This window comes from Aquila chrysaetos, chromosome 11 (genome assembly GCF_900496995.4).
Source record: "Aquila chrysaetos chrysaetos chromosome 11, bAquChr1.4, whole genome shotgun sequence".
NCBI classification, from domain to species: domain Eukaryota; kingdom Metazoa; phylum Chordata; class Aves; order Accipitriformes; family Accipitridae; genus Aquila; species Aquila chrysaetos.
Window position 1 is genome coordinate 36641427 of NC_044014.1, and position 1153433 is coordinate 37794859.

Below are 1153433 nucleotides of genomic sequence, written 5' to 3' on the forward strand. Positions count from 1 at the left end.
CCCCAAAGACTACCCTCCTGGTTTTACTTTTTTTGGTGGTGAACAGTGTATGTTTGTGTAAGGGGTGTCAGGGGACTGAAATTGTGATACCAACTAGCAATTTGGGTGTGTGGGTGAAAATTAACTGTTGTAGTTGGTTATTTTATGGGCCCAAAATATGGCTGTTAAAAACCCCAACATTCACCATATGAGCTTTCTGTATCCAGACCATAAAATGTCTGGGATACATAGACGGGATCCAAGCCGACTTCCTGCCATGAAATTGTGCTTCACTAATGATCACTCCAGCCTGTTTTCTAAACTTGGAGACCTCTTGTTTTCCCCAGAGGACATTATATTGTTTGTCTTTGGGAAAAAGTGTTTGCGTGCTACAATTATGAAGTTTATAGAACTTAAAAATTCACCTGAAATGGGACTCCTACTTTACACACAGTTCGGCTTCGGTACAAAAAAGAAAAAACTACATTTGAAAGCTGAAAGAAAGTACAAAGGTAAGGGATCATTTAAAAAGCTAGTTGTCTATCAAAAACTATATTTTAACTCAGTGCTGGAAGTTCTTTTCTAGGTGTGGTTTTCTCTCCTCCCTCCACTGCCTCCAACTCTTTTCTCAAGTGCAACATTCCCCTAGCATCCCCAAACACTGCTTTTCTAATCACATTTTTAAATGGAATATATGCTATTTTTTTGTATTAGGACAGGTTTTGATACTGTTCTGAACTGTTCAGTGAGCATCTGTAGAGAGGCTTCTGAAACTGTAACTCCACTGCCTGATGGCTTGCAACATGAAGATCCCAGTTCAGAGTACTCATGCTGTATGTAAAAAGACTTCATACAAAAAAAAGATTAAATTGAGGTGTGATGAAAAGAATGTGCATTTACAAAGTCCACCGAGAAAGGGTTTTTTTATGGTTCATCATCAGCCTGGTTAGGACTAGTTTCTCTGAGCTGCCTTTGAAGAAGAGTGTCATTTTTAGGTGCATATGCCTGGGTGACTGTGGAAGGCTATTAAAGATGGATTTCAAAGAGGACATATTAGCCTCATCATCAGGGAAATACACAGTGATTTAGGTGCTACCTAAAAGATAACCAAGCTTTTAATCCTTTTGATTAATCAGAATATTTTTCTAGAATAAGTAAATATGACTTGTATTTGGATGTCAGCTCAGTGAGAGTTTTGAGGATCAAAGCTGGGATTTGGGGATTTCTTTTGAATGGAAAGGCAGTGTGATTAGTGTCATGCATGCCTGTGACATCCTGAATATTGCAATGCAGAGCAGTAAACTCAGGTGACAGCAGCCACAGTGCATGAACTGCAGAAAGGAAAAACTCTTTTTAATCCTGTTCACATATTTAAATGTCACTATTTGAATTGCATCGGTTCACATGTGAGAGTGCAATTGTCAGCCTCACATATGAGGCTCTGTAAAACACAGTCCTGTTTAAGATTGTTCCCTGCTTCCCAGGGCACATACACCTGAGGAATGAAAATGCAAGATATAATTCAGAGGCAGTTTAGATAGGATTTTTAATTTGGTCACTCCCTCTACTGGAGGCTTTTTGCCTAGGTCTTATTCAGATGGTGATCACATTACCAATTAATTAATCAATCATCATAGCTTTTTTTTTTTTTTTATAATTTCTTTTAAAAAGACAAAGAAAACTGCATTTAACTTTTTTTTTTTTTTTTTTTTTTTTTAGCTTCCAGAGTGCAAGCTGCACAGGGCTGGCAGAGCTGTACGTGCAATGAAAGACACAGCATAATTGCCATGCAGCCTGTCATGACTCTGTCCTAATACTTAGTCACACAGGGAGGCAGTGAAAGATAGTCCATGTGAGTTAAGGGAAGTTTGAAGGCATGCTTTCTCTACAAGTGTCTTTAAAACAGCACCTTATTTTTAGCTTCCCCGTGTCTGCTTTGGGGCTGCACACTGTCAGGGTGCTAATCCAGTTTACTAATGGGATTTTTAAAGCAAACTCACTCCCACATCCTTTTAAGTGTTGAGAAAAGGGCATTGCAGGATATATCCAAACAGGTTTTAGGTTAAGGAGCAGTGGTGATGGGATCACTATGAATTTTAGTAACCTATTCAACTTCCATTGCATAAACCCAGCAGATTAAGAAAGAGTATTGCTTTGAAGGGTTTACAGTGCATGCATAATATTTAGTTTGGAGATGGCTCTGTGTAAATGGTAAAAGGCTAGACAAAGGGTAAACAAATGTAATTCCAGCATATTTTGCTGAGGAAGATTAATAAAATGCAGCAATAACAAAAAGCTCAATGAATGGTCAAGATGTACCTCAGTAAATGTAATTAATTCCTAGCTTCACTAAACATAATCTCAGTAACAGTGAGAGACTGATGCAAGAACTTTTTCCTACCTTAATCTCCTATTAAAATGGAAAGACCGGGGTAATTCATGAGAATTTTTGATGGGAAATTTTTTATTTCCATTAATTCAAATCCTTGTCAATAGCAAAACTACTCAATCAAAACACATTTCTGCTGCTGTTATGTATTTAAATTTTTATTTCTTTGGTGGCTTTCACTACAACACTAACCATGCTCAGAAATTGCACCTCTTGAGCACCACAAGCTTTTCTTAGCTAGGTTTGGTTAAGCAAGGACTGTGTTTAAGCCAGGGGCCAGCCTCTGTTTAACACAGACATGCATTCCAAACTCTCTTGTTCTCAGATTGCCAGTGGAAATTTTCATCTCTCTTGTCTGGGTTTTCTTCTGAACTGCCTGTCACGGTTCTTATAGGATGGAGCAGTTTCCAAGTTGCTGGTGAAAATCTCTTTGTTTTCCCTCTACCTCTCTCCATGTCTTGACTGCTATGCTGCCCATCACTCTTTGATCTGGTGGCTTCATTACCTGGGAGAGCTTTTACCAAAAGCCTGGGTCATCTAATCAGACAGCAACATGCTCAGGCTCTATGTGTGAAGAGACCTTCTCTTGGTGAAGACACCTGGGATCAACCACTCAGCTCAGTCCCTTCTTGAATTTAGCATCATTTTGGAATGCCACCCTCTTGGAGGGATAAAGTCTTACATTAAACCAGCCCTTTATGTGCCAGGATGTTAAATTTAATGCAGATAGTCTGAAGTTTGAAATTAGCAATAATTCAAGTAAAAAAACCTAGGCTTTGCTGTTCAATAACATCAGGGGTCGCTACAGAAACCTGTAATCTGTGAAGTTTACACTCTGTGTGCCTGGGTCAGAGGACACTGCAAATATTAGAGTTTCACAGAAGAAGTAGGGGATTCTCACATTTCTATGTAATGCAGTGTGTAACCTGGTGTGGAAAATCTGGGAATAAAAGGTAAATCTGTGCCTGTCTATGCTCCCACCACCTTTGGCTGAGAAAAATCTCAGAAATTAGGAGTATAGGGTAAGCATTTCTAATCAAGTAAGCAAGAACTATTAGACATCTGAAGTTAAAATGCAAACTCCCAAGCTGAACATTAAGGTGTTCAGAATATCATAAAGAGATAGCTAGGGAAAAGAAATGCTGAAAATGTTGAAAAAATAGGAAACATTAATGTAGCAGTGCTATTTTAAAAGATGTCTAGCAAAAAGGTGATAATATTTTTAAAAGCTGTTGAATTGATATTTTTGATTGTAGCAGTTCTGAAACTTTCTAAGCAAAACTGGAACACACTTAATTCTTCTTGATAGCCACAGGAAACTGCATCCCTGGCATGCTGTCCTTGAAGATGTTTGCTCATATATAGTTAGAAGAGTAGGTGGTTAAAGGTGATTGAACAGCATAAGATTCTCCACTTATACCATGATTATAGCAACATCCCAGCCCAATAACCTTCTGATGAATCAGTGTGAAAAATCACAAGGTCAAGTCCAGGCCTGCTGTGCAGGTGGAGCCCTACTGTGTGCTGACATCAAGCAGGAATTTGGCTGCTTAACAGGCTGGTTTGTTGCGTATTTAGTAGCTGCAAAACATATACAAGTTTTCTGTTATGACACTTGAAAACTCTACCTGTACTACTTCATGCTGTGTACTGTAGCTTTAAAAAAAGCCATGCAAGCTTCAGATGAACAGAAGAAAAGCCCTATGTAAAACATGACACAAGGCATAGTAACACTGGACTGCCTCAAAATGATGTGCTAAGTCAGAAAGACAAATAGCAGAAGGTGATAACCTCATGTAGCTGTCAGTCAAATTGACTAAGGTAATCTTTAGAAGTGTCATTTGAAGTCTCTAAATTTCTCTTGGGAGTCAAAAGTTGATTTCTCTACCAACAAGGGTACAAAATGCTGCACACTGTTTCACTGTCTGGGTTGAAGAACATTGCCTGAGAGCATATGGTGTGTCCAAACATAATTCCCGCTTCCTGAAAATCATGGGGTTCTTACATACAAAGTAAAGCAGCAACCCTTGGGCTCAGCCACATAAACAAAAGGTCAAGAGAAAATTTCCAAGGTTCCCTCAGCTTTTATGGTCTAGCTCTACCTGTTGTTAACAAAAAAATAAAAATATAATGAAAATACAATTTCTTAAGATGTTTCTGCCTCCTGGTTATCCACATCCATGCTACAGCCCCCCAGTCCCCCCAGCATCCAGATCAGACATGGACATAAAGCTCAGCTAATGTATGAGCCAATACTGCCAATCACATGCAGCCTTTCAACTTCCAAAGAGTTACAGAATAAAGACGTTTCGGGGTTGGGTATTTTTGTTTGCCCTTCCCTCCCTGCCCCCCCCCATATTGTTGAGAACCCCAAACTGAAAAAGTAGCAAAGAGGAGTTGTGAACTATCAGGCCTAAGCTTGTCTGTAAATCCTCGTAAAATGAATTATGTAGAATTTTTTTTTTCTCCCAGTGAAATGAACTCTCCAGGCTGCTGTGGATTTTCATATGTACTTCCTCAATTATAAGAGTTTTCAGGCTCCCTCATCTGTTCCCAGCTACATCCTGTAATTTCCAGCACTGGTTGCTGCACTCTAAATCTGGTCAGCACAACTTACATGTACTTATCAGTGACTCATCCACATATTTGAAGATCTTAAGAATGAATCACATCTACATGTTTGCTGAATTCCTTCTGCTGCCTGTGAAGGAAGGCTTACACTGACGGACTGTAGAAAAGAGCTCAAGACAAGAGAGTCTTTGATGTTTAGGGACTTTATATGAGTGCGCACTCTCTGAAGAGAGGATTTAAATCAGTTCATTAAATCATGCTGACTTTGTTGTCAAGCTCAGGCAGCGACACCTTAACAAAACGCATCCTTCAATTTTTCAGGCAGTAACTGAACACAAGGCATAATTAAAATGTTTGGTTTTGAATCTGGCATTTAAAATATGTTGTTGCTGCTGTTAGAATAGCTCTCTGTCAAGCCGGATCAGAGGAGGAAATGTCACTCAGCACAACAGGCCACAGTCTGCGCATATAAATTGTCTCAAATCTTCCCTTTCAAATGTCAGCTGACAAATCAAAATGAGAATAGGCTATGCAGCATAAATACCAGTTATACATTAAAGACTTAACACAGGGCTCCTGTCTACTAACGTCTCAGAGCTCCAAATGCAGAGAAACCACACAGAGTTAATGATAATTGATATCATATGGTCTTTGTCAAAGCTTCCTCAAGAAAAGCAGCTTAAGGGAAAATCCGTAAATATGTGTCTTGACCACAGTCTACCAATCTTCTTCCGCATTGGAGTCTTTAACTAATTTGTTGGTTTAATTACTGAGGAACAGGAAAGTTTGCAAGAGTGATAATTGAGTATTCTTTGATTGCTGATTATTACATCAAGTGGTCTTTATGAATTAAAAATAAACCCCGAGCGTAATAAGTGAACCTGGGAAATCAGTCTGTGCCTAAATCTGGAAGTATAAGCCTACTACTCCTGGCTCACAGCACAAAGTAGAAAAGCAAAGCAGCAGCAAAGTTCCAAAACCCTGAAAGTTCTGTGACAGTTAACTGCAGCCTACAGAAATTTGGGATTCAAAATGGGTCAAGCAAGATCAATGAGACTGCGGGCTCTCATTTGAGGGGGGCTTAGAGGCTTGTTAGGTAACTTCTAATGTGCCACATACTTATATCTTTAATTGGAGGGGGGTAGCGTAACCTACTGCACCATTCTGAACTACCGCCGGAGGAATTACCAGAAGGTCAAACGGAAGAGAGAGGCAGGGGGAGGAGGAAGTGGTAATTGAAGAGACAAGAGATGATTGTGAAAGTACTTGGAGGAGTCTGTGTGTCTGGCAAGATGGAACAGGCCAAGCTACAAACAGGAGGCAAGGCACTTACTGGAACAACCTCTTTCCTCACTTCCCTCCCAGCCTAGAGCAATGCCATCACTAACTGTCCCCAGCAGCTGCTGAAGCAACAAAGCACGGTAATGGCTAATTAACTGCAGTATCTATCCCGGTGTAAAGACAGAAATATTGGCCATATATGTATGTATACACTCACACAGCAATCAAGCATGTAACTACAGATGCCTCTGCTGAAACACCTTTGTTTTCCAGAGATTAACTGAAATGAGAAGATGACAGCAAACATGAAGTCAATAGCTGAATGGCCTTCCTTCTGTTCTGGCTCAGTTTACAGTAGGTCTTCTCTGTCCTTTCTGCTGTTTATAAAATGGAGTACCTTATAAATGTTTGCATCATTCTGCAATAAAACTTGGTCAGAGCTTGCCTATGACACGGGCCAGGCCTTCAGTCAGCAGTGTAGCTTTTCACATCCATGAAAAGCTAAACACAGCTTGAAAGATAAATTCAGAGGAAATGTTCTAAGCAAACTGACACGCTGACCTACCTTTTTTTTTTTTTTTTTTTTTTTTTTTTTTTTTTAAAATATCCTATCAAGAAGGTGGCAAGTGGTCCTGGATGGCACTATGGACGTAATGGAGGAGCTCAGAGTAGTACCTGAAAAGCATATGGGAAAGAGGGGCTGGGAGTGCATGAATCGGGCCTCGTCTCACAGACAACTCAAAGTGCAAAAACCTCAAAGGCTAATTGCACTAGAAAACAGGGGTGAAAGAAGAATTTGGGCAGTAACATTACAGATGGAAATATCTCAAGGCACAGAGGTGGTAATATAGCCCAAGAGACATCGAGAGAGAAAACGGCAGCATCCACAATGACACAAGAAACTGCAATTGAAATAAGATAAATCAAGAATCTGATGATTACAGTTCATCAGGATAAAGAATAATGAATCCAGAGTAGCACAGATCAAGGAAGGGGTTTGAATAAGGAGAAGCCACATGACCGAACACACATGACACATGACTGAATCAGTTACGTGGAGAGACAGAGTGAGTCAGGTACTGATGGTGGCTTATAAAGACACTGTTTTTATTTCAGATGCTGAATATCCAGTCTGCCTGACTGGGAACAAAGTATTTGCCTAAGAGGAAATCTGGCATGTTCTCACCCCACTTTTACAGCAACCCTTATTATACATTTCTTGGGTTTCAAAGGATTCTCTTGCAGATTAAATGGACTCAATATTTTCAGCAGTTCTGCTAACCATTGTTTACTAGTGTTACCTTACACCTGAAAAAGTTTCTTTATAACCCCCCCCCAAGATGTATTTTTAAATTATCACAACCTCCAGACTGCGTAGTTAAAATACTTAATCTACTCTTCAGAATTTCTCCTCAGATCTCCATGCACCACCTTGTTCTTATATGTACAACCCCCGCCCCCCAAAGAGCTATTCTGAGATGCAAAAGCTATATAGGGAGAGAGAATGCAGAGCTCCTTATGCAGCATACCAAAATCTGATTTACAACATTTAGTTATTTGAAAGCTTCAAGAAAACAGCAACAACATTACAGCTCGAACCCCTATACTGTTTAGATTTCCCACCCGCCACCGCTATAGATAAGGAGGATGGAATACATAAACAAAAAAAGGGTTTGTTACTTGAACTTTGATAGGTACTTTAAGAGCAATTTCAGTTTTCAAAAAGAACATACATATATAATTAATATATCATCTGTTTTTAATGAGGATTTTTTTGGTGTAACATGTACCTTCAATACAGCTACAATATATCTTTATAATGCACACCATTTGCCAAGACAGACATTACAATCACAGGGAAAATATCTTAAAGTGTTTGTGTAGTATTTTTAGAGTTGTATTGTACAATGCAAAGCCACAACGGTATATCATTATAATTTAAAGGCAAGAAAATTCAGTATGAAGTACTTTCTTCTGCAACTGCTCTGAGATTGATATTCTGCCGCATAAAATTATAGACAGTATTTCAGCTAATGGGATTTTAAAGTACACACCGAACCTTGAAACACTTGCAGACATACCAGCTTTTTGCTTGTGATCCACTCCACTCTGCAGTGCCATCACTCACAGGCAAAAGACATTGGCAGACTAAGACCAAACTTGGAGATCTTGATCAGAACTTGGAAACCTGGTTACAAAGGGAAAAGGAAAAAAAAAAAAATTATACTGGCATTGAACAGCTGGTCTGAAGTCACCCTCTGCGACACTCCGTATTTCACATAATTCTATCATATACTCCTGAGTGTCTTTCCAGGCTCTTGAGTCCTCCTATTTAGTCATTGCTCATACAGAAGTCACGCCAGACCTCTGACTATCCCATCAACCTTCTCTGGGCTTCTTCCAGTTGCCCACACCCTTTCGGGAATGAGGGGACCAGAACCACATAGACTGCTCTACACCGACCTACAACAGATTCATAGTGTTACAGTCATCTCCACTCCTGACACTTGATTTCCTCCTTTGACTGCTACTCTACTCAGCCAGTGTTTTCATGGCTTTATTATTTATAACCAAGGTGAAAAGAGTCAGCTTAGAGCTGTAAGTGCACTTCCCCCACCCTCTTATGTACCCCCACTTTCACTGCTTTGTACGTCTTGTCACATGAGCCATTTAGTCTCAATGCCTATTTGCAGCCCATCATAGCTGGTCCTCAAGCCTAGTCCCCTGAAAAGCTTGGTATCATCAACAAACTTTGTCACCATATGGTTCTCCCACTCCTTTCTCAGTGTATTCAACGTTGAACAAATCCTCGCACAACCTGCTGGTGATCTCTCTTCTTTCTGAAGACTTGTTACTTACTTACTCCTGCTCAATTTTTCCTGTCTTCTAACTGATTACTCACCATGTAAATAGCTTCCCTCTCATCCCACGGTGCCTTTAATTGCCAAACACTTTTCCAAAATCTGTATTAACTGGGAGTCGGGACACACACAGCAATGGGGGTTCCCTCAAAGAACTCAAAAAATGTGAGACTTAACTTGCCTTCACAGATACTCCACTGCTCCTCCCAGATGTATGATGTTTATCAAAGCATCAGATAAGTCTGGTCTAGGGCACAGTCCCTCCTTATTTGACCAGTTCTTATGTCAGGCTTCCCAGTCTGCGGTTCCCTGTAGTGCTGCTTTCCCTATTCTCAAGACTAGGTGCCCTTACCTAGTCCTGTCTTTGGAGCTGGTAGAAAGACAAAGCTACTTTTAAATGACCATTTTGTAAAAAAAGTAGTTCCCCTTTTGAAACTGAGTGTGACAGCAACAGATCTGAGGACATTTGCTGCATGTACAAGAAAATTTAATTAACCTACATTATACTTGATACTGAGTGGTTTGGTACTCCCCCCATATCATTCAAGGTTTCTAGTACTGGAAAGGCTTCAAAATTTTGTGAACAGTTCCATTCCTCTCCTCACTCTCCTACTCTTCTGCCATTTGTGGGTCTCCAATAGGATGGAGTCTTTTTCTTGCTGGCCCCAGGACTTGTGCAATTATAAAAATGTAAGTATTATCTTTTCCCTTTCCTTCCTTTCTATTTAAAGGCACCATCTTTCTTCTTCCTTTATCCTCCCTCCCCTCCTCCCCGCTGGCAATTTGCTAAAGATCCTGGCTAGACCTTTGTTGTTTTACTGTGGAACAGCCTATCAATACCATCTGTTGATAACAGGACACAGGGGCTGGAAGTATTTTGGTTTGGTATTTTTGATGTTCAAGTTGAGCCTCATCAGCTCCTGGCAAACAAAGAGCTGGATGTTGGTTTCATATCTTGTCTATACACAGCTCAGAAATCAATCGGAGGGAGACGATGTGACTGCTTCTCCCAAATCCATTCGAATCTGTTGAAGAGCAACAGGATCACAGCTGGCGGAGAGATTTCTTAGGGCCTCACAAGTTTCATGCTGGGTCCAAATAACTCTTTCAAATGTAATGGTAGGTAATAATCCAAGTAGTGTTAAGGGAGCCAAACAGTACTTACACCCGATGTAAGAACTATCTCACAAATAGTTTATGTGCAAACTGACTTGCCCTGACTATATTTGAACAGTTAACCTCATTCAACATACTAAAAAAATGATCTGAGCAGAGATATGATAAAGTCTGCTGATGACACTCAGCAATTTAAGATAATAAGGGCTGAGAAGAATTGTTGAAGGACCACACGAGACTGAAAAGCTGGCCAATAAAATGTCAGATCAAGTTCAACATGGATACATGCAAAATGATGCATTAGGGAAAAAAAAAAAATCTAACTGCATACACAGAAATAGTGAGAGCTGAGCTGAACATTACCAAATCTTGATGTTATAGTCAAGAGGTCCACAAAAACATTATGTCAGTGTTCATCAGAGGTCAAAAAGCAACCTGAACATTAAGAACTATTAGGAAGGAAACAGCAAATGAAACTGAGAATATCATTATGCTCCCAAATCCATGGTTTACCCACAACCTGAATACTCTGGTCTCCTCATCTCAAGAAACGTTGTAACAGATAGTGCTGGGTGGTATAAGTCAGAGCAGTCTTATCAAAAACACAGAACAGCTCCTGGACAAGGAAGGACAGTGTAGACTGAGACTCTTCAGTTTGGAAAAGAAACCCTGCCAGTCATCCTGCAAGAGCCCACCGAGAACATTACAACAAGAGGAAGCTGTGTTTGAAACCATCTGGTAGGAAGCAAACTGGAACGCGAGTGTTAATCTAAGCTATAGTAAAACATGCACCATTATGCATTGGTTTAAGCCAGCTAACACTTCCATGTTTGGTTTGGGGTTTCTTTTAATATGCCGCATAGTTGCTTAGTGACTTGGGTCATACTTGTTCTTTTGCAGAAACAGAGGCAGGCTAGCTCATGATCCTCACACAAATGGTTTCTTTCTTTTTAGCTTCTATTTAACATTGTACAAATTCTTCTGCATTGTAATTCTCTGGCAGGACACAGCCAGACTCGGATGCCCCAAACCTTGGCAGAGCAAGAGGCAAGAAATGTGGAGGTAAGATGGGGACCACCTCAGTCTCTCTTAATACAGGTCTCTTACAGTGTGGAGAAGAAAACAGAGAGCAGCTTACATTTTATAGCAGCTCTCAGCTTTTCCTCATTTCTTTGGCTTTAAATAGCTCTACCACCTGCCTGCTCATCTAAGACAGCCCATCTGAGGGGGCAAGCTAGACATCTCAGCCTGCTCTACACAAGGGCCCCCACTGCAGATCACAAGCTCTACTTCTGCCCCTGAATTTCCATAGCCCATAATCTCTGTAGGGGCAGACACACCTCACCATGGACCTGTTGGTTTAGGAGGCAGTACAAACTTCGCTATGAAGATAGCCCTCCACTACTCCTTTAATGCAGAGTTTGATCTCCCTGGCACTGCCAGCATAGCATGGAGAGGGCTTCACAAGAGGCAGAATTTGAGCAGGAGCATTTTCCATGGGTTTCAAGCTTTTTCATCAGTAGCAGGCATCACTCTATGTTCCTCTCCAACCAAAGCACTAGTTATACGCAAAGCATGCATTTGATACTCTGCAGTGGGTGTCCATAAAGAGTTTTGCCTGTATTACCACATCTTGTTTACCTCATCCTTAAATTAATTTGGTTATGTGAGCCTGCTAAGGAGGTCTGAGTCTGAGGACTCTGCATTTGCAACATTCTAAATGAATGTTCTAAGTGGACCCAATTTAAATTGATATTCAATGGAAGTTAATCATTAATGATATCCCTACATCTAAAATCGAACAGAGACTGATAGGCTCCCTATTTCAATAAGCTTATGTCATCACAAGATGGCAAGCAAGGCTGTAAGTGGGTGTAAATGGAAGTTAAAAGAGAAAAAGTAAGTTATATGGTTTAGCTTATGTACCTACTGGGGCAAAACTGAAATGCTTGTCATGCTGTCTAGCCTGCTCTGTGGACATCAACGTCCTCATCCTTCCTATAAAAATACTCTCTTGATACAACATATAATTGGGTCCTTAACACAAAAGAGGATCAGATGAACATGTAGTCCTCCCTCCCCATATTCCTGCAGATGAAGAAACAGACTAAAATCCTGATGACCTACTACTGTAATCAAAGACCAAACATTTTCCCAATATCTCCCACCATTTTCTGCAAGTGACGTGTGCTCTCCGTCACAGATAGGATAAACTTAGTGGTCTGGATGCCAGTGCATGCAGCAAGATAAAGAATTAGCTCAGGCATAGCCAGCACTTGAATCTCCAAAGGTGTTTAAATTGAAACAACATGTAGCAGGAATCAGGTTTTCTTAACAGTTAAAATAAACCAAACAACCAAACCAAAACACCAGTGAATACATGCATGTTTGATTTTTATCTTGATGCCCCTCACAAAACTGCCATAAAAATTTAGTCTTCCCCCCCAAGCCATTTTATATTGAACCAAATAAACCATAAATTAACTCCTGCTTCCTGTTTGTACCCAAATACTGATATGACATTGTTTCTGGAAAGAAACAGTCCCATCCGTCTTTGACATTAAATTGATTAATTGTTTTTCCATTTGTATTCTTTGTGATGTTCCTCCAAACACTCCACAAATTATCTAGCCCTTAGAAAGCCAGAAGTTATTTGGCTCCCCACCCCACTCCCCCGCCCCCTCTAAACTTGAATGCAGCTTGAGAGACATAAGATCTCACATTAGTTTTAACTGCTTCACTGTAGACCTGCTGGCACCATTGACAAAAAGGGAGGGCTCTGACACGCCAGGAAGATGCGTTCATTTCAGTGGCCAACAAAGAGCCAAAGGTGACCCCTATTATTAGTGCTAGTGAGACTAGATTTACCATATTATTAATCATTAAAGTCTGACTCAAAATTCAGACTGGCTTGTACTTACTCTGTGGATCAGGGAGCTTTAGGAGAGCTCATTAACTGCGCTGGGCTACTCATTTACTCGTTCTGCAACAACCTTCTTCCTAATGCATGAGGGGAAAAACTGACATACAGGTGATTTTTCTGTTTGAGGGCTGTTTGCTGCTTGATGTCAACAAATAGAAGCAGCAGAAGTATTTTCCTTGTCAAGAGGACAGTAATTCTTCGAATCCCTCTAAAGAGATAATGAGTGGCAGTGTAATGCTTTTCATCTGTCACAATTATAAAATAAAAGAGAATGGATGCAAAGCTTATGTGCCATGGGAAGGTCACTCACTTGTAAACGTCTAGGATTCCCTCTGTGGCTAATACCAGCATGTCCCGAACGTTGGCTATTTTTAGGCACAATAGTGGGTCCGTTATACATCCTGTCCCTATAAAATGAGTGCCTTACTGGCGATTGTCCTGTAGGGCAGCTAATAAATAGGTAGGAAAATGATGTCTCTGTACTTTTGACTTGCATGCTATTGCAAGGAAGGACAGCAGGAACGTCTGCTCTCTGGCGTCAAACAGTCCCCCTGCAGCATACATGCAATTTAAATTATTACAAGGCAATGTTACAAGTATGAACCCTGGCACAAAATAAAGTAATTACATTTAATTAGGCCGCCAAAAAAGTGATGGCCTGAGACTCACTGCCTTAGATGTAGCCTTTTGTTGACTTAACACAGGACAGGTAATGAATGAAACTTCAAAGTGTAAGCAACTAAATTGCTACTTAATTAGTGGAGCCCTAGTCAAAAACACAGCAAAACAAAAAAAAACAAACCCTCAATTTTCTTTTGTCAAAGGAATTCAGACAAAGATCCCACGTCTCAGAGAGGCCCTGAAATTAAGGATTATTCTATTAAGTACGTGTTTGTGTTCAAAAGCCAGTTTCTGTCTTTGTTAATGCAGAGCTCCTGAAAGGTGCTAGATTGGCAGCCCTGGAGCCTGACATTGCCCAAAAGGGACCTCAATGCAAACAAGTTACTAGCTCACAAATCTCACTTGCCTGCTAAGCATCAAGTACAGATATTTAATCCTTTGAGTGCTCTGATCTGCTGGTACACCTGCACCAAGCAACCTACCACAGCGAGACAGCTTTCAGAAGCCAGAAATGATGGAAGATATAGAAAAAGGAAACTAGGTATCGTAACACTAGATTTTTATGTACAACCTCTCTCAGTTCTGCTATTTCATATGCAGGATGGCATAGTATGCCAGAGCCCTCTCTGGAGGCCTCTTATGCTTCCATGAGCATCCTGCTGCTTTATCATACAATTAAATGTGAAAAACAAAAGTGGGTCTGAATAGCATAATGAGTTACCCTAGTCTGTCATCTCTGGGCCAGCATTTTATTCTAATTTCAGTCATCAGAGACAAAACCAAGCTATTTATTGTTCTCATCCCATTCCTCACATGCTTACATCAGACTGTAAGTCTCCCCTCCTGAGAGGTGCTCAGGACGGATTGGCAGAAGCCTCAGCAGCCGATGGAGCCTTTATTTCATCTGTCTGCCTATAACCATGTATTTACTGGTAAGAACAGCTGGAAAGTAAAATAACATCTATTATAAAGATTTCTACCTGGCTCAGGTTTTCCCTCTCACCCCTCCAGTGCAACAGACCCTTCAGTCCCTGACAATTTTGCCCATTTTTAACTCCACTTCCCATGCCCACTTGCCTGTCTCTCACACCTTTTCCTTTTATTTCTCCCCTCACTCTCATCTTTCCCTCCTGCTTGTTGTCTGTCTCTTTAGAGCCAGTCTTTTCATCACCATCTGATGTGCTGCTTTGCGCTCTCCACTGGAGATTCATGTCTGAGATTAGAAGCAGCACAGGAAAAGGTGGGGGGGGGGGGGGGGGGGGCGGTGATCAAAACTTACAACTACAACTACATCCTCCTAAATCCTTTATTTCAGGAGTTTTAGAGGACTAAATAATCCTACTTTTTTTTTTTTTTTTTTTTTTTGGAGGAGAGGAGCTCTGTTGTCATGTCATGTCCTGTCTGTGCCCCCATCAAACAATAAAAACTACAAACAAACAAAAAAAAGGCAAAGTTTTGCTAGAGGACTTCTCATTACCTGTCCGATTCTACATCTCAAAACTCTGGGAGCTGCTCCTTCTGGAGTAGTAGCTTCATATGCAGGAATTGTTAAACACTAGCTCATCCTAGTTGCATTCCAGAGTTTGTTTTCATTTTGTGGGGCATGAGGAGACTGCTCTGATGTACTAAAACTATTCACTCTTTAAGCTAGGCTTTAAGTGAGCACCTACATTTGCCCCAGTGCAAGCTGTGCTTTCTATGTACAGATTGAAAACACTCAGGAAACCTCAGCACTTGCATTTTTTGCACTGTTTTTCACAATGTTTCATGCAGCTGCATGTGTAACAAAATTCAGGTGGTTCTGATCAATCCCTTCAGTGAACCCAGAGAGGTAGTTTCCACACAGTTGAACTTTGGTAGCGCTTTTTTTTTTTAGGGGGAGTTTTCCTTCTCCTCACCTGTCCCCTGGATGAAACACAGGGGTTTGGTTTTTTCCCTATTTTTCCCCTTTCTTGACATAAGATATGGAAACAACCAGCATATGAGCCCATATTCTTTGCAATTACTTGAGAGCAGCAGTGTGCTGCTCGGCAGAAGACATCACAAAATAAGAGGCCTCATACATTGACATTTTGAGATTTTATCCAGTCAACAAAACTGTTTTCTCAAGAGCCTATATAACTCAGGTGTCTGAATCACATTTTGAAAAGTGACTTAGAGACTCGGGGCAAGAACCAGATCTCTTACTTCAGACCTCAAGTCCCCTTGTCAGCTGGGATTACAGGAGAGCAGTCTGGCAAACACACATGTTCTATGTGTGCACACTGCTGTGCAGAGGCGCTTGTGATAACGCAGGTCAGCCACCGCCCTGGCCATGGCATGCAGCTCACATCGAGATGCTATTGCAGTCCAAAAAAAAGCAGCAGCATCATGACCTGCATCATCTTACCAATATGATTCCTTTGTCACACACTGACAGCTCTCAGGGGAAGACAGGCAGGGCAGCCCCATGCCCTAGAAAGTAGGATCTGACCTTCAATTCCCCGTAGGCGATGGGAGGTACAACAGTAGTTCCTGCTTGCAAATGACAAGAAGGCAAAACTAGGAAGGCAAAAAGTCTTAGAGCCAGAAAACTAGAACTGCTAGTAACTCAAAAGTACATGTCCCATTATGTGCAGAAGTCACCACGGGTGCCCCAAACAATACTCAGTGGCTCCCCGATGACAACAGCCAGAGAGGACTCAAGCCTACAAGTAAATTGAACCTTTACATCTATAATCCCAAGCCTATGCTTTACTAATTAAACTACAGTGTTAAGGGAGTTGCTGCTCAATCCTCTGGCAGCTCTGCTCTGAAACTGGAGAGCTTTGCTTGTTTAGCAGTTGTTATTAGAGAATTGTGGGCTCCAATTCCCGTGATATCCAATGTGCAACCTCAGAACAAGCACCCAAAAGCATCTGGGATGGGGCAGAGCTCAGATCCACCCTGTTTCCCACAGCCAGCTTTAAATGGCTTCCCACATATCACCCTGTGGTGCCCCGCTCTCTCCACTGGCTGTACCAGGAGCCAAGACCTCACACTTCACCACCTAAACCCACCATGCTGAGGCTGGGGGCTTAATTCTGAACATACAGAGCTTTCGACACACCAAGAGTGGGTATTTCATCAATGAGTTTGGGGTCATGCAAACAAAATCCAATTAGAAAGACTTGGACATATATGGAACAGGAGACCTCCTCTACCCCAAATTTAGCTGCTTCATCAAGAAGCACAATGTGCTGGAAGTGAGCTCTGCAAGCTAGGAAGCAATTCCAGGAAAGCTTTACTCCGTTCATTGGTTCAAGTAGGGACACCAAAGGAAAATGCACACTGCAGGACCCCACAGATAGGGAATATGATGCGCTTACAGCAACCCTCGCATTGATTCGGCACAGTTCTCTCGATGGCATGAATCAAACTTAGACATAAGAAATACTTCTAGCTAAGTACAAGGGTTTTGTTCATATTCAACTCTCAGCTGCCCAGCCAACCTCTTTCACTTTATTATTTATGCGAGTTCAGTGATTTGGTAAGTTTTCAGTTATTTGACCAAAATGATCTTACACTATCTCCCTCCCTAATACTAACCACATCAACTGCTTTGGCTTTAGGCTGTGCACAGTGTGCTACTGTCCCCTTCTCCACCGTTTCCTACGCTAATATCCACTGAGACAACAGCATTTTTGTCCAAAACCATATCACACCCACCCCCCCACCAGTTTGCCTTTTTGCTGGAGAGAAAAAAAAAACCAAATAAAAAACAAACAAACCAACTTTTGAAGGAGGCACCTCCTTCCTTCTCCACTCCTCACCAAAACACTGAAAATGGACACTACTTTCTGCAGGCGTGATGTAAAGATCAAAAACACGCACTTGACAGTCACGTGTGGTTTTCAGTAGAAAGCACAGCAGCACTGAATCTGCTCTACAAAGATGTAAAACGTATATCTACAGAAAGCAATTTTGTATTTTCAGTGGCCTTTTTCCCATCATTAGGCACACACTATGGATTACGCTAGACTTACAGCTTTATCTATTAGTATACCCTTTCACCAATAAAAGCAGCAGTTCTGAAATAATTCAAGTGTTTCACTGAAATCAATAGGACTATCTTGTGGTCCTCTGCACTGTTCCTTTTTAGGACAGTGTCAGAAAAAGACCCAAGTGTAAAATAGAAAGAAGGGAACAAAAGAAGAAATTCAACAGAATTTCACCAACTTTTGAAACAGATAAGCAAGCGCCAGAGGGACACTAATAGCAAGCACGGGCCAGCTGAAATTGGATTTAAATTAGATTCCTCATATGTTTCAACAGTACATAGAAATTATTCTTTTAATTATTTAAGATAGATTGTATCTGGAAAACAAAACTTCAAATAGCTCTTCACAATTAAAATCCAAATGGAGGGAGAGCGCATGTACATTTCTGCTGCTACAAATCTGTGTTCACTGAGGAGCACTTTGCTTGCAAAAAGAGATAAGAGGTTGGAGCGGTCCATCCCTTTTTCCCCAGAGTCACTGGGGTAGCAATAGAAATACATCTGTTTGGACAGTGCACATTAATGCACAGGCAGGGTTGCAACACGTTAGAGATGAAGAAAAATTCAGAGAATGCAACAAAGAATAGTTTTCATGACTTGCAGTTTTTACTATCTAGCTAGTATCAAAACCCATACATCTCAAGGAAATCAGTACGTCACCACCTCACTGTCTCTCCAATGGCATGCCAATAGGCTCTTCTCTAAGCTTTTGATTGACTTCATTTACTATCGCTTTTACAAATAATTACAGAGCAGCTGCCTAGTTGGTTGTTTTGTCTAAAAATACACTGAAATATTAATGGTAGCATATCAGAAACCTTTAATGAAAGAAATCATACATGCATAAATCAGAAATTCTCTTTCAAATCCATTAATAATCCTCTCTCAAATCTGTGCATAAAACTATAGATGCGTTTCATGTATCTTATCTCTTCAGGCTACTGTTATGTCAAAGTATTCCTGACTGTGTACCCATTACATTTCTACCACCTTTCTTCATAAAAATCTTGTTTTGCAAGGCAATACTTTCTAGAGCTAAATATATACAAACATCAAGTTCCCAGGCTGGTCTCCTGAAGACGCAAAGTTTGAAGAGGTCCGTAATCTGCCAGAATAGTCACCATATCCGATTAGTGACAGATAAATGTGAAGCCCTTTCAGCAGAACCAGTCCTGAGCTTTCCAACAACATGGGACAAAACTGACTTTTGCTCTTTTGGGGAGGAGGGCTCAGGGACGTGCATCCTGCCCTGTGAAGGGCAACAGTGGCATGGAAATTTGAGAGAGGACTGAAGAGGCAGACACCCTTCACTACAGGACTTCCATGGCCCCAGTGTAGAGCTATTAGATTCCTTTCATATTAACAAATTTTCTCCTCCCTCAGTCAGCCCCTGCAGTTTTGACTTCTCACCTGCTCAGAGGCATCTATTGGATTAAAGGAAATAGAGATGTAATTGCTCCTCGCTGAATAACCTGAAGAACACTAATCCCAAGACAAGACACAACAAACCCACCCCATTCATACTTCCCAGTTTCTGCTTCCTCCTCTCCCCAGGGCATTCATCATGCAGAGGATCCTTACCCCTACAGAAGTCCATCCTTTTCTGTGTAGTTCACAGCTCATTTTCTGAACAGCAATTTTGCAGCTCAGTTTCCCTTTTCCTTAACCTTGCTCAGGCTACTCATCATTTTCCATTTCTTGCCCAAGGCTCTTTGGCATTTGTTTCAACCTTCCATGCAGCTCCCAGTTTGATACCAGCTGTATCAGCCTCATGACCTTCTTCTCCCCTCCCATAGGTGCCACTGCACATTACTTCTTCCCCATCCCCATCAACAAACCTGGCCAGGCTCACTTTCACACATTTCTGTTAGTCCACTGTCTCAAGTGGTTTATTCTTTGACAGCCTCCCACCATCTACCTCTCTTCCTGGTACACACAGAGCATTAAAAAAATGACTACATGTGCACAGAAGTCATTAAAGAAACAGCAATTTTGTGAATAGGACATGGCATAGAGAGATCATTTGCAAGCAGATCCCAAATGCAAATGGGATCATCTCCACATCTTGTCCTATGTATTTTTAAATCAAAGGCTATCTTCCTTTCGTAATACCATGCCTTTGGCTTAAAAGAAGCTATGGTTTGTCAGAAAAATATTCCGACATAACTGAAGTTGTGGTTCCTGAAGGCCATCATAAACACAGTTATTCTAGAGCACAGCAAGATATTTCATTCACTGTCCCATAAATTCCATTATTAAGTTGAGCAATTTTATGTACGTTTTTACAAGCATTCAGCTGAATCATCTATATGCATGCACACTCCCAACAGCCAGGCAGTAAAAGCTCCCACCTTCCTGCTTATAGATATTTTGATGAAAGCTTCTAACTTGTTTTACTTTTTATGCTTTAACAGAGGTAATAATGTTGGTTATTGCAAAGAAACATTAAAAACACATTTGCTCTTAGCTATTTATAAAAGCACTAGAAGATGGGGGAAACTAATACTACTGTTTGAGTGCCACCATTATAAATGGGCATACAGATATAGTGTCTTATTTAATCGCACGCGGCAGAGCTAGAGAAAAAAAACACCTATTTTTGGTGTTTACTGAAAATGTCTGGGGGAAATCCAGTTCAATAGGCTTCTTAGAAGCATGCGGAAAGTGGAAATGGCAGCAGCAGGTGGTTTCTGGACAGTATGTAAGCGTTTCTGGACAGTATGTAAGCATTTCAGGGTAACAACAACAGTAAGGTTTTGGTCATTCATAGTATCCTAGTGCCTCTCTGACACCAAGCCTTGTTGATACAGTTGAAGTGAAACATTTTGCTTGTCAAAGAGCAGAGATATAGCCCTTCTTATTATGCCTTTATGAACATGAACAATATTGTACAACATGGGACGTTATAAGAAAATTGCATTCTTTCAAAAACTTCCATCAGTGTCGCCTTTTGCATCTCCTTCAGGGCAATAACCACCTCCTCAAACCCAGTTTATTAACTGTACCTACCCTTCCGCTAGGAGGGCAGCCAAGATGGCAGCCAAGATGGCAGCCAGGCAAGATTCAAAACCCACTAGCCTTCCTTTGCTTTGCTCGAACCTGATCTGCATGCAGGCTAGAGGAACACCTGGCCCCACAGGAAGGCTTAACTTCCAACACAGCCTGATAATTGTAAACTGAGGAATTACTCAGACTCTAATGTGATAGGAACAATATAAACACCAGGGGGAAAACTCACAACAAGAAGGAATGGAAAAGCAATAGCAGGAGAACTTTGCATAGAAGTAGCGTTTTCCTTGTGTATGATCAATTTTGTGATATGTTAGGGTTAAAAAGAAGGCTCCATTCTGAGAGAGCAAAGCACTGTGATCCTATATGCAGCTTTATATGCAGCTTTAATGAACAGATGTACAATTTAAGTTAGGGGGATTTCAGCTGATCGAAATTCACTGCTCAGCACTTCAGGGTGGCAGTAGGTGAACTGCTTTGCTCACGTTCATTGCAGCATTATAAAGAATGTTTTTGTCTTCTACTACAAAATTTTTTGTGTGGGAAGAAGAGGTTTGCAGCCAGGGAAGATTTCAACTGCATAACAGCAACACCAGTTACAGCCTATGCACAATGTACAAGCAAAAACTAATTTCTTTCAGAACTATCAGCAAGTGTTAAGCCAGCCTTGTGCTTTGGGGAGAAGAAAGGCTTAGATCACATCAAGAACAGGAGTAGAAGCACCTCAAGGAGACATCCTGCCAACAACACAGAGCCATTACAGTGCCTGACTTTCACTTGCCAATACATCCACGCTGCTGAAGGTCGATCAATGCCATCAGGGATAGACCCATGTCTATCAGGAGGAGGAATAAGATTTTATGTGAAGGTGTCTTAAATGAAACTGACAACAACCTGTGTCCCTTCTCTCTCAAATATTTTTTATAACTTCTTAAAAAAAAAAATAAATTAAAAGCAGCCCTTTTAGCTCTTCTCTCCTGAGAAGAGGAGCTTAACTTTTCAGCTAGGAAAGGTTATGTTCTACCACGTACTTTCACGGTGTATCAGGGAGGTCCCTGCCAGAGCACTGTAACCTGTATTGTGCAACACCCTTCCTGGAAGGTAAGAACCAGCTAAAGCAAGTCCAGAGAGTTGCTCCTGTGGCATCCATCTGGAATAACCAGACTCATCCATTCCAGGGTACTTGGAGAAGGGCTAGACAGAGGAGACCCACAATAACCATCTTCAAACTGATAAAAAGCCACTGCAGACCACAAGGAAACAGACCACCCATTCTCTGGATCTGCAGTGGATAGGGTAAGAAGTAACAGGGTAACAGAGGGTTTTTAACTGAGAGGTAAATACAGGGAGAGTGTCCAGGAAGGTTACAAGTCTTCTGCAACTGAGATGATGCAAGAATCTCACAGGAACGGCTTAGCTGCAACCATTCTTGACTTTGGGCAAGGGGCTGGACTTACTGACCACTGGAGGTCCCTCCCAGCTCTCTTTCTTCCATAATACTATATTCCCAGTGTTTAAAATTTCCCAGAACACAGGGAAATACCTACACCCATGCAGAGTCACACCTCAAACAGAGGCTATTATGTGGGACAGTGTCCTTGGCAGACAAGGGAGACTTCAGCACTCAAAGCATCTCAGCCCTAGGGGCAAGGTTCAATTTTGCTCCCACAGCAGCAGAATGTGTCCTGGAGGATGCAGGGCATGCGAGGAGGGGGCACTGGTGTTAAAAGAATGAAGGAGGAGGAAAGCCGCCTTCCCATCACTTGCTGTCATCATCTTCCTTTGAGGACCACACCAGCAAGCCTCCAACAAGTCCCCTACCTACTCCTGCTATGAAGTTTGCACTCAGCTTCCTTCTTGTGGGCTGCAAACGAGAGAGCTGGGCTGCATGTTGTCAGGAGGTATGTAGGGGCAGATACCTTCCACCCCACACTTGCTGACATTTTAGTGGATTCACGCTACTACCACATTTTCAAGACAATTTATAAACTTGATTTGAAAAGATCTGAGAACGAGAAAGACAGATGTACAGGATTACAGGTAACCCTCAGTTATTTTTCCTTCCTGATGCTCCATCACGCAGCTTCATGTGTGTGTGTGAGCAGTCAAGCACACGCAGTAGGAGCTGCCCTGCAGATACTTTGAGTTTGGTTTAGCCCCCACAAGTATTTCTAACATATATAAAAAGTATACAAACTGTCTCGTTGAAGTAGTGAATCCCTTTGTAGGTTAGCAAAGCCAACAGTACATCAGAGATGAGCAGACATTTCCAAAATGTTGGGGCACTTGCCAGGAGACGTGCAGTCGAAGAAGCAGGCAGGTGGGGTGAGCAGCTTCCATAACAGAAGTACTGAGCAGGGCATGCTGTGAAGTTACGCTAAAAATACATCGTCATAGAAAAATGTGTCCCCACTACCACATCCAGCTATGACTCTGGGAAGGTTATTCTTTGATTCTCCAGTCCACCATAACACTGCTTGTGTAACCTTCCTTCTTCCTAATGTAAATTTCTGAATGTGGGACTCACTACAAGGTAGTGTTGCTTGGAAAGCAAGAACATGGGAGCAGATGTTTTCAGTGAATCAGTCCTCATTCAAAGCCAGCCCAAAGGCATCTTAGCATAAGCCTGTACAAGCAGGAGGGAAGGATTAGCAGTTCAGCCTACCCTCAGAGACGCCAGCTCATCTCTTCAACCATAGGCAAATAGTGCAGTTTACCTCCCTACCCTTCTTTCCTAAAGCCAACTCCGAGCCTACTACCAATAGTTATGATTTTCTCTTGCAAAGAATACAAAAGTGTACTTAGGTCTGAAGTGCAGCAAAAGTCTGGTTTGCTAGGAAGAAGAGAAGCATAGAGGTATAGCGAAGTGTGGAGGTAAGAGCGTGCAGATGGGCAGCCTAACATTCCCATGTAATTACTGATTATTTCCTTCTTCCCAAGCAGACTGCAGAGAACACGCAGCAAGGCACCTTTGAGGGATGATTTCAGAGGGTGTTTTCCCAAGCTGTTTGGTTTAATCACACAAGTATCCTTCCAATCACACTTGCTACAATGAAGAGTTTGTTCTGAATCACTGACAGTTTTAACATCTTACAACATTGCACTTTCGGGAAGAAATACACCTCTGCCAGAATTTGACTTGTACTTACAGCTGTGGTAACAGAACCAACGTACTAATAATTCCCTCAGTGATACTTTGCAACATTAGTGCAGGCTATTGCTTCTGTCATTACAATATGGAAAGACAGAATTAAAGTGGTGGTTTTATAAATACTTCCTCACCCAGGAAAAGCAAGGGAAAGAAAACAGGTCTCAGGAAATAAAAAGTATGTAAGACAATTATTTTCAAGTTATTGCAAGGGGAAACAGTCCAAACTGTGCCCTTTTAAAATAGCTTATTGCACCTTTGAAGCACTAAATTAGAGCATTTCTCTAAAAGCAAAAAATAGAAAGCTGCATAAGGTCTCAAAGAAGTACAGGAGAAAAGCAAGCCGTTAAGTGGAAAACCAGACACCACAAACTCTTTTGCATTGCAGACAGGGAATGAGAATCATTTAAATGCAATCCATGATATCAGAAGGAGGTACCAGAGGAGACAAAGATAAAGAGGAGAGGGAGGTTTTTCAAGCTACAAAATCCAGAATAGCTCCTGTTCTCCACCATAAAATTTAGAGAGGGGCATAAAAGTTAGAGAGGCTTTGTAGACTGAAGACAATGAGCTCTTTGCTACAAATCAGGAAGCTCCTTTTTAATTCCATTTAATATTAGAATTAATTAATTGTTTCCTATCAAGCATTTCTGTGGACTATGTGGTTTTGTAGACTTAAAAGAGCAGATTTGTGAAATTCTGAGTATTTCATAGCTGTCATTGCACACTTGGCCTACAGCTGTGACCAAGCGTATTTTGAAGTAATTAGTCTGAAACACACCTGGGACTTGCCAACTGAAATGCAAAATAATTGTTATTGAGAAAGGTTTAGCTATACTTTTCCACTCTTAACCTTGGCTTAAAAACTTAAACACACACATTTGTTCTTTGAAACATGCATAGTTTTATAGCCACTTAATATTCCTGTTAAAAGACAGCTTATCATTGCTACAATAACAATGCAAACACATGAAATGCTGGTGGCATACCACAGAAAAGGGAGCTTGCTTCATATTGACCAGAATTAGCCAAGTGAATAGTCTCCATTGAGATAAGACTTAACCCAGCTGCCACATTTTATCCTACACAATTATAAATCAAACAGAAAAGGTGATCAGTTGTGTCAAAGACCGCTTCTGAGATCTACCAAAACAGCCAGCCTGTCTCAGTTGGTCACGGGGGCATGAAAACCCTTGTAAAAACCAGGGCATGTCAGCTGGCACAGTCTTCTTGGCCACGTGTAACAGTGGAAAGCAATAATAACAAGGAAACCAAACACCTATAACATCTATGCTTTCTTCCCCTATATGGACACTGCTACAAAAACTTCTGAAGCATAGATTTGGCTTTTGCAAGCCAGCATCGTGCCCACACACACTCACATCAAATATTCAATTTGATTTGTCTTACCTGAGTATAAAAAGCCACACTGAGGAAACATTAAGAACCAAAACCCTAAGGTCAAAATTCAACTTCTCCAGACAGTATTTTCATACTGCGAGCCAGCACTCACTGGGCTGCACAGTACTTGGTGCTTACTGCTTCCATCCATTTTAACAGCATCCTTCATACCCAGCAATTTTTACCCAATCCTTTTCTCCTGCTTACCTCATCAGATTAAGGGGTGGCCTTCCAGACTAAATACGGGTGTTTTCACCTGACTCACAGTCATTTGGGCAACCCGGGTGACTAATTACTGCTCATACAAGTCCCCAAAAGCCCCACAGAACAGGGATAGCTGAGTACCAGTAACTAACATCCACAGGCTACTGGTCAGAGTTAGGCTGCCCTTGACAGAGAGATGCTGGAGCTGTCTCCAGCTCTAACAAAAAGGTCTCAGGGGCTGAGATGCAGTACTCTGTGCCCATGGGCGGCATTTCAAGGGCCTGCTCGGACTTACCAGCAGAACCTCAGCAGTAACGCCAGCTTGGAGCAGCTCCCAGGTCCAGGAGTACCAACAGCCCTGGCTCAGGTTCCAAACAGCACCATTGCTGCAGGCAGGGAGTGAGGGGACTATATGATATTTCTTCTTTCACTTACCATCTTACAGGGCACATCAAACTTTTTGCTGCTACAGGGATTTGAACAGGACTGACATTTTCACCCCATGGACATGTCATTGCTACAGTCTCAGCTGGGCTATCCCATCCTCTCTGACCGAAGGTCATGGTTAGAGCAGCCTGCCGCCCTTTCTCATGGAACCTCAGAGCAGCGTCTGCATCCAAGATGTGATCAGTCACATTCTGCGTGCTGCATTGCAGCTTTTGCACTACAAATTGGGTACAGCTCCCACAGAACTAGGGTTCAGTTTAGCTAACATGGCTTTTAGCAGTTTTATACCATAGAGTATGCAGTCCAGTCAGAAGACGTGGCCTCTTCCCCTGCAGATGGGACCACATCAGTGTTTTAGCCATCTTCAGTGAAATGTGGATCAGACTGAGGGCTCTCACTTAGCCTGCACTTTAGGACACAGAACAACAACAGTGTCCTCTCAATGTTTGACTAACATATCTAATTGATACCCACCCAAACCAGAGCTGATGGGGAAAATCCCAGAGGATCTCAGAGCCTTGTTGCTACTGTCATGCACACCCCACAGCAACGGGCAGGCAGTTGTGCGTTCCCACAGAGGATCTGAAAGCTGTGATGGTGCTGCTATTATCATTAGTAACAAGTAATTGTGCAACGCCATTTTCTAGGCACCAACAGAAACAAAACAGCCCTGGCCGACCCAGGCACAGAGCTAGAGACTAGGAACCGCAGGAGTGCATAAGCCATAAAAGGAGCACAGAAATGCAAGTGAGGTGATATTGGTCAGCAAGGTAAATTGCTTTGCAGCAGCTGCCAAACCACTTGTTTTGCTGTTTGCATATTACATCAACAGCGTTCATCACCTCCGCAAGCTTTACAGAAACACCTCAATTTTCTTTTCCCGGACTTCATCTATTTTTCTTCTCTCTCACTTACACACTTTGCCTACCTCATACTCAAAAGACAGGACTAAATTATTATGTGGCATCTTCATGCACATCTTTAGACATCATGGCAGCAGAGACACTATTGACAGTCTTAGTGATGGATGCAGCTAAACTTGAATTAGCTCCTAAACAGAAAAACACACAGAAGTCTTATCTGAGAAGCTGCAGCACCTCTGGAAATAATGAACTGATTCCACACAGCAGAAGTGGGTTAGGTTTCTTGTTTTCCTGGGAGCATAAATATCTAGGCCTTCCTGCCTGAAACATTTGGAAACCCTCATTAAAAGTTGTTGGACAAATCAGGCTCCACAATGTCTGTTTAGAAATCCAACTGTTACAGCAGAGGAAAAAATGGCATGTGGGGCAGAAATGTAAAATCTACTTCAAAAGGAACAAATGAGTTTGTTACCACCACCCCCCTCCCAAACTGAATCAGCAAGCACAGGATGCACCAGGATTTTCTTGCAAAAAACAAGGACCAAGCCATGGCACCAATTAACAGCTCTGAAGAAGCAAGTTTTCATGACAGTGTGGTGCAGCAACTACGAAAGATGTAGCTTCAAGGCCTGCAGTTTAAACAAGGATTGGTGAAAGGATGTGTTATAGATTGCAAGGATTGGTAGAACACCGTAGTAGGTCAGCCCACCTTAATAATGATCCTTATTCAGAGCAGCAAGCATTTTTGGCCTCATCACTGCACCATAACAGCCACAGAGACCCTTTTCAAAGGCTGATGTCTCACTGTGATATATTACTGAGCATTAAAGTGGTGATTTATACTAAACTGGATCATCAAACCACAGAGTTTTTACTATGGCAGCTGTTAAGTATAAACACACACACCTCTGGATCCTATTTCGACTGCAGGATCTTAAGTAGCTATTGAGACCTACAGTTCATCTGACGAATGGGGAGCAGGGAATAGATTGGAAATTTATATATTACACTGGGTCATCAGTACCAGGAAAAGAGCTTCTTTGTCAACAAGAGACCTGTTGCCATCGGTAACTGTTACTTGTATTTCACTCGCTGAAATGGCTGCCTCTTTGGCTCACCACTGCTCTCTATGGAAAGCAAAACACCAGTGTGCATAGTAAAACCTCAAAGATTCTTTTCTTCCCACCACTATCTGGGTCAAGCATATAGCAAACACATTGCTTTTCTCTGAGCTGCTCTCCCTGTGCTATGCAGGAGGCACCCACAGGGATGGCCATACGGGGCCTTCTGAGGTCCACATAGCTCGGTCCCTTGCCTCTGCCCACAAGGCAGAGTGACCACGTAATGAAGAAGAAACAGTGAACCTCTGCACATCAGCAGGGCGGCAGCCACTGGGGTATTATTGTAGTGAAGGAAAGTTCTGCCTCGTGATAAGCACAAGCTGTATAAACACACACGTACTTTGGTCACGCTCCTGTCAGCTCTATCAGCTCTCCTGCATGCCAAGCATTGTCCAAACACTGCTTGAATGAGGACTGATTTCTTACAGGACATGGCTTCCACAAGTTAAGTAAGGTCCGTGGGTGACTGCAGAAAGCACTGAGGTCCATCTCACGTCTCTACAGCAACCAGTCGGTTCTTTCCAATATGGTGTTCTGATAAGTTTCTTCATTTAAAAGATTTTTTGCAATAAAGTAAAACTCAGCTGAAGCAAAGCAATGGGATGCTTTATCTGTCATTTCAGAGATCTCCGTCCTATACAAGGGACTAAGCCTAAGCAAGGAAAGCTTCTCACAAAACCCTAACATGAACATGGCAATGCTTTCCAAACCACCAGCAACTGAGCCCTGGTTCAGGAAAGCGGCATTGCACCCTAAAGCCCCCCCACATTACAAGTTTACAGGTCTTAGATTGTCTGTCTTCAGCATCATGCCCAATGAACTCTGCTTTACCCTCTGCTTTGGGCAACCCTAATTGGAAATCTTCTGAGCAGTATTTCTATTCAGAAGATGCCAGAGAGATCGCAGAACTGGCATACGAATCCCAGCTAATTTCTGGGACCTGGTTTTAGTTTCTTCACAGATTCAGATATCTGAGCTGGTTGCATTTACCTTATGATTTTCAAGGTTGCTTTGGACCAAAGATTTTTTTTCAAAGGAACAAGACAGAAAGAAAACCAACCCTCTGGAGAGCAACACAGATTTGTGAGGCCTGTGAAAAAACCCTGGACTTCTATTTATCCTCCCTGCAGCAGGTCATCTCTATCTTGAGGGACCACTGACACACATAATAATGTCTATAGAAGACTAATTAGGAGGAAATTAAGAAAGTGGATGGCATTTAAATTGGATCCCATTTAAAAATAATTCAGTGGCAAAGCCAGCCATCAACATGTAGGAAGAATTACTTTGCACATAGGTGACATATGCTTTGTGCGGTAGCAACAAGAACGCAGTCCGTATTTTCTATCAGAAAAGTATGGTTCTGTTGCTTTGCTTGGAGTAAATTAATGATAGACTGACTGGGTGTTTGGTTTGGGGTTGGTTTGTTTGTCTGTTTTTGTAAAACAAAGCACCTTATTGCCTAACTTTCCAGCAAGGGTCAAGGGACTTTGCTGAAGACCAGTGAAAATAGTTGTGAAGACCACCAATTCATACAGCCTCACTGCTCCTCTCTTGTAGCTGGTAAGCTAACTGCAGACATCCCATTTGACAAGATGTCAGTATTTTTGCTAGGGCATGGCTGCAAGCACTATGTCAGACAAGTCTCCAACATCCCTTCCTGGAAAAGCCTTGTTGTTAAGAGCTGTAATATCATGTATGATGTTCTAACCACATCCAGCTATTATGATTTTACAAATAATATGCAGTTGGAGACAAATGGACAAAATAAATCTGTGTTGGAAACATGACCTAAAAGAACCTAGGTGTCTCAGCGTTAGACAAAATAGGTAGGTGCTAATGACTGCATTTTATCAAAGTTAGACTGATGATTAAATTATTAACAGTGGTTAATTTTGTATCAAGTATTTACGTGAAGACTGACCACTAGTTATCTACACGTGTTTCCAGAGCCTGACTATTCATCTTGTGTCATAAAACTATTTTTATCAAGTTTATTAAAATTTATATTATTTTTCTTGCCAGCTAAGACAGTTGAAATGTACTGATGGCTTGAATGAAGTTACAATTTTAGCTTCCCATTTTATAAAAGCTGGACTACACCAGTCAAAAAGCCTCATTGCCTTCTTTGAATGGTAGTGCAACAGAGCGCTACAGCAAATTACTTCATCGCAGAACTGACTATCAAGATCAAATTTAACCTCAGGAAGTAAAGTATACAATTCAAGCCAGGCAACATAACAGCCCTGCTTCTTGCGTGTTTACTTTTTTTCCCCTGTGCTCCTTCACTGTTATAATTTCCTCTAAGAAAACGTAGTATTTATTTCTGAAAATATTGTCTTCACAGATAATCTTTTTTGCAGGCTGTTTGCAAGCAGACAATTTTTTTTTAATTAAGATCGATATCCAACTAACACAATTCTAGCCTATAATTCGGTCCTTTATGGGTTCTTAATTTTTACTTGTATGCTTGTTACAAGGGGCTTCCTAAATTTGCCATTCTCCTTGTGCTTCACATATCAAAGACAAGCAACATGAGGGAATATTTTGGAACTTTTAAACAAGACATACGTGGCTAATTCACCAATAAAGCATGAACTTCTGCATATGGTGAAAGTAAGCAACTGGTTGTTCAAGCAACTTTTTAACTAGAAGTAAACACAACAGTGAGCCTAGAATAATCAAACTCAAACATATAACCCTACTTATCAGCTAGAACCCCCACCCCCAAACCCAACTTAAACACTAGTATTGCCAGCTGGGTGACAATCAAATAGCTGAAGCCTTCCTTGTCTCTGTCTGGTCTCTACAGCTGCGTGGTCAGCCAAACCACTGCAGAAGCAGTTCAGAGGTGTGGGCACAATACCAAATAAAATGGGAGGCTAAACTTTGCCTCTCATTTAATTGTAAACCCCAATAACCTCAGCAGTTCTGCAAAGCAGAGCCTCATGGCTGAGAAACTTTACACTGGAGTTCAGAATCACAGAAACTCATTAGGCAGCAATCCTTTAAAGCACACGGGTATTCTGTCCTGATCTGAAGTAAATCAGGAGAAACCATCCAGTGAAAATATAAACACAGTGAAAAGGTAATGTTGCAGATACTGACTCAGACTAGTTTGGAGAGATGACAGACTCCAGCAACAAAGGTTCCTAACCTCTGTATAGAAAAATAAAAAGACACAGTTGATGCTTAGAATCTTGCATCCATGAACATGAGGCCAGCTTGGGCCATATGGTGCTTCTGCTCCTGCAGCTGGCAATTACGTGCCAGTAATAGCCAGAAGCTTGACTTCCAGTGCTGTTCTGCTGTATCTCAGGTTTGCACTCTTTAAGATGGTACTTCTGTATATCCTTGCAATACTTCTCCAACCCTTTCAGCTACATAATACCTGCTCCAAATCATCATGCCACACTTATTTAGCACCCTAGATACCCAACTTACTCAACCTAACCACCTGGCTGTGGTCACAGCTTTTTGATCACTACAAGACTGATTTGTTTCAAAATGCTCCTGAAATTTCCATCCTGCCATTTAACAGGACATGAGGCCATGTGTTAGCTGCACAGCAATTTGGACAGCACGCTCTGCCACCCAAACTACAATTAGCCTTCTTAAAAGCAGGTTTGTGGCTGTCTATAGCCATTGTTTTTGTTACCAAAGCTAGCTTGAGTACCTCTATGGATGCATTATGCAGTCCAGCCACATTCAGTGTATGCACAGGATCCTGGGGAAGAACGGGGGAATTTGTTGCGGGTCAAAGTGGGGATTGAGATCAAGCCATTGCTAACATTTCTCAGCATAAAACAGCTGCTTCAGGGACTTCCATGCACACACGGGTTGCTGTTAACCTCATTGAGACTGTTTGTGTAAGTGGAGTCTCATTAACATCAGGGTAGGCTCCAGCATCTGGCCACAAGAAAATCAATTAGTTGCCTACCAAGTTATCTAGCAGAAAACAAAGGCAGACTTCCAATGTTCAAATGAAATTGGTTTGTAAAAGAAATAGGCTACAAGTTCATGCATTTGGTGCCAAGTCTACTCTATGTTCACCAGGTTTGCTATCAGTTACAAGAAATAGAGGAAATGGAGGTTTGGCTTTCTAACAAAGAAACATCCTTTGGGACCTAAAGAAAGAAAAAACATTTCCTGTCTGCCAGTTAAACTCAGAATACAGAGCTGGTCTTGAGAAATCTATATCCTTTCTCTAGGAAAAAAATGACACTGCTATACTTACTCTTCCTTGAAATATTACATCTTTCTGTATTCAATTTCCATAGTTTCTGATTGTAGACAGCTCTGTTGAAATTACTGTAATTGAAAACAATACAAAAGGAAACACGGAAGAATTACATGAAAGTGGTATTGTCAATCAAAAGCTCTTCAGCAGCTGTGAGTACCTCAGAGATGTTTGCAAGCCTCGTGGAACCCTTGTGAGTTAGATGCATAGAGACTGACTTTTCTTAACAATAGGGGAACTACCCAAGACAAAGAGCAATTGCAGCAAAGAAATGAGCTGAACCTACTCTTATAGCCAGTGAATTCAATGATTTTAGTCATTCCTCTTCACTGTCAGCAGAATGGAAATTCAGCACTGGAAGAATTAAAACCCACGGCCAAAGTCTTGACTCCAGACAAGTTGCTGACACAAAGCCACGAGTTAAACAGGCGCTGATTTCACTGCACGTCGCCCTTCCCTATTGTCCGATTCCTCTCATGCGTACTGGCAGTAGGATTTTTGGTGAAAGTGGAAAGGGATCCCAATGACGGCTTCAGTAGAAACAAGTGTGATTTTTGGCCCTAGCTTCAATGGAAGAGGAATTACTCCCGAACCTTGAGATGCACTAGAAATGTAGCCATAGTGGCTATATAAAACTATTGCTAAGCATATCCTGCATTATCCAGACTCATTGGGACACATCATCTTTTCCAACGGACGTTTTGCCCATATACAGGTTGTGGCCTTGAGACATTCAGCGGACCAAGATGATCAGCAGTGCCCCCAGAGCAGCCCACTGCATGGTTACCCCCACAGCACATGTGCACAATGCATGCCCAGCACTGACCAGCCATACAACATCTGCCACCCACGTGCTGCACAGATGGCCTACGCACGCCGAGCAAACCCGGGGCACTCAGGATGCATCAGCTCTGGGTGCCAACTCCTGCACATGGGAAGACCCAGCTGTGCAGCACATGGGCAGTACAGCCAGCTCATCCCTAGGCACCCTGGAGCCAGTCCTGACCCTGACCAACTGCTGCACAGAGTTTCTGCATGTGTGCATCTCTCTGCCTAGGGGATATCAGACAAACCTTGCAAAACTACCTCTGCTTATGACAAAAAATAACAGCATGTTCTTTAGGCTCTTCCTTGAAAACCCACTACTGGCCATTGCAGAGGATGAGACACTGGGCTGGAAAGACTTTTGCAAAACTTTGTAGCTTTCTACCTTATGAATACCAATGCAGAATCAAACTTGTTTCTGGTGTGTATTTTTATTAATGACTGATATTCTTCTAATTAAATTGAAGGAATTAGATTAGGGTTTTAAATGAACTTGTATCAGCGAAGTTGGGTTTCTGTAAGGTATCTTTGTGTATTTCACATGGAAAATATTAACAGAAAACTATTTTGTATTCCACAGAAAACTGTTTCTAGGCAAAATTATACAGTCAACTGCAATGAAATTTTGCTTAATCATACATAAGCCTGAAGTGATAAAAGTAAGCCAGATCCAGGCTGGCTGGGTAAGCGCTGGCAGAAACGTGCCAAACACTGAGCAGAAGCTTACCCAAGCAAGTCCGCAGGAATTCATTTGGGACTGATTAAAAACCATGGAGACTGAAGTAGGAGAATTAGTAAAAACCAAAGAAAGCAGAAGCCAGTGGTCAGCAGCTCTCTGCCAAAAAGCAGAGACAGGCTCCCTGCGTATACACTGCCTGGAAAGGTAGGACTGGATGTTTTGAGCAAGGAAACAAACTGCAGACTATTTTGAGGGGATCCTGCAACAGCAGCCCCAGTCTCACTGCTGTGGGTAAGATAGTGGACCTGAGGTAATAGGCGTAAGGTCCAAAATCAATAGTAGTGACCTAGCAAACACACTCGCAACAGTCCCATGTTTAAATCAGAATCAGTTCCATCATTCTTCAGCAGTTACAGTTTTTCTACCTCAAAACAACCAATGCATTTGGCTGCTTGGTGGTAACTGCTAGTCACACTGCAGTATATGTGAAAAGGTATTCAGAAACATCATGGGAAAGGGGATAAATACTAACTCACAAAGTCTAGTAATTACGTTATTCCAGTTAGTAAAGAGAAGAGCAGATCATGAAGAACTGCAGGAGGACCTACGGGCTGAGTAACAGAGTGTTAAAATGACAGATCAGCTCCGATGTAAAGTGACATAAGTGGAAAAACAGCCCTAACTTCACAGATACAATGATGGGGAACATCCTGCCTAATTCGATTCAAGAGCAAGATTTTAGCGTTAGGCAGGATATCTAACAAACACATCATCAGCTCAGTGCACAGTCATCAAAACCCAGAAATCATCCAGCATTCTTAGAAAAGCAAACAGAGAACATCACTATGCTGCTGTCTAAATCCAGGTTTTGTCCAGAGCTTGGATAATTTTTGCAGTTCTGGTCCTTCTCAACAAGATTGACCGATACTGGAAAAAGTTCAAGGAGGGACAACAAGGATGGCCAATGGTCTGAAGAGCCAATTCCTTCATACAAAGAATGACTGCACAAACCAGGACTTTCTCATCTAGAAAAGATGATACAGGAGAGCAACAGATATCTGTAAAATCATGAGTGGCAAGGAGAGGCTGAATAGGGGCCAGCTACTGCCTGCCTCTTCCAGCACAAGACCTGGGGGTCAAATGACGCTAGCAGGTGGCAGGTTCAAGAACACACATGAGAACGTATTTTTTTCATACAATACTTAGTTAAACTTAGTGTAATTCCTTGCCACAAGATGTCCTAGGTGTGAACAGTTCACATATAGTCGGGGGCGGGGGAGATGCACACAAACATGGAAGAAAAGTTCACCAAGCTTCTTAGCACTCAGAAACTATATGGGGCTTAGGAGGTTCCTTGAGCTGAAAATGACTGGAAGCTGGGAGAGTACCTTTTTTTTTTCTCAGTATTATCCTTATATTACGTTCTTAAAAAAAAAAGCACAATGAGAACACAAACCTGTATGTGAGAACCAGCATTCATGATGCATAATTGAAGTTATTTCTTTTTAGAGCACTTTATTAGGCACTGCAAGTTCTAAGCCCTTCAACAGGTAACAGCCCCAAAACATGCTTTTAATTAATGCCACAAAATCTTGAAACTCTATATTGGAAACAATATTTTACTTTTGCCCTCCTCAGGGACCATTGAAATTAAACTACTATTTTTGTCCTTTCACCTAGAAAATTATTTTATGTGAAATCACAGCATATTTCCAGCTACTACCTAATTAGTTCAGAATTTAAGACACTGTATCAGAAAAAAATTATGTCTTTTAATAGATTTTAATCCTCTAGCTTGTATTTTGAAGGTGTTGTATGAGCAAAAGACCTCTCAGCATAAATCATGAATTAAGCTACTCCTCTGGAAAATTATACCAAAATAGGAAAGTGGGCCTATTTCAAAGTGCCATTGTTTGGCAAGAGAATGACATTCTAATATAATTTTATATTGCATGAAGGTAATACACTGCTCCAGCAAGTCAAATTTATAAGATTTACTAAAAGAATAATTGAATCACTCTTGGGGCTGGACTGCTTTACCTTGTTTACAAGATCTTAAACTGCTCATGGAACTGGGCCTAGCCGGGTCCCACATATTATTTCACCAGGGTCCCTTTTTGATTATAATGATGGTAAGTAAACTCAGCCTACTTAAAAGTCTTCCATAGCTTCACAGATGATCATGTGTTGCAAAACCCAGCACCAGCAAATCTCCCAAGTCTACCACCAGAAAATACAGCAGCCTTACAGGTTCTGTTACTAACTAGTACACATATATAAAGGGCAACCTAATAACTGCTGTGGGACCAATTTGTTTCATCATCCAGGTTGTTATGAAGATATTGAATGATATCAGCTCCGGAATCGGCCCCTGGGGTACTTTACTCTTAACCAGCTGCTAGCTGGACATCTGGCCCATCATTACTACCCTTCGAGCCTGGCAGCTCAGGCAACTTTCAACCCATCTGGCTGGCTGTTCTTCAGGCCCATACCTTGTACAGCTTCCAAATGAGAATGCTGTGATAGATCCTATCAAAAGCCTTTCGAAACATCAAGGTCGTTTCTGTCTGTTGCTCTCCCCTCAACCATATAACCAGTCATTTCATCAGAGAAGGCAATCCAGCTGGTCAAGCACAATTCGCTCTCGACATCCACAATTATCCTCTTGCTCTTAAAATATCTGGAAATGGAATCCAACAGGACTTGCTTTTCTGGGGACTGATGTAAGGCTGAGCAACCAAACAGCCTGTCTAGGCTGTTGTTACTCCACTACAGGCTGCCCCACCTTCCCAAACACATGGATGTCTACGCTTGTGTGAACTGTATTACTCTTAACAGGGACACAGCTTTTAAATACATCCAGTTCTCATTTTGTTAAAACAGCTAACTCTCTGCTGCATGGAAAGTAACAGGAAACCATTGCTCAGAAAGTTACCAACAGAATCTGTTGGAACTTCACATTTTTATATATATAGTTGCAAGTAGTTTATGGATTATATATTTTCAGCCCCAAGTGCAAAACTAGTTGCTTGTGAAGCAGTTTTACCACTGACTTCTAGCCCATTCCTTGACCCACTTTCTTTTCTGCTGTCCACAGAGAAGCCAACCTACTGTATTAGTATGGGTTCCAATTTTTACCTTAGTGACAGCATATACCAGTGGAAGTGCACATTTCCTCAAATGGGAAGTGATGGCATAGCCCACTGGGACATGAGACTTTTGAGGGAACCTCTGTGTGGATTTGACTGGATGCTTCTTTTAAGTGAGCTTTTTACAGCCTTGCAAGAAACCCTTAAAGTTGAGGGATCTGTGGGTAAAAAGCCTTGCATGTGTTCAGGTTGCATATTTGCATTGCTTTCATGCTCCTGTTTTTCTTCTAGCATGAGGGAGTCATGGTTTCTAAGACCAGCCCACACATATCACACCCTGTATCACGTGATGAGAACATCATGGGCTACAGTTCAGCTTTAACAAAGACAAGTGCCGGCAGAACAGGGTTTCATGAGATATCTATTAGAAGCCTGTCACCCATTTGGCTTTGGGCTGCCCTGGAGATGCACATATAGAAGTGTGTTTTGCAGCTGATAAGCAGTTTTGATTAATGTTAACTAAGGCCATTTACATAGTGGAAAACATGTAACATTTGCTGTCTTCAAGGAAAAAAGAAAGCATTTGCATTCCAACATCTGATTGTAGACCAGACAGCTAGAATATTAGCGTATTATTTACACATTGACGTTTATGTGCCTGTTCCTTGCAGAGTTGTCCGATATATCTAGGTGCTTTATTAATAACAATTTAAGCAGCCCTCATGTCGATCTTGGAAAATGAGCTATTCAGATACACAGAGATTAATTACTACATAATTACATACAGGGGACAGATGCCAAGGACATAGAAGGATATTGCTGTATGTAAGCCAACAAAGATGAGGGGAAATCTGAGACACCTCCTGACGGAATTTGATGATGTAAAAGATGCACCGTTAACAAGCCACTTAACTGGAAGTACCTCAACATGAAAGACTTATGTCAAGGACTGCAGGAGACATTCCACCCAGTGATTCATGTGAATGCTCCATGCAGTATGGACCTCTGTGCCAATAAGCCCACTTGTACTCTGCTCATTCATCCATCTCCATCTTGTCCAACCACTCAGCTGCTTCCACTAATTGTAAGTCTGGCAAGACTTGGGCTAATGGTTTGGGGTTCTTTATCATTTTCATAGAAAGAAGAGGGGAGAGATTTTTTCCTTCTCATTACAAATATCCAGTTCAGTTCCTTTTTCTTAGCTCTCCCTATAAATCATATTGATTTGGGGTAGAAAAGGATGTCCATCCTGATACTGAGGCATTCAATTAGGTGAGACATTTAAGTTGGCAATATCCATTGGCCAACTAAAACTGGAGTTGTATGGTCTTGCCAACAGGCATTTACTATCTTCTCCAGTCTCTGCTAGGACCTAAAATAGTACACCCAAAAGTTTAATTTTGCTGTGGTTATAAAAATCTGGGCTGGCCAGTTTGATTTCTGTTAGAGGCCATGTGGTGGACATACTTAGAGTAGTATTCTGTATTTATCAGGAAAAAAAGAAAGGAAAAATAACAGTAATAGCTTAAAACAAAATCATATAGATAAAAACACAGTCAAGATCTCTGGCAAAAATGGAGCACGGTCTCATCTTTTCAGCTGTAGTTACCTTTCCCCCCCCTTCTCTCTCCCTCTCTCCCTGCCCCCCCCCCCCTTTAGCTTTAATAGACTTTATAGAATTTATACTCCTATAGACTGATCTCTGATCCTGCAGGTAGCATCTGTGGCTTGTAGCAGCTCAAAGACAGGAAGATTTGTGCTGGCACTAACCCTCACATAAAACACCTGGCATAAGGAAAAAACCTAGTATAAAAATACATCAATTTGTAAAGTTGCTGCAACAAATGCTCAAGTAGTTCAATTTATTTTGCTCAAATTTTTCTTTACGGGGTTTTGTCATTAATACTTCTGCCTTTCATATTCAGTTTACTTAAGAAATAGCACAATATACTTTTACTTTATTTCTTGCTTCCCCATTCCCCAAAGCAAGAGAATTCGTAACTCCCCTTTGCTTGACACAGAAGGCAAAAGCGACAGGTTTTTAAGCATTAGGGTTTGGGTTGAATCCTTTTCCTTCAACAGGAAGTGATTGAATAATTGCTTGCTTCTTATTGAAAAAAAAAAGGAAAGAAAGAAAAAAAGAGAGAAAGGGAAGGTTTTGATGGATTCTATTCTACCTCTGATTGATATTTAAGATCTCAGAAGTCTTGAGACCTTGAAGTTTTCTACAATTTAGGATCACATGTCAGATTCAGCAGCTCTGCTCTAGTCCTGAATTTGGTCAGCCAGCTCCCAGAGGATTTTTGCTCCCTGTAAAACACCTCCTCCTAGCCCAACTACTTCACTCTTCAACATAGGCCACAAGATCAAAGTATGAGGAACAAATGGAATAATTTTATTACAACATCAAGGTAAATCTAATTTGCAGTAAAGCTGCATAAAGCAACGAAGAGCTGTACACTTGGTTTCTGCACCAGGCACAGCTCAGGAGATGCAAGGCTACTCTGTCATGTGTGCACAACCACGCAGAGCAATGTGGGGCTGAGATGAGCCGTAAAGTGGCACAGCACCTTCCTACGAAACCTTGTGCCAGATTTCAATACATAAGCTAGACTTCGATACTTGGGCGTTTGCACTTCTGAACAACTTCTGATCTCCAGCCACTAGTGACAGAGTGACACTCAGTATGGAGAAACAGAACATCAAAAGATCCCTAATCTACCTAGTTCCAGGTTTTCACTCAGGGTTGGCCACAGGAGCAGACAGGTCTCAAGCCAGCCCCAATAATGCAGTTCCCGCAATTAGTTCATATATTGACATGTTAAGGAAAGGTGGAAGAAGATTTACCACACCTTTGGGACCTGCTGTTCCTGGAGGAAAACTACTTACAGGTGAGGCTGTGGCTAGCAGGTGTACTAGACATATAGGACCTGGACCATGAGGAAACTGGATAAAGTTGAAAGAAAATGGAAAAAACCCCCACGTACTTAGAAAAATCACTAGACAATGAGAAGGCAGAGTGCATATGACAGGTGCTAGAGGTTGCTTTTCTTCAGCAGCCAATACACGGGTCAGGACACCTGCTCCTGCCCTCACCTCAGTTGCTCACAATACCACTCTAGTTACTTCCTTCTGCCAATACCATACAAACCCCAAACCCAAACTAAATCATTCACATGAACACTGTGGCAGACAATATTCCTGGGCCATTAAAGAAGGGGAAGGGGAACAGCCATCAATAATATACCTCAAGTCTAAGTCCACAATCAGTAAACAACCCCTCATATAGTTCAGGTTTATACAAGGACTGCCAGAGATGGTACATCTTTTCAGCATGATTGAGCCCTTCTATATACACGTGTTCTGATTTATTCTGCATTAAAAAAGCTCTCTTATTACAACACAATCTTTCTGTCAAGGATTTGTGAATAACATCTATATTTTACAGCACTCGGTCTGTGACGAATTAAGGGGAAGACACTTTATACCTACCTGATATTTTACTGACAAAGTACTTTGGACAAAATATGTGTTCAGAATGAGGTACTTTTATTAACAAGCTAATTATGGGGTTTGATACATTTCCACAGAGTCCCCAGGAAATATTTCTCTGCATTAGACACACATATACACAACAGGACTGTCATCCTTTGCATGGAAAAAAAATCACCCTGTTTGGCTATTTTACCGAGAGGGGGTTGTTTTCAGATATCATCTAAATGCTTTCATCTTAACAATGAATATTTGTAATATGCTTTCCAGGACACAACATTTCAGCAATAGCTCTCTTCTGTAAAGGTCCACTTTCATTCCCTAGCTTTACAGGGGATTTTTCAGCACCTTGTACTTGTGGTTTCCTACAGGACATGAGGCCAAAATCCATATGAATTCAATTACCTGGAAAAAAAAATTACACTATGGTTCCAGTAGTGCATTGGTTATTATGTCATTGCTATTATGGAAGGGAAATGTGGAACTAAACACACCACACACCACTTATGGCCATGGTTCTACAAGGGAATATTGACCAAGGTTCAATACGATGTCACTGACAGCAAATCGAAGGTCATTCCTGTCAACAGTTAAGTCATGTCAGAAGGTGACATATTGAATAGCAAATGTGTCTCAGTGAGAAATACCTCAAGTTAAAAAGAAATCTGTTCACATTTCTAATCTGTTCAACAGCACAGTAAACATTAAGAGAACAGTTAAGCACATATTTAATCGATGTTGTATTATGTCCTACTGTTTGCAATACTGGTGTGTGTCAATAGTATATTCAGTCTGTTTACAAGTAACAAGCTAATCCTGTGATACTTCAGTGTCCCGGGCATGCTGGCAGACCAGGCACTGAAATAGTGCAACTGGTAGCTTTTAGAGCGCTTCTTTTAAATGCTTAAAACATATATGGCAAAGATGTCATACATGTAACATTTACAACAACACTGGTTTACTATAGCAGGACTGTTTTTCTGTTCCTAGTATTCATGATACTTTGTCTTATCAACAGCAAACATGCTGACACATTAAGCACAAAAAAACGTTGAAGAAACAGCCCTAAAACATAGGAAAACATATAAGATTTGGTAAAATAAGAAATAACTTCTCACTCAAAGGAATTGCTTGTGTGCGTGTATTATAGTCACATCACGACATATACTACTAACTGGGTTATTTTCACCCATATGGCTCTTGTTCACTGTTGACTCACCTTTCCCACCCCTTCTACATTTACGTCACATTTAAGATTGGGTCATTATTGTGAGAAATCCACCATTTGGTCCTATGTCTGTATACAGGCATGTTGTCACAATTGGTGATTATTTGAAGAGAGAATGAAATTTTTGCCAATATGATAACATACAAAAGGCCACTCCAAAGGCCTTTGAAAAAGCTCATTCTGTTGAATCTAGGACCACAAGCTGCCCAGTGAAGGAACTGAGGTCACTCCATGCTCTGTATATAGTCCATACATTAAACCCCCAAAATAAACATAACCCGAAGTTAACTTCCTCGGGTGCTTTAGGCTTTTTCCCACAGTAGATCTCACCTGGCATCCTCTCAAAATTATCCTCAGCTTCCAGCCTACAGTGGTGGTGCACTGTCTGCCTGAAAAACAATTTCAGCATCCTCCTCCACCCCCAGCAGGAGAAAAATGAAGAAATTCTGTATTTTACTGCAGAAACTAACAAACACCACTGCATGTGTATTTCACGAGCCCCCTCTACTGTCTTTTTCTGGAAATACCACTATGGTTAAAAAAGATCTTTTGAAGAAACACAGCCAGACCCTGTAAACTCATTCCTCTTTCACTAGTCTTTTAAAGAAAACAAGACCATTTTTAAAAGCAAACTGAAATTATTTTCAATGCCTGGCACTATACTGGAAGAGAAAGAATTCCAGACCACCCACCCTACTACCACCACTGTCACGAGTCCATACTTAAAAGCAGGTTTACCAAAAAAGTTCACCAAAACCAGTGAACTAGCATAAAGGCGAAGTCAGTTCCTTCATGGGACCTGCTACCAAACTGCTGTGTAACTTTGCAATTCCACAGGCATTTTGTCTCTTCTACCTCTCCAGGAAATGTACACAGAGTGCTGCAGACAGCACTTGTCTGTTACTTGGTTGGCATAGTGATTATATCCAGCTTTTTGCATGCAAGCAACTGCTGGTGTTTTCCAGCCACCACTTCCCAGGTCAGGTGTTTGTCCCTACAGTATATGAACTAGAATAAGCATTCTCAAAAAAAACCCCAAAACAAACCCAGCTGGGATGATGGGATACCTGCCCCAAAGCTAAACCCACATTTGAAGGGAAGCTGACCTTCGCCCAGCAGCAATCTAAAATACCAGATAGCAGTAGGACCACTAGTCACTAGTCCTGATAAGCCAAATACAAACCTGAACTGTACAAATCACTGTTGGGTAGGTCCTAGATAGGTCTATGCATTTGGTCTTTCCTGTATCCTAGGAGAGAGATTCGCAAAGTGGAAGGTTCACTACTGCCAATTAAGAGAAGCTCAACCTAGATTAAGTTTTACACATCAGCAACTTGATTCTGAATTGCTATTACTTTCTTTTTCTCTAACACATTTTTCCTTGGCCTTTACAAGTCACCTTGTGGGTTTATGTAACTCAGTGATACACTTATCCTGCCCTAATTTCTCACGTAATCCTTAAACTTCTTTTCCTGGGGGAAGGAAGAGTTTGCTCTGAGTAAATCAGCATGAGATTTAGGTGTGAAACTTGAAGATCTGGATTTACTCAGGACAGAAAGCTTTATCCACTAGTCTTCACAGATACGCTAGCTTTATGTTCAGACTCCAAAAATAGTCTTAGCGTGTACAAATTTGGATATAAACCTCAACACAGTCCAAATCACAGTTAATATCACACTGTTTTGGAGAAGAATTTTATTCTATTCTTTCTGCTTAAATTTTTCTCCCGCTTTAAATTTACTAGGCGGTTTTAAGCCTACCAACAACCTCGGGTTTTTTGAAGATGTCAAAATTCCACACAACAGAAACGTATATCAACAAGTGCTAGTGCAAGAAAGGCTCCTAAGGGGTAGTATTTTCACATGAATAAACACCAAAGGTCTAGAAAAGCATCATTTGTTCATATTAAAAAGTTGCTTATACGCAACTTACAGATGTGATACCTGAGACTATGAGTCTAGACGTGATATTCCCAACGACACACCAAGAAATTTAACAGTTGTGTTCAAATCACTGTCAATCCAGTTCTCATGGCAGAATTTATTTTTTCTTAAAAGCTAATATACTGCTTAGGTTATCCTGGCATCCAAGTCTGACTGAACAAAAACCCCAAGATTTCCCAAATACAGTATACAATTACAGTAGAAAGCAGTAGCTGTTATTGTAATAATTCTCATGTTGTGGGTTAACTGACATTTCCAAGGCATGTCCTCTGGGACCCCTGCCTTTTCTGACCTTGCTAATTCCAGTGTAAATTCCTGGGATCCGCTGCTGAATTTGAGTGCTGCTGGACTTGACTCCTGGCCCCAAAGTACAGTCTCCAGGCTTCTACTCTGCAGTAGGAGTTTTGTGTTTATTTTCAAGAGCCAGAAGTTAGCAGCATACCAGCTTGCCTACACAACAGACAAATGTCTTGACACCCACAACATTTGGGCTGTAACAAAGAAATCAAAGAGCTTACAGTAAGCATTTCTAGTGATGTCACTAAAGGCGGCCACATGAACTACATCACACTAATATCTTTTTTGTAGAGGGATATTACACATAAAAAGCAATTCTACACAAAGTGTGTCGTTTTACCTTGTACAGTACGAGTCCATAAAAAATAACAGCATTTAGATTGCTGCTTTATGTTGCATTCAATATATGCAATAACAGGGAACCCTTGAAATACTTGTTTACAGAGAACTGCAACATCTGAAAACATGGCCTTTCCTACCCTTTTGGTTCTGTATAGAATCGAAATTTTGTGACCCCCACAGTTTTAGTTTCACCATATTAAGTCTCAGTACAAAAAGATGCAACATACAGCCTTCTGGACCTTTCAGTAGACTCCAGTTGAAGACTGGAAACAGCTTTTACAAACCATAAGCCACAAGCCAGAAACTATGCTCAGCTCTAACAGTATATGGCAAAGCAAACCTCATGGTTTGATAATGTGTAGTGTTGTCCAATAACAGAAGCACAATGCAAAGTACAATTGCTTAAACCCAACTGCAAGATTCTTACTAAGTACATTCAGCTGATGTGTAGGCTTTCTGCCATGTTTCAGGGGCTGAAAAAGGGTGTCTGATCTTGCATCCTGAGCTCTTTCCGTGCCCGCTTTATAACCTATAGATTCAGCATTGCATTGGAGCCCAATCGGAACTCAGCACTGACGCCAATACCATGCAAACAGTTATCAACCAGTGTTCTACACATTTTTGTCTGTTAACATAACTTTCAAAACATCACCAAGACATCCACTTGTAGCCTGTATCTGATTGCACCCAGATTTAGACAATTTTCCAAACATAACACTTTTACAATAGCCAGAAGTGTCCAGAAGAACTTATACTTAAATCGAGCTTCAGAACAAAACCAACAACAACAAAAAAATCTGCTACTTACATACACACACACACCTTTTCAATAGATACCCTTATACATCAGCATCCAACCACCTGCACATCAATACCCCTACTACCCCCCTTTAGTGCAACTTTTCCCCCTACATCTTCAAATGAGGAGATGAAATTGCAGCACCAACAACTCCAGAAAGAAGACCCCAAGCTATGATGAGCTTCATGAAAGAGGCAAATCAAAATCAATAGTATTTCTGGCTGCTGACTGGTCTCTCTCTAAAGTCCTCCCCACAGTAGATTGTGATTCCCTAAGAGCACTGGGCTGAAGCCTAGGTGCCCCACAGTTAAGTCTGAATCCATTTGAAGTCAACAGTTACACCTTGAACATCACAGGAGATTAACCTCTAGACTGTGTAGGAACATCAGCATATGTCCCCAGCCCTCCTTGCAAACAACAGCATAGTGGCCAAATTCTTGGTACTCTTAAGACACAGGTGGACATAATTTTTATTTGCTTCAAGAATTATTAGTGCAGACTAAGAACTGATATTCACTGGGACCCAGCAATGCCAAAATTCTGTATGTATACGAGAAGCTACACAATACTAAGACAGGTGGGATGGGACAATAAATAAAGCAAGCTTTACTCAGTTATCTTTCAGGTGACTCTTCCCTCCATCTCCCCACAAATCCAAGCATTTCCAGACTTTCCTCAAACAACTGTCCTTCCAAGAAGCTGAAGCTGCAGGAGCATGCATGGAGATTTTCAGCCAACACAAGGCTCCCCTGCCTTGTAAGCAATTTGGAAATCGTGAAGACATCCAAAAGTTTGGCAACTGCAATCAAAATGATCTGTCCTTTTATAACCATATTGACTAGCACTGAAGGTGCATGGAATATACGTCCATGAGCAAACAACATGCCACTTATCTGAGCAACCAACAGCATAAAACTGAGTGTTTTGCAAGCAAATTTCCATAATCCCTCCCCTAACGAAGCCTTTCTAGTGACAGGCTGAACCTGTTACCTTGGTTAAATAACATGGCGGGCCTCAGGATAAGCTGTCTAACCTTAGAAACACAACTCGTCTGCACAGAGGTGGAAGACTCTGCTGATGAGGTGAATTTTACAAATGAACTCACCCTTGAGTACATAGGAACAGAGGCAAAAGCAACCAGCAGTGCCGGTTAAGCATGTCACTCCGTAGACTCCTGTCCAGCCAGACATGACTGCGACGCCCGTTACTCTTTCAACACTTCATCCTTTTAGCTGCGCAGACTGGCACTCTGGGGGAGCAAAAGGGTTTATACCCACGTTAGGTCTCTAAGAAGCAAGGGAACGGATTATCTAGGCATAACAGTGTCACTCTGAAGCCAGGTTATGACCAGTGAATCACGAGGCCTCGCACGCCGCCTGCACAGCTGCCTCAGTGGGCTGAGCTCTCCCCAAACACCGCTGGCCGGTCTTCATGCACCCAGCTCGCCTCGCACAGCCTCCTTACAGGTTGCTGCTGCTCAGCCAGTCCCTTCTCCTCGACGTGCTCCACCGGCACCGGGCCCCACCGCCCTCCTCACACGGTCCCGCGCGCACTAGGCCCAACAGTTGCCCGCTGTTGCCTGGTGTCAGAGATGGGCAGCTTGCTTTTAAGGCTAAATCGATGCTAAATCTCTCAGGCAGCGAAACCCAACGGTTTGTGAGGAAAACATTCAGGAAAAAAAGAGTATTTTCACTCTCAAAATATGCCAGCTCTGGCACCGAAACAGCCCCCAAAAGCACGTCCTTCAGAGAGAAAGGCATGAGGAAAAACTCCCAATACCCATTCAGTTACTCAACACCAGTGCCTTTGCCTAGCCACCTCCCAGGAAATGAGAGGTGAGGTTAAGTGAGAAGAGAGGAAAAGAGGCAACATAATGGGAAGGAAAGGAGGCAGAAGGAACTTCTTAAAAATTATTTTTCTCTTCAAGCCAAGTTTTACAGATTCTCAGAGAGCAGCCCTTCACGATCCCCCCACAGGCTGCACCTCTTAGTTCAAACCATTTTCACCTGCTCTGGCACCAGAAGCAAATTAAATCCCTGCAGAGGTGGGTGAGGGAGGTTTGCTGAAGCCTCTTGTCATTTTTCCAAACGCTTTTCTACTACCCACCTTCACACTGGTATGGTTTTATCCCATGCGAGTTGTTCCTCTGGTTTTTGCTAGTGCTTACAGACCTAAGAAGTGACAGGACTGTGCAAGTTTTCCTCCCACTTATTTAATTTTCACTCTGCCTTTGTAACAGATTTAGTCTAGTTCCCTGACACACAACGTGGAAACAAGCTGTCTACCACTCATGCCAGTTCAACAGCATTTGGGGTACTCAAATATAGGCTATTCTGCAAAAATCTTAATTAGATCTGGTTTCAACAAATCTGGCACAAAATACACTCTTTTTGGACAGACTAAATTTATTCAATAACACTCCTGCAAGCTATCTAGCCCTTGCTAAACCCTTTCTTCACCCACCACTGAAATCACTGTACTTTATAAATTATCAATTCCATTTAAGAGATGGCAAATTTACCTTATTTCTGATTTCAATAACTTCACAGGGGAACTGATGGCGTGACCATCTTCTGGGAAGAAAATGTGGGTTTGGCTTGATTGTGTTAGTTCCTTCAAAATTTATTTATTTTCAATGCTAATTTACTAGTTGGTTTGTATCATTTATACCTGTTATTCCATTTTTATAAATGGTGTAAAGTATAACAGAATCCCTCAATTTATTGTAGGATTAGTTGCAATTTCAATATAACCAAATAATTTGTTATATAAATTAGTACCGAAACTGAGAAGAGCCAGAGAAATAATCACCTGTGAAATACAGCTAGACCATTCAATATCTTTGATGATTCCCTATAAAATTACTTCAAATTCTGCCTCATACTTTCCTTGCAAAGGAAACCAACATACTGCCAACCTGCACATCTGGTGATAAAAGATTAATTCAGGAGAATTATCCTAAAACCAGTTATGAAAACAGTTCAGACACCATTTTGCACCAGATGATAAGCAAGACCACAACGAACAAAATCAAACCCATGGTTTAATACCATAACAGAGACCCTAGAAAGGGGAAAAACCATTTATCTTCTCCTTCATACCAAAGATCTAGGATGATTTCCAGATTGCAACAGCTGCTTTGCAGTGCCTTCTATTATCTGGAGTTAACTCTTTTAAACGACTTTTTAAACAATTCGGATCAGCACCTTTGTGATCAAGCAACATAAAGGGTGTGTTATTGCCAGGTAAATAGGCATAGAGGGGCGTTAGCCCAGGATTAAATAACATTATTGTATCTTAAAGCTGTGAACTTAATTCTAACTGTAGGAGGAGGAAACTACCTCTCTGGGAACCTGTAACTACCCTCAAGAGGCCTAAAACCTCGCACTTGATCAAGGACTGATCACATTTATAACTCTGATAAGAAGCTGCAGTTATCAGCAAGTAGTTCCCACATTTTGCCTAAGATCAAGACTTTTTCTCACTTTTGCGAAGGTCCTGTGAAAAGGATGCCTCTGTATGAATGAGTAACCCTGACACTATTTTCCCAGCGGGACAACCAGTGAATGCTGTCATGCGAGAACACGCTGCACCACCACACGCTGCGAGGTTGAACATTTTCTACAATTCACTGCCCAGACATGTAGCTGACTTCAGTTAACAGTGAGGCAGGTTCTCCTGAGCAAACCTCGACAGTGGGTTTCCTAGTCAGCCCTGCTGACAAGTTAGATCATGCTGTTTATTTATTTCCAGTGCAATCTGACCCATGGGTTAGGACAACTGACTGAAAGCCTCTCCTTACCTGCCCTGGGATTCCTGCACACTCAGAGGGTTTCTGCTCTGCTCCTCATCCACAGTGAAGCTACAAGAGGAGATATCATCTCCTTCATGCATTGCATAGTTTGGATCCTCTGTTTGGTCTCCAGTCCCAGTTTTTCCATATGTATGCTATCCTGAAAACAGCACCAGTATTTCTAACTCTGTAGACTTTTGACCACTAATCGGTATAATTACAGTGCAGTGCAATTATACTGATTAATGTGTACATTCATGGTAAAAAGTATACAGAAAAGTATACTGAGGCTCCGTATTTCATAGACAATGTTTGTTTCAGTGCTGCCAGCCCTCATGATTTTGCTGGGACTAGGGTCAATGAGGTAATAACAATGGTGTTAGATTTTCACTGCTCATTAAAAAACAAAAAGTAAACATCAGCCCTGTGAGCAGAGAGGAAAAAAAGTACACCCCAGTATCACTGCAACCATGAAGCATCCTGAACAGGCTATTGACAGCCTATGATCTACAGTTACTGGGGTTGGTGATGCCTTTTTTTTAATGCGTCTACATGAATATCTAAAGGAGCTTTAAAGGACCTCTGCCCAACTCGCCTCTGAGATTTGAAGGGCAGAACAGACAGTGGCTTACCAAGGCTGGCTGCTGCAGGACTTCACTCACCAACATCAGGGTCTGACTCCTGTTTGAACTGTACTGTTTGCTTTCCTAAGCAGTCTAGTCTCCATTTAATACCACATGATATGCTCTTTCCTATGACTTTAATTAAAAGTACTGCAAATGATTTTGCAGCCCCACTACTGAAAGTTAATTTTATTGATTAAATTTTTGACCCCGTCAGAATAGATTTCATATTTGCTTCACAAGAATTATTTTTCACAAAATGCCCTTGATCGGTGTTAATTACGTTGTCTTAAATCTTTCACTGATTGCATCTGGCCATATCTTTCCAATATCCAGCCTCAGACTCACTGTCAAGCCAACCAGTTTGCCTATATTGACCTATTCACTTTTTTAAATACTAATTTTTCTTTACTCCTCCAAAACTTCTCCAGTATGATAAAATGTAACAGAAACCAGTTCTAGTGATTTAAATTTCCTTTAAATTTGCAGGCAACTTTATAACCTTAGGAGATACAGCTTAAATCTGTCACTTCTTTGAAATATTTTCTCCAAATAATACCAATATCTTCCTCCCCAAAATCTATTTATGGATAAATTTTTCCACATAAAAAATGAATGAATAAATTTAAAGTGTATGAAGATGCTAGGTAAACAGGGAAAACTAAAAATATTTAGCCAGACTAGCTAATAACAGCACCATAGCCAAGAGGCAAGAACAGGTCAGATTATATGGTAAACATTTACATTGTAAACACAATTCTGTTTGTATAGCTCCCAGTTCTATATATAACCTTTTGAATTCCCACATTAAGTGGGAATGCCCTTAAGTAAGAAAATACAGTATAATTCATTGGCAGCAGAGAGTCCATTTGGAAGACTTGGGGCTGGTCTGTAATTCCTTTAAAAGTCAATAGCAAAAGTTCTACTGAATAAACTGAAACATTGTCAAGATCTTGAAAAACCAGCAAGATTTAGAGATAAAGCCTACTTACCTTTTCTGAGACCCTATATTTCCAAAACAAATGTCTAATTTCAAATGAACTTTAAAAACAAAATATTAGATTTGGACAGATAGATAGGCAATGTACGATGTCAGAATTTTGTTTTTTGCCGTGGTGAAAGGACTAGAAAGCTGGCAGCATAACACAGGATGCTCATTTCAGTAAGGAAAAGTCAATTACATTAAAACACGAGGAACTCATTCCTGAAAAGCATACTTTTAAAAAATATGCGGCAGCATTGAGGGCTCCTTGCATGTACTTGCTTACCTTTGCAAAAGGCTCGGCAGCTGTGGGTCCTGGGGGAGAGGCAGCACAGCTGCATGCACTGAAGCCAGAGAAGCAGCTGCACAGTTGCCCTTAATGGGGAAATAAACCCCTGAGCTTGGCACCTAAGTCTTGCAGCCGCCAAGCTTTTCTTGTGAAAGGTCATTGCCGTCTTACACAGCTGCTAGGGAAGAAAGCGTATGGCGCTCAAGAGATGGTCCATTCACCATTGGAAGGCAGACAAGGCAATTAACCGAGAGGTAAATGCGTATTCCGCAGTTTGTACCTACAGCAAACCTTCACATTACGCTGAGGTTACACAGGGTAAACTGTTTGGCTTATAAAAGCTGGGTCTCTGTAGCCCACCAAGACAGAGAACTGGAGAGCAGCGAGCACTCGCATGTGCCAGGAGCCCCTTAGGCAAGTACAAACAGCCCACCTCACATACGGAGCTGCTTTGAGGGCTTTGGCTTTTTAAACCGAGGCCACCTGTAAAAAAGGAAGATTGCCCCATTGGTCTTGTGGGGCCCTGACTCTGTGTGATCCCTTTTCTTGCTTCCAGCACTCTGTAATGGGTTGCAGCAGGAGGGGCCAAGAGGGTCTTTCCCAGTAAGGACCAGCTGATAGCTCCAGCTGTTAAGTGCTCCAAAGCTGATTTGCTGTGAGGGAAGGGAAAGGAGCCAGAAGCTACACACACAGTGCTGGAAAAGCCAAGGGATCACAGGGAGAACGTGCTCAAAAATTTCTCCAGGGTAAAGCTGGAGAGAGGCACGTAAGTCTTCTGCGCTGGGCTGACCTGGGGAGGGGAAAAAATGTTTTTAAGTTTTACCTAAATCCAAACCGTGGGGTAATTATAAACACAGGTGATTATGCACACATCTATAAATAAACATGTATATGTACACTTACAAATAGATACGTGTGCATGTACCTATGTATATGTCTACAAAAACACAAGGGGAGATTAACATTTTGATCCTTTTTCCACCGAAAGCAACACGTTGCAAAGTACACGTTTCCAAGCAAATTTCACTTCTGTGACATTGCTGCCCTTAAAGACTCAGCTATGCAAATAATCTGTAGATTTCTAACAGATAAAAGGCTTCCCCCCGCCTTTCTTTTTCCTAAAATATTAATTTCTGGATTTACAGCTACATGGTTCAATTAAGAAAGAAAATGAAGGATGAAGCAAGACACAAAGCACACATCCAAGACAAGGCTTGAAGGTGAATTACGGCAACAATGTGCTGGAGGGAAATCATATTGTAATTTTGCTCCTCCACTGCAGTATTAGGCATAGGTATTCAGTTTTTAAGGTATGGCTTTCCTTCATTTCTCAGACATCAATAGTGTTCAAAATGTAACCAGCCCTGGAAATAATAGCTGTGCTGTCCTTGTATACACATTTCACCCAGAGACCTTGACAAGTTCTTTTACGTAAATCACTGTCACCTTATTTTTTCAACCTTGATTTCCCTAGCCAATATAATATTCTTTTTTAAATAAGAGGGGGTGAAATCTCTCAAATAACTCAGTTCCTCTGCAGAACTTGATGCTCGAGTCCGTTTTCCTTCTCTGTGGCCATCATTGCCATCTAGTGTAACGATGTTGTGACTGCACTATTTTAGGTACAGAAAAAAGGGTAGGAAAATGGTTATTAGTTACACTGTAAGTCAGTAAAGATGCTGACAGCATAGAATGAAAGTACAGTATTGAAACATGGGACTTAAAATTACAATGAAGCTAAACTGAACTGTGTAGCAGTAGTTATCAGAGAACCAACTCAAAAGCCAGGTGGTTAAAACAGCTGGTTTTGCAATCCAACAGAAGTCAGCTTTTAACCATGTGACTGAGTTACCATACTTTTCACCTGCCGCATTCAGCTTGTAATTCAAAATGTTAACTTCATCCCTTTAGGACTATCTGTGTTCTTACTTTTTTTTAAAAAACACCCCCCCCAAAAAAAAAAAAAAGAAAAAGAAAGAAGACAACAAGCATTTGAAAATAAGCAATGGTTCACTTACTTACAATGAAAAAGGTAAAAGGAAAATGTCCATTCTTCAAAGGCAATTAATCCTGCAGGAAAAAAAATTCAACATGTCACTTTTTTATAAAATATAGACTTTACAATACAAAACTAAATGATTGTTTGCATGAAAAGCTGCATTTTGGTGCATCAACTCTCAAGATTGTTTGTCAAAGTGTCTTGAACAGTACTACAGCATGGGAAGGAAAAACATCTAGAAATTCAGATGTATTCATTCCATTCTCCAGCTTTTGGCTGGGTTTCATTTTGGCTAAATTGTGTATTGGTCAGTGCTATCTACAGATCACAGAGACTCTTTCCTGCCTGCAGTAGGCAGCAGCATCAATCAGGAAGCTCATTAGACACTTTATTTTGCTCTTATTATCCCATCCACACTGCCAAACAAACACATATGTGGTAGGATGGCCACGAATTTCTGGCGAGAGGATACATGGGCACTGAGAGTAGGCAGAGCTAATACATGACTGTCTGCACCTGACCAAGAAGAGAGGTATTCTTCATGGGAACGTGGTAAGGTCAGAGATTTGAGTCTGAAATTTTCCTCTGTTGTCTCATACTAAAGACCTCACTCATCAGGGTATAAAATGAGATGGTAAATACTTTCACCTAATCAGCAGCATATAGAAAAGGGGAAATAATCCCATAATGCCCCAAAGTCGGTCTGTTTATATTCTTGTTGTTAACTAGATAAGGATAAAAATTATTTCTTCAAATTTTTGAGATGCTGCTAGTATTTTCAACACATGAGAGAAGACTGGCTTGATTTCCTATGCACTGGTACGTAGTTAACAGAAGAAAATGGTGCCATAGTGACTCCACCATGATGCATGTGAGCAATTATGGCTGATCAGAAAACTTCAGTTCTGAAGCAGAATCCTTGGCTTTGCAGCCCAGCTGCTTCTTTTAACATGAGGTTTTTCAATTTGGCTTGCCCTCCATGCTGACTTTAAGCAGGGGCATATATTTGGGGGTTTATACTTGAATGAAGCTTTACTTTGCTGCACAAACTTTTCTTTACTGATGTCTCTTATGAAAACATAAGTTAGCTTAGGAAGAATTGTCAGGGATGTATATATTGGGTCAATCTGGAGCTATAGATACCATTGCAGAAAGATTTTATTTGTTAGTATTAGTTATTTTCAGCTGTTATTCACATCCTGGCCTTTTTATTTGCTGAAAGTTGGTACACTGGTTGGCATACAAGCCTGAAGAATTGTGACATCCGTACGGATGAACGTAGGCTGTGTACCCATGAAGTGCCTCTATCAGGAGGTGTATCTCTCTGCCACTTTCTGCCAGAGAGGGCTCCTCTGCTGAGACCGGTGCATTTATTTGCACAACTGCAATATACCCTGAAGACCTGCTACTTGGACAGTGCGAGGGTCCAGGATGCCCCTGACCTTCCCATAAAGGCTGCGCAGAGCCCCAGGCCAGCACAGGGGCTCCTGATGACGTCTGCTTGCAGGGCCGGCTTAGTCATAAATTAGAGCCACCACAGTGAGTTGTTACTTTGGTGGACTCTCAAAACTCAGCTGACAATGCAAGTCACAAAATAGGAAAAGTTATATGTCAAAGGTATGAGTCCCAGATTTGAACACGGGAAGGAAAAAAAATTCCCTCCCTCAGGACCCTCTCCCTGCTGTATTGCTAAGGCTTGCTAGAAAAAAAAAAAAATGCAACTTTGCTATGGCTTAAGAGTAAATAAATAAATAAATAACTTTTAAAAACTGAACCTGAAGAAAGCCTCACAACTTTGTCCATTTACAAAGCATGCGTTATTAAATAACTGTCTCTGCACCTCATGTGCGTGACTCGAAGCCTAGGGGACAAGTAATTTGTTTTGAGCTGTCCTATATTGAGCAGCTCCTCTTGAGATATATTTTTATTCAAAATAGCACCAGTGAAGGGAACACATTTCAGAAATCAGGTTGTGTTACAATGTGACCCAAAGGGCGGTGGTGGCCCAGAGGAATGAGGTGGAGAAACAGGCAGCAGTTGGGAGTTGTAGGAGTCCAACTCATCCAGCATAAAGGCAGATTTCTTTTCTTACAGCTGCAAAGCGGGGATATGCCATGCTGAAGGCAGCCAAGGGACCATAGCATGGATAGCTCTAAATCTTTTCTACCGTAACTGAAGTATTGTGACAGTTTATGTGCAAATTTGAAAAAAGGGGAGTCACAGGCATAGCGTTAGGAACAACATGCAACATACCCCTTTCTTTTAGCACGTAATACAGCATATTGATTTCTTCCTTTACTATGTTTAAAGTCTTCTTGTTCCTGGCAAATAATAAATATAATTCATTGGGAAACGTTGCAGGGATTGGGATCTTCTATAGAAACAAGCGGACGAAGCTGCTTGAAGCTACTATGTATATTCATGGCAATTTTTGCAAGGCTCTGGATAGGATGAGTTTTACACGCTGATCTCCTGGTGAAAGACTGGAGCCTTAAGAGTTAAGTAAGTGCAAGCAGCTAAAATACATTTGAGCATACAGCTGCAGATCTCATAAAGCTTTTGTAGATGCCTGTGTCAATCCCAAGTGGATTGCTTTGACACGTCATGGGTATACTTGTTTGCATCGTTTTTTTCTATGCTGACTTTGTAAAAGAAAAAGTGGCTTTATTTATTTGTACATCATTGTTATGTTTAAAAAACGACCCTTTAGCTTTCTAGCAAAAATGAGAAACGTGTTAAACTTATGGCAGGGAAGAGGAAATGAGAGGAACAGCCCCAGAGCAATGCAAAAACAAGAGCAGGACACTGCTTGTTTTTAATAAACCCACTCATTTGACCATCTGACCACTCCTTTTATGGAGAAAAATTACTTTTTTCCCATGACTGCTTTTGTGACTGTTCAAAAATAGTCTTCAGTTTTGTCTTGTAAGTTGCTTATAAATATCTATTCCAGAATGCAAATCTTGACCAAAAAAAAATCCTCCCTGGAAAAAAGTGTTGCCACTACTACCGCATTTTTGGCTTTTCTCTTACCATAATTGTGTTAATGTTCATCTGATGATGAAAGAAAAAAACACAACAGTTTTCTAAATATAAATCATCCAACCACAGAAACCCTAGAGGGTGCCTGGGCCGGTTATTGCATAGATCTAGCATTCTCCTCTTTGTTTTTAAGAGGACTTGAGGCTCTCGCCTGCTTTCCTGCTGTCCTGTGGCGACATCTTCTGGGCCCGACTCAGACTGCACAAAACCACATCCAGCGACACTGGGGGAGGACGGCTCACAAACCCTCCAATTTCTGGCCATTAAGAGACTTCTAAACCAGACCAAAAAAATCTCACTCTTCTGTTTTCCTGTGGGGATTATGCTCATTAGAGCTTTCCTGGCTGGCCAAAAGCCCACCCAACGAACCCCCACCCTGTCCCCAAGAACTGACTCGCTTTACTGTTTTTATTTTGCACCACTATTGAGCTGTAGCAAAGGACAGCTCAGATGTAGGGTGTGGGGTGTAAGTCACCCTTCAGCTTCCCAATACAACGCATCTTGAACCTTGCTGCTTTGTCCAAAGGCTACTTCAACTTCCAAAACTTCCAAAACTGGCTATATCTCCAAATAAAGCCTTTCTTATTTTATTTTTTTCAGGCAGAACAGCAATGTCCTGGCTATGCAATTTCACTGTGAAGCTGTATATAGGGGCAGCTAAGACCATTACCCCAAGCTTTGGTCTGCACAGCTCTTTCAGGAGGTATGGAGGTCTTCTACTCCCAATGCCTTCACAGCATACTTGCGAGGTTATCTGACCAAGAGCATCATGCCCCCATCTCACCTGACACATTGGTTTGATCCAAGGGTTTGCTTGGTCCTCACATGGACATGTGTTACAGCTGAGTATTGAACAACTGCCCATCAGAAGGAACAAACAGGTTTACCCTGGTGTCCTGGTTTTGGCTGGGATAGAGTTAATTTTCTTTCTAGTAACTGGTATAGTGCTATGTTTTGGGTTCAGCATGAGAAGAATGATGATAACACACTGATGTTTTCAGTTGTTGCTAAGTAGTGTTTAGACTAAGTCAAGGATTTTTTCGGCTTCTTGTGCCCAGCCAGCAAGAAGGCTGGAGGGGCACAAGAAGTTGGGAGGGGACACAGCCAGGGCAGCTGACCCAAACTGGCCAAAGGGGTATTCCATACCATGTGACGTCATGCCCAGTATATAAACTGGGGGGAGCTGGCTGGGAGGGATTGCTGCTCAGGAACTAACTGGGCATCGGTCGGTGAGTGATGAGCAATTGCATTGTGTATCACTTGTTTTGTATATTCTAATCCTTTTATTATTATCATTATTATTTATTTTCTTCCTTTCTGTTCTATTAAACTGTTCTTATCTCAACCCATGAGTTTTACCTTTTTCCCTCCAATTCTCTCTCCCATCCCACTGGGTGGAGGGGAAGTAAGCGAGCAGCTGCATGGTGCTCAGTTGCTGGCTGGGGTTAAACCACGACACCCAGGACATATTAGCACCCTATCTAGGGAGGCAGCTAGACACCAACTCTGCAGATGACCTCAAGGCAGACGTACATGTACCTTGCATCCCCCAACTCCTCCCTGAATGCTTAAACGACTCTAGAAAATTTGCACTTCTCTTCCCTCACCTTGAAAGACACTGGCCTCACAGCGTCACAGACTCCTCGTAGGAGTCTGGGCCCTTCCATTTGTCACGTGTGCTCTGAAACAGCCACCCAATGGGGTCCTGAGCTGCCTTTGGGCTCAGCCTCCAGGCCCGTGCCCCCCAAGAAAACACTTTCTGTCCATACAAAGCAGTGCCTAGGGAACCTTGCCAAAACCCAAGGAAGCTGCTTACAGAGGCTACTGGCCTCCAGGGTGAAGTGGTTTCAGAGTAGGAGGTTTTGCAACATAATTTCAGAGTTAGGCCTCTCATTCTCACTATTTTAATTTACTTGCATCCTTTCGAGAATGGGCCTCTTGGCTTCAGATGAGCCAATTGGTAACTATTCACCCAGCTCTCGTCTGCTGTAGCCTCACGGATAATGAACTGGAACAATGCAAACACAGAAGTGAGGAGTCCAGTGTATTTAACAAGTGAATACACACAACTCTTTCAGCACCTTCTCATTCAATTAAATAAACCTATAACATGGGAAATAGACTTGACGGCACATAGAAAAGTCAATGATAATTTTAAAATTAGTTCTAAGTGCTGCTGGCTCGAGTACAAGTCTTGTCACACAAAAGTGATGTCATGTAACCAAATGCCAAATTAGCTGTTTCCTGGAGAAGGGAGCAATAGCACAGATAATCTGGTATTCAGTCCTGTCTCAGGGCACTAATTTTATCCCTTTTACCCCATATCAAGTCAAATAGCTTGGGCTGGAAGAAAGGCTGTTGGTCATCTGGAGATGGTATCATGTATATCCTTGCACAGTGAAAAGGAGAGACTGAGCTGCTGCTCTGCACTGACCTGCAGTAAGTACGGGGTGGTGGAAACAGGTGGAAAAGGCCCCATCCATTTTGCATCTCAGATCTGGCAGTCGGTCAAGCATATATACACATAAAAAATCATCTCTTCAGTGCAGGCATACTTAAAATTAAGAGCTTTCTATAGCATCACATACAACTGTCCAGTGTCTCATCTCTGTCTCCCTTCTTTTCCTACTTCTAAACCTTTCTGACAATTTTGCATCCAAGAAGATGCAAAATTTTCTGCACCCTGCAGGTAAATGAGCAAAGCCTTTAGTTGGTTTCTGAGTGCAGCCCAGCAAATACTTTTTTGTTTGTTTGGTTGGTTTTTTTGTTTTGTTTTTTTTTTAAATGGGAGGTTGGCAAGATGGAGAAAGCAAGAAACATTAGTTGGGTAGTTCTTATGGTACCCAAATCAGGGAGGCAGGTAGGAAAAAGTTACGGGACCATTACATGCCCAGCCTGAGCTATCCCATGGAAGGACTTTTCCCATAAAGGGGAAAACATTACCTATTATAGACTTCCCTCTTTTAGCTGGTCCAGGCAAGCCATGTCTGATGCCCCCCCCGTTCCCACAAGGAGATTAGGCTGGGCCCTCCAGCACCCCTGGGCATCCCCAGTCCACCAGAAATCATCCAAACTGTGGCTTTCTCCTGGTCACCAGAGCATGTCAGACATGATGTCCTCCCCACCCCATCCCACATGATAAATTGTCCTTGGTCCCAGGTGAAGGGAGGGAACAGGGACCGTTACAGGGGTAAGCGTGAGGGGGAAGCCCCACAACCAACTGTGTGTTTGGCGAGTTGGTAGGATGAACAGTGTATAGCCCTTAAATACTTCCAGAGGGTCTGTGTGGCCAACGCTTGGAGCGGGGTGGTTGACTATCCTTGGTTTTATGGAACGGGCACCCCTTTTAAAGACCACCCTACTTAAAAGTACAGAATTCTTGTATAGTATGGGCCTCATTTTTTGGTTTCTCTCACACTGCAGGAAACAGTTACAGTCAAACCAGGCTTTACCCAGAAATGCTGCTGCATCAAAGTTGCAGGGTGTCAAGCTTCTAAGCTATGAATTTCTCCTTTGCTGTACAGAGATAACAAATGGACACAGGAGCAACAGCTGCTGCGATTGAAAGAAAAAAAAGAAAGAGTATGGTGCAAATCCTCAAAGAAGAAGGAAATTCTTTTCATCAGCAGGTTAGACAGCGTGAACACTAATTTAGCCTTAAAAACGTGCTACAAAAACTACAGTTCCTTCTCTCTACTGTCTGGAGCTAAATGCAATCACACTTGCGCTGGGTACAGAGTGACCTGGCAGAAACAGAACGAGACGTATTGCCAATAAAATCACTGTGCACTCAAGAAAGCCCTCTGCTTTGTGAGGGAGATGGAGCAGCCCACAAAGCGCAACTGCCCTGAACAGCTCATTAGCGGATAAAGTTATTAACACACCCACAGTGGAGGAGTAAAGCAGAAAACACATTATAAGATGAACAACACACAAACGAGAATTCGCAGCTCCATAAACCATCCCATGCAGCACTCAGATTTCTGTACACTTCAGTAAAACCAAATTTGAATACATAGAGAGGAGAAGGAGAGAGGCAGTGGCCAGAAGAAGAGGTGCTACATCTTCTCCCAGAAGACCAAGGGGCAAGTTCAGTGCTGACAGCCACACTGAACAGCTCTCATCTTTCCCAGCACCACTGGGATTTCTGGAAGCACAGACCCAATGCTTTGTTTCCTCTCCCCCACTTCAGCTTTTCAGACTTGAGGAAAATCCTGCAAAAATGCCTTCTTTGCAGCTTTCTCACCCTCTGCACTCACCCCTCCAGTACTACGTTTTGCGGAAGGTGGGATGAAGCCCCAGTTGACAAGCTGTGAATTTAGAGCTGCGATAAGTAGAAGAAAACCAGTCTTAATATCTTCACTTTCTGGTGTTCTGATACCAATTGCAAAACTCCCCAAGAAAAAGTCAGGGCACACTTTGGTTTGTTAATGCTTCTGGTCTACTAGAGAGCTATACATTTAACTTGCAGACCAGAGGGGAAAATCAGACCCGACAAAATCACAGTCCTGCCTGTTGCTTTTATGGCACATACCACGAGGGGGACTCTTTCACAACTTTATAGGGCAAAAATAATTTCAAAGAGAAGGGAAAGGATGAATAAATCAGTTCTGCAGCTGAATGTGCAGAGAGTGTTTTAGGCTTTAACTTTTTAAGCCTGCAGGAGCTGTTAATCTGCAAAGTTCATTAACAGGTATCAGTTTATGTTCATGTCCAACTGCTGTTCTGGCTCCTTTCGGCTCCTGGTTTTATACCACGTGTTGCACATTGCAAATATCCTATAAATTTCTTTTAACAGAGGGGAATTCAAGACACCTCCTTGATCCACTAGATAGAAACTACAAACAAAAAAACCCTGACCACCCATAGAAACCTGTGATTATATTCCAGGGCTGGGAGAACCTGCCAGGCTGCCGAGGCACATCCCCAGCAGTGCACACCACACATGAGAAGACAGATGGTGCCAAGAAGTCATGAGACGGGCAGGGGTGTGGGCAGCAGTTTGTGGTTCGGGGAGCAGAGCAGGAGAAGGGGAATATGACATAGAAGAGTGCTAGGAGGGAGGGAAGAGGCGTGTGGCCAAGTGCTGCTCAACTTGAGCAATCCATAGCGTCACACGTTACAAACTGCCAGAAGAAGAACAAAAGCACAAATTAAGGCTTCTGCTAACATGCACACGTTTAACTGTGGTTTGCTGTACTTCTCACTAACACTCGGCTACCATGAAAACTTGGTATTGCACAGCTGCATATGTCACTTTCTACCTCAGATACAGCACACATCATAAGGTTTATCAGCATTTAGAGTTCACTTAATATGATATACTGAAAACCAAGATTTAAAAACACAGGCTCTGTTCCCTTTAACTTTTAGGAAGTGAATATAACAGGGTCAATAAATTTCACCCTGAATTGTCTGTACGGCGCCTTCCTTTGCTAAAATGCAAAAGAAACCTTGAGTATCTATCTAACTAAAACTCTGTTATTGTGAAACTACATTTAGTGGAGGCTGTGGGTTTATGGTGAAAGTCAGAGAAGATAGTGACTAAAATGAAACTGAGAATTAACTGCCTATTCAAAGAAAGTTGTAGGTGACCTCGCAATTACTTTAAAAGCTTCCCCAAAGAAGAGACATTATCATTCTAATTAGATCTTCATTTTAGTGGGAAAAAAACTTGTATTACACAGCTGCCATAATTCTCATTATAAGTTAGCAAATAATTGTTCATACTCAACATATTAAATTCCTATTATATCTTCCAAACGTTAACTAAAACCCAAAGTCAAAGGTTTTTAAGTCTATGCTGGCGGACAGCGCTTGAAAAGTTCTGCTAGTCAAAGTGCAACAGTGGCGAGTACGTTTGCATCTCATGGCAGAGGCATGTATCAGACAGTGATGACCAGGTCTGTAATGGTTTTTAAGATCTCAGCTGCGTATGACAGCAGGAGAAGAAAATGACTTGCACCATGAGCGAAGAAAGTATTTGGATTTCTCTCCCCCATCCCTCTGCCACCCACGCCAGAGTCTCGGCAGGGGTCCCAAGGCCACCAGGACAGCCCCAGCGGTCATGGAAGCCCTGGGTGCGTCCTGGCTGGCCATCTGCTTGTGGTCAATTGAAGAGGTAATGGCTGAATTCTTGCCTTCCTCTGGGGGCACAGAAGCACTCATTTGCTTCTTGTTTTCGCCTACCCAGCTGTCAGTTTTCCTGAAGCTTGTGGAAACTTAATTAATTTGGAGACTGCTAACCCTCCTTCAAATTTGGATGAAACTGGTCATTTGGTTCAGAAATTATTCAGAGCAGGAGGGACAGGTGGGTGGACACTGCAGTCACCTATGTGTTGTTTCCCTAGGAAATAAAACTGGAAACAAGAGAGTAACAAGAACATTAGAAAAAAAAAGAGGTCCTCGAATCTTAGGAGAGATAATTAGTACCTCACGAATGTTGCAGAGCTAACTGTTGATGGACTAATTTTGACCAGGCATCTGGGAAGTACTGGTTATATATGCACATTGGTGTAGTGACGCTGCAGTGCAGGGGATGAGCGCTTCCCACAAGATACAGGCATGACTACAGATAATAGGGCTCTTTGCCAAATATAAAGAGCACAGTCAAATCTGAAAATAAAACAATCACTTAGAAAAGAAACTGAATTCCTGAAAGTAAGGGCAATCAACAGCAGCTAGTTGAAATACTGGCCAGGCTTCAGATGCCTGTGTCATGCCACAAAACCAAAGGTTTTTAGGGCAGTCTGGCAAGTTTAAGGTCAATGGAGAGTTGATCTGTGATACAGCATAGAAAGAAGGCACCCCAGAACCATGCCTTAGAAGTGATGAAGCAGAAAGTCAGTAGGAACAATATTTCTTAAAACCAAACTCTGAAGGTTTTCATGGGAGGAAATAAGAAGTGGTTTGGGCACTGAAGAGGCAACAGTAGTGATCATGATACAAGAGTGGGTTTTTTTCAGTCTGCCTTTGGAATTTAAAATTAATGAGAAGCACTACTGTAAGAAATCTTTTTGGTTGGTTGGTTTTGAAGATTTTAGTGATCCTATAAGATCAAAACTAACGCTCCATTCTCTGGATTCAGCTAGAAAGATTCTGGAAACATGTTATTAAGCAAGACTGTAAAACTTCTTTCCTATACCTTTTTCAAAAGACAAGTCTGCAACATTTATTATAATGTGGAGTAGGAAAGAGAATGAATCTACTCCATCTGGTCTGCAAATTAATAAATTCACAGGCTAAAACTAGCAAAGTTAACACGATAGTCTGTACAAGTAGGGTCATCAGCAGAATACTTGCTCAGGCTGAACTTTTAACAACAACATGGTGTTTAAAAAGGAAAAAAATACTCAAACTACATTATAGCATATGTATTTTTACAAGAACTTCATTATCCCTCTTAAGCAAAGAAGTCACCTGCAGGAGCACATGAGGCTCTTGCTTCTAATCTCCACAACTTTTGTTGCCTCAGTTTTCCCCGCTTGGTTTGGGGATTATATTTTCCTCTTCAGTTCAGCCACACAGAGCTGTATTCAACTGTAAATAAGATCTCCCTAACACTACCTACCTGACCAGACCTTTTATTTTATCATTTGTTTATAAATATAACCTTTCCTAGAAAGATGAAGAGGGATTAAAGACCAGCTGAACTCACATATTACTGCTAGACTGCTAGGAACATCCCATTCATATTGCACTGTTCAAATACAAATAAATGGTACTGTCACCAGCAACAACACAGAATACCTGTCCACCAAATGCTATTTCACTCCGTATTATGGAATATATTTAAATCCCCCCCAAACTAACAAACCCAAAGCAAACAAAACCAAATAAACCAGTAGTTTTGGATAGTCTAATGCTAAAATTATGCTAAAGCACTCCAGAGAAACCTCACAGAACTGAATGAGTGGGCAAAAAAGGGGAGGTAGGTGACTTTCAGCAGAGATAAATGCGAGGAAATGCCTACAGGGAAAAAATAATCCAAACACTACCTACAAGATGCTGAACTCTGAACCAATACATACAACTACAGGAAGAGCTCCTGGAGTCATCACTGGCAGTTCTCGGAAATCAGGGCACAGCCCAACTTGTATCAGTAACCAAAACCAGTCAAAATAATTGGGCATCGACAGACAGGTCATGGCAGAGATGGCATTTTTCTACTTCATAGCTGCACAAAATGAGAAAGAAGCTACGAAATGCCAAATGCTCCTTCCATGCAAATCCTGCTGCACAAGTTGTTTGCAAAAAAAGACAGAGAAGACTGCCTTGGATGCTGAACTTTCATTGGAAACACACCTTTCACTGAAAAGTCCGCTCGTCTATTTAATGCGTGCTGTAGCCAGGCTGCTTTACTAGCAATAACCAATATTTCTGTGTCCCAGTTCTGGCCTTCAATGCAGATGATCAGCTTTTAAATCCACCTTCATAGAAACAGCACTGAATCAATGTCCATAAACCAACCTGCCAAAAGGGAAATGCAAAACCAGGAGCAGGACCTACAGCACAGCAGGGAATCAAGTCTAAGGAGCTACATCCTTACACTTAAAAGGAATATGGCCTTAAACCCTGAACTCTGCAATACAGAGCTAACATGGCTCAAGCTAGCTATGCATGAAAAAGATCAGTTGTGAATAGCTTCCATAATGAGCTTACTACAAAAAAAAGCACTTCAAACCAAGTCCCATGTTACAGTGTTTCTTGTAGTTATTTCAGTGCATTCACAAAGATAGTCTCCTTTTATAAATTCATGTAGCATTTTGATGCTTGAATAGAAGGAAGGGTCCATATTCCAATAGTTATAAACCTTTTCATTTATTATTAAATCTTCTAAAATATTTATCAGTAATAAGAACCGAGGCCACATTCTCATAGGAAATAGCGTCACAGAAGTCCCCTTTGCCGCAGTGAAGCCAAGACTAAGGCTCAGCAGGCAAATTGTACTTGGGCACTTAGCCTATCTAGATGCACACAAGCTTGGCCCCCAACTACTACCGCATGCTACCAGCACAAAATCCCAGCACATACTAAACATATTCAATGTAAGTTTATGTAATTCTAGGAGAAGGTTTGATTTTAATCAGCAAATGAACCCTCCCTTTTTTTTTTGGCCGAAGCAGGAAGCTTCCTCAAGAAGGACTTAAGGTTGATACTGTCCCTAAGGTTGCCTATCTGCAACATTATGTGACTAACTACCCCAGGCCTTAAGGATCGTGCCCATACTCCCCCCCCCCCCGCCCCTTTTCTTTTTTAATTTTTTACAAGCAGTCTATAGATCAGCAAAAGAAGGTCTAAAATTTGGAAAAGCTACACCCGTCCAGCAGTAGCAGCCACAGTTTTGCACCTGCATGTGCTCAGGGTACTGTCAACAGCAGGGCGGTGTGCTTACGTACTGGCAAAGTCTCTGCTCTTAAGTGGACCTTAGGAGGACAGTAGTTCCAGCTGCTGTCTCGTATGATTTATTAGATATTATTGCCCCAAAATTGTACCAATAGAGTGTATTTTCTATGGAGGCTAAACTAGCAGCACTCAGATGAATGTATATCACGGCCTAGGATTAATTCACTTCTACAACTCCCCCCAAAATTCCTAAGGTGGCAAATCTTGCCCTCACTTGATTTCTCATGCAACGTGCCAGGTGAATGGATGCTGGGAAGGAAGTGCAAGAAATCAAGGTGACACGTCCTGCAGTAGCAGCAGATGAGCTGTTTCATTGTACTTGCAGCCTGTTACCTTGATTTTAAACCTCAGAAGCTTTGCTATCTTTTCTTTTTATACTTTTTTCCTTTAGCGACTACATCTTTATTAGTTTGAGGACGTGGAGGTTATCAGGCAGGCTGGAAAGCTGTGTCATAAACAGAGCAGCTGCTGAAATCAATGTGACTTTTCTGCTTGCCTTTGTAGAGTCTACAGCTGAGCACTTTGCCTCCTGCTAACCCAAACTCATTTGGCACAAGAAGCTATTTGGCTCCGTTACCTTCACAGCGGCAAAAGAAACTTGCACCGGCTTCGACAGGAGCTACACCTCACACCGGCGGGCACAGGGCAGCAGGCAGGCAGCTCCAGGTCTGTGTTTCAGGCACAGCCACGGCATGAATCCAGCAACTGGGACCAGGAGGGAGAGGTGCTGCGTTGCCACAGAGCGCATGCTGCTGCAAAGTCCTCCTGGTGCACACCGCAGCACTGCAGCCACCTGCCCCCACTTCGGGAGCTGCCAGGGACCGGCAGTCCCAGTATTGCGTAGTGATAATGAGTGCTGCATGTTTCATCATTTCTCTCTTTCCCCGTTCTCCTGCCTCCTTTAAGATATATTCAATTTTTTTAATCAGAATTTCTGTCTTTCATCTACGGTAGTCTCTCCTTAGCCATTAGCTTGTTTTAACAGGAAGACCTATTTTATCTAATAGTCTATGTCATAGCTATACATTTATAGATGGAGAAGGATGATGGACAGGTGGGTGCATGTGTGTCTACAGATACACACACGTACGCGCACAAAGAGAGCAAATCCCCTCTGAGCAAACAAGGGCATGGCTATTCCGTAAGTCCAGAAAAAAAAAAAGGGACTGTAATTTGTCATCTTGGCAGGATAATTAGCCGGGCAGCACAACGCCCAGCATGGCTGCACCCTGGCATCCGTGCTAGATGGGTTATCTCTCCACATACTGTGCAGAGTCCTGTCTCTCCTGCCCTTGCTCACCTTTTTTAAGGGAAAGAAGAAGAAGGAGCCAGTGGCTGAGCCAAGTGTGGTTTCTGAACATGAGATCTGGGAGCACCGCTTCTGTTCCCTCCCTTTGCTTCTAATTCACCTGGCCTTAACAATCCTATCCACAACCAGTGTTTCACCACATCAGGAAGGTCTTTCAAGGTCCCTACAGGCCACTTTGTGCCCTGATGTCTACTCAGAATTCGCATCCTCGTACTTCATTTATTTATGCATATTGATAGTTTAACTATGCAGATTTTTCAGTCTGCAAGGGAAAAACATGTATCAGTAAATTAAACTGATGGGAGAGACAAATATTTACTATTCTCACTTGGCTTGATGATGTTATTAAGTTTTGTAGTTTACTGCATTCTTTGTGTTCCTCATTTAAACAGTGGCAATTAATCAGCATTCATCATTTTGTTTACCCCCTCTTCCTAGGACTAGCATGCTGTGGTAGCTTTTTGTAACACTAAATCAGGGCAGACCCTGCTTAACATTTTATATATTTAAAAATTGCACTTTCCTTTTTCACTAAAACAGCCTCTTACCAGCATTTCTGAGATAACAAGTTAGAATAAAATAGCTCTTTGTGAATGTTGTTAGAGAGATGCTGTCTAGGTCTAATTTCTAAAATGTAATACATTAAAAAATAATAATCCTTCTACCTGTAAAAAATTAATCAGATTAAATAATGACCTTAATACAATTTCCCTTGGTGACCTTTTTTGAGGAAATTAGAAATTCTTTTTTAGATACTAAAAATAATCAGGGCAAAGTAAGAGTTTCTCTAAACTCTCCTGTTGGCCTTCAACACAGGCATTAAGAAGAATCTAAAGCGTCACCTTGGTGAGCAGCAGCTAAACCACGGCAGTGCTGAACACCGTGGGTTTGCCACATTTTCTCACAGAACCCACAGAACCCAGTGACCCACTGAGAAATTGCAGCGGGGCAGGGCTGGGAACCACTAATTACATCACAGCTCGTAACTTGCCAGTAGCCCCACAGGAACGGCTCAGTCTGCCCCACAGGAGCACATTAGGCAACGGGGTACCTGTGAGAGGTTGGGCTCGACTCTCGCACGAATGAAATTCCATCAGCTCAGACCCACACGACTGGTGGCAAATTACCGCACTGCCGGGAGCGCATCTACCAGACACCTGGCTGCAGGGTGCCGAACTCTCACGAGACCACTGCCCTCTGAAATGGAAACTTGCCTCATTTCTGTGCCTCAAAAGACAACAGGTAATCTATGGGCAGCCAGAGAAATGATGCATACGCAGCCTGTAAATCTAACTGCTGAGAAGAACCAGGAATGGATTTCACCAGTGAGCCATTAACTATCAATCTCCCCAACACTGACGTACAACACAGCTTTATGGTGTTATGAATATAAAGGCTTATATTCTCCCTAAACTCTTGAAACAAAACTAAATCTCCCTCTACTGTAACACAACATTCAGTTCTGCACCAAAGCTGCCCTTTTCTATAAGCATCCTGTCCCCGGCTCTCCCAAAATCTCCCCAAAACCCTCTGACTGGACTTCTGCAGCACTCACAGGGCTGCCAGAAACACCTCCCCTGGGAACAGGCACTTGCAAAGTTTCTGGTAACTGCTGCAATGACATAAGCCCTGTACCTGCCCTCACATTTGACTTTGCCAGGTACTGTGTCCACAGTCTTCTGGGAGTAGAGAAGGAAGTCTTGAACAGTATGCACTAGAAAGGCTAATTTTACCTTTATTGCCTTAAAAAGGTGGTGATGTTTTCTATTCTTTAAGCATTTCAGCAGAGCTTTGAGGGTGAAGAGAAAGACTTCTAACGCTTTGACACAGGATCTTGTCCTTGCTCTTTCAAGAACCACAAAAGAGCCACTGTACAGGCACCATCCCTTCCCCAAACACGCTTCTGAATACAGCGCAAACAACTTACCAGCTATTACCCACTCCAAGCAAGGTCAGCCTGACCAAAACTAGAGTTTCAATGGGACCTCCTGAAAGCCAAATACTGCTTAAAACCTACAGGCCTATACAAAGCACGGTACCTCCAAGGGTCTCCACATTTCTGCCCAGTGACCTGGTGGATTTGCTGCCTGAGCAGCTCTGTGCAGTTCCTCCAGCTCTCTGTGGAAATTGCTGCTCCTTGCCAGGTGGAGAGCATACAAATGAAGCCTCCTCAGGCTAGAACCACTCACTATTTCCAAGCAGTCCTCTCCACACAACCAGGATTGGGAGCTTGCATCCCCTTCTGCCGGACTCTAGCACGGGCTCCCCATGCCTGCTCGCCCCATGCTGGCTGCTTAGACAGAGCCAAATGGCGGCAATTCCTGAACGCCACGGCCACCCGCATGTTTCTACGGCATTCATATGGGGACAGGCAAACGCTCCTCGGAATGCTGCAACTCATTCTGGGTATCGCAATGCTGCATTGCAGACGGCCATTGCTTAACAACAGTTTGCAGGGTTGCCGTTGCTCATGTTGGGTGGCTCACGAAAGGAACAATATAATTTTATCACATATTGGTAAAGAGCAACAATCAGTGCCAGAAAGATAAACTGCGTTCCAGCCATCCAGGCTGGTGCCACCCTGAAAGCTTCGGTTTTGTTACGCTACAAGTGAATTACCTGATTCTGCTCATGTTGTTGCTACACTATTGATCCAGGTCTGTGCTACAGCTTTTATCATTTGATCAGCTGGGCTTAGTGCTCCTAGTCCAAACAGTTAAATTACTGAAACTCTCTTCTTCCAATAATAAAGAAAAAAGGTAATGTTCCTCAGTACTCATCTAATGGGCTTTTGAGAACCAGCTGCCTTCAAAATTCATGTGATAAACTGCACCGCTCTTTGGGTTTATCCAACCTCGTGGTGTATCAATACTTTGTAATAAATGAAAGTCTTTCTCAGACTATAAATAATGAGACAGTCAATGGTAACTTAAAGTTACCACTTCTGCATGCAACATTTGAAGCCAGCAAGCGTGTGCTGAGCAGGAGAACGCTGCTGCCCTTTTTATTTCTGGCTAGCTGTGTGTCTTTGCACAGCCACAAACTAGGGCTTGATGAGAAAGCAGTCAAATGTATAACCCCCATTTGCAGCTCTATTACAAATCTTACCAGGTAAGAAGCATTCATCACCATCCACCAGCTTTAAAATACACTGAATTGTAAAGTTTTGCCTTACAACTGACATTTGCTAGAGGCAAATAAATGTAAAAAGGAGAAGCCACTTCCCAACCATTGATATCATCACACAGAAGCAACCTGGGGATGACCACCACGAGAAACCAGCACCACCATGGTTGTGATCTATCAGAGACTTTTTAAAATATCAAGCTGTATTCCCTTAGGGGTGTGTGACGCTTTCCAGAAAGCACTTCTGTGGTTGTGACTGGCCCAAAATATCCCACTCCTACTAGGTGTTTTTCCACCATGTAAGCTGAATTTTCTGTCAGAGATTGGTGCTGTTCTCCCACTGCTAAAAATCCAGGGGGGTTTCAATCTCTTTTCCATTTTGCTGACTATGCAAGTTTTCCAGCCACATAACCAGGTTCTGGAAGGATTCACCCCAGGGTGGGTGACTTCACTTTGCCAGCAGAAGGTACCAAGACAGACACACACATCACCCGCCATGACCGCACTGTCCTTTTCCCCACACCAACCCAGGCAAATCCTGGGTGCAAGGACTACTTTCCACTAATGCATAAATATTTTAAGCTTCCTAACAGGTCCCAAATAGATCTGCGGGTCTGTCTTTACAGTCTTGCTCATAGTGGTATATACTTAAACAAAGGAGAAAGAAAAGAAGTTTCTATTTTACTCCTGACATTCCTTGTTCTGCCTCACAGTAGGCATTACACTGCCCTTCTACAGCCACACAGTCAGTCATTTGAATCTTGCTTATACTGAAAATGAAGCAGATGCCATACTAAACCACAAAACTATCAGTGCCTGCTTGGAGGAGTGTACAAATTAAATCCATGTCAGGAACAATGATTATCACCTTGATCAGTCAGCCAGTGAGTAGTTCTGCCACCCAAGGGAAAACGCTCGTGCCTTGCATCAGCTTTACAAATTTCAGTGCCTAAATAGCTGTAAATTATATCCCAAGACCCAGATATGCTATTCTACTTACTGGATCCACCAAAGCCATGCCTAATACTTCACTTCCCAAAGGAAAAATAGAAGTAACCTTTTTTTACTGTATCAGCCTGTACTGTTATCGCTGTTGGTTCCGGCACCCACTGCCTGCTCACAGTCTAAAATCTGTATTCATTTACAGTATGGTATCCCCAGAAAATAAAGACTCAAATTCTGTGTTGATTTACAGTATTACTTCCAGAAAAAAGAAAAAGGAAAAAAGAAAAAGGAAAAAAGGAAAAAATACCTCCCCCAAATCTTCTGCACCTCCGAAAGATTTCACAAAGCCCTCTCTTTGCCAACAGTATTCAAGATTTTGAAAGTCGCTACAAGTTTAGCTAAAATTGAGCTAGATTTAGGTAAACCCCATCCATTGCTGAAAAAGTGAAATTTCTTATGCTCTTTGCATTGTGGGAAAAGTTCCGAGTGCTTGGACAGCACAAAGGAGACAGTGTTGACAGGTTTTGCCTTTGATAAGCATACACAGCACTACTGACCACCAGTGTTAGGCCTGACAATCCTTCACAGAGCTAGAGCTAAAGCTGGTATAGCTGCGAGTCTCTAGAAAATGAAACAATTTTTTTTTTCCCCTCAGAAAACTGAGAGTATCTGGGAGAAAATGTTTCTCTAAAAAGCATATGACTTTATCGAAGTATTTAGTAAGGACTGAACTGACAGATCTTGCAATAAAAATGATGTAGTGAAATAATAACAGTATCTTAAACAGGATTAAAATATAACAATTTACTAGTTATTTCAAAGAATAGATTTTTTTTTTCTTCCATCATTCTTATCTATATGTTCAGACTCTAGCTAAACTCCAAACAGCTATTTTTTGTTCTGTACCAAGTGCAAGTATGCCAAGATAAAAGAGTGAGGAGAAAGAAATACCCGGTCCTTTTTTTTTTTTTTTTTCCTTGCGTGGTAGGCTACATTGCATTTCTCATGCCTAAAAACAAGCACTGTCTCTGAAAATATTTGGTCAGAAACCTCAGCTTGAAAAGGAGGTATTTGACAGAAATGTCACATTTACATCGGCGTAACATGCGAACAGCTTCTAAAGACAAACATTAACAGGAACTTCGTGGAGAACCTGTGCAAGGGGAAAACAAGCACAACCACGGTAGCAGAAGTCCATTTACTGCCAGGGCAGAACCAACAGCCATCGTCATCCAGATCTTGTGGTGAAACTTCAACTATAGCAACAGGGAAAGAATGATGATGCTAATCATTTCCTTACTAATCACATGCATTTATCTGTCAACTCTTCCTATCTTTCAAGAGGTGTCCATATTGTTCTCACAACTAGTTTGACCTTATCCTGGAAAAAAAGTTTGTGTAATACAACAGGACACTTTGCTCATATGAATATGTATCTTCTTTTTTTCCTTCCTATATCACACTGGAGAAAACCACTTTGCTCTGTATTGCTAATGTCTTTTAGGTACTGGGGACTATGAACAGTGGCATTTCTCAGCTCCCTATTCAAGTTGTAACACAACGCACTCACTACTTTGAGGTGCAAATAGAAATTGTAAGCAGGTGCCAAAATTTATCTAGTGTATTTTACAAGTAATGCTTACTTAGAGTTTTTGAAACAATTCTGTGTGTGTGTTCTGTCACCCTTTGCCCTTCACAGATCTGTTTATGCATATTAGCCTCGTAAAATATTCACTTTTTATCCTCTTCACCATGATCCATTTGTCTTTTCAGCAGGTTTATGTTCAACGCTACTGGAGTGGAATGGTGATTGTACCATTTAACCCAACAGCTAGCTGGGCTTGAAAATGTATCCATCCCCTTCCTATTAATTACTCTTTAATGCCTACTTCTATCGCACAGACTCGTGTATCATCCTGGTTTATTTCGGAGGAATATAGCCATAGGATGACAATTATTGATGGAGCATAAAAACCAGAGCTAAAGACCGTATAAAGAAGAAAACAGAACTGATGTGGGAAGAGATGAAAAGATGAAAAATTGACTAGAGAAGAAAATTGGAATGAGCTAATTTACAAAAGAAAATGAACAAACCACGGCCAGGTAACTCTGAATAAGATTAATTGCTATACATTTCCTTCCTCTTTGTAATTTTTATCTTATTTAATCTTCTATTCTACTTTTCTATGTAATGGTGCTACACTCATACAAACTCCAATTCCACTCTTACATAAGTTTGCTAGCTGGGTGTTGAGCGAGATCCTCTGTTTGCATAAACTGGTATATCACTACTGACTTTGGTATTGTTACTCAAATTTAAGCCAGCCGAGGATTTGCTCCATTGACTTTCATGGATTTATTTTTAATTTATTACTCTGAGTTCAGAATCAAGAGCTCTGGATATAAATCTTGAACATAAATAGACAATTTCCAAATCTAAACAGTATAGCCACAAGTACCATACAGAAAAACAAGCTAGGCATGTATAGAACTGTCTGAAAAGTCAACCAAATGTTGCTGTGCATTTATTAGTAGTTTACTGTTTATTAAACAATAAATCAAGATCCAAAAACCCTAATTAATTTAAATGAAGTATTGTTTAGTGAAATGGGAGCCTGTCAAAATAGTTGTTGGGGAGGACAATTAATTGGTACAAATGTGAGTGCAAATTTTGTTTTTAAACTTTAAAGCGTGTTGTTTGTAGTATACAACATATGTGCACAATACAAATTTCATACATTTTCCTCAGTGACAATAAAAAGCGCAGTTTATTATAAACTGAAGTAAAAATTAAAATTAAAAAAAAAAAAAAAATCACAGTTTTGTCATTGGTATGTGAAGGTTGTTCCAAGGGCCCATCCAGAGCTCCTCTTCATCTGACTGTGTGTGTTCACTGTGCGACTCCAAGGGCTCTTTGACATCCTCATTATCAACAACCGATTCGTGCTCTTCTGTGCTTTTCATTTTGGAGCCCCCTGGCTTTGTTACTATATTTTCGGCCCCTATAGTAGAGGAAGCAAAGGAGACACTGCAAGGTCTTGTGTTCATTTTATCACTAGAAGATGGTCCCTTTGACAAGGTGTTCAGTGGGACATTCTCCTCATGTGTCACTGCAAGCTTGTCCAGTTTCTTGAATTGTTTCCCCAGCCTCACTGGAGACGTGACTTTTAAATTATTACCAAGGCAAACACGACGGGTTCTGACAACAGAGCCATTCTGTGCAATGTAGATGTTACCATTGATGTTGTTTTGAATGTTCGGGTTATTAAGACGATTCCTCTGGCTGGAATCAGGAGCACTGTCTTCTCCAGTGGAGCTGGTCTCATACTCTGGGTCGACTATCAACTTGATCCTTTTCTTTCTGGCCCACTGTTTGACAATAAATAGAAATGTCATTAAATCTCAGCACTATTTCTTACATTTTCCTGCCCTTTCCTATCTGTTATTTATCTTGTCTTTTATCTAGACACTCATATGAATTTTTATTAACTTGGTCTTTTGTACCATTCCTCTTTGGTTGTACACAGATATTTCTTACTGTGTGCCCCATCATGTATACCTAATGGCCTGAACACGCAAACAATTCTTTGTACTAAAAAGTCATAAGACAGATAAATTAATTTTAGTTCATGAACTGCATAATACGAGTCAGATATAGTGTAGAAAAACTGTGATGTTTTTCTTCAGGTTTGGAAAGTAGTGAGAAATTTGGGTTCTTGGGTGGGGTTTTTTTGGGTTTTTTTGCTAAAGATGCATTCAGCTGTGCTCCCATTAAGTCGTAGTGCACCTCCTTTAGAGAATCCTGAGAACAGAGCCATTACTTTCTGAAGGTTAAAATCACGATATTGGCAAGCCAGTCATATTTTGACACATTTTTTGCCTCAGTCTGTCTAACAAAGAGGGATGAAAACCAACTAGATTAATAACCCCTTCTAATAGAAACTGGAAGGCACTGATGGTGAAGCCATTGTGTAAGTGATACTTCTAAGAAACTACTGTACTAATGGGTAAATGCTAGGAAGGCCCTTGAAGTTTTCTTCTGGAGTATTACTACATTGTAAATTCAGTGCAGGAATGGCATTGAGCAGGTCTGTTTTACATGCACGACACATCAAGCAGGGAAAGATCTCAGGACCTACACAAGGGAAATTCTCAGGCATGACGTTGGCAAAACTGGCTGGTTAAAAATAGAAAAGCTTGATATAAGGCTTTGTGCCAGTTTCAATCCAGTGGGATCAATGGAGATGCTTTGCTATTAAATGGAAGATGGTGGAGAAATGAGACTTTAGATCTTATATAATTTATTTTTTTTAAAGAGTTAATGCAAACGAATTCCATGTTGCTGTGAATTTGTACTAATAGTGATTACACAAAACCCCTTACTTATTTTAATTTCTAATTGATCTTTTTAAAATAAATGCCTCCTTGCAGTATACTGAAAAGAGCTACTATAATTCTTGAATTAATAATGAAAACACCGATATTTCATTAAGGCAGCAGATACCATCACAGATAACTCCCACTGCAATACATACACATGCACACAAGAAAAGCCAGTTTTTAGAGAAGGAAAATCATGCAGGGTACAAACAGGTGGTGATTACTCTTAAGCTTTTGAGAGGTTACACTTTGTACAAATTACTTGGATGCCTATTCTTTTGTTCCTGATAAAGACATACAATTTTCTTCACACAGATATATTCAGATGGATGAAAAGACTGACTAGTTTAAATGGGATTTACGTTAAAACACTGTGTGCAGCTACAACTTTTTACTACCTGGGAATGCAAAAAAGTAGGTAAGTGATCATAAACCTAGTTCACATTTCAACTGGAATTAAAGACAGTAGTTGAAAAGTTAGCATCGCGCTTTGCAGCTCAACACCAATTGTCCTGCCAAGATAACTCCACAGCAGGCTCAAGTATCTTAAAAATTAGAACATTTTTCTCTCCCCCATCTAACAGAGACTTCCTGGCAGAGCTTTGGTGCATACGCCAGAATTTATACTAGCTAGAGTACTCACTCACTCACAAGACCAATCCAATACTGGCTCAAAGCTTTAATTTTATTTAGGCTTCTTATGGCTTATCTGGATAAATGTAGGGGTTGAGAAACAGCTCTGTGGGTTTTGATACAAGGTAAATAGAGCACAGATTGCTTGTGTGTATACAAAGCTTGCATACTCTGTGTGCCAACAGCACGGATAAGAGCTCCATGAGGAGGTACATCATGCAGAGGTTGCTTCTTATAGGAAAACACAAAGGCCACTTGTGCTGTCAGTAACAGAAGCCCTTCCTACGCAGTCATGCTCATTCTGAGCAGAACTGTGCTAATGCAAGTGTTACAAGATTTCTCTATTGAATGGCATCAGATATCACAGGTTATTGAATTTTAAAAGGCGGATACCAGAATATAGACCATAGGTGATGGTTACCTTCAGCAATACTTTGCTGTTACACATCTCAAACTTTTAAACAGATGTTTTAAAAAAAAAATATAATAAAATCACTGTACTATTAGGTGGGAAGGGTAGAAGTTGGAAAATGTAATCCATTTCCTCTTCTGACCAAGCTCACGTTGTACATCTACCTCTGCATTCCTGTCTTGTACACCACTGGTACCTGAAACCTGAATCCCATGATCCAGAAGTAGTTTAATCCCAGCTCTGCTGGTAATACTCTGCAGTTTTGGGAGTGTTGCTTTGCTGCAATTTGAGTTGTCCTCCCTGCAAATATGGCTAATATTTACAGCAAAGAACTTATCTGAAGATTAGCAAATCCTGTACAGTAGGGGAACATAAGGTGAAACCATGCATGACTTCTAAGTCTTTTCATCCTCATCATCATTCCTGTTCTTCACTGAATTCCATGTTTTGCCCCTTTTTCTTCCTGCAGTGTTCCATTTTGTGACAGACAGCCTGCATGAACATAGGGCTCTTAATAGGTTTGTGCCATCAGGTTCATCAAGCTATCCATCAGAGCTAATGCAAAATGCAGTGTTACTTTGCTTCACAATGTGCATAATGCAAAAAGGATTAACTCTAAGAATCAACACGATGCCTCTTTAACTACATTTCTGAAATTAGCAAAGAAAAAGAAGTACTCTTTCCTGCCATTCCTGCCAAATTGTCTTTCTACATCTACCAAGTATAGCTGAGTAGTCTCTCAGAGGAATTGTATTAGTTTGGTTTTCTACAGTTCTATCCTTAAGACAGCATATAGGGTTCAAACACTGAAGCAATAAGCTTTGACATTTTCTTTTTGGCTGTCTCTAGTCAAGTGTGTATCGCATAGGAAAGACCACACAGAAGGCACAGCAAACAAGATCACTCCTTACTGCAAAACGTCCACCTACTGCTGCTCCATTTTAAAAGGATGTAGAATCACCAGCAGTCTCTGACTCTGTAATGGCAGTATCCAGGGTCTCATCTAACTGAGACTGACTCTTTTCCTGGGACATCTTTTTTCTTATTTTCTTTCTTTTCATGTTGGTGTCAGAACTTTGATTCTCAGTATCAGGGGAAGTAGCAGTTTTACCAGAAGTGGGGCTAGCTGTGCTTTTTGTCCCTTCAGTACCTTTGGAAGTGACACTGATTTCGCTTTCTAGGCAAGAAGATTCATTCTTACTGATAGTTTCCTCCCTGTCACTAACATCTGTATCAACCTCTTCTGTGCTTTCATCCACGCTATCCTCACCATTAACAGCTGATTTTCCTCTCTTGTCTTCTTCAGTAGCAGTAGTTTTTGCAGTGGCAGATGTTTCAGAAACTGCCTTATTTGAGTTATCTGCCATCTCATTGGGGCTTGCACTGACTTGCTCCACATCCGCTTGTTCATCTTCTTCTGACACCTCTTCTATTGTGTCTTCTATTTCAAGGCTGGCGGAGGAGGTTTTGCTCTTATAGCTGGATCCTGAAGTTTTCCTGTAGCTCGTGTCCCTGTCACTACCTGATGCATTAGAGCTAATATTTGATTTCTGGCTGGATCGCCTTGCTCTGCCACGAGAGCTACCTCCCCTACTTTTTATACCGGACCTTTCAGTGCTTCTTATACTGCTGGACTCACTAGTCCCTGATTTGCTGTATGAACTTCGTGTAGATGAGCTCTTTGACAGGCTAACATCTTCATCACTGTCAGAGTCCTCCTCATCATCATCCTCTTCAGATGAGTCCTCCTCCGATTCACTGCTAGAGCTGGATCCAGAGTCGTCATCAGAATCCCCAAAATCGTGCCCAGTTTCTTCGTCTGAGTCCACAGTACTTTCGGTGGCTTCATCTTGGTCCAGAGTTACTTTCAAGTAGTCTTTGCCTTCTGACTCTGAGCCAGAGCTACTACTCTTCACAGATGATTCATCTGAAGTGTATTTTCTTCTCTTCTTCTTCTTCTCATAATCACTATCCTCATGTTCACTCTCTGCTGTGATATTTATTGAAACTCCTGATTTTGCTTCATCTCTTTCATATTCTTCCTCTCCTTTTCCTCTTGCATGCACCGAATCTTCGCCAATGGGCTCTTGAAATTTTCTGGAGACACTAATGCGTTTTAACACATGATTTAGTTTTCTCATCGAAGGTCTGTCATCTGTTGATTTCTGGAAGTAACTTCCCCTGATAATCATGCTTTTCTCACCATCCACTTGGCGAGCTGACATCAACTTGGCATAACTGGAATCTTTCCTACTGCCTTTGACTTTCTGCAGAATCATCGGGAATATCTTTGCTTTCTTCCATGGAGAACGAGCAGACTCAGTTCTTCCTACTGCTTTGTGAGCACTGACTGCTACGCGACTTAAATGCATCACTGCTCTTAGTTTCCTTTTTCCCTGGCTGGTCCTATATGCTCTTCCAGAACCATGTCTTAGATCCATCCCACCACCTAAAGGGCTACCTTCTATTTGAGCCCCTGCTCTCTGGCTTACAACTCTGCTTGAAGGACCTCTGCCTTGACTCATTCCCTGCAAATTATGAAAATGGAACTTGATTACAATTTCAAAGATAGTTATTGTGAAAACTCTTACTCTAAAGTAAGTCAGTAGGAACAAATGCAACATTTTTTCCCAGCATCAAAACTAACTTACCTGTTTTAGAATAGCTTTGTACCAAAGTTATGGGGAAAGTTTTACTTCTAGAATAGGCTGCAAGCGCACAACTACCTTACTCTGCAACAGGGAAAAGTACTGGCTCAGAAATGTTATCTCTTTTAATTAAAACCATGTGATGGATAAAGAGTCTAGCATTTCTGAAAATTAGATTAAAAAACAAAGGAACATTTAAGTCAACTTTCTTCTGGCTGCCACTGACATTTTAAAATTTCTTTACATTCAGTTGTGAACTTTATGATAAATGAGTTTAGGTGTCTGCTTTTCTCAGGGGAAAATCACCAGTTAGAGGCTGAATATTAGTAATACCCTATTTGGTTAACAATATAAAATGGAATTACCTAAGGCTATGTGGACTTTTTCTTTGAATTAGAAATCTACATTGAGGGAAAAATAGATGTGGATATTAAAAGAAACTTTGCAATTCCTTTTTATGTCTAGAAAAAGGGAAAGAGGTGCTGACACAAACTTTACCAGTCATCAGAAGGGCAAACAGTGATTACCATTGGAAGAGCTGCTTATTTGGTCTATACAGAACACAATATTCTAATCAATTACAAAATACATTTGACAAGGTTTAATGGTCCTTCACCTTGCTGCAGAGACAGAATCAACACACAAGAGACACTTACCTCTTCTGCTGCCGATCCATGTGGACTATAGTAGTAGCCACCATCATTCTCCACCACAACTTCCCCATACTCATCATACATCCCCGAAGGAGACAGCAATCGGCGGCGGCTCCCGTACTGAGGCAGTTCATACCTGGCAAAAACACCATCGTCTCTTCGTAACGTGCACCAATGTGTTCACGGGCACCTCCACACACAGCAACAAATGCACACGCTCACATCCCAAAAGGACAAGAATTTCTTTGCTCTCATTTCTCTCTACCTTTGAGAAGATGATTATTCTTTTTTCCTTAGCGGTAACACAATCCAAAACCTCTTGCTATTGCAATTGGTCGCAAGCCCATGACAATCAGAGGGCAACCCGGATTGTGAGGTCTCTGGGATCAGTCAAGAATGCCCCAAGTGCAACGACCTTCTTTCCAGGTACCTGATTTTTGGGGGGATCTTTTTTATAATTAGGGAATGAAAGAGCAGGTTCCCTGGGATCAGTTCTGGAGAATCCCTGTGAGCTTGTAAGAACAGCAATAATCCCTGAAGCGCTCCCAGTCAGAGGGGCGTTATCAGAACAAGGCAGGATGATGTTTTTCTAGGTAAATGTAAAAGCCCAGACGCTGGCTGGGAACTGCGAGCAGAAAGTATCAGTCACTGAAGTCAGGCTGGTGAGCCACAGAAGGGGAGGAGATGATGGAAATTAATTTCCAAGACAGCAGAAATATGCAAATAAAAAAGCAAATATAAAACCCAGTATGATAGATGGGGTATACACTCCACAAGTGTAATAATTAGATTCCTAAAGAAGCAGGGAGTTATACAACGCCCCCTTAACTTTTAAAGAGAGTTTTGTTGTCAGCGCACGCCTTTGTGGACACAAAGATTAAAGTAATCCTGAGGTGAAGTAAAGTCTCCAGATTAGATGCTGTAATAATAAACACCACCAACCTGGAAAAGCAGCATTTTCAGAAATATATAGGAAAAATGAAAACATACCCGTGCTCGTAACTGTAGTAATCTTGCCCATAGTATTCCTGCCCTGGATCAATTCCAGACTCCATACTTAACTCCTGTCAAAAAAGGAACACTGATTGAAGGCAAACAGTTATGCACAGTAATGACTGATGAAAAAGGCACAAAGAACAGTATCTTAAAGTGCAAACAAGCAAAATAAAAAATGATAATAGTTTGAGGAACATTGACAACCGTCAAGAACCATAATGAGAAGCCAACATGAGCTTTAAATGACCCTTTCCCTGGTGTATTCACTGGGAACAACTGTTCTAAGTCAGCTAAATGCAGACACTGTTCTGGTGTGGGACACTGTCTCACCCTGTACAAAAACCTCATTCAGTAAACTGGACTTACAGCAAATACTCTGTCACTTCTTGCGCCTCTCTCAAACGAAAAAACTGCATGGAAAGATTAGGGCTATTTTACTTACACTGTTTGTCAGGTCTCTTTTTTAATGTTTTCTCAACCATCAACAATCATGAGCGGCACTGGACTAAGCGAGGTACTTGTCTGTACCCTACAAAAGCGCTAGCATGTCCTTAAGCTACTTTCACACTCTGTTTGGTATTAGTCTGCTCTGTGGAATAGCTCTGAACTGCAGGATGGACACAGAGCACCAGGGCTTGGGTTCTGGCCAGGGACTGCATGTCATCTCTACCTCACAGCTTCCGAGAGGTTTTTCTTCTGTCTGATGAATTTAACGTTGTGTCAGAGCATCTCGTCATAATTACTGATAACGACTGCAGAAACTATCACCATTCTGTACCACAAAAATACCATCAACAGCAACGTCTCACAAAAGCTACATTTGCTCTATGGCTTATTCTGGAAATGATATTGGGTCTAAAAGATTTGAAACAGAAAGTATATGGTTTATAATCCAGAGCGGCCTTTGCACTTGCACTTCACAGCAGTGTGCTACTGCTTTCATTACCTTGGCAGGTCAACCGCTTAGTTCATCTCTAGGTACAATAATCAATTACCAGTTGACTGACATCTGAAAAAATAGATTGTAGTTGGACAGCGAGGACATTATTCTGTCTGAGAATCTGGACACGAAAGTAGGAAGGCTTTCACTCTGGGTGATGAAGTCTATGGGAGCAACTAAAAGGTGCTCAAGGGGAATATACCAAGATGCAGTAAATTTAAGGTATTTAATTAAAACAAAATAAATGGGGTTACAATGTCAGAACTGTCTTTTCATCTAAAAGAGTCAGGGGGGAAAATACTACTTAAGACAGACAAGTTTTTATTAGGAAATGTCCTGGTTTCAGCTGGGATAGAGTTAATTGTCTTCCTAGTAGCTGGTACAGTGCTATGTTTTGAGTTCAGTATGAGAAGAATGTTGATAACACTGATGTTTTCAGTTGTTGCTCAGTAGCGTTTAGACTAAAGTCAAGGATTTTTCAGCTTCTCAAGCCCAGCCAGCGAGAAAGCTGGAGGGGCACAAGAAGTTGGCACAGGTCACAGCCAGGGCAGCTGACCCAAACTGGCCAATGGGGTATTCCATACCATGGGACGTCTCATCTAGTATATAAACTGGGGGGAATGGGGGCGGGGGTGAATTGCCACTCGGGGACTAACTGGGTGTTGATCGGCAGGTGGTGAGCAATTGCACTGCGCATCATTTGTATATTCCAATCCTTTTATCGTTACTGTTGTCATTTTATTAGTGTTATCATTATCATTATTAGTTTCTTCTTTTCTGTTCTATTAAACCGTTCTTATCTCAACCCATGAGTTTTACTTCTCTTTCCGACTTTCTCCCCCATCCCACTGGGTGGAGGGGGAGTGAGTGAGCAGCTGCATGGTGCTTAGTTGCTGGCTGGGGTTAAACCATGACAGGAAATTATGTAAAAGCCATTTTAAAAGTTATAGAATAATTAAGAAATGAATAATAATGGTACCTCTGGTCTGAGAAGAGAAGGTCTCAGCAACTGCTGTTGCTACAAAAGAAAATGAGAAAGGGGTTAATTAGGCGGCAACAATTAAAGTGCAGGTCATTTGTGTTTGAGTTAAGATTGGAAAGAAATCCCAAGAACACAGGTTCTTCAGAGCCTTTTGTACGGCAGTCGCCTGGATACCTCCATACTCAGTGAGAACACTGCTAAGCACCTAATGTAGTGAAATCCCTTTACAGTCCACTATTTCTTTTGCCTAATAGAAAATCAAATTCCCAGTTTATGTGGTGATTCTCTAAATTATTTAACTCAAGAACTTCTGTCAGAGCCCAGGAGAACTATTGTGTGGTGTATGTTGGAGACAGCAGGGAGACAATGGCAGACAAAAAATTATCCACAACAGGTAGAAAGCAAATCTATGGGAATCGGCAGTAAAGCCTGTAATTCAGCTATTAAAAACCTGAAGTGATTTGATTTCTTACCCAAGCTTCTACTGCAATACCATCACTTTAATTCTCCATCTATATTTATATACTTCTGTGGCTTTCAACTGAGTACCTTGCAACCACAAATATACTTTAATCCACAATACCAATAAGACAGTGAAGGATTATCTCACTTGTTTTCTCTACAGCTTACGTGTGATTTCTTTGTGTATGCAGCATGCAGTGAGAAAAGCATGCTGACGTGACGGAAAAGACCCCGGGAGGCTGCGCGGAGAGGACCGACAGGATGATACGGCTCCTCTCAGGTGTGTCACAGCTAAACATGGGTCGGTTTTGGTAGTCATGCTGTTAATTACTCTGCAGCTCCAGTTTTCTGCAAATGACAGACCGATGCACATCACTTGCTGTTCTGTAAATTAGGATCAGATTTACTCAGGAAAATCAGTACCATTGTCCCCACACTCCTCCCCAAACTCGGTGGCACTATTTCAGCCAAGTTTCCTGGCTAAAACCAAACCCTGAGAGATGGGGAAGGTCTGTATCTGAATTATGAGACACGAATCAGCTCTGCAAAGGGAGGAAAAACCACAGCAGGACAACAGAAAGCTTGCAATTTGTAAAGCACCACTGAATAAGGAGCAGCAGGCTCTAGGCGCACACCTTAAGATTAGTAAAACTGATCCAGCTCTCAGCAGTAAATATCAGCCTTTATGATAGAAATGTATTTCGGAGAATTTTCCAATTATTAAGTAAGTTCATTCAGATTTCTGAAGGAAACTCCCCATGTTATTCATCTCTGGAGAAAAAGATGCTGCAAGAACAAGAGACCACGCTGAGTTGCAGAGAAGGTCTGTGTAGTCCAGTACCAGGCCCATGACAGTGGGCAGCGGCAGATGATTACGCATGCCTTAAGAAAACACAGCAAGCGTGGAGGGAAACGGCTTTTGGCAGTTTGTTGAGCAGCAATCTCCTAGCCTGGAGGTTATGTCTGTGCCATGATGGTTACTAGCCTCCAGTGAATCTATGCCTCATGAACTTTTTGAACCACTTTATATTTCTGGCCTCTAAAACATCCCATAGCAATGAGTATCACAACACAGGCTGTATAGGAAAAGTATGTTGATGTAATTAATATTTTAAATGTAATTGGGGAACAGCCTTACCTCTTGCTGTGCATATCCTCGCCTAGAAGTCAGAAAAAGAAAAAAACGTATTAGTATACTTTTGTGAGACTATGTAAAGATGCATATTGCCATTCTTTCTGGACAGAGGTGAAAAGATAATGTAATTAGAAATATTAGTAGCAAGAAAAGAAGTACATATTGACAATACAAAATATGTTTTTCTTTAGATTTGCTCTGGACATACGAATCATTGCATGAGAAACGCTAGTGAATCTTTGGGATCTTTTCTTGCTTTAGATTGCAAATGAATGAGAAGAAATCCCCAATCCCCACAAGCCAGAGAGCCAGCGCACCCAGTGGAGCTCAGCAAAGGGAAAGTGGGTGAATGCTGTGTTTGGCTTTCCTTGCTCTCCCATAAGAGAGGTCCTGCCCAGCCACCTTCTCTGTTGTCTCAGAGACCATCTACAAAGAGACTCTGTTATTTCATGCAACTGCTTAAGCAGTGAAACAGTTTCTCTTCTACTTCTGGACTTCCTGTATCCACTCGGGACTTGCTAGAAATTGGCCTGGAGCTTCTATTACTAATTTCTTGTAACAACATTATTATTAAAATTACACATTTCCTAACATTTGCTCAGCAGGGGGGAGTTAAATTATTTTTGCTATCTATGATTATTTTGCCACAGGCTTTGTGCTTTTGATCTTATTGGAAATTTTTTGTTGTTGATTTAATTCATTTTCTTGGAGCCATTCATATGCATGACAAATGCACTTATGTCTATCAAGTTCTCCATTTTCATATTTTGTGCCAGAAAATTAAAATGGTTTAGACAAAACCAGGGAACAGCAGTTTGGGTCTTAGCATTATTATTAAGGATAACCCTGGATTTTATTACTTTTTTTTTTTAAGAAGGAGAGGGTAAATGCTCAAAATTATGTTGAGCTTAACCTAGTACACAGACAGCAGTCTAGGGAAAGTCTTTAATTACACTTCAGTAAATAATAAAGAACAGAGTAGAAGTCCTTTTAATTCTTTAATATCACCATCTATAAAGTGTTCTATTAATATTCAGCACATGGAATTGATTATCAGCATTAAATTAATGCTGTTGCCCATGTAATATAAAACTAATGAACAACTGAAATGAAGATTTATCATTAAAAGATCGTCTGTGACTTTTCAAAGCCCACTTGAGGAACACTGTATTTAGTTTCCATATCGCCTACAACAATCTTCAGATAAAGGTCTTGCGTTGCATAGAGGATAAGTAAGCCTATTACTCTTAATTGCTCTCGAGTACTCGCTATATTGCAGATTAAAAGCATAATATAAGTAATTCTAATTAAATTTGGAATTCAACTTTCTTAAAAATAGCACCACGCTGTGTTTTGAGAGATGCTTATACTTCTCTTATAGTTTTGTGTGGCCATGATTAGATGAAAAAAAAGCCCGCAACAGGCAAAAAACACCCGTTCACTCAATACAGCACAAGGATCTATTCTTACAAAAAGGCAAAGGTCAAAACAACATCACTTGTTTCCAGGAAGGAATTAAAGCTCTCCACCGAGGGAGGAATTGCTTCTGGATAAACACTATCAGCCAGACTTCACTGCAGTCAGTCAGAGAGAACTCTTCAATGCAAAATGGGAAGCAAGGACATAGTGCCTATGATGATGTAGGATAATATGACAGCTAGTATACACTGCTGGTACTTAACATGAAAAAGAAAACAAGAATGAATTTACGTGTACAAAATGTGCCAACCTTTCACAGATCTGTATTGCTAACATAGGATAAAGGAACTGTGATTTGCCTAAAGCAACAATTTTCCCAATTACTGGCATCCCAGCAGGCATTTGCTATTTCATACTTTCTATCTGTTTCATATTAAAAGCAAGACCATCATAAACTCCAAATACTACAGATACTGCTCAAAGCAGGCAACTGCTCATCAATTTGCCCTGACTCTTAAAATGGAAGTTTCCTGCAGTTCATAGCTGGAACTGAGCAGAAAGAATCTGGAAGGGAGATGAGTGATGATAGGCTACTGCTCGATTTCAGCTTTGTAAACAGGTTTGCAAAGAAGCGCTTTCCACTGATGCAATCTCTGCTCCTGCTCAGAACTCAGCCCAGTCAAGCTGATGATGAAAACATAAGAGCTATATCCAGGGTCACATCTGACCCTAATTAACCAAATCAGACAACCTGAAGAGGGGTCAGTAAGCTTATATATGCTCAACTTCTTACCAACTACTATACTGTTTATAATACTTTGTAGTACTGCAGAACTGCAGTAGCATCCAGACATCTCAGTGGGACAGAACTTCCCTGGGTTAGGTTAAAAATACATGCTATTGGTACAGTTTCTTTCCCGGTCTAATAAAATGATTACTTTAACAAAGGCTATTCAAAAAAACAGCAGGAGAACAAAGGTTGCATTAATTCCAGACAAAACGAACCTAGGTTTTGTAAACTTCCCAACTTACTAAAGGTTTCCAGAATGAGAAAGTAGGTGTTCCTCATTAGTGAAGAGCTGATTACCGCAACCCCCACAGACTCTTCTGAGACTGATGAAACTAAATATTTAAAAAGGAGCTCCTGTGTGATGTCCACTCTTTCTGCTTAAGGAATAATTGTAGCCAAATAAAACCTTTGGAGTTTATGCTGTGAATTACTAAGCAGCTGCAGCTTTACCGCGTGACACTAGATGCTGCAAAATTAGGTCATATTTGTCTGATATTTCACTAGTGATGTAATGAACTTCACAAAAGCACCTGTTATGGGTCTACCAGCTCTAAAGTGGCATTTGGGTACTTAAATTCACATCTCTGTCTTAGGGTCGATCCACTCTGAACATGCTTAGCACAATAATTTCTTACGCTCATCTCCGCACACTTTCCTCTGTTCCACTGTCTCCATGCCAGGATCATGGCAGACACACAGAAACAAGTAAACATGCAAGCTATCTTCCGATGCTGGCTCTTAAAAGTTTCTCTACCTAATAGCTGCTGAACTTGACTATTTGCTGCTGGTGCTGCAGTTGTGCCACTCTTCGGGAATTTAGCATCATCGGCAGGTATTTTACATGTGTGCATCTCGTAAATTATACAGATTCTGTTACAGCAAAAATGCTATGATCAATAATCATTCCCCTCACACGTTTAGCTACTATACGCGTCTTGGAACTACATTCTAGCCCAAGACTTTTAAGCAAAGAAAAATTCTAATGCATCAGTGAAACTTGTGTGATGGAGTTTATGGAGTTTGACTCTGGGACAAAGAAAGAGAAACTACCTTCAGCAGTTTCTGCCTGAAGCATCCATACATGTCCTAACTGCAGATTTTTAAAAAAAAAAAAAAAAAGGAAAAGAGAAAAAGCCAAGCACCATGGAAATGCTGAGTATCTCTAGACAGTCTGATAAATAATGAATTACCTTTTTGCTCAGAATTACAACATTTGATACTGAACTGGGCTTTTAGTTTTTCTTCATGATGTAACATCTGCCTTCCCCAATATGTTTTTAAAAATCGTCATATTAAACACAAATATTTTGAATTTTGGCAAAAGACTAAAAGGAAACTTGCAACTTGAACCAAACTAACGTACGTTTAAATGCCCAAACTGCTTTTACTTACCATTTTTTTCAAAGGACAAGCTAATTTACTATAATTGACAAATTTAATGTCTGATTTAGATGCCTGTGAGCAAAAAAGCCAGTAAGTAAATCCATGTTATCCACGTTACATGGATTTTTACATGTACTTGAAAAAGCTTCACTTGGTGACACTGATCAGAGTGACTTTATTACAATTTAAGATATGAGATGTTTCAGCTGTAAAGCTCATGGCAGACTAGCAGGAAAGTTAGAGAGACGCCAACAACATGCACATGCAAAATAAAAAACAAACAAATGCTTTGTACATTAAAGAAATTTACAAAATAAAAACTTTCAACATGCAGTTACAATATAAAAAATGCAATGGAAGGCAGAACATAGGTAACAGGAGGGAAGACAGCCAGGTTTACTGACAAATCAAGACAAACCCCTTCTTCTGACTTGAGATGCAAATGTGAGCTGAAAGAAAGCATGCCAGCGTAGCAGAGCGCTGCATCATCTCCCATGGAATACGAAGACACATTACTGCAATAACTCTGGCTTACTATTGCTGAGCCTGCTTACTACCAGTACTTTCTTTCTTTGACATCCAATATTTAACAGTAAGATTCCTCCCAGGTGGTACATTTCATGGGCAAAGCAAGAGATTCCAATTACAGCTGCAGAAAAATCACTCTGCTTACTGATATTACCTACAGTGAAGGCTGCTTAACATAAAGCAGTATCAAGCCCTCTGCTGTCTATGACCGATCGCTGGGTAAAAATGGACAGTTTTCCCCAAGAATTTTTGGTAAACAGACTAACCACCAGCATCACAGAACAGTGAGATGTAGCTCTGAGACAACAACTTGTAGAATTATTATACATTGCAAATTTCTGAGTGAAAAGGAAAGATAATGTCTCTCAATTTGGGATTAGGACTGAATAAGTAGTGATATACAGCAGAGAAAGGGAAAAAGTCTGAATTTCTACAGAGTCTGAGGCAGATACCATGTGCTGCATTAGAGTCATCTCACTCAAAATGTTACATGCAGAAAACATCCAACCATAAATATTACAGTGCTGTCGACTGAGACGGAAAACGTTTCTCAAGCTCCTCCACAACACAGCTCAAGTTGCCATTCTGCTGGTTGTGCTCAGCCACAGCTTCTGGAGTTGGCAGCTCTGGTGTTGCAACCGGTTTGAGCTTAGAAACGTGCTTGGGCAGAATGTGGTTTTTGTCTATTTGGCTGTACATGTTGGCCACAGACTTTTCGATCGCCGCTAAATTCTGAATGTTTTTAAGAATACCTTTCAGCTCCCTACGGGGAGGAGGCTCTGGCACTGTGGCCGGTGGTGGTACAGCTGGCTGTTTGGCAGGGGATTTTGAATGCTTGGCAGGGGAGAGGTGCTGGGTGCTAAGAGGAGATGAAGAAGAAGAAACTGTGGGCAGAGGCGGAGGATGTGGTGGTAACAGAGGAGGGGATGGAGGTGGTTGTGGCAGTGGAGGTGGCAGCAGTGGAGGTGGGGGTGGGGGAATTCTAGGTGGATCTGGAATGCTTTCTATAACTTCTTTGGTCTGAGGAGCTAGAAAACTTTGGCAAACTGATTTCTTTATCCTAAAGGATGGAGGAGTTGGTTTGCGAGTTGGTGGAGGAGAAAGTTCTTCAGGGTAGTCGTGGTGAGTGATGATTACAGAGGGGACCGCAGAGGCCTCCGGTTCAACTACTTCAGCACAAGGTGTTGGAGAGGACAGAGGAGAAGAGTGAAGGCAAGGAGAAGCAACCACACTTTTAGGAGACTGCTCTAGCACATTCTCTCCTTCTTGGAAACAGACGCTGTGTGTTGGCGATCGGATGGATTTCACATCAGGAGATTTCACTTGTTTCATTTCCTGCAAAGCCTGCTGCTCAAACTGTCTTGCCTTCTCTTTTACAGTTAACTTGGGGCCACTTATTTTTTGAAATAGTGGACTGCTAATATCAACACCGCTATGCTGATTTTCAGTTCCTTCATTCTCTGCTTTGAGTCTCTCCTGTTGCCACTGAATGGGGTCGATGATAACTGGCCTACTCGGAGAACCAGGCGTGTGTCTCTTAGTAACGTGAGTTGGTACCGTCCATGCACGGTGACTGCCTCCCAAAGAGGCATCTCTCAAGACTAGTCTTGAAGGAGAAAGAGTATCTAGAGTATCGTTTCTTTTCCGTAGAAACCCAGCAGCAGCAGGACTTTGAGTGACACCTTCCACATATAATGGGTTTTGAGTAGTTAATGGGTTCTCATCAGATAAAAAAGTAATGTTACTTGAAGATTTGGGGAGATTATTGTTCAATGATCCATTGATATTAGATTGCTTGTGAGCCTCAATAGCACGGGAAGCAAAGCTGCTTATAACTCTCTGACGGTCTCCTTCTTCTAAGACTGACTTTTTTCCCCTGCTTTGTTGGAAATGGTAGAGAAGAAAAAGACTTGAAAGAAAAGAAGATAATCACATGTGAGGAAACATGCATGGACACAGATACTTATGAGAGAGAAAAAAAGAACTTATGATATGAATCAGTGCCATTAAGTTACTTCTAGCAAACTACTACTATCCAACAGAAAGATCACATTTACTAGACTACTGGGCAAGACATTTACTTTTACGTCTTCTTTAAGGGAGAAGGACTTGAGGAGGATGAAAACTTAAAACAAGTTTTCAGCTACTCAGCGAGTTCAAAAATAAGTTAACCTCTTCTTAAAAAAACCCCTTGGATTTCAAAAGTATCAGTCAATACCGTACCCTATCTCCCCAGTGACACAAAACGTCAATGCTACGTAGTTTTGCGATACAATTTCTCTGTGACATAACATGGACTCATGGCATGTATACTGTATGTATGTATATATAATTGTGTCTCCATCATTCAAACGGCAGTGGCACTGTGCCATACTGCACACAGCCAACGCAAAATATTCACAGGGATTTTTACGTTAAACCTATTCTGTAATAATCATGCATCAAAACTCCACTATTCTATGAAACACATGTAGGATTAGGCAGTCTTTCAGTGTGCCTGCATTGCCTTTTAAGGACTGGCCACAGGTCACACAAAATTAGAACTGTGGTTCAAGTTGACGGTGAGCCTGAAATGGTGGCCCCAGTAGGAGTCTCAGGTGCACCCAGGCACACCTGAAGCGTAGACCTGTAGGGTCTCTGTGAGGTGGCCAACAGGAGCTGAAGCCAGTCAGCGGAGATGCATGTCAGACTCAGACCGTTCTCCTGACACTGATTCTTAAAGAATTACCAAGCTGGGCATTGTTTCTTGCATTTATGATATACATATTGACGCAGAAGCATCAGTATGTGTATGAGTTTCATCTCTGCGCCACGCTAAACCAAATGAAAAACCCCTGCAGCTGGTTTACATTGAATTTCTACACCAAAAGTAGGAGGTCTCACCATTTTCTGGAATTCATCTAGCACCTCCGAGTGCCTCATTAACCTACCTTCCTCAAAGATTTTTAATACCACAAAATTCTGAGCAGATCTAAAGATAAACAGTATTTTAAAATCAATATCTGCCTGCTAGAAAAGTGTGCCCTTAGAGCCCTATTTTAAATAATGCTCACCTGAGGCTGAAAATAAATTTATTTCCCCCAAAGCCGTGACAAATTTAAGATATTGGCCAATGTCAGATAGAGCTAAAAACAAACCCCTTATCCTTTCAAAAAGAAGATTACCCTTGTCAGCAATGAGATCGAATCAAAACGCATTTCCATTGCTGCTGTATACAAATTTATTGTAACTGAACAGACGTGCTGTCTAGCATGGGGATGCAAAAAAACCAAACCACCCCAAAACAAAAACAAAACCAAAAGTCTTAAAAAGGACACCTACTCTAAAAAGCTCTCTGAAATATTAAATATATCTGTAAGACAGGCTATGGTGAGAATATGATGGCATAAGGGAACATTATGGTAGAAACGGGGTATAAAGACTGAATTCCACTTTTGTACAATTCACTTATAACTTCACTATCTCTGCCTAATGCTGGTACTCCACATTTTGAATGCCATACTTAAAACCATTCTATTTTCTGCAGTTAAGCAACTGCAGCTAAAGTATAGCATAAGTAACAATGACTTCTACACACACACACACAAATCAAAGTATTATATAAAACTATTTTTAGCAACTTAGAGCTGTCCAATATTTTCACAAAACCTTCAGAGTTAAAAATTCTAAGTCTTGTCTCTACCAAAATTTGAGTCATATTCTTTAGAATTTAGATAAAAAAGGACTAGGCTTTATTAACAAAGAAGTAGGGGAAAAACTACATTTTCCATGATTATGTGAATGTTGGAAGATGGAAGTTTTAGACCTCTTGGTCAGATGGATTCCATCTTTTTTTGGTGTTGTTTTTTCATATCTCAGAAAATATTACCAAATTTAAATGAATGGAAATTTAACCTCTAGTGGTTAAATATTCCCTAGCAAAACTGGAAGAGAAATTTAAATAACTAGATACTGGATAGGAGTTAATTAAGAGATATTAAATCTCCTCTAAGTTATTTAATAAGTAAAAGTGCCCCGAAGGCCTGTATTTATTAATGAAACACATTCGCTTCTTAACTTTTGTTTCTTGTTTTGACTGGGAGATCACCCACGCAGAATAACTACAGCTTCCTAATGGTCACAGGGACCTGAGAGGACTGATGAGAAGAATCACTGCACCAGAATTCACAGAGTACGGGGATCACTCTCCCATTTGTGAATAACACCCAGCAAAGCTACGAAGGCTTATACCAGTGAATAAACTCTCCCCAAGCACTGCAGTTCTCCAAAAACCAGTATGCCTAAGACTTGCCTTTGGGCAGAATATAACTGTATGAAAAATAATGGACTTCATGCTAATAATAAACTAATTCTTTATTCTAAAGCAGCACACTTTGAGGTTGGTCAAGCACCCTCAATCTATTTAGAGGTGAGAGAAAGAAATGATGCTGAACTTGAAGGAAACCCTCCAGTAGCAGGCTCATGCAAGATGACAAAACCTTTATGCTACTGGAACAGATTATTTCAAAAGCTTCTCAGTTCCTTCCTCGCATCACATGATGCCTCGCAAGGATGAGGTTATCCTGCAATCTTTTTCTGTTTATCTATAGGTATTTTAATCAATGAGAAACATCAGCTCACCGGTTTGAAGCACATTTCTGTAAACTGAAAGAAGTGTACCTGCCTCAGAAGGAATCGTGAATAGCAGACAAGATTTTGCTTGCATCCAATTGTGAGATCTTAAGTCCATGAACTGAAAGCAAACCTCTGTGCATGTACTCAGTGTTGGTTTTGTTTCTTTTTTTCAAGGTAGTAGGACTATTTGGCTTTAGAAATAATACCATTCAAGTTCAGCAATCATACTTGATCTCTGCTTCCAAGAAAAGGATAAAGAAGCATAGAAGTATTGAAACTTCACAGTAAATGTCTTTCCTGTACTTGATCAATGGACAAATAAAATATGAGTTTCAGATTGCAAGGTTTAATGGGAATTACTGAAAGGAAAATTAACTAGCGTTTCTACTAGCTACAAATATTAAGACAATGAAATGAGCTTACTTACTGATGCCTATGTATCCAAAGACAGAGAAAAATGAAAATTATGAGACAAGGCAGATTTAAAACTAAAGAGCTTAGTTCCATTTCATTTGCTATAAACACCAAATTAAGAAAACAAGACACAAGGCAGCACCGCAAATGAAAGATGACTGTCTTGGGACAAATAAAGACAGGAAATATTGTACTAAAATTCATGAAAAATGTTAATAAAAGGTATTTCCCAAATAATAATTTCCTAAGGCGTACTAGTGCCTTGAAATCAAGTATTTGACAGGAAAAAAAAAGATAATTTGTAATTATTTTTATTGAAGTATGTTATTTTTCTTTAAAATCCTAAGGATTTTCATTTCTTTTGTAAGGATTTCTACTGATTTATGTTTAATCAGTTCTTTAGCATGATGGATATAAGTGTATCTTAGCTGTAGGCAAAGACATCTGAGAGAAAATCCTCCAAATATGGCATCTTTTTTGGTGCAATGAAAACTATTTTTAGTCAAAATGAACATAAATCTAAGCCTCAAAGTCAATACTGCAATTTTGCACCTATATGTTGCAGTAGTAAAACAAACAAACAAAATCTTTGCAGGTAAAAACCCAGCACAACGAGGCTTGTTCTGGGTTTAGCATAAGGTATTCACCAGTACAAAACACCGATTCATCCATTGGGATATCCAATTCCCAGAGATAATCAGCTTTATATCACTGCCAGTACTAGAAGTGAATCATTAATTTCAGCATAAATTTACTTAAATGGAAAAGAAACAGGCATTTTATCCAGCAGGGCACCTCGCTGTATGTGTAAGGGTACAGATGTGATCTCATGTGGTTCACAAGCATAAAGGCTCACATTTAAAGATGTGACTATATGCTACTGTCGAATGTACATTTTTCCTCCCTTCCTGCCCAAGAAGTAGCACTTCACAAAGGCAAAATGCATGGGAGGAAATTCAGCAGTTAGTTAGGAGAAGCTATTTTGCCTTCAAGTATAGCTCCTCTATTTACAGAGAAAAGCTCGAGCTCTGGATTTATTTCAAACGCAGAGACTGCACTCAGATGGCCAAGAGTTAAGGCAGCAGTGATACGCTCTATCATGCCTCCTTAACGTTTTATAAACTCAATCACAGCATCTGGAAAATTTCAACTTTCCGAGCAAAACAAACAATAATTGAAAATAGAGCAGAAGTTGGGCAATCCTCAACACCACCAGCAGCTCTCTCCCTACCTGCCTCCAAACATATTATTCATGCTACGCTCTTCTGCATTACTTGGTTTTAAAATATAAACATAGGTGAGTAAGTGTGGTAAGCTTATCAACAACCCCTCCCCCAGTATGATACAAATACTAATTGGCTATCCTCCGCTGTAATATTTTCATACTGAGAGTTAAATTGTTGTTGGAGTCCATAAACTTCAGATTTACAGAAGCATGAAAAGGTAGGCATCTTTGCAATATTATGATTTTAGGAGCATATAATAGGTAAAAGATATATTGATTGAACTGCCAGTGGTTTCTCTATTTTGATAGTTCCTTTAATTTCAATATTCAAACAGTTTCAAATTTAGAAGAAAAAAACCCACTTTACCCAACAGAATATTTCTTACTGTAGCAAATGGGGACTTTGGGGGAGCAATTTCATTGGATGTGTTTAGTCAACAGCTTTGAAAAACGTGGCCTGCTGGCCTGGATTTGCAAAGGCACTAAAGGAGCCCAGTCCTGGCTTACCCTGGTAGCAATGGCCTGCTGTAGGCTCTTGCTCTAGAAAAAAACATCTGGTTATAGCCTGCTTTTTGCCAACTTAAAACCTGTTAAAGACTCCCCCATGCACTACAAGAAATCCCCATTAGCAGGTTAAACTGTTTTTTCTCTCCTTACAGAGTCATCCTAGTTATTTTCTGGACATTTGAGAACCCCAAGCAGCTGGGGAAAGACGCCTTCATGAAGAAAAGTTTTTTTGACATAGACCGCATGAAGTGATATCCCTGGAACGTGAATCATGGCTTTGGTCACTAACAATTCCCTTGACGTATCACAAGGAATACTTACATGGTGCTGTCGCCAAGCTCTTCGTAGAGGTTATTGGCAGCGGTGCTTGCTGGTTTGCCTGCTGGTAAAGCCATCTGGATTCTCGCAGTCTTTGCGCATTCAGCCTGTCGCCTTTGGTAAGCCAGGCAGGGAAGGAGAAATACTTATTAGAAACACTTTATACCCTAACATAAGCCGAGATGTAAAGTTTTTTATGTTTTTTCCTGCAGTTTTCAAAACATCCCTGCACTTTGTCTTCTTCAAAGGAAAGTAATAACATGATAATCTTCTCCTGGCTTTTTTAGCTCTCTGTTATTCGTTCTCTATCGGTGGAATCCCAGAACTCCATCCGGACAGAAACCTCCTGCCCAGCAGTACGTCACTGACACAGCAGGTATTTCCCAGGAAATAATGTACATGCTAGCTCTGACACTGCTCTCATTAGGAGGTTTAGCTGTTCTGGCTGCCCAAGACTAACAGCGGAGACAGTAAGCTCTTTGGTCAAGTGCTTCATTCAAGTGCCAAGAAACTGTGATTTTAAACGCCAAAAAAGTCTCTGGCAAAGTTTAAGTTATCACTTACAACTCCTTTCTCATTAGAGTTAGCTGCGAAATTTCTGTCTCAATGAACAGTTTTCCTGAAAAAATTACTTTTTTAAATGGGTACATTCACTATGAAGCAAATTTCTGTCTAGAAAACAAAGCCTGTGGTCCCTCCCATGTGTAACTGGGGGAGTGCCACTGAGGTGACATAACTGATCTACCTCCCTTTGGTTTCGAGGGCGGTCAATACCTGATCCTTCCTAGGGAAATCTCTCTATGCACTCTAGCCTGATATTGCTGGCTTGAGGAATACCACACATGTGAAAACAAATGTCCTGAACCACTGGATTTTTAACGTGTGCTAGAATGCAATAATAAAATACACTGAGTAGCCATATAAGTAACTTTTAACCTTGCCATACAAGGTGTTCAGGAGCAAGTTGGAGTATAGGAAGGAACTCTTACTGAACGTCAAGTACCCCCTCTTCTTAAAAATAAAGACTGGTAGGCTGTCAGTATTCCTATACAAGTGGTTAGAAACAAAGCTGAAAATAAGTACTTACTCTTTGAATCTGTTTTGTTATGCAAAAAAAGATAAAGAGATGAAAAGGAAGGTTAAATGAATTCATTTGCAACAATTGTCCCAAACAGTGAACCTAACAGGAGTAATAAACTAGATGCTATTTAATTATTCCACATATAAAATTACAGAATTAATGACATATTTAAAGAATCATAATTTCCAGAGCTGAACAGTGTTGAGCTGCTATTTGTGACACTCTTGAAACAATTTTGCAGTCAGCATAAACATGAATTACAGTGGGAAAAACTACTTTGGGCTTGCAGAAAACAACTCCCTGCCACACACACACACAGAGAAAAGAGTAAGACATGAAAACATGAATACACCTCATGATATTTCTTTAACAGGTGGACTACTAGGGATGCATTTTTATAACTGTTTTCTCATTTTAACATGTTTTAAGAATGCTACAGAAGCCATCTTCAATAGTGAAGGAGTCTTATTTTTGGTTGCTATTTAGAAGATACCGGTCTTCTGTGATCAGTGAATAATATGTAATTTATAGTTACCTTACAGGGTTGTACTGGATAGTGTATTTCAAAGACACTAATAGAAAAGAATAATGATAGTTTCTGGCTTGTTTACAAGTCATAAATGTAGGCACTGAGCTGCACTTTGACAATGATAATTTTATAAATTAAATGAGTTTTCAGTAACTATGACTTTTATAAAATTTTGTAAGCTGATCACTGCTCTGGAAAGCACTGAAAAATGGACCTACTGCACATAAAAAAGTTTTAACAGTGAGAAAATCTTAACATTTCCATTATATGGGCTGTGAGTATGACAGTTACATTTATCCCGCTATAATCTCTATGCTCAGTGGCTGACTGGAGCACCTACTTTGCCAGAATGTTATCAGGAAAAATACTGAAACTCCTTTTGAAAAGGAGAAAAAAGGCTGTAATGTAACAGCAAACTGTAAGGCTCAGGACAGCTTTTGGTGTTGATATTAACACTAAAATTCCTTTGATTTTCTTTGGCACTCTTCAGTGATACATCTTTCATAAAAGTATAATTTATTCACAATGGTCTGCTATAAATCCAACTCCAAGTCATACTTCTAGACAACAAAAATGTGATTTCTTTGATGAAATGAAGTTAGACAGGTTCCTTAAAGCACTTAAAAGAGATTGATAACCTTTTGATAATCTAACAGATGTCAAGGAAAAATAATGCTATTAGATTTCTTAAAGACAGGCAATTTAGATAAAAACAACCACCACCTAATTGTAGCTTGAACTGGTTCAGTAGTGTTTCACTGGAAGCAAATTTTATATACAATTTTGGGAGAAGTAAAGCAGCTTTGAGATGCACCGCCATCCCAATGGCGCAGAAGTTTGCCAAGCTCTTTCAAACTCCCTTAAAAGGACTTTTTCCTTTGACCCAAATCGTTTGGAGAAACTGGGATGTAAATATAATCCAAGCAACATGCAGTAACCATCAAGAAATGGCTATCCTTGGCTGTTTTTCTGGTGTCGCTATGGAAAGTGCTCTCAGGCAGGCTGCTGTTTTGTCATGTAGGATACGCTTTTTAAATGATGACTAACATAGGGCTTTGCTAACTCCTAACTGCAGTGCAGAAAGGAAAAATGCACAGTGTAAACCTTACCTGGTGTATTGTACCACATTACATCTATTGCAGCATTCAGATTGTAATTGCTTTACTGTAATACATGTATATCAGCTCTTCCACGCCCTCTCCTCCCACAGACTGATGCAACACTACAGCAGGAGTCTGCACAGGCACTGACACTTCATTGCCCTCAACACAATGAAGGGAACAGGTGCCAAAGCATTTTTCGTAGAAACAAAACAAAGAAAAAAGAAAAACAAACAAACAAAAAAAATCCAGCAGGGCTCTGGGAACTCCTTCTTACATGGTCCTGTGGAGCAGAGGTTTTCTATGATGAGGGCGTATTAAATTCCAGCTAGTTCACCAATTTTAAAGTGAAGATAGAAAGATTTGGAGGTACAGACCAATATCTACAGAAGTTGAATATAGCCATTTACTGGGGAAGATACACAGAATTATTTATATTTTGATTTTGTAATTCTTTGAATGCTCAGAGGATGCACATGGAATTAGAAATCTTTCATGAGAAGAAATTAAAGAATAAATATACAGCCTTTAAGTCCAAATGCATTGATTTTAAATATGAGTGGACCTGAAAAGGCACAGTTAAGAGGAACTTGTTAGCGATGTTGATCCTTTAATTAGTCTATTAGTCCAATTATTTAAACCTCTTGAGTCTATGATAGACTTGAGTGGAAATATCAAGAAGGTTCTCTCTGGTGTACGCTGCTTTACATAGAACTAAAATGGCACAAAATCAATTCTTCATGAAACATTTGCAATTAAGAAGCATACAGCTAGGGAAAAAATATAACTGTGAGTATTTTAGGATTTAAACAAAAAAAGTTGAGTCCTCTTATTTTGCCTGAGCTACACTATTTGATTTTTGATTCATTTACTGAAACAGCACCTCATTCCTATTTTTTTTTTTTTTTTTGGCAGGGAATTCAGTTCTGAATCTACACTTGCATTTCAAACACCTGGCTTTTGATCTTATGTTTGGGCACGTATTCTAAAACACTTACTGCACCACAACTTTAGAAACTATAGGAAGATGCACTTCCTGTGCATTTTCTCTTTTCATGTACAGCCCACATCAAGCATTGACCAACTCTTGTGGTGAGAGGGAAATTAAAAATATTTCCCTGGATAATAATTTCCTTGCAATGAAGGATAATTTTCAAAGCAGTTCTGCTAAGAAATGTAGCATCCCTACTGCAACGTTGCTACCACAAAAAGGAGGAGAAATACTTACTGTCGGTAGCTGACCATAACTATTAAAATAGCTGGCATACAGCAAAGGATGATTATGACAGCCAGAGCAAGTAACGCGCCTTCCGTGTAGCCTACAGCTTGCGCCTGCTTCTTGACGTTCGCTACCACGTCTGGGGTGCGGATCTCCAGGATGCGTCCCCCCTGCCCCAGGTATGGCTGAAACTCTTTATTGATATCCAGCAGTTTGCCATCCAGGAACCTTCGATGTCACAAAAGAAAACTATTACAGACAAGTTCATTAACTGTGTTTGAATTACTGCATAGTTGGGTTAATAACTGTAGTCTGATAAAGCACATACCTCTTCTTTCTGTGCTTGAGAATATTAGGAATTCCCTGTAATCCCTATGTCGGTGATAACTCCAAAGTACTTAATACCAGAACACAGTTTAAACACTGAAAAGGAGAGATGAGCTGAAGCTTATCCCGATTTCTAGGGGCAAAAAGTTCTCCATGCCATGGAGAGCAGCATGGGAAATGGCTTGCTTTGTGCTTTTTCCTTCAGTGGTCTGTTGCAGAGGATTAACTAACCCTCCTGCACACACTCCTAAAGACCACTCTAGTTTAAAGATCAACTTGATGCTACTCTAAAAGTGGGTAATTTTTAGAGGACTTTCCTCAGCTTCTTAGGGAAATCCTTTGGCTGAAGGAATAGCCTACAGTTTGTTCCCTTTTTACTTCCCTTTCAATATTAAAAAGAACAGGGCTTTGGAAAAAACTACGCTCTTATTAATCCCCACCCCCTTCCCGCAGCTGCATCAATTCTGAACATCATTCTTGCATCTGCTCTGTCTAGTTAGCCTCCATGTGTCTGCTATTTTCTTAGACTGTAGTGCTGGTACTACATATTGAATTATTTGAGTAAGACTTTCCTCTTAAAGCATGACTGTTTGATGGCAAGAAGAAAACCCAGAGGGACAATGATCGGATGAGCTCATCTCTAGTGGGAACGAACATCAGAGCAGCTGAAGGATGTGCACTCTCAACATTTGGCACAGTGCTAAGGGAGTTTATTCACTGGCTTCAGGCTACCTGACAGTATCCTCTCCACTACAGCAATTTTGGGGTGGAATCTGTAGCAACGTTCCTGAGAAATGCAGAATTGTAACAAGGAAAACAGTAGCATTTTTAGAAAATGCTGCATCATCTGCACTCGTTTCCTTGAAGTCAAATTGGAGGTCACAAAAGATGACAGACAGGAGATTACTGTAAACTGCCTCCTCTTCTTTTTTTGAGAAGATGCAGGCCATTTCTTCTGGAGTTTCACACCTCTTCTAAAAGGAAAAAGCACTAAATGCTTATAACAAACTGTAATTTAAGCTTCACAGGTTCCCCAAACACTGCCAGATACCAGAACAATCTTGACTAACATTACCAATTACAGGAACAATAGGCTATCTATACAGCTATCTGGAAAAAACACTGGCTTCAAGTAGGCCTAACAAGGCACGCTGTTAAGACAGAGTTAGGTCCTAGGCAAAACTAGGGTATTAGCTAACCAGGAACAACATGCTGCTGTCATTGCTTGCAGCCTAGAATAATGTCCATCTTCTGTTTGTACATCACCTATGAGAGGAACTTGGAACAACATAGTTACCGAGCAAAGGACTGGAACAGTCTCTGAAAAATCAAATGCATTGGAAGAAGTTCAGTATCTGATCTGATAATTGGCAGTAGCCAAACGTAAATCCTAACCATATGACCTCACGGCCTGTATGACAGAAAATTTTCTATTGGATAAGTATTTGAATGCAAACAGTATGTTTGTTAAAGAAATTTGCTTTAGGAGTTTGAAAAAATATCTTGGCCAAGGCTTTATTTGAAAAAATATATTGGCCAAGGCTTTAACTTCCAAAGGAAAATAAAAATTCTTGGATCGCTTTTGAAGTGAGGGTTGAGTGTCTCACAAGCTGCCAAGCAGGAGGCTCCAGCTGTAAAGATCAAAGTAGGAGGCACCCACTGGGATGGAGGAAGAACCTGCTGGCTCTTAGCTATAGCAGAACCCCAGACCCTTACATGTACAGTGTTTCTCCTGGAGAAAGCCAAGTGAAAAACGCTGAGATTAAAAAAAAAAAACAAAAACAAAACAACAGTTAAAAAATATTCTGAAAGGATTTCTGCATATAAACTCTGAATGTCTAAAGAAAGTCTGAAATAGCTTTTATTTCCCTAGTCTGATCACGAGACAGAAATTACGCTCCTAAAAGACCATTTCTTAAGAGGTGTTAATTTCTTACAATTGATTTCCTCTCAAATTAATTTACTGAGGAACCCACATAGCATTGTTTGTCCCTGGTTTTTTTTTGAACTTTGGGGAAAATGCGCTCTGATCTGTGTGTGTAACGTATTAGCTGGATCTCATAACATACAGAATAAGGCATCCCGAATGATGAAACAGTGCTGGTTTCATGATACTAACTTCAAAGAGCAGCAGTGGCTGCTCACTCACAGACCCACACCCTCACAAAAAGCAACCCAAGGCATTTTGAAGAATAATTTCCCTTTGTATTAGTATGCTCTGCTGATATTCACAACTAATTCCTTGATTTCATCCGCAAAACATTTTCTTGGTATTTGAGCAAAAATCCCTTTGAGCAAAAATCTTTTCACAGCTTAAAGACCTGCAATGATGGTTCACAAAGACATAAACCGAGTATAAATGGAGCTCTAATTTTTTTGTTGTACGCTAGATGTCACTGGTGCATCTTACACGTCCTTTGAGTTGGCAAAAGCATTCAAGTAGGACAGCATAAAATCTCTGGATGATTTTAAGAATCTCTCAGTTAAAATTCTGTTAGCATTTTCTTGACAAACCCTATTTTAACAGGTTCGTAACTCAACCGTGCACATTTACTCCATGATGAAACATGACACATTGTACAAAAGATTCAGACAGGGTAAGCATTTTATTTTTAATGGTGGACATATTCCACTTAATGTATGCAGGAGAAATTTTCTGGATTCAACTGGTTTTTATGCTCCAGTAAATCAAACCTTCTTTCATATAAAAGATAAAAAAGGAGGCTGATCATTTCAGTCTGTAAAATTATCTAAGTGGCCTCAAAGACTTTTTGGATTTTGTGGTAGAGGGAGAAAATAACAAAGCACAGTTACTATTCAGACCCATTTTTTGGTGTAACCAGACAGATTCCTGATTAATAAAAATGTCAGGCAATCAGTCATGACAGTCTTAAGGAAAAGTATGAATCTCTTGTTGCGTATCAGTCTTACAAAGTACAGGATAGGGAAAAATCAGCATGTCTTGAGAGATGCATGGGTTTTCCCCAGCTGGCAGTGATGAACACAGCATGGCTGTTATGTCCATGACTTCTAAATCATGTCTTTTGTTTTCCAGCCAAACATTTTGCTTGAATGCAAATATATGGAATCAGGCTAGTCATTTGGGACTTCTGGCTGTGAGGCCGCCCATTCAAAATAGCCTGGTAGCGAATATGGCACAGTCTGTGCATGCGCTGTCATTGTGCACATCAGCGTTAATCCAGCACATCCAGAGCACATTGCACCTCCTTGTATCTCTTCACTTCGTAAACGACTGTTGGACAGTACCTGACATATCAGAGCAACATTTCCCAGAGGTGATTATGGGAGCCTCAAGTGTTAGCTATGGTTTAGTGGGGCTTACTTCTTGCAGAAATGCAGCTCTGTAGCTGGTCAGGAGTGTGACTTTGCTCAGCTGCTGATGGGCATCTGCTGTCTCCACTACCTTTTCCTCCCAGCTCCAGTGAAAAGCCAAGCACCTTTGGGACCCCAGCACTGCTGTGACTTGTGCTTGGCTGCCAGCACCAACCAGGATGAGTCACCAGTGATATTTGTCTGTATCCCAGCAGCACTCCACCTGCAAAGGCGAACAGGTCGCTTTGCTCCACTCTTTGCTCCTCAACTTACCCCCACATTCCTTAAAAGACCTTCACAGATAATTGTTTTCAAACAGTGACACGTTTAACAAACTCTGTTAAAGTCAGGGCCTCCATTATGTTTTATAAGTGAAACACAGCAGGGTGTTCCCAAAAAGCCCATTTAAGAAAAGCCACAGGTATCTTCCAATACACAGTAATTTTGTAAGTTCTGTTAAAATCACAGCTAGCAGAGTTCATGTGCTAAATCTGTGCTGTTGGTACAGTTCTCTCTTCCATATACATCAGGAAATTTTTCAACACTTGGAAAATACCTTGGCTAAATTTATATTCCTTATTGCAAATTAAGTTTTTTAAAACAGGGGGCTCCATCTCTTTCTGACTTCCTAACCTTTCTCCCATCACATCCAGTTTATTAAATGATCCTTTCTCCTATTGATCTCTCTTCTGCTAGGATCCAGAGCAGATTCCTGGCTGGCAGAAGGATGGTTGTGACTCTTGGCAATCTCTTCCCAATGAGGGGACAACCATTGCTACTGTGTCGTGTGACTGGGGCAGGAAGAACATTGAGCCATCCCTCTAAAGATCAAAACTCCAGGAAAGATGGTCACAGAAGGAATTTCTTTTTAGATTTGGGTAAGCACCCAAGCTGAGCCAAATCTCTTGAGGTTTACCCACCTGCTAGCAAAAACTTGTTGACTTGAGACAGAAAGCTACAAAACCCTCAGTTCAGTTTTCTCCTTACTTTAGTAAGCTGACATTTACTCACCTCTACCCTAAAGCCAGGAAAGCATTCCCCAGGATTTTGCTGATTTAAATATATTTAAAAGCTTTTGAAAAGAGAAAAAAGGAAAAAAAAAGAAAAAAAGAAAAAGAAAAGCTGAGTATGCAGGCACATGTAGCATTTTAATGAGGTTGCTTCTGAGCTGATACCCCATTTGCAGACCAGGCAAATGAATAACCTTCCTTTCACATTTGACAAACTACTTTTTAACCTATTCCACTGGACACCCAAACATCCCTAAAAAGACATTTCTATATTTTCAAAGGGCACCGAAATGAAGAGGGACACATTTTCTGACCATGAAGAGAGTCTGCATCAGAAAAAGATTCTTTTTATGGAGTTGAAACAGCTAACTGCCTCCACGCACTGTTATATACCACTAACAGTAGATTTGCAGAGAGCTTTCCAAAGTGAGGAGTAAAAGGGTGTCAGAATTTTCAACTGTCATCAAAGGTCTGATAAATTTTCTGAACCAGGACAGCACTGAATAATGTCCTCTTGACCTTGAGCATTTTTAATGGGATCCCACTTTGGCCAAACTCAGAACTGGCTACGACTGGAAGAAAACGCAGACCTCAGTGAATTTACAAACTGTAAAAGTGGAAAAGTAATGATAAAGAGGGATCAGTAGATAGTCTGGGTGTAAGGCAGTAAGATACATTTTATTGAGACCAGTTTCGGGAGTGGGTTGAGGTACAACAGTCACTTACAGAAGCACTGCAAGCAGATTTACTGGCACTTTTCCTTAGAGAGAAAGGAAAATGTTTATCTATCACGGATTTCTGCTGGCTTCCTGACAGGTCTCCTTAATTTCCACTTCCACTCTTGAATAAAATTGGGAACAAAATCACAGAGACCCCATTCTGGGAACGATGAGCAGCTCTGGCAGTGGACAAGCAAACACAAACTCCCAGTGCATCACCGAGACCTAAAAAGACTGTATGGCCATGGAGGTACCTACAAATAGAAAATGGCCACTGGAAGGAAGGAGGCTGTTTTGCCACTGCTCTGAAAGCTACTCCTGCTGAACTGCATCTGATTTTTATATTCTTAGTTCAGAAAGTGATGCTGGAAGACTGGAGAGGGTTCAGAGAAAACTGTAAGTGATTAAAAGAATTAAAACTTAGCCGAGAGTGCAGAGGTCAAGGAACTTCTCAAGAAAAAAATTTAAGAGGATGATGTGATCATAAGCCTAGACCTTGGTGGGAACCCAAAATTAAAAGCACCAATTGGATGCTTCAATCTAGCACCCAAAGTTATAATAAAACTCTATGACTGAACCTAGACAAGTTAAAAAAAAGAAAAAAGACTTAATTTTTGACAGTAAAAATAATTACCCTCCAATAACAACACAAAGGTTGTAGCTGATTGGATTTTCTTGAGCAGCTGCTTTGCTGACAGACACGCTCAAAGCAGAATTAATTTTGGGAGTTCCTACGGTCTTTATTATACTAGATCAGAATGATCACAGTGATCTTTTCCAACCTATAAACTCTGAATATATGCAGAGCTTTAGTATGCTATAATTCATCTGTACTAAATTAAGAGCTTGGGAGAACAAGCCCTTTTTCAATCTCAGTCCACTGAGATGGGTCACAGCCATTTGCTTTTTAGGCTGCTGACTGACATGCTGCTTTATAGCATCATGGAACAGTCTGGTCTAGTTTTCACTGAGATAAAAACCAAACACAAAGGTGAAACACGTGCAAAAAAAGTCCAGAAGATAGTGGCTGCTTTAGAAGAAGAGCCTGATTTGCATTTCCGTTGTTTTGAATCATATGCAGAATGTTGAAACACAAAAATAGAGTTTCTAACAAAATGATTCTACAGCCATATTGATACATCAGCAGCTGAATAGGTTGAGATGCTAATTTTGTCTTAGAACCTACTTGCCACTAGTGATGACTCAGAAAAACCATGCAAAGAGGTTCCCTTAATTTCATTTCCTTACCCATGTAATCTCTGGCTTTTCTTCTTGTGCATGGAAGAGACCGGAGTTACCACTGGCCCCCAAAGCAGTAGCGTGCCAGAGTGAAATCCCACTGGAGCTCTGCTAAGGCGCAAAAGCCCAGGCAGAGTGGCACCCTATCAAATCGCTCCGCTGGAGCGACCAGAGCTGGCCCATTCACTGGCAGCATGTTATGAGTATAATCAGTCAATAAAAAGCCATCTCTTACGTTTTATGTGACACTGGAATTTAACTGCTTATTTGGAAGTCAACTGAAACGGCAAAACAACATCAAATTACGAATATAAGTGACCTATCTACTGCTGTTCACCATCTCCTCTAGCAGCTGGTGGCATGGGCCCATACAGATCTGTCTGCTCAGCCCACTGGGCACCTGTGAGCCCTACTGATTTCCTGCATGTAGATGTACACCTGGGTCACGCCCCGATGTCTATGCTTCAGACTAGGTGCACGCCACCTCTCTTCCTTCCCCTTCCCTTTCTTCTGCTTTAGTTTCCACAAGAAGAGAAAGAGACATGCTCCAAATGGAAACTGCAGAAAGCCTGAAGGTCAACGACTGGAGCACCAAGGCCCTTGCTTGGAGATCACAGAGAAGTTTTGGTACACATAAAGTAAATTCCTTCAGAGGAATTTAAACTGGAAGCTCCTCCACAGGGTGGACCAAACGTATTGCAAGCTCTCCTGGCAACAATGCCTAAATCACGCGTATGGGAGCCGTACAGCTCAAGGGAATGGACTGAACCTGGTAAAGCTGTAAACTCCCAAGCTGCACATAGGGCAGATGCAGTGGCATGCACCAACTGCTTCAAAAGATTTTTCTGTTCTTGTTGTGTTGAACCACTTGCTAACAGAGACAGACCAACAGGCTTCAAAACAGTCCATAGAAATATAGGAAGAGCAACAAATAATATACTTACTTAAAAAGTTCATTCCTCATTATAGCTCTGTTTGTTTGTGGGTCAATTGCATAGACCATGAGGTCGGACTTGGTGTAATCCTCTTCAGAGTACCCATCCCCAAACCTCCGTGCACCGATGGATTCCACCACGACCGTTGCACCGGGAATCTGATCTTGGACATAGCGTTCCAAAATCCTAAAGACAAGATGGAGCCAGAAAGCTGCAGTGATTTATTTGTGCTGATCAAGATTGACAACAGCCCAAAAAAGATACTCATAGACAGAAACCACAGGCTTAGAAGGATGGTAACCTTCAGAGCACTTTAAAAAAAATCTCTGCTCCAATATAACCTCTTAAATGCTGAACTCTTGGGAAAAGCTTAGCGGTGTTAGGAGAGGTCATCAGAAATAGTGTCCTTAAGTCTAGCTCTTTGTATTTATGACATCAGTTGAGTTTTAAATGGCTCATGGGAAACACCATCTATATTTCACAAAAAAACCCTGTCATCCTTTTATTGAGCTATAGGATTTCAAACTCTTCAATTCCAGCCTTACACAGGCTGCATACAATAAATTTTCACCCACAGAAACAACTACTTCAACCATTTTCAGTGGGATATTTCATCTGGCCCTCCAATATAGCACAACATATCAGGTGCCAGAAGACCTGCTACTCCAAAAGGCCCGAACGAGTTTTACAGCCATAAGAAAGTCAGAATATTGAGCTGACACGTCTACCACAGGAAAAAAATAAAATAAGCTGCAGAAGTTCTACCAGCAGAAGAAAGATAGGTTGATAGAATTCAGCTGCAGCTATGCCCGAGATAACAAGGGCATAACAACAATAAACCAAAACAAATCTGTTCTTTTTCCAAAGAGAAGGATTCATTACAAGCTGCCAGAGGACATAATGGCACAGTCTGCGGATATGTATATGAATCACAATGAGTCAATACATGAAATAAATGCAATTCTGGGGAATTAAAATTTATTAGAGAAGATGACATTTACTGGTCATTTTATTAATTCTTGTTATGTGACCAATTTTCTTTAACTTTACAACTGAAAATTCCCCCCTCCCCCTTTTTTTTTTTTTTGACAACTGAACGTCCGCAGACATCTTCGTACGTGCTTTTGGAAGCCTTTGTTCTAAATTCAAAATCTCATATTTTTCTACAGTTTTTCATGCAGAACTGTTTATGGGAGAAGTCTTAAAATGTGATGTTATTCCTAAAATATTCAAAAAGGCAAAGGGAGAATGGCTGCTTGCAGAATGCCCCTCCAAACAAATCAACCAAAAATACGCACACCTATGCCAGGTTGAAATGCTTCTAGCATGCCTGCAGAAGCACCAAACCGATGGGGAAAGGACCTCACTGAGCACATGAGAAGTTTCTGCACAGATAGCAAGCACACCTGTACACCTCAGATATGGGGACTTTAAGGAAAGTTACAAGCAAAACTCACTACTGCTCTCACAAGCTGCTTTAGAAAGGACAAGACCTCAATAAAGTTTTAAAAAAAATTTATTCTTTTCCTTCCTCCTTGTCTGGTCTGCTAGTCTAGTGGGGCCCATGAAATTTGCTGAGTTCCTGTAGCAGACTGCTTCTCTGTGTCTGCTGCACTGTGCATCCAATGCAAAAAGGAGGTTTAGAAGTATTACAGCTCAGCTGGATGACCTTCAAATTCTGTATGCAGCAGGGAGAACTGGTACTCCCATCAACACCGTAGCTGGGGCTGGCAGCCAAGATGGTGGGGACCCAGACTCTTGCCAAGAATGGATGGAGCCAGAAGGAACATGGAAAGCTGTTTAGACAGTGCCATCAGAAGAGCTTTAACCACAGCTGTTGGGCAAGGACAGAATACATCTCAGAGAAAACGGGAAAAGTGTCTTTGCACGCAGACTTGCTAATGGCGTGATGAGGTTTCCAAACTGGGACTGAGAAGGGTTCAGTTAAAGTCCACGGAGCATTTTATAAACAAAGGCATAAAAGCAAATATCATCAATACTGGACACAAAGGCAAAGAAGTATGGCGAAATAACCAAGAGAAGCTGGAAGTCTAAACACTCCATCAGAAGTATGAGTTATAGGAAAATACAAGATTTTCTGGGCTAATTTATGTGATCAGAATATCAAATCAAAAAGCAATAGCTGAGTTAGGAGGCAATATCAAAGGAACACACTGCCTGATATATCAAGGCTGCACTTGGGTGCAGAGGAAGACAAATCTCATAAAAAAGGATATCAATGACTTTAAGAAGACACTTGTTGTTTTAAACAAAACCTTTTGCAGTTGCTGAGGTTACATTTTGCTGTTGTTTTTTTCCTGACACAAGATTTCCAAAGGAAAGTAATGCTGTCAAAGCAGTATCACCATCTCATAATTTTTCAAGTCCACTGATTCACATTCATCCATCCAGTTTCTCTGCTCTTTGTTTGAAAGTTTAGCATGCCCTTAAAAAAGAAGCTTTTCTAAAAGATTTTGAAAAATCCAAGTCTGCCAGACCCAGGTCCTAGCCCAGCACTGAATATATACTCTTAGTGCAGAGCCATTTTTGCAGGGAAAATAAAAATATAGATTGCCTGACACATTGCTAGTTGACTAGCGTCCCCTAAACAAGCACTCCTGTTGTTTGCAGATATGGTAAACTCTACTCATCTCTGCTTCTGGCACGCACTTAACTGGTAGCTAGGGTGATAACCTGTCACAGGCTCCTCAGTAACAATAATTCTCCCAGGTAAAACTTGACAGTAAAAATCTGGGATATGCAGATTATTATAAAAAACCTCCAAACATTACATGAATGCAAATGACTAAAAAAAACCATAACCCATCTTTAGAATGGTGTTTAGACCAAATATGTAAAAGTTTTATCTCCCTAATTAGTATATAATCATCTTCTGTTGCTGCAGGGGGGGATGCTTTTGTTTCCTTGCACAGAACTATTATTTCACTCAAGACAGAAATGCCCTCTAAGGCTGGAAGGTTATAAAGTAGGGTCACTTTTAGCAGAATTAGCAGAACAACATTCCCTTTTCTCAGAAATTCCTGGCATGGCTTCTGCTGGAATTCATTGCCTTTGAGAATATCTTTGTCTAAAACATGATTAAAATTGAAGAACAAATAGCATATGACTTTCTGACTACGAGAAATAGGTACATTGCAGCCATTGGCTTCAACTGACATTGCAAGAAACACCACCAAATATAGTGGAATGACAGTAATATTTCATCTGAAACACACAAATTGCATGTTTAGGTTGAAATATGTAATAAAAATGCACTGAAGACTGAAAAGTAGCAATTAAAGAATGCACTTAAAAATAGGGCAGTTCCCCATAGAGTTATTTTAAAAGTCATTCAGCTGAACTTGTGATGCTGAAAAAGCTGTAGTGTTTTAAAACTCTACTGAAAGTGGCCACCTGCTTGTAGTACTACTCACAAGGACCAATTTTAAAAATGCATACTTTAAGTAGCAACAGCATCTGCAGCTCCACTGTATTTATCAGCAGAAGTTAGCTTAAAATTAGTCTGTCACTCGTTAATGCAACAAGGGTAATTACCATTCTCCCAACAGTGGTGTAATGGGCAGTAGAAGCAGCAACTTAACAGGCGACAGGACTTCCCTACTGCTCTAACTCCCTTTAGCTCTGCAGACATAATGTAATGAACAGGAATGCCTCCCAGTGCATATTCATTACCATTGCCTTTCAAATTCCCATCAGCGACATCAGTGAAATGAAATGAAGGACAAGAGGATTTTCACTGTCATTGAGGACATAACGTGGCCCTAAATATCCTGAAAACTCAAGAGATTATTTTTTTCATCTTTGGATGCAAAAGAAATGGAAAGGCAGAAAAATACAGGTACTTGGTTTGTTGAGCTGTCCCTTGGCTGGTGGCATTCTGCTTCACAGAACATTTCTGAAACTCAGCAGACCAAAACCCCAAATCTGGGATAAGGCACCACATTCCTGGGCCACACTCAGCGCTACGTCTATGAGCTGACATGTGTACCTGAGGCATCGTGCTGCATGGCAGGGCTGAGGTTGCTGCACCCCATTACAAGCAGAGAAGACCCTGCTGAACACAGGGATAAATTAAGGCACTGCAGCATCCTGCTGCTTTCTCCCCACAGCTGCATGAATCTGGCATGCCAGATGCGTGCCCCAGCATGGGAGAGATCCTGCTACTGGGAAAGATGCAAAGGACTACTTAGAAGCTTCTTTGGAAATGAATGTGAAAGTTCATACGAGTCAGTTAATTCACCTCAAAATATGAGATACGGAATCAGCCGCACGAGACCCCAGCAGCAATGGCAACTCAACTAGACTAACAGTCATCATGTAAGACTTGGTAAGTCAGCAGAAAAGTTTAATGACCCTCTGTTGTCCCTGGCGGAGAAGATGCGTGACACGGCTGGAAGGAGCACTGCAACGTTCCAGTAGTTTTATACCCTCGAGCTGAATTGCTAAGTTGTATGTATATCCTCTGAATCAGCACACGAACAAAAGAAACAGTTCAATCCGCAGAACATTTTAGATCCTCACCAGTACCTGAATTTAATTACTGCACATTTTTCATAGCAGAAAATTCTGTGGGAGAAAGATGTTTCAGTTCTCTAGTAATTTGATAGCCTGCTGTGTTGCTGGAGCACATAAAAGTATTTTAAGAAATGAAAAAAAGACTTGGAGCTACAAGTGTTGAAGACTAGATATCCTGCATAACTTTTGGCTCCTCCACTGAAAATCTAGCTCCCCAGAATAACTTAGTAACAACAATAAATTCATATTCTAGGTATTTGAAAATGTAAGCAAATTTGGCAACAATGTACAGATGAGAGCATTCAGCTCTGCCAGTACACATCAATACAGACTTTTCAAGTGTTTCATTGAATCCAAGAACACTCTCAGTTTTGCTCAACTTCAGCCAAATTCTGGCTGTGTTGAGTTTTTGCAAGGTTAATAATTGACAACTACACTGCTGGATTTTCAACTGTACTTTCACAAATAAGTAAGGACCAATTCCAGCCCCTCCTGCGCGGTTAGCAAGGGCTTTTCGGGGGTTGATGCACTTTGGGCCCCAGCTCCCAGATGCCTTATTGCAACACACGTACAGCACAGGGAAGGTTATACTACTTCTGTGGCCTCTGGAGAGGCACCAAGCTGCTTTGAGCTGCCAATACAACTCAAGAAACCCTTACTAGTCAGCTAAGTCAGCCTGCTTTGTGCTGTAATGTAGAATAAAAAAGCCAGAACTAGGGCTTATTTCAAGCCTAAGACTATTCCTTCTTTGTAAAACAGGCTTTTGGCCAAGATTATTTCTTTCATGCCCCACGTTGGGCACCAAAAAAACCCACACAAGGCATGTGTCTAGCAGGAAGAAGCACCACGGAGCCAATTTACTCTGCATATAACAACATCTAAATTATTCAGAAAACTACCCAGAGACAATGTCTTTATACCTACTTACCCTAATCCTATAAAAGCATATTGGATTGCTCACCATAAAGGAAATTTGCTTTCTTACATATTGCTGAAGTTTCTTTTCTTTTTGTGCTCATCATGTATAATCCTGTCCTCCAAAAAACCTACAGACACTCCAACTTTTTATTTCAGTATCATTTTTCCCAGTCGCAGAAGGAACATTACACTACACTCACCCGAAGAATAATACACAGAGACATCTTGACTTTGACCCAGAAGACGTATCTTCAGATCTCAGCACAAAAGGGTTTTTACTGCAACAGTAAGCAATTTCAGAATAAAGCAGACGTTTACAGCTTTATCTGAGAAGCCATGCACTGCATTATAGTGCTTCAGAGAAAATACATTAACAGAACAACATTGGGTATTATTGAGAGGAGGCGGGGAGAAGGAGATCGCTGAACCAGTGCTTCCCAGCTGGCAGTGGAAGTAGCAAGTGGAAAAGCTGGAGTTGAATAAGCTTTGGTCTCTATTACCTAACTTAATAAAGGTAGCCTACTCTTATTAATATCATCCTGATTACAGCGGAGAGAGGCTAAGATTAGCTAAGAAATGAAGTGGGCTTTGTTAAACGTGGTACACAGCGAGAACTACAGGACATGCGTTCTCCAAGAAAAGCCAAATGTAGGGTGGATATGAAATATGATGCAGCCAGTTGGTGGCAAACCTGTCTCTAATCTCATTATTTATTTATTTGCTAATTTTGCGATTTAATTTAGAATGAAACAATACAGTGCAAAGAAGTGAAAGGGAAAAAGGCAGAGGGGAGGTGGACCAAAGGACCAGGAGCAAAATGAACCCATATAACAGCATCAATGAGCACTGAGGCAAAGAACAAGGCAGCTATAGCAGTACCTGTAACTAAAGAACTTTTAGTAACGGGGAGGAAAGTCAGTGCTAGCTATGAAGAGTGCTTAATGGCAAATTCACTGCCACCACCCCAATATGCAAAAAGTCCAGTTACCTGTAATTAGGCTTAATTCAGCAATTATGTGGCAAAAATCATAAAGCAAGCAATGGAATGGTACTTCTCCTATGGGAAAACTAACGAGTCTGAGTGATTTATATACTGCAACTATATCCAGCAGGAGAGACGTACTCATTTTCTACCAATTCATGGACTGAGGAGAAGAAAAAACACTGGTGCACTAAGGTTGGATATTTTAATACAGTCAAGAGTGCTTTCAGAGGCACTACATTTCCAAACAAGCACCTCTAAGGCGGCCCATCCAAGGGGTTGTTGTGTCTGGCTTTACTAAAGGTACCAAGAATGCTGGAATCCCAGTGATGCCTCGTAACATCTGATTTCATTATACACAGCTACATCTTGATAAATATGCTACATTTCAGAAGCATTCACTCATCCTCCCAATTACTGAACACACCGACATTCTAACAAAAAAGCAAGAAGGAACAAAGAAATAAAATACCACGTTATACACAGGCGCCACGTAAAGCACTCATGTCAGCTGTCCCTTTTAAATGCCAGCGCCTGGCTTCTGCAACTGAGATTAGAAAACGCCATTTGCTCTATTGTCAACAGCAAAACACAACGGAAGGGAAATCATCCATATTCTGAAACATTTCCCTAAAGAGAGGACTGTGCATTCTAGCTCCTATATATAAAATATATTATCTCATATACTATGATTACACATAAAATTATATATGATGTACAATGTTCACATGGTATATATATTGCTATAGTATATATTATGACATTTCTTTTAAGTGGACCACAGTTTCTATGCAGCAAAGCAGAGCAGACACCCCTTTGAGAAATGACGGCAGTCAACTTTATATATGCAAACTATTAAGTTAGCAGGCTGAAAGCTCATATTCCAAAACACTCACTCAGTATATCTCTGAGGATCAGCACTTGATTTTACATTTGGATTTTCTAGTAAAAAACTTCCTGGTCACTTCTACATTGCATTACAAGTTTGAGTGTGGATTTTCTTTAACTATGGAACTGCCCCATTCTTTTATAAGCATTGAACTATTAAAAGATTGCAGCCTTTAACAGGCCACAATATACATGAAGAAAAGTTTGCTGGAATTATCACATATGCTATTTCCAGTAATTTTGTCATGAAAAGTAGGGACTAACTTCTACTAAGATGCACACGATACACGTGAACATTGAGAAGACAGCTAAAGTTGCTACCCAAGAACATCTGCACTTGAATTCCACTTCCAGAGGCAGGTCTGGCCAGGAGGCCACACGCACCTGAATTCCTCAGCCCAGGAGAGTGAAAAATACTAGAGCGATGCAGCGAGAAGGCAGGCTCAAAAGCCCACAATATGCAACTAGTACAAGTATTTTGGGACCTCTACCTTTGCACCAATACAGGCACTGTGACTTGCCTGTTATGAAGCCAAAATATAAAAAAAGGGAATCAACACCAAGACCACCCTGAAAATACAGGAGACTACAGAAACTTCTTGATAGGGGAAGTTAAATTTTCAGTGTTTAATTATTTATAGTTACTACATAGTTTATTATTAAATAATAAAGCAATTATCTATTTTTGTATCTATGCACATTTATTAGCAGTATGAGGTGATTCCACCAGATCCTCTCTTCCAGTGAAAGATTCCTAGACCACCACTAGGAGATTTTCTTCATATGGATGGAAAAGAAACTCCATTCTTTCCAGGCTCACTTTTCACTACAGGGAGGAAAGAACAACACGGGACACTGCATATGATTTTGGAAGCAAGGAGACAATCCTCATACTGTTCTTTAACAACTCCAGAGCAGTCAAAGTGCAGCTAAATGTGTTTTCTTCAGCCATGTCATCGGCTCAGAAAGCACACACAATGCAAAAAATGTTAACATTAACGTTGAAAATGATGCCCAAATGGTTTTGGCTAGCTCTAGTTCAGGAAAAGAAGTTCCCTAAACAAAATTATCCCCATTTTGCAGGGTTTGTAGGCTGTAGGGCAAACCCAGCTTTTTCAAGAGGAATGTCTATGGAGTATTTCATCAAAGCACTCTTTGTGAGCAACTCCATTATTCCATTTCAGAGAAAATGTTTTGCCATCTATAGAAGTGGGTACAGAGGAATTGAATTCACAAGCCATTTCTACTACCTATAGGATGACAGAAACCCAGGTCTCTCTTGGTAATGTGGCGTATCTGAGTTTAGCTAGAGATTTAAGTTGCAGTCACGTGAAAACCAAAGAACTAAATGCTCTGAACAAGCAGCTGGCTATTTTATTCTAGTTGAAATGCTGTTCGTTGCCCAACAAGTAAGCACTCACAAACACTGCCATATTTAAGAACTCTGTGTTGTCTGCCTTCACTGAGTTTTCTGAAGGAGAGGAACACGACTGAATTTTCCGCTAAGCCTCACTCCATTTTCTCTGTCATCTTCTGTAGCAGACATAAATGGACCTATCTGAACAGACATAATTGAAGTGGGTGAGAGAAATGGCAAATCTGACATTGATGTGCAGTCCAGAGGATATGAAAAGCTTGTTGATGAAATTAAAGCAGTTGGAGGAAAACCGAGGTGCTTACTGAATGACTGCAAAGGATCACGACACTATCAGAAATGTCAGCTGAAGACATACCCATTGTATCCCTCAAAAAAGCCCAAATTCCTAAGCCAAATAGAAAGTGATATTTTAAATCTTTTCTCCTATGGTGTGCTTCCTTTATTTGGACCATTAACCAACATACATCTCAGGGCTATGCTGAGTAAGCCTTTCCAGTGTGGAAGAACTGAATTATGTATTTCTTAATTCCTTGTATCCACTCTCTAGTGAAAATTACAGGCAGCTGGGAAAAATCTGTTATAACTTGTTCTCCAAAGTTGTTTAAATCACTATTTATTTTATTGTGAAAAATCACTATAAGTTCAAAAATGACCTAACTACCCACTTCCCTAACATTCCCCATCACCAAGTATTGCAACCGGTGGTTAAATGTTGTATTTTCAGAGATTAATATTTACTATCACTCCAGTGCCAAAATGAGAGGACAACGAGCTGAATAACCTTTGTAGTGACAAATTTAGTTAATTATATAGTCTTTTTATCTGGAAATGAATTATATAAAGTGTTCTAATTTTATAAATTAGTGCATTATTTGAAATGGCTCAGAAACCTCTTCAGGGAAAAGTACTTTAGCCTGAGGAGGTCTCCAAATTATTTGGTTTCCCTTTGCCTGTGGTTGTATTTTCTGTATAGCGCATGCATGAAAAATCATAAATTCCTATTACTTTATGTCCTGCATGAACTATTAAAGCCTTTATAGAAACAGGGAAAGCACAATCTTTTAAACTTTAAGAAGAAAATCCAAGAAATTTGAAGCTAGCAATGAAATAAATACATTTCTATGTGAAACAGACAAGTAGACATATGCGAAATTCTGAGACTTTTGCGCTCTGCAACTATTTTCAGTAAAGAATGCAACAATTTTAAAACAAGCTATGCAATGTCTTCTGGCAAAGGTTGTCCTTAAAAGCTTATCCTTAGAAGTGAAATTGTTATACTACACTCACTTGCTGGCCTCACGGTGTTTGTGAAGGTAAAGACTCCCAAGCTAATTTTGAGAACTCACGACGTGCCCGTGTTTTTTTATTTTGGTACTCATTCAAAAGCTTCATTCACTGTGAATCATTTACACATCTGTCAGAGACTTCCATGCACAAGGGTGAAACCAGCATGAAACAAGTTTTAAAAGACTCCAACCTGGCAGAAAAGACTTTTTTGGAGCAGGGACAGTAAGGAATGTGGCTCTGGGCTGTTTTCCAAGACTGTGGCAGGATATGCCAGCTATTCCTCCGGGCCCTGGAGCAGAGGAGTGAGGGTATGAAGATGGCACGATTTATTGTTGAGGCACTCAGCAAACACTGCTGAGACCTGCTGGGAGCTGGAAACAAGCTGCTCCAGTGTTTGCAAAAGGAGATTTTTGCAGGGATGCTGAAAGGGCAAGATACTATCTGCTCTTGCTGTTCTTGCCGGGCCACCTGTTGCAGCATTCACGCTCTCAGTCCCACGACACGTGTGTCATGCAGTTGACACTCTTCATTCAAGCCAGCCTTGTTCCACCCTGTTTTCAAACCACCTTCTGTAAGAGCTGTCTGTATTTTGCTGGTGGCTCCTTTGGCTCAAGGACAGTCCAAAAGTGGGAGGATCTCAAACACAGCCTAAGTCCAATTTTGCATGAGATCTATCCTATGTCATGTAGAAACACATGGTACAGAACACGTGTTCAGCTTCAACACTCAAGAAAACAGAAGCCCAGGAAAGCTACAAATTACTGTGTGAAGAAAGAATTTGTAGAGTGCAGCAGCTAAGGTGAACTTGAGGGCTTAGCAAAGCAGAAGCAAACTTCTCCTATTACTGTCACTGAAAGATTCATTGTTCTTCGTCCCTCCAGCCAACACCAACACCTGACACTTTTGGAAAGCTAGATGTCAACTGTTAAGCAAGCAGACTCCTTTATTATTCTTAGCTCTAGGCAATGGAGTCCCTGTGAATACAGACTATTGCCTGAACAACTTCATTAGTGTCTCTGACATTAGAATCTATCAAAGCTAACTTACACCTGGCTCAAAACAGAGAGAGAAAAGGGGAACATGTCCTAAATCTCCAGAAGCAAATCTGTTGATAATTTTTCCTAGCCCCGTGAAGACACGAGCCATTTAGAGACAAAACACTTCTTTTTCAGTGAGTGATTATATCATAAAGCCTAAGGTATTTCAATTTCCATAGAGAAGTAAAGTTATGACAGCAGTCAGGATGGAACAGACCTGCTGAAATCTGAGGAATACCATTTATCACTGATTAATGTTTTTAAACTATTTCCTACAGTATTTTCTCTCCCATATTGTCTAATTCACGGTTATATGCCTAATGACACAAAGTATAGAAAATTGTCCTTGTCTTACAAAAACAAGCTAGAAGTGAAAACCTGACTCCTGGAAGCTGATGATGTTGTGGTGTATGAGTGCTATTAAAACATATTTGACCAAAAGGATTTTAGCTGACTTCCAGCATGATAAAATACTTCTGTTTTATTGCAAAGCATTAATGTTTCCTATTACCTGTCCCCCCATCACAACATTGTATACCTGCTAGGCCTGAATAATGACACCCTGTTACCAATTTTTTGCTATTAAAATTTTATGTAAAGATGTTAGTGGTATTAATTGTACCAGTATAAATTTTCTAAATTCTGCTTTCCCTTACAGCTATGTCACCCAAATAAAATCATAGTGAAGCAATACAGCTCACTGAGACACACTGCCCCAACCTTTTGGAGATGTGCTTTATTTTATGTGCTAGATTTTGACAGATGCAGTTTCTGTGCTCAGAATTTGGAGGCTCCACTATAGTCTGTATTAGGGGCAGCTCTGAACCAAGTTGCAGCCTGCAAAGTGGACAAATGTGCAAGCAAAGAAGTGCTGTACCTCTGCCTTCTCCAGAGGAGGGGCAAAATGTGGATGGGGGGAGGGGCAGTGCTGTCGCTCAGCCAGTTGTGCTCCCCATCAAAATACCTGCTTGCTCATTGCCAAGTCCTTTGGCAAGGAAAGGAGATCATGGCATAAAGGGAGCACTCCTTACTGAATCTAAACACAAAACCAGTGAATTGTCTGATATTTGTAGAGTAAATAAATTTATTACCCTATGAGTTGATCTTTGTTTTGTTCCACAAGGGTGGGAGGAACATTAGAGACGATGACTTGCATATCCAACTGATTGACCACAGAGACCTGGAAACAAAAGAGTGAAATTCAAATGGCACTCCCATGCATAACATCCTCCCCATACAAAAAGAACGGAATAATTACTTTCCTGTCTTCACAGCCATGCCCTGATGTACGGATTTCTCATTTTAATTCCGAATAAGAGAGCTTGGAAATCTTGCTTTGCTTGGCAGCCAAAACCCATAAACACCAGGCAAAGATTTAACTAGAACTGTAATTGCAGGACTGCATCGGAATTACAGATTTTTAAGGTGGGGACTACAAAACCTGTTCTTCATAGTTTAGACTTTACTTACAGAATCACGGATCTCCCATGTGCTACATTCAAAATTACTTATGAGCATTTTGGTATTTTTGACAACTTGACAGGAAGATCCAATCCTGGAGATGTGCAATTTGCACCAACATAAATGCAAATACAAGATTAATTTAACTTAATCAATGATACTTTGTCAGAAATTGATGAAGGAAATTGTTCATTTACTTTGAAGTTATCAGTGAAAGTTTTCATTTCAATCTCCAAGTTCTTTTAGCTTCTCCCTCTATATAGCATAAAACTGTACATAACCATGTGCATTTTACAATTGAACTTTTTTTATTTGAAAGGCCAGAAAAAAATGCCTCTAACAGACTCAAGACTTGTGGGCTTTGTTTTAAATAAATAAATACATAAATAATTCCAGGATTCCACCCAAGAACAAATCTCTCACATTAGCATTTTATACTACAAAAGCAGTGTAACTCTTCTGTTTCTCAACGGCAGGCTGGAGGGTCAGTGTGCACAATGGACTACACATATATCAAATTCAGCAGAGTTGGTAAGCTCTGCTTCACATCTCCTGATCTAGTCTCCTCAAACTATTTTTATCCCAAGAAAAGGCTGCCTTCCAGTAAAATGATTGCATGCTTTTTGTTCCCTTTTAAGTATTTTTTCATTTTGTAATCGCTCTCTTTTCACTAGCACAGCCAACTTCTCCTTAGGTTGTGAAAGGAACAGTTACTTCCCATACTGGTGGAGAAAAAACATTTCTTGAAACTTGGCTCATGTCCATCTAGGCATGACAGCAAACATACTCCAAACCTATACTCCCTATAGAGGATTCTGGAGGTAAATTTGTAAAAGTAGGACAATGTTAAACCTGATAAATTCAAAAATCAGACTTGGCTGATTCAATGCTAAAAGAAAAAAACAACCCCTGATTTTCAAAAGAGAAGCCTGAGCCCTGTAAGCACTTCAGCAGACAAGCCATAATATACTTTCACATCAAACACTGATTCACCAGCTTTGAAGCTTAATTCAACTTTAAATATTTAAATGTTCTTGAAATGTCATCAGATGCACTGATCAGCATGTACAGACTTCTGTGTAAGAAAAACAGAATTATAATGAACTCAAAATAAAATTTAGACTAAGATCATTGGAAGGAACTCTAAAGCAATGAACAGTTTAATAGAATTAACTACATTAGCCAATCCAAGCAAACACTGTGCACCTACGTACCCAGTACTGCATAAATGCAACACTTAAAAAAAGGCAACAGTTCCTTTGATATTCAAGGAATCACAGTTATGACTACTTGTTCATATACAAAAATATGAATAAACACACATTCATGACAAGCTAGAGTAAAGCACGAGTGTTGAACAAAAATCAAGAAAAAGTTAAGGTTTCCATAGCAACATTAACTTGCTTGCTATCCACATTTTTAAAGGCTTTCATTTTTCAATTATTAAAAATAGCATTGAGTTGAGAACTAAGTCCAATTTAACTACATTGTAACAAAAGCTGTAGGAAGAAACTGTTCCCTTCCACTCCAGGACAGACAGAAACATGCTGGGAACAGAAGTGGAAGGTGTGGGAAAGCAAATGCTCTTCCTGAGGCACCACTGTCACCGCTCTCTGGAAGCTTTTTGGGGCACAGTTACCAGGGATCATTCGACCCACCGTTCCTTAGAAAGCTTTTGCTACTTCCAGTCTACTGAGCAAAAATACAGCCAGGTCCTGTGATGCTAAGTAGCAGGCACCAGCCTCAATTGTAGGGCTGGAAGTGAGCATGTTCAGGTGTCTCACGCCTGTAAGTATCTGAAGAATACGTTGCAGAGAACTAGGAAAGTTCCAGGTTAAATTAAATAAGTAGCACAACAAACTGGGAGTTTGCAGGAGAGGCAGGGAAAGCATATAATTGTTGATAACCACTAGCCTGTAAGTGATAGCCCCTTGATCCCATGCTGCATTCACTAGGCACTTTCCAAATTTTAGATCGAGCAAGGCAGAGCCTACAAACAGTCTTGATCATTATACAGCACCAATGGATTCCTGGGAGCAGCTTATGCTGAGAGCTGAATAAGGAAGGGGCCTTGGGCCCCCCCCCAAACCCCAACAAACATTTGAGTAAAGATGATGTCATAGTGAGTATTTACTATCCACACTTACTTAGTGCCTTTACGTGCTTACTTGCAGCAAACTTACTTTAAAATGTAATTTCTTATTTCTTTCTTTTGTCTCACAGAGGCTAAAAAGGGAAATTCCACGACATGGAACCAAACTATAGATCCACAGATGTCTAACTTGAGCCATCCTGCCAGTCCCAGCCAGCAGGAACAGACTGGTATCCTTCACATGGGCCGTCCCCTACAGCGTGAAGACATTTTACCAGTGGATTTGACAGCTTACACTGCTCACAGAGCTGTGCCAGGGCTCTGAGGAAGCATCCTGGCCCCAATTCTAGAGGATACCTTGCTCTACTTGGGTTCTTCCCAGCACTGTCCCTCTGGTGTTGCCCCACCTCTTCTCTCCAGACCTCCTCTCAGTGCAATCCTATCTTCCTCCCCAACATCTTATTCTTTTGCACTGGTGTAATTGAACTCATTTCCCTTATCTATGTGCACTGCTTGAGCTTGTATTGAAAGGAATAACACCTCCCAGTCTGAGCACCTGACACCACAGTGATAGCAGGACAAATTCTGTTCAAATCATGAAGCCCAGGAACAGCTTAGTCTAGTTAGAAAGGATCTTCATGTATGGATCATGCTCAGTGCAAACCCAAACTTTCATGGTGGGATGGTGTCAATCTGTAATTGTATCTACAGCTAGTCTCAGCTTTCATGCCTTGCTCAAAAACGCTGAGTGTACTGCTCATCACTCAGACAACCTAAAGATACCTCTATAAATTAATGAGACATACTTCACTTTCTAATTTTAATGTCGATACCTTCTGGGTATATTTTAATATACTATTACTGCATAAATAGCATGAGAATGCCCTATCATTTTGGGAGGGCAAGCATGAGGACATCATACATTATGTTTATTTGCTGAATTCCTGCATAACTCAATATACCAAGTATTACGGCTATCATCTGTATCATTTGACAGTGTTCCCATGAACCAGATAATGCACTTCTTCCCTACGACATTATGCTAATATTAATCTAATCCATCAAGTTATATAGGCTTTAAAGAAATTTAGCTTGGATGGTTTCTGTGACTGGACTAAGTCAATGTCCTTTACTCAGCGCACCACCACGAGCTCAAGGCCTAAAGCTGGTGCCAGTTTTGAAATGTTGCTTCCCTGAAAACTTAAAGTACAGTCTCAGCCAAAAATTATTCCTTGTGTCTCCCTTCCAGACATGAGCAACTAAGACATGGCAACCTTGGCTTTCCCCAGTAAGTCAACTGACTTCTAGCTTTCAAAGACTGTTTGCTCAGATATTTGTCTGCACTGCAAGATACACCAGATCTAACTCTGACCCAGAAGCTATGTACTCATGTTAACACAGAGTACAGCTCAAGTTAGCAAGCTTTCAGCTTGGCTTATTAACTGGGGTTTAATGCCATGCTTCACAGCTTTGATATGGGAGCTGGCTGCACTTTGCTGGGTTAGAGAATAGGTGGAGACAATCTGTAAATTCTTCATGCAGATGTGACCTGCTTTGTACTTTTAATGCATAAAACCAGCACTTTTTTTTGCTGCCATCTGGGTCCAGAACACCCAGAACATAACTTAGGTCCATGTTTAATGCAAACAATTAGAATCTAAATTGAACCATTAACAATGGCTCATTGAATAAATAAAATACAGAACATCATGTCTAGTCTGATAACTGAGATCAGTATCTCTGCCATGAAACATGAACACATGTTGGCTTGAAAAAAAAAAAAAAAAAAAAAAAGCTTTATTTCAGTGACTTTAAAAGATTAAGTACACACAGTTTATGGCCTTCCTATAGGTCTGCCTGGAATTAAACTTTATGTAGTGTTTGAATTTCCTCAGGAATTATTCCATAAAGATAAAGCCTGGCTCATACTTACAAGTACTTCTGCTTTGCTGCTCAGTCCTTTTCCATAATTGTCAGTTGCAATGACCTGAAACTTGAAATAGGATCTTCTCATATTTTTGAACAGCATAGCAGTTTTTATTAGCCCTGTGTAAGCTTCAATCACAAAACCTTCTTTACCATCCTTGATTGGAGGAATGATGAGTCTGTACTGCATGGCACTGTAATTCCCAGTGTCTTTATCATCAGCCTAATAGGAAAAAGAAAACAAGCAGAGGGAAATAAAGTAAATATGCATGCAAAGAATCATTAACCTTGTCCTTTAAATAAAGTTGCATATTGGTCCAGCAAATTTCTTCTACTCTGACATTTAAAACATTAGATCCCAGAGAGCAGATACTGCTATTACTTTAAATGGTTCATTTAACTTTGCTGCATACAGTTTTGCTTTTCCAGCAATTTCTTTCTCCTGTGTTGGCACTAAACTGCTCCAAAAAAAAGGAAAAAAGAAAAAAGGAAGAAAAATATAAATGGACTTTTCAAGTCTGCAGCAAGCTGAACAGGTAAGAACAGTTTAATTCTGAGAAACCTCCACTGCCAAATTCTTGTTGACAAATATCAAAGAAAAAAACCCCCCAGCAACACACAAACTTACACAACAAGAATGTCCTCCCCTCTTCTTAGAGATATTCTGCATCCTCACTGATTAAGCACATATATTTTTGGAGTGATTTAATCCTTTTTTATTAAAAAAAAAAAAAAAGGATTGAGTGGCATTCCTGCAATGCTGCACAATGGACCTGATGTACTGACCCAGTGTAGAACACAAAGCTGCCCTGGCATTCTCCGGTTGCTGCAGAATTAGGACACAGTCTTGGCACCAATTAGGCAGCCCCGGGAGCTAAGTTATTTCACCTACCCTGTGCCTGACAACCCTGCGTAGCCCCATTCTGGCCTCTCCTGACCTACTCCTTTGCACAAACCATGCTCCTGTTCAAAAGGCAGTACCCATATTCAGAGGGGAGTAGTTTTGAGGACCCTTATAATGCTTTCATGTGCTCCTTCTAGGAAGGGGTCAGCAAGATGGTAGCTAATTACCGCCTGTACATTTGCCCACTCATTAGACTTGGGCACTGCCTCAGCATCTGGGACACTTCAGCAGCTATTAGCAGGCATTTATCAAAATATTGGCATGACTTCTTAAGCCTGTGGCTTAAGCTAATGTTGGAGAAAAACACCCTTAATTTCAAAAAGGTGCAGGTCTTTGTGTAAAATCCATACTTCGCCATGACTTAAAAACAATAATCACCATCTAGTCAGGGCTTACAGCAGAGTGAAGATTTGTTTACCATGATACGCCACTGCCATTTAAAAAAGCATTATCTGTGCAAGGTCATTAAGCCTTCAGTAGATGGCCATTAATCATCATTGTTTCCTCACCATCAGTGAACAAGATCTATAAGGTGGAAACTTTTACTAACTCCTATTTTGTCTTTATTTCCTGATAATTTTCAGGGAATACCAGTAAGGAGATGTAACAAGCGAATCTATGCAGCACAGTGATTGCATCGTGCACCATCAAGAGATACTCATACCAGACGAATGATCCTGGTGCTCAAAGCTGTATGTGCTTTCCATGCTACTCCGACTGCTATCAGGCCAGATGGAATAGATATAACTATACAGCACTTAAGCGATAATATCTGGGCTGGTTTAGCTAGAGGTAGCAAATATGTTTCATATAGCACACCATTGTGCTGCAGAGCTGCCCGGAAGATGAGCTCCCACAATGACACTGGCTGCCACTCATCACAGAGACAGAACTGTTTAAAATGGTCCTTGCATCCTTTGTAAATGTTTTGTTTTCCTCTAAATTGACACAGCTTTATCTGGCTTGGCTACGAAAAGCATAAATACAAAATGTGTTAAAGTGCTTTTGTTCTCTAGTTCTATAGCTGTTTTTAAGGCTTTTAAAATCAAGATTACTACCTCTTGGGTGATCTCAAACCCCTTTATTAGCATTCTTCAGAAAGATGGGGAAGGTTAAAAGCTTTCAGAAATTTACCCTGTTCTGTCAGTCAAAAGGTAAAGACATTGGTGAGCTTTTCCAGAGCATTCCTGCTATCCAACTGGCATGGGTAAATACAACCCCAAAACATCACAGACCCAGCAGACAGGAGCTTGACAGGTGGATTTTCAGGACTAAGCTCATTTTTGGCTTTCCTTTTGACAAGTAAATTGCTGAAGGAACAAATAAACGTGAAAGCATGCTATGTGGCACAAGGAAGCGAGGAAATCAGGTTGATATGCAAGTGCTAGCAGTCATCACTATTTGAGAGCTAAATGTCAGTGCTCAGCACTGAGCACAGGTCAGCCCTTTTAAGAAGTGCATAAATGCCTGAATCACACAACAGGTTGTCTTCATTCCTCCAGCAACTGCAGCAACTTCAGTGACCTTATCGGACTCTTACTCCCTCCACAGTTTTATCTGATGTATTCTCAAATTAGCATGTTGTGGTGGGTTGACCTTGGCCAGCTGCCTGAGGCCCACCCAGCCGCTCTCTCACCCCCGCCTCAAGAGAATGGGGGAGAAATTAAGATGAAATAGTTCATGGGTTGAGATAAGGACAGGGAGCTCACTTATTAATTGCTGTCACAGACAAAATAGCCCCAACTTGAAAAAAATTAATTTAATTTACTGCTATATAAAATATGTTTGGATGGTGAGAAACAAAGGCAAAAATTAAAACACCACCTCAGCTGTGCCTGGCCATGGGGCCGTTGGAAGGGGCTGTGCCCAGTCCAGGGCAGCCCCAGCCTCTCCTCCCAGAGACCCCTCAGCTCCAACCTGGGCGCAGGCACCCCGTACACACATAAAAATCAAATATTTCACTTCAAGTACCTGCTCTTAACCAAATGCAAAGGAAATCTTAAAGTTATAACAAAAAGATTCCACATCATAACAACAGAAATAAAACACCCTTGAAAACATGCAAACTGGAGGATACAGAAGCATTCCAAGTGGCTTCTCTTGGTGCTTTTTGGATCAATTTTGTCAACATGTTGTAGGAGAGCTTTAGATCCTCCATGTACTCAAAAATGAGATCAGGAAGCCTCTGCCTGTAGTAGCAGGGGATACTTGAATATGTAAAAAATAATATTTGGTACAACCCATCTAGAAGACCACCTATGCACTACCCGAGAGACAAGAAAGAAATCTCTTTGGAAAGGATTTCATGGTGATACAGAGCAGCTAACTTCTTAAAATAATCACTTCCTTGCCTCATACCTAACAAATCACTGTGTGCGTGCATCTAAGATCAGGCAAGTACAGCTTGTACAACACAGCTCATTTTAAAGTCATGAACAGTGCAGAAAAGACCAGTCTGGCAAAAACCACTGGCTTATCCACACTCAACTTTGCATATTGTTAATGGAGCTGGGGGGGGGGAAGTAATTCCTGTAACCCCACACGGCATGTGTTTTGGCACATGAGGCACATAGCAGCAGGTATGAGAGCAATATCTGATCCGGCTCCTTTGGGGTCTTCACTGTACCGAGACAGGATTTACAGCGACTACCCAGCTAACAGCCAAAGGCTCTCTGGAGGTGCCCTGTGAGATGAGCATTACACCCTTTCAATAAAAAGCCAATTTCTTTGTTAAAATGGATTTATTAGATTGGTTCAGCTGGGCCATAAGCCTATCATTTTTTTAATATTAGCAAATTCTATCTCAATAGAAAGATACGACTTTTAATAGTCGTTTGTTTCAATAACAACAGAAAGCAATTTCACCTTCAGTATTTCACACTTGTATATGTGTGCAGCTAAGGACAAACAAAATTTGGATCCAAATTAGGATATCAATATTGCAGGCACAGGCTTTAAATATAGTTGGTCTTTCTGAACAAACGTCATGACACTAGTGTGGTTGCTTATAAGCAATGTTATGGTAAGTCTTGCAGCTGAGTTTAATGCCTGAAACTCCAGTGAAAGAGGCATTTTGAAATTTTAAGCATGCAACCTCTAAAATCCTGCAGTTCAGATGCCCAAAGCTGGTAGACAGGCTACGAGTTAATTTTCAGAAGTTCTGACAACTCAGTGGCACTCCAGAGAAGTCAGTGGCCTCAGCATCATTACAGTTCAGGCTATTTCCATCCCAGAAACCATCTACACGCAGATGAGCAAAGACAGGTGCAAAACCGCCTGAGGAACTTGGAAAAATCATCAGATTCCAGTTTCAAGTATTTTAACTTTGTTGTTTCCATTTCATCCCCCCTTTCAGCACTATTTATACTGGGATCAAACCTAACAACACTCAGTGCAATGTTCAGCTTTGCAGGACCACCAGAGAGAGCCTGTGAGCTGCTGACATTAAAGTACCAACTTCTTTAATACAGAGTAAGGATGTTTGCTATTCTTGTAATTTGTCCTGAAGGTAAATATTTTTGACACTTCATTAGGAAGAGATATATGACATCTCAAGAGTTGCATTATGACTGTCAAAGAAGAGAAAGAGCTATACTTAATCTTAATATTATAGCAGTATATCTTCCTTTTGTTATGTGCAAGAAATACAGATGTCTCCTAAATTCTGCTATGATTGAGTACTGATAAATATGTATGATTTTAGGAATTACCAGGCCAAATTTCAACCCTCTTGTAACTAAGCGTAAGTGTGCCCACACAAACGGAGTTTTGTTGGCATCACCGCATGCTACCTCCAGCCCTTACCCATCCTCTCTCACAGAAGAAAAGGTGCAGCTGCTGGGTGCTCCCTAACCCCACCACAAAAGCACATTACACCAGCCAGGTATCAGCTGAAATATGCTACTCTAGGCCTTAACATTGAGGGTATCTACCGCAAAGACATTAACAGTTATTTTTTTTTTATTTCATTGGCAGCTATCTCTCTTGGAACAAAAAGACCAATAAGCCAAGCATTCTTGGTGACTACATCTCCTACACAAGCACTGCCAGCACAACTCGCAGCAAGTCATTAGAAACGTTAAAGCTGCTGGCACTGCAGAGGCAGCAAAGAGACAGACGCTGTCAGTGCTGGGTTCGCCCTCAGATAAGCAATGTCTAATTCAGCCCAGCACTGCAGCAGCAATGGGATGAAGGGTACAGCTGCTTTGCTGCCAACAAAAACTGCTTTTAACACATCAGTTGCCTTAAAACAGAGAGGAAGGGTACTTTCTGTTTAGTTTGGTTTTCAACTTTAGGAGAACTGAGAGGAAAAAAAACCTTAGCTTAAGCATGGAAATATATAGGACTCACTAGAGCTGAGTCAAGCTGCATGCCTGGAAGACTAGAGATGAAAACAGATGAGCCAAAAACTAGGAGTGATAGGCATCCCTTTAGTGGTGTCTCTGTAACCAGTTACAGTTTGTCCTAGTATATATGTTTTTTCTGGTGTAACTGGTGTAACTAATTAACACAAGACTTGGGTTGCCTGCGAGCACCTCAGACAGAGGCTGTCCCTAAAGGCCGTCCAAGTATCTCACAGCTGAGAATTTGGTGGAAAGAGGTCTGTAAAGGAGGTTAAGTCTGAGGAGCAGATGTCAGAACATGCAAAGCTATAAATTTCTGAGGCACTTGGGCAAAACCAAGCTGATGACCATGAGTTCCAAAGTGCTAGAGACAGGTAACAGTGTAAAAGAGCACAGTAATGAAGAAATACAGAAAAAAAAGAGGAAAACTGCAATAGCTACAACAAACTCACTGGCTTAAGTGTCTGTAAATCACAAAGTAAAACCACCTCTAAAACTGTACAATGGCAGATGTGGCTTCAGAACTGAAAATATTCAACAATCTGTAAATTCCTACCAGCAAAAATGGTCTTGTTCTAAAAGCTTTTTATGTGCCAGCAACTGATTGGAAACAGTTGAACCTGCCATCTGCTAGGAAGAAGAAAAAAAACCCAACAGCCCAGTCCCATTCATTTTACATGCCCTGTTAGCATCCTCAGGCTCATGATTAAGGGTGACCCTGCTAGGGAGACTGGAAAACATTTAAAATTAACAATTGCATTTAACTCTAAGCAGCTAGTTTGAATTTAGCTCACGCTGATAATGATAAAAACTGTAATCATCTGATGATTATGCAATAGATTCAGGAGTTACGATTAATGAAGATTTTAATGCTCATCCCAAACAAGCCACTGGCAATTTTGGTGACAATATCAGAGTGTTATTGCCACATGGCATTGCTTTTACAAGTCTCTCTGGGTGAGGGGATAAGTGCTCTACTGTAACACTGTGATTGTGTGGCTACATAGTTATGCCTCACACTGTGATAATCCCTGTGGAAACGTGCAGACTTGAGAAATGTAAAATAATCACCTTTCATGAGGGCTGCATGGAGCCAAACATTAATTAATTTATGCTTTAAATACATCATTTGTTAGGCATACTTACACAGATACTACAACAAAGGGAAAAAGAACGGACTCTGCTAAGCATACTGCCAATCACCGCCCAGCCCACTCCGAGTAAATCCCAGCTCCACAGAAACTTCTGAGAAATACAGGTAGTAAGAAAAAAAAAAAAAAAAAAAAAAAAAAAGAAAAAAGAGCTGTTTTTCGTCCAATGGTGTCAAAAAACCCAAGGTGTGGAAACATGGATCAATTTTGATAGGCTGTCTCACAGGAAAAAATGTTGAATAAGAGGTGTTCCCAAATTTGTATTTTGAAAAAAAAATTAGAAGCATTGGTTTTATAGCACATCCTGCTATGCCAATAGCAGTTAGTGCTCGATACAGTAGGTTTATGTGTATGTGCTGGGAGGGAGTGCGGACCACGCAGCCGATCCTCCATGGGATGGGAATGGTCCAGCATCGTGAACACTCCAGGCATACTCACCCCTTCCAGCCTCTGTAGGAGTACGTTACTCTGGAAGGCACATGCAGGACTAACAGTGTTAAAATGTTGGAAAATAACATAATAATTGAAACAATCTAATATTACACTTGAAAAAATCGCAAAGGGTAGTAGCTTTTCCTGAACACTGCCAAAGGAAAACAATAGTACTGTTTTCTAGAGTAAAAAGTTTAGCAAGTCAACATATTATCTAGAGATATGTTCTTTGAAGGAAATTACCTGTGTGCTTGGAATTACTGTAATAATATTCTTAGCAGGGCAAGCAGCTTCCTGTCAGAGGCCAGATGTTACAGCAGATGCGTGTATTTGAGGCTGTGCTGTTGTCACTGCAAATAGGCTTCAAAGTAGATTTTTACTTCTACCAAGTATGTTTTCTCCCTACAGATTACTCCCTGTGATTCATAAATCATATTTTAACTAATAAAAGATTGTGACTGGCAAAGCAGTTCATTTTTATACAGAAGTTGTTCTCTTGTGTACATGCAAAAGCAAAATTAGAGAAAGGAACACTTTGTCTTTCACAGCAGAAAGCTGTCTCAAGGTGCCCAGGGTTGAATCTCACTTTTACAGAACTTGCCACTCCGAAGATTTACTTGTCATCCCAAGGAAAAAGGAAATAAAAAAACCAACACAAAACCAAAAAAACCTAGAGGTTATAGGCATGAATAGAAAATAACCAGAGATTTAGCATGGGTAAATGCATCTGGGCAAAAAAGTTATCCCACTATTCTGTCTATATGTAACACATATCCATACCCAGGAATTTTAAACATTTATTTTATCAATTGCTTTAGATCAGTATGCAACTGCTAAGATAGATTGCTTTCAAGGATTAGTTAAGTGAAGAGTAATTCCTGTTGCCCTGTGTGTCATTAGTGTAAAAAACTGTAGCATAAAATGGCTTTGTTTTATTTTGCTGTTCTGTACATTAAGATATTCAAACAGTAATAAAGGATGAAGTTACATTACGAAGCCTATCAGAAAGGGGCACAAAATACAGAAAAGGACTGAAATGAAAATTTGATCAACCATATTGTAAAAGAATCAAGTTTCCTTCAGGATGTAACTGCATTTCAGACTCCACTGGCTCCTATTATCATCATCAAACCTCTCTGCTGGCTTCATATTAGAGCCATTTCTATCAAACACAGGTCAGCCACTTCCAGAGACTTTGATTCACTGGCACTTATTTTGGCAAGCTTCCTTTTCTGCAAACATTTTCAGTACAAAAATACCTTTATAAACTGAGGAGTAATTTAGAAAAAAAACCCTCACTTTCTTTACTAGAATTAGGGCCTCCGATATTTCCTCATTTAAATGCACTTCAATAAACAAAACTAGAGACATTCGTACTGTTAAAGATAATGTTCAAAAACAAAGGACTAATAACACACCATTATAGTGAAAAGTCAATTCCTGCTAGTAATTTCCCTAAAGATTGTGTTGATTTTGGTTTTGTTTTTATAGAGCAGATTGAAAATATTGTGTATGTGGCTAAAGGAAGTCTGGGTCTAATTCTGAAGGGAAAACCAGGAGTTATATGAAAATACCAGTGGCAAAGCAAAATAAATAATTCTAATATAATGAAATGCAAAGCAAATCTCAAACCACAAAATTAATAAATTAGTAGTTATGAGTATTACATTTGTTTTTAATTAACATATTCATAACAAAAAGCATGAGAAGGCCTTTCATCATGGAAATGGGCTCCTATATATGTCAAAAATTCTGGGGGAAAAAAAAAGAGAATTGCAGAAAAGGGGAGAGAACATAAAAGGTTATTATAACACCAATCCCCATCAGGACTGTCCAACACCTGAAACCTTTTTCTGAGCACTACTAGAACTGTAATTAAAGCGATTATCCAGACTGCTGTTCCAGCTGTCCCACCACTGCAGGCCCAGCACAATGGTTGTAGAGTGAAAGGGAAATCCAAATAACCCACAACCAAGACATACTGCAGCTGTCCTACCACCACGGCTTCTGACTACCCTTTGGTCTTTCATCAAATCCTCAGCCTGGACTCAAAAGATCTCATCAGTGCATTGTGTATCTTTGATAGGCTTTGGGGGAAATGAGTAGGCTTAAAAAGATGGCTGTGTGAAATTGCCTGTAGATTTGAGACATGATAATCAGCCTCAGCCATCAATTCAAGAGAAATGGTATTTAACCCAGCTCCACATTTCCTGCTGAGCTATTAGCAATATAAACATGGTCTTTAAGATGCAACGACTAAAGCCTTGGTTAAAAAGTGTCATTTGAATAAATATATTCCTTTTACTTTTTTTTTTTTTAGAGACATTAGTACGTATCAGAGGACACCAGCCTTAAAACATTCATATTCATATAGAATAATTCATATGGAATATCATTAACCAAATTAATTCTAATTAAAAGTGACTTTATGATAAAGATTTGTGGCATTCTTCTGAGCTCAAGCTTCCTTTTTATCTACTTACAGTAATCTTTCTAAAAATCTAGAGCAAGACAACGCATTACCCTATTCTAACAGGATTTTATATTCAAACGAACGTATTTAAGAGGGCGTTTGCTGCTGCTGCCAGCAAAATTGCTGTACCTTATAGACCTGGGAGAAGCAATCTATAGTATTTGCCTTAGTCACATATGTAACTGTTTTGATGATGAGAGAAGTGTTTATCCAATATTTTATTGGCCTATTCGTCTCTAAATTCGTGTGTAGGATTGTGTACTCAGTACTAGTTTTCTTCTCTCCCTCCACTTTTTTTGTGTTTGGCCCATGGCAGGCAGATTATTTCTTACTCCCAGTGCTATTCACTAGGCTGTATGGCATAATTAGTGCCAAGACTGGGGTGTTTTACAAAATATTTTTCAAGAGGGGAAGAACTGTGCTCTGACGGGAGGGGTGAAATTTTGTTCAAGCCACAGAGTACAGAATGATTTAAGCAACTGAAGTTAAACATACAAATGTTCAGCAGTATATTTGTGATGAATTTATCTAAACCCCATTTACATAAACTACTATATTAAAAATTAATGACTACAGCAAATCATTAAGTACTGTTAAAGAGGAACTAATTGTGTTGGGGTTTTTTATTTATTTGAAAGCTGTAGTTTTTGCACAGGGCCATAAAGCTTGTCGTCTTATTTTCATATAAATTACACTCATCAAAAATGAGCCATTCTCATGTGCCAGTAACACTGTACAAAGAGAGCTAGTTGAGAATAACTTAATAAATGCTAAAATGAGACAGAACTGGAGATCTGCCTACAGCTTAAGGGGTTGTCAGCAGGACACCGATTACCCAGGGCAAAGCCTGAGCAGAAAGTGCTCTGCACACCCCTCCCGCTTTCCTCTGGGAAAATGAAGGTGCACATCTGGGAAGAGAGCTGCGAGCACCTTAATACATCCCTTGGCCTGGACAATTGCTGGAAGAGGCCATTGCAGATCTTGGTGTGGTAGGGATCACCGGAGGTGAGGATCTGGGCATAAACACATCTGTTAATCCTGCCCTGCAATATGAGCGCCTCTTGGTATTAACACCAATGCTGTTCTGACATTTCAGACTATTTTTCTTTTTTAAACTATTGCAAAACTAGATACATTTTTTAAAAAACTTAAAATAGTTTTTACCTCTTGCTTGATGTAACCCACATACTCTCTAAAATAAAGACACAGTTAATTTCTACCCAGATTATAAAATAACTTTTGAACCTCCTTAGCATCTACACTGGTAACCATCTACAATTTAGTACTTCCTAACTAACTTCTCTCAGCTCATCTTTTCCATCTCCTATTTGATAAAAAGGAAAAATTATATTAGCTTAAACTGCTGCTAAACCATAACTGCTGGCAAGTGCCTGCCACTGTGATTATTATGCTTAACTAATTTAATTACAACAGTGGCAAATAAAAGCAGGCATACCCTGTAAATCACATCTAACTGCAGGAGCCATATCAATATCTAAACACCAGTCATTCTGCTTACTGCAATTAACCCACCCATCCATTGATCTTTTCCCCTGGTTATTCCACCCACAGTGACTGGACAAAGCAAACCTGTTGGCACAGGCCTGCTCCAACCTCTCTTCAGACAAGAAGCACCATGTTAAAACAGCTCCACGATGCCCCAAAAGACCTGCCCACTTGTAAAGCTGTCCCAGAGCTTCAGCAGACTGAGCTCTCGATTGGTGCAGCCATGTTCATACGATCTCCCTCCTGGCTGCTGATGCTTAGCTCAGGAACATGTTGCAAACTTCAGGAAGCTGAAACTGAAGATATCTGAACATAACAAAGAATTGTGTGGTGTTCATTCAAACCCTCTGCTAAAGCCACAAACAGCTTTGACCTTGTGCTTTTAGGAGAAAGGAAAAGTTTCAAGATGAGTCTTGGTTTTCTGTCATGATACTTTCCTCAAAAATGGATGCATGGATTAAAGGTAACGGAAACCAAACCACTATCTCACACTTGGGCTTAACATGAAATTCCAGACTCTGATCTTCAGATGTAAAAGGCTGAAGTAGACATAGGTACCCAGATGATGATTTGTTACCTCAAGTATTATGTACTTAACCCCCCACTTTGCTTTTAATATAAATGAACTAGCAATGACCAGCTTCTTGCAATAAATCTGACCCCTGTTATCAACCAACAATATCTCCTTCTGCCACTCCAGAAAAAGGCGTTTCTCACTAATGGAGCCAGTGCTGGTGTTTCCAAAACTAGGGCTTCCTGAAGCAGCATCCTCCACAAGCCTGCCAGAAGGCCCTTGTAGGGGAATTTTTATTGTACCCATTGAGGCAAATTAAAGACATGTTTGTGCTTAAAATGTAAAAATACAATTAATGAATGTGATTTATTTTCTCTGCAAGTCTGCTATAATATGGTTAACTAGTAAATTATGCTATAAAAGTTGTGCTACACAAAACTTTTTGCTACTATACGAAGGCAATCAAATAGAGTGCCAAATGGTTGCCTGCCCTTAATGCTTCCAACACTTGGGCAAGTAGGTCACCTCAAAAAAGGAGAACTTTGTCATATTTTATCACTTTCACACAAGAAAGTAAATGTAGGTGGTCACAATGTGAATTATCTTCATTCCTGACTTATCCATCCCTTTCCATGATCTATACCATCTTTATGGTATATAACAGTCACACAATTGACGAAAGAGTCATGAGAAATGTATCAGTGTTAACTTGCATTTTTATGATATAAAAGCAGAAGATGGATCCTATCTCACCTCTGATCAAGTGCTTTTTTTAATCTTCTTATTCTCTCTTTGCTGAATTGGCTTCTCCTCATTTCTCTTCTAATATGCCCTACTGTTTTACAGACTTCAGTTTATCCCCTTTCCTGTGCAATTTCTTAAGCATCTCACCTCACTTAGAGAACTAAACTTTGAAAACTGCCTCTACATATTGACAGCACAGTAAATGCCCTGGTATAAAACAATGTTATGACTTATATTAGCCCTGTCCACAGATGCAGGAACTGACATGTCATTAGGAGTATGGATATTCACATGAAGGGATATAAAAATAAGGGCCTTGGAGTTGGTATTAAACATACACACGCACACACAGAGTGACTGACAGAGAAAAGGTAGGCTGGGAATTTTCAAACAACTGACCTGACTATCCAAATCATCCACTACTAATAGAAGTCTTTGACTTTTCAGGTTTTCAAGCAAAATCTGTCACTTATAGATAAAAATCAAGAGAAAAAACAAAGAAGCTAGGAGTTAATCAACAGAGTCCCTGTTGTACCTCTAGAATGCCTAATTTTGTTTAATACAAGTAAAACACTGGCTCAATTCAGAGTCCATTCTTTTTTCGGTAGCAACAATATTACACTTTAATTTAAAATAAACACTGTCTCCTTCCCTCAGGATAATGGAATTTACATAAGAAACGAATTAAAAGGTGAATGTCACTTCTACACATTTAGTACCTATTTATTGCTGGTATCTCCTTGAAGTACAGAGGAAAAAAAGGCAAGTTTAGGTCCCAGTGTGCAGGAAGTGTTGCATACTTTTCTACAATGGTGACTGTATGGCATTGCTGTGACAAATAACATGACACTATTCATAGTTAGAAAACGTTCGTTCACTATGAGTCTCAATAACAATGATTTCAACCATCTACATTATGCAGTTTAATGTCTTCCAGTTGTAAAAAATATTCTGCTAGTCAATACCCCATGGTCAAGGATCATCAAAGTTGTCGTCAGTGACAGGAAGAATGAGAATATGCCGAGAACATCAGTTTCTCTTAAAAATTACTCAGATGTCATTAAAAAATTTAGCAACTATTAATGAATGCAGAAGATGAAATCAAATGCATTTAAACTCCTCCTAAGAACCTAGCTTCCCCATTAGAATCAAAATTTGAATAATTTCTACAGTGCAAGCTATGCATGTACTTTATTAATGTTCTTAAAAATTTCAACTTGGAAAACTACTCATTTAATTCTACTCACCTGAACTCTTCAAGAAAAAACATTACTTGATTAATTCTTAAAACTAATTGGAATGGGTATCGTATTTAACTAACAGAGCAATTACTTTTTTTTCTAAAGGACAGAAAATAGGCTAACTAGCACCGACTGCTGAAAATTCTTGGTGCTAGAACAATAAATTACAGCCTGATTTTCTGCAACAAGCACTTCTTAACTGTTTCTAATTTTACTTTAACTAAGCACACAGTTATGTTTGATGCCATCCACTAGTAACAACTTCTGTCTCATACCTTGTTCTATTTTGCCTGTCAGCAAGCTCAGGGAGATTTCTGTCATACACTTCAACAGAAACAGGTTAGAGACATAAAATTGTAATTTCTTTTGTGTCCTCCTTTGATAGTCCTTTTCTGTCCTCTGATCACCATTTCTGAATCAAATGTTTCTGAAGGGTAAAAGCAGATTCCCCTCTTCACCCCCAGATATCCCTTACCTGTATGCCTGCTCTTTTTCACACAGTTTTTATCCCCTTGACTGACACACATCAATATCTGTGCCTAAGAAATCAGGAATGCCTCTTCAAAAGCCAGGTAGGATATCACAGCCTGTTCACATTTTGTATAATCAACTCAAAATGCAATTTTACATTTGTGTCTAGTGTTTCATTTACTTTCACACAGATAACACTCCTTTATCTAAGTAACTCTGCTATTCAGTATTCTTCATCTACTCCAGTATCTTTGTGTAGTAGTTATCTTCAGCACTTCTAAAGTTCATGGATTTGACACAATTTTCAGTTTCCTATTTTTGAGTATGTTAGAGCTTCAGTTTAAGGTTCATAGCCAGAAGCAATAACCAGCAAAATGTCTGGGAAAAAAAAGATATTAACAAAAATATTACCCCTACCTTCAAAACTCTGCTCAGTCATGGTCTCAGATCACCCTAACAGCAACAATACTACTATTTCTTTAATTTGTGCATCTAGAATTTCCTTTTCATTGAATTGAGCAGATATCTGGTTATATGTCACTATTTTATATAGTATAGAAATTTGGTGTACCTTAAAACTTCAGTACAGAAGATGGAGGAAAAGAAACTGATGAAAGGAAATTCTGCAATTCTTTTTCTGAAAATATTATTTCCAACACACAATGTTGCTTTATTGCTCACTTTACAATTTCTTTAATTGCATAGAAATAAATCCTTACAGTAAACGCAGGCATTGCACATGCTAGATGACTTCTTTGGGCTTCATTTACAAAGCCTGAACTGAGTCTTCATAGTTGATAAAGCAGAGGTAAGTAAACATGCCTTCTGGGCTAATCACTCTTTCCAGTGACCAATGTGTATCTTACATCTCCTCTCATCATAATTCCTCCCTACACCTTCCCTTTTATTCAAGATATCTACTTCTTTTTAACTAGTCAGTGTTCTAATAATGCTATGAGAGAAGTCGCACTGACTTTGACCTGCTAACTGATCTTATCTGATCTGGTTCTTCAAATTATACTGTAGGTTGGGCACAGGTCTTTCCATCAGGCAACGTTTCATGCTGCCCGCTGAACAGCATCCTTTGCTATGCCAGGAACACACTTGGGGCAAAGTGGTATTAAGGCCCCTTCATGTTTTTGCAGTTGGGAGACTAGCAAGCACAAGCTCAGCCTTAGTACCAATCCCGGGGCAGCATGTACCATGGAATTCCTGACCAGCCCCACTTAGTAGGTCTGTCCCTACCTGCTATGGCCTCAAACACAGTCTGCCTCCAGAGAAAGCTGGGAAGAATTGGCATAGGGCAGATTTATACATTATGATGTTCCCTTTCCAAGTTATCTTCAGTAAATTCCCAGCTGTTTACTTGGACTGCTGCATGCATTTCTAGAAAAGACCAATATGGATACTCTAAGGACAAAAATTTGCCTATGATAAGCACTGTATTAAAAAAATAAGAAAAAACAAATACTCTGAACTAGTTCACAAAGTAAACAAATGTCATCTACAGAAGCTTCTATCCAATAGTCAATGCTTAACAATTTCCCACTTTTCTGCCATTTCTGGGCTTACTTTGGGAAGGACTGCCATGAAACAAAAAAGCAATGGACAACTTTAATAAGCTCTGATATTCTCTATTTCATTCCTGGTACTCTAAACACATCATGAGGTCAAAGTAAAACTCTTAGCAGGTCATATTTCTGTGCCCTTTCATGCATAAGCTAGAATCAGCAACTTCAAAGCTATTATACTAACGCTTAAGGTGAAAAAAGATGCAGGAGGCCTGCTGAGGTAACAAAATAAGGGCAGAGGAAACAAGCTGACTTGGAAAGTCCTGGCAACTCAAGCTGTCTCTAGCACAAATGATTGCATCACAAAGCATTTTATAGAAAACAAGTAGCTTTATTCTAAGCTATTTTTATGTCTGGTGTTAATTACATTCTATATATTATCTTTCCTTGAAATTTCTTTCTCTTTTTTTTAAAAAAATCTATGGATAGTCAATTTTACTCACAGTTGTGTCACTGTGCACAAACCTGAAACTGCTTTGCTGACCTGAAATAGAAACTGTTCGTTCCTTTTTTGAAGCATAAACATGCTGCTGCCAAAGAAGTAGTCAGAAAAATTTAAGGTAAAAACTAGTGTTGAACATAAAAGAATCCTCTAAATATTAACATATCTAAAACAATAGCTACAAATCGTCAAATGAAAAACGAGCACATAAAATTCAAGAGAAATAAAACCTGTCTTTTAAGCTCAAAATCAACTTGCATAAGTAACTGCTGGAATACTGGGCCAATGCATGTCAGTCACACACACACAAATGGAAACCATCACACTCATATTCATACTCAAACACTGATTTCATAAGAAGAATTACCCATTCTGTGCTCGCTATACTTGTTTACAAGAAGAAACCAAATGGAAATTACTGCCACTGTCTGAGAAGCTCAAGCAGTTTTAGAAGAAACATATTTCGTAACCTCCCATGAAAAATCTAACCAGTGACTAAATATTTTCCCACTGCAAGTGAATGTTATTTAAAAAATTTCAGTCTTACCTTAACTTTAAGCACAGAAGAAAACATTTTGGCATCTTCAGACACTCCTCCAATGTACATTTTTTTGGTAAAGACAGGCACGTGGTCATTTTCATCCTTCACTTCAATAAATACCTTGGCTGTATTACCTAAAAGAGGGAATGGAAAGTATACATAGAAAGTTTTGCAATAAATCTTTAACACTTACTGGAGTTCATACATTTATAGCTCAAACAGATCATGTAAAATAAGTGTATAGATAATACTGTAAAAATAAATACATTAGAAATAATGGCACATTTGGCATGAAAAGTATGAACCTGAGGGAAGTCAAGAGATTTCATGCATTATTTTTTTTTTTACCTACCTTTATTGTTTCTGCATTTGGCATTTTTTCTGAATGAATCTTGATTTAACTTGGAGCTCAAATTTGTACCTTTATAGAAAATGATTCCTGCTATCTGTACACCTGTACTTTGCTGTTAGGGCTATCTGAATTTGCCTGTAAGCAAAAAGCTGCCATGGCTTTCTTTAGAAAGCAAGGTATTTGGGGAAAATATAAGAAAAGACCTGTAACTAATTTTTCAAATAAATAGAAAAGCACAAGAAAGAATATTGTACTTCAGTTACACAGATTTTGGTCACATTAAATCCTCACAAGTGTTATAAAGAGGTAACTAACAGGTGATGTACATGAGTAGTTACATTGCAAAGAGCAGCTTGCTTTATATATTTTAGTTATTACTAACTCCCACGCAAATAGTTAACGGGTGATTCTGCCACGATGTCTGTAAACTCACAAATGTCATACAATAGCTCTGGCTATGCAGCCTCAACACCTAACAAATTTACTGTGTTAACGGAATGCATGCCTAAGCCTGTCTTCATCACAAACCTGGCCTGGCCCATGGGAACTCAAGAAGTACTACTTCCCCCCTAGAGGTTCAACACATCTTCAAGCAAAATACTGCTGTTAATTTGCATTTTATTAAACAGTTACTGATCCATCCCACTGAACAATAAACATCTCTCTCCTTCTGCAAGAAAAAAACATCTAGCAAAAACTGTGGACCCAGTGCAAAAAGAAGTAATCTATACCAACATCTGTTTCTCTCTTTCAGAATTGTATAATCCAGAAAGATTGCTGGAAATTATGATATCCAGTTCATTAAAACCACATTTTCAAGTGATAAATTGCCTCATTTCAGAGTTGGTTTTCCCAACTTGTTTCAGTGCCAGGGTAATTTAAATGTTGCACAGGTGCCATGCTGATCTGAGTTAGCTTCAAAATGCAGTCTCATTTAGAAAGACCCTAGTATCTCTACCTTTAGGGTACCAAAAAATTAAAACCCAGACTATTTCTTAGACTGCCAAAGTCACCAAAGATATTCTGTCTATCTGATGGTCCAACTGATGGGAAACGAATGAGGACTTCATAAATGTAACTAATCTGAGAAAAACATTTCAAATGCCATCCAATGCATTAGTACAGAGCGAAGGAAAAAAGAGAAAGGAAAGAAAAAAAAGGAAATTACATTTCCTCAGAGGAATAATCAATTATTCACCTTCCACACTGATCCATGCAGATATATTAAACAACTTTTAGGTGCTGTTACTTCACGGGAAAATGATTTCACGACAAGCTCTCTTTTTTCGGACATGAAAAAAAAGCCATAATCCAACATCTGAATGTGTGTAATGTGGACATAATGGTCTATTTGTAATCATCTCTAGTTTGCTTATGTTCATTTTAAAAGAACGTTTCTTACCTTGACTACATTATTTATCACAGCGAAGAAAAATTTCAGTCAAAGAGGTTCTGTGAGGTCCTACGAATAGTCAAATCTCTCTCTTGTTAAACCAGATCCTCAATGTTTCTGGCTGCAATACTAAGTTACAGTTAGAATCTGCAGCCCTGTTGAGAAAAATGAGATTCCCAGGCAGGCTTTCTCACTGCAGCTACACCCTTTAGGGAAGAAGGCAATTGAAGCAGGATTACAGGCAATGTGTGTAAGTGACCTTGCCCTGCTGAGCTAATGAACGGTTATATCAATGGCTGGCACCAGTTTACTGCTGTAGGGAAGATCCTAATTGTACCACGTTCAGTGCTGGTAGGACTAGGCATTTGCTAACCTGCACTGGCTCTCTCTAATGCAAATTAAACATCTTTTGCGTACTCCTCACTATCTTCATCATTTCAAGCCAGTTTTGGTGAGGTGGCTTCGCCTCGTGCAAAGTTTGCTTTGCAATTTGCTCAAAAACATTTGTTTAATTTGCTGGTAGTTCTCTGAGCTGCCAAAATGCTGATTTGTTTAGCGATGGTTGAATGCTTTGAAAATGAGAAATGAAAGTTATTACATTAAGCACAAAGCAAATTAAATATCCTGCATATATACAAACTAACATTAGCATCGTTAACATTAAATTAAACATACACCTTCATTTTATAAGCTGTGTATAAAAATCGGGCAGTAAGATATTTCACTCGTTCTGGCAGATGGAAGGGAACATGGCATCTGTGAACTCCGCACTACCACGTGTTTTTTATCTGATTCCAGCCTACAGCTGGCCGTAGTGAACAACTCCCAGCCAGTTACAGAGGTTGCCTTATTCTCACATCAGAAAAGCCTAGAAGAAGCGCACATTAAAATCCCTGCGGCCATGTGTGTGAAGGTCATGTCAGACCCTTCGCCGTGGGGAACTGCCCACCAGCTCTGCTCGATTCAGTCGGATATCCCCTGCATGCAGGGCTCTGGTGCTCCTATGTCCACCACCCCTGCACCTCCAGCACCCTGCCTGATTGAAAAGGCCACCCAACCTGAGCACATTCTTACAGAGTCTGGTTTCGACTCTGGCATTAGACTCTTCTTTCCTTCATATTCCAAATCTGTTAACACTTGTTTTAAATATCGTTTGTGTGTGACTCTAGCCCTCTTTTCTGATACCTGAATGGAGGCAACAGCATCCACTATATAACGTGCGCTGTTAGTTACTGATACTCTCGCAGGTAGGACAGTGAATGCTAAAGGACACCAACTTTCACACTCACCTTCCAGTGGGGAAATTTTGTATCCCAATGTATGTAAAACCTTGCTGCTTTGGTATTCTAGATCTGGAATCCAGCCCCAGTTACATTCTTTTTCATAAATTCTGGGAGTTGAAACCAGAGGTTACTCCTCCATGGCACTTCTTGGGAGACCTCGTGCAATCAAAGTATAATTCTTATTACTGTGACTGAGCTACCTAAATAGCTGGCCAGGTGAAAGAAGAAAAAGCATCTTTCCCTGGACAAAGCAGAACAGGACTGCCAAGATGGCCAAAAAGAGCAGAGAAAAAACCTGATTGAGTGCTACAACTGCCTGCCTTCAGCTGTAAGGGAAGTGCTTCTCTGCACACAAAGTATGCAGATAATATTTGATAAGCAGTTTCTTTAGTTTTACTGCACATTTTTATTGCTAAGACACATTTATCATCATTGATTTTTCACAGCAATTAGTTCAACAGTCATGAAGGTCAAGTCAGCCTCCCAGGCAATACACCACGCAAAGGAAGTTTCTGCACTGCAATCTCCTGCAAGGTCTCCCGTGTCCCACTTGCCTCCTCTCTTCTAGACCCCCCTGAGATGGGTTGCAGTGCACAGAGTATACAGAACTGCAGCTGCTAATAAGTCATCTTCAGCTTATAATAACCAAACATATTGCATGCACTGCTCCAGCTAAATAATCATTCCTAAGACTAGAAGATGAGGCATTTGGATCTTTCAGCTTCTGTGATTCACTTAAGGAGCGTGAAAACATCCTGAAAGCTGCTCTAAAGGAAACCGGAGGATTCTCTGAAACACATAAAAGTACTGGATCACAGAAGACTAACACAGAAAACAAAAACAACAACAAAAACTCCAGGGAGCTGGTCAGAACTAGTGTGCATTAGCATTTCCAGAAATTTTTCCCAAACGTGCTTGTTGAAAACTCTTATCTGGTATCACTGCTTATCTAAGTAGTGCTAATAATGTGCCTGATTCATGTGAGCCTGTAGTTTCTCACCAGACTGCAGAAATTAAGCTGAACTAAAGCAATGCTTTTTGAACACTGGGACAGTGTCACCTACACTGTGAGTGTTAGCAGATTTGTTTTACATTATGCTTTCACCAATGATACTACACTTGTCTTCTATAATATGCCAAACCAGCCATTGATACAGCTGCTCCTCATCCACTGATAATTTTAACATTAAAAAAACGCATCTAGCTTAAGCAGTAGCTGTTTGTTCTACAGTAGGTAACAGCAGATTTTTCTCTTTTAGTTCATTTTAATCAAACTGGGAATGAGAATTGTAATTTGTCAGGGTTCAATAGCACTTTGCTTTACTACTGTCTTACAAGTCTGTCGAGCAGACTTTGTGCTTTGGCAGGTAAACTAAGCTGAACTGCAGCTGCACTCAATCTCGCCTTACTAAATTTGGCAGAACCAAATAGGAATCAGTACCGAATATTTTTCGGTGGCATTTTGATCTAAATCAGCATGTGCCCATAAAGCCTGAAGAAGCGCATGATATGCTGTAGCTGATCAAGAACAGTGCAAAAAGAAGCTTTGACAAGACGGAAGCAGCAACATGTTTGGAACAGCACTGATCCAAGGTCTGATTTAAATAAATATAAAACATCTTTTTCTACCAAATAATTAATTGAAAGGGAGCTCACATTTTATGCAGTCTCTCTAAAAGACATTGCTTTGTTGCCCAGAGAAATTTGAAGTTTGTCCCAGTGGCTTTTGGGGAAACTACCCCAGAGCTGTGTAGCAGGGGAGGCAGATTCGCAGCTCTTTAGGCTCTGCAGCATATTTTGTCCATCTGTCACGTCTCCTGGATTCAGGGACTGGCATGGCAGCCAACTTATAAAACACCATCAGCACAAACTTTTGCAACATGTTTGAAAGTAAAATGTAGGGCTACTTGAAAAGTCAATAGTACAGGGATACAGAATTCATTTTCATATTTAACTTAGTAAAACTATTGTTCCCAGTTAGTATGGAGCAGTTGCAGAATTTTGGTTGCAAAACCAGTTTTATCCCTTTTCGCTTTATGATTCCCAAAGGTTTATTTTGTGATTAGAAAACAACAAACATTACAGGAGAGACAGATCTGTTCTTTTACCATCCAACACCCACAACAAAGCCCTGCCTCACAGCTGGGATTACAGCAGCAATTTGACAACAGAAATGACCCTCCTCAGGGCAGTGCCTCTGCATATGTCTGGGGAATTGGTATGCACCACTTCTTGCTTAGGGCTGTGCTAAAGGCAAAAAATAGTTCTAACTGAATGAATAAAACATGTAAATAATAAATTGAAAGGTACATTTTTGCTTAAAAATCTTTCGATACCAAAATAAAAACCATCTCTACCAAGATCACATATTCACACCTGGCAGTGAATGTAATATTTAGCATTCCTGATTGAAATGAAAAAACATGGAAGTGCATTCCCCCCTCAGCTGGTCTAACACTTTTGAGATACCTTTCCTCTTGCTTGTTGAATTCTACTTCGAAGTTGATTTTTAATAAAAATTTGTGCTACTCTGAATTCTGCAGCACCCATGAGAGTTTGGAGGGATATCTTGTTTTAGTTCTCACCTGTAGCAGGCTGGATGCAAACACAAAGACGGCACTTGCCATTTCTGAAAAAGAAATCTGCTTATCAAGCCAGTGCAAGCACAACTGTAAAAAATAACAAATTCATTCCTTGCAGTGCTTTTCATTTCTTTTTAATTCCTCTTAAAAGACAGTAAAACCAACCATGTGGTTCTGTCATTATTCTTGCATCTTTAGGAATGTGAAATACACACTTGCTGCTCTTCCTTTCCCTACTCTTTAATTAGACCCAAGGAAGTCAGCAAGAGTGTAAGCAAAAATAAAAAAAGAGGATGCAGGAGACATGACAGTGGGACTACAAGCGATGCCAGAAGTTTCCTAATGAAGATGCAGGTGACAAGATCAGAGATGTAGGGGGGAGTTCCACTGCATTTACAAGTCCTTGACACAAGAAACTCCCCTTTTCACCCCTGCCATGAGAACATGACTTACCTGGGAGGCATAGGCATCTCACAGTCAGTCTCAGACATTCAAAACAAGACAAAATCTACAGTAGAGCAACCTGCGGTCAAAAATACTCCCTCTGGCCTCCCCCTCAGCAACTGATTGATCAGAAGCTGTTAACACGGGTAACTTCTAATGAAGACAAACCTTTCATCGGGCACTGTGCCAACTGGTAACACCTTCGCTTGTAAAGTTTAATTTTTAAACAATCTGTTTGCATCCATGTCCATTTGCAGACAGACACCAAAACAGCCTGGAGGCTACCTTGCTGAGCAGCCACAGAGGACGGGTGAAGCTATGCACAGAAGGCAACGATAAGTCAAGATAAGAGAGCAAATGACAACTGTTATTGGCAGCAGTTCAGTGAGGGACAGTGCGGTAGCAGGCTGAAAGGGTCATATGTACAGAGTTAGGGAATGAAAAGATGCGCTCTTCTCAGGTGCTGGAAACTGAACACTGGAAAACATGAGACTGAATCCTCCACTTCTGTACTGGGAGGAATTTGGAGGTCCCTTTTGTCTGTGGTGTTCAAATGCAAATATATTCTGACTCTCTTGTAAATACACCCTTCTCTCCAGATCAAAGTGGGAAGCCTTGGTGTCTCCCATCCCAGTTTCATCTGTCTGGTACAGGGTCCAGATGCCCACTAATCCTTTGATTCTTAAAACTGGGACCATGTTTACTTTAGTGGTAAAACCCTCTCTTCGCCCCTTCTTGTCTATACCGCTCCACTGCTCGCTCTCGCTGCATTTAGGCAGCACTTTCTCTTTGCTGCTCCCTCTGATTTCCTGTAAACCCATCTGTTTCCTCCTGTCCCTTCCTTCCTTGCCACAACAAGGTTATTGCTCTGACCGCATTTCCCTCGGTATCAGACTGCAGGACAGCGAGATGCAGATGAAAACTTTGTGAACAGCTGACAGTGCTCAAATGAGGTAAAAGATGACATTTCTCCTGGTCTTGTTCAAGAAGTACTTCTGGTTTAGTAAGTGATTAATTGTACTGATACATTCCCTTCAGCTCACTAATTCACAGGTCCTTCTGGGAGGAAGAAGCTGCTCGCTCTGTGATAGATTACAGAGCAGCACCTTCCAATTGCAGAACACATCCTGCCACACACAGTTCTATGATGTTCCCCTTACATATCAGTTTTTCTTTTTTTCATCTTATCCACTGAGAGAGAACTGAAAGCTTCTATCTGGAAGCTCATAATCACAATCCTACAGTATACCACTGGACTACAGTCTATTGAGATAGACAACCTAAGAAGCAAAGAGCAGACAGAAAAAAAAGCCCAGGCTGCTCAATTTAAATGAATTGGAGAATCCATATAATACTGAAGGTCTGTCGAGGCTCAGCATCACCAGTTGCTGATTCCTCAAGCCATAATTCCAACCTTTTAATCCACTATAATCAGAAAACCTAACTCTTCTTCCATTCAAATGAACTAAAAATGCACTGCAATTTCATATTATAAATTTTCAGTTAAAGTAACTCATTTAAGGAGTTCGATTCCACTGAAAGTGACAGTGTGATTTTGCATGATTTAGTATCATATTTTAAAAACCCAGTTTAAGTCACCAATTTTATGTTCTCATACTCCAAAGGACATCTCAATTTACTTTCTCTCCTCATTTATTTATTCGGTTATTACTACGCTATCAGTCAGCACTATCACTGAATGACAAGCTTAGTTACACTTAATGCAGTATCATCCACTTTTCCACTGCACAGATGAAAACTCAAACTCCTACTTCTATGTAATTATCTTCTGTAATACCATACAGTTAAAAAACAATTTGGTACCTAGCTTCTGACCTTTGTAAAATTCAGCACTGTTTTGTGGCTGAGCAGTTCATCAGTGCTGTGTTACCTAGCTCCAGAAGGACTCATCATTGCAGCTCCAGAGTAGGTCATCAATTCACTGCCAACAAATTCTCCAGAACAGTTCACCAATTCAGTGGTATCTAACACCAGAACTGGCAGCAATTTGTTGCCATTGAGTGTCAGAGTGGTGTATTCATTCAACGTCACATAATTGTAGAGAAGGGCATTCAAAGTCACCTATCTCCAAAGTATTTCATCATTTCAATGTCACCAAAGTCCGCAGTGGTGCATTAATTCTGCCTCATCTCCTTCCACTGTAGTTCATCAATTCAGTGCCCTGAAACTCAGAAGTAGTATTTAATCTGATTAAAACTCATCAAGAAAGAAAAAGGTGCTGAGAAAATGGAAAGACATACATCATACAAATGTAGGAATCAAACCTAGAGGTCAAGGGATCTCCATTACAAAGACATGATTTAGTTAGCCAGATACTTATAAAGCATTTTATAAATATACATCTATCAAATTCTTTAGCTATCCATCCAGCACAGTGCATATGCAAAACCTAATACATGCTGTATACTCATGGACATCCAAACACATACAGGAAGCGCACGCCTTCCTTTAAATGGAACCAAATTCAAACTCCAGTCATTATCAAGTATCCCTGAATAAAATAATTCAGCTATCACCTTTTTAAAACTGCTGCCCAGTTGGGAGAACTGCTCTAGTGCAGACTCTGAGTCGGAAGAGGGAATCAGAGGCCAGTGCTTCCCTGACTGGTGAGGTCTGCCCAAAGACCTCTGGTGGAACCTGCTGACTCCCTCGTCTGTTCATCCATGTCAGAGAAAGATATGAAAAGAGCTGTATGCTGCATGGAAGCCTTATCTCCTCACTGCATATGGCCTGGCCGCATTTTGCAGAATATAATCTTAACTGCACCTCTCCCAGACACAAAGAAATGCAGTCAACTGGCACTAGCTCTCTCTTTCTCTCCCTCTCCAGATACATCATCGATGGTGGCTATAACAGCACACAGAATCTTACACTGCTGTTAATACAATTAAAATTCTGACCACTGAATAATCCCTACGCGTTACACCATGCACGCTCTCAATTCTTTCTTAAATAAAAAGAAAAATCCATGATAATACATGCTCAATTTCCAAAAATCTTCTGCTGGTTACGTGGGTAGTATTGGAAAGCCTGATGAATGTATTTTAACTGCCACCCCCTGTACAACGTCTCAGGCTATAGTCTATCGCCCAATTTTATGGCATGTTCCCAAACACTGAAGCCCATTAAGTCTAATATCTTTATGAACTTCACAAACCCGTAAAGCAAATTTTCATGAAGTACCAATTTCAGTATTGCAGGAAGGTTCTGCGGTAGTATGTTAGTACGGAAGAAACAGACTTGCACCCTGTTTAAATTACTATCCTGAAAATCTGAATTTTGATCTCTAATCTATACACTAATTATAGAAAAAGGACAGCAGAATTAGCCCAGTTAGTTAAGGGTGGCCCTTCCTTTGTAACCCTCAGACTATTAATTCTGTGGATTACAACCTGCAGCGTGGGAAAGATTCTGTCTGTCATGGAACAACTTTGTCACCTTTGACAATAATGGGGTGGCACTTTGCCGCTCTGCCTGCCAATATGCCAGCCAAAAAGCTCCAAGTAGCACAAGTAAAAAGCTGACACAGCTCACTTCTCCCCGCAGCAAAGGAAAAAAAGGGATGACACTGTGCTCTGAGTCCTAATTTGCCCAGTGCTCTCTGTGCCTGGACACAGGCACAATGAATTATCTCCTACTCAGGGCAGGTGGAAAGGTGACAGTCTAACATTAGTGGCAGATGAAAGACCGATGGAATTTTTTTTGCCCCTGGCTTGCCATGCAGACCTCCTTGGTAACAGAGATTCAAAACAAAGTCCGTGGCAGCACAAGCCCCACAGCGTCGTACTGCCAGTAATGCCTTAAAAGACACACTCGAACTAAAATAGCTCATTGTATTACTGGAGGCTTCCAAAAATCGTAAGATGGTTTTACTATGTACACACTTTGATAAGTGCCTAAATCTCACTGATGTTTAGGAACAGTCTGGTACTGGCATTTGTTTTATGGTATCTCCCCGCACCCGTCTCCCTGGATTGACAAGTAACTAAATGTTGGTTACCTGCATAAAACTGAAGTCTGAAGTAAATTTAAACTCTATTTGTATTTCATGGTTTCAAAATACCAATGTCCTTTTTTGGTGAATGTCCTTTTTTGAATGAATTATACACACACGTCAATAAACAGCAGGTACCCAAAGCCTGACTTCCTGGGGATTCCTCAGCTCCCACAGGGGCGAATGCAATGAGATGGTACAGCAGCACCTCTTGGACCAACATACATAAATGAAAGAGGCTGAAGTTTTCCCCTCAACCAGTTAGTTCATGGGAGTGTTTTTGGTCAGGATGAGCCTACTTTTTCCAGTGCTAAAGATTTGCTCTATGATTAACACTGGTGGAAGTGCAGAGGAGAAAAAGCTCCAGCCACCTGCAACAGATCTGGCCCACAGCTCATACTGGAATAACTGTGACTGCAGAACAATGACTTGAAATAAACTTACATTCAATTTGAAAGGAAAGGAGGTAATATTTTCATAGCCCTTAAACAAACGTTCAATTCCTCACTGCCCTTTTCTCATTGCAACAGTTCACCATCCTAGGCTTATTTTGATTGCATCCATGATGCTCCTTAGCTAGAGCAGGGAAAATCTAAGGCTCACAGACCAAAAATACAGAATAAAAAAAAAAAATTGAGACAACAAACACAGTCTGTGTAAAAACATGTACCAAAATACTTTTTGGTACAAGGTTTGGGTTTTTTTTTAACTAGGGCCTAACTGTGGCTTAAATAGGAAGTTGTATAGGATGGGATAGGACACTAAGTGAGCCAGATGTTTGAAAGCCAGCCTTTCCAGACTTTTTTTCCTTACAGGGAAGATGATAAAAATCATCAAAAGACCTTTCAAATTACTTTTCTTAGAACAAGAAGACCATTAAAGAGAAAAAGAAAACCCTCACTGTGAGACAGAGCCAAAGCAAAAAAGTTTCTAAACAAACCCCTTCCTGCCTAGAGATCCTGCAAAGAACCTTGTCTTTGTCACAGCAGGTCCTTGCCTCCAGTTTGCTCTCCATCAGGGTTGCAATAAACTCTACGCAGACCCTGAGGGGTGCTGAAGGAGTCTTTTTCTCCCTGTCACCCTTGCTGTGTATCTGTTCCCCATTCCTCTCAGTAGTGTCCAAACATTTGCTGTGATGTTACCAGCCCAGCAGGGAGGAAGTCTGTATTTGGGCTGTATATGGGGTTTATGAAAAAGTAACTGTGACATTCCATCACAAAAAGCCCTAATTACACTGAAAACTTTCAATTTGTGCCATCAACTCTCTCTTTATATATAAACATGACTTTTGTCTGTATCAGTAAGGCTTACAACTGTGTAACATCAGACATGATTTGTGAGGATTTAGCTCAGGACTGATCAGCTCCACATATGGAAGACAAGCATCGAGATCCACAGATGCACTCTCTGCTGCTCAGACACCATCACCACCCTTGTATTTCTGATAACAAAACAAGGTCACTAGCTAGAGTGCAGTTATCAATATCCTCAAAAAATAACAATACGTATGTATATTAAAAAGATATTTAGAAATAAGGATTTTTAAACTTACTTTTGGAAGGGACACGCAGATTGGATCGTACCACTTGTAAGGAGTCTGCTTGAACTCGAAGCTCATAACTTTTCACACTTTCATAATCCAGATACTTTTTAACTGAGATCACGCCTGTTCTGTTATTAATAGCAAAGACATCTGAAATCCAGCAAAAACAGAAGTAACTTTCTAAGACGCAAAACCACTTTTCTTTAGTGCCTAAGTGCTTCAATTTTGGTGATGACACTATTGTCTGACAGTGTCTTCAGAAAGTTGTTCCCATTTCTCCCTCAGGCCTCTAAAAGCCCATGTGACTCCTCTTTGAAGCTGTCTTCAAAGGAGCACAGCACCTGAATCTGACCTGGTACTAGAATGACCAACTTGAGGACATGCTGGCAAGAGCAGACAAGACAAACAGCCCACTCTCACAAAAAGGAGGATGGGATGGGGAATTCTTCCACATCCCTCCAAATAATTTAGTGTAACTTTGCTTAGAGATTTCAAGGTGGATCGCAGAAGATACCCGAGAAGGATGCAAATGCAGGAATGGCGTTTTGTTTAAATATCAGGCTCTAATCTATTACTTGTGGCTACAGCATGGCGAAGTCTATAGTGCCTTAAAACAGATTTCTAAGCAAGAAGTACAACTCATAGAATCATAGAATGGTTTGGGTTGGAAGGGACCTTAAAGATCATCTGGTTCCACCCCTCCCCGCCATGGGCAGGGACACCTTCCACTAGACCAGGTTGCTCAAAGCCCCATCCAACCTGGCCTCGAACACTTCCAGGGATGGGGCATCCACCACCTCTCTGGGCAACCTGTGCCAGTGCCTCACCACCCTCACAGTGAAGAATTTCTTCCTAATACCGAACTAAACAAATCAACTCCATCAAAGCTATTTACAGTCTTATTTCAGTATGTCATGAATTCACACTGTGTGGCACCAATGTGAATTTTTGCATCAGTGAAAATTTGATTGTGTTTTAATTTTTATTGTAATTCTGCTAATTAATCTGATCTTCAGCTGATCTCTCAAGGCTTGATAATGGCAGTCCCTCCTGCTAGTACAGATGAGGCGGGATTTTACCTCAGCAGCTTTACTTCTAATCACTATTTCTTGAAGACTTCTGATGCATGCACTAGGCTCACCATAACCACTAAGACCAAAATATTAGTCCTTACCCTCTTCATTTCCTGAAACAATTGAATATACAATTGTCTGGTTCAAGGCGGCTGCTGTAACAACTGTAACCACAGTTCCTTTTGGTGCACTTTCACTCACTGGCGGGGGTCTGCAAAGTTGAACAAAAGTATTTGTGTTATCTTCCAGATGCCTGAACAGCAGATTATTGAAACTTATTCCTCAGGTTAGCAGTTTCATCCATCTATTAGGCTGCCAAAGTGAGAGGATCTGTTACTACAGAAAGACATATTAAAAAGGCAAAGGTTTAACCTTTGCCTCTGCAAATGCAAAAAACAGTAAGATGTCTAACCGACAAGAGGCGACAATATAAAGATGGTTCTTTGGTGTGAGAAATGGAAAAGCGGGGAATAATGAGTAGAAAATAACAGAAACACAAGAACTACCGCAGACTGATAAACTGCAAGTAAAATTTGGAACTTAACAGCTCTTTTATAATACTCACCTCTACTAAGAAAACTCAGTAATCTATGAGAAATGCATGCAGGAAAACTCATGCATGGGTAAACCTCTATTGTTTGAACAGTAAGCACTTTAAAGCCACTTCCACAGGAATTTCTACTCTTCAGAAAGATCAAAAAATTTTCCTGCCAACCCATTTTGGTACTAAAAACCACGATGCTTTTCAGGAAACCAACTGCAACCCAAGTATACATACACACCTTTTAAGCATTCAGTAAATTGTTTCTGATTCACTGAGCACCATTTCGTGTAAAGAAAGAAAAAGAAAAAAGATTACACTACTAACCCATTGGTATCTCATGTTCTTCATAACCTACACACTGAAAACTGAGCATCTCATATTCAGCATAGTTTCATCATGTATAAATTATGAGTTTCCTCCTGAAATGCAGCAAAGAATTACTTCACTCTTTCTCTTTTGTTGTTCAAATGCTCTCTCCTCAGAAAATGTGATGAGTAACATTTTGAGATGCTGTCTTCTCGAGGAAACTCTAACTACTTCAGAATGTACAAAGAGTCCATGTGAATGTATTTAAAACAGCGATCTAAACAATTTCAACAAGGCGAAGTGAGACTCTGAGCTAATCTCAAATGAAATGTTCAGATTTTCATCACAGCAAGTAAAGGCTGAATTCATGCTTAAAACTATTCATGCTAGTGAACAAATAAATTTGAAAGGAAATTTTTGCACTCATTCATAAATGCAGATGCATCTTTATTAAAACTAGGATTATCCAGATACTTTTCATTTTAAAAAATTACACTCATTCAGTATATAATGAAAAAAAAGACAGATGAGGCTATGTTGAGACAGGTTCCTCAACAGGAACAGACTTTAAGGAGAATTTCTGTTGTGCACTGATCTTTAAAATTCTGGACAGAATCTACACCTGCTTTCATTCCAGAGAGTATTTTATGACTTCCCTCTTTCATCCTCTAGGTATTTTTCAAATACTCCACCCCATGCCACATTTTCCCATTCTAAGGGCAGAAAGCTGGAACCCCAGTGTCCTAGTTTCAGCTGGGATAGAGTTAACTGTCTTCCTAGTAGCTGGTACGGTGCTATGTTTTGAGTTCAGTATGTGAAGAATGTTGATAACACTGATGTTTTCAGTTGCTGCTAGTAGTGTTTAGACTAATGTCAAGGATTTTTCAGCTTCTCATGCCCAGCCAGTGAGAAAGCTGGAGGGGCACAAGAAGTTGGCCCAGGACACAGCCAGGGCACCTGACCCAAACTGGCCAACAGGGTATTCCATACCATGGGACGTCCCATCTAGTATAGGAACTGGGAAGTGGGGGCGGGGTATCGCCGCTCGGGGACTAGCTGGGTGCCGGTCGGCGGGTGGTGAGCAATTGCACTGCGCATCATTTGTACATTCCAATCCTTTCATTATTGCTGTTGTCATTTTATTAGTGTTATCATTATCATTATTCGTTTCTTCTTTTCTGTTCTATTAAACTGTTCTTATCTCAACCCGTGGGTTTTGCTTCTTTTTCCCGATTTTCTCCCCCATCCCACTGGGTGGGGGGGGAGTGAGTGAGCAGCTGCGTGGTGCTTAGTTGCTGGCTGGGATTAAACCACGACACCCAGGTTGCAATCCTAACTATTGAACCCAAACCTTTGCCATCACACACCAGGAGACCAACAATCTGCCCTTGACCTCTGTCTTACAAACATTTTCTTTGGGATGAATATTGCTTCGAACATCCTGGAAAAAGTTCTAGATAATGACGATGAACATATGGAATTAAGTTTAAAAATTTCAGCGGGTAAATTATTCATTATTGTTTAAAAAAAAAAAAAGAACTAGGTAGTTTGGGTGATGATACCTGTTACACGACCTCTTGCCCTGGAAATGATGTACTTGCCTTCATGCTTTGCAGCCTTCTGCAGCAACTGCCTTCTGCCTGCATGAACGTTGGTCAAAAGTTTATCTATACTTCAGCCTCTTCCCTTGGGTTCCTATTCAGACTGCCTTCACCCTGACCCTAGATTCTCTGACTACTTCCTTATTTTGCCATAAGGATTATACTTCTCCTGCTCTTCCCGAGTTCTTGCTCTCAGCTTAATCCAATTATGGCACCATATTGCTGACTTGACCACTCGTGCTCCAGATTACATCACCTGTAAAAAAGATGTCAAAGGCAAACCATATCCATTGGTCCATAGGGCTAAGATGCACTCTTCTGTCCCTTCTTGTAACACCTTCCATTGCTTTATTTACTTGTTTTGTTTTGCTTCCTGTGGAGGACCCAGTCTGTCTTAAATTAAACCACCGTATCTCACTTAGCATGGTGAGGTATCAATCTTCTGAGCAACCCTAGGCCTTCCACTGTACGAAGGAATAATGGGGAGAAAATACTGTTCCAGGCTGAGCCACACTGGATCATGTAATAGTGACTATACTGAAACACTGACTTCCTGATTTTTTCACAGAAAAAGATGATGGTAAGTTCACTTTTACTCAAACACACATGCATAGAGCAGATCACTCTGGTTCCCAACCTTCTGCCTCAAGTGTGCTATCAGCAGTAGAAATAAAATTCATTATTGGTACCTAATTTATTAAGCTGCAAAACTAGTGCTATAAAATGCTTATTAATGTGCATTTTACAAACACAAAGGTTAGAGACAGGAAAAAAAGGCTGTCAAATCTGAAAGTATTTCATGCTGTAGCTCTTTTGATGAGGTCAGAGATGCAGGCCAGCGAGGAAAATAAAGATCCTTTTTATGTTGCATTATATATTATGTTGTTTTCTTTTTCTCCTGAAGACATATATTTGAACAAAAACCCTCATGACTGTGTATACACAAACCCTACATTTCGTCTGAAGCACACTTTCAGTATATTCTTTTAATGGAAATGGCCTTGTATCTTCCCCTCTGAAATAGCTGAATTCAATGAATTGACAAATCAATATCAATTAGTAAGCGGCTTTTGTGTTTGCTATGAGAGGCTATAGAGGGAGTGGGCAGAAAACCACCACAGTAATGGTATTGATTTCATTTCCCTGATTTAACTAAGGTGATCAGGTTCAACGGGAACAATGCATCAGCTGAATTAAAACATGCAGCTGGTCTCTTAAGAACATTTTGCTGAATTGTAGAGAATTGAACCAGCGAAAGACAGTGGTATTCAGCTGACAATATACTCTGCTTTATCCTGTACTACAAGCTCTAATAAGCTTTCTTTGGGGATAAGTTCATTATTTTCCAATTTTTGAGTGACCAAGATGCACAACAGTGCTTTTTTTTTTTTTTTTTTTTTGGTAAGTGGTAGACATACTATTTGAAGCTGTTTTAGGGGACAGGCAAGGGCATTTTTATGCAATAATTTTGCGTTACTGGATGATAAAGGCTGGTTATTTTTGTGAGAAGACATGACACTAGCAAAGCAGTGCAATCCAGTCCAAGCCACCCAGAGAAGGCTTAGAAAATTGACAGCATAGGGAAAGGGAAGGGGTACTGCTGTGACTTCAACACATTATTAGGATTCAGAGCATCTGAAGGATTTTCGTCTGATAATGTTTGCAACACCTTATTGAGCTTCTGAGTGCAACTGCCAATATAGTCATTACCTTGCCAGCCACAGGCTCTGACCATGCCTGACAGTACATTTCTGTCACCGTCACCTGCGTGGGATTGGCACACCATTGCTTTACAGTCCAGTGCTGACTTATTTGAAATACTTCAAATGAAATGGTTACTTTCTAAGCTTCTGAACAAAACATCTTCTCAAATATATGATTTCTAATATCCGCCCCCCCCCCAATAATTATATGCATGGGTATCCACATACATACAGTCACTGAATGTAAGAAGGCCCTGTGCATTAACATGATAATCCACTTGCACCCCATAAATCTTAGGGTGAAATGGGATAAACAGCAATTAACACACACTGTAGCCACCTCAGCTGCAACTCAGTCTACCCATAGTCTTAATCTTTCCTCCTAAACACTTTGCTTTGCACAACCATCTTGGTTTGGTCAAAAAAATCATTTTGACCATGACAAAATAAATATATTTTTATACCAATGTTTCATCATTCACGTTGTATTTTTCTATAACCGTCACAGCAATGTGCAATTTAGGTCGGTTGATCCTCACTTTAATGTTTTCACAGAAATAGTAAATGGTATCTTGTCAGCATCCAGGACAGGATGGATACCAGGAGAGGCCTCCATCACTGTGGTGCAACAAAAACCCTGTAGGATCCCTGCACTCAGCTTGAAGCCACCCAACCTGCCAAACCCTTCCTGACAAGCTGTGGTGGGAAAAGAGGACACGAAGGCAGCAAAGTGTAAAAAAGGAGCAGCCTCAATTGCTTTGTGCCATACTGAGATAAGATTGGTATCTGATGGCCTCGGATTTGGGAAGAACAAATTAGTTTAAAAATGACAAAATAGATGTTCAATAATAAGTCTTCTGTCCCACTCTTCTGATGTAGTTATCCCTGAACAAGTTTAACATTTGCCCATATTTCTTTGAGGCCAATATTGTATTGCTTACTGCTTCAGTATGAAACCATGCCAACAAAATGTGTTTGCCCATCAGAAAAAAAAAAGCAACCCCAAACTAGAATAACAACAGGATTAAAATAAAATCATTATTTATACACAAAAGCATTGAAAAAGGATACAGATTGTAAAAGAATATCTTTTAATTTGCAATGTCTCAATTATCTGTATCTTGATCAGAGGGGGAAATGGAGACTGAACACATATCAAATACATTGCAGGGCATAACTATTTCTAAATGTCCAAAATGAAATTTTAACTTTTCCTCTCTTCTTTTCTGCTTCTTTTTTCCCTTTGCTAAACACATCAGACTCTCATCCATCTTTCAATTTGCCTGATATCCAATATGCTTTAAATTCACCATGAAACTTTGCTATCTCAAAAAGCATGAACATGAGATTTAATCAAAGATTAAATTTAAAACCAGCAAACCCAATAATAAATTGGAAAATTGGTTTAGTACTGAAGTTCAATAGTGTGATGTGTATGTACTCTGTACTAGACACTTCAGCCGACTCTATTTCGTGGATTATATTTTAGTTCATGGAGGTCCGTAAGCATACCTCACAACTTAAATATTTTAAATTTTTTTGCTTAATTACATTGCTAAGATTCTTAGCTCCACTTGATTAAAATGTCATTTGGACCTCTCCTGGTAAAATCATCTCCCTACCTTCTCTCACATTACAGCTTCTTAAAGTGTTTTGGCCTTAGCTACTTCTAACCCTCAAGGGCATTTTACCTGAAGCCTTTTCTGAAACATGTTTCTGAGCAGCGTACCCATTCCTGCACAGACGCTTTTCATCCCGCTCCTCATGGGAAGTGACTTCATTCGGCTTTTTGTCTGTCTGATGCTTTGCATTAAAGAGAAGCTATGTAAGCCATTAAAAACAACTGAATTTGTGTATTTTTCTGGAGAAAAGTCAAGTGTAGGCAGAGCACTAGAGTGTCTAAAACAAGGCGAGCTAACAGTTAAGTTGTATGGAAACTCAAATAGCTAATAAAAGCTCTACAAACAGAAACACTTAAATCGGTCTGGTTACGCAGCTGAGTTTTTTAAATTGTGAAAAAAATGTACAAGTTTCTAACTGGTGCAGCAAAACGGAAAGCAAAGAAACAAAAAAGCAAGAAGTAAATATAATGATGCAGCTCTTTTAACCCTCTCACCAACGCATTTAGACTATCTTGGCTTTCTGTCCTTGCTCAAAAAAAGAAGGACCTAGCCACATTTTAGAGCAATAATTGATCAATTTCTCAAATTTTCAGTTTCCAGTAAGTGCAACCGTATCAATCTGAACAGTTTGTCAGTCAGAGATAGTGATTCTTTTTTTCTGGAAAAGAATATTTTCTTCTTAATTAGATGTATTTTTCAAGCAGTTTATCTTCAAAGTGTCCTGACAAGGATCACATATTCCTTACTGTACGTAATATCCTCACTTTCTGTCTCAATTCTCAGATTGGTTCAAGACATTCTGACCTTTTCATGGTATTTATCTCTAAAACAGATGACAAGGGAGTCTGGACATTGTTACAGTGAACCCCTGTCAAAACCTATTTTTTTTTAAACCAAATGTCAAATTTTGTTCCTGTGAACTCTCATCAGGCATAATGCATTTATGTTATCCCACCAATCTTCCTAAATTAAAGCTAAGGACCTGAAGACATGAAAATTTCTGTCAGGATTACTACAGAGGCAAAAAAAGGAAAAAAAAAAAAAATTCCCATCAAGCATAATGTAGGACACGCTCACATACTTGAATTGGTCAGACAGATGGGTATCGATAGCATCAATTCTAAGACCAAGGATAATGCCGTGGCTTTGTGCTCTCATAATACACTGCCCAAAGCTGACAGGGTTTAATACTACAGTAGTGTATTATTTCTATTCCATATTCACATTCCCAGAGTGACTTAGTTCTACATTTCATTAAACTGCAACGTGGTGTTGAAAGCTCTGACCCTCATCCTTACCAAGCACAGCCAGGCAGATACCCTGCACAGACCTGGACCCTGTGCTTACCCCTTCTGGTATAACCAGGTAACATGCAGCTAGATTAATTTCACCATAATACTTGGTCAGAAAAAAACCCCAAACCCAAACCATAAAATGAGAGTTTCCTTTTCATTTGGTAAAAAGAAGTAGAAGATTTTAATAAAGTGCAATGTAGCACTACTAAAACAAGGAAAACCAGGGGAAAAAAGCATGATCTTTCTACTACACTGTAATCATCTGCTAACTTGCTCACTAATTTTTCAATGGCAAACCATGCTTCAGTATCTGCTGTGGAAATAATTTAATTTCCTAACTTTTATAACCACATGCTAAAGCGTGCTTTCTTATTTTTTTTATTACAAACCAAATAAGTACCAGGAGAACACCACCATAAAACATCAATTCCAAATTCAACATCACATGTATTTTTCTGAAGCCAAGCTGCCACTGACATGAGGCAAATTAAAAATGCATGTTGGAACGTCTGCATCATTCCTCTACCTTCAGTCTGAGTAAAACATTGACTATTTTTCCCCCCACTTCAGAAATGCTACATCAAAAATGTTGCCAGTGGCATTCCACTCTTTTTCACGTCTTTCACAAAATGTAAATGTAAATTCCGTTATGGGAAAGATGGGAGAAGCAGTGGTAAGACTTGGATACCTTGGGAAAAGGATTACCCAAATGGATGCTCTAAATCTACCATCATTAAACAAAAGACTTTTGAGGGACAAAACTAAAACCCTGTGCACTCCTGTTACAAGAAGGAGGAAATGACCCCACTAACTGAGCACTACTTAAACTAGCAGTGAGCTCTAATAGGAAGAAAAAAAAGAAAACTTAAGTAAACAGAGGCTTAAAGAAATACAGCTCACTAGCAGCCTGATGAAAAACCAACTGCATCTAAGGCAGAAGTTTATATCCTGCCACTTCGACACATGGTTTCATTTGGGAAGCATCTTGATTCCCTGAATAATGCCATTTTACTTATAGGAAACAAGTTATGACTTCTCAAATTACTTCTCAAAGCAACACGTCAGAGACAAGTATATCAGTAAGAAAATAGCTTTGGAAATCTCACTGTTGCCTACAACCCAAAAATGTTCCCCTCCAAATCCCTAGTGTATATGGTTTGGGTTTTTTTCCCCCGTTCTGTTCTTGGTTTGAACAAAGGACATTCTCAGCTGCTGTCCTCATTTCTGAACAGAATTTATCACTCCTGATTTTTTAAGACATGTATAGATTAACTTGTTCCTCTCCCTGGAATAACTTATTTCTCTTAATGCTTATATTTTTCTCTCATGCATTGTAAAGAAGGATGACTGAATTGGTAGGATACTCATGATAAGAAAAGCACAGTTGCTTCTACAAGGCCTCAGACATTCACAACATTGTGGATGCCGTTCTGTGCCAAACGGCACCTTTTTGAAGGAAGCACCGAATTAGAGAGATTTCAGACATGAAATGCTACCCATACCCTCAATGCAGCTGTCCAGGATTCCCCATTTCCTATTTCACAGTGAGAATAACCGTTTGACTGAACAGCAGTAAAACAGAGAAATGGGAAAAGCCTCTTTGAGTAACACTTCCAGTTGACTCCTGATATGCCTCCACAATTTTGTTTTGTGAAATCCTATGATACATAGCTATTTGATTCGATAATATCTGCCTACAGTATTGACGGATTTAATTAAGTGGAAAACATTACATCGTGTCTTCTACTGAGTGAGCAAGAGATCCACGTCACAAAATCGCGCTTTTTAACCGGAACACATTTTCACAGTACAGTGTGTTGTTGCTAGTAGAGAAATAAAATGCCACACTACATTTATATCAAGTAACAGCCTCAAATTTGCAACTTCATGTATTTCCTCATAAACTGGAACCAAACTTCAGATTACCATACAACTGGACATATCTTTTCAAACAGGTTGGGGAGCTATAATACAACACTAACAGAAGCTAAAAGTTTCCAGTATTTTCCTTTTTCTGCTATCAAATGGCTGAACACCTGTTTAATGGCCCCACAGGCAATAATTAGGAACCAATGACGCTGCTTTCGGTTAACATTTCATTTCGTGCTACAGCAGCACATTGATATTAGCCATGACCTTCTAGTCGCAGAGGATGTGGTATTTATTAATTAACAAAACAAGAAAAAGATCCCAAGTCCCTTTGAAATTTTACTTTTTTAAAACGAGAAAGTACTCATAAAAAGAACAGGCTTGCTAAAAAAAAAATTAAAAAAATCTCTTTATATTCATCTGAGGTTCACTTCACATCTGGTATTTGCTGTTCCGTAGCACTACTAATTATGATCTGTTAATTAAGAAATTAAAGTGCTGGCATTACTTGTTTGGAAGAAATGGAAACTTCTGGATCAATTAATTGCTGTGGAGTTCAATCAAGAGGTGATCTGGGTGGAGCCATCAGGACAAGAGAAATAATAGCCTGGGACAAAATAGCTGATTTGATTTTCTCAAGCAAGTGATTTATTGCCAGGGGCATGGGTGTTTCACCAGCACTAGGCAGAATGAGATCAAAGTCAGCATTAAAAACCTTAATAAACTGTGCAAACGGCCACAGCCTGTTTTGGGCAGCAATGCAGAAAGTCACATGCCGTGTGGTGGCAACCCATTCTTCATGGCCTTGCTGTGCCCAGCACCTGCAGGCCCTTGCTCTTCAGGCTGTCACTTTGGCTGGAGAGAGGCAGTGGAAGTGGCAGCTCAGGCCTTGTCCGTACACTGTGCCTCCCTCTGCCGTCAGTGCTTTGGAAAACCAGCAAAATCCAACTGACTGCCAACCACCCCGCAGGGAGATGCAGCGAGAAGAGCATCAACAGCAGTGTCCTTCCTGGCAGCAAAAGGTCAAGCGGGCTCAGAGGTGGACTAGCCATCTACAATTAAACGTCTGCATGTTATAGGCCTTTGATTCTTTTTGATTTTTGTATCTTCACACTTTGCGTTTTTGTGGAACAAGCAAACAATGCTTGGTTTGGAAAACACTTTATTTAGCAGGCACTGCTGCTGTCAGCTCTCTCAAAGCCATATTTAATATCCATGACAAGGACAGACAAGGATCCAAGCAGAGAAGAATCCACATTGCTAATACAGTTAAAACTCTGCAGCTTCAGAATGAAGCTCCAGGCTAGGAGCACCGGGATAGCCTGCAGTATCAGCTGAAGTGTGGTGAAGGCACTTAGGCTCACATCTAAGGATGCACTAGAGAGAGATCTGTGGGAGCTGCAGTGTCTCAGTGTCCCCAGAAGATGGTCACAGTCAAGGAGCACTAGGCATGGATCATCTGGCCCTTAACTACGCTAATGGCCTGCAAGCCCCTGGGGTGGCACCTTCACAAGCTGCTGGACCACATCGAGCAGACCTGCTGGCTGACTCTGCTCTGCTTCTAACAGGATGTGAGTGCATGGAGGAGGACTGTCCTAAAGCATGCTGTACCCAGGCTGCTCGGGTGCTTGGCCTTGACTTGCTAGTTCCCACCAGAAGAGTTGACTGGTTGCAGCAGATATCTTTCAGATGCACTTTAGTGGTCATCTATCTCAGTCATTAGGAAAGAACTATATTTTATCACTCACTTATCATAAAGCAACTGCTCGAGGTTGTATTTTATGGTTCTCAGAGCTCTTAGCTTCCCTTTGCTGTTTTATATGTATAGCACAGCAGCATTTAGAAGTCTCCAGTACAATCTACAATCCAAGCAAAAAAGGGGGAGGGGGAGACTAATTAATTTGCCCCAAATTATGCAATAATGCAGGAGAGCCAGTGAATAAAATGCGAATCTCTGACTCTCATCTACTTTACTGCTGCATCCTGTGGAAGTCACTTTAAGACATGGGTAAGAATCAATCAAAGCCTCCCTTAGTATGAACAGGACTCCAAGCATAGACTCTAATGCGCTGGTGTACTTCTAACAGAGCAGAGAGCTGCCAGACCAACAGCTCAAGGCAGAGTTGCACTTTTATCTCCCTATCTGCCTAACACAGCTATGCCTTTTTGATCATGCCATCTGGTCCCCTCTCTCTTGTTTTTTGTATTTATTTCTGATTTGTAATACATGCTGGAACTGCGCACGTAGCTTTACTGTGTAAAACTGTTCAACTGTGACCTTCTTCTAAATATACAGAAATGAAGTTTGTGAAACAGCTAGAAAACAATGCTGGAATCATCCAGATCATGATAATTATGCAAGCAAAGATCAATACTAATCCACTTTAAAGCCACTAATTCTCAATCCTTCAGAAATTCTAGTATCCACATCCAACAGTTTATCATTTTGCAAGCAGCACCATTACTCTGTGCTGACATTTACCCTAAAGATATACTATGTCACCCGAAAAATAAGGTTATACGAAACCTGCCAGTTTCAGCTTGCATCACTGTCAAGAAGCCAAACATGAAGTGCAGTTTGCAGAGTGTTGCAATCCCTGAAAACGTTAGGAATCAAAACTAGTCCTGCTCCAAAATGTTTGAGAGAGTCTCAGAGCTGAATCAGAAAGTTATGGGGTTGTTTTCATTTAATTTCTGACATTGAAGAAAATGAGTAACTGCCTTTGCTGCCCCCAAAAGATTATAAGAGGTTTTTTACGACGGTGTGGATCAAAGAATTTACCAAGAATGGAGTAGCGCTATTTCCTTTGGAAAGAGAAACTAGGCTATTCATCTAATCCTGATGAGTCCGCAAGGAGGAGAAGATAACATGGGTTATTCAGTTGTCATCTAAGTGTATTAGGGGCTATGAGCCACTTTTTACTCTAAGCTTTCTTCACTGCAGTGAAATAAAGTTCCCATCTCCTGGGATAAAACTGGAGCTCAAGGTGGCCTCAGGAAGTGTGACCTTGGTTAATTTTTCAGAAGGCAATGCAAACTCTGCCTGTGCTCCTGAACCTTAAAGTCTCTTCTCACAATCCTGCAAACAAAGACGCTGTGTTGGTTGACGTGAAAACTGCAAGACAACTCTTCTACATCACAGAGGCGGACCACACTGTGCTCCACGTACCCCTGATGCTGGGCTCGTGCTGGATTTGGCCTGAGCGGTCTAGCACTGTGGCTGCATTGTAGCCTTTCCCAAAACACATTGCTTGGGATTACATTTGTCACCAGGTAAGATTCAAGGACAAGCTCCTTAAAGCTGAAGGTCATTCGGAATAAAGTTATAAACAAAAAAGGAAACAAAGTGCAGTACTAAGTATGCCCCTAGCAGTGAGGAGTCTCTTTAGCAGCTCCAGCCCCCTGGCTGGCTCCTGAGGCTAGGTAAATTAGCTTTTGTAATTTACCTAAAATGTGGAGTATCTTGGAAAGGTCTCATAGTATCATATTTTCATGTCCTTCTGGGAAACATAGCTACACTTTTTTTTTTCCTCACAGCTATGCATGTAGGACTTGTTCATTTTTTTCTTGAAAATAGTAACACAGAAGGTTAAGTCTATTACAGAAAGGCTTTAAATATTATTCAGAAACAGCATGCATTGACATGATATCTGAAATTACAGTAACAAATGGAAACATTTTTATTTAAAGGACTGCCTTTTGCTACATTACCTAAACTACACTTCATACATTTGAAGATATCTAATAAAATATAGGGAGGAGCAGCAATAATCTCTCTCAAGAAAACTCCTTCAGCAAAGGATTATCATTTGCACTATCATTAAATGCCAAGTTTATAATTTTGCACTATTCCTTCAGTTTTCATAATTGTTTCCAGGTTAAATACAAAATTAAAAGAGGACTGGCAGTATTTTGCTATTTTTCATTTCTTTAAGGTATTGCTTCAGAACGGTAATACTCTAATCATGAGGGAAAATAGAATGCACACCATGAATTTTTGCCTAAACTCCTTAAAATAGCTGAGCAAGTCCTCTTATTAGGGTCTACTGAAGCCAATAATATTACATTCAATTTCTGTTTTCTGATTTCCTGCAGTACTTTGTTGTGAAAATATGTGTACAAACCCCATTATATTCTGATACTGGTTATGTCGCTACATTGGAATCAAGAGCAAATATTGCAGCAAGGCTGTAACTTCTAGAAATCGGGAGGCTGGTTGCATTGATCCTATAACTTCCTATTACTATACAGATGTCAAACTGTTTGTGAACACGTTCTCTGTAACAAAATTTAACAAACTAATCAGGCTGTGCACGTCTTTTTTTTTTTTTTTTTTTTTTTTTACTTAATTTTAAGAAAATGGGGTTGATTTTATGAAATTGTCAGGGGGTAAACAATCAAATCATGACTCTGTAGTAATAATAACTATCATCTACACTTCTAACGTCAAAGAGGTCAAGTGTGAATTCTCTCATGTCCCTCATGAATGGTGTACAGGATCAAAACACACTCAAACAGACTGGAGGAAACTTAACTTAGAGCCCCGGTGATCCAAGCTACAATGTCAATACACAAAATTTTTTGTTTATCCACATGACTGACATTTTCAACAGTTTCTGAGAGGATAATTTCAAACAAACCTCTCCTCACTGTCATTGTCACCTACAGCCTAGATATTTCCAGTTGGAGACAACCTGTTAAAAAGGTAAAATTGCACCACTAACTGATAAGATTGGGGAATGGCTGGCTGCCAAAAACTTGTGGCTAAGAGAAAGAAGCAAGTCTAAAGTATTTTGCCACCCTCACTTTGTCAAATGAGAGTGCTGCAAAAAAGTCCTGCATGTAATTTCACAGTTGTGCTTCTGGTGGACTTGAGCGCTGACTGCTCTCTCCTCAAAGCAGCATCCAATTTATTTCCTAAAGAAAACTTAACATCAGTAAATATGTTATCAGTTCTAAGTACACAAGGTTTTTGGTGCTTTGGTTCAAACCTTATTTTTGTGTCTTATTCCCTTTCATGAGCCAAAGTGAACAGCAGAAGGTACGAAAGCAGACTAGCATTCAAACAGCAACTTATTTCAACTTAAAAAATAACAGTTGTAATGTGAATGAATAAATGCTTTACCTGTATTCATCCTGCGTAAACCGTGGAATTACTGAAGGCTGCAGTACAGCAATTTCTATGGTAGTGGTATTGAACTTCACAGGATCTCCATCATCATATGCAATAACCACTAGCTATAAACAATACAGCAAATCACTCTTTTAGAATAGGCAAGAGCATTTTTATGTTGACTTGCAACAATACTTGTTGTATTTTCAGGGTCTAACAAGTCAGATGAGATTTTCTTTCACTGCAAATCATACATTGTATAAGAACAAAACATAGAGGAAAAAAAGGTGACAGCCATCAAAAAGTTGAACCATCTGCTAGAAGATTTACAGAAACACAGTAAACTGGAATTCAAATACAGCAGTCTTCTACAATACCTCTCCAAAACACATTGCCAGCTTCAAGTAAATTTTTCAGGGGATTCCCTTCACATCTAATCACAGACTGTCCTTACTCAGAACTCCAGAATCAATTCCAACTTCTTTAACAGTATAAAGTTCAATTCTACATTTATGCAGTGGAATAATCTTTATTGAAAACCCACCTATAACTCCCAATAAAACAGAAAAAGTGCTAGGCAAGAATTCTGTGTTGCTGACATTATTTAAAACTGGGGTCTGATATCAAACCAAAAAAATTAACATTTCCTCCCCTCCAAAAATATCCTCTTAGAAAAGAGATCTTCGGTATGCTAAAACATTGACAAGACCAGAAGACCTTCTCCAAAGGCGGCCTATTATAAATCTTTTGCTTATCTGATCTTTACTGAAGTCTATTTGTTTATTTAATCTGTGCTCCTCTGCTGGGACAAATAGGTTCACCTGTTTTCAGCTTTCATATGAAGGTAAGCTATCTGCTAGCAAAAGGATGAGAGACCAGTACACTGAAGATGGAGTAATGGACAGTTCTCCAGTTTCCTCCCTCTCTAAATTTGTCCTTATCTCTAGAGGTCACTAGATGGAGCAGGTCAGCACCTCATTCTAGTAAAGGGTTTTCAACTCATTTCTGCAAGTCCAAGCTATTCTCAGAATAGGTTGGTGAAGAGACAGCTTAAAACAAAAGAAGGCATTTCTTTCAGGCAATGTATTAGGGAACTCACCAGTGTAAGATATCTTAATTGCAGAAAGTATGATTATGTTAAAAATTGACTGGAAAAATTCACAGAAGATTCAGTGGGCATTCAAAAGCCCAATGGTCTAGATGCAAATACCAACTCAAAGTCTCCACATCACTGATTTCTGGAGTCTTTTCTGTGCTTCTTCCCTAAGCATCCATATTTTCTGACAAGTAATGCTCTGCTAAATATACCACTGGTCTGCCCTAATACAGAGCAGTCTTCATATAGAACTGTAGCTCCATGTCCACGTGCGTATCACCTGCATGTTATGTATCACAGCTTCAGAAAACAGCCACACAAAATAATTACTGAGAAGTAAAAAGTGCAACAGAAAAGTTATACTCTGGTGATGAACCAAGAGATAATTCTCTTCTCCTTTGAGTTTTACTGCATTTGTTAAAAACTTAAAAGAACTCAAATTAGCACTGTCCTAAGTTCCTAAAACAGTGACAGCATTTCAACACTACTCAAGCTCATAGTAGGATTTGATGGGACACTCAGAAGTGGAAAACAGTGGACAGCTTTATTCCTTATAAGGGAAAAGTATGCAAATAAACCTCTCTTTAATCCTCATTTCAAAAATAAATAACAGAAAGAAGAAACAAAACACACCTTAACGACCATACAGAAGGTGGGCAGTTTCCAAGCAGGGAAATTACATATAAATCCCCACATATTATAGATACTTTTTTTTTTTTTTCCTTACTGACACAGTTTAATTTTCATTTTTAACTACCCCCTCCACTCATGGATTTAAGAGGAGAGATCTGTCTCAATGATTTTGATTAAAATCATAACTTACTCTGCACTAACTACACTTGAGACTCTTCAGGAACAATAACAACACAATAGTAATTTAGAATTTAAAGCCAATGTTTTTACATTACAGCACTGGTGAACAGGAAGTGCCAAACTATCCATCTGGGAAAAAACTTTCTTTACAAGGTATTTCACCATTCTTACAAAGTTTTCACAAAAATGCTGACAGCCCTGTTGAAAACAAAGAAATCAGCAAGGTAACTTTCAAAACCTGAGGTTTCCTTCAGCTACCTCCCTGTTTCTTCTGCCCTCCTACCAGTAGCACTCACATCCACTAAAGAAGTTTCTGAAATCAAAAAGGCACGAAACACATGCCAGGAAGAAATTAAGGAAGTAAAGAAGCAACACAGAGAAACATGAAGGTAAAAGGAATTCCATCAAATGCAGGCAGTGTTTACTGACAATATACAGCTATATGAGTTCATACCTTAAACACTGTACTTGGCTCTTCGTTTAGGTTTACTCGGGTTACTACACGTCCTGAGTTTTCATCCACGTCAAAAATGCTGGCACTGTAAGGAAACTGGACAACATCTACTTTGTATCGGACTCGACTTGCTGGTGTGCCCTGTAAGGCAAAACCAAAGCAACTTGCATATATTTTTATTTTTACACATCTTATGAAGTTAGCAAAGGATTAAAATGCAACATTGGTAAACAGACCATCACAAACTAAACTTGCTGTTTGTCTTCCTCATAACTGGGTTTGTTACTGAGGATCCCCACTGCCTCCCCCCAAAACACCTTACGGTGACATCTGAGAGGTCCCATAAGAAAAATGACCAGAGGTTTGGAAAGAAGAGAGCTGAAAAACCCATCCTTATAGACAGACAGAAGCAGCGGTCTGTTTTATAACTACTGAAATTTTCAAATAACAGAAGGCGGGCATGGCTTGAGGTTGGTTAATATACCTTTCAAAACTATTTTAACATATTATAAAAACTCCTTTGAAGTTCAAGAAACTTCTAAAAACTCTAAAAACTCCAACACTTATTCAGCTTCTCCTGAAACTTTCAGTGTCTTGCTGCTGAGGATGGGAAGATGTGTGTTCTATTATTTTCTGAAAAGTCAAGACTATAGTTCTGCACACAGGACAGTCCAGCCTATGTGACATTCACACGTTTCTCTTTTCGAGGAAACAAAATGAAAACAGCACTGGTTGCCTGAGCAAACCCACCATGCAGCCTAAATGGGCTGTTTTACATACAAATCAAACAGCAGCATCTGAAGGTTTTATTTTTCACCAAAGCTGAGTGATGAAGAACTAATATATTTCAAAATCCTCACCTCTAGGAAGTAAACCACAGATATTATAGGGCCTGCAGTGCTTCCAAACATATTCCAACACATGCTCTCTCTGCGGCTGAACTGTACAGCTCTAGCAATTTTAGCACAATCGTCTAAAAGCTCACATCCCCGCCTTCCTGACTGAAGAGGTGACCCTGCCCTGCACTGCAGGGCTGAGATGGTCACAAGTGCTTGTGTGAAGTGACCGGACACCTGTGGCCCTCCCTACCTGTAACAGAGGGCTGAGCGTTACCGATGCCACTTACTATTAGATATCAGAGCTGGCTCTAAGAACAACATCAGAAAACAAAAAGGAGAATACATTTGTCATATCAGCGGTAACAGAAAATGCAGTTTTGCCAACAGATTTTAAGTAGCCCCGTAATGAACCCTCCCCGCTGTTCAAACCCTGTTCCAATTACAAGGAACAAGCGCAGACAGCCCATGCATGTGTCACAAATTGTCTGCATGCATATGCACCCAAAAAATAAAAGAGGAATCAGAAGAGGCATTGCCAGAGGATATAATAGATGAATTTTTCAGATCAGTAATTCAGCACTTTCTAATAGAAGGCTATTTACCCGATTTAACTGTTTTAACACTAACTGCCTAAATAAATAACATTTATTGTGAAGAATGAAGTTTCTTAAAGTATCCATTATATTCCAATGCTCCCATTCCAGCAGTCACCCTCCAGGGACCTTTAGGGGATATGGAGTAAACACCATGCCTGTAAGCACAGCCTAAGAGGCAGCTGCTCCCACATTGGAGAGATGGGAGGGCCCTGGCAGCTCGTGCCAACCTGCGTGATCTATCAAGTCCCAAAAAGCAAAATGGGTGGCAATGCTTGTCCCTGGAATCTCCACACTCCCACTGCTCCCTGGTAGCACCCCAGTCTCTGCTGCAACAGCTGCTTTCCCAGTGCCTGGAGCAGCTTCTCCGGTAGCGGCAAGATGGTTCCTGGCACCCATGTAACTTAAGAGCAGCAGACACTTCTGGCAGGAATCACCCAACCTCTTTTCAGATGAGATGAATTGTACCATCGACTGGTTAAAGAGTATCTCTGGGAGACAATACATTTTAACAGGTTACTTTCATTCTCAGTGACTGCCCCTTCACTAGTATTGATAGTGATCCACTGTTTTCGAAGATTAAAATGTGATGCAGCAGCAGGTTACTAAAGCAGTGAAGCCAGTATGAATATAAACTATGTACTAAAGAACTGTGAGAAAAAGGAGGCTCAAAGAAGGGGTTTAAAAAAAGAAAGGGTTTTTTTTGCACACTGATGTCTGAATAACTATTTTTCAGTAGACCAAAGTCTGTGTTACTGGGATATGTAGACACTTGGGACATGTAACAAAATTCAAACTAGGTTATTTGCTAAATATGTTTAGGAGCAGATTCAGAGAAGCACTTGGAAACTGAGGTCTTATCGTTAGTATGATTTCAGTTTCTTAATGCCTCTGAGTCTAGACCTCAGATTCAGTTTTGACCTTTACACTGTATTTAAAGAGACAAAATATCAGAGCCCACAGTTTCATTAACAGCAAATTGATAATTTACATCTATATTCAGTAATGTCGTAGAAAGCAGCTTTGTTGTTATTGAGAATATATTCAATGTACCATGTCAGCTACCAACTACAAGGAAACAGGGAATTTACTTTTGTAAACAGCAATAGAAACAGCTGCAAAAGTGCTTTACGCTCACTAAATCATATCAACATTTTGTTGATACAACAGAAGTACACTGAAATGCTCAGTCAAAATACATAGTCTAAACTAAAAGCTTTACTGGAATGGATTTAGCACAGGTATTTTACATCACGCTAATGCATGCTACAGAACTGTATAACATGGTGTCAGATTTTGCCACATTAACTTCTGATGAGGACTATTCAATGAATAAACCATACTTCAGTGTGAGAAAAGTGACCCTTCAGTGAAGAATATTTATCTGAACTAAAAATTGTAGGTAGCTTCTAAGAATTTAATTGGTGGTATCAATTTTACAGCCGTTAAATGAACAAGAATACTTAAGCCTAATACTAAAGGAGTAAGATTGACAAGAAGGCAGCCAGGCCACCTCAGCCTTCCTCCCCATAAAGCCCTGCACGCATAACACCTTGCACGGAAAGAGAAGTGAGACAGGGCTGGATGCAACCAAGACATTCACAGAGTTTCTGGGGAGACTTGCACAGCCACTCCTCTGCCTGATTTTAACTGCAGCAGTGATGAGGCCATTGTCTCTTTGAGCCCTCCCAGAAATCCAACCCAGGAAGGGTTTATTAGCAAGTACACCGCTCCAGTGCCGCTGGCAAGTCAGCACCTTTAACCATGCAAGAACTGGGTCTGCCAGATGTGTTTTGGTGTTTAGTGAAGAAATATATGACAGACCATGTTTATAGTTAAAAGTACTTTATGGGACCATGCACACTAAAGAGTGCAAATCCTTGAAAACATGAGAAATTTCAGAGATCACAGCATAACAGAGGTGATTATACAACTTTCCCCCTGGCATTCTCTGATTCAGTCATTTTTCTTCAACATTATAATTAAGAGGAAATTACCTGCTGAAATCCACTCTATTTGGTTTCAGAATGATGGTCCTCACATTTGCTTGGAAGACTAAAAGCTATCATCATCATTAAACCTGCACACACTAGGTAATTTGTTATTAAATAAACAAAAATCTCATCAGGTTATTGTTCCTGATATGACTATCAAGTACACTTTTCTCCTGTCATTTCTGAAAATAACAAAACAGGGATTTATTTTTTATTTACAACATTTTGGCACCAATGTAATTAGAAAAATCTCCAGAGAGATTTCCCAGGGAAATCTATTTAGAAGCAAGTTTTAATTATCTCAAATATTAATCATCTTTTGCCTCTGTTCTAAATTAATTTAAATGCATTCCTATGTCTACAGCAAAACTCGAATATAGCAGATAATATTCTCAAATAAACCATAGAGCAAGGATTGTACTTGGCAGGAATCATGCTCATTCTCTCAAACCAAAGTTTTCCTGAGAGTTCCAGACTAATATGAAACTAGATCTAAAGCTCATCCAGCTTCAATTATTTCTTTCATTGCTGCGTAATTCCTTACGTTTCCATTTGCTCTGGGGAAACAACATTCATTTGTGACACAGCTGACAGGTACAAAAACGTCCCCAACATTTGTTAGATGATCAGGCTGCGCACAGAGGCCCTGGGCAAAGAGGCCGTGGAGGGTGCACATGTGCACTGTCGAGATAACTCTCAACAGGCATAGATAGGTTGCAGAGAAATTGTAATGCAATAAAGCCTGGAAAAATGGTGAGAAGTGTAACACAACAATAACTTCTGTATGTTTTAATGTATATTTCTTCAAGCAATTCAAAAGGAGGCTAGGACTCATTACTTCCACTATTCAAACGGGTAACAGACATACAAAACCAGAATGATCTTGCCCAGGAAAGAGTGGGAAAAAATGCTTTTCACTTTCACTTGGAGTCTACTCGTGAAGATCCCAGATGCACATCTGGTAAATGACCTGGATTTTACCCCTAAGTACTAGTATGGAATAGTGGCATAACAAATACAGACTTATTTACCAAGTCTCTTTGTACTCAATGCCACTTTCTGACTAAAGCCAGAAAACTTCTGAGGGTATTACAGATAAAATGTGAAACTGGTAAGGAGTTTAATAAATTATCTCCATCTGTAGATTTCAACACAAATCTGAATGATGTGCATTGTAAAGAGTTCACAGTTTTGTTAAGGTAATTCTATGAAAAAAATTGGAAAGTGATGCTAAAAAAAAAAAAATTTACAGGTGGCTGCACATGTTCTTTGTAACACACTCAAAGTAAAGTAACCATTAAAGGTGGGGCAGACCACAGAGTAGGCGAACAATTTTGGTGCATCTTATACCAGCTAAGGATTGTGAATGGTGCACTCATGTATATTCACCCTAAATTCATTTATATAAACTCTAAAATTTGAAGGATTTTATTCTTTAGTATGCAGCTCAACAAGAGGGCCTGAAATTCTGAATTACTAAATCTGGAAATTCTGAATTATTAACTATAACAAGATGAACACAAAAAGAACATGAACTTTTAAAGCCATGGCATAAAGTTACTTTAAGAACTCATCAAATTTGCAGCATGTTTCCCATACACAAACCTCCAGCAGACACTATGAAATCCAACAGTAATGGTTTTTAAAAGATTCAGCCCTGGACTACCTGAAAAATGCTTTTATCTCCAATTAAATATCTGTGAAATGTCTAGTTAAATATCTGTTAGCATCTTAGTTTTAGTGGGTGCCTGTAAAACAATAAGGACAATTGCTCTCAATCTGACAAAAGGGCTCCATTGAACAAAAACCTTACAAGTTGTTACAAGATTGGATAAACCATTAAATTGGATGTTCTGGAGCTCTGGAAGCTGGCTGCTCATTAAAATTAGTGTTCTGCATCTGTTTCTATTGACATTTCAAATCAACAAAATCACAATATGCAGGGGAATTGCCCACAGAAGAAATATTCCAGCTTTTACAGTGATAAACCATACAAATAAAGGCATATACAGGAAAAGCAAACACCTCAAGTTATATCAATCCTGGGAATATTCACCTTCTGATAAATAAAGCAAGCAAACTAAGCATCTATCAAATAGCTCACGTTGCTCTCCTTTCAAAATATTTGGAGGGTTAAGAGCTTTGAGAACATAATCATGATCATCTGGCATCTTTCATCACCACGCCACTTCAATGAAGCATAAACTGTTCACAATGAAGAAAACTACTCTTTCTCTCCAAGGATGATCTCGGGTGTCCTTCAATAACTTAGGTATGGGTACAGCCATCTGTACAGGCCTGCTGAATATAACCACACATAGCTCCTTTGCCAAGCAAAAAAACAACTACCATTCAAATCCCTCCACACGTAATTGTCTCATTTAAAATACAGATTTGTAAACTTCGGTACATAACAGGAAATAACCCAGGTTTAAAGCTCTTTTTCGTCACCAAAACCTTCCCAGCCTTGAGACTGATCAAGTTTGACCTCTAAAGTTTCAAAGCAAACCATTGCTCTGCTGTGCATTTGGTTTGATCATTCCACAGAGCTACAAGAGTCCTTTTGCTTTCCTTTCTCTTGCTCCCAAAGTGACTGTCCCTGTCATTTTAATTCAGACTATACATTAGCTTGTGTAGGAAACACATCTTTGCCTTTTTTTTTGTGGCCAGGTACAATATGGGTTAGCATTTATTTTTAGTTTACATCAAATCAAAACCCAAGACAGAGAATGGAAATGCAGCAAGAGAGGGGCAGTCTAAAAGCAATTTCAGCTGTGTCTCCGTACAGCTGCTGAGTGCAGAAGCGGTGACTCACTCCGATGGCCCAAGCAGTATTTAGATACTAGTTCCATGCCTTTTCACTTGCCATTCCTGAAACATTTTAAGAAGCTCTGCTTTTGGGCAGGCCACTTATTCTTTGAGAGCTAAGCTCCCAAACTGAGCACTGAGAGGGGAAATGCTATTAACAGTCCTGAGGAGTTTTTCAGTGGCTGATCGACATTGAATTGAGGGATTTATGCATCTGTACCAACCCTGATACAGGCTTCAGATTTCTTCAGCTACAAAGGATCATATATTTGCCAGAGAATAGATGGCAATAGATGCTGGCTGGGGATGCTAAATACTGTGCTAATAAAACTCAGAAGCGTAGATGAGAAAGTCAGTTGTTGACTTTGTCCAGGCTTTGGGGACTCCAGGTATCTCTCCCTGTAAAGACTTGAAAATACCTCTGAGTGAAACCAAAGCTGCATACATTTGTGTTAGCTAAGGCAAAGTAGCACTTAAAAATAAGTATTTTTCTATAGGATTTTATCGCATCTGCCTTAGTTGCTAGAAGCATTTCTTTGGCACTTCCAGCAGAGATGCAATGTTTCTGTGGTTTCCCAGCCACACAAACCCCTTGCAAAGTTACGTGCCTCACACAGGATACCAGCTGGCACCTTTCACCATTTTTTACTTTGTCTTTTGGTCAGATCACTGTCTTCAACCCGAAAGAGTCAGTGGGGAGATTAAACTCAAATAGGGTCAATGGAGTTCTTCCAGGAAAGAAAGCAAGGAGTTCATAGTGGAAAAAAACCCACTGTCTCTCACTAGTTTTATCATATTTCTGTCTGGGACTACTCAGACACCCGTCTACACTGCATACAGCAAGTCAAACTTGTCTGGGGCTCACTGGAGCCAACTTCGGCAATGCAAATACAGCAAAGCCTGTTTGAGTGACTCCGCACCCTTGGTGCTTGGGAAGTCCAAGTGTGTTTTGGAGGCACAGCTTTACTGCGCGGGGCTCCAGAGTTGCCCTGAATAAGACACTTGACCATGATGTCCAACAACCTAATCTTATCCACTCCTAGATACTAAGAGACCCCAGATAAATAGACAAAGTCCTTAAACTCCAACTGGATAACGCTTCTGGAAAGAAAACTTAAGATAATACGTGAAGGAAACCCTCGACATACAAGTGTGTCTGCTCTTTCCCACTTGCACAGTGCAGCCTCCTAACCTAGTGTTATCACCCTTTTAGCTCCGTTTGCACAGTGGCTGTGATGCCTCACCCATCTGCTTCCTCAAGATTACCCCCCATGCAAACAGTACAGCTTTTCGCAGCTGGTCTAAAAGCTACCTCCCTCACTTCTTTCAGATCTCTACACAACTAAGTATTTTGAATACACGAGTACTTATACCTTAAAAGGATTATTCAAATGCTAAATGGAAAGTGTGCTCAACTGCCTCAACAATTTCAACTGCATTTTTTTTTAAATTGAAGATTTTTATTTTAGTAAGCTTTATCAGTTATCTAGAAAAAAATCCAAGCTCTACTCAAGCTTTCTTTGGCAGCCATATAACCATGGCTCTAGTCTATTACCATAATTCCCTCTGTCTCCCTTGGCCTGTTTTTGTTGCTTTCTGCTTTGTATTTTCTTACCCCTTACATGTAGTTTGTCTGGAATTAGATGTAAGCTCTTCTGGGAAAGACAGGGTGAGCAACTATAGGATGTACTAAGTAATCTGAAAAATGAAATATCGTATAACTATTTTAAAACTGTAGAAAAATATACTGTGGATTGCTCCAGTAAACTAAAGGACAGTATGTTGATTTACCATATTTCATGAAACACATGTAAATCAAAATTTACCAGATTTCAATGACCAGAATGGTATTTCAAATTAGAGTATTTATGACAAATGTAAAAGGAACTTCTGAAACATAACTTATATTCCCAGTCACTGCAAAAAAAGTGAATTCAAAAGGAAAAGAAAGGAAAGGAGAAACTGGTGAGAATTTAAACTGACATTTGCTCAAGACAGCCCTTCAAATCCTGCCCTGGCCTTTAGTGAAAAGCACTGGTTTCTATGTATTAATTGACATTTCACTAAGGACTGAAGGAATAACTATCAGAGATCTCTTATGCCTTCAGGCCAAGATTTTTTGACCACTTTGAAATCCACGGGTCAAAATAAAAACATAACTAAATACCTACTTGGAGACATTTGAATCTAGCACAGATAATTTTTGGCTTAATTTAGTAACTGTTAATAGTAACCAGAAATACATGGTTTTTTGCAACCAATCCAGTCCTTTTATCAACAGTTGCATTCTAATGATGGCTTAATGTTTTAGGCATCAGTTAAATTAAGAAAATTACACATCTTCATCCTGACTCAGACGTTCATCTGTTCACACATCTACACATTCATACATGTAAGATACCCTGAGCTGCAAATAATTTACTGCATGGAGATTTGATGAGGGGAGGTTTTTTTTAAAGAAAAACAAGATAACCTTTAATCTACATCTCCAATAAATTAATCAAACAGTACTTCATTTAAGAGTAAAAGCTCACTCTTATCCCTTCTGACTATTTTTGAAGCGTATCATAGTCACTCATGGCACTTCCACACCTATATGCTATAAGTTTGTAAATCGCTTAGAAAATACACTGCTACTGTAAACCAGAAAACTCTATGTTACAGGTTTCTTTCAACCTCTCATCTTTCACCTACATTACTGTTTGTACCCACGCCACCCTCACTGACCATTTAATGCTTGCATTTGTATTTATGACTTGTCCTTTAAAAGTCAAAAGCCACAGCCAAAGCCATGATCTTTTCTCAAGAACATCACTGAATGAGCACTTCCAGAGTAAAAAGTAACACCGTAGGTAAAATACCTTCATCCTTTCCTACAGATGATGATTTATTAAGGTTGACTTCACTGGCATGAAATTTTTTTCTACCACCTACACGCCTGTCAGTGCTGCTGTCACTTTTGCTGTTGAGGGACTAGTAGGAACAACAGGGCAACACCACAATAGCCCCAGTCCAGCAGCTCAAAGGAGGAACAGGCTGAGGATGGTGCCTCTGGGGTGAAATGGAGGACCAAACTCCACTGACACCATTCAACACCTCCTTCTTGCCCCAAACCAGCTCTTCTGCTGTTGGAAAATTCAAATTTGCCTTATCTGCAGAGAAATCACATGCAGGTGCTGAGCTTTTCCATTTGAATTTTCATACCATCCATATTAATTTGACAATGCAGAGCAATGTTGGGATTTGCTGGAGATAGCAGGCAGTCTCTGAAGAGCTGATTAGGTCTGAAAAGCTTTTATTGCAGATGATGAAAAAAATCTAACTTGTCTTTTGTTCTGGGCTGAGTTTAATGTTGACAGGGGAATAGTCTACATTACTTGTAAAATGACAACAGAAAAATTCAGGCATGGATACTTCAAATTAGTTAGACTCTTATTAGACCTGCCCTGATAATCAGCCATATTTTAAAGCCACAATTATTTTCTTAATAGGTATACATTTCTTTTCCTGAACTGATAAAATAGATGTATTAGTACTGTGCAAATAAGATTCCACCAGGTTAAAAACCCCAAACACACAACTAAAGTATTGATGATGATAACTAAGAATATTCTTTCCCTTAAGGCAAGTTTAGAGGAAGGAACTCTTGCTGAACAGAGAAAAGGTTGTGTGCTTTTTACAACAATTTCTGGTGAATTCATATCAAATACTTTGTGACTCCACTTAATGTCAAAGCCAGCTCCAGATAATACAAATTTGCCATTAGCACAAAACATCTAAACAGGTTGGCTCAGTCAGAAAAAGAAACAAAGCCATTTATGCCTGATGGTTTTCTCTATCTTCTTTTTTTTATTTTAAAAGTAAAAACTATCAGCTACTAGTTTGAAATAAAATACCAACTTTCAAAAACTATTTTTAAAGCTTTCCTCCATAGGAAAGCTATGGCTAACTTTTATGGCTATTGTAGTCACTGAATGCTTAAGGGTAGCTTAATTTCTGTCTTCATAAAAACCAAAGAAATTCAACAGTTGATTTTGAAGAACATTATCTTAACATCACTGTCTTATGCATTTACGCCTGTTATAATGGTAATAAACAAGATTCCACATTCAGTTATTTTGATCTCTCTCTCATGCATGTGCATAGACTTCTCCACAGAAGTAGAAGTGATCCCCACATCTTTCAAACATAAAACACTCAAAACCATATAAAAGAAATCCATATAAATATATGAAGAAATCACAAGAAAGCAATCTGGGAGAAATAAGCACTTTAGTCAGGTTTTTATTCTGCCATTCTCATACCACCCAGAGATGGCTGTCATTACCCACTGTACAAAATAGCACGCAAAATTATCCATGTCCAGTTTCTACATTTATCTGTTCAAGTGACAGTGACAGAAATGTTAGAAAAGGAGAAAGTTCAGGAGGCTTTGGGGTTTTTTAAAAGAAAAAGTGGAACATTTGCATTAGGAAAATATGCAAATAACTGTGCATTAGGAAATGCCAATTCCACACGACTAAGTATTGTTATAAATATATGTTAATTAGTTTCTGAACTATTTTGCTTCCTCCAGTATCTCAGTGATATCTGAGATACATTAAATCCAGAGATTATAAAATGGAGCTTACATCAGAATGGGGAAATACTTTATTGCGACCAGAATATCTTGTTTTAAGGCAACAGATACTATTAAATAAAAGCTGCACAAAAAGCAAGTTAACAAGTGATTCTCTAGCACCAATGAACAATTTTTTTTTTTCTTCTATCTTCGCTAACCCATTTATGTTGAAATTTCCATGGAATAGAAATTCATCTTCTTGCCCAGTTTCATTGATCCTTTTCTGCAGACTTTTCTCAAAGGTCAGTATGATAAACCTGCTAGGACCAAATACGTACTGGTGCAAGGAGCAGAGACAGGTCTGTAGGACTGTGTATTTTAGATTTCTACTGTGGCAATCAAAAAATCACACAGTTTCCAACAGTCATGCACAGGCAGTTTTCCCCACTCTCCACTGGCAGATCACTCTGAAGCAGCTCCACTTGTGATATGGGCAGAGTGTTTCCTTTTGAATTATTTGCTGCTAACTGCTGAGAATGAGTGCTCTTGAAGGGAAATGGTGTTTCCTGCCTCCCTGGTACCCAAGTCATTCTGAGGGAGAGCAACAGAGAATCTTCTCCAGCTAAGCAGCATCTGCTAAACTCCCTGAAATGCTGAATGCAATTCAGACCCATTCACGTGCAGGCCAGTTTTACTAATTTGATGGTAGTACTCCAGCAGTACGAGTGCTTTATTCAGGAAGAAATGCTAGTAAAATGAGCTAATACCTTTGTGCAATATATAGTGTAAACATAAACCTCGCAGTCTTCTAATGCCACCCAGAAACTTTGCCCACTTTGATCTCAATTTCCATTCCGCAATCCCCAGGTTATTGCACCTACCATATGGAAGAATAAGATGTTCATGAAACATGACAGTAAAAGTCATTCACAGAGTAGAATCAAATAGTCTTAAATCAATTTAAAAATCGTTTTCCAGCACATCTGAGCAATGAAGCCTACCTTCCCCTGCAAATCACTGCTTTAAACAGTGACTAAGACGATGGTGGAAGCCTAGGCCTGTTGTGCCCCAGGGAACAGTGAAGGAGGTCAGACAAAAGCACCAGACTTCCACAGGCAGTGGGAGCAAGAGTGTAGGTAGGCCACAAAAATATGAACACCTACAAAGCCCTCTGAAGGGCTGTAGCAGGGAGTTCTACATTTTAAACTTCTACAATGCTACTATAGATATATCCCCTTGCTTAAGCATAATGGTTCAAGTCCAGAAAAGGACCAGGTGCTGTGGGTACAAGTCTGGTTAACCTTGCATGTCCCTGATCTTCACAGGTGCTGCAGCTTGTTACCTTTATAGCAACTTCCTGGCTTGGAAGACTTCCACACACCTGCAGATATACCTCAAGTTTGTCAGAAACTGTGGCCAGCCTCTTTCCTGGTAGTTAAGATATTTTACATGGATACAGAGCTAAAGGTTTGAATCCTTCAGTCAGTGGAGGGAAGGCAGTCTAGGCCTCTAACATCCTATGGAAAGGCTTTTCCTAGCAACGTTAATATAACAAGATACAAAGGGAGGAGAGCAGGCACTACCGCTACTACATCATCTTTCTCCTGCTGCATGCTAAAAGCTATGAGTACACCCAGATGTGTCTTTGAAGGAAAATGTAGGTGCCTGCCATGAAGAGAACAGCCCTAGGCTATGCATTTTTTAAAAGCCTCTCTAAAGCAAGACACTAGAAATTCCCACTTGCCTCTACTGATCAGTCTAATGTATACATGTGCTGACTATTCTGCTTCACAAAGCAAGCAGATTTGTGATTAATATGTTGGCTGGTTGCGACCCTATTCTAATGTGCTTGTGCTCTATGGAAGGAGCTTAACACACACCTCAGGCTCCATTCTGCAAGCCAAGCACTCAAAATCAGGCACCAACATCTCTTATACTCCCCTTCAGATTGTCCAAGACTAGCCATTAAGGAACACTTCTCTCCATTTCTTTTGTTTACTGCTCAAATGATGTCTATGTCCTCTGCTGCCACATTCCTTCAATACTCTGTAGCACTATTAATTGATAACAACTGCTATTCATTACCTACTTGATGATACTACCGTCTTCCATATACTTTAAACAAACAATAGTCCAGATCTTCAGCTGTTATAAACTACCTTAAATGCCTCCAAGTTCAGTCATACCCGACTGATACATATCATCTACAGGGAATTTACTTACCTTTGTGTGTCAGAACCTTTTACAAGGGGATAGCAGGTCTGTCCTTACAGAAACACTACCTTAGCATTTCTGTCCTTGGTGGTAAAAAAATTACTATGTAGCATATTTAGCTAAGCTACAGTTGGTTTGTGTCAAAGCACTGCCATCATTTTAACATGCATGGCACATTCTCTCTGAACTCTTCTCCCTGAGGATTATTCTCCTTAATATGCCAAATACTAACAATTAAAAATTAAACCTGGCTGGCAGAACATCTTTGGCTTTTATTGTCCTCAGTATATCATCTGGTCACCAATGTTCATCAACCTCTGATTACAAAAATTGATATTACCTTTTAGAATAGCTAACAAGTCAAAAATATGTGCCCAGTTCTGTCAATCAAGTGCTTCACCAGGGAACAGCATAAAAGCCAGTGGCAGAAATAAACTTTATCCCCAAAATAGGTGCACTCAGCTCAAATACTGCACATCCAATAGGGCTGGCTGGTGAGCTGTACAGTTCCACATAACCCTGTGATGTCTCAGACTGGAAATGCATAATAACTGCAAAATCAAGAAAGCAACAATCTTACAAAGTTGTGTTCTGTTTCCTCTTTAAGCTACAGAACTGTACCAAAGACAAGAACGGCTTCCCTTCCTGCCTATTCCTCTTATTCATCTACACTGTGAAGTCAGATAAAGAGCTTTCCAAAAATCTTCCTGAAGAAAGGAGCTGTATCATTGATTTGCCAGCTTCAGGAACAATCATTGTGCAGCCTCTGTCCAGAACGACAAAGGACAGGCAGACATAAAAAATGTATGAGTTACTGCTCTGTGAAACTCATAATAATCACCTTTGTTGTTCAGAGAGTTAGGTCACTTGTGAGGGTTAAAGATTTTTCTCTCTTGGGTGCAGAGTATTAATAGAACCTTTTTGCTTACCGGAGGATCTTGATCCTCAGCTGAAACAGTAGTGATAACAGTGCCCTTGACTGCATCAGGAGCAACCATTCCCCTGTAGAGCTTTTTGCTAAATACTGGAGAGTAATCATTCATATCCTGCAAAACATAATTAAGAGTTTAGTTCTGAAGTTCAAACAAAATTATAGACGTGTTCACAATAATTTTTTTCAAACTCTACCCCATCACTCCTTCCTCATGAGGGATCCTATTTGCCATTTAGTCTCTCTCGGCTCTCAATTCCATTTCCACCGCACAAAACTAGCACACAACGGGAAGGTGGCAAAGTTTCAAAAAAAATATTCATGTGAGACAGATAATGGAAGGAAATTCTGCAGAAAAACACACAGTCTCACAAGTAAACAAAGCAGAGATTTCCATGACACCTGCTTCTCAAGCAGTGGGCCACAACAGGGCTTTGCTAATTTTCTAAAATGAATGAGCTGCTGCTGCTTGACAGTGTTTGTTACCTCTAATATGTAATAAATGAATAGAAAATATAACGTCAGATGAGTACCAACACCTCATGAGAGCTTAAGATAGTGTTCTTCAGACTGATGTGTACGTTGTTCAGAAAGAAGCTTCGAAGACTTGCATTAAGCCCAATTTCATTGACGTAGTAGTGTGTGTACGCACATACGTATACTGTCACACCTATATATGTGTGCACAGCTATATATGTATATACACATTCATGGGTACCTCCTTGTGCGAAAGATGTAACATCACCCAAACACCAGCTGTGTGGGATTGTGCGAGCTGGCACTAAGGTAGATGCAGCTCTCAGTGACATGATGCCCCATGCATCAGGAGCTGCGAACATTTAGAAACTCAACCAGCATCACGGGTTATTAAAAAGGCACTCATTCTGACTGTCATAAATTGTCAGAAAATAATTTTTTGTCAAAATTCTCTCAGAGTGTTCCAGAAAATTTATCTGTATATTCCTTTAAAAAAATTAAACATACACGTCTAAATCACAACCTTTATTCTACTAATAAAACCAATTTCTAGATTTTTTTCTGCAGAGCTACCTCCCTAGCTTGAATTCTGTTGAGAACAGATTTATTCATTTTTTGCATACTACTGTTTCCATTGTTTTGCGCATATGGATAACATAATTAAATTTTCTGGGTTTTTTTTTTCAGAACAAATACGAAGCATCATATGCCTTCAGAACACAAGAGTGACTTTACTGATCCACAAATGAAGAGCAGACTTTTTTCCCCTTAAAGCAGAATGTGTGCCTGAGCTCTGGGGGAATACAGGTGCCAAACACTTCTTAGGTAACCCACATAAACACAGGTACTCAAAGTTTATACAATGATGCCTCTACTTGTTGTCACAGCTCTTCATGCTGCAAATGCAATATGCTGATACTGGCTAGCGTGCTATATTACACAATAATTTAAAACATTCATCCACACCTCACCAGAGGAAACAACAGTATAATAAACATCTATTAAAAAAAAAAAAAAAAAAAAGACTGTTACAAGTCTATGTAGTAAATGCCTAAATGATTAACGCATTCTGTTCTGTTGAAAGGTCTGCAATTCAAGTCTTCAAGGCACTGGAAATGCTTTTTCTCTGATTTTCAGATTTTCAAAGAGACAACTGGATCATCAAAAAGTGACTACTAGGCAATTCAAACTAGGAGAGCATTCAAAAGAAAACATTTTGGAAAAACATTCAAGTTGAAACGGATTAGCATTTTGGCATAGAATTACAAGCACTGAATCTTATAATTTCAATTTCTTGACCTGTTTGCAAGAATATAATTTACTTCATCTGAGAATTTAATACCCAGGATTATTTTACATAAATAATCCTGTTTCTTACAACTCTTCAAAGTGACATCGTGCTTGTAAAATAAGCTATCTTTTGTTCCATTTTGCTCCCAGAAACTCCACTCCAGAGCAATATATCTCTGTGGCAAAGAAACCAATATCATACAGCAATCTCACACTGTAAGACTCCATTCACAGCCATTCTACCTCAAAGAAAAGGCAAGGAATTACTTTATTTGAAGCAGACACAAAGTAGCTATAAGTACAGAAAACCTAGGCATGGAATATTAAAAATAATCTCCAGTATGATAGGAGCAATGTGATACAACACTACATGCATAGGTCTTACAACTGTGTAAATCAGTGCCTTTGGAACTGTTTTGGTTCGTAGACCCTGAAAGCTTTCCAGTGAGATACATAACCTTTTAAAAGGTGCACACGCACAGAGAAGACACCTTCTGGCCTTCCATACGAAGTCTCCATCTGGGGTAATGACCCGATACTATGCTTATGATAACTCATTTTTTTGCAGCTTTTGCTTCCCATGATCAGGATGCTTAGGATCACCTCCATGAAGCAGGTGAAGTTTCTGAAATAACCCAGCCTTTCATCTATATTTATTCATTTATTTTGAATCCATCGCTCTCTGTGCACCTGCAAATCCACAGCCCTATCTGGTCTTTTTCCTTTGGCATAGCAGCAAGAGATCACGCTCTGCCGTCTTCTCACTGCGGGGTGGGGAGAATCACCATGTGATGTTTTTGTTATCTTTTGAATACCTTTATGTGACCTTAGCAACTGAAAATCTGTGACTTAAGGTATTGGAAAGAATAATCCTGTTTAAAGATGACACACTACATCCTCTGCTATAGAAAATGACTAATTCATCCTACTTAACGCACCTATTTTTCAAGATACATGGATCAGTACAAAATACACAGGAATACAAAGCAAAGCATAAAGTAGGACACAGAAAGCCTTCTGCCTCTCGAACTTATCTTCCCTCTAAGACAAGCTTTATGCACAATTGTGCCTCATAAACCTTAGCCGAGCCATCCAAATAGGCACCAAATGTTTCAGTCATAACTAGACTGAAACAGCTCCACGTGCTTTTCTTCCTGGCTCATCTCTTCCTGAACCCTAAAGCAGCTACTGTTTTTTTATAGCGGAGTTCAAGCTTAAATATTTCCACTTTTAACAAAACAAAAGTTCCCCATAAGAATCACCACAGGTCTTCTCATTATGCAGTTGCAATAAGTGCACTTCAGAGAGCAAGACTGTCATTACAGACAGGTGATCAAGTCTCATGTACTCATCACAAATGTCTACAATGAATAACTGCTAGAAGCAGAACAGGGATTTTTGCAGGCAGAAGGTTTAACATGCAAAACATGAAGATGAAATTGAAATGGGCTTTTTTTTGGTTGTAATGTTTTCTTTATTCTAGTAAAAGTCACAGTAGGAAGAAACTACTCTTCTGGGCAATTCCCGATAGAGTAAGTAGAGATTTTGTTAGAGACATGTTAGAGAAATTCAAATATTATCTTCTCCTTCACCTAGTATAATTTCTCTTTACATATTATGGGCACTTAAAGGTACCAAAAAGGTCACAGAAAGAAACTATTGATTTTCTGGCAAAAAGCACCACCACCAAGGATGGAATACAGTCTAGATCTGATTTTGTTAGAGCACAGAAAGAAAGCACACTGTATATTCTGTGGATAGCTCAAGAGGTCATGGGCATGATCTGCCCCATCCCAGCCCCAAAACCTGTGCCCCTGTTCCTGCCCTGTTTTCTTCACTGAAGTGGACTTAACAGTGTGTAGTGCTCAGCATTCCCTGACAGATAGAGTGAGTTTTCAGGTTTTCATCACAGAGGGACTTTGGGCAAAAATGTAACATTTAGAGAAAGTACTGGGCTTCTGTCATCACTGGAGACCAAAGACACAGACATGTTTTTGCACAGCTAAATGATTGAAGATTACTCCATACCTGATGGATTGTGCTTAAGACACCACTAAACCTGACTTTGCATAGAAATGGATGCAGCATTATGAGTGCAAACCCTAACCAAAGGTTAGGAATAAGGTAGTAACTTCCCACAAAGTGGTAGTAAGAAGTAGTGTAATCACCTTTTAAATCTGGGGCACAATCCTATGCCTGCTCTTGTGGCCTAACTGCAGCATCTTACAACTGTTCACAGTTCATTGCTTCAGTCACATAAATCCATGTTGCTATTAACTATCAGACACACACAAAAATATTTAAATGGAAAATATAGGTAATGAATTCTCTATAGGTCTCACTTGAAAATACTTGGGCTGTGTATTTTGACAGTAAGGCAATAGCGGCCACATATTTATATATAAATACGAAACAGTTTTTGTGTCACTGCTCATCTAGCTGCAGATTTATTATATTTTTATACACCTTTGTTTACAAACCAGAGACAAAGTCAAAGCATTAAAACCCCAAAGCTTTCTCCATATCATAGATGCTTTTTTTGTTTGGTTTTGTTTCACATTGCTCCGACTGGGCAGCACATTAAAGCAGAACAGGACACATCCTTACATGCTTCCCTTGCACCAAGATTAAGCGTCAAGCATAAAGAAAGCACAATATGGGAGAGATGCTCAAATACTATTGTTCTTGAGAATCCACATTAGTACCTTCAAAAGCAAATGAAGGCATATTAAGAGATTTCTTGATGCCAACTCATTTATTAACTCAGATGTCACCCTTCGGATGTGAATGATCCCACTTCCTGACCAACTGCCTTATCCTCTGAACAAGACACAGTTCATTCACAAGATTTAAAGGGTTGTTATTTACCAAAAGGTTTGTAGGAAACATATATTGACCTGTCTGCAAAGATTATGAAAATGCTGAACAAAAAAGTTGGTGAACTAAGATAGTCATCTAGGAATGCCAATGAGGAGAAACAAAGCATGGGGGAGGAAAGGCATTAAGGAGCAAATCAATATGTAATTTAAAAATCATTAAGACAGTCACTAGCTGTAATGCACTAATACTAAACTAGGTGCACCTAGACAGGTGGTGACTGCCGATGTGGGAGGGCAATACACAACTAGAGCAGAAGAAAAATACCTGCAGTACAGCATTCCCAGCATAAAATTAACTTGTAAACTTAAATGGACTTCAGTGACATTAATATATTTTTGATTTATGGGGACACCAGGAGACCTTTAATGCTCGTACTCCACTAAGTTAAGAATATAAGCATTTCACATCAGGATGAAATAATCCCCTCTTCCTTCTCATTGACTAGCCTGGGAAACACACCCACCAGATTCAAATGTCTGCCTTCTTCCTTGCACCATCACTGCCCCTTAACTTCGTCTGAATTGCATACAGCTCAGGGTGTCCTGTGTGTGCAGCACAGCACGGACAGCACAGATCCACATACGCACAGGCAGTGAGCAGAGGCTACCCTAGCTCAGCCGCCCTGGCAGCTCCTGGATCCTGGAGTCACCAGGATTTACGACAGTCTTTGTCACAAACTGGAGCAGTCCCCATGTTCCTCTCTGACTTCGCAGTGGATCCTGCAGATCCTCCCAAAGGATCAAGATGTGTGTATAAAAAACAAATCCCACCCTTCAAAAACATAACCTGAGCAGCAAAGGCTGGGAAGGTCAACTAGACCAGGAGTTGCTATGGCAGTTCCAGGATATTTGGAGAATCCTGTCCGAAGGAAGAAGCCAGATAGACTGAGATTCCAGCTCCTTCCTGCTGGTTGCTGAGAGCAAGGCAGTTGTGATGAGCTCAGGATACGGCCCCTTCTCACTCCAGTGAACTACAGCTGCAGCTCATGACTGTTACCATGTTTCAATTAACAAAATGCAACATCACAATGAGTGACAGACTTGCTCATTTCAGTATTACCATTAACCTAAAGACTTTCTAAAGAATAATAAATTTTTTTGAAAATGTGTTTTGGTAGAAATCTTGTTTTGTAAGAGAAAAATGAACAGTAAGAACTTAAGTTAATTTTCATCAGCTATCTCCACACAAACAGAAGCAACTCCAGATGACACTCCAATATATTTGATATATATGTAAATATCTATATCTATAGAGATATACATATCTATATCTATCTCAGGCATAATAATTTGTGCAAATGCCCTTTTATGCTACAAAGGGAACCCTGTTACTGTACTGAAAAAATTGCTGCCTTTAGCCTGCAGTGCACTAGAGGGCAGCCCTACCAAATGGGAGTGAAGCCTCTCCTCCCCCAACAACCACAAAAATTAACCTGTTTTACCCTCTCCCAATTTCCTTCTTACAAAAACAGGGTTATACTTTCTCACATCTAGTCATCTAGGTTTGGGGGGGGGGGGGGGGGGGGTGCAGCTTATAAAATCAGTCTGATTTTTTTAATTCCTGGAATTTTTTTAGATTGTGACCTAATTATAATCAAGTATTGATTATTTATTAAAATAGCTGTAATTGTGTAACAGCAAAATCTAATTATTAATCTGCTGAACAGTTCCAGAAGGAAAAAGTCCTGTCAAAGAACACCAAAATCACAGATCCTGTTGATTTATCTAGACCACTAAGAGAATCACACTGTATAGATTATTTTTACCATTATCAACAGAGTACGTGTGTAGAGGTGCCTACCTGGGGAGCCTACATTACAAATACAATTTTGCACACAGTTTCCCTTTTCTTTTGCCTCTCTCCTCAAATGCTAAGCAGAAAGCATCTTGCCATAAAGATTCTAAAAGTCTGAGGAAAAGTTTTACTCTCCTATTTCTGACCTGTTGAAAAAAATCACTCGAGTCTGTTAGCTTCTTAAATATTACGTTTTCTTCATTTGTAAATACTTACATAAAGAGTTTGTAAAAACATCCATGTGCTTTTCCTACTACTTTAGGACCGCACTCTTTGATTACACCTGCTGATACCAAGGTTTCTAGTCAACTATATCTAAGTGGAAATCAACATTCCCTTGCTATAAAAAACAGCGTGACTGAACAGTGTCTGAGCTAATAAGTGCATATTAGGCATTTACAGCTCCTTTTGCAGTTTGCTGGCTTTTGTCACAAGTGTAATAAATGGGAAAAAAATGTGGTTTTAAAGTGATCCTTCCTTCCACTGATGTTAAATGTACATAACACAATCCCACAAAAAGAGAAAGTAAAAAGGTTTACTTCAAAGCATAGCATATGTCACACACTGAAATTTTCAAACCTTCTAAATCGTCTTCTACAACTACAGATATGTATCTGCAATTTTCTGCTGTCATTTTGTTTTGAGCATCTGCCACTTAAGTCTATGTGCACATTACCAGAGCTAGTGACTTCCCATCTGAGCTGCCTCCAAGTGTTTAATAATCCCCTGCTGTTTGGGGACCTCCAAGGGCACATTTTACATTCCTCTACTGTATCTGTGAAACTCTCTTCTACAGAAAGGAAAGGGGTATCACTGTACTTGAAAATAGGTATTCCTCTTATGCATTCTTTAAATACAGAAAGATGTCACTCAACACCTTATTTTAAAAAAATCCAAGGTATTTTATTACTAAAGAAGTAGAATGAAAAAACCCTAAAGGCCACAAGATATCATGGCCCTAAGGGCATCCTAGGCCCCCCAAAACCCTGCCTCTGGCCCCAGAACCCCATTTCAGCTCAGTTGGAGCCCTCAGTCCAGCTCCAGTGATGCCACAGGATACCAGTCTCCAATCCTGCTTCTGGTTCCATCCCCTTTTGCTCCTGGCTGGACTCCCTGGACAGACCCCAGACCGGGTTCATGCCCTCACCATGTCTGGGGCTGTCAATGGAGCCTGTTGGTCTGCCTGCCCGGCTCTGTCCTCACAGGGACTGCACCCAGTCGGGGAGAGCCCTGCCCACACTGGGTCACCCTTGGCTCCTGGCTCATCCCTCTGTGTGGAGCAGCCTCACTCACACTGATCTCTCACAAGAATTTTCAATTTCTTCTGTTAACTACCAGTTCATGAAAAAATCAGGGAAGTGGAAGTGAACCCTTTGGAACAAGCATGCAGTGACCCAGATACCTTTGACCTCTGCCACAAAGCTTTATCTTGCCCTTTAACAGAACATTTTTTGGGCCCAAGTGAGCAAGTGTTTTCATTGAGCAAGTGTTTTAATTTTTATGCCACTATGCTTTGCAATGGATTCCCGAACCTCTGCTTAGCTTTAAAGGAAATGCCAAGTGCAGGTTGTCCCTCGGCAGAAACCTCTCCAGCATGGCACTCATTGATGTTTGCACAGGATGGGATCTTTGCTACCATCATCACATTTCAGCTACAGCATCTACAAGCGCCATGCTTTCTTACCATCCATTCCCATAGTCCATGCTAACTGATAATAGCCATCTAGTGCCCTCAATTCTTTCTGTAATTTCTCAATTTCTGCAAATCCTCATTTGATTGTATTTCTATTATTAAACTCGGTAAGTTTCCAAAGCCTTTCAATATGATGCTAATCAACCTTATTCAGAACAGTACAAATGTACAGTATTAATATTAAATATTAAAATGCAAATTTCATATGCTTTCATGTCATAGTGATCTTAAATTACATGATAGTCTAAAAATAAGTTTTAAAGCTCTTCTGAAACAAGGTCTCTGGGTTTGGAGTCACAGACTCAGCATTGAAACAACTGAAAATTTGAGCTGTCACTTCAGAAAACCATTCTCTCACAGGTGAATTTATTTTTCTGAAAGAAAACCAAAATGTTATTCAACTGTAATCCCTTTACTAGAAGATTATCTTTTCTTTTCCTCTTCCCTTAAATGTCTACCATATCATGTACACAGCTACAGCAAAATACAACCACAGATCTTTACTTTGACCCAAGAGTTGATACATATATATATATTCACGCATGCGTGTAAGCTCTATCTATTCTTTCACTAAGCAAACACTCATGCAAGCTGAGAGGATACAACATTATTCACCAGGCCTTAATAACCCCTAACAATCCCCTAAAGGACTAATGTAGGCAGTTAATATACTATCCAGAACTGGGACAACAACCAGGATCTTAAGATTTCAAGCAAGCTCTCATCCTTCAGCTAAAAGACTGGTATTATTAACTTAAATGAGTGATTTGTTGTAATTTACCCAAATAACTCTGTGGAGCGGTTCACAGCAACAGATTATTACGCACCCAGGTATATCTAGCCTTTCAAATTGATTGCAGAGGGATTAGGAATGAGCATCTCTACAATAGTTTAAAATCACTGAGATAAAATAATCCTTTTCAAGATATTTTCAATTTTGTTTCCTCTGTAATTTGTGCTTTCATTTCATCAGTCATTTTCTGTAATTTATATGAAGAAGGTGAGCACAGGCCAATTTATATTTCCTAATGTATATGATAAAAATAATGGGAAAAAAAATCACTTATCTCACTTATTCTTAGCTTTACAAATGCAATAACAAGTTAACTTTATTATCAATAATCACATATGTGATGGAAAACCTACTGTGATTATTTCCACTTCAAATTACATATGAAAAAAAGTGTCTTCAAAGTTTTGACTCATGAAAAATGCAGCTTTCGGGGGGGTGGGGTGTGAACTCATTACATGGCATAATATAGAAATACCTAATTTCACCAGATACTGGAGTATCAAGAACTTGAAGTCCCTTCTCATTCTTTATGTAATTTGGCCTCTTACAATACACACGTACCACCCTTAAAGGTATTCTCCTTTAAGGTTCATGCATCTCACCAGTACATTCATTCTCCAAGATAGACAACGAAGTTTGCAAGCAAACCTTTCTTTGTGAGCCTACAGTTTGATTTGCCAAGGTGCTGTTTCAATTTTACATTTACATTAAGTCCACTGAAGTAAGCCACTACTTGAAAACTACTCCTAGCTTTGCCACATGTATTTGAAATTTCTTTTAGATTTATGTATCAACCAGTGACTATTTTAGAAGGACTGAGGTTAGAGAATCAAGCAATGTTGAGTAACTTTGAGCAGCAAGTTCAAAATTTTTGTGGTGATGCTGACAAGATATGACAAACTGTATGAAGTGGCACTTTGAATTTTGTCTGTAATAGGGTGCAGTGCTTCTTCACACAGGGTTCTTTGAAGCTATACAAAATAGAGGCTTGTTAACATGGTATAACTGCCTCTTTCATATTTAGTGCTCAGCAAGCCCTAAAGTAGCTCATAATATAAATTAAGGGATAATATTCATAGTGGAATACTCGAGGCAATAAATTACTAGCAGATGATTGAACAGACAAGTTGAGATTGAAAAAAAAACCCAAACAAAAAAAACTGTTTACTGGCACCGAAGTCCAACACCATGCCCGTTATTCCATTAATGCCACTAGAAAAGAGATAAATAAGGAGTTACATTTTGGAGGCAAAACAGCTCATTTTTTTAACCTTCATTTCAGCTATGCACTGCTGCTGTGCTGGACTGCTCTGTTATTCGTTAAATGGGAAATGTTTTTCATGACATGTTAGAAAGGAATGTACTTCATGGATGTAACTTTATTGAAAAAACGTAACTTAAATTTTATTTTAGAAATATTAGAAACTGATGACGTGTTCAACCTTAACTGATTCTCTAATGTCTTTTATCTTCCGTGTATCCTTCACTACCTGTATAGTTTCTGGCAGAAAATCTTCATTATTATTGTAATTAAATCTCACCATAACATGAAATCCCACCATAATGAAGCAATGATATATTACTGCTCATCAGCTCATTAGAAACAAGACTTGAGTGAATTTCTAGTAAATACCTGCAGGAAGAGAAAGCAGTGGCAGCTACACATATGCACGGCTATTTAAACATCTGGTGAAGCCGCATTTTAACCAAAGTGTCCTCCCCTCTCCCTAATGACAACCTGTGGATCCCTCTTCTCCCATTCTCTCCTAGTGATAATTTCAGCATTTTATAGAGACTAAAGCCACTCACTCCCCAGCAGTACAGTAAACGTGCTCTGTGAGAGGAGAGGGTCCTGCTGTAACATTTTATTCCAGCTGTCTCAAATGCTGGGATCCTGCATGTTCTCCAGCGCACCTTTATTTTCTTTTCTTCACTGTTGGCTCCAATTGTTTGGTTTGAGAGGGTGGATGACCCAGAAACATGCAGCTTCTTCTAACCCTCCCACCCTAGAAAAGCAAACAAATTGTATTTCTCCTTGTTCTGATTCAAGGTTTAGGTTGTCAAAGAAACAAAGGAAGCTTTCTTGTGTAAGCAGGTTGGAGCCCTGCACTGCTACGGCATCATTACAACTAAGATCATGCCGTTTGCTTCCAACTTGAATACGAAGAACCGCAAGAACGGTCATGTTGATGAAGGACCATTCAGAGCAATCATGCCAGAGACAGAGATTTAGCTGTTACATATTTCTGCATGGTTGGTTTGTTTCTTTTATGCAAAGTTCCCAAGGAAGGGAAGACTTATCATATTGATTATGAAAGATTCAAATTCACCCCTATAATAAGTACTAATCAATGCATATAATGCATGATCTAAAGCATATGATGACTTCTAACTTCTCAATGGCATACTTCTCTTGAAAAACTAGTTTGACAGTTGCAGTTTGTGTGCTCTCTGATGATAGCAATATGTTTATTGATGTTCATAGGTATAGTCAGTTTTACTAAAACTGGACATTCATTGTGTAATGTTTATAACAGTCCACTGGGATTAAGGCACAGTAGGAATTATATGAAATATTTGGTTGGCAGTCTTGTAATATGGCATTGCTAGAAACATATAGATCTGGTTTTATTTATTCTTTTTGCTTTATCACTGAATCATCAGCCAGAGATAATGGTTTCATTACACTACACACTCTACTTGAAAAACTAAAAAGAAAACCAATCCCAGAACACAGAAGGAGGAGAAAAAGCAATTATAACAAACAAGAAAGAGACATAAAGTAATACAAAAATAATGCTGGTAATAATAATAAGAGGAGGACACAGCATAAAATATGAAAGTACCTTAGAGGCCTCATGATACAGAAATTCTTATAATATGTATTTAGGAACACATTACTCATTTAACAGCAATATAAGCTGGAAAGAGGTTAAGTCCTGTTTCTGTTAAGAAGCTCTATTACCATAGTAATTGTTTCCAAATGCTAAATCCTAATAATAAGCACACCATTTGAACAGTAATGATTTCACTTCTTCCAATACTGGGAAACATTTATACCGTGAGGGGATGCTTGTGCATACTGCAATATGCACTATAGGCACTCTTAGCAAACAATTCAGCCCTCTCAGACACTAAGTGAATACAAATCTCTGTCGTTCTTGTGGTGCGAGAAATTATGCCTCGACAGTGGCAAACCACTGAAAAATAGCACACAAATTGCTTCTTGGAGTTGCTAATGTTTCCATCCCTTAAACTACGTTTTCAAGACTGATAAAATTTGCTATGTCTAACCTGTATAATTACATATACATATTTATATATATATAAAAACCCAGATAAAATAGAAAGTTTTGTGTTCTTGATTACAGATCAGATTACAATCATCAGTTAGTTATTCTGGATGAACACTTGTGCAATATCCCATGCCATCCCAAGAAAAGATGAATCATTACTACTTTCAGGTTAAGGTGAAAAGTTATGAAAGCAGCGAGAGGAATCTGAGAACTGGGGAAAAAAGAAAAATCTCAGTCTGTTTAAGGTGGTTTGCATCTTTCTGGCAGGAAGAAATCAATGCCACTTATACTATTCCTCCTCAGTAATACTAGAAAGGATGCAACAATTCATTAATTTACCTTTGCCTTTCTTCGACAAAAGAGTCATAAGACATCCATACAATGTAAAGGGCCATTTGGCTGCAGCAGAGGCCAATAAAGTATTACAATACTGACACGCAGGTAACGGATTAAGTTATTTTTTCTGCAGTGTGAGTATTCTGCTATGCAATCTGTGTTTTGATCAAGTTCAGGGAAGGTTAATACAAACTATTTGTAACTTGTCATGCCAAAGGCTGAAAGAGAGAGTCTAAAGAAAGTCACTGTGTGTATCTACCCTCCCCCAAGCCACAAAGATCAGTGTGATTACGGGTATACTGCACTGCTGCTCATTCAGTTTTGTATCACATAAATGATGTATGAAACCATCAGATGTTGTCCATAGTTGGTTAACAGAATCCTACTACACAGTAAAAATTATAACACTTTCGGTTAAGAGCTGGACTGTGAAAAAAGACAAATGTTAACAGAGCAGCACAAGCCCAAAAGGACTTGGAGACCTTTGTACAAATAATGCTCTGAGGATTATAGGGACTGAATTCCTAACAGTTACATGCATTCCCTGCTTGGACCCACTATTGTCTAAATGCCTGCTTCTGGTTTTCTCTAGTTCAGTTTTGTGTTATTAAAGACTGCAATCGGCACAACTGTTATGTTAGGGTGTAGGCCTACACTGTAGGTGTATCTGGCACTTTGTTTATTTCCTATTTGGGGGTCACAAACACTGTATTAAAATAATTATTCCAATATCATCTTCTAAATAAAGTAAAAGCACATTTACTACTAAGAAGAATCAGACACATCCAGTTCATGGTCCCAGAGCAGGAGCAAAAGACAGGCTGAATGGGAACAGCTCCTCCAGAGCCATGGCAGAGGGATGTTCATCCCCACGCAGAAGCACCCTGTCCCTGAACACAGGCTCTGATTTGGCAGATGGTCTGGCAGAAATTGTGAGTTTTAGAACCCCTTCAATTCCCTGTGCAGACATCTTAATTGGTCAACAAAAAATTATAAATTACTCCAATTAAACAGTGAACATGCTCATCAGGAGCTATCTGTTTAGCTATGCCCTAAAGCAGCAGCTCAGTCTGTGGTTAAGATTGCAGAGGAATAAAAGCCTGGATTGCAATCAGGCAATACACTGTGCACGAGGCTCTAGACCACTCCATAAGGCATGTCATTTATGCCATCACACATTCAAGACCTAAGGCCTGATTCAGTGCTCTGTAAACATCCTCACTGAGCTGCTGGACAGAAATCAGCTCCCTCTGTCAGCTTACCAGGATGCACTGGTGTCAGCCCTGTACAAGGCGTACACCGCCTCTGTCCTCAAGGGACTTTTAGTGCCTTGCCCTCTCTGCGCTGATCAGAACCTTTCGCCCCCAGAAACGGCAGGTCAGCTCTCCCCCTTCAGAACAAGGGGGAATATGAGTCTTTTCCATTAAGAACAAACTCAAACTGTATTGCAATGCACTGTGTTACTTCTGTATTTCTTTCTACACCAGAGGCCTGCTCTTCTCCTTGTTCTCACTTGGCTTCCAAGACTCTGCACTCCTCTCCTGCTGCTCTGTCTCTTGAATCAACCATTCAAGGTGTCCTCTAGATCCTTCTCATTTCACAGAGGGGGAGCACAAGGCTCTGATTTTGATCTCCACCTCCGCACCCCCGCCCCGCCAGAAATTTTGTATCTGGGAAGTTCATCTATATGCTCAAATGAAACCATTCTATTTTAGACATCTCTTGTGACCAAGGTTCTAGATTTCTACCATCTGACATTAATGACATCTGCCCAACAAAATGAGGTATTAAAAATGTTTTTTCTACAAGCCCTCCCCCGTTCTCTCAACTGCCACTCAAAATACTACTATCTCCCTGTCACTCAAGGCTGGAACCTAAGCATCATCTTAATCTTAACAATATATATAATATTTAATTATGTCCACTGATCTGTTGCAAAAGTCAGCCTGTGACCAAGTATGACAATACTCACTTAACCATTTCTTTTATTTATTTTCTTTCTCATTTAAAATATAAGCTGCTTGTCCTCACTTTCAAGCCCTGTTCTGTCCCCAGCCTGACACATTTTACTGCAGAAATTGCTACTCCTGGCTCCAGCCCAGTATTCCAGCCTCTCACATACTGCCTTTTCAAACAAGTATCATCATGGTCCCCTTTCATTGCTCATGTGTGGGAAGAGTTTCCAAGAAAACAAGAAAGCTATTTTTTGATCCTACTAATCCCCTTCTTAAGTTCCCTATTCCCACATCACCTCCTTTGACAGTGCACAAGCTGCTGTTACTTTAAGGCCACCAAGTTGAACTGTATTGCTCCCCCATACCCTGTCATTAATGAATACAATACAAACGCACAATCATACAGCTGGGTCAGCCCTATGATGCAGGCTACAGCTTTTCTCTGAATACATTCCTATTTGAAAACAAGTACCTTTAAAAAAGCCAACAAAAACACCCAAACACGTAATTCTTTCAAAAATTCACTGTGCTGGGAAAAAGTTTCTTTTAGAAAATAAAAAACAGGTTTGAGCAACTTTCCCCTTAAAGTATAACAGAAAAGGCTCAGGGAATAATGTCAAAAGCTATGGGTTTTTTTTTTTATTGATGTGGAAACTGCCAGGGAAGAGCAGTGAAGCTCTATTAGGAACTATAGGAAACAGACTATTAGGAAGCAGGTGACCTGCATCTCAGTCTGAGAAATCTTGCAGAGACAGAGCGGTATTGTAGAAGCCTTCTTACATTGTCATCAAAGCTAATAATTGGAGACATTACTGTCCCCAAAATAATTCTGAGCTCAGTAGAGACTGACGAACAGAATTACTCAAAATCATGTGACAATTCATAGCATCTGCAGATACACAGTAAGCTGAACCTGAGACTGATTCATATATGCTAAATACTTTCCGCAGACTTACATTTAAACTGAAGTTGTCAGATATGAAGTTCACATTTGTGAGCTATGCTTTTGTTCCTGCTACAATTTTTGCTTCTTAGCTAAAATACAAGCAATTAAACTCTCTTCTCTCCCACAGCTCACAGTTCTTCACTGACAAAGTCAACAAAAATGAAGCAACTGGGCAAAAGGACTCGATTGACTGGCTCCAGAACTGCACCTTTGTAAATGCAAGGAGGCTGATTTAGAGCATCTCAAATATCCTCTCCTCTTGGACATGAGTACATCAACCAAATTAAGATGGGTAAGTGCTAATGTTTCAGCTACAAACGCTTTTCATTTGTGGATTGTTACCAAACAGAATACCATTATGCCCCTATTACTGGTGAGATAACTGAAACCCAGAGATGCTGTAACTCGCTGCATAAAAACGATTCATAGTGTAAGACCACTAAATAAGCCTGTTCATTTGCAGCTCTGTATTTTCAAGCAGCAGAATCTGAAATACTGGATGTGGTGTGCCACATCAGCACTCAATACACCCGAATGGTTCATAAAATTACAATTTATGAGAGCTTTAACTGAAACGTGATGGTGTCATTCTTGCAAACAATTCCATTAGGTACTTATTTCAACTTTTCAGGGATTCTAAAGGACTAAAACGTTTATATATGTCTCACGTATTCTTATACTTCATAAATCTATGATCCAAGATTTAACTACGTAATTGCATATAGCAAAGTAATTATAGCTGTTATAAAGTGTATGTTTAACTGAACAAGTTGCTGTCAGAAAAAGGCAGTAGCTTCATAAAGTGGAAAAGCAGGAAAGCAGACATACTGCTACCATGCTCTGGTGTTTCATCAGGCCACCTGTAATTGTTAATGAAGTATTTTGTAACAAATAGGAGAGGATGCTATCAACCGACAAATTATTCTTCTTACCTTTACCCTTACTGTGACAGTAGCGAGACCAGGAGGCATAGTGCCCTTGCTGTCGAAGGCTTCCACGAGGAAGGTGAAGGTTGCTTCTGTGTCAGAGAATGATTCATAATCCAAGGACTTCAAAAGCGATAACTCGCCTGTATACTTGTTCAGTGCAAAATACTGTAGTGCTTCCTGGGTCCGTATTCGATAGTTAACATCAGAACCAAGATCAACATCCTTCGCCTAGAGCATGCCATAGAGGGAAAAAAAAAATTACTTAAAACCAAACATAATCCATTTTCACAAAAAATCCCTACTAGATTTAAAGAACATAAAAAAAAAGCAAACTACTGCAAACAACTTTAGTTTTGTTATTCTGATAGTATTGGATGTACTTAATACTACTGCACAAACACGAGGAAGACAAACCCACTTAAGGTTATAAAATCCAGAGATACCTGCCACATGAAATGAGCACAAAATTCTGGCCAAAAGTCACTGGAAGATCAGTCTGTTCTTGTTCTCTTCCCCGGGCACCTGCTATCGGCCACTGCCAGCTAGAGGATGCTGGGCTAAGCAGATGTTTGATCTCACCCCCACCCTGTATGGCAGCATGAATGTTTTTATTTCATACCAGTATTTAGACAATCCTTAGGATAAAGAGTATTATGTGATTCCTTTAGCTGTAATTTGACATTAGATTTATCTGCAGTCAGGTTCAGAGAAAACCATTCTTGTTGAAATTGTCTCAGGACAGATTCTTCTCATTAAAGGATGCTGACCAAAACATCAGGAGGATATATAGACTGCTTACAGAAAGTGAATCTCAGCTGTCTTTAGAGATCTAGCTCATCCTTGAACAATTAACTCTCACTTGTCTGAGTAAGTTTTATAGTCAGTGAAGAGAAGACACTTTACTCCAGCTATCTCAGATGATGATCTTGGTATTGGATGAATTGCTTCCGGAAGCAACTATTTATCTCCATTAACTATAACATGAGGTTAGACATCTAGGTTTGACTTAAATGTCTAAATCAGTTGAGATAAAGCTCTCTTCCTACTAATGTAAACAGGTAGAAGCAGTATGATGAGCTTTCAAAAACAAATCAAAAGCACTTTAAATGTGTAAAACAATATTCCAAGAAATGACAATAGTAGTGCAGGTTTTGTGGTTTGTTTGTTTTCTAATAATTCCTCTTATTTCCAAATGAACCTCAGCTTCAGAGTATTTTTATGTACCTGTCTAAAGGTCATGCATTTTTCAGTCTAAGTGTCACAACTTCCCCCACTCCAGTTTGCAATGTTTTACTGCAGTCTCACCGACAAGTTAAATAAGAACATGCTTAGTATTGCAGAACATTTACAAAACATCTCCTTCATTCTATAATGCTTTTTTACCTCTATCTGCAGGAAGACAGTGCCTGGTGGTAGATTTTCTGGCACGCAGACAGTGTAGGAAGCATTAGTAAAAACAGGGCTGTTGTCATCAATGTCCAGCACCTTGATCGCTAAAGTCAGTGTTGAACGGCGTGGGTCCATAGCTCCGTCTGTTGCTTCAACGATAAGTTCGTAATAGTCCCTTACTTCTCTGTTCAGTTTAACTGCTGTATAAATGCTACCATTTGATGTGATTCGGAAAAGATTGTTGAAGTTTGCCAAACTGTAATGAACTTGACCATTAACACCAGCATCTGGGTCTGTAGCCTAAAGAAACAGAAAAAAGAATGATGTTTTAATGCACATTTTAAATACAAGGGACATACCTACATGGGAGTAACAAGGTAAGCTAGGGTAATACTCTACAGAGTACTAATGTTTGTGTGGCTATTCAGCATTTCTTGTTTATAGCAGCTTGCCTCCCTCCAAAGTTTTGCTGAAGATAAAATATCCCACAGAAATTAAACTCTTAATTTGCAGTGATGGAAGGTAGGTTTACTAGATCCCAACCGGACTTCAGGAGAAAATACACATTTAGTTGCTCAGCCTTGGACAACTATGTACATAAGCAGAAGACAAACTAGATGCTTTTAAAGTCAAGCCCTCAGATACTTCTAATGCTGAAGCATCTGCAGCATTAGGTGGTGTCTGAGGGGAATTTTTATTTTACATTGTTTGATGTAGGTGTTTCATTGCTGCTCAAATCATTATGGAGCACATGCTTAGATGAAAGATGGATGCAATCAGCAGATAGCTGGAATGGACACATTAGAAATTTTCATTTCACTTAACGTTTTTGTCACATTTAATGATATTTTAATGGTTGCTCTCTGAAGAGCTACTTAACTTTCTACAGTTTGTTTATCATGTCCTTCAAAACCAAACATTATCACATCTTATCCTTATTCTTCTACACTCAGAAGAGGCAGATGATTGCAACAGAACACTGTTAAGATTTTGTTCAGTTGATATCTTTGTTCTCACATACTGAACTAAGTCTCAAATTTCATTATCAGCCAAATAATTCTTGTTATTACATAACTGCCCTTATAGGGATGGACAAAATTCATATGTTTTCCCTAGAGCTACCAGGCCCTCAACATAGTCTGAATGTTGACCTGTTATTTTTCCTCCTCTTAATTAAATTATGGAATGATGAATAATGTTATGTAAATTAAACAAAGGGCATTCTGTGAGCAAGATGTTTTCATTTATTTGACTTTATAAATGAGGCTACAGACATCTGGGAAGATCATAAGAGATTTTCATGTTTTGTTATCAGAACAATTGTCAAGAAGTTTCCATGAACATTTAATTCCAGTGAAGGTATTCATTGTAAGACTTTGTAATGAAACCATTTATCTTCCTAGAAATCAATTAAAAGTTAATTAAAATTGCTAATAAGAAAAATTTCACTGTGCTTTCTCCCTGCACTACATCAATGCACTAAGCAGTAATGGCTACAACTTCATAATGACCAGTCTACAGATAACACATCCTTTTAATCGACATCTTTCAACATATGGTTGATTTTCTTAGTTTACAATCAATTCTCTTTCTTCCGCAGAAATAACTGGTTTGCGGCAGAAAGACCTCCTAGATTACATACTGGAAAACCACCAGAAAACTAGTCAAGGAGAAAAGCTTGAAGTATACAGTAACAGACACTTAGCCCCACTGAAAGCAAAGCAAAGCAAAGCATAGGAAATGCAGAGTAAGTTGAAGAGCTTCTAGATAAGACACTAACAGCACTATTCACTTTCTTAAGACTTAATCTCCATCACATACATAAGGTCACTCCTCATACTTAGCCTCTAATTTAAACCAAAGCCATATTATAGCAATTAAATTGATACTAAACAGCTGGAGTTAAAAAAAAAACCAAATAAAAACCAACAAAAATCTCCAAAAGTAATCTGAAATACTACTACCATTGGAAACTCTGAGAATAAACCAGGTACCTTTTTTATGTAAGATCAATTTGGAAGTATGTTTTTGCATAGACAAACTGATTTTTTAGGAAAGTAAACTAAAATTACTTTCAAATATATGGCAGGCTTTGCCATTTGGTTCCTATGACTATGTATGTTGTAAACTCATTTGTGTACATCCTTGGGCATAAACATCTTTTCCACATTCTGCGGGACTGATTTGTTTCCACGCAGAGTAGCAGGCAAATCATTGTTATTAAATCCAATTAAACTAATTGTTATAGTACCACCATAACACCAGTGAGAAGTTACCCAAAGACACATGAAGACAAGCATTAGCTCTGTGCATTTTTACATATCTTAGTCCTGTGCTTCCACGGCATGGGGCAAATTCAAATTTCAGAAGGATGCTCTGACTGAACCCTCAAACAGAAGTTGGTTGCACTTCATCCACTAAAATTTCTACCATATGGATTCTCTGATTATCTATTAGATGAAAAAAAAAAATCAGCTTTTCTCCAAGCTTCCTGCTCTATCTGTGGCGTTACACCAGAGACAACTACTGTTTATTTACAAAGCCGCCATCCCATTGCTCGGGCAGCGCTTCATGTTACTCATCTTTGATGAACACCATGCAGAAGCACAGCCACTGAGGAGAAGGGCAAAGCTGAGGAGTTACAACAAGTTGTACAAGTACTGTCCAACCTACTTACAGGTGGCTTTGTGACTCCGAGAGACTTGGAAAAGCCAGAATGTCCTATGTGGTGGCTGCCAAGCCCATGTCAGGGGCTGCCTTCTCCTGCCCAGACTCCCCTATCGCACAGCAGAGCATGATGTAGCAAATATGTTATATCCCATAACAGCCTTTCCCTGTCCCCACACCTTTTCCTGCCCCACCGTGGTCTCCCCACAGGCTGCAGGGGAGTCTGCTCTGGCGCCCCAAGCTCCTCTTCCTCCTCAGTGCTTGCAGGGCTGTTCCTCGCTCCTTAGCACTGTGAGTTTTGCCCCTTCTTAATTCTGTTTCCCAGAGACACCACCAGAGCTGCTGATGGGCTGAGCTGTGTGCCCTGTGGGGCCACTAGATCCAGCTGGAACCAGTTGGAACCAGCTGTGTCTGACCTCTCCCCACAGAGACGCCTCAGCTTCGCTGCCAGCCCTGGGCACGGGCACCCCGTACACGTGTATATGTGTTTAAAATTGAAGTGCATGTTTTAAAGAATCAAAACAGATTTTATTGGGAAAAATGCTTTAAGAAAATGCTATTATTTTACCAAATTAGATCGCTTTTACAGTTTAAGATCTCCATTAATTAACATTTTATCACTATAAACCTGAAAAGAGATAATGTACTCTTTACGGATATGAAAGAAAAAGAGTTTAATCCATTTTCTAAAAGAATCCTATCTCAAGGTTATACAAAATTAACTCTTTCCACATGGAAATCGTTTCACAGAGCCTCTCGGAGCCTGTGGGCAGCAGCTCCATGAAGAAGTCCTCAAAGGACTCGCTGGTGGCATGGTTACTGTCTGTTCCTGTTTGCAGCTATTGCATTGTATCAAAATGGATGACTTCAAGTAATTCCAATTTCATCCCCACGCTCTGTCACCGACAGGTACAAGCTGGCATAACATGTATTACAAGCCTTGACTGGAAGGTAAGGGAGGAGGAGGTCTGCACAATGAGGAGCTGGGCTTTCAGAAAGTCCTGCTTCCAAAATCAGCCCTGCTTGTACTTACCGCTACCCTTAAAACAGAAACCAGCAACATCCCAATAAATTTAATACGATTTGCTCATTACTAATGCTGAGCTGAATTACCTGGGTATACAGTTACCAGACGTGGAGAGAAGCAAGAAAACATTTCATTTCTGTATTGCCTGAGTCCCAGGGAAAGCCCCAAATACAAAGCCAAGGTGACTATGGCAGGACTAAAAAGAGGCGAGAGCACATTCCTACACCCAGTGCGTCATGCAAGGCTTTCAACCACAACTCATCCTCACCGATTTGCACATAAAAAGTATGGTAAGAGTCTTGAAGCTTTAGTCAGTAAAGGGCCACCAGATGACAGCAGATCTTAAAAGGAGCTACAGATCTATTTACTGGCAGAAATCTCTTCACAGCCTTTCAGATATTGCTCATAGAAGAAATGTGGGCTTTGGAGAGGCAGCACAAACAGCAGGTGCGATTGCTGTAGGCAACACAGCTCTCAAAGGCCACAGAGACCATAGGAATTGAGGAAAAAAAACCCCAACGAACAAGAACAGGGAACCAGCAAAAAGAGGGAAATTTCAAAAGTAATGGAAAAGATCCCCAAACGGAATAATAGTGTCATTGTATCTCAAACACTGGAGGCAGTGAGAATTTCATCCAACACCGATAGCCGAGAGGATCCAAGAGACAGAGCTGCACACACTGCTCCTGTCATCTCTACCACACGATAATACGTGGAGGGGAAGACTTGCATATGACCACCCTTTGGATATGAGTAAGGATGAAAAAATATCCAACCACAAGAGCCACATGGAGGTACACCATCTGCATAACCAGATGAGCACTCAAAGGAGGAGAGGTGAGCAGTGTAGGGTGTACATGTCCTCTCACTGCACCCCTTTGTTTTGTTCCCTGGAGGTTATCTGCTCCCCAACTAATCTCTGAGCCATACACCCTCAGCCAGCCAGTCAACCCATGGCAATCCTGGACCAGAGCAAGCCTCAGGCTTGTTTCAGTTCAGACGAAATTTGGTGGTCCTGGGATTGTGACATTCCAGGCTCCGCCTGAGCTTCTACACAGAGACATTGCAGGTATGAATCCAGGCTTCATGGGCAAAACTGGCCACGTCAGCCATTCCAGAAATAGACACAGACTACCTGTTTAAAGGACTAAGCTCCGCAAGCTGAGCCAAAGCACACTATAAATTGAGATCAAGAACCTCTCCCTGATGTTCTGACTCTGCCATCTGCTCCTGACTTTTCTAGTCAGTGCTTTCTCCAATTGCTCCCCAAAATCTGTCTGCTAGGAGGTATGAAAGGATGTCAGTTCTGGGGTCTCTCCAGCAACTAGCTCCCTTATCTGTTTTCAGCTATAACAATGAAATACAAATCACAGATATTATTTTTCTCTGGGGTACACCAACATTCTTAATAATTTCTTCTACTAAGTAAGGTCCATTAGGAGTAAAAAAGATCAAGGCAAACATTGAGCACAAAATTGGCCAGATTTCTTTCTGTTTCTCATAGTGCAGTCTCGGTCTCACCCTAGCTTCAAATTCCTACACATTTAATCTTGCACATTTGTGTGGTATATGTGCAGAATGCATTTTTCCCCTGTACAATAAGCCAAAGCTGTCAAAGTTGAGGGAAGCACAAATGATAATCCACATTTCCAAAGACGATCACTCACTCTTCCCCTGCCACAGCCAGATGTCAAGAACAGACAACTGAAGTAAGAACCTACTCATTTCTGTCTCGTTTTCCTGATAGAAGATTTTTTTGTGGCATTCAGCCCTAACCCAAGTCCTCCTTCCCCTCATCCCTACAGTCATCAAAGGGAAGGAAAGTATCCCTTCAAGTGCCTGTAGAGGCAGAGCTGGCTAACAAGTGAGAGAGTGAAGGAGCCCAAGGTACTCTCAGCCATCACACAAGCACTACTGCAACACCCGAGTTCCCACCCACCATATTAAAAAAGCTGGTTAATATTCAAGGATCACCTCCTCCAAGCTCAGGAGCAATGTATCCCAAAAAAGAAGAGGCAAAAACACCAGGAGACCTGCATGGATGAACAAGGAGCTCCTGGACAAACTCAGACACAAAAAGGAAGCCTACAGAGGGTGGAAGCAAAGACAGGTAGCCTGGGAGGAATACAGAGAAATTGTCCGAGCAGCCAGGGATCAGGTTAGGAAAGCCAAAGCCCTGATAGAATTAAATCTGGCCAGGGACGTCAAGGGCAACATGAAAAGCTTCTATAGGTATGTCGGCGATAAAAGGAAGACTAGGGAAAATGTGGGCCCTCTCCAGAAGGAAACAGGAGACCTGGTTACCCGGGACACGGAGAAGACTGAGGTACTCAATGACATTTTTGCCTCAGTCTTCACCGGCAAGCACACCAGCCACACGGCCCAAGTCGCAGAAGGCAAAGGCAGGGACTGGGAGAATGAAGAACTGCCCACTGTAGGAGAAGATCAGGTTTGAGACCATCTAAGGAACCTGAAGGTGCACAAGTCCATGGGGCCTGATGAGATGCATCCGTGGGTCTTGAGGGAACTGGTGGATGAAGTGGCTAAGCCACTATCCATCATATTTGAGACGTTGTGGTAGTCGGGGGAAGTTCCCACTGACTGGAAAAGGGGAAACATAACCCCCATTTTTAAAAAGGGTAAAAAAGGAAGAGCTGGGGATCTACAGGCCAGTCAGTCTCACCTCTGTGCCTGGCAAGATCACAGAGCAGATCCTCCTGGAAACTGTGCTAAGGCACATTGAAAATAAGGAGGTGATTGGTGATAGCCAGCATGGCTGCACTAAGGGCAAATCATGCCTGACAAATTTGGTGGCCTTCTATGACGGGGTTACAGCATGGGTAGATGACGGAAAAGCAACTCATGTCATCTACCTGGACTTGTGCAAGGACTTTTGTGTCAAGCGTTTGAAACTGTCCCACACGACATCCTTGTCTCTAAGTTGGAGAGACATGGATTTGACGGATGGACCACTCAGTGGATAAGGAATTCGCTGGATGGTCACACTCAAAAAGTTGCAGTCAATGGCTCCACGTTCAGCTGGAGACCAGTGACGAGTGGCATTCCTCAGGGTTTGGTGCTGGGACCAGTGCTGATTAACATCTTTGTCAGCGACATGGACAGTGGGATTGAATGCACCCTCAGCAAGTTTTCCAAGGACACCAAGCTGTGCGTGCTGTTGACATGGTGGAGGGAAGGGATGCCATCCAGAGGGACCTTGACAGGCTTGAGAGGTGGGCCCGTGCAAATAGCATGAAGTACAACAAGACCAAGTGCAAGGTTCTGCACATGGGTCAGGGCAATCCCAAGCACAAATACAGGCTGGGCGATGAGTGGATTGAGAGCAGCCCTGTGGAGAAGGACTTGGGGGTATTAGTGGATGACAAACTGAGCATGAGACAGCAATGTGTATTCTCAGCCCAGAAAGCCAATCACATTCTGGGCTGCACCGAAAGAAGTGTGGCTAGCAGGTCAAAAGAAGCGATTCTGCCCCTCTGCTCCACTCTCATAAAACCCCACTTGGAGTACTGCATTCAGCTCTGGGCATGACAGACATGGACCTGCTCATGTAGGTCTAGAGGAGGGCCACGAAAATGATCAGGGACCTGGAGCACTTCCCCTATGAGGACAGGCTGAGAGAGTTGAGGTTGTTCAGCGTGGAGAAGAGAAGGCTCTGGGGAGACCTTATAGCAGCCTTCCAGTACCTAAAGGGGGCCTACAGGAAAGATGGGGAGGGGCTTTTTACAAGGGCATGTAGTGATGGGACACAGGGTAATGGCTTTAAACTGAAAGGGGGTAGATTTAGATTAGATATTAGGAAGAAATTCTTTATTGTGAGGGTGGTGAGGCACTGGAACAGGTTGCCCAGAGAGGTTGTGGATGCCCCATCCCTGGAAGTGTTCGAGGCCAGGTTGGATGGGGCTTTGAGCAACCTGGTCTAGTGGAAGGTGTCCCTGCCCATGGCAGGGAGGTTGGAACTAGATGATCTTTAAGGTCCCTTCCAACCCAAACCATTCTATGATTCTGTGATTCTATTACCCCCAAGATCTGCCAACACATTCTGGTGTTCGATCACTTGCAATCACATGCAACATGCCTGGTAAATTTGGATAGGAAACTAAGCTGATTTTGCTATTCTGGGTAAAAGAAAAATTCGGAACCATCCCTTTGCATGCTCAGAGGTTTTCCTTTGTTCTTATTAAAACTGGTTCAAGCAGCCTCACAGGCAAATTTACTACACCAGTGTTACACAACTGAAGAGCTCATAAATTCACTTAAGTCAATGCAGCCTAACCAAAGGGGATTTTGTCAGGATAGAGGAGCCTGCTTTACATAGGTCTAAGGTAATTTATTTTCTTTAAACTAAGAGCATCTGCAGGAGTATAAATTAGACTTAAAAAAAAGAAACAAAACAATCCCTTGCTGACTGGCTCCTCTTGGCAACGCTGCAAGAGATGCAGAAAGATGAGATGCACGTTTCTACCTCTCCCATCTCACTATGTTTATTCAGAATTAGGAAAAGCATGTTCCCCTGAAGAGACTCTAGTAACTACTGCTGTTATTCTAGTAACTTCTCAGATCTACCTGACTACTGTCATTTCCGTCTCTCACGGGGCTAACTTATAAAGTACTGCATGATAAAACAAACCTGGAAACCTAGGAACATAAATGAAACATTACTTTATTTCCCGGAAAACACATCCCACATTTACTGGAGATACCATAATCTGCAAGGTGATAGCCTTTATCTGTTGTGGTAAGTTTCAGTTTGCATTACCAACTATGCTTCAACATTACCAAGAAACCCTCATCAATATAAACCAACAGTGTTCCAGAGTAACAAATTATCTTCCTCCATCTCAAGCAGCTTGAAAGCACAATTCTGGGAGATCTGAATTACCAAAATATCTCTTGAAGGATCATTAACTCTGAAATATAATGACAAGTGCTTAAATGTCAACAATATTAATTGTATCATTATCATTCTTTTCAAAAGAAACCTCCTACTAATACCCACAACTCTTGCTAACAGTGGGTAACAGGATTTAAGCAGGTTAATTGAAGATTTATGCTTGGACTGCTGGAGCTGGAAAACAACAAAATAAGGCAGTGTGTTGTTATTCATACTTGTCTATAAAGCAGAGGCAAACATGACAGGTATCCCCCTCTTTAAAGCTGCAAGTTGAAACACTTCTTAGGGACCAATTTGCCACCAACCCAACTTCCTCCAGCTTAAATTTTCCTTCAGGTCATCTTCGGGGACAGGAGTTCCCCATGATCCCTACCCACCCCAACAGAAACTCCTGATCTCCAACAGCCTCTCCAGTATTCCAGCAAACACCACAGCTTGAGGGAGGGATGGAAATTGTGCTGGAGGATACAAAGGATGCCGTTGGTGGGAGTTCAGTTATTGTTTTCATGGATGATAACATGATTTTTTTTATTATTATTAAGGGTTTAATGGGTATATTATTATGGGTTTAATTTTTTATTATTATGGGTTTAAAAGATTCCCAAGCCCTTCAATTGTGTCAAATAGCAAATGAAGTGTGGGTGGGAGTGCTAAATTGGATTTTGTACTTGTTTTTCAGAGAGATTACTGTTTGTGCTCATAGGACAAAATTAACATCTCCCAGATGCCGTAAGAAGCCACAGATATTAGAAAAGTTTCTGACATCTTGGTGTTTATTTAAAAATATTTTAAGGTGGGATAATCAGTCATCCATAAAAGTTTGGAATTTTCCTTCTTCCCTAAATTTCAGAAAGGCTTTTCCTCTCTTTCATTTCTTTTTGCCTGCTTCTACACAGTCTTTCATTTCCCTATTTCATTCATTATATGCTCTAAGCAAAGGAAAAGATTAGAAGGTACCAACAATTTTCAAAGATTTCTGTCAGCTGGACTCAAAATAACATCAAAGGAACTAAAGAACTAAGGAAATACTTTTGTCCTCCCAGTATCGTCAGCAGTTTCTCACACACTTTTCTCATTTCATGCAGTTAGATTAATAAATCATGCTCCTAAACATACATGGCATTGCTGTATGCCCATTACAGATAGTTGCAATACTCCCTTGCAGCCGCAAAACCTGCAAGAGTTCATTACTGCAGAACTTCCTATAAAACTGAAATTTAAATTACATTATTCATATAAAGAAAAAAAAATATTTTACAGACTTGCAGGATTAGAGGACTGCAGGTTTTGTACAAGTTTCAGATAAGAAATGATATAATGCTTTCATTCTGTGTTCATGCTCAACCAAAAGTATACACAAGGCTTTGTAACTTACTTGATTCTACTATATAATTTCTGACGTCACAAAACTTAACGTTACACTGCAAGAAGAGACAGAGGCTTAGTTACAATGTGTGATAAATCTTAAATGTTCTGAATTATTGGCCTGCACAAAATGACTTGATGAAGAAAGATGACAAAGAATATAAAATAGAATTGGACATTGTAATATCAGGGAGAAAATTCAGTGATCTATCACTGGCTGGGGCAGTCCAATTGGGTGTAGCGGGTCTAAAAATATTGGAGAGGCAAAAATGAAACTCAGAGGCAGCACCCTCAAATTTTGGCTATCTTGAAATTTCAAGGCAACTCCTACTTCTTTAAGAGAACAAAATAATGCCTTACACACACATGCTTTTGAAAAACACCACAGGTTTTGTGTATATCCTCCAGGAACTTTTCAAAAGAAAAAGTATCTTATTGAACTACCAAGTCATAACAGCTTATCATTTTTCTCGTAACTATACTTAGAGTAATTTGTTAGGGTAAAGGTAACACATGGTAAATTTTCAAATACCAACATATTTTAGCCATTATACAAGATAGGAAAAACCTCTGATAATTACCTTCATAGTCATTGCTAATTCCAGTGCAATCTGGAGGGTTAGTTCAGAAACCCATTAAATGTGACTCTAAATAAAACTACACAGTAAGAACAGTTAAACGCTACAAGCAAATATAAATTAAAATAAATGAAAATCAGAGAGCTCATGGCTGCAAAAACACGATTTAATGGCCTGGTGAACCTCCTACAAAAGTTAATCTCATTGTAACACTTAAAAATAGACAAGATTTCTTCAGTCTGGCATGCAACCAAATCCTAAATTTAGAGACTTGCACTGCCTGTTTTTACTTGAAAGGTGATTAGAAATTTTGCTTTTATGATGAGTATGTTCTTTGGCAATGATATGATCAAGCAATTCAGAGATTAAACCAATGAATACACATACTAGCAAAAATAAAACTCAAAGCTTTCTAAATCACAGATGAAATGTATTGTTTAAAATCTCCATATTTAGCTGGGCTCCCAAACATTTCTCTAATACATTAATCCATTTTGAAGTTATTTTTGTCATTTCTCTAGACTGTTGGCTCTGCTCATAAGCCTACCTAATTAGGGAATATTAGAATTAGAATCCGAGCTGGAATGTAACAGCCAACATTTGGATTTGAAACTACTTATCGCACCAGTCGGACTCTTAAAACGCTCTCAGTTGCATTCTGTTGTCTTCTCTCGTTCACAGAAGAATACTTAAAGGAAATTAGTTTTCTTATATCAATTACAGATATGAAGGCCACAAGGTCTGAATATTAGAAAAAAGACACCTGACATCTATCACAAGAAAACTCCCCAACTTCTCCTTCTACCAGGCAGTCTTCAAAAAGGAATCACTCATCTAGACAATGGTTCAAATCACAGAACATCTATAATGAGAGACTGCAGTCAAAAGTTAGCAGGCCCAGTATAAACCATTCTAATTTGTAAGCTCAGGAAAACCATAATTTCTTATCCCAGTGACAGAAATCTGAACAACCAAATATAAACAAAGAGAATCAGCCATCAAAATACTAAATGGGCATGTATTAGAGACATGAAACCACTGATTCAGAAGATGTAGTATGGCATCAGGCTGAAATAGATAAAAGGGCTTAAAACCACAGTGGGATGCAACGTGTCAGGCAGACAAAAATAAGAATTCCTTTCATACAAAAATCCCTAGACTCTCAACAATCAACTGCCGTGACTGTGAAAATGGTTGAAATGCTTCTCTGATAACAAGTATCAAAATTTCCACTGCATTAAAGAACAGATGTTATTACTCTGAAGACAAAGATGTACATTAATGCATAAATATAATATCGGAAACAGGAAAGACAAAAGCACAGCTTTTGAAATTCATTTAGTTTAAAAAGTCACCCCATTTACCACACGTTATTGGTGGCGAGGAGCTTTTTAAACCTATTTGATCTGTGTCTGAAGCTCACATAAGTTCAAGGAACCGCTGTAAAGCAGAGGAAGCGTGGCTGCAGCCATGTGCTGTGAAATACCCTCCAGGAATTATACAACCCTTTAGGGCATCAGCTGAAAGAAGCTAATTCTACCTAGCACTGGTGGCCTAAGATGGAAAAAAAAGTGCACAAATCTACAACTGCATCTATTTCTTCTCATGCCACAGGTTTGGACTTGAAACATCTACCTTGTTTTAAGAGGCTGAAGGAATTTGCTTGTTAACAAACAGGTGAAAATTCAACTAGAAGCACATGGGATGATGACATTGACTTCAGCAATGGCTGTCATGTCATTTCATTTCTTCTCACCGTCTAAGCAGAGATGCAGCCTTTAATAATTATTGTGACAGAGAATTATAAAATCTGAGAGACTACAAGGGGTAAGAAAGATAAAATTAAGTTAAAATATATAGTGAAAGCTATTCATAGAAGTTAACATTTTCTGCATCTCATCCTTCTTGCATATGGCCCCTTCCAGGTCGAAAGAAGTTATTCCCCAAGACTTCTCACGTTGAGGAAAGCAAGGAGCGTACCATTTAGCTTAAATCAAAAGCAAATCCCAGCACCTCTCCTGCACACAACTTGAAAAGCAGCATTCAACCAAGCTGACATGAGCCTGCCCTATCATGCACATGCAAAAAATTAAAGGCAGACTCTGTGGATGCCGTGATTCAGAGAAGCTACAATTCTTCCACCCTGATCAGGTACTAGGGGCTGACAAAATTGAGACGGGCTGGGCAAGAAGCAAGAATAAAAGCACTTGCAACAGGACTTGAGCACATTCATGCCCTATTGGAAATACTCTCCCCTCCACACATCTTGTCTGACATGAAACTATGAAAGTCTTTATGTCACCAGCATCTCTATGAGGATCTTAAGGGAGACGGTGCTGAAAGCCTTACTAAAGGTCTCTCTAACCTACCACATAGACAACTTTCTTAATAAGTTTGCAAGGAAATGATACCACAAAGGTCTCTCAAAATGACCTTGTGATGATCCAGAAACTTATAAGAAACTACACAGAAGTTACAGAAATGAGCACAAACAGAAGCCCAAGAATAACAGTTTAAGAGCTATTTTGCACTGGAAAGCCACACATCATTCCTACACACACAGACACAGTGGCAGTCATACCACTAAATGGTAACAGATATATTAGTGATACAGATGCACATATTGCAACCAAACACAAGAGTCTGAATTTTCTCTGGTTGTGGTCAATCTGCCATGTTATGATTCTCCAATTTTAGATTCTGATAAATTTTTTACGGATTCTGACTTTAAAATCCTAGCTGCTTGTATTGTTTTTACATATATTAGATAAATTTGAAATGTGTTGCTAGGTATTGTATTATGCAGTGAGCAATAGTCAGGGACTCCCTCTGGGTATTTGAGATTTACTTCAGAGGCTGTGGTTTCACTCTTCCCCAAAGGCTTAATTCCTCTCCCTTATAAGACGGTCCTCTCCTGCCAATAAATCTCCTCTTTTTCTGGTCTTGTTCTTTTTCCTCCACCTCTAATTTTCCTACAAGCTGTCTAAAGGTAGAGGGGACCTGAGAATTTCATTTCAGAAGCTGGTATTTTTAATACAGGTAAGGTGTAATCTACAGTGTCGGTTGTGGGAAATCATACCCTGTTCTATGAGCCTTCATGCAGAAAACATGACAATGGTGATTTAGGTAAAGCAAGATTCCTTTCTAGACTTTTTACAACAAGATCTTGTAATGTAATACCTCATCAGCATTTGAAGTGGTTTTCCTGTATACGGAAACACAGAATCATGTAGTTGTAAGGGATCTCCAGAGGTCATTTAGTCCAACACAACAAGCCTTACCAACAGCTGTGAAATTTAAACTGGGCTTTAAATCATGAGACTTGCAGGGTTTACCACCGTATGAATTTAAATACAAATAGAAGCTTGTAAGAATTCATTGATATTCACAGACAGAAAGCCCTGTTATGAAATCGGCACCATAATTACATTTCATTAGCATTCAAAAATGACAGTTTGCTTCTTTACACAACACATTTAAAATACTTCTATACCATTAAAAGAAAATGTCTAGAAACAGTAGACTAGTACCATATAGGCTGTCTCTATCTCACTTGTCTTACAGTTTTGCCTTGCTTTGTTCTGTAGTGGACAGATGCTATTGGATATATACCACAGGTATGAATTCACATTTATTATGTAAATAGAGAAACAAAATACTTCCATTGTATAGTACAATCAAAGAAAGTCCTCCAAAGCTCTCTTTTCCAATAGGTAGAACGGCGCCATCCTAAAGAGCAACCTACTTTCTTTAAGCATTTCTTTTCTCATTTATAAAAAGCAGCAGACAGAGGTATTACACACACTGTTTGCAAACCACTTTCATTATTGGAGCTTACTTATACTGTCTCCATTTTAGGGGAGATCTAAGGTCCAGTGATACTTGAGCATCTGATTAGGGGTTGGTTTGTCCACTACCTTGTAATTCTTTATCCATCTTTTCCTTCTCATTTCCTTTCATGTCACTATCTCCCCTTGATACCAACATGTTCATGTTGGAGATTTCAAACAGTGCTGATCAGTGGCACAAAAATATGCCCACAATAAACAAATGATGGATGTGTGTGAAAGAATGTGGGCAAATATAAAACACAGATGAATAAAAACTTCAGTCAAGTGATTTGTTTCCTCTCCTGGGCCCCATCAGGTCAACAGCTTCTTATTTAGCCACAGACTGCATTTTTAAAGTCTGTAACAAACTACTTGGGACAGTCTTACGCTGAACAAGAATGCAAACCTGTTTGCAGATTTTCCAGTTGATATATTGATCCCCACCTAAATTTCATTCCACTTTTTTACCTCCTATGCACCTGGTATTGATAAATAGTACACTGTACAATGCAAATCATTCAGATGCCCTGTCTTCAGCAGGACCTCAGCTGTTATAGACTGCAATAGAGAATAGGGTGCCTGAATTTAATTTTCAAGTTTCCCATTTGAAGCTTTTTGTTTCCTGTTGGTCCTTTGTAGAGAACTTCATGCAGTAATTCTCCTCCTGTCTTGCTGGGCGATCCCCACGATCAGACATGAAAGAGCAGCAGGGAATCTAATACACCTCCGACTGTCCCAATTTAGACAACACTGTGTAAAATAAAAGGGATTTGAAATACATCCGCTACACTTCCAGCCTTATGCTTTCTAGCTTTTGTTCTTTTAATCTTCAGTATGCTCCTCAAATCCCCACAGGCAGCACTCCTTTGCCAGTGCCTTCAGGAACTCCAGCTGGCAGACAAAGAGCCATCAAGAGTGGCGGAGAGTGAGAGCACTTCAGAGTGTGAAAACTGCCTCCCTGCCCGGAATAAGCCCTCCCCTCCTTGACAGAAAATCTTTCATTGCCCTTGTTCTATGTCTCCTTGGGAAACAAATTCCCAAACGTTACCTAAGCCCTTATGGGAATCCCTTTTTAAGTCCAACTTTCCCACTCAAAACAAAGTAGAGCACAGAAATCTCTTGTCTGTGGCAGAAGTTATTCATGGGAGTGTTTGACCCAATTGCTTTATACCCCAAATTGCTTAAAACCTTACCTGTATTAGGGGAGAGGGAACAAAAGGAGGGTATGAATGTGACTCATCACTTGTTTAGAATAGATGAGCAGACAAGAGACATGAAGTTTGCAGTCTCAGGAGATGAAAGAAAGAGAAAGCCCATGTAGAAAGTCAAGAATAGGAAAAACATTTCAGTAGCTGTTCACATGTTATCTGGGCTATTTCTAACACTTTAATATAGGTACTAATAAATTTGTTACAGCTTTACCTTTCTACTTATTGACATCATAGAATATATCCCCAGACTACCAGCATTACTAGCATGTCAACTGGCAATTATAAAAAAAAAAATTAAAACATAAATAACAATAATAGTAGCCGCTGCTAATAATAAAACCATATAATAATTGATGTTGGTGGATCTTGCATGAGTAAAATAATGGATTTCACTATAAAATACATTCAAATAGTAAGCTGGTTAGAAACAAAACAGATTTGATTGGGAGGCACCTCTGGAGGTTGTTTGATCAATCCTTCAGCATCCAGGTCATTACTTGTGTCTTATTTCCTTAAGCAGGCCATAACTTTATCATCTTCTACTGCGAGTAGTGCTTTCCTCCCCCAGACTGGCACTGGGCTCAGGCAGCTGATGATCCTGATGCCAAACCTTACCAGTAAGAAAACCTGCGGCATCAAAGCAGTGGAGTACCTTTTCCATACCCTTCATCACTATGTTCCCTGCGTCAGTGAGCAGCAGGGCCCGTATCTTCTTGGGTCTTAAGACAAAAATCTCTTGCTGTATTTTTTCCCCACACAAAATGAGAAGCCAACATTCAAAAGAGAAAGGGACACCACAAAACCTGTTTGCTTATTTTTTTCAATCACCTATATCACTGCTTACTCTGATGGATTTCAGGTTTCTGTTTGAAATGAATATAGTAAAACACATTCTGAAAAGCAGGCTTGCCAGTCAGTGGCTTAATTCTTGGTAGTGAAAACACATGACATAAGGGCTACCTTCTTTTACCAGGCTATTTTCATCTAAAATAGGCCTGTGTATTTCTACTACATTACAGCTTCTATACAAAAGGTATTCCCATAGAAACCTGTCCCATACGTACTGTGGTTCTAAGGTACTGTGAAGCACAACACCACAAATAAAGCTATTTCAGTTTTTAAAAAAGAACATCCCGAAACAACATAGCTACACCTAAATGTTCATCATTCTTATTTCAATAATCTCACTGGAGACAGAAAATATTCCAGATGCCCAGATCACTCTTTTCTATACTATCTATTTGCATTTGTGAATATGAAACAGTAGAAACTACATCCAGTATTTGTGCTACAAAGAGAAAGCTTTTTCCATCCAGATACTGGGAATTAGGACTGGTGATAAACATGACAATGAATGATATAACCAGTTTCTGTCATTCTACAACTAGGAATGAGCTATCACAAAGCTTCAAAAAATATTTTCATTTCAACACAACTTAGAAATTATACTAATTTATAAGATAGTGAGGCTCTGTTGCAATAACTTGTTTTATTTTATAGTTCCCTCTAAACTAAAAATAGACCCAATCTAGTGTTTGAGAAGATTATTGCACCTTGAGGGCACCCAGCAAAACACAAAATGGATTTTAAAGGTATGTGGTACTGATTTGAAGTATCACGTCTGTACATTTTAGGATGCAAAATGAAAAATGACCACATAAGATGAACACAATGACAAAAACCAAAGCAATAACTTACTGATTCATGGAAACTGATTTAATTGTGGTGATCCTAATTTCTGTATGTCCAAGGCTTCAAAACAACCTTTGACATGCCTGATATTTCAGTCTAGCATAACAAAACTAAGCTTTAGGAAAACTGTAATCTTCATCAATGCTGACAAAAGTTATTTCCCTTGAAGATTACACCTGAGCTTGGACAGCTTCAGAGCAGTACCCACCTTTAATGATATCAGGTTATACAGCAAGCAGAGCATAGACATATGTAGAACCACTTGAGTATAAGTGCAAATGAAACTGTGCTGAAGAAGCCTACAAAACCTAAAATACAACTTGAATGAAATAAAACTCCGTGAATAAGTAACAAAATTGGAAGGAGACACAAACCTAACCCAAAGAAGCATTTTTTCAATTTATAAATACCAGAAAACAACTGAAGTCCACTCAAAAAGAACACAAAATTAACAAGAAAGATGATAGACAAGAAACACTGATGGATGTCTTACTGAATAATATAAATTTGGAAAGAAACATGGTTAGTATGGTTATACACTACCCAGTATGGTTCCCATGCTACCCAAAACGTCCTGTTTCTTCTGAAGGTACTGCTAATACAGTAGGTAAGGAGCTCCCATTTTCTATTGATGCGGTTGCTACCAGGACAAAAGGCAAATTTTTCACCTAAATTCCTGAAAAAAAGGTGCTTCCAAATTAATCTTTTACCTAACAGCCCATATTGCATCCATCCTTTGTGCTAACCCATCACCAAAAAAAATATGAAACATTACATTCAACTACTAGTTGAAAAAAAAATAAAATCATACTTTCTTCTTTCACCTGATGTTAGGAAAAACTGACTTTGCCAAAAAAAGTGATGTATGCTTCAAGTGTCTGAATCTGCATTCGGTAGTCCAGAAGACCCATATATGTTATAAAAATTTACACAGCTTCAAATCACTCAAATTAACAATACCCCAAGCACCATCTATTTTTGTGACAGTTAATCTATTATTTCAGTCATCAGTTTGTTTTTCCCCTTAGTGGCCTTAAAATTTTCTATATGTGTGACAAATTTTATATATATATATATATGTGTGTGTGTGTGTGTCACTTGTTCAGTATGTTAGAAAAATACTTTAAAAGAAATCACTTAGAGTATAAAACCATGGTGACAATGTTGTAACACTGTAAATCTGTTATAAGCAAGCTTTTACAGTGGTGTGTCTTCAAAACCAGTTTTTTTAATGTGCTATTTTTAAATGAAAAAGCCTTTGCAGCTATTAAGCATAGAGAAGAAGGAAATTAATTCTTTGATGACTTTGTTGACATAAATATATCTGACAATAGACAGTTTGCATTTAAACCTAAGACATTTTGATGTGAGTTTGTCTAAGGTACAATTATTTTGTGCTCTTTCCTAATAGCCTGGATAATTTGGGTAATAAAATAAACAATTTAACTCTGCACAGTTAATAACTTACCCTTACTTGACCAACAAAAGCATTGGCTTCCTCTTCCTGTACAGACAGGTTTTTAGGTAGAAACATATCAAAAACTGGTCCGTTGTCATTTACATCCGTCACCACTATATTAACAGTAGCAGTTGAGGTCTACAGAGAAAGATAACATTATGAACAAATTATCTTTATTTTACAATTTCACAGATGACAGCTGATCAGCAACCTTACTGCTATATATTAGACCCATCCAATACAGAATCAGAAGTAAACAGATTATCAATTTTTTTTTTCACATGTTTTTGTGAAACAGGGAGCATTTTTCATTTGAAGAGTTTATTTTTACCTTTCTTTTCTTATAAGACAAAACAGGCTCGAGACTGAATAATATATTACAGGTGCACAAAGGACATCAGATATCTTTTTTCTTATGTGGTATTTTAAGGATCTTCCATTCTGAGTGGGGAAAAAAGCTAGAAATATCAAAATTTGCCAGAACTATAAATTTGGAAAGAAATTACTGATTTTACTGATCAAAATATGCTACTGTGATGATTAGCTTAAATGATTAGTCAGCCTCTTAGCTGGCACAATCATGCTACCACAGCTCCATGGTGAGCTCAGCTGGCCTTAGCTCAGAGATGTCTGTATCATCCTTCACCCACATCATGCTGACGTGCTATTAAGCATTAGCACATCAACTTTAACACAGAGAGGTGCCTAGTGGGAACTGCATAATTAACTACATTTAACGCACATCAATTTTCCACAAAATATGTCTGTGATTCCTACTGAAATTTTCTATCCAAATCAAAGCAATTGGAAAGTGAAATACTTTGTTTGCAGATCTTCACAGCTTGAGTCAAGATCCCTTTTCGCTGGTCCTATATACTGAGTGCTTCAGACACAAAGCACCACGTTATTGTATTTAATACATTATTGTAGTTAATGCATGATTGTATTTTAAATCAATTTCACAAATGCTAACACCTTTGCTATCAGAGATACTTTTATTCCATAAATTCAAATCCAGCACAGCAGCGAGTACCACTGAGAACTGTAGCTTCAGGTTTGTTACAGTTTAAGATCATATTAGAAACATCAGCTAACACTAGTTACTTCATGCAGTTAGTTATTTCAGAATATGCCTAAGCATTGGCATCTCTTCTCTGTTTCTCAAGTTTAACAGTTTCACATTGAGGTGAAATACCTCAATTTGAGCCTCATGAATTTAAACATTGTGGCAAGAGCAACAAAAACATGCCTTTGTTTTATACCCTATAAATATAACTACAGAAGAGCTTAGGCTAATAACGCAAGTTTCTGTGGCCTGTGACACGGGTTGCAAAGAGAAGGAATGAACAGTACTCTTCATCCACCAAAGAGAAGCCCTACTAGGCAAAAACCATGGTAAGGGAAGATTGAAATTATACACGAGGAAAGCCTTTCATCGCAAGAACAGAGAAGCACAGGCACAGATATTGCAGGGAGGCTATAGCATCTTCCCCAGGAGCAAGACGCATTAGTATCTGGCATGACCAACAGCAGGGTAAGCTGATGCTGATGCTGTGGTGGAGCAGTAGATGGGCAGGCTAACCTGGTATTATAACATGGTGTCATTAGTCTATCAATGCTTCCTTCAGTGTTTCATTCAGTTCATATGAAAAGAAAATAAAATTATCTTATTCTATAAATACAGCCTGTTAGACAAGTACACTAAGGGAGATAGATGCTAGAAAGAAAAACGTGTGAAGTTTAACACTGATGTCTTATTGCTGCAGATTGCTAATGCTGGCTGTCCAGACTCTGTTTTGTACTGTTCCCCCAGTGACAGTAGTATTTGTAATGATGTCTATGCTGCAGCCACCAGCATAAAAATCAAACACAGCGTATTAAATCAGCTTTCCTGTGCAGTATCTAGATGTCTTCTGATACTGAACTACTTTGCATCAAGCTGCATTGGGGGAAATCTCTATGACATTACAGTCACAGCAATTACACAGTGCAGATGTAGCCCCTGAAAAAGTCCCTTGCTTTAGGCACAAGACTAACCAACCTGTTAGAAAGTGGCACCTCATAGGTTTCATGAAGAAATCTGTAACCATCCTCTCTTAAAAACCAAAAAAAGTCTGAATATAAACCCGCGTCTTTGTGTGCCTTTTCTGAACCATCTTCTGGTGCAGTACCTCCCATGTAACAAACCTCAAGCAGTTTTACATCCTCATAGGTACCCACAGTAACTGTCCACAATAAATGCAGAATACCGTCTAATTTTTATTAAGGGGCAAGCTCCTATCTGCCACATGGGAAAAGCACTTGCAAAGGACAACTAATGTACTCACTATCTTAATAGCATTTGGTCATGCTTTCATTGCTGCCTCGCCAGTTCAATCTGATAACTTACTCTCTGCAGGAGAGATCCTGTAACAGGTCAATCTCCTTCACCTTCCAAATCCTCAGACTTGGCAGGTGGCCCAGTCACCAGCATTGGAGTCAGCTGCCTCTTTTCACAGCTTTAAATGCAGCTGGTGCATTTGCACAGTGTCCCACGTATTCACTGAGGTGCTACCTGTGCTAGCAGGCTTCCTTAGCAATCCCTCTTGATAGCAGCACAGCAAAGAGCAGATCCCAAACACACACAAGTAGCATAAATAATATCCATGCACAACAGACCTTTTTCAGAGTGAGAGTTTTTCTATAGTTTTTGTATGGAGGCAAATGCAGAAAACAGATCTGTTCAACAATAAGCGCCATACAATTACTACTTAATACTTAAAAAGTAATGAACACAGAATATTTTGAAACAATCAAGAAGATGCTTTCAGGCTGGCTTCTTATATTTGCTTATGCTCAGTTATTCGCTAATTGTTTCTGAAACTGCCATTCCTGCATTCAATTTGTGTAAAGAAAATGTACTTTACAATTTATGCATCATTGTCAACACAAAACACACTCCGGAACGTTTGCTCTGATGATGTGCACTGAATGCAAATCCATCTTCCGAAGCTAACTTGATTCCACAGAATGCAGGGTAATAAAAACTCTTAGATTTAATAAACTGAGAGAAATATAGCATAAAAAACATTGGCTTAAGACAGTGAGTAGTTCTTATTTTGAAAATATTTCTTTTCCATTCAAAAGAATTTTAATGGGATGTGTCTGATAATCTGGGGCTGTTTACTTCTGATGATGCTGAATCAACCCACAGCAGCTCTCAGAACAGCCACCAAAACATACCTTTGCATCTGATAACTTCTGAAGCAAGTGCTGAAAGTAAAATTACTGCTGTGAGTTACTTACAGGTCTAACTTCTGTATGTAAGTGCATGTTAACGGCCGGGCTCACATACTTACTTTAGATAGAGACAGCAACACGTTATGAGGAACTCTTATGAGCACTTCTAAATGACAGTGTTTTTCTAAACCCAAGCAGCTCTCTGCTCTGGAAGCATGCCATTAACAACATGACCCTACAGCAATACTTTTACATCTTGAACAAAAAAGGGAACTTTTCTTCTTTTCAAGCCTTCTTGAAACCCAGTCATTATAATATTATTAGAAATACAGAGCTTACTGAAATACTGGATTAAGTCTACAAGGGGTCATTTGAAGTATCAAAGGAGCCTCAGGTTTCACCTAAGAGGAGACAGTGGAGGCAGCAGTGAAGGCTGAGCTCTGCTTAATATAACGTGGATTTTAAGATGAATTTTAAGATACTTTTCAACATCTTTATTGATAATGTAGAGAAGGTAATGAAGCACACTCTCAGGTTTCCAGGAGACACCAAACTAGAGGTAACAGTCAGTACACTGGAGGGCAGAGCTGCCATTCAGAAGGACCTGGGCCAGCTGAGAAATGGGTCAACAGGAATCCTATGAAATTCAGCAAGGACAAATGCCCAGTCCTGACCCTGGGAAGGACAAGCCCCTTGCAGGGACCTGGGCCAGGGCCTGCCTAGCTAGGAGCAGCTCTCCAGCCAAGGCCTGTGAGTGTCAGCAAACAGGGAGTGGAGCAGGAGCAGCTGCATGCCCTGGCAGCAACACAGGCCAGCAGCTCATGGGCTATATGGACAGGGGACCAGCCTGGAGATCCAAGGAACAGATTATCCCCTCTGCTCAGCACTCAGAAGACCACACCTAGATACTTAGATAGTGTCAGGAGAGAAAAACTTGTGTAAACTGAAACAAGAGAGGTTCAGACTGGACATAAGGAATAGCTTCTCCCCATGAGGACAAAAATGAGAGCATCTCAGCATGACGAAGCAAAAGAGTTTTCTATAGACTGTGCTCACATTATGGACAGGTACTGGGAACCTGCTCTCAGCACTGCCTGGATAAGAACATCTTTATGTTTATCTTTTTGATGCCTTTGTATCATTTGATAGGGGTTACCTGAAAAATGCAACAAATCAACTACCAGCCTGACTTGTGTATGTGAACGGTGAAAGCTTTCTTGAGTTATTCTATAGGTTATTCTGTAACATAGGATAGGACTTGTCACTGGTGCTGAGGGATTCCAGGACAGACTAACCCCTCAGACTAACAAGAATTGGAAACATTGTAGAGTTTTTACTTGGCCTAGTTTTGCAAGAAAAAAAGAAAGTTTGCGGGGATTTTATAAGAAGGGAGAGAGAGAGGTGGAGAAGAGACATTTGGAATTGTTTCCCAACTCTTCCATTATTTGAGAATTTTCAGAATTTTTCAAACTGATGGCAATAATTCTACCCATCTTAAGCATCCTACCTTACCTGCCAGCCAACACAGCCACACAGAATAGTGTTCCAGTTGTTACTGAGTTTCACGTCATACTTAAACTTTCACTTATGAATTAAAAAAGCAATATTTTGGCAAAGGAGTAATATTTTCTTGAGATGCCAAACAGGAAAATTATTTTATAAAATTAAATTTTCTGTTCTTCCTAAACTTCCAAGGGTACTAAAGTAAGATCCTGTGATAAGACCAACATTTCAAATTATCCTCATTTCTTTATTAGTCACAATTTAGCAAACTATCAAAAGCAGATGAATTTAGTGGCAGGATCACCAAGAGGAGCATTGAGAACAAACTGTGTTACTAGCAATGCCCCTGTGTTCTCTTCCTTTAAATCAGGAACAACAAACGCTGAAACTGAGAAAGAATATGGGAATACTCAAAAATCTTGCTATTTCATCTGAATACAGGAAACATTTGTTATCCTACTGATGGAGCAATGCCAACCTTTTACATGAAATGGTAGCCAGTTGGCTACCATTATGTCTTTGAGATGCATAGAGCAGCAGTTCTGCCATTAATGTCAGAAACTGCTATAATCAAAGATTATTTAATAAAATCAACATTTTTATATCCCCATTAGATGGCTCCAAAGATTTGCTTAAGCTCTCTGCAAGCCAAAGCTTAAGACTGACGTGCTATTCTGAAATAGCCTTTATATTAGACAACTAGAATAAATTACAGTGGCTTATTCAGAACTGCAGCATGGAGCAAGCAGTATTGGTAACATCATTATCATCTGTCCTGTGGATAATGTAAAACGTAACCAGCAACACTAAAATCACATTGACTAAATAGTCATTGCCTAGAAGTTATGTCCAGGGCTAGCTATAACCTCTTTTCAGTCTGTCACTGGAACAGAAAATAAGAAAGCAAGTAGACTGTGGGTCATACCCCCTTTCTTACAGCAGCCAAGTAACTATCTGGCATACTAGTCAACAGGCGAGAAGGACCACAGGTAGTGAATGCATGCTTTGGGGATAAAAAGTGCACTGCAGAGAGGATAAAAGTAAACACACTGAGAAAGGATCACTATATTTCATATGAAGCTCAGTTTCTTGTACCGTTAGAGAAGCCTACCATTTCTTATTACCATTTTCAACTGCAGTTAGCAGTTGCTGCCTGAGATTGCTCCCACAGTCACGTAATCCCCACTTCATTTTCTGTGTCACTAGCTTAAATTCTTCCACCAAGGAAACCTCCAGCACACAGAGAGGTAGTAATGCTTTTAACTTTGTCACAACTCATCACATCAAAATTTTTAAGTCAGTAATGAAGAACGTGAAGAGCTGTAAGAGTAATTCTTGTCTTGGACTATCAAAGCAGCAAAAATTATGTTTAAAGACAAGTTCAGACTGGGTGCCCATTTACTTCTGCAAAGCCAGCTTTCTTGTTTTGTTAGTGGGGAAAAAAAAAAGATAGCTGCATTGGACATCTCATGCCTCAAGGTTCAAAAAAAGATTTAATTTCTCTTTATTTACTGGTTCTCATAATTCAAGTGCTGTAACATATATCTGGAACTTATGTCCCAGCTCCCTACAAAATTACTGTCCTCTTTGGCTCTAGTCTTGTACCTCTGCAAGGTGACCTGCATATAGCAGAGTAAAATTACATCAATGCTTAGAATTACCAGCAGCATGAAGCAGATTTTTCCTTGCAAAGCTTGGGGAAAACGAATAGAGAGAAAGATGATGATTGAAGAAAACACTTTTGAAGAAAATCAGTTGCAGCTAGAATCTTTTAATTTCCTCCCTTGATTGTATACATGCTATTTTGTTCATTACATACTTCAGAATGAAAGCAAATAGTTTCACAAATTTCTTAAGGAATTATGAAAAGTTGCAGTGTTTTGCAGAGCATCCTAAAAGAGACAGTAAAACAGCACTCGCTCATGAAACAGAGCTGCTGTTTTGCTAAAGCTCTTGGTATATGTTTAATTACCACTAAAAGTCTTTAAACAAACTTGAGTGGTTCCCCAAAGTAATGAGACACACACCTAATTCACAACTGGTTTTGTATATCAACTGAATGGATACTCCTCATGCAAATACCAAGGTAATACAGTAAGGGTAAGAAACTGCCTTGGCTGTTTTAAAACTAGGCATTTCTACAAAAGATTTGTCAAATATGGTTTGGAAAGGAGTGTTGAAGCTATTACTGGAAATTCACGCAGGGAAAAAAGTAGTAGAGCCTCATATCGGGCATTTCCTATTTATTACTGACACAAACCGTGTTTACTTCTCTTTTATAATAAACGAAAGTCAAACAAAAGATCAACGGCGGCAATTTATAGCTTTCTTAGGGCCACTAAAATAGTTCTTACATATATAATTCTTCCCTAAGCAATAAATGTAACATTTATGTCGCCTCCACAAGTATCTTTTGTGCTAAGTATGCCAGGCCCTGATAAATGTTATGGATGATAAATTTGAAGGAAATTTCACTTATGACTTATTTTATTTGTATCCTGCCATTTAAATTGAAGTTGGGAATTGATGAGAGCATTCTGTGCCTTGGAGAGGAAACACTCCTAGCTCTGATGTCAAGCAAGTTTATTAATTTAGACAAACTCCAAGACAAACGCTATCATCTCTAGATATAACTAGTTTGCAAATAATAAGATCTGAGGCAAAGCCCAAGGTCTTATTTGGTCAAAAAAGAAACTGTAAATAATGCTTCTGATCTACATATCAGGACTTATCTATATTCAATTCAAGAAAACTACACTTAAATTACGATATCCAAAATAATAGCTATTCTTTACCAAACAGGGGAAACAGCTGCTCAGATCTTAAGATACTGGCAGCGATAAGGACCAGGATAAAATATACATAAACTATATAACAGGTAAATTGCCATGCTGTCCAAGTTCAGTGCTCCAGGAGAAAGACAGCCTCAAGAGTGGTGTTGCTAATGGGAATCTAATATTGATTCATAGTGGGGGATGACAATGAAGTGCCAAAGTCAGAAAAAGTGATGGGTAAATATGCACAACGGGTTATGGCCTTGTTCACTAACCTTTTTGAATGCGCAGAAGCTGCATAACCACAACAAACAACGTCCACCGGGCCATGGGGAAGGGGAAGCATGTTATTCTTTTCCGTTCTGTTCCTATCAGCAAGGCTGCAAGCCTCAGGTATTTTCAGACCTTGTTTCCTTCCAGTGTAGGGCATGAGAACTTTAAAAGCAGCATCTACTGACCCTCTACACCTCCCCAAGTTAAAAAGAAGAAATGGCCAGCTGGACTGCAAAGAAATTTAGGAGAGAGAAGAGACTGAGGTTGAAGGGAAAGACAAGGCTGGAGCTTGTCAGTAATTACACTAATGAAAAAAGATCAGAAAAAGCCTGGGGAGGAGACAAAGAGAAAAGCCGTCAAACACATGAAAATAAATCCCCAAAGCAAACCCCCAAAACTAAAACCTCATGCATCCAGAAAGAAAATACAGAAGATGAGAACTTCTGCGGGAAATGAAGAGAAAATCATTACATTCAAGAAATGTCCTTGACAAACACATGGGACTGATGGGATAGGTCTCAACTGTTATGCCAGTCACCGGCCATGTAACAGCCAGGGCTCCAACCATTTGTGGAAGAGAAAGAGTTCTGATCTGCTGTCCAAGGAGATCGTAATATCACAGGAATGAAACATTACTGTTTCTATGGGATGAACCAGCAGTAGTAGCTGGTAGCTTATATCCCAAGGTATATAGCTCAGGCTAAAGCACCCAAATTTAGAGCATACTGTGTGCTACACATCACCTAACATACTTGGAGGCCAACGTCCATAGTAGGCTATGTGTGTCATGCAGCCTGGCAGAGACAAAGCTGTGGAAAAACGGGTCTGCATCTAAACTAAAAGCTCAGGATTCAGTGTCTTATTCACAAATGGATGAAGCTGTGGCATATCTACCAATGTCTTTATATCATAAACCAAACCCGAGAACTTCAAAACAGGTGAGGAACAAGGGCTGCCAGAGCCTTCAGCTGCAATTCTCCTAGCCTTCTTGCACAGGTTATCTATTTACTTAGAACTGGAGACTTCACTGCTGTTATAAAAGAACAGAGGTTCCTGCTAACCTGCTAGATCTGTCTGAAAGGCATGCTCAGCTACAGAGGGGTTCAGGGCAAGGAGCTTTGCGTGTCTGCTCTTGGGCTCTCTAACTTTGCAGGTACAGTGCTGGCTGAAAAACAGTCTGCCCAACTTACGTTTTCCAGTCTAACAAGCATTCATGACCATGGTATTTACTGTCATGACTGTGGTATTACTGAATATACACAATAACATAATGTATAGTCAATCTTACACTATACATTACTGTTATTGTGAACTCTGCTGCAAGATCTATTTTAACATAGTTCTACTTAAGCTTATTTATTACGGGATACAAAACACTTCAATAATCCTTAGTGCAGAACTGTTTCTCACCTTAAAATAATTAAAGTCGTCTTTCAAAACAGAATTACAGTCTGCCCAAAATCTTTGAATGAAAACTGTGATCAATCTATTTCTTTATGAGGATTACTTAAATCACCACTTCCTTGTTAGCATTTGTAATCAAAGACTTTATGGGGAATATTATCCATGCAATGCAAGCAGACAAGTTGCACAAACATGGGAAGTTTGGGAGTCTCCTAAATCTAACCGTAATAAAAGAGCTGCTGCACAGAGAAAAGCCTTCTCTCACAAAAGAGGAAATCAAGCTGGACAATTCTTCTCATGCAAACTGAAATTTACAGATCAGCTGAGATTTTTAAGGCTCTCACACGAAGTACATAACTTGTCAGGAAAATATTAATGGGCAGTGTTTCTCTTTAGTTACAGTTTGCATTGTTGAAAAGAAAGTAACTTGAGTTGCTCTTTAGAGGAGGAGGTATAAAATAATTTATCTGTTTATATTGTTCCTTTTCATATATTTAAGAACTATTCCTTCCCACTGCACCAACAGATCAAAATAAATGTGCTACATTAAGACAGTATTAAAGTTCCACAGCATGAACAGATTCCATTAATTCTATTTTTTTTTTTTTGCAACCTTGTTTTACTGATTACAAAAAGGTCAGTTAAGTAGAAGCCTTTTTCAATACAAGCCTTTTTGTACACAAAATCTCTGTTCAGTGATTACTTACTGAAAGAGGTGTGCATGCTTTATTCTTGATAGATAATGGAACTGATATGGAGCAGATTCAGGTAATACTTACCAGAGTAACAAAAAATTTATTGTAATTAATTAATTCTCTGTATGTTATTCAAGCAGTAAATCTTTGTCTAAATTACCTTGATTTAGTGCTACCTGTTTGCTCTAAGGAAGGTAATTAATTCAAGTGTCATGGGTGATAGATGCTCTACATTATTAATGATCTTCTAAGATGACTGAAATAGCCATGTCTAACTTACATGATGAAACACAATGCACTGAAATAAGGCTACTCATGGTTCACTCAGTGGATTAATACCCTCTTGAAATGTTGGTCTGCTCCAATCAAGAACAAGACAGTAAGGAGGAATATAGCATGGTACCTGTGTCTACACAAAGCACACCAGTATGCCTCAGGGCCCCTGGGACAGAGAGACTATTAGGTTGCCCTGCTCCGACACACCTTTGTCTAGGATCAAGAATACAATGGTATTTATTCTACTTTCATTTACAGCCTGCGGCAATTATTTAACTGGATCATAAGGTGAGCAAACACTAGTTTTCAACTGTTGGTCCTTCTGAGGGCATTGTTGTGGCAGAGAGACTACCGTGACCTTCTACAAGCATACTTCTGCATACTGTAGCCAGGAACATGATTTTCAGAGTTTCTTAATTCTAAGCCCCACTGATTTAAGCTCCTGTACTGAGTACAGTGCAAACCCATGAACATTTTAGCCACGCTTAAAGGTTAAACATTACAGTATCTCCCTTTTATGCATCAGACATCAGAGTGGAATTTGGAATCCGGTGCTGGGTACCCAGAACAACATATAGAAAGCACAAAAAAAAAAAATTACTTTAAATGTCTCCAAAAATGCCAATTCTATCCCTGCATTTGGCACCCAGCTGCTCTGGGCCAGTGCAGACCACCGAGAAAACAGTTCTCTCGGATGTCTTTCTAAGGGTCGCCCGATGGTACGTTGCTTCTGTCTCCTCAGGAAACATGGCCCCCAAACCAGTTTTGGGGTCTGCAGTGCTAGAATTATTCCAATCTTTTCATGAAGTGTTCATTGCAGAAGAAATGGGCACAGTTTGAGATTAACGGGCACGATCTTGGATTCATGGCTTTCAGAGAAACCCTCCCAGAGCTAGGTCGCCTCTAATCTTTCCTATCCAGCGAATCTCAGACTATACCCTGAACTTCAAAACAGCAGATAGACAACAGCTTCTTCTGGACTTCCAAAGTAGTTTAGTGGCCTAGTGGTTGAGTCTTCTAAGACATACAAAAGAATCTGAACCCTGTCAGTATTTTCTGAGTACCTGTCCTGGGTTCAGCTGGGATAGAGTTAATTTTTACAGGAACCTGGGAGGTGGGGGGGCATAGCCGGGGCAGCTGACCTGAACTAGCCAAGGAGCTATTCCATACCATGTGACATCATGCTCAGTATATACATGGGGAGTGGGCCGGGGGGAGGGCTCTCCTGCTCTCGACTTTCGGTGGGGGAAGTGGCGGAGCGTCGGGTCCCGGGTGGTGAGCAGTTGCACTGTGCATCACTCTTTTCTGTAAACTCTTTCATTAGTACCGTCGTTGTTGTTGTAACTTTTTTTGCGTTGTCCCAGTAAACTGCCCTTATCCCAACCCTCGAGGTTCCAGTTTTTTTTTCTTTTCTCTCCTCCGTCTCCCCCCTATCCCACCGGAGGGGGCGGGAGGAGTGAGCGAGCGGCTGCGTGGTCCTTTGTTACCGGCTGGGCTGAAACCACAACAGTACCACAAAGCAACTGTGAGAAGGGACATCAATGTTGTTGCTCTCCTTCAGCCACATTAAAAAGGCAGGCTGTAGCTGCCTGGGAGGGTTGGGAGCACCCCCTGGATGACTGACAATTTTTAAGGAATACCTAATTGCTAACTCACAAATGGCTTTGTAAACTAGGCACTGAGCTGCTCTGTTTTGCCAAGACTTGGGCAGAAACACACTTCTGAAGTGCTGGGTGAATATTTTCAGGACTAGACATTTGTATTTGGACATTTGAATTCTGCTTAAATCACACAATACACACTAAGACAATACAACGGAGCTTCCTGTTTTATCTATATAAATGAACAGACACATACACATTCACACAAGCCAAAAATAAATAGCATAGAAGGCTTTTTCTTTCTTCTAACAAGTCATGCATATTTGTTTCTAACTTCTCCCTCTGAAATGCAAAGATGTGAATTCTTGCCTTGAAATCCCATCCAAATGCACCACAATTTGTGAAAACAATTTGAGCTTGATATATTTTTTCATTTGCGTGTCATTCTTTTGCCCATCTACGACCAAGTCTCTTTACTAGGAAAATAAAAATATTTTCCTGACTACTCAATTAATGCATACTTAATTGTTTGTTGTGTCATACTGTTAACAGTGCTGGGTGGTAGGTCATGTTATTCCAAGATCAGAGAAAAACCACAAGCCTGTTAATGCTCCAGGTTATAACTCAGAGCAACAATAATTTGGAAAGCATAGCTGAGCATTTTAAATAATCAAGAGCATTATAAGGCATGCAAAAGTGATGAAACTGTGTCAGCCAGGCCACACCGCTAAATGAAAAGCTGTATTGCTTGTTGAAGGCATAAGTAGCTCTGTATTAATTTTGATGGAATAAGCAGTCCCCAAAAGTCAAAAGGTGTCAACATGACTATCACCACACAACATTAGGCAGTTAAATAAGCCTTGGGTCTTAGAATACAGAAACCTCAACTACTTAGTGCCACAGTAACACTGTTAAAAGTCTCTTAGATCCTTTATTAATGACACAGAAAAAGGAGCAGGAAAAAAAAAAATACCATTAAAACACCAAAAATTTAAGGTGTGTGGGCCCACAGACATTTCAAATGCAAAAATGTGTTCAATGGACTTCATAGATGATGATGGAGAATAGTTAGTTTTCTCTAGAGAACACTGGGGATCAAAAGGAGGGCCAATACCATATTGTATACTGTGTACTAGTCCAATATCCCATAGGGTTTACAGCAGAGTAGAGCAGGCAGGGCACGCAGTGCTGGCCTGGCTTGGTTGCAGCTACAAGGGCAAGAGTTTCAGTCCCTAGAAGATCAGGAATCCAGTAACTTGTGGGTTTATGATTTGCACCACCATGATTACGGGAAAAGCACCCGGAGGAAACGTTGCTCCCCAAGAGACTGGTGCTGGCACCGGCGCTGCTGTACCCCAAGCAGAAGTGTGATCCCACGTGGGAAGTGTCCTGCTGCCCTATGTGTTGACCTCCAAACTCCTAGAGATACAAGAAGTGGAAAGAAAGATCCATTTTGGCATGTCTCCCTGGGCCAAAGAAGACCCTGTCTGTGCTGGAGATGGCAATCAGTGCGTGAACTGGACCAGTGTTAAAGGTAGGGGAGATGATGAATTTTTTCTGGCCCTGTTTGCTTCGACCCTAGAGACTGCTGATGCGACACTGAAATACAGGCTTCACCCACCTAGCAAGCCTTACTTATCTCTATGGAGAAAAACATTCTTAGTTTTATGAGAACAATGTTGAACAGACAAGAGACATCACCCTGAGACAGACAACTTTTAAAGCAGCATGGGATACATTTCTTTCTGAAAGCTTCAACAATTTCAAAGCATAGCAACATTTCCCATCTGAAGTATTCCATCTAAAATGCAGTATTTTATACACTATTATTTAAAAATAAATAAGCTGAAGTTGTGCCCCTTTGAAACCTATGTTACAATGGCTAAAATTCTTTGTTCACAACAAAATTTAGCTGAAAAATGTTGATATTGAAATGTCTTGAGTACTGTTCACAATTTCTGAAGCAAATTCACTGGCTGAAATTACAAAGACTGAACTTTCTCAGATAAGTTTGAAACATCAATAAATTTTTTTTTCGCTCTGTAAGGGCACTAACATGGCTTTTTATGCTTCTTTATACTTGAAGGCTATGAATCAAATAACCTGCTCCACAGTTAAATTGTCAGTGCAACCATAGCTGACCGTGCTTGAGGAACAGGCTCAACCTACATCACCTCTTGAGATCCCATGCAACCTGAATCATTCTGTGATCCTATGATTATTGTTCATAAACCCCAACTACAAAACATAGAAATGCTAAATTTTCATGTTGTAACTGAAGAGGAAATTTCTAGTTTTCTAAAAAAACTGACAACAAAAAAAAACCCCAAATGCAGTAATAAAGTCTTTTCCCTGTAAATTTCTTTCAAATTTTAAAGAAACAAGGAAATACAGAACAGGCTGTATAGAATACAAAGGCTGACTTTAAGTATATTTGACTCTATTAGCTAGTTTCAAAAAGCCCACTGTTGGATGGGAAGAAATCAGTTTTTAGTATGTTACTAGCTAAAATATGTTAATGTCATTTAAATTAAGTTGCACCTGCCTGTGGAGTTAACTTTGTGATTTTAGGGAAAGTGAAACAAGTTCTTCAATCAGATAACCCGTTTTCTGTAGGCACTAACAGAATTGTTCAAAAAACCAAACCTTGATGACAAGCAGCAGGTGAATTAGTTTGCTGTGCAGTAGTTCTGCAACTGCAGGAATAATTTTTTTTTCCTAAAGAGACACCATTGCTTTCTGATATAAACTAGTTAAAAAGAAAAGGTCCTCCAGGAAATTTCACTGACTTGTTGAAACAAGCAACCATGTCCTTAGAACAGTTTGCCATGTTACCAGCTAGCAACTTTAAATGAGTCCCTGACCCAGGAGGAGCCTGTCAAATAGCAGAGAGTTAAGTCCAAAGAGCTGCAAATCCAATAAATTGTGCAATGGCACAGGGAAGCCTGGCAAATTAGTCAAACCCACTGTTTTCTGGCATGGAAAAGGCATGGAGATTAAATTGGCTGAGCTGCCGTGTTTCATCTATTTGTTTGTAAAGTAAAAGCCAAGAAACTTATACAGCCTCGTTTGTGATACTGGCAGAAGCCCAGACAACTCCTAACCCTTTCGTTTCATGTACTGTCACCAGAAGCTTAGGGTTCAAGAGCAGATGAGTCAGCTTGTGAAGTAAACCATGCTGCTGGACAATTTTAAGAAAGGTGCCCCACCACTGGCAGAAAGTATCATAACAGAAGAAAACAGCTACAGCCAGGTAAGAGACAGTGTTGAAGACCCCAAACCAAGCAGCAGTAAAGAGAACACACACTAGAAAGTGTGACCACATTTCACTCTGAGAATAATTAACACACACACCTGCAGATACGAATCTCCAGGAAAAAAACATATGGTATTGAGGGAGGAAAGCAGATAACGAGATAGCAGGGGAGTGGATTTTTTTTTTTTTAAAGTGTATGTTGTTGTTGTTATAGCAACAACAACATTACACCATCCATCAAAAGCATTCAGTACCAAGGAGTCAAGCAACCTGCTGCTGTTTCGCTTGTCTTTCTGCTTGTCAAGTGACTGCTGTACTAGTAAGAACTGTTATGTTTATTAAGAAATGATGAGTTTTATGCCAGCGCTGGGAAATCACAAATACCTTTCTTTGATGTTACAACAGTTTTTTGGCCTCTAATTATTTGGTTTCCTTCTGGGATACTCTTGATATTTTCTCTAAAAAAAAAAAAAAAAAACACCCCAATAAAAAAATCCTTGAAATTCGCATATCATTCCCATTACTTTTGAGAATGCTACTCTTCTTATTTGTATTACCACAGCTCTAGCCCTGTCTTCACTGGGCTAGGCAATGCATGAAGAATAAAAGGACAGTCCGTTTTCCCAACAACATGGCTGCTACTTGCTCCAGCCTAGCTACTGAACTGCTCACAGACTTAAGTATCAATGACTTCTGCTGCAACAGGTAGTCAAACCTACATCAGCATCATTCAGAGACGATACTAATGAAGTCCTCCACAGTTTATATTTGGTGGTTTTTACACAGTTGAGCTTCAAAAACCATATCTCACCTCACACACAACTATTTTATGTTAAGCAGCATGCCATGATTAACTGGATTTCTATTAAAAAAGCAACTATTCTCTTCTGAGTGTTAAAACGGATCAGATGTCCAGTTAAGTTCCAGGACAAAGAGAATGAAACTCTAGACGAAAGGAAGAGGAAATATCTTTTCAGTAGCCTTTCTATGCCCCAGATAGTATTTCAGCAGCATGGCATAGTCTGAAACAGAAGGCAAGTCTCTTATTAAAATCTCCAGATTTCACAGCTGGAAGTTAGAGATGAAAACAATTGAACTCACAGCTATCAAGAATGGAGAGTAGTTCACAAGTAACAAAATTACAAACATTAAGATGAATTACTAAGGATAACTGTAACCAGATTTTTAATGGAAAAGGTGTGGGCTCTGTTGTAGTTACTCTGTATTACCAGAGAATTGTATAAAGGCTCTAAAACTTTGTCAATACTTTGGGAAAAAAACTTTCTGAGTAAATACTGAGCAGGAAGGCAAACCTTATAAGCTGAAAAAGCTAAAATAGGGAAAAACAAATAATACATAAGATTTTCTTCTGCTGCAGTGAAGACAGAGTGAGCAAGGGTCCAAATCAGAGAGCTTTCATGATCGCTCCTTAGCAAACTGTCCAAGATTTCTCTGTTTCAATCTTTAAGTTGAACACTGCCTCCTAGAATAGCCCAGATAATGTGGATATATTATTGTAGATCTCTCCTTATACACTGTAATTTTAAGGTCAGATACATAGACACCTCTCCTCTGTGGCACAAGTCCACAGCAGAACTGCTGCATTCCTGTGTACCTTGCACAATCCAACTGCGGTAAATCCCCTGTGTTGGGATTGCTGGAAACTTTTAGAAAAACTAATTCCATTGCCTTTGCTTGACAAATAAATACATATCCTTAAATAGCCCTCCATTTTTTAATATGGAGATTAAAAAATCACAATTTTGTTATACTAAACACAAATGTGAGTAGTTTCTTGGTTTGATTGCAGGGTCACTGCGTGCCTAATCAATGCAAACATAGAAGACTTAGAAATACCTCCTAATAAAAAAGTTTTATTTTTTTAAGAGAAGTGTCGTGAACATTTTTCCAGATATTTCCTGAGAGCTTAAAAAATTTGAAGCTAGACAGTGCTTTCATCTGTCAATTCTGAGAAAAGTTCAATGCATTTGACTCAATAAAGTACAAATCGATAATATAGCTGCCCACATAACTGATCTTTAGGAGAAGGTAAGAAGAAAGACTGGTTATTTAATAGCACGGAGAAGAAGGAGTAAGAAGATGCACATATCTGAATAACGCAAAACCTTGACTGCATTGGTTCTTGTTGAAGAATAACAAAAAGGCAGAAGTAGGAGCAAAGTCACTTTGTTTCAAGATCAAAGGACATTACCCCAGTGATACACAGGCTTTATCGACACAAACCTTTTGGGGATAAAGGAAAATTGTTGCAGAATATAGATATATTTGATCAAGACCCGTATAAAAACTACTACAATTAGACTACTTCAAGTGCCTAACTACATACCATAACAGCCCATTTTCTTAAACTTTCACAGGAAACTCACCCCATCTGGTCTGCCATCCGAGGCTGTAACAATCAGAATATAGCGATCAGTGCTTTCTCTGTCCAAGGGCTTTCCTAAGGCTAGCAGTCCAGAACTAGTAATAAAACAAAAACATAAAACGTTATCACAACAGTTTTAAGATATCTACAAGCACTTTTGTTCCACTACTTTGCGTTACACAAATGTTTCCCTTTAAGCAAGTTAATAAGCTTTTAGGCTTTATTACAACTGAAAGCATGTTTTGTGTAGGTAAAGGCTAATAAAAACGATTAGCCAATTTCTAACGCTTTCTGCTTCAATACATGCATAATTTAGGATTAAAATAGCAACCCAGTGATCAATAGGATTATACAAAAGATAGACCTACACTGAACACAGGACCCTCATTTTTTTAGAAAGCTGCACTGCTATAATATATGAGAAGAGAGAATCACAAGCAGTCTATTAATCACAGAGGAGTCCCAATATCCCTGACAGGATTGTGGCAGTGAACTCCGGGAATACAACACACACAGTCTTAAGTATGAGCCGCCTCAAAGCTTTATAGGGAAAGGCTACTAATTTGCATGTTGTGTGACTGCAGTAAAAGTGCTGCAATGAGCTAATGCCCTTTCAGTGCAAGCACAGATACTCCATATTCCCTAATAATAAAATATTAACATAGGCACAACTATTATGGAACCTGATTCAGGATGTTGTGATTATTGATGCCTGTTTAAAAAAAGACAAGGAACGAAGGGCTATTTGGAAGCCACACAGGCAAAAACTAAAACAAAAAATTTTACAGAAATGCTGTTTGAAAGCATTGCAAATTCCTGTAACTGCTAACAAATAAAACAACCTAGATTTTGTCTCTAGGATGATCTAATTTCCTCATGCAGAAGTCTAGAAGCCACCTGGAGGTGTGATGTAGCAACACAGAGACAAGACCCCACTGTGAACTCATTACTTTTGTATTAGGAAGCATGAGAAAAGTACCATTGGGTTGACAATCCTGTCTAAGCAAGCTAAACTCTGCCTAACTGAACTGGCAAAAATGGTACTTTTGTGACCAGCCCTAAAGCTCTGCATTTCATTTACAGTTTTTTTTGTGCCTACTGGAACATAGTCAAGTACGTAGCAAATTGAGATCTCACATGCCACCCAATTCACAGGCTATTTAATAAATATGCACCAGTAAACATGGATCCAGGATGATATTTATCCTTTTGTTGCACGGCTCTTCCCATGAAACTCCTCCAAAAATGTCACAGTCGGCTTCTAACATTTTAAGAAAAGTGTAACAGCACATGATTTTGCAGTGCAAAATCCACAAGGGCTGAGATCTTGGCATGCTGTGACTTTCCATATGTTATTCCATTTCTAATGGGCATATCAGACAAGCATTTGTCAGGCACAAGTATAAACTTTACAGGTTGAGCTTACATTTTACATTCATAACCTAAGAACCTAAACAGCTACTTGCTCAGAAAGAGGTCTTACTAAAACAAACAAAAAAAGCCAAACCCAAACTAAACAAAACTGAAAAGTCCCACCAAACTATAAGGTCTCATTAGCTGTAATTCTTCAGAACACTCCGATGTATATAATCCAAGAGATTATATCCAATCCAATAATAATGATGTTATTTCCCTTTGAGATTATAAATTTCTGCAGAGTTTCTGCTGTAACTTCTCACTCCCAAAGGAGACCTCAACAAACTGGTTCCAGGCCAAGACTTTTTCCAACATTGTTTCCAGCAAATACCAACACTTACTGGCAAGCTGTTACTGTGAGCGGTTTCCTCAAATAAATAATACAGAAATAGGTGGAAACAGCAAGTGGGAGCATAACTCTCGCCTAGGATTGAAAGGTTGGTAGGTAAAATAACATCCAAGATCAGCAATCAAAGAAAAGAATATTTCAGGAGATGCTACATTCGGTCTGCCTCATTGCTACATAACTAAAACATAGACACGTGTCATGTTTTGCTTCCTCAAATAAGGAAAAGCTAGCAACTTCATTGTACCTAAAATACTTCCTGGAGGCTGGTAAAAATCAATGGGACACACAAATATTGTGCGTAGCTTTGTAACTCAGTAAATATGGAGCTGACATGTCTTGTTCCAAGCCACAAGTGTTGTGCCAAGCTACAACAGGGCGTCGGGACCTGTCATGCTTCTTTGCATGGACCTGCCTTGGCCTGCTCAGAGGTCAGTTTTAGCTTTAAACAGCAATTATCTAATGAGCAAGTACCTGATTTCAATGTTGGTTTAACTTTTGCTTACTTTTCTACAATTGTGTAGCGTTTGGCCTATTTTTATATATACATTTGTTGTAACTAATAGATAGCTATAACGTGGTTATTGTGTGGAGAGTGAACTACGTACAGATAGATCAGTAAAGGCATGGCCTCTAGTGCAGTGAAAGTTCGGGCACAGGATGACACCAGAGCCCCTGGGCTACAAACACCTCACCAGTGCCTACTGCTGAGAAAGAAACACAACCTTCGGAGCTGCCCAAAACCAGTTTGGGGTCACAAAGGGAACAATAAACAAGTAGCCACACATGTAAAACACACCACATGCAGTAAGTTCAGATGCAAGATAGACTTGCACACAGATGGGGAAAAAAAAAGGGTGGTATAGAGCATGTTAACAAACAAAAATGACTCAAAATGGATCCTAGAGTGAGGAAAATGAAACAGTCTGCATCATACCCCTCCTCCCAGGGCAGGACTTCAGCTGCTGAAGACTCAGCATAGACCCCTGCTCCAGAGGAAATTATTGCCCTGAAGGCCCCAAACAGCAAGTGAAACGGTAAAACATAACACCAGAGCAAAGGTCAGACCTTAGAAATTTTGTGTATATGTATTTATACACGTTTTTTTATATAGTCATATATATAGTAATGTAAATATATGTAGTGCTATATATAGCTATAAATAAATGTATATAGCTATGTATCATTAAAATACATGTGTATATATACATATATATGATTATACATATATGAAGGTTAAAATTACACATATACAGAAATTACATTATACATATTTTATATTTACATATGTATACATACACACATACTAAAACACGCATATATTTGCAATTTTAGCTATTTGCATTAGTATCATAACTGGACTACTAATAATCAGTCAAATAGACTATAAAGACTTCAATTAGACTAACAGTAAATTCTTAGCTTTACATACATACGTGGCCCACAAGAAGGAAATGAGTGTAAAAGTGGTGGGATTTCCAGCAACCTATCCTGTAATTTGTGTGTGACAAATTAATAACACTGCATATCTCATTTTTGGTTCCAGTCTCATGTACTGTCTTCTGCTAAGGAATAGTCAGCTGAGCTCAATTAATATTATCGTTATATTACTAAAGACCATTTAAATTTTAAACTAAACTTTTTATAATTTATAAGTAGCAGACATTGAAACAGTAGTGATGCTACTGAGAAAGGCATTAACTTCCTTTGAGGGCTGTAGGAAAGTCAGGTATATTATTGACTAACATGAAATAGTAAACCATGCTCTGTATTTTAACAGTTCTCTTATTTCCAGGTGTTTCTGCAAATCACTTAGCTATCATAATAGATCATATATATTTTTCAGCATTTGTTCAAGACACTGCAATAAAATATGAAGAGAAGAATTTTTTAGGAAAGGAACTGTGAATAAAACATAAAACATTTATGTGGTAAAGTATTAATTCTCACACCCCCCAAAAAAAAAGAAAAATCAAAGGAGAGCTAAGAATAAAATATTGACAACAAATACTGCTTTGCTAACACTGACCTTTAGCTGCATGTATCCATTTAAATTTCTCCAATATTTCTGCACTATCATATCGCTTTTTTTATCTCCTCCTTCCGACCATTTGAACAGTTGCAATCTACGGCCTCCATTTCAATAGATGAACATCATGCAAGAGACAGGCTAATTTATAAAAACTCCTGTGTTTTACTCAAGGATTCAGATGTACTCACATTCATTTAATACCCCAGCTTTTAATCATTTCTTTTCCTGGGGAACAGAAGGAGGTACCAAATTACTACAGATCCTGCTCAGGTTGTATTGCCAAAGGAGGAGGCAAAAAAACCATCTCGCAACCCTCAGATTGAGGTTAAAAGAGATCTAGTCAGTAGATGTAAAACTGGTAATATTCAGTACTGATGTTGCCAGTTGGTAATTACACAGGGACTAACTGAAAAGAAAATATGCAAGAAAATAATCCAGATGAGAAAAAGGAAGAGAGAGAATGATGTTCATGGTCTCTGCCTTGGCCTTAAAGTATCTAAAAATGTATTTATGTAACATTGAGATAAATTCCTGTAGCCTTAATATGCCACTCACATTAACTATAGGCTTTGTTTAATATTAAACCTACTTTAATCTCCTATCAAGACATTTCAGCATCTAGAAAAAACGTGCAAACGGCTGAAGAAAACTTTGCACAAACAATTTCCAAGAAAACAGATGCAAGGAAAGTAGGAAGGAGAAAACACTTCAAAGAGCTCTCCTTTTTTCTAAGAGGCATCAGATCAAAGAGACAAACGCACGCCTGAGTTTGTGCTGAAACCCTCGATGTGCTGTGATGCTCAGACACATATCAGGGGGATGTGAGGCTGGGGGGTGTGTGTCAGGGGGGTGTCAGGCTGCCCATGATGGGCCCCAGAGGCCAGGTGGGATGGAGGAGGACTCCCAGCCACCCCTGACAGGCCCTGGGAGGTGACACCTGCAAGTGCTGCAACACTGCCCATGGACACATAGGGGTGTGCTGTGCCTGCAGCCTTCAGAGAGCACACCAGAGATCTCTTGTTTTCAGACTGAATTCACAGCTGTGAATTCACATGCCACCTTTAACAGCTTGACTGCTGGGTATCACCACACTGTTTACATCCAAAGCTGGACAATACAGGAGCTGCCTAGGATCCAACTTCTAGAATACCTTCACACACAGGTTTGGCAGGCCGGAAGTTGGCCTGAATTTGCACACATTTTTTAAGTCTCTCTGGTACAGAGAACTATCAGGATTTTTATGGTGTGATGCGAACAGCGCTGGATAAGCACAAACTATATAAAACAACTACCCACTGAGCAATCCCCCTTCGGAGCATCTCTCATGTAGCCAGGCACACTCCTCATTATTCAAGTTCCAAAGGTCACAGAGTAGGTCAGACCAAGTTCCTCTATGTTAAGGAGAGAATTGCTAGCACTGCTTGTGCAGAAAACCCTACAAATCTGCACTGTGCTGGAGCTATGACTCCTAGTGCTCCCTCTGAGCTGATGAACAAAGCACACTTTCCCTGATTCGCACTGAAAACTCCAGCCGTAAGCAATGAATAAAGCCAGCAGCCCAACATAATTTCCTGCTCTTGCCACCTCAATCAAATAGTCCCCTCTCTCTAAGCTGTCCCTTTCCTTGCCTGACAAGTCTTTATTATTAGAGGGCCCATCAATCTTAGTGGGTAACAGCATCAGCATCTCTTGGGATCTTTAAGGCTTTTTTCACATTGTTTCATAAGTGATTTGATATTCTGTATATGTGAGATTTATCACAGCAAGTAACCTAGAGCTTACTCGGAATGTACAGGCCAGTTTCAGTACAATCTCTCCCTCACACTGAATTATAACAATTTTTTTGCAATTATACCCGCACCATGAACAACTAAGCCTCAGGTTACTCTTGTCCCATCATCTACCATGGGAAGTCAGCTCCCTTCTTCCTGCAAAGAAGGAAGATACTTTGGAGTGTAAATAATAGCTGCTTGGGTAAAATAAAGGTGGTGGTGGGACAGGCACAGACCTAATTGGTGCTTATAAATTTCATAACGTACCCTCTCTTTCTAACTCTATTTAAGTTGGTATTCAATTTAAGGAAAAAGGTTTTAAAACAATGCTCAAAAGACTTTCCACTACAGACTAAAATGCTTGAAGGCAGGAAACTAACGCAAAAATTGTCCCTGTCATTAGTCAAGAGCTGACAAGTATAAGGTTTTTAATTAATCCCTGGTCACTCTTTCAAATAGAACGTTTCCACCTCAGTGAGTTTCACCTACTAAAGTGTTTAAAATAAATAAATAGTCCCCTGTGAAAAACTCCAGAGTATCATTCACAGAGCTCTCATTAACATCTAAGAGCCAATCTAAGGAACAGCTGATTATGTCTGATTACATATCTTTTCTTTTGCTCTCAGCCCACATACTCACTTGACTGAAAAGTTAAAGTCTATTTTCTAAGGGTTTTCCACTTACCTTTGAGAGAGATTAAAAACTTGTTGAGGATCTCCATTCTGAATGAGGTATCTTATAGGGTCACCCTCTCTATCAAAAGCCTTTAGGAAAAAAGAGGATAACATTAAAGTCAGTTACAAAGCTTTCTTTTCTTTCCTTCAATTTATAAACTGGAAAATTAACCCCTGAAGTTTTATTAAAGTTATCTATAGGAATGACACCAATCTTGCTATTTCTAAGGCAACAGCGGTAATTACAGATGGCTACTTAAGATAAAGCTGCAGCACATCAGAATTCTTATGCTACAGAGAAACAACAATTTCCTGAATGCAGACTTTCAAATTACTATTACACATAAACACACAGCATCACAAGTATGAAAATCAGGCTTTATTCAATTACTTCTATTTTTGTGCAGCTACAGACTGATTAGACTGAACTTTTTGTTTCCTTTGTTCCTATTCTTCATTTCCAGTTCTTATCCACATTCTTCTTTCTGTTAGTTTACCAGAATCCCAATCCTTTTGCTGATGCTCCATTGAGCAGTGTAGACATGGCAGCACTCACCCTCCACAATAATTTGCTTTTGGGGGGATGAAGGTCAGGATGAGACCTTTGAGAAGGGCTATTAACAGCACCAAAACAAGTATATTCTACCTACTAGATGACAAAAAAGCTTTTCAGAAGTTGAATAAACTACTTTTGAAGTTAAGCTTTGGCTATGCTATTTCCAAAAATGGCCATAAATTTGCCATGTATTTGTTACTTTTTTGTCAAGTGTACACCCACCTTTTCCCCAAAAAGACTATCAGGTACTTTTCAGGGAAAGTACTGTCTACCGAACTCACAGCTACAACTATTTAGCATTCAAAACCCAAAGTGATTAAGCATGTTATCGCAGGAATAGAGACACTGCTGTGAAAATTCCAACAAGGCCAAGTTCAAAGAAGGGCGGATAGGATTTACTAGGAGACAGGTCAAAATAAAAAACAAGATAAGGAGAGCGCATTTTTCTGTTTCTCATCTTTCAACAACCGTCCTCCTCCTTATCTATTTTCTGTAAGCATTTGCTGCAAACCACAGTCAAGGACTGTGTATCTTTGGGCTGACCATCTAAAAAGCAGTTCTTAAGACAAAAAAAAGAGAAACAAGAAAAAAAAACCAGCCCCACCCCCCAACATTAAGAACAGAAGCAAAAACTATCCCAGTGTGCAAGCAGAACAGGGAATCTAGTAAGAAACCAACTTGCCTTAACCAAAGGCAGCATATAGAAAATAGTGGCTAAGTCAGATGAAGAGGACCAACACAAAGAAAAAGCAAGCACAACTATATGATGACAAAGTCAGAGAAACTCAAGGCGAAACTGTAATAGGAACAGAAAATAATACAAAGGATAACAAAGAAACATTTAGGTTACAGAGGAATCTTAAGGAGCATGGCACCTTGCCACAGTATAAAAGCAGAAAGGATGATGTTGAGGAGGTTAAAGAGCTAACACTTCTTGTGTTTCAGCTGCAATCAAGCAGCAAACAAAATTAACTGTGGCAACAAAGGGGTAAAATCTCAGATGAGAATAGGGAAAGAATAAGGCAGAGTATATGTACATAAACAGAGCATCTTTAAATCATCTGCTGAAATTAAAGCCTGATGAAATTCATCCTAGTGTATAAAAACATGGGCTGAAGCAATCTCAAAGCCATTAGCAGTTTTCTTTGAAAGCTCACAGAGGACAAACGTGCTGAAGGGCAAACACAAGGTATATTTTTCACAGAGGAACGAGCCAGGAAATCACAGACCAGACAGGTAGAGCTCAATTCCCAGAAAACCACAACCAATCAAATTATTTGTAAGTACCTGTGATGACAATATGGAGATAGATAACACAAAGCTAAATTTCTCAAGAACAAAGTATGTCAAAGCAATCTAATCTTCTTTTACAACAGGACAACAGGGCTTGCAAATAGGGAAAAAGCTGTGGATGTAATAATGCATCTTAGCCACAGTAAGGCTTTTCACACTGCCTTATGTGACATTTTCACAAACAAGTTTAGACAACATTGGTCTCCAAATGGAAGATGGGATTAAGCAAGAATAAAAGTGATCATAGAAATTAAGGTCAGACAGCAGTGGATAGCATTTAGTACTGACTAAATTCTGCAAAGATGTGATTATTTCTTCCAATACCAATCAATATTTTCAATAACAACATCAGTGACAGAATAGGAAATCTGTTTATAAAATCCACGGATAGCACTGAGTGACAAGAGGTGCCAGCACGTTAGAGGGTGTGAGCAGAATTCAGATATTCTTATGCTGAGGATATGAACGGTCAAGATCTGATTCAGTAAAGGGAAAAATTGTTAGCCAAGAATATGAAACTATACAAATACTGGACGCAGAAAGTCTGACTAGTTGGCATCTGAGGACTATCACAGATCCTAACTCACCAGAATCATATTGTTGCTTCAATCTTCAGTGGTCCTTTGTACTCTTTTTACCTTACCTGCAGGGGATCCTGTCCTCACTTCACATTTAAGGGTATCTCAGAGGTTTGTTTATAGTCTACATTCATTCATAACAAGTCAGGAGACTTTCAAAAAGACATAAAATAAAAGACTGGTTCTAGTTCATTTCGTTTTCTCCCTATGTCCAAAGAAAAAGTTTATCATCATTTTAAAAAACTTCTGTTTTCTTTAAAACCAGTGAAAAGCAAGTCATTATGTACATAAGAAAAACACTAAGGACTTGCATATGAGAAAAGAGCAATCCATACCTATTGTTTTCCAGATCAATTGTATACAGTGACTTCATAAATTGTACACAATGATTTCATGTTGCTTCCTTGTTCAGCACATAACTGGACCATGATAACGGTCCTATTTGTTTTGCAGAGTCCCAGAAAAATTACCCTATTTGCATATTTTAATTAATAATGGCTGGCAGAACATGAAGCAATAAACACCTCCCAGGCATGTAATAAAGTCTGAGTTTTATTTACAAATTAATACTGTGGAGATCATTTAATATGGCATTACTTAATCTCAAATGTTGTTAATTAAAACACCAGTCACAATCAACTGGGTACATTATAAAATAAATAATAGTATAAGAAAAAAATATAACCCTCCATCTTCTGCATGAAAAATTTTAACAGAAAAGGAGAAAGTAGATTTTATTTTTAGAACATGTATTTTAAAGTCTAATAGGCAAATTTAAAACAACTGCATTTGCATTGTTATTGACGCTGATATTTTGCACATCTTCAGATTTGCTAACTTGGGAATATTTAAAATACGTTGCTTGCTCTCTCCCAGTTTTTGTAATCCTCATACTGTATGCAACACTAACAAAATATTACCAAGAGAGAGTCATAAAAGCATAACCTCTTAACCCTACTGCACCAACCAAAACACACTTTAAGTCCAAAACATTTAATTTATTGCTAAGACTATTCATGGAAGAAAGAGTCAGTGTGAAAATTTACACATGAAAACACTTGTTAAATATATGAGGTCTGGTAACAGTCTGTATTACCTATGGAACACAGGGAATACCTTAAGCTATTGTTAAAATTCCACAAAAAACTCTAGATGACTAACTGGTAACTTTCTGTTTGCCTGGAAAAGACAGCACAAGATTTCATATGCTTAAATACTCAGTTTATGAATGTTTAAAACGTCCTGGCCAATTTTACACAGGGAGTAAAAAAAGATGAAGACAGAAATATACACCACACAATAGAAGTCCTTTAATACAGATGGGCGTATTAATGCAGAATGAGGTAGTTGAACTTGCACTATAAAGACAATGCATCTGCATTTCGGGTCTAGGACCACCAGCCCTACAAGAGAGACAGTCTTTGACTAATCCCCAAGAGATGAAGCCACGCATATTTGTGATTTAACAATTAAGTCTTTTTTACAAACAGAAATTGTCTAGCTGAATTCAAGTCCTGCATAGCATACTACTAATATGAGATAAATCTAAATTTCAGTAACAGTAAGTAGAAGAGAACATTTTCTATGCATTTCCAAAGCTCTTAAAACTAACTGATGCATTTCACTGTTTCCCAAACACAGTAACTCATCATTTCTGGGGATCTTGGGCATGTAGTGAGAGAATACCCACTGCTATATCACCAAAACGCTCACTAGCATCCTGGCTAGGAGGACAGCAGACATGACCATTTTGCATCTCCCCTGCACTGCCAGGCACAGGCTGTCTCTCCCAGATTTACTCAGCATACCTTACCAAGGATCATTTGAAAAGGAAAACAAAATCTAGGTGAAATGTTTGGGGTTTAGTGAAACATTAAAGCAGACAGATTATTCCCACAATGAGGTTCACTTTGTAACCACATTTAAATTACGTAAAAACCTTAAATACTAAAACCTGCTAATAGTTTTTTTGCCTCCAAAGATCACCCAGGCCTTCAGCCATATATTCCAGCACCTGTCAAGTAAACACAAATGTTTTTGTTTCTCAGCATGCTCCTGGCTCCCATTACTCTTTGGGGTTTCGAAAACCAAGCATCTCCCCATGAGTCAGAAGGCGGCTCCTGACAGCACAGCTCTTCAATTCTGAACTCACTGCAGGCATTAAAGACGTGCCAGAAGTTAATTTTCAGCACTGAGCTAAATGAGTCATCCTCCCTCAGTGCAGGTGACTATATCAGCTTAACCATCCATAATAATCTTAATCTTTCATCAGCAAATGATTTTAATAGAGACTTACCCAATCACCTGCATCGGTGACTCAATTAGAGTTCTTTTATTTCACACACTTCAGTTTGGATTACTTTTTTTTTTTCCATGCATTTACTGAATGTGCAAAACACACAGAGCCACACACTTGAGCTGATATGAACTGACCTAATTCCACTGAGTTCAACAGACTTCAATAGAGCTACACTGACTTAAAGCAGATAAGGCTGTTGCTCTCTATGGTTTCTGTTGAGCTCAGGTACTTCCAGTCTTCTTCCTTTGAATGGCTTTATATGAAATCTGAATAATGCTATTAATGTTTACAGGAACCACGCTCAGGACATCATGCTGTACTGAGTTTATTGCTTTGGACTTGAAGCCATAATTATTTAATAATAATAATAAAGTTCCTGTTCCCCTCCCAAAAAAAACATCTAAAGAGTTGTAATTTATCTACCTATTTTGTATAGCTGGCTTTCAAGACGTGGACAGAACATAATGTAGCAAAAGCTTAGGGAACGGTAAATAAGAAAACTAATACATTAACCATGCAGCAGCACACAGAGAAGCAACCTGGGTCTGCAAGCCATGTCAATGCAGCATTATTTACAAGCAATACTGGATTAATGTGGTTTCACTGCTTCCACTTGCAGAGCTATATTGGGTGGTCAGTTAGTACAGGGACCTCTGCTTTTTGTTAGCCTGTTAACAGCAGTTGTTACATACACCAAGGGGAGTAAGTATCTTCATACGTTTTTCAAAACCAACAGGCTAAAGAAGGTTGAGTGCCAAAAATCTTGCAAAAAATTCCATGTGAGTTAGGTGCAGAAGGTCCTAAGCTCCTCTGATTTGCTGGCAAACGTATATATAGAGATTTTAACATAAGAAATTGCAGGCCTTTCAAGTTTTGAGCCATTCATGGCATTTTTTTCTCATACACTTCAGTCCCATATGCAGCCTATAGCACATACTTTTTAGCACATTTAACACAAAAAGAAGTTACAGAAATATCCAAGTAAGCACTTTTCCTATATGGTCCATATAAAAGGGGCTATTTACTAAAATTAAATAATTTTCAATCCCTATAAACTGTCCTTTCCTCCTGTATGCAAGGACTGGGTTCTGCATGGCCTGGGCACAAACAGAAGGGACGTGGTAAAGGCTTACAGGGAAGCATCTGTACCTGCAGGTTTAACAAAACTGCTCCAATTCTCATGGCCTCGCTGACTTCAAGGCTGTACATCAGCTGGGGAAAGCGGGGAGGGCTCTGGTTGTTGGGCGGAAGGACCTCAATGTAAACAGTAGTAATAGAGCTTCTGCAATGCAAGAAGGAAAAAAAAAAGTCAAAGCCAGTCAAAATCAATAAATCAACACACACAAGGCAACCAACAATGTCTATTTTATACACTGTGTGCTCTCTAGCTCTAACAACCTCCCTTTGCTCCTTTAAAAGCTTCAGGACATATTTTTCATTCTGCGCCAAAAATAAAGCAGGCTGCTACATTAACAGAAGAAAAGCTAAAGAATTTCTTTAAAAGTAGCCCAAGTGTTCCTTGAAAAACAAAGCAGTAAGATATCAGTGCACACTCCACATAAACATGACTCATAATCCCCTGGTGATACTGTGTCCTCTAGAAGAGCATGACAAATTCTGAGAAGGCATGTCATGCTCCTGCCATGCACAATATCCACCCCTGGAGCATCCCTGCTGTTGTTCAGTTTGTTACCCTTCTTTGGCAGAGAGGGAACAGAAAATGTAGATGGAGAGAATAATGCTGGGAGAAGACTGATGTACACCACTCTATAAGAGACTGCATCAATATTGTGGTTCACATAAACCCAAGCCCAATTCAGACTAGCGAGCCATGGCAATACAGGAGACTACAAAACCAACCAAGGAAATGTGGCAAACCCTTCAACTGCACTGAATGCAAACCCGAATATAGTGCAAACAGCATTACAGTTTGCAAGCTGAGGGCTCTTCTGGGAACACCGACACTCAGTACAGACCCTGCAAAGAGCATGCTGTAGATACATTTGCTATTCAACTGCTCCGAATTGAGAAAGGGAGCCAAAAGTCTCCCTGAAGTTAAAAGAGAGATTTGTAATCTGGCTTAAAGGGACCTTTCTCTTGCATCTTTGCTCAGTTATCCCATCTGCCTTCTCTCCTGTATGTTAAAACAGCACCTCTGCCCCTGAACAAAATCCTGAGAAGAGCAAGTGTTACACTGCAAGCGCTTATTTCCTCCCCATAAGCCCTTTGACAAAGTTGGTAAATCTCAAGCTTTAGGGCTGCAGGAAAGAAACCGCTTCAGGACAAAGGGATTTGTCCCCAGTTGTGGGTTGGGTGGTTTTTTCTTTTTTTTTTTCTTTTTTTTTTTTTGGGTAGGGGGTGGGTAGAAAAGGAAAACATGAACACACAATAAGCTGCTTCTTGCAGGGCTTGCAAACTCAAGGCATTTTTAGAGACTCCTACCAGAAATTACCAGGTATCTTATAGTTGAAACAGCTTCTGTGTTAACTGATAGAGTTCATTAAACACCAAAATTACACATCACTGATCAATATTATTAATTAGCTGTACACGTTTCTGACCAAGCACAGTCACCACTGTGTTACAGATGCTTCCTGCTGCCCTTCCCCAGCAGGTTTTATAACTCTGCACCACTGATCGGAGCTGTGCAGACCATCGCTGCAACACCATGACAGATAGCTGCATTTTAGGGGCTATGCCACGCAGCACGCAGACCACGCTTCAAGATAACGAACCATCAAAGCCCCTGTCCAGAAAGACGAATACCATCCATAGGTAACTGCCACAGAAGGAGCTCTGTCCCTATGGGCACCTCCACACACGCAGCCCACAGCCCATGAGGAAGGGATTAAACCCTACCCAGTGCGTCCCACCTTTCACAGCTCAGCCACACGTTTTGGCCAGTTTGGAGCACATACTGAGAGCTGCTTTGCTGCTGCCTGCTTCGAACAGGAGACAGACATGCTCGTCAGTTGTGTTGCACAGGGTGCCCGTGCCCAGGGGCAGCAGCTCAGGCTGAGGGGTCTCTGTGAGGAGAGGCCGGGGCTGCCGCAGGGCGGGCACGGCCGGTTTTAGCCGGTTCCAGCAGCCCCGTGGCCAGTCACAGCTGAGCCCCTCAGCCCTGCTGGTGGTGCCTCTGGGGAAACGGATTTAAGAAAGGGGAAAATGCCGGAAAGGAGAGGAATGAGGAAGAAAAGCGTGAGGAACAGCTCTGTGACCACCAAGGCGGGAGGAGGAGTAGGTGCTCCAGGCGCCGAAGCAGAGACTCCCCTGCGGCCTGTGAGGAGACCATGGTGGGGCAAGGAAAGGTGTGGGGAGGAAGGAACGGCAGAGCGGGGCTGTTGTGGACTGACTGTAACCCCCATTCCCCATCCCCTGCACCGCTTAGAGGTAAAGGAGCTGGGAATGAAGGAGTGAAGTTGAGCCTGGGAAAAAAGGGGAATTGGTGGAAGTTGTTGGTTTAGTTTTTGTCTTTATTGCTCACCATCTAAACCCATTTTAATTGGCAATAAGTTAAATTAATTTTCCCCAAGTTGAGTCTGTTTCGCCTGTGATGGTAATGGGTAAGTGACCCCCTGTCTTTAACTCAACCCACGAGCTTTCTCACTTTATTTTCTCCCCGGTCTTGTTGAGGAGGGGGAGTGTGAGAGAGCAGCTGGGAGGGTACCTAGCAGCTGGCCAAGGTCAAGCCACCGCCCATACATTAACAATATATACAAGTTGACTCTAACAAGCCTTAAATGTTCAACTGCTCCACCGCTAGCCATGTCATGACAGCCTAGCAAACATCTATCTGTGCCCCAAAACCCTGGCTACCAGCTAGTCCAGGGCAATCCTGAGCTCCCCACGTACAGCGATGCTGCAGATGTTGCCTTGCCACAGCCATGTCTCTCTGAAGCAAGTGCTGGATTCGCATCCATCTACAAATACAGGAGGCAAGGATCCTACTGCTTCGAACATAATAGCCAGGTCCTTATTTGATTTAATCACACTTTAAACAAGTGCATAACTTGCACTGAAATGCACCAGTGAATGATAGACCTTTCCCATCTATCATATCCTTGGGTATTTAAGAAGCTGAATTTGCAGATTACTGACTCAATGGATATAAACAAACCCCGTGTAATCACAGGGGAAGTTGGACAATTACAACTAAAGTGAACCATTCAGTGTAGATTACCTGCTTATAAACTACAGTCAGTTTCCTGTCTTCTTGTCTATTTTAAAATACTCCCTCATATCCCACTAATCTTTCTGAATTGATGTTCCACACTTACACTGTTGAAGTAAAAAAAAATACCATCACCAAATGCTCAACAACAGACAATGAATTAGCAGACAAATACCACTTGAGCACTGGGACTGCATATTTTCTTGGGATAGCTGCTGTCTGTGTATGATATATACATCCAAACAGTTGCGGTTTAGTGTGCATTTTTCTTCCACTGCTGAGTTTTTAATAAAATATATTGTTCTGTATCATTTTTTTCCTGATCCTGCTACATCTTAATAATACCCAAGCTGATTTATTATCTATCAAGCTCCAAAAAAAGCAACAAAAAAAGTTTCTGTTCACCACAATAGTAAACAAATTTTCTTCAAATCTTTAAGATGAGATCACAAAAGTAAAGCACGAGTAGTCTGCAAAATAAAAGCACTATAATATTCAACAGCTACTTTTTTTCATTTCCAACCCATTTTTGATTAATGCTTTGCAATTTTAACCCATTTGTATGTGTTATATACAGCTCATTTAACTGGCTGGCCAAATCTATTTTGGCATGGGAAAGGAAAGGAGAGAGAACTGAGCCTTCCAACAACTGCAGTTGGTGTTTTAACACTGCAGGGACATTGAATACACTGAGAACAGAACAGAGCTCAGGAACTGAATAGTGCATACAAACTCACACAAGCATGGAAATACAGCTTTTACGCTACTCCAGCTAAATGGTAATGCAAGGAAAGCATGGTCAACAGGCCACTGAGATTATGTCCCTGTCTCTGCTTTAACTATGTGCTTACCACATAAAATGATACTATATAATGTATAATGAACGCATTTATATACATGTGGACCCATATATCTTTGGCCAAACAATCTCTGCATATTCAAGTCAAAGGGAAAGAGTACTTTTCCACTATGTGGAATAATAATCTCATGACCAGGGAATTTCTAGGTTGGACTTGATCTGGCAGACTGCTGTTACCACTGAGTGACATGCTTCCACTGTACAGGAATCTGAGGTCAATGGTGAAAAGGCTAAGGTCTGAAATGAAATTGTTGGGTTTTACAAATGTTGTTCTCATTTTTTTTCAATAATAGAAACTGCTAATCACTATATGCTTAACAATAACTTCAGTTCTAAAAAACTAAACATCATTAAACTTTAATATTTTGTATAAACTTAAAGTACTTAAGTGTACTGAAATATACCTCAATAACTTACATTAATGATGCTTACATTAATGATAGAAAGTTTAATAATACTCAAGAAAAAAAGTTTTATGCACAGTCACCCACCAAGAATTTAGTATGTCATACTACACAAAAAAGCTTCACCACAAAAAAGAATGCTTTTCAATTTAAATTTGTGCTTACAAAGGCTACAGAGCTACAGATCCTGAACCAGGTTTAGTAGTTTGGTCTTGCTTTGTGCATAAGCAAGGGGATAACTGAAAGCCAGACAGTTTACATGACTACAGTTAGCCTGGTATGTCCTGCAGCAGAATCCAGATTTGGGAAAAAATGCTTAATATTTGAAATTACATCAAAATCTGTTATTCATTTATTTTACAGTGCACAGACCTTCCTGCCTGCACAGGTATGTAATGGCTGGCTAGACCTAGCCCATTCCTAGAAGTCTCAAATACAGATTACTGCCTCCAGCAAGGCAACGTGAACCACCTAACACAATGTGACAACTTTGCATTAGAAGGAGCAAGAAGTTCATACAACCGCAACTGCGAGACACTAACTACCTCCCAGCTAGAAGGAAGCAACTAAGGAGATGCAAAAGGACAGTCTTAAAGACCTCGGAGCTGTAGCTTACATGAGCTTTCCCTGGCTTTTCTGTGTGTAAAATGACAAGAGGCTGCTTCAAGCACCACCAGCTCTTTTCTGGTTTTCCAGCCTTCCGGAAAGAACGTCAGGGAGGCAGGGAAATCTCTTTATCCAAATGTCCCTTACCAGACAGTAAGAGCTGTCCCAGTTCGTTCTCCACAGCACCTCGCTGAAGCTCCAGTGACCCCGCCCCCCCCCCCCCCCCCCCCCCCCGATTTTTTCAACCTTCACAGACACAGGAAAAAACAGCTCTGGGCCCCAAATACATGTCAGGTAAAGGCCAGGCTGGCCCTAGGGCCACCCATCCTAGCTTTGGGAATACTGCCTAGATGGAGCGGTTTTTTGAACACACATTAAAAGCTATGAATCAAATTACATGCTGTAATTCCATAAAATGGGAGACAAGCAGAAAGGACAAGAAAGGAGAGCTTTTCCACTTTTGAAGATTACTGCAATAAAGACATTTTCAGAGGAGGAAGTACATGCTCCCAACATACCTCATCAGACGTATATATTTTTAGACAATATAGAGATTTCTCAAACACAAAAGAAGCTGATAGCAATCAAAGCTGTATTGTACAGGCTACTGTTGCTGGGGCCACACCGCTGGATTCTGAAGCTCTCCGAAGCGGCATTATTGATTTTTGTCCTCCACTTTAATACTATGCTAGTACTACACAAAAGTAAGTGCATAATAGTCCACAATCTTCTCCTCAGCACTACTAACAGCCCACTATCAGGTACCCTAAGAGAGGGCTTATCAAGAAAGCAAGCAAGAGGGAAAGGAGAAGAAAATTCAAGCAGAAGACTGTGTTACCAGATATTAGTTTTATGAACAATCTAACAATCTGAATACTTCAGTGATTGGAAAACATAATTATAAAATATGTGCACAACAGTATGAGCTGCTTTCTTGGAAACATCATAGAAGCAGCAAGTCCTGCAGAAAAGCCAATGAGTGAAATTCCACTTTTGTGTTATCTTTCCTTCTTACATTCCCCATTTGAGGAAAAGAGAAAAGGTTGTGGGAGATTTAAATGCTGGAAACTGCTGTTCCTCTCTGTCATCCTCTTTGGACAATGAGGTTGTCACATTATCAATACCAGGCCCAGAACATGAGAGCCACTTTTATGCACCGCCCCACACACACCTTCATGAAATGACATTTGTGCACAATTGGCATATGCAGAACACAAAAGAAGCAGGTAAGTAGGACTCGATACCTTTATGATTTTTTTTTTTTTTTTAACATGAGAGCATCCTAGTCTAACCATACTAAATTTGCAGGCTGCTTTTTATCAGCTGGTGGAAAACAGAAATAATTCTGCCAGTGAGAATTTAGGTCTTAGTGGAGGCAGTGCTCACCATTGGCACAGCTTGTCAAGTATGTCCACAGTACGCCAAGTCTGGACGACCTTGCACACCCTATACCTGAAGAGGTCTCCAGCGCAGCAACCAGACTATTTCTGATCCTTTCTGCATCACAGCAAGCTGTATTCTGAGCAAAAAGCATCTCCCTTCTCACTTGCTTTCTTCCTTACATCCTTTCACTTCAATTTCTCTTAACAAATGGGCATGCACAATGACAGTATGACATGTGAACTTTTACAGGCAAATGAAATAATGAAAACTGCGTACTGTAAGGAACATATAAATAAGGAACAAAAAGTAAAAGACTTCTAACACGACACTTTTCCAAAATGTTTCCTTACACCAAACGGAACACATTGAATTGTATTCCAGTGCAGAGTTATGGACATAAGGGTGTGCCACACTTCTTACATGCTGCTAAGCACTGATTAAAAAATTAGTTTCATTATAAGATTAATTACCTTCTCTGCGCAGGAGGAGCACTATCAGATGCTTTGACAGTGAGAGCATAGGATCGCCCCACTGACAATACAGCTCCTGGAGCAATGGTGATAAGGCCTGTTCGGTCATTGATGATGAAGTCTCCCTGATCCCCAGCCAAAATTTCATATACTATCTGTCCATTGGGTCCCTCGTCCGCATCTACAGCGGTGAGCTGCAATTCAAAACCAGAATGTCAGCACACATGGTTCAGTGTTGTAGTTTAATAGTTTTTTGTAAGGCACCTCAGTAGGGGTAGAGGAAGTAGAGGGGAAATTTGAACACCTGTAACATATGCAGTAATTTCTAATTACTGTACAACAAGGATACAATTTAAATGAAGGATAACAGGCGTAAAAACATCATGAAGCAGAGGAAAAACTGCTTACCTAAGATTGCACACAAATTATTTTAAGATACAAATTAAGAAAACTAATTAAGACCAAGTTTACTCTCTGTGGAATGGAATTTATAACGCTTCCTATAAAGGGGGGAAGGGGGAAGATGATACTTATTGTGTTGCAAAGGTAACAAGAGGCTCGTATTTAATTACTGAAAGTTCCCATCCCTCTCTATACTCTTCAAAATGACAGCCTAGTTACTGCCAGAAATTCTAATATCCAGGTCTTCCATTACATGCCCTCATTGTGTGGAACTGGAGAACAATGTCTGTATTACTCACGTTTGCATGTACCGTAAAGGAAGCCAAGTGGAAGGGAAATGGCAGCTGTTCCCTTATGGATACACACGTAGGAAAGACAACCACACACATCACAGACATGGAAGGCCCATTTCACATGGCAACATGACACCACCTACCTGAAAGGCTGTGCTTGCAGGGGCGATATCAGAGCTTTGTGATAAATGCAACCGAGCACGTACTTCTGTACTTTGTTGCCTCTACTGCCACCATCTACTGGGGCTGTGATTACTCTCGCCTGTAGCGTTTCTTCTCTATAATTGTACAATTTTGATTCTGAGCATGAGAAAAATCTAAGGCCTAAAATTTTAGACCCAAATTATAATGATGAACGTAATGAAATGAGGGGGTTCTTATTGTGCCCCCAGGAACGACAACAGGTTTATCCCACTTCTGTAGCGCGCCATGCTAAATCAAAGTTACACACACAGACCGAAAATACAGCTCGGTAATTGTATTTGTTTGCTTTTAGCCAAGTGTCAAGTACCAATGACACTGTCTGCCATGCCATAAATCAAATAACTAGCAATCTGAGATTTCAAATCAGACCTCTGCTGTAACAGTCAGAAATATGCATCCATGCCTCAGTCATGCCAGCTGACAGCCCCATGTCCTAGCTAAGCCCCTTCACCTCTCCTCTTCCGTTACACATATGTAGAATAACTTGTGTTATTCTATATATGACACATAATGACACAGCAAACTGCTCACAGAACCTATCACTTGACTTGTATTACTACGATTAAAACTTTGCCTCAACTATCACCATGTTCAGAAAACAAAAAGGAGCAGAGTGTTCCGTTACGTTTAGGGTTGAGTCACCAAAGTACCACTAAACTACACCAGTAACTCTGGACTTTCTAAGGTGAATTTCTTCTTCCCATAGGGGTTATTTTTGCTGATACACACACTGGTTTCTCAGCTGGCTTTTAATTTTGTATGACTATGTATTACCTCAAACAGCGCATGAGATGACATAAAGCGGTACAAGCAGTACTTGAACATCTAGGAGGCCGCAGCCGGTGGTGGCAGCGCTGTCTGTGCACCCAGCTGCCTGGTACCAACAGCAGTGGAGTGGAAATGACAGGGAGTGATAGCACAACAGGCTCCTGCTGCTCCCAGCTGCAGCTGAGCAGTTCAAGGTGGGAAATGGCAAGGGGCACCAGCAGGTACAGCAGCAGACTCCCCTGGGATATACAAAGCAATAAGAAATGCCAGCCTCAGAAATTATTCCCTGCAGGGGTCCTAAAGGGAGGATGAAAAATAAAAGAATAGACATGTAGCTTCTTGAAAGGTCTCTCCGGGCTTATCTGCTTTTGCTTTCTTGACACAAACATTCAGGCCAGTGGGCACCATTGCACATAAGATTGCAAGTCCAGGATTTAAGGGTAACACATGATGACACAAAACCTTAGCAATGATTGCGAAGCCAACAGCAGGATCAACAGACATTATCTCAGCCAGAGCCAGCCAACACAGCAGGCTAAATGTCTGCCTGCTGGACACCCTTTTCTCATCCCTGTGATACTCTCAAAGTTGACAGCATTGCAGACAAGTAGAGGAACTCGTTGAAGTCTCTGCTACATTAGGATATAATGTAATCTATTAATCAATACAGCATCACACTCAGCCTTCAGCAGGTCACAGCCTTTCAGAGCACTACCTACAACTTTCAAACCACCTTTGCCCAAGGATAGCTAAAGACCTGGAAGAGCAGAAACCAAACCTTGCAATTAAGAACATGAAGGGACATGAAGAATAAAACGCAAAGCTGTAATATCCAAGTTAATCACATTTGCATACAACATTAAACACCAAGGGGAGTATGTGAAAAACTCGGGGATCTAGCTGCCTTATAGGATAATCTCGATTCCTTATGTGCATAGGCTCAGTGAAATATGAAATTTCATGTAAAAATTCAAAAACTTGCTCAAAACCAAGAACTAAGCCCACAATAGCTTAAACAGAATAAATTATCTGGAATGCTAAAAGATAAGTGATTTAGGCGTATTAACAAAAGTGGGGTTTACCACCTTTGTTAGGAATGCAAGCTATTACTGCTGCTAGGGACTGCGCTACTTTATGGAGGACCAACCATTTTTAACATGGAATAGGTTGCACACAGTATTCATCAGCTGAAAAGCATGTTAGTCTAGTTACTCTTCTCCTGAAGTAATCAGTGTTTTGCTTCTTTCACACAAAGCACGGTGATCCAAGCCAAGTTTCCAACACAAAAGTATTTAATTTACCTAAACTGATTTGATTTGAATTTTTTTGTCATACATGCTTCCCTCCAACAATGCAAACTGATCACTGTTGCACTAGAATGAGCAAATCATCTTATTTCATCCTCCTATAATATTTTGAGGCATACTGTATATTGAACATAGGATAAACATTTGAAATACCTCTACAAATCATGAAACAGAGATCACCTCCTCTTAGAAGTTTAAAAACCAAACTAATATCCATATGTTATTTTCTGAGAACACATCTATCTCATTCTTTATTTTCTTTTGAAATTCTGAAGAAGACTGCACTTTTGGAATGTGCTTTGCATTCCACCCATATGATGTCCTGATATACCAATATATTAACTTGCAGTGGTCAGTCTCAACACACCAAAACTCAGCACATAAAACAGGCTTTGTCCACCTTCCTAGGGTTCAGAGCATAAACTCCTCGCAAACTCTGTTTCTTTAATCATTTGTCCTATAGTTTCTATACACAACTGGATGTGTTCATTAACCTCGCAAAGAGTTAACTATCAAACTAAGTGACATAGCTAAGAAAAGTGCTGTAATAACCTTCTCTACTGAACTTCAAAAGTAATACACACAAAAAGATAAATAAAGGCTTTATGCAAAATACAAGGTCCTAAGTACTTAATGACAGGATTTGGAACACGGCCAGTTTTTACTGTGATGACATGAAAAAGGAAATTAATTGACTACACAAATACATAGATTAATAAGGTTAATTAAACTTACAAATACTGAATGCTTGAAAAGATAAGTGATTTGAATAACGTTTTGGGGGCAAAAACAGGAATCAAAACCCAAATTAAATAGAATTAAGTTTAACAGTTGCCATAATATATGGTTCTATAAATTCCATCTCCAGCTGTCCCAGACCGATAGAGCTTCATAGTTAACAAGATTTGAGAAACACAGTCCAAAATATACAGAAAGAAGTACAAAACAAGATTTATTTTACTTTCCTAAGAAACTTTTTGCATCCAGCAGTATCAGCTTCATTACATTAACGTTTAATGTTTTGAAAGGTTCGCAAAATAGGTGCATATTCTGCTGCAGCAAGAATTGGTTTTCTTGGAAGGAAAAGGAGACTTACAATGACGGCCTTAGAGCTTACAAAGACACATTCTTGGTCACTACATAAGTTCTGTTCAGACTGGCTTTATACTTGCAGGAAACTGAGCTTCAACATTTGACCTGCAACCTTTCCACAGCAACACTTCTAGTGACCTTGCCCTGAACAGATAAAGCAATTACCAGCCTTTCCAGTAGCCCTACATTTTTCAACAGATTACATGTTCACCAAAGGTGGTCTGACTCGTACTGACCTAAAGCAAATCCTGCAGAAACTGTGAGTCATGCCGGTTCACCTCCCAACAGCTGTCCTTGAAATCAGTGTTCCAGTCAAGCGAGTACAAGGCTCCAGAGCCACAATCAGGACACATTCATGTTGTATGACAGCGTCAAGGAGACAGTAGAGTTGCTCTCCCAAGGAGCACACCAGTGAAAAACACTGGGCTGCCAGAACTTAGATGGCAACCCTCCTCATCCTTCTAGGACTCAGCAGTACAACTCAGCCATTAGTTGCACTAGGAAAAGCAGTAATGAGTTTCTATGTGTCAGGGGCAAACAGGACTGTGATGGAGATATTCCTGAACTTGAGCCAACAAAATGTAACGCTATCAGAGTAGGTCAAAATACTTTTTCAATATCTTCTTCAGACATTTCATTAAGTCTCTATCCATTATTTTTACTTGAGTATACAGGTACATTTACTGAGAAATGCAAACATGGAGATGACTTTTACAAAGATTTCCTCTAAATTGTTCTCTGGCTTTATAGCAAGATGCATGTTTAAGAGCTGTAAACCAGGAGCACATGCCAAGCTGCAAATACCCAAACGTGTCTCTAATACACAATTTAGTATGTGTCCATATGCAAGGATGGCTTGAGTCACATGGGCAGGGAATGAAAAGAAACAGTTTAAAAGAGACAAAAAGTGATCCAGCACTGAGAAGCTGCATTTGAGGTAACGGCAAAACAGTCCCAGGGAAGGTATTTATTTAATGGCTCTAAATAAAATTTGTCCCCATGTACAACTGAAAGTACTGTTACTGCTCAAGACTAATTCTACTGTGAGCAAGAGATAAGTGATAGAAACTTTACTGCCTGCAGTTTTACCATGTTTTATATTTTTGCTTTCATTTCTGACCTTCAGCACTATGGCCGTTTATGCCACAATGTATGAAGTTAAGTGCTCTGCATAACCAGGATCTGGGGATCTGGGGCAGGACTTCCAAATTAACTTGCACTGGTGATCTTGGGCAGAATTGTTTCAGCTTGCACAAGATGAACAGGTAATGCACTAATCCACTGCATAGCTCATTTTCCGTTTTCAATCATGGAGTTATTTAATTGTTCTTACAAAAAAGCCCTTGCACGTGGGTCATACCTCTGCAATAGGAAATGAGGTAGAAATTAAGACACACAGATAAATTAAAATAGGTTATTTTGGTTTCATAAATTTAAAGCAGAGTAAGAACAGCATATAACTTATAAAGGCCAGTTCAGGAGTTTTCCTGTAAAGAGAACATACATGAAATTTCTTCATGGGCCAAGGAAATCCTTGACCTTCAGGCAAATTTATGCAAAGATTTGGGTGGAAAATGTTTTTTGTCATCCTCTGTCCCTTCTCAGCTCTCTCTCATTTTCTTGCTCAATATTCTCTGTGTGCTGCATAGTTTATGCTGTATATAGAAATGAGAGATGTCTAAAGAAACAGAGTGGATTTAAATTACTCATGTGAAATATTACTGCATTGCTGCTGAATACTCTAAACATCAATGCATAACTAGTTTAAATACCTGAATCATAGGAAGAAAGTACTAACAGAAAAGTGGAAAACAGGACAGCAACATTATAGTAATATAAAAAAAGATGGAATTAAGTACTTTAACCTGTTTAGTATTAATCAGTCTTTCTAGTGATTATTATTATTTACCACACATTTAAATGTTTTAAATGACAGATTTCTCAATCTGTCTCTCTCAGAGAGCACAATAAAATACCTATAAAAGCAGAAGGAAAAAATCAGATAAGAAATTCTCAAGCTGAAAGGGACAGAATAGACAGACATTTAAACTTTAGTGAGAAAATACTCTCCTCAACCAGGGCCTCAAACAATCTCACAAGTAGTCAGAGTAGACAACCGAAATAAAGACTTCCCAAACCAATTCTGTTTTCAACACCCCGATGGTACTGCTGTAGCTCCTGCACAAGAAGTCAGGGAGCAGAGATTTCATGTTCCACTCTGTATCCTCAGAAAGTAGAGGGAGGTCATTCCTATAAAGGGGGCAAGCTCCTCTAGCACGGTACCCACCAACTTTCTAAAAAATACACGAGCAGCCATGCAAAGCTGCAGCTAACACATACAACTGGAAGGCAAAAGGTAGATAACCCACCACCACCAGGCTCCCGGATGAAACCAATACAACTCGGTAGCACACAGATTTGTTTCCACTGTTTTGCTGACTTCTCTTAAAGGCAACAGGGAAAGAAGGGAAATGCCTTGCTCTAACCACCCAGGGGGAAAAAAAAAAAAAAAATTTTGAATTTAACTTGTAATGGATTTTTTTTTTCCTGCTATTTGTGGTTATTTTCAAGCAGAGCCTAAGGATTTTTTATTCTACTTTTTTTTTTTAAGAGCATCCCAGACAGCAAACACAATCCAAACTGTTAACTAATATGTTTGGGGTTTTTTTCAGGAGTAAAATCAAAATAATTTCCCACAGAATGGGACAACAAGCAGGTACAAACTGGGGTTATTTGTACATTTTCATGCAACTGCATTCAGCAAAAAAAAAAAAAGAAAAAAATCTTAATCCCTTATTACCCTCAGGATAATAAAATCAAAGTGGCAACTACATGAGAGCACTTACATTGCTATGCAGAAATTCGCATTTTTGTAGAAAGGTGACATGCTTTAGAAGAGAAATATTTTCTTGATCTTCTCTGAAAATAAGTCTGAGTAGAGAGTTAAGTGCAAGCCAGTGCTTATGTGTAAATGATTATGAGATTTTACAGATTCACTGAGGTCAGTGCTCTTTCTCTAACCTACTTTCTCTGATTAGAGAAAATGGTTTTTATAGACTAATCATATCTGACCTGGGTCATTTTCCACTGGGAACTATCAAAGCTGATCATCATCTCACAACAGAGAATCTCAAATGATTCTTAAACCAATGATAAGATAGAGTTACAAGATGAGTTTATTCCATATACAGAGAACAAGCTAAGTATATCATCAAAACCACTGTATTAGCAGTGAAAAAAAAAAAAAATCTGTTTTCCATTTGAGAAGGTATTTATAAAGCAGAAGCAAACAGTGATTTGGCAGCACATACCCACCTTCCTGGCCTACAGAAACCCATGGCTATTTGTGGCACCACAGACTCAGTGGCTACTCATGAGTCCACAAGACAAATCCCATTTCTCGCGCTCCTATAACACTGAATGAAAGACTCGGTGCCTGCAGCCTGGGCAAAATAACAAGGCGAGCAACTTCCCAAATACCCTAGCAGCCTGAAATCATTATTAGTGGCATTATCACAGTGTGCAGAAATCTTAAGATGACTTGGCTTTTTTTGTGTCAGTTTGTTTATAAACTCAGATCATCTAGCAATGTAAGGTTAGTCAAAAAACCACTCCTCTCCCAAAACAGCCAGAATTTTCTACCCTCCACCTCTAGGCCACATTATAAGATCACAGTCTGAAAGTAACCACGTGTTGACCTTGCAGACAGAAGTGTGGAAGAGGGGCAAAAACCCTCACTTTCAACCCCCTTTTTTTCCAAAATAATTTTAATTTTTAGCAAAAGCAAGTTTAAGGCCTGACCTCCCCACTGCTCATTTCCAACTTCACAGTGTCAGTCTAGAAAAGGGACCTGCTCCAGATCTACTTCAGGCATTAGCTAAGTTCAAATGCTCTGCACAATATTCACATCTAAACTCTTCTTCTTACTATTTCTGCCCTTACTCTTTTTCATCCTTGCAGTGTTTCTAATCTGGATAATTGCATTGATCTGATCGACGCTCTTCATACAAGCAGTTATGCAACGTCAGTGTGGGAAGGCAAAAGGTAACTGCTGCGATGAGCAGTGGAGGAACAAGAACATAATAGTTTCTCAGACCAAACCTGCTCACGAAGTAGTAACTTGTGTCTCTGCTAAGCTAGCGGTGGCACAGGCTAACACGGATGGCAGAGCTGCCCTCTTGCTTTTTCCCAGAAGGAACAATTTACTAACGAATTTGTACTCCTGCTCTTTGCACGCCTCCGGGTTCTGAAAATATTCGCAGTAGAAACACCAGAAAGTATAACCCTTAGAACAGCATGTTCCCTTTGAACACAGAAGTACTTTAGCATTGCAGCTGTTTTAGAAAAACACAATAGCTGCTCTACTTCATCCCAAGTATCATAAACACAACTCGGGCAGCTCAGAGCATCCTTAAGGCCAACTGTGGGTACTGCAACCATTCTTTTCACACATGCTACAATCTCATTTAGCAACAGCTGCCGCCTCATATTTCCTGGCACATGCACCTTTAATAGGGAAAAAACATACAGATACTCAGATACTTCAAATCCATAGCACACTACTTTGCCTGATGCCCTGCACAACAAAGGCCATGCAACAACCCTAATGATTTCTTTTTGGACTAGAGTGCTTATGCTTTAGGAGAAAAAACTTGATTTAAATTTTTTCAGCACTGTATGTATGTCTGTACCTTAAATATCAAGTGAATATATTGTACTCACAAAATCCACATGTTTATACAGGGAGTTGGGAGTTTACGAGATGTTGCAAATACAGCTCCTGATGTCAAACCCTACGCAGAGCTCCTGAGCTCTACCTGCCTTTTGCTCATTCAGGACAACAATATGTGGTCTCTTTTTATTATTTTTTTTTCCACACAGCCTTGTGCATAGCTTGAAGGAACTTAATTATGTTTAAAACTTTTATCTTTCCCTCAGATCTTGTTGAAAATGTCCCCATGGGTCTCACTGATGCTTTTTAAGCACTTGAGCCCAGACTGATGAAAAGACAAGAATAATATTAACAAAGATAGCAAACGTGGCAAGTCAATACAGCCCAAGTAGAGCATATACCAGAACAGACACTGACCTCTCTCCTAATACTGTTAAATCACTGCTACCTTCAAATGCTTAATTCCTGATTATATTTCAGAAAATGGTATTTTACTACTGAAGTTGGCTGATGAATTTCCCCCCCCCCAATACTCCCACTGCCTTCTACCATCCTTGAATGCCGACCTCTACTAACAGCATCTTGTCTTCTCATCCATCTAGACTGGAAGCACTCAGGAGCATGGCTGAGATCTTAGAAGAATTACCGCACAAAAAAGCCTTTTTTACATTAACTTCAGCGCAACCACAATTCACCTCCAGTCTACACTGAAACGTAAATCAGTGCTTGTAAACTTTAATTAAAACTGCTTCTCTCTCTGGGCCCGTGTTCAACACATTTTTCACTGCTCATTTGCTCTACAAATGAATGACTTAGGGTTCTGTAAAAACCAAAAGGTTTTATGACATGGTAAAACATTTCTGGTTATGTTCTACTGAACTGTTTATCTGTTCTCCCCAAATGTTTTATTTCAATATCCCGCTAATACAGGATAATAATTTTTTCTTTTGAGATTTTTCAGATGAAAAGGTTTTGTAAAACTTCAGATGAAACAGCTGGACTGCAGCTATACATCTAAGACAGGCCTATCATATACTATTAGCAACTGTTTAATAGCAACATAACTAATGAAGTGGATGGAGATACAGAAACTTCATTTGTAGCGGTTTTCAGTGCATTTCCAATTTGTATTAACAAGCCCATCTACTGCTAACAAAAACTGAGTTAACAAAGCTAATAAAAAGACCTGAAATTACCTTTACAACACTTTCCCCAGGCCTCATATCTGTATAAATCTTGACATTGTATGATATATTGGAGAACGCTGGGGAATTATCATTTGCATCAATCACCAGGATATTGACTGTCACTGGGACACTCTCCTGTACACCATCAGAAGCTGTCATCTTCAAGATAAAGAAAAAAAAGCAGAACAGGAACATATTTTAATGGTATGTTCTTAATACAATTCCACCTATGAGAAAATATAGTATGACAACTAAAAATCAGCATTTCAATATTTCATTTTTGTCTGCACTTACAATTACAGGAGGCAGCAGCTGAGCTTGAGCCTGCAGTGTGCAAGATTCAGGGCAAAAGCAAAATGAAACAACACCTTTAAAACATACTGTGTCAGATTAGCAGGAGAAATGAGAGGGGAATAACTGTTTCCCAGGGTTGGGGCTGGGATCTGAGCTGCAGCCCATGGCTGGAAGAGCAGAATCCGTCCCCAGCTGTGCTGAACACCCTCAAAGAGCAGGGCCTGGCCAGAACAGCTCACAACCCTGTCTAACACTGCAAGTCTCACCTGGGCATGGTCATACAAAGGACATGCTATACATATGTTAAACCTCAAAGATAGCATTTTAAGGTGGGACTTAAAAGAGCTAGAGGCCTTCTTACTCCATAGAGAAAATCTGAGCTCTCCTTTCACATACTAAAGGGACAGAAAATGCAGAGGCATTGATTGGGAAACCCTGCAGAAGAACAGTTTCCCTACAGCACATTTGCAAATTGCTTTAGGACTGTTAAGATGTTTACTCACAGACTGGGAAATGCCTGAGGGACTATTAAGTCCATTTAAGCTTTGGGTTTTCTTCCTTTTTTTAAATACTGCTGGCTGTGGTTTATGTTAGCCTACTTTTCCATTTTGTACTAAAATAAAGCAGAAAGGCCACTACAGGTGTCATGTTCCTAGCTCGAGGGCCGAGAAAAGAAAAGGCAAAAGTAGCCTCAAAGGCAATGCTGGGTACAAAAGAAAAGAGTCAGACTGTGTCATGGGAGTGTGGTGAGGAGCAGGATACAAGCCTGAGACCATGGAGATGATGCTGGTAGGGGATCTAAAATGTTGCTGCCAAACCAAACACATACATTTTGGAAGAGCACACTACTCCAATTATCAACTCTCCACCCCTGCTATTGCTGCTGCTCATCCTTCACTGTTTTTCTTCTTCTGTACCATTTTAATAATCTACAATGCTGTTATAGCTAATGATTTTTTCAACACTTGCGCTGAACAAGGCCTGATGTGCCTTCAAGTGCATTTAGCTTACCGAGAAGGTGTAAAGCTGCTGGATTTCTCTGTCAACAGGCTGCAGCAGGGTGAGGTAGCGGGTGATGCCACTCTGAGTCACAGTGAAAAATGTATTGTAATCGTTCAGAAAGAGATGGAGCTGGGGATCCTTGGTCTTTAAACAATATTAAAAAAAAGAGCATTTTATTATAAATTCATATATACCATTAAGTTTCCAATTATTCAATGCAAAAGCTTGTTTTAGTTGAAATCTAAATAAGCAGAAAGTACAAATACTGTGACTAAACGGATCTACAAAACTGTAAAAAAAAAAAAAAACCAACAAACCACCCCATAAAAATAACACTGCTGATGTAAAAATCTAATCCTCTTGATGAATAATGTATTAAAAATACACTTTAACCTATAGAGTAAGTAAACCCAATGATAAACAATTACCTGTACCTGCTAGTTTTAAATGACGCTTTTTTTCATTAAAACAATAATTAAGCCAAATATACCTTACCAATATAAGAAACCAGATTCAAGCATTTGTCTTCAACCATACTAAAACCAAAACTTATCTTGATTAATGGAGCAATAAAACAGTTGGGTTGGTGCAATGAAAAAAGATAATCATGGGTTGAAGCATATCGCTAAATAGATGCTGTTCAGTGATCTTCTTTATGTCTCAAAAAGAATCAAAATATATTGATGCAGAATTATAAATCTCTCATTCATGAGGTGAAAACCATAGTAAAGCAACTGTGGTATAATGTTCAATAGAAAGTAATATTTTAAGGTGAAGAGGGAAAACAACAAAAAAGGCAAATCAAGGCGTAAATTTGTTACTCATGACTTCCCTAGGTAGCCTGCTGGGAAAATGGATTTCGGGTCCGGATGGCTCCATGTACAACTGGGCAAGCACGAAGAGCGGTGCTGCAGTTTTAATGCTGCGTGCAAAACCATGCGACCACATAAAGAGAGGGCAATGCCTCATGAGATACCCTGAGCAGCCACTCAGGAACTCATCCTTCAGTTTCCATCCTCTCTCCTAACATGGTTGGCAGATTATAAGAATAGGGGGAAGAAAAATGAAATGTTCCCTGGGGAGAAAGACTGAAATTAATTTGGAGGCAAATGGAATCTCAGCTAGCAGAAAGGGGGAGGAATGTTTCTGCCACAGACAGAATCAGAAGTTATTACTGTATTGCACAGGGAATAGAGCAGATTAATTGAAGTCCAGAACCTCAAGCCAGTTCCTTCCAGTGTGAACTTACCAGATGGATACAAATCTGCAAAATGGACTTCCTATCCTTAGTTCTTACCCTGCAGTCTGCTGGATGCCAGCACAGAGCCGGCAAAAAAGGTGTTGAAACTCTGTATGTCCTGGTGGTTCTGAAAAGCCCCATAAATTAAGGCACATTTCTGGGATGTCTGTGTTGTTGAAATGACAGAAGCATGAATTGTGACCATGATGAAATACCTCAACATCTTCACCCATCTCTTTAAAGATGCTATTGAGTTATTAAACTGATTAGACTCCAAGGGTCACTCTACATTACAGTTATATTTTAAAATAAACTACATTACCTTTTACCGCCTACAGGATTCCAACAAACATTTCTGTGTCCTTGTATGTAATCTGGTTCATTTAACCTGACTTAATGTGCTACTCTCGGTCATCAGTTATTTAGTTTATTTCTGTAGTATGAAGCAAGGTTACAAAAGAGTAATGCAAATGTGACCAGGCAAAACACAAAAGGCTAGGAGACAAGTCCTATAAAAACTGTTTTGAACTGCCCCAAGTAACGTGGACATGAGGAATCAGAGGAATGGTACCATGAATAAAACATAACAGAAAATCCAGTGGCCACGCAAGGCATAACTTTCAAAGTATTTTTACCAGCTACTTTCCAACATAATTCTACAGAACCCACCCCATACAGAGCAGGACACACAAAGCAGTCAGAAATAGCTGAATTCAACAAATATCCAAAAAGTAGCATTATATTCTTTCTCTGAACATTTTCTCAACCTGAATCCAAAATGCTAACTCCTACCCTGTCATTACTGTCATTCCTACATAATTAAAAAAAGAAAACAGACCACTGGCAAGTTCACCAATCCCTACAGTATAGCAGGCATAAACACTTGAGCTAACTCTAACATGCACTAAGTGTCATCATGAACAACTACGAGGACAGATTAGTACAACAGAAGGAGAAAGAGAAACTTATTTTAGCAATCCACAATACTCTAAAGCACACGTTTTGGAAGGCTAAGATTATACTATTTAAATGAGAAACTATTTCAGTTTCTGAAAGCTATGTGAAAGAAATATCAAAGTGTTCCAAATGAGTGGTTTCCTATTGCCTAAAGCTTTGCTGCAACTATGCCAACTTTCACTAAAATTAAAATTCATTTCACAGCTAGCAATGCAAATGGCAATCTCTTTTTTTCCATGAAAAATTACAGAAGGTAATTGCCAATAATTGTTCACTTTGTAGACACTACAAAGTCAGTCAAAAATTTGATTTACAAAAACCCTGATTAGTTGTTACAGTTCTTGCTTGTCATGCCATTTTGAACACTAATAAACAGTATTTTTTTCCTAATTTGTTCTTGAGAAAAACCAATGATGGAGATCCCATACACTCCTGAAGTAATCTATCCTATTCCTTAGCTATTCTTGTATTAGAAATTTTATCCTAATGTGTAAATTAAATTGCCTTTACTGCAATCAATGCCTATTTCTACTACCTTCCATGCATGTCAGACCTACAAAGCAATTCATTGCTTAATCTTGGCATTGTTAGGCTTTTACATTTTTATCACATTTTATGCTGAAAGAAAGTCTGCTTGACATAACTGTGAACATTTTATGTGACAGAATCTGTGACAGAATACAATTGTGGGAAACAATCCATCTATATTGCCAACACTATTTCCAATACTTTAATTTTTTAAGCTATTATTTTATTTTGGGGCCTGGACTTAAGCATTGTGATTTCTGACTACATTACTGGGTTATGTAGACTAGCTTGTCTCTCATAAATTGTTTAGCACATAATTTTAAGTAGAAAACTATCAGAATCCACACAAAAGAGTATACGTGCAACCTGCAAGGACCATTTCAAGCACACAGTTCAAACCTAATATGGTTTACATACTTCAAACTGACTAGTAGGTACTTCTTAAATTAAAAAAATACTTTCTGTAATACTTAAGATTTCTATAAAGACATATAATTATTTAATGAACATAAAGCAATCACAACGTAATCACAGCACAACTTTATGCCCTAAATGAATTTGGTCTAATGTGTTTAAAGGGCTCTTTGCAGGCTTCATAAAACAAGTGACAGTCCCAGTCTCAAACACCAACAGGACAGAGAAAAAGAAGGAGGACAGGGAGAAATAAACAAACAAATCAGGCAATTAAAACAAAAAGTAGTTTTACAAACACTATACCCAATACCTACAGGAATGGCACCTGGTGCAAGCTACAAAGAAAAACACATGATATAAAATGAGTACAAGTAAAGAAGCACAAACCTGATACTGATGGACATCATAAAAGCAGTACATTTGGGGGAAAAAATGGTTACAGACAAAAATACAGTAAAATGAGACACAGAAAGTGCTCCAATGCACTCTTAATAAACAAAACCTGGGTTTGATTTTGTTCTGCTTGAAAATCTCTGCAGAAGTTCCTGAAAGTTTGAAAGCCTGTGCGGATGTTCATGTTACATTTCTGCTGCTCCTTTCTTCCCGCAAGGGCTTACAAGCTCTTCCTAAAGCAAACGGTTTTCTACAATTTACTAAGATTAAACCAAAATTACAGAATACTGTCAAGAATGAGCAGACAATGACATGTATTCTGTATGCGTTTCAACATCCCCAAGGACTTTTTAGAGGGAATATATTTGGCTGTTAAATTTTCCAGGGTAGCCAGAACAAGCTCCAAGAGTATCAGGACTGCTTAGGCTTCCTGATTACTAGCACAGGCTTGTGTCCAAAAAGCTGTAGTGATAACAAAGATAATTTAATGATGTATCTTGGTTTTCCAACATTCTTCACGGGGAGGATGATCAGCGCTGAAATGCCCATGGAAGAGAGTTGTTTTGTTGGAGACATGTTTCCAGCATTTGCCCTCCTCACTGCCAGGTGAAAGTAGAAAATCTTTTCCACTCATGTCTTTCACTGGAAAAATCTGAGATTCACAGTCTTGCAGAGGCGAAGCAAGTGAGATTCTCAGTCCCACTGACAAGGCGTTAGCAATCAGACTGTGTTGGCACTGATCTCGGTGCTTTTCTCTAACTTGTGCGAGATGAGTTCTGCAGGGCCTGATGACATGGTCCTCCAAGTTCACAATAGCTTGGATGGAATAGACAAGGAAGACACAGCACCTGGAGTGAATTTCCTGCATCTTTACCATTAGATATCAGAAAAATAACCTGAAGCACAGCCTCCTGAGAAGTCTTCATGATGACTTTAGTCACAAAACCCTTTAGATCAACAGATCCCAAGGAGAAGAACAAATCAAGCCTAAATTCTGAGCAACTGAAAACTTGACGGAGGTAAACCAGTCTGAGACAACTTTGCCCAGGACACCCTACAAATAATTTTTTTTCCTTAAACTCTTCTTTCTTTAAAGTGAGTTCATTCAAATAATATCTAATTGTACGATTTAAAATAATAATTTAAAAGCTCTTCACCATTTATGTCATCTCTGCTTTGGAGGAAAAGATGTCAAAAGACTAATAAGAGAACCAGGATGGATGCCGAGCAGTGCTTTAATTCTGATTTCTCTCAATCACCACCAAAAGCTCTCCAGTCCCTGCACAAAGCAAGGGCTTAGGCACAAGCATGACTATAAAGTCAGACACTAAAAAGTGCTACAACACTTTTTAGAATTTTTCAAGTTGAGGTGCAAAGGGCCATGCCCCTCCCTGAATGAAAAGTCAACAGAGAAGTTTTGAAAAAAATCTTCTGTTCCTCATACAAATGAGGCACTCCTGGGAGAGGGCAAGAAACAAATGTCAGCATCTTCAGCACTTCCGCTAATTAGTAATAGCATTTGTTTAAAACAGGGAAGATAAAAAAAAAATTCCTTGAGGACTCCAAAGAACTCAAAGAGAGACAGAATAGCTTCAGAAAGCAGAAAACATTAGATATTCATCCTACACAAATAAAGGAAGAAATACAATGCCACGGTAGTGATTCAATATTATGATTTTTATTTTTCCTTCTTAAGCAGAAAGATTCAGAAAAGAAAAAACCTATCTTTGTAAATCCTAAAGAAAGAGGAGCAGTCTTTTTGCTTTGTCTTTCCCTTTTGTTTGTTTCAATAATGATATTAATCAGCTGTTACATTTGGGAAGAGTATTTCCTGAATTATTATTTTGTAATATGACTATTAGAATGTCACAGAAATGTTATACAGGGATAGCAGTATTATGAGAACTCTCCTCTTGAGAGAATACTGGCTGCGAAACAAGTTCAAACAATAACAGTGAAAGATATAAGCAATCGGGCAAATATTAGGAAAAAACGCTTCAGTACTTAAAATGCTTCAGTACTCCTGGATAAAAAAAAAATCCATTATTTTTCCTTATCTGGATATATCATTGAAAATCCATAACCTACATTTGTAGTTACATTTAAAAGTTATTTTATCCATTATTTGCTCTGTCCTCTCGGGTTGCTACTGAGATGCCTTCATGTAAAATAATAACTCTTTAAAATTTCCCACTAGTTCTCTGGAAACATAGATGTTGACCAACCATCTACTTAGTTTGACTTCAACTTCATAGACAATGGAAGCATAAAACAAGAAACTGGTCTGGTAGAAAAGGATCTGGAGAGGAACCTGTGGTAATAACTGACCTGCGTCATACTCTGCTGCCCAGGAATGCTGCACTGGGCTGTAGGCATCTGCAGAAGCATCAGGCTTACTGCACAGGTGCTTTTCTGAATGCGTGCTAGGACACATTAAATGCTTTTGAACACACGCTGGCACACCTTATAAACACAACATCAATTTTGTGTTCTTATAAACAATGCACAAATTACCTTACACCCCGAGTTTATTCATCAAGACACTGCATGTGGTATTGGTAACTGCCTTGGTAGTCAAGTAGTATGTAATGGATATGAATGCTGATTAGCTTCTTTCAGCTTGGTAGCTGCTCTCTTTTTTTAAGAGACATTCAACAAGATTTGGCATACAAGGCAGTAAGGCAGTTACTGTGTAGCTTTTTCACCAACCCTAGCCACCGGAGTAGAAGAAATTGGAACTCTCCCATGGAAGCAAAAGAGCAAGGAAGCAAGTGGCTTGGGAAGCCTTATGTAAACAGCTATCAGACCATACTGTTTAAATTCCTCATCTCGGCTTTGGTTTACTCGGGTCTTAAGGTACTCATGTGGCTTAATTTAATTTATGCCATTTAAACAGACCACTTAATTATATCAGCACTTGGCAGTGCTGCTCTAGTTAAAGGTCTGTTTGCAATGTCACATCTATAAATTAATTTTTGGAAGGTTTATAGCAGGACTCTATTAGAATTCCTACAGGGTTTAAATTTAGAATGTGTTTTGGTTTTCTCTTAAGATACACAGTTATGATGACCACTTTCTTCACGCATTTATCTGAGGACAGGGAGTTATTTTAGTATGAAATATAATCTCAAGTGATTTGTCGATTAAAAGACTGAATACATTGTGTTTAGCCAGTGTCACTATTGGAAACTAACATGCACAAGCATGTAGAGGATACGTCAACTTCTCATCAGCAATCCCTACTTACTAAATACATTAATTTACTAAGATAAAATGAAGCCATCAGAACATTAAGAGCTGCAGACATTAATAAGCATTACCTGTGCTTACTAACCCACCCTGAGCTACCAGTCTAGACCCAGCAAGAAGGTACCTGTCACTTTAGTTTGTTCGGCTATTTTACGTATGAGATATATGCAATTGCTGCACTCCAAGTCTTACTCTGCTGGAAGTCTCATGCCGGGAACAGGTTATAAGCACTACATGAATCACTGACATATGTAGTAACACACAACACAAGCAGTTACGTCTGATTCTCTACTCCCTCAGATCCATGTTACACCTGCATCATTTCATAGAATTGGAAAGAGCTGTGCTAGCATGAGCCAGATGATGCCAAAGGAATAGGAAATTGCACAGAGCACTTCCACCCCAGGACAAGGCTGATCATCATCTCTGCAGCTGCAGGCAGATCCCTATGCCCTGAGATAAGTCTACAGCATTCTGGAAGGAGAGAGGAGGCACCACCTCTGGCAGATCTGATGGATCAGATCTGGCTGGTCTTAAGCATCAGCAAAACATGCAAGAGAGAAGACTGATACAGTCACCGAATCTGACACCAGGTTCCCCGAGTAGTTCAGGTTGCTGAGACAGAGCAACCCTTCCCTCCCCCTGTATTTCCCAGGCTTCATAATGAGCACTTATGGCCGCGCCGCTGGCCCTTATCGCCCCATACCTAAGGGAAGTAGCCTTGCAGGTACAGAGCCATCCTAGCAGCAAGAAGGACAGAAGATGAGGGCCACTGGTCAGGTTCCACCACAGCCCATCTCCCCAGGCACATGGCATTCATTACATCCCAGCAGGGCCAGAGATCTTTGTTGTTTTTTCCTCACTTTGGAGGGATGGGGTGGGGTGTCAAAATTAAGTCTTTATGCCACATCATTTCCCAGTCTAGAAATCCTTGGCAGTTATTCATCATGCAACACTGAAATATTACACTTTTTCAACAATAAACAAAAATAATTCACTGGAAAACCTTTGGCTCTGTCTCATTTTGTGTCATGTGACTGAACTAGATTTTCACTAACTTAACCAAACTCCTGTTATTCATTATTCAATGAAAATAAAAACATGATGTAAAACAACCAAGTGTTAAGTTCACTAGGAAATACTTCTGGGCCCTTGAATGGTCATTTCCTGTGGATATGAAATTTCAGGTCTATTTGTACTGAGACACAGAAATATTTAACAGCTCCTGGTCATCTGCCTAAAGCAGCTTGTGTTCAAGAATGATAAATTTGTTTTTCATCATCTTTGGATGCAGATTATTTAAGGTATGGTAGTGCTCCCAGTTGAAATATCTGCTGCAGATTGGACAGATCTTTTTTATTATTAGTGATGCAATTAAAACTACAAATATTTAGGCACACCTATGTTAAAATTTCTAGTGCAGGCAAACACAAGTATATTAATGAACCGCACTATTCAATATCCAAATATTGAGATGACTTCATGGGAACATGCTGATGTACTACAGAGAAGGCACAACAATAAAATGTGGAACCCTATGGTCAAACTGCTTGTGATGAATTTCAGAGCACCCCTCAAAACTTGAAGTATTGAACTTGTATTGACAAAATCAGTAACAGAAAGCACTTTCAGTGGGGAACACAAATACCAGGAATACGTTACAAAACCCCATGAAGTAGTTTATATTAAATAAACAAATAACTCTTCCATGCAGAATTTTTTGATACTAAATATTTGCAGCTTGAGAGTATACAAATACCACGTGCTATACTAACTACCTGGTAGTTACATGATTCATTCAAAGAGCCCAAATTCAGGATTCAACAGTTCAAAGTAATCTTAATTTTCAGCCTTGTATATGATCTAATATATAGTTACATCAAAGAACCTTGTATTATCAAATCTGCCTTTGACATCTTGCGGGTAGAGTTGTGCAACTGCCAGGGAAGGGTTAATCAGAGCACTATTAACTACAACCTGAAAAACCTCTGGAGGTTAATGAAGTCTAAAGTCTTTCTGTCATTCCTTTAGTGTAACAGTATCGCCTACTAGGAAATAGGAGAGAGTCCCAAAAAACCACCGGCATGGAAAACTGCCACATAAATTTAAGTGCCTGAACTAGGACACTGAATTCTCTTTAATTAAAACAGTTGTTCCAAATTATTTCAAGCACAACGAATTCAGACCCTCCCTCACCAGCCATGCTCCATGACTTCTTTTACCACTGTGGACTTTGTATGCACAGTAGTATTTTCCCAGTTCATTGCAGCTACAAGGCCTTGAGGGCAAATATCTCAGTCCCTGGAACATTGGTGGACTTGCAGATAGAGAAACACCAGCAGTGCATTATGGATTAACAGTGAGATTTTTGTACTATTTTCAGCTGTCCATTGCCCAAACTGGCAGTGCAGCAACCCAGGCAGAAACGGTTCACAACAAGCTCTCCAGCTTGCCAAAAACCATATTCTGAGTTTCAGACCGTACCTATCTAACATGCAAGTCTATCAGTCTCACAGGCAGACTTGCTCCATTTCAGTCTTCCACTCTTCGGGTGACTAATAGCCTCTCTTTCCATTTTTGTGAAGTTAATATGCAGTCACGTGTTATAAAGTGGGCATAAATAGTACCCTAAAAATCCAGACTTCTGTAACAAGCAGATATGCACCAAGACATATTTGAACCAAAGGGGTTTACTATTTTTTCATGTAGTATTTTCATGAAGGTGTGGATAAAACAAAATAGACAGCAATTTGCTTAGGCTAAAAACATCTACAAATATCCTCATATTTTTTTGTTTAATACACATAATGATCTCAGAACTAAAAAAGCCTTTCCAAGAAAATCTCTCAACTTAGGAGCTTAAAAAGGACTTAGAACTATGGACACTAACTCATACAATTTGATTTCTGTTGTGTTCAGGCACACATTACATAAATAGATTTTATACAACAAAACCAGACAATGTATTGTAAATATAAACACATACCTGATACCTGCACACCTTTCTTATTCCTATATTGAGCAACCTACAAGATCCCATTAATTTGATCAAACAAGAAAACTGCTTTGCTTTTAGCAAAAGCAATGCTGAACAAGAGTATTTCACAAGTAATACAAAATCAGCAGCAATGCCTACTGATGACTGCCAGATGCACTTATTCCATACCTTTTATCCAGCCCACTGATGACTGCCAGATGCACTTATTCCATACCTTTTATCCAGCCCACTGATGACTGCCAGATGCACTTATTCCATACCTTTTATCCAGACCCTAAGAAAGCCAGATCCAACAGCCATTTCCACTTGCCTTCCAACTGACTTTTATGAATGCCCATAAATAGACTGAGATATTTTCATAGGTAGGAAGGAGATATTCTACATGAGTTTGGGCTTTAAAATAGCTTCTTAGGACAGTAAATCACTCTAACGCAGACAGTGATGCAGAAAGCATCTTTCAGTGACAATTGCCTCTTGTGTTTCTCAAAAATAATGAATTTGCCTATCTCAAAAGTAAAACTTTCTGAAACAGAAGATTGTTTTCAGTCTTTAGGTTAAGAAGTTTATTAAAGAGTATTGGCATATGCTATAAATATTACTACAAAACCTATGCCTAAAACTTAGCTTTCCTTACATATCTGAAGATAACAAGAGAACAGAAGAACAGAAACAAAAAAGAACCAAAGGGACAACTGGAGAGACAACAGTAATTACAGGAAAAAGTAATGTTATCAAAACCCCACATTTATAGCAACAGCCTTGGTGACAACAGAAGAAACATTAGCCCTAGAGGTGAGGTATTGTTATTACTTGGTTACTATTCTTTTGAAGATGCCCAATTTTTACTATGAGTAATGTTAGCATCAAAATCCAGGCAGAGCAAAGAATGGATTGAACTTTTAGCCTCCTGCCCTCCTAGTCCTCCTCTTCCTGGTTTGTTCGAACAACTACTTCCTTCCACTTGGAGCTTCTCTCCCTCATTTCGCCATGCTGTGTGGCAGACTAATCCTTCTCACAAAATGCTTTGTTTTTTTCCTCTCTGCACTAAGCGTTCATCATCTCTAACAGAACACAGTCTTAAGGAGAGCTGAGTAACATACAGATTAGTTTTTCAGTTCAGACACACTTTCAAATCTATTTGAACTCAGAACAAAACCAAAAAAGGAACCGTAACAATGATATTAAGATTTTTTTATTTATTGATCAAACCAGTTTTGTCTCAATTAAAAAAAAAAAAAAAAAAACAACAAAAAAACTCTGAAAATGATAAAAAATGTAAACATCAGTATGACACTATAAAAGAATGAAACATACCTCCTCCACGTCATTGTCCAACACTATGATTTGTAGCGGAGAAGTCAGATTCTGGTTGTCAGAGATGGTCGTTCCCACTGGGGAGGATTCAAGGATGAAGCCCTCATACGTAGATCTTGTGAAGTAAGGCTTCTGATTGTTCTCATCAAGGACTTCAATATGCAGATTGGCAAAGGCAGGAAGAGGATGACCGTTGTCTTGTTCAGCCTAAAAAAGCACCTCATTTGTCAAAGGCTCTCAGCCAAGTAAAACTATGAACAGTTACTAACTGGTGTTGGCTTACATTTAAGAATTACAATCCAGTTATAACATCATACAGATCACCCTATTATGGAAACTTAGCATCATGAAAGAAAGAAATACCAAACAAAAATCGGATAGAGGAACAGAAAGACTGCCACCACAATAGCCTTTTAAATAGTCACAATGAACCTCAAAGCTATACAGCACACATGCAAACATAGTTCCTTAAACTATCAGTATTGAGACTTTTGGAAAATCTTCAAAGGATGAAAGAAAACTGTAAACTGCTGATTGTACAACAGAACCTAAACTCACACCACCAGCAAGAGAGTTAAAACCAAATGATGACGACAGTACAGGTGGACATATGGTACTTGCTACACATTACGGGAAGAGCATATTGCCCTCAATATGCCTCTTCTCTCCCTCTCCCCCCATATCCATCTTTTTAGTGTTAGATGAATGGGATTTTAATTTTGGTTTTGTCTATTTTTGAATGTCAGGCTAAATTCTTTACTTCAATTAATAACCCCCACTTTTCAATGGCAATGCCCCACCTAGCAAGATTTACTCACTGATACAATTTCACCTGATTTATTCTTATTTTCAAACTTCCTAAACATAAAACCACTAACTGCCCATTCCAGTGTGCTAATCCAATATAAATGTATGATGTTGCTTGCTTTTTTTTTTTTACTTTACTACCTATGACTAATTAAAGTAAATAAACAAGGGAAGAAAAGACAAGAAGTCATTTGTTCTTTAATTTATAAAGAGAAAATCAGCTTTAATTATAGTCCTGCACGTGTCCCTGTAGTAAGGCAATAGTAGGGTACTGTAAGACAGTCTCCTGTTCCTATGGCTTCACTGCCAAAATCTGTAAGCGCACAGACCCTGCGACTGTGACTATAGTGCACTATTACCTTTCTGCAGACGTGGAAAGTGTGTTGTGCAATAAACTTCTCAGGTGTAAAAATATTTCAGAAGAGAGAGAAGAGTACCTAAATTACTGTTGTTAACAGTACTGCTCATTTGCAGAGATTTTATTTTCATTCTGGTATTTCCCCCACTTCAAACCAGGTAATTTCTCATTTTTCAAATCCAGCATCCGAGGAGCCTTCTTCTGGAAACATGCCATTTTGATTTCATCGACTAGTTATTTTTAACTTCTTCTTTAGACGCTTTTTTTTTGTCTGCAAAATGTTAACTCTGTATAAAGCTTTACTTTGTTTACCAAGCAACAATAGTATGCTGTTGATGATAAAAACTTCCATTTCAAGTAAAAAGAAGTATAAACATCAAAAATTGTTATTTTGTTCAAAGTAGGTGATGACACCTTTAGTAATTCGTAAGAAACTAATTCAAAACACTCAGTTCTTAGGAAAAAATGTATTTTCCTCTTTAAAATACATCAGGATTACTCTTGACCAAGAGATGGGCAACAGTGATACTGGCGCAGATTTAAAAGCAACCACCAACCTATCTGCTTGTACATGACTATTTTCTGACTCATGAGGATAAGGTCAGATCTGGCAAGTGGATTTATGTAAGCAGGCACTAGTATCTGAAATTAATAAGGCTCTTCCTAGGAGGTTAGTTTCTGCTAATGACACAAAACTCTCCTGAAGAAATTGGGAGTTCTGCTAGTTAATTCACTGGTATATCAAGATTTCAGTAGCCAGGGTGCAGGAGGCAACATATTTATCTACTGCTGTTCTTACATGCATCTAGGATACAGGATACTAGCAGTGATCAAACCCATAATTGCCTCAAATAATTACTACCATATTAGGTATGAATATGTTTTTTTCAGCCAGCTTCAATTATTCATATTCAAATAAAACATGTAACAGGAAAATAGGACACCAGTCCACCCAAGGAGACTGATGCTTCTGGAAGATCCCAACCAAATTTTAGAGAGATTTGCATTAGCTGAGAAAGTCTGCCTTCACACCGGTCATTGCAAGAGAACCACATATATTGGTTGTATTAGCATTTAGTTAGAAACCTTCCAATTGCACTGAATTTCATTCAACAGAGCAGCACTCAAACATCCCTGGGGAAATCCCGGTCCTGCGGAAGTTAACAGCAAGGTATTTCAAAACCGATATAGTAGTAGCTGGCAATAGCATTGGAGACTGGGTAAGTGACTCCCAAATGCTGAACATAATTTACAGAAGTGAGATTTATTTGGCAGTTGATGCTCCACTGAATTAAAATAAACTTCATGTGTAAAGACTAACATCACCAAAATTACTTGGAAGTACTCTGGCTACTGACCCAGTAAGATGAAACTTCAAAAACATCCTGATATAGAGAGTTTCTGCCTAAGTTAATATACTGAAATTATGGGGAAAAAAAACCTCAGAAAAAAGTTCACTCTATGAGCAACAAATACATACCGATCCGATTCTATTTTATAAGCAGATCTATGGCTGAGCATCATTAAATACTCTGTTCCATTTAAAGAAAAATAGGCCTCTTCACAGTAAAAAGTTTACACATAACTGCTGCAAGTTTCTTTGTAACAAACCTTGATGTTCCTTGCAACTGCTATAAAGAGATTCAAAAAAAAGGAAAATGCAAAGAACAGAGAGTCCCAATCTTCTTAACAGCTTGAGCTGCTGCAATAATGGCCTTGCTTTAAAGCATGAGTGAGCACAGACCCCATCCTGGGTTAAAAGAGGAAATGTTCATCTATGCAGGGTGTTTACTACATCATCACCACAGTACTGCAGTGTCTTTCTGAAGGAAAAGACAGTACTCTAAATTACATACAGTCAAATACAAAGGAAGATGTGTGCTCCTGAGATTGGACTTAAAATTTTAGGCCCTGGAGATGAAAATTGCAATGAAAAGGATTCCTTCCTCAGCAGGCACTTCAACTCTGCGGCACTTCAGCTTTGCAGGTGTTTTCCTTTTTGTTCACTAGGTTGGGTACACTCATCAAAATAATTAACTTTGGCCTCCCCATTTGAGAATTGGACAGAATTAGGCAGCTTATCCTTCAGAAAGTCACAGTCACTTCCCAACTGCTTGTCGCCAGCAACAAGCGTTTCTTGCAGCAGCAGGACACAACTCGACTTCACTCTTTCACTTCCTTAGCAAGTGCTCAACCACAAGGCTCCCATGTCAAAACCACCACATCCAGCTCACCTCTTTTGCCATTTAATTAAGTTTTGCTTCCAAAGACATCTATATAAGCAAGGTTTGGAAACTACCAAGGAAAGCAACTCCTTTCCAGAACCAATCCAGAAATTGATATATCAGGGTAGGACTGGAAATTCCCACAGCATCAGAGCTTAGCTCTCAGGGTTCGGTGCTCAGGCACAGGAGGTGAGACAGGTACAAATGCACTCGCTCTGCTGCCGTACCCACCTAACTCTTCACCAGCACCAAATAGCAAACCCCAGTGCCAACCTCGAGACCCGAAATTCCTCTTCAAGGGCCAGGCAGAATTAGGTACAGCAGTGTCTAAGCCCTTTGCATCTGTCTTTGTTTCCTACTGGAAAAGAATCTCCTTTTACAACAGCAGAAGTAAAGCAAAGCAAAACATTTCTGGTAAGAGAGACGAAAGTGCTTTAAAAAAAAAAAAAAGTGCTGAAATTCTAACCAACTCTCAGCATACCTTCCTTTAATGCTTTTTTAGTAGATTTGCAAAATTTCTGCTTTTCTAATCCAATCTATGTACTTGTGGGACTGTCATTAAAACTCACTTTTAATCAGTTTTACAGACTAGTGCTATCACTTTACGTTGAAACAGGTATGACCAATACAAAGGGTAAAACACAACTGCTGTAGAGAAAAGTATCTATTTTCTGATCTTTAAAGTACACAGTTACATATTAAAAAAAAAACAGCTCTGAAACTCGTAAGAGCAGAAAGACATAAGCTCTTCCTCTCTTTGAAAAGATTAGCTGAAAGCTGGAAGGGAGAACAAATTGTTCATTTCCTTAGAATGCCTCTTCCAGAGTTGTTCTGTTTTAAGCCACTGGAAAATACAAATAACTATTCTTTTTCCTTTTGGCCTTTACACGTGGTAATGGGTCCAACAAAGCAAATGAAGAACTAAAGAAGAAATTATCAAGATGGTAGTTACAAATACTCACTTTCAAACAATTTTTAGGAAATCATTTTCTCTAACAGCCACTTCTTTTTTCTTCTGTTTGATACAAAGAATTTAATATAAAATTTGAGAAATTGATTTGTTTTCATTTGTTACATAAACATATTCCCAGAAACAATGCTTGGCTAAAAGCAGTTCTTGTACCTTTGATGCATACTCTTCATAATTCTCCAAAAATATACAATACCTGTAATATTGCCAATTTTTGCTGCATTCCCCTACTCCTTAACTTTTTCTTGGGTTTGAGGGTTTTTTTGGGTGGTGGGGTTTTTTTGCTTGGTTTTGGGGTGGGTTTTTTCTCTGGGTTTTGTTTGTTTGTTTGGGGTTTTTTTTTTAAGATATATTATATATAACATAAATTGTTCCAGACATTCAGTGCTGTTAGTGAAAAGAGTTTTTTCCTCATACTAGCCTGCTAAATGCTTCCTTGGGCCTGCTGGCCACAGGTTGAGCAACTCTGCTTCCTAACACATATTTTGGAACACAAAGAATAGACAATTCACATTTCTTTCAGAAAGCAAGCCACTGGTACTTAAGACACAAAGCATTCCGTTTCTAGTCCCCAAAGGAACACGCTTTGTTGTCAAAACAATGAATAATCTTTCAAATAAACCTAAGGGTATTATATGAACTTAAACATTGACTCCATGATTCTTCAGTGCAGTGAAGCTGGCTAGATGGTTTAGATTGAAGATATACAATCATAAGGAGGCACTAATAGAGTGAAAAAGAACAAGCATGCAATGAAGCCTTCATCACAGGAACACGCATGGCTATGAAGACTTTAGACTTTCACATTGCTACAAATACTACCTATGAGAGAACAGCAGGTACCTTCACACTACCCCCAAGATACACAAAAAAGCAGCACAGAATTACACTCTGGCAACTACTGCTTTAGTTAGGTAGTTAAGAGCACCTAAGGAAAACAAAGGACAAAATAACGTGAAATGTGTTAATTTTTCAAATCAAAGATGTTTAGCTACACTTATTATGTAATTTGCTGCTTGAGCAGTTTAAGTGCAGTGTTGAACATTTACATGCAGTTTGCAGAATGCTTATATTTGTAGTGGCCAACATATGTTTATCCTTGTGGAAGATAACTAGAGATTACATGAAATCAGTTTCACCAGAGATACCATACAAGGAGTGAAGAGCAACTGACTAGGTTAGCAACTTGAAGAAATGTTCTATACAGAAAAACATGAAGTTCACTTATTCAAAGCACTAGACAAAACAGTTCCACAAAAGAAAGGAGAAATGAAAGCAATGCAATAGACTCCCTGAATCTTCAGGAAAATGAACAGAAGTATGGAATTTTCTTTCCTGTAGAGCTAGCAGGGATATGTTTGGTGAGATAAACCAGCCTTTGACAACAAAACACCCTCCAGATGGACACTGATGCATAGGCAAGACTCTCTGGTGCTCCTGTTGCACCATCTCTGCTCCCTGTGCTCATCACCACTGGAGGATGGCAAAGCACAGGAGAGCTGGACAGACCCATGATGGGGATGCCTGGACAGTCTCAGGGGGTACAGCTGCTGAGGAATGCTGTGGGAAAAGACGACTTAGCAGGCTATCAGCATTTTTCAGAGCTGGAAGCACCCGTCTTCTTCATCCCACACACCCCATCTTCACAATGTCATCTCCCACCACGCAGTCTTGTCTCAGAGAAACATCTAATAGAGCGCAAAATACAGTCACCTTTGCTTAAACTCAGGGCTCCTATTTCTCCATGGATTCACAGAATGCAACTTTTGCACTGTGCCCTTGTAAAACACCTCAGGAATACTTAGTCCAGAAAATCTGTCATAAGATGCAAGAAAACCAAACAATTTGCAGTTTATCTAAGACACTTCCGGGTTGCTGCTTCTCCACAGGACCTCAGAGTTGATCTCCCCAGTGAATTTTAATTGGCCAATTAAAAATTAAAAGAAAAAACAAACCAAACAACCAACCAACCAAAAAACCAACAAAACCTCCAACTACTCCTAACAGCCCTGGTGGTTAGGGCTCAAGCATTCAGCAGAGCAGACAGACACACTGCACAGCTTTATCTAACCTGCCATACAGAACATATATTTTCTCTTTCCAGCTTTGATTCTGTTTTACTTCACCAGCCCCTCGCTTCTACACCTGCACCCTCTTCAGCCACTGGCCTAAAGCAATGCAGTGGGTCCCTGCCTCTCCATTTCAGCTGTTACTTCTGAGCAGTGTTAATTCACAGCTTTGACCTCCTGGGAAGATGGCTGCCACCTCTTCCAACCCAGCTAAAACTTATCTCAGCACCATCCCTTCTACCATGCATTCAAAACCTACCTACAAAGACAGACGTAATATCATGTAAATACTATCCTGTCTCTTCCCAAGCTCTACCCGTTACACTTTAAAGGTCTTTCTCAGCATCCAGTGAAGGTAATGGGGGCGTCTGTCAAATTCAGATTATCTTAATTCAAAACATTCAGCTCAAGATTCTTTAAACTGGATTTCTGTCAGACTTTGCCAACTACGACTACCATAATGCTAGGGTCAACAAGTATCTGACATCCGATCACTGTTGCTATTAGGGAACTGTTGCCTATAGTGCAATAACAGACTTGGCTGCATGAACAGATCCTCAAAAAACCTGGTTGCTACATGGAAGGGAAGGCAGCACAAATTTACTTTCACATCCTTAAGGTTACAATAAGATACTATTACATCTGCTTTCTGTTGGTCCTACAATGATATAGCCTGGCTTTTTTTTCTGTTCTTTGTGACTTCAGTATTCATACAGGCATCTTAACTCCACGTAGCTGGTAAAGAGGAAAGGCTATGAGACAGATGCACGAGAGTAACTTTGGAGTACAAAGCTCAGTGTAGGTGAAATACAGGGGCCTAAAGCCAAAGCTCTAGCTCTCAGTCTCCCTGCTCAGCCACTGCATAGCACTGATAGAGTCTTTGGGTGACAGGCTACATATACACGCAGCATGGAAGAATAGAAGTGAGACCTGCAAACGGATCTACAAGAAGGTCTCAGAGACTTAAGGAAAGCAAAGGTAGGGGCATGTTTCCTTGAGAGGCAGCAGATCCACAGGCTTGGAGAAGAGCATGGTGCTGATGAATGGTGCAGCAGGTGCCTGCCCAGTATGAACCGCCCCTGGTAAACGCCCAGAGGAGTCTGAACGAAGGGGCTCACACTGGAAACATTTCTTTGTTAGCTATTTAACAGCATCATTTCACATAGTCTGCAACTGTAGCGGCGACTAACCTGAGAAGAAACTGCAGAGACCTTTTAAGCATTTCAACAGCGCCCATGATGAAGATGAGTTATTTGCTCACCCCTCCTGCAAAACATCTCATCTGGTCAATATGACAAGATAACATTTGCCCATCACCTAGCACTTGGACAGAACTGACGTTGCTCAGAAGGGACGAGATTTCTGTAGAGTGGAGGGGAAAAGAGAATGAATTTTACAAGAAATCCTGTTGGAATGAAATTTTGGATAGGTTACCTTGAAATATCTCCCCTAAAGACCATTATACAGCAGATTGACTTATAAAGGCTTGCATTTCATTTATCTTCTGGCTGAAGCAATGTCTATATTAAATAGCTATTTAAGAAAATATAGAAACACTCCTAGGAGCAGCCTGCGATCTCATCTTTGCTGCTTTAGATATTTCCTCACAAGGATCATTCAGTCCTTCCTTGGTGTAAAAGTCAAGCTTCAAGAAACTCAGGTTCAGAAATTTTTCTTCTTCCTTTTGCACACAACCTTTATCAGGCCAGAAAGTCTCTAAAATTACCTCTGGAAAAAGCCCACTCTAGCACGTGTACACACAGGCCATCTTTAGATCTGGCAACAAAACCACCACACTGGCAAAAGGGAATACAAGCATACTCTCAGCAGCAGCACTAAGTATTCCCATATTCCTCTGTTGTTCTGTGTTTTTCTTGATTTGCTGGTACATCTGGCACACGCAACCACCCACATAACAGTGTGTTTCTGACAATTTTTAAAATTCATGTATTGCCTTTCTCAGCCAGTTAAAATAGACATGCTCTGTTTACTACAATGATGAAAAGACTGGAAATAGTGTCTAAAATAACAATACAACTTACCACGGACCTGTTGACCCAAAAAAATGAAGGTAGATTATCACCATCTAATAAATAACTGGGCCAATAACGTCCGAAATCTAAAAAATAAGCACAAAACTAGAAGAATAAATACTACTGGTGAAAATAGACTAGTTTACACCAATATCAGCCCTAAGCATTTTTCTTGGAACCCATGCAACAAATCAATCCATTAAAATGAACTTTTTCAGGCACTACTTGAACAAAACATTTGCTGAAATTAGTGCCACCAGTCTTTTCTTCTTCACAACACACGTTTTTCAAATTGCAGTTAGGTCCGAAAGTAATTTTCTCTGTGCTATAACAATCCTCTTAATTCCCCGAGCAACTTAATACTTTTATTCAACAAAACGAATTTTAGACATTGTACTCCTTGTGCTTCTGTAGCCTAAGCCTGTTATACCTATACCAATCAGGTTAGCTTCTGGATATTTTTTCTTTAAAAATGTGATCAAATCGTTGTTCTTTACCTGCAGGACACAGTATGTGAAATGCATTAAGTCACAACAACGTAGTTGAACTTGCTTTTGTTATCACTCATGAAATATATAGATGAAAAATTTCTTTGATGGATAAATATAACTTTGAATTTTTATTCTATCGCTTGACTGATTTTTTTGTAACATTCAAAAATCATGGCTTGCTTAGAAATAATTGCATGGAATAGTACTATATCTTTTATTTCCTCCAATGCAATGATACTGATACCTATATCCCAACACACAACTGTTCAGCTTGAGACTGAGACAAAGCTTGCAAAATATCTGCACCATCATTCATACAATCATATACAAAAAAAATTGCCACTGCATCCTAGATACTTAAATGTTCGTGTTAAGCAAACAAAAAAATAGAATGCTATTTGAAGAAGATTCACAATATATCTAAAAATTGACCTTTGACTTTTCTGAAAGGTAAATGAGCATGTTCTTCTGCCATTGGAAGTTAATGTTGGGTTTAGATTTGATGCATCCATTTAAGCATGCTGTAAAAAGAATAACACTAAACTTTACCGCCAGAAAATACCATCCTAAATGAGACAGAGCGAGCCCCTAGCAGGCTAATAGACACTCTCTCATAGATACCAAAGAAAAAGCCACTGCCTAGTTGACAACCATCTTTGTGCATCCTGTAAGTCACACCATTTTTTCAGTCCAGTTACCTTTTCACAAGCATTCCTGCAAGAACCATAAATCTCAAATTCCGTTGCCGTAATTGTTTCTAGTCTTGCACTCACCTCCTTTCCAAAGACCACCAAAATCCTCTGTGCTTCCCCTGCCATTGATTATACCCTAGCATTTCAAGAGATACAGTAAAAGAAGTAAGGAAAAGCCTCTGGCAAACACATTTGATAGCTCACTGAAGGAGATGTAGTACTGGAGAACTGCAGGCAGGTCACTTCTGATTTTCTATTTAATACAAGAACAAGGAAAGAACTGGGGAACTTCAGACGCTCAAACTTAAACTTGACTTCAAGCTGCGAAGAAGATGGAAACATTAGATAGTATTTAAACCAATGTAATTAAAAAAAGGAGCAGTCAGCAGAGATACAGAGAAGGAAAGTCAGGTCTGACAAAGTTGCTTCTTTTAAAGGCAAAACTGAACTGGGAGATAAAGGTGAAACTAGGGACATAATTTATCTAGATTTAGGGTAAGCTTTAGGATTCTATATCACACACTGGATTAATTTACAAGGTCAGAAAGTACAGCACAAGGAAAGAACTACTGAAATGGATTAAAAATTGGCTTAAGGACAAGAAGCACAGCGTATCTTTAGAACATAGAAGAAATGTGACTTTACCGTCAGTGAAGCTTGTGATGTGGCAGTGAAATGAAATTGGCACATAATGTGTCTAGACACTATGCTTAAAAAAAAAACCAAACACAACACACATTTCTTCTTCATGTATTAAGGGTGACTGCAGTATCAGTAAGGCTTATGATGCTGCAGTGCAATGAACAGTAATACTTACAGCTGCCCACCTTTCCAAATAATGAAACTCTTTCTTCTTCCCTTTGGTTAAAGAAAATGCCAACTATGAAGTCATTATGCCAAGTTTTAAGTGATGGATGTTTAAGTCTTAAATGAAAAAAATGTCTGTTTACTGCAGAAAGGAAGTACAACTATTTCTGTAAATAAAAGACATTACAGAACTTACCATTTATGGATTTTAATATTTTCATTGCCCTGTGAGTGATGACACACAATGTAGGGTCAATCTTAACTCACAATCACTGGTCTTTCTATGTGTATCTGTGACAATGCTCTAAAGGCAAGGAAAAACATTCACCATGCCAAGATGCTGCTAAACACAGGAAAAACTTGCTATTTTCAATTTCTATGTCATAACTTTGGAGACAGACTGATATGAAGAAACATTTTATTCACGTATAGAAAAGGGTTCGGTTTTCCTGCACCCTTTTTTTTCTCTCCTTATTCACAAACACAAAATCCATGTCTGCACTCAGATTTTCAATTCTACATCCTCTCATCACTGTATTACACACAAGACAGAAAAAAAGGCTGCCTCAAAGAGAACAGAAATTTCCAGACTATTTGGACTAGCTTTTGTGACAGTGATAAGCCAAGAGAAGTAATTGAATACTGAGTTCACATAAGGGATGAACATTTGAAAAGCCAATTTAAAAAACAGTTATTGCACTTAATACCTACAGGAGATGCACAGCAGTTCAACCGAACTACCAATTTTGAAGATTTCATCATTGTCAGGAAGTGGACTGAGCAACTATTTAATGAAAATACATTTCTTCCATTCTTTTTTTAGTCTGTCACCATGAGTACAAAAACACTCTCATTTGTTCAGTTCATATTCTATTTTGAGGCAGAGCAATCACCCTGTTTCCCATTATAGCTGATACATCTCTACTGTTGTGCAAGAACATCAGAGGATACTATCTTCAGTTACATTTCAAAAGAGAGAGACAAAAACAAAACAATTCCAGAACAAGGGCAAAATATTTTTGGAAAATAATACTTGTCATGGGGGCTACATTTTATGTTCCACTTTGTACTCCGAGAAATTTGAGAGAAAACACCAATATTTAGGAAGATGAGCTTTTTAACATGTAGGTTACTTTCTAGAGACCTATTCAACAGCAATCATCGTGAAGTTTTCTGAGTTCTCAACTGCTGCAGCCCAGACATACTTCAAACTAATGAGTCTATATCATGTTGACTAAACTAAATAAATAGGGCATTACTCTTCGTGCTGAAATCTCTACTTGTACCACTGTGAAATTTAGAAGAGCAAAGAATAAGCACAAATCCTCCTAAATGCAAGAAAATATGTTCTTTAAGATACACTGGACATGGGGAAAATTAGAGCTACCCTGAATAAAGATAACAAATAAAGGTCAACAGACGCACAGACCCAAGAGATCAAAACAGGATGAGAAGAGTTGGAGGCTGACATTATTACAAAAACCTACTGAACATTGCAAACATGAAGTTTCTGAAGTGGTGAAAAAAGTTAGATAATTCAGGACTTTTTAAATCTCAAAAAACATGGACCTTGGGCCATTTCTCTAACAGCAGTCCAGGAATTTCCAGTCTAGTGAGCCTCAACTGATACACATCTTCTCATTGCCTGCTAGCATTATGTTTTTCTGAAACTCGTAATAAAAGAACATCATAAGAAGAATTGTACTAGATGAGACCAATAATCCGTCCAGTGCAAAATCATGGTTGCAGCTGCAGCCAAAGACAGAAGCCTAGAGAGGAACGTGAGCAGCTCAGATTTCCCTGGATTTCTCTTTATTTCAAAAGATTTTTCTTCCACAGGCCAGCCCTGCCTCCCTTTGAGCCCATGTCAACTTTCAGACCCACATCGCTGCCTGTCAAAGCAGACAAACTATATTAGATGAAGAACAAGCTTATTTTGTCTGTTTTAAACTTGCCACCTGCTTGTTTCATTTGATAACTTCAAGCTCTTACATCGCAGGAGACAGTGAACTATTGATTCCTCTTCATTCTCAGAATTGTGACACTATATTTTACAGGTGTCTATCATATCTTCTTCCTTCCTCACCTTATATGAAACTGCTTCAGTTCTGCTCTGTTGTTTTTGTGATAGAGACCAGAGTTGTGCACTGTGGCCAAGACACGTATACAGCCTAGATCTGTACAGTACCACAGTGACTTTTTCTCTGTTCTGTTCTCTTTTTCCTAATGATTTCTAATGTTCAATTTGCCTTTTTTTTCTTTTTTTTGACATCCACAGATCACTGAGCCAACCTTCACACTCAGTTATCAGTTACAATGCCAAGATCTCATTCCCAAGTCAAGCCAGAACCCATCATTTTGTGTGTAAGGCTAGGATAATCTTTTCTGACTTGTTTCACTTTATTTTTAAGCTATGCCTAATTTTATCACTGACTGATTTGGTCTTGCAAAGTCCTTCTGCAATTCTACAGTCAGTCCTCACCCTTACTACCAGAATAGTAGGGGTGGGGCAACAGCACCTATGTCAACCAGCTAATGAACCTGGCAAGGAGATGACAACCAACAACCAAGTGAGGAAGTGGTGGACCCAGGCTGGCCACCAAAGTCTGCAGGGTGATATGAGGAAGAGGGACCCCATAACCATTAAAGCAGGGCTGAAGGGGGACCACCTTCATACACACATAAATAAGGGAATGCCAACAGGACTGCATTACAGCTAAAGCCCTCATTAGAGTTTCTGGGAAGTCAGCATGACCATATGCCCGCCCTGAAGGGACTGTACACTAATGCACACATCATAGGAGCAGACTTTGGCCTAACTCAGGGATCTGCTTGGCAAGATCCCATTGGATATGGCCTTGGAGAGAAGCAGGGTGCAGGAGAACTGGTTGACTTTCAAAAATCACCTTTGCCAAGTCCAAAAATGGTCCATCCTGACAAACAGGAAATCACGGAAAGTTGGCCTGCATAGATAGGCAAGGAGCTCCTGAGAAAACTCAAACAAAGAAAGGAAGCCTGCAAGAATTGGAACCAGGGACAGGTGACGCAGGAGGACTATTGAAACACTGTCTGAGCATGCAGGTTAGTGTTAACGTGCAGGTTTGGCAAAGCCAAAGTCCACATGGAACTGAATGGCAACAGGAAAGGCTTCTACAGGTTCATCAGCAGCATAAGGAAGACTAGGGAAAATATAGGCCTGCTGTTGAGTGGGACAGGGTGACAGGGGACATGAAAAAGGTTGCCATATTCAATGTCATCATCCTCTCAGTCTCTACAGGTAAGACTTGCCTTCAGTAATCTCCATCCCTGAGACCCACGGAAAAGTCTGGAGCAAGGTAGACAGAGGAGGATCAGGTTAGGGATATATTTAAACAAACTGGTCATACACTAATCCAGGGGACCTGATGGGATGCACTCACACATGCTAAAGGAGCTGGCTGATGTCACTGCAAGACCCCTCTCTACCACATTTGTAAGGTTCATGGCAATTAAGAGAGATTCCTGAGGTCTAGAAGAAAACAAATGTCACTTCTGTATCTTCAAGAAAGGCAAGAAGCAAGATCCAGGGAACTACAGACCAGTCAACCTCACCCCAATGCTAGGGAAGGTCATGGCGGAGCAAATAATTCTAGGAACCATTTCCAAACATATGAAGGACAAGGAGGAGGTTGGGAGTCATCAGTGTGGGTTTACGCAGGGCAACTCATGCTCAATCACCCTGATAGGCCTCTACAATTAGAAGAATGGCTTGGTGGGTATGGGGAGAGCAGTGGATATCATTATCTTGATGTGAATAATGCTTTTGACAGTCTTCATACGATCTCATAAACCAACTGGTGAAGTATTGACTAGATAGACGGATAATGAAGTGGATTGAAAACTGGCTGAATTGCTGAGTACACAGTGTTCCGATCTCACAGCACGAAGCCCAGCTGGAGGCCAGGTAACAGAGGTGTATCCAGGGGTTGATAGTGGTGCCACCACATTTTAACATCTTTATTAATGACACGGTTGATGGGACCAAGTGCACCCTTAGCAAGTTTGCAGGTGATACAAAACTGGGAGAAGGGGCTGATTTGCCAGATGGGTGTGCTGCCATTCAGAGAGACCTTGACAGGATGCAGAAATACACAGATGGGAGTCTCATGAAGTTCAAAAAAAGGAAAATGTCGAGTCCTGCACCTGGGAAGAGAGAACCTCAGGCACCAGTAGATGTTAGGGGCCAACCAACTTGAAAGAAGCTTTGCAGAGCAGGACATGGGGGTCCTGGTGGATGAATTGAGCAAAATGCCCTTGCAGCAAACCTGTGTTGCATTAGGAAAAGTGCTGCCAGTGGGTTGAGTGCTACTTAGCACTGGTGAGGCACATCTGGAGTACTGGGACCAGTTCCGGGCAAAAAAAAACCAAAATACAAGTTACTGCATTTAAACGTAAGAAGAAACTCTTTTAATCTGAGAGTAGTCAAACACCAGACCAGGTTGCCCAGAGAGGCTGTAGAGTTTCCAGCACTCAACACCCTCCCCACCCCCAACCCGAGCAAGGGGGTTGGACTGGACAATCTCCAGAGATGCCCGCCAATCTTGGCAATTTTATGATTCTGTAATAGCTCAGGATCATAAGCAGCTTTTTTATTTCAGTATTTTAACCATTGAGATCATTCCCAAGTTTCTTAAAAAGAAAAGGGCTCCAGCCTAGTGTTGTACTCGATGACCTATCTGCTTTCTAAAACTGATCATTTAGCCTTGCCCTCTGCACCTGCTAGTGGCTGGCAAAGCATCCTCACTGAGTCTACCTGTACTTCCACTCTGAACAGAAAACAGTCTTTGTTCAATTAATAGATCATACAAAACATGGCATATATACACTTTACTTTCTGCCTTCAAAGTGCATATTTGTCCACAGTTTGATCCTCAGACTGTTGCTGAAGCTATGCCTTCTTTTCATGTAACGCAGTAAGTTTTCAACAGCCTTGAGAGCAATGGACAGGAGAGATCAATGAACTTCCCAACAGAACAGAGAAACCAATTAACCTCCAGCACGAGTAGTAGGAGCACATCACTGCTGAGATCCCCATCAGGGTAAATCGTGCACACTGCAAAGGGCTTAACTATACTGGAACACTGATACACACACTGGGAGCATCTCTCTGATCCAAACCACCTCCACCAGAAAGGAAAACTGGCCTTTTCAGCTCATAGGCGGTTTCTTTGGATGGGCAGGAGAACAGGCACACAAATTCATGCCATGCCAGTACCACAACAGTATTCATGTAATCAAATGCATGCGCCAGTGGATGTTACCTTACATTTGTAGCCAAGCTTCACAAACAATCTTCCTTCATTAACACGGAATTTGGTCTGGCTTATACTCAGGCTCAGTTTCTACATGCATGCTCAAAGCAAGTACAACTGACTTACTCAAACCTCCTGTGCCTAGTCACAGCCTATATAAATGCCACAGCCAATTCAGCAGGGGAAGGCCGCCTAAAAATGGGAAATCACACTCCATGCAAAGATTCAAGCCTGAAGAGTAAACAGAATAGATATTACTGCTGGAAAGTTCAACACAACTTCTTGCAGAATGGGACCCCAAACTAATTTTCTTGTAACACTGGAATTTGAAACAGTCTGTTCACCTCTGACGTGGCATTGACCTTCTGTTACCACCTAAACAACAAGGAAACGCAATCCCACTACAGAATTGTTTCTATGGTATTATGTGTCACGAGGTTAATGCTGGTCTGACTGAAATACCACCTGGGGATAAGAGATTTTTGAGACAGGTACATAAGATAAGGAAAACACTCTGTAAGGATATTCTTCAAAAGATTCTGCACAGCTGCGGCACAATGTTGAAGTACACTTCTGTTACTAACACTGTTGGGAAGGCACCAAAAAACCCAAGCAACTGTGACACAAACCAATTCTTTTTTTAAGAGTCTATTCCCCAAGAGCTGTAAAACTCTCAGATCCAAGGAAAAGTCTTATTAAAAAGTCAGGCTACAAATGCTATTTGAAGCTGGGAAACTCATTCCCCCCGCCTTTTTTTTTTTTTTTTTTTTTTTGAAATCTAATTGGAGTTTTTATTGAGATGTCAATTTACATGAATCCTTCCCAATTTCCCAACGGCACAAATACAATCAAATACAACAGTCAGTGGTTTAAGAATTAACCATACAGGTTGTATGAAAACCTACTCTAAACTACATTATAAATTTAATATCCCCAGTACACAGGTGTCCACATGAGATTAACAAAACACTCCTCTATTTTTCTACCTCATGTTATAATATTCAAAGTATTTTTAGTCATTAATACAAGTATCCCAGTGCCATCAAAAATGGAAAAATCAATTCTTGCAAGAGAAATAAAATTCCTATCCCGATTTTGAGTCTGACATGCATGCATTTTCTTTACACTGGAGAAAATTTGAGGTATTGATTGTTCTAGGTAAATAACGTAGACTAGAGAGATACAACCATAAAGTGAAAAGGTATGCTTATACTTCATTAGCCTTGAAATACTTCCAAGTCTTTTTTTCTGTTGCAACTCCTACAGGTTTTATAGCAATTCAGAATAAACAAAATTCTTTATTCTTCCTTACGTACTAGATACCAACCCACTGCAATACTGATGTGTTGGAGAACCAAAGCCAACTTCTGGCATATATTATCACCTGGTTATGCAGCAGTTGCTAAGAAAACACTTTCCCTATCTCCTTTACACTGTATTACCACTCATATTTTCAGTAGGACCTCCCTGGGTCTTAACAGAGTTCACAAAATTTCTTTAATCATATTAAAAAACATGTCTATTTGTTCATTTGGAGGAGGATCACTTTTTGCTTTACAAGACACTGAAATAATCTAAGAGGTCATGATGTTTTTAAGCATTTTATAACGCAAAAACTCTTTATGACTTGCTAGTGACAATTTCTCCCCCAAATCTCCACATACGCATTCTTTGGGCTGGACTGACAATAGCCCTTGTGGTAGTGTAGCTCCTCATCCTCAGCCTACTCCGAAAGCCACACAAAGTCCCTATGAACTAAATTACCACTCAGCATAAGTAATTTTATCAAAATCTGGTCTCTTACAGGTGTGGTAAATTCCTTTGTAGTGTAGCATTTCCATTCATTAGTATTTCATTGACTGCGTAAGCACATCTAGCCTTCAGTAGTCCATCCACTTTGCAAATTGATTTTAATAGAACTGTCAGGTTAGATTTTGTCTGATTGATAAAGAACCTATGTTCAAACAGGAAAGGATCAAAATGCATCAATTTGATTAATTTTAATTCTCCTATTTGTTTCATGATATACGTACTTAAAAAAAAAAAAAAAAAAAAAGACTCACTGACACTTTTTAGAGCTAGTAACAAGAACTTAGTCTCATGTCTACAGTGCAGTGGTCATGTTTTTTCCAGAAAGGTGATCAAAGCTATTGCCATTTTCTTCAAGCAGCTATATCGCCTTCCACAAGCAAAGAGGTATCAGAGGTGAAGTTAACTCTGTTGAGGACTAAACAGATTACATGCCTTCCTGTTACAAATCGCCGTCCTCCAGGTGGAAGGTAGCTACCGTGGCAACAATGCTAAGGAAATGTAGTTTTAATAGGTTTATTATTTTATTGAGAATCTCAGGAGATGTTTCACAGCAAGGCTGCTGATCGAAGATGTAATTATTTCTTAGCCTTTGAGGTTGCTGAAAGTGTGCTTCCTCTCACTGTAGCTTTGGTTTGATTTCTCTAGCAACTACCTTCTCTAAAGCAGGACTGTCTGCTGCAGAAGAGACTGTTCTCTCTCCAAATTGTGTGCTCGCCAGAGACATGCAAGTCTCTGCCTTTATGGACATAAACCTCCAAACGACACACGCGTATTTATAAATAAAAGTTACTCCAAAAGTAGTAATTTATTTCAAAAAAGGAATTAGTATTATGGGGTCTGGTTTTGCATCTCAGGAACAGTCTTTTATAACAGAAGCAACAGTATGTAAAGGGAAAGAACACTTATGATTCATAATGTTCACAGCCTTACATATTTTGGGTCTGACAAAGACTGTATGTCCTAGTTTCAGCTGGGATAGAGTTAACTGTCTTCCTAATAGCTGGTACAGTGCTATGTTTTGAGTTCAGCATGAGAAGAATGTTGGTAACACTGATGTTTTCAGTTGTTGCTATGTAATGTTTAGTCTAAAGTCAAGGATTTTTCAGCTTCTGATGCCCAGCCAGCAAGAAAGCTGGAGGGGCACAAGAAGTTGGCACAGGTCACAGCCAGGGCACCTGACCCAAACTGGCCAACAGGGTATTCCATACCATGTGACACCACATCTAGTGTATAAACTGGGGGGAGTGGGGGCGGGGGATTGCGGCTCGGGGACTAGCCGGGTGTCGATCGGCGGGTGGTGAGCAATTGCACTGCACATCATTTCTACATTCCAATCCTTTTATTATTGCTGTTGTCATTTTATTAGTGTTATCATTATCATTATTAGTTTCTTCTTTTCTGTTCTATTAAACCGTTCTTATCTCAACCCACGAGTTTTACTTCTTTTCCCAATTTTCTCCACCATCCCACTGGGTGGAGGGGGAGTGAGTGAGCAGCTGCGTGGTGCTTAGTTGCTGGCTGGGGTTAAACCATGACACTGTATTTTTAGTTACAGTATTATTAACACTGGAAAGCCCTTTCAGTTTAAAGCCTCTAAATCCACATGCTTATTGTCACAGCCTTGCAGTTGCCACGTGGAAATTTCAATGGGACACACACAAAAAAAAATACATGTTATTTTGTAAAAGCCTCTGTTGCTTTGCAGGGAATGGAAGTGACAGGAGCTTCCCTATGAGGGCCAACTAGTTTGCCTCCTTGCTTATCATCAAATATCTTCTGGAGATAGCAGGGAAGCTGAAAACCAGCATTTCTTATTAAGAAGTTTAGCTTTTTCCATTCTCTACCTATCTGAGAATTCAACATTTATCAGCGATGCAGTTTTTATACCACAGATGAGCGCACCAATTTCCTGTCGGCCTTATTTCACGCATTCTAATATTCATGTATTGACTTAACCACCTTTTCCATTTCACTGTTTTCCATAATATTTTGGCAGAAAAAAAAATTGATCCCCTGATATCAGAGGGAATATTTTAAAGATTAAATTTAGTGAGTCCTGCAAAAATAGCATATTTTCTGTTTAAAGGGAAACATCACACATTGCACCCCTCCAGATAAAATAGAATCAGATTCAACAATTTCAACACTGCAAGAAATGCAAACTTGAGAATGTGCAACACAAGAATCTGAAGATTTGATTCAGTACAAGCCTGAGACATTATACCAGTTCAAAAGGTCCCTGAACAACACAGCATTAAAACTTTTATTATTCTAGCAGGTGGCATGTTATCATTCTTACAGACTAATAATTTTCCTTATTATCCCCTTGGCTGCACATATAACACAGCAATGTGAACCTAATAATACCTATAAACATTTCCATTAACAACAGAGCTTGCTATTTAGGCACACATAAGGTGGTACCAGACCAGTGTAATTGATTTTTTTTAACTGATGTATTATGCTACTGTATATGGCTGCTGAATTTTGACAGCAACAAAACCAAACAAAGTGCTACAGGGCTTTAACCTGTAACTTCTTAGCATATTTATTTAGATATTAACCCACCTAAGTTTCTTCATCTGTCCTAGTGACAGCAGAACTCCACAACAGGAGGTAAGCTCAGAAGTAGATTATTATAAAAGCATCCAATCACAAATTATTTCACTCTAAGCATATACAAGTTTTGCACTTTGATGCACACACAGTCAGCTGAGGTAGGAAATTAACACAAGTATTTAAAAAGGTGCCGAGCTATTCAAAATTCCTATAAGCTGCAATTTTGTTTCATCTTCTATCATACTATACTCACAGTTACATTCCTCAGAAGGTACAGAAAGGACCTGTATATTAATAAATTTATTAACATCTTCCCAAAGAAATTGCTGCCCTCTCTGAGATGTACAGAGGGAGCCTGCAAATCTGTCCCTAACTCTCCTGTACTTAATAAATGCTCAGAGTTAGCATAAAAAAGAATTCCTACAAGTTACACAGGCACTAGCTTCAGTCAGCTTTTGCATGGCCATGCACAGGCACAGACACAGTTGGGGACCCAGGTCACTCTGTCACACCATATTTGTATATGTTCCTTCATCCCTCCTTATTTCAAGAGCAGAAATGCGTGTCATTGCTCCCCCCACTCCCAAATGTTTGAAAGATTGAGTTTTGCTTCTGCTCTGAAAGAAAAAAAGAACAAAATCCTACTCAGATTTTCCCTGAGGAATAGCAAGCATTTTGGTCTGACTGCATGACAGGACAAAAGCATCGAGGCTGCGAGCTAGCAAAACTATGGCACATGATTTCGAAGAGGTTCATAGGCCGGTACAGAAGGAGCTGCTCTTGCCAAGAGGACTGCCTGCTGCCAGTGCCACCATTAATACCCCACAAAAATTAGGGGGGCTAACAGAGGCAAATAAATAATTCTTACCATATGAGTGCAACCCTTGTATTTAGAAATAGATTAAATAATGCTAACAAACAGCAAGAGCTTTATGACATCCCTGCGTTAAAACACGCTGCAGTTTGGAAAGCCCACTCTTCATTCTGCATGAAATACACTGATAAATACACAAGTTATCTACTACTTTAAAATAGACTACTATGATTCCTTTCTCTTTTATTTTCTCCTCTTTTTACCAATAAATACAGCAAATCCTATACAATTTTCTGTGTCATTAGACAACAGCTTTAGGGACAACTCCAGACTGTCTCCAAAAGAACCAAATATAACTCTGCTCTATTCTCATTTGAGACTGTCATCTTTACTGAACTGACTTTTGCAGTCCATTGACACAAATTTCACCTGCAGCAAACCTTACGGTTTTGTACAATTTTGCTGAAAGTAAAATTAATAGCTTACTACATTTAACAAGTTTAGCAACTAAACATTGATATCACCACCTCCTTTTCTCTTAATCCTCAAATTGGCAAAGAAAGGAACAATTACTGAAAATATTCTATACTTGCAAAACTGGGACTCAGTAACCAGATGAAGATACATTTAGAGATTTTCTGTAAAAGACACATTCTTCACAACTAACTGATATGTGCTTTGATCACTTGGCTCAGTTAAGAAAAACTGCAGACTGTTACCAAGTCAGATTAAAATTAAGGACAAAGCAGTATGTACAAAAGAGGAAGGAAGCCAACTCCCCTTATCAATGGTAGGATTTGAAAAGACCAACCCCACAGAAGTGGTTTATGCCTTTTCCCAGCAATAGCAGCTGAATGTGATCAGCACTAGCTATGTTTCAGAAGCTTTCTTTTTATTCAGTAGCAGCGCTCTGGAGTGAGCTTCCTTTTTTTTAACCATCCCTGAACAAAAAAACCAAAAAAACCCCAACCAACCAAAAAAACCCCTATGCAAAAAGTGCTACAAGATCTGGAGATGATTTTTTGTTCTCCTTGCTCACAATATTCAGTACTCAGACAATTCTTTGAATCTATATGATTCTCTAGCATGGGTTGTGAATTGGAGAAAACATGAAATATAAAACAAATGCATTCTCAGGACAACTGAGTTGATAAAAAACAAATGTACAAGTGGTACTTAGTTTGTTTATACAATATCAATATAACATGAAATGTTAGAACTCTGCCACGATTCATTCCCTTTTAAAAAATACTTCAGATCCTTCTTCCCTGTGACAGTGCTAAATGATGCCTGACAGGCTAAAAAATAAAAAAGAAAAATGCAGGGAAGACAAGCAAGCCCACCCCACATTTTCTCTAGAGCTTTTTGTTACTACGCAGTTTTCAAAAGCATATGGGAATATGAATTCAGTCAAAATTACCTTAATAACCAAGTCAAACTTCTGGTGTAAATCCCTATTTATTGGCTTTAGGAGTGTCAGTACAGCTGTTGTAAGATTCATATGGAAATACTGTGGATAATCCTCAGGAGTACCTGTGGGGAAAAAAAAAAAAAAAAAAAAAAAAAAGACATTGAGGTTTGAACAAATGCTGTTTCTGAAAGATGTAGTTAAACAATATATTTATTTTACTCTTTAGTCATCAAACGAACAAAAACTAATCCTGCTATTATAAGGATAAAATATTGCATTATGTGTACATGGAGAATAAGGATACAACTAACATTATGCGTTTAATATTATCATTATTTCCTTGCTCTCCCTAACCACGAAGATTCTTCTCAACTGGGAATCCCTAAGTACTTGATACCAACAGGAGCTACTTCTCAGTTTCCAGGAGTTACGTATAAATCTAATCAGATAAGCGGACATACAGAGAGATGAGCTTTCACTGCAATTCATCTTCCACTTCTATCCACCTCATTCCTGAAACAACTTGCTGAACACACACCACTGAGATTTTCTCTCTCCAGCTTTGAAGTATGCTTCCCCTGAGGTATTGCTGGACATACGCTGACATTAGTCACAAAGCAAAGAACACTATGAACCATTTTTTGAGTGCCACACTTAAACAAAGAAAACCCACAATGGGGTGATGTGACAAAGATGTTACCACTAAGTTCAAGATAGCCATGTTATTGCTCACAGATGATGCCCTGACATTTGCAATTTAAAATGCACATCTTAAATACCTTAGCTCTTGTAGCCCTCTGTTGCACCTATGGGCAAGCTCTTTAATGCATTATTAATAACATATACATAAGTAATAACAACAGATACATTATTTTAGAAATCCTTCTAAGAAAAGAAGTTTCTTATCAGGGAGGAAGCACCAGACGAAACCTCATCTAACAGCTTCCATTTATTGTCAGCAGTAAGTAGCATCTTCATGGCTGTGAGTTTCCAGGTTACCCTCCAACCCAGTTAAAACAGAAGCAGTCACAGCCTGAACAGATTTGCAAACTCATGGAGATACAGCAAGGGCTATGCAAAGGATGGAGATAGCCATGACCTTGCTGTGCCTGGCCCCTAGGCTAGCCAGCAAGGCAGCTGCAGCCCAAAACCATTCCCATGGTACTGTGCTCAAGCCAAAAGGCTCTGGCAGCATAGCCTGACACAGAGGAGGTAAGAATTAAGCTACCATAGTTTCAAGCCACAGGATTCTCAAAGAAAGTATACAAAAAAGCAGCAATGGTGGAGCATTAATTGCCAGGGCAGGAAGAAGCAATAAGCATATGGGATACTGTTCAGCAAGTCTCTCTCCTATCAGGGAACAGAGGCTGTATCTTTTTTTAAAGACAAAGGGACGTTCTCTCCTCAATTGCACGGCAGAAAGCTGTATCCACCTTCTCCAGTCTCTGTGTCTCATCCTAGTTTGTTTTGCTTTAACTATCTGACTTTCTCTGAGCCAGGCTGACTCTCAGCTGGGGAGATGTGAGAGCACAAATCTGAACAGAGTAGGGGCTCAGAAAGCCAAAGCGTTTAGAAACAGCACGAACTCGGGCATCTCACAGCTTATCAGTATTATTAAAAGTATCCAAAGAAACCAAAATACTGATTACAAGTCTAAGATCTTGAGTCATTTTAGGTCTAGGAATAGTCCTGTGTAGCAGCTGAGAGGCAGAAAGCACTCCTGGCTGATGATATAAACGCCCCAGTAAGTCCTCTGAGCCCATGAGTTACGGTATCTTAAAGCAGCCATGAGAGCGGGACAAATATTGCTGTGCCAAATCCTCGATCCAGTCTAACAGGGCATAAGATTCAACACAAAAAAAGACCACTTTTCTGATAAATGATGGTATTATTTGCTCACCTTTCAAGGGGAATGATTAGAAACTGCTTTTAGAAAGCCAGTAGCTATCCCAGGAGATAGATTACTGTCCGAACTCATGTGCAATAATTTGATTTGCAACTCATCAAACGACAACCATTTGCTAGATATATATATATTGTGTGTGTGTATACACACACACACACACACACACACACAGTACATACTCTGTGACTATCTCTGTATACATGTATGCCACAGACCCAGAGAGTAGTAACAGGAAGAACCACTATGGATTATTTTTTCCTATTACACCACCTATATAAATGCAGAGTTTCTAGCTCCAACTCCTGTGTCCCCCTGCCCCACCTTTTAATTTCAGCTCTTAATTAATTGATTCAATTTTTTAAGAGCACTAGGCATCCAGCAGGTGCTCCAAGCTTTTGGCAGATAACAGATTGCTGTAGTCTTAGGAGGCTGCACATCACAAGGGCTGACACTGCAGCTAAGAAAAAACAAGAGATTAAGGACTAAATGCAAAAGCACCGAGAAAGTAGAAAACAAGAGGTTCCCTGAAAGAGAACAAATAAATAGGGGAGAATAGAGACAGCTGTAAGAGGCACAAAGCCACCTACAGCAGGGCAGATGAAGCTAATAGTATGTAAGGATGCCAGAAAAGAATCCGGGGGGGACACATCCCAAAAAAACAAACAGGTAAAAGAGGAAAAGACAGCAAGGAGGACAATCGGGAAAGTAGAAAATTAGAGTATAACAGAGCTGGATTGCCTGAATCCTAAGTGATGATGCCTGCTCAACTGCTGCCTACCACAAGAAGGGTCCAGGATACCTTAAAATCTGAATGTAAAGTTTTCCAGGAACAGAGAAATCTGCTTCTGCACACACAGAAACATTTGTATTTTGACAGAGCAGAGCAACCCTCAGTCCACAGAGTTGCCTGATCTGCTTCCAGAAAGGAGGAGTTTCCTACTGCAACTGTAACGACGTGTCTTCAAAATGTGTCGCCTGCACCTTACAGATAAGCACTACTGGCTGGAGAACTGCTCACGCCACCCCAACACTGCCAGTCCCTCACAAGTCCAACCTGCAAGAAGATTAATCCAGGAAAAGCAGAGAGGTCTAAAAGCTCTATGGATGAGCTCTGAGGATCCTTCCCCCAGAAATGAAGCTGGTCTGTGTGTTTGGAGAGGCCTAGGGTATCAAAAGGTGGTGGGCCAGCATGCACCAGTAGGTCTGTAAGGACCCTTGAGAAAGGAGGACAGCACATGAAGGGTGGCACGTGCTTTCTTTTCCGTAGATGAGATTGCACCATCCACACCAAAAATGAGCTTTAAGTCCTCAACAGACCTCTGATTACACTCTTTTGGCCCAGGCAAGAGAAGCAGCGAGCTGACAGCCCAGGAGGGAACACGATCTCTTCTACTATGATGATCTTTTTACAGGTGAAGAGCACAAGGTAAAGAGCACTCTTAGGTTTGCTTTTCTTGAAGCAAGAGGAGGGCTTTTGTGGGGCATGTTGCCTGCCAGGCAAATGCATCAGGGAGCTCACAGCACTGGAGAGAAACCCCCAAAAATGTTGTTGTGTTTTTTTGGCTCTTCATTTAAATAGCAAATAGAACACTTGATTGTCCAAAATCGACAGCAGAAATCAGAGACAGTTCCAAGGTCAAAACCAGAAGAATGATATAAAGGAAAAATTGACTTTTCCCAAGGACCAGCCCCAGAGAAAAGAAACCCTTAAAACTACTAGTAAAAATAACTAAGGGGAAACCTTTAAACAGGGCTGAACAGTAAATATAAGAGTAGCACAGGGCTGTGATGCAGTCAGCACTAAGGAAAAAAATGGGGTGAGATTGCTGATGAGAGAAGGTGGGCTGGCTTCTAACCCCTTTTTATTGCACACACACTACATACAAAGGGAGGGGGCCTGCTTACACACTTGTGTACACCAGACACTGTGGTTCTATTGCAATGACCCAAATATATTAACATTCCTGAAAGTCAAGGATTGGAGAAATTAGTGCTTTAAAAAAAATTTCCAAACATCACGTTTCCAAATGTAAAGATACCGGGCATTGTATAAGAAATGAAATATTACAGTATGGCCCCAGTTCAAGCCTCTTCTCTGAAGTACTTCACTGTACTTTGGTAGGTAGTTCTTTCATCATGTACTTTAGCCAGTACTTTAAATAGAAGACAACAATCCCAGTAGTACTATGCTGTAAGTAGTTCTCTAATCTTAGGATGACTGTCAAGAATATTTAAGACCTTATCTTCTATTGTTTTACCAGTACCAGTCCATAACTACTTGAACAAGTATATTCACACATCTTGATATATCCTTCGAGAGGACTGCATTCAGAGGTCAGAATGATAAGGAAAGCAGAAAATAATGGGCTAGTAATAAACTTGGGCTATTTCTTTATTTCTCAAGTGCCTTACCCTCAAGTTACTTTTATCTTCAGCAGTGAATGCATTCACGTGAGTGAATGCTCACGTGAATGCATAACAAGACTTCCACAAGTATTTATCATCACCTCATTCAGTGAGTTTAACTCCTTTTCAATGAACTGCAGGGGAACCTGTTGTTGTTGGAACTGGTGAGGTTCACTCATGCCCTCCTCACGGGAAAGATCGCTAGATTTGGTGAAAGCAGCACTGAGGCATTTACCTGAACTCTTGAAAGGCTAGTTAGCTTGAAAGCATGACAGGCAGAGATCTTTATGGGCACTTAAGGATGAGGTTAGTAAGCCAGATCAAGTAGAAGTGAGTTATCGCTGCAGTGATGCTGAGCTTTGTTAAAAGAAACGTGTCTTTACAGTAGATCCTAAAGACACTGAGAAAGATGCGCAGGTTTCATATATAACATCCATAGTGCCCGAAGCACCCGCCAGGACTTGACTTATACAGGTGTGCAGTGAGAGGAGGAAAGCAGGGTAAAAGAACCACCAAATTAGAACTCAGTCAAATCAAAATTCAAAATCACTCCCATATTCAGTAAGTAGCTTGTTCTCTCATTCTATGGGCATAGTTCAGACCTTCCAGTGTTTAAAAAAAGACCTATCCAAAAATATAAAGAAGAACTACATTTAGATCTAAAGCAAGGGAAAAATCCACATAAGGAGAAGTACCTGCAAGGCCTATTTACCTGTGAAACTACTATTTTTTGAGGTAAAGGCTAAAATATAAATAGCACTACATACTGGCAAAGATGAAGACAGACTTAAAATCCAAAAAGAAATCCCTTTGAAGACCTTGGCAAAAAGAAGGGGGGGAAAAAAAAAAAAAGATAGCCTTTCCGTTGAAAAATCCCCCAAACCCAAACCAAATCGCTATAATACATCTTTCTGAATTATTTCTTCTAGGTCAAAAGAGTTATTCAAATATTAAAAAAATCACAAGTTAGTGAAACGCAATTTTTAATAAGTTCACACCTGAAGAACTTTGCAAGTTATGCAAGGAGCTTTGAAAAAAATTGACTAGATGTCGCACTAGGGCTTAACTGTCAATAGCAGAATTTATAAATAAACCAAGTCAATTTTCAAACATAAAACCAGGTAGTATATTTACACTACAAATATTTACAAATGTCTTTACAGAACAGTTGTGCTGGAGGAAGACTAGTTGACAGCAGTGGGTCCCTTAGTCTGCCAGATTTGGATCCAGTTACAGCCTGAAGGAATCTAGCTTGCTTCATGACTATCCAAACAAAACCTGATTTCATTTCTTAGAGGACGCTGAAGTCTGCCATGCTGAGGCTGACCTGCCATGGCCACGTCCCTTGCCATAGACCTGGGAGCAGAGCCCCCTGGGAGCAGAGCCCTGGAAATGCCTCAACACCGGTCTCTTGGCACTGAGTGGGTTCAGGCTTCTTTATTTTGCACATGGAGCTCAGGACTTGCACATTCAGTACAATGGTACCTCTAAGGTAGTGATTCATTTGTACCCTCTTAAGATAGCTCTTAAAATGACAGACATATCAAACCATCGAACCTAACATTTTTCCCCTTTCACAACAAAACTATAAGATACGAAAGCATCCTCTTTTTTTTTTTTTTTTTAATGACAAGCAAAACTATGCAATCTGCTCATTAAAATCTTTACTTCCACCTCTCCATGGGTGAGAAATCCATGTAGCTGCAGTTTAACACAGCAAGTGTGAAAAAGATGCGATTCCACAAAACACACAACTTTCAATTGCCACACTGGTCACAAGGCACAGAAATTACTACAACTTCAGTCTCTGTACTTTGGGAAGAGCAGGACAGGTAGAAGACTGCAACTGCAAACCACTGCCTTAGGCCTTTCCATCATCAAATCACACAAGCTAAGCAATTGGAAACAAATGCCAAACATGGGAAAGTAGCAGGAAAAAGTAATATGCAGCAGAATACAAGATATGCCCGAGCAAAGTGGCTATTCTCTGAACTCTTTCTAGAACTGCATTCCTCTCTGGCCAGAAAACAGCATAGTCAACTAAACAAACATTAAATTACAAGGGAAAGCATGCAAGCTCACAGGCAGCAAAACTAAGGGTGGATGCAGTAAAACCCTTTAAGTTGCTCTGTGCCAGAAGAGTTTTGGAATGAAACCTGCTCTAATTGCCTTTCTTTAGCAACTTTTACGGTGCCTTTGCACCTGTGAATGAAAAAATGCATTGCAGCATAGCTATGAGCACAGACAAGTCTCTCTCCTTTTCCTTGCCGTGTTGCTCCATTTGCTAAACCAGACAATTCTGAATCTAATCTGAATAAATAATAACAATGCAACCATCTGAAATAAGCTTCTAAATTGAAATTAAACATAAATAGGTAGAACAACGATTTCAAACATCCCACTAACCACAATATAAATTTTTATTAGGTTTCCACTCTCCCGGTCAATCTTTTTCTGGCTGGTCATAATAAAGTGACTGATTATGAGTGATAGCAAAAGTAGCAGACACCAACCAACTAGGATGGAATAGAGGATGCCCGGTCGATCAGAAGGAGGCTGGATGTTTCGGTCCTGATCTATGGCTTGTATGGGTGGAGTGACACTGATGGGATTCACGTGTGCCTGAAATGAAAAATCAGACAGATTTGAAACAGAAAAATTAGAAAGCCAGTAGGCAGATCTTTAGATTTAACAGAAAAACATCCCACTGAAAAGAATATTTGCTGAAATTGTAGGAGAAAAAGTACTCATATTTAAGAATAGTTACAGCACATGTCCCTTTTGAAATCAAAATTAAGTAGGCAACATACATATTTCCACAGCAATCTCCTTTCTTTTAGATACATTTTATACTATAATAGTATCTTCAAGGAAAGGAAGCTCACAAATGTTCAAGCAAATGCTTGACTATGCTTCTATAAATAGTCCCTTGAATCAGACATTTCAGATATCATCATAGCAGTGAAATACAGCAAAATGCTTTAAAAAAGGAAATAAAAACAAATTGAATTTGAGAATCATTAGGAGCTAGAGTGGCTGTGATACATGAATACATACAGCAAAAGAAATTCAAGCCAAGGTACAGACATTTCAAGGATAGGTACATTTGAGAAGTTTGGATGGACGTTGCAATAATTCATACCACCATTCAGAAGTAGAATGATCTCACATGCCAAACATAGAAGCAGAAAACCAGAAAAGCATTTGCAGGCTTTCATCTTGTTCAGTATTTGTATGCCCATTTCTTTACCTACCAACTTAATAGCATTCCTGTACGTACTAATAGCACTTAGCCCTTGCTGTTGCTTTGAACGTTTTCTGAAGTTTTCCTATGCCAAGAGAGTCTCCAGTGGTAATACCAGAGCCGCCATTCCCAACTCTAAACAAACAGTTTCAGTAACCTTGGCTGCTTAATCAACTAGAAATGTAGCTACTCCATGAATGTATGTGCACCAGTCTTTTCCATCCCCTTCTTAGAACTTCTACTTGCATGGCAGAAATGTTTAATAACCTCTATGGAAAACCAGATGCCTTTTTTCCACATACAACTAATCCTGGCAGCCTTTGCTTTGGAAACCTCTAACGCTCCATGTTCTGCAAGAGGGAACTTGAAAGTTAGTGTAGGAATAGGAATGAGACAAGTCCACACTTGGCCAGGTTTTGGCACAGCCCTTAGAAATCCTCCTGCTGAGATTTGGAAGAAATCTGCAAGAGCTTTAGTGATGCCTGTCAACAAACATAGAGGGAAAAGAGGTGAGCCAGGAGGAAGAGACCAGGACAGGAATGAATGCAAGGCAGTTTGCAAGAGAGGAGAGTTAATGGCCTCTCTGGTAATTTTGGATACGTAGCCACAGGGTCATCTGCAATAACACAAGCTATTCTGCCCACTGTTTGTCCACCCAGAAGTCACTTCTTAAAGGTTACTGAGGTCCAGTGAGGCTTTTCCAGGCTCATGAGCCAGGGCTTACAGCCACACATGGTTACACAGCTCTCGGCTTTGAGTACAGAGCATCTGCCTACCAACACGGGACTGGTACCTCCTCATTTTGCCTCTCTGCTCATGGCTTTTTCCACAGTTCCCAATGAGCAGGCAAGGTCCTTTGTCACACGCCTGTTTCCTCTTTTGACTCTTTAAAAAATTAAACTCTTAAAAGTGTAATGAGGAAGACGAGCTCAAAATAGGCATAAAGACAGAGAGAAGAAGATATATTTGACATATGTTTGAATTTTTAAAATGCCTTAGGACTGCATAAAAGTTACATGCTGAGAGATAAGATTATGCATAAAACTGTCCAAGACTAAAATGCTATTTTAAAATTTACAGATCAGTTGAAGCACTCTCAGACCGATCTACATCATAGTTAAAAACATCCCCACAACAACAACAGTCTCATTTGCTAAGGCTAGCTAGGCTTTAAACTCACCATTACAATATTGCAGGCCAAGCTGAAAGATCCGAGTCTATGCTAGAGTAACAGCGATGGATCTAGCCTTGTCAATAATGAGCTGTCAGCTGTACCCAACTGCTGAAACTAGACTAAAATAATAATTGTTGGATATATAACTCAGATAGCAAGGACACGTGCTTTACTTTCCAATTTAAGGAGAAGCTTGAGAGCAGCATTTAGGAAAACTGCATTTGAAATTAAACGGATGCTACTTGTACAATAGATATTTTATCCCACACTGCCACCATTACACTGACTCCTCAGAACCAAAGCAATCAATTTAACAGAAGCAAGTTGTATAAGAAAATGAAGAAGTATTAGTAAACCAAGAATGAAATGTGAAATCCATTTAAATTTTTATTCCATATAAGTTGCCTTTCTAAGTACCGTACACACCCTGAAATGGGCTGCTCAGCAACTAGAAAATATCATGCAACAAGATCAGCCGCAATCCACTGAAATGTTTAGGGATAATTTAAAGCTGTTTTGAGCTAAATAGGCCAATGTGCCTTGAAGCAAAGCTAAAGGTACTTTCATATTGTTTTAATGATACATCAAAAATGCAAGTATCTTTTTCATTTAAACTTAAATTAGAACTATGAAAACATAACTGCACAAAGAAACAGCCATTAAGTATGTTAACAAATTTGTAAAAGCATGTATAGCGTCATTTCAGAAGGTGTACATATACTTTTTATGAAAAATAATGATTTGATCAATAGCAGTAATAACTATGATTATTACATAGGGATAGTTCTTTCTTTCCTGAGCACTTTAAAATGTAACAGACACAAACAGGTGCTCACACCATCCCCCAGGTCCCGCTGACACGGTGCTGCTCAGCAGCAAAGCTGTCGGGGCTCATGGGGCGCAAGGCAGCTCCCTGGAGCCCATCTCGCTGAGACGGGGCCCCAGTCCTGCTCCCCAAACTGTTCTGCATATCACGGTTAGAAGTTATTGCCAGAGACCAGCAGACCACAACGATACGATACCCACCACCGTCCTGACAAGGAGGTTCAGAGAACAGATGAGGCTTTGCTCAGCCCTTTGAGAGAGAGGACACAGTCACGTACAGATAAAAGGTGGCTCCTGACTTAAGCAGAGGAGATAGTGCCTCCTCACAGCTCTGCAGAGTGGGCAAACGTTACAAAATAGGGTCTGCGACAGCCATCATTGCGTACTAGATCCAACATCCTTGCAAAAGACCAAAAAAATCCCCTATCACTGTTGCTCTCGGCCTGAAAGGAAAGCTTCATAAAAAGATGGAAGCTAATTAAAAGAAAGGGAAAACGTATTACTGAGAGAGTGAAATGTTTGCAGCGCCCATGACTGCTTAAGGACACTCTGTTGGAGGCAAAGAAAAAGCACATGGGGTTCTTATTGAGACAGGCTTGAGAAAGGGCAAGGCAAGTCAGCACAGCTATGCAGCAGTGCAGGGAAGGTTACTTAGAATAAATAGATGGCCTTCAAAAACCAGCCACTTCCAAATGAAGAACATAAAAGGGTTCACAAGCTCTGGCAGAAGCAAGTGATTAAAAAACAAACAAACAAGGAGATCCCATCAGTTCTAGGCTAAAATATCCAGTAATTTATTTACTTTTCTCCATTAGGGAAGAGATCTCAGTTATTGGTTTTGGTATTAATAGACTTCAAGTGCTTCAATATAGCAGAATACACCATCAGGCATGCCAAAAAAAAAAGAACCCAAACACCAACTTGCAAACGTTATCACAAGTATTAATAAATCTAAAAAAATAAATCCTTCAAACAGAACTGTGACAGGAAGCTTGCCAGGGAGTCTGCAGGGCCAAGAGATGATCAAGGGGAAAAAAAAAAAAAGAAAAAAAAACTTTAAAAAAAGCTCAGAGAGAATAAGGTAGTAGCACAAAACCTAATTTTTTTTCCTTCTTTTGTGTTCACCATGAAAGGACTCAGATGGGTCCCCATGCCAGCACCCTCTCCATGCAGGACGCCTTGCAGGTTCCACCAGAAATCATAGTTCAGAGGCATTAGGGACTGTTTGAACAAGCTAAATGAAGAGTAACACGAGGCCAAGAACAGATGGGTGTCTATAGGAAGGCAAAAGTGAGTCATATGAACTTGCTGTGCTAGGTAACCTCCTGCTTAGAAGTGCTTCAGTACCTGAGGAACAGCAGGTGGCAAACATAACACCAAAATTAGAAGGGTCCCAGGGCGACCCAGGGGAATACCACCATAAATTCTGAGGCTTGTACCAGCAAAAATTAGCAGATGATATAATAACAGTCTGAGCAAACACATAAATAAATACAATACACCAGGGAAAGTCTGGTTTTCTGCAAAGGGAAATGCAGCCCCTCAAACCTACTGTGGTTCCCTGCAGGAAATCACCAGCACATGGATACCACAATACCATCTGATATAGCATGCGTAGACTTCCAGCCAACTTTGACAAGCTCCGTTACAAAATACTCTTAAGGAAATTTGGCCTCAACAGAAAACAAGTGAAGACCTGTGTATCCAGAAACCGTTAGGTTAAGAGACATGAGGCAGAGCAGGAGTAAGCTTTCAGTTCCCATAGGGAGAGAGGGGAGATCCACAGGGATCTGTGCTAGTACTGGAGCTGCTCAGCTCACTCCTACATGACCTCAGAAACACAGGGGAGAGCACAGTTAAGAATAATTACAGATTATACTCAATTATTCAGAGAGGATGAGGGTCACCTGCAAAAGACTGCAGTTTTAAGCACTGAAGGCTGCATGCGTAATGAAGTGCCTTGAGTTTTTTCACATTTTCCTTGTATATATTCATTCCTCCTGTGAAAAACCACGAACCAAAACTCTCAGTACTCTTACACAGAGAAATCTTCTCAGCTATGTTTGGGAGGGCAAAGAGTCAAAATGACCCTCCTTTTCAATGAAATCAAACAAGACTTGACTGCTTAGGAGCTGTGAGGACAGAGCAGTAGGAATCTTTCCCTCAGCTCTTTTCAGTAGAAAGTTCTCTCATAATTCATTATGAAATGATCAGTGAATAATAAAATGTTTATTCACAAATGTCACAAAACAGTGCCATTCGCCTACCCCAGTCACCAAAAGATACACACTTCAAAAAGCAGCATCATTGAGTTTCTGTCATGGGAAAGATGGGAAAGAAGACTGGAAATTATCTGAAGTTACTGTTATAAAATCCAGAGGGCTAGAAAAGAAGAAAAAAAAAAAACCCAAACAAACCACAACAGCAAATATTCATTCAAATGCTTTGCCTTAATGCATTTAGTGTAGCTAGGAAACGCTTACGTTAATTTGCAACGCTCTTTTTATGTCTTGTTCTTTGACCCATGTGGTTAGCCAAAATTTGGCTGCAAATTGTTTCTGTTTAGAAGAGAAACCAGTAACGGAACCAGGTCTGTTTTAAACAATCCCGTTTATTCAGTGGAAAGGCAAAAGCCACGTTTCCCTGGAGAGGAGAGAAACTGACCCTCCAGACACCAGTACTCCTGCTTACATCTTTGAACATACTTCAACCACAAAAAATCTTCTTGCTTTTATTCAGGACCTGACTACCACCACCATACCTGAGCCTGTCTCTGATGTTTCCTTCTCCGCCTGCTTTTCTGTTTCGGCATACACACGTTTATAACGCAGTGAAACTCTTTTCAGTTGATATCTCTATTGCAAATGGTGACACGTGGCTAGAATGCAGATGTCCAAGTAGGATAATAACATGATAATAAATAAGACAGTACGAAAGTAATAATGACAGGCAGAAATTTCCCTATCTTTCCTTACCTGAAAAATATATTAAAAAATCTAAAGCAAAAGATCTCTACACTGCAAATCATTGACTGGTCCCAAAACTTGCAAAAGAAGCCATAAACCTCTGCATGCATTCATGCAAGAGTGTTTTAAGCTCCTACTAAGGATAGTGAGGAAAAAGAACAACTGATGATTTCTTTATTAACATGGAGCTTAATAAATTTAGGATTGCAGTTGCATTCAATAATCCAAACAGTATCTCTAGGCATCTGTGTAAAAACTTGTATTTTTTTCACTATCACATGGTGACTGAAATACAGTATGGAACAATTAAAAGGAAATTTACAACTGAGATGCAGAATATGCATTTTGTGCTTTCAAGCATAATAAAACAAAAGTGACTATTTTTAAAGTTATATTTTTTCCAAAGATTTTGCATGTACATTATTTTCTGTAAAACATTTTAAGATGTCCATGACTGCCAGACTTTCAAGAGAAAGATATGTAAAATGTCATAAGTGTTAAGTGTAATAACTCAATTATTTGATTAAAAACTGAAACTGGGGGGTTTTGTCTTCTTATACTGACACTTTTGATTGATTGTTCAAATGACTGCCATCTGCTTCCTCCTTCTTCCTTAGTTACAACTGTCCTCACCATCCTCCTCCCCTGAGATTTTTCTCATCCACTTTTTGAGGGTAAAACATTGCTTCTCAGCACTGCACAAAGGCTTTGGAAGATACCAGCTTGGACCTTGCATCTCTGGAAAAACACTGCTAATGGTTTAAAACCAGCATGTTGCCAAAAAACCCACAGAGGGTCATTTTCGCTAAATGATGATTAATGAGCAAGAAAAGCAAGAGATGATCAGCTTCAGGGAACTCATTTACCTGAATGAAGTATGTTTCTTTCTTTATATGATCACCTGGAGCTCATCTTCCTGATTTTTAAAGCCATGCAGGTCAGAAATACTCTACTTGAAGTTAATGAAATAAAAACCAGTTCAATCTCTTAGAAGTGAGAGCTGAACTTAATGCTGCATATCTACAGTTTTACCCAGATACCTCCCCAGAATACACGGACTTCATGCATTATTGAACAGTACCTTTCAAGTGACTTAAAACTTCTCAGGTCAATAACTCGGTTCTCCCTTTATCTAACACTGTTCTCTCAGTATTGTCTGTTTGTTACGAAATAATTACATTAGAGTCATGAAATACCAGAACCTAACTGCAAGACTGAACAACAATTTAGGATTTCAAATTAGTTACCCATGCTGTATCACATACAGCGCTATTCTGAATTCAAGTTAGCATGGACTTGTACAAGGCACTAATTCTATCAAGAGCTAAGTATTAAATGAGAAAGAAAGGGGGAAAAAAAAGCACTGATTGGTGTTTGCTATGACTTAAAAGTTGAGATTTTTTTTTTTTTTTTTTCCCAAGACAGGGGACCATAATAATTGCTGTGCAGGTGATACCAAGGACAGTTCTGCTTTAAAAAAAAACAAATTTTCTACCTTTTCCATGGTCTACCTGAGATACAAAGCCAAATTTGCCAACCGTAGCTATTCATGAAGGACTTCTTCCTCTACTGAAGATAAGAAGGAAAAGGGAGGAAATGACACATTTTTAGAGTTAGAATAACAACATTATTCTCTGGACAGAGCTTTTCTTTTTTTTCTTATTACCACAAAAATGATTGTGTTCTAGGAAAATGAAACACAGTTAACCTTACTGAACTAGGACACTGCCTGGTTTTGAGCAGGTAATTTATTAGTAAGAACTGCCTTTTACATGATTGAAGACAACAGACCATGAACCAACCACAGGTTCACAAACTGGGGTGATGCTGCTTTGATGATTCACAATCACTTCAGCTCCCTGCTGCCTGCCCTGAGATGCTCCTGGAGTCAGTGGTCAGGGCCACTACACAGGCAGAAGTAAACATTACCAACTGCTATAAAAGATAAAACCATATGAAAAGGAAGATTTCCTAAACTTTTTTTTGGACTCAGCAAGGTGAGCTTCCCACCCATAGCACTGCTCTGTCCATTAGCCTGCACGAAATCCACTAACAGAAGGGACTACATCTTTAGAATTTATTATTGTATTCAAACACAGCGAGACATTTTCTATCCACTAATTCACATAGAAGACTAAATTAAGACATACACAAATCTTGCTAAAAAACTTTAAAAAGGGAGGAACATCATGAAAATATGCATTACTCCAGGTTGACCAAAATAAGATACATCACAGTGCCTCGAGCAACAATCCACCAAAAAAAAAAGGAACATTCACTTGCATTAATATTTCAATCTGCCAGTTCGTGGTGGCATTTCTTAGGCAGACACACAGTTAACTGACCTTTACCCAATATATGCTTTACTAACATAGCTGTGAAAATCTGTCCTAAATCACAGTCTTGCCAAATAAATTGATAAACTCCTAAAATCATTTCCTAACTTATAGTAAACCCTATTCAATGGTCCTAGGAGCACTAAGGCCCTCATATACACATATACAATATGTTCCACGGAGGTATGCAGGACATTTATAAGATGATTAATGTTGAACATTTAAGCATTTTCTGTAAGGAGTTCAATTGTCTAATATGGAACAATCTGAAACGTCAGGTATTCTTCTCTGAGAACATAAGAGCACATATTCAATTGGGAAAAGAGCATACCTAATTCCTGAATACTAGCTTATTCTAATTTATTTAGATTCAGCAGATTATAATGTTCATTAATTTGGGGGGGGGGGGGTTAAGATACTTTTTCATATCACGGCAATTAAGTATGTTGATCTGCATCAGCTCAACTGACAGCGCTGCAACAGGGATTGCTTCCGACACTAGAAGGCTGATGGCATTCTGTCACTCCATTGGCAACAGATTACAAAAAGTCATCTTTTTCCCTACATTTCCAAGTACTTCTCCCTTTCTCTTCTTCTGTCTTCACATTTACTAAATGTCACAGTGGTGACCATTTCCCACCTCCCTACCCCATACCCCCATCTGCACCCCCACTGCCCCCATCAATAACTGCAAGCAGACCCAATTGCCCTGCCCTCCCATTTTCCCAGCTGTCAGCAATCCCTGCTTCCCTACTGCCACTTCCAGGTGATCAATCACTCCATGAGGCCTTGTGCTGCCTTCGTGTCAGGTGGCACACACTGACACCCCCAAGGAACACCAGTATTTTTATTGACTGGTAGCACCAAGTGCAGTGCGACTATAAAAATCGAGGCCGGGGACTTTTATGCTCAAGAACTCCCCTCTTTTCCCAAACTGTGGGCATGAATCCATACAATATCCACATTTCTAGCCAAGGACACAAGGAACTGAATTCTGCTCCGATTAAGTGGGTCAATGATTTTCAAGGAAGTAAGAGCAGAGTTCTGGGCCTCTCTGTTGTCAGGTTAAAATATATAAAAAGAGTTTGGCAAACCAGATTACGTCACTGAAACACACAGGCTATTTCTTGTGTTTGACAATTTATAGTCTCTACTGCTTTGAACAAAACTAAGGAAGATGCACATAACGCTTTGCAACGTCGAAACTGTATGAACATACAGATGCAGCATTCTTTTCCCACGTGTTTCTGTGTGTATCATGTTATTTTCTAGGAAGTGCTGAGAATTGTACAGTATTTTAGAATAATGACTTCTACTGACAACACAAAATATTCCAAAAGAAAACAAAGCATTGCATTTAACCATCAGTTTTTCTTGGGTTTCTCTCACAGCATAAAGCAATACAGATACATGTTTTTTTATCAGAACAGGGTGGTCAATATTAGCAAAATTAGTTAACACAAGACATTTCATGCTAGCATTTTAAACCCAGAGAAGTATTACTTTTTCAGCTTTCACAGTTAGGAACCTGTAACTGTGCCCAATGGACTTCAAATAAAACCTGGAGGCCTTCAATGCACATCACTCTCATAGCTTAGCTGATGAATTTACCGATCAAGACAGCAGAACTCTCATCTCTGTACAAACAAGGGTGAGAAGCTTTTTGCTGGATAGAAAATACTAGTAAAGCAACATACATTACTCCATGCTGACATCCAGAACCCCTTCAAAGGGAGCCCTATAATATTAAACCAACAGAGTTTTTGATGAATTGATTAATCATTATGGTTACACTCATTCTCCTTTTGCTTTCTTGAGAAACGTGTGAGGTTAGAATACAAGCTGTAAATCGGAAATTAGCTAAGTTACATCCATGCTGTGCAGAAATGTACTGTTGCCAACACACAGTACTAAAACAGCAGGAAAAATTGCAAAACTATTCCAACATCGTTTCTTGCTGCTGCTTCAGATGCTTTGCCAGTACAACAAGGGCTGTGACAAAACACTAATGAGCACAAATCCATCATCAAGTACTTGCATGTCAGTAAAATGCAGAAAATATTTCAACGGAGTTATCCAACCACAAGTAAAATAAATCCAAAAAGCAAGAAACACCCTAGAAAAGTATATTCAGCTGAAGATACTACCAAACCCTAGTCATTAGTCAAATTGAGTACGTCATGTCAAATCTCCCATTTGCAGGATCTCACCTATCTCCCTCTCTTCTTGCCTTCCTATTGATAGCTACAAGTGCCTACAGATGCTCCCTTTGATCAGTGAGCAAACACAGGGAGAGGGAGAGAGTCTGAAGAACTTCCCACTCTTTGAGGGCTAATGAGATAGAAAGACATACAGGAGTACAGGGCAAATAGGCTTCTAACCCTCCTCTTTGGCACAATACAGAACACCAAACTTTTGGGCTAAGATCTCAACTGAAAGCCAATACAAAGAGAGAGGACAAAACCCCCAAGCATAGATTTAAAACACGCTGTGAAGCTGAAGGAGAACAGAGAGTAAATCCTCTACAGAAAATTGTTGTGATCAAATTGTCACAGGAGCTAAACAGGTTTATACAGCAAAAATTCCATGCCTCAAAACTGCTCCCCAAGAAAAGGCAAACCTACACGAGGAAACCACCTCCTTCAAAATCTGCATTGCTCAACCCTAGAGATTTGCAGCCAATTCACCTAATCGATACTTCTTGTTTACAACACTGTACATAGATCCGAAGGTTCATGCGCTGTCAAAATAATAGTTCTTACCACCAGATCATGTTGCAGAGTCTAACCAGACTGTGCAAAATGTCCACACTTGATATGAAAATGAAATATGAGCAGCATTCCTGGAGATTAGCTTTGCTATGTAGCACTTGGGTGAAAGGGCGTTTTTATCAATACCACTGGTAAAACAGGAACTGTGTTTTAACAGTCCGCCCAGGGGAATCTAACTATTAAGAGCAGATAGTAAAAACTGGTATTATGAAATCACTGTTAAAAATTGTTCTGTTCAAACAAACGTATATGCAGAAAGTAATAATAATAATGGCAGTTGATCCGCAAGTTTAAAATAAATCTAACTTACCTGTTTATTTATAAGTTCACCTTCATTTCTAAAAGCCACTGATAAAAAGCAATAGCAAACAATTTATGCAGTTGACACATGTGAACTAACTGCTCGTGTCTTCTCTGGGGGAACAAAAAGTGTTTTACTACCTGATGGGAAAAACTAAGACACAAGATTGATTATTAAAAAGGAACCTACTTTCTAAATTCAGCACCATAATTGTCATTCAGCACCATAAGCTTTTAGCACCGTATTTGATTGTTCAATATAATGCATAGTTGCTGTGTTCTTAGTTTTCTGTTGTGTCCAATGTTTATGCAGTTTACTAAAATGAAAACTGTAAAATTCAAATAACCTGACAGATCACGTTGTTAACAGACTAAGCTGTCAAAAACCACAATTCCTTTCATTTATTTGTAAAAACAAGCCATCTTTGAGGGGGGAAAAATATTTTGAAAGAGCAGCAAGATAGCATAATGAATCACAGCAAACAGAAAAATAGAGACTATTTTTATCAATGATGTCGTCCAACAACAGCAGGTCCAAAATAGAATTGAATTTCATCAGGATCTGATCACAGTGCTTACTAAATTGCTTTTTCTGTATCTGACATGCTTTATAAGAAATGTCTCCAACAGAGTATCTGTGGTGTAGACTAAATGAAATGCATTATGCAATGGGCCTCCTGCCTTGGCACCCAGGTATAATCTCCGGTGCAATTCAGACAAAAGCAAGAATTCAATCTGGAGGTTCTACTTGTTCCAATGTGATGACTGTGATTAAAGAACAATAAACATTTCATTTTTGACTTTTCACTTTTTTCCATAAAAACGATGAAGTCTATTTCCTTGATTATCTTTAAAATTCTTGATGGTAGGTTTCTTATTATCATGATTTCTGTTCAGGATTCAGAATGAGGCAGGAGAACAGCTGCAGGAAAGCAAGTTGTAAAACCCAAACACACCTACTTCTGCTTGACACAGATTCACAAAAAAGAAAATATTTGAAGATGAGTGCAACACTACTGTAATGACTCAAAGGTTTGGGTTTTTTTTTTTTTTTCATTTCTGAGAGTAATATCATTACAATACAAAAGTCTGTGAAATATTAACGCCATTTTGTTTTCTTTTAAATGCATATTTCAGGGGAGAAAAAGGAATACAGTTGTCAGCTGCGTCAAGAGTTGCTAATTTCAGCTGAGTTTTCAAAACACTTAATCTTACTTGCTGCTATTAAGGAGAACAGGCTGATAGCTTCTCTATGCCTTTAGAAAAATTAGCCACAACATAATATAATATACTAGAAAAGACATGAGAAGTTATGATCAAAGGTATGACCAAAAGCAGGGCATAGCCTGAATACATACAGACTCTGGCTTAGCAAGTACCTTTCAGCCTGGGGGGATGGGGGAGGGGAAGGAAGGTCTGTAAAACCGTGTGTTACAGAGAGTGGGCATAGGATCAACTGCTCACTGCCTCTTGGAAACAAGCAGCTTGGGAATGTCTAACAACACACAAATTACCTGTTGGCAGGCTAAAAATGCGCAGAATAAGAAAGATCTTCACCCAAATACAGTCATGCTATGGTGCTCCTTGCTACAGGTACCATAGGTGCTAAAAGTTTACCTTGGCTCAAAAATCAGGCAGGTTCACAGAACAAAAATATCATCTCTACTATCAATTTTTAAGGCAGCACTTCTAATTGCAACGAGAACTCTTTGGGGAAGTATAACCAGTACCACTGGTGGGACCTTTCTTATATTAATTTGTATGAAACTAGACAAAAAAAGCCATAACAAAACAGTAATTCATTTAAAATTAAAAAAAAAAAAAAAAAGAAAAAGAAAAAGGTAAACATAGAAATGAATAGGTTAGTATTCCACTCAGATCCTTTGTCTCTTGACTGATTCATTCTATATACAGATTTTATTACGATAATGATATTGGTTTGGTTTTTTATTTACACATTTAATATCTTCCTTCAGTGAACTTTGCTTTGGTAGAGCCATCTCCTCACCTGGAGGAACAAGCAAGGTCAAAAGTCTCAAAGCACAGCAAATTTCAGAAGTATTGAACCTGTAGTCAAGCAGTGTTCCCACTGGTCAGGCTGAAACAGTTTAACTTTTGGGGTTAGCAAAACATCACTATGGACCACCACTCAGTTTCGAGAGAAACATTTACATTTTCTTTACTGATTTTCTGTTTGCTTTTTTTTAATATACTTGCAACTAAATGGGCACTTTTCTAGTTCAGACATGGGAACGTCAGCTGCAACTACATAACACCTGACTTTATTCAAACTGTATCCACCACTGTCCTATTCTCATTAAAGTTTGTCACCCTCTCAAGAGATAATTTTACATAGAGATTTTGTGCCCAGAGCCAGCTACAAATTTTATATCACCATTATTATAACCACTTTATTACACTGCTTTAATGGTAACATTAACAGTGGTATTAATGCCATTTTTAGATTGAAGGTTATAGGAAAAAAATGGTTTTCCTAGGTGTACTTTGGATGCTTTAATTTTCAACAAATTTGTGCAGTTGTGCAGATGTATCGTATGTGTGCATGTACACACACAACCTGCAATGCTCACATACTTCATCTTTCTATGGTATAGTGAAATTTTGCATTTAAATGCTTTTATTCTCAAATCCCAATACTCTTCCAGAACAAAAAGCAGGAATTATTTACACAGCAAACTTCTACCTATCTAGCCATATGAGCTGCTTTAAACTTGAGCACTGCTGTACTGCTGGCAGTATTGATGCAGAGCCAAATGCAGACTAGTCAGGTTTTCTTGTTTCAGAAGAGGGTGTTCCAGCTCACCATGAATTTCCTCACGCTCTAGAGGAAAGACTGCTAAGATTTAAGCAAGATTTTCTACAGAAACATTATCATAGCAGAGCAGAGGCAAACATAATTGTACTGGTAAGGGTGATGATGGGCTGCCCCTATGCTGCATCATGCAGCCCACGGTGGAGGCAGGGAAACGCTCTTTGGTGTGGCACAAACCATTCTCTCCAGCTTCTTCACATTTTAGCAGGGGGTCAGGGCACTGGGGAAAAAAAAAAAATGAGCTGCTGGGCTGGGATAGCAAGGCTTCTTTGATTGCTCCCTCCCTGGTGCGATCCCAGCGTAGATGGCACAGCTGGGAAGGCTGCTGGCCCCTCAAGGGCAAACACTGCCTTGGGAACACGACAACAACACAAAGTAGAAAGAGGGCACACATCTGTACCGCAGACTGCAATGGACCAAGGAGACTCCCAAGTTAGCCTTACAAGACCAGGGACAACAACAAAAAAAACCCAGTTAGAGCAGCCCAGGGTGAGCTCTGAGCTGCCATGCCTACATGCCTAGAGAGACGTACTGTGAACAGCCAAGCCTGGCGAGGAAGTTTGCACCCAAGGACACACTCTTGGGTGCGGAATGCCACACAATTGCCGATGAGAAGGTGACAGCAAATCCTGCTGCCCTGTTTCGGGGGGAGGGGGCACAAGACTTTGTGGTGATCAAAAGGGAAGCAACGCTCAGAGTGCCTCCCCCAGCCTCTGAGGGTTAACACTTCCACCCCAGAAAGGAAGCTCCTCTTATACTTTATCTCCCATTACCTGCAAGTGTACTTGCACATATCTGCAAAACCTTAATTGATGAATCATTATGTGATTAACTGAAGAACTAATATAATCTGAACCCTCTGCATTGTGACAACAAGCTGAAAACAGGAATCTTTATTCCTCACCCTTAATGAACAGCTAGTTTATAGTTTAATGGGATAGACTAGCTATTGAAATGATAATTATCTCTACAAGGATCGGTGTTATGACATAGACGAGAATTTTTCTGAAGTGAAGTTCACTGATAAAGCATCACTGCAAAAGTATTAAATGTCAACATTTAAAACCTTTAAATGTTTCTAAATGACATTTAAGGATCAAATAAGTTAATACATATGCTTCCTCTTTGACAATAGCTCCACTTCACGCCGTAACAAACACGGTTTTATGAAATAGAAAACAGAAGTGGATATTGTGAAAGTGGCTTTTTTATCATGGCAAAGTTCCAAGACAGCAATTAAATCACACAAATAGTTGATTGTATATTCAAGATACAGACAGGAGCTCAGAACGAGACAGGGATGGTACTTTCTCAGGCACTGTTTCCTCTACTGAAGCTCTAGCTTTTGAGGAGAGCTTTTTCGATCACTTCTGAAATCCCTTAATGGCATCACAGAAAGACAGTTTCAAATCCCAGCTTGTGGGATATCTCACAAAAGCGAAGAACCGCAGTTTTCTACTGTCCTCATGTAACTATTTTTGTAATGTGTGTAATCTCACACATTATGCTAAAGTCTTCTTTGTTATGAGGCAGGTAGGGGTTTTTTCTTCTTCTTCTAACAAACGTTAAAACGAAAACTGGAAAATGAACAAAGAATACAATAGCATTAAACAGCAAGATCTTTTCAGCTAAGACTAGGGTGTTTGGCACTTTTTGTACTTCATTCGTTCAACAGATTTTTGGCATTAGTTCTGCCACACAAGAAGGTGGTTTACACTAGTGAACCTGTACTACTGCACACATCAAACCCACGCAGGCACCCTGGCAATCTCTCTCAAACATTTTATGTATTTGACTTATGTGGCTGATGTGCCATTTGAATCAAAGTAGATGATCTTCATTTCTGAAAGAACACCGCTTCTAATTACAGCTCCACATTTACTTCTTCCAAGCAAAATGAAGACCCTTTTTCTTCTTAGCTTCTGACAAAGCTATTGAAAAAGAATTCAAGAACTGAATATTTTCCCATTAGTGTTCCCAGTAAGTTACTAACCATGATGATAAATATCAGGCAATTAATGGAACATTTCCATATTTGGAAAAAAGAAGAAAATTATGTATATGATAAAATCAGTCATTTTTTACCAGTTTATTCCCCCCTTACTCTTGATAATTAAAGGAATCAGATTTGAGATTAACTCTCTTAAAACTTCACTTTACAGCTTGATAAATACCCAGAAAATGTGCCTGTTTTCACCATCAGCCAAATATCCAGCCCAGACTGGGTCTCTGGTGAGCTACCAGAGTTCCTGCTCCGCCTGCGCTAGTGAGGGAGCCCCATAGCTACTGTGTGTTACAGGTCACTCGATAACCCAGTCCTAGCAATAAACAAAATGAGTTTCTCTCACCCAAAACACAACTACAAAGATGATCTGCAATGATATTTTTCTTTTCCTATTTCATTTTTGAGTATATATTTTCCAAAACGTCTTAGTTTTTAGTCAAGCTTGATCTTTTTTCTCTTAAAACCTCCACTTGCGTATTTTAAGAAAGATTAGTATTAATGAAAACCTAAAGCATGTAAATCATGCTCAACCTGTTCTCTTTTCACATTATAAAAAAATTCCATGTGTCCTCCAAAATTCACTATTCTCCCTCCCTTTTCTGGTATGCGTCAAACATACAAGGCAAGATCTCCACCATAGTAAACTCACATTTAAAGCAAGTTTCCTGTACTCAGAGCGAGCCGTGACATACCACTTTATTCCTCCCCATAGACATCAACTCTATTTCTGAAATGCATCTTGGTTAAAATAACCATCAGAAAAGTATGTCTCAGTTTATATTCACTTAATCTGCAGCCTTGCTGTGACCTTCTTAACCAGAAACAGTGTTTTCAATAACTGAAACATCCGGTTTCTTTAAACATTCATTACATTTTAGAAGTTAAAAACATGGTTTTGTTTGTTCTTGAAGTGAAGAGCAGCCAAGTTAACTTCTCTATCTGAAATACATCTATACTTAAATTGTAACTTAATCTTAGATACAGAACAGTGACTGTCCTGCCTGATCAATATATCAAGCCAGTGAAGTGCTTGCCTGCCTGCCTGCCTGCCAAGAGAGATTATAGAAAACAATTCTCAGGTTCATGTATTCACATATTAAAGTTACTGAAAATTTTACTGACAATTCTTTGTAATTAACCATGCTGTCTTGGTATACTCCCAATTACATAAAAATTAATTACCTGTAACATCACATCTTCGTAATTTTAACCTTTTCATGCTTCACTACTTTTCAGTGACATTTCCTTTAAAAAAAAAGGCTCTACTTATCAAGAGATTGCATATGGGAGACAGACAATCAATCACAAAAAAGGAAAAGATAGGGAAAATCATAACAGAAGACTTAAAGCACCTTTTATTACTCCTTATCATGCACTAGTAGATAATCAATAGCTTATCAAAGTTGTCCATTTTGACTTTGCTAAAAGAGTCATTTCCATAGAGTTAATTCAAAATCACCAATATCAAGTCATAAAAAAGGCTATGCTAATAAATATACTGTGAACGCTACTACTTCTTTAACATTGTTCATTACCTTGAACTTAATATCAATCTGGTGACCTCTGTATGGCTGCAATTAGAGTGAAAAGAGTGAAAAAAATGCAAATTAAAAGTTTATCCGTAAACTTTAAAGGGGAAACTGTACCCAAGAGAGGATTTTATCATTGCTTTTGAATTGCTTTCCAACTTCCAAAGCAATTCAAGATTGCCTATCACGCATCTATGCTTAAATTTAATTAGAAAAATTGCTATCTGCTGCTCAACTATACTGCAAATAACTTGGCCATAACAATTTGCCTTTTTTCAATAAAAAAAAAAATACACTGACAACTGCATACATGTCATGGAAATCAATCTTCATTTTCCCTTTCCTAATCTGAGTTTCAGGTTTTACCTAAATTGCTAATGAAAAATTAATACCTGAAAAATGGGTCAATTTGGACACCTGTCAGCCAGTGGCAAAGGGACTATTCAAAGCCTCAGACATGAGAGACATTCTTTTCTAATTTACTGAATAAGCAAAAACCCAAGAACATATAGACACAGCCCTGATTTTTAAAGCATTTCCCTCGTTAGTTCTTGTAGCGTGGCTGAAGTGAGACCGTTGCCCTGTCTAGCAAATAATTTTTGGCTAGTAAAATACACAGTAAATACATTTCTCTTACAGCCCAACAGTTGACAGCACATGCTATCTTTCACCAAAGATTTTAGTCTAATTAACACCAATTGCCAAGCTTTTCTAAATAAATATTTTAATATATAATATACAGATAAGAAAGTACATAAACCTTTTAGTCGCAAATAACGATTTGCCAGTCTGTTTTGTCTAACCTACAGTAGTATTTGTGAAGAAAAGGCAAAATAATTATGGCATTAAATATGAGAGTGAGTTCATACAGAAAGCTGGACAACGCATACAGTAAAACCAAAAAGTTTACAGCCTAGACTATAATGTACGAAAGCCCTGATTATATATGCTCTGGAGCTAGTACATTACATTCATGAGAGGATGGCTGCACAAATTTTAAACAAAATATAAGATTTTACCCTTAATCATTTGTTGTATAGACTGTACAGAAATTCTGAAATAACAGCTGTTAAAAGTTGATCTTCTCAACTGAACATTTATTTAAAACCAAAGCACACTTATGCTTATTTCTCTTTCCTATCAAGCCCTGAAACCATGAGATGCTAAGAATGCATGGGTTCATTATTGGTAAATGTAAGATGGATCCTCAGGCAACATGAATGTAGTTAAAGTCAAAGATGAACACAGCACAGTTAATAAGGAACTTGCTGCATTCCCCTGTAGTGATTACTGAGAAACTTACATCTGAATTCAAAGCTAAGATCAGTTTCTAACACAGGAGGGGATAAAGAAACAGATGGAGGGGAAAAAAAAAAACCAAAAAACCAAAAAACTTCTACACAAGAGAGACGGAGCACATCTACTGGGCTAGGTAGCAAGACGTGTCTCTATAAACAGCCAACCTACTTTCCCAGAGCACCCCGGCATACCTCCAATTTCAGCGTAAGTCTCAATGCCAGGTACCACTCCAGAGTTGGATGTTGCCTATTCAAAATGCAAAGTCACTTTTTTCCTTACCAAAAACATTTGTATAAAGAGAAACATGCAGTTCTCCTAATGACGAAAGCTCTATTTTCTCTGGAAGCCACAAACCCAAGCCACACTTTAAACATTCAATTATGCCAGCAGACATAATTGTGCTCAATCATGGTCTAATTCCAGGATGAAGTGTAAATACCATCCCCTACAAGAGCATTTAGCATCAGTCCCCAAAATTGGACAGCATCTATTTTGCTGAGAAAGGACTAATTAGAAACAAATTAAATCTCAAATAATTTCCTGATGCTTGATGCAACTAAATCGCAAGCACAGCTCATAGGACTATACAGACAGAGTAAGCCAAAGGCTGGCAAATCTCTTTTACCATGTTTCACTAAAAGATGCCAAATCTTAGTAAAAATAAGGCAAAGGAAAAAAAGGCGTATTGAGATACAACTTCTTCAGAAACTAACAACTTCCTAAATTAGCCGTGAACATTTGCGGTTTTAAATGTACCACGTCTAACCAAGAAAAAATGATTTGGCAAGAAAAACTGGCAATCTAACCAGCAATCTAACCTGATTTTTTAGTTTTATACGGTTTGACTGTCAGTGGGGATAAATTCACCCCCATGCACATTTGACTTTAAGCAGTCATACTTACAAGAAAAAGCAAGAAAGAAACCACTTTCATCAGGGGTAAGCATTCCTGCTTTTCTATGAGATTTTTACCCTTCACACAGGTAGAAGAGACAGCTTCCTTATACATTGAAAAGTTTTACTGAAGTTGATTTAATGACACATATTCACTTGAACTCAGACTAAATTTTTAATTTCCCAAATTATGAAGACTGTGTGTTTCAGTGCCACAAAAATCTTACTTAGCATCTGTATAGAAGCTGAGGCTGAACTAGCAAGTTTCTCTCAAACCTCAGGGAAGATTACTTCGTTAGTTTGCATGGTAGATACCTGGATAAAATGTCTTCTGTAAGTAGGTATTTCCCACAGGGAAAAAAAAGAACCAAAAAAATATCCACTAGATATAGATATAGAAAAAACCCTAGAACTTTTTGATGAATTTTATTCTTTGACTAATACCTGCCGTTTTAACTAAGATAGGGAAATGGTGTTTCTAGAAATTTCAGACATTACTCATTTTGCAGCAAGTTTGGTATTAATCTATGTCTATGAGAAAATTTCCAGGAGGTTTTCTGTTTGCAAGGAATTGGGATTTGTACAGTCAGATAGCAAGGAACTGCAATGAGATTACATTAGAAAGAATTGTTAAGTGGTTGTCATCCTCAGGCCCAGAGGCACCGAAAAACCATCACATCCTCTGCAATGTTAATCAGTTGTCAATAATAAGCATATAACTGATTTGTATAGAGCTGTTTAAGCCTTGTTACTCACCAAGTGTCCTGTGTTCCCAACACCAGCCCCACCCACTGATCAAATTACTTCAGTCCTCCGCCAAACTCCTTTTTTCTTCTCCACCACAATAAAACTAGCCTTTCCTGTATTGCTGTAACCTCGGTTCCCTCCTACAGCATTTCCATTTCTCATACTCAGAGAATAACCCATTTCCTCCACATCCCACAGTCTCCCTACGGCAATAGGTGATGGTGCCCAGAACGTACCATAAAGTGTAAGTCCCCAATTCCAAAAACAATAAATGCAAATAACTCCTAAACAGCAATACCCCAGGTAAAGTGGTATGAAAGTTATTTTACTGCAGCTGCTACAGTACGTTACCCTATGATGCTGGGCTAGAATGATGCAGGGGAATGGGAAATGGTTTCGAGAAAAAACTATTGTGATTGCCCTTAGAGTTTCAGCAAGAAATTAAAAGATAAAATGTGAGTTTTAAAAAGCACCTGTCATTTTTGACATAACTATCAGTCTGATGCAAACCACATTTTTCACTGCTAACTGGGAACTCCTCAAGCGATTCTGGATTCCAAATAAGATGTACTTTTTGTCAAGATACATTGAGGATTGTGTATAGCCACAACTCTTAATATTATGATGGTTTATTAGGCTTTGCATATATGCAAGTCAATGAACTTTTTTGTCCCTTGCATGAAATATTCAAAACCTTTCTCCCTGTAAAAAAAAAATAAATTTTTTTGAAGTTATCGGAAAAAACTCTGCTCAGTCTTAAATATAGAGTATATAATGACCTAAACTTTCCAATAAAAAAAAATATTGTGCAAAACTGTTCATTTCACCTTACCATCAAAAGCCTGCAGTTTCCACAGTTTCAAAACTGTGTTACAGGACGCGCACAGTGCTCTTCAGGGACGACTCGCTCCCTGACTGATCAAGCAAGGCTTTTACCCAGCAGGATTACAATACCACCTCTTACAAGTTCAGTTTTCTTACCCCTGAATCCAAACTAATCTAATGAGGTCCTTCTTGCTCATAAAAGCTTGAGGGCTTCTAAGGGCACTTCCTGCTCTTCAATGTCTTTTTTTACCCCCCTCAACCACACTGTTCTTTGGAGAATTTTTTTTTTTTTAGCCTTTCATCTAGCAGTCCTCTGCTCAGACCCATCTCCTTGAGTCTCTGCTCAACAGGGCAGCTGAGCCCACAGACTTTGTAAGGTCCCTACTGACACAACTTCTAAGGATACTGAGGATAATTAGTACAAAAATAAATACTTTCCATGTAGAAAGATTCATCAGTGCTGCATTAATAAGTAATGTCTCATAATGCAGCTAGGTATTTAAAGTGTTGAATTGTGAATTAGTACAAAGAAAGCCTCATAGGTGTCATGGAGTATATTAGTGTTCGTGTGGACTGATAACTACCCTATGGAACCTGATAACAAATCCGTTTATTGCAAAACTAGTCCAGCAACTGATTAAATAAACCTAATCTATATTTTACAGCTAATTGGCTTTTCTTCTTTGCATGATGATGGAAAAAATTGAGTATAGAAACGGACAAAACCTTCACAAAGTGAGCATAACAGGAACAGACTGAAGGGGAAAGAGGGAGGAAAAATTATCTTTCCAATAAGACATTCATGAGGTTATATTTTAACTCCATTTGATGACTTGCACATCCCGATAATAAATGCTAATTTATTGAAGTCTTCCTGAAACAATGGGGGGAAAAAAATTACTTGGCAGATTTGATCAGACATAGAAACACTAAGGCAAATATAAAACTATGCAAACGACAACAACAAAAAAAACCCCGACCAACAAACAACACAGGTTTTCTTGGAAACTGAAATTTAGCTAACAACAGTAAATTCATTGCCGGAGAGAAAGTAGGATGGCGACAATTAGGAAACACACACGGAAGTATGTGGACCAATTAGCAGACACGGGAGGTTCGTACATGCATCTTTTCATCTAGCAAAGACACTACTTTTCCTTTTATTATAAGGCAATATATCTGGCTTATGGAACTTGAATTTGGAAGGTTTATGCTAGTTCATTGTAAGACGTCACTGAAGCTGTACTTTGCGTTCGCCTAAAGGAAATAAAGTCAAAGGATTTGCACATGTATTATGAGACAGAACTTCAAACAATGACTTTGAATGCTGTCTTATAGTGGGCTTTGGGTGTCTTTTTTGCAAGATAATTTTTGCAATGATTATTAGAAGACTCAAAACTCAATAGATTTATTTCTTTTCCCTCCTGGTGTGGGAACTTGTAAAGCAGCTTACTCCATCACTGTCACGGGCACTGAATCAAACTCAACAGGTAGCACTTCACAAGCAAATTACTGCCCAGGGAAGCAATACATAATCTAAGGCGTGGATTACAGGCTGTTAACTTAGCTTTGTCTGGGCTTCAACAGTGGCAAGGCAGTTTAGCTCTCACAACTCACCTACAGGAAGATTCAGAAGAACTAATGTGCTATAAAAACATCCAAAATTTGTTTACTCTGAACTATCAGTTTCTGCCTCCTCTACAAAGTTGCAAGAGCACCTCACAAGCATTTGATATCAGAGACACGGATGTTTATATGACCTTAGCTGTGATCCTAGACCTAAGGTGGCCATCATAGCAATTAATTGCAGTAGCTCATTGGTGGCACTGCAAAAGTGACACTGACAAAACCAGGCAAATGCCAATGAAGAACGTTGTATCTTGTGGTAAAGCTCAGTCGGTTACAGGCAGCACCCAGCTGACCGAGAAGGTACTATCACAACATTTCATTCTATATGCCTACCCAGAAAGGACCATCAGGAAATCTTTGCCTCTGCTTGGAAGATCGGCAGCTTTAGGGGAATTTACACTGGCTGTGCAAATGGCAGAAATGCAAAACAGGTTTTTACAAGTGTATAAACTGTAATTATACAGCACTCTGCCCAACCTAGAGCAAATTTAGTAATATTATTAATATTGCCATGAGTCAGACCAACTCTCAGAAGGCATAGCATAAACCTTGATATTGTTCTTCGGGAAAATAAATTGCTTCTCTGGTAACAAAGAGATCCATTAATTTTGCTGGCCTCTTCCATCTCTGCCTGCCAAAGACCATAAACAAAGCACACGCTGTATGGATTCTTTATTGCCAATATATCCAACTGCTTTAGAGCGTCTAAGGGAAAGAAGCTTGGAAAGGAAACATGATTTTTACCTCAGTAAATTCATGGATAGATGCCAACTAAAGATAAGTAATTGTGCAATATTATTCTTACCAGTTACATTAAATGCTTTACTTTAGGGGTCAGCTGAGTAGACATCTTGCCCTGGAAAGCAGGGCTTCTTTTTCAAGCTACTGCTTCTGATTAATTCATACTTCAACTTTGTTCTAGATTCATTAATGTTCCTTCTCATGTTCATTGAAAAATTAAAAAGCAAATTAAAAAAAAAAATATTTTGTTGGACTAAAAATAGTCCTTCAGCCTACAGAGTTGCTGCCATTAAAAAAACCCCAGCAAACAGCATTCTGTTCTATTTGCTACACACACTGGAGGTTCAACACCTACAGTGTAGTAAATTTTGATATTTTAGAAGAAACAAGTAACTTCAGATAAATTGTTCTGAGGAGTGTATTGGTTACTATCAGCTTCTATATAACCTAACATCGTAGTTAGTCTTACAGCATTACAGACTCAGATGGGTCTTGTCTACGTGGTGCAACGCAACAGTTTCACATCATGCAGAAATCTCCAAGCTATCTCTGAACGAGGTCCTCTGCCCAGGCTGCTTTGCCAGATCAGAGCATCGCATGAGTCTACTGCCAGCCCTCAGCTAGTCCAGACAGCTCAGGCTTCTCTGCACTTTATCACACTGCTGTTTGCAGGACAGATGTAATACGTATGTTTACCAGCTGAATCTTTTTAAGTACCATCCATATCTTCTACAGGAATTATTATTTAGAAGTCAAGTAAATATTTGAGGTACCAAGGTAAAACTCTTGAGTTCAAACATCCTTCTTCCACTTAGGTTTATCAAAACTGCTACGGTACTACAAGTAGATAAACAGCAACTAGCTGGTAGTTTATCAACAGAACTGGTTTCTCATTTCATAGATTGGATTTCTGAAGGTGCAGTTTGATGCAAAAAAGCCAAAAAGCAAACAAAAAAAGCTGACACCCGAACAGATTATAGCTTATGACATTAAATGAATACATTTTGCTACTCAGCACCCAAATCACTAGTCAGATTTTTCCTAGCCTAGACACCCTCCTTGGCAGACACTGCTTTGTCTTCCAGCGCAGCGTATGCACCTGACCAAGGGCAGGAATGGAGACAGAGCTGGATTCCTTTCATCTGTGAGAGCTGTATCAGGAAAATTGTATGATTTGCATTATACCTTAAGATAACCAGATAAAAACCAAGGTAAAGCCCAAACACCGGTTATTAGTAATTTCTGCCTCACCTGCCTCTGTATGGGGAACTCTATCATATCTGTGCAGATAAAATAGGGTCATACCCTCTCATCCTGCATAGTTAGGATGCTCTAGTAACCCTGATGAAGCCGCATACTCAGCTACAGAGTAACTTGTGGTTGCCTTAAAATGACACCAAACCAAATTAATGCAAAATTTAAAGTAAAAGCATTTATTCACCACGTCCAAAACAGACAACACAGTTACAAAGGGTTATCAAACACCAAGGTGTAGAAGTGGGGAAAGAAAGGAAAAAAAAAGAAGAAAAGAAGGAAAAAGAGAGAGATGTGTAAATCAATATAACAAGGTTAAATATGGAACGTCTCTCCCCTTTCCTTTCACAATTGATTTGCTGCTGTTACAAGCTGAATATCAAGGCTCCAGTCTTGCTATGCCTTACAAATCAGGCTGCAGTTGTCAGAAAGAGATTCTCCAGCAGAGAGAAATCACCTCCTTTGGAGGTGCACGTGCTCTTTAAGACCCAGTCTTCTCCCAGAAGTTTGCCAAGGGGTCCAGACAGGATTATACCACCTCCCTGAAACTTGTTCTAGCCCTCCCTTATTCAGAAGGCACACTAATCACACATCTTGATTACAGTAAGCCCTGCCTTACTTCCTTTAGGTTGCAATGATTATTAAACCACAGCCTGTACTGTTAACCTGTGCAGAAGCAATTGATCAACTGCTGTATATTAGACACAATTTCAGCTGGTGCTAAAATGGATCAAACAACTGTGAGAAACTTTGAAACTTGCTAAGAGTATTATCTGAATCAACCAAGCAGGGTTGCGGCAGTGCTTGGTAACCAGCTCAAGCATATTTGCAGCAGGACCCTGAGACCAGATAAAGCAGGAGACTGTAACGTGGGTTGGCAAAAGACGTACAAGGCACAGGATGGCAAGACAAACAAGGCAGAGAATAGCAAGAACCTCCACACTTACAGCCTCAGCCTCCCCCATCTCCTGGTCGGAGGAAGCAGGACAGAGAGCATGTCCTGCAATGAACAAGGGAAGTCATGATCCTAATGTCAATACTCAACATTATCTTAATGTCATCTTAATGTCAGTGTCAATGGGGTGGGGTAATACCCAGTGATTCAATTGGTTCTTCCTTTTTATATTCTTAAATACACAAGTCAAAGGTCATATATCAATATCAATTAAGAAATTCATTTTTCTGTTTCACCCACCACAGAGATGTACATGTCCATTGTACTCAGCAGTATTTCTCCTGTAAGGAAGGGGATTTGGCACCATCTTTCATCAAGAACGGATAAAGCTCTCAGCTCCCCCTTTTTGTGATTCATTGTGCACATTCCAGTGCGAAATGAGCCTTACGCTGACCTTTATCCCTATCCTAACTGATGTATTAACCGATATACTTAGTACAAGCATTTATATGAGAAAAAACACATGTTATTCTTTAGTGCCTCTTGATTGAAACCAGATAATAGCAACACACAATCTTTTCAGGGACTAGTGACTAATGCTTCCTCTTCCAAAAATCTTTCTCCTAAGGTCTGTAACAATCCTGAATGGAGTAACACGTCAAGTCCCTTCTCAAAAGTGCTTCCTCAGGATATTTCAAGAGCAAAACATGCACAGATCAGGAAAAGCAATTCCATAACTTGCCAAATTTCAGTGAGACTCAGCTGATGTAGTCAACGAGCAGTTTGTGACTGTATTAAAGCTAGAATTTCACCATCTATTCCTACATATATCTTACTTTTGGTATTCTTTTGTTTAGCACATAAAACATGGCATAAAGCATACACGACCTGTCTAGTTACAGTTCTCAATTGCGTCCACAGAAAAAGATGACAGTTGCTTGCAAAACAAACGTATGAAAGTCGCAAAAAATCAAGAGGACTTACAGGATCAGTCAGTTCTGGCAAGCTCGCTTGGTAGGTGAGAGGCCTACAGTCGCGAGTATTATTCACCAAGACACAAGGAAGAAACATTGGTCCCAAATCGTCCCCATCAAGCACATCTACTGTCAGGGTGGTTGTACTTGTCCTTCGCTCATTAAGATTTTGGGCTCGGTCCTGTGGAGCAAATGAGTTACATTTGGTGAGACTTTCTGAATGCAGAATCTACAAAAATTTTAAAGTTAAAGCTAAGGGCAAAACATATAAGCACTATAATTATCCGGGTTCCAGGAAATAGCTAATTACAGAAACTTCAGCCTCAGAGCTACAGCCTTTAATTTCATAAAGGCTCAGAAATACACTTAAGAGGTAAAAGTTTACCTCTTGAATTAAAAAATACTGAGAGACATCTATCACTCAAAAATAATACAGTTTTGAGAAATTAATTCTCAGGAAATGTGTTAAATGAAGATACACGTCTTGTTAAATCTATAAAAATGCAGCATATTTGTTTAAGATAAAAAGTCCCTCATGCCTTACTTATAATCTGAAATACACTCTTATGCTGCTTTGTGTAGCTCCACCAAATCCTTTCCATAAGTAAAGTAAAAGGACTTTCACTTACAGAAATGGAAAGCATAAGCAGTAACTACTTCTTTTCTAATTGGCAGTGGAAAGGCCCTGGACTGTAATGCTCAATCCACCTCTGCACGCCACAATTTAAGAAAGATTTAGCACTTCCTCCTCCCTCTCCACCCCCCCGAAAAAACCCAGCCAGAGGACAGCGATTGATCTAAGATCTCCAAACTGTACTCCATGTGGAAAGCTGGTATGTCTCGAATAAGTTATACTGCTCATGTTTTAAAAGGTTGAAGGACATTTCTGTCCACAATAAAGCAGCTACAATGCTGCATCCCAAAAAAGTCTCCATGCTGCATGACAGGTTCTTGTCAATGTATCATATCATGGTTTGGCTTTTTTTTTTTTTTTTTTTTTTTAAATCTTTGGGTACACAAGACGCCATTGAGTATTGCAACTTCTTTATTGTCTCCTTTTTTTCTTTTGAGATGGTACAGAATAAAAGCTACACTTTCCTGAATTGTCAGAACCACCTGGATTACTTTTATACACTGAACGATGTACACACTAGCAACAGTTCACCTTTTCCTTCTTCTTTTGTTACCACAGTGAAGAAACAGCATGACTATCCAATATTTTTTTAAAAATGGTCAGAAATATTTCCACTTTCATGGAAGAACTGTTATGATAGCTTTTCTTTACAAAAATAAAATCTTGCAGAGGGAATATGGGCCATCGATTAAGTCTTGCCCTCCTACCCTAGGATAACATTGGCAGAAAAGAAAAAAGCTTTTTCTCTTAGTATTTATGCTGTTTAATATCATCATCTGTGTAAGAAGAACAGGTCATTGCTTTAAATCAGATTGGATGCATTTTTTTCCTATTTTTCAGTCCACTCAGTTTTTCAAACTGCTTTACATTTACAGTTACTGAATATGGGAATTTCTGAATTAAGCTGTCTTCATGGTCAATGATGAAAAACAATACCAGCTACAAGGAGCAGCCTTCATTATCAGTGAAACTTTCTTACATTCCTCCAGTATGTGCCTTTGAGTAATACTGGATCAAAGCAGATACAAAGTAATTAATTTCATGTATAATCTTCAGGATGCAAGAACAATAAATGATCACTGCAAATGTAACCAATGGAATAGAAGTATGATTGTATAGTACATACAACAGTGAGAATTAAGCACAGCCTGCAATATTTTGTAAAAGAAAAAAAAAAAAAAAAAAAAAAAAAAAAAAAAAGATGTGTAAAGCAAACTTCTAAAAAGCTGAGCTATAGAGCTTAATTAGAGCCTTTCTTTGAGATCTAGCTACTTTCTCATCTGTGAGCACTCCAAATTTTAATGAGCTCAGTTCCCATTTGGGTATGAGAAAACACATGGCCTCACAAGACTTTTCAATCACGCAAGCTGCCCCATTGTCTATAAACATGACACAGAAGCTATCAGCACAGCTCTAGTCCCAAACCCAGTACCACAAAGGTGACAATTTACTGTGTAAGGACGTATATTGAAAGGAATGAACAAATTAATATGAGATTGCTTTGTAGTACTGCCACCGTGCATCCCAAGCTGTGCCTTCACCAGTTGCTCCTGCAACATGACAGGCTTCCCTCCTCAGGTGAGCTGTTTGCACCACTGCACACCATGCCTTTCTCTTGAAAAACATGACCTGCTCAACTACCCCAGTTATTTTTCTACGAGCGCAGTGTCTCATGAAACTCACAGCTCTGACATCAAAGGGAAAGAGCTGTGAATAAGCAGTGGTGATCTGCAGAATAAATTATTGATAAAACCACAAGGCAAATCAGTTCTCAACCTTCCCATATTCCTGTTCAAGAGATCAGCAAGTTACGTTACCCAGGTAAAACAACTTGTTCTAACAGCCAGGAAGCATGTTTAGATATATCTAAGTGCAAAAAGCACTGAGACACACCCCCAGAGCCTATCTTCTGTTGGGGGAACACTGCAATGCCACAAAACATGTAGCGAAGTAGATTGTAAAATGCATCTACAATTCTGTATCACAAAGATGATGGTAATATAAATGCGTGAATTCAGGAGCAAGCTATCTGAAGTTGCTTCAGAGCATTCTCATTTTCCCACAAATGAAGTAGTATCACAACAGAGGTAAACAACAGAGGAAAAGTTTTCATTTCAGCTATTATCAGAAGGACAAAAAGGGAAAAAAGCTTTCACAGTCCTCAAGGGCACCAAAAAACTTCTCTGATGACAGATATAGTTTAATCATCACTTTTCTTCTCAGTATGCCTTATCCACTGCCAGCCACTCTGTAAAAACCTCTATATATGGTTGCAATATGACTTGAAAGAAAAATCACCTCTTTATAGAAAAACGCATTTCGAACCTGAAGGATACAACTAAATTGTATCCATTAAACTCATCTGAGCTCAAATTAGCATTGCTAGATTTGTTAGAAAGTGAACACTTAGTGACACTAGAATGCACTTTTCTGCATGGGCTGTACTTCAGATTTGCAACTTGTTCCTTGTGCCAAAAAGGTTATCTTGTTACACACACTGGGCAAGCTTTTTTAACCAGTAATAATATGTCTAAGCTTTCAATGACCTAGATAAATCAAGATCTTCAGGAGAACAGTATTATCAGACCTGGTATTTCAGCAAGACTTTTCCTTTCCTTGGAAAAATCTAAATCTGCAAACTAAAGCCCCACCTAAATCAGTGGCATAAATGACCATTAAGAGATCTATACTTACATTTGCTTGAACAATGACAAAATAACGAGTCTTTTCTTCATAATTTAGTCTTTCCCGTAGAACTACTGCTCCAGACAAAGTGAGAGGAATATCAAAGGTCCTGTTGGAAGTCTGCAAAAGTTAAAACACTACGATAAAACTGAACATGCTTCGAAGTTAAAACATGTTCCATATAGGTGACAACGAGATGATTGATTGGATGGCACATCAAAATTACACATGCTTTCCAGGTTAGAGGTTTTAAAGTTTTCTGTCCTTTCTCCCCACCCAATTTTCTCCATAAAAACCCCACAATAAATAATCTATATGTAACAGAATCCTCTCTGATTCTTTGCACATACATTATTACTTCCAACCGCAAACTGAAGCCTAACTATCCTGCTTCTTGCAGATTTGCCATGCTGAATTTGCCCTGGTGTGTTCAGAAAAGCTTTCCCTACTTGTCAGCTAAGAGTTCAGGTCTTCAGTTTCTACAGTTTGGCTTGCCTTCATCTGTTTTTTCTCATTATTGCAGAAAGTATCAAGTATTAGAGATTAAGAAATCCACATCACTGTATTTATCTTCTCTTTATTTTAGCTTTCATGAGGGCAATGAAGTAGTAAACACATGGAGAACATCAACGCTACACACTTCGGTGCCAGTTCACAGTGGCAATTATACACATGTTCATACACCAGTAAATTCAGATTTCAGGGTAGAGTCAGGATGGGTAAATCGGGTGAAATTCAATTTGTCCTGCATATTTGCTTAAACAGATTCAGATTACAAAGCTATGGCACTGAATGGCAGGAGGGTACTGCTGGGGTGCACACACCTTCAAAGGATTCACTTTAACTAATGACCCATTTGGGAGGATTACAAGCACAGACACTGATGTGAGATCCAGTTCTATTATCAAATTAATCACATCAAAATATCTTTCCCTGCTTCAATCTACCAATACAGAATATAGTTAACATTTAAGTACATTGAACAGGTAAGAGCAATACAATATTCCAAAATCCCTCCACAGAAAACACTGCAGAAGTACAGAGTACTATTCTTTCCTTAGATAACATAAGGCCTTTTACCTCTAAAACTTGAAACATCTGCTAAAATTGCAGTTTGTTTTTCAGCAAATAAATGATAATGATTGTTAAATCCACCATGTTGCAGATATTTCTGGTGTGCAGGAAAACAGGATTGGAAAGTACATCACAGACTCTGCTAAATAACTGTTTGCTTATGTCTGAGTTTGGCACTCATCTTTCTGGATAAAAAAATAGTTCCCACTGGAAAAAAAAATCAATTACAATATTTATACTGAGGCAAAACAGGAAACTAGAACAGACTAGTGTTGGAATAAGGAAGAACCAAGCACAGTTCACTGCTTTTGCCGCCCCCCCCCCCCCCAATCTTTTAATGGTATTTGCACATAAGCAAGCAGGTTGTGAACCATGCAAATAATGGGTAATAACTTTGACGGCTGTACAAGATGATGCCATGTGTGCACGCATTCACACACATACATATATGTGCCACTCCTAATTCATAAGGAAAATTCTCCTGACTGCTTTAGCCCATTTGTCTCTGGTTTAAAAGGCCAGAACCAGCTGGAAAAGACTCTGCAGCTGAGGATCAGCCAAGGCACTCTCAAAATAACTGCCTTTTCCTTGGCAGATCTTGGCGTGAGGATGCGCTTAAGTAGAACTGTACAATCTGAACTGCTAGGAAGGATCAGCACAATTTCAGCAAAAAAACCTTTGACCTCTTCCCAAAATGCCTGTATCTGGAGTCCCCTCTTGCTCCAACACAGCAGAGAAATGCAATCGTTCAGTGGTGATTTAAAGGTTAATTTCCAGACCTAAGTTTGTGCCACAGCTCCTGAAGGTACCACATCAGGTCAACACTGTAATCCCTCTGCAAACTCCATTTATTTCTGCTGCAACTCAAACGGCAATGAAGCTCCAAGGCAATTAAAAGATGCACACACCACCATCACATCTCAGTTGCATTTCCATCCTATGCTGAAATGAGCCAGTGCATGCTAGAAGTCGGGAATATCAAGACATTGCTTTGTCAACTGCTTACTCCAAGAGAACAAAACTGGTTCTCCTCTTACTTCAAAATAGAGACAACAAAATGCTTTTGTACAGTAGTCTTCATAACTTAGAGCATTTGTTGGCCCATAGTTTGAATATGGGCCCGCAAATTTAAAATGGGGAAGGTCACCAGGATAACAATTCAATTTAGTCCCCAGAGAGCTGGTATGTGAAAAATCAGTTTAGCAAAAGCATTATGCATATTCCCTAACTCCAGATAAACTCAAAATGTTTAATTTTGAATCTTCACCAAACACATCACAATGAATCTCAGTAAAATTAGCTAGTAAGGAGGGAGTCCAGAACTTGTTTTGAGGATGCATTTGTCTTAATAACCTTCAGGTATAGAGCCCTCGGAGACCTAACAATTCACTCTGCTTTAGGAGACAGAATCTTTTTGGCATAGTAATTGACCTGATCCTTAGCTTTTAACAGCTACAAAAAGTTTTATGGCATTCCTTTATATGATGGCTAGAGCCCAGCCTTACGTCAAGTATGTTTTGCGTTCATTTTTCTACTTGGCTTTTATGTATCTTTCCAATTAAACAACAAAATAATTAAGTTAAATTGAATTTCTAGAATAACACCTCCTGTTTTTACAGTTGTTTGGTGGTTTGTTTTTTTTTTTTTCAAATGCCTAATTAGTCTCCAATTAAACTTATGATATATATAAATTTCTGTATTGGGTTTGTATGGCAAGGTTTTGGTAGCTTCTGTGAGAAGCTGCTAGAAGCTTCCCCTATGTCTGACAGAGCCAGTGCCAGCTGGCTCCAAGACAGATCTGCTGCTGGCCAAGGCTGAGCCCATCAGTAACAGCGGTAGCACCTCTGTGATAACATATTTAAGGAGGAGGAAAAAGTTGCTGCGCAAAAGAAAACGCAGCCGGAGAGAGGAGTGAAAACATGTGAGCGAAAAAGCTCTGCAGACCCCAAGGTCAGTGAAGAAGGAGGGAGAGAAGGTGCCCCAGGTGCTGAAGCAGACATTCCCCTGCAGCCCGTGGTGAAGACCATGGTGAGGCAGGCTGTCCCTCTGCAGCCCATGGAGGTCCACGGTGGAGCAGATATCCACCTGCAGCCTGGGGAGGACCCCATGCCAGAACAGGGGGATGCCCAAAGGAGGCTGTGGCCTGGTGGGAAGCTCACACTGGAACAGGCTCCTGGCAGGACTTGTGACCCCGTGGGGGACCCATGCTGGAGCAGTCTGTGCCTGAAGGACTGCAGCCCATGGAAGGGACCCACGCTGGACCAGTTCGTGAAGAACTGCAGCCCATGGGAAGGACTCATGTTGGAGAAGTTCGTGGAGGACTGTCTCCCGTGGGAGGGACCCCATGCTGAAGCAGGGGAAGAGTGTGAGGAGTCCTCCCCCTGAAGAGGAAGGAGCAGCAGAAACGACGTGTGAACTGACCGCAGCCCCCATTCCCCATCCCTCTATGCTGCTGCGGGGCGGGGGGGGGGGAGAGGGGGAGGGAGGTAGAGAATTCAGGAGTGAAGTTGTACCCAGGAATAAGGGGAAGGTGTTTTAAGATTCAATTTATTTCTCATTACCCTACTCTGTTTTGATTGGTAATAAATTAAATTGATTTTCCCCAAGTCGAGTCTGTTTTGCTTGTGACAGTAACTGGCGAGTGATCTCTCCCCTTATCTCAACCCACAAGCCTTTCATTGTATTTTCTCTCCCCTGTCCAGCTGAGGGGGGAGTGATAGAATGGCTTGGTGGGCACCTGACATCCAGCCACGGTCAACCCACCACAATTTCTAAGGCAGAAGACTGTGTCATTGGTGTCAAACAACGCTGTGGGCATCTTCATCACACAATATAGGGAGATCCCAAAAGTAGAAAAGTAGGGATTTCTCACTAAGCTGTACACATCATTTTTGAGGCTGGTATGATTTTTTCCCAGGTTAAGGAAGAAAATCCACTTGTGGCAGATATTATGCAGTAACTTCCTGGCAAGTTGACAACTGAGATGAAGCAGCTTACAATGATGAGAAGTCATCTCTGTCAAGCACACGCACAAAACACATCAGTAGGTAAAGCCATGTTATGCACATAAAGGCTATCTACAGATGAAAGAATCAGATTTATTTAATCTGAAATACAAAAATAGTAAAGTAAAGATGCAATAAAGCAACTAGCTACTCCAAAGTAGTTGTTCCAGCCAGGGAAATCCCTCACTGTTCTTCACAGTCACTGGGAGAACAAGAACAAGCAAGTTTCACTGAGTAAGAGAGGAAAAGAAAAGTTTTGGGAAATGCTTTTTAACTCTTCCTGTGGCAAAACACCACATCAAAACACTTAGGCATGCTATAATGTCCTTCCATTAGTGGTTAGACAAACCTCTCTGCTGAACTTGAGGCTAATGTGGTTGTGTGAGATGCTTTTAGAATGATTTCTCAGGACGCCTTTGAGCAATATGATGCTATGACTTAATACTAAATTAAATACGAAGCAACTCCTATATTTTGCCATGGTGCAATATGTTTTAACGGAAAAAAATTTTTAAGGGGTTTGGATTTTTTAATTTGTTTTCAGTATACCAACATATTCAATGTATGCTAAAATGTTTAATTTTTTAAAAATACTTTCAATTTTCTAAAGTTATCTAGAAGAAGTATTTTCTGGAAGAGGTATTTTCTCAGTGCCAACATTTTTCATAGTCTTTATTGAAACAGAAGGAATTATTTGACCTCTTTTTGTTAAGCACTAAGTTAACGGTAAGAAAAAAGAACGGAGAGAAAAATTCAAAGCTTGGGTGTTTTTGGGTGGGTTGGTTTTTTGGGGTTTTTTTTTGTTTGTTTGTTTTTTGGGTTTTGGGTTTTTTTTCCCCAAATTTGAAACTGCTTGTCCCTTCCTTTCACTCCTTCGTGCATTCTGTTTACTTTTCAAATATTTGTGGTAGCGGAATAACATTTATTCCTAACACTTCTGTCATGCAAACACAGTTAAAAGATGATGTTAGCATAACATTTTATACTGTTTCCATAGAAAACCCTTGCCTTGACAAAGTTTAGGAGAAAAACTCTTCAGTCATACATACCACCAGTACAAAGAACAGCTGAGAACATAACATGATGAACTCACACATCGTGCACTAGTAATTTTACCCATTTAAATAGTCTCACTGAAGTAAGTGTCATAACTCAGGAGACTGCTCAAGTCTGTGCAATCAATTTAATCTCTAAGAAACGACTGCAAACATTTAAAATATGGAATCAGTCCAAATATACACAACACAAAGTCAGAAAATTCCCTATCTCCCAAAAACCTAACATCACAATTCCATTTTTGTCAAAAAGACGTTGCCTCTTTGCAAAACAATGTTCCCCAGGAAAGACTGTGGTGTAAGGTGCTGCAAAGATTTTCAAGAAACCATCTCTGTCCTCAGAATATGTGGATATAGTAAGTAAAAATTATGCCTCGGCATGCAGCTATGCAAAAATAAACAATTACCCCAGTGAAAAGTAAAAAAGTAGGGTCTTATATCATTAGTTCACATTGAATTATTCCTTGATAACGTCACTATTTACAAAATTCTACCTCCTAAGAAGTATAAGCACTAACTGTAATTAGTCATAGATATTTAAACTCTCGTTGACTTCAATGAAAATAGGACTGAAGCCTTTATGAGGTGTACAGCTTCAACGGTGCAAATTGAATCAGAACTTCTGTGCCTACTCTTCTAATTAAACAGAAAATCAGATAGCTGTTTTCCCACAAAACCATTTCTGGTCAAATTCCCCTCATGTAAAAGCAGGGAATTTCAATGAGAGGTTACTAAGTTTATATAGTATATTTTGCGTGTGCACAGCCCCCACCCCCCCGCTAACATCTGTATCATCTTTGGGATGAATACAAAATCAGGGTGGCCTGCTTAACAAATTATCACACCAGCTCACCAGCTGATCCACAGTAACTGTGTTCTTAGCCCATGGCAAAAGATAGCCGAGTTTGCAAAAAAGGATTGCTAAAATTACTTCGAATTTGCTACAGAAATGCATATGGACACTTCACACAAATCACCCATGTGCAAAACCTTGTTATAACAGAGAAATTCACACATCTGACCCTAAAGAGAATTTTTTTAATACTTTTAGCTTTTTGTCTCTAAAAGTATGTGTTTGCAAATATAATAGGTAGGGATCACTAGTGTTTTATTTTAACAATATATAACCCTGTTTTTTTAAAACAGTGATCTTTAAATATAAATGACTCCATGAGAAAAATCAGAATGTCTCTTTTCAGAGTAACTTAGCCATGCCTATCTATGAACATTTCTTAGCTGTGAATCTATTAGACATAAAAGTGTAGGAGTAAATACAACTACCTATCACGGACTGAAAAGGCATGCCAAAAAAAAGATGAAGTGTGTGAACAACACTGGAGAAGACAGGGGATTATTAATGATTGATACTGAAGTAATCTAGCTGCTAAGAGCATGATAATGAAAGGGAAGGTAAATTCAGCTGTGTTTACAGGGCAAGCAAGACTCATGGGCAGAGAAGATATTGTGTATCACGAAGGAAAGCATTTCTTTATGAAGTCCAACGGCAGTCTTTTGTTCATTAGCTCCTTCAAGGTGTGCGTGTGTGTATATATATACACACATACCTGAACAAAAAAAAAAGCTAAATGTGTTTACCTTGTCGTTAGGATTGTACTGGATGACATATTCTATCTGGCCGTTTGGACCATCATCGATGTCAGTAGCACCGCTGTTTCCAGAAAAACCTGTAAAGATGGTTGTTCCGACTGGAGTTAACTGCAAGAACAGAGAGAGACAGACATCCATTAAAACCTTAAGGTATACAAGAAACAATTAAAAAACTGTTTGCAATCCCCTACCCTACCATAGCTCTCATCTATAATGCAAGGTTGACATTCTCTCATCCCCTTTGTTTGGCCCGGAACCTCATTTATGAGCAACTATTTAGACACAATGTACTCAGACACTACTTTAACTGATGCCAAGCGTCACATAGAGAGTGAAACCAATTTCCATTTTTATTCCACAGATTGTCTGCATCAGGACAGAACCCCAATTGTTTTAAAAGAGATGAACATGAAAAAAAAGTCTTAAAACCAAAAGAATTCATGAAATAAATATAAATAGATTAAAAAAAATAAAAGCTATTTTTTCAGACTCAGGAAAGAAAATAAAGATGAGCTGCAAAAGTAAACAGAACTTATTTAGCAGTGTCTTCATGACAATGTGAATAGCGCCAGATAAATATTATTACATGCAAACACAGACACCCAGAGAGCTTTATGGCTTTAAACAAACACAAGAACGATGCTGTTTCTCCAATAGTTTGTTGGCAGCGATTGAATACCCATGAAATTATATTTTGAAAATGAATCAATTTATAATTATCCTAGCGTAGATAAATAGCATGAAATCAAGACCCATTGAGATCAAGGACAGAAGTCCAATGGACTTCTTGGGAGTCATCATTTCTGAATTTTAGTGTTCAGAAAACTTTGCGAGTAATCAACCCAAGAGAGAAAAAACAAATGAACAAACAGTTCTGGATTCAACATAGACACTGCTCCTACCCACGCTTCCTCTTGCTGCTCTCATCACACCCAAATTTTTGGCCCTTGAATTAATAGAGACCTGCTGACCCTTCTTTTTTCCTCCAAATTTTACATTAAGTTGTTGCACATCTTTAAACCTACAGGGTCTAAAAAGGTTTGAAATGCTGTAAAAAGAGAAGGTGGTAAAGGACAAAGTCATTCAAACATTTGCTGCAAATGTGGATGCTATTTCACTTCCACATTTTGTAGTTCGCACCCGTCCTGGTTTTGGCTGGGTTAGAGTTAATTTTCTTTCTAGTAGCTGGTATAGTGTTAGTTTTGGGTTCAGTATGAGAAGAATGTTGATAACACACTGATGTTTTCACCTGTTGCTAAGTAGTGTTTAGACTAAGTCAAGGATTTTTCAGCTTCTGATGCCCAGCCAGCAAGAAGGCTGGAGGGGTACAAGAAGTTGGGAGGGGACACAGCCAGGGCAGGACTGACCCAAAGTGGCCAGAGGGATATTCCATACCATGTGACGTCATGCCCAGTATATAAACTGGGGGGAGGGAGAGCTGCTCGGGAACTAACTGGGCATCGGTCTGCGAGTGGCGAGCAATTGCATTGTGCGTCACTTGTTTTGTATATTCCAATCCTTTTATTATTATTATTGTTGTCATATTATTATTATCAGTATTAGTTTCTTCCTTTCTGTTCTATTAAACTGTTCTTATCTCAGCCCACGAGTTTTACTTCCTCCCTCCCCCTCCCCCCCGATTCTCTCCCACATCCCACTGGGTGGGGGGGAGTGAGTGAGCGGCTGCGTGGTGCTTAGTTGCTGGCTGGGATTAAACCATGACAACACTATAAAGCAAATAATTAACAGCCCATTTCCTCCTCTAGTCATAGTTCCTGGTCTTGTTTTATTTATAAAGCTAATTACTTTAAGAGTTTAATGGCTGACAAAGTTCTCTGAGAAATATTTTCAGGGCTGACCATACTGAATCTTTGAAATAAAAAACACCAATTCAAAGCCTTTTTTATGATAAAACAGGTGGGGCTTAATTTACAATACTTATTTACATTACCTACACTTATGCCACAATAATTATGTACGTTCACATTTTGCTACAAACTTGACTTGCTTACTATTGGTACAGATAGTAGAACTGTCACATGCGGGTGTAGAAAGTTGACTGTTCCCTCGTGCCTACTAATTGCAAGATAATTGCCTCCCAGAGAGTCTCTGCCTCGTACCTCTGGTACAGCAGCAGCCTTTCAAGAATTCAGGGGAGCAATCATCTTGGAAACATGAGCCTTGTCTGACAGTATAAAACTAGAGGCAACTGTCATAAACCAAGGAGGAAACTTACTGGCTAATGACAAACTGCATGTGTAGGGGAAAAGGGGCTGTCTCATGTTTCTGTGAGGGGAAAGAAGACCAAAGCAACCTGAAAACTGATTTGGAAAATTTACAGGAAGGTCTGTAGGTTTTTTTCCCCCACTAGTGGTGGGCTTCCCTTGGCCAGCCACCAGACACTCACCCAGGTGCCCTCTCACCCCCCTCCTCAACAGCACAGGGAAGGAAAGTCAGATGAACACACTTGAGGGTCAAGACAGAGAGATCACTTACCCATTACCCTCACAGGCAGAACAGACTCAACTTGGGGAAAAATAATTTAATATACTGCCGATTAAAAATACATTTGTATGGTGACAAACGAAGACAAAACAGCATCGTCCCCATCCCACCCCTTCTCCCAAGGCTCGGATTCGCTCCTTCACTCCCAACTCCTCTCCTCCTCACAATTTTTTCCTCACTGCCACATGGCATTTTCCCCTTTGTTAAATCCATTTCCCTGAGGCACCACCGGCCTGGCTGAGGGGCTGGGCTGGGCTGTGCCCAGTGCTGGGGCCCTTGGAACGGGCCATGCCTGGCTCAGGGCAGCCCCAGCCTCTCCTCACGGAGACCCTTCAGCCCCCTCCTGGGCACAGACACCCAGTACAACACTAAATAAACCAGTTTAAACAATTCATCATTGGTTAAATGATACAGTCTCATTAGTGGAAAGAGACGGGCACTGCACTGGCTTAACAGGGGTTGGCACATGATGGAAATCTCCCATGCTTCTGCTGTCAGAACAGAAAAAAGCCTCCGTGCTCCCAGACGAAGCAGAGGAGCAGCTTTGAAGACATCACATGTGTAGCAGGCTGGAAAGCGGGGCAGGGAACACACTGCTGTCAAACACCACGCTCATTAACTACGCTGCTCCGTTAGGCTGCCTACATGTTTTCTCAGCACTCACTGCAAAGGAGCGCTCCCTGCTCAACACCTGCAGGCAGCTCTAACAACACCAGCATGCTCTCAGGAGAGGGAGAAGTTACCACTGGAAATCAAACAACAGATCTCTATTAAAAAAAACCTCCTGCCGCATCAGAACTGCCCAAGAGCTGACAGACACCCGCGAAGGTGTTTGCACTGCTCCCGCTAGCTGGACGCTGTAACGCCATGTCCTGCAAAGGGAGAGGGCAGAGCTCCAGCACAACGTCCCAGATGATGAGACCACCCTAACCGGGTACTGCCATAGCTGCCAAGGGGATAAGGAAGGGCTGGACCTGCACAAGTCCTCATAGCTGAAGGATGCCCAGAGCTGTGTTGCTTTTCAGAAGCACGTGAATGCTTGGTTCCCATTGAATTCAGCCAGCAGCTCTGCTCGGCAATAGTTATTTGCTCTGTTTCATTGAGAGCAGCTGTATCGGGGCCCTGACAGGGTGCAGATAAATGATGACTAACATAAAAAGGCCCCAGCACTGTAAAGCACATCATTAAGTGATAACAAAGGAGGCAGTTGTAAAAACAAAATAGCAGTAAACACCAGAATTACAATTGCATGCGCTTACAGTAAAAGTCAAAAGCTCAAGTCTTGGATTTAGTGTATTACATCCAAAATAACTGACTGCAGATATGCAGACCTTCATGAACCTAATACGCAGGTTTCTATTTTATCTACGTTTTCTTTTATGCAATACATAGAAAGGGCACCGAAAAAAATCCCCTGCCACTCCCTCTTTCTGAAAGTTAGGAAAAAATTAACTCATTTCACTCAACTTTCCAGCCTGCCCAAGATCTCACATTAGAGATTACTGCAGCCTTTGGAAAAATTCAGATGAGCTCTTAACTAAACGTCTCAAACTCCACTTCTAAACATCTCAGAGAGGCAACTCAGCATTTAAAGCTACACAATATTTTTACACTAAGATTTCAATATTGCGATGATTTACTGTTAGCTAGGCAATATCACTTTTACCCACAATTTGTGAGGGCTTTCTGACAGACTGCTGTCACCATTCACTTTATTGCTGGAACAGTAAGGACGAACTCAGTCCACCTTATAAAATGTGACACTATATATATATATATATAGTGTGTGTGTATATATATAACACTGTTCTTTATCAACATGAATAATCCCACTGTTCTTGTTTAAATAAGGATTACTTACTATGTGAACAGCTCGTAAGGAACTGCATTCCTAGGAAGAAACAGAGGTAATGTGGCACACGAAAGGCATGTTTTTCTAGCAAATATTCTGGAGGTATCTAAAACACATATGCAAAAGCTAAAAGAGCGGGCTGAAAGACTGGGTTTGATCTCACACAAACATAAAATGGGCATGCCATTTGAATACATGTGTGTGCAAGCAGAACAAACTGGCTAATCAGATTTTTGATATTGGCGAAGAGCAGAACATTGAGATGGATTTGTGCTATATACTATATTATAGTCAGAATTTCTCAAACCAGTGATCAGATTCATTCTTTAGTAGATGCACACGCTTTCTAAACAGTAAAGACTTACCTAGAGCTCAAACCACCCCTCACCATTGCTATGTCAACCTGTAGCAGAGATATTCTGCACAGCACCCATTTTCCCACAGTTTCCAACTCAGTTCATTCTCTGAAAAATCTTCCACCACCAAGTCTGGGAGATGGGGGAGCTGGAAATATGTCTACAGAGTGGTTCCCAGCTCCTTTGCTTTGCTACCTTTCAGAAGGACCCAAAAGTGACTCCACAAATTGTTGCTTGAACTATCTCTACACCCCACTTGTCTCCTTCCCATTAGACACGCCTACTTCAGAGAATACCTTGGAGAGGAATTTTGTTTCTCCATATTAAACTTTGGTATCTCAAACAGACAGGGACTGAAGTTATGTAGTAAACTCTTTGACCACGCCAAGTTTCTTTCAATATGCAAGCTAAAATGTTAGGAATTGTAAAAAAAAAAAAAAAAAAAAAATTATATGCGTGTTAGTGACAGTGTGAGGATAATAATCTCTGTGGGAATTCAATGTGGTGAAAAAAGACCACAGTGACAAGAAACAAGTAAGATTTCAAAAGAATACAATTAAACAAATAGAGAGGAAATGCACACAATAAATCTTATTCTTCCACAGTCAACAGCTGCAGTTGCCTTCAACATGATTTATGGCTATTAGAAGTCTAGATGCAGACAGGAACGTTCAACACTTCCATAAAACATTTTGAAAATAAATTTTCCTATTATTGCCTATTTACAAAGTTAAAAATGAATAATTTTTCACAGTGGCCCCGAACAGCAAAATAAGATTTACAGTTAATCATTCTGAGCTAATATTCTTTTGATGATGTCTACCTGCAGAGATTAATTATTTCAATACCACAAGGAAAAAGATATGAATAATTACACCAGAAGAAATGAAAATTCAGCACAAGTTATAATTCTCAGCAGCCCAAAGCCAAAGTTTTAACATGACTGAAGTTCAAGAAACATGCTCATTTTGAAAAGGATTCCCATCTCTGCCAACTTAAGGGGGGAAAAAACAACCCAAAACCCAAACCAACTCTAAAATTTTGGTTTACGAGCAGCTGTAAGGTCATGTATGTTTAAAGTAGTAATACTGACTTCAAACAGTATTCTAGTAACTCCACTATCATTTCAAAACAAAACCCGTTATTAAATGCTCCTGAGCTTACCAACACCTCTGTAAGACTCCAGTAAGGCTCTTGTGAAAAACTAAAACGAAAAAAAGTCAGCCTTATAAAACCCAGGCAGTGCAGAATTAGAGTTGTATTCAGCTGAGATAAAATTTGTGAAGATAAGTTGTGTTTAACACAAAACACAGACAACCACAATTGTGCCTCAGCAGTACAAGATTTTAGTTTCTAGTCCCTGTATTAGGTACATGTATTTAAAACCCTTGCGGCAATACTATAGATTTGCTTGTAGAGCACTGAGTTGCCTAATTCTTCTGAATTTCAACCTAACTATAGAGCTTTGTTTTAATATACTGCAATAATTCATATCTTTCAGTCACTAATATGCATGGTCAAATTTAGCCACAGGATAATGTCATTCTGTCAGGATTTTTTCCTACATAAACGATGATGTGACATTTTCATATAAATAAAAACATATAACACACAAAACAAAGGAAATAACCCTGAAGAGTATTTCTAATTATCATAAAAGTGTTAACATCAACCTTAACTCATTTTTACTTTTACAAGGAGATTTCATAATGCTGTGGATAGCAGTTGGATTTGCTTTAGGCTGAGACACTCACATTCTTTGTCTTGAAAAAGCATTAAAAAGGGAAAAGGGAAAATTTCTCCTAAATGGTAGCACCCCTGTAAAGGGCTTCCGTGCTTGTTCTCTAAGTTCTCAGTGATGCCGGAGCCTGCTATGGACTAAGACAGAGGTCCCAGCCTCACAAGCATGGATGCCCAAGCAGCAAGAGAGAAGAAGAAAAAAAAAAAAAAATTTAAAAGAAAAAAAGATGACTAAAATAGAGAAAAAAAAACCCAAACCCCACACTCTTTACAGGGCAGTTGCACTGGGCCAGTCATAACATGAAGGAAAAAAAGCCCATTCCTGCCCTAGTGCTTGCACAGACTCTGTGGCATGCTACACGTAGCAGCAGCAGTCCAAGAGTGATGATCAGCTTAGTTACTTCAGATGTCAGAACAGCACTACTTAGGAGTTGACTGAATTATGTCCCAAATCTGTTTCATTACCCAGACAATTATAAAAAGTCAATAGTTTAATTACAACCTTACTTTCTTGACTACGGCTTATACACAAAATGCCAGCTAATTTTAAGGAGATGGCTATTTTGTGTCTGCATTAGCCCCCTGCTAGACTATTGAGGACCAGAGTGAATGGAGACTATTTATACATAGAATCATAGAATGGTTTGGGTTGGAAGGGACCTTAAAGATACTCTAGTTCCAACCCCTCTGCCATGGGCAGGGACACCTTCCACTATGTATATGTGCATACATATATATGAACAGACACATTTAGGGTGGTTCCTTTGCTCCCCCTCCACCCCCCCCCCAAAAAAAGCAGGGTGGGTATTTTCCTATTAACTAACTCTAATTAGCTAATTCACTTGTAAATGCTTAGATAATAAGACTTTACTTAAAAAGCACATAGATATTTTAGGGAAACAGACATTCTATTTTATACTTTAAACTAAGATGTTAAACTTTAAAACCAATTTTAACTGTAACTGAATATGAATACCAGCATTGCCACTCAAAGCCAAGCCACCAAATCAAACAAACATTACTGGCTCCATCAACGTTAACAAGTATGAGAACAATCATACTGCAGCTACATGAGAAGCGCATACTTCTAATAGAATAATTAAGACCCTTCTGAAAAAAAGCATTTCCTCAATAAGCATCTAATGATAATCTTTATACTTAGATGCAAAAGACACATTTTCAAACCACACATATGCTGGAGGGGAACATTAATTTTCTCTGCACATTTTACTTTTGGATCACCTTACCCAGGTGTCTTCTATACATACAAGTGTGAATGACAGAAGAAAACCTTAAATCCCTAAGGAACATTCGACAATATGCAGAATAGATCCAAATTTCTACAGAGACTATCTGTGTATAGAGATTTCTCAGGATTTTTAGGATCCAGATATTTGAAGCAGTAGAGTGAGAAATTATGGTATTTCTCATCTCAATGCCTGAGACTAAACATGACATGATGAAAAAAGGCTATACAACACCTTAAGTAAGAAAGGAAAGACGGGACCATGGCTTTTTCGTGAGCGAGACCACAAAGCTACCAGATTAATAAGTACATGTATTTTGAAGGATTTGGGAAGTTTGTCTTAAGGCATAGAATTTGCTTTCTTCATGCTCATGCACTTGAGGAAGAGCTTAGAGGTAGGAGAAGGGAGACCAAAGGGAGTATTACCACTCAGAAATACTGAGGCATCAGCAAATAGGTGTTAATGATAAAATTCTCTACTCCTGAAACTGAAGGATGGCTTTGAAAATCAAGTAAATGCTTCCATGGTATTTCTGAACTTACACCCATGCAACTTCTGATGCTGTGACAGATGCCTGTGAGAACATGGAAAAGTTTGATACAGATTAGTCAGTATTTCTTGTAATAAGAATTTTAATATATACATGTTCACAAGCAACTGCAAAAGAGAAAAATTGGTCAAGAACTGTTACTACACTGCCTTTGATCTAACATATTTTACACCTACAAGTGACTGAAACTTGGGTGAGCTCATTAGGAAAGCACAGCTTCATGTTTCCCAATCCTTAGGCTCTTCCTCGAGCATCTGCAAAGGCCACTGACAGAGAAAATACACTGGATTAGGGGAGCTTTTAGTCTAGCTCAGTACAGGCATCCTCCTTTTCTAACCAATCAAGTATAAAAATTGAGCTACCTTTTGGTATAAACCAAAACAGAAACTACCCTACCAAATCCATCTCATTCTAAGCCTTCTGCAAAAACATGGGCTTAATTTTAAACCATGTCTTTTTATGTGCAAATGGAAAAGACACATGTGAAACTAGGATTTATGATGGTATTACAATTACCCTCAGGTTCTTTTATAAATTAATTTTAGTATGTTGTAGACAGCTCAAATATGAAGAGTATTTGACATAAACCCCGTTCTATTTCTCGAAATATAATTTTGCCCCTTGACATTTCTGAAACTGAAAAACTACCAAATAAAGTAAGATCTAGCTACAGTTATTTGTCTCATATTACAGGTGCCAATAGTAATATAATAGTTTTGACTACTTTGGAAAATCTTAGCCCTAGACTTTTCTCCCGAAAAAACATTTTGGGGTAATGGCAAGGCTGAGAGACATTTGCCCAGGATTTCCTTACAGTAGGCGTATACAGGAAGCATGATGCTTTGGGGAGATACTACACCTACAAAGCACACACACTGTCAAGCTGGTTAGCACAGGAGCTATAAATCCAACACTTACTGTGTATGTGCAGATGGATTAAACAGTGCATGTGGAAAGTCCACCTAATGTTTTGAACAAGCACCAGTGACTGTAGTATGGTTATAAAGCCACAGTGCATGTGTTCTTCATTAGGACAGCCAGATCTTTATCATAGCAGCTGATAGGAGAAACTGCCAAGTACAACCCTGTAAAGCACCTGAACAAGTCAGTCCTCAAATTGACACAGATGAAATTTCCTGGCTAGAAAAAATAGGAGATATTTGCGATGCTCACACATATGGTAGCTGTAAATAATAAAATCCACTTGTCCTTTGATTTGCTTTATGTTACTTATATAAGAGAAATTTCTGCACTTTTTATTTCACAATCAAACTAAAAGCAGAAGACCAGAAGCAATCAAAAAATAACCACAAAACCCTCATTCCAGTGCATTCCTAGAGTTAAATTCACCAGAGGCAGTGCCAATTAGTAACAGAATAAAGTATCATTAAAAAATGTATTCACTCACTAAAACCTTTGAAAAAGTCTGAGGTGTTTTGTGAGCATTTTTTTTTTGGTTAATTAATGACAGCATTAACCCACCGGGTACTGCTGAAGGGCACAGTGGTGCCATGTCAGAAACTATAAGCGTAACAGTGATAAAATGAAACAAAGAAGCTAATTAAATCAGGACTGCAACTGGTGGAAAGAGCAACATTGCATTTTGTCCAATAACGATGCAAACACATGATTGCACATACTTGGAACACTGCTAAATTTCTGAATATAAACAGTTTTAAATGGTGCATTTTTCACTGTGTGTTTTGGACTTCTTTCTAATTATGGAAAATCCTTGCTTCCTTAGTATTACAGCACTGACACACTATCTGCCTTCAGTTTTACTGAAAAAATTACGCAGGCCTTGGAAGCAATCTGGGACCTGCATCAGAGCCCATACAGGCATATCAGACTTATATTTATGTTGCCTTTACTCAAGACCAAAAGCACTTCTGCAACAGGTCTGCAAAAACATAGAAATTAAAATTACCATTGTAAAGGCCAACTTGAAAACAATTTAAATCATAAGGACAACTTTACTGGTAACCCATACAGATGGTATTTTGTGACCTCCAAATTCTGGTGGTAAGAAACACTGGCAGATGGATTGCCGAAAATTTGTCTGAAAGGAAACAATCTCAATTTAAAAGGTGTCACCAGTCAGGAGACCAGTAAGTTTGAAAAACCTGTATATCCTTATCTCAACTTCAGGTCTCTACTCAAAAATAATGTGTGGGTTTTGGTGTTTTTCCTCCATACTTTTGGCTTAATTAGGCCTAAACTCATCAACCAACTCTTCCACTCCTTCCCTGGGGCCTGTAAGATGTCCTGCACATCACTACATCTTGGTCACTTAGAGCAATGTAGTGATTGTAACAATACACAGACACATTGAAAAGCTGAATCTCCCAAACACACAAAACTATTAAAGTTTTTTTTTAAACAGCAAATCAACTCTACTAAAATCAAACAACATGAAAGCAGTCACGTTCTTTCACAGAAAAACCCCACCCAAACCCAAATCCCAATAGGGACACAATGCACACTGCGTATTTAAACAGTCTTATTTTCTTAAATGCAACTGTAATTCTTTCAATCTTTACCTGCAGAGGATTGACCCATCTTTCCATTCTCCTCTTAGTTTCAGTCTGGACATTTCCACTTCTGCATGTAAGTTCCCACTTCCACTTGCTATTACTAAAGCCCCAGGATACTAACTTACTGAAAGCACAGATCCTTTGCACTGGTTATTAGCAGATTATTCAATCCCTAACAGAATAAAAAAACCCTCAACTGTAAAGTGAAATGAAGTTGTACCAGCTCAAGAAAGAAATAAATTTTTTCCTTTAAATAACACGGAGAAGTCTATCCACAGCTCTCTATTCCATAAAAAAATAAAGCAAAATAATTCCATTCACAGATGCCATTTCATAAAGAGAAACCACAATAAACCAAAACTGCACTTTGCCAGGCTTCAATATTGTTAATAAAACCTTTCAAACTATTGGCTTTACATTTGTTTTTCATAAATAAATTTGTTTTACTTCCAGGTTTGTTGATACAACTGCATAATGCAGTAAAACATCATGTAAATTTAACAGAAATCAATGCTTCACTCATTGAGCTTCAGACTCTAGTGTCTTCTGTAATATTACAAGCATCCTGATGAAAAGCTCACATGCTAAAAACTGAAATAAATTGTCTGTGCTGTGTTTTTCTAAAGTGACACAAATGTAAGGGATTTTAAAACAACTGATTTTACTGGGTTTTCAAATGAGGAGTGAAAGAACTGAAAGCCGACATTTAGCAATAACACCACACAAGAGAAAGAGAAAAAAAGGTAAGCAGTTCTGACCTCATTTACTGCCACATAGTATTGCTGCTGCTGGAACCGAGGAGAGTTATCGTTCCTGTCTCTCACCACAATCCGCACTTCATGGTTGATAATGGTACCAACCTTTTTGTTAACACACTGGACTTGCACCACAATGGACTGAATGGACATTGGCGGCTGTAAGTGAAAGTACATTTTTATAATATGTAGCCAAAATATGAATTAACTGATGTTAATATTGCTCAGGTTCACTTAAAGCCCATCAGCCTGCCTGTGTTATGTTTAATGCTCTATGCCTGGATTAAACAGCTTCTCTGAGTGTCCTGACTACAGCTCATGCTGGCAATATTTTAAGTAGCCCGTATTTTGCAGGCCCAGCTTTGCCAGCTGTATGTGCTAACACAGAAATAAAAATCCCCAGCACGATGAGCCCTTCACAATTCCCTTGAGAACAAAAAAAAAAAGCACATCTTTTGAACATCTTCCGATTACTAAAGATACCTAGAAAATGTCACACATTTTAACCTTTGGTTTATTAATATTGGAATTGAAAGGTCAGGTCAGAAATAAATTCAATATGCTACCACTTACATTTACCAAGTAATTTAGAAATAACTTGGTCACCTTTAAGTGTAGACAATCCAGAGTCCTGTTGTTTTTACTCCAGTGAACATCATAATATTCAAAGAAAAATAACTCCCAAACTTGATAAATGGGTAAAGAAATTTAAGCTGGAAAGGCTACTACTACCTACCTGAGTTAATAAAACAATTCTAAGAAGAATAAAGGAAAAGGCATCTTTGGTTGAAATGGAAGTTCAGAGAGACTGCTATGGAAATACAGAATTCCAGCACGACTTCTATTCACAATGTTCCCACTGTGGCAAGTGCCAATTTACGTATTTGAAGCAACAGTCTGGCATGTAAAATATTGACAGCAAGTCCGTTTTGATTTTCTGTCTAACACTCAGCAGAGAGTGAGAAAGCATGGGAAGGGACAAATTGAAGAAATTCTATATTTATTAACCTCAAATTCTTCAAGAAAATAAACAACTCAAAAATGTAATTTAAAGATGCCTATACTATACTGTTCTGTACAGTGAACGCTAACAGGTTTTTTACTGAGATTCCAAGACCTACAATTTAATCATAATTATATATCTAAATAATTATGCTTTCACTCGTTCTAAATGCTACAATTTCTTTGATCAATTGATTTTTTCCAGTTTTGCTATGATGGATTTTGGAACCACATGGCATTCTTTACCTTTCAGACTTTGGCACTAATCAGTTTTTTAAGAGTCAGCAGACTTAGGAAAAGAAGAGGCCTTTGTAGTGGTGTTGAGATCTTAAGTGAAATATGTATTCTTCCCTACACACTCATCCTCAACTTTCTCTGAGATGAAGTACAGCATGACCTTAAGTCAATTCTCTTTGCTGTAAAAATCTGCAGCCAGCTATGACGTGGTTCTGCTTTTATCAGAACTTGTAACACAGGTAGGAACATACCAAATATCATCTGTAACTTAAATTAAGCCTCTAACATTATAATCTCAATTTATTTTTCGAGCTGGCATTCTTTGCAAAAGATCCAAGAATTTTTAGGCTACCTTTAATACACTTCAAACATTACTGAGTTTATCCAGATTTATTACCAATGCCCAAGAAAAACATAATTAGCTGTAACGATAGATATGTAAATACATGATGTTCTGGATTTGGTCTTTTTCACAAGAACATGGAAAAAAATATTTTGTTGTCTTTGGTTAAATATGACAGTACAGGACCAACATTACTTTCACATTCGTACAATTTCTGCTGGGTCAGTGCTTAGATTTAAAATCAGGTCTTTAAACAAACACTCATCAACCTAGACATTTATAGACAATAAATGTAAATACATAATGGAAAAATGTAACAAATTTTTATGATACTGGGGGCCAATTAACCCAACACCTTTCAGCAGTTCCTTTCACTGATGAAGCAGTTCTGCTTCATCACTATTTGTCCTTCCTAATTACTTGAAGTTTTGGAAGAAAAGTCTGGAATTTTCTTTTTATCTGATTTTGTTTGGAAAACATACTGTCATTCTTAGTAAAATCAATCAATGGAATCTAATAAGATTTTCTTTCAAGAAAAGTAATAAAAAAGAACAGGATCAGGCTAACTGAATCAGCAGGGAGTTGACAAGTGGGCACATCAGAGAGAAAAATGGGAAGAGTATCCAAATATATTGAATGCAATTGTATATGCAGCGTTTGTGAATCAGAGACTACAACCTTTGCTCTGCAATAAAAAAATTGAATTTTAAGGTTCAACTTAATAAAACCCCAAGTTTTATTGGTACTACTAAGTTTCACATGGTTTTAACTTGAAAGATGAGAAAAATAGTTTACCTTTTTTGTTTACCCAAAAAAAAAAAAAAAAAAAAAAAAAAGGAACCACACACACTCTTGAATGATTTTGCATTTTAGGGGTTAGTATAGCTCTGATTCTGAAGGCTGGAAACAGGCTTTAGATAAGAGCCATATTAATCAAGTTCATGACAGAAATTTCACATTTTTACTCAATCAGTGGGGTTTTTGTGGGTTGCTTTCATTTTCTTTGGCTTGTGAATTACAGCAATTCATTGAGACCACAGTAGACAGCTACAGTGGGGCTCACAGCCAAAATCTCAATTACCTTAAATCTCAGACTTTCTTTTCATATCCAGTAAACCTTAATAAACACAAATGAGTAATTTTACCCAGCACTACAGAAGTGTAACAGTTCATAGTAAAAAATGAGGAAATAATCCCTTAAATACCAATGTTAAAACACCAATATTGCCTATATATAACTAAGAAAATATACACCCTCCACTTGTTTCCCTGTGACTTGAGTCTACTTCTTGCAAAGAACATCACTGCAAAGTGTCTGTACGTATTCATAATAATGTGAAGTATTTGTGAGTTTAGCTAGACTATTACTAGTATCAGAAATCAAATACTTTGGCAAGGTTGTTTTGGTAAAGCAGCTCAGATGAGCGAACCTGTAGAGAGAGAAGTATCACTAAAAAGGGCACTGAAAAAAGAACTAGCACTGATCTAACAGGAATTAATTTCATTTCCTAATGCCATATGGATATGCAGACTTGCGTGGGCTGATGAAGAATTGACCTTACATTTCTTAGAGTGGCTCTTAAGCCTCACCTCCCATTAAGGGCTCTCGCTTTTTGCTCTGACTTAAAAATAAAACCGAGAAGCCAAACATGTTCCAGCACCTGCCTGTCTCCTCAAAGGCAGTCGGCCATTTGGCACTTGAGAAAACACCGACTCTTTGTCAATGCACCAGGAAGTCTTTTGCCACAATGTCCACTGTGCCATGCTTTGTGCTGCATACCTTTGCTTCACGTATGAAAACAGTTTGTGAATTAAAACTAAGCTAAGAACAGCTGAATTCAATTAGCTCTTTTAAACTAAAAATGGAAATAAAGAAAAATTCAAATGTTTCTGGTACTTATGAACGTATCTCAAAACACACGGAGAAGACAAATTAATCAATCAAGCTAATATAAAACAAACTTTCATGCACTCCAAGGAGAACTCCTGATCTTTAAAGCACTCTTTCCATGTTGATTACAGTCACTTCTGAGTCAATTTTCCTTTCAGGTTCTGATGAACTGCACCAATGCTGTAACACTGTAAGAAAATATCTCTATTTTTAAAGTGTTTCTCTTCAATGAAATTAGCATAGATGAGAACACTCCTATTTGTTTTGTGCTTTTAGTCTTTCTTTTTATAAAAATCAAACTTAGCCTGACAATATTTCTTTAATGCTATCAGGAATGAGCATACCACACAAATTTTATGCTGCCTTAAAAACAGAATCTAAACTAGCATATCCTCAATTGAATATGTCAAGCTTTATAAGTGAATTGTAACATTCACAATTCCTTTGCTCTCTCTCGCATCCCTTAAGTTGATGAGGGAAAGGCTGTGGATGTTGCCTACCTGCACTTCAGTAAGACCTTTGACACTGTCTCTCATGGCGTACTCCTTGAGAAACTGGTGGCTTATAGCTTAGACAAGTGTACTCTTTGCTGAGTAAAAAACTGGCTGGTTGGACAAGCCCAGAGGGCTGTGGGTGAATGGAGTTAAATTCAGTTGGTGGCAGGTCACAAGCAGTGTCCCCCAGGGCTTAGTATTGGGGCCAGTTCTGTTTAATATCTTTATTAATGATCTGGACGAGGGGATTGAGCGCACCCTCGGTAAGTTTGCAGATGACACCAATTTCGGAGGCAGGGTCGATCTGCTTGAGGGCAGGAAGGCTCTACAGAGGGATCTGGACAGGCTGGATCAATGGGCCGAGGCCAATTGTATGAGGTTCAACAAGGCCAAGTGCTGGGTCCTGCACTTGGGTCACAGCAACCCCATGCAGTGCTAGAGGCTTGGGGAAGAGTGGCTGGAAAGCTGCCCGGCAGAGAAAGACCTGGGGGTGCTGGTTGACAGCCGGCTGAATATGAGCCAGCAGTGTGCCCAGGTGGCCAAGAAGGCCAACAGCATCCTGGCCTGTATCAGAAATAGTGTGGCCAGCAGGAGCAGGGAAGTAATTGTTCCCCTGTATTCGGCACTGCTGAGGCCGCACCTCAAGTACTGTGTTCAGTTTTGGGGCCCCCACTTCAGGAAAGAAACTGAGGTGCTGCAGCGTGTCCAGAGAAGGGCAACCAAGTTGGTGAGGGGCCTGGAGCACAAGTCTTATGAGGAGCGGCTGAGGGAACTGGGGCTGTTCAGTCTAGAAGAGAGGAGGCTGAGGGGAGACCTTATCACTCTCTACAACTACCTGAAGGGGGGTTGTAGTGAGGTGGGTGCTGGTCTCTTCTGTCAGGTGGCTGCTGATAGGACAAGAGGAAATGGCCTCAAGTTGCAGCAGGGAAGGTTTGGATTGGATATTAAGAAAAATTTCTTTACTGAAGGTATTGTCAGGCATTGGAACAAGCTGCCCAGGGAAGTGGTCGAGTCACCATCCCTGGAGGTATTCAAAAAGCTTGTAGACAAGGCACTTCAGAACATGGTTTAGTGGGCATGGTTGACAGCTGGACTCAATGATCTTAAAGGTCTTTTCCAACCTAAATGATTCTATGATTCTAAGTCAATGTACACAGCTAGAGTAGGCTTTTACTAAGTGTCACGGGACACAAGGTGAGCAGCACTTCTTCCAGACAAAAGAAGCAAACAAGAATAAAAATGTTTTTAATTCAGTAAACAAGTCAAGTTTGGTTCGATATATATTTCTGCCAACCCACACATCTATTTCTTTGGTCTTTATTATTGTGTTTGTCCACATATAATAATTGTGTGCATGATCAAGTTTCTGCATGCTTCCAGTAAGTCCTAATAAAGAATCAAATTAGCCCTGTTCACATCCATCTGGGAACAAAAGATGGATGCAGCTATTATATTCTAGCAGGTCTTGTGTTTACAGTCTTTCTATGAGCATACACAGATTTAGAAATTGATGTCTATGGGGAGAAAAGAAAACAAACAGCAAACCCCAAACTTACATCTCTGTCCAGAATTCGGCCAGTGCTATTTAGGTATAACATCTGGCTGATAGGATCAAGGATCACCCAGTAATCTACGTTGTCCTTTAAGGAGAGTTCAATGGTGGGGTCCGGCCCTCCTGCTGTCCCTTTGATCAGCATATTATCAACCAGTATAGTGCCTGCAAAAACAATAAACACACGAGGGAGACATTTTTACAGGCATCTACATTTTTATGTATTTTCATAACAACTACAACACTAAAAACACTGTTTTCTAACTAGGTTTTCTGGTATTTTATGTTTTGAGTGAGGTTTAAAAAGTCTGAAGCTTATTATCTGTAATGAAAACCTGCCTCTGACACTGCAGCTATTTCAGACAATACCAGAAGAAGCACTTGCAATGCACAATAATTTAAGTTGACAATGAGACCCATCATATACAGCTATCTATTTAAAATTATGAGGGTTTTTTCCTCCATTGAGCAATCATCACCCAATCTCACCTCAAACAAATGAAAGCACTGAAATAACAACCAGAACTGGAATAAATTTTCTGCAGCAACAGTGACACAATGGGGGGGGGGGGGGGGTGAGACAAAGAAAACAAAACCAAACCGTTACATGAAGCTTTCCAGGAAAAAAAAGGTTTTATACCTTGAGTTGCTCTGCAACAAAAAACTAAGCTGCAATATAAAGACATGAAAACTAGGTCTACCAAGACAAAGGTAGTACTTAATTAGGACCAGCTATCTATTTGACATATATACCATGCTTTCTTTCTTTTCTTGTCCCATTCTGTCAGTTAAAAGTCATGCCTAACAGCTCTATTAGTCAGTTCACAGTACCCACGATGTACATAATTTCCTGTGTAAAACACTCAACTTACTTTCCAAATGTCAAGCCTTACTAACTACCCTAAACGTTGCACTCCGGTGCCTCAGCTTTGCATGCACAGTATTTATAAACTCTTCTCTAAGACTTTGTTTTTCTGAAAAATTAACACTACCCAGTTTTCTTCACACTGAAATATTAAATGAAATTATCTTTATTGTAGTTCATCAACAGTTATGAAGAATATCTGTCAGCATCACCAGCTGCAGAACACCTAAATTAGCTAAAAATATTTATCACATGACTGCCTTTATTAAGGGCCCAAATAGTTTATTTCAAAATGCAGAGTAAAGTTTCCTTACACCTTCACTTTATAACAACAGCAACTCTGTATAAATATATTCATCTGAGGGGAGTGGCTCTGAGTTGGGCCTATACTTTTTCCGGATAAAACAGTAAAACTAATTACTGCTCTTAACCTCAGCAAACTGGTTTACAGTCCTATTGAGGAAAACACCACAGTAACATTTTTTCGATTGTTTATTTTGAAGCTACTTTTTATAACACAATAGAGATGACAGGAGGAAATACTGCCAAACATCCATAACTTTGCACCAAAGACTGGTTTCAAGTTAGATGAGCAATACCCTTTTAGCCACGAGAAACACAGTTACTACCGACGCGTTTTATGGCTATCAGCACCATTTCTTGTGCAATACCATCTGTACAATTATACTCTGACCCAGCAGCTTGAACTGGCATACAGCTTTTGAAAGATCACCACTAGTTTTAATAAAAAGAGGATTGCACCAGGAAAAACAAGCTGATTACCAAACCTGTGAGAGTTCAAAGTGTTTATGTCTAGTCACCAACTTCTCTAAAATCTATAAACTCCACTAGCTTCTGTATATTGCCCTCATTATTGTGCCTCAATGATGATGCAAAGGAAGGTCAGCAATGCAAATTTGAGGTCATCTGAACAAAAGGTGCCCCAAGAAAAGGCTCCCTGAAAAAAACACCAAGATAACAAACACCACAATCGCCCTAACACCTTCAGTTGTTTTGATTTTTTTCCAGTCTTCTTGTTCAGACCCGAAGGCAAAGTTGAAGTTCTGGCTACCTTTTCACCAGCGCTAATCCCAACAGAAGGCTCTATGCCTCCATTCAAATGGCTCTCAAGGAAAATAAAAATCTGCAATTTCTGCCTGTAAACAACACAGCATTGAGCATTTCAACAAGGGCCATCTGCACATAGCAAATCTATAAGGTAGTGTTCATAGAAAATATTACGCATACAAATTCTTGGTGGGAAAAGGAGGAGCTTAAGGGATGGAAGAATTGGGGCAAGTGAAGTAACCAAATGACACAGAAAAGGGATTAGGAGAGAGTTGTGACAGCAGTGGAAAAATATACTGCAAGGGATAATTAGGAAATAGGGGAGGGGAAAAGCATCAACAGCTTCTGTCTTCTCTCCCATGTTGAAGACTAATAAATCCATGAGGAGCAAAAGGGACATCACAGCACAAGTTACAAGGGCACAGAGCTACCACAGCTGCCTGCCAATACAACGCTTTCAGCTGCATAAGCAATCACAACACATAAAAGAGGGTTTATTTCTCTCCTCTGAAAATTGTTTAAAACAATAAAAAATAAAGATTGTCCTATAATGAAAACTGGCCCCTGGTTTCTACAAAACTCAAGATTATTAATATAATCTAACATCAGTAGGTCTTGATTGAAATGACAGTAGCAAAGGGAAATTACTTTCGGACTTCCCAGTCGCACTGCCTGTAGAGAAATCCAGCATATGCAACGCTAAAGGAATTAGACTGATAATCATGGCAGAGCTCTGAATGCTAATAGAATAGTCTGCGGGGCCATGCCCCTGTGAAGGTAGTGATTACCCTCCCATGAACTGCATACAAGTGATCAGAGAAAAAAAATACGTATCTCAAAGGCACATATAAATTCCTCATGGCACAGTGTGCATTTGGAAGCGGCAAGATACAAGGGCCTTGATACCAGAGCCCTTTCGCATGTTAAGGATTGCAAAAAAAGAAGTATATATGTAGATGTCGCAGTCTAAAATAAGAGGAAAGTGCTGCAAAACAAGGCAACAGTGGTTTTAACAGTGTCCTTAGTGACATACACCAGATATTTTACTACCTGGCGTTTGCAGGTAGCTTTGGTTCGGTATAGACTACGTACACCATGGTTTGTTGCTCTTTGTCCAAGGAGGCTTCATCTTCCCTTGCCTAGTTTCTAGAAGATTGACCTGCCAAACTGAGGCTTCTACAAGGGCTAAAGAGCTCAAACAACTTTAATTTTTAATGAACATGAGAATGATTGCAATTACATACTTAAAAAAAAAAATATTTAATCAACTTAAAATCTTGATGTGATAACGAATTTTGTACAGTCTCTAGTAAAACACTGCTACTACTTAACTGACCTCACTGCTTTGAATTCTGCATCTCATTTGACTTCCGTCTATTGCACTCTCTAACAGCTATCTGCTTGATTTAACAAAGCACTTCTATTTGGTTTGTTTTGATACAGTGATTCTTTTGTTCTTAAAAATGGACTGGTTTTTCTTCAGATATTCATGAGGCACTTGTACTTTCTCTTCAAGAGACAGCAGTTCGCAAATAAGCCTTTTAATAGCTATCCTTAAAGTATTATTCTTCTATTTTACAAATAATCTGACATTGTGGGTCTTCCCCCCTCCCCATTTAGATATCTATCATTTTGTTCCTTACATCCTGCCTCTGTCCTTGGCCTAAAATGCCAGGGAGGTAACCTACTAACAATAAATCTGAATACGTGCAGTTCAATGTGACTGCATCAAAAGTTTGTTCATTAACTCTCCACACACGCAAGCACAAAAGCAAACTCATCCCTTGATATTTGCAACACGCTAATACAGTAAGTTTAGACAATCTGCTTTTGTAATTTTTACACAAACAAGCTCAAACATTGCTCTAGTTGTTATAAAAGTTACATTCCTTCTTCTGTAATTATATTGGAAGTTCAATTTTACAGTATGGGGGGGATGAGGAGTTGGTCAAAGTCTGCTGAGGGCACCGGAACAGGATGCTGCCACTCACTGAGAGGAGAGAGGTGGTCCACGTAGATGCATGCTTCTCGTACCAAACTCCTGGGAAGTTACCCAAATGCCCAAATGTTCAATAGTATTTCAGCACTGTTCCCTGCGCTTCTTGTCATGTGTGCACAAGCCATTGAAAAGGACACCAGGGACTATAATTAGTGATATTCTTCCTGGCTAATTAAAAAAAGACTGATGTGAAAGTTAGATTGCACACCAACACAAGTAGATTCTAAGAACAGCTTTTCATCTTGTGTGGAGGCCACAATTTGGCTGCTTTTCGACCTTCACTGAAGCCTGATTGATGACCGAGATGTCTTGTGGGAAGACAATACAGATTTTCCAAGGGATTAGTACAGAATAAGCCTCAAAGAATCAAAGTCAAGCAAGCTGTTGGCTAAGAAACAACAAAAAAGGCAGAAACCAACAGACTGTACAAGAGAGGAAAGATCTATTTTTTTCAGGTGTAATGCATTTTTCTGAAAGTAATGACATTAACTCAGAAATGTTATCTGAGCTTGTTGGGAATTATTGAACAAGTAGCTACAAAACAAGACAACAAAAATAAAAATTATCGAGTGCTGTTAATATTATAACAACAGTTCTACACTAGACTATTCCTTTGAGAGGAATCCAGAAGCTGAAAATCTTCATTAGACTGAAATAATAGGGAAAGGTTTGTTTTTACAGATCAGTCTCCACAGAAGGTGATCTTTCTATGGGAAGGGCATTACGAGGGACTCAGGTGCAAAAGCCATGAAATACAGAATTTGCAGTTTATGCTCTACTAAAGACAGCAGACGCACAGTGTTCAGTGAAGACTTACTTATTAAATGATTTAGACACATCTTGGGATCATTTTTGTTGAATGTTTTGGCAGAGCCCTTTTTTAAAGAGTGAGTGAATTACGACTGGTCTGGGAACCACCCTTATGCTGGCACATGAATCAGAAAACAGGATTCCAGTAGAATGATACCTGCAGTACTTTACTTCTAAGAATTAAAAGGCATTTGCAGTTTCTCTTTCTGCAGTCGCTGAGCTGAAGGCATGTGGAGCACGTCCCACCTCCCCAGTGACACTAGTACTAAAGAAGTCTACCAGGCAAAGGCTCAACTTCGAGCCCAATAGTGGGTCCAAGGACTTCACACATCGTGGATGGTCAGTCCGAGTGACATCGAAGAGACATATCTAACTGCAGCTGATTAAGCAAGCAGACATGCAAAATACAAATCAGACAGACCGTCCCCTCACAAGGCTCTTGTACACAACAACAGCATGTAGCCTTCCACATGCTCAGTACTTACTAGATGGGCTGTGTTCAGCTTCAACTTGTTCAGTGCAGAAAATTGTGAGATCCCAGAAGCACCTGAGCACTCACAAGCTGCAGGGATGAAGCCTGAAATGAAGCATGTCTGAAGCCAAGGCAGAAGTATAATATCAAAATTTTTATCATCCAAATGTATTTATCCTTCCTTTAAAAACAGTCTAAAACTTGTTATTCTTATTTTCCAAGTTGATGAAAGGATAAAACCACCTGCAACAGCATGATTAACCTCCGATATTGCTGAATTACATTAGCAGCTACTTCAGCTGTATGATGTACAAAAGGCTAAATATAATTAAAAAATCACATTCTGCTGTTCACACAGAACATACTTTTCAATTCAGCATATTAATCAAGTCTCTATAACAAGTCCAAATACCATGTCAGGGAATTTACATTAAGCATTCATGGCGTTTTCTAGCCTGGAACACCAACTAGGAATTTTTCGGCCAGTAGAATTCAGTCTAAGGGAATTATGCATGGTACCCACCTGGAAGAAGTGACTTTAGGAAAGAATCAGGTATCCGATGTGCTGTACCCAGAGAGGCATGGTACATTACATGAGCGATGTGACATATTACTTATTCACTTAAGTGAAAGGAGGTAAATTTCCAAAAGACAAGTGAAAAGAAAAACTGGTCCTTAAAAGGCATATATACACACACACACACAGACCAACTCTTTCTGCTGCAGTAAGGGCAAATACCAATAGTTGTCAATAGATGGAAGGAAACTCATCACTTCTGAATTCTAAAGCAGTCATGGTTTTTCACACCTAGTGTATTAAAAAATGAAGACCAACCAAGCAAGGATAGCAAGAGTAGGGAGCCTAAAGTAATGAGAAACTCCTGCTCTGTAAAGAGCCATTAAAGTTATCACCTCTGGACAGCAGCAGTCTGACAAGCTCAGACTTGGTGGTGGTGACAATGAGCAGCAGCTGGGCCGACATCCAGGTAGGCATCTTCACTGGAGCTGGGAAACCCAATGTCAGACAGACCAAGTGGTTGTAAACCTTCTGCCAAAGGCTGAACAGCCTTCCCATTGGTGCCTCTGCGCTTGCATCTTCTGCTGGTCAAGTTGAAGAAACCAAAGCAGGCAGAGGGATGTCAGAGATTCAAGGAAGGTCTCCATGTGCTAGTCCCACCTGTGTCTGCTCAGGACCTTTAAGAATGTGTGGCAGAACCCGAGTTCCACCTGCACACACCCGATAGCTGCTCCAGAGTCACCGAGTAGAGGAGAAATGTTTACACAGTGTGCAATACACCAGGTTTCTTTTAGACAGAGCAAACGTACATTAAAAAACCACCTGTATCTCTGTACTGCTTTCCTCTGCCTGCCACTGATTGTAAAGCAAAAATAGGGATTATTTTCTTATAGAAAGGCATTAGATGGATCAGTTGAAATGGTAGTTGCTTTTTTTGATATTCTACAGAGTTTTCATAGTTAAACCTGGATCACAAACTTATTTTTCTACATTTGAAGGTGTATTTCTGTAGAATAGGATAGATTAAATAGCAATAAATTAGAAGTCAATGGAAAATGAAAACCTTATTGCAGAAGTAAATTCTCAACATTATCATGAACTTACTTAGACCCACGCTTCAGGTTCATACACAAAAATAGGATAATTCTACAAAGCCACCTCCTGAATTACATATTTTCTATTCCCCATCCTCCCATCGTCAGTAGGGATTTCTGAGAAGTTTCCAAGGTTGTTTCAAGGTTGTTTTGCTGCCGTCCTGGCCCATCTTTTCCCACCCTGCTCCACGTGCAGCCACAGCCTCCAAGCAATTACAGAGGATAGCTAAAACCAGCCCACTATTTTAGCCAAATTAGCAGTTTGACAAGTTCAGGTCTAAGGCTTCTATTCCTAGTCCTCCCACATGGACCTTAGAACTTCCCACCTTGAGCCACTGTAAGAATTGTGTACTGTGGGGGGGGGGAAAGGTCTGTCCTTAAGGCATTGTACAGTACCAGTTCGGGTCCGTTGTAAGTGAAGGTGACCCATTTTCTTGTTTTAGTGCTTCCCAGACAGCATGAAGACAGAGACCTAGCACTAACAACTCCTGCCCCATGCTGAAATGACACAGCAAGATGATGGAAGACATTTTAGAGACAGTTCCCCATTGGGGAAAGGCAGCAGCACTGCAATCACTGTCAGTTCAGACCATATGTATGCCTGTCTTGCAGGACATTAAGAATCATGGTCCTTCCTCCCCGCTTACCCTCCACATTCACAAACAATAGGACCAGAGTCCCATAAAGCCATAGGAGAAGCACCTCAGTACTTCCCATACACGACTCATACATGACTTTGAAAAATCTGACCCCCAGCATTTACACTCTACATCAAAACATAACAAATAAGCATGAAAAGAAACCAGAAGAGGAAACCATGATGGTCAAATGCTAACTACTAAATTCAAGAAATATTCAGTACTTGCCTTCCTAGGTATATAAACCTAGATTAATTTTTTTATTAATCCCACCCCCGCTTTTTAAAAGGATAAGCAAGAGGTGAACAGATAAAGGGTGACTGTGGAAAGGCAGAGATGGATGCCCAGGAGAAAGCAGAGGGCAACGAGGGAGCAGTGAAGCAGAGAGTTTGGGTCATGGAGCAGCACTGAGAGGAGCAGAAATTTTAAGAAGTTAGAAGACAGAGCAGGGATAGAGGAAAAAAGAATTCCGGCTGTAGAGACTATACTGTCTTAACACAAATACTGCTACGGACTGGGGAGGCCAGAGGTCTGGCTGGGGACAAAGTTTACAAGTTGCAAGTTTACTCTAAGTCCCAGGGCATACATTATTCTGCGCAAAGTCCCATCCTGTAAAATTATGACAGCAAAGGAGCATCTCAGACAAAACCAAGCACCCCATCCTTCCTCGCATACTTAAGAGAAAAAACTGAAAACAATGAATTCTAAAGGCTTAAAACAAGAAAACATGAAAACAGTTTTTCAGAAATACTTTTTCAAAAACAACTTTTTTTTTTTTTTTTTTTTTTTTAATGCTCAGGGTTGCAGCAGCAGGATAATTGCTTGGTTCACAGAAACGTCCTCTTGTTCCTCCTTTAATATTTCACTGGGCAAGGTCACCACCAGGCCCCATACTGACGCCATTGACATTGCTTTTGTATTCCCTTTCTGCAAGTGTTTGACAGAAAGCCTCTTAGTGCTGTGAAACTTAAATCAAGTAGGTAAAGCATGCCAGTGACCAAGGACTGACTCAAGTTTGTTGATTTTTAACATATCATTATGTTATTTCTCCACACCTCAACAGAACCCAGTAATTCTACCGAAAGATTAACTATAATTGTTGGATCTCAACAGACTACATTTCTCCACCATACTACGACAGACTACCCAAAGCAAAATCCAGAGTCCTACTCCCAATTATAGCAGCAATCTAAGGTAAATTGGAAAGAGGCGTACCTCCCTCCCCAGAGTACCCGAGCCATGGCTACACTGGCTGCTTCCTACCCCCTTCCTCCAGTGGCCACATTTATGAGGTGTTAAACCAAAAAGGGAGGTAGCAGAAGGACCCTTTGCATGAGGCCTTTCCAACATTTCATTTCTCTTTCTGTACCCAGCTCATGAGATGCACTTTGCTGTGCCTGCCCACCCACATCACTGACAGCGGCACACCTCCATCACCCCCCTACCCTCCCAAACTTTCTGCTTCTCACATTTTGCCCTCCCTTTAACTCATCACTGGGCTCAGGAGCCAACATCATTGAACAGAGCTGCTAAACACCAAAGTGGGCTTTTCTCTACATTGAGCAGTATTTTTGCAACATGGGACAGGAATGTCTTTATGGGATCGGACTGTGGTCTGCAAAGTCCTTTACTAGCTGTCCGACAATACTCTGCACTGCAAGTGGCAAAGCAAAACAAGTCTGCACAAACACATGAGAACTGAATGTCTTTCCCTTCAGGGGATCATTTTTTTCTAATTCAGTCTTCAAAAACTTCTCCTTCTAGAAAAAATTTTTTTCTTTAACATTTGCTAACACTTTTGAACCCGTTCTAACTCTGAGTTGTACAGAAGGCAAACACAATTGCTCTGTTCAAAATGTATCTGAAGGTTTACACTGAATTGCTACTAAAAATTCAACCCCTATAAAACATAACTTACAAAGGATTATTTTTTAAGATGAAAAAATTTCAGTCACGCTTCATCAGAATTTTTTTTTGTTAAATGTATAATTGCATATGCAAATACCTGTACAAGAGCAGACTAAAGACCCATCTAGCCTGGTATCCTGGTTGCAGCAAAGGCCAACAGGCAATACTCAGGACACATCTAGATCTCAAAGTGACTTATAGCTCCCTCCTCCACATGCTCCTTGGCTCCAGATCTCCCTTGTCTGTGGACTTACTGGCTTTACAGGTAAAAAGACATTTGAGGCATTTACAAAACACACAGGCTTTTATTCAAAGGCTTTTAAAAGCTTCCGACTGCATACATTGCGACGGTATCAATCATATTTTGCTCAAGGAACTATTTCTAAATAGCTAGCTACGCATACATTCAAAATATATCGACCTGCTAACTAAAGAAAAACTAATAATCTGACCTCTCTCCAAGTCAGGAGACATGGATACGCAGAGTAGCAGCAGTTCTCCAAATGGCTGGAAAGGAGGTCAGGGTTGCTGGCTGCAGGGCAGCCAGGAGGACAGCCCACTCCCCACCCCCCCCCCCCCCGAGTACAGGGGCTTTTAGGAGCCTCCCCGGCCCCCCCAGACCGCTTGCTCGTCTGTCAAGTAGGCTTTTGAGTCTCTGGCAACCCCACAAGGGTAGAATGTCTACTGAAATAAAATTTTGAAAGACCTTGAATTGTGAGATTCCTCTTTTATTTTTTATTTTAGCAAATGGAACCAGAAACGGATTGCTAAGGTTGACAAAAAGTTCTCCGTTATCTATAAAAAAAGCTGCCAATTTTGGAAAAAAGTATTCCCAGATGGGTGCTCTCATACCAGGCAACACGTACAGACAAAGAAAATTACCATTAACAAAAATGTTACCTTATAAAGTACCCACACATACAATGGAAAGGCTATCAAGACAAAAAATACACAGGCTAAAATTTCTGGGAACATTTAAAAAAGAAAACATTCTTCTTCCTACCAGACAGGACAGAAATAATAAAAATGCACATACTACAGTCAGCAGCGAGATAAAAAGTCTTTGGGCTATTCCAGCAAACACTTTTTCTTGTCTCATTTCCCAGAAGACCTTGGCAACAGCAATTCTTGAAGGTGATTTAGATTTTAAGACACAGCACACAACAACAACAAGGATATGCATAAATAGGCAGAATGCAACGACTTTGAGTTAGGCTTTTCGGCAATGAAGCTAGCTGGAATCAGGGAAGCTTAATCCAGTTACATGTCCTTTGATAAAGGAAACCCACTAGTACCGTTAAGTTTCCCATAAGTTTTACTGTACTTCAACAAACTCTTTTGTGAGAAATAAAAAACAGCAGAGGAATTATCCCTGAATTTCCTTAGGATCAGATGATGAGGGAAAACGCTTTTGAAATTACTAAAGGTGATGTAAAGAGGGACAACAATGTTGTACAAAAGAAACAAGAGCAAACACAATGTCCTCGTCTAAAAGCAAAGCAAATGAACTCAAGAACTAGTCAGAGATTAGAAAGACAAGTCAGACAGTGAAAATGGAGGGCTGATAGTCCATAGCCCTGGATTCAGGAACTGGAATAAGAGCCAGACATATAAATCCAGGAAAGATTATGAGGCTTCTAAGAAAAGGAGACCTTCAGCACTGGATGTCTTAGGAAGACATCAGACAAACTTTCATCAGAAAATTAAAAAAAAAAAACCCTACACTTAGAGCCAGAGGAATGGACTGACAGTTCTTTACTCTATGATCCTGTTATTTTGAGAGACAGAACAGAAACATCAGCAAGTTTTACTTCCATTCACATATTGGACCTCTTCCTGAATTTGGCCCAGTTTATGAAAGTCACAATTGGAAAGTTATTCTTTGCCTTCCTAAACACTCAGATATGAGGGAGAACGAGTACAGGGAAACCTTGAAGCACAAGAGGGCATGGGAACATGAAACTTCACACAATTCCAGGTTCTGGAATGGCTATGTTCTGCCACGATTGGCAAGACAGAAATTACCCCAAAGTAATGGACATTTCTTGCCACAGTACCTAACTCCACAAACTAGCTTTTGCACTGAAAGTGATCACTTCTGAGAGTAAGCCTGTCACACCTTGCCATGTTGAAAACTCCTAGTTTTATTTTGGTACTTTGGGGAAAGAATATACATATTAACAAAGTTTGTGTATATTCCCAGCCAGAACTGAGCTCCTGGGAACACAAATTCTCTGATTATGTGCATAGATTATTAAGTTAGGTACCTGCAAACAAAATAATTTGCATTTAAAAGGAGTCATGTTCCCAGGGATATGCAGGCCTTCCCATTCAAATATATTATCACAAAACCAATCTCATTTCTGTTTCAGACCTGGTTTATTGAGACCATATTAATAAACATTAATAAATGTTGTATTCACTCTTCATCTGCCAAGTAGGTACCAAGTCAGGACAAAGCAAAACCAATTTTAGCTGTGTGACTACAGAGACATCAGTGGAAGCCCAGGACACACATACCAGCTATTTCCTAGCATAACACATTTCAGATTTAATTTACTACATCTGTGCAATATGGTCAAGCTCCTCGTAATTAAGACAGACCCACACATCCCAGACACAGCAAAGTCACTGTGCACACAACTGAGTCCCAGTTTTATGCCATGCTCCGGGGAAGTCCCAGCATCTAGGAGTCCAGTCACAGTTTCTACAAAACATTCCTGGGAGGAAACGAGTTTCATACAGCAAACGGGATCAGTAGCACCCACGGTCAGCAGAAAGACACGATATTTACTCATGACCGTTGCACAGGACTGCAAAGATGACCTGCAAAACTCTCCTCTCTGGTACCTTCCTTCTCCAAACCTATGAACAGACATCCTCACCTGCAAGCACACTGCAGTTTCCATCGCCCAGTTTTTTGTTCATCTAACCCAAATCTGTGACGTTGCATTCAACCCAAAAGTCCAAGCACTTTCCTTTAAATTTATGTTCACCTTCTTTAACTTCGGGCTTTCTCCTCCCAAACCCCTCTTTAATTACCAGGTTCTGCCTCTTTCTTTGAATGCACTCAAACTGCATCTGCAACCTGTCATACTGAGTGCAAATGTGCCACATTTTAAAACCAGAAACTGAAATGACCAGCACTAACATAGTTTACCCTGAACAGTCCTTAAACGAGACAGAAATTAGCATGCATAAGTTGAAAGAAATGCAACTTCAAAAATTATTTCTGCTAAGAAGTGTTCCTGAATTAACCTAGGGCCGACTGCAACAACTTTTTTTCTGAGGCAGCCACAGACCATGTGTGATAACGTTCGTATTTGCAGTCCTTCCGTTTCCTCTCCAGATCCCCGACTGATAATTTTCTGATAACACTATTTTTAAGTTCCTGGAAATACTCTCTGTCAGGTTTGACAAATGCTGCAGCAACACAAACAGGTTTTCATCAGAGATCTGCCTCGTTTTTTACCTTCTTGGTGGCTGGGAATACAAGACCAGGCTTTTGGTGCCTACATGCACCAAGAACACAGAGAAGCCTGAGTTGACACCTGTGGTGTCAACCTTGGACAAGCTCAAATGCCAAACTTGATGCAAAAATCCCCTCAAGAACATGGGGATCTCCAGGTTGAGCCTGTGGCTCCTGAGCTCCGGGGCAGGGTGACCAGCAAGAAGGGCTACAGGCCAGGGCTCTTCAGGCTTTTAGGTTCCTCCTGCCAAACGGGAGAAAATGCAAGTCCCAAAAACTCAACGTAGGAGGAAACTGCCAAGTTGGAACAATTAGGGTTTCCTGGCTCTTTCCCTACAGATAAGCCTCAGGATCTTGGAAGATGCATGCATGTGAAGCAAAGGTCCTCTGGTTCCTCCTCCTTGACTGATACTTGCTACCTGGGCATCAGCTCCTTTATGCACAAGATGCATGTGAATTGGAGAGACTGGTTTTTCTGTTTCATTTTATTTTGCTGAGAAAATACTGCATTTTTATTTCCATTTACAGAAAATTGAAAAATATCTAATTTTCATTCTGATTCTAGAAAGATTACTTATTTGGAAATACAGATTTTTGTCACTCGGGAAACGCCAAGCTTTGGCTAGGTTTACCTCTCAAAACAGAAACCCATATTTCTAAATTAACCTAAAATAGATCTCTGGGATTGTGCAAATAGGGTGGGACTTGAGCTCTCAATACAGGCAAGCAAGATTGATAATACGGAGGCAGGCATATGCATGGGGGAGTGCCTTTGACCAGTGAAATGCTAATACAAACTATTTTATGAAAATGAGTGTTTCAGCATGCACCCACAGAGATGGAGTGCAGGGCAGCTATCCATTCATCGCATTTCCTCTGGAAGACTGCATATTCAGGCAATCTGTTTTAGAGTTCTTGGGCAGATTTCAGAGTCTGTCAGATCACAAATACATATTAAAAACTGGTTTTGTAAATCTTGTTTGCTTTCCAATTCCTTTGGCCATTACTCAAGCAAATCAACATTGGGGTTTATTGGTTCTCTTTTTAGAAAAGTCTAATTTACACTTTAAACACTCAAGGACTTATAAATAATGAAACAGATCAAGCATTTATTCAGGAACACCGTGATTGGGCAATGGCCATTGAAGGTGTGAATTACATGCCTTGAATGTTTTCACCTTAATTTGGAGCCATCCTAGGGCCTGTTTGCATACCATTCTGAGAGGAACAGCAGGAGCCTATAACACTCTGCTCTAAAGTTGAATTATTAAAATTATAAAAGACCTACCTAAACATTGCTTATAGCTATCTGCATAATTTTTTTTAATATTTCCTAACCATCTACTGTGCACTGTAACAACCATGCATATCTGTTTTCTCCTTATAAAGGCGGCAAAAAAGGACAACTTACTGATGCCTATCCATCCTCTCTATTTGCTTGTGCTACTTTCTGGAGGGAAGTATCCTAGGGAAAAAAAAAAAAAAAAAAGAGCATTGCCAGCAAACCTGGATTTTCTTGGTGCACTCCATTCAATAACAAAGGCAGAGCGATAAAACCCATGTTTTCCAAAATCTTGCCACAAAGTAACTGCTAAGTCTGGGTTTGGCTTTAGTTTCCCAGCTGCAGGTGTTGGAAAGCCACAGATGTTGCAACCTGAGCCTCCAGAAAGGGGAATAAAAAGGCAAGTGTGGGAAATGCAGGGAAGAGACACCATTGAACATCATCTAGGTAGAAAAGATTATCACAGACATAAATTTGTATCTTTAACTAGATTTGGATACAAGTCTTGTTAAACAATAATTCAATCTTACTGTACTCTTGCTACAACATCTGTCCTATTTTCAGAGGTAAAAAGAATCCCTGAGGTATGGAGCACTACAGATCAACTGCACACTGACAGAGGAAAATCTACAGTTTCTTGGAAAACTCCTTGTCTGTTCAGAAAAGTGGGAGATGTAATTTTTCAGAGAATAAAGGAATTTCTTGTGATGCCTCAGCAGTGGCAAGTAAAGGAGGAATTACGCCAAATGACAAATGCCAGGAAAGCCCAATAGCAGGACAGAGGAAAAGGAGCTTCTGCCTTTGAAATTCATTCTTTACTGATCAGTAATAGCCTGCTTTTGGAGGAAGGGTGCACTTTTGGGGGTTTTTTTGTTTTGTTTTGTTTTTTAAATCACCTAAGCTTTCTATGCATTATTACCTAGCATTCGCCTTCTATGAGGGCAGGGAAAGCATTCTCCTTTGTGGGAAGAGAGAAATCCTTTCTTTTCCTGTGAATTGCTTTATTACAGAAATAAAAGGACTTTTTATTCTTCACAGAAATCTACAAGACCATTTGTAACCTACAACTGTGCATAAACCTCCATGAATTGGGTGGATATCAAGGAATCGATTCAAAAAAACTGACAAGAGAGTGGTTAAGAAAAAGTGTCACACCACCAGTTTTGGAGTAGAATACAGAATCAGGCAATTTCGATAGCAAGTAGAAAGAGTGACAGATTACAATGGACAGACTGATACAAATATCAGTCTAACAACCTTCCATACTCTTTTATTCTCATTGCACTAAACCACACAACACCTAGCTGATTTATTGTCACTGGTACCAACTCATGCTTGTATTTGCAGACATATCAATAGAAAACTAAGAAAACCAGAAATACTTGGCACTACGTCTTGCCTAGAAGCATGTTTTTTTCCTTTTTAAGGACATTCAAAAGCAAGTTCTAAGCAGTTCTGTTGCCTTCACAATCAAGCACTGGCTTCTTCATAACTCAAATCCCAAGTCCTTAATACCACTAAAATGTTACATTCAAAAAACAATTTTAAGCAGCAGCATTGCAGTTATCGGCGGGGGGGGGGGGGGGGGGGGGACAGGGACGGGGGGTGGACGGCGAGCCAAACCTGCTAAAGCCACACTATTCCCCAGAGGCAGTCAATTATTTCAGACTTCTCTGACTTGCATGTCAGGGAAGCAGCAAGGACATATATCCAGCTTACAAGTGTAACATAAGGATCAGGTTTTAACCTTTTCATCACTTACCTTGCAAATGATGACAGACCTTTTTTCCCTTCAGATAGACCTGCTCCTTTTCCAAAGGGAAATCACACTGACTAAAAGGCTGCCTGAACAGGTCTTAGCATCAAGAAAAAGTCATTGAGTGAACTGAAAACAAACAGTTGGAGGAGGCTGCTAGAGAGCTCACAGCATTTGATTTTTGCTTATAATCTGAAAGCTCTCTTAAAAAAGAAAAGCCAAATTAAAATAAACTATTAGACTTGCGATTAACTAAGTTTTTGCTGTTCTATCATATGCCCTACAGAAATGAAAACTTTAGGCATTTGCTTTATCGAGCAGTTGCAGCGAATCCTAAAAGGAAAAAGCCTCAGCATGTAACAAAGTAAAATAATCACCGAAACGATAAAACCTATTAATGATTATACGTGTGCACAATTGGTACCACCTGACTTGAGCATCAGCCAAGCTTCTTGCTATAATACCGCTGAGAACCTCGCAATGTTAACCATCTAAGCTCACTTAATAAAACAAGGTTGTTGTCTTAAGACAGTATTTTTTAACGACAAAAAAAGCTGAAAATAAGCCTCTTGCTCCTTTTAAAGATTCTTGCACCTTTTAATAGTTCTAGATTGTCTTTTTCAGAGCAGGAATTTGAAATGAAGCAAAGTGTTGAATCCCATCAGGGATATGCCTTTTGCCACCCTGTGAAAATTTGCCCACGTGCAAGCTGCTGAATAAAATAATTCACAGATGTTCAGAACAGGACTTAGGAATTCAGCAACTATAGTATTAGAGAACGCCATCATCTCTGAACGCACCAGTACCTCATCCCCTTCCCCACGGCAGCTTGCTCACACACCAGCCCCTAACATGACAGCATTTCAACCACTTCCCCACGTTGCCTGCTCAGGATCACAGCTGGAAGTCTCCAGGGTCAAAACTGGGATTATAAAATGACCATAAGAATGGAACTTCTCTGGGAACAAAAACCAGACAGAACCAGGACACGGTTACATAGATCAAGTCCAGGAGGGGAGTGAGAAGAAAAGTCTGAACCTGTTAGCGTACAAAATCCTTCTACTAGAAGGCTAAGGGCAGGATTCCCACATCTCACCATTTCTCTGCTGTCAGGATGCTCCTGTGAAACGCACCCACAAAATACTCACCTTGTCCCTCCAGTACCACCGGCCCACACCGAGGCAGCATCAGTCATGCAATTGCTGGCTCCTGCAGAGCGGATCTATACGTTCCACCCGGATGACAAGAAATCACACTGTGTAACCGTTACCTTGTGATGCAATGTCTGGTATCTTTTCCAGTATAAAAAAAATTTCCTTATGAAACAGTCACACCTGATAATATTTTTTTTTCCCCCCATAAATTTTTTGACAATCCATGTCTAAGGCATTCATGTGCTCTACTCATGGATTCAGCTAACAAAGACAGCTAAAGCAATTGACTTCACTCAACTTAACTGGGACCAGTTAACAAACAACTGCTTAGGGTCACGGTGTTAATCAAGTTTCAGTGGTAGCTTAAATGTGTGTGATGGAAGTTAAAAATTGAATTTTCAGAATGTTGATTTATTTTTAAAATAAAAACAAGCACAATATGATTCACATTTTTCCCATCAAAACTTTTAGTACATAATTTCTGTTTTAATTCTATACTAACCTGGAGGCTACTACAGCCAGCAAACGCTTGGGATGCGTGGGATTTTAACTGCTTCTTTGCAGTAGTTTAAAACACAGAGAAAAGAATTACAAAAGTTTGAACTGTGTAATTTTACTCCATATTTCTACTATTAAAAGTTTCAATGGAGAATACCTTAAAGTAGCTCTGACAGTCTTTTCAACTTATTTACATATTTTTTCACTTATTGAACCACAAGCTTATGAGGTAAAATCACCACCTGAATGCATCTAATTTCCAGGAGATGCTGTCAGTCTGCTTTTCAGCCACCAAGACGATGCAAGCTGCTCTTTCTACAGCAGTGAATTAAGAGGCAACAGAAGAGTGAAACAGCATCAGTACTCACTCCCAAACGCTGATCATTCATAATTATTCAAAACCTTCAGTGTTTTCTTACTGCCTTTCTTCACGTAATTTTTTTGTCCATGTCTAAAGCCACGGTGGAATAGAGTTTTTGGACTATCTCGTCTGGGAACTTCCCGGAATCGTTCCTTTTACAAAACGCAGGCATTTAATATAGACGAAAGAAACTTTATTGGTGGTTTTGCATGCAGTTAGTGGCTGCATTAACCAGAGGAGCAATCTGTGCCTTCGGATGGGAAGGCAACTGAGCCCTGTGATGGTGAATAAACACGACTTTCTAAAAGGCAAACTTTTTAGAAGTAACCAACACATCTCCTTAAGAGCCACAGTACTATGTAAAAGCCCATTACAAAATGATGTATTTTAGACTTATTTAAAAAGAAGCAACAGGACTGTAAAACTACCAAAAAGCTATTTTAACAATTCCAGAGAGAAGGTAAGTTTCCACAACCAGAAACATTTCCCATTGCTTCTGCAAACAAAATTTACAAACCAGAGGGGTTATTTCTCATTAACACATAAGAGGCCACACACCATGGCAGCCAAGGAAGGCAAAGCTCCCTCAATGAGAGGCCAAAAAAGCAGCTAAACCAAGCACATGATTACAAGTAATCAACTTAATGCAGTTGAAAACCAAAATATCTGCCCTAAGCAAGGTGCATTACCTTCTGCATTGGAAAGCACTGGTTCCTGCCTTGCAGCTGAGGGACAGTAATCACCAGATGGGGACGGCTAACTTCCTAAAATGAGTTATCTTGACGGCTTGCCAGCCTACATGCATACTTTAATCCTGCATAGGGCCTGTGTGACTTGGAGGTTTGGGCACTGACGTAATTTTTTTTTAAATCGCACCTCAGGGCAGGCAGAGAGGAGGAAAAGCCCTCTGTGTGCCCTAAACTCTCCAAGTATCCATTTTCTTAAAAGTTCACATGGGCTTCATAATCCAGGATTATGTGCACATTACAATTAAATGTACAGTAACTGCCACGCATGCCCACACAGATATAGGCTAGTTTCTATTGCAAAACCCTTATAGCGAGAAACTAATTCCTCTGACATTACTTTTTGTGCACCTCTAAGACTGCTTTTGAAACAGTCTTATGGTTACTGCAATTATCTTCCCAGGTGAGAAGCAAAAAGCTCTCTAGCCTCCCCACTTTGCCCTCAATAACATGTAACTGCAAAGCTAATTTACTATCTCTTTCAGAGCCTTTCACCACTTTGCCAGCTCTAAACTACAGCTCTCTGGGGGCTCATATTCACGAGAAATCCTTTATTGAAAACATCACCGGTATATTAACAATCAGTAGCAAAACAGTCATCTTACAGCAAAGTTTAAGAGAATTTCCAATTACATGGATACTGAAAAAATAATTGGTTTTGAATACTAAACAAATATGCAAGTAAAACAGTTGATAGCCTTCAGGAAGCTGTGCACCGTTAAATTTCAATACCACGTTCTCCATCTTCAGCAAGTTGCCTAAAAAGGCACCTAATGATAAAGTTACTCACAAGCAAGTTTGCTGGGAAGAGAGAGGCTACTGAGCTGCAGCTGTGAAACCACAACTCTAACTGCAAGAAACCTACAGCATAATTATTGCCCACCACAAACTTGTGCTTGCAAAAATAGGTGTATGAGTACAATAGGGAGAATACACCTTCACACACCTGACTGCTGTAACAAAACATTTGTAATAGTTCCACTCGCACATCCCTGGCATCCCTGTACAGGTGCTGTGCGAACGTACTAAAACAAAGCATAGAAAGAAAAAGCCCAGAAAGCAAATCGAGTCTGCAGGAAAACTAAAGTTAGTGGGTTTGGATGATCTACTTAGACCTGTACACAAGTGGTTTCAACACTCTCATCCCCAGCTGCTTCTGTTTCACTTGAGTCATATCTGCCTAATTTGGAAGAACAAAGAATGTCAAGAAACCTCTTCAAGATGAAGCCTTTTCATTATGCCTCAAGAGGCACGGTGGAGAAATACCTGTAACTGAATACTAGAAGATCCCTGCTTCTGGGTGGAAGATACACCAATACACCAATCAAAGGCTCTCTTGTAACATAAACATAAAAAATTACTCTAAATTTTCTTTTTCAAATAAAAAGCAGTTTTCAGAGTTATCATGTGCCCAGCATTGGAAAGCATATTTTAATCACTAACTCTGCATTGAACAACCTGTCTGGTTTGTTTGGTCAGTGAAGGGGGGAAAAAAACGTTGAAATCCATGGGTAAAAGAGAAATACAAATGCACTTTTAAAAAACTGGAAACAATGCATTGCTTTAGTCTGCATAGGTAATGGCTAATAGTATGTGTTATTACCACTAAATAAATGGCTAGCTTCTCTTTAAACTTTGTAAAGTATTTGATTAGAGTGACATACATAATAAATAGCTTCATATAACTTAACTGTATTACTAGAAAATAATTATATTGGCACCTCACACTTAGCAAATGTGTCAAAGAATGTCCCTTTCAGAGGGCGGAGTTCTGAGCATGACAATGAATATGAAATTTCTACACAAAAAGATAATCATGTGTATATTTTTCAGGATAAATAAATACATCAAAAGAATAATTCTATATTGGTTTGACTTTTACAGCCCAGAAGTCTCACAGGAGAAGGCTGTCACATATCAGGACTTCACACTGAGACGGTATCTTGATTTCAAATTCTTTTCAGGCAAATAAGCTGCAGAACACCAAAAAAATGCTCAGTTGCTGGAAGGCCTGGCAGGGGAGGAAGCCAGCCTGATGCTTTGATGCTCTGTCATCCCAACAGAGAGATTCAACACAGAGTTCCCAGCACTCCACTTCTTTCCTCGTATTGCAAAGTTTTCTATATTTTAAGAGTCCAGAACAAGGAGTATTTCTACAGATTTGTTGATTCTTGTATCAGAAATAGTGTGGCCAGCAGGACTAGGGAAGTGATCATCCCCCTGTACTCAGCACTGCTGAGGTGGCACCTCAAATACTGTGTTCAGTTTTGGGCCCCTCACTACAAGAAAGACATTGAGGTGGTGGAGCGTGTCCAGAGAAGGGCAATGAAGCTAGTGAAGGGTCTAGAGCACAAGTCTTATGAGGAGCGGCTGAGGGAACTGGAGTTGTTTAGCCTGGAGAAAAGGAGGCTGAGGGGAGACCTTATCGCTCTCTACAACTACCTGAAAGGAGGTTGTAGCGAGGTGGGGGTCACTCTCTTCTCCCAAGTAACAAGTGATAGGATGAGAGGAAACAGCCTCAGGTTCAGATTGGATCTTGGAAAAATTTCTTCACCAGAAGGGTTGTCAGACATTGGCACAGGCTGCCCAGGGAAGTGGTGGAGTCACCATCCCCGGAGGTATTTAAAAGACATGTAGATGTGGCACTTAGGGACATGGTTTAGTGGTGGAGTCTATGTCCAGTGCTAGGTAAATGGTTGGACTCTATGATCTTAAAGGTCTTTTCCAACCTAAATGATTCTATGACTGTATTATTTTTTTTTCTAAGATTTATACAGTTACTACGCACATTTCAAGGAAAATCATGTGAATCTTCGTGAGCATAATTTCACTCATTATTTCAACATGAACAAGTTTATTGCTGTCAACAATACATGTCTGAGACACTAACAAATAATACTAAAAAAAGTTTAATTCTACTTCTGAGAGATCAATACTGTAGGAGTGTAATCATATTTACATACAGAGTAGAGCCACAGCAGTATTCTGTCCAAACAACTGGAAGTGAACAATTTACTTAGTGTCCCTGCTCAGTATTTTCCTAGCCGTGACTACTTTATGTCCTTGCCCAGGTCCCCCCTCAGACACAGTTGTTTCCTATAGAATAAACACAGCAAGAGAGAAATAGGAAAAAGAAAAAATCCCTTCCTGTTCTGTAAACCACCAAACTTCTCTTTACACTAACCCCCAGCTTGGTTTTTGGTCAGCTCTTAAATGGAAATTGGTCACATGAAATCAATGTGCATCCACTCTCAGATTCCCCCATAATAATTTCTAAACCCCTTGGTGTCCCTTTCAACCAAATGCAAAACTTGATTGGAAATCTCAAGTATTGTTCCCAGGGGTACTGTGAGAAATGAGGGATTTGGGTTGAGGAGACCATCTCCTCCGCAGAGGCAAAGCCTGGCTACGGCAAATGGAGCACACAGCTTGGGAGCCTGTCTCACATGTTGCCTTCCTATGGCAGGGGACAAGAGAAGATAAAGTTAATGATGAAGGGCAAATAAGTACAGAACAACCTGTGCTTGTGGCAGACGTCATGCCAGAAAATAACCTGTCAACCGAAGATATATTCCTACTAAGGCCCAAATACTTTGGGACAAATGGGTAACATGTTTAATATGACTCCTGGCAGAAAACCTACAAATGAAGAGACAGTGGGTGCAGAATCAACACTTCCTGAAAGTAGAACCAGCCTAAGCATGGAAGCATACACACAGGCCATCAAGCTTGCAGAATACTAACAGTAATTGGCAACTGCTACAGCTCTTATATGATTATTGTTTTGCATCCAATCTGGTCATGATCTTGCACAGTTTATTGTCAGTGTTTGCTGATAAAGGTTGGTTTAGCAGCCCTTAAAATCTGCTAATACTTCAAGCCTGAGGAAGTCGGACTTTCAGCAAAATCTCCTTCACACTCATTTTCTTCGTGTTCTCAACAGTATTTGTTCTGATCCATGAAAACAAAAGCATCTACATTTTCGGACTTCTTTTTTTGAACAAAAATAACACAAGCCAAAATAAGAGCTTCCAATGGAAGAAAAAGAAAAAATATCAGAAACCTAATGATATTTTCTGATGCCTTCTCAAACACAGCATATTTTTATCTTTACACCAAGCAATTCCAGCAACACACTGTAGGAGCAAATTATTTGCACAGTCGAGTGTTTCCTTCAGCAGTATTTCCTGGTTTGCGTCTTTCCTGAACACATGCTGCAATCTCTTCCTTTCTTTTGACAGAAATACTAAACAGCAGAGTATGTAAGCAGGTTTCAAAACTAATTGAAAATAGGAACATGGAGCGTAACAATACTAAATCAAAAAACCTGTCAAGTTTCAGAACAGATCATTTGCATCTCCTTCATTTTGTTGTACAAGTTCTTTGTTCTCATCGAAAAAAACAAAATAGATGTCAACTTGTTTTGTAAATGGCTGGTATCCAATAAGGATGAAAATGACTATCTCAAATGCTAAGGAAGCATTTTCAGCAATGTTTATTTGCCAAGCAAATTACTGAAAAGCAAGTCACTCTGACACTAGCAAGAGGGAAGAAAGGCAGTAACAACTGACCCACTTTCCAACCTTCCCACACAAGCTTAGTTTTTTTTTTTTTTGTTTTTTTGTTTACTATATTAAACAGTGCCACAGCACAGACCTGAGCACTAGAGACCGATAGTCAGTGCTGGTAAATGGTTGCTACAGTCTCCAGGACATTTTTGGCTCTGGCCATCTAGTCCTTGCCCAAACAACAGCCAGGCACATCTTGGGAGGTGCCACTACCCAGACTTGGATGCAGGTACTGGCTTTAGAGGCCAAGGGAACATAATTGTGTAGACATGGTCAAACCATGCCAGTTGGCTTCAGGGTCACAGAAGAGGCCCTCATGCTGCTTACCTTACCAGCATAGACATGCCCGCAGAGGCTCAAAACTAGTAACACTCAAAGCGTAAGCAACTAATTAAAACTTTGGCTTCGTCACTCAAATTGCTTCCAGGTCTCATCACTCGGCTACTGATGACCAAAGTGAATACCTAGCATCATGTGCTGGAACCATTGTCTATATAATTCTCCTCCCCATTTTCTCTAGCTTTCAAAGGCAAGGCTTGAAGCAGTATAGGAGAAGAGTTTAAGGTTTTAAATGAAGTTTAGGCTTGACTTTATTCTCAGAGCTGGATCCAGCTGTTACTGCTTTAGTATAGAAATTTCCAACCCACAGGAGATGCAGAGATCATAACTGGACACAAAATAGGACAGCTCTGTCTCAGGCATCTTCTACGAGCAGCACTTTCATTGTCCAAATAAATCCAGCAATTCACTAACTAGTGCAGAAACTGCTTCAAAATCAGTTCTTCCTCTAAGAGGGAGGTGCAGTTGCACTGTATGAGGAGCTACAAACAGCACCGCAGAATCAGTCCCCTGCTTGCCTACATGTTTACCTCCAATTGCAACTGCACTTCATCCTGAAGTCTTCTGGTCAAACCCTTTCATAATTGCTGATAATTTATGCATGACATGGACAAAGTTGCTTCTTCTGGCATTTTGAATTTCTAGCTCAAAGAAGCAAAGAGGGCAATTTAAGAAACTTTAATGCTTGCCAACAGTTGAATTTTACTTTGGACAGCTATGCCTAGTTAATCACAGTTTTACCTTTTAATAGGGGCAGAAGAGTCATTATCCAACTAATATTTGGTTTCTGTTCTGCTCCCGACGTGGTGCAATCATGTGGACAGGGTTGTGTCTGTTTAAAGAGGCCAAGCAAAATGAAGTCCTTCCAGTTTTTCAAAGCTAACTCAAGCAAAAGTTATAAACAAGAAGGTGAACTTATCAGTCTCCTCAGAAATTTTAGGCATTATTTTGAATTCCCTTCAACCTTGTAACAACATTTTAAAACAAAATTATTAATAAGCTTTTACAAAGAAAACAGCTCACGTGGTATTAAATGCACTTCCTTACAAGAAAATATTTCTAATCTAAAAATATACCTCTGCTCATCTACAAATGTAAAACATCTGGACCTATTAAATATCCAGCCTATTAAGCCACACATATTCAATAACACATTTTCATTGCTTTCTCATATGTGGTGAAGAACTGTTAATAAATTAAAGAGGTGTTTTTAAAAAGTAACTTCTCTAAGCAGCTACAAACTAATGTATGGAATCCTTAGTTACTCCAAATCTTAAGCTTGCAGATTTTTCACAGGAAGCAGACCCAAAGCATTCAAAGGCTGCTTGATACAAATGGAAAGTAGATAAAACACAGGAGATGCAGTCCCTAGTTACAAAATGAGATACTCCAAGTGCATTGCTTCTGAAAAACATTTACAAATCATTGTGGACAAGCTACTCTGCGTGCCCTCTCAAATAGTAAATCAAAACTGTGCGATCCTTAGACTCGTTACCAAGAGAAAAGACAGAAGAAACAGAGGTGCCAGTTTAACTCTACATACCACTGCTTAGCCTCAAACTGCAAAAGCAACTGTAGTTCTCATGTCTGCTCATTAAGAAACTGATAAATGGGAAAAGATCCAGTGAAGAAAAAAGATAATGTTAGTGCATAAGTAATACTACACAAAAATGCACTGAAAGATCTGAATCACTCTGACTATGAGAAAGAAGAACAAGAATTTATCTGATCCCTCTGTATGAGCATTGCCAGTAGGTGGAAGTATCAGTTATGAAAGGTAGAGTTAGAGGAGAACAGTACGAGAACCATCTCCAAATGCTAAAAACATATCATTTAAGGAACCAAAAAAGAGAGAGGGCAACTAAACATTGCAATTAATCACGAAGGTTAACCAAATATAAGTGTAATTTAATAAGTGTAATGGCATTAAATGCAATGTAGTAAATAGGTATTATCCCTTTAAAGTTTTTTTTTAATTATCTAATTATTACCATACTATAGCATTACCCCTGCAATAGAGGTAAATGTTAATTTAATAGTCTACAGTATGTAGGTCACGAGAGATATTTATAAGGTCCATTTTTAGTCTGAACTCCATGAACTTACATGAAAAAACATACAGCTTACTACCTAAACACGTGACAGTGTTGGCAGAAAGATCCCTTCTCTCATTACATCCATTAAAGCGTCTCCATTATTCACTTATTGAAACAAGTCACAGAATACCAGAAGACTTTTTTGCTACTACATTTTCTTATAAGTTACCAAGACATTCAACAACTACGGCTGTCTGCTACTTAGGTAAATCCAGAAATAATAGATCAGATGTTACAGCAAAGAATTCTGAAAAACATTGTGCTGGGGTCAAAGGCATTGTTCCAAATGAACGTTCCTACATCCAAATGATGGGAAAGTTTACCTCATTTACCTGCTGGTTTTTTAGCTTTAGGGGTTTTTTATGTTTAAATGAAGTAAAGCCATTTCACATAGCTAACAACATACTGAAGCAGACAATTCACGCAGTAATATAAAACAATCTTTATAGGCTGTTTAGATTTGATCACCCTGAAAACTTCTGAGCAATTTCATTCAAACCATAATTTGGTAACAGCACTAGAAACAGGAGCTAGAGAGCTACAGGACAGCATTCACAGGAGTGAACGGTCAGGGGAAACTGAGGGCCAGCATATTTCCCATTTATAGCTTAACCTCCCTCAAACTGCTAACCAGAAACAAACGTAGAGCGCTGTGTGGAGTAATGAGATACCTGATACAGCATCATTATTACTATATTCTGCTTTCCAAAATTCATTTTTTAAACCAAGCACACGTCTACTAGCTTTAACATAAACTAAAACCTAGATTTTTATTTTTTTTTATATTGGAGTCAGCAAGTTATGTATAGCTATCCAATGTAAGAAAAAAAGAACTCCTCTCCACTGTCCTTTCTTATCAGAATAACTTCTTACAGCTACTTGCAAGTTACATCACTTGAGTTATTCTAGCCTGACTCCAAACAAACAAAAATGACAAATAAAGTTGAACAACAGCACTCACAGTGTCACCAGCTTGCTCTGTTTGACAGCCACACACAACTGCCAGGGAGACACACATCAGGCATTCAAGGGAGCATATCTTGAGCCAATACACAAATTCCTTCCCCTGAACTGCAAAGAAATTATTTGTCCTTTTGGGGCACAGGGGGAGTTTTTCCAAGGCACTAGAAGACCAAAGCAGAGCTTGGGGCAGTGACATCCTGACAGCAACATTACCCCAAGCCCAGCCCTGGGAAGCACAGGAAGCCTGGGAAATCTGCTCAAAAAAAAACTCTGGGGAAGGAGCTGGTGGCAACCCAGACTAGTTTCTCAGCTAGAAATGATACGCTGATCGAGCACTGCGTTGATGACATTTACTACAGTAACAGTATCACAGATCTATAATCCTTTCTCTCAATAAACTATACTGTTGCACAGTATATTAAACTATCTCTTAATAAACTGTATTACTTCCCCTCTTGCCTCCCAAGCACATAAAATAAACATCTATGAATTGAAATAATTTATAAAATGAAGTGCATTATTTTTTTCTGAGAGGAAGATAACAATGTACTCAGCCATAAATTTTGTTCTTACAAGACTGCCCCCTTCCCCCCAATTTTGCTTTTCTGCAGCATCATTAGCATGTCATCTAAATGAATTTGCCCACCCCGAGCAGTTGACATTGAATATTCAGTGCTAGTTTCCATTTTGACAAGTTGTTACAAAAGATACTCTGTTTAATTTTTTTTCTCGGTTTGCATAAGACTATCCTTGAAGAGGTCAGAGTATCCCAAGGGAAAGCCAGTGTCATTTGAGAAGCACAATAATAGCTGATTACATAGGCAAATAAACAAAGTTAGAAGTAATTCTTCATGGACATTCAAACCCTTTAGCTTTTTTTTTTTCTCCTTTTTATTATAAAGAGTATTGTCATTTCCAGTACATTCTTGCAATAAAATAGAGAGGCTTAAAAACTAACCGGTATTTTATTCAGATGAATATGACTGTAGAAAAAAACAGTCCATTACAGGACATTAAGAACTGACCTCAGGGACTAGGCAGAGCTGCACTCAATATGAAGGGCTAACTTTGTTCCAACCCTTCTTGTTTAGCTTTTGAAACAAACTACATTTTGAAATCTTGCATTGACTCCAAAAGTATTTCTACTTAGTGGTCCACAATTCAGTTAGAGTAAAATCTGACTAGTACAACCAATCCTACCATTTTTCTTCTTTGGTGTGTGGTTCTCTGCGGTGTTTATTTGCCACACACATTTCTCTTCATGTATCTTTGATGGTCAGCATCCACACTGTTTTGTTTCTGTTTGACTTTAGCTTCTAGTCCAGGCACTGCAGAGATGTTCTGCACATATGGAGACAGGAAGGGGCTGCTTTCTTGCAGCATCAGTCAGGCTGGACAACCCATTTACTGCTGCATCAGCTGCAGTATTGGGACCTGACAGCAGCTTGGAGGACGACTTTGGAGAAGAAATCTCTTCCTCTATATGCACACATTCAGCAAAACGAGCTAGGAACAGAAAATTTTCGTAGGCTAATAGTTTTGCCTCTTCTATCTCTATGCTGAAGGTACAAAGACTATTTGGTTGTATTGCTCCTAGCTTTGCTGCTGTTCACCCTAATGCCAGTACTTAGAATTTCCTTCTTTACATTCACTTACATAGACATTATGGAGCACTCTTGTCTTAATTTTAAGCTATCGTCTTCACCGTTCCTGGTTATGGCCAAACCAGTGGGATTTGGGGGTTAGACACACACTGGATTTGAGGGAGTGGCAAGCAGGAGGGAGTCTCCACAGAGAACAGCACTTACCTGCCAACGGAGGTGCACAAGTCCCTGGCTGGGATTTACAGGTATCCAGCAGCTCCCTGGATTGCTCCTGCCCTCTTCATGGGCTCCCACCATGGCTGTCAGCTGTGGACCTCTTGGTCAAAACTACTGCTAATGTTCTGCTGCTCTCCACCTCATCGTCTCACATCACTGGCTATTCTGATTAATTACAGTGTTCACAATCCACACTTAGCTATCAATCTCTGCATTTTTAGTGCAAATTTAATGCTGAAAACTGTTTTAATGGAAGCGCAAATGAAACCAAACCACAATATTCAAACCGAGCATTTAACTTCCTCCCAAACAATTCAGCTGTGACCCTTTAATGAAGACTTTAATGACAGCAGTTCTGGCTCAGATCACAAGCGAACAACTGAATAGTAGTAGCTACAAGTAAAAAACCAAACAAACAAACAAACAAAATATAGTTTTTCAGTTTAAACATTCATAAAGTCCTGTTGCTGGTGACAGATACGTGTCATGTTCCAAATGGGGCTAGCAACAAATTTTATTCCGCATAAGATAAATCAACATCTTCACTCCCAAATATTTCAGTAGTAACGGAAGGCAATCATGCCTCCAGCTTGGGAAGACATGTATAAAGACATTTAGAACAACAGAGTCAACTTGATTTTCAGAAAAGAGAGTGATGGGGTGTGATAAAATATTGCCAAAAACACCCAAGCAGACTTTTCAGTGCACTGGGTGCAATACTTCAAAAAAATTCAAATAAATATTGAATAATGAAAACATCTTGGTAGTTGAGTAGTACTTGTAACGTGCCATGAAAAGCTATTTACCTAATGGACATTTGGCCAGAAAACTGATCCCACAGTCAGAAGTCTGGCAGAAAAGCTCTTGATCAGCAAAGCTGAAATAACTTGCTTGACTTTGAACTGACCTGAAAAGCACGTTGAGGAATGAGATGAGAATAATGGACATTTGCACAAATAAATTTACATCACCTGATTTGACTGAATAGCATACAGAGGAAGTAATAACATAGTTTATTACTCATAATTGTGTTATCTGAGAACTCAGAGTAAACTGAAGGAAGTAGTATGCCTGAATATGTTAATTTAGATGATGAACAGAATCACTGAGAGGATGTTATCTCATGGGGGCACATACCATAAAAACTGCACACATGCAATTAAGACTGAAGGAGACCCACTCAAATGACTCCCGGGCCATTTATTAGAAAGAATGAAAAGAAAGATACCATAAAGGAAGGAAGGAGATTTGGTGGTGGTAGCACTCTAAAGCCTGTTGGAGTGCCCAACTCTTGTATGGGGGAATGCCACTGGGCTTGGTGCGAGATGGTATCTCTAAAGTGGCAATTTGCTTTTTGCAATCATTAAAAGAAAATGAAAAGTGAGAAATGTTAATGAGACACTTTGTCAGCTGTTTACATAGATCCAGAGGCATCAACTGCTATTGTCCAGAATAGACAAAGCAAAGTATTATTTCCTGTTTGTATGGAAAAAGTCAGAATTTTTAACCTCCATACAGGAGCACAACAAATTGATTCAAATTCTAACCTTGATGACACGCAAATCAACCAAAAGCACTGATACCAAGTCATTCTGCAAGCCAAGAAACAGCTCAATTCAAACTCTCATCACATGTTTTTACTAACTGTAAAGGGGTGTTTTCCAGTCACTCCCATGTATCAGAGGTGCATGAACAGTTTCAGTGTTAAACTATACAGGCAGAATTAAAACTGTGGAGTGAGTTTGTTTTGTTGGGGTTTTATTTGCTTGGTTTTGTTTTAATTGTAGTGGCAGCCAAACAAAAAAAACCCCCAGCCTCCACAGTAATTCCGGTCAGTCTAAAAGCAGTATGTTTAAACTGTGGGAGGGAAAGGAGGGGAGCTTGCTTTGGAATCTCAAAATAAGAACATTACATTCTGACTGTTGAAAGTTTGCTTTGGTTCCTGGTTTCTTTGTTTTTCTTTTCTTCAGTGCAAGGGCAAAAGAAAGACACAGAAGTTAGTTTCAGATTTCACATCACTTTCAATTAGAAGTTGGAAAAGTCTTTCGCTGTTATATGAAAATTTAAGTTGGGGTGTTTTTTTCTACTCATGCATATTAAAAAATACTATTCACAGGAAAATCATGTAATTCTCCCCATCACTCTTAATCTCACTATGTCTGTGATAGCAGCACTTGCAAAGAGATCTTTGCTACTGCCTACCACAGACTCCCCAGGGAAACTTCCCCCCAAATGCTTTATGCAGCTCTGGGTCTTTTGCTTAGGTAAAAATATTTACAATAATCTCCAACAGGAATAATTTATCCCGCCTTTTTTGAAATCTTCTGTCTTATTTGCTGTGGAATTAACTGGCCTGTTTAATTGAAGCTGCTAAATCAGACAGAAACAATCCAAGGGTTGAAGAATTTCCCATGTCAGCAATTGCTGTAGTACCCACCAAAACACTCCACAATAAATTGGAGAAGATTTGGCTCCATTCTCAGCTGTATGGAGAGCAAAAAGAAAACGCAATAGCAGAGAGCAGCTTTTTCAGTGAAGACTTGCTCCAACTCAGAACAAGCAATTCCACCAGCAATTGAACAAATTAAGTCTGCTTTCTCTGCAGATGGCTTTCTTTTGAGTCACTTTAATCAAGTCATACCAAAAATTCAATAGCAAACTTACAAAGATGCTCTTTTAGCTCTTTTTCCATGAAGTCCTTTGGCAACAGCAGGCTGGCATGCAGATGTAGTTATCCATGCTCCTGGTACACAGGATGAAGCAATCTTACTATGGGAATTACCTGAGCACAACCAAGACATACCATGGCTTTTCAAGCCAGTATTATAAGCAACGGCAGCTGTGATCTTAAGTTTGTAGATGAGCAATATGCCAGCCAGCTGCTCTTCTATCCTAATTGAGACTTCTTCATTAAGGAAAAAAAAAAAAGTATCTTCCTCACTCATGCCTCTCTGCCCAGCTTGCCAAATGCCCTTTGCTCATTGTGAACTGCTTTCACAAGTGTCCAGATAAAATCTTTTAGAAGTCTGCCACTCTTTCCACCACATTTTTAGTACAAAATCAACAGTTCCAGAAAGATAACTTACTTGATGCCCTTTTAATATTGTCTTTTTACAGTATTTCCTCAGAGCACATGGTTCTTCTAAACAGGTTAATTAGTTCTTGCTGACAAATTTCCTTTTTTCCTGTAGCCTGCTCTCCCTGTCCCCAAGTATACTTACCTAAAATTTCCCACTTTGTCTTGTGATACAGAACAAGAAAAAAAAAAAAACCACTTTTTTTTTCAAACATAACAGAGACACTGCACATGTATTTCTTTTTCTGCCCCTACCCGTTCTTCACAAACCGTAAAAGCTCAGCAGCATCTTTCTCATCCATCAGATACACATCTCAAACAGAAGTTATGAAAGTGAAGATAGGTAACGTCCTTCTATATGCACAGAAAAGCAAAAAAGGAAGAGCTAACACATTTCAAATTCACAAAGCATATTACAAGACGATGACCCTTTTGCATGGGCCATCAGTTGGCACACGCCATGCCACATCCATGGCAAGTTAAACCTTTTGCACATTTGTCCGAAAGCATGGAGCAAGGGGGCCACAGCCAGGCAGGCCTATTGCCTCTCCTTACAGACCTGAGTTCACCCTCCTAGCTCAATTAAAAAAAAAAAATCCAATATGGAGGAGTTCTCTCAGATGAGTCATCTCAGATGAGTTGCTCCTTGCTTAGACACCTTCAATGTGTTTATTATGAATTAAAGCTTAAATGTGATAATACTGTGCCACAGATTAACTTGGACACATGAAACAGGTCCATAATAAGGAGTGAAAAATCCATACTTAGAGCTATTAAGCAATGCACTATTTTCACCACCTTATTTTTGCTCAAGTGCACAGGTACTCATCTTGTAAAAGGCAAAATATACACTGATAGGAATTACCTCAGGACTTGTATAGTACTAGAACAACATCGTCAGAGCTTACTGCATGTAAATGCCTGGAAATAAGAAGCTGCAAGGTGTACAGAGCACCTTTCTGTCCTATTAGTCAATGCACCAATGCCCAATAAATGCAGTTATTTTAACCACTGTAAAACTCCTAGACAGTAAACAATATGAAAACTTCACCTAAATTACGTTGTTTCACCAGAGCAGTTAAGCTAATGATTTCAACTACACACTCTTTGTGAAGTTAAAAGATATTGTATATACTTACATATTTTATACATTTAACAAGCAACTAACAGCCAATTGCTCATTATCTAGTCAGAGCTTAAAATTAAGTGCCCAGCTGTGGCAGTTAACTGGATTTTCCATTAAGATAGAAGGGTGGTTGTTTTTATTGAAACAGTTCATTTTTGTTGCAAGTAGAAGGGAAAAAGGAAGTTTGCCAGAAGCATGAATTTTACCATAGTGTAAAGCGACTAACAAGTCGTTCTGGGGCACAATCATACTACATTTATACATTTACCTTGGAGTAATCCCAAGCCCTGGTTATGGCAGCTGCGATTATTTGGGTTCATCTTGTTATTGCTAGAAACTTTCTGCAACATACCCATTCATTTCTACCAGAAAGTTACCATACGTACTTTGATGTACTACAACTGTTCCTACTTACTGTTTTAGTTTAGTACATTTTCATCCTCTGAGAGTTTGCGTTTATGTTTCCTCTTGAAAATATAAAAAAAAATCCATCCCAGCATTGTCAAGCTTAAAGGGGTTTTTAATTTTTTTTTTTTTTTTTAAGCTGAGTAGAGTTTGCATTCTATTTCTTCCTGCTTTCTTCCTTCTTCAACTCTTTCTAAAGAGGCTGCAGAGTTTTTTGTTGGTCCATTCAACAGATATAACTGAGCAGTCACCTCCTACTTACCTCAAAGCTTCCCCTCTTTACAGCAAGGTCCCAGGGCAAGGTCAGACACACATACCCCACCAGCTCCTGAGGCTCCTTTGCACAGTCAGGTTACACCCAGGTCAAACATATCTGTCCCAACAGCCCTTACTCAACAGCAATTGGTAGCAAATATTAGGAGAATATCTGACTTGTTTACTAGGTGCAGAGGGAAACTCTTTGCTGTACTTTCAAGGTTCCTATAATCATCAGTTTACAAAAAAATCCAGAGACAGCAAGTGTAGCTGGGCCATCATACTACAGGGATCTTAAAAAGGGCATAGATATACATTTTTCCGTGACTGCAATTCCTTTTTGGAGCTTGCTCACCTTTCTAACACTTTGGGGCAGCGGGTGTCACAGCTTGATGAGGCACTGCAAGAACGTTTTGCTTGCTTGATCATGCAACCTAGTAATTGCATACAATAGCTCCTAGTTCTCCTGCTAGAAAAAACAGTTAAAGCTCTTCCTACCATTTATTACCCTACAGACCTAAATAACTATTTACTTCTATAAAGACACCATTAAAGAGTTCGTTAAAGTTGCTATTAAAATGTGGCATATTGACAATTACCACCAGAATCGGGCACCATGCCTTGCTCAGGAGGCCACTGGGCTGGCTTCTCCACCTTGCTGCTGCAGGACACATGCTCTCCCAGCGCCCACCGCTTCGCTCGACGCATTGCACTGCGCTGCCATTTACTGGCTCTGCATGGCCTGGCCGTGGCCTGCCCTCACTTATTGCATCTTCTGTCTTCTCAGCCTCCCAGGTTGCCCAGCTGGCAGGTAAGGCACAAATATTCAGCTTTCCCTTTCCAGGCATGACACTGCAGCCTACAGAGATGCTATTGCATTTGTTGCCTTATTTTCCTTTTATAAATCTGTGCTTTCTTTAGCGCTTCACTGGAAACAACCCACCTTGTTACTAACATCTCATTTGCTCCTGCTGTTAAGAAGCCCATCAATTCTCTACCTTCCAAGAAGTTTCTGATGCATCTGTTACAACAGTAATTTCAGATGTCCAAAGCGCACAGATTTCAGTATGCTGCTACAGTTTTTAAGACTTCAAGCATTAGTATTAAAAAATCTGCGTATTTGGTCTTGGTCTGGTTGCTTGGCTGGTCTAATTGGAATAAAATCTTACTTCCCAAGGCACTTCTTCATTGTTTTCTACCTGAAATTAATCAAATTCTACCCTATCCCTGTGTAAGGAAGCTGAGTTTCAACAATTTCCTCCACAGAAGATGAATTCCCTCAAACTGCTCATTTGTCAAAACCATTCATTCCTCAAGTCCCTACAGACTTCTAACTTTAAATGGCATTTTGGCTTAAATTAAATCCTTCCTAAACGGCAACTATTAAAAGTCATGAAGCCATGAAACTTTATTTACCATAACATAAGTCATAAGCATGTTATTTACCTCCTGGTTACTTACCTTGTTTTATTTATGAAAACAGACTTCAATGAAAACATACCATGTTTAGTCTTTATGTAATATCAACTCACCATGTAATACATACTGGCCAATGAATGTACATAGCAATTCTACATGGCTGAGAAAAAAGAGGCAGTTTTACCCTACACTCCGGAAGCTTAAAGTATCTGTAATGCAGGACTACCAGCCCGCTCAATTTTATCACCTCTTTTTCAGACATTTTTCACTAGAGCAAAGAGATGCAGAGCCTGGAGATGTTCCTGCTATTTCAGGCCCCTCATCCCCTTTTATTAGGGTTGTACTTGGATCAAGGAGCTCAGACAGGGTGCACAAAGGAGCATTACCCACAGCTTTTCCTTTCTTTTCTAATTCCATTATCTTTTACTATGCCACAAAGTCCAAGTCTTAGCACCAAATATACCTTGGCAATGCGACTCTTCCCACAGCAGCCTCCCCTCTGATATTTTGAGAGTTCATTTTGACAGCAATTTTGAAGATCACGCAGGTAATGGCTCATTCTGGCGTGCTCTGCACCCGACGATAATAACACACCTCTCAATTTGCTGGAAGAATATTTACCAGACAAATCTTGGACAATGCATCATGACTTCAAAGAAAGTAATTCCTAGTTCTCACTCTGCCGGTAATGATGGGTAGGTCACACAAGGGTAGCGCTCTTAGACTTGAACCTAAATCCTCTGTGCCGCAACCAGCCCGCTCCATTTTCTCTAACAACAGGGGGTCAGCAAAGAAGCTTGTAAATCAAAAAGTAATCATGAAATGGAGCCAGCTTTTAGAACAACATTAAATGGCAGGCATTCTTCCACACTGCATGAGGACTGAGCTCCGAATGCCCTTTCACCTTGCTATCCTATAATACTGCTGGCTGAGTACTGGCACTTATGGAAGAAGTCTGGTCACTGCCCTAACCAGTACAGACAGCAACTCCAAAGTTATTATTCTCCCAACCACAACATAAATGCTATTTAAATTCTGGTACAGACAACATTCTCTATCTTCTCTCCTTTTAACACTCCCATGCTCCTACCAGGAAAAAAATATTTCATGCTGGATGCAATTAAGATGCAATCAATTTTAACTGGATGTGTTCTGAGTAGACATAAATATCTTTTATAAAGGAAGTTAGTAAATTTGATTGATATAGGTTAATACAGAGAAAGTGAATTATATTACAAACAGCTGGAAATTAACTTTGTCCTTGCAAGCACAAGATAATACCAAAGGTCTCTTGGCCTTCAAGTACATACAAATCAAAGAGGAAGAGGGGTTTTTCAAACAGGGCAGAGAAATCCACTTAGCACAGCAGGAATTTAAACACTGGTATGCTAACAGCTTGCTACATTTCTGTGATAATGACCTGTCAACCTCGAGTTTCAAAATACAGCTCTTGATTTAAGTTGGAAAATGTCCTATTCTCTATTCATGCCTTTGCTTCACATTTAAAGTCCAAGTTCTCTTTCTTGTTTGTTTCCCATTATTATTGCTGTTTTTATTTAACATCAGTTGTGCTATATACACTTTTTCCTTTACTAGTATTGGTGCCCCCATACTGCTTATGAACTTCTCTTTCTATTCTGGCTGTTCAGTTATTGCTCATTCAGCCAAAGAGTGAGACCACAATCAAAAGTTTGCTAACCCAAATCAGGAGTTTTTTAATTTTCTCAAGCTGGAAATTAACTGAATGAACATCACGGGAGACAGACCAGTTTCTTGCGGTCAACCAGTCTACTTCAGTACATGTTGACCCCATACACCAAGTACGCTTGTCCCTTCCCTGTTGACTGGGGAGTTCTCCCTTAAATACCCACAGATGATGCACCCTCAAACCTCATCCCTCCTTCAGCACAGGGTGGCATACCACACAGTGGAAGGAAGATTACATCATCTGTCCAAAGCAGTAGTAATGACCTACTGAGGCTTTGAGAAAGGCACAAGACTTGATAAAGGGATGAGTCAACATCTACTCCACAAATGCTTGGAAAGGAGCACTGCCCCACACTGCTACCAGAGTCAGGTGGGCTCCAGCAATCACCAGGGTTCACTTTGCTGTTTCCCAACAGGTTTTAGCACAGCTGGAAATCCACCTACACTGGAAATAAACTGTATGGAAGACTTCTAAAGAGGCTGATTAACATCAGGATCACAAAGACATTAAAGCACTAGAAAATGAGGCATTTGGAAGACTCCTCTCCTTGGTGAGATGAAAACCTACCCCCACCTTCAAAAGAAACCTAAATCTCTGTCACTCTGGCTGTCACAGTACCAATAAGGAATGTCACTTCCAAAGTAACAGAAGAAAAGGGTTACGAGTCTTCTGTAGGGTATGTAGTCAGCACACACAAATATAGGTACACACATACCGGGGTGGGGAACTCTAAATACAAATACACTGGACTCCAAGCAAGCCATTTACACTCAGGCATCAGACCTTGGAATTGCAATCAGATTCTACAAAAGCACCAGTCCAGCATTTAACAGGGGTCAAAAAAATCCCCCAAAACAGTAGATTAGGAAACAAAAAAAACCCCACCTCAAACATTTTGCCATTATATACTCTTCAGCAGCCCTTTATCTGCAACACTGTTTGTAGTTCTACCCGTTGCACAGCGACAGAAACCCAGTTCTGCCCGGTCCTGGAGACAGGATACCCTGGCAGATGGCCCCAGCATCAGACACTGTGGCTGTTTGGTTCTCTCTCCTTCCCATCAACCATAACATTGCTGTAGATTACTAGTTGCAATTAGTAGATTATGTTGATAAACGAGATGAAGCAAGGTCTCACCATAAGGGAATGATGACAATCCCAGCTACGTTTTCATCCTACTGACTGGACAGCCTTAACTACCCCTGCCACTGAGATACATCTGCACTGAAAAGTGAGAGGAGATGCATCTCACTTTCATTTATTTGGGCAGGAACAATCTAGGTATGTGCACAGGAGCAGGCTGCCCTAGGCTGCCTCTGCAGTCAGTGGAGACCTCATTCATATGGACAGTGGTGTCCATGGCACACTACATCTATTTATTTACCTTTCCCATACCTTTGGCATTTCATCTTCCCTCTGTACTTCAAAAATCTGAAGATTTTTAATATACGCTGCTGTTGATTTTTTTCCCACGCTTCTAACAATCTCCATTAATAATTTCTAATTCAGCTGTATCTTTCACTGACAAGGGATGACCAGAAAGAGGACAGGGCTGTCACACTTGGTTAGCTGCCTTTGTTTTCTTTGGCTTTGCATCCCTTTTGGTGTCAGACTTATGTTTCCACCTCGCTCGAGAAGACAGCACAACTCTTTAAACCGTTTGTCAAACTGCTGCTAAGGTTTTCCTATCTTAGCCATGATGCTGTTCACAAAAAAATGTTGTAAGGGCATATTTAAGTTACTTAAAAAAATAGATAGGTGTAAGACAGTTTACATTGACTGGCACAAAATTCTAATGCCAAACATCTCTATATGACCATAACCTTAAAATTTACATCACCTTACCCTTTAAATAGAAATGTAGTGACGGGGGGAAGTACCTGCCCTAGCAAAAGCCACTAATCACACGTCTCAGCTATTGCCCAGTAAGGGAGTGACCGGAAATTTGAAGAAACTTGTCCCTTTTTAGCAATATGTGGGCCTCGGCATACCACCACGCTTTTGCTGGTGAGGTTGAACACATTGATCTAAGTTAACTTTGACATATGAACTTGTGCCAACACGCAACATCAGCAAGCCTTTAACAACTTCTAGTAGCAAAGCAAGGACAGTCTTCCCTTGGGTATCTGTAATCAACAGTAGAATAACAGACACCTCTCATCAAAACAGTAAGATGTATTTTCTACTTAAAATTAAGAGGTTACACAGGCATGTAGCTCAATACCCTCAATGTAGCAATCAGGGAAAAAAAAAACAAAAACAAAACCAAAAACCCAAAACAAAAAAACCCCAAACAAACCCAAACCAACTTGATCAGCACAGACAAAGCAAAGAAAAACACTCCAGCAAATGGAAGCCATTGAATGCTAATGGAGACAAAGAAATTAATGGGAGACAGAGGGAACACTTCACAACACCCACCAGAGAAACAAAAGACCCCAGGAAAAATCTGTGACTAAGTTAAGCCCTTGAAAACAGCTTTGAGATCTTTCTTTGTTATGTTTTATAGAAGGCAAAAAATCTGAACCCTGGTGTTGCTTAACATCTCTGTCCACAGGACAGAAAAGTCAGAAGCACTTATTAAATATATGTCCATTTTTTAGCAGAAAAAAGTGATTTGGTCCCAAGATGCTGACGAAACACTTATTATTGACATTGTAACAGAGGACAATGTCAAACAAGTGTTGACATTTTTGTGCCTCTGGTCCCAGCATGCGGACACAGAGGTGTTTCAGAAGAGCTAGCTGAGCGCTCATGTCACTTGGCAATAGTCCTGAAACACAGGGAAAGCAAAGCATTCTTGTGCTATTCTTTAAACCCAGTAAACATACACATCAGTTGAATGTTGATCCCAGGAAAAACAATGCTAGCACACATACAAGACTCAATGCATGCTACAGAAATAAAATATAATTATGCCTATTAACATGGGGTTATGGAAAAACACTAATAACCAACTTCATACTATTTTTTAACCAAATCACAAGCCTGGATGACAAAGGGTGTGCAACTTACTAAGTTTAAATTTCCACAGCCTCATACCACGCAAGCGAATTACAAAACTATGAAAATAAACTGGATGAAAGTTAAACGGATTGAGAGCTAGTTACCTGCGAAGTCTCAAAATACAACCAGGATGAAATCACTGCATTAGCTACATATAAACACACAGGTCCAGGTCCAGAAACATTTTGGAAATGCACAGTGTCATGACCAGGAAGGGTCTGGCCACCACCAAGATGCTGCAGAGCCCCTCAGCTACTCTTTCCTTTTGAAATGAAAACGGTTGCAGACTTGGAGCGTACTCAGGACAAATACCACATAGTCTCATTCCCTGCCCATTTTTTCTGCAGCATCTGCCTGCACCCACTGTTGGAGACAGGACATTGTCCACAAGGGCTGATGCAGTCCATTGTAACCAAGAGAAAAAGGAGGATGCCAGCAGGGTTCTGTTACCACTGTATTTGTTATTAGCACAGCCAAGCGGGAATACTAGGTCTATAGTCCTGTGGTCCGTAACTCACAAAATGAAATTAATTCAAGTCCTTAAAGAGGGCTCAGAGAAAAGACCAGACCAGCAACCAAACTGTAGAACATCTGGTATCATAAGAAATGCATTGAAACTCCTACTTTCAACTTCATCGAGCAGAGATTGAGGAATCACCTGATCAGGCTTGCGCTGCCTTAAGGCACCAAGCCAGAAACAGCTTTCACTGTGGAGAACAACAGTCCAGCAAGACTGGATTCTCACCACAGGAACAAGGAAGATGTATTTTCTTGTAGAATTGGAATGTTTAACTTTTTGAGTAGTTTATCAACAATGTGAATTGATTGTTCATCAACAGAAATGTCATTAAAGGCTGTATGGAAAAATAAAACCTGTGCTGTGTGAGGATATTCACATACCCTGAGAGACAAGAAAGTTACAGCAACTTTGTAATCTACTCAGCCAACTATAGCACTTTTTGGTTTTCCAGCTCTCAGTCTCACCCTTGCACTCATCTAACAGTAAGGTTTATATTTTGACTTGAGCTGGAAGAGCGTTCTCCTTTGCTAATACCCTGATGTCTTTGAAGGGATGAAGCAGGAAAGGGCAAGAGGCTTATCTCAACTCATAGCTTTTTCTTTCTTCTACATTTCTGCGGGTTTAACCTAACAGATAGCAGTCACGTACAAAAAATTGGACCGACATCTAGAACTCATAAAATACACAGAGCTATTCCACAGTTGTCACATTGCTTATCCTGCTTAAATGCTTAGTAGAGCTAAAAGAAATTGTACAAAAAGTTTCAGGGCTATGCCCAGCTGCTGAATGAGAAGGACAGTGAAAATCAGTACTGAAGTGAGAGTAAATATGCATTTTCAATGTATTTTAATGTTTACCAATCCAGCATACACAAGATACAAGATATTTAACAAGGTAGAAGACAAAAGCAGAACTAGCAGGCAAAAGGAAGATATGAAATAACAGCCTGGACTGCTCTGACTTCTGCTTAAACTGGCTGCAGAGACAGTATTCTTTACCAGGGGATGAACAGATCTTTTGAACACTATTTGTAGGCCACAGAAAGAGCACTCATTTCTATCTTTTGTTGGATAAACAGATAATTATTCCATAAATACACACACACACAAAAAATGTAGCCCTTGGTTTTATGAATTAAGTCATAAACTACATTTGACCCAGAACAAGCAGGTTCCCCACTTTTGTTTTACACATTTCTCCACAATCCCAGGAACCAAACTCTTCCCAGCTCAGCCCAAGCCTGGGGCGGAACTTCCATCGGCAAGTCAGGGGAAGCACAGCCACTACTGGCCATGAGCTCAAGGGAAGATCAGCTTGATCCTCAGGTTTATAATGATCCTTTTCAGGCTGTTTCACTGTTCTGACCTATAACTGGCACCCACACATTACCTTTTAGTTTGAGATACTTACATCTGACACCTGCCAGGCATCTTTTCAGTTATACAACTATCCAAACTGAAAACTAACATAAATCTTGCCACAGATTATAAAGAAATAAAACAAAAACAAGCAGCACATTTTTCAAATTAAGGTATCTCTTTTTGGTTTTGGTTTGGTTTTGGTTGTTTTTTTTTTTAATATGCTACACCATATTTCAATAGTAAAAAACCTAACTTTCAATGTACTGCCAGTTGGGCAAAATTGCCCTTGAAAGAAAGCAACTACCATTTCCCATCTGTCTACAGAATAAAGGATTAATGAAAGGAAACCTCTTATTCAATTTAAAAATAATGAGGCATCAATATGTAGCTGCTTCAGCTCTATGAAACTGAATTAACAGTTCATGGGTATGAAGTTACTTTTTTACTCAGTCTCCTCCAGCATTCATCTTTTTTTCATAAAATTGATACTAAAAATCAAACCACCTACAACCTCATAATCACCCAATCCCTTGTCTGTTTACAGCTACAGTTTAGTAACTTCAGTTGTACTTAACCTTACTAAACTGATAGTACAACTTAACAGCTACATTTTTTGAAGTCTCAACTCCAAACAGGTATTGACCGCGCCCAAATACAAGGAGGACTTGGACTCTTTGGAGCAGAAGCCTGGCATAAGCAAAGGCAGTGCCAAGAACCATAATTCAGCAGCTCACACACCAACCAGCGCTGCAAATTGGGCAGTAATAGGTGCTTTTCATGTTCAGGTCTGTACAGTCACCTGTGAGCTCAAGTCTCTCTGGTGGCAGCACTGCTCCTCTTGACCATAATGGATTCAGCTGGTTAACATGAGGTAATTCTAATTGTACCTAATGTTAAAACTATTTAAAATCCCCAGGTGATACAAAGGAAGTGTTGCATAAAGATCCTGGATTTCAAGGAAGCACAGCAGTCACACTGAACAAGCTGTAAAACCCACTGAGGGTATCTTTAATCTTATTATCTCACACTGAAAGGGATACAGTTTACATAGTTTGAACGAGTACTGTAAAACACAAGCAGGAAAAACCTCATGCAATGCTATTAACATATGGTTTTATCATCTATTTCCTCTCTACCCCTCCATGTTGACTCAGTGAGGCCCAATAAAGTATATATATTTTGAATTAACTATGAAAAACATGTCCTGATAATACACCTCCCATGTTGGCATTTACTGGTGCTCAGGAACTGTTTGTAATCTTGTATTCTAAACACTATCAATTATCATAAAAAGGTTGAAGTCTTCAGCTACTGTTTGATAAATAATGCATGAGAGAGCTTTCAACAACAGGCAAGAAATACCATTTCCAGATCTTTAACACATAATGTATAACAAGCAGTAGTCTGTAGGGACCTGAACAAAGCGTGTTCCCCAACTGCAGTCTGGTCAAAGAAAGGTGCTCTTTAAGTGCCTTTTACAGAGCTTGCCATTAACCTAAAGGCAGCTGAAAACCTATGGTTTACCATGAAATGCTGTTAATAAAAAACTGAAATAGCAGAAAGTAGTTAGAATTAGTATCATATGATATTCCAATGGGGGGAAAAAAAATAATCGACATCACAATAAACTAAAAGCTCTGTAAAGATAGTTACCGTATGCATTGTTTAAACATGCGTTCTTCTTATGGAAATACATTTTGCAGTCCACTGTTACAAGGTGGGGTTTTTTGTTGTGTTTTCTTTTTTTTTTTTTTTTTTTTTAAATAACCATAGCAGTATCCCTCAGGCCCACCTTCCAGCTACACTACAAAAGAAGAGGAGCACATCCTTCTCTTTCAGCTCCTCTCAGCCACAGATGCTTAAAAGCAGGGGCACTCTGCGGGAGAGGTAGGGGTAGCAAACACACATATTAACAACACATCTAAAAATAAATAGTTGCTCAACCCTGAGATTAATTAAGTGCCTAGAGAGGAGTCTCAGAGCCCCTGTTGACTGAGGGACTACACTTCCAAAAGCAATGCTGCTTTGTGATGCTTCAATAGGAGCATTAATGCCTAATAAAAGCAAGAAACAAACTCCATATGGTAGCTTTGCAAATTTAACGTGGTAATACGTTACGAGTTGATGATACTGATGTTGCTTGAGCTGTACTTGAAAGGGTTTTAATAACCCAGGGCAATCGTCCCTAAGCAGCTCGTGCCAAACAGGCAGGCAGCGCTGAAGCAGGCAATCCCTTCCAGCAGCCTGCAGCAGGCACAGGAGTATGAGGAGTCCTGCTAAAATACACAGCCTGTGGCTACTGAGCAAATAAATGCACCCAAGATCTGACAGCTTTTGCTGCATACGCAGGTTAAAGAAAAATGCAGATGCCTTTGCATTCATAGTCTAACAAAAACCCAAAGTAATATTAGCTAAATGTTGTGGAAAAGACATTAAGACTTTCTTCTTTCAAGGCCCTTGCAGAAGGGCCTTGCTTCTACAAGAGAAGTGGGAGAAATTAACTGTGAAGTGCATTCCTTCATGGACAAAGGCAAGGACAAGAGGCTAATGGTTTCATCAAAGCCTCTTCCCTTCAGATATATGAACACTAACATCCTATTGAGGCTGTAAGGTCCTAATGAGAAACAGCCTTTAAATTGTGAAAGCAGTCTTAATGTATGCTCTAAATAGGACAAGGAACAAAAAAACCCCAGAAAACTCCTTTATTGGAGCATGCAAAGCCAAAACTGCTGACAAATGGACTTTTACTTATCTGATTTAGAAAACAAAAGAAAAACCCAAAAGTCTTTTTCTATTCCCACAGAAAAAAAGGGCAAGTGGGAACACATGAGTGTGTAGAAGATCACATCATAAACATCAACCATCTGGTTGTGTTTTTTTCTTCCTTCAGTGGGCAACTTCTTACTATCAGATAAGATACAGTTAGCAAAAACCTCGCTGAATTCTAACCCCAAAAGACAAATACTTCAAATTTTGCCTCAAATGAATTGCTAAAACATCTGGAAACAGAGTTGGGGTTCTTGTTGTCAATACACAGCTGCAGGAGGTCTGACACCTGTACTTTATGGCTTACCTAGCAAAGCCCAATCCTGTTTTACTTGGAAGACCTCTTCAGCCAAAACCAAAGATGGAGAAAATGCATACATCAGTGCATACACCACACCGAATAGTCCAAACTGTTCAATAGCCGTGCCGGAGAAGGACAAGCTGTGGAGTAAAAGATTTTGTATTTCTTGCAGACCACTCAATTAATTACAGTTTATCCCCAGTCCTCAAGTACATTGCTAAGATTATCTTATTCCACTCGACCTAGAAAAATTGTGTGAATCATCTAACAAAGTTTAAGAATCTTGCAGAGTGCACCGCCAGAAAACAAACCCGTTCTCTTTCATTGCTTCTCTGTGCAGATAAAACTTTACATCTATTTGCTTATTGCTGTAAAGTGTGCCTGTCATCACCCAAAGAAGTTGTCACACAATACAGAGAAGAAATACATAAAAAGCATTAACTGACTGTCCTTGGTAAAAATATACTGACACAGTGACCAGATGCTTCCGGAGATAAGCAAGCTTCGGTTTTCAAACCTCAGAGCAGAAAAAACGATTTGGAATTAAGTAAAGTCATGTTGCAAAAACCTGAAACAGGCTCCATAGCGACACCATTCAGATCCCAGCCATGGACAATGGTCTGAACAGAGTCTGAAACCTATACAACATAATTCACACAGGTAAGGAGGATAAATCCCACAGAGCTAAGTCTTCCTCCTCTTGTTTAGCATAACATGACACCATGTGGACAAGCAGATCCAAGTCGTTACTGTCACAGTAAGCTCCAGGGAAAGGTTCACCGTGCTCCATATTCACCTACTGCACAGAAACGCTTCAACTGTGGTGATACAAAATCACTCCTATAGACTCCAGAAATTGCACAGGAATCAGAGGAGACTTCCTTCATTGTCATTAGCAAAAAGGAATACACTCACTAAAGGAGTTCATACCCACTCAAGATAAAAGGCTGATCTCTTCTGCAAAGCAGCCTTGAAGACGGCGACGCAGTATGAGTTATAGTGGCCTGATTGGGAGGATCAAGGTTTGCCTAAATGCTCTTGCAGCCAGATAACTTCCAGCCACCAGGGACAGAATTAGAATTTTATATTAAAAGACCAAAGAAGGATAAGTTCTGACACTTATGAATATATCTTTACTAATAAAGCTGTTTGATATCCTAAGTTGCAAAGTAGCAGAAGAGCGAACTGGCATCTGCGAAGTTCCCCCATGCATAGGTGGTGTAAACTAGATGCTCTTTCAACCAATAATTTCAGGTTTCTTACAGAAAACACCAGCTGAAATTGTCTCTCGCACTAAGCAGGTGAACAGACTAGATGTGTGGGGTTTTACTGCCATGGATGGCATCACGAAAAATGACTGGCCCCAAACCAGATCTCTGATGAATTGCTCTGTCTGATCCTTCTCCCTTAAACAGCACTGGTGGCTGTTGATTCTGCAACAATTTTCTCGCTCATCTACAATTGTGCACATAACCTGACTTCTTTAAACTATAATTTCTGTTCCAGAAAGTCATAGACTGATGTCACATCTGGTATGGAGCAGTATATTCATTTTCCTAGATTGTATTTACTGTCATACTTTTGCTTTTTCTCACGTACTATTGAAATCAGGTCCTGAATAATTTCTGTTCCTTAAAATAGTATGTTCTATTTGCTATTCTTCGGCCAATACATATGCCAATATATTTTCTAATCATATATTATTGCCAAGCTTGAAAGATTTATTAAAATCCTCATCATCTCATCTGTGATTTCATGCATCAGCTCTTTCGCTATTGTGGAATGAAAATTATCTGCTTTCCTACCTGCTGCTCCTGTTTTGAGGACAGACAGCTGATTTTCATTCCACCTAAATGCAGTCACTTCCATTGCTTCCATACCTTTTCATCAGCTGTCCTGCCCCTGCCCTCAATTTCAGCATGGTCCTCCTTAACTACAACCCAGACAAAGTGTGCATTTATATTTGAGGCAATATCTAAGACCATCTTCAATCTTGATTCTCTCCCTAAAGCACAGCCATCCCGCTTCATTTATACTTTCTCTTCTCTTTGCTGAAAAATATTTTTCTTTTTAATACATATTTTGATGTCAGTCAACTAGATTTTGATAGCTCTCACTTTCTGATGTCTTCATCAAAGACTTTTCTTGATTGACCCCTTTCTCTGTTTCCCATCTAGAGCCCAACTGTTTTTCCAGAATCTCATTTATCTAGCTCATTCATTTTTAGCATCTAAAGTTAAAAAAAAAAAAAAAAAATTATTTCCTAATATAGCATTATTTAAACTGGGGGGAAAAAAAAAAAAAAATCACAGTGACTAAATACTGACCTATGAATATATAAATTCACTTCAAGAGCTACACTGATATTCATAACCCTGAATCCTTTCATATACCAGCTCTCCTCCACTGTGATAAAGAACATCCCAGACACTGGACTCCGCTTGTCCCATCCCTTTTGATATTGTAGTTTATCATCCAGTTCAAATAAAACAAAACATCCTGAATTTATAACGATTTTTGCCTGGAGGCTGCTGATTCTCAGATACCTACAGCACATATCATTCTGAATCTCATACGAACGTCCAGCATTAATATAGCAACATCCCAAATATTTAGAAAAATATGCATATAGAGGGCTCAGGTTCTTGACTAATTCCCTAAAGCTCTTCTGAGCAGCATCAAATGAATAAATAAGAACATGAAAAAAACATCATAAAAAATGGTTTTGAGTTAGGACTAAAAGAGAGTGCCATCTTGCCTCTGGAAACCACCATTTGCAACAGCAAGGCTTCCAGTCGATCAGAATTGCCTTTAATGAAGAACCATCATCAACTATGCTTTAAATGAGGAAAGAGTATTTATGTTCAAAGTGATTTAAGAATAACTGCACTTGGTAATTTTTTGGATTACCTAGAAAACTCATCATCCAACAAGGTGGTTGTTACTGAAATTCCTTCATATTTCTATGGGAGCGCCGGCAGGCCTCTTTCGGCAATGTTTGCTCCTATTTTCTTTTCTAAAGCCATAATTCTTGTCTAGCTAAGAATAATGAGCTGTAAATCAGAAGTTGAGAGAGTTATACAAATCAAACTAGCAGTAGCTAATCTGATGCAAGATGCTATGTAAAGTCAACTGCACCTTTTTTATTTCAACCCAAGTGTCAAACTGACAGTCCAATAGGCCATCACATAAACCCTCTGCGACCCCCAAGCAAGCGCTTAATCTCATGCACAAAAAACCTCCCCCCTCCCCTGGCGGGGGGGAGCTGCACACAGTGTCATCACAGAAGGTCCTAGAACTGCAATGATCTTTAATGTGAATTATTTCAGTGGTAATTAACTTGCTCTTTTTTGTTTTGATTCAGTACTTCAACCCTCATCTACCTCGGGAGTAAAAAATGATTCGCTCTGATTTGTAACGAAGGGCAAAGATGGACTGTTTCCAGTTGTCCTCTACAATCCAGAGTATAAATTTCTCTAGATGTGCCCAAAATGTTACCAGCCACAAGGTGTGTATGTAATATCCAAAGCTACTGCATAGAACATCCAAAAGTTCCCCTGGGAAACCCCTGGTCATTTAACATATCAGAAGCTTGTCTCTCTAAATAAGGTCTCGATCCAGAGATTTTCAAGAAAGCTTAGATAAAACAGGAGCTACTGTATTCAGAGACATTTACAGAAACTAAAATTTAATATATCTCAATATTATACCAATTTCATTCTTAATGAATTAGGAACAATGAGGAGGAAAAAATGAATACAACTTCCTCAGAGCTGTTGGTAAAAGAGAAAAGTAAATAGCAATGAGACAATGAGCACACCATCTCATTTATTTTTCTTTTCCTTAATGATCCACATCGGAGACTGTAGAACATTATGCCCTCAAAAGATGCAAACAATTCAAATAAATTTGCATTACAAACAAACCATCCTGCTTGCTAATAAGGCAGTTTTTAGTGTATGCCCAGAATCATAGAATAAGTAAGTTTTGAAAGGATTGCCAGAGGCCATGTAGTCCAAGCCCCTGTTTAAAACAGGGCCAACTTCAGAAAGCAGGAGTAACCTTAATTTCAGCTTCAGCAATTCATAGCTTTTCCCAGTACTTTCTGTTAGACTGAAAGCTAAAGGAATAACTTACCCGTGGGTTATAGCGGGGGGGGGGGGGATCTGCTCCAGAAAGCTAATTCCTAGCAGCACGTACACATGGTTCACATCCTATCAAGAGCCAATATTACCAAACAAGTTTCCAAATCCCATACTCAAGAAAATGTCCAATGATAAAAGGATAATAAATATTCTCCACAAGGCCAAGTGCAAGAAAAACGTTAATCGCTTAAAACACTGTACCCACTGAATTCCCCTGGAATAGGGACAAACACCTTTTTGGATGTTTACTCTCCCACAGATGAGCCTTTCTAGAAAAAGGAAGTGTGTCTCCACAATCTATACAATCTTGAAATAGTAAATACAATTCAATTACACATTCACATCATCATACACCTGCAAATATTTTGGCTCTATAAATCAAGACATTTCTCAGAAAACCTACACAGCTGGTGAACAGCCTTGGTTTGTACCAGCTAGAGACTTGTTACCAATATTTTTCAAAGACCAAAGGCAAGTTTATACATAAACTGACAACTGCCTATCCAGCTTATGTGTCTAACACTCTTGAACAGCTAATGAAACCCAGGTACCACCACAGTCCGTAAGGCATGGCTGGTGTGAGTTCAGCAGCTCGTCTTTCATGCTTTCAGTCTCATGACTGTTTTACTAAGAAATAAAAGGGAGTTGTGGCATAAATATGGCACTGCACTTAAGCTGCACTGAAGAACAAATCCATACAGAAAAAAATTTTAAAAGTAGTGGAATGCAAAGAGAAACCAGAGTACTAGTACCTGTTCGGTTTCTTTTTTCTTACCTGTATTTTAAAAGGAATAAACTATATCTTTTTGTAGAAATCTGCATAGGTATTTAGGAAAGAACAGCAATCTTGAGCTTCAAAAGAATTGCCACCTATATGACACTCAACTGTACCCAATCTACCAATGCATTTCATCAACACATGACTTCAGCTGTACTTCTCCAAATTTCTCCTGTTTTAACACATCCAAGTAGCACCTGTGAAGCTGAGTGCAAAATTGTAAGGAAGAGCATAGCGATATAAAAACACTAGTTTACTCACAACATTTTGGGAAAAGAAAAAAAGGAAACAAAGCTGAATAAATGCATTAGAAGTAACAGCTCAGAAAAAGGAAAATAAAGTTGACGGGGAAGATAAAAGGAAAACAGATCTCCATTGATTTAAGGTTTGCTTGATTATTTTTTTTTAAACCGATTCTTTGCCACATCTTTAAGTCAGGTGAAACCCACTAAACATTTCCTTAAGAAAGGCAAATTTCATCTTTGAATTTCTTCTTGGAAATTTCTATCACTTTGAAGCAATAGAACTAAACCACAGAATAATGGGGGGGGGAGAAGAGAGGGGGAAAAAAAAAAAAAACAAAACAACCCTGGGAGCTACATCAACACAAGGCAAAAAAGGAATCAAAGAAATGGATGAATAACGATGTCTGGTAAACTGAATAAAGAAAGAAGAGATTAAGGCGCAAAGCCAGAACTGAATTCTCCAGGGGTCTCTGGTCTGTGGGGTAAGCAGAGTTAATTCTGGAAACTGAAATTGATAAAAAGTGACCTTTGACAGACAGAGAAACCTACAGGCTCCAAGACTTGGAAGGAGATTAGGACATTTGACAGTTAATTGCAGAGAGAAAGCATAATTCACAAAAGGATCCCCGAAGGGACCTAATAAGATTTGTGCTTGCAAAAGGGAAGAGACACAAGAGGTGTTAACAAGAGTGAGCAAACAAGTGAAAGTGCAAGGAGGTAAGAGGAACCGAAGCAGTGAGGATTACCTACCAGAAACAACCGGAGAGGGGAAGGACCAGCACATGACCTATGTCTTAGGCTGCCGTGTTTGCCAGAGCTGCACCTTCTCACCCCACCCCTTTGTACACTGGGTGGAACAATGGAAAGTCTTGAATGCATGAAACAGAGTGGGGAGCTGCATGTGAAGAGTAATAAACACCAGTAATCAAAAAAAAACCAAAAAAAAAAAAAAAAAACACCACAAAAAACCAAAGAACTATCAAAACGTACAGACACGCTTGAGAAGTTAGGTGGCGCTCTCAGCTACCGGTTTCCTCAGGGATGCCCTTTTCAAAAACTATTAATTCCTTTTGTGAAAGATAATTTATCACAGAATCGCTTTTTTAAACTTCACCTTGTTGTGACAGTGACAAAATAATAGGCCCAACACAAATGCTCAGTAGTGCATTTCAGAAGCAATATTTGCCAGATTTTTCATTGGTCTCATAAACCATCCTGAAAAATAAAACTTAATGCCTGGCAGCAGCCATGTGTAATTATTCCTCTGTAAAAAAACTAATATACATTTGGGCTGATTTAGAACTTGGCATAAAATAATTACACAAGGAAAAAAAAAAAATTATGCCCTACAAGCCTCACACTCTGTAGAAGTTTGGCGTCATTTTTATTCTGAACACATTCAGTACTGTAGCCACGGCCCCTCCACTACAGTACCACAAACAACAATAAAACACCTGGTTTATACACAAAAGACCTCTGTCCTGAGGGGCAGTGAATCAAGCTGGGTCTTAAAACAGCGCGGACTCATGACGAAAAACAGCATAAAAGCATTTCAGAGTTCACAGCTGACAGTACCCTTCCTCCCTCAGCAAATACTTCATCAAAAAAAACCTTGCCCCTACAGTTGACCACTCCTCCTCAAAACAGCTACAGAAGAAAGGATGGGCTTATCAGAGAAATAAAATTGTCACTAGGAATGTGCTAATGGTATAAATTAGAGATGGATACCCAGAAGGTCAAGACTTGATGATTTATTTTAATCAGGCTGTATTTTCCTAAACAGTTGTGTCAGTAGGATAAAATGTAGAGTAGCATAGGAATGGTGAAAAATGGTAAGCAAATAAACGAAGAAAAAAAATAACATCAAAGCTGTGGAAGATAACATTTGGCTTGATTAACACGACTTTGAAAATTTAAAAGGATACAAGGAGCTTTCACATGAGACTATGTAACAAGATAAACCAACAAATATAATTCATGTTTGAGCCAAGCAAAGCTTTAAAATCCATCATTTATTGAATTATTTTACTGTTACAAGCACTCTGCTGTTCAAAACAAGCAATAACTTAAGTGTTATTCTTATTAGCGTTTCAAAGTTGGAATAAAGCTAAAATTACTGATGTTTTCATAGCAACCTGCTTAAAAACACAGGGAATGAGGGAGAACAAATATACCCTGGGTTGCTGTACAGTTATCTGTCTTTTCAAGATCAAAGCAAAGTAAACGTAATTAAAGGAAGCTGGGGCACAATCATTTATTTACAAGGTGCTTTTTTGGTGTTTTGGTTTTGTTGTTTGGTTGTTTTTGGTTTTTTTTTTTTTTTTTTTTAAGGTAATAATGCTTTTGAAAGCATTGAGAACAGCTCATTACTCACCTGGTCTGGTTTCATGCTACCAGTAGCCCTTTCAGGCACTTATTGAAGAATGAGATGGAAAGCCACACCTTCTCATTCAGGTGTGAAAAAGTATTAGGGTTTCATCATCATTTTAAATGAAAATTTAGTTGAGGTTTCCTTAAAAGCAGGTAAATTTTCAAAAGCATGCCTTGCTTACAGAAAGCCTCTCAGAAAAGTAATGGGAATTTCATTCCGGGGTACAAAGTTTCAAAGGTCCTCAGGCACCTCCTGAAGGAGGCACAATGGCAATTTCTCATTTACTGGATTTTCTACAGATTCTATATATTCTGTTGTACTAAAGAGTGAAGCAGGGAGGGTACCTCTACCTGGACACCATCCTCTACATCATGCCGAGTTGTTTGGGTAGCAAGCGGAGAGGACTATGTCTAACTTGCTAAGAGCAACTGAACATGCCGAGCTTTCCACAGGGTGGGTGGCAAGAAGAAACCATGTAAACTGGAGCTCCTCAGGAGAAGCAAGAGGAGCAGGCCTGCAACCACTCTAACTTTAAGCACTACAGATAACTAAAAGATTTTCTGATCAGTCAAGAAGGGCCTGGGCACATTTATTTGTTTTTCCCCTAAATCTAGGACGCCAGCCAAAAACGAACACTGTTGGAAAGGACATATGCTGTGGTTACTGCAATGGGATGTGTTTGCAAACCTTTCTTCTTCCCTATTTCAGTAGCTCCAAGGTCCTTTTGCTTAGTGAGCTGTCATTTTTAGTTTTTTGCATTTTAATAAAACACTTCATTTTCCAACAAGGTAAGGTGGGAAATTCCTTTGACGCAGGAAAGAAGGAAAGGAGATCAGTTTGGGATCCCATCACACTGTTAAACATGTCACCTGGTATTAACTGGACTTTGAAAAGAACTGAAGTGGCTCAGACCTTCTGACCATCACCAAAACCAGGTAGGCTTACAAACCTAACATGCTTAATCTTCCAAAAAAGCTTTTTAGATACCTATCCACAAACGTAGGTTCCACTAAATGATATCACTCTCCATATTCCAGGATGCATCCAAATCATCTATGGCAAAGAGACTCCCAAGCTAAGGTTAAACTGAACATACCATAAATCCACCTGCCAGCTTACAGTGCTGTGCAGATACACTGCTTCAGTCCAAGCAAGTGCAGCCAGCTTTGTCTGCAGGCCTCCTTACAGGCTTGCAGCAGCAGCTTGCCAGTCTGAACAGTGTTTCACGAGTGGGAATGTTGCTTCCAAACCTATGCCACAGACAGTATTTCCTGGTATTGGGCTCCATAATAACACATGTATAAAACCAGAGAAAAACTCACTGTACTCTTTGGAGGCATATCATAAGGAGTCCTAAAAATAAGAGATGGTAAAATAGCTTTAAAAGGCACAAAATATCTTACCTATCTTTACTACCATGGAAACAAGATTTCAAACCAACTTTTCAAATTAATATTTTAAGAAACTCATCATATGAAACAAAAATATGTATTTTCACAGATTATAGATAATTTTTACTACAGCTCTGTATCAGCCAGATCATTTTCTCATTCAAATAAGTTACCTGGGGTAAGTGGGGAAGTGAGCTTAGAATAAAATTACATTTAAAAAATTATGAACACTAATTAAACTATGACAGCTATTAAAAAAAAAAAAAACCACACACAAACCCTCAGCTACAAAAGAGTTGCATGCAGAAAACAAAAAGTAAAAATCAGTAAAACAGACATTTTACTAAATTACTGTCTTTCCACAACCTTTCCGACACAAATGCTGTCTCTATAGCTATAAATAATACTCACAATTGGCTATCTAACAATCTTTAAGACTGAAGTCCTCTACACACAAAAATGTTACAGCACCAACATGTGATGTAAACTTTTTACAGCCTGACAGGAACTTACTAGGACTTAATCGTAGCACTAATTTCTTTCTATCAACCCATTTAAGAAAAGATGACGACTTCAGCATTTTCATGATATAAATGAGTGCAATACTGAATTACATCCTCCAACTAATAGTCATTTCAATTTGAAGTATTACAGATTATTTACCATTTGTACAATGGTACGGCATGTCCTACCACAGATTCATGCCCTATGTTTCTATGCCAGAAGTGTACTCATCTCCAGCCCCATCCTCTGCTGTTCCAGACTGGACTCGTCACATGGACCTGGACCTGTTCCATCACCTCGCTATGCCTGCAGCTGTTAATTGATCCTGTTACCACCATCCCTGCTCTACCCATGCTACTCAGGTCCTGTGGCACCGCATCCTGCTCAGTGGCGACACTGCCCCACCAGTGTTGGGGTCACTCCAGCTCAGCCCCACCACACAGCTCACTGATACAAACGCTAAAAAAAGCTAACTTTTACTACACCTAACAAGCTACTTAATGGGATGTAGTAAAATAGGAGCGTGAAACAGAACAGAGGATCCCATTGATGAGCAAACCCCTACCTTGAGAACAGACCTCACTCTCAAGGGCTTCCTCTGGTCATCATCTCTTCAGTACGTGCAATCAATAGCATGCCCCAAGCCACCACCAGAATTTGAGCACATGGATCATTCCAACTCAATCAAGTAAACACTTCCAGCTGAGTAAAAATATTTCTTAACAGTATTAGCAAAAAGATTACATAATAGCTGCAGCGTCTGACAAGTCCAAATTCATCTTCGTTCACATGGATAGAAAAAAAAAATCAACTTATGCTTTACATTGGATTAGTTGTAAATATTGCAATTCAAAAGTATACAGAAAGGAGTAACATGCGATTACCATACACAAGACTGAGTTGAACAAGAGGTGAATTTTGTGTGAACTGAGTCAGTTCAGCTCAATAGAGCCCAAGGGGCTAAGAACAGATGATTCTGGGATCGAGAGTAGCTCAAATGCACAGGAACCAGCAGAGCCAGGGCTTTTAGGAGCAAGAGCACCTGCCCAATATAGAGCTCAAAAGAGCTAAGTGAAGAAGTAAGAATGGATTCTGAGCTACAGGGCAGGAACCCTATTGTTTGACACAGAACACACATAAAAGGCCATTCCCCAAAAGGCAAAAGAAGATCCATTCACTCTGACATCAGTGGCAGATCTTTGCCAGTGGCATAAGAGGAGACCTGAGCTCTCAACACTGCGAGATCACCACAGTAGTCACTATATTCACATTACCTAGAGCAGGGCCAGCTAGGATATTCAGAACTGACCCAGGTTTCATCTGTCCTAGAAGGTGACTGAAGCAGGCTCACCCATACCTATGAACCTTATATTCCTGCTTTGGACACTGTTTCTTACTTTTGTGAAACTCAGCAAAAATATTTCTCCCCCCGCCCCTTGCTACCAGATGCTTAAATCTATTCCTGGCTCTGCCACTCATTTGTCTTGGCATTCACATAAATGCCACCAATTCCCACATCAGGGTAAAAGAGTTGCTTATAGGAACAGGCAGCAGAGAATATAAAACAAGAACAGCTGACTTGTTGGTGGGTAGTGTAACAGTAATAGATATCCATTACAATGACAGTGACATGCTCCGGGGAAGAGATTTTCTTCCAGATGAGCAGCGTGCCAAATGTTAATCATGTTTCCACAAGAGGAAAGGTTTCACAAAAGGAGAACTTGGCAAGAATTAAGTCATGCCCGTAAAAGCAGTATTACTTAGATGATGCATTTAGATATTTATCTGCCTTATTTTCACTATCTTATAGGGCTGACCCATACATGTTACTTCTGCTTCTAAAAGGATTTTCACAGTACCCACTTTTAGCCATGACAAAAGGAAGTGAGTGAAAACGGTATTCTGTATTCAAAACCATACCATGGAAAGAAGTTCCACTTATGGTTTGAACGCACTGGGAACAAAGGTTTCAAAACAAGTTTCTTTCAAAGTTTACCGGTGCCCCCTCTTTGCTTACAAGGAATAGAAAAATTGAGCTCCCTCTTAATGCATGTCAATTAATAAAGAGTGACTCCAAAAATAAAGCAATACCAAAACATTTAACACAAAGCACGACATACTGTTCTGGCAATTACTACCGGAGGACTGATCACAACAGTCACCTCCCACTCCCCAGAGGAAAACTGATTTTAAGCAGGCTTAAAACATATTAAATACTCCTATTCTTGCACTGCTTTACTGGAACTGTAAAGGAGACGACAGTCAAAGAATATTACTAGTAAAATAATATTCAATGTGTCAAAATTATATGAAAGAAATAAGTTGTTGAAATATGCTGTTCTTCATTTGCAAAGGTAAACTGACAGCCTGGGAATATGAATAGATTGAGTATCATAATTTGAATTATTCCAAATACTCAAATTGTCAAAGATGAGCCGTTCAAAAAATTTTATATCACTCTGAGGAGAATTTCCATTAAAAAAAGTGAATCTCAAATACATTTTGGAAAGGCCTCAGCATTACAGAGCATAACCGTTATTCACAAAAATTATACCTACCACAAAATGGAGTGAAATTCCCAATTTTTGTCATTTTAAACATCAGTACTAGGGAAGACCTGCGGTCTTGCCTGATCTGCTAATTACTCCTACAGTTATTCAATATTTAGTGAACAAAACTCAATAGTTTGCAGTTGAATTAGTGCCTGTGGGTATACTGGGACAGTTGCAAGTTGTCAGCGCAAGAAAGATTTCAGCAGATACAACTTGAGCCAAGATACGACCCCTGAATGTGTGCACAGACAATGCAACGAAAAACAAAATAGCTTTGATGACTACAGACAAGTCCTAAGAACCTACAGAGGTAGATGAGACAGTTAATGATGAAAACAAGGGGAAAAAAACCCTCTCACCCCTGAAGGTAATTTAAGGACATCTATTTCACCTTCCCCCAAGAGCACCAATACCAGGTTAGGATATTTTTCTAGACAGCTGACAGCACAAAACTATTTTAAATAATTCCAACTCTATCACTTACTGTATTTTCTACCCTTAAGAATAAATTAATCAGTTTCTAAAAGGACAACTTCTTTTCTCCCCTACTTCCGCCCCAAATTATCTCCTGCTTTTTGCACTTTGATTTTTTCTTAAAAGGACATAATTAAAAAAACATTACTGAAAAAGGAGAATTGTAGAGATCTAACAAAAGCTCTGCTTAAATACTGGCCACTGCTGATGTCTGTGCTCATGAATAGAAGTGGAATAGTAAGCTTATCCACTTTACAGCTTCTTCAGTCTTTACACATTTGTCCTCCATGAAAACACGAGTGTGAATTTAAATCTGTGGTATTAAAAATAGCCAAATTTATAGCCAAATAGACACCAAATTGATTCATGACTTTTCAATGAAGTTGTTAATACCAAAATCCTAAGAATGTATAATTTCAGAATGAAAATGAACAGGCTTGAATGAAACAAAAATAATTTCCATAAAATTAGGCCTCTTCTCCCATCTCATGTATTCATAAACTAAATCAAATTGTCAGCTAAGAAGTGATACTTTCTTGCACTAGTTTACATTTTGATTTGAACAACTTAAGACAGTGAGTTGAGCACCAACATGTATGAGCCAGCTGCTAACACAAAGAACAGGAGGAATACCACAAATATAAGTTACAAAAAAAAAAAAAAAAAAAAAAAAAAAAAAATTCCATCTTGTTGAAGACATTTGTTAGTGGAGTATAAGAGAATTTTCTAACTTCTAGTTATTACACTTACCCATCATCTGCTCAACTCTAAGCCTTCTTACCTGACAAGAACAGCAGCTATATTCTTCCAGGCAATTTACCTTTGCTTGAAATATAAATTTGTTATGCTCTGATAATATTCGTGTTGTTGCATTTAATAATGATTCTTGGGACAGCTGATTAAGACCAAATAAGCCTTAGTCTTAATTGACTGTATCTCTGAATACAACAGAAGGAAATTCTATCTCTGGCTATCAAGTATTGAAGTCACGACAGAAAAAGAGGAACAGTCTAAAAGTACATTATTAAGCTGTGGCATACTAGCCAATTTTCCTCCATTATGGGAGAGATTTGAGCACAATACTTCAACCAGAGTATTCAGAAAATCCTCGAATGTGAAGTTCTGCCAGAGGAATAAACCAAGTCAGCTACAATTGGGTCTCTCTTGATACTCTTGCACCCATCCTGCTGCATGCTTCCCATCTCAAAGTCAAGGAGCACAGCAGTAGTCAGTAAGTCCCTTTCTCATGCTATTGCTGAAAACTTTCCTGGATTGTACAATGTCCCCAGTGGATTTCTATGGCCCAAACTAACTCCTTTCTCACAGTCTAACCAACACAGTCCTTAATGGCACAGGAATGCCCTGAATGATCCAGAACTAGAGCCAGTACTTGCCAGGGCTGTGAACACCAAGCTGTGGGCTTTCTTTTCAGGTGGCCTCAAGATCTGACTGTATCTTCAGAGCCACGTCTAGACTCAACCTAAAACAGCCCATGCAACAGCTGTTCATCTGGATGACTTAGAGAAGTGTCATCAGGAAACATCCGGGCTCCCAAATCAGTCCGGGTATGGGAAGACAGGGTTGAACTATACAGCACTCTGCAATGCAGTAAATTCAGGCTTCAGCTAGTAGCAGCCCTAGCTCGGTGCAGCCATGCAGCATACGCAAATCAATACAAATCAACCCCTCTTGTGAAAATTTGTCCAAAACATTCCAAAAGGGTAACTTCTGATAGAAGTTACTTAATCTGGCAGATATTAGATCTAATGTATCACCTTTTTTCCTATATAAAAACATAAAGCCAGAATAAACTCCATATTGCATGCCCTAACTCGACAAAACATTATTATGTGCCGGGGCCTGATCCAGATCAGATTTGTATTGCTGGCTAACCTCGTGCTGCACAGACCAGGTATTAATGATCACAGAATAGCATTAGCACACACAAATTCAGAAAAGAATACTGATGCTTAATGCTACAATCATATTAGCCACCTAGATTGCATCGGCAGCTAACTGATATCACTAGACTGAACCGCAATTCTCAGCCGACAAGTATCTAGACTTATTTAAGCATTCTCAGATGTACACATGGGACCTGAGAAAGTGGCAGTATCTGTACAACATGAGCAATTAGTTTTACAATAGAAGCAAAGTTGGTGGTTTGGTTTAGAAGCAAAGTTGGTGGTTTGGTTTAGAAGCAGAGTTGATTGCACTCCTCTTTCCCTTGTACAGCAAGATAATATTTAATTCAAAGATCTATTTACAGGCCACAGTACCTTAACTTACACTTTGTCGTATATATATGCAACATACCACATCTCCATTGCTACAGAAACCAGATTCCAGATTGGTGAAGATATATTTGAAAAGGAATACTTTCCACGACTGGTGAAAAACATTCACAAATACTTTAAGAAGCTGTAAGATTGTCTAAAGACGTGAGAAAAGTCTATGTGTGGATACATAGGCATACAGACAATTGCATAACTTAGATTAGAAATCAGCTGAAGCAGTTTCTCCCCAGAAACGTTTCACAGGAATGGTAACAACATACAAGCTAATGATTTGATTTTTTTTTCCATTATAGAAATGCAATTGTTAACTGCTACAAAAGAAATAGTGCACCAAGAGAAAGTTAAATGCAAAGAGTCCTCAAACTGCACTTAGGGGAAACCAAGAAAAAACAATACAGAATTACAGTACATTATAGTATGGTCTGTCTTCCATTTCCACATCCACACAAACATACCAGATTTGAAAGATGTTTTTCTCAGAATCACTTGAAATAGTAAAACTAAGATTCCTTTTATTTCATAGTGCTACATAAAGCTGATTTTTGAACAATAGGAAGTAATAGGTGAAAATAAGTTATTTTAAAATATCAAAGATTGAGAGGCTCATAAAGACAGTAAACTATAACTTACAAGAATATATAACTTCATAAATTCTAACACCTCTGTGCAACATGCTAGCACCTGTACAGCTTAAAAGAAAAATCAAGTCCTCCCTCCTGCAGCAAGAAACCCAGAGCTAAGGCTGAAAGCTCTGCTCTATTTTAGTACTGTTAATCCCCATGGAACAGCTTTAAGTCTTGTTGAGGTGCTGAGTACACAAGGCTGTCTTCAGCTCATCTTATTTGTAACTTCCACCCCCCACCTCCCATTTGAGTGTCAACTGACTCATTTCCAGTAAACAGAGAGCTACTGCAGACAGTGCAACAAGTCAAAGGAGTGAGCCTTATGCATGATATAAAGATTTACTAGGCCTACAGACACATGAACATGCATGCTCCATGTGGAAACCTTCTATGGAAACAGCTATTTCGCCAGGCTTCATCATCCTCCCACCGGTGATGTCTCTGGGACAGTGTGCTACGCTACCATGAGATGGATCTGTTACCTCCCTTCCTTCCCCCACTGCTTCTTTCCCTAAGGAAAAAGGTAAAGCAGGAGCTTGAGACACACTGTTTTACTTGTCAGTATAGAAACTAAATGTGAGCTTTTAATTAGATCTACATGACCTCGCAAAATTTTACGGAACAGTCTTCTAACTTATCTTGGTTTGTACGTTTGCCATACACATGTAAAGAGAGTTACGGGAACATACAGGACACTAGCAAGTTGAAACTCCTTTACACGTTTGACACATCTCATCTCAGCCTGCTCTCCCTGCTAAGGCTTTAGAGGGCCAAATGCTAAGATTAATTGCTGCAGATTTTAGTTTCACTACTTAGAACTCAGCAGCTCTTAGAATGTAAAATAACACAACACTTCTCACAATTAAATCTGAGTATTTGTTGAAAAAAACCACACTGGGTTTCAGTAACATAAACACCTTGAGTGGACCTGAAGTGGACTTCTGAATGTTTAAAGAAAAACTTTACATGGTATTTTAAACCAATTATATAACCTTGGTGGCATGTTCAAAATTCAACTGTAAAACCAAAAAAGTCTCAAAGAATTTCAAAACAGCAATAATATCAGAGACATCATTTCTGTAGAAAAGATGTATTTGAAGAAATCAAGACACTGAAGCACCTTCTCATCCTTCAAGTCATTAATTCAACCATTTTCTGAAACAGAAGGGAAAAGTAGGAAAAGACCATAGAGCTGCAACACTTAAGAAATACTATTCTCAATACACCTGTGTTCAACCACAGCAGCTTTCCAAATCAGAAAATGGTATTTTGCTAAACCAGTTCTTCCCCTTAGCCGAAATGTCTTTAAGGCAGCCAGACTGGAATCAGCATACAATCCAGAGAAGAGATGGATAGCAGGACCCTTAATCTTTAAGGCTCATTAGTTCAATTCCAGCCCACGCCAGTAGTCACTGAAAATTTTATTAAGTAACGGCTGTTTGGAAGCCATGACACACAGTCCATAGGAAACATATTAGACACTTAAGCCCATCTCAGAAGAGAAGCTACAGATTTTGTGCCTCTAGAGACATTTTCGTCAATTCCTGCCAATTGCCCCTGGAAAACAAATTAAAATAGTTTGGTACAGCACGGAAATTTGCAGTGACATTGTCAATGTGCCTTAGTAATCAGGTCCATTCTTCCAGCATTACATACAATTAAACTGAAAATAAACTGGTCCAATAGTACTGGGGAAAAAAAACTCACAGCCTGTTTTCCTGCATATTTGTGCCCTATTTCCCATGTAATCCCTCATCGCAGGGAATTATTGATGGGGATTTGTAGAGTGATCACACATCCTCTGCCTCCCCAGGAAGTCAGGCTGACAAAAGATTGTTGCCAAGATCGTAGGAAGATGAAAAGATATAAAAATAATACCAAACCCAGGTACAGCCATGAAAGCTCATCCTGGCACTTACCTGTGTTTGCCTAAATACCACATATCCCCAATGAGCATTAGGATTTATGTATGGAGAGGAGAGAGAGATCATGTAATTTGTGGACATCGTCCAACTATTCATTAGCACTCTATACCATCATAAGAGCGGGGGGGAACAGAAAAAAACAATATAAAATCAAAAGTAGAACATTTACTGATTTACCTAGGATAGGCGAGAACACAAACAAAATATTCATAACTACAGAGTTTTTCTTATGAATGCATTACCAAGACACCAGTTCATATTCTTCTTCACATTAGGGTAGATCTTTTCAGTTACACTAATCTCTATATTGGCACCTGGCTAGCATACTAGCTATTAGGTAAGTATATATATAACTTATACCTCAAACAAGTCATCTGTTAAAATTTGAATAGTACTTGCTCGTATTCTATTAAGTTTGTACCTATCCCGAAATAAAACGCGTAAAGGCAAATATCAAGCAGCAGGTATCAGAGGTACAGTTATTCTGTCTGTGCACCCTTGTTTTACACAAGGTCACCCAACATCCTGCCAAGAAGCCTGCACAACAATGCAGCCTGCTTGCTCCCTCACCCCAACCTCTACATTTTGTTCCAAATTCTATTTTAAACAGTTATATCTAGCAAATCTCAATTTTGCCTCTTTTAGAAGTCATTTTCCAATAGTCTACTTTCCATTAAAAACCCTTTTAAAGATTCAAAGCATTTTGGTATGCTCATCTTAAGGAAAAAAAGCACAGGCAGCTCTACATGAAGGCCCCCAAAAACCTGGGGTGCACTTGCAATGAAAAAGTCTGAAGTATGCAGAAGTCTCATTTGTTCAGTCTTTAAAACAAGTTAAAATCAAGTCTCAAACTCGGTAATGAAAAAAAAAAAAAAGGGGGGGGGTGAAAATAACTCTCTGCCTGTAAAAAAACACCTGTACATCTAGAAGAGTTAAATTCTGCCGCTAATATGATCTCAAGTACTATCACCCAGTCAGTTAAACAAAGGAGAAATGAAAAAATAATTCATCTTAAGGTACTCATGTACCTTAAGAAACGTAAAGTTCACCCCTTCCAGGATTCTTCACAGGAACACAACTATAATCTAACATACTATCGTATCTAAATTACTTGATATAAAGATATATTAATCCAGTGGTGGGAAACTGTCAAATCCTAAATCTATACTGATCTCGCAAGGAGATCTTTAAAGGTCAGACATGGTAACTGTGTATCTGACTATGAAAACAAGGAATAGTTATTTTCATAAAATATTTTTATTCCCTGAGATTTGCTGGTCTCCAGACTTTTTGTGAATTAGAAATTATGGAACTCAGTATGCTGGGAAGCAACATTCAACACAGTGGAACTAAAGATATACTTCTAAAGAGCAGGATCTTCTGTTTATTCAGTTGCCAGAACTTGATGAATATGTACACTGGATGAAATGTCACACACAGGTGTTAACTCAGCTATTGTTTTGAGATCTTCATTCTAAAACCTTAGCAGAGACAGTCCAACATCAATAACAGACCTTTGAAAGCTGCAGTGCAGTGCAAGGAATTAAAATAACCTGATTAGATTTCATACTTTAAGTTATCTAGACACATATTTGTACATATTACAACAAAAATAGGTGGATTGTTTCTCTGCATCTATCGGCAATTCCAATACAAAGTTTGTTTGGTCATTGGAAATGTTGTATAACATAAATCTCCATATCAACCAAAATGACTATTGCTAAAGCTTTGTTATTATTTTTAACAACTATATAATCATAGAATCATAGAATCATTTAGGTTGGAAAAGACCTTCAAGATCATCGAGTCCAACCATTAACCATGTCCACTAAACCATGTCCCTAAGTACCCTGTCCACTGGCTTTTTGAATATCTCCAGGGATGGTGACTCAACCACTTCCCTGGGTAGCCCATTCCAATGTTTAACAACCCTCTCAGTAAAGAAATTTTTCCTAATATCTAACCTAAATCTCCCTTGCCTCAACTTGAGGCCATTTCCTCTCGTCCTATCTCCAGCCACCTGACAGAAGAGACCAACACCCACCTCACTGCAACCCCCCTTCAGGTAGTTGTAGAGAGTGATAAGGTCTCCCCTCAGCCTCCTCTCTTCTACACTGAACAGCCCCAGTTCCCTCAGCCACTCCTCATAAGACTTGTGCTCCAGACCCCTCACCAACTTGGTTGCCCTCATCTGAACACGCTCCAGCAACTCAATGTCCTTCCTGGAGTGAGGGGCCCAAAACTGAACACAGTACTTGAGGTGCGGCCTCACCAGTGCCGAGTACAGGGGGACAATCACTTCCCTGCTCCTGCTGGCCACACTATTTCTGATACAGGCCAGGATGCGATTGGCCTTCTTGGCCACCTGGGCACACTGCTGGCTCATGTTCAGCCGGCTGTCAACCAGCACCCCCAGGTCTTTCTCTGCCGGGCAGCTTTCCAGCCACTCTTCCCCAAGCCTGTAGTGCTACATGGGGTTGCCGTGACCGAAGTGCAGGACCCAGCACTTGGCCTTGTTGAACTTCATACAGTTAGCCTCAGCCCATCGATCCAGCCTGTCCAGATCTCTTTGTAGAGCCTCCCTACCCTCAAGCAGATCGACCCTTTCCCCCAACTTGGTGTCGTCTGCAAACTTACTGAGGGTGCACTCAATCCCCTCATCCAAATCATCGATAAAGATATTAAACAGAACAGGGCCAAACACCAAGTCCTGGGGAACACCACTTGTGACCCGCCGCCAACTGGATTTCACCCCATTCACCACAACCCCCTGGGCTCGGTCATCCAGCCAGTTTTTCACCCAGTGAAGAGTGCACTTATCCAGGCCACAAGACGCCAGTTTCTCAAGGAGTATGCCATGAGAGACAGTGTCAAACACCTTGCTGAAGTCAAGGAAAATAACATCCACAGCCTTTCCCTCATCCACTACGCGGGTCACATGGTCATAGAAGGAGATCAGGTTGGTCAAGCAGGACCTGCCTTTCGTAAACCCATGCTGACTGGGCCTGATCCCCTTCTTATCCTGGACTTGCCATGTGAGTGCTCTCAAGACAAGCCATTCCATAATCTTCCCCGGTACTGAGGTCAGGCTGACAGGCCTGTAGTTCCCCGGATCCTCCCTCTGACCCTTCTTATAAATGGGAGTCACATTGGCAAAAGGTCCTCCGGGACCTCCCCTGTTGACCAGGATCGCTGATAGATGATAGAGACTGGCTTGGCAAAGACCTCTGCCAGTTCCCTCAGTACTCTTGGATGGATCCATCAGGTCCCATAGATTTCTGAGTGTCCAGATGGCGAAGTAGGTCCCTAACTAATTCCTCCTGGATTAAGGGGGGTATGTTGTGCTCTTCATCCTTACCTTCCAGCTCAGGGGACAGAGTACCCTGAGGATGACTGGACTCACTATTAAAGACTGAGGCAAAGAAAGCATTAAGTACCTTGGCCTTTTCCTCATCACTGGTTGCTATGTTCCCTTCTGTATCCATTAAAGGAAAGATATTCTCCTTGGGATTCTTTTTACTGTTAACATATTTGTGAAAACATTTTTTGTTGTCCCTTACAATAGTGGCCAGATTTAGTTCTAGCTGAGCTTTTGCCTTTCTAATTTTCTCTCTGTATGATCTAACAAGATCTCTGTACTCCTCCCAAGTTGCCCGCCCTTTCCTCCAGAGATGATAAACTCTCCTTTTTTTCTTGAGTCCTAGCAAAAGCTCCCCATTCAGCCAGGCCGGTCGTTTTCCTTGGCGGTTTGACTTGCGGCACATGGGAATAGCCTGGTCCTGAGCCATTAAGATTTCCTTCTTAAAGAATGTCCATCCCTCCTGGACCCCTTTGCCCTTCAGGACCGTCTCCCAAGGGACTCTCTCAACCAGTGCCTTGAAGAGGCCAAAGTTAGCCCTCCGGAAGTCCATAGCGGTGGTTTTGCTGACCACCTTCTTTGCCTCACCAAGAATTGAAAATTCTATCATTTCATGGTCGCTAAGCCCAAGACGGCCTCCGACCATCACACCTCCCACCAGTCCTTCCCTGTTCGTAAACAGTAGGTCTAGCAAGGCTCCTCCCCTGGTTGGCTCAACCACCAGCTGTGTCAAGAAGTTATCTTCCACACACTCCAGGAACCTCCTAGATCGTTTACTCACTGCTGTGTTGTATTTCCAGCAGATGTCTGGAAAGTTAAAGTCCCCCACAAGGACAAGGGCACAGGCACACAATTCTGAGACTACTGCCAGCCGCTTGTAGAACAATTCAATAATGCCAATTTTGAGACTGAATGGCAAATTATTTGAAATAATTTTTCATAAAATATTCTACTGAATTCACACACACAGTAAATACATACACTCACCCCACTGATCCTGGCATCAATATCCATGATTTTTACTTTCAGGCTGCATGCTCTATAACAGCAGCAACATCCAATCCTCGTTCCAAAGCTCCCAACATATCAAAAACTGGTAATAAAACATTTTCTTATCACAACACATTGCTTCAGCTGACCTTCCTTATTACCCTTTAAATCCTCTGTTTGTTCCCTTCTCAAGATTTTTACAAAGGTTTTTTGGTGGCAAAGCTGTTTTGACTTATTTATAACCCCTTACCATTATATGGGTTCATCATCTAATGCATAGGAAGGGTGAAAGGCTACAAAAGATGAGCTCTGGTAGCCAAACCATTTCTATTGACTGTAGCAGGGGTCATTCTGTAAATCTAACCGAGGCCCTATTGGTGATGAATCACCTCTCAGTCTGCTTCTTTCACTAGTCATTTCAAGCTGTAGCTTAAAATATGTAAGGAAATTGGCCAAGGGCAGTGCTGTGGACACACTGTAGCCAAAACAAAGTGTCACACAAATGGAATGGTACTCATCAGGATACAATAGTGGCTTGCATAGAACCAAACCAGCACATTAAAAGAGCGTAACTAACAATAGCGTATTAATATTTCAGAACACTGATGGCATAGCCAGACACTACTTATAAACATCTCATGTAAGCATGTGATCATGACCACAGAGAGGCAAAAAAAAAAAAAAGGGGGGGGGGGGGGGGGCAGTTGCATGCAGAAAGCATCCAAGTAACAAAGTATTACCTGATCAGTTAGTCTTCTAATTCCCCAATATATATATAAGTGTGCACGCATGTCTGCGCACGGATGTGTAGTCATACACATTCAGTTGCAACAATACCTGTTATTCGGCACAGATCCAAATTTGACTCTAGCAAACTAAAGCATTTGCCCTGAACCTGAAGACATCTGGATGGGTGTACACACAGAGGTGGAAAACAAAATCTGCTGGTAGCTGCTCTGCGTCCTTTGCTGTGACTATTTTTCTATTTTAAAATATCTACATTCAGTTTAAGCTAGACTCATGGAAAACCAATTAATATGAAGTACACAAGCAGTAGCATTGACTCAACCGCTGAGCCTCCATGCTGTACTGAGATTTCACCTTCATTAATTTCAGTCATGCATGGTTGTGAGGAGGATACAACTTACCACTTCAACAAAGACAGCGAAAGGTTTAAGGACATTTCAACTCAAGAGCTGGCTTCCCAAGAGATCCATTTACTTAATACATATTGTCACTTACAGATGAGGTGTATCGCTTCCATTAACTACAATGCAAATTGAAGTTTCTACTTCCGATTTGACTTCTTTAATGGGGAGTTAATGGTTCATAAGAATTCATAGCAAAAGAGATTAATTAATCATTGCAGAAACACACAAAACTTTTAGGAAATTCACACCTCTCCCCACCATACTCAATTTAACCATCTTTCTTGCAGGACCAGTTACATTTGAACAGAAATTTTAACTTTCTAGTTTTTAGCAAACACCGAATCAAGCATTAAGAAGCTGAGGAATAAAGTTTATTATGCCATTCAACTAGAGAGCTGCAAGCTTCTTGTTTCTCTAAATTTTTGTTTATATTTCAGATTACTCTATGGTCAGCATCTAGCCTTAGTTTCAGCTGTTGTTCCCACGACATTCTCCAGATAAGTAACTCACGTGCTGTAAGCATGTAAGAATAAAGTGCTATAAAACATGCCAGTAGTACCTATGTATACTCAAGAATACTGGATGATTTCCCAACAAGGTGATACAGGTACAATTATTTCATAAGCATCAAATCCCAAGACTTCTTCTACAGTATAGTCATTGAAAAAAGATAAAGAAAAAACCCACAGTATTGATTCCAGACCCTTCAACTATTTAGGTATCATATATACCAAACTATTTTAACGACAGTTGACTAATATTGCAGCACAAATTACACAGAGAAGTTCTGCTATTAAAGAGTAAGACCTATCGTGGATGTTGTAATCTCATACCGTTTAAACACTCTGAAAGAAAAGACTTCTTTTTTTTTTTTCACTTGATATAAGCATGATATAAACATGATAGAGTTTTCTACTAAAATTAACATTGCACTGTATAAGTTACTTTATGGCACTCAGGCCGCATTACAAAAAACAAAGTAAACAGGAGAGAAAAAAAAAAAAAAAAAAAAAAAAAAAAAAAGAGAGTCCTGCTCAGCATGTGGACACAAATACGAGGGGAATTTCATTTTGCTGAGACCAATCATCATTTTTTTAGCAGACATGATTGCAAGAAAAATCAGCACAGGAGGAAGAAAACAGCCTGTTTTTAAAAGCCACTCCAGTACCAATTAACAGAGTTCTTCAGCACATAGGCATATTAACAATTGGGTTTTTTGGTTCTCTCACCAGTAAAACCTGCATATACTTAACCGTCTGACCTTGGGTAACTCCAACAGCAAGCAGTTCCCCCAAGGACAACAGCAGAGAGGTTCTACCAGCATGACCTGGACTTTGTTCACCATTTCAAGCACCCACATATGATAAATCATAACCACATGCAGCACACAACTGCGCCTAGCTTATGAGGTTAAAAAAAAATAAAAGTCACAAAGGAAAAATCAGGGAAAAGTAGTAACTTTGTATCAGGAGTAACAGCCATCTGTAAAAAGCACTGACTCTAACAGCGTAAAGCACTTCATCACATTACAGCATGCTGCATAAATGCAATATTAAGACTACAGATCGACAGTTTGAGAACTGTATGATTTGACAGGAAAATTAAAAAATGAGATTAATTTTCTTTTGAAGTTTCCATGACAAATTGCAAGCAAGTTCTGCCATTTCAAAGGTAACCATAAACTCATGTATTAAACTTAGAGCAAACCAACAAGGAACCTCCTAAACGCTGCATGTGAATCCCAGAAGACAGCAACATTAACACTCCTACAAAGCTTCAGAGAAAGGTTTCAGCTTTCCCTAAACACAACAAAAACAAAGACTTACCAGAACTTTGTCCTCCAGTAATATCATACTGACACAAGAAGTCAGACAGTAAAAAATAAGCTGGTGTATCAGCAACAAGGGAGCTAAACTACTGTTGTATTACAAATAATTGTGGTCTAAATACTTGTTTAAAACTAAATGCATATTCACAAGAGCTATCTGCAGTCAAAGACCAAAGTCATCAAAATGTGTAATTTTCAGGAAGAAATGACACCTCTCAGCATTTTGGGTCACTGTCACCTTTCCACCCGCAATGCCCGTTAACAGGTTTTCAGAGACCAGCCCTCACTGCCGAGCCGGACACGGACATGCCACTAATCCATGTGTGCTTCTACACCCTGATCAGCTAACACAGAGGAACCAAAGGGGTGTCGCGGAAAACCGAGGTGCACTCACCATTCCGACTTTCTTCATCAATAGGCACTATTGTGGCTGGAGGACCTGTTCTGGCCAATTTGCAATCTATAAAGATGAAAAAAGAAGTTATTTCTAATTCCAGAAGAAGGATCTTGGGGGTTTTGTTGCTGTTTTTTAAAACAAGTCAGCATATTTGCTGTACTGAAGACAAGTATTCATTAAATATTACGTATGTATAGACTACAATTGTTAGCTAAGCTACACTCACAGAAGATCAAAATCTGAGCTGTTTGCTTATCCCTTACTCAGATACTTTATAAAGCAAAGAAAAATCTGATAGCAAAGGATTTAACATCGCAGATGCTGATCCATATTTAAAATAAATACTTAAGAGCAAAAACTTAATATGGTTTGTTCTGTTATCTCTTATGTGAGCCTTCCTTTCCACGTCATGAACACACACACCCCCGGATCGTTGTCACATACCACCACAATACAGTTTGATGGCTACACTATAAAACTGTTCATGTCTTGCTCTAAATACCACCAGTGATCTCAGTGAAGCAGACGACCTTCAGGACAGAGATCATACAATGGTAATTTAACCCAAAGAAGTAACACAGGAATGATTAAAAGGTATAAATCGTAATTAAAGCTTCACAACAGAAACAAACATAATTTGAATTTAATTGCAACAAAAGGATCTAATTAAAGAGAGTGAACAGAATTTTAATAATGTTCTAAGGAAAATAAAAATTAAAAACAGACGAGCAATGTTCAGGAAGTTACATTTTGCCATCTTACCCTCATATTGCCAGTCTGGAGTCAAAAGTTTAGAGTCATCAATGGAAGCAGAGCAGAATAACGAAAGAAAATAAGTAAGATTTGGTTGGTTTACTCAAAAGATAGGTTCAAAGACATAAAGCAGTACATGCAGAGCTAGCAAATGCATAGGTGTAGTCTTAAAATATATAAAAGCATGTATACTACATGTGATGACTATATTTAGTGTAGAAAACCAAATTTCTCACAAAATAGATGAAAAATATTACCTCTTTAAAGCACGCAGAAATAAACATTAATTAAGCAGCGCTTTTCATTTTCAAAGAGCCTCACAGTACCACTGAAACAGTGTGATAAGAGAGAACCATTCTCCCCCCCGTTTCACCATGGAGAACTGTATATGAGATTACGGTCCACATTTTTAAAGGCATTTAGACTCTCCTCTGATCCTCCCAACACGGCCCCGGCCACATGGACGGCTACACCCCATTTGTAAGAAATGACAGCTTCTAATTGGTTTCTAGCCAAGGAAAGAAATGCTGGAGTATCACTGTTTGTTTGGGGTTTTTTTGAGAGACAGGTCTAAATACTTTACACAAAAGTCCCAACAGAAAATCATCTGTAAATTAAACACAAGAGCAAGCAGAGGTAAGATGCTATTTCCCAACTTACAGTAAAAATTACACATTCATTGACTTCAAAAGAATTGCGCTGCAGCTAATTACAGGCTATAATTACCCCAGCACAGACAAGACCTATGAAGGAAGATCAAAACAGTGAAGCTTTTTTTCAGATCTCCGTTTAGGTGAAGCCTCTAAAGGCCATCTGCATGGCACAGTGATTTCCTCCAGCAACAGCTTTGCTATTCAGCTGATGATTTCAACTGCAAGACCAAACTTTTAAACACCAGAGTAAGGATTGATAGAACAGCATTCCTTGAGGCTGTTAATATTTATGAACAGCCTGAAAAACACCTGAATTAATACTAATGATAATACAGTCACAGTGAACTGTAATTACTTTTTTTTTTTTTTTTTTTGGAAAGACAAACAGGCAAACTTTGCTCTGAAGGTAAAATACAGAGAGCTTGTGTGGGTATCCACTCAACTCGCCTTCCTTACAGTAGTGACGCTGCTTGTAGAGTTTCACAAACCCACTTCATCTGCTACCTTAAGCAGTCTAAACAAAGTTGTTAAAATGAACAAATTCTCAGTATTTATTCCTTTTATTCTTACATGCTCTAGTTTGAGCATAAATTGAATATTTTCTGTTCATAATTTTAAAGCTTTTTGTTTTGAAGGCATTACCAGAGCAAACAGATCATCTGAAAAACTATGTCTGTCATTTCATTGTAGTTTCGTATGAGCATATTGTGTGGGAAGATAAGCAATGTTTGCATATCTACATGAAATAAGGATTTTTTTTTTCCTGCTCTTTTTTTTTCCACTGGATGCTATAAAAACAACAGGACCATAACTGACACAACTAACCTCTTCCAGAGACATGTTATAATTTTCTGCAAGTTCAGGATTTGGCTAACTGAACAACAAACTGAACTTCAACAAACTCTTTGTTAGGGCAACGAAGCTCACCCACACAAAACTTTTACTGAGACTTTGTTTTTATGAATGGTCCCTGCTATTCACCATTGAACAGTGATCACTGCACACACAAACAAAAAGAAATCCGAAGCAGGGACGATTCTAAAAATTGCATATGCCTTACCAAAAGAATAAACACGATTTTTTTGAAAACTGAATAAGCCTTTTCCCCATCATCTATGTTTCCATGATGATGTTTTCTCCTTGCTGGGTGTCTCAATGAAAAGTTCACCCAAATCAGGCCAAACTCTAGTTCTATTCTTCAATAAGCAAATTATCAAAATTACAAGTCAAACACATGTTAGCAGCCTTTTCACAGGACTGGTTTTCCATCAAACACATCAGGATTTCCAGAATTATAATCAAAGCAGTTATACGGTATGTTTAAAATGAATGTTCAGCATTGAAATCTGGATATAGAGAGTCTCAGAGAAAAGGCAGACTATACAGTTAAGTTCAGCAACTTGCAGAAGATTTATTGCAAGTGTGAGCAGGTGAAGCAATAAAATTTATCATGAGATAACTTTCAATGAAAAGAAGAGATTAGAGCAAGAACCAAAACTATTTCTGTAGCTAGGGGAGAAAAAAAATAAACAGGATGTGTAGTAGAAATCTTGCTGTAGATTACCCTCATGGCAGCAATAAAAAATTTCTGAAGAAACATGTAGTTTTATTGCATAGATAAGATCTTACAGATTATTTCATATAATTTCAACCATGTCAACTAGCCAAATATCAGATTGCTTTTTAAGATGCCTGTCACCCCTCCCTCCCCTTCTCAAAGACTGAACCTAATAATGCCACAGCCTTATTTAGTTTCACATTCATCACCATACACTGAACGGATAAATTTTAAAATTGTAGTCTTACACAAATTTCCAATTCAAATGGAGACAATAAGTTTAATTAAAAAACTTAAAGACAAGTTACATGTTGTAAATACACGGGTGGTACCTTTTCCCCCTTGCAAAATACAGTCAATAAGCAGCAGCAGCAAGAAGACCTCAATAAGCAATAAGCTCAAGCACTGTGTTGTATCACCAGGCACCACAGCCAGAGCTGGTGGGAAATACTGGATACGTGAAAAAGAACATCTTTAGACTGAGCCAGCTGCACAGAAAGGTTATTCCCATCATCAGGAGAATGGAGAGTCCACCCTATAAAGATGACAGAGGCTTGAATTATTTAGTCTAGGAAAATGAAAGCTCTCTAGAAATACACTTGGGTAAATATCAAGGAGGAAAAATAAGTTACTTAAACTAAAGAGCAATACCAGTGCAAAGAACACAAGTGCAAAGGAGAAATGGCTGCATGCTGCCCACAAATTTTAAAAGTATGTTTCCAGCCTGAACTTTTTTTTTTTTTAATTGCCAGAGAAGGTAGATCTTGAACACTATTCCACAGCAGGAACAGCACAGAAATGCAGTTTCAGCATTTCTGAAACATACCTTTGTTTGCTTATGAAAGAGATTATATGAAATGCTCCTCAGCCATCTTATGACACAGGGCTCAGTTTTTCCTCAAGTTTTATTTAAATGTTCCTCAACAGAAATTATTTCAGTGGTAACAGATTGCTTTATTCAACATAAACAAGCACAGATAATTGCAGCACCAAAGGTGACTTATGAAGGAAGTTATTTACACAAGCCTTTACTTTCCTGTTCTTTTGTTTTAAAGTGCCCTATGTCTGACTGTGGGCCCAGGTATAAAACTATTAGGTATTTTAACTATTCCAATTTCACCCTCCAGATCATTTCCAGAATACTGACATGTACCTAACTAGCAATTCACATTTTTAATAAAACAGCTGCAATTGCTAAGACAGGATGGTTTCTTTCCATCACAGTTTCTCTGAAAAGAGGCCCTATGCCCCATCAAACAGCAGCCAGCGAGCAGTAGCAGGGAACCCCACACAGACACAGGCTGCCTGACTTATCTTACTGACAGAAGGAACCTCTGCTCTGCTGGAAGCTCAGGGAGAAGCGACACACTGAACCGTGGTCTATTTGTTCTACATTTCTTTGTTGTAACTTTCTCAACAAAAAGCAAGTTATCCTTGAAATTCCTGGGCATAATGGAGCAGTCATGGAAGTCAAATCATCCTAAATTGAGCACACTAAGAAAGGCAGAAAAGGCACTACATAAATGAGCTTCCCTATCTACAGTTTTCACGATGTGTTTTATGTTTAAGCAGCAGCACTGGTAAATGTAATCATGATGTAGCAGTGCTCTCCCCCCAGGCACCTTACAGAAAAGGCAGTAGACATCAGGCAAATAAAACTTAGTAAATAAAACAACAAGCTATGAAGACTTTCCTAAAAGCTTCCAGAAAAGCATTTTTGTTCCTGTCATTAACTTCACTGTTTCATCTAACTAGTGCGTTTGCTTTACAATTATATGATCGAGGCAAAGGCAGATAAATAAAGGGCCTGTCTCCTTGGGAGCAAAGTGAAAATCTATTTAACGAACTCTTCATGGAACAGTTATACAGCTCAGATCCATTTGGTTTCTGATGGCCAATTTTCATTATTTTAATTTCTAATTATTTTTAATGAGATGGCTCAGAGAAAACCCTCAATCATTGTTCCAGGTAAGATGCTCAGCAAGGTCAAACAGCCTGAGCCAAAACAAACATAACAACTTGAACAATCGTATTACTCTGCCAATGAAGAGCTGCCTGATCATCTTCCTTTCACCTCGTCCCTGCCCTCTCAAAGCCACTTCCCATCCAACTGTTACATTACTTGGAGAACTTCTATTTCAACTTCACAGCTAAAGTAAACAGAAACATCTATAAAAATGTAAACAAATGTTATTGAATTAGCTAATAGAAAACTTCAAGCATTGGGAACTGACATGCAACACAAAGAGCTCTAAAGACACCTGAGTGGAGACAGTTGTGTGACGAGCCAGGTGTTAGAGTGCCTGACAGCCAAAGGCCCCTTCCAAGCACGGCTCCCCTAAAAGCATGGGGCCTTCAATTAAGAGCAGCACACTTTCCCCTCCCAAAATCTCTCTCTTCATTCCCACCATCCTGAAGGCCCCTGCATCTGAGGGGGAACTGCAGGGAACTGCATCCTCACAGCCCCTCTCTGCCAGGGGACTCCTCCTGCCATCTCCCAAGAGACCAGTTCCTCCACAAAAGTGTTTCAAAGGACCTTACAAACCAGTCTCCTGCTCTGAATCACTTGAGGGATGCACCTCTTCGCCACTAGCTGTAGACAGAGCTTACAAGACCACAGTAGCTTTTACAAATATCTCCTTAACAACATTTCCGATAAGCCCCATATTCATACACTTGCAAAGACAGCTATAGCCTCACACACATTCGGAAGCTGTCTGACAATGAAGACGCAAAGTTAGAGGTAGTCACAGTGATCAAGAATTGCCTATAATATCCCCCTACTAAATGTGATTACTTGGAAACCCAAAATAACCATTCATATACTTCATATATCCCTAAATTCCAGCTAAATAAAACACCTGAATTAGTTGGGAGCAATGTCTGAAGCTGGCTGTTCTGATCATTAAATCATATGACTGCAGGGCATACAATCACATCAGCTGTTTGAAAGTTTGATAATGAAAATGGCTTGCCCCACAAAGCCTTATAAATTTAAGTGACTATAACCGAAAAAAGGTCTCCCATGACACTTGAGAGGGAATTTGTGTTCCTAGTAACAGCACACCTTTTCTTAAAGTTCAATAACTTAGTCCTACCACATCCAAGACAGAAAGACTTTTACCCCAACAACAACAACAACAACAACAACAAAGTGAGCTGCCCTGCACAGAGTACAGCACGCTCATCTGGAAAACAAACAGCCAACCTGAACATTTCTGGGGACATTATTCTGTGAAATAACTGTCACCTCCTCCTAAGAGCTCCTGAAAATAAAACTGAAAAAAATCCACTTCAATATGCTAATCACCAACTCTTCTTCCAGTTGCTTCAGAAACACCCTATTATTACTCCAAGTTATTTCACATTTTAGTTTATATTCAGTTTTGCTTTTATATATTCAGAGAAGTAGTTTTGTTTGGTTTTATTTAAACAAAGTCATAAGGAGCACAACAGGCAATCTCAAAAAACTGACTCAGTTCCTAGCAGATACGCAGACTTTTTATTTAACAAAATTCTAGTCACTAACTAATGAAGGAAATGATTTTACTTGTTGGCAGAATAAGATTTCATTCTTTAATTTGTCACTGGAACAAAGATCACACTCTAAACAAGGCTCTATTACTCTTCAGCATCAGTTCCTTACTTACCTAGGGCTTCTACCCGAGTCAGAAAAATCACACCATGCAACTACTCCGCATTTATGTTTCAGCCACTTTTGTTGTATTAATGAAGTTCAGAATGTTAAACTTAACAATTACTCAGTATTTGCCTGTACACTTAAATCCAAGCTACAAACATTTTGAAAGGTGACATGCGTCACACTGACAACAGATTTCTTGTAAAGCTGTGAACTCGGAGGACAGCATTAAGGCCTGACAACTAAATAAACCCTATTTGTTCAACAGGAAAAACTCCAGCCTACCTTCAAGTATAGCCTACAAAAGCAATATTCCAAGAATACAGTATTAACTCTTAATTATTTTTTTCTTGTTAACTTGTCCAAACTCTTTCTTAATCCATGAAAGTCTATAGCCTCTACAACATCTTAGAGCAAGCTTATTTTGAACCTAGGTGCTGCTTGTTCACATGGTACCACTTCATCATGGTGCAGGAAGAAACAGTATCCAACCACTCCCTACTGACTCTCCACAACTTCAATAAACCATTTTATTACCCTTAAATATTGCAGCAAACAATAATTTAAAGTGAGTCCAGGATTCTGATCCACTTCAATGACTGTGTGCTATGAATAATAAAAATGGTAATATGGAAAATTTAATATTAAAATTGGTTGCCATCTTTAAACAAAGTCTTTGCAACTCTGGAGCCTCTAGGCAAAGAGCCCTGCTGATGCCTCAGAATCACATCAATTGCACTGAGATAATTTTTAAGCCATATGTGCAAATATAACAATAAGGCACGTTAACAACATAACAGACAAGTAAGCTTAACCTTTCTTTAAAACTAATGTAGATGAACACAAGGAATAGTTCTCAGGCTAACATTACATACACCATACAGTATCAGAAATACCGTGGCAGTTTAAGGTGTCACTGTCTCCTGGCTGACCCTACTGCTGATCCCTACTGCTGACCTGGCAAAGCAGAGCATGTCGACATTTGAATTAAGCCAGCTCATTTTGTCCTGATGTCCACAAGGTGACCGTGTGCAGTCTTTTAATTTGGCTCAACTGTTTGAATAATAGCAGCTGATGACAAAGTGGTAACAAATGACTGGCAAGTGAGATGGGAGGCTTTGACACCTGGATCCACCCCCACAGTTTCTGAAGCAACCGTCCAACCACAGCTTAACGCACAAATGATTTCTCTGAATATTGGAATTACAGGCCCAGCTGTCCACCTGTGCTCCGCACCAAAGGAGACACTAAAGCCACTTTGCTATACATGCGATTATAGAAAAAACCTTGGATAGTTCAACACCAAATGCTGGGAAGTCAACCTCTGTAAGAATGAAACACTAACAAGTCATTTGGTACTACAAAAAGCCTGACACAGCAAGCAAGCCAAAACTATTTTCCAGAGCCAGAAGAGTGGGAGCAGAGTTCTAGAAGAGCCTAAATGAACAGAAGGGAGTTTTCTAGTACCCAAAGTGGAGCTAAAAGTCTAGACTTTTTAAGTTTTATTTCTTCCCTTCTGCATTTATATGCATTTTAATTTTGCTCTAGTGAGACTAAAACAAAGCAAACACTCAACATTCAGCAGCACTCCTTAGTTCAGTGAGAGCAGTAAGCATTAAGCTGCAGTCTTAATTTCAAGCATGCTCTTTTTTTCAACTCTGACTCTTTCCATCTATGTTGAGAGAGAAAGAAAAAAGAGCTTGTGAAAGAAGGTTTAGGAAGTCAAAAGTATTTAAAGCCTTTTCTCCCCCATTTCTTCTGCACTGTTAAGCTCATAAAACACTCACATAAAAGTCTTAGAGATATACAGCGAGAATCACTAAAGTCTAGTCCTCAAGCCCGAGTCACTGATAATACTGTGGCCATTTTAAATAAGAAATTAATGAGAAGTCATTACTAAAAAAATAGACACATGATTTCTGCCTGATCACTGACTGGAAATTAAAGAGTTTGTGCATGTGCCACTGTGGTGGGTTGACCCTGGCTGGATGCCAGGTGCCCACCAAAGCGCCCACCAAAGCCGTTCTATCACTCCCCCCTCCTCAGCTGGACAAGGGAGAGAAAATATAACAAAGGGCTTGTGCATCGAGATAAGGACAGGGAGAGATCACTTACCAATTACCATCATGGGCAAAACAGACTCAGCTTGGGGAAAATTAACTCAATCTATTACCAATCAACCAGAGTAGGGTAATGAGAAATAAAACCAAATCTCAGAACACCTTCCCTCCACCCCTCCCTTCTTCCCAGGCACAACTTCACTCCCAGATTCTCTACCACCCCCACCCCCCCCGCCCAGCGGCGCAAGGGGACGGGGAATGGGGTTTATGGTCAGTTCATCACACGTTATCTCTGCCGCTTCATCCTCCTCAGGGGCAGGACTCATCACACTCTTCCCCTGCTCCAGCATGGAGTCCCTCCCATGGGAGGCAGTCCTCCACGAACTTCTCCAATGTGGGCCCTTCCCACGGGCTGCAGTTCTTCACGAACTGCTCCAGCATGGGTCCTTTCCACAGCGTGCAGTCCTTCAGGAGCACACTGCTCCAGCGTGGGTCCCCCACGGGGTCACAAGTCCTGCCAGAAAACCTGCTCCAGCGTGGGTTCCTCTCTCCACAGATCCACAGGTCCTGCCAGGATTCTGCTCCAGCGCAGGCTTCCCACGGGGTCACAGCCTCCTTTGGGAACCCACCTGCTCCAGCATGGGCTCCTCCCCAGGCTGCAGGTGGATATCTGCTCCACTGTGGACCTCCATGGGCTGCAGGGGGACAACCTGCCTCACCATGGTCTTCACCATCTCCTCCCCCTCCTTCTTCACTGACCTGGGGGTCTGCAGGGTTGTTTCTCCTACATGTTCTCACTCCTCTCTCCGGCTGCCATTTTCTGTCCCAGCAACTTTTTTCCTTCTTAAAAATGTTATCACGGAGGCACTACCACTATCGCTGATTGGCTTGGCCTTGGCTGGCGGCAGGTCCGTCTTAGAGCCGGCTGGTATTGGTTCTGTCGGACACAGGGGAAGCTTCCAGCAGCTTCTTACAGAAGCCACCCCTGTAACCCCCCCCCCCCCCCACCAAAACCTTGCCACATAAAGCCAATACAGCCACACAAAAGACATCCAATGGAACAAAGCCAAAACACCTGCACTAATTGATTTATTAAAACATTGCCAGAACAGAAAGTGCCACCAGGGTAGATTCTGAATTGCTGGGCTGGTTAGAGAGGGTACAGGCTACTGAGAAAGCCTGTTTCAAGAGAACCAAGTGGTTCACAAGGCAGAGTATCAATGAATACAGTAAAACCTCAAGCCCACAGGTTTTATAGATTGAAATTCCCAAAGCTCTTGGGAGTCTGTGACATGCAGGGAAAGTGGTAGTGTGCTCTCTGCTTTATTTAAACTGGAGATGCAAGAACTGAAATTCTAACACACTGTGGCATTGGCCAAGGGTTAAAGCACCTCACATTTAAATCGGCTGGAAAATATATTTCTGTTTTCAGATGCACTTTATTCTCAGAAATGCCCCAATTGCTCATTAAGGAAACAGTGCTTTCAAAGACCTTATACTTACCTCCACATTTTGTACTTCCACTGCTCATTCAGTGGGGAACACTCACAGAAAAACCCATGAAAGAGTCTCTCTAAACATCTTGATTTACAGAACAAGGTTCCTAATAAAGAGCTACATAGAACCATACATTTAAATTGAGTAACTAAGCAACGCAATTTAAGGGGAAAATGTCCTGTCTTGTTTCCTGTGTGACCGAATTCAGAACTACAGCTGTGCAATTTAGGATAAGCTTGGCATAACCTTTACATTAGCAGACTTGTACTACAATTGCTCTGTATTGAAAATAGCATAAGAAGGGCTTTCACAGACTATTTTCGGCTCTTCCTGACAGACATCTCTAATTGTAGAAACTGGGAAGGAACAACAGCAAACTTGAGTTCGATTCAAACACATTTGTGATGCTTCTTAAACCTACACTGAACTTCTGTGCTTTGATTCAGAGTGGCTCAGTTAAGCACTACTCTAAAATTCATAGCTCAGAAATTAAAAGACTCAAGTGAAAGATGATCTAAATGTTAAAATCTGACTGGAGCTGAATTTGGGTTTTGTTTTATTTTTAACTGGACAAAAAGCGAGGCTGATGGATAATCAAGTACAAAAAGGACATAAACCAAATAGAGAGTATTATTGTAAGCTCTTGTTCCCACAGCCTCAGAAAACCTGCTTTTATACAGAATATGCAACCTGAGCAGCCAATTTATTTTGTAGCTTTATTTTTCCATTCTTCCAACTCTTTTTTTACAGATATAATATCTATAAAGCGTTTGGTATGTGAAAATTGCCCTGCAAGTGCTGTGGATTGCTATTTTACTTTTACAGCTTTAGAAAAATGCAGTACCATCCATCTTTTGGGCAATATTCTTTTAGATTGAAATAACTTTCCATTTTACAAGCAGTTTTGGAGTTGACAGTGTCTTTAGAAATCATACTTATGCCTGAAAACACTGTAAAACACATAAAAATATGATACTATGCCAAGTAGCACCTAAAATTGCTATTACCAAATGTAATTTTTAAGACCATTAAAATGCAATGGATGACTCCTGAAGATATTACAGCTATTCTCAAGTGCTTAAACTTCAAAAGTTGACTAAACCTGCTTTTAACCATTACTATGCACTGAGCATTAAAATGTCAGGCTGTTTTCAATATTTTTGAAATTGCATTTTCCCTGTTACCCATGTCATGCATGAGACAAAAGTTTCATACAGGAGGATGAAAAAACATTTAATATTTGGAATTAAACTGAATCCAGGTACTATAAGCAAATTTTAAAGTCACAGCTATTTTAACTGCTGTATAAAAGCAGACATTTAACTACTAGTACAAGCAACTCAGAAAAAGCAGTTGGAGATACTTGTAGCCTTTCATATTGTTGAACCTTCTTTACGTGCAAATAAAAAGGGATTAGCATTTATTAACTGAAACATAGGAGAGGAGACAGCTAAACGGCCTATAGATGAGCTAATAATATTTAGCCTTCCCCTGTTCCTAAAGGGTAAAATTGTGACTTTCAGACTTCAGGCTCAACATTAATGTTCATTGCCACTGAAATCACAGTTAATGATCATGCTTCTCGACTTCCCCTGAGTAGTTTCTCCCATTTCAGCCCAGGATTCTTTTTGTACAGAACAGACAGAGAAAACATAAGTTTGTCTCCCAGAGAACTGATTGAGATTAGCTGAGAGAAAAGAAAGAAGCATTAAAAGGAAGTTTAAGATTAAATTTAGGGGGAAAAAAACAACCCACCCTTCATGAAATTTTGCTATATACACAAGAGTATTTTCATTTTTAAAGCAGATGTAAAATTTTAGAATATTACATTACTGTACGTGAGTGCCATTGAACCATATTCTTGAGACTATTGTTTCGGCGGCTTTCTTGAAAAAGCAGTGCTTTATAAAGTAGACTAGAAAAAAGTTATATTGACGTGAAACCTCAAACTCCCTTTAGCTTTTTAAGATTATAACAGACCCCCCCCATCCTAAACATCAGCAACATTCACATGTTATTAAGCAAAAAAACAAGAGTCAAGTTGTCAGAAGCCTTCAGTGGTAGAACAAGGAGAAGCTGTTTTGCTCCTCTGAAGTCACCTCTCCCACACTGAGCACTAGGTGCTGTAAATATTTAAATAGTTCAAGAAAATTCCACTTGGTACCAGATGTGCCAAATCTACAGCAGGTAACCCACACCCACCTCCACCAAAAACAGGCTGTGCTAATTAACCTGCCAGTTCTAGGATTGTTTATGTTTCAGGTAATTAACTAGCAATTCTGTGAACATTTACATATTGTGCCTATAAATATCTTTCTCATGACATCTCTAATGAAGTCAATGTTGATCAACAACTTCCTGTAATTTAATCAAGACATCAAGCAGCAGCGACAGAAGGTGAGAAAGTTGCTTTGCTGCTTGGTAAAGCAATACCCTGCTGCGCCCTTCACGGAAATAAGCAAGACAACTCTTTACCTTAAAAGACACCCTACTCTTCCAGCTCCTCAAGTACTCAACTCAAAAGCTGCTAAAATTAGCCAGTCAAAATAGACTTCCACAACTACATCTTAATTACAGCAGCACAGTACAAATTTTCTCCATGGCAAATGCAACCCTGTTCTGGGAGGACAAGCTGCCACATCCTATGGCCACAGGATTCCACTGGATTATCTTAACACACACGCCAGAGTATCTGCTACTCCATCCCTGCAGAAACAGCCATCTGCGTGACTGAGGACTGACCTGGAGGTTTTTACATTTAAAATACGGATGCTAATAATGCTTCTTAACTAAATCATGATTAATTACCATTGAACACAGTCTTGAAGACAGACAGACACTGTGCTTTGGTTTTGAAAGCAGAAAGGTTTAGACATTTCAAGTAAAAGACATTGTAGCCAACATTAGTGACCAAAAAAACCCCAAAAGTCCATAAAAAGAACCAAAATCCATTTTTTAAGCATATTTCCAGGAAGACGTGTGGTAGCAGAATCCAGGAAATAGCACGTCATGAACTTACTCCTTACAATCAAGTTCCTGTGGCTTCATAAGGTTAACTTATTTTGCACAGGGGATGTTGACACATATTCACAGATGTAAAAATTAATTAGCCAAGGATCTGGAAAATGCTGCCCCCACAGCCTAGGTGAAAACGTACAGAGCTGTGAGCGGAAAGCAGGCTCCAAAGTCGCAGACAGAAGGTCCTTTCCCAAAAAGAAGGTTAAGGCATCTAAGATACTGTGCAGCTCCTACATGCCACCTGAGTCACATCCATTTGCATGTTCCTCATCCATGAAAAATGCAAAGTAATAAGACTTCACAGAAAGTGTCATCCTTTGAAGTATCTGTTTAATAAATTATGGTCCAATGGATTCAATAATTGAAGTCTGAACTGCTTTCTGCCCATCATAGATCTACACTGTGTCTAAACAGTCTGAACCTGAGTTAATTATAAAAGCAATAAGGTCTTTAATGTTGAATAGCTACAAAGAGTTATTTGTTTTTCTTCTGGTTAGATGCACACTTTTCATACCTATTTCATTGAGCAAAAAATGATACAATCTTAATTTTATAATTAAAATTCTTCCCATCTACAGTGATAATCATACCTGTTCTTATACAAGTTGTACTTTGGCTTCCTGGTCCCAGGGTTTATTATTCACATTTTCAGGTAAATTCACAAAACATCTTCCAGTTCCAAACACAATTTGTCTGAAAAAACGTGGAGGGGGGCTTTGCACAAAACTTATGTGCGTTCTTCAAAATGTATTTTAGAAAAAACCTTTTGGTGAAAAGCAAGAAGGTGTAACTTAAGCCTCTTTTTTGAAGCATCTGTTTAATAAGCAAACTACAATCAGAGATGAAAACATATCTATGGCATCATCTGTTACTCCTGCTAGGATTTGCTTATACTCGTGTTTGGAAAGCTTGGGCCCTATTAACTCAAAAATGGTCTGGTAAATGCAAAATATTTACAGCCTTTGTTTGTCTTTGAACCAATTTAAGCTTTATTTTATTAAATAGGTTTTTAGGTATCTCCTCGGTAAAGCAACTATGCAAGGAAAGAAGTATAGGATGAGACAAAGGACTATTTGACTCAGCACCCTTCAGCAGGTGGTGGTCACTAGCACCCATCTGGATAGGAGGCCCAAAACATGCCAAGCATCCCTAAAACACATTGTTAAAGCCAAGCAAAATGTCTGATGCTAGTGCTGGGCTCTCCAAGCTGTATACACTACAAGACTTCTTCCAGAAACTTACATACTTTAGGATGATTTTTTTGTGGTTTTTTTTAATAGCACCAGCAAAAATGAAGTCCAAGCACAGTACATCTGCTGTCTGAAACCTTTATCATCAAACAACAGATAAATTGCAAGAAGAGAGTCGATACATTTCGGCTACATTGAAAAAGACATTTCATATCCCTTGCAGTATGACTCCAAATCCTCAAAATATTTACTTCTCAATTTTTACCTACTTAGAAAACCATTTGAAAAATAAACACCTTATAGGACATACCGTTTACCATCAAAATCTCTATCACTAATCTCTTGCAAAGTGAAAGACATAGAAAAAATATCTTTTCCTGAAACAGACACAGTGATGGTACCTTTGTGCTTCCCAAGAAGCCAAATAGCAAAGAAATATCATAAAAACAGTTAACAAATCTATTGCTCCTGGTGCTAATAATGAGAATAGGTAAATTAACATAAAATGCAAGTTCAGCTTCTTATTGCAAAGGCTATCAAAATTAAAAAAAAAAAAAAAAAAGGTATTTGATGGCAGAAATTAAGATTGATCAACTGTTCTTGTAAAGATACAGCTCTCCTCAGTATTTCAGCTCCTATGAAAAACTAAAAGTACTGAAGGAATATCAGCTTCTGCCCATCAATGATCCTTCTTTCCCCTCCAAATACATATGTACACACAAACACTTCTCAAAACTGCATTTGACTAGAAAGGACAAGTATTAGTAGGTGTACTTAAGTCAGTCCAATCCAAGTGCATATTCATGGAAGTTTTACATCAGCAAGGATGGGCTGCAAAGAGAATACGCTTTTTTCTTAAATTACAAAAATATAGCAATAATTTGGACCCACAGGCTACACAGAGGCCATCAGCAGGACAGAAGTGATGCCTCCAAGCTGGACTCAGTTTAATCTCTATAGCTGGAAATACAAGGATATAGGGGAACTTTCAAATTCTTCCTAAAAGGTTTCTACCTATGAGATAGCATTGAAAATAACCCTGCAGATGAGACAGCAATCGCCCAGATATTTCTGTAGGTTTTAAATGCATTCTTAGCATTCAGCAGTGCCAAAACCTATTCCCCTCCTAATCCCATTCAACCCTATTTTTTGATTTTATCTAGCACACAGGCACTGATAAAGTAGTACACCTGACACAAAAGTATTCAGCTTCTACTCTGTATCCAGGCTAACTGTAATGGAGAGGTTGATTAATTTTGTATTAGCCAGACGCACAACTGAAAATAAATCCCAAGCCATTGATTGCACTGGAAGAACAAGAAGATAAGGCATTTTCTTTTCATACCTCTAATACTTAATTGTCCAAAGGTTCTACCTACAAGGACTGTAAGAAAACAGCTGAGCACAGCTATGGGACTTTTTAATTATTATTTTCTATGTATGATTATTTATGTTCTTTAAGTATAAAGTGAATTTTTATAATTTTTTTTTAAGATTCTGGTTCATTACAGGTTTATTTCTGTATAATGAAGACAACAGTCATTTATCTGAAGCCATTCACTCAGTTTCACTTTCTGTGTCAGTATGTTCATAACTATTTTAATTATCAGACAAAAACAGGTTCACTGATTATATGGAGCCGTATGAAGACCATGCTTGTAAATGTCTGGCTTTATCTGCAGTTTTTGTACTGAGCAACTCAAATACATTTAAAAATACAGTAGTCTCCATCACGTTTCTTTGAGCACCCAGAACGTTATTAGCCAAGCAGAGACTCTCATCACCTGTTAATCACTACCTCCTTAGCAGAATAAAAAGTCTAAGGCTTGAAGACAAAACAAACCAAAACCGCTAAGCCCCTGGAGCTGTAAAACCACTAGCCCGTGCTGCTATACCCATTGGTGTTATTAACTAAACAGATAAAATCGTAGATATGAGGAGCAATTGACTTGAGCAGCATCCCAGAGGCAAGCTTCTGTGTCTTCCTGATTAGCTTCATTCAATTATGTCTTCTTAATTGCTCATGTGCTAAAGCTCATTAAATGAAAAATAATATTGCTTTCCTGCAGGTTGTGCACTTGAGATTTGAAAAATGGACACCACTGGTGTACCTTTGAGATACTGCCAGAGAGATTTCAAAGAGCAGTTACAGCCTATCGAAAGCAAAGTAGACTGTTATTTTTTGTGGCCATAGGATCCTTAATCTCATTGTGAGCTCAGTGACAGGGTATTTCTCATTTTCTTCTAAACTACTGGTAAATTTTCATTTTAAAATAATTCAACTTCCGCCCCCCTCCCCCTCCCCCCCCCAGATAACCAAAATTTTAGAGTTAACCTTAACACAGCAGCTCATAATTTTAACAGCACCAGAAAACAAAACAAATCTTCGGGCTAGTCTTCAGCTTTATAGTGTTAAACTGTAAACTAATGCAGCCCAGAAAGATGAAATACCATAACTACACAGGCTACACTTTACAACTTCTTCAGTTCTCTTTGGTGAATTGAAGTTTCTCCTTCATTATCTGTTCACCCAGATATTATTCCAGAGCATTTCTGAACAAAAACTCTCTAATGTTCCCAAACCACATTGCACATGTAAAAACAGCATGATTTTTGCAGAAAATACTATGTTATTACACAGACCAGCAAAGAAGAGGCAAGGTTTTGGTGGTTTGGTTTGGGTTTTGGTGGTTGGTTTTTTTTTCCATAGAAAACAAAAGTTAATGCTCCTAACCCTACTTCTATCAAATGAAAGCATCTTCTTCACATACTGTAACATTATGCTTAACAGGACTTGCAGATGCCCCATTTAATTGAACTGGAATAGATTTCCTATTAAGACAAACATACTTTGTGAGCATCTTGTAAGAAACATATCCTATAGAACATGGCATTTTAGTGAGGAAGAAACTGTAAACAAAATCTCTTATCACCAAAGACCATAAAATAACATCTTTGATTGATGTCTGCTACTGAAATAAATACAAGGGTATGAAAATCTGCTACAGTTGCATATGTTATAAAATATCAGATGTATGGCACGTTTGAGTACAAATGATATACAAACGCATTCCACCTCCCCCCCCTCAAAAAAAACCAACCCAAAAACAACTAGTAATGGGTCAATGCAACAGATGCTCACAAAATGTACCTACACACATGAAAAACTTCAAACTTCCTTCTCTCATTTACAAAACAGTACTTAACAAATGAGATGGCATTTACAATACTAAAAAAAAAAAAAAAACCAAAACACAAAAACCATAACTTTTTTTCCTCTTTAGCAACTCCTATACTGTAGCCAAGCAGTAAAAAGGGTTCAAATAACCATTAAAATGCTTCTCAGAAGGGAAACATCACAAATATCTCTTTAGAGCCTCTTACCAGAAAATTCCCTATCTGCATCAATAAATCTTCTCTTTTATATTTGGCATGAAATACTTTATAAAAAACTTCAAATTGTTAGAAAGCTAATGAAGAACAGTGCCCAGATTTTTTCAATCAATTTTGCAATAAAAAGCAATAGAGGAAAACTTGGAAGAAAAAAAAAAAAAAGCACTGAAGAAAGGGAAAGAGCTGAAGTTTGACTTGTGTAGCTGAAACTTTGCATACTAAACAAAATGGTCTATACCACTGCCTCAAAAAGCCATTTAGCACTTCTTACTATAATTTCAAAGCTGAACTTCAGAGAAAATCATGACACAAGCTTGAAGATACTGTTTTTCATCTATACATCTAAAGACCTTGAGATAAAATACCAGATACCATGGAATTACAGGTAATAATAGTGACACAAATCTTGTTCCAAATTCTAAAGTAGTCAACCTAATGAACCTCAGCTACTGAACTGCTCCCGCATCTTCTGAGAAGCGGGACTCATTTCATTTTAGAGGGGATTAATTTCTCGGCACTGACTACTGACCACATGGGGGCATGAACCACACTCACATCACACAACTGCTGATGCTGCATGAGCCTGTTCACAGAACAGACCAACATTGCAAGTGAGATTTATTTGGAGCTCCCCAATTTACAGTCGGGCATCTTATTGTTCATCAGTATTATTACCAAATAAACAGAGAAATTATTTACGGAAATTTTTGAAAGGTGTCATTTACTACAACTTCGTCTAATTCTATCCATTATCACAGAATCACATTAAGTTTCATAATTATTCATGTGACAGAATCCCAACCATTTTATGGAAAAAAAAGTCTGGTGAGTCAAGAAATATTTGCAAAGATGAGTAACCGCTAATGTTTCTATGTAAGAAAATGGGAGAAAATAATATAATCACCATAAACTCATAACAATAACACACATCAACTGCTCTATCATCCAGTATCATTATCAACTATACTATGTGGAAGAAAAATAGTCCACTCTGTTTTCCTTTGATGTTTTTTCTGAAATCTTTCAAAACTTACTATGTTTTTGTGCTGTTATCTATTTGAAACCAAAAAAAAAGCCCAGATATTTCTCAAAAAACATGATCAGCCTGCATCAGCCAACTAGTCACAAAGAAAGCAACACAACTAGCATCTCCAACAACATCAATGCAACATCAGGCATCAACAGATGCCTCATTTTAAGCTTGGACCATCAGGAGATTGGGATGAAACTTTTAAATGAGGGAAGCTCCTACCTGCTTACAACCATGTGTTCCTCCTTAAGACCCAACAAATACGTCTGTCTGAACAACTCTGTTTAGAAATAAGCCATGAAATGAGTCTCATGCAAGACTTGCACAGCAGGTCAAATAATTAACTCCTGTCCCATTACATATCCTTAAAGTCAGGGAACCACTTGACAGTAACAGAATTATATGTAGCTGCTCAAACTAATGATGTTCCAAAACAAGATGATACTACTAACAGAAAACCTTTCTTGTTAGTATAATTGAGTAAATACAAACAGCTCATTCTAGCAAACAAAGAGGAAAAATAATTATTTTGGTGATAACTTGTTTTTCTCAACAGATAGTAACACAGAGCAGGATTTGACCTATTTTAAGGGACAAGTAAATCAAGTATTTAATGTTGCAGCAATATTGCAGGCAAAATAATCAGTAGTTTAAAAATCAGTCACTAAAACTATGATACTATGGTACAGGATCAAGTAAAGAAAACAGTTTAAGTAAACTATTTACTGCTCTGCAGGAATATGTTTTAAAATGCTTAACAGTTTGCTATACCTTGAATAGAAACCCCTTTTAGATGTTTCTAAAAAGAGAAGCTGTAATGTTTATCACTACTGAATTCAAAAAAGAAAACTGAAATGGCATTGTAGGTAAACACACTCAAAATCATACCACAACATCCGTCCTTCTGTGAAAGTCAGCTTTCTAGTATAATTCAGACTAGATCTGTTCAGCCTTCAATTGCAGAGAAATCCCATTTATCTATAAACCCAATTTGAGAACACAATTTCTCTCCCTTGCTTCCTTTTTCATCTCCTCAGCCCTTCACTTTGCAGTCAGGCTTAACTAGGTGCATGATGATAATTTGACATTATTTAAATATTTGATTTCTGCTTTTTGTAGCCTACATGTATAAACTATTCATCTCTGCACCAACTTAAGGTTTACCATGCCTCAATACGCTAATAAATACTGCAGTAAAGGACAGACTTTTTCTTACTATTTTTTAAACCTAGCTCAATAAGACCCTTGGACTTTTTTTTTTTTTTTTAATCAATCTATAGCTTTCTTCTGTTTACCCAAATGTTTTCCCTTCACCATCAAAAAAAAATTTCTTATCTTTCAACAGAGACTCCCTAGAAGAGATGAGAGAGAAGGTATTTGCCTGGGAGGAAACCCAGTGATCACATCTGTGCATAAGGACAAGAGTCTTCACAACAAAAATCTTTCCAAGTATGTTCTATTTGCTCTATTAAGTTCACATTAAATATTAACCTCATAGTCTTCCCTCTTGCAAAAGCCAAAGGCATTTATTCACCCAACATTATAGGCCAACAGAGTTACAAAATGCAGTTACTTCAAAAACTGGAGCAATAGCTGTGGAAAAGACAGGTGGGGTGGGTGTTTGGTTTGGGGTTTTTTTGGTGATTGTTTTTGGTTTTATGTTCAAAACCCCAGACATTTCCTCACCACAAGCATTCCATATAAATCCCTAGCAACTGCCTGAGTTTACATGAGCTTTAGTCAAGAAAAACACTGTCTACATTTAATGAAAGACAACAGCTGAACAGTAATGATCCCCTAATCTGAAAATGATTACTGTAAAATGAATGCATTAAAATGATCTGTGAGAGCTCATCCTTTACAATTATTGCCCAAACACATGAGACTGCTCCCACTATACATACTACAGCAGAGATACTGTTGTCTAGGGCATGAACTCAGACCCTGCAGAAGTTCAGACCTGGAAGTGCTGAAAAACCTGGACCGCTAATTAAAGCCTTCCGAAGTAAGGAGTCCGTACTTACCAAGTAACCAACAAAGTAAGTCAAGATATCCTCTAAAAAAAGATTTCACACTTCGTTTTTTTAAGAACAATTTAGTTACAGTACTACTGATCTTTTTCTATACCAATTACTTAAAACTTCATATTTATTGCTATTGTAGTTGGAGGTTTCCTTGTAATAACCTACTGTTCAATCACGCCTTTGCCACACAATAAAACAGAAAACTTATGCTCGTTATTGATGCAGTTAAGAATGCCACTCCTGATATATAAATTAATTGAACTGAAGCAAAACTAGGCATTTAAAATGATTCAAAACCAGATCTGTAATTTGTCATGCACAGAACCTGTGCCCTAAAGGACACAGCTATGAGTCAGTTCTTGTTATGTGAAAACCAAATCATAATAAGATCAAGTTTTGATGAAGTTCCTGTGCCTTGTTTTAAACAGATACTTCTCATAAAAAATGGATTACATTGAAGCATAGTAGCAACAGGGAGGTAGTTTCTATCACAGTTTATTTGTCAACATATGGCAGTCTGATATAAGCATTCAGAAAATAATTCTTACTGCTGGACTGAGACAAGGAAAAATGAGAGTTTGGAAAGTAGTATGATGAGGAGGGACAGTGATGCATAGGAGCAGAAGGAATATGCAGCTTGCCAAGCTAGCAATAAAGTTCAGTGGCAGAAGAGGGAACCCGAAAAATAAGGGAGAGGTTGTTATAATGCACAAAAATGGGTATTTACAGAAGACTGAGCACAAAAAAGAATGCGCACCAGCACTCCTAGTCAGCAGGAAGAAGGGAAAATCTGGAGAAAGAGGAAGGAACAAATGAGTGTTTCTCCCCACTCCCTGGCTTTAAAGAGGCTTTAAAAGGGTAAATTCATGGGTTCTGGAAACTTACGTTTCTGCTCCGAAAATATCTCTGTGTTTCAACTCATACTTCATCCCATTCCTCACATGTCCTGTGGCTGCAATGAAGTCTACAATAGAGAACCCTGCGACTTTGGGGTTTCCCAACAGCTCTGACTCCTTTCCCCAGACCTATTGCTTCATCTTAAGAAAACACTCTTAGAAAGAATTAGTCTGAAAATGAGCTTTCACTGAAGAAAAAAAATACTTCTGCTACGAACTCTGTATTTCTAAGCCATAATTTAGGTACATAACCCAATTAATCACAGAGTAGAAAGCTTACTGGAACCCACCTATGTTTGCAGGCTACCTATAACCAACCTCAACTCCGAGTAGCTCAAAGCTTCTGTGTTGACACAAATAGTCTGCTGCAGTCATACTTTTTACTGTAAAAAAAGATTACTAGCCTCCCACATCACCATGACACACACAGGAATTTTCAGCTTCCAAACTACTGCTACATATACAATAAATATGTGAATACAAACAACTCAAAAATGGTGGACCATGGTATGAGTAATAAAGCATTAAGGGACATAGGCAGATTTTAAATGCCATCATTTGTAGCATATCTCTGCTAGTTTTTTGAGAGTCAGACTAGTCTAGTTATTGCTCTTCAAAAACAATTTCAAAGTCTGATTTCCTCCAAAGTTATTTTGATAAATATCCAAGTTAAAATATTTACATCTGTTCTTATTAAGGACCTCCTAGTAAAGAAACATGGTCAATTAGTATGAGCTATCTTACTACTAGATCAAGCGGACTACTGATCTGTAAATATGTTTATGCTTAAGAGAAAACTGGAATAAAATGAAACAAGCAGGTTCTGGTGATCCAGCTGGAAGTATTGCAGCAATTCAGCAGGTAATCAAGAGACAGACTTACCGGATTAGTACAGATGGAGTTTATCTTCTAGGGAACAACGTCAGAACACATAGAACTACGCAAAAAACCCACAAAACAAAGGATTGCTTGGAATAGTATTTTGAAGAATTAAACAGAAGCAGCTTCTGTTTAGATTGAAATTAAGAATGTACATGTATGCAGAAGGGGGGACCTTGGCAGTTAATTCAAGCCCAGAGGGAAAGACATCAGTAGAGCTAAACCAAGCTCTGTGTAGGAAAGGTTGTTGCCTTCAACATATTTATGCTACTTAAAACAGAGATGCAAAATGCACATGTGTATACACACTTTACATTAACACATGCATGTTCACAATTAAATTCAGAATATTAATGACTGAATAGCTTCAATTCATAATAAGCAGAGCGGTTACAGTATAATCCTCTGTACCCAGCAATACACACAAATCCTACCTCATCCCCGCCAAATTAAGGGAGAAATCTACCACATCTGAGAAAGCACTGTCCTATTCACACTATGTCAGTGCACCATCTCTCTAGGCTGAAAGGAATTAATTTCAATGGAAGTGGTTAATTTGTTCTGTGAAATCTGGACATGAGATGGAGATCACAGATACAGCATTCTTGAAAACCTGACTTCCTTACTCTAATTCTGTTTGACAATTTACTCAGTGTTTTGATATAAAGTTACACAAATACATCTTTCCACTCAAGACTCTTTCAAACATTACTATCAAAAAACAAGAATGACCAGTAGAAGGGTTAGCTCTGCTCAACACACATGCTCTATGGCTATAAACCAACATATGAACAGACACAACTGTTGCTGATTTTTAGGAGCTCAGCCTAGTATCATTGGAGTTATAGTTTACTGTATGAAAGTCCCACATTCCAAGCTACTCTTACAGAGGGGATACAAATTGTGCCAGTGCACTTTCAGAAGGGTTTCTTCTTTCCCTGCACCAGGCCCTCCCTTCCCAGACATGAATCTCACCTTCAGTAAGGGCACATGGACCTTGGAGGAAAAGCACCAGCTCAGTATTCACAGCTTTCCCACACCAAGGGATGGCTCAGGTCAGTCAAGTCCTAGGTGACCCAAAGAACATAAATGCTCACAACCATATAATCCAGGCAATCCAACACACAACACCTTGTGTGCCAAAGAATAAGGCTGAGCAGAAAGAACTTGGTAGGCCAGTGCCTAGAAGTTCATTCCTAGCTAGATCCCACAGTCATGTTGCAAGGATGTTAGAGTCTGGAAGTTGTTGCTTCTCAACAAGTGGCTTCCTGCCTCATCCATCCCAGCACCATCACAGGGAGCACACAGGCACTTCTACCAGGAGACTGAGGGCTGAAATTTGCACATTAACCAAGATGAACCTTGTTTCTGATGCCCATGTTTCATGAATTTTACTCGCCCCTTGCCTAAGGGAAATTGATCTTCTGCAGAGTCAAAGCATTGCTACTGGCACTTCAAGACATCCCATCAGTTACACGTTGAAGAACTAAACCCTTCAGAAGAACTAATGGCTGAACTACAATTCAAAGACATCAAGAACAACAGCTCTTTTCCCTTTAGGATCACTGCAGAGCCAAGTGCCAGAGCTCCCAACCAAAAGCAGCAAGTTTCCATAAAACAAACAAATTACTTCTGTTCTGAAGAACTGAGGCTTTCCCAGGCAGCCCTTGGGCAAGCACCTGTTTGCATTTCTCTTCTTTCACTGGATATGTACAGTATAGGGCTCAGGGAACGATAAATGAGCTACACGTATTCAAATATGCATTTTCCTGAGTTAATTTCCTGCCCAACAGTAATATATCAAGATCTGAAACTATTTTATTTTTAAAGTAGCCTCTTAAAGTGATTTGTAAGGCCCTTTATTCAATTTTTGTAGCATTAGACTCTGTTAGACTGAATAAATGACAGTAACTGATACAGGGAGGCCCCATGCAGCAGAAAAACAGCTGAAGGAGCTTATGCCTGAACAATCCTTGGCAAGAGTGAATTGCACAGTTGTGTTTTCCACAGGAAAACCGTTATTTAAAAAGCAATCTCCCACTCAGGGTAAAGTTAAAGACCATTTAAATGGCTATTCCTTACATCCTGATTAAAAAAAAAAAAAGTCTTCTTAGCCCTTATGAAGTGCAATACATATTTGGATAAGTAAACCTTCTGATTAGCCTCAATTTTATTTCATTACAGATGCCAGCACTAACTATTGATGGACTTAACCTAAGTGTTGAAGTTGGCAAGAGATGTGTTTCTTCCTGCCTGGCCCACATACCTTGCAAAGTCTGAGTTTCGTTTTAAGAATCCAGGGAGGATACAGTCTTACATTATGCCTAACCTGGAAGCTGCTATTGAGCCCTTCGAGACTTGATATCGCCCTCCCCTGCTGCAGATCTAGCAGTCACGCAGCCATAGGGTGAGTCAGTTCAGCTTATTGAGCCAATGGAAAATAAACCCAGTGAGCTCTAGTTGCCCACGTAGTAGTTTTAGTTTTGGTTGGGTTTTTTTTAACATGCAAAAGAAGTCAGGAATAAGAGTTTCTGTTCTTTCAATACAAAGGCCAAAAACCTTAATGTTGATGGAAACAAGGCCTGCCTTTAGTCTACTTTTAAACCAGCCATCCCGCCACACCCTTCTCTCAGTGGTAGGAGGAGATTATTCTCAAGCAGCTCCTTCAGCACAGCCAGGCAGACAGTCAGGCTCACCTGGCAATCTGTTACCTTGGGCAGCTTCCCACGCAGCCAGCTTTACAGCCAAGGTAAAAACAAAAAACCAAACAAACAAACAAAAAAAAGTAGGTGTTTCTTGTTTTACAGCTAAAAATCTTCAAGTGAAACTTAAGGGACTTCTCAAACCTTTTATTCATTTGTGTATAAAAAAAAGGCAAAACAAGTCAGCTTCAGGTTAAAAGCAGCCCCAACAAATGACTATCTTCAAAAATCCTTCCAAGATGCCATTATATTAAACAGATTGCCACAATTCACAATCCCATTAAACACTTCTGAAAATCCTAGTGACGGAATCATTGCAACTTTTGTTGGTGGACCATCAGGTTTGCTTTTGGTTTTCTTTGGTTTTTAAACAGTGATCAGAATTATTTTGGTCTGTCTTTCATCTTTTAAGAGTAAAGAATAAATTACTAGTACCACCAAGTTCGCAGTTATATCCTTCATGATGGGTATCTACTTAGTCTAAATGCTGAAGACTATTAAATCTGTTAATCGTCAAATGATCATTTCTGCTTGATCAGTTTGGTGTGGCATGAAAGTGCACACAGGCAGCTTATAAATTCAGCAGCCTTCTCTACTGACCAAAAGTTTGCTGCTGAAGTGTTTCTTCTAGTCACATAGGTTGGATTTAAGGAAAAAAAAAAAAAAAAAAAAAGAAAGAAAGGAATTGGATCCTGGGTTTCCACCTTTCTCCTCACGGCTGCTTTTAGCTTGAGAGTTTGCCTCTGAATTTAATAGAGTAGCACTGAAAATAAGAGATTGTAGCTGACCTAATTTCACATATTGCAAGGCTATAACTGACATTTCTACTTTTACTTAAGCTAAAATATTACTAAAAAAAAAAAATAATCTTTGCAGTCTTTCTCCTGCCTGGAAAAAGAGAGAACTACAGGCAGCAGAAATCATAAAACCAGATTTATTTCTTAAAACAAAAAAAAAAAAAACCCAAACAAAAAAACCTCAACAAAACAAAACAACAAAACAAACACCAACAAACAAACAAACCACCACCACCACTTGTTACCTATCAACCCACAGTCTTACATTTATTCTGGCATACCATAAGATTGAGCAAAAGAATAATACAAAGACATCATTGGAAAAAAAACACTGAATGGGTTTATCAACAGTAGATTGAGACTAATGTGATAACTCTAACAAAATAATTGGCTTTTTAATAATTTTGGCGTGTGTGTGGTTTTTTTAATACTAAGGGACTACAGTAGATACAAAGTATTTGCATTTCATCAATAGATTTTACATACTCCCCGCAGGAAACGGTTAAGCTGGAAAGGCTGGATTAGCATGAAAATTTTAAGTACCACCTGAAGAGAGATGGCTCAAATGAGACCACAAGCAGACTTAGTTCAAATGGTTACTTTGTCCTGAAAGGTGATAGAGTTCTCTACAAATGAGTAGTAACACAACTGAAATTTCAGCTCACTGAAATCTTGGAATAAGAAATGCAGGACACAAATTTATTAGTGGCAGAAACGGAAAACAAACTTGAGCACAGATTTGACATTGCTGTGCATGTCACTTAGACACCACTGACAAAAACACTGCTGTGAAAAAAAACGCCTAAAGGCCTAGCAGTTATAGATGACAATAGAAAAAGACAGAGTTTTATTACATTACAGCACAACCACCAGCCATCAGTGCACAAAATACTTTACTGAGTGAAGTAACTCCAACACAGAAAAGCACAGCTGGCATCGTGAAGAACTGTCAGGATGTCACCTGGACACAAAATACAAATGCCAGCAAGCATGTTCAAGAGAGCAATGTAGCTGAAAAGACGGACATAGCAGGACTACCGGGATCACAAGGGGAAGGAGAATCTACTTTGCAAGGGCAGCCTACGGAAACGTGTTTGTTTAGTTTAGCAAGCAAAAACCAAAAGGGGGAATTACTGCTCTCCAAATGTTTCTTTGGCTGGAGAGCAGAAACACCAGTGATGGAAATACATTACCTGAACTGAAAGATTGCACAGGCATTATGAGCTAGCCATGAATAAATTGTCTCACTTCTAGGAGACAATAGCATCGAGCCAAACGAACAAATGAGATTCTGGGGAAGCTTTCTATTAAGTATAGGAAGAAAGCCTAACTATTTCCAAGGCAGTCCTTGATAAAGTTTTTAAGGCTACTTTGTAACATCATTGATTGCTGTGGCTGGGGAAGATTTGATGACTCAGGAGGTCAAGCAAAAACATCCGAAATAGAGAAAGTACGAGCTAATGGAGCAAAATACAGTGAGGCATACAACTAACTAAATATGCACAGCTACAACCACGAATACAGATCATTTGCATGCTAGATGCAAAGAAAGAGGTTATAATTTCTGCCATAATTGATTTTTCCCGTTTGAATTCATGATTGTTCTGCTGTTAAAATAACTACACTGTTTTTAAATTGCAATTGCTAAAAGAATGCATCTTTTATACGTTCTATGTTAGATTACAAATTTTGCTATGGCAAAGCAGAACAACTCTACCAGTCCCAGGCATGCCAAAGTACTTCTCTGCAATGATCTAAGTACAGAACATAGTTTTCTATTTGGCTGCAAGAAACATATTTCAAAGTAACTGTTTTTATAAGCATTGCCTCATTAGCTAGGTGGCATTTGTTGAGTAACCAGTACCCCACCCTGGCTTAAATTAATTTCCATAAAATTTTTTTCTCTATTATAGCATTACGGTATTTATATGAAGTACCTTGAAGATATTAGAAGTACTTTTCACTAAATTTACCCTTTCCTGAACATGGTGGGGGAAAAAAAATCAGTTCATTCTTGAGTTTGTATCAGGGTGCTACATGTTCTTCAAGCAATAGCATTTCTTTTCTCCCCGTAAAGTACCAATATTCTTGGCTACATGCATCAAATTTATATTCACTGAAAAGCAAAGCCCCCTCTGTTCAGACTACATAAAAGAACATTATCATTAAGGATAAAACCAAGTTTGGGTTCTGTGCTAAAAAAATGGCATGAGCCAGGACAAAAAACAAAACAAAAAAACCCAAACACCACACAAAAACAACCCCAACCCCAAACAAACCACACACCAACCAAAAAAACCCGCACACAAAAACAAAAAAACACATTCAAAAAACCCAGAAGGAATATCATGATGTGGCCACGCCAGCAGGGATACTTGTAAACTCATCTGAAACTGGCTTAGACAGAAAACACGAAATTTCAAGCATCTAAGTTAATGCACTGAAAGGAAGTCTGTAAAACCCCGATACTGTCTGAATACTGCCCCCAAAGTGGTGGATATTTGGAGTAGATATATTGCTAAGCTGTCCACAAGATTTAGACCTTTATAAAATATTTGTATTTTCAGGTCTTCTCCATGTCCTAGTGACATAGTGAAATTTTTATTAGCAAGTTTTCATAGCACTATTGCAAGCATTCAATATAAGCAGCAAATAAAAAGTCAAACTGGTGCAAGGCAATTTAAAAACCGAAAAGAAATCTAATTAGCTGCATTTCTGCTGCCATTGCTATCTGTCAGTGATGCAATTTTCACCTCCTCACAGTAACTGACAGAGTTGCACAGATTCTCTTGTACCACATGACCCCATCAGGCAACAAACAGTTATATGAACAACAGATCACTAACTGCAACTACATGTTTACAGCCTTCTAAAGTAGGGAAGTTGTTATACGTTTTCAGTCACACTATCATTAATGAATGACAGCTTTACATATAACTGCGGACAAGTATCTTTCCCTTCCTTTAAATCACCTGTAACAAAAAAGTACAATCTGCATACTTTTTGAGATAGGGACATTAATGAACATGGACATTTGTCATACAAGAAGTAGAAAGGACAAAAATTGAAACCTGAGGCATCTGTTTTCCTATTCTGAAATACCAACCTGTCTACCACTATACTTTCTGGGGCATCTGTGCCATGTGTTTTGCACCCTTCAGCATCATTCAAGTGTAACTAGAAATTGGTATTCAACTGAAACTCATAATGTTACTTTGATCAAAGATGTCTTTTTGGATTAATATTACAATGTTGCCTACGTGAGTGCAAACAAGATCACAGTAAAAAGTATTGCTTCATATTTTCAGCCTACCATGAGCGCTCTCTTTTCATGACCCCAGAAGGGGTATAGCTCAGTGCAGTCCTATCATCCTGCTTTCGTCCCCTCCCCTCAACTTATTCCCATTGCTCTCCAGCATCCACTTCATCCCATGCTCCTGACCATGCCAGGGGACATCCCACTGCCATGCGGCCTCTCCTCCCTCAAGTCTAGCATTTTGGTGCTCAAAGACCACTTCACAACCATCACCAAGTCCAACGCTGCAAAGCATAATGGCCCCACTCCTCCACTATAACAAATGATTAGAAAGCAAGCTAATTGTATCCAAGCATAGATCAAGTATCTGAAATATGAGCAGCTCATTCACTTCAGTCTCGAGAATGACAGCTCTAATGACAGTGTATAAAAGTGGATAAAATTAAATTAGTTTTCTTGTCTATTACGGATGTCAAATATAATGTAGAGTCAGGCTAGGGGACAGAAGGGAATAAAAGGACATTTGGAAAACAAGTAATAGAGCAAGAAAAATATACTTTCTACTTGATACCAAAAAACCTAAACAAAATTCAAGTAGAATTGAAGACTTCTCACAAAAAAAAAAAAAAAAAAAAAAAAATCAAAACTACGATACTTCATAACTGCCAAAACAGTTTTCTAAAAAGATAATCCAGCTGCAAGAATAAGTCATAAATACGCACTATTACAGCTTACCTACATGGAAGGCACAAGTGCCACTTACAATGAGCAACTTCATTACAGACATTCTGATATCGTACTCAGTTTTCACTTATCCCCTCATTATTCTTAAGGGTACTTAAGAACAAGTCTGTCAAACTCAGCTCTTCAACTTTTTTAAATTATTCAAAAGAATAAATCATAAGCAGTTATCTAGGTCTAATTTTTTATTACTATAGATAATTGGCAGAACACATTTCTGGTATATCTTAATTAAATTCAAAAAAATGCTGTGAGGATGAACATGAGCTACTGGTGCCACATTCCAGGATTTCTGAAGTATTGTTTCTCTAGAAGACCCTCATTGTGGATCTCTTCTCAAGTTTTTGGTCAGGTATGTATACAGCCCGTAAACAATTCTCTTTCAAACTCCTGTTCCAAGTGCTGTAACTGTTGATTTACAAATAAAGCAAGGTAAAGTATTAGTTCAATGAATAAGAGGAAACAAATTTTAATGCTAGAGTCCAATACCGAATAATCATAACTTAATATTTTTATCTTGCCTGGTAAATCAACAGCTTTGTAAAATACAATCATTGGCAGATGCTTGAAGTCATGAAACATACCCAGATCTTTCTTTATTGTAACCTCTCTTTCCTACTAAATATCAAACTACCTTTTCAATTAATAACGGGGGGGGGGGGGGGGGGGGGGGCAGAATTAAAATGCAATCACAAAATCATCCCAGCCCTCCCACAGCTATGCCCCCACAGCAAAAAACCTTACCTTCATCATTCTGGGCCAAACAAACTGCTAAGATAGTAGCAACTGCAATCCCTACAGCTAACCATTTCCAGAGACAAAACCGCTGTAACATTTTTTGTCAAACGTCACTCAAGGCAGATCTGAAAAAGAAAGATTTGATACACACGTTAGTCAAGCAACCTACACAAAGGTGAGTGATTACAAACTATTTCACAGCAAACTATGGAACTATATATGGGATATATAGTCTATAACAGTGCAACATTGTTTCTGTTAAATCAAGCTAGTTTAATTCCATTAGCATCAATACATACATATGTACTCATTAACTCAATAATCACGTACACAAAGGCCTCCAAGTAAAGAAAATGCAAGTTTCTTGCTTAAATCAGGTCTAATTTCCATAAAATAGAGTATTTATGTTATTCTTCCTGCTTTACCCTAATGCTTTAAAGCACTTTGGAAAAGTGACCATATCAGAGAAATTCCATTTATTGAAAGTAGCGTTCAACTGCAAAAGTCAGCAGGGACCCAGTTTCAAGGACACTGCCCAGCAGAACCTCTCCCAGGAAAAACATGAGCAACCCCATAGATGGCCTTCTCTAATGAGACAGACTGTTGGGTCATGCCCAGCAAAGGAGGAAAAACAAACAAAAACTCCCACATGTACAAAAAAAAAAAAAAAAACCACCCCACACAAAACAAAAAAAAACACCAAAGCCGCCAAACACCAAAAACAGGAGAATGAACTGGCTAAGACAGATCTGGATAAACTCCAGAGCATATTTAGAGTGAGTAACATTAGAAAGTTATCTAAAGCTCTGGTTTATGGCTTCAGTAAAGAGAATTAGCACATTTCTGTAGCCCAGAACTGAATTATTTAAAAATATTCTTTCACATTTAAAAACATTGTGACAAATACAATGGACTTCCTAGCAACAGAAGCATGAAATGAAGAGAGACTTACAGCAGTATAAAAACAAGCTATTGTGTAAAAAGGGTTTAAGTGCTGTCAATTTTCCCAAGCAAAGCACTTGACTCAGATTTCATTGCCACTTTCTGCTTATAACTTTCTATCATGGTTACAAACCACTGTATTTCATTCCCAGTCAAACAAACACACTATTACCCCCCACTTAACAGCCTCAGCATTAACACCATCTGATCCTCTGTCAGCAAGACATTATTGAAGATGTGCTATCATTTTCCTTCCACAAATGGAGCTTATAGAAAACACAAACGTATGGACAACATCTAATTCACACACACAAAAAATCTACTTAAGGCATAAAAAAATTCCTTTTAGATCACTCTCAAGATTTATCCGAGCCACAAGGAAGCAGGGTTTCCACTAGCAGAAATAGGCAACAATTTCATTAAGTACTGGACAAGCCAAGAATTTCTCTAAGATCTGAATTTATTCAAAACCATATAATCTTGCAAAACATTTGGGTTAATATGAAAGAAACAGTGCTACAATATAAACTGTTCCTCTTTAAAAAAAGAGACCAAAACAAGTATGTGTCAAGAGTTTTGGAGGAAAAACTGGGTTTTTTTTCAAATGGATAAGGAAAGCAAGAAGTGAAATTTAAAACAAACAGATTGAGTGGCCCATATTTACTTAAACATGTAAAGTTCCTAGGTGGTTGACACTGTCTATGTTTAGCCTGCTTCCAGGGCAATTCACATGGGTGGGATCTATTAGGCTCCCTCACACAGCAAGCAGAGCTCTTTTTCTTTGCAAAGACATGGATGACGGTTGACTTCTTGCCTTCTGGTGGATTTTAATACCAACATTCACCATTCCAAACAATGCTGTAAAAAGGGGAGCAGCAAAGCCGTTAAAAGTCCTACACCACACACACTGCTCCACTTCTCATTCAGAGATTAAAGATGAAGAGGCTTTTCCAATCTCCATCTTCATTCAGGTAGGACTCTTCCCAACCTGTTCAGCAGCAGTAGGTCACTGCAGGCAGTTAGTTGCAATAGGCAGCCAATTTCAGGAAGAGCTCAAATATTATACATCAAACAAGGAGGCAGCCTATGTCTAATTGAGGCAGCAGTGCAGATGTCATGGGACTGTTCATTTTCATTTCAGCCAAACATCAGTCTTGACAAAACAGCTCAAGGTGTATTGGTTTTGCTGGCAAGGTTTTGGTAGCGGCGGGGGTTACAGGGGTGGCTTCTGTAAGAAGTTGCTGGAAGTTTCCCCTGTGTTCAAGAGAGAGCCAATACCAGCCGGCTCTAAGATGGACCTGCCGCCGGCCAAGGCCGAGCCAATCAGCGATAGCGGTAACGCCTCTGTGATAACATTTTTAAGAAGGAAAAAAAAGTTGGGACAGGCAGATTCGGCAGCCGGAGAGAGGAGTGAGAACATGTAAGAGAAACAACCCTGCGGACACCAAGGCCAGTGAAGAAGGAGGGGGAGGAGATGCTCCAGGCGCCGGAGCAGAGATTCCCCTGCGGCCCGTGGTGAAGACCATGGTGAGGCAGGCTGTCCCCCTGCAGTCCATGGAGGTCCACGGTGGAGCAGATATCCACCTGTAGCCCGTGGAAGACTCCACGCCGGAGCAGGTGGGTTTCCCGAAGGAGGCTGTGACCCCGTGGGAACCCTGCGCTGGAGCAGGTTCCTGGCAGGACCTGCGGATCTGTGGAGAGAGGAGCCCACGGAGCAGGTTTTCTGGCAGGACTTGTGACCCCGTGGGGGACCCACGCTGGAGCAGTCTGTGCTCCTGAAGGACTGCACACCGTGGAAAGGACCCATGCTGGAGCAGTTCGTGAAGAACTGCAGCCCGTGGGAAGGGCCCACGTTGGAGAAGTTTGTGGAGGACTGTCTCCCGTGGGTGGGACCCCACGTTGGAGCAGGGAAGAGTGTGATGAGTCCTGCCCCTGAGGAGGATGAAGCGGCAGAAAACAACGTGTGATGAACTGACCGTAAACCCCATTCCCCGTCCCCCTGTGCCACTGGGGGGGGTTGGTAGAGAAGCCGGGAGTGAAGTTGTGCCCGGGAAGAAGGGAGGGGTGGAGGGAAGGTGTTCTGAGATTTGGTTTTATTTCTCATTACCCTACTCTGGTTGATTTGTAATAAAGTGAGTTAATTTCCCCAAGTTGAGTCTGTTTTGCCCGTGACGGTAAGTGATGAGTGATATCTCTCCTGTCCTTATCTCGACCCACAAGCTCTTTGTTATATTTTCTCTCCCCTGTCCAGCTGAGGAGGGGGAGTGATAGAACGGCTTTGGTGGGCACCTGGCAACCAGCCAGGGTCAACCCATCACACAAGGTTACAGGAATTAATGAATTCAAGCCATGCAATAGTATCTATGAAACATACAAAAGCACCCACCTTCTCCTCCCTCCTCCTTCCTTTCCACTGGCACTTCTACAACAGTTTCTACCCCTAACTCCAGCAGTGACAGCTCAAATGAGACTTTCAGACCCTTCCTAAAGGGCTCATTATTCCTATACATGTGAGGAGACCAGAACTGTTAGCAAAGATCCCACTATCCATAAAAAAAAAAACCAACCAAACTATTTAAAAGCTTGCTATACACAGCTATGAAAAGCAAGCTTCAAGCTCATCAAGTATGTTACCAATAACTTGACAAGTATGTTACCCATAAAGAAAAGGAGCAGCTAAGTTCTTTCTTGAGGGAAAAAAAAAAAAGAAAAAAAAAAATCCCTTCCTTGAGGAACCCACCGGTTTTTGCCAGTGTTGCTCAAAGTGGCTTCTTCCTCCCTTCTACTTACCAAAATTCTCATATGATTACTGTCACCTAAATTTCCACTTAGCCAATTCAAAAGTCATTCTGGATTTTGCAATGACATCTTCAAAGAACTGAAATTACTTCCACCATAATATATTCCAGTTGACTACTTTTAAATAAAGGCTGAGTGTCTCCACATCGCCCAAGCAGATTCAAATGAATCCAATGTCATCATTAGACTTTGTTAGACTTCCTGAGAACTTTTGAGGATACGAACTCAGTATTTCAGCATTTTTTCCTCCCACATTAGGAGGGGATCCTAAAAGAACTGGGCTCTGTCGCTTTTTCAGTTTAAGCAGACAGTATTATTACATTAGGTGGCATTTGCTGTCAAGTGCTTCCAACCTTCTACACCTCAAAACCAGAAACTAGTAGTTCAGGAGACTATCTTAGTTTCTTCAGGTCAGTATAAGAAAGATCATATCCATATGCGGATTACACGTGTTATAAGACCTAGAAAGAAATGCACCTACACACTTCTGAGGCCTCTGATATTTCTTGTTACAACCCTGGGGGGGGGCGGAAATCCAGATTTCCAATCACGATGTTCTATTTTAGAAAGTTATTCAGATCTCAGCTGACACACTGGAGTTGAGTCTACTCTGGTGAGATTCTAGGACAGAATCTTGGCAGATTTATTTTTGATTTTGACAAAATGTCAAGTAAACCACGAGGATAGCAACACTGCTGCTCTAAGAATAAGCATCTCTATATGCAATTGTAATACAACAGAATAAAAATTGTCTCCCCTTTTTCCTCCAATTTGTACCAGAAAAAACTGGTATGAAGTGTAGAAAGGAAGAAAATTCTTAAGTTAAACAGATTCTGCTAACCCAGAAAGAGCTCACAACAAACCACAAGTTACTACAAAGTCCCCAAAGGTAGACAATCTTTAAGAAATAAAGTGTTGAACTCTAGATGCACACTCTGACAGGGCAAAGGACAATTATGAATTGATGATAGAAGGAAGATCTGTTAAGTAAGAACATACAGTATGTCTACAAGACTCATTATTTTCCTGGAAAATATTCTAACATTGCTACAGCAGAATGTTAAAGTTTGATGTTACCATGGGCAACAAGAAGTTATACACTCAAGCACAAGAAACTTTAAATGAAATGTAAAAATATAATTAAAGTTTAGGGGAATTTCACTTACTGGCATATCTGCATTTTAAAAAGAAAAAAGTTTCAATAGTGTTCTCTCCGGAGCGTTCCCTGTTCGACTATACAGCTGTACTGAGAAACAAAAATATGCACAGATTTTCCCAGAGCAGCAGCGGCAGCGGCCGATCACTGGAGACGTTTACAGTTCAACTGCGGCAAACTGGTGTAATCACACTCCAAGGAGCAATCATGTCTCCTCATCTCGCTTCTGGTCTTTTTTTTTTTTTCCTTCCCCTCTCACCAGTGTAGCTACTGAATCACCCAAAACGCCAACTAGTCATCAAGACATCTATATAAGAGGTACTTCAACAAATTTTAAGAGGGGATAAAAGTGAATTAAAAAAACCCCAAAATATCAAATACGAGTTATCACATCCAAGCACCTTGAATATATTTAAGGCCCAATGATATTACAGTAACCTTAAATGTTTGCTTACTTTAAGATCAGGTGTTACTACAGTACTTAAAACAATGCATTCCTTTGATGCTGAGGGGGGAAACATGGACTCAGTCAAAACAAATAGCCATACACGGTTGGGGTTAAAAATATTTTTAAATACCCATCAGAATTGTTCTTGGTATGGAAATAAAAACTGAAGTTATAAGAAGTTTTTTGAAATCAGGTACATGCTAACACAGTCTAATGCCATGTGTTGAATGGAACTGATTCTTTATAAAAGTTAACCTCTCGGAGAAAGATAGGCAAGGGAGAAAAAAAAAAAAAAAAAAGGGTAAGGGAGGAAAAAAAAAAAAAAAAAAAAAAGAGTCATTGACATGGTTAGGAGATGATTGCAGAGAACAAAAAACTAGTATACAAATACCCAAACCCTTGCACATATTGGTCTCTGATAAACTCCTAAGCCAAAACTAGAGCTTAAATTTCAGCAGAACATGGTGTTTCACTAAACACTTGAAACAACTCAATTTGAATCAGGGTGGGGGAACCTAAATTTTGGACTGAGTTCGCAGCAAGCCAGATACCATTGGCTTTTTCAGAACAGAACTATACACACCTGCTTTTGTACAAAACATGGAATACAGTAGTGCCACACAACAAACAGTCATGTAGCAACAACTTCAAGTGTTTTCTTACCATTAGCAGCAGATTTGAAAACAACTTTGAGGCAAACACTCTATCAGGACTTCAAACCCATTGTAAGAGCAGAAAGTGCATACTTGAAATCATTAAGTACACATTAATTCAGTAGACATGTAAACAAATATTTGCCATTTAATATGTACATCAAAAACAATACCTCCTATGAAACTGCCATGGCTGGATGAATAATACAGCATTTCAAAAAAAATTATTAAATACCCATTTATATGTATGCTATTCATTTACACAACCAGCCAGAACTCCTTCAAGCATCAGAAGTTATACATTTTGCTTAGTGGTGTTGCTCTTTGTATATTACAATTGTGATAAATCTTTAAAAGTATACATATCTTTAGAAGTATATGTAACTGAATTGTTTAAACACACGAAAAATTATAGTAGACAGTTTTATTATAAGGCTCATCTATATTATTACTGATCAGATGAATTCTTTTAAAGATTGTAGACACAAAACCAGGGAGTCTCTGAAGTGCAGATGCTTACTCTAGAGAACTGGTGCCGTAATAAATCAGAAACGTCAGCGGAAACAGGAAAAAAGTCTCTTAGAGAAGCCAAAAAGGAGATGAATTTACTTTACAGTCTGACAGTGTTCCTGGCTTGGTTAAAGCTACGGTCCATTAAACTATACGTTCCAAATGTTTTATTTTTGTTGCTGAAACAATTATGTTGAACTGTCAACATAAGAAAAAAAAAAACAAACTTCTAAAATATTATTTAAACACAAGAACAGACAAAAAAACCCACCTCTGGTTTGTCTCAACACCTTTCTTAACTAATATCACTTCATATGGTAGGCAGCTACAATCTGCCTTAACATATGTCCTAATCCAGTTAGGCACAGCAGAGCGCCTACCCGTTTACAGTTTTAGCTGTTCCTGGTGCCACACTTACCAAACACAGCACGGCACTGCGGCACCTACACCAGCAAGCAGATGGGACACGTACAGCAGAAGTTGGTGCTGGGACCTGACATCCACACTAAGTATCTTGGGGGGGGGGGTGGGGGGGGGGGTGGGGGGGGTGGTACTTCTGATTAGCTGGGTCCTGAGCCCAAATCACTGGTGGAGCACATCAGCTGGAAAGCTACAGTGCTGGAAAACACCCTCACTTGAAGCTTAACAAGAGGCAAAATTGGGGGGGGGGGGGGAGGGGGGGGGGGGGAGAGAGAGAGAGGGAGGGAGGGAGGGAGGGAGGGAGAGGGAGAGGGAGAGAGAATTCCAGCTCATGAGCTCAGGGACCACTCCAGCTAGTTCAGGGCATCATGGAAAGCTAAATGTCAGCCCACAAACTCCCATGCCCAACTGCTGCACTTCCCGGGGGGCTGCTGAGCCCATCTCATAGCACCTACTTATGGCCAACAGAAGACCCAGTGAGGGAAGACTTTACCATTGAATTAAAGTTATGTAAGCTATTTATGGCTCTAATTCATCTGCAAGTGTGAATAACTGTTTACTGAAGTCAAATATCTGTTTAAATGCTTTCCTGAAGAAGAATTCAAGCATAAGCAAATATTTGGCTGAACTGGGGTTATAGTGAATAATTTACAGTGCAAATACAATTCTTCCTCCAATTTTGGATGTTCCCAGAACACTACTACAGTTTTTCTTTCACTAACACTGCTTGAGCACTTCATATGTAAATATTTCAGGCTATGGACTCTTGGATTTACTCAACCCCTATTATATTAGCTATAGTGCTTTCATGCTACAGAATTAACACAATTCGTATGGATTTTGTTGCTCTCCTCTCTTTGAATAATATCTTTCAGTAATATGAAGATTTTTAAGATCAAGTTTCAAGATGAAACATGCTCACAACCCCATTCCCTTTTCACAGCTGCTGGATCCATTCTTATGGATCAATTCCACATAAACAAATGTATTAAAAATAGAGTAGCATTGATGCTGCTTTTGTGGCTCTTCTCCTGTTCTGTGCTTACCAAGGTCTTGAGTTTTTAGCCTTACTTGGAAAGAGCATTTTTAGAAAGCAAATACACAAGAACTTAAGAAAAATCTGATGGCAATTTATATGAAGTTCCAAAAATGTTTTCATCTGCAAGTTAAAATTTCTTAGCATATTCTCTGTAACTATGCTCAAGTAATTCATACATTCCTCCTTGCCCATATCCTTTTAAGGACTACTAGTTTTAATTATTTCCTTGCCCCACTCTTTAGATGTACTCTTTTCCATGCCTTTCTTACAGAAAGGACCACTTTTCACGTGAGATGCATAGCCACTGCCTCAGCAAGGTATTTCAAAGCCAAAATAGAGCATCAGTAACAGCAAGTTACTTGCCTCTGCATTAGCTCAAAAGTAATTTAAAACTTCAGTGACAGCACTTCATCTAGGTACCGCTGACCCTGTATCTAGATGTGAAAGGTGCAATTTAAAAGTTAACAGAGTCATTTGTAATTCAATGCAGAAATTCCTAAGTTTATTTCAATACTTTGTACCCCCAAACAAAGTAACTGGTATTTTCCTACACTCCATCAATAATAAAGTTCTTTATTTTCCATCTCTATATAGCAATGGTCCCAACATGCATATGGCCTGATTCACCATAGGTGACACCTTGAGAGCACTTTTCTAATCCCCCTGCCAGCAGAATGTACTAAAAATGCACTGTATTAATACTTGATGTAGCATGCTGCTAATTTTCACAGAAGAGAGAGAAGATTGCTAAGTACATGTAGGTTTGCGCAGAGGAATGTCAACTATACTACAAAAATAGAAAAAAGCTTTTATAGAATAATTCAGGTAGGGATGGAGAAGGACTTTTGTTTCCTGCTTCCATAACTAGTTGCGACTGCTTGATTTATTTTCTGTATTTTTAAAAATTAATCCAGCTATTAGATGTATTAATAATATTATAACCTCTTAATCATGGGTGGGTAAACGGGGCAGCCAATTCATTTCTGTCTGCAAATCCAATTTTTTAATGCATTTTATAGGTACGCAGTTTCCCAGTCCCTCTACATGGACTTAACCTGTAAAACATTGTTCTCACAGAAGGCTTCAAGTGCTTAATCAAAAGAAGTTTGTAAGTTTGGGCTGCTTTACACTGTACATGCGAAACTCCTACTTTGCAGATAGTGGCTCTAGAAAGAGGAGACGAGAAAAATATCCTAAAACCCCTTACATCAGTGCCAGAAGACTTCATTTAAAAAGTAACATTAACTGCTTAACATAAAAACATTAAAAGAAATATCATCAATATTAGTCAGAAGTAGTTCAGTTAGTTCTTCAATAACCTTTGTTTTTACAAAATATGCACACAACACTTAAATTATACATTAAAGTGCAGGCTATTTTGCTGGTTAATAATGAAAATATATTTTGATATAAAAGTACAAAGGAAAAGATCGGTTTCATTGCTTTTACTGCAAGACAAGTATTGGATGATATCCCAGAAACCTCTCACTTTCTCCCTTGCCAGAGCCATTTCTCTCCAAGGATCATTCACTGGGCTTACTTAATACAGGGGAGCAAATCAGAGGTTTTCTTAAAGCGAAAACTAAGGAAGATCTTTGGATCATTGCAGTGGAAAAGAATGCTGGATTTTTGAAATCTCAAATACTTTGAAAGTTCAGGTTTTTCCCAGCTCCCACCCAAGTTCAACAAGCTAAGTGATTCCCATAGGAGCAAAACACATGAGTTACAAGGAAGAATTAAAAGCACGCTCAGACACACAACTCTTAGGTTGTGCTGCTGGAAAGCTAAATGTACGTTACTGCCCTCAAGTTAAGGAATTGGGCTCTGGCCAGGAGAGAGCTGCTGTCACGAATGGCAGCAAATAGCAAAAATAGCTAAAAGCAGTGAGGTTGGAAGGCAGCCAGCTCGCCGCTCTGCCACCGGCCGGGGGCGCAGGAGGGACACGCTGCTGCCCAGCTCCAAAAAGGACCTTCACTCTCCAGCTGCAGCTACTGTCACACAACATACCGAGCCCTCGTCAGGAGCGTACAAGTAGTTGTACTATGCAGTACCCTTAATAAAAATGACCCACTTAAAACAGTTCACTGAGCACCATTAGAAGAATTGAATTTCTGGGTCCAGATATCTGTTCATCTTTCCCAAGATGACTGATTCTTTAAAGATGATCCTACCTTTAAATACTCGTGTTAAAGTCAAAACATTCAAATCTACCCAGCTCCATCCTTAACTTTCCTATCCCTGCTTCCTGTTAAACCAGGCAGACACCACCATAGGTATGAGTCTCCTTCTGATACCAGGAACTATTCTGTCAAGAGTCCCTCTAAGTGCTCCTTGTAGGAAAACAGTAACTGCCTCAACATCCTAAGGCTTAAAAACTGACTTGCATTATGGCAATGGAACTGTGCAAAACTATATTAAGTGAATTTGTTTTATTGAAGAAAGTTACATTTTCTCAAGTAGAGAGATAGCAGCTTCTCTGAGAGAATTTTTATTTAAATTTTGTGAAATAATACAAACTTGTCAAAGCAAAGTCTACTTTTCTAGAAAATTAGTGTTTCTACTTGCCTGTTAGTCATCACACATCAAAAGTAGTGTTAAATACATCCTGGATTAATTACAGGGGGTTTTTTATTAGGTCTGTTAAAATAGTTCAATGCAATGACATTTCAGAATTAACATGCACACACATAAATATACACCCATGTGCACGTACACACTTAGCAGACATTATATTCAGCTACTTCCATGTCAAGGTGAAGACTGTGTTATTACACATTACTGGGCCAGAAGCTTTAAAAATAGCCCTCGCTTTTGAAGTCACGACAGCTTACAAATAGTAAGGCTGATTAAGACAAATAGTTGGAGTTGTTGTATGTCTTCACTCCAAGTTACAGACTAAGGAAAAGTAAAGGAAGTTTAGAAGGTTTAGAGGCGTCTTCTGTTCTAATTTCTCTGGAAATAAAATTTTCCACCTAACACTCTAAAGAAGTTTGTTCTTAAACTACCTGTAATTACTATTTATAACAAATCTTGATAAAGAAACCCACCAAGAAGAGTCCCTGAGGGTTATCTCCAGTCCCATTTCTAATGTTACTCCCAACAATCACATTCCTAGACAGATCCCTGTGGAGACAGCACAGCTCAAGAGGCTGTCTCATACTAGAAGTTTTGTTTAACCCACAATCACAGACAGTAACACCAAAGTCCTCTACCGCTGCTCCTTGTCAGAGTAACTCCATCCCCTTTCATATTGCTGAGCAGGGCACTCAGCTACACACTCTCCTGCCTGAAACATCTATAAGCAGTTGCTGTTAGCAGTGGGAGAACAGCATTACAAAGTCCTCCAAAAGCTAATGCGGATTGCATTATTGTACAGATGAAGGATTCAGTTTAGCCTGCCCTTGGGATAGTCTGTACCTGCCTCTCCTCATTTCTCAATAAGTCTCAGACACCTCTTCTCCCACCAGTGCCTACCTGCTATTAACCTCCAATAAACCGCTGACACTCCAAGTATGGCTTTTACCCTCCAGGCACAGCTGACTACAGGAGAGAGTCCCTTTCTAAACTCTCCAGAGGCCAGACTCTTCAGCATAGCTCATCATAAATTAAGCTATTTAACAAAGAATTGAGGTTTCTTTTCTAGAAAAGTGCAGTAAATAGCAAATTTCATGTTTATCAGTTCCTTGTTCACTAGCTCACTCAATGCATTTTCAGTTACCATAATATTCTGCTACTCGCTTTTCAGCACTTAATGAATTATTTAACCCATAAGCCAAGTACACAAGGAGGCCTCAAAACATTAAACAACCTCATATATTCAATCACACAACTGTTACATTTAGGCCTCTTTCATACATCACCACAGTTTTGTTGGGAAGCCTCATCAGTCTGGACAGCTGGATTTGAGTCTGCTAATCAAGTCACATGCAAGATCTCCATTTTTTTAACCACATACCTGCTGTTAATTACCCATCCTGTATTTCAAGCCCTGCATAGAATTACTTTTGCCTGTGCTCACTAGGCCTGCCCTTCAGTTTCCTTCTGCTCCCATCTAGCAGCAATCCAAAGCCAAAGGAGTCATGTCTTGTCTTCCTCCACCTCCTTCATTCTGTCAGGTGCCAGTTCTGCACATCAAACTTGCTTTTCATCACCACTCCTATATAGCCTCTTCCAAAACACCAGTTCTGCTCCATGTTGTCTCATACACCCCTCTACTCTCTAAGCTTTTCCATATCTGACATCATGTCTATCAACCCTCAAGTACTCTTTCACTCCTCCACTCCATGACTGTCCTTCCCAGTGTTTTGGAAGGATCTTACCTTTAAAAATCCCTCTTATCACTTCTTAATAGGCAGTAAGACCATAATTAGATGCAATTAATTGTTTTGTTTATACTTCGATTGCTTTCTGAGCGTGTTGGCCATGGGGGAAAGGAGACAGTTAAGTATTTGCTCGTTTTCAGATATTTATTCTTTCCCTTTTAAAAGTCTTCACAGAAGCTGCAATCACTTCCCCTCTCTATATTTGCCCATCTCTATTTAACCATACCACCTTCTAAACCTCCTTATCATTCCAATCGCCTTTTATCCCTTTGGCAAGCATGTATATCCATCTCCAGAACCTCTATTTCTCCAGATAACCGTACACTTCAGTACTGCATCATCAAGCCCCAACACTCAGCATTTTACTTTCTAGATTTCCTGGATTTTGCATATTCCTGCTTTCCTTAAACCAAAGAACAGATAGCTCTCTCACACACCGAGGTTTCTTTGGCTATTCTGAAACAGTCTCCACATCTTTCAAGCGAATGCTTCTCTTCAAACCTTCAAGAATTTGAAAAGAGCTTATGCACACTAATGAATAGAGGAATTGATCTTGCATTTATCAGCTTCTTTGTTCAACTGCATCTGTCGGTGATTCACATGTCGCAGGGCTGGGGGGTTTGTGCCGATGTATTGTGACATTTTGGTGTGCACAGGGCACTCATTCAGGGACAGCTGGCGATAGAGAGCCTACCAAAGCTGCTGTGTGCCTTCAGTGGGGAAAGAGGAAAGATTCTTGCATTTCTTTAAGAAACAGTGTCATCCATGGAAGAGCATTGCACCTCACCACAAAGTTGCATAATAGAGACAACAACACACCATCACAAGAAAACTCTTGAGGTGGACAGAACAACACAGACACATGGGAAGTGATGCAAAACAAGGACCTCGCTGCAACATATAAAATGACTCCAGCAAATTTCTTCAGTGTAAATGCAGCACATAACTTGGAAGAGGTTAAGCAGTTTTGTTGAACACAAGACATCTAATAGTTTATTTAGATATTTAACTCACAGGTAGTGTATTAGGGATTATTTCCAGAAGACAAAAGTAGTTCAGCCAAAACAGGTTTACAAATATTTATCTTTAACCAACTATCGAAATATTCAAGTAAGATACTTAAAAGAAATCCAAGAGCACTACATACTACTAAAAAAAAAGAGCTTTCACAGCTCCTGTTTTAACAACACAGCAATAATGCGTCAGAGTAATATTTTAAAACAGGGCTATGTTATTCTCAAAATTCAAAAGATGTCAAAGTAAGATTGTTGAAACAATTTCCTATAACATCTCGTAAAGGAAAAGACAACCTTGTTGTTTGACAGTCTTTAAACTAACAGTAACCTTACACCCACATAAGGTCATCTAGCCCCGCCATTTTGTCTCTTACTGAGGCCAGCCGCAGCAGAACAGGTGAAAGTAAACAAGTAAATGCATTCTGAGATGCAGACTGCATTCAAGATGTGGACAGCCCATACATGTCAACAGGCACCTGATGACATTGTCTCCCTCTCCTACTCACTTCCAGCATCCTACTTGATATTTTCATTGTTATTGAGCTGATGTTTCCATGAACTCCATGAAAAATGGCATTTAGAAGTCATTAAGCTGAGCTGGTAAAGTTGAATAGAGTCTGGAAACAGCCAGCACAACTTTGACACTCACTGACCTCCACAAAGCTTATGTAGGAGTCAACACATACCTACTAGGATATCATCACAAATACAGTCGTGAGACAATAAACCAAGCTTTAGAAACTAAGGGTGAAGATATCTCTTTTACCTGGAGTAATATAACTTGACCTAAGGTTCAACCACAGTGGCCCCAATATAAAAACTTGTTGACCCTCACAAGCAGACAAGGACATGCGAGCAAGACTAGTGCCCAAGTCACTCAGGTGGAAGAAAATACATATCCAAGTTCACAACGGACAGCTAGGCAATGGCTTGCCTTATCCAAGGAAAAGTAAGTAACACCAATCCATCTTAGAAGCTGCTCTGATCACAACACTTCAAGAAGTATTTTTACTACCTAGAAATCTGACAACAGTGAACCCGAAAGATGCCAATGCAACTGTTAACATTTCCAAACAGCAAATGGCTCAGAATAGGTAACGCACAAAGCACAGAGTCCTGCTTCACTGCTGAAGTCAGATGACAAGGAAAGGGGAATGGACTCAAGCGTCGTGACTTTTCGAATAGGTGAGAGTGGGGTTCTGGACATGGTCCTGAGACAGTCTGAAGCAAGAGGAAGATGCATTCATATAATTTGCATCAAAAAGATGACCTGTACAGGAATTACAGCTAAATAGTGCCAAATGAAGTGATATGGCCACTCCTTGTGCCTTTTTTCCCCCTTGCACAGGTATCCTGAGGCTGTCAGGGTGATGAGGTGCAAAAAAGGCCCCAGCAGCAAGAACATAAACACAGAATTACAGAAACCATTCATCCTAAAGATCAAATTAGAGGACAGTCTTCATTTAGCATCAGAAGAGAGATACATTTCAACGCAGGCAGGTATTTGATGGGATCAGTAGCACTCGTGGGATTAAGGGATACTTTCATGCTCCTCCCTCAGTTGTTCAATTTTTAAATTTTTTTTTTAGGACGGTCTTGTATCAAAGTGTGTAAAGAGACATGGCTCTGGGATGCTTTATAAGGGAAAGCAGCCATAACGTACGAGATCAGCTGCCCAAGACGAAAGGCTGACCTGTAGGAAACAAAATTTTGATCAAATTTAGTCATAAACACAATAGAAAACTAAGAGATAACAGACCAGATGAGCTGGCCCGCATGGTTTACTACTGTTGGATGAAGGCGGTGTAGGTGTCAGTACTGGAGTCAGCGAAGCAGCACGGAATAAAGCAGCACCAACTACGAAAGTCTGCCGACTCCACAGAGTTCAGCTATGGTTATTAACAACCGCAGAGGATTGTGATCAGCTCTGTGAGGATTTAAATGCATTTAGTACCTGAGCAATAGCTTGGGAAATGAATTTCCATTTGGATAAAAATACACATTGGGACAAATAAGATATTCATGTATGCAAATAGGGATTCTGAATTTGTCAGCTTTTTAGCTATTTTCCCCTCAGAGGAGGCAGTATAGATAGCTGCTCTAGTGTAATGGGTACTGAGCTAAAGTAAACAAAATGCTTGGGAGCATTAGAAGAGATAGAAATAGGACCTAAATTATAATGACATTATAAAGGACAATAGAAAACCCCTAGAGCATTAAACACTGCTTTTGCTGCCATAATTTCAGAAAGAGACACCAGAGAAAGAAAAGGTCTCAGGAAGGACAGCTCAGCTGTCTCAAAGACACTGTGGGACCTAACCCTTCTTTCTCAAACTGTACAAGAAACCCCCCAAACTAACCTCCACCTCTGAGAAAGAAGCCCTAGGATCACTTAATCACGAGACATTACAGATATAGGCTGAAATACTGGTTACCAAAACTGCTGTAGTAACAAATTTTTCACTTGACACTGAAACGTTTCTATACTACAGGAATACAGACAGAAATAAAAGCAAGAATAAATACAAAGAAATCTTTTTCACACGAACTACACATTTGGGCTTGGGACAGAGCAAGCAACTGATTCTACTCCCAGTTAAGTTACCTTTCCAAACAACAATATTTTTAACTATGCAGGTTAAGGCAAGGATATCCTATGCTTCAGGGCTTTTGCAAACTGCCTGCAGGAGCCAAGAGAGAATACCCATGTAGTGCTATATAGCTCACTTCAGGTACATGGTTCAGGGGCACTTTTTAATTTCTCGAAAACATGCAATAACAGGCAGAGGAATATATGCTGAACATAGCAGATTAATGGCTTCATTCAGTTGCTAATTCGTATGTTTGAACTTTTTTCCCCAGCTGTGTGTTATAAATTTAGTAACACACATAAAACCCATAAATGAAGTGTAAGTTTCCTTGCACTTCTTGACACCTGTTCCAAGCTTAAGAAACTGCCTGGAGTAAGGCATTTTCTTCACCTTACCTCTTTTGTTTTGCTTGCATCACTTTGTCCCTCAGCACACAACAGAGAAGAGAGAAAGTACCATACCTCAGCATAAAGCAGCCAGCTTTTTGAGAAACTTGGGCTTAAATCCAGCTGTTTCAACACTATCGTGATTCAGACCAGCTGTAGTTGGTAACATGACTACAACTGATAATACATCCCATAGAGGCTCTCCGATACTTCCTTATCCCTCACAGAGTCTTTCAAAGTAAGGTGGTCTCAAAACACATTTTTTTATTTTACAAAACAAATATTTAATGAAATTATACGACCTAACCAATCTCTTCTGTTTCCATTCAAGGGAAAAAATACAGTTTTCATATTTGAATCTCTTACTGTAGTGTGATGCTGCAAAGCTGGAGGAGAAAAGGGTTTCCAGTCTAAGAGAGGAAGAGTTAAAATCCACTAAACGAAATACAACAGAACAAGCAAAAAGAAATAATCCACACTTTCACTTAGTTTTCAACAAGTGAAGGCAACACTCTGAGCAGCAAGACTACTTTCTCCTTTGAAACGCATAATTCAATCTTAGGCAGTTTCCCAGTGGCAAATTATACGTGTTTTTTGCAGTCCACACTGACGACATAAACCCAATACCTCAAGATGCCAAAATCAGGGCTTATGTCATGTTCCTGCAGAAGGCTGCACCTACTGAAGCCCATGAACTTGCACATTTCCATTATCACACAATAATGAGAAATGAGAGAGACGGAAGGTCCCAGGTAGCAGTACTGCCTTGTAGGCACAAACCATCCCAACACTGACGTATACCTGCTCCCCAGGCAGCATTTCTGACTTTGTGGAGTAGATGGCTCCAACTCCACAGAGACCACATTGTCATTTCCTCCCCAAAGACAGGTATTGGAGTAAGACAACAATGGTTTTGTCTGCTCTCCTTCTCCAGAGTATATTTCCTGTTTTTGCTACTGTATGGTGTTTTTTCAAAAGGGGATTCCCCAGCAGTGCCAAGCAGCACGACTCTTTTCACGGTAGATTTCTGAAGGTCAGAGCATCGCTATCTGCCTCAAGAGCAGAGCATGCCTGGAGGGCAGGACTATTACCACTGCAAATTCTCCTCTAGCCTCCAGTGCCAAGCCTAACCACATCCACCAAAGCAGGCCTCACAATATTAATAGCAATGCTTCTGAAGTTGGAACTATTAAATTTTTTTTCCTCATATATCTCTCTCTCTATATATGTATCTCTATATAGATATATATAGATATGTCATGTCAAGATCAACTCCAAGTCAACAGGTGCTAGACTACCATTTATAGCATACAGTCCAGCACCTCTCCTTGACACACAATTTAAAGACAGACTTGAAAGTAACTGTGAAGGCCTTTTCTTGGCTACTAGGTAGCTACACAGATTAGCCACACCATCAGATCCCCAAAGACCCAGACTGCCTTCCCACAAGACAGAGATTCTTGCTTTAGTGCCAGGGCTCATCTGATTAGGAAGCTGTGCATTTTGCTCTCAACACACAAATATATTGCTACAGTGACATGAACTTTTTCCTGGAGCTAGCTCCTAATTTGCACAACTGCGATGTGAGGTATTCCCCCCCCCCAAGAGAGAAAATTGGAAAAATCTCCTTCAAGACAAAATAACATTATAACAATAAGGAGTTTTGTCTTAGAGGCAAGCCATCAAAATCAAGGCAAAATCTATATGGATGTAGTACCAACAGAGATCTTTGAGAAATTATACAAAATAGGATCCATGACAGAAGCACTGTAACTTGTCCTGAGGATACAGTCAACCTTAGGTGACACAACTAAGTAGAGGACATCACAGTAATGACATGAATGCTGCTGTACAGCTTTACCCCATTTTTGAAGTTTAAATTATAAGCGCGCTCTCATAAATTGCATCTTGAAGGCGTTAGAAGGTTTTAAACTTGCTGAGATCAGATTTTTTTTTAAAGAAACAGCTTCAATAACGTAATTGGATTGATGGTGTTAAATAACTATGCCACTATATGCCAGGATTTCTTTTTTTTTTTGCCATCCCCCTTTGAAAGGCAGAAGGGAAAAGAAAGAAATCAAAATAAAAATGAAAGCAATAACGCTTTGAGAGCTTAACACTGAAAAAAGACCATGAAGACCCAGCTTTAGCTAAACTTCCTCACAGGCCACTTACATGGGAAACCTACTCGGATCTGAAGGCAGCAACTCTTCAAAATACCCACCGATAAACAGTCTTATCCTATAACAACATACATCTACAGTTCACTTGCGTAGCTATAAATCACTTTAGAGCTGGCAATCTCAATCATGACTCTAAAACATATTATCCTTTTATTGAAATTAATATTGAGATATCTTTATAGAAAGCCTTCTACGCTCTTACAGTTTTCAAGTGTTTTCAAAGCTCTGTTGACTTTCTCCTCAAATCTTTTATGCATGCACCATTTACCCAATGCTTTAATCATCATTTATACCTTTCTCAGAACAAATGTAGAGAGGCAAAAATGTGGAAAAAAAAATATATAGATACATATTTAGGTATCACTTAGTATGCAATCATAAATACTGCACATATCTGAAAACACATCTGATGCAGGCAGATAGCAAAATCTGGTTCAGCAGATGTCTCATCAGGAAAACCTTAGGGGACTGAAAAGTTATGCGAGTGTATGTTGATTTTCTGTGCTATAGTCCTCTTGCAGGATCTTTTAAGAAATAAAATCCTATTGTTTCTGTTTCGTGCCCTTCAACATAAAGCTCTTTTAAGCAAACTCTCACAGGGAAAGGTCTTTCCCCAACTGAAAGACAATCTAGTGTTACAATTTTTACTACATTTGAATATGAAGTGAACTACTATTCACAAGACATCCTAGTCTTCTACTATTATATACAGGTGGTATTAGAGAAACACCCATTCCAAACCACTCAGTTTCATAATGGAAAGATATAGGAAATTCATCTATGCAACACAGATGCTCTTTGGAACTGTGGTCTCGTTTCAGCATCATTATAATTGCTTAGAAAAATAATTTGTGATCAAACTGATTTTTAAAATACACATTTAAAAACTTGTCTCTTTTGAGCTGGTTCCCCCAAAACATAAGTATACCTCAAAGTCTGTTGAACAACAGACTGTTCAGTATGAAAAGTATTAGCAAAAAATATTAACCTATTTGAAAAAAAGGTTTTCAGAAGTACTCTGTTCATGAAATTTTACCAGCTTTGATCCAAATTTGAAGTTTAATGAGATACATAATTATCAAATTCATTAGGAACACAAAATGACCCAACAGTAGACTACTCTATTTCTTAATGCCTGGTCTGTATTTTTCTTTTCAAATCTAATTAATAATTATACTTCTAAACTCTTTAAAGGGGGGAAGGGGACTCAGTGTTCAAAGACTAATCACTGTATTTTGGGGCAGATATCTTGCATTCTTTATAGGGAAACCAGGCTTTCAATTATGTGCAATTCAGAATTAGGCTCAGGTAAGGAACTACCAGCATCATTCTACAAGAATATTTAGAGTAAAAAATTTAGAGAATTAACCTGTTTAATATAGCTGAAGGAGTTCAAGAGTACAAAACGTTTCCCAACACTGTTTGCTGAACTCATCACATCTTAGCTCCTCATTTTTCACCAAAAATTGAAATCCTGGTCCCATCTGTTTCTACTGTAATCAATTAATATTCATTTCTCCCTTTCCTTTCTGTTCCCTCAAGCTGAATTTCATAGAAATGGATCTTTATTAAAAGATTATTTTTCCTCTTTCAGGATCACTAACACAAAAGGTCTCTGATAACAATCCAATTACCAAAAGTTAGAGAGCTGCCACTGTGCTAACCAGATGGGTCTGAGTGAGGTCACTCTATCGTTCAGAAAAATAGAAACTAGAGCACAGAAAACCATTTTTAAGGTAAAGGAAATCGCAGCTCAGACAAGCTCAGGAAGCTGGGCTTGTCACTGGAGTAAATTTGCAAGAGATTAAAGGGGACAAGCTACACTCCAATCAAACAATCAGTTGACAACATATTTAGGATATAAACAGAAAAGGTCTTCTCTAAATAGATCAGGTCTTTAATGCTTTGGAAGGCATTGTTTGCAGGCTCTGCCACGCAATAAATTGATTTAGCAAAATGTCAAGTTGGAGGGAGGAGGCAAGAAACAGGAGTTGAATTCCTCCCAGAAGAACATAAACTATATAACTGTACTGAAAAAGGCAGCTGAAGGATTTACTGATCTGCTGGAGTATTTAATGAAATTATTCTCATGAGCATAGTCTTTACGAGCTGGATCATTACTATCTCTCCCCCAATAACTCGCTCCCTTCTCATTATGCAAGAAAACGTCACATAAATACCTTCACACTCATCATTTCAATCACTTGGACGACTGGAAGCCTGCTGTTTAAAAATCATGTTATACTTCCACTTAGGCTGCATAATCCAGTTTACAATCTCTAAAATCCAAATCTGAGCATCCCAAAACACAAACAGAGAATAATTTTGTTTTGTAGCATGACATCAAGTCCACTCTTACTACACAAGACAGTTTTCTATAATCTTTAAAGTTAATTACATGTCCAATCTGGCCATAACTTTTGTATTGGATACAAATTCAGTTCACCATTAACAATCATACCTACAACAGCTGAACTGTAAAGCACACAATAAAAAGGTGGGATCTCCAGAAAATAATTCAAACTGAATTCTTATTTCAGAGAAGGTAAGGAAAAAAATACATATTTTGGCATCAACTGGCTACTGCAAGTTTTCTTCTACAGATAAAAGCCTCTTACATTTTAAAAAAGTTTATAATAAAGAAAAAATGTTGGCTTTACTTTTGAAAATTGCTGGTTTTACCTATGTTTGAATCTTCATTTCAACATACCCCAAAACATGAGCTTGTAAAGATCACTGCAGATTTTTGTCTTGGCTATCTGCAAGTTCACCAAGGCCAGAAGACGCTGGAACAAGCAGTTAGCAGGGGACAGGCTTGATTAAACAACTCCTGAGCTTTACCATTCACCACCCAGTGCACACTGGTGATGAAATCTCAAAATACACATAAGAGGTTTGGGGTTGTTTTGTTTTGTTTCAAAGAAACTTTGAAACAGCAGGTATCTCACAACACAGATGCACTACACATACTCAAAATTCAGGAGGAAGGAGAGGCAGTGTCTATCTGGAAGGGAACAGCAAGTCATACATGACAGCTTTTTGCGTTGCTGAAGTGGTACACTTCCCACGTCTGACCTACTGGGTACAGACTCAGGTCTGGCACCTCCTTACGGCACACCATTTCACCACTTGCCTTTAAGTCTCCATGGCCCTTCTGAAAATAGGATTTTGAAGTAACTGAAAGGAATTTGTTCTCTAAAGTGTTCCTTTGATACAAGCTGAATAAAAGCCACCAGCGTGGCCAGGTAGACGGACACTGTATGTCAATGTCTATGGATGCTCTTTTACCCAGAATCTGACACCCACCACTGCACTACACTTGTCAAATATCCAGCAAGAGCTACTGTCCCTGTTTCACCCCTGATTTTTGGCCATAACTGTCTCTCAGTACCATTAATGCAATACATGAAAGGAAACGGCAAGCAGCAAGTAAACGCACGGAAGATTTACCCACTGTGCCAAGGAAGCAGAGGCTGCATGAACCTCTGCTAGCTCACTCGTCAGCAGGTACAGAACCAACACTGAGTCAACAGGGGCTTCACGGACACAACATTTTAAAAAGGCTCAAGTAAAATAAGTGCCATACCGTTATCGTAGCAAGTATCCTTTCCCTGCTTCCACTGAAAAAGACAACGTAAAAAGCACACTTGCTTAATACAGCAAATCCTCTTAGTATGAGTATGGAACTACTAGAAATGGTTCAGGGATTACAAACAGAAGAGTCAAAGGATTCATAAGATTATACATGGGAAGAAAGCTAGGCTTTAATCCAGTATTTGACAAAAAGCAGACTGCACTGAAGAAAACTTACTGTTCCTCTTAAAACGCAATCCCCGTTATCATCTTTCCTTTTCCTGCTTTTTTCTTTTCCCAGTTATCTCAAAAGATACTACCTATACTTCTATTCCTCTAATGCATATAAAATATAATAAAAATATTCAAGAGCATGAAGAATACTTCAGCATGCATTACTTTTTAAATTTCGGCATTAAAAACACCTGAAAAAAACAGTTGTTCAGCACACCACCAAGAAAACCCTACAGATTTCAACAGTCCAATGTTACTTATTGCAAAAATCTGTGAAATTATGTCTTGTGACAGAGTACACTTTTACAGTATTTTGCCAATGGGAACGTTTTGTATTGCTGGAAATATAATGCCAGGTTTAGTTTACAATAGAAAATGGCTACATCTTAAAAGGCATTACAGGTGGAGACCCTAGAACATAAACAGGTTTTGTGCAAACACAGAAAAAAAATGTGCCAATGCACTGATATAAGCAATTTTGGCCTCAATTACAAGGGAATTAAGTTTGAAGTCAACAGACAGTCCTCCTTGAGTAAAGGTTTCAAAACATAACCTTTCCACTAAAGGAGCTGACAAATGCATAAATACAACCTGAGAATCCTGATTTTTGGAGGAAGGAACAGGTAAGGTCCCTGGAAAAAAACAAACTATTTCAGCTACAGTGAGGAATTTACTTCACTTATAGGTCTTCATGTTATCATTCTGTTAGTATTAAAATACTTCTTAACATCTAAAAACAACAAACTCTGCAAATCAGCTTTCTTAGGCAATCTCAAAAGCCAAAGATACAGATCAAAAGGAATTTCACCTGGGAAGCAATGGGCCTACAGCAGCCTTCTCAAGAATCTGGGAACCTCAAGATCCCTCAGGCTGACAGCTGGAGAAATACTTACTGATGAGGCAACAAGAAAAGGTCTCAACACTTAATTTGGTAGTTTGGGGAAAGTATTTTTCTTGTTTTGAGAACAAAATCCTTCATTGTATTCACAACACAGGCAAAGTATTGCTACAGAAGAGAAGATGAAGGAAAGGTATCCATTTGTACATTTGGCCAAAACTGCTACACTTCAAAATGGATTTAACAAGTTCCTGTAGATTTCTTCACTATTTTTGAAGTATTTTCTTTGTACAAGAATTAGATAAGCCCTGATCAAGCATGAATACTTTGAGCACATGATTAAGAAGCACCTTGCAGTTCACTGCATACCTCTACTGAAAATGTGGGAGGGTAGACCCAGGTGTTTCGAGGTCTTTATGCATTGACATGTTTGTCTTTATAGAAGGCAGTTCCCCAGATTAAACGCAGGGTCTTGGAATTGAACAGCATTAGTAGATAAAAGTTTACCAATGTTAATTTTTCAGAAAATAAAATCAGAACAAAATCCACCCTGCACCTCTCCCTTCTGTGTTCTACCTCCTCCCCCCAAATACACTTAGGGGGTAAATACTAAACAGAGCACTGAAATGGAACACAGTAAAGAAAGAGGTAGACAACTATCAATTTTTAGAGTAGCTAATGCACACCACTATCAATCCTACAATAGGATAGGCAGCAATAACTTCTTAAGAAAGTAAGAAAAAGGGTTTCATACTGGCTATGTAAACATTAACAAAAAAAGAAACCACCTTTGAAGAATTAAAGTACCCATCAAATTTTTTTTTTCACCCTTACGAAGATAAGAGGTTATCAGTCTAGACAAAGCTATGGCTGATCAGGCATAGCAGCTTTATCACCAAAGAAAAATATCAATGGCAAGATCATCAGGATGACAAAGTAAAAAAAAGAATTGACAAAAAAAACCTGTAGCAACTACTTTCATGTGATGATGCCCCTTCAGTCATGATTACACGCCTCCATCACATCCTTGTTCTGTTATTCCTCTTCCAGGCTGAGAGTCCTAGCTAACTTAGTTATTCTTCACAGAGAAATTATTTATATGTCTGAAATTAGATCTCTGCTGAATTTGGCCTGGATTTCATGAAATCTTAACAAAAGGGGGGGGAAAATGGGGAACTAATTCCAAGGGAAAATGAACAAAACTGGTTTTCTACCTGCTATGTTTCAGTGGAGAAACTGAAAAGTCTTTTTATAAAGCCCAAACACGCAGGAAAAAGAAACTGTCAATACATCACCATCACTGCTTAAGCACGAGGGAAAAAGGCAAATCCCAGCCACCATGTGAACTATGGGGCACCACAGTTGTAGGTCAGAACCAGGATTAGACTTATATTTTACACCTCTGTGAACACTGTGCCTCTGAGGAGAGAGAGTAAAAAAACAAACAAAAAAAATCCCAAACCACAAAACAATTTCCATTAGTTGTTTGCTATTAGTTGAACAGTCACAGTTTAATCAGCTCTATAGTCTTTGCTGCTACACTGATGCATCAAATGGTCATCAGGAAAGAAACAATGCATCACATCCTAAAAACGTCTACCCAGCTATGGAAAACGCACCAGTATTTTTTGCTAGTTGTAGCTTTTCTGTGATCATATGAATGTGACCTTAACTGAGGTCAGGAGTCAGTTACTACATTCTTGTCTGCTCCATGACCCAGCCCTGTTCAAACACCAGCTCATTTCTCTTGCCTGCACCCTTTCATCTCTTCCATTAACTCACCTCTCTAACCTTTCCCTGATAAATCATTCCTCCATTTACTCTAACGTTCAAGTAGCACAGACAGTACCCTAGCTTTCAGTGACAGAGATGGGACAAGACACTCATCTTTTCCCTACCCACCAGAAAAGGTCATTAACAGCAATGGAAATGCAGAGGAAAAAATAACTACAATGTACTATGTCCATATCTAATAGTTTCAAATAGCTGTTGAGCCAAATCTCTCTATCAGACTTAACATATCACTGGAATGCAACGATGGGAAAAGTTTTTGTGTAGAAAGAAGACTTGTAAGTCACCTTATAACAGTGAAACACCATTAGGATATTCCTCAAAGGATACCAATCATTTGTCTCTCTACAGCAGTCTCGTTTTAACACCCATGCTCCCAAACAAGAGCCAGAATCCCTCGATATCCTGCTTACAGGAAGCACGTAGTCAGGGTTGCATGCAAATGCAATTGAGACTAGCTTTTGCAGAACAAACACTAAAACACAAGCAGAGAGCATAAAAAAGGAGAAACAAAACACTGTGTCAGATTTGTACATGGATCTGCAGAAGCAGCTGCTGATTATAACTTATTCGTATGCCAACCTGAAGGCAGGCAATCAAGACACCTTCAAACCCATGAAGTTAAGCTGTTGCCATTACCATTACTCCTCAGGTCCGATTTCTGAAAAAAACTTGGCCTTAGGGAACAATATACAAAAATAGAGTGACCATGCTCTTTTACCATATCTCTCCTCCTCTTCAAAAATAATTTGCTTTAACAAGAGATGATGAATGCAAAAGCCATGCAGAATGTTAGGTAAGAGAGCAATACTCATGGGAGGCAAATAAATGTATTTATACACACTGGTGAGGAAAAAAAGCTACTTTTAAAATGAACATTTAATAAAAGCAGAACAACTGCATTTCACAAACCAAATCCAAAGTTGTGCTGCACAGACATATGGCACGTTATAAAATGGAAATTGGTCAGATCTGCTGAAATACCATAGCATAAATGAAATTATTTTCTAACAGAATAGTTAGCTACTGGGAACATTTCCTGCCTTTGTATACCAATTACTGCTTAATTACTGTCAGGACACCACACTTCCCAAAGTAACACCAGAAGGTAATTTATAACACCAGTAAATGAAACGTCTGTTACGTCAATACTAAGATGCATAACTGTTTGTTAGAAACTTGTTTTTAATTCAATAGGTAACAGCCAGGAAAACAGCATGATTGATACTGTTAGTTACTAAATTAATCATCTAGCATAATCTAATAATATTTAATAACAGAAAGATTATTTAATTCTTATGGATGAGCAAAGTACTGGAAGACCGATTCTTCTCCTTGATTACAGAGCTCTAGAAAGGCAATGTATTAAAGCATTAGTAGCTGCTTCATCATCTATTTGCAGCTGGGCACATAAACAGTGAACTGAGAGGGGCAGAGATCTGCTAGATTTAAGAGTACCAGCCTCCCAAGTATCTTGGAGGCAATCACACAAACATACAAAAGAAACAGAATGAGTGTTTCTACAAGCCAGTGGTTTCCAATGGTTTGAATCCTTCTCCCTGATAGTCTGAAGTCCCCTAAATAAATCAGGTTTCCCATAAATTTCTGCCTCAATAATTTTACAATACAAAAGTAGTTTATTCCGTAGGGACAATGAAAGCTAGCAAAACTTCAGAATTCCAACATTTATGTGAGCAAACTCACTTTTGGAAAAAAACCACAGTATTTAGAATCCTTGAGTAGCTTAAAGAATTGATCCTCAAATGCTTTTCAGAACTATTTTCTCTGGTTCCACTACTCTTCCACCTCATAGTAGGATACACCCCATTTCCTATCTGAAGTGAAAGAAAATGAAGGTTTGCTGAAAGCTAGAGCAGAACCAGAGAAAAATTCCTCATCCATTTCTACTCAGAGCTGTCTACTGCAAAGCCCCAGGCTTCAAGGACAGTCTAGCATTTAAGGAAAAATGTCTTAATGTTGTTTGTCAGACAATTTTAAGCACATGTGATAAATCTGGAGAACAGCTTGCCAACTATATATTCCAAGAAGAAAGAAAATCATGGCATAAGAGGAACAAACTTCAGTAAACAGATTAATTATCTTCAAATTAAGGATTCTGAAACAAGAGCCAGAAGGGTCCTCCTCCCTACAGACTGAATCATTGCAAACTGGGTCCTATGATCCAGAAAGCCCATTGTTGTAAAAATGACCTGTCATGAAGCTTTAGATCCATTATTATTTTACCTAAAGTCTTCAATGAGATAGAGTAAGTCCCAAAATAAATAATAATAAAGCACAAGTCTGCAACTGTCAGCAAAACACATTCAACATAGTTCTGGCCACATATGCACTGCCCTTTTTTTTTTAATATACATATATACACACACACAAGTCCCCAGAAAAATATGCATCATCAGCATATGCAGTAGAATCCCTCAATGCTCATTTTCAAGATCACGCAGAATCTTGAAAACTGTTTAATAGTCTCTCTTCATGGTCTGATCTATATGATTTGCAATTTTAAAATTAGGACATCCAAACTCATAACAGAATGGATAACAGCCAAGAACAACTCTGAACAGGACATTTGATCTAGGCAGCAAGAAAGACAACAAAGTATTATAACAATTCGGGAATTATGATTCTCTAAAAGCAAGTACAAGCATTTCCAAAACAGCTTTCTCTGTATAATTTTACTGGTTCTGATGACTGGTTAAGTCATCAGAAATCCTTCAAATTCTTCATTCAGGATGCTGCTTTCCTTTATAAAATAACTTTCATGGTAGTGCAAAACAGAAGATATTTATCATAACCAGTGTCTCTTGTAATTCTAATCGACCAGTACCTAAACTTCACTATTTAATTCTCATTGTTCATGTACTAGCGTGTTCAGTTGAAAGAGTTTAAGCCTTGCCGTTTCAGCTGATCATACGGGAAAGCACTGAAGTATCAAAAATGGAAGGTGTTATAGGCAATTTAGCTTTTAATTAATCTAAACTTGGAACTAAAATTATGATATGCAATTTAATTTTATGTTTTAATCAGTCTCTTAATATAGCATTTTAATCTCCACAAGCACGCATTCACATTTGGAAGGGTGCAATATAAGGCTCATCTAAGCTCTTCACATCACTTGCAAACAGGCCCTGAATTTTAATTAACCCAAGAACAACAGGTCAAACTAAGCTCTGCACTAGTGAGAATTGAAGGAAAATCCCCAAACTTTGCCTCACTTAAAGAAACTTAATTTTCCCCAAAATCATATGAAACAACATTAGAAATTAAAACTCACAGACAGCACTTATCAATGCTAAGCAAAAAAAAAAAAAAAGGGGGGGGGGGGAGGAGTGTTGCAACATCACAACCTTCTTGGACACCATTTTCACTGGGAAGGTCTATGTCAGACATTCCATGGGGGGGGAACATGCCCTGACAAACTATTCTGCCAGAGGTCAGCATGCAATCTAAACAGAAAAGTTAGCTGAAAACACGTGTACGGACATAGACAGTATAAATAATGAAAAGTGAAAAGTGTAATACTCTGGCCTTGATATTGGGCTACATCTGTTACCTGCCCTTCTCAAACGAGCTGTCTGCTGCTGAGATTTCTTTTAAATGATCATATTTGCTCCACTATGGTGACTGGACAGTCATCATTAACACACCAAGAGCAAGAAGATAGGTTAGTGGTCAAACCACTGGAGAACTCTCAGAATTGGAGAAAGGCAGAAATTTATCTACTTGCATCTCCACCCGTCCCCAACAAGAATCAGCTTCCTCTGCACCACAAGTACTTTCTTGTGTCTCTCATTTAAGCACATAGTTGCACACTATTGAAACTTTGCTGCACAGTATCAAGTAAACATCTCCATCCTGGGAGAAATCTTAGATGTACAAAACAAATCAAGAAATCCTTCCACAAAGTTTTATACACAGTTCAACAATATCTACCAGTATAAACAAGAAACAAAAGCTCAGACATCTGGAATTCCAAGTGTGTCCAATATGCAACAAGTTTTTCTACTGAAATGACTACCAGAAAATAAAAAACTCTTAAGTTTTTAATCATCAAGATGATTAAAAAGGTTTTATTTCAGAGGCAACTTGCTGAGGTTTGCAACTGATGGACACCAAGCAACACAAACAGAACCAGTAACACGTTACAGCCCACAATGTGCGAAAGCTCCTCTCCCTAGAAAACTCAAGGTAAGTTCAGATCTACAGTGCTTGTTACTAACCAGCTTTCAGGGGGACAGGGACACCAGCAACATCATCTAGTTTAAGTAAATAAAAAAGCAAATGACCCATCCATACACACTTTTATACAAAGCACATGTGAACTAGGTGCTGCCTTCAGGCTCTTGACAGGATGCCAAAGTGGTCCATGGTGGCAGACCTTTTGGGCACACAGTAAATAAAACTGTCAGAGCAAGAAAAATGAATAGTTGGGAGTGTGGAAAAAAAAAAAAAATAATTGAACTTGATCTGTACATCAGTTTAGCCTCTGGGGCAAACTAAAATTACTTGGCTCTTACTACCTAGAAACATCCAAATCACTGCCCAGTGTGATTCACGTTTCAGGCTGAATCATCTGAACCAATGAAGAAAGTGTAACTCGCTGACTTTGTTCTAAACCACCACCACCCCAGCCCACTTGATACAGTGACACTACTTTGAATCTCTGTGGACACAATGAGCAAGGACAAGAGAAATGTTCAATCTGCTCAAAAAATTAGTAGCTCTTTCCTTGACTCACAAAAACCATGGAGATAAAGGATCTGACATTGCTCTCTGATACCACATGCTGACAAAATACTGCAAGTTTGCAACAGTAGAATCACCTTGTTCAATGAAGAGAGGGTAAATAGAAGAAAGGATTTACTGGATTCTGCAATCTATGCTTATGAAAATAATCCAGAGTAGCAACAATAAACAATTCAGAGTAATATTACTCATTCTGAGATGGAAACACACATTTCTACATTTTCAAAGTGCTATGAATTTAAGAGGTGACTTTCAGTCTCAAGTAACAACACCAGAAGTACCATTCAGGCATTCCCTAAGCAACATGTACAGCTAGAAGGTGAACACACCACTCATTTTCTTTACTTGCAAATCTCAGAGGTAAGTAGACACTGAATGACAGACCTGAAAGAAACTAAAACAAATTTCCCTACTCCACATTCACAGTTATTTCCCACTAGATGTTTACAAATAATTTCTCCAAACTAGTCATAGGCAATAAGGATTCACAGCTCCCATTAGTCACCAGCAATTGATCTTAATCGCTCTATCAATAGCCAATAGTTTTTAAAGAACTATCTTGCCCTTATATAAGTTATAGTTTTAATCCAGTTTTTCCTCAAGATCAGATTCCCTTTACCTTCCCCATACAATGCTTATTCCATAGCTACAGTCAGCACTTCACCTTTCTAAGTATATTTAATTTTGCCCTTTTTCTTCCTCTCTTCCTATTTACCCCGCACCAGCAACTGCAGAACCAAGTACACTGAAACACTTATCTTTGATACAGTAAAATTCATTTGTCTTCCTATCTAGCTCATGGATAGCACACTAAAAATTCAGAATTAAAAAAAAATTTAAAATCAAGTTTTCGCACTGCAAGGCAGGAACCTAATGTTGATTTGACTCATAACAAATACAGTCTTATGGGACGGCCACAAAAATATTTATAAAATCTTAACCAGTGACAACCTTTGAGAGAGGCAGAGAGACTAGACATACAGATTTCCTTTGAGCAGCCATTGAATATTATATTGTCCAATGCAGAAAGATTCATTAACGAATATCATGAGAAAGACTCTACATTTAGAACAGGTTTCACTGATCAGCAAGTAGTGAAAACATGAGAGGTTTTCCTCTCACAGTGGTACACAAGTGTGTGAAAGAACCGCACTGAGATGATCCTTTAAACATCTGACACCCAAGAAGCAACAGTTAGGTCCAATTACATGGTAGAGGTTGCTTACATCTTCCCAAGGAGCAACCTACTGGCCAAAGGCCAGCAAGCCATCTGAAGTAATATCACTCCCCCCCCAAAATGATTCGCAAAACTAAATACCCTGCTTCTAACCATTTTGCTTTGAATTCTGGCCATGACTCATTCTAAGAGCAGTAGAAAAGTCAACAACTTAGACACATCTCTATCTAGCATCAAAGATAAGGGAATAAAGATGACAACTGTCACACTTCAAGATGATTATCTGTGAAAGTTAGATCTCTACAAAATTTTTATTGCTCTTTTGAAAAGTTGATGATTCAGAAAGAACTGGCAGGAAAGACTGGACAGTCAGCAAATGTGGCTTTGCTCATTTTCATCATAAAGATTGGTGGTAATCATATTTGTAATAGTGTGATCAGCTCCTTTCCCAGGAATGGATCCTATCACCCTTCCTGGGCATGCTCTCTAATATTCAATATACATTCAAATGTCCAGTGGCAAGAACTGCAGAACAGCGTGTTACAAGGCAGCCAAATCCATCCATCTTCCTTGCCATTCTGGAAATACTTCATGCGCAAGCACGCAATGGAAAACAGCCAAGTAAAACTCTAACAAAAATAAAGCGTGGGCAGAGGAGAAAAATTGAGTAGCTTCATTTGAGACATCTGCCCTCTGCGGTCTCTTTTCAGTTGGAGAGAACTGTCCTCTGCCTGCCAGCAGCAGTGACCACAGGGACACAACCTCCAGCCAGTTAACCCAGTCCCATCTAGGTCTGATCAAGGTGATCTGCACAGCCTCTACACTCGATTTCTGTGGCAAACTGCAGTTGTGAATTAAGATGAAGACCATGAAGCCCAACAAGCCTCAGGTGAGTACTGGTACTTGTAAATACATTATTCAGCTGCTCTGTGCAGGAGAACAACTACTTCATTCTGTGTTCACTTTCAGTTAATCATCTCAAACTACAACCACCAGAACAGGCTGCACGCAGTCTTTCCCTCAGACTGCCAGAAAACAGCAATACAAGTATCTAAACTAAAAGAGGCTGCAGCAGAGCCACTGGATTTGGCTTGCTTGTAAGGTTTTATGTGTGGAATGTTGATTCCGTGGAAAAAAGGATTTAATACTTATAGCCATTAGCAGAAAAACACAGGTCTCCTCTCTGTCCTGTACCAGAATTCACTAACAATGCACAACCTCAAACTTTTCCTTACACGGAATTAGCTCTAGGCCAAATGACTCTTTTACTATCCCCCTACAAAAAGCTTATTCCATAGGTTCTGCTGCAGTTCAGAGTGAGATGCACAGAGCTGAGTGCTTGTAGCGTGACACGCAACAGGCCAAAATCTTTTCTTCCAGTTTGTTAATATTGTAAAGAGGCTTCTATTTTAACTTTTTATATTCGTTGGTAACCTCCCAAGTACTAAGGAAGTTCCCATTAAAAATGTCATGATTTGTAACTAATGGCTACCTGCAGACGTCAAAGAACGTTATTGTGGTTTTGTATTAGAACATTATCATAGCGAGGCTGGTGTCACACTGGGCTTTCCAACACTTTTCAGAAGTGGAAGTACATTAACATAAATTCCACATGGAAAACAACATTCTGCATTGGGTTTTCTCCCCATAAGCTTTCAAGTTGTGACTTAGTTATACAAAACAGTCCAATTCTTCTACTGAAGATTCAGATGAATTCTACAATATTTTTTTTTAAATAAGCCAACATATAAGAGGAACAATCCACTGTAGTTGATGACTATGACTTTTAGATAGATATTTGTAATAATGTGTCTCAAGAGTATGACAAATAGCTTTCAGTAATTTAGTCAACAAAATTCTTCCATTTGATATACCTTCTGAGAAATTATGAAACAAATACTAAACTGATGTTGGCAAGCTGTTCATAATCTACTCCTAAATATGTATGCAACATAATTTTTAAAAAATGCTTAACTAATCAACATTTAAAAGTAAAAACACTGTTTGTGACCTGTATTATCATCCAAACAGTGTGTTATTTTTCCCTTCTATATCAAGAGTGTTGGCAATTCAATACGGTGTTCAATTTATCACTTCCCTAGTGTCCTATGTAAAGAACAGAAGCAAGCCAACCCAGACTACACAAATAACCTTTTCCAAAACAAGCCACCTTTTAAAACTCTTCTTACATAACACCGTACTCTGCCATCACAGAGAAAGAAAACCCCTCCTGAAAAGAAAGCACGAGGAGAACTTGTTTGCAAGCATGCCTAAGAATGCAGTTACACTTCTCCTGAAGAGGAACTGTTGAGAGCAGCTAAGCCGTGGTCATATGGAAACACTGTAGCCATCAGAAGCAAATCCTTTTACAAGTCACTAGGTAAAAACAGCAGCAGAATTTGACATTTGTAGAGGCAGAAACATGATTCTATCCCCATACTTCTAGAAGTGCATCCTCACACATTTCTGTCAGGGCCTAGAGGGCGCTAATCGGCCTCACTGTTCCCGATCAGGCTCATCCGGGCTTCCCCACTTCCCCCTGGCCCTCAGCCCTGCCCCCGCAACGCTGCAGGATGCCAGTCTCCAGCCCTGTCATAGGCGCCGGGCCCCAGCTGACCCGGGACGTGCCCCATCCCCACAGAGGGGCCGGGTGACCAGGCCTCAGGGCTGCCCCGCTCCCGGCCGGCGCGCCGGGGCAGACCCCCGGCCGGCGCGGCCCGGCTCCGCAAGCCCTGTTTACACCCCTGCCTCCCCAGCCCCCAGCCGGCTGCTGGCTCTCACAGCACCCTGACAATTTAGTTTCTCGTCTAAATCTTTTTTCAACTCATAAAAATATACCTCACCCCTAACACGCAAAAAAAATAGAATTTAAAAAAAAAAAATCAAATCTAAAACCTACTGCTACTAGGATTAAACCTCTAAACATAATGCACATGCCATTAAATCAACTTCCTTAGCCCATACTTCCAGGTACAGCAACGCAAGCAGTCCTGACTGCATGGCCAGAAGCACCATCCTGAAGGCACCAAAAGCCGATAAGCAAATATTGATTTATTTTTCACTGGGCCCACTCCCATGACTCTCACATTTTAATACCACACAGAACATCTCGCTCCCATCACACACAACATAGACGATTTTATTTAACTAAGCAACACCCACAGTAATTCCAACTAGCTGTGGCTCAAGCATGAGATGTTTTAAGAAGATTTCTAGTTAGGAATACTTTCAAAGTGACAGGAAATTTATAACATCCCTTGCTAATTTATTTCAATGGTTGAGTACCTTCAGTAAAATATTTACAGCTTGTTTACAGTTTGAACTTTAACAATTTTGACTTCCAGCTTTTTTTTTTTTTAAACACATTAGACTGCAAGAATAAAGGCCCTCTAGCACTAAAAAAATGTTTCCAAATAAAAATAATTAATTTTTAATAGATCTGTCTCTATTTGAAGTATTAACATCAGAAGAGAATTTACTGGAGTCTAAGAAATACAGTTGCCTTTTTTGTTTTGGTATTCTTGTTCACAGCCTGCAACAGAAGCTGGCTCTGGTTTTCCCCCTCACAGCTTGCACGCTGCTACACAGGGATGGCCAATGTAGCTTCATTACGTAAAAGCTGCCTGAGCCAAAACCCAATCACACAAGGCAGTAGGTACAGAGGCGCTTGGGAGAGCCAGCAGCTGAGCTGAGCTCTACCCGGGGTGGCAAGGAGGGACACAAATCAGCCTGGATCAAAAATGTTACCCTGCAAATCATTAATTCCCTCTTTTTTCTTATTATTTTTCTTTCTGCTTGTGTGAAGTGCATTGGTGTTCCACAGCACTTATTTTTAAAGCTTTGGTATTAAAATAAAATTTTATCTCAGTTTTAAACTTCAGAGACACTGAATAAGAGCTACAATACTGTAAAAGTCATGGGTATACACAGGGAGCTTCCAATATGCAATTTGCCCACTCCATCTGGTTCTTTACCCTTTTCATATGCACAAACAATCCAATTTAGATGGCCCAATTTCCAGTTTCTCCTCATCTCAACAGACTGATGATGAGTTTGGCAAACAAGGGTTGCAGCAAAACCACTCAATCTTCCTAATTATTTGAATTTTACAATATACTTCACCTGGAGGACATTTAACAAATCCTGAAATAGTTCAGACATTGCCACCAGCGCTGCTTGAAACTGGCCCGAGCAGGTAAATTACAGGCAATCAGTGATCATAACCAGGCACTCTGCCCTTCCAGTAATAAAAGCCAGGTTCCCCCAATTTCCATTAGAGGTTACCAAGAGAAACTATAACAGCCACCAGAATTCAACTCTTCAGTAATTACAGTCCAGGAATTAACAGAAATAACATGGTTAAGGTTAATTTGTGGGAGGATTAAGGGGTAAAAAAACAATGCCTAGTTTTCAGCAGTACCTGTCTTTCAGTAATACAAACTAAAAATAAATGGCTGGCTCTGTTATACACTAATACAGGGACCCGCAGTGAAGCTGTAGAAAGATGTTACTATCTCCCCTGGCATCAAAGCTACCAATCTTTAGATCACCAAAATGAACTATTAGTTTATTTGTCTCCCTCCAGCGCTCTGAAGGAACACAAAAGATGCCTCTCCATTCGGAAATGCAGAACTTGTGTTCTAACCAGCTAAAGTAAAATGGAGCAAAGAGCAATGCACAGAACAGGGGGGACCCACAGGCTACTCCGTTGATTTGGGGGCACCAGATGAAGAACCAAAATTTCATCCAGCCTCTACCTTGCCCCACAAGAGCCACAAAGGTGCAGCTGAAGACAAAAGGTGCTGCAGAGAGAGCTGCCCAATGCAGAAAGTATTGTGAACACTGCAGGAAGGCAGGAATGCTAGCAGGGGGAACCCAAAAACCAAGAAGCAAACAAAAAAATCAAACAAACCTTTGACACAGATAAAGAGAAGAGGGAACTGTCCTCTCAGCAGCTGTAATACACTGCTCAAGACTCCTAGTTTTCCTTACTCTATATATTCTGTGTAATGTGCTGTTACTGTGTATTTAGTAAACATTGACATGCACAAGTTATTTGCTTCATAAACACACATCAGGCTACAGGTACAAATATTTCATCACAAAACATTCGTGTCCAGGAGCATTTTCATTGGAACTGGTTCAGCCTATGTCATTAGATTAGTCATATGAACTGTAGATGTCGGCTACTATGATCCAGTTTTGCCCAAATATACACAGAATAGCAAAGCACTTCCAAAGAAGCTCCCAAGAGAGTGAGAACATCCCATGTGTTTTACTTCTGCATCTCGAAGCACAACACTAAAGGAAAAAAACGGAAAGAAAACTGAACACACTCAGCCATATTCAGTATAAATCCAAAAGCTGGATGCTTGAAGGAGGGAAGAACCAAAAAGCTTTCATTTCAGAAAAAGGGAACAATTCTGAGTATCCAGGAGCCTGTAGTGAAAGCGAGCTATTTTCTGGGTTTCCACAGACAAAACATGACACTAAGAAAGCCAAAGTGATAGGTACAAGACAACAGCGATGAAGGTCAGGCATATCATAAGGTTATGTTTTCTCAATTTGTTTTTTTGTAGCTTTGCAGTCAATCACATAACTCCTCACCTTGAGGAGTAAACAGAATTTTCCCTGTTAAACCTTTTAGTCAAGTGGATGAACCTGAGTTCCCTTGCCCTGAAGGTACCGAAATCAAACAAACTGCTGCAGAAGTATCCTGCAATCTGGATTCTGACTATAGGGGTATACTCTCCCCAAGACATCTTGAGGAAGAGAAGGAGTATCAGGAAAAGGGAAGACAAGCCTCCTGGTGAGCATTAACTAGCAAGGACAGCAAGGAGATAGGTCACAACTTGAGAGAAACCACCACCATCACACAATGCTCAGGGACTTCAAGATAATTTAGGCTGTCTGAATGCGTTTCCAGTTAAGCAGCCTATGAATATAGACAACAAAACACTGTCACAAACACACCAAATCAAACCCAAAGGCTGCAAGAAGAGTAAAACCACTGAAATTAATAAACGTATTTGTTGCCAGGAATCTGTCTCTCCCTCACAAAAAGTTACATGTATATATTAATTGTAAACAGTATATTTTGCACTTCAAAGATGTGACAATGACACTATTTTTCAGGTCATAGATGTTCTTGTATCTTCAGTGGGGTAAACACTCATTAGGGCGGCTACATAGAAATACTCCCCCCTGCCCCAAGTTGTCAACTGCAATGCAAGAAAGCGTACACATGCATAATAACAAGAACAAGACCCCCGCCCCCCACAAACCCTGTAAAAGGATAACCCCTTCCATTTAGTCCCCAGTTTCAACCACTTCCGCCTTACCATGCATCTTCTATATTTCTCCATTTTGCTATCACGAGAATCATTGAGAGATGAGACTAGTCATGTGGCATTTTTGACCAGCAACATTCAAAGAAAGAAAAAAAAAAAAAAAAAAAGCTTTCTCCAAGCTTTCTCTTGGCAGCAAATGTCTGTGGATTTTAGATGGTTAGATGATAGTCTGTAGTTGAACTCTTAACTAAACAATCATAGCTCTAAAACTTTTTGTGTTTAAGTTAGCTGAGTTTTCCCCATCTGCAAAAAGAGCTTCAAAAGCATGAGTTCTTCCCCGCTTTATTTGTGAGTACCTCTACACATAATATATCACAACACATTAACTGAAAACATGATATATAAAGCAGCTGATGTTTTGTGTTTCCTAACTGAATGCAAAATACACACTCGTATCTGCTCTGTACACTCACAATCCAAGAACAGAGATATAAAAGAGGAACAGATCTTATCCCCTTCCACAAGCAACAATCCATTTCATATGCAAACTATTGTCCTTCTGGAAGAGGTATGCTTTTGCTCAACAGAAAACGGGATCAGTTCCTGGCCAAGGTCTCCTACACTGCAATGAGCGTATTATGTACTTGCTCACTGCAAGCATTATGACTGGTTAATTCGTGTATTGTCTACAGAAACAGCAAACAAGAAGCCCTCAGAACCATCTCTCTTAGGAGTATGGGTTATACATTTTCTTTTATAAAAATGAATAAAATTTTGGACTTCTCCATCTGTCTCTGCTCTTTCCTTTGTGCAGTGAACAAAATCAGACATGCTCAAAAATACAGCTGTTCCTCTTGTGACATATACATAACATGGTAAATGAATGTGGATTAAATCTGAGGTTAATGCACATACTTCTGCATTGGTAGCCAGCTGCTTTTTCAAGGGATGTTATGTTCCTAAAAATAATCCCCATACATTTTCTTCTCCTCCTCTTTTTTACCTTTTCTCAAAAATCACCTTACTGGGAAAGTTCACAGGAGCCAGAAGCCTTAAAGCAAGACAGCCTTAAGCTTTTTGGATCAGGGAAGACAGATCTGCGTTACCAAGGACAGTAACAGGATGAAACCTTTAAAACATCTTCAGCCCAAGATCTGAAGCAGGAAGCATCCATGTGGCTGCAAGCTCACGGAAGTGCAAGAACCTTGCTAAAAGGTAAGTGAAGCAACACAAATGCGTACTTAGGCAGATAGTCTTCACAAGGAAACTGGGACTAGAATTCAAGCAGGGGTGCAACTCCAGGAAAAGAAGCAGCATTTATAGTAAAATTAAGATAGTGGGAAAAAATACTGCAAGAGAACAGCAGCTGGGTATGACATAATTACAAAAAAAAAAAAAAAAAAAAAAAAAAAAAAAACCAACCTGAGCAACTGTATTGAAAATAAAGATCAATGCCATAGAAGCAGCACAACAAAAATCCTGAAAAGCAGCCAAATGAATCTATGATAAGGAGGAAGCATTAACATCCATTCCTACAGGTAGGAGGACTATCCACTTCAAAGGTTTGCCTATTACTAGAGACTCTAGGAAATAAAATGGTCTGTAGCTTCACATAACGCTTCCTAAATACCCCTGACTAAACATGGACCTACTTAAAACCAGATAAGCAGAGACACTAGTTTCCAGCTTTCTTGTACTTCATATTGCAGCTACAAGGTGATATTTGAAATGGTACGTTATTAAAACTGTTAGTTCTGCCTTTTTTAGAGCAGTACCTTATTGTCACAGGAAAGATCCAAACAACAAATCCTAGCTGGCAGTGCTATACAGTTTGCAGTATGACTATTATTACTTCAACTTAGTTGCATGATATTTAAATTAACAGATCTAATTAGGTTTGTGCAAAATAAAATCAAAGACAACTACCATATGGGTATTTCCTTTTCACAATGTGTTATTCTCAGTACAACCAAAAAACCCAACCCTCTGATTAAAGTAACAGAGTAACTAAAGATTTTTTTTTTTTTCCCCCCCCAAGGCAAATCATGTTACTTGTCAAAGATACTAATTACGTTTTTGTGAGAATGCGGGAGGGGGAAGGGTGAATCCATACACATGTCCAAGCTATACACTTCTGGTTTTCACATTTCGTTTACAGCCTCATACAAGTCCCCATTTATTTCATTAGAGAACAGTACTTCAATGCACATTTTTTGTCACAAACCAAAGCAGACATATTTGACACTCCATTTCCAAATCAGCAGCAAGCATTTGGTGGGGAAGACAGAGAAATCATAAGCTGCAGAGATACCCAAGAAAGTAACAAATATTAAAAGCAAACCAAAAGGCATAAACCAACTTGTCTGAAGCATTAGTGACTGAACCTGTGTTGCTGCAGATACACTAGCACTGAAGTAGACAGCTCGGAAAATTCTGGCATGGGTATGAACACACAGGCCACAGCCACAGCTCTAAGGAACAGTTCAGTGCACCCAAACTAGGAAGCAAATCCCAACAGCAAAGTGTGTCACATCATATACAACAAAGGAAGGTGCTTGCAAATCTTCCCCTTCTTGCCAGGAGTAGTACCATGTAAACAGCCATCACCCCTCGCTTTCCTGCTCTTGCTCTTTATTACTGATCTTGCCAAAACAATGATGGATGTGCACGGTAGTATTCCTGTGTTTGTCCAGCAGCCTTTAAGCTCCCAAATTTCAACATTTCAGACCAACCTGTACAGCCTACAGACTCCACCTGAAAAGAGCAAGGACTGGCAAAGCCTCCAAAACATCCTGCAAAAATTGTGCCTGAAAGTAGCGTCTGTAAGGCCCTAAGATGCGTCTTGACTTCGGAGAAATTTGACAGAAGAACAGTAGCATGAAAACTCAATCTACTTAAAGGAAGACTCTTACACACAGCAGAGTCCTGAGCATGCCCAAGGAACACCACGTATTTAAAAGTACAACAACTTCCAGGCTGCCCAGCCCCCAACACAGCTCAGTACATGATGTTCCATATGCAGGAAGCAGAAGCAACATGCTTTAGAGCTGCCTGCTCTCCCTTTGGCCCCTTTGGAGAAGCAGCCATCTGGGCTGCAATCAAAGAAGCATAATGACCAGAGCCAACAGTGTTGTCTTTTCCATAAAAGAGAGAAAAATAAAACAAATCCTGAGCTGAGCAGCTCTCTACCTTTATCACTCTGCCCTGTTTGCCTGAAGTTGATGTGATGAGACCTAAGCTCTTGCTTTCTCACTCTTGTTTCAACACAGGTCTGGCCCAGCCAGTTACCAGCTCTTCAGCAGCTGCAGTGCCCTGCAGGTCTGAAGCCACTGCCTGGAGGCAATGAAGCAATTAAAAGTGGAGGAAAAAACACAGACACCTGGGGAAATATTAGGCAATGAGAAGGATCACTGAAGAAACACTAGAGCCAAGTGCACACGCATGTTGAGGCAATGATCAGAACAGCAGCTCTTCAGCTACAGGTGCTTCCTTACCTCTATGAAAAGGCAGCACTTGAACTCCAGTGAGCTCTGCAGCCAAACACTGCCTTGTCTCCAGAATGGGATGAAAGACAACCTTTTGAGATCATCTAACAGTATGTTATTATTAATATCACTCAACCCAGCTACTACATTGCAATAAGCGATTAAAAAAATTCTCAGAAGGAAAGGACCCTCAAGGGGTTCAGTTTTTTATCTTTAAAGAACAGTACACAAGGAAGCTAACACAGTGAAAACCCCAACTACTTGAAGCCAAGGGTTAAATACATCAAGCTGCCCATCTCCTGACTTTGACAATATTGATGCTAATGCAAAAATATTAAGTAAAAGGCAAATGAATAAAAATACCCAGTAACTAGAAGATAATACCTTAAAATACAATCTAAAAGAACAGGACAAAGAAATCGGTTCAACAAATTTCATGTCCTTTTCAAAACTGTTTTCTTAATCATATGACTAATAAAGTTTGGCTACAGCAAAGCAATAATTTGTGTATGAAAAATGGAAAGTATAAACAGTTATTGTTTGAATAAGGGCAAACATACACACACTTAAGAAGCCCACAAGAGCAAAATAAAGCTGTGTTCACAACAAGAATATTAATTCTGAATTAACTTATTGTATTTTTTTTTAATATACACAGCAGCTCTAGGCTAACATTTATGATATCTGAAGATAAAATCAGGTGTATCAGCTATTCAAGACTGTGTATTGAGAGTCTGCTTACAACACAAGTTAACCCTTTGGTAAATGATGATAAACCAGCAGGCAGTACAACGTAAAAGCAGTCAAGTATTTTTTCACTTTTAAAGCAAAGTAGTCATGCACAAACCCAGCCCAACTTCAGCTGTCCATGACCTTCCCACACAAGTTACTTCCAGGGCTCTCAGACCGACCTGGGAACAAACACTGCCATCATCCACTCTGCTTACAGGCATAGTCCTGTGCTTCTACCTCAACATTGTGGTACGTTTATAAACATACATATGCACATGCTATAGCGAACAGATTGCACTTCCTTCAGAACATAATACAGTATTTTAGACAAACAAAGAATATATATACAGATTTTTCTGCTATTACCTTGTCATCTCTTGCTAGTCATGCTGATAGTTGCAGGTTTGAAAACTACTTAGAGGAAACATTTTGATGTGAGCTCATGTATATATTATCTATATTATATATCACCTACACAAGTTCTTGCAACTCTGTCCTTTAACAAATCCATGTTTCTAACAGTCTCCTATGGTGTTCTTTGAGAAAAACTTCAGAACTATACTGCTGAATTACATTGCCATACTTTCAGGTAATTTATACATGCGCAGGTTGCACAGAGGTGTATGTGCTACTATTTCATTTCTGAAGCCTTGGCATTTCTAAGACTTAAATCACATTCACTTAACACTACCACAGATGTAAAAATTAAAAGCCTTACTAAGAAGGATTTAATACAGAAACTAGTAACTTACCACATTTCATACTGGTATCAGGTCTAGTTAAGACGACAAATTATAAACTACTAGCCAATGCCTCTCCAGCTTGTCTGTCTTCATACATCTCCCCCCCGCCGCCCCCAGCAGGACGGGACGAAACGTAAAGAATAAGAGCGAGAGAACTCGTGGCTTGAGATAAAGATGTTTTATGAGGTGAAGGGAGGAGAACGAAAGGAACAAACCAAACCCCACCGAGCGAAGCACGGGAACCCGCCAGACGCCCCCACAGCCGGCAGCAGCTCCCTCCCGCCCTTTTTAACAGCTGGGCGTGAGCTCCCGGGGAGCGGAGCGCGCCATTGGCCGGCTGGGGCCGGCTGCCCCGCCTAACGGCCGCTCAGGTGTAAGGGTCCGTGAGGGGCCGGGGCCTCACCCGCGCAAGCGGAGCTAACTCCGGCCCGGGCAGAGCCGGCTCACCAACCTCGCCGACGGAGCGGTGGACGCGCTCGCTCAGGCTGCCGGGGCACCTACAAACCGTAAGCAGCGTTTTCTCACAAGCAAAAGGCTTGGGCACTGGATATCGGCAGGTACGTCTGAGAAACACCCAAACGTAAAATGGCCATTTTAAATGCACCTCTTTCTCGCCCCTCCTCCTTACCCCGCGTCAGGCTCTGTGTCAGTTGTTCAAAACAGCGAAGACTGTTGAGGCTGTCAAGGATGAAGAAGAACAGGATGGAGGTACCGTCGGCTGAAGTGAGTCTTCCTGCATGTGACACCCACCATCTCGGTGTTCTCATCACATTTAATTAAAGTTGCTCTTCCTCTTCGAGGAACTGAAGTAACCATGTTGCCACGGTAACACCTGAAGCCTTCACTCCTGAAAACCTCAGAAAGCAGCTAGTTGCATAGCTGACAACACTGTGAGGTCAAAGGAGTTTACACACGTACAATTAGACTGCTGGTGACACAAGCAATGCCTAGCCCCACGTGTACACACCTGTGTGTTTAATATATATATATATGTGCATGTGCACCCTGATAATCTCTGGACTTCCCTTCACCTACATATTTGTAGAAATGCCCATAAAACTTGCATACACACAGATGTTTTCAGCAAGGCCAATCTCCACAGTAGTCACCTACACAGAAGTGAAGCCTGAGGACCAGAGGCTTCTCCAGCCCCTGACACAACACTGGGACAGGAAAGTTTCACAAATCCCAAATACACAAGTTCTAGCCATTATCATTATAAGAACCACCAAAGCTGCAACTTTCTCCCTCAGGTATAGGGAAAAAAAACCCCTAAATTAAATACCAATTAAGACTGGAGAAAATACTTTTCACAGGATGCAGCGATTTGGCTTTAAACCATTTTTTTTTTATTAATTAAACTGCAAGCAGAAAAAGCAGTAGTCAGAGACCCACTCTAATTTCTTTCTTATTTTTTCTGCATTGTTTGTACAAGAGGTCTGTGAAGTAACATCCCCAAACCCACTCCCATACCCAAATTTTATAATAGCTACACGAGATAGGCACATCAAGAACTGAAGAAAAGGTATCATTTAATTGCTACTGCAGTTCTCCAATTAAAAAGAAATTAAAACATGGCTGCAATTGAAGTAAAAAAACAGTTTGGAAACAATCTTATTTTGCTCATTAAAAGTTGAATTCATACTGCTTTGAAGTCTGTGCTATACTATATCAGGTTAGGAGGGGAAAGACTGAAAGAAGTTTGCTGTTTTTTTTTTTTAAATCAGTTTCTTAAGCAACTTTTATAAATTCTAACTGCAAATTAAGCTCAGCTGTTATATCATCTTTACATTTCTATACAAAAGTCTGACTACTAAATGCTAGAATAACAAATAATACAGCAGATCTTAAGAGCTCAAGAAAGAAAATGAACAATGTGTACCTACATTCCAAGTAGTCTGCAGCCAGAAATCTTAACTATTCCCTTAACAAAAAATCTGAGGAATGCCAACTCAAGTAAACATAATAGTGTATAAAATTTCACTTAAAAAAAGTTTTTGAAAAAAACTACATTTCCCAATTTTCTCATACAATCAAAAGCCAACATCTCTTTTTGAAGGCTACCACTTCTTTCTCCTCTTCTGCCCATTACAGTCACTAGCAAACCCCACACTTCACCAGAAACCAAACCTTCCCAAGTTTAAAAAAAATTTTTACATTGCCTCATAGCAGCAGGAATTCAGGTTTCCCAGTTTCTGACTCTAGCTTCGAGAAGCTTTCTTGCAATGCTGATGTCATTAGACTTTCTCCTCCCTTCTTCAATGCTAAACAGGCAGCCCTATCAAGCCTTACACGCCACACATCAGGGGATTTGGGGTTTTTTTGGGGGGGGGGGGGGGGGGGGGAGTGTAGCTGCCACAGATGCTTATCATTCCCCCACTTCAGGTATTTAGACCACACTCAATCGCAGGTGCAGGTATCTTCTCACATGGCTCAGCAGGTTCAATTCCAAGGGATACAAACCTGCACTTCAAGTTTGCTTATTTTATTCACTGGTCAGCCCCTTCCTAAGAGTAGTTTGAGATTCAGTACCGCATTTGCTACAAGTTGATTACAAAATTTCTGCACATATTCAAATGGCTCTAGATTTAATGTCACTGAGAAGCAACTATGCTTGCAGTATGAAATATGGAATTTATTTTTTAAAAAAAACTATGTGAGTTTTAAAAAAAATTCAAACTGACCAAAAAAGTTTGCTTAGGAACCAGAAAAATCAACTACCAGCAGACAAAACCACACAGACAAATCATCTGTCCAAAAAATGGAGCGATGTCTGTGAAAGAGAAAAGTTTAATGCTGCTTTGGCAGCGTTAAAAGACATGGAGGGTAACTCTACCTTTAAATTCACCCTCTGGCTTGTCCCCGAAGTCTTTTAAACCATCTTGTTGGTTTTATATCAAGAAGACAAGATAATCGCTATGACAAATGGCAACACTTAAATTTGCAAGATTAATTCACTCATAAGCACATCACCTGTCTGCCACTTCGCTCCCACATGAGGTCTGAGACCTTAAAGTGCTTGAATTTAAGTGAAGCCTTGTTACACCTTTGTATATGGCTCCTATTTCACTCTCAAACACACTGTGGCAAAAGGCCGAGGGAGCAATTTTCACCTTCTCCCTCAGCCACATTTACTATATAAAAAAAACCCAAGTATTCCCTGTTTGGCTCTGTTGTGTATTTCTGGCTTAATCCATGCTGCAAAACATTGCCAGAGTTCAACAGATGAATTCTTCTGCCAGTAAAGCTCATACATTTATTCCAGTGGAAAGTGTGTACAAAGCAATTTTATCTGGATTTCCCAAATACACCTACATAATACCCATGCAGCAGTTTCTAATTTTCTTAGCTAACTGCTGCTGAGGTTTTCATGGAAATCAGGCCCATTCTCTAAAAGCAAAGAGTTCTGGAACTTCTAGACTTTCATGAAAATGCTGGTATTTGCTGTATTGGTGTTTCTGAGTAACCAAGTATTAGAAATGCTTAGAAGCAGCTGGTGGACCTGAAGAGCTCAGAAACCAGAGAAGACCACCAAAAGAGTCCTTACCAGAACGCCTGAGCAATTTGGGGTTTATTTTGAAATTGTCAGTGCATGACTTAGAATTGTTGAGTTTCCCAGAGGTTAAAAATTCTGCCAAAAATACAAGAATACAAAGCAGGATTTGCAGACTGTAAATGCCAAAACTATAAATCTTGAAAACCTGTAATTTGTTTCTTTCTAGCCTTTGAGAATTAATGGGATTAGTAAATTAAATATATCAAGAATGGGGAAAGTTTAAGCCTTCATTAATTTATGGAACAACTGATTAAGCAATATTGCCTGTGTCACTCTACAGACTAAAACTGCCTATGCAGTCTTCCTAGAAAGAGTCATAAATTGAGGTTGCTGTCATTCACACAGCATAGCTAGGTTTTAAGACATGTTTTCCACATCAGTGCCTGAGACCAAGACAATAGCAGCCTGTTAAACGACTGTAGTTTAAAAAACCCGTCCAAAATGGGGAAGTTTTAAAAACTGATGATTAACCTAGCATACTTGTAAAGAATCCAAAGCTAAATGCAACTGTATCACCACCTACTGGGCAATGATCAACAGGGGCTTAGGGCTGGATCAGTCAAGAAAAATTGAAGGTGACATTTTGTGATGAAGACTCTGACAGTCTCTAAGACGATGGATTATGATGTGCAATTTATATCAGCATCAACCAGTCATGATATGAGAATGCAGTCAAAAAACGCCAGTATTTTGAAAAGGCAATATCAGGGGTGAAATTAATGGCACTACAATGATTTGGCTCACTTACAGCTCCAAAGCACTTTGCAGCAACAACTCCAATAATCAAACTGGAAACAGCTGAGCAGCAGCACTGCACCATCAGACTGCATCTGATAGGTCTGGTGAAGCTTCAAGACTTGCCTATCTTCAGGAACCACCCCATGCCTTTGCAAATTTGTTTTCACGGAGAATATACAGAATTACAAACCAAAATAGCCTCAGGCAAAGAAAACAGTGAGTACCTCACGGAGGCATCCCCAGGGCACTGCAGTTGGTGTCACTCTCAGGAGCTAGAAATGACTGAAATAGGGAGGGAGCAAATCTCCCTCATCCAGTTTTTCAAGTCTTGTACTAATGACAGGCTAACAAAGGGACCCTGTGGACAAGAGAACTCAAGAATTTACAAATCACCTACTGTAAACACTCCAGGGAACGTGCAGCCATGCCTTACAGTATGTTCATCCCTCATGAAAAGAGATCTTCGAATATCCAGTCCAAAATTAGTAAGTAGTTAACTGACTAGTGGTCTCAGAAACCCCAAAATAAACACATGCTTCCATGCCCCTAGATCTTCAACAAAATTTACTGACAAAACATGATTTACTGAAATACCTGTTTCATATGTGGCATCAACACCTGACCCAAAAAAACCCAACAACCTCCCCCCCAAAACAAAACAAAACCCCAAACCAAACCAGTAACAGAACACATAAAAGCCTTCCATTTGTTACCAATAGGTTGGGTAAAAGATCCAAAAGATGCGCAAGCTTTCTCATTTCAAAAAGAAAACACTCCAGCAACAGCAAGCATTCACGTTTTGTTGGGTTTTTTTCTTTTTTTTTTCCCTACTTTTAAATGCAATCCCCACTGTCTGAGAAATATTCAAGAAGTGAGCTTGCTTTTGTGACCCGAGTGTGCAGAGCAGGGGGAACGATGGCTTCTTGCAGTACTATTTGAATACTAATCACAATTAGGGGGAAGATGAGTGCATCTTTACCCAGTGGGAGGATTCACAACTGCAGGCATGGTATGTGATTAGCAACTGTGATATACTGCACTTAAGGCAGCGCCCATTTTTAGAAATAAAAATTTTTTTAAAAAATAATTGTGTTAAATGTAAATTTGAATTAAAGTAACCAAAAGAAGGAGCCTCTGTGATGGCATTTAAACATCACCTTACTATGAATGTAGCCAACTCACACGTAGAAACCCAGAAAGCTATGACTGTAGCTAACCAACCACCGAAAGCAGATTCTAGAGAGGCAGAATGGGGAACACAGGTAGATGGTATAGGAGATCTGTAGTGCTTAATTGGAAGTGCAATTTGCACTCAAAGCAAGCCGTGAAAAATAGCTTTGCTATAAATAGGAGTCTAGTGTATATTGCATGAACTGCACACAGCACTGAAATCCTGAAAGGCAGCAATAGCTGTTTGAGCTTAAAACCATCTCAGGGAGAGCACTTGGGCTGTGCAGAGCAAAGGGAAGAGAGAGGACAGCAAGGTAAAGAGGTAGGTAGCATCAGTGTTGCCGTCCTTGTGGTACCCTTCTCACTCTCATCTTGGGGGAGAGGCAGATGAAGTTCACCAAAATAATTTTCATGCAAAAGCAGAAACCACATGGAACAGGAAACAATAAAAGAGAGCATTAAAGAACAGAAGCATTTCCAAATGAGCTTCTCACAGATTGCTGTATAAACCTAACCGGTATATAACAAGGATTTAACAACCTACTTCTTCCACTGAAAGTCACAAAGCCACTTGGCAACATCCGTATAGAAGATTTACTCAGTAACTTCATGTATATACAGAACATAGTGCTTTGAACAACACATACTGCCTTAAAAATATATATCAAAGTTTCCTAGAAGCTACAGGGCATGAAATTGCAGTGGGAATATCTGAAAGCAGGACGTGACACTACAGAACACCTCATTTTTCTAGACAGGAAAACAAAACTCTATTTGAAAGGAATCATCAAGCTGTAAGACAAAATGATTTCTGATCTAATTTAAAGGATTACCTAAAAACCTAATAATCTCCGATTGTAATTAGATAAATGGCATACTCAGATTGATTAAGCTTGTCATTTACAGCAAGAGTACACATTCCTCTTCTCTATAAAGAGAGAGAAACAAGAATGCTCAACTGGAACATTCTTCCATTGAGAAACACCAGTTAGTCAAAGCTAAACAGCCTATGGGGAGGTGCATTTTTAACGCATAGGTACCATTAAGTATTTTAATCTGGCTTGAAAAGGTGTTTTTGCAAAGCACTGATTTATCTTCCTTACATTTAAAAAACCTCTTCCAAGCCACATTTCTAACTAGCGCTGTTTTACCATCCCAGACTTACAGACAGGCTGAAAGCATGACTTGCTGCTACAGGTTATTGCTTCAAGAAGATATTGCCATGCTGCATCTCATTCATCAGCATGTCTTGCTAATTTTAATAAGGAGCAAGCAAGCAACTGTGGGAACAACAACAAATGAAGACCATCAACTTAGCTGTCACCTTGACCGATTCCAGTTTCCACTCGACTCTTACCACCTCAAATATTCTGATCTTCCCCAAACGCTTCCTCAGAAATACAAATGCCAGATCCTCCCCTGAGAGGCCTGCGGGAGTGTTCCTATCCTCTGCAGCTTTGGAGAAGAAAAGCAGCAAAAGAAGAAAAAAGCACCAGCCATGGACGGCATTTTGTGTACATATTCTACTAAAGCCATCATGAGAATATGCGTTATTTTCATTAAAATTCTGAAAATAACAAAAAAATATGCAAAAAACCGCTTTCAAGTCTGTACAGTTTATGAACTTAGTGCTGCTACCACCCCCTATAAATATCCATACATGTGACTCCAGGCTATTTCTTTAATAATCAGGGAAAGCTCTCTGATGAAATCACCACCCAAACATTGCAGATGTGTACAAAACATCATCCTTCCAGTTGAAACTTCATACACATAACTCAAACTCCAGAAACAATAAGCAAGGAAGCATTCCCATTCCTCTGAAAGATGGAGTATTTAGTTTCATTTAAAAAACCTTAAGAATCCAAAAAGAAAAAGAAGTAAAAAATAAAAAATGCTGAGATGCAAGGGAAAGAATTATACCTTGAGTTACATTAGCACTCCTCAGAGCCTGGATGAGACAAGACAGTATGCTAGGACACAGAAGCCATTAACATACGCCTAATGCCATTAAAGACTGAGAAAACATGTGTTTTCAAAGTGAAGGATTGCTATTTCTATTGAAAGGCCAGAGGGTCTACGAAACTTTAGGACCAGCAACCTCTACTTACTTGCTTCTTGGCAAGTTTTTAATTTATTGACATTGAAAACAATTGCACAGGACTCCTTAAAAAATAAGACACATCCAGTCACATCTGCCCTGGGTGAGTGTGATTCTTCAGTTTGTTTGTCTGTGTTAGACAAAATGTCAATAGCTGCAATAATAAAAAGTTACTTTGGGAGCAATGCATTATCTCTCAAGTACAGTAAGTGGAATGATTCACAGTAGTGTAACGGCTTTGAAACACACCTGGGGCCAGTCACTTATCCTAGACCTATCCTTTAAACAACAACAACAGAAACCCCCAACCTCTTCCGCCTCCCCAAAACCCTAAAAAACCTTAAGCATAATATATGCAGTAACGGGCTTGCAAGACTTAGAGTACTTATGACAGAAGCAACTACATTTCAAGGTACATATTATAAGACATAGTTTTAAATCAATAATATTGAAGTATGTTAATAACTTATGTTAATGTAAAACATCTGAGCAAAAAACTCTGCATCCCTTTTCTACAATTACTTACAAAATACTACTATTATTGTTAGGAGAAGAAAGCTGGGGGTTTGTTCTTAAATTTAGTTGGCCTCTCAAACACTTGCTAAAGCACCAGCTTTTCTACATTTATTTTATAAAATATCGATCACTGAATATGACTAATTAACTCTAATCCAGAAATTTATATCAAGTGTGTGGCACGTAAGAAAAAACGGCAATTTTATTGTTTTTTCCTTTCCCATAAGCTCATACTTATTCCTATATATTCTCAAACCCCCAATATCACTAAAAATCATTGTGTTGTATTTCAAGGAATTTATGTCTATTTAATGATATTTCAATGTTAGTAATTGAGCAAAAGGGGAATAATTTTTTTAAGAAATAGCAGTAATTGCTCCAAAATCATCTTCTGGAGAGCAACAGATGTTATGCTACTTCCTGTAGCCCACATTTTGCAAAAAATACAGTTTTGCTGGGATTTTGTAGGGCTTATTAGTACCAGCATGCAGAATGCAACCCTCCTTTTTCCCAAACTCCTGTTAGAAAATAGGACCAATTTCTTGCTTGCAATTGTGACATAAAACCAATAGTGGTAATAAAGTTCTCCTTCCACCAAACACAAAGAACACTCCAGTTCCCAAATTCTTCTTGAGAGAGAGTAGGGCAAGAGGTCCAAGCAGCAGATGAAGAACGACCGAGTAAGAAGCAGTGATCACGTGGCACTACACAGTCAAAAAAAGCAGTGGGTATATCACACTTTTCAAGAGAGAGACAGGTACAACAATGAATGGTTTTATACTTTTTCTAATTCCCTGGAGAAGCTATTCTCTGTTTAAGGCATGAGCGAACCCAAATGTTTTATGTAGGTTCTTTCGTATTTCAGCCAGGTTGTATATAAGGGAAAATGAATTTATATACATATAAATACCATATTTTACAAAACATTTGCTATTTCTGAAAAGATATATATCCAATATTTTAACTCTAATACTTAGAAATCACTAGGGTACTTAAAGTCAGCTGATTTGGGTCAATAGCATAGATGTATTTCAAAACTGTTTAAGCATAAAAAAAAAAACCCTTTTCAGTTACCCACAGACAAGAGTAAATAGATATGCATGTATTATACGTATTAGACATTAAACACTGAATTTCCTTTCCACTTCTCATATTAACACAGTCAATACATTCAAAGAAATTGTATTAAAAGGATAATGTTTTGCTCCATAACATAGTGTGAACTCTATGGCTTTCCTATCATTTTCAAAACAGATTATGAAACAGAATCATTCCAATTAAGGGCAGTTCCCATCTAGCTTCCAGCAGCCACACAGAGCCAAGTGCTGTGCAGCTCTCCTCACAACACTTTTGTGGAGGAATAAAATGCATTCATCTGGCCCAGCCTGCTTTTGTGTCTATTCACAGGTTTTACTTCTCTTTCTCCCCCTCATGGTCCTCTATATCCTCATCCTCATCCAGCATCACTTATCTGTGCATATTCTTCCCATTCCTTTCACATCTATTGCCCTTCCTTTCATGTTCTGCTTTTGTTCAGTCCACATCCTTGTACAACTCTCTTCAAGCAAATATGAAGAAAAAAAAAATTCCAGATCCTTTTCTCAAGATGCAGCTTCCTGACATAAAGGATTTGAGGTCAAAACTAATAGAAACTAAGGACCTTCTGAAAAACAAGCACACCAAGACCATGGAAAATGCAGTATGTATACCCCGTACTTGCAATGTCACCTACAGACCAAAGTGATCTTCATCAATCCACTGTTTCATATCCAGTCTGATCAAAATTATGAAAAACCACTGGACTGCATTAAAATGTCATATTGCCTAACGAACCGAGTCCGAGATACCGAGGAGCTGATCCAGACTCTGCACAGAACAGTTCCAGAAGCTCTGGCTTTTTTAAAGAAATAGCACTAATTGCTCCAAAATCCTCTTGTGGACAGCAACAGATGTTATGCTACTTCCTGTAACCCACATTTTGCCAGAGACAGGCACAGAGGAGATCTCTATGTTCATACTGCTGGAGGTCTCATCATTTTTTGATACATTGTATTTCAAGATACTGTTAATTCCCTCCAGTTATTCAGGGAGAAATGGTGCAGCAGTGCAGTAATTCTACCCGGTCTTTCCTGAAAGATGCAATGAATGGGGATACTGATCCCCCAGAGTTTGCCTTAGGAGAGAGGGATCTGCCGTCTTTTAGTCCCCTTGGCCATTGTAGAAGAGCACAGTGAAAAATCACAGGCAGAGATGCCAACATGATGATGCAACTCCCTATACACCTCTGCTGTACATCTAACACAAAAATATCAGTGCGTCTCCCTGCTCCTGGAGCTCTCTAAAGCACAACGTAGACAAAGCAATGCTGGCAAAATGGGGGGAAAAAATGCTTTTAAAGATCATTTGAAGTGCCATCCCCTCCTCCTGTTGAAAATGCACAGTATCCTGTTCAGCTAACAGACGCAATATCTCAGATGATCTCACTCTTCACGCAGTTCATGTGAATAACTAGCACCACTCATGACAATCTCCTTGCTTCTAGCACCAGGAAGAGGCTTCGGCCATATTCTCACCTTTAGACTGGAAGAGCGTAATTCTGAAGAACAATCATAGGACAGCCCTAAAGGTTCATCTATTACAAGATACAACTTGCATTTGAACTGTGAGGCCATTGACTCCAGTCTTCCCACTAGCTGTAACTACTTTCAGTAGGTTCTTGGCTCCAATCATCAGAAAAACTAATGAATCGCACTTGAGCTGCAGTGAAGATCACTTCCAGATCAGTTATAGCAAGCATTAAATGCTAAAGAACTGCAGACAAAGCCCCCCAACAATCCAACTAGCCTGGCTGAAGAAAATATTTTCAGAGAATACCACACAAAACAAGTTCTTTCCTCTTCCACCACTGGAAAGAACAAACCTGTTCCACAGTGATATTCTGTGTATCCAAGTGCCTTTTAATGCTCCAAAAACATTTATTCAATCCTTAGAAATAAAGAGATACACATGTATCCCAGGCAGTCCAGTAGTATGACAATGCATTTGGGGAATATTCTGGTAAGTAACAGTGACTGCCTTATTACGCAGAGTCAAGAAAGTCTGCTGTGGTTTTGGCAGAGCAGTATTGAACGTGCAAGTCTTAACTAGCTGGTTACAACCTATAGTTCAGAAACTCCTCCTTCTACACAAACTAATACTTTCCAAAAATGTTACTGGAGTTGGTATTATAGTGCTTTGAAAAAATGTTCACTGGCTTTCTCCAGAAAAAAATACAAAAACCTGTTAGTAAAGATACTTTTTTCAACTGCCAGCATCTTAAAGGACATACCCTTAGCCAGCTTTGAATATAAGGGTATTCTGAATAACTCAGAAATCTGACCGTGAAGTATAGGGTATTGAATAAACCCCTTCCAAATATTAAAATAAAAGGAAGCCTTTCTCAGACTAATAATCCATATGGATTCAGTGATCCAGAATCAGAGAAATGTCACTCGGCCACCTCTCTAAAATAACAGGGAAAGCATTCATTAGCTGGACTTACTATTACCATGATGCAGTTCATTAAGTATGCTGCTTTCTTCGTTCATACAGGAAACTGTTTATAATTCTGCTGGACGTGCTCAAGCTTCCTTTTCACTAGGGTTGGAAATGAAAGAAACTTCCAGATAATGAAAGCCAAACATCTGGCACATTCAGAAAACACTTGCATCCTAATGATGGTGGGAGAAGTAATATCTCTCATCAGTTCATTTCATAACAATCATGTAGGTTGTGTGGTGAGATAGTAAGTAGAGAAACCTTTCTTTACCACCCCACCCCCCGTTCAGGCACTCAGATTTGTCTCATTTTCTGTGCATATCTACTGACACCCCGGATGTTTGCGAACTAGAAACCAAAGACTACATCAGCACTGCTACTTACTGATTTTGCATTCCTGCAAGTCTGCTGAAGTTAAGTCACATTTTTCAGGGGTTATATGTAAATGTTTGCCCTAAGAAAGAAGCCAAGAGTCTCACTTCCGATCCAAGAGCCACTTCAAATCGTGCAAAGCCAAGAGCTAGACATTTGCTTGTGCTACCAATGAGGCTCAAGCTTCAAACACACATGCACAAGCCACAGAAGAGGCTCTGGCACTACGTCCCCCTGAGAAAGCACTCGGTGCTCTCCAAACTATGTCTGGTAATGTGGCAAAACCTCTTCAAGTGCCAGTACCTGGTGTCTGGGAGAGGCATGACAGCACCTAGGGCAGGAACAAGGGCAGGAGCTGCCCCAGGGGATATTGAAGGCAGTCCCAAGGGGATACTGATGGCAACCTGCAGAAAACACTATAAAACCTGCACCCACACAATGTGGTTCAGGTGCCAGCAAGCTGAAGGCACAGAATTTCCCCTTTGGCTCTGCTACAGGCAGTATGGCCAAGCCAGGGCTCACAACTCACTGTGACCTCGCAACTCACAGTGATCCCACATGAATATCACGGAGCCACTGCACTCAACCCAGAGGAGTAAAGCCAGTCCCCCTCAGCAAGGCTATTAAAACACAGACCAAGATCTCAACGAGATAGTGTTGCTGCTGAAGAGAGGTGCAGGCAGAGGTTGACGACATGCCTGGGATGCAATGCCCACGAAGACAAAGAGCAATACCACTCTGAAGAGGGTGACAACCCCTACCAGGGAGAATAGCTGTTTGAATTGGGGTGGGGGGAGGCCTTGATGGGAAGAACAAGGAGCTCCAAGTGTCCCTCAGTATAAGCAGTACTAGCAGACACTGCTGATACCCACACTCACAGCAAACATGGTGCTAGTCTGGGTTCATTGAGAGGGAGGCATCTTCATAAGCCTTCCAAGAAAAGACCATGGGGAAAAAGGAATGCGAGGGCTTTCTCCCACTTTTAGGCTAGCAGACAGGAAGAAGAGCAATAGGGACAGGAACTGGAAGGATTCACCTGAGAGCAAGCAAGCACCCATCTCTAGGGCCTCATTACTGCCTTCTTACATCATTTAGATATGTGCAATGCCTGGAAATTGCCACAGCTGACCCAGCTCCTACTCCGGTACCAGACAACCACTTTGAAGGCTGCTAACACTTCTTGTGGCATGGCACAGAGGCTATCCTGGGGGACAATGCAGGTGTAACACAGTGGCTGTGGCAACCATTCAAGGTACAGGCTGGAGAACAAAACATCCATTTGCAGGGAGTCTCACAGACCCCACTGTGCAAATCTCAACTGAGAGTGGTCTTACAACAGCAAAAATACCAGGCAGACAGCATTCCAGTTAATGCGACACTACTCTGTCTGGCTTTATTTAACAATGGGTCTAAAAACCATTTGCAAATGAACAGAGCGGTTTCATGTAATACAGAGGGGGCAAAACAGCTTTTAACTGGGGTAAAGCTATCTGAACAGAGATATCTCCAAGGTATACTACATGGAAGTGTTTTGCATTGAGCTAAGTCAATGTGTGTAGGGCAAAAGAAAGAAGCTATACCAAAAGGTAAGCAACAGGTCCACCCATAGGATGATGGTTTGTGTTGCATTCGCAGGTCTCTGATGTTGATCCAAGGCCAAAACAGTGCTAGGCCTTGGATCAATCAATCATCTTTCCTCTGGAGAGCTCTGTAAGCACTAGCAGCAGCCTTAAGCTATGTCTACTGTGCAACTCATCAGCTGAAACAAGTGTAGTAATAACCATGGTCTACCACGGCTCATAAATTCCAATGTGGACTCCACTTCCCAGCTGATGCTGGGAAATCTGGGAGATTCTAAGCTATTAAATTTTAAGTTACAGGGCCATAATTTCTTATCGTGCTCCCTACCTTTAAGGAAAGCATTGCCTGTGGTATATTCAACATTCAACTAAGTCAGAACCATCTAGGAACAAAGAACAGGAGTCAAGGTTAACAGAGAAGCACATCTTCTCTACTTGTTTAAAGGTACGCTTGGGATGAGCAAATATACTAGACTTTTGGCTGCATTTCAAGCAGTATGTGTAGCGTAAAGATTCACTTGCAGAAGCAACACCAAGGCCCACCTTAGCTATTTAGAAAACAAATTGGACACTGCATGGGACTGAAGGGTCACAACAGTACAAATTAAACAAGGCTCTAATGGTCCAGCAGAAGCAGACTAGGGCATTCACATCTCACTTCCACCACGCACAGCAGGGCACTTTGTATCAAGCTAGCACAAACTCCACTAGATCTGAAAAAGAGAGGGTTGTCAACGCAAACAACCACATCACTTCATCGGCATACCATCTTTCTCACACCCCCTCACGTGTCAGTTTGCTGTGAACTACGTTATACAGAGCATATCACCTGTCAAGGCCTCACAACATTCACCATTTGGGCAAGTAGCAGCTCTTACGTTTTGCTCAGGACAGGTGTATCTTCTGCATCCATGCACAGATGCCCCAGCAAAGATGAATCAATTCAACATTGTATGAGATGTCTAGTAGCTGTATTCCAGGCCACCGTAGAAAGAGTTAACTCCACCACAAATAACACCTTGGTGGCCACTTCACTACATACATATTTGGTTCAGAAGTACAGAAACAGAGAGAGGATTTTGTCTAGCCTATTTCCTATGAGGTTCATTACTTCAGAGGTAGGCCAGGTATACTGTAATTCGTCTATTTTTGTGACTGCACACCAGGAATGGTAAGCTATCCAACATGCTGTCTACTCAGCAAGAAGAGCCCTGAACAGTTTTTTAACCAATTAACAAAGAATCTGGGCCAGCATGGTGTAGTGAGCTTATCTGATTAACAGTGATTTCAAAGGTGCAGCACTACACTCTCTGGTCAGGATGCACCAAAGCATGCAGAAAACTGAACTTGAGACAGAGAGGTGGTGGTGAATATAGAGTTATTCTCAATACACAGTATTTCTAAAGCAAATACTCAGTAGGTTGAGCAGGGAACTTCTAAAATAGAGTCCCCGAAGCATCAAGTGTGCTGGAAACTCATTACAAAACTGTTAAAGGAAGGATACAGTGTGAAAGTACATCGCCAACTTAAAATTAAATGTCAGTTATTTATGAACCAAGGACGTAAATTTATGGACCAAGAACAGCTCTGTATCCCATCATCAGCTTCTGACCTGTTGTGTCAAACAGCAGCTGTTTTATTTGGCTGTTCCCTGGTCTGTGAGAGCTGTGATTATGACTGTACTCAGGGTGGGAGTGCAGCAACTTCTCAAATTTTTACCGTCTGCTGACTTGTAATCAAAGTCCGCTTTCCCAGGACCAGCAGCGTAGCAGGTCTGGCATGCACTTTCACAGCTCAAAACCATGGAAGCACCTTGCAATGACACTAGAAGAGTAGTAAAAACAGTAAATCCCCCTCCCTAAACTTGCCCCTCTGCCAAGCTCTTCTACCAGAAGACAGAAATCCTGTGGCTGGGATTCAGTGAATGTGCACAACCTAAAGACTGTGGCTAGATCAGGAACTGTCGCTGGAGGAACCTAAATTCTTCTGCAACCTAGAAGCATCCTGGCCTCAGTACATTCAGAAGCAAACTGTAACAAACCATTTTTGTCCCAGTGAACCCTCAGAAATTACATCTCCAAATCCTCATGTATGATTTGATCATCACAATCCTGCTCTACTCTCTCCTCACTCATTTGATCTAAAGTTGTGTAAGTGCTTAACAATAATAAGAACATTTATCTGATTTATAACTTAATGTGTGCTGGTATGTTGGGAAGGAAAAGAGTACTACCGAGCAACTGTAATTTTTTGAAAATGCAAAAGGTGTTGTAGCATCTCAAATGTCACATAGAAAGTAGATTCAGCTTACACAGCTTCAAAGCCAAAGCACCAGTGATACTCAGAAGATTGAACAATTTCAGTAGAAAAAGTCATAGCAGAATTTCACTTTACAAAAAGTGTGTGATATAAAAAAACCGCTATAAAATTTCAAGAGACATTCCGTGCTTTAATAGAGCTTATAATTATTTCTGTATATTGTGATACAAAGGTTTTCTTCTTAAAAGCCTAGATTTTAGACTGGATTTTTGCACTGAAACCTTGCAGATATTTCTCCGTCAAATCAACAGTTAATATCTGTCTGTGCGTGAACTTGCTGGCAATTTCTCTGATGGCTACTGCTCAGTGAAAGAGAAGGTCTACTCAGCAAAGTGGAACTTACATTAAAACGAACGGGGCACCAACCAAAACAAGGACTGGAGCAAAGACACACCAACTGCTGCTGAAGCACATACGCTGCATACCTGAAGCCTGGACAGTAGTTACTATATACATATGTACACACATTACATACATGTCTGGGCATACATATATATAGAGAGAGAAAGCACGCACTTAATTAATTACAAGCACAACAGCAGCGTGGACATAAAACCATGCCACCTGGAAGCACTAAAGCAAAGATTTGAACCTTGGAAATATTGTCTTCAATGGACTTCAGATCAGGTTCTAAATTATTGCAAAGGACAAGCTTCAGGTTTGATTGTGTCTGCTAGCTTTCTGGCATCACCTTGTCCTAACTGTAAAACAGTATGATATATATCCGGTTTATGATCACCCTATGTTGGAGAAAAGAAAATCTTAAGTATCTTTTCTACAGATGGAACAGAAAACAGCACTGGCAGCGTTTGAAGGAATGCCTTATGAGGAATGCTTCTGCTCTGTCAGGACAAAGCTAACAACTTCCGCATGCATTGTGGTCTCTAGATGAAATAACCACTCTGATTATTCAGCTTATTGCAACAAAGCGCAGTAGCCACAGTTAATGACAGGGTTGAAACGCTGGTGCTGTTACCATGACTGGCCTAATTTTGGGCAGAGTTCTTCCATTAACTGTGTTTGGTTCTCTTGGGGTGCAAAGAGCTCTGCTAGTAGAAAATAACTGTTTGCGTATTAATGACAGGAACCTGGCTAACAAAACACTGGTGCAACCAGCTAACTTGATCTTATTATTTCTCCAGACATGAGCAGAGAAGATATTCTCCAAAGGATTTTCTATTTGAGACAGAGATATAAAGCCAGAAGAGCACCATATGTTAAACTTCAATATTGGTTTTGATCAAAATCACTCTGGGAAGAGCTGATCCAGTCAAATTGCATTTGACTGCAGTAATGCCATAAACCTTGAAGCAACACGTAGATTGCTGTAGTGTTCTTAAGTGAAGTAAGAACTATACAGAAGCTGTGCTACTATTGGAGAATTTAACTTTCCAGATACAAAGTGCAAAGAGTACTAATAGCAGTGTAATTTGTATAGTCTCATACATGATTGATTCAGTGGATAACCTTTGTATCTATAGGAAGTAAGGTTAATTCATACTCGATTTTGAGAGAGTTCACTCACAGAAAATAAACTGGATTTGAATGGCAATAAGCTGATTAAACAAAATGAAAGAACAAAAGAAAACAGATTTGTAATTAAGGGTTATCAGCATTTGTTTTGAAAAAGGAAATTAAGGGAACTAACTAGAAAAATCAACTGAATTGAGGAGCTCAGCTATCTAAATATGAAGGAGGCCTAGAAATCTTCAAATCCCAAGTATCAAACCTTTAAGTATACCAAGGAAGAGGGAGAGAAAGACTTTGGAGAAGAAAGACTCTCCATTTTATTCTGTATGAATGCACACCTAACAGTTAACTACCTCTAATATTAGAAGGCTTTCAATGAAAACATATAGATTTTTAAAAAGCCTAAAACCAGACACAATGAAGAGGTCACGAAAAGAAAAAATAGTGCAAATTGGTATAATGGAATCTTGGGAAGATCTCAAAGTCCAAATGCAGTACTTTCCTGGTTTTGATAGCTTTATAACAATTGTTGGGTGCTCTAAGTATGAAAGGATCAGGAAAAGAACAACTTGGGTTCCCATGCAGCAAGAAGGGTATTTTGGAAAGGATAATCTAAGTACCAAAGGAAATTTTTTACCTTATTTTCATTAAGGGCATTAATGTTTACTGTAGTATGAGAGGAAGGGGGTGAATGGTGAAGAGAAAAAAAAGCAAGATACACAAGGGTACAAAAGAGGAAATCATCATAAAGTGAAATAAAAACTTAAGGGGCCATTAAACAGTCAAATCCAGAGTTTTGAAATAAACAGCACACAAAACTGAACATCACTAAGACATTTCTTTTAAGTAGGATACTGCATACAATTAAAGAGTATGAAATAAACTATCCATGGTTAAAGAGAAGAATTTTCTAAAAGCCTATTAAAACTTACTTCAGTGGCACAGAGACCAAGTACGCTTCCCTTCAAATTTCCTTCTAAAGACATGAAAGCACTGAAAAATGTGACCAAATTTATTATGGGTTTAACACAAGGTAGCTTGTGACAGACTAACGTAAGAGATTACTTCATCAGGTAACATTCTCCCAATTCTGTAGATCTCATTAATCTGGATTTTAGCAGAGTACTCAGCAGCGTCACATGGGAAACTGTTAGTTAAGCTGCAACTAGCAGGGGAATTTAGAGGCAGGGGAGCAGCTGGTTCAAGGGGAAACAACAGCAGAAGTCCTGAAAACTTAAGTGATTATTAGAGGGTCTTAAAAATCAGTCTTGGAACTGATCTTATTAAACATTTCAACCAATAACTCTGTCACTAGTATTAGGAACAAGTTGATAACACATAATGCAGCAGAGGTACAGATATCGGAAGAGAGGACATAGATTATTACACAGGAATAATCTTCAGATGCTCTGAAGAACTGAAGTAATAGAAACAGGACAAAATTCAATAAGGCACAACTCAAGATCATGTACTCAGGGAGTACAAGAAGTTTCCTGGTACGTTGTGCACTTCTTGGTGAAAACTGCAAAGGAGGAGGACCAGGGAGTTTGAGTTAATTACAACATAATTATAAACCATGAACATGTTCCAAGTGCAAAAAGGCAAATGTGATACTTGGATCCAGAACAGACATATTTCCAACAGGCATGAGAAAGCAGGGGTATCACTGAACAAAACACTGGTAATGTGTAAAAATGAATGCCACATACAATTTTGATCACCACATTAAAAGATGAATGTCAGATGAAAGAGGTACTCAAAAAAGACAGCAAAGACACTGGAAAAAAAAAGACTGTATTTACTCTGGAAATCAGGAGAAGGGTCTGAGTGTCAGGAGCTCCAGATTTCCAAGAGAGCACCATTGACAGAAGAACAAAAAACCCCAGCCATACCCTTGTTTTCAGATGGGGCTCAGCAAGTACGCCAGCCATGGTACGGTATTAAGGCTGCAGTAGCAAGAACCACAGTTGGAGATATAGATGGTCTTTTCCAGTCTGAAGCTCCTAATACACATTTAAAATTATGAACTTAGAGCACATGGTGCCAAAACTGGCTACAAATGTCAGTGTTACCACATCTCAGCCCTGAAAGTTCAATATCAACACCAAACTACAAAAATGCCCTTCACAAGTTCACTCTTCATGAAAATTTGCTTTTTTCTTTTTTTTTTTAAAGATAGTGCTTGTGGATAATGGACATTCATAGACAAAAAGTTATTAACACACACAATTTTAAAAGGAGAAATGAAATTTAAAATTGGACATCTCAAACCAAAGCCTGCACCACACAAGAAATCAATTCTTACCGTATACCTTTAACCCTTACAACAATTTAGCTGTATAGCAAGTAAAGACCAGAATCCGGCATGGCCACTTAATTTTATTTTTAAGCTTAAGAGCTTAAATTTCATCCATACTGTTATTTGAAAGTATTTGTGAGCAAACGTTTCTTCAGCATAAAGACCCATCTACTGTTCACAACAAAAATGTTATAGTCAGAGAATCTCATACACCATTAAATCAGTAAGCTTATACAAAAAAAAAAAAAAAAAAAAAAAAGGAAAAAAGTAAAAGAAAAAAGAAAGTGTTGGATTAAAAAAAAAAAAAAAAGCCTTTAACAACCCTCCCCTCCTTTCCAAAAAACATTAAAAACTTTGCACCACAATTTTACAGGCGACTGCCTTTCTGGCAAAGCTATTACACCTGAGCAAATATGACACAAGGTGACAATACAATTATTCCAACCAGTGATTTAGCACAAGTAGAAAACCATAAAGAAGATATCGAGCCCCAAACTTCTTTACAGTCTGCATATTCACTCTCCAAGGGTAAGGGTAAGGTGTGAAAAACAGCGACTGGGGCTAACTTCCTTGCTTCAGCAGCTCAGTATGACAGCTGAGAGAGGAGCACTTCATCGTTAAGCGCAGCAGTCCTCTCATTAAATTGCACTCTTATTTCATAGGGTTGTAACTGCAAAGCCATGTGGATTATGTTCCTGAAACCAGAGTACTAACACCGATAGATAAAATGCATCAAATAACCCCTGGCTAACCATTCTTCAGCCTCCCCTGGAAAGGAAAACCCAAAGCAATAGTTACATTCAGATAAGAGTAACTGAGAATTCCCACACGAAGTCTCAAAGTCTCTAAAGCAAGACTCAGTCCTGTAAAAGTCCACAATACATTAATATTAATATCATTAATTATTTACTGTATCTCCTATACTATTAGCTTACCAGCTCCACCAATCAGCTGACTTTATAAGAAGTAATGAAATGTGGACCTAGAGTTAACCTGACACGGGAACCTGTTATCCTCTTGTAACAATATAGCACTTCAAATACAGGCTTCCTTCTTGTGTATAAATATACACACGCACACACACACAACCATTCTGTCTTCAAATGATATGTAAAGTATAATAAACTTGTTTATAGCTCTCCATATTTACCACTAAAATTCACTAATTTGCTTTACCTAAAGCAGTGTCTTTACATTGATAGTAGCATTGCAGTGAACACTGGGCAAGGAACATGCAGTAATCCAAGAACAGTAATTACTAAAATAATACCAAGCAGCCAAAGTAACATGCAAGGCATCAACAAAAAAAAAAAAAAAGCTACGCAGTAAGAAGAGTTACATATGAAGGATATTCAAGGTATGACCAAAAAAAAGTTGACTTTTTTTAAAATTAACTATGGTATGAGAAAAAGGGGATGAAGGAGAGAGAGGCTAGCAGAAAGTACTAACAGAACAGTTACTACTGCACCGACTTTAGAGGCATATCAACAAATTAGCCATGTACAAGCCCATAAATTTACTAAGCCTCAACTCTAAAAACTGCAAAAATTAGCCAAAATGATGCTTGGTATGTTAGCCTGTTAGGAGCGCTTCTAGGCAAATAAATTCCTCTGAGGAAGAGGAGAACAGTTGTGGAAGCTACTCTTTGCAACAAACAACTTCCAGTACAAATAATGAAAAGCAAGTGTTAAGATCTTTTCTGTTTCACTGCAGGGAAACCTCCCTGATATGAAAGACACAGACTTCAGTTTCACAAAGGACATTCTGTCTGAATAATAATAAAAAAACCTTATTATTTTTAGTGGCTTCCCCCACTCTAAATCTAATGGAACGAGGGGTTCACGGTGACAGATTTTTCCAAACAGATGAATAAACTATCGGTTCTGGGGGCAATTTTACCGTCACTTAATTCCAAGGGAAAGAACAAACCAGGAAGAAAACCCAGCTTGACTTAGTAGTTCAAAGTTTGCGGCCCTGGGTTATGCAGCAAGTTCCCCCCACCCCAGTCCATACACAGAGTAACAACTGCTCACCACTCTCTACTTCCAAAATCCACCCGATAAACCACGGAGCAATAGCGATTCCTACGCAACGCACGCATCTGCCATAGAAATAAGCACAGGAATAGCAACGGCGAGAAAAATACCTTCGCGTATCAGCCCGAGACGCCCCCGAGCATCCTCCGCCTTCCGCTCTGCATCCCAACCGCTGGAGCTGCCGGAGGCGGCCGGGCCGGGCCCGGCCGGGTCGGGCCGTGCCTGCCCTCCGCCCGCAGCCCGGCACACCGGCTGCCCGCCGCCGGAGCGGAGCGAGGGAGCGGAGGGAGGGAGGGAGGGAAGGAGAGAGGGAGGGAAGGAGGGACTGCCCGCCCGGGCTCCGCCGAGCGCCTCCAGCCGGTTCGCGGCGGGTGCGGGACCCCCCCAGGCGGAGCCGGTTCCCAGGGACGATCAGTGCGAGGTGCTTTCCTGCTCCGTGTCCCATCAGCCTTCCCAGCTGCTTTGTAGCGGCTCTTCCTGCCTTCTCAGTGGCGAGGAACGCGGCAGCTTACGCTTCTTTATGAGATCATTTGACAGGACAGGAGTAATCTCCTTAAAGCCCTTCTCAACGCAGCAATGCCGCTAGTTAAGTCTACGTTACCCGAAATAAAGGTGCCCGATGCGACTGGCTAAAACATAAGGCAGGACCATGTTTTGAAAAATATTTCAGTCCCTTATTTATCTTCGTTAAATTTAAACGGCGTTCACTGAAACTCCCATTTGCAAAAAAGGCAGCACAGACTCACAGCGCAACTCATGTGAGACAGCACAGGCATCTAATCAAGTTTATTAAAAGTTGAATGATTAATAAGAACAGGTAGGATTTCACACTGAGCATCGACCCTCTCCAGAGCCTACATCTGTGAGGAGTCAAGTGAGCCTGTCTGAATTTGGGCTTAGCCTTAAACAGTAACATCCATGGCTGCAAACTCCAGCATGAGTGAGAGAAGTGTAATTACAGAACTTGCTGTGAAATGGAGAAAATGCTACGACACTGTTTCAGACCTTCTCGGCAAGGGATGGGCACCAGTTAAATGGGCCTAGTCTGGAAATAAAAGCTGGTGGTTATCTTCTAAAGGGCTTTCGTGGCCAAAGCAAAATAACTTAAGAGGTTCTGGGCCCATTTCCTACTGTATTGTTGTCCCTATTACAAAAAAGTGCCATTTTTTCAAAATAAGACTCTTTTTTTTGTCAGGGTACAGGGTGAGACTAAATAGGAACTCACAACAAAAGATTTACATGGTGAAGCAACCCCTACAAAATAATACCATAGCACATCAGTTACTTGAAAACCTGTGGCTGGGACTAAAATTGTTCATCAGCTCTTTTAAAAAAATATACAGAATTATTGCTAAACTGTCTAACACTAGTGGTTCTCATACACAAGCCCTACTTACCAATAAGACTTCAAATCTTAATTTCTTTCAAAGGGAACTCATGAAACTATAATTGAGACTAATCAGAATGAGCATTTTCTTTGTCCTACGAGACCAAGAATATTATTGATTCCTGAACACTGAAAATGTAAATAAAAAAACCTCCCAAATTTAAAAAAAAAAAAGACATATATAGTAAAACCCAGGGTAATTACTTTTTCCCAGTGTAGGTGTGTGCATTTAGTTTGTTCTACTATCTATTAATAAGCTTTATCTTTCCTGTGAAAGACACCTGTCCGTAGCATAAGCCACAAACATATACTTCCATAACAGTACTCAGTGCTCACATCTTCTCAAAACGCCAAGTCCAGCTCCCATTAAATCAACAGTTCAGGATCCTTGAGCCAGAATTTTGCTTTCCCCAACAACAAAATAATTCCTACAGGCAGAAAGGACTATCCAAGAGAAAATGCTGCAGAATCAGGGAAAACACTTCTTGCTTCAGCGCAGACATGTATATTAAATATTTTATATGCTACAAGAATGTTATTGTTGTTAGTTTCAAATTTTGTCAGAACATTATCAAAAGGAACTAATTCACCTTATGGTCTACAATACTTGAGTGCTTCACATAAGGAAGTTATTTTGGAAGCGTGAAAATCTGACAAAAATAACAATCATTGACTTGAAAGGTGCTCATTAATTTCTTTACCTTCTGTGAGAATCCTGTATCTCACCAATGAGTATGTCCAAAACATATCCAGGGTCATCATTTCGCAGAGGATTTTCCCTGCAATCAATTGATGAACATGCTGAAGTCTTCTTGAAATGTATTTACACAGTTATAGTGCAGCACGGAGAAGATAAAAACACAATATTGCCAGACTCAGAGGTGTATTTTTCTGCACTCAGGGATAAGGTGTCTGGGAAATAAATTCTGCTTTAGTAAAAAGCAGGCACCAAGGTCCCATCAGAGCCTTGTTTGTTCTCCACTGACCTTATCCCCACCTACCATTTCCAGGAGGGTGTACCTGTCCTAGGAATGCAAGTTCAACCCACCACTGTCCAAGACAGACAGATCTTTTCACTCACGGCAAAGCTGTTGCGTGGCTCTGATTCTGCTCGCAGTTATATGTGGATACAACTGGTTCTTCAGTTTAGCCTTTTAAAACACACACTTGTATAAAGTTACTTCCCATCTTCCAGCTATTTTAAACACCTTATATGGCATGAAGATCATTAGAAATTATGGAGCTTGTCCTCCCTATTTCTGGGCGTACGAAGGAGAAGAAGGTGATTGGAATCAGTCAGCCTGGATTTACCAAAGCTAAATCATTCCTAACCAACCTGACTGTGATAAAATGACAGAAATAATTAAATGATAGAAAGCGGGTGAGGGGACAGCAGCTGTCGTTTCCCTTGACTTACTTTCTCAAGACTTTCAGCACTGCCTTCCACAATGTTTTTGTATCCAAGTGAGGATGGCACAGTCTAAATGGGTGAACAATTTAAAAATGGGTGAACTAAAAAAGTAGTTGAATGATGGGGCTCGGATTTGTCAGGAGGAGAGACAACAGGCAGAAGCTGAAACAATAATATAAGGAATAGCTTTCCCCCAAAAGCAAAGGCAAGCGGTGCAGCAGGTTGCCAGTGAGGCTGTGCAGTCTCCGTCCTCGGAGGTTTTCAGGACCTGACTGGACAAAGCCCTGAAGAGCCTGGTCTAACCCCAGAGCAGGAGGGTAGACCACAGATCTCCCAAGGTCCCTTCCAACGTAAATTTTCTGTCATTCCTAGTCTTGCCTCTAAGTAAATTACATACTCACCTAAGCAGGCAGCAATTTCTTTCATTATTGAGTAGTTGCTAAATGTAGTTGAGAAATAGTAGCTACTACTTAGGAAACAAATGTCAGATGAAGCCTTAAAGTCACGAACATACGTATTTCCAGTTGAAAGCAAGACCATAACTGTACAAAACCGGTAAAAATACTCATGATTTTAAGATTTTGTGTAGTTCAGTTGCAGTAAATGAAACTACTTGCAGCTTTCCACTGTATAGATGTCTGTATGTTTTGCAATGTAAGGAGCAATGTAAGCAGCATGAGGAGGCTGTTGGAATTACACTAGACAAAATACAGAATCATTTTACCTACGACCTGATGCAACATTTTTACTATCTTCCCAAAAGGCAGAGAGTTTCCTGCTATAGAAGGCACAAAATGCAGATGGCAACTCAGTAACTGTGATCAAACTGATTTCAGGGAGGGAGGAGAATTAAAAACTGCTCCTGGCTTCGTTCTTGTATTTTCAATTTGGTTGGTTTCAACCTAGAGTAAAAGATTTGGCTGTGCTATAATTCCCTGAAAAAAAGAGTTTATTTTAAAGTGCTGACCACCTCTTAACTACAGTAATACTAGTAGGCCCGTTACAATGTGCCACCAGGCATTCCAAAAAGACCATCCTTCTCCCACATGAAGAGATTTGAAATACTAGGTGGTAAAAAAACTAAACACAATTTGCACAGAGACATATCGCAGACACCTTAACTGATTCTGCTCATGCCTTTTTCAGTATTTTTGTCACCAAGAGGAAAGGTGTAAAGAAACACGATCACAGCTGACAGTGGAATGAATTGGGAAGGCTGGAACGTGCTTTGCAGAGACCTGCAATCTGCCCATCTGTTCACAGGGAGGGATTACATCAAATCCCATTGAGCTTTCATATTCACAAATCCAGGAGGAGCAGTAATTGGTTTACTGAAGTTTGTTAGATTCATAATTTTATCACAAATTCCTCTCAAGGCAAGTTCATTCACAGTATTAATTTTTCTCCCTTTTCAACGGCTCATTTGTTCTGTAGCACTATAAATATTATGTGAATGAAAATCACAGGAAATGGCTATTCTGTGCTCCAGTGCTTTATTAAAAGATATCTGTTTCCAAAAAAAAAATCATAAAGCTAATTATATCTGCGTTTACACAGCTCCTTTCAGAAAGATTATCTAAGACTCTTTATAGAGCATCAAATTACAAACCCACAGTACTGACTATATGCAAACAATCAGATATATTCCATATGCAGCTGTGAAGACTGCCATAAACATTTATATTCATGCCGGTTCATCTGTGCTAGGATTAACGGAGTGAGAAAAGCTGGCCAAGGACACCTATTTAAAGAACCAGGAGGTTTAAGTAGATGGAACCAGCACAGTAACTTCTCATCTAAAGTACAGCACAGCTAATGACTATGTAACCTGTAACTCTTACTGCAGAAGGCAACATTTTGGGCACAATCCCACCTTGTCCTGCCAAGTAAATTGTGCTTGATGTGTCAGGAGCCCTTTTGGTGCAGGTTCTCAGAATACCTGCACGAAACTATCAGGAAAAGGACTCTGCGAAAACACATGGGGTCTTTGCACAGACCAGGATTCAGCCAACATACACGTGCTCACAGCCTGGTATGGATGAGACCCTGTTTCTTAACGGCTGCGAGGCTCACTGAGGCAGAGCAGAAGAAAGAGCCCCCAGTGCAACACCGCAGAACGTGGCCAGGCTGGCAGTCCTGAAGCGAAATAAGATTTCAGGGTAATATGTGGAATTTTTAATGCCTAAATCAAAACTGCAGACTTGAAATGCTCCTCTTTCACATAGTAACTGTGCTGCTGGAAGACCACAGGTGGTACTGCATTTTGACCTTCACATTTCCCAGCTGTCTCAAGCTCCATCTCCCTGCAGACTCAGAACTGTCTTAGTCCCACCAAGGCTGAGAGGCGCAACATTTTCCACCTTAAGCCAAGTGAAATCCAGGGCCTAAGGGCCCAGATGTACAGGCTTCCTTACACATCACCTCCCATGACCTCACTCCCACATCGCACACCCTTCACAAAATTACTACTACAGGTTTCTATAAAAACTCAGGCAGAGAAGAGATGGAGATGCCTATCATCCTCCACACAGGACATGAAATGAAACTCAAGCCCTTCAAGACCAGAAGAAAACAAGAAGATACCACTTCAGTTTTGCAGGAAAATGCTCTAAGCACCAGGATAGTAACAATTCTGGCAGAGACACTCCTCACCTCTGCTGCTGAATCCCTGCCAGCAAAGCAGGTTTTACTGGGCTGCAAAACCAGATTAGCAGATAACTCCTCCGTAGCCTGGTGATCAGGCTGTTTAATGTAAAATGCAGAGAAAGTCCCGGGACAGAATCCCCTTCTGCTGGCATGTTTTAAACAGAAAATGTAAGCTCTGCTTAACCCTTGGAAGAAAGAGGATAAACAATCTATCCCCATAGCAGCAACCCAGTGGGTGGGCACAAAGCTCTCCTTTCATCAGCCCTGACGGAGAGGATGCCGCCCCAGTATGCTCCTCCTATCCAGGGTCACTGTGTTGTGGCATCTGGTGTCATGTTTACAGTGGGGAGCATAGCAGAGCAAAGAAACTCCAGAGCTGAGCAGGCGCCCAGGGCAGCGTGGCAGGGTGCTAACTGCAGCTGCCTGGGTGCAAGGTTTATAAAATCAGGCATGGTGCCACCCTAGTGCAGCTACGCATTCTTAGAGCCAGCACGTCCTAGCAAGCCTCACTATCTCACGAAGGATTCGGGTTAGGATCCTGGGACCCCAGAAGATGCAGATGGGTTGTTAAAATTCACTTAATATTTGAAAGGAGCAGAGGAATGTAGCAAATACAGCAAATATGTATCTATACACATATATGTATATAAATACCAATATAAAAAATGTGCACAGAGATATATACACAAACACACATGTACTAAAAAGTGCCTAGTAAATGTGTACATTTTACTTGGTGGTATAAGAGTTTAGCAGCTCTCGAAGCTTGGAAGCACACCTTTTGATCATTTTAAGCCTACCCAAGTTTGGAACACCAAGCGATCCAAGCACTTCAAACACGTGACAGTGCCAAAATACTGAAGTCGCAGTCAAACAATAAATAGGAATCATAATTCTCTCTCTTCTTTCTCTCTCTGAATGTAATAGCTGAGAGAGGTGTGTCTGAAGAGCTCTCCTTGGTAACACAGTAGTGACAACGCACTGTAACATCCAAATGCCGTGGTCTTGTCCTGGGAACATCTCTGCAGTTCAGATGCCTATGCCCTTCAGTTACTGTCAACAAGCAGGCAAAAAAATATCAGCTTTGAAAACAGTTTTTTGCCATGAACAACTGTTCACCAAAGCATGAAACCAACAGCTTCACAACCACACAACGATGGCCTGGCTTCCACTCACTACCACAGCAATGAGGATGTAAGCAGCTGAGCTACAGATAAAGACCATTTTATTCCTGTTCCACTTGAACCCAATTTGTTGGGTGTTGAATTCTGCTTCCTTCTCACTAGGTGAGCTGACAGTAGGCAGCAGGGCAAACAAACAAAGAACATTTAAATGATTTGCTCATCCTTCAGCAATAAAAGGACAGAGAAATGCATCACACAAAATGAAATGCCCTTTGTAGGAAAGGGGTATTTTATATCCAAATATTAGTTCTTATGAGAGATCTGACATGTCCACAACTAGCAATTTTTGAAAAGCTGTAATCCTGTCTGGGAGATTTCCCTAATTGCTCCAGCAATAAACCAAAAACTGCAGTAGGACTTTCTGGCATATTTGTTTCTCTCTCTGGTACCTTCTCCCACACTCTGCTCACTGTTTCCAACTGTCACACTCAATGCATTTAATTGATTATCTGCTTTTCACTACCTGAAAAGCTTTTCTTCAAATAGTTATTCTTTAATGGTTTATCACTCATAACTAAATTTTTTGAAAGGTAAAAGGCTCTCTTTGGAGACACTGCTTTAAAGCCCTGCTTGAACATCAGAAAGCACTACAACATAGCATATTGTACATACAGTATTATACAGTACAATATACAGTGAATTTAGTTTTAGTGAACTACTACACAATAGTTTATATTATTCTTGTTTTCACAGTTCACCACACAGCCCTGATAAGTAGTTACTACATACTGAAGATTTACAAAAAAAACCAAAACCAAAACCAAACCACTTTTTGCTATCCAACCTGCATTGATTTTCCCGCAGGACACAATGGCAACCTCCGTTCCGGCATTGACACTTCTGGTTGGATCCTCGTATGAATTCCACTTCAAACGAGAACTGCTTTACTCCCGTAGTTCTACATACCATATACCTGCAAGTTAACTGAGGACTGTATATCAACTGCATGCTAGTTCCTTGTCAGTCAGGCTAATTCCCACAGATTAGAGAAGGAAATCCTTAGAGTCCCCCAGGTCCTAAACCCTACCGTTAGTGTACTGCATTTCATCTCTTCCTAAATCATCTTTTTAGGGAAAAAAAAAAAAAAAAAAAAAAAAGAATTGACCATTCATTATTACTATCTGCACCAAAAGTATCAGAGGAGATGAACCAAGACCACCAATCTCTGACTGTGAATGAGTTCCCAGAACACCCACTATCAACACCATGCACGTTTACTCTGATTCACTCGATGATCATGCGGTTACTTGTTGTCAATAACAACAGTATGTTGTCAATAACAGCAACTACAAATCCCTCCCCTCTGCTTTTCTGGTGTCCTTATGCAACTGCTCTCCAAGGAACACTGACCACTGTTACTCGGAATAGGGGGTTTTGAAACTACATGAAAAATGGTCAGAGACAGAAAATCTAGATCATTCTCTTGTTCTTCACCACAAAATGAAGATTTTCCCTGAATTCAGAGGAGTATTTGCCCTCCTGATTCCTTGATGCCTCTAGATGAAGGCTTGTTCCCAAAGTCCGTGGGCATCACTTGGCAGGGGTATGCATTCTCTTACTTGAACAGAAGCCTGAGCTCTCCCTTTTATACTTTGTCCACACCTTTTCTCCACTTCTTCACCTACTTCAGTTCTTCCCCTTCTCCCAGTCTGTTTCTCCCTCAGAAGACAGAGAAGACTTAAATTATCACAGAGCTTCCAAGAAAAAGATGATGCCAAAGAAGTGCTCCTTTGCCCACCTCAAATACAGACACACCCGAATGGCAAACAGCCCATCAAACACACCCGCCAGAGAACTGGCAGGAGCAAAGAGTTACCCACTTCACTCCAAACCCTCTTTTTCTCAGTTCTGGTTAAAGGGTGAGTTTCAATGCACCTTTATCAGCCTTTCAAAAAAGCACCAACTGGCATGACTGAGGCTGCTTTTTTGGTTCCACCTTTGGATCATAGTGTTTTGATTTACTTTTTCTTCTTGAGTAAGTGTGAATATTTAAGATGAGAGTCTTAAAATATAACCAGGAGTTCACAGTTCTGCAAATTCCAAGTCTCTACTAGTATTAGACCCTTGAGGATTAAAGGAGACTTTGCCATCAGTTCAACACAACAGCAGCATTGCCATTTTTTATGACACTGGGGCACATACAGTAAGTGAGCAGGGAGCAAATAATTGCCTTTCTAGTGCCAATGAGCTTATTGTGCACGTGGCTGGAGCAGATTGACTTGAGCTAAGAGGAGCAGAAAGGATGCAGGCATTCTGGCTTCTCCACAGCGCCCACAGCAAACCACAGAGCACTGAATTTCCAGGTTTTCTGAAGTTGGCAGTATTTGCTTCTTAAAATGGTCTGCATAGCTAGTATTTATTTCCTGTTGAAAATTCTTGATTGTTTGGATATGTATCACGCAGTAGAAAAAACATACGTGTATATAAAATATTTTTCTTCACATTTCTTATCCAGTTGAGGAAGGAAGATTGTAACCACTCAATGCCTTCAACTTCACCTCTTAGAATCATTTCTATGTTAATGTGTTATTATGTGATAGACTTTGAGCAAGGGTCAAGTAGCTCTTAAAAGTAGGAACATTGTGCCATATTGTGAAAGTTAATGGAAACATATTTAAAGTATATTGAAAAGAACAAAGTTGGATTAAGAATACCTTTAAGTATTCCCCAAATTCATTTTTATGTTGATTCAGGTCTTACAGGAAAAAAGATAAAATATTTCAGATGGACCTGAGGGGGGTTTTTTAAGTATTATACAGAAAAGACCAATATGATTAACATTCTAGTTTAAAATCTTTTGCAGATAACCCCCTTATCCCTTTTGCATCTTCATGTGTTGCTCTCCACCCCATTCCTAATTTTTATGCTTAAGTATTCAAGAGCTGGATGAAACACCTCCAGAGAAAACACAGCAGTAAGCACCATTGGTGTTTGAATCAAATGACTGTTAGGAACAACCACTTCCACAGTTAAGAAAAATTTGTCTCCAGGTATATGCTAGGCCTAGCAAAGGAATAAGAGGAAGGCAGGTTGTCCTTATGCTTTCGTGATTTTCTGACTGAAACCTCAGTATCTGCAACTGTTACATAGGTTGTGCTAACAGAGAATAACTGTTTAGAAACATCCTTGTTAGGCCCTCTTAGATGAGGTGACAAAAGGAAGGAAGAAACCTGCGCCAATGCTCTACCAGCAGTGCTAGTTTTCATCATCCATTTGCCCTTATTTTTGCTTTCTCTCATGTCACCATATGTATGAAGCCACTTCTACAAATTTACTTGCAGAACGACTACGCTGTCCTCTTTCAAACCTCTCCTTCACTCTCCTGCTATAATTGCCAAATACAAGTGGATAAATAGAGAACACAGTTTTGTAATATAATTTTTTTACTCATATTTCTGTTTTATCAGGAAAATATAATTCAAAACATGGTCCAGATCTTGACAATGCCTTTTCTCTCTCCCTTCTAAATGCTAATTATGCTCATATAATTTGTCTTGATCAAAATAGCTCCCTTGCTTTAAGCTTAATCCTTTCTTATCCCTATTGTCTCCTTTCTTTCCAGCTCTCCTGGTACTTTCTCTTCTTGTTAACTCTTCTTTCTCCATTCTCTGTATATCTGCACCAACTCTTCAACTAGTTCCACGTCTCAGTGATGCATCTCTGTTCCTCCTTCCTTGCCATTCCCCAACTTTCCAGTTCCTGACTTTATTACCTCTGTGCCTAGCCCCGCCAGTTGCCACCCCTCGCTCTTTTCCTCCTCCTCCTGTCTCTGGAGCACCTCTTCTCTCTTGGAACCTCTTCCTTCTCTGCTGTGCTATTTCCTTCTCACTCACTTGGATGATCTGCTTCTCTTTCTCCTCCCATCCTCCTCTCTTTGTCATCCTCTTGGCTGTCAGTATCTCCTTTCTCGTGCATTCTTTCCTTCATTAACTCTTTTGAGGGGGTCTTGGAGGACTTTTCAGCTCTCAGGTCTCAGCGGTCACATCCTGAATTCAGTGGAATCCACTTCTACTCTGCTGTCATTTCTCTCCTTATCTCTCCACCAGTACTCTACTTCCCAAACACTATCATGCAATCATCACCTTTTTCAAAACTTACAGAATTTCCAAGTTTGTCTGTCAGCTTTTCTACATCCATGTTTTTCCACAGACAAATACACACTATCCTTCAGAGCATGCTGCTCACATATATTTCATTCCTGGTGCACTTCCAGCTCTTGTGATTCATATCCACTGTGGGCGGAAGTATCTATGGAGACTAAACTCCTATCATGACAAGCATGATGGCCAGCACCTGGAAGCAGGCTCATATCTGACTGAAGGAGGTCAGGGATCCCACATCCCTTTTTTCAGCACAGATTCCAGGTGTTTTGACACTTTGGGGAAACAGAGAGCTCATCCTGAAAAGCTGTGACTGCTTGATAGGTGACTCAGATTTACTCCTAGAATCAACATCACACTTCATTCCCTTCTGCTGCCTCAGACTGGATCAGATGGGAACTCAATATGAAGGAAGTAATGCCCACAGTCTAGCTTGGTGAAAATGTTCCGTCTGAAAATGGACTTCACGGCAATGCTCTAGGAGCACATGAAGTCATTACTAGGCATCTGCTTTGCAGCTCTCAGACATGGAAACAGTTCAGTAAGAAACCAGAGGGACTGCGGAGCTCTGACTAACCTCTGCCCTGTCCTCAGTGTTCACCACTAGCTACCTGCTAACAGCAGCAGAATACTTGAGAAGACCATTTTCAACCATGTGTTGAAAAACATCTGGAAAAAAAAAAAAGAAGAAAAATAAAAAATAGTAACAACCCAGCTGTGAACGATCCTAGGAATATTGCTTACTACTTGGTGGTGTTCGGGCGTTTCACTGCCCGAGATCTGATCTCGTTACTTAAGCAACACAAAAAAAGATGCACTTGGTGTTGGTTGCCAGGTTCAAGTGTGCAGCTGATTCGGGATGCCTCCTGTCCCACTTCCTTTCTCTCCAAATAAAAAAATTAACGGGGACAGTAAGGAATAACCCATGAGCAGGCCATGTTCTGAGCACAAGGTGAATCAAGGCTGAAAACAGTGCTCTTGCAGAAATCAGGAATTGTATTTCCTAAGGGATATGTACAGGGAGACAAGGGTGCTGGGTCCCCAGCACCTCCCGCTCAACCAGCCTGAGCATATGCCCCAGGTAAATCTAATAATCATCTTGGAATGGAGTTAGCCCAGGGCACAATGATAATCATTCTAATGCCCTCAATATGCAGTTCAAAACAGAGGAATTTATCTAAATAATGTACTTGCTAGACTTGGTTGTATCTATAATGGCCATGACATTAGCAGGTCAACATCAAACACAGAATAGTAAAGCCAGCTCAGGTACAAAAGAATATAGATGAACCTGAAAATTTCTCTGCTGCTCTGCTCATCTATTACACGTTGTGTCTGATAGCAGATTAAGAATAATGACAAATCATATTCAATAAACTCAAAATGTGAAACACTGGAACTATTCTGCATTCTTGCTGATAATTATAACTGATCTCAAATATCAGATTGTTACCAATCTTCATATAATGAGACAGCAGCTCATTAATGAAGAAAAATTGAGATTTTGTTTGCATTGTACTGAATTATAATTACCCGGAAATAAATATTCTATTGTTATACATTCAGAAGCAAACATAATTGTGATGCAAAGTTGACACCCTAAACCCCATTTCTTACCTCACACCCTTTTAGCTAAAATGTCACATCTACCTTTTTGAATCAGAGGTACATTTAATTGTCAAATAGAAGCATTAGCATCCAAGTGAGTTTCATCATCTGAGATCATTCTGTGATCCGTACCTAATTATTATTTTCAAGAGAACACTTCATTTTATGATTTACACAAGTTGGATATCCAACATTTACATTCAGTGCAACTAAACTTTATTAATTTTAAATCAGAATAATATTAGGAAGTGAAGATCCTGCTGAGTTTAACTTGATACAAATAGGATATAATGCTTATATAAAGGAAGTATGAACATAGATCCATTCATGATAGAAGCCCTCATTTCTAAATATCCACACGCTTTTTGTAAGGGAGAGGGAAGAAATATTTTCATTTCTTTAAAATCAACAAAAAACTCCCACTATATGAAGTGATATACAAGCCTTTTCTTTGCAAAGCAACATGTTAGAGTTCAGCTGGTTTTGCCTAGGGACATTTATTTATACTGGGGAAATAAACTATTTTGGTAATTCAGAAAAAAGAATGTAACAACCTCTCCACCCAAATTCACTTTTAGGTTAAGATGAGTAATGAAAAATTTCAATCAGGAAGTGGATTTTCAGGATGATAAGCACTGTAATAGTATACTTCAACAAAGATCTACATGTAATTTTGACTATAGCAGAACTTACATTGTGTCATGTGTTATTTTAAGCTGTTAAACTTGATTATGACAATCTGATTTTTTTTTCTATGAAGTGCCACATTCCCATTCTAGAATATGACATGACAAAGGCAGGTTTTTCCTCCTGTCCCCTTCCCCCTGGGAATCACCTTTGTCATAGTGGCACCCATGAGCACACTTTAAACAGAGAGCTTCTTTCTTACACACCCGGGTAAGTACCTCTGCGACAGTTGCTGTCATTACAGGTAGCTAACTTTTATTCAGCGTAAAAAAAGGAAAGAAGCCTTTTCTTTCCCTTGCAAGAGCAATCAACCTTGCCCAGTGATGATATGCTGCCTTACTGGCTCCACCAAAAACTTTGGCTGTTTTGACTGCATGATTTATATTACCTATTGCCAGTTAACTTGCTCATAGCTTTGCTGTTCATTACCTGGAACCCATCAAATTTTCTTCCACAGTGCTGTTTTATGGACCACTCGGTTTCACAAATCAAAGACAGTCATAGCGAAGAATGAAAGTTGACTTTTTCCCCCCCTAGAGAATAACAAGTTCTCTTTGGGAGGATTCAAAACTTCTGTCTTCGCAACATAAGATACTGGTGATCAAAACAGACAGAAACAGTATCCAGCAAAGTAAAATGAGATCAAAACCAGGACACAAATAGCTTATCAATCATGGCCGGAAAAGAGTAAGTCATTGTGAGCCTGGGGGGATGGATAGGTACATGTATGTATCCCCTGAGACCTGACCAAGACTCACACGTTGACTCCTCCGCTTTGTTTAAGGACCAGCTGAAAGTCTGCAAAGTTGACCCCCCTCCCTTCTTTTGCCAGTGTCTGTCTGTCTGTACTATTTTTTAGGTCCTAACATGCAACGGGAATTGGTTTATGAAATCTGAATGTGCAAACAACTTGGCACTCTCCCCATTCCTCACTGCCATCCCCTCCAAAAGAAAAGAAAAGAAAACAAACCCCTAAGAAAACCTTTGTGTTTGCAAAGAAATGCAGTATCCCTGTGCAGGGATCTTGAAACAATCCTTTCACGACCATTAACTTTCAATCTACATCTTTTTATTTGGTCCAAAAATAACAGTTGTGAATCTAAGACACAGCGTAAAAACTGTCATAGCAATACTACCACTAATAATAATGAGGACGGAGGTCTTTTTAAGCCGCGAACAAATGTTGATTACCCTCTAAAATTAACTTTTGAAGAATGAGAGCATTTTGTTCATTGTTAACTTCCTCTATTCAGCTTTCTGGATGCTATTTATGAGAGGCAAGAATGCGTCACTATCTTGTCTTGGGATAAGCCCTCGGGTATAGTTATATGTAATCATATAAGCTGGCACAGATAGGAACTTGGGGGCAGGTGGTTTTCGGGATACAATGACAGCAACATCCACCGAGTAACAATGAAATTTGTCTTCTGGGATTCCATATAACATGAGAAAGAAATATGCTTAAGAACAGGAAAGACAGAGACAGTCCTGATAAGACAGTGCCCCTCCAAGAGGAAGGCACCCTGATAACCCTCTCTCTCAGACTTGAGAAAGGACCACGAGTGGCTCTGTGGCTGCTGAAGATTTGCTAAGACAGCATTTTAACTCGGAAATTTTTATTTCCCTACAGCCACTAAATGCTCACTCTTTTGAGAAAAGCTATATGGCCTAGAGAAAATTAATGCCTCTTGCTGAAAATTTCCCATAGATTGTCTCTGTTTCAGAGCTCATTTAGCTTTGCCTCCCAGGAGGCCATGAGATAAGCAAGTGTGCCTCAGCTTTTAGGACCACCTTCAGCATCAAATAAGCCTGGGGCCTTAGGGCAGGGATAAGCAGTGGCCAGGACGGGCTGGGTGGGGGTTTTCAGGAAGGCTTAAAACAAGGCTAGATCATGGGGAAAATCTCATTTGTACAAACGCCTGACAAATCAGTGTCACAAACGTTAATGCAGAGTCCAGATTCCAAGATACATTCTACCCTGAAATATTAATAGAAACAGATGGTTTTCTGATTTATAATTATTGCTGCTTTCTTGAAAAGTTGCAGCTTTCAAGACCTTGCAAACACTGGCGCAGATAAAAAGGAGACATAAACTATGTAGCTATTTATGCCACCTATTTCCTTACAAAACTAATAAATTCTGTGTACCTTGAGCAAAGAGCCAAAAAAGCACACAGACTCTTCTGCGTGCAGAAACCCTGAATACACTGCCTTTTTCTTCACCTCTCTGGCCAAAACCCAACTCTGCCACAGGTGGCCCCATCACTTTTGACCTTTACTTTTTAGGGCAGCACCCTTTGTACCAGTCCTACCTCTCAGTCTAGAATTTCACAGCTCTTCTAATACCCTGCACCAGCCCAGTGCAGACCCAACCACCACCTGATGCAATCTTAGGGCCTGTTACAATTAACAACAGCTCCAAAGGAGATGCTCCTAATTCTTTAGTTACTTAGCACAAAGATAACACCTATTTTTCTTAAATCTGAATAGTGTTTTAGAAGAATTTGGAGGTATATAGTACCCTGTGGTTTTGGAGGCCAGTTAATAAGGATCAGCAGACTGATTCAGCAGGCTGGAAGGGAAGTGCAGAATTTAAAGTTAATTTTCCTCAATTCTCTTCCTATACAGACCAGCAAGCATTAATATCCCACACAGACTCAGGGATTACAGACACTAGCAGGGCAGATTTCTTCACTTGCTTTTATGTTCAATATAAAAGGCTTTAGAAGCTTCAGCACTGATTCTAAAACATGCTGAAAAACACCCATGTACATGGTACAGATTACTGAAGAGTTTCTTGTACAAAGAAGTTTTATCTGCATTTTACAGTATGTTTCCTTTGCACAATACAATCCTGAAATTGCTGCAGGACGTCACACCCGTAAAAACATTTTACATGGACCTTAGGCACCACCTCATTTGCTAATGCCTCCTGTTAACTGATCTAAGCCTGGCCTCAATCTTCTTTTAATGAAAGAGAAGGAAGAGGATACTTTAAGAGCTATTATTAGCTCTTAGTACCTGTCTGCAGAAAACAAAACCAGAGCCTTTAATTCCCCAGGCTTTCTTACAGGCCCAATGAGACACTTTTCAAGAAAATTAGCATATATTTTAAAAGTCATAATGTATGAAAAACAATGTGGTGACAGTGATTCCTTCACTTCAGTATCTGCATTGGGGAAGAACCTCAGATGAACACACACACACACACACACACACACACACACACACAAATGAGCAATTATTTAACATTTATGCTTAGAAAACAAAACTTTAACTCCTGTAACTTCATCTGAGGCTTTGGGACAGCTGCCTGGTTTTTGCTACTTCAGGTTTTTTGCACCAGTTTAAAAATCTATATGCACCACGAGCACCTTTTTGTTGTTGTCCATAATCTCCCCATGATGCAATTAATGCTCTTATCTTACTACAGGCTAAAAAGTTGCATTTCCTTCCAGAGTTAAGAGTTTCACAGCCATCAATTCCTGCAGGGCGGACGAGATGTAAATTCTGTTGGCTGACACACTGTTGTACCCAGCACAGTATTGGTTCTGGAGCACAGGATAGGTTTCAGGCAGTTTATCACAGATAAGTAAAGAAGCCAATGGCAGGGAGGGGACCAAGGACCTTTACTCGTCCTGCAGCAGAAACCACCAGCAGAATGAATGCTGCAGATGCTCAGAAATTAAGAAAATCTGCTTCCGTTTCTGAAAATGAACACTTATTTCCTTATGTCTGTATTTTTGTAAATATGCAAGGAATCCAATTTTTTTAGTAATTAGTGAAAATAAGCTTTTAGGTCTAATACTTGCTAAAAGATGGCCTAAAATATTTGATGACTGTGAAAAGCGGTAACATATGTGATTGCTTCCCTAACTGGATAACTTGATAATTAACTATTACAAGGTAATTGATATATACGTAACTGGATTATGCGCTTAAAGTTCAGACTGTGTTGGTCAGATAAACTAGTTACATGCACTTCAGGTACAGCACAGACTGTGATTTCAGCTTGATTTTACTCTCATATTCATTATGCAACCTGAATAATTTAGAGAAAGAGTGATTCACAGCTAAATTCACAAAGAATTTGAAATATGTAGGAATGCATGTATTTTAAGATTTAAAGAGATCTAGAGAGAAGAAAAAACCTGCAACATTTTTGTGCAATGTTAATTTAGGTTTACTTTTCCTGACTTCATTCGCACTAAGTTACTAAACCCCTACTTTTATAATTGCTTAATTAAATAAAGACAAATGAGAAAATAAGAATTTTTCCACAAGCAATCCTTTAGTCTCAAAAGAGGGCATTATTTTTAAATAAAAATAATTTTTTCTTGGCAGAAAAAAAAGTTTTCTGAACATATTAATACCTACTGCTTGTAGTTTACACTATGAATTATAAACAGCAACAATTTTCACCTAGCTGTCTCTTAGTAAAACACTAATTAAAACCAGAATCTGGAACAGGGCTAGCTGTATCTTACTGTCTCAGAGTTTTCAATGTCTTTTACATTACTGAAAGCTGCTGAGGGGGAAAGATTGCTACTGTTTTCCCCAAAATCATTTCTAAATCAACCCCCCATACCTCCCAAAAAGGAAGGTTTATGTAAGAACAAATATAAAAACCTTACTTTATCCAAGTTGTCTAAACTTTTCTCATTTCCCTCTCAAATTCATATAGGCAGCAATACAAAGATATGTCCTATGATTTTTGTGTCATATTTGTTTTCTACACTCCCTTCCTGACATAGCCCTGTATACGCATTCATGCATGTTTCTCAACACAGTTTAAATGCTAAGGGTTAATTGTTATCTATAATAAACTACAAATGTATTTATAATACAAGAAACTTTTTTCTCACTTTTTACTAAAACAATTACAGTCCTTTTTGCTGTAGTGCTTTTAGTAATATTAACTCAATATTTTCATTAGTAAACTTGTTTACCTATGATTGTTAGAAGTACCACAACCTGCATGGTAGGTAAATTGATTTAATTGCCTTGGATATTTAATAGCATTTGTTTATGTTCATTGGTACTGAAAGTATTTTTGTAGCTGAAGTTGCTTTACAAATAATTAAAAATGCAAAAACTTGGAACAATACAAGAAAAACTACAAAAATGTGTTTGGTTCACACATTTCTCTCGGTGACAGATAAAGTTGTCTTTTAAAGCAAGTCTCCATCTACCCACTGATTTGCAAAGAACTTTTCCCTCTGATATGTGGGAAAAATAATAAATTTCTTAGCGTGGCAACAAAATTGCCACATCAGGTTTAGTTTGTGGAAGAAAAACTTCCATGATTTAAGAAATATGGCAAAATACCATTTCTGCAGCCCTTCCCGTTTAAGGTAAATAAACTTTTACTTGATTATCTCAATGAATTGCCAGAAAAAGTAGTCCTCTTTGTTATATTTCTCTAATCCACTTATCTCATTTTAAGGAAAGGCAGCTTTGAAATTCACCCAGAAAGCACCAAGCCACCACAGAAAATGAGAGTGCCAGCATCCAGCTCCAAACATCAAACTCCCTTTCACAATGTGAAGGATTAGTTCTGTATCTAAGCAAACTCAGTCCAAAGTGGGTCTCTAATAAAATATGCTGCAGCATACTGGTGTTGAGCTGATGCAGGTGAGGTCTCTGGAAAGGCAGGTTTGAAACACAACTAAACAAACAAACAAGGGGAGAAAAGAGAAATCCCTGCAGAGCATAGCCAAACTTCCAGGCAGACAACTGTCCACATTCCCTTACCAGAAAGCTGCCTTATAAATATTAACATTTCCTCACTTCTGGAGGAAGTTCTTCAAGCTCTGTGGTTCTTCAACAGCAGCAAAGAAAATCTGAACACCTACTAGGATGTCTTCATTCACACTACATGCTTAGTGCAGGTGTTGGAAGGTTTTTAACATGGACTGTTCTATGTGAACTCACCTGCACTTTAGTTTCTCAGTTTTACACTTCTAGACACTGAAAAGAATTTCTACTTCTATGCTACCTTTAATATCAACATTCACTGCCAATAATTTTCTCCTTTTTTCACAATCCAAAAAAGGTAGGAGATTGAAATACTGTATGCTGGGATGAAAATACCGAAAGAGCATTTTATTAATTCCTGCTTCTACCTCCCTATCAAGCTTGCTGAGACAGTACCAGTTGCATGTTCAGTCCTTGAGAAAAAAAAGATGAAAAAAAGCTTTTCTTTTTTTTTCTTTTTATTTTACTATATTGGAGAGTAAACACTAAAGATCAATTTACTGCACCCTATGTGTTATTTTTCCCTGAACAAAGGTAACAAAAGCAAGTCTGCAACTAACACGATGAGGCTTGCCGCAATAGTAGCTAATGCAAAGAAACTTACTGCTCAGAGAAAGAGTAATTCTTCTGGTCAGCAAAACAGAATACCATAATGCACAGTGTGCCTAATATGTTCTCCCTCCCACTCCTTTCTGCCACGGAGGCCTTTCAGGGACCTCAGAAGTCTCTAGTCCAAAGCCTTTGCTCAAGGTAGGGTCTTCATCCATGCCAGGAGCCCAGGCTCCCCTCCAAGCAATCCTAAAAATCTTCCAAGGATGGACACCCAGTGCCTAACTGTCCTCATGATGAACTGAGTGGGTTCGTTTTTCTCCTCAGATCCAGTAGGATCCTCCTTGTTTCCATTTATGACCATAAAGACTCTTAATGGAGGCTCTTGCAAATCTGTATGCTAACAAATAGCTGCCATCATTTGTTAACGTCTAGTGTATGTTACTTATGGTAATGGTTAGATTTCTATTAAGCAAACCTTGACATTATCTATGTTTTATCCTACAAATAACATCCACACCCACGGTCTCAGAACACAAGACAAAAGTTAATACTATTCCACTGAGACAGAAACATGTATCATCCCTGTTTTTCAATAGTGAAAATGAAACTCACTGTAATTAAGTGGGTGGGAGAGAATTATCTTTGGCAATCACCTAGGAAATTCAGAACAGACATGAGAACTACGAGATGTCTGTGCATTAGCCAGGTGTGCTGTTGTAGCCTATAACTGAAATGAGAAGTTAATGCTAACGTGCAAGCATGAAGATGACTGCACTCTTTGTAAACCAAGTTGCTTCCAGACCCTTTTACCCAACCACCACCAGCTACCTTAAAATGGCAAACATTAGAGCATTTCCTAAATGCATTTACAGATATTTATAAAAGGAAATATAATTGGAGGTTCACGTGGCACACAACCACATACTGGTCATAAAAGAAGACTGAGCTTTTGTAATGGACTGAGTTAAAAATAGAAAATTTCTATGACTCATATTGGTTATTTCTGGAAGACAATGTCTGCTGCCAGTGGGTTAAATCCAAACTGTTTGTAATATGCATTTTTTGCTACTTGCAAAACTGAAGAGTTGACAAGGAACAGCTGTAAGAGAGAAAATGGGAGAAAGCAAATACAGAAAGCAAACGTTGTGAAATTAGGCAACACAAGAAACCCAAGATAACATACAACAAATTGACTTGAACACTTGCTTATTCCATCCCAAGTCAGGCTTTGTTTCGCCTGTTTAAATATGTAGTATCTACAGTACCCTTCCCCCAAGAGTCATTTTCATACGGGAACACCTAAAACAATCATTCTAAATAAAACATGTCCTGCCTTGTTTGTGCATCATTTAGTTTCATATACTTCAGGGAAAATTGCAAAAGTAGAGTCACCCTGCCAGGTGACAGCTTGCCAGTGAAAATAATTGGCATCGTGCTTTGAGGTACACGGAGTGTGAGGCACACGGTACTCCATCATGTGTTAATAGGTAAGGCTAACAATCAAGTCAGTCTAATGCTGTCAGACCTCCAGGTCAAAATATTACCATTCCTACTGAAACAGAAGATCTGGAGTTGAATGCTAAGTAATACATTTATTATGATAAAATGTGTTTATTGTGATTTATGGTATGCATGAAGAACGGCTGACTCTAGATGCTAGCTTTCACGCTTAACACTATTTTGTCCTAGAGCTGACAAATGTTTTCAAGCCACACAGAGAGCTTAAGGATGGGGTAAAGAGATCTAACCGTCTTTGCACATATGTGCATATAAAAACTATGCAGGAGTTAGTGTTAAGTGTAACTTAATTAAAAAAAAAATCCCCCAGATTTTACCAATGGTTTAAGAATATAAGCTGTGTTGCACATTAAGGCATTACTGCCTATCATTCTGGTTTTCAAAACACTTCTCAGTAACATATCCTAAAGCAAATACTACAGTGTAAGTAAACAAAAAGTTCTGCATTTTTTCCATCCATGCAGCAGTTCACACACAATTTTTTTGACATTTTGCAGTAAGTATTTAAGAATCAACAGTGGCAGCGTAATAATAAGAGCAATTAGCAAGCAGGTTGCCTGGTGCCAGATTATTAACATATTCATGTGCAGTAAAAAATACCAAATACTTCTGAATTTCCTAACAGCTTGCAGGCAACCTATTGCTAAGTATGCAAACACAAAGGAGGAGAGAGAATTCAGAAACAACATTATCTAGAAAGCAAAATAAGCATGATTCAGCTAAAAGGCAGTTTGAAGGTGAAAATTGGCTAACTATGGTGCTTAGCAGTTCTCCCAAGAAGAGCTACCAACAGGTACTTAGACAAGGAGATTAAAGCTGATTTTCCAGAATGTATTTGAGAAAGACAACAGCTGCCAAATTCCTATCATTTATCCATCATTTATCAGTGTAAAGACCTTCCCTTTTATTTCATAGCAGCTCAGTTTCTCTTGGAGCCTTTGGTTAGGAACCACGCCCAATGCTTTATGAAGTTCAGCCACATTTCTTTGTCCACACACTTGATGACAGCTCCAAGGAACTGCAATATGGTTGCAAGGAAGGACTCCCCATTGAAAAACCAGTTTGGCAATCCACTCAAACTTCTCCATAGTGATACAGATGCAAAATATTCAGTCCAGTTTCTTATTCTGGCCTTATTTCCTCTGACTATTCCTTTTATGTCTCTATTGCTCAGCTTACAAGCTCTGTGGCCAGCTTTTTCCACCTGGCGTGCTTGCAGAAGAATTTATTAGTTCTCATGCCTTCTTCAAATTGTTCTTCCAGTTCTTTCTTGGCATGCCTTACTGTTTAATCTGCCAGGTATTGACCTTTTCTATTTTCCTTGCTTGGACACATCCTCAGCTTTCTGAAGACCTCTTGTATTTCTAGCAACTATCCCTTCCCTGCTTCTAGCCAGGGAAGATTCCTTTTGGATTTTCTCATATGTCTTTTGATAGCATGTTCAGAACATCCCATATGAGGCCTTCAAACTGTATCCATGCCATCTGCAAGAATTTAAATTGAGGGTTGTTTCTAACAACATTCCATGTAAAGTTGTGCCCTTTTATTAAATTAAGTACAACAGTAGCATATATACATACACGTATATATTTGTCTCTAGTTATTGCTGTAAGCAGCTTTTCTGGTTTCAGCTATGGAGGCACCCTTGCATTTTTCTGTATCTGTTTTTACACATATTTAGTGGAGTTCTTGTTTCTCTTCAGAAATAGGGAGTGATAGCATATTTCCATACATTCTGTATGGGATGTCTAAATATTTTGATGGTTTTAATATTTTGTACCAGCCGTGGAAACTGGTTTGCTGCTAGGTGACTGTAAAAGTGAGATTTGGTAAATAATTATTAGAACTCTTATACTAACACTATGATTGAAACAATAGACAAAAGTATAGCCAAGCAATTAACTAGTAGAGGTAGTTACTCATAAGTTTTGCAGTTCTTTGCTCTTATGACTAGATGTTCCTGTACGCTAGATAAGAACAATGTTGAAACTGACCACATGTGATTGAAGCTGCATTAAGCTTCAAGATTAAAGAACAAGGACAAGAATAAAGACTTCAAGGACAGCCAACAAGAACTTCAAATGGGTCAGTGGTCGCAAAAGCAGCCCTTCGACTCAAATGGATCCTTCATTGCGCATGATCGGATGTAGGCAGTACTGAGATAATCAGTTGCAATTATTTTTATGTATATGTATACTAATCTGATTAATATGCAACTAGTTATTCTATATAACCTGTTAGTGCTAAAGCTGTGGTAGGCACGGTAGGTGGAACTATCCCCCGTGCATCCAGCACTGCAATAAAGAATGCCTGCTTTCTAAAACTCCAAAACGAGTCTTAGAGAGTTTCTTCAACTGGCTTTTCAGTATGAGGAGCTTAGCTTTTATTTCTTCTGAGTATCTGATAGAAACAATAGTTATCACTGACACCACTAAATTTCTACTAAAATAGAAGGATTAGTTCTTAGAACATATGCAGTCAGTAGATGTACAATACAGGGCAGAAAACCTGGAAACCTGCATTCAGATTATATACAATGTTTTTAGTGGACTAATACTAGCACTATTGAAAAACCTTTGAAAGTCCAGACTCTTCAGTCTAGCATTTGCATTCAAGTATATTACAGAGATAGTAAAAATAATGCATTCAGGCCAGTAGCTGAGTAAATTAAAGAGCATAAGAAACCTTTGTGCATTTGCAGGATGTTTCTTCTTAGTAACGCATTCATGTTTTTTGACGGACAACGTATGAACACAAATAAGAAATAAATATGGATTAAAAGCTTCTTTTCAACCTGCTGTCAGTAGCTGAGGTTTACATAACCAAATTTAAGTGACAAAGATTAAAATCTCAACCAATGGGCGCGTTTAATAGAAAAGATCCTTTCATTCTTGGGATCTCCCACTTCTAATTTAGTCGAGGCTCACAATGTGTTTCCATTCCTATTTATCCACAGTTCTGCTTATGCGCATAGAAATCGGATAAGAGCAATGGCATGCCATTTCAAAAGTTGCATCAAATACCACATTATGCGGTTCAACACGTCTATGTCAACCCATGGTAGACTAGAACACACTGCAGTCGTCGATGAGTACAAATTCATGGAGTAAAGGTAAGTTCTGCTGTCTCACCCAGACACAATCATTCATTTCCATCATTTTCCAGACCAATCATTTGGATCTGTAGGTAACCAGTGATACCTTGAAGTGCAGAGGAGCCAATGAACTCTATACCTAAGTGAGAAAGGTAGGCTCCCTTGTGCTCATCACTGTGTGAACACAGCAAAAGGTATTTCACGGCTCTGTCTTACAGTATAAAACCCAAGACTTAATGGAAGCAGGTGCTAGAGGGCAACTCGCTAAGATTTGAAATTTCCAATCCCAATTTGCCATGTCCTCTCAAGGTGTCAATTTAGTCCAACTCAAAGAGAGTTTGCTCTCCATGTCTGTTTAATTCTTGGCCTCCCGGCTGTTCCTGTCAGCATGATGATTGCCAACTGTGGTGCTGGCAGAAGCCCAGTTAGGAACAAGGTAACAACAATTATATCTCATTTTTCATAATTATCCAAAATGCCATACAAGGATAACAAGTTCTCACCATTATAAAGATCTCAGTGACTGAAAGCAGTAACTTAGAAACTTCACATTTAATTATTTGCTTTTCATAAAGTAAAATTAACATTAGAAAACTAGATACAGAGGTTTTATAATTTTTTTTAAATGAAAGTTTAAAATTAAAGTCAAATTACAATACAAAGGCAATTAAGGGAAATAACTAAAATTATATCAGATCTTCACTAACTGAAAATTTATATGAAGTATTTGTCAAAGACAATATTGAAAAATAGAACTATCTTGTACCTTATTCAAAATGATCAGCACCATCCACAAGAGCCAAATCTTAGAATCATTAAAAAATTCTTTAGAAATTAAAATATTTGAAATGTGCAAAGGCAAAGAATTCTGCCTCTACAATATCACTGAACTTACGAGAAGTCCAGGGCCAAGTAATAAGAAACAGTTTTGTAGCTATTGACACAGACATTTCTCCAGAAAATCATTCTGCTTTTACTGGTAGAGAATAGCTGTTCTGCACGTTACTGACCCAGCCCATGAATAGAGCCATTCTCCACCCCAAATCTTTTTTTTTTACTTTTCTTTTTCAATCTGTCAAGTAATGCCTTATTCTCTATAAATCCTATTTAACAGTTCTGCCAAGAATATAGCTATTATTTCAATCAGCTGAAATTTAAATTTTGCCAGGCAGCTCATCCACAGCAAGTTGCCAGAGCAATGGAAGATGTGGAAAGCCCTGGCCAGAGGAGTGAGAAGATCAGTACTGTGCAAGCAGCCTATATTTAAACATTCATAGCAGTGGTATCCAAAATTTAAACCTGGATTACACAACTTTTTCTGTAAGCAAATCTAACATTTAGTTTCATCTTTGGTTTACATAAAAAGGATATATTTTCCTACTATTCAGAAAGCTTTTTTCTTTGTGCTTATATATTAAGGTCACTTTAAAAACTAGATAGTTATGTTGTAAAAATAAAAGTTCAGATTATTCAAAGAAAATGAGGAATACTCATGTGCTATTGATTATTTTAGGAAAATAATATCTTGCTGTTCTTTCCTGCAAGAGCTTATGAAAACAGACTAACCCGTTTCTTTTTTGGATTTGCAGAACCCTTATCCTGTTTTTAAGTGGCTAGGCTTAATTAAATGCAGAGCTGCTTAAGTGGTGGAGTATTTCAATGCATAGATTTGTCATGTTCTCTGCCATTAGTCCAGTACTAGACTAGTTGTATTTAGTCTCTAGCCAAGTATCCCAATAAGGTAGCTCTCAGACTATACATTAGTTGACAAAAAGTGAATGTGCCTGGCTAAACGACTCATCATACGCTCATCGATCTCCCCCAGAGCAACCATAGGTATTTCTTAATCACAGAAAGTGCTGAAAGGGCCAAAGATCAGATGTGCGATACAGGCACGTTAGAAATGAAAAGCACAGAAAACTTCATAAAGTCAGTAAAGACGCGTCCTTAAACAGTCATGTAGTACCAATCACCTACCACACAGCACCTTAATCCCCATTTTCTACTACAGTTTTCAGTTTCATGCGTGAAGATTTTTCAATAATACGGTTTCGCCTCCCCTCCCAAGGTGATTATATGCATTTCTTTCATTCTCTGACTCCAGCTCATCTCCTCACCCTCACTGCTAATTGGTTTTCAAACTCAAAACACATAGGAAGAGTTTCTTCTCCTCAATTTATCCCAGTACTTGTCATCTCCACATGACTTTCTCTAAGTAGCGAGGCAACTAATTCTCATCAATCCACTTCTCGCTTTTCAGCAGCTTCTTTTCTGTTTGACCCCACTGCAAGGTCCTTTAAAAAGATTTCAGACAGTTGTGGCTGGGTTTTTTCATAGTCAGTATTCCCCAAAACTTGAATCAAGGTGTTTGTACTTTGCTTTACCACTGTAATATGGCAATGCCATTCTGAAACCCACAGGCCAAATCTGTAGGAGTCCAAGCAGGACTGCCAGGATAATATTCCATCATTTATTGCCTTATCTCGCAGTATACAGCTCAAAGGTATTGTTTGTTTTACCCCTGCTAGAAGAAAGAGCACTGTGCAGATAGCTTCAGCTGTGTTTTTCAGTTATTACCCCAAGTAGACTTTTTTTTTTTTTTAAATCTGCGGCATTCTCCTTTTGTATTCCTGGATTTGTGATGATTAAATCTTTCTACCCAGACCATCAGAAACTTGGCCCAAAAGCTCAGATTATCCAAATAACTTTAAACATGCTCTGTTACCTTCTATTTGTACCTCTGTCAATTAAGTATCAACAGAAAATTTATGTTAGTTTGAAACTAGGCATGATACCAAGACATTCAAACAGAGAAGCAGCCACAGGCATCCCTGGTGAGATGGTGTTCTACCACCGCTAAATATGTCCCAGTTTAATCAAAAGAAGACCTTCATCATTTCTTTACAATACTTTTTATCTTGCACTACTTCACAATGTTCAGTCCTTGATACTTTCCCAAACGAATTTCTAATCACTGTAACAGCTTTCCCACCTATCAGACTGTATAGGCGTCAAGCTTTGAGTTACTGCATTGAAATTGTTCCTTGCTTTAATCCCAATCTTAAACCAAACAAATCCTCTCATTTTTCAAATTATGATCAAGTTATAGATTCTACTGCTAACAACATGTTCATTGACCTACAACACAAAAGATAAATTTAAGCTATAGCCTGAAGATGCTTGGTAAAGATTCAGAACTTGTATATACTATATTTATTTGCATCAATTGCTCTATTAAAACATAAATGTAGGAACAGCCACAGCAGCTCAGAGGAGAGCTCTGCTTAGCCACGCTGTGTCTTCGCTGGGTACCTACAGCACAAGCCCAAGGAAGAGAGTAAAACCAGGAAAGAACATAGTGGTTCCTGCTAGGAATAATCTCCAGCAATTTGCTAATAAAACTTCCAGAAGCTGAGGTTATATTCTCACGGTTACTGGCCCGTGATAGATTTTCCCTTCATGACACCATCCAGGCACTTTCTGAAGTCCAACCTGGATAGCACCTTTCAAGGTAAGGAGCTCTGCAAAGTAACTACCACGTGGAAGGAATGACTTTCTCTTGTTTATTTTGACCCTGGCATCTTATCTTCTAGGTTCACTATATGCTCCTTAACTCTTGTATTCAGTATTTGATGCTTCCCTGTCATACAGCATTCAGTTTTGACTTTTCCAGACTCAGGGGTGTCAGCCTTTGCTGTCATTCCTTGTAAGCCCTTCCACACTTTTGATCATCTTTGTTGCCATTGCTCTCTACCTTTAACACGTCTTCAATAACTCCCTTTGAGCTGAGTGACCAAAACTGCACCACATACACATCTGACTACTGTTTTGTTTTCTGTTCTTTTTCCAGTAAGTTCACCATTTAATTTTATTTTCTTGACTGTCAAAGGACACTTAGCCATAATTTTTAGCTAAAACAAAAATACCCATCTTAATCCTCACGTTATTTCGGGGCAGCAGCAGTTCACTGTTTTATCTGCACTGAATACCATGACATTCACTGTTTCCTCACATAGATTCCCAGGACCAAAAATTTTTTCTGCAATCACTATCCTAAAAGATTTAGCACTGACAACAAACTTCATAGGAGCATAAGATCCTGTGGGACTCCACAGGCAACCATCCCCTGCACTGAAAGCTATTATTCCTGCCCTCCATTTCTGTCTTTTAAAAGCCACTTTGTGTCCTTGAGACACAAAGTGCAGCCCATAGCAGCATGCCACACCTCTGGAATTTCCAAATTCTGGTCTCCTTTCTCCACTGGTTGTGGCCATTGCTTCCAGAGACTCTTGTCTTCACACTTGTCATGGTTTAACCCCAGCCAGCAACCAAGCACTATGCAGCTGCTCACTCACTTCCCCCCCCCACCCAGTGGGATGGGGGAGAGAGCTGGGAAAAAAAGTAAAACTCACGGGTTGAGATAAGAACAGTTCAACAGAACAGGAAGGAAGAAAATAATAATGATAATAATAACAATAATAAAATGACAGTAATAATAAAAAAATTGGAATATAGAAAACAAGTGATACACAATGCAATTGCTCACCACTCGCCAACCGTTGCCCAGTTAGTTCCTGAGCAGTGCTCCCCCCCAGGCCAAATCCCCCCAGTTTACATAGTGGGCATGACGTCACATGGTATGGAATACCCCTTTGGCCAGTTTGGGTCAGCTGTCCTGGCTGTGTCCCCTCCCAACTTCTTGTGCCCCTCCAGCCTTCTTGCTGGCTAGGCATGAGAAGCTGAAAAATCCTTGACTTAGTCTAAACACTACTTAGCAACAACTGAGAACATCAGTGTGTTATCAACATTATTCTCATACTGAACCCAAAACATAACACTATACCAGCTACTAGAAGAAAAATTAACCCTACCCCAGCCAAAACCAGGACAACACTGCAAACAATTTCGGTTATACTTAGTGTCTAACTTTTGTTCTTTCTTATTAATTAGAGTATATATACAGATAAAAGGCAACTACATTCCAATACTACAGTTTGACCACTTGTGTGCTATCATGTATCACTGCCCGGTTGCATTCCCCATTATGCCTTGAACATTTGTCTGTTCTTGGTGAAATACTTCAATCGCCTTTCAACATACTATGCTTTCCCTTCAGAACACAAAAATGTTTTTCATGTAAAATCCTGTTTTATCTCCTTTACTCTGCTTTCTCAGTTTCACTATAACTGAGAAATGCAGGGAGGGCCTGACACTTCTTTGGTGCCAAGGGCCAAAGCTGTTGTTTGGAGATCAGCAGGGCTCAGCTCTTTGAATGAGTATTAATAGGTTGGGACTCCTCTGCTGACCATCATGATCCATTGCCCTTTAGTGCCTTCTAGCTAGATTTTAATTAACTACTTCAAAATGTATTTTCTTCTTACACTGTTCCCTGTTTTCTTTGCTAAACTTTTCCCATTTGTAGGGACATCTGTCTGCACCTCATTCATCTTTTTGTCTTCCTTCAAAATCAATATTCATAAATCAGAAATCAAACCTGTAATAACTCATTTCCATTACAATGATTACAGTCCTTTTATATTTGTCTTTCTCATCCACATGCCTGTATTTCTTACTTGCTCTTTTCTTTGTGTACTTGATTTCGTCCCTTGAAATGTAGTTTTAAAAATTCCTTGGAGCGCTGTCCGCTCTTTCGTAAGTTTTGTGATTTCTGATGTAAGCCATCTTATTGTCGCACAAGTGTCATCTCCAAATCCAGCCCTCCAACAAAGTCAAGCCCTCTCCCATCACACACAACCTTTTGTATGTCCATTAAGGTCGGCAGCCTGTTTTGCTCCTCTCCCCAGTCCCTTGCAGGTGCTCTCCTGGCAACACTTCACCTCCTCCTGCTCTCAAATTGCTGGCAGTGAAAACCCCTCCGGCAACCTTAAGCTAGTGTGCACACTGAGAGCACCAAGAAGCCAAACAATGCTAAAAATCAGCTCATTTTGATAACATGACTCAGACTTTTCATTACATCTAATGGCAAGCTCTAGTTTCTATTTTTTCACCATGTATTGCTGTCTGCATGAAACCTCACCACTATGTGGAAACCGGGGTTTTTTTTTCACTTTCCAGTGAAGATGGAAATGATGTCTCCCATTTAGGAGACTAGAATAAAACAAAAAACTAACTGTGTAGCCCTCTATAAATCTAGTGGAAAACTATAGGCACTGGGCAAATAAATAAAATATCATATGAATAAGATGAAATAAAGTGCTTTAAAAATTGCTAATATTTCCCTTAAAATAGAAACTATCATCCTAACAGCCACAGAACATATATAACCCTGGCCATTACTTCAGTGCTCAATATTTGTCACATTCTTATCGAAACACCCACTCCCAAGGAAAAAGCCTCCTCTGCAGCTTCAAAGAGGGAACAAATACATTTGAAAACCAAAATCAAGGATCATAAGCTGTCTAGAATAGTCCCCCTAGTATATGCATCCTTCCACTTTCTACCAAGGTATAAGCTGTGCAAGGACTATTTGCCTTTCTAGCTACCAGCATACTACTAATAGCATGACTAAAATGAAAGCGTGTATAGCTCTAATGGGCCTATCACCAGCATGATATAATGGACTTTAAAAGCCTTCCCACAGTTGGGTTTGGGTTTTTTTTTTGGTCAAACAGTGGAAATTCAGCACAGGATAAATTAGATGTTCTACTTACAAAATAAAAATTAGGCCCTCTTTATACATCAACAGGGTAACATTTTGTCATTAAACATCTTCCTATAATCAGAGGACAAAAGTATACCCTAGTCTGAACATAATTGTGGCACTGCTATAAAATCATGATTTGCTGAAGTGATGCTTTTTCTTAAAATTAAAACAGAATTACATAAATGAACTCTTCCATCTGATATCCCAAACGATTTAATCATCTAAAAAAAGAAACCTGAATAGTATAATTATTTGCTTTTGGGGAGTCAGAAGTCCAAAAATGGATGTGGAAGCTATGCAAAACCTGTGAGAGAAGAACTGTGAGATTTAAAGCTGCATTTGCCAGGGTTCATTATCCCCAGCAGAGCATTACAAATCCAGGGCAGAGGCAGCGGTACACTCCGTAGTCAAGGGGAGGTAGACATGACACTTTGGGAGGTAGTAGATGAGCACGTTGTGAGGTACTCCTGATTAACTTGGCCTGCCTGAGTGATACAGTGCTCTGCTGCTATAAATAAACTTACTGTTTGCCACAATAAACTTATACAAATTTGTACATACTTCTACCAGTTGCCACAGGGCTGTCTAGGACACACGTGACATCCACAGGTTGTCAATGACAGTACTCACGACTTTCCTTCAACTCCTCTGAAGCTCGAGGTTGAGCCTTCTTCAGGTCTGCTCTCAGACACAAGGAGGAAGATGGAAAGTGGGAGGTGTAGGAAATCTGCATTCTCCACAGTGCAGCTCCCAGCATGTAACCTGTTTCTGAAAGGGAAGCCCAAGCGATTTTTTCAAATCTCTGTTTTTTGAAAGAAATAGCAGAAGTGGTGATGTTGACTCTTAATCCTAGGAAAGGCAAAATATAGCTGTAACAGGCCAAAAAGTACTTGTAATGCTATAAGCAAGCCTGCAGCTGTATTTTATTTTGATTCAAACAACTAGTAACCACACTCAGGCTAAAAGAAGGGGAGGACTAGAGAATTTGAGGCAAAAATTGCAGCATAAAAACCACCACGGCACTAAGTAATGTAAAACCCACAAAGACAATAAAGCAACAGAAGCCAGTGCAATCTCAGGGCTAACAGCTAACGGGAAAAAAGAAAAAAGGCCAGAGTTTGTATTTTTATTTACATCTGGAGAGTTTGGGATTAAATACAATTAAGACAAAATTTTGGGATGCCAGCCAGTAAATACTCATCTATCTTTCAAAATTTAGAAGAATATGCAGAAATGTCACAATATCTTGGCATTTTTAAACACTCATTAATAATGTTCAAGTCTGCAAAAGTGTATCTGTTTCCAATTCTGTTTGTTTGTCCAGAACTGGTGAAAGCATTGTTATCCACCAGCAAAACTGCTGCTTTCAACAGTGAGTTAAAGCCAAAATCTACTAAAGAAATGCAATCATCACTTAAAAATACATATTTCAACATATTTATCAACGCTACGTTCTTATTTTAACTCCAAAATAAAAGCAGTGTTTTCTTTACATATGGATGTTTTCTAAGGACTGTGCTTCACCCAATACTTTCACAAGAGAATACAGACAGTGGAAAGCTGCTTTCCCTAACGTTCCCATAGGAAACCATTACTCGAGAATTTTTACGAAGTGAGCACAAAACTGCCAGTCACCAAAAAGCAAAGTAAGATTTTCCTGATGCATCCTGTTCTTTAGTGCCCAAAGGAAAGCTTCTAGGTTGATCAAGCACTTCTCAACATATTTTTAGAAGTCTTAGGTTCTATTATTTACATTAGTTTTTTTCTTTTGTGTGTTAGAATGGATCCTACCTTTACTCAATCTACTTGAATTTCCTTTGCAATGTAAACAAATCCATTAGCCGAAGACCCTGGCTCACTGGAGTGAATAAAACTGGCTTACATCAGATGAAAATCACAAGAAAAGGAAACGCAAGTATTTAAAAAAAAAATGTATCTGTCAACACCAAAACTCTGATTTTACTTTCATGCAGGATACCTGTTTTTCCTATTTCTCAAATCAGTTGCAGACTCTCTTGCTTTGATTCCAGCTTCAAAGAGAAATTTGGCATTTATTCTCTGAGGAAGGAAAACTCTGTATCATGCCTCTTTGATGTCTTGTTACATAACTAAAGCCCCCAACTTTATGGGGGTAAAATTAAATACTATCATCAACAGCAACCTAGCTACCAGAAGAAAAGAGTTTATTAGCAGTAAGCAACGTTTGAGCTGAAAGTGGGTAAGCCTTGGTTTATATGTAAAATTAAAATATCAACGAATGCACTTAGGATTTTTCTTAGAGAAAGAGTTTGGTAGATACGACTTTCTCACCATTTCTTTCATCAATATTGAGCTCCATAATCTGAACGTTACTTAGCGCAGGCCCAAACGTCTGTCTCAGTAGGAACCAGGCGTACGTAAAATAGAGCAATGATGTGTTGTTTTAGTGCGGTGGAATATAAAATAAAGCACCAAATAATGAGCTCTTCTGATGTGTTGCCTACATTTTGCAGTTAATGACCACAGCTTATGCCTACTCACGTATTTTACAAACATAGCAAGTGAGGTCAATAGAGGAGGGAAAAAAAAAAGGCAGCGAAAGGTCTGCTCACTTTGTAAAATAAAGCTCATGAGTGAAAATCTCGGACTGAAATCTTGGCTTTCACTGAACTGCAACAGGAAGGAGTCTCCAAGAAACAACCTCCTAACTCTAACCTTTGCCTGAGCAGATCATTTGCTGCACGGTCTCTCTGGGGTATGAAAGGTCCCTGGCACCAATATACAATTTCAAAACTGCAAACAAAGATTAGGAATAAAAGCCCTACACTTATACCTAAAAAGAAGAAACATAAATGGTATTTTAAAAGATACAAAGTTTAACCCAGTTCATTAAAGGTTCTCCTGCCTGCCTAATTTCCACCAGTTTGATTCAAATAGGCAAGCTTGTACTCTAGGGACCTCAGGGAGGGGTGTGGGGGAATAGGTTGTTTAGTATGTTAGTTAAGCCATAGTGAGAATTAAATTTTGAAAAAGCCTAACCTACCATCAGGAAATAATTTCCTTTTTTAAAATAGCGAAAGATATAAGAGAAAACCTCCAGATAAATGTTGCTTTCATAATCAGTGTTGGACCAGGAAGATAAGCATGTTAAATACATCATGGTTATCACTTCTATATTAGGCCTCTAATATATCCCTGGGAGGAAGTTTGCTTTTAGAAAGACAGCACAGGTTAATGGACCAGACCTAGTAACGGCCAAGGCCTCCAGCTACAATAATCCTGGTACATTTTGTTCTTTAGGTTGCTATCGAACATGAGGTTGCTCTGCCTCCACCTGCCTCCCCAAGCTGCCGTGGCTGCATGACTCCAGTCATAACTGGAGTTGGCACCCTGATTCCTTTGGTTTTTTAATCCCCCATACCAACATGTGCACAGATTAATTACCCCACACTAGAAAAAGCAATACATTATTTACAAAAAGGCAAACCCCTGCCTTTCTCCTTGGTTTGTCTTTTAAACATGGCAGCCATCCCATCTGTCACTTGATTTTCCCCAAAACGCTAAATGTGAAAGTTTGCACAGATTCAGCCAGAATGAAAGGCAAACTTCAAGAGAGCCAACACAGAACACCGCTGTAATTTAATCCTTATTCCAATATGTTCTCAGGTGTTCAACCTAAAAAATGAAAATAAAATACTCACTAACAATAATAAATTAGAGAACTTAACATTAGCCTACAGGAAATTGTTCCTCGTAATTTCTAGCGAAGAATTACTAAGCACACTAAATGTCAACATCAAGAAACAATTTTCTTAATTTACTGAAACTATCAGGTTGGCTACATGTAGTTCAAGAAGGGGTTTTTTTTGCCTTTTTCCTTCCTTCCTTAACCTACAGAGAGTAATTGTCATTAGTAGGACTTCATGGATTTTACTAGTGAATAGTGGGTCTGAAATAGTTTATTAATTAAAAGTCAGCTTTCTCTTTGAGGCTTTAAATCTTCATTGCATCTTGGAAAAGCTAGATAGATTGACACGCAATGAATTTAGAAAACACTGAGGCAAAAGAATACAGTCAGTGAGAGGGGAGCAATTGGAACAGGAGAGAAGAGGAGCCGATATAATCCAATCCTCTTCTTGCATGAACAAACCTGGGGACTAAGTTAAATATTTATCTGCAGTACAGGTGTATAAAGAGCAAAATTACACTGTCCCATCTTTAGCTGCAGAGAAAGAAAAAAAAAAATCATTTTTGTGCTCATTTATATACTGGCCTTACTGCTAAGACTTACAATACAGGTACTATTTGTAATGGGAATATATGATAAGCAGAGCAGCCTTCACCTACACACCGTTAAGAGCTTAAAACATCTGGGTCACAGTAAACTGCCAAAATATAATAAATAGCCATTTGTATTGCTCTGAATGTTGCAATTATGATTAGCGATGCTTTGTTTTTAAATAGTGTTTTACAAACAAGAGCAATGTAATTTCTGACATTGCAGGAACTGCAAAAACTGAGGTCCAGAGAAATGCCGTGATGGGCGGAGTCCCCACAGTGGGCCAGTGCTGGCAGAGCTGGCAACTGAAACCACTCCAAAGCTCTGTCTAGTTGCTCATACTGCCCCATCCATTAATAATCACCTGAAATAATTCATCCTGCTGGCACTTTTTAAAGCTTCTTGGTCTGAAAAACCATGGCTATGTAATTCAAGATGCAGCATGATAAGAAGCAGGTTTTTGCCAACTCGCAAAATAAATATTCTACTTCAAGAAAGATTTATTTTAAACAATACAGTTCCTGAACTACATTTTATTGTACACAGAAAGGCATGTGGTACGAGAAAAACATTTGAAAAAAGTATATCACAGGCACAAAATACTTTGTTAATGTCTCATAACTGTTTGTGCTGCATTCAGCTTTTTTTTTTAAAGTAACTGAAACAATGCAAAAGGAAACTAAAAATAAAAAAAATAAAAATGAAACTTGCCCTCTAAAAACTACACGCCCTTGTTGACTGCCTCATAATAATTACTGAAAGAAATGTTCTGCTGTGGAAAAATACAGAGGTTCTTTCATATCCATCACAAAAAACATACTTTGTGGTTCACAGGTGCAAAAATGAATAGACTGAATACATATTAAATTCTAATGCCGCTGAATTGTGCAGTACAGAATTACAGTCACAGTTTTTTGAGTTCTTTATTAAATTGAGTGAGTCAGAAGTTTCACTCCAAGGACTATACTGAATGTATTTGTCATTTGTTAGTAGAACTACAAGCTCTTTTCCATTCTTTCTCTCTCTGCCTTTTTTTGGGGGGGGGCGGGGCAAGTCACTAATGTTCATGCACAGAATAAGCTATTTAACTTGTTTAACTATTTTAATTTATTTAAAATCATTACTCAAACAGCTGGGATCACCTTGGGGTTAAATGACAGGTTTCTTGGTTTATTACCATGATACATAGCTGTGTAACTGAGGCAGAAAAAGCAATGGGACAGAGGTGTTAATGGCCCAAACAAAATGCTCCAGCAAACCAACCAAACCAGGAGGATGGGCTGGGCTGAAATAACATCACCACCTAAACAGTCAGAGATAAGCAGATTTGCTGACACCTCCTACACCTATTCCAAGCAGATTTTCTTCAAATGGTGAATAGACTATTTGTGATGTCTCTGCCTCATTACATTAAAAGATCTGACAAAGACTATTCCTTAATCAACATCTAAGGATGCTATCATTATCCCATGACTTTGTTTATACTGGTAATTAAACAAGCTAAATACACTCAACAGCCAAAACCCAGTAATAAGCATGGAACCAATATACAAACTCTCCTACTCATATTTTTCCCTTTTACCTCCCCTCACAGGCCTCCTGCCTTCCAGCATTGGCTTTTCCATCTTCATTCAAAGAAAACGTTCAAGACTTTGATCTGATGAAGTTCAGAAGACAAAGCTGATGAAACTTTAGCTTCTTTCAGATAGTTCTGCCTGCAAAATCTGAATGCTTAAGACTTCTCAGATTGTCCCCCAAGTATGAATATTTACGTTTAATTTTTTATTTTTTTTTTTACTTTGCTCAAGAAATCTAAATTGACATAGTCATAACACTGTATGCCAGGCCACCAAAGTAGATGTGTAAAACAAGAGGTGGCAAAAGGTATAGAAAAAAAGCAAGCTAGTTCAGCGTATGCATTTTAATACCTAATACCATTCTTCCTTGGGTCATACACTTGTAGTGTCTCTCCTGTTCATATATATATATACACACACACTGAGAAGGAACTCTGAATAGCATAACGAAATAAAATGGAAAGGACTATAATCTCCACAATGCTCTGAATCTGGCCCATTCTTTTTTAAAGCCTCTCCTTAAAAAAACAATTTTTGCTATTTCTCTGCTTAAACTTGAGATTCCAAAATTCAGAGGAAAAAAAAAGAAAAAAACCTAAAGAAATTAAAAAAAAAGGGGGGGGGTGTCAGTAAAGGAGTATTTTGTACCTCAACTGCCAAAGCACACAGCAAAGGACCTTGAAAACACGTATCAAATCTCAGTACTTGTCTCTCCCGTCCCTATCACTTGATTTGGGACAGTCTGCAGAAAACATTGCTTTGTGCATTTGAGCACTACTCATCTCTGGTGGCATGTTTAGACAAACTCATATACAGTATAAACCTCTTACTAGTCTAAATCTCTGAACACATTATCTTCCCAGGCTTCCCAGTAACACCAAGACAATTCTGCACTCATCCTTCCAGGCTTTGAAGGAAATGCAAAGACACTGTAGGGGGGATAGAAGAAAAGTCTTGATATTCATTAACTGTAGCAGGAGAGTAAAACAGGCTGCCCCAGAGGCTTCTGTAGAAAGATTTTGGGGTGACAGCAGCCCTCAGACCCTTCTGGCAGTGCGCTGGGGTCTTGGGTGGGGAGATGAGCATAAGGATCTCACTTGCAGAGAAGCCACAGGCAGGAACAGCTGATGAAGATCTTGGATGAACTCATCCTCCAACTGCTCCGTTTGCCAGTCCTCATTCCTGTAACTGCCAGCAGAGCCAAGAGTATTCGATCACCATTCAGTCACGCGCTCTGATTTATCTGGATATGAGGCTGCTGTAAGGGTTGTATGAGCACTGCTCTGTGCATCATGTGCAAATAACAGAGAAACCCTGGTGGCTCTGCATTAGTGCATTGCGCTGGACTTCGTACACACCCCAACCCATCTGCTCCTGCAAAACAGTGCAGCCAGACCACATCGCTGTTTCTCATTACATAAATGCACTCCTCTGATTTCCACTCAAACGTAGGTTTAATTCTGTTTTACTGTTCTTCTGTTCCCAACAATCTGTCCTCATATCTTCCCTGTCCTCAGCTGCGTGAATCTTCAGTACCTAACTAGCAATGTTACCAAAAAGCTCGGAATGAAGAACTTATCAACACCAATTTAGTGTAGATAAGCAGACACTTCTTTATTGACGGCCGGGTGCGCGGGCGAGTCCTCTCACGAACCACGCACACCTGTCTTCAAAACAATACACCTTATATTAAGACTTATCGATACATATTCATTAGATTTCCAAGAAAAGTTATACATATTCATTAGATTTTTGGGAAATCATTAGCATATGTGAATATCTTTTACGCAGGCGTAGTGAAGGTCTCTCCGAGGCGTGGTAAGTCTTGGAGGCGGGTAGCTTTTGACCAGGAGGTGTGTTTTGGTATTATAATGAAGCAAAGTTCGTCTAGAGTTTATGATTTCTTCATCGATGTTATGGCAACAGGTGCAATCCATCCTTTTTGACAGTAGCTATGCAGTTATCTCTAACGGCTCTAGCCAGGGACCTTCCAGGAGCTTTGTACTGCACATTCTATCTTTGGGGATCGGCCGCTGCGTTCCAAACAGGCCGTTGTCAGGTAACGTACTGACAACTCTTACACCACCCCGTTGTCAGGTATTTCTTTATCTTGTTATTTAAGTTCTAAATGTTCCTACTAGATGATTTTAGTCAATTTCTCCGGCCTTGATACGGGGCTATACAGGGGATTTTACAGCAGACACTGGTTGGTGGTTAAATATATAAAATACAACATACATATGATTTTGCTAAAATATTAAAACTAAATATGATTAATTCTAACTAATAACAAATTAATGACAAATCAGTAACATTTCCCCCCTTTGAAAGTGTTGAAAATTATTTCAATACTTTCACATCATCTATCTAATATTTATTTATTATTATTCTGAGAGTCAATATTTGTTTCGGCATATACTGGTGGTGGACTGTATTCTGGTGAAACAATTGGAACCTTTCTCATGATCATGCAATTTACTGTAATTCTATTGGTAAATTGTTTCTTCAGACATTTTTTTCAGGAATGCTAATCAATTGGTTTGTTTCTACTTGTCTTTTTGTTCCTGATTATCAAATCAGTCCAGGTTTCTATTATCATTATCTGTTAAACTAATATAAAAAAAACAAACACAAACAGATATGAAAAATTAGACATGTTTCAGAGTCAGTTTTAAAGTTTTTGGATCCCGGCTAATTTTTCATGGAGTAGGTGTTTTCTTCACTTGAATGTAGTATATCCAAACATCTGATTTTGTAATTCTAATAGCTGTAAAGGTGGTTAACAGTATCTGGAAGGGTCTTTTTCAATGTTCCTGCAGGGTTCGGAAGTCCACGTTTTCACATAGACATAGTCTCCTGGTTGTAAGTTATGCACCGGAACTTCCAGGGATAATGGTCTATTCTACACCACTGCTCTCCGAATTGCAGTCAAAGTTTTTCCTAAGGAAAGCAAATAGTTATACACATCTTGTTTTCCTTTTACCTGCATGTTCGGGTTTGGTTCTGGAGATTCATAAGGTTTCCCATACAATAATTCATAAGGACTGACTGAGGTTCCACTCTTTGGCTGTATTCTGATTCGTAATAATGTCAATGGAAGTGTTTGAGGTCATTTTAAATTAGTCTCTTGACAAATTTTGCTTATTTGTCTTTTAAAGGTTTGATTCATTCTTTCTACTTTTCCACTGGATTGTGGCCTCCATGGGGTATGTAAATCCCATGTGATACCCAGAATTTTGTTAACATTTTGGACCACTTCTGCAACAAAGTGTGGACCTCTGTCAGAAGAAATTCTAATAGGAACTTTAAACCTTGGAATTATTTTTCGTAGTAACCATTTTACTACTTCTTTTGTTCGTGTGGAACGACAGGGAAAAGCTTCTGGCCATCCTGTAAAAGTATCAACCCCCACCAGGATGTACCGATACCCATTCTGTCTAGGTAGTTCTAAAAAATCTACTTGCCAATAATCTCCAGGCTCTGTACTAGATTTTATTCGACCTCTTTGAACCTTTTTCCTGATTATTGGATTATTTTTCAAACATACTTCACATTTTGCAGTTATTTTTTTTTAGCTATTCTTAACATTCTGAGTGATACCACTTGTTTTTTGTAAGGAAGTTATTAAGGCTTCTGTTTCCAGTGACACTCCTGATGCTTTGTTTGAATTATTTCTCTCATCAAAAAGGGTGGAACTACTACTTGTCCTTTAGGTGTTACCCACCATCTGGCTAGGTTTTTCTTAGCATTTAATAATTGACCTAGCTTATCATCTTCCTCTGAGTATTTTCGTTTTTCCCTAGGGAGAGTTACTGTTTTGGAGGGAATTAATGCTATTTGCAATGTTCGTTCTTTTGTTATCTTTCTTGTTGTTTGGTCGGCTAAATTATTTCCAGTGATTTCCTTTGTGTTTCTAATTTGATGTGTTTTACAGTGTATGATTGTTACCTGATCTGGTTTCTGAACTGTTTGTAATAATTGTAAAATTTCATCTTGGTGTTTAATATTTGATCCCTGGGAGGACAATAATTTTCTTTCTTTCCACAGTGCTGCATGGACATGTACCACTTCAAAAGCATACTTTGAATTTGTCCAAATATTTACTTTCTTCTCTTCGCTTAGTTCTAAAGCTCGAATCAAAGTAATAAGTTCTGCTTTCTGAGCTGAGGTGGTACTTGGCAATGCTTCTGCTTCTATAACTGTGGTGTCTGTTGTTACCGCATATCCAGTGTATCGAACTCCTTGTTCTATAAAGCTGTTACCATCTGTATACAGGTCCCAGTCCGGTCACTCCAATGGTACATCCTTTAAATCTTCACGACTGGAATAAACATACTCAATAGCAGCCAGGCAATCATGTTCCAATTGTCCTTCTTCCTGTATGGAACTTAAAAACACAGCTGGATTTGCCAGGTTAGTTGCTTTTAAAATTACATCATCTTGTTAATATTACTTGGTACTTCATCATTCTGCTCGGAGATAGCTAGTGTCCCCCCTTTTGTTCTAGAACAGTTTTCACCATGTGTGGGATATAGACTGTTATTGTTTTTCCCAAAGTCAATTTCCGAGGTTCTTGTATAATCATCACTGTTGCAGCCACTGTTCTAAGACAATTTGGCCACCCTTTACTCACTGTGTCCAGTTGTTTGGAGAAGTAGCCAACTGGTCATTTCCAGCTCCCCATTTTCTGGGTTAACACACCAAGTGCCAGGTGTTGTCTTTCATGAACGAACAGCTGAAAACCTTTAGTTAAATCAGGGAGGCCTAAAGCAGGTGTAGACATTAAAGCGTGTTTTAACTCTGTAAAGGCCCTTTGCTGTTTTGGACCCCACACAAAGGAAGAGTTCTTTTGGGCCTCATATAACGGTTTAGCTATTAGACCGTAGTTCATGATCTAAAGACGACACCACCCTGCCATTCCCAAGAACGCTCTAAGTTCATGGATATTTTTCGGCTCAGGTATACTACAGATGGTTTCTTTGCGATCTTTTCCCAATTGTCTCTGCCCTTTCGAAATCTCAAAGCCCAGATATATCACAGTCTGACATGCTATTTGAGCTTTTTCCTGGATATCTTGTACCTATTTAGTCCCAGAAAATTCAAGACATCAATGGTTACCTGTATGCAGGTAGATCTTTCTTCTGTAGCAATCAATATGTCATCCACATATTGTAGAAGGAAATGTTCAGGCCTTGGTTTGTCCTGTTTCCAGATTTCAAGCTCTTTTGCCAGCTGGTTTCCAAAAATTGTCAGGCTATTTTTAAATTCTTGGGTTAGTCTTGTCCATGTCAGCTACATCTTTTGCCCAGTTTCTGGATTTTCCCATTCGAAAGCAAACAACTTTCTGCTTTCCTTCTCCAAGGGTATGCAAAAGAAAGCATTTTTTTTAGATCAAGCACTGTAAACCACTGATGAGTCTCCTTTAACGCTGTTAACAATGTATAAGGATTTGTAACCACAGGATATATGTCTTTGGCTATTTGATTCACTGCTCTCAAATCTTGCACTAACCTGTATTCTCCCGAGGGTTTTCTAACTGGTAAAATAGGAGTATTATATTCAGATTCACATTCCTCCAAAATTTTATACTTCAAAAATTTGTCAATCAATTTCTTTAACTCTTGTTTAACTTCTGGTTTAATTGGGTATTGTTTAATTTTTACTGTTCTTGTATCTTTTTTTTTTTTTTAGATCTCTTTTTTTACAGGTGCTGTTAATTTTGATTTACCAGGAATATCTGTTTCTCACACTGTAGGGATCACTGCAAAATCTACCTCTGGTGGAATTTCCTGCTCCTCCACTTTTTCTTGTATCATTAGGATTTCTTCTGTTTTTGACTCAGGTATCTTCAAAAGAGTTTTCCTTTCTTAAAAACAATTTGTGCATTTAATTTAGATAACAAATCCCTTCCTAACAAGGGTATCGGGCATTCTGGTACATACAAAAATTCATGTGTAATTATTTTATTTCCAAATTTCATATCCAGAGGTTGCAGGAATGGTCTGTTTTCTTCTTTCCCTGTTGCTCCTACTATGTTTGTTGTTTTTGTTCTAATTTTTCCTTTACAAGTATTTAATACCGAAAATGTCGTTCCTGTATCTATTAAGAATTTAATTTCTTTTTTCCCAGCTTAATTATAACCAGAGGCTCAGCTGGGTTCCCCTCTGGTCCTTTTCATTCATCCAAAACCGTCATTCTGGTTACTTCCTTTTGAATATTTCCTCCTGAGCACTGCACATTTTTAGGACAATCTTTTCTTCAATGTCCTTCCTCCCGACACAAAACACACTGATTCACTCCTAAGGGGGTGTTAAAATTCCAATTGCTAAAATTCATAAATCCTCTCCGTCCACTGCCACCTCGTCTTCTTCTTTTACCTCGTCTTCTGTCTGCTGTTCCTGTCATTACGGCCAGTAATCTATTTTCTCTGATTTTCCTTTCTTCTTTTCCCTGTTATTATATACTTTCCATGTTGTCTCCAACATTTTATTCAAACTCCTTGAATCCTCTCTCTCCAGCTTCTGAAGTTTCTTTCTTATGTCTGGTGCCGACTGCCCCATAAAAATCAAAGCCAACTGTATCTGAGCCGCCTCTGTTTCTATTCTTAAATCAGTATATTTTCTGGCAGCTTCCTTCAATCTTTCCAGAAACGCTGAGGGAGATTCATTCTTATCTTGTCTCACCTCATATAATTTAGACCAATTCAAAGATAGCATGTTTAACTTCATATAAAATCTATTTCTGATACCGACTCAGCCTTTCTCTATGTTCCACGTTATTTGGATCCCACTGCGGATCCCCAGACAGAAAATTCTGTTCTAATGTTCCACCTATTGTCCCACTCAATACTGCTACTTCTGTCTGTGCTTTGCCAGTTTTTAGTACCATCTGCTTTTCTGTATCATCCAACAAATTATCCAAGATCACCTGTAAATCACTCCAGTCTGGATTCTGCGTTCTAATTATAGTATCCACTACTCTGCCAACTCTCTCAAGATCTTCTCTATATACTCCAGCTGCCTGCTTCCAAGCCATCAAGTCCACAACCAAAAAGGGCACTTTTACATACACTGGTCCATTGTTACTAACTCCCTGCCTCAAGGGAGCTATTGTTTGTGCCTGCTGTCAGGTTCTTCGAGAAATGGGGGTATGAATCACAACTTCAGACGGTCCTTCCCCTGTATCCTCTATTCCACTGCTTTCTGTTTCTTCCATCTGTTCCCTATGCTCTCACCCCCAATTCCTTCCTCTCCTGGGAGGGGATATATCCAACTCTGGCCCTTCATCCTCTTTGGGGGCAATATCACATGCCAGACAACATTTCTTCTCTTTCTTATTATCAAAAGTTATAGCCATTACCAAATTGTCCCTACTAACTAGCTTGCACTCATTCTGTCAATCTTGTCTCTGCCTTAAGTAAAAAAAATAAATCCACATAAGGTACTTCACTCCATTTCCCCTCTCTTCTACAAAACAACATTAACTGCAGAATGGTGTTATAATTCAGTGTCCCATTCACGGGCTACCTTTCCTGATCCTCTAATGTATACAGAGGCCACCAATGATTACAATATTCAATCATTTGATTTTTACGTAAATCATCATATAATTCACCCTAATGTGCCAACAAACATCCCAACGGAGATGTTTTCGGTATCTTTCCATCAGTGGACAAATTTCCCATACTCTTACTCTTAAATAATTTGGCAAATGCCATTATGTTTATACCCAATACTAAATATCTATTAAATATATAACAAATATCAAAAATCAATAATCAATTGTCAGATGTTAAATACCAAACCAAATACCAAATGCCAAATATCAAATACAAAGTTTCAAATACCAAATACATATATCAAACACCAAATATTAAATAAATACAAATAACAATTGTTGCCAGGTAATGGAGTCCACCTACTTGCCTAGGGCACGGACAAAGCCGACTTCCCTAAGCAAGAGTCATAACCAATATCCCCTGGCAAAATTATTAACCAGCAAATATATTCACACTTTATAACTTCCAACTTCAATAAGAGACACTACAATCGTTGCCAAGACTCACTTCATGCTCAATTGCACATCCCACACTTACAACACTCACGATACTTCCAAGTACACAATATATCTCACTTTTTTTTTTCCTTTTTTTTTCCTTTTTTTTTCCTTTTTTTCCTTTTTTTTTTCTTTTTTTTTTCTTTTTTTCTTTCTTTCTTTTTGGTTTTTTTTTTTGTTTGTTTGTTTGTTTGTTTTTTCTTTCTTTAGAATTTGGGACTCAAACCCAAAATTTCCAAAATGCTTTTGAAGCTGGGACTCTAACCCAGAATCCTCAAAAGTTGTGGGACTCTAACCCACTCCCAAATTGTCCAACCCAGCAATAGCTTTCGCTTATGTCTTACGGGCAGACGCCTAGGCTTCTACTTCCTTCAGGATCCTTTTGTCCAACCTTGCGCAGCTTTCGCCGCGTCTGACAGGCAGACGATACTGGTGGGACTCTAACCCACTCAGGGGGACTCTAACCCCAAACAATACCGGTGGGACTCTAACCCACTCGGGGGGACTCTAACCCCAAACAATACCGGTGGGACTCTAACCCACTCGGGGGGACTCTAACCCCAAACAATACCGGTGGGACTCTAACCCACTATCCTTAATATTTAAAAGAAGTGTCTTACCAAAATCCAGGGGACGTCGCAAAGAGCCTTATGGATCGGGGATCGATGGGTATCCCCGAGAAATCCTCGGTGCCGGCAGGAACCGATCGGTCCCCGACTCCTCCGGTCTCTCTCAGCGAGGTCCCATCTGGGTCGCCAAAACTTACCAAAAAGCTCGGAATGAAGAACTTATCAACACCAATTTAGTGTAGATAAGCAGACACTTCTTTATTGACGGCCGGGTGCGCGGGCGAGTCCTCTCACGAACCACGCACACCTGTCTTCAAAACAATACACCTTATATTAAGACTTATCGATACATATTCATTAGATTTCCAAGAAAAGTTATACATATTCATTAGATTTTTGGGAAATCATTAGCATATGTGAATATCTTTACGCAGGCGTAGTGAAGGTCTCTCCGAGGCGTGGTAAGTCTTGGAGGCGGGTAGCTTTGACCAGGAGGTGTGTTTTGGTATTATAATGAAGCAAAGTTCGTCTAGAGTTTATGATTTCTTCATCGATGTTATGGCAACAGGTGCAATCCATCCTTTTTGACAGTAGCTATGCAGTTATCTCTAACGGCTCTAGCCAGGGACCTTCCAGGAGCTTTGTACTGCACATTCTATCTTTGGGGATCGGCCGCTGCGTTCCAAACAGGCCGTTGTCAGGTAACGTACTGACAACTCTTACACCACCCCGTTGTCAGGTATTTCTTTATCTTGTTATTTAAGTTCTAAATGTTCCTACTAGATGATTTTAGTCAATTTCTCCGGCCTTGATACGGGGCTATACAGGGGATTTTACAGCAGACACTGGTTGGTGGTTAAATATATAAAATACAACATACATATGATTTTGCTAAAATATTAAAACTAAATATGATTAATTCTAACTAATAACAAATTAATGACAAATCAGTAACAGCAATAGAACAGTATTTGAGAAACACCTTGCCCTCTCATCCCAGTCCTCTTTGCTATACCAAGACTTAAACTGTATTTGTATATTACCACCACTAAGAGTGTGCCACTGAGCTTCAGTGAAGAAACAACAACATCTTTCCCTTTCAATTTAATACCAAATGCTTTTAAGTAATGGTTGTTCAGCATTGCATATATTTTTCATGTCATGTAAGTAAATGATTATATATCTGATTTATACCTTGAAACGATATGCTTTCTTAAATTTCTGAATACTCCATGCTGTTTCTATAACTTTTTTTTACAAATAGTTATTAATGGAGAACACCTGAATGGACCAGTTTCTGCCACATTGTACTTCCAAATTTATGTTGCCACCTGTGGATGGCCTGGTGTTACTACTGTGGACCACAGGTAATTTTCTTGGTGTGGGAGACCCTAACACTTCTAAGACAATGGACAGAAATACAGCAGCAGATGGCTGTAACCCTTTCTAAGCTACTTGCTTCACCTAAGCCATTTAGCACGAGTAATAACTTTGAAGAGTTATGAAAATATCCAGCCCCAAAATAAAACGCCAAGCATCTCCAGCTTAGCACAGCCTGGGATTTCTGCACACTTTCACATTTGAGGCTGGCCTGAACATTTGCAGGTAGCAGCACCTGAAAGAAAGGTTGCAGAATGAATTGCCCAAGTAAATTATGGATCTGGAAACATCTGTGACATTTTCATCCTAGAGATATTAGTAAGGCTGTTTTATAATCTAAAGTGACCTCAAAGGTTTCACCCAGCTGTCCCTCATTTCCTGCTAAGCCTGCTGCACTGCACAGCCCCTTCAGAGCTGCTGCTGTTGAGACCGCACAGGACCAAGTGATGGATGCCACAAGGCCCGACTCTCCAAAACCGTACAGTCCCTAAGTTGGCCCAAAATCCAGCAGAATTAGTTTCTGAGCTCAACAGGAGCTAGAACCTCTCACCCTGCTGCTTTGCTGCTAATCAGTATCGTGCCTTTCTGGAGAGAGCGACTCTGATCTTCAGTTACCGACAGCAAGAGAGCCACTGTCATGCAGCGAGGCGGGCTGGGCTCTCTGCTATGTGCAACGGTGTCCAACAGCTCTTGGGGGCTCTGGGGACAACTGCTCCGAGGGCAGGTAGCACACAGACAGGGTGCTGCTGGCAAACAGCCTCCTGGGCTCTGCAAAACTTCCCCTCTGGGAACTTCTGTCTCTGGCAGCTTAAGCTGAGGCTGCTCCACCATGCCTGCACAAACCCTGGGAGCATGGGGATTCCTGCTAAATTCCTACAGCATTAAAAATGAAAGCCTTTTCCTTAAAAAAAAAACCCAAGAACCACCTCCCCCCCACCCCGCAAAACCCCAAACATTTGCACAGCATCACGTGAAAGCCATCAGGAATGATGCACTGTGCTATTCAAATGCTGGACTTTCTTATCAAAACTCTGCCAAATGCACCTTAAGCACTTTGAGCTGCTGCTGGGGGTACTGAGAGCAGGGAAAGCATGCATCCAGGTATGTTGCTCCAGAGTAGGGACCATTTACAGATTCCCAAATTGCAGGAAATACCCAATTCCAGTTTGGTAATCTCCACTGAACTGTTAATGAGTATGAAAGTTACCAGTGTTGCAAGTACTAAGTGACAATTTCATCAATCACAGCCAAGGGTCGGAACACGGGAACAGCAACCAGGGAGAGAAATCAGTGAGTGCTGCGTTCATTGGAGCCACACACAAAGTAGGGACTAAATCAAGGAGCAAAAAAAGCTGACTTGTGAGAAAATCAACCTTGCTGGAATTCTGCTCCCGTTTAGGTAAAAAACAAAACTCTCTCTGATTCTAGACAAATCAATTCAGCCAATAATCAGCTCTGAGAAATTGCTCCAAATACTTGAGTCATTCAAGTAGTCTAAGGAGTATCTTGGTCTCCATTCAAGGTAAACAATCCAGTAGCATTTTTAAATACCAATCAAACAGAACTGATAGAAAAGCAGACGTTTAAAATGGTAATGACAGAGAAAGAGCTTATTCAGATATAATCCCATTATATTTCAGCACCAGTACTGGGAGGTTTTTCATTTCTGACTATATAACTGCTGAGAACAAATGAGAGCCCAAACAAATGTCCCGATACCTGCTGTCACTCTGTACCCACATAGCTGATTTACCAGCTAATCAAGGCTTCTGGTCACACCTGCCGGGCTGTTATTTCTGGCTATCATAGGGACACCACCCCTTCCCTTGCCTACAGACTCTCTGCTATGAATCCTGAATAACCTCAATTGAGATGTGGCAAATTGCATATTTATGTATAAATTAGAGCCTTAAGCATCAATTACAAAACAAAACAGAAAAAGCATCAATGGCCAAGTGAGCTAGGCACTAATGGAGCTATTTAGCACTCCATTTTCATATTAAGCAAAGACTGGGTAAGGAATTACAGTTCCAAGAGGTTAGGAATTTAGGAGAACTGTATTTTCTTAATGCATTTTGTTTCAATGCATAAATACATACATACAGGAAATTATGACACTTTCTTTTGTAAATCCTATATGAGCGTATGTCAAGAAACTGATAAATGAAGACATAGATACTATGTGTCATTCCAAGGCATCTATTATATTCTGTCAAGGTTCACAGATATGTCCTTTTCTCTATTACAGGCACTTGCGTAGTCAGTATCTATGCGAGGGTACATGTACACGTGTAACATACAAATAGGCAGTGTTGGGACATCACTGACAAGGTATCAGCTTGTTGCAACTACAGCGATGACTTTGTAATGGTCCTACTTACAGAAAACAGGCCACGGACAGCCAGTTGTTACTTTGCAGCTGCGTGGTGAAGCTCTTCATGAGCTGAGTGATCAGCAAAGGGTAACTGCTTTTAATCTACCTCTGTTGTATCTTTTAATGAAAACATCAGGATTTATACTACCCTGTCGTTACATATAGGCATGCAGAGAGGGAGTTGTATAGGAAAGCCATCTGCAGGTATAATTAATGTTAAGAGCAAGGTATTTGTGGGAAAGGTACCTCAACCGAGACAATCACCTGGGGAAAATGAGAACAAAATTAGACCTTCCTCTGTTACGTGCAAAAATAAGTTCTGATCTAAAAAATCAAATAGACTGCAGTTAACAGATACTAGCTGTTTCATCCTGCTCTGGCTTAAAGTTGATGTGTTGTTGGTAGACCCTTTCAGGCAAATGCAAACACATAACAAAATTATCCACCTCTCAACATTTACCATCACAAAACTTGCCTACATTTGTGCAGCAATAAAAAAACTAAGACATTTCTCGCCAAATATTGGGATGGCCATCATTTGGATGAAGGCAGCATGTTCCTAACTGACAATGGAAAGCCCAGGCATGCAAATGGGGCTTCAAGGAGGCAACATAAAGCAGTACCAGAATTTGGGAGCTGATCTTCCCTGGTACTGTCAGTGCACGGGGTCAGGCAGAGGAGCAACCAAGAAGCTGAGAGAACAGGATACCCATCGAGCATCTTCCAACAGCAGCTGCAAAGGAAAAGACCTGGCATATAGGAAGACACTGAAGAAAGGAAGGAAAATTCTTTCCCCATTCTCCCAAAGGATCTACAACTCATGAGCACAGACCTCTCTCCTGTATCTGCCTGTATCTGCCTGCATCCTAAATGTACCCATCTGACCTTTGTATCTTTTCATACTATTATTACCTATAGCTAATTGGAGTAATTCCTCCTAGGTATTTTACACTTTCCTTACACTAATTTCTGTGACCATAAGCTCCTGTAAGGTGGCAAATGCTTCAGCTCTCCTTCCTGTATAAATCTCACAAATCTCATCAATAATAAAACATTTTTCTGTAAGTGACAATTTGCAATGGCTTATTTGCGCTTCAAGACTTTGATACCAAGACAGACAAATTCCGTGATACACCAAATCCCCAATCAACTGGAAAATTAAGAAGAATGCAAACCTGCAGATCTATGTAAATTATTTTTCTGTATCCAACATCAACAGCTAAGTTTCAAAAACTGCTAACTAATTCTGGGTGCCCACTTAGGCAGCAAGCACTGGTGAACAGAGCCAGCTCTAGTTATCTCTGTGGCTTTACTTGTGCCACTATACAACTGTGATGGCTGACAAGATTTCTCTCCTTTAGCGGGTATAATTTAGGAACAAATTCACTTTAGGGAGCAATGGCCCAGTGCTGAGATACAATTCACCTAAAGCTCGGATTGCAGAGTCTATAAAACTATCTATAACTGTATCTTGAACAGGTAAAATAAATTTATGGATGTACACAGGAGAGACAAATCATGGAGATAAATATATATAAATCTATAGAGGCTACATAATTACTGCATCAGAGATCCATGATTAATCTTATTCTTCTGTTGAAGATAGACATACTGATACATCAAGGGTGTCTTTGTAAGAATGCTACAGTTCAGGTCAGACGTGCACTTCTGAAGTGATGGTTCTCATCGTCCCCAATTTACGGCACACTGGTGCGCATTCCAGAGTGGTCTGGGAGCACAAAAACTGGATTCCTGGAGGATAAAACTATGAAATTCAGGAATGACATGGCTGTTCCAACTGCTGAGGGCCAGCCACTTCAGGGGACCAGGCTAGAGCCAGTCTGCACGAAATGTCTTGTACATGCTGGGTAGATGTCAGGTCCCCAGCACTAACCGTTTCAACCTACAACATGCTTCAGTCCATGCAAAAAAACACAGTAGCAGCCCCTGTGCCAGGGCAGGGCCCTGCCAAAGACTGCTCTCCCCTGGGGCTGGCCTTCCTTGGGCAGGGGAGGACACTGAGGTTGCTCCAACCAACTTTAATTTGCTTCACTTCAAAAATCAAACACAATGTCTTAAAAAACATCTCACAAAAGCACACTTGGAGAAGTACAGAATAGAGTTTTCCTCAATAAAACACAAAGCCCAGAAGTGCTGTCATTTCCTTAAATGGCTAAGCAATGGGATTGCAGGCGTCTCTGCAGAGTGATACACATGACAACTGTCAGTGAATAAAGGGTGAAAGAGCTAAATGTGATTTTATATTGATTTCTCAGATTGATACCAAGCACCAGTGGGAGCAGCAAAGCTTGAACTGAAGTCTTGCCATATTTTAAAGACAACATTTCTATTTTCAGCTGGGTTTCTCCAAGAAGCAAGGTTCACATAATCATACCATTCTTGGTATCATCGTATTGCCTTTTTGTCTTTCTCCCAAATATCTTTGATAGCAGTATCAAAGCTATTAAGATGGAAATCACTTCATGAAAGCAGGCAGCCATAGAAGAGAGTGATTCCTGAACATCCCTACAAGGGGACATGCTGCAGGTTACACTTCATGCTCATTAAACATAAGGAAAGTCCATCGAAGAGACAGTCGTTCTGACTCTCCAGGAGAGGGAAATGCCTCGCAAGGGCACCCAGAGCCCAACTGGGAGACACAAAGCCATAAGGACGCTGGGCCTCACCCGTTCTGTTAACAAGAGCAAGACTTTTAGGTTCAGAAGCATTTCTGCAGTTCATCTATAAAGATGATCTCTCCCTGAAAATGTTTTTAACAAGAACATATTAAAAAGGGATAAATGGACAAACACTTGATGCACTGGTAACTTTATGCCATAAGTCTTACCACCTGTAATAAGGCAGGTAGGCTTTTATAGAGGAATGTCATATAGATGCTTTTGTACTCATAAAAGCTGGCACTGCTAGTCACTATATTAAAACCTGAACTTCTCCTACCATAAGTACTTTTTCCCTTCCTAGCAAGTGTGAAAAACAGCATTTAGCTCCGGGAGCATCTATGCAGTTATTTTAAAACATTGTACAAGCCAGTGCATAGCGGCACCAGCAAGAGACAGTCATTGCTGCAACCTTATTTTCCCTTAGTCTAATTTCATTTGTAAGACCTCTAGAGGGCAGTGAATAAAAGAAAATAAAGTATCAGAAATAGCCATAAACATTAAACACAAATTTAAAAATTGGGATCTCATCTAATTACTTCCTTGTATTGAAAAACTTCCAGGTAATTCTAATTCTGTGGATTAATGGATTACTGCAATGGGATTTTTCCAAGAACAAACCCCGTGCTCTCTGGCAGATTGCATTGACAGACTTGACAGCAGTGCGCTTCCCGTGTGATTTACTTTTTTCAAACAGAAATCACTTACTTGCACCTAAGCTAAAATATGCAGCAGGCCATCTGACTTCCATGGTGCTCATGGGCAAATAAGATTTTTTTTTTCCCCTCCTACAGAAAGTCACATTAAGCCAAGGAAAAGGGAAAATACAGTTGAGTAAAGCTGACTAGTTACCCAATATACAACAGTGTAACATTAAGGTTCAAGTTAATATCAAAACAGCCAGGACCTACAGCAGAAAGTAGCCTCTTCGGTAACTCCTCTTTGGTTTTCATGCACGTATGGGATGCAGAATCAGGCATACTGCTAATAACTTCATTATACATTTGACCGTTGCATATACAATTAACTCATTACTGATGGAATATGCAAAATCTAGGATAAAACTTAAATTAGGCACAGCAGACAAAAGCATTACAGGAGATACAGTATACCTTGTCTTATCTTGCACGTAAGAGTATCAACCAATACAGCACCAGCCCATATGATCATATAATTTCAGCTATGCTTGAGCAACTTCTTACAGCTTTGTAAACCTTGTGCAATTCTGAAGCTGGCTATGCAATTACCACAGGCAGAGCTGTCCATACCTTAAGATAATGCTGTGTTTATTTCTGGAATGCAGAATAGATCTGCAAATGCATCTAAAAAAAACAGAACTGAGAGTGCAACAAAATAATGCTTGAAAATTTGTGTGCTAAAACGTGATGCCAGGACTCTAAGGGTACTAATTACACTGTGCTGGTTTTGGCTGGGGCAGAGATTTTCTTCACAGGAGCTAGTATGAGGCTACATTTTGGATTTGTGCTGAAAACAGTGTTGATAACCCAGGGATTTTTTCCTTACTGCTGAGCAGCGCTTACACAGAGCCAAGGCCTTTTCTGCTGCTCACCCTACCAGCGAGCAGGCTGGGGGGGGCACAAGGACTTGGGAGGGGACACAGCTGGGACAGCTGACCCCAACTGACCCAAGGCATATCCCAGACCATAGGACGTCATGGTCAGCATATAAAGCTGGGGGAAGAAAGAAGGAAGCGAGGGGACATCTGGAGTGATGGCATTGGTCTTCCCAAGTCACTGTTAGGCGTGCTGGAGCCCTGCTTTCCTGGAGATGGCTGAACACCTGCCTGCCCATGGGAAGTAGTGAATGAATTCCTTGTTTTGCTTTGCTTGCGTGTGTGGCTTTTTCTCTCCCTATTGACAATTCTCTCCCCCATTCCACCGGCAGAGAGAAGTGAGCGAGCAGCTGTGTGGTGCTTAATTGCCAGCTGGAGTTAAACCACAACACATGCTCAAAGGCCCCATGGCCTGCAGCTACTGAGGTGGGGAACAGTGAGCTGCCCAGTGCACCACTGGTCCTTGCTGAATGCAAACCCCCTCCAAAAACCCAGAGAAACCACAAACAGCAAGTCAGCAATGCATTATCGTTTTTTCTAGACTCCTGGGTCATTCACTGCTGTTATAAATTGTCACTGCTCCCAAGAACTCAGACACTGACAATTTACTCTTACCTGCTGCATTTTTTTAACCTTGTTAGTGAAGTTTTACCTTTTTCCTGCCCCTGCAATCTTCTCATCCCTTTTCCATCAGTGTTTCCTGTTATATCAATTCCCTCATATTTAAAAGGGCTAGAGAGCTAATGGTTGCTTTTGCAATTCACATTTGTGAAGATTCACACTTACATGAACTTCTGAGCCTTCTTCATGCTCCAGCAGAGTTTGCTGCATTGTCACAGAGCGATAGCCTATAGGAATGAAAAATTGGGAAAACGTTATTCATGCTTTTTTAACAGAATGCAACTCAATAATTTTACTATCATCCATTATACAGGCATCTATATGTCAGAGTAAGGTGGGGACAGTAGCACATTGTACTATTGATCAGGCCTGGAGGAACCTCTTTTCTCCCGGAAGAAATCCACTTTTGGTGATGGTGCTCTACCTGTGTACTTCTCCCTTCTGTAGACGGAAATGGTAAGGCAGAGCAAGAAAGTGCGAAGTCAAAAATGAAAATAAAAGATAGGTGCAAACAAGAGAGTACAGTAAGAATATATGGTGATTCAAAAACTGAGCTCAAAAAGGAGCAAGAAGAAGAAACAGATGCGTGGTAAGGCCTTGGAGTAGTAGCTTTGGATGGAAATGGCCCCTGGCAGATCATAAATATTGTTCCATCTTCATCAGTTGGTAAAGATGCCTACAGCTGCATCCACCCACAGAATGACAGTGCACATGGTTAAGGAGTATACTCTGTGTTTTTTGAGGATGAAAGCACTGCCAGTTCAGGATCTTTCAGAAGTGATATTTTTATTCTTTTAAGCTAAAATAGGTTACATTGCACTCTTCACACTAACTGGATTGTACGTCCATTTGGCAGGAGGCTGCTCCTCTTTTACTATGCAGCCTTTATACTGATTTCTCAGCTGCAATGCTCTTCAGCAGCACTCAGTTGAAGTGCTCTTCAAAAGGATTAAATTGAAGTCCATCTTTCAAACAGCTTGAGAAATTCCTACCTCCCAACCACAAAAAATAAGAAATGGATGACAGGTTGAATACCCTGTTTGAGCAGGAAGGCCAGCGTAGTCCTAATGAATCCCCATAGACCTTCTCATTACAGACATAGCATCTCTCAGATGTAATCTATATCACATATAGGTTGCATTCTTAGAACAAGTGCAGCACTGTTACTGAGGTGAAAGAGCACATCTAAATCTGAAAATCATGAAGAGGTGCAGGAGTAGCACCCTGCCCTTCCCTGCAGTGAAGACGCACCATTATTGCAAACTGGAAGAGGAGGGAGTGTATTAGAGGCATAGTGAAGAATGCCTCTGCTGGTGTATAATCTCAATTACATGCTTGCACACAAAAATCTTTTGCTCAGGAGTGAGCCAGTAACTCCCTACCCTAGGCAGACAGGCTTCAACAGAACAAACCAACCACCTAGGTAGAATTAAAGCGCCCTCTACAAGCAGATTAAGGAAAGCAGCCAGACAAGCAGCAGAGATAACTGTAACTTTTCCATCTCTCCCCCTGGAAAATAACCATGTAATTGAATATGAGCCAAGAGAAGCTGGCTTCTTTAAAGAAACGATTTGGTTATGGCTTGCTCCTTTGGAAGTAATCCAAACGCTGTGCTGAAATGCATTCCAGCATTCATGCAACAGAGGTTTTCATTTTAACCAAAGAAGTACATATAAAAGGATACATCCCAAACAAAGACACAATTTTGTGCAAAACCACAAACCTAGATGCAGTTATGGCTTGTTACAAAACATTATCAGTATAGGTGCTTGCAGCTGAAGGTACTGTGACCTCACAGGCTTAGCATCATCTGCCTCGCCCCTTCCAGACGCTCATACTATATATGTTACCTTGTGAATGCACTATCTGGGAAAGAAAGAAGGGCAAGTCTCTGCTAGCAAGAGTGAGTATGTGCCGATTTATGATTTCTACCTGTTAAAATAATTATTTACAATTATGCAAGATCAGGATGACAACTCTGAAGAACTGAAAATAGGCGAACAAAATAATTGAAAAAACTAAGTTCAGTACAGAAGTGAGGACCTCCGTGGTGCCAGCTAGAAAGCCAACAGACACATGCTACAGCCCATGAGCCCTCCCACTGCAACGTGCATAGCCATATTTCTTCCTCCCCAAAGTTAGCACTTCCAGTCCACGCTGGTGCTCAGCATCCCAAGGAATAAACCCCATCCTGATCTTTATCTTCTTCAGCACGGGTCAGTATTTCTGGCAGCTGTTATTGCTGTTTGCAACGTGCTTTCTGCTCTAAGTCATTTCCTTAGAGAGCTGCAGGAAGACAGTTTGATGGCCAAGTCACAAGTGCCTTCCTTCTCCCCAACCCTTCCCAGGCTTATTCACCTGGGAGGAGTCCCTGCAACAAAGCTCCTCTTACAGAGCAAAAGTAGCAGCTGGCAAAACTCAGAGGTATTTGCTGCATTTCATGGTCTTTCACCTCAAATTTCTTGCACATCTGGTTATGCAGAAAATTTGGTAAAAAAAACCCACTACAACTATAAAATTGCATAGCAGCAGAAAACAATTTGGCTACTTAGGCCACTGGCAAATTAGACAGGCTTTTGTGAATCTACTGTTAGTATACAGAGAGTGAGGTAAGTCACTTGAAAATAGAAACATTTAATCCAAAGTTTTCTAAAAAAATCCCAAATCTATTTCCTTTCTCTCATTAGCAAGTACATTTTGAAGCTCCTGGTAAGCATAGCCATTATGCTCATTAAAAATAGAAATAAAAAACTGGAAAATACAAGTTAACTTAATGGGAACAGGGGAAGGCTTCACTCCCTCCCCACCATCAGCGCTACCGTCCTAAAACTTTAATTGGAGCAAAATGAGCTTCTGTCTTCGTACACTATGGTTTACAGTTGAAAGCAAAGCCCCTGCACATTTGTATTCAAAATTGTATGGGTACCTGTGTGTACTACTGAGTAACCTGGTGATGTCCTCTGCAGGGATAAAGCATAAAGCAAAGTTCAGCTTATTCAAACACTGGACTGTTAGTGTCCCTTTTTCTGCCCACTTCCCACTACAACTGTTCTTTTTGGCAGTGTCAGCTTTTTTTTCTTCGCAGCCACACAGATACTCTTTTCCCCTCTATGCTCACTGCTGGTTTGGGTATGTTAAGTCAAAAGCAGGGTCAAGGCTTCTCTTTTAATGATCTTAGAGCAATCACCAGGTTGCTTAGAACTTCAACAGGTCATCAAGTCCATTTCCTGCTCCAAGACACGATCAGATCTGTCTTTCATTCCTGATCCACTTTTAAGTCTTTGGAGAGACATTTAACTTTGGCATATCCACCATTTGCAATATTCTACATTGGTCTTGGGCAACTTATTCACTACTTGAACTGTTAATGCCCCTCGTTTCCCCAAATGTCTAATATGAACCTTCCTTACTGCAATTTAGACCCATTAATTTTATGCCATCCATTATGGATAAAAAGAATTAAATATCTTCTTCTTTGAAGTAGCCTTTCATTTAGTGGAAGACTATTTCAAATTTCCCTTCTTTTGTATTCATACTAAATAATATCAAGTTATCACTGCAGGGCGTATTTTCTAGACCTCTGGTTGATTTAGTGCTCTCTTCTGACTCTCCCCAGCTGGCCCACAGCTTTCTTGAAAAGCACTGCCAGATCAGGACACAGACCCCACCTAGGCTGCTACCGGCTCTACATAAAGCAGCACAATTACTTTGTCCTTGTTGCAGGTTATGCTCCATACGTACATCAGGACTATGTTTGCCTTTATTTTTTTCCCCATCACAATGGCACTTTTGATTCATATTCAGCTTTTTTCACCATCCTTTTCCCCTCCCTTCTCTTCCAACATAATCCTTAGCTGTTCCTCACTTTTTATTTGCTTTAAGAGTGGGATTTTTACTGAACAATATCCTTATTTTTTTTCCTTTTCTTTTTTTCCCCAAGACCATTTCTGTAATTAGCATACATTGCTTTGAAAAAGCACCTGCTTATCACAAGTGCTATGAATGTAGCGCACAGGCACTGTTATCATCAGTCCTACTTTGTTCTTTGAAAGACTTCCTCATATTCACCTCAGAAGAAAAGCAAGGTAATTTGATCACTGCCTGACTCTGGACTCACCCCAGCTGATTTTACCCTGGTTTCGGACAGAAATGGAATTTCCCATCTCTCTTCAACTGGCACCTGGACTGGCCCAATGTCTTTAAGAAGCTGCCTGTACTGTGAAGTGGCTCTTAAGAGCTTTAACAGTGCTGAGGTATATTTAAATCAATTCTGCCTAAGGAGATTTATTTATTTATTTATTTATTTTAGTGAGTGCTCATTCTTAGTCTATTTTTCTTCAATTAGAAAATGGAGGATAATTGTGAGAAAACATTGCCATAAATCAACAGAAATAAAGAGAACAAACCTGGCACCCAAATTAAGGCATTTCACAATTTAGAACTACAAGAATTTAACTCAGTTGCATTCGGATCTCTGTTCTGATTTTGTCGTAATATGTTAGATATTTTCCTGAACCAGAAACCATGTGGGAGACCCTGTGCACCAGACGGCAAGTGAAGAAGGACAAGTATAACGTACTGCATGTAAGAAGTAGTCAAATGTGAAGGTACAGTCTGGGGATGGACTTGTGCAGCACTGAACAGAAAGACTAGGGAGACTACAGAGGATCACAACCAAACGCCGCAATGTAATCCTGAAACCTGGCTGGAATACTGTCTGTGAGGAATGGGAAGAAATTCTGGCTCTGTTCTGGACTGGTGTTTCCCAGTGACATAATTTGTCCAGTTTTGGACACTGTGCTTACATATGCAGGCAGAGGGGAGAATATTCAAGAACAACAGGAATAGTAAGAGATTTCTAAAATACAAGCTATGAGCAAAGACTGCAAGAATAACAAAGATCTAATAACAATCATCGCATTCACTAAAGTGTGTTATAAATAGGAATTCTTTGCAAAGGAAAGTCATTGGGAATAGAAAACCAAAACAGATTGGCAACCTGAATACAGCAGAGCCTGCAAAAGAGAAACAAGCCAACTGCGATGGCCTTACCTAGCAGAATTAGCAGGAAACCCCAGTCTGCCCACAGTGTGCTATAAAACTGCAATACCACTTCATATTAAATTTGCAATATTTCTAACAAAGTAAGTAAACAGAAAAACCTTCTTGTTTTGTCCAAGCTGGGATTAGTTACACATACCTTGATTTTAGCTCCTGGTTATACGCTGGTTTTGCTTCATTTCTTAAATTGGCACACAAAGCGCAGTTGCTGTTTCCCCTGCCTCCACAAGAGCAAGCAGCTCCTACTGACCTTCCCAGGCATGGGAGATACAGCCTAACCACACAGCTGGCTTTCAGACCTTCCCAAAGAAGCAGGACATTCACTTGAAACATCCTGGCTAAAGGCGAGAAAGCCCAACCCTGCTGTTGCAGTTTTCTAAATAAAACAGTGACACTGACCAAAATTTACACCTGCATTTGAAAAAGGGAACAAGAAATACAAATTGCGCTCATGCTGCAATTATGATTAACTCAATTCTGCTATGCTGGTTTTACTCAATACATACAATACCTCTTGATTTAGGTGAAACTGAGAAAATGTAAGTATACAACAGTAAATTAGTTTATTTTAAACTCTTAAGAGAGCTAATTTACTCTCCTTTTCAATGTCTCCCCCTTTCAACCGTCATCATCTAAAGTATCTAGCCTTACTTAGGTCTTCTCAGAGCTCCTGCTGAAGCTGATGGCAGGGAAGTAAGGGATGATCAGGAAGATGGCAAAGAGGCAAGAAGCGAGTAGAAGGGTTAAGATGATGACAGCAGCATTGCTGGCTCCAAAAAAAGTTAGGAACCAGCAATCTATATCCCAGAGAGGTTGACCACTTTTATGCCTATGAGGTTTTATCCTGTTCAACTGAGTAGTGATCCTGCCCTTACCCCAAGTGTGTAAGAAAAAACTATAATTGGTGCAGATCAGTTATATCTGTTCAGATAAAATTATGGTTTATCCTAAACCCAGTGCTATATATCACAGCAGAGCCTTCCAATAGGGCTAGCAGAAGCATGGAAAATAAGATTTTCCAATTGCTCTTTGTCACCTTCAACAGCAATGATATCTTTACCTATTGTATTTTTTAAAATGTTTTCTGTCCATGTTTTGTTTTGGCCTAGTTCACCTTTGAACATTTCAAAAGCTCCTGAGAAATCTGAAAGGAAAAAGGACAGAGGGACATGTTGAATGAGATGTTCAATTAAGGACATGCCTATTCAATTTGTCTTTGTGTTGGAATGGTTGCTATTATGTGCTTCTTCAGGGAAAAAAAAAATGAAGATAAGAGATTGGAGATTTTTCTTCTAGCATAATTTTTTTTTGATAACTTATTTCTCTTTAAAACTAATCGCCTAGCTGAATCCTGGCTCCAATCCTAGAGGAAGGCATGCAATGCAGTTCTAAGAAGCTGCTTACAACAGCAAGCAGTTACACATTTTAAGCAGGTGGCTTAAGTTCTTTCACATCAATGTTTCCCATTGACAATCACAATTTACACTGTGAAAATATTCTTACAATGATTAGGTGCAGATGGCTTAGGAGGTGCTCTGAAATCATGAAAGCATAGCTCATGGACAACTAGATCAATTGCTTTCACAGCTTGAGCAGTTTTTGACTTCTGAAGCTGAGCTTGTAGAGTGGAGTTACTCCATGGGTTTATATTCAGGGGACATTATATGATCCTTAGAAACCCCAAGGTCTTTTAGATTAACTTCATATGACTAGTACTTGATATCTGATGTGTCTGTAACCTCGTAACACAGCTGCAATCTAATGTAAAGTGAGGAAACGTTCTGATTCACAATCATTACAGAGCAGGACCTGACTTCTCTCATCGCAAGGACCTACCTCTCACCACTTGGTCGGTACACACCCTTCTATCTCATGTTCTTCACAAACGAACTTCCTAGTAAGTCATTCACCCTTAACATCCATTCCTCATTTTTCTCCTGAATATTCAGCAACCTCTGCCTCCTTGCAGCCAGAGCACAGAGCAGTCCAGCCGACACTCACAAGCCTGAGAGGCCAAGGGAAGAGCAGAAGGAACTCCCTCCCCCTGAGCTGCTCTCAGCTGCAGACATTTATAGCCCCACTTCTGCTCAACCAGGTCTCTCAGGCTCTTGGCTCGAGGCTGACAGCGATGCCCTTTGCTGCAAGGTTGTCAGCAAACCTCCCCTTCTACTACACTATTAACATGCAAAGTGAAAGATTTTGAGGAATTTCCATATGGATGGAAGATGAATTAATATAGTTTCATTTTACTTATAAAGCTACAAATATGGAAATTAACTAACCCTACTTCAGCACGTTATGTCTTTGTCTCGTGTTCAATCTGTTATCCTTAAAGCAGTTTCAGTGTTACCTTTCACCATTTAGTTGTGTTTGTTTATTTACTTATTCAAAGGCAGAAGATAATTTTTTTTTCTCACTGCATAGACTCACTGTCAGTAGACTTCAGTGCCCTTTGAGAAATCTTCCATTGATCCTGATAGTACCAAACTACCAAAGTACAAAACTACCAAAAAGAAAAGTGGAAATTTTAACTTCATGAAATAAATGGCTAACTCTTGGCACATGTTTGGACGTCAAACTCTTTAGCTACATGATAGTGAAATTTAATTTAAAAACTAATAAGCTAATATTTTAAAGACAGTATCACCCATTATAACATGGATTGTACATTTAAGCAAAAATATGCTGGTGTTAAAAAAAAATATCTTGTTTTCAAATTTTACTTAGAGTAAAAAAAAGAGTGTACATGGAAATTATCACCAGGAGAACAAGCAAATTCCTGAACATAATGCCTCTCACACATTTGCAGCTCTATGATTGCTGTACCCTCTGATTCACCTCTGAAGGCTGTTTGGACCATACTAAAGATGCACCTTTGAAAGTGCTCTAATTGGGAAGCCTGATGTCACAACCTGATCATTAAAGGCTGTGCTGTGTTTAAAATTCAAAGGCAACGTAGTGCCAGATACACTAGTTTCTGCTTGCAAAGTAATACATTGGTGTAGTAAAAATGACTTGTTCATAGAAAATAAGGAAGCAGCAACTTCAGGGGCTTTGATATAGTTTGCACAGCAAAAGCACAGTTAAGATATATTTTATTTCAGCCCACCAAAGTTTAGTGGCTGAAGCAAGTGTTTGTAGTCATCTTCCTGTAATCTCAATGTAATTGTCTGAGCTCTGCTTGCTTTTAAAGGCTGTGTGTTTGTCCATCCTCCATGCAGCACAGGAAGAGAAGATACTCTCTCACTCCATAGCACTGTTTTCTGCACAAAGGATGAAGGAGGTGTCACCGAATTGCTGCACACTAGAAGGATGAAGCTTTTAACTCAAGTTCAAAAAGCTTAGCATGAGGAGAAGGCAGGCATGCACTGTCCCCATACATCAGGGTGGACTAGGAAGTGAGTCTCTTCATGCTTTAAGGCTATTAATTACTGCATATACTAAAGACGACCTAACTCAAAGTGGAGGAAAAGTGTTTAGGGCAGCAACTCTTAAAACCACAGTGAAGTAATTAAGGTACATTAACTTGCTTCAAGGCTATTTTTTCCACAAACAGTAGTGATAAAATCACTGTTTTAAAATCAGCTTTCTCTTTACTTTCTTGATGAGATGCCTTCATAGCAACTACACATCTACTGTCTTTCTGGGGATAACATAGATATGGACTCTCATTTATTCCCCAGTTCCTAAGCCATATTGCTCAAGACTCTGGAAAATGAAACAGAGTGGTGGAGGGGAGGGGGGGGGGGTGTCAGACACTGCCAACATTACCCTAAAAAACTAGTGACCTCCAAGGAGGTACCTCTTATTTTAAGATGGACCTCACTGGAGGGGTCACAAGTTTCTCTGGAGGACGGGAATGACACATTCAGTGTATTACTCAGTCAAGAACAGAATTACTGCTCTCCCAAGCTTGGCATTTGACTTGGCTGTCAAGTGCATAACATCTAATAAAAGGCAGTGGGCTGTTTCACTCTGCTGACTTGCAGGTCTCAGAGACTGAAGGAGATGGTGTTGGCTTTGCCTTGATATTTAGGATGGAGTCTTGCCAGTAATTTTAAAGCAGATGAATATACATGTACTCTGCAAGGCTCTTTTTCTAGAAATTTAATAAAAAGTTCCAGGGTTGAGGTGGGGACAGGGGACAGACTGGATAAATAAAAGTGTGGGAATGTCCCAGGAGGGCTGACATGGCTTCTTTTCTGTCATTAATAGCAGTTTCAAGACAAGGGCTAGTAAATAATGGATCAGTCCTGGTAAAAGTTCAGGGCTACCTTTGGAATTCATTTAGGGTATGATCTCCTCAATAAATGTCCTTATACAAGGTGGCCTTGCCAGAGCCTGGCATCAGTCACTTTGTGAAGGGACAAAGCCCAGAACACACACCGTCATGCTGCAGCAAATAACATGAAAGCAGTCCAAAAGGACGCTCAGAAAGGGTCTGAAGAGGGAGCTGAGTCTGAAGGCTTCATCCATGAAAAGTTTGTGTTGCAGGCCAGCCCATTACTGCTAACTCCTGCAGATGTACAGGCAGCAAAGTCACCAAGGGCAATGTTCTCACATATATAATCCATAAGCAGAGCATGGGGAAAGGGTTATCAATCATAATGTCAAATCTGCTGCCTTGTTCAAGCAACACTCTGCATTGCCACGAAAGATGAAAGGCTAGCACTCCTATCTTTCAGTATATACAATTCCGGAAATAGCATGTTCAAAATCTTCTGGGATGCAAGAAAAACAGTATGGTCTGTCTCAGCTCCAGCTTGATTAGCAACAACTTCCAGTACAGACCAGTCTGTATGTGCTTAACAACATGTAGTAACGGTACCACGAATGTGTTTTCTGAGCCCTATCCATATAAGCATTAAAAGTTTGTTGAACAGATCAATGAAGGCAAACTGTGGTTGCAAAAGCAGGGTTTGCAGTGACCATGAAGAATTCAGCAGCAGTAGCTCTTTCACAGCCAGTATGATTTTATAAACAGTCACGTTTAATGAAACACTCACTCTGAATTAGTCACTGGTCCTTGAGTATCAGAAGCATAGAATAAGCTGGGAAGCTTCTAAATCAACAGTTTTATCTGCCCAGAACAGCAATGGTGGGCATAACAACCTGCCCATATCTCCAAAAAGAAGACCTACTAATGGCAAGATGGAGAATAATACAGTACAAGGTTGTTCAGTAGGGCCACATTGCCATAACACATCAGCCTCGTGAACTGAACCAGTCAGATTTGTGATTCTCCTAATGGCACTGGAAGTCTCGGTGCTGAAGGCTCTTTCAGTGACTGTGAAGTCTTACGCTTTGGTATTTTCAGTAGCGAAGCCTAAGCCAGTGCTGTTGAGTGTCTTGATACAAACGACGCACCTGTTCCAATCTCAGGGAACCAACAGTGTCAGGAAGGTTGGGATCTTGTGTTCCTCTCCTCATGTCAACGTCATACAAGACTTTGCCGTTTTCCTCTAGGGGTTGTGCTGTGCGCATGTGCAAAAGCTCCTTGCAAAGTTCTCTGGATCCTCAGCCGCCCTGCTCCTAGGTTAAAACTACCGTTAAATTGAAGCCATGATAGGTGTGTACCAGTGATCCTGGTTATGCCAAGAATAAATTTCTAAGGATTTGTGGAAGACTTGAAAGAAGCTTAGGCTAAACTAAGAACAAGGAGTGCAGGCAGTTTGCTTGTTGCTGTGGCTGGTCAGAGCAAACTGCTGATCTTTCTGGCTATCAGAAAAGCGTATGAAAAGATGCGGGCTCTTCAAAGGGCAGTGGTAATAATAATAATAAAAAAAACCACCTTAATTTTTCTCAATTTTCTATATCAGATATAAGCACATCTTGATTAGAATTCATGATGACTCATATTCAAAGGCCTGGTTCTAATCCCTAAAATACTGACTATCAACACAGTTGGTTGCAAAGATGCTTTAAGGCATAGTTGGCAAATTCCCCGATAGACATTTTTTTCTCTTTACTAAATGTAGCAGATTTTTCAATATTTTAACTCTCTTTCCCTTTCTAGACCTCCACACTGATACATAACAGTAGCCATCTTTTAAATTATTGATGGTGAATTTCTGTGATATATTATCCATTATGTTATATTAAACAGAGAAAAAGTGGACTCTGCTATCATAACTATTGAGATGGTTTTTCCTTCCATGTTGATTTACATCCAAATAACCAACTTATCAACCTTGCAAATGTCAATCTGCACTGAGGCAAAAAGCTGTAAAGTTCTTAACCAGACACTCTCCTTGGGACTGAAAGGTCAGTGTTTGTGTTATTTATTCTTACTGTGGAAATATTTCACTCCTATGTTAGGGAGGACTTTCTCACTATCCACAGAAATAATCATTGAAGATTTCAACCAAGAAAAGTCAGTGCCTCAGACTAAATTAAATAAAAACATTCAAAAGAATTAATTTTGTTAAAGTGCAGACAGAAATATATACAGAGAATAAACTCAGTAATGTAATAGCATCATACTCAAAGGAGGAGTGCCCATTTATTCAAGCAGCCAGCATCTCAGGCAGCGAGCCCAGATTTGGCTGCCAACTCTTCTTGGAGAAGTCAAAACTGCAAAATCCACTAAGATGGTCTCTGACTTCCATGTAAGAATTTCTCTTTCTGGCACCTATTTTCCACCAATTTTAAATGCCCTTAAAAACATACTTTGCTTAATACTTCTCTGTCTCACTTCTCTTCTTGGAAACCCTAATAAATACTTCCCCAAGGGATGTTTTATAATTATGGCAAAGGCAACCAGAAAATGGAGGCTGGGGCTACCTGTCTGTAAAACTACACAGCACAAGTAGCAGGAAAGATACTGGTTATCAGAGGAACCTTATATTAGTTCAGATTCTGAACAGAACCTGAACATTACTGATGAAAGGCTAATGAAAGTGTGAGGATTCCAGTTTGACTATTCAAATTAGACCTGCCGTTGCTTAACTGATAATATCTGGAACCTGCAGTAGCTCCAAATAATGATCCTATTTATGTGCGAAAGCATGTGTTTGTAGCATAACTATTGGTGTACATGAATGAGTGTGAAATGCATAAACAAGATATGTGGCCTATTAGAAAACTCATAATATCATGTATAAGAATATAAACTGTTTAAGAAGAGACGTCTAATAAACTTTTAACTGCTGGTGCTGCTGGCTGGCTGGCTCCCACTGTGATGCTATTCGATCAACAATGTAACCAATGTTTTGTTCCTTATGGCATTGTTTTAGTACAGAAAATGTAGAAGATCACTGTGAAAATAAGCTAAATTTGTGGCTGGAGAAGTCAAGCTCCATGGTTAGTTGGAAAGACAGATGCAAGTGGATTGGTCAACAGTAAGATGACAGCACTGCACTAACACAACATTTTTGATATGCAAGAACCACCACTTGAGTAAAGAAACAGTAGCAGTGCAGCCACTGCTGCAAAATTAAGAAAAATATTCTTAGCTTCTGAAGAATAAAGCCATTATTGTTGTAACAAAGGACAGTCTTGCCCCTAAGCTGTCTTGAACATACCAGTCTGGCTACTAATGTAATTGGTGGGCAGCACAAAGGAAGGCCTCGACCTCCTGCTCCACTCACATAAGGAAGCTTAAGTATAGCAAGGTTTGCCATAAAGAATGCTGAAATCTTGTGGTGGTAGGTATTGTGTTAAAAACAAAACAAAACAAAAACTGGACAGTTACGTGGTACTCCTATTCTGTAATTTGCTAAAGCATTCCTTATGAAAGAGAGCAAGAATGTGCTTGAGAGCACCTAGTAGCATAGGACATGGTGGCAAAACTGATTCCCAGACCAGCCAAATTGCCAGGAACTAGAAAACAAAAAGGCATAGCCTTTTTTAAAATCAAGTTAGTTCAATTATGCATGGTAATTTTTTTCATGGTAATAAGGAAACCTTTTTTTAAAAAGCCAAATTCACTAGATAGGAGGTTTCACAAATGAGCTGCATGCTGTTTAAAATAATTTCTTTTCATTTTGCACTGTTTTTTAGCACATGGAAATGCAAAGTCTGGTCCCTTCTCTGTTAATGAATGTGAATTCTTTGGTTTATGACATACTTTTGCCAGCAACGTCACTCTTGCATCTAAACCCTATCAGAAGGTTTATCAGTAAATGTTTATTTAATAACATGGATTTCTAAATCAGTTTCTCCAATTTCAGTACTTTACCCCTGGAATAATATGTGAGAGCTGAAAATTAACGTATATAGATTTTTTGTGGTAATGTATAACTGCACAGCTGTGATGCAAAAAAGCAAGCAAGGTATTAAAAGAATGGAAAATAGTAGAGAAATACCATAATGCTATTATGCAAATGACTTTTATGCCTTCCGATAAATATACTGTTTATAAAAAAGGGAAAGATTATAATCAGGGAAGGAATCTCCTATGAAGGTAGCCTACCTGACCACATATAGGAAGAGAGGTGAAAGAAGTCACCAAGTTAAATTGTGGTTGGAGTTGGAAGCACCATTAAGGTTAGCATTGCCTGGCTACATTTTAAGAACTTGATCAGGCTACAAGTAAGTACTCAGAATAAGGTAGGATGTGCCCCATGGTCACTGGGACAGCAAAGGCCATGTGGGCTGCTGTAAGGCTACTGCTTCAGAGCATGGCAGCTGAAAGACAAGAATTAGGGTTCAGGAATTCGGACCACACCAAGAAAGCAGATTACATTTGTTAGTGAACCCACAAGGTGCTCCTGGGTTAGGGGTTAAGCTGGTCAAGTTTGGGGATGCCAGGTTTTGCTAATGGGAAATGCTGCTAGTGCAGGAATGCTTTTAGGGTTTCATGTGCAAGGGGCTACAGGACTAGATTTACAGCTAACGGTGGCAACAGGCACGCCCCTGGTCTAAAATTAAGAGATGGACAGCTCTGAAAGTAACATGATTAGAGATAGGTAGACCATTTTTCTGCTACTGGAATATTTTATAATTTCAATTTGATAACCATTTGAAAATCATCTTTTGTGGTAAAATGCTATACAAAGACTGGGAAGTTGCATTCATATTCAAAAGAAGGGTAGTTGTATTTGCTGGGAAAAACACAATTTTGTCTGTCCTCACACAAGGTTTCTGCTCCTTGGTGTCCAATGCTAAATTCTTTCTCTTCATATAGCAGAACAGCAGGCAATTTTAACACACTGAGCTTCTGCTAATGTGTTCACAGTTTTCTATTTCACAATCAGTACAATTAAATCAACTCTAGCTGCTAGTGTGTTTTCTTTCTAAGGGAAAACTGTATTGGTTGTTGCTTTGACATGAATATACTCTTGAGTTTTGCTGCTGGTTTCTTAAGATGGACAATCCCCAAAACTATTTTGATGTGTGACTTTTCTTAGCAAAGCGCTCACCCTGTTCTCTGCTGCCGATGATGTTACCTGTGACTCAGCAGTACATTGTAGGGGCCGCTCTCAAAAGGAAACTCTGTCTTTATTTACATTGCTCTGCCAGTGAAACTTCCTTTGTTAAGAAACAATGTCTTTGGCTGAAAATAGTGGACCGCCAGGCTAGTGCTGTACATACCCAGCAACCTGGGCATTAAACTGATAACAGAACAGAAAATACATATCTTCAGGATGATTTGGTAAAAAGCCTAAAGTTAGTGCTATTCTGTAGCTGAAGGTGTTTCTAGGATGACTCTTTTTACCCATCTTTTATCACTTCATACACTCATACATGCAATGTCCTTCTACATGCCCTCCCTCTCTTTTCTCCTTTATTTCTGTTCAAAATAGGCTAAAGGATTCATCTAGGATGGAGCATCCCCAAATTAATGCTTGTTACAGTACCAGAGAGGAAAAAAGCACTGCTCAAAAACCAAATTCTGCAAATGAAAGCCTTTGCTCTTTACTGGAGTCCTGACATTACTTTTGCAAATACCCAGGAGGCTGGCTGGCTGGCTCCAATTCCCTTTCAGCTAACCTCATTGCAAAGCTGCAAATTGTTCAGAATGCAGAAGCATGTTTGTTTGCTGGTTTGAACAATCGAGAACATATTATGCATTCCCTGCATTATTTATATTGGCTACTTATAAGTTGATTGTTATTTATTTATTTAAAGTTTCCATCTGTAGGTTCTGGCTACATTTCAAAATCTCCCCCTTCAATCATGTTCTAATGGATATCTGCTCCCTCAGAACATCTGTCCTTTAGGGTCCTATTATATGTAAGCTAACAGTGACACAATTTTCCATTTTATTATATGTGTACAGTTTTCTGTTTGTTTTTAAAATCCCCAGAATCAACTCGTAATATTACAGCTTCCTTTCATTGTAAAAAAAAAAAAAAAAAAAAAAAGTTTCAAGTCCTCATGACTTTTTCAGTCCTGACAAAAATGTTAACACTGTATTTGCAATGACAGACCTCAGGATAGGGAAATACTTTCCACTGCTCTAAATCTGTTATAAAAAACAAGTCTCTGAAAATGCGTTAGTTCAGATGACTAGGGGTCTCATATTCATAACCTTCTTTTAATATTTTTTATTCTTTCATCTAACGCTTTTACTAGAGGTCTCCACGAGATTATTTATACAATTATGATGCTTTAAAATGGCAGAATGTACTTTGAGACTTCTAGCATCTATGCTGTATATGGCTCCAAATATTTTAGATCCTAACATACTTAACATTATTGTGCCATGAACATAAATTCAGCCTGCTGCATCCAAGTATCACGATCCACCTTTCTGTTAGAAGGATTCTAGGATTCTAGGGATGTCCACAGAGCAACACAAAGGTATCAGCAGACCGTGGATAAGCAATAGTAATTTATCTCTAGCTTCCACTGCTAACTGTATCAGTAAAAATATGGCAGCATGGGTTTCTACAAGTACAAGCCTGAAGATTTGTTGCCTAGCGCTGAATATGTTTACTATAACTTTACTATTAGTATGCTGCATCTTTACTATTATTATGGTTTGCCATAGGAGATGACAGCAAGTGGAGGTATGTTCCAAGTAGGTCTTACATTCCACATTTTTAATTTCTATGTTTAAACAGTAGCTCTAAAGAGCCACCATAATCTATACATAGCTGTTGAATTATGCACAGAACTCTATGCATAATTCTTTCTGTTGTCCTTGTTAAGGTAGCACCAGATTTACTGCTGGCATTACAGTTCAGCTTCTGCGTTGCCATCTCACGTGTGCCTGTGCACTCCAAAGCCAGTTGTGTGCTTCCTGAGTTGGCAGGAGTGGAAGTGCAGATGCAAGAGGTTTATCCTCTGAGGGAAGACAGCTCTTCAACTACTTTCAGAAAAATGCTAAGCGCATAGGTTTTGAATCCAGCTAATGAATTCAGTGTGTGCACCAGAACGCAGTCTTGGAAAGGACCACCTGGGTCACTGATCCCCACTAATGGCAAGCAATCATATAATGAATGTGAAGAGCAAAGTATCCTGCAGGATATCATAGTCTGCCCTCTCCACTTACTGCATGCCATAAAGTAACGTTCTCCTAAAACACACACGTTTATCAAATTATGATCTTTAGGAGATGAGCTGAAAAGTCTTAAAAATTATAGTATATGATAGGAAAAATGGAGGAGGTAAGGGGAGGGTACAACTGACGTAGCACTCTGAGGTGGCTGAATATGTTATATGAAAACACCCGTAAGACTCTACAAGACCAGTCCAACTGTGTTGGAGGAAGGGAAACATCCTAGAAATCAAGTAAGCATCAGGCAAAAAAGTCCTCCTGGACTCCTGAGGTGACTTGTGAAGTCCCAAGGCAGAGGAATAATCAAATACAGTATTGCTTTACAATGGTAAATACAACTGACAGATAGTTCAAGTCTGTTTCCTTCAAAGCTTGGGGACACCCACAAATAGGGCACCCAGCTCCTGCTATTGCAAGCCGTTACTGAGAACTGCAGGTGTGCTTCCACTCAGCAATCTCATCCCTCCCATAAATTTCATCTTGAAAAAAACAGTGGTTTTGTGTCCCAGCTGTGTTTGGAAAGCCCTTCTAGAATTTCACTCATCTCTCCGGTTAACATATCTTTTTCTAAGTTCCAGTCTAAACATACTCAAGACATACTTAAGTCCACTTGATTTTCTATCCATATTATTATTTTCTATTCCCTCACTCATATTTGAACCCTCAATGTACTTTTAAAAAGTAAACATCTCTTTATTTTGCTACAAAAGCAAGCGAATCCACATCAGTCCCGTAACAAGGAGGTAAGGAGGCACACCATGTAATTACTCATCCTTCTCTACAACTCTCCAAGTTTAAATAGATCTTCTGATGACAAGTAACCGAAACACATACGACAGTTTAAATGAGCCTTGCACAACTGGGCAAACACTTCCCTATTCCTACTTGCTAGGCACAGCCTGAAATCCCTTTCAGCAGTTTGGGTTTTTTTAGTAGCTCCATCAATAGTGGCTCTTTGGTCCTCTCATTTTAAGCTCCATAACAACCTATGAACAGCCTTTTACAGGAGGGTCCTTCAATCCCAGCAGTCTCTCCCTGACAGCAGCAGCCCCTAAGAAAGAGCAGAGCTATCCATCCCATGTCCCAAAACTCCCACCTGACCCCCAAACACCTGCAGTTCACTCACTTCCTGAACAAAAAGTCTATATTTTTCAGGCCCTGTTACACTTTCCTTCCGTAACTCTGTCCTGTTGCTGTCTGCACCTATGCGAAAGGCTAGCACTCGCCTCCCGCCATAGAGGGGACCCCACAATAACCACCACCCGCTAAGGAGACCCCTCCCTCGTATGTGCTGCGCACTCACCACCCTCTAATTTCACTCCCTGCCTCTGATCCTGGAAATGAGAACGATCGGCGGGTCCCTGCTCACTCTCAGCAGCCCCTGGGGAGTTGTTCAGACCTCCGTCTCTTTCCCATGCCAAGGAATGTTATGCTATTTAATTGTTCCTTGGAAGAATCTGTGTCATGCTTTCCATCCTTCAAACTTTCCTAGCTCCTGCTATACCTCTTTGAGATGGAGGAACAGAACTGACCACTACTCAAGATGCAAGAGAAACATAGGCTTACACAGTAGCAATGTGACATTTTCAGGGTATTTTTGGTATCTTTCCTGTTACACTAGTTGCTTTTATAACTCCTACTGACACTAAACGTTTTCAAAACTAAAGTTAACATTCTCAGAGAAGCATCTTTTCTATTTTACAGCTCTAGCTATACCCAACATTTTGGTCAGTGAGTGGCAACGGTCAGCTCAGCCTTCATCACCTCGTGTGTGGGATTCTTGGCTTCTTCCCTTTGCATCCACCTGCAGTGAATTTCACCTGCCATGGCCTCGCTTGGGCACTTTGTTTTGCACAATCCTTCCACAGTTTTTCACAGTCAGCACTCATCTTCAGTACTCTGAATAAAAGCATCATCAACACACTGTCATCTCTTTCAGTTCATTTATCAGTTGAGTATCACAGGTTTAAGCACAGATTCTTTTGAGACCCTACTGCTGTCATCCTCTCAATCACAAAACTGATCAGTTAGTCCTACCTTCTGTTTCCTATCTTTTGACCAATTTTCTGTTGATCTGTAGAACATTCCTTTTATCTGATGGAAGTGCAGATTCTTAAGTGTACAGTAACAAAGTACCGCTTTCTCATCCTTTTGGCTTTAATCACTAATCCTCAGAGGGCTAGCCATAGACTACAGCATACCTGTATTTCACTGGGGAGGGCCCATATTTGGGTTCATTTGCTCCTTCTTACCACCATGATGTCATTTTGGCATGACTCTGGGGCTGCTACTCTGGAGGTGGGATTGTGCTAAAACGCCCCCTCTTTTTCCTCTTTCTCAGTAGTTTCAGGGTTCCTCACCTAGACAGAGGATTGTTGAGAGATGACCCTGAAGGTAGCATGTCAGTGAACCTTTCAGTGTTCCTGAATTCCTCCAAGAAGCTGACCTTGAGGACACTGAGCTCTCCTCCTAGTCAGCACACATCTGCCAGTGCTGTGTAAGGCAGATGCTCAATGTATTTTGACACACACTTAAGTAAGCTGGACCCCCAGATCGTGGGCTGGCTCTGACTGTAATTATTCTGTGAGGTGGGATGAGCACTAATTGCATTAGTGTGCCTTTGTACCGGGTTGGTCTGACCCGTAGTAACTGTCTTGCTGCACCGCTCCCTCCCATAGCCAAAACTGTACAGTTTTATCCACCAGCTGCTCCTGGGCCTCCCCTTGCTTCATTATGGTTATTGCTCTGCCTCCAGCTTTGCATCTGTGGCTGAGCTTCTGCTACAGCTAAACCTATCCTAGATGAGGTTTCTTACCTCAGAGTAACACGACTGCTCACTTAGTGCCTGAGATCTGCACCGGCTTCTTTCCAGGTTTTTGGTTTGTTTGGGGATTTTTGGAGTGGAGGAGGCAGATGGGCTGGTTATATGAAGATCAGCTCCTCAGGTGCTACAGTAACCTACGTCTTGGTAGTCTGGCAACTTCCTACTCCTAATGCAAGGTTAGGGTTCACACCTGCAGCCACTTTGAACGTTATAGAATAAGGTTCAGAACTTGGTATTTGAAATCTAAGATTTTATCTTATCAGAATTTATAGAATTTGAATACCTAGGCTCTAAACTGTTCAGAGTAAATTGCAACTCTGGTAAGCAGGTGCTCATGAAAATTATGTAGATTATGAAAGCTTCAGCTATGTGCTACAACCAAACACATTCTTTTTTAAAAAAAGTTGAACTTCCATATGCTGAAACTCTTGTTTATAGCAACCCCCCCCGCCCCTCTATTAGTCCCTAACAGAATGGCAGTGTGCTTATTATTATTAAATTTTAGCCTATCTTTGTTATACTAATCCACAAAGTCAACAAAATTCTTCCGTATAATACTTCTGTCCTTCACAGCATTACAGGAGTTTAAAAAACTGTATCAAAGACCTTGTGCCAAGGTTACTAAAGGAAGTTACAGAAGACTGGTCACAAGACCTGTCCCTTATGAATACTTCTAATAACTCCCCTGCAACCTGGTAACTCACCTCTCAGTACATCCTGTCACAGTCCCCTCTTTTCCCAGCTTCTTATCTGCCTAAGACAGCTTCTTATAATTCCTGTATTAATCTGCACCATCTCTACTTTAAATAATAATTTCCTTTGGGAACTGTACTGAATGAATGCTTCCTATAGATCGAGATAACTTAAGCCCACCGCATTACTGTAGTCCAAGATATTCACTATCTTAGCAAAAAGAAACATTAAGTTAGTTGGACAAAATCACCTTCTGATCAGAATTTTGCATTTTATCCCACTTTTCACTTATGATGATGTTCTTGATTACTCTTTGTTCAAAACCTGCCCTAAGCCATTACACCGTGTTGAAATAACCCGATTTGCACGTACTTTTCACAATTTCTTTTGTGTTCTTTTTACATATACATTAGTATTCACCAGTCAGAGTGCATTATCCCCCATACTGAAATAAACGTTAAGAATTTTTGCTAGTAGACTTCTGGTGACCAGAGGTAAAACCAGAAAACTAATGTATGCAGTTGCTACAAAACTAACAAAACCGAGAGCTTTCCTATCCTTTACTCATCCTCAAATAAATCACGTAGACTCAACAACAAAAAATCCCAACAGAAAGGAGACCGGTCATTTAGTATTCCAGGATGATTTTACACCTTACTACTTCAATAGCAATATTAAACCAATAGTGGAGCATTTAGAAGTGGAATGGCAGTACTGCCATGATAATTGCTTTGGCAAGAATTAGTTCATGTCATTTTAGAACAACTGTTTAATACTGTTCATTAAGCTTTTAATCTGATAGCACTGTGCTACCTTGTTCATACTTTATCTGTATTTTTCATAGGAAAGAAAATATTTTTTTTCATTGACATTTACATCACCATCTGAGAGTTCAGTGCAACTTGTGAGGGAAAAGGAACCTGACATATCTCCACCTTCTGGTATCTTGCTACTCTTTGTTTGAAGTCCCATCTAGATATTTACAAGTGAAAACATGACTTGAAGAGAGGTAACTCTGGTCATTGTATGTGTATTTCCAACAAAACCAACCATCTTTTCCCTGTGGTACAGCAGAGTTGCTGAGCCAATTTCCGTCTTGTGATTCAAATCGACGATTAAATTCTTAGTGCTGTGGAGCATGCAGCAGCCATCATTCCAAAAGCGTCCCCTATGGACAGATTTTCTATCCTTTCCCCACAACATTTTCTGAGTTAATATTTCAAAGACAAGACCGTCAGTCGCAAGTGTATCATGTAAGCATTATTCCCAGCACATAAGTCTAGACGGACATCTTAAAACATTGTTACTAATTTTAAGAACAGAAAACTAAAAGATAAGGAATATAAGGAAATAATTACGTAGCTTTCAGGAAGTGCAGCGGACAAAGTGGTAAATGAAAGAAACACCCATCCAGAGGTGAACTCAGCCTGAAGGAATGCAGGTTATTAAGTGGATTATTGGAGAGTACTTTGGAAATCACTTTCACCAAAAGCATGCCCGTATTAAAAGGGAATTATGGTACCTTAATTGCACTTCTCAGCCATAGTTGTTGAGTTATATGTTGATGACCTGGAAAGCAGAAAATAGAAGATTAATAATATTGTTCATATTTTAATTACTGATTAAGAGGAGCAACTAATATCACATATTTATCCTTTATTAAAATAGTTCTAGCCTTCCAAACAAATAGAGAAGAGCAGAATACATAGCTTTTGATATCTGCTATTTTATTCCTGATAAAAGCAGCTTCGAATAAGAAAAATAACAAGAAAACAATGCCTGAGGTTTTCATTAAAGTAGTTTACATATTTTCATGAAGGCTGTCAACTCAAAAACCAAGGAAAAATTCATAAAAACTTGTATTCTTATAAAATATCTACCCTAAAACATATCTATCAGGCACTTATCTGTAATTTGTTTAGACTCAAATATATTCTCTGCCCTTCCGCAACCTAAAATATTTAACACTAAAATCTCTGACTGGTGCTTTACAGCCCTTCGCTATGTGCATGTGAGTTCTCCCTGGGACGGAGAACACAACTGGTGGGCGTAGGAGTATTTTGGGGGCCATCTCTCCAGTGTTTACCCAGGTGAGGCTGTGCCATGGGGCAACTTGGAATATCCATAAAAGTTGAGGGATTCAAGAAGCATTTGGGCCTCCAGGCACAGATTGTCAGGGTTGGAGGTTTCACCTTTCTCACAGCTCCAAGGGGAAACGTGCAAGGACCTCAACCCAGGAGTGCCTTCTGGTGGGCACAGGGCAGAGACCATAGGGCTCCTAATGGTGTGAGACCTGGGATAGCAAGGGGCAGGGGCATTAGGAACCCACTGGGGAAACTGGGTGGTCAGTGGCTATGCTCCCATTTTTCCCCAGCGTAGGTACCCCTCTTGCCTCATCCTGGTAACATCTTGCACCAAACTTTTGGAAGTGCATAAGCTTACCAGCTATCAGCATAGTAGTACCTACACCAAGGAACAGCATTGTTTGGATAGTTTACCGAGACATTGAGAATGTGTGACTGCGAGTTACCCATACTCAATAGAATTAAATCTAAACCAAGACTGCAGCTCTGAATGTTTCCAGACTTCAAGGTTATACACAGCCTGAAAATGTAATCTGAAGTTAAAAAGTTATATGCGGTCTCATTTTCAGACTAGGCATGCAGAATACACCTAAATCAAACCCATTTCAAGCAGTTCCAGAATGAAAAGGCTTGCAATGAGCAAGGCACAACTGCCTGCGGCAGCTTGGGCCGAGCTCTGCTCCATACAGCAAAAATCTCAGGGATGAAACTAGGTTTGAAATTGCATTTGAACAGGATCTTTTATTTTGGGAAGGAGATTGTAAGTTGTTATTGGTTGGCTTTAAAAACGAATCGTACAGTTGCTGGGCTCATTTCACCTCTCTTTTTTTGGCAAAATCCAGGTCTTTACTAGAGAGCATCTGTCAGCATTATCTTTGGACAATTTCACACGAAGCAAAGACATTTTGCAGGTTGCTGCTTTCTCTTTTACTTTAGTATTCATAAGTTATCTACATAATGGGACCCAATTGTCCAGAATATGCAGAGAGCTATGACTCGACCAATAAAAGAACAAAACTTACTCTCAGGGCTGTTAATTGACAGCACAGAAGCTATTTGTTATATTGGAGCTAGCCAGCTTGCTGTGCTCTTAAAGTAGAAAGCAGGTATATTTAGGTACACATGGTTTGCTTTGCGATAACTAAAACTGTTGTTTTGTTCTGAGATGGAAAAATACATGGTAGGTTGGGTAGTCAGATTTATAAAATAACTCACGGCTTTCAAGGCTGATGGAAATTTGTGGATATAATGGATGTTGTGCTAACTTCAAACAAAATATCACATAAGGGGAAACAACATGGTATTTTATTAGCCTTCAAAGTATCTGTTTAAGTCAAAATCGGTACAGTTCATTAATGAGACATCATACATGTGTGGGAGTATTTAACTTTTCCCCGGAACAGGTCTGCTTGACCAAATCATTCCTCTCTACTATATATACACACACATACATATATATATACACACATATAAAAAGAAAAAAAAAGTACAAGACAAAAATAAGGAATAAACAACATGCAGTTTATTACAACAAACATTTGTTCATATTTCTGAAGACACTGAACAATTCTACCATATTTTTCAAGAAAAAAAAAATTTGTTTCCAGCATACAAACATATTACTGAAACTTACTTCTGAAAGAACTCCTATTCTTTCCTTCAGAGTTGGTATAAAATTGAGGATGGGAAGATAGCTGCTCATTGAGCATGTGCACTGGTCTGTATGAAATACAGGCACATTTTACCAACACCATGGTTACCACCAATTCAACATTCCACCAAAATATATATTTCAGCCACAAAAATCCACAGCATTAAAAGGCTGCAATTAGTTTGTCCAGAGAACACCCAGTCACCCATGCATGTAGTAGTGGGAGAGGAACAAAATGAATTGCATTGCCATGGGAACCGAGTTTACTATTTGCTTTACTGAGAGATTAATGCCCATTGTCAGTAGATTTTATGATAAATGATCATCATTTTGCATTTTTGTAATGAAGATGCATCATGCTGTGTGTTGTTCACACACAGTAAAACACTTTTCCTCTAATCATCGAGGGCTTTTAGTTCTGTATATTATTTTACAAAAAAAAAAAAAAGGCTGTTTAGATTGTGATTGTTTTGGATTTTAACATTAAAAAAAAGACACTTCAGCTCTGGATTTTCTATGGCACTAGAAGATAACACCACAGTTATGGACTATGGCTATTACATCAGTGCTGTGTAATCACCTGTGAGTTGGTGCAAGAGGAGCAGATGAAAGCAGGTAGTGCTGTAGCCATTTCATCTACACAATCTCTAATCTGGCGTTTCACTCTGGATTTTACATCCTCACCGTACATGTGGTTCAGAGCTATGTGAAGGATCAGCCACTCATTTGGACTCTCACACCCCTATTATGGGAAGCAGAGCACTTTGTGCCCCCTGGAACGGGGCTTCTGGTTTAGTTTCCTCTGAAAGGAACCTCATTCACATGCACCAAAACACTCTGAATTGACCCAAAATGCAACAAACAGGAATGATTGAAGGATTCACTTCAGAACCATGCTACTGCTCCAAACTATTAACTGTCTCTCTTCCCAAGAGGAAGTAATGGGATATATTAAGAGAAACATGCTAACATGGTAGGGGTAAGGTAAGAACGTGCTTTTATAGAATTCAGTGCCCTCTTCTAGCCCTTGTCTGCAAGCATCACGTAATAACAAAATTCATCCTGAACAGCAAGAAATGGGGGGATCCTTCAGTTAGCAGTGATGACATGGTTATCTAGTAAACAACCATTAAGCCCCCATATGTACTGAAAACTGGACATTTGGCCTTTTATTTCTTTGCTGTCCTTTCAGCAACGGAAGACTTGGTGAAAGGTGTTCTGAAATTCTGCTGCCATGTTTCCTTGTAACTTGCAGGTGTATACATTTCTTTTAAATTAGAGAAGAAGCACAAATGGCATGCTGGTATAATAATTTCAAAATATTGTGCTAACTAAATACATTTTCAAGGCTGTAATTCAAGACTAGCTTAATTTCTACAATTGATGACTGCCTGAAAAACAACTCCTGTCATTAAATCTGGAACAATTTTTGGTATATTTCTAAGACCCTTGTTTTTGAGGGCAGCCGCCTTCTTTCTTAAAAATACAATAAAGTATTTCACCTAAAGGAGAGGAAAAGGCCAAGTTTGGGAAGAAGAAAGGTGAAAAGGTCTCTGTTCCCAAGAGCAACCATAAGCAATGTGAAAACCCTGGACAGGCTCAGTCTGTAGTTCTGCCCAGATGCTCATAATTTTTCATTTTCTGAAGACTGAAGGAATTGCTGTGAAAGTACAAATGCTAGAATTCAAGTATATAAAGGATTCATTTTTCAGTTTTCCTGAAATGGGTTCCTGACCTTTTGCAACAGATAACTGCTGACTTCCCTGGTATGCTGACATTACAAGTTTGCAATGGCCAAGACCTGGGGCTTTGATCCAGTGAAGTTGGTTATATTTTAGTTAGTGTTGAAAGACTCGCTGCCTCTTTGTGCATCTGCGCTCGCTCAGTTTTGATTGCCAGATCTGGCAACTGCTTAGGTATGTCCTGTTGAAGACTAGTAGTATGTTTCCAAACTTTGATATTACAGCCAAATGCTGACAGTTGTAGCCAGTGGTTAAAAATAAGCTGCAACCAGGTTTGGGGATGGGAACCAGCTACCAAAGCAAAAGCAGCAGCAACAGGAATAAAGTCAAGGCACACCAAACTGAAGTGAAGCAGAACTGGCCTTAAAATTCACAAAATCAAAAATTCTCTGCCATAAGAAGGTTAGGCTCTTAAACAAAGAGCCATCTGGGCAGATCAGGAAACCAAAATCAGGAACCTGGACTGGGAAAGAAGATACCAGAGCATGACCAAGCCTAGAGAGCAGAAACAGACACAAGAACCAGAGGCTAGAAAGAAGGATCCTAGCGGTGAGATTGCTAACTCTGAAGCCCAGTGCCCAGGAAAGGTTGCCCCACAGTGTGGTGATCGGACTGACATTAGAAATGGTGAGGTTTGAACCTTTCCTGTTGGATGACCTCAGCCCTCCCCAGCTGTCCTCCAAGCAGGAAAGTACTTCTTGTCATCAAGACCACTCCTTGTCCCTTCCCACTACTTAGTTTAAAGTATTCATGATGTTGCTGAGTGGCATCTAGCTGGGCTGTACTAGGCTCCATTACCACATAACAGAAAAATCAGTACAAAACTCTGTCATATTGCTAAGCCTAGGAAATACTACTCGCGTCCAGAACACTACAGACTATCTGGGTGAGTTTTCTATTTGGTGTGATGATGGGTTCACCAGCTGCCTACTGCCTACATACTGTCAGTATCTGGTTGGTGTTTCTGACTGGGGATTAGTGTTCAGGTTAGGGCCAGGGGAGTTCAACTTACCTTTTAAGATCAGGGTTACAGATTGGAGTGAGGCAGGGTACGAGGGTGAGGGTGTCTGCCTGAGGTTTCTGGTTAGCAGGGAGGGTATGGGCTAGATTTCTTAGTTAGGGGTTTGGATTAGGTTGAGAGGTTAGGCTAGGCTTAGGGGTAGCATTTCAAGGCTAGGGATCAGGACTAGTGTTTGGGGTAAGTGTTGGGGTTCAGCTCTGAAGCAGGGGTTTGGGGTTTGGCATTAAAATAGAGAATTGAGGTAAGGGCTAGGGGAAAGCTTTAAAGTAAAGGTTAGGGCAGCTGCTGGGACAGGCTCACACCAGCACCCACACACCCACTGCTGCCCTGCCTCTTCTCCACCCTCCCAAAGCTCTGCTCGTCAGTGAGGTTTCTCCAACACAAGTGACCTCGCAGCCCACACCCACTATGTCACATTTACCTACACCTCACCTGACCTGCAGCTCCCCCTCCCTGCCTCTAAGCACCCCCTCCTATCATGGCCTTTCCCTCCAGGACCTCTGAGCCCTGCCATTCTCCTGCCTGCCGGGCCAGGGTCAGCAAGGGGTGGGAGTAGGGGCTGAGGGCGTAGGGGTTCCGCTCAGCACGTTGGGTTGGGGTACCTGGGGAGGGTGTCCGCCCTGGGGTCGGTGCTACGGGTAGGGCTAGGGGTGTTAGTGAGGGGTGAGGGTTAGGGAATAGACCAACCCGCAGGGTGAGAGTTTGGCTTTCTCCCTAGGGCTGCTGGTTAGTGTTTAAGGTGTGGGCAACCTTTTTTGTTTAGGGGTTCAGTTTAGCAGAAGAGTCAGGGTAAGAAGTTATGGTTTTGGGCTCCAGCTCAGAAGTATGCATTTGGGGTTAGGAACTGGGAGTATGGGAATGAGGTAAGAGCTAGGGGTAAGGGTTAGGTTTAAAGTTCGGGCTTCAGGGTAGTGGTTAGACATTGGCTAAGGGCCTGCCTGAAGAGTTCTCGCAAACACTCTCCCAGCCACGTCACCCTTACCCGAACCCGCCTTACCTCCACAGAAGCTGCCATCTCTGTTGGCCCGGCTCTGGGACACCCTTCACGTCCTCCCACGCTGCCACCAGTGCGTGGCCTGACCGCCAGCACCCGCACTCTGCCCTCCCCAAGCTCTACTCCTCTGTACTGTCCCTGACAGGCACCAGCACCTCACAAAGCCGCCTGCTGCTCACCAGTCAGCTTCCTCCAACACAAGTGACCTCACAGCACACACCTATCATGTCACTTCTGCCTGCAGAAGGTGACTCTAAGGTCCCACTGCCTCTCGCCAGCTCTCAGTCAGGGCTCCCTGCTCTTCTCTGCTGCGAGACAAGCTCCAGGCAGCTGCTTTCAATAGCACCCTCTTAGTCCACGTGGATACTTATCACCCAACATTTTAACTAGAATAAGACCAAAGATGCACGCAGGGTATTGTTAGTTGGAAACTTACAAAAAGAACGTTTTCATTCATTTCTTCTGTCCTGCCCTATTTATTTCTACATGAAATTTACTTTTTTCTCTCCAGCATGTTGTCTGAACCACTACTTTCACTTGGCCTCTCCTCTTTTCCAATAAAATAAGTGACTCATGTAAGTACTTAAAAAAATTATGTTAAGAATCAGCACGAAAGGCAATATTATCAAAGCTAAGGAATGCAAATTCACACTTTTCATGAAGCAAGAATCCTAAATCTCTCAGGCATCTTTGAAAATTAGCACCTTTATTTTAATTAAGCAAATGTTACCTATAATGATTCTTACAGTACGTACACTTCTGTATATGACACCCTAGCAAACTCCACCTCTACACTTCTCTCAATGTCTGAATCCTGAATTTTTCTGCAGCTAAGATAAAGTCTGTAACTCAAGAAATTAAAGAATACTGAACAGCTCTTTAAATATTCACATAATTTGCCTTCTGCAGAGATTAATCACTGCTTTTTTTTGGCTGCTTACAAGGAAAACTCATGAACCAAAATCACTAAGTAGCGTTAGGGTGGGGGGAGCAGAATTGCTTTGCATGCAAACATTTTTTTTTCCTGTCTTGTAGAAAAAATGGGGTTTGATTTTGCCTGAAATGTACATTAAGTAAAAGTTTTCATCAGAAAAAAATACAAATGCAACTAGATCCTCTACAATGAATAAAACTTATCTGCTCCAGGTTTGTAAATCAATATGCTTACTTCCTAGTAAGCAAAACTTACAGGTGGTGTTCCTAAAATCTCTTAGAAAACCACCATCTTCCAAAAGTCTCCATCAACTACTAATAATATGTAAAGAGTATTATTCTGGCATTTTTATTACAAGTTTTGTTGTCAAATTGGAGCAATGAAAACTTGATTTACTGCAATCCTTTTCTGGAAAATCAACTCAGTCATATTTTTTTGGCAACAGAAAGTAAACTTGAGTCAAAGTAAGTGATTTGTTTTAGCATTATTTCTTGCTTTCTGTATACATTTCAGCTATATTTATGTTTGCCTCTGTATATACTGCATGTAAATGCTGGTTTCACACAGCTGGTGGAACCTGGCTGATTGAACACAGGAGCAGCGATCAAATTCCAAAATTATAATCTCAGTTCTGATTTTTTTTTTCTGTACTCTGTGCCACACAAATTTGCTATATAACTCAACTGCATCCAAAGTACATTTAAACAATTTACTGCTTATAATAAAATGAAACCTCCAAAATAGTTTTTAAAAAGTCTTAGTGAATTTTTTTCTAAATGCAGGTCACTCAAAATTTCACAGTGCCTCAGAAAAAGCTTTGCTTATAGATCAAGAGGGATTGCATGTTTATTCCATCTATAGAATAAACAAACAAAACAACTCTGTGCTTGTTCCATATCCCTCATCTGTCTTTGTACCATTTTACACTGCCTCATACCTCAGTTCTTCAGGTATTGCTTGCTTTGATGAGCCAACTCACTGTATAATACAATGCACTTTAAAAAATTGTATAAATAAAACAATCTTGACGACCAACAGCCATATTCCATCATACCTAGCACTTACAGTAGAAATTGCTAGGGATACAATTACAAATCACATCAGATTAAAAGACAGAAATATCTAACAATGGTTCTATTTGGATACAGTGGAAACAAGAAGCATGGTTTGGAAAAATGTTGGTATGTTATCTCAGATGAAGCCCACACAGGTATCTTGTAACTTGTAACCAGGTCCTCAGTGTAAGCAGAAAATCCAGCTCAAGGCATGATTCATCCTTTACACCAGCCTGTGGTGAAGCAGGGGAATACCAGAAGTGGGCCCTAGTCAGAGAATTCATTGAGATGTTCTTTTTCCTATTCCTACCCAAACCATCTCTGAAATACCTGGTTGTCTTTACAGCTAGGACATCAGGCTGTCTATTCACATTAGGCATCAGCTGCCAGACTCAATGTTTTTAACTTCAGCACATTTTGAAGCCCTACATGTCTGAGGAAGACTAGACCACAGCTCTGCAGAAACCCAGTTCTGACACTACATCTACCGGGAGGTGAGTGGGGAAGAGATGGGAGAGAGACAAGTCACCTCCACACAGACTCTTTCTTAAGAGTCAATAACAGTCAATTAAGAGTTCATAACAGTCAATGTTATGAAGCTGGCTCTGGGACAAGCTTGTCAGTGTGGAATCTCTGAGTCCAGAGTGGCTTTCTATTTAAATCAGACACGAATGGAAAACAGAGTCAACCTGGGCATTGAACTTTTCAGATTTGTGGAAACTTAAAATGTGTGGGGTTTATAACCTAAACAACAGATTACACTGATTCACCGCTGCAATCTGTTGTCTGTGACAGCCCTGCAATGAATTGATAATTTCAACAACTGATGATTTGAATTGTTTTAGAAACACGACAACGGAGGAGATAATAAAATGTTCACAGAAAACATGAGAAAAGTGTGCAGAATTTCATGACATTCAGAACACTGCTTAGACACCTAAAGGACAGACAATTGAAATATATACACATATACATACACTGTTTATCAATAGTTCGTCTCTCCTTCAGTTTCTCTCAGCCGATCATCACTAGTTCTAACAGAAAAATCTACATTAGAGCCCCTCCCAGTCCCGGTTTCTCCTGGTATGCTCACAGGACCTTTCCCTGACTTCTATTTTCTGTTTTCTACTACCCCAGTTGCACAGCTGGTTTCCAAGACAGTATTCATCATGTACACTGACCACCTCTCTACAGACAGAGGCATAAAATAACTATAAGCTGTGAGTTTGCACGTAAAGTCTCTTGTTTTTTTAAAGTATTAAAAAAAATCCTTCACTTTCCACAGCCGAAGTCTGAAGTACAGATTCTCCAAAAAGGTATCTCCCAAGCAACTGTGGGGAATTCCTCCCCTATGGTCTCTGCTCACACTGTACCAGGCTTCAGGCAAAATCATCACTAGGAGCCTAGCCAGCAGCCTACCACCTCCTCCTCGTGTACTGCATCTGCAGTGCGGTGTTCAAGAAATTGGTTGTAACCCTGCTGTGGGAATGCATGAAGTGCCAGTACCATTGCAGACCAGCAGCAGAGGTCTAATATTCCCTCAATCTCTTCTTTTGCCCTCACCTCGCTCAACAGGGAAACCGAGTGCTTTCACAAAATTTTCTTTGCTGAATATTACAGGATATGGCATTTAGCTAATGCAGGAACACTGCCTTCTTCCTCCAGCTTCATTAGGGCTCCCCCAAATCTTACTCCTTTCAGAGGAGGTCTTAAAGCATGAAATAGATGGATCCTTCAACATGTGAGATCATCCCAATGGTTTGACATGAGGAGAGGAGAAATGTAGAAAACACCTTTTTTCTTTGCTTGGCTTATTCAGGCTGAAAGGCTTTAGCTCACTCAATACTGACTTCTTTATAAAAGCAGAAAACATGGTGCCAGTCCCTTCCTACGAAATGCTCTTATTCATCAAGGAGGGAAGCTGGAGAGAAACCCAGAGAAAGAGAGAGAAACTGCAAATATGTCCTCACTCAGCTCCAGCTATGCCAAGCGAAAAGCTGCCTGGGCCCACATGTCTCCCAGCCTACGTCCAGCTGCTCCTCACTGCCATTCTGGTGGAGGCACCCACTCCTGCAGACCTGCTGGGAGCACAGGCCACCAGCTTGCTCTCCAATCTGTTTCAATCACAGTGAAACAAGTTTAAGTGACAGGTTGTGGTTCATTTGGCAAAAAATGGTTTCAAAAAAACTCCTAGAAGCTACCCAGTCGGGAGGTTTGTGGAGGCGGGAATACAGTGCGAGTGGTGAAGAACAGCAGGTTGACCTTCTCAGCAAACCCAGCCAAGGAGAAACCGGGTAAACAGCCTTTCCACTCAGGAAAGACGGGGTACCTCCCGATGTGCATTTGAAAAGCTTAGTCCTCAAGGGAAGTTAAGTCTGCACCAGATTCAGAGTTCAAACATCCATGTATTCTGCAGTTACAAACTGACAGCAAAAGATACCAAATGCACAAACTGCATTAGACAGGAAAGGATTTAGGGGTTTGTCTAAGCAAACACAGAGCTGGAGCTGCTCCTAGACCATACAAATAACACCGTGGTTTCAGCCACACACTCCACATCACGAACCTGGGCAGAACCAGCAGATGGATGTTCCCAGTTACAGTCCCAGACACAATCCCTTGCTCACACTCTGTGCGTATGACATAATTACACTGAGCTTCTTAAACAAATGGTTGCATTTCCATGTTTGTTCATACTCATCCCTGTCCTCCTGCAATCTCCCTCCCACTCTCCATCTTAATAAGTTTCAGGAATGTTTGAGCAGCATATTCTGGAATAAAAGCTCCCACAGTCTTTCATCCCCTAGTCTGTGGAATATTTATGTTGGCCCACTTTGGGTTGTGTTTGGCTTGGTTAGTATTTCTCCCACTTACATGGAACTATTCAAGGAAACTTTCAGCAACATATAGATTTATGATTCTGAACACATATATTCCTAGCTCTTTTTCCTCCATCAGCCCTCTGTCCACTGATAAAAATACCTGAAGACAAAATCATAAACTCACACCCTTTACTGTTCAAGACAATACCCTCATCTGCAAAAACTTTGGTACTTGAAAGCAAATGGGTATCTAGAAGGCCATTCATGTTAAGGATCACACACATGCAGTTATAGTATGTGTATGAATTCCCACAAGTGTCTCCATCTCAGTACCTACAGTGTAGCAAATGCATTTGCGTGTTCCCATATACTCATTGTGTGTCTACATACTACACACAAGACGACAGGACAGAAACTGTTGATTCATCAAAGATTAGTCACACTGATGTATTAGAACACATGAGAAAGACCAAATTTTGTCTGAGAGATTAAAACTAGAAGTCTAAGGTATTTTGATATTTGTAAGAAACTTTTTTTTAGCAGCCTGCTGACTTAGACATTTGGGCTTCAATTCGTACTTACACAAGGTCTATTTTGCATCATTTTGGCAATTAAAGTATCATTCAGCAGCAAGCTACAAACATAATAATTTTAGGCTTTAGAGTAAATTTGAATAACTTATTTAGGAAAAACAATAGTATATTTCTAGACCTTCTGTTTGTGAGATAATTGAAATAGTAGATTTTAATTTTCAGTAGGTTCCAAAATGCCATTTAAGAAAAGAAGTATTTAGAGGAGTTTGCACATTGCCTCACATAGAACAAAATCCCAAGGCCTGAGTAATATTATAAACCTTGGCACTCTTGCTGCTAGGTGTTCTCAGACTTTGCTAAAACTTGTTTCAAATTACTGCAGCGTATTTGGTCTTAATCAGATTTGATCCCAGGTCTGAAAAAGTTCAAAACCATTTCTATATCTCATACTGCCACCAGCCCCTGTAGTCCTGCGCTTTGATATCATGTATTTTGTATTTCTCTACTTCATGCACAATGATAAATTAATACCTGTGGAATTTCCAGAATTTGTGAACCATCCAATCCAGCAAATCATTTAAGCATGCAAATAGTTTCATACATTTCCTGACATTCCTGCAAATAAGAACAGAATCTGAGCTGTAGCATTAATATATCGTACTCCAATTAAAGCTCAGAAATGCATGAGTTGTTCAGACTTGTATTCAAATAAGACAAACAAGTGTCAAATCCAGAGGGGGTCTTGAAGCTGACATTAAGTTTTACTTGTTAGATTTTTCCCTGCATACTGTAAGTTTGGGTTCAAGGACTTTGCTTCAACACTCACTTAAGAATATACAGCTTAAAAAACCATGTTTCTCATCAAAGGAGTCTTTTGAATTGAAAAATTGTAAGGAATGCTCTTCTTGCCCCATTTCCATTTATGCAATTATCTTATTATATAAATATTAATCTCAGCAAACTCTTTAAGAAATGGCTTACATAAGCAGCTTTTTAGTTGATGCATTATCACTGTCGTTTTAAAACATCTATGTGGCTTGTTTATGTTACTTTGTTAATTTTATTGTAATTTAGTATTAATTAATAGCTCTGTGGTTATAAAGTGTTTAATCAGTTACAACTCTTAATTACACCACAGCATTGCTTAATAAAACAATACACTATTGGGATTAAATCAAATTAATTAAATTACTCTGCTATCCTCTTTTATGGGTAATTTATTGCATGATAAAAGCAGTTGTGAAATTGTTTTCATGGCAACTAGCCTAAAAAGGCTTTGCATATATTCTTTCTTACCTTAACTATAGAGAAAAGCTGTCACTGATTTCAATGGTTTTCTACAGATCAGCATAGGAACATAACTGCCTCAAAAATAGCAGACAGTCATAGAAATTTAGTAACAGACCAACCTTGTTTCTGAAGTAATGCTGAAACAGAGGAGCGGTGTACTCTGCTCCAGTCAGTAACTGTCCAGCTGAGAAGCCTGTCCCCAAGAGTGGCCAACAAACAGCTGCTTTAGGATTTACTGAGCCAGAGGTCATACCTTTGCCTGGTGAGATCACGGGAGAATTTTTCTTCCATGAAGTTGCCAAATTGGATCTTGAACCTGCCTAAGCTTTTGCCATCTGCCGCACTCCATGGCAGCGAGGTCCACGCACTAACCGCTATGTGGGGAAGCACTCCATTTGCTTGCTTTAAATCTGCCACTGGGTAATTTCATTTAATATACTGTAATCCTACTTCTTGTATTATGAGAAAGAATCAATAAATTGCCTGTAATCACTTTTCCCCACTTTGGAGCTTGTATCCCTCCATGAGGTCCACGCCTTGGCTACATTTCTCAGGCTGAACAGTCCAAATCCATTCAGTGTCTCCTCACATGATGCCATTCCATCCAATCGCCCCTCTTCAGGCCTTTTTTAGTCCTATTAGTTATACATAGCCATTTTATTCACTGTTTCGTATTGCCTAGCACTTCTTGTGACTGAATTAAATCTTAATTATTTCAGATCATTTCTTCGTGTGTCAACATAATTTAAAATTATAATTCTGTCCTTGTCAAAATGCTTTCATATCTTTCTGAAGCTGCTGTGTCTGCGACTTTCCAATTCTAGTCTTTATGATATTGCACAAGTCAATGAAGAAAAAAATTAAACATGACGGTCTCATGTTTAATATTTGTCACAAGCTCACGACAAACTTGAAAACAGTTCCCTGTGTGACAACATGCATGCAAGACAATGGTTTCACATTCAGCCATGACCACGTTACTGGTGACTTACCTTAGATTGTAATTCCAGTGCTTGCTTACAAGAACAGCACGTGGTAAACTTTTAAAAGAGCAACCTAACTTGAAAAAAACTGCATAGCTTGCTCTGTCCCCATCTACTAAACCAGTTATTTATGCAACAAAATTTCCCCTGTTCTCCTCTGGGGACCTCTCCTGTCACCTGTCAGTGTCAGGTATGGGTCATGGATAACAGTTTAGAGACTGTTCTGGCCAGTTCTGCAGATGCTTTAGGGTTAATTTCTGTAGTCTGGTGACTTAAATAAAAATCAACTCTCTAATTATTTTTCTGACTTTATCTATTCCTCCTTGGACCCTTGCATTATCTCCTTAAATTAGTGAAGAAACTCTGATTATATTTCCAATACTTCTTAGGATGAGAGGAAGCATTTAATTAAATATTTGTAGAATATATTATTCAATACTTCATCTTTGAGAAAATGAGTACCATGAATTTTACTCTTATCTGGTAACAAAACTAAATTTAAAAATACCTTAAGATTGATATTTTACTGAGTGGAGTGTGAAAATATTCACACTCCAAGTCCCAAAGGTTGGTTCATCTCTTCTGACTCCGATCATTTTATGTTAAGTGGATGGGTATCATCTTGTATCACAGCCCTCTATCAGACTGGCAGAGATGGTGCAAAACCGCCACAGTTTTTGGAGAAAAAAAACTTAGAAAAAGGAACTGTTCAGCTATAAAGCCTAGCAGAAGGATTTTGAGATGGCTGAGCTGATATGACTTCTCAGCACCATCTCACATATTTGTTTAACAGTTGAGAGGGTGATACCTTTGTCATAATCTTTATTTTTGATTTTCCCTGCCCACAAAGTATTTGCAGAGATGAAGTTTTATGCCTGAACATAAGCACCTCTTTATAATTTGTCCCTTTACTAATTATTTACTTTTGCAGTCCACAGGGCTTTACTGCGTTGATGCCTTAGCAGAATTCACACACAAATTCTGGAAAATGAAAGCCTGAAGATTACTCAACAAAAATGAGGTTGGGACTGGCTTTACAAGGAGGTCTCTATGCTGTGCAACCTCTTTACAACACCAATTACAGCATGTTTTACACTTGAAACATTACTGAGCTGACTTTTTTCCCAGGACTCTTCTTACTCCTAAACCTACTGGTTCTGGTTTTTTTGTAGAATGAGGAATTAGTAAAGTTTTGCTTCTAAGCCATAAGCTGTCACATGAGAGGACAGTCAGGGTGGTACCAAAAGACACCAAGTGATGTAATTATATGAAATCTGCACCACAGTTCACTGGGGCTCTCCTGGAGCAATGAAACCACACGCTTCACGTATGTCTTCTTTGAACACAGGAAAAGGTTTGTGCAGAGTGGCAAGGAGCTGGCTGCTCCACCCTGACCCTTGCTGCCACTCACTTCAGGCTAGGTTTCCTCCCAGCATCATCATCCATGGCCTTAGAAACCTCCCTTAAGGTACATGCTGGTGATTTTCAAAGGTGAGCGTGGCCTAGCCACTTCCATGCTTCCCACACTGTAGGGATAAAATGCCTCCACTGGAGAACAATATAGATGTCACGAGGGTATCTTGTGATTGCTAATTGAGAGGGAGGAACATAGCTGGGTTCTGGGCTGGTTCCCATTGCCTTTGAAGCACCGGAGAAGGAATGCCTAGTTCTGCAGAAAAGTAACGACAGCAGACTTGAATCTGAAAGGGAACCTCCCCTGGTGACACTCAGCAGTGTAGAAAGGAACTCCCTACATGACTCAGGCAAACACAAATGCATGAGAAAAATATGCTCTTCAAATAAAAGCTCTACCTAGCTCCTACATGTGCCTGGGGGGGGGGGGGGGGGGGGCTCAGGGGAGACACATATGTATCTGTGCAGCTCAGCTGCGACCTCCCATCTTGCTCCTGGACGTCTTCTGGGGATTTAAGCACAGACCCACTCTGGCTATTACAAACCCCTAGGATCAAAGCAAATGGCTAATTGCTCGTTCAGGAAATTCACTACCCACAAATGAACATGCTGGTGTGACATTTTAACTTACTGACTAAACACCAAGTCTGTTCCAAGCACTTTGTCAAAAAAGTGCATCTTTCCTTTTCTAGGGAACTTCATTGCTACAGTGCTTTCTTATTTAGCAGGTAATGCTAGGTCAAGACTTAGCACTAATATTTTCTAGTCCATATACGTTGTATAGAACCATGTTTGTATTTTTGTCCTCAGCTGGTAGGTATTATACATTTCAGTACTTTCCTGATGGTTACGTAGCAACTAAAGGTTAAAAAGAGACTAGCTAGGGCATTAAGAGATTTTCTTTCTGTTACTCTCCTAATTTTTCCTTTATATTCGGCTGTTATAAATGTACATTTGACATAAAGGAACACAACTTGCTGCATTTAAATGATACATGTAAATCTTGAAAGTCAGCTATTGAAGACATTCAGTCTGAGCATTGCTGGTATCGCAACTGTGCCCATGCAGGGCTATATCTTCAATGTGTGCACATACCAGGGGTGAAACTGCTGATCAGGTCACAGCTGTTAGCCTGTTCCCCACTCAGTCCCGCGCAAGGCTGCTACCTTTCATTGCTCTTCCTCCTAGCATATACACACGCTGGTTAGAGCTTATGGGATTAAGGCTCACCTTCTTTCTTCTTCCCTGGAAAGCAAGAGGGAAAAACCCCAGAGCCCTCCATACTGCACTGTGCACAAGGCAATGCTGCTCACAGGTCACAGAGCTCCATCAAGAGGGTGAAAGGTGCTTCTAAACCTTTCTCAGCATGGACTTGAAAAGCATGTAAGTCTGAAAACCAGAAGACTACAGGGAGGTAGCATGGTCAAGAGAGAAAAAGAAAAGTAAAGAAATCAAACAAGGGGAGCAAGGGAGTAAGGAGAAAAGACACGGCATATGAAGAGCACAGCAGATGCTAGGGAGAAGTGTAACACAAAGTAGGTGGTTTCCGAAGAATAACCTGACATTACACTCAAATGTGGCTGCCCATTGATAGATCACTCATCTCCATCATGGTCGTCATTCAGAAACATTTTAGAACTTGCCATCATCACTAACAGCTATTTAAATTTGGGATGTACAGTAGAAGTTGCATAGTATTGTATCTGTCCTATCCCTTATTTGGTAAAAAAAATTAGTCATTAGTCACTTCATTAGTCATAAAAAAATTTTAATTTCTGCTGTGAAAATTCACATGTAAAAGCAAATCCTAAAAAGTAGCTTGCAAGTGTTTTAAGCTTCAAAAATCTGTTTCTGTAAAAGCCTAACAATGATTCTGCATTTCTTGATGTCATTGCTGCACGTTACAAGAAAACTAAAAGTCACGGCTCAAGCAAAGTAACAGGGTAATGTATGACTGAAAGGGCTTCTGGCTGTCAGGAGGAGACCTCACAACTGAAAAGCAAGAGAAAAATAAGGCATAGCAAAAGGAAAGTTAAAGCAGTGTTGTTTAGGCTTTCCTTTCAAAAATTGCAGTGTTATGCTGAAGTATTTAGACGTATCGTAGGAACACAGCCACCCACACATTCTCTGACGCATGCAACATGCCACACTGTCTTCCAGAGACTGCTAAATGAAGCCTGTTCAAAACAAAGAAAGCATGCCTTCATTTCAAGGACAATTTCCAGAAAACCAGGTTCAAATAGCTTTAAGGTATTCTTACACCAAAAAAAAGAGGCCCCAAGAGTTTGTGAAATGTCCCTCCTGTATGCTGTGAGCGTGAAACTGCTTAAATGGCTCTGCCAACTTCAAAAGTTACCACTGCTGCAACAGTCCCTCACCTGGAGGTTTCTTCCCTAACCTAGCAGAAGGGGTCAAATAAGAAATCCTCACCCATCTTCATGTAAAACACATCTCAGTGTGTCAGCTTTTAGTGATGTGGCAGACTTCATAGAGCTGCAGATAGACACAACGGCTCTCTCTGGTAACCTCAGGGGGAAGACTAAAAATTGAATACCCGGTAGACATTTTTGCTCTGATTGCCTGACAATGGCCAAAAGGCAGTTCAGACTAACAACCTATTTTACAACTTGTAAGTGTAATCCTCTTGTATTTTCCCTCTCTCCATTCCCAGCAGGTCAGCAGATGCTTGTGCCTGCAAAATACCAATCTGAGTTGTCACCTGGCTAACTTAACACTACCAGTAAAAAATAAAATAATAATAATAAAAAAATCTTACATTCCTCAAACACACCAACCTCATCCAAAGAGGTATTTTTTATTTATTCATTTTGTTTTAAACACAGATACTAAAAGAAGCAACACCTCAGAGAGCTCCACTCGGGACAGAGCTACTGACAGCATCAGAAGAGACCCAACATCCAACACGCAGTGTTTAGAAAAAAAGTGAATTGATCTTGTTACATCAACTTTGAAACTGCCTTCTGTAGCACCCAGAGAGAGCTTGCCCTTCAGGCAGGTTTTTACAGGCTCTCACGGCTTTACTTTGATTGCTGTTGTAGCCGAAATACATAGCTTTAGTACGAAGGGATTATCTGTTATCCTACCCTTTGGGAGAACCTCATACTGTGACAAAGACTTTTCTCTACTTAATCTCTTAAATTTCACAAAACTAACAAAAATACAGCACATCTAGCATTATTTTTTTTTTTTTTCCTAATGCCCCTCAGCCCCTTGAGGGCTAGGCAATCACTGAATGGTATTTAACATCACCATATCTGATTCTTAATTCACTGATAAACTGAAGTTTGCTGACATTTTGGGATTCATAATCTGAATTGCCTAGTGTCACACTGCTCAATATGGCCTTTTTCTACTGTATTTTAGGGGAAAGAACAAAGTCAGAAAGGACTAGATCACAGCCCTGGAGATAAAAAAAAAAAAAAAACAAACAAACAAAAAAACCCCACAACAACAACAACAACAAAACCAACCAAAAAAAAAAAAACAACCAACAACAACAACAAAAACCAACACAAATATTCCGCGCTTCAGGATCAATTGATTTTGGTATCCTCTGTCAAGCCTTACCCGCAAGGATTACCCCTTGGTATCAACAGAACCATTTAATCCCTTGCTGTGATTTGGTATATTCTCTCCTGGCTCAGACAAATCTTCACCAGCAGCTCTTTTTCCTGAGAGACTTAATATCCTGCTAGTGAAAGGCCATTAGTCTGTTTGAACACAGATAATACAGAGTTCTTTAAAGAACAGAAGCAGGGGCAAACCCAGAGGGTTTATGTTGGGCTACGTGGCCCATCCTCAGGCTAGAGGCACCTTCAAAGCCCAAGGGCACAAAGGAGAAGTCAGGGCATTGCTTGTCCAGAGTGCTGCTGGCAAGTTTGGGTCATTTATCTTCACAGAGGTAGCAAGTCCAAAGAAAGTATGAAGCACAGATCCTGGACCCTCCAGTGGGATATGGGTTTGTGGGAGTTGTTTTCTGCAGCCAAGAACCATCATATGCTGCCATCAAGAATTTTAATTTATTTTAAAGACGAGAACAAATGAAGATCTAAAGGTCGCAATATTGCATAATTAGTTAGGGTTATATTAAATAAATCACTAAAAGTAAAAGCAAACAAAACTCTTCTCCTCCCACTTCATTTCACTTGTGCTTGGATTCAAATACACATACAAATACAGCTTATCACCTGTTCATGTTCTCTGACTACAAGAATATGCTGCAATGCAGAAGAACTTGAGCAGTCACCACCAATTCTTCCCTTTTACCAGCAGCACTTCCAGGGGAAAAACGCATGCATTCGTACATGCATACATACTTCTTCATACCCTCCCAGCAATGCCAACTCACAAGCAACCAGCCTTACACATTAATAAGGATTCTAAGGAGTAGAGTTTCTTCTTAAAGGAAAAGTAATATTCTGTGCCAAGTGCTTCCTTCTGAACACATTGTTTCTACAAGCGCAAAGCTGAAGAGGCAATAGAAAAGACTGCTTGAAAGTTAATATAGAGAATCGGAGAGAAAGGGCCAAAACAGAATTATATAATGTAATATCTGTAAGAATACCTTCATTGTGAACAGCTTCACTAGGTTACATTTTTCTGTTGATCAAAAAATACAGGGTTCACTTGGTGTAACTGTACAGCCAGGGTTAAACAAAAGAAAAGGCAATCTCTCAACAGTCCCATCTATCCATAAAATGCACAAATCTAGTCATCTTAAAGGAACAAATGCAGCAATTCTTACATGCACACAACTACACTGAAGGCAGAATTCACACCAACAGAAATTACTGGGCAGCATGCAGGAAGAATAGCAAAGATCAGCTGTATGCGTAGTGCCTGCTTTGCTACTGCACGAAATCATCCCCATATATATTCACCTTCCAATTTTGTTTTGCTTTCATTTTCAGTGGTTAAAAAAGACCAAAGAACAGCATCTTGCCAATAGCTCTTCTAACCCAGCACACTCTTAGATTAAATGTAAACCACTGCTGAAGGGTGAAAGAGCATCTTGCTGTGTCTGCAAAGACTTTTAAAATCAGAAAGACAGCAGACTACTGCCCAGAGGACACAATATAAACCAGGAGCCACTATCTGAATGTGCCTGGAGATCTTGACAGCAGAAAGATGGATGGGCAGTTGTGCTGGAGGATGCTGAGCTTATGTATCCTCTACCAAGCAGCCAAGGATCCTGTTTAATCACAGTCCAACTCAGGAGACCCGAGACAGTCCTTGATCCTCACAGAGGTCCCCTTCGGCACAAAGTGTGCTTTTCTTACCTCTGATCAGGCCAGAAGAATACTGAACCTGAAACACTGAATGAGAAGAGGATCCACATAAACAGAAAGGACTTAACATAATATTCCAGTCTGGTGAAGAAAGGAGAAATTGGGGAAATTATCTATTGACTTTACAAGACAAAGATTCTTTTTTTTTTTTTTTAAAGATAATTACTATGTTTTTTCTGCTGCTTTGCTTGTATTTTACAGAGCTAGTTGTACAAAGGAAATGTTTTTGTTTCAAGGCATTTTTGTACTACTATTTCATTTGCAATGTTTGCATGCCAAGCAGAAAAGCAATATAAACCACCAGGCAAAAGAGGTCCAGTGGCTACCCATCCCTACACCAGAAAAACAGATGGATGCACCCAGCCAGATCATAAGGCTACCGTACCACTTCATAAATAATTTTCTTGAGGTTTCATAATACCTGTATGAATCTCATTAATGTTATGTTTTTTTTTAAAAATTACTTTCTTTTAATTGCTATAATTTTGGTGGGTATGTAATCTGACTGCTAAATTCTCTGATCTTCCCTGTTAGTAGAATGCTGAAAATTATGATTTTCACCCAGCTGCTAGATAACCAGGAGGAGAAGCAACTTTTCCATTAATTCTGGTGAGCATCACATTAATGTTGCTTGATGTCCAGTTCTGACCTTCTTGTCAAAACACCAGCAACGTCCTCAAAATACAAAGGTGTTTGTAGAGGTCAGTCTTGCAGCTCATCCGTAAGAAGAGAAACCTGCCTCAATCTATGGCAAATGACAAAGAAGGTCTACAAGAAAGTCACTAGATAGATTTTTCTCTCCTTTCTTTCTGCCCATTCATTACAGGATTTCATTCCGGAAAAGTAAGTACCTTCATTGTTAATATGCCTGTTATTTTCTAAATAAAATTCTATTTATTTTATAATTAAATAATAGAAGCAGGAAAACATCTAGGAAAGGAAATGGCAACTCCCAGTGTATAAAAGGATGAACAAGAGGAATTTCAACAAGAAAACTATACAAGAAAATTTTATTTTTTTAAAATTCAAGAGTGAATCTAAATTTGAAGCATAATAAAAACTGAATGCTTCTTTGACTAAGAAGGAAAACCAATCAAAGAAAGCAATCATGTAGAAAACAATTGCTTCCAATGGTAATTACACCGCTATTCCAAACAGGCAGCCAATGTTTGAGACTTTGTGCAAGCTAGGTTTTTGTCTCAGCGTTATCATCTGTACTCATTCAAAAATACCACCACTGCTCCAGTCAAATCATCAAATTGCTGATGCCTCCATCTTGGAAATGTAGTTGAAGATGGAGAGAGGAATTGATTCTGAAAAATGATGCTGAAGAAAGTATGAATATATGTGACAAACTCACATAAAGTTAGCTCAGAGAATGAATATGAAGGTTGCAGTTTTTCCCTTCCTAGCTGGTTTGCCTGTATCTGGATTCAGAACATGTTCAGAACAAATGCTCTAATTTTTTTTGTATGTAGCAATTAAATGTTCAGCAAAGCATATTTTTATACTAATTCCATTCTTTTCATGGATCCCCCTTTAACTGATCTCATTTGCGTGCAGTACACTTCTCATAGCTTCTGCTATGAGAAGTGTAATTTCTTCTCGTGCCACACTGGGGGAAACTCTTTTATGATCCAACTGTGCTAACTTACTTCCTTACAGTGAATTCTTTATTGTTAGCAAACATGATGCTCACACTACTCAAAAGTTAAATAATATCTAGTATATTATATATATTATATGATTATCTCTATATAATACACAATATTTTTTTATATTTATCCCTGGAAAAACAGATTCTCCCATACTGTCCCTATCTAAATTAAAAAATGGAGTACTATGACGCTTGTGTAGATCTTTTTCCTCTCCTCATACCTAACAAAACAAATAATTAAATCAAATACAGAGAAAAATATTTCATTAGCTGAATCAGAGAGTCTTCCCAGAAAAAGTAACTAGATATCAGTAATATAAAAGTTAAGTTTCCCATTGTTACATCACTCATTAAGCCTGTGAACAGTCCTCCAGAACTCAGTATCCTTAGCAAGACAAGCAGTAGAGTAAGATACCGTCAAAATACACACCTTTTGCCAGCTACACATGCATGCATACTTGCCTGCCTTAGCCATAAGTAACAATTGAAGAAACCCCTAATATCCAGAACCTCTAGCTCAACTACACATGAGAGTTTCAAAAATCAAGAATTCATGGTGGCCAGTGTTAACATGTTTCTATTACTTCCCCCCCCCCCCCTTATTACAGCATTGAACAATGAAGTACTACAACTGCTCTTCAGCAGGCTAAGGGGCGATAATTTGAGGACATTGACTATAATGTAAAAAATGTGGCTTTAACTGATGCAACAATAAGAAGAATAGGCAAAAAGGAGGACATTTTTTCTGTGAAGTCTCTCTTTTACCAAATCACAGTCTGACTCTAAGCCTGTGCTACTGGCAAAGAATAATTATTTTAATGCTACTGAGGTTTTGTAATAGCATTAATTTCCATGGACATTTGAGTGTTAAATAGACATTTTAATTAAAAAAAAAATCAAAATTACTTTAAAGTCCAGATGATTTTGGTGTTTTCATTCTAGAGACCACAGTTAAACATACTTGTTCACTTCAATAAGGGGCATTTTTCTCCATCCTCTTGATCATTCGGAAATGCTTGCCAGGATTTCAGTTCCACCCTTAGGTCCCTGCAACCTCTCAGCGCGTGTCATCTGGATGCCTTACACAAGCCCTTTGCCACCACTGCTCTCACACCTCTTCTCCCATAAAGCTTCCAAAAGCTCCAACCTCCCCTCTGTGCCACAGCACAAGTACTTGTGACACACTTCCCAGGCGAACCAGGCCTGGCCCTAGTACAGGAACTGGGGGAAGTCATTGCTTCCCTCCATCAGATGCCCAAACTGCCCACGTTCCCTCATTCCCCCTTTCCTGAGTACATGACTGACCTTGCTGAAGGGCCTCAGTGTGCTCAGGTGGAATACTTGATGTGCAAACACTCAGGAGGTGAATCCTATGAAACTACTGCATACGGTATCAGAACAGATTTAATTAATACACCTAAACAACAGCTTAAGTCACACTCTACAGCAAAGATGCACAATCAACATAACAAAGATTAATTATTAAACTAAAAAATGCTGACATTTCTGCTGCCTTATCTGCAGCAAAGAATACTCCATCTGGCTTGCTTACTTGACTGTCAGCAAGGAAATTTAATGCTTTACATTGGCATGTTCATGATTAGTACATAAAACCTTTCAGGCTAAGGGTGTATGTTATTCCTGTTTCTGTTTGAAACAGAAAATCTAGACACGCATTTACTAAGTCAAAGTGGTCACGATGTAAAAGAACGTAAATTCCTTCCACATCTCAAACAGAACAAAATAATGTTATATGATTTCTTTTTTTTCTTTAAGTCATCATGTAGTGAAATTGGAAACCAAGCATACAGCGGGGATACCTCAGGTATTTTTATACTGCCTATTTGTTTTGTAACAAATGAATACATTATAGACAGGAAGTAATTCAGGTTGCTCCTCCTCACTAATTCAGAGGGAAAAATAGTTATTTTATTTTTCAGTGAAACAGAATACTCATTGCCCACATGCCATACAAATGTAATTTTATGAAATGCCTGTAACTGATATTGAAGAAAGAGACACTGGCTTTTACAATCCTGCAAACGACCCGAGCTGTGACCGGCCGAACAAATTTCACTGTAAATTTCAGCATTCTCAGAAGACAATGATTTGATCCTTGTAACATCTATCCGCAGGCTGCCAGAACTGGCAATTTGAAATCATGTTAATTAATAGTTTTAATTAAACCATGAAAAATACAACCACATTAAGTGTGCTGATATACCAAGCTGGAAACAGAGATGGATTCATACATAAAGCGCTGCAAGGTATGATTGCATACTATGATTATTAAAGCTTACAAATCAGTTACAACTTATAAAACCATCACTGAGAATAATTACAAGCCTAAAACAAACAAGTCATTTCGTTCTTATATCATGAAAGCTCTTCTATTAATCTGTTTCTTATCAAGAACTTGCCTAAAAGAGAGTGCACTAAGAAAATCATGCTCCAAAAAATCTAAAAATACAATTTTTTTTAACACAAACCTAAAAAGACCAAAAATTCTTGAATAAAGCTGTATGTATTTTCTTCTCTACCTAACAGTAATGCCATGTAGAAAACATGCAATTATGAAAAAACTTCTGAACCACAACAACAATGAAAAAATCCAAACAAGTGATACTTCCAATGTCTTCACAAGACCAAATGCTGGGGGAACAAATCCAAGTTGTCCATAGGAAATAGCGTGGGTATCACAAAAGAAAAATGGGTAGCCTTCGTCTCTGAAAAATGTGATTTCTACAAGCGTCTTTCCTAGACAAAAAGAAATGTTATTAAACTGTTGCCTCCCTCTGCTCCTGTATTCCTTTTACCATGGACACATACGAGTATCAAACTCAAACATGTTCACATGAATTTTCTTCAGTGGATATGGAAATGTATGTGACATGCTCAAGTAACCTTCACGTTAGTGATTCTGTTCCATCTCTCTCGTTAGACCATGCCAACTCATGGCAGAATAAAATAAAAAACTTCTAGAGGGGAACAATAATCTCGGCTCGTTCAGGTGAAGTGGACTACGCTAAATTTTGTGAGCACACTGCACCTACATCTGCCCACGTAATGCTTCCATTTTTCAGGCAAGGTACTCTAAAGATACAAATACTGTCCGATGTGTGAAGGACAGCGGCAATCACAGTGTCACCACAGCGATCCCTTGCCACTTCTCTTTCTCCAGTGTTTGCCCACCCCTGCTAACCCAGCCATGCTTCTGTGTGCCTTTGAAGTCATGACAACCAAAGTACTGTTTCATCAGCATAAAAGCAACTCTGTTCCTCCATGCACCGTACACCAAGGACTTCTGTGTTTATCTCGGTTCCCCAAATTCTCCAGGTTCCCTCTTCAAGACCAAGCCTCCTGCATTATTGAAATTTCCTCAGTATTTTCACAAAGCTACTTTGGAACCTACCAAGAACTGTATGTAATTCAGGGTTTGTTTTTTAAACTCAGCACTCCTAACACTCACCTTCTCACCTTGGCATAATGCCTAGCAGAATTTAAATTCTTTGTTTATACAGCACTAAACATTTTCTGTATTTCTTCAAATGATGAGCCAAATTGAAACACGGGTTCCACACAGCGTCGGTGCAGCTCGTGTGGAAGAATATTAGCAAGATAGATGGAAAGAAAAACATAACTCGCATTCAGGCAAATGTGACAACTTTACATTTCTGACAGCTACTTTCTATTATGCTTTATGTGTATCTCTCTGGAATAACAGCTAATACCTACTATCACTTTCCTTGGAGCTGTTCTGAGGGAAGCCTTAGACAAGTGCCACTCTCCTCCATATTGGCTCCTGTTGAGCCTTCTGCAGCTGAGCCACCAGCAAGCCCAGGCCTGGTGCTGCTGCGCTGGTGTAGAACAGAGTTGTATGCCTGCAGTTGAATCAGCGTGATCACATTACCCGTTTCGTGGGAAAACGTGTAACTGAGCTTCAACTTACCTTTTCTGTCCCACTTACCATGCAAGAAAAGGCATGATTTTCAGTAGAAGAACTGGTTTCTGCATATACAAGGTGACCTGTGTGGGAAAGATGCAACCTAAAAACTTTTCTGATTTGGGGAAATTTTCCTATATTGTTTTTAAGAGGGAAGTGCTGTTATCTTGGCCTGATGATATGAAACAGCCTTTTACTATCCAAAATATAGACTTATTTTAAAGGCTAAATCATTCAAAACACCCTATTTGTTTCTGACTGAATTTATGAGTATGTTTTCCAAGCAACATGTGGGAGGTAAGCACACCAACCGATTATTAAGTAACAGGATTTGTATAATACAACCTCTGAGTATATAGCCTTACGGTGCTCCAAATAATTTCTCCATGGACTTAACATAGTTTGCGTGGGAAGAAGCCTCACCTATCCTCTAAGGTTAACACTGCACTGTTACCAATAGTAATAATGTGATTTACACTTAAATAATTCCTATATGAATAAAAAAGACCATATTTTAAATTTGAAAAGTAATTTGTCCAGGGAAATGATCTACAATTGGCAAATACATTATGAAATGCAGAAACCTGCAAAGCGCTATTTTGCAATGGTGCTCCACAGCTGCAATGCTTTGCACCTAAGCTTTTAAAATACATAGGAATAATACACCAACAAAGGTATCCATGACTAGCAAAAAGGACGTGAAAGAGGTCATAGGTGTAAAGATTCAGCTTAATACCAATATTGCTGTATATTTTGATGAATGATACCGGTGCATTAAACATGTTTTATGTGAGGAAACTATTTGTGTAAATGAGCCAATACCAGGATTACTGTGAACTAGCACCTACTGTGACACAGAGAAAGGCAGACATAATCCTAGGAGGTATGAAGAAAAAAAGACAAAGAGAAATGGCATCATTGTACTGGCTGCACATACTCAAAACCACTGCACTTTTATTGAATGAGGTACATGGGAGGCTATTGCAAAGATGGGGAAAAGTGCACCTCTATTACAAGAGCATCACAAGTCTTGACACTGGATATGGCTACTGGCTATAAATATTCCTGAACTAAATATCAAAGAAGAGGAGGTTCTACTTAAGCTCACCTTTTCTGTTTATTTCACACAATAATAAACGGCTATAAAGCAGGAATGATTCCACCGAGGCTGGAAATGAGAAAGCTAACCACTTCGAGCTAAATTTACAGCTACCAGAGGGAAAGATTTCAGAACCTGGGAGCGAAAGGAGAAAACAAACAAGTTGAAGATACACCATGATAATTTTATGAATGACGCGCTCAAGCAGTCTCCCACCACCCTGTTTGCACGGTTTGTAGGCATCCTTTGAAACTGTTTTTTTCCCCCTCAGATTCTGGAGCAGGAAAGCAGCTTTCATTGCTGAACCTGCAAAGATAATGCTATCTGCTCTGCTGCTTGGAAATAGACTGAGATCAGACATTAATTGTATATACTCTCAACACCAACAACATCAAATAGATTTTTATGCCCAGGGTTGACTCAATTTAATTCTCATCAGCAGCCTATGAGTGAAAATAAGTAATATGAGCACCTACCTAGTCCCAGGATCCCTAGATTTCTTTTTGCACATACCTTTTTCTACACCCAACTTCCCCCGTGCAAGCAAGAGTCTTTACCAATCTGAACCAAAATCATGTGTAAGAGCTGGGGTAAAAATAAGAAGATAAAAGGGGAAGACACCAGGATCTGTAAGTAAATATAGTGGCTATAGTAAATATATAATATGTATAGTAACTGCTTCATACAGCCTTAAAAGAGAGAGATGTTTACAAACATTTGTTTTCACAAAGGTAGATTATAAAAGGCAATTTGGATGGTTTCATATCTGCTTCAAAGATCTGTAGGGAAGGAACTTCAAAAGATAAGGAAACATCCTTCTGAAAATGAAACTGCTATCCAAAATGACATTAATGTTGTTCATTCTCCCCTGCAGAAATGAACACATAACTCACAGCGGTTGACTCCTAGAGAGGAACACTGTAAAATTTTCGATATCTTGCAGGGCAAATATCTGCATGAGCAAGATAGTGTGGAATTATGGTATACCTGAACCTTAAGCAACCTTCCCACTGATGATAATTAATTACCTGCCACACAACTATGGCAGTCTCAACCATAAAAATGTATTGATCCACTGAACTTCAAGTGGACAGAGGTCAGTTAGGATCTTTGCAAAGATATGAAGGGCAAGCCTCCTTAGACAGCAAATGTTTTACAGCCATCAAAAACATTAAATATATTTAACTATTACAACTTAATAGCTATGAAGAAATGGGTTTCCAACCAGTTAATGCATTCAGTCACTCCTCCTTCAATGATCTTAGGTTTGAACAGCTACTATTATTAGGTGTTATTTCAGGGAGGACAAATGCAAATGCACAAAAATCTTAACATTAAAACCAGCATTTCACAGCCGACTCCTAATAAAGTTGGGAGGTAATTACTTTCAGAAAGTGTCTTAGATAATAGTTGTTAATTCGTTTTCAATCCTACTGCTTTATAGCAATGCTCTAACTCTTTCAATTGGAAGACTTCTCAACCTGAACCCGCAGTGCCAGGAGAGATCTGAGGTGAACTAGTGGCAGGGCCGACACTGAGCCTGCCTTCACCTCTTGGGATTCTCAGCCTTCCACTGGTTGAGGATTCAAGGGTGAGCAGAGCAGCTGCCCGCTGCGCCCCAAACTCTCCACGCTGCACACGGTTCTGTTTACACAATCCCACAGGCGCTTGGGGATCTCTGTTGCACTTCAAGCTGGTTTACCATGAAAAAACCAGGAATTGCAGCAATTATGACCTACTGCGTCATTTCAACCAACGTAAGGAGAGATCACGTGGCACAGATTTAAAAACAAGAATCCCCTCAAAAATAATTTTGTGATAGATATACTGAAATGGAAAGAAGTAGTTCTCCAGGTCAAAAAGCACACAAATGAAACACCAAAACAAAAGCATCCTTAATTTTATAATGCTATCTGTTGAGTGGTCTTAAAATCCCACAAAATCTAAGAAAAATTCCATAAAGTAATGAAAGACCAAGAGGGTGTGTACATACAGTCTTTACAACTTCATCTTTTTTCTCTTTGTTCACACTCACAAGTAGTCACAATCAGCTTTACAGAAGTTTTCAGATTAACAAGGACTGCAAAACAAAGTTCTACTTTCTATTTTCTTTTATGCATTTTATAGTAAGATGTTGCAAATACAGGTAATTAGAACTAAAAGCATATACTTGTGGGACATTTTCATTACAAAACACGTTAGTGAGTTCACATGGAGAATATCTCATGGAGATATTTCCACTGTATCAAGGAGTATGTAAGACTAGTGTATGTATTAGTCAATGCTTGCATTGCAATTTTTATCTTTGTATTTATATCTCCATGATACAAAACAAGATTACGTGAATGTGAAAATTACATCTTTCTCACAGCACTTAATTTCCAGCAAATTAAACATGGCACTACCGATAACCTACATGAGTAAACTTGATGTGAAATAATTCAGGATTTTCACAGCCTTCGGGAACAATTATGTAAAATATATGGTGATCTAAATGACTGAGTTTCTTCAAGCATATCTTCATAATCCTTTCCCCACCTTCCTGGCCTCAAAGTCTTCTGCTAGTGGCCTTGGTCACATACAAAAACTTGATTGTTCATTCTGGCAACTGCAAGCGTCACCACATTTCCTGCAGAGAGATATTGCTGACTGCAGGAAGCTATTATGATTTCTCTGTTAAGGAACTCTGGGGGAAAAAAGCTTGCAGTGAATAGAAGGCAGGGTAACTGCAAGTTAACACAATGCTGTCACACTTTTTTTTGTGTCTGGCTGTAAGAAAGAGCCATTGGACACCAGCATTATATCCCAAAGGGCTTCCTCTGCCATCTCTTTCCCTGCAGCATCACATTCATCTACCTTAGGATTGGAAAAGAGAGAGCAGAGATTTCATTCCTATCCTTGCAGTGGCATTATATCTTCTTCTGTGACCTCAGCAGAGGACTGAAGGAAGTTCTGAATCAAGGACTAACTTAGATAAATAACCTTTGTGTTCCTTCTCAGTTCATGAAAATTAATCTGTATCCTAGGGTTTGTTGTGGGGTTACTTTTTTTCCTCCAGCAGACACAGCAAACAAACTTCTTGAAAATTCCACATCACCTTCACCATTGCTACAAAAACAGGACAGGCATTTCTCTGTCTGCTGGAATCAGAGACTGATGTCGAACAAAGATTCAACATCCTTTGGGTTTCAACCAATATCCTAGTAGTTTGAATAACTCCTGAGGTTATGATGCAGTGTATGTGATGAGTGGAATTAGTCACAAAGTGTAGTTACTGCTCCCTGAGTATATTCAAATTCTTTCACAGTTGGAATAAGGCAGTTTGAGAGATGGTAAACACAGTAAACTACCACAATGAACTGCCTCTCCAACACACGTTGCCTTGCATACCAACCCAAGCTTGACAGAGAGATTGAGGGACCATTGTCACTTCTCTGCTGCAATACTGATGCAATCCCTCTGGTCCCAGTGGTTCCTGAAGGCAGGCTTTTCAAAGGCGTGCGAAACACGTGTATCATTACACCTCACCAATGCTGATTCTGCTCGCCCAGGGGAATGTAAGGATGATGGGGCCAGTTATCTTTACCATGTGGTTCAAAAGCCAGCGATAAATTGCTTCCACCTTTAAATTGACCTGGATTACACTTCTAGGGATGCACAGAAATTTGGCACTGTTTTTCCCAAAGTCAGATTTGTTAGTAATCTGCTATCTGCATCTAGAAAGAGCCTGAAATCTTAACATGACCTTTGGGCAAAAAAAAAAAAAATCACCTCCCCTGTTCTGTTCCCCCTTGCTCTCAAGCTCATTTTCCATTTTGAAGCACAGTAAGCTTGGATCTCCGCAGTGAGACCATCTAGTCAGCAGGGGATTTCTGGTGGTAGCAAAAGTACTGATGGCTGATAAAGCAGCTGGTTTACTAAGACTAATGAGTCCATACTGCCTCCCCAACCATGATATTCTATCACCTTTTCCTAACCCATTTCAGCCCATTAAGTCCTGTTTATTTTTTGACTAGCCTTTTGCAGTAAGAATCTTTCCCTCTTATTCCATGTCATAGGCACTAGATCATTCCTAACCTGTGTTTTCAGATACCACGGGCAGCGCTGGGCTTGCAGGCAGCCACTCTAGGAAGTTTCCAAGGGCAGCTTGCTGCCAGTTACTCTCTACGATGACATGCCATCACGATGAGAATGAGCACTGAGATGCCATTCAGGGGCCTTACAGGTTCATCTACAACGAGAAGGTTTCAAAAGTAAGTAGCTTTTGCATTTTGGATTCTTCATTGAATAGGTATATAAGCAGACAAAAACCATCAAGCAGATATAAAATTAGACAGAAATACAATTTAGGAAAAATATCTAGAAATGAAGACTCTCTATGTAAGGTTATGAAACAGGTGTCAGGCCAGGTGATGAAGAATTATTTATTTGCATACAGCTGACTTTCAGGACTGCTGTTCAGGAGAAGGCACGTGGAGCTTTGGCCAGCAATGCAAATTTGCACCCAGTTTGATGAACAATCTGCCTTTAGTGCTGAATGCTAAACACAGTTTAGATACATGTGAAGACACACTACCACTAAGCGACTTCATATGCACTCTACATTACAGCAGCAGTAAAATATTCATAAATGGAACTTTTGGAATCACACTTGAAAAAGTGATTACATACTAACCTAGAACTATAGCTGTGAAAAATAACCAAATAGAACAGTATTCTTAATATTCCTCTTTCTTACTTTTAGAACTGAAGTCCTGCTCAACCTTCAGTTTAGCAATTACTGAACAACATTGAATAAAGCCAAATAAAGCATTCTGGGTTTTCACAGCATATGAAATTGTTTGCATAGATACTATTCAATCAGTAAAAGTTGTTGTTCTACATCTAAACTTTTTAGTATAGAGAAATCTTCATCACCAAATAGATGAAATTAGTCTTTGACCTATTAATCCTGGTCTTATTTAATATTATTAATACTGCAGATTAAGGTGACTGACTGGGCCATACTGAAAGAAATGCAAATAGGTACTAATGTTCCTAGATGACCCATAGTGTTTCAGGGTCATGGTTTCAATATAATTGAACATGGAGCCATATCACCTATTTAAATGTATCGGTGATTACTATGGAAGTAGGATTAATTCTGTGAACTACCTATCTCTAATGACAGAACATATTTTTCACTAAGTAATTCTCACAGAGTTATAACATCTTCTCCAAAATTAAGGCATATTTCAAGATCATATTATTACAATATACAAAACTGTGGTTTGAGACATAGGTGAATATCAATGATCTTGGGAGAGCCTAGTCACAAGGAACACAATTCGACAGAAACTTTTAACTCCTCACATTTTATTTTACTGAAAATATATGGCATAGAATTTTTTATTGAATACTATAATAAAAGCAGTACAATACTAAGTAAAAGCACGCACATAAAAAGGCTACTAGATCCTTTCTTTTAAGGCCTGCTTAGCTGGGAGTTTTCTCCAGCTCTACCCTGAAGGGCCAGCTAGAGATTGCTGTCTTACAACCTGCAAGGAAACACCGGGTTTCCTGTGGTATTGATGTAAAACAGATGTAGAAATTGGATGCACTTAGGCAAAGTTTATTCACAGTCCAAATCCTGACCGTAACTTTTCATCTTGATAACCCTGCTCTATAACATGAGGACTGGCACATCAGTGACAGATAGACACAGGAGATTTTGATGATACTGGTTCAGATATTACTGTATTGTACAAAAGCAAAAATTCTAGTAAATCTAAAGTAAGTGGTAGAATAAAGAAGAACAGAGAGCCAGAAAAACAGCCTGCCATTACAAATCTTGGTCATGGATGTGAAAGTGCCACGGACACGTTAACTTGGTGCAGACTTCTGCTAAAGTCAGGAAGCTCAATGCATGTTTGTGACGTGACAGCATGCTTTTCTTGCCTTACAGCAGGCTGGTGAAACCTTCTAGAGCTGCTGCAACTACACAAATTGGTAGAGAAAAGGGACTTAAGAAATGCCCCAGGTCCCCAGTGACAGAGTTACATACCAGTGTAGCAAAGTAACCCCAGTTACTTCAGATGCAAGTAAGTCCTGAGAGGAGGCAATTGCTTCTGGTCCCAAGTGCAAACCATCAGCAGAAGCACCTCCTTCCCTATCTGGCCTGACAAACAACCCGCAGAACATGCTGCAGTAGAGAAACTCACCTTTTTGTCCTATCTGGTGGTGACTTCCTACAGAGCCAGTTACAGTGATATCTCCCCTTTACAGGGAAATATATGTAAGTGACTCTTATTAGAATGTGTATGCATGAAGAGCTCTCGGGTTCTGAGCTGGATTTTCAAGTTACCACTGCTATACCCAATGGTGTTTAGCCAGTCATTTCTCTACAACCCATCCTGCTGGAGACTTTGGAGTAACCAAGCCGCTTTATTTTTCCTCCACTCTGCGGAAGAGACTCAGGTTATCATCTGTTCTCTGTAGGTTGGTCCTTATTTAATACTCAGAGAATCATTGAATAATTGAGGTTTGATGAGAGCTGGAGATCATCACCACCTTTTAGACAGTAGAAAAACACCAGAAGACAGTGTTGTACTTTTTGCCCATCTCTTTTTGTCACAGATGAGCATACACATTGCTTTGCAAGCAGAGAAGGCAAAAAATAGTGATCATAAGGTATTTCTGCACATGTGTATATTTTAACAATGGTGCCTGTAGAGTGAGGCAATGTCTTTTAAATGAACATTTCAGCAGGTGATGATCTCCATTCTGAACGATCATAATTTAGTGGTTCCAAAGAGCTTTCTGAATTTGACTGTTTGGCTGTTGAATTCTGACATTTTCCACAAAACCATTAGATTGCAACTACCCTGGCTGATATATAATGTGCCTAAAATTATACTCTTCAGCAAAACTCACAACAAACAGTCTTATTATGTGTCATTACCACAGTCAGTATGCCATTCCTAGCTGTATATGTGTTCACAGTGAGATCACATGTAAAATCGGTCACATCCCTCAGTAAAATTATTTCTGGATAGCTGGAATAAGAACCAAGAAACCATATTTAACTTTTTGTAGCATACATCAATCTATACCAAGCACAGACAGACTGATGCTCTGCCATTGCTGAATTCTCACCGTAGACAGTTTTGTTTGGCAGTCTCAGAAGATTTAACTATTTTCTTTAGCAAGTACAACATCAAACATGACCTTTGTTTCAGCTTCATAGGCACCTGTCCTTCCAAATTATTACTCTTCTCAAGAACTAAATCTGGGGGGCCAAGGGCACTTCCTAGCATCCAGGTGCACACCCTACATGCAACTGCATTCAATTCTCTTCCCAATCTAGTTCCCTTTGGAAGGCAAATCAAGAGTGTGCATGGACCTACAGGGTGCTCAGAAAGGCTCTCCAGGCTACATCATCAAGGGACCAGGAATGTGGGGCACACCATGAAGTTTAAACAGTGTGTCCTAGCATCAACAAGTACTCCATGTCTAAAGAGAGTCTCACTACTGTTTTATTCTTGCTCAGTAACTGCAGTATGAATTAACTTGCGCATTTGCTCCTTGCCAGCAACAATTGCCTTCCCAAAGAGACAGAATTCTCACCTGAAACTTTCCAAATGCTTGTCTCTCCACACGTTTCTGGAGGGCTCTAGCAGTAACATAGTTTGTGGTTGTCTGTCCTTCGTCCATCCCTTCTATTCCTATGTCTCAATCTGCACTGCTCTTCTTTCTGCCGTCAGCCCTGGCCTCATGCAGTGTATTGAAATGGCAACCATCGACACCTCCAAACTACAGCAGATATACAAACGCAGAGCTGGCGAGGGAAGGCAGTGGGTCTGAAACTCTTGCTCAGATTGAATGACAAATCCCCAAAGCCACCTGGATTTTAACTCTCAGCACAGCTCAAGTGCTCCAACACTGAAGAACAGCTTCCTGCTGTCCCAGTAGGGGCTGAGAAGAGCAGGAAGAAAAAGACCAGGGACAGACTGAGCTTCTCTTGCAACAACAGTGGTTTCTGCCACAACCCATTAATCTTCCCCTTTTGTCAGCCAAGCGCTTCAAGAACTGTTCCCATGCTCCATTAAGCCAGATAGAATCGGCCTCGAATTGACCTGCTAATGCAAAGAAATCATATTACTCTAAAAGGTACAATTTGTTACAGAATTGTACGCAGGCTGGCAAACCGTCCAGGATAAGAAGAATTATACCCCAGCTAATCAACTATGCCCACTTGTTGAATGGGCTCCATCTAGGCTGTGCAACAGTGAGCACAGGAAAATAAAATGGTGTCATAAGATACCAGCAGCTCTTGGGACATTTGTACACATAGCAGCATGAGGTCCTTAAAATGGTTTAAAAAGTGCATACTGACAGCACATAATCGTGCGGGGGTATGCATGGATGTGTGAAACTGAATTTTTGGACTCTCAAGCAAAAGTCTCTTACTTGCTGTTTGTATCAGTAAGGGCTGGTAAATTTTAATAACACCAGGATTAACCAAAATCAACATGTTCCGAATCCTCCTATTAATAAAGAGAGGTGAGACGGAACCACAAATTACGAAGCTGATCATGCATGCTTTGCACATAGCTTGTTTAGGTTGGGAAAACCAGGGGTTTGGGGCTTGGAAAGAAGGTGGCAAACATCCTGGCTGCAGGAAAGATGCTGGCAGTGCAGGAAGACCCTAGAAATGGGGGGAGATCCACGTAGACAAACGTCACGGGATACCTAGGGACCTTGGCTGGTAATGCTCAAGACTGGTAATTGAGCAACTGCAGACCATGAACAAACAGGACTTTCTGCCCAACCTTCCCAGCCAGCAGCGATCTGCCTGATGGGAAGGAAAGTCAAGAGCTAAAAAACATGATGCCGGGCTGAGGGTGGCTCACAGGGGTGAGCACGTGAGATAATCATGTAGGGTAAAAGCTCTAATCTTGTTAGGTTCTTAAATAAACCCCAGTATCCAGACACCTTACAGGCTGTTGTTTAACTTGTGACGTGTCCAGATGCAGATTTGTTCCTTCTTGCCACTTCGCACCAGGTACAGCATCGTAAGCCTGATCACTCTCCCAGGTGCTAGAGAAGGGATAAGCTACCTTCTGACAGCAAAGAGGAGCCAAACGCTCAGATTGACCCTTGCTCCAGAACTGCCTGCAGCAGCACAACTCCCAGGGAGGCACAAAGGAGAAGGCATCAGCCCCGAATCCTTAGACTGCAATGAGGCCCCCCCACTTTTCCACCCTAACAGACCAACTTTTCTGCTTTTGGAGTCTCCTCCTTCTCTCAGGACACTTTGCAGATGGCACAGCTCTTCTAGTCAAGAACTGAATGTGACCTGTGTTTCTGCCTACCAATCTGCAGCTCCAACTTTGAGGAAAGAGTATGTCCAGAAACTTATCACTCCTGTGCTCACTTGTAATCCTGCTCCCAAATTGCTTCCCCCTCTTTCAGTGCCATTATTATTAATGCCAGGGGAATCAGAGCATAAAAGCACTGAAACAAGTAGGAAGAACCAGTAGCACTGGAGGCAACAAGGCTAGACCTAACACTAAATGCAACAGCACTGAGTACCAGCACCACTATTTACATGGACAAGTTTCTGTTCTTTTCCATGGAGCAAGGGTGTAGTCAATACTTTCAGTAACTTTCACGGAGCAATGGCAGCTTCACTTTGATATTAAAAGCAACAGTAACTGTGGTAACTCAGTGTCGTGGTTTAACCCCAGCCAGCAGCTAAGCACCACGCAGCCGCTCACTCACTCCCCCCCACCCAGTGGGATGGGGGAGAAAATTGGGAAAAAGAAGCAAAACCCACGGGTTGAGATAAGAACAGTTTAATAGAACAGAAAAGAAGAAACGAATAATGATAATGATAACACTAATAAAATGACAACAGCAATAATGAAAGGATTGGAATGTACAAATGATGCGCAGTGCAATTGCTCACCACCCACCAACCGGCACCCAGCTAGTCCCCGAGCGGCGATTCCCCGCCCCCACTTCCCAGTTCCTATACGAGATGGGACGTCACATGGTATGGAATACCCTGTTGGCCAGTTTGGGTCAGGTGCCCTGGCTGTGTCCTGTGCCAACTTCTTGTGCCCCTCCAGCTTTCTCGCTGGCTGGGCATGAGAAGCTGAAAAATCCTTGACATTAGTCTAAACACTACTAGCAGCAACTGAAAACATCAGTGTTATCAACATTCTTCACATACTGAACCCAAAACACAGCACCGTACCAGCTACTAGGAAGACAGTTAACTCTATTCCAGCTGAAACTAGGACACTCAGTACACCTGCTGAGCGATGATAGAAGGCAACAAACAGCACTTCTGGCTTCTTGGGGCACCACAGCACAACCCAAAATGTTGTCCTTCACCTAGCTGTGAGTCCACTACTCCTCAGAAATGGAGCAGCTGTGCTAAAGCTGCCAAGACAACTGATTCAGCAATGATATTAGAAATCTCTATTTCATTAATATTAAATTAGTATTTATTATTTGCTGTATTCCTATCTAGACCAACCAACCCAAAACATCAAGTGAGAGGGAAAAAGGTAAAATAAAATAGATGGCACCTGATGCCCTGGGCACTTCTTCTCACTGCATCCCCACCTCAACAGAGCACAAGACATAAGGGACATGCTGCATTGATACACCTTTTGTTTTTCCCAGACTTTTGTAGCAAAATGTACCTGCCTCTCTCCTTTCGTTATTTAACATATTTAGTTGAAGACCCTGTATGGTGATATGTACACCTCATATTCAAACAGCTAACAGGTATATCCACAATAAGAACTTTCCATGCTTACTGCTAGCCATCAACCAAATACAGATAGATGATTTCCATCTAATGCATATGAAGTGTTTCTAACGCTTGGGTCCAGCCCTTTCCGTTATTCGGATGTTAAACACAGCCACTGCTCTCTTCCAGCTTTTATCTACCTTTAGATTTTTATTATTTTTTTCCTACAGCATGTAAATGAGACTGAAGCAAGGACTGCCTGGGGATGCTGCGACCTGGGGTTGTCTGAAACGCCTGCTCGCTCTATCAGCTGCATAGCAACAGGGGGAAAAAATAATCAACAACTGCAATATTTAACTAATGTTTATACAGATACATTCACACACACGTTTTTGCTTAAGTAACTAAAAAAAGAGGGCATTGTCGGGAAACTGATCAAGAATGGAGGTCATGGCTGTAGTCAGTTTTACATAAAGCTTTAAATCTAATTATTATAAGTAGCTGGGGAAGGAGACAAATTGGGATAAGCTTCATAAAAAATTGAAGGCATGAAAAAAATTTTTGCACACAAAAGACCAACTATTATTATTTGTCATTGGTTCAGCACTACAGAAACCCAAATGTCATTATTTATAAACAAATATTTTGCTTAGCAAAGTTATATATGATGCAGTAAATTATAATAACCTCTCTTAAACTGTAATTTCAACTCTTGTCTCGAAGTACATTGGAATAAGAAATAACTACCCTGTCAGGATAATGGTCATGTAGCTTTTAAAGAATAACAGCCTATAAACACATGAATTTAACTCAAAGTTAGTTGCTATAAATTTTACCAAGATTTGTCGGAATCAGCATCTCTTCCAAATAAAGGACAAGTAATAATCAAGTTTAGCAATCAAAAACACCCAAAACCCCAAACCTACCCCCCCCCAAAACAACGCAAAAAAGCCCCAACATTGGCAATGCCCATTTCAACTTGAAGACAGCAAAATCTAAGCTCAAGTGGCAGAAACTATCAATAACCACACTCATAACAGCGAGTTACAGCCATTTCAGTTTTATTACTTATTTAGAGAATATTCTTCTTCAGGAAGCCACAGTAGACAGACACTATTTCCCATTCCACTCCAAACTAATTCTCACATCTTACCTTCTCCTGGATGTACTGGGATAGAAAAATGTGACTGTAGAAAAGGCTGATTTATAGAAAAACGAGCATTTTTAAAAATCTACTAAGCTTAGTACTTGCTATTAGTTTCAAAAATAGCTTCTCTGTACAAAAGTTCTAGCCACAGGTGTCACGGTCCACTCGGTGGACTCGTGATGGTTCGTTTGCTACGATCTCGAAAGTGCAAAATTAAGGTGACCAACACCAAAGGGCATAGCAGTAATCACACAGTATAACTTTATTGTATTGCCTGTGAAGAGGCATGCGATAGTTAGAGATGGGTGAAAGAAAAGAGAAAAGTAAAGTAAAATTTAGAGAGAGGAGAAAGAGAGGTTATAGCTACCACCGCTGATCTCAAGACATCCTAACGGTCCCGGGTCCAGCTAATGCTGCGTCGTCGATTGTCGTGATCCTTGGTCGGGAAGCTTCAAATTCCCATTGTTCAGAAGTCATCTTTTATGTTTAGTAACACACCTTGCTCCACCTCTGCCTCAGGAGTCTCCGCCCTTCTCAGAATACAATTATCATATCTCCGCCCTTCTCGAGCGAGGCTATCACGCAGGCGCAGGGTCAGTGTCTGAGGCGTGGTAAGTCTTGGAGGCGGGTAGCCTTCGACCAGGAGGTGTGTTTTGGTATTATAATGAAGCAAAGTTCGTCTAGAGTTCATGATTTCTTCATTGATGTTATGGCAACGGTTGCAATCCATCCTTTTTGACAGTAGCTATGCGGTTATCTCTAACGGCTCTAGCCAGGTACCTTCCAGGAGCCTTGTACCGCACATTCTGTCCTTGGGATTGGCCGCTGTGCTCCAAACAGGCCGTTGTCAGGTAACGTACTGTTCATGTTCCTGATGACAATGTTGAGACAATGCTGATTTTCTGACCGACTCTTACAACAGGAAAGATAAAACATTTACAGAAACTGTAAAATATAAATTTGTCTTTCATTATATCCATCTTAAATTTGCCTGTTTTATTTATGCTTTGTGTTTTTCCCCAATCCATTGGCAGGTTGTACTGTCCTTACTCTTTCTTGTGTTCTAGAAGACTGATGAAGTTAGCAGGGTTTTTTTGCAAAAAAAAAAAAAAAAAAAAAAATTAAGAGGAAAGTGTAAAGCACACTAATGAGATTAACAGGGTCTGTGTGGTCTACAATACTACTGCACAAAAGACTGAGACAAAGCCAATTGCTGAAAAAGAAACAAAAAACTTGACTGGTTTTGTGAAGTAGTTCTGTGCATAGAAATAAAGTGTGCAGCAGTCCAAAAGCTGCTCTTATACATTACAACGCTGTAAAGCGCTGCTCAGTGGCAGCTTCAGGAACGCAGTTTTAGACTTGATCCCATTTTACCTGGGCTGCTAAGGTTGGAATATCTTACATTCTGCCTAAGGACAAAGTACAAAATCAGAGGATCAGAAAGAAGAAGAGTATTAGTGTCCAACCTTACACGTAACAGGAAAGACAACATTCTCTTAAACTGATTGCATTAACATAATAGTGTGTTTAACACAAAGTTGCATTAACATAACATTGTAAGTGTTAACGCTAGAGGAAAGACAACTTCCTCTTAAAGTGACTGTAGGGTAAAAAAATATTACAGCCAGAAATGACTTGCCTACTTTATTTCTTCTGTAGGTTTTTGCTATTCAAATCTATCCTTCCTTGAAAATATGCCACCTTGCTGCCTCACTTACAGGTGCTTATTGCAGCAATCTCACATTTGTTTTCATTCAAATTCCTCTCACTTTTAGAAAAAATCTAAATTGTTCTAACAATGATACATATTTTTATTAAATAAATTGGTAATATTTTTGAGGCATGAAATGAACACAAGACTCACTTAAGTATTTTCTCTACTCAAAAGGCCACAAGAAATTTCACTTTTCCACGTAAATGAAACAAACCATCTATTATTCATTTGTGTTTCCTGTACACAACCTTATTCAAACTTTGATCAAAATCCACCTCTTTTGTATTTCTACATGTAAAATGAAGGCAGAATATGAGCCTGGGGTGACGACATCCATGTCCCACACACCTTCTTGTTCAGAGCACTTTGGAAATCTCTCATCAGTCCTTGGACTTTCAACTCATTAACAAGTTAATATTAAAACATTTTTTTAGCTCAGTTGTTATTCCACAGGGTAAGCCCTTGGACCTCACCATCTTTTCTTATCTGAAGGGTCTCTGTGACCTCCCTCACACGCAGACTAGGGCAATGGACTACTGCTGTCAGGATGAGCGATGTGCTCTCAGCAGGATTTCAATGCCTGCTGAGAAAAGGTCAGAAGAGAAACCCAGCCACACACTCATAGAAAGCATCACCAGCTCCTGTTTAAGGAAAGGTTGGAAGTATTTGCTGCCCTTGCAGCCCACAGGAACAGCAAATACATCTCCCTCAGCATCACATAAGTCCAAAGATAGAGAGACATCCTTTACTTGCACACAGCTATTTGCTGAGAAGTCTTTTAGCAGCAGCCACTGAGAATTACATGTGGTAAACACAAAAATTATCTTTTCCCCAAGGGAAAAAAATTACTATTGGATCCAATCACTAAAGACGTTCCACTCAAATAAACAAATGATTTCCAGAGCCTTCTGACACTAACTCCTTGCCATCTACCACAGTGGTAAGGCCACCAGGGAGCAAATTAAGCAAAGGCGGGAATTGCACTTGCAGTCAAATATTGAGGGAACATAGGCAGAAAGGACTTAGAGGTACAAGTACACTTACAAAAAGAGTAACAAAATAAAGTTTTATATAGCACCCGTAACAATAGCCTTTAAAACTATTGATACAGCTATGTTGTAACTCTCTAATCCACAGTTCACAACTGGTATGGATTACTGCAGAAATAATGTATCCCTTTGCTTGAACACACCCTGAAGAAATTAAAGATCAGGTGCTGTCTAAACTGCAGTACACGCTTAGCCCTGGAGACAGGAGCCAGGAGCCAGCTTTGGCACTCTGTGCATGCAATAACTTGACCATTTCTGTAGATGCCATTATGGTGTAGCACAATAAACAGCAACATCACATCACACAGAGAGAGTGCAATGGGACTAATGGATATCCAAGTCTTTGTAGGAGGAGACGCCTAAGCATCAGCCAGCTTTGGACATTGCACATTCTCAAAAAAAGTGCGAGGTGCACTGAGGTCAGCGGGTTCATGGGTCTGCCAACTCCCCAAGTCCAATATTAAGGCCCAAGGAGATGTATGAACACAACCTGGCACATGTAATTAGGAAGGTAGGCATAAAGCAAGAAACTTTATTTTGCATTCTTGAAAATAAAATCATGATACTATCTACTAGCATATGACTCAAGGAAAAGATGACGGTGTGCTGCTTTTGCAGAATTCTGCCCCTTTACATACAAGGAAAGCATCTCTGGAAAGACCTTACTGGAGGTAGTGAACCCAGCTTTGAGAGAATCACTAAACACGTTACAAACTGTCCTTAAGGTAAAATAACAGAAAATGCTAAGAGTTGCATTCTTCTACAAAAAAGCAACAGGAATAGTAGTGGCAAACTGTCTTCTCTTCTTTCAGTATGCCAAAACACGATGAATAGTTCAGAATGCTGAATGTGGAGGTTAGCATTTTAATATGTTAGTAATAGAGCAGCTTTTAAACAAATCTGTAAATATTAAAATGTTAAACCAAATAAAGGTCAATAAAACAGCTTTTTTTAATACACTGTTTCTAGGATTAAAACATGGGCATCTATCCTTTCAGAAGGAAGTTTTGTTTTGTGTTTTCTGGAAGGGGTAGTTTTTTAATTTCTATGTGGAAGGTATTTAATGAGCATTTCTATTGTCACTGTCACTACGAAACACTAATTCTACATAGGAAAATATCCAAAGAGACTGATAGTCCTCTAAGTTAGTGAGGAGCTATGCCTGGTTTTTGTTTTTGTTTGTTTTTTTTGTTTGTTTTTTTTTTTTTTTAACAAGTCACTTTTGTAATGCAAAGAATGCATGTCAAGTTTCCATACATCAAGTATAAATATATCTTTAACTTCACTATCTGAAATGTGCTATCAGTTGGAATTAGACCCTCACCTAAATCCAAAATTGAGTTATAATTAAAAAAAAACCTTTATGGGGCTGGTGGAAAGGGAAGGGCTGGACAGGAAAACAACTGCACCTCTCGATTCTGGATTCCTGGCCAAGTTTGAAGTAGTCAGCTGGATGAAATGAGGTTTCTAAAGCTCCAGCAACTTTCCAGAAGCAGCATCACACCGCTCAATGGCATTTCACTTCCATTATATGAAGGTATATGACATGCCTATTTAATACCACATATACACATTGAAAATATGTAAATAATTTGATCCCTTCAGGGATGCAAACATTTCTTACTTATAAGAAAAAACCCCATATAGACTTGTGACACTAGGTTATTTTTAGTAATACTAAAGTAACATATAGCAATATTACCAGCATTGCATGACCAGTTCATTCTTAAATGTGAAAAGAGGCAAGATGAAAACCAAGGAACAATAAACAACCTAAAAGCAATCCAAATGGGACTCAGTCATAGCGTGCTAAACATGGGTGTTCCGTTCTACCAGCTAAGGAAAACAGATTGAATCAAATGCTGTCACTTACAGCCTTAAAATACCTACACCAGAATGCACCAGCAAATTCCTCAAATGGTTTCAGATCCATCATTTTTATGCAGCTTTTTCAAAGCTTCCTTATAAATTTCTCCTTAAACACATCAAATATGTCAGCTTCAGATAAAACTTGCTCCTCAGATAACTTCTGCTATAAGGAAGTAACAAAGGTCAATCACAACTAAATTGGATTCTTCTAATAAAAAAGAGAAAAATCTCAGCTCATGTAATCTGGAATTCAGGGACAGGTTACTTACAGAATTAATTACCACTGTCAAGTCCTTTTCCAAGAAACCAGACCATAGCAGATGATGCTTTTATATATATATATATATATATATATATATATATATATATATATATATACACACATATAAGGTGCAATCTAGCCAGGGACTATTCCTACTTTCTCCTATAACCTCTGAAGCCCATTCAACAAATCTGCTATGAAATTCTCTGAAAATCCAGAGATGGGTTTTGTTAGTTCTATAAAAGCAGTCAATATATTAAAAGATCATGTATGCAACACCCCTTCAAAATATAAATCTTGAGCCTAAGATAGGGAAAATCATTATTACAAGAATTTGCAGAAAGGAATAATAGACTTACAATAATAGACTTACAAACGTTCAGTGTGGTTTGAAGCAACCTGAGTAATTATTGCTCTTTTTCAGAAAATAACCTCTGAGAAAAACACTGGTTTAGCCTTAACCAAGATTTCACGATTTTATCCACACTATCGGTTTGGAAAAATGCTCACTTTATCAAAACACAATTTGATTTACAGACATCTCCCTCCAGTTATCCAGTGTAAGTGAAAGCCAAGAACTATATAGGCAGGTCAACCATCCATTCAACATTACCATGATCTTTAACAATCAGCAATCTCAGATAAGAAAAAGCTTTCTGTTGCATGGGACTACAGTTCACAGAAGATTAATCTTCCACACAGAAGACACTTGCACACTTAGTGTGACAGTCCCTCAGATTGGCAGAATCTGTCACTTGTGCCAGCATTCCCTGGAATCTCCTGTTACAGATGAGGATTTTATTTAGAGGGTTCTACCTTCTAGATACAGAAAAGCTGTTCTTTTAAAAGACTATAAAGCAGCACTCCTCTCGTGCTACCTTAAACACTTCTTCCTCAACTACTACAACAGCAAGAATTTTAAACAGGCCAATGAGTATTTTAGGCCTTAAAATCCTGCTCTACACTTCTTGCTATATGGTTTTTGTTCTGTGGCAACTCCCATTTATTTGAAATTGAATATGTAATTATCAATTAAGAGAGACATAGAGTTTCCAGGCAACACATGACGGGAGACTGCTTTTGGAAGATATGTTGTTTAACCTTGCATAAAGCAGACTATACTATCAATTTAGGATGAGTGTGTGAGAAAGGTAGAACAGAAGACAAGAAAAATAAGGAGAGAAAATAGGATTATCTTTTTTTCCCCTCTACAAACTTCTCTTCCCTTCTCCATAGCATCTCATCGTAACGAAGACAATATACACATAGGACAAACTATATCTAATAAAGATGAAAAGTAACTTTCAGCTTAGCAACTCTGTAACCTTCCTTGGACTAGCAGCGATACCTAGTTAGTTCAATGGGTCTGGTTTTCAATACACAATATTAGTTTTAGAGAATATAATAGCTCAGCTCTGGTTTGAACTAACAGAAACATCCTGTACTATAAACTTCAGTTGTCCATCTGATTGACCAATGTCCTAGGAGACAAAATTGCAGAGGTAACACGCAGAAGAAACCATAGCAAGGACAGGAAATAAACTGGCCCTGTGTTTTCAAAACATTCCTGTGTTTTTTCAAATACATCACATATAAATCATGCAAGGAAAACTTCATTTCCAGGTAAAGGAGCAGGCTTTTGTATCAGCACAGCTTAGACTAGAGTGGATATAGGGATCCACAGACTCCACAGTAGCCCAGAAATCCTAGAATCAGATTATCCTTTCACTCACACTGATGTCCGAGACTCTATTACAGGCTTAAAGTCTTGCAACCTGTATACTATCCCCTTTTGCTATACATCTGTTGCTTTCCAGAGTAATGCTCACAAAGGGACATCTCTGCCCTTTCCAGTATTTCTGGTGTAGTGTTCATTTCAGTAGTGCAGACAGGAGACATTAAGAAGAAAAAACAAAGCCTCCCAGCTGGTGGAAAGTGGGCAAATACCCCAACAAACCATGAATCTTATCACAGTTGTGGTAAGATTCATTTAAAGAAGCTGGAAAGTTAACTAAGCTACGAACATGGGTAAGAAATTAGTAAGCCTACAAGGTCTGGACTCTCATGAAAGGCAATAGGATTTTTGCTTATGGTCGATAGATCGTCCAAGAACCAACCACAGTTAATACTCTACGACAAAGATTATGTCCATATTTCCCACTTCTCACACCAGGAAAACAGCCAGCCCAAAGCCACTAGGCAAAATAAAACCATAATATATCAATGCATCACTAACATTCCAAAAAGACTGATCAAGAACAGGAATTATGTCAAATGCTTGAACACCTTATCAAAGAGAGAGAGAGAGAGAGAGAGAAAGAGAATCCTGTGGACAGATTTAGTGCCTTGAATTTCTCTCCCAAGGGAAGAAGGATACAGTCAGAAAATACTAGAGAAAACCAGCAACAACATTCCACGTTTCCCTTTGAAAATACACGTATTCTTTGTATTTTCAGCTTCCACCGACAGAGGAAAAAAAAAAGACGGCTCTGGTCATGCCTCTCCAAGGCAAGGTCTGCTGCCAGACACACTGGCCAATCCAGCAATTCAGAAACTTAAAAGCCCTAAGTCTAACTGCAAGAGCTACATCCATAGCTACCGTTGACCTGGCTTAGAAGCAAAAGGAGTGCGTTCACATCTTTAACTGGTTATACATAAAGCCCTGTAGAAAGAATCCTGGAAAATATATTAATATTTATAGCAGATCTTTAATCCTCACCTATAAATGAACTAAACAGCAATAAAAAGTGTACATAAAGGGATGGAGGCACTAATACTGTAACATCTCCCATGAGAAATGAAATATCATGGGAAGAAAAACAATGACACATTATATAAGTCTACCTTCCTCAGTCAGGTGAATGATGTTACTGTTCTGTGTATGACAGAGTAATATATAGCTTAATTTGCTGCAACTTTATTAAGTCACATAGGAATTATCTTACAGTAAACTGTACGATTCCTGTAATTACTTCTGCTCATGTATCTCCAGCTATTTGGCAGAGCTGCTCTCAGCCCTTCCACTTCAAGCCTGACTCCAAGCAATTTATGGGACTTCTTCAGCTTTCTCACGTGTCTTGTTAAGACAATGTAGAAAGGAGATCTCCTCCTATTGTACTGCCTGACCCAGTCCCTTTCCTGAGCATCTCCATGGGACACATTCACCCAAGCCCTCTTCCTATCAGCTGTCCTATGGAGTGAGCTCCTGCCCCTGATGACTTTCATCCACTAAACTGCAATAACCTGGACTATGCATTCTGATGCAAACAACTGGGTTGCTGCACAGAAGGCAACTTACCTGTATCAGCATTTCAAGGGTTCAAGGAGTATGTTTTCTCTGTCAAAAAAGAAATAGCATCATGATGAAAGCAGGCCAAAATTTTAAAATTTGGGGGGGGATGGACAATTTAAAATGTAGGGATGAAAGGATGGAGAACTGCTAATTTGGTATAAGAAAGAACTCCAGTCCTCAATAGCTAGTGAACTTTTCTCCCTGCTTGCTTCAGACAAACCCAATCCTTCAAGGTTCCAAGGTTTTAACTTTGAAAGAGAAAAGCAGTACTTGTAACTAGCACTGGGGCACTTATACTCCCTTCTTTAACATGAACATGCATTACAGATAAAAATAAAAATTAATGCTAGTGACTACAATAAAATTTTTTTTTACACAGCCCTATCATAAACCTAAGAATGCAAAGAGAAACTTTGAGCAGGCATAATTAATTATATATACTAAATCATTTTACTACAGAAGCATAAAAATATATAAGTTCTAATTAAAGTGTTAAAACGCTTACACCAAGCTAAGCACTAAATATACTATGAAACCAGGAAAACAGCATTTACTTCTGGCAAATTCTCCAAAATATCTAATGAGACGAGAACTTAATACAGTTAAATTCCTTGTATTTTAGTAAAGACTCTTACCTCAGCCTATCACAGTTCTGAAGCTGTTGAATTCAGAATTTGCTGAAATTAAGAACCAATTCTATTGGCACTTAGCAAGGCCTCTGGCTACGTGCACTCACCAGGAGGGAAAAGGTAAAACAAGTTTCATCTCATTAGCAAGCAGAAAATGCTTCAAACTTAATTTCATGATGAGAAAATAAACTTCTCTCTTTAAAAACTGGCATGGGGAAAACTCATTTGAAAGCATGGACTATATATCAAGGAAAGTAAATGATGTGTAGAAAAAACTGCAAGAGATTGCATTGCCTCTGACCTTCTATAATTTCAGTTCTGCTTTTAGCTTCTTATGGGAGTTTTGCACTTCAAGACATGATTCTTTGAGCATTGCAGTTTTAAACTTTAATTCACTAACTCAGAGCTATGGGTTTTTTTTTTGTACTTCATATAATTACAAAGATTGTGATTACAACCGTGGCACTCAAAAAATCCTAAGTATCACTTTTTCAGATTAACCGGTTTATAGCATTTCAAAAGCAGAGACACATCTCTCTTGAATAATCTATGTATGTCCTGTGCAACATTTTACACAGATTATATGCCACCTGAGAAATCCAAGCACCACTGAAAAAAGCAGCAAGGTGCTTTATTTAATGTCCTGCTGTCTGACAGACAGCAGAGATATCTGCCCTGCTCTTCCTGGAGCCCAGCAATGCTCCTCACCTTCTTCTTTCCTATGTAAGAGCTCACCTGGCACATTTATGGTACACATTATGCAAGTCATACTCTACACAATGTCTCCTCCTCCTCCTCATCATCAGTAGGTACTCAGCTGCTCCAACCACCTTGAGGAATGGAGACACCACAAAGTGATGGCAAGAGGAATTACCATCCTCAATCCCTACATCACAATAAAAATATGTTGAAGAATCTCTATCTAAATGATCTTGTCCCACTGCTTTTCAGCCACTAACACTAATCCCACCCTAATGTAAGTCAGGCTCCCACTTTGAACAATGCTCTGAAGGATCTTATTTCACACCATCAGAAGCCCAGGAAGCCTGGGGGGGCTCAGGCCCCTGACCTGGAAAACATGGGGAAGTGACTACAGCTCAATTACATGCTTGGACATCTCATGCAGAGCAAGTCCCAGTATTTCCTAAATAAGAGGGAAAGATTTACTTAGTGTATGCAAAACGCCTTCTAGGATCAAAGCTTGCCAGACTTTAAAAATTATGATACCCTGCTCAAATATGAAATTATTCTATAAGTGCTGTTTATTTAATTATAGATTTTTATTGCTTTATGTTGTTGTTTCTAAACCTTCATGGTTCATGTTTTCAAGGGTTTTATCTGTTTCGAAAGACTGGAATTTCAGTTTTGTAGACAATTAAAAATGCTGTACATTACTGCTTGTATAATCATAGTGTATATGCATATCTGTGAAATGCTGTTAACAAGAACGAATCCAGTTTTTAATTTAAACACATGTCAATTAGAGAAGAGGAAAAGGCAGTCTGTTAGAGAAATTCTAACTCACTGTTAGAGAAAACAGTAAGTCAACTTACTGGAAGTGGGTCTATTATTTTAAAATAAATATTTAAACAATACAAAAAGAATTCTGCGATTGCTTGAAGTAATCCTGTGGCAAGCTGAAGCAAAACTCCCTTTATTATAGCTTACTGCAGAAATGCTAGCTTCCACTAAACCAGTTTGTTTTGTTGAAACATGCTGGGAATAACCATATGAATGCTGGAATAAGTAGACATACAAACTGAGATATACATTAGGAATGAAGAACTTTTGACTTGAAAGACAACACCAAAATTGCAGGAAAAACCCTGCCTGGATGCAGGAAGCAAAGAAATATTTTCACTGATGGGAAACTTTATCTTGACTGAACTAATAAGTCTGGATAGGATATTTCAGCCTTTACTCAGAGAACAGCAGAAAACAAGCATAACCCCACCCTGCAGTACAGCATAAGGGTGACATTTGGAAGAAAAACGTGCTGCGCCTGACGGGGACTGCTTCACCTCTCTCGGTTAATCTCTTCACTGTAGGTTCTTTGCTTGACACACACTAGTTTTTTTTTAGATGATCCAAAGGCATATTTTAAAGAAGAGAGGTGCAAGTTAGATGTTCTTGTACGTGAAGGTCATTGCCAGTAATGTAACCAGTTCCTTCTGCCAGTAAGGCACCAAGCGATGCGTATCATTCCTCAAAATGGCCTGGAAAGTAACCGAGTCCCTCTCGAATTAACAACAAACAAATGCCCCATTCTGCTGGGGTTCTGGGTAAGACCTGAACACCCCAGCAATTACCTGTCTCTGACAGTCCAACAGCATAGATAAGGTCCTACTACAAGGAAAGGATCCTAGCCTGCTTATGTATCCGCAGTTAGGATCCAACCTTACTGCTATTTTAGGATGTCTGCACTAAAATTCACAATGCAGGTAGATGTTGGTAGTAGGTTTGAATTTGCTGCTGTTGACCATAAGGCCAATACAGCTGTAACAGCAGTCTTCAAGTTCAGCCTGCCTGAACTTCATACAGTTGCAGGTTAGTCGGTGAGAAGCATAAATGCTTGCCTGTGCAGGCTGTAATCACACACCTCTGCAAGATAATACAGCTGTATGCTCAGTGAGGATCAGAAATGATTTCTCAAGATTATAGCATTGTAAATCCAGTTTAATAAACTTTAGAACTGGGAACTGTGTTTGACTACATGTAACTTTAGCTCAAACTAATCATGTATGCAAGCCTAACACACCCAAACAAAATACTGTTTTTTCTGTTGAAATGAAGTATGGCACACTCACTCAGTGTCTGTGTGAGTGAAACAAAATACCCTTTATCGGAATCAGAGCGTCTAAGGAAATCATGGGAGGAAAGAAAAATCCCAAGGACTTGACTAACAAAAATCTAGGGCAACATTTACACATTGCACAAACCTATTTAATCTCAGGGCTGGATTCTGTCTAAAGCTGTGCAGTTTTGCTGTTGCTTCCATTGCTTGGGGTCTCTATGGATGATGCATTTGTTTTGCTGCTGCTGTTTGTGAGATTGACTTCACACTGAGGTTCTGCTGAATAAAGTGGTATGATTTATTTCTGCAGAGACATAAATATTGAAAATACTACCTACTGGAAATTAATATAGTCTCTGAGAAGCAGAAAGTTATTCACCTAGCTGCATCTCTGCCTAACGTGCATACCATCAGTCAAATTGTGGTAACTAAAGACCTTTATCATGTAGCACATGAAGTATTAATACTGACTCTATAGTACCAAATTAGAAATAATGTATCTGAAATTAACTCAAGTTTCATGAAAGCTTCTGCCAGACCTGAAAACTGAAGACACTGGAAAGTAAATATATCATGAACAATTTGGCAATATAAGCTTCTTCACAGTGACATTTAGTATAGAGTCAGAGAGATCAAAACCCTCCTAAAAATCTCTATTGTCAGGGAGTCTGCAAATACCATCAGGCAGGTGCTGGCTGCTGAGACCACTGCCTATCACAGCAATGAACACCATCCCGAAATTTCTTGAATTCACTTCTCATCCCTGGTCTTAGACTGTAAACTCTTCTGAGTTTCTCAGATCTGTGTTTGTACACTACTGACCCTAACCTGTGACTGCTAATGGATAATAAATGGCAGAAAACATTAGATAACCTCTTTTGCTCTGTGCCCCAGTAGGTTATCCCTACTCTAATACAGTGAGTCCAAGGCAGGCTAGCAAGCAATTGATTATTCTCTACCTAGTCTATTAAAACAAGATTTTCCTCCGGAACTAAATTACTATAATATGAGGAATTGCAAAGGTTACCTAATGTAAAATTAACAACGCTGGACTGAGTTGAGTGCTTATTCAGTGATTTAAACCAGCTGAAGATGTAGCTACTCCCTTTAAGATTCAAAGCACTTCGAAATCTGACAAATTTTAAGCAGAGGGAACTGCGTTTTCCCAAATATACTGTCCAGACGCACTGAAGATTCCTGCTTTTCTCAACTGGAAAGGTCTCATTGACCTTGCTAACTGCAGAAATTTCTTGGAGAGCTCAACCATCCTATGTAAAGCATCACTTTCAGTCTAAAGAAACAAATGAGCATTTCAAAATCCTTCTACTGGCAATTGCAGTCTCTGCAACAGCCACGTAAATATAGCTTTATAAAAATTGTCTAAGCTGGCCATTTGGTAATCTCCTTAATTCACTGTAATATCAAAGATTTACAGTTCATTTCTTTGCATGCAATTTTAAGTGACTCTTAATCTTTATTTTCTTTTTTTTAAAAAAACAGAAAACTGGGTGAAAAGTGAATTCATAGATATACAAGGTAGTATACACCTGGCACAATAGAAAGGCTTAGTTTGAAGAGAATATGGCTTTAGTTCTTAAATTTGTAAACCATAACATAATGAATGCATCTCATTTAACTTTTAAAGCAACCTGAAAAACATACTGTCTTTTTTAAAGCAGTTATTACCCACTACCACTGTGGTGACAAGAAGTTTGCAAGGAGAAAATCTATGTTGCTTAGGAAAGGTCCAAGTCTGAAAGCACAGACTACACTGACCAGCTTCATCCTTCAGCCGTTTCACCTCGTCACAGCTAGAAAAAAAATCCCATCTCCTTGTTCTAGTTATGTTTGGCATTAAAAGCGCTAAAGAATGGAGCCTTGGGACACAACTGAAATTTTATCTATACAGTATATTTAATTATCGCTGTAGTAGGCATTTAAGAAAAATTAGGTCTTTATTCCATCATGTAATCTTAGATCTAACAACCTAAACCACATATACTATTGAGACATGGTTACTTCTGAAAATGCTGTTTCAGGAGTCACAGTCAAATCAAGAGATAAGAAAACGTACATACATACAGCTTTACAGAGGGAAGCCTTTTTTTTTGGTATTATGATTCAACCCTTTTACCATGCTCCATGGAAAGCTATAGAAGAAATGGATGCTCTCTTTCATAGTTCTGCACAATAATGTAATTCTTTTTGCTTCATCTTCTATATTGCTGTAAAATTAATCAAATGCTAATGGCAAAAACCTTTTTTCCTCCCCAATTAACGAAGGAGCTGAACAATCTCAAAAATCACCAAAGGTTTTCTAGAAGAATACAAATACATGAAACAATAGCAGATTATGCACTACAGAAACTTTTGAAGAGCATTGCTGGAATTTGAATTACTCCAGCAAATCTAGTAAATCACTTTCAATAGTCCATCTTCAAGTACTTCAGTAAACTCTAAGGCCAATTAGCATTTATACATTTTCTGCAAGCAAATCTCTACAGTGAAAAATGATTTACCATGATCTGGCACTTACAAAATAAAGAAAAAATATCCAATTGCTAAATCTGGTTACTTGCCAAGACAATCAGGTCAGGAACTCGCATGTACCCCTCCAACTGAGTTCACACACATGCAGCATGACTGACTGACTGACTTGTCTTGACTAAATATGAGCATCCTACATCCTCCTCCTCTTATGTCCTTGAATTTTTTGGTAAGTCTGTTTGGTTTTGAGTTTGCTCCTTTGTTAAAGCCAGTGGAAACCAGCTAGCAATAGATTGCTTTATTTGATAGGGGAGACTATCTTATTTCTTTTTTCTTGTCCAAAAGCCATCTTATTTGCTGTTCCTAGAGTGGAAATTTGCCAGAGCTCTATCTGTGTTTTACTTTTTTCTTCTACCAATGGAGGTCTCTCTGGATCATAAATTGCCTTTCCCTCCCTGGTTACTACATATCTTCTTGATTCACCCAGTCTACTATTTTCTCTCTTAAACAATCTTTGAGAGTTCGGTTCAAGCCCTTATATACTAAAACTTCCTCAAAACCATGTATAAAGACAACAGATTTTTTTCTTTTTCTGTTTTATAAACTAACACTGCAATGCATACACAGGTTGTGCAGAAAAGGTAAAACTGCAGCACAATAAGGAATGCACATCTAAGAAGCACTGCATGCAGCTTTGTACTGCATTTGTCAGGCACAAATACTTAATCACAGCAGCGCATCTCCACTTCCTCTGGGAATGTTAATTTTCTCTGATCCTTTGACAATGGAATACTCCCGTACTAAATTTTGTGAAAATTTTCACGTTTATATGTATGCATGTGCGCTTGATTATAAATATTTCCTTTTAGAACAGTCTATTGACAAGATGCATTAGTGTTTTCATCACTTGTTTGTATTCACACCCCACCACAATCTATCATTTATATGGTACACATATTTGTTAGCAATTTGATATAAATTTTATAATTAGAGGTTTGGGATAACAGTTACTGGCTATTCTTGAAAAGTTTCTCTGTGAGAGAACAGCTGTAGATTGCAATTTTGCCGTTACAGCTATGCATGTACAGACCAAATAAAACGATAAAAAAAGTGAAAGCATTAACTGTAACTCATAAAATGTAATGAGGTATTAAAAATGCAAATATTGGAGTAGTTTACAACTTTGCCTTCTACAGAATGCAGTATTAGGAATATCAGAATGGACAAACCTCATGGAAACTTTTCTTAAAATCTAACTTCACACATTTCTGGTAAAATACATGCCATAAATTAGACTGCAATTGACAGTGAGTACAGGTTGCATTTCTACACCGACTCTTGTTATCCTTTGCTTTTTTCTTCCAAAACTTCCTACCTACTAAGATAAAATTGTGTTCGGATCTGAAAAATCTCTGCTTATGGCATTCTCCCCACCCATGTGACATTAAAGTTTGGTTCAACCCTTTTTATTTTTAATGAGGGTAGGAACCTGTATACATTTCATGTTGAGGGAGAGTGTGCATGTACACCATTTCTGTCTTCTTCCCTCTCCTCTGCTGGGTCCATACTTTGGCCCTATCTCCCTAGAATTGGTTCATCATTCACTGATTCACTCCAAGCCTCAGGAGGTTGTTTTTAACTGCTTATGGATTTTTTTCTCTTTTAAAATGAATCTAAAATATTTACTGGAGAAGACATACGTCTACTACAAGGCCATTTAAAGCCATTTAAACGAATTTTGGTTGCCATAAGGAATAGTAGGAAAAAGCCATGGTGTAACAGCTAAATATTTGCATTACTTCCACATCTTACTCAAGTGCCATGGATCTGCAGTGCAAAAGGAGCAGTGATCTATCTATCTCCTTCACACTGTGTTTTGCTGATCACATGCCAAGCCCAGTGTCTGCCACCTTCCCTCTCCTTTCTCTTCCCTCCAACCTCAGTGTTTCATTTTCTGCACTTTGCATCTCAGGATCAAAGAAGTTGACATATCTGCTTAAAAAAACATATAATTTAAAGCTGCTTGCCTGCAGTGTGCTTTGTACCCACAGAGAAGTTTGTTCTGTTTTTCTCCTGTGCGTGTTGTGTCCTACAGTGCAAATATAATCTTCTTTGCATAGGAGAAAAAACTACACATTTTCTGGCAAGACTTGCAAATTGCCCTTTCTCCCCCTCACACTTAGTTCAGTTTACTCTGTAAAATATCCTGTCAGGTTAGCAGAGTACTTAAGTGCATATTTAACAGTGCTCAGGGCACACACTCCATGTCCTCCCTACTCTACCATGTGCTTATTAGTTCATTCAGTTCTGTCTTCAGCAGGATTCAAGTGTGTGCTTGCAGTTAAGTGTACATTTGAATGCTTTGCTGAATAAAATCCCACTGGACATGGGGAGAACCCCCATAAAACCATGAGCTAAGATCTGTGGCAAAGCAGGGCAGCAAAGAATATCAAACAATAAAAAAAAAACAAACAAAAACAACAACAACAACAACAACAACAAAAAAACAAAAAAAAAACCCAAGAAACAAACCCAGCTAAGTGAAACCACAATCTGAATTGCCTTTTTCTTTAGGATAGATTTTGTTAAAGTCTCTTTTAAATTTATTAGTGGCAGTAACAACGATGGGTTCTGCTGGCACTACATCCTAGGGGGTGGTGCTTCCAAATGCTGCACATTTCCAACAGAGCACGAGTGGGGTAACAAGGGTTTGATCTGCCAGGGTCTGAGTGCCCATAGCTCCAGACAAGCTCAACCTCACCATGACTCTGCCGTAAAATCCTGTGCACCTCACCGTGGAGCCGAACAAAAATTAGGGAACCTCAATTACTGATCACTTTGTAAGTGGGTTCTCAGTGTATTACTGACCACAGATGTATTTGAACACATGCCGCTAGGTACCAGCAGTTACAAAAACCTCATTTCTAACTTTGGCATTAAAATGTGTACTAGGGAAAAGGGATGCTTGTAACAAACACACTTTTTTCATTAACTATGGCAATTAGGCAGCACTCAGCAGACTGCAGGGCATTCCTTTGGTGCAGCACTGGCTCTTACATAGGAATATATTACACACAAACCACACTTTACCTGATAATAAGTGATACTTTGGACAGCACTAAAACAGTTAAACGCATGTAGCTGGCTCTCCCTCCAGTGCTCTCACTTATTGTGACTCAGGGCTTATCTTTTTAGCCAGACAGATCATTAATTTTCCTAGGTGTTTATTATCCACATGAAATGTCCTATTCCTCCAGTATCAAGTGTTTTATATCTGTGGCTTCGCCTGTGTGAAATCAGTGAGATGACCAAAGACCTTGATATTATCCTGATGTTATTACTCAATATGACATCTCTATGCCTTGGTCCCCTGAGCATAGTAAAAGTAGTTTTATAGTCAATTTTGTTGCCAAATAAATCAAGCCGTAATCCCCTTGCCCCTCCAAAATCCATGATTTTTTTTTCCTGAGGTAGTCTAGACACCAAAAGACATACTATATGACTACCTACTAAACTTCAGACTTCCAAAGTAGATGATGAATTGCTACACTTTATTAGACAACTCAACTTACTATATATGCCAAATCACATAAAATCTTGAGATCTTATTCTTAGACTGTCTGCAATTTGTGAGAGTATGCTCTTTTCCTAAAGACCATGCTTTTAATGTTAAAAGCTAAGTATGACAGTTTTATCCGTTAACTAACGTGTAAATTTTCAGAGAAGTGACAGGTGGCCATATGTCATATTAAATTGGTAGTAAATCTTTCTTTTTTCCTGGCGCACTCTGTAAGCTTTGTTAGATACGTATATCTTCAGAAGAGCAAGTATAATAGTGCAACAATGTATACTTCATCTACACAGTACAGATTACTTTTTTTTTTTTCCTTTTTAATACACACTCTTAAGTACTTCTTCCCCTGCAGTGGGGTGTCAGTCTCTGAGAGGTACCACTTCAGATAGCTCAGCTCACAGTTACAGCTTAATTTCACACTCTTCCTTCATGTTACTCCCAGCATAACTGCGACCTACCTTTGTTAGCATCTTACTTTTGTCTTCTATCAATTGCAACAATGTCGAAGGACAAGGACTTTCATGCTATCCAGCACATTCATGCTTTGTTTCCTTCTCCCTATTTTATTTGCATGAGCTATAAAATCCCTTTTCATTTGGAGGCACAGTTCAAAGAGAAGTAAATGAAAGTATCTGGATAATTCTGGAACACAGTTTGGAGCAAAACTTTGTTATTCCTCATCTCTTTTGTCATCCTTTTAAATTGAGCAACATTGCACGGAGGCTTTCGGTCTGCATTGAACATGGAGACCGAGAACTCTTTATGAAAGCAACTCACGCATTTGCTGGTTTCCTCTCCCTGAGGACAGCACTTGCTATGCATTTAGGAAACAAGCTATTTAAACATAGTATGAGAACAATTTAAGCTCTACAGTCAGACACACATTTAATGCTTAGGATTTGTGAGGAGTAACAATATTTTTGTTCCTCATGGAGCCTACATACCTACTCCATCTCATCTAGGAACCAGTCTGTGTTTGTCTCCTTAGCTAACTGACAGCCTCACTCCATTGCAGCCTTACACTGCACGGTCCTGACCTGTCCTGCACTGTGGATTATGCATAGTCTGATCTGTTGTCTTCTTCCTGTACCCAAGGCAGGATCTGCACTGATTTCAAAGAAAAATTCCATTTTCCTCTTGGATGGCCAGGAAATATATATACTAAGATATGTGCGAACTATGTGGGTCCTGAGGAAACTGGCTGATAGTAAAGAGAAAGGATAAGTAGTCAACAGGAAGGGCAAGGGAAGCAACTGGGGGGGGGGTGACTATGCTGGAAGTGCTCTGATTTGAAAGGAAGCTGGTTTGAAGGCATAGAAAGGAGTTGGGCCCTTGGCCACTACACAGCCCAGAGGACTTAGCGTTGAAGTCTGAGGCTCTCCATGCACTGCTTCTGCTGAGACACGTACACAGGAGCAAAGGACACCAGATAGTAAACAGCCAATTTACGCAGAGTGGTCATCCAAGAATGCTTACAGCTTAGTAAGATGAGGAGGATGTAGACTGGGAAACTGGAGTTGCATGTTGCAGACAACTGCACTGTGCTGCAAGGAACAGTGATCTATCAAAAGGAAGCAGCCAGACATGGATGTGATTTTTCACTCAGCTACAGTCACATCTCTACTGAAAACCGTCATTGTAAATGCAATTGCTTAAATAGTCATTCCATCCCTCAAACAGGTTTTCTATTTCTATGAAAAAACTTTAAAAACCAAATGGCAAGTAACTTAGCTGATACAAAAGTAGTGTTGCTCTTGTCCTCAAATGCAACTTTTGAAAACAAGGAAACTAAAATGAAAGAAATATGCAAATTGAGCCTTATCTCTACACCCATATGCTTACAATGCATACACTCATTTGCCTTAGTATTATCTACAAATGTCCTCCAGTAAAGCTCTAAGCTGGTGCCACACAATTAAACCCCACATCTGTTAAATTTTATAAACTCTTTGTCCTTGATAACATCACCCTTTTAACACTATGCTTTTATTTAACCATTTTTAAGCCCATAAACAAACCCATCTGCCACTTAATTACCATCAGTCAGGAGAAGATCCGTGCTCACTAAAAATGCCCCGTTTACCCTGTGAGGAGCTCAAGACAGATGTACAGACTTTCTCTAGCCATGTCGTTCGACCACACAGATAGTGAGTCAGGCAGAACAGCAGTTACTTAACCCTTCTCTTTCAGCCCTCCAATATCCTTCAAATAAAAAAGCTACAACTGTGTAAGGATACCACAGCTAATCCCAGGGTAATCCAACCCAACTAATACCACAACGGCAGCTGGAGGACCCAAAGATAGCAAGTTCACACTGTCCAGTCAACAGTAAGCAAACCACAATTTTAATCTTCCACTGATAACACCTGACAGAGTAGGAAAAGGCAAGGGCCTAAATTAAAAAGAATTGCAACATGGAGAAACACAACACTGTGTGATAAACCAAGAATGAGAAGACAACTAAACTTGCTCACAAATCTGGTATTAATTAATTGACAGAACTGAATTCTGCACATCATATAAAAATCAACCATCTCTGAAGATATACTAGAAAACAGTGAGTATAACTGACTGTTTTTAATTCTTGCATCTTGCAGCAGAGAGATTAAAAAAGATGAAATGATGATAAAAACTATTGTCATAATATTAATGACATAATGATTAATGTCATAGCTACTTAAGTGCATAATAGAACAACTTTCTTCAGAGAACTTGCTTTCTGTGAAGACTGGTTTTGTGAAACCAATCTAAATATTTTTGTCCTTAAATTATTACATAGCTTTGCACGAATGCTAGCACACAGGGGTCTTCCAAAAGGATTCTGAAGCTTCTGAGTCAACTGCTATGAAACACATGCTTTCATGTAGTTTAGACTTATCCTAATGAGCCAGCTTAAATGTCCTTTCTATAATAAATTCTTATCAGTCGGGTTCCTCTCTTCTGTAACAGCGGATCATGGTACTGGAAACTGACTGTTTACTTGCCTTTTCTTACAAAATAAAGTATCAAACCATCTCAGCCTCATTTTCTGTATGAAAACACTCGCTCCAGAGAAGGAAGAAGAGAATATGACTTTGGCCTAGGTATTTTCCAACAACATCCTCTAAGGGAACAGTCATAGAGGTCACACAAAGTGAGGACATTAATGCAGTAAGAGAAACTTCTCTATTTAACCGGCTCTAAAAATGCCAAGCATGTGGGTAAGATAAAGGTCCTGAGAGGAGGCAAAAGCTGAACAGGAGTCAAGTTTATTTTCCTTTTGCCATTTTCTCAGCCTATATATTTAAAAAAAAAAATAGCAATACATTTCACAACCTTTATAAACTTCAGACATATGAAATTAAGCAAATAGTCTACAATTCAGCAAAGTAGGCACAACCCACTGCTGGCATATGTGTTGCCATAAACTGCAAAATTCAGTTATACAAAACCCCTCTATCTTTAATAACCTTGATAGCAGTTACTATGCAACTAAAACCACAGTGTCCCCAGGGGAGGCAGTTCATTTGCCTGACCTGCAAATACAACTCTCAGCTGTCCATTTTGGTTTTAATTGCAGACAGTCAACAAGAAAAAGACAAGGTAACTCCCATAACTGAGGAAAACAAGCTGAGTAGGTTGTTTATAACTACTACCTTCAAGGGACAGTCACTCTAAGAAGTAATTCTCACCTCTCCCCAAAAGCATGTGATTAATGGAGACACAATCATAAAAAAAGAAAGATTCAAAGGGAGGTAGCTAATCTGATCTCTATAATAAATAAAAGGCATACCACATAACCAGAACTCACAAACTTTATGAAGTACCTTTACCAAATACCTTCTTCCTCTAGGTAAAAGACTGCCATTGCTCATGTAAATAATGAAGAAATAAAAGACATGTTATAACACAGACTACATCTTTTCCCTTGAGAGAAAATCAACTTTGTATTAGAGTGCCTCAATTCCTATAAATCCCCCAATGACTTTAAAGTGTATGATAGTACACATTATTAAATATAGTCTTTACATATGCTATTTTAAATTTTATAATGTGAAACTCATCTAACATCCCAGGCTAACACACTCTATAACCGACCATCTTTGAGTAATTTTATGCCTTAGTGAATACATATTTTTCATACAGGGAAAAAAGGAAGACCTGTGGAACTACAGGCCAGTCAGTCTCACCTCTGTGCCTGGCAAGATCATGGAGTGGATACTCCTGGAAACTATGACAGGGCACATGGAAAAATAAGGAGGTGATTGGTGACAACCAACATGGCTTCACTAAGGGCAAATCGAGCCTGACAAATTTGGTGGCCTTCTATGACGGGGTTACAACATTGGTGAATAAGGTAAGACCAATGGACATCATCTACCTGGACTTGTGCAAAGCGTTTGACACTGTCCCGCACAACATCCTTGTCTCTAAATTGGAGAGACATGGATTTGACAGATGGACCACTTGGTGGATAAGGAATTTGCTGGATGGTCACACTCAAAGAGTTGCAGTCAATGGCTCGATGTCTAAGTGGTGACCAGTGATGAGTGGCATTCCTCAGGGGTTGGTGCTGGGACTGGTGCTGTTTAACATCTTTGTCAGTGACATTGGCAGTGGGATTGAGTGCACCCTCAGCAAGTTTGCCAACAACACCAAGCTGCGTGGTGTGGTCAACATGCTGGAAGGAAGTGATGCCATCCAGAGGGACCTTGACAGGTTTGATTGGTGAGCCCGTGTGAACGTCATGAAGTTACACAAGGCCAAGTGCAAGGTCCTGCACATGGGCTGGGGCAATCCCAAACACAAATACAGGCTGGGCAACGAGTGGGTTGAGAGCAGCTCTGCAGAGAACTTAGGAGTGTTGGTTGAAGAGAAACTCAACATGACCCAGCAAAGTGCATTTGCAGCCCAGAAAGCCAATGGCATCCTGGGCTGCATCAAAAGAAGCATGACCAGCAGATTGAGGGAAGTGATTCTCCCCCTCTACTTCATCTCTTGTGAGACCCCACCTGGAATACTGCATTCAGCTCTGGGGCCCCCATCATAAAAAATGACACAGCCCTGTTGGAGGGAGTCCAGAGGAGGTCCACAAAAATGATCAGAGGGCTGGAGCACCCCCCCCCTATAAGGACAGGCTGAGAGAGTTGAGGTTGTCTAGCCTGGAGAAGAGAAAGCTCTGAGAAGACCTTATAGCAGGCTTCCAGTTCCTAAAGGGGGCCTACAAGAAAGCTGGAGAGGTACTTTTTATAAGGGCATGTAGTGATGGGACATGGGGTAATGGCTTTGAACTGAGAGAGGGTAGATGTAGATTAGATATAAGGAAGAAGTTCTTTACTGTGAGGGTGGTGAGGCACTGGAATAGGTTCCCCAGAGAGGTTGTGGATGCCCCGTCCCTGGAAGTGTTCGAGGCCAGGTTGGATGGGGCTTTGAGCAACCTGGTCTAGTGGAAGGTGTCCCTGCCCATGGCAGTGGAGTTGGAACCAGATGATCTTTAAGGTCCTTTCCAACCCAAACGATTCTATGATTCTATGTATCACATGAAAAATAATCTGAAGGCCTAGCATCATAACACAAGAATTTGAAGTTTAAGTAAGTCTAAAGCAACATTACGTCGAACACAGTGACTCGCAAAAATTCTCATGAGAAATCTACTGGGGAGCAAAAGAAGGTAACCCTTGAATCCCAGACATGAGTAAAGGTTAGGACCATATAAAGAGACAATTTACACATACCTACTTCTATAAGAAACTCCGTAACAGTAAAAACAAGTGATCTTTGCAGGGGGTGGGCTAGAGACCACACCAAAGAGCAAATAAAAGATACAGAATGGAAAACCATAACAATGATAATATAAAGGCATGAATAAGTACAACTGTGCAAGGGAAAACTTCCCTTTAAATCTTCTCAGAGCTGTTAACACATGAAAGACAAAAGAAAATCCTTCCCCAATTTAACTGTACTGCAGTTAAACAGTAGAAGCAGGAACAAAATCTCCATTATAAATATAGTGTCAAATAGCAAAGATAAATGGAGAGAAAATAGAGTCTCACTGTGTATGCCTAATTGGAGTCTCTAGTTTTCCAAAATGACTGGCACATATGACTTCTCCCAGCAGAAGAATATGTGTCAATAACATAATATTTTAGCCTACTAAAAACTACAATGATCAAAAGAACATTGCAAAGACTTTGCAAGTGCAGCAAAGGACAAGCAAAAGTATTCAGAGCTTTGTAGAGTGAGTCATATAACAAAAGATTAGGAGCTGGCTCCTAGCAAGGCAAAAGAGGGAGATCAAGTGCAAATCGTATTGACATGAACCAAACCCTGGAGAAGGGTCAGATTTAATGTGAATGCTTTTAGAAAAAGCAACTGACTGAAAAACAAGAGGTCGTGTGTTGAGGTTTTGAAATGAACTAACCTACAAGCAATTACGTCTTCTTCTCTGAATGGGTGGCTAAAAAAAAGGACTTCAGTAACAGAAGGAAGCCATGCTCACTACTGCTGTGAATGGCTGCACACCTCTGTAAAGAACACAACTCGAGAGGACAGGCTGCAGCTCTGTGTTTTCTGGTTTGGAGGACAATAGAAGACAAAGTTGCTCAATCTTCTCTACCCTAAGCTCCATCTTGCACCTCTGTATATGAAGAATGACCTTTTGATAGGAAGAGATACTGGCATGCGGCTGATACTGAGGGGAAAAACGTCATACTGAGGAAAGCCATACATCCTATAACAATACGTAACTATCGCACACAGTGAGTCCATAATACAGTTCTTTTACTGCTGCCTAAAAATATGGTTCAGTATGTACACAAAATATTAAAGTATGCCACTTTTCTATTCTCTGATATTTCTAGAAAGGGAAAAAATAATCTATGATTCATTTTTTTTAAAACAGAATACATATGAATTTTCTGAACTGTATCGACAGCTACATGAAGCTCTTGCTCTTCCCCAGTATATCTGACTATCACGTATGACACCAAGTAAGAAACAGATTCAATGCATTTCATAAAACAAATGTAAGTGAAAATGAATACCCTTATCTTTACAGAGATTATGATCTTCCCCCAGTGGGATTACTGAACTGCCCTATTTTATCTTATCATTTTCACTTTTCTAGGATCTGACAAAATGTTCCCAGAAATTTTTCCATTAACTTCCATGGAAATTGAGTTCAGGCCTACATTGTCTTCATGTTTTTGGAAGTTCTGTGTTCTCTGAATCAAATGAAAAAAAAGCCTATTTGGATACAGGGAAAAGCGTATTCTAAATGTAATATGTTTCTTTTCTTGTAAGGTGTTGGTTTGTTTTGGGTTTTTTTTTGTCTTTTTTTTTTTTTTTAATCAAAAGAGTTGTTACCTTTTAAATATATTTCCAGTTCAGCACAATGAGAACATCATCCCTCCATTTTTCCTGCTCTTTTCAGGGTAAGGCACTGTATGTGACAGAGCGTAAAAGACTGCCAAGTGCCTGTAAACAGGAGCAGCCAATTCTCATCCCAAAGTAGACAGGCAGGGAATAAAGGATTGGAATAGACCTCCCAGGACTCCTGTGCAGTCCCCTTCCGCTGCTCAATAGTCATCAGCCAAACACTTCCTAATTTTATCAAGCTATATATTAAAACACAAGAACATTTTCTGTGCCTATGCTTTCCCCAGCCCCTCCTGAAAGGCTGTTTGTAAAAGTTCATTTCTGTGATGACCTGCATATAATTTCCACAGTTAATGGACTATTTTCTCTATTTGCAAACAACCTCTGGAAGTTCAGTTCCTATCACACCGCTGCTATCGCTGCTCCAGACAGCTTCCTACTCCCTGAACAATACTCAACTTACTATCTTTTGTAGTTTTATTAGTAACTCCTCATGTGAGAACATAACAAGTACTTTCTGAAGTCCAAATACAGTAGGTCTACAGATAGACAGAATCGTCTATGAAATGTGTTGTGCTTTGGGCATTTCCAGTTACATTTACCTCCACCCACTTCCAGCTTATCCATTGCTCACCTTGCTCTCTCTGGATGTACAGGGCTGAAGTTTGTTTCTCTTTGATTTGCTTTGGAGATCAAAATTTTCCAACAACAAAAATACCACTTCTTTGGTTTTTTTTTTAAACTGATAAATCTCCTTTTCAAATCCTTGAAGTCTTTCCTTATACTGAATATGCTTTTGAGGTGGTAGTCCTCACGGATGTCTGGAAACTTACCTTCCTGTTCTTAGACTGCAGGTTACAAACAGATTTTCATCTCTGACCTAAAGAAATTCTTGTCCCCTCCACATACAACTTGATTTGATCCCTTTGGCATAAGTCTGAATTAACTAAGGTCCTCAGCTGCCATGAATACAACCCACAAAAAAGGAAGACATTTATATTTTTAGATGAAAGTAAAACAAAACAAAGGAAGAACAAACAAAATCCAAGAATACTTTGTTTTTTATGTCCAATCTTTCTGCTTTCCTTTCTCTAGTCTAACAGAAGCAGAGGAGTTGCAGATATGAGTGACTGGAGGCTGGGATTTGGGAACTGTATCTTTAGAGAGGCTTGTTCTAAAGAATTTGCTATTTCCAGTATTTCCTTTTAATTCAGGCAAAAATTTGCTCCAAATAATGTTCTCGATGACGGGGAAAAAAGGAAACATATCAATAATGATTCAAACAGAAAGTACAAGCACAAAGTACAAACACAGCGAATATAAAGCTAAAGAGCAAATAATTGATATCAGAAATTTTAGAAACCTCAATGACAAACAGAATCAAATTTCTCAGAGAAAATGATTGGACAGTGGACAACTAAACCTTGGTAAAGTTTACTGACCAAAAAGAAAGGCACCCAGCCCTCAAACACAGCAGAGAGTGCACAGTGTTCAAATACGCTCATTTCAAGGAATCCAAAATCCCACAAGGAAAGAGATCTGATGAACTAAAATTGCTGGAAATCAAAATGAAATTCCATGAGAAAATAACATAGGTGGCTACACACACAAATTAGTGAACACCAACAAGAACACTCAATACCTGGCATTTAGTATGTGTCCATAGGTGTGAAAGATTCATGGTTTCATTTACAGAAAGTCACTTTTCATAGAAACTGCTCACACAGCATATGCTGCCATTTGGCTATGCCAACCTTGGGAGTACAAATACTGTTCTCCTCTGCTACAGCTAATACAAAACCAGGATATACCAGGTGTTCTGGATGTACTCTTCAAAACATCAGATAAAAGTATAAGAGTATGGTATATCACATGCTAGATGTATAAATAATTGTTTAGGAATTGGAAAAAAAAAAAAAAAAAAAAAAAAAAAAAGAGAGATGTAGATGAGAAGCCCCACCAGCAAGTGCAGGAACTTCACAACTGACATAGCATACTTCTGCCCTGTGAAAACAGGGGTTACAAGCAGCTGTAGTTACAAGACAGGGTCCCTCCACTGAATGAAATTGTTAGCTGGATACATATTGCAGATAATAAGCAATATCATGTAAAAATCCCAGATATGTGAGAGAAGAGCAGCATTGATTTGGGCATCTCACTTTAAAAGGTGTGAGAAAAGTATGAGGCACAACACACAATGACACTTAAGCCCTAGGACAGGACACCGCACTTACTGTTTTATCAGCAACACCGGTACCTTGAAGGACATCCACTGGCCCACATGACAGCTCACCCTACCTCGGAAACTGACCAAACACTGCTAATTGGCAGGTCATTTGTTTGACATTTCCAGTCTCTTTTGTGTTTGAGGTGCAAAACGTGGGTGTATTGGAAATACATCTCTTTTTTGAGGTCATTTTTTCCAAAGTCAAAGTGAGTGCATACAAGGATGATGCTAGCATCAACGTCTGACTCTTCACTGGAGTCCGTTTGTTTTATTTTAACAAGTTGATTTTTTAGAGTAGCCCATTTGGAGCCTTTGGAACCATGTGTGCTGCAGATAAAGAAATCTGAGAGCACGTGGAGATTAAGTTCCATCACGCACTGCCATTCGCAGAGGGTGAAGGGTGGCATATGCGAGCAGCTCCCCAAGAAACCTTGCCACTGCCAACAGATTGTAAGGGTACAGGAGTATAGCCCTGCAAAATACAGCACTGATGTGTCAGCAACTTTTCTCAAGAAAAGTATGACAGAGGCTCTATACTCAAGATGTTTTTAATGAACCCTGAAAATAGAAGCACAGTTCATTATTTTAATGATAATCACTATGCATATTATCAATGCTGGCAGGTTCCTCTCTGCCATTTTTTTTTTCTTGAAATTACTTCAATATATTTTTTCCTGATTTCCAGTTGCTTCTCCCATTCATTGACTTTATACCTGTTGTTTCAATATATATTGAAGTTACTCAAAACCATTTATTTGACATCTTTATTGGAAAACATCTGACATGAAATGCAGGTGGAGTGTTTATGTATTTTCCCAATCATTACTGAAATACCCAAAGACAGAAATGACAAATAAAACTTCTTGGTGAATTCCCAATGCTTATATACATTTGCACAAAAATCAGTGATAACCTCAGTTTCTAAGACTTGTGTATCCTAAATGTCAAATCTCAACTTCTTTTTATCATTTTAAATTAAAAAAAAAAAAAAGTTACTGCAATTGTTAACCATGAATAAGCATAAGATGATGAATTATATGTAAAAGTTTTACTGATTAGGATCTGAAATAATAAATTTACTTCATTAATTTGAAGACTACTTTCACTCATTTTGAATTATGATAATTCAAAATATTTTTATCTACTCTTTTTGAGGAAAACCAAAAATAAAGGACAACATACTGTGCCAAATGCAGGTTCTCCTTCACTGAAGGTATTTCACTCACATAAACCTTCTACAGTTTCCTCTCCTCAGTTTCCCACATCTAAAATGAAATAAAACACACTTTTAAAACTTAGTTACTAGTACTATTGTAACACATGTCCTTTGTGGTATTTCACAGCACTTTTTACCATTCACTCATCTTCTATAAGCATGTGTGTGAGAAACTTTGAAACACTGAGACTGTCTAACAACAAAAAATTAAGGTATATGTTCTTCTTCAACTAATGACAGTATTATTTCTTTTCCAGTCCTAGGTTTCCCCTAACCTAATAATATGTTTAGCTATGCAGGATATTTTAGTAAAACATTTGATCTAAAATTGTTTTCCTTCAAGAGCTGCTAGGAAACATTTTTGTCTTTGCATGTTTGCAAGGCAGACCTGGGTGTCAGGATGGTAAGCAGAAAAGGAACACAGTAAATCGATTCTATAGCAGAGTTATAAGTAAATGTATGTAAAAGATAAATAGGTCTTACAATTAAATTGAAAATTATACTATTGCTAAAGGATCTTTTTATCCATCTGTGTACTGGACTATAGAAGCTATTAGGAGGTCCTGGTACCAGCTTCCTTTCAAAACATCGTAACAACTGCATTTAAGTATTTCCATCTCTCTGTATTTCATAGACAGGAAAGGGGAACATAGGAACTTTGGGCCTCTGGTTCTGAAAACAACTCTTGATTTCTCCCACTTATGGCAGGGTCTCTCCACATCAGGGAAAGTACCTACCCAAACCTCACAGAGATACTTTTACAAAGTTGCAAATTCTAGGTGATCAAATGCAGGTGTCCCTAACTGTTGGACTGCATTTAATATTCAGTCTTCTCCTGGCCTGTGTGACCTAACCCTTCCCTGTTGGGACGACTTCAAGTAGCCAAAGCCTTGGAAGGAGACTCAAGCAACAATCTTTACAAAGAATCCAGAAGTAACCTCTTCTTTCTCTCACCAATGTGAATAAAGGCGCTTTACCTCCTGTGGCTTTTCCTCCTATAAAAATTCTCTTTTGGCCTGTATCTATACCACCCTCAGAACACCTGAGCTGACAAAAATTTAAGCTAAATCCATACGTATTTTTTCCTGACTAGTTCAAGCACAGTGTAAACCTAGTGTAGCTAGATTACGTTCAGATTTGCTGTAGTGTATGGCAGTGCATGCGGGTATGCAAGCTTAAAGATCAAGGATCCATTAGCTCTGAATTACGTCCCCGCTCACAGCACAGGCAAATGATGATCATACTGGGGAGGCAAGGGCTATGCTGTCTGGATTTCTGAATAACTACCTGCTCTCTATTTTATTGTGTATTCTGAGGTTCAAATCCACCTATGCTCAACTGTGGTAAATTTTCATCATCAAGGCAGTTATATCTTTACGTGCCATTCTACCACTCCTCACACCAGCAACAGTCTATCATATTACAAAAGAGGTGTTGGGAGGCCATTCCGTCCATCTCGCTGCTCAGAGAGGATCTATCTAAACCACATGCAACTTGCATGAGACAATACAAAAGACAAGTCAGAAATTAGTTATTCTCTTCAAAACAGTAACTCTGTTTTCATAGCAGCTTTAATAAATCTTGTCTGATACATAGCTGGTATTTCTTTCCAATAACAGAAATCAGAGGTCTTTTCTCCCTTCAATTCTTCTCCTCCTCTTTCCAGCTGTTAACTGAAATCCGCTCCCCCCCCACCCCTGCTAATTGCACATATACAAAGACGTCCTTGAAAGGAACAAAACCAAAAAGCAATTGCTGGTTATGTTTTCAAAAGCTTGGAGTCTAATTTTTATAGTCTCAAGATCTACAACTGCAACCAGGTTTCTTAACCGAGTTATACAAAGGGACATTTTAAAAGTGCCTGTTTTCTGAAGGTTTTCAGAAAGGTTTCTGAAGGTTTCCTTGGAGAAATGCACTGGATTGCCTAATTAGTGTTCCGTTTCCTAAGTCATGCTCATCTGAAAAGCCAATCACCTGTTCTTAGAGTATCCTGGCTTTTGATTTAGTGCTCTTGATCCTAAGTGAGACCTCTGCAAACAATAGCAATGATAAGGTTATAAAGACATTCAATGGTTAAACCATTCTAGGCACCTGGAACAACAGGTGTCTATACACATTTTCACAGCAGTTTGCATTTGGAGATTTTACTTATTTACCACTTTATGCAACACACAAATTATTCATGCAATTCTAATCACTTAAATATGACTCCAATTTCCTACTATCATGTTAAAAACTGTCTTATCAGCTACAGACCACACACATTTTGTGTATCTTTCTCCTTGCATCAGACTAACAAAGCTCCTGTTTTGTATTATGCATACAAATACCCACTCCAGGGGTTCTCCTCTGGAGTATTTCTCTATGCACTATCAACACGAATTGTAAGTTTAAATATGATTTAACTCTACTGATGCTTCTTTTCATCTCTTTCTTTGCTTCTAGTGGTCACATACCTCTCATTTCCAATATAGTTCTGTTGTCACTGTACAACACACAGAGAGCGTTGACAAGCTAAAACTAAGGCTCGACTCTAACTTTGTCACAAAACCAGGTGTCAGTACCACTGCAGGACTGTTAGCTTTGATGTTTTTCTCCTACCATGAAGCCCGTCTTCCTTCAAAACTAAGCACAAGTGACATTCGACAGGGGTAAAGCTGCCAAAATTTCTCTCTTCTTTTTGTGTGACATCTGTGTAATGTTTAAAAGATCTATTAGTAAAAAAAGATACATAGGAGACTGAAACAAAGGTTGACCACTCAATAAAGAAAGAAGCAGAGTTAGTATCAAAGACATCAGTAACAGCTCTAGCTAAGCACTTCCTGAACAACCTCACCACAAGGAATAATCTAACAGAAGGCAAAATAATGAAAAAGTTCTGTTTTCCTCTGCTATTTTTCTGCTCTACAAGAATTCAGCACCAACCCAGTTCTAAGTATTATTAGCTCCTTAAAGGACTAAAAATTATCAGACATAATAAAATCCACATATGCATATACACCTCCACTCATCCACACAGCCCCTTCCAGAATTTCCCAGTTACTGAACAAAATGTAAACAGTTATGTTCTACTCTTGTTAGTATGGGTTGTGGGCCCTATCCCTCCTGTAGCTTTTCAGAGCCTTAAGGAAGGACGTTTTCTTTGAATAACATTTTTAAAAAATTGCTATTTATTTCAAATCTCAAGCTTGCAAACTCCTACTATGAAATAGAGGATATAAAAGCAATGGCTCATGAAATATTAGCATGAAAAAAATCTTTTATCAAAAGCTGGCTGGCTTGCTGATCAACTGTCTTGTGTAACCCAAATACTGGAATCTTCCTGTGGTCTCTGGGCACCCCTGACAGCGAGAAGCCCTTCTGCTCTCACGTCCCTCCTCCAGGCTCTGCACTTCCCACACGTGACGGAGTCTGGGGGATGTACAAGTGGAAAGCAATAATGTATACCGACTACAGAGGAATAATAAGGAAAACAGCAGTGTTTGGAATTTCACTAGTAACCATAGGTGGTAATCACGGGTGACCATGTGTAAGAAATACGTTCAATCTACCGAATATGAAAGGCTATGAAGTACAAGTTTTCATTGCCGTTTCCTGAGGGGTTGACAGGACGGCAGCAAAGGCAGTGCCAGAGGAGCCTAATGTAACTTGCCTGTGGGAGATCAAATACAGGCTGTCTTTTACACTTTTCTTTAGCTTGGGTATTTCTCATCTATACTCCAGTCTTCAGTGCAGACACACCTAAATATTGCAGTTATTACATTCAGTTCAAATTTGACAATTTCTTCTATAACTCTGAAGGTAATAAATTTAAAATAATAAAATCTTGATTTTACATACTCTGAATTAGTCAGGGAACCATACAAATGTATCTGAATGCCTGGATTTTCCTCATGAACTGGGTGCATAGCATACTACCTTGAGACCATATTTCGAATCCAGAATCTCCTGATTTTCAAAAAAAATAAAGGAAGAAATACAAAGAATTAAACCTGCTTCTGTATTAATCAGATTTTCTAGACTGGTCACACGGTTTTTTAAATAAATTTCTTTTGCAAGTGTAGTAATGAAAGCACCTCAGAGAGACAGCAAACAGCTCTACTGTGCAGAGAAGCAATGACACACAAACACTCAGCAAACTTACAAGATCATAAATGTGAGAACTTATTCTTTAATACTCAACATATCTAGTCTAATTTTAAAAATGTATTTACAGAATCAAGAAAAGAAGGGTTTAAGTAATACTATCCCACTAAATAATATAATGACCACAAACATTTTGAGAGGCCTAACTTCAAAAAAATCATTACCTAATTCTAAAGTAGCAGTCCGCAGTCATTTATTTTTCAGAGCATGGTTGTAATTACATATATCCTTTTTTTCAAGTTCTCATACATTTGGTGACTTAGCTTTGCCTTGGCAAATTTCAACAATGAACTGCTGAACTTTTAAATATTGAACTCTTAATGGCAGCTTCTCATGTGATCGATGTTGTGATCTATAACATCAGCTCTGTTTTGTCACTTTAACAGAATAATGTTGCAGGATTTTTTTCAGGAAGGTCAATTTAACACCTGATTTCAGCTCTGCTTTCAAATCATCAATATAATTTATATGGAAACCTGCCAGTGCAGAAAGCCATACTTGTACGTGTTTTGGTAAAATATTTTGTGGCTTATTTAGCCTTAACAAAAATATAAACATATAAAGAAAAACTTGAATGGCTATCGCTGAATGTAGGCAGGGATCTCCAGAAAGCAAGCTAAATAATGTAACTCTGGACACCCCCTTACCCACACCCTTCCAACCTCCCAGTTTTTAGACACATCACTTACTAGGTTATTTCCTCTGTACTTAGCAGACACAACACAACTTGCAACGACCATTGCAATGATCGTGAAGGCTTCTTCCAGTCATAGAAAAACATTCTGTTGAACTAGTTCATTGTTCATTTATTCTAATATGTGATATTGTGACAGCTTATTTTCTGATTTCAGATAACACATGGTCTTGGAGTATGTTTTCATGGCAAGTCATAATCACGTGGGTTTGCATTTGTTTCCTACTTATAGTAAGGAGTGTGTCACTTTCCAAGCTTGTCATCTGCAGATATATGGTTCTGTGCACATATGGCGAGACATACAAAATACAGCTTCTTTGCTATGCTTGTTGATTAAAAGTTTAAAGGCTGTTACTGGAGTGAGGGCTTGGAAAGGAAGATTTGCCGCAAGATAGAAACTGCAAATGACTGGAATTAGCCATATAAAATGCATGCTTTCTCCCCCGGTTTATAACATTTCCAATTGTACTCCTGAAGCTTGATACTATAAGTAAACAAAGCTATAAAAAATTAACTACATTCATTAGGGCACACAGAAGAACGTTTCATATGACAGGCCAACAGAATTGAAGTTTCACCTTTAAAACGCAACAGATGCTGTGTGCTACTGAAACAGATCCACAAGAAAATTTCATGCTGGGAAACAGCTGGCTAAAATTCCATGGTTGTCATCTTTTGTGTAAAAGTTTGCCTCAACCAGCAGATCAGAAATGCACTCAAAGTTACCTATACTGTAAGTATTAATTGTTCACATTCAACTCAAAGAACTTCAAATGGATGCACCAGCTGAAGAAAAACCACACAGAAATCAATGCTCAGTACTATTTCTTAAAAGCCTCTCTCCATTTTAAAGCAAACCAAATCAAGCCATGCAAATCAGATGTTGGAATAATATTGTCAAAAGATCATCTTATAGAAACACAGGCAGTACACAGCTGAAATGCAGAATCTTGATGCTACGATCAAGATTGAGGCCAGGAAGCACACTCTGGAAATTATTTTCATAGAGCAGATTACCAATATACATCTAACATGACCCAGTCTTTACCAAAGCTGTTAAACAAAGCATAACACTAAACGAATAAAAATAAAAATTGCCTTGAAATGAACAAATTGTACAAGCAGCCTTTATCCTCCTTCACTAGTTTTCTAGGGAAGCCTACTCAGAGAATTAAGTGTTCACAAGTGCCAGCACTCACCTGCAGTCACTGCTGCATTGAAGGGACATATTACAGCATTTCCACAGACTCAAAACAGGGGGTATTGCTGTTACTTTGGAGTCTGTGCTCTATGGCTCATTTCATTTTTAAGAGAGAGTCCTAAAATTACAATATTTCTGTTTTCAATGAGATCAGTAAATACTCTCAGACTCCTGTGATTAAATTTAGGAATAGCATACAATATTTGAACTACTCATTCTTATGTTTTCTTCTATATCAAAAGGAAAAATTATGAGTTCATTGAAGTAAATTCTATGCAGGTACACTAGAAGGTTACAACATTTAAAGATGATCTTTGCAACAGATGAAAAAGCAAGATATCTGGATTCTGTTGCTAGCCCTGATAGAGATGAGGCTTCAGGCAGCTCTTGTATTTCATCCCTGATTGCCCGCCCACTTAAAAATTAGGAAGTTTTATCTATATCTGGTAAAGTGCTAGTGCTATCTGCCCCAGCAAAGTACATGTAAAGTTGCCTGAAGGACTGTCTGGAAGGTCCATAGAGGTCCCCAGTTTCAAAACACTGCAACCTGCCAGGAGTGAGGAAGAAAAATGCTATGATAAGTAGGACAGCTGTAAAACACCTCATTAAAGGTCAGGTTCACAGAAGTATGTAGTAGTAGGAAGGTAAACCCAAAACTCATTTCCTGAAAACTCCTGGTAAGTGCTAGGCAGCAGCCACACTCACCTGTGTTTCATAAGCACATTATTTTATTTCAAACTCCTTTCATTGCCTAAAGCTATACCACTTTCCATGCCTTGGGACATGTCAGTTGTGACTGAACTAAACAGCTCAGCACTCACATATAAGCCCTGGAGAAGCAAAAATTGAGATCCTTGTGTGTCTCCTTGAGATGATCCATCCTGTCTTTAGGAAGTTTACCATGTAGCACTATAACCATGCTCTACAGAAAATGCACTAGTATTTGATATTTTCTCTTAAAACATTGCTGCTCCTGAGCCTCGTTACAGAGTAAAAGTAAGAATATCAGAGCTCTCAACCAGAAAGTGGAAGACTTGGGTTCAATTTCCTGGTTTCCCTGAAGAGATTCAAAGGCACAACTCCCATTCCCTTGTCAGTGAAGCCACCTCCAACGTTTCAATTTGACAATGTCCTTATGACTATAAAGCAAAATCTTCTGCTCAGGAAAGAAAAAGGGAACGGAATAGGGAACATGGGTTTAAAGCAAATATACAAAACCTCCTCCTTCATTTTGGCTAGAGGCAGGTTTCATGATGGCAGGTATTTGGTTGTCATAGCTTTCACTCAAAAGTAATCTTTTCTGTTTCGCTGTATGTGAAAAAACATTAGAAAATAGGTAAGTGTTCTGTCTTAAAAAAAAAAATAAATCAGAACCTTTAAGAGTGAGTGATTCAAATAGGAAAACAGTCAAAGCTGAACTGTCCTTCAGATGTCTACTCAAAATTTTCCCAACAGCTTTCATTCCTTCACAATATTTAAGATGAAAGAAATGAAACAAATTGTTCTTATACTGACAGGAAAAGAGAATACATCCTGAACTGCTCCCTCAATAATAAAGTGGGTGTGACAACCTTCCCATCCCCTTTTTTGTATGTGGCAGTATTTGCCACTTTTTCTTGCAATGTAGCTACAGGTTTTTTCCCGCACTCGGGCTTCTTTTTTGGCTAGATAAACACTTTGTTGTGAAACAAAAAACATGACTAGGAAGGACTATTACACCACAGTCCATGTCTCCTAAGCTTAACACAGGTAACCTCCAAGGTGAAAACTGCATGTGTTACAGAGATTTCAGCCTTCCAAATACAAACATGCTAATAAATGCACATATTTCAAAGAGAACCAAGCAAAAAGGATGACTGCAACAAGTCAATAGCTGACAAGAAACCCAAAGTTCCAATATACTTTTTACAGTCACTTCATTTTAACCAGCCTGTACCTATTTTGCAGAAAGAAAGAAAGAAAATTCCATCACAAGACCAACCTTTCACAAGTGCTGTTAAAGTAACTTTCTAGTAACGTACTTCAATGCCATTTTTATTGGCTACATCCTTTAAAAGAGAATTATCCAAACAGCAATCTAACTCTGAGAAAGACACAAATGTACAGGTACCTTAAAGAAAAATTAAAAATCGCAAACCGTATTGTAGGTCCTGACGCAAGCCTGCATAGCAGAATCCCTCCTAAACACATCATGGTGCTTTCTTTTCCTGTCATCACAGGTTCCCAAATACTCCTGTTTATTTCCCAGATCTGTTTTTAAAAACTATGCACTCATCTGAACACAGTGGTCCTGCACAGAAAGATCTATCTGTCTGAAACGCTATGCTAGTCTTTCCAGCAACAACTGCAGGCCTAAACACAGCGTGGTTTTATCAAACAATGTCAGTTTTTAACTAATTATACTCTAGAAGAACCTTGTTACTATTAAATTACTTAACCAGTTTTAAGCAACATAAATGTTAAAAATGAAATAATCACTGGATTTCAAATTTGCAGCTGATCTTATATTTTCATATGGAGTGGGTGCTCCCAAATATTGAACCGCATTTATTGATTTCAAGCATATGAAGAACCAAGCCCCCCCTGCCCATCCCGTTGATAGTCATAAAACTGCGTTCAGAATCTCCCTTAAGTCTCCTTATGTTGTACAATACTCTTGCAAGACAGCTCTTTAGTTCCCTCTTTTGTCTACAGAATAATCGATAGTAGATTCCTGGAGGGAAACACTGTGAAGAAAAGGCATACTTTTACGAGCTCTCATTAAAGCTGGCTGTGTTACTACAGCAGGTTTCTCATGAAGAAAAGGGAAAGAATTATTATTGCTCCCTATCTGCAAAGGCAAAATATAATCTTATGAGGGTACATAACAAAAGAAATGATGCAGATATTTTTAATTTGACCTGTTAATATCTGAAGTTTAAAACACTCAGGTAATTTCTCTCACTTCCTCCCAATGCAGAAGTACTCCTAAAATACCACACATTTTTAACAAAGTATTTAAGTTATATTTGGCAACATCTCTGTTTCTTTAAACCAAACTCAAAAGACCACAGACACGGAAACCCTGGGCTGGCAGAGTATTAAGCAACTGGGCGAAGGAGAGAGAGGCAGACAGGCAGCACTCCTCAGCAGACAAGTGGTCTGCGACTCTGCAGAACAACCCCATGTGCCGATTCACAGACAGCCAGTGCACGTCCTGATTCAAATCCTACTAAATGATGATGAATGATCTGTCTGGGTCTCCACTGTAAACAGTAACAACTGTTTACTGAAAAATGAAGGATACCATGGTGATGAGACCTACATCACCACATAGCCCAGACAGTGCTGTCTCCAACACAACTGTCCACTCGCAGTCAGAAAGAAGTAGACAGTACCCTCTATCCAACCAAGCAAGAAGTCTTTGATAAGAAGCATAACTTTTACAGCCTGAAGGTAGCTTCTGCTATACTATTCTTTAGCACGAGTACTAGTACATTTTTCTTTATTTTCTCCTTCGCTTACTATGTCCCTCTTCTGATCCTGTGGGGATATAGCTCTGCTAGTACATTTTCATTTACTGAGCCCAGGTCAAGGACTGCTGAGACATATTTCATAAAAAAGCGTTACTCTATTTGCCATTGATAAAAGGTCAAGCGCGCAAAATACACATGCATTCAGCTTTTGAAGGGACCACAGCTTCTTGAACATCAATATCACTGCCAAAAAAAATGCTGCACCTACTGCAATCCCAAAAAACAAGGCTGGAAGGAGCTAGCAGAAATGATGTTTTTCCCTCACTGGTGTAACTTGTGCTTTTGACAGCACACTACCTAGAACTGGCACTGAGACTATCCTGTAAGATCGGTCAGGCCCTGATCCCACAGTAACAGCCATGCACAGGCTCTGCTACGCTACCGCTGAGATCTGTAGGAAAAGGTAAACCCTTAAACCAGCTCTGATTCAATGTTGCTGGGTTGCCCTGGGGCCAGAACAATGACACCCTCAGACCCAAGCGCGGAAGGAACAGACTCCTGCTGCGGCCAGGCCAAGCGCCACCACCACCACATAGCAGCTGCCCTACAAAGCACTGTGTCATTGCCCCATCTGTATCTATCAACTTGATGCACATGAAGAAATGCTGATTTTGGAGGCTTAGCTGGCTTCAGATACAGCACTGTGGGGACAGGAGGAAGGATGGAAGATATTTATTAGTAGTGTTTGCAACCTGGAAAGACGAGGTTTTTCCCTAGCTGCCCCCTCTGCCTGCCCACTCACTCCCCAGCACTTCAAGGTTCACCTGTAAAAAAAGCCACAGGATGGAACAAGCATTAGGAATGGAAGTTGTGCCATCAGGGTATGTTTCCCTTCCTGCCTGCCCTAATTAACAAGATTGGGCTGCCCTTGTGCGTGTGCTACTCCTCTCCCCAAGGAGAGTGTGATCACGAACTTTACATTTGTACAGCCATCACTTCTGCCAGCCACAAATTCAGAAAACAGAACTCAACTCACTACCAAATTAATCATCAAAAACTGAGGCAGCATGTCAAAACAAACAGACAAGCAAACAAAAACACAGACCCAATTACAAACAAAGCAGAATACTTCAAAATCACATGGACCACATCCAAGCTGTGTGAAGAAACTATTGGCTACATGCAGAAAGTAAAAAAGGAAGTTAATTTTATTCAAGCATTATTAAGGGCACTTGAATTCAACTTTATTAGCACAGTGTCTTGATGAACATACAATGATTTACTTACAATTTACGTTACTGTCAAAACTCCTACTTGTATGTTCTTCATGCAGTACTTTATTCTGTTAGTCAATTAGCAGCTTCTTGATGTATGGAAACATAGCTTGTATTAGGTTTTTGTGTTAAAAAGGGTATTTTTTTACTACAATAATTTTTCTTTTATAATAACAATGCCTAAAAAAAGACAGCAGGACAAGAAAAAAAGAAATCCTCAAGGACACTAAAACGCATTGTGGTCAACAAGGTGAGAGTAGGAAAAAACAACACTCCAGGCTATCATGTTGTCTGCACTAATGGGGGTCAGCACTGAAGGAATACCAACTCTCACACTTCAGTTCCTCCCTGAAGCTGGCTGCAGTGCTCACAGCCTTGGTTACAACATCAAGCGAGACATCAGACTCTTTATATTCATTAAATGACACGGACGGGATGCTGGGGAAGAATGCACCCCACATGGTGAAACATGAAGATTAAAATTAATATATGCATTTTTTTCTTGACATTATCTGCAATTCTGTCTTTCAAAACTCATCATGGATGTCAAATCAGAAGATGCTTCAAACATCCCTGACTGCCTTTTAGAAAGTAATTAGGCTGATGTCTTATAAGAGCAACATATTGTGAATACATTGCTAAATGTACAGCTTCACAATGGTGAGCAGTCTACAGTGCCTTTCAGGTCTGCCCCGCTTAGTAGGAATTATTTTCTGTGCTTTAAATAAAAAAAATGGTGTGGGCTTTCCAGCTCATTAGTAAATTGTACTTCTGTAAACATCCTTAATTGTAAGCATTTCTACATTCCCTTTGCATTTCAGTATCCCCTCACAATTCAACTATGTTTGTCAAACCTGTTCACACGAATGAGAATATGTACACTGTTAATGTCTATGATTATCTGTTAAAGGTAAGCACACAGCTCTGATGCAGCAGCCACATTGACTAAGAAGTTATGCTCGGAGAAAAAAAAAAAAAGAAACCAAAACCCACAAACACACAAGCAAAAAAAAAAAAAAAAAAAAAAAAAAGGAAAAAGAAAAGAAAAAAGGAAAACCAGCCTGAGAATAACAGGTTGTTACCACAGTAAAATGAGTGAAAAAAAAGAGAAAAACCCACCCAATATTTCTGCTCATTGCCATCAATTACAGGAAATGGAAGAGAGCACTTGAAATCTTGGAACTGCACAAAATATTCTAAATATCATGATAATCAAAATGACAGCTGAACCAGGTGTTTTGCCACAGTTCATTTTAGCCTACATTCTTCTAGAAACACTAAGAAGTGATGACCCTGATGGTGATATACCCAGGGGATATCAGGGAAGCATAGTTTACTTGTGTAATAGAGGCGGCTTTGTAGAAAATACAGTAGTGTGGAGGATTCTGCAGAGGCTATGAGAACAAGTAGGGTGTGAGAATTCAAGCCATGTACCCTCTGACAGCTTAAAACAAAATCTGCCAGTGAACTACATTTTGTTTTCATAGAGGGAGAAAGATCTGAAAGTGTCACTTCAAGTTGGACACATACAAGGCAAAAAATGTCCTGCTTGGGACAAGCTCCTTTCAGTTCAGACAAAAATATTGCATCATCCTCTTCCCAGAGGAGCAAGCCAGTCAAAAGCTTACCAGACAGATTCCTTGGGATTCTACAGCTCTGGGATGGCAGCAAGCCTTCACAGCAGATCTGTCACCTTCCCTGCCGTAAAAGGCAGGGCAAAAGAGGGTGAAACAAAAAAAATCTCCTGTCTCAAGTCAACCACGTGTGCTACAATGGTTTCTTGAAGACCACAGGTGTCCTGAGCTGTGGCAGGAAGCCCTCTTCTGCCCAATGCACTGCAGAGGAGGAATAAAAGCCCCAACCAACCCTGGTGCTGAGAAAAGACATTCAGGAGCTGTTTTCTCTCAGGTGATTCAGTATATTACTATATCGCGTGGTCCTTACCCATGAAGGGAAGTGGAGCTCACACATTTTCCTTCACACGGGGCTCAGCCCTTCTCTGGGGCTCTGCACAGGGGCTGTCTCTGACAGAGTGATAACTACCAACCCCAAGCTCCTGTTCCTATTGTTAAAAAATACTTTCTGTTGTTTTGCTGTAAATGAGTATATTTTCTTTCATTGTCCTAAACAGCATTTGTTACTGATAGCAACAACCAAATGCTGGAAGACTAGCATTAGCTTTCATGAGTGACTCTTGTTGGGAAGAATTTAATTATCTGGATCGTAAACACTCACTTAAGAGCAGCCAAACAGCCACCTCTGAAATCACAGACACTTCAAGAGGCTAGAGAGAGCAAATGGAGGTTGGTTCACTCACAGTGGGGAAAACCTGTTGCAGACCTGCATCCCTCTTTCATACAAAGAACAAAGGAGGGAAGCAATTTAAAGAGACAAGTATAAAAATATCGCTGAATTGTAGGTGACACATTTCAGGCTTAGTCAAATCTCTTTTCACTTAGGTATAAAAAAAACATAGAGAAATTCTCATAATCTTGAAATGAAAAACTCAGTGTTATCATGTTCTTGATCATCCGTGACATTCAAAAATGCTGCTGGTTTGAGATCCCATCAAAAGTTTCTTTAGCCTATATTCTTTCAAAAGTGCATTTTAATATTTAGTGGCAGCTTTATGAGTCTGAAAATTTTATCTGTCTTAGCAAGCAAGACATTTTGAAATAGAAATTCCAAGCACATTTGGGGGATAATTTCAAATGTGCATAATGAGTTTAATTTTGTGAAGGAAATCTTATTTATTTCCCCCTTCAGGAAACTGTAATTTACCAAAACCCTTCTTTAACCAGGATCTTACAAGTTAGTATGTACAGAGATGGTCATTAATTTTCTATACTGTGTGCCAACAGATCACACACTCATCACTGACAAAACTGGGAGTGAACTTAACAGGCTTTCAGCTGGCACAGAGAGAACCCTATTCATTCATACTCCATACTACCACAGTTACAGTCCCTATTTTCTATAGTTTAAAATGGATATGCTGCTCCGAACTGCAGGAAGGAAACATCATCACTCAGTACCTCCTCCAGGGTCCGGCTCTGCCATGGCAGGTGCTTTCACACAGCACCACCACAAATCAAGTTTCTTCAGCAAGGCTTATGTTACCTGACCATGATTCACCTCTGAGAAGAACTGGAACAGGCTCGTGTTTTCACCAAAATGGAAGTGCCGTGGTATGTAAAGGTGAACAGAAACATTTCACAGTCATGCTTGAACATGGAAGGAAGGTGAAAGTTCACAACACCTACTCATTTGGCAGCCTTTGGATCGTTTCTCCACAAAGGTTAACTCCAAGTCAACTGATCTGGTTTGATTATGGTGGCACAAAATGTGTATCTGTTATTCAAGAAACCCTCATTCTTTAACTTGTAAGTAAACCCTTATTATTTTTGGAAGGTGTTTGTTTTTTTCAAATAGTCACTTTCTGAGGGAGCGAAAACAAAAAATACACTAAAAGAAATAATTTAAAAAAAATTTTGCTCACTTAATGGAAAAGACCTAAGACAAAATTCAAAACTTAGATAAACTTAAACACACAAAGGCTCTTACATATATAATTTGAAGTGAAATATATTACCTAACAGTGGCAGACGTCCTTAACCTTAGCAGTATTGTGTTTCAGAAGAAGCGCCCAGCTCATTGCAGCAACAGCCCCAGCTTTAATACAGTGTACACAAGTGAGACAAATCAAACCGTGTCTCCTATAGGACTGCTGTATCTTGCCATGAATGCAGAGGATATATCGGGCTGTTGAGAATATAAAGAAAGGACTGTTAAGAAGAAAAGGAGGTTGAAAGCAGAGGAAGAGTGGGTATCTTAGGTCTCAGAGTGTGTATCTCAGCTCTTACAAAGGAGGTCTGTACGTTTTATCAGTGCTTTAAGAAGCAATGCTTAACTTTCTTTGCAAACAAAACCCTATCTGTCTCTGGTAGTAAATAAATTGCAGGTTTAAAACTGGTTTTGGAAGTTTGTCCAAGTGAGGTTTTCAGGAATAAAAGGCTTCACTAAAGCTCAGCAGCTTTAAAAGAGCAAGGTCATTACTTTGCATGTGCAAGGCCTTGTGTCATATATGAGGATTTACCCCCAAATCCTACTGACTTCACTTGATTCGAATACCCTCTGTAAGTGAAAATATTTTGCACCCTCACAAAGTAGTATCTATGATACTGTGCTAAACTTGCGTGGAGCTCTCCTAAAACCCAACACCCTTCAAGGAAAAGCTCAGCTGCTTCCCCCCCCCCCCCCCCCATTGCTACTGCTTCTTAAAGCTTTGATAACATCATTTTCCCAAACAATGGCTGCATTGACATGCACCAGGATGCAACAGCACAGCTTCATACTTTCACATATTTAAGTAAAACTAATACATTTAAAAATAAAGTATTCAAACAAGCTACAATACACAAAAGAAATCCCTCTGTATTTACACATAAAGATGACGTATGCACACCTGCATAAGGAATACACACTGTGTGTTCTAAGCACCTGCTTGAAAATAATCCATTAAGAAAAAAAGTCAACTGTAAAAAAACCACGCTACCACTTCACTTTAAACAGTCCTTAGCTGAAAGTATCATCAGGAAGCATCTGTGAAACACAACTGGAGATTCCTATGTAAACCAGTGAACCACCTTTATGTTTTGTTCCTCTAGGAAATGGGTAAAGGTACCAAGTGGCCAAACGCAGGACTGGGAAGCCTGCTGCCACCCCTAATGGGAACCACCTTGGGTCCCTGAAACACTGGGACAGTGGAGAACACTCACTGCTTGTCAGGACCAGATCTCTGCTGCCTTTAAAACAGTAGAAGGTGACTCCTCTGCAATACTGTAATGAATTTCATTAAACAAATAATTGAAACTAGCAACTTTTAAGCAATGCGACTTTGTAAATCTAGCTGGCTTCGGAAGAATAGTATGCATTTCTGACTAAATAGCAAGGTCTTTACATTAACTTCAGCATCATGAGTTTGCTCCCATTCCCATTGACTTCAGCGAGAATGGAATTAGATCCTAATATATTTGCATGTCAAATCTCTTTTCGTCCATGACATCTGCAATTTAATGGTACATTTTCTATGAAAAAGCAATGCTACATATCTTTGCAAGGCAACAGCAATGTAGTAACATTAGCCAAACCAGGGGAGATGAATACTAAGAAAAGCCAAAACAACACATGCTTGTACTAAAACTCTACAAGGCTTTCACTGATAATGAGAAAATAGTCCACACAGGTGTTTGTTTCACACATTTCAAGTAAATAAAAGACTCCAAAGCCTACTGGAAGATCACTGAGAACAGGATACAGGCAAAAAAGTATACAGACACCCACAGAGGAAAATTTAGGCATGCTTCCAGCTTTTAACCTGTTACAACCCCGAAGCAAACCAACCAGAGACAGAATATTACTATGGCTCAACATGCTACCAAATAATCAAGCATCTAATCCAACTTACTGCAGCTGCAGAATGAAAGCTGGAAGAGGGCACCTAGCTTCATGGTATTACCATAATGGAAACTAATATAATCCTGCAGGTAACTGAAGTTAAACCGGTCGCTTCATCCACTGATTTGGACAAAACCCACGATACCATTAATACACACACAAAACCTAAAAGAAAATAGAATTGGTCTTCCTTGTTCACAAAGAAATCATAGGTCTCTTCTCCCAAGTAACAAGTGATAGGACAAGCAGAAACGGCCTCAAGTTGCACAAGAGGAGGTTCAGATTGGATCTTAGGAAAAATTTCTTCACCAAAAGGGTTATCAAGCACTGGAACAGGCTGCCCAGGGAAGTGGTGGAGTCACCATCCCTGGAGGTATTTAAAAGATGTGTAGCTGTGGCACTTAGGGACATGGTTTAGTGCTGGACTCAGTAGTGCTAGGTTAACAGTTGGACTCAATGATCTTAAAGGTCTTTTCCAAGCAAAATGATTCTATGATTCTACTAGACAGGATTTAACATTCCGACAGTACAAGTTTCTTTATCAGAAACTTGGTCTGATCAGTTTAATTCATACGTATTTTAGAAGCAGCCTTTGAGGCATGCCTGGGGGTGAATAAAAACACCAGATCAAATGAGAGCAATGAGAGCAAGAGTCACCATCATTGACAATGTGTACAATCATACATGTAATCCATTCATTTGAAGGCATCATTTAAATTAGTAAGAAAAAACCGTGTGTGTGTATTGCTTAACTATTCCGTCTCTAAGAAAAACAGTATTTAAAAAGCTGTGCTAATTCATTAAATATCCGTGCTTTCATTACTAGAAATCAAACCTTTGAATGGCCTGTGCATATATGTTTAATCCACCCCTCCAAGTTCCAGAACTTAGGGATGAATTTAAACCAGTTTGATGCAAGGTTATCTCAAAACTATTGATGATTTTATTTTATACATTAATTTATTTTGCAGGTTTATTTTCTTCAATCACTGAAAAAGTGCAGCTGATTTGTCAGTGGTTTACTCCCTCTACCTTTCCAACTAAAACCCCAGTCATTGCCTTGAATTGTAGAGACACACTACAGAACGTCTCTTGAAGCAACTGTGCTGTTCAGCTGAATTCATATGAACCTTTTGCAAGATTAAAAATAAAACATGAGACATTTCTGGATCACATATTGATCGTTTAATTATTTTCCATTTTAACTGCATGCTATTTTTGGCACAGAATATTTATGTTGGCTGAACATCACCATTAATCTTCTAAAATATCTATATGTCAAAAGTCAATTGTTCAGGTGACAGCATTAATGTTTAGATTCTTAACCATGATTAACTTTTGAGGTTCTGATTTTCAAAGATATCTGAAAGCAATAATACAGTCTCATTCACCAAACCAATTTTCATCTTAGTATCTATAGGTTGTGTTTTGAACAACTTCACAGCAATAAATGAACATTACTGTGCTGTTTGTTAAGTTATACACATAAAATGCAGAAATTCTCACATTGTTAGTGCTGAGATCCAGTATAAGTTAAAAGCTTTCCTCCCTGCCATGATTAATCTTACTCTATGTTTCTCTCTCACAACCTTGCTGTATGGGTGAGGGTGTCACACAGGCAGTTAAGATACCACTCTGGGTTATTCTGCTCGTTTCTCCAGGATTTACAGCTTTGCAATAAAACACGAGACAAATTATCTATTTCAAACTTATTTTCTTGGACCAATTTCCCGTAAATCAAACAATACGTGATGGGGAGGGAATTACCTGATTATTATGTATCCATAATCTGTTATCTAAACTATGTTACCTTTATTCTGGAATTTAAAAAGTTTATTACTCTGCTTAACAATTCCTTAAATTTCAGTCAATCCATGCTGCTGTGTTTTCCCTACAATTATGATATTAGAATGTCTTCATATACTGCGTGAGCTAGCTGAAATAAATTATAATTACTACCACAGATAGAGCAAGCTTCTATATCTGATCTGCTTGCTTTGCATGACACTGATAGCACAAAGCAGGTGGAAAGTTAGTTTATTCAGCTGGCAAGGGTACGAGCAGATGGCATGCAAGGCACAACAGGAGCAAAAGGATCCTGCTACAGCAGTACCGAACTCAAACACCTGCCAGACTTCTGACAGCTGGTAAGTGATACTGCACCTAGAGAAAAGTTGAAGAGGACTTCTGAGACACACTGACTCCTGACCAGCCTCACGTAAAGCAGCCACTAATATTTCATACCAGCATCTCTGCTGAATCCCTCCTCAAGTTCTCATCCTGAAAGTTGCCCAGTGAGACTGTGAGGCTGTTAGTGTTCAGGCTGCAATGGCCATGTTTATGCATAACCAGTGCCTTACGTAGCACAGACGACAACCTGCTGTCTTTTGTCCAAGTTGTCTTACTTTCATATACACGCAAACAAGGTATTATTAGGAATCCAACAGAAATTATGGAGGATCATGGAATTTGTGAGAACCAAATGATGTGATGCAAGAGGAGAGAAGTGGTGAATTAGTTTTGAGAAATAAAGTGGGTTTTTTTAAAATGTTCTCTTCGGTTTATCTTCCAAAATGAAAGGATGGGCTAACAACAAAAATCAAGGAGGGAATGGAGGAAGATTCACTACCTGACCGTGAAATTTTATGGATGAGATTGAGGGGGAAAACAAAATCCCATGTAGATTCTCAGTTCCCTAATATTTGGGATCCCATTTTAACATTTTCATTTGTGTCACTGAACTTTAAATGGCCAAATGTGGAACCTGGATCCAGACTGGACCTCTGGCAGTTCTCTAACCACAGGGAAAGTGTGTTTGTTATTTACAAGAAATTAGAAAACATATAAATCTAACCACCAGTGTGTATGGTTTGTTTTATTTATTATGGCTTAAAATATTTTGTGTCACTACAGCTAATTGGCATGTTTTCTTAGCAGAGTAAATACATGTTCAGGAAACTCATAAATCAGACTAGCTATGTTTGTAAGCAACATTTCCATATCAGACATTTTCTATTTTTGTACAGAAAAATCAAGCTGCTGAAATATCCAAACTACAACTGCACTCATCCATGGTTGGGTGAGACACTGTTCAGATAAAAAAATTCTATTGCTTCTTCCAAGACAGGAGCTGTGTAATAGCTAAATACAACATTTCTCAACAATTCAGCTGTGTAGCTGAAAATTTAGGGGAACATTTTCTACAGCAGAAAAGGGCAGTTAGGTCCCCAAATAATTTCTCTGTGAGAAATCCATTTCTCTATCCATTTTTTTAAAAATTTCCTTACAGGATTTATGCCATCATTTATTAACAGCCATAATCTGAAAATTTCCCAGACAATAACTATGACAGTTTCCTTAATTCCAACAAATATCATCACTTCAACTTTTGAGGTTTTCCCTTGAAGTTGAAAACCAGCCCTGCATTCAGTGCATAAAGAGTTCAAATATATGTTCATTACAAGTATATACTGTCAAAGTTAACCACTGTGCTGGCTAGATAGGGAAGAACAGGGCACTGCTAGAAAGGACAAGCTCTCATAGCAGGGAGCAGAGAATCGTAACAGAATAGGCCAATTTTCTGTAAGACTGGACAGCATAGAGAGTAAAAAAAGTAGAGATGAAAGCAGAGAAGAACATATTTTACTTTTAATTCCTCAGCAGGTACGGGTATGGCATAGATAGGCATAAGGTGCAAATGAGGTAAAATGTGCCTTACCCCTCAACCAACAGATGGGACATGGTAGGGCCCAGATGTTGCTAATCAGTAGCACATGTCAGAGTACCAGCCATCTCCAACCTGTTACAACTCTCAGCCTGAGATGTAATTCCTACTACAAAATGTCTTGATTTTTCTAGTGGATCTTGACTATTTCCAGCCCCTGAGAGGTTTGGGTCTTTTCCCCACTGATTTTCAAATATCATTCAACCTAATGGGGAAGATGTTCCAAACAGAGCATCAGGCATAGACGCTTAGCACACATCTTTCCTCTAAAGTTGCCTGCCACTGTTTTTTTTCCTAAAGTTCATTTTGCATTTCATTATGTTTCACAGTGAATGTCACTGCTAGTGAACTACTTTCCTTTTTAGCTGTTTCACAACAAATACATTGTTATCCAACAATTACTACTGTCCCATTTGGGATTTTGTCCACAATGTAATTAAAGAAGGGAGATTTTTCAGTAGAATTTTGATGGAAACTTAGTATTCTTTAGTTACAGTAATTCCATTATCCATGCATGCAAAGGCTACTATTTAGGCAAATGCTCACATCTGGAAATGCCAGGTTACACCCATACTCCACATCTTCGACAGAGAAAAAACAATTCCTATATGCACACAGAATGGCAGCTGACTTCTGTATCTGCAGGAGTCTGCCCACACAGAGACAGTCAAGCCTGAAAATCTGGCCTTCCCAGTGCTGTGCCTAGGTACTGCAGCCTCAACATTTATTGCATATTTTCCTTATATAAGAAAAAACAGTATTGAAGCCCAATGCTACAAGAAGTGAAGAATAGAGTTAGACACAATAGCGAAAATTAAGATAAAGTCAGTTCTGATTTACTGGTTTACATTGATTTAAGTGGGGTTAGACTTCAACACCAGTTACACATTTAATTGGGAACTGGTTTTATTTGCAGAAAACTCAAATATCTGGAGTGCTTGCTGAACCTTTCCCTCATAACACTAGCTTACAAAAATGCAGTATCATTGAAAACATAAAACCCCCACACCTTCTCCCTAAGAGTTTCAATGAAGAACACTTGCCAAATTAAAAGAATCATTGTTCCATTGAAAATCTGCATGTTATTTTCATTACGTGCTTTAAAACCTACTTTCTGTCTTTCTTGGTATCTGGATTAACTGAATTCTGCTGCTAGTATTAAAAATAGCACTCCTTTCTTGAAGCAGTCATTTACACATTGACACAGTGAATCAGTTTATATTCCTTGATCTTGAGAGATGAAGCCATACTTACATTAAAATGGAGGGTGCATTAGATGTTGAGACCTAATGCTGAGCCTTACAGGTCAAGGGCACTTGGAAAGAACACTCTGGCTTGCAGCTCTCTCTAGCGCACACACACGCACGCACGCACACACACACACGAAAAAGATAACGAGTCTCCACTCCCATTTAATAGATTAATAGCTTTTAGTGCCAGGTTATACTTTGATCCTTTAATGCTCTATTATGTAATAATTCTGCCAATATTTCCTGGCTTCAATCTCAATAGTTTATAAACAAATATAAATGTAAATCCACTCACCTGTTCATAGGATAAGAGTCACATTTCTGTTTAGTGGGATTCATACACCTTATTAATAAATAAGACTCCCAGCTTCTGTTGCATATCCACATTTGATGTGGTCATCAACTGTAACACCTGTCTGTGAAATGCTACTTCACAGGATCTAGCTCTTAGTTAATTAAAAATGCAGTCTCGCCAAGTTTAAAGCTTTTTTGTTTGCTTTGTAAGGGACATACAGTGAAAACAGCTTGAGAAACAAAGTTATAGTGAAATCTACCACGTACTACAGCAAGCTCCAGCACTCATTCTTCTGAAAATTCATCCGTGCAGATGCGCCACAGGTATATAATATATATACAGAAGAATGTTACTTGAAATATCTTTAAGAAACTTGTCCCTGCCCTACATATCAGTCATTAGGCTACTGTAGATAAGGGCACTTTCTACTAATTGCACTGAAGTTATTCCAGTGTGAAACACAAAAAAATCTGATTTCTAAGACTACTGAGAAAAAGGAAATGAGTGAGAGAGAATACATGGCCCAGTGGCTGCAGCATGTATCAGGAATGGTACGATGTGGGTGCCTGGAAGACCTACCACTGGGGCTGTTTCAGTTTGATCTAATAACTGAGTGACTTTGTGAATTTCGATGGTGTGCTGTCATTGCAAGCTAATTAGGACTGTGCTGTGAAATCATTTATTATACTACACCTCCTGCAGAGTACAGGAACACATCGTTTATTTAAGAAGGGAAACATCCTTCTTTTACTGTCTGCATATGAAGTGCTACGTGTTTTTAGGTGGAACAACTGTATGTCTTGGTAATTACAGGAGTCCTAGATAAGCATACGATCCACGCAAATCTAGAAGACATCTAGAAGATCCATACTATAACATTACTTTATAAATCATTACTAGCGATTAAAGTACCGCCTTTTTCTTTGCATGTATGCCACAATTCCTTCCAATTTAAAAAAAAAAGAAAAAAAAAAAAGGCGAGAAAAGCTGCAAATCTAGCAGAACTCCACCTGTCTCGCCACCAGGGGACACTGTCATGTCATTTCAAAAGTATGAGGAAACAAATTCTTGCTTTAACACCAGTAAGTCAAATTTAGATGGATAGATGAACTCTTAACGTGTTACTTGTATGTTTCCTTACAACAGAGCCAGTAAATGTGATAAACACTTGCCGAAAACAACATAGTATCTGAGAATTGTCTTTGAGTATTTAAATCACACACACATATGCATCTCCCAACAACCGAAATAACATAAATAACCTAAAACCTCTGTCTTCCTCAGTATAACATTACCATAGCAAGCTGAATTCTGCCTACATAAGCTAGTACTGCTCCAGTGCTGCTGCTGACAAAGCACTGAACTGTCTGAAATCTCAACCGCAGAATTTACAGAAGAACAAGTTCTGCCAAAGCTCTTCTCAAACTGAGCAGCACCTCACGTCTTGAGTCATCTCTCTCAATTCAATGGAGCTAATTGAGAAGATGACAGCGGTGAACTCAATCACAGGTAGCAAAATCTAGCTGATTCTGTACACTTGAGTATCCTCAGTCCATGACTTTATCCATTACTGAATGTGACAAGACAACGAGCACACCTTTAACAGACCACTGGAAAATGACTGCAAAAGTATTTACCACATAACCAGAGATAGCTGTCACCTGATGCTAGAAGATGAAGATAAATTTAAACCTCTTATAGTCAAGATAGCCAAAGAAAGAAATCTGTTTACACTGGTTTTATCTGTTGATGCTGGTAATTCTTTCAAATATGCAGAGTGAGATTTAGTAAGTCCTTATTTGATATTCATTTAAATTTAGATTAATTTATACATGATCTACAATTGCCAAAAAATGAAAATTGCATATCCATACCTGCTATAACACGATAGCACCTTGTGTAAAGCAGGAAGTATGTTCTCCAACATTAACAATGTGGAACCAAAAAACCATGAGATAAAAGGACGAAAACATAAGCATAGAGAACAGGAAGATGGATTTATAAGTTTCTCTGCTTCAACCAAATAGTTTTGCTTCACAAATTAACACTTTGTGCTGTTTCTGTACATGCTGAAATAGGTAAACAGATGTCCCTAAACACTTCAGTTGTGTCTTGAAGGCTATATACTAGTACTATGCTGAAAAAGATTGGCATCTATGTTTACAGTGAGATGAAAGTCCCTCTGACAGGTATAGACTTACTTTTTAAATCAGTGATTTAGTTTAATGCAATCATTTTTTGAAGGTGTAGGCTTCATTCTTCTTTTGTAACTCTGGTGTAGAGTACTTACTTCAATAAACTGAGTGCGTACATTAAATGATCCAGGTTGTATGAAATCATTAAGTGAATATTCTAAGCAATATTCTACTCATCATCTTGGGTGGCTCAAGATTCAAAATTTCACTTGTTAAGCCTAAGGGTGCACTTGAATTGTTAAGTACATAGGAAATTGTACTTAGGTCAACTACAAACCCAATATATTGCTGTCTAGATCATTCTACATTAGAGAAATTTAAGAAAAAAAAAGCATTAGTTCTATGTATTCTGTATAACTTAGACATCCAAGCTAGCAGTAAAGACCAAATCACCTCTCCCAAGTTAAAACCACTCTCCCTGGCTTATCTTAAAGCCCTGTCTGATGACAGCACCAACAGTCCTTAACTGCACCAGCAACCATGACCCATACTGTGCCTATTTCTGTTGTCAGTCTCATCAGGAGAAGTGATCAGTCATATTTTCCTTTACTGCAGGTTTTTCCCTGACTACTGTTTCACTTCAGCCTCACTGGGCATTCACTCTCCAAAAGCAAAATGAAGTATATTCATTCCAAAATCTAGACAGAGTGGACTTTGGAAAGACTGGAAAGCAGAGATTTCTACATGAAATGGTCACGAGACAGGAAGTCTTATAGATAGGCAGTGGTCAACAGTTGTCATTCAAAAGCACAAAGGAAACAAAGAAGAGGTTGCCACCACTTCCAGTCAAAGCTGAGAACGTACGTTCACTAGTAAGTTAACAGAGTTTATACAGATTTTTCTGTGGCATCTGAGTTTGGGCCATGGAAACTGCCTGGCTTATACTGCATCTGCCTGGCCTGCGCTGCAGCAGCGGGTGTGCAGGCTCAGAGGTGTTTCCAAAGGTAATTAAGCACATCCTTTCAGGGTGCAGCTGTGGTGGGGCTACATATCACCATCCCTTGATGCTTCTCAGCACTTGTCATCTGTGAGCTAAGACTCCCATAGTTCTGCAATAAGAAGGATGAGCACTCCTGGATTTGCTTCAAGACCCATCAGGTTAACTCAAGCCTTTCTAGAGCTGTTCCGGACTCAACTGCAGAAGTCCCTGCCACCTGATCTAATTAGATCTGCTTCAGGCAGGCACTGGACTTGGTCCCCTCCAGAGATCCCTTTTAAACTAAGCTATTCTCTGATTCTGTAATCTTTCACTGTTTAAACTAACCCAAGTGACTAAAAGAAATTGGGGCATGTGTTCGTGAAGATGGCATCCCCCAGGAGACACACACACAAGGATCTTAACTGGCACAACAGTTGGAAAAGAGGAAGTCTGCGCACAGCCTTTGCTACTGTTTTCCCATGTATTGACAATCCCATCTGTAAAACATTTCTATGATGTGATCATACCATTTACAGCACACTTTCAACTAAAACCCTCCACTTAATGTGACCATGGAGACAAAAATGAATATACATTGATTAAGACATTACCTAAACAGAGAGAACAATACTGTTATCATAGATGTGTCATATGCCTTGGGAACTCTGAACATTCAGGTGAATAATGTTATTTAAGTCGCACCTATACTACTAATGATCTATATTGTTAATAGGTGATGTTAACTTTGGTAAAAGTAGGTTCTTAGTTATAATAAGAACTAGAAAACAGGAAAATCATTCCTCACAAGATTTGAAAGGAATTTTGCTTTAGTGGTATTTTGGCATTAGAAGGTTCTTGTCTTCTCTGGAAGAATAAGCAGAGATTAGACCATCCAGGCCTATTTAATATTTTTAGATTCTTAAGACTAGAGAAAAGAAAACTTTGATGGGTTTCTGACCCACACCTTTTCTTTCTGCAGGCAATAAGTACTCAAAATTGAATCTCCTGCTGTTCAGCCCTGATGCTAACAAATATTTTCAGTTCTGACATTTCTGTGACGCTTCATGCAACTGTCAGGGGCCTTATTCAACATATCAGATACCCACGCAAGCGTATGTCTCTATGAGATGACATTGAACCATTCCAAACATCTTTCGTGTAAATCAGCAGAAGTGCCTTTTTCCAGCACCTTTTTACTATGGGTTTCACTGAAAGGGGTTGATTAAGTGTTAAAGACTGATTAGCCTGTTTTGCAATTATAAAGGATTGCACTTGACAAGATCTGACAGTATCACAGGCTAATCTCAGAGCTACACAATATTTGTGAAGCTGAAAACATTCCACAAAAAAATTTACTTGAAAATAATTAAAATTAACAATTTTTTTAAAACGTGAGGAACAGAAGCTAAAATTCAGGCTGACATCAAAAATTCATTTCTTTATGACTTAACACATGTTACCTAGGTGGACCAGTGCCCAATATCCTTCAGTCTGCTCAGAGCTATTCCTTAAATGCTCATACCACAGGTACATTCAGTCATGATGGTATTACTCATATCTGTGATATGGATGTAGGCCAGGATTATAAAGACTGACGTAGAACTGGCAAACTGTATCAGTCTCAACTGAGAATGCCTAATGCCAACAATGAAAAGTAGGGGAAAAACAATCCATAATGCATCCATGTGATTGCAAAATACATTCACAGAGGAGACAATTTGCTCCTTGCTCCTACAGTCCATCAGCTGTGCCCAAACACACACAAAGAGTTTACAGCACTCACCTCAAGCATACATGCATATACACAAAGCGAATAAACAGTTGAAAAGCAGAAATTGTCCTTGTATTTTTTACTTCCCTTGTCATTTAAGAAATTAATGCCTTTGTCACATTCTTTAAACACTGTGTATAGCACTAAACACATGTAAAAGCAGGCTGGGGTAGAGAATACCAGAGAAAGAACAAAAACTGTACTCCTAGAACTTGCCATCTGAAGGCAGTAATGTACTTAATGCATTAAAGAGGCTAAGAGACCTTTGATTATAAGTAGCACAATGTTACCCCCAAGTTGTTCTCCCTAGAATCTGAAATAGTTTGGATTATAGCGTTTCACACCAAAAACACCCGAAATCCCAAACCCAAATAAATCTTAGTAAAATAAAATCCTTTTTAGAGTATCACTAGTATGAATTTCAGAGTTGAAAGCACTTCAAATTCCTGTACCTCTAAGGACACATTACGTGGATGTTCTTACATATTTTTTAAATGTCTGTCATGAAAGGACAAGAGGCAATGGGCACAAATTAAAATACAAGCAAGTACAATTAAGGAGAACAATAAAAATTTTTGCTGTAAGGATGACTGAACATTGTAATGGGTTACCCAGACTGATTGTGGAGTCCCATCCTTGAAGATGCTCAAAACCCAACTAGACATGACCCTGAGCAACCTGCTCTAGGCGACCCTCCTTGAGCACTGGAGTTGCACTAGACATCTCCAGAGGTGCCTGCCAAGCTCAGCGATTCTGGAAGTAAATCTATTGCCTTAAATATCTGTCAGATCAACTACACAAAACAAACATTGGAGGGCTCTAGTTAAATGTACCAATTACACAAAATCATGCTCCGTTATAAGAACATAAAGGACAGCACCGAGCAGTTCTTCATTCTCATATGAAATCTCCCTTTTATTACAAGAAGCAATAACTGCGTAACTGAAGCACCACGTGCCCAGTCAGCATAGTGTGAGCGAGCACAGCTACGTGAACAGAAGCACAGGCTCCACAAGGGATACAGAATCCCATTTCCAACCATAAGCAGCACTACCTACCTCACTAACACCACCTTGGCCTGACACAACTGGGCTTGGTCTGAGTGATATAGTTTCTTTAAACAACTGTAGAATTTAATCCCATATTTGATGCATTTTGAGCCATGTATCTTCTTCAGTAAATAAATAATATTTACATGCCATTCTTTCTATTTTTTTAAAATGTTATTTAATACTGTGTGTCTGCTTTACATAGAATCCTTTCTAAGCTTGGCAGAATACTTTTTTGGGTGCAAATAATTGAATTCTTTCCTGAAGTTACCCCATACAAGGCACCCTGATCTAAAAGCAGGCCAAGATCAAGCACCAAAATGGTTTTTATTAGTTTCAGTATGAAGATAGTCCTGAGAGAGCCACTAAAATCCTTACAATTTAAATAGAGTTAAGCTTTTTGTTGAGTTAGGACTATAAAAGATAGTCTTCCTCAGAATACCAAATACTTTAGGATTTGATATCATACACTGTGATGTCTAATAACTCGGCACAAAATTATTAATTTTTCATATAACAATTTGTAGGTTTGTAACATGACACTAAAATCCATTGTTTTTCTAGAATGGTTAGTACAGCCCAGACATATTCCCTTTGTATCCACCAATTTCTGAACACACCAAATCAAAAAGAAAACTATTAAAAAGTAAAATCTCTCACCTAAAGCCAGAAGCCATGCCAGACATGGGCTGGGCTTCTTATAAGAATCCATGTAAGACAGAAAAAAAAAATCTTGTAGATACTATCACCCATACAAAAGCCTGACTTCTTCACATATTAAGTTACTAAAACAAAAACTGACAGAACACACTTGTCAGCTTCATTTAACCAGATGCTACCTGACAATCTCCACATGGAATTGGGGAACTGCATGTCGAAGGGGACATAAAAATCACAAAAAATGACAAAGAACTTGTCAAGTCAAGTAATATAGGCACAGACCTCATAAAGGAAAATAGGTACATTTATTAAATCAACTTTAACTTCCATGATAACCGAGGCAATCACTCCAGCCACTGCCCTTGTCAGTTTGACAGCAATGCCATACCCGCATGGGAAAATACGCTTCAATGCTTTTGAAATACCTAGACATGTTGTGTAATGTAAAAAAACATAAAGCCTTTCCCTTAAAATCCTTCTCTTTCCACTTAGTTATAGCATTAAAAAAAGGAAATGCCTGTTAAAAGCATGAAAGAAGAAATCAATATTTTCAATTGAGGTACATCCTCCTGCAATATCCTGGATTGTTCCTAACGTAAACTTTGAAAACATTGGGGAATATTAATAATTTCTCAGAAGTCTGTCAGAGAAAAAAAAAAAAAGATACAACTTCAACAGGAAGCATTTTAATTACTTAGTTATTTACACAGGAATTTTGCTTGGATAACTTTAGTTCCTCTTTAGAGACCTGATGCTAAAGAGGGTGAATACTTTTCCTTTTATTGTGGAAAAACTGTCAGAATTTTTAGCTTCAGAGATGCAAATATTCCCACTAATGCCACAATGTTTCATAAAATTTAGGTTCAAATTGCTGAGCTTGTGCAGGACAGTACTTTGTGGTTGATTTCTTGGGGGTTTTTTGCCTGTTGCCTTTCCACTTAGTCCCTATGCCCAGGAAGCTTACTATGATTTAATCTGAACCAGATCAACATTTTAAACTCATTTAATCAACACCTTTCTCTTTCAGCACAACCTAGTTAATCTGAACAGTGCAACACATTTTAGTTCAGATCAGGAGCGCATCCGCTCACCGTGCTTCCACTCGCAGCACGTACCAGTCTTGCAACACACAAACTGGACTGCTTTCAGATGAAGCTAAACTGAAAGGTCCTCCCCAGGACTAAAGGAACTAAGTGCCCCAACCACTACAGGCTAGCTGCCCACAGAACACCCTAAAAAACACATACAGCATGAAAGTTGGGCCCCCCTTATCAACTGCTTCACTCAGCTAATCCCCTCCTACTACACAAGTGGCCAATACAGACACAGCTAGGGGCTCAGAGAATCTGATCCATATTATTACCCAGCAGAGAAACACCCATGTTTCTGGCTGCCTTCTGGTAGGAATACAGCCACCACCTTCAACGTTAAGAGACCCTTCCTGCTGGGAAAAGGTGGCAACAACCAGCAGAAAGCTTTCTGTAAAACCAGCTCTCAATCTGAGGAGATTTGAGTTGCACTGTTTATAATACTACAAAGGCTTAAGACTGTAGTTTAACATGTAGCTTCGTAGCAAGGCTAAAGCAGGTATTCTCTGACCACCTCTTACATGCCTATTAGAGGAATAATCAAATGTGTAAGAGAAAAAGGCCTAAGCAGGGACTATTCCTCTGAGTCACCAGCAAGAAAACAAACATCCCGACGATAAAAATAATTCTTCTTTTTTAAGCCTGACAAGAAGAAGTCCTAGCTATGCACCAGCTGTTCATGAAAATCAAGAGACTGAATATTTTCAGCTATAGGCAAAAGAAATTAATAGTAAAAAACCAAAGAAGAAATGTAGCTTCTAACAATCAGGAAAATGGCAAGAGGAAGAACAGAAAGCCAAAAGGTGAGAATCCTCTTTATTGTTCAAGTCTCAAAAGATATTAGTAGCAGCTCACACCATTGAAAAATGGGTAGAACTTAATTGCTTGCTTACTCATGAAATATAAAAGGGAGTGTACTGCTACCAGCACTTCAGGATTTGAATAATGTCCATGCAACATATCTAACAAAACCTTATTTTGCATTTTAGTAGGAGAAGAAATGTCTCCCTTAACTAAAAAACTTTATCAAGTAAAACATAAGTAAATGTAAACACATGTAACTACCGAATAATATGCAAATAAAATATACTATCAAAAAAATCTGCCTTGGAAAGCCTCTCAGTTAGTGGAATCCTGCTGCTGGTGCGAGGCCACAAGACAAGGCCAGGCACACTCACCATTCCCCATGTCTTTTGGGCTTGATTACATGCTGGGTGGTCTCAAAACGACTGCATCCTTTCACCTCAAATTCATCGCATCCCCACGATGAGGGAGGGCCTGCTGCAGGAGGGCATCCATCAGACCCAGCTCCTCTAAACCCAACAGTTGCCAAACAGCTGAGCCTCCCCCGTGGAGTCCCAGCATGGAGGGAAGCCAACAACAGAGCTGCGCTGGGCTGGGCTGCCAAATGCGCCAGATGCAGGCACTCTCGTAGGTGATCGTGACATGGGGCCCAGAAGAGTTGAGCCTCGTGCTGAACAGACAAACACCTGACAACCTACATCTAATTCAGAGTGTTTCTAGGGGGCCAAAAGGAGGATCAGGCAGCCAGCCACTGAAGCTCAAGGGCGCTTAGCTTATTGCGCAAAACACCAGCTGCAGGGTTTGCAATTTATTCTCCATTTAGCTACTCCTACTGCAGGGACTTAAAGTAACTCCGAGTACTTGGTGAGAATTCAAAACCCACAGCCTTCTCCTGCAATGTCTGATACAAGGAACACATGCCAGAATCTCTGGGGCAGGTGATGCCACCAGCTGGGAAAACAGGGAGTGAGGAGTCCTTCTGCAGACCATGCACCTACACAGCAAAGCTGGATCCTGCAAAACGTCTCCAAAGGAGCTTCTTGCTTTATGACCAGGGTGGAAATAAAATGAGAACTGGACCCAGAATTGGGTAGAGAACTGTAGCCATTTTTCTTACTGTCAATGATGACCACAGAATCTCTAACGTGCAATGGGATGAGAATTCCCTTGGCAGGAAATGGTGGACATACCATTTCTCTAGAGCTCTTTGTGCCTTCCTCTGAACTCCGAAGTTCATTCCAAGAGAGAAACTGAATATATTAGTCTTGCTAAAATATGTCACTAGTTGTAACCAATAACTGCTATGACACTTAATCGAAGCCTGAATCCCTGGCCCTGCAAGCATGAACATGCATCTGAAGTGCATGCCTCTCCACGGCACTCCTTAGAAGTCTGTTATGCCTATCCTATCAACACAGTGCTACCAGGGGACACGTATTAAGTGGAAAACTTTCTTGCTGATGGCAACTCTTGTCCTCCAAAACCTTAACTGCACCATCGTGTCTGAGTGGAGGACATCAGTTATGTCCGCAGGCTTCTGCATTCATATTCAGAATCCTTGGTCATATCTGAGCAATGTTTTCTCCACTCAGAACATATAAGGCTATTGAAGTTCTCAAAGAAAAATCAAGACAGTGAGAAATTTAAAAGAAAAAGAATCTCTGTAGCTCACCAGCCCTCTCCAGGCACTGATTAATTGCACAACCACAAGTTCATCATATAAAGACATACCTTGTTAACACAGACTGAAGGGATCTCAAGAGACAATCTAATACATATTCCAAGATTTATTCAGCTTTCATGAAAGCAGAGTAATTGAACCTACTCTTATAGATGGAGACTCCCAAATAACACATGAGAAACCACTCTGGTGTTTTCCAGTCTTTACTGTTTGAAATTTTTTCATGCCATCTAACATTAAACTTTCTTGCTGCAGTTCAACTTCCTGTCCTATCTACCAAGGATACTGGGGAAAAAAAGTCTTTTTGTAGTAATATGTCCTGCATTTCTAGACTGTTACGTTCCTCCCACTACCCCATCCTCTCTGGCTCATACATGTACTAAAAGTTACAGTAGTTTATATACAAATACCTAAAGAATCTGCAATCAGCATTCCCAATCCATTTGAAGACTGCCCTGAAGAGCCATTATACAATTAGCGCATTGGACCCAGTGGCACAGATACTGACACCTGCAGTGTTTCACAGCAGGCATCTCCAATTCCTGTGCAGCTGATGAATCAAAAAGGCTTTCTCCAGCTCCTCTTAACATGACCTTTCTCTGCTAAGCTTCAATTGGCTTCACACAGAGGCAGCAGACAGAGAACCTGGGGAAAGCTTCCTGTTAATGCAAACTTTCCCCGCATGTTCAAAGTCTGCTGCTGAGCACACCCAGTGGTATTTCTTTCAAATGTGCCTGGACTTTGTGGATAAATATGCTGTTCTACAGTCTCTCCCTCCACATAAACACACACAGACTGCTTTTCTCCAAGTCAAACTTAAAAATCAACAGAAAACAATTAGTGCAGTACTAATATATGCATTATACTGGATCCTGCCACCCACTATTTATGGTAATCCACGTCTTAGCCAGCTTTTTAACTTTTCTCAGCACATTTGGCATTTCACCACTGTCAGAGTGAATCACAGCTGCATTCTAGTGCTCCACAAATTGATCCTATTCTGCTTTCCAAATCACCTCCTGAAAAAGCAGTCCAAAAATTCTTATGACCTTCATGCCCAGGGCAGTTTCCCACATGTTTGAAGCATATGTGCCAATCTGATTACAGCTGCACAAAAAAACAGAGAGGGAAAGGTATCCTCTACTTCAAATACATAATGCACCAAAACAGGACTGAAGGATGAAAAGTAACAGCGTAGTCTCCCTTTTAGTACATTTCAGCATCCTACAAACTGCAAACCCCACGAATTATTATCCAACATTGCTTGCTTACCTGTTGCTACCTTGGCATCATTTTTTCTAAATGATACAATACAACAGAAAGTATCCAGATAAAAATTCTTCAAACTCTATAGTCCTACAAACTCCTATTCATGTGCAAGTAGGCCCAAGATAGCAAGAGTCTAACAGTAATAAGCCTCTCAGAACTAGAAATTCAATACACTATGAGGAAGTTCAGTAATTATCAGACATCTTCCTCCTTTTTTCGTTAGAAATGAATGAGCAATCCTAAAGTGAAATGAAACATATTGTAAACTATCTGCTACTGGGAAGAAGTCATCACTCAGTTTGTCATGAAAATAAGTGTACGTTCCATAGCATTCCTTTTACGTAAGTCAAATTAACAGCTAAAAATTAACCTCCTTTGAGTACTATCTCCCAATCTTATTTCACCTCACCATCCAGGAACTAGTGCTTTCAGGTAATTCTGAATATAAGTAGTTATCAAAATGTTAATGTAGTCCATGTTTTCTGCTTTAGAAAAGAAAGTAAATTCTTGTTTCTTAGATGTTTTATTGTACTATGCTCATATATATGCCAATCTCTGGCCCTGAAACTGACCACTCCCTTTTTACAAATTTTTAGTGATTTTCTTTATTAAAAATAAGTACAATACAAATATGAACACTTCACTTTTTACTGAGTAACCATATAAAATCTGATACTGTAATCAGATTTGCTAATCATTTTCATGTCCTTCATAATTCCTTTAAAACCCAGTTTCTCACAATTGGATCCTAATAGACATCTTTTTTTAATATTACTGTTTTCAAAATGTCAAATTAAATGTTTAACCATCTTGTTTACACCCAAAAGCTTTTGAGAGAGATCAGATAAAATGAAGCTATCTTAGCTTAGCATCAATCTCAAAATGTTATTAGCTTCGCTTTCTATTTTATGTTGACACCTTAAATATTACATGCACAAGTTAAGCATTTAACAGCCTTTTGATCTTCAAAGGCTTACAGTGCAGGGGTCTGTAACAATCCCTTGGTATCAGTGGTATCTGCTCTTGGATTACTTTACCAAAGACCAGACAACTCCAGTGATTTCAAGGTATCTTCTGTATTAAAGACATCAGGACTTTTTACCAAATAGTCAACATGAAAGAAGGCAGTAAAGCTAGTTTTCTCTCTCCTCACTGGGTTTATAAATATTGCACAGAAAACATAGTACTTTAAATAATCAGAACCATTTAGCAGTCTAAAAGCATGCAAATTAATAGAAAGGTCCAATACTCAACAAATTCTGAATTTTCCAAATAAAAGTACTCCCTTCAGGTGCTCTCATTTTTCGTTTAGACAAGATTCATTGAAGGGTGAATGGCCACGTGTTTCAGGTGGCAAAATGGGAGCTTTTTGGCTCCAAAAGTTGAGCCAATCCTTTAAACACAGAAATTTGATTTGTTATGTACTGAAACCCTCCCAAGTTTATCTCATATGTGATTGTGGAAAATTTAGAACATTCTAAGTGTGATTCAGAATAAAATGACACCACGCTCTACTACACGGCATGTAGTCACAAATCACTTGATTTTCTTAGTATTGTAATAGTACTCCTTTATTATTCACAGCTTAACAAATTGTTTTGTTGCTAACCTCTTATAAGTGGTTTAAATCCAATATCCAAGGATCAAATAAACCTACGCACAAAACACCTACTAAAGTGAAATGCATATTTTATAGCTGTAAGCTCTATGTTGGGTCTGGACAATACAAATGAGGGCAAAGCAACCATGGTTTATAATTTCACTGCTCACATGTCACAGAAAGCACACTGTGTTGGCTCCATTAAAAATTATTACTCTGAATGAATCTACAATGAAATTAAAAATAGATTTTTACTCATCAGAGGAACATGTTTCTGGAACAGTCTCTCAAAAACAACAGTTGGGTAAAAATATTAACCACCACTCAGATGGAGCTTGCTTTTCTGCAAGGATGTGCACGGTCTGATTGCTTATAGTGAAGGCAGATGGAAATTCATGGTCCTGGAGATTCCTGAGGTTCTCACAGTCTTTTCAAAGAAAAAAAACCCCACAGTCGGTAATAGTTATGCGAGTACTTCTGAATACCACAAGTATTTCAAAGTGCCCTGCCATTGAAATGGAGATATCCAAAACTTCATTTCAGTGGGAGGAAAAAAAACACACTGGGAAAGATAAATTCTGTGCAAGATGAAGAATAGTACAATAGCTGAAAAAAATAGTAGTATAAAGCTGTGTTAATTTCATTAAAAAGCAAAATACAGAATTTTGTATTGCCTTAAAAACTCCCGATTATTCACAAAGGGCCAAAGAAAACACACACTTCATATGTGAACTACAAACAACTCTTAGGTGGCTACACAATTGTGCTACTTCACTGCTGCTTCCCTGGTTGTTGTATTACTCTTTCAAGTCTCACAAAGTCCTTGTCTCATAAACCAGTGATATGCTTCCAATATATTATACCCCTCATAATCTGCTTATAGACCTTCATGATTCATGCTCATTTAAAAAGTTTTCCTACTTTCTTGTATTGACAAGACACAAATTTTGCTGCAGTGCCTTTTACCACAGGCTTGCTCAGCACTTGGTCTCAATGGGGATCTCTAGATACCACCATAATAGAAAAAATTATTAAAAATGAACATTTAACCCTAAGGAGTTTCCAATCCATTTAAATCTAAAAATTACATGTATTGCCTTCCTGTGCATATGGTACTAAAAGAGTAGAAGTCTGTAGACAAACCAGACCTCAGAGAATACTTAAAAAGTCTACTCATTTTTCTCTTATTACAGAAAAAAAAACCCTTAATTTCTCTCAGCAGAGTATTTTCTGACTAATGATTCAGTTTTTTTCCTCTGACATTACATAGGACCGTGTTCTCTTACTTTTCCTTCCACATATAACCACCTACCTACAAACACACACAGACATTCCAACTGCAAAGAAGTACCTCCTGACATAATTGTGAAAAATTACAGCAATAGATTTTCTTCTCCTGTTCCTCTTTTGCTTCTATTTTAAAAAAAATAAAACAGTATTTGATCCATTTTCTTGATATTTCATGGTTCAGTTGAATGAGCTGGTTTTGGTTCACAGAGCTAGAAATTGCTATTAACTGATAATAGAAATGGATAGACCAAAACTATTTCAAAAAATTCAGGTCAAATTTAGCTTTTGGTTTTAAAAGCCTTTCACCTACTTTTTATTTTATTAAGTAATCAAACACTTTTTTTTTCATATTTGCTAAGAAAATTCGAGAACATTTGGCATTAGCACCTATTAAATGGAAAGTACAGACATGAAAAGTACTGATTTTCATTTCAGAATTGACCTATATATTTAAAACAGACTGGATAATTCTTAAAAGATTTGAAACATTTAATTCTGGAATAAAACATAACTTGTGCATTGAGCCAAAATGAAACTTTTCAAGAATACCTCATTTTGTGGAAGCACCTTCTGTATTTAGTTGAAGCTGCAAAGTTTTCATCCCAGTTTTTCATAGTATCAATAAATAAAAACTTTGATCATGTGTCCATCTTTAGCCTGTCGTAGAAATATTTAAACAACCCCTATGTTTTCCCCGAAAAAAAGGTTTGCTAGAACACCTCTTACTCTTTGCTGTGTATGTGATCTTGCTAATGCGTAACAGGCATCATCCAACTACACACATCTCCATGTAGGCGCAAACCAAACAGGGGGCTCTAAACTTTTATCTGCTCCCACAGAGGAGGGCAACATGAGCCTAGCATGGCAAGGTAAGACGAGTGAAAGGACAACCTTGCTGGATGCTTTATCCAGCCTTTCTTCCCTCTGGAAAAAGCCCTTTGTAGGTACACCACAGATTCCACACTACAAAAAGAAGAAAGATCTGTTCAGCCATTCTGTAGTGTTCCACTGTCCTGAGCCTTCAGTAGTTACTATTTTCTCATTCATCTGTGTACAGCCTGAGACACACGTGAGTGGTGTCCTCATGCAGAAGGGCCCATAGCAGTGTGACAGTTGCACAGAAGAGGTGAACAAATATTAGAAACCATTTTGCTCAAGAGAAGAATGTGATGGCAATACATTTTGCAAATAGTCATGGAGATTGCTGTTTTTTACATGAGGGGGAATTGGGTATCAAAAGAAGGTAGGTATCGCTGTTTCCTGTTCAGCACAAAAATATACAATTGCTCTTATTTTTTCTGAAATGGCTGTCTGTTCTGTGATGACATTTGTCTTAACTGTTCTTTAAACAAAAGAAAAAAATTACAACAGGTGGACAATGCTGTTTTCACTTGTTACGCTATTATCAAACACATGAACAAGTACATGTCTTTACTGAGAATCAAGAAAACAAAATAAAGAATTATTAGGATAATTACCAAAATCCAAGTTAATCCACAGCACACTACCTCAGCAACCCCTAATCCCCATCAAGACCCTATTAATATTTAAACAAACGATAACACCTTAGAAATAATCTGTAAGAATTTTGAATACTGCTATTAGCAACTCAATGCTGATCGCTGAGCTTCAATTCCATTTCCCTCAAAAATAAAGAACCCAATATTTAAGACTGACTGAAGCTAGTGAATCATCTGCTTCAAAACAGGATTCATGTATGTTCACCTGTCCTTGTAAAATCAGGAATTATAGCAGATTTCCTGGAGGAAATCTGAGTTATAAAAAAGTCTCTGAGTTATTGTTTATTCCTCCCATACTAATAAAAAACCAAAGAGTTAATCCAAAAGCTGTAACAGAAAGAAATCACAAATTTTTCTTTTGCTTCATTTTGTTTCTATTACAGAAGACTGTTATGCAATTTCCACGGGAGTTCCTACTTCTCTTTTGACCACTGCAGCATGCACCTGCTTGCAATTCTGCTGCCATGTTAGCAAAAATTCCAACAACATAACCTGTATCCTTGGCAGGACTGGTCATCTGCAGGTTTATCTACTATCTTTAAGTATGTTTCTCTAAAATGCTCCCAAATTGCCTAAGTTCAGGAAAGTGCAGTAGAGGAATAACGGTCTGCAATTCAACTTAAATTGTTAAGCACAATGAAACCTCAGCATGCCAGCCAGCAGACAGTGTAACACAAGCTGGAAAGAACTAACCATGGAGACGGCTTAAGTGACACAGCTGATAACACCACACTGGAGCGGGGAATAGGTATCAGATACAGAACAAGGAAAATGGAAAGAGAAATCTTGTGCAAATCAACAGAAAGAGACAAGTACTCAAAAAAAGAATGGGAAAAAAATCCAGCTTGTTAAACTGGGAGGCAAAAGGAAAGTGGTTACATGTGAAGAGAAGAGAGAAAACCACGGATGATTTTGTAAACCTTGCATCTGTCTTTGCAGGAGGACTTGCACTTAAACTTTTTTTTTTGTTTACCAAAGAAAAAGGATACAAATACTCCCCAAGAAAATAATCTTTCCAGTTCACTGAAATATGTCACATCAGATGAATGTGGGAGAAGTGTTACCAAACTATTGTTTTAACGCACCATATCAATTGCTTCTGCTATTACACTTGGAAGCATGCAACTAAGCACAGGGTGAAATTTCACACTTGGCAGAAGCTACCATGATATTACCGTTGAACTGGAACAGTCAGACATCCCAGAGCTGGAGACACTTGGAGATACAGTCACTTATCACTTTTGCCATTGCTAAAATCCAGAGGAAACCGGCACACTGAACTTGGCCTTTGAAATGCCAGCTTAGGACACAAAATACTGCAGCTTTCTAGCTGCACCAGAACACCCAGCTGCCCAGTCAGCATCCACCAGGTAGCTCACAAGTTAAGACCTCCACAAACCCTACCAGCTTCAGCTCATGCTGCATTCGCCTTACCTGGGAAAAAAATTTATTTTCCACTGTTTGGTTCTGAATGTAGGTGCTACTTTCCCTCCTTCTCCAGCAGCTCTTATTTACAGACCTATACAGGAGTACAGTGCACATCCCTGCGGGTGTGCTAATGTTCTCTTCCCTTCCCCAGCCTTTTCGCAAAGGGCCTCCTTCTCCCTCCGCTCATTCCTTTGGAAAGGAAGAAAGCATGTCATTTCCAGCCATTCCTTACCCCAGGCTTGAAAGTATCTGACAAGTTTGCTAAAAGGCACCATCTACCACAATCCTTTAGGAATACAGGCCACTGGGGCAGACAAGGAAGAGGTTCCTCTACAACAATTCAAGCTTTACAAGGACTGGTAACAAGAAGTCACTCTGAGGAATGCACACGGATGGGATAATTTATATTCCAGGGGTGTGTGGGACACCTAGCAAGAAGGATTCAGAGGTGCTTTGTGCGCTTGAGAAGTCTGACAGCTAGACTGTCTAATGACAAGTTTTGTGGCATGGGGAGATGTCAGAGAGCAGAGATACATTCAGTGACCTGAGTTCATTTTACTAAGAAGAGATGCCATTTTGTATTTACCTTTTATTCATGCTACTTGAATAGAAAGGAGAATTAATAAACACTGTACTAGTTCTAATTTCTTATTCTGGGCTGACATGATCATCCATTATCCCTGAAGAAAAAAGGAAGCCAGCTAGACTTCATACCAGAACAGGACCTCCTTGCTATTCCCAAACACCCACAGAAGTCCCTTGCACACAGAATTTGAAATACTGAAGACTATGACCACAAAATTCATAGCTAAACTCTAGTTCAGAGTGAAAAGCATTATGTTGGAACAGCTGTTAAATATTTCAGTAGGAATATTATATAGCATTGCTGCAGTTCAGAAGCTGCTCTTCTTTCCTTACTTCAAGGCAATTATTTTGAAGAAGTAAATACAAGTGCACCTTACCAGCAGGGTAACTGAAATGCCACACCACAAATTGAATAACAGTCTCTCCAGAGAAGTGGCATTTCTTAGCCCTGTAGTACACATAGCAACAAGAAAACTGGCTCCTAGACAATATTATCTAAGGATCAGAAAGGCTCAGCTTCAGAAATCAAGTCACTTATCTGGACTTTCTTGTACAAGCATCAGAATACAATCTGCCCCTAGTCTCTTCAGGAATAATCGTTCAGGACACTTCTGAATCACAGCGTGATGCAGGCTGGAGGGGACCTCAGGGAATCTCTGATCAATCCCCCACAGTCCTGAAGCAGGACTAACTTCAGCATTAAATAAGGCTGCTCAGGGTGTCCAGATGAGTTTTAAATCCCAGCCTGGCAATCTCACAATCCCTCTGAGCAACCTGGTTTCAGTGCCTCACCACCTCCATCAAGAGTTTTTTGTCCAATATCTAACCAGAATTTTCCTTGACGCAATTCGTGATTTCCACAGCTCCCTTGAACAAAAGTAATGATTTAGACTCTTACTCCTTAATTTCAGCCAGTAAGGAAAACCAATAGGTTTTCCATCTATATTGCTGGCTACCCTCACTCTCTAAGAAAATTTCAAACTTGAGCACCCTTATAGTAGCCTTAAATACAAAGGAACCACTATAGTCAGACAGAGTACCTTATTGGTTATGACTCAAGGCACATGAAGTTACTATGAGTTTAAATTCTGTACGTCTAGTTATGCATTTGTATTACATGCTTAACAATGCCTATTTAAAGAAAAAAATAATGGAAAAAAAAAAAAAAAGCCCAAATCTGAAAATAAAAAGAAACTAGTGCTCCTAGGAGAAAAACAGAAAGGCTCGTGAACTCTCATCATTTACAAATGAAAACACAATAAAGCAGGGCAATTAAAAGTTACAAAACTATATTTGCAGAAAACCTTGTTAATCTTTTTTCAAACAGATCATGAACAAAAAAGCTTGCCAAGGAGCCTGTAGAGCTAACAATCAAACGATAGAAAAGAAGTTCACAGAATAATGTTTTCGCATGTACATTTGACACAGGGAAGTTTGGGAAAGCAAGAATCCTTCTTTACAGGTGACTTCAGAGGATCTATTGTAACTGCTGGCAGAAGGGGCTATAGGATAAAGAAAAAAACTGCTTAGCTGATAAGAAATCACCAGAACCAGACAATACGCAGTATTTCTCAAAGACCTCACTGGTGAAACAACTAATTACCATTTGTAATCCCTAACTTAAAAATGCTTCTGTGTCAAAGAACTGAAAGGTGGCAAATATGATATTAACTCACTTTTAAAGGCTTTGGAGAGCTACAGATCATTATATCTGCTGTCTGCACCAGGTAAATTGGTAGGAATAATAGGGAACAAAAGAATCAGTGTACAAAGGGACAGAGATTCAAGAAAGGATGGCAGATGCTGATCAAAAGAACAGCAGCATGGACCAGCACTTGTCAAGCTGGGAAAGGGACAACTGAGAGGAAATACAGAAGATGTCTATAAACAAGTAAGTCACCACAAAAAAGACCAGGGCACAACAGTTCCTTGCCCTCTCCAGTTGACACTGACTGTTATGCAATAGCAACCTTTCCTTTTGTTTGGCAGACGTATTCAGAACGCAAATGTTTTTGTGCTACTCCAGGATTTTCTGTTATTAAAAACAGTAATTCCAAGTAGCATCAAATGAAATTACATGGTTGCAAGTTCAAAAGAAAATTGATAGTTCCTCACTCATCATGCCATTAAACTGGAAAATTTTTTTGATGTAGAATATTGTGGATACTAGAAGTTTATGCAGGCTCAAAAAGCAACTGGGCAAATTTATGGGAAGAAAGTCTAATAACCAGGCACTGCCTCTGGCTCAAAACATTCATGAGTCAAAAACTGCTGAAAGCCTGAATAATATTCTGGAGAAGGATGGCACTATGCATGCCCTGGTACTGCTCCTCTTCTCAAGGCAACTGGTACTGGCTGCTGCTGCAGAGAGGATTCCGGTGTTACCTGGATGCTTGATCTGACCTTGTAGTTTCTGTGTTCCAGCTTGCTGATGGTTTGTATTTCCTGGTGACTGCTATTATAACTGAGATGATACCACAGAAGTTCAGGATCAGCTTTTTTTTTTTTTTTTTTAAACCATTTAAAACATTTACATTATAGAGGCATTAAGTCAGTTGATTTCAAAATTTTAGATGTATAATAAGCTGATACAAAATGTCAAAGCCAGTAGAACTCCATCAGTTTTAAGTCTGACTGAAACCAACTGGAGGTTTTTTGTTTGACTAAAAGGTTAAATTAGAGATTTCTGAAGAGTTTCCTCACCTTGAGATTTATCAATGAGCAGTAAGAGAAATTGAACCATATGAAATGGTCTTTAAATGGTATTAAAAAGGCCAATATCCAGATGTGTAAATAATATCTACCTAAACCCTAATTGCTAGTTCAAAATTCAGGCTGGATATTACACAACACTGTGCTGTCCTGTGGGTTTTTTTCTAATAATTCTTAATTTCAATTGTTTTGGAAACACCTAGAACAAAAATGTTCTTGAAGTAAATTAGGATTTCACTTATGGAAATCCAAGGAATTAATAACAGTTGAAAAAGCAGAAAGAGAGAGGTTGTGAGTTAAGACTGCTAATATACTCTTGAGCTAGTTCTTTGAACGTCTTTTGTAAATTTTAATACATATTTTTCATTTATCTTCTGAAAAAGGCATTTGAACACAGTGAAGGGGTGGGAAGGTGCAAGACACTGCGCATAATTGTGACTGAGTCCAATAGAATAAAAAGACTTTTTCACACAAAGAAAAGATCATGAGAAAAAAGTGTTATTAACAAAGAGTTGCAGAAGTCAAAGACTAAGCATATGCCTCCTCCTTGTACCTTTGAAAAAGGAGAGTTAACAGTTCATAATAATAATAAAAACCTGGCCAAGAGCCCAGGATTTTACTGCTGCTACAGGTCATGATAGTTACCTAAGGCTACAGAAAAGCACTGCAGGAATTATAGACAAGGAGATGCCAGAGACTGACCAGTTATAACCCCAAACAGAGAACAGGCACGAGAAAACTGCTGAGAAATATCTGCAGCACTACCAGAGATGAAAATCATGCTTGTTCAGTAGGATCCTAGCAGGGTAAGTCCACACAAAGAGTGGTTCTCCCCAGCTTTTTCTCCGATAGTTGAAAGACAGGATAAAAACCAGGAAATGGCTGGCTGACAGCACAGCAGCTGTAAGAGTATACTGCTCTCAATCCAACATCCGTCTGGTTTTTTTTCAGGATTTAACTTAGTTTATACATTTATGGAATACCAAAACATCATACCACCCTTATTTCAAAATAATGTCATCATTCCCTGATGATAATAGAAAAGAGGATTCTAGATAGATATGCATTACAGATGAAGGTTATATAAAAGAAACATGGAATTAGCTACTTATCGTATGGGTTCATGTTTCAATTCACCATTCTGCTCCTATAAATGGAAATGCTGCTATGAAAATCAGCCCCAGTTTTGGCATAAGCATGTTTCTTGTAATCTAGTGTGACAAGCATGATGACCTAGAAACCAATAGGTTCTAAATCTCTGCAAGACTCGACAAAGTTAATCTAAACAGAGAGCAGGGAATGGGAATGCAAAGGAAAAGGTAATACGCAAAGGCAAAGTAGTACACAACATTTCAATCAAGAACAAAGCAATTGAAATTGGAATGCAAAATCACAGGAAATTATTGAGGCTTCCTTAAAAATGCTAAGTTTAAGAGCTGCTTGTTCTAAGAGAATCAAGGAATTCTTCAAGCAAGCTATAAAAAAGAGTAAGGAAAGAAACTAGGTGTAAAGCATCAAGAAAACCTGGGAAGAGTACTAGATGCTTTAGGAGAGTTTGGATAGATAAGCTCAGGTACTACAGCCCTAGAGTAATTGATGTCCCTTCTATTCTAAGTGGATAGAGCTAGAATTCCATGCCAGAGCACACACATTACAGCACTGAATCAGCACCTGAGGAATCCATCACACCTTTACAAAGAGGTACAGTATGTATAACTTCCAGCACTGTGAGGAAAAAAGACACCTGCAAAAGCTTCTCGAGCACCAGGACGGCTTTAAGCTCTTGTAGCCAGGCCAGTACTGGATAGACCAGCGTTGCATGGTTATATGCATAATGGTCTGTCACTGTACATCTGCCTATCAGATCAGCTTTGGGACTGGGAAGCTGCCCATCCCTTAGATGAAGACCAGAGTCATGATTCATCTTCCTTTTTTTTTTTTTTTTTTTTTTTTTTGTTATAATTACAGTTCAACCAGTGTTATAAAGTAATTCATTAGGAGTCTTACTCGAGGAATTCCCTCAACATGAAGTTCGCTGAAAATAGGGCTATGCTCCAAGGACAAATATATCAGAACAAGACTGATTCCCTCTGAGAACATCTGCTTGTTGGAGCCTCCTATTCTGAATCAGTGTGACTTTGATAATTTCCGTAGGATCCAAATGGATGAGGATTAGTCTCCATTTGGAAGTAGTCCTGTTTGCTGATCCCTCCTGGTAATGGAAGAGAAAGGCACTCTAACTGTGTAAGTCCAACCACGGCTAGGAGATGACTAGTGACAGATGAGAAATGGCATGGTATGACTCATCCATCATTCACGCACTCCACAAGCTTGAGTTATGGCATGGTCAAGCCACCTCAAGCCTTAGGGACCAGAGAGTTTCTAGATCAAATTTAGGGGATGATGCAGCCTAGGCCTCAGTGTTTAAAATGAAGAAGTAAGGAGAAGACAAACACAGACTTGGCCCCAAATCTAATATATCTAATATACAATGTAGACAGAATGGCAGACAAAGCTGTAGCTCCATCTATCAACGCAAGACGTTCTAGATAGAGATTGCTTTTTACATTTTTGGGGGGGGAGGGCACTGAATTAGGTTCCAAATCAGTTTCCTATAAATGACAACATATTTTAAACTATGGGCATATATAAAAATCTTATCTTCAGTGCTATACATCATTGCACTGCTTTGATTTCTTCTGTTGCCTGCATTGCCTGTAACTGGCTAAGTAGGAAAACACGTTATGAGGAGCAATCTAGTTTCTCTATCTAAACAAGACCTCCTAACACAAGGCAAACAAATCTAGCAGTGTATTTAACACTCTTTTAAACAAAAATGCTTTCAGAGATCACTTACTCTGCTTTCTCGGTTTTTGCAGTGATTAAGGATTGATTCGTGTGACTTCTCTTTATTTGCAAGTCATTGTCAGTCATGTGAATAAACAGTGAGCTCACAAGTTTCACCTCTTGAGGAAGAGGCTTTGGATTTTAATTACTACATAACAGCCCTTTGGGATGACAGAAGTCTTGACGTGGGTCTCCATCTTTATGCCATGTGAATAGCAGACATGTCTAAATGTTAATTATGTCACATTATGAAATTATTGCAGAGTATTATAGAAGTTTACCTCTCAGGATTAACATTCATCTGTTAATTTCTAAAGTGGCTTGTACTACCAAATTTTTATTGACTTTGTAGATGCAAGAACTTGATTAAGAAGAGAGAGTCCCTTCAGCTGAAACTAGAGATGTTAAATACTGACCTACTCATTCTAATTGAAATTTAGGTACCTTATGCTTTACTGGATTCATTGAAAGGAAAGTAGTTATAGCCTGTTACAACAACTCCAGGAAGTAGTGAACAGAGATTACAACAGAATATATTTGACCTATAGTCTTAAATTGTACCATTTAAATAATAAAGCAACAAAAGACTTAAAAAAAATATTTATAGCTCTCATATTTTCTGTCTCTGAGCAGCTGTGCACATTTTTGGGGTTAGCAATGAAAATGTAGTATTGGAAAAACTGTAAAAAATACGAAGCTAGGTGATAAATTGGTCACCCCTATGCAATTATTTTGTTTAAAAAAAAGTGCCTTCCTAGCTAGGGGCTTATTGGTTTCACTGATTAAAATCCTAAAAGTTCTCAACAGATCAACTTTTTCATACTAGCTTCTAAGCTTCTTTTAAACTAGTGATATTACACAGATAACGTCCTAAAAGGTCATACTGATCAAAACTTTCATGCGCTGCTAGCATAACGCCCTAACTTGTGAGTGGACTTGACCTGGTTTTGCTGTGGTCTTGTACCTGTTCTCAAAAAGGGAGAACCGAGCATGGGCGCTCAATTCCACAAAGCAAGTAATTCCTCTTTTCATACTTGCCACTTGCTCAGGATAACATCTTCTAAGCACTCCAACCTTGTGTAGCTACCAAAGATAACATTACTGAGCAACAGGAAAGCAGAGATTTCTATTCTAAAGAGCTACAGACATAAACCAGCTCTTTGAGCCTACTCCACTTGATTTTGGCAAAGGCCCTAACTGACGATTCCAACAAATAGCATAAAAGCATAATGTTTATCAAGACAATTAGTTCACTGGAGGAAATTATGCCACACGCTATTTTTCCCTGCCACCATCTTATTATGAAGGCACCAGGAAACAGAATTAATGAATCTTTAAATGACCCTTCTCCCAGAGATCATATTAACAGTGTGGTCACTGTTGCAAAAAATAACCTTCAGAGAGTCCTGCCAAAGCTACTGACAGTTCTATAAAGTTTTATGAGCACCATGCTGTTGCGTGTTGAGAAGAGATTAAGTGTTCATCTTATCTTGTTAGTGATCATTAATGCAGAAGATCACACTAGCAAATTCCTGCAGAAATACAAACTGACACCAATTCATTCACTTTGGGACGGGATAAGGGGACAGGGGACGACACCACAACACAGTGTCACATTTTACCTGAGGAGAATTGTCCAAGATTTCTTTTTCCTCTTTGAGTGTCAATAGTTCCTACACAATGACAAGATCAAGAAGAAAGGAAAGGTAGAGTATGTTTGTTTGGATTGGGATGAACACACTGGAAGTTTCCTGGTGAGAGGAGACCAATTCATATTTGAGTTGAGTGGATATAGACTGGCCTCCCTTGGGCAGCTCATTCAATACTTACACATCCAGTGGCCAAAGTACATTTCATCAGGATACCTTACAGCATACTGCTACACAAACTCTGTGAGGAACAGTTTTTATCTTAACACTCAGAAAGCAGCCCAAATCAGGTCTAATAGACCTGGGGTGAGTACTCTAGTCTCTGTGTTAATGGATAAAAAACAAGCAAGAAGAAAACAAGGAAGGGAAGTCAGAAAATATTTAAGTTGAGGAACAAGTAAATGATTTTTTGAACTATAACTGAAAGATGTTGGGAATTGTTCACACCCAGCACTAACTCATGCAAAGACGATATATCCAAATAGCATACTTTTCAGTAGTATCATAGCCCACCCTACAGTTCAAGCAGATTGTCTCAAGATGAGATTCCTTCATCGAACAAGGTTTTGGACAAGCAAGGGAAGAAAAAAAAAAAAAAAGCAAGCATAGGAGTATACACCCACGCTAATGCTCTTAACTTTAAAAACTACTAAACTACACATTTCTCATGCTTTGCTTTTCTAGATCCCACTGAGATTTACAGCATATAAGCAGAACTAGATATACCTATACTCAGGCTAGATGTTGCCAATAATTTTAAGTTACATTCCTATAAGATGAACATAAGTTTTAGAATATGCAATCTGAGTTGCTGTAATATTTTAAAGGTATTAACCTATCAGATTCATAAAATTTTTGGAAGAGCAATGAAACAAAACTGTATATAGAGCTGAAAACATTGTACTAATCTGTATTTTAGAAAATATATGTTGCAGTCAGTATATCCACTAATCTCCTATTACTCACACACAATTAGCAACAAATCTTCATAATGTGTGACCTAATAATCTCATCTACAGCACCACCAAATAATACTGAGACATCAACAAAGCCAGTATATAAATTCAGCAACTCGTACCACACACTGAAGTAACACAGTTCGTGAGAATGCTTACTACACACAGGTTTCTCTGAGAAACAGAATCCTTCATAAAAAACATGATGTAAGAAATGATAAGGCTATGACATGACTCTCAAAAGCCAAAAATTCTGAGTATGGTTCATATAACAGCTGATCCTCAAAAAAATCGTCAAAGCTTTGAGGGAACTATTTGAATTTATATTAGCTGAAAAAGTCATCCCTTGAGCCTTAAACCCAGTGTGCAAACTAAGAGAACAGAGATCTAGCTTGAGAATAAAGTCAATTTTAATGCTGAATTAACTATCTTCTCCACAGGTCAAAATCTTAATATTATTGCAACTAACGTTCTTTACATAATTCGCTAGAATCCTTTTGACATGTAAGCAAGCATACAGAGACAGCCCATCTCTGAAGTGGGAGATTCAAACTCAGAGTGCTTCTATGTGTGAGAGAAATACTTTCTATCATACACTGCAGAGTACCCCTCACAGCAAGAGGCAGTTTGCTGCTGCTGTTGCTACTGTAGCCTTAGTCTTGCATGCTGCTTTCACCCAGGGGAGCACTGCTCTACTATTAAGACACTTGTGTCTGATCTAATTTTGATGTCTACCCCTTACTACTTGTGTCTAAAAGTTCAAGAGAGCTTCACCAAATCAAGCACTGACTTTAAGAGGCTTTCCTGCAAAAATACACACCTTTTCTTCTCATGCATTCATTCATCGCATAGGAACTGCTTTGGCATTTATACCCTTGGACTGTGTGTTCACACCATCACAACTGCATGTATCAATGCTTCCATGTGTTGACTGCACACCCACTGAAGTTTTTGAACAGGATTATCTGTTCCTAACACCTCAACTGAAGTATGGAAGTGGCAAGAGAATCTGTCCAGCAGTTTCACAGATCCTCTGTACAATAGCCAAATTCCACCACTGTTCAGCAGCATCAAAAGGACATCATTTTTATGTATCTAGCAGTAGCACCATCAAATATCAGCCTAGCTTTCTAGAGCCAAAAGACCATTTTCTTTGTCGCTATTTGATGATTCAAAACATTCCCAAGTGAAAAGGACAACACACTGTCCTCCAAAGACTGCTTGACAGAGAACTCCGATTCCAGCAGTGCTTCCCAAGGAAGCCAAGTCGCTTGTCAGTTGAGGACAAGTTTGTCTGGAATGGGTAACTGTACAGTCATGTGCATACAGGAGTCCCTGGACGTTGTATCTGACATCAGGCATTGGGCAGAGTACAGCCCCTCCCTTCTGGAACCATGAAAATAAATTCCAGTATCTCTGTTAAAAGTCACCTGCCTTATGCACCAGTGATGTATAAAGCTATTCATCTGCCTTCAGATACTTGCTACCTTGACACTGCTCCTTACAATGAACTGCGGGGTTAGAAACATGCTGATACTTTTTACTACTTTTTCTTTGTACTTTCCACTGTGGAGCTGCCCTCAAACCCAGAGACCGATTTATTGCAGCCAACTTCTTCCCTAATGGATCAAGTTTCAAGTTAAATCAAAGAGGGCAAAGCTTTTTTTCAGATCAGTAAATGGAAGGTAGAAAAAGAAAGAAAAAAATTACATCATCAGTTCCACAGTTTGGCTGGGATTTATATTGGGATTTTGGAAACTTTTTTTCTGTTGGGAAATACATTACTGGGCATGAGCAAAAGAGGTCTTCCTGGAGTTGCTACATCTGGATTTCTCGCCTTGGGTCTTCAGTGGTTGCCGCTGTCCAGCCTGAGTGAAAATCCTCTAGTTCCCAAATTTGACAAAAAGGAGGTGCCCTTACGTTTTGGCATTACAGCCATGGCTACTACACTCATCTTCAGCAAGGAGGCAGCCACACTAGCCACTAGCCATGTTTCATTACTTCACATCTCTCCTAGAATAAGACGACATTCTGCTGCAGGCAATGCAATCCAACAAACGCTTTTGGTGTCATGCTTATCATCAGAAAAGTAAAAGATATCCCAAGGCACACAAATGCATAAGCCAAAGAAATTAATGGGTGCATAAGTCCAACACTGTTTGCTTCCTTTCAAGTAAAATTTTGTTTAACCTTTTTTCTTCTTTTTTTTCGGGGGGGCGGGGACGATGACGATACAACAGACACGACAATGACTAACCCCTTGATCTGGGATCAACATTTGTTGTTTAAACAAACACTCCTAATTTGCTGCTGATTTCAAGGTTCACATTCATAATGCAAATTACTTTTTCTATTACTCCTTCTATTCTGTTATTTAGCTACTGCTTTTTTATTTACCCATTTGCTCTACATCTAAAACTTCCCCTAAGTAATCCCCACATAATGGACTAAGTCAATATTTCACTTAGTTTTTCTCCTACTGTTTAGGTGACTTCGATTCTGACCACAGCTAACCAGGTAAGAATTCTTTCAATGAAAAATTCTTGTTACAAGATTCCTTCTGTTTCACCTAAACAAGCTCCCAGTTTCCAAAATTTTGCAGTTTGGGGACTTCTTGAGCCAGAGGCAGTTTCTAGGTATTTAACTTTTAATAAACTTTTCTTCTATAATCATATGCAATTTCCCCTTATATCCACATAAATGCAAGCCAGCAAAGTCACTGCTCATTGTGTCAAGAACCACCTCCTTTTGTTTTGAATCTGTATGCCCCAGTTTGCCTTCTAAGACACGAGCAATCATCACTCCCCCATACATCCTCTTCTGCTGCCCATAACTTATTAACTTCCATTGTATATGCAATGAATTGTCACTTTACCAGACTGAAGAGCCTAAGACATATCCACTCTGTACATGGAAGCCATTCTATGATTTTTATTACCCCACTTCCCTTTTCTGAACCTCTTCTAATCCCATGGAGTCTGAAGACAAACACGAACTTCACACAGCAGAAATGCACTCTGCTTCATTCTCCATCCTCCCAAATAGTCCCTGACATTGTTTACATTTTTGATAGACCGTCAACATTGAACTAACATTTCTGTCAAACCATCTAAAATAATCACAAGCTCTTCCATTTCATTCTAATATTGTTCTTATAAAGCTTTGTCTAGCCTGCTTAGCTGCTATTAAAAATGCATGCCTCTACTGCTATTTCTATTATACTTTTGCATAAAAAAATATACATTAACACTTTATTGGTTCTGTTCCCAGAAGCAACTTAGGCAACAGTTTAGGCTATCAATGACAGCATCCGTTAATGTTGCAAACTCTATGCAAACAACTTTGAATTATAAGGATCAGTCTAACAAACATTTATTGCCACAGGAAAATGTTTTTGACTATTTTTTCTTTAATTTTTCCCAAAACAAAAGAAAAAACTCGTTGATTATCTTTTCAAATCTTTCTTCCACATTTTGTCACCTTCTCAAAACACTGCCTCATCTGCAGCTTGTGATTCAAAACAAGGTACAATCAATAATTGCAGTTTTTTGTTCATTTTTATTGCGTTAACTGCTACACTTTGTATTTCTGCATGAAGCTTTTCTAGGTCTGTTTCACTTTTCAGGACCATTGGTGTCTGAAGCCGTACAGGTTAGTTATGCATCAACTATGTATATTTTATCTTTTTACTTAATAGTAGTCAGTGTTACTTTCATCATATATTCTGATTTTATGTCCCCTCTCCCACTCCTTTTCATATTCCCTTGGTCTCTGCCTTAATATTATTAACTCCAGGTGTTCAAATCTCATGTGACAGATCACAAAAAGATAATGATTTTTAACGAAAAATCCTCACGTACTTAAAAATAGATTGGGATTTTTTATTTTCCTTCTTCTGCTAAACCTTTCGGGATTACACGTTTAAAGTTTTGTTATGCTTTTCTCTGCAGCCATGAGGCTTGCAGTTTTGCTTGTATTTTTTAATGAAAGCCAGGGTCCACATACAATTATATGAAACTAGCAGCCACTAAGGAAGAAAGAAAGTATTTTAGAACTTTCTACAATACAATGTAATGATCATTGAAATTGTATTTGCAGTATTTTTAGGCTTTAAAAAGAACACACAAAAATCAGTACACTATAGGCTCTGTGGTCATCTGGCGCACTTTTATTCACGGTCCCAGTGACTGTCTGCTTTTCTCTGGAAGAGACTCAGTATCAAGTAAGGAGAACAAATTAGAACTCCTTGATGAAGCTGCATCTACAGTACACCACAGCAAAGGATAAGAGCCTGACAGTCTGCATGCCTGAGAGTATATGAGAGTACATTGAGAAAAGCATAGGCTATTGTCCTAGTTTCAGCTGGGATAGAGTTAACTGTCTTCCCAGTAGCTGGTACGGTGCTGTGTTTTGGGTTCAGTATGTGAAGAATGTTGATAACACTGATGTTTTCAGTTGTTGCTAAGTAGTGTTTAGACTAATGTCAAGGATTTTTCAGCTTCTCATGCCCAGCCAGTGAGAAAGCTGGAGGGGCACAAGAAGTTGGCACAGGACACAGCCAGGGCACCTGACCCAAACTGGCCAACAGGGTATTCCATACCATGGGACGTCCCATCTAGTATAGGAACTGGGAAGTGGGGGCGGGGAATCGCCACTGGGGGACTAGCTGGGTGCCGGTTGGTGGGTGGTGAGCAATTGCACTGCGCATCATTTGTACATTCCAATCCTTTCATTATTGCTGTTGTCATTTTATTAGTGTTATCATTATCATTATTCGTTTCTTCTTTTCTGTTTTATTAAACTGTTCTTATCTCAACCCGTGGGTTTTGCTTCTTTTTCCCGATTTTCTCCCCCATCCCACTGGGTGGGGGGGGAGTGAGTGAGCGGCTGCGTGGTGCTTAGTTGCTGGCTGGGGTTAAACCATGACAGCTATTCCTAAAGCTCTTCCAAAAGTAAGCAAAAGTACTTTTTTATTTATAAAGTGATTACAGTATAACATTTATTTTTAGAAGACCTGAAATAATCTTGCTCTTCTAGTCACCAATGCTACCCCCCAATCAGCCTACTAGATAAGTGTTTCTCATGGTTTGTGATTCCCAAAATGGCTTTCAGAGTAATAAACTGTCTCTTAATCTTAAAAGTCAGCATGCATTACCAAAAGATGAATATTTTGCACACAGTTACAATCTTTCCTACAACATACTATTCATCCTGTATGGTCAGTGCTAATCATAAATAATTTAGCTATTGAACCAATTGCAGAAGTGATGTTTAAATGTATTTGAAGGCTTTCAGTATAATCATCCATATGGTCCTGTTCACCACTTTCAAAGGATTTTCTTCTGAGCCAGGAATTTCCCATTCTTGCTTCCTGCCTCTATGTAAGCATTTAAAAATCTCCAAATCCTTCTAGTTAACATCACAAATCTTCTCTATCAGAAAAATTTTTGCAGACTCAGAAAACCTATAGCAGATCAGCTCATAGTTAGAAGGTTAGCTTCACACTAAAGATTTTTAAATGCTCAGATGAGATTAATGTGCAAAACAGTGGCATCTCAGATGGATTATAACAAGCATTTGTGACCTCCTGAAACTTAGACAATCTCTCCTGTGCCACTGCATACTGTGCGGGCGTTTCCAGGTAGCTTTTATAGTTTCCTAGTGCTCAGCTAAGAGTTTATCAGATTTGCGTAATGGAGCAGCTACATCTAGAGCTCATTCATCTGACACTGAGACAAGCAAGAAAACAGCATTGCATGCTGAACGTGCATGTTGCCATGACTGCACTAAAAAGCAGAGCAGTGCTGAGACTGTTGTTCATTCATCAGAGGAAAAAGGACATTTTCTGTAGGCTTCAGGACAGTTTAGAACATCGTATCTTTCTGTAGTTCAATCCCTAATTAATGTGACGTTCCTGTTTTAAAGATGTAGTTCTCGCAGAAGCAATTTTTTTTTAACCAATATACATACACAAACCTTAACACTTAGTTTTAGATGTATGTACTTATCACCTGTGTGTGATTTAATAAAATACAGGCCTTGTTAATAGTATTGAGCTTTGGAGGAATACTAGAATTGTTGTGTTTCTCTTCAGAACTGTTTTCCATCAGCAGGTTACAGTTCATGCACAGAAGTTAGCTCTTTGCAAGAGTGAAGACTGCAAGACAAAAAACCTCACACAAGTGTCCATCTGAGGTCACAAGACAATCAGATACAGAGATTAAATAGGAAGAAGAACTAGAATCCCAGAGGTAAATAAAAAGTATTATAGAGTCAGAATAAGATTAGATTTAAAATATGACAGATTGTAAGTACTGAAAAAAGAAAGTAAGGTTAAGTAGTCAGTTTTTTAAACTAAATAAATAAAGAAATAATGCAAGTTGTTTACATGATGCAGATACATTCTACCCAGGCTCCCTCCTGATACTGTAATACCAACCAACATTCAGATACAGAGAGTCAGGTCACCAAAATCATAAGACCCAGCAAATACAGTCACTTTAATAGGTATCTGAACTATTTTGAGTCATTTTTCAAGCTTTATCAGCAAAGAGTAGTTACTTGTCACTTTGATTTCTTTGAATCCTCAGAGACTCCTGTAATAATTTTATTTCCCTCAAAACTGAGCTCTTTAATAAGCAAAATAGCCCAAGATAGTTAAAATGTTGTGAATGAATAATGCTGAGTCACACCAATGTCTACACCCACATATAATTTGTTAAATGCCATGAGATGATAAAGGGAAATGTAGCACAGATTTTAGAAAATAATTTTTTCAGAAATAAACCACAGTTAAAAAAAAACACCACAGGGAAAGAAGGAGGGGGAAAGAGAATGCATGCATGAGCACCAACTGGAATTAGTAGATTAGCATGATAATTTTATATTACTAAGCTAACCTCTTAATTTTTCAATGTCTATTTCAATGACTACTCTAAGATTTACATGCTTTTATGTTGATGTTTTATTACACATTTAAATAGATTCAAGATATATAAAGACATAACTAAAACATAGTCTAAGGTCAAAATACAAAACCGGCTGTATGGCCACATTTGATACTGTAAAAATTAGGGAGAAATAATATTCCTGAGTGCAGCATTTCTATTAAAATAAGGTGCCAGCGAGTGCTGGTCAGAATTGCAGAAGAATGTGACCAGGCGTGCACGCAGGGCTGGGAGGCAGCAGAGGCAGGGGCAGTGGTACAGTCTCAGCTTAAAAGCAGTTCCCCAGGGACAGAAGAAGCAGGCCCTCACTTCCAGCCTTCTTCACAACAGCTCTGACCAGTCACGGAGCTGACCTTGGACTCAGCCAGCTAAATTCTAACTTTGCCAATTAAACTCCTGGAGGGGGAATGTGCTCCAGGTCCTGACAATGACTGAAGAGGTCATTCACGAAGATGTTTGAGAATTAACTTATTCAGTGTATTAAAGAACCCAAGATATTCCTTACCCATCTTCAACCCCATTTTTTTCTGCTCAGTGCAGCTTGTAATAACCAAGGTCTGAGTCACCTTTACAACATTTGCAGTGTGGACACATAAGCAACACAATTGTTCCTTGCTATCAAGCATTAAGCCTACTCAACCTTCTCTTTTTTTCAAGCTATTTTACTCCTAAGGGGTTTTTGTGGTACAGAAGTTGTTTAACAATTTCTGATCCTTCTATTTCAGATTGATACGACAGACAATAATCTACTAGTTCAGTGGTCTTAACTGAAAACAAAACACACTTGGTGACAGTAGTTACAGTTTCTACCTAAATACAGTTTCTGCCTAAAGAAAGCATTTATTTTTCTCTTTAAACATAGACTCACATATACAATCCCTTAATCTAGATAATGCTCCACTAGAAAGATGATGTAATTAAGCATATGCAGATTTTATTTACACACACAAATATGGATGTATATATGTTTAATTTATATTGACACAAATGTAAATCATTGAATGGTGCAATTAAATACACTCAGCAGATGAGTGTCAGATACCGTATTTTTAAATCAACTTTATAGCTTGACAATTCTGTATTTGAAACGTGTTAGAGCATACTAACTGCATAGATTTGGCACTAGTTGGGAGTATGGGAGTAGCTATGAACAATGATTAAAAAGCTCCATTTGCTATCACTTGCTAACCAAGATAATTTGGGAGAAATCATAAAAAATTAACATGTTATGTTCCTTTATGATTTTTCCTCTGCAAGATCACAGACTACTGCACTCCTTCAGGAAAACTGTGCAGCAGGATGAAGGAGTTAGTTACTTACCTTTAACACTCTGGTTCTGCCCCCAAATGCTACATGTAAGCTATAGGGTATGTCTGTTTCACAGGTCTTGATTTCACTTCTTGTAAACCTTGAGTAAATAGTTGACATACAGACATATTTTTGCTTCTTTATGGAAGCCATCTGTGTTTTTTCAGGTGTTCTCCCTAGCTTTCATTTCACCCTTTAATAGTGTATCCAAAGACTGTATGTTTAGGGGAAAACAGTGATGAACTCATTATCCATACATCGATAGAAGTTACCTGCATTTAAACTTCCCTATTTACATGTTTCAATAAAAAATAGTTTGGGGTTAAAAGATTTTAAGCTCCATTGCCCCCATTTTAAAAGAAAAAAAAAATGAAAAAAGAAAAAGTTAGCTAATTAGGGATCCAGTATTTCTCCTCTTTATTTTCAGTTTTAGGTATTTAAATATTAGAGATGAATGTTTTGTCCATGGACAACTCCATGAACCAAGGCAATGCTCTTATCAGCCAAATTTTCAGCGTTGGTTTTTTTTTTTAGGATGTGTTTTGTCTGTTTTTATTATTTTCATTATTTCATACTTGCGTCAGTCTCTATGTTCACACACCACCACCACATGCTTGCTCTTTTACTCCCTCCCATCACATTTTTAATGTAACATGGTATACCACTACTTTTTTCTGAAACAATTTTTTTTCTTGATCTTGGGAAGTACCTTCTTGCCCCTGTCTGTAAGTCCAGTTATTGCCAGGTTTAACATGATGAGAGTCAAGATTTACTGGGTTCTGAACTGCAGCCTGTTCTTAAACATTAATGTAGACTGTTGCTGAATAATTTTTTTAAATAATCTTCTTTCCAATCTCTATCTCATTTTCTGATGACTTATTTGCTGACACCAAAAGATAACGTGTAGTTTGATTCAAGATGGGTATTTTTCCTACATTGAAAAAGTAGATAATGCACTCAGAAAATAGTTTAAGATTTCATCAGTCATACTAGTGAATGGTCCCACATAAGGACTGCTGCAGTTAGTACCTGGCTGAATGAAGTTCTTCACAAGCACTGTGGTGGGTTGACCCTGGCTGGAGGCCAGGTGCCCACCAAAGCCACTCTGTCACTCCTCTCCTCAGCTGGACAGGGGAGAAAAAAATATAACAAAAGGCTCATGAGTCAAGATAAAGACAGGGACATCACTCACTAATTACCATCACGGGCAAAAGAGACTTGACTTGGGGAAAGTAAACTTATTACCGATCAACCAGAGTAGGGTAATGAGAAATAAAACCAAATCTTAACACATCTTCCTCCCACCCCTCCCTTCTTCCCACGCACAGCTTCACTCCTGAATTCTCTACCTCCACCACCCGCAGTGGCGCAGGGGGACGGGGAATGGGGGTTGCAGTCAGCTCGCCACATGTTGTCTCTGCTGCTCCTTCCTCCTCAGGGGGAGGACTCGTCACGCTCTTCCCCTGCTTCAGCGTGGAGTCCCTCCCATGGGAAACAGTCCTCCACAAACTTCTCCAATGTGGGTCCTTCCCACAGGCTGCAGTCCTTCACGAACTGCTCCAGTGTGGGTCCCTCCTGCAGGGTGCAGTCCTTCAGGCACAGACTGCTCCACAGTGCGGGTCCCCCATGGGGTCACAAGTCCTGCCAGAAAACCTGCTCCAGCATGGACTTGTCTCTCCACAGGGTCACAGGTCCTGCCAGGAGCCTGCTCCAGCGCGGGCTTCCCACGGGGTCACAGCCTCCTTCGGGCACCCACCCGCTCCAGCGTGGGGTCCTCCCTGGGCTGCAGGTGGATATCTGCTCCACCGTGGACCTCCCTGGGCTGCAGGGGGACAGCCTGCCTCACCATGGTCTTCCCCACAGGCTGCAGGGGAATCTCTGCTCCGGCGCCTGGAGCATCCCCTCCCCCTCCTTCTTCACTGACCTGGGGGTCTGCAGAGTTGTTTCTCTTACATGTTCTCATTCCTCTCTCCGGCTGCCATTTCTGTGGCACAGCAAGTTTCTTTCCCTTCTTAAGTATGTTCTCCCAGCGCTGCTGTCACCATCACTGATGGGCTTGGCCTTGGCCAGCGGTGAGTCCATCTCGGAGCCGGCTGGCACTGGCTCTATTGGACATAAGGGAATCTTCCAGCACCTTCTCACAGAAGCCACCCCTGTAGCACCCCTGCTACCAAAACCTTGCCATGCAAAAGCCAATATGCAATTTGTGTCCTACCATACTTTGTGAAAAACAGAGCATGAATTAATGATGCTGTGCATGTAAAGGACTCTAAATGTTGGGAGAATAACTGTAATGCCTACTTAGATAAAAAAAAAATTATCAAATACTATACTAGAAATGCAAATAAATATTTAAATGTAAAATACTTAAGTTTGAAAAGAAGCAGCAAATTCTAAAGAAAGGAATTTATTACTGCAGCAAGTTTTTTTCCTATTACGCTCTCTTTATCCCTTTGTTAAAAAGAGAGAGAGCGCAATACATTTATGCTGGGTTTTGATTTAGCTTTGTGTTTGTGATACAAGGGAAGTAAATAAATGCAAACAGAAAACATGACAAATGTAAAATCACATAAAGTGCTATCGTACTCGTCAAGTTTAATATTAAATGTGAAGCAAATTGCTCAAATGGAAAAAATTGAATTAGGGACTTAATGAAAAAAATGTATGACACTTACGATTGCTCAAGCAACATATTGCCACTGAATGTATTGGCAATCAGCTCTCTTAAAACACTAATTTTAAATAGATAACATTAATTTATAAATAAGTGGGTTTAGCATTACATCTAATATCCCTCTTGCTCACCATACAGCACACAGTAATTAGAGCCCTTGTGAAATCATGCTTCTAAAAACATCACTTTGCTAGGCACAATTAGTTGATTGCATCAGAAACTAAAGTAAATGCCTGTTCACAAAAGCAGTATTTCCAGTAGCCTGATCACTAGGATCACTTGGGAGTTCTACAGATTCAGTACGTGTTAAGATTTAACCTGCTATTTATAACTTCTATTTCTTAGGGTACGGAAATTTGTCTACACTGGAGAAATTTGGGGGGAGGGTTGGCTACCTTAGTGCAGACATTGTGTACCAGCAGTTTCACACAGTCACACATCAGATCACCAATAAGGAGAAGAAATTAAAACACATGCAGACAGTTTATGTCAGGGCATACAATGCAACACAAATGTTAAGGATGAGGTGCCCTTCCCCAGCTCTGACATTACAGAAAATCAGTAAACCCCAAGCAGAGGCTGAGGAGATGCAGAAAATTTCACATTGTATCACAAGCATTGAAAAAGTTGTTTTTCTTGTTTGTCCTTTATAAAAGCTGGGACTAAATTTTTAAGTCCTTCTCTAAGATACTAGAACAGGGAGTCTGAGAGTTTATACTGTCAGTACTAGTTTGGACTCTCTACTGCAAGACGTTGTAATGAAGGAAATATCAGTTTCACCCAACAGCTCAACTACTCTAGTGGTTAAGTTTCATAAGTCTTTTTCACTAGATTTGCCTGCAAATTTGCCTTGGGTATGATACATGTCTGCAGAATTTAGGACATTTTATTCATAAAATTCTGACTTTCAAACACAAGTTTCATACGTGTATTTCCTCACAGGAAAAACGATTTCTTTTCCTGTATATCCTATAGCCACTGGGTAACGATTGAGTATGTTGGGCTAACCCAGCTTGCAGTAGTCTTCCACGTGCTTGTACAATTAGGTGTTGTTCAAAACAGAGTACAGATACGGCACTCACAACCTTTTGTCTGTCAACTCAGAAATACACAATGGGACATAGCTGAGGGAATGTTTTGAATGAAACCATCTTTGTACTGACTTATAGCTGTTACTGTAAAACATCAGGAATAGCTCTGAGGTGCCTATTCCTCTCTGTCGGAATGGCAATGCTCCTACAAAGCACATTTTAGGCAATGAACAGAAAACTATTGTTGAGCAAGCGCCTCGGTGTGGCTTCCATGAAGCCTTCAGGCTGGTAGGATCAAACTTATAGCTTAGAAATGAGTAAGCAACTAATCACAGGAGTTAATATTTTGCAATACCTATGCATTATCTGAACTGATGTTGGGTGTGATTAGAGATCAAATGCTATAAATGGCATAGCCCCTAACTAACAAAGCAGAAAAAGATAAATATAAATATTAAAAACATAATTGTATTTTATATTTTCTCAGTCTGACAACAGAAGTGTTAGAAAGAATGTTACACTAAATGCCAATCTCTATCCATTGTAAAATAAATCCTCAAAAATGAACTGATTGCCCAGTTTAATCAATCAAAAATAAACAAAATTTAACAAATTTTTTAATTGCATAACATGCAAAATTTGCATCCAATTTTAAGAAGACTAAAGACAATGACTTATACTTTCATGTCATGTCCTTGCAATCTTGAAGGAATCAGAAACACTTATTACAGGTGTTACACACAGGATTTTTTAAAATAGGTTTGATTATGCAAGCTTCTTGTGTCATAAAAGGAGATGGAAAAGTGCATCTACTACTCCACACAACCAGTCTATAATTATATGGGCAGTATTGTATATGCAGCATATGCAGGAACGCCCCTCAGAAAACAAGCAAACTACATACCCTGCTCATACAACTGGGGACATGCAAAAAAAGAAAGGAAACAATTTTACAGATAGATGGAGCTGTGAGGAACTTCAAAAAAAAGAAACATTCATCCATAGGCTTGTTATAAGCGTAAATTATTGCAGCGTGCCATACTGAATGCTTGCCAGTGTGTACATCTGACTCACCTGATGCACTGAAGCTTTGGGTTGTTCATAATGATCCACCCCTTCCGTTCTGAAACATCGCTGGGGGAAACGCAATACACTCCCTTCCTCCCTATCTCTTATATTTTGCTTTGGAAACATAAGCAGCTACAAAACCATTCCATGAACAAAAATATAAGAGGATTAAGATGGTACTGTTGCAGAAACGCTCTTCTGGGAAAATAAAAGAAAACCTTAACAGGCTGGCAGCAGCTGGGGAGAACACCCTGCCCTGTTTGCAACAGAGAGCACGCAGTCCTGGCAGAGCAGCAAGGGAACCTTGCTGGCCCACACACCCATAGTAGCACTCGCCTAGCTGAACTTAGAAGGATAACAGTGTCATTCCTGAACAAACAACTGGCCTACGCTACATATTTCTGCCAGCAAATCTATGTCAGTACAGGATGTGAAAACACCCTCTATTTGCAATTCTCAAGGCATAAATGCACCCATAGTGATTGAAGAACACCTCTGCTGCTTAAGCCTGTGTTTTCAAAGAGCTGGTATAAAAATGACGCAAATACTACAGATTATATATTTCAGTTTGTCATAGAGTGCTTTGCAGTAACATAAACAAAATTGATTCTGTTTCATTAGCAAAGTGAATACATGAATATGAGTAATTAATGCAATTTTATCAAAGACAAAAGTGGTTAGGTCTTAAATTGTGATTAAAAGCAGATCTAGGACAGGGTATCATTTTGGAGGGAAAAATCACATAGATATCATTTTTAGTGTATATCCTGCACTTCACAAATTTGAGTGAGAAATTAAAAAAGAACAAATGCACACTGATGCTGTCCTGGTTTCAGCTGGGATAGAGTTAATTGTCTTCCTAGTAGCTGGTACGGTGCTGTGTTTTGGGTTCAGTATGAGAAGAATGTTGATAACACTGATGTTTTCAGTTGTTGCTAAGTAGTGTTTAGTCTAAAGTCAAGGATTTTTCAGCTTCTCATGCCCAGCCAGCAAGAAAGATGGAGGGGCACAAGAAGTTGGGACAGGACACAGCCAGGGCAGCTGACCCAAAGTGGCCAACGGGGTATTCCATACCATGTGACATCACATCTAGTATATAAACTGGGGGGAGTGGGGGCGGGGGGATCACCACTCAGGGACTAACTGGGCGTTGGTCGGCAGGTGGTGAGCAATTGCACTGTGCATAATTTCTACATTCCAATCCTTTTATTATTGCTGTTGTCATTTTATTAGTGTTATCATTATCATTATTAGTTTCTTCTTTTTATATTCTATTAAACCATTCTTATCTCAACCCACGAGTTTTACTTCTATTCCTGATTTTCTCCCCCATCCCACTGGGTGGGGGGGGAGTGAGTGGCTGTGTGGTGCTTAGTTGCTGGCTGGGTTTAAACCACGTCAACAGCATTCAAGCGGAAAGCCTATTTTATCAGATAAAACCAACTCAAGTAGAAAGCTTACCTTCAAGGTAAGTGCTACTGTAACCAATAAGCCAATTTGAGGCCCATCTCTGGTTACTTTCATAAAGAAGAAACTTGATAAACAAACTTCTGACACCAGCCTGCTTACAGTCCATGAAGGCACAGAAATGCTGTTTCACTGAACAAAAAGCAAATAAGAGAACAGTCATCAGCTTCCTTACAATCTCCAAGACTGTTTCCTTGACAAGGTATTTGACAACTCTCAAGGAGTTCTGCCAACCTCGCTATCTCTCTCTACCCACTTTTCTGATCATCCTCTTAAATCTGCAACCTAACAATATCCCAGATCCCACTGGTTATCATCCATCAGAGGAAAGCTGTGTTATTATTAATACAGCAGTTGCTCTTCTCAAACTAATGTGTTGGTTGGAGGCTTCTACTCCTCAGCCAGCTCACTGCTGAACAACTCTATTCTTCTCTCCATTCAGCATGAATACATGGCACACTTCATGACCATTGGCATTAAAGTCTGTCCCGACATTAAAAGTGCTCTCACTCAGAACTATTAGTACCTTCCAACTTAAAAAAATTGTACTCTGTTAGTTAAAGAAACTTGCAGGACAAGAATGGCAGTCCTGAAACCTCAACATTTTGTATTCAATTGAATACATTCAAATTATTAACACTGAGTTAATGAAAAAATTCCCCCTAGCTAAGCAATGCAAACCAAACCAACTCAAACCAAGCAGACAAAACAACTGCCTACCCCGTGCTTGCTTTCTTATTCCAGGTAAGGGTTTGGGGACCACAGGTTCAGCACACAGACAAAAGTATCCACAACTGAGAGAGTCTATCTGATCCAACCACTACTGGTTCCTGGTTTGAGACCAGCATCTTGTTTTCATCTCTGCCACACAGACATACTGGAAAACTAAGAGCTCTGATCACAATATCAAAATGTGTCAAACATCAATTTCTACATCACAAATAATCTCTCAACGTTCAAAAGAAATTTCAGAAGAAATTAAGATGAACTATGTCCAGAATATTCCAATTAATTTATTAATGCAAAAGCTGAAATCAATTTTCAACATCATTATTTTAGTTTTGGTATCAAAATGAACAGAAGATGTGGAACAGGTTTGTGCATTTATTTATCTACACATTAAACACATCATCTTAGTAGCAGCCTCTTTTGAACTGGCTAATTATGATGCAGCAATTTGAGTACAGGTTTTAGGGCACAGGCTGGAGCAGAGACTTGCATAGTTTTCCTGTGTCTCTACAAATAGTTAATTGGATTGGTCAGAATGCACATACAAGTAAAAAAAAGACAGAAAAAACCACTACTCGGTTCCTAAAAAGTAGTTGCCCTTTAATGTATTCTTACAGTCCAGCATCTGCTAATGTTAACAATCTATGTCAGACAGGCTTTGCTCAGGACCAACTACTGCTCTTAAAAGCAACAGAACATCTTCAAACACCAACTGGAGCAAAGCTGTAATGGATTTTAGTCACATCAAGAGACTTTTCTAGAACTAGGAGTAAAGTGTTTACACTAGGATTTGAGGAGGAACTGTTGGCCAATAGAATAGGGAAGAGAATACCTGAATACCAATTTTGCAGTCAGTCCTACCGCTTGCTCTTCAACAATGCAGTGTCTAAACAGTGCGACATATCTGGTCTTGCTTAGTCTTTACCTGTTTTTTCATCTGATAGGCAAGTCCCTGGATTTTTGTTTGTTTGTTTGTTTTACTTTTTTCTTGTTCATCAAGAAAAGCTAAGCATTCAAGTTTTTATTCTATCAAAACCTGGCTTTGTCTAGTGTTTAAAAGCATTTCAGTCATCTTTGAGAAACTCACTTTAATGAGAAAGGCTAGGCAGATCCGTTCAAAGCTCTGGCTGACTTTGGGGTGTCAGCACAGCACTACACAGCATCTCAAGTGCATTATGTACACAGGCAACCAGAGCATCCATGTACACCTTCAGCATCAGGAAAAGTTGAAGCATCACATGACACACAATATATATGAATATTAATAATTCTGATGTTTCTCTTGCAACATGTGAAGGCTAGCACTGTAAAAATGACTTTAACACCTGCCAAAATACATGATTTACACAGGCAGTATTTGGGCTCAAAGCATGGGTCTGTGGGTGCAACAGACAGCAATCATCTCTCAAGTTTGACAGACCATTTCATGCCTTATTTCAATTTGTGTGCTGAAGGTGACGACTCCTCCCAACCTGACTTTGGGCTGGACCAGCTGGTAACCCTGCAGAGTAGCAGAAGATTCCTTCCAAAGCTGGAGTCCCACAAAACCCTCTCTCGTACGTAAGTCTCGCTTGAAAATATCATTTCATATCAATTAGATAACCATAAAGAAATCAGTTATTTTAATGACATAATCTTCATCCAGACTTGCCATTGTCACTATACATGCACAAGGGGTAAATGATTTCTGAGATCATTCTAGCACAAAAAAGATCAAGCTTGCAATTTACGAGATTAGAGGAGAGAAAAAAGGCCATTCTAAATTACACTTAACGATGACACATTGCAGTTTGAGAAACTCAGTAACATAAATTAAGTTTCTGAGCAAATATGCATCTTGTCAAGAGCAACCATCATGTAATTACAGAAGCAAATGAGAGGTATGTTCCTATTATAAGTATCTGTATGCAAGTTAGTATCAGTTGTACTTTAGAAACAAATAATTCATTTACAAGCTAATTTGAGCAATATAGTCTGCTAAATTGAGCCTGAAGCTTGAAAAACCAAAGTTCTGCAGGAATAACCTAGTCCTCTAATTTCCTGCATGACTGGAGACATAATATTAAGACAAAGTGTCATTTTATTAAGGCTCAGAAAACATGCTTTTAAAACTAAGGTGGCTTTTAATTCCTTAGCTTCCACAGCTTTTAGAAACAAACACTTGTTTAAAACATCTCAGTGAGGAGGCTTAATGGGCTGAAGGCAATCTGTGTTGCTGGTATCTGCTCTAGAATGGAAGGGATTTTTTTCTCTCAGTGCCTTTAGCTTGGAAATAGCTAATCTCTCTTTCTCCAACTTATTATTAGTAACATAGGGACAAGAAATTATCAATCTAGCTTAGATGTCATCTTATTTAAACTTAAGACTGTTTGTGTGCTTTAGAGAGTTTTGCTGTTGTCCCAAGTGAAACAATTGTTAGAAACTTAAAGGTACAAAACCATTCCTCCTCTAATTATGCATTTCACACATTGCTGAAGTCCTTAACAAAATGGAGTCAGTATTTTGTGGCTGACACATTAGTGTTTCTGTAGAAAAATCAGTGCATATTCTAGTGACCAAAATGAGAAACTTCCAGGCTGAAAACTCCCGATTTAAATAGGTACTGTTGTAACCATAATACGACCGAATACTGTACAACAGAAGGTACCAAAAAGGCTTCCTAAGGTTTTTGAAAAAACAAAACAAGAAAACATCCATTATGTTCTACATTTCCTCAATATAACACATTCCAATAAATATGTATCTTTTAGAATGACTAATTATCTTGAACTGATATTTAAAAATGTTTAAAGAAAACTTCTCTAGTTTTGTGAGCTATGCAGCCAGGTAAAAACATGTTTCTCAATGTAAAATCAGTATAGCTACATGGCAACAGGTCTACAGAATGGTCCTGACATTTGACATGCAAGAAATGTTTTGTGAGAATGACTGTCTTTACTCAGTATGGATTAAAAAGAACCTTAAAATTTAGAATATTGTATCACATTTCAGTGCTACATTCATATAGACTTTTTTTTATTTATTACAAACAGAGAACAATCACTCAATTCATGCCTGCATCTATGACTGATTACAGTAAATCTGAACTCTGCCTCCAATTGTTACTTTCTTTTGCTTTGTCTGTGGTTCTTTTTCTCAATGCTACTTGACCATCTTAATATTCTTTTAATTATACCACATCTGTACCAAAGGTACAGTTCTATCAAAATCAAAAGCCAGCTGAAAGCATCAACATAGACATACACATATTGAGGCAATTCTTCATCCCACATGGTTACACTCTGTAAGAAAAATAGCTGCTACTTGGTAATTTCCACGCTGCTTTCTATTGGAAAGGGAAAACTAAGTATCAAAACATGTTTTTACTTATTTGTTTTTCTGATAACTATTTCCCTAAACACAACTAATAATAGAACAAGACCACCGCTTTGTTCATTATTTCCAAACATCTTCCCTGGGCAGCAACAAAACATCAAAACATTTTAGCATCACACTCTTAGCATCTTACTATTTGTGCTTGTCTGGCTGTTTATGGCTCCTTGCCGTCCTTCTCCTTAGACTTCTGCTGTCTCTAGATACAGCCATTAGCATACAAATACCCTATTTATGGCTTGTCTCTAGTAACACCATAATGCATAAGTAAAAGTCCCAATGCTGGCCAGCTGGACAAGGACCTGTGTTGACACAATAGTTCCCTTTGTTTCAATGTATTCAACAATTAAATAAATTGCTTGAACATTTTTAACTTGAAAGTTCAATGTCCATCAGTTACAACAGTGCTTCATCTGACCTCCCCTCCTATACATTTACAACATCTCATTGTTTATCATACTTTTAGCAATTTAACAGCTCTTACTCACTTGTTTTCTTTCCCTCTAAATATGGTATACCAGTTTGCAACAGGCTGTGTTTAGCTTGTTAGTTTCCAACTTTAAAAAAAATACAAGCTTGTACCTTTAGGTCCATATTTGTGACAACAGCAGAACAATGTTTGATTTGCCATCTGCCTTGAGTACCTCTTATATCATCATTTCTTCAGTTTATATTCATTACAGAACACCTGTCAGATCTGTTACCCAAATTATTCTGTGTCCATGTTGTACCCCCAAACATGTGAAGCCACTACTTGTGCAACCAGAGTGCAAGTCTTGCTTGAGAAACACCACATAAAAGAAGATTGATTTTCATCTTGGAAATGTCAAACTTCTCCCTGTAATGCTCAGCTACATTTTTCTGAAACAGTGAAGTTCAAAAAGAGCCATACACCTGACAGATCTCCGACACATCATGATAGATTTGACAGGTCTACTACTTTACTGCCAGAAATGTCCTCCAACAGAATGAGGCAATCAATGAAGAATAATAAGTCTATCCCGGACCGTAGAACTATTTTTTGTACATGCATAAGAGAAGAAACAACACATTTTTTATATCTCTGGATCCTCCTATTTTAATAAACTATTACACTAACTTTCTTTAATATTTTACAACACCAGTTACTCAGTTTAATCCTTATCTGTTTCATCTGTTCAATACTTCTCCATCTAAACTCCTAACATGCATTTTTGTATTATTAAGCTAGTAGAGGAATAAAATAGATAGAATTTAAAACAAGCTTTCCTGTTAAAAGAACAAGTTTTTCTTACCTTGTTTTCTGGTCCCTCCAAATGTATCTGTTGAATTACATCCCCATCATCCTAGAAGACATTGTTATTAACACTGAATCAAAATTTTACCTTGAGCGCACAGTGTGAATACATTTCGTTTTCCTTTTTTGAAAATTCCCATATTTAAGATAAATTACAGCAAGTTTGGAAAAGTTAATTTAACATTCATAAATCAAAGCTTTCTAGAGAAAGAATTGGTTTGATTTGTAACTAATGCCTTTGAATGTATTCTACCACCTACCCTTCAAGTAACAGCCTTGACTTCAGCAACAGAGGGAATATGCTCCAAAATATGTATTTTCTGAAGTCATTTGACCACAAGACTAACAAAACAAGTACAGCTATGTCAGCTCAAACACACTGATTTAAAGTACGCTTTTTTTATGGTAACATGAGTACGTTTAACATTTTCAGTAAGTAGGCTCAATAAATCTAAAAACTGTTGCACGAGTAGATTGATGGTTACTTGTGCTTGTGTATGATTTAAAAAATACCTCCATGCATCACTGTCATAATTCTATTTCTTCCATTATTTTATACATTCATAAGCACATAGACAAGATTTAATGTTGCAGTAACCAAGACAATTTGAATTAAGCAAAGCGCACACACACAGAACAAGCAGATATGAGACTAAAGCTCACAACGTTTTGATACTGGGAACTTAATGATATGAGAATTTCCAGGGCTAGAGAGCTTCTATTTATGCATACACAACCACAATCATTTAGCTTTTCTTAGACTGCAGTTCCAAAGAAAAAACAGGGGTATGACAGAGTAGGAATATTATCGCACTCTTACACTCTTGTCTCATGAAATGCAATGGCTGCATTTATAAAGAGGCCAAGTAGCACCTGTGTAAGGAACAAAAAGCAGGGTTTGTTTTGCTTTTGCATAAACGTTAAACAAACAAGTATATAATCAAGACATGCAAGTGAGACACACACCTGCAACATACCAAAAGTGTTTGCGTAAGCCTAGATAACATAAGGCTCCTACATTTAATTTGATAGTATATTCTTCGAGGGTATTTCTTCATCAACTGTCAAGGGATAAACAGATGCAGTGCAAGGGGGGCATTCCAACAGATTCGCATCTTTATCAACCCAAGCCTGATATCACATAGCGCATTCCTAGTTACTCCTCCTCACCCACACACGCCTCACGTTACAAGGGGTCACCTGGGTCCACGGCCAGCTGAAATGCCGGCTTCAGCAGCTCACTGCACACCGGCTTCCTTCTGTCTCAGTCTGAGGCCCTCGATCTCTCTCCTGGCGGAGGCTGGCCAAACCTTCCCCAGATGGCCCCTTTCTTCGCCCCCAGAGATTCCAGATTGTTCCAGAACATTCTGGATCACTCCTCCACTCTGTCACCTCCCTCTTCCTGCAGAAACTAAACCCCAAGCGTGCCACAGAGATGGCTCACCACATTTCCCTTTTAAAAAAGGTAAAATTATTAACAAGCTGATCAGCCTGATGGGAGGGAAACTTAAATTTTGCCTGAAAGAGGTTCAGACTGCAGATTAATTAGCAACCGCCCCCACAACTGCCTTTCCTTCGGCTTTCTGAACTCTGCCCAAAATGGATTTGCCTGAAAAACCAAGCGGAATAGTTGTCTGCCTTAATGCACCGCCCACTAACAAGAAACCACAGCGAAGCACACCTCCACTTACAGGTAAGTGAATAATCTATAGCGCAATTTTCAGTACCTCACAGGCCCTGCCACCAATTTGAAAGTGGTAGTGACACCCTGCAAGTCTCAGCCACCTCATCCGGCAGCAGCTCCTCCTCCTCTGGCTCTGCCCCAGTGCAGGTTGTTGTGAGGGAACGGTTACATGCAGCAAGGCAGGCAATGTAAATTGTTGGCTCCTGACACCGTTTTGTTCTAATACTTTGCTACGAGGGGTAGCTTGTTGGTCCTGAATAGTCTATCTATAAGCAAAGGGGAATATGAAACAGCAAATGCAGAAAATAAGAACAAAAAGCAGATTTCATAATTGTGTGTGCATGAACGCAAAGGAATTTCACCAAAAAGTTATCTTACAATTTCGTGTGCGGCCTTGTTATCCCTGACACCTGGCTAGACACGATTTCATTCTCATGGCTCCTGTATAGGGCCAGAAAGAAACACGTTTTCATAATTCACATGAGGACACTGAAGTACAGTAAGATTATGATAAACTTTCAAAGAATTATAAAATGTTCCCATGACAATCACTCTAATCTGTGCATCTCATAGCTATTGCTAGCAAGCGCAGTTTGTGAAAACAACGATACAGTATGAGGAAAACAAAATTAGTAGGAGCTGTGCATCGCTGCTTTGTAGTTGTTTCTGACAATTAATAAAAGAATTTCATATTAAGAAGTGCAGAGGGAGGAAACAAAGGGTAATACAAACGTTGGTATTTCTCTTCAAGCTTGGTAATATTTTTTGTACAGTACTTTCTCTGAGATCAGACAAATGCCCTGAAAATACCTGGAGCTAACATTTCATTTCAAAACAAAACAATAACTCTAAAAAAAATAAATAATTTTTTATTTTTTTCTAGGAGTTTAAATAACTTTTGGAATGTGCTTTAGTTTTTAACGATAGTAAAATATTTTACATTAATATAACGAAGTTGCTTACTATGCCTGAAGCTATTTTTGAATCTTTCAGAACTGGCGTAACAGTTCACCTAATCATCTCTAATTTTAATGTCATCATATTAATTTCTGATACAAACATAATTTTTAAACCAATTTAAAATAGATAGCAAGTCTAGAATCAGTACAACTCTTGCAGCATCGTGCCATTTTTTTCTTATTTTGCCATCAATAAGAGCAGTAAAACCAGACTTTCCAAACTTTACACTAAGAGATGCTCATGCATATTAGTAAAATCACTATACTGCTCCTCTCATGTAACAAAAATAGATAAATCAAATATTAATAAGTCAGTTGAAACATAATTCGTTTCATCTTGGATTTCTTCTTATTCTTTGTCTTGCAATCAAAACCAACAGAGAATCATACAGCCATTGTACCCCAATGGCAGAAACAATGAAGTGTTGTATATCCATTGCACCCCAATGGTAGTGGATTACAATATATCATTCAGTCTTAACAGAACAAATATTTGAAAGTACAAGCTTTGACTATTCACTTTATGGGACCAATTGTTCTTTAGCAGAGTACTAGTTTTGCACATTTTCCTCACATTGTTGGAACTCTGAATTGCTACCTTTGTTTCTTCAAAACAGCTGCATTTATTTACATTTTAAAATAATATAGTTTTACACATATGGTATCATCTCTAATCACACTGCACATTACACTGGGGGAAGAAAAATAAATCTATCAACAACCCATCTCTGGCTAACTTTCTTACTGGCATTCTACTGAGCACAACACTATGAACTGCTGGTAAGGGTGTAACACAAAAAACAAAATTAACATTGATGCACTAATGGCAACATGATGCACTTGGTGCATATCGTTAGTAGTAAAAATGTAAGAGCAGAGCAAGTTGTGATCACGATAACCTAGACTTCAAGACTCCTGGAGAGCTTCAGAGTTTCTCATGCAGGTGCCTGGGCTCATGCTCAGAGATGTAAGAAGCAACGTTGCCCTCTCCACAGCTCATCCTGTCTTGCTGATAAAGACAAACAACGCCCAGGCTGAAACAGAATACTCAGGCTAGCTTGCTTCCTTGTGTGGGGTATTGAAGAGCTGGAAGAGATTTCCCTTAAGAAGTGTGAATAAAATAAAACTGCAGGAAAATAACAAGTTTAACTGATACAGGGACATTTGCCTAGAGTCTACCATTACCCCAAGACATAGGCAGGGGGGTAATCTGCAAACTGGTGCAAAATGTAGAGTCAATTGTGAAGAATTATATTGGAAAAATAGACCATGGAAGAAACTATATGGAAACACTCTGTAACACAAAATTATTTTGAACAGCCATTCCAATTCCAAAATCTATAAAAGGCTCACCAGATCTAGCTTTCAGTAATAACACTTAACTACATAATCTTGATTAGCCAAGATCTCTTTAAAATCTTTCCTTTATTATTAGCACAACTTAGATTTTCCAGCTGGTTCACTGTTCACAAATGTTCTTAACAGAGGAAAGAGGAAGGAGTATGATCTGCAGAAGAAAAGGAGCAGGGCAGTTTCAGTTGAGGCATGGGCCTTTAGAGGTCAGAGAAAGTCAAATACCAAAGAAAAGGGAAAATGGCGCAGTTATCCTAAGATAAGCATATTTTCTCCGTGCAATTCTCAATGTGACAGTAGGATACTGAAATAGCAACATTAACTACACATTAAGTCATAGGAAGGACCTTTCATTACAATTTAGTCAAGGCACAAGCCTCTTATTCCCATCAGTCACATCCCATTCGTGTCTGCTGCAACCCTGATCTCTACCCCTGGACCAGGGACCTTAACCACTAAAAAGTGGATTAATTGTTCCATATAAAGAATGACTGACATCTGAAGAGAATTCAATCCTGGAAGTCCACTGCTGTTTTCTGCAGGCATCACCATCTAAAACTAAGTTACCATAGCTGGTTGCATACCAGATCCCTGTTTCTGGCTTCCTTGGTCTTCTCTGGTTACTATTCAGTCCATCCTTTCAGGTCCACAAGACACAGGAGCAGGAGGTTCCTGCTCTTTGGCGGGTCTCAAATCACATACCTTGCATTTCAGCCCTGCTCGCCTACAGAACAGTTGCCTCAGACTCTCTCCATAACACTCACTCTTTGCCAGATGGTTTTACTGATCAGCAGTTCCCTGGGTGAAAAGAAAGCCTAACTTTGAACAACTGAGAAACAAAGATCTCTTGTGTGTTCTTTCTCCACGTGTTTCAGAAAAGTGCAAATACCCTAGCTTACACGTTAAAATGGCTTCTTCTTCAGATGTTTTAAGAAAGGGGTTTCTTCTATGGTGACAAAATGCTAAATTGGTTCTAAACAACTGCAGAATAGATGCCTCCATTTCATTATGTGGTTTGCCAAAAAGTGGAAAGTGAAAAACAGTTTCAAACTAAAAGCAAAAGTTTTCTTACTAAACTAGGGCAAACAAGATCCAAAGAAGTCTGGCATAATTTTCACAGTTGTAGTTAATTTTAGCTGCAAAATAAAATTAACATTTTCTACTAAAACCTTCTGAGAACTTACACTGCAGGTAGTGTGGGGACCTCAGGATCGTCCTTCTTTCCTTTAGCTATTGCCATTGTTTACCAATGTAAAGTCATCTAAGTATTTAAAAATAAACTAACCACCAAATTAATTCAAGACAATAAATATTGAAACTTTTTTCCTGATGAGATTAAAATGTAGTCTATTCTAGGTCAACCATGTTCTAGAGAAAAAATATATTTGCTTATAGCTGCAAAAAAGAACATTAAAGCCTTTTAGGAAAGAAAATAGTACAGAAATTAAAAACAGCACTCTCTGCAGACCAATGTCACTTTACAGAGATTAGTACAGAGCTTCTTCTAAATTTTTTTGAAGTGCTTACTTAAACTAATGTGACTCTGAAACATTTCACAAATCACTGAAAGATGAGTACAGCTAAAACCCAGCAGACTCCTTTCCCCCATTGTTCTTAGATTTGTGAAGAACAAGTTATTCAGAATGACCTAAGAGAAGTGAAATTGTATGAGGCAATAAAGAAGGGCGACCTCTTACAATAAAATTTTTTTTACTGCACATTAGATTAGAAAAATTTAAAAAACCTTTTACATCCTTTAAGTACAGCTTATATGGCTTCCCCTTCATCAAGATAGATAATCTATTGCTTGGATAGAAAAAACAAATCGTGGTAGAGCAAGGGCAGTAACTGAACAGGTCTCTCAAAAACTCTATGAATATACCTATCCACACATGAAATAACCAGCTCTTGAGGCAGTAAATAAAATTCATCCCTTCGCTGGGTATGAAATATAGAACACTAAGTAATTCAACTCCCAAATAGTAATTACATGATGTCGAAAGCGGGACCTGTCAACCCTGAGGATGCAGAGATGACCCCAGGATGCTAATGCTTCCACTTACCACACTGCAAACTGGAGAACTAGCACCTACTTTAAATAAAGATTCTGTGATGCGTGTCCCTGATGCATGGTGGCTTTATAAATAATTTCCAGTATCCTAGGCCTGAAATGGTTGGCAGCCAAGACAATTTCCAAAAGCATACTGAAATCACCTGAGGAAATTATTCCAGTTCCTGCTTGCCCTGCTCAGGCAAGAATTAATTCTGTTGCTCCTAGCACATCAAAATCACCTGGAAGAGGGATTCCCAAACTCCATTAGGCATTACAGTATGAGACAAATAAGTACTAGATCTACATCATACACAGCCCACCACAACATCACAAGCCAGCAAAATAAATATTGGCAGCTCCCACCACTCTCACTGCAGACACTGGTACCTAGGCAAGAACACTTACCAATGTACTGCTGTGTAGCTAATAAACATGAGACTGAGTTTCCAAAGAAAGCACAGCACAGCTGTTTTCAACTTTATCTCACACCAAGCAAGATTCCCTTGCCTGAAATCCTGTGTTTCTTCTGATCTTTTCAGCACTCTTGCACCTTGCTATAGTAGTAACAGATCCAGGATACAGTAAGCGGCCAGGGATTGATTTTCTGCACTTTCTGGTATTATCTGTCCATATAATCAAGGAAGTTCATCATCAGGACAAGGTTTGGTCACAAGAGAATGATGCCCACCTGGAAAGCCTAAGAATCACCTTAGTATGGGCTGAGCAGTGGGGGCCTTCAGTGGATCTCTACCCAAAACATTCCTGGAGGCAGACTCATCCACAGGTCAGATGGCTAAAAAGTTGTTGGTGGTGTATGCCAGGAATGGAGTGTCTCAAAGTTCCTCTGTTTTCCATTAACTCGCTTTAAGTACTGGACCCAGCAGCATCTTAAAATTGGTCACTTCTGTCTTTCTTCTTTGCTCTTCTTAACAGCCTCTATTTATCTCACTGTATTCAGGCACAATACAATCAAAAAATAAACTATGATATACATAATCGTCATTAAAAAAAATTACAGCTATCACTCTCCTTTACTGTCCAAAAAAAACCCCCCACCAAGTGGCACAGATAAAAAATAGGTCTAGCAGCATGTCTCTGTTACCAGACTACCTTAAAAAATTTAGAGATAAGTCCGTCATAAGGTTAACTGAAGGTATTTGTAAAACTCACTGTTATACATACTGATTTTAGAAAATTTACTGTACTGCTAGCCCATGTATCTAATCAAACCTTTACAAAGGCATCTTTTTTCCTTCAGGGCTTTTCATGTCTAGCCCATATAAAGGATATATATTCCTTTAAGTGTCAATGATTTCTGAATGATACATTTCTAACTGATTTATGCTTTAACCAGTGTGTATAAAACTTGACAGGAAGCTCTAAATTGATAACTATTCCTACGTTGCTCTTGCACTGCCTAAAAAGGGCAGTATTTGTTTGAATTCTTAAAACAGAGAGTCCCAATCTTAAGAGATTGCAAGGACTGAAGAATGCCACTGATGTGGTGATAAAGGTTGGTTGTTTGGTTGGTTGGGTTTTTTTTAAGCAAACAAAATTACTGGGAAATGTACACTGAAATAAAAGAAGTTAACAGGCTGCTCTCAGTGGTCAATGCTATCTCTGAAATCATTATGTTCCATTGTTAAACAATCAAATAATATGAATAACTATGAGAATTATTTTGAGAACAGCTGAATAGAAGTCAGTTTACCCTGCTAAAAGAGGCAATTTTGATGTTCAAAGGTGAATTAAGATACTTACATATTAACATCACGGGGGGCTAAAAAGAACAAACTTGAATTAAGGAAATAATTTACTCATTGTCTTGTTATTTTTTAAGGAAAATACTTCCCGAAAACTTTCCACAACAGACTTTTTTTCAGCATTAGCGGCACCTAGAGCCAAAGACAAGTAGTCAAAGTAAGTACCTTGCAATGACTCAGGCAAGGCAACTTATCTTCTCCAAGCTAATTAAAGGGTTTTTCCTCTGTGCCTGAAGCTATCTAATCATGCAAGAAGTATTCCCCCATCATTAGAGATGGCTCTCAAATTAATTTTGCAGTATGATGCAGACTGAATTTAGTACCTGACTTTTTAATTATAATAGTTCGATGCAAATCTTCCTAAGTTTTCAACATAAACTTTAAAAAAAACCCAAAGTACTTGATGAAAGGAAGAGGCTAACATGATTATAGGTATGGTCCTAAAATCAAATACTTAAGACACAAACACTCAAGGATCCCTGAAGGTCCAGATAATGTTTGAGGCATATTTATAAATCATTGAAAATGACAGGTATACATTTAGATATAAATTTATAGATCTAAACAGCAGTTCTGTTAATTGCCTCACAACGGATCAGCTCCTCCAGCAGAGTGACTAGTGAAATATAATTATGGCTACAGAAGTGAATGCTTACCCGACTGCTCTCCAGAAACTTAGCAGTTACCCATCATAAAAAGTTCTTGGCTCGTGTGAACACTTGCAGAAGTAATTTCCGACTGTTCCCATTCCCACTACCTAAGTTAAAACTAGAGTAGCTGCAACAAAGGACGTCACTCATAGAAAGACAAGCCAAAAAGAGAGGAAGTGGGGATGATCATTGGAGAAGCTTGTACTAGCCAAAGGACTGAGAAATCCAGTTATGATTTGAACATAAAATGTAACATATCAAAAAAACGAATAATGAAAAAATTGCAGAAAAATGGTGGAGACAACAGAGTTGTTTTCAAGGCTACCAGAAACTTATGCTGTGACTTTTATTTATTCCTTTTACCTTAATTGTGCTGAGCTACTGAAATAATATATTTCTTCCCAGTTCTGGCTTCAGGTTTAGCCTAGGAAGATTTTTGAAAGCCTATTGTGATTCCCAAGTCAACTTCAAACCAAAGTTGCTTCCGGATGGGATAGGATTTTCTTTCTGTTTTTAAAATTAGGAGAGCCCCAGAGTGAATGTGGATGGGGGTAAAATCAGTACCCACCACCTGGAGAAACAGCTTCTTTTCATTTGAATCTGACATAAAGATTACCCTTTTCTAACCCAGTAAATAACAGATGCACACACAAAAAGCTAATGCCATAGAGGAGTTGTGGGACATGTGCATTCCAAAGAATGCAGTTTGCTGTATTTCTGTGCTAAGCTTTTAAAGAATTATGCTTTGTGCTGGAAAACAAAGACCTAAATCACAAAGGGAAAACATGTCCTTTGCGTTGCACGCCGTTTGCGCTCACTGTATTATACATTAGCCAGCAGTCAAACAAGTTAACTGATAAAGCTCTTATAAGGCATCATCTCACATCCTTAGCTGCCAGGATTCCTTCTAAGATGCTCAATAACAAGTCCTCTGTTTAATGTCATTATACTCTTCTCCTTAAGCTCCACTTTCCCTTGCAAAGTAATCAAACTATTAACATTGCCATACAGTCTCTGAAATAAAAGATTTATGAATGCAAGGAATACTGTGTTGCAGTACACTTCACTGTTTTGTTGTCTGTGTGATAATTCTGAAGCTAATAGAAGAATCTTATTCTAATCAGTGCAGCAGGCTTCTTAAAAATGACTGAGATTTCACACTCTTTTGTTATTTGTAACTGGCCTTAATCAAGCAATTCTGTTTTCACAAGACAGACATAATCCAAATGATTAAACAGCTAGAAGTCCATTGCTAACCAAACAGACTATGTAACAGTCACGCCTGAGATAAGATCTGTATATCATTTTGGCAGCTTTATCATTATTTTTTTTTTTAACTCTTGGCAGAAACAGGAGCAATTGTAAAGGGCCAAAAATCTTTCAAGAGATCTTTTAATTTCCTTTTTATTCTTCATAATAAACAGAATAAATATGTCATCTTTTAATATAGTGAATTAGGCAAAGTGTTTTAAAACACAACATTGACTGGTATCAGTACGAAGATAGCAGCATATCCTTTATCAGTTTCAAAGTTCTTTACGCATTTTTCCGGGCTTTGATTTCTGGAATTATTGGCTATCCCAGGGAAAAAAAAACCAAACTGGTTGCAGTCAATACTTAGGTTGCAGACCACATTCCACTGTAAAAGTTTCTATTTTCTTCTTTGTTGTTTGGAAAAAGGTCTACGAGAGGCTGTTATCTTCTCTATGCCTTTAAGAATAGAAAGGGACGAGGCTGTAGGAGATGAAATAGAAGTTTTCTCTGGAATTCCACAATTCAACTGTGAAGAACCATCTTTTCCTGGTGTTTCTTGAGCTGATGGAATATTTTAATTGTCGTCCTTCTAAATAAATCCAAACAGGATTCTTCTTATCTGATCTTACACTCCTGCCCTCAGCAACACTGCATGATGTGGAGCATGTAGGACCTTCCAGTAAAAGCAGGGAAAGCCAGGATCTCCTATTACCCCAATCTGTGTTCTGGTAAAAGGCCTCAGAGGACCTTCTCCACCAGGAACACAAAGGTGTTTTTCTCTCCTTATGCTTTCCAAGACAAGAGGAAGGAGACCAAGCAAGACTCCAGGGCTGAATTCATTTCCCATCTGTCATTTTTAGAAATGAGATGGTGACCACCAGGCTGTTCCAAACATTTCTAACTCAGGCATCACAGCTGCTCCTGCAGTAGCAACATTCCTGTACCACCAACTGAAGAACTTCCCTATGAAACACAAAAGCAGCACAAAAGAGTTCAAGGCTGAAGCTCTGATGATGACTGTAACGCTCCTTTCCATTTCGCACAACAACTGAACAAATGCAAAATACTCTGTACACAGGATGCATTTTAGTGCAGCTGCATTGTCTCAGCAAACAACAGAGTACTTCTTGGAGGAGTGTACTGCATTTTTCCATTGCTAAAAATCATTCAGTAGGTGCGGTCAGGAGGAGAGGACTCGTCATAAAATGTCTTATCTGTTGCGCCCATCAGGGCATTTGTGGACCTCTGTCAGCAGATGGTACCAGCAGGGCACCAAAAGCAGAGAATTTATGGAAATAATGCGTTACTAAATGGTAGTAAAATAACAACTGAAAGAAAACTGATATGGGAACTTTGACAGAAATTGTAGAGGTCAGAGCAGCCTGTGTTTTGTCATCAGCAGCATAGTTAAATACATAATAGAGCTTATTCCAGCAAAGGGGACAGCAACAATAAAAGTAGATGCTCAAAAAAAAGTGTTGTAACTTTCAATTTTGTTTGAATTAACTCTTTATCAGATAGGCAAAACCAGGGAGACCAATACAGACTTTAGTATTGGAAAATTCTTGGAATAAATTAGTTTAAGCTATTCACATACATGTGACGTAAAACTGACTTTCGAAACTACATCCAGAAAGCTTGGAAAATAGAGCAGCTATCTTCTTACCTTATGTTTCTATTTACACTCCACCTAAGTTCAGAACAGCTGTAGGTCTAAAATCCTTCCCAATTTTTCACAAGTCTGTTCTCTCAACAGATCACCAGACCACAAAATCTTCCACACTGCCCTAAAATGAGAAGTCAAGTGGAAAAGTCAAGCAAGGAACACACGAGGAGGGACTAGGCAGCAATACTCTATTTCAAGATGGAGGGACAGCCTCATGGTCTGCTTTTATGCTGATGCAAAGGAGACCAAAAGGTACAGTTAGAATGGTGGGGAGGGAGCAGGGGCTTACAGGGATGACAAGGAAACAAAGATGAGACATTAGACTGCAGCAACAAAACCACAGGGTGCAGAAGTCATTCTATAACAAACATTGGGGTTATACTTCATCAAAAGGTGTTCCCTACAGGTCACAGGTGAGAAACACAGACCATGTTAGAGGAAACATGACCCATCCATGCCATGGTTACACAGCTAAATGTAGCTTTGGGGATAAGTGCAACAGGAAGATTGAAGCTTTCATACCACCAGCCCTACAAGCCTCGCCTTCCCACACTGCTTGCCCACTCTCATGCATTGAGACCCAGCTATTAAAACAGTGAAGTTGATTCTGAGTGCATACATGACTTACAAAAGCACAAATAAGGCTAAAATATCAACCTCTGAGAAGTGCTGTCAGAAAAAGGCTGCTTGTACAACCTTATTTTGGCCCCTTGGGGTATGTTTTCTGTGATATAATGCCTGACTGTGTAATACCTTTTCTGTGGGATCTCTTCATGAAAAATTTTACAGGTTGGACAAAACCAACTAATGTAGACTAATCAGCCTAATATATCTTCTTCTCCAGAGTGTGATCCTAGATTTTGTTCACTGCACAACACTGAGAAACTGCCATGCTATATTAGACACTCCCTCCCGAGTTTCTCTCTAATGCTCACCAGCAGTACAGTAGCACAGAGTCTGAGCCACAAACAACTGATATTCCCAACACACAGGGAGCTGCTTTCCCCACTAGACAGACTAGAAGCAGAGGATAGAGGACAATAAAAGCAATAAAGATTTTACTCGTTTCAACAGTCAATTAGAAGTGTCCCAGTTTTCACAGTAACTAACTCTGTCACATGCTGAATTTACTCACGTTTCTGAGCTTCTACAACTCAAGAACAATGGAATACAGAAGCAGAAATAACCGAGTAGTCTGGGTTAGGCCAGCTGCCCACCTTCAGTAATGGGGCTGCAGCACAGGAAGAGGGAGAGAATCCATTTATCTAGTGCAGCGTTCAGGAGCTTTGACAGACATGCTTTTCCAGTCCTGCTTCACGTACGATGCATTTTGCAATTTCTAGATAAAATGGGCAACAGTCCTATGGAACTACATGATCTGAATTTGTGTCTGCGTCAGAGCACCATGTGTGTCACTACTGTGTGACATACATAACCTATGGGAAAACAGGATATTATCTTCACAGTAACAGACTACATATTAAGCAACCTGTTAAAACTTTTGAAGGCTCCACTCTTCTACCACAAAAAATTACTGCAGAACATATTCTGGGTTACAACCTGTGATTTATACCACAGACACTGGAGAAAGGCTAGGTATATGATCGAACCTCTCATTTTCAGAGGCTGCACCAAATGCTTATATTCAGCACAACAGCACTGCACATTTGTAAGATCAGCTGTGATATTTCCTATTTTCTGAGTTGTTCATTTCATGAAGATTCACTGCATTTCATAAAAATATTTATCCTTATAATATATACACACATCAATTATATGTATCACATTATACACCAAAACAAGAGTGTACCAGTTCAAAGCATGTCTAAAGAGAGCCTAGCAGTAAGCTAAATTTCAATCCAAGACATGCACAAGGAGCAGCGAGGTTCATCACAACGTTGCAGCCAGATCTGCGGAGCAGCCGTAGCATCCCTTCTGGCAAGGCCAAGAAAAAGCTGCTGTACTGAGCTTGTGAGCACTTGCTCTCTGAACTGCTTGCACTGACAGGCAAGTCCTCACAGACTGAAGAATATGTTCTGCAGAAGCATCCAAACTGTCAGATGTAAATATTCTTGTAGTATATTTGTATTCTTATTGTGCCAGAGGAAAGTTGAAAACTTTATGACATCAGGAGTTTATGAAAGTGTGTCTTGTCTTGATACATTTCAAATATCTGATAAAAAAATAGATTATTACAGTGTACTGAAAACCCTCTGGCTGTTACTTCCTGATTCTGAGTTTCACACACAGATGACTAACTAGCCTAGAAATGTCTCCTTAGTGCTACAGAGCACTCTGTTCTCAGCTAATGACAGGCAGTGTAAAAACACACAAATATCATAAGAACGAAAAAAAGTTAACTTTCTGAGTCAAGTCAGCAGAGGCTCAATTTAACATACCTTGCAGTAACTTCAAACAGCAAATCAGAACGTGCCTTTTGTATCACAGACCAATTGCTGTCACTCTGGATTCCTTAAATCCATTATTTATCAGTGGAGAGGCAAAGGATCAGTCCAGGGGAGAACAGGAAGATACTTCTGAATGACCATATGGGCCAAAATAGTTCACAGAAAAATTAATCTAAATCTACCACAGAATGAAAAAAATAAAAACAAACCTAAAATAATCAGTCTATATGATCAAACGATATGATTGATAAAGGAAAACCTGAGCAGAACAGCTTCAGCTCTTTCTGCATCTTGCACAGTTAAATCCAGTGCTCTACATTTTTTATCATAAAAAATACTAAATCATAACTTAAATGCCATAAACTTGCAAGTTACTTGACACACATATAGCAAAACATGCCAACTGCTTAAGTGATATTACAATTTAATGTCTCCTTTTCACAAACTGCTTACATGTGAGACATTTTTAAAATGCTATTTTAATCATGAGCTTTTCTACTTCTTTTTGCAAAGTCCATTTTGCCTGGTTTCAGGTCGAGCTAGAGGACTGCTAAGATCTTGAGGAGTAACACATGAGGTTTTATCTTCAGTATGACCTCTTGTCCTGCCTATGTACTTGAAATTAATCTTTTTTTCACTGTACATAAGATGAAGAGAAGTATAGAGAATTAGGGAGGGAAAAGTACCTACAGACTGTTTAACAAAACAAGGCAGGATGCGCTTAACTTCCTAAATCTGGCAAAATGAAGGGCAAGAGAATATATTGTTACTTTCTACATACACCAACTGTGTGAAAGGCAAACAAACTAACTAAGCTAAGCAAAATGAAACTTGTTAGCAGAAATATAAATGTGTGTAAAAGAGCCATAGGTACTATGAAGCAGTATGTTCAGAACAGCCTCACTGTAGGAAACACAGGAACAAAATGACCTACTCAATTTAAGACCATCTTGATTAATGTGCAGAAGGATTATCTGGCACAGCTAGCTGGAAGAGCAGCCGCCCGATGGCCTCTCCAGTCCAAGAGGCTTATGTTGGAACAGAATCTATAGACAACACTGCAAAAAAACATTAAATATTTGACACAGCACATCTGAGCAATGTACAGCAGTACCAACACACACAAAATGCAAATGGCAAATATTCTCTGCTAATGATGGCAGCACTAGCACAGCCCTCCTGCCTCAAGGACATGCATGTTTGCTTCCACAAGAACTGCTGTTCTTCCGTGCAGTGCAACACACCCACACCGATTTTGGAAGCTGTCTCACCCAGTCACAGCACCACCTATCACACTTGCCTTGTCCATTTATGTAAAAACAGACACAAGCAAGCACTTCCACAAGGGTGCAGAACCACTGCAGTGAGAGGCATAATCCTCAAGAAACAGAAAAGTTCCAGCTCTTTGTGAACATGGACATAACCCATATTTAAAGCATATTGAGGCTGACAGAGGGAAAGAGGCTGAAGCTTTGGTCCGCTTGTATTTTGTAGCTGCTATGTTACTGGTTTTCTATAATTTAAACATAAAGTGTATTTTTTTTTTTTTTAACATCAAAATCTAGATATATTAAAAATTAGGAGTTCCACCTACATATTAAAGACTTCTAAGCAGTCATAAGAGAAATGCCAGCTGCCAGTGACTAGCAAAACAACAGCCTGAGTTCTCAACTTAGTACTAAAACTAAAATTTGGATTCACACTCAATCCTTCTATTTGATAATGAACTGCACTCTTAGAGAGGCGATCTGTTTGTATTTTCATTCTATTTGCAATAATGCTATGTTATTCCCAGCTTCTAAGTTATACATCCATGGTCAAACTACCAAACTTGGATATTCTTAGAACAGAGACTTACCAAATGTCAGACAAAGGAAGATGCATCCCTCTGTTCCCTGCACAACACCTTCACTCAAGTATAAACCTGAAGAAATTTCTGAACTGTACTCACATAGGCTAGTAAATGTAAAGCATTTCATCATACAGAAAACACAGGGAGTTAGCCTCGAGAGCTTTCTCTACTACATGGCACAGTTCAGATAAGGCACAGAAACAGACGAGAAGGGTTATTGCTGTAAATCCAAAGAAAGCACTCACACTTACACTGGAACTGTAACAGCCCCACCGAACTGCATTTGGCTCATCAGCCCTGAGGTTTGCTTCCTGATGGCAGTGCGCTCAAGGAAGAATTTAGAAGAAAAAAAAGGCTATATTTGCTAGATGGAATATGCAGTTATTTATTGGCTCTGAGAAAACACCAAAGTTTGTCAAAAGCAAGAGATCACAAAGAGCTAGACGTTCACTTCGTAGAAGTCCAAGTCTAAAACTACTTCAGTGATAAAATGACTCCACTAGTATCAGTGCAACAGTATGAATTTGCATGATGACCTTGGAGTGATTCAGAAGTCACACCTCATTATCCAGCCAAGTACAACTAAATGCAGAATCTGGCCCAGTTAACTTAGAATTCTAAAGACTGAATGAGGATGACTCTTAGAGACACTAATTAGATTCAAAGAGTAAAGCAGAAAACCAAACCCTGCAGTATGAACATAAGGATGGAAATGGAAACATGTCTAGTCTATTAATATTTAAAAAATTAAAAAAAATATTGAGACAAGACTTTTTGAAAATAATTTGTCCACGTATCACTTCAATTTCAGAACGTAATTTCAGGACTTTCCTTTTGCGGCATCTCTATTCTCTCCTCACCCACCCATTGTCAGTCCTTTCTTTTTTCTTTCTACTGCTCATTATTTTTATTCTATTAGATTTAATAATCTGTACATTCTTTTCCCGCTCACTTGCTGCTTGGACTCATGTACCCCATCACAAACTGTTAAGGCTACTTTGTACTTATAACTGTACAAGATCTTGCTTGCTGCAAAATCCAGCCATGTCTAGAACGGATTTTGGTAGAGATGAAGCTTAGTCAGGATTAACGACGAAACAGTGCCTTATATGCATACTAATTTACATCAAGGTAGCAATACGAGCATGTATTTTTTTTTATTGTGAAGATGCAAAACAATCCTACCTTTTCCTCTTTTTTAGAGGATGGGAGGAGGATTATGAATATTTTCTTGCTTTATTGGATGATTTATTGTAAGTAAGGAGCTTCATAAGGGTACAGTTCAAGGAAAAAAAAAAAAAAAGTAAGTATTGACTTTGACTCAGCTCCTGACTTACAGTTATTGCAACCAATTTTAAGAGGCAGCACAGGGGGAGGTAGCATTTGTTCCCAGTCCTCTCAGGAAGTCATGTAAGCACAGAATCAACTAATTAACATAACATCTATTTCCGTGCCAAAGCACCAATAGCTTCCATTCATACATGCACTGACAGATCTTCAGGAGCAGAAAATACCATTAGTATACAGTGAAAAATGCTGTATGTAGACCTTTAACACCTCCTCTAAATAATTCAGTAGAGCACAAGGAGGCAACAAAGCTTACTCAAGGTAGCTGCAACTCTAAAATCCATGTGCCATTTTCAAACAACAGGAGTATTACAACTCCAGACAAATGTCAGAGCAGCAGCAGAATGTAACAGAGTCAAGTACAAAGTATACTACTTTTGGGTGTCTAGGGTTTTTGTTTTGTTTGCTTTTTGTTTTTATTTTTATGTTTGCTTCTAAAGGAGGAGTTTAACTTCTATTTAGGGAAAAATACTATAGTAAGACCAAGTACTCTATGAACAGAATAGAGTAACAAAACCAAAGGTTAAGAAACACCACTATTGCATGCTGTTACAGAGTCAAGAAAACAGTTGTTAATTGGTGCTTCTCTTTGAGGCTTTTCAGAGTCTGTATTATTGCACTGAAAATGTTTAGTAAAAAGAAATTAAATATCTGCCAACAGCTACTGGCTGCTAGCCAAAATGCCAGGATGCTGTTTTGGGCAAACTTGCTGGCATGCCTTACAGGGTTTACTGCCTAGCAGGCCTTCTTTTCCGGGCAGTTCCACAGCAGAAGTGGCTGAGCAACATTTTATTTACTTTTTGCTAATCAACAGTTATTGCTTTCAGAACAATTATACCACTCTAAGTGGCACAATATTGTAACAACCATTTTTATCAGTTCTCGAAAATACATGGGGATTTGTGGACCGCTTGTAAAGGGTACGTGAAAAATGACTATGGAAAGCAAATATATAGCAGTCCATGTATGTGAACTGAAAATACAGAATTATATTCCACTAGAAAATACTTCCATGTCCACAAAGGCAGTATCTGCTAAGGTCTAATTTCTGCATGTTATTGTATTAAATGAATTAAGTACCACAAAAGATATATTGTTGCTGCCAGCTATCTTAATAACAACACTTTTAATTGTTAACAAATACAGTCCTAAAAATTCATAACTTTTATTCTTAACTCTCAACTGAACTAGGAAATTTTTCAACACAGTATGTGAGAAAAAAAAAAAAGTTTGGCCAAATAACTATGGAAGAAGTGTCTCCTTAGTCTGTCTGCATTAACAAAAGAAACAGTACCAAAAATTACTATGCGAATAAGGGTTGCAGATTTTGTCATGTGAGAGGGTAGAGATAGTCACAATAGGAGATAAATACTTCTATCATGTATTCTACTTCGAGCCCTCTGCTTGGGTTTAATTCTGAAAATCAAAGTGACAAGTGGAACCAGACATCTCTGGGGTGCCTAAACCTAAACACACCTAGGATAAAGAGGTCTTGTTGCATTTAAGGGCAGCTGTAGTGGACCATGCAGAAGTTTCAACTTGCTAAGGGCATGCCCATAGCCAGATAGTAATGGGCAATTCCGGAAAAAAAAAAAAAAAAAGATAGGGAATAAGGGAGTGATTTTGTCATTATCCATCTTCTAGAGAGTGAGAAATTTAAAATAAAGCCTTAAAATTTCTGCATCAGAAAAAGGACCCTTTGCATGTAGTACTTGCTTGTTGCTTTATAACCTCTCTAAAATCATATTTAATACCACCCTGAAGGTACTGAGGGATCTTAAATCTAGAAGTACTTAACTTCAGCTTCAACTTAGCTTCAACTTCAGCATTAGATTCCTCTTTCCTCAGTCTCTGCATCATCCCAAAAGTATTCCTCTATGCCCAGAACTGGAAAAACAAGCTTTCCCTCAAAATAGCACTATAATTTAAAATTGAATTGTACTGGTGAAGCTATATAATTTTAAGGATTAGCTTAATATTGATTCTTTATGCAATGATGTAATTTCTCTTCCTCAAAAAAATAAAAAAGTTACAAATGTTCAACTCTTAAAGCCAATTTCCAGGCTTCACATGGCATAGGTTGGCAAGGGCAGTAGGCAGATGCAGAAATCTGGAATGCATTTTTCTACCAGATGTTTCTGTGTCTTTCCTGGTCTCATCAGTGACCTTGTCGGGCAGCATTACTGCTCCCTGTTTTGGCAATGTGGTGGTCAATGTGGGAGCCTAATGGAGAATCAGTTTTAGTCCCTGGAATTCTTGCTTCATATAATGAAATGCTTTTCCGTACAACAACAATACTCTGTGATATTTTTCTAAATTTTCTCCAGCAGTGTCATGAGACACATAATAATTTTATAAAAGTAGTTTAAAACTACAATAATGCCTATTTTATATATACACATACAGTTTCTAAGGCAAAGACTCATTACATGACTAAACCATCACTGTAAAATAACTTTGGATATGAAATACCTGAAGTTTTAGGTTTGAGTTGGGGGGGGGGAGGATTAAAATCCATACTCTCAGCATCATCACGTCTCATTCATTAGCAACTCCATCTGATATTTACAGTCTCCTGCAAATGTCTGCAGCATGAAAAGATAAAAATTAAACCACATTTCTAAAGTGAATTGTATGTTCTAATATTAGAATACGGTCATTGACCTGAGATTTCTCACCTTGTGATTGTGAATATACTAAAAGTAGATCGTTGTTTTCACATTTACTTTCACAGATGTTCATTTTACTTAAGAGGGTTATAAAACATACACAGCCTTTATTTCCCAGTATTTAAAAAGCCAATTAAATAACCTCTGCAAGTCTTGATCATTTTTATTTCAGAACAAACAAAGTTTTTTCCAGGGCAGGCATAATGCTGCTCAACAAGTACAGACAAAATTGAATTTTACTGCCCCAAGGATATGAACAAAATAACTGTTTGGGTTTTTTTTTTCTTACGCCCAGAGCAACAGCGTGTAGTTCTGAGATGACAGTGGACCTCCAGGCTCCACAGTCTTCAAGAAGCTCAGGGTTAAAATCTCCCACACAGGCTTAGCCCAGACTTTTTCATGGCAAACACTCACGCCCTCCTTATTCATCTTTGCAGCCTCTCCTGCCTCCTCAGTCCCACAGTGCTGCCCTGTTCAAGGTTCAGCTGCTCAAACCAACAGCTTTTTTTTTTTTTTTTTTTTTACCATTTTTCAGTAAATCTCCATTTCTTAAACACAACAGGCTGTTTCCCTAGTGCTTTCATCAGAAAAGGCACCCTTAAGAGGTCATGGAAAACTACATCTAGGTTAAGAAAGCTAATTTGCTGCAATGCCTCCAGAACAAAGTATGTTCCTGCAGCTTGGAAATCAAGAGAATTACGTAAATTGCATGCAAAAGCACAACTGAGACCTAGTAACCTGAAAGAAAATGATGAAGAAATGCCCACTTCAGCAGCTACCAAAAACGATACGCTAAAGTATTTGGATAAGGCAGTGGAGCAGAAAGTCATTCAATTCCATTGGTACTTTGAGCTGCAGTGAGGACAGCTACCATTAGAGCCAGGCATAGTACAATACGGGTCATTCTGGGACTCCAGAAAACATAGCATATTTGTACTTCTATGTAAAGCAGTGTCCAAAAAAAGTGTCTCGTCTCTTAGCGCTAAAGTGCCCATTTCCTCTAGAATTTTCTGGTCTTTATGTCCTGAGATTGTTCAGGATGCCAGCAACATCTGGGTCACCTGACATTTACTGAGTGAAATGAAAGATGTTTTATGTATAATTAACACATTCAAACTTCCTAGTTTCTGGCATTCACATGAGATTAATTATGTATAATATTTAGAGTGCTCAAATTTAAATTCTGAGCAGCTTTTGATTCTCATACTTGAGAGCACTAATGAATCATCCTTTCATCCCATTTGGCTTCTAAGCAGATACGAGTACAAAAATTATGTAAAAATTAAAATGACCCACAATACTAAATCACAAATAGCAAAAGGTGGGAAAGAGATTTAAGTTATCACAATGTACTTCACTCTAGAATATAACAGCAGCTCCAGCAATAAAGTTTGTTTTAAAGTTCAGCTATATGAAACTTGTTCCTCATTCATTACACTAGATATTTTACTGAAGTGCTGTCACAGAACATAGAAAACAGGTATTTTCACATTGTATATTTATGATGCTAAGGCCAGTATTTTATACCTATTGCATATTTACACATTCAAAGGTAATGCTCTATATTTTAACTTAACTTTCCAGGTAAAATAACCTTGCGAACACTTCCAAGGAATCTACTTCTACAGTACTTTTATAAGTTAGCAAAAACGCAAAATGAACAGAACACACAGACTGTCATGAACTCCCCATTCTGGAATGTATTAGATTTTTCCCTACATAGCACTTGCAGCTGCCAGGCACTACCCCAGGCATCAGGTTTAGGAAGTAGAAACACAGTGATATTATACTGCCATATCGCTGGATGGTCCTGCTGCAAAATGTTTACCATATACAGAGAAATCAGTAAGTTATACAGATTCTTCTCCATTTCCAAGTCAATACTCGTCCCTTTTCTTTTTCCTACTTAGATTTTAAAGATCTTCTTTGAAAGAGGGAAATAGATTGGGTCTGTGCAATCTCTCTCTGCTATACCCTGTGCTCTTTCTATTACACCTCAGTATTTGAGAAGACAAATGCCATCAAAATAAACACTTAATAATCTAAAATACACCCAAAGGAGATGTCACGTGAAAATTTAAAAAGCAAACAAGTTGACAAAAATAAAATCCTTTTTTATTTTTACTCAAATAAGCATCTTAAAAATAAAAGTCTCATTGTACATTTCAAGCATTTTTCTTCAATATACTTCTGTTACTTAACAGCCTACCTAATCCAAAAGGTATGTAAACTCCATTCCCGTTCTCTTACGGATGATGATTTCTTGAATCCTAACATTGAAAACTAAATCTACAACTAAAAGGTTTGATTTCTCACCCACCAATTCACAGCACCAAGACACTTCCTTCAATTGCTGTATCCTTTCCACAAACTACTTTACAGTAGAAGTAAAATTAAAATAAAATAAAAATAGCCGAGGTATAATATTTCTGAGTTTCTGAAGCAGTAACTTCTGCAGGGTACTTAGACACAGGCAGCTCCCTTGTCAGGCACACTTCATATTTTCATATTAAAATAAGTCAATGGAAGGTAGGGTCCTTATGGTAAAGAAATAGAAGTCTTAACCTGCTAATTACCCCAGGAATTATCTTTTTCCATTAGTAAGGACATCTGAAGGCAACTGTATGTTTGTGAAAAACTAAAAGAAATAAATGCAAGAAAAAGATTCAGAAACAAAAAAGATGAACTTAATATATGGACATTTTTCTTTAAGAATCACTTAACAAGTGCCCTACTCCAGTCTGGGCACGTTCCTTCCCTTGTAAGGTTTAACGAAAGTAGAGAGAAGAAGAGAGCAGGGAAGAAAAGCAATATGCAGTAGAACTAATGCAAGATAATGAATAATTGTTCCCATCTTATTTGTATTGGTCCCGACAGTCATGTTTCAATTTAAATGACCAAAAAGTGCAATATGTAAGGAGTATGTGGAATGCGGAAAAAAAAAAGTTATTCACAGAACTCTAATTTGTAAATTTCATGGACAGTTAATCTAAGTTAGAAAGTACTCCCAAAATGAAAGATTTTCTGTTTACAGTTGAGTGAAATGCCAGCATAAACATAAAAGAAAATAGAAAAATAAATTGAAAGATCTTCACTTAAACTTTGTCAACATTTGCACAGGCCTGCCTATCTGCACTCACTATTTTATATGAATAAATCTATGCCAAGTGACAAAATTTATCATAACTACAGAATTCATGCTAAAAATGCATTTGCATCTTTTTAGCAAAATTTAACCCCCCAAATCTGATATCAAGCTGCTGACCCAACAATATTCACACACCAGAATAAAGGAATTAATTTAATCTTGAACTAGTTCTTCCATTCCAATTATATTTCCATTACAAAAACTTTGAAGCATATCACCCTACGTAAAGGGATTCCGAATTTGAGTGGAAAATTCAATGCATAGAAAAAATATTTTTGTTTCATCACTGCCACTACTTAGCTTAAGTGCAATCCCCTCTTACTTCTAAGCCTTCAAGGTAACTTGCGCATTTTTTAAAATGAAATTTAAAAAAAGTGTTCCTATATGTTACCATCTCAGTCATAGCTACTTTAAGATTAATTACACAGTACAGCCCACCAATACATGTCTTGCACGTGAGTAAGCCTTAGGTCTTCAAAGAACAAACACTGAGCACCACCAACAAACTGGAGTTTTCTGCATTTCCTATTCACCAATTACACATGAACTCTACACCAGTATTATGACTGATCAGTTATTTGGGGCAGATAAACCTGTGTGTAAACAACAGCAACAGCAGCATTTTAATTACTATGCCAAACACAATATTTAAGTTCAGTGACAGTCTGTACAGAACCGTAGTAACTAATTTTATTTGCATTACAGGAACTGGTAGCAGCGAGGCTGTTTCAGATATCCACAAAAGAGAAATACATTAGAATTATTTTATTTCTCAATCATTTCAGAACCTCAAGAAGTTTTTGTGCTGTACTGTGGTTTAAAGCATTCTTTCAATACTATATATATATATAAACCTTATCTCACTCCCACTAAAGGGTAAGCAACAGTCTTATTTTAATCTATCATAGATGTTTTCCCTCCAGAAAGGGATGTGTAAAAAGCCCTTGTGGTTACCTAATGCTCTGTAATGCACTCTCATGAAAGAAGCTTGGGAATTCAAGCGTCTGTGTTGACCATTTGCTCTTTCTCCATCGCTGGCTGAGAAAGACACAGTGACATTAATTTTCCGCTCCAGCGCCTGCTGCTCTTGTCAGACCGTGTTAGGCAATACAGGGCCAGATCCTCAACTGTGATAAACAGATGTTATGTCAATTTAGCCCAAATGAGAAGTTAGATGCAGGTTTTCATACTATCCTCAAAACTGCGTTTGAAAATACTGAGGAAGGGAGCATAATTTTTCCACAGTTACCTGCCCTTAGAATCCTGAATTGCTATAAGCATTTTTTCCAAGTGGTATTTCAGGTCCTGGTCACCAACTGTACTTTGTTGGGTACAGCACTATCTCCATGGGCTTGATATCAGTATAAGAGACACACAAATCACTCCGCAATCTCACTGCCCATTTCATGCTGTCCTCTGCATTTAGAGAATAATTTTGAACGTAGTACAAATATTTAGAAGGAAACTATTAGTTAGCAGACACACAACATCCACATGCTATCTATGCATAATGCCAACGTTATAACTAATGCACTGGCCAGAAGAAACTTTGTGTTGAATTAATCCTTTTTGTGTCTTAATGATCATCTAGCCCAACCTCCTGCTCAATACAGTTCAACTTGAATAGGTTGCTTAGGGCCTTGCCCGGTTAGCCTTGAAAATCTCCAAGGGTGGAGTTTCTTCAGCTTGTCTGGGCCCTTTTTCCAGTGTTTAACCACTCTTCTGATGGAAGAAATTTTTCCTTACATCTAACTGGAATTTCTCATCTAACCCGTGTCTGTTCTCAGGTGGGAAAAGCCTTGACCATCTCCTCTACACCCCACCACCAGGTGGTTAAAGACCTTTTGTTCCATGAGGCATATAAAAGGTGCTCACTTTCCCAACTTGCTGGAAGAAGTGAATTATATTTCACTGATTGCCACAAAAAGCCCCACAAAAAAACAAACCAAAATGCCGATGGAATACAACAATGCAATCGTCTAAGTGCCCTTCGTATTCCAACACCATCTCCTGGTTTTCCTAGTCTTGTCTTTGAAGAACAGTGTTCCTGTTTGACACTGAAGAAGGCCTAGGAATCGTTTACTTAAAGTGACGACCACATTGACAAAAGAGAAAAAAAATCAAATAAAATGCAAGAGGGATTACAAAAATCAATCAATAGTTAAATAATTCATTTACTGAAATGTCACGAAGTTTGCATCTTACAACTTTATTCAGCTGGGTACCATGGAATCTAAATATAGTATTGCACTTCTTCAAAGGCTCTTGAGACACATAGCCCCTGCATCTTAGAATGCAGCTTCATTTCCTTTCATATATTCCTCATTTTATACAGATAAAATATTTGAAGATAAGTAATATTAGTCTTCAGACCAAAAGCCATAGCATCTACTGATACTCAATCCTTTCAATAATCTATTTATACGCTACATAGATGACTGTCATAACCTATAAAATGTCCCTTGCCATTCCTCTTTTGGTACAGAGCAGGTGTTACTTATTTTGTGGTTATCTGGAAGGTTAATAAGTCTAAAGTGATTAACCATGAAAGGAACTGGGATGCTCATGGAGATCACTTTGAGGCTTTGCTGCTTAAGTCCCAATCCTTCTGTCTGCTTGTGGCAAATCAAGTCACACAGCACAGAAACAGGGACAGACTTAGATTAAATGCCAATATGCATTAGTGAGGGTATAAAGTAGATTGCAAGTAAAAGACTCACTATCCTCAAATATTCTGTCTAAAGCCATTCTTATTCAGAAACGAGTAAGGTCAGCCTGTTCCTCTTAAGCATTACATGAAGCATAACAATACTGTGTGGTACTGAAAGAAAACTCATCTTGTTTGGCCGTTAAATTATGGTAGATTCAATTTCACTTCTTCCATTAGCACAGCAAAAAACCAGAGAAATTTTGTCTGAAATCCACTGAGACAGGAAACAGACAGACAAATTGGGATTCTGAGGTTCTGAATGACATATATACTGCTCTAAGTCCCGATATTTATTTCTTAAGTGAAGCAATTAGTGAACAAAAAGATAAACATGGTCATTTCAGTCCAAATGACTATTCTGCAGTTATTTTAAATTGGATACTGTTGTGTAAGTTTCTGGTTCCACAGGGATATGGTATCACTAGGAGATCTATTAAACCTGTAAACATACATCTCCACATGCATAGTGTACAGAAGATTTTCTTTATAGGTTACTTAAAACTGCCCAGATAAAATACTACTCCTTCTCCAAAATCAAGTCTTGACAGCATATTTATACCAGTAATTGTCTTTCCAGTGCATCTCACATCAGTTACTGTTTTACCATTACTATTTTTAGGATAGAAAGTTAGATGTCTATTAAATACTATAATGATTTTAAACGAACTTCTCCCAAAGATTACCTTCTCCTACTCAAGCCCATATTCTCCTTTGCCAGAATGGGGCAATATGTTACATTTCCCAAAGCAAGGAATATCCATCTTTGGTTGCTGATGCGGGCTTACTGCAGTAGCAGTGAGCTCGATAAAATACCACATACTTTGTCCTTACCAGTTCCATCTTTAAAGATGGATGCAGGCACATGTGTTTGGTTGGGCATTGTACTGAGCTTCAGCTAACACTGAACCACACAAAAAGCTGGTAAACAAATTAAAAGCTTAATCTGCTATATCATTTCCTGTTTCTACACCAACAGTGTTACTCATGCTCTTAGAGAATGCCTACATAATCACCCATATTTTGCCTTCCATTTAGACATTTTTTTATATGCCTGAAGTTAAAAAAGTCATGAAAAACCCTTTTGAAGTGAAATTTTCCTTCTGATTAGAAGAGGCTCTTCCTAAGCCTAATGTGTGTTAATGTGCACACACTGTTTTCAGTCAATTTTGCAAGGCTCTCCAACAGACATTTCTAGGGAAAAGAAAAAACAAAAAACCTAACCAAAAATCCTTCTTGTATTGAATTAGTCATCTGCAGGGGAAAACACCACTGCACAAATGCTCTCTGCACATATGGCATAATAAATATAAGCTACAGAGTACTAGTTAATATACATACATTTTATAATACAGTCCTTTATTATCCTGCTTTCACCTTGCAAATTCTTGAAAAATGAAGATTTAGACTAATACAGTCTGTACTCATATATAAAAAAGCTCACATTTAAATGTTTGTGGAGTTTTTGTTTGCTGGGGTTTTTTGTTTGTTTATTTGTTTGGGTTTTTTTAATTTATTTTGTCAAAAGTTCAACCTTAGGGATAAATCCAGCAATTAGACTTGTCCGTTCAGACTCTGGAACTGTGACCTGGTGCAAAGATAGCAAGGTCCTGATGAAAGCAAGGTGTAAACATGGCTAGGTATTTCTGACACAGTCAGTTATTATGGTATTATGTTATTAGGCATTCTTAATTTAAAGAAAGACATTGATAAATCAACTCATGTATTTTTAGCAAGGAGTCTTTGATGAAGTAAAGGAGTATGAGAGCACACAATGTTTTTCAGGTAACTCCAGCCAGCCACTTCCACGCTATACAATATAACCCACTGGCTGCTGCTTTTTACAACTCAACTTACAATTACAATGAATCGTTAAAGCCTGACAGAAAATCAGATGAAGCTGTATAGCTGAAACAGGGCTTCACAGTACAGCAGAAAACCACTAGGAACTAGAAGACTAACTGCAAATTAGGGAATATTTGGATTAGTTGCTTGCAAATATCAAGACGGTGTTCTACAAGATCCAGGTTCATCAACCACAATGATGACGATGACTTATTGAAATTTCATAAAAAAAATAACAGTAGTAAATTTCTGGTAGTAATTTTCTTATCAGATGTACTGGACAAATGCACCTCTCTAGAGCTCTTCCATGTAATGCTTTAGTACTTTCAGTATGCCACAGTAATACGTATGAGAAAACCCTTCAGAAGTACTTGCTGAATGTGCATTACAACCCGCATAGGTCAACAGTCATGTGCTCACAACCTTTATGCATACCACAGAAAACTTCTGGGTTGTAACAGCTTTAAATGGAAACCTGTGACATTCCATAGAACAGGTCCCAGGCTAAGTCAGTACATGCACACAGAGGCTACAGTTTCCATGACCTAGTTAGTTCATCATTTTGTTTATCAAGAAGCAGCCGCTTCTCTTCATGCTTGCAGCTGATATTAAAAACAAGAGGCAGTATTCAGGCTAGAATGATGCACAGTCACAATTATGAAAGACATTAAGTGAGTAGAATTGAATTCAGCAGCCCATTTGATTGTGACAGGATGATCTACAGTAATGGGGAGAGTAGAATCAGACTATTCAGATCAATTAATCTGGACTTCTTAAAGAGGTTGCTAAATAAAGAGCTATTTGACCAAGTGCTGGATAAGGCCTATCAGACACATTAGCTACAATACAAAAGACTTCCCTTTCATCCTTCATTTTGGAATCTCTGAGTTCTTACTGAATGAAAGACTTTTTCCTAGCTTTAAAAACTTTAGGGTTCAATGTTCATTCTTCTATGGAAGAGCAGGGTGACCTTCAACATGCACCTCCGCTGATATTTAATTAACTGCAGGTAGCAGATTTGAGTGCTACTACATCCTTCTTGCCTGTTCACCCCAGTGCTGAACACATTGCTCTATAGACCACAGTCTAAGTTTATATGAGATATGAGGTAATAAGATACAAGAAAAAAAAAAAAAGAAATGAAAAGAGATATTCAGGGACTTCACTGTTATGTGAACTATGAGGACATTAGGCTGAAACATTCTCCTCACATTTTATAGGAATTCTAGTAACAATTCATCGCTGTACATGGTAATGGAAGCAGTTCACAAAAGCGGATAAAATCACAGCCAGTCATTTCAAAAGAAAATCCACCATACATTTGGGGCCTGGTAGGAGGTAGAAGCAAAAACTGAGGTGAAATAATTCAAGAAAAGTAGCTCATGCAGGATTCTTCAATTATTCAAGTCCTTCAAAATACCTCATTGGACCGAAGGACTGTTAATGATAAATATAGAATCAACACCTTTTTATGGATTACTTTCAAATGCTGGTTTCTCTATTAATTTGAAGCTTTTTCTCTTCAATACCTTTCATTTCTTGTCTTGCAGGTCCTTCAGGTGTTCTGCAGTTACTCAGGACCATTCAGAAAACCAGGTGGAAAAGAAATCACCTGAGCTGAAGTTCACTAATTGAAGTGCTACTGTAAGTCACTCAGAGGTCACCACCTAATAGAGTGGACTTCAATTTGGAAAGGAAAAGAGGTACAGGTTTTTCTGTTTCATTTATGTTACTACTTTACTAAGAATGCTTTATAGCACTGAGTTGTTTCCAAGTTACCCACACTATTCTGCATATCAAATGGCAAACAAGTCTTTCTGAAAAGCAGTATTAAAACAATCTCACACATGCACTGAGAGTTAGTATAGACATTCATGCTGCAGCTACTCCAAGCAAACATAGGCAGAGATTATATGCATATCATTAAAGACACTTGCAGAGTGTTTACACCTCCTCCCGATTCTCTACTGAGTAACCCGTCTTGAAATACTGTTCCAACCTTCCAGACACTGAACAGTTCAAAAGGTTTGCACTGAAATAAATACAACACATCATGCAGCTCCAGAAATATTTCTATACCCTGAATGCAAATAACAATTTTCTGAACAAAAATATCCCAGGATACAAAAGATTCAGTGCTAGCTTTTGAATAGTATTTTTTTAAAAGTGAATGTCACTTCTTCACTATCTAAGCCATAGGAATAATCTATTGCTAGACACAGACTTTGTTTTTACCATCACTGGAAAGGGATAGTTTCCTACAGGCTGGAGAAATGTGTTGGCAACAACCCTGTGAAACTTTTCCCCTCGAGGAAAGGCACGCAGTGCATCAGGTTGCCAGTGAGGCTTTGCAGTCTCTATCCTCAGATTTTTTTCAGGACCCAACTAGATAAAGCCGTGAACAGCCTGGCCTAACCTCAGAGCTGGCCCTGCAGCACCCCTGTGCAGGAGGGTGGACCAGAGCCTTCCTTGGTTCTCTTTCTACGCAAATTATTCTTACTCCCAACCTTAGTTTCTCACTACTATAGCGCTCATCCTAGAAGCTGGCAAGATGATGAATTCTGTGCTGTGAAAGTCTTCCTTAAAACTGCTTTCTGCAGAGTCCCCTCCAGCCTCCAGTCAAAATGATGGTAACTAAAGAATATGGGTTGTGCAGGAAGAGAAGCTCCAAGTACCCAAGTGATGATTAAGGAAATGCCTACAATATTTTTTTTAAAAAAAAAGAGAAATAAGAGAATATGTAATAGTGGATTGTGCAATGCAGGTGGCCAATTTTCCTTTGCAGTGAAGACACATGACTTTGTCAGTGGCAATGAACTTACATTTTGTTTACCAGTATGAGCAGATCATAGCACATTATTAGCATGTAAAACTGTAAACTAAGATGAATCCAAATGTGCAGTAACTTAGCACATCTAGCTGGGTTTTTGAAGCAAAGTCACAACTGTGTACTTATTATCACACCATTACAATGCAATTAAAAGTACAGAATGAATAATTAAGAACTTCATCAATTTCATATATCTTTCATAAATATTCTCACCAATCACTTGCAACAAGCACAAAACAACACACATTTTATCACAGCACCTTGATCCTAAATGAACCATTATATTTTTACTTATATGATCTCCAGCCATTAGCACAATACTATCTTGTGAGTTTGACACGAATATTATTTGAGATTTGAAATCATGTCATGTTTGCTACCCTTAGATTTAGGAACAATAAAAACAGCACAATGCAGAGTTGCAAAGCTTGCCTATTGCATTTGTAAGAACTAAGATCAGAATTTTTAAAAGCCATCTTAAACTGTAAAAATTACTAAGTTTAACACGACACAGTTACGTGGCCACAGACATCATCCATTTTGAGCTTATTTTGAAAAAAATATGCAAGGAAAGCTACCAGGTGAATTGTCTGGCCACATTTCTTAGTCTCTGCAGTAAGAGATAAGTGACAGATGAGAATACTGTTGAGCATTATCTAGCAAACATCTACTATTTACATATCAACATTTGTGATTTAAAGAATCTCTAGAAGTTTTTTTTATATCCTGTGTATGATTTCATTTTATTTGCAACAACTGCATTGTAATACAACACTTTTGTTGGCAGTTGTAGAACATTGTGATCTACTCCTATTTATTATATAAAAATTGCATTTACTTCATTCAAAAACACCACTCTTATCATGGTGCGAGCTAGAACTGTGGATTAATAAAACCTGTATATGTTTCTTTTTATGTGAGTCTGAGTTAAATTCATAAAATATTAAAGGTATATTGAATTATGCATTTATAAAAGTACCATACAGTAAAATAATAAATCCTTAAAGCACGACTATCAGTTAGGACAATTGTAGTTAAATTGTGAAGCGCACAAACTAACTCTCCTAATGTATATAGCTTAGTCAGCAATGCACATTAAATAAAACTCCTAAAGTAAGAGGATTGATCAATAAAGTTTGTGCTTACACCTGTAAAGTCCAGTGGAAAAAACACTAGCACACTACGCAGATCAAAAAATTTAGTACATAAAACATGCAACAGTATAGGACAAGGCTGAAGTGAAGTATAAAAAGATGCAGTCAGTCAACTGTGGAAAGATGCAACATAAGTGATTTAAGTGTGTTAAATGTGAATTTTAACCATGTTAAAAAAAACCAAAACAAACCTATAAACACTTCTCTCACAGGCTTGCTTAACAAACACGCATGGTCAGTTACAAAAGCGCAAACAGAAAGGATCAGCTGTTGTTTAATATCTAGGAAACACAGAAGTGTAATGAGTGAACTGCTATTTATGAGTAGTCTTTAAATGAAGTTAACATAGCTAGGGAACCTGCTGTTCAGCACAATCTTTCAAGCTGAGGAAAATGAATAAAGAAACTTACTCAGTTCAGAAGAGTCCTAAATTTAATAGTAGATATACACATTACACTAGTAATGCTCAAACTTCTCAAATTTTCCTTAAGCTGTGGTACCATCAGAATCTCTTGTATATCCATTTAACCTTTTTTAAACAATACAGAATTAACAACATTAATAAAAATTCAAATCAAATCCAAAAAGAGTGTTTGGACACAAAAGGAAAAAGAGAGAACTGAAAGCCACAATATCCTTTGTTGCGAACATGTATCACATGTACACTCTGCCCTAGAAGGAAAGAATGTCCAAGTACTGAGGTAGGCAGAAACTAGCAAAAGATTTGAAAAAAGCAACAGTTTACCTCAAGCAAATAATGAACAATCCTATTGAAAAGACCAGAATCTATCACATTTTTTTTGTCCTCTTGCCTTTAAACTTCATCCTTTTTCAGCTACTATTTATTTGTTACTAAAGCTATACAGAAGCAACATATTCAACCTGGCAGTTAGACTCTGTTCTTAAGGTTGGAAATAGTGTTTGGTAGAGCAATCACAGGGAAAGGAGGCAAGAGAAATACTTATCTGAAGACTAAATGTATTCATCAAACTGATCATTGGAAAGTCATAAAACTCTAAGTCTTGGTACTTTCCTCTTTCTTCCTCCACTGAGAATTCAAAAACATTTCAAACATTTAAAATGTTATCAAAAGTTGCATGCTTTGCAGATGTGAATATAAATAGAGTGGTTAATACTCATCTTGTGGCTACAGCAATAAGGGGAATATACTGCTGGCAGACAAGAGCTTGCTCTGAATTATTCTGCAAGCCCATCAAAAATTGCACAAGTGATCAACACAGTTCCATGATTTTGGTCATATAATTCACCACTCCGCAGAGCTTATTAGCTCAGGTTCACAGCCACGCTAACTGCTTTTAGTTTCCTGGACTGCAAAGAGAAACTGTCTTTCCCAAGCATATATACACTGATGCCACATCCAGACTACCTTTACAAGCTACAAAGACAACCTGTGTGAGTCACGCATATAGATATATGATTAAGATTTAGATTAATCTTAACTATTACAATTTCTCCTTTTAAAATGCTTTGTTTTGAAAAGAATTCCCTAGTTACCTACAGAATTTTTTTATGGTGAATAAAAATTGCAGTGGTACTCTCAGCACAGCAGGATCTTTGCTTACAAAATTTCTATTTAAAAGTACTAAGAAGGATAACTTGACCCAGATAATCAAAGTAAATACAAGAAAGGTCCAAAGCCATCACTGTGCCATAGCTATCTGACTTAAGAGAAAGACAAAGATCCTATAATAATTATACTTACCACAAACATTAATAACTTCAAAGATTCAGAGCATACAGATTTGGGGGGGGTTCACATCACAAAGGGACTGACAACAAACCATTATTCTCTTGCACGTATTTATGGGATAGTGTAAGGGAACCTAAGGCAGCACCTATGACTGCTTCTTGACATCAGAATAAGGCAAACTTCAGAGAGGTCTCCAATTTCCCCATTTTCTGCTGTTCGTCTCGCTTGGTAGTTTTGCTACTTTTCTGCACTTGCTTGCCCTTGTACTAGTAACAAAGCAGGGCAGCTCTGAATTTCAGCTTTTATCTCAGATAATTGTGTTGTCTTAGATTCAAAAACAGAGATGCAATGATCAAAAATACTTCCATTTTTATCACTTCCTCTCTGATCTTTTTCCTCACATCTATTCAGACAGGATTTGTTGTATGTCTGAGTGTCATACACTGTTCTGTGCAGAATAAATAAAACCCCTGACCTCTGCCCTCCAGCTGATACTTACATCCCATGTAAAGGCATCATCTAACCTCGTATTTCAGTCACCTGTGGCCTTCTGTGTGGTACCTTGGAAACACAGGAAAATTGACTTTCCTCACAGCTTTTCTGGAATTGCGTTTTCCCATCACTTCAAAATTAGAAGTTTTTTGGACAGAAAGATCTTTTTTAATTACCAAATTCTTTTATGCTGGAAAGAGTCCTACAAAACTTCAAAACCAAATCAGACACCGCTCAAAGCTGAGTATTTTTTAAGCTCCACATTAATTTTCCTTGTTTGTTAGGAGCTCTTCTGCCTTATCTTTTGGTACCCCACATCACACAAAGTATAGGAATAGGATCAACTGAGATAACATCTAGTGAAGACAACGGATGGAAACTTGAATTACAAGAGCATTTTGCTTCCTCTCTCTGTTAAAAAATCAATCTCGTTCAGCATGTGCTGGTGGGCTGGTGTGACACTGAAGCAATCCCGTAACTACACAACCCCCCCCCCATCACAGTCGCAAGTTGTTCCTGTGTTAATATATTGACATGTCACAATCAATGTTTTTCAGCGTAATCTGAATCTCTTTCAGTGAATTGATAGCAGAATTTTACACCTGAAGTGCTCAGGTTTGCCATCAGGTCTCCCCTACTTAGGCGTGCATACAAATTTAGTTTTCTCTCTCAGAGCAGAGCAAGCAAAGAAACACCAAACCCAAGACAAACAAAATATTCTGACCCTGACTCTTCTTCACTCCCTTTAGCAACTCATATCACAAAACCTTCTCCCAAGCACATCGCAGGGACTTGCCCTGTCTAGCAAAACCACACCTCACCGTTTAGAGTTGTTTTTATCTGTTAGGGAGTGCAGGTAATCCCTGCACACAGACACAGCTCCAGGAGTGGACTCCCCTCTGAATACTAACAGCAAAATATTAAGCCAATCCATACAGTTCAAAACCTCTCTGAGAATGGCTGTCATTTCACCTCATGGACTGATGCTCCGAGTCAGGCAAGGATACTGCCCAGCATCTTACAGTGGAGGTCTTCGGAAAAAACTGTACATAGTGCACCTGATATTCAGTGATAATGAGCAAACCCCAATTCTAGTCTTAATTCACAGTTTCATGCAAATGTTTATTTAATGTAATCCATCATCAGGATTAATGTAATCACCTATTCAGGACTTAATGAAGGTATTCTGGTGTATAAAAAGAGTAAGAGAGACCAAGTAAACCAAACTATACTGTGTTCTGCAAGAAAGCGAGGCACCGTTTTATAACTGTGGAGAGCTGTATCAAACTCTAATGGCCTATTCTGCCATATTTCTTAAGAAGTATATAATTTTTTTTTTATATATAAACTAAGTACTTAAAAATTTAATGGCACCTTTTGACCAATAGACATTTCTTTGTTGTTAAATGGCTTCCCAGTACAAGCTGTATCTGTATTAACCAATACAGGAATAAAAGCCCTAAAATACCATCAACTTTCCACTTATTAAATGAAGCCCACAAAACAACCCAGGAAGATGCATATGATTTTAATTATATAATACATGTATATATCCTAAATATAGACAGATAATCTATTTTTATGCATCATTCTAAACCTATTATAATAACTGCACTCTAGCTCAGGTAATGTAATTTCATATTCTATCAAGAACATACCATTGCAGTTTTATTTAAAAGATAATTATTCTTTTGAAGAACTTGTAAGAGAGAATGATAGAGTTCAGAGAAATTCTTTGCCCAAGTGGGATTTCTTAGGAAGTTTTTAGAAAGCAAATCAATAAGTGTTTGCAGATTGAAAATCTGATCACACTCATGACTGTCCCAAAAGGGAGCTGTGAATTGTCATTTCAGTGAAAGGATCTCAGCAGAATTAGTTATCTGTCCCTGAAAATTGCTAAAGGATAGGGGACAGCAATGGGCGTAGCAAAGGCAGTCAGAATCAATATAGCAATACTGTGTGTTATTTATACTAGCAGGCCTTTAGCTTTTTTGTGGTCTCTATTATAAGAAAGGTTAAAATTTCCTTTATGCTGCAATAAAATATTTGAACAAGACCAGATGATTATTTGGGGATGGTCTGAGGAGAAGTTATTAATAGGTATGATATTGTGATATGATGAGTTTTATTTCTAGTTAATTAAATCAAATCTGACTTCAGAGAACTAATACTCTCTGAAAGCTCTTGGATTTACTTTTTCTCCCCCTCCCCACTCCCTTCACTCCCTGCCTGCCTTCTAAAACACTTGCTGGTATCAAAGTAATTGCTCATTAAGACTGCTATACTTACTATTTCTACATGTAAATGATGTATAGGGATAAAGCTGACCTTATATAGAAACAAAGCCGACAACCATCTCCATGAAAGTCCTTTTCCAGAAAGTTTTAGACACCCCAGTAGAGAAATTATGAGTACTATCCTACATCATCTCCATGGGCACAGGAATATCCAGATGTCATAATTTCTGAGAGATTTCACCTGTGACACCATGCTCAGCTCACTGAGGACTCAAAGCTTCATTTTAAAGGACACCAGTGTTAAAGCAAGCCATGCAAACAGCTGCTCTTCCAGCAGCTTCACCTTGGAATAATGACAGGCAGGAATAGTCACAAACACAGAAATCTAGAGTTTACACCTGTGACCTGGCATTAGCCAGGCTCGAGGCATCCCGTTGTTCACAGCCACCTTTGGCATCTGGCTCTGGCAGTCTCTGTCAATACCAAGTATTTTAATCACTACTGTATGATTGCCATTTTTTTTCCTTCTCTCAAGTACATTTGGGTTCATGCTGCAACCACTGTTCATACCCAATCAATTCAGCTTAGATACCAGTAGCCATCTATATCTATCCCTTAGCTGTTCTTACAAACTACATTTTTGTGCATACCTGGTCTGCCAACATCTTAGAACTTCTTTAATTTTTCATCAAGAAAATGACAGCATCTGAGAACATGCTACAATGGAGCCATATCCCATGCATGCAAGGAAATCAAGAACAGAAAAAAAAGATTTGGTTATGCTATATTTACCAAAGTAAATGCATACATCTTTCTGTGTGCCTTCCTCACTGCAATGGAGGAAACAGGAGACAGGAACTGATGTTCTCCAGTGCCATTTCTGTATGACTACATGGAATATTGCACAGAATTTTGCATTTTATTACCCACAGAGAAGCTGATAGACATTTTGACTTTACACCAACCTGTTACAAAATCAGAACAGAATCAATTCAAACAATTAAAAAAAAAAGGAATTTCTGTATCTGGCTTCAGTAGGTGGAAATGCTCTCAATGAGGGGGTGGGAGCTTTTTAAAAATCTTTTTTCTCCTTTGTTTCTTTCATTATCTCTCTTGAACACTTCCTCATCTCTCCTCCTTTTATTCCTACTATGTGAGCATGTTTCATGTATAGTATGAGCAAAATATTAGCTGAAACTGAAGCCATAATTCAAGGACTTACCTCCTTTAAGCCAAGTCTCTCCAGCAGGTCCAGAAGACAGCACAAATTACTCATTAGAACTGGACAGATGACTAACATTATTGCCATGAGGACCAACGGTACAAGACATAAAGGTTTTGTAGTTGATGGGCATTTTATTCTTTTATCCATGTTGGGTTTTCTCATTGCAGTAGTAATTTGTCCCTTCTTGTGGCGTCAATACTGGATCTTCACCAAGTGAGAGTAGATGCCAGAGTTACACAGGTCAGATTAACAGTGAATGTAGAAGGCAGTAACATTTATATCGTATGGGGTCGCCAAGAGGGGAATAAAACTGTACAACCTCTCTATTCATGAATCTCTGATGAATTCTTCAAGAGCAATCCCAGCTCCTACTTCCTTAATGTGTATAACTCCCTTTCACACACATTGATTTGTGCAATCAAAAATCTCTCACAAGAATGTCCTCAAAGACTAAAACCTTGCTCACTCTTGAAGGAAAAGCTCTCAGGGGAACAGAGGAGACAAATACTAATTAGTAACAACTTCATGACAACTGGAATGACAATTTTGTGATAATAATTAAAATAAAAATGAAGATATTTTCAGTTCAATCTTGTAGTGAGAGGAATGAAAAATACTTTTTGTGGTCTCAGAAACAGGTCATCATTTTGTTTCACACAAACAGTTGCTATACTGAATGGCACCCTATGGGTGGCCTGGCCTGAGAAGAACAAATGAAGAGATAAAAGCACAGGGAGAGGAAGGAGCTGTAAGTAGGCATTAACAACCAAAGCTGCTTCTCAAAATAAAATATACCACCTAGTTAACCAACATGGACATACAGTCCCTTCCCGCATGCAGGACTGGTAGAGCAGCTGCAAAATACGCATGCTTCAAATACCACGTGGAAAGGGGCAACTTCCCTAGCTGGGATCATTCCCTTGTGTTGCTTGGCCCATACTGCACCATACCCCAAGGGAAAAGGCACCCTGTCTCAGCCTGATGCTAAGCTGCTTGTTCCATAATGCAGCTCACAAACAGCTTAAAAACCAAACCCACCACATACACAAATCCTCAAAAGCCTTTCCAGACCCCTTCATTCCAATTGATGCCATTAAGTTGATCTCAGATCCTACAGACTCCTGTTGGGTTTCCGGTCTACCATGATTATGATACTCCCAGAAACCAATTTATCATTCTGTATACTGTTGGAGAAACCTCTAACATTTAATCAGAATTTCCTTCATAGTCCTTTATATCTTACTGTGAAAAATAATAACAGAAATAAGATAATTATATAAGTAGCTGCTTGGCCAAACTTCAGTGAAAACTGTAGTCAAGCTCTAATCAACCTAATAGGAAGCAGAATGACTGGAAGAACATTAGGGATGAGGAGAAATAAGTGAAACCCGGCTTTTACTTGCAGAAATCAGTAAGCCAGTGCGATTGCAGACAGATGTATCCATTACCTCACGTAGAATAAATTTGTCTTATCAGATACACATTTTACCTTTCACAGATACACATGTTAAGATGGCTTTGTTCTAGTGATTATAAGAGCAGTGTTCCTCTAGCACTGAACTAGACTTTGTGATGAAGTGCCAATTTACAAATGCTTTTAATCTTCTCTGAAATTTATTCTCTGAACTTAGATGAGTTAGGCAACAATTGCCTGATATATTTGTAGCCTGTCAGTGTTCTCTGAAGAGAACAGCCCTAGAAATCAAATAATTTAACTAGCACAAAACTTGGCTTATCCCAGTTTACCTGCTTATTTACTTATTGAGAACTAACTCAGGTATCAGTCAAGGACAGCCCCTATAGACATCAAACTGAAGAAGGTGAAGTCATTGAGCATCACCCTTCTTCACCAGAACTATTTGCTTGTGTCTGTACAGGGGAAAAAGGGAATGCTGCCAGCATCCAGGGACGCTGGTCCCTTGGAGTTACAGAGTTGCTCACAAATAGCTGAATCTGTGAAATACTGTGACAATATGGCTACTGTGAAATACAGCTCACCACACAGCTTCAAGCTAGCACCTGAACTAGTAGTAAAATAAATGCTCACTGAGATAACAACCCCTGTGCAATGCCTGTTAGGGAAACAGACCATTCTCCATATTACAGAGAGGCCCCTCTTTTCTCACCCAATCACCACAAAGATTTTACCACAAGATTGAGGAACAGACTTTTTTTTCCTCTAAAACTTATGAAAACTTGTCATATGCTCATAAGAAGCTAACTACTAAAAAAAAATATCTGTTAAGTATGGAGGTAAGAGAGTGCTAAGAAGGCCCTGAGGATGACTTTTAAAGATATTTTCCTGAGGAAAATACAGAAATCCCCCTCATCTAAGGAGAAGTATGGAAATTATCAAAACTCCTCTTCATATTTCCAAAAGCCCCAAAATCTCTTACTGCCTTGTAAAACCTGCTAAAACCCCATCTCAATCCTGCTCAGTGTTACACTTTATTTAAATCTCTCAGACCACCTTCACAATTGCCTTTAAACTTTCGCTCTGCAAGTCCAATTTTAGACAACAGTGAGATTTGCAGGAGTTGAATGGAAGACACATGCCTCCAATCTGGAGCTTTGTGTAACTGCATTCAGCCATAAATCCTTCTGAAGTCACAGAGCCTGACCAATAAAAATGAAGTTAATTATAGCGCTGTTTTAACACAAGTGTGTAGGTTATGCAACTCGGAAGAATAACTCAGCAACTATTTTAACAGGGGTCATCATTATTCAGAGACACATTTGAGAGAATGCTCTATGTGGTTTAATAATTTAAAAAGAAAAGGTTTCAGCAATTGCAAAAGTGATTTTTTATGTTTTCTATAGAACAACGTGTCTTTGCTACCATGAAATAGAGAAGACAACAAAAAAAACATCAGAAAGAAAAAGGAAAGCTCTTCTCATCACCTTTAAGTTCCTGCTGTGCATTAGGCATTTAAGCCAAAACGGCCTCTTTTCCCAAAGAGAATTTTAAATGCTCTTCTTAACTGAGCATGTATTAGACTTAATCAATAGGCAGCTAGGGATCAAATCTTCAAAACCAGGCAGCACCCAGCAGCTCTCATTACGACCTGAACGTCCAGTTCAGCAGATGTTCAAGCAACTAGAACAATTTTGGGACTTGAGATTGACTCCTTTCATAGATGAAAGAAAAAATGTTTTGTATAAGCATAATTTTTGTCCCCCCCCCTACCATTCTACTATGGAAAAAAAGCACTCTTGGTTCCTGGACAATAAAAAGAGGTTCATAAATCTTCAAATAGATCAAATTCCTTTTGTGGTGTTGTTTCAAATCCCCAGCAGCTGTAAGGTTTCATATTTTACATTCAGAATTACAAGAAACAATGTTTCATTGAGAGGTTCTTCTATTCCCACTCTCAAAGCACAGGCTTTGAACAAAAATGCATTTTATGTTGAGAAAACGTTTCCCACATCATGAAAACCTGATTGTGACAAGTCACACATCTCCATAAAAAAAAAACCCAACAGCCCCAAAGTGTACAGGTGCTGAGAAAAGTTATCACAAAAGTTAGTTAAAATCTCCAAAGATTGGGACCATGCTGGTACACCGATACATTTTCATGTATGTTTTGCCAGGAGTTCCCCTGATGTTGCACAGCAGACCACAACTAGAAATGAAAATAAAGACATCATCTGTCTCTTGTCCTCAGTGAAAACTCCTTCACTGGCAGCCACACCAGATAGGAAAAGAAGGTGTATGAAATGAATGCAGCAGACAAAAAGCTGTATGTTAGAAGGAAAGAGAGTTTGAAACAAACTGAGGCATTAAGTTTGGTACTGGATGAAAAGGGAAGGAGGGTTACAGCCAGCTGAGACAGAAGACACATAAGTGGCATTAGAGCAGCAGGCTGATAGAATGAGGAGAAAAAGGCAAAAAGGGCCTGAGACAAGAGATGGCACAGAGTACTCTTAACTACCAAATCTTAAGAGCCTCAGATTGGACTATCAACTGAGAATATTGTTTTCTTTATTTATTAACAACAAAACCAAAAATCAGTCATCCTCTGTGAGCATAAGCTAACACAGAAATAATCAATATAGGAAAGTCCATAAGTAAATAATTTAATCTCACAAGTAGCATTTTAGTAGCATACAATAAACAAGGCACGATCCACAACCTGATCAAAACAGGCCATGCAATAGTGAGATAAAATCTATCCACTCTGTGCTAGGACAGTGCTCCACGAAGGAAAAACAAGGACTGTGTGACTGATCATGGAAGACTCACACACATGCAAGAAAAGCAAAACCATATTTTTTTTATCTTCTAACTTGAAACAAACCTTTTTTCATTCCTCTGCATATAAGTATGCACTCCTTTTGCTCATATACTGAAGCCAGATTGGAGTGTGCTAAGTCATTAAAAGAAATACTGAAACTTGCCTCCTCAAACCACTGTTTCAATGCACTTTCAAAATCTATTGATGTTGTTTGTGGGTCATTCCAAAGCAGCAGCAGACAGGAATATTCTCCTTTAAAAGCATTAGTCAAAGATAAAAGTACCCTGACAGCTCTTGGGCCCTTCTGGAGCTCCAAGATCAACCATTTCAAACTTCTGAAATTAAATGCACACAGCGCACACCAACTCGTAGCTCTGATCTCTTATCCAGCTCAGACTTCACACCTAACATTCATACTTGGTATTTGCAGAAAGGACAGGTCAGTCCTGGAGTCAAACAAAACACAATGTATTTTTCTTGCAGAGACCAGCCCTCGTTTGTACTGATCTACTTCTGCTTACCCTGGTACACCTCCTGCTACAAAGAAACAACTTGGTTTCCTAGCCCTCTCTCCTATCTTTATATTACTTTCAACTATCAATCAGTTCAAACAAATCCCACTTACCTCCCCCACTGTTGGAGCCATCTGCAGGAATACCTCCTCTCCAATAGCATCTACAGTTTTTGAGAAAGACAAGGTCAAGCTGGGACAGGATCAAAAGAAGGGGTCTGATTCTAGTCCAGAAAACCCTTTCATGAGAAAATGAAACAAACTAAATAAAATGAAAAGTATGCTACTTTCTTCTTCTAAAATGAAGGCTTGCCTCTATGACAAGCAGATCAGTCCATTTGCTTTTTAATAGGAATTAAATCAATTAACAAATTGGATTTTATGGTAGTTCATGGAGACCACCAGAATCAGTGGTCCTCTATATAATTTATAAACTGACTTACCTGCTGAGAAAACACTAGCTACTGCTTTTTCTGAACCAGTCATGTATGTAAATACATATTGATAATACAATGGAGTAGTCATGTTTTTGTCATGTGTTTAAGAATATTAGCGAAATCTATCATTCTGGAAGTACTAAAGAAGGGAGAAGAATTCTGTAGAAATTTCTTTCATGTTATGGGAAACAAAATGGGTTTTTTTCCAGTATGTTTGGCACAAAAATCTCTAAGAAAGTTTGAGAAAACCTGTTCCTAAGTTTGAGGTTTAAGCTTCTAAAAATGTATCTGAACCCAGTTAGATTCTAACAGTGTTTGACATCAAATCCATTTGCTTTCTATAGCGCACTTCACTGAAAACTTAGTTGTGAAAAATGTCACTGAGGACGTTTGAACTTGGGGTATTCAGTAGTTACCAGGTTAAAAGTGCTCAGTCTGTATGTTAAAACAAAACTACCACTTAATATTAACTAAAAAAATCCCTGAGGTGTAAAACCTGACACACTTAGGGGAAGGCAGAAAAGTCCTACTGGATTTTTAATTATCATACATTACTGTAATTGGTTCATCCAACCAAATTACGGCCTTGGGGGGACACAGTGGCAGCTCCACTGACCAAGGAACACTGGCTGGAATCCGGTAAGCAAATGAGGGAAGGAAGGGGGTTAGAAAGCAGGTTACAGAGCAGGGGGCCAGAACTGAGATTTTGACAGGAAAAATTATCCTGACTTCCTCACAGACGCACCTCCATATCAAACTGGCGTTAGACACTTCTTCGATGGTTCACTAAAGATTTATGCTTAGAAAGGAGGAAAAATGTAACAACTTTATGAATGCTCTGCAAGGTTTTCAGCTTCATCTGTTTCAGACAAAGAAGTATGTAGTACTAATGTTCTTTTGACTAATAAAAATTCCCTCTGATACACTACACTTATTTAATGACTATTTTGATTCAAGCACTAAAGCTATGTAAAGTTGAAAAAAATAATAAAAAATTAAACCCTGTGAAAGTACTTTTGCAGCTTTAGTCTTGAGGGAAGAACAGAAACTTTGTGCATTAAATAATTTCAGCTCTATAAGCAGTAGCATCTTACACACACAGCAGAGCTTTTGAAAGGCATTTCCTGTAATTGCAAATGCTTCAATAAGCACAACTAGGACTGTTTAAGTTACCAATGCATTTTCAGAAGAGGGAATTAGAGCTATCCATTCCAGGTCATTAGTTGTGGAAGCCAAGGAGATTTCTTACTGCTACAATAGGTGGTTACTAAAGAACTATCCATCCTTTCACCTTGGAAGGCATACACACTCCCCTCTACTATTGCCTCTGTGTTATCAAATAAAGTTCTTAACTGAAAAACAAACCTGATTATTAACACATCTTTCTGGACTGCACAATGCATATTTGTAATATTACTTTATCTCATTTGAAGGTTCAGGAAATCCAGTTTCCATGGGCTTGAAGTCTGTTCCCCTTTAATTCTGCCTAACAGAAGCACAGAACTTTTTGTTCATTGGGCTGTTTATTATTAGAATGTCTAGCACAAAAAGGGAAAAACATCCAAAAAAGCGCCCAGCTACAATTTTACTCTGAAGTCACATTGATAGCAGGCAGTATTTAACATATTTGAATGTCATCAAGCTACTTTGCCATAGAATATAGAAGAGGAATGAGTAGGAGTGATGTATTTCAAGACATTCACCCCTCCCTAAAGGATGTTTTTATACCAATGTGAATCCTGTACTGTACCCAAAAATATTTCATCATGTTTCCTCTGTACACTCATAGATGTTAAAATAACAAATGGAATGAGATCTTTATCTAGAGGAAAAAGGAATTATATTTTAATGACCGTATATGAAGCACTGATGTATCTGAATCCTGTCACTTCTACTCAGTAAGTTCATTTTTATTAGTCACAGCACACCTTTGACCTCAGGACTGGCTGCATTATCTTCTCAAAATTTTGTCAGAATCTTTTTTCGTATTTTTTTCCTTTTTCTAAAGCCCTGAAAAGGAACCATTCTCCAGAAAGGAAGTTTGTATGCCATTTTCTGGCTTCCCTCTTCCATGCAGTCTAACCTATGCTGCAGAGCCATTGAAGGCCTACATAAATGATAAGCTTTGACTGTCTATTCCCTATAAAGGAATAGGCTGGATGACCTCAAGAAACTGCAGGTTTTCTTCTTCCTGTCCAAAAGAGGAATCATGAGTTATTTTCTGTATCTTCCTTCAATTAAAAAGAAACAAAAACATTATGAACTGAAACATCAGAAATTTAAAAAAGAAATATCATCATTTGCCCTGTACAACCAGTAACAATAGCCTCTTTCACCAGATTACAACACTCCATCAGTCATTTGAGTAAATAATAAATACTTCTTGGAGGCAGGATGGTGACTAACAAAGTAAGTGAGGGCAACGAGCAAGCTAAATGAAAGCAATTATATACCAAAAATCACCAGCTTAAAGGAACAATCATCAACAACTGCAAGCCAAATTGATGGGAACACAAGTGCTGGGCAGTCAACACAACTTACAAAGATCAAGCGTTACTTTCCATGTTGGTGGAAATCAAGAATTGCACAGCATAGCTAGCTGGTTGAGGGAGGTGACCACCCCACTCTGCTCTGCACTGGTACAGCCCCACCTCAAGTTCTGTGTGCAGTTTTGGGTGCCTTAGTAAGAAGGAGATAAAACTATTAGAATGTGTCCAGAGGAGGGCAACCAAGACAGTGAAAGGTCTTGAGGGCAAGACTTACCAGGAGCAGCTGAGGTCACTTGGTTTGTTCAGCTCAGAGAAGAAAAGGCTGAGGGGAGAGCTCATTGCAGTCTACAACTTCCTCAAGGGGGGCAGCAGAGAGGGAGGTGCTGATCTCCTCCTTCTGGTGACCAGTGTTAGGACACAAGGAAATGGAATGAAGCTGCATCAGGGCTAGCTCAGACTGGACATTAGGAAAAGGTTCTTCACCGAGAGGGTGGTCAGTCACTGAAACAGGCTCCCCAGGGAGGTGGGCATGGCACCAAGCCTGTCAGAGTTCAAGGAGCATCTAGATGACACTCTCAGTCATATGATTTATTTTTACATAGTCCTGCAAGGAGCTGGACTCTATGGTCCTTACGTATCCCTTACAACGTGCGATGCTGTATGATTCCAAGAATCTCAGCAGGAAAACAGTGTAGGTGGCTCAGAGAAGAGTCATGAACACCACAATTAAGGTACAAAGGTGCTCCACCTATTGTGGGAGAGGTCACAGTTTGGAGAAAACAAAAAACCCAGCATGACATCAGATATTATACAGCTGCTCAATTAATGCTTTGTTCTTAAAATAATAGCTACGTTACAGAAGACAAGCTATTAGGAATAAATAATAGCAGGCATATCCCTTGAGAGATGGCCTGCCAAGAAGTGAATTGAATATTATAAAGTATTATTTAAGAAAAAACACATATGTATGATCTTAACCGTGTACCTTACAACGTAATACAATCCTTAAAGCATGATAACCTATCATGTTTCCAATAGATTATAATGCCCTGCTGTTTGTGCTACATCTGTTGTTTAGAGAATCCATGGTTTCTTTCCCTACTTGGAAATCCATACCTGCTCCTTACTTTTTCTTAGTCATGCCACTTTACTACCCAGAGCAATGCACCCAACTAAAGTATCTGAAAATGCATACATACACAACACTTTTTTTTTTTTTTTAAAGTGAAGTTCTTCAGTGAAGAACTTCACAGTGAAGTGTTGTGAAATTTGTGTCTGTTTAAATTAGTTATGACTCACTTAAATCAAAACTAATTGTCTAAACACGTTTCTCCATGCACCCATCCTCACACCTGTATATTAAAATTCAAACTTTAAAACTTAAGCCATTTAAAACTTAAGCCCAGCCTTTAGACCATTGAGATGTTGCTCATGCATGTAACTTTTCTTAAATGGAAAGAAAAAATGCCTTATTCTTTTCTACTTACATGTTGAAACTTTCTAAACAAACAAATAAGGTAAATAATAATAATAAAAAAATTCTAAAGGCTAGCCATGAAAATAGCCAAGAATTTGAAGGCTACAAATATAAAGCAATTGTGACCTTAAATAAAGGCAAGGTTGTCCACTAACAATAGTTTATATATACATAAATTGATAGAAAGACAAAGACAGTCAGAAAGACAGAAGGACACAACCACAGTATCACTAGAAAAATCTGACTTCGTCAGTAAGTTTATCTTGGGAGAAAGCGCAAAGCCAATTCTCAGTGCAACATAATGATTGCCATATATATTAGATAACATATAGGCATGTTTGGAAATACCACCAAATCACAAGTCAGGATTGTGAATACGGTATCATCATTTCGGTGTCAACATATTATTAACTATTTCTTTAGAAGCATTTCTTCTAGTAACAGCAATATAGATTATTTGCACCAACGATTAAATCTCTTTCCAAGCACACTTATGACTTACTGTTATGTGGCTGCCTGTCATCATCGACAGGGTTTGAAACATTTTGTCCTACTAGTCACACTGGGTAGGAATGTACGCTCGTCAGATTATACTCCAATATATTTTAAGTCATTTTTTGTGATTCAATGCTTGTTTGAGAAATTGAATCAAATCTGTCTGCCTTCTTAGTAATGTACAAACTCTGGTTTACTATTTTATAAATGGGGCATTTCAGAGACTTTAATTTGCCAAGCACTCTGTACCAGAAAGTCACAGTCAACCTAAAGGAAAGTGAAAGCAAACGGTTAGATACCAGAAGAAATCTGGCACAGTTGCATACTGTCACTTCATCCCTTCCAACTGCTCACTGAAAAAATAATGTGCCCATTACTACCTTTGATGATTATAAAGGTGTCATTTATGTGGTCTAAAGTGGATGTCAGAATATACGTTGTCTTGATGACAGCAATAAAGAAATCAAAAAAATCGTTTCAGAAAAAGAAGTGATTAAAATTGCTACGAAATTCCCATTACTTCTGGACTTCTGATAAAAATCATGACCTTGGCAATCAGCACATCTGAACCAGAAGCAAGTGAAGTATTAACTAGGCCGCTAGTAAAAGGAAATAAACTCTGAAGTCAACAAGAAATCATCAAGAAATGAACTGAAGACTGGATTACACTTACAGATTAACCCTATGGAAGCAGCACACGATTTGGCCTAGCCTTCCTAAAACCATACATTAAATAAATTTGTCAGGGGCCAGCTAACATTTGTCTTTCTAACAGTGATACGTTTGCTTTCACCACTGTATGTTGCATGGTGCATTACACTACAATTTCAAGAAAGAAAACCTTTCTGACCAGGTTATTAGAGCCACAGCCTCACCTTTAATAATGGTGTAACACTGGCCAAACTTACTCCCCTGCCTTCATTGAGCTGTCGTGCTGGTTTTATCTCACCTGCAGACAGTACTATAAGGCAGTGACTACAGGGCACGGCTGGTGCACGCATTTGTGTTCTCTGTGACCACTCCTGTGTTTTTTCTCCACAAAATTTTTTTTTTTTTTAAATTATTTTCATTTCAATGTAAAAATGAAAATTTAAAGTCTCTGAAGTTGCCTCTAGAAAATACAAAAGCATACTAAATATATGCAGATTCTCCTACGCATGACAGTTATTGACTAGTCTCAACAACACAAATAAGTAGTACTTTTACAGATGTTTCTTTTTCTATTCCTATTTTCCATATTCTTACCAGAATATCCCCCTCTAAAAATAGATGTAATCCTTCAGGTTCCTGTTTTCATTATTTGCTTTCATGGTAATTTGGTTTTGTACATGAAAGGTCACTTATTCCAGTAAAATGCAAACTTTGTGCCTATCTCCTCATGGAGCACAACCTAGCGGGAGCAAAGCACTGAACTTTCTCATTACAAGAACACTCTCCACAAAGCTTTATGAATATGTGACAGTCCATATACTCCTCTTAAGCACAGGTTCTAGACAGAAGGAAAAATAAAGAAACAGAGACAATACATTACTGCAAAACCTCTTGAACTGCAAGCTATAATGCAAACACTACATAGAAAAGTGCCTTCTTTACCTGAATCTCTCTGCCTTTACACTTCAAAGCTATATATGACCACAGAAATACCACAATAAAGTAACAATTCCAGTGTAAACACAAAGGCAACAATCCACAGATGATTTCCAAGAGGCTGTTCTGACCTGTTTATACATTACTCATAACTGTGTTATACTTCAGCTTTTTGTACAATACTGACAATTGTTGAAACTGGCACAATTGTATATTTTCTCGCATTGACAACACAGGTAACAGAAAGGGCTTTTTGTGTTCCTTGCTTGCCAGCAACATTAGAACAGAACTATGCTGCCTGCTGGATCATCATATGCCAGCTTTTATTATAGAAAACAACTGTAGAAAGCAAAATGTGAGAAAGATAGACAGGCGTAAGTCACATGTGATACGAAGTATTAGATATGAAGTACACACGCACACAGGTATGTGGCTGCTAATAGCTCTTCACAAATTGGATTGCAAGCTCAAGATGCATGAACGAGGAATACATCATCTTTTATCTTTTGCACTGCCAGAATGTAACAGGTAAATAACACTTTTCTTCTTCAACTCTATCATAAGAACAGAATGTATCACAAATTTTTATAACTTCTACATTTATAACAATCCCATGAAATAAAGAATTGTTCTTCCCATTTTACAGAAGGAGACTGGAGCACAGGGAAGACTAAGAAAACTGTTTATTATAAAAACTAAGTTTATGGTTGAGCTGGGAACTGAATGCATTAGTCTAATCTTAGTTCAAGCACATGTTACATTTAGGAGGCATGGACTGAGAAATAACAAGATCAGCATTGCAATTCAGATCAATTATGCATGGGTAATTTAAGAACATTTTGTGATCATCTGCTAAGAAGTTGAATTGATAACTTTGACCCGCTTGTCAGACTTTCACACCCTCATCCAGCTTGTCTCCAACAATTGAATAGAAGCTATCAATGGACACAAATTGACATTACACTGGCCTGCAGGAAATCAGCCAATCATTTGATCTTACATGCTTAAAATACATGCAGTTTTTGACTGCTTTATTCTCCTACCTCATCCCTTTATACACTGCCTCTCTTTTCCAAACCTCATCCTAGAGGCAGCCACGCATAAGGGACTCCAAGACTCTCAAGAAGGTGGCAACTGTCTCTTACTCTGCAGATAACCCAGCACATTTCTCACCTTGATGAGGGACTCCGGCCTCTATGCTCTGGGCCTGGTTAAGTCCCAAACATTTACAAGTAACAGGAAATTCAAGACACAAATCAAAAAACCCCAGAACTGATTGAAAATTCTTGAAGTCTGAGTGACTCTATTGTCTGACTTCTGAAGGTGCAGTCTTCTAAAGTGTTTGACTGGAGGGTAGGGATGGCGATAAACATGTTGGTAGACAGCCTGTAACTTGGGCTATGTCTGGCTACCAGCTGTTTATCAGGATGTGAAGGCTATGTGCCATAGACTATGCTCTTTTGCCCTCTCTTTGCTCCCCAAAGTGAAGTGACAAAGAGATTTAGGTTGATGTACTCAAAGTCGGAGGTTTGTGTAAGATCTGGGAACACAAACTTTCTGTATATAAATGAAGAGCCATTAGACATACAATCCTTACCCAGTCAGACAAGGAATCTTAGAAAAGCCTTAAAGGCTTTTCAAAACAACAGCCATTTCAACATTGCTTGTGAAAGAGACTATTACAACACTGAAACAGAACTATGTACAGAAATTTCTTATTCAGACTTTTTTTTTTTTTTTTAATACGTAATTTGTCCTTGGAAAGTAGTAAGACAATGTCTGCTGATACAAGTATTTCTGAATAAAACCTCATTTTTCACGTTCCAACTCCACGCCGACTGACCTAAACGCAGCATTCAGAATCCAATTGATGCACATTTCTTAAGCATTTGATACCATCTCTTGTTAAAAGTATTCTCCTGCAGGAAACGTATCTACTCTTGGCGGCAATATGCCAAGACAGCTGTAAGGACAGCAACAGGATTTACACCGTTGTTGCACGTAATGGCTATTTCTTATGTTGATGTTCTGCTTCCATTTAAATAGATGGAAAGAATCTTCCTGCTTAAGGGACTTCTTTTAAGCTGCTGTTTAACTATCTTTCCGATACGCCAAGAGAGATCTGAGGTATACAAATAAAGCACCGTCTTATTTATAAAATTACGTATATTGAATGTAAGTTTTCTGTTTTTATTTCCTCAGGGAAACAGATTTGGCAATATGGGTGTGATTTGGGTGTGAAAATGGTAAACTGGTCCAAGAGTATGTCCTGGGACAGCCATTTCATCCAGGATTGCCCTGAAACATTTACCAGTAGACTTTCTACCAGTCAGACCTGGAAGGAGACTTGCACTTAAACTGAAAGTTTGAAATTTTTCCGTTTCCTTCTAAATATAATGACTAGTTCAAAAGTCACAGTTTCCTGAAGGGCCAATATGAGACCCACAAGCTTCAGAGAAGTTGAAATTTAAGAAAAAACCTTACTAAGATACATTTACTAAGTGTCCCTCTGTGGCATAGCTGGCACCTGTCCCTCCCCAGGGATGCGACACCCTGTCCTGCAGCGAGAGTTTGGCTGCCAACATGCACCACGCACTCAAAAGCTTGAAGGGAAATGCAGTCCTTGATATAAGTCCCCAGAAAACAAACCAGATTCACAGCTCCAGCAACAACGGAGAATTCAGTATTTGTGGAATGAGTTGAAAAATATCCTAATTTAGGGCAAATCAAATAAATTTGCAGCAAAGTACCTTCTTCTCCATTTTCCACTGGAAAATTTTGTATGCTTTATTAAGGAAGTTTCTATAAAGAAACGGGATAGAAAGACAAGATTCATCAACCTATCTACAAATAAAAGAAAAAACAACATAGACAGCAACAGTGTATAACACACCTACCATAAGGAAAACAATTTCTCCAGAAACTTTGCCATGCAACTTAGCTCTTGCTGAGTTTATGGGGAGTAGTTGTAGCTGGAGAGTCCCCTGTCAAGATGTCCAGCCCTCAAAGAGCAGTGTGCTCAGTCCACAGACATGAAGCCAGGCAGAGAATGCAGAAGTTTCCATCCATACCCAAACACAATTTGAGAATACCTGATACTAACACCAATGAAGGATTTACTGTTTCACCCATCCACAAGGTTCTTAAGTCATGTCTGAAAGATTATATAAAGCTATCAAAAAGATTAATTAATCCAGTAGTAAAGAGGTTTAACCTTTAAGGAGTAAGCAGTCCTGGGGTTTTTTGCAATGTCAAACAACAGAGAATAATCCTGATTCTACGAGTCTAAATGAGATGAATGACATTTTCTAAATGAGAGTGACTTCCCTGTTGTTCAGGAGAATCAATCTACCTATGTAAGCTTCAGATTACCTTCAGGTATATGTCAAACTGCAAACACCACCCTGACATTTGGGATAAACACCAGAAAGGTAGCAAGCACTCTTGCTCAGACATATGGCTATAGGAAATACTCATGGAGACAGATTCCACATCAGTCAAACCCCGTTGTATAAACTGCAGCAAATAGGCAGAAGAGATAATTATCTTAAGTTTTCATCCACAGAGCTTGAATCCTCTGGTTAGCTCATCCTATTTAAGCTTTCACTCACATAGAAAAATTCTACATGCACATCCGTCCCAATAGCGCTCTCATTTCTTTCAGGGAACTTGATTAAAGCAATAAAAATGCATTTGCTGCTGAGATGGGTAATGGGCATTAGGGAATTTTAGCCCTGCTCCCACTCAGACAGATCTTACGGCAACACTTGGCACAATGCCAAAAGGTAAAAAAGGCCATACCAGATGGAGCAGTCTGGAGGGCTAGGCCACTTCTTTGCCTCTGATCCATGTCAAAAGCACAAGCCAAGGGAGCGGAGAAATAAAAGAGAGAACACACACATCCTTGAATCTTTCTTCATGTTCAACCACTTCCAGATCAGGCAGTTGTCAAGTCATATTCAGTTCAGTTGCTCAGTAACTTGCAATGGATTTCTCCTCTAGAAAAACATCTGCTCTTCCCTCCAGCCCGTGTGAGCTTCCAGCACCCACAATATCCCCTGGAAGTGTGTGCCACAGCTCAAACACCAGTGGGGTGAAAAACCACCTCTCCTGTTCACATTGAGCCCCGGCTCCTGCAAGCTTCATCTGAGATCACCTGGTTCTCACACTCAAAACGGTAGTGAACAACTGATTCCTATCTACTCTCTTTATAACACCTTTTTAATTTAGTGATTGATAAATATTGACTGGACATTTTCATGGAACTATCTCCTGCGAGTGCAAACTCTTGCTCCCAAATGGTAACAATCAGCTCAGAGATGAAATTAGAATTATTATTTCCCCACATGTATCTTTTGTCAACTACTTACGCTGAATTTCATTTGGCATTTTAATGGCAATCGCTGTCACAGGGTCTTCTGCAGATCTTCCTTGTCAGGTCTCATCTTCAGTACCCCCTAAACAACTTACTACCATCGTTAAATTTTCTCATCTCCCCATTAACCTATTTTCCAGGTCATTCAGGAATACAACAAACATCAAAGATCCTGATGGTACTCCGGTGGTGAACTCCTTCCTTTGTAAGGGCTGATCCTAGACTTTTGATCTCTGTTTCCTACTTTCTAATCAATTATTTGTCTGTGTAAGAATTTCTCTGCTGAAGTCCCAGCTGCCTAACTTCTTTAAAACACACTGGTGAGGAATTTGGCCAAAAGCTCTTGATACAGAATCCTTCTCAAAAATCTCCATAGTTTGTTGCCCAATAAGCCATTTTAAACAAGAGGATCCACACAAAGTTAGGACCTTGAACCGGGACAAATACACTAGATATGTGTGTCATTATGAGATCTGAAAAAGCTGTATCACTATGCTCTACAACAGCAAAAAAATGAGTGCCTTTAAGTCTCTGACAGTCTCCTGAGACAAGATTTTTGTACAAAAATCCTCTTTTTACCTTAAATCAGAGGAAGAGGTGGTTATTGTTTTCTCAAGAAGTTTGCTAGTAGATATCCTCACAGAATGCTTTGATTACATCTAAAAGACACCACGTACAGTTGAAAGCTTAGAGGTATTAGTTTCACAGATTCAAAAATTTGACAATCCATAGGCTAAGGGCAGGTTGTTGTTGAGTGATTTGTAAAAAATATTTATTTATTAATAGTGAAAACCTACTGACTGAATTAGAAAAAAATGCCACAAAGGACAACCTGTGGTGTCACAGAAAGACATAAACCTACGTGTCCCAGCCTTTTGAGGCTTAAAAGGTACCAAGAAGAAACCTGATCGCTAAGCTGGTTTGGCCAACTTCAGAGACACTTGTATATGGTCATAATATACAGACATGCAGTATACATTTTTCAGGCAAAATAACTAACTAAATAAATCAAAGGCCATCAAGTTGCCTTCTGCTTCCACAAAGAAATATCAAACAACTAAATAACAATAAGCATCAGGATTATTCTATTGATATTTTTATATGTTATCTTTCTGATTATAGTATACCACAGTACCTATAGCGAAGAAATGCACACAATATCCTTTTGGAGATCTAATAAATTCCTTGCAGTGATCTGAAAACTACTGTGGCCTGAACGCTAGACTTGAAGGAAGGCATAAAATTTCACTGATTTTCAATCTGAGAAATGAATATTTCTAGAGCTAGTTGAACCATACATAAACAAACAAAATCTCTCGATATGTATACTCCATACAAATATGTAGCACAAATGAAAACAAATATACATATAGGTGTGTATGTATATGTACATAAACAGAAAGAGTATGTGCATGTGATCACACCAACAGAACACGACAGCTAATTAACACCAAATCTCAGATTATCTTCAGGTGGAAAAAATATACTTGGACTAAGCATTTATTGCACAGTGGTAATAACTGCCTATGTAGTGTTGGCTTATGTCACTGCCTATTCCATCACAAAGTGACTTCTTAATTACCTAATCTCTTGAGATGGCTTCAGGTCTGAATTTTAACTTTTATGTCCTGCATAATGAACAGTGCCATTCAAAGGGAAAACAGAAAATTTCTTCATTATAGACCAGGTCACAGCGAGCACAATTACCTTCAGTTAATACACAGCCAGTATTCTTTCCACAGTAGTTTTCTTATGCTAAATACAACAGCTCTTCTGTTGGCAAAATGGGTAAATAATCTTCCCTCCTAAAGCAAGAGCATTATTACAAGGTAACAGAAGCAACAATTGTTCTTGATAATTTAAATACCATACAGGAGACTGTAGAACTTCAGACCTATCGGCATCTAATCTCTTTTCATGCAGTATGACATGCTAAATCCACTATTTAAACACCACAGCTGCTTAAATAAAAGCAGGATTTTGAATGTTCCCTCCTGCTACTGATTATTTTACATAGGCAAAGCAGCATATTGTCAAACCAACTCGTCCATACATGCATATTTTTTTCAACTCGGAAAGACTTACTTTTCCTCTCCTGTACAACTCAAGAGAACCTGTGGATTTAAACTAAAAAAAGGAAAGACTGAATTGTTGTGATTCAGTCAAAATCTGACCATTTCAGACTGGATAACAGTTGATAATTTTCAGCTGTCTGAAAGAGAAAACAATCCTTGAAATATCTGAAAGATGAAATCTCTATCAGTTTTTATAAAGCCACTTTAACTGGTTATACCTGACTCTTTCTGCATGATACAGCAAGTTTCCTTAAAGAACAGATAAAACAGCTTATTCTGCACAGACAAAAGAAAAATGACCCCAAAATCTTCCCATCCCCTAAAGTGAGTTCAACTAAATTGTCACTTTCTAAATGAAGCACATTAGAAACAATGTGCAGCTGACAGCATTTTGCTGATCCTATGACTTTGGGTTGGGTGGCACTGGTCACCTGCTCCTTCACCACCCCTCCTTTTTTCTGAAGCATGTTTTTATTACATTCTTATATTGTCCAAAGGAGCCATAAACGGAGTCCACTAAATAAATTTGCTTGAGAAATTGATATGAGATTTGAAACTTTAATGCAACTGCCAAAAGATTTTGGAGTGCTGGAAGAATTAATCTTACTACTCATTACATTTATTGATTCAAATCAAGCTTCCGGACGTCAGCATAGGTGCCATTGCTAAGAAATAAGAAGTTTCCAGGAAATCTGTATGTAGACCTAAAGTGATTGCCAGCTTGGGGGAGTGAGGGGGTAGGCAAGGGGTGTGTGATCTATATGCCAGTACATGCAGTACTAATAGATTATTATCCACTACTTGGGGTACTTTCTCCAATACAGGTTTTTATAACCAAAGATGAAACTACATTCTTCAAGCCTGTAAAAGGGCCAGTATTCATAACAGATTTTTCTCTTTAAATACTTTTTGAATAAAGTTAGGGAGGAAAGAAATAATAAGGAGTTTCCATATCCAAAGGCTGAATTTTTTTTTTTTTTAATTAGAAGTTAAAACTGGTTGAAGGTAGGAGCTGAACAGCCATCTCCAGCCATGATATCATTCTATGCTACATAAATAGGAAGAGTCTAATTTTGCTGCTACTTCTGCCCTCAAGTGATGGCTTTTATTTTGAGGATGGAAGAAAACAATGAGTTTTGGAATTCATTTACTACACTTGGTAGAGTAGACCTGAGATTAAAAGAGCATCTGGGAAAGGATGAAAAATAATGCAGTAATTTTATGCAAAATAACCATAAAAGTATCCACTTCACAAAGACGACCACCCCACTGTTGAAAGAGACTCTGGTTCAGCTGTAGAGAGAGATCCTTCCTAGGACACAAATTTTATGGAAGAGTTACGTGAGGACAAAATCAGAATGCTGAGCAAGCAGGTGGGGCCTGTTCCACACTAAGCAAGTTACTACATAAAAATGAAGTAACAGAAAATATTTGCCCCCATAGCTTAGGACTATAGTCAGGAAGAGAGTAAGAGAAGATAAGGGAGAGCGAGTGAGAGCGCTCTCGCAGTACCCAAGAACACAACAGTGGTATAAAATCTAAAAGAAACCACAGGTCATCCAATACACTGCATTAAATAGGGGTTTCCATATTTCTGCCATCACTACAATTACAACCTGTATTTCCTAAGTCACACGAGAAATGACAGGACAGGAATGCCCTTGAGTGTGCACAAGGATCTTCCGCCAACTAAACAGGAGCTTAACACACCCACAAAAGATTATAATTTGAAACTATTGTTAAACTTCAATATAAATGCATATATAAGGAACAGGGATTCCATGTGACAGAGCTTTACCTAAGGAAGTTATCAGAAGGTGAAAATGTAACTATTTTCTTTCATATAAATCCTACTACAAACCTGCCCTATGACTGAAGTGCTAACCACAGGCAACACTAATGCAACACAACAATCCATCCAGTGTTTGAAAAGAGTATGGTTGAGCACAGCACAAGAAAACCATTTTATTTACATGACTGAAAAATGGCATCAACAGCAAATTTGTAAGAAGTATATCTGCTATAATAATGCCTCATTTTATGGATTAACACAATTGCTTTTCACCTTTTTTGTGTGTGGTATAAACTGTACAAGGATACACGACAAGACACTTAGCAAAAGAATTATTCTAGGAGTTTGCTACAACTCTCTATTTCTGAAGTATCATTTTTACTTGCACTGGTGTGCTAATAAATAAGAGCAGTACCAACAATAAGTCTACCTGAAAGACCTTTTTGGAACACCTGTGATGTAGCCTAGAAGATCTGGCACTAAAAACATCATCACAAAAAAGCATAAAACTAAACAAATTCACAGATTCACCCATACATTCTGCAATGAATGCCCAGGAGAAGAAAACAAAAAAATTCAGAGAGACTTGATACAGATATGGACTTGCCATAACATCTTAACCCATCTTATTGAAGCAGCATCTTATATTGAGGAAAAATTAAATGTAGGTATTAATCATAACCAAAAAATAAACAGAAGGAAAATAGTTAGAAAGACCTTCACTCAAAACCCATCTTGGATTTGGTTTCTTGCGGTTTGTTGTTAAACCTTCCAGTTACTTTCCTCCAATCTTCAGAAACATATACCATATCCACAAACATCTTTGCTTTTCCCTAATGAATATAATCCAACAACAGATAATCCTTACATTTTCACCCCACAAAGAAACAGCGTTAACTCTTGTGAATTGGTTCTTGAAAACAGACCTGATCAAGCCCTGAGCACCCTCAGCTTTCTGCAAAACACACATGTGGACTTCACTGCATCTTGCTTGCAATGCTGCAACCCGATCGGAAAATAAGGACCCAAGAGACTGTACCTAAGACAGCACAACCCCCAGCAGCATGCCTGGAGGCCAAACCACTTCAGTGCTGCAGAGTGTGCTTCTACCACTTTGCATTTCCACAGAAATACAAAACAGCAAGTGTCCTAGACTCTAGGCATTCCTCTCTCATAAAGTCCAAAATGAAATATAAAAGCAGATTCACCATAGACACAAGGTTTGGGGTTTTTCACTCCATTCTTAAGCAATGGATGAAAACAGGGTAATCTTTACATACAGAAATATTCAGCTCAAAGCAGACTGAAAATATAACTAGCTGAGATAACTTAAAATTCACAGAAATTCTCTTGCATAACTGGTTAGGAAGTTGGGGGGACAAACGAGGGGGGTTTTGTTGGTGGTTGTGTTTTGGGTTTTTTGTTTTGTTTTGGTTGGTTGGTTGTTTTTTTGTTGTTTTTTTTAAGCTTGATCAAGGAGAAGGTAACCTCAAATAGTAAGAGCAAGAGACTGAAAAAAACATATTTTTTTTTTAATTAAAAAAAAAAAAAAAGAAAAAAAAAAGACACAGAACAAAAAGGAGATTGCCACTCTCAGGACATCCACATAGTAATGACAGAAAAGAACTGATAAAGATCTGTAACTTCTGCAGAAAGATACAGCTGGTAAGACAGTATTTCTGGAATCTTATCTCTTTGCTCTCAGATGGCAACTACGGACCAAGATCTTTTCTCTCAATAAAACGGTCAAAGTCTTGTTGGTACAGGTCATGCTGCTTACAAATGCAAATTCTGAGAAGCTGAGTCCCAGCTCATAAGCACATTTGTGAAGACTGAAGCATTTCCCTTGACACGCTGGTTTTGATTGTCTGAATAGATGGGCTATTTATTATCTACAAATAGAGACAGGAGAGTACTATCCATTCAGTAATGAACTAAGCAACTGGTGAGAAAAATACTTCTCAAAAATTAGATTTTTTTTTTTTTTTTTTAAATTTATTTTAAACCTAATAGTGTCCAATCCAATCCAGCAAAACAATTGGGAAATTTGATTCTACTTTCAGAAGCAAATATGTAGAACAAAAACTCAGGAGAATAGCCTTCTCTTTGTAAAAAATACAGAATGATTTCTTCAGTTAGCTGGGATGATTCATATTTTAGAGTGGGTCAATGCTTACTGCTTAACAGAATAAATATTTTTAAACTTTCCTATTTGTGAATGTTCTGCTCTAAATTTAAACTTAGAGAAAAAAATCATAACGATAAATAGAAAAACCTCAATATCTTGTCAAAATTCCTTGGGGTTTGTAATTTTGCCCAACAAATACAGCCTTGATACAATTTAACCCTAGTTAGTCTTTACAAAATTAAGTTAAATGTAAAGTATTGATAAAGATTAGCCTGTTCAGTTTGAATTTTCTGGGGTTTGTTGTGTCATCACTTTGCAAAGGAATGTTATTTTGAGACATGCTGCTAAAACAGTGACATAAAAAGTAGCCTCAAATTTTCTAACTAGGTCGATTCTAACCCTGTTTCCTCCACAAAAATGAGAAAAATTTACTGCCTAGATAATACCTCGCACATTAACCTATCAGACAACAGGATCAACTTGTTAAATTTTATATACAAGCTTTCATTAGTTCATGATGCTGAGAAGGTTTTGTTGCTCTACTCCTGCCACAAATCAGTCAGAGTTTACTACTAATAGGTTGTTTGACTACCCTTTGTAACTGAAAGCACAAGTACAATCATAAAAACATCCACGGTATTTTTCTTGTCCATAAGCTAGACTTAACAAGTTCATGGGACAAACCTTAGCAGAAGGAATATCAACTAAGAGAGTGTATGCTAAAAGATTACTTATAATTTTTAAAAAATCCAAACCTTTGTGTTGTCATTTGTATACATTTAGATATCCCACAGAGAATCAATAGCATGGAAGTTAATTAATCAGGTTGACTGACAAAGGCAATGGATGTGAATATAGTTAATCTTACGCACTGGAATTAATTACATCAAGTTTTAGATGATACCACAAATAAAGCTCAGATTGTACTACTGAGATTATCAAGAACACAAACCGTAAATCTTTTATAACATTTAATAGCACACATTCCCTACAGAGCAGCGTTAGCAGCCTTTCAGGCAATGACCCAATGAGCAAATACTTAAATGACACACTTAGAAAATTACTTAACATGAAACATCTACCTTTTGTTAGTGGATCCAGAAAAAGGTTATTTTACCAGTAAAATGTAGAATTAGGTCAACTTTTCAGTTTGGTGCCCTTCCTAGCACTTTGTTTCTACCTGGTATGCTTCTCTGCCCTTTTCCCTCTCCCCTTCTACATGCTGTGCCTTCCACCATCAGACACTTCCCATTTAAAACATGAGGAACACGGTTTCTAACGTACATAGGACAATTCACATGGTCTTCCCAATGATTTCTCTATCCTGACCACAACCTTCTTCCCCACCTCTAATTGCCAGCTATAATTTTATACACCACAATTTAAACCACATAAAGGATGCTTTCTACATGCTTCAAACAGATAAGAAAAAAGCTAGAAGGGAGCACTACTGTCATCTGTTTGGACATCCCCTGCAAACCATAGTTAAGAATGTCTTAGCTAGCTCCGTGGTGGTATTTGTTGAATTCTATAAAATTTTGATTTAAAAGCATCAAGTAACAAGATAACTGATCTTGTCTTCAAACTATTTTTCTATTAACTCATTCTTACTCTGTTTCTATTCTGTATTTGTCTGATTTCAGCCTTCTATCAAGGATCTTGTCATGCTTCTTTCTGTCATTCCAATCTGCCTCCAGTTTTCAAGCATTTTATTCAGTCTCTGCACATCTCCAGTTCTCTTTACTAAGCTGTCAGGTAAGAGTCATCTCCTTTGAAATTTTTGTTCCAAGGACATTCGATCACTAGAACTGCCCTAAACCCAAATTCTAAGTAAAGCGACTAAACTAAAGCAAATTAACATACATGCTTCTTCAGATAACTGTCACCAATTTCTTTTTTGTAAAAAAACAAACAAACAAAAAAAAACCCAACCAAAAAAAACCCCCAAACCATCTTCCCTGTATCTAACAGATTAAACCAAAAATGAAATGAAAAAAAAAACCCACAGGAAATCTCACCTTTCAATCCTGGACAGATATGGCTTCCAATAAAAACTCCAGCTGTACTATATCCCTTCTGCTTCTCTGAGCAATCTTCTTCCACAACTTCCTCACTTCTGGCTTGCTAGCTGGACCTTATTCTACATATGTGCAGAAGAACCCAATGCATTATCCATAGAGCAGCTCACTTCTTCTACTCCCTCTCCACAGTATTCACCGTGTTACTTGTAGTGCTGAAGCCGGTAAGAAGCCCATGCATCAGCCCTGTGAAAGAGAAAGTTGGAATAAGGCAGGGCACATGGACACAGCACAGGGTGGTCAGCTTCATAGATCCCCATCACACTGCCAGAGTGAGAATAAAACATTGAAAAGCTGGAATGATCAAGCAGAGTAGTCTGAAGAAATAAGACAATCCATGAATTCAGGTTAGTACTGAAAACTTGTTTCAAAAGCATGAAAACATTCAGAAGACGACAAGAAAATTCAGAAGAGGAAGCAAGACTAGCATCAGATAAGCAATTGTACAGGGTAAGCTGGATACAGAGCAGATGCTCAGCACAGAACTTGTTAGCCTGAGTGATTTCAAGGGAAGTACCTTGTAAAACAATCATTCCTCTAAAGATCAAATTAAGGACTTCGCTTCCATTCTCCCCCAACCAAATCTCATCTCTTTCTAGAGATTTTAGACTGGCAGTAAGCTGCTATGAAAATCCTTGCAGTTTTTCTAGAAAAAGAGTTCTGCTCCATGCGCTATTTTTCAGATGTAAAAAACACCCCTAAGCTCTTACTACTTTTCATGAATTACAGCTTAAACCCCTGCATTTCTTCAGTAAACCCCAACACATACTAAACAGATGTCCAACAGCATACATCGGAATACAGAAAACACAATGGGAACATTTCTTGTATATTCTCATCAGAACAAAAATGCACTTTAAATAAAGATCATTTTGTAGAGACATTTAAAAAATACTAAAGAAAACAGAAAGTGCAAGACCTGTTCTGTTTAAATATTATTCTTTTTTAATGAAACTCGTAATAAAAATATGAAAGTTATGAGTTAAAATTTCTTAAAAATATCTGGAAAATACGCATCTTGAAACTGTAATAGTTTAATCCAGGAAAAGCTAAGTGAAATATACTTTAATATATTTTTAACATCCAATTAATGCACAGCTGATGATTTCTACTGAGCCACAGCGCTTCACCCACATACCACCGGCAAACGGCACAGTGGTGCGCATCGGCAGTCTTAGCAGGCATAAACAGAGAAGCTTTTGCTGCACTTCAAAACCACCAAAAGTGATTACAGCAAAGTCAAGGATGAATTAACTTATAACCCAGTCTGTCAAGTGAGGCTAATCGCATCTACACATTATATGCTCTGCAAGTGAAGAACAGATTATGTTGAACCAATACTTATCACCACTTGCAATTTCATTTAGAAAACTCTATCACCTGAGCACAGTTTCCTTCCCTATCGGGACACCACCACATGAGGCACAGCTCAGACAGTAAGCAGCAGCCCCTTCGCAGGACACTACAATAACAGGCTTTGCCAGCCTGGGGAGCTGCAGTGGGCACAGAAGCCTCGAGCTGAGCACCAGAGAACTGCTGTACAAACCAATGCAGAAGCAGAGGATGAACTGGGCCAATGAGTTTTTTCTTTCAATAGCTTTTTCTTAATGAAAAAAAAATTGATTTGCAACACATTTTTCATAGATAAATAAGAAAAAGCCTTGGTCTAAATGGGGAGAGAAAGAAAACTATGCAATGCTACGGCTGAAAACCTTAGGAATACAACCTATAATGAGTTTTGCTGGTAGGGAAGAAGGGTAGAGCTCCTCTAACAATGCAGGAAATCATGCCTGAAACAAGTATTCAGCTTCCAAATTACTTTATATTCACAAATATGCTAAAACTGCTACAAAACTTCAGCAAATAATCAGGAATTAGGTCTTTAATTCTTTATCATAAGGATGAGTTAAGATGCCTGTTTAAGGAGCTGGTGTTGAAGAACAATAATCCCCAGTTGTTTGACACAAAGAAAATTGGAGCCACTTGAATAACAGACAATGTTCCTCAACCACTGTTCATATGTTGAAAATTCTAATAATCATGAAGTTCAAAAACAGTTCACAAGAAAACTGATCCTGCTCCTAAATATATCCAGCAGTATATAATACAACTTTTCTAAAGCTTCTTAAACAAAATTACCCACAAAAAGATACAGCAAAAGAATATTTAAGAAGTGAAGTCTCACAGTCAAGGTGTTGGAAACATCAGATTTATAGTTACTGGTGCAAACTTAATTCACCTCTGATGTACATATTTATCATAAAATCATCTGGAATCACATTCCTTTGCTCCAGAAGGCTCCTGCCTTAGGCTCAATACCACAGGGGGAAGAATAAAGAAATGGTACATCCAGAACTTCTGAGTCTCTGAATTCCTAACTTTAAAAAAATCTTTGATTATAGCCTTTGTACAAAACGCGCACATACGTATACAGGCATGTATCACCTCTGTGTCAAATGTTTTACAGTTCAAAGAAAAAGATTCCTCCCAAAAAAGGCTGACGCTCCAAGACTCACTTTCCATCAAAAATATTCACCAATATTCTCCTCTGGTTATCAGTGCTATGAAAAAGAAAAACCACCACAAATTGCACAGAACCTTTTCTCCAGACAAGTGACATTTAGCCCACTGTTCCTTCACATCTCTGGCAATCTTCCACTGCTCAAGTGTGCTAACATTAATAAAAAATTTTAAGGTAAGAATTCTTAGAAATATGTCAAGGACTGCGGAGAAAAGCAGTATTAGAGAAGAAAATCCATTAAAAAAAAGAGACAGACAAGATCAAGTCAATTATGATTCTCAAATTGCAGGATTACCAAACTGCCTTATTAAATTGGCCTGTAAGAAGAAAAACAAACAGAAGAGAAAGAATTAGGAGAAACAGAGACCTTTCCAGTATTTTTCCTGACACAAAGTATCTAAAAGTCTGCCTTAATTCAACAAACATATGAAAAATTAGAGAAATTGAATTACTTTTTCCAGGAACACTGGATTCTAGGCATTTTCCCTATTTAAATCCACATGCAGACATACTTTTCTTCTGTTCTTCATGTGTGTGAGGGAGGAAAGAGAGGCTTTAACACTAAGGCATTTCTTTTCTTCCCTATTTTCACCCGCCAGTCTTCCCTGTCTGATTCATCTTTTCTTCTCTATCTGTAGGCTCAAAGGTTTTGGTTCAGCAAGCAAGTGGTCAAGAAAGTCCTTGAATACTTGCCCTAGAGCAAGAAATTTGGGCGGGAGAGAAGAGAGTAAAGCAGCCTACAAAGTGCAAAGGTTCAAAAGTTTTCAGAAGAGCAATTGCTAAGGGATCACATCAGTAAAGAGGAGAATGATACTAGAAGCTCAGTCTTTCACAATGAAAGGGATAACATAACTGTAGTACAATCGCAATTACAAAAGGACCAGGAATCTGTTTTTCAGTTGACATAAATGCAACAGCTATTTGACTGCACATCTTAAAAGTATTTACTACCTCATTTTAATAATTTTTACTAGCAGTAACTCATTAGCTCACTTCTTTAATGCAGTATTTGGTTCCCTAATACAGCAATAGTCTATAAAAGACAGAAAACCTAAAAAACACGTGGATACCTTGAAATCCTAGCAAAACAAATCTAAGACTGAGTCTATAACCACCAGCACTACAGACTCCACCAATGCCCTGGGATGTGAGGACACTCAGCTCCTGCATCTTTGGAAGGAACACTGAGAATTTCTGTCTTAGAGAAACTTGCAGATCCACTGCTCAACTTCCCAGAGATCTAAGCAGCAAGAGCCTCATTTAATCAAGTAAATCCGGAAGGTATGATCTTAAGAAAAACACCAAATATTGCTATATGACTAAGAAGCAAATGACCATCAGATCCTTTCATATTTCCATCAAATACATGTTGTCGTGGGGGGAATTAAAAAAATGAGAGAGTTTTGGATCACTTAAAGAATCACCTCCAATTGTATTAAAGAAAAATGATTTAATAGAAATTTGTATAAAAATGTGACTTCACAGAATTCGTCAGCAAGGTTTACTCTATTACATGGATGAAATGCACACAGGAAAATTAAATCAGAATCAAGCTAAACTTATGTATGTAGAGACCAAAAACATAACAGGGTAAAAGGAAATGTTGGAAAGGGTAAGGAAGACCTTCCCGTTGAGTCACAAGGTTCAGAGAAGACCCCCTTGCTTTCTAAACTCCTGTCGGACTCTAGGTGTGGCTGGATCGATTCCTAGTCCCAGACTTGGTCAACCGTTTATATCTAAAGGGATTATGGGTAAAATAACAGTCTAAAATTCATTCACAGTTGAATAAAAATCATGACCCTGTCTGTAGATGAGGTCTTGGAAATGCTGCAAGGGTTTAAGGACTCCAACATTAAAGGGGAACAAGAAGTGTTTGACTGTATGCTGAGGAACTTGTTTGAGGAATATAATTTCTTTCCCCAGCACCCAGATAGAGCTGCACATAAGAGCCTGCCTCTTTGGTGGGATAATAGAGAAAGGACTGGTTACTTACATGGCGTTGGGCCTGGCCCTGCGCTATGTTCTTGAAGCCTTATGAAAGCCTTTTGCATCCAAAATGTACTATTTTGGTATTGCTGCACTACATAGATTTAAAAATAGATTGAAGGACTATCCCCAGTACTGTCAGCACTTGGCTTCTATTAGTCACTGTATACAGTTCCTGCATAATTTATAGGAGTACATAGAATATGGACAGCAATCCAGAGATCCTCCTGTGAAGATGCAAGGTTCAGTCACCACCCCTGGAAGTATTGCGCTTGCCCAGGCTTAGGCCCAAGTTCCACCAAAAGCTCCTCTTACTGGCCAAGTCAGCACTACAGTAACCACCTCAACCACCACACGTCCAGGATACAAAGGGCTTCAGTTAATTAGTAAGGATTGCTGAAATCATGTGAAGTATCAGAAAAATCAAAGCTGTGGTCATTCTTCCTAAAAGGGAGAATAAGAAAATTTAACAAAATGACTTCACAGAACTCAAGAGAGAAGAAAAAAAAAATCACGCCGGTGCTTAAACACTATAAACTTTGCAGACTGGGGTTCCCAAAACATAAATTAAGTGATGCTAATGAATGGGAAATACATGGGTATATTTGGACCCTAGCAAATATAGTATAAAGTGTTTCATCAGATGCATATTCCTTAACATTCCACATATTTACTAAAATAATTTTTAACTAGTACTGACATTACAAAACTACTACATATACTAAAAATTGTCCAAAACCAAATTAAAACTGTAAAATTTAAGGATGGGAATTGCCAAGGTTGGTCAAAGAGCATGTTTCCTAACAACTGGCTAAAAGTATATGAAATAAAATGGAGTCCAAACACCAGAAGTTATTTTTCTTATATGAAGTTAACTATTTTAATGAGGATGCTTCCTATGGGAAGATGTACTATAATTTGAGCAATTTTAAAGTAAAAGGTTAATGAACATAAATGACAAAAAACAACCCTATACTGGTAGAGACAAATCATCTCATTAAGCCTGGTGACACTTCTGGATTCAGTTACAACAGAACTGCACACTTCAGTACTTCAGTAACCTTTAATTGATTTATTTTCTCAGGCATTATCAACTGTAAAAAGGAATGAAAGTTTCATAATGCAAATGCATGAACCTCATTTGGGGAGAAATCAGGGGTTGTTTTCAAATCAGAAAAACAAAACTTTATGGAGTGATTTACTGAGAAGAGAACAAACAATTCTTATCCTGCTCAGAAATATGTTAACATGAAAAATTAACCAAGCCTGTAACTTTAAGATGGACCCATCCAGATGATTTCCTTATAGTCAGCCTCCCAAAGGTGCCTGGAAAGATACTCGAACACATGCAAAAAAGCCAAACTTGATGAGAACAACTAGACTAATTAACTTTTCAGAAAGATCAGAGTACATAGGAAAGGAGTAAGAAATGTAAATAAAGTATGTGCACAACTCTGCCAAGCCATGGCAACTTCCCAGGTAGATCCTCATTTTTGTGCAATTTCATGACATGTGGGCAGTGAACTCTGCCCACTCTACTCCTCAGGAAGCTCTCACACCTTCTCTCTCTGCAGGCAACTGGCTTTACTGAGTGAAAAGGAGGAGAACTGGGGCCCCTCCTGATGCCGAGAAGCATGCCCTGTTTCCAGCTCAGTCCTAGGAAGTATCACTTCGGGTAGCATGATTCGGGAAAGGTCTGAAAGGTGGAGACTGAACAGATTTACCCCGGGAGCTCTGAAGAGGTCTTCAGTTTGTGCTTGAACACAAAGGTCTGAAGCCCGAGCTCCTGAACAAACCACATCCAAGGCCTGAAAGTGCAACATGGCTCCCTCTGATGTCATACTAGCATTGGCAATGCAGGTCTGAAGATGGAACAAAGTAACATACATAGGTACAGGATCAAAAGGAGAACCTGGGTGATGGTATCCAAATCCAAACAAAGAGTAGCAACTACACGGAAAGAAACATTTTCAAGGAGCAGAGTTTCCTGACTCAATTTTTGTATCTCCTATTTGTTCTCCTTTTCAAGTGTATGTTCTGGCAAGAAATCTTCCTCCCAGAACGCTGCCTGCATCTCATTACTAATTACATCTGCTTCATGCCAAGTCTTTTTTCAACTTAATGTAAAAATTCTTCATTAACAGAAAAATGCCAAATGATCTTTTTTCTTTAGAGGTGAGCCAAATCTGCATACTTGATTTCTTAATTAACATTATCCATTTATACCAACTACAGATTCCACTTTCTCCCTAGCATGATACAGGCTTCTTCATCAATACTGCACCACAGACATTTAACTCCCCAAAGAATACAAAAAGGAATATATCTATTTGACTAATATTTGATTTACAGTACCATTCAGTGCAACTACAGCAACATGGGGTTTGGGGGGCTTGTTTTGTTTATTTTTTTTGGTTTTGTTTTGGTTGGTTGGTTTCGGGGGTTTGTTTGTTTGGGTTTTTTTTGGGGGGGGGGGGCTGGTTCTTCTTGTTGTTTTTTTTTTTTTTTTTTTTTTTTAAGAAAAAACTCACCAACAATAGCTATATTTTCAGTTGATATAGCCAAAAAAGTTAGCTAGGACTAGTATATTTTGAAATAATCTAGTTAATAATTGCCAAAATGGAGATGATGTTGAACTGGGCAGAAAGGAAACAGGTAATGCAGTAAACAGCAGTCAGCAGCAGCTGAGACTAGGCAGATCCATTGTGTTATTTCTTCCATTTTAACTCCAAGACTAGAGCTAAGTTTTATAACTACAGCTATGATCTACCCCTTGAAGCAAGAATACTGTTCACAGGCATGTTACACATAGGAACAGTCTTCCTAACTTCTACACTTCTAAAAGTAAATCCTACTGGCAAAAGTCAGGTCAGGAAGATTCTGAAATTCCTTAAAGCACATCATATATTATGAAACTATGTATGTGAGGTAATGGTTCAAATTCTGACCCTAGCAAAGATTTGAAAACCAGGCCTATACTGTATGCTTTTAAAGGTATCTGCTGAAGATTACTATTTTCTTCATTGCACAACTAAAAGACATCCTCAGACAAAACACCAGGACTAAAAAAGCAAACTAGAAAGAAAGAAAATAACACAGTGGGCATCAGCAAGACATTGACAAAGCTCTCTAACATCAGCCTGACCATTTGGCTTGAAATATGGGATGCACATAATAGGTAGGCTGTCACTTAATTCTACACCACTTACCGTCAATCTCTTCCAGTGCCACCAAGACATAAATAAAAATATGCTGTATTGAAATATATAATCTGTAGCAGTACTAAAAACATATTGTGTTTTTATGTTGCCTTGAAGCAGGTATTAAATCAGACCACAATAATCCCATGAGCTGATTTATTTAAAAGTCTTAAAGTGATGAAGAAAGCTTTCTACAGCCCACTTTCTTCAGGATCTACAGTCCTGTTGCCATTTCTTAGTGTGTGTGATGGGAGACATTAGAAAAAAAGTTAAATGCCCTGTGTCTGCTTAAAATTATCTGTCACAGATGTGTCCTTCAGAGCAGATAATGCCACTATCACTTATTCCATAAACTTATCAAGGTCTTCACGGTCTTTAAATATTTAATGATGGGGTTTTGCTCTACACTAGTAGGGTACAGTTTCAAAACAACCACCAATTCCAGTCAGCCTATTAAGTCATTTAAGGCAGGGGCAAGAGATTTTCAGGTGTAACTGGTTTTCATCACATTCTACATCTGAGTATCTACTTGTATTTTAATCTAAGTCCATTGTCCACCATCCTTTTTATGTTTACAAATGTCAGACATTTCTTTGAAGAATACTGAAATGCCTTACAGGATAAGCTTTGAGATACCGATGAAGTAAGATGAGTCGTATACCCATTTTACAGACCAACTCAAATCAAGAGCTGTGAAGCCACATACACTTCCAAAGTGGCATAACCAGCTAGCTTCTCTTCCTGCCACTCAACAGAATTGCTTTCTGAGAACCACATATTAGACATCCCACAGATTTTCTGCTTCAGCAGTAGCAATAAATTACAGTGTTTCCAAAGAGCACACACAGAGACACGGGATGGCTTATATACATAAATATATATACGCTTGTTTTGTTATACTACCTCACCATATAAAAAACATCGAGACAAGTAAAAATTAAGTTTTCAAGAACAGCATGAAATGTACTGCAAGTATATTCAGTATTTTCTCTGGTTTCCTTGTTAAATGCATTGCCTGACAGATTTTGTGTTCCACGTATAACACAAAACACCAAAGTTATGTCAGTTAAAGTTTCTATGGAAATCTAGAAGTTGGACTGTACAATTTTTATTGTATTCTACTTGAATATGAACTTTAACATTGTTTGTATGTTTTCTACTTCTCATTTAGTTCAGAAAAAGAGTTTAACCTGGAGCCAGGATTAAAAAAAAAAAAAAAAAAAAAAAAAAATCACATTTCAAAACAAAACCCAAGATATTTAAACTCTTGCAAGCTGATAAAGTTGTCTATAATACCTTTTGATATTGAAACTTTTCATCCAAGTTGCAATGAATCAAAATAAATATTGGAATTTCCTGTAGGTAACACCCCCCATCCCCCGCATTTTGCACTACGTTTGAAGGCTCTAAGTTTAGCTGTCAGTGCTAACAAGTAAACAAAATATTAAAGATTAAGAAATATCTTCCTATGGTTATTCCAAGGAACAATGGGTACTGTGTAATCTCCCATTTCTCAGCCGAGTCCTCAGTGACAGCTGGTAAACAGAGCAGAGGCACCGCAGATGCCAAGCAGGGAAAACTGAGGATGTTATGCCTCTTTACAAGGTTGTTCTCTTTAATCTGACAGTTCTTTAACTTCCACACTTTTTATTCAGAGCAACACCACAGGTGGCAGCTGGTTAAAGAATGAAACCTTTCTATTAGTCCAAGTACCTGGTTTATCATATACATTTTTGACAATACTTGTATTTAGTCAGATCATGAACACTTTATAATGTCAACTCCTCTGACATGATATTTAACTTGAATTTTATGGATAAAACATTTCTGAAAGCAACAATCAAAATAAAGATTATTGAAATCACCCTTAATCATGGGTGGAAATCTAGGGTTTCTTAATAGTTCTTATTGTACCAGCAATTAATATATTCTATATTGAGTCTATTCACCAGGTTGAGAAAATCTAAAATATACCAGTGCTAAGAATGATGATTTCTCTGTCTGCTGTGCAGACAGCTTTTCTGCTCACTGTCTTCAGGGAATCCTCTGCCTGGTGCCTCCACATTTCAGATTCAAAAAGAGATTTCAAATAATTTTCTGGCATTTCTCCAGTATTAACTATGACACAGTCAATTCAGCAGAGAAATGCCAGATTTCATATAGCTGCTGAGTGGGTGGGATTGACAGTCCTTTGCTAATGCCCCTCCCTCTCCCTGCTTTTATTACAAATAATTTTTATACATATTTTCCTAACAAAATTTGATTTTGTCAACATATCCAGTGGGCTTACAATACGGCTATTGTTGCTGGAAATGTCAGTACTTCAAATGTGATTCTTGATGTAGCTCTCATAGGATATTGAGAAATAGCCAAGTAAGTTTATTCTTTGTATCTAAATGTCAGTTTAGGTATAAAAAAAAATTAAATATCATGAATAGAAGGAGTATGTGCACCGTATATCTAATGTGACAACTTAGATAAGAAACAAAATTAAATCTCTTTCATACGAGACTACTGTACCTAACAGTGGAGGACGTCAACGGCCCCACTATACATGGAAATGTATATTACAGATAAAAATAATTTTACAAGACCCTTTTTATTGTAATCATAAAACCTAAAAACATGAGGAAATGAAGACATATTAGGGTTTAAAATACAATAAACCAGAAGCTATTATATCCCTAGCATACTGGGTATTTTAAAGGTAGACATAATCACTAAATAAAAATTTATCTTACATCAATAATATAATAACTCTATTCTTATGAGCCAGACAGTTTTCAGCAAGTCTCCATCTGAGTCCCTCCACAAAAGTCAACAATGCCTCCATTTATGGAAACTGAAAAAAAACGTGGAGAAAAGTTAAGGTCTTCACATGGATAAATAATTGGCTATAAAGATAGGAAACAGAAGGTAGGATTAAATGGTCAAAGGTTTCACAGCAGAGTCCGCTCACCAGGGGAGTCTTGCAGACAGCCAAGCTAGGAGCTGTGCTGTTCAACATATTCATAATTAGTCTGGGAAAAGAGTGACTAGGAAGGTGACATTCTGTGGATGATACTAAGGTAGTTAAGACAGTAAAGGTGAGGACCACCTGCAAAGATCTGCAGATGGACCTTCCATGTTTCAGTGACTGAGCAATCAAAATGATAGATGGAATGCAACAGGAATAAACGTAGAGTGATGTACCCGGGGAAAAAAAAATCCTGGCTTTACACACAAAATGATGGACACTGTATTGAATACTAATATGCAGGAATGATAATGTGGGGCTGCAACTATTAGTTCTACAACAAAATTGGCTCAGACTCCTTGATAGTCAGAGAAAAATTGAAATAATTAGAGACAGAGTAGGAAACAAAAAAAATTATGTGTTTCTGTATAGAACCCACAGTGCATACTTCTTCTACATAATTCTGATTCTCCCACCTCAAAAAAGCATATTATAGACTTATAAAGGGTTCAAGGAAGGGCAAGAAAGCTGAGAACTTTGAGTCAGGAGAGACAGATGTCTCAGAAAAGGGATGACAGAGGTCTAGCAAATACAGAGCAAGACAGAAAGGGTGAAAGCCCAACCTGATGCTCACTGTCCCTCTCAGGATCAGAGCTAGAGGGACATCAGACAACAGTTCAAGATGAACAAAAGGCAGTGGCTTTTCCTGCATGGCCTGTAATTAGGCTGGGGAATTTTGCTCCAAGATACCAAGAGTTTACATGGGTCTAAGGGGAGACTCAAAAAGTTATGTGGGAGAAAGACCCTACGACTCTACCTCTGGCTCCTCAGGTGCCTAAGCAAGTGGAGGCTGTGAGAATTTTCTGAGGAAGTTTTATTACATGCTTCATCTAAACTCATACTGCCATACAGGTATCTGCTTTTCAAGTGAAGAACCCTAAAAATGATGGAAAGGCACAAAAATAAAGTAGCATCCAAGAGTAGCTGAGAACCACCCTCCATCTTGAGCTTAAAACGGTTGTGAGGCAACTACAGCATTCAATATGAAATGTAAGTATATAAACACTGTGAAAGTAAGAAGGAAAAAAAAAGTAAAGATCACACTCAGCCTTGCAGTTTTCCTTGGTCAGCCTCAACCACTGGACAAAGCATTAACTGGAGAACTGGTTTGTGACTCCACTGGTGATTTCCACTGCCACCCGATGTGGCAGGATCCACTCAGATGCTCTTTGGACACAGCACTGCTCCAGATTGATGCTGTCTGACTCCTGCAAGCCTGAGCCCTGCTCTTTAATCTCTGTCAACCACTATACCTGGTTTCTGCTCCCAAAACACCCCCCAACCTTGCTCCAGTCTTCACCCAAATGCACTGTAAACTCTGGACTGGCATATCCCCTCACCCTTTTTGTCAATGAAGATAATTCCCTGTTCACATCAGTTATACCTGGGCCAGAACATCTTCAACCAAGTCAGCAACAACAGGTTGGTATATGCACGTAAATACACAAGCACATGAAAAAGAATAAATACTGAGAACATGCGAAACAGAGATAGATTATCTGGGGATGTAGGTTCCTCCCTTTCAGGATATCTGGCTCTCAAAGCCCAGCATCTAAATTCTAGGCTCGACCGAGACTAGAGGTCTAATTAATTTGCTGAAGTTTATAGAGATAGCTTTGGCAGAGATCAGAATCAGACTCCAGTCTTGTGTAGTATTTTAATTGCAAAGCACCGTCCCACAACCAGATTTATTTTTCTTGATTCTACTCCACTATAAATAATAAACCTTCCTCTATAACACCTGAAAGCTCATTATGTGCTCCAGTAAAACCATTCATAATTATTAAGTCATCTGATTATGTTTGCCCTTTTGTGTATTAAAGCACCTCAGAGTCAGAGAAGGTTTTAAAGCATTTACAAAATAGGCAAATAATTTATTTTCACATCTGAACAGAGTTCACTCTGGTCATCTGCTATTTCATATTGCATATTATTATATGCAGTCACCTAAATTACATGACATTGTCACTTTCCATACGAATGTCTGAACGGCCAATAATATCAGCTCTAAGTTGGATTTGTATTTAACAGCAAATATCCTTGTTTGGACATGAATACCCTGTGCCTGCATGAATATAGATACCCACAGAATGAAAACTTGTTCTCTGAATGCTCGCTAAAACAAAAACACATCATAGATGCTTGCAAGGACCCTGAGCATGACTGATAAGAAAGCAATATAAATCTCCCGCAAACATATGTCAACTCAATTCTAAAACATTCAGCTGATTCTAACTGTAAATTACTGACTTTCTCCAACCATCCACACTTTCATCTTCTGCTAAAAATATTCATTTACACAGACCAGCAAAGAAGCGGTCCAGGATGCCCGAACTTTAATAAGTCACAGACATCGATTTAATCTCACATAAATGAAGCTTCCCATTGTCCTTTTAAAATAAACAAGGAGGACACAGAGGCCTGCACATAATCACTAAATTACAAAGAACAGATGTGAAACATTAACAAGGAAATGCTCATGCTGGCAAGGAGAAAACACTATAAAACAGCACGCACTGTACCAAGCCAGATTGGCTTTTAAATGACTCATACTTACGAGATTACAAACAACAAGGAACAAAAATAAAATAGTTCATTTGACTGGGCCTAATACACTTTAGTTACTTTAAATTAACTGCTAAATGTGCCATTTCTTTCCCTCGTACTTTTCCTTTAGACATCTTGGTTGAAATGCCTTGATGGAGGGTAAATGACTACAAAACCCACACAATTCATATCTAGGCATTTACCTATTATGAATTCATTATTAGTGCAAGCATTCCCTTAAAAAAAAAAATGCATTCATTTCTCTGAAAAGAAAGCATCTCTCGATTGCCTGTTCCACATGTTACTACACCAAGTATGCATATGATGAATTTTTTTCTCAGTTTTTCAAATCAGTTCTCTAAAGATTTTATTCTGTTCCTCCCATGTGTTATCAGGCCTATTTCTGACCCTTCACTGAGAGAGAGGGAAAAAAAAGAACAGGAGTCACTTCTTGCAGTATTACCAAAGGAGGCTGTTCAACATACCCCTGAATGACCAAGACATATCAAGTTATTCAGGATAACAGAGAGGAAGAACACCACAAAGTGCAGGATGATGAAAGCTAACATGCAAATAGCAACTGAAATTTAGTGTTATCTAATTAAGATCTTTCGGCAGTTATGGTATTTTTTGGAATCAGGCTTTTTAACCATGGTGCCAACACCGCCTGCCTCTGATACACACACTTTTTCTCTTCATATGCCTATCCTACGAACATTCCCTCATGTTTCAAGCAAGTTCATGGTTCATTGTCCAGGGACAATCTAATCAGCTCGCCTACTACTGTACACTGAAAGATGCCATCTTTGCTCGCAACACTAATTTGTGCAAATTCCCCAGGTCCAGATGTACCCTAGCCATTATGTCCCATACTCATGTGACATATGTCAAGGAAACTCAGATTCCTTTTCTCCTTAAACAAGGATCTCAATCAATCGTATACTTCCGAGAGCCAGTAAAATGCCAGTGCCACCAGCCACTGCAGCTCTATCATTTGATACTGAGACAGCTAGAGCATCAGGAACATGTTGCTGATGCACTTTCTGCTTGGCTTGCTTAACAAAAAATTTTTAATAGCCTTGCCTACCTAAACCACCTCATATTAGTACTGATAATCAGAGAACTTTCTAAACTTAAAAAGTTACTGTGGAAAACATTTCAAATCAAACAAATGCTGCTGGTGGCTCCCTCCCTCAACTGCCCTTCTCCCGCTCTGACTCTCAAACGATAGTGCTTTCAGCAACGCCAACTGCAAAGTAAGTTTCTTCCATATCTTACGGTATTTGCATCTAGGAATAACAGCTCAGAAAAAAGAAGCTCCATGCATGGGGCAGTGCGAAAAGGAGAGCAGAAGTCAGAACTAGGACTTACCTGTACTAAAATACTGACCTAGAACTGGTGCCAACCTCATGCTACAGAAGTAGAAGCTCTGACTCCTGTCAGTACCTTGGCACCAAAGTCACATATATCTTAAGGTTCTGAACCTCAATCCTTAAATACTGCTCAAGTCATGAAAACTTGAAAACAGTGCATAGTCATAGAAGAAGGAGTGGGGGAAAAAAACCAAAACAAAACCAAAACCTGCAGGTCAGGAAGATACAACACCCAGTGGAAGGATGAAAAGAAAGTTAGGAAGGGGTTTACACATCACTGTTTGGCCACAGGCCTGCAATCATATGTGCAAGTAGGCAACAAATCTCCAACTTAGGACTGCTGCTAGGGCTCACTCAAACTCCCTGTAAGAATTATTCCGAAAAAGGGAGTATTTTGGTGTAGACAACACACCACACCTTATGCTTTGGACCTAAGTAATACTGAGGGAAGAGAAAGGGCCTCAACGATCCCCTGACTTGGGTTGCAAGAAATGAAGAATAATTTTACTTTTGTATGAACAATGTATCAGCAAGGTTCATTGCTGAGCACATACTAGCTTGATTGTAATCTGGTCACTTAACATTATTAAAGGAACATGTATGGTATGGTGAGATTACTGCCTATCTTTCTTCATTATGCCAGTGAGGAAGCACATTTCATCTCATACAAATAGAATCTTTCTACTTTGTACTTCTCTATCACAAGTACTTTAACATGCTAATATTATTTTCTGTTGTTGTTCAAACTACATAAAATTTTAACACTAACTACTTGGCAGAAAGGACCCAAGCAAGATCTACATAATCAGCTTCAAGAGAATCATAGTAATGAAGATGGAATATGCTGAGAAATTTCTACTGCTCAACTACTGATGAATGGATCAAATCCCTGCCCCCATATTTCTCATAGATACCCCTGTATGCATGGTTAAAGCAGAAGTCCTAATTATGACCATCCTGGATTAACTTCTTGATAGCATAGGGGACAGATTTTCTTCCTGTTATCCACTGGGAGAAGCAAAGAGGGAGGCAGTGAATGTCTTAATTCCTTAAGACTTGTATTGGTGGAGAAAGTAATGTATCCTTCAGTAAACTGTCAGCAATTATTTAAACATGACTGTTGAAAATTCAGGCTTCAGTTGCTATCTGAGTTTCTTTAGCTATGGATCTCATTTAACAGGCCTTCTAACACCTTCATCTACTAGACTGAAGAGTCCTTTAGTATCACATAATCTGTAAGTACTTATGCAGACAGAAGTTGCATTAAAACACTTCATGTCTTTTCTTCTTTGAACGAAATGGACAATTCATTTTTCTCTTGCTGCAAATCAAGCATCCCCAATAATTTTTGCGGCTCTTTCGTGCACCAAGTCTATTATCTTTTTACAATATTGATATCCAAAGCAGATTCTCCAGCCTAGGAATGATCTTACCACTACTTCATATGGAAATACCACCACATCCAAGTCCAGGCTACCCTATATTTATTATTATTATACATATACACAGAAGTCTGTTCTTAAGACCACTAGAGAAAATACAAATTTAAATGGTTGCAGCCTTTCGCCTTATTATCCAAAATGTATCAGTTTATTAACAGATAATTATGTTTCTTACTCTTTGTAAGGAAGAGCGTTGAAGCAGCTGATTTTGCAGAAAGCAGCTGAGAGCTGGAGAAATATTCCCTTTATGAACATGAGGAAGCAGCAACTGGAAGAGACAGGCTTCGGAAGGTGATCCAAAGAAAAGAGCAGATGGAAACAAAAGCTGAAGAAACTGTCTTGTTTAATGGTTTAATCACATTTATATTGAAGAATAAGGACCACCATCTCAGAACCTGATTATGGCACTTGTGAGAAACTCCACTGACTTATATTGCAGAAATGCATACCAATACAAATATTTATAGTCATAATCCAATTTCAACAGAGTTAAAATTCATTATTCATGTTCAAATTCCTAAGAAATTTTGAAGTAAAATGGCAAGGCAGGATACAAGAAAGCAGCCTCACAGCTGTGGTGAACTTTAAAGCTCAATTTCAATGCCAAGATTTTTATCTGGTTCAATGCTAAGGGAGCCTAAGCACTTCACATCTCAGTGCTTCTGCATCTACTTTCACATCTAACCTGAAGAAAAATGCAGAGAATCGTGGTAGCACCTGTATTATTCAAGGCACATTTTCACTATTAGCAAAAATGCACTGTGGCATTAAAATTAAGGCTTCGTACCAAGATGGCAGATTTCCAAAATCACTCTTAATCTTTCCCGCCCACTTGACAGAAAAAAAAAAAATTAAAAATCACTATTCGAACAACAGTAACAGAACATTCTACCTGTACAGGAAGAAGAATCAATGTACAAGGACCAGAGAGCAATGGAAAACATGAAAAAATAAACTAAGAAAAGAAGTTTTCTATAAAAAGGTCTACAGGGTGATAATTTTAAGGGATCAGAGTATTTATTTTCCTACAGAAGCGTAACAAATATTTACAGTCATTGGGGTTCTTCAGCACATTGAAATTATTATGCATCCAGCAAAGCAGAACAAGACAGGAACAAGTAGGTATTGTATTCATCAAGGCCATGCACAAGAGTTCCATGCAATTCTTTCATAAGGCATAAGAAATGTAGTGGTTGAGACACCAAATTGTTAACAAATATCCCTTTTTATTATTAGATAACAGGAAGAATTACAAAGTCACTCATGAAATTACCCAGGGTAAGCCCCAAAGGTCTCATATGAGTATTCTTGAAGCAGAAAATAGATTCAAACTTGGTTTTGCTGCAATACACTGGTGTTTGAAAGAAAAGGCTCACAAACCACCTAGCAGAGCAACATCTGCATAATCTACCTAGAAAGTATCCACAATAAGGGACATTCACCTTCAGGCAAACTAGAAATCAGTGCAAAGAACTGGACAATCAAACTGGCTCAGTTGTGTTAAATTTGCAGACACAAATGCCCTCTGTGCCCACTTTATCCATGTTTTCCTGCTCTAGACTCTAGAATGGTTTCAGGAAAAGATGAGTAAGTTAGCTGATCACGTGAACTTTGAGAGAAGTAACTACTGACCCCATACACAGCTAGAGGAGTACATGGTACAGATCCTTCACCCTAGTGATACATATAACATCAGAGAATTAAAGGAGACCAGTCTTTAGAAGCATTACTCTGTCAACCAACGATACCCATCTCACCGAACGTGGAGCTTAAGCCCAAAACCTGACTTTGTTTCTAGGATACTATTTCCAGAGAGGCTAAGGAGTGTCTGATGCATCTCTGGCACAGACAAACAGCACAGGTGACGGATAATACAGTTTCAGACCTTAAGAAAAGCACTGTCTTATCCCTTTCAGACATTTCCAAAGCAGTGATGGGCAAGGCCCTTGAGACAGTCAGGAAGTAAGGACATACATCTATCAGCACAGGGTCAAGCCTACCTCGCACAGAAAATCACGTATCCTTCTCAGTGACCAGCTATGAGGCCCAAGATAAAAATGTTTCGGCAACTATTTCTCCTTGGTCACAGCAGCCTACTTTTTAGAAGTTAACAGTGAGTTTCTTGCTGTTGCTGGAATATGTGAAATAATGACAGTTACCCTTTGCTGAGGGCAATTTTCACAGTCTGAAACACAGCCTTCCCGTGAATTAGGTAGCAATTAGATTCTTCTTTGCTTATTCATGTTCTTCTCTATTTATTTATGTTAGAACATTACCAGCATGAGTAATTCAACAGGGTTTGAAGAGTAGAGTTGGACGGAATAAGAAGGACTACCAGATAGGAATAATAGGTACAACAGATTGACACATTTCAGCTCCAGGACAAGGCTATTCTTAGCTCAAGTCCATGCATCCCCAAATGACACACCAGCCAAGCACCTATGACAAGCATCATACTGGGGGGCAAGAAAGAGAGCATGAAGCTTTTTCATGTTTGCACTTGACTATGACCAGTCATAGTATCAATACTTGTATAACCAGGGGCAGAAGTAGCCTTCTATTCACACAGAACCCATGCTGGGTGGGTAACAGACAGGTGGCCTTAGAGCTCCAGATACAAGCTGCCCCTTCTTACTGTGTATTTTTGCTGTCAAACAGTAATTGAGGAGACCAAAATCTCCCCTGCCCCAAGCAAGCTTTGGCTAGGAACAAGTCAAAATTTCCATAAAGTCTATTGCTTGCAGTGATACAAAGTGTTACTTCTTCCTTCACCAGGAGAAAAAAGGAAAAGGATGTACGCTACCTGTGCTACTACTTTCCACTTGGCCCTGCCTCTGATCAACTAGGCATCCAGAGACGTGAGTTCCCCATGTCCTTTCATCTGCTGTATTACTCCCTTGCCATTTTGTGGCTAGTTACAGTACCATGAAGTTTCTCAAGTTATAAGTTTCTCAGTGATCTTCCCTAAGAAGCCTTAGAAGATGGACAGAATACGTGAAGAAGAGAATTTGACAGTGGACAAGTATTTATAATACAAATATCAGGCAAGTAATTATAATATGTATAATACTGGCCAAGGATTTGTAATATCCCAGTAATCAATGCTGCAGCAAATCCTGCTGAGCTGAACAGCACATGCCTATTTGCCAGATCAAATGTGGATCTCAGTCACAGCACTGATCTTGTTCACAAACCACTGAGATAATATATATTAAGGAGCAAAGTGTTGACATTCTCTATGTCCTGGTTATTTATTTTGTGATAAGAAGAATGCTCATGTAAGGTAGCAATCAAAATAGGTTCAAGATTCCTAACACAACTGAAAAGGTGATAAAAAAATTTAACCAAAACTAAGAAACAGCAGCATTAACACCAAGGAAGAGACTAAAGAACACTTCCCTTTATTTCTACGAACAGGAACACAGAGAAGGACGTAAATTGTGGTATCTGCTACTAAGAAAAAAGTTTAAATCTTAGCTAAAATCCTGCATTCTTACAGCTCACTGCTACACACCCAAAACAGAGTAATTTTTTCCTAGTTAATATTACTTTTCAGAACTGAGGAACAGGTCCCCAGCAAGTACAAAACAATAGTTGAGGATCTGTTCTGTGCTTTACCCCAGGTTTGGACAGAATGAAGACCATGTCACTAAATTCTTCCTTTCTGGCTACCTTATCCAGCCTATGCCACCTAAGATCTGCCAAAACCAATGTATAACTTAAGAGATTGGAGATTCCTCTAACATGTCTTAGAAAAAAAAAAAACAAACCCAAACAACTATCTCGCTTTGTGCAAATCAGGCCCTCTACAGCTGTGACTGGGGGAAAACCAGCAATCGCTTTATTTTTGTTTGAGAAAAATCAAGTAACTGGAAGCAACTGGATCCAAGGGGCAGTCACTGGGCTGACCAAGCACCTCAGGCCAGGTATTGGAGGGTTCGGCAGCACATGTGCATGGTGGTGTGTGTAAGGGGGTCTGCACCAGCTGTTGGGGTGGGGCTGTGGGCGGCTCATGACTGTGTCAGCAACTGGGGAGACTGGGATCCAGGGCCAGTTACTGGACAGACCAAGTATCTCAGGCCAGCTATTGGAGGGATCTGTGTTGTATGGATTTCCCACTAAGGGACCTTTACCCTGAGCAGCCAGAGCAGCTGGGATTTCCTGCAGCCGCCTTTGAACCCATAAACAGCTTTTCGCTTCCACCTGCTGCACTGTCTGTATTCTGTTATTTACCAAGGAACCCCAGGCAGAGACAGCATGTCTCTCCTAAGTGTTTCCTCTCAATTCCATCACAGAAAGGATCTTTCAAATACTCTAATTTGACCTCACCTCGCTTCTCAGCACACGAGTACGAAAACCATACAGACATGTAGCAAAGCCTGCGACGGTCTGTGCATTTTGACCCCAGTAAGTGCCAGTGGCAAACACAGCAGCAAAAAAAAGTCCCTTAGGCAGAAAGATGGGTGTATTTGACATGCCAATTGATCAAATACAGCAAAATAAAGCTACAGAACTGTCAAGTTTGAAATTGTCTATCTGGTATTTCTTTTCTTCTTTTGTTACGCATCTTCTTTCTTTCAGTGGAGAAGGTAACATCCTTGCTGCAGAATGTTTTTATTGGAAACCTTCTCACTACTAGCATTGAAGGTTATTTTCAAATATGTTAATACCACATTATCTTCCTTCCTTCATATATAAAGTTTATTCGGTAAGCTATTCACAGGTCCCACTACATCTGGACTGATTCCCAGATTTCAGAACAAAGCCTTCAAACTGCCTTCCAAGGCTTGGCAAGGCTAAATACTACTAATACTAATAATAATAATAAACAACACTTCTGCCATGAATACTATGAACTGATGAGAAGTAGTTTCAAACATTTCATATTTGCTGGAAAAACTTTCCCCAAAAGTTCATTAACAAAATGTTAATCACCACATAATGCTCTGCAATATCAGCCATTAATAAAAGTAGATGATGTGTACACCAGGAATTAGCTTTAGTATAATGTTCTAAAAATACACATGCAACTCCCAATTACTTTCAGTACAGGACTTAATCATTTTGTTGAGGGGGTGGGGGTTTGGGCAGGGTTGGTTTGTTGTTCGTGGTTGGGTTTTTTAGTTTTTTAGAGGGTTTTTGGTGGGGTTTTTTTTTGGTTGGTTGGTTAGTGGTTTTTAAGCTTAAGATGGGCACATGGATATCCACGCTTTTGGAGAGCAAAGAGTCCATCTGATGAATTCTGTAATTCTAAGGCTACTAGAAACTCTTTGAAATTAACAACTGTCACAGATTGATCTGAATTTAGTTAGGATAGCAATTACAGAAGTTGTATGCATTTTAGAATGAAATTCAAAGTGCACCAAGACCTGTCTTTGAGAAAAAGCTATGATCTAAACCAGCTCTACGTCTCATCATGCTATGTATACACAGTTTTCATTCTTTAAAATTATTCTCCTTTGCTGAAGTGGACACGTATTTCAAAATTAAGCACACATGCAAAGACTAACATCAAAAAAACCTGTATAGTGTTCATTCCCACCTCACAAAATGTTTCAAGACTTCCTATTTGTGAGAGGCTTCTGAAGAAAGATTTTCACCCTATCTTGTTTTGTGATATATTCTCATTACTAGGATGTAAGATTTCTTTAGCTGGGGACCTCTCCAAACTTACTGAATTGGCCTCAGCAGTGATTATTGAACAGAGTATTCATGGTTGTACATGTCAATAACAATGGAAAATTTCAGACAATTAATATATTTAAGTTTACCTCTGATTTTTGAAGTCACTTCAACCAACAGTGATGGCACATCCAAGAATAAAGAGTTGAAAGACAACATTCCTCTTGGTGTCATAACTATTCACAAGTAGCAGGGGAATTACACCAGCAGAAAACTCTGCTGTGTAGTTGGGGTAAGGTTTACCCAGGACTGATTCCAGCTCCCATCCACTTTTACTCATGCACTGGCCAGGCAACAGCATCCTGTAGTCATTGGGTCATCTTCGCCTCCACTGCAGAAGCTACTGGTAAATATATACCTGCAACCCTCCCTGGACACACTGTTGGGTTTCAAACGATGTTCATGGTGTGGTTATTCCCCACCACACTGATGAAACGGACCTTTTCCCGACATCTGAAAGACACATAGCTTTTAGACAGGCTACACCGCTTCACTTCTGAAGCCACAGACAGCGTTTGGTTGAAGAACCATCTTAAACTGTGACAGGTCTAAGTGATCTGGCTTCTGCACACAACAGTACGACTAAATTATGGCAGCTCTAAGATCAATTTTTGCATGCAATTAATAATAGCAAGCAACACTGACAGTTACTCATTGTAGCCTGTGGGGAAAATTTCTCTTGGGCAGAAACTCCAGACATTGCTGAAAACACTGCACACAGCATGAAAATATTGAACTTGCCTCTCTTTCTGCAAACAGACTAAAAGGAATTATCAAGGACTCCACTGGTGAGAAACAACAGGTTGTGAAATACAACGCCACAGGATACCAGATAGTAACAACAGAAGAAAAAGAAATCTGCTGTTTGCTTTCATTACTTGAAGACTAGCAAGTCACTAAAGAGGAAAAAGTGCCGAGAATTTTAGCACTGGGTTTGTCCACAGTGGAATTTTTCGTTAAAATAAATGAGAACCCAGAATAGGTAAGAGGAAGCCGGCAGAGACGTCACCTAAACAGGCTTCTCCAGCAACGTGCTCCAGGAAAGCTAACCAGATGAAAGTAAGGCTATGGACATTAAAAAAAAAAAAAAGAAAGAAAGAAAAAAGACACCATAGGCTTTTGACTTTATCAAGACTGGGAGCAAGCAATAGAAGAGCAACAGCACGTGAATTTGCTGTAAAACTACCCCATTGTTAAATTCAGAAAATAAAATGTATTATTTACTATAAAAAAGTATGACTAAATTCCCTAAGTGATTCGTCAAATATATTAAAAAAAAAAAAAAGTTAAAGGCTGCTCCAGAAGCAGACCTGTCATTCACTACAACCCGCTCTCTGAAATTCTTCCTGGCTAAAAATTCCTATAAAAATGATCCAACATGATTTTTTTGTGACTTACCACTACGAGAAAATCACTTCATTTTTCAGATATGCTAGAATAATTTTTCCTACCTTTGTTGCAGAATGCACAGATTCAGTAAATGGAAATTTTCAGCAGCATGCATTCAGCATAAAAAGCAAAATCATCCAGAAAAACAGACATCTAATGATGAAAATTGTGTAGTATTAATTACTCTATGCAAAGGTGTGAAAGACTTTTGCCAATAAAAATGGCTAAAACCAAACAACCAGCAATCAAAATTTTGTGAACTAACAGATGTCTAACAGATCATAAAAATCAGAGACGTCTTTTACTACCATCAAAACCACCAATGCTTGAAAACACGCGATGCTTTCACAGGGAAGGATCCTTCCCAAATGTGCTTAGGGAATGTCCATGTAGATAACGGTGGAGATTAAAAGCCCGTCTCCCTCATTGCAATCCAAAAATCCCACTGCCTGGGACACGAGCGAGCACTTAGGAATAAGCATAACATTATCTTCTGGAGGCGATTACTGCGGGTACAGCTACAGAGGCAGTAAAGGCTTCCATGGTTGCGCATTTATGACCTGTGAAGTTGGAATTAACTCGATGTCCTATGGAAACATTTATATGAACCTCCCTGGTTTAACACAGCAGTTAAAATACAGAACTTACACTGGCCAAAAGAATAAATTACACTTGTTAACTTCGCCTTTGGGATCCATAAGATCAGGCACACATTTTTGAGCCTGTTTCTTCCCCAGTGAAGAACAGCTCTTGCAGCAGAAAATCAAGGGAGGGAGAGAGATCTGTAATCCAGTGCTAAGTTAATTAAGCTTGAGATCCACAGGCAGAGGAAAAAAGACAGCATAAATATTTTATTTCGGTATTTGTACCTATGAGCAAAGATAACTAGCAACTTACCAAGGAGAGACTAATGGAATGTAAGCCACCAGTTTCAATCAGTGGTTCTGATGCAGTGGTACTGCAGGACCTTTTTTCCCCCCCTCTTGACTGTTTACTGAAGAAAGAGTGTCAACCATGAGGTCGTCAAACCAATTCCCAGTCAGGTACTTCTGGCTACAGAAATCACTCTGTTAACCTGACTCCACATGCCTGCAGGCTTCCTTCTGTACACGGGTCATGCACATAAAGGAAATTTTGAACCATTCAAAATGGGAGATTTCCTCTCTCCCTGTGAACAACTCTGTTAGGCACCACAGCACTTGCAATAAGGACTCTTCTTCTGCATCCCCCCGCCTTTTTTTCCCCCCCCTCCCCTGTTCAGGAAGAGTACGTAACTGTACCCAGAACAGACAAAGAAAGAAACTTTGACCTACACACAAACCACACTTTTATATACATGCAAGTAGTCTTAAAAAAGAAAAGATAAGACAAAGACTTATCTTTTTCCTTCCTCTCTGAAGCCCTGAGGACATCATCAACTGGAAATAATCCAAGAGACAAAAAGATGAAGGGATGATTTCTTATAATGAGGACAGTTACAGAACATGAAAACACCTTCCAAAGAGCTAACCAGGAACAGTCCTCTGTCCAGAAGCCCAAGCATTTCTGTGTTTTCCCCTATGTCCCTCTGGCCTGATACTCTGCTTTTCTGCAAAGGGGGACTGATTTCCCTCTTCTAAACGGATCATACTGAAAAAAAAACCCCACATTAAACTTGTATCTGCAACCCAACAGAACCTGGAAGGTATAGCCTAATAAATTATGATTTTGCCATTGCTGGTAGACATCAGAAACTTATCAGCATCCTAACAGTGCAGGGTTTCAAGGACTTGCCAAAATAAGGGCCTGATATTCACTCTAAGAAAAAATATTTTTCATAGAGCAGTTAGCATGAAATTTGACAATGACTTACATGACACTAAACCAGCTGCATGTGTAAGAGTGAAAACAGTCAAGGCTTGGAAGTTAAAATCAGCTGGGACTCTAACAGCATTATCCTTTATCCAGATGCCTTTTCTCATAACACTCAGTAAATCAATTTTTTAAATTTCTACCTTTCTGTCAATTCTGGTTGGAACTGTTCAACATATTCAAAACCTGTTAGTGTAGGGGAGAGAAACGAAAACAGATAAGATCATACAAGAGGCTGTATGATCACATAAGCCTTATTTCCACAGATAAACTAAACTAGGAATGCATGAGGGAAGAAAAACAGAAAGACCACAGGGGAAAGAAACTAGACAGAAACTGTCTTATTACATCAGTTTTGTTACGAATTGAGTGAGCACAAGTCCTGTTGAAGCCCGAGACATACACTATATATGTATTTGAAATTGAGTCTATACATCTTAAAGAGTATATTTGATTGTTTTGGTTTGTCACTTTAAAAAAATTACCTTTGTCTAGGTTCAGATCCCAGTGAACCTACATTATTAACTTTCAAGTTACATCAATTGTATAGAAAAAAATACATCCAAAATTTGACACAATTAGATAAGATTTTTATGCCTCAGCAGTTACCTGAATACTCAACTAAAGATTCTTCTGAAGTTTTATTGTCCAAATTTTCACGTCAAATAAGCTATGACGTGGAACTGAGGATTCAAGAGAAAACTGCAAGATAAAACAATTGCATGACTTAGTATAATGCTAAGCACATCAGTACAGCAACAATGAGCAGTAGTCAGACTTTCCCTCTCCAGCCGAAACAAATCCTCTCCTTTTTCAGCTCTCAAATGGAAGACAAACTCCTCTTTCAGAAGCAAAAATGATTTGTTGCTGCCACACACAAACTAATGCGTCACCTTCGGTCTGCTACAGCTTCCCAACGTGATGAAGCCACAAAGGAAGGGGTGTCCATTGAATCCAGAAATGAGACTTCACAGAAGTACCACCAATTCCCCGAACTGTGGGCTACATGCAAAATATATTTAATGAAGATACATATTTATTTACACAAATACAAAGCTTGTTACTTAAAGATGCCAAATCACAGCTGGGAAACACTGGGCTATATAGGAAGTAACAATAGACTGCTGGGAGTCAGAGGAGCTTTTACCTTAAAGAAATTAATCAACTTGCCCTATCGTGAGCAGCCCCCTACTGCAGAGCATGAAAAGAAATATGAAGTACTGGAAATCATAAAACAAACAAAAAGTATTATTAAATCCTAAAACTAATAATGGCTCACTTTCTTTTGAGACAAATGTCTCCCTTCCACATTCTCCCACAAAAAAAAGTAATCCTCAAAACATTCAGATGGAAGGAAAAAAAGGAGAAACCAAAAGGAAAAAAAAAATAAAATCCAAATTTCTTAATCATGGATCTTTTCCACAGACCGCAGGAGAAATGGCATGAAATGGAACAATGTTTTTTGCTGTTACTTTTTCACCCTTCTTCGTGGTTCACTAAGTATATACACACACTGTGTTTTATTAAAAATACCAACAATAAAACCCGCTGAGTTTCCAGGAGCATTTTATACTACAGACTTATTGGCTTCTGCAATGCTTCATACAAAAAGGACCATAGTTTATGAAGAAGGCCCCTAGCAGTTACCCCTATGACTCATACTGTCTACTCCATCATAATAATAATAAGCTTTAAACATGTCTGTCTACAAATAATGAGGAAAGCCTACCAGCCCTCTTCAAGAGCAAGTAATAAGCAAACCAGGTGGAAAAATGACTTGCAAAAAGAGACTAAACATACTTCCAGCACCTTCCTTTTGCTAGACAAGATATCAGTTTAGCAAACAGGTTCTGAAACAGAATTTAAAAAATTCTACCAAAACAATAAATAATTGATAATATCTGTCTATATATAAATGTCCTATTAACAAATTTAACAAAGAGCAAACAAAAAGCAGGACATCTACTTTTTCATGCAGAAAAAGGCTGCAATCATTAGGATGATAAAAATCATAGAAGGTGGTGCGCAAGTTTATGTAGATGTTAACCCTAATGCTAACCGAACAATGGAGACCATCGTTCAAAATGCCACAGTAGCCAAAATTTAACTGAAGTAATTTCAAGGGCTGGTAAGACAATATCAAAAATGCCAGCAATGGACCAGGTAAATCCAGCAAAGTGATCTGTAAGAATCACCAGGAGGGAAAGGGTTTGTGCTGGGTTTCTACAGCAGAGCTGAGGATGAGCATTTAATCAGGTTTTACAACCTTTTCCAAAGTAAAATTTTAAACCCTCTGGACCCTTCTGGTCAATCCCTTTGACATGCTACATTGCTAAAGTCTGGACAATAATGCACATTCTTGCAAAACAAAGGCAGATCTGGAATATTGCAAACAGACTCATTTTGAAAAAAAAATATTAAAGAAACACTAGTGTGCCAGGAAGCTACCCGTCTCTCCCGAGACCATAATACCAGCTAGTCCTCTACACAACCTCACCTCTATTTTATTACTCTGTACTCTGCAAGGGAACCAAAACATCTTGCTCTCCTTTACTAATGCTACCCTCTGCTTCTCCTAACACCACAGGACAAACAGCCCAGGGCAGGCAAAAGACCCATGTTGCGTGTTCCCTCACCAACCTGCAATTACCAGAATTCATGAGTACGAGTGGAAACAAACTACAGAGGAATGCTTTGTAGTCAAGTTTTATCACACAACTCTTTTTTTCCCCTTAACTTTAAGAGTATGAAACCACTAGGGCAGAAGAAAGCAGTTACTTAAATATTACTGAGGGATACGTACCAATTCTGGATAGTGTGGGTCTCACAGGCTGTGATCACCTGGTGCTCCCTCAGAAAAATCTCTAAGTCAGGTCAAACAGCTACCTTAGCATAGTGGACAGAAAAAAAAAAATTAATAATCCTTTCCACAATCTAGAAAACTGTCTCTAATACTGGTACTGGAGCTTTAGATCCAATACAAAGAACTGAAAACTAGTACATCAGATTTTTTTGTTTGGAGGAACTGGACAGCAGCTTTACTAATCTGATTAGAAACTAAGTTTTAGGAGTAGTTTAAGCCCTTCAGACAGGAAAGGATATGTGAAAAATTTGGAACTTTTTGGCTCATAATTAATTTGAGACAACTGTGCTGTCAGATCTTTGTTAGTGCTCATCCTCCCACTTAAAGAATGTGGCTTTTCTTTGGCTGCGTGAACTTTTTAATTTTCTAAAGTACAATATTTTTCTCCTCTATATTGCCATTCAGACTCTTTAAAACAGAAAAAAGAAAGATATAAATACGTATGGTAAGTATAGGAATGATTTTGTGTAAGACACTTTTCCTAGATATAATTTTTTATCTTAACGTATTAAGCTGTCTACAGAACAACCTGGGGAGCTCAAATCAGAAGGCTCTCTCATGGCACCCTTCCAACAAAACCATCAGAGCTTCAGCTCCCCTCCATGTCTTGTCCAAGGCTTGAATAAATAACAGGGGAAGAGCTGGGGCTGCCAGGGCTGCCTGAGGCTGTTCCGGAGTGGAAGTTCGGAGGAGGAATACAAACAACCCTTAGAGGCAGTCCTGGGCATGAAAAGGCCTGCAGGGAAGGGCCTGGGAACCAAAAGGGAGAGGAAAATCATTCACACTGCAAGAATATAAAGGAGGAAGCTTTCCCAATCAGTAGCGAACTTGAGGAGAAAAAGAAGTGAATTGGTTTTGGGAGAGTTCTGTCTTTGTCATAACAGAGGCACAAGGAAAGGATCGACCGGTGCTTTCTCTCTATGGACTCTGCCAGGAAGCCCGTGCTTTCCTCTCATGAAGGGGATGAGGACCCCCACCATTAAAACACCCGCACAAATCCACTCAAACAACATTCCTACCACTCACTTTGAACAGCTAAACAGGGTGCAATAACCAGAGGAGAGATAACAAACACCCCAGCGAACTTGGTGTCAAGATTTCAGTGAAGCACATTGTATCTCCTGAAGTCAAAAGCTGTCACTATTCCAATACTTCTTTCAAATAGGTCCAAGTCCCCGCTCCTACTACAAAACAATGGAGTTTGCAGACTCCACCCTTTCCCCCCCCTCCCCTCCCAAGAACTTCAAAGATTTATTTTAGGCAACAAAGTGGCCTGATTTTAATCCTTGCTTACTAACTTCATTTTCAGTCTTCTTTCTGCACAAGCTGACTAAAATTCAGCCCTGAAGATCTCCTGCCCTTCCCGAATAGCCATGTCTCTAACCTTTGAGAGACAGGTTTTTGGACCACTACAGAGCTCAGGAGATTCATTTGCTCTTGCTGGGCTTCAGTAAAAGCTTTTAGGTACAAACCCATAAAACTTCTTTCTTGACATGCGCTGCATCCTGGTCCGAACATGCATTACATCCTAGATTCCTCCCACCTCCATTCAATTTGAAATAAATTACAAAGCACACAGACTGAGGACGTCCTTTACTATTACAGTGTAGAAAACCCCTGCTATTTTCGTTTAATTTAAGGGGTTGTTTCCTTTCTGCGGGCACATTTTAGGACTCCAGGGATGCATAGAATTTACTCCCGATTTCAGCTATAGTACCAACGTCTGGCAAGACAGTGTTTTCATCCAACGCATGGTTACAACCTGCTCTTCCAGGGTTTTTTTTTCCTTATTTTAAGTTAGTAAGGAAGCATTCGGTGGTCACTTGACAAACTAATTTGTTTTAATGTTTGGATTTATTTTTTGGTAGTTGCCCTTTTTAACTTACGACGAGGGCTTAGCTATCATGACACCTTCTTACTCCTTTTTGATTCACATCTTTAAAGATCGTGGGTGACATATTTATGGGCAAAAATACTGTGTCAATATTACTAACAGTTAAAGAATAAGGGTGGGGAGAAGACTGTACCGTTTTTAGGTGTTTTACATTACAGGCCTGCAATTAGAATTTGGCAATCAAAAATGGACTGTGTTGGGCCTGTGGCTGCAATTCTAAGCTAGACTGAGTAAAGCGATTTTACTCTCGGGTAAAGATTCACACACTATTTTTTTTTCCTTCCTTAGTAAGGACAGTCTCTTTTAATGCACTATACTTTTTGTTTGTTTTAAAAAGAGATGAGAAAGACTAGGAAACCCAATGGACTTTACTGTTTAGTTCAAGAAGTGTTGGTAAGCTGTGGTTTTCATAACACACATTACATCGACATTAAAAAAAAAAAAAAAAAGTAAAACAATTTCCTCAAAGCAACTTCCTCCACAATGACCAACACAATCAAACCATTATTTTCATCAAACTCATACTTTTCTGGTTCCCCCATTTTGCACTGTGAAAAAAATAGCAAACTACTAAATAAAGCATGTGTTAGCAGAAGATTTGATTGTGAAAGACATCTCTGCATTTAAGCATTGCTGTGATAGTGTAAAAAGCAAAAGGATCAGATTGCAGATAACATCTCTGTTTAAATAATTTATTTTCTTGCCATGTACTCTTTTAAGTCAATGTCAAACACATAAAAATGCAAAGAAACTGGTGTAGCAGCTTACTATACTACTCGAGCATAAATGTCACTGCTATACAGCCCTTATATTACCAGCTTGACTATTAAGGTTAGTGATTATGGCTCTTCAGAACTGCGACCAAAAATTTTCCTCTAGACCAGTATCTACTAGTCAACCTAATCAATGCTGAAGACCTCTTTCTACACATATTCAACACATGCTGTTTCCCCTGAATTTAATTTCTTTACTTGCCAACAGCTTTTCTATGGTTTTTCTTGCAGCATTGAAAAAGGGATGCAGATGTCTAATTATCAAATCTAAATTTCTAAATTTTTACACTTCAAAACATGCTATGTTTGGAGCTGTTATTCTTCTTTTAAAAATAAGGTAATTCAAAGTATTTCAAAAGAGCTATATCCTCAAAGTTAGTCAGTCAAATAACACTGGAATGATCCATTGCATTATTCTTATCTTACTTATAATCTTAAAAGTCTTTGAGTACCCCCCCCCCCCCCCCCCCGCCCCCAAAATAAGTAAACCTACACCTGGGGTTTGAAAAGGCTACCAATATCAGAATCCCTCTAGGGTTAGAGAGGGGGAGCTCTAGGGGTTAGAGATGTGAGAACTGGTATCAAAAAAAATTTACTGCAGTTAAAAACTGATGGAGCAAACAGGCAACAGGAGTAACAAGCGAGCAGGGCCAGATGCCATTCATCTGGGAATTATAAAAGAACTTGGGAGATAGAAAAGCTGGATTATGAACTGGGAGTTAAACTGCTCGCTTCAAACCAGCCTCTGGAGGTACCAACAGGAAGGCAATAACAAGAGGCCAATGTATGAAAAAAGCACGTGGGAAAGTACAGATGAGCAGGTCTAACCCAAGGTTAAGGCAAACTAGCAGAAACTGTCGTAAAGAGCAGAAACAGTGGGGAGATGAGTAACTACAACACATTGGGAAGAGTCAACACAGCTTTTGTAAGGCAAAGATGCACCTCAAATCTCCTGGAGTTTCCTGAAAACATGGGAGTGGTGGTTGACGGAATCTGCTTCTAAAGGTTTCAGCATGGTCTTCCAGCCAGATTCCTACAAAAACTGTGCTGCCATAACATACAAGGAAAGGTCCCCGACTGTCCCTCCAAGCAGCTTGTTAGAAGATGATAAAAATAAAAAGTAGGAACAAATGGCCATTGGAGTATCTCAGGATCTGTGCTCAGGTTTGTGCCATGCAACGCATTCCTCAGATAACCCGGAAAGGGGGTGGGATGGTGAGATGACAAAGTTTGCACCAAAACAAAGTTTGAGTTTACACATGCTTGGAACCAAACCACAGAAAATACCCTCTAGTTTCTACTCAAACCTTAAAAGACATCAGAAATGGGGAAAATTATTGGATGGCTGTGGCAGGTTGACAGTGGGACCGGCATACAATGGAAGGGGAAAGGAGCACCCATTTGGTGGAAACAGATTCAAAGTTTCAGCTGTTTTTCTCTGCAAATCTTTCAGTTTTACTCACTGTCAGATATTCATGCTGTCATATTCATGACACCCTAAAATACATCCCTAACTAGCTGCAGAAACAGTTAACTGAGGGACATGAACAAGACTGTCATATACTAAGTAACATCTCAGAAAAATAGTTTGGATTTTATGATGGAGAACAGCATTAATAACTTCTAGCCCAGTGAGATTTACAAAAATTACTCCCTTTCAAACAAAAATGTCAGTATCTACCTCCAAATAGAGTATTTTTTTTAGCTTCAATAGCCTATTTGAAGGAGAATTCAAAAAGCACTTCCACTTAACAGATCTCTCTGTTAAGAGTGAGAATGTTTCACTTCGTAACTCGATACAAGAAAAAAAACCCCAAACTATGAAGTTAATGCAAAATCTTGGGTACTCACTATTTCTAGAATGCAAGCATCCTATCCTTATTTTTAAGTTACAAGGGAGTTAGCTTGCCATTTTAAAAGCTAGCCTGAGGAATCAGGCCATAAGATTCAACAGCATTTGTTGTGCAACTTCCAGATTTAGGTTCTAAGCTAACAGCAAGCTGACAAGGCTCAAAATACATTTTACAGACTGAAAGAAATTATTTGTTTTATTCTCCTCTTATAATGAATTCAAAGCAAAATTTTTACTTCAAGACTATCCACTGCATCACTGGAATACTAGATTTTTGCTGCCATCAAATTTCGCAACTCTGTCCTGCTGACATGCAGTTGTGGCACAAACACCCTAACCTCACAGGATACCTAAGTACAAAACATTGATATCTTAAAGATGAGTCAAATTGCACCCTAGAATAAAAGCACTCTAAACGAAAAACTGTCAATACAACCCGCAGAGACTCAATTCTGACCTGCAGTCTTTCCTCTCTATTTTAATTGTGAAACTTTGCTTTTAGGTTATAAATCCATTCCTAATCCTATCCCCAGCAAGACAAAAACAGCTTGCATAAGCAGGGGAGTGCCTGCTTCCATGTTCACATGCTTATGGCAATCAGTAGAATAAACATGTAAGCTAAGCTGTTTTGAAAAAAAAGAAATAAATTAGTAAGCTACAGCATCTTCCCTTCCCCCACAACTTGTATAAAAAAATTAAGTAACATGAATCCCAGTATTAACCAATGAAGAACCTGCTATAAGCACCCATATTTAACACTAGGCACCCTCACTAGAAAACATCTTGAAGAGTACAAGAAACAAAGTTTAACCCAACTGTATAAAACCTGACATCACAAAATCCGGTACCTCAGCTGCTTAACTCAACGCTCCTGTCCACAGGTCTAACATTAAGCTTTCACTGCTAATCTGTATTTTGTTCTGAGACAAGATTATTCAGTGTCTGGAATGTTTAACTGAGAAAGAAACAGGAGGAGGAAAAAGTTGCACACTTGTGAAGCTGGGAAACACTGAATAGTGTTTTTTTCATGTGAGTCTACTTCAGACAGAACTTTATATAGTCCTACTGTAGTTTATCTGAATCTTTCAACCTCAAATGCATGATTTAGCCATTTTAAAGCAAACCCAAATAATCAGCAGATCAAGAAAAGCTTTTCATATAAACATAAATCATGATGCTGCTGTTTCTGATACAGCTGCATTGTCAGTTAATTCATTACATGTTGCTTTGAGTCAATGAACCCAAACATGCCTTGCAGCTCCTGGCTCAAGAAATCATTAAGATTAAATAAATCCTCCCCTATGTCTTTGACCACAGGACTGAGATGTAGAAGCTTGATCCATCCTTGTTGTTTTACTTTTGGAGTGAATCAATTCCAGCACGTCTGCAACAGGAAGCATGATCTCCATCAAAGTCATTCTGCCATACCACTCACCATCGTGTTACAAATGATGCAGTTGCAAGAAAATAAATTCAGTTAGCATGTTCTGGGTTATGTCTTCCAGTAATACAGGCACTCAAACCATCAGGTTCTTCAGATATATTTATCTTAAAATGTATGTATTAGTATCTTCTCTTCAAGTACGTATTTTGTAATAAGTTTTCTAATAAATCAATACTTCTTTGCACATATTAAAATTTACTGCTCCTGCTGTCTAGACTGGGATGATTGAGAAAAATAAAGATTTCTATGCAGGTGAAATACGTTCCAGTACAAATGAAATTCTTAAGAGCTACAGTTTAAGTTCATTATACAGCATTTGACTTGCAAAACTCTGACTGTCCTTTCTTTCTTCAATTAATTCTGGATTACATGCTATCAAGAGTGTAAAACCCTTTTGTTCACAAAATCAGGATGCACCAAGAGAATATTCCAGTGTATTTAATTCCTGCTTCAGCAATTATCATAATAAAAATACATTCAAGAAGCAGTTATGTTTCTTATTACAAATCATTCAGACACCAGCTTGCCACACTCCTGTTTCTGTGCATTCTTTTCCCTTTTTCCCTTGCATTTTTGCCCATATAATACAATGGTCCAGAAATTTAATATTTTGGTTTGTTTTACTTCTGTATAAAGATGCATAAGAATAGTCTGACTAGATTTATTTTACTTTTTAGGATTCTATACTTTCAGTGAAAGCCTATTGGTAAATGAAAGGAAAAGTAGCCTAAAAGAATGGAATCCAAGAATATGAGAAAAAGGAAGAAAAAATGAAAAATAGCACTAAATGCAGAGATGAATGAAAATAACAGACTAATAAACAGACATCTCATGTATCATCTGACATTATCACACAAATGACAATACTGTCGAGAAATAAGAACAACAGTGCAAGGGAGTACAACTATACCATAGGCAGGCACAGCTTGTTTAGAAAGCACAGGCAGCAACATGTGCTGCCAGCTGTCATAACGAAGGCACATTTGTTTGTAGCAGGAAAACACAACAGAATGATTGTATAGGCAGGACATGATGGTAATTATGGTTTTAAATAGCTTTTAAAAAGTGATATAAAAGGCTCAGGCCAACACACCAAGTGTGAGAGCACAATAAGGACAGTGCTGCCGCCCAACAGGCTACAGAATTTACCAAGAGACTCACTAATTCACATCTAATTTTAACTAAGAAGGAACTAATAGAATTCTAAAAATCAAAAGTTAGTTATTTGAATCAAAAGCAAAAGTTACTTGAATCAACAGGTTTGCCAAAAAATAAAGGGGAAATTAAGAGCAACAGAATAAAAAAAGAGAACTGCAGAGCTAGAAGGTACCTTCAGGTATTTGTTTCTTTCTTTTCAAAAGTAGGATAAGTTGTATCAAAAAACCCACTCCTGACAAATATTTGTCCAACATAACTATTTGAAAACAACTATATCAGAGATTCCACAGTTGTGATAATTTATTTCCATGCTTAACTCCACCTACTCTTAGAATCTTTTTTCCCTGCCTCTCTGTTGTAATTGAACACCTCCTCTTCCCCCCACTATTTCCTTCTTTGCCAAAATAGTAGAGAGATCTACCTTCCAGGATAGGTTTACATATCTAACTTTTCATCTTTTTTCCCTCTCATTAGCATATACACCCAATTCTTACAGATTTTCTAGATTTCTAATATTTTTTGCTGACATTTGGTTTTGGCAACAGCTTGACCATCACCTTCCATCAGTTTTCATTCGCTGTATCTCCAGAAGTTTTTATCTGAAACTGATGTCTAGCAGCCAAGTACGTTTACATGGATTATGTTTGCCCAAGTTCAGTACACTGCACATATTCCTCTTTAATTACACTCCATTTATTTCAGGCTATTCTTAACTAGTGATAATCCTCCTGAAGTGTAAGTCACACTTTCAAAACACTTCCATCTCTTCCTTCCTCAATGCTCAATATTCAAAAACATAGCAAGCATATTCCACTAGGAAAGACATTAATTAGAAAGCTGAATAGGACTGGACCAAAAAAAGACACTATTCACCACATCTTTGCTGTACATCAGCTGTGAACTTCTGACAACTGCTCTGAATATCTTCAAAAAGTTGCAGGCTGTGAAGAAAGCCGACAATAGTTTCACATGGCCCAGTATTTTTTTACTCCATGCTTCCTTGCCACCAGTCAAGATCCACTCTGTCCTCCTCATTATCTTATTACATTTTAAGTGTATGGGAGGAGAAACAATTTTCACCTCAATTATAAAGCTTCAGTGGTTGAAAACTCCTGACTCTATAGACTTTGGAAAGCTCTGGGGATACTGGAAACAAGCTGAGGAATAACGGAAAGCAGAAAGGTCAGCCATTCCTGGAGGGGACTGTACTAAGGAAAAGCTGAGCAATTCCAATTCAAGAAAGGAATCCCAGTATGAATACTGGGGCAGCTTCATAAGGACCTAAAAATAACTTCCTTTTAAAGAAAACAAAACCAAAATACATCAGCAAGTTACTCGATGCCTTCTCATGTCACATTCAATCTAAGTGGGAGCTGCCACCAAACAGGGCCATCTGTTCTTCCCCCTACTATGTACTGTCAATTCCTGCTCCCTTCTTGTGCTGGATCTAGTGATCATGCACCTGCAGGATGAATTCATCAGCTTATCAATGTGATGGAAAAATTATCTGCCAAAAAAAACACCAAAAGATGAAACCAAATTGGTTAGTCTTGTTACATGAACAACTGAGAGAACAACCTAGAGAAGGGGCATGAAAATTTGTGGCAGGGCAGGAGAGAGCAGGACAGCTCCTTCTGGGGCATTCTGCCCACTGATCGCAGAATGCAACAGTACAAGCACAGAGGCATAAACCCAAAAGTCTAAGGTACAAAATAAATTACAAGTAGCATGGGATGTAAAATGACAGTGTCTTAAGTACTGTAGAAGTAGAGTCAAAGGAAAGTACTAATGACTGCTTAATGGCGAAGATAAATATTCCTGTATGTGAGTCTGAAATGCTTGTACCTTTTTAGTGTCATTCTTCACAAATATTAGACATGACCAGGTATTTAGGCCAGCTAACCATAATTTAGAAGCTCGAGTCCCAGAAGTGGGGAAAAAAAGACAGCTACAGAATATTAAGATTATTAAGAATTATTCAAATCAGCAGGGCTAGGGAAAAATTACTTTTAATTGCCTGAGGAACTAGCGGAAGCGAACTCCAAACTTACAGAGGACTCAGGACGTCCCTAAGGACAAGAGAAGGACAAATCTAGGACAATCTTAAAAACAGGAGGAAGAAGGACTTAGAATTAGAGATCAGGAACCCTAACTTTGCTACCCAGAAAGAACCAGAAGATATTACTAATCAATTTACAGGCACCTAGGGGATAATAAATGGATAGCAAACAGCCAGCATGAATTTGTCAAGTACAAATCATGTCAAACCAACTTAATTTCCATCTCTGACAGAGTAACTAGATTAGTGCATAAATATGAAATATCTTCACTAAAGCTTCTACCAGTGACGTACATTTTCTTTAGAAAAAGTGAGCTAAGTTTTGCAATTAGGTAAAAAGGCATCAGTAGTTTTTAAAACGTTCTCTTTCAACCTGAAGGACATTTCAAGTACAGTTCTGAAGAGATACATCCTGTGTTCTTTAATATCTTCACTAATGATTTAGAAGATGAATTATAGAGTGGACTTACAAAAATATGCAGAAGATAATGATGAAAAGGATAAAAATAACTCTGGAGAATAAGATCAAAATTTGATGCTATCTTGGGAAACTGGAATAAAAGTCCAAAAATCTTATCCAAACAAGCCAATAATCCACACAGGAGAAGTTACATCAGAAGCAAAAACACATATTGGGGACACCATGGCAAGGGGACAATGCTTCACATAGAGAATCAGGACTTTCTATAAGCAGCAAATTCAATGCATGTATGACAAAGTAATACTGCTGCAGAAAGAAGCACCTCACTCTGGGCATATACCAGCACAAACATTGCACATGGTAAGCAGAAGTACAATCTCCGCTCTGTACTTGCAACCCCTCATCCACAATACGCATCCAGATCATGCCACTGCATTATAAAAGACAACACAGATTAATTGGAAAAGTTCAAAGGAAAACAACAAGAAGAGTAATTATGAACAGGAAAAAAAAAAAATCAGTCCCATTCCTAACTCTTTCAGGAAAGAGCAGACAGGAACAGGCTCCATTTTCAGAAGAGATTATTGAGGTTGGAGCTCAGGCAAAACTTTCTGTGCACAAGGCTGGTGCAGCCCCAGTACAAGGCACCTGGGGAGTTTGCAAATCTCTTCCATAAGAGCAAATTTAGGCAAACATCTGTCATTGTACTTGTTCCTGCTTCTGGACAGGGAGACAAACGATGACAAACTCCCAAAGAGCCTTCCAGTCTTAAACTAAGATACCTCCCTGTGATAGAAGAGCACATGGTTTCAAGAAAGAGAATGCATCAGATTAATATTTTCAGGTGACTCCCTTGATTTTACAGGATAAACCAGTTAAGCCCCAGTTTGCCAAGCACAGCTATTCATGAGCTGATACGCAAAGTAAAAACAAGGATATAGGATCAGCTTCTCCATCATTGGAAACGCCTGTCCTGACTAAAACTTCTACACTTATTTCAGCTTTTAAGTTATAATACTATAAATGTGCATTCCAATATTGTCCTGGTTTCAGCTGGGACAGAGTTAATTTCAGTTGGGATAGAGTCTTCCTAGTAGCTGGTACAGTGCTATGTTTTGAGTTCAGTATGCAAAGAACGTTGATAACACTGATGTTTTCAGTTGTTGCTAAGTAGTGTTTAGTCTAAAGTCAAGGATTTTTCAGCTTCTCATGCCCAGCTGGAGGGGCACAAGAAGTTGGGAGAGGACAGAGCCGGGGCAGCTGACCCAAACTGGCCAACGGGGTATTCCATACCATGGGACGCCACATCAAGTGTATAAAGTGGGGGGAGTGGGGGGCGGGGGATCGCCGCTCGGGGACTAGCTGGGTGTCGATCAGCGGGTGGTGAGCAATTGCACTGCGCATCATTTCTACATTCCAATCCTTTTATTATTGCTGTTGTCATTTTATTAGTGTTATCATTATCATTATTAGTTTCTTCTTTTCTGTTCTATTAAACCATTCTTATCCCAACCCACGAGTTTTACTTCTCTTCCTGATTTTCTCCCCCATCCCACTGGGTGGCAGGGGGAATGAGTGAGCAGCTGCGTGGTGCTTAGTTGCTGGCTGGGGTTAAACCACAACAAATATAAATATATAGAAGACATAATAAAGTAACAGAAGTAGCTACAATGGTTTTTTTCCTTTAAATTCTGTAACTATGCTAAAAACACAAGTTCTAGAGAGGATCTGAAGAGGATCAGTTAAGAGTATGTTCAAGGTTTCACGTGGTTTTAACCAGTTGTATAAACTCACTTAGCTTGCTGCTGTTCAAACAGATCATTTCCCCCCCCCCCCCCTTTTTCTCTGAAAAAAGATGGAAGGCAACAATCAAAGAAGTTCTCATGGCGCACTGTATTTTGAGACACCACTAGTAAAACCCCAAAGATTGAAAATACCTCATTTTGAAAATTACCACCACCTTGAGGAGTTCACCTACCAAAAGAAAGATCTTTATTAACCAGCTCTTTCCTCAGCCTCAACAAGTTTGGTAAGGCATGATTTCTAGGGCACTTATTAGCACCCATATGCAGTCTGGCTGACTGCTATTATTATCTTTAGATGAGAACACAGATGTCATGTAATTTGATTTGGATGAGAAAAGTAGCTTTCAACTCTACGGTTTTTATTCATGGATGTTTATTAAGGAACTTCTTTCCTCTCTGAATACAGGACATACTATTGATTTGGTTATATGCAAATGCAGTCTGACAGAGTAACTCTTTCTTTAGGCTATTTTCATAGTTTCCACACTAGTCTTCACTTTTTAAAAGCTGAAGAATTGTAGCTGCAGCATTAATTCCTTTTAGAGTCACCTAAAATGTCAAGGTAAATATAAAATAAAAATGAAAAAACCCAAGGGTCTGTTTTTTTTTTATTTCGAGTTATTTTTGGCTTTGCTTCTCTTTGTTTACCATTTTATGTTTAATCTTTCAATACAAAAGTTGCTTCTTAAGGACATCTTAGAAAAACTAAATTTTCATTTTTTTAAAAATACTTGGTGACTCAAAGCAGTTGCAGCTATTGGGTGGAGTGCTAAGTTTATGCAGACAGATTACTACTACTACCAATGGCACTAATGGAAATCATCATTTGTATGCCATCCATAATTCAGCTCTAATGCGTTGCTTAAATAAATGGACTTGTATTGAGGTTTTTTGTTCTTCCTTACTGAAAAGGTAAGGAGTTCTTCAACTGTGCGTCATAAGACCAGGAACAAATTGTTTTTAGAACTTAAGCCCTGACTTAATTTACCAATTTTGGTTTCCAGACAATGGTGAACACACTACGTCTATACAAAGACTCCCTGGCTCAAAAACAGGAGAGAACTCCCAGGAAGGCCTCCCCGACCCTCAGAGGTACCAAGAATTGAGACGTTTCCTTAAAACACAATGATGGCTCCAGGGTGCTGTTATTTTTAACCTTGATTATTCATTGGTGATTAACAATCCTTGCTTTCAAGCCTGCTTGCTGCATGAAGCAAAAGGAATCCAAGCTAGACCCATCCACATTGAACACCAGACACAGTTCAGTGAGGTCCATTAATGGACTTGTGCAACATTGTGTTGGCTTAGCTCAAGCAGGGCTCACATTCAGTTAAATGCTAAGTGTTAAAAAATACGCACTTCCTCCCATCCAGTATTTCCCAAAATGCTCCGTCATTGACCCACACCAGGAGGTAACCAGAAATGAGTGTGCTTCACAGCCTCACCCAACATTTTAATCACCAGCAACAGGAGCAAACAGAAGGTGACTTAACACTAAGCAAACAGCACATGGAAACTTGTTATTCTACAGTAATTCATTTGTGTAAATTGGTCTCCTCAGTGAGGCAACTGCTCCAAGCAAACAGGCAGGAGAAGTAGTAGACCTGGGAAACACTAAGAAAATTGCCAGCTGGAAGGAGAAGTTTTGGATGAGAGAGATGGATGAAGTTTCAGACTGGTTCACACATTCCAAAAATACCTTTGCCCATCCTGTTATGTTAAAAAAATAAAATAAAATAACAGTGCTTTTCAACATCAGCCTTACTAGGCAAAAGAGAAATAAATAAAATAAGTCTGTGAAAGTCAAGACAAAATACCTCAGTCACTCAACATGATACTAGGCCAGACAAATTAACAGTCAAATGAAAAAAAGAAAATCTGTTTCTAAACCGTTGTCAGGAATAATACAGCTATTTCAACATATACAAAGGGGGTCTTTTTTTCTCATAATCAAAAACATATTTGAACTTTCAACTGAAAAATGAAATTCACCTCAAAAGCCGCTCCAAACAGTTTCTTTCAGTACTGATCACAAATTCTCCTATGTAGGGATTTCTTGAGGAAAACCTGTATTTTGCACAGCAGAAAAAAGAAAGGTGTCAAATTCTCTGATTGCGCCATGCCCGCTACCATATTATTCTGTCATGGTTCTGGTTTCTGGGAGAAGTTTAGGAAATCAAAACTCCTGGGACTGAGCCAGTCCCGGATCCTCCATTACTGACAGTATTGGCAGCCTATAAAGCTTCACCTGCTGCTATCCTTGGCCTGCTGTGTCCTTCCAGGCTTCTCACTGCTGGGTGGGCAAACACCGTTCAGCTTCCCACAGCACTAGGCAGTAACAGAGTTAAAAAAAGCTCATATAAGCATCAATAGAACAGGTCAGGTACTGCTTCACTAAAAACTTCAGGCTACTCCAAAAATATCCTATCCGTATGAAGAGATTTCCATACACAAACTTAGTGGAATGTAATGTGATTTACAGAGAAAAAGAATTAAAATATCAGTTTAAAGATAAAAAAATAACAAGTTAATATATTCCATTTAATTTGGCATGCTAATTATCAAATTACAAGCAGATGCAAATTTAGGGACTATATTTAAAGAAGATAAACTACTTGTTCTGATGTGCTGATAATGCAATGATTTTCATCTACCCATTCATTAGCTGTCATTAGTTTTAATTTGCTTGCTTTGTTATGTTTAGTTTGTTAGCTCTGCTAGTTGTTGCTTCATTTCATCTCTGCTTCAAACAGTTGAAATTTTAACCTTCAGAATGATGACTGCAAGGCAGAACAAAGCCTTGTTTTTTATTGCCACTTGAGAATATTTGAAACTACATTTTTGGTTTAAATTACTGGAAAATTTCTGGCTAGACTTCTTAAGAGTAAAAAGATACAGGCTCCAGAGCATGTCAGGATCCCTTTTAAATAAATCCAACATCACAAGTGGCAGAAAGCCATACCACTACCTAGAATATTGTTTACATTAAGGAGTTCAAGGTAAGAGCTTAACTTCTCTGACAACTTTTACAACTGTTCATTCTCTCTTGCAAAGGCAAAGCAGTATTTTGAAACGGGGAACTATAAAGAGTTTTCTTTTCAATTAAAAAAGAATCCAATATACAGCCATATAAACACAGAGAACCAGAACACGTATTAGTAGAATTATTTCCCCACACATGCACGTATGTACACTTTGGATTGACCTGTCTTAGTACTAACCAAGCAGGTGGGAGGACGATTCGCCTTACCCCACAGATCTGGATGGTACTGCACCACAAACTGATGGACCTCTTTCCAAGTGCTCAGAACCTGGCTATCTCTGAGAAGGAAACCTGGGGGCTGAAATCTCAGCCCCGCACACAGAGATCCTGCCTTCCTTGTTGAATTTGGGTTCCCAGCATTCACCATACATCAGTTCAGTGATATGTTTTTCAGGTTTTCACTTTGGCAGTTATCATTGCGTTTCCTAAAGGCATCATTTATCAATACGTACTGACACACTTCCAGGGCGGGGGAGGGGGAAGAAACACAAACTCCAAACAATACAAGATAAAGCTGTTATTACAGAAATGCAATCCAGACAGAACGATGTAAATAAGTTAGCCTTGCTGGAGTGAGCCCTTTCTTGTTTTCTATTTATGGAACAGAAAACATCATTCATTTCTCCCCTCCCTTGACTCCTGTCTAGCTCTGGGAGCCACACCACATAAATAAAGCTAGGAAGCTGAAGTTAAAGAAACATTAGCTTCAAAAACCAAGACTCTGATTGCAGCTTCACTTCAAAGATGATCTGAACTCTCTAATTCACATATTAATGATTTCATCTAGTCCCCGAGTATAACTTCAGGTGACAACCAAGTGGGCAGAAGAGAATATTCACTCATTTGTACAGACAAAGGGCAACAAAGAGAGCAAACGAGAAGATGCCCTGAAGGCAGGAAAATAAAAGTCATCTTACAGCTTTGCAGCAAACAGTAAAAAAAATATTGAGCTTCAGTACTGTAATTACTTCTAACATCCATCTCCCAATGGGGACCATGAAATGAGGAGATAATGTTTGCAACCTCACACCCATCACCCCGACTTGGCAGGATCACTGTCAATGCACCAAAGCTTTTCAACAGAGCAGATTTTGGAAACCGAATGAGACATGGGCATACGCATGAAACTCTTAAAACATATGCAAGATTTTCTAAAAGCAGCTAAGATCACAGGATCAGTAAGTGAAAGCTCAAGACATAACACTACGTTTGAAAACATCTGCAGAAAGTTAGTTTTTACCAGCATCAAACCTTTGCATACATTTTGTATAATGCTTCTCTTCAGATGTTGGGTAGGTGACAAGAAAAAAAAAAATTGCTTTATGGCTCACAGTCTATACCAGCGTATAACAATCTCCAGAAGATACAGCAGAAACAAATAATTTTCAAAAGGACAGAAGTATAATGTGTTTTTAAAAAAAAAAAAAAAAAATACAGACTTGAAATCCTGATGGCATTTTACCATACAGGAGACTACCAAACATTTTAGCAGAAATCTGGCTGAGCACTGAGAATAAAGAAGAAACTGGAAAGACAAATACATTCTTCTTAGTCCTTATTCCTGTGAGATAACTGAATAGAGAATAAGGAAGAAACAGAAAACAGAGAATTAAAAAACCCCACAACATCAATAGGGGAACTACTTTCTTGAATGTGATCCTCAAATTGATTAGGGCAAAACTGTAGCGTTATGTGAGCACAGTGCTTTACCAAGTATCATAAAGAAAAAAACTGCAGAAGTCTGGTTTTTATTCCTACAGCAAGCTAACTAAACAAATGCAGAAGGCTGTAATTGTGCCACTTCATCACATGTTGAAACACAACATAGACCTATAACCACAGAACAGTACTTCTGACAAGTCCGGGATTTTTGTCCTCGCTGCAAAGGCAACATAACACATCCTGTCCCCATCCCCTCCACCAAGAATACTGACCCTGATGTCCTCCAGGTTCAACTTCATCTTACTTCTCCCTATTTTCTACAGAGATCACTGCCATATCCTACCCAGTCTTCAGGCTCCTTCCCATTCACCTCCTTACTTATAACACCACTTTTTTAATCACAAAAGAAAGTAATCCGTAATGGCCAAGTTAGTTCTGTTTTAAACATATTTCTGAAGTACATAACGAGGCAATCTTATTACTACCAGCTTCCCGATCACAACTTAGATTCTTAGCTCGGGTTTAAAGTTTTGTTGTTGTTGTTGTTGTTAATAGAACTGCACTAGTATTTGCTTAGTTCAACTTCTAGTATATTACAGGCTGCTGTATTTGTAACATACATGGTTTTCATAAACAGCAAATCCAAACGGCAAATGTATAGTTTATGTGCAGAACGCATACAACGCATAGTCAGAACACTGAACATAGGCATTAGTTATCCTTCCAAAGATATTTAGCAGGCTTCCTTGGCATCTTATTTTCCAGCAGGATGACATTAGTGGCAATGGACAGATGTGTGACTGCTACACAACCTTCCTCCAAGAGTTATCTGCCTCACTGTCACTTGATAAATTAATGTTGTTATGAATATGCATGGAGTCATGCTGTTCTGCTGCCAAAGAACCTAGACATATTAAAGGAACAGCATAAATCAATGACTGTAGAAGAACAGCGATATCAGCACCCCTGTTGGTGAATCACCTCTGTGTAACTGAAACAGAGTGACCTGAGTGGTGAGTGGCACCTTGGGTTTCTCGCTCAGTCTCTGCCACCAAAGGGGTTTTCCAAACACAGCACCCTCCTCCCCAGCACTGCAGAGTCACCAGAAATTACTCTCGTTACAGGACTGGTCTGAGGCTTCTCCCTTTAAGGCATCATTCTTCCCACTGGACATCCTATGGCAGATGCTCTCTTTGGGACTAGAACAAATTCCGTCCCACCCATGGCATACTGCATTTTCAAGCTCTATGAGCAGAAGTGTTTTTAGTGGCTTTGAGTGCATACAACACACAGCTTTTGCTTTTATAGAGCAAATAATTATTTGTCATGCTTGTGCAGTAAAAGCAGAATGTCAGTAAATGTTTATGGCCTCTTCCATTCCCTGCAGTCCAACACACACCCTACATTCAACATGCTGCTCTTGCAAAAGTGTAACCCCACCTGGTATTACCACTTGGAGCAGAGACCTCAGTACTTCCTACCCAATAAGCCAACTCTTTATTATCTTGGGGGCTTCTTGCAATAATACTATTTGAAATGCAAACATAACATTTGTTTTACTGAAACATCCAAGAAATCTTTAAGACTACAAGAGCTCTACCTTTCCTTCAGCTAATATACATGTAACTGAGCTACAGATTCATTTATTAATTAGCTGGTGATATCTTAGCACATGTACGCTGTTTTTCTCAACTCCGGTAAAGCACCGACCAGTTTTAATTGGCTCTCAAATGGCTGGCATGAAAGAATTGTGTCAGATGCTCTACCATTTTACTTATAGAAAGCTGATGAAAAAATCGTCTTTTTAATTCAAATGTAAGAAGATTCAGCAGGAAGTCAGGGGGTTCTTTCCACCCTTTTCTTGTTTTCAGCAAGAAAGTCTGATCACAACTTGCTTATAGTTGCAGTTTTTACTACTGCATAACGCTACAATTGTATACATGAGCTTGATAGTATGTCATCTGTGTGTCTCATTTGCCACTATTCTCTCAAAGTTACCCATGCAAGTTTGCAAAAAAAAAAAAAAAAATAGAAATCGATATTAATGATGGGTCGGGTATCAAAAGAGAGTTTCTCATTTCTTCATTTAAAACAGACAGTTGTTGATTTGACAGTCAAAGTTATCAGTAAAAAAAAAAAAAAAAAAGTATGTATTTTTCATTTTGCATCTTTTCTGGCTTGCCTTCTCCCAGCCGTCTTTCTAGAGCACAGAGTTAGCAGCTTCACTGCCATCACCTTAGCTACGTACTCACAAATTAGCAGTGCTTGTGAGTCCCCAGCAGTACACCCCACTCTGGACAATGGATTCACAGCTCTAACAAAACATCGCAACATTGCCTGAAAGAGCGGGCCCCTCATTGCCAAACGAATAATTTCTTTGTAAAGGCTTTCTACTACGTGATCAACTACAAATGGGCAAAAGAAAGATGTTTAGGGTTTTCTTTCTTTTAATTAAGGCTGCATATACATACAGAACTATTACTGCCTCGCTCTGAACACTATTTCAAATCATTTGACTAAGATACCATAGAATAGACTGTTACAAAAATGCAGAACTTTCCTGATTAACTCACCATTATTTCTTTGCCAGATTCTGTCATCACTTCTCATTAAAAATCATTTTATTCCACAGCTGTCCTATTGACTTCTAAAGTACTAAAGGATGTAAGAACCTGGCACAGTATGCCTTTTTCAGACAGAAGTACAACTACTGGAATCGAATAATTTAATTTTCAACTCTTTTAGTAGGCTAAGCGTATTATCTACCAAAAAGATAGTACCAGAAATAGTATACTATAATCATTAGAGACAGAAAGTGACAATGACATCAATCACACTCAGGTTAGCAAACACTAGAAACCATGGCAGGCAGCACAGGTTTAACATAGCTTTTGCTGGGCTAATAAGAAACGAGGTGATGGGAAAACCTCAGAGGGGACATTCTGAAGACAGAAAAGAGTCGGTGCCTTACACTGGCAAAAGGTTAAAGAAGCACCTTAACTAGAACCCAGGCAACAGATGCAACTTTTACCTTAAGATGTCTTGAGTTCTAGCCTGTTCCTTTATATAGATTTAGGTAATTTTGCATTAGTAATAAAGAAGGGCTAATAAAAGAAGGGTTCGGCAACAAAACGGTAATCTTGCAACACAGGTGCAGATACTCTTATCTGAAAATGCTCCAAAGCTTTCACTGAAAGTTAGAGTCTAAGTTTAAATATACGAGATATTCTGTCCCAGAAAGTTAATTCCCCAGGTAATGTATCACTCTGAGTACAGAGTCTTTCTTTCAAAGCTCATTTTTAGTCTCATCTAGCATCAACATAACCTACAGTCACATATATGGGAAATTTGTGTAGTAATATCAAATTATCAAATCTGTATTGCACTGCTCCCCCTTTTTTTTGTTTAATTACTAAGCAATTTAAAATGTACAGAGCTTAAATTTTCTACTAAAAGAGTTACTCTTTGGTGCAGGCTCCTTGAACAGTTTTAAATCCCATCATTTAAATCCCACCTGGAGGTCAAACCTGACAAGAATGTAGTATTCCAACCAAAGCAAAATGAATAAACACAGCAGGAAGTTTTTAATGATTTTGCAACACCGGGTTTAAATATCATCATCCAAAACCAGCCAACTAAACATGATGGATCAGAGCAATGCAGCATTTCTATTCAGCTGCAGAAGTTATCTTGTGATCTTCTGATTCTTGAGAGGGAATTCCAAACAGCAGTACAAGTGGCTTTACAGTTTAAGCCATAATCAAAGTTGATTTGCTGCAGGTTGAACGTCGGGGGGGGGGGGGGGGGGGAGCAAATAAACAAACAAACAAACAAAACCCCCAAACCACCCAAGCAGGCTATCTCCTCCCAAAATACTCTTGAACAGTGTGAAGAGGCAACTCTCTCCAATGGAGGCCAGCTCTGAACGAGTTCCCAGGTAATTGCCAACAGCCCTTCCCAGCAGCATGCTGCAGGTACAGCGCCAGGACATGACAGGATCAGAAACTCCTAACAGCTGTGTCTCCGTCAGAGGAATGGTCAGGGTGCACTCAGCCAAAAATGAAGCAGAGCCCAAGAAAACAACTGCTGCTTAGTAATTTTTAATTGCTTTCAGAAGTTGGGAGAGGAGCTCAGCTGCTGTCACCTCTGTCACCCTCAACTACAGCGCCAGATCCCCAAGGTGGCCTCCAGCTCACTTGTTTTTGCTTGTTCCAGCAGTTATCACCTTTCCCCCCAAAAATGGCCAAGAACCTTTTTTGCTAAACATGCTTGCAGGCACTGAGCATCAACCGTCAGAACAAGGCAGCGATGGAAGAGGACACTTTGCCTTCCCTCAGGCAAACTCTCCACTGCACTAAAATCCCATTTTCACCTCAATAACAGCAGAATTTAGCCCAACAGTTATTTGCACTGTAGTTTCAGCTCTATCAATGGGAATGACTGGCGTCACAAGAAGGTGGAGATCAGAGCTGGCAAGGGCAAGTAGCAACAGAAAACTGCATTCCCAGATATAACCAATAATGCTAAATAACCTGGACATCCCTGCCCCGCCACAGCACTTGTGAGGCTCTGCCCTGAGCCAATGTCTTCCTTCTAAGGAAGGATCCCAGGAATCCTAATACAAGGAAGCACAAATTCAATGCTTAGATTAAGATAAAGGAAGTTAATAGGTGACCTCCATTTTAGTTTTCAGCAGAGGACCTCAGCAGATATGTACCAGCCAACTCCTGTAAGACAAGAAACACGACCTGGCAGGGAGAGAGCTAACAGAAACTAGGAATTTAGATAAAGAAATACAGGATGGTCAGTCTTCAATTCAACCTCTATATTCCTTAGAAGAGCTTCCAGGACAAATTTCAAGCAAGGCAGTACAAGCAGGCTGTGTACAAAACTCATCACCTTTGGAAACAGTGTTTCACAGAAACAGAACAAAGCTGAGGCCAGTAAGGTCTAGAGAGAGGCCAGGTACAACCTGTGGCGTTTTTAAGACTTTGTGGAGAGCAGCAAATCAGACAATCTGGAGAACAATGAAGAAAGCAAGCAATTTCATCATTCCACCTTAATTCTAAAGTCCTTGCACCTGCATTTATCAGCATTAACCTTCATCAGAAGGCACAGAGAACTTAAGACTTCATGGGATAGTTCTAACATGCTATTCACTTCCACTTGAAAATTCATCCAATTCCTGCTTCCTTTTCCCAAAATTGACATTTTGCTGGCAGTGACCCATGTAAGAAGAGAAACTACCCCCCTCTGAAAAATACTTTCCAAAGGGGTAGGCTACATAAAAATTGATATGATTTTACAAAATCTCACATAACATTTACTCTGAAGCAAATTTTAAGTAAATAAATCTCTTTCTGTAGATTACAGCTGTGTGCTACTGCACACAGCTGCCTTTGTGGGTTTTTTGGCAGACTTCTCATGAAGCAAACATAAAAATTTATTTGGCAGTTCCAAGCTTAAAGAATAATAAGTTTTATTTTGGTTATGTGCTTCAAAGTGACATTCACACACTGTCCCCATCATGGGCATCTGGCATGCCAGAAGAAGCAGTCTGATGCATGCTGGAAGCCAAAACACATTGCTTAGGCCCACAGTAGCATTGTTTCTTGTGTGTGGTTTTTTGGTGGTTTTGTTGTTGTTGTTTTGTTTTACATAATAAGCATAGGGATTTGCTGGCTGTATAGGAACTGGTTAGCAGAAAGCCACTTGCACCATTCCATAGATTTTGCTGTAATCCTAGTTCCGCCCCTCAACCTAACACGCATGTCTTTTCATATAGGCATAATAGAGAAGAAATTCACTTATTTCAGCCATCATTCAGGTTTTGATGGCATGAAAGCGCTATGTGGAAATACTGCTCCTGTAAAATTCAGTAGCAGGTCCCATGAATGTGGGCTGAAAGCACAAACATAGATAGGTTATTCATGTAGTTTATCTAGTGCCCTTCTGGGAAGCGCTTGGACTCTGCCTCCTGAAAGGCAGTTTATTTTTCAAAACAAGTATAGAAATAAAGCTGAAAATCTGTTAGCTAAAACATAGTTACTTTAGAGCATATTAGAAAAAGCATACAAAGAAAGTACTTATTTTAAACTCTTTACAACAGCTCAGTAAACATTTTGGAAGTTGAACACCCATATGCACCAAGCAGCTCCAAACTGCTGCAGAGCAGTGACACCCTTCCTTAGTAAATACATAACCAGTGGGAGCTTTTAGATTGGCTTGCATGTGATAAAGACAGTATATACATTCTAAAATACAATGGTGCAAATTTTATTAAAAGTCAATGCTGGTTTAGGGTTAAAATTCACCACTTAGCTCCATAAAAGTTCACAGTATTGTGCATACATATGCATACAAGTTTAACAACAGCCATGCATGAAAGTTAAATCCAAGGAAGCTCCCTATAGTTTGCTAACTTTGTAGCTTGGGGCCAGTAACTTCCATACTAATGTTTCCTCTATAGTTAAGATCACTGGTTTTTTTCTTCAACATGCCAGTAGTTTGCCATAAGGAAAAAAGCAAACAAGCAGAAACCCACCAGCTCACAGAAAGCCACCTGATGATGCTATGGACACTATTACAGCTAAGCAGCAAGTGATGTTTCAAAGAATTTACAAACATTTTAGCTCAGAATATTGCATAAGACTAAGCACAGTTTACCTCTATTATTAATTTGTGACTTAAATGAACCTGTACCTGTGATCTTCCCTAGCGTGGTATTTGTACTGTCGACCTGAGTCTCCAGACTTGGCCCAAACACAGCTATATGTCTTGGCATGTGCAGTACTACAGAGCTAATAGAATCTGAATGGAGCTTACACACATAAAATTAAAGCTGTCCCTGCTTAAATGCTTGACTGGATAAGAGCCAAAATATTCAGCGGTATAAAGCAAGCACAGTTTTTTGTTAACACTTTTACATAAACAATTTTGAGTATCTTTCAGAAGTTACCTATTCTTCATATATATATATATCTGTGGTTATTTTTCATTATACTCTCTCCCTATGGAAACACATTTACAGCATAAAAGTCTCCACAAAAATACTGAAATTCCAGCACTAGACTTCATCTTGGAAAGTTTAGATCACAGAAGTAATTAATGACTTATTTTAGGAGCACAGTTTTCAGCAGAATCTCTTTGGTCTCTAAAACGCAATAGACCCAGGAACTTTCATGCATTTGCCCTCAAAAACTCTTCCTTTAGGTCAACCTGCCGCTAGGTAATTATCGCACACGATATCAACAGTTAACCCCTGCTGTATCCCAATGTATCCCTCAGGTCAAGTAACAAGATGATACACTTGGAGAATACCTACAGGACTGGTTACAAGGAAAACCGCAGGCACAACCTTCACATACAATAAATAACACAGCCTTTTTAATGTGTCACATTAAGACAAAATTGAAAACGTTGGGATACTGGATTTCGCAAATTAGCTGGGCTCATTTGCAATACCCTCTGTGAAAACAGGAGGCCGAAAGCGGGGAGTCTCTAGCAGCAATGGAGAGATACCAACCTGTACACCTGTAAGCAGTCCAGCATCAGTCATGACCTTGCTTGGGACTTGGGTCCGTGTAGCTACCAGTTACCCTGCAGAATTAGAACAAGTGACAGGCTTATTGCATTCCCAACCCAGAGCTGCTGTCTCCCTCAGTAACTGCACAGGGCTCGCAGCAAACTCGTATTTAGGGGAGTTGGTTTTTTTCCTAGTAAGAACAGCCTTCCTGCTTCCTTCATGTTTCCAGGGCAAAAGTGGCACATCAGCTCCCAGGAGAGGAGAGCAATGGTGTTGCCAGACAGGGACCTAAAAGGACACAACAAAAGCCTGGCTTTTTGTGAAACTACCACCGGTCAGAGAAACCAGCCACTTCCTAATGTACCCATGGCACCAGAAAGCCTAGTTTATGTCAAAATATAGCTGCATATAAAACTACTGGGTTTGTACATGGAGCCAGCCACCCTGACTTCAACAGGATGACATTCCTGGATGTTCGATAAACTAAATTTCACACCTGGGCCCATATATATGCATATACATATACATATGTATATGCACACATGCCACATTAACAGTGTATATAAATGGCTTCACTCAAGAAGTGAGAACCAGCAAAGTTGTTTTGACATAACCACCTTGCTGTTATACTGTCAATACAATGCAACAGAGTTTATTAATGGCTCCTCTTTGAGGGAAAGGATATTTTAATCTCATTATATCCTCATTAAATGATGGTAACAGAAGCACTGAGTCAGACTAACACAGACAGCACTAGATCCCGCAGCTGTCCAGCACAAATCTACAAATTGCTAAGAAAAATTAAGGTTTTGAGACTAAAAAAAACCCAGAACTAAACCATGTAAGAATGCAGTGAGATAAATATTATATATATATATATATATATATATATATACACACACATAACAGTGAGTATGACACAGCCCTGTTTTATAGTTTTATTGTGGTTCCTGCAAATAGTTAGATACAGGAACTGACATAAATAATCTGTTATAGCTTCATCATATTAAAAAAATCCATTAACTACTGTGCCACATTGTTCTGACGAAAGCTATGACAGGATTTTTAAATGCATAATTTGTTTATTTTTCTCCCCCAACTGACAGTTTGTGTCACTATTATAACCCTTCATTCCTCCAATTCCAACCACAAGCATTCAATTCCCACATGAACATAATGCAGAGATGCCACATAATACCCCTTAGCGCACTCTTTTCTCAATATAACTTAACGTTTGTTTTCCTTCCTGCAATTTTTATTGTGTGGCCTTTTCACTAATCCAGGACTTAGTAACAAGAGCTGGCAGCTGCTATTTCTGCAGTGTTCTGGACAAGAGCATAAGTTTCATCTTGTATTTACTTTATCTGCTACTTAGTATTATGTCAATGCTATTTGGCAAATATGCAAAAAGTGAATTGTCACTACACTTTTGCTCTTACAACTGAATCGATCCGGAGTCAAAAAACTATCAATAGATTTTTCCACCAACTTTTTTTTTTTTAAGACTACATACTAATCACTGTTTTTCCATTACAATAGAATTACATCAGTTAAGCAGTATCCTAAAAATAACTGCCAAAAGAAACATTTATACCTGCTTTTCACTGAGAATCAAAGAAATGACAGGATCTGTTCATTTTTTAACAGGCCCCTTCTTTTTTAATCTTTAACCTTTTCTCCTTTTTCCTTGGACACCAAAAATAGGTAGGAATTAAAAATCACTCATTACTCAATCAAGACCCAGATCCTAAAACTGCAAAATAGCCTTGGATAGCCTTCCCAGAGTAAACACTACATAATTAGTTACCCATTAAGCAACTGGTTCCTTGCAATATTGAGCTATGATCACTGACAGTAACCAAAGATCTCAGTGTTTTTCAGTCTTCCTGCGATCAACATCAGATAGAGCCAAGGAACCTAATAGGATTATCTGCTGTTGCTGCCAAGACAGACGAGGGGAAGGAGGACATCTGCACGGCACTTCAGCAGTGCTTCCTGAGGACGCTATCTGCCTTGGTGACTGAGACAGCTGGCCACCTCTGCAGGGCTAGGGATTAACACAGTGCATGGAAGAGAAGTTGTGCTGTGCTGTATTATTTTGATTAATAGCATTAAGCCGTAAATATAAACTAAAAAAACAAAAGTAGGTATATACTTCCCCTTCTCTTTCTCGCAGTCCCAAATTTCTGGACGTTACTAAGTATTCTTTCTTAAGAAAGTTTCATTAAACAGTAACGAAGTTGGGGTTGGTTTTTTTCTCCTCTCAGAATTAACGGATGATCTCAAATCCAAAAATCCTCTGATTGGGTGCCAGTGTGCCACAATGGGAAAAAGTAACAACTCATGCCAGTAAAGTGGAGAATGACACATTGCATCAGGTTATCTCTTCACATCAGAATTCTCTTGAGTACGGACGTAGGCACCCTGGCAGCTCATGGGACTGCCTTCTGCTTAGTGGGATTAGCAGACACAGTAACGCAAGCACTCACTCCTTTCTCGTGTGAAATACATAAAGTGCATCTACTTCATCTGGCTACCTCCCGCATCTTTCAAGCTAGCTACCTGTGTTGAGCTATTTGGCACCATGCACACTCTGTCCACATGGTGGGCAGTACCAATATCAGCACAGTTCTGACACAGCTAATATTGTTAATAGTCTATATAAGGAACTGGGATTAATTGCATTTCCCATAAAGGTACCTACATCAAATGCCACAGTAAGAGCCTGAGAAATCATAGCAGTGCACACTGTGCCAGACCCAAGTAAAGATGACCTTTCTCCTGACGTAAGAAATACACTGGAGATCCTTTTTCGGGGCAGACACCACCCTAGACATCAACTCAAAGCATGTATTCCCTTGCCTTTTCTCGAGATACTCCCAAGCTCATTTCTAGCTTCAGTGCAATTATTAGCACAGCTCAATGCCCTCCAGCAGAACAAGCGAGAACGGTGTACCTACCAAAGGTGCACATCCAAGGGCAGGTTGCCCCTGTCTGTCCAAAGCTTTCCTCATGGGGAGGCCACAAACACCAGCAGTGCAAGGCTCTGGGTAACGCATGGCTGACCTGTGTTGGGGGGAAAAAAGAATGCAAAAAAGCATGTGGCTCCATAAGAGGCTGAAGGAGGGACACCCCCACTACCAGCAGTTATGAACTGTATTTAGCTTGATAAGTAAAGAGCTCAGTGAAGCACAGAAGTGATCAGTGAACTATTCCTAACAGGTGTGGAGATGAAAAAGAAATGTAGAACTAAGATCACTTCTTAAAGCAACAAAACCAGGACAAAATATTGGATATTATTTTTTTCTCTTTTTCTCCTTTCCAGGTTTTACAACTAAGAGAAAGAAAGAGCATCAGATGCATCTGCAAGCTGACTGTACTGCAACTGCAGCAATGGAAACACACCATAAACCTGATTTAACTGTCTGCTTAAATGTGTTTACATACTGTGTTGATATAGCAATGAATTTGTCCATGGTGCTTTGTGATACTGCATTTTACTTATAAAAATAGTCAACCTAGCTTTAAAGAAATCAATTATATATATTATTTTGGCACATCAGTGAAACCAAGAAAAACAACATTCCCTTAATATTAAAAAAAGGGATCTTATTCCTTCGACAGATAACGTACAGGAACACATAACGTATTTTCAATGTGTAAGAGTAACTTCAATACATTGTGCTAGGCATGTCAGAATAAATGCAATTTTGATCAGTTTTACGTAATAGAAATACTACTGTGTGACACTTTAAAAGCTTCATACTCCCTCCAGGAGAATGTGCAAACATTTATTTTCTTGTGAAATTTTTTACGTTGCTGATTTTATTGTGCTCAGAAGTATCCCAAACACATCACATAACACTTGCAGGACATGAAGAGTCAAAGATAATCTCAGATATCATAGTAATGAAAATTTAAATGTCCTTTTCCTTGTGAAGAGAATCTTCAAAACCAGTCTCTGAAATGGACCGAAGTCCCTAATCTTGAAAGAAAGATTAGGAGACTTAGCTGCTGCTTTCACTCAAGATCGTAAAGCACCCCCTTATCCACTTACATATGCTACATAAAGTGAGCAGATATGGAATAGTACGCCAAAAATTCTTACTGAGAAATACTTCCTTCATCACCCAAGACCTGTGCCACACCTTGGGACAACAGATAAAACGCATCGTGCTGCTGGCGTGACAAGATTAGCAGAAGGGGAGCATCTGTAGAGACTCCAGGATCTTAAAGATGTTGAATTCTACGATTGAGAAGGCACTCATGTGCCTTCATATTATCTCTGTCCCTGAAATGTCTGCTCCTGGTGGAATGGTACAATTGTCATTTTTTACACGCTTAAAAACAACACACAACTATTTCAAGCACATAAGGCTGCAACTCATTTCTACAAACAAATAATATTTCTTGCTGACTAAAGCTGCACATGCTGCAAACACTACTTTGACTTCTGTACTGCCTAGGCAATTCCTATTGTCCTCAGATGCTCCCGGCTGGTGAAGGCATATTTCAACACACAAACTTCCATGCACAATTTCACTGAGCGATTTGGCAGGAGCATAACTGCTAAATGAGCAGCAATCAAGTAGTTCACCCAATCAGTCTTCTAATTCACCACAACTGCTATAAATACTACCCATTATTACTGAATGTAGCTTTTAGGGGAAAAATACATGCAAACTTCCTGCAGTATCTAATCTATGGGAAAATTATACAGAACATCACATTAAAATTTAAGTAAACACTTTGGCATACTCCTAATGTATGTGCATAGATTACTCGTGTGTACTTCTAGGATAAGTACCATTTGACGTTCAGATTATTGGTGGATATTTAAAGTTGATTACCCTAGAGGTAAGATATAATTGGTAAACAAGGAACATATACAGAACAACAACATAATAACCACAAGTTGTATTTATTTCACAATTTATTCCTACACTCAGGACAGTAGTTCAGTAAAGATACTAATTATATTTTTAAACCAACAAAATGAAATCAGAAAGTACCAAAAGCATAATTTTTCAAGATATCGCATTATGAGCTGAATGGAAGACCTTACTGGACTTCACTTTTACTGCACCACAATTGATACAGTGCTACTTTGAAACTTGAGCTGCATTGCAGACAGAGGCAGAACAGGAGCTCTCAATAGGTAGAGCTTTCTGTGGGGTGGTGCGGGTTCACCACGAGCCTCACACTGTGCATCTTCCCAGGGTTACTTCTGGAAAAAGACTTACACAGCCCAACAGTAAATCTCAGGGTTCCACTTTAAGACATCTTAGCTTACAGCACTTCAAGCAAGGAAAACTCCATTGGTCGTTGCAAAGGCTGGTATTTATTTCAGCAGCAAAGTGCTAAAGATGGAAGAATAAACACGAAGCAGCAGATAATAAGAAGAGAAACAAAATGGATGTAGGTAATAAGAGAACAGAGAGAAGACACTGGTGTGCTCACTAGATTACTGAAGAGATGAATCAACTCACAGATGTGATGGTGGAGACATTCACTTTGCTAACACATATATTTAATTACCTATATTATTTATCCTTTTCAGTGTAGGCACCTTGTCTAGACTGTTTGATTACACCCAGCTGTAAGCTGTTTCTGGCTTTTCTCTCTCTCTTGTCTTATTTTTAAGGCAGCTTTCACTACGCAATACACTGCAATTGCAGTCTCCTTCCAGATTTCTGCCTCCTTATCACTGTGAGGCACTGACAAATTGTTGTTGTCTCGTTTTTCCCACTGATGACCTGAATTAGCCACTACCAGACACAGCAGTGCTGGGCCAACAGCCTCCCTGGTTGTTGAAATTACACTGCCTCTCAAGATGGAGAATAGCTCCGTTTTCTGTGGGTGTGAGGTGTTGAACTAGAGACAGGTACCCTCATCCCCTTCAACACCTGATGTTACAGTTGGCAGCCAAAGGGATTACCTGAAAGCAAAACCTAGGGAAAAGACCTTTCACATTGAAAGCATGATTGAATAACGTAGATAATAATAAATAAAAACTAGATAAATAATTATCCAAAAAAAGGGAATGCTATTTAGACAGTGTCCTACGCAGTTGCGCACGCTTGGGATGTCTGTTAAAAAAATGCACAGCCTGACTGGATTTATATATGGGACACATTAGGACCTCTCCATGAGGCCGCACTTCTTCCAGAAGCACGTGCATCCAACACCAGCACGTATCAAACTGGCTTCATGCACGAAGCAACGATCTTCTAGAGGAAAGTAAATGTCCTGAATCACTGCTGAAAGACAAGGTCAGAACCTCACAGACAACTCCCTGCAACAGATGCACTGAAAGACCTTGGAGCAGCAGTCTGAGCCTTCCTTACATAAAGGCAAGACTCCAGCAGTCAGATGGATGAGGGAATAAAACACTCCAGAAGAGGAAACAGGTTCTGGTTAAATCCTACCCAGAGTAACCATATAGAAAAGTCTATCTAAACACCACTTCAGCACGGATGTAAGCAATGGGAATGTCCAGATGCAGCTGTGAGGTATGAAACTTTATTCAGTTAAGTCATTGCATTAACATGTGAGCAGGGAAGAAGCCATAAGCTGGAAAAGCATGCAAAAAAAACCCAAAAAAACCAACAACCCAACACTGAGACCTAGAATCATATGGCTCAAGGACGCAGCAGCAAGAAGAAAGCATTTAGCAACATTTTTTTAAAAAATGGTAGCATATTCAGAGCTTGTGTTCCTTTCAAAGATCTGGCACCAATTTCTGGAACGCTTGTTGCCCACAAGCACATTTGCGAGAATGACCCTGTTAGCAGTACCTTAAGCTGGTACCAACTCTGGTGCTAACCTTCTGCGTCCAGATCTTTCCACAAAATTCACATAGGCTGTAAAACGACTGCTCTCTCCTTGGAGTGGCTTTCATTGCAGAAAAATATTGTACATATAGTTTGTAAAGTGCTTTTAGAACAAAGTCCCTATAAAAACTCATACCTGAGGTAGTAGGCAGGGTGAGATTTCCCACCCCGAGTTAAGAATGCAGACCTTGTAGATGAAAAACACCTCTGCAAACTGCACTGCCCATATCTTCAATGCAGACAGAGCCAGTGTACAAAACCAAAGAATACAAACCTCACACTTTCATACGCAAAAAAAAGGAATACAAATGCAACTGAGTAAAAAAAAAAAAAAAAACAACAAAAAAAACCCCAACCCCCCCCAAACAACAACACAACCCCCACACTAAAAAAAAAACCCCAAACCAGGATTTACAGATGGACAAAGAAAATGGAAAAAGTTACTTGAATCACCTTACATAAGAAAAGATGTCAAACAAGAACAACTATATTTTACCGCGGACCTAAATACTGATTTTAACAACTTCAAGAATCTCATGCATGCTTTTGTCTCCTCATTATTTTGATTTCATAGTGTATTTAATAGAAACCGTATGTGCTTCACTATCAGGAAAGGAAAAATGTTTTTATTAAGCATTAATTCTTTTCTTGCATTTTAGTGGTAGTGACCATCTCTGTCACCTGTCTTAAAAGAACAGAATTTCATAGTGCTATTCTAAAACAGCATTAGAAACACAGGCACACTGTTTTCATCATTACTTGCTTTTCAAGGCAGTCAAAGGAGCTGTGCTCCAGGTAACAAGTGTTCCTAAAAAGCCTGTAAACATTTCAGTAAGAGATGTTTGGAATTCAGACCTATTCTACACTCCTACACCAATCCTACACTCACTTAGTGCCATTGCAGCTACACTTGCCCAGGTGCAATTTCTAAATTGTTCCATAGAAGAGGCATTAAAAAAATCCTACCGTAACATAACTTTACCAATAGCTCATTCTTTCGAATTACTTGAAATTATATCACAAATAGAGAGCTTGCAAGAACTATGGAGAGATTCTCTGGTAAGTACATGACATAGATAATGGAAACCAATGTAATCCAGAAAATCCAGTTCTGCTACCAGAAAGTAAGGACAGTTATCTTCCTAAAAAGATAAAAACCAGACAGCTCAAGAAAGAAATGGGGGGGGGGGGGGGGGAGGGGGGGAAGCCTTTATCATAAAAGAACAGTTTTCTGATGTATTTCAAGTAGTGAAAAATCTAGGATTTACTTAACAGCTTTGTTGGCAGATCTGAAGCACTCAACTCAAAAAGATTATATAAAGTAGCGTACATCAAGTCGGTTTTTGCATAAAAACGTCCTTGCCCGTGTCTGAGTATGGGAAATGCATACTGGTACAATTCATCAACCACTGTGTTAAACACAAATAAAAGCAGATACAATCCCTTATCTTTTCTCACATTATTAAACTAGGGAAACACTGTTCACACTACGGTTCCATTCTTTAGTGGCTGCAAGATGATGAGGAATGTTACGCACTAAAAGAAATTCCCAACCGCCACAACAAGTTTCTGTTACATTAAGTAGGCTTACACAGCAAGCAAATGTAGCTCAGGCAGAGCCACAAGAAAGATGGAGATTACACACTCAAATAACTCTTCAGGTTTTTCAGATGATCAGTCCAAACAAGTAACTAGGTAACACCTCACAGCATCATACTGTGTCAGCTCACCTGCATTTTAGCTCTTTGGTTTTAACAGCAGTTTGTCATTGAATCATCACAATTAAAAAACAAAACCAAACCACATTCTTTTTATAATACATTATAGTTCTCTTCAGCAATCTAAACCATTCAAATATTCTCCTGCTCAAAGAGAATATTCTTAGATTATTTTTGTAGATTTCCTCAGCTTTTTTTTTTTTTTTTCTGAGAAGGATAAGAGTCCAGCAAGTATAGCAAGAAACAAAAGCTATGATCAGAGAGCCCAGAGATGCTCAACATGCCTTGCTCAATAGCAAGGACAAAGTGTGGTCTGCTCATTCATCACCCCTCTTTTTTCTACTATAGCATGGATCTGTAGCATATCTCACTATTCTCCCCCTCTTGGCTTATGAAGGAGGGACTCTCCATCTCACCCTCTCTGCGTGTTACTGCTCCCCAGTTCTCCATGCCAACAAAAATTCTGTCTCTTTCTCCTCTTGCTATTTGGCAAACACATTACTTAAGTCAGTATTTTAACTCATACTGGGTAGATATAAAAGACGATGTACCAAGACAGATATTGGCTTCCATCAGCCAAATTAAGACTGAAGACTTATAGGGTTGACCAAGCATGCAGCACACACACAGGGCACTGTAAACACTCACAAAGATTCTTCTGAGCTTTCCAGTGTGCAAACCATGATGTAGTTCTGTCAAAGAGCATTTCAAATTTAGGAAGAGATTAGCTGTGGACTCCAAAAGCAGCAGCAGTACAGGTATTATTACACAGAACCTATGTTTTGGTTTAGCTAAGGCAATCATTCAAAGCAGCAGCTCATCAAAAAGACCCTCAAGAAGAAGCCTAAGCTCCGTAGCTCTTGTCAACAAGACCCTGCAGGGAAACACAGAATTGATGAAGAAAAAAATTTCTCTAACTTTTAGCAGCAGACCAATAAAATACAACAGCACATCTCATCTCTTAGCAGACAACATTTGGCCTCATTGAACGTGCTATTAGACAAAATTGATAAGAAAACATCTCCAAAGCAGAGTACCATCACGGCGCGAGCTTCATAGATAATTGTGAATTCTGACCTACTGCAAGATTTCTAATACAAAAAGATCTAAAAGTTGCTCACAGAACAACTGCTCTGAAGTACAGGTTTGCACTTCTCCTATGATCACACACGTAAGGCCTATACTTCTCATTCATGTCTGATTAGCATGTGAGAACACCACATAAATACATTAACTATAAACTGGTTTTGTTTACAGGACATTTGTCTTCTGTCTAATTGACATTAAAAGGAGAAATTGGCTTGGAAAGATAAGGGAAATTAAACACGTTTGGTCCAGTGGCCTATAATAACCTCATCACAGACTTGAGTGATTTCAGAGAAATGAGAGCACTGTATTTATACATGGCTATAAAAGCATGTCACATAACAGTCAAATACGTCCCTATAGAAAAAGCTATCACTTCATTGCTCTCCTGGAGAAGGCGGCATCCAAGACAAACCTTTGCCTTCCCCCTTGCTCTCTGGAGACAGTGTTGCCCTAGTATCTGTGCAGCAGGTACTTAAAAAAGTAGAGAGGACTCTCAGACTACTTCAGACAGCACAACAACCAGGCTTTCCCTCCACTGTGGCAGCAGAGCTGCACCAACAGGCATTTGCCTATTTATTAACTTGGAAAACACTAACAAAGTCAACAGCTTCAAGAACGCTGCCCACATTTCAGATGTCTTCATCGTGACTGAAAACCTCATCTCCCTTGGGTTAAGCATATTTGAAAATTTTCACGATGAAGCATCCTTGATGGGATATGTGCTTTGTGGCAAGGTGAAAGGCTGCCTCACCTTACATGCAGAGACACACTGGCCTTTCCTCCATACCCTACATAGAAATGTAGAAAGCAACCAAGCCTTAAGAAGTGTGCATACATTTATAAACACACTGCAGGGTTTTTAAATTACCAATTCAACATTAATTACTCAACAGAAAAGTTGCAGCACTGCTCATAACCCTTCATACAAATTCTGGGCTACAAAGTAAAGCAAAGGAGTGCTCTGGTTTTAACAACACTTACTACATAAAATAAAAGGATTGCCTTAGGAAGAAACCAAAAGCTTTCTTAAATGATGTTACAATTACTGCTTTTTGCTTCCTCGCTTAGGAATAAGTCTGACTGTCTCTGCCGGTCATATACTGAAAGAGATTTCTGTTGTTACAATATGGGATCAATGAACATTGCTCATTCCTAGTCCCTCACACTCAGTTAAGCACGAGTTACATAAAGTTGTGCTTCTCTCCCCAAGGACAAGCTTTAGGGGATACAAGCTATTATTGTCTATCCTCGTGGGTTTTTATACACAAAGTATCTTTCCTTTTAAAGGAAAAACCTCTTCTGGGGAGTAGTAAAAAATACATTGGTTACATCATCATAATGCAATCATAGCCGTATTTTGTTTGACAGTTTAGAACGTAAAATTTTACTGGTAGAAGGGAAAAAGGTTTTCATGCAATAATAAATGCTACAATCCTAAAATAATCACTCCACTTGAATACACCTTCAAAACAGACTAGTTTATTATTACTGGTAGAGAGGGAATTCTTTCTCTGTACCAGATAAAAATGTCAGGTGTTCAGATTCACAATTCTTTTTCTCCTTTTACTCCCACTTTCAACCCAGCAGTAACCTATCCCATTATGTTTCACAGTAATTAACAACAAAAAAGTATCAGCTATTTTAACACAGACCCTCCTTTATGTGAAACAATATCAATTGTCATGAACAACATAACTTATTGAAAGAATGAAAATGAAAAAATAAATGAAATCCACAAGCTTTGAAAAATTACTTTAAATTCTGAGCATCTGAGTGAAGGCAAATATCACTGCACGTGAAAAAGGTATATTGGTTATTACTGCCCTGCACAATCAAATAATTTGCCTAGTTACATGGAAAAAGTGCTATATATACAAAGACCAAAAGAAAACCATAATTATTTATTAGCACATATCCTTGGAATCTTGTATTTTACTTAAACACTAAAAGGAGAACAAGTGTTCTATCAGACCGGCCAAACAGTACAAGTATCACAGTTAACATTAAAACAATTCTTAGCAATTTTTCTTTTCAGAATCCAGAAAATTTTATAAACACAGCCACTTTTAAAAAGATAAATAACAAAATACCAGGTCAGAGCAGTGTAGCATGCTCAGCAGCTTTCTCTCTGGAACAAATTTTTCCCCCAAGTTCGGCGCTGTGGCACACCCTCCCTCATGTTAGACTCACAGGCAACTGTCAGAAGGTGCCTAGGCTGGGTCACAGCCTGTGCGAAGACCTGGTTAGATCCAAATCTCCGCAGTTGCGGTGTTGGCGGCCATTACGCCCTCCAAAACATTAATACTCACTATAAAATTTAACATACATACTTTTTTCACAGAATCCTACAACCACAAGTGCTGCAGTGCTGTGAATACCCACTTTCATGGGGGCTTTCTAGCAAACTGATTCATCATTAGTAGAACAAATGCTAACTAATATTTTTAATTAACTTCCCAAGTCCCACCAGTTTGGGAGCACTGGCTCTTCCCTGGGCTTGGCTGCTCTGCAGCACTAAACAGAAGGCTGGTCTGGCAAGAGGGAAAAAAAGAAGGAAAAAAAAAAAAAAAAGCATCATCTATCTTCTGTTCAGATCCAGCAAACTGCTTCAGAAGTGGTGCTCTGCTAGAAAGGATAGCTGAAAGACCGAGAGTCTCAGCGCTAGGTAAGACACACGTATGAAGTAAGTGACTATGCTAATTACAAGACAAAAATGTCCTGTCAACAGGAGTATAATCTAGGATAACATACAGAAAACACAGGCAGCTGGGGTGTCCCACCACACCAGACAACACCCCTCAGTAAGGGCTGCAGACCCGAGGCTGGGTGACAAGGCTGACAGCCCAAAATCATAGGGTAATTAATAATTCCCAGGTTCAACAAGGGAAAGTGTGAAGTCCTGCACCTGGGGAGAACGAATTCAAAGTGAAGGCCTAGAAATTTGCTACACGTTTACAGATCACGTGCCCACTGGCAGATAACCTCCCAACCTTCAAAGTGCCAAAAAGCTAAAGAGAAATTCAATAAAATATTTCAAGTAACAGAAAAAATATTAGCAATACAAACCCATTCAATATTTCTTTAAAAGCATCTCTGTTCACATCCGCATCCAAAAGCAGTGCATCAGAGCAGGGCCACGCAGTTTAGTGTGCACATAAGAAAAAGAATATCAGAAATGCTCACCCATATGCTGTTATTAATCTATATCCACTGGCATTCATGAGCCAAACAGGCAGCTTAAGGGAATATTCATCAAAAATAATTCAGAAAACGAGGAAAAGGGAAAAGTGCCATTTTAAAGATAAATAGTATTTATTGTTTCAGTTTAAAGGTTGTGCTATTTTGGTAATGCTGCTTGTGAAGGTAGCTTTACATGCTACAGCACAAAGTTAATAGCTATGAAAATAGACAGGCAGTTCAATCAAGAGTCAATTTCCCTTCATGCTCATTAACTAAAAAAAGAAGCTAATGTTTTCCAAGTGATGAAATATTAGGATACCAAACTTCAGAGACCTGTCCCAACCCTTCCCTTCAATATCACTAACTACCCTTATGATCCCCATGAATCTAAGGCAGTATTCTCATTTCCCCTACACATCTAAACTCCCTCAACGTAACCAGTATTCTCAGCTCCCTCTGACATCCAGAAATTACCACTGGTTAAAAGGTGGCACAAAGCATGGCAGATTCAGAGCTACACATCCTGAATGGTCAGAAAAGTTAAATACAGCCAGTAACTGTTGAACCCCCACCGCAGTTTCTCTCTTGTTGGAGATACTAATCTGAGTATGTTTTCTACAGCCAGCTGCAATTTTCCTTCAAAATAACTAAAGGAGCTTTGAGATCTCTATTCCTGTGTCAAAACTGATCAGGAATGGATGACGGGGGTCAAAAATTACTGGAGAGATGCCAACAAGCAAGAAGGAAAAAAAGGTATTTAAGACTGCAGTGAGAACCCAGACTAAAAGTGTTGTCAGTGCCACAACCAACTTTGGTCATGATACAGAATAGTAGGAAAGTATCAGCTAAGGTTTCAAAGACTGACAATCTCTCAGATCTATGGTCTTCTATGCTCTTCCCTTTTACACCATCTACTGCCATAAGCAAGCTGAGTACCCTCTGAGTGTAAGAAGGGAGGTTTTGCACAACATCAGCATATTTTCTGCTGGCTGCCAAGGAGCAAAAATTAGGCACTGAAAGACGCCAGTGATGTCTTTATTTGCTACCATAAAAAAAATCCAAAAAAAATCAATTAGTGTATTCATAACTTTGGATCTATCACCAGACCATATAGACACGTATAATGAGAAGGCTTTCTTTCTCAAGAACCGAGGAGGTCATTCCAACAAACTAACGCACTGTTAGATGTGCTTCAAGCATACACGCTTTTCCTTGTTCCACACCACACTGTGGCACAACAGAAACAGCCAGGTGCCTTTATAAGACATTTGAACTAGAAGAGCAGAAGAGGGCTCTGTTAGAGGAAATTAGCCTTCTGCACATGAGCTTTTCTGGCACATTGTGTACCTGAGCTGGGTCAGCAAAACTGCTTACAAAAATACAGCTAATGCTGTGAAGGCAAGAAGCACTTACTCATCTTTGGGGTTTTACAGACAGCTGATACTTTCCAAAGCCAAGATAGTTACATGAACTGAAACCTCCATACAAGACGCAGCACATTTATCACCAGATTATCGAGATGCAATATTAGCAACCACACTAATCTACACACCCTTTATAGTGTTCAAACAGTAGACGAACATGAAACATCTACTGCCTGAAGTGCTGAAATACATTAATTTGCTTCGAACACTATGCAACACCACCTCAAGTTCAGCCAGCATTGACTTTTGTGGCCAACACATTTAACATAAGAACTGTAGTTCAACTGTTTTCGTAGAAGATGCTATATCAACACTGATTGTTCATTCACTCTAAGAATGAATTCTATATCAAATGAGCTTCACAGTTGGCACTTACCAACAGCTGCTTTTCTTTCCTGAGCAGCTGGCAGACAAAGTGTACCCTGTCATAATTCACATCCACATTACAGGCCACCAGCACTGCTGAAGGTTGAAAGCTGAATTTGTGTTCATCAGTAGCTGTTTTTACAGCTCTTGTGCCACAAGTACTGTCCTCTCTACCATCATTTTAAGACCAACTATTTTGGTAGGTAATGTAGTCCTAAAATAAAAAAAAAAAAAAAAAAAAAAAAAAAGGGCAATAGCAGCTAGCATTTTTAACTGTGTCTGCAGCAATGCTCCTACATGAACCTCCATTTGGCTTGTCCCTTCAAGGCACTGCAGTGCAGTGGAATAAGCTGCTGAAGTTTGAGGTTGCTCTGTGCTGCTAAGCACATCAGTCAACCTTTCCATTTTTTCCTTCATTTACAAAAGGAAGATAATAGTACCAGCTATACCAACTGCACAGCAGTGTTGAAAGGATTAATTAGCTAATATCTCTACAGTCTTAAGCATGCAGAACATCACAGATGCACAGTGTAATTACTATTATTAGGGGGATAATTTCTTTGACTCATTGGGACAACACACATTTTATCTGTCATTTTTTCAGGGCACAGAAGTCTACCAGCAGATATCCTCAGCTAAAAAGAAACTTGAATAACATGGCATAAACTATCCACTGCAGGGCTTTACCTTTTTTCAAGCATCTATTATTTCTCATTAGTATTTAGGGATAGAAATTTGTGGACTGCTGATAGCCACAAAGCCTTAAAGCCAGCCACAAATGAGCACTGACAGAAAGTAGGTCAGTATTTTTTCTAAGTGCAGTATCCTCCTAAAAGCCACATTCAAAACTAAACTACACTGGGTCTGCTTTCCCAGGCTACTAGCAAAAGACTTTAACTGCTGGCCCACAGCGCAGTATCCAAACCAGCTCTAGACCTATTAATCTGATAGGGAGCTCTCCTCCTTAGGGTATATTGACGCGGCTGAGATCAGTAAGGGTACTGGAGCATCAAGCAGATACAGTACATTGGTCACACATTTTGAAGAATGCCATAAAACTTAGGCTTTTTCTTCTTCAGGCCTCGGTACATAACATCTATAGGCTAAGAGCTTTGAGACCTCCTGTAATGCTCAACAGCTTTCCTAAAAGAAACCACAGAACAGAGGAAAGTCATCATGCATAAATGGAGATCACAGTTATGGTAGAGTCAAAAGTAAGATAAGCTAAACTAAAAGAAAGGGAGTTTGGTTTTCGTGCAAAGTCTGGGGAAAAACCTTGGCAGCAAAGGCGCCGAGAGGAGTGCGATAGAACTAAAACTGTACTTACATGCATGTGTCAAGTATGATGCTAACTCAATGTTAGTAACTTCATACTGAGAATAACAGATGATGCCAGGACTTGATATTCTTTCTCTGGAGTAAAGCTCAATGCTTTTCACAGAAATTTAGTTCAGCACACAATCACAGACACAAGCCTCCTGAACACACATTGAATAACAGTTTAAAGCAATGCTAAACCAAACAGCCTAAGAAATACAGCAGCTAGAGTTGTCAAAGGTCACAGTAAATTCTCTCTCCTGCAGATTTGCTGTTTGGTATACAGTGCCACGAATCTTTGGCATTCCGTTAGAAAAAAAAAAAAAAGTATAGTAACACATCTGCTCCAGGCACCCGTGTAAATTGGACTTGGGTCCTTGCATTAGTTATATAGTCCAACTATAACAAAACCATGTGAGGTTGGTGGACTGACAATGCTTATATGGGCATCTTCAAGGAATGTCACCTAGCAGACCTTCTTTTCCCCAGGACACACGCACTAGACTAAGTAACACTGAGTTCTCACCACCACAGACTCACAGACGGATGTCTCTGGTAGCAGCCAGCTGGGATCATTTAAATCAACTTTAACACTAACACTGCAGTGCAAAGTAGGAAAGCACAGCATTGTTCTCACAGCTTCTTGCTTTTACCAATCTGTCACCCACAGAAAGCTGCTCGTAGAGCCTATCAGTCACAGCTGTAATTCTAACCCTTCATGACTGGCTAGCATTAGCTAAACTAAATCAATGGCTTGATTGCAGATTTGCCAAACAGAATTGCAATATGCATGCATTAGAATGATTAGACAATTTGCAACTTCATTACCTCCTCTAGAGATACATGAGGTATTACCCTAAAAGTGGCATGCATATTTTAAAAAGTATTGAAACATATAGCTGTCTTTTTTTTCTCTCCACAGAAGACTACATGATGATTAGCAGCTGACATACTGAGGCAAAGCCTGTCATACCAGCCCCCTGCAACAGCCTTGACCATACCATCATGAACCTACTTTAAATTAAAAATTCAGAGGAATTTTGAAAATACTTTAAATAGCACAGTCAAACCTAGTTGTATTACTACTTCATCGTTTGCACCTCCTAGGAACAGCAGATAGGTAATTAGTGCTTGACATATTATCATTCTCCCTCAGCAAAATGGCAGCACAAATGCTAATTGTACAAATTGAGTGACAAATCATATGTGCCAGAGTCTACTTGAACAAAAATTCACACAGGAGGAGACGGACATCACAAGAAACAGCCTATTAGGAATCTTACCTTCAGCTAATAGCTGAATGACTACTTGGAAGTAAACTACATAGCTAGAGAAAGACCAGTATTTTCAGCTAAAGCACTAAAGTTTTTTGAAACTAAAAGCAGTTTTTGCAGACAGAAAATTATTATTCTTACTCACCACTTTGTGAGGTGAAAATTAGCAGTTACATACAACTCTAACCACTGCACTGTTGTTTAGAAGAAACCTCTGGCTTTTATTTTATGTAAAGTCCATGCCAGAATTGAGACAAACTTGAATCAGTCTGCAGTCTGAGCAGTAACCTTCATTTTAGTAAACCACTATGTTTACATTTTTAATGACAGCTCTTCTGTGCATCTTCCTTAAACTGATGTTCCAAAAAAGCAAGGGAGCTTCCACACGTCATATAACAGGCACTGAATAATATAGCAGACCCCTTGCCTGCTATGTGTCACCCTGAAACTCCAACATAATTGTATGCTGTAGAAGTACCTAAAATTACAGCTTTAAGACTTAAATACAAAGTAAAGACATTCATCTGGTTTACATAATTTAATAGGGAGAAAACCAAGCACTTTCCCTCATCTAAAACAGCTTGCAAATACCACAGCTATGGTAGGCAAACAGTGAACTTCAACTTCTCTATATAGACTCATCTAGTCGATACCCACGCATATGCCAAACTTTTAGAATACAAAGCAGACCAGTGCAGGGAATGCCCTGCACTTAAACACCTACATACATGTTGCTGAAAAGTAATTTTATTTTTTTTTAAACCACAAAGTCTTCTCAAAACCCAGAAGAATATGTATTATCTGAGTTGTACTCCTACAATTCATTTATGCCTACCTGTAAATAAAAGATTGTAATCTAGCTTGTTGCAATTAGGTCGCATTATACTGTTATATTTTATGATTTTATTCATTACTGTTAGTGAACTGAAGTGATTTCAAATATCAGTAACTACAGTGTCTGCAAAATTTATAAAAAAGCTTCCACAATTAAACAAGAATTCAAGCTAATAAATCCTGCCCAAAATCCCTCTCTCAAACATAAATTACAAATTAAGTACCATTAGAAAGATTTAAATAAGAAGCCTTATGAAATCTATTTTAATATTTACAAGCAAGAACACTGGATATAGTATATACAGATGCATACAGCTTATATACTCCAAAGAGGCTCTGGCATTTGCCCTAGTAGCTGATGCCATACAATATTACCATAGGCAGCCAAGCTAGCTAAAAAGCACCTGCAGAGTACCATGTAAAACAAACCAACATTACACACCTTTGTAATCACATGCAATTAGGTTAATGCATTTGGACTGAAGAAACCGCAAGATGAATACCAGCATTGAGTATGCCTGTGCTGTTACTAATTTGCAATGGATTTCCTAGCAGAAGTCAAATTTGTCAATCCTTCCGCAACATCACAGTTGCATTACAATACTTGTTTTTAAAATAGCAATAAAAGAAAGCAGTAACTTGAACCCTAATACTTTAGCTTGTTTAAGAAATGAAAAAAAGCAGCTAATACTATTGATCCTTTTAATCTCTGTGACAGCTTAAAACTTCAAGAACAGTAAATTCATATGAAAGGTCTGTGATTTGCAGCTGCACTTAATTCCAGCACAGAACTGTCAGGTTAGACACACATGCACAACTTCTATATTATCTAGCATTTACTTAATCAAGATATTGATAATTCAAGGTCAGTTCACACTACATGATACACTGACATCTACTCCTCTTATATTTCCTCACTTTGCTGTACTGCTTTAAATACCACAAAAAACTCAGTTTCACTTGCGTCTTCTAAAAATTCAGACCCACGAGTTCTGTCTATAATACCTGCAAACTGCTAAGTCCAAGCAAATGTTAAAAACAGTCACTGAAAATACAAAAAAAGTTATGATTATTTGTTACCACAGTGTGAAATAGGCTTCTTAAAATGTATCCACATTAATTAAAACTTCTGGAAGAAACAGACAGTTGCTGCTGTATATGCAGAAGCAAACAAAAAACAAAGCAGCCCAATGAAAGTAAATAAATACTTGCAGTATGACCTTAAAAGACAGACAGCTGTCTCAGGCACCAGCTGAAAGATCTGCAGAACTAGGAGGAAAACCACCATCATCTGAGGCACAGGTGCATCTTGTATATTGTATAACTGCTTTGGCAAATAAGCATTAGAGAAACACCTATGTAGAAATGAATTGTCTCTTAATGAAGATAAGTTCAGACATACTGTTAAACAAGATGTCTAGCTGCAGTTGATTAAAACTGCAAATTTTGCATGATGGTGCAATACTAATGCCATAAAACAAATAAAATTTAGAACTGGCTACAGACAAGTATTACAGACAGGCTGACCTGAAATCTAAGCACATAAACTGCTGGGGAAAGCAGGGGTTTCTCTTTCAAGGCTGGGGATTTAAAAAAATTTTGAAGAGGTACTTAAATCAAATACTAATTCAATAAAGATATAACTGTGTGGAATGCAATGGTCTGAAAATAATAGTAAGCACAGAAAATCTAAGAGTTCTCTCGTGCCATATTATGTACAAAGAAAGCTTTTAGAAAACTTTTGGAGGTTTGGGTTTGTTGGGGTTTTTTTTTCCCCTTCCTGTGGAATAAGAGATGTCTATGAACATTTTTATTTTTTGGTTTTATAGAATTGTAGCAGTATTGGTTGGAAGGGACATCTCTAAACCAACCTCCACCACCAGCCAACACCAAACTAGGTCATTTGTCGCCTTTTTCTAGAGAAGTCCCTTTCCCTTGCCTCTGTCAGAACTAGTCAGTTTTGGACTGGGAGAATCACTTGGTTTATGTCTCCTGGCATAGACCTGCAAAGCATCAAAGACAAATTTGATTTTCTTACCTTAGTGTATGAAAGTTTTGAAGAAATTGCAACTGTCACATCTTTGAACTGATAAAGTGACTGCTTCTGAAAAATATCCTTTGCATCTCACATTTAAGGCTTGCCTTTGCTGTAAACGCTTTAGTAATGGCCTTGCAATTCTGTTTCAGATGTTTTTGAGTAAAACAAAGTAGACATTCATGTGCTTTCAGTATTTATAAAGTAATAGATTTTGTTTTTTCTTAAATAAAAACAACTGATAACCACGTATAATAAATTTACTGAAGCTGAGCATTTCAATTTGTCACAGGTCAAAGCACCTATGTTTACACCGGAAAAATTCTGATAAGTTTTACAGATGTACGTATAGGAACTTAAGTGAGGTGTTATCAGTGCTGATCAATCAATTAAAAAAAAAAGCCAAAAACCCCAAAACAAACCAAAACATTGTTTTATACAAAATCCTAGAGCTCTTACTAGTTCCATACATGGAAAGCAATAGAATAGTATATGCTGCTGGCTAAAAAAACCCCATCATTTTTTAATGGCCCTTCCTACAAGTAACTGTAGTCATCAAAGAGCAGTTAGATAACAAGTACTTTATATTGCCCAGAGAAGCCTTAAAAAATTTCTCTCTTTAACAAGTGGTAGTCAGTAGCTTATTAAAGAAACAGATCCATCTAGTGGTAACACTAGTTTTATGCTAATGCCTGTGTCAAGCATGAGCAGGGAGGATTGGGGGGCTACACGAAGAAGCTACATTATGCCACCAGAAAGAGCACTGGCAGTCAAAGTTTCACTTTAAGTCAAGGAGGGAGAACTTTTCCTCTAGTGAAAGTGCTGAACATGCCTTTCAAATAATTTGGTTTACAAAATATTAGCACTTATAACCTTTAGAAAGGACAGAGCCTCACTACTCAAACTTGTCAGTCAGTATCAACATCAGATTATTGCAGAAAAAACTCACATGCATGAGGCAAGGGAACTGCTGGAATACTCTTCAGAAACTGTAAATTGAGGTAATTTTTTTTTTTTTTTTTTTTTTTAAATGATGACTTTGAGTACATCTGTGCCTAAACGATCTTCAGTTTTGAGCAACAGTATGCTTTGCTCATTTGGTCTAGTGTTGTTGCATATGACAATTCTGAGTGGGAATGGTCCCAGGGGATGATAGAAAAAAGAAAAAAAAAATGTGCCCAAACCTGAAAGCTATGCAATTTTAGGCTTGTCAAAGCATTCCTAGTAAAAAGTGCTAGAAAAGCTAATAAGGGCTCATCTAATAATGAATTGAAAATGACAGTAAAATTAGCATCACTGGTCACGATTTCATGGTAAATAGATCTTGTCAAAATAAATCATTATGCAGTTTTTCAGTGGGAATCTCAGACTTGGTTACTTGGCACCTCAGGCCATCTTGATTAGAAAACAAAAGCACTGCAACAACATAATAAATGGATTAAAAACTGTGATGGGCCTCAACATGCAGCTGTAAAGGAAGACAAAGATGCACATGTTGTTCCAGGAAACCAGTTTCCCACCTTGCCCTAACTTCTCCTCTGTCCCCAACTCTGCCAAGGTAGTGGAGAAAACACAAAATTATCAATGATGACATTTACAGGTAACACACACACACACACACAAAGGGTATAGAAAACCACCAAGTAGCAAAGCGAACAATTTGGCTTACTACTACTGCTGGGCTGAAGTGAACACAGTATATTTTGTTGAACAACCAGCTGAGCAGAGATCTACCCCGATTCTTAGGTGCCTTAAAAAAAAAAAGTTACAAGGGACAGTTCAAAAGGGAAGGAGGGCCCTGGCCTCACCTGGAGTGGCAGCCAGTTCCCAAATTTAACTCAGTCCTGAAACCTCTACAGATGCAGGACTCAGAGGGCAAAAAAGAATTGAGAAGAATAGGGATGGAAGAGTGCAAATGGGGCAGCAAAGAGAGCAGCCAGCAGTGGCTTCAATACAGGGGAATAGCTAGAGGCAAGGTCTTGCTCACCAAGTTAGCTTGGATAGAGAAAAATGAAAGGAGAGGGAAGCAGCAGCAAATCCATGTCCCCACACGTAACCCTTTCTGCCCCAGACGTCCCACATGCTTCACAGGTCTACTCCACAGGCAACACAGAATTGCCTTTTTCTGCCTCACAAAGAAAACAAGTATTTGTGGGTCATCTCTCAGGCAGCAAAAACCTCCAAGGACAATTTCAGAGAAACCCTACCAGCACGGTAGAAAAAGGACTTCTCCACATTTATAATCTCTGAACCACAGTTTTTGCCCCATCCTCAGAATCTGTCAGCTTTGGGCCTGTACAGTCTTGCGGTGCAAAAGAATAATCACTTCGCTACCATAAGCTCTCTTTATTAAGTTCATTTTTGCTCAAAACACCCCTCCTCCTCTATCATGCATTATGAATACTGTTAATTGCCACTTTGCTGTTATTTACTGATCTAACAGTATTTGGCAGTTTCTCAGATCTAGAAAAGGGCCAAAACCCTTACCTGGTGATGTCAACAGCTGCAGCAGCAGCAGCTCAGTTCCAGATGAACAGCGTTCATGCTCCTGTCTGACACAAGCTTTAGCTCCCTGAACTTGAGCCCAGACAATACCTCACACAGCCCACAACACTGTGCAGTTGGTTCTGTTACCCGACAGAGCAGAAAACCTTTTAAAGTGGGGGCTGCACAGTAACTAAGTTGTTACGGACTAAATACAGATGCACTTACTTAATAGCAGAAAGTACACCGGTGTCTGTGTTGGTCGCAGCAATAGCTTTCAGCTCTCCCTCTCAGATTCTCCCAGCAAGAGTAGAAGCTTGTCTTTGCTCTAACGTACCACTTACTGTTCATGCATTCAGTAAATTCTTTTTATTTGGTGACGAGTATGCCCAATAAGTGTAAGATCTAGGGACTCAAGTCACAAATAACAAATTGGTACCCGGTTCAAGGGCTCTATATTCTGTACCTTTTTGGATGCTGTGAAGTTACAAATTTAATTACTGCAGGAACGGGGAGGGAACCACACCCTCAGTCAACTGGGAGTTTTCTTTAAAAGATTAGGCTTCTCCCAGGCAAAGGCAGCAGTAAGGAAGTCAGTCTCAATCCCAGAGCACTTTTTGGTCCCTGGGACTTTCTAGAAAGAATATAAAAAGCCTACAGGGAAGTAATTTGAGAGTAGTAAGAGAAAGACTCCCATCAAAAGCTATCTGACAAATAATTTGTCTGCTATAGAAATATTCCAGTGGAGTGCTGGAGATAAATTAAGTACTCAAATGATGCCCAAAGGAAAATAAAAATGAAATTGAGCAATTGAAGGTAGAATAAGGATTGCAATCACACTTTTTAGCAAAGACTGATATGCTTCGCTTTCACTGGTGAAATCTATTGCCAAAACTACTATTTCTAATTCTTTTTTTCTCTCCATTAAACTGGTGATAAGCACCAACATTGGGGTTAGTAGAGCCGTGTTATTTATTCATACACTGCTAATGCTCACTATGCAAAACAAGAACTAAAATCCCAATGCCGTATCAATTCTTTAAATAACTAATTTTAGACTGCACTTACAAACTTACACAACAGCATCTGTCTTGTCAAACCTGGATTTGATGATTTCATTTTATTAAGTATTACTCTGACTTTAATTTTTAAGCATCTTTTATAACAACACCCACAGATAAGTGTCTAGTCTTTTCTGTGCTAAGGGATGCAATAACTACAAAGAAGTGGATTGGACCATTACACAGACAAGTAAGTGCTCAGTAATCAAATTACAAACTATCAAGGACTAAACAGTTTAGATTATAATAAGAATACTGAAATTTCTGTGAAGAGACAATTTTTTAGTGCAGACCTTTAATATGTTAGAAAAAACCTGAATTTATTTCTTTCCCATAATTCATGTGATGCAATCCCTGGTAGAACCAGCTGGAGGGCCTTGCAAGAAAAAATTAAGAAAGAGGAGTGTAGTGGGATAACAGAAGTGACATTAATACACGACGGTAACACAAACTTTATCATACCTACGATTATGCATGATAGAGTTAAATGAAAAATGGATTTGACGTGCCCGTACATGACACTCCACTGGGACTCTTGCATAGTTTTGGAAGTAAGCTGATGGGTCTGATAAAATCAAATCAACAGCTGAAGAACTTAAATGACAATAAAGGAAAAACCAGCCTTGTAATTCAGCACAAGAACAACAGAGCTGCAGAAGGAAACCGCTGAGCTGCAAATTGATTGACATAAGCTGGTGAAAACCATTTCTGGGTCACTCACCTCCTGCTTTAGGAGTTTTGAAGCATGCTTGCTGTCTGACACTAACTATTCACGTACATGGCATCTAAGTGGCTTCGATGCTAATTATGCAGTGTTGGCTTAAGTGCCTAGATGCATAGGTTTTGAAAATTCAATGCAGGAAAGCAGCAACAAGAGCATGATAAAGGCTATCTTTTAGCATAGCTGCTATTAACATGAAAAATCGGAAGAATGGTAACAAACTGCGGCAGACACAAATTCACCCAGCACTTTAACCCTGGAAAGGGGTTTTTGGGCACCACCTGACAAGCCAGCGCTAAAGCACAGCACAACACGTAACAGAACATGTTAGCAGCAGAGCTGCCAAACTATAGCTACTCCTCACAGGTGAGAAAACAGGAAGGCTTTGGAAGCTGGGAAACTAAGTTGCTACTGTATAAATTTTATATATGTGTAGATACACACACTAGTATTTATCTGCGCACACGCAGTAAGTCAAGTGCACTGCAGGCACTGGAAAGAGCCGCTTTCAGCTGTTGCTTCTATTTTGCTTTTGCCTATACAGTGACTGCTCCTGTGCTTACACATTCAACAATTATATTTTGATTCATTTTGATGTGCATGGAAGGTTGCTTCATAAAATCCGAGAACTCAAGTCACAAGGGTGACAGCATAGCAGATGGCAAGTTTTTGTGGTTTTTTTTTTTTTTTGTGTGTGTGTGTTTTGGTTTTTTGGTTTTGTTTTGTGTTTTTTTGTTTTTTTTTTTAACATACTGATCAATTGTTATAAAGCAATGTCTGATTTATAGTAAATAAAAAAATACTATATTTGACATTTTGATAAGCTCTGCAGGCAGGGTGAACAAGTAGAAATCAGGCAATGTGTTTTTTCCTCATGAGCAAAGGGATCACTTTTATTATCCTTTGTGTTTAGGTACAACAAGATGATGAAGAGATGGTACTGATGTACAGAGAGCTGTTCCTTTCCTCAGGTATTAAGCTGATATCCATATTTAATATGAAATCAGGAGACCTAAACCAGGGTGCAGCAAGGTATAGATGCATCTGTAAGGAATTTTGCTGCAAAAACAAATGGTGCCCTTTAAGAAACAGACCAAGAGTAAGTGCAGCATCTTGATTTTGTCCTTGACCCTGTTGTCAGCTCCAGCACCTGCCCCTCTGTGGGGCACCCCTATAAACCCAGCCATTTGGAAGCATTAGCTGTAGAGAGTGCAGGACCAAGAACCCTTTATTAAAGCACACATTTCATCACTTATACTGGTGCAGCTCAGGCTCTGCCAGGTCCATTATATCAGTACTTATACATTGCCATTTGATGTCCAAAAGAAGGATTAAATGGAGTGATATTTAATTACCATCCTAAGGATTTAACGACACTCAGCAGAAGAGCTAAACTGAAAAGGTGCTGAGGAACACTAAAAAAATGTTGTATGTAATTCTGGAATTTCTTTTAGTCCTACTTAACTTTGCCTAAGCACAAAATTCATTTTTTCATGGAATTCATTTTTTCTGAAAGACTCAGAGGCACACAGAGCCTCAAAACACATTACTTCAGGATTCTTAATTTTTAAGAGATTTCCACACAGCTTCAGAAAGCACACATTTGTGTACCCAGAGAACAGTGTAAGTGGAGTCTGTAAGACCAGGGATGACTTGTAAGCAAGAATCCTGTGTATTCCTCTCAGAGAAAGATTGCTGCTTTCAGCATCCTAGAAGGTTAAGCAATAGAGTAATATGTCTCCGATTGTAAATTGTTTGAGGGTGGAAGGATAACACAGTTTAGCCCTGCTACTTATATTTAGACAAAGAACAAAGTATTAGTATTTGAACTTACAGCTGTAATATACTCTGACTTAGTATTTTCCTCTAAGCAGAACTACTGCTGATCATCTTTTGGTTGACTATACACGATGTAGATCTTTACATTAAAAAACATTAAGAACAGAATTTGAGCTATAATCTGCTCAAGCATCCTTAAAACACCATCATCTGTCACAACGATCAATCTAAGTACTTCTAAGAAATTCCACAATGTCATAAAGAAAAGTTTGAAGCAACCATTCTGCCTTTTGCATTTCAAGAAATACCATCTCATCTTTGCTCCAGGAGATTAAATGTACAGAAAGACCAGATCCCACACAGAAAATGTGAAGCACTCAGGAAGTCCCTGGGAAGTAAACTCACAACAGCCACAAATATTTATCAAGATTTCTGGGAGGGAAGACTTAATTTTGATGTCTGAAAGTCTTCAGAAAGTCAGTCCTTTTTACTGAACACCCCAGGTATCACCCACAATTACAAGTCACTGCTGAAACTTTCACGCTCTGTATCTTCCCCAAGGCTATAAAGCATTGACCAAATAGAAAACCTGATACATTAGGAATGTTTTACTACAATCTATCCAAATGAGCTGCTCTTCATGAAATTTGAAATTTCTGTTGCAAACACTGCTACAAGCATGTGACATTTTTGCAGTTCTTCCAAGAAATAATGCAGTTCACCCTGCAATCTTCCAAAACAAATGGTAGTCAAACATCACAAATAACAAAATTGAGATTCATCTTCACTCTTCTCTTCTCTTCCAGTTCCTCTCCCCAAAAGGCTAGGACTCTTCCAAAAGAGAGACTGAAAGCAGCAGAACATTTGTCCCCCCCATCCCCAACACACAAAAATCACTCCATAAGTGCACACACCTTACACAAGAGAGCCGACTCTTTCACCTCTCTGAGCGCTCACAAGGTTGACTGCAATCCTGGAGGAGGAGAGGCAGGGAGGGACTCGGGGCTTCTGAAGGCACAGAGGACAAAGGCACCTCTCAAAAAGAGGCCAAAACCAAGCCAACTCTTTAAGTTTCCTCCACAAGAGCTCCAGCAGAAAACATTTAGGGAAAGGAAAGTCTGCAAGTTTCTACTCAAAAGACAGCTAAAGAAAGGACCACCAAATGTCAACAAGCATCAACATCCTGTCAGGGACTATTTGTTTATCACCTTGGACTCAACTGAGAGCATCTATCAATCTCTGAGCAGCCTTCATCTGTCATTATGGGAAGATCACATCTCTTCAGCAGAAAGTTATAGCTGCGTGTTCTTGCTCTGTCATCGCTTCGGAGTTCCCGCTGCCTATCCTCCAAAAATTTAAATGCCAAAGAGAGAAGTTGACAGCCATAATGCAGCATCAGTCTTAAAACATGACATTAGATCAGGACTATGAACTGCACACAGAATTTAGGGTGGAAGTTCTCTCTATCCCAAAAGGTCCTTGTAATCTGCTGGAAAGACTGCAGATACTACCTACCAGCTTAGAAAAATAAATTATTACCTGTTATTTTCTATTATTTTTGCAGAATAACACCACAGAAAAAGATGGGATATATGATTTCATCTTCACTTAAGCATCACAAGATTAAAAAAAACCTCAAACACCACAACACCACCATTATGTCTGCTGATCAAATAAGGGGGGTTCAAAACTTCAGCCCTTCCTTTAAAAAAAAAACAACACACCCCACACCCCCCCCCCAAAACCTGCCACACAAAAAACCACAAAACCATCCAGGTTCTGACTCTTCTCCCAAAAAGGACATAGCTTGTATTTCATCCTGCCTGCTCTAAGATGATATGAAACTCTTAACTCTGAAAAAGACAAAAATAAAAAAATATCTCTACTCCATATGAAAGCTAATCACTTCTCTTGGTGCAGTAATAAGTCTGGTGCTCTGGTAGCTGATCTTGAGGCCCCAAGAAGCTCATGGTTTACATTTATTTTTATTCCCTGTGGACAAGAACAGAGACCACAAAAATGACAAATTAAAAGGCCTGAACAACAACAAACTCCTGAATACTAAATGCAAGAGAACACACAGTCAAGACAAAAGTTCCAATTCCGTCATTCAGTGAAAGAATCCCGCTGAAAGCACCAGGGCTTTCCCTGGGATAACAACGCTCTACCAGATGAAGAGGCTTGAAGGACCCTAACCCAGAAGCAAAGCGACTTAGGAGTGTATAGGTATTTTCTGGTTTTGTACCTAATTATCTGTTGACATACACTTGAGATGGGTGCTCTACAAAGACTAACCTCAATCAACAGCATATACAGAGCTACTGTCAAGTGATTGTGCTGCTTCTTCCCGATAGAAGCTAGCAGGGGAGAAAAAAAAAATTCCAACCACCAAACACATAGTCTAAAAATAAAACTCAAAGAAGTTAAAGAACTCAAACTTCTAGAGTAGAGGCCACCATTACATAAGGAAAAGAATGAATCCAGGATCAAAAGTCAAATGGAGGGGCAGGGAGGAACAGAAACACCACAAAAACCTGAAAAAGGACCTGTGATCTGTTTTGGTATATATACACATGTTATTGAGGTTCAGCTCAACAAGAAAATCTCATTAGTTAATTCTGCGCCTTAATTTCTAGGGAGTTAGCTGTTGTTTAAGCACAAAAAAATTGCCCGAGAGAAACATGGTTAATTACATTGCCTATGGAAACCAAAGGTTTGGGGATTTTCTTTTTAATTTGGGAAGGTGGCTGGAAAAATTGTGTAGGATCTGCTCTTGCCAGTGTCCTTAGCCATGAGTCCCCATGAATGAAGATACTGTTACCCAAATGATATTAATTAACAGAAGAAACCCAGGCCATTGCCACAAAAAAGAAAATGCATGAGAAAAAAAAAAAGTAGGCGGTACCACATATTATAAAAAGCTAGAGCTGGCAATGCTCCTTTACTACGCACTACTAGTTTGTTTGTCCTGATTAGAGGCAGTTTCAATCTCTAACTACTGCAATTTTTCTAATTTATCTCATGAGTAAATGGAAGAAATAATGAATATCAAATACTCAAGCTTTTAAGAAGCTAAATGTTCCTCTTTAAAAACAAAGAAAAAAGAAAAAAAGAAGGGAATAACATTTTTAAGGAGAGTATAAACACAATACAGTCATTTTCATACGGCTGTCCATAGCAATTACATGGACAAAAATGGTACTTAGGTGATCTAGCAGAATGTAAAGCACTTCATTTTTTTTCCCCTCATTTCCTTCCTATAATAGTACTTTAAAACAAAAAGCGTTGTGTTTCATTATGAATCTTTGCCTTCAGATAGAGAGAGCACCTTTATTTTGGCAACACAGCACATAGAATACAAGAAGCACATGACCGAGGCCACACTAACATCCATGAAAAAAAGTTTTTTTTCTTATTTTCCTGTCTTCTTTCATATGGCAATTTCATTGATTTGCTCACTGAATTTTTTAAGATTAAGAACACATGCAGTTAGGGGAGTCCAACACTGTCTACTGCGATGAATTACTGGAATAATAAATTTGTATTAAAGAAGAAAAAGACATAAACCTTCTGCAAGAAAAACACCTGTCATTTAGAAAGAACAGAAAGGGACAGGCTCTTTTACATTCTACTGACATTTGTCAGTCTTTCAATCTGTGAAAGGTTTTATTAACTAACAACTTTTTAAAAATAAAAAACATTTAGCAGAAGAGCATAAAGCATCTCTTGAGCTACTTCACAGAACTATGACTACAGGCAATAAATCTACCAACAACTGAGGAATGCAGTAATTTGATTATTCACTTGACAACCCCCTAACGGTATTATTCCCAAGTTTTCTCAGACAATTTTTCAAAATAATATGTTACAGCTTTTAACTTTAGCAGTCAGTGCCAAGTTTAGAATATGAATTCCAAAATCCCCACTAGAAAAATGGGTTTACTTTTGGTATTTCTGGCAGTACTTAATTGCAAGTCTTGGAATCCACTTTCAATTCTCACATATCTCCAATTCCTTTCTTGTGAGCTTCCATCAGGTAATAGCTGACAAAGTAAGACTGTCTACCTAGAGATCAATGGAAAAAACTGTTTTTCAAGAGGAGACAAAGTATGCAGATCACTGAAATGGCACTGAGTTGAAGAGAAAAATATTTTATTGTCGGTTCAGAGAAGTTTCAGACCTAAGTTTTTTTCCAACTCAGTTTCAAATGACTATAGGTGAGAAGAATACATTTCACCAATAGTTGTATTTTCAAGATAGAAAATGCTTAAAACATTTTAGATTCCATGTGGATCAAATACAAAGTACTTTTCAATTCAATTTTAAGATTTCTTTTCCCCCATTAAAGTTACACATACGCAATGAAACAGACCTTGTAATTGTGTGAAATTTATACAGTAACAACTTTTGAATTGTCAAAGAAAAAAAAGTCATATTTGGAGAAGTGAGAGGAATAGGCAGAGTGAAGAGCATTAAATGAAAATTTGGATGAAAGCTACTGGTTTGGAAGGTAAAGAACTAATAGGATAAAAATGCAAGTACAAGCCAATCAGCATTTGATAAGCCAGGTGAGAAGAAAAAGAAATTAGTTGCCACATGTACTATTTATATTCCAGTCTTCCTGCATGTGATAGACCAAAGGGGAATGCTTAAAAGGAACAATTTAAACCAGGAGACCTTTCATGGGTATTTATGTGCAGAGTTTTTTCCAAAGACTGTGGGGCAGACAGGGCTTTCACAGGGGATGAAGGCCAGTACTATAAACCACTAAAAGGCAGTCTCCCTTTACAGCACATGGCATTATTTGTAAGATGTATACCAGCTCTAAAGGGTCTTGAAAGAACCCCTGGTTTATTTTCTTCAAGCTGTAACAGCTCTAATGTAATTGATATATCATCAGTTAAAATATGTAATATCAAAGTGCAAGTTATTTACAATGGATGCCTTAGAAAAGCCCTGTCCTTCGAGCTTAAGTCTCTAAATGTCTCACAAAGGACCAGGTTCTTGTTGAACATGTATACATTTGAAAAAAAAAAAAAAAAAAGACAGAAAAAACCACCCATCATTTGTTACAGTGGATGACAAAGCACAACAGGAGAGTTACTCAGATCTTCATTACACCCCAAATCCATGCAGGTACATATGCTCTTTCTCCGGTTCAACAAACGGATTGTTATTATATTTCTCATATATTTTTGGACTTCCAGCATAAACAGTCTTCTGAAAGATACAGCAGTAGGAACACTCAACACATTAGTTAGAATTTATGGTGTTTTAATTCTGTGATAAAATGAGCGACAGACTGCTCATTCCCTCAGAGGAAGCCAATTTCTTCCCTCTAACCGTCAACATCTTTCATATTCTCAGCTTTGATAAGATCAATGGTTGCAGCTAAATTAATAGAAAGTTGGTTTTTAGTCTGAAGTCCTTTAAATACTCTCAACACTTTAGAAATAAGCATCCTCTATGGTCTTAGGAAATTCAAACTATCAATGTGAAATAACCTGCATCTCAGTATCTGCAAGGCAGAAGTATCCCTGGTATGTTATTATTTACAACCATTCTTTCAAAATAAAGTTAAAAGGTTCAATATTTCAAGATAATTCACTATGTACATCAACAGTGCCTGTATTGAGAAATATTTTCCAAATTATAGTACAGATTTGGGGTCTCAGAAAATGCTAGCAAAACCAAGAAATACTTCAATCAAAAGAAAAAAGTGAAACATGGCAACAGACCTAGTAAGAAAGACACACTCACATTTAGGTAAGTTTATAGACACAGAGAACTTCACACCATCATTACAAAGGTGTTCAGTTCTCTGCTATTAAATTTCCTTCAGATTTCAGTGACAACATAGGGCACTGAGTTAATCTTTGATTACATTCTAACAGTAATTCCTTATAAGACTCCTGGACAGGTTTCCCTCATTTGGGAGATCTCATGCCCCCAGGTATACTGACAGCACACAGAGCATATGTGATCTTTTCAGCTGCTGAACAGCAATGACAGGTGATTAGTGAATTTTAATTCGCTTAAAACCACTCTCTACCCCTCAGGGCCCCTAAATAAATCTATCAGAAGCTTAACACGGACACTAACCTGAAAGGACTTGGAGAATCACAAGTCCTAAGCTCTGACCCCAGCTTCCCAGCAGACTTCAGCAACCACCAGTAACTCACTCCACCTCAGGGACAAAGCTTAAAAATTAGTTTGTGCTTTGTAATTTAGCATGTCAAGTGGTATGGCCCTAAACATGCTCTCCTCAGTACCAAAATACCGTCTTCATATTCTACCTAATATAATAGCAAAGTTGATCATTTTGTGAGATCAATCAATATCAATGAGAATTTTTCCCTTTCAATTTCCTCTGCAAAGTATTATTTCCACTCAGACTGACAACAGATCTCAGTTCCAGTCACTTATTCTTGAACATAACTTACCCATATACCCCAAGAAGTATTTTGGGAACAGTAACAATTTCACCAAACTCTCAATGCAGCCTCTTACATCAACAGGTCTTAAAGCACTTTATAAGAGAATCCTGTATCATTTGCCCAACTTCAGCAGAGCACAGAGCGGTGAAGGGCTCAGTATCCACTGAAGCAGCAGAACTGAGTTTCTCAGCTCCTATTCAAACTATTAAAGAAAGGGAAAGTTTTTTAACTCTGGTGAAAAAGGAATCTGAACTCCAGATATTTTGGGCACTCTTCATAACGTAATGAAATTTTATCAATGGCGGGCATTCTTCTGAGTTAGAAGGGCCATTTGCTTTATTCAGATAAGAAGTATCTTGGTAGGATGTGCTGAAGCTGTCAGCGTAAGAATAATCAGCTAATCTCTGACTCGCCATCTGCTCCCAAAAGACAGGAGACTATCATCTGGAAACATGGTTAGTAAATGAAATAGTTATGTGAGAAGGTCTCAGGTCATGCAACCAGGGAAGATCAGTGGTATTGGCCTGAATCTGGACACCATGCTGGGAGGAAACAACAACTCTAAGCTATATTACTTTAACTAAACTTGAGTCTACCAGCACAAGATACAAATCAGCGAGGACACCATCAACCCATTTTTCTGAACCAAAGCCTCAGTCTGATACTGCCAGTACCTTGCAATTTTAATAGTTAACCTTCTTTCTCCCTTTTGTATTTTGAAGTGTACTTGTCGCTCATGAACATGTGGTAAATTGCAGCATGCACATGTCTGAACATCTAACCCAAAAGGTCTCAAATCACCATAGACAGAGAGATTGAAAAACTAGTAATTACAGTAAAAACAACAACAAAACCCCAAGCCATGCTGTCTTAGAAGTGAGCCTTTAGGGAGAGTAAGTGTTAACTGTAAAACATATTCTAACTACAAAAACAAAGGACACAGCTGCTGCTGCTGCTGTAAAGCAGGTTTTGCTCACTGCATTTCCAGAACTAAGTATTTGTGAGGATGATCTCTCTTAAGTAGTTTCACACCACTATTTTTTTTTTTTTACTTGCTTACTTATTCCTACTGTAGCATTACTGTAATGATTGCATTGCCCAATTCTAGTTTGGATACGATTACAAGTTTCAGCAGTTACTTTGATGGACTCATTTGTGTTAACTGGTAGCATAACCATAAAAACAAAAAACCAAAAAAAACCAAAAACCAACTTATTTTTCTTGAACCAAGGTTCCCAAATCTTCAGAAGATCAGAAGTAATCTCAGTTTATAAATCTTTAAGGTGCTCAGGCCTGCCACCAAGTGCTAATTATTCATAGTACCTTCAGACTCCAAGCTTGTAAAATTCTAGATGCAATACAGAGCAAAAATGGAGAAAAGCCTACACATGGAAAAAGAACATCAAAGAGCTGTGAGGCAAACCCTCTATGAGTTCACTAGAATGCCATAAAGCTATGATGGAAGAAAACACTTCAGGGAGTCTGTAGAACTATTTGTGGTTTTATCCAGCTACAGGATTATTTAAAAAATAAACTTCATTGTCCACGCCACTGAAAAATTCAGACCCTTGGAAGGGGTGCTGAACAGCATTCTTCTACTGAGGGCAGCCAGTGAGCACCTGTACCTAAAGACAACTTGGGAGGATGTGTCAGTCTCAGATCTGGCTGGAAAAGTGACGTTTCTGAAGGTCAGTTCAGAAACCCTCCAAGTCCAAGGAATGATGGGGTCACATAGGAGATACCTTGATTAATCTAGCTCAATTCTGCCAGAGATCTTGGCATCAGAAAAGACACCTTGGTGTCTTGTCCTGTGGCGCTCTACAACTTCTTTTGCTGCCAGCACATTGGCAAGGAAACTACTATGATCAGATCCCCTGACATTTATGTCCTTTACTGACTAACAGTGACTAAGAAACAGCTTGAGAACGGTGATCTGCCAGCATATTTCACAGTCCTGAGAAGTGTTCTGTTGTTGAATAAATGTTGACGTATTACTCCACAGGCACACTGTGTTCCAACCAAGGGTTAAACCAACCAAAGGTTGTTAGAGTCTCTGTAGATACCTGTAAAGTTATTGCACTTAACTTTGGCAAGAGTGATCCTTAAGATAAATGCAAAAGGAGGTGAACCAGTGTAAACCCTTAACAGGCTTCTCTTGAGTCTCCAATATTTACGCAAAAAGGAAGAAATCTGACACCAGTAGCCGTGAAAGAGGGAAGTCTCTTTGGAAATATTTCAGAGGGTCCTTCAGGTACCAATAACTACGACAGGACTTATTATGGTTTTACACAAAACTCCACAACTTATTATATAGCTATAATTCCAATTACAAGTTACTGATCACTTTTTTATTTGTTGACTTTTCATCTTCAGAAGGAATAGGAAAAATAATCAAAGGAGTCTTGGATTATTTTTTTTGTAATCTTCAGACATAGGCTTGTCCCAAGTGAGGCTGTCATCTCAGTGGCAATGTATATAAGACAAGGACTTCAAGTTCATCCATACTATCATCAAACATTTGACAAATTTCTTTAGCATTATGAAAAGGCCATATAAGGGTGGCATGTAATGGCAGCTAGAACCTCTTACTGGGTATTTCAAATATCTTCTATACAAAATAAGAGTCCAGAAGATAGAGAACATTTAACAGCAGCATGGATTTATGGTTTGACTTACCAAGGCAAAATCAACCTCAACTTTTCCTTGTAAATGAATATATCCAATTACATCAGTTCCAACAAAACCCTTCAGCGGAACACTGCAGAAACATATTTTGCAAAAATAAAGTGATTTCTGCAGTGTTGAATATTCTAACAAAGCACACAAAGCAGACCCTGAAAGGGGATGAGAAACCGATAACACATGCCACCTTTATATTTTTCAGGCCCCAGCCACAGATCAAGTCCTCCTGGACCTGAATCAGTCCTCTTGGAGGACTGATGAGGAAGGAGACACAGTAGATGGAGATTAATTCCTTCTCTGAAACTGTTGGCTATTTTAGGTGGTTCAAATTTCCTTATATTAAATACATGCTAATCATCACAATTGTGCTCAAACTTTGAAAACTATTCTGCTTTAAAGCTGGATTACAGGACTCCTAAAGGTCCTCACCATGTCCAGTTGGAAAAAGTTGCATCGAAAACCTGAAGCAGGGGAATGTTCCCAGTTGTAACTGCTATCACACTAGAAGTATCTGCTATCAAATGCCAAGCACATCTCCTTGTGTTCATGAGCCCCCATACGTCTAAAGCCATATCTTCAGCATGAGGGCTTATTTGGAAACCTAATTTTAGATGCTGTAAAGTTACTAAATTTACCTTTGGTAATGAAGGCCAATTTGGTCCTTATTTTGGGGAAAGCTCTCTTTAAATTTAGATTTAGAAGCTCAATGCAAATAATTGTCCTTTGTTAAGAAGTTCCAGTAACTGCCAATTCTCTTTTGCATGCTGATACAGAAAAAGTCTTCCAATCAGTCATCCTTCTCAACTTCCTTGTCTTTTGATATGTCCTTTTGCTGACTGTCTTGGACAGTCACCCACTGCACTGACAACTGATGACCATAAGGCTAAATACATATAAAACTGCTTGAAGCCCTCAACGCATTTAGTAGCAATCATCTGCTGTTTTCGATGTGGATGCCAAAAAAACCCAAGCATTGAGAAAGAAAATTAGCTGGCTTTGAAATTTCTTCATTGCTTCATAGCACAATATGTCCAGGAACTTGTGCGCATCATCAGCATCTCTAGTGTGTTAATGGCTGTTCCCAGCAAGTCCTGCGTCTGCCCCAGATGAGACAGAAAGAAGAGCCTTATCAGAAGAGGACAATGGATGGTCCCTGGCAAAGGTGTTACTTTGTATTCAGCTCGCAAAGAAACAGCCCAAATAGTTTTAAAGCTTTCACAATAGGAACTGAGGGAGGAAAAAAAAAAAAAAAAAAAAAAAGTACAGTTCTGAATTGGGATACAGGTGCTGGCCCATTGGTGTAACACAGTTATCCCCACGCTGCCAAATTAAATCAAGCTTACATGCACACAGAAAGGGCAGATATCCAATTCAGTCTTAAATTTTCTTAGAGGAGACAATTAAAGGAGTATTTGCTTTTAGCTTTTCTACTTAGTGCTATAAAACTCTGCCCTCTACTTTCCATCCCAGCAAATTCTGGCTGAGTAAGGTACAAAAAAGTGCCTTGGGCAGAGCCACAAAGCAAATGAAGTCTCCTTCCCCAAGAGGCACAGAGTTATGGCACCTACTGGGCCTCGTGTGTGGTCAGCTAATACTATGGCATGTGAAAACCAAAAGTGTCCTGTGTACCAGAATAATTACTGTCACTAGCAGAAGGAAAGAGACAAGGAGAAGATCGGTAAAACGGATGGGCTGTAGAAAGCGGAACAGACCCAGGGGTACTTTGAAGTCCTACAGGGCTCTGATGTAAGCAAGCTAGCATGGCTGATCAGATAAACCATCTGACTTGCCCAGAAATGGATTCAACTCAACACGTACACTGCACAACACACGTAATCATGTTCTCTGTATCTGGATTTTCAAGCAGAAATAAGCAAGCTTGATCCTGGATTCCCTCCCGTTTTTTCCAAAACAACCGGTTAAAAATTTTCAAGATTATCTTGTACAATGTGCTTAGACAAGCACTCAAACAACTCTGTTGCAGTCTGTAATGGAACAATACATACATCCTGTATATACTAAAAAAAATTTTCCCAAAATCCCAAATCTGAAGGTATGTTTTTAGGATTACATTTTACAATTTAAAATTCCTTCTAGTCTCTTTCCTGCAGCTTCAAGACCAGCAGTCAGCTTAATGAAGTTCCATTAAAACTGCCCTATTTCATGGCGGCAACTGACTACCATCACTCCCACCAGGGCTGAACAAGATGTATTTCAGAGTTGTCATCGTCTCTGCTGTGTGTTTAAGCACTTATTCTGGGTAGAGCAGCAAAAAAGGAGCCACTTCTCTGAAGACAACTCGGCTTCTATATAAGTGGCACAATTTCAAACAGTTTCCAAAATCCCAGTTATTTTTCCTTAAGTGAAATACTTTTCCTCATTCTTTAGTGAAAGGTAAGCTTCCGTTTAAGACTAATTCACTCTCCATTAGCGGGAGCACCACTCACACAGTGCTGACTCTCTCTTGTGGCAACATGATGGACCCCCACAGACAGACATTACAGCCCTACCACCAGGACAGCACAAGCAAGCCAGGATGCAGACGGACAGAATGTCAGCCATTCTGCATTGCCCCGTGACCTTATTCCCTTTTCCCACCCACCTCCTTTTTCCTTTTTAAAGCTTGAGAAACAAACTCAGGTCACACTTAACTGCTGGGTACCCTGAAGCCAGATCACACATAAGAACAGTTACCCTGGGGCAGATGATGCACACAAGGTTCAAATTTCACCTCATTCAGGGATAATTTTTTTCTTACTCCCAGTCATTGTTTTGCTCTTTCATAATCACAATTTTAACCTGCAAAAATGTTTATTACCTTAAATTCACCAGGTAGTCAAAATTTCCATGAATTCTAACTGTTTTAGCATACAAGGAATACAGAATCAGCTTGCATTGATTCTAACGTAGTTCAGACACACAAACAATACTGTTTCAGCAGGTACCTGTTTCCTTTCTATCAGTGATGTTAATCCCCTTCATTCCATATTTTGGCTCAAAGAAAGTCTTACACTAATCTGTTTTACCTACCTTGTTCACTTCTCTTACAGGTATTTTCCTTTCATTCCCTTATCAAAGCAAGGAAGAGCTATTTAAATACTCCTGCATCCCATCCTCTGACAAGTTTTCTGATCATTGCATTAGATCTTTTTCTGCACATAATTTCACGCCTATGCTCCAGCAATGACAGAGTCAAGCTTCAATTCAAACACCATTTTCAAGTAGCTGCTGATAGTATAGTACACAGCACTTAGCAGTCTGCATAGCTAAACAGCTTCAATCAAATTGTGGTTAGTGTCATGTTTTACTTCTCAATCACACTGATCCTGTTTTACACATGCTAATTACTTTTTTTTTTAATATGCATAAAAAAAATCAAGCAAGATTCTTTCTTTCTGCTAAGGCAGACAATTCTGATTTGAAAACAAAAGAGAACAATTCTTGTTTCATTAGTTAACTTTTCATAACTTCATCCCTATTCCGACTACAGTAAGATTATAAATGCATTTTGGACAAGCAGATTATTATTGAGCTTACATCTCTTAATTATGTTTTTCTTTTCATATACACAGCTTTGGTCTAGCTCTTTGCTATGAAAATTACAGATTTGCTTGCACTTCAAACTGAAGATACATGCATTTATTTCCATGGGAGATTTTTTTAATGTAATTCAGCATTTGAAATATAAGCCCTTCAGTGCTGACAAATACACTCCCAAAAATTAACTACAGTATTTCTAAAGGCATTTTAAAACCCACTAATCCTCCATTTTCTCCTACTTTCTATCCTAACCATCCATATAATATCCCAATCCCTACCTCTATTGTATCTGTGAACTGTAGCTCTAAAGTCTAAGAAACAGTAAAACCAGAAAGTAAATTCCTTCTGCACAGATAGCTGAGGAATAGTAACACTTCATTTTTTTGCTTTGAGTTCATTCAGCATTTAATTATAAAATGGCCCCAATCATTGGAGTTTTACTCAGTTTTTGGTTCAGTGTATATGAATCACATCATACAGACAGTATACTGTAATTTCACACAAGGAAACAGATACTTCTTCTAAGTTCTTCCTTGTAACAAAACCAACACTCTCAAAACAGTGACTTCAACTGAATTCTTTAACAGGTATCAAACTCCACAGGACTACAAGAATTCAAGTTGTTCTTAACTGGAGCCCTTAAAGCAGACACTAAAAATCAAGATTTATCCACCATCAGTAAAAACTACACATACCTCCCTGTAGGTAAGTAGGAAACACTGGCAGTTTATGCAATTAAAATTTGCATATAGGTACTTACAAAAGTTACAACAAGATGAGCCATATTCATGATCAGTACTACAGTGAATACTTTTCCTAGTTATTACATAGCTTTATAAACACATAACAATGCTAAAACACCTAGTGTAAAGTTTTCAGACATGCTCACTGCTACCCATGGCTCTACTTGAGCTGGTTCCCTTTGAAATTTCTGCTTTGAGCTGAGTGGTCATTCAAAACTTCCCTGCGAAACCCTGCCATTTTAAGGCTCCTATACATACAGCAGGATGGGGGTAAAGAAACATGCACTTATCTATGAGTCTTAGAAACTCTGTTCAAGGGATTACATTGAAGACACATTAATTGGGATACTGCTCTTTTACTTAAGAAATAAATATAGTGAGCTGAGTTACGGTGATGAATTTCCAAGATCTGGAGAGTTTGTCTCATGAGGTCACAGCTAATACATCCACTGGACTGGAAAAGTCTAGACTACCACAGAGAGCAAGAGGGAAGCAGATGATTGTGGCTTTGCCACCCTTTTGGCGTCCATACATGACCATGAGGAGAATTTCATACGTGCACAGCTTCGGCAAGAAATGCTAGCTAAATGTGTAAAATCTGTGAGAACAGGGCACATGTTCACTTACATGACATCAGTAGAAAGAAACATCATGACTTGAAACATCTTTACAGCAGAAATTAGATCAATGGCAAGAACTGTTACCAAAGAAATGGTTCCTGTGTTACGCAGCCACAAGTTTCCATCGCTCCAACAGACAAATTTTTACTTCTTCACAACTGATACTGTGAAGGCAGAAGACTACTGACTTGAATTTTTTTTTTTTTTTTTTTTTAAGACTTCCTATCATCTTCTAGAGACATGAAGTATAAAACAGGGTCTACCAGCTAGTACATGTTGACTTCAAAAGCCTTTGGATCACAATAAATGTTTACGGTCCCTACCCCACACCTCAAGCTGTTTAGACAGACCCAGACTTAAGACAAGACCACAGCACAAAAAACCCCACACATGTAGTATATGCTTTTCTTCCCTGCATGCCTCCTCTATTCATACCAATCTCTCCAGATTGCTCCATTCTGCACAAGGTAGACAACATCTGGTCCCAATGCAAAAAGTTCAAGGTAGCTAGCCAATTTCGTCTACAAACTCAATTCTTTATAGGTCCCTCCAGCAAGAGCCAGCTGCTTTAATCCAGATTAGTCCAATGTATGTTGGACACAGCAGACCACTTACACACAAACTAGAATTTTGCCTCCAGAAGAAAAATACATGTTTCATTATACCTTTCCTCCATCCAAAGAACATACAAACATCCATTACACTGAGAGACAGCAAATGTGTAAGTTGCTTCTCCTACACCTCACTAGAATCTGCCTTCACCACAAAGGTGACAATCCTAAGATATAACAGACAATGAGACTGACTCCCAATTGATCTCACTAATTTAGCCTGGGGCAACTTCATCCATCCAGAATGTGGAAATAATTTTTACTTAGGGGGAGTACCCCCCTGTAGCAGATTAGATTGTGTGTAATTTTACAGTTTTAGGATTCTATAGCAGTATGATGCCTCCAGCACTGTCCCTACGTCAACACCAGCAGGGGAGAAAGCGTGCGCTGGCTGAGCAAGGAAGGCAGAGACAGGAGCTTTTTTTATTTTTAGAAGTCTCCTCTGAAAGAAATAAAGGATTATACAGAAGAGTGAGGGGGAAACACACCACAAACCACCCACCCTGCAACACTTTAAAGTACACATATGCATGTGTTTGACCACAAAAGGGAAAAGGTTAATTCTATCTGTTCACAGCCTGGCAGGAGGAAAGCTCAAGGTTCCTTATCCATCCTGTTGTTCTCCATTATTTTACCTGCATCATCCAATTTGGTTCCCATGCACAGTGGTTTTCGAAGTGAAGAGGAAAATGACAAAAAAATGCCAAGATATTGTGGAAGTTTTTAAACCTATGGAAAATTACTTTGGCCTTTTAAATTTATGTGCATGTTCAATAAAAAATTACTTCTCTTAAAAACTGACTCTGATGTCACAGAACCCCAGATAACTGGCCTTTACTTTCATCTATAGGAAGTGACTTTGGAAGATCTCCACAAATGTCTGAATTAATTCATGCAAAGGGTATTTTTTGTTTCTTTATAAGGATTTAAAATACCTGCATAACGGTTCAGTGAAGAAAAGCATTTTCTGGAGCATGGACTTGAGAAGAAATTTATTTCCACCGAACCTGAAGGAACTGAAATATGTGTAAGTGCTTCTCTGAATGTCAGCTAAGACCTGCAAAACAGTTGAGGGGGGGAAATAAAACAAGGCTTCACTCCATACATACATTTATAAAACAGGTATAACTTTCTTGTGTAACATATCTGTTCAGACTTTGGTACGTGCTGATATGGTCAGAAATTTGCCTGCCCTACTGTAAAGAAACACCCAGGAAATACCCTGCACAGCAATTATTAAAAATAACTAAGTTAGTGGTAATTATCATTAAAATTAAAAATATATCTAGATCAGTAACTTTACTCAGATGCAGTTGTGCCATTTATGTTTTTTCTCTAAAAGGCACAGAGGAACTTCAGCAACTGAAAATGATTTCTCAGGTGGAATGTGCTTGCTCAGTTTTGTACAGCAGTGTCAGTAAGGGAACTATTACCAGGTTTTCCTCTCCTGAGAGGTGAGGATGGAAAGTAGAAAACAGAAAGCACTTCAGAGCAAAAAGCCTTCTTGGGCTATGATGCACAGGAGGAATGTCAAATGACACAATCTCCATAAGGTCTCAAGAATGAGCATCACGTCGCAACTTGTGAAGACTTTGTGAGTATGCTCCAGAAAAGCATTTTCACAGAAAGAAAACCTTAATCAAGTCATTTATTAGCCTACAAGAACTACACAACCAGACTTCAGACACATGTCTGAAAGTACTCTGGGTGAGAACATGTATTTTTAGACAATTTCTCAGTGCATTTTTGTTGAAGTTTTGTCTCAATACTGAACACATTTACACTTTTTACTACATGTGCTGTGCCCCCTTGATCAGAAACAGGGCTGCACAGCCAAAGTTACATTCCCACAAAAGGTTTAACGGGCAGTAGTACATACCTAAAAGAGAAAGGGACTGCATTGGTGTGGCACTGCTATCTTGAAAGAATAGTTATTAAGGTCTGAAGGAAAAAAAAAATAGAAGGAAAAAGAAGCTCTGTTTTGGCCTTGACTACACAAACCTACCTAGTTAAGAGTAAAAACCAAAACCCCAAGTGAAAATTTAAAAGCACCCTCCGACACAAAGTCTGTCGAGACTAGCATCAACAATTTTGTTACTGTCTGCTAAAATTTGCATCTGTGGCAACAGCAATGATTTCCTCCTTCCTTTATACCAGGTAAAATGAATTAGATGGTGTGCTGATCTTCCACATATGCTGCAATGCTGAGTCTAAATTTGGATGAACCAATTGAGTAAGAAAACTGCCCAGAGTCCAAGAAGGAGGTTACCACGTTGCTCTAAATTACTTACAATTTTCTACCCATAAATAACCAGCCTTTTACTGATCTCTGTTCTGCATGCACAAAAGAAAGAAACGAAACTCATAACCTGAAAATAGGCCAAAAAATTCAATTGTTCCATTCTGGGTTTTTTGCTTTGTTGTTTTTTGGTTTTGTTTGTTTGTTTGTTTTCCCCACACACAGCTGTAGCCTGCAGATGGGTTTCCCATTCCATGTATCTGTCAGTTAATGTTAATTCCTGAGGTCATAAAAATACCTTTCTGCTCAAGTGCTTGTGGCTTGTGTGCTATTCCACCCAAGTGAACAGTTTAGGACAACGTCCCAATTTGGGATAAAAAGGCAGATAACTCTAAATAGGAGTGAGTTCCAGTCAGCCAGAACAAAACAGGAATCCAGCAAGAACAACTGGAACCCAATTATGTTCAGTCTCGCCCAAATTTTTAAGGATCAAGCTAACTCCAAACACACACGTTCATACACACACACATATATATCTATATCTCAATTTGAAGGGGCCATGGTGAAGTCCCTAATTATGCATTGTCACAGTAAAAGCAACCTTCCTGATCGGCTTCATCTATCTTGTTTTCTGACAAGCTAATTATTTTTACTTGCTCCTGGAAAAGAAGTTTGTGGACTGATTCTATGAAGATAAGTACACACATATTCTGCGCCCATCACATGCTAGTAAATCAGTTACAGACTTTTATTACAGCTTATTGATTCAGCCTGTAACTGCGATATTAGAAAGTCCTCAAGTCAGAGTTGCAACAGAAGAGGTTTGTTTGGCATTTTCTAAATAGTTAATTTTTTTCATGCCAGGCTGTAGGCAGCTGAAACTCTTCTCCAAAACAAGGTTATATATGATAAAGAGTTTCAACTGAAGACTGCAAGAGATTTTGCCTGACATTTCAAAAATGAAATACTTCCAGTTTTAAGGGGCATCACTTATCAGGCTGCGGTACACCCTTCCACTTCGTCTTCCATGATGGGCACAGTAACATTGAATAAGAGCAGGAAAAAAAACCCCACCAAAACCAAGCCCCCAACTTTCCATCTATTCTGAAGATAAAAAAAAGGCACCTAAACCTCTTACTGGGATCTCACTACCAGCACTAAAGATATTGGAGAATCTTATTCATAAAGTAATCTGCCCTCTCTCCCATCTCATCTTTTATTCCCCTCCCCGCCCCCTCCTTTGAAAACAAGTGCTTCCAAGTCCTTTGAGGCTCTTTTGTCCAGGTGAGCACACTGGCTACAAAGCTCCTTCAGAATTGGTCCATCTTTCTCTGTACAGAATCTCACATTCCTCATATGATTCCTGACCATGCCTTGACCCTCAAAGCCATATACAAGTTTCCCCCCCCCACACCATGTATTTTGTCAATGAAAGATTCATAACAGAAACCTCAACTTGCTGAGAACATCTTAGCCCTTCCTGCACAGGTGGTCCTCTGTTGGGCAGCACCACAGTGATTTAGCTGGAATAAAAAAGGATGAAGATAGCCCTTGCTCTCCTCTGATGACAACCATTATCACACAGTTGATGTTTCACTAGCAGCAGAACTTTTTTTTTTTAATTTAATTCCACAATTCCACAGCAGTGTGACTTGCTACAGGGGAATTGAGCAGCACCACAAGAGTAAAAGGATGATTTGGGAAAAGAAAGCATGGCATAATTGTACTCTTCCTTTCCAACAGTAATAAAATATTAATTTAAGCATCTTGCTTTTTTTAAAAAAAAAAAAAAAACAAACACAAAAAACAAAACCCAAAAAACCCCACATTCCAAATATAGAAGGTCATTTACAACAACAAAATTTTTAAAGAATTTTCATGACATCTCCTGCTGTTTTAATTAGGAGAGTTTGAGAAAAAATTACAAAACTTGATACTGTTACTATGGAGTTAACTATCCCTGGAAGACTTCCCACAGACATTTTGTTAAATTAGCCAAGCTAGTAGTAATATAATATTTCAAGGGTTTTTGGGAAGCAAACCTACCGTTTGCTACCCGTTTCAGCCATCTTTCCTTGCATTAGCTTATGGATATTAACTATGCCAAACAAGAACCCTAGGAAATCCACCCAAAGGGAGGGTATTCCTCAGGAAAATATTCTGAAATATTACTGCTAATTATTTGAGTTACATACTCAGAGTGCCTCTCATGTTTTTAAACATTATTCTTATTTGCATTCAAACACTGTTTACTTAACAATTAACTAGGCAAAACTGTATGTTGTGTTGCATCACAGAAGTCTCTTCTGTATGCAGGAGCAGGCTCTTTCTGCCACAGTTTACAGCAGTACAGCTCAACATGTAAAGCAAGTGCAAGTTCAAAAAACTCACATGCATCTTGTCATGGAGAAATGCAAGCTAAGTGAAAGATGCTTTTTCTTTTTTTCTCTAAAATAAATCATCAACGTTTATAGAACTGCCAAGTCGCAGTTTCATAACAGGGTACTTCCGAGCCAAAAAAAAAGCCACGTTCAAAAGGATACATTAAGCCCACAAAAATCCTGAAACAAAAAATAGAATCTAAAGCCAGAATCTCAAGTAGCAACCTCATGTATTACCAAGCTTTTATTTCAATCAATGCAATGCCACTCTTCAACACCATACAATGAAGTTGAGAAATGCACACAAAACTTGATTTCACTGTCTTCATATAACAGCTACTACGTACACGAAAAACTCTAGGAGGTTGTGGGGTTTTGTCAACCTCTCCCACCATTAATTCACATTTCCACCTTGTTCTTTGTTTTGTGGGGTTTTTTGGTTTTGTCTTCCTAACCAAGTGGTGTCATTTCCTAAATTATAGTGCAAACAGGAGACTTCACTGCAGCATCCTGCTAGGACCAATGCACCAGCCTCACGAGGGAAGTTCTCTGCTTTTGCTACTGGAGTGCATACCACTGAAAAGTCATTTCACCCTGCTTGGCCTGAAGAGATCTGAGCAACTCCGCACCCCCACCCCCCGCCCCCACTTTTTCCCCCCCTCGATTACGTTAGTTGGAAGAATATCAAAGGGAAAAATTATTAACCAAATCCAGTGAAGAGTACTAATGCAAACACATTCATGCTCACATTTTACTTCTGGTACAGCAGATTTAAAAAAAAAACAAAAAACAAAAAACAAAAAACCACAAGCCACAAAACACCCCCCCCCCAAAGCAACAAACAAAACAAAACCAAAAAACCCCAAGAAAACCAGTACATTTGTGACTCACTAAGAACAGTATACAACTAAGATGATTCGAAACATAGACTGCAGTTGCCTTGCTGCCAGTATCAGATGGTAGCTACATATGTCTTTGCCTACTGTGCATCTCTAATTATCCTGGGAAAACGGTAACGATGCCAATCAACACTGGCTGGCCAGTAGAGAACCGGTAAAGCCTACGCTTCCAGAAGCAATTCCCTTGAGACCACTTGTGTGCTATCTCTCCACACAGGAAGCATTTATGAACCATTTCACTCAACAGAAGGATTTCTGAAAATCATAGCTGATACAAAACCACTAAAAGAGAAATTACTGCAGTGACTGAACCAGCTACTGCATAATTTCTCACTTAAGAAAAGAAAAAAACTTCATTAAACTTCTGCTATTTAGGTCACTGCTTCTAAGAGGAGAAAAAAACCTGAGATCTTAGAATGCCATGTAAATTGATCTAAATGAAGATGATGCAAGCAGACCTGAGCAAAGTTTTACTACCAGCTAGTTCCATTGTTGTAACTCTGGAGACTGAAATTCATTATTTTTAGTTCTCATTCACCTCTGCTGTATCCTGTCTTGCTAAAATCTGTAAGACATATTCAAGCAAAAAAATACATAATTCATCTCCATGTTTATTTTATTAACTTACATGGTTTTATCACAATATTCCCCATGCTCAAAAAGTGTTTTTTTTCTTTTTAATTTCACAAACCATGAATAATTTCCAGTATGCTGTATTCAGACAGCAAGAGTTCTTCTTTCTGTCCAGCACAATTAGTGGGCTCAAATTTTAGCCTGAGTAAAGACTCAAGGGTTAGGTCCTGTCCTTCTAACTATGTCTGCTATAAGCCCTCTATAGCTTCTTCTTGCCAATAGTTAAATCTTACTTTAAGATGAGGAATATGTTTAAGACCAAGTATCAAAAGGAGAAAGCAAGTCAGGGAAGCTGTGAAAAGTAAGGGGGGGAAGTAAAAGGGGGGGGGGGGGTGTTTTAAAATGACCCCGATACTGTGAGGTTGGGAGGAAGGGGGAGAAGGAGGGAGCCGATGACAATGTTTTGAGTTGTACTTTCTTCCCTTAAGACTCCAAATAAGAACTCCATATCTGGGATTCCTTGTTCTCAGCAACAATAGATACCCTTTGTCGTTATTTCTAAATTTTCTAAGCTCCAGCCTTAACAATAAGCAACGTTAGGCACATTTGCACCTGAGTTAAGAGTTACTCTCACATGTCACTTTTCAAAGTTATACATAACACTAAAACTCAAGTAATTTGTTGGGTGGAACATTTGACTAAAATTGATTTAAATCTAGAAGTTTGCAATGATATCAGATCAAACCAGAGATCTTTCTAGCCTTTTTTCCAGTCTTGCAACAGTGACCCAAGAACAGATGGCAAAGGAAGTTAATAAGACTAAGGCAAGCATGCATTAAAGTTTTCCCAGTGTCCCCTAGACTTCAAAAACCTGCGGCCCAAGTGCTTTGAACAAGGAGGAATATCTGTGTTTGACTGCCTCAATGAATTTACAATTTGTCCATTTGCTTTCATGTGTACTTGAAAGTATAACTTCTTTGCACCCCCACCACCTCACAGCAGAGCCCTGCAGCACACCTGAGTGGGGTGTGAAGAATTACCTCCTTTTGCTATTTTGAACTTTCTAGTTTCATCAGACACCTTCCAGGTCCTCTCTGAAAAGAAACAAATTCTCTACTTACCTTCCTCATGTCACTCATAACATCACAGACCTCTAACACACTCTTTTGCTCCTCTCCCCCATATTTCTTTTTCAGACTGACAAGTATAGCCTATTTAATTGTGCTGCACAGACACCATTCTGTATACAGATGATGCCTTTCATCCATCTCTGAATTGCTTCCATTGCTACTGCTACTCTTCTTGAGATTGGAAGGATGATAGCTGTGCAAAGATACAGGCAACGCATGGATTTATGCGGTCATATAATGTTCCCTTCTGTTTTCTATTCCTTTTCTAATAATTCCCAACCCTTGAGCCAGCTTTTTGACAGCTGCCAAGCACCAATCTGATATGTTCATAGAATTCCCTATTTTAACACAAAGATCTCACTCCTGAATTATAACAGTCAGTTCAGAGCCTAGATTTCATATGAAAATTAGGATTCTTATGTACATCACTCCACATTTATCTATACTGAATCTCATCTGCCTTTTTATTACCCAGCCACTCAATACTCCAAGGCCCTTTTGTAGCTCTTCAGTTAGCTCTCATCTTTCTTTCTTGAATAGTAATCATCAACATACCAGCACTACTTTCTTCCAAGGCAACAAGGAATAGTAGAACACAGGTCTGCTGGTAACTTCCCTGAACTGTGGAAGTTGACTCTCTATTTCTAACCTTAATTTCTCACATTTTATAATCACCTTTTATCAGTGCAAGAACCTTTGTTCTTATGCCCCTTAGCTCCTTAATAGCCCTAGTCGATCCCTTCAAAGGCTTCAATAATTGCATTAGGATCAGCTTCCCACTACAAAATTCACATTGATTCTTCCTTATTTTGCTCCATTTCCATGCATCAGCTAGTTCTGGTCCTTACTAGTTTCAACCAGCTTGCCTAGTACTGACAACATCAACTACCTGTTGATCTGTAGTTTCATCCAATACCCCTGAACTACTTTAAGAATAGCCATCTTTCTTTTCTCAGTTGTGTCTTTCTTATGTTCCTGTTCCCCTTTTTGATACCGAGTCCAGCTGCTATGGATTCTTGGCTCTAACTCCTACAAATAAGTACAGCGTGGTCAATGCAATAAGGGCTCTGGCAGCAACACTAGGAATCACACTCACCGCATTTCTCAGGGGCAGGTAAAGACCTGTTTCTCTTGTGGGGTTCCCCAAGCAGCTACTCCTTGCTGCAGCTGTAGCATTTTAGGTTTCCCACCCTATTTCTTAGACTTGAAGACACATCTGTCCAAGTGTCCATTTCATCACACCCTGTTTAAACAGTGTTCTGTTCAAACCTCACTGTTTCCTATTTGAGTTTTACAAGATCTGCCATGCTTTCTTCTACTGAAGAAAGTTTTAAACACACCCCACTCTTGGACAGTGCTTCATCCCAAACTATACTTAGTTCCACCAGGCATTAGCTTTCCACCACTTTTCTTTTTAAATTACCCTTCACTCTCAATGCCTTTTTTAAACACCAACAGTTAGTTCCACCACTGCTACTTTGACAAAGCGATCTAAACCTGCTATACAGGCCTCCCCTGTTTCAGACATTTCCCCCATTCCCCATCTCCTTATATCATTTTTCAAGCACTGCTTTTCAATTCTCTGGTCCTGTGCACAACACGTGCAGCATTGCAGAGGACGTTACTACTGAGATCCGAGTTGCACATGGTTGAGGCCCCCTCCTCAACAGTCCAAGTCCTAAATCACTGATACACATATGGACCATGACCATTGGCTCATCCTTAGCCCAAGAGCCTGTCCAGACAACCAACGAGGTCTAAAATTTTTCACACTTGCCACAAGTTACCTTGTGATCCCCCAAAATGCAAATAGCTGACAATCAAGTCCCTGCATTACCATCCTCTCTCTTCCTCTTGCCTGGGATCCGTATCACTGAAGGGGTATTCTTGATGCAAATGAACACGCAGCTATCACTTGATGGAGAGGGCCTATTTACAGGACCATTTCTGCCTTCACTGCATTGATGATCTCTTGCGCAGTGCTTTTCCACTTCTCAGCAGGTCTATGGCTGCTAGCCTAGAGATGAGATTGTCTAATATGAGAGCTGTAGAGCAAAGTTAACAGTGCATGGCAGCAGAAGATTGAAGTTCTGAATCAATTTCCTGCATGTCAACTTGGTCAGTTATTTTAACTAAACTTTGCAATTACCAAATAAACACCAGAAAGCAATGGAAGGAACAGACTTAAGACCTTTATACTGTTAATTTCTGTGTCTATCAAACTATAATTTAAAATTAGCAGCTATGTCAAAGATACAGCTGCAGCCATCATTTATCATTGAGAGAATAAAGATGGAGAGAGGGATTGCCCCTTAGACACGCTCAAATCGGCAAACCATAAGCTGATCTCAGCACACACACATCTTGGTTTTCTTGCTACAGAGGACTCTACACACAGATTTTACCCATATCTGCACACTGCTAAAGCGGATACAACAACGTCCCCACACTGGCTGATTTTACAAAAGTTAAAATTGCTCCCCATAGCAAAGAAGGGATTCTTTTGCAGCACAGTATACAGGCCTTGACTCCCAGAAGATGCAACTGAGAGTTTCCCTAACTATTTTGGAATTAAAGTTAGCTTTATTCATAAAGACACTGAAGGAAAAGAAGTGGTTACAAGAACAACAAGAAACACAAAGGAAAGGGGGTTAAAAGTGTAATTTTCGTTATCATTTGTAGATAAATAGAGAAAGCCTATGTGCACACATACAAGAAATGTTTGCCTCTTGAATATTAACATGCATGTAAAATATGATTTTGATGGGAAAAATATCTTTTAAAATTAAGAAGGATACCCTAAATACCAGTCATGCGAAGTTTTAAGTTAGCAGCTCTGGAATTATGTTGCTCCACAACTGTTAATTGCCTGAAGCAAATGAGCTCCAGACCAAACACAGTTGCTAGTGGTGGTGCAAAAAGCCATAGCTGTGAAGTTCCTATTTACCACTTTGCCAGATTATGGTGCCGTAACAGGAAGTTGCCATACTTCAGCATCAGGAAGATTACTGGATAATTGAAATAACCTTCACAAGAAAGAAAAGTTTAAAAAGGTAGTGCATCATTCAGTTGCAGTATAATACTGTATGTGTTTATATATATACAGATATAAAATATATAAATTTATGAAATAACTGCATGATTTGATAGCAGCTTTTGAGAACAGCTTTCTGAAGAATAAAACTTGAGAGGAAAAACAAAGTAAGAACAGAAGAGATGCTTATCCTTGGAGGAAAGAGAATATGAGGTAGTGGGGGAGAACAATCAAAATGCTGTACAGAGTTATGGTATGTGATGTCCCCAGACCCTCTAGCTTGGCAGAGTTTATTTTATTGTCTCTGCCGATTCATTCCCACACCCCCACAGTACATCATGACTTTAAACTTGGCAAACAACTAAACAATGCAGGCAGATGATTCTCCTTCCAACATATTGTACTGAAGAGGGTTGGTTTGGGGGTGTGTGGGGTGTGTGTTTGTTTTTTTTAAAACATTGCGTTTCCTCTAGAGAGGATCTTAAATAATATTGTCATGGAACGTATTTCACAATCTAAAATATTGTAGATATAAACCAATGATGGGTTATTTTTGCCGCAACCAACTGGCCTCCCACAAAGCATTCAAGATACTGTGACACACACCAACAGATGCAACATCACTTACGATCTTTCGCAAATGAGCACATACAGGCAACTAAACCATTCAGTATCTAAACACCCAACTAGGTTCTAGGAAGACTTTGCAACCCTTTCATACCTTTAAATTCAAATTAGTCTCCCTGTCATAACATCATAGGCCAAATGAAGAAAAAAGTGCTTAGCCTTTTCAGAAAGCATCACAACAATCTAGAGCCCTCAGCTTGCACAGTAAGAATTTGTGTAATAATTAAGACTATGTCAAAACTGGATAAACAATCAGGCAAGAATTTGGACAAACTCTTTCCATTCAGCTTGAATCTGCTGGTGAGAGCCCAGTCACCTCTGGTTCCCATACCACATACCTGAATAAGGGAGGCACTGACCACAGCTCTCTACTTAAGTGCGAGCTACATTTTCTACTTCCAACAGCGATTCAACACTTCCAGATAAAGCTATCCTCCTTTAGGTCAGCACTTGTTCATCTTTTCCAGAGTATTTATGAATAGAGCATTAACCAATTGAATTACATACACCTTAAAATTTATTTCTTAAGTCATCCCACCTGTGTTTCAGTGGTGCTGTAAAGGGAAAGAATGTGAAACCATACAGCAGGAGTGCTGCACCTTGGACTACAACACCAAAGCTTCACATACAAAATCATATTGTTACTCCAGTAAGACACCAATGCACAGATATGATCATTCATATGTGCTGGTGTACATATTACCTTTAAAGGTGCTTTATGGTAAATTTAACTATTGCTACCCTGTCTTTATTCTGATTTTACATAATGCTTAAGTGGTGCAGTTGGGGATATCTATTAGCAGGCTCAGCTCTTAACAGGGCGTCCCCCTGCCATGCCAAGTAGCAATAAGGTGTGAAGAAAGCTATTGCTACACAGTGGCTTCACCTACAGCCATATTTTACTGCTTCCCCCCCCAAAATATGCAACTTTGGGCACAAAGTGAAACAGAAACATGGTATTTGAAGACATGACCAGAACTACTGTTCATACAGACTTTTTTGTTACAAAAATGGAAGTTACCAGCAGTGGAAGCGCTGCTCAAGTTCTGCTGGGCTGCACAAATGGTGCAACCACCATGCTTGGCAATACAGACACAGCAACACCTTGAGCAGCTACTCCCTCCAAACACCAAAGAACAAACCCTGTACGTCAGGTAACTACACTGATATTTTTCACTACCCTTTGCAAAGAGCCACCGCCACTCAGTGCTTCTAGATAAAATTTCCTATATATGCTGTGTCCCCCAAAATAAAAAGAGGTTCTGATTTTATGACTCAGAAGTCTCAGGCCAACAGCGCTACGGGAAATACTACATACTGGGAGAAAGGAATAGACTCTGGGCTCTCGATTAATGCAGCTGTGATTTATCCTGACCTCAAAATCAAGGACTTCGCCTTGGGGGACACACAGAACTGCTCAAACACATCTTTGCTCTTTCTGCTTAGCAGCTGTACTGCTGTGCAGTGCAATTCGCCTCACTTATGAAAGTCGCGATGATGGCAAGTTGCAATACTCTGCCTTGAAAAGGGTAACAAAGTACAAATTAAAATGCCTGTCTTCATAGGTGAAAAAGAGAGCACGTGACACCCTGGTTGTTCATAAATGCGTATTCTCAGGAGGCCTCATAGAGGCAAGAGAGAAATAAGTATCATATTGTCACCATCAAGAGCATGGTGGATGTACACAGATCAAATGGCTGTTCCTGCTCTCTACTTGTGGCAGACTGTCAAGCCTGCTGATGAAAATGCTCTCGTCTGGATTCAAGTCTTGATGCTCCATGCAGAGCATCTGGGTAGAAGAGAAAGCTGTACAACACACAGCAGGTCAGGCCAAGACGATTTGCAAACTGTGAAATTCAACACCCCTGTTAACTGCTCAGACTGTTTCCCTCTTCTGCTCAGGATCAGCCATTTCAATTCTCTGGACAGGACCCTCAGACTAGAAGCATATGGCCTTCATGCTAATTAATGTTACTAGTCTTCCCAAAATTTCCATGGAACATCTGATCACTCTCAAATTCATATCCTAGCAGCAACACCCCTCAGGGATACAAATTGCATGGACAGCAGTGAGAAACAGCAATTTTTAAAAAAAGAAAAAAAAATTATATTAACTGCTGGCATGCCAACCATTATACCTAGCAGATCAATAATTTAGCAAGAATTATATCCAGGATTTATTTGCAAAACTGAGTCAGCTGAGACTTTATTCTGCCTCACTCCAGCATAACATCGCACAGATTCAAATCAAGCTAATTTAAAGAACACTTCCTTATGAAGATAAGTACTATTTCCACAGTAAACAGCTAAACCATTTACTAGCATTAATGATTTACATAATTCTTAATAGCAACACTGCACAATGCCACTTCTCACATTGCATCACTGAACAACATGTTCCTTACTCCAGAAGCAAAGGGACAGCTCCCTTTAAACACATACTGCTTAACACTAGCACACATTTCCCAGTATATTGTAGGGAAGTCTCTTTTTCTTTTTGGTAGGGTATTTTTGTTTATTTGTTTCCCAATAGTGGAATCTGAGTTGTTTCACAGCTCAAAACAAGTTCAAAAAGTGTTTTATTTAAAAAGGCCCAAATACCTGTTTCATACAGTCCGTTACATCAGAACATTGTAACAATTTCATCTACTTCAGCTCTAATAAGAAATGATTCCGCATATTCTTTAAACAGAGGAGTTTATGTCAAAGAAAACAGCTTTCAGATCTTTTACAACACTTTCATCCACAAAGGAATACTTGAGGTTTATGAAAAATATAAGCCTGCTCATTTGAGAACATGTTTTTCCCCCCAATGGGAGGAAACAACAAAAGCAGCAAAACTAAGGCAACAATTACGTCCTCCACACTGAAAAAGCCAGCCAGATACAGGGACTGACTGCCACAGCTGGAAAAAGCTAAGTAAAGCCACATCTCAAACATCCACAAGTGTGAAGCTTCTGCCCTAGAGTAAAGCTGGTCCCCCTCCCACTGCACAAACTGGGCCCACTAAAACCAGCACCATGCCAGACTCTTCCAATACCCATCAACACCTTACCTTGCTTGGCAATGTAAAACCATAAGCTTAGGATCAAAATCCTTTCAACTCACCTTACAGTAAAACACAGAGGAAATGCTAACTTGCTCCCTTCAATAAGAGTGCGTCAATAATGCATGTTCCAGTATCATTTACATCTATAATATACAATCCTGTTACTTTCTATTCAACCGTGACACTCAGTGCAACATAAGCAGGTTCTTCTCACAGCAAATAAATACTTCCAGTCATCAGCAGATTTCTATCATTAACTGATAAAAGTGCAAGAGAACATACATTTTTCTGTGGGTCTTGCAACAAAGTAAGCTTTCTTACAGTCTGCTCACTACACAGGAATGATTTAGAGACCCACCGTACGCAATTTGGCATATAGTCTAACTCCTATTTCAGTTGACTTCAGCACAATTGGTTCCATTCACACAGTCTTATTTTCCACTACAAGTCAAGTTTCATTTCTGCAGACCATGTAGATATTCCTCTTACAAAGGACACAGAGCAACAGTGAGGTCCAAAGACACTTAAAATCATCTACGTGCCCTCCTGCAGCATGAAGCACTTTTTGCGAGAACCAGCCTTCACACAGAAGCTGCAACTGCATTAGTATCAAACAGCAAAAACATGCAGCTACAGCTAATCATGATGGTGGGAAATGCAGTTGCTTTTCCATGATTTTCTCCCATTTTCCACTTACAGCAGCACTGGCCAAACTCCTCAGACAGAACAGTTTCATTACAAGAAGCTACAATAGAGAAAGAAGAGAAGAGCGCTGTATAACATTTCAGAATTGGCTTTTTCAATGGTTCAAACTGAACATTCCTCACCCAGTGCAAAGTCAAAACAGAATTCACAGCTGAGCTTTAATGAAAATGGAAAAACCAGTATCATTTACTCTTCTGCAACAGAAGAGCACTGCTAATGGGGGTGGGAGGAGGGCAGGGGAAACACTGTTGATCCTATTAGCTGACAAGCACATTTTAAAGCTTGCTATACAGTCCTGAAAAGCCTGCAGTTATCTGATCTAGTACTCGTGTGACAAATACCTACAAAGCACAGGGTGGGCACAGATCGCTTCCAGGGCAGCTGCTGTAATTTGTGCTTAGGCAGAACAGCACAGTGGAGGACGGGCTCTTGTTCAGGCAATGTCCTGGTGCACAACCGCCTCAGAAACTGCCCACTCATCCCAAGGTACCAACAGGCTGCCTGGAAATCCAGACACAGCAACAGCTGGAAAAGTCTAGCAAGACAAAGATCCTTGACTTCCTAGTGTGCATACCTAGAAAGTTGCTCCAAAATTCATCTGCATCTCTAGTGTAGTCATTTACTCTAGTTTTCCATAGATAGAAGTATTTCTCAAAACAGAATACTCAATACCACCATTCTCAAAAGTGCTTATTGATTTCTGCCCAGACTTAACAAGATATTTGACTTTCTGAAGCTGTACTTAATTTCTTTGTCACTATATTGCCTTTCCCTGATCTGTAGTCTCTTCTAGCATTTCTTATTATAAGCATCATTTTTCTCTTAACCATGTAAGAAGGCGGAAGTGTTCCGCATCTAGCAAGCCATTTCTGGAGAAATGTGACTGTTTCCAATTCTTTTGGAAAGGAACATCCTGAAATATAGACAAATGTAGGGAGATAGCTCACCAATTGTAAATCAATGCTTTAAAATTTAGCATTCTGTTTTAAGCAACTTTGAATAGTTTGCAATTATTTCATATTCAAGCACCAGGAAAAAAAAAAAATTTCCAAGATTAGAAGTGCAGCCTACCTACTTCCTCAGAAGTTTACAAAACACTGCAATCTGTCAGCACCCACGCGTTTTTACGTGAACTAAGCCAGCACAACTTGGAAAAAAAGAAACACAAACATAAGAATTCATTTAATAATAATAAAAAAAACAATTTAAAAATTGGGCCTGTATGTAAGCAATGCCAGTAAATAAGAAATAATGTAAAAATCATGACTGACAAGTCAAAACAAAGTGTGCCTTGCTGGTTTCATACTCTATTTTCTATGGATAGTTTCTTCAAACAGAGTCATCTGGTAAACTAATACACCTGTACTAAGAATTAAGACAACAAGCTGTTTTGGAAACAGGCTAATGTGGAAAGAGATGCTTTAATACAGTTTGGATTTCACGTGCAATGAGCAATGTAAGAAACTACCCAGTGATGAAACTGGGAGACAGAGACAGAGGGAGCAGCTGATCATGCTTTGGCACAAACATAAAGCCATTATACTCCAACTCATACCTCATAAAACTCAAAATGCAGCAGCAAAAGGTTTAAGCAGCAGGGGATGAGCTTAAGGTTATTTTTTTATCTATATATTTTCCTCTAAAACAGTATTTTAGTCACAAGAGGCTTTACAGGGTAAAGTTATATCCTGCAAGGATAAATGAATTCGAAATTGCTTTCAAGGAATAAATATTTGTCTGAGCTCAGAAAATGCAATATATCAAAAAAGAAGGTAAGCAGCGTATTTCAGGGCATTTTACCAATGCATTTACTGATGGGTTTATCCTCTTCCATTTTATTCTTCAATTTAAACAGTATTATTCACTGTTATTGTTAATTTATATCCTTTTGTTTTCCTAATGCCACACAGATAAAATGAAGGTCAGAACAAATGCATGACTGTTTCAAAACCAAAAAAAATCTAGATGAAGTACCCACATGAAACCGCTTTGTCAAAAAATAAAGGGTATTGGTCCACATACACATATGGGACAAATCCTGCCCGCCTTCTCATCTCAGAAGTGGAACAGACTAGAAATGTGCAACTTATGGGAAAGAAGCACCTTCAGAGTGCTGGGGGGGCAGGGAAGGAGATAGAAATTAACTGTCCAACTTCTCTCTTCACTTCTTGCATGGATGAAGGAAGAGACTAAAGAGATGTTGTGAATAAAAGAAGGGGATTTCTGACATTTAAAGAACACAAAGGGAAAGAATTCTATGTACCAATGCCTGAGCAGGAGTATTTAAAAAAAGGAAAAAGTTACTGCACATGAGGGAGTGTGTCAAGATTAACAGGAACATCCTTGCAACCAAATGTTTCACTCATTTTCAGTAGTTCATCTTACACTCACTTGGGTGTACTGTGAGTAAACAACCACCACAGCTAAGGGGAGAACACAAAGAATTAAAGGGAAGAAATACAGCTGGGACTGAGCAAATCAATATCTCTAGCACAGAAGTTGTGTTCCTCATTAGTCCATAGCTGAGGTGTTAATGGTCCTTCTGATTGTTGCTTCTGGAGGGTTTTAAAAATATGTAGAAAATTAAAAGACTGTAAAAATGCTTGGCTCTTAGGAGCAATAAATGAGGAAGAGCTGAGACATGCCGAGGTAACCCTGCTGTTAACTGTTAATATAATTTAAACAGGAAGGTTCTGCAGGTCTTGTATTCCTCAATCTGTCCTATTTGCCACGCTGTAATTGCCATCCTAGAGCAGTAATAAGCCAGAGGAAAGCATACATCTGGCTATAGCTTTCAAGGAAGAGCTTTTTAAATTCAGATTATCACCAAAACTGTTGGGCAAATAGCAGTGTTTTCTATATATGGTTCCCGGTACAACGGGTAAAGCAAAAGCTATTTTGATTGTACATTGCTTTTAAAATTTCAATTACCTCTTCCTGTATTTGATGCAATCTTCTAAAACAAAATTAAAATTAGTTGTGATAGCCATATAATAGTCTAGGTGGATGAACGTGTCCCAAGACACTTCCACGCTTATGTGGTGTTACCACTTTTAGACATTTGCTTCCACTTCCCCCCTGCCCCTTAAATGAAGTGAAACATGTCATGTGGCAAAACCCCAAAGTTAGAAGAAAATGAGCCGTTAAACCCAAGGCAGAAAGAACAGAAAATAGAGTTGAGATGTCTTTTGCTTATTGCAAAGTTACAAGCAAAACAGCTAAATGGGAATATACATTTTAGATGGTAAAGCCCTGCTCCATTTCTCTGTACTGAACCAACTCAGGACTTGAGCAGGGGGTCTTTAATGAAAAAGGGCTCTGGAGTCACTTGTTAATGACCTATGGCTCAGCACACCTCTCACACCACTTACTACCAAAATTCATTCTCTCTTTCCTGGGACAAATGAAGACCGAGGTCAGAAGCACAGTAAATGCGCAGGTCTCACCGAAAACATTGGATCAAGAACCAGCCATTGCCTTCAATGCCTCCCAGTAACTTTAAAAGAAGAGCATACAGTTACTTGAAAGAGCTCTTTCTCTGAGATTAAGAAAGCATAGAAATAAAGTGAAAACTGCCAACAGTCAGTCTGCCTAAACATTGGGCTACAGCTGCACATTAGGCAGAGCAGTACAACATACAACAAAAACGTGTTCTGCCATATATTACAACCAGAGAAGAAATGGAGCCATGTGACAGAAAGGAGGAAAATCCAGGTAATGGAAACAAAGAGTTCACCAAAAACTGGGGGAAACATTTCTTATGCAGGATGCATAGTTAAGACAGAAATCGAGGGTACACAGATGGTAATTAGTACAACTACTTAGTGAAAGACAAATTGAAGAAGTTCAGGGCATTTGAAACAGTAGAGCCAGACAGGCTGTCTACAACTTCAGAAAGCTCCACCATATGAATTGCATATCCTGCTGCTGCAGTAGTTTCAAACTTTAAGACAAGAATGATATCATTGATTACAGAATGGGAAATACAGGTTTTTAATTAAGAAAAAAGGGTAAAAAAAAAAAAAAAAGATCTGAGCAACTAAGCTTGTAAGTCTGTATCCAATGTGTACAGAGCTTTGGAATGAAAGGCTATGCTAAAAGATACACAGGTCAATGAAGAATTGGCAAACACAAGACGAGTTCACTTCCCAAGACCCACTGGCATCAAGCAAATACAACAGCTTTTCAAAATATTTCTAAGGCAGCAATAAACAAAGCAGATATGATGATCCCTCCCATCAGAACTATACTGATATACGTGGTACAACAACATAGGGGAAACTATTCCAGAGAAAATCGTAACTAGAAGAACTGGTTTGAGGAAAAACAGGAACAGAATTGGAACGGAACAAGCCTGGAGGAGGAATACAACAGAGCTCCCCTAGCCAACAACGGAAAACCCACATAAACAGGGAGTGTAAAGCAGACAAGTGGGTGGTTGTCCACCCAGGAAAGCAAGTCATACCTAAGTTCATTTCTCTGGAGCTTTTAAGATGTGTCTGTCTCAATGAGTTTCACATTTTAGGAAAGCTTATTACTTGGGTGCACACACAACTCAAGTTGGCTCTACATACTCAAGCAAAGCTAACAAGATCCTGAAGGGCTTAGAGAGTACCAGGAAGAAAGGCACAGCACACAGGTGCTTCCTCCGTAAGGCTGATTCAGCTAATATCAGGCTGATTCAGCTAATATCAGGCTGATTCAGCTCCAGCCCCAGCCCTGACCATGACAGACCCAGACTGGTTTTCTGAAGACTCAGCAAAGTATTTCTAAATCATATTCCACATTACCCCAAATAACAGGAGGGCTTCCTGCCCACACTAGACACCAACCACTGGCTGGCCCATACACTCATGTAGCACTATAGCCAGCATGACAAGCCTGCTCAGAACCAGACATGTTCTGGAGCCTCTCACCCACGCACAGCTCACATGAACCTAAGAGAGATGGATCTGTGCCCACATCAGCAAATCCCACAGCTTTTTACTGATTCGGTATGATGACGAGCTACGCACACTCGTCTTGCACACAACTGGACTGGATGCACAGAGCATACCACTAGCACAGGCTCTGTTCCGCACAAAAAAAGCATTTATACCACTCTGAACCAGGCAAGGTTGCAGCATAACTAGTTCTGCCTCTCTTTTATCCAAAGAAAGAAAGATTGGGTTGGCTAGGGACAGGAGAGTTGCTCAGTTTTTCCATAAAGTCCCTATATTTTGTAAACTGATTGGGGGGAGAGGGAAGAGAGTATATGAACTCTTGCTAACATTTCCCTAAACAGCACCATCCTCTGACAATGCTCCCTCAACCCTTTCTCCACTACAACTGTTAATGTTCCCCATTACAACATGAAAAATGTTTGTTTTAATCCTTGGGAATGGAAAAAATTGCATACTGCCTACACTGATCAAAAACATTAACAAGTTCTTAAATGCCAAAAATCCTCAAGCCCCCAAACAAAACCTAAGCTCGCACCTTTTACGATGATGCTAGGAACGAAGCAGATCTCACAAGAGGAGAGTGGTTTGCTTACTCCGGGAAACCACAGGCAAAAAGCAACATAACCATTCTCTCCACAAAATGCAGTGTAAGCAGGGGACACCAAGGAGGGCAGCAAACTACTTAAGCAAAAGGACAACGCTGGCACAATAACAAATATGAATGTATGGGCCTTAAATAAGCATAGATCATAAGTGAGAGGCACAGTAATTTGAGCAATCAGCCTTATGCTGAGAAGAGGGAATATTAACCGTGACATGCTTTGTTTTGCAAAAGGGAATTTTCAGTGTGGCAGCAGCAGTAGCAGGCGGACAGATTCAGTGACCCAAAAGGTCCCTTAAAGCGTTATATTCCCATAAGAATTTAGAACAAATCCACTTGTTTATTTGAGCACTTGGATGAAACAATTTTCTAAATGACCACTCAAGAGAGACAGAAAACAAACAGAGCTTAATAAGGAGTACAGTACAGGTGAACAGAACAGATCCATCCGCAATGCATTTATGGGAGTCTAGGACAGGAGGCTGTCTAGTAAAAGTGATCTCTTGCAAAGACCCTGCCAAGGCTTTGGTTTGTATTTTAAAGGCTATGTCCACTGTTTTTTGCATTTACTTTTTCATAGTCTTGTTGCAAAAATAGCAGGAGGTTTTGTTTAACAAAGGCCAAGAACAAATTCAGTTTCAGGTACTTACAAGAAAACAAAATAAGAAACTAAAACTTGCATTGTTTTAAAGAGTAGTGTAAGCCTTACATAATAGAACATTTAGAAAATTGATACAACATAACATTGAAAAAGAGAAATGGCACAGAACATGGGGAACACCACTTTGGCCCACTACCTCACAATGTATTTGAAGAGAGAAGATCTGTTGTTGCTAATAGTTTTTTTCCTCCTCTCTAATTCTACCCATTTCAAAAGGATCCAGGGTGCACAGCTATCTCGGAGCGGATTAAAATCTAATGAACAATTTTTTGCCATTAGACACACCTACCTAACTTAAAAAGTCAACATTCAGCCTTGCAGTTGAGAAGTGGTATTTTTGTTTCTAACAACTTTCAAAAACAATTTTCCAGATTTTGAGGTCCTTATTATAAATTATTTCAGAGTGCAAAATTCATTAGTTGTGCTTCACCAGCTCCCAACTGATACCATTACACAATATAACCAATTCCTTCGTGCTCTGACACTTCTCTTAAGTACAGAAAGTAAAAAAAAAAGTGGTTGTGGGTTTTTTTTTTTCCTTTTCCTTTCTGTATAGTACGACAGCAATAGAACGATGCTCCAGCTACCAGTTACAATAGCATTGAACAGGGGGGGGAATAAATCTCAAAATATATGAGCACATCTTCATATCAGCAAAGCTTACTTCCAGTTGCTAACAAAAATTCAAGTACATGGTCTGCCTGAAATTATATGAGGGACAAACAGACTGGGATGCTTTATTTAATCCAAAATACCCACATTGCAGTTCATATTTTTGCCACAGTTCATTACCAGCATGATGATTTCTAACACTGTACATCATTTCAACAGCATTAAAAACACTTGTACCACACAGCTGTTTAAAACTTCTTTCAAACAGGTTACTACTAGTATGCATCTGATACAGCAGCAAACCATGTTTTTGTAGGGTTCCCCTCCACAGCCCCAACTCTGCATTACTGTAACACATCATTTAACACCATTGTAGGCAGTCCCATATGCAGGGACAACCTTCCTGTAGTTAAAGCACAGTACCCTCTCCTGCTACATGTAAATCAGTTAGCACTCTCCAGATTGTAAAGTGGGGCTACAAAATCTTTTCTGTCCACAGCTCTGCCCTTTCAAACTATTTCCTCTGTGTAACACTCAGAGAGAACAGCAAGCACAGATGTTAAAATGATGAAATACAAATGCATTATAAAAACCTGCTGCACAGAATTTGGCATTTGTTCTAAAAGCAATATGATAACATAGATCAGTTAAAATGTCTAACTAAATGGTTCCATCCTAACCACAGGAGAACAAGTCACTGCCAGCAACTCTGGACCCTGTGATTTGTGAAACATATAGATTTTATTTTTTAAGTAGCTGCATTTGGATGCGTATTTTTGAAGTAGATATCCTTTGTTTTACTCGACCTCTAAATCTACTTGACAGACATGATATTGTTATGATGAAATTAAGAACTAGATTTAAACATATATGCAGTTATTGAAAAACTTGCAGCAGGACAAAACTGGCATACAGCTCCACAGAAAAGGCTGTGGCAATCAGACTAGGAAAGTAGTAACATCTGAAAACAAATCTTTATATATATATAGTAATGTAGATTAATCCTTCTTACCCTGGTATTGGTAATGCTCAGGGCAGCTACACTCCTTCAGTGGCTACTTCAGATTTCATATTTCAAAACTTCCATATTACGCTGTTCCTTTACATGCAACAAACTCATCACCAGTCCAAAAATGCCACCATTTTGCAGGAAAATGATCCTGTATGTATATTAAGTACATACACATCTATCAGCTCTGATTTGAGCAGAGCATGCAGAACAAAAACTAGAAGTTTCTCCATGGCTTTTAGGAGGCTCTAGGGACCATTTAAGCATGTATGAATGGATATTTTTACGTAAAAACATGTAAAACAAGAAGTATTGTTGAAGCTCCTATTGCATCTCAATCTCCAAGGCACTGTGAACAAGACACTGTACGTCTCATCCCTGCCCTGTTTCCAAGGTCCACACACACCAGTCAGCTCAGCAAATGCAACTGGTGCTCTCTGGCTGCAACATTGTGCACCTCCATCCCTGCCTCTGGGGAAAAGCCCCCCCTCAGCATCCCACCAAGGACACATCCCTCAGTCAGGCCCACGTGGGTGCTCCCCATAGGCACTGGTCCAGGGTACATGGTGTAACCCCAAGCTTGCACGTTCCTTCCTGAACCTCACAGCCTCATCCAAAACCGCCATAACCAAGTGCAAGAAACTGCTTCAGCAGGCAACCTAAATGCAGAACACTGTGTGGCTTGCTTCAGTGGCCTCACTGCATTTGAGTACACGATGGTACATTTTTTTCTCAGGGCAGAAAGGGAGGGGGAAAAAAGGGCCACTCAGACTTCCTAAGTCTACTGCTAGGAAGCTACATGACATTGCAGCCAGTGCATCAACACAATCTATACCAGCAACAAGCAGCACGTTATTCTTAACCCTGAAAAATTACTTATGTTGAAAACAATGAAGGGACCAAAAATGGGAAATCTGTTCGTTTCTGTGGCACAGAATCCTGTGGTACTATCTGCTACCAATTTGCAGATTAAAGCCTTTTCCCCACCAGTCTAAAACAGTTGTAGCCAGCCTTGAGAACATGACCAATGTATTACAGTCATCATTTCTTACCAGCTCCCTTCTACAATCTCTCTCACCTCAGAGTCTACCGCTTTGAGCATAATGTTAATTCAAAGAAAACTGAGCAATGGGGAAAAGGAAACAGTGTTTCTACAGATGTGAATGTCATGTAAATGTCAAACCTCATGTTAGAATTTGATTAGGAGACTGAATAAAAGGGAAACAGTATTGCTATAAGTAAACCAGCACACTAACAATAATCTCAGCCTGCCTGCTTGCAACATAACCTTAGTGACAGATTTCGTTATTCTTAATTTTCCGTGCAATATTAACCTGTAATTGATTTTGCTAAAAGATCATATATAGCAGTACAAGAACCGCAAACAAATGTTTGTTGACAAGATGGATCTACACAGTCTTAATACCAAATTCCTTGTGTGCTGTGCCTACAACTACACTCAGTCAATTCAAGAAAACTTTCATTTCTTTTGCACTACAAATGAATGCCCGTCTACTTAGATCGGGAGCATATACACCCACTCATCTGCACGTACCTGTGTCAGGGGAAAGAGAAGATGGTTTCACATTAAAGCCCCAAAAGCAGAATTCCAGCAGCCACTAAATGGACACAGATAAGCTTTGGAGACCAATTCATTACAATTTTGTTTCAGAAAGGTAGTATTTTTCCAAGACTCCACAACCCCACTTGCCACATTTCTTGATGAACCTTAGATACTAGCTGCTCTTGTCTCAGGAGCCTTCTTGCTACTGAGCGACCTCAGTTCTGCCCATTTCAGGAGGCTGGACATCTCCTAGACAAGCTCAAGGATTTCAACAGTCCCAGTAACATGAAGGTGTTACTGACCCAGGGGCACAGACATATTTGTGTACAGAGGCAGGAGAAAGTTGTTAGATGAACTGGAGCTACTGGTTTTAACTACAAGCTAAATACTTGCTTCACTCTAAAATACTGAGATAGAACAATTCTACAGTAGTATTCATATGAGCAAATGCAAAGTTAGAAGGAAAAAAAAAATTTCCAGCTCTCAGCTTTACATACCCCCACCAAATCATCACCACCACCACAGAGCACGTAGGGACTAACTCTGGCACAACCAATGCCAGCCTCAATTCAGTTCAGAATGAATCTCAAAACAGTCCAGCAATTGCCCTGAACTGACTATTTTCTACCCAAAATGCAAATTCTTAGCCCCAACTTGTCTTCGGTGTGTGTGCCCCACAGAGGATCAACTTAATTTTGCACTAGCCTTGACATTTTAGTTACCTGTTGTGCCACCAAAATAATTTGCTAATTTCTTTCACAGAAGTTATACAAGGACATCTTCAGAAAGAACTTGGAATTTCACATCCTCGATGACATCCTCTGTGGTTGACAGTCCAAGTCATAAACTTGTCACTATCTTGATAATTCGTGGGAGGGCAAGAGGACATAACATCCATATCTCTGACAGATGGCTCCCTTTAGTTTGAGACTTCCTTAATAGTTAGAAGATTTTTTTTTTTTTTAATCTGCCTTCAAAGATATTAGAATAAGAATATTATAAAAGACTCAAAGGGAGATCATTGTACCCCCAAAAAAGAGAGTTATTAAGGGATTTCAGTAATCCTCTGTCCTTTACCTTCAACGAAGCAAACCTAGGCACTATCTTCTACTGCTTCATTGCTTTTTGAAGTTATAATCAGGAAGAAATATAGCAAAAAGGGAAGCGGGTTGCAGTGCCAGTGGACAAAGCTTCAATCCATTATGAATTTCATGAACAGTCTGATTCATCTATTCAGTAGTTTCAGTCCCACCAGTGTACTTCCGACCACTTTCCCAGATGAAAAAAGACCACTGCAACAGTAGGTCAGCTTTTCTGACCCTCCTGTAGCTGCCATATTGTTAAAATTCCCTCATCTAGATTTATCTAGGGGCTTAGCTGGATAAACTGCTAAGAAAAGGAGAAACACCACTCACCACCAGCCTTTCACCTCCATCTACTTTGCTTCCCAAGCTGGCTGCCAAACAGAAAGATACCATATTGTGACAGAGGCTGCTGCAGAACTCCTGGAGGCTGTACACCCGGCTTCTAGTCCCAAGTGCAGCAGCAACTATGTTTTCAACAGGAGTTAACAGTATCTTATTCTCTGGAGTTTTTCAAGATACAAAGAGATTTTTGGAAGCTCAAGGTTTGCCCCATGGTTCACCAGTCATAAATCCCTTTTGATTAAGGAGTCTACAGTTTTAAAAAACAAAACCCTGAAAGAGCCACCATCTGAAATTCACCAGGTGCATTTATCCAGATCTCATTCTGTTACAAGCACTTATGTAAATAACCTTGTTTCACATTGAATGTTAAAAGAGTATTTTTTTTTTTCCAAACTAGAAGTTTTATTCTCATGAAATGCATTGCTCCTAGAACCTGGTTAGGGGGGAAAGGTGGGGGGGGGGAGAGAAGTAAAGGAAGGCTGCTGAATAAGATTATCTACTGCCTTATGACTGATTTGGGCACCTGCAGGGGAAAACACCCTTCTCCAACCTAAGAAAAACGAGCAAGTACTGGAAAGTTCCTTGACTATCAGAACTGCAGCAAGTTTGTTATTATGAAGAAATTTGTGCTAGTGGACATATGAGTAACAGAGTTCAGACTGTTCTTGAGATATTTAAAGATCCTGTTTGTGAATGTTAAATAACTTAAACCTCTCATAAGCTAAATGGATTCAGAAACCAGTCAGTGCTTCTTCAAAGGCAACAAGCGCTACGCAGAGACCTTCATTAGCAGACAACAGAAAGCTGAAGAGGGTGTGCACATGCAACTCATACAACTGAAGTAGTCCAAGATACTGTCTCTCAGCATCAAAAACTCACTAAGGCCTTAAAATCAGGTTTGTTTATTTCAAAACAACACAGATATTTTGAATTTTACTTTCAGGTATTTTAGGAAGAGGCCATGTGATTCTTCACTGGATCCCACTTGTGGGCTTGTATCACAGATTGCATTTACTTTCTATGTAATTGAAGACAAGACTTTCACTCACATCATGCAGGCAGGCTTCTGCTAAACCTAAGCCAAATCACGGCATTTGTTTGCGGTTCACCATGACCCTCTCACAGCACCTCCCATTCAGTATAAGGGTTCTCTTAGCAGAGCACCCTCCCACCCATGAAACCACAGGCCCAAAGGACTGTTCTGATGCAAGACAGGAAGAAACAATTCTTGCCTTAATAGACTACACAAAGTGACATTCAACAACTGCAAGAACACATGAATATTTAAGTACTACATAAACCAAACTTTTAAAATGCAGAGAGACTAAAACCAGGCTTTCATGTTTCTACAACACGGCAATCAAAAATATTTCTTTATTAATACCTTAAGACTGTATATGTTTTCATTTAGTGCATTTAACTTCTGCTCACCCATCTACCACTTTTCTTTGACAGAGACTAAAAATAAAAACAAAGTTCAAAGGCAACATTGTATTTCTGCTTCACATTGCTAGTTCTTCCTTGTCACACACACAGCACTTAAGCTGTCAATATGTAATTCCATTAGAGTGCGGGTTTCACTTCTAGCTTGTGTTTACACTCATTTTAGATGTAACAATAAAAATAAAATATACCATATTCTAATTACTTCCATTGTGCTGTCTCACATATTTTCTTTCCTCAAACTTGCAATCTCTGTTTACAGACAACAGCAGAGAATAAAGACACGAGTTATTTCGTGTTGTTGGATACACCCCCAGACACCAAAGATTTCCAAGTAAGTTATTTCAAGCTTTGATATTACCCAAGTGTAAAAACTGAAAGAAAAAAATAAAAAAAGAAAATCTTCATAAGCTATAAATTCAGTTCACTAGATGAAGCACCAGTCTGTTCAGTGGAGACTCTTGGGAATAAGTATCTGCCATAGCACTCAAGAATTCAAACACCATCATGGTTAACCAGTACATATCTATATATGCTTAGCTATGTAACTTGGCTATTGCCAACTGAAGCATGGATTAGCACAGAACTGAAATGCAGTGACTTACTTTACTGCCATTCAGAAAGACACTGCTGGCCCAGCACTTGCAAGGCCTTTCCCAGCTTTAGCTGAAAAAAGTTCCCCAGCATGTCCCCATACTCTCATGACTCACCTCTCCCAAAGATCTGTTTCCCAGTCAGCCTTTCTGCTTCCGCATTTCAATAAAACAAAATCAGATTAGCTTCAACAGCTACTCTGGAAGATCTGAGCTAGTGGTAACCCAGAGGAATAGCCTCCATAGCTGTCCCTGACAGACCCAGGAGTGTCTGTGAGGTTTTTAGCATGTTCGGCACCATTATATACCAGAACGACCACACTGTAAAGTCACATAGACGTTGTTTATAGAAAATGCAGTTAAGAGGAAGCTCGATCAAAACCACCAAAACCAGATCATCAGAATACTCAAGGGTGGTTTTTTTTGTTGTTGTTGTTGTTTTTGTGGGTTTTGGTTTTTTTTTTTTTTAGAAAAAGCATCTCTCTCCTACTTCTGACAGGGCATAGCTGATTTCTCTGCTTAGAAGAGGTGTTTTTTTCCAGAAGAGTCCTGAAGAGCATCCTTCACAAAAACTTTCTGCCGCTTACTCTAAAATACATCACCGTGAAATTTTAACAGCTCTTGTAGCAAGTAACATACAGTGACCTGCCCTCATTACATTTGCTTAACTAGGGAAATACCCCTACAAACAAGAAAAGTTAATACTGAGATCTGCAAGAAGAGAGCATAATGCTGCCTGTTACCATCTCTATGTTGCTGCTCATCAGCCAGCAAAATTTGGAGCTGCTGGTCCAAATAATATCCTTATATCTAAATAGAAATGTTAACTTTGAAATAGGGTGGCTCCCCTGTTCCTATGATATAGGACGGATATCAGAGAAATCTGGACTCATACAATCACCTGGTGGTATGCAAGTTCTGCAAGATGGCACAGAGCTAACAATATCTATAAGCACTATCCCTGAGCTGCTGCAGGCAAGGCTGGGAACTGGCCTGCAGCTAAGCAGTACTCATGGAGTGTTCCCATGAGATAGCTCACAAGACACCCAGACCTTATACAGTAGTATCTCTCTCTTACCAAATGCAACCAAGTGCCAGATGAAAGACAGCAACCACTGTGACAGAAGCGCTGTTTCTCAAGATCCAGGGAGGAGGAAACTGTAGGCAAACAGAAAATGCTGTGATCAACTACTCAAATTACATTGGCATGCTGTGATTGATATTTGTATTTTTGTAAAAAGCATCACATGGAATTTAATGATGGACCGATAAGACTGCAGTTCTATATCTCATCCAAAAGAATAAACCACTAAAACTCTCCCATGGTTGTGCACTGAGCCATAATTTGAATGGAAACCAAGGAGTATCTTTGTTCTGTTTAAAATATGTGACAAGGAACCACGTGAATGAAAGAAATGAGACAACCAATAACCTGGCTTTGCAGGAAGGCTCCTGAGTTACCACAGTAAGAAGCCTGTAAAATGGACATGTTAACAACCCTTCTCACACAGACCCTCCAGATCCTCAGGCAGTGCTATTTACACGTTGAGTCTTACAACATGGATCTTAAGCCACTTCCTACAGAAAACTGGGGGGAGAGGGGGGAGGGTTGGTTTGGGGTATTTTTTGTTTGTGGGTTTTTTAGGTAGAAATGTGCGCTAATGTGTATTTCTGGAAAAACAAAGCTATTTTATCCACAAATTCTTACCCAAATCTGACTGCCTAACAACCAAAATAATAAATAAAAGCACTGATAAAAGTACTGGGCTGTATGTTTCTCTCCCGCTAATACAATCACTTCAGCTAGAGCAGCATTTTAGTGCTTAAACATGATCTTCACATTAGAAAGGACTCACTACTGTTTTACTAAGATGGCTCCTGAAGCTGTTTTATCAGGAATATTTTATGTCCTCTCCAAATGCCTTCCAAAATCTTTTCACCAGCTTTTATCAGTCAGCTTTGTCTTGTTACTCAGTTTCTTTTCCCGATATCTCAAATGGTTTGTTCAGGTTAGAAAATGAAATGGAAATGAAACATATGAACTAAATAAAAAATAAGCTAGTACTTCACCAATGCCAGAAAATAACTGCAGTCTTTGTGGCACTTCACTTTGAACTTTCCTCTGTTTCTCTTTTTTCTTTGCCCTTCAGACTGCACTATTTCAGGGAATTCATTTGAACCAAGACTGTGTCTTTCTATGTTGCAGGGCATTCTCTTGATGATAGACAAAATAGGCTGGAGAAAGACAGCAGTCCGTGGCCCTTCCTCAGGCAAACATCCACTGCAGCAAGGATTGCTTTTTTGAAGTTCCAAGTAAAATTAGGAAAAAGCCCAGGATTCCTCTGTTCACCTTTAGGCTAAGATTCCAATCTTGACACTACTAATATAAACTCCCAATAACAGCATTATTTCAGAGTAGTTATTCCCAGTATGAGCTAGCATAGTGGACATAAGATTTTTATACACAAAGTAAGAAAGCCTGACTGGCACCTGGCTCCTCACTGCTCTATGCCATCACCACAGCTGCAGCACCCTAATTGAGATACACCACTAGTCTGCTTGGTCATTAATTGCCCTCAAAAACCCTTCTGAAGAGTTATCCAGCAGAGACAAAATTTCTTCAAAAAACCCAAAACAAAAACCCCATTACAACCTTCATCTGCATTTTCAATACAGGCTAGAGAGCAGAGGGGGCTGGCTCCCTTGCTCATCCCCCCCCCCCCCCCCCAGTGCTGGGGTTTGCTGCGTTCTGGCACCTCCAAGGACGGTCATTAACATCAGCCAAGGATTCAGGGCAATCACACCGGCCAGGTCGAGTCTCTGACAACAGGGCAATCTATGGGGGTCCAAGGCAAATGCAGCCACTCTACTGCTATACACTGCCCTTCTCAAATGCTCTAATGGCTTTTCCCTTCTCAGGTGAATCCAGGAAGAATATCCTTCTCTCTCCCACACCCAAAGCTATACATTTTGTGCATATATAGGTGTCATACAAAGGTCAGATAGATTTTATATATACAAAACAGACACTGTTTTAAATAACTTCAGCTCTTACTCAGAGTTTTGTCACCAGCAATTAAAAGTACTTGTTCTAACTTCTTTTGTGTTAGAGCTTGAAAAAAATTCAGTCAGGTATGCAGCCACCAAAGAACAGCACGTAATCCTAAGAGCTAGAAAACACATAAAACCACTGCCAATAGGATTATACCAACTGCCTGAACTGCCAAAAGACAAACCAAATCCAATTACTGCTGAGTTAGTATTTATTGTAAAGTCTCTTTATAAAAAGCCACCTAAGCATCTAAAGTTGCAGGAGCATCTTCTTTCCCAGAAGCCTGCTCTGTTGTACTCTTACAAGCTTTTTATGCACTCAATGTATCCTTCCCCAAAAGATTCATATCAACAAATGCATAAAATAGAATGCTCTAGTAGCAGCAAAATGAACAATATATATCTTCAAGGTACTTTTTTCCCCTTCATCAATCAGTTGATTAGTTATTTTTAATTAAAACAGGAAGCTCTGATTGCAGGATTTTGAGCAATAATCCTTTCCACTTTAACTACTGTTTTCTGTGGTTTGCATACTGAATTTATAAACTATTAATAGGACAGAATTAGCAAACCCGGTTTTAAGTCTCAAGCATGCTTTTGGCTAGATCCAGATCTCAAGCTTGAACTACTCAAGTTACCCATCCGCATGCTTTAAGTATTGAGAGGTACATATTAATGGACTACTAATTCTGTTTTCAGCAACGCACTCTAAGTTTAGGAGAAAACTAGCTGGCTCACACAAAAGCAATGCCTCATTTTGCCAGAGGCCCGTTAAGTTTACTTGAAGTTATGATGAAGATCCAAAACCCACCTTCGTGGGGTAAAAAGGTTTGATTTGCCAAACCAATGGGTTTTATATCAGACTTACTGTTACAGCTGAAGTAAAGCCAGATTTTACTTTCATATTTGCAGATTTTGATGCTTAGCTGGATAGAGGCTCTGATGCAAGCCAAACATTAAAACAAAACAAAAAAAGGAAAGGTAACATTCATAATATTTACGTGCTTAAGAGCATTTTAACTAAGGCCAAATTGTATCTAAAAGTTTACTAAATCCATGAAAGGAAAAGCATAAAGCTACTGGTTTTGTTTCCTTCACCTGTTTACTAATAACAAGCAGAGTTTTAACAACGAATTATGCCCCATGTTTGAAGTTGCTCACTGTGCTGGTTCTGGCTGGAATAGAGTTAATTTTCTTCACAGTAGCTAGTATGAGGCTATGTTTTGGATTTGTGCTGAAATCAGTGTTGATAACACAGGGATGTTTCATTACTGCTGAGCAGTGCTTACACAGAGCCAAGGCCTTTTCTGCTGCTCACCCCACCCCAGCAGCGAGCAGGCTGGGGGGGCACAAGGAGATGGGAAGGGACACAGCTGGGACAGCTGACCCCAACTGACCCAAGGGATATTCCAGACCATAGGACATCATGCTCAGCATATAAAGCTGGGGGAAGAAGGAGGAAGGGGGGGACATCTGGAGTGATGGCATTGTCTTCCGAAATAACCATTATGCATGATGGAGCCCTGCTTTCCTGGAGATGGCTGAACACGTGCCTGCCCATGGGAAGCAGCGAATGAATTCCTTGTTTTGCTTTGCTTGTGCACACGGCTTTTGCTTTACCTATTAAACTGTCTTGATCTCAACCCGCGAGTTTTCTGACTTTGACCCTTCCTATTCTCTCCCCCATCCACCGCGGGGAGGAGTGAGCAAGCGGCTGTGTGGGGCTGAGTTGCCGGCTTGGGTTAAACCACGATGTTCACAAATTACTCGTATCACAGAGTTCGGTGGTGAATCTCCATGTGTATCAGGCTGCTAAGGCATAGGAAGAAGAAAAGGAGCAACAGGCGAGGGAGACCTGGAAGATCCTACTTTTTATGAATATGTCCCACTAAGTACAAACAGCTCCTGAAGTGTACAGGTCCCAGGAGCAATACCTAAGGAACTTACAGAAGATTTATTTTTAAAATTGAGGAAAAAGAACTTGGGTCATCTTCCAACTCCTGCCTTATATCCATGCTCTTACATCAACCCTGGTAAAGTTTGACATCCCCAAATTCAGTCCTGTATCTGCTCCTGAAGTGCAAAAAACTTAACTCCACAGTATCGCTCCCATGCACCCATCCAGCACTGCAGCATAGCTGTCCCTGCAAATAGACACGAACATGCTGACAACCCCAAGCTATCCTACAAAGTAACAAGTGCATCTACATCACAGACACACAATGCAGCAACTCAACAGACTTTGTGCTTCGGGCTTCCATTAGGGTATAGAAAAATCAGTGCCTAAAGAGCAATTTTAAGCCGCCCACGCACACATTTACACAACTGGTATCGTGCTTAGTTGGTGGATGGTGGACCAATAAACAACAGCTATGATCTCAAAAAGCTGATTGAAACTCCTCATCTGCAAAAATGTATGTTCAATTAGTACTCACCTTTAAAGATGTTTAGGAGGTTGCTCTAGTAACTATTCCATTTTAACAAAGGAATTAGACACTCTTACACTTTTCCAAATACAGGCACATACTGTCATTTGAAAGTTAGAGAAAAAGTACTTATCATAGTAGGATGTGAAAAGCTGCACTATTAAACTTTGAATAATAATTTAAGCAAGCCTGATCTGACTCTACGTATCCCTTTCCCGGTCTATGGTCTTTTGAAAGTATGTGTCAACTACAGTCACTGTGCCTTCCAGAGGGTGGCATAAGGGGGTTTGCCAGATCAACAGCAGCTGAAGCAAGAGGGCAGAAGCAGTAGTCCCTGATTTGGAAATAACCTCCCTCAAAATTTGTGAAGCTTTGTGATATAAAAAGTTTAAGGCAGGATGGATTTCCACACTGTTACTGTACATGCTGGGTTATGCATGTGACAAGACTGTCACTCCTGCTGCAGTACCAAGACGTTCCCATTGCCTCTTTAGGAGGCTGAGAAAAAGCATCTCATTTACATTACGTGATTGACTAGCCACGCAGATTTGGCTCTGCTGGGAAGCAGGAGGAGATAGCATCTTTCAGAGAGAACTGAATTTGGAAGAGGTACAGAGCAGGAACAGTTTGCATTCATTCCCAGCTTGCTACGTGGGATCTCGAGAACATTTCCTTTACCACTTCAACTATACAGTCTGATTTTATTTTTAAATCTCTCTTTTCCCCCCAGTTTCCAACCATCAGAAAGCAAAATAGTTCTCAAAGCAAAAAACATATTCATTTAACCCGGAGACTCTCCGAAAAGCAACCGGGGGGGGGGGGGGGGGGCTGGAACAAACAAGGAAACGTTTCCACCTTAACTTTTAATGATGTGAGGTGGGAACAACCTGGCTTGCAAACACAGGGAGTCTGTTGGTCGTGTCCTTCCCCCCCCCCCCCCCCCCCCCCCCCCCCCCCCCCCGCCTCGGTGGAGTCTAAATGAGTCAATGTGAATTGACTTACATCTAACCACCCCTCCAACCACCACACCCCTCACTCTAAATTGACATCCACACAATTGTCATTAATGGCCCCTGATGAAAGACGCAAAGGGTCTGGAAAGCAGGCACCTGCGTCTCCCAGCATGTGCCCCCAGATGACAATACCCACATGCCTATCTTGTTCTTCCAAAGGTAATCTTGTATTCCTTAGGGTCCAGCCAACAAGGCTGACTTAACCATGCATCTCTCAAGTTAACGCAACATTTCAAACACAGAGCTCCGATCACCCACAGCCAAAGGTAAAAATCACTGGGGCGTGCAAAAGGCAGGCATCAGTCACATCACCTACTAGGAGTCGGGGGACCAGGGTCACCCTGCTGATTCCACTCTCAGTCCACTGCTGCAACCCCACTCGTAAAGCATTCACGGGGCTTTCTGAGCCCGGGAAGGTGTCTCCCCGCAGCTTTACTGTTACAAGGCAAGAAGCTTCCCCCCTCCCCTCCGCAGGACTCCCCGATGCCTGAAGGGCTGAGGCGCTCGTCAAAAGGCAGCAGATAAAGCACCCAGCATCACTCCGCTTCTCCCAAATGAGCTCGGAAATGAGATGTAACAGCAGCCTCTCTCCCGCGCCAAGTATTACAGGAGCGGAATACTAACTGGTTCATTTATTTTACTGATTACCATATGCAGATATTAAAGTCTAAATATTGCATTTCAACCACTAGCCCTTTCAAATTAACCCTACATTTTAAAGCAACACAACAATACTTGAGGTCACCGTTTCTCCTCTGCCTGGCGGCAGGGACCGATAGGGAAGGAGGGGAGGAGATGGGTGTTTGTCCTCGCCGGAGGAGGCTCTCCCGGCTCCGGCCGCGGAGCCCTGCCCCGGACCCAGAAGGGTGGGGAGTCTCCGGGCTGGGGCAGCCCGACGAGCCGCGACAGCGCAGGTCCAGCCCTCCCCCGCGGTAATTTCACCTGTGCCTCCCCTCCCCCGCCCTTCCCGCTCCGACTTACCCCTTTCCTCCAGGCGCTAGGAAACTTTCCGCCGCGGCGGAGAGCGGGACGGGGCCGGGCGCGGGGGCCGCCGCCCTCTCGCAGCGAGGCCCGCGGGGGCGGCTTCTGCTGCCGCCGCCGGGTCCGTGCGGGGAGCGGGGGCAGCGCCGCCGCCGCTCCGCCTGCCGCTGGCCAACCCCGGCTGCGGCTGTCTGCGCGGCGGCGGCGCTGGCGCTGCGCTGGGGCCGCGCAGGGGCGGGAGGAAAACTTTGAGGCTCGCAGGGGGAACGGGGAAGCGGCGCCGCCGCTGCCGCCTCCCCCCGCTCCCCGGCGGAGGAGGGCCGGGGAGAGCCGCAGGCTCACCCAGGCGGCCGGCACTGCCGCGGCTCCCGGCTGGGGGAGCGCGGTGAAAGCGCTACGCCGCGGCTGAGGAGCTGCTCATGCCCGCCTCCCCGCTCCGCGCTTTATGAATCGGCGGGGGGGGGGGAGGGGAGGAAGGAGGGTTGGGGGAGGAAGGGGGGGAGGGAAGCAAGCATTTGCGAGGGCTCCGGGCATCCCTGCCTCGGCAGGCAGCCCTCCGCAACCTCCTCCTCCGGGATGGAGCAACCAACTCTCTCGCAGCCCCGCCGTCCCTCTTCCCCCAGCAGCGCTCCCCCGGCTCCGGCGAGCACATCCAGGGAGGGAAGCGCACGGGAGACGGGGCCACCGCGCCGCCTCACCCGCGCCGGGAGAGCTCGGCACGGCGCCGGGCTCTGGGGCTTGCTCCCTCCCGCTGCGCCCGCCGGGGTTTCGCTCCCTTCCCGCACACCCTGCCTTGGCCGTGCGGGGAGATGCTCCGCGGCACCAGGGAGAAAACAGCCGTCAAAACCACTCTCGGCACTTACTGATCCCAACTCCGGACCGACGCGCATTGGTTGCCAAGTCTGTGTATTTGCTGGCGGTGCCTTATCCCCAAATGCCACCTGTAGGCCTTTTTCCTGGGAGGATGAATGTCTCAGCTACCACCCATCTGAATTCAGCGTAAAAAGTTTCAGGTGGTGAATCAACACCGTGGGGACCTGTTGGCTGTACGGTTTGCTCTCGGCGTCGCAAGGTTAGCCCCGCTACAGGCTCCCCCTCCTCCCCGAGAACGTCCCACATAAACCCGTGGCGAATTGCACCTGCTGCAGGAACGCAAGAGGCCCGGCAACGGCAAACCTCTGGGTGTTACCTTAAAGAAGCATATACCTTAATTTCTTAGCAAACAAACTCCAAATTGATTCAGCCATTTAGCACCAATGCAAGGGGAAGATCCCTCACAGGTGAGCAGCAGCTAAAACACTGCTGGTTTCAAATGCAAACGTTCACTTTTTCACCCTACCCCTCCTCTAGTCATCTCCGAGATGGGACAGGACTGACACCCCTGTGCCCTCGCACTCCTGGAAGAGAGCCTTCCTAAGCAGCATCAGCCAAGTGAACACAATACCCGACTTTGCCTCTTTAATCACACCCAACTCCCCTCCCCTCTTGCCTTCAAATCCTTTTATTGGGTTCACCTGTGCTCCTCCCTCATTAAACTGCTGCAGGCAACTCCATCAGCTAGACCACCAACAGCTTTCTGTAAAACCTTTTAAAAAGGAAAATAATAACTCCTGACCTTTCGAGTGAAAACGACCACGTAAATCTTTACTGTCTCAATATCATCTCAGATCCAAACGTTAAAGTAGATTTATGAACCACAAATTTTCTGCACAGAAGCTGAAAAAAAAAAATCCAAGTTTCCCCAAGGATTTTCAGATGAGCCTGCTAATTCGTTTAGAATCCTAATAACTAAACCCAGCCTTCAGAAGGACTCAGACTATATTTCTAGAGTACTCAGTAGCTTAAACACGCTAGATATTAGAAAAGGAGCAAAGAGTTTAACGTGAGGTCGCCCCCCGCAAACGGGATGCTGCCAACTATTGCTATATTTAAGCGCTTCTCCCCTGGACGGCGCCATTTAAACGGTATTCACGCCCTCAGAGCCTCTCACCCCAGCCGCTCTCTCTGCCCCCAAACTAGTGCCAGGAGCTACTCGGGCAAATGACTTTACTCCTTCCCGACACTTCCTCACCGCGCGGGGCTCCGGCTCCCCAAGGCGGGCGGCCTCAATATCAACGTCCGCTGACGCGCCGCGGGGCTCCCTCGTCTCCCCCCCGCCACCCTCCGTCCCGCCGCGCCCCTCACCTCTGCCTCGGTGCCCTCCGACCACAGCCCGGGGCGGAGCAGCGCTTCCCCGCAGCCACCACCCGCTCCCGCCGCTCAACGCCGCGCCGTTACCGCGCTGCGGCCGCTCCCGCGGGGCGGCGCCGCCAAGCCGGCGGACCCGGGCCGGCCTTCCACCTCCTCCTCCTCCTCCTCCTTCCCCGCCGCTCAGCGCCGGGCCTCCGCAACCCTGGCGGCTGGGAGCCGAGCGGTGCCGAGGCGAGGCGGCAGGGCTGTCAAACGCGGGCGGATTGTGCCCCCCTCTCGGCTCGGAGGGCCGGTGAATTGCAGCCGCAGACAGCGGGCGGCTGCGGCCGGCCGGCCGCCTGCCCGCCCGGCGCGGCGAGTCCCGCCGGCGCAGCGCCCTCTGCCCCGGCACCCCTGGTCGTGGCTTTAAATACCCGCCGTGGCGGACTGCTAAGCAGGCGACAGGCTTCGTGGACACGGCGGATGCTTCCTAACCTCCGAAGCTGATCCGCTTATGGGAGCGCACTTACTTTAGTTTGCCTTGTTAGGGGGAAAAAAAAAAATGCAAGCTTACTTGAAATAGAGAGAAATAGTGGTGAGCTGCCACTGCTATGAACTCTACGAGTGGGATTAGTCTGGGGACGCTGGCATGGGCTGGGAAGTTAATGAGGGGGATGATTTTCACGAAGTAAAAATGAATATTAATTATAGCAGCTGAAGGAGGAAGATAGTGTCAGCACATTAGCAGAAGCGTTGTTTAGGCTTCTGCCAATTGTATTTGAACCTTTGTTTTTACAAACAAGGTATTTGTAAAGATCCTCATGCACTTCAATAAAGGCCCATGAGTTTTCTTGTAGTAGTTTATTTACTTTAAATATGAGCATTTCCTTAATATGTGAGCTTTGCAGGCTTAAATGTGAGATTTTTGGTGAACTATCTTAAGAAAAATCTCAAACAGGCTGGATCAGCAGCCTTTGGGATCTGGGGCTCAGCCATTATTAATTACTTCAAGAGTTATGACCTAAAACACACATACTGAGATTTCTCCCCTGTCTTTGGGGGAATATTATCTTGAGCCCATGACCAACGCAGTAGGCCAGGCCAGACTCCTCCACTCAGTACGGGATGCAAAGAACAATTATTTAACAATAAAATCCCAAGAAGACTGGGGTTGGCCGGAGACTCCAGCAACCCCAATGCTGCTTCTATTCCCACCACACTTGCTCACATGAAAACAGAAGTAGGGCATCGCTCAGCAAACGAGTTCTGTCCAGTTGGCTTTTTTCAGAGCTGGCTTAAAAAGTCCATCTCCCATGCCACCATGGGTAACTGACTCAGGTTAAAAATACTCATTTTTCTCTGGACTGAATTTAGCATGGATCAATTCCCCAATCTCATTTCTTGCAGCAGCCCCACAGACAGACCATTGCAATGGTGCAACTGTGGAGAGCAAGCGACATAGGTGAGAATATGGGATGGCAGCTTTTGAAAGTGGCTCTACCACCAAAAGAAAAGTTCCCCAAGCTCCCAAGCCACATGTTTCTGCTCTTTTCCTTGCAGCAGCTTTGCTTAACCCTGTGGCATGCCAGTTCAACTCATTAAATCAGCAGAAGACTAACCTGGCAGAGAAAAGCAGAGTTTCCTTCATCTTTAACAAGCCAAGTGGGATCACTGAGGAGCCAGATAAGCAGGAAAGCCATTGTCTGAGCAGGTCAGGAATGAGCAGACCATGCAGGTCGTGCACAACCATCCCCTTCAGGAGTAGTTAAATTTGCTCAGCCACCCCCATGACCCCTTCTTCTCAGTTTCACCTGTGTAAATCCAGATTTAAGCCCCCAGCTGCAGTTGAGTCCAGAATTTCATCCCATGTATTCTCTGAAGTCAAAAGCAAAACTCATGTTGATTTAGATGGGGCCTTCTCATGTTCCTCTCCCCTACAAAAGTGATAAGAACATGAATTTTTAACCCCTGTTATGTTCTGGTGTTTTACAGGAATCCTATAAATATTTACATGGCAAGGTGCACTATGGAAATAAGCTGACAGTTCATGCCTCAGCATCGTTTGTAAGCACACAGGTGAATGAAAACTTGTGTAATGACTTTTATTTTCTCTCCCCCCCATGCCATACTTCTCTTCCCTCAGGCTTCTTAAACATCCAAATTCTTCAAATTAACTACTGGAGGAAGAAGAGAAAGCATAGGGAGGTTAAGTTGAGTATGAGGAAAATACACAGCAACATTCAAGCTGGCTGTTGCACTAGCCAGATATTTCTCGCCACCTTTATTAGATGAGTCACAGACATTTTAGCAGAGAATCTTGTTTGCTTATACAGAAGACCTAAAAATTTGAGAGCTCAGGAGCTTTTGTACTAATGCAGAATTCAGAAGTACTTGTCACAGTACACAATCTTATTTGAAAAGTAACACTTTTAATTAGAGAAAGATTTAATTTCTAATTCACAATTTGGTGGATGATTTTAATAAGAGAGTAGGAATTACAAGCTAAAGTGTCAAGACCCCATTAATTAAATATTTGCATGCGCTTACATATAATTTAAAAGACTCTGCCATTTATTTAATCTTAAAATTCAGAGTGAAAGAGCAGATTCGCCACTGTTTGTTTAGATATGGCTACATTCACTAAGCTCATGCCTTAAGCCTCTGCTTCATCTGTTTTACTACTCAAAATAATTGTGAACAGGGCAATACATACTATTACATCCCTACATTCTCTCCTCTTTTGAAGAACATTTAATCATAGGAAGAATGTGCAGAGGCATTTACAACATTTCTGATTTTTTTTTCAATGGCCAGCTGTACTGAGAATTTGTTCAAGGATCAATGTGCATTTTATATAAATACAATTAAAGTTGTGAATATAATTCCCCAAAGTCCCAAATTAAGTTCTCCTAATCCATCATCTCCTAGCGCTATTGCAATGAATGGAAATTTCAATATTGATTTCAGTGAAAACAGGTGCAGCTCCTTTATGTGCTAGTCCATTCCAGGCCATTTTCTTGTCTGATATTTACAGGTAGAAAACCAGAGTAACTCTACTGACACAATTCAATTGTCCACTAGAAAGACACATTATCGTCTAAGACTCCAACTCTTACCCTTAATTATGCATTCCTATTTATTTTTCTTTAGTAACATCTGAGTCCCATCCTGCCTTCCTGAAGTTAATTAAAACCATTTGAAAATACTCCCAGATGTAATGTGAGGAGTGGCTGAAGCAGCCTCCACTAGTTAGTCTGACAGCTTTACACAGAGCTGGACAAAGGGCAATGACTTTATCTATCATAGAATGGTTTGGTAAAGATCATCCAGTTCCAAGCCCCCTGCGATGGGCAGGGACACCTTCCACTAGATCAGGTTGCTCAACCTATTCTAATTACCTGTTCTATTGCCTGTTTGCTAATAAACATTCTCCACCTTAACCCATGAATTAAGAATGCCATCTATTCAGGAAAAAGAGATATCACCCAGCTTCTTTTTGGGAACCAAGTTTAAGAATACGTTTTTCCAATACATTTATAAATACGTAAAAATAAAAGCATTAAGCAGTGTATTCAGTTGATGACTGGGAGCCATCCAATGTACTGAGTTAGAAGACGTCTTGTAAAAAAAATTAGTAACACCTCGTAACTGGAAGTGTGTAAAGTCAATCCAAGTTGTTGCTATTCTGAACTCTTCTATCATCAACAGAAAGCTATCTTTACATCTACATTTTTTTAAATGTACACATATATATTCATGTAGGGATGTCTGTGCATGTGTGTGTATGTACATGTATGTGTGTGACATGTATACCGTGTACAGTATACATCTGCATGAATATATCATCCAAAATCTGCTATCCATAGAAAAGGTATTGACTTCACCTGTGTTATCTGGGGAATTTTTAGCCAGGAGTTACAGGCATTAATTAATTTACATTTACTGCAAGATGTACTGTCCCCACAACAGAGACGCTAAGACAAAAACCCCAAACAACCCATGCCAGAGGCCACAAATCATTTGCAGAGGAGAGGCTGGCACCCAGAACCTACTGTCCTCCCCATGTCCAGATATCCAATCCATTCTGCCTTAATTCCAGAAACGCTGAGTGACCATGCTTCCCATTGATTTCATTTGCAGCTGTGACGGCTCAGCACTTCTGCACATTAGGCCTGAGGGGTCTAGGAGATGAGATAGAGAGTAGCCACAAAAGGTATTTTGGTTGAAGTGGCTTGCTCAGCAACACGCACAAAGACTGTGGCAGAATCAGGGATAAAAGAGAATTCTTCTCATTCACCTGCCTTAATCACAGGATGATCCTTTCTCTTTCAACAATTGCCTTCAGTATTCTCTTCTCTATGCACCTTCAGATTTCTACACATGCACTGAGAATCTTCCTGACACACACTTAGATATACTTACATCTAGATACTAATATGTGAGAGAGCTCGCAAGAGAGTTAAGTACCATAATTAAAAATTACATCATAATCATAGAATCATAGAATCATTTAGGTTGGAAAAGACTTTTAAGATTGTCAAGTCCAACCATAAACCTAGCACTGCCAAATCCACCACTAAACCATGTCCCTAAGCAGCACATCTACACGTCTTTTAAATACCACCAGAGATGGTGACTCCACCACATCCCTCTGCAGCCAGTTCCAATGCTTGACAACCCTTTTGGTGAAGAAATTTTTCCTAAGATCCAATCTGAACTTGAGGCTGTTTCCTCTCGTCCTATCACTTGTTACTTGGGAGGAGAGACTGACACCCACCTCGCTACAACCTCCTTTCAGGTAGTTGTAGAGAGCGATAAGGTCTCCCCTGAGCCTCCTTTTCTCCAGGATAAACAACTCCAGTTCCCTCAGCCGCTCCTCATAAGGCTTGCTCTCTAGACCCTTCACCAGCTTCGTTGCCCTTCTTTGGATGCGCCTCAGCACCTCAATGTCTTCCTTGTAGCGGGGGGGCCCCAAAACTGAACACAGTATTTGAGGCACGGTCTCAGCAGTGCACATAGAGGTTGAATGAAAAAGTTATACTGATGACTGTTGTTCTGGCTTTTCATAACTTTTTGAGTGCCTGACTGCAACCAAAGTGGCTTTTAACGCAAGAAAACTGATGTAAAGAGAGAGCTGCTGTTCCCCTGTCTTTTCTTCAAGTGAGAACACGGTGAAAGAGAAATCACAACAGTTCCCAGTTACCTATCACCAGCTGCGTACAAACCCTACACATCAAGAGTAACTACACCACCTGCCAAAGAGAAGATATTTTTGTCCTAACTGTGAAGTGGGGTATTGAGGTTATTTGTTGGTTTAATCACTGGAATAGGTAAGACAATATTTAATTGGGAGTCCAGTCTACCCAAGACTCTCTCTCTCTGTTCCCTGGAGAGACTGTGTCCCTGCCAGTGCGAAATGCCATTATTCCTAGCAGCACAGGATGCCAGGTTACACTGTTTATGTTTTGACAAACTGCCAGCATTTTGCTAAGAAATCAAGTGCTAAAAAGGGAAATTACCAAGTTTAGATCTCAGCCAGAACCGAACAGAATTTCATAAAGTAATAAATGCTTTTCTCTGGTTCTGGGGATTTTCTTCTCTGCCAAGTTCCAAAGAATCATGGAAAACAACATAGGTGTGTCAGCCTCTAAAAAACATTGTCAGTCTCTTACAAGTGTAAATTCTAATCATCTGAAATAAATATGCTGTGCTCAGAAAGCATCATAGTTTGAATCAGAAAGACTGGATAATAGCAAATACAAAGTCTTTTGTACAAGGAAGAACATATTTATGATTCTTAACAAGCACAGCACATAGTCCCACTTTTCCAAAATGTGATAATGCACAGAGGGAGGTTTTGGAAAGCTCATCTCACATGGGATGCACTTCATTCAGAGCTTCTGATCCCTCTCCCAGGAAAAGGGCTGATTTGCATCAGTGACCATTACTTCCCTACTTTTCTGTAGTGCCTAGGGACAGCTGTCAAAATCAGGTGTACTTTTTTGAAAGTTAACACTAATAAGGTTTCTGTTCTTACGCACAGGAAATACTGGAGTCAAGGGTTGAGTATCTCTGACTGGTACTAAAACTAATAACAGCTAAGAATAATTAGCAGCTTCCAGAACACACTCAGCGGGGTTTTTTTAGGGCTTAGTTGTTAACACATCCATCAAGAGTGATTACACCTTACCAGTAACTAAATTACAAAGTTAAAACACAAATGCAGGATGCATACAGTAGCAACAACTGAAATGCCTATATATTCTTCAAAGTCAATAGAAGTTTAGTGCTTACATCATTTTACTCTCATTTGGGAACTTTTCTGTATCTGGTTCATAAAGAGTTTTGTATAGCTTTTTAAATTACCTACTTGCAAATAAAATAAAAGAACTTAGAAAAATATTACCCCTTGTTTATTTAATATTTTGAAATTTGTATTCAGTATCTTAAAACAATGCCTACAAACACTCACGATCACCTACTGAAGCAATAATTTCCACCATTATCTAATTATCTGCTCAGTTCTGCCAAACCTTCTGGAAAGCCCAGAGACATGCAGCTAACTTTCACCCTCCAGAACTAATGACAGAGGGGTAAACCTGTCCCTATCCATCACACTCTGAATGTGGTGCCTTCCACTTGCTTGCCACCAGAACAGGTCTGTGGTCATTTAGAGAACTGTGTTTCGGTATTTATTTCAATATGTTGACCCTCACCTGCCTTCCAGGTTGTTCTTACGTTTCAGAGTGGTTTTAAAATACTTCAGGATTATTTACAGGAAATGTAGATTTTTCTCTTCCCTTTCAGAAGCCCTTTTTTTACATCTGTTTGGTGTTTGACCTTTGCAGCTCCCTGCACACGGTATATCTAGACTGGCTGTCTTGTTAAGTGTTCCACACATTACTTTATACAAAATATGCTGAATGTTATTTTTTCCTATCTTCTGTACCAGCCTTGACAAACTGCTAGGGCATGCCTGGGATAGTCTATGCTTTCAGTGGCTGGGAAAGACACATTTAGCTTCCACCGTTTGAGGCATATGGACTAACCCCTTGAGTTAAGCAGGTGGGAAATGAACAGTCCTAGGAGGAAACACAAGCATAGCCACAGATGAAATTTCAAATATACAAATTTCATAATTTTCATATTTCTGTTGATTTCTCTGTTAGCAAACCCAAAGGTAGGTAGATTCAGGTCGGGGAAGACACCTACATGCAAGTCTCCCCCACCTTTAAATGCAGCAAACCGTCTCTGATTTGTGACACGTGAACAATAATTGATGCAAATTTTAAAAGCATATTTTCACTTACCCAAGGAATTTACTCCAGTGTAACCCAAATAGCATTCCTTCTTGTAATCTGAAGAGTACATCCTGACCTATACAAACAGGAAAGAAAGAGTTTAGCTCATTATAAACTACTCCAGAATACTCAGAAATCTTGCTATGAGGTCCAGCATAGTATTTGGGGTGATCAGCTACCACCAGAATGCCACCATCTTCAATTAAGGAAAGCAGGAGCGGTAAAAACTTTACTATAACACAGAAGATTTGAAAAGGCTACTGTACTGGCTTTAATGTGCCAAAGTTTTGATAGTGGGGGGGATGCAATGGTGGCTTCTGTGAGAAGATGCCAGAAGCTATCCCCATGTTGGGGGCATGTTTATAATCATGGGAACCATTTAACAGCAGCAATATGGCATGATTGCTCTTCATGCAGAATTTCTTGTAACATGACTGGTCTTTCCCCATACAGACCTAAGTAAGAGCCCTTGAGACACCTGGAAGAGATGGATGCCCTGTAGCACGTCCTGTACATACCTCTTCTCATTTCCAGATTACATGTAGGAGGAATTCTTCCTGAACAGAAAGAATGTCCTTTCTAGAAGCACTCACTTGGATCCTAGGAGGGGATCTTTCAGCCTGCCAATACCAGCTGCAAAGCATTAGCAGCATCACCTGTGTTATGTGAGGCAGCACAATGAAGCCATCTCCCTAGGGGCCCAGAGAAATGTATGTTATTCTCTGCTGAAGACTGTACTCTGTCTCAAAGGCCACCAGACACAGTTATTCAGGTTGGGGACTCAGAGGTGCTAGGACATGAGTGCTCTTCTCCTGTGCTGTCAACTGTAAGAACTTGCATCTCTTAACTATAGTAACCAAAAGGCGCAGCTAGGTATGCTTGCCCTTTTGAACCTTTTCTAATGCATCTGTCAACATTGCATGTTGTTTGTTCACTTTTTTGTTTAGGTTTTTTTTTTAATTCCTCACTCTGGCTCAAGTCAGGGCAAGAGCTGATTAACTTTTACAAATTTTCTGCTTCAATAAAGCTCTGTATTTTGAGATTAATAAATACATCGAACAAGAAAACACCTGCTCTCATTTTTTTCCCTACTGAAACCTAACCTTCTTACTTTTCATCTTCTACTCAGTTTCTGGCCCAAAAAAGTACTTTGTGCCTTGCACTGTGATTAGATAGTCTCTCTAATAGCCTTCTGCAGGCCATATGAAGGGCCCCTTGAATACTTAGTTTAATTAAGTCAGGTGTTGCTTCTACATCCCCTACTTCACTTACATGGCTGGAGAGAGGAGTGGCACAGTTATACCTTTGTCGAATCCATCCTGGTTAGACCTTTCATAGGACTATTAGCTATTCTGAGTTAACATTTTGTCCTGCTTGCCAGGTCCAAGTGTAAATCTTACAGGTTTTTAATTCCCCAAGTAACTTTTACAACTTAAGAAAAAAAAAAAAAAGCATGCAGTTGCTGTTTTTAATGGACTCCTCCCCCCATCAACTGTTATTTTTTTTAATTAGCCCACCTACTTCATAATTCAGCATCTGGAATTGCAGAAATTTACTGCATTTTCAAATCAGCATCTTTTTCTAGTATCTCCTTATCTTGCACCTCAGGTTCTGGAAAACACCCAGTCTTGAGTAGGACCTGCATACTCTTACCAATAGCAGAGAGTGATGATCCAAACCACTTAGCTGCTCAACAATGTAATCAAGTATTTGTTACCTTTAAATTTCATGTTCTTTTCTATTGTGGTCTTGTAAGTAAGTATTGTGTAAGTATTTGCACCTCAAATTCCACTTTTATTCCTCTTAATTTCTTTCCTTTTGTTTGCTCTAAATCAGACACAATGCTACCAATGTTGAGTAATTTGAGAGGATAGCTTTACACCTCTTGCATTCTGTACTTCTTTTTATATACCCCAGTGTAATTTCTTTTTGTGGAAGAGCACAATATTGTTGATTCCTATTCAGCTTGTGATTGATTGTTTCCCTCAATTCCTTTTCTACAGACCTGCTATTTGGCCAGTTATCCTCCAACATCTTTGTGCACAGTTAGTTATTTCTACTTGAGTGTTACATTATGCCCTGTTTAATTTCATGCTATTTTTCATTAAACCACTCAATTTATACAGTAATTTCTTATTTTCACCTTGTCTTACAACATACTTGCATTTCCTCCTAGCACATACATGTAATAAGCATGCTGTTTATGCCATCATCCAAGTCTGTAATGAAAACACTGAACAGAACTGGCTCCTGCACAAAGCTCTCAAGATCTCATGCACAGCACCTTTCTCTTTTGATAGTGAACTGGGGATAACTCCTCTCAGGTATAGCTATCTAACCAGGTTTGTATCTATTCTTCAGTAGTTTCATTTAGAGGATACTTCCCCATAAGACAGAAAGGAACACCTACTGTGTTTGCTTTACCCACAAGAATCATTTTCCTGTTTCAGGAGAAAATTATATCAGCTAAATGTGATTTTATTTCCTGGAGACAAATCCCTTCTGGATGTTGTAATTCTAGGAGCTTACAAGGATGGATGACTTGCTCCAGCATTTTTCCAGGAATTGGAATAAAGCTTGACAATCTTGCAAAAAACTGAGGCGGGTACTTTGTAAGAGAAAAGACAGAACCACGAACAGACAGACTAGACATGTTTTGTGGCCCTACTCCCTCATTCCTAACAAGACACACAGAGACAACTGTGCTACAGGGGTTTTACAGTTCTGCCAGAGCTGAGGCACTTGCAGCTTTGGTAATAACCTTCCCCTGGCTTAAGCAAATGCAGTCTCATTGCTGCACTGCTTTATGGAAAACTACAGGCAGTCTCAATACAGAGACTCATTAGACAAGGCCATTCTGGCACGCATGCGAAGTTGTTAGGGTAGACACTCTACCATTTCCTCACAGAATCAAAATATGGGAATGGTTCAAAAGCATGCCCTCTGGGTGCACAAGGCTGCTCTTCTGTGCCATTGATGGAAGCTAGAAAAAGGCGCACTAAATTTGGTACCATAGCACCAGATCATGTCCAGGGCTTCCCAAAAGATATAGTAGAATCTCAGTTTCTTGATATTTTGATGTATCAACATTAAGCTACAAAAGAAATCACATTGGTTTATGATCTTTGTATTTCTATGGTGCGGTGCTGGACTCATGCGCAAAAGGGTTGACTCACTACTGCCTGGTGCCATATGAAGTCATCCATACTCTGTACCAAGTAAGTTATGAAATAGCTAATAAAATCATACTACAGTATCAGGATGGTAGCAATCTGCATTCCCTTATTACTTAGGGACACTTCTGCACAAGGTGCAATGCCTTCTTCTGGAGAAACCTGAAAGAATACCAGATCCTCTGTCTGCCCTAAAAGGATTGTAACTTTGAAATCTCTGCTTCCTTCAAGCTGCCCAGCAAGCTGTGAGAAGAAATCCCAATGTCCTACAGCTCCCTGTTGTAGAGCGCATAGCTGGCACAGTCTAGCACAGAGACCTCAGCACCAAACAAGGGAGAAAGCACAGCTGGGAATAAAATCAAGATTTACTGGAATTTTTTTGGTTAACAGAGGGGTGAAAGTCAGGTAAGTGACTTTCACAGACAAGAAACACATATTGCATAGCTGTAAAAGGTCTAACAGATACAGGAAAAATCTTTTAGATGGACAAACAGGCATCCCATTAAAGTTGAAATAATTTCCAAAAATATTTCACTGAAGACCTTGTCACGCCAATTATTCACTAGCAGTAAATGTCACACAATAGTTTCTACCTAGCCATTTAGGACAGGAAGTGGAGACTCCCTTAGCCACTAACAGAAGCAACTGAGGAGCTAGAATACGATTATGCAAAATGGAATTCTGCCAGGACCATGAAGCTAATAACCTTTACTCTGAGAAAAGTGTAGCGTTTAATGGCCAAAAAGGTAAGTGTCGTTCCTCTGGTGACTTCTTCACATTAGCCTTAGGAAGAAGAGCAATCTTTGGTATTTATCATATCACTCCCAACCATGCTAGAGCTCTGGTCTACTCCAGCCATTCTTTAAAAGCACTCACTTACTGTCTTCCATAATTATTTCTCTACTATTAAATGCTGAATACCCTTGATATAAACATTTGAAACACAACCCATGGCACTTTCCCTTTATAGATTGGTGGCCAGATTAATAGTAATCTTTGTTTACATCAGTATAAATCCATAACAGTGTCACTGAAGTTACCCTTGATTTATATGGGCACAACAAAGATAAGGGCCCAAACCAAAAACCTAAACAGGTCATTTATTTTTCTTAACCAGGAGAAACAGAGATAGGATTTTAGGTGGATAAAGCAATCAAAACAATGAATTAATTTTTAAAACTACTTTTTACAGCCTTTAAGAGTCTTTTATCGCTACCATTGACAACTGAGTACATCCCTGAAGAACCCTTATTCAAGAATCTTCTTAAACTAACTGTGTCATTGCCCCTAATGCCTACTAGGCTGGCATGTGTATTTGTGTCACTTGTGTATTTGCGACATGAGAAGATAGATTTTCAATGCTATGAGATTGACCTTTGAAGACTTACATTAGGTATTGATGAGTTACAAAGCTGGATGTCAAGAATCTGCTAAATCTTGACAAATTGAAGTATCCAGTGTCTTACCAATGCAGTAAGGTATTTGGACAAGCTTAATTCAAATAATCAGCTCATCCTGTCTCAGGTAAGTTTAGACTGGCAGAAAATTGTTAAATGGCTGTTTGCATGCAGTATTACTGTCTGAGTACACAATAGTTGTTTTGGTCTAGGAATGAACAAGAGACAAGATAACAGCACATGCAAGTGTAAGCAAAACATACATAGAAATTTGAGGATAACACAAAAATGTTACTGTTACCTGCATTTCCTTTACAGACAAATTAGATGGAAAAATCACCCACTGTTCAGCACAGATAGAAAACACTTACACACACCATGGGGCAAGCTTTCTTTGCATTATAGTGCCTGAGAGCCTTCTAAATATGCAGTGTAAGTTGTCCTATCAGAGACAAGGCTGACTCTTTTCTTGGTATGAGGTACCACCCACCTCCTGAACCCTGATAACAGCACACAAATGCAGAGGAGAGCATGCAGGTGTAGGCACTATGATAGCTCTATTTCTTCAATGAACATTTGTTCTCCTTCACTGTCCTTGGGCTTTCATGCCTTGAACCTCACTATTATAGTCAGCATTATCAGCTCACCGGAGAAAAGGGAAAAGCAGTTATGTAGTCTCTGAACACTTTATTTGTATCACCAGTAGAACACCCACTCCTATCTCCGCGTCTTCACTCACCTTTTCTGGAACACAAAATAAATCTTGCAGTAGTAGTTAACTCTACCCAAAAATCAAAACAAGGTGCTGGTTCCAAGAGAGTGAAAGGAGAGTTTTCCGAATTAATCATAAGGCTTGAGTTCAAGGTGTTTGGTATTACAGACCTGAGGCTCTGCTATTGCACAAACTGCCTACACCTCAATGGGACTAAGTTCAATGTTGTATGAGAATCCAGTTGGTCAGCCTAGGGTGTCCCCATATTTAATCTTCATGGAAGTTGTATTCTGAACCTATTCAACAGGTTCAATGCTGACAAGACTCAGTTTGCACACATGCATCATCTGCAGCCACCTTCATCTAAATATATACATGTAAGTGTTGGTGGTAATGGTAAGCTCTTTTTTATGAGAGGCCTATGGGAGAACATAGCGCTCTGCCCAACTTATTCTGAAAGGGTCCAGAATGACATCTTCCACTTTCCCTAAACAGAGGCTATACAACTGTCCTAGGGCAGACAATATCTTCCAGCTCTTCATGTTGAAGTCATGCCACTTCGATGACATTAGCAAAAAAAAAAAAAATTTTTTTTCAGGAAAAAAGAACAGTGTAATTTAAGATTGACTGTTCCACAGAGAACAACAACAACAACATGTAAGGAAGTACACTGCTTGCTAAACTGGCGAAGAGCCCTGCATTGTAGTGCCTGACCCAGGAGCAGTTATTACAATTCCTATTCAACGTGAAGTGCTAAAAATAGATCCATAGAACAGCAATCTAGAAAGCCTAACTCACAGTTCTCTCTTCTTATAGCTGTTTCCTTATTGTTCACAAGTGTGTCCTCCGAGGGCTTTGGTTCGCTTGCGTGTTTGAAATGAAATAAGGTTGACCACCTCCAAGAATTCCAGCCTTGGTAAGACACTACACCACTGATTACACTCAATATGGTTTAATTATTGTTATAATTTCTGGTCATTCCCTATTAAAAAAGAAATAGCGGGAAATGATACAGCAGTAAAACATCACAGACATAATGAAGGAAGAATGACAGATTAGAAATATTTAGCTAAAAGAAGAGACAAATAGAGGGGAAACAAAGATACATAAGCTAATAAATACCATTCTCATGACAGGAGAGCAAGGGATCACTGGAAGAAATTAATTTGAAAGTGGTATAAGAGAACATAATTTTATATAACAAAAAGTTAGTCTGAAGATTTCACAGCTGAAAGACATTCTTGAAAACAAGTTAGCCAATTCTTTTGTTTAAATTACATTTATATGAAAATGAAGTTACATCAGAATGTAATAAAATTGCAAACATGAGGACACAAATCTTCATGTTCCAGGAAGTAAACCAAGTGCCACCAAGTAAAAGCTGGAAGAATAGACAAATTACAGGGGTGGGGTGGCACTTTCTGCATCTCTCTTAAATGCATCAGATTCAGCAAACTGCCTGAGACAGGATTCTGGACTAGACAAACCATTAGACTGATGTAAAATCACAATTCCTAGATACTTACTTTTGATAATTTGAGCCCCAAATGAGAAGTACCTTAACTGTGAAATACAAGCAGGCGTATTCACTTGGAAACATTTTCCTCCATGTTATTATACTTGATGGGTAAAGCATGCTATTCTATTTATTTTTTAAATTAAGCAAGACATTTACACTATGCCAATGAAATAGTTCTTACTGCAATGTTAACTTGCTGAATGATGAGTGCAGCAGCAGCCCGAAACTAAGCAGGGTATGTGATGAGGCCTAGAAGTTGGGTAATTGGGAAGAACCACTCAAAATCAGGAAATTTAACTGAAAAGTCAATTTAAAAAAACCCAAAACATAATAGGGATTCAAAATTTAGAGCAATATGTTTTCATAAAAACTGCTCTAATACAGTGTTAAACTCTTTGCTAATTTACTGTTTTGTTAAGGTTCATTAAAGACTTGTGTTATAGCCAATAAATCTGGTCAGACAGCTAGAAAGAGTTAGGTTTGCCTCTGAAGAGGCAGATGTTTCAGCCCGGAATGTATGGCTTCTTTTCACCCTTTGATGCTTGAAATGGTATTTATTGCTTATAGTCATCAGTTATGTTTGGTTTTATTATTTTAGCTATATTAATCACTAAAAACCATAGTTGTACTATACACATTGGAAATAACCATACTACTTTCCTGTACCATGCTGCGTCTACACAGATTACAGCTACAGTTTATCTATTTTGAGTGTTTAACTTACATTACTATAATTCAACATAGTATTTTTTCATGTTTTCATTCAAGCTTAGTAGGTATGTCTCTAGAACATCAAACACTTTTTAGGACTCAGTATGTTTCAGTCTATATGGAAATGTAAAGTTCTTATCTATTTAGAAATGTGATATTTTATTATCTAGGAGGGACAAACCCTGTTAATTTACAATAAAATGCTCTCATAGGCTTCAGTGAAATTAGGCATGTAAATATTGTAAGGAAGTATACGGTAAGTAATTTTTCCATGACCATGTGTAAGCATTAAATAAATACTAATAATGCCACACAGAAAATAAAGGTAGCATTATACTATATGAATAATGTAAAACTCAACAAAAAGAGCCACTAGCAGGATATCTTCAATAAGATTTATATAACAACAACAAAAAATCCTTCCTCCCCCATATAGTCCAACAAAGTTGCCTTCACTTATTTGATTACTGATAACTTTACTAGTTTGAAGATGCTTCAACCAGGAATCTGGCTTTCTTTTTAGCACACATAAGCACGGGTATACTAGTTTATATAGAGGGAAGAGTCCAGTGCTTCCCTCAGTCCATTAGTACTATCTCACAACAGGGAAATGTTTACACAGCTCTCTTTCCTCACAACAATACCCATACTGCATCCTACCTCTTCATAGTGTTAATTTATGTAATGGTCATTTCTAATTCTGAGGCAACTGGCCCAGCTTCAGAGGAAGCTTTCAGCAATCTCTGCACTCTTGGAGACCTCTTGCAAGGCAGTGCTGTTCATTTGTCTTGCTCTTCTTGGGAAGAGCTTAACATTATGTTCCCTGACAGCATCTGTAAGTTTCATCAGGTATGTCAATCAAAATCTAGGTTATTGAGTTTACTAAATCAATAGAAGCATTTATTATCCACTAAACACATGTGTAGAAAAATCTGAGTAAAAATTAATACATAAAGAGGGGTAAAATAATCAGCAGTGCTCCAAAGTCCACGGAGACAGAAAAACACCAGACTTGGGCAGGAAATACATTCCAAATTGCCAAGTTCTTTTTATCCCATTTTAAAGCTGTCTCTCACAGGTTTGGTCCATTGAACACTTAGATGTATTGCTCATCCTCAGCGAAGTGGATACTGATGGGCAAGTATCAATAGATCCAACTGTTTGTTTATAGTATACCTAAGCTATTGCCTGACACTGTCAGCCTGCTAAGGTATAATTAACAATTGTTTTGAGCATGAGACCTTTTGAAATATCTTAGTAAAAAAAATAAAATCCTTTTTTGTATAGCAACAGACACAGCCATTTGGACAGGAGACTGTACTTCCCGGTACTCCAGGCCACCTTCCAATGCTTTGATTAACTCTCTCTCCATTTGACCAAATAAGGCTTTTAATAACCATTTTCATTCTTCTCAGTCTGAAAGCTAACACACCTCAATGATAAATTTTTACCAAGGCCTCTCTGTGTTGAGCAAAATAAATTTTTGTTTACTGCCTAACAAAGAATGCCAACTGAATGATCAAATACATCAAGTGAAACTCACTGGACTGAATGAGTATCTTGGGCCAAACACCATTATCAGTTACCTTTATTGAACCTCAGTGGGTAAAGTAGGATTGGATGTCAGCAAAAGAACTGACCCACTGAACCTAATCTGTAAGTAATTAAACCACTTTGTAATCATTTCTATTTTTCTGTAACCTGCACAGAAATCTTTTCTAAACAGACCTATTTGTTCTCTTCATTGCAACTGTTCACTAAATAGTGTTCATGTCCTCCAACCGGCAGGAGAACAAGTGATACTCTTGTTCTGCAGGGCTTCCAGACAGACAGCCTGCCGGCTGGGTGTAAGGTTAATTTTAGCCCTCATAATCCTAAATGCTGCTCTGCCTTCTTGGGGCTGTCATCTGGTCTGTGAGAAGTTAGAATTAGCCTGCACACATCCCGAGTGCTGCAGCAGCCCATCCAAAAGGGACATTCAAGTGCAGTTAAGTGGGAGAGCCTCTGCCAGCATCAGTTTGGCTCAGCTGCTGTGGGTCAGGGCAGCTCAGGGCACAGCCAGGGCTGATTCAAATACATGAGGAACCCCGGAGGAAGTTAATTCCTTGGTTGTGCTGAGCACTTCGGTGACCAAATTCTTCCATGTACCTCTTCATGCCACAGGTCCTTTAGGATACACCAGCTGCAATGTATACTCACTGTAGAAAGAAAGGATGAAGGAGTAGTCACCGAGTTTGGAGCTATGTAGACAGAAACAGAAACTCCCGTTAAAAAATAAAAAGGAACCCCGAGCTCTGACAGTCCCATAGCTGCCCTAAGAGGCAAAATATCCCAGTTTCAGAAGATGCTGTCATTGTCACAATGTCAGCACAGAAGAGCTCCTATTCACTCCACACTGCTCGGGCTTATTACAGATAAGATTACAATAGCCCTTCCATTTTCATTAATTCAATGGCATCCTGTGATCTCCTTTTGCTTCCGGCTTCAAAGTCTTCCAGCAATTTGTGGGTTTGGCAGGAGGGAGATTAGGTGTAGTACTCATCCAGTGTGGAAACTTCCCTGAAGGGAAAATCAGGGGAAATTTTCCTTTTCCCCTAAATAAATGAAGCTATAACATGTTCTGAATGAAGTCTGTAACTTCAAATTAGCCAGAACAATAATCAACCCAGTATTTAGCAATGACGTTAAAGAGCAATTTAGCACATCCTTTTGGACATTCAGACAGGTTGCCATCTTTACTTACTTAGGTATTGAAAGGTAGTGTTGGAAATTCTATGGCCTAGAAATACTAAACTCAAACAGTTTTAATTTAGAACAGAATTGGGATCCATGCTGAGTTGCACAGTCACATCTCTGCTCTGCAGCTTGATACCTATAGAGACAACTATAGACAACAAAACAGTTTTCTTAAATAACACAAGTATCATCACCAATCCTTAAGAGTAACTTCCATCTGTTACTAATAAAGCACTGAAATAGCAAATGCCTACTTAAAAAATCAAGCTAATTCCTGTACGTTGTTCATGCAAGTAACTTTATGGATAATTTCAGTGGGACTAATTCAAGGTGACCTGAAGCTGTTTGCAATGCAGAGACCAGGTGGGCTGAGCAGTATTTATTTCAACATACTGACTCTCATGTAAGTATAAAGCAAGGTAAGTCCTGGATCTGTTAAGAAGGCTGCCGAGGATTTCGAGCTCCACAAAGTTTAGTGGTAGTACAGCAGTCTGAAGAAAGAGATGAAATGCCAGTCCTGTAAGGCTCAGTGTCTTTTCCCAGGGTATCCACACTGGAGGTTACTTTACATTTCAGCTTGCTGTAAGTCAGCAGTGGCTTGCAGTAGTTTCCCTACAAACACATTAGCTGAGAAGAACAAAATGAACTGTGAGTCAAGGTATGCAAGTTTTAGATTGACTCTTGCAGAACTAATTATACGCTGGCTAATGAACAGTTATATGCTAAAGGAGAAATTTAATTTATAAAGTAAAAGCATGCAATTGTTTGTTTATTTTTAACATTTCACATTCATAGGAAAGACTTATAGGCAACAGAAAACAGAATGAAGAAGTGAAGTCCATAAGAAAAAAAGAGAGAAAAATTGAAAAAAAAAAGGACTAAGAGAGCCTGTGAACATGAAAAACAAGAACTAGTAGTATCTTTTGTTCATATAGGATGTTGTTTTTTAAGACTGAAGGTCCAAAGGCAATTACTTAGCACATTTTAACATTTGTCTGTGTAAACAGGTATTTCAGTGAATTACTAGCATTTCAAAATATAATGTATGCACCTACATATATGATTACTCCTAAAATGTTGTATACAAACCTAAAATGAATTTAACAAATTTTATTAGGCCATAAATATATGCATTTTTTAATTTATAAATTACTTAGCTCAAATTATATTTCTAAAAAAGTATTTCAAGACATGGACTATAATGTCATAGCATTTGAAAACAGCAAGGCTATAGGAATGTGTATTTCTGGTAAAACACAATATATATATATAGAAAGGGAAATAAAACAACTGTATTTACTATTAATGCCCTCCCATCTACATTAACTATTAATCATCAAGGTATTAGCATCATTCAAGAAATGGCATGCTGTGAGAAAATCATGATAATCCATTCAGTAATCTGTATTTCTATGAATACATGAAAAAAAAAACCAGACACCAATTTAGGTGGGTGTCGTTCCCCCCCGCCAAATAGAAATTGTATGGTTATTTTCAGGAGAGAAATATATACTGCATAGAAAATGTGTAACTAAATTCACACTGAATGAATAATCCTCCATTTATACGGTACCCCCCAACACATTCATGAGCTTTCCAAATGCACTTTACAAATGGATTTGCTAAGTACATGCCTTACAGGAACCATTTTCAGCCCCTCATGGGAGAAAGATAGCTAAAGTTTACTATACACAACAGCGATATGCAGAAGTTAGTAAAAAGTGAGAGAAAGATGAATCATTTGGGATTTCCAAGACAGTTTTAAGTGTAGAGTATAACTATCAAAACTAGAATTGGGCCAAAATAATGAAGTTAATAGTCTTCAATTACGTAGCTTAGGTAACACCAATACAGCAAAACCAAATATATCCTTTTCCCATCTTTTATATGCAATATGTACAAGTGAAAAAAACAGGGAGCATGTGAAGCAGAGGAACAACTTACGGAAAACAAGACAGAAATGGCCATACCAGCCTCCAAACTACTATCCCGAGTTTCCTTGTAATTCTAAATAGTCAGAGGATGTTGGCAGGAAAGTGCTTGATGGAACTCCCTTGGTGAACATTTCTAGAGCAAGAAGGCTTCATAGGTGGGCACAGGGAGACTTCTCTTCCATTGAAAAGAGTTTGGTGAGATAATCTGGTCAAACATAAAGCTTTGGGTCTGACAAAAGAGCTCTCTTACTGTTTCCATCCTGTTTTCCCGAGAATTTGCAAAAAGCAGGCATTCAGTATTCCATACAATACAAAAAATGTAAGATATGAATCATCTGAGTCAATACATTACAAAATATGAAATACTAACAGCTCCTTTGATGCTAGAGAACTAAGAAATGCCTACACCTTGGCCTCAGACCAGCTGTTAGGCAGGTGCTTTCAGACAAAGGGAAATATGTTCATGACCTCTCCAGTGATTAAGAAATTAATCTATATTCTTAATGGGCATTTCTACTGAAGTATTTAACCAAGTAACAGATCTCAGCTTCTAAATTCTCCTGAGTTTAAATAATACTTAGAGGAGACTATATCTTTCAGACTCATATCCCTTGCGACATTTAACCGCCAGTGTAGGAGACCCCATAGGCCTTTGAAACCACCAATTCACCAGAGGAAAAGATGTCCCTCAAAGGCACAGCTGCTAGTACCTAGATCTTCTGTGGCTGGTAGTCCTGGGGATCATTTGTTTCTGACAGTTTTCAAGTATACTCCTGGCAATACATTGCTTTTAATTGCACAGTCAGTGAGAAGGAAAAACATCCCCTTCCCAATAGTTTATAGACAAGCAAGTCATACCATCCAGTGGGACACATTTTAAGGGACACCTGCGACTCAGAAGTCTGCTTGTGTTTAGTGTAGGGTTAATGCCCTCCAAAGATGTAGGCATTTAGGAAAGTTTTGACACAGCTACAGCCTTGTGATTTCTGTTTCCCTTTGGGTGCTGCACCACACACATATAATTTAAATCAACAGAGTGACTGACTAGTACTGGCTGAGCTGACAACTATCCCCACATAGGAGAACAGCAGTGTAACTTCCTCCAGGGCCTTCAGCATGCTGGTGAGAGCTCCCTTCTCAGCACACTAGTGCAGTCCCCTTGGGGGGCTCCTTAAGAAAAACATCGTAACTTTAAAATTTGAAGTATCTAAATGCTTTAATTACTTCTCCGTATTAAGTTTCCTCCACAGCTGTTTTGCTTTCTTTCCATCAACTGATAGACTGATGCTTCTGTGTCTGTGTGCCTGAAGAGGCGGACGTGCTCGCTGCATGGGTACCAGGGGAGTGGTTTCCCTGGCAACAACCATCACGTGAAAGCCCGCTGGATATCCGGCTACTCCTCCGACTTTTTCTACTTTAGCTATGTGGATAGCTGAACTGGGTACTAAGTACCCACATCAAATCAATTGCAGCAGAAAGAGCGGGGCCAAACAGAAAAATATCAAAGATGTTAAGGTTCTTTTATTTGCTGTTCAGTTTAACTCAAGACAGGTTTTGCAGAGATGTAGTATTTTAAAGCAATTTTTTAAAAAACAAATTGGTCTCACTGAAATAATTCTTTTTCTTCAAATGTAGCATGATCTGTATTTCTTCTGTATACACAGTTTCTTGGGAATCTTTAATTTGAATGCGAGTTTAAAATGTACCAAATTTTAAGTAGTACTTTAGATTTTTTCCACCTTCCAGAGGTTGTTCACATGTTCTTTCATGTTTTTTAGAAGACGCATTTTAACAATGCTTTTCAAATGAACAAATCAAAATTTTATTATTTTTTCCCTAGTGGGTTTTGCTAATACAAAACAGCTGATATTGTTCTAATATGTAGAGCTTATTTTGCTATCTGGTATGAAATGTGAAAAAATATACAAAATTCAAATATTGCGTTAATCTAATGAAAGCTTTGCTGATATTTCCTAGGTATTTTGCTGATATTTGATTAAAAAAATGATCTTTGCTCTCCTTAGTGCAACAGTGATCTTATTGAAGTATCTACTAGGAAGTCTTTTCACACGCTTTGAGTTGTTTATAATAAAAAAAGCAGTGTATTGCAAATAATAGAATAAAAAGAGTCTGTCACATATGTACTGCCATTTTAAAACAGTTCTGCATCTCCTACGTTTTCTTTCTACACAACTCTGTTTTAAGTTTGGTCAAATGAAAAAAAAATTGAGATGCACAGCTGATCTGCATCAGGTAAAGACCTGGCCTGTCAAGTTTTTGATCTGGTTAGTCATACAGCTGTGAACTTGGATATGCCTATTAAACTCTGAGAAGATCACATGCCTAGATGAAAAACGTAAGCAAGAAAACATGCCCACTGGGCATAGGGGGAGAACAAATCATGCTTTATAGCACAGCAACAGAGAGAAGGAAAACAGCAAGGAAAAAAGCCTGTATTTAACTGTCCAGACCTACAAAAGGAGTCCATGTCTGTTCATTCTGTAATCTAACTTCTTAAATTTTGGCCACTGAAGTTCCCTGTATGTCTATGAAGTTCTTGCTCACATCCAGAACTGCCATAACCCCAGCTTAGCTGGTGCAAATGTCTCAGTGAAGATCACTTGCAATGCACAGCCTAGGCATTTGTCAGCTAAATCCTGTGAGGATCAAGACTGGTACGCTTGGTAACCTATAAAATACAGGAAATCTGCCTAAAACCAAGACATGCATTCCATCGCAATTTTCAAGCACTGGCACCACTCTTGTTAAACTACATAACAGTGTAGAAATTAATCGCTCACCATAGCATACAAAGGTTGAAGCTTCTCTGCCTAGGGAAATTTTTATCATCTCTGCTTTCAGCTGAGGACCCCTTATAGTATCACTTCAGAGGATAAGCATAGTCAAAATGGACAGTCTCTGCAGGTCTACTGAAACTGCATCACTGTACAAAAGTCAAATAGCTGTCTGAATAAAATGTGTATTTGCCACCCATTTGGAGGGAGTTTTTCCATTGAGCTTCAAGGAGAGGCAAAGAAATCGAGCCAGATTTGTGGGTGTACCAAAATATGCAATAAGCAATATTTTGCCTACAAAAAGTTAGCCTTTGTGAAAATGCTGACTTTGCACTTGAAAGAAAATTATTTAAAAATGTATCTGTTGGATAAAAATCTAGTCTGTTGTCAGTACTGTCTTAACACTATCATCACCATCTTCATCACAGCTTTCCTGTGCACTGAAGAGTCATTTTTGAGCAAAACAGAGGAAAGAACTTTTTCCCCCTCAAGCAGCTTCGCACTGCTTTTGTAGCTGCCATCCAGGACCCCAGTGCAGGACACCTCCCAGAGCCATAACCAGTGCAATACTATTAGTATCACATGGATTGTTGTTCTCTTCACACTTATAGTGAATACAGTGCTGTGGTAGAAATTTAAACCTTGCCTTTTAATGTAAAGACTTTCATTAGCCTTAAGATCTAACTACAGAATAAAAGCAGGAAAGAGACAACATTTCTATTACAGGACAGGGACCCTGTGAATCAACATCACCACAGCCTGTCTCAGTCTGTCACAGACAGAAAATTCTTCTGACTGAGGAAGTTCAGACTCCCTTCCTCACCTGTGTAACTGAACCTGGATTATTCTACATTATAGGAACAATCTCTGTCACCCACCACCTGCATTACCTCACAAAACATAAAGGAATTAATGTTCTGAAACTGGACAAAAGAACAGCCTTCCTTTATTTCAGATTGAATTCTTAGACCATATTAATGTATGAAGTGAAATGCATTTAATGAAATCAGTATTAATCATAAGTTCCCTATTGTATTGGGTCTGGCTGAGATGGAGTTAATAGTCCCCATAGCAGCCCTCATAGAACTGTGCTCTGCATCAGTAGCTAGAGAGGTGTTGATAACACACCAGTGTTTTGGCTACTGCTGAGCAGCACTGGCACAGCATCAAGGCTGTCTCCCCAACATTTTTGCCCCCTCCCTCAATGGCAGGCTGGGGCAGGGCAAGATCTTGGGAGGGGACATAACCAGGACAGCTGACCTAAACTAACCAAACAGATATTCCATACCATATGACGTCAGCCCAGATACAAAAGCTAAGTAAAGGGAGGCGGAAGGGAAGGCATTTTTTGTCTTCCGGAGCAACCACCACGCGTACTGAAGCCCTGCTTCCCAGGAAGTGGCCAGACATCGCCTGCTGATGGGAAGTAGAGAATAATATCATTTGTTTTTCTTTGCTTTCGCGCGCGACCTTTGCTTTCATTTTATTAAACTGTCCTTATCTTGACCCACGAGCCTTTTGTTATATTTTCTCCCCCCTGTCCAGCTAAGAAGGGGGAGTGATAGAGCGGCTTTGGTGGGCACCTGGCACCCAGCCAGGGTCAACCCACCACAGTCCTTTTTGGCGCCCAACCTTTATTTTTATAGAACTCTTTTGTGATAAAGACTTTTAGAGGAAAAGAGGAAAAAAAAGTTACTCTAGTCCATATAACACTTTACTAGTTTTTTATATTTATACTTTTTCCTTTCTAAAGCAAATTTGTTCAATTAGCTTTAATAGAAGCACTGCAGTATGGGCTTATGACTGCAATTCTAAAGGCCTATACACATGTACCATTACTATGAACAAGCAGATATTGATTCTAAGAGAATATAAACCCAAAACAGTTCAAGAAAGTCTTTTTCAGCATCAGTAATAAGTCATTTCCAAACAAAAATAATGATTTTAAGGACATTTACTAAATATATCCTTGCTTCTTTGAGGTGAGTTTGGCAATTTGTTTCACAAGCAGTAGAATTAGACAAAGTTAATTTTTATTAGCATAATGTCAAACAGTATCAGAAAAGTTAGATAAAAAGGGGTTTTGGCAGTCAAAACTCTCCTTTGAGACATTATGAAGAACAAACATATATTTGGGCAGACAGGATTATAACATCTCCCACGGGTGGAATTTTGGTACTTTTTTGTGATGTTAAACATTCAGTGTTTCAATGAAAAGTACTTCAACAGATGAGCTTAGCAACACTGGCACAGAAAAGGAGGAGGTTTTGGTATTTTCATGCATGTTCCTTTTGCCTGCCACCCACCCACATACTTCACTATAAACAGCAGAAGCATTCAGAGGTGGTGGTATAGAGATAGCCACATGCAACTTCTACTCAGATTTCCAGCAAAAGTCACCTGGAACGACCTGGCTGGACAGAGAAATAACAGAGGACGCTCCTACATCAGTGGCTTCCTGGGATGGAGAGGTGTTGGGAGGGGAACTAGAAAGAGGACATGTTGTGGCAACTTGGGAGGAATGGCTCAGAGAGACAAGTCACAGAGCACTGAAAGCCGGGAGTCAGGCCACACCTCAACTGCAAAGGGGATAGGGTTCACAGTGTTTCAGCGGCTGAAGTGCGTTCGATGCTCTGGAGTCCAGTATGTTACCCAGAAACAAACCCCAGAAAAGCATTAAAATGCTATTATACCCATTCAACCCCTGGCAGCCATATATGCCATTTTCTGCAGACAAGATATTAATATTATGCTCCTTATGCTGCTGCTTCTTAGTTTGTAAGTGTATAAATTAATTCCCCCATATTTGACTGTGGGGACTCATAGGTACCCACCCAGTAAAATTTTGAATCTATTTGGTTGCACTTTAGTGTGTGTGTACATGTATAAAATATGCAAGTCTCTCCTCTAATTACACTACGCCACAACATGCAAACTGCAGCAAGTACTGAAAACTGCTCCTTGCCATGACCATTATCTCAGTTTCAGAGACAGCACTTGTAATACAGGCTCTGCCTTTAAGAATGCAGAAGATTTAACAAGTGAAGAAAGGAAGTCAAATATTGGACATTTCATCCTACAAACCTGGCTAAGGTGATTTAATTTTTTATTTTAAAAAAACTAATACAACAACAGCTTCCTATGAAAACCTACAATCATCCTAATGCCTAAAAGATTTTTCAAAGTTTATTTTTACAGAGTATTATAGTTCTGATGAAAATCCCCAAAATCACATGAGCAGAAACCTAAACATATTTCTCCCGGAGGTAATCAGCACAAGCTCATTTTATATAAAAGTTATAAAAAAATTAACATTATCAGAATGGGAAGTTCATTTATGTCAATGAGAAGCATGCTCCTGATTTCAGAAGTTTCCATCCTTTCGTTTGAACTGTCTGTCCATAACTGTGCTATCTACTTCATATGAGATAATTCAAGTTACAGCTCTTCTAATAATGTAGGAATACAAACTTCCAAATTACAACCCTTTCCCAAAAAAACCCCAAACAAACCCTCCCACAGTAGAGGTAAAATATTTTACTAGGAACGGCAGAAAACCTCTAATTCAACTGCCCTTGTTGGTAAAGCGTTCTAAAGAGCAAACTATGCCCAGGAAATACAAGAACATTCAAGAAGTCCGTCTTTTACAGATGGCTCCAGTGATTGCTGTTGTCTCAGTGTGTTATGATTTATCGTTTAATCATTTAGGACTGGCAGCTTCTGGAAAGTAATAACATTAAAGGGCACAGGTTAGCTTGTATACCATTCCCAAACATTTTTTACACTGCTAAAACTTTTGTTAAATGTGTAAATCATTTTGAGCTTGTAAATGTCAAGACTTCAGTGCTCCTGCACTACAACCTGAGCAGCAGCTGGTAAAATTATCAGCTGCACCCCTGGATGGCAAAATTAACGCCTTCTAATTCACTAGGGTCTAGAGAAAATATATCAAATATGAAATTTATTATATGCAACAGCTCAAACTAATGTTATATTTCTCTTAAAATCTGAACACAGGCAATTTTGAGAAGAGCAAGTCTGTACCACAGAGCTTTCAAGAATCAGCCTGGAACTTTTCCGAAGTTTATTGGTGCTTCACTGAGCTGGATGCAGTGAGAAACACATAGGCAACATTGAAAATTTTTTATGAATCTCTTCATGGAGATTAAGGTCACACACAAAATTTAAAGACAACTGCATTAGTGAGCAAATAAAAAGATACAGTACATTTAAAAAACGTCATTATTAGTGCAAAAGCAGTCACAGCAGAGTTATGGCTAAAAGCATGGGAACTGCCATATCAGACATACTGATCTCCAACCCACAATCACAGTATGGGAAATAAGTTCTGATTAAAGTAGTAACTTCTCCTCAATGCACCAAGTCAATAGGGGAAGGTGGAAGAAACACCTTGCCATTGCTAAGGCACTCCTAGGGAGAAGTGTGTTAAACCTATGTTTATTGAATGATGAGTGGATGACACAGAGTTTTGTGGGGTTTTTTCTGTATAAACAAGCTAGTTGAAACTCCCTAGTCACCTCCAAAACTGAAAATATCCTTCTGCTTCACAGTTTAAATACAGCTTCTCAACTCTTCCCATGACATAACACTTATACTTGATCATCTTGTGTTTCTGTTGATCTAGTTTTGATCTGACCAAAATACTGTGACTCATGAGGAAACCAGGTGTCATGGTTTAACCCCAGCCAGCAACTAAGCACCACGCAGCCTCTCACTCTCTCCCCCCGACACCCAGTGGGATGGGGGAGAGAATCGTGAAGAGAAGTAAAACTCGTCGGTTGAGGTAAGAACGGTTTAATAGAACAGAAAAGAAGAAACTAATAATGATAACGATAACACTAATAAAATGACAAGAGTAATAATAAAAGGATTGGAATATGCAAGTGATGCACAATGCAATTGCCCACCACCTGCTGACCAATGCCTAGTTAGTCCGCGAGTGGCGATCCCCCCACCCAGTTTATATACTGGGTTTATATATCACTCCCCCCAGTTTTTATACTGGGCATGACATCACATGGTATGGAATACCCCTTTGGCTGGTTTGGGTCAGCTGCCCTGGCTCTGTCCTCTCCCAACTTCTTGTGCCCCTCCAGCCTTCTTGTTGGCTGGGCATGAGAAGCTGAAAAATCCTTGACTTTAGTCTAAACATTACATAGCAACAACTGAAAACATCAGTGTTACCAACATTCTTCTCATACTTAACTCAAAATCATAGCACTGTACCAGCTGCTAGGAAGACAATTAACTCTATCCCAGCTGAAACCAGGACACCAGGCAAAAGCTTTCAGTATGGCACTAGCTCAGAAAAGACCAGAAGCAGAGCTCCAGCCATAGCACAAAACCTATGAAAACAGATGAGCAATCAGCATGCATTCAAAGGCATGACTAACGAGTCAACAGTCTTTAGCAAAGATATTTAAACATCTTAACCTTTCTGAAGCCAAAGAGCAGAATGAAAGCCTCTCACATTCACAAACCCAGGCCTGATCACCTCAACGCATTTAATATAGACAAGCTTTGTTAAAGAGTTCTACGCTACCTCCCCTCTGTGTTAACCACAAGGAATACATTTTCAGAAAATGAGATCCTAGATACTTTTTTTGATTACATAAGAAAAACCCAGTTACCCAAGTTTAAATACCATTACCCAAAATAAACAGTAGCCCATAATCAAGTCTTTGCTTAGCTAATGAAGGCTCTGTGAATACTGATTTCACACGGTGATGAAGTTTTATAACTGCAGCAGTTTTATAACTGCTATAACGATTCCATTCTTACAGGAAGATCTTCCTACCTTACTGGCTGTCTCACAACACATATGACACATGGCTCTGTCAGCATGGGATAGCATCTGACAGAAAGACCAGTTTGTCAACAGGTGGCGGCCAAAAGATAGGACTACGTCGAAATAAGTCTGTCTAAATCTTGCTGTACAAGATGTATTGCATGAGCAAACCCATACATAGCATAAGTGAAACCAAAATCACTGTGCTTAATTAATTTTAAAAAGGGAATGCATAGCTGTCATTTGGGATTGAGGAAGGGGTGAAAAAAACGCTGCAGAAGAAAAAAAAGAAATTTGCAACATACACCACCACACAGCAAAGCAGACAGCAAATTGGCTTCTGCAAAGGACCATTTAGGAAGAGGTCCGAGTAGTTGCATGCAGTTTGGGCATTAAAAGTGCTTTTCCTTGTAGAACTACCCTGAGTTGGAGACCCTGAAAATACTAACAGGTCCTAGGATTTGCCTTGTTCTGCTATGTATCATCGTTCCTTCATATCAGCATAATCCATAACCTTGTATTTCACGCCACACCATTACATTTTTTGTCTCTATTAATCTGGCCCTCAAGTTCAGCCATTCAGGTATTTTGCAATGCTTTCTCTCTCTCTCTTTCTCCTTAGTTAAACACGCACTTATCATATGTAAGTTGCAGTGGTCCCCATGCCTGTATACAAATATTCCCTGCAAACACAGCCATTTATTCATGTGTAATTTTGTATTTCAAACAAGAAAATGCACACATTTACTTTGTGTTCCTTTATTTCCTAGCTCATCATTAACAATGACTTGTGTAAATGTTAATTTTTTTAACTATTCAAGCAATATAAATGAAATGGGTTCAAGCAATGGAAACTCTTGTTTTGTTTTGTTTTGTTTTCCAGATGAAAAAGATAATTGAAACCTGAGAATTTGAGGTCATATCAGAATAACCAAAAAGATCATACAGCTTCACGCTTTTTCTAGAGGTTACCTCTGCATTTGCAAGCACGTATTCTGTGTTCAAAGAAATTTTAAAAAGATGTCAACAATGGTACTTCTACATTTTTTTTGGAGCTTTTTCCACAGTGTAGCATACATCTACATGAATGTTATCTATAACACACTTAACATATAGGAAGAGTTGAAAATTTTGATGGCACATGTAATGAATTAGTGTTTGAGAATACGAGAGGTACTGATTAAATGTCAAAGAAGCGAACTTCTTGAATGGCAGTGGGATATCTGTTCCTTTGTCAATTTGTAGCATTTTCTCTGCTCCATCTACTGCATCCCAGTTTTTCTTCCTTCCCTGTAACCATTGCAGCTTGGCAACTTCCTGCCTTCCTGTCTCAGACCACATTTTCATGTTGCTTCCCTAACAAACCACACTTTGGTATTTTTTCTTCTTGTTCCAAAATACGCACGTTTCTTTTCTTTTTCTTTTTGAATAGCAATTCTCCATGTGCTCAGGGATCACTGCAAGCTCCTTTAAATTTACACAGCAAAGGCAGTATTAGCACATCAGTCTGTGTGATTTATGATAAAGATATGGTGGAGTAGAGGCAGGCAGAGGTCTGGCTGCCTAGCCGGTCAACCTGATCCGGGGAACTTGCATTTCTTTGATACCAAACTTCTGGTTTAGTATCACAAAGACTACTTGTATTGCTGAAGGGTAATTACACACGCTGCTAGAAACTACAACACATGTGAGGGCATCAAGCTAGCAGATGTAAGGGTAACTGACCCTTGAATAATTTGAAATTACACACTCCCTCAAGCATCCTGGCAAAGACTAGGTGGTTGGAGGGAACATTCAAGTCCACAGAATGTCTGAACCACATAAAAGCCCCAGCATCTTCGTTTTCCTTACAAGCTCTTTCTTCCAGCAGAAGTTAATTTACCTGTTTTACAATTCAAGACTCAGCATCCCAACAGTTATAAAATCTGATTCAGAGTTCCTATTAATAACCACAAAAGAATGCAACAGAAGGTACTGTAACAACAAATTTAAAAAAAAGAAATAGACTGGGAGCTTTTGGAATCAAAATCCATAGTTATGGCAAGTATGTGAACAAATTAAGGGAGGAGAGAGATATGTAGCAATGAAGCAGTAAGTATGAATATTCTCAGTGCTCACTGTGCTCAAACTGGCCCCAGCTTGCTACCAGCCCAGTATCAAGGCTGGATAACAATAAATTGAAGACATCAGACAGAAACAGGTTTTAAAGGGGGACCACAAAATAGAGAGGGAATGACATGGAACAAGGATGGCGTAGGACAGAAATTCACACTCCTAAAGCAGCTACATATAAAAAAAACATAGAAATGATGGTGTGAAAACCGTGGGGAAGGATCAGATGATTAAGACAAACAGTATGGGCACAGCAACAGTCACGGCAATGATCTCAGGACGGGACATTACAGAATTCCTCACCCATGCCAACAGCTTGTAAAGATGAAGACAAAAAGACCATATTTTTACATGGGAAGGAAGTCACAGGAGAGATTTAAACCAGGTGAGGGGGGTGAAGACAATGACAGGTGGTGCTGGTAAGCCTTATTGGAATATGACTGATAATCTAGTATCTACAATTTACATTTCTGAGGTAATTTGTTTCTAAGAGAACAAAATGTTCCAGAAGCAGAATAAATACAGTGTGCCATTCATTAATGACACAGACTCAAACAGATGTCTTATTTCTAATTAACACATATCCTCCAAAATTATTCACACGTACCCCTTCCTGGGATTGTTTGCAAAGAAGAACAGGTGAATGATGTCTCAGATTAAACAGTTTCACGTAACATCCTCTTAGTTCCTGCTGTACTCTCAAGCATACTCACCGGCCCCTCTTAGTTATGCTCCTCTTTATACTGGCAAATCAAAGAAAATCAATTAAATTGCTTATAAAATCTTAACTTTGCCACAAAAATACTGAAGAATCTTCACTAAAAAGACAATTTACATAATTTTCATAATAGAAATAATTTAATAATAGCATAGAACAGGTAACTTACCAATACAAAAAGAAAAACTTGCAATTACTGCTACTTAAAAATTTTCATTGTTAAAATATTTAATCAATGCCATGCACTGTTATAAAGTTAATGCCTAAGTCGGACAAGTTTCAGTAAGTACCTAAAAGGTAATTTAATGGCAGTGTTTTAGGACAGGTCTCATTATTATACTATGAAATAGAACTCAGGATTCTCTACCTAGATCATAAATCAAGACAGCCAATTAAAAGATGCATACTGAATGTCTGATATAATTTAAACTTTGGTGAGCTTAAAATACTATACACTTTGTTAACTGAAAAGATGCTGCATGGATAAGAGGCTTCGTTATGAGCCTCAGATCAATACATTTATTTTAGCTCTCTTTACAGACATTCCTAATGCAGCTATCACTTTGAGAACTGACAGTCAGTATTTTGTTATGTGGGCAGAAGCAAAAATCCATTCAAATTGTCCATTTTCCCAGTTAAAGTCATTTCTCTTTAGGTCTCCGACTGGCTGTGTGAAAACAGTCTCTACTTACATTTACACAAGGTGAAAGCAAGCCTCCTCTCCCTCAGGCTGGGATTTTCCCAGAAGATGGTAGGAGTTAAGAGCCGTAAGTAGGGCCAGTTTGGCCATCTGCAGGCTTAGTGCACTAGATGGGGTAGGCACAAGGTTAGAGAAGCACCAGATCTGGCATATGGGGTGTCTAAAATGTGTGTTCAGGAGCAGGATTGGGACTGCTTAGCCTGGTGTGGAGTGACAAAAGCATGTTCAAGTGCTCTCTCATCATCCCATGACAGCAGAGTTATGGTGCTCAGCCATTCCTTCTCAAGGCACAAGCAACGAACACCAGGACTCCCTGCTCTCTGCAAAGTCCTGCTACACAGAACCTGGTGGGAGCATGTTTAGAAAGCCTTTGGCTGGCATATTTGCAGTGTAGCATGCCTAAATCCAGGGATTTAAGGCCTAACCTGGTTGCATTTTAACAGTTCAGGTATAGGAGGAGGTGCAGGACCTCCTGTCTTTGAATTTCAAAACCTGCTGCTTCCACAGAAAAGCAGCACCTCCTGACAAGTTGTTTCCTGCTTTATTTTATTCTGTTGGAATGGGTTAGTCTAATGCTAGTTTATTAAAGGTGCCCTTCTTGGGTTTCTTCATGCTGCTTTAGCTGTCAATTTTCTTCCTTCCTATTTATAAATAATGCTTCCTATTTATCCTAAACAGCAACTCATTCTGCTCTCCAACTTCACCAGCTGTCAATTGCAAACACTAATATAAAGCCCAGTCTCTTAGAGATTCAAAATAAGCATAAGAGATAGCTCCAAATTAGCCATAATGCACCTAATAACAGCTCTGCAAAACACTCAGGTGAAAATTAACACTTCAGTTGCTAAGAAAGCTTGATAGAATACCTTTCTGGTTGGGCCCCCGCCACAGCCGCCACCTCACCACAGACGCTGTGAATTCAGTCATACCATTAATGCAGAGTGAGGGATAATAAGAGTACCAAGTATCTGTGCATTAACTTTCACGCAGAACCAGCCATCAGGCTGCTGCAACAACAACTACTTGAAGGCCACTGCTCAGTCCGTGCGTACTGGAGCTCTGTGCATCACGTTCCTGTGCAAGACTGCCAGCATCCATGACTTTTCCGACACCTCCCTGTAATTTCTCTGAATGCAATCTGTGCCACAAGCGCAGCTCTAAACATCAAGATTGTGTCACCTAACTTGGCAGGTCAGAGCACACTGCATGCAAGATGCTGCCTTTCTCTGTTTGCTGGGAGGATGCTAAAAGTGACTAAGTTAGGTGCCTCAAACAATGCTGACTATTGCCCCAAATAGACCCAGCTGGAACTGCAAAATAAACGCTTGGCTGAAGAAAAAACATTCAGCAGTCAATACTGTAACATAAAATCTTTGAGAATTTAATCCCACTTTGTATTTATTTGAGTACCTCCTATGAATGGAAAAGGGTTACTTGGCTGAACAAGAACCCACTTCGTCAAAGGTTTTAATTAAACTTGTATTGACAAAGTCAGACATGGTAAAATAGTTCTTTTTTTTTAAATAAAGTACTGAATCAACCACAAAAGTGACTGTTACAGACTTACAGGAAACAATGACTACGATAAGCTGGAGCACGAGAAATTGTTTTAGTGTGACTGAACAGGTCACTGAGGTTTTTTTCCCATCCTGCTCTAAGCAGTTCATACTTCATGCTCCCATGGCTACCTGGACACAATATACAGCTGATGCACATGCACATCAGCACAGCAATGTACCTGACTAAGCTTTGTTAATATCATGCCTTATAGCCCAGGCTCCAGGCAGGCTATAGCCCAGAACAAGCCTCTCAAGCACCAAAAAAGCAGTTTCAGGTAGATCAAAAGTTTTTGTGAATACTTTATATTTGGAAAACAATTCTTGAAAAAAATCTGAAATAAACAAAACATCTTAGTTTTTCAATTTCAAGCATCGTCTCAAAAACTAGTTTCAGTTAGAAATTTTGAAATTGAAGTTTATTTAATTTTTGAAGGCTAAACCAATCAAAAGTAACCCCACCAAAACAATTCTTCATGTTCTTCTTTGGGTGAAAGGGTGAGAGAAGAAAAACAATGGCTGGGTGGTGGTTAGGAATATAAATTTTTGGTTTTATTTTTCTGGTTCAGTCAGAAAATTGAAAAAAAAAAAACCCCTCAATTTACAGTTTGATTTTTGATCACAGACTCTGAAAGTAGAATTCATATATTGAGTAGCAAAATAAAACTTAGAAACTAATAGTAAATAAGACTTTGTCATTTAAGACAAGCACAAAATTATTAAAATGTGAAAATAGTTATAGGAACAGGTTAAGTGTTTATTTCCCATCTCCATCCCACCTGTAATACTTGTCATGAGAAGGGATTGTTTTTGTCCCTTGTTTCAATTTTTGCTGTAGTGGAAGGTATCTGAATGTTAATACCCGCAGTATGCACTGAACCACAGTGCCGTATGGAATTGTTTTGACCTTTTCAATATTCTACATTTTGAAGGACTCACCCTTTCAGCAATGCACCAGCCTCCCCATTTACAACCTCACCAGCCGTGGGGGAAGAAAGGGAATATCCAGTGAGAACTGAAAGAGCCTATGAAAATACACTCCAAGAAAAAGAAAATCTACTGAAAAAGGAATATCCAATCCATTCTTGTGACAAAGATGAAAGAAGAATGGAAAATGTCATTCATTCTCTTGAGAAAGCCAGTAAGGAAAAAACCATGTCTTGTTAGACTCCTCTGGTTGTAATTCCTCTAGACCTGGCTTGGGTGCTCCAATAAAAACACCAGAATTTACAGCCTTATGAAAAAAATCTACTTGTAAATCAGCCAGGCTTATGATAACTTTCAAGGATTTTAAGTTACTGCTCAGGAAAAATGAAGTATGACAAAAAAACTCTCAAATATTCGTGATTTGCACTGTTTTTACCAGGATGTACTTGAGGTGGGCATGGAAGGGGGGCATAGCTCTTCTGAGGCAGGGACTGGGGCTGTCACAGTGCCCTTTCCAGCGCACAAAGTGCTCGCTGGTATGGAAACTAACTGCAGGAGTTAATCCTGCCAGGCAGTACAGATGCCCTTGTCACCTGTTACATTTGAAGGCAAAGGTCCAACTAATTAGTATTTTACAAATAACAGAAAGCAAAAAACACTTCCCCCTCCACCATCTCCCCCATTGTCACAGACATAGAGCAAAATATTCCTTTGTACAATGGGAGAGAAAGAGTTTCAGGTCATAACTCGAACACGATGAAGACAACAAGGTCAGTTCACATCTAGCTAACATTACCTCATATTCAGAAACAACTGAAGCAGATCAGAATCAATCTCAACACTGCTAAAACCAGCACTAACTACAAAGGAACATGCTGGATATAAGAAAGGTGCTTATATGTAAATGCTGGCAACCCACTTCTATTTTACATACAGCAACCTTTGCCTCAAGCAGGGGAAGTGCAGGGAACAGTGACCTAACCAATGCAGCTCTCTCCTTTCCCTGGCAGGTGCCTAGCCACTGGGTTACAGAACCATTTTCTCACTGTTTTGTGTATCTGTGAATTTTAAATTCTCTTCTTTGCCTTGGCACACCTTCAAAGCCAAGGAGTCTCCATTGCAAACATTTCTCATCCTTGTTAGCAGAGCGAACACACAGTGCCCCCATGCCGAAAAGTGAATTAATCCCTCCAGAAGGCATAATCATTTTGCATCTCTAAAGCACTTATTTTATGCTACTTTCTCTGTTTCCTGGGATTAAAGAGAGGTGGCGCTGCAGGGGTGATCAACTCCTATAAGGAAGAAATATGGACTCCTGGCTTGAGATCCTATTTTTGTTTCCAAAAACTGGCAAAATCCCATTTAAAATCATGATGAAAATATTTTTCGTGAATGTAAGTGAGCCCAAGCAGTAACATGCAAAGAGGTACAGATTTCATGAAAGCAGTTCACAAGGTAATGAAGAAAATATGCATTTTCACTCATCTAAACATTACAACTTTTTTTTTTTTTTTTGCAATTAGAATTACTAACAGTTAAAATGTCATGGAATCCCAGTGCTATTACAGTATATAAGTTTATTAAGTCTAAGCCTAAAAAACAAGGAGATGCAAGCTTACTTCATTCTTTTTGCATGCTGTTCACTGCTCAATGGACTAGTATTTTTCTTCCAAGTGGTAATTTCTGTGCAGATACAAAGCTGCCATAACATTTTTTGAGATCCCAGGCTGAGACCTTTTCAAGACTGCAGAAGTTAAACAAAGTTACGTGGTTATTACTGCATTAGAGCAACATGACTAAGAGCTGTCAGTGACTGAGGATGTCCCTCAGAGGTGACACACAACCTGTCTCTCCAGAGCAGGGCTTTGGGTCAGCACGTGACAGTGCTCAGGGAAGCAAAAAATCCTGCATGTGCGTGGGAGGATGGGTAAAGTCTTTATTACTGGGGCTGAACGAGTCAACCAAGTATGTGCCAGAATCAGGAAGACAGCTAATGAATCTTTACGCTTTACATCTTGCTGAAGCCACAGCTTTATTAATATGACTCATCTGTTACTACCTGTGATAACCCTTATGTGAGAGGTCATCGTTTCCTCGTAACCATTTGGCAAAAGGCAGTAAGTATTCCATTGTTCGCCCCATCTCCACAAAATGCATGCATGCTCACTGCCCACATCCCACTGCCCGCTCTCCCCACCTGTTCATTGCCCCAGGGTTAAGGAACAGCGCTACATTAAGGACCTGGAGGGAGTTTCCTCCACTCTGTTAATCAAGGGTGCCCTCCACCCTTCTTCCCTCTTTGGGACAACCAAAGAATCTGACATCAAGAGATACTGCTGCTTGGCTCCTTGTTCTCAAGCCTGCCTGTTTATTAGAAAATTAGCTAACCCCTCACTAACACCTTCTGGAACATGCTCACTATGTTTTTTTTTCATAAGCATGCTTCCATATCTAGGCCTGACATAGGCTAAATTAGTGATTCAGATCATTATTCATGCACCTTCTGGGAGCTCCCTGTCTTTGCTGCTGCACCTCATACTAGTCAAACTCACCATAAGAGCTAAACTATTCAGCTCATCCCAATGAATCACATCCACAACATGCTCTTAACATTGTTCTGAAAAGAGTTGTATTTAGTTATACAGCTTCATGATCTAGTATTTTTAATATTTAAAATCTAGGCTTCAGTGTATAGCTGGGTACCATGTCTAACTAGAGCATTTTCATCACAAATTAACAAACCATCCAAAAAGTTCACCCCCTTCTACTTGAGATCTCCTGTTCTCAGCACTTAATTTACACATTTCTGAAGTCACTTCTATAAAATACTGCCATTCTCACCCTCCCCTTCAAAATCTCTTTCAGGGACATTTTTCCTTTTTGTTAACAATGATCATGACTATTTATATCTTGACTGCAGTCAATTTTCTGTTACAAAAGGTTTAAATAACCTCCACTGCAGTCTTTATTTTTTTTCCTACCTTCCTGCAGTTCAATGCAACTGTTGGTTTCACTTTTATTTTATGCTCTCTTATCCTCCATAGCTTGACAAACAAGACTCCTAAACTGTAGTTTCAGAAATCTAAAGTACTTCAGTTTCTTTCTACCCAGACATTTGCAATAGCAAGAGCTGTATCTCCTAATGAAAGGCCCTAACTACAGCAAATCAGAATGGAAAGGGAAAAAAACCCAACCACACACCCTTCGCCACAGGACCCTCATCCCTCTTCTTGCTTTCTGAAAGACAGAGTTCCAGCTGCTGACCTCTCTCTTCTTGTACTATTGCTTGCCTCTCTGCAGTCCTTTCTTCTTAAAATGCCCAGCTGACCCCCTGTTCACAGATTAAGTTCTTTTCAGCTGGGTCTGTGACTTTTTCCTGCTGAGGCAGTGTCCTGGTTTCAGCTGGGATAGAGTTAATTGTCTTCCTAGTAGCTGGTACAGTACTATGTTTTGAGTTAGGTATGCGACCAATATCGATAACACTGATGTTTTCAGTTGTTGCTAAGTAGTGTTTAGTCTAAAGTCAAGGATTTTTCAGCTTCTGATACCCAGCCAACAAGAAGGCTGGAGGGGCACAAGAAGTTGGGAGGGGACAGAGCCAGGGCAGCTGACCCAAACTGGCCAAAGGGGTATTCCATACCACGTGATGTCATGCCCAGTATATAAACTGGGGGGAGTGGGGGCGGGGAGAATCGCCACCTGGGGACTAACTGAGTGTCAATCAGTGGGTGGTGAGCAATTGCACTGTGCATCATTTGTACATTCCAATCCTTTTATTATTGCTGTCATTTTATTAGTGTTATCATTATCATTATTAGTTTCTTCTTTTCTGTTCTATTAAACCATTCTCATCTCAACCCATGAGCTTTACTTCTTTTCCCGATTTTCTCCCCCATCCCACTGGGTGTGGGGGGGGAGTGAGTGAGCGGCTGTGTGGTGCTTAGTTACTGGCTGGGGTTAAACCATGATAGGCAGTTATTTTTAATTATCTGCTTTTTCTCACTTTTTTGCATAGTCAAATCACCAAATCACCAATTCATTAATGCATATATGCACAGGTAAGTGTCCAAAAAGATACTATATTTCACAGCAGACATTTTCCCTGTGAATATTTTTGTTCTTAAAGAGTATCTTTCTCTATTATCATCACATCATATCACCTGTATGAGGATGATGCAACTCAGATTGTCCTGTTTTTCAGTCAGTCAATACTAAAATCAATACAAACGTGACACTATGGCAGAAAGAGCCAAATGGCATATGAAAATGGACTGAATATCAGATTTGTCTCATTCCTGAACTCAGTTATTTATAAAACCTGTAACAAATATAACGTCACAGACTTACAAAGGGCAAAGTATTTTGATACCTCCTTTACGTTTCAAGCCAGTTGACACAAACTTTGTGGCTCCAGCCCACTAAATAAAAGAAATGCGATTTAGAAACTGTTAATACAGAACTGATCTGATTAGAAACAACATTCTGCTGGAAGAAATGCACTTTCCATATAATCCATGTAATAAAACCAAAGCCCCCTTCCAACCTCAGGTAAGAGAGGAGTAAGAAGGCTCAAGAGCTGCCTTTTGACATACCAGACAGCTGTGGCCCACACATGCTGCCTGATTTCCACAGCCATTTCTGCAAGCGGACATCTACCTGCTTCTCCCCAGCAAGGGGGTCCCTGCTGAGGGAGACTGAAGAGGGAAGAGCATATTTCAAAGTAAATCTTGTCCTCTCCTTAAATGAAGAGACTTCAAAGACACTGTGAGCTGTAAGGGAGGCAACTGTGATCCGCCTTGAGCCTGTCACAACCGGTTGCAGCTGGCTGGGTGCCAGATGGCACCAGCCTGCAGCACTCCAGCCAATCAGGGAAGGGCACCTCTGTGCTCTGGCCAATCAGAGGAGCTTGCGGTGCTGTTGCTGAGGTAAGAGATGGTGGGAGCTGCCAGGGGCACACACGGAGAACCTGAGGAGATGTGGGGAAGGGGACGTTGCTGGTGGCTGCTTGTGGAAGGAGGACATTGCTTGGTGGCTGTGCTGGAGGAGGCACCTCTGTGGGGTTTGCGGGGGATTCCCTGAGCTGAGAATGTTTTGCTTACAATACATCTCACGTGAAAAGACCTGCATGGGACCTCTTTGGGGCTCACCTCTGTGGTAGAAAAACAACAGCTCAAGCTAAAGTGGTTAAACAAATATTTGGAGAATTTATCAGTTCCTGGACACCCATCTCCCTTTCCAAATACTACCAACACATTTTCTATACCTTTCCACCTCTTCAAAACCACAATTCCCTCAACTTTCACCTAAAACCAAAATCTCACCTGATAGTGACTACATTTTTTTCCACATCGACTATTTTTTCTTTTCCATAACATTTGGAAAGGAAGTCCCATGGCAGATACAGTGATCCTGGCTGAATAAGAGATCTGGTTAGTGTAAACATGTGAGTTTCAAAGGATACTGATTTTAAAAAGAAGAAAAACAGACAGTCTAAATAATTCTTTTTTTTTCCCTTCTCAAATATAAATCAATTTATTAATGTGATCTTAAGGTGCATTTAATTATCTTAACATTTGTCTTTTTCTATTGAAAAAAAAAAAATTTTCTAATTCCAAAAATGACTAACAAACCGAGACCACTGCAGCTTCCTGCAATTCACTTCTGTATGCAGAAGGAAACAACACCAGACTTCATGCTTTCATCACTAACATTCACCATATTTATCCTTTGCCCCACCAGAGTAAAAGCAGAAGATGCTAATGAAGAACTTTTCAAAAAGTCAGATTCAGGAAGTTTTTTGTATCTTAGCACATGCAATTGTCATCATCCTATATAAAGAGAATGGTCAAAGTATAAAGATAAACAGAGAGGGACTCTAAAGACACATTACATTTTTTCAGTAAGTGTCATTTTCACTAATTCAAGCAGCATAACTGACTTTTCCGACCACTATATTCTTTGTTATCAATTTCATACCATGCCAGGTATGACACTTTGTTCAAAAAGATAAATTGAGATGTCAACATATTTTCCAATTTTGAGAGTGTAAATTGTAAATATTTAATGAGCAGATTTAGAAACTTGACTTCCACATCTGTGTTTGATTTATTTGCTAATGTTGTCAGTATGTTTTCCTTATACTGTATTTTAATGTATTGAGCATCCTACCTCACTCTTTCTTCTTCCCAAATTTGTTCAACCAGCCAATGCTAGGACTAAGATACCTCATCTCTAAAGTCTAAGACAAAGGTCCAGAAAATGAATGTCTCCTCTCCCTTCCCCCCTCATGCTAAGCCATGACATTTTTGTGTATCTCATGATAAGCAGAATATACTTCAGTAAACCACCTTTACAGAGTATCCATATTAAACTTGGAAGGAAATCTTCCTTAGACCTTTGTTTTTCAGGGGGTTGCATAGAGTTCTTTTTCACTTTTTAGACTAGTCTGGATATTGCTTTATAATGCATTTCACTAAGTGGGCACTCTTCTTGATGTTTCAGTGTTATGAAAAAAGCCAGTGGCTGGACTTCAAACATGAAGACATTAATTTTTCAACCCACTAAATAATCCTAAATTAAATTTGCAATAACTTGCTAAGAGCCAGAAAGTCATTTTGCCATTTAAGGTAACCACAAAAAGCAGGGCCAACACAGCAAAGTGACTACAATGTGATCTGCTGTTTGAGTTGGTTCATCAGTCTGTTACATGACAGCGCCACAGTTGTATTGGGTTTGTGTGGCAAGGTTTTGGTAGCAGGGGTGGCTGCAGGTGTAGTTTCTGTGAGAAGCTGCTAGAAGCTTCCCCTATATCCGATAGAACCAATGCCAGCTGGCTCCAAGATGGACCTGCCGCTGGCCAAGGCTGAGCCCATCAGCGACAGTGGTAGTGCCTCTGTGATAACATATTTAAGAACGGGAAAAGGTTGCTGCACAACAGAAACTGCAGCTGGAGAGAGGAGTAAAAATACGTGACAGCAACAATTCTGCAGACCCCCAGGTCAGTGAAGAAGGAGGGGGAGGGGATGCTCCAGGCACCAGAGCAGAGATTGCCCTGCAGCCCATGGTGAAGACCATGGTGAGGCAGGCTGTCCCCCTGCAGCCCATGGAGGTCCACGGTGGAGCAGATATCCACCTGCAGCCTGGGGAGGACCCCACACTGGAGCAGGGGGATGCCTGAAGGAGGCTGTGACCCTGTGGAGAGAGGAGCCCATGCTGGAGCAGGTTTGCTGGCAGGACTTGTGACCCACGCTGGAGCAGTCTGCGCCTGAAGGACTGCAGCCCGTGGGAAGGACTCACATTGGAGAAGTTCATGGAGCACTGTCTCCCATGGGAGGGACCCCACGCTGGAGCAGATGAAGAGTGTGAGGAGTCCTCCCCTTGAGGAGGAAGGAGCAATAGAGACAACATGTGGTGAGCTGACTGCAACCCCCACTCCCCATCCTCCTGTGCCGCTGAGGGGGAGGAGGTAAAGAATTCAGGAGTAAAGCTGTGCCCGGGAAGAAGGGAGGGTTGGGGGGAAGGTGTGTTAAGATTTTATTTCTCATTACCCTACTCTGATTTGATTGGTAATAAATCAAATTAATTTTCGCCAAGTCGAGTCTGTTTTGCCCATGATGGTAATTGGTGAGTGATCTCTCCCCTATCTTGACCCACGAGCTCTTTGTTATATTTCCTCTCCCCTGTCCAGCTGAGGCGGGTAGTGATAGAGCAGCTTGGTGGGAACCTGGCGTCAAGGCACCACAACAGTGCAATCGTGCGTGATGTCTTCATGTAAGCTGTGGCTTCTGGTCATGCCACTCAGGGCCCACTGTGCCTGACTAGCCAGCAGGGCCACAACAGGATGCCACTCAAAGCTGTGACTTCATTTTAATCTTTGCAGACTAAAATATGACTTGGGATGTGTTGGAGTACCACAACTGTGAAGTGCACAGCTGCAATAAAACAGAAATTATAAAATTTAACAAAGGAAAAAGAGAAGGGAACCTTCTCATTTTTCTCTTAGCATTAGCACAAAAAAATAACACCTTTCTCAAGGACAGATTACTAGCTCAGCACCAAATCTTCCAGGCTTCACTTACTTATTTAAAGAAGCTTCATCTATAATAAAATAAAATGGATATATTGAAAATTTGTTATGCATATTTTTAACAGTTGGAATGCGTGGAAATAAGATGTATGTTTGATATTCTAATCAGTTTGTTAATGGAAGCTCAAAAATTATTTGCTTAACTACACAAAATTTTTAAACAAACTATTTAGTTGCTTGCAACAGCTGCTGAAGAAATAACACAATATCCTTTTCAACTCTAAACCACAAAAAGACAGCTATTGAAGCAAGCTCACCATCAATTACTGGCTCAAAATTACTTCAGAAAGAATTTCTTCTAATCTCCAGCAGTATCTTTTATATAGTCTTCTTTGTAAAAGTTTAAATATATTTTAAGTAGCACATCAGCAACTTCTACTTCAAACACCTCAACTCATAAGACAAATACCTTTGGTGGCATACTGAGAGCTGAAAAACTTAAGCATTTGCTAACTTGGATGTGCAGACACATCAAGAACACTTCTATGATATATATAGTTTTTTAATAAATGATAGGACACATAACAACACAGATCCTAGAGCATGAAGCACTGAAACTAGAGACAATACACTAAAAAATACTGCTGGCACAAAGCACATTGTTTGCCCCAGCTATTAGCACTGAGGAGAGACTTTAGGCACACAGGATTTTGATTAAAATAATCCTAAAAGCCATTGCCCAAGTCTCTACATCCATATTCAGTTTCAATTTAATTCTTAGAGTGAAATCCTGGCACTGAAAGGTCAATGAAACAACTTCCCTTGGCTTCAGTAGTAACAGAGCTTCCCCCTACATCATTAATCTGGAGTATTATTCATTATCATTATAATTCAAAACAACCTGTCAGGAAACGGGAACAAATCCTGTGAACAGTTTTCATAAACTACGTGTTATTTCCATGTTCTTCATTGCAGCGACAAATTAAGGATCCACGTTATAAGAACACAGTATGTACAAACTGGAGAAGAAAAAAGACAAAGAGAAAAGGAAAGGGGAAAAGAAGCTTCACATTTAATATTTTTCACTATTATGCAAGTGCTGAGAGAGTAAATGGCAAGCAGCTATCTGTGAAGTTTATTTAATTGCATGGAGACAAGAAATCACAAAAAACAAAGGCCCTCTCCAATCTTTAGACATATGTGGTTTATTTTTTTCTGGAGTAATGAAGAATATAGATAAAGAACATTCACACAGCATTTTAAAGATCTCTAGTGCAACACAATGCAGAGTCCCACCCCAAACAGGCAACAACTTGCAGTGAGAACACTTCTTTCAGAGTGAGTGACTGGGACTCATTAGAAAATAAATTATCATCACCCACATCAGGCAGATGGTTTTGATGACCATCAGGCCATTATCATCAACAGGAATCACCATGAGACTTTACATAAGTTGGATGTTGTCTCTGTATTATTATCAGTGACTTGAGGGGATGAAAAACAAAATAATTAGTGACAAAGTTTGAGGTTGACACAAACAGTGGTGGAACAGCTAATATCAGTGGATGAATCACTGGTAAAGAGTGTCCTGGATGGCTTGGTAAGCTGAGGACAAGGAAACAGCATGCTTTATATTACAGGCAAATATTAAGTCAAACAAAGATCAAAAAAAGGATGCCTGACTTCCAAAACGGAGGATTCTATCTGGAGAAGCAGTAGCTTTGAAAACAGCATGAGAGAAGTGTTGCAAGAGCACAGGGTTTCTGTATTTATTTTTAGATGACAGCCAATCCAAAAATTAAAAGAAATTTTGCTCAGCTGGGCTCATAATACTAGCTTAAACCCAAACAGTCTACCTTTAGATTCTTCAGTTTTTTGTGTTTTGTCCCTTTTCTAATGTTAAGTCAATCTCAAAATGCAAATGATGTTTTAAAAAAATCATTAAAAAAATCACCCTTATGCCTCATCCTATCACTTCTTTTTCATCTGAACTTTTCACTAAATTTATCCTGTATTTGCAAATAGTTTTACTGCCCTAAACTTTCTCCATTCAATTAATAAGGTCTTCAGATAGAAAATACTGCTGTGTACTATTCATTCACTTAGTTTATCAAAGAGAAGGTGAGCATATGGGGACCAAAATATAGGTCTAAGATGTGGAATAGAGCCTTGAGAATTGGCTCTTTAGTCTAGAGGAGCAGCTGATGCACTCTCATAAAAATGTCAGGCAAGAGCAGACAACGACATTAATGTAATAGAATCGCTGAGAATGGCTTTCTTTCCTCCACAGCACACATCTGTTTAAGAACACACAACAATCACTTCACTTCTACTTGAATTCACCAACACAAAAGCTGTGGGTGACTTGAGATCTCTCTCAGCTTGTTCCTTTGTTTTGTTCTTTGCTGTGCTCTTCTATTTTTCTGTGTCCTATTTCACACACAAACAGAAGCATCCTTTTCTTCTCATTCCCTATTGCTTTCATACGCTACTGAGTCTATTACTTGATTATTATACTTTCTGTTCTTAATGTAACATTTTCTTGTATTCCTAGTATGCAGTTCTTTCCTTAGGATCCTCCACACTGCTCCTCCTTTCTTGCAAAGTTAATTTCCTCCTCTCTTCCCTCCTGAAACCACTTCATTCAACTGTCGTTCTTCCCTGATCATCACCCCTTCCCTTCCCAGGGCTCCTGCTCTTTGTAGGAAGGATTGACCCAAGTGGCCAGACCAAACTAGGATCTTCCTTTTTGTCTCTTCTTCTGGCTAGCCTGCCCTTTAGTTGCTTCCAGCCATACTCCCTCTTCACCTTTACTATGTGTTCCCCAGAGAGTGAAACAGCAAAGCTGACAAGGTATCCTTTGAATTCTGTCGAGGGAGTCGACTTTGAATAGTCAAGGGAGTGTTTTGATATACCTGAGATTTTAGTTTCAGGGATGCTGAGAGCCCTTTCATCCCTCTAAGTGAGCACTCAATTTCTTGATCCCATAAGAACAGAAAAGAGAAAGAAAATGATGATTGATTTATTTTTATGAGTGAAACACAATTACTGGTGTATGAAATATAGCTGTAGAAATATGTTTTTTCTCATACATTTATGAACTGGCACTTGTTCATGGCAAGAGAAATATATTATCCAGGCAAAAAGATGAGGCATTCTAAGCATGAGTCCCAGCTGCTTACTTAGTGGTTGCCAGCAAAACAGGAGCAAAGGACACAATCCGTGTGCAGACAAGGAAGCCAATTCCTCCTTCACAGCCACTTCACCTGAGTCAGCAGACACGTGTTTTCACAAGAGCCTCCTTCAGCTCCCTTCATATCTTTCCTTGGGGATTATTGTCACTGGGCTAGATGTTGCCAAGGACAAAGTAAAAGCAAGGTGGTATTTTGAACAGCAAAGCTGTCATGGAGGACTTGCTGGAGAAGACGTGAGTCAGACTAAGGCAAATCTTATTAGAAGCCAAAATAATTTAAGAAAGCTACATTCCAGCCATAGAACATAATTACAGAAGAACAAGAGAAAAAAGCTAAATTTTGAAATCTGGAGTATGTATAGCAATTTAGAAGCAGCAGGTGGGATAGGAAAATCCTAGTTCTTCTCCATTCCAACTCTGCTGCAGAAAAAAAGGTTCAGAGGCATCATGCTGTCACACCTATGGCAAATAAAACATTACTGTCAAAAGCCATAAGCATCACAATCTATATCAAAACAAACAGTTTCAACTTATTTCTGCTTGATGATTCTGTTACCCGCTCTGTTTTAGCATCCAGAGGCTTTAACTGAGATGCAGTCTAGCTGCATTACGTACGTACAAACACACAGAGAGTGTATAACCCATAGCACTTAAAGAGTTGAAACAGTCAAATGGCTGGAAACAAAGATAGTATGAACTCTATGGTGGTTTTGTTAGTTGCAGGGTAGAAAGCTACAGGACAGACAGACAAAACCTGTTAAGACTTCACATTTCACCACAGCATATTTGCACATATTTGAAAACAACTGAATCTGGTTTGAGAGACATTGGTAGAACCATACAAAGAGTCTTCAAAGCTACCTGCTCGCATTGGGCTATTTTCGATGCTAACTACTTGGTCATGCTTGGAAGCCCAAAGTTAGCTGTGGTATTAACCCCTCTCCTACACAGTGAGACACAAACGAAAAACAAACCCTAGCTTAAAAGCAGCAAATCTCCTGGAAAGGACACAAAACTATTAAATTGGAAAAATCAACTAAAGGCCACCTTCAACTTCTCTTGGGAAATGGTAGTTCAGCTTAATAGGCTTTATTAATGAATTCTTTAGGAATTCAGAATTATGCTTTAGATTTTTAATTACAAGAAATACAGAGAAGTCAGATCTGCAGGTAATAAGAATTCACAGCTAGAAAGTATCCATTCTTCAATTAATTTAGTAGTTTTTCTCAAATCTCTTCAAACTGTTATGACTTGCCCACTGCTGACATACAGCTCTGGGACAAAAATGTGCTATTGTCATTTGAAAATCCTGCCGATAGCACAAGATGTCCAATGAAAGACAGTCAATACAAAATCTGCAAGAAAAGTTTTGGGCATTTTCTGCACATCATAAATGTGTTTGAAATGCTCCGTTGAAAGTTTGACTTATTGATCATTACATTGAAAATGCTCAGATCTGAAATATAGGATATCAAATTAGGTGCATTTGCCATTAAAAAAAGCCATCAGCAACACTTTAGTGTTGGAGAATCTGTGGCATCACAGAGTTGTAGGGTTAGGAGTGACTTTGCTAGAACCATCTAACTCATTTTTCCACCCAGGATCAGCTATCCTGCATCTTTTCTGACTGATGTTCTGAAAGATCAGCAGCATCCCTGGAGAATCTACCCCTAGATAAATTGATTTAAAATTAAACACAGTATTTAATTTTCCTCACCACTAAAATATTGCACTTGTTTCAGGACTTCAATTTCTAGACAGAAAGGCTTGCTGTTTGGGGGGGGGGGGGGGTGTGTGTTACCAGCTGAAGTAGAGAACCAGCTACCATTGTTTCCTTCATATTACCAGTCACTTGACACAGCTTGTGACTTGTTATTTTAAAGTTAAACTACAAAGGCATAGTTCCTTCTTTTTTACTGTATGGCATAGTTCAGCCTTGCAATTTTTCTCCTATTCAGCCATCACCCTTAGGTACAAGAACTGGACGTGATGTCCCCAAAGAAATCTAACTGCTAAGGTATATGGATATATTATCACCTAGATCTAACTATATGAACTAGATCTGGCTGCATAAACTTATCTGAAATTTGACCAACTTTTGTCATCTGCATATTTATTAGCAATGCCATCATGCTTTATTGAAAAAGATTAATACAAATAGTATACAGCACTAAGAACAGATCTCTTAGAGGGATGTCATGCATCATTCAGTCATACACTTTATAACAGTCTAAATACGCTGTGTCAGTGCCATTACTTTTATCATCTAAACTTGTAATCACTTGAAAACTTACCCCAAATTTGTGAGACAATATTTTTTTCCATAAAACTTTTGATTGGCATTAATTGTGCTCTCCTGCTGTTTCAAAGGAGAATTTCAACATTAAAATATTGGTACTTTCTATTTTGGATATCTGTTTCAGCGAGTTTCACAGCAGTGATCTGAAGCCCTACTATGCCAATGAAGTTCTGGATGCAAAAACAAAGTTCATTGTGTATAAATGGCAATATCCACTGAGATTTAACAGTAGGGACCAAGTGATCATAATGACACATTATCTAAACACATTCTGTAGATTCATTCTTGCAGGTTTCCCTAACCAATGCACAAAAATCTTTTAAAATATACCTATTTGACAAAAGATGCTATTAAATTCCCTGCCACACCAACTCTCCTGCAGGCAAATTGTAAGGAATTTGCCATTATTGTTCCTCTGTGAAGTGAATTGTAATGGCTAGAGAAGAGGTCTGACAGACATTGCTGCTGTAACATCTCTATAGCTCAACGTTTTGCCATTAACTATCACAAGTCCATTTACTTTACGACACAGCTGCTGCAGACACTTGGGAGTGCTATGAGGCACTGATTCAGCTTTCATCTGTCTGACATTGGCCTGGGGCTAGCTTCTGATAACAATGACTTTTCCTCAAAAAGAAAACATCAGGTAATACTTACCAAGTTACTTAAACTACTAAGGACAATCTGAAGGAGCTTTTAAAAATAGTTTAAGTTCTCCAACTTAGATATAATTTATTTTTTAACTGGAAAACTAGAAAAGCAATAATTTTAAATTACTCTATCTTGACACAAGTCCAGGGCTGGATTTGCTGAGGTAAGGGCAGTGGAGGAAGGGTGAAGGAACAGTGGAAGAAGAAGAACAGGGCCCAGGGAGTAGTAGCTCTTCCGTGATCACTGCCAGTGTCGCGCAGCACATACCCAGCCGCAGAGCGCGGGAACAGCCATGCCACTCAATGCCCACCCCACCAGCAACACAGCATACATTCCCAACACACTGGCCAGCAAACTGCTGCCTACATATGGAAGAACAAAGGTCCCTGAGGCTGCCCAGAGGGGAAATTGGATCAGGCCTCAAATGTACCAAAAGAAACTGTATGAAAAACAAAGACTAATAATAAGTAAACAGTCTGTTTGAATGTACAATTAAACCCTTGTGGCATCTATTAAAACAAGAAGAGCCTAAGAGAAAAAAAGATGAACTGTGGGCTAGTATGCAGAGTACTGCATATAGGCTTACATTCAGAAAGGGAAACATCCTAAAATGGGAAAAAAGTCTGCCTTTCCAAAGGAAAATACTTAGTATGTTTTATTTCTGATACTGTTGTCTCCTTTTGCTTTTAGGAAAAGCATTTTATTATGCTTAAGAATTTGAGGTTTTGCAGTATTTGAAGTATGTGGAAAAGCATCTTGTACTCCTGATCACTAAAAGCATCATTATTCTCTTGACTGAACAACTTTTATGATTGCTACTGAGCTTCTAAAAACTTCCGGTCTCTCACCCGCGGTTTCTTAAAGAAAAAGTTAGATGCTTTACAGTGGCATGTGTTCAACTGCCTCTTCCTTCAATCATACTCCTCTCACATTCATCACATCCCTACTATTCTTTCCACAGTCACCACCATTTTCTTCTTGTCCTCAGCAAAATACGTTGCTACATACTATCCTTTCTCTTCCCGAACATGCAGGAAAACGTGTGGTTTCTTTTTAACACCCTTATCAAAGAAATACCATCGCAGTGGTCAGTGGCTGCTTGACTTTCATTAATCCCATCATCTAATTAGACTGAACTGTAATACAAAAGAGCAAAGTTTATTCATTAATCTTACCATTCCTTAGACAAGTAAAAAATCTGAAATCAATACTAATGGTGGAAAAGCTTTGTGTAGAATACTAAAAATATCAGTGTATGCTAATATTTTTCAATCCACCTGTACAAATTAGAGGGAAAAAGTTGGATGTACCCAATATTCACGTGTGGCCAGGCAGTTGATATTTAATAAAGTAGAAGATTTCTACAGCTACTGTATTAAAATGCAGATGTTAAACACTTTTCTGTAGCAGAGACTAGAATCTTTATGTTAGAGTCCTTGTTACAGTCTCTGTTTCCAACATACATATGATACAAATGGCCAGGCACATACAAGTCATACTGTGGTGGGTTGACCCTGGCTGGGTGCCAGGTGCCCACCAAAGCCGTTTTATCACTCCCCCTCCTCAGCTGGACAGGGGAGAGAAAATATAACAAAGGCTCGTGGGTCAAGATAAGGACAGTTTAATAAAGTGAAAGCAAAGGTCGCGCGCAAAAGCAAAGAAAAACAAATGATATTATTCTCTGCTTCCCATCAGCAGGCGATGTCTAGCCACTTCCTGGGAAGCAGGGCTTCAGTACGCGTGGTGGTTGCTCCGGAAGACAAAAATGCCTCCGCTTCCATCTCCCTTTACTTAGCTTTATATCTGAGCTGACGTCATATGGTATGGAATAGCTGTTTGGTTAGTTTAGGTCAGCTGTCCTGGTTATGTCCGCTCCCAAGATCTTGCCCTGCCCCAGCCTGCCATTGAGGGGGGGCAAAAAAGCTGGAGAGACAGCCTTGATGCTATGCCAGCGCTACTCAGCAGTAGCCAAAACACTGGTGTGTTATCAACACCTTTCTAGCTACTGATGCAGAGCACAGCTGTATGAGGGCTGCTATGGGGAGTATTAACTCCATCTCAGCCAGACCCAATACACATACCAATAACTTGTCTTGAGTGTAGGTGTATTTGGGTTGCATTAGATTCAGCAGATCAAAATTAAGAAAAACATTTCCAATGACATTCTTCCCAACAAGTCTGACAAACATTAGCTGGATGAATCAATTACAGGGTGAGGGCAACACCAGTGGAATAGCCATACCTACAGTCAGTTATCAATGATTCATGTCATAATGAAAACTACGTAGTTTTAATAACTGGAAAGACCAGCAGATTTCACTACAATTAGAAATGGGATTAGAATTCAAAATCTTGAGAAATAGTCTGAAAAGTAGGTTAAAAAAGAACCGCAAAATTCTACACCTGAAAAAGAATAATCATCTGAAGAAATATGCACCGAGGAGCAACTGGCAAGGAGGCACTTCTGCAGAAAAGAACCTGTCACTGGTCTTAACACTGAATTGAACAGGAGTCAACAGTTTCATTCCTTCACAAAAAAGGAAGATATATTCAAAGGAATATACCTTACACTACCTGTTAGCTAATCCATCCACCGTAACTAGGATGGATCAATACACAGCTAGTATGTTGTGTTTTACTTTACGCTCTGCATGTCCAAAAAATGTGAACCAACTGAGCAAAGTCCAAACTAACCAATGAACACGATCAAAAATCTAGACATCGTGACCTATGTGGAAAGGCTAAAAGAACTCGAGTCGCTTACTCTAAAGAACTAAAAATCATGGGGGAATGCTAACTGCGTACATACCAAACTGCAAAGAAGAATCTTTTCTCCACATCCAGGAGCACAGAACAAGAACAGGCTAACATCAAAGACAGAAAGAAAGTCTCTGGTTAGATCCTGGAAAAATATTTTTAACCACAAAGATAGCAAAGTACTAGAATAGATATGCTGGGGAGACTGTGAGATTTCTATCATTCTCTCAGGAATGACATAGGCTGAGTAGCTCTGGCATGGAGGTGACTTAGAAAACCTCTTATTTTTGGGTACTGCTTTTCTACAACCGCATGAATCTCTACATCAAAAGAGGTGCAAAGGAAAAGTGCTTGTAGGACAAGAAATCTGCCAAATATCTAAGCTCCTAGAATCCATAGCAATGTAAGAGGTTTTTTTTTTTAGTTTCTTTTTCAATTTTCATAGTTTTCTGCCTTTACAAGGCAACTTTTCACAGCTCAATCTAGAAATTGCACAAGACCAAGGGCATTTCACGTTAGTGTCTATACTGTTTTAACACAGTCTCTGTAGTTCTGGTTTCCAAAGATGTAGTAAATTTTCAGAGGAATACTTGAAACATACAGTATTTGCTAATATAATTTAATGGCAAAGATGCATTCTCATGTTTATACATTAAATCATGAAAAAGACAGCTACATATGGCATCCAAGAAAACTGAATAAATTAAGTTTCTTGTTTTGACATATTTTTGGTGTGAAAAGAAGGAACCAGTATCTTTCAGGAAATAATTTGAAGTCAGGAGCTACCCACCACTACAAACTCAATCGTGCTATTCTTGCATTCCCAGTGCCTTCTTTGAAGCTTCCATTCACCTTTGAAATTCCTATATCAAGGCAAAGTTTGTATCTTAAAAGACCTTCTTCAGTTATTCTGAAACTTAGTTAATAGAATCACCCTCTCCTTCCATCAACTCAGCACAGAGACTGGCAATACAGTGGCACAGCAGGAGTTTAAGGGTTGCTGAAACAAAATTACTATTCTAATGATGATTACTTTGCTGTTATGTCTGTTAACAAAATGAACGTTTGGAGAGGCCGATGATCCTTGAAATTTGTTGTTTCATTGTTATCAGAGTTACCAGAACGATTTCTGAGTGTGGGGTCATTTTTCACTATTACTCATATACAAAACATATGCCTGAAGTTAAATGTACAAGAAAAAGTCAGTTAGGAATTTCAATACGCTACGATGTCTTGGTTGAGAGAAGAGAGGAGACAGAGAGACATGGATATTCAGAATCAAGTGCTTCTCAAAACTCCCACCTTCAAAACAAAAACAATCTTAAAGTACTGCTCCAAGACTTCAAGTATTGGAACTAAGTTAATAGTAAAAATGTTAAGTGTCATATCACATAGCAAAGTCATAACACACAGCTTGTTTACTAGGAGGCCACCATCAACCTCTGGGACAGGGCTTCAACCTGCTCTGGCTGCCCAGTACACTCTGCCTCACCTCTCCATGAGCCTCCTTCCCCTGAGGTCATGCTCTGCTCCCCGTTATTTTCCTGCTATAGCACTGATGCTCCAAGATACACATCTGTACATTCAATCCTTGCTACACTCTTGTTGGTGATGGCAGTGCCTGAATGCAGCACTCACAACTACTGTTTGTTGTGGCCACCTTCCTGCTGGAAACAATTCTGCTCATGCTCAGACTTTTTGTTTGTAATGATCAAGGTGGGTTTTTTCTTTTCCTAAGCCCCAGGAGAAGTCCCGTGTGGGGTCTTTACAGTGCCACAGCACGTGTGAACATGGCTACGATAACCTCAGCAACTGGCAGCCTGGTTGGCACTTGGCATAGCAGTGAACTGCCTGTTCATACATTTTGGCAAAGCATCAACAATTTGAGTGGACGGAATGTTCCCTCTGAGACTGTTGTGCAATTCACTGCCCTATTTATTGATATGACAGTGTCCTGGTTTCAGCTGGGATAGAGTTAATTGTCTTCCTAGTAGCTGGTACAGTGCTATGTTTTGAGTTCAGTATGCAAAGAATGTTGATGACACTGATGTTTTCAGTTGTTGCTAAGTAGTGTTTAGTCTAAAGTCAAGGATTTTTCAGCTTCTCATGCCCAGCTGGAGGGGCACAAGAAGTTGGCACAGGACAGAGACGGGGCAGCTGACCCAAAGTGGCCAACAGGGTATTCCATACCATGTGACACCACATCTAGAGTATGAACTGGGGTGAGTGGGGGCGGGGGATGGCTGCTCGGGGACTAGCTGGGTGTCGATCGGTGGGTGGTGAGCAATTGCACTGCGCATCATTTGTACATTCCAATCCTTTTATTATTGCTGTTGTCATTTTATTAGCGTTATCATTATCATTATCAGTTTCTTCTTTTCTGTTCTATTAAACCGTTCTCATCTCAACCCACGAGTTTTACTTCTTTTCCCGATTTTCTCCCCCATCCCACTGGGTGGGGGGAGAGTGAGTGAGCGGCTGCATGGTGCTCAGTTACTGGCTGGGGTTAAACCACGACAGACAGGTTAAGAGGAAAAGAGGGAAGAGCTCTGCTACGTGGGAAACTTTTGGGTCTGGGAAAAATAAGGGAAAGGTGAGCCCAGAAAAGGACAAAAAGAGTTACAAATAAAGGGCCAGAGGTTCCTGGCCGATTACCACATGGAGGAAACCTTGGGCTGATTAAGCAGCTGTCTTTGCAGTGTCTAAGCAGTTGGGAAAGGAAGTGTGTGGGGAGAAACTTCTGCTTTAACCCAGAAAAGTTGTCTTTGTCCATCATCAAAATGCCACTCATTGATGTACTGTGAAGGCAACTCCTCTAAGCAGGGGTGGGGATTAAACAAGTTAGTAGGTCACCAAACCTAGCCAGAATGGTAGATTATTCATGGATGGAAGGGCTGGGCCACATCTGCGTTTGACACTGATGGCAAGCTCTGACTGCTGGAGCTGTGCTAGTGCTGGGCTACTAGGGTGGTCAGAATCTAGACTCCAGGGGAAGGGGAAACAAGTGACATGCTGAGATGAACACAGTCTTACCTGGGAGCTGGGAAAGACCATGCTCTTGTACCTAAACATTCCGAATGAGATTTTAGGCTATTTTTTTCAAATCTTCTAGGCTCCTGTTTTCAGACATATCTGAGAAAGGCTACAGAACTGTACACATCTGATGTGAAACTGAGATGGCTGCTACTCCAGAACCTGTGGAGCTGTTGCTTCTGCCCTGAAGTACTCTTTCATTTCTGCCAAGGAGACCAAATGGCACTTACGACATTGCAGGAGTGTGGCATTCACCATTCAGCACCTGTAGTGGACTGCTTATCTCCCCCAGGGCAGTGTCTCAGGCAAGCAGAGTGTGGAGAAAGATGAAGGCACTTGGTTTCACCTCTTGGCAGAAAGTGGACTGTGCTTCTGTCTTCAGCATGGAAAGGTACGGGATATTCCTCACCATTATATGCTGTAACTGGGCTGTTGCATGTGCCTTTTCACAGGCAAGCCCTGCAGAAGAGGCAGGAGGGAGCAACAGTAGACAACACTGAAATGATCAGCTGTGTGTACACAGGGGAGAAGGTGTGAGGGGGTTAGGGCCTCTGACAGTCATGAGCTTGCCTAAACACTTGAGCTGGACTGAAATACAAAAGAAGCTAAAGAGAAAGGACTTGCCTGACAAAGTCCTGCTTATGGATTTTCAAGGGTTTTCAGTATTACCTGGAGGAGGAGGAAGGACACCCCTCACAAGTGAACTGCTGATTAACTAGACAAGACAAATGGCAGCCTTAGTGCTGTAATGAAGGGAGACATCTTCTAACACTTTGCCCATACACTTGACACTTCCCATGGTACTCCATGCTGACAGGCCACAGGCTTACTATGTTTTTTCAGAGCAAACATCAATAGAGATTATTACCTACCAAGAGCTGTCATGCACCTATACTAGATACAACGTCCTCATTTCTAGCCTCAATGAGAAACAAGCTTCTAAAAAATTGTATCTTCTTGAATTTTTAAGAACAGATATAATTTAAAGCTATATACACAGCTGATAATTACAAACACAAAAAGGGAAAGTGTGAAAAACCTTAATGCTGACATAAGTAACGGCAAAAATGAAGATTGTGATGATGGGAAGGAAATATTTAAATACAGAGCAGAGGTGGCAAGTATGATTCTTGAATCCTGAAGCATATCACATGGCAAGGACATTCCAAATAATCTTAATGTTGTACATATGACGGCAGATAAAGGAAATTTTCCAGAATGCAATGGAAGCTCTTGCCTGTAAAACAGTGTGTCCATGGTGAGATACTTTCAGAATTGTTTTCTGAAACATAAAAGACTGAAAGATAATTAATACACTATTGTGGAAGATATAAGGTACACTTCAAAACCAGCCTCTTCTTCTCATTGCCTACATCAGCTGACTTCCTGGATTGCTCCATTTGTCTTTAAGTGTACTCTTAGGGAATCTCGTTGAAGACTTGAGAGCCCTCAGTACCATCTTTTCATCTTCTTACCCTGCTGTCTGGTTTTAGGCATCTGCAGCAGAGTCATGTGCTTGAACTAAAATGACATCTCTCTGCTCCTCCTGCTTTGCAGGCTTTACCCTTCTCAGCATTTAGATGTCTACTCATTTCTTATGCAGTACATCATTTAGACTTTTGTGATTTAGAATCTAGAGTGTGCCTTTTTTTTTTTTTCACTTCTACAATTATGTAAGTCAACAAACAAACAAACCAAGATGGGAATTAAGATCATAAATGACATGTGAAACATCACTAGCTGCAACTACCTAGCCTGAAACTCCTGGCGGGTGACCCCAAAGCTTGGAACATTAAGCCATAACATCCTGGAAACAGTGGTGTGGCCAAACACATGGATCGGCTGCCTGCTCTCTGATTTACACCCCACGTGCTGTGCCCTTTTCTCTGTCTCTTCCATCTGTGCCATTGATGGTTTCTTCTCACTCCTTTCAGCCACTTCTGGAACTTACTTGCCTCTCCTCTTCTTTCCCTTCCTCACTGTTGCTGTACATAAGACCTCACAAAAAACAGGGAAGGAAAAATAGTGAAATGGGAAGAACAGGCAGAGACAGGTAGCAAAATGATGAGTGGAAGAAAGGCACCTGGTTAATTCCGCCTTGATGAAGTAACAGGACCAGAAGCAAGTTCAGGAAAAGGCTTCCTGGACTCACTTCTATCCCACTGCTTCAAGACTGTCAGCCCTGCAGAAGAGAGCACAGCAGTAGCTACTCAGCTACAGGAGGCCCTATATTTTCACTGTCTATTTAGAACATTATTTATTGTTCTGGCCTAAAAGGAACCATTACACTATCTAATCCCTGATGGCAGAAATATCCATAGGTGCTCAGGGCAAGGCTGGACTGTATGAAGGTCGACTCAGTAGAAGGGCATGTAATTTTTCCAGGCTTTGACCGTTACGCTTACAGTGCTGATTGGCTATTAATCTTAAAAGCAATTCATCTTTCTCATGCTTATTGATTAAAAAAATGTAGAGGACCACACAGTGACATTGTTACTGACCTTGGGAATTCTGTTGTGGTTGCCAAAAAGGCAAAATAAGTCACACCCACCTACAGATGTTTTGTCAGAAAGCCTAACTTGACTCCTATGTTTCCTTTGAAGATTTTGATTTTCCATGATAATATGGAAGAATTAGTGCAGCTGGCACAGCACAACCAGAGCAGCTACAATCCCTTTGCTGTATTTCCAGGTGAGTATTCCTGTGAACTTATACCTCCTTGAAATAAATGGAATTGCCTGCTGTGTCAGAGATCTTTATCTCTAAGGAATGTTGCTTTTATTGGAAGAGCTGAGCGAAAAGAGCTCTCTCATGAATCTGAGAGTGGAGATTACACTTGTTGCCTTTAGATTAAACCTCTCCTAATTAACCTTCCAATTAACCTCACATCACTCCTTTGAACAAGACTGTAAATACAAATGATACTACATTCCCTTTTATCAAAGAACAGCTTTTGCTAGACAGAATTATGATGTATGACCATAATCTACAGAGAATTATATTAGCATGAGTTTTAAACTCTGCCATTAGTCACCAGGATGAACAGAGAAGGCACAGCTGCTATGACAAGCACAAAAAGCAAAGCATGACATTTTATCATCAAAGTTTTCTTTTGCAAAGAAGCAAACTCTAAGATGCAGGATCACTTGAAAATACTGGTTGCATTTGCCAGGTTTAAAGAAAACTTGAGTTGAAATCTATGCCATTGAGAAATTAAGGAAACAAACCAAAACCTAACAAACCAAGTATCTCTAAGACAGGAATCAATGGATCTGCAACAACCAGGCAATGCTCCAAATGAAATCTTCCTCTCACTCATGTGAGGAGGAGCAATTCTACTCCAGAGGATTTTTTGTGTGATTCCTATTATGCTGAAATACCATCTCCTATCTCCTCACCCAGAACAGTGCCTATCTTTTCACCTTCTCAAATACTGTTTTTTCATGTGTGAGAAGTTCTTTCAGTTAGAGACAATGTTCTGCTGAATGTGTAGGTGACGAGAACGGAAATTGTTTAAAAACTGGAAGAAGCTCTATGTGAAATCTCTGTTTATGAACTACAAGTTAATCAGTACTAATTTTCCTTTCCTCACTTCTGGGACTATATATCAATGCCTTTGTATTTGAAGGATTTCACTGTTACATGACCTTGCTGAGCAACTTAGAAATCTTTCTTGTATAACTGGTTTCCACTGGGCAACAATGGTTGCCAGAGATGCAAAAGAAATTGGGGTAAGTTAACTAGGCACTTACAGGACCATCCTCTGCTCAGCGTACATAGCCAACTACCAAAAACTAGGTCCAGCTCCACATTCTCCCTGATGAACAGACAGGACACAGACAAGGCAGTCTGCCACACCTAACCAAACAAACCATAAATAGCCAGTCATGCCTTCATTGATACTGAACTACTTCATCCTTTGAGAATTCATATTCTTCCACTAGAAGGCTTGATGGAAACACAGGAAGACCTTTCATGCCAGATTCTTGTTAAGGCAACGCATCCTTCCTAATTTTATTGGCCAAACCAAGAGCATATACCCCAGTTCCAGCACTCTCATCTAAGACTCTTTCTCTATTTCTGTTGACTGTATGTGTTCTTCAGGCTGCAGCAAGTTGCAAGCTATGCTTCCTCAGCTCTCTTCTTGGACATACCCCTGCACTCTCAGGTATAAATCTGTCCTTGAGGAGACGCCTTTCTCCTCCCACCACCTTACCAACTTCATTTGTAGCCCTCCCTTAGGTTCCCATGAGCTGGAAAGTGTCCATTTCATTTAAATGCTACTAGCAAATGTGTCTCCCATGTGTCACAGCAGCCTTTTCTCAAAAGATTTAGGTTTGTGTTAGCTTTTTTTAAATGTATTTGTATATACATGTTTCACTCCTCTTCCAGGACTAGAACTAGAAATGCCAAACTCTTAACAAGAGATATGCCTTACTAAAATCCATCTCACTGAAGTGTTCAGCTTACTTTCTAAAGCAAAAGGAACTAGCAGTGCACATAAGTCTACAGAAGAATTTAAATATTGCTTAAGCTCCACAAAAAAGGTAACAATTTTAATTATCTCACTGATTTTTCGGGCAGCACTCTAGCAACAAGTAACCTCATTTCATTTTCCCACACAATAATTCAAAATGTATGAGTGTTTTTAATTTCTTTTCCCTAGCCTACAATTCAAGCCAGGAATGTTGTATTCTACAAAGTAGTGATGCTAGCATACATTACTGTGCTACCACAGTATAATACCAAGAACATATATATATATATATGCATAGAAATAACCACCCTTATACAGGCTCTGTGATTTTTGAATACTAGGATAAAGCTGAGAATGACAAACAAGAAAGAAAGAGGAGTAAGAAAATATCTGTTTTACTATGAAATATAATCTTCTTTTTTTCATTTCTCTTCAGGAGAAGAAAAGTTCTATGCCCACAGCAGCCTAAAGTTCTCTGATAAATTTGTGTCTCTGGACTGAATTCTGAACAATAGGGCTACATTTAACAACAACACAGCACTATTAAAACTGTCGTAACAGCTTGAAAGACTTTTCAAAGAACACATGACAAAAATAGCTATCATGGGGAGCTAAAATATTTGAGAAATGAAAGAATATCCGCAGTTAAACAAGCTTCCTTAGTCCTGTACTCAGCACTAGAGCTGAAAGCAAACATACGGAAAAGCTGTTCTCCCATGGTGTGCACCATGCAACTAGTCAGTGGGGACCCTTGTCATCCTCTGCATCATCATCTATCAGCCGTCATGGGAAACAATGCCCCAAAAAAGACCATGAGTGTGAATGCAGGTATTTCTGTATTTTTAATTTTCAGGATAACTTGTTTATTTAGCCTCTAATTTTCTATAAGCAAATTTTATCTATATTGCTGAACTTTCCAGACCAAATTGTCTTATAGCATACAAAAAGCATGACCTTTTGCCCGTACATGCCTGCAGGCCTGTGTGTGTTGCTAATGGGCACAGCAATGCACCTCTAAAAGAGGACCTGTGTAAGGTGCTGAGCAGGATTCGGCCAGCCAAAACCTGCTAAAACAGGCATTAAGATTGAATTCAAGGCCATAATTTCAAAGCATGTCCGTAAATATTTACATTTGCTCTTTCAAGTTCTGATGATTAAATAAAATGGCCAGAAGTAAAAAAAAGTTCGTATTTCTGTATTTTTACAACATTTTAGTTCCCAGTATCAGAGCTCTGCAAGGAGCTCCAAAGACACCTATCATGATGCAAACAAGCATCCTATCAGTCTAACACTTGCAGAGTATCAAGCAAGAGAATCAAATGTTCTCTGAGTACAGAAGCAAATGCATTGCTTTCAGCCAAAGGGGAAAAAAAAAAGGCTCTATTATTTTTTGTCAGAAGAAAAACCGAGCAATCATTTAAATGTATGCATCTAATTAGTTAGCAAACTTTTCATGAGAGAAGATTTTTGTCATTCATTAGAATTCAGTTAACTTGGGGTATTTTAAAAATTCGCAAAAACAAAAACAAGTTTTCGATGGGAGAGAGGGCCTTCAGGATGCCACGGTACCAAGTTCAGAATTCTGTGTGTCCTAAAGGACAGGACTAAGCCCTGGCTGTTGCTTCCCAGAATCACAGATTATCAAAAAAGAGTCTCCGTTATTTAGCTCTGGAGTCTGCCCTTCTGAAACTCATGATGTATTTCTATGTAGACAAAAACATGCATCCAAGCTGTGTAAGATTGTGCACAATGTCACCTCCTGCCAGTACTTCAGCTGAGTCTTTATCTCAGTCTTGGAAGTCCTCTTACAAGGCTATTGTCTGTGTTAAATTCTTTCACTCTTCCTTACTGACACTATTTTTGCATTTCTTTGTAGGTTCTCTCTAATCTTAGTCTACTTTTTCAGCCGAAGGCTTCATCTCATTGCTTCTCAGTTGAAAGTACTATTTGTGGTTAACAGATAAATGATGACTATAGATAGCTACTTACCCAGACTATGTGAGCAAAGATATTACTGTAAATGCAAAGAACTGCATGCAAATTTGGATTGGATTAAGGACTTCACAACTGAAACAGTTTTCATACATTTTATGCATTATTTTTATGGCTACTCATTATGTAGATTTAGTTTTGCTTAATGTCGATAGAGAATAAGATCACTAAGCCAGTACTGTTACAAACAGAACTCCTGTGCTCAAGATCAAACAGAAATGAAACAGTTATTTTTTTCTTTTTTTTGGACAAGTGCAATATGTATTGTAAACATATATAGCACAGCCAATGTGATACTCAGGAGAAAAAGCAAATGAATTTGCCTCCATTTCAGACAGATAAGGCGAATTCTAACTTAGTTTTCTACATAAACATACGGGAAAAGAGAGAAGGTGGTCAGCATTTTCTGGGCTTTTACTTCCACACTGCAATACTGGCCAGTCCTCAGACTATGTAATTCTTGACACTTCCCTTTAAACCATTTAATGCCTTCCTGCTAAATCAGCTGCTTCTGAAGTAAGAGTTTCTCTAAGACTAAATTACCAACAAAAAAATTTAAGAAGACAGACCACTGCACCCCTCCCCAATAAAACAAGTAATGCTCTAGTATGCAAAGCTAAAATACAGTAGAAATATAATCTATAAGGAAGTATTGTGTGTTCTTATGAATCCTTTGCAAGATCTGCTAACTTGTTGAGTTTAGGATTCTTCACTGAATGAAATTTGAACTGATTTACAGTTTACCACCTTGGAACTCTTTTTTAAGTTTCTATCATCGCCCCCCCATGTTCTTCCACCCTGAGGCTCAAATCCGTATTCATCTTGGAAAGCAACTACTGGGCTATTCCCAAATCAACCAGGGTATCACCTCTGCTCCTTCACAGCAATGCCTGCATCTCTGATCACGATACATAACAGAACATTGTTCCAGGCTGGAATTAAGTCTACCATACTGCCCAAGGTAGAACTGGGAAAATGACGTTTTAAGTGTCTTTATTTTTAACTACACTAACATCTACCAATTGCGACCTCACTTGATACAATATGACATTTTCAGAGTCTGCGGAGAAAGAATTTAATCCAACATGCCTGCATCCCACCTCACTGCTTTAACCCAAAGACTACCTACTCTGTCTTCAGTGAGCAGGATGTTATCTAATCACTGAGCAGGTGGTTGCACACTATGAAAGGGGCAAAGAGAAGGCTCAGTTGTTTGGTCTGTGAGCTGCATCAGAAATAGGTCTCTTAACCTTTGTTACATCCCAAAGCCTTTGGAGTCCAGTCAGGAATCCCAGCAGTGAACAGGCACACAGATATCTGCAATCTTTCAAATCATGACAGCTCTGGACATTTCTCAGTTCTGTTTCACTTTAGCACTTTCTGTGAGGAACTGTTTGGAGAGAGAAGAAGAAGAAAAGAAATTATAAAACAAAATCAGAGGCTGGTTGTGTAGAGGGAGAGCAAAGATGGTGTCCAGAGGACACGGAGGAGTGGATGTAAACTTAGCTTTATTACCTCATGCGTATACTGCTCTAATACAACATAAATAAAATCTGAAATGTGTGAAACAGGCCAGGCTGAACCAGTACAGCCATGAATACACAAGCCAGGAAGAAAAGGACTTAATGAATGAAGGAAGGAAGAACCACAGTCCCTGCAGGCAATGTGATTGTCTAATACCAATGAAACATCTTGGAGGAGAAAAAGGGGGAGTTACTCTGTGTTATTAACTGCCATCATCGAAAATCACGTCTTCCCAGTTTAAAATACAATTCATTCAACATTGGGTATAGATAGAAACAGTTTGAGGAGGAAAACTAGCAAAAAATACATGTTATAGACACAGATATATGTAACATTGACCAAAATATCTGGATCTACAGCACCCTACTACTTTACCTTTCTCCCCTCATCCCCTTCTCCTCCTCTGCCAAGCTTCATTACTACCAAATAACTACAGCAGGCTCACAAGTTTTTCTGTTCCATCTCTAAGCCTTCTGGCACAGGGGGGTTGTTTTCCACTACTTTTTATCTTCCCACCATGATTTGGGCTAGTGTAAAACAAAAATCAAACTGAAACTCAACAACAGGTTCTCAGCATGAGGGACCACCCAGGTCAGTACACTCAATAGCACTGTTAGGTGTTCCTTTGCCACCAGAATGACAATAAAATAAGCAGAATCAAGTAATGAGAACATTTGAGGGAGAAATCAAGAAATCAATAATGAAAAGAACATCCAGGGAATAAGGTTAGCTTATTATTTCATGTAAATACACAACATAAAACCTCAACTCTCCCATCCTCTTGCATAAATACTTCACTATTATAGTTCTTGTCTATTTATTTAATGCCTTGGCAACACTGTATTAAATACTCACTATGTATGACTCTACTAGAGGCTGACAAAGTCTTCTTGGAAAGAACCAACTCTGACAGCATACGGACCTGAAGTTAGAATAGTAGGGATCAGTCCAAGCTGTAGTCTTGCGTGACTCCTGTCACATAAAGGACTGGAACTTACTGCAAGTAAGCACTGAATATAGCACTCAAAAGAAGATCTGTAACTTCTGTATCTCACTACGGGCTGTGGCTTTTGTGGGGATATCCAAGACAGTAGTGCCACAGCCAGAAGGAAGGGGACAGAATGTAATGGGGCCATACACAGCTGTGTGCACCATGCGGGTGTAGGCACCCTGAGTGGAGAAAGGAAACTGCGCTCCTCTGAGCAGATGAGGACAGGGCTTAAGTTTCAGATGTGATGAGCATCTACCACACAAACTGAATCCAAGAAGTTCTCTGGATACTCAGCCCATCTGAACACCAGGACATACAGAGTGTACCCAGCTCTCTACAGATTTATTAATATTTCATCCTGATATGTATTTTTAATCAAAAGATCTTAAAGTCCAGTAGAATTTCCAGTTTATATATTGCAGTCCTTAGATGCTTTCATTACTAAATAGTTTATAGCATACAGACCTTACACAAAAATTGGAAGATTTTAATGATTTCCATGGATTTCTAGGATGATGAAGATTCACAAAGATAAGCTGTGTATCTTATAACTCAGTACCAAAATGCAATTCACCCTTTTAGAGAGACAGTTACAAGTGAAAAGGTTTCCATACACAGGACGCATAGTGACATTTTAATAATTTATGTCAATTAGACCATTCCAGTGTTCCCCTTATATTCAAATCCAGACTGGAATGAAGAGAAAAATGGAAAAGCAAGCAAAACATTTAGGGTCTCTATGATATAGAGATACTTTTAGAGGGATATTTCCCAGGCTGTCACCAGACAGAAGCCTTGACTTTCAGATCACCAACCTGCCTAAGGGAATCTGTACAGCTGATCACTTTGGAGAGAAAAGTCACACATCAGCTTGACATACCAACAGTGAAAACACACTTAGCTCTTCCTAATGTATTTCAGTATTATTCACCTGTTGATTCAGACTGAGTACTTGACAACTCATAACTCCAGCCTCCAGGACAATTGCATCAAAAAAATTAAAAGAGAATTCCACATGACTGCTGTATTAAACTTAAAAAAAAAAAAAAAAAAAAGCTACTCTGTGTAGAGACAAATCAATTTAAATTCTAGTATGGAAGGAGAAAGGTTTCCAAAGGGAAAAATTAAATGCTGAAGGCAAAATCATTGATAAAGACTGAGAAAGATTTTTGGTTTGGTGGTTTTTTTGTTTTGGTTTAGTTTGGTTTTTTTCTGTTTTTTACTAGTTGTATCTGAAATAGGTTCAGGAGATCAATTTTTAAGGTAGTGTCCCTTGCCATATTGGGAATCAAGCTGCAAATTCCCTGACTTGGTCATTTTCTCTGTGTGACTATAAGACATTTAACAGCAAACATCTACAGCAGATTAAAGTGGCTGGAAATTGCTCTCGGAGAAAAAGAAATATTTTCGATTTCCTAAAGGTCCTTTAGATGTTTTCAAACCTTTCCTCTCTTAGACTGCTAAATAAATAACTTAAATTAACTGAAAATTAATGGACAGTTCTGGAATCTTGTAGGTAAGGGCTTGGGAAAAATCTAAATAAATGATCTGAGTTTAGAGACCACAATGCCTCCCTTGTCTTGTATCGTAGGTGAGAGAGTCTCGGCAAAGCTTCCGAAATCTCTGCTTCCTGGTTGGCTCCCTTGGAGCTGAATATTCGGTCTTTTTCACTGAGGGCAAAGACTTTCATGCACTACACTTGAAAATATGTAAATTCTAAAATCCCCAAAGGTATATATTTAACACTATGTCAGTTACTGTATTCAAACTATCTCGATTAAATATTTCAATGAATAATATTCACACTGAAAATTAAACTGGCCCATAGCAGTCCATGTATGTGTGACTAACCAACACATTAGTTGTTAATATTTATCCTAGACTGAGTATAACAGCTGCTTCCATTCTGCGTATCAATTTCTACTACATTTATGGAAGGTAATAATTAATTCAGTTAAATCAAAAAAGTTTATAGAACCATGTGAACTTGGCTTCTGAAGTATTCTGCAACTTGATATATTCAAGTTACTTAGTGGGTTTTTATTATGCTTGACAGTTTTGGGCAGTGCATTGTAAAACAATTCTTACTTATCAGTAATGCGTTGTATACTGTAATGAAAGAAGTAAGGCATTTTTTGTAAAAGAAAACCCCTACAAGTTCTACCAAGTTACATTAAGGTACTTGGAGGCCGATAAGAGCAGCTGTGCAGCAGCTCTACAGTCGGTGGCTTGCAAGACTGATCCAAAACTGAGCCCAGAATAATCAATTCCGAATGCAAATGATATGTCAAAGCTGGCGGCAAAGTGAAAACAGACACTTGTGGGGCTGGACACTAGACTATGAACAGGAACAAGACAAACAGTTCCAAATTTGGGTTTTTGGAAATACACATGTGCTCAGCAGGCAGAAATGTAAACTATTAAAAAAAAATATCTCTGAAACACACTATCAAATAATAAATAAGTCTTTATTTTCTAATAAGCATTTGTCTTCTAATAGCTTCTTTGAAGCCTGTCTGGACTGTCAGAAACCAAGACACACCACTGGAGAGGCATCTCATTAACACACTACTGCTGTGCTACCAATCTCCTTCCTGGGAGCACTGTGGCTGGCAAGTCCCTCTAGTATTATTCTCTACCATGCTAGTATTGAAGAAAAAAAGCAAATTCATTGCTTTTATTACCAAAAAAAAAAAAAAAAAAATTTATTCCCTTACTGATTTTTTCTTGTGGGACGAATGCTACCTGTAATCCTGAGTCTTCACAGCATGTTTTCTCCCAAAGAATAGATTAAGTTAGTAACTACTGTTAAGTACATAAAAGGTATGTATATCTGGCATATGAAAGGCAAATATTTGAGTTCCTGCTCTATCCCCTTCAATATTTCACATCCCAAGGATGCGCCCTACCAAGTGGGCCAGAGGCTATTTCTCTCATACTTGGATTCTTCATTCTTAGAAACTGTTTCAAAGTTGTGGGGGGTTTTTTCTGTAAAGAAATAAATTATTTGGAAATCTGATTATCATTGATTAATGAAAGAAGACAACTCATTAGACTTATTTACTTGACCCCAGACACCCAAAACTATTCCAATAAGACCCAGATTTTAAGCCACAAATCTGAGTATCAGTATCCATTTTACTGACGATTTGTTTGGCAGGTATTGCTCCTCCTGTTCTCTGCAGGCATTTACTGCCTCATCTCAGAGGCAGACAGGCCCTGGTTTGCTACCTGTAGATTTCCAAAGTCTTCATCTCAGTACACTTTCTTGTCTAGCTTTTCTACCTCACCTCCCTGGAAAGCACAGAGTTGAAAACAAACAGCTAGGCAGAACCAGAGGGAAAAAACAAACTCCCACACACCAGCTGGAGAACGTTTTCACAAAGTTACTACCTTTCTGTCTGCCCTCTCAGATCTTACCTTTAAAGGAGGCCAATGAAACACCTTCAGAAGCCTAGGAATTGCAGATGGATTAAAAAAAATAAACCAGTCACAGAATCAACAGTAATATGAGTTTTATAATACTACAAACTTCATTATTTAGCTCCTAACAACACCTTTCTATTCCACATTTACTAATTAGAGAGACAACTCATCACCTCTTCCACTGTTAACAGGTTCTTTCTATTACAAGAGCTAGCTATCTTTTTCCTATCAAATTTGTCTCAGTCAGCACTTGGCTTGAAGTTTGCCACTGTTTTGTCTGATGAGGAGACAGTGCGACCCAAAGCTCATTCACTTTTTCCAGATGTAATCAGCTGGTCTAATAAAAGATACTCAGTATCTCTTCCTATAAATCTTGCACCTTTCAGACCTCTGGGCAAACACAATTACAAGCTCACTTTCAATAGTTCCTTACTGCAGCATATTTCTCTTTCAGTATCAGATGGAATTACTTTATTCAGTCTCCTTTGAGGTTTGCTGCAATAATTTGGATGAAAAGTCCACAAAGATCATTATCAAATGGTCATATTTATTACACAAGTTGTATTTTCTACATTTACCTCACCTGTTGAGCAATGTCTTAATGTTTAGATAATATATACAACATATGTAAGAGCCACCACAGCATGCTGGAAAGCTGCTCTGATGTAGGTGGCTTATGATTATCTGATTTGATGCACACTTTATACACCCTTACTGAATACAGATTTTTTTCTAAGGCTGCTTCCAAAATCCAGGAGGTATGAAATAAGGTTGACTCCATGCCTGTCTCTAAGATTGGTGTCCTCTTTTCACACACAATTCCTTTTTGCTGTATATGTGGTGTAGTGGCTGCTTTTTATGCAAAGATTTGTGATAAAAAAATCTAAACCCAGTCATGCTAGGAATGAACAACGGGCAAATATGGTAAGTAAATGTGTTATTTCAAAGACGGCAGTAGGCTTTTTGAAATCATTTGAATGAGCGATCAGTCTTTGTTCAGATGCAAACAGTATACATGTGTTACTCCTCTGGAGTCCAGTTCATGTTACTTCCAGGCTCTCCAAATCTTATTTTTGACATTTGTTCTGACACATGTCAGGGTGTGGGGGACTGATCAGCTGAATACACCACAGTACTGCTATGAACAGAGGAAATGTTCATCTGTCTGTACTCCTTCCAGTAGATAAACTCCATCAAACTCATGAAGTCAGAATCGCCTTTATCACTCCTTGGGAGCATTTCAGCATCATCTGAAATTTATCCATCTACTGATACGTCCTTATATCCTTAAGATGAACCAGGGCACAGAAGGCTACGTACAGCATCTGACCCGCCAGTGACTAGCATGGAAATGCTTACTGTAATTGCACGGAAAGAACTCCCGATGTCTGCACTGAAGAGTTTCCCTCTGACCCCTGGAGTGACAGATGCCCACACTTACCTCTCAGAGAAGCAACAGACCATTAATGGGAAAATCTCACACCCACTACAAGTTGTTTCCTATGGAGATGATTTAGCCTCACCAACAGTTTTCTTCTGCTGCTTTTGCACCCCCTTCTTGTTCACTACCTCTTCATTCTGTAGCTTTTAGCATAGCCTTAGATAGCACCAGATACCTAAGTAGGTACTGAAGTACTACTAAATGTAGTACTAAAGACTCTCAAACAATGCAAGGCTGACAATCATCTGGACAATCTTTCTCCAAGACCTTGGGAAGTTTTCTTCTTGGATAACTAACGGCAGGAAGTCCAAAATCTAAAAGAATTTTTGCAGAGGCCAAACTCCACTACCTGATGATGAAGAGCTGTTGGGAGGAGAGAAGCAGCAAGACCCTAGAAGAGATCCCTTAAGTGAAAAGTACTTAACAGTTAGGAAGGTACTGCAGGGATCCTGGGTCTGTTGAATCATGGCTATTGTTGGACACATGTTACTGTGCTGAGTTGGTATGAACTATGGTATATGGTTCATACCTTGTTGGTATGAATTGTATGGTGGTCTTTATGTTCCTATGAGTATATTTAATACAATGGCTCTAAGATTGGACACACAGTATTGCAGCATTGAAGTGTGCAAGTTCTGCAGCTCAGAAGGTTCTTTGTCAATGTGGTGGTACTCTTGCAGGATAAAAGGAGCCAAGGGTGGATGGATAGCTCTTGCCAAGATCCTAGTGCAGCATGACGCAAAAACAGAGAATGAACTTGCTGGAGAAGAGCCACTTGAGCAAACTGTCTGCACACTCTTTGAGAAAGGTTTAAATTTAGGCCTGGAAAAACTATTTAGCCATTTACTGTGGTGGACTGGGGCTGTTCTGCAGTGTGAACGTTAGGCTCACATCCTCCCTTTGCACCTGTTGAGCAACCAGAGCAGTAATTTGGTTCTGCATACCTTTCTAGGGGACTTGCTCTGTCATAAGTCTACAAAAAGTCCCCCAAATGCTAAGCTTAATTACCAATTGGTTATCATTACCCCTAGATAGAGTGGCATGTGACCAACTTAGTGTGTCATGCACAGGGTGTGCTACGTACCAATACTCAGTAGAATAATTCATATCAACACTGGAACAAGTACTGGATGAGCTACATCCAGTCTCTTCTTCCTATCTTTCTCCTTTATGTTGAAGAAGAAAGCATGTACTCTCCTCTCTGCCAACAATGGCATGTTTTTACCTGCCCATCAGTATCAAACATGGGTTGATATTACATTTGTGATTAAATTGGCATTTACACACAAGGACAAAAAGCAGCCAAAAAGAGTCTTATAGCATTACATCCTTTCAAGACATTTTGCAGATAAGAAAATACTAAAAGATTGTTCTGTCTGGAGGCAGAAAAGAAACAAAAGGTGTTACAGTCTCAAAATCAAGCCAAAACACCTCAGCAGTGAGCAACAAATAACTAAAAAAGAAAGGAGGAAGGAAAAAAAAACAATAGAAGAAAAAAACCCAATCCCCCAAATGAGGTACTTAGTATGACAGATCTGGATGAGCAAGATCTTCAAAACATACGAATGCGGGCATGAAAGAGACCAGATGTTGTTAGCATCATAACATGTATTTTATGAGCTAGAACATTATCTGTAGAGTTCTCCAAAGAATACCTGTAATCTACACACATTTTCTCCAAATAAATTCTGTTATTTAAGATTCCCTTCTCTTTTAATACGTGACATGGATGTAAGCCATCGAAACATGAATGCAGCCAAAGATCTTTTTAGTATACTTTACAGCAGTTCACACTGTAATGGAAAGCCTGGGTTATGCATCTGATTTTTAGCTGTACTAGATACATGATTGCCTTCTTGAGTGGCAATCACAAATTATTATCAAAGGGCAACATAAATGGCATTCAGATTTCAATGACTGAGCTCATTACGACATTCAGAGCATTTACCGCTTATTGTAAGTTCTGCTGATTGCTGCTTATCTACAGATTACAAATATTGCAGAGTACCTTAGACAACCAGAGCCATTTTCTTCCAATTTTGTCAGCTGACACCTCGCTTTGCAGGTAATTTGACTGTAGTCAGCAGACCTACAGGGAAAAGCCAGGAGAAAAATGGAAGTCAGCTTGAGTCGGGTGTGACATCAACTGTGCCACCACACACAGAAGTTGAGGTCAATTTACATGAAAGGAGATGCTGAAATGCTACAGACTTCTTGAAGGACTGAAAGTCCAAATTGTTCCATTTTGTCACAACTGGAATCCAGTAAGCCATTTCAAACCTTCTCACCACAAGAGAAGTATCAAGGAGAATTCAGTTGAAGTACATTTCCTTGTAGGAACAGAAGTAGAAAGGTAAGGGCTGGAGCTAAGGCTTTGCTGCAGGGCTGTAGTTATATTCCAGGGCAATTCTGAGAATGTTGATACTTTTCCAGAGTAGCAATTAAATCTTCTAACTATCATCTTAAAGAGGTAGAATTATGAAGAAATTAGTTTTTTCAGACTAAAACCTAACCTGTTAATATCTTTCCATTTCGGGATTAAAAAAGTGACTGTACAGGTAAGCTAGTTGAGTGTGGGCTGGCACTGTGTAAAGCCACAATCAAATACCTCCTTGCTTGTTAAGCATCACTCGAAGTCGAGTCAAATGCTGATATGGGTATTTACCAATTACAAAGTCAACCAACAGGAATGGATCTGTTCCACAGGCTGGGTTTTATTTAAGTCCCTGGCAATGCTGGTTTGTAAGCAGTGCTCTGTGTGTGTTTGAGAAAAGGGCGAACACCTTGGTTGAGGCAAGACCTGCTAAGTCAGACACAGGTTTGGTCAGGACTTGGAGCTTCTGTGAGTAGGAGGAGTCAGTCCCAGGTGTGGAGAAGTCAGCCATCACTTGCACACTAGGACTTACCATGACAGTGTCATAAACTACTTCATGTATCATTTGCCAGAATTTTTTCTATAACAGGCAAAATATCTGTAAAATACCCATTTCACTTCCCTGACCCATTTGCAGCTTTCCTACCAGCTTAATCAATGGTAAGAGTGCTCTGAATATTCTGTATTGTTTGCATGTGTCCTGCTCACTCTAGCTTTAATTTGATTTCCCTGCACTGCTAGCAAAAAACCACTTCTTAGTGTTAGCTAACACCTCTCGGTGATAAAGCTTCTCAGATAATGAAATTAACTGTGTTTAATGCTTCAATGCAAATGATCAGTAGCTTTCCAAAGCAAAAAGGCACTTAAAATCATGTTCACATCTTATGAACTACAAAACACACAGTAATGTAGGAATCAAACATTTGAAATTATAGCTTTGCCTTTAATCTAAACATTTCTTCTTTCTTCCTTAATTTACTTATCTTCCTTAGCTTACCTTCTTACCTTACTTTGTATTTCATGTAACAGCTGGACTAAAACCAGCCTCAAGAATTCATCAATCCATACCCGGCTCTAAAACAGGATCCTCTATACTCATCTCTCAGACAGTTATAGTTTTAAAGAGCTTCAAATATGAAGATTTCAAAATGTACACAGGAGAGCTATTACAGCACTTCTCTACCCTTCTATACCTATCCCAAGTCTTCCCTGCTTAGAAGTCACAACCACAAAAATGGAGGAAAACTTGTTCACTTCTTCCTTCTGCCTTCTATATAACTTCATTAAGTGCATATTAACAGTAAAACAATGTCCTTTTCTTCAGTGACATTTTTAAACTACTAGTGTCAAAACAGTTTGCAAAGCAGATGCCAGCCCTTATCCACATTTCACAGGCATATAAAATGAAACATGGAGAAGCTGAGGCCAGAACCAGTATCCCAGCCCAGGGTCGCATTTAAGTCCCCATCGTGTCTCCATCATGCCAGAAGTAATCAAAATCTACCAACAAAAATTCAAGTTTAGATCATGCTAAAGGGATGTAGCTAAGGGAATGTATTAGTGTTGTCTAAGAAAAGCAAACAAATAGCCTTTGGCTGAAGCATTACACAGTACCTTCAACTGAAAACAAAGCCAAGTACACACTGGAAAAAAGCTGGGAGTGTTGAATTTCCTTACAAACATCACAGTGTCTGTCTGCTAAGTTGTGACCCGATGTTCAAGACCATGGGGGAGGTAAGAAAATTATAGCTTCTTTTTTTAGCCCTGCTTGGTGTGTATGTGTACTTCAGATCATGTTACATTGAGTAGCCATACAGATAGGTAATCTCCCAAAGTTTTTTTCTTTCTTTTTACCTTCACCAGCTGCTGTACACCTACTGTCCTAGAAGGTAATGCTGTTTCTCATCAACAGCTTTGATCTTCTCCAGCTCCACCTTCTAACTATTGCCTTTGTCCACTAGAGTCACAGTTCTTTTCTACAGCCTCTAATACCCATGTAGATCACAAGGCTTATTACAAAATTATGCCATAAACTGCTTTTTTGATAGGTGGTCAGTGCTCCTTGTCTCACTCTCAGACATTTTCTCCAGTCCTGTAGTCTTTGCAAAGAACTGCTCTACAGTTCACTGTACTGTGTTATGATCTGTCTGGTTTATTCACAGATGCACTTCACGGCACTCAACTGTATCAAACTGCAATACTTACAGTGTGGGGCAGGGGGGAGAAATTCATTCAGGTCCATGGGCATCACACATTTTCTGCATGTGAAGCTTTTGCCTTTTCACAAGTGCTCCTCAGCAGCTCTGAGGAACTGCTGCAATAGCAATTCTCAGTATGGGCCAATGTTTTCTCCACAAACAGAGCAAAACTGTACTGCCAAAAGAACAATGCACAAAATCTCTGATAAAATCTCTTGCAGAGATTTCCCCATCCCAAGACATTAACTATAGGGAAGAAATACATTGCTATATTTTGCCTGTGAATGGGAAACCTGTCTGTATATTTTAACCATCCAGCTGCTACTCGAAGATATGGGGATCCAGTCAAAGACAAGTTCAGCAATTAATTACCCTGGATGGTTTGCACTATCCTTTCTTTATTCTGAAATCTCATTGCATTTGTTTGTCAGAGGAAACAGCATGGTCTATGTTTTAAGTTCTTCCTAAAGGTACTGGTAGTCACAGAGAAAACCTGATTAAAAACTGCTCCTACCATGTTGCCTGCTCCTCTATCACATGACACAATGATTTACATTAGTAACAGTAGAGTGCAGAGAAGACCTGCTGAGTCCTTAATAAACTTCCTTTTTCCAATCACTTAAAATGTTCTTTAAAGTTGCAACTGAAGTAATACAAAGCCTGCATAACAGTATACTTGACATTTATGATCTTGGCAATAAATCTGATTTTCGTTTTTACAATGTCTGCTTTTGATTAATTGTAAAAAGTTTACTATAAATACTTTTAGAGAAACAGTGGAATGGTTAATAAACTACATTCTGCATGGTAATACCTTAAATTATAATGGAGTAAATGCCTTAAACCATGTACATTAAATTCAAAGTCCTACAAAAAGCCAAATGCTCACAAGTTCAACTTTCATTACTATTCTCATTAGGGAATAATTGTGAGGCACCCTGAATTTCTTCTAGCCTTGGCATCTATTAATGTAGTGCATAATTCTGTACAGGTTTTAAGTTAAAGTCTCCACTGTTCAAACGTAAGCAACATTGGTAACGCATCTTAAAAACCCTTATTTTTCACAGTACAGCTTGATTAAGTTAGAATACTAAGAGATTGTAATCTAGACTTTAAAGTCTAAGAAAAAAAACCCACAATTGTTATTATTTTTTAGCATGACATAAGTGGAACCCAAGAAATGTAATTATGCCAGAATTCCGCAGCAGACAAAACCTGGCAGTGAGCTGTGTGGGGTGCATTTTTATCACTTCAGAAAACTGTCTAACCTGCTACTCATGGGTCCTTTTCTGGGAGGGTGCCAAAGCTGAAGGGTAATAGAACTATAATGAACAGCTCCAAATTAAATTATGCTGTTGTAATGTGGCATTATTTGGCGTAAATGATTTCATTGCAATTAAGAAAACAGATACATAGCCCACAGCAGGTGGTTGGTGATGTACTGGCACCAGATAAGTTGGCCTGCCAACAGAAAAAACGGCAAGAGAAAAGATTCTGCATACAGAAGCAGGTCTGCTATCCAGTAAAATAAACATAAAGCTGCATTATTAAAGGAGTAATTGATATCACAGAGAATTAAAATAGCTAATGTATAAACATTTCTGAAGTGTTTGTCTGACTTGGTGCAGAGGCCAGAACCAGACCTGTGTAGTGTTCAAATCTCATTAGTACCTCACCAAATAGGTGTGAAATGACGGATGTGCCATGATTTGTTATCTGCCCAAGAGTTCACTGTTCTCCTAATTACTGCGTGCAACTAAAATCAGCATTTTTAGAAGATCATTTTGCTTGTGACTCTGCCACTTGTAGACAGTCCTACCACACTCAACAGCTGAAATAAATCAGACTTTATCATAGTTTTGAAGAAGAGCAACCAAAAGTCATGTTTCCAATACCTTCCATTCCCTCTAGTGGATTTTGGTTTGATTTGTAACTAATTTTTAACACACAAGAAAGTCACTTTTGTTGATATGTCTTTGCTCTAATTGCTTGTGAACTTGTAACTTTTTAAAATCAGCCATTATCATCAATATGAGACAAAGTGCTGAACAAGAGAAGAATCAGGTAAATGCTCGTTACGGTTGACTATAAAATAAACAAAGCAGGCATCTTCCAAAAGTTCCCTAGGCCTGACTATTTAATCTGTGCATGAACACACAATGACGATGCACTTCACAGCTCTTTCAAGATGCAACTGAAAGCTCTATACAAACAGGGAGCTCCATTTATACAAACACATGCTCTGTTACCTCACCCTGAGGGCCATGCAGACAGGTAATGGCACAGCACAAAGCAGTATAGAAGAGCTTGTGGAGAGCAAGTCCTCCAGGTGATATGAAAATCTATAAAGCCATAGGGGACAACATGTTTGCCTCCACCAAAAGCCATGCAAACAGATAAGGATGAACATGTATGTCAAAGGAGTCCATTCAATGCAAATTCTCCAAGAACACAAAAAAGAATAATTTTTAATTCATGTAGATGGACTCAAAGTATTTATGGTGACTCAAGACAATGCTGAAAACGTGCCCAAGCCTTAAGAAGTCTTCATGCTCTGTGTTTTCCTTAAAGATGCTGGATTATATGAGTGGCTTATTTTTTAATATTGTCGCTCTTCACTGAGATATGTTGCTCTGTTCCCCACATAACACAAAACTATACTTCTCATCTTCTTTTCCTTCTCTTCATCACATTTCTAAAGGCATAACACTTACCATCAACTATCCATAAGCTCTCTTCATTTCAGTCTGTCTAATAATTCACCCCCTATTTAAGACCAGAAGTAAACAGCCTCCAGGCAGGTGTTTTTCCAGAACCGAGCATAAGAGATTTTCCTAGTATCCCTCTGCAGAGCCTGCTATCAGCTGCCATTTGAGACAGGTTAGGGGAACTCTGTCCAGGTTGCAACTCCTATGTCTTGGGAAGAACCCATTGGAGAGCAGTAACATAAATGCCTGAAAAACATCAGGGATTCATATCAGTTGAAGTTCTGAAGACAAAGCAGCTTATGTTATTGCTCAAAACTGACACAGTACAGTTCTTCTCTGTCCTTGAAGAATGTTTATTCACAAAGTATTTTAAAAAGAAACTAACAATTGAGATCTTGATACTGTTTTATCCCTCTGCTACCACCAGTCATCATCGTCACCATTAATACCAGAAAACATCAAACAAAACCAAGAATACCTAATAGTACAAGAGACTACAAGATAAGTTAAAATAGCCTAAGATCTTAATTAGAAAAACTCATTAAAAAAAGCCAGATAAGCTATTAAACTAAAGAACAGAATCACAAAAAAGTTGAAGCTTCATACTCTATGGTTTCCCAACTCCTAGGTAAAATAAAACATAAATATAGTTATCTATCAAGTGTTGGTGTGCTGAAGCTGGTTCTCACTCCTCCTGCTATCTTGATCCTGCCTCTTCTCAGACCCTGTTTTTGAAACCCTCAAGAGCAAGGCTGCAATAATTTTCTCTAAACCTCTTCACATTCTTGTACCATGACAGCTCCAGCGTTTGGGGACACTATGTGCATCAGAAATGCAGGTACAGACCCCAGAGGGCAGGAGGCAGAAACTTCTCTAAGAAAAGCTCCTCACTGTGGGAACATAACCCTGGACAAAATAAAAAAAGGCATTTTTAACCAGGTCAGCCTCAGATGAGACTGTGAAACCTACTTGTCAAGGACCCTGGAATGATATTTCAGCTTCAGCCTGTCTCCTGGGGAGCATACCTTTCTGGATGCTGTGCTTTGGCTTTCCATGTCAGACAAGCAAAGCCTTTCAGTACTCCTACTTTACAACTTACTCCTGACTTCAGCACCACAGGTCACATTGCTACAGTTCAGAGTATCTTACAAGAGCACCAAGCCACAAGGAAACGGTGGAAATTTGTAGTGGCACAGAACACCCTTTTTAAAAAGGTAGGAGCACTGCACCTAGGGACACAGGCTCATAGGATAATTTAGGTTGGAAGGGACCTGAGGAAGCCTCTAGTCCAATCTCCTGCTCAAGGCAAGGCCAGCTCTGGGGCCAGACCAGGCTGCTCAGGGCTTTATCCACACAAATCCTGAGAACCCTCAAGGATGTAAAACCCCTCCACTCCTCCAATTTGTTGTCATTCACAATTATGATGAGAATGCACTCCCTCAAATCCTCCAGGTCACTGATAAAAATGTTAAACAATGAGTCACAGCATAGACCTCCTACAGTACTCTACTTCTCACTGGCACTCATTAAGTTAAAACATTAGGTTAGAACAGGAGAGAAAAGCCTAAAGCAGACAGAAGTACTGGCAGCATAATTCACTGACAGTGCCCTAGGATTGTGGCTTTGCCTGTTCTGCCCTGACACATCAAGCTAGCTCACCTACACCCTTTTTTGCTTCAAGATCCAATCAAGCTATATTCACTTTGGCCAGTATTCAGCAAAAGTCTATAATAATAAACTGTCAAGTCTTTCACTGCTCCTCCACAGCAATCTTACTCACATACAGCAGTTCATGACAGATCATGCCTAATCCTCTATTTCCTCCAACAAAGAAGAAAATAGTCTTTTCAAAGTTAATGAAAAGACATCATGTATATGTTGTATACATACCGATATATTATTTCTATATGTAGGTTTCATTAAAACACGTAATTTTTTCATCTTCTCTGCAATACGGAATCATGTAACAGATAGTTCAGTAATGAGAATCCCACCAATACGACTAGAGAGAATTAAAAAAAGCAAGTATCATGCTCACTAAAAGGTCCATACACCACCCTGACGGACTCAGATATTCTTCCAGCAGCAGTGCTGGCCATCACTGGTCTGTGTTAAAACTAACCTTAAAAAAGAGGGATTATTTCTGGTTCTCCCCAGGTCCTGTGTCTGGTTCCTTGGGTTGTCCTACAAACAGCTGTTCTGGTGCACTTTCAGGAGTGGCTCCAGGGACAGGAGCACACAACCAGAAAAGCTTCCCCAGTTGTCACTGGTGTCTGGGAACTGAAACTTGTGGGATCATGGCTTAGTTTATGACAACAACCATTACATGGATAAATTCTATAACAGAAACCAATAACAACTTTGCATAAGCAGCAATAATCTCCTTGAATAATGACGTAAATATTTCTTTTATTCAGTCTGTATTCCAACTCTGAACCAAGTTTTAGGCAATCATATCAAAATTACACATGAAAAAAATAAAAAAAAGACCATGACTGGTGCCTGAAAGAGAAAGCAATGACTAGATAAGTCTGCGCATCCTTCACATATCCTCTGTGGCTGCTGGCTGGTTAACCAGCACAAGGAATTTCATTTTCCTCATGGAGTCAGAACCCTGCTGGGTGAGAAAATTAAGATACAGAGGAAAGAGGGAGACAAATTTTGCTGCATTTTAAAACCACCTTTTCTGGACACAGAGAAATGAACAGCCTGGATATGGGAGAAAAACTTTATTAGTAATAGAGTTTTAAGGGCTTCCATAATTTCTGTTAGGGCATTAATGAAAAGTGAAGTATTTTTGAGTTCTGATTTACTTTCCCCTGATTTTTTACTCTGTCTTTTCACTTATTTATGTTCCTAAGAAAGATGAGCCAGGGGACTGCATGGCACAGAATGAGACAACCAGCCTAGTACTCCATGCATATATTACAGAGGTTGCTGATACTCTTTTGCTAGTGCCATTGGCCACTTGCAATTAGTCCAATGAGCAGGATCTCATGTATTTCCAGCTTAGTTTGACCTGAGCACTTTCTGCTCATTGTTCCTATTGCTAAGCTCTAGGATTAGAGGACCTAGGTGCTTCCTTGTGATAGGGGACTCTCCATGTAATGTTGCAGATCTTGTAACCAGTGGTCTGACCTGTCAAGCTCCCCTAGTCCTGTATCATGTCCCATTCCAGCCCAACAAGTCATCCTCAGTAACCCAAAAATCACTTGGGTTTTTGGGTTAGCTCTCTGGGGGTCTACAGAGCAAGCAAAGTAATGCTACAAACTCTGCAAATTGTCTGTAAACCCTGCGTATTTTTGGTGCTTTTGGTAAAGTAAAAATAACCTCCTCATTCTGCACTCTGTGATACCATCACAATACTTGCTATCTTACAGAAATGACAGTCAACTTCCCAGTAAGTCAGGACAGTACTAGAGAAACACCTTAAGAACATGTATTTTTTAGAGACTTCTCAAGCTGTCTTTTACATGGTAATTCATCAACATTCATTTCATAGAATCATAGAATGGTTTGGGTTGGAAGGGACCTTAAAGTCACTTAGTTCCAACCTCCCTGCCATGGGCAGGGACACCTTCCACTAGACCAGGTTGCTCAAAGCCCCATCCAACCTGGCGTTGAACACTTCCAGGGATGGGGCATCCACAGCCTCTCTGGGCAACTTGTTCCAGTGGCTCACTAACCTCACAATAAAGAATTTCTTCCTAATATCTAATCTAAATCTACCCCCTTTCAGTTTAAAGCCATTACTCTGTGTCCCATCACTACATGCCCTTGTAAAAAGCCCCTCCCCATCTTTCCTGTAGGCCCCCTTTAGGTACTGGAGGGCCCCTATAAGGACTCCCCAGAGCCTTCCCTTCTCCAGGCTGAACAACCTCAACTCTCTCAGCCTGTCCTCATAGGGGAAGTGCTCCAGCCTCCTGATCATCTTTGTGGCCCTCCTCTGGACTCCCTCCAACAGGGCTGTGTTGTTTTTACGTTGGGGGCCCCAGAGCTGGACACAGTACTCCAGGTAGGGTCTCACGAGAGCAGAGTAGAGGGGGAGAATCACCTCCCTCGACCTGCTAGCCACACTTCTTTTGGTGCAGCCCAGGATACAATTTGCTTTCTGGTCTGAGCGCACACATTGCTGGCTCATATTCAGTTTTTCACCTACTAATACCCCCAAGTCCTTCTCCGCAGGGCTACTCTCAATCCACTCATCGCCCAGCCTGTATTTATGCTTAGGATTGCCCTGACCCATGTGCAGAACCTTGCACTTGGCCTTGTTGAACTTTATGATGTTTGCATGGGCCCACCTCTCAAGCCTGTCAAGGTCCCTCTGGATGGCATCCCTTCCCTCCAGCATGTCAACTGCACCACACAGCTTGGTGTCGTTGGCAAACTTGCTGTGGGTGCACTTGATCCCACTATCCATGTCACTGACAAGGATGTTAAACACCCTGAAGTGGTATCAGTTTGAGGCACCAGACATCTGTGATTACATCCTTGACATCTGGTGGTACAGTGAGACCTTTGTGACACCCCTAAATTCACCACTAAATGTCAGTGGTATTAAAGTGGTAAAACATGAACATCAGCAATTTCTTGATGATGTTAGTGCCTCTCAACCAGCTAATGTGCTTGTATATTCTCAGATTTGTAATTCCTGATGCTTATCAGCTTCAGACTCCATGTTTTTAAGATTCTGCAATGATTATGATTACTAAAGCAAGAGAATAAGCAAACATACTCCTTCCCTTTACTATAAGCAAACTGACTTTTGCTGCTGCCTTTGCAATGTTCTTGGCATACGCTTCATAAATAGCCACTGTCAACAGAAAGAGCAGCTTGCTGGGTAGAAAGCTGGATTGGTCCCAAAAGCACTGTCACATCCCAACTTCCTTTCCTCAGAAAGTGTTATTTATTAAGAAAGCTTACACTTGAGGAGGAAGAAGCATTTTACATTGCTGTTTTCTCAAGCTCAAGAAAATCACTTTGTCCAAGTTTCCAGAATGTTTGCATCTCTCCATCTGCTGCAGCTAGTGCTGGCGTCACCAAATACTGACAGCAGGGATCTGCCAATTGCTGTGACTTGCTATTTTTCGGTTTTGTAAAAAACAAACTGTGAGAACACATTGTTTTTTAAAATGATGTCACAACATTAAAAAAAAGTTTACTTGCAGAGTGGTCTTTCTCATTTCCTTTGCAAAAATATCTCTCTTCTTACAGAAAATGAAAAAGAGAATAAAACCCTACCATTTGTTGGTTGCTCAAAGCACCTGGGTGTATTGCCTTAGGCCTTGCAGAATTGTTAATCCTGAAACCCCTCACTCGAGCCAGCTGTGACTCCTTCTGCACCCACCTGCACACCCTGTGGGGATGGGATGTGGATTTGCCACTTCTCTCTCCTTGGTGCAGAGCCACCCAGGACTCCTGTAACTACCAGCTCAAGGACAGATAAAGTTATGCCTGACAGGGAAAACCCTCAGAGGTAGGGTAAATTAAACATGAATTACATTATCTGCTTGAAAGGTGCAATTCATGCCAATCCCCAGCTAACCTTGGATCTGGTTCTGTAGCCTTTGCGCTGTACTACCTCTTCAGATGAACTGCTTTACTAAAGACCTTGGAGTTATTGATGTAAAATCATTTGCTCAATGCAGGTTACAGCAGCTGGGGCACTGGGACTGTTCATCTGAACAGTCAATATGAAAACCAATGCCTGCTCCCAAGCTACGCTGCAGCCTCTCTTCTGATCCTAGTCAACCTATGCCCTACAGGACTACAGTTTACTTTATTATCTCAATATTTTTTCTCATTCCTGTTTACTGTCTCTTCCCTCTTCTTCGTTACTGACCTTTTTCCTTTTCTCTGATCTTATCAGAGACCACAACAGTAACAAACGCCTTCCTACATGAGGAGGGGAAACTGCTTTCCAGAACCTGTCTGTAGTGATTGTGTACTGGGTAGAAAACAACACCAGTTGCTTCCTTCTGTAGGATCTAAGCTCACAGCCACCAGAGCCTCCTCTCTTTGACTACTTGCTAGGTTAACTCATCCTCATCTTTACTGTACACTGCTACTACATGTGAAGTAGCAGCAACAACTGCCTGTGCATCATTTCAAAAAATAATTATATATTTATTAAAATAATATGATCTGTTCTTAACCATTTATATGAGAAATATTACATGAAATAAACTCTGAATGTGGTAAGAAGTGAAAGTATTTTCAGCTATTCCAAGCACCAAAATAAAGTTAAACTGGTGTTTTCAAAAAATATACTGTATCCAAACCAGCAAATTTGCTCTACATTTTGTCTTCATTAAAAACAATCTGAACAGCAAACTAATTTGAGGTTGGATAGATGGGCTGTCACACACTGGATGTGCACAGACAAGGCTGTCTCTCATATAATGTCAATTGTACTTTTCATTTTGTGGTTAAAAACAAGTTACCATGTTTAAGAAGTGAAAAGAGGTTTTTCTGGCATCATTATGCAGTAGCAAGGTGTCTAAATATATAGTTTTAAAAAAAATTTTAAGAAGGTCTGGTCCCAGGTTCAAGGTTTTGGAACCTTTTGCTCTTAACAGTGGTGAGATATAACAGCTATTGAGTGAGACTAAGGGAGCAGTAGCCTCTTCCGCAACGTCTGATAAGATGAATTGAAAAGGAGGAATCAGAGGAAATCCCACATAAGCATGCAATCTCCATGCTGACGAAGCCTGCCATTTAAATCCTGAGAATCCAGTGACTAAGTCAATGTTGTCCTGCACAAGAGATGCTGGAGCAAAAAAGGCAGTTAATATGTCATGCTGGAAATCCGCTGATTTGTCAGCAAAGAAACCAAAAAAGGGAAAAGGGGTGAAGTTCAGTGGTTCCACTTTTCATCCATGAACCTCCTTCCTTTGTGTTCTGCCCTGATACAGCTGTCAGGGCAGAGCAGCGATACTTACTGTATGGCAGCCTTCCTTGCAAACCACTTGTCTCTCCTATGTCCTGACACTGCCTTGCTCAGCAGGACCTCAGTCTGAGTCAAAGTCCAGAGGCAATGCTGTAATACTCATGCAAAGACTGAACAAGAGTTGTGCCATTAACTGCTTCAAGACAAATACATCAGACACACAAAGAAACTACATAAAAAATTCTGGCCAACTTAAGTGATACAAAAAGTCTGGCTTCGGCAGGGATCATCTTTTCGTTATGTGCTGTAAAATATCTCACTCACAAAAGCCCAGCAAGAACTCAAGGTGCAACACAAAAAAGAATGCCACTGAATATATTAAACAGTGAGTTGAAGCCTGTTTTGAGTAAATAAATGGAGAAGATAAATGAATGTTAATGCGTGCATAATTTAACTGAAGCATCACAAATAAGAAGGAGAACAATTTTTAACTTGACAAAAAGAGGAAGAGAGACATTTTTCTAGAGTTTAGAATTTTGTATTAGCACAGACATGTTCCTGGTAAAAGCAATTTTCTTTCTCTCTCCCACTGAGCCGTATTTGTCCCTGTTGCTGCTATACTGATTTCAACAAAGTATCATCAGGAAGAATCTAATAACAGCTAGTTTGTCATTATGCTTCCCTCAGTAACAAACTGAAGCATGCTGTGTTGCAAGTGAATGTGGTGAAACACTAAAAGACAGCAATTAGGAAAATGGTAAATATCACATCTTTTCCCATTTTAGAAATGGCAATTTGTAAATCTAGATTTTATGCTGGCTGATCACTGAGTAACTCAGTTCCAGTCTCAATTATTTACTCTAATATCCAAAGAAGTATTTTTTAAATGCTAGCTCCTCAAACTTGAATGAAAAAGTCAGTATCTTAGATGCTATTTTGAAGGTAGAGGGTTGATAAACTTGACAGCTGAAGGCTGTGGTCTTCAATGTTTTAAGTCATGTTAAGGAAGAAAAATGGTAATCAGTTTTGGAAACTGTTCAGAGGTTGTAGCCTCCCCAAAAGAGTAAATATTTCATTTCTAAAGAATCAGGTATTTAGAAAGTGCTGAGAAAAAGAATGTAAAAGAGGACTTATCTAGTTGGTTTGAATTAAATGTTAATACTAACAAAAGCAAAAAAGAAGACAGAATAATTAATGGCAGGCAAAATGGTTTGAAAATCCACAAGAATATTACAGCTCTCTCCTTTGTTACTCTCTGTGAAATAATTTAAACAACATCTGTTTACTATAATATTTAATGAGCAGCGTAGAGCTAGGGTAATCCCAGCTCAGGTATTTGCACAAAGCACTTAATCTTGCTGTAGTTCTTGACTCTGATAGATCAGCCCAGAGACTTGCAAATGTGGGAAATCAGTCATGTGCAGCACTTGGTAGATCTCTTGACTGCCTGGCTCCTAAAGGAGGTTTGCTGAGCTTTTGCAGAACGTACTGTCACAGAAAATAAGCAAAGAGCAAAGGAAATGGGTGAAGATGCTGGCCTAAGGAGAGTTACAGAAACTAATGACTGGGCCATAACATGGGAAAGGAACAGGACAGAGAACATTAAGTGACTCAGACGGGAAATTAAAGCCTTTCTAAGCTAATGTGAGTTATGAGGGGGCTCCTCATGGCATAAGTAGACAATTTATCTTCCTGTAAGAAAAATAAAACAAACCTGGAAGAGTAATCTAGCTAATCATGCAATGACTTTATAGACACTGCTGGAATAGAAAATACTTTTTCTATGGGTTGTTTCCTCTGCATTTTCTGCCTGTTTGCCCATGTAAGAGCATTCCAAAATCCACCCTTAGACTGCACTCTGCTGAAGTGAAAGAGAATAATTTGGTACCAACATTATAATCTCAGTGAAAAAAGGAGATTTCCTGCTGTGGTCCTAAAATCTCTTACTTCTCTACCATTCCTCAATTAATGGCTATGGCAGCAATAGACTGTATTAGAGAAACTCTGCTTAGCAGTCCTAGTAATGCCACTACTGTCCAGTTTAATCTTTCAATCATCAGCACCTATGCAAGTCTTGCTGTTATCATGAAAGTAAACATTGTGTTGCACCTCTTCAGAGTGTTACAGAAAATAACATTCCTCCGTAAGAGTTGAATGCTCTCACAAACAGCTATGCTGGACTCGTTTAGGGCTCACAAGAGCAAGACAACTTTTTCCAGAGACAGTTTTAGACTCCCATAGCCTGAGTTACATTTATCACCAAATATAACATCTTTTGCTCCGCTTTATTATTTGGATACCAGGCTACCAGACTCAGACCAACAACTGATTTCAAATAGTCCACTAAATCAGAGCAGGTTTGCCACTTTCTTGCCATTGGTTTGGTCTCTATTTAGATTAGTAATTTCAACTGTAATCTGGATGACTAATCTGGTAAAAATCTTTACAGACAAGTGCCAGTCACTAAATTCAGAAATATAAATTTGAATAGAAATAAAATTATATACCTCACAGTATAAAACATCAGAGAAGGGCCATGACAAAGGGCACTCCTTACACTGGAAAACTGCACAAGTGAGCCAGAAAAGCCTGCTGGCTTTCCCAAGCAAACACGAGAACAAGAATGGCTGGAGGTTCCTTAGTTAGGAGTAGAACTTGCTGACTGTGTAATATGGTGTAACATTTAAAAAAAAGTTACCTGGTGTGTAAAGTAAGAAGAGCCACATTTCAATCCTTCTAGAAAGTGGATGCAGAAAGTTCTGATGGGGGAAGACTGAAGTCAATAGGGTCACAAGGGTGTAAATCAAGGTACCATTCAAATCAATGAACATGGGACTGCAGATAAAAAAGGCAGTCCTAGTCTTCAAGGGGGAAAATAGCTGTATTAGAGCCTCAAACAATAGCCTGAGAGGTGAAAATGTAAGATGATCTTGTGCTACCACCGCTCTGTATTAAGCACTTTCTCTTTTTTTACCTGTGATCTGCACTACATCTATCCGATAATGAATCAGAAATGTCATATAATTACACTTCAAAGAGGCTAGTGTAATTGATGATCATTGAAAGCTGGCTTTCCTGTAATTTGCTAAAAGGAATGAAGCTCCTTGTGTGCTTTTGGGGGCACCACTAGAGCAGAGATGTCTAATTACTAGGAAGTTCAGTGCAATGGATGTCAACATATCAACTCTAATAGCTATTTCATAAGGACAAAGATGTAATATGGACTGAAGGAGCTCTTCTAAACTTGTAAAATTTCACTCTGCCACTTTCCCCAATATTCAATAAGAGCTACTAAAGAAAACTGTGAAAGACCTAATTTCAGCTGTAGCTTCAGCAGAATTCAACGTGGGCTAAATGATGCTTTAGCTAAAGCATTGCTGGTGTCAAGCTGGAAAGGCAGGAGACCCTGCTGCATTGCTATGTTTTTTTATGTGAAATGTCTTCGCAAAAAGTAAAGGGAGGAGGAAGAGAAGAAAAACTGGGATATTATTGTTACCATCACAGTTCCTACAAGGAAAAGCAACTCTATTGACAATAAAGGTTCAGGAATTTGTCACACTGAGGAAGCCCATCTCCAAAGCAGTTAAGACAACGGAGGAAAAAGAATGTGAGGTATCTTGGTGATGACTAGCCACTTGCCCTCCTACAGGCAACATGTCTTTGGTGAAAAACTAGCTTTTACATTATTTTCCTTTTGGCCAGCTCTAAGAAAACTGATGATGACTATTTCACCAAACTCTGACCTTACTACAACAGTGGGACACACAACAGTAGGTGGAACCATGCACAATTTCACACTTCTTGTGCTTTAACTCACTAGAGTCATTAATGATTAGAGAATAGATCTGAGACCACACACCCCAAACTTGAGGCTCCTTGTCGAACCCACCCAAAAAAAGACTGTCATGTGCTGGTCTGCCTCTACTGCACAGAGCAAGTGAGAGCATGACTGCCCACAGAGTATCTACACAGAAACCTACCAGCACCATTTCTCTAGTTACTACGCCATTTTTTCCCCACTCTCTTGAAGATGACAAGATGGTAGTTACAGGGGAAACAAGGTGTGTGCCTGTGCTATTTAGACTTATTGTGAGGACAAAGTACTCAAAGCAGAAAAAAACAAAGCTTGAGCTGCAAAGCAAGGCATGCATCTTGTTAGTATTTGTCTCTGTGCACTGGCACAAAAGCTGAGCTTTTTTTTAGGCACCACATTAAAGCTCAATTAAACTAAGTGCAGCGCTTACTGAGCTTCCTGAAGAGGTCAATAGTCGCCAGTGCTTTCAGATGCTCTCCCTTTCCTCTGGGCCTAGTCTGAGGAGAAAGAAATCATTCAATGATACTTACTTATTTATACCTATCAACTCTGAGCCCTCTGCCATATGCAAAAGCCCTGTACCAATCTTAGAATCATAGAATGGTTTGGGTTGGAAGGGACCTTAAAGTCACTTAGTTCCAACCTCCCTGCCATGGGCAGGGACACCTTCCACTAGACCAGGTTGCTCAAAGCCCCATCCAACCTGGCGTTGAACACTTCCAGGGATGGGGCATCCACAGCCTCTCTGGGCAACTTGTTCCAGTGGCTCACTAACCTCACAATAAAGAATTTCTTCCTAATATCTAATCTAAATCTACCCCCTTTCAGTTTAAAGCCATTACTCTGTGTCCCATCACTACATGCCCTTGTAAAAAGCCCCTCCCCATCTTTCCTGTAGGCCCCCTTTAGGTACTGGAGGGCCCCTATAAGGACTCCCCAGAGCCTTCTCTTCTCCAGGCTGAACAACCTCAACTCTCTCAGCCTGTCCTCATAGGGGAAGTGCTCCAGCCTCCTGATCATCTTTGTGGCCCTCCTCTGGACTCCCTCCAACAGGGCTGTGTTGTTTTTACGTTGGGGGCCCCAGAGCTGGACACAGTACTCCAGGTAGGGTCTCACGAGAGCAGAGTAGAGGGGGAGAATCACCTCCCTCGACCTGCTAGCCACACTTCTTTTGGTGCAGCCCAGGATACGATTTGCTTTCTGGTCTGAGCGCACACATTGCTGGCTCATATTCAGTTTTTCACCTACTAATACCCCCAAGTCCTTCTCCGCAGGGCTACTCTCAATCCACTCATCGCCCAGCCTGTATTTGTGCTTGGGATTGCCCTGACCCATGTGCAGAACCTTGCACTTGGCCTTGTTGAACTTTATGATGTTTGCATGGGCCCACCTCTCAAGGTCCCTCCAGATTCCAGTGTGTCGACCGCACCACACAGCTTGGTGTTGTCAGCAATCTTGCTGAAGGTTCACTCAATCCCACTGTCTGTGTCACTGACAAAGGTGTTAAACAGTGCTGGTCTCAATACCAATCCCTGAGGAATGCCACTTGTCACTGGTCTCCACTTGGACATCGAGCCATTGACTGCAACTCTTTGAGTGTGACCATCCAGGCAATTCCTCATCCACCGAGTGGTCCATCCGTCGAATCCATGTCTCTCCAATTTAGAGACAGGATGTCATGCAGGATGGTGTCAAACGCTTTGCACAAGTCCAGGTCAATGACATCAGTTGCTCTTCTGTCATCCACCAATGCTGTAACCCCGTCATAGGAGGCCACCATATTTGTCAGGCATGATTTGCCTTTAGTGTAGCCACATTGGCTGTCACCAATCACCCCCTTATTTTCCATGTGCCCTAGCACAGTTTCCAGGAGGATCCGCTCCATGACCTTGCTGGGCACAGAGGTGAGACTGACTGGCCTGTAGATCCCTGGCTCTTCCTTTTTCTCCTTTTTAAAAATGGGGGTTATGTTTCCCCTTTTCCAGTCAGCAGGAACTTCCCCAGACCACCACAACTTCTCAAATATGATGGATAGTGGCTTAGCCACTTCAGTTCCCTCAGGACCCACAGATGCATTTCATCAGGGCCCGTGGACTTGTGCACCTTCAGGTTCCTTAGATGGTCTCAAACCTGATCTTCTCCTACAGTGGGCAGTTCTTCATTCTCCCAGTCCCTGCCTTTGCCTTCTGTGACTTGGGCCGTGTGGCTGGTGCACTTGCCAGTGAAGACAGAGGCAAAAATGTCATTGAGCACCTCAGCCTTCTCCGTGTCCCGGGTAACCAGGTCTCCTGTTTCCTTCTGGAGAGGGCCCACATTTTCCCTAGTCTTCCTTTTATCACCGGCATACCTACAGAAGCTTTTCTTGTTGCCCTTGACGTCCCCGGCCAGATTTAATTCTATCAGGGCTTTGGCTTTCCTAACCTGATCCCTGGCTGCTCGGACAATTTCTCTGTATTCCTCCCAGGCTACCTTAGTTTCTTGTATTAAGGTAAACAAAGATATGTTTCTATTAATTCTCTCTTGTTATAAGATTCCTAATTTAGGAGAATAATATCTTTCTAGCACAGAACATGTGCTTCATTAACATTTATCTGCCTTATTTTCAAGCTAGGACAACACAATGAGGTGAATTTAAAATCGCATATGGGACTGTTTTGGCAGTGTTGTCCAATGGTGGTCACTGGAATGAAACAGAAGATTGTGTAAAGTAGTAGCTGCTCATTTTTCTTTTTTTTTTTTATTTATTTTTGTGGATTTATGTTACAGTTTTATCGTTTTTCTAATAGAGAGATAATATGGTATATTTTAAAAGTATCCAGTAGCTACTCATGCATTATTGAAAAGCTGGGTGTTAAAGATTAAAAGCAACAAGAGTTACACAGAGAAGCTGATTTTAATTTCTCATTTCTCTCTCTCTCCATTCTTCTCTTCACTTACCCCCTGACACACACCCCCACACACACACCTCTGCTAGCCACTCTGTGTTTTCACACAGACAGATCACTTAAAATAACATTATTGTTTCTGTTTATTTCCTTGGCAATTCTCTGTTCACTAAATGTTTATGCTTTTTTAATCTGCTTATTACACCCTTCCAGCTTTATTTCCTAATCCTCTTTTGTTCTTTCTATTTTTGATGTTTTTAAACTGGGAAAGCTGCCTTCTTTTTTCCTGAAAGCTTTAAATGAATTCTTTAATCATACGAGCAGCAACACGTACTCCTGCATGCTGCACTCACCTTCTGAGGAGCCTTCCCTGACAAAGTGCTTCCTCCTGATCTCTCTTTTCAAGTCTTGCTTACAGAATACTAAAAACTTAAAAAGTAGCTAATAGAGAGAACAGCCAGTATTAAACCCCAACTTTTATATAGCATTCACAGGCACCAGAGAGGTGTACACATGCACTCATGCAATCTTAAACTGAGCAATTTCGCAATAAAGGTAAAAAACCTACTCCAACTTATTAGCCCAAGTGATGCTGCCATGAGCAAAGTGTATGTACTACTCCAGCGTCTCCTACTCTGTCTAGCCACTTGGTCTTTAAGCAATCCTTGCAGAACATGACCACGGCCGCTCTCCTGTCCCCACAGCCTTATTCACCCACTTAACATTAGGCTCATGCATTTGTCCTATCAAACTGCAAAAGTATTTCAATACTGTTAGTCAAGTAAAAACAAAAGTTCACATATAAGGCCTAATAGGATAAAGTTTTATTCTCACTTGGCAGAGGTGAAAAATGGCTGTGCAAACCCATGGAAACTTAGTCTTACGTACCTAAAGAAATATTGTATCTTAATGACTTTTTATAATATAGATTTTCTTTATTTTACTGGTTCATGAATCTGGTACTGAAGTCTCACAGATACTATGCAAATTACATCAACCTTGTAATACTACAAGTCTAAATGACTGCAGACAGCAATGAATATTGTTAAAGTAATTTCAGAGACAAACCAAATGACAATATTACTTCTTCTCCAGATCAGGCTGTGTCGATATAACATTTTTGTATGTTGAGTGTGCCAGATTTACAGGAGATGTGACCATACTGTTCTTGCTTTCCTTCTCAAGTTAATAAATACAACTGTGAAGAAATGGGGGTGGTTTCTTTCTGCAGTAAAATCCTGCCACACCAATGGCCCAAAATAATTAAGTGATATTATTCAGTCTCCTTTTCATCTCCAAAGAGATTAGCAATACGTTGTGGTTTAACACCAGCCGGCAACTAAGCACCACACAGCTGCTTGCTCACTGCCTCCCCAGCAGGATGGGAGGAAGAGAATTGGAAGGGTAAAAGTGAGAAAACTCATGGGTTGAGATAATAATAATAATAACAACAACAATAATAACAATAACAACAACAACAATAATAATAATATGAAAAGGAAAATAACAAAAAAAAAAAAAAGAGAGAAATAAAACCCAAGACAGACAAGTGATTCAAATGAAAAACAATAGCTCCCCACCAACCAACCGATGCCCAGCCAGTCCCCAGGCAGCGGCCCCCTCCCAACTTTCCCTCTAGTTTATATGCTGAGCATGATGTCATATGGACTGGAATATCCCTTTGGTCAGCTGGGATCAGCTGTCCCAGCTCTGTCCCCTCCCAACTCCTTGTGCACTCCCAGCCTCCTCGCTGGTGGGGTGGTGTGAGGAACAGAAAAGGCCTTGGCTCTGTGTAAGCACTACTCAGCAACAAGGAAAACACCCCTGAATTATCAACACTGTTTCCAGCACAAATCCAAAACATAGCCCCATACTAGCTACATGAAGAAAAGTACCCCAGCCAAAACCAGAATACAATAGTAGAAAGGGAAACACAGCTTTAATTAGTCTGGTCACACAAAAGGAAAAATACATGACGGCTCTTGCAGATAAATCAAGTGAAAGATATAAACTACACCTCAGAAGGCAAATAGTAATTTTCTCTTAGATCTCAGACTAGGTAAAATCCATTATACTACTAAAATCCTGTAGCAGAATAGCTACATGCTTGTGACTTAACACTGAGAGAGTATTTCTAAAATACATGTACTGATTTCTCGGTTTGTTGAACATCAATATGTGTAACCCAAATAGATACTGAGACAAACTTCAGGCTGCTATTTACTGTGAAGGACAATCAATCTTAAAATTTACCTTAATGTAGTAAACATCACGTGATTCCTAAATTATTAAAACATGCCCCAAGCACTAGATATTTCTCTAACTCCAAGTTAGCTCAAGTGCACAGTACTCTTACAGACCTTGTACCGTACCTGACATTTCACTTGCCTGCCTCTCTTTTACCCAGGCACTTGTTCAGTGAAGGTAAACTTTACAAGTAGGTATTTCAGAAACTGCTTCTCTGGAAGAGACATTTCAACTTCTTCTTCCTGGCTTAGTGTTTGAAACAGATACACCAGTGCTGCTTTCTAATGCAAATCCAAATTCCCCTATGTGGAATGTGATTAGCCTGGGCCAGTCTCACCGGGCAGAAACTCTTCAGCCTGAAATGTTACGGAGCAGATACAGATGGCTTTTGACAGAGAAGATCAGGATGAATTTGTTAAAATGGAAAGTAAAGCACAATTAATGATGGGATTCAAAATGTAAGACACATAGCCAGGGCAAGGCCCTGAACAAGACAAAACTGTACCTGAACTTATGGTGAACCACACTGTCGCAGTACTGCTGCAACAGGGGGAGAGAGCACAAAGTGCCTTTGCTTTCCACACAAGCAACTTCACAGAATAGCTCCATCTCCAGAGTGCACTTGGCACAGTGCAAAGCTACATCTGCAGGATACATATCAACTTTCTCCTGGGGGCTAGGAGCCCTGGAAGTGCAGCGTGTTTTGCCCATCAGCTTGTTAGCATGCCGGCTTCGAGCAAGAGCAAAACTTACCAGAGGCAGTTAGCCAGCAGAAGAGCTCCTTGCTCTGCAGCTGCCCTGTACTGGCAGGAGGCTTCCCATACCAGCGATACAGCTGGCTAGCACACTGCACCGGTATTTTGCTCTCAGGGTTGTGTTTGTCCCTTAATTATGTTGCGACGTTTAAGTCTATGGAGACCTGAGCAATTAGATGTAAAACTATGACAGTTATAAAGCCCTGAAATATGATCACAGAATGTGACTGCAGGACTGACAGAACAGCCCCAATTATAACTTTGCATGTGAATGGTGCTTTGTACCAGGAAACTGCTCCTCAGCTGTACCATGGCATCTGCCTAGAATGGTTTGAGGATATAGAAAACATTTTTAATCCAAACCAAAGTAACTTTATTCATTACGTAAATACATTTATAACAAGCGTGGCTCCACCAGGGCTCACAGGAGACACAATAGCGCTCTCGTATGGTTCCATCAAAACTACATTATGGAAGCAGAAGAACACAAAGGGAACCAAATGCACTGGGCCTACAAATGAACAGTAGTAAAATAGCATTATTAAGGCAGTGAATCCAAGCCCTGAAAAAGTTAGGAAATGCCAGAATTCAGCTTGTTTGTATGATGACAATTTGTTCCTGCCTCGTGCGTATATGCAGTCCAGGAGAGTCTTCATGGCATGAATACTTTGTCCTACAGGATCCCTCTGTCTCTCTGAACGGACAATGGTCCCTGAATAAGCAGCAATTCCATATTTTCACCTTCTCCTAGAGATCCAGTGTGCCTCTCTATGCCTTATTTACTGAGTGCTGCTCTGAAGACAGAATTATTCATTTTTTCAAAGGGTTTCTCCGGCACTCACAATGTAGTATCCAAGAGCTTCTCAAATATTAATGACATCTGTTTGCACAACATGCCTGTGAGATGATACGAGGTGTAAGAAGGTACCTTGTTTTGGACTGGGCAGCAGTCAGCCTTTTAACAACCTTACCAGCTCCAGCCAGGAAACCGTAAGGTGCTCTCTATAAAAGGCTGGCTGTGCAACAGATAGACAAGACAAGAGCCTTCAGCTGGGAGAACGAGGGAATTCGTGTCTGTAGTAAGGGTGTGGGGCTGTGATAAGAGGGCTGTTTTGCTTGAGACTTGCTTGAGTTTTGTGAAAAATTAACACTCAGCCAAAAGAAAGCAGAGTGTGAATCCTACCCTGAGCTGAAAAGCAATCCAGCTTGCTTTATAAGCAGGTAGACAAGTTGTTACAGAGCACTGTCACCCCATTTTTTACATGTGGAAACTGAAAGACACTGAAATAAGGACAGATAGTAGCCACCGGTGTAGTGCACCCAATTTATTGTAACATCTAAACAGCTCATTTTCAACAGTGAGAGCGTGGTAACTTTGCCAGTCAGGCTCCAGGGATTCAAGGCAGGCACCAGGTGATCAGGGACAAGCGATTAGCGACCCTCTCAGATTTCTCATCTCACTTACTCACGTCTCTGGCAAAGGCTGGAAACCCACTCCACAGGCAGCATTCAATGGCCTTGAACGTGAGACAGCCCTCTAGCAGGCACCTGTCACCTGCTACATCACCTCCAGGTCCCAAACCAGAAAAGCACAACAATGCTGGAAACTTTAGCCACAAATGAGGCAGTGTCCTGCCAAACAGCCACAGCCATGCCTATAGCATTAGGTACCAGAAACTGGAATATGACACTGGCCATTATCACCAAGAAAGTTTGTCTCCATTGTGTGCTACGATGGATTAACCGTCACCTTAAACTACTATTAGTAAAACTAACACTGAATTACCTTTCCTTTAAATTAAGTCAAAAAGTTGGATAGAGACTTCTCCCTCCCGTGTCCTGTTCATGAAAACCTTTTCTAACAATTAAATGTTTTCTAATCTGACCTCACTGTCATCATTTGCCACAGCACAGTGATAAATACCTTAGTTTGTTTCCATTCTTGTTAAAAATATAAATTTAGCATTGTTTCAGTAATTATGCAGACATAATCATATCAACTAATTTGTACAGGTCAGTAGTACCATACTTACCTTTGACATCTCCCATGGATGGAAGATCCCATTCTTTTGCTGAGATGCAAGCTACAAAAGCACCTCACCATTCTCCATGAACCTGCTAAAATACCCTCCCTGTTACAAACACCCCCGTTTTAAAGAAATAAAGGAAGATTTCAGCCACTGCTGCAGAAACGAAAGCGTCCCATCTTGGGACAGAGATTGATGGTCAATAGTCCACTGTATTTGGGATCTGACAGGTTTTAACCGGATGGATTCAGGCTCTGCTTCCTTACACAAGTCAACAGACTTCAGTACATGCAGAAGGAAAGGTGGGGGGGGGGGGGGCAGGGGAGAGAGGTCACAGCAGTCACAGCATCCCATGCTTTTCTCCATCTCTCTCAGGGACAAACCCAGTTTCACCCCTCTCAACAGCAACACACTCCTGCCTGGATTCATGCTCTTTTCCCAGTGAGACAGGGGAGGACTTCTCTCTGCTGTATGGGTAATACAGTCAGTCTCATCACATATTCATATCAGCTCTTCACTGAAGTTTGGGCAATAGTTACTCAGTATAAGGACAGCATAATTAATTAGAAGGTCATGTACTGTATAGTAAGGAGTAGATTTTTTGAAAGGAAGAGTGCATTTACATCAATGCTTAAATACCTGCCTTTCTGTAGTTGGAGGATGGGTTTTTTTTAAAAAAAAATAAGGAATGAGTTATGTCTGGTTACAAAACGTGATGTATCCAATTTTTCTCACATGGAGAAAACCAACTGCAATTAACGGGTGAGTGACAACTACTTAATTAACAAAATTATTTTTTTACATACAGGGTAATTTGTCAACATGAATTTCATTGCAGGGAATGGAAACTGGATAAATGAAACAATTTAGAGTATTACAGGGTTTTCTTCCTTTTTAAAATTAAATTTTCCTTTGGAGGCAGTTTAGTTTGCTTGTATTTCCTTTAGATTCAGGGAGCAGAGTACTTCTATCATGCACTCTAGTCCTCATAGTCTGGCAGGTTGCTGACTAGCTTATATGTATATATAATATACACATATACACACACGCTATATATACATTTATATACATATATATGTATAGTGACAAATCTTGCATGGGACAAGACATGAAGAATAGTCACTCAGGGAAAAATCTGGAACTCAGGGAAGAAAACAAAATACAACAAAAAATAAACTTTGTTATTGTAAAGAGTTTGTAAAAGCAAGTGAAGAACTTATTTGCATCACAATTTTGAAGTGAATGCCTGTAATATTTACTCTGGATAAGCAAGGACCAACAAAAGAGCTGCCAAGGCAGTTTTAAGCAAGACATCACTGTTAAACTGTCTTGTTAAACAAAATACCTGTCCTGAAAGTCTTCAGCTTCATTGACAAAAATACTGAAAAAAATCAGAGCCCACCCAGCTGGAATAATAAGCTGAGAGGACCCAGAGGAGACTGAAGCCAGACAGGCTGGATGAACAGATGCCTTGAAAAATTACATATAGGAAATAGGTAAGTGAGAGCGAAAAGCAGTGGTACAGTGTGTTACAGGAACTCATCTGAACACCTTCATAAAAACATTGCAGGCATGGTCATTTCTATTAATGAAGCTTTTTAATGACAATCTCTACATTGTTTTTCTTCGCTCTGTGTGAAGGTCATTTTATTAAACAGTATAACTTGCAAACAGATCTTGCATGCAGATTTTGCTTTTGGTTTTCTTTCCCGTCTTGCCATTTTGTGTATAGAAGTGTAACAGTTGGGTGACTCACTAAGTGCAAATGAATGAGAAGTGTGATCTTTTCTCCTCCAAAATGCAATGTTGGAGGAGTCACTTAAGTGCGTTGAAAGTGTAGTGCTGTTGTAGACTAACCATCAGATATTAGATGTGATTTCCTTAAGAAATCCTTAACTTTTCTTGACTACTAAACAATCAGGTCAGAATAGAAGCAAAGCAGCACACCAAGCCCTCGCCCAAATCCTCCAAAGGTTGGATGTACCAGTGAAAAAGGTAATATTCTCATTGAAACTCTTTCTGCTGCTTTTGGGGGGAATTTGGAAGAGAGTAATAGAAGTAAAAGTAGGCCTATTTTTTTATATTTTAAATGAGAGGTTGTTATCTATGCAGGTAACATATTTAAAAAACTTTTTGTTCAAAAGAAAGCTATTAATCAAGAATTTTTTCCTCCTTTGGGAAGACAAGAGAAATAAAAGGTTTATTATTTCATAGCCCCCAGACATCTGGAGAGGAATGCATACAGTGTTAAAGATACCCAAGGCAGCTGTCTATGTGCAGTGTTTCTTTATACAATATTAGGCCCAGCAGGATGGGAAACAGCTAATTGTCCTGGGCATATGACTTGCGTTTTGATATATTTTCAAAAGGAGACACAGCAGGAAGCACATACCTTTTATATTCGGTATATATATACTATATATATAAAATATATACTATTTTATATTTGAAACGGTGGCATGAACTTGAACCTGAAGCACCTGGGGTTCCTAAGCTTTTTGGGTACATAATGCAATAATGAGATGGTTATTATATGACAGGAATTATTGCTTAGGAGTTAAGACTGCGTGTAGAATTTTTTTAAAAATAATGAGATGGTTATTATATGACAGGAATTATTGCTTAGGAGTTAAGACTGCGTGTAGAATTTTTTTAAAAATAAGAATGGATGAACATTTTCCAGTTTTCTCTGGTGCATCAAAATACTGAGTTGTTTTTTTTGTCTTTTAGAAGAGAGTGTCTTTAGGTGTGTGCTTATGAACAATCCCCCAGGAAGGAGCATTCAATCGAAGAGCTAAAATATAGCCTTTCCGTGCATGTTAATTCCCTGTTTGAGAGGGAACGCAGGACAGGGAGCACTTTAGAAGAAACTTCTATTTACAAGTTCTAATAGCTTTGTACACGGTGATTTCTTTCATGAGACATCTCAACCACTTATAATGTATTCTTACATTTTCAAATATCAAGCAAACGTAGTGACAGTTGCTGCGAAGCAGCCAAGGAGATAGCTCTCTCCCTGTGATTGAGTTATTATGTATTCCATTAGATAGTGCTGCTCAGCTGAGCTTTTGAAGGTGGAAGGTAAGATTAACAGAGGAGGAAAGACTTCTTATTAATTAAAGTGATGCACTGCCAATTGTAAGGGCGATCAAATATTGGTTCAGTCTTACCACTGCTGCTTACTTTTAATAGGTGTGAGTATATGTGATAAAGATGACAGAACTGCCCAGCAGGCTGTATGCAAAGTCACAGCCTCACTGCTCACCTCGTTTAAGATCAGATTTGTGCAGACTGACAAGACAAAGACTTATGAGAAAAACAGTTCAACAAGTGCAAAGAGACCATGGTATTGAACCTGGAAAACGAAACTGTTCATTACTTGAACAGCGTAACAAGGCAGTTTATAAGCAGTATGCTTATTTATTGTAAATGCTGCAGCTAAGCTAATGCTTTTTGGTTTAGTTGGGAGTTCAGATTCTCACTTTCATCAGCATTATCTTGCCAAATATGTTCCCAAGCTTATCTTAATTTAGGATTTGACACTAGCAATTGCCTTTTTTTCCCCCTCAAAGGATGAATTAGTTCACAATAAAAGATGCATATTAGGCAATTTATTATGCTAATGACTTGCAGAAAAAAGCCAAATTACCTTGATGGTGGATTATATTGAACAATAAAAAACCACACTTGTCGCAATTCTCAGTGAACGCATAGTTTAGCTGTAGTTAGCTACAGGAAGTTTCCTGGTAATAGTATCCACATTAGAGACAAACAGACATGCACTAGCAGTAACCACATTCATAGTGAAACAATGCAGACAGATCTCACTCAGATTTGTAATTATGTCTCATTACCCTTCAGTAGTCATTTTTAGCTCAGCTTGGAAGCAAAGCTTGTGTGATCATGGCATATGGTGCATGCGCTGGCATTTTCTACCTGATTATTTTAAAATCTATCATCTGATCTCAACCAAACTGAAAGAGAAGTTCAGACTCAAAAGACAGTAAGGTTTGTACAAATCTTATGCAAATAGGGAGTCAGGTAGAAGAAAAAGCTGACATTAATGCTCCTCATTGATATAGAAGCTTGGCCTGAAAATATGAATCCACAGGAAACAAAGTGTCCTGCATTGCTTCCAGAATGCTTACTCACTTTGAACTGTGAAACATTTCCTATCATATGTTGTGTGCCTAGCCACTTTTGCTGACCGCCCTGAGAACTGGGGACATAGACATTTCAGGGCACGGGACTATTAGTCAACTGGAAAAGTAGGAGAGAGAGTTGCTGCAATGTAATATCTACACATCATTAAGCTTACACAGGGATAAGGATATAGGTGGAGAGAAACATTTTCAATGCAAGCTTGAAGTGACAGATGGATTAACATTCCCAGCTTCAGTAAAAGCAAGATTATACAAAAAATTTAGATGAGACTACCAAAATTATTCTTTCAAATTGGATCAATAACAAGATTCAATCAGACACAGAAAAAGCTGTTCTGTGATAATGGCAGGAGATAAAATAATCAGTCTTAAGTGAGCAAGAAAATAAAGAAATCAATGTAATTGGAGGAAAAATAGAAAGTGGCCTGAACACCAATCCTGCACCAACTCTATCAAACATCTGAACAACATAAATCAGAGAAGAGCAGCCCAAACATAAAGACTCTTCCAGATTCTCCAGCACTAAGAAAAGCCAGCAGCAGAGTCAAAAGGCTACACTGTAATGAGTTTTGACCACACCTACTTACGAAATGAAAACAAGTCCTTTTTAGCAGATGATTACAGGGATTATTACCAATAAGAATAAAAGCAAATGCCACTTCAGAATCCGGTCAGTTGAGATTTCTCAATGCACATAATCATGGATTTTTTCCTCCAATCACTGCAACTGTTACCTAGTACCTCTAAGTTAATGGCCCTGGCATAAACATTGTGCTTATTTTCACGTGACTAATTACAACTCACTTCATCTTTGCACTTATGTAATCTGCATTACTGAAATTAAGCTTTCATATATTTAATTGGTATTCATTTCCCTGTTTGGGGAAAAAAAAAATAAAAATTGTCAAATCCTGCATCTTCTTCCACTGGTTACTGAGCATACATAGATCTTATTGCTATGACACGGACAGGCAATGCCATCGCACAAAAAGCAAGGACAACAATCTGGAGTTGGGTTAGTGACAAAGGTTTGTATTAGCAGTGAAGTTCAGCATCACTGTAATAACATCAAAAGATGGAGCTGCAACTTACTGGTTCTGAAGTAGCATATGAAAATGAGCATTTCCAGTGTGTTCTGTAGCAGAAAATATTTTATCAGCTATAAAAACAACAGCTTTTGTAAATGACTAAACCCTCAAGCTTCTTTTCAGCATTTAACAAGCTGTGAAAGTTGTTTACAGTGTTGGATGTACAGCACCATCACTCTTATCCTCCAATGTAGCGACAAAGATAAAACATAAACAGAATACCATATCCTTTTCCTCGGTATCATTGTTCTGCACTTTGTTAAAGTATGCTACATGAAAAAAATCTATTACATAAATAATTACGTAGGACCAATTTAAAGTTCAACATCAGTCTGTAGGAAGAACTACCTATTTCTTTCATGATTATCATTAGGAGAAAAGCTGAAAACACTTACAAGAGCAGCTGCAGAATTACAGCAAGTAAGGTTTGGGGAAAGCTGTTCCAAAATGCAGTCTCTGAGTAAAGCTAAGGCCTGGTTTGCATGGGGTAGGTACACAGAATTTTCCAACACAGAATGTGAATTAAGAGGTATGACTTTTTCGCTGCCTGAACACGAGTACGAACCTTTTGACACCAACACAGCAGCACTCACATGGAAGGAACCTGCCCAGCTAGCACATGTACTCTATGTTAGCAAAGCACTCTTTGACCAGGTGAGGTATTTATACCTGGAGATTTTGCCATTATGGGCAAAACACATCCAGTTTGGGTATACCCAAAGAAATATTTTCCAGTCTAGACAGGACTTCAGTTTTGACAAGGCTTCATTTTCTGCTTTATGAAAAAACCCAGTAACTGACAATTTCCTGATTTCCCTAAATCCTACCCATCCCCCCATTTCAATACATGATCTAGTTACTTGTGAAATAATGAGTAATATTATTATTCATGGATGTGTGCATATCATTCGCATGAAAAACCACAATGCAGGCTGAAGCATATACTGCAAGGAAAAAAAACCACAAATGTTTAAAATATTCGATCAAAACCCACAAAAATACTAAGCAGCAGCTGTGACTAAGACAACAAGCATGGATTCAAGCCCTCAGCTTCCTACTCTCAATACTGGATGACACCAAGCATGTCATTTGAGCATGCTGTACCTGGTCTCCCGTCTCTAAAACAAAGACAACAGGCCCTAAGATGCTGCAAGTGTATGTGGAGAGATTATTTTGAAACTGGCTTCCTTTTCCACTGGTTTCCATGGAAAATTAGCATCTCCCTCTGCTAATGGTGCTCATTTTGGTAAGACAGGCAAGCTCAGTGAGAAACACAAGAAAGTTTAGGCAACTGTAATTTTTCTGTGTACAAAAAGCAGAGCGTGTGGGGTATGTAGGAAAGAGGCAACAGTAAGTCTGACAGGCCAGGCCAGGGGAAAAGGCATTTGGCTGCAGCCATTCCCTGCCCTGGCACATGCCTGTGAGGGGTGGAAAGCCTCTCTCACTTCCCCGCTCATCTGCATTTCTACACTGTCTGGCACTCAGCTCTTCCTCACCTTGAATGAGCTGCTTGCAGCCCGCAGCTCCTACCACTTTCCTACACCCCTTGTTTCCAGCAGTGGAGGAGAAAGTTCTTTCCATGCTGCAGTGGTGTCAGTGTGACTTTCCTTTTTTTAGCAGTTCCCAAGTCACTATCATGGGTCAATGCTTACCCAGAAAGAGGTGTACAAGGGTTCAATTGCATATTCACATGAATTTCACTCCTTTCCACAAGCAGATCCATTCTTCCTTACTTTAGCCATCTATAGATTAAACATTCAGTCAAAACTACTCACTCAGACTTGCTCACTGCTGAATGGAAAGGGCAACTCAACTCACCTGACTTAGAACAATTTTAATGTGGGATGAATTGTCCTTTAGAAAAGTTACCCTTCCACTGCCTAGGGAGGCTGCCTAGAGATTAATTTAAGACTGTATGTTTAATGCAGGTGATGTGGAACACGAAACAATTTGCTGGCCCTGTATTTATTGCCCTCTTGTGTCAGAGGTACAGTGTATTTACTCTTAGGCAACTACGGAAAAGATTATTCAATTAAATGTACAAAACTGGGTAATTTAGAAAGTTAAATTATGATTGCACATCATGGCAGCCACACAGTGCTATTGGAAACAACAGTCCTGAGTTTTGGTAAAACAGTACTGAAACTGTGCTTAAATATACATGTAAGGAAGAAGGTGCAGAAATACAATTACTATTCTGATTACAGCATCTGCAAAGAAAGTAAAAGCACAACAGCAGCTGTATTTAGTGAGGCTATGGGCCATCTAACCCAGTGGCACATTCACAGCGACCTTGGGAGGTCTCTGTATATTAAGGAAACATATGCCTGTCTCATCTGTCCATCTGTATTTCCTCTCAGATCTTGCTTCATTCTCCTTTCAAAGGGCTCGTCATTCAATTTAGGAACACCCAATTAATAGTTTGATAGAGGTAGATCCATGTTAAGAAGTTCTAACTACAGCTAAAAATAGTAACATGCCACACTGTTCATTTAGTGTGTCAAGTATATGCCATGATGACCACCAATGAATTTGTATTTTAAATATAAACCAAGCCGTTTATTTCACACATGCAGCCAGACCTTCTCAGGGCAACATGCAGAGCAAGCAAGCATTTTGGAGGCAAAAGGCCTCAAAGACAGCCAAAATCCAAGCATTTAGCCTACAATTTAGGTCATGACAACAACTACTGATGGTTTGAATTCTCTGAGCTTTTCTTCTGTCACCGCTAGAACCAGGGAAACGGAGTTACCAACAGGAGACAAGGAGACTTTGCAAAGCATCCCCTTCAGTAGCATTGATCTGTGTGGCATCCATTGTCACGTGGCAGGACGCTGCCACATCGCCATGGCTGCGCAGCATGCTTCCCCTCCCTGGCATTTAATTCAGAGCAGTATCCACCTGAATCAGAGAGGTCTGTCTGCTTAAAATGAAAGATGACATTTTCATGAAACGAAATAAACCCAGGAATGGCAGATGGTGTGTATGTGCAGGGAAGGAGGTGGAGGAAGGAGAGCGTGGTTTAAAAAAAGTACCTGCCCCAAATACAGTACAAACTACAATCAAATTACACGTATTGGTAAAGTGAAGGGGAGAGAAGGGAAGGAAATAATCCTCTGACAAAGGTATAGAGAGAACGGTTGGAGTGTAATCTGTGTGATTAGGGTGTAACTCTGAGGACCCAGCAAGCAAAAAAGAATCAGATAGCCAGGTAAAACGGAGTACCCAGGGATTATGCGCTTCGTGGTTCATACCCATCAGAGAAAACATGCATAAGCTGCACTCTCCAGAAACTCTCCATGCAGATTTACAGCAAAGCCTTCAGCAGGACAAGTTACAGTTGATAAGCCCAGAGGCAGTAGTCACCAGATGACATGTATGCCTGGTGAAAGCCTACCTCAGACAGATTGCCTTCCTCTCTCTCTATTTAAATACCTGCTCACATTTAAGCAGATAAAACCCATTGACTGTCATAATATCCAGGCTACACTCAAAAATATTGACAGTGTTCAAAGATCCTAGTAGTTAAGTTGATTTTTTGGGGAACATGTTATATAACCACAGCAAATCCATCAGTGTCTTGGAGATCACCATAGAAACAGGCTGACAACTCTCAGTGCAGGAGGAAGAAGCCCTGATCTCAGCTTGGAAAAGATGCTGATGTGACTGGTCAAACATATGGACCTCCCTCCCTCATTGCTAGCATCATGGACTTCTGGTGCTCACTCACTCTCAGCCTTTTGGCTGCAGGATTGGAGGGAGAATTTCCTACTCCACAGGGTAATACATAAGACACTGAATCACTTTCTACCAAAGAGAGTAAGACATTGAGGGTCTATTCCAAATTAAAGATCACAAAACAAAAATAGCTAACTTGATATTTCTGTAAGAAAAAAGACTGCTTTAACTATATGAATTGCAAAACAGTGGGGTTCCTGTGTACTTGAACGTGCAGTGGTTTCTGCCATTACCCCTTTTTTGGTGCTGCCTGGTATGTTTTCCCAATGACCTGGGCCACAAGAAGAGAGAGAAATCACACAATCTATGAGACCTGAGGCTAGAATTGCTCTGCTGGAGGGGAAAAAAAGGGGTAAAAGAAAGGCTTAATATTATTCCAGGGGACATGTACTTACTAGGGACTTCTTAAAGCTCCTCCATTTCTTTATTTTTGGTGTTGAACTAGAAAAGTTTCCATGGGCTTTGCTCTTTGCTGAAGTATCTTCCTGGACAAGTAACCACTTTTCAGTGGCCTTCACATCATGTGAAGTAGGAAATGTGTGTGTTTCTACAGAATTCTTCAAATTACTACACAACAAATGAAATGATTGAATTAATAATTCATAAATACTAATTGTACTTGAATGGAAAAGTATCCAACCATTCCCCTGTTTGTTGACCTGAAAATATTTTCCTCACCTTAAAGCTTTTCTCTAAATTTTTATTTGATGACAGCAAATCTTTTAATCACTCTTTTATAATTTTACAACTTCAACTTAAAACGATTCCAATCCTTCAGAAAGAATTGACATTTAGTCAAACAAAATGATGAATTTCTTTGCATTGCAGTAAGCGCTCATATGCTCAATTTATCTCAAGCTTAAAGATTTCTTAGCCAAAGCTTGTCCCAAAGTGAATTTAGTTTAAATATGTATTTACACATGTAATATCTATTGCAATTATGGCTCAGTACAACTTAAACTCTCGTGAAATACACAAAAATATTAATGGGTGGTACTAAAGCTAAAACACAGGAAATTTCTTTTTGTTTCATCTTATTTTCCATGTTTCAATGCATGGTCACAAGCTCAGTTCAATTATATTTCATACCGCTATCTTGAAATGTTTATTTTCTGTATATTTAGTACTGTAGTCCCAAATTTAAGCATGTTTTAGAATAGTTACTAATGCATGATGTTAACTATAGCAGAGGTCCACAGAATTCTTCAGCATTTTTTTTTCACATCATTCTACATGTGAATGCTATGGTTGCTTAATGATACATTAATGTTATAATGCAAACACAGTGGTATATTTTACTTAAATATTTTGCTATGTTTGATTTCTTTTAGTGAATTAAAGTCATTCAGGGAGGCATGCAGAGGCCTAGGGTTGAAAAACCTAGTTTCTGTGGAAATGTTTACTTAAGCTATGGCTTTAGCTGGAGAAACTTTTGAGGAAATCACAACATAAGCAGACAACTTTCAGTATATATATAATAATTCATTACTACAAAATAAGAACACTGATTCTTTCTCAGTTAAGCTGTACTGTGTCCAGTTTTCAGAGACACAAACGCTCCTATTTCCCTTTGAAAGGATGGCCATTGGTCAGTGACCAACTGAGTCACTGGACTTATCCATTCAGTATGTTACTTGTTGTTCATCCCTTTATTCTGTTGAATGGTTTATTCTGTTAACACCTGGAATTTTGAGAAGAGGGACTGGGGTGATTAGGTAGGGGAATCTGGTAAGAGTTTGAATGCTCATATGGAATATGAAGCAGTGTTGATTACAATTGTGGGTATTTACAGTTAGCACACACTGTTTTCATGGGTGCAAGTTAATCCCTCCAAGCCTCATATAGCCTGGTATCAGAACATCTTTCTGAGTTTATTGATTGACTGAAAGAGAAACCAAATTTGCCGTTCACTGGTATGTAATACAGAGTCAATGTGAAGTTTGCTAATGAATTCACTGATCATTATTCCTAACTGCTCCAGAAATACGAAGCAAGCTGAAGAAGAGAAAAATCATCTCCCCCTATGAACCATTCCTATATACAGCCATGTTGAATGACAGCGAATACTATTGGTTCTTCATTTCATATTGCAAGGATTATTTAGAAGTGAACAGTATACTAAAAACAGGTACAGCCCCCTGGAACTCTGAGCAAGCCTGTATAGGGCTCCACACTGCATGTGGAAGAGCAAACAAGTACAAGATCCAGAGCTGCAGGTCTACAGACATTGTGGGGTAGGAAGGGGGTATTTCTGAAAGCCACTTGATCTTCACCCATTTCAAACCTCAGCAAGCCCGAAGTTTAGCAGTTTAGAACCATCAAGTTTAATAATTGAACATACATGTTTCACTGCTGAAAAAAGTATTCCTTAAAAAGGTGGAAAAGTTAATCTATACTCCAGTAACTTAAAACACTTAAGAGAACAGCAACAGTAAAATCCAACAGACAGATAAATCTTACTGGAGCAAAACCCCAATCTCTATAAACACATTCAGGAAGATGATTTTGCTTTTTGCCTTTAGATATTTTTAATGTGAAACAAAATAAAACAACCACATGAACATGAACCTATCCTTGTCATCGCTCCCTCACAGCTCAAGAAAATGCGTCAGTATATAGCACTGGTCTAAGCATTCACTACAGCAGTTACGATGAAACCATGTGGGCTACCTTGGCTGGATCCAACACAGCAGACAAGGTCATCTGGCCTGCAGCTTTTTCTTAGCTGTCCATTTTATAATGGGTGGCTCTGGCTTAAGTGAAGAACAGATAAGAGGTTTGACAGATCCTTTTGGATCCTTTCTCAAGTGCTCTGCACCTTTTCTCTTCTCTATAACCAAGAAAGAGCATCTGATAATAAAATGCAAATACTCCCTTGTCATATCATGAAGTGCACCCATGCACATCTAGTTCATCACTGGGGCACCTTCTGTGTCCCATGCATGACACGACCAGATGCAACAGGAGATTTAGGCAGTTTTGCCTAATGAAGGGCAATCCTTCCATCACATGAACCAAACCTGTCCTTAATTGTATGACTGAATGCACAGTTCACAACTGGCAAGGAACAACTGCATTTTTGACTGGACAAAATACTTGCAATCATGTGACACAGGAAAAACTTGCAGCTTCTTTGAGAAACAATCTCCTTTTTGGAGGGTATAGACATGCGGAAAAAATGTTGAGAACAGGAATAAAAGGGCTAAATAGTTCAATGACAACTTATGTTATGTTTCCTATATAGAGAGATGGGAAAAAAGTATTTGCTGATACTTGTGGCAAGCAACTTACAGTCTACTACATTCAATTTGATTCTCCATATGTCTTAATAGACATGACTATGAATATGATTACTGGCCATAAAAATTACACTACTCTTATCCTAAGAACAGCAATAATATTCAGCTATAATGTTCAGCTCTCACCCTATCTGGCTGCGAATTTCACAAGTTGACTATATGTACTCTAATGAAATACTTCTACAATTTATCTTACTTTACCTGCCATCAATTACACTGAATTATGACTGATTCTTCTAATATAGGGTTTTTTTTCTTTCATTCCGTTTAAGACAAGACTTGCAAGGAGTGCTCACAAGCAATTCAAAACATAACATTAGCCTTGCTGTCCTCCGGATCTTTTCAGAATTATTTCTGTTTTTTTTTAACGTGGAATTCACGTTCCAAGCAAAGGCTCATGACTGTCACTGACGATAAAATTTTAACTTTCTCTGTATTGCTTTCCATTTCCCTAATGAATTGAAGATCTAATTTTTTCTTTTTTCCTACTGTTGACGTATTCTGGAGAGATTTTTACTTTGCTAGTTTACTGGTGACAATGAGAATTTCTTTTTCTCAGAGGAACAGGAAAGTTTAAAGCTCAGCAACATGAGAGGTTTGGATTGTTTTTGCCAGTGCACACTACCTTTAAATTTATGCAAGCTGAATCTCATATGCCAAGTTTTTAAAATTAATCTAGAGTCTCTCACAGTCTCCTATGGTTTTCACAAACCAAAAAGTTTATGGGCCAAACTGTTGAAAAATGCCTCTGGATTTGTTTTCTGCTTTGGCACATGCAAAAAGCATCTGCAGATACCAACCATTTTGTTTCAAAATCAGTGTGCCCACTTACCTTCATGTGTGATAACCATGAGAAGCCATGGAGCTTTAACTGAACCAAGGAGCTTAAACACTGGCAAGCTATAATCCACCCTCAAACATGTCATCAAAGCAGAAGTATCCCACATAGTTCAGGAAGGGATAACAACATTAAACCGGCTTTTTCATTGACATGATCAGGTTGCCTTGATTTCTTCTGCTTGAAAGAATTCTTTTTCAAAAGTGTTTGTTTTCTCAATCTTAATGGATATGTCCATACCACTCAATGAGAGGGCTAAGGAGTGAATGCAACACCACAGCCCTTGACTACGCAACTGATGATTTGTCCCTGCCTCTACTCTGGCTTGTTCCAGTCACCTCTCCACAACACCTGGGCAAATTCAGGTGTTAGTTTACTTATGGATCACTGTCAAAAGATGGTATGGCCAGGAATGCATGAGGTTTAAGTCCCTCTGTCCTGCACAGTCCTCCAGTATGATCTGCACACACTAAAACTCCTGCAAGTCTTCAGGTCACACCACAGTGCAGGAAGCCAGTGCTCTTGGCGTTGTGGTAAGAACACCGTGGCAGACTGCAACATGTATCTTGCAGTGTTACAGACACTGAACTGAAACAGATAAAATAATAATTACGACCTTGGAACCACATGGGGAGAGACAGGGTGAAATTCTGTGCAGCGTGGACAGTTTGCTCTAGAGGCTTCTTCCCCTACACAGCATTGGTGCAAACCAGCTCATGCCTGACAGCCCCTGGTCCAAGAATCAGTCCCTCATCTGTTCAAATTTGCTACAGTTAGTATCTGCACAGGAACTCTTTTTTTTCTTTAAGTTAAAAAAAAGGCTGCTATTTGATAAAACCTTCTTTGAAGAAAAATTTTTTCCTATGATAAAGAAATAATCCAAATAATTCCTTCACAAATTATTTTAAGACTGAAACTTGAATTTGACAGTGACTCAAGAGAATGTATTTTGACATTTATGAACATGTTGAGCATTTATCTCTTGACACATTTGAGGGATATAAGGATTCTCCTAAACAAAGGTAAAAATCTATTATTTATATACATTTATGTCTTTTTATATATGGGAAATTTGCAGTTGTCTTTTAAACTGGAGTGTTACAATTTCTAGATTAGAAGAATAAAAAGTATTTAAGTGATTCAAAACATTATGAAAGTCAAGAAGCGTTGCCAGTTTTAGATGAAGAATCAGGGTGAATATTATTTTCTCCAATACATTCACCAAAGCATGTAATTTACCCTGCTCACTCTCCATCAGGTCCAGCAATCGCATTAGCCTCCTCACCAGCTTCTTGAGAAAATGCTCCTAGTATGGTCCAGCTTCTCAAACAATTGAGGACTATAAAATACAAGGCATGTTGAAGGGCAGCAATGAAAGGGTTATCTTTTCCTAAGTTATTCATGCAAAGAAGGTAATTTTCTGTACAAAGAAGCCTTGCAATCAGTTGTTTATAATCAAACAGAAAACCTGAATAAAAGACAGTCATGATTATCGTTTTCTCTCGTACGCTATGGATTTCTAATTCTTTTTTCTTTCACTAGTTTCTTGTAATGCTGTTTACAGTTCACATCAGAAAACTGTGGTGGTGTTCAGTGTTGACTTGACTAGCATTTTACTCTAAGTGTGCCCATTTTTCTGTCCAATTTGGATTCTGAAATTGAGTTCAGAAAGAATGGTGCTGGGCGAGCTAGGCCAGCTGTGTTGCTTGACATTCACTGCTCATGCACTTCAACTCCCTGAGACCTCCTGCTGTTACAAGTCTCAGCCCCTCACACCTCTCTACAAGACTTTGCTTCACCTGTGCATTTGCTGTCATCTCTCTTGCTCTTGATGATGCAGTTAATTTCTTAAATAAATCTAACAGTGAATTTGTAATTTGAATAATGTAAGAATAACACTCTGCAGGGCAGGATTTGCATAGGTTTTTTATGCAAATATCTGTAAGTGTTTAAGCCTTCAAAACACTCACACATTTTAGGTTACCATTTTTTCACTTAATAAATATTCTCTGCTGGACTATTTAGAGATCATCTACAAGCATCTTTGTTTACAGAGTAAGTTAATTAATACAGATAATACAGCAGGGCATAGGGGTGAAACTTTTTTTATCTGCTCCAAACACATAAAAGAGTCTGCTTGTGTCAAATGGTGTGACATGGTTGAAAACCAAGGCAAGTTTGCTGACAAAGTAGCTAACGTTCATGAACCTTTCAGATGAACCTCCAGCAAATTTTCAATGAACTTGGGCTGGTATAATATTTCCCTTTAAGCAATGTGAAAACAGTCACTTTGAATGCCTTCAAACTACAACTACGTGAATAAATGATTTTTAAAGTTCACCTGTAGTTAACAATATTCCAGGTTAACATAAAAAACCAAACACATTGGAAAGAGCAGATTAGCCAACCCTCTCCCCTCCCATCCCAAGCCCTGTTTTATATCAGTTGAATGGATTTTAATAACAGCAATAAAAATTTGGAAAGAAAAGGCCTGATGAACATGGAAACTTCAATGCTCTCTATAGGAATAATGACATCTAGGTCATGAACAAACCCCTGGTTCAAATGCTCTCTCTTATGGCTGTGGAGCAACCATTTAAACACTGGTCTTCTGCTTCCTAGACAAGTGCCTTCACTCCCTGGCTACAGTTTGCACTGGAGAAGGACTCTCAATTTGTCTTGTCAAAGTTGCTCCAAGATTAAGCTAGGATAAACAGGTGCGGTAATGGCTGCACTGTATGACAGTCAGCACACCCAATTAGAAGAGTGGTATCTTGATTACAGCCCCTGTTCCACTGACTAATCCTTTACAGATAGTTAGAGCAATTGGTAAACAAACAAAGAAAACACAGTCTGATACATCTAACAAAACTAGAGAAAATAGTATTGATCACTGATTCATTCAGGGCTTTATTCCATATAACAAATACAAAACCAATGCCAGACACTGTGAACTTGTTAATGGTGATTTTCTTAAGGCTCTTTGCCACTTGCTGCAGTATAGCTTATTTGTAGTGTGAGGGTAACACATACCTGATATACACTTAGTTAATTAGTATAAGATGGAAATGCAGTTTTGCACTTCTTCCTCTCCTGCCTCTCTGAACATTGGTACCTGTTAAGACTGGAGAGCAACCTCTGGAGAACATGGTGAAGAAGTGCAGAAAAATGCTCTGCTCCAAGGAAAATGACTGTGTGAGCACCCTTCGTGTCCAGCAATGCTACTTGACAGGCCAGTAACACCTCTTACAATTTCAATCCAAACAATCTCATTAGCTTCTCTGACAGAAACTATCAGACATAACGTTTCTCTTGGCTTCACAATACAATTAAGGTGGGAGGAGACCTCCAGAATGGTCCAAGAAACATTCTCTTTAAAGAGGCACAGGCAAAGACCCCATGGGAGTAATGCTGGCTCTAAAAGCTCCCTTAATATGCAAAAAAAGCAGAAATATTTCCATAGTGCTGCAGGCCATGCCACTGTCTACAGTTAAGGGAAATTCACTTTGAAGAATATGGATTATAGGCAGCCACCCAAAGCCACATGTAGAAACAGCTGATATAAATCTGGGCTGCAAGACCCAATATTCTTTTATAAACTAAGAAAGCTCAACATTGTTTTAGCTGAGTTTAGAGAAGCAGCAAGACAAATCAGGTGCTGATACTGAAAACTCAATAAATACCCTCATTTGTTTATTTACAAAACAAAATGGCGTCTAAACAACAACTCCATTATCATTTGCTGAGGATGTAGAAAACACTTTTTCAGTGTTTTGTCCAATGTGAATAAAGCTTTACCTGCTTCTGACCTTATCTGTTATAAAGGGCTTTCATCTGCAGTGAGGGCAACACAAGGAACGGCTCCCTTGCAGTTTGTGGTATTTGCTATCATTGAAATCTCTCATGAGAGTCCTTTATAAAACTGGAAACCGAGCCAAGGGAGCTCATAATAAATACAGAATAGCAAAGCCCTTTCATAAATGAATGAATGAATAAGTGAATGACTTGTTATGGTAAATACAAAATATGTAAATACTGAGTGCTTACCCTGAGAGCAATTCCAACGGAAATATTTTATTTTACTGCTACAGTTCATACTCATCTCAAAAAATCAAAAGGAGGCCAGCATTGTTGGAAACTGGAACCACTTTTTACAGATCCTCACAGATGTCTAAATATATTGCCTTACGGTACTTGCAAAACCAAGACTGTTTTTTTTCCTTTTTTTGACTGATTGCTTTTCAAGTTGTGAGTGGGCATATCTTAATTAATCCCATAATGATTTTTGAGATAGTGACGCACTAGCTAGATTCCTGCTCATCTAATGTCTCTGATTTCAGTGTACTAAAATGCCAAATGTTTGGTCTAATGACTTTTAATCGTACAGGGAATCACTAGGCATTCCTCCACAGTATCTGAATTATTGAATTCTATTTATCTAGAAACAGTAGGGGTTCATACTGTATTGTTGTTTCAGTACAAAAAAAAAAAAAGTTAAACTAAGCAAAATAATTGTCTTTGAACTAAAAGCCATGTAAACCAAATACTGTCTGTGTTCCCCATCCTGCAGCCCTTTACTCAGCAGCTTCTTCACCTGTGTGATAAGAGGCACGTGCAGATCCACAGAGCACACAATGGGAGAGCACACTCAGATATAACCCTACCAAAAAACACTGATATATCCCACAGGAGTATCTTAAATCCTGACTTTTCTAAAAAGGAGAACATTTTGTATCCTTTGTCTAATTACCACTCTTAGAATGTTTTAGGTGAAATAAAGATGTTTGAATTGGTCTAAAACCCATTCAGTGTCGCTGCAAGCAGGACACCTTACCAGCTATTTGAGGGCCTCTGGGGCCCTTGGAGGGCAAGAAGCCCTGAAGGTTAGCAGCACTGAAGGCTACTTTTATTGTCATTAGACCCTGAAAGCAGTTACCTTTCCCAGGGAAATAATATGACTTTCCTTGCATTTAATATTTAAAATGTGATTTAAATGTTAATAATTAATGTCAGACTACTTTTAATTTCTATCAGTGAAAGCATACGCTGCATTCTATTCCATTTCCAGTGGGAAGAAAACCCTGGGCACTGTAGTCTTTTGTTATTAAAGCATTACAGTAGCAGTGTGAGTCTGCACAAATGTTAATTTGTCATAATTTTCTCATAGGATAATATTTACAGTATTTCAGAGTGTACGTGTGTGATCAGCATTTTTTACCCGCTTGGCAATTGTATCTGAACATCTGCTTTCATGGTTTATGTTCACAAAGGCCTGGTTCTTTCACTGCTGATATGGTAAGATGACTAATACAGCTGCAGCACACTGCTAGTGTTATGGATCTGTCACATCTACTGTTCACAGTCACACTGGCAACTTCCACAAAGTTTGTTCTTTATGACAGATATACCATTGCAATTCAGAGTATAAGAAAGCCTTTGGGCAAGCCAAGAGTGCCAAGATCATTAGTTAACGATGGTCACCACTGTTTTTTAAAAAACATTTTGAGACATATCAAAGCAGTATCCTAGAAAAGTAGTACATCAGGGGAAGGAAGGTGAAGGAAGAGAAATCATTAGAAGAAAGTCACAAAGAGCCAGGGCAAATGGTTACACTACATCATGCATTGGCTTTTCTCTGCTCCCTCCCTCTTCTGAAAACCAATGGAGCTGAAAACAGTATGCACATCCACTAGAACAACAGAGAAGTTGACACAGGAAAAAAAAAACCAGTAAAAAAAAACCCCAAACCTGCACAGCTAAAGCTACCAGAGAAAAATTATTTTAAAAACCCACAGCTTTTAGAAACACTTAGCAATTTTAATATAGCATAAAAGAAACTGGCAAAATACATTTCAAAGAGCATAAAAGAGAAAAAAGAACAACTCATCTGGCACTATCATAAAAAGTTAAACAAAAATGTTCACTCTAACAGCCAAATTTATACTTTTACAAAAGAGAGATGAAAGGATGCAATCACATGGATTTTAGAATAAGCTATTTCAGTGTATATATAATGTATTTGAAAATGAGTGTGTCTCTGCAACTAAGAGGGATGGAACATAAGAGGTGCCTGAAAAGCCACTTGGCCTATTCCCCTGCTTTGAGACTGGACTGACCGCAATGAAAATGACTCCTGGGGAATGTTTGTCTACCCTGTTCCTAAAAATTTTGATGAAGACTTTTTTCTCAGTGAAGAAGTAATGAAGATCTCACCAACTCATTTGCAAGCCTACTCCAGTGTTACATTACTCTTTGCCTCTTAAAGTTTTTTCCTAATGTCAAACTTGTATCACGTTTGCTGCGTTTTAAGCCCTTGATTAGTAATCCAACATACTGTGGGCACTGAAAAGAGATTATATCATTTAGAGTAAGCTTTTACATACTTGATATCTTATAATGGCTTTTGTCAGCCCACTCCCAACTAAATAAACCACTCTTCCAAACTTGTTGCCATTCTACTCATTCTCCTCAGTTTCTTCCAAATGCCCCATTTTCTCTGGTGTGCAGTGCCCAAAATCAAGTGCTGTTGATATCTTACGAACACTGTGAGTAGCATGAAAAGATCACGTCACTTGCCTTCTTGCAGATTATGCTGTCCTGTCTGAGCATTCCATCATGATGTTTGCCTCTCCTGTAAAAGGCTGACATTGCTGAGTTTATGATTCATTATACGCTCCAAATTCTTTCCTGCATATTTGTAGCTTACTGTTCATCCCCTCACCTGAATTTGAGCAGATGATTACACCTGCCCAAGTGTAATAGCTTACACTTCTCACTGAATTGTATTCTCATTTAAGGCCAGACAGTTTTTCAAACGTGTCAAGTTGCTTCTGAATTTTATTCTTGTAGCCCCTCTTTAAAACAGTACTATCTGCAACTGCATAAAAGTGCTATCTATTCCAGCATACCCGTCATCCATGAAAATGATCCAAGACTAGACTTTGCAGGAATCATGCTTGTAAGAGGCCTTGCATTTTAGAAGAGAACCACAGACAGCTGCTCCCAAGTATGGACACTGCATCCATCTTATATTAATTTATCTATGTTCTTTTATTTTCCTTATGGGAATGCCGTGTGCAACACTGCCAAAAGCTTCACCTCTGCTGGCATCTAAGCATAGGACTTCATTTGCCTCTCCTTTAAGAAGGCCTTCTGCATTATCATTGAAAGAAATCAGATGGCTGTGATTTAATTTGCTTTTCACAAAACTATGCTGCCTCTTATTGATCACCTCTCAGAGGTTAACTGTCTCAGAGGTGCTCACAAATAGTTTATTTATGCCAGTATTTTTTCAGGAATTGAAGTTAAGCAGACTGGCCTGAATTTTCTCCTGCTCATGCATTTCCTCCTTTTATGACAGTCACTAGACTACCAACATATTTGTTTACCGGATCCCACTCATTAAGATTTCAAATAAACTTACTAATGGATCTGAGATTGCTTTAGACACCTTAAGAAATCCTATCTGATTAAAGCCATCGGGCCCAATTAATTTGAGATCACTCAACTCAGCTACATGTTTTTCTCCTCAGTAGCTTAGTTGGCAGTTGGGCCCTTTTGCATGGGGTATGTAAGTGTTTTTCTCTTTGAAGCAAAGATCTATGTGCATGGGAGAAAAGACAATACTGACTTTCTTTTTTCCCCACTCCGAACAGGCTTCAGAGTAGCCTCCAGACTTTATAGCCCCCAAATAAACCAATCTAGCAGAAGGCAAGCAAATCAGCATAATCTTTAAAAAAACCCCTTTAATTTAATCAGAGGGCTGCAAAGGCTCCAGCCAAAAGATTACTGAAGAATTTTTCAATTTGGAACAAAATTAATTTCTGAATTTGCCTTCAAAACAGTTGAGTTTACACAACCACATTCAGCTGAGATATTGGAAATGCGTATGTAAGAAAAGCTGTCCATCAGATGCTATGAGAAAAGCAAATAATCAAAGAATTGATTATTTACAGAAAACTCTTATGCTGTTTGGGACTCTTAATAAAAAAATAACCTGTACCAATGGCCGGAAAACACCAGAATATTTGCAAAAAAAAAAAAAAAAAAAAAAAAAGGAAGGAAGCAGCAACAGATATTCTGCTTCGGGGTGCGAGTAACTGCAGAAACATGCATTCCTGATACTGCATTCATCAAACAGGTGAAGCAATGCTTGACAACATAAGTTGGAGAAAAAATCTGATCAACTTCCCAAAACTTTGACAAGATTATAGACTTGCTGCGAAACCAGCTAGCACGTACCGTAGGAGCCTGTGTGCTACTGAAAGGGATTTCATTTGCTGATAGGTAGGAAATGAAGGGTCCACCCCTAGATCCTGAGAACCTACATTACAGACACACCAGCAACACAGCCTCAGACATGAACCTGGTTCTGGCTAACTGATCATCTTTTTGCTGGAAGTGACATGCGGGCTGATAGGTGGTTTATCTCCTGCCATTTCCATTTCTATTTCATAACACAGCCTTTAAACAAATCACCTTCCTCACACATCCAGCAAGGCAGAGGGAGTGCCAAAAAAAGGTGTGGGAAAGCAGTTTCACAACATTATTACACACAGCCTGTAACCTTTTGAGACTGCTTTGTATGCAACTACATCACACACCATAAAACAAATCAGTAATTGCCGTCTCTAAGAAGAAATGTATCTCTAATCCAACATTTACTTCAATAAAGGATAATACTGCAACTACACAACTGTGAAGTCAACATGCCATAAATCACTACTACAGCTTTCCCTTTTCAACAAGAAAGAATATTTTTTCCATGAATTAACTTAAGGGAAATACAGACTTAATGGGTGAATCATACTTATCTGTTGACTTAATTTCAAGTATGTCAGGGATCCTTGAGTATCTACAGTAAGGCACAATTTGACATCCTATGCTGTACAGGGTCATCTAATATTGACAGAAGGCTTGAAATACTTATGTTTGAGTATAAGGTGAGAAGGTTTGTTGAATTATCTGAAGTCAGATTAACACTCAACCTTGTTACGGGTTTTGAAGCTCTCTGCATGCTGAGGAACACACTTTCCTCTGCAGCCTCTTGCTCCATTTTAATAACTGGAAGAAACTTAACCTAATTACCACAGATGAGCTTGGATCTCTACTCCAGGAATAATGTCATACCACTTCTACCACTGCTTGTATGTTATGCTTCGCTTCTTCTGACACCAATGAGAGGTGCACCGGACTCATTGTCTTTGGATGAGAGACTGACAAAGCCACAGGGAAACTTGCACTTTTGTAACACTATGGGTTGGAGTAAAAACTTTCCCAAGTAGCAGCAGTAGCCTTCTATTCAACACAATTTAACAGCAAAAGCCACAAAGCATTTCCATGCAGTCTCCGGCATCTGAATGTTCAGTATACAAAAGACTACAAAATACCACCTGCTTCCTGTATGGCAGACCAATACAGACATGTGGTTTGAAAAGAAAAATTCATAGCCAAGTTTGTCGCCGGTGTTCTGAAACCTGTCATGGCACTTGAGGAAACAGCCTGGCTCCCATTTTTTAGTTCAGCACATCACCAATACTACCATACCCGAGACATGCACACAAGAGGATACAGGATGGAAATACCAGGACAAACTGTCCAAACTGTTTTGGAAAGGAAGGCACCACCAGGACAAACACAGGTACTAAGGGTAACTTTCCTTTTACAGTAACTTACAGAGCATGACACTGAGAGGAATAACAGAGAAACATTTCAGCATTATACAGCTCCGATTCAATGCAATTTGGAGCCTGATGATAGACTTTATCCTTGTGAAAATTATAAAGCATTAAACCTGTGTATCAGAGTCAGGTCAGTTTCAGCACTAAAACATTACCTTGGGCAGCTTTCTTACATAAGGAGAGGAAAAAGCTGATCTACCACTGGCTTTTATAGCCAGTGAAATGAAACAGTAAATAGGGGCAGGAAAAAAAGAACAAATTTTCACATTGTTCAGGTCAAAAGGGTTGTGCAGAATTGGTCTGTGCCCCCAAAAGAGTTCTCTCTAAAGTCACAGGTAGAGAATTAGCCACACAATGAGCGGGGGAAATACATCAAGAAATGTGGTCTTTAATGCATGAATAAATATGCCACCCTAGATATTTTAGATTTATACTGTAATTTCATTATGACAAAGAATAAAAACAAATGGATCAAAAGACCCAAAGACTGAATGCAAAGATTGCCCCAGAGAGTCCTCACAATAGGAAGTAAATGCTGAATACATTCAAAAGACCTAGTGTTTTGGGGATGAATTCTTTGGTAAGATTCCAGCTTGGTGACTCAGCCTTCCCCTTGTGGAGGAAAAGGTGTGTTTAGAGGACATAAGACAGACACAAACCAGAATAATTCTCTTGACTCAGCAGGTTCGGCACCTTCGCACAGGCATCTTGCACTGTCTCAGAGCATCCCAGCTCCCAAGACCAAAGGCATGGGGAGAGTTATTGCTCAGAGATTTTTCTGTCTATGAATGCTCAGTGTTTGCATAGCAAATGTCTCCTTACTCCCTCTGGCACAAACTTGTAACAATGATCTATGCCTTAACTTTTTGTCATTTTACTATCTTTTTTCACATTTCCTCCTTTGACACACAATCGTTTCTAGTGTAGTCATAGTAATACCAACAGAACAAGACAGCCTTAGTGGCATCCACAAAATCAACATACTGACATTTAAAAGAATTTAACATGTATAATGATGCACGGATGTATTCAGTGATTTATGACCATGTATCATAAGTGGTGATCTTTTACCCAGTTCTGTTGTCATGTTCTTTCAGAACACAATAAACATACTTGTCCCTCTATTTTTTTCCTAGGGTATCCATCACAAGCAACGATTTCACCAGGCATTTTTCAAGTTATCTGACCTGAAAGACAATATTTCTATATGCTGCCATGATCATAACACCTGAGAACCTCAGAAAAAATTGATGAACAGTCTCCAAAGAATAGTCTTTATCTTACAGGTACAGATCTCAGTTACAGAGAGCTTAAGGGTGGATTTAATTTCAATGAATGCTACCATGTAAGAGCTAGGCATCTACCCTAAGCCAATCATTAAAGCTCCCTCAAAAGCTAATGAAGGGAATGCACCTCTAAAGGTCACTTAATTACATTCCAAAATGCCTAATACAGGTAGGATGAACTACCTGCTGGAAGTCATATCAGTCTTTCCCTTTTACGATTACTCAGGAGGCCTAAACGCAAGTTTAGGCTTCATGCCTTATTTCTGCATACTTACACTACAATCCCCCACCTATTTCAGGACATCTGAGCAGACTTTTCCACATCTGAAGCACACGTTCACTCTTCCTTCCTCCAGGAAAGCCTTCAGTCATATGCAGGGTACCTCAAAGGGAGGGGGCCTCTGCTGATCACAATCCAGCCTATGAAATTTTCCATTAAAGCACTTATGATGAAAAATTGTAGACAAGACAGAAAATTGTAAGGTGCAGAATGACTTGCAATTTTAAAGACTTCCACTTTTTCCACTGGATAAATAGATGACTTGGCTAGTTCGCAAATGTGCAGATGTCAGCCTGTCTACTACCCAGATATTTTGTGGTATGTCAGCAGCAGGCAGGATGCCAGGATGCTTAATGTTGACATTATCTACGTGTGACAGCTTCAACAATGAGAAGTTAGGTGGGGAGGGAGACACCATGTACATCTGTTCATCAATCCTGCTGAACAAGAGGAAGCCTCAGAAATCATGATGGAACTCATGAATAACCTGAGAGCACAACACAAGCCTGTTCTGGATTTCCAAACTCTAATCAGGCCCACCAGATCTGACACCAGATCCAGTACAAAAGAATGCAAAGCACAGAAAAGCTCATGCATAATTATTTAATCACGTTAGAGCTTTTTCTGACATCTTCCACTTCAGCAGCACAGCATCATCCTCAGCTGGAGTTTGTCGATGAGTAAAGTGTACTGTTAAAAAGTTCACTAGTTATTTTCTTCCTATTAAATCAGATTCCTCCTCGTCCCTCTTTTCTCCCTCAATTACTTTTGTTCCTGATACTTTTTCCAGTGTTATAACACTCCAAATTTGCATAATAAATTTTACCTTACTCCTACTCTTTTTCTAGAAACTTTCCTGCCCTTATTAATACCACATAACAATGAAACAATGATGTCCCTCAACCTTTGCAAAGTGAATTTAAAGCATTCTGTACAAATCATAAAATTCAGCTCACTTGTGCACCTCAGAGCTTGAACTCAGAGGCCCCTCTGTGTGAGAGGCAGACACATTTGTTAAATTTCCAGTAACTATAGACTTAGTTACTATCATACCACGTACCTAGAAAAAAGGTAGGCTGGAAGACATTTGTGGAGTAAGGTATTCATCTATTTATTTGTCCATCTTATACAGGCATCTAAAAGGGGATTTGAATCATCTGTTAGCAGCAAGTATTCTGAATAAGAAAATGTTTTTCCCCTATCATATCTCATTATGTGCCACACCTTCCTATTGCCTTTTCCTCTTAACTGGGCTGCAGCCCGAAGTGTAAGGATAAATTTGGCACTACTTTCTAGACAAATTTTCAGAGGCTCTAATCCATTTTGGCAGCACATGTGAAAACTTTGTCTTAGTTCCCAAGGAAGACCTATCTCCTGCTCTTCAGAGGACCTTTCCTGAAAGTTTTGGCTTCATCACTCCAACATAACTTAGGTGCTGAAAGGGAAGGGAAGAGGAAGGAACAAGAGATACGTTCATACTTCACTAGCACTGTGGAGTTTAGTGATAACCTGAAATGTGAAGGGTTTAACTGCATGCATTAACTAACTGGAGAGAAGTGAAGTTGTCACAGACCGAGCGCTACCCAGAATTCATGCTGCTGTTCCTGATTGCTTTCTCTCTTATAGAAATGAAGAGCAGAGAAAAAAAGGTCTCTTAAAAATGGATCAGGAGGTTTATGCAATCTCCAATGAGAAATCAAAAGGAAGATTGTGTTCATACTTTCCGTAGTATGGAGTCATGTAAAGTGTGACTCAAGTCATTTAATCTTGCTTTCGTAACAGTCAACAATACTTGGGAAATTAGATGAGGATGTATTAAATAGATGCACTGGAAAATCAAATCTTTAATTTAAAGTCTTCCATAAAATGACATTTTTAATGTTCCCTCCTCCCTTACAGATGGAATTTTTATCAGCTAAAGCAAATAATATTTAGCTGAGTGAAATTAGTGTGCTGCTCATGAAAAAAAATCTAACCTGAAACAGCTTTTCAGAGAGCTTAAGCAATGTCTTGATATCAATTGATTTAAATACACAATTCACAAACTCTTAGACTGACTTTTTTATTCCTCCATCTACACTGCACAAGCTACAAACAACTCCAGACACTTTAGCATTTTCTTAAACCCAAATGACAAAATGCATGCTCCACAAAGAAACAACTGCAATGCCAGCATTCCTCCTTTATTCCACATACTCTGAAGCACCAAGTTAAGCGGAAAAAAATCAGGATTCAGAACACTCTTAAAAAGCGCAGGTCTGTGCTTTTGCCTGAGCTGTGGTGAAAGCTGAATCCTAGAGACGTGTACAATTCACAGAAATGGCTTAGTCCCTATGTCCAGTATTAAAAGGAAATTTTGAGTCTATCAGCTGATTTCAGTTGTTTTAACAGGACAATAGGAAAGTGCCAATATTTGAAGTATCCACATCAAAGCTACACAGAGCTTTAAAAACCAAGGACATGCTAAATTACATCCTGAAGTGATTAGGGAGCTAATATGTTCTGTGGCCTTCACTGTGGACCAGGATTAAACTATTAATCTAGTTCTGGGGTGACTGGCTGGGATATGAAGCACTTTTACATGTTGTACTTAGAATAGATTTCCCAATGAGGTCTGCAACATACCTATATTAAACTACATTCAGTAGGTAATTTATTTTTCATAGCTTGCTGTCGTGCTACTGCAATCATAACTAGATAGAGATCCATTTAGTAAATGGAGGATGCGATAGAAAGAATACAAACTTTGATAAGGTAAATTTTAAGGGTGACATTGGCATACTCATAGTTTCACAACCCTAGAGGTGTAGGACATATTTTCCAAAACCAGAACCTTACACATGCTGGGTTTTGTCTCTGTTTTCTTGTATAAATCTGTAGGAAACAGCTAAGTCAAACTGTTTAGAATACTTAATGCACCTCAGTATGGAAAGAAGATGAAGCAATAAATAAGGAGAAAGACCTTCTGTAGAAAGTTTGTGCACCTAATTGAAGGAGGATGGTATACTGACAGCTATTACATCTCGTACTCTAAATGCAACCAGCAGTTCCAGAGATCTCTGCAGTTCTGATGACCAGAAACTGGAAAGACGCATCAGGAAAGGATCACTTCATACTTGCCATACCTCTTGTACTCTTTATTTAAGGCTCTTCAGAGGAGATAGAGCCTCAGTTAAAGCAAATATACCAGCTCTATATAGCTTGGAAGAAATGAAACTTCATTCCCTATTGGTCTGCTCCCTTCTATGTATATTACACTCACTTTGAAATTGCAAAGGGAAAAAAAAAAAAAAAAAAGTAAGAGTGGATGATGTGAATTAAATCCCACCGTATTACAAGAACAAGTCTAATTCTTTTTTCAGATCAATGCTATCACGTACATGCACAGAAAAGGCACTCCTGGCACATACTGGGACATACTCAAATTTTCCAGGAGTATTTTGTCTGACAGATAATTAAGTTTAAATTATTGTTTAATTAAGTTAAACAAAGTACACTGCAAGGCCCCTAAGTAATAAGAAACCTCAGTCTTATACAGCAGCCACAACTTTTCAAAGCATTTTCAAGCTTCTTCCACAAACTGTGTTTCCCACACTTTTTGGATGATAGCATAATGCATGAGGGAAGTAGATATTCTTTTGTGTCCAATCTGAAGAGCAAGTTTCCCCCACAGATAACGTCTATGAAAACTATATCGGCTATGGGGCATTTTTTTTTTTTTTTTTCCCCTTAAACAGTCAAGATAAACTGTATATTTTCACAGCTGGTGGCTGAGTCCCAGCAGATCTCTATCTGCATGTAGTGCAACTATTTTTAAGCCAACAATGAATCACCAGCAGGCAGACAAGACAAAACGCTGAAGCACACATTCTAGGTAGTTGAACTTCAGAACAATCTCTATTCAGTAATTTGGTTATTTCTGGAAGAAACGAACCACATGAGCAGCAGGTGCGTATGCTAATAGAATGACTTTGTGTTTTAATTAAGCAGTATTTCCCTACAGAGTAATCACATATGTTTGCTCAACTTTTTTAAAGACCATTAAAAAAACCCTGTAATCTCTTTCTTTCCCAGGCTACAAATAAAAGATCTCAAGAACCTTAAAAAAAAAAAAAAAAAAAAAAAAAAGAAGGTAGCAAACACGCTTAGTAGATCCTATACATACACGATAAACACTTGCTAGGTAAAATTTCATAAAGGAGCTTCTATAACAGATGGTGTTATCTGAACTCCCATCAAAAACTGTTTTGTCTCAGATAATGCCACTGATTCAACTGAGTGTAATGTGTGAGGAGAAATTTTACACTGACTGCCATGGCTATAAGAAAACTAACCTAACCCAGTAAATATTGAAAAGTACCATTTGAAATAGAGATTACAGAGCCTAAAGAGGAAAAGAAGATAGATTTAATAAGACACTGACTTCCTAAGCTTAAGCGACAAATACAGAATTTTCCTCAAAGGATTTACAATCTCTAGACCCTCTGACTACCATGCACCACTCCAAAGGTGGTCTAATAACAGACAAGATCTGCTGCTGCACAACTGGCCTTGCTTCTGGCACGAGACCCCCACGGCTACAACTGCTATTGCTATTATTCAGCGATTCACCAATTATTCTGTACTATTTTCTGCTGTGAAAAAGCATTACTATGTTGGCAATATTAAGTTAGTATTACAGAACTGAAAATAATAATGGAGCCAAAGAACACTTGCTATTTCTTTAAGTATATTCAAAGATTTATCATTAGGCTTTGCCTATTCACTCCAGTTGAAGAGAAAGAACTGCAGGGGAAACAAGTCAATTCTCAGGCAGTAGAAATCCTCAGACCTGAACGCAATTTAGCCTGCTAGATGTAACACTGACATCTAGAAATACAGACACAGAAACAAATAGCCAAATTCAGAAACACTGTGTGCGGACGCAACTCCGTTAAGACCTCTTCTCCAAACTATGCTCAGACAGCGCTTCCGAGCTTCCTCCAAAGAACACAATATGCTCTCTGCATGAGAGACTGCTATAAATTCCACCTTTGAAAAAAACCCTATTTTCATGCTTAAAGAGAATAATGCACACCAAGCGATGTTTAACAGAAGGAATTTTAGGCAGCTTTTTTCAATCCTTCTTCATGCAAAATTATACAAATCCAGATTCTGTTGCATCTATCTTAAATGTATCTCCACTAGAGAGATGTATTTCCCAGAAAATAAAGATGGAAAATCATCCTATACTACAGGAGAGATGTGTCAAGTACATGTCACATAGCTATTAAATTGAAAAATGGAACTCACAGGAAAATCTGAGGATGTTTTCGAGAGCTAAAAGCCTTATTTTCACTTGCTTCTCTTGTGCCGGCATAACTTTCTTATTTCAATAAGGATTTTATTTTTTTCAAGATTCTCTCTGTCCATTGTCCATGTGAGATTTGTGATTTTCTGTCAGTGTAGCACTTCTACTGCATCCTGGAAAAGCTATTTCAGCAACTTTCTTAGAAATGAGGAGTATGTATAAATCAAAGTTTGTAAAGAACAGCTACTAAATACAGCTTACAGTCCAGATGATGGTCTGTCTGTAATTTTAAAAATAAAAAAATAAATAATATATTCAAAGCACCTGGTTTGTCTTGAAACAGCCAGAGATCAGGAAAACAGACCAAGAAATGGTTTGGGTTTTTTCTCCATTAAAGCAAAGATTTGATTTTAGAAGCACACTTATAAAAGCCATCTAGTTTGAACCTAACTTACCCAATGACTTTCCCAGTTCCTCAAACCAGCAAAATACCCAATAAGAAAACCTATCTCGGGGGAGAATAATTGTTATTATATTGGCAGGAATTGGCACAATGGGTAATTTTGCTAGAATTAATCAGAGCCATGATGGAGTCTTTCAGTATCTACGCAAATGTCAATGCATTCGAAGTCTGTATTTTCTTTATAGCTTTGTAACACATGGTGCTATTGCTTGTGGTTTACTTGCTCTGTGTATTTGAATCTTAACCCTGAACACTCAAAATGCAGGAGATTTTAATAGCAAACCTATTGAAATCACAATGAACTTCACAGGAGGCTTTCAGTCCAAGGAGTCTATAAATAAACAGCAGGGAGGAAAAAAGGCCACTTTTGAAAATAATACTTTTTAGAAAGACCTTAACAATCACAATATACTATTCAAAACATTAGCTAAACGTAAGATACACTACTTGGAGAGAATAACAACGACCAAATATCTGTGGTCCAACTATGTAAGAGATGGAACAGGAGTTTTTGAAAATAGTATCACTTTTAGGTTTATCATCTGTTTTATCAGTAAACTTCAAGCAAAATTGCTTGAACATTGTCTCACGTTCCTCTTTTCTCCTCTTCTTTTTTCTACTTGACATTCATTTATTTTTACAGCTAATTCTCCTCTCAGTGCTGCTCAACATTTCAGATTTGAACTCAATAATTGTTCACTTAGAATTTTATAAATTAAGTGATACTCAATTCCATGATCGACACTGACGGCCAAAAGATGCAGAATATTAATCAAGAGGAAGCCAGGCACAGTTTACTACCTCTGACCACACAGAATTTCTCAGAAAACATAATCAGCAAGTAAAGAATTTTGCCAACCATCAATTATTGTTCTGCATGAGCACTACAGTCTAGTTATATAGAAGATTTATCAGGATTATAACAAGAACTCCTTTTGCCTTTATAATCTCCAACTGAGGATGGTTACATGGCAAAATTACTCACCCTTGGCACAGCCTAATTTTGCTCTGAGAGTTGATAAGTGAAAAACAAAACAACATAAACCTTTGCTTCTAGCTGAAATTAGTTATTTTCAACAGAAATATACAAACAAATATTATGCCCTTTTTCTTGTTTCTTTCATATTTAGCCTCCCAGAGCAATGGCATCAATTGTCAAGGGGATTTGGCTAGATGACATTTGAGGAAATGATATGACACTGACTTTTTTTTCTTCCTAAACTGAGACAAAATTATGTAAGAAAATTCAGATTGTAAAAGCAGGATTTTTGACAAATTTTGAGAACTTACAGAAATATTCTTTTTTTTCCTTGAAAAAACAGTATCAGTTTCAAACAACCAAGACGTTGAAGAATATGCCAGTAGAAGGCAATTTTAGCCTTTATTATGGAAGAACTCTCAACTTACTACAGGCTTACTATGCACACATACACACGATGAGACATATGAAATAAATATAAATTTACTTTCAAATAAAAATTTACTGAAAAAGAAACAGAACAGTGAAGTATGTCATTGAATGTGCACCCGAAGAAAATGCTTCTGTGTGCAAGTTACCTAATATCCTACCTTTATAAGATTAACAGTGTTGCTTTCATATTAGAAAAGAAAGTTGTAAATCTGATAGAACTCACTGTGCAGTTGCTGTGGAAAAACACCGAATTCAATCTTTCTTTTTTTTCCCCCTCTCCTGGTATTTACTTAAAATATATATATTTCTGACAAGTTTAGTAGCTAATCCTCCTCCTCTTATTTCTTACCAAGTCACTTAAACATTACAAACTGATATATTATTACACATACTGGTGAAAATATTCAGAATCTGAATGCTGCGCTGCTCAGTAGAGAATTCACTGTACACAGATTGGGGTTTTATGATCCCCCAAGTCCAAATTTACAAAGCCCAATGATGCCACTAAGAAATATATGAGCTTGCTGATGGTAGATTTTTACTTCATGAAACCCAATTCCTTCGTCTTGCCATTTGGATAACATACACTACACTGTATATTTATTTTTGCTGGAAAACAAAAAAAATTCTTGAAATACACAGGGTTTGTCATACCAGTCTTATGGATTTTCTTGCAATAATGTTTTGAGAGTATTATCTTATCTGTGCTAAAATAACAGTCAAAATTTCTTGGGGGAAGAAGGTTTGAAAAACCTTTCTAGCAGAAATCGATATATTCCAGCTGAAGACCTTTAGTATTACTCAGATTTTTGGAATCAGACAGATGCAATTTCATTTATTGAGTGTTTTCTCTGTGTTTTGCTGCAGGATAACATCAAGAACAAAATGAAACTGATTTATAATGTAATGCATGTAGAAACAAAATGCATTTAGAAATCTGATTCTATGATTTCAGTCAGATAAATTCAGAAACATCAAGACACACCAGTAAGAACTGATTGCTGTGGTACATGGCAATATTTGATGATAAAAATCTACCACAGGGACCGTGTAACTTCTTTTGGCTGACTTTTATGTGTATGCCCAGTTTTTAAAATCTGCAAGAAAACCCAGCATGAGGAAAAACTCATTTGAGAATATTTTGTTCCTCATGTGAGTTGAAAACAAATTATCTGAACAAACCTTTGAAACATGGTCTAGCAGAAACACAACTGATGTTTGGCAACATTGGCAATACTGCGCTGGGTCACTACGTTTACAGTAGGTCACTGAAAACAATTGATGATGTTCTACTGGACAACCTACTGTGGGCAGAAAAAATACCCTTCCAACATAACTCTCATGAATAGTGAAACATGAAAGCTAGGCTCTTTCACAAATCTTTTGGGAACTACATCAAAGAGAAGGAGAATAGAAAATGTGAGTAAGATACAGAGAGCAAAAGTCCTATTCACACCTTTCTTGCTAACCCCCGGTACACTTCAGGCTGTAAGTTACTGAACATCAGTGGCTGCTCCAACTTGCTGCAACCACAGGTTTGCTCTATAGGTGATAGGCTGATGTGCCCAGCAAGTCAGACCATGACTTAGACAAGTTGAATGTCCTCTGTTGATATCTCTTCTGCTTATTATCAGGGAATGCAGACTGCTGGTTTAGAACAAGCATCTAACTTTTAAATGGCTACAGTTAAGTGGGATAAATTCATACAGTATTAGGGAAGAGAATCAGTTTGATCCAAAAGCTGCACTAGTAGCTTGTAAACACAACCCATGAGAAGATAAGAGAGAGTGAGTACAGAAGGAAGAGGAGAGAAGCAAATCAGATCACCAGAACCAGCAGAGGACTGGCTAAGTGAAGACGCGGAGTTACACCATAACTTGTTGCCATGCAAAAGAAACATCTATTCTAGCATTTGGGACTAACAAAGGGGAAGCAGATGTGACTGTGGAGCTTTGTGGTGTTGCTTAGTTTCTTTCTCTACCTCAGTATCTCAGGATTGGAGCTGGAACACTGCATCCTCCTTTTTCATCACCCCTGAAGGTCTGGGGAGCAGCTGCAATGACACAGGGCACTGCTCGCAGGTCTCAAGTGGATGTCAACTCACAGCAAGCTGGAAAGACTGAGCGGAAACTGGCAGTACCCCGAGCTGGGAGTGGAGGACTGCATCTGAAAGAAGTTTATACAAGAGGCCATTGTAACCTATTGTTGAGCTACGGGAAAGGGGATTTTCCACAACGCTGAGAAATTAGACACTGTAGGAAGCAGACCTCTTGTAACACTACCTGAGAGCAGGATTCATCTCTTTAATCACCCAGTTTAAGGCAGTCATCTGGACTCTTGCTATAATTGATGGAAAGAGATAAATACCACCAGAGGTGATTCAGCCCACCAATTTTAGATAATTACGTTAGGATGATATAAGCCATCCTCTGGAGGTGCCTATTCTTTTCTATTGATTATTGAGCCAGCCCAGAGCACTTACCAAGGCCAGCTGTTAGATGATAATTAGGTTAGGTGAGACCAAACAAGCAATTACAGAAAACAAACCAGAGACTTGTCTTGTCTAAGAATTGGTCCCATAGCCTTCTCGGAGATGTAGGAGGCATCAACAGAGATATCCCACATGGAGATGTCTTCTTGCTGAAATAACTTCCATATTTTCTTTTTCCTTGAAGAAAAGCAGAATTCCTTGCAGAAAAGCAGAAGCAAGGTCATAGGAAAGGCATGCCTACATACTTCTTCAAAAGATACAGAAACCGAGACTGATGGGAGAAGAAACAGAGAATAAGTGTATGCACCAATATGACTCCAGGATGTCTTTGAAAAACTTTTGCAAGGCCTTCCACATTGCTGTGCCTTTTTTTAGAATCTGCACTTACAATCTGCAATGTATTTATTTATTCAGAGTGGATATAAGAAGAAAGAAATAATACTGGGTTCAAGACTGGTAAACAAGCAATTTGTGGCACATTTCAGTCATGGACATATGCAACTAGCCACCAATTCATGCATTAACATTTCTAAAGCTTCAACTGGTATTTAAGTTATGGTAGAAGCTTTTCATTCTTGAGAGGGGAGTCTTCTGGATGAGAAGGGTAGACTTGTCTATTTACAGAAACAACAAACACAAGAAAACAGTGGAAACATAAAATTGCTGTGCCCATGAAGTGAACATAATGAAAGAAATAAATGTAAACTCATTTCTAAAACTCAAGTCTGTTCCACCTGTTTACATTCATACACACGTGCGCATACTTGCATGTTCTCTGCCTAGGTCCTACAGCAGTTACAACCTAAAGAATTCAGTCACAGAACTGCCACTAAAGGTCAGAAAGGTGATCTTAAGATGTCACCTTGTCTAGGTCCCTGCCTGAAGGTGTGCTCCATCCTCTCCACCTTCTCTAACCAGCCCACTCCTGCGGGTCACTATCCCCATTATCATTAGAGTTTCCCTAATGCCAAGCTCTCCTGTTGCAATTTCAACCCAACACTTCCTATCCCATCTGCAGCGACCATGCAGAATATTTTGTTACCTCTCATCTGCAGCACTGCTTTACTTATTGTCTCCCCTCTATCAGTATTGCTTTTGAGGGGAGAGGTGAGTTGCCCAGCCAGTGAATTTCCATCTCTTCATTAGGAAAAGAGCAATATCCTTAAATATAGAACTTGGGTAGATAATGTCCTAATTCAATTTAAGAACTCCCATCCAGTACAGATAAAATTATTCTGGTATTGATTAAAACTCTTTTGTCTATGTAACTGATAAATGTTAACTACATACAGTCTGTAAATGAAGGCCTGTGTAACTTTTTTAGGTTACTTCATTTTCTAATCCAAATTTTAACTAATTATGTTCTTAATATCTGTAGCTCTGCCTCATTGCAGCAATTACTTACAATGAAGCTGATGCCACTCGAGAGATGGTCAGTTTTTGATTCAGAGTGAAGTAATCACTAGTTACGTACAATTGCCCAAGCAAGTGAATTATGTGTCAGACTTACCAAGCCCAGTCAACAGCGCTGGTGTTTTCCTATATTCTCCAGTCAAGGTTGGTATTAGAACTACGGATATGTCTGTACATATGTGTGTTGGGCTTGATTAATTAACCTGTGATTTTCAGCTATGAAGGCTAGCTTGTGCAGTGAATTTTCCTAAAGTATAATCTAGAAATATCACATGAAGCCATTAAAAGCAATCTGTTTTGCTCTCTCACCTTGTGCTTACTTTGTACCAAATGCAATCACTTTCTGCTTTTTGTCAGACAGCTGTGCCCTGAAATTCTAACCCTTACCTGTTGCTGTAAATTCATCTTCCAGATGTCTGTATCTAATATATGAGCAATGTAGAATGTTTTTAGTTTTGTTTAGACCCTGTTACAAACATAGGGGCCGAGTTATTATGCTCAAGAAACCAAAAAAAACCTAAAATGGGAAGAAGACTTGTATGAGAGACGAAAGAAAGAAAAGCAAGGAAAAAGGCAAAACAAAGGAACCGATCATATATTAAAGATCTATTCAACCAAATATGGCAGCACTCCAGCAACACACAGCAGTTTGAGCAGAACTTTAAATATGTGAGTTGTCAAACAGAAGTCAAGAGCTTAAGTGATTTGCTGGACAGGGAACTAAATAAACGAGATGTATTATTTCATTTAAAAACAGATTTGTTCCATAAGGTCTTCCTGTGAAATATTCAAGATCATGAGTCCATAGAAGCCAGCATTGATTTTCCTATCAGTGAAAACCAAGTGAGAAAATATGCAGTGAAATGAGAGGGATCATCCAAATGATTCATGAGTTATGCAGTGATTTCAGTTATTTATAAACTACTTCACTGTTTTTTCTGGAATGACTTTGTTCCAAGTCCTTACTGCAGGCCACCCGACTGGTATGAACATCACGAAAAATAATTTCAGTCTAAATCACTGCTAAACTGGCAGAAGTCATGCCTGAGAACAGAAAGCATCATCATTCCATCAACAAACTTCCTCCCATACTTTAATGATATCCTTTTTTAATTTTCTGCCCTGCTTCCATAAAGCATATATTTCTCCTTCCTCTATGCTGAGCATAGCAGACGATGAGTTGACAGTGTTCACCCCCTGAAAACTCCATTAAAAAAGCATTAAGATTGTGACACAGAACAATAAAAGCAATGGAGATCTCAGTTCCTGGAGAAATGTACCATATGTCCTCTCACACTTATCCAACACAACAGATTATGCAGTTGGGGTGCTTAATTACACTGAGGTGTTGAAAAATGGAGATATGCAAAGATAGACTGGGAAGCCCAGAGGTTAAAATAGTTATTATTCATATATTTGTTACTATTATGTGTCAGATGCTTGAATAAAGCAGGATAATCTGTGATCTATTTAAAATGAAAAATATAAAACTTGTCTTTTGTAATATTTAAATTACATGTATAGTGAGACAATGCTTAACCCTATTATTTCACTGAGGAATAGGCTTTTTTGTTCTTATTTTCCCTTTCCTCTCCACTTCCCTGCCTACCCTTTATTCATTTCCCTAAGAAGAGTATATATACAACAAAGTATGCAACTGCCAGCACAGGCTTTGGTGAAGTTGAGAGGAACTTTAGTGGATACTGACTCTTCAGATGCTGACTGACCTGTTTGAAAAACTGCATCACTCTTGAAAATGCAAACACCGCAGCCGTTAGCAACCTACATCTTTCATCAAAATTCTGCCTTCCTGTGGCCTGCTTGCTGAGACAAGCAGCTTGTGACTGTGTTTACAGCAAGCTTTTGAGAACAACTTATCAGAAATTTGAGCTCTAATGGTCACAGTCTGAATTTCCCCTCCTTTTAGCATAATAGTTAGCAAAGTTGGAAAAATACACATTGTAAATAAATCCTGCAATGAAGATAGTCCTCCCTTTGGTCTTTGAGATGGTTTTAATCTACTTTTTAATCTTAAGAAATCGCTGAAAACATCAGAAAAGGACTGTCAAGGCTACTCATTTGCTTCTGTTCCTGCTGTGTGCAAGGATTGTTCAATTCCAAATGAAACAAATGGGCCAAAGCTGATTTACTGAAATAGCAATAGATGGGGCTCAAAAGCATCACTGAAACTCATTGCCACTGACCTCAGTGGGCTTGCAGCAGGCCATTAGAAAACCTCAGCTCTGTAAACAGTGAAATAAAGGTCTTTTAAGTCTCAACACAGAGCTCAGAAGGAAAAGTCACAACCCCCAAAAGTGCTAGTAAACCAAGCAGCCTCACTGTATCAAGGTCCTACTTAAATAATTTTGGCCTATCACTGCTTTTCATGTGGATGAAACCACGACTGGGGCTAGCATTTTCTAACTGCCAACATTTTGTCCTAATAAATACTTTTAAAATATGCCCTAACTATATAAAATAATAAGCCAGGAACGTTTTAAAAATATACAGTATGTGGACTGATTTGTACTTGTCATATTAAGTGATGTAAATTACAGACCCATGGTTTTGTAAGAGAAAAATTACACCACCTCTCAAAGTACATTTCGTCTATAGATTTCAAAGTGTTCTAAAGAAGTTGGTAAGTGGGCATGTCGGGTCTCCAAAGGGAAATGCAGTGCAGAGGCGCAGGAGCCAGCAGAGACTGTGCTGGTGTCATGGCTTGGCACAGGACTGCTGTGTGCTGCACAGCCTGCCTTGCTGTACCAGCAAACAGGCGCTGCCTTTAGACCTGAGCACCCAGCAGGTGCCCATCCCTGTCCCAGCGCAGGGAGTCTGCGGGGGCTCCCACTGGCCCGTGGCACTTCCCCACCTCACACACAGCACCGAGCTGAGGAATGCCATGGCTTCTCTACGGCTTCACAGCAGGCCAGTAGCAGCACTGAGGAGCAAAGTCAGGTCATTCAGAGAGCACCAAGAGGAAAGCGACAAGAAAAACCAGCAAGCAGCATGAGCCAGAAGAAAAGACTGAAGAATCTGGTTTTTTTTTTAATTTAAAATGATGTGAACCCTCCGTGATAACAGTTTTCAATTATGCAAAAGGTTGCTGTCAAGGGAAAGGGACAAAACTATTCTTCACAGAATAGGACAAGAAGGGTTAAACTGCAGCAAGGGAAATTTAGTTTAGACGTTAGGGAAATCTTTCTAGCTGTCAAGATAGTTCAGCACTGAAATCAATTGCCAAGGGAGAGTGGAATCTCAATCACAGGAGGGTTTGAGAACAGGCTAGCTAATTAACTGTCAGGCATGGTTTAGGTATAATTGCTCCTGCTGGGGCAGGGGGCTGAACTACCTGACCTCCTGAGGCTCAATCCAGTTCTACCTGCATTGATCATAGGATCTCCAGGGTATCAGAATAACCTATGTCCCTCATAAATTATATACAGGCAGAATATAAAAAATATGAACAAGCCTAAAAGCTAATTACAGGTGCTTAAGACATCTAATGCTATGTTGCTGCTACCTTAATAATTATAGAATTAAATCCACATTACCTCAGTAATAATAATATACTATCAACTTTTTAATCTTATGCACCTATGGATATTTGAGTCTTACATTGTAATGTATGGCACAGACTTGTTTTTATATTCCATACAATTACAGTCTTCAAACTTTTCATTCACAAGATATTGTGATCGTATTTTTGTAGAAACTTTAGCAGGACATGTGTGTTGTACATGCACATTATCCATGTATGTATACATAACTGCATGAAAGAGCAGAGGGAAAAAAGATGGTGGAAGACAGTTCTTTGTAACACTCCATTCTGCTAATCACACATAAATAACATCTAGCAATAACGTGGTATCTCAGAGAGATAAGTCCTGACCCAAGCACTTCTTAAGAGCTTCAGCTTTGTTTCCAAGTGGCAGATTCAAAGATATATTCTTGCAGGATGCTTCTTCCACTACTGTGCTATTCTACATAAATGAAAAATTCAAATTCATGTGATTGAGACTAATTTGACACGATCCCTTTCTCTACTCCATCTGTAATTAGTGTTGCTGTCATGCTGCTACATTCCACTGCTCTTCTTTTTTCTTATAGAAAACTGTTCAAATTTCTATATCTTTCATTTCTCATAGATAAATGGTTAAGAGGCAAAAAGAAATTAGCTCCTTTACTTTAGGAAACCCCATTCTCTTTGTTAATTAGAACTGCAAAGGAAAAACAATGTAATAAAACTAGTTTTAAAAAACTGATTCAGTTGAAACATGCAAAAAGTGTCAATCTTTCTATGAGAACACGGAAAAAGTTTCTAAGAATTCTGCACAGAATTCTGTAGTTAATTCTATGATCAGAGGGGACTATGAAAGTCTGACACAAATCAGTGAAAGTGCTGGAAAAATTGCCTAAACTCACCTTATAATTATGAAACATTCAATATAAGCAATAAAGTTGCATGGAAATCAGTTATACAGCCGGAAATAACAGCATGAACTGTAACCTTATGCCATGATACAGGCCATAGTGCAGAACTTGCAGTATTTTCACCGAAAATGGGAAAGTCCTTTAGTCCTGTCTAGAAAACTACTTTCACTAATGAAGGAAAACTCACTTCATTCAGAGATTATGGAGCCAACCCTCCAGGAGGACCAAGACACTTTGCTAAAACCCCAGATTACCATGTGTTACAGATCCAAACAAACATCTACAATATTTTCTATAAAACAACCATTCTTTGCAATCACCCCTTACGCATTACTAGCATGTGATATGCCCCCCATTCATCTCCATTAGCACATACCATGGCCGTCAGGGAAAGACAGGCAAATGGTAGTACAGAGCTAATTAAACATGATTTATAGGAAGGTCAATAATTTTGCATACAACGTAAACTTTCTTTGGGCGTACCCATATAATTATGTTATTCTGTGTATCTGTGTTGAAGGAGTTCATCACCAGCAGCACTTCAGTCAATGGTAGGCAATGCTGCTGCACTCAAATACAGAGACATTTAGGAGTGATGTTACACACAAGCATAGAGAAGTAGTAGCTAGATCTTAGGAAGCCTAAGTGTGATTGTGGCAAAGAGAGCCACATTGCAGCATTTACACAGACAGTACTTTGTGGGCTGCTAGACCCCACACTAGCAAGTACAGATATGCAGATTTTTCGCCCTTATGACAGTCAGTTTTGTTGACTGTCCCCACATGAGAAGGTGTGCTCGCGAGGCTGCAGCTTCACCTCACGGTGAGTCTCACCCAAGTCAGGGCAATCTCAGTACACCACCTCACCCAGTGGCACCTAGGAAAGCAGAGTGGAAGAAAGTCAGGTCCCCACTTACAAGCCTCTGTCTAGTCTCCCTGTATAGCGGGGAGAGCCAGACCTCTCCAGGAGGTTACGCAGAGATCCAGGGCAAGTCTTCGCTAGGGTCCTAATTGCTGTTTTGAAATCATCCTCTGGAAGCCCTTCTTCCCATATGTTATACAGCCTCGACAGACAATGCAGACCCATAACTTAGAGTAAACAAAGTTATGCAGTAGGAATGCCTTTCTACCCAGAGAATCCCTAAGTGCATAAAGAAGTTATCCAGATCTCACATGACTCAAATTATAAGCATCTTGTAATACCATTAATTCTTTGCAGCTACTTTTTCATTTCTCACGTTATATGCCATATTGGCAGTTCATATTTGTGTTTATAGTTTCCATTTAGTCCTTTAATATTATAGTCATAGTGCTGGTTCCAAAATGTGGTGGTTTCTTTTTCCCACTAGTTTTTAATTGGAAAATACTGGTTACAGGATAAAGTAGTCATTTGAGTAAGTAAAGCTTTTTTTTTGTTTTGCTTTTTAAAATAAAATGAAGCATAGAGTAATACATCAACACATACACATTGTAAAATACTTGAACTAGGTATCGAAACTTGTAGGAAAAAACCCTAACAATATTAAGTTATAGTCAAGCCTGGGAATTCAATAAAGTAACAAGGGAAAACTGGAATCAAATTTAGCTAAATTCCAAATCACTGTAATCCTTTACTACGTGCATTGCTAACTAGTGGCTGGCTCTTTTTTGTGTTCTCTTTTCTGTTTGAGACTCTGGGTACCAAAACAGAATATTTGACAAGTTCTGGGTACCATTTTCCTTTTTATTGTACCACTCTGCTCTGTATTTTTAATTTGTTAAAACTACACAAATTTTTTCTTGCATTACAACAGCAATTCTTCTGAAGGCTACCAATCCTCAGTGAATACCAAACATGAAACAGGCTGCAGTGCAACATTTGTCAGTGAAATCCCCATAGCCTTTTATTTATCTGAGAAAGATTTTTGTTAAATATTTCAAAGAACAATAGCCGAAGAGATCTTGAATGTGGACTCCTTATGCTGTAAACAAGACATTTTTTATTTCAAAGCAAGTAGTTGTTTATGAATTAAATAAAGTACCTTCAAAGTTGCTTTTCTTTCCTAGGCTGTTTTCAAAAAAAATTGTAATTAGCATTTCACTTAAAAGTTGTTGCCAGAACAGCAGTATCAATTAAATATGTAGCTAGCAGCTTCCATGTCCACATTTAGAAGTACAGTAACTGCCCATTAATATAGAACTATTTCAGAACTTCCAGAGTATTACAAACAAGGAAGATATGAAACCATTTGTTTGGAGTTGCAGGTTCCCAAGAGCATGACTGAAACATTTCATATTGTACACCACTACTACGTTAACAGACGTGATAAAAGGAACATGAGCGTTTACTGCTTTCTTAATGAAGGAAAAAACAACTGGCCAGTTGTTAAACCTAAGACAGCATTTACTAGCTTGTTCTTGTGTGCTTCTATAGGAAACACAGCAGTACTATTGCTGTACAGTACTAACATAGGATATTTTATCTAAGGCTATGCTGTAATACCTCTGTGGGTCCTGTCCATGACAAATGTTTTTCAGCTTAAGGGTGAGAGACCATAAAAACTCCTTCTCTTACTCTGTTTTTTAAGCTTCAGGTATATTTATCTAAGTGCTACAATGGCAAGTCACTAGAAAAAGAGAATTCCAGACAGGAGAAATACCATTTATTCTGGTTCTTTAGTGACCATGAAGATGGATACAATGATCTGGATTAAATAAGAATCGTTGCCTTCATTGAGATGTTGTATGTAACTGTACAGTCTGTCTGGACTTTTATTTTCTTAGCTCTCTTAGATGTGGCTACGTTAAACATGACAGAGGAAAAAAACACCCTGCAAAAGGCCATTACAACAGCTTCCCTTAACCAGGAACTACTGGAAGTACTTACAGGAAATTCTGTTCTTACAACACAGCACGTGCAGTTTTACACTACATCACACTCAGTCAAAAATCACTAAGCAACTTCTAAAAATTGGTAAATGCGTTTTTTTTAGTTTCACTAGTTACACACAATATATTTGGGCACTGTTGATGAAAGCTTTCTAGACTAATAGAATGGTATGCCTCTAAGTGCTATAGCTTCTGACCTTTTAAACAATTGTAACAACTTAGATAATCTGTCAATCAATCCATTTGCTCTTCTGTGAAGAAACACTTTTAAATTAACTAAAATTAAATTTCTTTTACATAAGATATATTTGAGAAAAAACAAACAGAAATTATTTCTGACTCATGTTTAATGAGTGCTTTCCAGAATCCAACGCCTGACACAAATTAATTCAACTCTGAGGGTTAAATAAAAAAAAAAGTACTGTAGAAACAGCAAAGTTTGAGCATCCTGAACTCACCCCAGCCTCTTTATAAACCTATAATTGAAAATATTTCTGGCAATAATTTTAAGAATTAGCAAGAGAGATGTATCACTATAATAAATTGCCAAATTGCTGAACTGAAACCTATGAGATAAAATGGAGCATGAAGAGTCTCTTGTCCCATCATCCTTGTTTGACTGAAGCCTATCCTTTTTTTATTCCAAAGGTCTTTTGCTCAAAAGAGTTTTTTATCTATTTTTGTCTTTAATTGATCTTTATTGAACATAGTCAGGCTATGCTTCCCATCATCAATCTATGGCACTACGTATCCTGCAGGAATCCAACCGTGTTGCTGAGCATTCCTCTGTAAACTAAGCCTTGAGCAAGTCCACAACGACATTTCTTATCAAGTTCACAACTACTCTAAACAACATATGTTCTTTTAGGTCATACCCTTATAATGGTATTTTTGGTTATTCTCTGCATTCCAGGTTACTGAGCAGACCTTTAGCTCCTCCTGGATTTGTAACCTTTGAAGCCTTTTCATGTAGTGAGGGGCTGTAAGTGCTGGTATGATTACATGTGTCCTCTAATCTCCTTTTAGCTCTACAAATATTTATTTCCGCATTCTTGCTGTGCCACCGAGACTATGCACAGCCTATTAGTGTTTCCTTTAAGAGAAAACATGAAGCTCGGTGTCTAGTTTGTTAATCCAGATTAAGTACTAAACACACACTGAAGAGCAATACTTCACCAGTGGCTAAAATAACTCTCCCTGAGGGAAGAAAACTGCAGGATGGGGCTGCAGTACATTCGCTGCCTCTGCCCTAGCCTGTCTGCCTGAAGTCAAAGGCTGAGGACTTACATCAAAATGAAATTAGCATTTCACGAAGCTCGCAGTGAAGAAAATTTCAATAAAAATAATGAATACATGAATGCACTGGACTCAGACATGATGAAACAGTCTTTGACCTACCTGCTTCTTAATAGTTGATAGACCAGCAGTTGCTATAGTTGCAGGATGTTTATTTAAAATACAGAACACAGATTAGATTAACTATATGAAATCAGTGGAGTTGGAAAAGAATTTGCTGAAGTATGTTATAAAGTTAGCAATTAAGATAATTTTCTGTTAGCTTCTGTTATAGAATCAAAACCAAAAAGAGTTTTGATTTCATAAATCCTGTTTACAAAGTACTTGCCTTCCCCACTCATTCCAGCTCTTAATCTGCAGTTCAGCGCACTCCAACTGTGCTGAGATAATTTATTACAGGCATGTGCTATAAATCAGATAAAGAATAACTAAATTCATGGGAGCAGATGCCATATTCTGCACAGACTGGTAGATGGATAAGTCTAAACTAAATATATTAAGGTAGCTGTCTGAGAGTTGGTCAACACAAACCGTTGTATCTCCCATTGTGTAGCACTGTGAATCAGCCACACAACATAAAAAGAAACTATGTGTATCAGACAAGCCAGGAACATCTCTGAGTCCCAAACTGTAAACCATATTGGTAAGATGTGTAAGGAAAACAATAAACGGGTGGGTAGCAGGGTCTGAGCTGAGCGTATAGCTGAGACAAAAAGCAAACTGCAAATTATAAAGCCAAATTAACAATTTTAGAACTTAACTGCATAATGGCTTTTCCATACAAGGAACAACCCTGATAATTTTATAAATCAATATTTACTTGATTTATATAGATTCCATCAGGGTGATATATTAGTACAGCTCAAGATAAGCTGAATGTTTATGACTGCAAATGGTTGTAAGATCCACTTAAAACCATTTAACAGACATTCAGTCCAGAAAGGTTTGCAGAATGTGCCTCTAACCTACCTACAATGGGCAAAAAAATACTCTCCAAATCCTCATTGGGAGACCAGGAAAGATCACAGGCATTGTCAGGTCCCAGGGCCCTGACATAACAAGAGTTTTTCAGATGAAATTTCCAGATGCTCCTAGGAAACAGACCATTCCCCAGACTGCAGAGCAAGGGAAAACCCCAAGTGGTCCTTGCCAAAGATGATGCGAGAGAAACATAGCAGTGAATGCAAAAACTAGTTACTTTGTGGAGACAGACCTATGGGGAATTTTGCACCAGCAAGGCTACTACATATTAGAATATTGTTTCAGATGCAGCTAAGATCAGAAAAGCCTCAAAGTTACTGCTGACTACTGTCTTCAGCTGTGGAAAGTTACTAATTGCACTCCATTTCCTATGAAATAGCAATCTACATCCTGCCAGTTAAGAAGCAGCTATCAAACCACAGTTTCAAATTCACATCAAAAAGATTTTTAAATGACATGGGGTTTTTTAGCATTGCTTTTTACATTTGATCAAGCACAGGAAAATCACCCTCATTTCTAAACATTTTGTGGGATGTCTTCCCTACCTTTGGCAAATAAGTTCTTTTTTTCCTTCTTCTTCTAGTGTCACATCTGCCTCCCACTTCTGCTTTGCCTGCATCGTCCACTCTCACTGTAATTGAAGAAATAATTTTATTACTGTCACTAATTGATTGCCATACATATTTACATTCAGATTTGATTCCTTAGCCATATTATGACAAGTTTGAACCTCCAATTTTATACCGAGAACATTTTAAAATTTGGCTCATTTAGTCTAGCCCATAACCTGTCAAATCTTTTGATTCCCGACCTGTAGGGTACTGCAGTGAAGGAACACAGCACTACTGATGTTTATTTCACAATTCTTCAGCCTGTTCTCTCTCTGAATTAATGCTCTTCATGTGACATAATTCTCTCTGACCACCTTAGATTTCAGTGTGCACAACCAAGATGAAAATCCACATTCAAGCACCTTCATTCAACATGGATGTACTCTTATCACTCAAATCTATGGTTATTTCACAGTATTAGATACCAAACCATTTACATGCACTTCGTAAACATCAGCAGTCACTGGTGTTTGAAAGCACTGATAAAATGCATTAATGCTATCTGTCCTGCTTCTGGAAAGCTGTGGGTTGTTTTTGTTTTTCTTTTCTAAACAACACACATTCTTTAAGATGGATGTGCTCTGCAAGCGTGACGCAACAGCTGTCAACAGGAGAGGGGGACAAAATTAGCTTGTGGGTCGAGATAAAGACATGGGGATCACTTACTGATTGCTTACCAACCACTGTCACAGGAAAACTGACTTGGTGAAAATTAATTTATTTTCAACTGATATAGAGTTCGATGATGAGAAACAAGAACACTTTACTCCCCTGCTGCCCCCACCTCTCCCAGGCTGAACCTCACTCCTCCACTACTCTCCCCACCCGAGCAGCACAGGGGATGGGGAATGGGGGTTACGGTCAGTCCACAACAGCCCCGCTCTGCCGTTCCTTCCTCCCCACACCTTTCCTTGCCCCACCATGGTCTCCTCACAGGCCGCAGGGGAGTCTCTGCTTCGGCGCCTGGAGCACCTACTCCTCCTCCCGCCTTGGTGGTCACAGAGCTGTTCCTCACGCTTTTCTTCCTCATTCCTCTCCTTTCCGGCATTTTCCCCTTTCTTAAATCCGTTTCCCCAGAGGCACCACCAGCAGGGCTGAGGGGCTCAGCTGTGACTGGCCACGGGGCTGCTGGAACCGGCTAAAACCGGCCGTGCCCGCCCTGCGGCAGCCCCGGCCTCTCCTCATAGAGACCCCTCAGCCTGAGCTGCTGTCCCTGGGCACGGGCACCCTGTGCAACAACATTATTTTAAAAGGTATTTTTACAAGTTCTGTATATATTACACAGCTCTGGGAAGCATTTAAAATATGATATACAGGAAATTTAAATAGGAGGGGGTTGACATAATGAAGCAATCAGCAATTCCTGCAGGTCCTGCACAGGTCTGAGATCCTGCCAGTGAACGTTGCTCAGTTCTTCCCTTAGACTGAAATGACAAATGAAAACACACCACTATTTATCTCAGCTAATGCACTAGTAGTACTAAAGGACAATCCACAATTCATTTGGGAAAGGCTGTAGGTATGCTGCCGGGGAAAGCTACAGTCCCGCTGAATGCCTTTGTCATGGTAAATGCCATTACCAGAAGCACTTTGAGAAAGGCCAGACTGTATTTGAAAAAATTGTAGTAACCACACCCCATAGATACATTTAAAGAGCTTTCTACTTTTAACTAGAAATCTTTTGTCAACAAAACAAAACCAACTTGCTGCTTTTTGTATAGCTTTATGTATTTCCTCATTATTTATTTCACAGGTGCCTCTAAGCATAAGAGCTGATGTTTATATTTGCCTTAAAAACCATGATTCAAGACTTGTTATTTTCAACCACTAGTGATTTTAATGTTACTTGTTGGATTAGCATTATAAACTGTTCCAGGTAATTGCTATGTAGTTGCAGGATAAATTGTAAAGCCACCAAATGACTATGCAAAGGTAGCACTGGTGGTGGAGGCCCTTTCAAAGACCTGCACGCAGGACCTTTAAGCTCTGTGAGATAGTGCCAGTGAAGCCACTGTGCCTTGATAATGCACAGAAATCCCAACGGCAAACAGAGACACCAATGTAGTAGGGAAAATCAGTGCTCTAGGCTTAGCTGGTGACAGCCGCTTCTATTCCAGGTTAACTTTAATTCTTTTCTGCCCATTTGCAGTTGGGGCAGCTTCTCTCCATGCAAGTAAGAACACCAACCAAACAGCCTTGACAGGGCATATTTACATACTTTAAAACCCCCATAGATTTTAACCTGTAATTAACTGTCAGTGATTATGACAGTTATTGATTTCTTTCTTACATCAGATCAAATTTAATCCGCAGATTCACCACTGCTGATAACAGCAAATATATACAGGTCTCAATTCAATCAATGAAAGCACTTGCTTAACTCCAAACACATTAAATCTGAAGCAAAGCACACGTGTACGGTTCTTTGTAAGATTAGCTGTTGTCCATTTTCTGAAGCAGTTTTTTAAGTAGTGTCACCGCGTACTTCTTCCATTCCAGCGTGACCATAGACAAGACCCTCTGATTTATAAGTAACTGACCACAAGACCAAGTTTAGCATTCATCTTTTATCCAGCAAAACCCAAAAGCCTTCCATCTCCAGGAGCAGACCCACAAGAAGATACTTTGCTGGTAATCCAGGCACACATTCTTAGACGTACACTGGTTAGGATGTGACCCTGAACTGGCAAAAGCTTTGACATGAACTAAACATTATCCTTCAAGCAAAATCCCCAAAATACCACCAGAACTTTGTTAATTCTAGTGCCATGTTTCATTAGGCTACAAATGAAAAAAAATTGTGTTTTCTTCAAAAGCAGAGAAAACCCAGAGTAAAAGTGAACAGAAATTTAAGAAGTTTGCCCGGGAATCTCCCCTCTACTCACTGTATCCTTACAGCACGGGGTTCTTCTTCCAGGCTTGCTCCCATTTCAGCAACCTCTAGAGCCTTTCTGTGCTGTAACAGATCACCCTAAGCCCCTCTGGGCCCATCAGAACAAATTTTCTACCTTCTCTGAGGTCTGGTTGCATGTCTGCCTCCTGCTTTTCTCCAAAGTCACCCTTTCTCTAACAGTGCTATCGGCTTCTCTCTTGCTGAGACAGCAGGTTGCCCTTCACATGCACAATCCTGCCTAGAGTCTGGCAAACCTCCCTCAAGGAAGGATACTCAAGCACTGCCAGGGAAGGAGCATTCCTACCCCATCCCATCCCATCCCATCTTCCCCACCTGCAGTAGCCAGGATAGTATGCTGCCATCAAGCAGCTGAGATCTTTTTCTGTTATCAAAACCTTTTAAAGGTACACAATCTTCATTAGCAGATACTAAGTCTGCATACAGCAGATAACATCCACTGCAGTCTTCTTACCTCTGATCTGCAGCTCTTCAGAGAAATTACATGACAACAGGGGAGCCATCAGCTGGTGCTACAGGGCTGAGCAGTGCTGGGTGATGCTGATGTTGTTCAGCTGAGCTTGCAGATAGCTTTATCTTAACTTTATTTCAAACATTATTTGTAAGCTAGAGTAGCTCCAAACATGTCAAAGATGCACAGGAAAAAAAGGACAGTCAGGTTGTTGAGTGATATGTGTGTATCAAATACACAAAAGTGACTTGGTAGCTCATTAGCAACATCCCATGCAAGATGATTGAAGTGCACCTCCCACGTGAGAAAGTCCTCACTAAAGAGCATCAGAGTCTCACTGGTGATCAGTCAGGTGCTGCTCATCTCTTTTGGCCAGTGGTGTGCTTAGCATTGAGCTGTTCTGCTGCTTATATTAAAGGCACTGAGAGAAACAGGTATTGGGATGGGCAGGTGCGCACAACACCACCTTCCTGTATGACACCAGCCTTCAGGGCCAAGGGACAGCCACTGTCCCAGGGCTGGCGCTCTCTGCTCATCATATGGAGGAGGACAGAGCAGGTAGGCAGCAAAGGACCAGTGACACAGCAAGCAGAAACTCTAACTGCTACCATTGCAACCACTCTGATTGCTCTGGGAAAAGGGTGAAACAAGCTGATTTAGTCTAGAAAAGGTGAAGCTGTAGTGTAGAAGACTTGGAACATTGTCTTGGTCTGAGAGAGGTCAGAAGGGCAGCAAGAAGGAAGAAGACAAGGGAGATGGCAGGGAGTGCCCAGCTAGTCACCAAGGTGTCTAACCCTGGCTTTGGTTCATATAGGTGACAGCAGTGCATTGTTCTGCTTGCTTTCTGGAGCGATGACATTAGGTTCACTTGAAGGAAAATAAATCACATAACATTAATATAAGAATAATAAAGTCCTAGAAGAGGTTATAAGGGAGGTTCTGAAGTCTCTATTTGATCTTGACTTGCTGCAGACAGGAGCGATCTTTTCTTGAGGTGCCTCCTCCTACAATTCTAGTCTTTTATTTACATGTATTACGTATAACCAAGTTAACCAAATACCAGGTTCTAAAATGCAAATTTTATCTTCATTCGAATGGATTTTCATCTATCCTAAATTCAATGAAAACAGTAGGCAATGCTATTTAAGAATGTTGTTTAAGGAAAAAAGCTTCTGCTTGCTTAACTAATTTTTTTTTTCCTAAACTGTGTTACCAAGGATATAGTGTATGCAATAATTAAATAATTAACTGTTCTAAGACAATTTTCTGCTTAAATGACCATGCATTATATATAACAGTCTTCTGTGTTTTGCTTAGAGGTGAAAAAATAAATCTAGAGGAAAAAACATCTTAAAAAGAACAAGATAACATAATTAGTACCATCTGTATGGATCTTGTAGCCTCATAAAGGGTTTTACTGAAAAGAAATAGTAATGAAATGTTATTCTAGGATTTTATTTGTTAAAGACTGATTCAACTGGGCAACATCCCCAGCTTTTATAGACCACTGTTGCTCCAGAGACATCAATGGAAACATCTTTCATTTTATGAATAAATAAGTGGTAACTCCAAGAACCTACAAGAGTTTTTATTTAAACTGAATGCCAGCTTTTCCTATTAACTTCACAGAATGCCTTCAAAACTTAATTCAAATTTAAAGGGATTATAATACACATTTCAGAGTTCATTAAGAAAATTTAACAAACAGTATTAGTAATACAGGTAGCTTATATTCAGTTTAATATTTTGTTATCTTAGTTTAAATAAAATTGGGATTTGTGGTCAATTCTAGAAAGGTCTCACATGTTTTCTAAACTGATTCTTCCAGATGAATTTTATAAAAACAAAAAGCCACTTGGATTTAAAACCCACTGGAAAAATAATCAGTGTGTTTTTAATCACCTCTAAATATAATTCAGTTCCTCCAAAGGCCTCAGATAGAAAGAGTCATGGAAAATTTTATTTCATAGCCTATGACGTGATACATGTCAAATTAGTTGTAGCCTAGATAGCCCTTCCTTTTCTTTTATCCATTTCACTCTAAAAAATCATTCCGAAGTTATTACGTTCCAAGCTTATGCAAACAGAAAGAAATCAAGAAGCAGAATTCTTCATTCCTAACAAAAAACAACCCACCTGTCCTAGTTTCAGCTGGGATAGAGCTAACTGTCTTCCTAGTAGCTGGTACGGTGCTATGTTTTGAGTTCAGTATGTGAAGAATGTTGATAACACTGATGTTTTCAGTTGTTGCTAAGTAGTGTTTAGTCTAAAGTCAAGGATTTTTCAGCTTCTCATGCCCAGCCAGCGAGAAGGCTGGAGGGGCACAAGAAGTTGGCACAGGACACAGCCAGGGCACCTGACCCAAACTGGCCAACAGGGTATTCCATACCATGGGACGTCCCATCTAGTATAGGAACTGGGAAGTGGGGGCGGGGAATCGCCGCTCGGGGGACTAGCTGGGTGCCGGTTGGTGGGTGGTGAGCAATTGCACTGCGCATCATTTATACATTCCAATCCTTTCATTATTGCTGTTGTCATTTTATTAGTGTTATCATTATCATTATTAGTTTCTTCTTTTCTGTTCTATTAAACCGTTCTTATCTCAACCCACGAGTTTTACTTCTTTTCCCAATTTTCTCCCCCATCCCACTGGGTGCGGGGGGAGTGAGTGAGCGGCTGCATGGTTCTTAGTTGCTGGCTGGGGTTAAACCACGACACCACCAAAAAAAAAGCAATGTGCCACAATCTCCCAAAAATATCACCGTAAGTAAAGTTCCAAATAACAACTTCTTTACACATGCTTTTCACTACTTATTCTATGTACTTTGCATATTCAGTTTACAACCATTTCTTAACCTCACCAGCTACTATGATACTACTTTCCATTCTGTATCACCATGGTTATATTGTAATTACAGATTATCCAGCCACATCATTAACAGCAAATGTTCCAGGCAGCAAAATTACCTTGTCTTTAGTCTTACCTTTTAATCAGCAAACAAGGTCAGCTTGACCTTCTGGGGTAACCAAAACCCTTCTGAGTATCTACCAACCCATAAAGCAATTGACTGGGATCAAGCAATATGAAGTCTAAATTTTCCCTTCTGCAAATCTAAAACTCCTCCACAGTGCAGTGATTACTGCACTCAGTGCAACAGACGTAACATGCAGCAGCTTTATAGTTCGTTTTGTTTTCAGTACCAATATTCCTGTACTAAATGAAAGGCCCATGTTGTTTGCTAGAGTAGATGATACAATTCTGTTTGTGACATTAAAATCTGCTGCTGGATTATAGGTCTATTTTCTCATTCTGTTTGTGGGGGTGAAGGGTGGGATAATTTTGCTGCTTCAAGCACCACGAAGCACTTCGCATCATCAAGCAACAGGTCTTGGCTAGGAATAAAAATTGATATTTTTTTAACATGCTCACCATCTTTGTTTTACCACCAAATACAAGGATTACATGCTTCTCTAATTTTTTTTATTGTGGAATGCTAATATTTTTCAGGGTCCACAAGCAAATGGAGATGATGCCATTGAAAAGGCACATCTGCTATTAGTGAGTGCAGCAACAAAGACAAACTGTCTTTTTTAAGTAGGTGTTTGTAAAACCAATGTTACTCAGGAAAAAATTTTTGAAGATAGGAACTCTTAATTGTTGAAGTCCTTTAAAAAAAATCCTTTCCTAAAAATAATAATAAAGTATTTTTTAAAACTTTGGCACAATACCATTTTTTAAACATGGAAGGCATAGAAATTACTATACACAATTACAGAGTTATCTGGGTTACATACTTCTAAGCCTTGGTTTTACTGGCATAAACGTTTGTGTGGTAGAAGCCAATCTTCTGAAGAGCTCAGGAAGGAGCCCTAGGCCCTGGAGGGACTAGACAACAAAGGGAGAAAGAGCCACAGTGTCCCCGCAGAACAACCAGACAGAAGGTGTTTAGGGCACTCAAAGGACATAGGGGGATTCTCCAATACAAAACCAAGTTCCCCCAAAATTAGGGATCTGGAGCAGGACTCCTCCCTGGCCCGTTAGGCTATCTTATTGCAAGATCTCATCACAGGTAATTGCTTCTACAGACTGAGGTACTTCACCCAGCAGCACAATTACTCGTTTTGCTCTCTCTTTTCTGGTTAGAAGGCTGTTCTGGGATCCCAGAGCTCTAAGGTACAGAAATGGTCACAAAGCTTATGCTGACATCCAGCCTTAAGGTAGTCAACACCAGTTTGAAGCCTTTTGTACTTTCACCAGCACTAGCTTTCAGTTTAAAAGGCTCTTTTCTCACCCTGCAATCATATCACTTCTTAAGCTAACGAGGTCTAACTGCACATTATCACATCTTTGGTCATGTTTGACAGGGCTCCTAGGATTCATTTACATTTTTTAGTTTTGTATCTCATTAGTGACTCACAGTCATCATGCAATAGGACTCATTCATTTGAATTCCGCTCCTCCTCCTCCTCCATCACTTCTAAGTTCCACCTGAAACTTTTTTTATTCCCTAAATTAACAACCTTGAATTGCATACCATAGAACTACTTCCTTCAATTATTCCAGTCATTACATTTTACTAATTTTCTTCTCAGAAAAGGTTAGCAGCACATTACTCCCCATCACAGTCATTCATGAAACTATGACACAAGGTTGGTTAACCAGAAGTTAAATCTGTGTTGAATTCTGTCCCAGTTTCTGTTTATCTCCAAGCTTTTAAGTCTCCTCCCGCCAACAGGAGCTTAGATTGCGATCAAAGTCACAATCAATTATAATTTCAAAGTCCTAATGGGTCAGAACTGTTTTTTTATTCACACTTAGAACAACATGAGAAATTTTAAACCTGAAGGGAATTTTTGGAAGAATGGTATCAGTAATCAAAAATATATATTCAAAGTTAAAGTGCCACCTCTGCCTTAATTATAACATTACGACTTTGATGTTACACTTGATTGGGTAGTGTCACAAAGCTATGTTTCAAGTCTTGGGAACAGCAATGCTAGACTCAGACTGTTATACAGGGTGATTTTACACCTGAAGTGTACAGAGGTTTTATGACTTTTACTTAGCATTCTGTACTTGAACAAAAATTAAAAGGTCATCTTTTCAAATTCTCTGGGAAAAGACTGATCACACTAAGACTTGGGGCATCCTGGAACAAAATAGGAGCAACTTAATGTTGACAAGTTCATTTATCTTTTGATAAAGTCTATCAATGAAAATGTTAACAATAAAGGTGATTGCTCATTGAAAGAAGTCTTCATATATTCTTTTTCAGCCAGGATGAATTTGGTTCATAGCCAGTGACAGTGAAGAATTTTAAATGCCAACTGAGATGTCCAATTGTAGCTGTGAAAAATACAGAGTTAGATCACTTAGGAATCTGAAAACAGCATTTCTTCCTTGGCTGTTGTGTTTGGAAAGAAAACGATGTACCCTTGCCAAGTTCATTGCAAAACCCAAGTTATACCAGTTTTATGATTGACATCACTGATAGATTCAATCGTAATGCCAAATGATTTTGTCATCTGAAGTTACTTGTTTAACTCCTGTTCACTATTCTACTGGATTTGCTCTGTAGTATGAAGTATCATTATTCCAGGGTCATGCAAGAGGAATGACATTACTTAAGACTTAAGATAAAAGCATTTTATAAACAATTAGCTGGATGTGTTCCCAACAAGATTCATGACCATAATCTCTAGTTGTTTATCACTGATTAAGAACCCTCCCCCCAACCAATAAATTAAAATAACATGAATTCACACTGTACATTCCCAGGTTACAGTAATTCCTTTTTGTCTGTAGACTACCTGTAAAATATCTGTACATCTTTTAAAAAATTCTTTAGCAATCCTTAAGAATCTTTGAAATGCCCCTATAAATAACTTGGCATTTTTCTTTTAAATTTTACTTTTTTCTCATTTCTGATGCATATATGAGTTTGTTCACACAATGAATGCCTGTCACGAACAACACAAATGCTAAGCAGGCTTGGAACTACTCAAAGAGAGCCTGTATTGCTGAAGAAAAAGAAACATCCATTCCATTGGCAAGTTAGACTTTCTGAAGAAACTGGAATATCGAGCTGTCTGACTAGCAGAAAGGAAGATGGATGACTCTTCTTGAATTAGATGCTTGAAACTTACTTCTGCTCAAAAGAGAATATAACCAATTTAGGAAGGAGTTGAGTCTTACACTAGGAATGTTTTATCGTAAATAGTAGATTGCATTTAAACTTTACTTGAGTGTTTTAAAGGTATTATTACAGCTTAACCTTCAAAATGAGTAACAGTTTATTTGTGCAGTTACTCACTGAAATGGGTTGAGATACGCAGTTTAAGAAATATTCTTCCCTGTCCTTTACATGCTACTTTTTGTATTTATTATTAGCTCAGTTTATTACTCATCTTACTTGTTCCTCTTTAGGTTCAGAGACAGCAGATTTATTACATTGCATTGGCATCTGAAGGGCATGCAAGCAAACATGAGCTCAGACCATCCTCTTCAGGTAAGAAGCTACAAATGGACTCTCTCAAGCAAGCACTTGGTTTAGCTTCTGACCTTACTCTGTTCATATATAACCTTCTAGAAGGAAGCGTGGTACTACAGCGAGCGTCTTTAAAGGTCATACCCTGGGAGAAGGGGCTCTATGCTATAATGGGATAATTAATTCTAACTCTCCAGGTGATGACTCCTGAAGGCTCAGAACCACTTCCACTCTTCGTAAATTAAATTAATTAAGTTCTGGCATTGAGCCTTTTCAGCAAGGAAACCTGTATCCAGGATACCAGACACGAAAAGAGAAGTTTCAACAATAAAGTTACAAGTAGCCCATCACACACTGTAGCTATGTGTAACTTTGGGGGTTTTTTCAACTAAGGTCTACCACTGGCCAGAACGGGATATACGTGAATCTCAGATACTGTTGTTTATGCTTATAATTTTTTCTGGAAGAACTTACTCTTCTGCAAGCATCCAATCTGAAAGCTTCTATGCATTTATATTGAGTATTCATACACAAATATGTCTTTAATATTGTTGATTTTTTTAACAGAAGAAAAGTTATCTAATCTAATCAGTTGACAAAAAAAATTTCATCTAAATTCTGGCGTTATTTTAATGACTCTGTGAATAATTCAGCTATCATACAGGCCCTGGATTTAACTCATATATAGTCTACATCTGATTTGCTAACAACATTAATTATTGGAAATAAATTTGGATAGTTGTTCTTACATAAACACAGAAGCCCACCTCCTTTTTGAATCTGGCATGTATGCATCTACCTGCTTCAAAAACTTGTGCCTTAGTTCTTTGTTTCAGAAACAGATTATCTAGATCAGAAGCACCAACTTTCTTAAAGAGCAACAAATATTAAGTTACTAAATGTTTTTTACATTTTTTCTATTACGTTTAAATATCTTTATGTTCAGTATAAGGCATAACTAAATTAAATTATTTTAAATACATTTATGTTTAATACTTATGAAACTAACATTTGTGTTATACTCCTGTCATTTATATGGTTTTACAAGTCATGCAGGAGAAAAATGAAGAGGCAAGTTAAGCCAGACAAGCTTTCAAGGACTGTTTTTGTTCACTAAATGTATTAAAATACTTCATTAAATAATGCAGTCGTGAATTATGAATTTCTGTAATAGTAAAATATGGCAGAATTTCTAGGGCTGCTAAAAGTTAAAGTACTATTTTTTATTTAAAATATAATCAATTTGTACTGAAATGCCATGCAAAAATAATGCTTTAATTTAGCTATAGACATGACTCAATAGAATTCATGTGAAACAGACAAAGTTAAACAAAAATCCAATTTGGGGATATGCTTCTTATTAAATGTTCAAATAGATAAAGAAGATGCATACCCCTCTAGGCTGAGACCTCTGCCCTGTCAGCCATGAGACTGTCCATAAGGGATATGCTCCCTTTGTCTTTACCCATGGCTCCTCTAAGGAAGGTCTCCAGTGCTCTGTTGCCCTTCAGTTTCACTTAAGCTACATTCTACTATATAAATAAATGAAAGTGTATTTTACTATAGTAAAATACTATTGTGAAACTGATGGTATTGTCAGAAGCAGGTGAAATTACCTAGATGAGGAACAAAAAAGTAATAATAAAGAACTATTAGAATTAATAATCATAATACCAAATAATAATTTCATATAATTTCATATGTTGTCAACATTGCTAAACTTGACTTTTGAGATTGCTTGCTGCACTAAACAGTGTTGTCTTAATTTCTGCTTTTAATAATTCCATTAGTTCTACACATCATTTAGCCTAGCCAAAAGTCAAGCTAAGTATCGCGCAGGTCATTCATTTTCATAGTAATTTTCATATAACTTGCCAAAAACACGGTGAGTAACTATGGGCTAAAACAATGTTTAAATGTTTGGGTATGCTATTTATTTTTTAATATTATGTGATTCTAACCTATACTACCCATCATTTTAATGATGAATTCATAGATGATCATGAAATTAGAGTCTGGAGCACAAGTCTTATGAGGAGCAGCTGAGGGAACTGGGGTTGTTTAGCCTGGAGAAAAGGAGGCTGAGAGGAGACCTTATCGCTCTCTACAACTACCTGAAAGGAGGTTGTAGCGAGGCAGGTGCTGGTCTCTTTTCCCAAGTAACAAGTGATAGAATGAGAGGAAATGGCCTCAAGTTGCGCTGGCGGAGGTTTAGATTGGATCTTAGGAAAAATTTCTTCACCAAAAGGGTCGTCAAGCATTGGAACCGGCTGCCCAGGGAAGTAGTGGAGTCACTCTTCCTGGAGGTATTTAAAAGACACGTAGATGTGGCACTTAGGGACATGGTTTAGTGGTGGACTTGGTAGTGCTAGGTTAATGGTTGGACTCGATGATTTTAAAGGTCTTTTTCAACATAAATGATTCTATTATTCTACTCGATGACTTAAGCCATCCTCTAGAATAAACTTAAAGTACAATGAAAGTAAATGGATGACTAGAAACTGTCAATCTAAGTTTAGTATACATATTATTTACAGTCCAGGTGAAAAAAAGACAGCATAAGAGCATATTAGTAAAGCTTTCCATATATTTATGTTTTAGCACAGCAGAAAACCTGATTTGTTGGGACTTTGGGATTTGCCAATACATTTGTGAAAGACATGTTTTTCTTATCATAGCCTTTCGCTTTAATGCAGAGCTCCCCCTGGCTTCAGAGGTAAGAGCATTTGCATATTACACCGATTTTTCACATCCACAAATTCCCTTTGAAGACTATATGTTTACCCCGGAAATACCAGCATTGGAACCCTTTTAATGCATTTGACTAAGAATACCTCTACTTTGAATTATTTCTTGTTGCTGGCTAGTTTACCTGCAAGAAGGAAACCACGGTGCTGCTATATTGGTCAGGGTAACAGCACAGAAACCACCTCAGCTATGGATAACTGTATACAGAAGTAGCACACTCTTGTTCTTTTGTTCTAGTTTGGCATACAACACACCAGCAGCACCAGCCAATGTTGCAAGTTTGGTGCCATTCCTTGTGTTTCATACCTGGAAATAGGTGAGGATAAGCTCTCTTACAAATTATTACCTTACTGCAGTGGGCTGGTTATCCAAAACTATATGCAAGGTACAGAACTTAAAATGTTTGAAACAGTACTTAAAATGTACTGCAGCTTATTGGTATACCTAGAACTGAAGCAGCTTTTTAGGGAACAATGCTGTGAAACAAAGATGACTACATGCTCTTGGTATTATTCCATCTTCAAGCACTTCATTGTTTTCTAAATAAACAAAGCCATATAGCAGGAGAAATAATAGAGTACAGTGAGCAGCAACATTCACTGAACAATTAACGGGGGGGGGGGGGGTGGGTTGGTGGTGGTTTTTTTTTTTTTTTGTTTCCCACTTCAGTGTAGACCTTTAAAGGGTTCTTGGAAATGTTTCATGTGTGTTTTCCTTTGAGCATATTCTCCTAATTTTTATTTAAACGTGCAGTCACCAAATAAGAGTTTTTCAGGCAGAGAGGCAGAAGGACACATCAGGGACTGCCTTCCCAATATTTCCCTGCATGAGCAGGTAGGCAGGAAGAGAATGGAGAACAGCAGGAATGGCAGGAACAACGCTCTGTGACCTGGCACAGAATTGCCAGGCAGGATCACCCATCTTTCAATAGTTTTAAGGTCAGAGCATTTTGAAGGCCAAAGTGTTTAAAGCCTTTTTTTGACTACTTTTATTTATTTATTTATTTATTTATTGATGGTGAAAATTGTCAAGTATTAGAGATAGCTGAGCACAATAAAGACCAATGACAAAAGGATAAGCTCACAGCCTTTGTGAGGAGAAAATGGGTTACAGCATACCTAGTTTTAAGTTTTCAAAACAGTAGGGCCTGGTAAGCTTTTTCCTATATACTTGCAAGGCTGGCTAGATTAACCCAGTCTTTCTACAGAACTCCTGGGAGATGAATGGAGTGCCAGGAGACTGAAAACAGCACATACAGAACCAAAATCTCTCTAAAAATGGAAAGCTGCATGAAAACCTGCACATGGGAGTTAATTATCAATGGTTCCCTATAGAAGCGGAGAGATGACTCTAGCAGAGTTCTGCAGGATCCATCCTATGGCCAGCACTATTCAATACTTAGCAGTTCGGATGTTAGTAACTTGGATGACAGCTTTTAGCAAATAGGCTGCAAGAAAGCAGAATTATATAGCTCTGTAGATAGGCAGCTGTTCCTGACTTCACCATCACAGGCTGAGGAGTAACTAGTTAGGGTGCAGGTTCTGGGGAATCACTGTGGGTCACAAAATGAGCAAGACTCAGCAGTGCCATACTGAAAAAGAAAAATCCCATGCAGACTTATATGTATAACAAGAGCATGGACCGCTCAACACATATAATTCTGTTCTGTTCCACTCAGCAAGGAGATTTCAGATGGACCACTGCATCCAGTCTGGGGCACCACCCTTTGAGAAAGAAGTAGATTAACCAAAGCATAGAAAATGTGACAGACAAAAAAAGGTGGAAAGAAGTGGGACTGCCTAGCCTCCAGACTAGGAGGGGGAACACTATTTTCAAATATCTGAAAGGCCACTATAAAGAAGACAGAAATAATCTGTTCTCCATACTTACAGTGGATACAACAAGAGATCATGGATTGAAATTACAGTAAAGAAGGTTCAAGCTGGACTTTAGCATATGGCCTATGGGGAGACCTTTAATGACAGGCTAGAGAAACAACTGTCAGGACTATTTTAAGTTGTCTTCCCTGTCCTTTCCCATCCTGCAGCTCTGAGCTGAGGAGCAAGGTTAAGCTATGATAAATGATACAACTACCTCAATGCTGCTAATGTGAATTTGATAGGCATATAAGTGAAAAATAACATTAGCTGGTTGCAGTATAGTACTCTTAACATATAATGTGTATTTTCTAAAATGTATCTTGGAAACAATCATGAAAAATATGATAAGAAGTTAAAGTGTAAAAAACTGGAAGGCTACATAAAGACGTTTTCTGAAGAGTGATGAGAATTTTCCCAATATGAAACATAATTGTAATATCCAAGTATTTCAAACCAGATGAACTATGTCTTATTTATGTTTTCTGTTTTGATAGATTGACACACTGATTTTTAAAACATTTTCTAATGCTAGGTCATCTTTCTGTTTTTCCAAATCATAACAGTGGCTTAAGAGGAGCTTTTACCTCACTCCTAAAAATAATAAACTTTATGGAGATTTATTCTTAAGAACAATGCTTTATTTGGGGTGAAAATTAATCCTCCTCTTCTGTTGAACAGACTGCAATGTCCTACACAGCATTCACCATCTATACAGCAACTGTAGGATCCTTCCTACTTTCACAGTTGAAGATGTTAGTAAGATGCAGAACATCTCTACATTTCCATGTCCAATTCACATATTTTTTTATGAAGAGAAGGCCCTCTGGACACCAACCCCATTTCATCTCTGACTTGCTATGAACACTAGGAAGACAGAGCTATCCACCACTGGCACATCATACCATTTTAAGGTAGTGCTGAAACTGTTGTTAGACACATTGTGTGCTTAAATCTGGCCTCTAAAGGGTCAAGGTGAGAACAACTGGCTGAAGAGAATTCTCTGGAAGTTTCAGAGGCAAAAAAGATTTTCTCATACCTTTTTAAAAATGGCAGGGATACTCCAAGAGATAATTATGGAATACATGTAATCCATTCTTTCAACATGACAGTCTGAAGCTGGTTAACTGCAGAGCCCATTCACACCGGTACTCACAGAGACAGAAAGTCTGGTCCTTTACGTATTTAATATGAATATTTCAAGTGAGCCACACAGCGAGTGTGGGCTGACTGGAGTGAAAATGGAGGTGATAACATTCATCATTACAGAAGTGTTACAGTGTGGTAGTGGGGAAAGAAAAGGGGGAAGATGAAACAAGGCATCCCTGAAAATCCTGCTGGGGCTGTATAACTGTATGACATTACCGTACTAGAAAAATGCCTCAAATGAGTTATGGAACTAATTAAGGAAATATAAAAGCCATGGATAAAAAGTTCCTTGTTAAGTATAATTGATAGTACAAATCTAATTTGAAAGGTTAACAAGCTCTTGAAAATTGTTGAATCAAGTACAGACTGATGTTTTTAATATAATTATATACAGCTAGCAGATGGTATAGTCCTTTTATTATATTGCCAGCTATTAGAATTTCATTTTTAAAGAAAATACTGAATTATACTAAAGACATGTATGGTTATTGTAAAAGATTTGTCAGTTTTCTAATATCTGTATATACTGATCAAATGCATAATATTTACCATTTATAAAAATCTGAAAGACCAGATTTAAATAAGAAACTGAGAGTATTTCACTGTCCCCTTCTAAAACAACTTTATTTTAAATCTTCTTAATTAAAAGCTTGATTGTCTTAATGAATGTCAGCATTTTAGATATGTGAGTATCTTTTCAGACCAACTGAGGATTAGAAGTAGTTTAAGAAAACAAAGCAGCAGGAAAAAATTACTCTTAATTTAAAAATTCTATTCCCCAAAAGCCACTGAAAATTTATGTTTAATAAGCCAGATGATACACCAGATCAACCAATTCAGAAAGGAGAGGCAAGCTAAAAAACACCAAATGAACAAAACACCCCACATTCCTATCTGTGCGTACAGCTAAAGTTCTCGTTATACCGTGTCTCAGTGACTGCGGCAGTCTTTTCTCAGACCTTGGTAAATGTAATCCTGCTGTCTTGATATCCGCCTAGAAGGTCGTTATAAAGACCCGCTCTCCACTTGCTACTGGGATCATGTCAAACCTCAGCACGATCCTCTCCTTTCCTGACCCCTTTCTGCATTACATCCAGCACAAGTCTGCTCTTTACTGCCAAAACCCCTTCTGGCTGGCTCCCCATTGGGCATCCATCCCTTCCAACTCCCCATCTCTCACCTCTTTTTCTGTATCAGAAGGTCAGTGGTTGCACTGGATGGCCCACAATTCCTGCATTGCTTACTTGTCATGACTTCAAATGAAGGCTATGACTTCCCTACATGCTCTGTGGTACAGAAGAAAAGCTCCCAAGTAAGCTCCTGCGAAGCCAAGTTCTTCTCCTCCTCCATGACTGTCTTTAAAATTGCTTTTTATTCAGCACTCACCAAACAAAAACCTCACCGGGCAATTGTTAGGCAGTTTGACTGTTGCCTGTTATGCTGACTGGGTTATTATCTTGTTACTACTCTCCAGTCTGTATCTGACTGTTACTTTATACATGTTCTGAAACTCTCTAGGGTAAGTAGCAACATTTAATTCAGTTTTTTTAAAACAGAACCTTCATCTAAGATTCAGACTTCTGGCTCCTATTGTGCTACTTCTACTACTGAACAACACAGCCTACAGTCTTATATATCAAACCAAAATTTTGGAGAGTTCGAGATTCGCAGATGGAGTATTACAGTAACAGGCTATTTTTCTCATTACGGACAATAAGATTTACTAAGAAGGGGAGCGCTTTAATTCATTCTTAAAGGTATCAGACAAAATGGATTTAGTCCAAACTGAATTTGGAATTTACAGCAAGCAATATTCAGTTGAACTCCTTACAAAGTAAAGTAGGATATGAATTACATCCTTAGTGTTCATCTCACCTAAATGTAGCCATCTAAAAGATAAACATCTGCTTTTTAAGATTCCTGTATAATCACAAGGGCTAACTACCACACATCTGCCATGCGCCTTCGGAGGTGCCTGTTTGCATTCATCAGCCACAGAAGAAATACAAACAGCTACTAAAGAGAAAATATTTAAGACAGTTACACAGAGAAAGGTGGATCCTATACAAACTTAAGAGCAGCCTCACTAAATTAGAGCCAATGTCCACCTAGTCTCTAAGTCTATTCTCCAAACTCATCAATAGCAGTTGCCTTGGGAAGGGAACCAGGGATAACAGAAAGCTACACTTCCCCAAATACCCTCCCTGCTGTGCTTTCATTTCAAATTCTGCAGTCTAATGCTCATCCCTAACAATAACCAAAAGCTCTGCTGGCATAGCATGTGAAGAATCCAGAGATGGCTATCGACGAGGCCATAAAAACAGATAGCCTGAGCTTGATGGCTCTTGAAATAATCATGCTGTATCACTGCTTCAGCTGGTATAGGAAATGAAGTATGGGAAATGCTCCTTCTGTGAGCTAAGAGTAAATAACTGACCTGGACAAGTTCAGACATCCTGCAGTTTCAACTTAATAAATTCACTGGACTCTTGACTAAAGTGAAATAAATAAAACATTACACTTTCCCACTTGCAACTTGCCTCAAAATAGTCACAAACCAAATATCAGGTCACTTGAAGGAAACTAAAAGTCATTTAAAACTTCATGGGTGCTAACCAACTGATTATGGTCTAAAAGCTGTAACAACAATGGATTAAATTGTACTATTTCCCACTCTCATAGTCATTGTCAAAAGACTGGATTTATGCAGGCCTTTCTGTCCTTGTGACAATCTTTGTCACAAGAATGAGGCATTGCAATTTTATAGCCTCATATGTTCTGTGAAATATAACAATAAACAATACTCCTTTGACCTTTTCAATGTTCTATAATTTTACTGAATGGTCCTTCTTATTCTTCCTTTTATATTCTCAGCACTGATGAAAAAGTGATGAAATGGCCAACAAAATAAAATACAGAATTGTTAAGAGGTTAAAGGAGTGAGCCTGACTACTGTCTCTCATACAGGAGACAGGACATAAAGATTTTTGTTTCATTTTTGCTCATTCTTGTCATAGCTTTCTTGTGAAGTAAGATAACACTACACAACGAGCTCCCACCGAAACTACAGAACATATCAAACATCACCACTTTCCAACCTAAATAGTAGCCACATTTGAGCTCATTCCATGTCTTTTAACAAATACTTAGCAAGCCATGTGTGCTTCTGTCTCTTTCTGTGCAGATATGTGTAGGTATGTATCAAGATAAATCCAAAATAAACTACTCCTTTGCAAACACTCCTCCTCCTGCAGAGAAGATGAAAAAGCCAACATGTGACAGATGTTTGTCATGCTGCTTAATACAGTACTGGAAGGGACATGAGTCTGCAGTAACGGGGGTAGTGTAAGAAATTATGCTGCAGAACATCAATGGTGTTTTAATACAAACTTAAGATGGAATAACTCAGTAAGTTCTCGGTGGGGAAAACAAGATGCAGCGCAGTTATCCTTACATGCAAAATTCTTGAACAAACTCTCCAACTGATCTACCGTGTGGTTCCTCCGTTATCTCAAACTGGAGGCAACATGATCACAGGGAAAGAATCAGTGTGAAATAGGTACAGTGCAGAGAGAATACAAAATAAGGAAGAAGAGAGTACTGCACCACCAGCTGTAGGATAATTTCCTGGATAGTGAATACTTCACCTGCAGTTTCATTTCTGTCTTATGCAGTATACCTGCATACACAGTATTTTTTAATGAGAAAAGTGCATTAGCTATTGTAATCAGAGGAAAGGAAATGACATCATTAAAGCTTTTCTGGTATTCAAACTAGTTCTTTAATCGATCTTCATTTTAGTATTTTCCCATAAATGTGAACATTTTGGGTCAGACTTTCAAGTGTTTTATGTCAGCTACAGCTCCACAGACTCGAATGTAAGTCTAGACTTTCAACACCTGAAGATGTGAACCTGGGGAAGGACTGGAGAAGATGTGAAGGTTACCTTGGAACACTGCAGAGTCCTGCTCTGGCTGGATCCTCATTTGTTTGGAAGCTGTCCTGACCTCTGATCACCCTTATCTCCCTCCTCACATTTTTCTGGGTGCACTGCATTCTTGCTGGAACCTGGGGGATCAGGACCATGTCCTCTCCTTACTCACCTTACAGGAACAATCTCATGCATACAGTGGCAGAGAGACATTTCTGTTCTGTTTCATGTTCTTATCTTGAAAATTCTGGATGTGCCAAGATTTAAGGTTTCTGGCATTTGATGCAGAGCCTAAGGTAACACGTAAAAGGGAACCCAACAAGCAGTTTTGCATAGTGGCTTTTATCTTCCAATCTCATTTCTGTTGCTAGCTGGGAAGCCACAATGTGTTCAATAGTGATAATCTCCTCCACAGTAATAAGTTTTGGGGCCTTGGCTAAGTAAAGAGTAGAAAATTCTCCCTCAAGGACTCAATCCAACAAAGTATTTAAGGACATGCATAACATTTAAGGGTAGAATATTAAATATTTTGCTGAATTGTCATCTAAAATGGCATAACCTAATAACAAGCAAACTAAGTCAGAGGGTACAGAAACACTTCTCCTGTAAAATCCCACTTTAGTACTTTTTTGACATATGACCTTCCCAGCTATAAAAAAACAACACTTACAAATAGCTGAAAAATAGCTACAAGTTGTAACCAGTTGTTTTTGGTTTTTTTTTAATTGAGTGTTCTCTGCCTTCTAATTCTTTTGATGCTCTCACAAATGCTGGATTTTATAGGGCAATACAAATAAATCTAGATATAACTCCTTCAAATAAATACACAGACTAATATTAAGTAGCTTTTTAAATACTGTCCCATTGAATTGTCTTATAAAAGTTCAAGAGAGGTGGATATATATTACTGTGTGAAATGTGGCCTGACAATGCTCACAGAAGATAGGATCAGAGGAGTTTGGATGCAGCTGGAGGCAAAAGGTGTATTCAAAATATGCCAGATATAAAAGAACACGGAAGACAGCAGGTAATCCAAGAATTAGAAACACCTTTTGACCAAGAAAAAGTGGAGAGCAAATATGATCTCATGGATAGAAAAAGTATTCAGATGATTTTCAGTGGAATTATTCTTGTCTCTAGACAGGGACAAACTTGGCCTCAAGCTATCGCAGATCAACAGATAGTTCTCAGTTGTTTCTGCAAGGAACCTTCCAAGATGTCCAGACAGAAAAGAGGACTCTGGCTGGCAGACTCTGCATGACAGCCAGTCTCTCGCCCCTCTGAAATCAAAGCTGGCAGAGTAGAAAAGAAGAGCAGTAATCTATAAATTATGTGGGTGATTTTTTTTTTTATTATTCTTTTTAAAGGAAGAAGAAATTCAGGTAATGCAAGAATATACAGAATATGAACACCAAAGGACAAGGGAAAAGAGAGAGAAAGCATTAATAGAGATCAAAGTAAAAGGGGGATGGACAATGAGATTACTCCAGGGTCTAGACTCAATTTAGTTACTGCATTGGGCAAGGCTGGAGAAAACCGTAATTTTTTTAAACCAACTCAGTCTATTTCAGGAACAGAAGAGAGGAACTAGAAATAATGTATAGGATGGGAAAACAAGTAACAGGCAGATAATGGCTATCATGATGGGGATCTAAGAACAGAAGGGAAAAAAGAGTAGAAATAAAGGTGGCAGTGGGGTGTAGCATTTTAAGTATATTACTGGGTAAACTGTGAAGAAATAAATACAAAACCAGAGAGAACAACACTGGCTGGTAAGAGACACTCTCCTAGAAGACTGCTATAAATCTCATGGGATACAGGCAGAGGTCGCTAACGTTACTCAGTAACGTTCCAAGACACATTCCAAAACAGACAGTCTAAAGCAACAAGAGTTCAGTGCCCTGCTGCTGTGTTGCTCCTGAGTGCCCGTTGTTTTACCAAGTGGATAATACAGCACATTGCAGACATATTGCTCAGGGGAAGCAATAGCTATTGCTCTTGTAAAGTCTTACTGCAAACCAGCAATGGACTCTTGCATTGCTATAGAAGGCAGTAGCTTCCCTGGTTTACGCTGGAGAAACGGGTCTGTAGTAACAGTGGGGTCTGGTTATTTCCTGGGTTAGTGGTAGGGCCTCATTATTTCCTTAAATAATTCATAGTCTTTGACACAACAAAATACATATTACACAATATATAGACACAAAAAAATACTACACTGTAGCAGTGCTACATATCAAGGTGCCGCGATTAGATCACTGATCGGTCTGGACCAGGGAAGAGACAGATAACACACATGGTGTGAGTGCCAACTCCGTCCTTTATTGCGCAGTTAATTCCTTTTATACTAACAACGGTAGGTGGGATTACTGATATGTCATAGGGAGGCGACGACTAGCCTTCTACCTTTCCGTGACATCGCGAGATCTTCCGAACGGTGTTCCCTACATCTCCCCCTCCTCATGTCCAACTAGCTCCCATTGGTTACACACACTATTCATGCACTGTCCACGCGTCCAGTTGCACTCAATGATTGGCTGCATCAACACTGCACACGCGCATAAACATAAAATATAATTGGTCATACTAACTAAACATACGAGACTTATCTCAGTCTAATTGGTCAAGATAAACTGCCAAATTGAGGTTGTTTGTGCCAAGTTCTCTTTATCGTGGAATATGCACCTGTGTTTTTCTAATTGGTATCTTTCTTATTTTTGTCTTCTTGTTTATTCTGTTCAAGGCCTTCTAAAGGCGTCTGGAATGCTCTTGTGACCGTTAGCTAAATATGTTCCCACAACAATTCCCCCTCCCTTTTTCTATTAGAAGAGTATTAGCAGATCTAGTCACCACCATCCGCGAACTCAGCCCAGCAATCGGTAGGTGCCAGCTTTACGTGGGCGTCCCCACAGAGGCAACGATGGCCTTGCTGTACACCAGCCCGATGCTCTTCGGAAAATCCCGGTATTTGTACATTTGCAGAGGAACAGATTTCAGCACACGTGGCCAGCGGGTGCTAAAATTTGCCTCAGTTGAAACATAGGGACCCTATGGCACATGCGGTCGCTGGCCAGACGTGCCGCACGAGTCATAGCCATCCTGTCTATTGGTTCACGGGCTTTGTGATGTGGTTGCAGTGCACAGAGAATCTTGACCTGTTATGTTGGCTAAGGTGACCTACAAGATATATGAACACAATTAATTAAACACAGTAAAAGCAACATTATACCTAATAAAATACACAAGAATAAAAGAAACCCCGATTTTTAACAAAGATACAAACCAACTCCTAAGTCCCCATCCCGCAGCTAAATGTTCTAAGCCGAAATGACAGTTTTCTTAATTGCTATAAAGGTCTTGCAGCGCCTTCTTGCTTCTGCAGTTCTGTTATCTTGTTTATTAATTGCTCCAGCGTCAGAAATTCGTAGCAGATACCCAAGACATCACAAGCCAGGAAAGGATAACAGCAATCTGTAAAGAAAAAACACTCAAAACACTATGAGGTTAGGACAGGACGAACCATGCGACTAGGGACCCATTTCAGTAGCCCTTCAGGTATCTGTACACAGGCGTACCCCCGCCTGAGGCAACGCAGCTCAAACGGTCCGTCCCATTGGCGTGTCTGGGGATCACGCACACAGACCAACGGGTAGGGGCCTTTCTCTTCCGTAGCCGTAAAATGTCGTTACGCCGTCGTCTGGTCCAGGTCCCCCCCGAATTGTCTGATTTAATGAAGTTAACGCAGTTAACAGGAGACGCTGTGCACGGAGAACAGGTGAATTATCCCGTAAGCAGGAGGGCTCCGCCTGGTCCCCCTCCCTAAGACAATCTAGCAGGGTCTTTAAGGTTCGATGTGCTCGTTCTACAATGGTCTGGCCGGTGCTGTTATAAGGAATGCCATGTACAAGGGCTATACCCCAGATTGCACAAAATCGTTTCACCTTTTCCGCAGTATAAGCTGTACCATTATCCATCTTGATCTGTCGTGGAATCCCCAGCTGGGCTATGCAAGCACGCCAGTGTTGTACAACCGCCAAGCTATTCTGCTTCCTGTGCGCTGTAGCGAGAATATATTTACTATAGGTGTCTACGGTAACATGCAAATACTGTAGTGGCTTAAAGGGAGCGTACTCCGGTCCACTCATGTTGACTGCGGGCTACTTATGCTAACTCTAAATAATCAGGCTCAAAGAAATGTTCCCCCATTTTCTATGAAATCTCCCACAATTTCCCTTTTTTTTTTTTTTTTCTCGTGCAAGATTCCCTTTATTTCACAAAAGAATCCAACTTATATATGTTTCAACAAAGATCCAGAAAGTACTAATGACTCACAGCCAATACTACTAGCACAGGAGGGCATATCTGACCCAGCTGGGATGTTTGCCAGTCCTCAGAACAGTTAAAGATAAAAACATTCCATAGACATACTCGTGACTGTCTTCAGCCACATCTTCCCAGGCCTACACAAGGCCATCCTCCAACCTGACCTTGTGAAACTAGTTCTTCAAGGCTTGGCAAACATGCAGCACAACAAATTCTAACGGTCACTCTTGAAAACAAATGCCAGGTGTTCCGAGCTGCTCCCACATCGCCCCCTTTTTTGTTTAGGAACATCAGATTCACGAGGAAGGCAGCGAGGACTCTAGCTTCGAACTGACGCAATCCTCGTACTGCTCCTCAGGTGATTCTGATTGCTGCAAACACACAAATGATTAATAATTCTCCAATAGCAATATAAATTCAGATATACAAATTTAAACCTTCAAATCATGTTTTTGGATTTAAGCATTCAACAGTATTAGACAATTCTTTGAAAAACACCTTATTCTGCTAATTTCGTATATTTCCCATTTGATCTTGTAATATCTGTGCAAGGTCTTAGGTCTCTCCTGCAATATTAGTAGCAAATGCACCTTGCAAATGTGCCTTCACTTAATTCCAATCACATACACTTTCATTCCCTTGTAAAGGAGTTACACAGAGTCCTTGTTTTTGAAATTCCCAATTGCAATGTAATTTCATTCTATTTTATAATGCATTTTGTCTATGTGATGGGTTGATCCTGGCTGAACACCAGTTACCTACCATAGCTATCCTATCACTCTCTCCTCCACAGCTGGACAGGGGAACGGGAAATGAGGTTTTGCGGTTAGTTCATCACACATTATCTCTGTCACTTCATCCTCCTCAGTGGCAGCACTCATCACACTCTTCCCCTGTTCCAGTGTGGGATCTCTCCCACGGGAGACAGTCCTCCACGAAGATCTTCAGCATGGGTCCCCTCCACAGCGTGCAGTCCTTCAGGAGCACACTGCTCCAGCGTGGACCTCCACAGACCGCAGGGGAACGACCCGTCTCACCATGGTCTTCACCACGGGCTGCAGGGAAATCTCTGCTCCGGCGCCTGGAGCATCTCCTCCCCCTCCTTCTGCACTGACCTTGGTGTCTGCAGGGTTATTTGTCTTAGATGTTCTCACTCTTCAGCTGCCATGTCTGTGTGTTCTGCAACCGCATCTCTCTTCCCCCTCTCCAGCTGTTTGTTTTCATTAATTTTTTTTTCTTTCTGTCTCTTCCTCTCTCTCTTTTTTTTTTTTTTAAATTATTTTTATGCAAGCCAAGTTACATGAAATGCTTTTGCAATCATACGTTCAACTATTTTAAGATACGTGGTACAATCATTACAACTGCTAATATTACAATTAAAATAACTAAGCCATGCATAAGCAAATCTTTCAATCATCCCGTAATTCCCAAACTTGTTAGCCATCCAGTTAAACCTGTGTCAGTTATTGTGAGCCTTTTACTGTGAATCATATTAATATCGGGTGTTAGTAACGTAAGTTGTCCGAGGCTACATGGCCTCCTGTTAAGTTTCGATGGAATTCCTCTCCCACGCTCTATTCCCACAGATTAAAAACATCCGCGTAGGTAAAGCAGCTGGAATAGAAAAAAGAGTGTGATATTCTGGAATAGATATAGTTACACCAAGCTGTAGCATTTCTATATACAGACAAAATAGCATTTATATTCTGACCCTTTCCAGTGGTGTTATGGGTGTAATTAAACATCACACAGGGATTCATGATGACTGATCCTAAGAACTCTAACTCTTGAGGTTCTTGCATTTCTTGAGGCAGGTGTGCATACAACAGGAAAAGTAAACATGGTATCTCCTTGCTGTAGAGCTTTTCCTCGACAGCATTGCATCAAACTATGTGTATTTTTTCCCAAATTATTAAGTGAATCGTCATGGATTAGACAGAGGCACAGAGTTAGAGGGATTAGCAGGAAAAGTAGATACAGGCAGTACAGCAAAGCCAGGTTCCGTTGTAAGTTCTGCAGACCCTGGAGAGGGAGTACCAGGCGATTGGGGTGGGGGGGCGGGGGCCGGCGGCGGCACGGCAGCGGTCCCGGCCGCGCAGAGGCCGTGGGAGGCAGCGGCGGGATGGCCGCGGCAGGCAGCGGTGGAGGTAATGAGGGACATAAATCCGGCTCTTTTTCAGAGTCCACCCTGCCTGATGCAAAAGGATTATTATCAGAATCAGAATCCTGCTCATTAGCGGCCTGCTTACAGACTGCCTCCTCAAAAGCAGTATCAGGCTGTACCCGCCTGCAAAACTTGTTGCAAGGCCGCCGCTATCGGACGCGCTTCCCGTTGTTGGTCTCTCTCCAGTACATGGCGTATCATGTTACCTAGGGACGAACCCGCTGGCAAATGAGAGACAAGCGCTGCGCTCTGTGGGTTAGCTTGAGCCCTAGCACATTCAAGCACAATCGCCTCTTTAGCCGCCTCCGGGAGGTTTGCCGCCTACACAGCAAGCTGAAGCCGATCTAAAAAGGCAGTAAACCTCTCGGCAATCCCCTGCGGAACTTTCACGCAAGGGGGGGTCCGCTCTATCCATGGCCGCGAGACGCCCAAGTGCGGCCAAGGCAGTTGTTGCAAGTGCCGTAAAGTCACGCCCGCGTATGCCCTGTGCCTGTGCCTGAGGCGTTGCAAACCGTCCCTCCCCATGAGCTGCCGAACCACCCGCCGCAACTCCTCTCATGGATAGTGGCGGGGGGGGCGCATCAGGTCCTGCTGGTGCCGCCTCTGCAGGAAAAACCTCCGTCTCCGCCGCACCCTCCGTGCCCATGTCCGCGATCAAAGACGGACCACTCTGCGAGCCCCGCTCCACGGCCGCCCGCTCCGTCTGAGTCCGACCCGCTGTTCCCGAGGGCGCTGTCCCCGCTGCTCCCGAGGCGACGCTGCACCCGCAGACGCAGCAGCTCGCGCCGCCAGCCAGCACGCCTCAGCCTCCCGTCCCGCCGCGACCACCTGCTCCACCTTCCCCCAACTCTGCGATCGTTCAGCAGCTCCGCGCTCGGATCGGAGCAAGGAGTCCCGAATCTCTCCCCAATTTGGGGGGCTCAAAACTTATCTAGGAAACTCAATGTCCCCCCGGCGCAGCATCCATTGGATGCATTCGCCCGTGGGGCCCCTCCTAATCGAACCGCGGGCACCCACCTCATAAGCTAACACCTTTAATACCTTAATCACTTGCGCAAGCCTCATCGTCGCCTGTGCGGCCGATCACGTCGGGGTCACCACTATGTAGCAGTGCTACATATCAAGGTGCCGCGATTAGATCACTGATCGGTCTGGACCAGGGAAGAGACAGATAACACACATGGTGTGAGTGCCAACTCCGTCCTTTATTGCGCAGTTAATTCCTTTTATACTAACAACGGTAGGTGGGATTACTGATATGTCATAGGGAGGCGACGACTAGCCTTCTACCTTTCCGTGACATCGCGAGATCTTCCGAACGGTGTTCCCTACACTACACACAATTTATACTCACAGTGAAATATATATTAAGCCAATAATAATCAATACTATCTTGGTTAAATATTCAGTTATTAGTGTTATTACCCACCATAGAAAATAGCTGATGAGATCATAAGTTGGTTCCACTTATGGCCAGTTAAAGGATAAATAAAAACAGACTGTAAACAAAGGTTTTCAATTAAAAAAATAAAATAAAAAAAACACAGCAAAAAAACCCTGAAAAATTAAAAGCACTATTACCCAAAATGAAGAGCCTCAGGACTTAAACTAACTCAGAAATTCAAAATCATGTAAAACTTCTTTCTAAAGAAAAGGAAAGAGCTTCTTCAGAAGGCCTCCAGCCCTAACTGGATGATAATCATCCCTAAAGAGATATTAGATACACGCTAGAAGGAAAATAGGCAGCATGAGAAAGCTACATCTTAGAGATAAAAGTGTAAGAGTAATTCCAGAACGGCCCTGTTATGGGTTTGTGTGGTGTGGGGGTTTTTTGGTAGCGGGGGAGGGGCCGCGGGGGTGGCTCCTGTGAGAAGCTGCTCGAAGCTTCCCCGGCTCCAAGTCGGACCCGCCGCTGGCCCAGGCCGAGCCCATCGGTGATGGCGGTAGCGTCTCTGGGAGAACAGATTTAAGAAGGGGAACCAGTAGTGAGTAGGGGGATTGGAATGTGAGAGGAACCCCTGCGCAGATACCGAGGTCAGTGAGGAAGGAGGAGGAGGAGGTGCGCCAGAGGAGGGGATGCCCTGCAGCCCGTGGTGAGACGGCAGGCTGTGTCTCCCCCTGCATCCCATGGAGGGGAGCGGGGGAGCGGAGGCCCCCCAAGATGGCCGTGACTGCGTGGGAAAGCCTGCGCTGGAGCAGTTTGTGACTGAAGATGGGCCCGCGGAAAGGACCCACGCCAGGGAAGTTTGTGAGGAACTGCAGCCCGCGGAAAGGACTCACGTTGGAGAAGTTCGTGGAAGACTGTCTCCCGTGGGAGGGACCCCACGGGGGAGCAGGGGACGAGCGAGGAGTTCTCTCCCTGAGGAGGAAGGAGCGGCAGAGTCAAGGTGTGAGGAACCGACCCCAGCCCCCGTCCCCTGTTCCCCTGCGCCGCCAGGGGAAGGAGGGAGAGAGAACTGGGAGTGGGGTTGAGCCGGGAAGGAGGGAGGGGTGGGGGGAAGCTGTTCTAAGGTTTGGTTTTACTTCCTAATATCCTTGTTTTGGTTTGATTTGTAGTAAATTAAATTGATTTTGTTTCTTCCCCAAGTTGACCCTGTCTTTTGCCCGTGACCATAAGTGGTGAGTGATCCCTCCCAGTCCTTATCTCGACCGACGAGCCTGCCTTTATATTTTCTCCTCATCCCACCGTGGCCGGGGGGAGGGAGGGAGTGAGCGAGCGGCTGCATGGTGCTTTGTTATCAGCTGGGCTGAAACCACAACAGGCCCTAAATCAAATGTTTTCTACATAGTAACAAGTGTCTTCATTCCTATAAGAGAGAACATAAGAAGAAAATACATTCAGATGCTCTAAGAATGCACTTAAGATTATTCTTTAGACTTTTTTTTTTAGAATGAATACTTTTTTTTGGCTTTCAATAAGGAAAAAAATGAAGTCTAAGGCAAAACCCACACTGTCTAATGGAAATAAAGTACTGAAATGGAGGTTGCCACTGTCAAAAAAGAAACACAGATCAAAGGATTTAATGTGCTTACACTTCAAGGACCAGATAGTCTTGGTTCCAGAATATATGAAAGCATACAGAGAGGAAGTGCAAGTGAAATTGGGCAGTCCTCTATCGAATGGAGGTGAGACACTGCCTGACCAAAAAGGACCTGAAATCGTACTTATACTTCAGAGAGAAGGCAAAAGGTGAACCAAGCAACAGCAGATCCATTAGTTTTATCTCAGTGATACTCAAGGCTCTTGAACACATTCTGAAGGAAAGCATAATCGAAAACATGGAGATAAACAGAACAGTGAGATGCAGCGTGATAGGCTGTACCAAACTGAACAGGCAGCTTGCTGTGGTATGGCAACTCTGTATTGTTTTGGTATGCAATTAAGGCAAAGGAAACGTGATAGACCTAACTGAGGTGGAATTCTATTCACTCAAAATAATACCATTGTGAAAAAATACCTAAACCCAATAATATGGAGACTAGGTAGATCTGTAAAACACATAAGGAACTGACCAAGAGGAAAGAGGGACAAAGAGAGTGAGTAATATAAAATGCAATGTCAGGCATTTATTGACTGATCACAGGAACTGTTCTGAAATGCTGGGAGCTTAGCAGGTGGAAATTACAGGCAAACAGAGCACAGTGGTGAGACCTCTAGAACACAGCTGCAAAGCTGCTTCCCAGATCTCAGTCAGGACCAGACCCAGAGCAGGCAGGAGGGTGATTAGAGGCTCTCCCCCAAGAAGAGATGAAAAAAAGAATAAAAGAATTTCTTGTTTAGCCCAGAAAAATGCCAGCTGTAAAGAAATACAGCTGTGTTCAATACACACAATGAGAAGGTGAAAGAAGTTCAACCATAGTGCTGGCAAAGGACAGACAGGTTTAAACTGGCAGGAGATGAGGCTTGAAGGGGCAGGTGAACCCCTCCAGCCCTGTGCTTTCTGTTCATAAGCACTTCACAACAATAACTTCATCATAAATCCCCCTCTCAATGTTGAGTATACCAAAATTTGTCTTGCACTGAAGACACTGTGTGTGAATTTGCTAACCGGAGCATATACTACACTGTAATAACAGGTTTCTACATACTGGGTGTGTGTGGTGGGGTGTGTGTCTTTTACCTCTGCATCATCAGAGGAAGGAAAAAGACCCTCTCAGCTGATAAGCTCAATAAGAGTCATAGGAGCATAGGATAATTCAGCTCAGAAAGGACTTCAGAAGGTTTCTAGGCCACCCTCCTGCCCATGGCAGGGTCAGCTGCATGAGGTTAAATGTTGGTACTCATGGCTTTATCCACTCCAGTCTTGAAAAGCTCCAAGGATGGAGGCTGCACCACCTCCCTTAGCAACCTGTTCCACTGATTAAAGATTTGATTGGGATAAAGTTTTTCCTTATGTCCCTCTAGAAAAAAAAAAAATCAACCCGCCCCCAGCCCCTCCAAAACACAACCAAACCATGAAACTGAATTTAGCAGAAAAGAATTATAACGTAACAATTGCCTTAGGTCAGACTTCTCTGTTTTATGAAGTATTGATTTAACTATGGAATAGTTCTAAACCCACTGAGTAGAACAGTTCAAGTAAAACATAATGTTTAACTGTAATTCTAGTCACCACTTTCAAATCTAAGTACAGACTAGGAACTGGATAGTAGCATTACCAGCCAGTTCTACATACATGCTTGAGATACACAAGCCAGAAATCAAAACTAGTTGTATCCTCCCTTCAAAGAGAGACAGACAACCAGCAATACCAGCCTGCACATACCCCACAACACAGAACAGGCAACGAGAGCTTGTCTGACCTCACTCTGGAAGGCAAGTTAGTAGAGACTGCAGGGCAGTACTCCTGTCTTTCTGGAGTACAGACTTTGTTTCTGAGGGCATCACAATTCCCTGCTCTATTCTTATGAACAGGACAGAAGAAACAGTTGTAAACTGCATTGGATTTAAGTTAGTAACTAAGACATCTTGCTGGTTTGGATAGGTACAGACCAAAACAAACTGATCAAATATTCTGCTGAACCTCCATTAGATAGATAGGCAGACAGATAGGTTAGCTAGCTATCTGCCAGAATGAGCAGTGATCTAAATTGTCTCTTCAGATCCTTTCTAACCCTGTAATTCAACCAGTGAGCACAAAACAAGCAGCTCTGGAGTGCTTGCCACAGTTTTCTTTCTTGTTTGTGATAATCCATGCTATGGCAGAAGCAAAGAACAGACACCATGCGCCTCAAGAGACAGTGAGAAAATGATTTGTTACACTGAGTAGAGCTCCTCGCTTTATTAAATCCTTGACACCTGTTTAGGAATTGGTCAAGCACAAACTCTTTCATTTAATTTCTGTGCACACACTCTGTCCCACATGCCTTCCAGAAACCTCAAGGACAGTCCCCATTTCAAGATGTTCAAAAATCTGAAGGCAATAGAGAATGAGATATCGGTTAAGGGAAGGAGAACAGAAGCAGGACGTAAGTTAATTCAATTCACTGTAGGCAGCATGACAGAAATGGGTCTTTAAGATGGACATCAATGTGCACAGTCCTCGGAGAAAAGTTCGAGGAGGTTATACCATGCTTAAGAGCCAGCAAAGAGGTTCAGCAAATGAACTGACATTACCTTTCCCTTGTGTGTTTTCTGAAGAACAAATTTAATCTGACCCAGTACAAGAATACTTTCAAAAAATTACAGATTTAAGCAAACAGAGGACAGCAGAGATTTTTTTTTTTTTTTTTTTTTTTTTTTTTTTTGGCCTGGAAATATATACTGAAAAAGAAACCATCTAGTACCTGCTCTATATAGACTATGAAGCTCAACATAGCAGGCAATTTGTGTGGGTGCATGTGAGTGTTTACAGGCTCATTTACATGTTCAGAAGCAAGTTAACAGGACTATACCTCCAAGAAGAAATATACTGTATTAGTATTAACTAAATATTTGATAGTTCAGATAACTTTTTTGATTTTCATGAACTAGTTCTAATCGCTGTTAACAAGTTGGAAAACATCCTTGTAATCTTTACAAATATTAATCTTTTAAAAAATACTAAAGACTTGTTGAATATCCCAGCTACCTATCGTTTTGGTAGGTTGATGCCATGAAGAAAAATAAATTTCACAGAAGATTCTTTTTTCCTTTACAGGAACAAACATTCTAAACTACTTCACAGTGTTTCAAGTGCCTCCTGAAAAACTACAGAATCACTTCATTCCCATTAAAACACCGGATGTAGACCTGACCCCATTTGAAGGTAATAATTTTGTTTGTGTCACGTATCTTAAGTAAACATACCATTACAGCAAGACATACTTCAAGAGGATGAAATTAAGTTTAACTCATGAGCATTACTGTTCATTCTTTTTGCATTAGTACAGTAATCCCACAGAAACAGGTCAATATATTTTAGCTTTAATTGAGCCCCCTTAGATATTCTTTGATCCTAAACCAAATCAAACATTTCTCTGATGAGTACTTTAGTTAATTGTACTCTCCTATTTTCCTGTTCATCCTACTGGTGCTTTAAAGGAGCTACTACTTTTGTTAATTCTTATTTTAGCTTTTTGTTTGTTTAATTACCTCATCTGAAATTTTGTTTTGTAAATCAATTTCTTCTTTCAAGTACTGATTAAGAGCAAACACTCAAACTTATATATAAACACCAACAACAGAAGTTTCCCATCCTGATGCCCAGAAGCTGCACTTTCTCTTACTATGAGTCATTTTTGATATTTTCAGGTACTGAACACATGGCTTGCTTTAACAGATGTGGATTTTGTGCTGGGTTAGCATGTTTTATCAGAGTCTGCTTTACAATGAAGAGCATGGGGAGATGTGGTGATCCTATGGAGGAACATTATCTCCAAAGACTAGACTACACCTTCCAGGGATGGTGACTAAGTACTAAGGGCCTTGGTGCTTTAGACAGGCACAACCAGCCTTTATGCTGTGCAATGCTGGAACCGCCACTCTGGAAACAGTACTTTTTTTTTCCCAGAATAATTGTTTATGAAAAATGTAATTGCTGGTGACACCAGTAGGGCTGACTGAGAGTGTTCACCATAATCCTAAAATGCATGTGCATTGTTGGAGGGCACTAGCAATTTCTTCCCTTTTATTATTCAGTAGCAATTTCTTCCATTCCTTTTGACATATTCTCTTACCAAATTACTAATTTATACTAAGTGGAGCTAACAGAATTGCACATGTTGGACAGTATTTGTTTCAAACCAGTAAGACTTGAAGTTCTTGTTAAAATTCTCCAACTTTCTAAGCCTTAAGAATCTATAATTATTTCCTCTTTCCATCCCATCCCTCAGGAGGGGGTACATTTTTTGAAACTTACAAATGAAGGTAAACAAAGGTCGAAGAATTGGCTCTTTGTGAGCAGAATCACATTTGGGGAATATATAACCAACCATTTCCAAATATTAAGAAGAGAGGCTTTTAGACATGAAAGGCAAAAGCCAGGAGAATTAGCTTTTAGAATTAGTCTGTACTATTTATGTATCTTATATCTTATTATTTTGGATAGGTGATCGTGCATAATAGGAAACTCACTTTGGAGTATACATATCTAAGACACTTTGAAAAATAGCTCAAATGTCTGTCTTCTCCAATGATCTTGATCATCTAATACTGAAATTAACGTAGTTGACAGCTCTTCTGCAGCTAACAGATCAGAGTTTTTATCATTTTTCGTGCAACATCAGGCTCGTCATGGTGTCTGCTGGGGTCTGTGTAGAAGAAATGGGGTTGTCTGTGTGTTTTATTACCTTCATGTCTGTCTGTAGCCTGGGGTACAGAAACAACTTCAACTTCAAGAGTTATGTGACAATCACACAACTAAACCTAAGTAATTCCCTGTTTATAGGCCCAAATCTTTCCATTTTAAATAAGCCTTGCCCAGGACAGAATTTGCAGAACCAGGTTAGGCCTACAGGTAGTGCATCTTAAATCACTGTGGACATTTCTAGGTAGAAGGTCTACAGGGCTACAGAAAAGAAAGACCAACAAAAGCTCTTGAAATAACACTGTGTTAGTTTGCTTTTCTTTTTTTAAATGAATTCTGGCTCAGAGCAAGATCCGTGATTCTTTACAGCTGTCATATGCTATTGTGGCACAGGATGATTCATTTTAAACTAGTGTAAAGAAGACAGCAAAAAAAGACAAGCCTTAACTCTATTTCCGGTGTAATGAATCCATGGAATACTCTCAGTGAAGTCCAGTCATTAAATTAGAAGAAAATGAAGAAGCTGGGCATATTTGATATACGCTTGATATACTGTACAATGATGCATACAATAATATATTAAAAAAGTAATGAGAGCTTAATTCCAGAAGAAACAATGAACAGGACATGCAGAAGTCCTATCCGGAATTTCTGGAACTCTGCACAGAAGTCCTCCAGGAGTGGGTAGAGACATAAGAAACTGAGTGTGAACTAAAACTGTTTCAGTACCTGGAGACTGAAAAGATGATCAAGTTTTGCAATGGCTTCTGTGCAGACAATGACTAATAAATTAGGATTCTTCAGCTTGAGAAAGATGACAGAGGAAGAGATGACAAAGTCCTATACAGTCATGAATGGCACAGAAAGGGGGAATAGGGTGGTGTTTTGGTTTGCTTTGTTTTTTTACTGTACCTTCCAGTACTAGAAGCAGGTGGCATCCAGCAAACCTACAAGTAACACGTTCAGAAGAACCAAATGGGGTTGGTTCTTCACACAACATGCAGGTGAGCCACAGAACTCTTTGCCACAGGATGCTATGGACAGTAAAAGGGAGATTGGACAAATTAAATGGACAAATGGAAGAGGAATTTCTCAAAAGAAATGCAGGAACTCTCTGAGGCACAAATAGTTACAGGGAGACTATTCCAGGGAAGTGCCCTAAATGTTTCCTCTACTCTCACACCTCTTCCTGTTGGACACTGCCAAAGACAGGACGCTAAGCTAGATTAGTTCCATACAGATTGCCTGTAACAATGTTCTTACACTTTAAAAGGCTTGACATGTGCCAACTAAGTATTAGATATAAGACTTTTTAGAATTACGTTGCTGGGCTCTGTATGCCCTGTTCCCTTCTCCATCCTGTTTCATCTGGGCTGGAGGCAGAAAAAGGTTGTTATTAGCTAAAAGATACCCCCTTAGCATAAAATCACCTACAGATTACTGCAAACTACAGAACTTAAAAGACGTAAGGAAAATTTTCAAACTTTTACCTTCAGGGTAGGCTGTCCCATATATTTTTCTCTGCTATTATACTGCTGAAAAATTTGTCTCTAGTCGCTAGTGTAGTGCTCTTGCACTGACCCAAATCCTTACTTAACTGACATCTTAGGGATTCAGTGGAAGTACCACCATTCACTTTGAAAGGGTAAGATTTGATGATTTAACATTGCTGTTTCACTGTTTGTTTGATAGTGGCTCTAGCTACAAAGAATCAAACCATCTGTAATTCTACCATGGACAGCATTGATATTCCAGTTGCCCAGATCTTTCAGTAGGAGATGGGGGAGGGGTGGGGATCACACAAATCCCCAAACCCAATGGAAAATATCTGCAAAGAGGACATAATAACTTCTTTTTTTTAAGATCCTTAATTGGACAAGACTTATATTCTCCATTATCATTGTTTAAAGATGCATTTTGACCCATATTTTAAGACTCTTTCTCAAGTCAGACCTTCAGCTACCAAGAACAAATAAAAAAACCACTCCACTTATCAGGAAAAAAAACCACACAGCCTATCTAGTATTATAGTGTACCCTTCTGCGTTTGCTGTATAACTACCAGTTTCTAAAGGGCTTAATTATAAAACACTCTGTAATAGATTAGCACTTATGTAACAACAGTTCCTTAGAGATCAGTCTAGATCCCAAGACTCCTTGATGCTGTGAACCGCAACAGCAAAATCCTTGTATGGCCAAGACACACAAACCAGAGACTAGCTGCCTTGGGAGTAGTTCATAGGTGAGAGGCCAATGGATCCCTCAAAGTCCTGACAAGGGTGCATGAGGCTGGCCATCCTGCAGCATTTCCCACAGACCTGCTGACGGCAGCCCCAGGAGCCGTTCTGGGCTTTTTTCCTCCACATTCAGGACTCTGAATGACATGTTGGGGAGATATTTAGCAGTTTAACAGCACGTTCTTCAAGCGCTTCCCGCTCATCAGACCTAATCTTTCACATGTTGTTGCCGGAACAGATGTATTTAAATCATTTTGGTTTCCAGTTGTGTGTGTGTGTCTATGTATTGGGACATAAAGAAAAAGATAACGGTATATTTCTATACAAACAAAAGTACACAGAGTCTGAAACAAAAGGCTTCCTCTTAGTAAGGAAATGGTGTATGCTTTTTGAGTAGTGCACTTGGGTTCAGATGGTGGCATTGCTGAGGAGGTGCTGAGGCAGAAGGCAGTAGTGATCCTGTGCAGGAGCTCAGTTTTGAAGTTGCTGGCAGTAGTGATAACTTGAAAAAATACTTGAATACTGAGCTTCTAATTTTTTTGTTTATGCTTTCATAAAATGAAAGCTAAAACATTTTAAATGAAAAATTAGCTCAAAAGGTATTTCAATTCACAGTATTAAAATGTAGCTTCATAGTTTCCAGGCTTCTTATTTTTCTGGTAGGAACAATTCAGCAAATACAACAAAATAACAAATATCATTAAATGCTGACAAGCCATAAATCTGCATTTTTTCCCCTCAAAAACATTTTTTCACTGAAGAATGCTACCTGTGTGTATTTTCCAAAGACAAAACATATTGGTAATCAGCTGGGTATATGTAATCTTCACCTCTCTGTGCCTCCTGCTCCCCATGTCCTCACTGAATTGAATGCTGTACTTCCTCACACATCCATAGTGCCTAGCACAATTTGATTATAATGAAATCTTTTTCCACTATGTGTTGCATCAGTGTTGCTGCCTCTGGGCCTGTTTTTTTCCTCCCCACTTCAGTTTATTTTGAACACATTCATGTAAACATTGGATGAGGGACTGTTTGTGACTGAAGGTCTGGTTAGGCACATTACAACCTTGGCTCTGTTCTGCTAAGAAAATTGTTGCTAAGGCATGAGAAAATATATGAGCTAAAGTAATGTAAGATACGAAAGGTAATCATGCTGACAGCAGAGCAATATCTGCAACAGTAATAGCTGGCAGATTGAGAATTCAAGGAGAAAACATCCAACACAAAGTTGTACACAACTCAAAGAAAAGAAAAGAAAAAAGAGAGTAGACAGCATCTCAGCAACATCAAGGATCGGCACATTCCAAGAAGTGATGGAGACCAGCCCTGCTCCAGCAGTCTGACAGCTGCCTGGTGAGTGGAAACTCATTAAGTGTTGTGAGCGTATTAATGCTTAGCGCATTAGTCCCAGCTATCTATTGCAGGTGGTAGCCAATGAAGGATGCCTTTCTACTATTGCTTGTACTCTATTTAGTGAGTCTCTTACTGAGCTATAAGGATGCCTGAAAAAGTGACCCACTGTGTGATGGTCACATTCAGAATGCCCTCAGAGATAAAGGAATGTGGCTTCCTCACTATCCTCTAAGCCTCAAAGAAATCCAAGGACTGACGGATTTTTTTAAATGTACCTACTGCCCCCAGGTTTCCTTTGCTATGCTTGGTTTTCCTTTGCTATGGAGAAATTCAACTTCTGCCCCATCAAAAGCATAAGGAAAAGTAAAAAAAAAACAAAGAAAAAAAAGGATTTGGTGACTTCAAAGAGCTGCAGAAATTTAGATGGAAAATCTTGCCACATAGCAAAATACGTCCTATTTTTCTCTTTGAAACAAACAAGTACTAGTGATATTACATAAAATAGAAACTTTTCTTCTCCTGTTTGATTAATTTTTTCGTGCTTGTTGAGTGAAATCATGCACAAGTGAAAAGTGAATGCAAAAGAAAAAAAAATAGAACAGTGAGAAACATGAGAGGAGAAAATTCCTGAGACAGAGCTGCCTATAAAGGACTTCCACAGAGCATTACTTTTATTCAATACAGAGGAATTTGATTTTGCTACATCAAAGGCCATCCATTCAATGAAGTCATTCTGATCTGTCTTTAGTTTTCCTGACTGTATTTCTTATTTCACTGTTGCCTTCTTCCCCTACCAACCAGTGTGGAACAAAGTGCTTACATTAGATGAGAAAATTAATGGCTAGTGTTATTTCTCCCACCAGCTGTAAGATCACTAAAATGCTTTGAAACTAAGCAAGAACAAATTATAAATTTCTAACATACTTATTTGATTCCACAATATGCCCAACATTACAGGGGCCTCACCCCATTGCTGGCCAGGGAAGGAAAAGAGATTACATGAGATCACAAGGCAGGGCAAAGTAGTCCAGGAGAAGATACCATCTTGATCTGGAATAATAGATGGGATGGATCACCCCATGGAGGCGGCACACTCTCTCCATCAAGAGTCCAGCGAGAGCTGTTGACTAGCTAAGCCCACCTTGTAGACAACTGGAAAGGCAGAAGGTGTTGAATTTTGCTAATCTTCTTGAAAGAAGAAAACATTTACATTGATAAGTTCTGAGCCATTTCAAGCTAACTGTATAACTTGTTTGTATATTATTCAGAAAAACAGTAAATCTCAGATAAAAAAAGGCCACAACCAAGATGCTGAGAAGCTGCAAGAAAGAATGAATTGCAGTCAGGGGATGTATCTTCAGATTCAACAGTTTGTTCTCTTAATCATTTTTATTCAACTGGCAATAGCAAGATGAATACCTGTTTTCCCTTACTGCTGTCCTCCTGAGAATACTGGCACTCTGTAGACTGCCAGCCAAAATAATACATTTCTAAGTGGAGAAGGCTTAAAGAGTCTACGAAGACAACAGCAACAAATTCTGAGGAACACCACCGCTGGCTGGAAAAAAAGCAAAGCAGACAGCCACAGTGGCAGCCATAAAAAACAAATAACTCTTGATTCACCCAGATATAAATGTCTGAGAAAGGCACATACCAGGCCTGTCATTTAGATTTTTGCTCTTTTTGTTATAGTTTTCAGAAAAGCCTTTATTTACCCACATTTCCACAGATTTCTTTCTTTAAAACAATATTCTGGAGGGGAGCGGGTGTTGAGATCAGTATTCAAAACCAGCGCATGGCTTACGAGTACTATATATACATACACACTGTATGTACACACAGACCAGTACTATGTTAATCAGTTGGTACAGCATTATAGATATATATTAAAGAAGATAACAAGTTCTTACCCATCTGCCTATCAATAGAAGACCTCATGCTCAGGAAATTAAAAGCCTTTCTGCTCAGGACCAAAGTAAAATTAGGAAATTCATTCCACTGCCAATCATGACATTTCTCTGCAGTAAGAATCTTTCAGATCTTCAGCTGGTTCTGTGCTTGACCGACTCTTAAATAGAGCTTAAATGCAGAGCACAGCATAAAACCACAGTCAGTATGCTCAAAAAATCACCTCAGTTGCACAAGCTCCTATCAATCAGCATCACAAAACTGCCAAAAGGTGCCTTGGAGCTGTGCAGAAGCTTAGCCCACATGCCAACACGCCACTTCTAGTCTCATTTAAGTTACATGAACCACCCTGATCTTTTATCTGGTGGTCAGCTCCAACCTACTGGCTGTGATCATTTCCTTTAATTTTTTTTCTCTTAATATTTCTTTTTGGCCTATTTAAGTGAAAAAACCTTGCTGACAAAGCAGAGTATTTCCAAGGCATCTTAAAGCCTTCCAAAAGATCTATGTATGTCTATTAACATCATTACATTCCCTCTGGCTTTCTTCATATGTATTTTGTATTTGGTCTCCTCTAGAGTTTTTGCTGCTCTGTGTTTATGGCACACAGCGCAAAGAGCCTGCAGTCTGCATCTGGGGTTCTGAAGGCATTTTAGCTTCTTTTGGGTAAAGATACGCTCTTCCCTGTGCATTCAATGGACTTGTTGCCTAATTCAGCGGCAGAGTCAGACATCATTGAGCACTGAAACACCTAATTACCTTTGAGACTCTGGCCCTTGCTTACTGCAGCCCACATGTAAGAGGGTATTGGAAACTATGCAAAAATGTTCTCCTTAAGAGGCAAATTCTCCTAAGTATTAACTTGTAAGCTGCCTTCTAAAAGTCTTAAAAAAATAGAAGCACTTAAAGATAACTTTATTCTTTCTTAACTTTTTCTGATAATACTAGCAATAGTACATTAATTGGTCTTTCACAGAAATCTCTGTTATCCTAGGACTATTCTGCAATCCAACATTTTCCTCGATTCAGTCTCAGAACACAGCACCCATCCTGGCAAGGAGCAATGCTTGCATATCACAAACAAGATCACCCAATGTGAAAATCATTCTGGAGCCACCAGAGGAAAAAAGACTGAAGAAAACACCAGAAATTTTAATCACGAATTTCTCTGATTCCATATTGCTGCTCCTCCTGGAAGCACGGGTGGCAACCAGGATGGTTCCAAAATCCCTGACTCCTCCTGGCTATCATAAAGCTAAAGATCATGCAGACTTTGGGAACCTCCCTTCAGAACTGTTGCAAGGCCTGCACCCAGCAGAACAGAAACCCTACTACAAGCACAAACACTCTCTTGATCTGTCTTCCAAATTTTGGGGTGCAGAGCCTGTCAGGAAAGGTCCACACATGGTGGAGGCAGCAGTATACCCAGCTACAGAGTTACACCTGCTTTCTTGAAAGCCACACTGTAAACGCTAACATTTTAAGTATGGCTAACGGTTTAAGTATGGCTATGGTCCAGTATATTATTCCACAGAAACACATCACTATTCCTTTCACAGCTGTCTTTCATTGAAAACTTCTGTATCTGACTTGTTCAATGAACAAATCAAAACAAGATTGTTCAACTAAGAAAACTGCAAGCTCAACCCAGTCCCTGAAATATAAGTAACAATACCATTCACCATCTCATTATCTTACTAAAAATACTGGATTCAAAACTTATCTGTCAATAACTATAATGATGTATGAAGGGGAGTAAAGAGGTTTGTTCTTCAGAGCTCTTCATACCCAAACCATAGTCCAGACTTTGGCAAACTCAAACTAGAATGTTACTACAGAAGCATACGTAAACATTTGAAGCTACGATATTCTACTTTTCTGACTCGCTCTGTGTTCTTAAACTGATTGTCATTATTGGCATACAAGAGAAATAGATTTGATTCTCGAACACAACATCAAAATTCCCTCCCGTGCTTTCCACCAGCGTCATGGGAAAATCTGGGAGCTGCACACACACTGATTCTTCTTCTCCCCTCAAAAGCCATAAAGACCTGAGAAGTGCTGTACAGTGATTTTAGGGAGGAGGGCACAACTCAGTGGTGCAAGACATTTATGTTAGTCCTCTGCAGCATAGCAGGTTAAGAGCTAGACCATAGAATATCGAGTTCATCTTGTTTGAAAAGACCTTTCTGTACTTCTGTACTGCCTATAACGTTATAAGCATAGGAATCCACACTTCAAATGTAATAACTGGTGGCTATACACAAGCTTGTTTTGCATGCACAAGTGGGAATTCATTGAGCTGCTTTGTATCTTATGTAAAAACACAGGTCAATAGTCAGACTGTTCCTTCAGTTCGTCTATGACATGTTTAAAACCTAAATTAATAGTAACTTAATAGCAAAGCTAGAATCAAATATTCCAAATGCTTGCTCTTACCACTTCATCATTAGTAAAATGCTTTTGCCCATAATTGTTATCAATTGTTATCAAAACAGCAAGAATATAAACAATACTGAGCTTGGTATGCAAAGGATGGCATATCCATGGCTGAGATGAGTATGCATCTGCACACTCGTTCTTAAAATTGGAGTCAACAATTATTCTACACATGGGAAAGAGTGAAGTTGAAAATGAATAGAAGGATGTGACAATCTGCCAAGTGGTGTGTAAATGTGATGGCATCCTGAATAGCCTCAATCTAAGTAAAGGATTCTCAAAGATATTCTTTTACAAACATTAGGGGTTCAAAGCACATTTTTTTTCCTTTAAAAGATACAGTATTGTACTTCCTTGATCAAAATTACTCATTAGGAAGAAATTATATTATGCATATTTTCCCCTTCAAATTGTGAAAATATGCCTTTAATTATTAATTATTCTTGCTAAGAAGTAGTTTTCGTGACTACATTTGATGTTAGGATTTGTCTCTCTCTGGTTCATTGACATGACTGTAAAGTCTCTGATATCTGGAGTTCACTCTTTTCACGAATTGCAGTACGTCAACTTAGAAAATCAGCTCCTGTTCCTCACTGAATGGCCAACTGTTCTGAAAAAGGGGAGTTCCTGGAAAAAATGACCTGCTGCACACTGATAGCATGATTTGAAAAAGGTCACTTTAGATGTTTTTAGTCATCATTTGAATTTTAAAATTGTATTTTAGAAATTGTTTTACATCTTGTACTTCATTCTCTCCTTTTGTCCTGAATAAGTGAGAAAGATCAAAGTCAGATTTGCTGGCTCACTAGCACATGTTATGTTCAATTTGCTTCTGTCACATTCACATAAGTAACAGCAGATGTTGCTAGAACATTCATGAGTTTAGTTCTGAAGTGTACAGCCAGACATTTGTCAGGCTAATTTGATTTCCTGAGGACTGCAAGGAGAGTTCTGCTGGATAGTTCCCCATCTGCGACACCGAGACACTCTTGCCAAATTCACTTGAAGCCTCCAATGAAGACGTTCTCCTTCAGATTTTTGCTTAAGGCTACTTTTTATTAGTTTTCTTTGAGAAGTTTTTCTCTTTTTTTTTTTCCTTCTGTTAACACTGCTGTAATGATGGGGAGGGGCACGTTTAGGAGAATAATGAAAAGACGCATACTCCCACAAGATGATCATAATCTTTGCCATCTTACTGTTTACCAAATGCCTACTAAAGCCAGCAGGAAAGATGCATATAGATTCCAGTGAAAGAATTTTGTATTCTCCCACAGCTGAGGAAACATGAAATTTTAAATAATGACATACATGTCAGATGCAAACTTTCTTTTAGGACTAACTGCCTGAAAACCATTTTCCAAGAGACTTCTGAAAACAGCAAGTCATTTTTGGTGTATTTGTAAATAAAAGATTAACACATATTTTGCAATGCCTTAGAAAACCTTCAATTTTCAAATGGACTTTATTATGTTTACTCATTCTATTTTTAAATTTGTAAATAAAACAAAATTGAAATAAAGTCTTATCGCTGAATATTACCTTTGAATAAACTATGTCCAAGTTTTGCATAGGACTGGAAATGTTTCCAGATTTAGACAAATTATTACCTTAAACGTGTTAACGCATTATCTCAAAACTAAAGAAAGGTTTCCTAACGCTTTCTACATGAGTGAAATGAAATTTGTGCACACAGGATGAATTAGGAAGTGACTTTCTGCAGCCACAAAAAAAAAAAAAAAAAAAAAGAAAAAAAAAAAGAGAAACATGATAGTAATGTGCAAAAGCCTTCCCCCCACTTCTTTCCTATAGGGATTGTATCTAAATGTTAAGCTTTGGATAAGTGGTGCATTTAGCTTATACCTGTGAATGAGACAGATGCCCAAGCTGTGGACTTCTATGAACAACACGTGGATCAGAACACTGTGGAATAAAGCCCATGTTTTGCCGGGCTTTACGGGTTTCCTCTCCTAGCACCTCGTTCAGCGTTGCATGTTTGAAGGCGCCCGTAACCTAATCTTCACAGACAGATCTTGAAAAGCGAGAGAGGTAGGATTCAACTTTGGTCGTGGGCTTGTACGCTAAGGAAGAATCCCCGCCTCAGGGAGGGGCATCAACGTGGCACTGCCTTGTTTTCGCCCAGTCCCTGCCTTGTCGCCAGCGCCGGACCCACGTCGCGGCGGGCGGGCGGGCGGTGAAATGGCGGTGCGGGAGCTCCCCCTGCTGCTCCGCGGCTGCAGGGCGCGCCGCCGCCGGCCTGCCGGGGGGGGGGGGGCACGCAGGTTTGCACCCCCAGAAGCAAGCGGGAGGTTACGGTGGTTTCTTTAGCCCTACCCCATGTCCAGCCGCAATACTGGAAAGTAAAAAGAAGCTCAGACAAGGTTAGTATTCGTCTCTATTCGCTTCCAGCTTCTCTATTCATGCGGAATTGTAGAAGGGGGGTGAACGTAAGACGTGAATTGATGAGTTTTGCTCGGCGCAGAGGAAAACCATTGTCTCTCCAGATAGGGAAGTCTATTTTAACATTACTTTCAGAAGCGTAGAGACTTTGACCCTATCACCATGCTCAGCACGGCTCAGCGGGCCCCTAACTAACCGCCCTGTCCTCCAGCGGTAGCGGGCACAGGGAGGAAGAGCCGCGCTTCCCCTTCTTCATGTACAGGATTACAGAGGTCACATAAAGGTAACACAGCTGAAACGTTCATTGTTTATAGGAATCCAACTTTCTCCAAGTACGTATCCTGTTTTTACAGGTCAAATTCTTAGGAAAAAATTCTATCTTATGATTCACTCTAGAATGTAAAACTCAGGTCTCAGATTAAAAACTCTAAATTTATTGCAAAAATAGCTAAACCATTTCAGAATGTCAAAATCTTAGGCCTGAGTTTCTCTTGTTTCTATTACATGGATGAGGAAGCATGACTCTTCTATAGAAGAGAAAGGTAAGTCATCTTCATAAATATCTCCAAAGGCCATTTAGCTCAATCAGCAAACTAGGGAAACGAGCTATTTAGCATAGTTTAGTGACTGAGTTTTCATTTCAAGGTTGAATAATGGCTTAAAAAAGAAAAACAAAAGAGGCTTTGAAATTTTCCTAACCTTCAGCTCCACTAAACATGAAAACTAACTGCTAAATTCTGGGGAAGTGACCTATTTCTCAACACTTCAGAAAGCTTAAAACTGTGCAAATGACATTGACAAAAACGTGACCCATGTTTTCTAAGCTTCCTTTCCACAATATGGTGAAAACCAAGTAGAATATAAACTCTATCACAGCAAAAAGACTTAAAGAGTAAAGTCCCTAGATGAAATGCACTTTTCCTAACCTTTTCCTTGATTTTATTTCATCTTTTATAACATCTCCACAAACTGCATTACAAAGAACTGATCCCCACTTACTCAAAATATGCCCATTTGATGGAGGGTTCAGTTACAATTACAAAATAAATTAAGAATTTCTTCTGATCTTCCTCTCCAGCCAAAATTTTTCACCTGCCACTGCCACCACCAGTAGAAAAAGTATTTCGGCTACAAATGGAAGGACAATACATTCAACATTTTACAACATCTTTTGTAAACACAGCTCACCTGACCTGAGTAAAAAATGTTACACAGTACTCACCGAAGCATTCAGGTCATCTAGTGCTTTCCTAAAACACTGTCAAATACTTTGATTTTTAGACGCTACTAAGAAACTAACCCAAATCATTTTCTAAACTACTCTTCATCTTCTTAGCAATGCTTTGTCAAAATCGGCCATGAGAAATGATGGAAATGGATAGAATTAAGGGACTGTCAATTAAAAATTAGCTAATTTTCTGCACAGCAAATAAGTCTTTCTCCAATTCAGGCTTAGTAGTGGACCTGATCTCTAGCAGCTCCAGTTCTCTAAAGACGTCTAAAGATAATTTTTTAATTTTAAGGAAAATAGCAAATACAATCTTCTTGCCCTAATTTCTATTGAATTTTTTGTTCCCATCTAGAATAATGATATTGCCCTTCCTTCCCAGGTCTGATTCATACGAACAGAAATACTGAAGCTGGCATCTTATTCAAAATACAGTTGAAAATGACTGAAAGTCAGAAGCAACCAACGCAAGCTTGAAGTCATTGCTTAGAGCTAGGCAGGATTTCTACAAATACAACATGTTACGAGCTGAGACAGGCTGACAGTTTTGTGTGATTCCTCATTTCCTGAAGCAGGAAGAAGGTCCCTCTGCAAAGGCTAGGGGAGTTCAGGTTTTACTAATACCAAGCAGGCAAACGTAGCAACAGACTTACAGCAAGAGACAAGCCAAACTCCTTTCCAAAGGAACTTTTTGCCTTTTTTTCCTTTCCAAGACACCCACTGGTGTTTTGTTCAAGTATAATTTCTCTGGTACCCATAAAGGCTAGTGCAGAAATTGTCACCCGATCTTCCAAAAGCCACACCTACATTCCCTTACAGGAATGGGAGAAAGATTCAGTGTGGAATAGCCAAAAGAATAGTCAGTATTAAAACCTGAGAACTATAGATTCTCTCCAAGAAGACTAAATAGTGGAAAAAAAAAATAATCTTTTTTTCTGTTAGAAAAACAACTACATATGCCCAGGACAGGTGATGATCAACATTCTTTATATGCTGAGGAGACTTGCTATCAGCCAGCCAGAGGCACTCACCTGTAAACGAATGATTGCATTTCACCGAAATCAGTTAAAGCCAGACATTGGACCAAAATATTTTTGCAAAAAAAGTTGCGATCTAAGTTACAGAGACCCTTCACAAGCCATGAGCAGTGTATGAAAAGAAGTGAATATTAAGAATTCATAACCCCTCCTTCTTATGAACAGGGAGAGAAAACACATTTAATAAAAGGATTTTGGTTTCTTTAGGTTGCACCTCACAAACAGTTTCAAAGTTTTTGAGTTGTTAATCTGTTTAAGAAAAGAATGTTTTTCAACCACCTTCTTGGAGGATGGACAAAATGTCTCCATCAAACTGTAAATGAGACCATTCACACATCAAAGATAAAATATGCATGCGATGCTATAAGACAGGAGTTTGGCACGTTCTCATTAACGATAATGAAGATTGCCATAAAGATGTTTCTATATCTTTATCTACTTTCAAGCACAATTCAGTTCATCGTTTACTATTTGTTATCAAGACATGCTGAAATTCACATAAACTGGGGAGTTTTTTAATGTGATTAGATAGTCTTGTCCAGAATGCTGCATTTAAATCTATAATAGTACAAACAATTTCTCAAGAATTTATTTGTAAAATACTGTTCATCCTGTTACCATGTTTACACACCACAAAGCAGCTTAGAAATTCTCCCATTCCAGTTTTAGCTGAATCCTCTCCTGACTCTGTGAATAATTGTGAGAAGCGATATTGACAGCAACCCTGCAAATTCACTCTCATGTACAGGAATAGACAACCAGCTACCCCTTGCACACAAAGACTGGTACTGTTTTACCGCCAGGGTTTTCACTTTAATTGTATTTCTAATAATGAAGACCACTGCTTAAAATGTGATTGCCCAAAGTGTGCCTTAAAGACACTTGCTTTCGCTGTGCTGTGCGTCACTTGGCACTATATGGGACCATGGGGAAGGAACTCCAGATGAATGCCTCTTGCACTGGTTTCTAGAGCACTTCTACAGCAGCAAGAGCTGTGAAGCTCTGAAGGGGTGTAGTTCTGCCCTCTCCACCTCCAGTGCCTTTCCCGTTCCCACTCTGCATGCCGTCTTAGGGAAGAAAACAAACAGGAGCTTTGGCCCTATTTTTTAAGCATTTTCTCTAGCAGAGGAAGGCTGCTTTCTGGATCAGAAAATGTTTAAACTGGTAGAGGCTTGGTAATTAGCTCACAGTCACAGTGGGAAAGGGCAGCTTTTCCTTGTTTTGTTATTAATACACATTCACTGATTTTATGACATTAAATAGGATGGTTTGCACTAAACCTGGGTGGAACAGAAATCAGACTGACCCGTTCCATTCTTATTGATTTGTCTTCATAGTCATATCAATCTCTCTGTGCAATAATGACTTGAACTAGAAAGATGTAGCTGTATTTTTTCTGATTTCTGGGTGTAAATTTCTAAAGGCTGAGGAAGATGGGGATCCTGCATAGAAAATACAGCCATTTAGGCAAAGAACATGTTTTAAAAATTGGAATTTTATTGACACTGACATTCTGGATGAGGCAGCCTGCTCTAGTATATAAATTATATCATTCTCTAGTTTTACCATCAGTACTTACCAGGATCACAAAAGCTTAGAGGACACTGCAGAATCCTCTGTCACAAAACTGCAAGTTTGATAAGCTGCTTTCCAAAATGGACAGATTCTGTTAATTTAAAAATTAAGACAGTGAATCAGTCATTTTGGCACTTGTTCAGCATGTGCTAGAAAAACAAATTACATTTTTCGTTTCTGTCAATGGCTGGCTTTCATAGCCACCTGAAAAGCCTTAATTCCCCAGCTGAGTGTTCGCTGGATTATTCTCAATATCCATCACTCTTCATCCTCCATAAGCCTGACTGTGTTTCAAGCAAAATGAGGTCAACCTTGACCTAAGCAGGACAACTTAAGTGAAGCCAAATGTTTTGGGAATCTCCTCCAGAGTGCACTGAAGTCAGTAAGCATCCTTCTGTTGACTTGAACGAACATTAGATCAAGTCTTGAATACCTTAATTCCTGCAGATAAAACTTTAACTATGATACCTGGCTTTATAAACAGTATCTTTTTCAAACATGCCTCACTCCAGAGAAAACTATTTTACAATACTTTTTTTTTTTTCTCCTTCTTTTACCTTGATTACAAATGTTGTATCATTTTCTGTTCAAGTTCACAAAAACATCATGCACATCATGGAAACACGCCCCGCCCTGCCGCCGCTCCCCCTGGCAGATCATTTATTACTAGCTTCATAACTTATCATCTTTGGTCAGATAACCATTATCTTATTTTAACTGCCAAGCATTGTTTAGGCCTTTTCAAGAGCTTGCTTTGATTTCTGATATTCCCCTGTCATCTCCAATTATATTTCACACGTTACAATCCATCAGTAACATGACAAATTTTCTTCTCTCCCTACTATAGCTTTTTTGCTGCCATTTCACTATCTTTAGATTGAATTAAAGAAGCAGCACTGAATCTTCCTTTGCATTTGTGGGTTTTTTTGGACATGTGCAGAATATACATATTCCCTCTATTTTTATAGGACATATGAATTTAAAATTTCACCTTTATTTTCTTGCTCAAGCATAGCATTTACCAAGTAAATTCTTTCTCTTATGTATTTTCTAAAACCATGGAAAAAGGAAATTCAATTTACTCATGTAAATTATACAGAGAAAAATTACAAGCATTTGGTAAATATTATGAGGTATAGAACCATATTTTTACTTAAATATTTTTCAAAAGACAAGTGAAAAGAAGCCGTGTCTAATTTATGGAAATAGTAGCTGACACTGTATTCATCTCTCCTCAAATTTGCAGTTGCACATTAGTTACTTTAGCAATTTTGCTCAATAACTTTTTAGGGATTCCACAGACTCTGGTATGATTCCATTAAGCCATGACTCACAGTTAATGAATGTTCTTCCAAATCTCACTTTTGCAGAAATAAAATGTATGAATGAAGCGATTAGTTCCTAAAATAAGGTTTCCCTTCTAGTATGTAGAATCATTTTGATACTGACCACGATCAAACTGTTGATGAAATAATTAATGTGATTACTTTGAATTTATTAACCAGATCTTGCGTAAGTTATAGTCACTAGTCACAAAAGTATTATCTAGAAAGGAAAGCTATAGCATTTCTGTATAACAAGAACAATTCTAAATGTGTTCCCAAAGCCTTTACAAGAGCCTCCAACCAAAGAGATAACAGGTTCTGGATTAATGCAAATTAGCCAAGGAGAGATTTTCTTCTTAGAATCCAGAAACTATAAAATTGTACCTGCTTTCAGGCACACAAGTATCAAAGTACTATTTTACATACTTGGAATCCTTTCTATAAATTATTATTTCTTTTGGTATTAAAGTATAAATGAATGTTCTACATAACCTAGTATCACTATCATCTCACAATAAATATCAGATGCAGGAAATCTAGCTTAGAATTTCCTTAAACTGGCCCATGCAAACAACTTCTTTGGCTGTAAACAACCAAAAGGGATTCTAAGGAGTCCGAAGTCTGCATCCTCAGAGTGTAAGCTGGCTCACAGGGAGCACGCTATGGCTTTCATTAATAGATTAGTGAAGAGAAAGGGAAGGGAGAAGATGCTTGTATGTATTTTCTCTGGAATTAGTTCATTAATTTACTGGGGGGTGGGGAGGGAGACAATCACAGCCACCTGTAACTTCTAGCAAACAACAGAGCACATTCTTCAAATATTTTTTGAAAAGCCATGGAATTATGTGAAATTACGTTCAGAAACCTGGATAGTGCTACTCATCCAATTTGGGAATACACTATTAAATCAAGGCAGACAACGGTCCTAAGGAGTATGTTATGCCAGATTCAATCTCTGTTCAAATGCTCCAATTTATATGTGATAAATCCACAAGAAATAAGATTTCTGCTGGTTTGATAGAAAATAGAGAAAAATTTAATGGTTTACTGTATTTTAATGTTCAGTTTGTGGAAATCTCAGCCAATGCATAAGATTAAATCTAAACTCTATGAATGAGAGGTAAGAACAGGAGCTTTCTTTTCTTTTCAACCCTTCAATTTACTAGTTGTTACTAGGAGCTTTGTTAACAAGTGGACGCATGAGAGGATTTTATGCTTCTTCAGACTGTTCCTACACTTTCAAAATAGCATTGTAGCTCTTTTCAGTAGCCCTCTGCCACCTACTGAAGAAGATTTTCTGTATCGCTTCAGTTTTGCAGTCCACCAAATTCTGTTTTTTCACCTGCTCACGGACATTATTAATGCTTCAGTGAAATGAAAATATACAAAACCTGTCAGTTAAAAAAAAAACCAACCAAACAATCATCTCCCGATGCCCAACACACTTTGCTAATTAGGTACAAAGAAGAAAAAACCCCATCCCAGATCCTGTAAGAGTACAGTGAAGCCCATTAGGCACAGGGCTGGAATATCATAATTGCCTCAAGGCAGATAAGAGTTTCCCGAGGGCTAGAGAAGCAATCCTGCTCTCACCGAGACTCCTAAAGGAAGAGCATTACAAGGGCAACTTACATTACCTAAGAAGCTCCAAGCTCAGCAGGGACCAGCGTGGACACCTGCAAAGTAGAACTGCAGAAAGACTCTAAAATCTAGGGCACAAGATGTATTTCATAACAATAGCTAACCTTGTTTTTAAGGCCCAAATGGTAATAAGATCACCGCCTCTGGAAATCCAGTCTTTAATCATCCTCATTGTAGCATATTCCCACTTCCTTCATTATTGAATTCGTCTTTATTTCCAAATTCAGCAACTCAATTTTTCGGTATGTTTGTCAGCCATGTGGACAACCCCAGCACTATCGCTTCTTTTCTGTGCGTAATCAGCTGTACAAAAATGTAAAACCACCTCTCAAGTTGCTCTTTGGCAAACTCTGTTATTATTTTGAATGTATTCCTCTAACAAGTAACAACAGTTGTGTAGAATTTCTATTCAGCATATGTTTTTCCATCGGTGTACCTGGAAAAACTTTTTTTTAAAAAAGCTAAAAATTACCACTATGTTTTTTTTTTATTACAAGAAGCAGCAAATCCACTATTAACTTTTTATCAAATCTCCCTCGAAATAAGTCTATTTGCTTACTGTGACAAGACTTAACTCAGCTACAAACACTCCATTTTGACCTACATTGCCCTGAAAAGGTGAACCAAAGAACTTTTTAGTAAGCTAGTAATAGCATAAATGGACTTAACCTCTTTTACCAATTTGCAATCCAAATGTGAGAATATCGTCTCTTCCCTATTATTTCTATATTAGCAGTAGATATCCCAAGGATATTGTTAAAGTCATCTATAGAACACTTAAGTAGAAGTATTAATAACCTTTAAGCAAAATTCTGTGTTCGCCAAAGTACTCTGAAGTAACATTTTACCATTTGCTTTCCTCTACAAGAGCAACGGGGATGATTATAGTTCAATTATTGATGAAGGTGGAATAGGTGCAAGAGACATTCTTTCTTGTCTTTTCTAGAAGAAATCAGATCTGACTGTCCAGTGCTTGTACAAATGATGAAAAATTGCATCTGCATGTTTTTTGCTTTTGCTTCCTTCAACAACAAGAAACTGGGCAGCCTCTGAGCTGCGTTGTACACTATGCTGTGGCAGTCAGAACTTCTATTTTCAAGTCTTTGAGTATGTTTCCATTACTAATATTTCTTAATAAATCCCCAAATAATGACAGTCCAATACAACGGCAGACGAGTTCAGGATATCTGCTTTCCAGTGTTGTTGTCGACATACATGCTGGATCTTTAATTTGTCAAAAACAGACTCTACAAATGTTGGTAGGGCATTGAGTATAAAACAAGCACTCTTGAAAGTTCAGTGCCAGCCTGTTCAGACCACAATGTAGTGAACCACCTGTGTAGCGTACTTTGTTCCAAGTGTTCTTACACATTTCCAACAGCTGTGTATACAGATGCACATAATTTTGTGCTGTAATGCTTCAACTACTATTAGCCACTGAGTTCTTTTTGCTTGATTGGTTGTTTTTAAAATTTATGGACATTTTCACAAATACCCATAACCCCAGCTCTCTGTCAGAAAAAATAAATTCATTTTAACTTTTCTCCTTGACGTTAATTTGAAGCAGGAGATGACTGTTTCAGAGGATTTCACTGCTTCTACCTTTATTCATGAAGTAATGTTACACTTCTAGGTTGTCTGTAATATCTACTGTTTCTTTATCAAATATTTACCTCTTCAATCAAAATTATTCTCTCTGTAAACTCATTGGCATCATTAGGAATACAGGAGATGTGTCTGGTCCTTTTTAGGTCACATGGAGCCTAAATGTAGAAGTCATCCTGGGCTACGGGATGTACTGTCTAGGCTGGCTGAACCGGGTGCAGAGCACGCAAAGGTAACCAACATTCATGTGTCACAAAGAGAAAAGCATTACCCAGAGGTACCTGCAGAATTCACATACCTGGAAAAACAAACTAGTTACTTGGGAAACATTGGTTACCTTAGAAAATGGTATGTTTGTTGCTCAATATGATAAGAGCTAGGAAAACCAGAGAGGCCTGAAAATACTTTTTCCAAAGCATCAGCTCCAGCACAGCTAGTTCAATAAATACTCAGATTTGAGGATGCAACTTCTATTTCCTAAGAACAGCAGGACATTTGAAGCATTTATCTAGTGACCATACACTAATCTACTGATAGAGAATGCGATGAGAACAAAATAAGGAATCTGTTGCCATAGAAGGATAGTAAGGTTATTACAGAAAAAAGCAACAGAACCCTCTCAAACACAAAAAGGGAAGTTGTTCTCCTTAGAACAGAAGCGCACACCTATTTTCTGAGGGCAACTCTCACAGGATTGAGATGACTTTTCCTGTATTTTTTGACAGCTATCTCAATGACAGTTGATTATGTTTAGTAATTGTTTCTCTGGAATTTCTGAAATTCTGAAATGCAGAAGACTGTCGAACACCAGGTTCTAGCAGGAGAGAAACTGTCCCAATCTTTCCAGCAGAACTCAAGCTGTGCGGCTCCTTTTTCAACATTTGTGATAAGCAAGTTAGATTTCCTTTACAAACAATGCTTTTATGTGAATGAAGCCCATGAAAATCTCCCACTCCAAAGCAGAAGTGGCAATGCCAGATTCCCACCAGAAAAGCTCCTTATGTCAACTCTGCTTAGGCAGAGAAGAGAATTTCCCTCTCCAAGGAAAATATGTACAATTTCCAGCCTAGTCTGGATCAGCATGAGACCTCTGGGATCTTCTCTGCAGCAAAACCTTTTGATATGTATACACTGCCAGTAAAAACAAACATTCATCTAATGCCAGCTTTACCAACAGCACATTTTTGCAGACAGAAATAAAACCAAATAGAGGTGAAGTTCTTTAAGTGAGAAAAATCATATGATGTTCTTTCTGTAATAGAAACAACTTCCTTAGTATCCTTTTCAACTGGACTAAAAAAAGGAAGAAAAAAAACGCAATTTCTAATGACCCTCAGAACTGAGTAACTTGGTTCAACACAGCTGCAAGATGCATTCAATCGGAAGGCAATCTGTATAAGCACATGTATTTTAAAGCATGCAGAAGACAGTCAACCTTTAAACAGAAAAGAGTTCACAACCTTAACAAAGCAGAACTAGCGCTCTGCCTATAATAATGATAATGCTTGCTTTGCTAGCTCTTAAACACCAAAGAAGGCAAATTACAAGGATAACTGAGTCTTTGGTTTCTACGTTTAAATATCTAACTGAAAAATCAGGCTACTAATCAAGTAAGTGAGCATTAGCTTGAGATCAATAAACACACTACCGTGTATGGCAGAGTATTGTATAAAGCAGGATTCTTAGGATCTTGGTTTTATTTCTTATGAGTTTGTGTCAAGTCCAGCTGTTGATATTTCAACTATACTGGTGGCATTAAGGTGACAAAAAGGCCCTGATCAGTTCAGAGAAACCCATTAATGATTAGGCATTAAGATTATAAGTTATCAGTGTGTGTGTACCAATTTGAGTTCATCGTGCATACCCTCTAGCTTGAAGAGAACAGGCACAATAAGCTGGTAAACTCCCTCTTGTTTCTTGTTCCATACTTTACTGCTCACAAAGAGGGAGAGAAAAATCTTCAGTTTCCTTTTCAAAGCAGGAATGTGAAGAGAATAATCTTCCTTTGCAGTTTGATAGGGGCTAACAGTAGAAAAGCCCATGTCCGCCTCAGCCTCCTCTAGGGCCTTATGCTGAGCCTGGTCCCCTCTTCCGCTACTGTCAAGGGCAAGATAAGCCCATTAAGACACGAATCAAGACCACTTCATATCAAACTTGCCATTTGGTGCTACCTGACCCGCCGCAGAGCAAAACATAGTCGTTAATTACATGCCTCTCATACCTAATGTAAAGTAGGATAAATACTGGACAAAGAGAGATACATGTATCATACATAACTACAAAGCTTCTCTTCCTTAATACCACGAAGGAGTAGAGGCGAGCAGCAGTATCTACTCTTACTTGTCAGCCAATGCAAATAGTATATGAATATCTGCAAAATAGAAAGAGTAAATACCTGGCAACACTGGAAACAATACTTGAATACCTCTGATTTTAAAAAAGTCTTTCACTTTATTGGCTTTAGCAGCATCATTATTGCACTTTTACAGAAGGAGGTGTGCCTAATTCAAACTCAGGCTTTTTGGTTTTTTTTAATGAGAAGTGAAAAGATGATTTATTCCAAACAAAAAAAAAAAAGGGGGGGGGGGGGGGGGGGGGGGGGGGAGAAATGCAAAATCAGTAGCATAAGTATTGGAAGTCCTGAACTAGCAGTTTCCTCCAGAAAACTCTTCAAGAGCTGCTGTGATTTGCCCACTCCTGCCTGCTCTTCTCTCCACTTGGGCTACGTGCAATCATGAAGCTATCAGACTCCATCTCTCTCGTCTAATTGTCAGGAGAGCTGTGCTGACTTCCTTATAAGAAAAGAAACTGGACAATGAAAGGCTCCTAACACAGACAACCAGAAGAAAAGCAGAAAGAAAGAAGTACAAGAAAACAAGTTTCCCACTTTCTATTCGTATCTCATTCTCTCACTTAAACTATTTTTTTTATCACATCCAGCCCTGTGAATTCTCCTTATAACTTGTCAATGAGCCTCACCCATCCAATCGTGTTTTCCTCCCTTGTGGCTAAACACAGTCTGGGATAAGGCCCTTTTTCTTCCTCTTGATGAGGTCTATGAGTAAACTATATACAGAACAACTCTTTATTAATTTTCATCAAAAATAGAGTGGATGGCCTTTAGAAAGGACTTATCTTGCCATAGCACTAATTCCATAGGTGTCATAGGAAACACGTGGCTGTCTCCACTAAAACTGGAATGAGCAGATTGCATACTACACTGGTAAGCAAATTACTCTGATGCAAAAATGGTTTCTGATTATGGAGAGGATGTACTCAGTGATGAAGATTATGATTATTCAAAGGCCTTCCTAAACAGACATCAAGTACAACCGCAAGTCTCCACTGAAGGCAAAGGCTTTTTTATTCTACAAGGGACAGCCCTATGACATCTGGAAATCTCAGGGAGTATTTTAGACCTTGTTCTCTAATACTTTCTCATGTCCTGTATGAAGCTTTACACAGAGGAAGCTATTGTTGGCATAGAAAAGTACAGCATTCTGCCTTTTGAAAATGGACATGGGAAAACTTCTGCCTCATAACTATTAAAACAGTGCATTTGAGAACACAGTTATTTTGCACATTGTACATTAAAAAACTATTAAAATCTGTTCCATTTAATTATCACACCACAGCAAAAAAAACCCCAACCTTATGAAGTATTACAAACTAATTTCAAAGTATGAATGCATAAATTATAGTTTGCTAGATCTATAGAGCCTAGTAGTCCATGAAAATTAGTGATCCCATGTTGAAACTAGAAAGTATGTACTAAAACTGCATCCTAAACTAATGACGTGCAAATTACATGATGCTACAAATTAGTTTTCACTGATGAAACAAGACACCCAAGTTTCTGAATCAGAAGTACAAAATCATTAAAGAAGAGTAGGCTTTTAGTTTGGCAACTTGAAAGTAATTGAAGAGTGTTCTAATATACAATATAACATAATAGACACCAATGATAATTATAAAAAAAAAAAGACTACTAATGTTCTTCTGCAGTAAATTCCTATTTTTAATGATCATGAAGTTATAAAATACACAGTGTTCTGCTGCTTATACTGAAGCATCAAATCTTTACTTGGGTTCCAGGTCATGTTAATGAGGAGAATGTGTTCTCTCACTATCAAGCTCAATTTGAAAGAAATCCCAGCCTTACTTTAAGCCAAATCGATTTCTAGTTCTTTCACTGCTTCTTCCTTCTATCAAAATCAAGAAAAAAAAAAAATCCCACTCACAATAGTACCGTCAAAGAGAAAACAAAATGACATTGATTCTCCAGCTTTGTATCCCAGCAGACTGATTAAAAGAAAAAAAAGAAATAAAAATCTATGTTTATAAACATATCCACAAAACTTAGGTTACAGTTTAAATGTAAAAGTACTTTCTCTTCATGAGACCCCAGCCAAAGTAATTTCTAAACCATTGGGTTTTATTTCACAGCCCCAGGCAACAGGAGCTTAAGTGCCCAGAGGTTCTGTTTGTTCTTCTCCAGACTTCTCCAGAGGAGATAAAAAAGCACAGACCAGTCAGCCTCATCTTGATGGAAATAAGTGAAAATTAATTGGCAAACACCTATCAAATAGCAGGCCATTAAGAAAAATAAAGCAGGGTCTACTGAAAAAAAGTCATGGCAGAAAGGTCGAATCACTTGACGGGATAACCACCGGGGTGAAAAAGGATGACGCCAACTGGAATTTGTGAAATGGCTGACCGCAGCCAGCAAGAGGCAAAGTGCCTTTACTGCACTGACTTCCTTCTTTTGGGGAACATATTGCTGGCCTACAGCAGTCCTAAGGATCTTGGAAAATTCTTATAGTTGATGTGTAACGGGGTAGACAAAGAAAAAAATTGTTCTAGTGACCCTGTTCATTTCTTGTACAAAGGTTCAGGCTTCCTTAGAGATTAATAATGGATGTGATATTATAGATGTGACATTTTATATAGAAATACTTTTAGCTAGAAGAAAAACAGCATTGCTTGAAGCACATTGTTAAAAAGAAAAGAAAGTCCATCCACATTTTTGTAAGCTAAACCAGCAATGACAAAATTAAACAAACTAATGACCCCAATCAGTTATTTCAGAATATGGTACCTAGGGAAAGAATTGTCCATTTCAACGCTAATGTATTGACAGCACAGGCACATTTACATTTTTGGCAGGTGGCAAAGAAAAAGACTGTATATATTATGTATTACATTTGTGTGTATTTCATACATACATGTATAACCTCAGGTGGTAATCAAGCTGACTCACATTTCCTGCTGGTAATGTAAGACTTTTTCCTATGACTGGATTTAGAGAAAGTATACTGTGCAGAAATTAAGGTTTCAAAAAGAGAAGATAGCCGCAGTGTGACGCCAGTGCTTTTCCTCAAGGAGAGAACAATCAGTTAAAGTCAGATCACTTACAGATACATACATTTCATCTAGTGGAATGACAAACTACATGTGTAAGAAGTGACTGACTTAATTTCCTTTGGATAACAGAATTACTTTCACCAAAAAACAAGGTAATGCTAGTATTGCAGTCATTCGTATATATCTGCATGGGTGTACATACACACATGCACATATAGAATCTCAAGTGAGCTGAATTAACCAAAACAGAATGTGGAGAAGAACCCAGTTTTAGATTACATCTTTAAGAATAAAGTGAATACATCAGGGATTTTCACCAAAAATAGTCAAGTCTACACAATTCTAAAGAACTTGTATATCACCAATATAATGTAATATGCACTTAGTCCTGCCACAAGATTAGGTTTACATGCTGTTTACTGCTCACTGTGACATTTAAAGGCTGTGGTTTAAAAACTCAAAGTACCAAAGCCCCAACGTGGGCACAAGGAGCACAATTCACAATGAAACTGCCAAGAGTTACCCGAGAGGATACCTGTCTCCTGATGATGATCTGGACAGGTACATCCCTCAGGCAGTATGAAACTGTCATCTTGGAAGGTGAAACTCATGCAAGAAAGACAGAGCTTTCTCATACATTGGCCTAAGACTGTGAAATGCTCCTGCAGAGGAGTTTATGAGAAGTGCAAATTTCCCTGCTAAATGTGAATAGATTTCTGCAATCTACACAAGCCAGAGACAGGAATGGAAGAGATTTACTTTTGAACAACAAGTGTTTCACTGAGCCACCTTTCAGGCTGTCTAACTGAGCCACCCACCCATCACTCAGACAGGAATATCTCAGGAAGAAAGAAAAAACATTTATTTCCCCCCAGTTCCCAGGCAATGTTAATACACTATACACTAACACAGGGGAAGCTACAGCTTCTCTCCACCTCTCACATACATGGTTGTAAAGCCCTGGAAAACTATTAAGCACCATGAGAAGAACACCGCATGCATACCAAAGCAGGCGCAGTTGGCAACGCTGCGACTGACATAACTGAAATGTCTTCTTTTTTCTTGTTTTTAACTTAACAACCACTTCCTCCACTGGACAAGTAGTGGTCCTTCAGCACCTCATCTGAACTGTTAGCATTCAGCTTGGCTTGTGTGTAGTCCACCCTGCCTAAAATCCTCTTGGCTTGTGGAGTATTATTTCCGGGGCAAATAAGCATTTTCCCCTCAGAAGCGGATTTCTTTTCTGAAACACAGCACCTCAGCCTCCTCTTTCCAGAGCTTCACAGACTAATTAAGGGGCCAACCTTAACATTTCAAGACAGTAAGTACAAACTTGGGTATTTAGGTGTTTGCTATTTAGACAATTGCATACGTTCCTCAAAGCGGCAGTGGGTAGGTACCGTGGGTGGACTATTGCATTCAAGAATCTCTGCTTCCAATTCAAAATCTTTCAGGGCAACCTCTTCCCTGGAGTAGACACGGTTCCTTGGGAGCCACAGGAGAGAAAAAGTCCTGTGGGATTTCCAAGGGTTCAGCAGCCCTTTTCCAGACATACAGCAGCTTGTTTACCTGGCAGCAGCAGAGGGAACAGCTGTGTTGTGCTCCACTTCTCCAGTTGCCCTTTACAAGCTGTTGTAGGTACCCCACTCTGATAATACAGACAATTATGGGTTGTTTTTGTTGTTGCTTTTTTAGCCGGGAGAAAAAGGAAGGGGTCTACTGAGAATGCGTGACATGCAGAAAATTTTCTTTTCAGTACCTCAATTATAATATATTTTTAAAGTTCAATCCATAACACATGAGACTGACTGTTACAGAAAAGAAAGCCACTTCTATTTTAATATATTCCCCAAAGAAAAGAAGGAAAGAGAGTTAAATTTGAGGGATTAAAACCGAGAGAAATTCAAAAGTAATTAGGGACGCAAGCAATGGTGCTACCTTTGAGACATCTGGAGGCCAACAAGAACCTCCTTGGGTGTTTTACCATGGGTGGAATAGCCTTAGGCAAATGCTCTGATTACTCCCAGAGAGAAGAACAGATTCAGCTCTCTGATGAGGGTAAACGGACATACGTCTTGCCTGGAAAGCTGGGAATGTGTTTGCAGCTTTATCTATTCCCTCCTGATTTTATAACCTGGCACAATGAAGAATCTTCTGCAACTTTGTTAAAACTTTTACCTCCCACAAAATGCAGATCAAGGAACATCTTATGCTTAGCCATAGGGATGATTCTAATAATGTAAAAACATGTGAAATGTTTAAAACATTATTAATAGACAGTCTTTATTGCAAAACTCCTGAAATACAGGAAGCTGGCAGTTCTTGGAGCTGAATTACTATAGACAAAACCTCTGCCTGTTTTGCAAGGGTATTCAGAGAAAGCTAATAAACTAGTGAAGCCTCCAATTCTTTTCTTATCTTTGCTCTGTGGCTGGAGGAAAAAGGAAAATAAATCTGAATAATACCAAGTTAAAAATGAGGATTAAAGAAAGAGCAGCACTGCCATGCAATTGTTAGAAAAAGAAAAGGATTTCATGTGCTGAGTTCTTTTGTGAAATATATTTTTCTATATACCAGGAAAACAGCACACTTGACTTGATAGTACTTGATCCCATTTGTCCCAAATATGAAGTGGTGCCCAATACTAAAATTTTCAATAGTAAGGGGCTTTTCTCTCATTCACATTCAGGCTTTGATAGTAATAGAAATTCTATTTCATTGCTGAAATATCAAAAAGATATAAAATGCAGTGCAGAGATTTTTTTGGTGCCTAATTAGGGATAACCTGCTGCTTTTTGTGAGTCCTCTGAAGTGGTTGTAGAATCATGCCTATGATAAATGCAAGCACGAGGCAATGTAATAATAAACAAGAAAACAAACAAAAGAAAATAGTACATCGGAAGACCCAAAAATCTTTACTTTAGTGACAATGGTACTGCTGTAATCAAAATTTGGTGGAGGTGGTCTTAGAACTGGAATGCTGAAGTCAGCGTCTAATTCAGAACTACCACCGAAGAAACAGTGACTTAAAGCAGAATTACTTAGTCTCACAGACAGAGAGGGTCACGGGCAGTAATGCTTGTTCAAAAAGCAATGTAAAAACCATGTGTAGATAGGAGAGATCAGCAGGCCAGGTCATCGGTACAGCGAAGCAGCTGGTTCAAAGTGATACTTAGTTTGAGACCCTGAGAGGTGAAGCGATGGCAAACAAAAGCTTTGGAATAAAAATGAATTTCAAGGCAGCCTTCTGACCATGTACCAGTGACATCAATCTGTCGGGGCTGGACAGTAAGGGCTTGCAAAGCCCTCTTCAAGGTCAGGGAATGGCTGGAGCTGTGTTTTAATGGGGCTCAGTGAAAGCTTGTGATTTTTTTCAGGAAACAGAAAAAAGTGAAACACACAGGTGCTAAAGGAAGGTGGACAACACGAGAATGCCTGCCTGGAAAGCCTCCTCCTGCAGGGCAGCAACTGCTGTAAGGAGATTACACGGGGATGCAGCAGGCATGGGAAGCCTTACATAAACTGAAGCACTCTCTAGAACATACCTTCATATCTGACATACAAGCTGTAAGAGACGTCTGCTCCAGATCTTGATCCCTTTAAAGCAGAGATCTAGAGTTTCAAAGGGACCAACCCCCACCTCACCCCCACCCCAATCTGCTGATCAGTGAAATGAAATGTTACCAACTCTTTCTTGTGATCTGCAAGGGCATCTCAGAAATAGGATTCTCACAAAAATGCTGGTGCCAGAAAGGTACGGTGACCTGACGGACAACAGGTAAGAGTCAGGTTTTGCTGAAAACAGACAGCAGAACAGACCCATGAGGCAGCTGGAATAAAGCAAGCCCAAAGGCAAAAGGCCATGGGTATCACATGACTGGTCCCACTGCTTTTATTAAAGACGAGGCCAAGCACCAAGCCAAAATGTATGCCATAGAAGAAGCCTTTCAACCTGGTTGATAAAAACAGAGGATTGAACAGCTGGAAGTCAAAATTTGGCAAGTTGAACCATGAATTAATATGCAATTAGGTAGCAAAGAGAATAAGGAAATGCTGGAACAGTTTGCTAAGAAAAATGTCACACTTAGCACTGTTTGGAGCCTGTTTAAAAAAAAAAAAAAAAAAGAGCGGGGTGGGATCTGTCTGCCTAAATACAGGCATCAAGCACCGATTTTGATGCCCTGGAGTACTCCTCACCTGACATCCACCTGCCACTTAAGAAGAAACCAGTTTCCCATAGGTCCTGACTCATACCTGCAAGTCGCATGCTGATGTCTCATACCTTAGGGCATCTCATGCCCTAGAAGTCTGCCTAAAAGAAAGTCTAACTTCTGGGAGAAAATGTCTGTTTATGGTTGGTGATGACTGATCTTTCAAACTGACAACTTTATAAAGCTATAAACCCTTTTAGCCTCTCCTTTCTCGGGCCTTGGAGAAGGCAGAAATTCCTGTGTTATTCTCAACACATTCTGAGCACTTTAGGGATTGAGCATATCACTTAAGTGAGCCAGGAAGCCTTTTCTTTTCTACACTATGTAAAATCTATTTTTTCTGCCCTTCTCTGTAGCATTTAAGTTCAGCAGTGGAAGAAGTGCATGATATGGATCACAGCCCTGTGACATTATAAAAATCCTCACTCATAGCTCAGTTGACTCATGCTCAGAGTCACTCTTATCTGGGGGCAGGAAGGAATTCTACACTTGGTGAAAAACACACTGAAGTTTTTTTGCTTTCTCTTTGTACAACGAGAAGTAATTTACCTGCTCAAAGGATCTGGTATATCTTACCATATCAATTCCTTGCCAATGTAAGGACCCTCAGGCACCGGTAACACTCCTGTTCTTTGTTCGTGACAGTTTGTAACCCGAGGAATGAATTTTTCTTTCTTTTTCCCTTTTTCTCCTTTAAAAAAAAAAAACTTTAACTGAAGTCTTTGTGCCTGTTATAAAGCACACAGGCATAACATATGACCTGTGATATCCAAGAAGTTAGACTACATGCCCCAGCTACAGTTCTGTGAAGCATCAAGAAGTTTTAAACTTTTATTACCAAGCCCTTGTAGGGACAGATCCATAGCATGCATTTTCTTATTTTAAAGGGGGCAGCAGGGAGTGATATTAAAAATTTAGATTCTAGAACACAATTTTTCAGGGTGCCAGAAGTTCCCACTCTTTATCTCTTCTGTTAATTAATGCCTATCTTCATAGAGAGGAAGAAAAAAAAAAAAAAACCAAAAAAAAAACCCCAACAACACAGAAAAGCCAGAAAGTTTTGGGCTGTGATTTTGCCATTATGCTACTGTAATGGCCACTTATCGAATAATTAAATTACACACAGACCTCAGCATTAACAGAAGTTTGCCATTACAGTCAGAAATTACCTGGGAAAAGGGAATGTGGAATATTTCAGAACATCTAAAGAAATGAACAGACATTTGGAGCTGCTGCATATGATGCATCAAATTTACTTGAAAAAGACAAGATGGCCCATACCTGAAAGCAATTTCCGACAGGCTCATCACAGATTGAACACAACTCTGAGAAACCCGTTTCCATGCCTAACTTCTTAAACTTTGATTTCTTCACTACCTTTATTTTGATAAATTTTACTGTGCTGTGCATTTATGATAGATGAGAGTAGATTTTTATAGATTTTCATTAGTAGTTACATTTTAGAGAAGTGTTACATTAATAGAAATTAACACTGAGCATGGAAAAGAATGATCAATAACTATCCCAACTCCTCTGTATATCTTCAGCTGAAAGCTCTCTGGCATGTGTTGGTATGATCTGATCTCAACCCAACTACTTAAATTGTGAATGTTTCTGAAGAAAAAAAAAGTTAAATTAAGTGTGCACATTTACTTAGGAATCAGGATTAATATACATTATTGATTTACTGCACTTTGCAGCTTAGGGTATTTTTAATGTCTTTAAAAGTTTTAAACAAAATTCTGTGTACTGAATGACTTATGCAAATATTGCATTAGAATTTAGTTTCTAAGCTACTCAAACATAAAAGACTAAAATATAATTATGCTACTCCTGTCGATACCTTCAGTCTTTCAAAGAAGTAATACAAAAGCATTTACAGTCAACTAACCTGGTGTCCCAGGATCACCATCCTTCACAGAAGATGAGGAGTTCAGCCCATTGATAGAAAATACACTTCCACTAACCACCATCACAGAAATACGGAAATTTTCTACTACCCCAGCAACACATTAATCACAGGTTCTAGCCCTAAATTTCTTGGCAGCCTACAAGATGAAAGACAAGCACAATTAATGCTGTTTGACATGTTGTGGGCTTAGTTACCTACATGACTTTCCATCAGAAATGGTGGAAATAGGGAAAGTTAAGAGGAAAGGAATAGTTGGAGAAGCAAAGCAAGGAAGGACTATGCATCTCATCTCCACACTCAGACGTAACAGTGATTCACAGGCAGTGAGTCAAGAGAAGTCATATGGGACAATTGGAGGAAAGGCACAGAAATGGGTGGACAGCTCTATTAGGATGATTTTTCCCTCATACACAAGGTTTGACATGGAAAAAAGTAAAAAGATATTTATGAGTGAGGTGTCTGAGGAACAGTAAACCCTGAGAACAAGAGGTAAACTCAAGTGAAAAGTGGCCTTTACAAAGAGAACTTTGGAGTAAAGCAAAATTGCTCTTAAAGCTTCAAGTGTATGTCTCGGGAATGAGAGAAGACAAAAGTTAATGTAGGGGTTGGAGTTGAGATGATGATGTTCATATGGTAGGAAATAGAATGTGTTAAGAGTCCTACAGAAGTCGAAGCATGAAAAGTTGAGAACCTGGGTGAGTTTTGATGAAAGAAAAAAGTTCAATTCCAGCACAATAGTACTACCACATTCTCCTATGTACATAATTAAGAGAGAAGAAAGGTGAAAAATAACGACCACACTGGAGGCAAGAGTGACTGGAAAGGTAAGCAAGTGTCATCTACAGTGATGGGTACTCAGAGATCAAAGTGGCAGCATTTTAGGAAGATTTTTCCTGGGTTAATGATGTATTTTTTAGCTACTGATGATTATTTAGATTGGGATCACTTTCCTAGCTCCAACGGGTTAACCCCAGAGCAAATGAGATTTCCCCTCCTCAGTTTCTTTGCCTCTTACTGTCCTCTCATGCATTTACATTACCCTTTAGTTGACCACTTGTGCCTTACTTCCCCTCACTGACTTCTACACAATCCAATCAGAATGTCACCATCACAGTCTCTGGCAAGAAGAACACACATCAGCTTCCAAAACCATTAAAATTATATGTATTCTCGTAAACTGCAAGTTGTCAAGTTTGCCTTCATTACAGAGACCTTTCCCCAGCATCCACCTCAGTACTGCAAAAGTACTGCAAAGAGTTCCCCAAACGAGCCACATTCTGAAACGCTCTGTTCTGCAGTATGAGCGAGAATGAAGAGATTTACAACAGTCATAAAGACAACTTTAAAAGGCCATTTTACATGTGAACTGTGACAGTTCAGAAAGACTTGTTATGCCTATGGGGTTGCTTCCAGGAAAAAAAATTAATCTAGTTTGTGGATGTAACAGTAGGTGGCAAGTACAAATGTGCAAAGAATCACAAAAGGAAGAGGGTCAACTGAATTGGGTAAATGCAGGGTTGGATGTGGTAGTTCATGGCTTAAATAAATGCTGAGGCATCCTAGACAAACTGAACAACCTGCATCTGGAAACAAACGTGTTTGATTAACAAAATATCAATGCTGTAAAATGCCTTGAAAATGTGTTGTTTGCAGAAAACATCAAGCAATCTTACCAAAACCCTCAGTTCTCCTTAAGATTTCATAGTGACATATAAACTTTCCGTGTGCTTTAGCAAGCAAAAAGAGATAAAACACTTTCTTTTGCAAACTACATGAATTTATTTCTGCACTCACACTTAAGTCTGAAGGAATGCCAACACTGTAAAAATACAGCAAAATATCAAGAGAGTTAATTTTTTTAAAGAGTACATTTATTCTGTGGACAATAAATATTGAGCTTGAACAGGATATGAAGTGTCTTTCATAGACTTAGAAAATTGTTTTATGTAGCTTTATTACTGCCAGGTCTGAAGGCATGTTGTACTGTAAGACAGATGAAAAAACCCACAGTGATCACTCATTGGTCTACCCATCATTTGAGCAGGATAAAGGGCAATTGAAAGGCTAGGAAACCAGTACTAAGTTAAATTAAGTGTGGCTTCAAAATGCAATTGTAATAAGTGATGCAGACACGTGACATACTACATAATTATCTTTTTTGCTTTCGAAAGCAAAGGAAGACTAATATTTATTTCTTTTTATATGTTTAGTTATGAAGCAAAGGAAAAGGATGGGGAAAATGGTCGCTCTCTGACTTGAGCTAGTTAGCTGCAAAACAATTAATTTGTTCTGGATTTGCTCTCCCATGTGAACACCAAATGTAACATATGGTTGCCTTTAGCAGTGAGATACACTTTTAACTCCTGCAAACCACATAACGTCTGATGATTAATGTTCTTGCTCATCTTTCAATTTGATCCTACTTCTATGATCACAGAAATGAGTTGCAAAGTTTACAGAAATACAAGCCATTAATTTCCAATGCCTGTAGGATAAGAGCTCTTTGACTCTTCTGATATCTAAGGCCTAGTAGCATCATTTTCCCATTCTGGCCAGTAGTACTAATGAAAAATAAACTTTCGAAGGCACACACGGATTATTGCAGGACTCCTACATATCAGCTCTGTGGCCAGAGGAGTCTCTCCCTTCCAGTAAAGTTCAAAACTAGCTAACATCCGTTTTTCTTGTTATATAGCAAGGAGTGGTATTGTGATACAGTATGTGCAAAATGATTTTATGGCACAAGCTTATTTAAACACATCAAGTATTACAATATGATAAGAATGAATTAGAAATTGGTGGAATTCCCAGGGCTCTCCTCGATAGCAGGGGCCACTCCACAAGGGCTATCTGCTAGGAGCTGGCAATCCATGTAGTCAGGACACCTTCATGATGTTAGATACCGGGCAGTGAAACTCTGAATAAAGCAAAAACTACTATCAGTGAAGAATATTATTTTGCATATTAGCCAATTACATAAATACTTAAATCTCATCACTTTCCAGAAACTCTTATAAACCTAGTTGATACTTATCTTTAGAATATTTAGGGGGAGTATTTCAGATGACAACGGATGTTAGAAGGAGAGCACAAACAAGTCCAGTGGGACCTCTGAACACAGCAGTTGGAAGCTGTCAGGTTGATTAGGGAAAGATCAGGGAGGGATCTGATGTCATAGATATAAGTTTTTTTCTTCTTTGTTCTCTGTAACCAAGCTATGGGGAGCAGAGCTTATGGGACTCTGCAGGAAACATTTAACTGGGATGTGTTACACACTTTAACTCACCCTCACGTAGAGGGCACAATCAGTTCCCTCTGGTTTACATTGCTTCTGCTGTCCCTTACCAATATGCTACTAAGCAGCCCCAATTCTTTAGCAGTAGATGTGGCAGCAGCACTCCCAATAGGTCTTTGGTTAAGGCACTGACCCATCATAGCTGAAAAAATGCCCTCCTATGCTCCTTCACCTAAAATAACTTCACCTTGTCTTCTACTTTCCTGGAGAGTCGCCAACTACCAGGCTAGAGTGAACTCCTGGGGTAAGGGATGTTTGTCTCTCTGTTGTCCCGCTAAACTAATCCTTTAAGTATTTTACAAATATTAAAAAATTAAAGCCATCGGTTGGCATTTTGTTGGAAAACAATCAGAAAAGGCATGAAGTTCTTAAATTTTTCCTTGTGGTTTGGTTAAACTACAGAATTGGGAAGAGAATAATTATTAATAAAGCTCCAAAGCTTATCTCTTGTGGTCACAGTCCATTTTCAGTAAGCAGATATTTTTCTCACATCATCCATCTATTTCAGAGACAACTACAGTTCTTTCTGTACACTCCCCAGCACTAAACCTTTAGACTGTATAGTTTATATATCCATTACATTTTTAAAAAATATTTACTCTTAAAATAGCATAACAAACTGTGGGAACTGTTTGTTATTGTTTGTAAAAAGAAATGCAAGTTAGTTATGTTTTTCTCTTCTTTTAATCAATTCATTAAAAGGTTAATATTCTTAATAGCACTCTATTGCTGAGTCTCTACATGAGAAAAAAAACTGTTTAAACTATTTTTCGTAATTTCTTATCGAGACAATTGGTTGCCATGCCTTTGCATTTCCAATGGTTTCCAAATTCAGTTTGCTACTAAAAGAAAAAAATATATAAGCGCACCAGGGAAAGTGAGAGAGCAGGTAAAGACTTTAGAGCCCAGCTGCGCTGCAAAATTGAGGAGTTCACCATAGTATAGTGTTTGTTCTCCATATTCTCCAAAAGGGAACTGAAATTTGGGGTTGTCAGTCACTGAAATCCACAGCTGTCAAAGAAAGTGGAGGAAATTCACTTATTCTGATAGTGGAAAAGCCAGTTTGTACAGACAGACAGAGCTTGGAGACTATCTTTATAGTCAGGTTCTGTATAGATATATTAGTACATCAGGTTTCGAGTCAACAAAGCGGTTATACTCAGGCTTCATTTCAAAACAACAACTGGACTAATTTCCCTCAGTAAGATACAGCCGGCTCAAAAGTTTTTAGGCACTTTTGCTGTTACTTACGCGCACACCTACAGGTACAAAAACTATTATGTGCTAAGACAGACATAATGGTGGCAGTGAATTGTGGCAGCATAGGCTTACCTCCTGGGGAAATTCAGATTCAAAACAGCAGTAGCAGTCACTTGTGTGACTGTTTAGGCTATATTTTGCAAGTCACAAAGGTGCCTCAAAGTAAATAAAACAGAGATTCAAGACCTGGACTTGCTTAGCATGTCAAGAAAAAGTGCATGGGCAGAGTACCTCCAAGACAAACAGCTAATGGCTGTGTCTGACAGATCAAGGTTATTAGTCATTCCACTTCATTCCATCAAGTTTATACACATACTAAAAATAAATGCCATAGATTTCTTTTACAGGTTGAAACATAAAAACCTAATAGATAAAGAATTTCTCTTTCAAGTGACAGTTCAGATAATTATTCTTTTCAAAATCTGAAATGTCATTTACATCCTGGCTTGAAATAACTTTTAATGTCTTGCATTTAGAACAATCCCTTCACTATAGTATCTTTCAGTCCACAATATAATCTGCATTTTCTTTACTCCATACACAGGCCGACTTTGATGCGTTTTCCACAACCCTTCTCTCTCATGCATAAATAACCATGAGATATGGAGCCAATATGTAAAAACCTCATAGTTTGCATAGGAAAAAAATTAGTAATAAATATTTATACTTAGGCTGTGGTTTCAATACAGATCATATTAAATATCAACAGATTCCATAACTGTAAATGTAACAGAAAAGTGACATTAAACCTGCAAACTGGAAACAGTACCTCAGCTCCAGCCAACTTTTCACAAATTGGAAAAGACTTTTAGGAGACAGATGTAGCAGAGATTTAGACGTCTCTCTGTGCCTCTCTGCTGGGAAGAAGGGATGCAATATCTAAAAAAAATTGAAACATTGGAAATATTTGTAAAAAAAAAAATCCTTCATGGGGAAATTGTTTTTCTCTCAGTGAAAACCACAAATTGTTCAGAGCACCAGTGATCATATAAGCCTGTCACTGGATAAACTCTCATCTCAGTCAGGATGATGAATTCCTGTCTTTCTCACCTTTCAGCCGCTTCTCGGTAAACAATCTGAAATTCCAACCACTGAACGCCCAGGCAGGAGAAACCAGGGGCAGCTCTTCAGATCCCTGCTGAGCCCTCGGCCCTGTGGATGGTGCCCACCAGCACGTCTCCATCAAAGATGAGGCACTGCCTGCTGCTGCTTTGTTACAGTCTTGACTATCGATGGTCTCTCAGTCGTCACCTTGTCACGCCTTTTACTGTGTTTCTTGAGAAAACGAATTTGCAGTGGCAGTGAAAGAGCAAAGAAACTTTTCGCGCAAGGTTCCTTCATTTTTTAGTAGTGGAAGCTGAGCCATTGCTACTGTTACACTTAATTAAAACATCACTTTGCAAAAGCCTACTTTGTTGAGAGTTTAAGACAGAACGATACCACCATTATTTAATAAAGCTAAAAGAATGACAATGCAGAGAAGTGCCTGGGAAAAGAGGGAGTCTGTTGACAAAGTAGTGAGAAGTAAGAGCAAAAGAGGCATAAAATACATTGAGGTTATAAGACATTTCTTATAGGGAATTTAATATTACTGTGTGACAAGCAGAGTCTACATTTATTCAAAGGTGATTTAAGTCTGTCACTCCCCTTATGAGGAACAGCCTGTACAGAGATATTTTTCAAAAAGTTCTCATGGCAGGGAACAACGATGGCAAACAACTAAAACCCACGTCCTGCTCCCATCAGCAACCGGGCAGCCAATTTGTATAGACTACTTGAGCACCTGCCAAGCAACAAAAGTCATTTTGTTTTAACAAAAGGTACCTTGAAATAAGACATCTGCAAGGAATACAAAAGCAGGCTTAACTCTGATAGCCAAAAATACAGCATCACTACATTGAGAATCAATATCCTGGAGGAAATACTGTAAAACACCCTGCAGAGGAGGTGTTCTGTCACTGACTGTCTGTTCCCCCCATGGAGGTCTACGCCTTGGCTAGGAAAGCAGTAATCGACCGCAGAGCCATAACTTCAGTCAAATATTCTGTCTCATATGCTGGAATCCAGCTGCCAGTGTGATTAGCTTCCTCCAGCCCTAGAGACAGAGCAAGTGAAACTAGCTCCAGTGATTCACCAAGGAGCCAAGAAAATCAAGTACTTTGAATAGTTTGCTTCACCAAATCAAATCCCACTTGAAAAATAAGTGACCAGTCACTCTGGGAGAAGACTTGGTGGAGGTTCAGCATGCACTGTGGGCGAAAATGAAAAGCTTGAGGAAAGGTTGTCTTGGCAACATCGTCTGATTCATATTTAAAGATAAAATCACTCTCCAAAGCTAACTTAAAGTGGATGACAGAGATAGGAAAAAAAAATGTAGGCATTCATAATGTCTTCATAGCAGAAAGCACTGCCTTCTGTCAGTTGCCTGAATTATTTTGGGACTGTTTGGTAAGGTTTCCTCCGTTCATTGTAAAACATTCTTATTATAGCAACTATTAGGACAAACAAATAAGTCTTCAGTCTAGAAAAGCACTGCATAAACTCCTCCAAGTTACTCATCATGTGAAACAGCATGATGCCTCAATATCTAAAGTACCACCTTTTTTTTTATGTTAACACACCGGCAGACAATCATAACATTGCAGTATAGCCATGTTTCTCACTATCAGTTTGTGCATGTACGCACTTCATAAAACGTAGAGACTGGTAAAGATTTTTCACTTTTTTTTTTTTTTTTAAACTGCTCTTTGTAGAGTCATTGATTTTAAGGGCCTTAAGTGACATGTGATTTCTTCTGCAAAGAATCTCATTAGAACTGGGTCTGATGAGATGGGCAGGAAAACCCATGAAATCGTAACAGGCATCTGTCAGGATACAAGCGTGCACAGTATAGGTCAGAACGGCAACACCAGAGTGCGACATGCTGGATCCCACCGGGTATCTGGTCAATCTGTCCAGGTACATCCTTCCAGCAGTAACCTCTTAGGTCAGAAATCCCAATTATTAATCATGTTCAGTAAATTGCTTTGTTGCTAAAATGCTCTGCCTCTAATTTCATCAGAATTCTCCTTGTTCTATCTTAGAGGAATATAGACAGTGCCTGATTTTGCATATTGTTAGTTTGTGTACTTCTGTCAGGATAATGAGAACATAGCTAAACTGGAATGTCCTGTGTTATTTGTCTCTTTTCCAAGTCGTTTAACACCTAAAGGGAGCAGAAATAATAATAAAAAGGTAATAAAAACCTACATTTCTCTGCATTTCTTTTCCCTCTACTTTTTTTTTTTAATGGGTGACTGCACTCAGCCTAAAATTCCACATGAAATCAATTCCAGAAGAAAAAAAAAAAAAGTTTACAAAGTTTTGCCATGCCGTTTCAATCTCCCTTATCAAATACTTCAGGACTTCTTTCTTCTTCTTTTTTTTTAATATCTGAGATCCCATAGTCACACATAGGCTTAAACAACATCCCAATATTTTTCCCAAGCAGACATACTTCTCTGTGACCTGTGACTTTACCTGAGTAAAGTTAGGGATTTATGTCTTCCAGTACTCGTTAGCTGCCACCCATCTGCAGCACTTACTGTTCCCTAGCCAACAGGTTGCTCATTCGCCTGGCACCATAAGGTCACCGAGCAGTGCCTGCCTGTCATCTCTGATCTCGACTGATCGACACCATTTTGTCAGGAGCTAATAACAATTTACTGATTATCACTTTTCTCTAGAACATTAGCTCTAAGCCAAGTACCTTAAGACACTCCCAACTTTTTGTAACTTGACAGCTTCTACGCTTCGATCTCGTTGGCACTTTCTATATCCACGCAGTGCTTAATCTGTCTTCTCTAACTATTAGTCTCCTAAATAGCCTCTTGAGGCTACTACTGCTGAAATCTGAAGAATTGTAGTAAATTGGTGGAGAAGATTGATTGAAACACAGGCAATGTCTTCATCAGATCTTTCAGTTTGTGAATAATAGACATTCCTTAATTCCCCTCCTAATAATCATTTTTCATGCCACTATGGAGAGGTTCACTGCTCCCTCATTTCCAGACTCAGCTGAGCACTACAGACATGCAGTTTTTCCATCAGTCAGTCAGCCCACTTTCAAAAGCCACCTTTAAACTAATTTCACCATTTTGACTGGAATTTCTTTTTTATTAGCTATCTTACTTTTTCCAGTCCTGACTTTTAGCACTACTATGCTAACAGATGGCACAATCCTTCCCTCAACAATGAGAAGTCTAACACTTTTATAAAGGTACTATTTTCTTAACGGGAACGAACAGGTGGGCAGACCAGAAGGATGCTACAATTACATTTAACTGGTTGGCAATAAAGGATGATCCCAAATACCTGCTGCTAATGCAGTGTAAGTCTCGGCTACAGCAAGCATGAAAATAAGTGGAAAAAAAAAATAGTCAACCCCTCAAAGAAAGCTCTGCCTATGTTCTCCAGGACTGCATTCCCAGAGGTGAGTCTGGATTAGCAGGTCATTTACGGAATTATTTTATAAAGACATTTTCCCATCGCTTCTGCCTAAAATTGCTTGCCATTAGCTCTACTGAGTTCTCCTACGATGCAGGCCTTCCACAGCAAATTAATATAGGACTGTGTATGACCCATTCCCTGCAAGTTTTATCTGTGCTCAAGGTAAGTGATAAAAGTGGAACAGATAATTGCCTATCACCAGCAGCAATTAGGGGATTTGGGGCCAAACCAGCTGATACTTGAAGAAGTGAAAAGACTGGGGAAAAAAAGATCATTGGGAAGGTTGCAAAGAAAGAATCGTTCCCAAACAAAAGTTCTTTGTGAATATATTACAGAGTCAACAGTACTATTTTTAGGTACAGGAACACGAAGCATACTTAGGTAGGCAGGAAAAAATATTAAGTGGGGGTTTTTTGTCTTGCCTCATAAATGTAAATAATACATAAAAATCACTTATTACATATTTATTATGTCCTTTACAGAAGAGACTCTATCTACTGGTAATTCTTTTTGGTAATTTAGCCAGTAGTATGCTCCCAGCCTTGGGGCTGGTCCCTAGGCAATCCTCACCAACCCCTAGTCATCCCTGCAGGCATGGGCCCAGCCGCGGGAAGCAGGGCAGGATTCCCTCCCACGGCCCTTGCTTCTCCCTTCCAGTGAACCAAAAGAGAAAAGTTATGTGAAAGGAAGGATTTGGGACCACAGTTTCTCAGGCGTTCAGCTGGACTCTCGAAAGACTCTAACCAAGCTACAAAGTAATGCGACTTCGGTATCTGGCCCACAAAACTGCATCAGGCATCCAGCTTTGTAGTTCAATGCTTTCATAGCAGAGCTTAGTAAAATACGGAACTTGCATCCCATTTAATTTTTTATTTTAACTTGTTGCAATGAACAGCTAATTATTTGGACCTCAGTATGAAAAATACTCTGTTCTGACATTTTCCATCCAAAGAATAGCTGCCATTTCTCCGTCACCCTTCCCTCCGGGTTCACTGAAGTGGCTCAGAAGACGCTGGATCAGCCCCGTGCTGCACTGTCCTGCCCTGGGCCAGTGCTGCCTCCTGGGAGCGGTACCACACAAACGGATGACTCAATTTTCCCCTCTGGACTAGGCATCGCTTTCCGAGATGCACTGTGAAGTTCAGCTCAAGGGAAGAATCATGCTGCATTAGGAGAGAGGGATCTTGCAGAGAGCTTGGCTTAGGGGAGCAAACAGGGGCATGAACTGAAGCATTGGTAACAAAGTACTAATAGAGAAATGCTGCTAAATTGATATGAAAGGAAATGTTTGTGGTTTTTGCAGACTCAGAAGTGAAATACTGGAATTGTGTTTTAAAAGACCCATGCCAAAATACTCTTACATTTATCTGATAAAAGCAACCATCATGGAAAAATCTATTTTCCTGACAGAAGCTGCAGTTTTGCAGGGAGTTCCTCTTCCATGAGAAAATTATTCAACCAAAAACTCCCAGCCAGCCTCAGAAACTCTTTGAAAACTGGTCCCTGTTATTCAAGGGTACATTACTCTGCCATCAGAGCCTTCCAAGCCCTTCAAGGGCAAAAGAAACCCAAATATACCCCTGTTATCAATGGTGTAAAACTCAATCCAGTGGACAAGGACTGATGTACGTCGTCCAAAACACAACTGTAGAAAAGCCTGGGTTTTCCTCTCCCCATTTTGCCTTCTTTAAACAGAAGAAAACTGTGATTAAGACTAAATAGGTTAAGTGGAATCCACTCCAAATCCTTCTTTTGAAGCCTACATTAATCATCAAGTTTTCTCATTGATTTTGGTAGAATGGTAACATTATACAGTTACAAAACAACAACTAATCATGCTGGGCTCTCTGGTACTCTGCTAAGGTCAGAAATGTGACTCAGAGGCAGCTCTCAAGTCACCTTGTCACTCTCAATCACATAAGTGTTACTGCACATACTGCTCATTGGAAATACCACAGCAATGGTGCATTACAAGAATTAGGAAAAACTTCTGGACTGCATTTACAGCATTTAAAAGAACTGCCAGTTTTCTTCCCTGAAATAAAAAATATTTAGCTTGCTCAAAATGTGACTGAAAGGTCTTTAAATAAATAAATAAAGCAGCCAAATGATTTACCAAATTACCAACTCTGATGACCAAATTTTTGTTACAGTACCTGCTAAATTTCCTAATAATGCCAACATTCTGTATATATGTACCAGTTTGAATTATACAGAGCATAAAACTTTCTAAATTACCATATGAAAGAAGTGTAAACCAAACAGTACATCACCTAAGATATGTACTTAACATTTTTCTATTAATATCTGAATGGGTTTTATAAACCAGTTTTTAGGCAGTTGGACTAGATGATCATTGTAGGTCCTCTCCCACTGAACTATTCTGTTCTACTCTAACTGACTTCTCTCTCATTCACGTTCACTCTTTTCTTCTCCTGAATGGCCACTGTTCTGGAATTTTTAAAAGAAATTACACGTTTGAAACAGATTTTGAATGCAGAAATTGCACTTGGTTATCCTAGGTGAAAGTACTGAAGCAATGACAAACACCCAACACATCTGCAAATTTCCCATATTTGCATTCAATCCGCAAACAGGTGAAAAACCCAGCAAGTAAAAACAAAGCCACAGCAATATTCTTACCAATACTCTTCAAACAGGAAAAGGAGACTAGCTTTCACTTAATTAATTTATTATGTCTTGCGCATCTTAAAACACAAGTGATATTTTAGTTTCATAGCATGCTTGCCTGAACAAATAATTAATCATCAACATAAGGTACGGAACACTTAGGTTAAATGTTGTCTAGGCTCCAATGGTAGCAGATTATTAAAAGTAAAAATAACTACGACTGGGCAGATTAAAACACTGGCCTCATTCTGAGTGGAATATCCTTCTAAATATCAGCTGCCTTTGAAACTGAAAATGGCAATGCCTATAAAACTTCACTACGAACTAATCCAAGAGATGAACTGGTAGTTTGTCAACAGTTCTACAAAAATATATAAAACGCTGTGCAGAGATATTTTATAGGGAAATGAACAGGATATGTTTTTATATACTTCAGCTGTATGATTTATTGGATGTCTGCTCAGTGTAAGTATACAATAAAGGAAAAGGATGTTTCCACTTGAGCAGACTCATGAAGCCAAAATGTATGAAAATAAACTGATCCCTGAAATTCTAGTAAATTTTTGCCTAATAAATATCGTTTGCAAAAGATATTAGTCCAAATCTTTTTTATTTTGTAGATATTTTTATGCAATCTATTAAAATAAAATATTATTAATTGCTTAGAATCAATTTAACAATTATATCCTGCATATTATTAAAACATTGCAAACATTGAACATTCTTTTTAAGATATATGGTGTTAATGTTACCTGTCGAGTATATGACAGCAAAGGAAACGCAGGCTCCACAAAAATCTGAGCAAATGCTACATAAATCAGGAAACCTGGATCCAGTTCACAGATGTTCTTTGCTGTCTTGGCCGAGTCACTGAATCAAGCCTCTGCGGTAGTCCCTTTCTTTGGGTACCAGCAGTTGCTTGTGTGCTCAGGTAAGGCACTGAGAAGGCCATAAATACGTCAGGCGTTATGTAAGGAGATGGAGAGCTTGTGAATTGCCACCATTGATGGTGGTAATTTTAAGTTCTTCAACATACATTATCTATACTATTTTACTTTAAGCGGCTTAAGCTTCAGGTTCAAATGCTCAGTGAAAAACCACCAACAATGTTAAGAGTTGCCAAGATTAGGGTTAATTAAGTCTCTGGTAAGATAAAAACCAGTACTGCAAACACCACAAACACCACAAAAGGTTTCCACGAGCATTCATTTGGATTTCTACATAAGCTCCCTTTGGCAAAGGAAGCATACATTTAGTGACCATTCAGTCAACAAGGTCCGTTACTTGCATTCTTGTCGAAAGCATGTTCCAGTTATACACACCCAAGCGTCTTTACCAAAACTGGCATCCCTTCAAACACAAAATCTCCACTGTAAGGGGTTGGGTTGGTGGGACTTCTCATTAGGGAAGCAAAAAAGTGCCTGGGTCTTCACAAATTCAAATGACTGAAAGAATAGGTCTGTTTTTACCATATTGGAGGACCGACATGTGAGATTACTATAGTTTTCATCTTCTGCCATTACTTCCACAAACTCTCCATTGAAGGTCTTTCCTGTAGCAGTTTATTTTTGCATCATTTGCATAGGAATGTTCATCTGAAAAGCCTTCCTACACAATTAAGAATCACAGCAAGAGAACCAAGGAATAAAACAACACTGTATAGCTCTACAAAGTGATACTGTACAGCTCTGTCCACAGACCACATGTTTTCCTGATTTGTTAGTCAGCTCTGGCCTAAGTGTAGAACAAACTGCTCAGATTTTGTTGGTTGGCAATGTTTTCTTAAAAATGGAAAGCAAAACAGCTGGCTCAGTTCTTGATACAAGCTAACTTTTCAGGCTGTGAGAATGTCAGCAGCTTTCAGTGCTGGGATGACCCCACTCCTCTCTCAGACAGGCTGTCGAACACACTCCTGGCAACTGCCCCGCTGTGCCTGCTCTACTGCTGAATATCTCATCCTTTTCAGCAGAAAATGCAGAGTATAATTGGTTTTCTCCCTGACTGGTAGATAACTTTTTATAATTACTGTTACTGACCTTCTCTGTTGAAATACATTTTAAATGCAATATACCTAAAGGTTACAGTAGGTATAAAACCAAAACAAGTAACTAAATAACGGTAGTATATACCACACTTAAAATAACCATAAGACAATAAACAAATTACAAATTTCTAAGACTCACCGCTGTTATCCTGGATTTCATTCCAGCCCCTCTGTTATGAATTTTGCCTTTTATAGTGTGCAAAATTATAGAGTGATTCAATTATCTGAGTACATAATCTGAATGGCCTTTCCAACCTGACAAGGGCATAAAACCCTCAAAAAAATCAGTATACATACTTACCCATGCTGCTGCTGTCCTTCTTCCAATTTGCCAGTCGAATGACTGTGTGAAGACTTCAGAGCAGCCAGAGGATTAACTGAAAGAGAATAAAAATATGTTCAGTTTACTCACAAAAAAGCAAGCAGATGCAAGACAACAAATGAAAATAACACTAATTCCATGAATTCAGGCATACTTGGTAGTAAAGTGTAAGATAATAAGTATTTCCAGATTAATACTCCCCTCTTCTCATTCATTACACTGAAGGCTCTTTGGTATCAGTTTCCTCTTCACAGTGGACAATAGTATTTCCTAGGTCATACCATTCAAATCTTTTCTTTTCTGCTCAGAACTTCATTCACCATGCCAGCTGAGAATCTGGACCAAAACATCCATTTGCTGCAAATGTATCTAAACCATTTTATGAACAGGTTCAAATACACTCGCTTCCCAAAACACAGAAACTTCTATTATCTCTAATTTTCTCTTCCTTCACCATTCTCTCCAAATAAAACTTTGCCATTGAAGTATGGAGGTCTGAAGTTCACGCTTATTTTAGTTGCTCAAACACTATCACTGGGAGAAAAAAGAAAACTAAAAAACTTGCAAAAAGATTCCAGACATGTACACTGCAGAAATTGGGGAAGCTTTGCTCTCATTTCTACGTGAGGAAAGGAGTGGAATGACAAGTCTTTTTTGTATTGCTGGAGTTTAGTGGGTAGGCTGCTACTGGTTATAGCTAATCATGTACTTAGCAACTTTAGCACATAAGGTCAGCAATTAGACTGCTAAGGGAATTGGCATGCATAATCTAGCTACATGTTAGGAGCTATTAACCAAATAATTTAAGATAAAAACTATGGAATCACCCAAAATGCAGCAAAAATGAATGTGAAAGACGGGAACCCTGACATCAGCCATCACTCAGTGCAGAGAGGACACAAAAGCAACATAACCGCCTTTGAAGAGCAATTGTTTAGGTAATTAAGCATTAGCTGCAGAAATGTCATGCACATTCTGTAAAATAAGCCCCCACTTTCAAAGATGAGCCATAGCCGGGTCTCCCACAAAGCTGAGCGAGTCACACCCAAGTTCCTAATTGGGAGTAACAAGACAGCAAATTTGCCTTTCTTTTCTCCCAGATCCCCAGGCTCATTCATTGTAATGCAGTTCTTTCCCTGAGGAGCTTCACACTTTGTTATGATTCAGTGTGCAAAATTCATAGGCAAACGATTCACAGTTGTGCTGTCTAAACTCTGGAGCGTAAGAATAAAGGGGCTAGTAGGGATGGGATGAGCGTGAGCAAGGCTCCATGACTATGTGAGCGTTCCTCCTCCAAAGAGACTAACGTACGAATGCAAAAAGCAATTCTTTTTTCTCCTCTCACCATTCCTTGCTGTACCCCTGTAATAACCACACTGCTCTAGTGCTCTGCCTTACGACACACGTATGCCGCCTTTTGAGAAAAAAACCTCTCTCTTGAGATACCCATCATATGTGATTGTTTTTAATGCTGCAGAAAACTCTTGGTACCAAGTCAGCATGTCTCATGTCTTCCTTCACCAAAGGGTTGCAGTCTTACTACAACCAGAAACTGAGTTAGGACTCTTGGTTTACCTGCTTCCTACCCAAGCAAAGTCTAAATGAAGATACTGATTGAATTAAAGCACTCAGCATAGCAGGCTGTAGAGAAAAACCCTCACCACTGAGGCAGAAGTAATTATTAGTAAATTACAACTTTACTCTATTGCGATCTTCCCGTTTCTTGCTGGAGTTTCATCATACGCATGACAATTAAAACATACCTGCTTAAGTTTTACGTTGCTTATTTTAATAATTGAAATATTTAGGGTCTTTTAGGGAAAATTTATTTTCTGTCACCTAAGGAGAAGCCGTAACATTAATGGATATTGGCTTACACTCGTTTGTACAAGGAAATGTAGCCTTTGCAACTTTCTTTTTGATTCAACTTTTACAGTTTATTTTATGAGAAGTTTCACAAGATACACGTTACCTACAAAGATTTGTGTTCTGTGTTTGAAAACTCCGATTACACTTTCTAATTAAAAGCCTTAAGCGACCAATTTTAACCCAGTGCTCTATAGATATAAAAAGGAACCCAATCAATGTAGCTACATTATTTTATTGAAGAACCAGAACCCAGTCACCTGATGCAACTTTTGCTACAGACTGAATTTCATTCAGCTCAGAGAATGCAAAATATGTTAAATTTTAAAAAACCTGACAGTAACAAAACAAAAAAAATAATACCAATTTCCTGTTTGAAACTGAAAAAAATAATGTAGGGTCAGACACTCATAAAATTGTATTCCTTGGCTTTGTCAGTTGCCTTTCAGAAAAAAAGAAAGCCTACTCGAAACATTCAGATTTTTTTCGGTCATATCTTCTATACTGCCACTGAAGCCATCAATCTGAAAATTTTATGAAGTTCACCAATGGGTGGGAAATGTTTTCCAGAAATACCCCTCTTATACTTTCATACCATTGCTTCAAACAAAACCAATAAGGGGCAGATGCTGAGAAATGCTCCTGAAGCCATAGGCCAGGACCAGCACCACAGCCAATGCCTGTGAACATGAGTACTGCTGCCTGCTGAAACAAGTTAGCAGCTCCCAGTCCTGCCTGCTTTCTCCTCCTAATTCTCCTTATTGAAATAAATTACCTGCTACGGGCCCGCTGCCTCACACGGAACAGGCCTGGGATCATGTGGCAGGGCTGGCTGCTGCATTGCTGCAAAGGGTTCACTTGGAAACCTCATTAAATTGGGAGGAGGGTTTTGGGGAGGGTGAAGGACAGTGCGTAACTTCTTGGGCTTTCCTTCTTTTCAGTCTCCCCAGCTCCTATTCCCTGCACCACCTCATCCCCCGATATTTTTAGGAACGCAGCACAGTATTAGATGGGAAACCCAAACAAATTGCAAAGCTGAAGCACCTACAGGCAGCAGATTCAATTACTGCATACTAAGCCCTCTACATTACAGGGTTGTAGCCAGGAAGACAACTGCTTAATTAAATAACACCAAATGAGTGCAGCTATCCTACTGGAGCAAAGATCTTAACAGTATAACCAAAATACCAGAGCCCAGCCAGAGAATTAAGTAATCAGAAAGTACTTGTACTCCTCCTTGCAAAACACGATGTAGGATAAAACACCTGCTGACATGTCCACTGCAAGTCTTTTCAGACCTGTCAAGCCTTTTCTACAAGTAGTTTCTAGTGAGCTCTTTTTTTGGTTGTTGTTTTTTTTTAAGTGGATTGTCGTTTTTTGGAGCCACCTTCCTAAGCATACCAGATATGCTTCTCATTTACAGTTCACTTAGATGCTTGGTTGGTTTGGTTTGGTTTTTTGGACAACTTTCTGGATTATCTGTTATCTATAAATAACCAAAGCATGCTAAGAACTTCAGTATCACATCATCTCTACTGCTAAGATGGAAAGACAGCAGAAAATGAAAACATCAGACAAATTCTCTGGGAGAAATATGCTAAACCTCAAGCACCGTGTGCATTAAACACTAAGACTATTGGGGGCTCAACTAAATACCTACTTACATGCATACCAGGAGACACGATTTATCCCTGGTTTCAAGTAACTTTCATTTTTCAGCTCACAAACAAAAGCCTTTCACATTCATAATACAACATAAAGAAATAAAATTATTCAACCTAAAAAAATCTGACATTTGAGAAAAACAGGCCAAAGGATGTCAGAAGATGTTAGTTGCTTTACCAAAGTTCATTAGCCCATCTGAAACAGGATGCTGTGGCTGAATGGCCAGCACCAGGAGCTTCAGAGGAACCTCAAAGGGTTTCCTCAAGGCAGCCAAACAATAAACCATACAATAAAATCTCCCTTCTTAAATTCTTTAATTAAAAAGTTTTCAGGCACACAGACCAAAGATTATATGAAACTTCCTTTACTGTTTTGTATATTATATAGAGTATAATATATTATATACAGTTGATGCTCGCATAAACTGCTTATGTATTTCTGAAGGTAATACAAGCAGAACATTATCCAGAGATCATATTTTCATAGTCTTCTATGTTTCTGATGCCTCTGACTCTTCTCCAGATTTTATATTATGTGGAGCAAATGTCTGAAAACAGGAGTTTTGCTTACAAAGTGCTTCATGGCACTGAAACACTAAGATTCTTCCAAATTTTTTGAGCATTTTAGGCTTTCCTTTTTATTTGCAGTGTTGTCACACTGGATATATAATGGGATATTCTGTCTATCTGTATGAATAAGCACACCTTAAAAAAAATAATCTCGCTAATCTCTTAGTCTCAGTGAAATCTTGAAACAGCTAAAAGTATGTGCTGGGGAAAAGTAAGTAATTTCCTTTCAAACAGATGTTAGGTCTCTCATTTAAATGAATATCTCTACCTCCTGTTGTCCTGGGAGAAGGAGCAAATGCAAGGGCCCCCTCTTGGCTTCACAATAACAAATGATAGAGACCTTTTCATACCTATTCTTATTCACTGCTTCTCCATAGTGAACAGCATCAATCTTTTCACTCTTTCATAAAAAAGTTTTTCCACATCCCTAATCTTGCTTGTTATCCCTCCCTGGTCACTGTGCTTTAATCTGCTAGAAAAACTCATTATTAGATCCAGAACTAGATGAAATGACGTGGGAGTGCACATTTTTATACTATGAGAGCAGACACCTGCACAGCTTACAGAGGGATGTATTATGCTTTCTAGTTTCTACATCACAAATGGGTATTTTTAGAGATAATTTAGTTCAGCCTTGCCAGATGAGGCACTTTAGCCAGGGCTATAAAGGACATCAGAAGAGATGACTCTAATGATGCCTGAATGTCAAAACTTTGTGGCATCATCCTCAACCTAAAGCAGTCAGCAGGGGAACTTGGATATTACATACTTCGCCTCCACCCCAAAAGTTGCCTAGCTATTCAGGGCAAAAAGGGGATAAAAGTAAAAAAGTTTCCACCTATCTGCAAGAATTTGCAATCTCAATGTGGTGTCTTTCCGGACAAAATCTTACGAAGCAATATGAGGCACTTCTTCATGCCTTAAAATCTGTTTGATCTTCTTTGCTTCGTTTGTGCACATCCGGAAGAACTGTCCCAAACAAGCTGATGTGTAAACATGAAAATTTACAGAAGTAATGACTGGCATGGATTCATCAACCTGCAAATGCCTCAATCTAGGGAAAATACAGAGGATTTGCAGTGCTAGTTCGAGGGAATAAACAGCAGAAGTGAAATCATTAGAATCAGTATTTCCCAAATGCACAGGTAAGAAAGGAATGGTTCTAAGGTCATCGACCATTGCAGCAGGGGAGGGAGAAGAAAATTAACATTTTGTATAACAAAGAGTTTTGAAGACTATTTTGCCATAAGGCAGCTCAGCCCATTTGTGAGATAAGGACAGCCTCTTGCCTTTGAAAAACCCCTGCTGATAAAACCAAGAACTGAAATCAAGGGGCTTAAGAGGACACTGAAGTGCTTTACTGAGTAGGGACAGACTTGAGCATGTGCCTAAATGCTTCACAAAACATCTGTTACCATTGACAGGGACTGAAGATTGCAAAAGCGATAAATAAAGACCTTTAAATACCCACTTAGAAACATCCAAGTAGTACACTGTGTTTATCAGTGCATCTATTCCAGATTAGCTCTACAGACACAGTTCCTCATGTTTCAGGAACTAAACCCAGTTCACAGAACTGGAAGAAGGTACAGTCATCCTTAGGTCATATCCTGCGTTTTTCAAGATAGCTCTTTGGTTTTTTTCCCCCACCCCTCCGCTACCATTGCATAGAACCGATGGGTGAAAGGAGGCAGATGTTAGGTCATTTGGGACCTCGGCAGGAAATTCATCATCATCCAAGCACGTTACTACTTAACCATCTTAACAAGATGGTTTCTATAGCTAAACATAACTTCAAGGGCTGAGACCCAACATAGTATGGCGTTTCTGAACTTAAGGCTTAACCTTCAGCATGCTATCTATCATCCCTCCTGCCAGTTGTTTTGACAACACAAACATTTTGGACACTGGTATCAGTAATGATACTTCACACTTAATTACCTTTTTTCTGCTTTAAGGTTTTCATAACATTAAGTGCTACTATGATTTCTTTGTTTTCTTTGAAGAAAACAAAGAGAGCTCTGTATGAACAGTAGCTTCATTTAGACAGAGATTACCCACTCTGAATTTGTAAGAAGGCTAGGAGATAAATATTTATAAGATTAGTCTATATAGGGAAATTAAAAGGACTTGTGAATAACATTGCTCTGTATAATTTAACACACAGATCAATCACACTATTAAGTGAATCTGATTATGTCTGATTTGCAAAACTGAAGAAAGTGAAATAATCAAATTGATTAATAAATGAAGTTGGGCAAAATTATCTGTGCCTACCTACTTGTTCTGTTACACCAAAGTCTGGCATCTCCAGTACTGAAGTACACAGCTGCTGCCTCCTCTAAATACTTCAACTATGTTTACCCATGTTAAATAAAGATGAACATAATGTAAATACTACCAAAAAAACTAACTATGTAATAGGCCAGGTTGAAATACAGCTAGAATACTCCATTCAATTCAGTGGAGTTAAGTCACAGGATTTTTTTGATGTAATCCAACGTGCTTGAGAAGGGTTATGTATGACTCTTCAGCATAGCCATTACAGGACAGGTCAATAGTAATGGTACCCGTAAGTGATCTCTTCAGAGCAGACATTCACTGAATCACACAAGCTTAGGCATTAGCTGACTAAATCAAGGCTAGCAGTAAAACAGACCACCATGTATCCCTAGAAAAGTGAGGACTGTCTTAAGAGAAAAGGGCATTTATTTTATTTACAAGGTATTGACTGTTCCGGGCAACAATGAAAGTGTGCATGACTACAGCAGCAAGGAAAATGAGAATTTTCCATTATTTTTTATCACGAATTTAATTTCCTGAACTTGGTTTGTATTTTATTTATGGAACAGAATAGAATAGAATGGTTTGGGTTGGAAGGGACCTTAAAGATCATCTAGTTCCAACTCCACTGCCATGGGCAGGGATACCTTCCACTAGACCAGGTTGCTCAAAGCCCCATCCAACCTGGCCTCGAACACTTCCAGGGATGGGGCATCCACAACCTTTCTGGGCAACCTGTTCCAGTGCCTCACCACCCTCACAATAAAGAACTTCTTCCTAATATCTAATCTAAATCTACCCTCTTTCAGTTTAAAACTGTTACCCCTTGTCCCATCACTACATGTCCTTGTAAAAAGCCCCTCCCCATCTTTCCTGTAGGCCCCCTTTAGGTACTGGAAGGCCCCTATAAGGACTCCCCAGAGACTTCTCTTCTCCAGGCTGAACAACCCCAACTTTCCCAGCCTGTCCTCATAGGGGAAGTGCTCCAGCCCCCTCATCATCTTCATGGCCCTTCTCTGGAGTTGCTCCAACAGGTCCATGTCCTTCTTATGTTGGGGGCCCCAGAGCTGGACACAGTACTCCAGGTGGGGTCTCACGAGAGTGTAGTAGAGGGGGAGAATCACCTCCCTTGACCTGCTAGCCACACTTCTTCTGGTGCAGCCCAGGATGCCATTGGCTTTCTGGGCTGAGCGCACACATTGCTGGCTCATACTCAGTTTGTCATCCACTAATACCCCCAGGTCCTTCTCCGCAGGGCTACTCTCAATCCACTCATCGCCCAGCCTGTATTTGAGCTTGGGATTGCCCTGACCCATGTGCAGAACCTTGCACTTGGCCTTGTTAAACTTCATGACATTTGCACAGGCCCACCTCTCAAGCCTGTCAAGGTCCCTCTGGATGGCATCCCTTCCTTCCAGCGCGTCGACCACACCACACAGCTTGGTGTTGTCGGGAAACTTGCTGAGGGTTCGCTCAATCCCACTGTCTGTGTCACCAACAAAGATGTTAACCAGTACTGGTCTCAATACTGACCTCCGAGGAACACCACTCATCACTGGTCTTCACTTGGAGCTGTTGGCCACAACTCTTCGAGTGTGACCATCCAGCCTTACCCACCGAGTGGTCCATCCGTCAAATCTATGTCTCTCCAATTTAGAGACAAGGATGTCACGCAGGACAGCGTCAAACGCTTTGCACAAGTCCAGGTCGATGATGTTCGTTGCTCTTCCGTCACCCACCAATGCTGTAACCCCGTTGTAGAAGGCCACCACATTTGTCAGGCACGATTTGCCCTTAGTGAAGCTACGTTAGCTGTCACCAATCACCTCCTCATTTTCAATGTGCCTTAGCACAGTTTCCAGGAGGATCTGCTCCATGATCTTGCTAGGCGCAGAGGTGAGACTGACTGGCCTGTAGATCCCCAGCTCTTCCTTTTTTACCCTTTTTAAAAATGGGGGTTATACTTCCCCATTTCCAGTCAGTGGGAACTTCCCCGGACCACCACGACTTCTCAAATATGATGGATAGTGGCTTAGCCACTTCATCCACCAGTTCCCTCAGGACCTGCGGATGTAACTCATCAGGGCCCATGGACTTGTGCACCTCCAGGTTCCTTAGATGGTCTCAAACCTGATCTTCTCCTACAGTAGGTGGGTCTTCATTCTCCCAGTCCCTGCCTTTGCCTTCTGCGACTTGGGCCGTGTGGCTGGTGCACTTGCCAGTGAAGACAGAGGCAAAAAAGTTGTTGAGTACCTCAGCCTTCTCCATATCCAGGGTAAACAGGTCTCTCATTTCCTTCTGGAGAGGGCCCACATTTTCCCTAATTTTTCTTTTATCACTGGCGTACCTATAGAAGCTTTTCTTGTTGCCCTTGACGTCCCTGGCCAAATTTAATTCTATCAGGGCTTTGGCTTTCCTAACCTGATCTCTGGCTGCTCGGACAATTTCTCTGTATTCCCCCCAGGCAACCTGTCTTTGCTTCCACCCTCTGTAGGCTTCCTTTTTGTGTCTGAGTTTGTCCAGGAGCTCCTTGTTCATCCATGCAGGCCTCCTGGTGTTTTTGCCTGACTTCTTCTTTGTTGGGGTACATCGCTCCTGAGCTTGGAGGAGCTGATCCTTGAATATTAACCAGCTCTCTTGGCCCCTCTTCCCTCCAGGCCTGTATCCCATTGTACTCCACCAAGCAGATCCCTGAAGAAGCCAAAGTCTGCTCTTCTGAAGTCCAGGGTAGCGAGCTTGCTGTGTGCCCTCCTCACTGCCCTAAGAATCTTGAACTCCACCATTTATTTCATGGTCACTGCAACCAAGGCTGCTCTTGAGATTCACATTCCCCACCAGCCTCTCCTTGTTGGTGAGAACAAGGTCCAGCACAGCACCTCTCCTCGTTGGCTCCTCCATCACTTGGAAAAGGAAGTTATCATCAACGCATTCCAGGAACCTCCTGGATTGCTTATGCCCCACTGTGTTGTCCCTCAAACAGACATCGGGGTGTTGAAGTCCCCGTGAGGACCAGGGCTTGTGAACAGGAGGCTGCTCCTATCTGTCTATAGGGGGCCTCATCTGCTTGGTCTTCCTGGTTGGCTGGCCTGTGGCAGACCCCCACTATAAAGTCACCTGTCCCTGCCCTCCCTCTAATCCTGACCCATAAGCTCTCAGCTGGCTCCTCATCCATCCCCAGGCAGAGCTCCATGCACTCCAGCTGGTCACTGACATAGAGGGCAACACCCCCTGCCTGTCCTTCCTAAAGAGCCTGTATCCTCCTTCCTTTCCAACACTCCAGTCATAGGAGCCATCCCACCACGTCTCCATGATGCCAATAAGATCATAACCCTGCAGGGGTCCGCACGTCTCTAACTCCTTTTGTTTATACCCCATGCTACGTGCAAGGCATTTAAGTTGCCCCCCTCCCCGATGAAGGTGACTTACTGGCTGCAATTCCTTTGTGCTGCTCTTCAGGTGCTCTCCTGCTGACCTATGATCCTTCTCCAGGCTCTGCGCACCTATTGCTGGCACTGGCATCAAACTGGTAGGAGTGGGACGTGGGAGTGGGATTGAGGTTCCCCTTCCCTGGCAACTTTAGTTTAAAGCCTTCTTCACCATTTAATTTACTGACAGGCACAATCTTCAGTGATGCAATCTTCATGCTGCTAAAACTGAAGGAGTTATGTCATACTCTTTACTACAGGTTATTTATTAAGAGTTTCCCTTTCATGGAATTTATTTTCTGCACGAAAGCAAATGAAAATGTAAACCTTGAGGGAAGAAAACAAAATAGGTAAGAAAAATGTTATAGTTTCAGCTGCCATTAATAATATCCTAGAATTGTAGCACTAGTGTGATCCCTTGAACACTCCAACTAGGTCCATTTACTAAGACCCATAGCAATGGGAGGGTCTTTAAGCTAGGGCAGAGCATTCACATTACAATCTTCTCTCTAAAAGGATGGATTCACCCTCGCGTACTTTTGGCATTTCTTCTGATTCGGAACTCCTGTACACAGGTCATCCCTTCAGCATGTTCACAAACCAAAGAATTGGAGACTATACAAAAAGGGAAACATCTACCCACAGCTGTCATTGTTATTAGTAGGGACTCATGCTCTTCTAAGTGATAGGTACTCTTTACTACATTAAATACACACATTGCGTGCCTTGACATATCAGTATCTGGTAAGTACATACATATTATCTCATTCTTTGATGTAACATGTATGGAAATTGGCCTCTATACTTTGTCTATTACCTATATAAATTCCAATTAAGAAGGTATTATAGGAGCTCATTTTTACGTAAGATTTAATGGCACAATCTGAAAAAGATAGTTATATGCATGTATATATATACACACACACACTCCCCCGCCCCCCCCCCCCGCCCCAAATCAGATCTTTGGCTTTCTAAGACCCTGTCTACAAAGGCACAGAAGAGATCCTGCTTTGAGAAGTCTACTTCAAACGACACTGTTGTCTGTCTGTAGAAAACCTGCCTGGCTTGCTGTAGGTGGGTATTGAATGAGTAAGATGAGGCCAAGAATGAAAATGGTGTCTTGCTGTCAAGACAGTTGTTGAATGACGAAAACAGCGGGGAGGGGGGAGGAAGGATTCAAAGATCCTTTTACAAATGAAACTTTTCACTGAGGGACACAGAGTTCTTAGTGATACGGGTGCTGAAATTGTAAGCGGGCTGCTGCACATATGAGTCTTTGCTCCTGCAGAGCTTACTTAACATATTTACCAGTAACTTTCTCTTGCTAAATTATCCTGGAGGCTCTGCTGTATTAATATTAGTATTTTTCCCTTGTACTTTGCATATCAGAAAATCAAATTAATGAAGCACTTCCATTTCATAATTGCTTAGTATCCTAATTTAGCAATCTGCAAACATCTATGAAGAGTACTATAATCTCAGAATATAGCAAATAGTGTTTGAATATTTTAGTAAGAGCACACTTTCAGCTAGTAACAGTCAGTTTAGAGTAATGCTGGTCACTTTTCCTGTCCTATGCACTCAACAAGATGCTAGAGCTATTACAGAAAGAAAAGAAAGAGCAGTGAAAAACATCTGTGGCATGTGTAACTGAGAAGTTCTGCAGTGTACTGATCCTTTAAATCATATGCAGGAGTTGTCTATATTATTAGTCAACAGTATTTGGGTTTATAGGTGGTGCTCTGAGGTTGCAGGAAACTTTCTCATTATTTGCTCA

General features: G+C 39.4%; 1 protein-coding gene across 24 annotated transcripts; it reads right to left on the bottom strand.

Annotated features, from left to right (window-relative positions):
• Nucleotides 1-72302: 72302 nt before the first annotated feature.
• Nucleotides 72303-924731, bottom strand: PCDH15 (protocadherin related 15). Of its 24 annotated transcripts, XM_030030426.1 has the most exons (44): nt 924388-924730; nt 849455-849560; nt 794929-795174; nt 734301-734351; nt 599544-599590; nt 578163-578224; nt 460525-460643; nt 430456-430470; nt 429691-429756; nt 360303-360463; nt 354783-354938; nt 343229-343348; nt 336508-336618; nt 333190-333360; nt 306453-306561; nt 299637-299749; nt 277289-277495; nt 266205-266339; nt 264909-265058; nt 254975-255168; nt 248231-248363; nt 242366-242445; nt 236117-236210; nt 218738-218866; nt 199982-200287; nt 198602-198826; nt 182208-182324; nt 168270-168410; nt 165919-166031; nt 151955-152064; nt 150790-150930; nt 139175-139302; nt 122843-123058; nt 118448-118536; nt 106340-106516; nt 98777-98995; nt 95926-95934; nt 94842-94952; nt 83644-83665; nt 82041-82079; nt 80116-80189; nt 79129-79261; nt 76754-78352; nt 73670-73768 (listed from the first exon to the last, which is right to left on the bottom strand). In XM_030030426.1, the coding sequence occupies exons 7-43, from the start codon at nt 460613-460615 to the stop codon at nt 76766-76768; spliced, it is 6192 nt and encodes a 2063-aa protein (XP_029886286.1). In that variant the 5' UTR covers nt 460616-460643; nt 578163-578224; nt 599544-599590; nt 734301-734351; nt 794929-795174; nt 849455-849560; nt 924388-924730; the 3' UTR covers nt 73670-73768; nt 76754-76765. The 24 variants fall into 24 exon arrangements, 20 of the variants coding, with proteins under 20 accessions (XP_029886304.1, XP_029886307.1, XP_029886306.1 ...); XM_030030429.1 differs by lacking the exon at nt 849455-849560 and having other exon boundaries at nt 924481-924730; XM_030030427.1 differs by lacking the exon at nt 849455-849560.
• Between the last annotated feature and the right edge of the window lie 228702 nt (nt 924732-1153433).

Bases quoted from the DNA above. Each gene is read 5' to 3' on its own strand.
- PCDH15 (XM_030030447.1), bottom strand. From the start codon at position 460,615: ATGTTACAGCGGTTTTGTCTCTGGAAATGGTTAGCTGTAGGGATTGCA. The intron at 123,059-139,174 runs GTAAGACTGAAA...TTTTCCTATTAG, and splicing joins CTTCTGTGCTTAAAGTTAAG to GCTGATGATAAAGACACTGG. The intron at 82,080-83,643 runs GTAAGGCTGTTC...TTTCTTTTGTAG, and splicing joins GAGGATATGCACAGCAAGAG to CAACAGCAGTTGCTGAGACC.